Source organism: Bombina bombina, chromosome 2 (genome assembly GCF_027579735.1).
Source record: "Bombina bombina isolate aBomBom1 chromosome 2, aBomBom1.pri, whole genome shotgun sequence".
In the NCBI taxonomy this organism is placed as follows: domain Eukaryota; kingdom Metazoa; phylum Chordata; class Amphibia; order Anura; family Bombinatoridae; genus Bombina; species Bombina bombina.
The window spans coordinates 606,416,855-607,482,069 of NC_069500.1; the positions used below are offsets into that span (position 1 = coordinate 606,416,855).

The window sequence follows — 1,065,215 nt, forward strand, 5'->3', positions numbered from 1 at the left end:
ACACACAGAACTGCCATAGCATAGTGATATTATTCAAGAAAAACCATGTGGTCATCTGGCATAACGTTTCCTGTTGACAGGCCCAGGAAGCTTAAATTACCTAAGTGGAGTAAGCTTGACTCCAAAAAAGAATGAGCTTTTTCAAAGTCCCCAAACCACAGAGAAAATTTGAAATGTTGTAATTTTTATGTCAAGGAAATGGATAAGAAGGAATACAAAGAAGAGGGGCCCACCAAAAAATACAACTAGATGGAACCAAAGCCACCAGGAAGAGTATCCATTTGAACTCAGGAAAACTATATATAGTTTTTAGTAAAGATTCCAGCTTTAATTGTGTATTGTGTCAACTGTATTTTCTATTTTGGATTAAAATGTGATGCAAAACATCTTTTAAAAAAAAAAAAAAAAAAAAAAAAGACTGGAATTTATTAATCTTTTTTAAACAATATAACAAATTAAATCCTCTCACTGAAAGTCAGTTATATATATGAATTTGTAATTTTAGCGACAATATAGCTACAAAATTTTGGATGTAAAAATATGTTCTCCACTTGTAAACATAAAATTACCATGATATTTTATGCAATACCAAACTTCTACACATAATTGATTCAAGCCCATAGACTACTTTATTTTTTCACATAAAATGATTTCATGTTCATTATTGGCATATTAGCTTTAACATATTAGTGAGGAGTAAGAAAAAAGTTGGTATACCCATGTCACCTGAGTGCACAGATACCAAACGTACAGTATATGCTTTCCCAGTCCCATGGGATTGAGACATGCTAAACAGAATTACAACATTCATTGCTTTTCAGTCTGCCGTGTTCCACTTGAAGGTTGGGTTTGTTAAACTGGTTCAACACTTTGCACAAAGAATAAAAAGAAACCAGCAGAATCAATAATTTGATCTTTGAATGGGATATTTCAAGATAGGAGAAACTCCTTGCGGGGTGAAAAAAATTATATTTTATTAAAGTGAGACTATGCTCAAAATGTTGAATATTTTTTACATGAAAAATGTTAAAGGGACATGAAACCCCAATTTTTTCTTTAATTAATTAAGTGTGCAATGTTAAACAACATTCTAATTTACTTCTATTATCTAATTTGTTTAATTCTCTTGATGTTCTTTGCTGAAAAGCATATCTAGATAGGTTCAGTAGCTGCTGATTGGTGCGTGCACATAGATGCCTCGTGTGATTGGCTCACCCATATGCATTGCTATTTCTTCAACAAAGGATATCTAAAAAATAAAACAAATTAGATAATATAAGTAAATTTGAATGTTGTTTAAAATTGTATTCTCTAACTGAATCATGAAAGATTTTTTTGGGGTTTAGTGGCCCTTTAAGAAAAAGCTGTTTAAATTTAAACTGAAAATAATACATCTGTTTCAGTTGAGTACTCCCTACTAATGCTCTTTGACTGATAGGTACTTTATGCTAATGTTCATGTACATTAGTAAGAAGTGAATGACTAATACTGGTATGTAAGTTCAAATTTAAACGGCAACACCATTTATTCTACATTTATTCAGGCCATAAAACACCAACATGGCTATTTCTTGGTAAAGTTTGCCTTTAGGGCTTGATTTATCAAATAAAAAAGGAAATGTATGCTTACCTGATAAATGTATTTCTTTTACGATATGACGAGTCCACGGATTTCATCCTTACTTGTGGGATATCGCCTCCTGGTCAGCAGGAAGTGGCAAAGAGCAGAACTGCATATATAGCCCCTCCCTCCCCCTCAAGTCATTCGACCGAAGTTAGGAAGAGAAAGGAAAGGCCAAGGAGCAGAGGTGACTGAAGTTTAACAAAAATAAAAACCTGTCTTTAGATAATAACAGGGTGGGTCGTGGCCTCGTCATATCGTAAAAGAAATACATTTATCAGGTAAGCATAAATTTCCTTTTCTTTTACAAGATATGACGAGTCCACGGATTTCATCCTTACTTGTGGGATACAATACCAAAGCTATAGGACACGGATGAAAGGGAGGGACAAGACAGGAACCTAAACGGAAGGCACCACTGCTTGAAGAACCTTTCTCCCAAAAACAGCCTCAGAAGAAGCAAACAAATCAAATTTGGAAAATTTGGAAAAAGTATGAAGAGACGACCAAGTTGCAGCCTTGCAAATCTGTTCAACAGAAGCATCATTTTTAAATGCCCATGAGGAAGCCACAGCCCTAGTAGAATGAGCCGTAATTCTTTCAGGAGGCTGCTGTCGAGCAGTCTCATATGCCAAACGGATGATACTCTTCAGCCAAAAAGAGAGGTAGCCGTAGCTTTCTGACCCCTACGTTTCCCAGCAAAAACCACAAACAATGAAGATGTTTGACGAAAATCCTTAGTCGTCTGCAAGTAAAATTTTAAGGCACGAACTACATCCAAGTTTTGTAACAGACTCTCCTTCTTAGAAGAAGGGTTAGGACATAATGAAGGAACAACAATTTCCTGATTAATATTCTTGTTAGAAACAACCTTAGGAAGAAAACCAGGTTTGGTACGTAACACCACCTTATCAGCATGGAAAATAAGATAAGGTGGATCACATTGTAAAGCTGAAAGCTCAGAAACTCTGCGAGTAGAAGAAATAGCGACCAAAAATAAAACTTTCCAAGATAATAACTTAATATCTATGGAATGCATGGGTTCAAACAGAACCCCTTGAAGAACTTTAAGAACTAAATTCAAACTCCAAGGAGGAGCAATTGGTCTAAATACAGGCCTGATTCTAGTCAGAGCCTGACAAAAAGATCATCTGCCAGATGTTTGTGTAGCAAAATGGACAAAGCAGAAATCTCTCCCTTTAAAAAACTTGCTGACAACCCTTTCTCCAATCCTTCTTGGAGAAAAGATAAAATCCTGGGAATCCTAACCCTACTCCATGAGTAGCCCTTGGATTCGCACCAATAAAGATATTGACGCCATATCTTATGGTAAATCTTTCTAGTAACAGGCTTACATGCCTGGATCAAGGTATCAATGACCGAATCAGAGAACCCTCGCTTAGATAAAATCAAGCGTTCAATCTCCAAGCAGTCAGCTGCAGAGAAACTAAATTCGGATGATGGAAGGGTCCCTGAATGAGAAGGACCTGCCTCAATGGAAGCTTCCACAGTGGCAGAGAGGACATGTCCACCAGATCGGAATATCAAGTCCTGCGAGGCCACGCAGGAGCGATGAGAATCACTGAAGCCCTCTCCTGTTTGATCCGAGCAATCACCCGGGGAAGGAGAGCAAACGGAGGAAACACATAAGCTAGGTTGAACATCCAAGGCACTGCCAAGGCATCTATCAGTTCGGCCTGAGGATCCCTGGACCTGGATCCGTACCTTGGAAGCTTGGCATTCTGTCGAGATGCCATCAGATCCAATTCCGGTTTGCCCCACCTGAGAATCAGGGTAGCAAAGACCTCCGGGTGAAGTTTCCATTCCCCCGGATGAAACGTCTGTCTGCTCAAAAAAATCCGCTTCCCTGTTGTCCACTCCTGTGATGTAAATTGCTGACAGATAACAAGAGTGAGCCTCCGCCCACCAAATTATCTTGGATACTTCTGTGATCGCCAAGTAACTCCTTGTTCCTCCCTGATGATTGATGTAAGCCACAGTCCTGATGTTGTCCGACTGAAATCGGATGAATTTGGCCGAGGCCAATAGAGGCCAAGCTTGAAGCGCATTGAATATTGCTCTCAACTCCAGAATATTTATGGGAATTAGAGACTCCGCTCGAGTCCACACTCCCTGAGCCTTCAGGGAATTCCAGACTGCACCCCATCCTAGTAGACTGGCCTCCGTTGTCACTATCACCTATGAAGGTCTGCGGAAGCATGCCCCTTGGGACAGATCATCCGGCGACAACCACCAAAGAAGAGAGTCTCTTGTCTCCTGATCCAGATCTATCTGAGCAGACAAATCTGCATAATCTCCATTCCACTGCCTAAGCATGCTCAGTTGTAGAGGTCTGAGATGAAAACGAGCAAACAGAATGATGTCCATTGCCGCCACCATCAATCCAATTACCTCCATGCACTGAGCCACTGATGGCCGAGGATTGGACTGAAGGGTTCGGCATGTCTCCAGAATCTTTAACATTCTGACTTCCATCAAAAAGATTTTCATGGATACAGAATCTATTAGAGTTCCCAGGAAAGGAACCCTTGTCTGTGGAATTAGTGAACTCTTTTCTAGGTTCACCTTCCACCCATGAGTCCTTAGAAAGGACAGAGCCATGTCGGTATGAGACTTTGTCAGTTGAAAAGAGGACGCCTGGATTAGAATATCGTCTAGATAAGGCGCCACTGCAATGCCCCGCGGTCTGAGAACCGCTAGCAAAGACCCTAGAACTTTCTTGAAGATCCTGGGTGCCGTGGCCAGCCCAAAGGGAAGAGCCACAAACTGAAAATGTTTGTCCAGGAAGGCAAACCTTAGAAACTGGTGATGATCTCTGTGGATAGGAATGTGAAGATATGCATCCTATAAGTCCACGGTAGTCATATATTGACCATCCTGGATCAATGGAAGAATTGTCCGAATCGTTTCCATCTTGAAGGATGGGACTCTGAGAAACTCTTAGACTCTTGAGATCTAAAATGGGTCTGAACGTTCCCTCTTTTTGCGAAGCACGAAAAGATTTGAGTAAAACCTCTGTCCCTGTTCCTGTATTGGAACGGGACAAATTACTCCCATAGTAGAGAGGTCTTTTACACAACGTAAGAACGCCTCTCTTTTTATCTGGTCTACAGACAATCATGAAAGAAGAAACCTTCCCCTTGGAAGGGAATTTTTGAACTCCAGTTGGTACCCCTGGGACATGATTTCTAGTGTCCAGGGATCCTGAACATCTCTTATCCAAGCCTGGACAAAGAGAGAAAGTCTGCCCCCTACTAGATCCGGTCCCGGACCGGGGGCAGTCCCTTCATGCTGTCTTGGGAGCAGCAGCGGGCTTCTTGGGTTGTTTATTTTTGTTCCAAGCCTGATTGGGTCTCCAGACGGGCTTGGACTGTGCGAAGTTCCCTTCCTGTTTAGTGGAAGAAGAACAAGGGACACCCTTGAAATTTCGAAAGGAACGAAAATTACTCTGTCTCCTTTGTTTGGACGTCTTGTCCTGAGGGAGGAGATGACCCTTACCTCCCGTAATGTCAGAGATAATTTCTTTCAATTCAGGCCCAAATAGAGTCTTTCCTTTGAAAGGGATAGCTAATAGCTTAGATTTAGAGGATACATCCGCAGACCAAGATTTAAACCATAAGGCTCTGCATGCTACAATGGCCAAACCTGCATTCTTAGCCGCCAATTTGGCAATCTGAAAGGCGGCGTCTGTAACAAAGGAATTGGCTAGCTTAAGGGCCTTGATTCTATCCAATATTTCCTCCAAAGGAGTCTCAGTCTTAAGAGAGTCTTCTAGGGCATCAAACCAAAAGTCAGCCACAATTGTAACTGGTACAATGCAGGCCGTTGGTTGCAATAGAAACCCTTGATGAACAAACAGCTTCTTTAGAAGACCCTCCAACTTTTTATCCATAGGGTCCTTGAAAGCACAACTGTCCTCAATAGGAATAGTCGTACGCTTAGCTAGAGTAGAAATAGCTCCCTCCACCTTAGGAATTGTTTGCCAAACATCCCTACCGGTGTCAGGTAAAGGATACATTTTCTTAAATATAGGGGAAGGAGAGAACGGTATACCTTTCCCATTCCTTGTTAATAATTTCCAAAATAGTTTTAGGAATCAGAAAAACATCAGCGTAAATAGGGACCTCCAAATATCTGTCCATCTTACACAATTTCTCTGGAGGGACTACAATAGAGTCACAGTCGTCCAGGGTTAACAAAACCTCCCGCAATAACAGGCGAAGGTGTTCAAGCTTAAATCTAAAGGACATCACGTCCGAATCTGTCTTGGGTAATGCGCTACCTGGGTCAGACAGTTCTCCTTCTGACACAACCTCCCTACCCCCCCCCCTTTAGATTCCTGGGAGGGAAGATCGGAGATCGCCATCAAGGAATCAGAAGTCGCATGGACTACCTGGGTCTCTATTCTACTATGTTTACCCTGTAGTACTGGCAACTTAGATAACACCTCTGTAAGGGTTGAGGACATAACTGTAGCCATATCCTGCAGAGTGAATGATGCAGACACCGATGAAGAACATGGAGTCGCCTGTGTGGGCATTATGGGCTGAGACGCTTGGGATTGAGGTTTATACTGAACTTCATCATTCTGAGTACAATCATTATTATTATCAGTTAAGAAAATTTGTTCTTTACACTGTAATGCCCTAGTAATACATGAGGGACAAAGTGTAATGGGGGATTCCACAATGGCATTTAAACACATAAGGCATGCACTGTGCTCATCCATCTTAATAAAGGGAACAACAAGCAAATTTGACTCACTCACAGAATTCGATTGTAAAATAAATATATTAAGTACTGTATCTTTAAGAACTCAATTCACACAGCTATCCGTCTTTTATTTTTCAATTGGAAAAAAACAAAATATGCTGAGCACTGTTTTACAAGGGAGAAGCTCTCTAAGTTCTCTTTCCCTCTTACATTGTTTATTATTCTTTTGGCAATAACCCACACGAATATGGCACAGATTGCTTTAAAAATAAAATGCCTTGTCACCTCGCCGCAGCGGCTCCTACCTGCTCCTGTGACCGGGCCGATAATAAACAAGTGCGCAATCAGGATCAGCAGGCTTAGAGGCCGAAAAGACAAACTGTTATCACAACACTGACTGTGCTATGATCGCGCGCGAGTCCTAAGCTCCGCCCCTCATAGGCGTAATTGCAATACGCTTTACCAACACAAGCAACAATAGACCATTAACCGGAGGCCAGTAAAATACACTCCACCAGTTCCCACAGTCTAAAAGACTACTTGAAGCTGCTCTGTAATAAAATAGTACACTTTGACACCATTTAAAAACAAAAAACTCTTGATTAAAGAATCTAAACTAAACACCTCTCTTTACCTCTTCCTATCACTAACACAGGCAAAGAGAATGACTGGGGGGGATGGGCTATATATGCAGTTCTTCTGTGGAGCTCTTTGCCACTTCCTGCTGACCATGAGGCGATATCCCACAAGGATGAAATCCGTGGACTCGTCATATCTTGTAAAAGAAAGAGAATTCTCCTTGTAATTCTCCTATGTGTTCTCCTCAGCTTCTCCATACGAGAGCTAAGGATAAATTTCTCTAGTTGGATTAGTATCTGCGCCTTATTTATCACTGAAAATAAGCAAATATTCTCCATGTAAGTCATATGTAAACCAATAGAAATATTTATACAGCCCCCCCCAGTAGCTTTGTTAACGCCCTTCTTCAACAAACTGTCATGTAAGAAAATAGATCTATATTTGCATTGCTTTTGAGCTTCAATTTTAGTGCTTCTTTTATATCTTACTTTTATACCCAATAGATATATTTTTTTGTGCTCTGTTATATAATATTTTTGCGCTCTATTATATATTTTGTATCACCCCAATACATATTATTTTTGCATTCCAATTTAAATTATTATTGCGCTCCAATAAACATGATTATTGTGCTTTGTTATATATTATTTTTGCACTTTACAGGAGAACTTTCAGTTCTCTATAGAAGAATATCAATGATAAATTTGTAAATCCACAGAGAGGCAGCACCTTGCAACATAAAAAGTTTGTATGATTAAGGGTCTTGTACCCGAAACGTCACTGTTTTATTCCAGTATGTGGAAATAAAGACTTTTTATGTTGCAAGGTGCTGCCTCTCTGTGGATTTGTGAATATTTAAGGGATTACAGCACCCTTCTTTGGCTTGCACCTGACAGTGGAGCTGAGCTACAAAGTGTTTCAATGATAAATTTGTAACTAGGCTTATTAATGAGGAGAACTATATGAAATACGACTTAAAGGATCTAATTTAACCATTTTTTGGAGCACATGTTCTCCAAGGAAAATGGGAAGATAGTAGGAAAATTTTACAGTCGAACTTTCCCAATTTTAGGTGCATTTTTGAATAATAAATAGGGGCACTATTTCTCATGCGCATTTTTAGGAGAAAATATAGGAGAATAGGAACGATAAATCAAGCCCTTAAAATGAAAGTGAAACTCACAGAAAAAGAAATGAAAATCTAAAGTTTCAGGATCTAATAGTAAAAAAATATTTCCACAATTTGGAGAATAGATAAGGAATTCCAAATTCCAAAGATCACACATGATCTGGTGAATAACTCACACTTATTAATAACTTAACAGTTGAAGGTAAGACAAAATAGTCTGAACTTCCAAGAAATTATCACTGCATCGGTGTCACAGAAAAAAAAAATCCATGTACCTGGAATACTGGAAAATTTACAGAAAAAAAGCATGCAGAGAGAGAGACGACACTCCAGTTTGGCTTCAGAAAGCTTGTTCCCTATATCAACTCCTAATTGAAGTAATTTCTCAGCTGAATAAACAGCTGAATTCTCAAGGACAAACCTAGGGTTTCTGGGCTTGAATGGGACAGTAGTCTCTACTGCAACGGTCTCTTGGGTGTGCAAGTTGGGTTTGTAAAAGTGCTAACTGGACTACATTAAAATGTCTACTATCAAACCCAAGACCACCATACAGCCTTTTCACTGGGAATCTGTATGAGATCCCTAACTACTTGAATGGTCATTGAAATCTTTCTCTATACATAAATACTGCAACCAACCCTCTATGAACTTTTGAAAAAACTGTTTAGCTATTAAAAAGCATAAAGGTGAGACACACTATTACTCTGCTGATTTACCTTAGACAACAATTAAAACCAGAAAAGAAGTCACAGAAATACCATGTGACCTAACCTCTGTCAAAGGAGCTGCTAGAATGATGGTAAAGATCCTTTTTTGCTGTGGACAGCCACAAAATGATAATGACATTTTTTTACTGAAAAGTTGAAGGATATCAACACAAAGGTATGCCTTCTTCAGATCGCACCTAGTTATAAACTGGGGAAGATGCAACTGAGCAATAACCTGAAGTCCAAATAAGGCCTAACTTATAAATAAAACTACTATAAATAATAATTAGCACTCCAGGGTTTTAACAATAACATATTAAGCACTATAGTTTTATTGGTCAGAAACCGGAAGTATAAATAAAGTTGCAGATTTAACAAAAGCTAATTTGCCTGCAATAAACCCAATTTAAGCATACTGAGCAACTAGCTCTTAAACTGAAATAATATACACTAGACAAGCAGCACAAGGCACAATAATGACTGGCCTATAAACTGGCCTTGCAGATTAAAAATAACTTCTGCTCACAGAATATTTAAAAGGAACCATGGAATGTTTGGATAAACTGGAAAAGGGTGAATTTGCTGTAGGTATAGCTACTCAGAGCTCTAACACTAATTCAGTCAAAGGAGGCAAAAAAGCCAGCGCACTCTCTGACCTCCTCCCTGGATCATTGTGGGGCATTTATTTGAGTAGATATGTGATATGTATTATTGGCATCCAGCTATCAGTACACAGATCCCTATACTTTTTAGATAACTTGCGAGAAAACTAAAGGCAAAAGGCTTAGTTTTAAAAATGAGGAGTTGCATACCCCTGTTATTATTAAAGGGACATAAAACAAGTTGGAATAGAGACAAAATATAATATGTACTTTAATTACTTTACCTGCAAATTTATACTGCAGTGCCTCGCCATTAACCCTTTCTATTAAGTTTCCGAATTGTACTTCTCTAACTCCCCCACTCAATTCCTTCTATGGCTGTACAGGGAGTGCAGAATTATTAGGCAAGTTGTATTTTTGAGGATTAATTTTATTATTGAACAACAACCATGTTCTCAATGAACCCAAAAAACTCATTAATATCAAAGCTGAATAGTTTTGGAAGTAGTTTTTAGTTTGTTTTTAGTTATAGCTATTTTAGGGGGATATCTGTGTGTGCAGGTGACTATTACTGTGCATAATTATTAGGCAACTTAACAAAAACCAAATATATACCCATTTCAATTATTTATTTTTACCAGTGAAACCAATATAACATCTCAACATTAACAAATATACATTTCTGACATTCAAAAACAAAACAAAAACAAATCAGTGACCAATATAGCCACCTTTCTTTGCAAGGACACTCAAAAGCCTGCCATCCATGGATTCTGTCAGTGTTTTGATCTGTTCACCATCAACATTGCGTGCAGCAGCAACCACAGCCTCCCAGACACTGTTCAGAGAGGTGTACTGTTTTCCCTCCTTGTAAATCTCACATTTGATGATGGACCACAGGTTCTCAATGGGGTTCAGATCAGGTGAACAAGGAGGCCATGTCATTAGATTTTCTTCTTTTATACCCTTTCTTGCCAGCCACGCTGTGGAGTACTTGGACGCGTGTGATGGAGCATTGTCCTGCATCAAAATCATGTTTTTCTTGAAGGATGCAGACTACTTCCTGTACCACTGCTTGAAGAAGGTGTCTTCCAGAAACTGGCAGTAGGACTGGGAGTTGAGCTTGACTCCATCCTCAACCCGAAAAGGCCCCACAAGCTCATCTTTGATGATACCAGCCCAAACCAGTACTCCACCTCCACCTTGCTGGCGTCTGAGTCGGACTGGAGCTCTCTGCCCTTTACCAATCCAGCCACGGGCCCATCCATCTGGCCCATCAAGACTCACTCTCATTTCATCAGTCCATAAAACCTTAGAAAAATCAGTCTTGAGATATTTCTTGGCCCAGTCTTGACGTTTCAGCTTGTGTGTCTTGTTCAGTGGTGGTCGTCTTTCAGCCTTTCTTACCTTGGCCATGTCTCTGAGTATTGCACACCTTGTGCTTTTGGGCACTCCAGTGATGTTGCAGCTCTGAAATATGGCCAAACTGGTGGCAAGTGGCATCTTGGCAGCTGCACGCTTGACTTTTCTCAGTTCATGGGCAGTTATTTTGCGCCTTGGTTTTTCCACACGCTTCTTGCGACCCTGTTGACTATTTTGAATGAAACGCTTGATTGTTCGATGATCACGCTTCAGAAGCTTTGCAATTTTAAGAGTGCTGCATCCCTCTGCAAGATATCTCACTATTTTTGACTTTTCTGAGCCTGTCAAGTCCTTCTTTTGACCCATTTTGCCAAAGGAAAGGAAGTTGCCTAATAATTATGCACACCTGATATAGGGTGTTGATGTCATTAGACCACACCCCTTCTCATTACAGAGATGCACATCACCTAATATGCTTAATTGGTAGTAGGCTTTCGAGCCTATACAGCTTGGAGTAAGACAACATGCATAAAGAGGATGATGTGGTCAAAATACTCATTTGCCTAATAATTCTGCACTCCCTGTATCTATATCTACCTTTGCTTTTGGTAGAATGCAGAAGTAGACGCTCATCTGCTAGAGCAGTGCTTTCCAAACTGTGTGTCGGGACACACTAGTGTGTCGGCAGCAGTGTGTAGGTGTGTCCCCTGCTTCAGCACAATTTTTTTTAAATTTTATTATAATTTTTTTTGGGGGGGTTTCTGACTTTCCGCCTGCTTGCTACGCATATCACATGGTTGACACGTGATTGATACCTAGGGGGTCACAGATCATCTTATCCTATTGCCGCAGCTCAGTGGGAACTGAAACTATTCCAATTGGTGGCTTTGGAGGCACATTGGCTCCTGACTGCACGTGTAGTCTCCTTAATTAGCTCGTGACTGCACGTGTAGTCAGTGAGTGCGACAGCAGTGTGTTTGCAGCGCGGACAGTAGTCAATCAGACTCACCGAGGGCAGCAGCTTAAACGCTGAGCTGAAGTCAGAAGTCAGTGGGGGTGGGGGGGGGGGGGATTTGCAGCTAGCTCCCAGTAGTGCATTGCTGCTCCTGGTCTTGATATATGGATAGGAAGTGGAAGCTTAAAAATGTTTGATGATGAAATGCGAGTGTCTTTATCTAATATTCCACCAAATATTCAGAAATTGTGTTCATCCCATCAACCTCGTCCTCATACATCCCATTAAAATAATAAGTAGGTATTGGTGTAGTTATTTTTTAATTCTTGCACATACATAATGTTACTTGTAAATAAATTTAGTTATTATATAATTTATGTATGTGTCTGTATCTCTTAAAACAAGTTAGTTTAACCTCCTGTTTGCTAGTACAACTGAATTACTGTGTCACGAAATGATGTAGGGCTAAAAAGTGTGTCACCAACATAAAAAGTTTGGAAAGCTCTGTGCTAGAGCATGCCTAGAAGCAAATAAGCTGCTGTAAAATACAATGCCTGTGTTTCTGTAGATAAACACTGATGGGGGGGGGTAGATCAGACTATTCCAAACAGCATGGCTATGTAACTAATTTTGCTTATATATTTATTTTTAAATTTAAAATACTTGCCAGCAGCTTTTAAATATTTTTTTTATGCAAACTATTTTTACTTAGTTAGCTCTCTAGGATATGCACAGATCTCCACATGTTTTATGGCACTTTAAAGGGACAGTCAACACCCGATATAACAGGATCCCATATTCATATTGTTTATACACAATAGAAGACCCGCCTGCACCGCATCCCTTCTTTATTACCTTTTCACTCGTCCTAGTAATCGTTCACATTATCTGTTATATTCAGCTCAAAATATGGCCACCTAACTCCTCCCCTTCATCCTTCTTCCCCCATCTCTATGCCATTACAGGCACGTTCATGTAAGTATTGATGACGCTCATCATACGTCATTGCACATGAGCATTTGTTGTTAGCAGTCAGATGATAGATGACTTAACAATGAATTTGAACCATAGAAACATAGAAACATAGAATTTGACGGTAGATAAGAACCAAAAAGGCCCATCAAGTCTACCCATATTACATGTTACTTTTTCCTTAGGATAGCCTTATGCATGACCCAGGCATTTTTAAATTCCTTTACAGTCTTTGTGTTTAACACCTCAAATGGAAGTTCATTCCATGAATCCACCACCCTCTTTCTGTAAAAAAATGCTTCCTTAAATTTCTCCTGAATCTGCTACCCTCTAACTTTAGATTGTGACCCCTTGTTTTGGCATTTATTTTTTTGTGAAAAATGCTTTCAGCTTCTATTTTATTAAATCCCTTCATATATTTGAAGGTTTTTATCATGTCACCACTTTCCCTTCTATTCTCTAAACTATACATATTTAGATCATAAGAGTCTTTCTTTGTACGTTTTATATTTTAGACCATGTACCATTTTAGTAGCCCTCCTTTGGACAGCTTCTAGTTTATTTATATCTTTCTGAAGATATGGTCTCCAGAACTGTACACAGTATTCCAGATTTTGTTTAACTAATGATCTGTAAAGTGGCATAAGAACCTTGCTATTTCTGCTACTAAAACCTCTTCCAATGCAACTAAGCATTTGACTGGCCTTGCTGGCTGCACTGCGGCATTGTGTACCAAATTTTAAATCATCTGAAATAATAATTCCCAAATCCCTTTCTTCTTTAATTACAGTCAGTAATGTACCATTGAGACTATAATCGGCCTTTGGGTTTTTGGATCCTATATGTATAATTTTGCTCTTGGTAATATTAAATTTCAGATCCCATTTATTTGACCAGTCCTCTAGTTTATTAATATCAAAGTTCATTTCATCAACTCCTCCTGGAACATCTACCCTGTTACAAATTTTTGTATCATCAGCAAACAAGCAAACCTTCCCCTTAAGCCCACTTCCAATATCACTTATGAACATGTTAAACAGAACAGGCCCAAGAACTGACCCTTGGGGAACATCAATAGTAACTGATGCCTCATTTGAATGTACTCCATTAATTGAAACCCTCTGTCGTCTATCTTTAAGCCAGCATTCTACCCACTTAACAATCTTAGCATCTATTCCAAGGCAATACATTTTGTGAATAAGTTTGTTGTGTGGGACGGTGTCAAATGCTTTGCTAAAGTCTAGATATGCAACATCTGCGGCTCCTCCCTGGTCTATTATTTTAGTTACATGGTCAAAGAAATCAATTAGATTAGTCAGGCATGATCTTCCAGCAGTGAAGCCATGCTATCCTTTGCCTTCTAAGTTGTTTGTCTGAATGAAACATACAAGTCTTTCCTTTAAAAGAGTTTCCATTAATTTCCCTGCAATTGAGGTCAAACTGACTGGCCTATAGTTAGCAGAATCTTCCCTACTACCCTTTTTATGAAGAGGGACTACATTGGCAATTTTTCAGTCTTTTGGAACAACTCCTGTTAGAAGTGACTGATTAAATAAATCAGCTAATGGAGTAGCTATTACGGATCGAAGTTCTCTTGGAACTCTTGGATGAATATTATGTGGACCCACAGACTTATTAACTTTTATTTTTTTGTAAAGCCCTTGAAACCTCTTCCTCTGTAAAAAGAAAAGTACTACCCACATTATTTACAGTAACATCCCTTAATAGCATCTCACTATCTTTACCATCTGCTGTAAAGACTGAACAAAAGTAATAATTTAAACAGTTTACTATTTGTTTATCTTCTTCCACTACTCTATCCTCATTCTTGAGTCTAACTATCCCTGTTAGTTTTTCTCTTTTCACTGATATATCTAAAGAAGGTTTTGTCACCATTTTTTACAGATTGTGCTATTTTCTCTTCTGCATCAGCTTTAGCCTTTCTGATTAACTGCTTTGTCATCTTTTGATGGGTTCTCCATTTTTCTTTAGCCTCTTCTGAGCCAGTGAGTTTGAATTTTTTATAGACTGTCTTTTTTGTCTTAACTGTATGTGCTACTTCTCTTGAAAACCATATTGGGTTTCTTTTTCTTTTACTTTTACAAACAAGCCTAATACAGTGTTTAGTTGCATCTAGAATAGCATTTTTAAAATATTCCCACTGTTCTTGTACTCTTGTAATCATCTGGTATCTGCCCATACCTACCAATAGAATTAAAATAATTATATAGATTTTAACATTGAGAACGGCCGGTGACAATTACCTTGTATTAGCGTAATAAGGTACTGTTACATATTGAATATGGCAGAAACATATTTGCATAATAAAGTTCCGCTTTTTGGTTCCTATGCAATCACGCATGCGCTAAACTCCGTGAACGAATTTGGAATTTATGACCGAGGATTGCATTCTGATTGGCGGATGCTTTCAAATAGAAGCTAGTTACGTAACGGTGGGGGGAGTTAGGCGGCCATATTTCGATCAGATTATTGCATGTATCGTTGATGATTAATAGGAGAAGGAAGTAGGTAAGAAAGAAGGGGTGCGGTGCACGCGGATCTTCGTTTGTGTTTAGAAAATATGGGATACTGTTATGTCAGGTGTTGACTGTCCCTTTAAGGCAATCACCTACCAAACATATCCATTGTGTTGGTGGTAGTGATTCCGAAGACACCTCTATTTCCTTAAGAAAGTACATAACATAAACACACACAATATACAAGAAATAATGGATTACTGTCTTTGAAATAAGGGGTCTCATGCTCAACTAGGAAGCAGGTAACTGCCATAGGAATTACTCTCACCTGCTACTAGATGAGTTTTATTGTGTTCTGGGTTCTATACAGAAATTCTATATAGGCTGATTTGTGGTTCCTGTATTTTTTTATATTATTCTTTTTAACTAGGCTAAGTGAGTTTGAACAGGTGTCAGAGCTCATACATAAATAACCAAAACTTACAAAAATAAATGACAACGTATTTAGCACAAGTGTTTGTTGAATGGTTTATATATCACAAATTATGAGTCTCAGAAACCATAACCATTTGTCTGCAACACCTTGCAGATTAATATGTTGAAGCTAAGTGGTTTAGGAGATTTTTAGTGTTATGTATGGATAGAAAGAAAGATATTCTTAAAGTATCAAACAATGAAATATTACTTTTAACTTGTAATATAAGTGCATTGTTATCACACAATGGTTCTAATATTTTTTAGCTCCACTCGTAATCTAGCCCATAAACTTTAAATTCAAACGTTTCAATTTGCTACTATTAGATTGTTTGACTGATCTCATTGATTATATTATCATGCATACTATCTTACCAGGGAAAGCAGAGTATGGAAAAGAAAATTCATTGAATGCATAATACAACAAGCATCAGATTCTTTCATGTTTGTATTTAATGGGATATATTGGCACTTTATAAGGGATAATATAAATCATGAATCATTTATAATAGATGAAAGGCTAACAAATGTATTTCATTTCGTGGGTAAACATCTTATTTACTATTATTTAAATACTTTACATCCTTGTACATTGTAACTTCTTTGTAATAGATTTCTGTCACTCTCTAATTGGTAGAAGCACAGAAAAAGTCACTGTATTGTTTTAAGATTCAAATACAAAATGGGTACTTCATAAATATTTGTTTGCCATGAGTTCTTTAAGCTTGGGCGTCCATCTTCACCGACCAATGAGATGATGTTATGCTAATACTGCTAACAGAAAGAGCTGCTTCAGGATATCTGTATCCAAATGTCTTCCTGTGGTAATCAAAAAGGAGAATTATTTTATTTTTTACGGCTAAGTCAGAACCATACAAGCATATTAGCATTTCTGTTATGTTAAAAATACCAACATATCTTATACAGCATGAAAGACTTCATGGAACAGTCTTGCTCAGACATTTTATATCATGCAAATAAAAAAGAATTTAAGCATCAATGTAAATAGTATATAAAATTATAAAATATAATATCCATCTGTATTTAACTTATATTTCCTAAGAAAAAAAACAAAATGTATGCTTACTTGATCAATTAATTTCCTTCATGATGGTGAGAGTCAATGACCTATTACTCCTGGGATTTGGCCACTAGGAGGAGGCAAACATTCCACAAGCTTTTAATCCCTCTCATTTCTCTGGTAACCCAGTCTAATGTATAGCTGAGAAAAATAGAGAAGTTAGAAAGGACAAAGCAGGGTAAATGAGGTGCATACTAAAACGGATTCCTATTGGAAAAATATAAAAGAGCAGGTCTCATGGACTCTCACCACCATGAAATAAATTACTTTATCATGTAAGCATACATTTTGTTTTATAAGGTGGTAAAAATACAGGAGCCATTACTACTTGGATCTAATACCCAAGCTGTGGAGTCCACAAGTAAATGGGTGGGCACCTATTTACCAGGCACTAAGACTGTAGGACTTTCTTGTGAAAAACTATCCCAAAAGAAAAGTGAGTAAGCTGTGCAATCTACATAACAGAAGCCTCATTTAAAAAAAAATAAAAAAAATAAAAACTCCAAAGAGGAAATAATTTAGTAGAAAAAAAATTAAAATGCCCTGCTTCCCACAAAGCTGGTTCCATGAGGCAGCAAGATATTCAAAAGGGATCCGTCGCCATGTTGAGAAAACAGGAAAAATATTCCTGTTTGAGTGCTAAGGACTTTCCCACCTGGGTGCTAAGATTTTTTAAGTTTTTTTTTATTTTTTGAACATTGTTTTTTTTCCAGACCCCCAAGACTTACACTGTTGGAAAGGTTAGGCGATTACCTTTCCAATGGTGGATCTTGTAGCTGCTTATATGCCTGAAATACAGGCTTCTAAGCAGCATGCCCCCTGCTCCTATACTTAACATTGTTAAGTATAAATAAAGTTGTGCGGTGACGTCACTGCATTATTGTGCGTGACGTCACCGTGCATAATGTGAAGCCCCGGCGATGCCTGTCTCTATGCAGGCTCTGTGCTCTGCCGTCATTAGCACCAGAGTGGGAAACTCTGTGACAGCTCAGAGCCGTCATTAGCACTCAAAGGCAGCATTGCAGATAGGCATTTTACTATACATCTCAATGGGTGTCAATGCTGTTGATATATTATTATTATTATTATCGGTTATTTGTAGAGCGCCAACAGATTCCGCATATATTCCAAGAAGCACCTCCACCTGCATTGACTATGTAAAGTAAAGGATCCCTTTTACATATATCACTCAACCATGTAAATTTACAACAGACTACAAGAATAACCCCTAATCTGCCATAACCCCATCACTATTAACCCCTAAACCAACATAACCCCGCACCGCTATAACCCCTACACTACTTAACTCCTAAACTGCCACATCCTCCATCGCAATAACCCCTGCTACACTATTAACTCCTAAAATTCAACAACCCCTACACTACTTAAAGGACCAGAAAATACAGTAGATTTGCATAATCAACAAATAATAAAAAGACAAAGCGATAGAACTTAGTCTGAACTTCAAATGAGTAGTATATTTCAAAGTTATGTCTATGTGACAGCCATCAGCCAATCACAAATGCATATACGTAGATTCTGTGAATTCTTTCAGATGCTCAGTAGAAGCTGGTGACTCAAATGTGTAAATATAAAAAGACTGTTCACATTTTGTTATTGGAAGTAAATTGGAAAGTTGTTTAAAATTGTCTGCTCTATCTGAATCATGAAATTTTAGTTTTGACTCTCTTTAACTCCTAAACTGCCACATCCCCCAACGCAAACTACTCCGCTACACTATTAACACCTAAACTGCAATAACCCCTAAACTACTTAACTTGTTGTGTTTCGTATGATGATGAGTCCATAGGAATTCCACAACATGTGGGATTTAAAGGGACAGTTCACCCAAAAAATTTCTCCCCTTTAAATTGTTCCCAATGATTCATTTTACCTGTTGGAGTGTTTTAAATTGTTTACCCCTATTTTGGCATTTGAAATAACTTATTTAGCCTGTGGTATCCCAACCTATACTGAAAGTTTCTATACTGGAGTATATTCTATTGAATAGCCTAAGTAAACACAGCCAGCAGAAGAGATTACACTCTCAGTGGGGGGCATGATAGTGAAGTAATAAAATGATAATTTTCCATTGTTCTCTCTATGTATTGAGCTTTGGTGTTCTAGACAAATATAAGATAATGAAGCAAGTCTGTGTACATAAAAGTGATAACATAATGAGATCTGATATTACCTGAAGCTCAACCCATTGCAATAGGCTGTGGTTTAAAAGCACAAAACTAGCTATTTCATATACACAAATAAACCTAAATATGCAATTTCTCATAAATGTTATACTCTGCAGTAGGTATAACAAGTCATTGAAAATACATTAATAAAAAAACAATTTTACAGTGTACTGTCCCTTTAATACCCAAACTGAGAGTACATGTTAAGGAAAGGGAGGGACAGATTAGGGCAGTTCCTATTTTGCCAGACCCTGTGGTCTGAAGGAATTTCCTGGCAAAAAAAACCTTTTCCAAAAAGCAAAAACATCAAAACAGAAACTCTTTAAAGAATGTGTGCAGAGCAGACATGTTGCAGATTTACAAATCCACGCCAATGGATGCATAATTTATGACAGCCCAGGAAGCAGCAACTGAACTGGAAGAATGAGCTGAGATATGCCTAGGAGGAGACTTCCCTGAAAATCACTTGAATGAACCAACAGTTAGAGCTACCAGTAGCCTTCTTGCCTGTACGGAAACCAGAATAGAGAACAAACAAACTGAACTTTGGAATCCTTAGTAGCTTAAAAGAATATATTTAACGCTCTAGTCTAGAGGATTCAAAGAAGGTATAACAATTTTTATTTAACATTTTCTGCAAAAACAATTTTAGAGAAAAACATACTGGGTAAAAAGATCAGTCTTATTCTTACAAAAACCGAGAAAAAAATATATATCTTTAGAGTGACAGTACCATTGTAAATAGATATAAGGGAAATCATGCCTGGCTTTCTTTGGCTCTAATGTAGTTGTACTATGTTTATTTAAGAAAGAGACCAATGGCACTACTTATAAGTGAGGACAAACGTTCCCATATGTGATTTTTTTACTAGATTAGTCATTATTATTTCTTAGGGGTAGGTGCCTGTACTGATAGACATGGTAGAGTAAATCAGTAAAGAAGTGAAGCATAAAGTACAAATATAGCACTCACAACATTTGGTTTGTATATGATTTATATATAATGCAAGAAAACACACGGAAAAAATAAAACTTAACGTTTAATAAATTATTAAATATTAAGAACAAGGGATATAGAAAAATGCTTAAAAAATACAACTTGATGAACTAAATGCGTAAAAGATTGGACCTAAATAATTAAAGGTGGATTAATACCCACTAGTCTAATGTAGGTCACAATCGGAATAGATATAAGGAATACCGGTGGTAAATGGCCTTTGGGGGTAAGTGTTTAGGTCCTACGGTATGTATAACTGTATATTTAGGATAATACTGATTGTTAGGTGGGCATATACAGAACGGTGTAAATGGTCCACCAAAATCAGGGGAATATTCCTGTTGTACTGTTCATACATACATGTGTGCCATATTAGAATATAGACCCAAAATGGTTAATATACCTTTAATATCTATAGTGTATTTCCAAGATTCAGGAGATAAATTTGTGAGAACCGTAGGTATGTTTCACAGAATGGGAAAAGTATATTTATCAGGGTTTTGTTAGTATCTTGAGATCGCTCAAAAAGGGGGAATTGTACTGGTCAGTACCATCTGTTGGATACCAAAAATAATCATCCCCTAATTGAGGGGGATGTACCTTTGAATACCGTTTGTGTGGTCATTTACTTACACCCATCCGTGAAAGGATTACAGCAATAAAACTCACCAGACATTATATATATTTGTTGATGGAGCAAAGATAATACACGTGCTGCTGTAATCCTTTCACGGATGGATGTAAGTAAATGATAGCTGAGAATTCTCATTTAGAAATGCGCAAGAAGCGTAAGAATTGCACATGCACATTCCATAGCAATTAGTTCAGAGCACGGGAGCGTGCAGGTTCTATTTCACATGGGGCGCATGGTGAGCTAATGATTGGCTAAAACGTATGTCAATCAAAGCTGCCCCTGTGAAAAATTTAGAGAGAGGCTGATTATTACAGTGTACCGTTACTGAAATAAAATCGAAATTACTAAGTGAAAAGATGGGGTTTTTTTTATATAAGCATATCGATGTGCTAGTTAAAGGACCAGTCAACACAGTAGATTTGCATAATCAACAAATGCAAGATAACAAGACAATGCAATAGCACTTACTCTCAACTTCAAATGAGTAGTAGATTTTTTTCTGACAATTTTAAAAGTTATGTCTTTTTCCACTCCCCCTGTACCAAGTGACAGCCATCAGCCAATCACAAATGCATACACATACCATGTGACAGCCATCAGCCAATCACAAATGCATACACACTTATTCTTGCACATGCTCAGTAGGAGCTGATGACTCAAAAAGTTTAAATATAAAAAGACTGTGCACATTTTGTTAATGGAAGTAAATTGGAAAGTTGTTTAAAATGGCATGCTCTATCTGAATAATGAAAGTTTAATTTTGATTGAGTGTCCCTTTAAGGTAAGAGCATCTACAATATGTTTAGCAATAGATACAAATTTACCATCACTTTAAGTATGGTAACCCTTCTGCATACCAGGGAAACTTGTTACACTGTTACAACTTAAAGGGATATTCCAGCCTAAATTGGAAACCACATGGGTGCATTTCGGTATTGAACAGAAGAAATTTTGTAATATACATGCATTAGCAAAAATACTTCTAATAAAAGCTATAACTGTTTCAAAAGTGTATTTAAATATGCACCGTGCACCAGCATTTTAAACACAGCGCTTGCCCAGAGAGTCTAAGGTGCTAGTACCATCTGGTAATGACTCAATTTGTTATTTGCTGACATGATACAAGCCCCACTGATGATCTGAGCAGCTGCATTATTTAAAATATGGGTGCAGTGACGATATATAGCTATGCTTTACATGCACAGACAAATGCTAACACTAGAACAGTCATAGCTTTTACTAGAAGCATTTTTGCCAGTACAAGTATATCGCAAATATGTTTCGATTCAAAGATGTAATAAATCTAGGTGCATTAAAATTTTGTAGGTATAAAAAAGGGTGTGTAGGTCTGGCGCTAGTAAGATCACCTGCAGCTCTCTCCAGAAGGGTGCCTAGTCAACCTTAGAGTATAAATTCAAGATAGGAGTATGGAGTGAGCGCCAAAGGCAGAGGTGGAAGGAACAATTAACTTTAGTGTAAATTTAAAATATTTATATATTTAATACATAATCTATAATAAAATCTGATAAACAATTGGGTAAAACACAGACATTTACAAACATGGATCCATGTGTACAGAAATTTAAAAACAGTGCCAAGAATACAATAATATAGTTAAAAACAATAAAAACACAACATAAGTGGTGTCTGAATGGGTAGTGTCAAATGTGGCGTATCTGATACAAGAAACAGAGTAATGTTACTTAATGGAAAGTTCAAAGGTCAGTGGCCAAATGTGGAACAGTCCAGTGGAAGTGTCCAAAAAAACAACCAAGTGTATAACTTTGAGTCCAAGGTAAAAGAGTGTCCAGAAGGTGCTGTTGAAAAAGTTGTAAAAAATCCTGTTGCGATAAAATCCAAAAATTTGTGACAAAGTGACAAAGTGAAAAATGTGAAAAATATAAAAAAGTGTATATAAAATATGTAAAAGATGAAGCACAAAAACAGTATAGAATTGTAAGATAATTCCAATGTTAAATGGAGTGATGCATCCTTAATGAAGGTAATTAGAAACAAAAAGGCTGAATAAAAATCCCAAAAAATTACAATAAACCTGTGGAAAAAGTAAAAGGCAATGCTAAGAACAATATAAAATACTGGTTTAGAGTATCAGAAAATATCTCACTAGACATAAATATTGTTCTAAAGACCGCTGCTCCATAACCCTGTTACGCCTGCTCTGAGCAGGCGGACATAGATCCCCACATTTCAACCCGATCGAGTACGATTGGGTTGATTGTTACCTCCCTGCTGGCGGCCAATTGGCCGAGAGTCTGCAGGAGGCGGCGCTGGTGCAATGCTGATGTCTGTCAGACCTGATTTGCACTGTCGGATCAAGTCCGACAGACATTTGGTAAATAGGCCTCTAAATGTGTAAACCTACCCTACAATGCTGTCAGCCAATGGGAGGTTATGAACCTTTTTTTTTTTTTTTTGTAAAAGGACATTTGTGCTAAGGAGCCCTAATGGAGACTGAATGTGAGACGTCAGAAAGCTCTTACAGGAGCAGACTGAGCATGTGATTTTTTTTTCTCAGGTAGACTTAAAAAAGACAGTATTTTCTAACAGTGTTTTTATTTACTATAATCTTTTTTTATTATTATTTTAAACTAACACCTGCCCCACCCACCTCCGGAAAAAAACACCTAAAAACAACTAGACCTTACAATACCACCTCACATTTTATTTCTTACTGGCCGGCCCAGTAAGAATTCCAAATCTCCCTGCAAGAGAGCAAAAATACGCCCATAGGAACAGAAGACGTCCCAGAACCGGGAAACTGGGCCGTCCCGAATCAGTCCTAAGGGATCTCTATACAGACCCGAAAACTCGGAGCCGGCTTAAATATTTATAACCCCTGAGGAACCACTAGGTTACCCCATCCGGAGTAGACTTTGCACCACTGGCGATGCAATCACAGTCATATCCAAGACACCTTGGACACTGAACCTTCACTAAATGTCCCATACACAGAGAGTTTAGGACACTCACAGCGGGATACAACTCTGAAAGGCCTTAAGGCTCTAGGGACAATTTCCACTAAGTCCAAAGACTAAGTAACCTATGAGAAAACAGAAAACTTTGCTTAGGAATGCTAGCTGTCACCAGAATTACAAAACGGATGAGAAAACAGGAGCTTTACCTGGGTTCAAGCCCACAACCTCCTGCTTTAGGTGCGGTAGAGCTAACCACTACCCCACATCTCCCTTAGAAACTAGGTAGAGAAGCTAACAAAAGTCTCCAAGATCCTCAGTATCCACTTCGCTGACACCCCTACAGTTCGAGGATTGAAGAAGGAGCATGTATCCTAGCCCCTGGTGGGAGATAGCAGGGGCAACACAGGAAAAGGGGAGACAATCTAATCTGTGAATCTCCCAAAAATATGGGATCAGATGAGATCCCGGAAGTAGAATAACCAAAAGGTTTTAACTACCAGAAAACAGATGATCGCCAACTCCAAGGAAGGGGACAAAAGGCCCATCAACCTCCACCCGAAGAAAGAGAAACCGTCATCATGGAAAAAACGGATTCCAAAAGGAGAACCTGAAAACAGAAGACGAGGGAAATCACGCAGATTGATCCCTAGTAGGATCCGCTCTGGACCCTCGCCCACGAGGAACAGGACAGGGAGGACCAAGTACAATCCCCGGATGCCCAACTCAAAGGCATAACGAGAACCAGCCTGACGTTTGGGAATGAAGGCTTCCTCTACCATGTTTTAGCCCTGCATGGGCAAAGCCTCAAAAAAGATTATGGAACTCGTGGAAGGTTCACTTCACAAAAACTCTTAGCAAAAAGCAAAGAAAATTTGATCTGAAGAGACACCAAGAATAATAAACTCTTCATCCGAGAGAGCAACTCACCACCCAGCCATGTCAGCCGGTTACACCGGCACCATGTGGATGACATAGACCGTAAGGAACAGAAATAGAGCCCTATCAGGACCAGCCTGCTACATAGGGCACTCCAAACTGAACCAGGCCACAGAAAATTCGAGACCCAACGAGGACTCGATAAAAGAATCTAAAGACACAACAGTGTACTAACACCTTAACATGCGACTTCCGCGGAAGTGCCCAAGCGACCACAAAATCGCTAGTATCAAATTCCAGAGAAGAAATATTTCCCAACAGAGAAATCATAACAGACATGAGTTTCTAAAAAAAATAAAAATAAAAAATACATCCTACCGGATCAAATAAAAGAAGGGCAACACCCGCAGGTGAACGCCCAAGAAGAATGGGTACACCAACGGGAGACCCCATTCTTCCAAAGCTCAGAACTGGAATAAGAAACCCAAAAAAGAAAGGAAGCCAGGAGATTAATTTCATCCCCACACGTCTAACCTAGCTTGCCATCTGGAACAAAAGACAGAGGATCCCTTAACCTATTAGTACTGGGATCCTCCAGAACCACCAAAACATGCCATAGCAGAACACAAAGGCTCTCCAGTCTATAACGAAAAGCAAGACTTACCTCCGCCGGGGCAATTGACGACCCCGAGGGTTGGACCTCTGAAGCTTCAGAGGAGACCGCATCCTCCGATGGCTGATCTGACCCAGACGATCCCATGCCTGATAAGCCCCGGTTAGCATAACACGGACAGTATCTCAGCAACACCACCTCTGGAAGATGTAAATGCGCCAGGGCCATAGATATAGCCATGCAGAACCGTGCCGTAACCTCTGGAGGAAACAAGCCGCCTTCCGGAGAAGGGGTAACAGCATTATGGACACCTGCTTGCATAGCGAAAGAAGGTTCTAGGGGACGCGCCGCACGGGATATGTGATCCCCAGGGGTGAATGGCTCGGCGGACTTTAAATTCCCTGTATCGGGAGAAGAGAGCACTCTAGAGCGGCATTCGGAACATAACTGATGGGCATGGATTACCCGGGCCATTTTATACTCTTCACAAGCAGTAGAATCTGAATCAAAGACATCCGTCTCCAAAAAGTCAGAATCCTCCATAACTTGGTATATAGAAATTATGGACAGAAAAATAAAAAATGGCACCTTACACCTCCAATGGCTGGGGCACTCACCACCTCCTGAGACCCAGACAGCTAGCGAAAGAGACTCTTTCTCCGTCGCCATGCGGTCAGGAATACAGAAATGGAGCACAGAAGCATAACCACGCTTTGTCATAAGGTGCACCGTGCAGGCCATAGAAAAGCGAGCTATAGCCTACAAGGACTGCGCAGTCTGACAAGAAAAGGCCGTTATGTTCCGATCTAGCCACAAGCCCAAGTAACACTACACATTAACAGACAGAATCACATAACAAACATGATTAAAGTCCCCCCTGTTCAATAACCCCCCTTAGAAGATAATAATCCTTGGTTCCTTATAAAGATAAAGGAGTCCCACTGAGACCCTGACTTCTTCGGTTACATTACTTTAGTAACATCATCAAAGTAAAATGAAATGATCTTACCGGAATCAACGCCGTGGAACAGGAACATGGCCCTTCAAGTGTGACGGATAGTAGCCTCGCTTCTGACATGGACTTGAGAGAAGAAAGCAGGCAGCAAAACTTGTCAACGCTGATTGCTAAGGAGCTGTTAACATGAGTCAGGATGGTTTTGCAGAAAGACTCTCCCTGCATCTCTGGACTCTAACATGTACATGTACTGTCCAAGGGAGAGGAGTATTGGTAAAGCAAGATCCAGACCTACAAAGCTGCAGACCTCCCCTTTGCACACAGTGGCCAGGCTTCTCTTCCCCATGTAGTTCTCAAGAAGTAGTTTTAGAAGGTTGTGTAACCTACCTTAAATTTTACCATGGGGTTCAGTGGTTTGTATTGCTAATGCCAAATAACAGAACATAGCAATAGTGTAGTCACTGTCATGTTCACCGATACATAACATACAGAAGTGCAAGAAGCCATGCATCTGGCTTGACAAATATTCAGCATAAATGGTGTAAGGGAAGTAGGAGTTGGCATTTTCTGGTGTCCGACTTGGCATACAAGCTGCAGGGCTACAGGCCTCTCACCATCGGTCTGTTGAGGTGAGATATGACATGACATATACCTGGAACCAGTGGGTTCAGATGGACTATGTATCTTGTCTGGGGCTTATAATGGCAGGTACATAAGGGGAAAATATATATTTTCTACCGGGGACTTACTGACCTGTTATTTACCCAACAAAACACCTTCACTTCTATCAAGGTTAAGTACAATGAAGCCCTTTTAAAGCTCTTGAGCCATATATGTTGTGAGCCATATATGCTGTCCTTCTAACAGTACTGGTTGTGTATGTGTCTGTCTTTGTGTATATGTCTTTGTATATGTATGTCTGGGTGTGTATGTCTGTCTTTGCGTATGTCCGTGTGTTTGTGTGTGTGTGTCTGTCTAAGTTTATGTCCGCGTGTGTATGTATCTGTCTGTGTATCTTTGTGTCTTTCTGTGTGTATATCAGTCTTTGTGTATGTCTGTGTCTGTCTGTATATCTGTCTTTGTGTATGCATGTCTTTGTGTGTGTGTGTGTGTGTCTGCTTTTGTGTATATCCGTGTATATGTGTCTTTGTGTCTGTTTGTGTCTGTGTGTGTGTGGCTGTCTGTGTGTGTCTTTGTGTATGTCTGTGTAAGTTTTTTTGTATTTCTTTGTGCATGCTTAAATGAGTGAGTGTAAAAGTCTGTGTAAGATTGTGTAAGTCAAACTTAAAGGGACAATCATGTCCAAAAAAAACTTTTATGATTCAGATAGGGCATGTAATTTTAAACAAATATCCAATTTACTTTTATCACCAATTTTGCTTTGCTCTCTTGGTATTCTTAGTTGAAAGCTAAACCTAGGAGGTTCATATGCTAATTTCTTAGACCTTGAAGGCCGCCTCTAATCTAAATGCATTTTGATAGTTTTTCAACACTAGAGGGCATTAGTTCATGTGTTTCATATAGATAACACTGAGCTCATGCTCGTGAATTTACCATGGAGAAAGCTCTGATTGGCTAAAATGCAAGTCAAAAGAACTGAAATAAGGGGGCAGTCTGCTGAGGCTTAGATACAAAGTAGTTACAGAGGTAAAGCATGTATAATTATAACTGTGTTGATTATGCAAAACTGGGGAATTGGTAATTAAGGGATTATCTATCTTTTAAAACAGCAAAAATTCTGGTGTTGACTGTCCCTTTAAACAGCCTCTGTGTTTCATTTCCCCCTGTTTTTTTCCGATATCATTAAATATAAAATCATCAAATATAAAATTAAAAAGCAACATAGTTGCTGTATCTGGGTCACTGGCTTGTTCTTGCCCCCTAGACCAGTAGTTGCTAACCCCCCTCTGTTTAGATTATTATACCTGTGACATAAAGAGTCTTGTTAGGTTCTTAATGAGAATGCCAACATTATGTCAATAATTCAAAAAGGTGCTACTAGTTGTTACTAGCTATAGTGTTAAACAAATTCAGACTAACAAGAGTAGAGTTCTTACCTATAAATACCATCCGGTTTACTCTCTGATTCTCGTCCCATGCAACGTGAGTTTCCTCAAGGTCATATAATTCATGCACACCTTGCACAATGACTTGGTTGGATTTATCTTTTATAGCCACCAATCCCTGTTTTAGAAAATAAAACAATCTCAACATAAACATTAAGAAGTAGAGGAAAGGCATTACATCAATAAAGCAGATATGAAAAGTGCCTCCCAACCATTCCACTGTCTATGCTCCTTATAAACTTTACTTTCACAGGCTACTAGAAAAAAACAGGCTAGAAATCTGTCTGATCTCTAGTATACCAGAGGGTAGATATAAACACAGAGTGTATATGCAGGCATGGGAGAACTGGCCAATGAGATAAGGTGGCAACTGCACCCCAGGTTGGTGTAGCCTACTTATGTAGAGCCACTTAGAAGGCTGAGCTGGTTTACAAGCTTTGGGGTACAATAATGTAATTGTACCCCAGGTTGAAAGTCCCCAATTGTGTTTGCAGTCAATGTGCCAATGATCTAACAATTCTGCATCACATTAGTGAGCATAGATAGGCAAGGAAGGTGTATTTTCTGCAGTATGCCAAGAGAGAGACCATGAATTGTCTGTTGTGAAGTTTGTGTGTTTATGGAGAGGGCAGAAATTGCCTGTTGTGTAGTAGAAATACACCAGACATTTTTATCTGCAATATGTATGTATTTGTCTATAAGCTATGATAGTTCCTGTTCTGTAATATTATTTTTTATAAACAGAGAAGACAGAAACACCAGGTGCTACTTCCTTAATAAAGGGACACTCAATCAAAATGAAGCTTTCATTATTCAGATAGAGCATGCAATTTTAAACAACTTTCCAATTTACTTCCATTAACAAAATGTGCACAGTCTTTTTATATATTTAAACTTTTTGAGTCACCAGCTCCTACTGAGCATATGCAAGAATAAGTGTGTATGCAATTGTGAATGGCTGATTGCTGTCACATGGTACGTGTATGCATTTGTGATTGGCTGATGGCTGTCACATGATACAGGGGGAGTGGAAATAGACATAACTTTTAAAATTGTCAGAAAAAAAATCTACTACTCATTTGAAGTTCAGACTATTGCATTGTCTTGTTATCTGGCATTTGTTGATTATGCAAATCTACAGTGTTGACTGGTCCTTTAATTTTCCTACTTTTTATCTGGACCATATAGATTTTTAGATGCTGTTTCCATCTAATCATTTATATAGATACTAGAGTAAGAGGGAGATATGAGGATCTTAGTGCAATTAAACATGCCCACTGAAAAACATATATCCACATTCAATGAAGGCCAACAATCTGCAATTATATCAGTATGATTTTTTTTGCGATATGAATGACTATGTTGTATTTATTTAGCAGTGGACTTAAAGAGACATAAAAGTCAGATAGTTTACGTATGTATGCCATATATCAGTAATAAAGCACTAAATTAAAAGTATTTAATGCTATCATTTTGTTGGGAGAATTTGTCAAGCTTTGATTACACAGCAGTGCAAAAACAGGATCCCTGGAAAATTAAACCAATAGCAGATAAAGGGGTGATTCTAATTTAGGAAAACTTATCTACCTACAAAAATACCCACTTTAATGGTGATTTTATGTAGAAAATTATTAGATGTTTTCTCTGCACTCCACTCACCATTCATTTTCATACAACACCATGACAAGTTTATCAAAATGCAAAAAGCTCTAAGCAGCCAAATATATTTTATGAAACAAGTTGAAGACAAAATACCATTGTATATTTATATAATGTTATAGCACATTAATATGTAAAATTATACTCACCTTTAACCTTATAATGTCCATGGGTTCACCACTATTGTTTTTTACATTTTTTTCCCATAGCAGATTCTAAAAAAAAACACACAAAAAAAAAACAGAAAGAAGAATAATTCAAGCGAAAAAAATCAAAATTGTATTTAAATTATAGAAACATGAAAACAAACAGTAATGATTCTTGTATCAATCAGACCCTGTAAATTTTTTAGAGACTTTCCATTTACTTCTATTATTAAGTTTACTTCATTCTCATGCTTCTTTTTTTGTTTTGTTACAAAGCATACCTAGGTAGGGTCAGAAGCAGCAATGCACTACTGAGAGCTAGCTGCTGACTGGTGGATACGCAAATATGTATCTTGTCATTGGCTCACCAGATGCATTCAGCTGGTCCCAGTAGTGCATTGATGCTCTGGGGATTGACTTTAATTATGTGCATCACCCTATTGCAGGGGTTATCCACACTGTTTTATGCCAGCAGCAGAACAATAATAAAATGCTATAACACAATACTATAAAACACTGTCTCTCATCACTTGGTATTTAGAATATTACCAGCTCTCTGAACACCCGTACTTGCATGTGTGTGAGTGCCGGTTTTCACACGCCTGTAAAAGGCGATTCCAGCACTAGACTATCAGCATCAGATTGGTTGCAAGTGCACACCTTACCTGAATGAACAAATTGAGACTTTCTTCTATCACACTTCCAGCAACTTCAAACGTAGCAGTGACAATGCTCTGAAAAAAATAGAGAACCATTGTTTAAAAAGATAGATAATCCCTTTATTACCCATTCCCTAGTTTTGCAGAACCAACACGGTTATATTAATACACTTTTTACCTCTGTGATTACCTTGTATCTAAGCCTCTGCAGACTGCCCCCTTTATTCAGTTCTTTTGACAGACTTGCATTTTAGCCAAATATTGCTGACTCAAATAACTCCACGGGAGTGATGACAATGTTATCTATATGGCAAATGTGAACTAGCACTAACTGAATTTTTTTTTTCAAATTCATTGAGATAAGTTTTTGAAATTAGCATATGAGCCTACCTAGGTTTAGCTTTCAACAAAGAATACCAAAAGAACAAAGCAGATTTGATGATAAAAATAAATTAGAAGTTATTTAAAATTACATGCCCTATTGGAATCATGAAAGTTTAATTTTGTCTTGGGAGTGGGGTGTTAGAAAAAAATGGCACTGAAAAGTGCCTTTACATTGCTATGTGTTCCCATAGACCGCAGTCTAAGGGCTAGATTTATCAAAGGCTAGGCGAACTCTGTATATGCTTCGCCTGTAACTGCACCCCAGCTCGCCTCCGGAGAAGCGCACATGTGAACCTGAATTTATAAAAAAATAGACGTAACTTTGCGCAGGTGAGCTGGGGCATAATAATGCTAAATTTCGCCTGTCGGAAAAAGCATTTACTCCCTATTTATCACAGTACATCCCTATAAATATTTACGCCGCCATGTTTTGATGAGATCGTTTTTTAGGTAACTATTTAGCTTATATTTATATTATATAATGTTTCTGTGCTGTTTTTGCCATATGTTGATAATTTAAGATTGCAAAAATAAATATATCAATATATTGATATATATATATATATATAAAACTGTTGGTACCCATATGCGCCTGTGGAAGCGCTAATTTCTAGCAATAACAGTCTCTTCTTGGCGCTGAGCCTTTGAAAAATGTGTTAAAAGAAGAAAGTACTGCATCACAAGATGTAAAAGCATGTATTATAATGGTGTTCGCCTCAGTCTGTATGCCAAAATATACAACACGCAACTGAAGCCGAAATTTCAGTTCCTTATCGGCGCAAAACAATGATAAATAAGAAACTGGGCGTATTTGTAGCTCGGGCTGTTAAATTATGCCTATTACTAATGTATATTGTTGCACTCGAGAGCGTGCCCGTGCGCCTAGGCGAATGCAAGCGGAGTGCGACAAAGTTTCTTTCAGATTTGCGCAATTATAGGCGCAGAGTGCTTTGATGAATATGACGATCAGTTCGTATGCGCTATTTTGGACGGAATTAAAGGAGAATGGCTTTGATAAATCTACCCCTAAATATATAAGTATATGATTATAAACAAATATATTTATGTGTTAATATGTGTATATATACACATATTAACATTTAAATATATATGTATATATTCATATACATATATATATAAAAATGCTGCCCATCGCTGTGCTACTTACCTCCTTCGCGGCATGAGGTAACGAGGCTCCCAAAGGAGCTTATGGAAGCACACTCTCGTGAGCGCAATGCTTCCTGGCAATCACGTTCGCATTGCTATTAACTTGTAATACCTGCGCACATTATCGTGTGCTGGTATTACAAAGTGGAGCACTAATCTAGCCCTAAATGTTATTGTTTTTGGGGGTTTAGTTTTTGTAGTCTGTTGATTGTTGGGTGATATTGGGGTAAGATCTTGGCAGAATATTAACATATTTTTCATGTGATTTTTATCTCCTATTTCCCATGTAGCCCCATCTACATACTTTATTTGGAGCAGGAAATAATGTCCAATTTTGTAATTTACCTTATAAAATGATTATTAGTAGTAGTATAATTTATTTGTAAAGCTCCGCAAAATTTTGTAATGCTGGGAATTTACACTTCATTCTCCAACCCTCTTTAATCCAATCCCTCACACACACTCATGCAAAGTATTAATTTTCCTGAAAACAATCTTAAATGTATTAGGGCCTGCCCATAGTGCCATCTATACTGCTGTACAATGGCCTGGTACTAAAATTCAAGCCACCTTCAAGGGATATTAAAAACTACAAAATACATTTCATACACCTCCCTCAAATTATGGGTGCCACCATTTTGGTACCTAGGCTATATTGAACGTATATTATAGAGAGTTACTGCACAGTGCACATGTGCAAACACACAGCATAGGAATGCAGCTAAAGGGACATGAAACACTAAATACATTTTATATGCATCGTATTGAGGCTATTCCCCGCCTCCATCTCGTCATAGATGTTGCCATGTTGAAATCTAGCTTTCACATTGTTTCAGCGCTAATTTGTTTGCACATGTGCAATAACTCTCATGTAGTGGAATTTAGGTTCCCACATGGCAGCACCCATAATTAGAGGGAGGTGCACAAAATATATTTAGGGCCATATTACGAGAGGAGCATAAATGTTTGTGGGTGAGTGATATCGAGTTTACGAGTTAGTTTGCATGCAGGTTAAACGGCGCTGGTATTACAAGTTAAAGGTAAACGTGAGCGCTTAAACGCAATTCAAATTTGTCGGGTTAGCGCGTCCTCAAAGCTGTAGTTAACTGTTTTCGCAAAACAAAAAGTGTCACAAAAAACATCAAAAATACATTACAAAGTACAGTTACACTCATAATAACACTATCTTATAAAAAAATATTCCTAAAAAATATTGCATAAAAAAGTTATAAGGGCCCAAAGATATAAGGTCTCAAGTGTTAGGAAAAAAAGAAAATTTATGCTTACCTGATAAATTTATTTCTTCTTAGACACGATGAGTCCACGGATCATCTTCATTACTTATGGGATATTCACTTCCTGGTCAGCAGGGAAGAGGCAAAGAGCACCACAGCAGAGCTGTTAAATAGCTCCTCCCTTCCCTCCCACTCCAGTCATTCGACCGAAGTTAGCAAGAGAAATGAAAAGCCAAGGTGCAGAGGTGACTTAAGTTTACAATAAAAAACATCCTGTCTAAAAATGACAGGGCGGGCCGTGGACTCATCGTGTCTAAGAAGAAATACATTTATCAGGTAAGCATAAATTTTCTTTTCTTCTTAAGGACACGATGAGTCCACGGATCATCTTCATTACTTATGGGATCCAATACCCAAGCTAGAGTACACTGATGATACAGGAGGGACAAGACAGGATACCTAAATGGAAGGCACCACTGCATGAAGAACCTTTCTCCCAAAAGCCGCCTTAGCCGAGGCAAAAGTATCAAATTTGTAAAATTTTGTAAAAGTGTGAAGAGAAGACCAAGTTGCAGCCTTGCACATCTGTTCCACAGAAGCTTTATTTTTGAATGCCCATGAGGAAGCAACAGCCCTAGTGGAATGAGCCGTAATCCTCTCAGGAGGCTGCTGTCCAGCAGTTTCGTAAGCCAAACGTATAATATTCTTCAGCCAAAAAAAAAAAAAAAAACAGCCGTAGCTTTCTGTCCCTTACGTTTGCCTGAAAATACCACAAACATAGAGGAAAACTGGCGAAAGTCTTTAGTCGCCTGTAAATAAAACTTTAAATCACAAACTACATCCAAATTGTGTAAGAGCCTCTCCTTCTTAGAAGAAGGATTAGGACACAAGGAAGGTACAACAATTTCCTGATTAATGTTCCGATCAGAAACAACCTTGGGAAGAAAACCAAATTTCGTAAGTAAGACAACCTTATCCGCATGAAAAATAAGGTAAGGGGGCTCACATTGTAATGCTGAAAGCTCAGACACTCTACGAGCAGAAGAAATTGCTACCAAAAATAAAACCTTCCAAGATAACAACTTGATATCTAAGGAATGCATAGGTTCAAACGGTACCCCTTGAAGAACCTTGAGAACTAAATTAAGACTCCATGGAGGAGTAACTGGTCTAAACACAGACCTATTTCTGGTTAAGGCCTGACAAAAAGACTGAACATCAGGGACATCAGCTAGACGCTTGTGTAACAGGATAGACAATGCTGAAATTTGACCCTTTAAAGAACTTGTAGATAATCCTTTCTCCAATCCTTCCTGGTGAAAAGATAAAATACTAGGAATCCTAACTCTACTCCAGGAGTAGCCCTTGGATTCACACCAATAAAGATATTTACACCAAATCTTGTGATAAATCTTTCTAGTGACAGGCTTACGAGCCTGAATCAAAGTTTCTATGACTGAGTCAGAAAAACCTCGCTTGGCTAGAATCAACCATTCATCTCCAAGCAGTCAGTTTCAGAGAATCTAGATTTGGATGATGGAAGAGTCCCTGAATCAGAAGGTCCTTCCGAAGCGGAAGCCTCCAAGGAGGTAGAGACGACATCTCCACCAGGTCTGCATACCAGATCCTGTGAGGTCAGGCCGGTGCTATGAGAATCACTGAAGCCCTTTCCTGTTTGATCCGGGCAATCACTCACGGAAGGAGAGCAAATGGAGAAAACAGATATGTTAGCTTGAAGGACCAAGGGGCCGCCAGAGCATCTATCAGCTCCACCTGAGGATCTCTTGATCTCGACCCGTACCTGGGAAGTTTGGCATTCTGCCTGGATGCCATGAGAGCCAACTCTAGCTGACCCCATTTGAGGATCAGACTGGAGAACACGTCCGGATGAAGTTCCCACTCCCCGGATGAAAGGTCTGTCTGCTCAGAAAATCCGCCTACCAGTTGTCCACCCATGGGATGTGGATTGCCGACAGACAACAAGAATGGGCCTCCGCCCACTGAATTATTTTGGAAACCTATATCATCGCAAAGGAACTCCTTGTTCCTCCCTGATGATTGATGTAGGCCACTGACGTTATGTTGTCCGCCTGGAACCCGATAAACTGAACCGAAGCTAGCTGAGGCCAGGTCAGGAGAGCATTGTAGATCGCTCTCAGTTCCAGAATGTTTATGGGCAAAAGAGACTCTGTCTGAGACCATATCCCCTGAGCCCTTAGGGAGCCCCAAAATGCTCCCCACCCCTGAAGGCTGGCATCTGTTGTCACAATCTCCCAGTATGGTCTGCGAAAACATGTTCCCTGGGAGAGATGATCTAGAGACAACCACCAAAGAAGAGACTCCCTTGTCTCCTGTGCCAATAGAAGTCGAGGGGACAAGTCCAAATAATCTCCATTCCATTGTTTGAGCATGTCCAACTGCAGAGCTCTGAGATGAAAGCGAGCAAACAGGACGATGTCCATTGCCGCTACCATCAGACCTATTAACTCCATGCACTGGGCCACAGAAGGACGAGGAAAAGATTGCAGAGCTCGACAAGTATCGATAATTTTTAATTTCCTGACTTCTGTCAGAAAAATCTTCATAGACAGAGAGTGTATGATGGTCCCTAGAAAGGTCACTCTTGTATGAGGAACTAAAGAGCTCTTTTCTAGATTCACCTTCCACCCGTGTGACCTTAGGAAAGCCACTACCAGGTCCGAAGGCTCCAAAAAACAGGAAGTCCCGCCCTTCGTGGGCGTGCTGCAAGTCTCTGCTTCCCTCTCAGGGAAAAAACTAAAGTGAAACCACCAGAGCCCTCCATTTTAGAGAAAATAAACTTAGCAACATAACTCTAGTAGTAAGAAGTGAATACAGCGCCAACAAGAGGCCAAGGGATAAATATACTCACAGAGAGATAAAAGAAGATTATTTAATGAACCATGTTAAAAAGCATCAGTAATAAAAGACTATATATAAAAAATGTAAAAAGCACATATAAATAAAATTATGTTTAATTAAGATATTCCTGTATTTGTAATTTTATTTATATGTGCTTTTTACATTTTTTATATATAGTCTTATTACTGATGCTTTTTAACATGGTTCATTAAATAATCTTCTTTTATCTCTCTGTGAGTATATTTATCCCTTGGCCTCTTGTTGGCGCTGTATTCACTTCTTACTACTTGTGCATATTTTTTGGAGGTTGGTTAGGATCTCTGTTTGGATACAGCTTGGGGATTACCTTAGCGCTTGTACACACACCCTTTTTCACTATCAACATAACTCTAGCCCCAGTGCCTGCACCTAATCACTTCCCTTCTGAAAGTCTGAAACTGTCCCCACATAAGTAAGGTTTACCATTAACCCCTTATGTATCGTAGTGCTAATGAAACAAACACCGAGACTCCTTAGATCCCAGAAAAAGGCAGCACTTATCTCAAACACTGCCTGGCTGTAGGGCAGTTCCCAAGCTTGAGAGGTACTCGCCATCACATTGGCCTGAGAGATAAGCAATGCTGAGTCAGTAATAATCTCAGGCTGAAGGATATGGGGCAGCTGAAAATGGGAGGCGCAGTGAGAATTATGTCCCACCAGTTCTCATAGCTCTAAAGCCACCAGAGCTCTACTGTAGAAACTGATATGTACTAGGCTACACCCCAGAACAAAGTAGCACTCTCTGGCACTACTCATAAAACAAAAAACTCTTGATTGAAGAATCTTAACTAACACCTCACTTTACCTGCTTCCTATTACTAACGTAGGCAAAGAGAATGACTGGAGTGGGAAGGGAGGAGCTATTTAACAGCTCTGCTGTGGTGCTTTTTGCCTCTTCCTGCTGACCAGGAAGTGAATATCCCATAAGTAATGAAGATGATCCGTGGACTCATTGTGTCTTTAAGAAGAAAAGGCATGCAGCTTTAACATTGGAATACATACATGTACATGTCTAAAGAAGTATATGTATATATATATATATATATATATATATATATATATGTGTGTGTACATATGTATTTATATGTGTATATATGTATTTACCGATGCATATGCACATATAAACACATAAATACATACATATATAGACATATATATATATATATATATATATATATATATATATATATATATATATATATATATATATATATAAATGCATTGGAGCCCTTTGCAGTCAAGTAGATGAAAAAATATAAAATCATATTTATGCAATATATTTATATTTAATAAAGTGTTATACTGTGTATTTACTGTAACTATTTCACATTCCAATGTTCTGCACATAGCAGAATATGTTCTAAATATTTTAAATAGATATTCCTATATATATCTGTACCTAAATATAATCATATATATATAGAAATAAGTATTTATGAATACATGGAACATATTCTGCTATGTGCAGAACATTTGAATGTGAAATATTCATATTTTCATGTCGGGTTAGCACACATGAGAATATGTGATTGGGTTTGCATGCACCTACTGGTGGTGTTTTTTTTTTTCCATTGACTTCTATGGGGAAATAGGTCATCGCGCGTAATATTGTAAGCTCGGCTTTTTGCACGTGTCGGGTTAGCACAAGAGTAAAAAATGTTTACTTTCAAATCGTAATTCCAGCAGAACCCGGTGGGCACTGGTTTATTTCTAGCGCAATTAGCGCTCTAACAAAAGTGCTAAATAGCGCTACACTCGTAATCTGGCCCTTAGTGTTTAGTGTATGATTAAAGCTAGATTTTAACATGGCAACACAAGTAACTAGAGGGAGGTGGGGAATAATCTCAGTAATATGCTTATAAAATTTATGTAATGTTTAATGTCCCTTTGAAAGTTAAAATACTTGCTTGAAGCAGAATTCCAAACAGAACTGTCTTGACTCTTGCAAGGGTGAGTATGATCAAATAGTGATAGCATTTTGCACAAAAAGGCCCTAGTTAATCAGATAAATAAGAGACAACAATCTAGACAGAAAGATACCTTCCTGTTTCCTTTCTAAAAAGCCAGAAAAGAGGCCATCTAGTGGTCAATTACCAACATATATACCTATTTAAAGGTACACAAACCCCTATTTTTGTCTTACATGATTTAGAAAGAGCAAGCTATTTTGAACAAGTTTCCAATTTACTTCTATTATATAATTTTGCTTCACTCTCTTAACATCCTTTGTTGAAAAGCATATCTAAATAGGCTCAGTAGCTGATTGGGGCTGCACATAGATGCCTCATGTGATTGGCTTACCCATGTGCATTGCTATTTCTTCAACAAAGGATATCTAAATAATGAAACAAATTAGATAATAGAAGTAAATTGGAATGTTGTTTAAAATTGTATTCTCTATCTGAATCATGAAATGTATTTTGCACATAAATAAAGGTAGTTAGTTTTCATGTGTTAACATCTACTTGAAAAACTGCCCAACTTACCTCTTAAGCACCAAGAAAATATAATTATGCTGCAAATGTAAAACTTGTGAAGAGACTAAAATATTGAATAGAATGGTACCTTCATGTATACAATTTATGCAGTGTAAGGTAAAAAAAAGTATTTTTGTATCATATTAAATAGTGTATGTTCTATATTGCTTATTTTATTAGGATATTCTAAGGTAGTTTACAGGTGTATTACACTGCATATTATAATCATGTAATATGTTTTGTATCAGGCAGTGTGTTTTCAAATGAGCAGCCAGTTTTGTTTTGTTTTTATTGCTGGACTGGTTGGCAAATGTTAAAAACTATTAAGGGGATGGTGAATTATACTTATTATATTTATATTATTTAAACCTACATAGCATGTGCATGAAAACCGCTAACTTTTTTATTTTTAACATTCTTACCTAAATTGTCATAAAAATAATTTTTAATGAGAGAGATTTTTTGTTTTTGTTTCCTCCGCCCCGTTTCTCTTCTGTTTCTGTAGTGAAGTGATGTAGACAGTGCGCGCTCCCGACTGGCAATAATACACACATGACACATGGGCTCGTCATCCACTCCAATGCAAACAATGAATCACAAAATTGACTGTTTACTTATAGAGAGGTGAGGCCGAGGTAGGTAGCATTTTGAGAAATATAAAGAGCGCAATTGCCCTGCATAAGCACATATTGTAATGGAAATCTTAATGTTACATAAAAATGATTCATATTTTATAAGAGAACAATTAAAAGTATTAAAGTGCAATTGTTTAATATCTGATTTATTAATGGAGAATTGTACTTTAACACAATATCTAGTATATATATATATATATATATATATATATATATATATATATATATATATATATATATATATATATATATATATATATATATATATATATATATATATATATATGTGTGTGTGTGTGTGTGTGTGTGTGTGTGTTTCTTGCATGATTATAAAATTTTAAATTTTCTCAGTTGAATTGACAGTGAAAGTCCCTGTGGAAGAGAATGTGCATGTGTAATACATGCACACACATGGGGACAGTCTGGCTCAGAGGATTTACAGTTGATCAGAGCGCATGAACAGCCCATGAACTTCTTTTTCTTTGTAAATGGTCTTCAAATGAACAATCCTTTGGCAAGATAAGGTTTGATCTATTCTAAACCTTAAAAAAGCATAGTCCAATCTAACAACACTGAAACTGTGTGCTTCATAAATCTGATTTTAACCATGATTCAGCAATAACATAACATTTGGCATTAGAGGTGTAAAGCTCTTGATGTCTCATGCCAGATACCCTATATTTTAGAATCACTGCATTGTGCAGTATAAAGTTTTGCATACACACAATGCAAACAGACACTCAATAGAGTCACTGAAGAGGGTATAGATAGTTTTCTAAGTATACTTAAAGGGACATGAAACCCAAATTTTTTTCTTTCATGATTTAGAAAGAGCATGCAATTTTAAACAACTTTCTAATTGACTTGTATTATCTAATTTGCTTCATTCTCTTGATATACTTTGCTGAAAAGCATATCTAGATAGGCCCAGTAGCTGTTGATTGGTTGCTGCACATAGATGCCTCGTGTGATTGGCTCACCCATGTGCTTTGCTATTTCTTCAACAAAGAATATCTAAAGAATGAAGCAAATTAGACAATAGAAGTAAATTGGAATGTTGTTTAAAATTGTATTCTCTACCTGAATCATGAAAGAAAATTGTTGGGTTTAGTATCCCTTTAAAGGGATAGAAAAGCCAAAATTAAAACTACTATACTTCCATTAGTAAAAATGCTTCAAGTAAACGCTATTACTGTTTCAGCAACACACACAAATGCTACATGTGACTATAGCATAAGGATTTAAACAACGTGCCTCTCGGATAATTGGCAGTAGTGTGCAATGCATTAATGAAGACTTAATTTGTCTCATACAAGTCACACTCTAAAGGCTGTGACACACTGCAAGCGGAGCGGTGCACAGCGTGTAGATGCAGCTGTGCGCGCTCAGTGTGTCCTGCCTTTTCATCTCTGAGCTCTCTGCTGCATCAGGTCGCGTAGCTGAGCGCTCAGAGATGAAATAATTGAACTTTAGAAGCGACGCGACGCGGTGCAAAGCAGCTGCATCGCCTCGAGCCGCATCGCTTGCAGTGTGTCACAGCCTTAAGAAAGCACAGGGCACTCACAGCATATCTGCATACGCCACTGATAAACAGTCATAACTTTTACTAGAAGCCTTTTTGCTAATAAAAGGATATTGTAAAAAAAATGCTTCTGTTTAAAATTTTAACTCACAGATGCACATTTCAATTTTGACCTTTCTATCCCTTTAAAATATGGCTTTTATATGGTATTCAAATCATGTTGCTGAATTTTAAAAGTGTACTATAAGTTTCTTTAGTGAAATCATCCTCTCTCTTCCTCTAATGTGTAAGTGTGAATTGTTCACAAGGAAGTAAAGCTGTTGGCCTTATTACAACAGATCAGAACTGTTTATTATTTCAGTAGTCCTCACACTGTCTCTCTGTATCCTGCTTAGCTTTGTTAAGCTGCTCTGTGACAAAATATGTGACCTCATTTACACTTCATCTAGCACAATAATATTCTTTAATCTGTTGAAGTGTTAAACTAAATAGTTACATCTACTCATCAATCGATTTAAAAGTGACAACTGGAAGATTGTTCAAACAAACACCTCATAAATTGTGCAGCGATCATTTCCTCAACAGTTGTCACCGTGCACTAGGAAAGGTTCAACACCTTATAGCTGATCCCTGGAATTTATTGTAGTGTTCACTTAAATACAATTATGTGGTCACAAAGTTTGAATGACTGGTCATTTGGATCTTTAAGTGAAGCAATTAAAACTATTATCACTTTTCTAGGATTGTTTAATCGGTCATTGTAAACGGAAATGCAAACGCTAAAATCAGAAGTAAGCAGCATTTACGCATCTTTTAAAAAGTAATTCCTCAGCTATGTATTAAAGGGTCAGTCTCAAATAAAAATGACACGCGAACATTAGTGATGTTTTGAATCTCCCTCTCTCTTATATATAAATATATATAAATATATATATATATATATATATATATATATATATATATATATATATATATATATATATATAAATACATATATAAATACATATATAAATACATATATAAATAACTTGAGAGGTAGCTATTAAACATATTGAATCCAGCCATTAGAATAACAGACAATGGGAAAGTCTGTCTCACTGGAAAGATCTATAAATTCTGACAGAATCAAGTGTATTCATTGTTGGAATAAAGGCACTGTAAAACTTTGCTTTTTCCTTTTAATTAAGAGTCCGGGACTGAATAACATAGAAACATAGATTTTGACAACAGATAAAAAACAAAAGGACAGTCGTGTCTGGCCATATATTTTTCTGAAGTGTAGCATATCCCAGACATTCTTCAATTCCTTTACAGTTTCTGGCCTTACTACCTCTACTGGAAGTCATGAATCAACAATCAATTCAGTTAAGAATAAACCTAATTTTTAATTTCAGACCTGTAAAGACGTGCCCTTGTCCCCCAAAACTGCAGGGTCACCTGTCTCAGTCAGTGAACATTAAAGAGCTGGTAAACACCTTGTAATAACATTTATCCATTGTCTTGCAAAAAGTAACATACTAGATGAGTATGGTAAAAATATTTAATGCATTAACACCTTGTTTGTTGCAAATGTTTTTCAATAGCCAAACTCCATCCACCACTTGCCTTATCTGGAGGACCCAATCAGAACCTCTTAATGGTGTAGATACAGCTAGACACTCTCATTTTGTTTCTTGTATTTTAATATTTACTGAGGCCAAATAGAAACAGATATGTGTGAAGGTTGTGAATCCTGCAGTGTTCATTTCCAGTCGTCATAATCAGAAAACTCTTAGTTTCAGAGTTAAATTACATGAAACATGATAAAATAAATAATTAATTTGTATTGCAAAGTTGTTTTACTGCATATAATCTCAATGTGTTTAATATCCCTTTAATGTTGCAGTATTAACTTTATAAGCATTACAAAAACAGATATTTTCAAAGTTTAAATAGTTCTTCTTGATGTTTTTCCATTAAAACTATGTTAAAATATATTTGTAGATCACTTCTCACCCAAGCAAACACTATCCTAGATATCAACTTTTTAGAACCTACCTCTGAGAATGTGGGAGTATGTGCCTTTCTACAACTCATCAGAGGGGTATAATCCTCAAGATATTTTCACATTTTCTTGATTTTTTTTACTCTAGATCAGGGTCAGCAACCTTGGGCCCCCAGATGTTTTGAAACTACATTTCCCATGATGCTGAGACACTCTTTAGGCTGTCTGAGTATCATGGGAAATGTAGTTCCAAAACATCTGGGGGCCCAATGTTGCTGATTTCTGCTCTAGATGTTCCCTGATATCTATATTGCTTTTTAGTTATGACCTCTAACTTGTAATATTATTAACATATATACATTTGACAAATCAATAAAAACAATAAGATAAAAAACATGCTATAATTTGTCTCCCAAAGCAAACTAAAAGGGTGAAGCTTAAAAATGTCTGGTTAAAAACACTGCCATTTATTAAATAAGAAAACACCCTGCATTGGTAAAAAATCCTAAGAGCAACATACATTTACAAACCATAATGTGTTTGTTTTTAAGAAAACATTCTGAATTTCTCTTTTTCAGACCACACCCTACAAAATGTCCTTATTCTAGACAACACGCTCAAGCTGTCACTCATTTAGAAAACATTTTGCTAGCAATAATAGTTCAAATATAGTTTGATATAGTTCAAATAACTTTATCAAGCTCTGGTTAAGTTGGTAATAATAATTGTTGTGGTTGGATGAGCTTGTAAATATACTGGTCAAGGTGAATGTTCTTTAACTTTCAGGATCTTAACACACCTTTGTAAATAGCCAAAGATCACAGCCGTGTATTTATAAAGCCCTCTTTTCACACACAGTACATAGACATGGTAAGGGTCAGCATTTGAACACAGGAAGCTCATTTGAAAGCTTAATTTATTTAACTGCAACCTCTTTTCTTCTTTTCTTTGACTATCCTTGGAGGACAATTCTAAACTGCAGGATACCCTTAATTCAACAATGATAGATGAGATAATGGTTTCTAGGCACATGAAAAAGTAAAGGTTACTGATCCGTGTAAATGTTCTGCCACTACCACAGATATAGTTTAATGCCTACAAAGTGTTGTTTGCACAGTTTAGCAAACTGAATATAATTTGAGAACAAGGATAGACATATGCACTACCATTGTGCTGGATTTTATATATATGTTTTAAATAATAACCACAAACTCTTCTCAAAAGTAATTAACATAAGATTCCAGAGTCATGTTATACCATTTTTAAACACTGGGGCACTATTTATATTATACAGTGTATTTTATTATTTTCCTTGTTCAATTTTACAGAATTATAATTTTTTTCAGATTTTTTGTTTAACAGTCTGTTTATTTCCACAAAGGAGCTAAATTCATTGTCAAAGTTGTGCTCCTATACCACTTCAGATTAGGATAGAGATGGTGAGCCAATTAGGCAGACATACATGCATATGCTTTAATCACAAGCCTCACTTGGAGTAGAATGGGAGTGTTCAAATAGTACAAAAACATAAATTATGCTTACCTGATCATTTATTTTCTTCTGGTGGAAAGAGTCCACAGCTGCATTCATTACTTTTGGGAATTAAGAACCTGGCCACCAGGAGGAGGAAAAGACAACCCAGCCAAAGGCTTAAATACTCCTCCCACTCCCCTCATCCCCCAGTCATTCTGCCGAGGAACAAGGAACAGTAGAAGAAATATCAGGGTGAAAGGTGCCAGAAGAATATAAGGACGCCCCACATAAAATTACGGGTGGGGAGCTGTGGACTCTTTCTGTCAGAAGAAAAGGAAATTATCAGGTAAGCATATTTTATGTTTTTCTTCTTAAATGGAAAGAGTCCACAGCTGCATTCGTTACTTTTGGCTAAAGAGTTGAGAAATGTACGCAGGTATCTCTTTGCTAGACACTTCCTCTGGCACCCCCTTTAATCTAATGTTGTTCCTCCTACTCCTGTTCTCCAAATCCTCCAGTTTGTCTTGAAAATCCTGCAGAAGTTGCTGTTGTGAGAAGACCACCTGTGAGACCTCATCTACATTTCCACCATTCCACCATTTGGTCCTCTAGTTAGAGTCTAGTATATCTATTCTGTTGCCTAGATCTTTCAGATCTGACTTTATTTCAGATAGACTATTGGTTACTGAGGTATGAATTGAATCTATTTTCTCCCAAAGCTTCTCAGCAATGTCCTTTTTGGAGACCAGAGTCCGTAAGTCAGCTTTTGTTAGTAGAGTGTTGTCCTCTATCATTTGCATAGATTCCTGGTCTGATTCTTCTTCTGTCTCCCCATCTTTGTTGGATTTGCTCGGTTGAGAAGATTTGAAAAAAAGGAAGACATAGTAGACGTTTTTGCTGATTTATCTCCTTTCACTGCCCTTCTAGTGGCCATTTTTTCAGTATGTATGTCTCCACAGCCCCCTTCCTTAGTCTGGAGTGGACCTCGTTTATGGTTTGTTCTTGGTTCAAAGAGTATGTATGTTCTGAAGTCTCTGACTGATATGATGATATGGGTGATATGGGTGGCAGTTTCAAAGTACAACATTGAGCAGCTTTATCTCATTTTAGAGTTGAGATGATTGTTAGGTAGTTAGCTTATATATTGCATCAAGTATCAAGCTAGGCGGCACCCTCATAATCCCTCCTGATGTGCTTACATGTTAATTTCGCTTAATAAGGGCATCTTCAGTACAGTCTCTGGAAAGCAACAGCATGAGATGGGCCACAGTGGAGTTTTGTTGTAGTCCTCTGCAGTGGCTGTTCTTTTCTCAATTTTGCTGCAGACTTCAGGGTCTCTGCAATGTAGCTCAACTGTATGCCCGGAGCCCGGTTATGTAAGATAGGTCCCCTCGTGTGGTCTATCTAGCCCTCAGATACTGCTTAGCTGGGGTAACGTTATTGTGCTGGGTGAGGCCTCTTTAATTGCTTGTGGTAATCTTTGTGCACCTCTATATATGGATGGCTATGGTGCCTGCCATATACTCCCCCAGTCTCCCTTGCTTGTGGCCCAGCTCTATATTTCTATTGAGCTAATGCCCTCCTATCTCCTTTTCAGCTGCGCTATTTCTGCAGTATATGTCCTCTATATTTTTTTTTTTTTTTTTTGCCACCTTGAAAACAAAGGCCCCAGTGAAAAGCGTTCATGGTACTGAAAGTAAGGGAGACCCCAAATGCTGTGGTTTGTGTGCAGCAAGCTAATCATATTTTTAGGGGAGATTGGAGCCTGCCACCAGCTCTGTGCGTGTTTCTGTGTATCTCTCTGCATTCATTACTTTTGGGAAAACAATAACCAAGCTATAGAGGACACTGAATGCCAAGACGGGAGGGTACAATAGGCACCAGGCATGAACCTCTACCCAATAAAAAAAGAGAAAATTTTAAGAGGAAAAGCCCCAGTGACACTGACTCGCAGTTAGTCCAGAAGCCAAACTAGAGACCGCAAATAGACCAGGAGACATTGTTTCCCAACAAATGGTCCCCCACCGCTCATCTCCTCAAATGAAGGAGACACCAGCAGAAACCCCCAAGTGAACAAGGCAAAGGAGAACCAAGGAAACTGAAAGGTCCCCTAATACAAAAAGGAACACCTCCACGAGTGAGCCCAGCTCACAGAGACCCAAAATGGCCCAAACAGGGAAAGGAGGCCACGCCTATACCAAGCGAAACCCGGGATAAGATCGGGCACAGAGACAGAACAGACGTCTCCCCAATATCTTGCAAGCACGGAATGCAACGGAAGAGGCAAAGTCCACCCAGGTGAAAAACCCCGTTTGAGAACACAGAGTCCACAACAGGACGACACAGAGGGTACTTGCGAGGAAGAAGAAGCAGTCAAGCAAGAAACAGACCGCAAAAGCAACGCCCAGGCAACCTAAGTCGCCGGACCTACACACAGGTCCCTGAAAAGGGGAAAACAAAAACCTCAATTGAGGCTCCCGAGAAGGAGAGTATACTCTCAGAACCCGAAGGAAGAGTAAACACTCTTCTATTCAATGGAGCAAATCGAAAGGAAAATCTATATCCTAGCAGACCAAGCTAACAGGATAGACTCAACAAGTTCACACATCCAGTGGAGACTGCGCGAACGCAGTTCCTTAGACCGCTCGCCCATACTGACCTGCAGACCCACACTCAGGTGGACCAACCCAGCCTCCGGGATCCAAGACAGGGAAACAAAAGAATCCCGAAACAGGTACAGGAAGGAGCGGAAGGATAGCACAGCCATCCCCACAGAGCACAAGTACAACTTGACTCTGAAACAGACAACAAGGCCATAGACCTAGGAATCTATCAAAATAAAGGCCCAACCAGTCTGCTTGGAGCCAGCAAGACCCCAGGGGGAACCAATCCCACTTTTCCGCCTCCCATCCAGGAGAAGCCCCAAGCAAGGACGCTATCTCCATAGGGAGGAGAATATCCCCTAAAGAAAAGGGATGATGCCGGAAGGGCAACAACTGTCCTCAAGGCCCGAAGGCACCGGCTAATGGGAAGTGAAATTCCCAACACAGATGTCCTAGAAAATGACCCCCCTACAAGAAGCTTGCCAAGCAGAGGCACAGCCAACCCATTCGCCTGGAACACTGGCAAGCTGACCAGGGGAATGCAACCCTAAAGCGCACCAGCAATTGGACATGCCCAGCAACTGGGTATGAACCAACTACCCTTGAGGCTCAAGCCACACGGCTAACCACCAGATGACATGAGCCACTCTGTGGCAAAGAGTAAAAAATACTCCGAAAACCTGGCCAACCATGACCAGGTGAGGAAGATGGAGCAAGGACATAGCCCAAGTTCCTACTACCGTGGAACACCCAGACCAGCCCTGAGATCCAAGATTCCAAAACCACCCAATACTGGGTCAGGAAAAAGGCAAAGCAGAGCATAAGCAACCGGAAGTCTCAGGGAGAAAAACAGGTCCGGGCACCTAATAGTTCAGCCAAACCTTACCCTAGAACTAAACACCCCAACCGGCCAAAAAGCCAGACACAAGGGTATGGATGCATATCCAGAGAATCTGGATAGGGAGAAGAACTCAAAAGCTCCAACCAAAAGAAGGAACCACCCCTAGCTAAAGTCCAATGCTCCAAGAAGAAAGGCTAGAAGTCATATGAAGATACTTCTCAGAGCCTCAGGACAACCAAGGGATACCTCGAGGTCCCAAAAAATCCTACTAGCAGGACTAGCCTCCCTAACACCTCCGCACAAGCAGAGGACACAAGGAAGAGAAGGCACTAAGCCTACCCAGCTCCGGAAATCCCCAAGCTAAACAAAAGTCCCCACAGGGAACAACCATCACCCAGAAATACAGATCCCTAAAAGGAGATCCACTCCCCCGGGGGCAATGGAAGAAGACCCAAAGGCCTCTTTATAACTCAGTCAAGAGTAAGAGCTGCATATACTAGAAACAGCTATGCGTACACCTGCAAGGTGTCAAGATCTGCAACAGGTTTCAAACTGCAAACCTTCAACATGCTAGACAGCTATCCTGTACAAGCTGTTGGATGAAGCCCAAAAGTGCACATCCAGAGGCCTTAAAAATGAAGGCCAAACCACTCAATAGAGGTAAGGGGCATTAGTCCCTCCCACCCTCCACCACATGGGGGAGGAAACTCTAAGTTCTGATTAAATCAGATGTCAGATAGAGTGACGCACTGGAAAAACTCCCCTGCCCAGTCATCTATGACTGAAGGCTATAAGGACTTAAACAATCCAACCCACCTCACGGACCCACAGGTCCTCTCGAATGCTTAATTGAACATGAAACACAATGATAACTTGAGCACTCGGCACTTCTACCGCACCAGCCGAGCAGAACAGCGCCACGTGTCTGAACAGCCACAAAACTAAACAAACCCGACAGGACCAGCCTGCACCTAGGGTCCAAACCGGCAAGCTGCGTAAATTCTCCATCGTAGGGGAAAAAGAAAACAGACATTTTTAACAGAGGACTAACATGTCCAACAACTTCTGAAGAAGTAATAAAGAGTATCAATCCCAGAAGGTTCCAGAAGGAAACAAAAACAATAAAAGACACCCCATCGGATATAAATAAAATATAAGGCAACCCAGAGGTTAACGCCCAAAAAGTCACAGGCCTACCCGCAGGACCAGCCAAACGGAGCCCTATCACACAAAAATGGGAAAGATCTCTAAAAAATTACAATAAAGAGATTAGTTCATCCCCACATGTCTAATGAGCTGCACCTTTCGAATTATCAGACTGAAAATCCCCGTATCTGGTAACGATAGGGTCATTCAATAACTCAAAAACATGTCTGAGCAACACGAGAAGGCGCGCAATCTGGTAACGGAAGGCACAACACTCAGGCACAGATACCCCCGCGGGGAACTGTAGAGGCCCTCCCCAAGGCAGAAGGCCCTGGACAATAGGACACAAGCACATTCTCAAATAAACGTCTGGACTCTGCAGACGAACAATCGCCAACATTATATGGAAGCAAAAAACATGCTGGAACCACCGGGGAAACACCCTGCATGGAGGAACCATAAACTGGGTTACCCGCATGTGCAGAAGTATGATTTGGTAGGGAACTCGCCTCTCGAAGGACAGGCCCCCTAGAGGCGGATGGCTCAGCAGTCCCTGGATTCCCCTAACCCGAGGAACCAGGCGCTCTAAAATGGCATACGGAACAAAACTGGTTGACAGGCGTCAACGAGGCCACTCCGGATTCATCACCGGACACAGAATCTGAAATCAAAATAGTCTCAGTATCAGAATCCTCTGTAACTGAATCTGAAATTAACACAGTCTCAGCATCAGAATCCTCCATAACTGGATAGAGGGTATTTAAATATGGACTAAAGTAGTGAAACTAAAACGGCACCTGACACCCCCAATGGCTGGGGCACTCACCACCTCCTATGTCCAGACCCCTGCGAACTAGAAAATTTCCTTCGCCAGGCGGTCGGGAATGCAGAAATGGAACAACAGAACGTAGCCACGCCTGAACACAAGGTGAACAGTCCAAACAAGCGCACCCAGTCAAAAAGGCTGCGTCACTTCCAAAGGCCTCAATGTTCCAACCACAAGCACAGTAAAATATTGCACATAAGCAGGTTGAATCACATAACAAACATAATTGTAACCCCCCCCTGTTCAATAACCCCCCTCAGGAGATAATAACCCTCGATTCCAAGATACTAAAAGAGACTCACTGAGACCCTTATGTTTATATAGTTAGATCCGCAAGGTGGTAGCCTCTCTGGAAACATTCACATTACAGTACATTGCGAATAAAGTAAAATAAAATGATCTTACCGGAATCAACGCCGTTGAACAGGAACACGGCCCTTCAAGTGTGACGGATAGTAGCATCGTCTCCACCATGGACTTGAGAGAAGAAAGCAGGCAGCGAAGCAAAGTTCGACAACGCTGATTGCTTGAGGAGCTGTTAATATGGTTCGGGATGGTTTTACAGAAAGAAACTCCCTGCATCTTCGGACTCTAACTTTTATCCAAGCCCTCACTGAGATACTGACAGGACTACTTAAAACTCCTGTCCCATGTCGAAGAGTACTACCCTCCATAAGAGACAAAAACAAAAATTTAAAATTCTGACACTTCTCTGCCATCCTCCTGGGACGAAAGGCAAAGAATGACTGGGGGATGAGGGGAGTGGGGGGAGTATTTAAGCCTTTGGCTGGGTTGTCTTTGCCTCCTCCTAGTGGCCAGGTTCTTAATTCCCAAAAGTAAAGAATGCAGCTGTGGACTCTTTCCATTTAAGAACATTTGTTAAAAAATTAAATATTATAACAAAAAAAAAAAAGAGAATTCTATTTTTAAACTAGAATATCCATTGAGAAATCAAATGCACAAACCCATCAGTCATCATACACTTGTCATAATTTTTCTTTAAAAAACTATCAATTTAAAAAAAGTATAGTTTTACTAAAAAACAGCACAGAAAATAATTGGTTCATTTATCCTTTACACTTAAAGGGACACTATACCCAAACATTTTCTTTCATGATTAAGGTAGAGAATATAATTTTAAACAACATTCCAATTTACTTCTATTACCTAATTTGCTTCATTCTTTAGATATACTTTAATGAAGAAATAGCGATGCACATGGTGAACCAATCAGAGGAGGCATCTATGTGCAGTTACCAATCAGCAGCTACTAAGCATATCTAGATATGCTTTTCAGCAAAGAATATCAAGAGAATGAAGCAAAATAGAGAATAGAAGTAAATTAGAAAGTTGTTTATAATTGTATGCTCTGTCTAAATCATGAAAAAAAAATTGGGTTTCATGTCCCTTTAAGTCTTAGTTCACCCCTTAGTATCATGTAGCTTTCTTTTTAAATAATTTTTTTAAAAAATTGATGCTTACCTGATCATTTTCTTTTCTTCTGTATGGGGAGAGTCCACAGCTGCATTTATTAATTTTGGGAATTCAAAACCTGGCCACCAAGAGGAGGCAAAGACACCCCAGCCAAAGGCTTGAATACCTCCCCCACTTCCCTCATCCCCCAGTCATTCTGCCAAGGGAACAAGGAACAGTAAGGAGAAATATCAAGGTGAAAAAAGGTGCCAGAAGAACGAATAAAAAAGAATGTAAGGCCACCAACAGAAAAAATGTGCGGGGAGCTGTGGACTCTCCCCGTTCAGAAATCTTTTTAATTATCAGATAAGCATAATTTAAGTTTTTCTTCTTAAAACGGGGAGAGTCCACAGCTGCATTCATTACTTTTGGGAAATCAATACACTGAATCCAAACGGGCAAGAATAAAAAAGGCGGCCCATTCTGATGGCACCACAGCCTGACACAACCCGGATTCCCGATAAAAAAAACTACTTCAACAGAAGCAGAAAGAACAAAAATATGGAAAGAGGACAACGTAGCTGCCCAACAATTAGAACCATAAGGATCCCAATTAGAGATCACTCTAAATGCTGGACTTCACTGAGCACAAAAGCCTCTGAGGAGACAAAAGTACCTCTCACTAGAAGCACACACATAAAAACCTCTCCCTGAACAATGGCAAGGGATAACAACAAACAAACCCCCACACCACATTCTCCCTAATTAAAAGAAGGGAAGAATCAGATAAGAAGGTCTGAAAGAACCTCCAGAAACAATCCCTGAAGAGACAAGGACCAAACAGAGAGAGAAGCCTCTAGCAGAGCTCGAAAAAGAGCGGCTTCCAGGCTGCAAGAGGACAAAGTCCCATAGAAAATACTCTACCGATGGAGGAGAGCAAAGAAAAGGAAAAATTAAAGAGCACCTGCTACATGGATCCAAAGGGAACCAATGTAAATCCTTAACCAGAACCGAAGTTCCAGAAGTACAAAAAGACAAAAGGTAGAACAAGACTACCTTACCATAGACAGTGAATTAGCACAGAGAAACTGAACACCCGTAGGTCAGAAAGAAACCCTGGGAGAAGAACAGGAACAGAATAGTAACATCCATTTACACCACAAACGAAAGCCACAGGCTTCCATCACACCCTAGTAACTAGCCAACTGAGTAGCTAGTAAACTTGCACCAGGACATTCCTGGAAAGGAACAAGAGGAAACAACTCAGAAAGCAGGGCAGACCAACTCCTCCTCACTAGAAAATGGGGTAAGGGAAGACAACACCCTGACCAATAAGAAAGAACCAACGACCGGCTAAGGGAAGGTTCCTAAACCAACTGCAAGGCCTCCCAAACTAAGTAAGGATCCTTCAGGAGACAAGATATGCAGTCGATGCCCAAACAGAGCAGTCAGAATTCCTGACCCCTACTCCGATCGAACAGTCCTATCACAGAAGCGACTTTCAATGTCCCACAGGACAAGAGAGATTAAAAATGCCCCTTATTGACAAGGCCCGGAGATCAGATAATGAATCTCCAACCATGAGTTCCAAAGGGAAGAGGCAGGAAGGAGGCACCGACACCCAGAGAAACCAACTCGGGATCCAGGACACCTATCCACATTACCCCTTAGAAACCCGAAGGAAAGGTACACTGCATACAAGAGAAACCCTCAACCCACTCAACTCTTAAAGTCAGATGAGGAAAACTACCTCAGGAGGGGGCCAACTAGATAGGCGCAGTAGACCAGATCCTCCAAAATAGAGGGAATATTAAGAAACCCAGGAATATTCCAGTAAAGAAATTTCCAGGAAAAACTTCCTCCATCTCTCCAGAAGAGAGAAACGAACCGCCCCAGTAGGAACAAGGAGATTTCACCAGGACCGGGAAAACAAACCTACTACTGAATGCCGGACAGATTCAAAACTATTAAAATATGGAAAACAGATCAACCAAAATGCCAAGTCAAAGACAAGGACTAAGTTAAGAAACCGGACCCCCACAACCAGGTGCCGGATCAAGACCAAAAACCTTGCGGAACAACCACAAAGTTACCTGGAATTGAAAAATTTCCATACCCCCAAGGAGTCTTGAACTCTGATCGCTCATGATGTATCCCAGTGGCTGTCGACTCAGCCCCAAAAAGGCATCTAAGAAAACACCCACAAACTCCGAAGACAAAGGAAGGACTAAAAAAAGAGATCAGAACTCCATGATTGAGAGAATATGACAGTCTCTAAAGATCCAGACTGGATCAACCCTCAGAAAACCTCCAGCTCAAGGAATTAATAAATGAACGAGCATCCTAAAAACTCCTATCGGTTGACGGCAAGAGAGACTGCATAACAATCCCCCAGATCCCCAAGTATATAGGATCAAAAGGGGGATACTGCAAGGACACAAAACGGTCCCTAAGAAACGAGTCTCTGCAACCAGTTGACCGAAAGTCCCACCCTAAAAAGCAAGGGGAAGAGAAAAGCATAGCAATCCTCAAAAAAGAGGAATGAAACACTGGCAAAAGAGATCTGGAACTCTGACAATTCAATCCACAAGGAGTACTAATAGGGGGGAATAATCGCCCCCTACACCAGGTACTGAAGATCTCCAAGCAGTCATCTGAACCTCCCCCCTCGGAAGGGAGGACTTTAGCTCCTGTCCAAGACCTCAGGAACTACAAATATAATGCCATAGCAGAATTCGTAATCCCAACAAAGTACGTAAGCTATGCAGGGACAAAAAACACTTAGTATCGAGTACCACAAACATTGGACGCCCCACCAAGACGAAATAAAGTAGGACCAGCCTGATATCTAGGATAGAAGGGCTTCCTATAAAACAAAAAAAACAACCTCTAAACAAGAAGTAAGCCAACTTGGAACCCAAACAGGGCAAGCCTGTTGTCAAGGATACAAAATGTCTGATATAACCTCAAAAGAACAGAGTGAACTAGTACCCAACCAGGACCAGCCTGCTGACCAGAACCAGGACCAGCCTGCTGACCAGGGTACAAACGAACTCTTCAAGGGCTAACTGAAAGTTCTAAACCCTATCAGGGCTAAACAAAAAAAAAAAAACAGACAAATGACAGACAAATAAGCTCTAAATCTTAAACATTGTCTTAAAAAAAAAAAATTGTACTTCCGCCGGAAGTAACATCTATTGCGACCATAAAATCGTTAGCATCAAAAAACAAGAAAAATCCACAACAGCCATGAGCTCCAAAATAAAGAAATAAAACACATCCTAACCAGATCAAAAGAAAATAGGCCGCTCCCGCAGGTGAATGCCAAAGAGGAATTTAAACACTAACAGGACCAGCCTGTCAGATCTCCTAATCCTTAGGAGCTCAGAACAGAGATTAGATACACAAAACACAAGAGACGACCAGGAGTAAGATCTCATCCCTCCATCGTCTAGCGCTGTTCGCCATCTGATTCAGAAGCCTGAGGATCCATTGATGAATCTGAACTGGAATCCTCCAAAGCCACCAACACATGCCTCAGTAGTACACACAGGCGCACCAGTCAATCTAAATGCAAAATCCACCTCTGGCGGGGGAACTGGAGGCCCCAACCCTGAAGGCTGTAACCCTGAAGCCTCAGAGGAAACCGCTTCCCCAGAGGAAAGATCCAATATAATCAAACTCGCACCTGACACCCCCAGGTTAAGGGGACAAGGAAAAACTCTTTGCGTGCAATTAGGAAGATGTAAGTGCGTCACGCCAAAGATATGACCATGCGGAACCATGCAGTAACCTCTGGAGGAAATAAACCTCCTTCCGGAGAAGGGGTAACTTTATTTGGGACAACTGCCTGTGTAGGAAACAAATATTCTAGGGAACTCACCTCATGGGACACGGAATCCTCAGAGGCAGATGGCTCAGTGGTCTCTAGCCTCACCCCAGAGGGAGAAGAGAGCACTCTATTACGGCATACAGAACACAATTGATTGGGCTGGATTACCCTGGCCTCCCCACAATCTACACAAGTAACAGAATCGGAATCAGAGAAATCCTTCTCCGAACAATCAGAATCCTCCATAGCTTGACTTATTAAATTAAGGACAAAAACAACTGGCACCTTACACCCCCAATGGCTGGGGCACTCACCACCTCCAATGATCCAGACAAGTAGAGAAAACAGATCTTCTCCACCAACACTCGTCATGAATACAGAAATGGAGAACGAAAACGTGATCACGCCCGGTCACAAGGTGCGACATGTAAGCCAAAGAAAAGCGCGCCAGTCCACAAGAACTGCGTAGCTCGAAAAAATTGTACGTTCCGTAATAGCCATGAGCCCCAACATTTCTACACATAAGCAGACAGAATCACATAACAAACATGATTAAAGTCCCCCACTGCTCAATAACCTTCCTCAGGAGATATTAAGCCTTAATTCCATAAAGATAAAGGAGTCCCACTGAGACCCTGTCTTCTATCATTCACAAAATGAAAGGAAATGAAAAGATCTTACCGGAATCTATGCTGTGGAACAGTAACACGGTCCTCAAAGTTTGACATGTCATGTTCTGACATGGACTTGAGCGAAGAAAGCAGGCATTGAAACTCGTCAACGATGATCGCTAATGGATCTGTTAATATTAATCAGGATGGTTTCCCAGAAAGACTCTCCCTGCATCTCCGGACTCTAACTGAGAGGCTGACAGGACTACTTAAAACTCCCATCCCATCTTGAAGAGTACTACCCTCCATAAGAGACCACTCCGTAATCTTCCGACACTTCTCTGCCAACCTCCTGTGACGAAAGGCAAAGAATGACTGGGGGATGAGGGAAGTGGATTAGGTATTTAAGCCTTTGCCTGGGGTGTCTTTGCCTCCTCCTGGTGGCTAGGTTCTGCATTCCCAAAAGTAATGAATGCAACTGTGGACTCTCCCCGTTTTTTGAAAATACATTTTTTTTGAGACAGTTAGATAAACAGAAAGTAAAATCACAGTCACAGTTTACATATATCACAGCAACCGATCTATGAAAATTTTAGATATTAAGAAACATATCAATAAAATCTATATAGCTGTATAGATAACTAAAGCTTGGTAACTTTAGCTTGGAGATTTGTTTATGACTATGTTATGAGGCCTCATTTTCTATATAAAATGTATAGGACTCGCAGGTTTTGGGCTACTGATCTGGATAATTATATATACGGTCTATCATAATAAAGGGAAAGTGTAAAATATTAAGAGACCATTGGACCTACAAGTATGTGTAAATTGAATTCATTATGACTTCTAGTTAGGAGAATCAGCGGGCAAGAGCCGCTCTATGGGGGGGGGCGTTAGAGTGTAGTAAGGAATATTAATGTCATTGTGGGTTGGTGGAGGGGTTTAAGAAACATTGGTAAAAGAGAAGCTATCTATATGCAAAACAACTGAGGGATCAGATGGTGGGACAAAATACCTTATCCGAATGGAACTCAGAGATAGTAAAGGGGGACTAGAAGTTTGTGTGATCTTACAGCTATAAAACATCTGCATAATTGCGGATTTCCATAAAGGTAAGCTGGAATATAAATAGGCTCTATCAAGGTATCTTGTATTCACTTGTGTAATAGTGTATGCTAAGTAGTTAACTAGTTATGTGGGCTGGTGGGGGAGAGACAAAATTATGTTTATGACGCTCATGTAGTGTGAAGCCACTAGACACAGATAAGATATCATGAGATCTTGTAGTGCCAAAACACCCTGTCATCCACCTGATTGACTATAATACCCCAAAAATACTTCTAGATGCCCCCTCAGAACAAACTAGATAATCTTGTAGCATAGATATTTCAGCCTAAGAGTATGAATGTTTATGAGTATGTAGCATACTAAAAACCATATTATAGTGGCAATTGTGTACATATTTGTTAGCACAGTATAGGGAGTAATTCTGTCTATGTTGCTTAACTAGGGTTATTAACATTAGGAATACCAATCCTGCTCAGGTATCAATTGGGCATATCTCTGGTATTATCACTGGTATACGATCTAACCTTACAAAAAATATAAACAATGTAAACATTTCTAATCCCGTTAGAGAAGCAAGTTCTGCAATGCTGTATAGGTTACTCAACCAGTCTAAAGCAGTAAGACTCAGGGATGACATAATAAAAGTTTGCGATAATTGTCTATGTCTTAGACCAGCGGTTGCCAATCAGTGGTCCAAGAGAAGATTTTGGTGGGCCTTGACACCATCAAGCAGGAATTAATCTCCTCTGATGGTGCCACAACTCCCTACAGTGCCTGGCTGGACATCAGTGAAAACCCACAGAGGAGGAGTTAAATTACAATCTCCCTGCGCATGTTGCGTAGTACTGCGCAACTTGCGTAGCTAGATTGTATTTTTAACTTCTCTCCCCCGGCACGCTGCTCAGAGGAAGATGCTTCCATTCTAAAGCCAGCAGAGGTTGGTATAGTCTTGGCTTGAAATAGTGGAATTTAAGTATATAAAAAAGAAAATCTTAAAACATTTTTTTTCTCACATTTCATTTATTTTCTTCCCTTTGTAGTAAGTTTCCTAATTCCTTCAAATGGACTTCCATCACTGTCTTCCTCCCCTCCATCTTCTTTTTTTTAATTAAATATTAATTATTTTTAAATCTAATAATTTTCCTGTGCACAAAGCCATTCCACCTGAATTCCAGTAATTGCCATCCAGCATATCCCACCAGTATTATAGTAATTGCCAGTAACATCAGTTGTGGAGAGCTTTCTGATATAAACTTAATTTATGACTCCAATGTCTGTCCATGATCATAAGTAGTTTTGAATAATTACTAACTGGGGAGGTGACTTGGAAGTCTTATGGTCCTTTTAAACATAATTCTTTTTTTCCCACTTTCTGCCTCTCTGTTTCCAGCTCAAAAGTTGGCACTCACCCTTCATCTGTCAATTGGAAGTATTGTCTCAGTTCTGTCATTCAGTTAGATAATTCCAAAAAATAATTCTTAAAAATGTGTAAATATATACACAATGTAAACTTAGCTATGGTTATACTAGTTATGTACAGAATGTGTGTGTGTGTATATATATATATATATATATATATATATATATATACAGTATATATATATATATATATACAGTATATATATATATATATATATATATATATTTATATATATATATATATATATATATATATATATATACACACATTATAGAGGTATGTACCTTTTTTAAAAAAAAATCATGCAAGTGGTCCACGGTATTCAAAATTGTGAGTTTAGTGGTCCTTGAGGTCCGAAAGGTTGGGGGCCCCTGTCTTAGACTACCTAACGATATGCTACATCACTACCAGATACTGGGAATGAGAGTCATAATTGCTCTCGCCAATCAAGCCGATAATAACCCAAACTGTGTAACTGCTCATAACTAAAGGCTATCCTGAAGTAGTGGTGCAGAAGTTAGTAAGAGTATAAATATTTGGTTGGACATTAAACCAGGTAATATAGTCAGAGCTTATTAGACAATTAGATTAACGTCAGGTTAGGTGGGTTCAATGAGTACACATAGAGGATCACCATATAGTGTGGTTAACATTTTTTTTTTTAAATAGTTGAAGAGGGAGATTCATGCATTAGCTAGCTAGAAAAACATTATGTAACTAACATGTTCTACAATCTATAATCGGTCCTGCAGCGTGTGTAAATCACCACCAGTAGGTATGGTTTGTTGTGAATCCATGTTACACAGAGTCCATGGAAATTAGCAGGCATATAAATAATTGTTTGCTCCAGAAATTAGGTTATTCTACTTACGTTTAATAAAAAGGGTTAATAGACTCTCCCCATTTTAAGAAGAAAAGTATACATATTCACATATAACACGTTTTTTTTTAGACCATAATTATTGTACCGAATAAAAAAATTGGTTGAAACAATGTTATTCAGCCACCTGGCTGCAATGCATTACAATGAAATGTGTTGTAGTCCTCTGGCAGCTAAGGGGTTAAAAATATATAAGCACTGACTTTCCTTATACTACTAGCATTCAATACTAACACTGTATTGAGATGTTAAAGATGCACTTTCTAACAATCTATTTCATTTTCTATATTGTTTGTGGTCTTCATTATACCGTGTGCATGTTTAGCTAGGTGACTCGGGGCATTTTCACTGTGAAATAAAAGGGTTCATTACAATGAAAAAAGGCAACTTGTTTTTTTCTCAGCGTGAGTCTGCTTTGTGGTAATTGGATGCTTCAAATTGCACTGCAAACATTTAGCCTTCCAAAATACTCATTTACTAACCAATACTAGTCTTAAAAAAAGAATAGTTAGTACAAGTTGTATTTGCAAGTTAAATCTTGAATGGGTAGAGTTTTATATATATATATATATATATATATATATATATACACATACACACTCAGTATATATATATATATATATATATATATATATATATATATATATATATATATACACATACACACACACAGTATATATATACAGGTAGCCCTCAGTTTACGCCAGGGTTAGGTTCCAGAAGGAATGGTTGTAAATCGAAACCATTGTAAATTGAAACCCAGTTTATAATGTAATTCAATGGGAAGTGAGGGAGATAGGTTCCAGGCCCCTCTCAAAATTGTCATAAGTAACACCTAATAAATTATTTTTAAAGCATTGGAATGAAAACTTTAAATGCTAGACAGCATTATAAACCTAATAAAATAATCACACAACACAGAATATATAATTAAACTAAGTTAAATGAACAAAAACATTTGATAAAAAGCATTATAAACCTAATAAAATAATCACACAACACACACTTCACTTGCATTTTTCTGCAAACCGTTCTTTCTATGCATTCCAATCTGGACTGAGTAATAGACAGAAAGATCTTGTTCCTTTGAATTCTGCTTGATAGCTCAGATCTGGTTAAACTGATTAATTTCAGCTTGCTTGGCTTTGCTGAAACACAAGCGGACAGCTCCACCTACTGGCTATTTTAATAAATGCACTGCTTCTCAATGCTTTTCAATAGCAGTCACATGACTGGGAAAAAAGGTTGTTATTCTGAAACGGTGTAAATTGAACCGTTGTAAAACGAGGGCCACCTATATATATATATATATATATATATATATATATATATATATATATATATATACAGTCTATCTTTGGAAAATAGTTACAGAAAGTGCAGTATGCAGATTACATATTTTAATATATTTTTAAGAGGTTATAGGATTACATGTCATCTTATCTTTACAAGTAAAACCTCATGGCAACTTCAAAACTTTACTCCATATTAAAAACTTACAAATTACTGTACCTAGTACAGCCAGCAGAACACGCTAAGAGGACTGAGTAGCTAAACTGCCCCCTGTAATAAATCAAGCAGGTTCCCCTGTAAGTCATTATTCTATACGGCCTAAATTATACATGAATAAATCTGACTCTACCGATAAAAAAAAAGAAAAAAACTTTATATATTTTTTTTGTATTTAACAGCAATAATTGTACATGAAAAAAAATCAATACACAGAGATGTAACTTAAATGTCATTACAACAATTAGTCCAGCAGCTCTAAAAATGTCATAAATGTCTAAGAAAAAGACAATGCCTCAAATATGGTCATTACCTTATCAAGATGTGGATGAGATGATCCTGTAATAAATTTGCCCTGCAAGCTAAAAAAAAAAAAAAAGGACAAAAAATGGTAAGAGTAGACACACAAATGTAACTTCTAAATTACGTCATGTTTGTAACCAGATACTTTACAAATGTTACTGTAGAAAAAAAGAATGACTGGTTACTGTAAAAGCTTGCTACTGCAGTTCTCAGATGGCACAAATGCATTTATGTAGATCTTAATATTGAGTTTTAGGTCCCTTTAAGCTGGATACTGTAAATTACCAAACTATCGCCTAGATTCCGAGTCTTGCGTTAGCCTTAAAAAGCAGCGTTGAGAGGTCCCAACACTTCTTTTTAACGCCCGCTGGTAATACGAGTCTTGCAGGTACAGGTGTACCGCTCACTTTTTTTCCCGCGACTCGGAATATGATTTGCCTAACGCCGGTATTACGAGTCTTGGAGAAAGTGAGCGGTACAGGCTCTCCTGTCAAGACTGATACCGCATTTAAAAGTCAGTAGTTAAGAGTTTTATGGGCTAACGTCGTAACATAAAACTCTTAACTAAAATGCTAAAAAGTACACTAACACCCATAAACTACCCATTAACCCCTAAACCGAGCCCCCCCCCCCCACATCGCAAACAGTTAACTAAAGTTTTTAACCCCTAATCTGCCGACCGGACATCGCCACCACTTCAAAAAATATATTAACCCCTAATCTGCCGCACTCCCACCTCGCAAACACTAGTTAAATTTTATTAACCCCTAATCTGCCGTCCCTAACATCGCCTAACCCCCCCTAACTTAAATATAATTTAAATAAAACGACATAAAATAACTACAATTAAATAAATTATTGCTATTTAAAACTAAATACTTACCTATAAAATAAACCCTAAGCTAGCTACAATATAACTAATAGTTACATTGTAGCTATCTCAGGGTTTATTTTTATTTTACAGGCATGTTTGTATTTATTTTAACTAGGTACAATAGTTATTAAATAGTTATTAACTATTTAATAACTTCCTAGTTAAAATAAAAACAAATATACCTGTAAAATAAACCCTAACCTAAATTACAATTACACCTAACACTACACTATAATTAAAATAATTTCCTAAATTAACTACAATTAAATTAAATAAACTAAAGTGCGAAAAAAATAAACACTAAATTACAGAAAATATTAAAATAATTACAAGAATCTTAAACTAATTACACCTAATCTAATCCCCCTAATAAAATAAAAAAGCCCCCCAAAAAATAATAAAAATCCCTACCCTATACTAAATTACAAATAGCCCTTAAAAGGGCTTTTTGCGGGGCATTGCCCCAAAGTAATCAGCTCTATTACCTGTAAAAAAAAGTACAATACCCCCCAACATTAAAACCCACCACCCACACACCCAACCCTACTCTAAAACCCACCCAATACCCCCTTAATAAAACCTAACACTACCCCTTGAAGATCACCCTACCTAGAGACGTCTTCACCCAGCCGGGCACAAGTGGTCCTCCAGACGGGCAGAAGTCTTCATCCAGGCGGCATCTTCTATTTTCATCCATCTGGAGCGGAGCAGGTCCATCTTCAAGCCAGCCGACGCGGAGCATCCTCTTCTTCCGACGACTCCCGACGAATGAAGGTTCCTTTAAATTACGTCATCCAAGATGGCGTCCCTTGAATTCCGATTGGCTGATAGGATTCTATCAGCCAATTGGAATTAAGGTAGGAAAAATCCTATTGGCTGATCCAATCAGCCAATAGAATTGAAGTTCAATCCTATTGGCTGTTCCAATCAGCCAATAGAATGCGAGCTCAATTCTATTGGCTGATTGGATCAGCCAATAGGATTTTTCCTACCTTAATTCCGATAATAATAATGATAATGTAGGTGGCTGCAGTGTCCGGAGCGGCAGATTAGGGGTTAATAATAAAATGCAGGTGTCAGCAATGTCGGGTACGGCGGATTAGGGTTTAATAAGTGTAAGATTAGGGGTGTTTAGACTCAGGGTTCATGTTAGGGTGTTAGGTGTAGACATAAAAATTATTTCCCCATAGGAAACAATGGGGTTGCGTTAGGAGCTGAACGCTGCTTTTTTGCAGGTGTTAGGTTTTTTTTCAGCCGAAACTGCCCCATTGATTCCTATGGGGAAATCGTGCACAAGCACATTTAGCCAGTTTACCGCTACCGTAAGCAGCGCTGGTATTGAGGTGAGATGTGGCCCTTCTTAGATTCTTGCACCTGGGCCCTGTGGTTTCTAGTTACGCCTCTGCTTGTACTCCTATTTAGTTAATAATGTTGATGTATATAACCGTTTAATGTTTTTACTCCCACTGTGCTTGAAATGAGAAATAGAATTCACAGATTTGCAGAAAGTTCTTGAATGTATTAAACTAGACTGTGTGAATGGAGGTGATTTGCATGAAGGATTTTGTTGTACCAAACTGTATAAATTGTAAAATAAAGTGTTTTTTTTCAGTAACTACAGTATAATGTGTCAGTTTCCTACATACAATTTGTTGTTTCCTTAATCTCCCTTATTTTCTTTAAAAAGTTGGCAACCCTATACCAAAGGTATGAAAATTTATAGGAAGTCCAGACGAGTAATTGTGGCTAAGAATAAACCTATTGCTTAGATAAAACAAAGGCACCATTAATTGTCTGATTTAAATATATTATTGTGTATACCCAAAGAAGGTATTAGTGGACAATATTGCAGTCCCTCTAAGGCAAATTTCATCAGACCTGTGAGGTCACCTTACAAGAATGAATTGCTGTGTATTAATTCACTATTTGTGTAGTTAACAAATGTCTGTTTTTTACTGCTTAAAGGGACATAATAGTGTGATAATAAAACTGTATAATGAGCAAGAGGCTTTTACTATTGCACCGCGTGTCTGTAACTATGTGTCTAACCCCTGTCAGCTCCAACTTAGCAATATTCTTGGGCTGCTAAACTGGAAACTGGCAGTGAGCCAATCAAGAGCAGCATATTTATGTAGAAGCACATATATTATGTCCCTTTAAGTTACTGACCCAAAGAATAAACCAGCTAAGAAATAAATTAGACATTTTATTACTATAAAAAGATGATAATTTCTAAAGGTGATGCACCAAATGTCTTACATTTACGGTTCATGCTCTGTTATGTGCCTACTCCAACTGAAGTGGTACAATAAATTATAATGTGCTTGTACAGAGAAAACAGATAGACAGACACATAGCCAACAGATGATAATGCCAATACATACAATACAAGTGATAGCTCCACATTAAAGCAGGTTTTAAGTTTCCTTCACATATTGATGTGAATAAAACAAATTCCTAAGCAGACCATCGTAATCCTTTTGCATGGGGATTTTCAACCCAATATTGCCTAACAGATTACGTCCCTGTCAATTGTGTCATACACTCATCTGCAGGGGGTTGCCGTAGACTTCAAAACAGAACATCTGCAAGGTTTTAGGGAGATCAGCGAGGGGTAAATTGGTAACAGTGAGTTTGAAAAAGGGAAGGAAAGTGTGTGTGTAGCCAAGCTGCTGGACTGAATGACTGAATGACTTGCGGCAGGAAGGGTGTCAAGTTTAATCCCTCGCAGCTGGTTAATCTTGAAAGGATTGCTTTAGCTATTTAGTACCTGTACTAAAAGCAAATCCATGCTAAAGAGGGAATCAAAGGGCCTTTATTAAATAGTTCATTAAACAGTGGTAGGACACACACAAGCTTAAATCACCAGCCTTGGATGTGAGCCTTGCTATTTCAGCATACAAACAAACACATATCAGCTGAAGAGCTTGTTTCATTACAGACTCATATGGAAAATTCAAGCTGGTGGTAGTAGGTAACATGTGCACTAAAAATGTTTATTTAATAAGCCTTTGATGTTTGGAAAGCGCTTTACCTAAACTGCAATGTTTTCTTAGTGGTATCCCCTAATACAAACCAATTTACTTCTCCCCAGTATTCCAGGGAGGCCACTTTTATACAATACGATGAAAATAAAACAGATTACACACTGAATAATTTTTTTTTAAATGAAGCATAATGCTGAACTGGACAGCTTTTAAATATTTTAATCTTGACGTGTTAAACTTTACCTTCCTCCAGACATGCTGTCAAAAGCATGCAAATCTAAGATGTCTTTTAGGTCAACCCTATGGAAAAAATACATAAATAACACGTTAAATACAGTCTGTTTACAAAAGCAGTGAAAAGTGGTGTATCCTTTTGGTGTTATGACTTTTATTTGCAAAGCATTACAAGAATATGTGGTTACACTTACATATTGTTATAAAGATAGAAACTGGTATGATTAAGGGCTTGACTCTTGACATATCAAACCACATATTAGATTTAATTCATGAAACAAAAAACAAAACTAAAATCTATATTCACTATTTATTTTGCCTGGTCTAATCAGTGACTGCTTAGATCAGGCCACAATCTTGTGAAACATCTGTCCTTAACTGGCCACAGCAAAGAACACCAGGAATATTAATCGCACCAGGTATTTCAAGACAGTGCTAAATGATTATTTTTTTTTATATTTTGGGTACTGATGTCTTCACTGCATTGCTTCCTTATTGATATATGCCATGTATGTATTCCAATACTTATTTAAGAGATTACAATTTAGAACAATAAATATGTTTGTCTTTACTTTTCCTCCTAAACTATGCAGCTATACAGGTCCCAATGTGCTCAATGGAGTTGCTTTTGTTTGAACACATCTTACATTATATTATTAATGTTACTACTTCAAATTAATAGATGAATATTTAATTATCAACTTTTTTAGTCTCCTACCAGCATGATTCAGCATTGTTTGGCATCAAATTTAACAAAAAAAAGAAGGTACAATGTTATTGATAAAGGCTTATAATGAAGCGGAACAAGTACAATGATTTCAGGTTTAACAAAGCTTCAAAAACCGTTAAATAGGACATGACAGCCGCTATAGTTAAAGATAAAAAACTGAAACCAGCAGGCATTGATTTACCAGCTACAGATAGAAGCAGTCTTTGCACACAAGACTTAACATTCACATAAATCACATCCATGCATATAATATCTGGTAGTATAGCAACATAAAGATGACTTCTTCATAATTCAACAATAGATACAGCTTTTCAGAATGTAGGAGCAACACAAGTGCACTTTGTTAACGTTTGATTTTACATTTCTTGTAGATATTTAGATACAAAGAAAGCCTATATAAAAAATATATATATATATTTTAAATTTGTCAAACATTAGATTCCATTTGAAAATTAGCAATGGATAGTAACAAAAATATTCATATGCCTCAAGGCAGGTTTTTGTAGTTGCTGCCAAGTAAGTTTATAATTGGAATGTGACATACACAAAACTTTGGGCTAGCTTACAAGTGGAGCGCTAAATATTAGCGATCCCCTTTGTAATACCAGCGCACGATAATGTAAGCTGGTATTACAAGTAAATCGCAATGCAAACGCAAGCTCGCGTTCGCATTGCGCTTACAAGAGCGCGCTTCCATAGGCTCCTATTGGAGGCCTTGCTCTGAAGCCGCCTGAACCGCGCGCAGCGATGGGGGGAAAGTAGCACAGTATAGGCAGCATTTTAAATATATATGTATATGAATATATACATATATATTTATGTGTTAATATGTGTATATACACATATTAACACATAAATATATATGTATATAGTCATATACTGTACATATATATTTACATTGCAGTCTATGAGAACACACAGTTTGGCAATTTGTATTGTTCCAGACATTTACTAGATTTGGGAATTAAGGGGGGGGTACCTGAGAAGTCTAAGTACTTAAACTGAATGTTACTTAAGATATATTATAAATACACTATTCCATTACCTTGATTTCTGGGTTTCTAGAATTTTTACAAGTCCATTGACTGACCTGAAACAGAAAGGAAAGAAACACAAATGTCAGTGAAAGGGCTACATATGTGACCCAAGTCATCAAGAAAGCCGTAGTGTATGTGTATCTCTTATACTGGTCCCACAGCAGAACAGTTTAAATTGTGTGTGTGTGTGTTTGAGAGGGGTGAAATTTGCAACTGAGAGTAATATCAGTTGATGTATTGAGTTAAATAGTGAATTTGTGATTTATTTTTGTGGGGAGTGGGGGAGGGCTTCTTTTCTGCTGTAGATGGAAGATGGGGCCACCAGTTGTTTAAAAATTAAATATGTAAAGCACAGCCTGTATTATTATCTGTATTACGTTATGTAATAGGCATTATACAGGTTTAATGTATTTCCACATACTACAATATAACACATATAGTCATTCTTTACTCCAGCAGTAGGTAAATAACTTCAATGGAGATACCTTCTGGTATACGTAAAAAATGATTTATTGTTTATGGTTGTGCGCCACACACAACCTTGCTAGATGGCATTACATGCAGCAACAAGTTTTGATGGTGGCAGGACAAAGAGATTGGGTGCTATTTACTTGACATTGCCAACAACAGGACTACAATGAAAGCCACTAACTCCTTTGTTTTTGGCTTTTTGGACACTTAGCCAACATAGAAATCGTGGTAACCACTTCCTTTTAACAGATTACTCAGATACCAACAAAAAGATAAAGCATATCTTTTAAAATTCATTGTTCTTCCAATAAAATGTATTTCTACTTCTTGCAATATTTTTATTAAACGATTATCTATAGAGAGCAAATCTGTGTATATTACTAATGTAAAATGACCAAAGTATCGGAGTAGGAACAACATTTATAAAATGTATATATTAAAAATAAAAGTCAAGTACTGTGACAAGCTGAGTCAAAATTATATCTTTTAGTGGCTGTCGTGACTCCTGTTTCTACATGGCTAAATAGGATTGTCACCAATCCAGGTTTTTACAGGACATTCCTTGAATCGGGAGGGACATCCTGCAGTGCTAATTACAGAGATCATCACCGGTTCCCCGTAGGCAGCTGCTTACTTGACAACTGAAAACTCAGACCCTGTGGCATTAAATAATGTTATGACCTTGGTAAGATGCACATCCTCTTTCTGCATTTATGACAAAAGTTGCAACATGAAACGTTTGAAAACACCAGTTTATTTAAATATTTAAGATACACATGGACTGGTATTCTGTGTATAATTTATATTTTTTAAAAAAGAGACAAATATTCCAGCAATTATTTTGTCTTTACAGAATGAAAAGCACAAGAGGATTTATGGACATAAACCTGCATCTCAAAGATCTTATAGCTGAGATTTCTCTTTAGACAATTAAGTATGAATGCTCTATAGTTACTACAATGATGCATGAATTAGGATGAGTATGAACCCATGCCCTGACAATGGAATTAATAACTGTAATCACACCACAATGTGAAGAAATTCTTACCTCACAACAGATCTCACAGCATCCAACTCTTCCGCAGATACTAAATCAGTTTTATTGATGATCAGAACATCAGCCAATGCAACCTGCCTAAATGAGTGTGGTATTAATCCGGTGATCTCAATCATCTGCATGCTATTCTTATTAAAAAAAAACATAATACTCAAGGCTGTCCAACTTTTAGGTGTTGTAACCTGAAGATGTATAAACACGCTGAATGGAAATATCAGTTATAAATATATCAAAGTAGCTGTTTCACAATATAGCCCTTGCAGTTTCTGTTAAAGGAATAGTGTACAGTTTAAAAAAATATTTCCAATTTACTTACATTAAGTTGAACTCTTTCTTGGTATAATTTGTTAAAACTGATTTCCTTTCCACACGAGAATACCCAGGTTCAGGGATGTGCACATGTCTTGGGCACTATAGGTATAAATTGTTAGTAAGACTGCTGCCATAAATGTGCTCAAGACATTTGCATGCTAGTGAGTCTACCTCAGTATGCTCTAATGGGGAGGAGCAAAGTTTTAACAGAATACCAAGCGTTAAATTTGGTAGCAGAAATATTGTAAATTGGAAAGGGTTTTAAAACTGTATTTTCTATCTGAACCATGAAAATTAAATTTTTGACTTCCAAGCATTTTTTTTTAGGAATTCAGCACTTCAATTATTTACTAAAAATCTCTGCAACACATACACACACCCATATATAAATATATATACATATATATGTATTTGGTTTGTGGCTTAAAGGACACACAAAAATATTAGAGGGCAACCTACCAACCACCAGTTGGACAGTCTTGGATATATAAATACCTGCATACAGTGACAGGAACATAAAGGTATTACCTTGCTGCTTCATTAATAAGACCCTCTGGTTTTTCTTCTAAGATGTGCTGGGGAAAAAAATCGAATTTTTAGCATGCAAAAAAAAAAAGAAAATACATTTCTCTGCGATAATCTGTTAAAGTGAAAAGTCTGATAAATTATAAAATAATAATAAAGTGGAATGACTACACTGGGTATCGCTTGCTGATTGGGGGCTACATTTTAACACCAATCAGCAAGTGCTACCCAGGTGCTGGACGAAAAATGTGCCGCCTCCTAGGCTTATATTCTTCTTTTTCAAATAAAGATACCAAGAGAACGAATAAAAATTAATGATAGGAGTAAATTAGAAAGTTGCTTAAAATTGCATGCTCTATCTGAATCATGAAAGTTTAATTTTGACTAGACTATTCCTTTGAGTGTAGAAACCATGACAGACAAAATCAACTATTTAAAATGCTTATATAAAGGTTAATGAGTTATTTGTAAACAATGTAATACAGGTAAAATGGATCATTGGTAACAAATTAAAGGGGAGAACATTTTATTGTAAACTGTTCCTTTAATACAGAACAAAAAAATGTCAATCTTGCATGATCTATTTTTGTTTCCAAATATTTCAACCCAAATACAAAACTGAAAATATATTCAGCATTCTCTTTTGTAAAACAATGGGTCATTAGTTGCAATCCAAAAAACAAAAAGTATTATGTATTTTCTAGAACAAGACATTTCAAATTTGTAACCCTACATACAAGTGATACGCTTTGAGTCTTTTCATGTCTTTAACCAGAAATGTACACATTTATTAGATGTTATGAAGCAGTTTTCAAATTGTATGGAACATAGAGCATTTGGAGTATAATGTGTGGTGTTTTTATTAGTGACACAAGAGAACTGACTGTGCAAAACGTATTGTGTTTCAGTTTTTTATAAATTATGTATATGTATTGAGAACACTAACACCCTAAATATTTGTAAATTAGAGCAAAATAGTCAACAGAATACAAGATACAATTCAAATGTTTGTGGTTGCTGTATAGTTTAAAAAGAAGGCTACACATATACATTTTCCAACAACATGGGTGGCTCAGTTCACATAATCAGTGTCAGAATGGTTAACTTGTTGTATAAACAAATACTTTCAAAAGTATCCTTTCACTCCTTGAGTCACAGGGGGTAGGATACAGTGCCACAAAATATGTATGTAATTCCCACACAGCCTCTGCACAAATAATCAGATCAAATGTGCCTGGGAAAGTTACTTTTGCCTGATTTTTATACAACCTTGGTATAAGCTGCTCATTGGGTTTTACTATTTGATACTCTGAATTAGTGTTGTAGAATTTTATAATAAGTTTTATAATAAAGCTCAAAATCATTTCATATGATTTTCCCATGTGTGCCTAAATTAGAGCAGTGCAATGTGGGAAGAAAAACAATCACAAATAAATATTGAGATTTTCATTAAAAACATGTTTTTAAAAAAATGCATTTAAATGGACACTAAAGTCAAAATTAAACTTTCATGATTCAGATAGAACGGCAATTTTAAATAACTTTACAATATACTTCCATTAACAAAATGTGTAAGTCTTTTTATATTTACACTTTTTAAGTCACCAGATTATACTGAGCATGTGCAAGAATTCACAAAATATATGTATATGCATTTGTGATTGGCTGATGGCTGTCACTTGATGCAGTGGGAGTGGAAATAGACATAACTTTAAAATTTGCCAGAAAAAAATATACTGCTCATTTTAAGTTCAGAATTTGTGCTATTGTATTGTCTTGTTATAACACATTTGTTGATTATGCCAATCTACTGTATTTACTGGTCCTTTAACTGTTCAAAACAGCTTCTTGTTCCTTTTGCAGTACTGCAGACTGAATAGGCCAGAGTAAATAGCACCGCAAGTCTGCCCCCTTTGCAGTACTAAAAAAAATAAAGTATAGACCCTACTACATTTAGCATCTTCACAGGTGCAGCTAGCATAGGTATCCAAATACCAGATCTTGCCCTCAGTAAGGAAACCGACTGGGTGCAACTTTGTAGTGATATATCAGCCAAAAAGAAGTGCACTCTCAGGTCTTTCACAACAAACGAGGTTACTTTATTTGTAACGTTTTCGGAGGTCTCGCCTCCTTCATCAGCGAGACCTCCGAAAACGTTACAAATAAAGTAACCTCGTTTGTTGTGAAAGACCTGAGAGTGCACTTCTTTTTGGCTGACATATATATATATATATATATATATATATATATATACATATATATATATATATATATATATATATATATATATATATATATATATATACATACATATATATATATATATATATATATATATATACATACATACACACATACTATCCTTAGTTCTGAGTTTTGATTATTTTTTCACATTCTCCCCTTTGCCTTGAATATGTTGTTTTTATATATACTTATTTTTATATATATATATATATATATATATATATATATATATATATATATATATATATATATATATACTGCGAATTGTGATATTTACTTTGCATTAAAGGGATATGAAACCCACATTTTTTTCTTTTGTGATTCAGATTGTGCATACAGTTTTAAACAACTTTCCAATTTACTTCTTTTAGCTAATTTGCTTTGTTCCCTTGGTATCCTTTGTTGAAAAGTTTACCTAGTTAGGATCAGGAGCTGGAAGCAAGATGCTGATTGGTGGCTGCACATATAATACCTCTTGTGGTTGGCTTACTGATTTGTTCAGTTAGGTCCCAGTAGTGCATTGCTACTCCTTCAAGAAACGATACCAAGAAAATGAAGCTAAATTGAAAATAGAAGTAACTTAGAAAGTTGTTTACAAATGCATGTTCTATCTCAATCATGAAACAAACATTTTAGGTTTCATGTTCTGATCATATTATAAAAAATAAAAAAAAACTGTGTGCAAAATGTTATCCAATTTATTGTAAATGAACTTTCAGTATAAGACAATTTTAGAAGTATATATATATATATATATATATATATATATATATATATATATGAAAATGAAGAAAGAATTGTATGATGGTGTTAAAAGAATAGGAATGGAACTGTCATGTCATTTCCCTGTGATTAAAAAAATGAATATTTCAGACCTGTGGGTGACAGTCCCATTAGAGTGATCGCCCATGATATCAATTACCTCTTCAGTTTCAATTTTATTTGTGGTTGTACGGCCACATCTCTCAGACGAGTCTGTCTTGATTCCAGTCTGTGAAGCGTGACACGCTCTAAATTGCTCCCTATTCTTCTGGTGTCACAGCTTTTATTGCTTTAAATCAAAACCAGCTTCTTGGCTTTTGAGGTCAATGCGCCCAAGCAAAGGCATTGAACAAGCTAAGCCCCTGAACAAACGAAAATGTACTTATCTTTATAATCAGCAAATGTCGGAAAGTTTGTATCATCCTGACACTGACTGTCTGTCAGTTTTCTGACAGGTGGACAGTTTGATATAATACAATTTTACTGGCTAAAACAGAAATTCAGCATTTACTATTAATATATTATCAACCTTCTGTTTCTTTAGGCAATTTATATCAAACAATATACTGAAAAGCTAAAATACACAGCCAATACAGTAAATGTATTGGGTGGTTGTAACAAGGAAAACTTAAAAAGGGGCCGTCTACAATTTAGTAATCTTAACATCTCACTTTAGATTAAGCTGCAAATAGCCTCCTGCACCCTTTCTATATCATGCAGCAGTAACAGTAAAAAAGTTATTTTACAATGGCTATTGTTTATGGTCACTTTGAAATGGCTGCACAGCTCTGCCCACTGATGACATCACGATCTGGGCTGCATTAAAGGCTTCACTAGTTACAAAAGACTCACTAATTGGATTGAACAGACTGTCAATGCTATTCAGCAGAGTGCATAGATGCAGCCCAGATCGTGATGTCATCAGTGGGCAGAGCTTGGCCGCCATTTCAAAGTGACCAGAAACAATAGTCATTTTAAAATAACTTTTTTTACTGTTACTGTTGTATGATACAGAAAGGGTGCAGGAGGATATCTATAGCTTAATCTAAAGTAAGACTTTAAGATGGCCAAGGTGTAGACTGTCCCTTTAAAGGGATATGAAAGCCAACATTTTCTTTTATAATTCAGATAGGGCCTGACGTTTTAAACAACTTTCTGATTCTATTATCAATTTTCCTTCAATCTCTTTGTATCCTTTATTGAACAAGCAGCAACGCACTACCGGGAGCAAGCTGAACACATTGGTTAAGCCTATGACAGTAATCAAACAACTGCAGCCACCAATCAGTAGCTAGCTTGTAGTAGTGCATTTATGTTCCTGAGCCTACCTAGGTATTCTTTTAAACAAAGAACATCAAGATAATGAAGCTAATTAAATAATATAATTACAATGGAAAGTTGTTTAAAATGAAATGCTCTACATTAATCATGATAGTTAATTTTTTACTTTACAGAAAAAAATGCTCATTGTGATGCCAAATAAGTATAATCATTTGTAAAGTTTACTTTACTATGTGATAAATATTGAAGCAGTTTAGTTTACCCTCCTCTGTTTTCAGTCCTCCCTAAGGCCTGATGGTCTAAAACTCTCCGCTCAGCCGAGATTACATAAGAAGTCTTGTCAGTAGGGGAGAGCAAGAAGAACAGACACATATATTACAATATAAAATAAAAAAAAACAAGGTGTCCCTTTCAAATATACCAGACCACAGTATTTCTTTCTGGAACTGAAGACTGGTGCTCCTTTGAAGAACACCATCATAAGCAATGGGTAAGGCTAGAACATAAGGTTTTAGCTTTCCCACGACTAGGGAGTTTCAGATTAACGAACGCAACAAAAGTTGTGTTATTTAACCCCTTATAGCGCAGCAATTTCAAACAGCCGACTTGTGCGTGCGATAAGGAAATTTATGCTTACCTGATAAATTGATTTCTTCTACGATAAGACGAGTCCACGGATTTCATCCTTACTTGTGGGATATTATCCTCCTGCTAACAGGAAGTGGCAAAGAGCACCACAGCAGAGCTGTATATATAGCTCCTCCCTTCCCCTCCACCCCCAGTCATTCGACCGATGGTTTAGAAAGAGAAAGGAAAAGCTAAAAGGTGCAGAGGTGACTGAAGTTGTAAAAATAAAATAAAATATAATCTGTCTTAAAAATGACAGGGAGGGCCGTGGACTCGTCGTATCGTAGAAGAAATCAATTTATCAGGAAAGCATAAATTTCCTTTTCTTCTACAAGATACGACAAGTCCACGGATTTCATCCTTACTTGTGGGATACAATACCAAAGCTACAGGACACGGATGAAAGGGAGGGACAAGACAGAGACCTAAACGGAAGGCACCACTGCTTGAAGAACCTTTCTCCCAAAAACAGCCTCAGAAGAAGCAAAAGTATCAAATTTGGAAAATTTGGAAAAACTATGAAGGGACGACCAAGTCGCAGCCTTACAAATCTGTTCAACAAAAGCATCGTTTTTAAAGGCCCATGTGGAAGCCACAGCCCTAGTAGAATGAGCCGTAATTCTTTCAGGAGGCTGCTGTCCAGCAGTCTCATATGCCAGGCGAATGATACTCCTCAGCCAAAAAGAAAGAGTGGTAGCCGTAGCTTTCTGACCCCTACGCTTTCCAGAATAAACAATGAATAATGAAGATGATTGACGGAAATCCTTAGTTGCCTGCAAGTAAAACTTCAAGGCACGGACCACGTCCAGGTTATGTAACAGATGCTCCTTCTTAGAAGAAGGATTAGGACACAAGGAAGGAACAACAATTTCCTGATTAATGTTCTTATTTGAAACAACCTTAGGAAGAAATCCAGGTTTGGTACGTAAAACCACCTTATCAGAATGAAATATAAGATAAGGCGAATCACATTGTAATGCTGAAAGCTCAGAAACTCTTCGAGCAACTAAAAACAGAACTTTCCAAGATAACAATTTAATATCTATGGAAAGCATGGGTTCAAACGGAACCCCTTGAAGAACTTGAGGCCCGATCCGATAGTAGTAAGCCTTACGCTGTCTATTGGAGCCCCGTAACTCCCTAAACTACCTGCCAAATAAAACCTAACACCTAACGCATGCGCAATGTCTATCTACCGGTCAACCGCGATCCCCCGCCACAATCCCTAATAAAGTATTTAACCCCTAAACCACCGCACACAGACCCCGCCGCCACCTACATTAAATGTCTAACCCCCTAATGTGATCCCCCTACACCGTCGCAAGCTACATTACATACCCCCTAATGTGAGTCCCTTACACCGCCGCCATCTATCTTACCTACCCCCTAAAGTGAGCACCTACCCTGCCGCCATCTACCTTACCTACCCCCTAAACTGAGCACCTACCCCGCCGCCATCTACCTTACCTACCCCCTAAACTGAGCCCCTACCCCGCCGCCATCTACCTTACCTACCCCCTAAACTGAGCCCCTACCCCGCCGCCATCTACCTTACCTACCCCCTAAACTGAGCCCCTACCCCGCCGCCATCTATCTTACTTACCCCCTAAAGTGAGAACCTACCCCGCCGCCAGCTACCTTACCTACCCACTAAAGTGAGCCCCTTACACAGCCACCAGCTACATTAGCTACCCCCTAAAGTGAGCCCCTACTCCGCCGCCATCTACCTTACCTACCCCCTAAAGTGAGCCCCTTACACCGCCGCCATCTATTTTAAAAATATTAACCCCTAATTTAATTCCCCTGCAGAGCCGCCAGCTATATTAACTATATTAACCCTAATTATATTAGGGTTAATATAGTTAATATAGTTATTATATTATATATATATTAACTATATTAATCCTAATTATATTAGGGTTAATATTGTTAATATCGTTATTATAATATATATATATTAAGTATAATAACCCTAACGCTAACACCACTAACTAAATTCTTATTAAAATAGATCTAATTAATATTAATATTATTAATTAAAATATTCCTATTTAAATCTAAATACTTACCTATAAAATAAACCCTAAGATAGCTACAATGTAATTAATAATTACATTGCAGCTATTTTAGGGTTTATATTTATTTTACAGGTAACTTGGTATTTATTTTAACTAGGTACAATAGCTATTAAATAGTTAATAACTATTTAATAGCTACCTAGTTAAAATAATTACCAATTTACCTGTAAAATAAATCCTAACCTAAGTTACAAATACACCTACACTATCAATAAATTAAATAAACTACAAATATCTAAACTAAAATACAATAAAATAATCTAAACTAAATTACAAAAAAAACCAAACACTAAATTACAAAAAATAAAAAAAATATTACAAGATTTTTAAGCTAATTACACCTATTCTAAGCCCCCTAATAAAATAATAAAGCCCCCCAAAATAAAAAAATTTCCCTGCCCTATTCTAAATTAAAAAAGTTCAAAGCTCTTTTACCTTACCAGCCCTTAAAAGGGCCTTTTGCGGGGCATGCCCCAAAGAAAACAGCTCTTTTGCCTGTAAAGAAAAAACACTATACCACCCCCCAACATTACAACCCACCACCCACATACCCCTGATTGGCTGATGGAACCAATCAGCCAATCGGATTGAACTTGAATCTGATTGGCTGATGGATTTTTCTACCTTAATTCCGATTGGCTGATAGAATCCTATCAGCCAATCGGAATTTGATGGACGCCATCTTGGATGACGTCATTTAAAGGTACCTCATTCATCGGGAAGTCGTTGTGCCGGATGGATGCTCCGCGGCGGAGGAGCGAAGAAAGAATATTGAAGATGCCGCTTTGCTTGAAGACATCGCCAGATGGAAGAAGACTTCACTGCCGCTTGATTGAAGACATCGCCGGATGGAAGAAGACTTCACTGCTGCTTGATTGAAGACATCGCCCGGATGGAAGAATACTTCACTGCCGCTTGATTGGACATCGCCCGGATCGGATGAAGAGTTCGGCCCAGCTGGGTGAAGACAAGGTAGGGAGATCTTCTGGGGGGTAGTGTTAGGTTTTTTAAGGGGGGTTTGGGTGGGTTTAGAATAGGGGTATGTGGGTGGTGGGTTGTAATGTTGGGGGGTGGTATTGTGTTTTTCTTTTACAGACAAAAGAGCAGAATTCTTTGGGGCATGCCCCGCAAAAGGCCCTTTTAAGGGCTGGTAAGGTAAAAGAGCTTTGAACTTTTTAAATTTAGAATAGGGTAGGGAAATTTTTTTATTTTGGGGGGCTTTATTATTTTATTAGGGGGCTTAGAATAGGTGTAATTAGCTTAACAATCTTGTAATCTTTTTTTATTTTTTGTAATTTAGTGTGTTTTTTTTGTAATTTAGTTTAGATTATTTTATTGTATTTTAGTTTAGATATTTGTAGTTTATTTAATTTATTGATAGTGTAGGTGTATTTGTAACTTAGGTTAGGATTTATTTTACAGGTAAATTGGTAATTATTTTAACTAGGTAGCTATTAAATAGTTATTAACTATTTAATAGCTATTGTATCTAGTTAAAATAAATACCAAGTTACCTGTAAAATAAATATAAACCCTAAAATAGCTACAATTTAATTATTAATTATATTGTAGCTATCTTAGGGTTTATTTTATAGGTAAGTATTTAGATTTAAATAGGAATATTTTAATTAATAATATTAATTAGATTTATTTTAATAAGAATTTAGTTAGGGATGTTAGAGTTAGATAGGGTTATTATACTTAATATATATATAATATAATAACGATATTAACTATATTAACCCTAATATAATTAGGGTTAATATAGTTAATATATATAATATAATAACTATATTAACTATATTAACCCTAATATAATTAGGGTTAATATAGTTAATATAGCTGGCGGCGGTGTAGGGGGATTAAATTAATGGTTAATATTTTTAAAATAGATGGCGGTGGGGTAGGGGCTCACTTTAGGGGGTAGGTAAGATAGATGGCGGCGGGGTAGGGGCTCACTTTAGGGGGTAGGTAAGATAGATGGCGGCGGGGTAGGGGGCTCACTTTAGGGGGTAGGTAAGATAGATGGCGGCGGGGTAGGGGCTCACATTAGGGGGTTATAGATTTAATATAGCTGGCGGCGGGGTCCGGGAGCGGCGGTTTAGGGGTTAATACATTTTTTATTGTTAGGAAAGTGAGGGGGGATAGCGGATAAAGGGTTAGACGTGTCGGGCTATGTTTGGGAGGCGTGTTAGACAGTACGGGTGATTTTATAACTTTAGTTAGGTTTTGTAGGCGCCGGCAGTTTCTAAAGTGCCGTAAGTCACTGGCGACTCCAGAAATTTGTACTTACGCAGATTTCGGGACATCGCTGGTTTGTGAGACTTACGGCACTTTAGCCTCTGACGGCACCGTATATAGGATAGCTCGAGTTGCGAGCTGAAACTGCGGGCGGCGGGGGTTCCCTCGCTTGCGCCGCAAACTACAATCTATATCGGATCGCGCCCCTGAAGAACTAAATTCAAACTCCAGGGAGGAGTAATTGGTCTAAATACAGGCTTAATTCTAGTTAGAGCCTGACAAAAAGACTGGACATCTGGCACATCTGCCAAACGTTTGTGAAGCAAAATTGACAAAGCAGAAATATGTCTCTTTAAGGAACTTGCTGATAACCCTTTCTCCAATCCTTCTTGGAGAAAAGACAGAATTCTGGGAATCCTAACTTTACTCCATGAGTAACCCTTGGATTCACACCAATAAAGATATTTACGCCATATCTTATGATAGATTTTTCTAGTGACAGGCTTTCGTGCCTGTATCAAAGTATCAATGACCGAATCAGAGAATCCTCACTTAGATAAAATCAAGCGTTCAATCTCCAAGCAGTCAGCTGCAGAGAAGTTAGATTTGAATGTTGGAAAGGACCTTGAATGAGAAGGTCCTGTCTCAAGGGAAGTTTCCACGGTGGTAGAGAAGACATGTCCACTAAATCCGCATACCAAGTCCTGCGTGGCCACGCAGGCGCTATCAGGATTACTGAAGCTCTCTCCTGTTTGATTCGAGCAATCACGAGTGGAAGGAGAGGAAACGGTGGAAACACATAAGGTAGGCTGAACGACCAAGGCTCCGCCAGGGCATCTATCAGTTCGGCCTGGGGATCCCTCGACCTGGATCCGTATCTTGGAGTCTTGGCATTCTGACGAGATGCCATCAGATCCAATTCCGGTCTGACCCATTGGCGAATCAATGAAGCAAACACATCTGGATGGAGTTCCCACTCCCCCGGATGAAAAGTCTGACAACTTAGAAAATCCGCTTCCCAGTTTTCTACTCCCGGGATGTAAATTGCAGACAGATAACAAGAGTGGGCCTCCGCCTATCGGATTATCTTGGATACTTCTATCATCGTTAAGGAACTCCTCGTTCTCCCCTGATGATTGATATATGCCACAGTCGTGATGTTGTCCGACTGGAATCTGATGAATTTTGCCGAAGCCAACTGAGGCCATGCCTGAAGCGCATTAAATATTGCTCTCAGTTCCAGGATATTGATTGGAAGTAGAGACTCCACCTGAGTCCAAACACCCTGAGCCTTCAGGGAATTCCAGACTGCACCCCAGCCCAGAAGACTGGCGTCTGTTCTCACTATCACCCACGAGGGTCTGCGGAAACATGTCCCCTGGGACAGATGATCCAGCGACAACCACCAAAGAAGAGAGTCTCTGGTCTCTTGATCCAGATTTATCTGAGGAGATAAATTTGCATAGTCCCCATTCCACTGTCCGAGCATGCACAGCTGCAGTGGTCTGAGATGAAAGTGGGCAAACGGAATGATGTCCATTGCCGCTACCATTAATCCAATGACCTCCATACACTGAGCCACTGATGGCCGAGGAATGGACTGAAGTGTTCGGCAAGTATTTAGAATCTTTGTTTTTCTGACCTCCGTCAGAAATATTTTCATGTCTACCGAATCTATAAGAGTCCCCAAGTAGGGAACCCTTGTCCGTGGAACTAGTAAACTCTTTTCTATGTTCACTTTCCAACCGTGAGTTCTCAGGAAAGACAATACTATGTCCATGTGAGATTTTGTCAAATGATAAGTTGACGCCTGAATCAGAATATTGTCCAGATAAGGCGCCACTGCTATGCCCTGCGGTCTGAGAACCGCTAGAAGAGAGGTCTTTTACACAATGTAAGAACGCCTCTCTTTTTATCTGGTCTACAGATAATCGTGAAAGGTGAAATCTCCCTCTTGGGAGAAAATCCTTGAATTCCAGTTGATACCCGTGGGTCACGATTTCCAGTGCCCAGGGGTCCTGAACATCTCTTGCCCAAGCCTGAGCAAAGAAAGAAAGTCTGCCCCCTACTAGATTCGGTCCCGGATCGGGGGCCGCCCCTTCATGCTGTCTTTGTAGCAGCAGCGGGCTTCTTGGATTGTTTACCTTTATTCCAAGCCTGGTTGGGTCTCCAGACTGTCTGATTGAGCAAAATTCCCTTCCTGCTTCGTGGAGGAAGAGGAAGCCTTTAAAGTTTCGAAAGGAACGAAAATTATTTTGTTTACCCCTCATCTTAACAGACTTATCCTGAGGTAGGGCATAGCCTTTACCTCCAGTAATGTCAGAAATGATTTCCTTCAAATCAGGCCCGAATAGGATCTTACCTTTAAAAGGAATAGCTAAAAGCTTAGATTTTGATGACACATCAGCAGACAAAGATTTGAGCCATAATGCTCTATGCGCTAGAATGGCAAATCCTGCATTTTTCGCCGCTAATTTAGCAATTTGAAAAGCGGCATCAGTAATAAAAGAATTAGCTAGCTTGAGAGCCTTAATTATATCCAAAATGTCATCTAATGGAGTCTCAACCTTCAGAGACTCTTCTAGAGCATCAAACCAAAAAGCTGCTGCAGTAGTTACTGGAACAATGTATTTTTTTAAAATTAGGAGGGGGAGAGAACGGTATACCTGGTCTATCCCATTCCTTTTTTACAATTTCCGAAATTCTTTTAGGAACCGGAAAAACATCAGTGTAAGTAGGCACCTCTAGATATTTGTCCATTTTACACAATTTCTCTGGTGGTATCACAATAGGGTCACAATCAACCAGAGTCGCTAAAACCTCCCGAAGTAACAGGCGGAGGTGTTCAAGCTTAAATTTAAAGGACATCACGTCTGAGTCTGTCTGAGGTAACACATTTCCTGAGTCTGAAAGTTCTCCCTCAGACAGCAATTCCCTGACCCCCAACTCAGAGCACTGTGAGGGTACATCGAAAATAGCCAATAAAGCATCAGAGCATTCAGTATTCACATTAATACCTGACCTACTGCGTTTACCCTGTAACACTGGTAATTTAGATAATACCTCTGTAAGGGTAGTTGACATAACTGCAGCCATCTCCTGCAGAGTAAAAGAGTTAGACGCACTAGAGGTACTTGATGTCGCTTGTGTGGGCGTTAAAGGTTGTGAAACTTGGGGAGAATTGGATGGCATATCCTGGTTCTCTTCAGATTGAGAATCATCCTTAGGCACACTTTCTTTACCTAAAATATGCTTTTTACAATTTTAGGCCCTTTCAGTACAAGAGGTACACAATGTAAGTTGGGGTTCCACAATGGCTTCTAAACACATAGAACAATGAGATTCCTCAATGTCAGACATGTTGAACAGACTAGTAATAAACACTTTATTTATTGATTTAAAATTTTTTTGAAAAACGTGTACTGCACCTTTAAAGAAGTAAAAAAGCGCACAAATTTTCCAAAACTGCTTCAAAACGTGAATTTACCCTTAAAAAGTAACTACACCTAATCAATGGCTCCAAAAATTATTGCACCCCAAGAGTAAGGGGAGAAATTAACCTTTAAAAGGTATTTATAGTCACAAATATGTTAGATTTGACAAAAATAACCCCTGCACCTCGCCACAGCTCTGCTGTGGCGCCTAACTGCCCCCAGGCTACTGCAAAATGACTCTACAACGATCCGGTTCACAGAACACCAGTCTAGGCTCAACCGGCGCTAATGCCTGCTGCCTTCTCAGCCAGAGTAAAGTGCGCGCCTGAGCGTGCGAAATGAAGCCCCGCCCATCATGTCTGATGATCGAACAGGCCTGAACCACCGCATGGTAAAGCGGTTCAGAGTATAAGCCATGTGGATGTATTAAACCCCTTAAGTACACTCAAAATGTGGCCCAACTGTTTATAAAAAATAAAAACGTTAAGCATATTCTTGCCTCTCCCAGTGTCTCTTTATAATGCGGTTAAGTCCATTATAATGCTTGGTCCAATATGTCATATAAAATAAATTGAGCATAGGTTACTCAGTAATACCCCTTGTTTTACAGGTCTACTGCTTACCCCTTCCCTTGCAGGGAAATAAATGTCAGCCAGTTCTGATATACCAAGTCTCCTCAGAAATAAAGGGCTGCACATACCTCAATGCTGCTTGTAGCATGAAACCGGTCTCCACACTGAAGATGTCTCTTGTATTACCTTCAGAAGTCTTGTGGGAACCAACATGGATCTTAGTTACATCTGCTAAGATCATCAACCTCAGGGCAGAAATCTTCTTCCATATCCCCCTGAGGAAAATAGTACTCACCGGTACCATTTAAAAAGCTTCTTGATTGAAGAAACTAAAACTAACACCTCACTTTACCTCTTCCTATTACTAACACAGGCAAAGAGAATGACTGGGGGTGGAGAGGAAGGGAGGAGCTATATATACAGCTCTGCTGTGGTGCCCTTAGCCACTTCCTGTTAGCAGGAGGATAATATCCCGCAAGTAAGGATGAAATCCGTGGACTCGTCGTATCTTGTAGAAGAAATGGTGTTTTTAAGCTCCATACCACACACAATTCAAGCGCTGTTTTGAAATGCTCGCGCACACTTTCCCCATAGACATCAATGGGGAGAGCGGGTTAAAAAAAAGCCTAACACCTGCGATCGTGGAAAGAAAAGCTCCGTAACGCAGTCCCATTGATGTCTATGGGGAAAAAAAAAATAACGTTTAAATCCAACACCCTAACATAAACCCCAAGTCTAAACACCTCTAATCTGCCGCCCCCAACATCGCCACCATCTACAAAATGTTATTAACCCCTAATCTGTCCCTCCCGATATCGCCGCCACCTACATAATGTTAATTTCCCCTATTCCAAAGCTCTCCGACATCGCCGCCACTAAATAAAGGTATTAACCCCTAAACCTCTGGCCTCCCACATCACTACCACTAAATAAACATATTAACCCCTAAACCACCAGCCCCCACATCGCAACAACCTAAATTAAACTATATTAACCCCTAAAACTAACCCTAACACCCCCTAACTTTAACATAATTAAAATAGAGCTAAACTAAAGTTACAATTATTAACTAAATAATACCTATTTAAAACTAAATACATACTTACCTGTGAAATAAAACCTAAGCTAGCTACAATATAACTAACAGTTATGTTGTAACTAGCTTAGGTTTTAATTTTATTTCACAGGTAAGTTTGTATTTATTTTAACTAGGTAGACTAGTTAGTAAATAGTTATTAACTATTTACTAACTACCTAGTTAAAATAAATACAAACTTACCGGTGAAATAAAAACCTAAGCTGCCTTACACTAAAACCTAACATTACAAAAAATAAAAAACACTAAAATTACAAAAAATAAAAAAAACTACCATTACAAAAAATAACAAACGAAATTATACAAAACAACACAAATTATTCCTATTCTAATACCCCCCCCCAAAAAAAAAAAAAAAAAACTAATCTATAATAAACTACCAAGGGCCCTTAAAAGGGCCTTTTGGGGGCCCTTAAAAGGGCCTTTTGTAGGGCATTGCGGCCATTGCCCTAAAGTTAACAGCTCTTTTGCTACAAAACAAACACCACCTAACAGCATACAACCCCCCACCCCCCAAACCCACAAAATAAAAATAAAGTAAAACCTAATCTACCCATTGCCCTGAAAAGGGCATTTGTATGGGCATTGCCCTTAAAAGGGCGTTTAGCTCTTTTGCTGCCCAAGCCCTAGTATAAAAATAAAAACCCACCGCAAAATGAAAAAAATACATTACACAAAATAACAAATTATCAAAAATAATAAAAATTATTCCTATTCTCATACCCATTTAAAAAAAAAAACACCCCAAAATAAAAAGGGCCTTTTGTAGGGCATTGCCCTAAGATAAACAGCTCTTTTACCTGAAAAAAAATTACAAAGACCCACAAAATAAAATAAACTATCTAAAAAACCTAATCTACCCATTGCAGTCATCATCCAGGCGGCGAGAAGGCTTCATCCAGACGGCCTCTTCTATCTTGATGCCGGCGGCGCAGAGCGGGTCCATCCTGAAGACATTGGGCGCAGAGCATCCTCTTCATACAGTCGCCGCTGTACACTGAATCTTGAATGCAAGAGAGCCATTTCAAAATGGCGTCCCTTGCATTCCTATTGGTTGAAATTTTTGAATAAGCCAATAGGAATTAGAGCTGCTAAAATCCTATTGGCTGTTCAAATCAGCCAATAGGATTTAAGCAGCTCTCATTCTATTGGACCGCCTGGATGAAGACTTCTCACCGCCTGGATAAAGTTCATTCAAGCGGGACTTCAAAAACTGTAAGTGGATCGTCGTGGGTTAGTGTTAGGTTTTTTTAAGGGTTTTTTAGGTGGGTTTTTTTTTTAGATTAGGGTTTGGGCTATGCCTAAACAAGCTAAATGCACTTTTAAGGGTGATGCCCATACAAATGCCCTTTTCAGGGCAATAGGTAGCTTAGGTTTTTGTTAGAGTTAGTTTTTTTTATTCTGGGGGGTTGGTTGGGTGGTGGGTTTTACTGTTGAGGGGGTCTCTGTATTTTTTTTTTTACAGGTAAAAGAGCTGTTTAGCGTAGGGCAATGCCCTACAAAAGGCCCTTTTAAGGGCTATTGGTAGTTTATTGTAGGCTAGGGTTTTTTTTATTTTGGGTGGGATTTTTTATTTTGGTAGGGCTATTAGATTAGGTGTAATTCTTTTTTATTTTGAATAATTCTGTTTGTTATTTTTTGTAATTTAGTCATTTTTATTTTTTGTTATTAGATACTTTGTAATTTTTTTAATGTGTAGTTAGGATTTTTTTAATGTGTAGTTGGTTTAATTTTAGTTTAATAATTATATTAGTTTAATTGTTCGTTTAAACTTAGTTCTTTTTATTTGACAGGTAAGTTTTAATTTAAGATAGGGAAATTGTAATTTTAATATAAAGTTAGGGGGGCGTTAGGTTTAGGGGTTAATAGGTTTATTATAGTGGCGGCGGTGTAGGGCTTAATAACTTTAGTACAGTGGGGGCGATGTGGGCGGATGGCAGATTAGGGGTTAATAATATTTAAATAGTGTTTGCGATGCAGGATGGCGGATGTTTAGGGGTTAATAACTTAAAGGGCCACTGTAAGTAAATATTTTCTATGCCTGTTACTAACTACCCCAAATACGCTTTTTATCAATAGCATTTCATTAACATATCTCTACCGTATATCAGAAATCTTGTCTGCAAATTTAATTGTTTTCCAAACCCACTCCGTGGGTATCCTTTGCTCTGTACCAATCCGTTTACAATACCTAGGTTTCAAAATGGCGCTTTAAACACAATTTCATTGGTTTAAGTATTTTGAACATGCAGTGCTGAAAATAGTGGGCAAGATAACGTGACATCATCGGCGAATAAAAGATATAACTTTTAGAACGTTATGAAACTTCATTTTGGAGAAAATATAGGTCAGTAGGTTTTAATTAATGTTTATTAACTTTAATATGTTAGTTGTTTAGCTTAAAAATTATAACAGAAAGTAATCCTTTAATTATAGTGGTGAGGATGTCGGAAGCAGCAGATTAGGGGTTAATAACTTTAATATAGTGTTTACGATGCAGGGGAGCCTTGATTTAGGGGTTATTAGGTAGTTTATGGGTGTTCAGTGTACTTTGTAGCAGTTTAGTTATGAGTTTTATGTAACAGTTTTGTAGCGTAAAACTCATAACTACTGCTTTTAGATTGAGGAACGGTCTTGTCGGTATAGGCTGCAACTCAAGCTTTTTAGCCTCACCACAAAACTCGTAATGGCAGCGCTATGGAAGTCCCATGAAAAAACGTAATTTTTACGTGTACAGGACTGACGTTGCATTACAGGCTAAAAGACTTGCAGTACAGCTATACTGACAAGACTTGTAATGACTGCGGTGCTGTTTTAACACTGAAATGGACATTTTTTCAGCGTTAAAACACGAACGCACAACTCGTAATCTAGGTGATAGTGATTTAAAACATGCAGCATATACCATTATTTCAGGAACAAACAGGGTTTATAGTCACTGGAACTGAAAGCACCCAACTGTATCTCCTACTCTTATTAATTCAGATTTTTAATCCTGGTCTCTACTCTCTCCCTTCGGGTGTAAGAGATATACATTATTTAATACCCATATGCTTATTGTCAGAAGCTGGCAGGTTACTTGACAGACACCAGATTGAACACCTCAGTGAGGGATTTTATCAGCAATGGTTCCGATATAATCAATTTAGCCACTTCCTATCTACTAATAAACATAACCTCTTAAGACCCAGAACCATTTACTTCTTTTATTTAAAGGGACACTCAAGTCAAAATTAAACTTTATCGATTCAGATAGAGCATGCAATTTTAAACATCTTTCCAATTTACTTCCATTAACCAACGGAGTACAATCTTTTTATAGTTACACTTTTTGATTCTGCAGCTCCTACTGAGCATGTCCAAGAATTCACAGCATATACACTTATGGAATTGTGATTTGCTGATCGCTTTCACATGATACAGGAGGAGTGGAAATAGACATAATTTTGAAATTTGTCTGAAAATGAATTACTCATTTGAAGTTCAGACTTACTGCTAATGCATTGTATTTTTATAATTTATTTGTTGATTATGTAAATCTACTGTATTTACTTTATCTTTTAACCTAAACCCAAGACGTTAAATGAGATACCACAGCAGATGCTTTCAACTAATAGCTAATACCACCTCTGTGGAAAAAGGTAGATGTCTAAATTTTACAGATGTGGATATCACATTTCCAGCAAAACTTAAAGGGACATTAAACACTAAATAAATGCTAGACAGAATGAAGCATTCAAAGAAAAGATTAGTTTGAAAATAACATGAAGATTATTTTTTTAAAGTTGCATTAGCTATTTAAATATTGACAAAGCAAGTGTAAAGTTTTAGTGTCTATGAATGAATGGGATATGCCATGTTGTAACTTAGGTTACCATCTCTGCTGTGCCCAATTAGACACAGTTATAAAATATGTCACTAGAGTGCAGCCAATAGCAGTGTGGAATGTCTGCTCTTCCATTTCGAACAGGAACTGAAAAGCTCATGGAATTACAGGAAAAGGGGACAAAATAAATAATGAAAGTTTTTTTTTTTTAATATATACGATTCATCATTTTATATTGCCATCTCAAAGTGTTTAATGTCCCTTTAAAACTTGAGAGATGCCATTATTTCACTACTGATAGGCTGGGTCTTTATTATGACTTGGTGTTCATATGGCAATCAAGAAACAACCAATAATTATTCTATTGGTAATCTGACCTTATGGCAGTCTTCACCAATGCATACGAGTTAGTTGGCCTTATTTGCATTTAGCTTGTTTCTTTACAAATGGCATATATAATATAACATACCTAATAAAGACCATTGTTTTTCCTGTAACTTTAAGCGGTAGTTATTGTATTTTATACTTAAGGTGTTTTTTGCAATTTTTTTCAGCAAATGTCATCTTTGAGGGTACAAAGCAGCTTTTCTTAGACTAGATTGCTGGATTTATGTTATTCACTTAAGAATCATCTCCTACTCTATATGTAGCTTAGACAAGACATGATGAGGCCAGATTATATGATCCATGTAAAGCAATTTATTGATACTATAGTTGCCTTGTTTCCTCCTTATGTTAAATTCCCTATAATAGGCCAGATTCAGGAGTCAAGCCCTACAAAAAAAGTGTGGGAACTCAACAAGACTTCCACCCGCCTCACAATTAATATTGTTTTATACACACACACACACTTACATACACACACTGTATTAATATGTATATAATCTATATACTTTGGTAATTAAAGCAAATTAAAACCAATGAAGGGTTGAATGGTTGCCTTTAGGCCTGAGACTCCTCCTCTGTCACAGAGTCTCACCCAGTTAAGGTGCAATAGTCCTATTTCTGCTGAGAGAAACTAAATAACCCCAGAGTAAGCCACACAGAAATGTATAGTTTTAGTATATTGTAGGAAGTGTTACTGCCCATTACTAGAGTATCTCACTATCCCTCTAACCATACTGTGCTCCAGCTCCTCCCACCAACAGCAGCAGTGTTTACTGAAGAGTTTCTGTTCTCTTTCCAGGGGGAACTTAGTTCCACCTGCAAAAATAGTGCAGGAACTACGTTCCCATGGGTTCCTGCTGGACTTGACCCCTGGTCAGATTACAAGTGCAGTGCTAAATATCGATTTCATAAACAAGATATTTGCACTCCACTGTGTAATACCAGCGCACGCTAATGTGCGCTGGTATTACAAGTTGTCAGCAATGCACTCACGAAAGTGTGATTCCATAGGCTACAGAAAGTGCATTAGAACCTAAGTGCAGCGAATGGGGAAAGTAGCGCAGCGATGGCAGCAAATTTAAATATAAATGTATATGATTATATACATATATATTTATGGGTTAATGTGTATATACACATATTAACAAATAAATATGTATGTATATAAGCATATACATATATATTTACAGGGCACACACAGTTCCCATATATTGTAATGTAAAGGCACTTTTCAGTGCCGTTTTTTTCTAACACCCCACTCCCACCAAGTTTAGTCCCAAAATACTGCCTAGTGCAGTTATTTTATTAAAAAATAAAGATGCTCTTGGATGTCAATAATCAAGCAAGCTGTTTAGTTGTTTCACTTATCACTTTACTAAATTAACAATTTTTAGTCATTCCTTATAATAATCAGACAGTACGGAATGGAAACCAATATATCTTCAATCAGAAATCAGTCCAGCTAGGATCTGATCTTATTGTTCCCCTTTCATGTACACTGGCACAGACAACAGTGATCGTTCTTAGGTTATATACTACATCATTATTACCCCCTCCATAGTAAAATAATTGTAAACATCTTATTTTTATTCATCAGGAGGGCATACTTTCTTTTTTTTTAACCATTTATTTTGAAATCCGTAATGTAACAAAAATCCTAGCTTGTAGGAGAAAAAAAAGATATACACAGAGTAAAAAGGAAAAAGTTATCTATATCGTAAGTATTTCACAAAAAAATAAGCTGACAGTAGTTTTATATTTTCCGTATTATATTGCTAATATTTTTCTCATATTTATCAATAACATACATAAAACAAATAAATAACAAGACAGAAAAAAAAAACACAAAAACTGTTTCAAACACAAGAGATACCTAATCTCTATTTCACCTTGTTCAATTAACATCATTAAGTGTTCCCTTGGTGTTAAGTCTATGTCACCACTAGGTTAAATATTATATTTACCTCCTAATAGACTTTCACTAGTATAGTCCAACTAATATGTCTAGGTAAAGGCTAGTTCGTGATACCTAATATAGTAGTTGCACAAACAAACCAAAAACCAAAAACAACAACAAAAAACTTCTTGTGTGCCCGCTCGCTGCTTGCCCCACATCTATAGAACAAACTGAAGACAACCTCTTAGAGATAAATGCGTATGCGAGGGGTCTTCCCTCTTACCTAATCTTTGTCTCTCGCCCTTAATTTATTTTGTCATCTGCCCCACCAGGCTGGGAGCTGTCCATCCAAAATTGCTACTTCAAAGAACAGAGATTTCCGTACAGGGTAGATAATCTGTAGTTGTATTGTAGAGGGGAATGATTCTATTAGCCTTAACCATTTTTTTAAAAAAAGCTTTAAATTGTTTCTCCTTATTTGACTCTAGTTGGTATTGCTCTATTATCATTTGTGAAAACATCTTTTGCACAAACTCTGCAACGCCAGGGGGTTTATCTGCCTTCCAGTGCTGCAGAATTAGATTCCTCCCTACCAGTATAGCAGTGTTAATGAAGGTTTGGTCCTTCGTTGTAATCTGGGACAGAAAAATAATCATTATTGGAGATAGTTTTAATTTTTGTTGGGTAAATCTGTTTATCCAGAAATTAACTCTACTCAAAAATCTGTTGATCTTAGGACAAAACCAAAAACAGTGTATATCTGCCTTTGGATACCTGCAGTGGAAACAGCTACCTGAACACTTTTTGTCCCATTTAGCTAAGATCACCAGGGAAATATAGGAAAAATTGAATAATTTACTATAGTATTCTTTCCACAATATTTATCTACTAGCTGGATACTTTTCCTAATATCGATCTCTGCTTCACCGAGGATAGCCTGCCATCTGGACAAAATAGATTCTAAATATCGCTGCCCTTGTTTTAACATAATTACTTTATACCAGCTCGAGATTGAAAAGAATCCATTCCTAAACATACTAATGCCCATTTCCACTGCTCCCACATCCCCATTATTGTTATGTTTTGGGGTAATTTGAGATAGTGTCTAATTTGTAAGTAGGCGTAAAAGTGATGTCTTGGAAGGTCGAATTCTCTTCTAATTTGTTCAAATGTTTTGATAATTCGGGTATCTGGGTCAAGTAATTGATGAGCATATCTGAATCCCTTCCAGAACCATACTTGAAAGATCCCGGAGTTAAGACCAGGTACAAACTCAAAGTTCCCCAAGATGTGGAGGTATTTAGTAAAACTATATTCTATCTCTAGTTCCCCACAGAACCTCTGCCATGCTAGCACCACATTTTGAATGACGCTCAAATTGTGAATAGTTGATAGCAGTTTACTTGCCATGATATGTAAGGCGGCTTTTAAAGTAAATGGTTTAATCATTAAAAGAAGAGGTGGAAGGCTACTGAGCATCAGTAAAACGGTATGTTTATTTCCAATGTTAAAAAATACACATGAAGGTGAACAAAGTCACAAACAAACAGGGAAGGAGACAGCAGTCTAACATGTTTCACGCATACTTGCGCTTAATCATAGATGTTTAATCATTCCCTTCTCTATCTCTAAAAAGGAAAAGTGATTCACCTTGGTTATCCAATCTGCTGCAATCTTAACCATGGTAGCCCAATTAAAATATTGGATAATCAGCAACCCAATTCCTCCAAATTCCATGTCATTGTTCCAAGACATGCCTAGATAGGTGTGCCTTCCTCTTCCCCACAAAAGCATAACTTCTTAAATTTTCTTAAATTTATACTTTTTATAAATATTGGAAGATTTTGCATTAGGTATTACAACCGTGGAAATAAAAAGGATTTCAATAATGCAATTTTTGCTGACAGGGAGACTGGAAGTGGTTTCCATTTCCCTATCATAATTTTGGCTTCACCAAAAAATTTAGTATAGTTTAGTGCATACCAGGAGGCAGGGTTGTTAGACAAGTAAATCCCCAGATATTTAATATGGTCTACTATTTGAAAAGGGAAATGTCTTAGGCTATCTTTCTTTTTGCTGATCCATAGTAATTCAGATTTGTTTTGGTTGATTTTATAGCCAGAAAACGTACTAAATTCATTTATTGTCTCTAGCACACGAGGTATGCTGGACTTTGTTTTGGACAGAAATAGTAAAAGATCATCCGCATACAAGGAAAGAGTAAATTCACTGTCCCCAATAGAGATGCCTTGCAACTCTTGTCTCAGGCGGCAGGCTATTGGTTCTACAGATAGATTAAAAACAAGTGTCGAAAGCGGGCACCCCTGTATTGTACCTCTGGACAGAATTATCTTGGGGGAGAGACCCCCATTAATTGATAGATAAGAACATGGGTTATTATACAATACTTTTACAAAATTCAAAAAGCCACCTGTTAGACCAAACTGCGTTAGAGCCGTAATAAATTATTTCAATTTATAGAGTTTAATGCTTTTTCTGCGTCCAATGTCAATACCGCCATATCTTCCCTAGAGGGCCTCCGATCATCTTTAATTTTATTCCAGAAATAGTCTAAAGTCAATAACACTTTTCAAATATTTTTAGTTACACTTCTACCCATCATGAAACCTGTTTGGTCTGTGTGGATTAGATCATTAATACACCTCTTAAGTCTATCTGTGACTATTGCTGCTAATAATTTATAATCATTGTTCAGAAGTGAGATAGGGCGGTATGAACTGGTCAATTAGTAAAATACAGCAATATTCTCCTTCAGTATTTTGTACAATTCAGCTGGCATTTGATCTGGCCCTAGTACTTTGTTCATTTTGGCCTTCTCTATTGCTGCCACAACTTCTTCTACTGATATTGGTAGGTTTAGGTCTTGAAGCTGGTCTGCAGAGACTTTGGGCATTTTGCTCCAAAAGGATTTTTTTACTGTATCATTAATTTCCTGTCTTGCGTATAGTTCTTGCTAGTACTCATATAATATTTAAAAATGACAATGAAAAACAGTTAGATAAAATTCTGCAACAATGGTTAAAAATTCAAGGGTAGAACCAGAACAACACGTGAATAGCAGTGTGTATAGTGCGTGTAAATGTTACATGTGGTAAAGTCAATAATTCAATAATCCTAGTGAAAAAAACCTAGTGAAAAAATCTCCAAAAAATAACTCCAAAAAATAATTCCAAAAAATGATTCCAGAAATTTGTCCAAAGGTAATGTGATATTGAGTGGTGTCAATCCTGTGAGGTAGTGTAGTGTAAAAAATCCAAAAGTATGACATTCAAGAGTTAATTAAACAAACCAATGTTATTGGATGTGTCCAGTGTTAGTGATAACTGCCCCTAGTGCTATCGATACCAACAGGTACTGGGCCAAGATGGAAAAAGATGTTGTGAGGAAAAAACCTGTGAAAAAAGGAATAGAACAAATGTGTAGAATAATCAAAAATAAATCCTCTAACTGAAATAAGGCTTACCAGTGCAGGTCTACGCGTTTCGGCCCTCTCTAGGCCTTTATCAAGAATGGTTTGGGATGTAAACTGATGGCCTTATATAAGGGTTGGTAACTGACAATCGGAAGTGCCCAGCAATAACCGTTTCCGGTTTGACGTTTATTCTACATAACAAAAATCAAACTCTGTAACTTTCTAAACAAAGTGACTCGTGAGCATATTCAATTTGATAGTGGGAACAAATCTAAAAGCATATGCGGCTAGCATAATTCACTTATACTTGGCCTCCGTATGTCAGTGACGTCATTTCCGGTGGGGAGATTGCGGCAAGAAATTGGGATCGGTACTTTATCCAATCGATCTACAGTATTCAATAATGCTTTGTTGTTCTGTGTTAATTTCATTTAATAAAAGTGATTGGTATTAGATTTAAGATTATGCCGCTTATTAAATTAACGTTGGTGAGCCGTTTTTCAAGAGCCCCTATTGGTTGTGACGTCACGCCTGATTAGATTATTGCTAGGCTGGGCTGGAATATTTGCTTAAAACAGAGGTGTGTTCGTTATATGCTGTCTGATTGGGTATAATGATCATAAAAACACTTATATCGCTATTGACATACAATATTAGTTAACTATAGCGCTTTTGTTACAGGGCTAATGGTATACATTTTGATTCTAGCATACAGATATGTGTCAGTAATAGACATTAAGTTTCCAGAATAGAGTGCCAATAGTACTTGAGGGGAATATGAATTGATATTTGCGAGTTAAGAAAGCTAAGATAGCTATATGATAATATTCAATGATCATAATTATGCATGTGTGGTTACATTCATATTTATGACCATACGAATGTTATATAACAACATATAGCTATACTAGCTTTCTAATCTCTATGCCTCAATAAAAGGACTGACTCTCAGTTATCCATTCATTCATTCTATGTCTCAAGATAGGACTGACTCGCAGTCCATTCCCCTTAACCACACACGCATAATTATGATCATTGAATATTATCATATAGCTATCTTAGCTTTCTTAACTCGCAGTTATCTATTCATATTCCCCTCAAGTACTATTGGCACTCTATTCTGGAAACTTAGGCCTAGATTTAGAGTTTGGCGGTAGCCGTGAAAACCAGCGTTAGAGGCTCCTAACGCTGGTTTTAGGCTACCGCCGGTATTTGGAGTCAGTCAGGAAAGGGTCTAACGCTCACTTTCCAGCCGCGACTTTTCCATACCGCAGATCCCCTTACGTCAATTGCGTATCCTTTCTTTTCAATGGGATCTTTCTAACTCCGGTATTTAGAGTCGTGGCTGAAGTGAGCGTTAGAAATCTAACGACAAAACTCCAGCCGCAGAAAAAAGTCAGTAGTTAAGAGCTTTCTGGGCTAACGCCAGTTTATAAAGCTCTTAACTACTGTGCTCTAAAGTACACTAACACCCATAAACTACCTATGTACCCCTAAACCGAGGTCCCCCCACATCGCCGCCACTCGATTAATTTTTTTTAACCCCTAATCTGCCGACCGCCACCTACGTTATACTTATGTACCCCTAATTTGCTGCCCCTAACACAGCCGACCCCTATATTATATTTATTAACCCCTAATCTGCCCACCTCAACGTCGCCTCCACCTGCCTACACTTATTAACCCCTAATCTGCCGAGCGGACCGCACCGCTACTATAATAAAGTTATTAACCCCTAATCCACCTCACTCCCGCCTCAATAACCCTATAATAAATAGTATTAACCCCTAATCTGCCCTCCCTAACATCGCCGACACCTAACTTCAATTATTAACCCCTAATCTGCCGACCGAATCTCGCTGCTACTGTAATAAATGGATTAACCCCTAAAGCTAAGTCTAACCCTAACACTAACACCCCCTAAGTTAAATATAATTTAAATCTAACGAAATAAATTAACTCTTCTTAAATAAATTATTCCTATTTAAAGCTAAATACTTACCTGTAAAATAAACCCTAATATAGCTACAATATAAATTATAATTATATTATAGCTATTTTAGGATTTATATTTATTTTACAGGTAACTTTGTATTTATTTTAACTAGGTACAATAGCTATTAAATAGTTAATAACTATTTAATAGCTAAAATAGTTAAAATAATTACAAATTTACCTGTAAAATAAATCCTAACCTAAGTTACAATTAAACCTAACACTACACTATCAATAAATTAATTAAATAAAATACCTATAATTATTTACAATTAAACCTAACACTACACTATCAATAAATAAATTAAATACAATTCCTACAAATAAATACAATGAAATAAACTAAAGTACAAAAAATAAAAAAGAACTAAGTTACAAAAAATAAAAGAATATTTACAAACATAAGAAAAATATTACAACAATTTTAAACTAATTACACCTACTCTAAGCCCCCTAATAAAATAACAAAGACCCCCAAAATAAAAAAATGCCCAACCCTATTCTAAATTACTAAAGTTCAAAGCTCTTTTACCTTACCAGCCCTGAACAGGGCTCTTTGCGGGGCATGCCCCAAGAAGTTCAGCTCTTTTGCCTGTAAAAAAACACATACAATACCCCCCCCAACATTACAACCCACCACCCACATACCCCTAATCTAACCCAAACCCCCCTTAAATAAACCTAACACTAAGCCCCTGAAGATCTTCCTACCTTGAGTCGTCTTCACCCAGCCGAGCCAAATTCTTCATCCAAGCGGAGCAAGAAGAGGTCCTCCATCCGGTAGAAGTCTTCATCCAAGCAGGGCAAGAAGAGGTCCTCCATCCGGTAGAAGTCTTCATCCAAGCGGGGCAGAAGAGGTCTTCCATCCGATTGAAGTCTTCATCCAATCGGCATCCATCCGGAGCGGAGCGGCAGCATCCTGAAGACCTCCGACGCGGAACATCCATCCTGGCCGACGACTGAACGACTAATGACGGTTCCTTTAAATGATGTCATCCAAGATGGCGTCCCTCGAATTCCGATTGGCTGATAGAATCCTATCAGCCAATCGGAATTAAGGTAGGAATATTCTGATTGGCTGATGGAATCAGCCAATCAGAATCAAGTTCAATCTGATTGGCTGATCCAATCAGCCAATCAGATTGAGCTCGCATTCTATTGGCTGTTCCGATCAGCCAATAGAATGCGAGCTCAATCTGATTGGCTGATCGGATCAGCCAATCGGATTGAACTTGATTCTGATTGGCTGACTCCATCAGCCAATCAGAATATTCCTACCTTAATTCCGATTGGCTGATAGAATCCTATCAGCCAATCGGAATTCGAGGGACGCCATCTTGGATGACATCATTTAAAGGAACCGTCATTCGTCGTTCAGTCGTCGGCCAGGATGGATGTTCCGCGTCGGAGGTCTTCAGAATGCTGCCGCTCCGCTCTGGATGGATGCCGCTTGGATGAAGACTTCTACCGGATGGAAGACCTCTTCTGCCCCGCTTGGATGAAGACTTCTACCGGATGGAGGACCTCTTCTTGCCCCGCTTGGATGAAGACTTCTACCGGATGGAGGACCTCTTCTTGCTCCACTTGGATGAAGAATTTGGCTCGGCTGGGTGAAGACGACTCAAGGTAGGAAGATCTTCAGGGGCTTAGTGTTAGGTTTATTTAAGGGGGGTTTGGGTTAGATTAGGGGTATGTGGGTGGTGGGTTGTAATGTTGGGGGGGGTATTGTATGTTTTTTTTTACAGGCAAAAGAGCTGAACTTCTTGGGGCATGCCCCGCAAAGGGCCCTGTTCAGGGCTGGTAAGGTAAAAGAGCTTTGAACTTTAGTAATTTAGAATAGGGTAGGGCATTTTTTTATTTTGGGGGTCTTTGTTATTTTATTAGGGGGCTTAGAGTAGGTGTAATTAGTTTAAAATTGTTGTAATATTTTTTTCTAATGTTTGTAAATATTTTTTTATTTTTTTGTAACTTAGTTCTTTTTTATTTTTTGTACTTTAGTTAGTTTATTTCATTGTATTTATTTGTAGGAATTGTATTTAATTTATTTATTGATAGTGTAGTGTTAGGTTTAATTGTAGATAATTATAGGTATTTTATTTAATTAATTTATTGATAGTGTAGTGTTAGGTTTAATTGTAACTTAGGTTAGGATTTATTTTACAGGTAAATTTGTAATTATTTTAACTATTTTAGCTATTAAATAGTTATTAACTATTTAATAGCTATTGTACCCAGTTAAAATAAATACAAAGTTACCTGTAAAATAAATATAAATCCTAAAATAGCTATAATATAATTATAATTTATATTGTAGCTATATTAGGGTTTATTTTACAGGTAAGTATTTAGTTTTAAATAGGAATAATTTATTTAAGAAGAGTTAATTAATTTCGTTAGATTAAAATTATATTTAATTTAGGGGAGTGTTAGGGTTAGACTTAGCTTTAGGGGTTAATACATTTATTAGAATAGCGGTGAGCTCCAGTCGGCAGATTAGGGGTTAATAATTGAAGTTAGGTGTCGGCGATGTTAGGGAGGGCAGATTAGGGGTTAAAACTATTTATTATAGGGTTAGTGAGGCGGATTAGGGGTTAATAACTTTATTATAATAGCGGTGCGGTCCGGTCGGCAGATTAGGGGTTAATAAGTGTAGGCAGGTGGAGGCGACGTTGTGGGGGGCAGATTAGGGGTTAATAAATATAATATAGGGGTCGGCGGTGTTAGGGGCAGCAGATTAGGGGTACATAGGGATAATGTAAGTAGCGGCGGTTTACGGAGCGGCAGATTAGGGGTTAATAATAAAATGCAGGGGTCAGCGATAGCGGGGGCGGCAGAATAGGGGTTAATAAGTGTAAGGTTAGGGGTGTTTAGACTCGGGGTACATGTTAGAGTGTTAGGTGCAGACGTAGGAAGTGTTTCCCCATAGCAAACAATGGGGCTGCGTTAGGAGCTGAACGCGGCTTTTTTGCAGGTGTTAGGTTTTTTTTCAGCTCAAACTACCCCATTGTTTCCTATGGGGGAATCGTGCACGAGCACGTTTTTGAAGCTGGCAGCTTCCGTAAGCAACTCTGGTACCGAGAGTTGCAGTGGCGTTAAATATGCTGTACGCTTTTTTTTTGGAGCCTAACGCAGCCATTCTGTGGACTCTCAATACCAGAGTTATTTTAAAGGTGCGGCCAGAAAAAAGCACGCGTAGCTAACGCACCCCTTTAGCCGCAGAACTCTAAATCTAGCCGTTAATGTCTATTACTGACACATATCTGTATGCTAGAATCAAAATGTATTCCATACACACCATTAGCCCTGTAACAAAAGCGCTATATTTAACTAATATTGTATGTCAATAGCGATATAAGTGTTTTTACGATCAGTATACCCAATCAGACAGCATATAACGAACACACCTCTGTTTTAAGCAAATATTCCAGCCCAGCCTATCAATAATCTAATCAGGCGTGACGTCACGACCAATAGGGACTCTTGAAAAACGGCTCACCAACGTTAATTAAATAAGCGGCATAATCTTAAATCTAATACCAATCACTTTTATTAAATGAAATTAACACAGAACATCAAAGCATTATTGAATACTGTAGATCGATTGGATAAAGTACCGATCCCAATTTCTTGCCGCAATCTCCCCACCGGAAATGACGTCACTGACATACGGAGGCCAAGTATAAGTGAATTATGCTAGCCGCATATGCTTTTAGATTTGTTCCCACTATTAAATTGAATATGCTCACGAGTCACTTTGTTTAGAAAGTTACAGAGTTTGATTTTTGTTATGTAGAATAAACGTCAAACCGGAAACGGTTATTGCTGGGCACTTCCGGTTGTCAGTTACCAACCCCTATAAAAGGCCATCAGTTTACATCCCAAACCAGTCTAGATAGAGAGGGACGAAACGCGTAGACCTGCACTGGTAAGCCTCATTTCAGTTGGAGGATTTATTTTTGATTATTCTATACATTTGTTCTATTTCTTTTTTTCACAAGTTTTTTCCTCACAGCATCTTTTCCATCTTGACCCAGTACCTGTTGGTATCGATAGCACTAGGGGCAGTTATCACTAACACTGGACACATCCAATAACATTGGTTTGTTTAATTAACTCTTGGATTTCATACTTTTGGATTTTTTACACTACACTACCTCACAGGATTGACACCACTCAATATCACATTACCTTTGGACAAATTTTGGAGTCATTTTTTGGAATTATTTTTTGGAGATTTTTTCACTAGGATTATTGAATTATTGACTTTACCACATGTAACATTTGCACGCACTATACACACTGCTATTCATGTGTTGTTCTGGTTCTACCCTTGGATTTTTAACCATTGTTGCAGGATTTTATCTAACTGTTTTTCATTGTCAGTTTTATGTATTTTTATTTTTTTTTATGCGTGGATCCATGCCATTTGTAATTATTGTCTAACTCATATTGCAATTATTGTTTATTAAATTTAAATTTTAATATTTTTTACCTACCTTAGCCTCCGTTTGTCTGGCGCCTGGGCACACTCTTTACTTTTGGCTTATCTGAGGTGATAGCTAGGTATCACCACCCTGGGCATTTAAGGTATAGATGGTGCTGGTGTTTACCTCTGTTTTATTCATATAATATTTCCCTGATATCTTGTGTTGAAGTATATCTCTTACCATTCTTTTGGATACTCACTATGTTGTTTTTCCCCTTCCCTATTGGAGGGCATATTTTCTACTTTAGTTTCCAACCATTATTAACGTCAAGGTGCAGATTTTTGTTTTGTTTGCTTTCATTTTCTGTTTACTGAAACTGTGATACTCCATGGTTAAGATGGGATCCGTGTAATTAATTACTCAATACCTTATGTATAGAATACATTCCCATTCTGTTAATTTGCCAATTTACGGCACTTTGTCAAGCTTATGCTCTTTCTAGTATACATTTATTTTGTATGGATATTTTGTGTTTCTCAATAAAAAGAATATTAAAAAAAAAAAGATGCTGTCTTTATTTTTTAATAAAATAGACAACACTGTATTTTGGAGGCATTTGGGGCACATTTAAAAAATTAACCAAAGATCTGATCTCTGGTTAATTTTATAAGCGCTTTTAAGTATTAGGTCCCTTTAAAGCCTAACACATTTATACTTCCATTGAAAATTTTATTGACAAGTCTTAGGGGTTTTTTTTGGGTTTTTTTTAAACTGCCCTAATAAGACAGTCTAAAAATAATAAATGTAAAGCGTAAACACCTTGTAATAACTTTTTCAGCAGTCTTCCAATGTGTTAACATACTATGTGAGTATGATTTGTAAATGCACCAAAACATTTTTATTTTTCCTACTTCTTGTCTTATTTAAAGGACCCAATCCAGACTTGTTACTTAAAGGGACATTCCGGTCAAAATTGAAATGCACATAGATGAATTACATATTTGAATAGAAACATATTTGCAATACACATGTATTGGCAAAAAAGCTTCTAGTAAAAGTAATCACTGTTTTAGTGTTAACATTTTCTCTGCACGTGCATGTGAAGCATAGCTAGATGTTTTCAGTGCACCAGCATTTTCAATACTGCAGCTGCTCAGAGCACCAGTGGGGCTTGTATCATGTCAGCAATTAACACGTTGAGTCATTACCAGATGGTACAAGCACCTTAGGCTCCTAGAGCAAGTGTTGCGTGTAAAATGCTGGTGCACAGTGCATACTTAAATACACTTTTGAAACAGCTATAGCTTTTATTAGAAGCATTTTTGCTAATTCATGTATATTACAAAAATGCTTCTATTCAAAAACTAAACTGCATCCATGTGGATTTTTAATTTTGGCTGGAATGTCCCTTTAAGCAGTCATTTTGTTAGCAAAACTATCATTGTTTTGTAGTTCCTTATTTTATAATCTGAGTCTAAAAAGAGGCAGATATGTAGCTGTGTTGGGTTTTGTGAAGTCTGCAATGTGCACTTTTCAATTCTTAGAAGCGGAAAACTTCTGACTTTAATTACAGGAAATATGGGCCAGAAAATAATTAAAAAAAAAAAAAAAAGTATAACTCAAAGTGTTTTATGTTCCTTTAAATCAACAATATCCCTATTCATAAAAATTTACTTTCAAAAGTGAATCCTACTGGGGATTATAGGAAACAAATACAAATTGGATTCTGGAAGCTATGAATAATAATGCAGGCCAGCTCATATTAACTACTGACACAAATCCTTGTATCTCTTTCATCTGCAGAAGGACACCTATATGACGGAGCACCTTACCTGCATTGCATACTTTGCATCAACAACTGACACAATACCTGGAAAAAAACAGTGAACACATTACACATAAACAGCTCATGGGAACAGTGTAGAGAAAACAGATTTATACTTATCAATAAATCTTACAATAACAGCAGAACCAAATGAGAAAATATCACCTGAACATTTATGTAAAAAAGGAAGACATTTTACCTCTAAGGGATCGATTTATCAAGCCCTTCGCCTGCCTAAAACTGCAGGTTCTCCCAAGAGAACTCCCTAGACTCTTCTTTACCTTTAAGTTGGAGAATTTTAATGTCCCCGGTCTTTACAGCCAATCACAAGCGAGAAGAGGGCGGGATTGCACGTGAGCGCAAAATAGCGCTTGTGTGCAATCTTAAATTCTAGCAGCAGATTGCTGCCCACCAGAAGCGAGCTGGGGCTCCAGCTTGATAAATCGAGCCCAAAATGTATTCAGCTTACAAGAGTAAGTGCTCTGTTAACATATATCCTTCAGCTACTGTCCAGCTGCAAGTTGATGGGGGGGGGAGACAAAAAAAACAAAAACAATTTTCTCAGCGATTCTGTTTTTAAATTGTCTTTATTTTTGCCTGACATGTTGGAGTTATATCTTTCACTTGGATGTTATATGTTGCACTGAGTAATTACAACTGGATAAACAAAAACTGTCTGTCTTTATTTTAGGCTGCAAAGCAACAAAATGTGATTATTTTAAATTCTCATTACCATAATCAGCCATAAATGTACAAGAACTTAAAGGGACAGTAAAGTCAAAATTAAACATTCATGATTCAGATAAAGCATGCAATTTTAAGCAACTTTCTAATTTACTCTTATTATCAAATTTTCTTCCTTCTCTTTGTATCTTTATTTGAAAAGCAAGAATGTTAAGCTTAAGAGCCGGCCCATTTTTGGTTCAGAACCTGGGTTGCTCTTACTTATTGGGTGGCTAAATGTAGCCACCAATCACGAGCGCTAGCCAGGGTGCTGAACCAAAAATGGGCCGGCTCCTTAGATTACATTCTTACTTTTTCAAATAAACGGCTAGATTACGAGTTTTGCGGTATGAGTGAAAAAGCAGCGTTAAGGCTCTTTTTCACTACCGCTGGTATTACGAGTTTTGCAAGTTTAGCTGCACCGCACACTTTTTTGGCCGTAACACAACGTAACTACCACAGCTTTCAAAAAGTCAATTTTCAATGGGACTTCCATAGCGCCAGTATTACGAGTCTGCCTGGGAGGCCAAAAAGTGAGCGGTACAGCCTATACCATCAAGATCCATACCGTAAATTTAAAGTCAGTAGTTATGGGTTTTACGCTACAAAGCTGTACCATCAAACTCATAACTAAAGTGCTAAAAAGTACACTAACACCCATAAACTACCTATTAACCCCTAAACCAAGGCCCTCCCGCATCGCAAACACTAAAATAAAATTATTAACACCTAATCTGCCGCTCCCGACAACGCTGCCACTAGAATAAACATATTAACCCCTAAACCGCCCCACTCCTGCATTGCAAACAGTAGTTAAATATTATTAACCCCTGATCTGCTGTCCCTAACATCGCCACAACCTACATTACAGTTATTAACCCCTAATCTGCCGCCCCCAACGTCGCTGCCACTATACTAAAGTTATAAACCCCAAAGTCTAACCCTAACACCCACTAACTTTAATATAATTAAAATAAATCTAATTAAAAATTCCTATCATTAACTAAATAATTCCTATTTTAAACTCAATACTTACCTATAAAATAAACCCTAAGCTAGCTACAATATAACTAATAGTTACATTGTATCTATTTAAGGTTTTATTTTTATTTCACAGGCAAGTTTGTATTTATTTTAACTAGATAGATTAGTTAGTAAATAGTTATTAACTATTTAATAACTACCTAGCTAAAATAAATACAAACTTACCTGTAAAATAAAACCTAACCTGTCTTACACTAACACCTAACCTTACACTACAATTAAATAAATTACATTAATTAAATACAATTAACTAAATTACAACAAAAAGAAAACACTAAATTACACAAAATAAATTATCAGATATTTAAACTAATTACACCTAATCTAATAGCCCTATCAAAATAAAAAAGCCCCCCCAAAATAAAAAAAACCCTAGCAAAAACTAAACTACCAATAGCCCTTAAAAGGGCCTTTTGCGGGGCATTGCCCCAAAGAAATCAGCTCTTTTACCTGTAAAAAAATATACAAACAACCCCCCAACAGTAAAACCCACCACCCACACAACCAACCCCCCAAATAAAAACCTAACTAAAAAACATAAGCTTCCTATTGCCCTGAAAAGGGCATTTGTATGGGCATTGCCCTTAAAAGGGCATTTAGCTCTTTTTCCGCCCAAACCCTAATCTAAAAATAAAACCCACCCAATAAACCCTTAAAAAAACCTAACACTAACCCCCGAAGATCCACTTACAGTTTTTGAAGACCCGACATCCATCCTCAACGAACCCAGGAGAAGTCTTCATCCAAGCGACAAGAAGTCCTCAACGAAGCCGGCAAAAGTCTTCATCCAAGCGGCCGAAGTCTTCATCCAGATGGCATCTTCTATCTTCATCCCGGCGCGGAGCAACCACTTCAATCGAATATCCTATTGGCTGATGCAATCCAAATGCCCTTTTCAGGGCAATGGGGAGCTTAGGTTTTTTAGTTAGGATTTTATTTAGGGGGTTGGTTGTGTGGGTGGTCGGTTTTACTGTTGGGGGGTTGTTTGTATTTTTTTTACAGGTAAAAGAGCTGATTTCTTTGGGGCAATGACCCACAAAAGGCCATTTTAAGGGCTATTGGTAGTTTAGTTTAGGCTAGGGTTTTTTTTTTATTTTGCGGGACTTTTTATATTTTGATAGGGCTATTAGATTAGGTGTAATTAGTTTAAATATCTGATAATTTATTTTTTATTTTGTGTAATTTAGTGTTGTTTTTTTGTAATTTAGTCAATTGTATTTATTTTATGTAATTTATTTAATTGTAGTGTAAGGTTAGGTGTTAGTGTAACTTAGGTTAGGTTTTATTTTACAGGTAAATTTGTATTTATTTTAGCTAGGTAGTTAGTAAATAGTTAATAACTATTTAGTAACTATTCTACCTAGTTAAAATAAATACAAACTTGCCTGTGAAATAAAAATAAAACCTAAGATAGCTACAATGTAACTATTAGTTATATTGTAGCTATCTTAGGGTTTATTTTATAGGTAAGTATTTAGTTTTAAATAGGAATTATTTAGTTATTAATAGTAGGTTTTATTTAGATTTATTTTAATTACATTAAAGTTAGGGGGTGTTAGGGTTAGGGGTTAATAACGTTAGTATAGTGGCGGCGACATTGGGAGCGGCAGATTAGGGGTTAATAACTGTAATGTAGGTGGCGGCGATGTCGGGGGCGGCAGATTAGGGGTTAATAAATGTAATGTAGGTGGCGGCCACATTAGGGGCGGCAGCAGGGCCGGATTTACATCTCAGGTGCCTGTAGGCACAAAAACCTGAAGCGCCCCCCCCCCCCTGCCCCCCCCCCCCAAAAAAAAGTGAAAAAACAGAGGAATTATTTTTATGATTATGGATAATAAGTATTTTGTTAGATATGCAAATGTTAGACAAATAGTATACAACACAGTACATTATAGAACAGAGTATGCTGCTTGTTGTATGGGACCCACACAACATGCAGCATAATCTGTTCTATGCACTAATATTTTTTTTTCCTTTTTGCCCCCCACCTCCCCCGATCATTAATTAGGGCACCCCAAACCCCCAAAACCCTTTAATTTTAAATTCACTAAAAAGTATCACCAGTCTGTTTTATTTTGTCCTGTGCATTTACTAAAGCTCATTCTCATATCTTCCTTTTTTTGTGTGAATTAGCTTCATAGAATAACAAAGAGATTAGTGAAATAGGAGGCTGGAGAGACTTCTTAGTTAATTTTGCCCAAAGAGCATGTAAATGTGTGCAGCTTGGCTGTGATTTATACAATTTCCTGCTTCTGCTATTGTATTACACTCATCTAAAATATCTCTCTAGTACCGAACCTACTAGTAATCCCATTACTGATTGACATTTGCCAGATGTCAGTACTATGTGTTTCATTATATTCACCAACCAGTGTAGTATTTATCTTACACATAAGAGTATAATAAAATTATGTGCACTAATATAACTATTATATTTGCAACCAACAAAACTACTGCATTATTATTAAGAGAAGAGGGAGAGAGACAGAGAGGGGAGAGAGAGACAGAGAGGGGAGAGAGAGAGACAGAGAGGGGAGAGAGAGAGAGAGAGAGAGAGAGAGAGAGAGAGAGAGAGAGAGAGAGAGAGAGAGAGAGAGAGAGACAGGTGGGGGGGGGGGAGAGAGACAGGGGGGGGAGAGAGAGAGAGAGAGACAGGGGGGAGAGAGAGAGACAGGGGGGAGAGAGAGAGACAGGGGGGAGGGAGAGAGACACAGAGAAGGGGAGAGAGAAAGGAGGACTTGAGAGAGAGACAGAGGGGGGAGAGATAGACAGAGGGGAGGGAGAGAGACAGAGGGGAGGGAGAGAGACAGAGGGGAGGGAGAGAGACAGAGGGGAGGGAGAGAGAAAGGTGGACTTGAAAGAGAGACAGAGGGGAGAGACAGACAGACAGACAGACAGAGGTAGGAGCAAGAGACAGTTATATTGCTTATAGAATTAAACCTTGGACTGTTGATTTTAAAATACATTCCAGGAATATCATTCAAACAGGGGCTCCAATGCTGCACGCCACCTCCTAAAAGATTGCCACTTCACCTCTTGAGTCCCTCCCTGGCTTTATTTATCATGGGAACTCAGGAGGCAATCCAACTGGCAAATGACATTTAAAATGAAAAAGACATTCCACCCCAATACCCACAGTAGCTGACTTAGAGGAGGAGCATTTAACACTAACTGTGCCCAGCTTACCCTATAGATCTCATACATACCACATATAGACACCCTTATAACATACTGAGACACACTCTAGGTTACCCTATACATCTCATACATACCACATACAGTATATTCACACTCTAGTTTACCATATCCAGTTAAAGCTGTGTCACACTGTGGCACTCTTGTGTACCCTATATATTGTATACATATCACATGTGTGTCCTATATATCTCATACCACATATAGTCACCCCACACATAGCCACACACTCTAGTAGTTTACCATATTCAGTTAAACCTATGTCACCCTGTGGCACTCTAGTATACACTATATTATATATTGTATACATATAACCCTATAATACAATGCAGGCTCTCCAGGGTACCTTAAAAACTCATATACATCACACTATATTAGACCGTCCGTATACCGCACTGTCCGCATACCATCTCACCAGCCTAGGGCTCACTTACCTGACAGCTCATCAGGTTCCAGACCACTGTCAGCGTCAGTCCCGCAGATCAGAAGGTAATGAGCAAGGCGGCATTAGCTGAGCCGGCTGCCGTGCAGCTCACCCCCCTCATCTTGCCTAGCAGAGAATGACCTGAGGAAGCAGATGATGGAGGATACAGGCTGGGGAGAATGCACGAGGGTACAGCAGTAGGCTTAACGCCAGTCTCCCACAAGACACTCCACGGCGACGGCGTGCACTGGGCAGGCGGGCGGCTCTGGCGACAGCAGCAATGAGCACACTCAGCTCACTTCACTTTCCCGCCGCGAGTCTGAGGGCGGCAGCCGGAATCATGTGATGTGGGCGTGACGCCGCCTGCCCTAAACCCGCTCCAAACCTGCAATCTGCAAACCACGGCACTGACTGGAGAGTGAGTGACTGTGACTGGAGTCAGGGTGGGAGGGACGAGACAAGGGAGGGGGCGTAAAAAAAGTTTAAAAGTAAAAAAAAAATATTTTTTATTTTTTTTTAAATACACTGACTTTACAGCCAGTGCCGTGGCGCCCCTCTCTGCAATGCGCCTGTAGGCACATGCCTACTGTGCCTAATGGCAAATCCGGCCCTGGGCGGCAGATTAGGGGTTAATAAGTGTAATGTAGGTGGTGGTGGCACATTAGGGGTTTATAAGTGTAATGTAGGTGGCGGCGATGTCGGGGGCGGCAGCTTAGGGGTTAAATAAGTGTAATGTAGGTGTCGGCGACATTGGGGGCAGCAGATTAGGGGTTAATAAGTATAATGTAGGTGGTGGCGACGACATTGCGGGCGGCAGATTAGGGGTTAATAAGTGTAGTTAGGTGGGGGTGATGTCGGGGGCGGCAGATTAGGGGTTAATAAGTGTACTCTAGGTGTCTGCGATGTCGGGGGCAGCAGATTAGGGGTGTTTAGACTCGGGGTTTATGTTAAGGTGTTAGGTGTAAACATAAATTTAGTTTCCCCATAGGAATCAATGGGGCTGCGTTACGGAGCTTTATGATGCTTTATTGCAGGTGTTAGGCTTTTTTTCAGCCGCTCTCCCCATTGATGTCTATGGGGAAATCGTGCACGAGCACGTAAAACCAGCTAACCTCAGCTCACCACAGCGCTGGTATTGGAGTGCGGTATGGAGCTCAATTTTGCTTTACGCTCACTTATTGCCTGCTAACGCCGGGTTTATAAAAACCTGTAAAACCAGCGCTGTAGGGAGGTGAGCGGTGACAATAACTTGCAAGTTAGCACAGCACCGCTCATAACGCAAAACTCGTAACCTAGCCGAAAGATAGTAAGAAAGACAAAGAAAATTTGATAATAACAGTAAATTAGAAAGTTGCTTAAAGGGTCATGAAACCCAATTTTTTTCTTTCATGATTTAGAAAGAGCATGTAATTTTAAACAACTTTCTAATTCATTTCTATTATCTAATCTGCTTCATTCTCTTTATATCCTAGGCTGAAAAGCATATCTAGATAGGCTCAGTAGCTACTGATTGGTGACTGCACAAAAATGCCTTATGTGATTGGCTCACCCTTGTGCATTGCTATTTCTTCAACAAAGGATATCTAAAGAAGCAAATTAGGTAATAGAAGTAAATGGGAATATTGCTTGAAATTGTATTATCTACCTGAATTATGAAAGAACATTTTTGGGTTTAGTATCCCTTTAAGATTGCATGCTCTATCTGAATCATGAAAGAAAAAAAATGAGGATTATTATCCCTTTAATAACAAAGAGAAAAAAACTGCGGAAGAGAAAAAGCTTGTAAGACAATATCGGCCAGTGAAGTTGTGGAATAAATCATTGTGTACATTAGTAAAATACATAATCTCAGTTAGGATTTTCAAACACAGAACAATATTTGAAAAATTAAAGTATTGATATTTTGAAGTCAGTTAGGTGCCTGTTTTCTGTTCCCAGATGAATATAACATTCAGAAAGAACTCTGATTTCCCCATGTAACTATAATAGATTTTTCTAAAGATAAGACATGATTTACCTCCAGGACCCATTGAGAGAAAGTCGGACCTGAACCTTTTTCCAAAGTCTAGGTATAAACCTTTTAGCACAGCTTATCAGATATATTTTTATGTCACATTTTCTACTGGGCTATGCACCTAGGTTTGTCTGGGGTTAACTGACTGGTTAGCTGGATGTAAACACTGCTGTCTCTGTCTGAGTGCCTAGTGAGCACTCAGAGCTGTAAGTTTTGCCAGAGTTACACTGGTTTTTATGTGTTTACAAAAATGATATATGACTTGTTTGCCTCACACAGCATTTACACGTGTAGCTGTAGGTTAGGGGCCCGGGTAGGATAAGGTCACAAGGCCAAACGCTGTAACCAACTCTTTCTTTTAATCAGCTGTATGCATCTAAGTGAGTGATGGCTATTGTGTGTGTTGTGTGGGGTTTGTGAAAGTATATATCTTCTTACCATCCAGGTATATGTCACTTCCCAGTTCAGCGTCCACCCAAAACATAGAAGCAACCGCACCTGGCAGAAGGAAGACCAAATAGAAAATTTGACAACAGACAAAAGTTGTTCACAGCCTTATTTGTTTAGTAACAAAAAATGTGACAAAATATCAAACCCATTAGTCTCATCTATCCCTTAATTGTCTTAATCAGTCATCAGAACAGTTTCATTCATATGCCAGACTTCCTTGAATTTTTTACTCTATACGTCCCTACAAATTCTGCAGGAAGGTTTTTCTATAAAACCCTTTAGTGCTGTATGTAAACTCCACGAAGCTGAAACTGGAGCACTTCATCCCACCTTTTTCCTTGGCAACTGTGCATCTCTTAAAGGAGAGTTTACTTATATACTTTATATTAAGGAGAGAGACACTTACTTTACAATATAGGGGTCGATTTATCAAAGGCTTTCACCCGCCTTCGAGCCCCTATGACTGCAGGTTCTCACAAGAGAACCTGCAGTTCATATTTATGAAGCAGGGGTCAACAGATCGCTGCTTCCCTAACCTCTTAGGTGGCGAATTTCAATCTCCCCAGTCTCTTCTGACCGGGGAGATTGACAGCACCTGCCCGTGCGAGATTGGCTGTGTGCGGGCAGGCAGCGGCAATGCACAAGAGCGCAAAATTGCGTTCTTGAGCAATGCTGAATTCTGGCAGCTTCATAAATCGACCCCATAGTGCTCAGTGAAATAAGCTGATAGTTTCTCTCGATGCCAGCTTATTTTTGAGAATCAGGCCCACAGTCTATAATATAGTAACTAACATCTTAAATGTTTTGGGGCTAAGACAACTTCATCATAGGATCATTAAAACAGTAGAATTGCATAATCCATATATCCACAGTAATAAGATTTAAAATGATCAGTAAATCTTGTTTTCTAAGAAATTTTAAAGATTGCTTGTATTTCCCTGCCCACTGTATCACGTGACAGCCGTTAGCTAATCACAGACAAATATACGTATACACTGCAAACTCTTGCACATGCTCAGTTGAAGCTGGTGCATCAGAAAGTGTGTATATAAAGTGATGAATGCAAAACAAGCACATTTATTTCTATAAATTCCACAGATAAAATTATTAATTTTAAAAAACATAAATCACATTAAAAAGTATTACAATATTTTAAGGGCAAAGATGTATTTAGTTGTTGTAATTCCCTAGGAAATCTGACCCCTAAACACTTCACCCATAACAATTTTATCTCATATTTGCTTCATATTTCCCACAAGTCGAGGCCAGAAATGCATGGAAGGGTAATACACCCCACTAGACAGTCAGGAATAATTGATTTGTAATAAAATTAATAAATTGATCATTTGGAGAGCATAGGAGTGAGAAGGCATTATATTATAGAATGTCTCCTTAAAATTTGCCCCCAATTCTGCTGCCCTAGGAATAGGCATAGTTGACCTATGCCCAAAAAAGCTGTTATCACAGATTTTATTACTTTCACACTGTTTTAACAGTCTTAGAATTTTATGTATTGGTATTTACTTCATATCCATATTTTCATAGCTGTTTAAATGTATTAATTTAGTTTATCCACTAGGCCATAGCGCTGCGGAACCTGTTGGCGCTCTACAAATACCTGATAATAATAATAATAATAATAGGCCATTACACAATGTACTATTGTCCACTGAGGCAGGCAAGGGATTAAACAGATTTCACTTTACACCTTGCCTCTGAAAGGGACACTCAAATCAAAAATTAAACATTAATGATTCAGATAGAGCAGCAATTTTAAACAACTTTTCTATTTACTTCCATTAACAAAATATGCACAGCCGTTTTAGAATTACACTTTTTGAGTCACCATCTCCTACTGAGCATGTGCAAGAACTCACAGAATATATATGCATTTGTGATTGGCTGATGGCTGTCACATGATACAGGAGGAAATAGACATAACTTTTAAATTTATAGGGGAAAAAATCTACTACTCATTTGAAGTTAAGACTAAGTGCTAATGCATTGTCTTTTTATAATGCATTTGTTGGTTATGCAAATCTACGGTATTTACTGGCCCTTTAAAGGGACAGAAAACAGCTTGAGATTTGTATACAATTTTTATAGCAATTTCTAATTCACTGAACTTGAAATGCACCCTGTTTACATGGCTAACTAGATTGGCTCCTTCAAATAAGGCAAATGGTGGGTTGAATTTGGCTATTGAAAAATGATTGCCGTAATAAGGATGATTTGCTTTTAAGATTTGGCTGACATGTTATTCTATAGCAATACAACAACAATTACTTCAAATTACAAGGTGTTTATTGACCCTTTGAATAATGATAATTAATCTTTGTTTATAGAACAATGTATTTTTAACTTCAACAAAAGAAGTATTAGTTTCAGCACCCACGTCCAACTCTTTATGATGCACGGCAGCTTAGAGGGTGCACTGTACCCCTCATAACATACAAACAACAAATCTGCCAGGGTTTAAGTGCCCAATCAAATGTTAAAAAGCATGGAAATTCAAAACTGAACCAGAGTATTTAATAACATAATACAATATATTATTTTAATTGGGGAATTTCATTTGAGAATTTCCATCTTTTTTAACACTCGATTGGGAAGGTAAAGGGACATTAAACACTTTGAGATGGTAATCTAAAATGATAAATTGTATTTAGAAAAAAACTTTGCAATATACTTTTATTATTTATTTTGTCTCCCTTTCCTGTAACTCCATTCTTAAACTGTGAGTTTTTCAGTTCCTGTTAGAAATGGAAGTGCAGAACACTGTTATATTCTGCACAGCCATTGGCTGCACACTCAGTGACCTATTTATAACTGTCCGTAATTGGCCACAGCAGAGAAGGTAACACCTTAAAGTTACAAAATGGCAGCTCCCATTGTTTTATAAACAGTAAAACTTTACACTTATTTTGTCAATATTTAAACAGCTAATGAAACTTTAAAAAATACATCTACATGTTATTCCTAGACTAATCTTTTCTTTTAATGCATCATTATATCTAGCATGCATTTAGTGTTTAATGTCCCTTTAAAGTCTGATATTAATATAAGCTTTGAATAATACTTTACATCCTTTTCTGTAGGCTCTCAAAAAGCAAGAAATTACAGTTGTCAGATTGTTCAGGGTGATGAAAGCTAAATGGTTACCCTTAAATAAAACTCAATAAACTCTCATCAGCATGAGTGACAGCTGCTTTGTCACAATGTTTGCAAATAATAAAACCTAGCATTTGATTTCAGATGACCCGGGCTCATATATTTGCACTGGAATAACATGACATGAAAGGGAAACACTGACAGCAGATAGAAGTGCAGAACAATCTCTGAAGCATTACTTGCTTGTTCATGACAGGCTTGTCCAGGAGAATGAAGTACGAGAGGCCAAGCAATGATAACAGGGCTGAATGCAATGTCTGCTGCTCTCTGTCTGACAGGCCAGATGTGTTCCTCAGCACATCACTTTATGTCAGTGCTGTTATAGCTGTCAGACTATTGCAATGCCTAACCATGCAAGCTATAAGAATGACCACAAGACATGATGCTTTCCTGATACTTATTGATTTCTTTCCCAAAAAGCTTAATAGTTTTCCAATTTGGCTGAAATGGGCTTTGCAAGTAACAGGGGTTGAATCAATGCCCTCTCTTTTAAAGGAAATTACTTTAGCATGACAATTATGTAGCTTTGAACTGCAGTGTGTCAGGCTGCTTTGCAAGAAATAACTGAAGTGCCAATACGAATTCCCTGCTCCTGACAAGTTGCCTGCAGGCTCTCTAATTGTAAGGACACTATACGCTTGTAGGACAATTAATTCAGGATTGTTAACAGCTACTATATTAATGAATACCCTCAATGCTTAAATGATTTACACAATAATACATTACACTAGAGAACCATATCTTCATGTTCTGTCATATATAACAAAAATGTGTTTCTGTGGCATTTGTAATGCTCGGAATTGGAGCAAGCTTTTTAAATAAAAAGTAAACTACAATTTGCATGTGTAATTACAGAATTCAATGCCCTGTGAGCACCATTTTTGCAATTCAACAGAGCCCCATTCATAGCCTATTGTCTGTAGGAAAAGAGTAGCGTGTTCCCGCATTAACAGTTCCTTGGTGTTCTTTATGGTAAATTGAATGGTAAAGGATAAATAATCAGTATCTTTTTGGCAAACAAGGAAATGAATTACTGTACTGCACAATGAATTATTGTCTTAAGTTAATAGGCTTCACAGTGCACAACACAGGTGCGTTGGAAAATTACAGCGTCATCTCCTAGGTGACATTTTCAGACCTAGTAAAAGTCAAAAACACTTTAGCTTTTATGGTTTTGCAATGTGTTGCTGTTTTCCACAAATAAGCTTCATTGTCTAACAAACTCATGTCACTGGCTGTGTATGATTCATTTTTAGGAAGGTGTCCTAGGTAGGAATAAGTTTTGTTGGGATAAGTTTAGTACATCACAATACCAGATCGAATTATGTGACTTTTGTAAAGTAATAGATGCAATTCTACGTTCCTATAATATAGTTGAAGTCTCACTTAAAAATGAGAACTGCCTAGAGCTTGTCAAACAAAATTTATTAAAAAAAATATGCAATACGTTGCAGCTCGCATTCAAGAGATTAAGGGCTAAATTAGAAGTCTTTAATGGAGATCGCAGAAGTAAAACACGTATCGCTCGCACACTAACCCGACAGGAGTTATTACTATATCACACTCCAAGCTTCTTCACATACAAGAAAATTTATTTTTTATTGTAAATATATATATATATATATATCTGTATATACCTATACCTGTATAACTATTCATATAGATATATAGGTATAGATATATTTTACATTATCACATATATATAGAAATATATAATTAATAATACAATTTTATTTTTTTATGTGAAGAACATAGGAATGTAAAATATGTGCAACACAATTTGTATTTCACACTTTAGGTCTAATGCAGTGTCGGGCTAGAGCAGATGGATAACTGGTAATCTAAAAGCACACTCTTGAAATATTAAATATAAAAAAAATATTATTAAAAATTATTATAGATACTGTTATATATATATATTGATTATATGGATTATTTTGAATATTTTACAGTATTTACAGTATAAATATTAATATTTTTTTAAAACACAATTTAACAATACATACAGCATGATATATGTAAATAATGAAGAAACCTTCTTATTACGGCTTACCTGGGTCTGCGAGCCCTGTAGTCTCCAGAAGGATGTAGTCAAACTTTCCTTTCTTCTGCATTAAATTTTCAATTGCTTTCAAGCCATTGTCCCTAGATTACACATGAAAACATGTACAACAATCTGTTAAAATGTACAGTTGTAGCCATGTATATCACATGCAAATGCCTTGAGCAGAGTGAATACTATTAGTACACATTTATTTAAAAAAATATTTAGGTTTTCAGAAAACAAAAATGGATTACAACTGTAACGAAGGACATAGATTTAAGCTTGATAAAAGACAAATGCAAAGTCTGTACATACATATAAATTCTATTCAGAGAGGCTTACCATCTCTCCTCCATCTCTCATCCGACCCAAACTAATACAAGAACTGCCTGACTCACTGCTGCAACTACAACCAATGTGACAAGCTACCCCAACCTTATGTCTCTGCACCCTAAACCTATAGACTGTGAGCTCTCCAGAGCAGGGCCCTCTTCCTCCTGTACTAGATTTGTTTAGTTTTGTTATGTTTTGTATTTTATCACAAATCTTTGTCATTGTATACCCGTATCATTGTACCCAGCGCTACAGAATTTGCGGCGCTATACAAAAAATGATAATAATAATATACAGAAATCCTGTGAAACAGAGCCTTTAAACATATAGATTAATATTAACCTCCATATAGATAGGTTCTCTCTCACTTGCCCTCCCGCTTTGAAGATCACTTCAATCAAGATTGAACTCTAAAATCTATAAACGCAACCGAGACCCATAAAGTCATTTTTATGATAGATATATTACATTGCAGAAGATTTGACAACTAAATAAATGTTTGTAAATCAAATAGACTTTCTTAGCCAAAGTTGTAGGATTTTACTGTGTCAGAGCAACCCAGGGACAAACTATTTGAAAAGCATCATTGATATGTTTATCTGATTTCCTTTGCTGTAAACAATTAGGACCAGATATAGAGGAGTTCCTGAATTAATCTAAGCAGTCATTGTGTAGCTTGTTACAGGGTCAGATAATGGTATCTTTGTGGTATGCACAGTAGAGTAACGTTTATTAAACATTTTCTGGACGTTGTAACTTTATGCTTAATGCCAATTTAATTAATATTCAAAAAAACAAATTAATTTGGTAACTAAGGAGTTACAGTTAAATGGACAGGTGCAAATGTTAGCACATATATAATCAAGGATAACAAAACCAATCTTACTCAGCATTGCCTGATTTTCTACAGTTAAGAATTTGAGAAAGGGAGGACATAAAGGGCAATTGCAAGGAGAATTCTTAGTTTAAGTCTCCTACAGGTTCTTCTCAGTTCTCCTTTAGAGAAGCGCATCTGTGCGCTCAAATTTATCACAAAGTTTTTTGGGTTTTTTGCACTTCTCCAACGGAGAGCTGAGGAGATGTACAGATAAAATTGTACCTTATTTATCATTGAAAATAAGCAACTATTCTCCATGTAAGTCATATATGAACCCCGCTCCCTGCCCACGCACAGCCAATCCCGCAGGAGCTGCCTAAGAGGTGGAGAACAGGGCAGGGAAGCAGCAGTCTGATGACCGCTGCTTGATAAATCCTGACTGCTGGTTTCCACAAGTGGAGAAAAGGGCTTGATATATTGAGCCCATAGGGGCATTATTTCTCATGCACATTTTTAGGGGCAATTATAGTAGAATAACAATGATAAATCTTTAGAGTGTATATTCCTTACTTGACAGAGCAGCACAGGCAGCCATTTCTTAACTCCAACCACTCCTCGTACAGCTCCCCAGCTTGGCTAATAGATAAAGACTTCTCCACAGCACTCCCTGCCAATGACATAGAACATTGTAATGCATTTGCTCATTTATGACAAGAAGTCCCAATCACATACATTTATCTATCCCGACACAGATAGTCTGAATTATTGTCTAGAAATAACTACATTTAATAGTTTTATGCTTCTTAAATGAGACAACCCAAATGTAATTATCTACAGAAGTTTCCAATATGCTACTATACCAAATGCTTTTTAGCTTTACTAAAGTAAAGGATAGTAGGGTAAAGAGTGGGCCATTCTTAAAATGCCTTCCTGTGAAACAAAACTACCTCTCCTCTTTGGGTTACCCTGGACAACCAGCCAAAAGCTCAATTAACTACAAAATATATTTTACCTGACAAATGGGGAAGACTAGGCAATGAAAATAGCACATCTGTTATTCACGGTTAGATTTCAGAATAAAGGAGGTAAATGTGAGGAATCACTTGTGATAGTTTCCTATACAAGCATACTTTATTATGTATTTACTGATGTTCATGAAAGCACTGTGTACCTACACTGGACCAAATATCCATAAAAAAGGATAAATAGGTGCATTGGATTTGGCAGACTTTTGATAAGGGTTTATGATGCAGTCACAGGTCATCATTTTCTACAACTGTTGCTCATAATATTGGCTACATAAGCAAATTAGTTTTAGTTTCAGCAAATTACAAAAATCTCAAGAATTGTCTGCTTTCCCAGACACACTGCTGCAGCTAAACTGGAGCAGGTAGATCACACAAAGTAAACATTATATATATATATATATATATATATATATATATATATATATATATATATATATATATATATATATATATATACACATACACAGTATATACTGTATATATACAGTATATATATATATATATATATAGATAGATAGATAGATAGATAGATAGATAGATAGATAGATAGATAGATAGATAGATAGATTAATCACCTCAGGTAACTGCAGCATGCAGTTTTATATGTCCCAAACTTTGATTTCAGAAAGATTTTTTATCTTTTTTTTTGTACGTTTAGCACAGCAGCACTGCAAACAATGAGACAACATATGGCTGCAAAATCACAAGTTATTCAGGTTTCACATAGTTTTGCTAATAAAGAAAAGGCATCTATTGCCATCTGCAGGTGATATCTCTTCATTACATCTTCCATAGATAAACATGTAACTGATTGCACTTACTAGCTGTTTAATTTGTTACGTTTGAGCGCTATTTGATGGAATTAGTGAGATAACACAACATAATATAAAGATTCCGCTTTTTAAAATTATTGTAGATGAATATAAAAAGGCCCTTTTTCAATGTACCCTCTCACTTTGTTTTTATTTTTGGAGCATCCGTTTTTTCAACATTTTGGGTGTAAGAATATTTAATAATCTGTGATATATTGCATGGGTTAAAGGGCCATGATACCCACATGTTGAAATACTTGAAAGTGATGCAGCATAGCTGTAAAAAGCTGACTAGAAAATATAATCTGAATATCTCTATGTAATTAACATAAATTATGAGTCAATGACATCATTCCTTACTGTTGGGAAAAACTGAACCTGGCCAAGCATAACCTGGCCTGGGTATGCATAATTTATGTTTTCCTTCTTAAAATAAGGAGAGTCCACAACATCATTCCTTTATGTTGGGAAACTTATAACCAAGCTCTAGAGTACACGGAATGAAAACGGGAGGGACAAAAAGAGAGGTGAACCCTAATCTGAGGGCAACACAGCCTGCAAAATCTTTATTCCGAAGGCTGCTTCAGCTGTCCCGCTGTCTCATCTCCTCAACCAAAAAGATAAGGAAGTCTAAGAGACCTTCTGACCCTTACGCTTCCCAGAATAGGCAACAAACAAGGAAGGAGTTTGTCTAAAATCCTTAGTAGCCTGAAGATAGAACTTCAAAGCGCAAACCACATCCAAATTATGAAGCAAACGTTCCTTCGAAGAAGAAGGATTGGGAAACAAGGAAGGAACCACAATCTCTTGATTGATGTTGCGGTCAGACACGACATTAGGAAGAAAACCTAACTTAGTACATAAGACAGCCTTATCAGAATAGAACACCAGAAAAGGAGGCTCACATTGCAAAGCAGCAATCTCTGAAATATGTTCCCTTCAGGGAACTGGCAGAAAGACCTTTCTCCAGTCCATCCTGAAGAAACGATAGGATTCTGGCAATCTTAACTTTATGCCAGGGTAATCCACACTCTTCACACAAGAATAACATAATTTATGTAAGAACTTACATGATAAATTCATTTTTTTTCATATTGGCAAGAGTCCATGAGCTAGTGACGTATGGGATATACAATCCTACCAGGAGGGGCAAAGTTTCCCAAACCCCAAAATGCCTATAAATACACCCCTCACCACACCCACAATTCAGTTTAATGAATGGCCAAGTAGTGGGGTGATAAAGAAAGGAGTAAAAAGCATCAACAAAGGAATTTGGAAATAATTGTACTTTATACAAAAAAAATCATAACCACCATAAAAAGGGTGGGACTCATGGACTCTTGCCAATATGAAAGAAACAAATTTATCAGGTAAGTTCTTACATAAATTATGTTTTCTTTCATGTAATTGGCAAGAGTCCATGAGCTAGTGACGTATGGGATATCAATACCCAAGATGTGGAACTCCATGCAAGAGTCACTAGAGAGGGAGGGATAAAAATAAACAACAGCCATTTTCCGCTGAAAAAATAATCCACAACCCAAAATATAAGTTATTCTCATAATGAAAAGAAAAACTTAAAACATCAGCAGAAGAATCAAACTGAAACAGCTGCCTGAAGAACTTTTCAAGCAAAAACTGCTTCTGAAGAAGCAAATACATCAAAACGGTAGAATTTAGTAAATGTATGCAAAGAGGACCAAGTTGCCGCTTTGCAAATCTGATCAACTGAAAATTCATTCTATGAAAGCCCACAAAGTGGAGACTGATCTAGTAGAATGAGCTGTAATTCTCTGAGGCGGGGCCTGACCCGACTCCAAATAAGCTTGAAGAATCAAAAGCTTTAACCAAGAAGCCAAGGAAAAAGCAGAGGCATTCTGACCTTTCCTAGGACCAGAAAATATAACAAATAGACTAGAAGTCTTCCTGAAATCTTTAGTAGCTTCAACATAATATTTCAAAGCTCTCGCCACATCCAAAGAATGTAAGGATCTTTACAAAGAATTCTTAGGATTAGGACACAAGGAAGGGACAACAATTTCTCTACTAATGTTGTTAGAATTCACAACCTTAGGTAAAAATTTAAATGAAGTCCGCAAAACCGCCTTATCCTGATGAAAAATCAGAAAAGGAGACTCACAAGAAAGAGCAGATAGATCACAAACTCTTCTAGCAGAAGAGATGGCCAAAAAGAACAACACTTTCCAAGAAAGTAGTTTAATGTCCAAAGAGTGCATAGGCTCAAATGGAGGAGCCTGTAACGCCTTCAAAACCAAATTAAGACTCCAAGGAGGAGAAATTTATTTAATGACAGGCTTAATACGAACTAATGCCTGAACAAAACAGTGAATATCGGGAAGATTAGCAATCTTTCTGTGAAATAAAACAGAAAGAGCAGAGATTTGTCCCTTCAAGGAACTTGCAGACAAACCCCTATCCAAACCATCCTGAAGAAACTGTAAAATTCTAGGAATTCTAAAAGAATTCCAAGAGAATTTATGAGAAAAACACCATGAAATGTAAGCCTTCCAAACTCGATAATAAATCTTTCTAGAAACAGATTTGCAAGCTTGTAACATAGTATTAATCACTGAGTCAGAGAAACATCTATGACTTAGCACTAAGCGTTCAATTTCCATACCTTCAAATTTAATGATTTGAGATCCTGATGGAAAAACGGACCTTGAGACAGTAGATCCGGCCTTAACGGAAGTGGCCAAGGTTGGAACTGGACATCCGAATAAGATCCGCATACCAAAACCTGTGGGGCCATGCTGGAGCCACCAGCAACACAAACGATTGTTCCATGATGATTTTGGAGATCACTCTTGGAAGAAGAATTAGAGGAGGAAAAATGTAAGCAGGATGATAACACCAAGGAAGTGTCAGCGCATCCACTGCTTCCGCCTGAACATCCCTGGACCTGGACAGGTATCTGGGAAGTTTCTTGTTTAGATGAGAGGCCATGAGATCTATCTCTGGAAGACCCCACATCTGAACAATCTGAGAAAACACATCTGGATGGAGAGACCACTCCCCTGGATGTAAAGTTTGACGGCTTAGATAATCCGCCTCCCAATTGTCTACACCTGGGATATGCACCGCAGAGATTATACAGGAGCTGGATTCCGCCCAAGCAAGTATCCGAGATACTTCTTTCATAGCTTGAGGACTGTGAGTCCCACCCTGATGATTGACATATGCCACAGTTGTGTTATTGTCTGTCTGAAAGCAAATGAACGGTTCTCTCTTCAACAGAGGCCAAAACTGAAGAGCTCTGAGAATTGCACGGAGTTCTAAAATATTGATTGGTAATCTCACCTCGTGAGATTTCCAAACCCCTTGTGCTGTCAGAGATCCCCAAACAGCTCCCAAACTGAAAGACTTGCATCTGTAGTGATCACAGTCCAGGTTGGCCGAGCAAAAGAAGTCCCTTGAACTAAACGCTGGTGATTTAACCACCACGTCAGAGAGTGTCGAACATTGGGATTTAAGGATATTAACTGTGATATCTTTGTATAATCCCTGCACCAATGATTCAGCATACAACGCTGGAGAGGTCTCATGTGAAAACGAGCAAAAGGAATCGTGTCCGATGCTGCAGTCATGAGGCCTAAAACTTCCATGCACATTGCCACTGAAGGGAATGACTGAGACTGAAGGTTCCGGCAGGCTGCAACCAATTTCAAATGTCTCTTGTCTGTTAGAGACAGAGTCATGGACACTGAATCTATCTGGAAGCCTAAAAAGGTGACCCTTGTCTGAGGAATCAAGAAACTCTTTGGTAAATTGATCCTCCAACCATGTTTTTGAAGAAACAACACTAGTTGATTTGTGTGATATTCTGCAGAACGTAAAGACTGAGCTAGTACCAAGATATCGTCCAAATAAGGAAACACCGCAATACCCTGCTCTCTGAGTACAGAGAGTAGGGCACCTAGAACCTTAGAAAAGATTCTTGGAGCTGTTGCTAGGCCAAATGGAAGAGCAACAAATTGGTAATGCTTGTCAAGAAAAGAGAATCTCAGGAACTGATAATGTTCTGGATGAATCGGAATATGAAGGTAAGCATCCTGCAAGTCTATTGTAGACATATAATGTCCTTGCTGAACAAAAGGCAGAATAGTCCTTATAGTCACCATCTTGAAAGTTGGCACTCTTACATAACGATTCAAAATTTTCAGATCCAGAACTGGTCTGAATGAATTTTCCTTCTTTGGGACAATGAATAGATTTGAATAAAACCCCAGACCTTGCTCCTGAAAAGGAACCGGCATGATTACCCCTGAAGACTCCAGGTCTGAAACACACATCAGGAAAGCCTGAGCGTTTACTGGATTTGCTGGGATACGTGAGAGAAAAAACTTCTCACAGGAGGTCTTACTCTGAATCCTATTCAATACCCTTGAGAGACAATGCTCTGAATCCATTAATTTTGGACAGAATTTATCCAAATATCCTTGAAAAACCTTAATCTGCCCCCTAACAGCTGAGCTGGAATGAGGGCCGCACCTTCATGCGGATTTAGGGGCTGACTTTGATTTTTTAAAAGGCTTGGATTTATTCCAATTTGAGGAAGGCTTCCAATTGGAAGCAGATTCCTTGGGGGAAGGATTAGATTTTTGTTCCTTATTTTGACGAAAGGAACAAAAACGGTTAGAAGCCTTAGATTTACCCTTAGGTTTTTTTTATCCTGATGCAGAAAAACCCCCTTTCCTCCAGTAACAGTTGAAATAATAGAATCCAACTGAGAATCAAATAAATTATTACCTTGGAAAGAAAGAGATAATAATCTAGACTTAGATGTCATATCAGCATTCCAAGATTTAAGCCATAAAGCTCTTCTAGCTAAAATAGCTAAAGACATGGATCTAACATCAATTTTGATAATATCACAAATGGCATCACAAATAAAATGATTAGCATGTTGCAGTAAGCAAACAATGCTAGATATGTCAGAATCCAATTCTTGTTGCGCTAAAAGGTTGATGCAGCCGCAACATCAGCCAAAGGAATTGCAGGCATTGCAGGCATGAGAAGATGACCTGAATATAAATAGGCTTTCCTTAGATAGGATTCAAGTTTCCTATCTAATGGATCTTTAAAAGAAGTACTATCTTCCATAGGAATAGTGGTACGTTTAGCAAGAGTAGAAATAGCCCCATCAACTTTGGGGATCTTTTATCAAAACTCTATAGAAATTGCTGGTAAAGGATACAATTTTTTAAACCTTGAAGAAGGAATAAAAGGAGTACCTGGCTTATTCCATTCCTTAGAAATCATATCAGAAATAGCATCAGGAATATGAAAAACCTCTGGAGTAACCACAGGAGGTTTAAAAACAGCATTTAAACGTTTACTAGTCTTAATGTCAAGAGGACTAGCTTGCTCAATATCCAAAGTAATTAACACTTCTTTTAACAAAGAACAAACATACTCTATTTTAAACAAATAAGTAGATTTGTCAGTGTCAATATCTGAGGAAGGATCTTCTGAATCAGATAGATCCTCATCAGAGGAGGATAAATCATTATGTTGTCGGTCATTTGAAATTTCATCAACTTTATGAGACGTTTTAAAAGACCTCTTACGTTTATTAGAAGGCGGAAATGCAGACAAAGCCTTCTGAATAGAATCAGTAACAAATTCTTTAAGATGCATAGGTATATCATGTACATTAGAAGTTGAAAGAACTGCAACTGTCAATGCACTATTACTGATGGATACATTCTCTGCATGTAAACGTTTATGATGACAACTATTACAAATGACATTCAGAGATATAATTTCCACAATCTTACAACAAATGCACTTAGCTTTGGTAGAACCGATGTCAAGCAGCAAATTTCCAACAGATACTTCTGAGGCAGGATCAGATTGAGACATCTTGCAAAATGTGAAAGAAAAAACAACATATAAAGCAAAATTATCAATTTCCTTATATGACAGTTTCAGGAATGGTAAAAAATGCAAACAGCATAGCCCTCTTAGCACACTTACTTCACCACCTCCATAGGAGGCAAAGTTTGTAAAACTGAATTGTGGGTGTGGTGAGGGGTGTATTTATAGGCATTTTGAGGTTTGGGAAACTTTGCCCCACCTGGTAGGATTGTATATCCCATACGTCACTAGCTCATGGACTCTTGCCAATTACATGAAAGAAAAATAGGTTCTCCACACCTTATGATAGATGCGACTAGTAACCGGCTTATGAGCTTGAATGATAGTATCAATAACTCTCTCAGAAAAACCTCTCTTGGCTAGTACTAAGCGTTCGATCTCCACGCAGTCAGCCTCAAAGAACCTAGATTTTGATGAATAAAAGGAACTTGTTCCAGCAGATCCCTGCGACAAGGTAACTTCCATGGAGGAGAAGAAGACATCCACAGCAGATCCGCGAACCACGCCTTTTGCGGCCATGATGGAGCAATCAGTATCACTGATGCCTGCTCCTGCTTGATGCGGGCCACTACACGAGGAAGGAGTGGTAACGACGGGAAAAGGTAAATTAGATTGAACCTCCAAGGCACCGCTAATGCATCTATTAGCTCCGCCTGAGAATCCCTGGACCCCGACTCATATCTGGGTAGCTTGGAATTGAGCTGGGATGCCATGAGATCTATCTCTGGCGTCCCCCACCTGTAGCACATCTCCGCAAACACCTTGAGATGGAGAGACCATTCACCCGGATGAAAGGATTGTCTGCTGAGAAAATCTGCTTCCCAGTTGTCCACACCCAGAATGTGGATCACTGACAGTGAACAGCTGTGGTCCTCCGCCCACTCCAGAATCCGAGAAACTTCCCTCATTGCTAGGAAGCTTCTCGTCCCCCCCTGATGGTTGATGTAAGCCACCAAGGTTATATTGTCTGATTGGAATCTGATAAACAGGGACAAACCCAGAAGGGACCAAGCCTTCAGAGCATTGAAGATTGCCCGAAGTTCCATAATGTTGATCGGGAGGGAGCGTTCCTCCTGAGGGAACCTGGCAAAGGGAATGATGTCCATGCTGGACAACATGAGACCAATTACCTCCATACACTGATTCACAGATGGTCTTAAGGAGGTCTGGAGGGCTAGCTTGCAACATCTCTGGTCTATTAGAAATATCCTCATGGATATGGAGTCTCACAGTACCCAGGAATTCTACCCTGGTGCTTGGAATAAGAGAACTCTTTTCAGTTTATCTTCCATCCATGAGATCGAAGAAGAGAGAGAAGAGATACTGAATGGTTCTCCGCCAGACAAAAAGATGGAGCTTGTACCAGAATATCATCCAAGTAGGGAGCTAGCTTGCAACGGCTAGAAGGGCCCCTAGAACTTTTGTGAAAATCCTTGGGACAGTAGCTAGACCAAATAGAAGAGCAATGAACTGGCAAACCTTAGGAACTGGAAGTGATCCTTGTGGATTGGAACGTGAAGGTAAGCATCCTTCAGATCGATAGTGGTTATGAACTGTCCTTCCTGAACTAAGGGAAGGATGGACCTTATTGTCTCCATCTTGAACAAGGGGAAATTTAGAAATTTGTTTAAGCACTTTAGGTCCAGAATCGGGCAGAAAGTTCCCTCCTTCTTTGGGACTACAAACAGGTTTGAATAGTGTTATGGTATAACCCGGGTATCAAGGGTTAATACCAGATGAAAGATGCCCTGAATACGGGATCAGCAACACACAAACACAGTTAATTCCCCCCAAACATGAGACCAAGCTCCATCTTGAGAGTAAAACAGAATGTGTTTTATTGAGGGCTATATGCCCAGTATTTATGCAAGTCTCCCACCTGGTTGACACTCCCTAGGAGACCAGATGGGGGGTTGGCAGAAGATAGTACATTAGATAGAGGGAAGACGCCCTTTTACAGGATACAATAGCATTGCATTACTTAACCAAATAAACAATTAAACCCAAGAAAACAAGGGAGTCCTTCTTGACAAATAGTATCCCAAACCTCTTTCTGCGATAGGAACCGGGACAATGACCCCTAAAGAGGACAGATCCCGCACGCACCCCAGAAAGGCTTCCCTCTTTTTTGGTTTGGAAGACAGGCTTAAGAGGAGAAATCTGCCCTTGGGTGGATGAGATTTGAAACCTATCATGTATCCATGAGCAATGACCTCCAGGACCCATGGATCCTGCACGTCCCTGAACTGAGCGTCTGAAAACAGCGACAGTCTGCCCCCTACACGATCCAGCACCATATCGTGAACCACCCCTTCATGCCGACTTAGTCTCGGCAAGCTTCTTGCTCTGCTTGGATTTATTCCAGGATTGAGCCGGCTTCCAAGTACTCTTGGTTTGCTCAGGCTTATAGGACTGTTGTCGTTGGGATTTCTCAGAACGAAAGGAACAAAAAATAGAGCCTTGTCCCTTTTTATCCTGCGGTAGGAAGGCACCCATGCCCCCTGTAACCATGGAGATAATGGAGTCCAGGACTGGACCAAATAAAATATTTCCCTTAAAAGGAAGGGAAAAAGAGTCTAGACTTAGAAGTCATATTTGCAGACCATGACTTTAGCCAGAGCGCCGACGGGTCTGCACTGAAAAGCCAGAAACCTTAGCATTTAGGCAAATAATCTGCATGTTTGCATTACAGATAACAGAACTAGCAATTCTCAAGGCTTTCATTCTTTCCTGGAAACGTCGAGGGGACCCTCCACCTCGATCAATTCCGCTAAGGAGTCGCACCAGTAGGCCACAGCTCCAGCAACCGAGGCAACAGCCGCTGCCAGGTGAAACAAGTATTCCTTATGTTGAAATATTTTTCTTAGAAAAGTTTCCATCTTCTTAACCATCGGCTCTCTGAACGACGAGCTATCCTCAAACGGGATAGTAGTACGTTTGGCAAGCGTGGAGATAGCGCCATCCACCTTGGGGATGGAACCCCACAACTCCAATTTTTTAAAGGAAGACGAAGGGGAAAAGGAAGATCCAATTCTATCCCACTAGTTTTTAATAATGTTCGCCATTTTTAGGAACAGGAAAAGTTAACAGCATTACCCTGTCCTCGTAAACTCTGTCTAATTTAGGGATCAAAGGTTCATCAGGCAGCTTGGCCTCTGGTACCTCTAATGTAGACAGGACCTCCTTTAGAAGAAAACGTAAGTGTTCAATCTTAAATCTAAAGGCTGGATCCTCCGCAGCAGGAGGCTTAGAGGTAGAAGACTCTGACCCAGAAAGTTCACCCTCTGAAGTCTCAGAGTGCGACTCATCCATAGATAATAAACAGATATATCCAATAAATCACTTGATGACCCCTGGGCAGGAGAGCTATGTCTAACCTTTCGCTTGCGTTTGGCAGGGTGAGGTAAAGCCTCAGACACCGCCGTCTTTAACTGTGCAGTAAAGTCTGATGGTAAAAGGGTTCCTCCAGATGGAGGATCAGGCATACTATGGGAAGCTACATGTGATGAGGGAGATGACTGATCTGTATGCACTTCAAGGGATGGCGAGTCCTCAGAGGTGGACGGCTCAGTGGTACTAAAGGGGTTAACGTTCTTAGACATAATAACTTTGTCAAGGCATGTGGAACATAGTTGAGAGGGCGGGCGTACCAAGGCCTCCTCACAATATAAAAAGGTATTACTATTTTGAATAGAGGGAGTACCCTCCAGAATATCAGAATCCTCCATAGCTTAAGCTAATGACAGTAGGACACAGAATAAAACGATCTTTCTATTACTTTTTATTACTCACAAAAATGGCACCTTAATACTTCCAATGGCTGGGGCACTCACCACCTCCTAGACCCAGGCAATACAGAGAAAAAGCATATTCCAGCCACATAACAAACAGTCTATGAGCCCAATAAAATCTCTCACATAAAGCAGTATAAAATCAAAGCAACACATTTGATTAATCCCCACTGTTCAATAATCCTCCTCAGGAGATATTAATCCATGATTCTATTAAGATAAAAGGAGCCACACTGTGGCCCTGTCTTCTAGCGTTTCCAACATATGTAAAAATTGAAACGATCTTACCAGAATCCATGCTGTGGAACAGAAACACAGCCTCTTAAGTGTGACAGTCTTGTAGCATCGCTCCTGACATAGACTTGAGTGAATAAAACGAGCAGGCAGTGAAACTCGTCGACACTGATTGCTTAAAGTGAAAATTAATCCTAGCGTTTCACAAACACTAGGATTGACTATTGAAACAAATAAAGGGGACTTTCATTCATGAAGTATAAAATACTTCATGTAGAAAGCTCCTTTATTTGTTTTAACCGATCGGCGATTTGAGCTGCTAACAAATGCCACGGCAAAAAAAAAATTCTAAGAGGTGACGTTTTTAGCTGTTAGCCAATAGCAGCGCGGTAAATCCAGCTCCCATGGGCGCCAAGCCGGATTTACCGCACTGCTATTGAGCCGGATTTACCGCACTGCTATTGGCTAAGAGGTGAAAATTGAAACAACAGCAGCAGCACCTTAGGTATGCATCAAAATCCTTTTATTGGTGAGACATCACAAAATACAACAATTTTGAGATGTCTCACCAATAAAAGGATTTTGATGCATACCTAAGGTGCTGCTGCTGTTGTTTGGATTTGCTGGTATTGTCTGGGATCTGTGCAGGATCCTTGCAGCGTGCACCTTGACATTTGACAGTGAGTGCTGGGCTACACTTTATATGTAAGAGGGGAAAATGTCACCTCTTAGCAAAAAAATTTTTTAGCCGTGGGCTTTGTTAGTAGTTTAAATCGCCGATCAGTTTAGACAAATAAAGGAGTATCTTATACTTCATGAATGAAAGTCCCCTTTATTTGTTTCAATAGTCAATCCTAGCGTTTCTGAAAAGCTAGGATTAAGTTTCACTTTAAGGAGCTGTTCGCAAGCAGTCTGGATTGGTTCGCAGAAAGACTTTCCCTGCATCTCCAGACTCTAACTTTCGTCAATGCTCTCACTGAGAGGCTGACAAGACTACTTAAAACTCCAGTCCCATATCGAAGGGCAGATACCCCTCCTAAGGAACTACTCCAAAATCTTCTGCCACTTCTCTGCCATCCTCCTGTGACAAAAGGCAAAGAATGACTGGGGGATGGGGGAAGTGGGAGAGGTATTTAAGCCTTTGGCTGGGGTGTCTTTGCCTCCTCCTGGTGACCAGGTTCAGTATTTCCCAACAGTAAGGAATGATTCCGTGGACTCTCCTTATATTAAGAAGGAAAAGAAAGATATTTTACCTCAAAATGTCCTATTGTAAAGGACTTTAAGCAGCAAATCAGTATCCCGGGACCGGCAAGGGAGTGAGCTTCATGCACACTCATATTTTTTCCCTAATCAGTTTAAGGAAGTTAACTATAAAATCTCATGAGAGTTAAGTGAAATCTCATCAGATCACAATAAAAGAGTTCATGACCTCAGCACTGTTGATGCTGATTGGCTGCAGTTCATTTCTTAATTTTTTTTACCAGCAGCTAAACAGCAGCTGAAGTATAACTATATTATACAGCACTTACTCTGGTGAGCTGAGGAAATTGTGAGGTAAAATATCTTCCTTTTTTACATAGAGATGCTCAGGTGATATTTTCCTGTCAGCTTTTTACAGTTATACTCAGGGCCGCCATCAGGGGGTGACAAGGGTGACTCCTGTCAGGGGCTCAATGGGCCAGGGGGGCCCCATGAGGCAAGAACAACTTATTATATTATATGTATTATTTTTTTTAAATTTGGCAGCCACTAGTGGGAACTACAGCAGAGTGCTAATTGAGCATGGGAATGGGAAATGTTATTACAAAGAGTAAAGTATTAGCATTTGAGAGAATTTCTGAGTGTGCACTAAACTACGATGCACAGTGTGAGACAGACTTGACACTTTGTTTGTACAGTGTTTGCCTGAGTCAGACAGCATTGCAGAGGATGTAGGACTTAGTAAATGTTTTTTATTTCTTTGTGCAATTTTGGATTGTAACTTCAGTGTGGTAGAAGTTGTATGGTGGGGCCAGAGGTCCATAAAAACAAATTTTTTTTAGCAGCAGTGTATTTATGATTATTTGACAATGCTGTAGAAATTCTATATTTAAAGACATGCAGAAATGTTTCCTCCTCAATACACAAATGGTAGGCGCCCTTTTGGCAGATATGCATTTTTTTTATATATATATATATATATATTACATTCTAGTTTACTGCCCCTTTATGCAATGACTTTCCAGATGCAAGGAGGCATTTTATCTAAGATTTTTACATCTGCATAAAATGTTATACTCTCAGACTAAGATTGCTCAGTGTTTGAAATGAGACAGGTTAACTTAAAACTGTTCAGTTTACACTACAGCTGACTTAATTTTGAAATACATACAAACAAGCCTAAATCCTGCATTTAACCAGATCTATCAGCTTATGGTTCCACCAAGACCATATAGAGTATAGCATTTTCAAAATCCATACAGCTGACAGATGGGAACATTTGTACACTATATTTGAAGTGGTGCTCTTGGTTGGGGAAAAAACAAACAAACATATGTCAACTTTTTAAAAGTACTTTTCTTCATCTAGCCATCTACCCAGATCATTAATGTACAATTTTGAATTCACAGAATTATTTTTTTTGCACATTTACAAATATGATTCTTTAAAAAGTGATCTCTTAATTTCTGCATTTTTTTATCATGCATGTCACACACTGTTGATTTAGGGGATGCAATGTGCAGAAATGTTACTTCCTGTGAGTGTTTCTGGGGGTGTCTGTGTTTATGTCTTTGTGCTTTTGCTTGTGTTTCTATGAGTGTGTATTTTTTTTCTGTGGGTCTCTCTGTGAGGGTGGGTGTGTAGGTCTTTGTGCATTTTCTGTGAATGTCTGTGAGGGTGTGTGCATATGTCTTTGTGCTTTTTCTATTGGTGTCTCTTTGAGGGTGTGTGTATGTATGTCTTTGTGTATTTTTTCTGGATGCCTATGTGAGGGTAGGTGTGTATGTCTCTGTGTTTTTTGTGGATGTCTCTGTGAGGGTGGGTGTGTGTATGTATGTTTGTGTTTTCTGTGGATGTCTCTGTGAGGGTGTGTGTGTATATGTATGTTTGTGTTTTCTGTGGATGTCTCTGTGAGGGTGTGTGCGTTCTGTGGGTGTCTCTGTGAGGGTGTGTGTATGTCTTTGTGCATTTTCTGCGGATGTCTCAGTGAGGGTGTGTATGCATCTCTTTCTGTGTTTTATGTGGTTGTCTCTCTGTGTGTGTATGTTTTGTGTGTTTTCTGTGTGTGTGTGTATGTCTTTGTGTGTTTTCTGAGGCCGTCTCTGTTGGTGTTTCCTTGGGTGTATGTGCAAGTTTGTGTTTGAGTTTGTGTGTGTGTGTGTCCATTGTCTGTTCCTTTTTAGGACATTTTGACCTTACTACTGATTATTCACATCTTTCTACATACTTTGAGACTAATGAGACCTTTCTGGAAGTCATTAATCCAACATTTAACATTTAAATTATTGTTTAGGCAGTTCAGGGCCCTTCCTTTCAGCCACTGCATGATGTTGTCATCATTTACTTGGCATCTTCCTTGACAAAAAGATCATCAGAACTCCATATTTTGTTTTGTAAATCTCCTTATTTGACAAAACTGTAGTCTACCTCATTACTTGTCAGGTCAATGTAAGCAAGTGCTGAGTGTCTGTGTCTGAGTGTGTTTGTGTGTTTCTTTGCGTGTCTGCTAGAGTGTCTATATGTGAATCCTTATGTGTGAGTGTGTGTGTTTCAGTGTATGAGTGTGTCTGTGTGTTTTTGTGTTTGTGTGTTACTACCTACTTTACAACATTTCCAAGTTTGACTACACTTAAAGGGACATTGAACCCAAATTTTTTATTTTGTGATTCAGATAGAGCATGAAATTTTAAGCAACTTTGTAATTTACTCCTATTATCAAATGTTCCTTATTCTCTTGTAATCTTTATTTGACATGCAAGAATGTAAGTTTAGATGCCAGTCCATTTTTGGTGAACAACCTAGGTTGTCCTTGCTGATTGGTGGATAAATTCATCCACCAATCAAAAACTGCTGTCCAGAGTACTGAATCAAGAAAAAAGCTTAGATGCCTTCTTTTTTATATAAAGATAGCAAGAGAACGAAGAAACATTGATAAAAGGAGTAAATCAGAAAGTTGCTTAAAATTGCATGCTCTATCTGAATCACAAAAGAAACATTTTGGGTTCAGTGTCCCTTTAAGAATAAAGTGCATATACATTTTAGTCACTTGGTCAAAAATTGCACATGTCAAGGGGGGGGGGGCCTGATCAATGGTTAAGTCAGGGGCCCCAAAAGTTCTAGTGGCGGCCCTGGTTATACTGGATCACTTTCAAGTGATTTAGCATATGAGTATTATGTCCCTTTAAGTAAGTGATTTAACTGGCTTTGTATAATCCTTACACAAACACACCTTCAATATTAAAAATAATGTGAATTTCAAATTTGACCTCTAAAGCACATCCATTACCGTGCATACAAAACCAAATATGATTATTCCTGATTTCTTATTTTAGCAGCAATAGGTTCACTTCACAATAAGAAATAGATCACGGGGGCATGGCTACGCAGTGTCCAATGTAGGTGGCATTTTATGAAGCTCCCTCAGAAGGATCCAAAAAACTCTATTTATTCATTATAAAGATCGACTTCATCCTATAATATTTAACACTATTATAGCAAGGCTGATCCAGCACGATCTACTCATCTCATTTGGACTCTGGGAACTGACTCAGCTTGATACATCCATAGGCGGAGGCCTACACCTGAACCTCTAACACCCCCCCCCCCCCCCGATCAGCCGGGTTAGAACAACGCTAATACTACTGAGGATCTGAGACCACATCGGATACAGACACTACCTAGATCATGGAGGAGGGTTGCCTATCAGCACTACAAACACTGCTCACTAAGCTGGACACGCAGATGCAAAACAAATTCTTTGATCTCAGGTTCACCATTAGAGACTCACTGGGGAAAGGACTTAGTGACATCCTCAAGATGGCGGACAGCAGAGCTCACTCTGTACAGGGCACGGAGCTACACGCAGATACAAAAACCATCTGCCCTAAGGCAGACAATAACCAGCACTGTGCTGCACAGTTTCGTCAGGCAGAATATGAGCAGAACTTCTCCCCACCAAAGAGTAACACTGGTAACTCACACATCAGGACTCATCTTACCCCCGTGGCGCAGAAGGGGAGACCCCAAATAGTACCCCTACTAGATGGAAATCAGGATGGTGCGGCCCGGCCATCCTACAAGCAAAGCCTGGGGTGTTGGGAGTCGGACCCTCACAATGCGAGGAAGACGGGGAGTATCCCGGCATCGCTTAGTCACTTCGGAGAGGCAAGTTACTATTAGATATGAAATGCCCGACAGCCTATACTTACCTCCCTGCAATAACCCTAGACAGTCGCATACACTTACCCGTTGGTGGTTCATATACATTCTGATCCAGTTTCTGTCACATCGCTGCTCTCTACAATTCGTGGATCAGCTTACTGCAATAGGAATTGTCTGAGCGGGCTACTGCTAAGATCACATAAACTAATTGCCCTTTTATTGAACTATAGTTTAATTACCCCTTATACAATGAGAGACTATTTCAACATTAGCTGACTTCAGCTACACAGACTCTCTATTTTTCTCCCTGCATTCTCTGATGTTATATTGAGTTTTGTTCTCACTATTTTGGCATGTTATTTGTGTCCGGATGATTGAATTGTTACATATTATAATTACACTTGTCCCTTACTGTTCCCCTTATGTATCTTGCGGCTGTGCATTTTACTACAATTTCCATGATTTTTAGGGACTAAAACATTTAGCTAGCTACACGCGCCTCTCGGTAGAGTACTGAGCACACAATCACCCCTTGCTATATGTCTGCACTATACTGACATGACCTTTTTTCTTTGTCAAACAACAAGTATACACTAAGATATGCACTAATTCCATAATCATATGACCCATAAGTGGTCAGCTCAGTAGTCACGCCAATGAGCTATGATTATTATAAAATGGAGGATCCAGAAGCTCATGTCACCCACCATTTTAATCACTAACTTCAATATACCTTGTAAAAGCTTTGTTCATATTTCTCTATGACTAAAGTTGTAACATTTATGACTTGACAGTTACCATCTGCTGTATTGATTGAAAATCCTCAATAAAAAAATAAAAAAAAACAGATCACAAAGCATATCCCCTATCTGTTATGTTATTTTAGCTGTGCATAGTTTTACATGTCTCTAAAAAGAATGGATACAAAAGTAATGAAAGATAATTTAAAAAGAAAATGTATAGATCCAGACTTGGGTTTATATGCTGGACTCTGGAAATTAAGTTCAAACATACCAGTAGACTACACAAAATCTTAGTAATCTTTTTAAAGCCTTTTAACATTTTATCCTAATGTCATTTGGTGCATTTTAGAATGAGCTGAAAAGTGTTTATAAACAAGCATTATATATAAATTTTATATCTACACATTTTACCTGTAAATGTTTTTATGCTTAAACTATTTTAAGCAGAATTTATGTGCTAAATACATTTAGAACCCCTTTTTCAAAACAAAGGTTAATCTCTAGTATAAAAAAAGGTTCTCTAAAGGTTTCTAATAACCATAGCAATCTATATTTATAATAATTTGGACAATTATAGTCATGATAATTTGTATATATATATATATATATATATATACATATATATATATATATTTACACTTACCGGCCACTTTATTAGGTACACCTTGCTAGTACCGGGTTGGACCCCCTTTTGCTTCAGAACTGCCTTAATTCTTCATGGCATAGATTCAACAGGGTGTTGGAAACATTCCTCACACATTTTGGTCCATATTGACATGATAGCATCACGCAGTTGCTGCAGATTTGTCAGCTGCACGTCCATGATGCAAATCTCCCACCACATCCCAAAGGTGCTCTATTGGATCTGGTGACTGTGGAGGTCATTGGAGTACAGTGACCTCATTGTTATGTTCAAGAAACCAGTTTGAGATGATTTGAGCTTTGTGACATGGTGCATTATCCTGCTGGAAGAAGCCATCAGAAAATGAGTAAATTGTAGATATAAAGGGATGGACATGGTCCGCAAGGGGCCCAAAGTGTGCCAAGAAAATATCCCCCACACCGTTAGACCACGACCACCAGTCTGAACCGTTGAAACAAGGCAGGATAGATCCATGCGTTCATCCCAAATTCTGACCCTACCATCTGAATGTCGCATCTGAAATCAAAATTTATCAGACCAGGCAACGTTTTTCCAATCTTCTATTGTCCAATTTTGATGAGTCTGTACGAATTGTAGCCTCAGTTTTCTGTTCTTAGCTGACAGGAGTGGCACCTGGTGTGGTCTTCTGCTGCTGTAGCTCATCTGCTTCAAGGTTCGACGTGTTGTGCATTCAGAGATGGTATTCTGCATACCTTGGTTGTACCGAGTCATCTCAAACCAGTTTGCCCATTCTCCTCTGACATCAACAAGGCATTTTCGTCCCCACAACTGCCGCTCACTGGATATTTTCTCTTTTTCAGACCATTTTCTGTAAACCCTAGAGATGGTTGTGCGTGAAAATCCCAGTAGATCAGCAGTTTTTTACATACTCAGACCAGCCCATCTGACACCAACAACCATGCCATGTTCAATGTCACTTAAATCCCTGTTCTTCCCCATTCTGATGCTCGGTTTCAACTTCAGCAAGTCGTCTTCACCATGTCTAGATGCCTAAATGCATTGAGTTGCTGCCATGTGATTGCCTGATTAGCAATTTGTGTTACCAAGCAATTGAACAGGTGTACCTAATAAAGTGGCCGGTGAGTGAGTATATATATATATATACAGGGAGTGCAGAATTATTAGGCAAATGAGTATTTTGACCACATCATAATCTTTATGCATGTTGTCTTACTCCAAGCTGTATAGGCTCGAAAGCCTACTACCAATTAAGCATATTAGGTGATGTGCATCTCTGTAATGAGAAGGGGTGTGGTCTAATGACATCAACACCCTATATCAGGTGTGCATAATTATTAGGCAACTTCCTTTCCTTTGGCAAAATGGGTCAAAAGAAGGACTTGACAGGCTCAGAAAAGTAAAAAATAGTGAGATATCTTGCAGAGGGATGCAGCACTCTTAAAATTGCAAAGCTTCTGAAGCGTGATCATCGAACAATCAAGCGTTTCATTCAAAATAGTCAACAGGGTCGCAAGAAGCGTGTGGAAAAACCAAGGCGCAAAATAACTGCCCATGAACTGAGAAAAGTCAAGCGTGCAGCTGCCAAGATGCCACTTGCCACCAGTTTGGCCATATTTCAGAGCTGCAACATCACTGGAGTGCCCAAAAGCACAAGGTGTGCAATACTCAGAGACATGGCCAAGGTAAGAAAGGCTGAAAGACGACCACCACTGAACAAGACACACAAGCTGAAACGTCAAGACTGGGCCAAGAAATATCTCAAGACTGATTTTTCTAAGGTTTTATGGACTGATGAAATGAGAGTGAGTCTTGATGGGCCAGATGGATGGGCCTGTGGCTGGATTGGTAAAGGGCAGAGAGCTCCAGTCCGACTCAGACGCCAGCAAGGTGGAGGTGGAGTACTGGTTTGGGCTGGTATCATCAAAGATGAGCTTGTGGGGCCTTTTCGGGTTGAGGATGGAGTCAAGCTCAACTCCCAGTCCTACTGCCAGTTTCTGGAAGACACCTTCTTCAAGCAGTGGTACAGGAAGAAGTCTGCATCCTTCAAGAAAAACATGATTTTCATGCAGGACAATGCTCCATCACACGCATCCAAGTACTCCACAGCGTGGCTGGCAAGAAAGGGTATGAAAGAAGAAAATCTAATGACATGGCCTCCTTGTTCACCTGATCTGAACCCCATTGAGAACCTGTGGTCCATCATCAAATGTGAGATTTACAAGGAGGGAAAACAGTACACCTCTCTGAACAGTGTCTGGGAGGCTGTGGTTGCTGCTGCACGCAATGTTGATGGTGAACAGATCAAAACACTGACAGAATCCATGGATGGCAGGCTTTTGAGTGTCCTTGCAAAGAAAGGTGGCTATATTGGTCACTGATTTGTTTTTGTTTTGTTTTTGAATGTCAGAAATGCATATTTGTGAATGTTAAGATATTATATTGGTTTCACTGGTAAAAATAAATAATTGAAATGGGTATATATTTGTTTTTTGTTAAGTTGCCTAATAATTATGCACAGTAATAGTCACCTGCACACACAGATATCCCCCTAAAATAGCTATAACTAAAAACAAACTAGAAACTACTTCCAAAACTATTCAGCTTTGATATTAATGAGTTTTTTGGGTTCATTGAGGACATGGTTGTTGTTCAATAATAAAATTAATCCTCAAAAATACCACTTGCCTAATAATTCTGCACTCCCTGTATATATATATATATATATATATATATATATATATATATATATATATATATATATATATATATATATATATATATATACACATACACACAAACACACACACTATTACTGATTATTTTTTTCTTAACATGCTAACTACTATGTAACAGCAGCATCCAGTGGTTATTTATATATCTTTGTGTACAGCAAGAGAAAAAATCAGATTTTTTTCCCTAGGAAAAATACTCACAAGAAACTTATATTCATGAGTCACATCAATGCCACTTTGCAGCGTTGCTCAGTATTTGACTGTTCTCTTCAAATAGCGATGTACTGTGTTAAGAAAAACTTACATAATGCAGCCAGAGCACAGTGCTATTTGAAGAGAACAGCCTGATGTTGAGCAGCATTGCAAAGCAAAAGTGCTAACAGTTCCTACATGCATCCTGTTCTTCCTGCAGACATGCTGCATTTTCTGGAATGACATCTCAGATCGCAGATCATGTTCTACCTTGAAGGCAAGAAGTAAACAGTGAATTGCATCACAATCCATTGTTTTCATTGGTGTGTATGCTGTTGGATGGACCCGAACACACATGCAGTACAGGTCAGGCAGACAGACTACAGCAACAGCAGGGGTAAACCTTCAGTCACAGCAATTGCATAATCGATAGTTATTTAGGGCCAGATTACGAGTGGAGCGCAAATGTTTGCGGCCGTGAGATAAGGGGTTTATCGCGGGGGGTTGCGCTCATCAGGCTTACCTCTGGTATTACAACTTGAAAGCAAACGTAATTGCTTTAGCGCAATCACGATTTACAATAGAATTACAGTGCTCTGTTTAACTGTTTCGTGAAACATAAAAGTTGCACAAAACACATCAAGAATACATTACAAAGTATAGTTACACTCATAATAAGAGCTAATAAAAAATATAAAAAAAAAATTGCACACAAAAGTTATAAAGCTCAAAGATATGAGGTCTCAGGTGAAAAAAAAGGCAGTTGAAGGGCTTTAACTTTAAGATACATACATATACATGTCTAAATATGTATATATATATATATATATATATATATATATATATATATATATATATATATATGTGTGTGTGTCTGTGTCTATATATGTGTACATATGTATTTATATGTGTATATATATGTACTGACAGACATATATCTATACTATAAATCTCGTTTGTAACACGTTAGTCGCCATCCCCAGTTGCACACGCATCCTCAAAAGGAATGTTGGCTGCGCAAGGCAGCCAAAAGAATCCACCTGGATGCAGAGAAGTTGCATCCAGGTGGATTCCGAAAATGGCAGGGTGGTGAAAGAATCAACCTGGATGCAGCTTAGGCAAACCAGAAGCCTTTAAAAAAAACACGAAACCGCCCCGCACGAAATAACAAAAAAACACGTAACCGCCCGCAAGAAATAACAAAAAAAACTAACCGCCCGCACAAAGTATAACAAAAAAATCTAACCTCCCACACAAAGTATTAACAAACACCTAAACCACAAACCGCCACATCGCTAAATAATAAAGTAATTATCCGTAATACGCAAATAACATAATTAAAATATTAACCCCTAAACCACCAACCCCCCACATAGCAATAAACCTAATTAACCTATTAACCCCTGAACCGTCAAACCGCCACATCGCAAATAACTAATTTAATTACTAAGCCCCCTAATCTAATACCCCCTAAATTAACCCCAATACTAAATTACAATAAAAATATTAAAACCTAACATTAAATTACAAAAGAAATAATCTAAAATTACAAAAGATAATAAACTCTAAAATTACAGAAAAAAATAAACAAATTATCAATAATAAAAAAAATTAAACCTAATCCCTATGAAAATTAGAAAGCTACACTACCAATAGCCCTTAAAAGGGCGTTTTGTAGGGCATTGCCCTAAGTTAAACAGCTCTTTTCCTTTAAAAAATACTAAGTCCCCCCTAACGATAAAAAACCCCACCCACCAAACCCCCCTAAGGGGGCATTTGTATGTGCATTGCCCTTAAAAGCCCATTAAATTCCTAAACTTAAAAAATGAAAATAGAAAATGATGGAGCGCCTGGAAGAAGATCTTCTCCGCCGGACTTCAGAAACGGTGAGTACCTATATGGGGCTTAGTTTTATTTTTTGGGTGCCTTTTTTTTTTAGGTTAGGGTTTTTTGGGCGCCTTTTTTTTTTTTAGGTTAGGGTTTTTTGGGCTGGAAAAGAGCTGATTGTCCTTTTAATGGCAGTAAAAGAGCTGAATGCCCTTTTAAGGGCAATGCCCATACAAATGCTCCTTTAGGGGCAATGGGTAGTTTAGTTGTTTTTTTTAGTTTTAGGTTTTTTTATTTTGGGGGGTTTGGTGTGTGGGGGGTTTTACTGTTAGGGGTAATTGGTATTTTGTTTAGGTAAAAGAGCTGTTTAATTTAGGGCAATGCCTGACAAAAGCCCATTTAAGGGCTATTGGTAGTTAAGTATTAGTTTAAGCGTTGTTTTTATTTGGGGGGGATTTTTTATAGGGGTATTAGTTTAGGTTTACATTTTATATTTTGGATTGCTTTGTTTATTTTTTTCTGTAATTTTACATTTTTTAATTTTGTGTAATTTTAGCTTTGGGGTTTGTAATTGTTTTTGTTTAAATAGACTGCCCTCAGGGCAGGCTTATCGCCTAGTACACATATAAACACATAAATACATATGTACACATATAAACACATAAATACATATGTACACATATAAACACATAAATACATATGTACACATATACAGAAGTGCATTGGAGCCCTTTGCAGTTAAGTAGGTAAAAACATATAAAAGAATATTTATGCAATATTCATTTTTAATAAAGGTTTTAACTATGTATTTACTGTAAATATTTGACATACCAATGTTCTGCACATAGCAGAATATGTTCTTTGTATTTCTAAAAAGATATTCCAATATATAGCATATATAATCATCTATATATAGAGGTATAGATATATATTGTACCCAAAAACAAAACAGATATATTTAGAAATATGTATTTATGAATAAATAAAAATTTTCCGTTATTTGAAGAAAATTGCAATGTGAAATATATTTCCATGCTGGGTTAGCGCAAATGAGAATATGCGATAAGGTTTGCGTGAGATTGGGGTGTTTTTCACACTTTTTTTCTCCATTGACTTTTATAGGGGAATACGTGAATGTGCACGCGATATTCTAACTTAGGCTTTTTGCGCTTGTCAGGTAAGCGCGATAGCAAAAACAGTTTACTTTCAACTCATAAAACGAGCATAACCCGAGAAACTCAAAAACTTTACTTCAAGCGCAATTAACGCTCAAACAGAAGCGTTAATTTGTGCTCCACTTATAATGTGGCCCTTTATTGGCTAAACTATCCACTGATGAGAAAAAAAAAAAAAAAAAAAAAGGTAAAGACCTGGCGACTGCCAGCAAAGGCAACAATAGAGGATATGAATGTACTGTATATATATATATATATATATATATATTTTTATGACTACAGACTATTATATTTGCACAGCATATATCAATTACAGATTACATGTTGTATTTTTTTTATTTATTTTTTTAATTGCTGTGTTTACTGTCCCTTTAATTCTCTGGGGCTGTTATAAAAAGTCAATGTAAACAAATTTTATAGTACAGTGTCCCTTTAAAAATCAACAAGTCTAAGCAAGAAGCTGTTCAGTTACTGTTTTAATTTAAATTCATTGGACTAATTGTGCTTAGAGATTACCTTCACCAAACTCATTGACAATCACTGCAATTCTCTTGTTGTGCTGTTCTGTCAAAATGTAGTTCAATAGTGTTGTCTTTCCAGCACCTACAAATTAAGAGATAGGCGAAAAAAAGAAGTATCTATCAAATCGTCAGCTGAAAAATTATCCTAATTAGAAAAGCATATTGTTAGTGTTTTTCTTCATTGTTAGATAATTTGCTTCATACACATGTACCTTGTACTCTTTAATAACATATTATTGAAGATAAAAAGAAAATAGATATCCCTAAAGACATATTCAGCTGAAATCATCAGGAAAAAAAAGTAACTAGTTCACCTAAAGGGATATAAAACAATGCTTCTTTAGTAAAAACAAATATTGTTAAATCAAAGTAAACATTAAGAAAAACTGATTGTGTAAACAACAGCAAACAACTTTCTTGTTTTCTTGCAATATGAGCACTTAGAGATTCTCAGTGTAGCCAATGCCCTTTAGGGTGATAAGAGAGCTGACATGTTGGCAACTTAGGTTGCATTCTGCCTTTTCTGAGCATGGGCAAATCTGACTCCCCATTTATCTACTCTATTCACATAATAGTAAATCAGCTTATGTTACTCTAGAAGTTTTATGCCATCAAGCTAGAAAAACCTTCCTGTAGAGACCCCATTTTCCGTGTAGGGCTGTGACAGGAAGTAATGGACACTGCACAAGGGTAAAAGCCATATAAATAGATTCATAATACATATTGCAATTATTTTTATTAAGTATACGCCACTGAGTAGTGTTTTTTTTACTACAACAATGAAACAGACTGTTTTAAATCCCTTTAATGATAAAAATATAATAATAAGCCTAATTTCTAACTAGTGGACTACAATTTCTTATTGTTCCAAGTCTATAGGAAATAGCCAACCCTGACAATAAATCTAAAAATGGCAACACAAAAACAGAAAGATATCCCAAATTAAAGGGACAGTCAACACCAGAATTTTTGTTGTTTAAAAAGAAAGATAATCCCTTTATTACCCATTCCCTAGTTTTGCATAACAAACACTGTGATAGAAATACACTTTTTACCTCTGTGATTTCTTTGTATCTAAGCCTCTGTAAACTGTCCCCTTAGTTCAGTTCTTTTGACAGACTTGCATTTTAGCCAATCAGTGCTCACTCCAGGATAACTTCACGTGCATGAGCTCAATGTTATCTATATGAAACACATGAACTAATGCCCTCTAGAGGTCAAAATGCATTCAAATTAGATGCAGTCTTCAAGGTCTAAGAAATTTGCATATTAACCTCCTAGGTTTAGCTTTCAACTAAGAATACCAAGAGAACAAAGGAAAATTGGTGATAAAAGTAAATTAGAAAGTTGCTTAAAATTACATTCCCTATTTAAATCATGAAAGTTTTTTTTTTTACTCGACTGTCCCTTTAAAACGACACTGTACTCAAAAAATGGTCTATTATGAATATAAAAGAATAATAAACGAATTAAAAATTAAAAACTTGAAGTTAGCAGGAACAGGCTAATTTTGAAATGCACTCTGTGAGATAGAAAAAAAGAAAAAACATGAGTACAATTTTCCCTAAGGCAGTATATAAGTATAAGGCAATATAAGGAAGACAAAAACAAATTTTTTCATTGTTTATTATGCAAATTATTATTAAATACATTTAATATAAATTATGCAATTAATGTCTGCATTGTATAGCAGAAAATGATACATTAGAAAATATTACACTGCCCTCACCCAGCTACTTCACTGAACAATATACTTTAGTACATTAGTTTTACTGTATCAATTACACTACATTTCTATACAAAAAGCGAAATGTAAAGATGAACCCCCTGTACTCTTAATGAGCCATTCTGATGAAATAACAAAAAGTTTTAATTAAGACTGAAAGGATGTTTCAAGTGCTACATAACATTCTAAATTGTATCCTTAATATGCCTCTTTTTGTTTGAAGATTTCACACAAAGTTAGTGCTGCTATTAGCCAGCTATCTAATAAAATTATTCTTCTTAGGAAAAAAAAAATACATTTTCAATGCAAAGTAAGTTTAAAAAAACTGCTTGTTTAACATTACATCAGCACCACGTGCACATGCATAGGGAGCAGATTAATATGGACTCTTTGTGGGCAGTGGAATGAGCATATTTAGCAACAACCATTCTGGTAGTGCAGATAGTAACACTACCTGTCTGCACATGGTGCCAAATTCAGCATAAAAGTTAATGCAGACTTTTTTTTTTTTTTAAAGCTACTCAGCTATAGCTATATAAAGCAGCATCACAACTGTTACAATCATAGAAAATAGCATACATTTGCTATATTGCCACTAGATGGCAGTGGTCATTTTTACTCCCATAGCTTTATCAGCATTTAAGGAGCCTTACACTACAGGCATTAAAGTGATTGAAAAGTTTAATGATTTAATACCCTGTATCTAAAAATACTCTTAAAATAGGGGCACTTTAAGTTATTAAACTTTACAATGACGCTTCTTTTTTTAATACTTAATACTTTAAACATACCGCCGATCCTCCGCCCGCATCTCAGACTTATTTTGCATATCGATGACAAATTTGGCTTCCTCCAATCGTTGTGTGCTCCACAAGCTGGACGTCAAAGGGGGCACACAACGATTGGAGGAAGCAGGATCGATCTGCTCAATACAAATGGGTAATAAAAGGATTATCATTTTAAACAATAAAAATTCTGGAGTAGACGGTCCCTTTAAACTGCTGAGTACACCTGCAGTACCATGGTTACAACTCCCCATGCTATTGTTTTTGCTCCTGTACCTGAAGCACTCTTTAAAGCTGTTCTCTTTTTTTAACCCATTATAAAAGTCAGATGGTAAAGCTCTGCATCTTTATACTTAGTGCCCCCATCTTGCTTGCATGTATTGTTGCATTCTATGACAGAAGCAGTGCACAGATCAGTGACATTGCTGTTTTCTGACAGCTGTACCTTGCGCTCTAAACTAGCTCCCACAAAAGAAAGCAAAAGGGTTACATGTTTTTCATTTTTCTATACAGTTTTAAAGTTACATAGCAAATATAAAAAAGCCCACAGGAATAAGATAGATAAATGCAGCCACTGCACTCCCACTCTGTATTGTGCAAGCTAAACTGAAACTGAACCAGCTTGTCAAGAAAACAATGTTGCAGATCTGTGAAAAGGGTACACTTATGTCACAGCGTACAAGAATATTTAAATTCCAAGATGGCTGCTCCAGTATGCAGATACAGAATCTCACTGACTAGTACTTTTGAAAAGTTAAAATAATAGACTGCTTTTTTAATTTCTTTTTTTGAGCCAGCAACATGCCAGTAGGTTTAACTGCTTTTAGGATCCTTGGGATCCTGTATACATCCTTGTAACATGGTAAAGCTATTGTGTTAGCCTAGGGGTTAGATCAATGAATACCCATATCCCATAAAAACTTAACAAAGTAGGACTGGCCCACAAAGTTTGTATTTATAAGTTGCACAATGCAAAGCCCCATAAAAAATAAATACATTAAAAGCAAGTGCTCAAATAATGCAAATGATGGAGGTACTTTAATTAATTACCTAGGTAACCCGTGATGATAGTGACTGGAATCTTTGCGTCTGACTGAACAGTCTGGGGAAGACTCGCTATTGGAACCAGCTCTGGGCAGTCTTCCTCCTCCTCCATGGATGTGACCAAGTCCACTTCAAAAGAAAAACATAATAGCTCAAAATTGCATATTATTCCCCCCTCCATGTTTTCTAGAACTGTCTGTCTGAGATAGTAATCCTACCTCAAGTGTTAAAAAAATAATAATAATAATAAAACCGCAGTATTCTCCCCAGAACCGTTTAAATGGGCACACCACCCCCAAATTTTACTGACCCACTGACTAAAAATGTAGTCAATATTAAGCTAAAATGAGCTAATATTAAAATGTTTCAATGTTTATTGGCACAATTTATCATTAAATAAATCTATGTCAAATTATACAATTAATAAGTGTTTTGGATACACAGTATTATACTGCCTCTACCTGGCTACTTCACAATACCACCCAGCTGGCAACGTTTTCTGTGGAGAGCACTGAACTGTAGGCACGTAAAATCTATGTGCCAATGGAGAACTAACATCTTGTTCAGGTAGGAATGTCTATACAAATGCTCAGTCATATTATAAATTGCAATGAAAAGGACCATTCTGATGCAAATATGACATGATCTAATTTGTTGGAGTTGATCCAGGCAATATATTGATGTAGTTTTATCTACAAAAAAAATGGTCTGTAAATGTATCTCCAGTAAAACTTAAAAACATTTAATACAGCTTGTAGTTGTTGTTTTTTTTATTCAAACAATTTTACCACTTTAAAAAGCATCCATATTAGACACAAAAAATAAACTTGGGCCCCATACTGAAACTTGTTGAATTGGACAGACCATCCCTGTTTGTATGGAAAGTCAGATCAGTTAGTGGTGTATTCTGCCAAACCTGGATATATATTTAAAGGGCCACTAAACCCAAAATCTTTCTTTCATGATTCAGATAGAACATAAAAATTTAAACAACATTACAATTTACTTCTATTATTTATTTTGCTTCATTTTTTAGATATCCTTATTTGAAGAAAAAGCAATGCACATGGGTGAGCCAATCACATGAGGCTTCTATGTGCAGCAACCAATCAGCAGCTACTGAGCATATCTAGATATGCTTTTCAGCAATGCATATCAAGAGAATAAAACAAATTAGATAATAGAAGTAAATTAGAAAGATGTTTAAAAATGCATTCTCTTTCTAAATCATGAAAGAAAAAATGTGGGTATCATGGCCCTTTAAATCCTGAGCAAATTCGTGTAGTTTGAATACTTTAACCACACCTGGATCAAAACAGACGTATAAAAAAAAAAGAAGTAGGCTTGCAACTATTTTACACAGAAAAATATTTTCTTCATGACAACTAGACACTCCCAAGTTTGTGGTCTGGTCAATGTTTTGTCTCTAAGTTAGTTAATGTTTTAACAGAGCAGATGTTTGTTTTCAGAGGTCCCGTCAAACTGCATTAACTCTGCATTTGCAAGCTGGTACATCCTCATACAGTGCCAAAGCCACAGTTATGCCACACACACCCTACACATTTCTAGCCCAAGATAATTATTTATTTATTTTAAATCTCAGCTATGCTAAACTCCAAAATGGAGGATGGCCTTCAACATTACGACCCACGGGCCATATAATTGCTTCTTCTGATGTGAACATATGTGATAGATTATTCTAATGTACCTGCTACAGTTGTACTTCATTATCAGACATAATGGTGTTTTAAACATATTATGCGTGCCATTTTATAAGAAAAGTAACAATACTAAGTGACACAACAAAAGTGTCCAACATACCATAATTAAATAAATCATATTGTTGAGAATTAATACAAAAAAGGGGAATTTATTTGTATTATTCGTTTCCATCTGAGGGCTACATACATAGTCTCCATGTGTACAAAAGCTCTACACTGTACTTCTTACCATTATACTGGACTCAAAAGTCTCTGTAAGTCACATACAGTACCAGAGAAAACAGTTGTCCCATTTTATTTTAGAGTGAGGACACTCCCTGGATGACGTGCTCATCTGAGGACTTTTGGGATCTAGATGAAGCAGTTGTCATGCAGTGCTTTTGTTGTCCTGGATTAAAGTGCATAAAACTGTTTTGACCATAAATAAATATCTTTAGATTTTGAGGTCAACAACTAAATTAAAAATAATTTCTTCTTTGGTATTAAAGAGTTAAACATATTTGTATTCCTCATCATGTTGTGATTTCATTGTAGCTTAGACCAGTGTTCCTCAACCATGATCCTCAAGTAACCCCAAAAGGCAAGGTTTTTATTATAGTTGGACCAGTGTCAGCTGATGGGTGAAAGCAGGTTAGTAGCTATGGTGTTACTGATCAGCTGATTACTTCACCTGTGCTCTAGTTCAGCTATAATGAAAACCAGGCCTGTTGGAGGTACTTGAAGACCGCGGTTGAGAAACACTGGCTTTGAAAGCAAGAAAATCAGTTAAAAAGGACAGTAAAGTATAATTCAAAGGACCATTAAATAAAGTAGAATTGCATAACTAACAAATGCATAGCAAATAGATAATGCAATAGCTCTTGCTCTGACTTTCAAATGAGCAGTCGTTTTTTATTACGTTTAACCCCTTAACGACCGAGGACGTGCAGGGTACGTCCTAAAAAAAAAGGCAGTTAACGCCTGAGGACGTACCCTGCACGTCCTCGGTGTGGAAAGCAGCTGGAAGCGATCCTGCTCGCTTCCAGCTGCTTTCCAGTTATTGCACTGATGCCTCGATATGGAGACATCCTGCAATAACCTTTGGTAGCCATCCGATGCAGAGAGAGCCACTCTGTGGCCCTCTCTGCACCGGAGATCGGTGGCTTTCCTCGTTGGTGGGTGGGAGCAGACTAGGGAGGCGGGTGGCGGCCATCGATGGCCCTGGTCATGTGGAGGGGTCATGGACGGGCATGTCCGGGGACGCGCACGGACGCGCGTACGTGCACGGGAGGGCGGGGGGCGTGCACGGGGAGGGAGGGGGTGGGAACCGCTACACTACAGCAAAATCTGTAATAAAAAATGTTGAAAAAAGTAAGTAAGTAAAGTAGTAAGTAAAAAAAAAAAAAAAGATCAGTAAGGTGGTGGGGGTTTGTCTGTGGGGGGGAAGCTACACTACAGAAAAAAAAAAAAAAGCCCTTTTTTTTGCAAACTGGGTACTGGCAGACAGATGCCAGTACCCAAGATGGCCCCCAATAAGGCAGATGGGGAGGGTTAGAGAGCTGTTTTGGGGGGGGATCAGGGAGGTTGGGGGCTAAGGGGGATGCTACACCACAGTATATGTAAAAATGCTAAAAAAAAAATAATTCAAATTTTAAAAAATTTAACTTTTATTTTAGTACTGGCAGACTTTCTGCCAGTACTTAAGATGGCGGGGACAATTGTGGGGGAGGGAAGGGAGCTGTTTGGGAGGGATCAGGGGGTCTGATGTGTCAGGTGGGAGGTTGATCTCTACACTAAAGCTAAAATTAACCCTGCAAGCTCCCTACAAACTACCTAATTAACCCCTTCACTGCTAACCATAATACACGCGTGATGCGCAGCAGCATTTAGCGGCCTTATAATTACCAGAAAGCAACGCCAAAGTCATATATGTCTGCTATTTCTGAACAAAGGGGATCCCAGAGAAGCATTTACAACCATTTGTGCCATAATTGCACAAGCTGTTTGTAAATGATTTCAGTGAGAAACCTAAAAATTGTGAAAAATTTAACGTTTTTTTTTTTATTTGATCGCATTTGGCGGTGAAATGGTGGCATGAAATATACCAAAATGGGCCTAGATCAATAATTGGGGTTGTCTACTACCCTACACTAAAGCTAAAATTACCCCAAAAAGCTCCCTACATGCTCCCTAATTAACCCCTTCACTGCTGGGCATAATACACGTGTGGTGCACAGTGGCATTTAGCGGCCTTCTAATTACCAAAAAGCAACGCCAAAGCCATATATGTCTGCTATTTCTGAACAAAGGGGATCCCAGAGAAGCATTTACAACAATTTATGCCATAATTGCACAAGCTGTTTGTAAATAATTTCAGTGAGAAACCGAAAGTTTGTGAAAAAGTGAACAATTTTTTGTATTTGATCCCATTTGGCGGTGAAATGGTGGCATGAAATATACCAAAATTGGCCTAGATCAATACTTTGGGATGTCTTCTAAAAAAATATATATACATGTCAATGGATATTCAGGGATTCCTGAAAGATATCAGTGTTCTAATGTAACTAGCGCTAATTTTGAAAAAAAAAGTGGTTTGGAAATAGCAAAGTGCTACTTGTATTTATGGCCCTATAACTTGCAAAAAAAGCATAGAACATGTAAACATTGGGTATTTCTGAACTCAGGACAACATTTAGAAACTATTTAGCATGGGTTTTTTTGGTGGTTGTAGATGTGTAACAGATTTTGGGGGTCAACGTTAAAAAAATTGTGTTTTTTTCCATTTTTTCCTCATATTTTATAAAAAAATTTATAGTAAATTATAAGATATGATGAAAATAATGGTATCTTTAGAAAGTCCATTTAATGGCGAGAAAAACGGTATATAATATGTGTGGGTACAGTAAATTAGTACAAGGACAGTCTACTTGATTTTTTTTTATTGTTTAAAAAGATAGATAACTCCTTTACTATCCATTCCCCAGCTTTGCACAACCAACATTATTATATTAATATACTTTATAAGCTCTAAACCTCTAAATATCTGCCTGTTGCTAAGCCCTGCCGGCTGCCTTTATCTCAGTGCATTTTATTAGCTTTTCACAGCCAGAAAGTGCTAGTTCATGTGTGCCACATAGATAAACATTGCCCTCCCCATTTTGGAGTTATGCAGGAACCATCACTAATTGGCTAAAATGCAAGTTTTTAACAAGCATTGATATAAGGAGGAAGTCTGCAGAGGTTTAGATACAAGGTAATCACAGAGGTAAAAATTATATTACTATAACAGTGTTGGTTGTGCAAAGCTGAGGAAAGGGTAACAAAGGGATTATCTATCTTTTTAAACAATAACATTTTTAGGTAGACTGTCCCTTTAACATTTTTTTTTACATTTGCCAGCCCCCTTTATCATGTGATAGCCATCAGCCAATCACAGACTCATATGAGTATACACTGTGAAGTCTTGCACATACTTAGTATGACCTGGTGCCTCATAAAGTGTGCATTTAAATAGACTGCACAATTTGAAAATAGAAGTAAATTAGAATGTTTTTTTTTTTTTTTTAATTATGATGTCCTCTATCTGAATCACAAAAGAAAAATATTAACCTTACTGTCCCTTTAAACATTCACAATATGGGCAGAGTATGCACTTTTAAACTACATGCCAATTTAATTTATTATATAAATTGCTTTGTTGTCTTGATATCCTTTGTTGAAAAGCATACCTAGGTAGACTCAGGGGCAGCAATGCACTGTTGGAAAACAGCTGCTGATTATCGGCTGCACATTGTCTGTCTTGTCATTAGCTTACCAGTTTCCAGTAGTCCATTGCTGCTACATTAACATAGGATGCCAAGAGAATGAAGCAAAATTGATATTAGAAGTAAATTTGAAAGTTGTTTAAAAGTGTGTGCTCTATCTGAACCATGAGATAACAATGTGGGGTTTCAAATTCCTTTAAGCAGGGGTTTTAGACTGAGAGAGCATGTCAATTACTTCCTTCTGTTTATTTCAGAGGTGATAAAAGGTGTGTCCAATGTATTCAAATAAATTGGGAGCAAGCTTCAGTAATCAGATATATAGCCAGCAACTGTGTATTGCTAATTCAGAAAGGCAGTTGACTAATGCTTGAAATGATAAGTGAGAAGAATGACAAAAAGTAAGAGGCGGCCATTTTAGTTAACATTTAGTCTTGGAAGTCAATTTATCAAGCTCCGTACGGAGCTTAATGTCCTGTGTATGGCTCGCCGGAAACAGAAGTTATGAAGCAGCGGTCTAAAGACTGCCTGCTCTGAGGCGGCGGACAGAAATCAACTCGATCGAATACGATCGGGTTGATTTACACCTAGGGTTGCCACTCGTCCCTTAAAATACAGAACACTTATAAGTTGCTGCAGGGTGTGCAGGGAGGAATATGAATAGTGCTGTCCAGAAACACAATACATGTTCCTCCCTGCACACCCTGCAGCATGTGTAACTCATAAGTGTCCAGGAAAACATGATTGAGGTGGCAACCCTATTTACACCCCCTGCTAGCGGCCAATCTATAACAACAATATAACAAGTAATTTGGAACAAATTAAGGGGAAACAAATTTTAAGGACAGTGTCCCTTTAAAAGAAAACTTAGCTTGTTTTTATTAAAGGTGCATGAATTCTCAGCTTGTTTTTTATTAAAGGTACTCAGACATTTTCTCTGCCCCATCTAAAACACAATGTTTTAAAATGTATTAGAGTGCTGTTATTTAGTATTTTTTTTTTTTTTTAAATATAGATGTTCATGTATTAAATATGCTCTAACACATTACAGCATTTTCTGTATGACCCTTTAACCATTTTAATGCAAAAATATTTTAAAATCATGAATTGCTGCACTTTCTTACATATAATAGAAATTTGAGAATTATGTCCCATTAAAGGGACATGAAACCCAAAAACTTTCTTTCATGATTCAGATAGAGAATACAATTTTAAACAACTAATTTACTTATTTGCTGAAAGGTCTATCTAGGAAAGCTCAGGAGCAGCAAAGCTAGCTGCTGATTGGTGGATGCATATATATATATATATATATATATATATATATATATATATATATATATATATATTGTTTGTAATTGGCTCACCCATTTGTTCAGTTAGAAACCAGTAGTGCATTGCTGCTCCTTCAACAAATTATACTATGAGAATGAAACAAATTAGATAATAGAAGTAAATTAGAAAGTTGTTTTAAAGTGTATCCTCTATCTGAATCATGAAAGAAATGTTTTGGGTTTCATGTCCCTTTAAGTGCTAATGATGTCGTGTAGCACAATACTGTGCAAAGGGAATAACTATGTTATATGTTGTAGGTATTGATTGTTAGGTATTATGATTGTTCTGTTTCTTGAAAAAGTTCAGTAAAAAAAAAACATAATTTATGTAAGAACTTACCTGATAAATTCATTTCTTTCATATTGGCAAGAGTCCATGAGCTAGTGACGTATGGGATATACAATCCTACCAGGAGGGGCAAAGTTTCCCAAACCTCAAAATGCCTATAAATACACCCCTCACCACACCCACAATTCAGTTTAACGAATAGCCAAGCAGTGGGGTGATAAAGAAAGGAGTAAAAAGCATCAACAAAGGAATTTGGAAATAATTGTGCTTTATACAAAAAAATCATAACCACCAAAAAAAGGGTGGGCCTCATAGACTCTTGCCAATATGAAAGAAATTAATTTATCAGGTATGTTCTTACATAAATTATGTTTTCTTTCATGTAATTGGCAAGAGTCCATGAGCTAGTGACGTATGGGATATCAAATACCCAAGATGTGGAACTCCACGCAAGAGTCACTAGAGAGGGAGGGATAAAAAATAAACAACAGCCAAATGCTGATAAAATAATCCACAACCCAAATATAAGTTATTCTCATGAAGAAAAGAAAAAATTAAAACAGCAGCAGAAGAATCAAACCGAAACAGCTGCCTGAAGAACTTTTCTACCAAAGACTGCTTCAGAAGAAGCAAATACATCAAAACGGTAGAATTTAGTAAATATATGCAAAGAGGACCAAGTCGCTGTTTTGCAAATCTGATCAACTAAAGCTTCATTCTTAAATGCCCACGAAGTGGAGACTGATCTAGTAGAATGAGCTGTAATTCTCTGAGGCGGGGCTTGACCCAACTCCAAATAAGCTTGATGAATCAAAAGCTTTAACCAAGAGGCCAAAAAAATAGCAGAGGCCTTCTGACCTTTCCTAGGACCAGAAAATATAACAAATAGACTAGAAGTCTTCCTGAAATCTTTAGTAGCTTCAACATAATATTTCAAAGCTCTTACCACATCTAAAGAATGTAAAGATCTTTCCAAAGGATTCTTAGGATTAGGACACAAGGAAGGGACAACAATTTCTCTACTAATGTTGTTAGAATTCACAACCTAAGGTAAAAATTCAAATCAAGTCTGCAAAACCCGCCTTATCCTGATGAAAAATCAGAAAAGGAGATTCACAAGAAAGAGCAGATAGCTCAGAAACTCTTCTGGCAGAAGAGATAGCCAAAAGGAACAACACTTTCCAAGAAAGAAGTTTAATATCCAAAGAATGCATAGGCTCAAAAGGAGGAGCCTGTAACGCCTTCAAAACCAAATTAAGACTCGAAGGAGGAGAAATTGATTTAATGACGGGCTTAATTTGAACTAAAGCCTGTACAAAACAGTGAATATCAGGAAGTTTAGCAATCTTTCTGTGAAATAAAACAGAAAGAGCAGAGATTTGTCCCTTCAAGGAACTTGCAGACAAACCCCTATCCAAACCATCCTGGAGAAACTATAAAATTCTAGGAATTCTAAAAAGAATGCCAAGAGAATTTATGAGAAGAACACCATGAAATATAAATCTTCCAAACTCGATAATAAATCTTCCTAGAGACAGATTTACGAGCTTGTAACATAGTATTAATTACTGAGTCAGAGAAACCTCTATGACTTAATACTAAGCGTTTAATTTCCATACCTTCAAATTTAATGATTTGAGATCCTGATGGAAAAACGGACCTTGAGACAGTAGGTCCGGCCTTAACGGAAGAGGCCAAGGTTGGCAACTGGACATCCGAACAAGATCCGCATACCAAAACCTGTGTGGCCATGCTGGAGCCACCAGCAACACAAACGATTGTTCCATGATGATCTTGGAGATCACTCTCGGAAGAAGAACTAGAGGCGGGAAGATATAAGCAGGTTGATGACACCAAGGAAGTGTCAGCGCATCCACTGCTTCCGCCTGAGAATCCCTGGACCTGGACAGGTATCTGGGAAGTTTCTTGTTTAGATGAGAAGCCATCAGATCTATTTCTGGAAGACCCCACATCTGAACAATCTGAGAAAAAACATCTGGATGGAGAGACCACTCCCCTGGATGTAAAGTCTGATGGCTGAGATAATCCGCCTCCCAATTGTTTACACCTGGGATATGAACCGCAGAAATTATACAAGAGCTGGATTCCACTGAAACAAGTATCCAAGATACTTATTTTATAGCTAGGGGACTGCGAGTCCCATCCTGATGATTGACATATGCCACAGTTGTGATATTGTCTGTCTGAAAACAAATGAACGGTTCTCTCTTCAACAGAGGCCAAAACTGAAGAGCTCTGAGAATTGCACGGAGTTCTAAAATATTGATTGGTAATCTCGCCTCTTGAGATTTCCAAACTCCTTGTGCTGTCAGAGATCCCCAGACAGCTCCCCAACCTGAAAGACTTGCATCTGTTGTGATCACAGTCCAGGTTGGCCGAACAAAAGAGGCCCCTTGAACTAAACGCTGGTGATTTAACCACCACGTCAGAGAGTGTCGAACATTGGGATTTAAGGATATTAATTGCGATATCTTTGTATAATCCCTGCACCATTGATTCAGCATGCAAAGCTGAAGAGGTCTCATGTGAAAATGGGCAAAAGGAATCGCGTCCGATGCTGCAGTCATGAGTCCTAAAACTTCCATGCACATAGCCACTGAAGGGAATGACTGAGACTGAAGGTGCCGACATGCTGCAACCAATTTCAAACGTCTCTTGTCTGTTAGAGACAGAGTCATGGACACTGAATCTATCTGGAAACCTAAAAAGGTGACCCTTGTCTGAGGAATCAAAAAACTTTTTGGTAAATTGATCCTCCAACCATGTTTTCAAAGAAACAACACAAGTTGATTTGTGTGAGATTCTGCAGAACGTAAAGACTGAGCTAGTACCAAGATATCGTCCAAATAAGGAAACCGCAATACCCCGTTCTCTGATTACAGAGAGTAGGGCACCCAGAACCTTTGTAAAGATTATTGGAGCTGTTGCTAGGCCAAATGGAAGAGCAACAAATTGGTAATGCTTGTCTAGAAAAGAGATACTCAGGAACTGATAATGTTCTGGATGAATTGGAATATGAAGGTAAGCATCCTGCAAGTCTATTGTAGACATATAATGTCCTTGCTGAACAAAAGGCAGAACAGTCCTTATAGTCACCATCTTGAAAGTTGGGACTCTTACATAACGATTCAAAATTTTCAGATCCAGAACTGGTCTGAATGAATTTTCTTTCTTTGGGACAATGAATAGATTTGAATAAAACCCCAGGACTTGTTCCTGAAAGGGAACTGGCATGATAACCCCTGAAACCTCCAGATCTGAAACACACTTCAAGAAAGCCTGAGCTTTTACTGGATTCACTGAGATGCGTGAGAGAAAAAAACTTCTCACAGGAGGTCTTACTCTGAATCCTATTCGGTACCCCTGAGAGACAATGCTCTGAATCCATTGATTTTGGACAGAATTTGCCCAAACATCCTTGAAAAACCTTAATCTGCCCCCCACCAGCTGAACTGGAATGAGGGCCGCACCTTCATGCGGACTTAGGGGCTGACTTTGGTTTCTTAAAAGGCTTGGATTTATTCCAATTTGAGGAAGGCTTCAAATTGGAAACAGATTCCTTGGGGGAAGGATTAGGTTTTTGTTCCTTATTTTGACGAAAGGAACGAAAACGATTAGAAGCCTTAGATTTACCCTTAGGTTTTTTATCCTGAGGCAAAAAAACTCCTTTCCCCCCAGTAACAGTTGAAATAATAGAATCCAACTGAGAACCAAATAAATTATTACCTTAGAAAGAGATAGCAATCTAGACTTAGATGTCATATCAGCATTCCAAGATTTAAGCCACAAAGCTCTTCTAGCTAAAATAGCTAAAGACATGGATCTAACATCAATTTTGATAATATCAAAAATGGCATCACAAATAAAATGATTAGCATGTTGCAGTAAGCGAACAATGCTAGATATGTCAGAATCCAATTCTTGTTGCGCTAAATTCTCCAACCAAAAATTTGAAGCAGCTGCAACATCAGCCAAAGTAATTGCAAGCTTAAGAAGATGACCTGAATATAAATAGGCTTTCTTTAGATAAGATTCAATCTTCCTATCTAAAGGATCTTTAAAGGAAGTACTATCTTCCATAGGAATAGTGGTTCATTTAGCAAGAGTAGAAATAGCCCCATCAACTTTGGGGATCTTTTACCAAAACTCTATTGCAATTGCTGGTAAAGGATACAATTTTTTAAACCTTGCAGAAGGATTAAAAGGAGTACCTGGCTTATTCCATTCCTTAGAAATCATATCAGAAATAGCATCAGGAATAGGAAAAACCTCTGGAGTAACCACAGTAGGTTTAAAAACAGCACTTAAACATTTATTGGTTTTAATATCAAGAGGACTAGCTTCCTTAATATCCAAAGTAATTAACACTTCTTTAACAAAGAACGCATATACTCTATTTTAAATAAATAAGTAGATTTGTCAGTGTCAATGTCTGAGGAAGGATCTTCTGAATCAGATAGATCCTCATCAGAGGTGGATAATTCATTATGCTGTCGGTCATTTGAAATTTCATCAACTTTATGAGAAGTTATTACACTTATTAGCAGGTGGAAATGCAGACAAAGCCTTCTGAATAGAATCAGTAACAAGTTCTTTAAAATTCATAGGTATATCATGTACATTAGAAGTTGAGGGAACTTCAACCGGCAATGTACTATTACAAATGGACACTCTATCTGCATGTAAAAGTTTATCATGACAACTATTACAAATGACATTTGTAGATATAATCTCCACAATTTTGCAACAAATGCACTTAGCTTTGGTAGAACCAATGTCAGGCAGCAAAGTTCCAGCAGATACTTCTGAGGCAGGATCAGATTAAGACATCTTGCAAAATGTAAAAGAAAAAATAACATATAAAGCAAAATTATCAATGTCCTTATATGACAGTTTCAGGAATGGGAAAAAATGCAAATAGCATAGCCCTCTGACATAGCAAAAGGCAAGAGGCAAAAGCAATGGGGCAATAAATAATGAAAAAAGTTTTGGCGCCAAGTATGACGCACAACGTAACTAAAAAAAAATGTTGCCGCCAACCATGTCCGGAAATTACACACTTGCGCCACTAATGACGCAACCCTGTGTTAACCTGTGTGTCAAGTATGACGCCGGAAAAGACGAACTTGCGTCAACGGATGTGCCTTTCGCGCCAAAAAAATTTCACGCCAAGAATGACGCAATAAAGTGTAGCATTTAGCGCACCCACAAGCCTAAGACAGCCCGCAATTTGAACAAGTAGTCAATTGAAAAAAAAGACTAAACCCCAGGTAAGAAAATATTTCTCAAAATTAACTTTCCCAAATATGAAACTGACAATCTGCAAAAGGAAATACATGAACCTGACTCATGGCAAATATAAGTACAATACATATATTTAGAACTTTATATAAATGCATAAAGTGCCAAACCATAGCTGAGGTGTCTAAAGTAATAAAAACATACTTACCAAAAGACACCCATCCACATATAGCAGATAGCCAAACCAGTACTAAAACAGATATTAGTAGAGGTAATGGTATATGAGAGTATACCGTCGATCTGAAAAGGGAGGTAGGAGATGAATCTCTACGACCAATAACAGAGAACCTATAAAAAAGACCCCCGTTAGGAAAATCATTGCATCCAATAGGTGATACTCTCCACGTCCCTCTGACATTCGCTGTACTCTGAGAGGAATCGGGCTTCAAAATGCCTAGAAGCGCATATCAACGTAGAAATCTTAGCACAATCTTACTTCACCATCTCCATAGGAGGCAAAGTTTGTAAAACTGAATTGTGGGTGTGGTGAGGGGTGTATTTATAGGCATTTTGAGGTTTGGGAAACTTTGCCCCTCCTGGTAGGATTGTATATCCCATACGTCACTAGCTCATGGACTCTTGCCAATTACATGAAAGAAAAATAAACACTAAACAAGATAGATAGAAAATTTGATCGAAATCAACAAATGGAACATGGCAATATCTTGAATACAAAGTCGGCTTTTTAGCATGCAAGATCACAAATAATATGTTGGTGCTTTATAAATAATATATACTCATCGTTATCATCAATGTTTTCTACAATAAAATTAAAAGAACATTCTAATGCAAAATGTGCTGGGGGGGTGCGCCATGCATGTGCCTGTCTGTTCAGCATGTTTCAGGAACATCACAAGTGAGTATATCTAAGGATGCTCCAAATAACACTGTGATTGTGTAAACCACACTTATTGTTTCACTTTGCGTTGGAACAGACGACTTGTGTACTATGAGCACAGTTGGACACTGTAGGTGTAGTCATAGGTGTGTGGATACATTTTTGTCATGGGCAAGAATAAATAAATAAAAAGGTCTGAACATAATATTTGTTACATTTAAAACAGGTGAGAGTTGCTTGTTGTGCAGGTAGTAAGCTGCTCATTATTTTAAAAATGCTGATTCATTAGCATCAAATGAGTGACTCAGGTGCGTCGGGTGCTATGTTTAGATATAAGGTGCAACAGATGAGGGGGGTCATTTGCCCTCTATTGTCCCCACTCCAAACACAAAGGAGTGTAGTGCCTGTTTCTTTACAGAGAAATGCAAATGCTAAAACCTTTTTTTTTTCTCCTGTCCCTAATTAATAAATGTTATGGGAGTATACCTCATACACTCAAATGCCAGACTGAGAGTCAGCTACACTATTGCAATTCATGCTTTAAATATGACATCTTTTTTTTTTATTATTCTATGGCTTTAATTAAAGACGTATAAGTAATGTGCTTTTTAACTTCCCCTGCAATCTGCATACAATCAAGATTTATACAAATTATTGCAAATAGGATACAAAGCTAAACTTTCTGCCCTATTCGCCCCTCTCTTTACATACATCACCCAAAGACAACAGCTCCACAGCCCATGTGTATTTCTGCAACACAGCTTCTTCCTGTGTTACACTAATGTACTTCCCCCCGACAACACAGGCTGCTGCCTGCCCTGCACAATTCTACTGATTCTGAACAAAAATCCTTTTGCTGCATGCACAGAGGGTTTATGATTTTTCTATTCAGAAACTAATCCCACATTCACTGAAGGTTGTCTCTTGACAAATTAGAAGAAATTATTTTGGTATAATAATATGGACTTGAAGAGCTAAAATATATAAATAAAAATATTTCAGTAATTTGCATATCTGGTAAAATAAATAAGTGCTGTTGGGTTATGATAGCTATACAAATCATTTACACCCTGGTTTAAATTACAGGAGAGGATCTGGTAGATTATATGTTTCAATAATATTTTTATTATGGGGTACTACTTATTTTTTAAGTAATACAAATTAAATCACACATTTCTTACATGCTAATTAAATACCTTACAACAGAGCATTGTATACTTGTCTATTTATTTGAAGGGACATGAAACCCACATTTTCTATTTCATGATTTAGAAAGAGTATGCTATCTTAATCAACTTTCTAATTTAAAACTATTATCTAATTTGCTTCATTCTCTTGATATCATTTGTTGAAAAGCATATATATATATATAGGCTCAGTAGCTGCTGATTGGTGGCTACACATGATACCTCGTGATTGGCTCATCTATGTGCATTGCTATTTCTTCAACAAATGATATCTAAAGAATGAAGCAAATTAGATAATATAAGTAAATTGGAATGTTGTTTAAAATTGTATTCTCCATCTGAATCATGACATAATTATTTTGGGTTTAGTGTCCTTTTAAATTAGTATCTAACAGAAATTCTGAAAATTGTAGGATTTACAGCTCCTGTTGAAAGGGGAAGTGCAAACTACTAAATTCCATACAGTCATTGATTACACACTCTACTGACTCATTTAACCCCTTAGTGACCAGACCATTTTTAAATTTTCAGGGCTGTTTTTACATTTCTGCTGTGTTTGTGTTTAGCTGTAATTTTCCTCTTACTAATTTACTGTACCCACACATATTATATACCGTTTTTCTCGCCATTAAATGGACTTTCTAAAGATACTATTGTTTTCATCATATCATATAATTTACTATAAAAAAATTTTTAAAATATGATGTAAAATTTGAAAAAAACACACTTTTTCTGTTTGCCCCCAAAATCTGTTACACATCTACAACCACCAAAAAACACTCATGCTAAATTGTTTATAAATTTTGTCCTGAGTTTAGAAATAGCCAATGTTTACATGTTGTTTGCTTTTTTTTTTGCAAGTTATAGGGCAATAAGTACAAGTATAACTTTGCTATTTACAAACCAATAATTTTTTTTTCAAAATTATCGATAGTTACATTGTAACACTGATATCTGTCTGGAATCTCTGAATAACCCTTCACATGTATATATATTTTTTTAGTAGACAAACCAAAGTATTGATCTAGGCCCATTTTGGTATATTTCATGCCACCATTTCATCATCAAATGCGATCAAATAAAAAAAAAAGTTTACTTTTTCACTAACTTTAGGTTTCTCACTGAAATTATTTACAAACAGCTTTTGCAATTGTGGCACACATTTTAGTTTTACTGTAGAGATCAGCCTCCCACCTGACACGTCCCACCCCTGATCCCTCCCTGATCCCTCTCAAACAGCTCTCTTCCCTCCCCCACCTCACAATTTACCGCCATTTTAAGTACTGGCAGAAAGTCTGCTAGTACTAAAATAAAAGGGTTATATATATATATATATATATATATATTATATATATATATTCTGCAGTGTTGGATCCCCCCTTTGCCCCAACCTCCCTGATCCCCCCAAACAACTCTCTAACCCTCCCCCCTCTACCTACTTGCTGCCATCTTGGGTACTGGCAGCTGTCTGCCGGTACCCAGTTTGCTAAAAAAAATTGCTTTTTTATAAAAAAAAACTAAAAAAAAAATAAAATTCTGTAGTTTAGCTTCCCCCCGTTCAGATCCCTTTCTCAATACGTATATACCCCCCTCTCCCTCCTTCCCTTTCACTAAATGTGTACCATAGCGTAGCGGTCCCACCCGCTTCCGCCCCCCCCCACGTGCGCTCCCGGACCCATCAGCCCCGCTAACCAGAAGTCCACCAGCGATAGGCTGCCCACCCGCCTCCCTCCTATCCCTCCCACGCCACCAACGATCGGCACCATCACTGTCCGATGCAGAGAGGGCCACATTTCAAGACATCACTGCAATACCTTGAAAGTGACTGGAAGCAATCACGATCGCTTCCAGCACTTGAAACCGCTGAGGACGTACCAGGCAAGTCCTTGGTCATTAACAACCGGATTTTGTAGGACATGCCTGGCACGTCCTTGGTCGTTAAGGGGTTAAACTGTCCCTAACTCACAGACATCCCAACTCTCCCTGAAGTTCAGGGAGTCTCCCTGATTATAATAGCGGCTCCCTGGTGCCAGCAAATGGAATGCAATCTCCCTGAAACTCCAAGTACCATGATCCAATGTGGCCCAAATCCGGAAAAGTGTTTCTTTAAGGAATGCCTTTAGTTATTGGGACGTTATAGAACATGCATCAGTAACCAAAAAGCCCCCACTGATTTTAATAAAATAAAAACACAAATACTACATTATTTACTGCTCGTAATTAAAGTTTGTATACTAAAATATTTAAAGGGACACTGAACTAAAATTTTTGTTTTCATGATTCAGATGGAGCATGCAATTTTAAACAACTTTCTAAATTACTTCTATTCATTTTTCTTCGTTCTCTTGCTATCTTTATTTGAAAAATAAGGCATCTAAGCTAAGGAGCCAGCAAATGTTTGGTTCAGAACCATGGACAGCATTTGTTTATTGGTGCTGTCCAATCAGCAAGGACAACCCAGGTTGTTCACCAAAAATGGGCCGGCATCTAAACTTAATTGTCCAACACAGTATTCTCTTTAAAAGTATTCTCACGCTCATTCGGTTATAGCCTTGATTTCAGAACTAACAGTGATCCTTTATAAATCCCAAACAAACCAGTCAAGGAAGGTTTGACAAAGATCTTCACATGATCTCTCTAACAAATCGTAAGTTAGCATTAATGGGTTATTTCACACTGGATATTATTTTGTTAGCTCTAGCAGCTGTCCATATTAATGTAACGAGCTTTAGATTCATAACATATTGCAAAATAAGGTTGTTTTAATTGCAAGGATGTATGGATGGTATAACAGATGTACTTTTTTATCTTCAGATGTCAGTAATGGTTCTATGAATTGTTTTTTTTAATCGTTTTATGTTTGACTAATTACTTTCAATTGAGATGGATAAAGTATAAGAGGGTTATTCTTAGTGCATGTATTATGCCATTCTCACTGTTTGTTTGATATATTTTATATTGGAAGGAGGTATGATATGCATAAACACTATCTTACCCACATGTGTTTACAATGGTTACCAAAACAACCACACAAAGGTAATTAGAGACAGGTGCTGTGTGTTAATTGATTATCCAATCACAATAGTTTTCTGTTTTTAGATCTCTGTTAAATAGCAAGTGTATCACAATGTTTGTTATAGCCTGATGAAAAAGCCCTGAGTAGGCTGAGAAACGCGTCGCTGTGTTAATAACGATTTTTTATATTTTTATACACTTGCTACTGTGTGGTTTATCAACTCCTGTGATAATTACTTTACTGTTCCTGGTCCCTGCTGAGGATTGTCTTTGCATTAGTCTACTGGGCGACGATTTGGTTCCAGTTTGCTGAGATTGCACCTACAGGTGCCTACCATCTTGTAAGTGCAAGCATTTAGGTTTATTTTCTCCTCGTGCAGATGATATTGGGCCATGTTGGTTTGCTTTCTCTTACACCCATAGGCACATGAATACTGGATTTTCAGAGGATATCTGACTGTCTCTGCGCCAAGGATACAGTGTGCTGGACCACTGTGAAGTTTCAGCCCGCTCCATTAGCACCAGTTGGGTGGTTTATGTTTGTGAGTATTCGCATTCTCTTGTGCTGCTATTTTTATCTGTATTGGCGATATTAGGCCATGGTGGCGCCTCTGTTTTTTACTCTCTTCTAGATTCCAAACAACAGGATAGCCATCCTTTGACAGAGTGCTGCCTCAACGTCCGGAATTTTTTATCACCCTGGATTTATAGACATTTACATTTTTCTTTTGATTTCATTTTTTTATATATATTTTTTATTATTATTATTGTTATTATTATTGTTGTTATCATTATTGTTTTTATTTTATCTCATTTTATGGTACTTAGGATTTTACTATAGTTTTATATTTGTTGACACTATCATTTGCTATAGTGTATAGCTTATACCATTGCATGATTATTCATTATTGAGATTTCTTAAGTACCTACTTACATCACATACACTTTTGAAACTGAGGAAGCGCCCCCTAAGGGCGTGGTGTGATGTGAGCACACACCACTCTCTCTCTATATACGGCATCTAAACTTACACACTTGCTTTTCAAATAAATATACCAAGAGAATGAAGAAAATTTGATAATAGGAGTAAATTAGAAAGTTGTTTAAAATTGCATGCTCTATCTGAATCACGAAAGAAAAAAATTTGGTTTGTGTCCCTTTAAGCTTCCAACAAGTGTACTAAAATATTTAAAGGGACACTGAACTAAAATTAAACATAAAGTCAAGTGCTTTGAATGTTTGTATGCTTTTTAACTTATATATAAATAAATATTTATAAATAACTATACATGTATTTCTGTTTCACAGCATAATGCGCATACAGTGTTCAATAAACATCGTTCAATAAAACACCCCCATTTGTGATAGAAAAGGCCACGCATGCGCTATACAGTGGTTTCAGAATTTCACAATTGTATAGAGTTTTACCGTTGTGTATGCGCCCAGGAATGTGAAGAATCTGCCACGCATGCGTATTAGGCTCAAACTGAGAGCAACAGCTGATGAAACGTCACAGGAAGTGACATGGTTTGCTGTTTTACAAAATTCGGTCCCTTCACAGAACACCGGCTTCCGGTGTTCTAAAGGAATCCGTCTACTCCGTAGGAATGTGTATACCTCGTCACTTCCGGTGACGTTTGTCAGCTGGTGGAGGTTTGTGGCGCTCACTGCGCCTGCGCTAGAGGCACAAACTCCTTACAAAGCTGATTAGAATACGATCAATTATGTGGCACGCGCACGTTACTAATCATTGAACCAGCTAGGGTAATAGCTGAACATTGAGTAGCTATTCCATGTTTGGTTAAGGGAGTCTGGGTACATTGATGGAGTTATGTGTCTGCCTGTCAGGGGAGTGGATGCAGGATATGATGTTGAGCATAATGACACTACGAGTGTATAGTAAAACAACAGCATTGTAAACTATGCATTTGTATTGTAGACGTTTTAATTTAAGACACCGGACTTCTCCTTCTCCCTAAAGGGCTGGACTCTTAACAGACAGCTGGAAATCGACAAGCGCTGGAAAACATTAATATCACTGATTCGGCCTCTCTCTCACACCCATCCCAATCCATACCCAGGTTCTGTACAGACGCACATTACAGAGATCAAAGCATAAAATAGAGCTCCGGTGTCTTAAATTAAAACGTCTACAATACAAATGCATAGTTTACAATGCTGTTGTTTTACTATACACTCGTAGTGTCATTATGCTCAACATCATATCCTGCATCCACTCCCCTGACAGGCAGACACATAACTCCACCAATGTTCAATGATTAGTAACGTGCGCGTGTCACATAATTGATCGAATTCTCATCAGCTGTTGTAAGGAGTTTGTGCCTCTAGCGCATGTGCAGTGAGCGCTACAAACCTCCACCAGCTGACTATACGTCACCAGAAGTGACGTAGTATACAAATTCCTATGGTAGACATTTTATTTTAAGACACCGGCTTCTGAGAGAGAGGAGCGTGCGGCGATGACATCAGCGCTGCACGCATCCGGACGCCACGCCCTTTAAATTCCCTTTATAAGCCAACACCTATCAATATCCTGTGCTCAGTAATTTGATCTTGTACCTGGTTGTTACTACAGCCGGAGCACAAGCTCTACCTCTCAGCCTGCATTTCATCCTGTCAGCGGTGTCTCGTTACAGGCTGCAAACTCCAAACTCTGGATATTGAAACTGCTCCTTGTGTTATCCTGCTGGACCTCTGCTTATTGCCTCGCAACACTCAAGGATCCTACCTGCAGTTTATCCACTCTATACCGATATCTGTGAGAACCCTCACACGGAACCCAGGAAGGAACCCCGCCTCCTCTCACTCCATCATACTTCCGGTATCGGTAAGACAAGCCGCTTCCCGCCTCAGTATTGACAGAGCTCTCACGGAAAGATCAGTCCGCTATCAGGAACTGAACCTAACTACTTCAGTGCTGCCTGTTATTTACAGAAACTGTTACTTTTGAAGTAGAACTAATTCCTCTGTGTTATCGCCACAGTACTGCGGTCACAGCAAGGCTGCTTTAAGAGAACTGCTGCATATAGTTATCCAAAGCACACTGTTTTGAGGAGTCAGCTGGATTGCATTATATATACCTATTTATACAATGATCGGTTTATTCATTTGACACAGACTGTATTACTGCATAATCCTGCTGTTTGCTACCATACTTAAATAATAATTGCTTTCCCTGTGTGATACCTTTCTGCTTAACCCTACATTGGGCCCTCAGTCTAGGATCAGAACAGGGGTTAATGTAAAATCATCCCCGACATTTTGTGAGACTGTGTGGTTTATTAAATAATTCCTCTAAGTAAAGCACACCATCTCTACATATTCTTACAGGCACAGAGTGACATTAACAATATTAACTTTTCCAAAAAGCGACAGAGGGAGATACTTCCATTTCTTTAAATCTCTCTGAATTTTTACGACTAGATCGTTATAATTAAGATCATACCAATTCTCTGGTAAAACACTAATCTTTAACCCTAAATATTTTATATAATTATTCGCCACCTTGAATAGTAGGTTAGTAGAAGAAAATTTGTTTTTATTAATCCACAGAATTTCAGATTTTTCCTTAATAATCTTGTATCCAGAAAAGGAACTAAACACCCTAATAATGTCAAACAATTTCCCTAAGTTTTCTTTAAGATTGCTAATAAAAACCAGTAAGTCATCTGCATATAGGGCAATTTTAGCTTCATTAGTACCTAGTGGAAATCCACTAATTTTCTCCCTTAAACTGACTGCAAGGGGGTTCTATAATTAAATAAAAAAGTTGAGGCGATATCGGACAGCCCTGTCTTGTCCCCCTAAAAAGGCAAAAGCTATCCAATATTGTCCCATTAATTATAAAGGGAGGAAAATGGTTTATTATATAACAAATTTACATAGGTAATGAAAGAGCCTTCAAAACCGAATTGCTTCAGAGTTCCAAACAAATTATCTCTATCTACTGAATCGAAGGATTTTTCCGCATCCACTGAGATAATAGCTCTATTAATTTCATCCTCTATTATATCTTTAACCCTGTACCAATAATAATCCGTTGTTAATAGTACTTTCCTAATATTAGTGTAAGATGTTCTTCCCTTCATAAAACCTGTTTGGTCTCGATGGATCAGCCCTTCCAAAATTAACTTTAATCTGTTGGCTATAAAACTGGCCATGAACTTATAGTCAGTATTCAGGAGAGATATCGGTTTGTAAGAATCCCTGTTTTTTGGCTCTTTCCCTTTCTTTAAAATTAAGGAAATAAGTGAATTATTGAAATTCTTAGACATACTTATTCCTTGAATATAATAATCATTGAATAACTCCTTCAATGGGTAAGTGATATATTCAGTCAAAAGTGTGTAATATTCTGCAGGTAGACAGTCAGGACCCGCTGCTTTATTAAGAGCTAGCATCTTTATAGCTTGAATAATTTCATTATCTTCGATTGGTCTATTTAAGGAAGAAAGATTTTTCTGGGATACCTGCGGCAGTTTAAAAATTCTAATTTGTTTGTCTATGTTAATCTTTTCATCTCTATATACATTCTTAAAAAAATTAGTAAATTCTGTAGTAATTTCTTGATTTTTAGTTAACCTTTTATCTTTGACTCTCAGAGCTTCTTTAATATTGTCCCTCTGTCTTGTTTGGTTAGTAATGTTAACATTTTGCCAGATTTACCTCCAAACCTGTACATTCGAGCATTTGATCTCAGCATCTCTGCTGCAGATTTTTGCTGAAGGAAGACTGCTCTTTCTTTTTTTACTAGTTTATAATTGTCCCAGTTTTACTTGTCTGGGTCCCTTAAATACCTATTATAAGCATTGATCACCTGGTTCATTCGTTGTGTGTTCCTTTCATTGTTTTTCTTTTTAGCTCTGCACATAAAGGCTTTAATCTCCCTGTCAGGGTGCCAGGAATCAGACTGAGACGAGAAGTGCAAAAATAATCACACCTTTATTAATAGGAAAAAATAATAAAAAGTCCACAAGTCAAATAACAGGCCAGCAGTCAAAACCAGAGCTGGTAGTCAGACGAGCGAGTCAGGAGCCAAAGCGAATAGTGAGACGAGCCGGAATCTGGAACAAGAGTCAGGAACAAGCCAGGGATCAGGAACCAGGAAGGACGTCAGGCAGCCAGGTAATACACAGGAACTCTCACAAACAGGTCTGAGACAACGCAAAGGCAAAGCATACTGAACAGAGGTCCTTTAAATAATAAGTAATGACATCACAATTCTGAGACTGCATCCTGTCTCACACGAATGATGCACACCAGTCTGGCCATAAAAGGAAGTGCAGGAAATGAGCAGCATCCCCCACAATGCACCAAGTCAGCAAGAGAGGTAAGTAAAATGGCTGCCAGCAGCACATGGCAAACAACAGGGAAAAAACCCTGACAGTACCCTCCCCTCAATGACACCTCCCCCACGGGAGGACAAAAGGCTTATTGGGGAAACTGGCATGGAAGGCAGGGAGGAGGGCGGGAGCATGAACATCAGAGGAGGGAACCCTCGAACGCTACTCTGGACTGTAGCCCCTCCAGTGAACCAAATACTGTACACGGCCCCTGGACATACGAGAGTCAATAATGCTGCTGACCTCATACTCCTCATGGTTGTCAACAAAGATAGGATGGGGACGAGGCAACACAGTGGTAAACTGATTACAAACCAATGGTTTCAAGAGGGAGACATGAAAAACATTGGAGATGCGCATAGCAGGAGGAAGGTCAAGAGGCCACAGGATTAACCCGTCAGAGTATTCGAAAAGGACCAACATAACGGGGAGCCAATTTATTGGAAGGCACAAGAAGGTTCAAGTTGCGGGACGACATTCAAACTCTCTCACCAACCTGGTAGGAAGGTGCGGGCAGACGCCTACGATCAGCCTGGAACTTTTGGCGCTGCAGAGAACGATGAAGGCAATCCTGAATCTGCACCCACGTGGAGCGGAGTTGCCGGAGATGCTCCTCCAAAGCCGGAATACCTCAGACATGAATGAATCGGGCAACAAGGATGGTTGAAACTCATAATTCGCCATGAACGGGGATAACTTGGAGGAAGCATTAATAGCACTATTACAAGCAAACTCTGCCCAAGGTAACAGTTCAGACCAATTATTGTGGTGATCTGAGACATAGCAATGGAGGAACTGTTCCAGAGCTTGATTAGACCGTTCCGCAACCCCATTGGATTGAGGGTGTTATGCAGAGGAGAAGGAAAGCTGGATCCCCATTTGAGCACAAAAGGAATGCCAAAATTTGGAGACAAACTGGCTACCCCGGTCCGACACTATCTCTTTGGGTAACCCATGTAAACGGAAGACCTCCCGGGCAAAAATTGAAGCAAGCTCCTGAGCGGTAGACAGCTTCATCAAGGGAATGCAATGTGACATTTTAGAAAAACGGTCAACCACCATAAGGATAACAGTATTGCCATTGGAAACAGGGAGCTCGACAATGAAGTCCATGGAAAAATGTGTCCAAGGACGCTCACCATTAGCAATAGGTTGAAGAAGACCCACAGGAAGACGTTGAGGAGTCTTAGTCTGTGCAAAAATTGAGCAGGTGGCAACATACGCAGCAACATCAGAACGAAGACCTGGCCACCAGAATTGTCGAGTGACAGACCAAATCATTTGGTTCTTGCCTGGGTGACCTGCGGCTTTAGGATAGTGGTAAGTGTGCAAAAGTTTAGTTCGAAGATTCTCAGGAACAAAACACTTACCACTAGGTTTCTCAGGAGGTGTATTGGTTAGTGCAGCCAGGATCTACTCCCCCAAGGGAGAAGTCAAATTAGTACGTATGGTAGCCAAAATATGGTCAGAAGGTATAACAGGAGTAGGTACAGACTCCTCCTTGGACAGAGGCGAAAATTGTCGAGAGAGGGCATCAGCCCTAACATTCTTACTACCAGGAAGGTAGGAAACCACATAATTAAACCGAGACGAAAATAGCGCCCATCTGGCCTGTCGGGGCGACAAACGTTTTGCTTCAGATGGATAAGTTAAATTCTTGTGGTCAGTAAGAATGAGCACTAGCACGCTAGTACCCTCGAGAAGATGCCTCCATTCCTTGAGTGCCAAAATTATGGCCAGTAATTCCCTGTCGCCAATTTCATAATTGCACTCCGCTGGAGACAATTTCTTAGAGAAGAAACCACACGGATGCAAGGAACCGTCAGGCATAGGACGTTGAGACAAGAGGGCACGGATGCAAGGAACCGTCAGGCATAGGACGTTGAGACAAGAGGGCACCTACTCCAGTCTCGGACGCATCAACCTCAAGAAAGAAAGGCAGGACAGGGTTAGGATGAGCCAGAACTGGAGCGGCAGCAAAGGCAGTCTTAAGACTATCAAAGGCCTTAATGGCAGTAGGTAACCAATGGAGTGGATCATTCTCTTTACGGGTCATGTCTGTGATAGGTTTGACCAAGGAAGAAAAGTTTTTAATAAACTTTCTATAGTAATTGGCGAACCCCAAAAAACGTTGAATAGACTGAAGACCAACTGGGCGAGGCCACTGCAGAACTGCAGATAACTTGTCAGGATCCATGGAGAACCCTGCAATGGAGATAACATAACCTAGGAAGGTTACTTGAGTCTGAAGAACCCGTGTAACATCAGAACGATGAGCCTCAAGTGTGGGTGAGTGTATGAGGATGTCGTCTAAGTACACCACAACACACTGTTGCAACATATCTCGTAGGACATCATTAATAAATTCCTGAAAAACAGCAGGAGCATTACATAGGCCAAAGGGCATTACAAGATACTCATAATACCCGCTCCTGGTGTTAAATGCTGTTTTCCATTTGTGGCCCTCCTTAATCCTAACGAAATTGTACGCTCCTCTCAAATCAAGTTTAGTAAAGACCGTAGTTCCCTTGAGGGGGTCAAAGAGTTCCATAATGAGCAGAATAGGGTAAGCATTCTTAATGGTAAGACGATTAAGACCCCTATAATCGATGCATGGTCTTAACTCACCACCCTTTTTCTTCACAAAGAAGAAGCCAGCCCCTGCAGGAGAGTAGAATTTGCAGATGATCCCCCTCGGAAGAGCATCAGCAACATACTCCTCCATAGCACAATTCTCTGCAACAGACAGAGGGTACACCCGGCCCTGAGGAGTAATGGCTCCGGGTTGCAAGTCTATGACACAATCGTAAGACCGGCGAGGAGGCAACGTACCGGCACACACCTTGTCAAAAACGTCTAGGAACTCTCGGTACTCCTCTGGCAATTGAGATACTGAAGAAGTGCACAAGACTTTAACTGGCTTCTGAAGACAAGTGGAAATACATTGCGGGGACCACGACAAAATTTCGGACCTGGGCCAGTCGAGACTGGGATTGTGCTTTGGGAGCCAGGGATAACCCAGAACAACCGGAAAATGTGGAGAGTTTATCACCTGGAACTAGAGGGTTTCAAGATGGAGAGCCCCAACAGCCATGCACAACGAAGCAGTTTCGTGAGTAACGAGTGTGGGCCGGGGCCTGCCATCAATGGCCTCAATAGCAAGCAGAACGGACCGAGGCAAAACAGGAATGGAGTGCTTTGATACAAAAGCACTGTCAATGAAATAGCCCGCAGCACCGGAGTCAACAAGAGCCTGAGTGACTATGAAGGAGTCCACCCAGGAAAGGACAACCGTGACCAAAGGTTTCTCCTTAAGCGGTTCCGGGGACGAGGATAAACCACCCAAGGTCTGCCCCCAACAGGACCTTAGGTGTGAGCGTTTCCCGGCCGTGTAGGACAAGACTTCAAAAGGGTGGCCCTGTAACCCACAATAGAGGCAGAGCCCCTCCCTCTGAGCTCCTCCCTCCTCCTAAAGGCCCTCTCCACCGCGGAGAGACACGTGAATCCCAACTGCATTGGCTCAGCAGTACCTGGTGACTCGGGACCAGGAGGCATGGGAGGAAAGGGAGGCATGGGTGGGAACGAACATATAGGAGACAACGGAACAGGAGGCTTCTGCAAGCGCTCCTTGAAAGAGGGCCTCTCTCTGAGTCTGATGTCAATTAGGATAAAAAAAAAAGACACCAATGCCTCGAGATCCTCTGGTAAATCTCTGGCAGCAACTTCGTCTTTAATCGCATCAGAGAGCCCATGAAAGAAGGCAGCAACAAGGGCTTCATTGTTCCAACCTACCTCTGCAGCAAGCGTACGGAACTCAATAGCATACTGAGCAACAGATCTTGTACCTTGCTGAATGGACATGAGTCGTTTAGCAGCAGAGGAGGAGCGAGCCGGAACATCAAATACCCTTTGAAAGGAGGCCACAAATTCAGGGTAATTTGAAATCACAGGTTTATTAGTCTCCCCACAAGGGATTAGCCCAGGCAAGAGCTGTGTCAGAGAGTAACGAGATGAGAAATCCCACCTTAGCTCTGTCAGAGGGAAACGCCTGAGGTAACATTTCAAAGTAAATGCCCACCTGGTTCAAAAACCCTCTGCACTGAATAGGATCGCCTCCATATCGCTGAGGTAGAGGTGCAGAACCGGACATGCTCCTGGTAGGCATAGGTGCAGCAGCGGAAACAGGAGCAGCCATAACTTGCGGAACACTTTGGTCCAAATGTGCAGTGCGAGTCAGCAGGGTTTGCAGGGCTAGTGCAAATTGATCCAAGCGGTGATCCTGTACATCCATTCTGGAAATGATGGCAGGTAAAGGTGGATTATTGGCACCATCAGGATTCATGGCCTTTGCATAATGTCAGGGTGCCAGGAATCAGACTGAGATGAGAAGTGCAAAAATAATCACACCTTTATTAATAGCAAAAAATAATAAAAAGTCCACAAGTCAAATAACAAAAACCAGAGCTGGTACTCAGACGAGCCGAGTCAGGAGCCAAAGCAAATAGTCAGACGAGCCGGAATCAGGAACAAGGAAAACAGCAGAGTCAGGAACAAGCCAGGGATCAGGAAGGACATCAGGCAGCAGGTAATACACAGGAACTCTCACAAACAGGTCCTTGAGACAACGCAAAGGCAAAGCATACTGAATAGAGGCCCTTTAAATAATAAGTGATGACATCACAATTCTGAGACTGCATCCTGTCTCACACGAATGATGCACCCCAGCACCCCAGTCTGGCCATAAAAGGAAGTGCAGGAAATGAGCAGCATCCCCCACAATGCACCAAGTCAGCAAGAGAGGTAAGTAAAATGGCTGCCAGCAGCACATGCAAACAACAGGGAAAAAAACCCTGGACACTCCCCTCTAAGCATGGCTTTTGAAGCTTCCCAATAGATTTCAACATTCTGTACTCAATTTTTATTCAATAACTAAACTTCTTTACATTTATTCACCAGCCAATTTTTTAATCTAGGCTGAGAATATAGATAATTAGGAAAAAAGAACCTTGTTGTTTTATGAAATGCTTTATTCAAAGGAATACTTAACTTAATTGGTGCATGGTCAGAGATAATAATTGGGTAAATCTCAGTTTTAGGTCCTTGCCCTATAAATCTTTAATTTATCAGGAAGAAATCTATTCTAGAAAAGGAATGGTGTGACTTAGATTGACCATAACAATTTCTCTTCTTGGTGCTGTACCCTGCACATTGCCTGATCTATGCCAATCTCTCGGGAATTGTGATATAAGGTTAAAATCCTCCCCCTATTATTAACTTAGCTTCTGAATAGTCCTAAAAGTTTTCTCTGCATTCTTTCCCAGAATTTTCTATCAAAATTATTAGGTCCATATAAATTACAAAGTATGTATTTTTTGGTCTATTAAATGAAGGTGGATTATTATAAATCTTCCTTCTGGGTCCAATTCTTGTGATAATATTTTATATTTCAAGTTCCTATTCAAAAGGTTAGCAATTGCATTTTTTCCTTTTTAGGCAAGGGAAACCAATCACTTCCCCCACCCAGCCAGTTTTAAGTTTAAGTAATTCTTTGGAGTTTAAGTATGTTTCTTGTATAAAAGCAATGTGTGTTGATAGACTCATTAAATTATTAACTATCATTTTCCTTTTATAGGTGAGGATATACCCCTAATATTCCATGAGATCATATTACATACTGCCAAATCTTAATTATTATATTTTATCTGTATGTCCATAACAAGGAATAGAGAGAGAGAATAATAATCCTAAAAAACAATACAAATCCAAAATAATTAAAATCATAACAATCCACTAATTCCAACCAACATAAATCCTTAGGGTGACAGGCCAACATAAGCACACATACAAATTGAATGAGTCTCATATTCACACCAAACTGCTCCCACATGATAAATTTAGGAGAGACATTTTGGGATTGAGTGTAAACTCTACCATCATATTAAAGATTCCTCAAAAAGTTATTGGCCTCTTCTGCATTATTTAGAACATGCCATTCATTATTAACTTGAATTTGTATTCTTGATGGATATACCATAAATGCATTGAGACCCCTTTTGAATCAAAGTTGTACCAATTGGGGCCATTTCCTTTCTGTGAGTAGAGGTCTCTATAGAGAAATCCTGAAATATCAGAATTATGGGGGGTAGTTATCAAGCCGTCTACTTTTCTGGCTTCGCCGGCCCAATACGTCCGCCTAAGCTCGCCTACCTTCACCGCCGCGGACCTGAAAAAAATACGCCTAAGTTATCAAATAAAGCTGTCAAAAAGCCGCGGGGCGATGAGCAGCGGACTGTGACAGTTATCACTCATCCGATCTCGCTGCTCTTCGGCTGTTTGACAGCTTTCTTGCTAGCCTGTCACTAAGCACTCACACTAAACTACACTGTTCTACCCCCTATACCGGCGCCCCCGGAGCCCCCCCGCAACTAAATAAAGTTACTAACCCCTAAACCGCCGCTCCTAGACCCTGCCGCAACTCTTATAAATGTATTAACCCCTAAACCGCCGCTCCTAGACCCTGCCGCAAGTCTTATAAATGTATTAACCCCTAAACCGCCGCTCCCGGACACCGCTGCCACCTACATTATACCTAGTAACCCCTATCCTGCCCCCCCTATACCGTCGCCCGCTATTATAAAATTATTAACCCCTATCCTGCTGATCCCGCACCTCTCCGCAACTAAATAAATAGTTAACCCCTAAACCGCCGCTCCATGAACCCGCCGCAACCTATATTAAACCTATTAACCCCTATCCTGCCCCCCCTACAACCGTCGCCACCTATAATAAATTTATTAACCCCTAATCTGCCCCCCCCTACACCGTCGCCACCTATAATAAATTTATTAACCCCTATCCTGCCCCCCACTACGCCGCCGCCACTGTAATAAAATGATTAACCCCTAAACCTAAGTCTAACCCTAACCCTAACGCCCCCCTAACTTAAATATTAATTAAATAAATCTAAATAAATTAACTCTTATTAACTAAATGAATCCTATTTAAAACTAAATACTTACCTTTAAAATAAACCCTAATATAGCTACAATATAAATAATAATTATACTCTAGCTATCTTAGGATTTATATTTATTTTACAGGTAACTTTCAATTTATTTTAACCATGTACAATAACTATTAAATAGTTATTAACTATTTAATAGCTTACCTAGCTAAAATAAAGAGAAATGTACCTGTGAAATAAATCCTAACCTAAGTTACAATTACACCTAACACTACACTATACTTTAATAAATTATTCCTATTTAAAAATAAATACTTACCTGTAAAATAAACCCTAAGATAGCTACAATGTAATTAATAATTATATTATAGCTATCTTAGGATTTATATTTATTTTACAGGTAACTTTGTATTTATTTTAGCTAGTTAGAATAGTTATTAAATAGTTATTAACTATTTAATAACTACCTAGCTAAAAGAAATACAAAATTACCTGTAAAATAAATCCTAACCTAAGTTACAATTAAACCTAATACTACACTATCATTAAATTAACTAAATAAACTACCTACAAATAACTACAATTAAATACAATTACATAAACTAACTAAAGTACAAAAAATAAAAAAAGCTAAGTTACAAAAAATAAAAAAGTAAGTTACAAACATGTTAAAAATATTACAACAATTTTAAGCTACTTACACCTAATCTAAGCCCCCTAATAAAATAACAAACCCCCCCAAAATAAAAAAAAATCCCTACCCTATTCTAAATTAAATAAATTTCAAAGCTCTTTTACCTTACCAGCCCTTAAAAGGGCCATTTGTGGGGGCATGCCCCAAAAAGTTCAGCTCTTTTGCCTGTAAAAGAAAAATACAACCCCCCCCCCAACATTAAAACCCACCACCCACATACCCCTAATCTAACCCAAACCCCCCTTACAAAAAACCTAACACTAATCCCCTGAAGATCATCCTACCTTGAGCCGTCTTCACTCAGCCGAGCAGCGATGGAACTGAAGAGGACATCCGGAGCGGAAGAAGGTAATCCTCCAAGCGGCGCTGAAGAAATCTTCCATCCGATGAAGTCATCATCCAGGCGGCGCTGAAGAAGTCTTCGATCCGGCCGATGTCATCTTCAAAGAGGCGCTGAAGAGGTCTTCTATCCGGGCGAAGTCATCTTCCAAGCCGGGTCTTGAATCTTCCTTCCGCCGACGCGGAACCACCTTCTTCACCGACGGACTACGACGAATGACGGCTCCTTTAAGGGACGTCATCCAAGATGGCGTCCCCTCAATTCCGATTGGCTGATAGGATTCTATCAGCCAATCGGAATTAAGGTAGGAAAATCTGATTGGCTGATGGAATCAGCCAATCAGATTCAAGTTCAATCCGATTGGCTGATCCAATCAGCCAATAAGATTGAGCTCGCATTCTATTGGCTGATCGGAACAGCCAATAGAATGCGAGCTCAATCTGATTGGCTGATTCCATCAGCCAATGAGATTTTTCCTACCTTAATTCCGATTGGCTGATAGAATCCTATCAGCCAATCGGAATTGAGGGGACGCCATCTTGGATGACGTCATTAAAGGAGCCGTCATTCGTCGTAGTCCGTCGGTGAAGAAGGTGGTTCCGCGTCGGCGGAAGGAAGATTCAAGACCCGGCTTGGAAGATGACTTCGCCCGGATAGAAGACCTCTTCAGCGCCTCTTTGAAGATGACATCGGCCGGATCGAAGACTTCTTCAGCGCCGCCTGGATGATGACTTCATCGGATGGAAGATTTCTTCAGCGCCGCTTGGAGGATTAACTTCTTCCGCTCCGGATGTCCTCTTCAGTTCCATCGCTGCTCGGCTGAGTGAAGACGGCTCAAGGTAGGATGATCTTCAGGGGATTAGTGTTAGGTTTTTGTAAGGGGGGTTTGGGTTAGATTAGGGGTATGTGGGTGGTGGGTTTAATGTTGGGGGGGTTGTATTTTTCTTTTACAGGCAAAAAGAGCTGAACTTTTTGGGGCATGCCCCCACAAATGGCCCTTTTAAGGGCTGGTAAGGTAAAAGAGCTTTGAAATTTATTTAATTTAGAATAGGGTAGGGATTTTTTTTATTTTGGGGGGGTTGTTATTTTATTAGGGGGCTTAGATTAGGTGTAAGTAGCTTAAAATTGTTGTAATATTTTTAACATGTTTGTAACTTACTTTTTATTTTTTGTAACTTAGCTTTTTCTATTTTTTGTACTTTAGTTAGTTTATGTAATTGTATTTAATTGTAGTTATTTGTAGGTAGTTTATTTAGTTAATTTAATGATAGTGTAGTATTAGGTTTAATTGTAACTTAAGTTAGGATTTATTTTACAGGTAATTTTGTATTTCTTTTAGCTAGGTAGTTATTAAATAGTTAATAACTATTTAATAACTATTCTAACTAGCTAAAATAAATACAAAGTTACCTGTAAAATAAATATAAATCCTAAGATAGCTATAATATAATTATTAATTACATTGTAGCTATCTTAGGGTTTATTTTACAGGTAAGTATTTATTTTTAAATAGGAATAATTTATTAAGTATAGTGTAGTGTTAGGTGTAATTGTAACTTAGGTTAGGATTTATTTCACAGGTACATTTCTCTTTATTTTAGCTAGGTAGCTATTAAATAGTTAATAACTATTTAATAGTTATTGTACATGGTTAAAATAAATTGAAAGTTACCTGTAAAATAAATATAAATCCTAAGATAGCTAGAATATAATTATTATTTATATTGTAGCTATATTAGGGTTTATTTTAAAGGTAAGTATTTAGTTTTAAATAGGATTCATTTAGTTAATAAGAGTTAATTTATTTAGATTTATTTAATTAATATTTAAGTTAGGGGGGCGTTAGGGTTAGGGTTAGACTTAGGTTTAGGGGTTAATAATTTTATTACAGTGGCGGCGGCGTAGTGGGTGGCAGGATAGGGGTTAATAAATTTTATTATAGGTGGCGACGGTGTAGGGGGAGCAGGATAGGGGTTAATACATTTAATATAGGTTGCGGCGGGTTCAGGGAGCGGCGGTTTAGGGGTTAATACATTTATTATAGTTGCGGTGGGCTCCGGAGCGGCGGTTTAGGGGTTAATATGTATAGAGTAGCTTGTGGTGGGCTCCGGGAGCGGCGGTTTAGGGGGTAATAACTTTATTTAGTTGCGGCGGTGTAGGGGGGGTCAGATTAGTGGTGTTTAGACTCGGGGTACATGTTAGGGTGTTAGGTGCAGACAGCTCCCATAGAAATCAATGGGATGTCTGTCAGCAGCGAACTTGTACTTTCGCTATGGTCAGACTCCCATTGATTCCTATGGGATCCGCCGCCTCCAGGGGTGGGCGGATTGAAAACCAGGTACGCTGGGCCGTAAAAGAGCCGAGCGTACCTGCTAGATTTATGATAGCTAGCAAAAGTAGTGAGAATGTGCCGCACTTGTGTGCGGAACATCTGGAGTGACGTAAGAATCGATCTGTGTCGGACTGAGTCCGGCGGATCGATGCTTACGTCACAAAATTCTACTTTTGCCGGTCTCGAGCCTTTGATAACTAAGGCGAATCAGCCTCGCCACAGAATACGCCTGCGGAATTCCAGCGTATTTGAGGTTGACGCCTTGATAACTACCCCCCTATGTCTTCCCACAACTTCCATTTTCTTTCTAAAATGAGCCATAGGGGGGTAGTTATCAAGGCGTCAACCTCAAATACGCTGGAATTCCGCAGCGTATTTGTGGCGAGGCTGATTCGCCTTAGTTATCAAAGGCTCGAGACCGGCAAAAGTAGAATTTTGTGACGTAAGCATCGATCCGCCGGACTCAGTCCGACACAGATCGATTCTTACGTCACTCCAGATGTTCCGCACACAAGTGCGGCACATTCTCACTACTTTTGCTAGCTATCATAAAACTAGCAGGTACGCTCGGCACTTTTACGGCCCAGCGTACCTGGTTTTCAATCCGCCACCCCTGGAGGCGGCGGATCCCATAGGAATCAATGGGAGTCTGGACCATAGCGAAAGTACAAGTTCGCTGCTGACAGACATCCCATTGATTTCTATGGGAGCTGTCTGCACCTAACACCCTAACATGTACCCGAGTCTAAACACCACTAATTCTGACCCCCCCTACACCGCCGCACATAAATAAAGTTATTACCCCCTAAACCGCCCGCTCCGGAGCCCACCGCAAGCTACTCTATACATATTAACCCCTAAACCCGCCGCTCCCGAGGCCCACCGCAACTATAATAAATGCATTAACCCCTAAACCGCCGCTCCCTGAACCCGCCCGCAACCTATATTAAATGTATTAACCCCTATCCTGCCCCCCCTACACCGTCGCCACCTATAATAAATTTATTAACCCCTATCCCTGCCCCCCACTACGCCGCCCCGCCACTGTAATAAAATTATTAACCCCTAAACCTAAGTCTAACCCCTAACCCTAACGCCCCCTAACTTAAATATTAATTAAATAAATCTAAATAAATTAACTCTTATTAACTAAATGAATCCTATTTAAAACTAAATACTTACCTTTGAAATAAACCCTAATATAGCTACAATATAAATAATAATTATATTCTAGCTATCTTAGGATTTATATTTATTTTACAGGTAACTTTCAATTTATTTTAACCATGTACAATAACTATTAAATAGTTATTAACTATTTAATAGCTTACCTAGCTAAAATAAAGAGAAATGTACCTGTGAAATAAATCCTAACCTAAGTTACAATTACACCTAACACTACACTTATACTTTTAATAAATGATTCCTATTTAAAAATAAATACTTACCTGTAAAATAAACCCTAAGATAGCTACAATGTAATTAATAATTATATTATAGCTATCTTAGGATTTATATTTATTTTACAGGTAACTTTGTATTTATTTTAGCTAGTTAGAATAGTTATTAAATAGTTATTAACTATTTAATAACTACCTAGCTAAAAGAAATACAAAATTACCTGTAAAATAAATCCTAACCTAAGTTACAATTAAACCTAATACTACACTATCATATATAAACTAAATAAACTACCTACAAATAACTACAATTAAATACAATTACATAAACTAACTAAAGTACAAAAAATAAAAAAGCTAAGTTACAAAAAATAGAAAAAGTAAGTTACAAACATGTTAAAAATATAACAACAATTTTAAGCTACTTACACCTAATCTAAGCCCCTAATAAAATAACAACCCCCCCCCAAAATAAAAAAAATCCCTACCCTATTCTAATTAAATACATATCAAAACCTCTTTTACCTTACCAGCCCTTAAAAGGGCCATTTGTGGGGGCAATGCCCCAAAAAAGTTCAGCTCTTTGCCTGTAAAAGAAAAATACAAACCCCCCCCCCAACATAAAACCCACCACCCACATACCCCTAATCTAACCCAAACCCCCCTTACAAAAACTAACACTAATCCCCTGAAGATCATCCTACCTTGAGCCGTCTTCACTCAGCCGAGCAGCGATGGAACTGAAGAGGACATCCGGAGGCGGAAGAAGTTAATCCTCCAAGCGGCGCTGAAGAAATCTTCCATCCGATGAAGTCATCATCCAGGCGGCGCTGAAGAAGTCTTCGATCCGGCCGATGTCATCTTCAAAGAGGCGCTGAAGAGGTCTTCTATCCGGGCGAAGTCATCTTCCAAGCCGGGTCTTGAATCTTCCTTCCGCCGACGCGGAACCACCTTCTTCACCGACGGACTACGACGAATGACGGCTCCTTTAAGGGACGTCATCCAAGATGGCGTCCCCTCAATTCCGATTGGCTGATAGGATTCTATCAGCCAATCGGAATTAAGGTAGGAAAAAATCTCATTGGCTGATGGAATCAGCCAATCAGATTGAGCTCGCATTCTATTGGCTGTTCCGATCAGCCAATAGAATGCGAGCTCAATCTGATTGGCTGATTGGATCAGCCATCGATTGAACTTGAATCTGATTGGCTGATTCCATCAGCCAATCAGATTTTCCTACCTTAATTCCGATTGGCTGATAGAATCCTATCAGCCAATCGGAATTGAGGGGACGCCATCTTGGATGACGTCCCTTAAAGGAGCCGTCATTCGTCGTAGTCGTCGGTGGAAGAAGGTGGTTCCGCGTCGTCGAAGGAAGATTCAAGAACCGGCTTGGAAGATGACTTCGCCCGGATAGAAGACCTCTTCAGCGCCTCTTTGAGATGACATCGGCCGGATCGAAGACTTCTTCAGCGCCGCCTGGATGATGACTTCATCGGATGGAAGATTTCTTCAGCGCCGCTTGGAGGATTAACTTCTTCCGCTCCGGATGTCCTCTTCAGTTCCATCGCTGCTCGGCTGAGTGAAGACGGGCTCAAGGTAGGATGATCTTCAGGGGATTAGTGTTAGGTTTTTGTAAGGGGGGGTTTGGGTTAGATTAGGGTATGTGGGGTGGTGGGTTTTAATGTTGGGGGGGGTTGTATTTTTCTTTTACAGGCAAAAGAGCTGAACTTTTTGGGGCATGCCCCCACAAATGGCCCTTTTAAGGGCTGGTAAGGTAAAAGAGCTTTGAAATTTATTTAATTTAGAATAGGGTAGGGATTTTTTTATTTTGGGGGGGTTTGTTATTTTATTAGGGGGCTTAGATTAGGTGTAAGTAGCTTAAAATTGTTGTAATATTTTTAACATGTTTGTAACTTACTTTTTTTTTTTTGTAACTTAGCTTTTTTTATTTTTGTACTTTAGTTAGTTTATGTAATTGTATTTAATTGTAGTTATTTGTAGGTAGTTTATTTAGTTAATTTAATGATAGTGTAGTATTAGGTTTAATTGTAACTTAGGTTAGGATTTATTTTTACAGGTAATTTTGTATTTCTTTTAGCTAGGTAGTTATTAAATAGTTAATAACTATTTAATAACTATTCTAACTAGCTAAAATAAATACAAAGTTACCTGTAAAATAAATATAAATCTAAGATAGCTACAATATAATTAATAATTACATTGTAGCTATCTTAGGATTTATATTTATTTTACAGGTAAGTATTTATTTTTAAATAGGAATATTTATATAAAGTATAGTGTAGTGTTAGGTGTAATTGTTAACTTAGGTTAGGATTTATTTCACAGGTACATTTCTCTTTATTTTAGCTAGGTAAGTTATTAATAGTTAATAACTATTTAATAGTTATTGTACATGGTTTAAATAAATTGAAAGTTACCTGTAAAATAAAATATAAATCCTAAGATAGCTAGAATATAATTATTATTTATATTGTAGCGATATTAGGGTTTATTTTAAAGGTAAGTATTTAGTTTTAAATAGGATTCATTTAGTTAATAAGAGTTAATTTATTTAGATTTATTTAATTAATATTTAAGTTAGGGGGGCGTTAGGGTTAGGGGTAGACTTAGGTTTAGGGGTTAATCATTTTATTACAGTGGCGGCGGCGTAGTGGGGGGCAGGATAGGGGTTAATAAATTTATTATAGGTGGCGACGGTGTAGGGGGGGCAGATTAGGGGTTAATACATTTATTATAGGTGGCGACGGTGTAGGGGGGCAGGATAGGGGTTATAGGTTTAATATAGGTTGCGGCGGGTTCATGGAGCGGCGGTTTAGGGGTTAAACTATTTATTTAGTTGCGGAGAGGTGCGGGATCAGCAGGATAGGGGTTAATAATTTTATAATAGAGGGCGACGGTATAGGGGGGGCAGGATAGGGGTTACTAGGTATAATGTAGGTGGCAGCGGTGTCCGGGAGCGGCGGTTTTAGGGGTTAATACATTTATAAGACTTGCGGCAGGGTCTAGGAGCGGCGGTTTAGGGGTTAATACATTTATAAGAGTTGCGGCAGGGTCTAGGAGCGGCGGTTTAGGGGTTAGTACTTTATTTAGTTGCGGGGGCTCCGGTGGGCGCCGGTATAGGGGGTAGAACAGATGTAGTTTAGTGTGAGTGCTTAGTGACAGGCTAGCAGAGAAAGCTGTCAAACAGCCGAAGAGCAGCGAGATCGGATGAGTGATAACTGTCACAGTCCGCTGCTCATCGCCCCGCGGGCTTTTTGACAGCTTTATTTGATAACTTAGGCGTATTTTTTCAGGTCCGCGGCGGCGAAGGTAGGCGAGCTTAGGCGGACGTATTGGGCCGGCGAAGCCAGAAAAGTAGAAGGCTTGATAACTACCCCCCATAATTTCTACTTTATCCTGAAAATTTAGTAAGTTGGCTATAACTGGCTTTTTACTCCTACTAGTGCCTTGATTAGAGCGATAGGTTCCTACTCCATGAGCCCTTTTCTACCAAGATTTTTGAGGGAGGACACTGCATGCCTAAAACCTCTGGAAGTTTTTCAGATACAAATTTATTCAAATCAGCATATTCAGGTGTCCTCTGATAATCCTATTATCCTTACATTATTTCTTCTAGCTCTATCTTCAGCCTCCTCAATCCTATCCTGCAACTTCTTTATTATACTGAAATGCTGTTAAAGTTATATTTGCAGCTATTGGTCTATCTTTCAGCTTCCGATATCCTGTTTCTGCTTCCTCAATTCTATTTGTAAACTGGCAAACCTCATTTGAAAGATTGGAAAAATCAATATCTTAATTGTTCCAATTGGGGCATCATCATATCTGAAATCCTCTTGACAAGGTCACCCACATCAAGAGGGTTAGAGATACTATTCTCCTCCAGTATACTATCTTGTGTCGTCAAGCTACTTGGTTTATTTTCCCTCTCTTTCCTTTTAGGTGGCATTGTAGGTGAGCCAGTTTTAACCAGATGAGATATATTTTATCCATGAAAGAGAAAGAAAACAAAAAAGTAAAAATACAAATACAGTGCAAAAATCTAGTGCACAAAGAAAAAAAACAACAATCGTACTAGGTGTCTGATATAAATTCAGATTTAGGTGGAAATAATGTGTGCGATATTAGGGACCAAACTGGACCTCCCCACGTTGATCCTGTATCAAGTGAAATATATTGGAGATAATTTCCCTTTTAATATTTTACTTTGTGTGTAAAACTAGAGATCTGTAAAAAGATCTGTATTAATAAACATAAAAAAGGCAGTCCCCGTGAATGCAGCAAACTGAAAAAAGGTTGCAAATTCCCTTTCTGGATAATCTGTAGCAGTTATATAAAGCTCCTTGTATTCTTATCTAAGAGGATCAACATGACACAAAAAAAATCAGTACTTATAATAAGTATAACAATATATCGTATTACAGCATCACTTATTATATTAGGGTAGAATAGATTTTGGCTCTCATTAACTTAAATTTCAATTATCAAATATTTGTAGTGGCAGCAAAGTCATATTCAAGTTCCTTCACATGCTACCAACAAGTATATTTTAGGTATAATAGAGTTCAACTGGGGCTTAGCGTCTGTGCACCCCCAAATATAACCAGTTATATATCTTGCCAGCAAACAGCTTAAAAATGTAATTTCGTGATTCAGATTGAGCATGAAATTTTAAGCAAATTTCGTATTTACTCCTATTATCAAATTTTCTTCATTCTCTTGGTATCTTTGATTGAAATGCAAGAATGTAAGTTTAGATGCCGGCCCATTTTTTGGTGAACAACCTGGGTTATCCTTGCTGATTGGTGGATAAATTCATCCACCAATAAAAAAGTGCTGTCCAGAGTACTGAAACCAAACAAAAGCTTAGATGCCTTCTTTTTCAAATAATGATAGCAAGAGAACAAAGACAAATTGATAATAGGAGTAAATTAGAAAGTTGCTTAAAATTGCATGCTCTTATCTGAATTACAAATGAACAAATTTGGGTTCAGTGTCTGTAAACTATGCCAGACAAGTCTCGCCAGATAGAGCCTCTGTAATAGTCAGGATCTTCCTCCAGTGAATAATTGATGTATGTTATATTAAGCAGTCTGTAAATAGACAGGAAGTGTGTCACCCTTTCAAGCTTCTTCAGACGTGGTTAAATGTAAATTAAGCTTACATCCTCTTCATCATACATGAATATCTCACAGCTAGCATCAGCCTCAATACTTCAGCAATATAATAGTGATCTTCACCCAAATCCTTAGATAAAACCCTAGGGCCTGTACATACGCCTGTACTTGACCTCGCAAGCATGAAGCCGACCAGTAATCCCTAGGCTCCCTCCACCTTGTAAAAGTGAGCACTTTTATATTAACAGGCTCCAGACATATCCGTTCCACAGCATGGTACTTACAGTTCACGGTAGTTCACTACAGGTTGTTATACTCCCGGCTCTGGCTTCAAGGGAGTCTTTATATCAACAAACTGATCCACCCTGTATCAAGGTTCCTTGCTCCAAATCTCAGCAATAAGGACAGAAAGGTGAGACTCTGGGACCCATATGTCCGTGGCAACATAGACCTAATGCCAAGACTTTTCCTCCCGACTTCCAGCTCGAGCAAATTGAACTGCCTGATGCTTCCAAACTACCGCTCTTGGAGGTGCCTTGGTAGCTAGCAAGCTACAATGAGGAAAAAGAAGCGGCTTCTGCAGCGGATGGTCCCCACAACTGCTCCTTAGCGTGATACTGCTCCTACAGTGCTACAGCTCCATTCTGTCGGCCTCACTATGGTTTAGTAGGAACGCGGAACAGAGCACTCCCTGGTGTCCTAACATAGAGGCTGAAGAACCAGAGCTCAGGCGGAACAGGCGCAGTGAAAATCTGGCGACTAGTTTCTGTAGTAAACACGGAGTCCCGACTGCTCCTTCTGCATCCTCTGTGCAGAGACAAGGTGTGCACGCGTCAACATTCGCGTAGAAGCCACGACCGGAGAGTCATCGTCAGAGCTTATATTGGTTGTTTAACTTTAAACTGTGCAAACAATAATTCTGCAAAAAATGTAACACTTACTCTGCTCTCCTATTATGTGAGCTAAACTAAAGGTGAAGATGCCGATGTCAAAAAGCGGAACTTTTATAGTGCATTGCTCCTATCACAGAATGCAACAATATGCGAGCCACAAAATGGTGGTGCCCAGTTTAAAATGCAGAGCTTTACCTGCTGGATTCTGTAATAAGTTAAAATAAGAGAATGTCTTTAAAGGGAGCTGCAGGTTACAGAAGGGAAATCAATAGTATGTGTAATAGTAACCATGCTACTAGTAGTTGTACCCAGCAGTTTCATGTCCGCTTTTAATTCACTAGATCAACAACATCTTCCAAACTCTCTCAAGCCTCTGCTCTCTTCTCCATCTCCTACCTTTTCCTGCCCTGATCAATCTATCTATCACTACAACTCCACTCTTACATCAGTCCATGAACAATTTGGCCCCTCCTACCCTAACTCACAAATCAAGCACTAATCCTCAGCCCTAGCATACGCCTCTTACACGCTAGGCTCCACAGATGTTTCCGCATTAATGAGCGGCATTGGAGAAAATCTCTGGTGTTCAGCTGACTTTCTTCATTACAAGTTCCTCTTGCAATCCTATTAATCTCCCCTCAACCTATCTAAGCAGGATTACTTATCTATCCTTTATCTCTACTTCTTTCTTTGAACCCCAAACATCTGTTCTCCATTTTTAATACTATTTTCCACCACCCCCACTTCCTATTACCATATCTCTCTCAGCTCAAAATGTGCCAGCCACTTCAACAGCAAAATGATTTAATCACAAGCGAAATAACTCTCTATCCCATCAAAGCCACAAATTCAGCTATTTTCCCCCGTTACAGAGGAGAAGGTTTCTGCCCTTGTATTTTCTCTCACCTCACTACCTGTCCCCTTGACCTCATCCCCTCTCTTACTCTTACTCCAATTCTCACACACATATTTTTAATCTCTCCTTAGTACTGGTATATTTCCCTCATCCCTTAAACCATGCACTAGTCACACATATCCTCATAACAACTTTCTTTGATCTAGCTTACCCATCCCAACTACCACCATGTTTCCTAACTCCTCCTTGCCTCTAAACTTTGGAAAGGCTATTTTATACACGTTTATCACACTTCCTCCATTAATTTCCCTCGCTGATCCAGGCCATCGATAGGCCATCTGGCTTCATATGGTAAGGAGAAGTTCAGAGCTCCTTTACCATATGAAGGTAGATGCCTTCTGCCCCAGCTGCAGTCTCCGCTGACTGCAGCATGCACCACAATATTGGACGTAGGTATTGTGTGATGTATTACCTATGTCCAGTGAGCTCAAGGGGTTAAAAGGCCATTATAGTTGAAAAATGACATGTTCTCATTTGTTAGAGCATGTCATTCTACAGCTTGCGACCCTGCATCTCTGTGTTTAACCCCTGCAAATGGGGTTACACACATAGTTAAGGTACTGCTTGTGAAGTGTGAACCGCAGAACACTGCTGATCACGAACAAAAAACTGCTGCTGACCCAATCAGCAGCGCTAGTTGCACAGCTGGATGGTGTTACTAGAGTGCCTGAACAGTATTTTAGCTATGTGTTTAACCTCTTGAGGTTGAACACATAGAGATGCATGGCCACTAGCTGTAACATTACATGTAATAATGAATGAGAGCATGTCATTTTTAATTTATTATGACTCTTCAAGTAACATATTTATAAATAACAGACAATGTTATAAAATTGCACAATATTGTATATACTGTAATTGCTTTTTATCTCATCACTAAGTAAAAACGTGTTTAATGTTATGAACTTCTGCATCCTTTGAAATAGAAAATCAACATAATTGCTGATGATTTTAGCAAATAACTGAGTGATAAGATACAAAAAAAACACACATGATACAGTAGGTCTTTTTGTGTAGAGATAGATAATTTGTCGGCCATTAAAAACTATCCTCACCTACTGTATTTTTTCTTTAAAAAAAAAAAATTACACCAGTACATAGCACTGCTAATCATGTCCACAGGTGTTGCTTTTTATATGGCACATCACCCATATCTCAAACAGCAAAATATCTAACATATTTGCTTTAACACACTTATCAAAGAGAAGGATGACAATTCTACAGTTGCAAACAGTTTGCAAATCCTCTTTTGTATTGCTTTATTATTAATTATTATTATCAGTTATTTGTAGAGATCGCCAACAGATTCCGCGGGGTCGATCCGATAAAAATCGTCACCCGCAAAAGCCGGCGACGCCAATATTTACGCTGGTTTGGTATCACATATACGGCGTAACCTAGAAGTTACCCGTATATTTTGCCGTCGCCCATAGTTTTTTGGGCCATAGGCAGGTATACCAAACCAGCGCAGTTTGGTATCCAATATGCAGCGTAAGGACTTACGTGGCGAAAATGGAGAAATCTTACTCCATTTTCACCTCGCCACAAAAAGCAGCCGTAAGAAGCCTTACGCTGACTATTGGAGCCCCGTAACTCCCTAAACTAACTAGAAAAGAAACCTAACACCTAACGCATGCGCAATGTCTATCTACCTGTCACCCGCGATCTGCTAAATAAAACCTAACACCTAACGCATGCGCAATGTCTATCTACCTGTCACCCGCGATCTGCTAAATAAAACCTAACACCTAACGCATGCACAATGTCTATCTACCTGTCAACCGCGATCCCCCCCCCGAAATCCCTAATAAAGTTATTAACCCCTAAAACCGCGCTCCCCGGCCCGCCATCTCTACATAAACTAACCCCCTACTGTGAGCCCTAAAACCGCCGCCAATCTACCTTCTCTATCACCCTAACTCTGACCCCTTACACCGCCGCCACCTATATAAAAATTATGAACCCTTATCTAATCCCCCACTTACCGCCGCCAAGCTATATTAATATTATTAACCCCTAATGTAAGCCCCTTACACCGCCCGCCCATCTCTATTAAAATGATAAACCCCCTAATTTAATCTACCTACCCCGCCGCCAGCTTAATTATTCTATATTAACCCTAAGTATATTATAGTTAATATAGGTATTACATTATATATATTAACTATATTAACCCTAATTATATTAGGGTTAATATAGTTAATATAATTACTATAGTTAATATAAATACTATAGTAATTATATTAACTATATTAACCTCTATCTAACCCCTAACACCCCTAACTAAATTTATATTAAATTATCTCTAATTCCATATTATAAACTAAAATATTCCTATTTAAATCTAAACTACTTACCTATAAAATAAACCCTAAGATAGCTACAATTTAATTAATAATTACATTGTAGCTATGTTAGGGTTAATATTTATTTTTACAGGTAAATTGTTAATTATTTTACACTAGGTATAATAGTATTAAATAGTTATGAACTATTTAATATCTACCTAGTTAAAATATTACCCAATTACCTGTAAATAAATCCTAACCTAAGTTACAAATACACCTTACACTATCAATAAATTAAATAAACTACAAATATCTATCTAAAAATACAATTAAATAAACTAAACTAAATTACAAAAAAATAAAAAAAGATTACAAGATTTTAAAGCTAATTACACCTATTCTAAGCCCCCTAATAAAATAATAAAGCCCCCAAAATAAAAAAAATTCCCTGCCCTATTCTAAATTAAAAAAAGTTCAAAGCTCTTTACCTTACCCAGGCCTTAAAAGGGCCTTTTGTGGGGGCATGCCCCAAAGAATTCAGCTCTTTTGCATTTAAAAACATATACAATACCCCCCCATTACAACCCACCACCCACATACCCCTATTCTAAACCCACCCAAACCCCCTTAAAAAAGCCTAACACTACCCTCCTGAAGATCTCCCTACCTTGTCTTCACCACACCGGGCCGAACTCCTAATCCGATCCGGGCGATGTCTTGCTCAAGCGGCAAAGAAGAATTCTTCCCGGCGATGTCTTCCTCCAAGCGGCAAAGAAGAATTCTTCTCCCGGCGACGTCTTCCTCCAAGCGGCAGCAAAGTCTTCTTCCTTCCGGCAACATCTTCCATGAAGCGGCATCTTCAATCTTCTTCTTCTTCGCTCCGCCAGCGGAGCATCCATCCCGGCCGACGACTGAACGACGAATGAGGTACCTTTAAATGACGTCATCCAAGATGGCGTCCGCGAATTCCGATTGGCTGATAGGATTCTATCAGCCAATCGGAATTAAGTTAAAAAATCTGATTGGCTGATTGAATCAGCCAATCAGATTCAAGTTCAATCCGATTGGCTGATGGTTCAGCCAATCGGATTGAACTTGAATCTGATTGGCTGATTCAATCAGCCAATCAGATTTTTCTAACTTAATTCCGATTGGCTGATAGAATCCTATCAGCCAATCGGAATTCGGCGGACGCCATCTTGGATGACGTCATTTAAAGGTACCTCATTCGTCGTTCAGTCGTCGGCCGGGATGGATGTCCGCGGTGGCGGAGCGAAGAAAGAAGATTGAAGATGCCGCTTCATGGAAGATGTTGCCGGAAGGAAGAAGACTTTGCTGCCGCTTGGAGGAAGACGTCGCCGGGAGGAAGTTCTTCTTTGCCGCTTGGAGGAAGACATCGCCGGAGGAAGAATTCTTCTTTGCCGCTTGGAGCAAGAGATCGCCCGGATCGGATTAGGAGTTCGGCCCGGTGTGGTGAAGACAAGGTAGGGAGATCTTCAGGGGGGTAGTGTTAGGCTTTTTTAAGGGGGGTTTGGGTGGGTTTAGAATAGGGGTATGTGGGTGGTGGGTTGTAAGGGGGGGGTATTGTATATGTTTTTAAATGCAAAGAGCTGAATTCTTTGGGGCATGCCCCCACAAAAGGCCCTTTTAAGGCTGGTAAGGTAAAGAGCTTTGAACTTTTTTTAATTTAGAATAGGGCAGGGAATTTTTTTTATTTTGGGGGCTTTATTATTTTATTAGGGGGCTTAGAATAGGTGTAATTAGCTTAAAAATCTTGTAATCTTTTTTTTATTTTTTGTAATTTAGTATTTGTTTTTTTTTGTAATTTAGTTTAGTTTATTTAATTGTATTTTTAGATAGATATTTGTAGTTTATTTAATTTATTGATAGTGTAGGTGTATTTGTAACTTTGGTTAGGATTTATTTTTTTTTTTTTATTTTAACAGGTAATTGGGTAATTATTTTAACTAGGTAGATATTAAATAGTAATAACTATTTAATAGCTATTAGACCTAGTTAAAATAATTAACAATTTACCTGTAAAATAAATATAAACCCTAACATAGCTATTAATGTAATTATTAATTATATTGTAGCTATCTTAGGGTTTATTTTATAGGTAAGTATTTAGATTTAAATAGGAATATTTTAATTAATAATATTAATATTAGATTTATTTTAATAAGAGTTTAGTTAGGATGTTAGAGTTAGATAGGGTTATTATACTTAATATATATTTAATTATAATAACGATATTAACTATATGAACCCTAGTATAATTAGGGTTAATATAGTTAATATATATAATATAACTATATTAACCCTAATATAATTAGGGTTAAATAGTTAATATAGCTGGCGGCGGTGTAGGGGGATTAGATTAGGAGTTAATACATTTATTATAGGTGGCCGCGGTGTGGGGGATGTAGATTGTAGGCAAAAGAGCAGTTTACAATGTGACAAAGCCCCGCCAAAAGCCCTTTTAAGGGCTGGCAAAAGAGCTGTTACTTTGGGGCATGGCCCGCAAAAAGCACTTTTAAGGACTGGCAAAAGAGCTGTTACTTTGGGGCAATGCCACGCAAAAAGCCCTTTTCAGGGCTATTTGTAGGGTTAGACTTAGGTTTAGTGGTAGGGATAGTTTAGTATTTTAGGGGTTAAATAATTTAATATAGATGGCGGCGGGGTAGGGGGATTAGATTAGGGGTTAATAATTTTAAAATAGCGGGGGGTAGGGGCTCACTTTAGGGGGTAGGTAAGGTAGATGGCGGCGGTGTTAGGGGCTCACTTTAGGGGGTAGGTAAGGTAGATGGCGGCGGTGTTAGGGGCTCACTTTAGGGGGTAGGTAAGGTAGATGGCGGCGGTGTTAGGGGCTCACTTTAGGGGGTTATAGATTTAATATAGCTGGCGGCGGTTTAGGGGTTAAAAACTTTATTAGGTAGCGGCGGGCTCTGGGAGCGGCGGTTTAGGGGTTAATACATATTTTATTGTTAGGCTAGTGAGGGGGATAGCGGATAGAGGGTTAGACGTGTCGGGCTATGTTAGGGAGGCGTGTTAGACAGTGCGGGTGTTTTAGACTTTAGTCAGGTTTTATAGGCGCCGGCAGTTTCTAACGTGCCGCAAGTCACTGGCGACGCCAGAAATTTGTACTTGCGCAGATTTCTGGACATCGCTGGTTTGTCAGACTTACGGCACGTTAGCATCTGACGGCGACTTATATAGGATAGCTCGAGTTGCGAGCTGAAACTGCGGGCGACGCCGGTTCCCTCGCTTGCGCCGCAAACTACGATCTATATCGGATCGTGCCCCGCAGCGCTAAGCCTTTGTCATTTCTATAGCACCACTACTAATTGAAATCCTGAGTCCTGAATATATTTTGTCTACATGGATCAGTAATTTAGAGTAAAATGTGCTGTAGGAATATCCAGCCTATCCTGGCTTCTAATAAACAGCCAATATTTTTCCAACATGGACAGAATTTTTATAATTCAGGGTAATGTCGACAATATAGAATAAATATAGTACATTTTAAGGTTGTTTACAATTGCATGCTCTATTTGAATCATGAAAGAAAAATGTTGGTTTTCATGTCACTTTAAAGGGACAGTCTACACCAGAATTTTTATTGTCTTAAAAGATAGATAATCCCTTTTTTACCCATTCATCAATTTTGCATAACCAACACAGTTATATTAATATACTTTTTACCTCGGTGATTATCTTGTATAAAAGCATATTCTGACAGCCCCCTGATCACATGACTTTATTTATTGAATTGCATCTTAGTCCATTAATGCTGTGTTGTGCTGACTCTTAAATAACTCCCTGGTTGTGAGCACAATGTTATCTATATGGCCCACATGAACTAGCAGTCTCCTGTAGTGGCTTAGAAACAGGCAGAAATTTAGAGGTTTAAATGCTATAAAGTACACTGCTCAAAAAAATAAAGGGAACACTAAAATAACACATCCTAGATCTGAAGTAATTAAATATTCTAATTAAATACTTTGTTCTTTACATAGCTGAATGTGCTGACAACAAAATCACACAAAAATTAAAAAATGGAAATCAAATTTTTCAACCCATGGAGGTCTGGATTTGGAGTCACACTCAAAATTAAAGTGGAAAAACACACTACAGGCGGATCTAACTTTGATGTAATGTCCTTAAAACAAGTCAAAATGAGGCTCAGTAGTGTGTGTGGCCTCCACGTGCCTGTATGAACTCCCTACAATGCCTGTGCATGCTCCTGATGAGGTGGCGGATGGTCTCCTGAGGGATCTCCTCCCAGACCTGGACTAAAGCATCCACCAACTCCTGGACAGTCTGTGGTGCAACGTGAAGTTGGTGGATGGAGCGAGACATGATGTCCAAGATGTGCTCAATTGGATTCAGGTCTGGGGAACGGGTGGGCCAGTCCATAGCATCAATGCCTTCATCTTGCAGGAACTGCTGACACACTCCAGCCACATGAGGTCTAGCATTGTCTTGCATTAGGAGGAACCCAGGGCCAACCGCACCAGCATATGCTCTCACAAGGGGTCTGAGGATCTCATCTCGATACCTAATGGCAGTCAGGCTACCTCTGGCGAGCACATGGAGGGCTGTTCGGCCCCTCAAAGAAATGCCACCCCACACCATTACTGACCCACTGCCAAACCGGCCATGCTGGAGGATGTTGCAGGCAGCAGAACGTTCTCCACGGCGTCTCCAGACTGTCACGTCTGTCAAATGTGCTGTGTGCATGCTTTCATCTGTGAAGAGCACAGGGCGCCAGTGGCGAATTTGCCAATCTTGGTGTTCTCTGGCAAATGCCAAACGTCCTGCACGGTGTTGGACTGTAAGCACAACCCCCACCTGTTGGCGTTGGGCCCTCATACCACCCTCATGGAGTCTGTTTCTGACCGTTTGAGCAGACACATGCACATTTGTGGCCTGCTGGAGGTCATTTTGCAGGGCTCTGGCAGTGCTCCTCCTGTTCCTCCTTGCACAAAGGCGGAGGTAGCGGTCCTGCTGCTGGGTTGTTGCCCTCCTACGGCCTCCTCCACGTCTCCTTATGTACTGGCCTGTCTCCTGGTAGCGCCTCCATGCTCTGGACACTACACTGACAGACACAGCAAACCTTCTTGCCACAGCTCGCATTGATGTGCCATCCTGGATGAGCAGCACTACCTGAGCCACTTGTGTGGATTGTAGACTCCGTCTCATGCTACCACTAGAGTGAAAGCACAGCCAGCATTCATAAGTGACCAAAACATCAGCCAGAAAGCATAGGAACTAAGAAGTGGCCTGTGGTCACCACCTGAAGAACTACTCCTTTATTGGGGGTGTCTTGCTAATTGCCTATAATTTCCACTGTTGTCTATCCCATTTGCACAACAGCATGTGAAATTGATTGTCACTCAGTGTTGCTTCCTAAGTGGACAGTTTGATTTCACAGAAGTGTGATTGACTTGGAGTTACATTGTGTTGTTTAAGTGTTCCCTTTATTTTTTTGAGCAGTGTATATTAATATAACAATCTTGGTTGTGCAAAGCTGGGGAATGGGTAGTAAAGGCATTATCTATCTTTTAAAACAATAATAATTTTGGTGTAGACTGTCCCTTTAAATGTAATTTGTGCAGTGTCTATTACTTCCTGTAACAACCCTACAAGGAGGCTGGGGCCTCTGTAAGAAAGGATTTATATCTTGATGTTATAACACTTCTAGAATAACATGAGCTGGCTTAGTACTAGATAAACAGGGAGTACGAATTACCCATGCTCAGAACAGGCAGAATTCAACCTAAAGTTGCCAACATGTCTGTTCATGTTGTTTTCTTTTTGCTTTTTGTTTTGTTTTGTTTTTACATTTTAAATTAATTTAAAGGGACAGTCAAGTCCCAAAAAAACTTTCATGATTCAAATAGGGCATGTAATTTTAAACAACTTTCCAATTTACTTTTATCACCAATTTTGCTTTGTTCTCTTGGTATTCTTAGTTGAAAGCTATACCTAGAAGGTTCATATGCTAATTTCCTAGACCTTGAAGGCCACCTTTAATCTATGTGCATTTTGATAGTTTTTCACCACTAGAGGGCATTAGTTCACATGTTTCATATAGATAACATTGAGCTCATGCACGTGAATTTACCATGGAGTCAGCTCTGATTGACTAAAATGCAAGTCTGTCAAAAGAACTGAAATAAGGGGGAAGTCTGAGGAGGTTTAGATACAAGGTAATTACAGAGGTAAAACATGTATAATTATAACTGTGTTGGTTATGCAAAACTGGGGAATTGGTAATTAAGGGATTATCTATCTTTTAAAATAACAAAAATTCTGGGGTTGACTGTTCCTTTAAGAAAAAAATAGGAAATATATTTATTTCATGTAATTGGCAAGAGTCCATGAGTAGTGATATGGGATATACAATCCTACCAGGAGGGGCAAAGTTTCCCAAACCTCAAAATGCCTATAAATACACCTCACCACACTCACAATTCAGTTTTACAAACTTTGCCTCCTATGGAGGTGGTGAAGTAAGTTTGTGCTAAGATTTCTACGTTGATATGCGCTTCTCAGCATTGTTGAAGCCCGATTCCTCTCAGATTACAGCGAATGTCAGAGGGACGTGAAGGGAGTATCACTTATTGAATACGATGATTTCCCTAAGGGGGGTCTATTTCATAGGTTCTCTGTTATCGGTCGTAGGATTCATCTCCTACCTCCCTTTTCAGATCGACGATATACTGTCAATTTACCATTACCTCTACTGATAACTGTTTCAGTAGTGGTTTGGCTATCTACTATATGTGGATGGGTGTCTTTTGGTAAGTATGTTTTTTATTACTTAAGACACCTCAGCTATGGATTGGCACTTTATGCATTTATATAAAGTTCTAAATATATGTATTGTTCTTATATTTGCCATAAGTCAGGTTCATGTATTTCCTTCTGCAGACTGTCAGTTTAATATTTGGGGAAATTAAAAAATTTGTAAGAAATTTTTTTCTTACCTGGGGTTTAGTTTTTTTCAATTGACTACTTTCTTGCAAATTGCGGGTGGTATTAGGCGCGCGAGTGCGCCAAATGCTAGACTTTATTGCATCATTTTGGCGCGAGATTTTTTTGGCGCGAAAAATATGTCTATGATGCAACTTCGTCATTTCCGGTGTCATAGTTGACGCCAAAGCCTTACACACGGTTGTGTCATTAGTGACGCGAGTGTGTAATTTCCGGCCAAACTTTTTTATTATTTTAATACCCCATTGATGTTTGCCTCTTGCCTTTTTCTCTATCAGAGGGCTATGCTATTTGCATTTTTTCCCATTCCTGAAACTGTCATACAAGGAAATTGATAGTTTTGCTTTGTATGTTGTTTTTTCTTTTACATTTTGCAAGATGTCTCAATTTGATCCTGCCTCAGAAGTTTCTGCTGGAACATTGCTGCATGACATCGGTTCTACCAAAGCTAAGTGCATTTGTTGTAAGATTGTGGAAATTATTTCGCTGAATGTCATTTGTAATAGTTGTCATGATAAACTTTTACATGCAGATAGTGTATCCATCAGTAATAGTACATTGCCAGTTGCAGTTCCTTCAACTTCTAATGTACATGATATACCTATGAATTTTAAAGAATTTGTTTCTGACTCTATCCAGAAGGCTTTGTCTGCATTTCCACCTTCTAATAAACGTAAAAGGTCTTTTAAAACTTCTCATTCAGTTGATGAAATTTCAAATGACCAACAACATAATAATTTATCCTCCTCTGATGAGGATCTATCTGATACAGAAGATCCTTCCTCAGACATTGACACTGACAAATCTACTTATTTATTTAAAATAGAGTATATGCGTTCTTTATTAAAAGAATTGTTAATTACTTTGGATATTGAGGTAACCAGTCCTCTTGACGTTAAGTCTAATAAACGTTTAAATGCTGTTATTAAACCTCCTGTGGTTTCTCCAGGGGTTTTTCCTATTCCTGAGGCTATTTCTGATATGATTTCTAAGGAATGGAATAAGCCAGGTACTTCTTTTATTCCTTCTTCAAGGTTTAAAAAATTGTATCCCTTACCAGCAAATTCTATAGAGTTTTGGGAAAAAATCCCCAAAGTTGATGGGGCTTTTTCTACTCTTGCTAAAAGTACCACTATTCCTATGGAAGATAGTACTTCCTTTAAGGATCCTTTAGATAGGAAGCTTGAATGTTATCTAAGGAAAGCCAATAAATATTCAGGTCATCTTCTCAGACCTGCAATTTCTTTGGCTGATGTTGCGGCTGCATCAACTTTCTGGTTGGAGAATTTAGCGCAACAGGAATTGGATTCTGACATATCTTGCATTATTCGCTTACTGCAATATGCTAATCATTTTATTTGTGATGCCATTTTTGATATTATCAAAATTGATATTAGATCCATGTCTTTAGCTATATTAGCTAGATATGGAATGCTGATATGACATCTAAATCTAGATTGCTATCTCTTTCTTTCCAAGGTAATATTTTATTTGGTTCTCAGTTGAATTTTATTATTTCAACTGTTACTGGGGGAAAGGGAGTTTTTCTGCCTCAGGATAAAAAAAACCTAAGGGTAATTCTAAGACTTCTAACTGTTTTCGTTCCTTTCGTCAAAATAAGGAACAAAAACTCAATCCTTCCCCCAAGGAATCTGTTTCCAATTGGAAGCCTTCCTCAAATTGGAATAAATCCAAGCCATTTAAGAAACCAAAGTCAGCCCCTAAGTCCGCATGAAGGTGCGGCCCTCATTCCAGCTCAGCTGGTAGGGGGCAGATTAAGGTTTTTCAAGGATATTTGGATAAATTCTGTCCAAAATCAATGGATTCAGAGCATTGTCTCTCAAGGGTATTGAATAGGATTCAGAGTAAGACCTCCTGTGAGAAGATTTTTTCTCTCATGTATCCCAGCAAATCCAGTAAAAGCTCAGGCTTTCCTGAAGTGTGTTTCAGACCTGGAGTCTTCAGGGATAATCATGCCAGTTCCTTTTCAGGAAGAAGGTTTGGGGTTTTATTCAAATCTATTCATTGTCCCAATGAAGGAAAATTTATTCAGACCAGTTCTGGATCTGAAAATTTTGAATCATGTAAGAGTACCAATTTTCAAGATGGTGACTATTAGGACTATTCTGCCTTTTGTTCAGCGATGACATTATATGTCCACAATAGACTTGCAGGATGCATACCTTCATATTCCGATTCATCCAGAATATTATCAGTTCCTGAGATTCTCTTTCCTAGACAAGCATTACCAATTTGTTGCTCTTCCATTTGGCCTAGCAACAGCTCCAAGAATCTTTTCAAAGGTTCTAGGTGCCCTACTCTCTGTAGAGAACAGGGTATTGTGGTGTTTCCTTATTTGGACGATATCTTGGTACTAGCTCAGTCTTTACGTTCTGCAGAATCTCACACAAATCAACTAGTGTTGTTTCTTCGGAAACATGGTTGGAGGATCAATTTACCAAAATGTTTCTTGATTCCTCAGACAAGGGTCACCTTTTTAGGCTTCCAGATAGATTCAGTGTCCATGACGCTGTCTCTAACAGACAAGAGATGTTTAAAATTGGTTGCAGCCTGCCGGCACCTTCAGTCTCAGTCATTCCCTTCAGTGGCTATGTGCATGAAAGTTTTAGGTCTCATGACTGCAGCATCGGATGCGATCACCTTTGCTCGTTTTCACATGAGACCGCTACATCTTTGTATGCTGAACCAATGGTGCAGGGATTATATAAAGATATCACAGTTAATATCCTTAAATCCCAATGTACGACACTCTCTGACATGGTGGATAGATCACCTTTAGTTCAAGGGGCTTCTTTTGTTCGGCCAACCTGGACTGTGATCATAACAGATGCGAGTCTTTCAGGTTGGGGAGCTGTTTGAGGATCTCTGACAGCACAAGGGGTTTGGAAATCTCAAGAGGCGAGATTACCAATAAATATTTTAGAACTCTGTGCAATTCTCAGAGCTCTTCAGTTTTGGCCTCTGTTAAAGAGAGAACCATTCATTTGTTTTCAGACAGACAATATCACAACAGTGGCATATGTCAATCATCAGGGTGGGACTCACAGTCCCCAAGCTATGAAAGAAGTATCTCGGATACTTGCTTGGGCGGAATCCAGCTCCTGTCTAATCTCTGCGGTGCATATCCCAGGTGTAGACAATTGGGAGGCGGATTATCTCAGCCGTCAGACTTTACATCCAGGGGAGTGGGTTACATCCAGGGGAGTGGTCTCTCCATCCAGATGTGTTTTCTCAGATTGTTCAGATGTGGGGTCTTCCAGAGATAGAACTCATGGCCTCTCATCTAAACAAGAAACTTCCCAGATACCTGTCCAGGTCCAGGGATGTTCAGGCGGAAGCAGTGGATGCGCTGACACTTCCTTGGTGTTATCATCCTGCTTACATTTTCCCGCCTCTAGTTCTTCTTCCAAGAGTGAGCTCCAAAATCATAATGGAACAATTGTTTGTGTTGCTGGTGGCTCCAGCATGGCCACACAGGTTTTGGTATGCGGATCTGGTTCGGATATCCAGTTGCCAGCCTTGGCCACTTCCGTTAAGGCCAGACCTACTGTCTCAAGGTCCGTTTTTCCATCAGGATCTCAAATAATTAAATTTGAAGGTATGGAAAGTGAACGCTTAGTACTAAGTCATAGAGGTTTCTCTGACTCAGTGATTAATACTATGTTACAAGCTCGTAAATCTGTCTCTAGAAAGATTTATTATAGAGTTTGGAAGACTTACATTTCATGGTGTTCTTCTCATAAATTCTCTTGGCATTATTTTAGAATTCCTAGAATTTTACAGTTTATTCAGGATGGTTTGGATAAGGGTTTGTCTGCAAGTTCTTTGAAGGGACAAATCTCTGCTCTTTCTGTTTTATTTCACAGAAAGACTGTCATTAAATCATTTTCTCCTCCTTGGAGTGTTAATTTGGTTTTGAAGGCTTTACAAGCTCCTCCATTTGAGCCATTTTCTTTGGACATTAAACTACTTTCTTGGAAAGTGTTGTTCCTTGTGGCTATCTCTTCTGCTAGAAGAGTTTCTGAGCTATCTCCTCTTTCTTGTGAGTCTCCTTTTCTGATTTTTCATCAGGATAAGGCAGTTTTGCGGACTTCTTTTCAATTTTTACCTAAGGTTGTGAATTCTAACAACATTAGTAGAGAAATTGTTGTCCCTTCCTTGTGTCCTAATCCTAAGAATTCTTTGGAAAGATCTTTACATTCTTTGGATGTAGTAAGAGCTTTGAAATATTATGTTGAAGCTACTAAAGATTTCAGGAAGACTTCTAGTCTATTTGTTATATTTTCGGGTCCTAGGAAAGGTCAGAAGGCTTCTGCTATTTCCTTGGCTTCATGGTAAAGCTTTTGATTCATTCAGCTTATTTGGAGTCGGGTAAGACCCTGCCTCAGAGAATTACGGCTCATTCTACTAGATCAGTCTTCACTTTGTGGGCTTTTAAGAATGAAGCTTCAGTTGATCAGATTTGCAAAGCAGCAACTTGGTCTTTGTGACAGACCCTTCTGTCAGTACTGAAAGAGTTAACTTTGGTCAGCTTTAAGAAGCTATTTTCTAAAGACAGGGTTGCTGGCATCAGCTATTGTGTACTGTAATTAAGTTTAGTGATAAAGATTCACATTGTTTAATCACATCCAGAGAGCAGATACCTAAGTGATAAGAAAGGCTCAAGTGTGTCTTGTGTTTAACTTGTTTATCTGCTTAAGTAATGTAATTCTATTGTATCATGTCAAAGGGCATTTTCCCTCTATCTAATGTACAATATTCTTTCAACCTCCCATCAGGGGTCAGACCTGCATAAATACTGGGCATATAGCCCTCAATAAAAGGCATTCTGTTTTAACCTTCAATGTGGAGCCTGGTCTCATGTTTGAGGGGGGAATTAGCTGGGTTGTGAGTTGCTGACACATTCAGGGCATCTTCCATCTGGTATTAACCCTTGGTATCCTGTTGGTACCGTAACAATTGGTGGCAAGCGACGGGAGGATCCTTATCGCCCAGAAGAGCAACTACACAAGCCAGTAACCTCAGGAAGAGGGGGATTATTACAATACTGACTAAGATGGAAGGAGTACCAGGGACCAAAGGAACCAATGGGCCCAGCATATCAGACAGAACCCCCGAAGAAGCAAGCTTTGATCGGGCGGTTAAAATAAGACTGGCACATTATGGCCCCAACCCATCTGCGGAAATTATCGACCGGGTCATAGCAGCTGTGGAGGCCAACCTACTTCGCCAAAGTGGCGCTGCAGCAGCCCAAGTCACAGCAACCCCAGTGGAAAAGGGAAAAGTAAATTTTGCAGCTTTTAAAAACTTCCTGGAAACAGAAGGAGAGATTGATGGGTACCTTGCGGATTTTGAGAGGCAATGTGCACTACACAAGGTACCCGCAGAGGACTGGGTCACGATATTATCCGGAAAATTATCCAGCCGGGCCAGTGAGGCTTTTCGGGCCATTCCAGATGAGGAAGTCGGGGATTACTGTGAAAGAGGCTCTGCTTTCCAGGTATGCGGTTACACCGGAGGCATACCGGAGGCGGTTCAGAGACACTGTTAAATTAGCTGGTGATTCCTACGTTGAGTGGGCATGTAAGGTGCACCGCACAACAGCTCACTGGATAGCGGGGTGCCAAGCCGTATATGGGGAAGAGGTGCTGCAGCTATTCCTGTTGGAACATTGCTTTGACAAGTTATCAGCAGGAGTTAGAGAGTGGGTTCGGGACCGTAAACCCTCCACCCTGCATGAAGCTGCTCGCTTGGCAGATGAGTATACGGATGCCCACAAACTGGACACTGCTACCACTAAGCCCCCTGCCAGAGGGGAGTACAGACCCCCAGTCACCCCAGCAGCTGCCAGTTACCAACCCCTGGCGCACCGCTATACCACACGGCCTCTGGCCACGAACTACCCTCAGAGAGCCCGGTTCAATTCGCGGGGCTACTCACAACCTATTCGGTGCTTTGGATGTAAGCAACTAGGGCACAAAAGACCAGAGTGTCCCCTAAACGCAGCGAACCAAGCACAGTCCTGGAGAAGACCCGCCAGCGGAATCCCACGTAACCCTCAGCCTGCGGCCCACTACGTAGAGGAGCAAGAATACTGGGGCATCCTACATGAAGCAGACCCCGTGCAAGCTGCCCACCGGAATAACCAGCAACTGGTTAAAGTGAATGGGAAGGAGGTCAGTGGTCTACGGGATACTGGTGCTACCATGACCTTGCTTCAAAAGAACTTGGTGTCTGAGAAACAGCACACTGGAGACACTGTGACTGTGAGGGTAGCAGGGGGCGCTGTGTTCCGCCTACCTGTTGCCCAGGTACATTTGGATTGGGGAGGGGGCGCTAGACCTGTGAATGTGGGGGTCAAGAAGGACTTACCTGCGGATGTTCTCCTTGGAAATAACTTGGCCCCCCTTGTTTCTGCCTATGCTCCCATGGGTCCCACCGATGTTAACCCTGTGACTACCCGTGCCCAGATCCGTGCAGCAGAGATTGACCCACCAGCTGCTAAGCCCCAGGATGCTGAGCTCAGTAAATCTCTATCCGCTATTGATACGTGGAAGTCCCGTTACAATGCGCTGATGAAGGAGAAGAGTCAAGTAGAGGATGAAATGGTCACGATAAACAATCACGTAACAGTGCTAGCGGGAGAGAAGAGGAGCGCAGAGGAAAAAGCACGTTTAGAACGGGAATCTCTGCTAGACAAGCTGCACTGACAGACTGCAGACAACACCAGCTTGAGAGTGGAACATGAAACATTAAAGACGAACTTAGCGACACTGGAGGAGAAGCTGACGCTGGCTCATAGTGAGGTGCAGCAACTCAAGGGCACCCTATGTCAGTATGAAGGGATTGTGGATACCTATAAAGAGCAGGTACAAAAAACTCGTAAAGAAGCTGATGAGATTTTGAAGGACTGTTTAACCCTAGTCTGGGCACTGAAGAAGTTGAACCCTTATTTATACGGGCAGGAATTTTCTCTCATAACGGGAATACAGATGGATTGCCCCGGCAAACTGACATGCCTACCACCTCCTAGTCCGGTCATCCCCAGGTTGACCCGCCAAAGGGTCAAGCCAGGTCTTCCGGAGTGTTCCACAAGGGGGGATCTATGTGACAGACCCTTCTGTCAGTACTGAAAGAGTTAACTTTGTTCAGCTTTAAGAAGCTATTTTCTAAAGACAGGGTTGCTGGCATCAGCTATTGTGTACTGTAATTAAGTTTAGTGATAAACATTCACATTGTTTAATCACATCCAGAGAGCAGACGCCTAAGTGATAAGAAAGGCTCAAGTGTGTCTTGTGTTTAACTTGTTTATCTGCTTAAGTAATGTAATTCTATTGTATCATGTCAAAGGGCGTTTTCCCTCTATCTAATGTACAATATTCTTTCAACCCCCCATCAGGGGTCAGACCTGTATAAATACTGGGCATATAGCTCTCAATAAAAGGCATTCTGTTTTAACCTTCAATGTGGAGCCTGGTCTCATATTTGAGGGGGGAATTAGCTGGGTTGTGAGTTGCTGATCTCACATTCAGGGCATCTTCCATCTGGTATTAACCCTTGGTATCCTGTTGGTACCGTAACAGTCTTCTTTGCATACATTTACTAAATTCTACCGTTTTGATGTATTTGCTTCTTCAGAAGCAGTTTTTGGTAGAAAAGTTCTTCAGGCAGCTGTTTCAGTTTGATTCTTCTGCTTTTGATTTAAGTTTTTTTCTTTCATTTATGAGAATAAACTTATTTTTTTGGGTTGTGGATTAATTTTTTCAGCGGAAAATGGCTGTTTTTATTTTTATCCCTCCCTCTCTAGTGACTCTTGCGTGGAGTTCCACATCTTGGGTATTGCTATCCCATTCGTCACTAGTTCATGGACTCTTGCCAATTACATGAAAGGAAACATAATTTATGTAAGAACTTACCTGATAAATTCATTTCTTTCATATTGGCAAGAGTCCATGAGGCCCACCCTTTTTGTGGTGGTTATGATTTTTTGTATAAAGCACAATTATTTCCAAATTTATTTTGTTGATGCTTTCTACTCCTTTCTTTATTACCCCACTGCTTGGCTATTCGTTAAACTGAATTGTGGGTGTGGTGAGGGGTGTATTTATAGGCATTTTGAGGTTTGGGAAACTTTGCCCCTCCTGGTAGGATTGTATATCCCATATGTCACTAGCTCATGGACTCTTGCTAATATGAAAGAAATGAATTTATCAGGTAAGTTCTTACATAAATTATGTTATTTTAGCTGCCATAGAGAAAATCATATCAGCTGTAAGAGATGATACTTCTTCATATGCACAAAATGGATGAAGATATTTTCAGTATGTCCTTTAAAATATGATATATGCTCTCGGGCATGCTGCACTTTTATAATGATACTGAGCATTTATACACAGTCAGTGAGAACACTGTGCTGTGTAATGATCTTAGTTTATATACTGTACATTATACCCTGATGAGTTCACTGCTCTGTATACATATGTATACTTTGATGAATATGTTGTGCTGTATAAAGATGGAATATCTACAAAGAGGAGGTGATAAAGAAAGAATACTAGGGAAAAGAGAGATTTATTGGATGTTTAAAGGGACAATCTAGTCAAAATTCTTGATTCAGATAGATCATGCAGTTTTAAACAACTTTCAATTTACTTTTAGCATCAAATTTGCTTTGTTCCCTTGGTATTCTGTGTTGAAAGCTAAACCTAGGTAGGCCCATATGCTAGCTTCTAAGCCCTTGAAGGCCACCCCTTATCTCAATGAATTTTACAGTTTTTCACAGCTAGAGAGCATTGGTTCAAGTGTCCCATATAGATAACAATGTGCTCACGCCCATGGAGTTACTTATGAGAAGACACTGGCTAAAATGCAAGTCTGTCAAAAGAACTGAGATAAAGGGGCGGTATGCAGAGGCTTAGATACAGGTAATCACAGAGGTAAAAAGTATATTAATATAACTGTTGGTTATGCAAAACTGGGGAATGAGTAATAATGGGATTATCTATATTTTTAAACAAAAAATCTGGAGAAGACTGTCCCTTTAAATTGAAGACAAGAACACCAAAAGGTCTTAAGACCTATAAGGTTGGTTTGATGTGGTCAGTATATATTTTGACAAGTAAATTATATTTGATCCAAGTTATTATTATCAGGTATTTGTAGAGCACTAACAGGTTCTGCAGCGCTATGAACATAGGTGGTATATAAAAACAACTACAGGGATCAAATGGGTAGAGGGTCCTGCCGAGAGTTGCACTGTTGTAGTCGGCTCTTATGAAGGTGGACTACAAACAGCTGGGCTCATAGGCTTACATGCTATTGGGTTTAAGGGGATAGCAGTGGATATAGGAAAGTTAGTGTAGGTTGTATGCGTCCCTGAATAGTAGAGTCTTCAGGGAGCACTTGAAGCTTTTAAAACTAGGGGAGAGTCTTGTGGAGCGAGGCAGAGAGTTCCATAAGATGGGAGCCAGTCTGGAGAAGAGGTGCCTGCCATTCCTAGCCCCAGCAGTGCTGCTTACTTGACTCAGGTCTCAGGCCCCAGGGCAAGCTTCACCCAGGTAAGGGCTGTGGCTCTTGGGGAAACTGTCCCTCTCTCTCTGCCCCACTTTTCAGACTATCTCCCTATCTTTCCCTACCTCTCTCTCCATCAGGATAGGAACCCATCTGATACTTTATGTTTCTCCATTTTAATAGATCTATAGAACTATTCATAGTTTAAAAAGCTGTAAATGACGTTAAAACTGTTCCCATTTGGTAAGCTTACATGTTGGCCTGCAGCAGGTATAAATTTGCTGTGTTTTGCTGATAATATCATTGTGGGAAAGAGAAAGCTTGGCGAGCACATACCTAATCCATTTGCTGACAGAGTTGGCATGCTCAGTTCTGGTACAGCGGAGCATCGATCAAGTCCGTTGAGGCTATAAACTTTTATTTGTACACGCTGTTTATCTGTGTAGATTTTGGAGCTCACTGAAGGATACACACCTACTTTCATCGAACTGCCGTCTACATTGAACTCAGAAAGATAGTGCCTAGAATGTTATTGTTAAGATTCCTTATATACACTAATAGCGAACACACTGCACTGTATAATGCTGATGAGTATCTACACACAGTTCATGACCACATAGGCACACTTCTATTTATAGGCTGGTTGCTATGCCCCCCAGCACCTGGGCCCAGTGCAATAATGGTAGTTCCACCCCAACTTCCCAAACTTAGGGTCCCTTCCTGGACAGACAATATATTACTTGTGACGTGTGTATGTGTGTATATGTATTTGTCTGTTGTGATTGTATATGTATGTACTTGTAAAGCACGGCTAATCACTCGTAAGGGTCTCAAGGCACAGCTCATTTTATCGACCTCGGAAGGATGAAAGGCTGAGTGGATCTCGCTGGGGATCGATCCTGCAACCCTTGGGTTGCTATAGAGCTCAACCACAGTGCTTTAAGCATACTGAGCTATCTGTCTGGTCTGTGTGATTATATATTTGTGTGTATGTATATGTATGTATGTTTTTGTGTATGTATATGCATGTGTGAATATGTGTGTGTGTTGTGAGCGAGTGTCTATGTATCTATGTGTTTATGTATGAGTGAGTGAATGTATGTGTATGTTTATGTATGTGAATTATTGAGATTTTTTTTCCCCTATTTCGCTTATTGTAAGGTAGGAACATTGCTAATTTTATACCACTTCAAATGTGCACACACATTTTAGTCACATTTCAAAGGCCTTTTTTTTTTTTTTTTGCACACACGGTATATTGCGTGCAGAATACACACAGTGCATGGGCATGGGAGTCTAACTGTTATTTATTAGCAATGGCCACAAAAGTAGAATTAACTTATTTTTGCTAATAATCCCCTCATTTTGTTTGATACATTGATATATATATATTTATATATATATATATATATATATATATATATATATATATATATATATATATATAAAATCATATACCTATCTGTTATTTCTTGACGCTTGTGAAGTCTCACAATAGTACTGAAAAAGTGTAACAGATTAACTTATTTCTTAAAAGCTTAAAGGCTTTCTTAATATTTTGAGGAATTACCAATTGTCTATCCCCTCCACCGTCTGACAAGGGGTTTGTTTTGTACTATATGATTATATTGAGGGATTTACAATAATGTCTCCAATAAAAAAAGTGGTCTCAAGTAAAAAGCTAAAGAAGCTAAGAAATTTCAGAAAGTTTGTTGTGTAAACACTGGGTAAACTGACGTTTAGTAAACTTTAATTTTACAGTGTAGGAAAGCTATACACACAGCCATCTTAAATGCCGTATTAAATCACAGCCATGTTCATCTTACTAGGGCCTGGACTAAGTGATTTGCTGTGAATTGTAACGGAGAAGCCACCACCCTTTTTAAAATATATAGTATAGTGAACAGAGTACCTATGTTTCTGCTATGAAACTTCTAATAATTTTATTTGCTGAAGACTATATAAATATTTACTATGCTTTTTTCATGGAGAAAATATAGGACATGAAAGTCAAAATTAAACTTTCATGGTATAGACAGTGTATGCAATTTTAAAAGATTTTTCAATTTACTTTTAATACTACTAAATTTACTTGCTATCCATTGTTAAAAAGCATACTTAGGTAGACTCAGGAGCAGCAATTTACTGGGAGCTAGTTGGTCATTGGTGGCTACACACATATGCCTTTTGTCATTTGCTCACCAGATGTATTCAGCTAAGCCCGACTAGTGCATTTCTGCTGTTGAGCTAACTTTAACTATATATTTAATCCCTTTACAAGCAATAGTGCAATGATGAAATACTGTAACACATTAGGGCAATTTTTATATTGTTTATATTTTTTAATTTTATGTCCCTTTAAATACATAAAAGGTTTATGTATGTATTAGGAACAATGTAATTATTTATGAACTTTATTTTAAGTTTAAAGGGACAGTCTAGCCCAAAATAAACTTTCATGATTCAGATAAAGAATGTAATTTTAAACAATTTTCCAATTTACTTTTATCACCAATTTTGATTTGTTCTCGTGGTATTCTTAGTTGAAAGTTAAACCTAGGAGGTTCATATGCTAATTTCTAAGTCCTTGAAGGCCGCCTCTTCTCTCAGGGCATTTTGACAGTTTTTTTTACCACTAGAGGGTGTTAGTTCATGTGTGTCATATAGATAACACTGTGCTCACGCACTTGGAGTTAAGGTGAGCCAGTTCTGATTGGCTAAAATGGATGTCTGTCAAAAGAATTGAAATAAGGGGGCAGTTTGCAAAGGGTTAGATACAAGATAATCACAGAGATAAAAAGTGTATTTATATAACTGTGATGCTTATGCAAAACTATGGAATGGGTAATAAAGGGATTATCTATCTTTTTAAACAATAAAAATTCTGGTGTAGACTGTCCCTTTAACTGAACTAACCAATTTATCACATTACTGTTCTGTGAATATTTCTACCTAGAACAGAATGATTAGCCTGGAGGTAGCTAAAAGCCAGGTAAGACACAAAACCAGTTATGTCACACTGAACACCTATCAGAGTTTGCCTCATTTGGAGAAGCTAAGAGCTGCAAAGAAGCTCAGTGAAAAAAATAAAACAGCAAAAGTTTCAAACAGGACTTTATTTATTTTCCTATCAAAGTAGAAAATCCCTGCCATGTGATCAGTATGAAACCTATGACACGTTCTGTACAGTGCCTGCTGCCCTTTAAAAGTTCTTTTCATACTGCCTCATAATGTAAAATGATCAACTTTTATGGTATGGAATGTACCTTAAAGAGACACTGTGTACAGAAAACAATTTTTATATAAATGCAGCATTTAAACATGCAGACATTTTTGCTTGGAAATTATAAAGGAAATGTTTTTTTAAATGTACATTTAAAGGGACACTCCTGTCAAAATTAAACTTTCACGATTCAGATAGAGAATGCAATTTTAAACAACTTTCCAATTTACTATCATTAACAAAATGTGCACAGTCTTTATATTTACACTTTTTGAGTCACCAGCGCCTACTGAGCATGTGCAAGAATTTACAGAATACAGTATATGTATATGCATTTGTGATTGGCTGATGACTGTCACATAATACAATGGGAGTGGAAATAGACGTAACTGAAATTTGTCTGAAAAAAAAAGTACTACTCATTTGAAGTTCAGACTAAGTGCTATTGCATTCTCTTTTTATCATGCATTTGTTGATTATAAAAATCTACTGTATTTTCTGGTCCTTTAACAAATATGCCAATATGAGTTCCTTACTAATGTTAATTGGCTTATAGGTACTTCTTATAATGTGAGCATTAGCAGGAAGTAACTATCAGCCAATGAGTATTATTAGGAAGTGTCTATCAGCCAATGAAGAGTTGGTTGTTCACAACAGCTAAAGCTGTATTGGGTTCAATTTATGTGTAAATAAGGTTTACTTTATACATTTTTTTGTATGAATAAAATGTAGACACTGTTCTTTTATATGAATGAGTTTTTCTTAGTACAATGTCCCTTTTAAAGGGACAGTCTACACCAGAATTTATATTGTTTTAAAAGATAGATAATCCCTTTATTACCCATTCCCCAGTTTTGCATAACCAACACAGTTATAATAATATACTTTTAACCTCTGTGATTATCTTGAATCGAAGCCTCTGTAAACTGCCCCTTTATTTCAGTTCTTTTGACAGACTTGCAGTCTAGCCAATCAGTGCCTGCTCCCAGATAACTTCACATGCACGAGCACAGTGTTATCTATATGAAATATGTGAACTAACACCCTCTAGTGGTGAAAAATTGTTAAAATGCATTCTGAAAAGAGGTGGCCTTCAAGGTCTAAGAAATTAACATATGAACCTCCTAGGTTAAGCTTTCAACTAAGAATACCAAGAGAACAACGCAAAATTGGTGATAAAAGTAATTTGGAAAATTGTTTAAAATTACATGCTCTATCTGAATCATGAAAGTTTTTTTTGGCCTAGACTGTCCCTTTAAATAGACATATATCTGAATGATGGATAGCCCTAAAATAGGTTTGAGATTCAAAAGAAACAGCAAATATGCAAGTGAATATTAGCATTGTTGTAAAGTGCATGTTAGTTTATTTGATGCCAAACCTCTTTGGAATCATATTATTACATTCATTTTATTTTTAATAATATTTATGTTGAATTTTTACACATTGTTTGTCTGCGAACATATTTAACTTGTGTTTATGAAGGGCCAACAGTCGTTCACTGGAAATGCTAAAATTCTGAAGTAAATTGATGATTTAGAGTACCAGAAATACACATGCTAAATGCACAACACAAACCTAAAGATTGTGATACAATGGTTGCAACGTATGGCTGCTATGACAAAATACCACAAAATACCAGTGTAACAGTAATAATGCTTTATTTTAGTGTTGACTGTGCAATATGTAAAAAAAAAAAAAACTATTTTCAAAAAAAGAAAAGAAATATATAATACTAAAGTTCCTTGAATTGACTGAAATAAAGTGTTAACATGCTAATTAAATACAGTAAGAAAACTCTGATCATCTGTATTGATAATATGGTGTCTTTTTTAAGATGTTCTTGATAGACACACAGGGGCACACGCGCACAAACACTAACATGCATGCACATGGGCACACGTACACATAATTAATCATATATTTTATGTGTGCGAACACACACAATAACGTGCCCACAGACACAAGCAGACACAAACACATGTATGCACATACCATGATGTGCACATTCAAACACACATTTAAACTTATGCACACATACACAAATATATATATATATATATATATATTAACAATTAAAAAACATTGAGATTGTAATTTCACAATCAAACATTGAAAGACGTGGAAATTTTAATATAAATTCCTCCATCCCCACATATAATGTTATAGTTTAATATAATAATAATGTAACACTATTCTTTGTTTAGGGGTTACATTTTGTGATTTTGTTTTTTTAAATATCGTAGAACTGAATGATCAGTAAATGCATAATAAAAAGACAATGCAATAAATTCAAATTAGTAGTAGATTTCAAAGTATGCTTTTAAAAAGATTGTGCACATTTTGATAATAGATGTGACTGGGAAAGTTCTTTACAATTGCATGTTATCTGAATCATGAAAATTTTATTTTGATTTTAGTGTTTCTTTAAGTGTGGTTGGCAACACTATACAGAAAAAGCTGCAACAATGCTTAAACTTTTGATTTGTAAGCAAATTTTTGATATAATAACATAAAGATGTAATTAAAGGGACACTGAACCCAAATTTTTTCTTTCATGATTCAGATAGAGCATGCAATTTTAAGCCACTTTCTAATTTATTCCTATTATCAATTTTTCTTCGATCTTTTGCTATCTTTATTTTAAAAAGAAGACATCTAAGCTTTTTTTTTTAATTCAGAACTATGGACAGCACTTTTTTATTGGTGGATGAGTTTATCCACCAATCAGCAAGAACAACCCAGGTTGATCACAAAAAATGGGCCGGCATCTAAACTTACTTTCTTGCATTTCAAATAAAGATACCAAGAGAATGAAGAACATTTGATAATAGGAGTAAATTAGAAGGTTGCTTAAAATGTCATGCTCTATCTGAATCACGAAAGAAAAATTTTGGGTACAGTGTCCCTTTAATATAGTAATACATAATGTTCTTTGGTGGAGAAGTTGAATGTCAAAATTACCATAGTTTGTTTTTAAATTTGAAAGAGTTATACAAGCCATTGCAAGATATTTATAGAGTGTATTATTTTAACCAAAAATTTTATTTGAATAACATCAACTAATATCACTTCACTCCAATATTTGTATGGCCTGTGTAAACTTGTTGCAGCTGAAGCTTGTGAGTAATTTGTACAGTAGCTTTATCATGGCCAGGTTAATAGTTACTGGAACGTTACACTCTGCTGCACAACTAATCTAAAAGAAACACAAATGTAACTTTTAGAACATAGTTACTTATATAATAGTACTGACAGATTATTTGTGATGTAACAGTTAAAAATGAAAGCTGAACATATGATAATATAAATGCTACAGAAAGGAGGACAATAACTAAACATGTGATGGATGTTTAACCACAAAAAAAAGAGGAATTATAACAGATTCTCTGACACCGACAGCCTAACAAAGTACCCACTTATGATCAAATTTATGCTGATCCATAACATAACATAAATTATTTTTTTGGATTGAAAAATAAAGGTCTATTTTTGGAATCAAGTTTGAATTGGAACTGCTTAGTCTCTGTCAGCCTGGGGTTACATTTTCAACAAGATTACACTCAACGAGTGAATTCAAGTTTGAACCAGACAATGAAAATAAAGTTTCGTTTTAATTTCTTCATGACGTTTCAACACAATCGCTCAGAAATAAATATCTGGACAGAATTTTGCAACACAACAAAACTCTGTAAAAAAACAAACAAAACAACAACAACCGTTTTGCATAAAGTTAGCATTCTGCTTCAGGAAACAAATTTCTCTTTATGAGGGCAGCAAGTCAAGCATAATTCAATTTGCTGCCTCCTGACAGTGTGTCCCGCCCACTAAGCACAAGCAGACAGTGTCCCAGAGGGGGAAAATACGGAAGTCTTTACCTTGTACTTTTGTGGCTGCACATTGACAGCGGCGGTGGGCATGAGGTTGTAGTATCCGGGCTGCTGATCCAGGCTTGGTTCATATAACTACTTCAAGTATAGCCATGGCTTCGCTGTCCAGTGCAGAGAGAAGGGCATTTGCTCTAAAGATCAACAGGTGAGAAGTGCACACAAGCAGGGGCAGCATTATAAGTGTCGATAACATTGCAACGTGTTAAGCAGTAATGGCTGTGATATCTAAACGCCATTTATCCAGAAATATGGATCTTGGGCAACTTGTATTCTGTCCTTACTCATCTGCCGAGGAATGGAGAATTGACTTTGACACATGTTACAGTTCCTAAGGTCACCACACTAAAAAAATAACTCATTATGATATTTGTTATCTACCATCTATCCTATCTATCTATCTATCTATCTATCTATCTATCTATCTATCTATCTATCTATCTATCATCTATCTATCTATCTATCTATCTATCTATCTATCTATCTATCTATCATCATTTCACCCAGTACTCTAGCTGCATACACAAAAATTGGTGGCACCGTGGCAGTTATAGAGGACTTAGTTCTGAGGACTACTTTTTAAATGGCATAACATGAAGATATTTCTAAGGCTAAACACTTTTTTGGGTACAATTAGTAAATGTTATAGTGATTGATCTGTTATCATTTATACTGCTTTTGGAGCTGGAAGAGCGAGTCTACAATTGTAATGTTAAAATAAGTGACTGAAAAAAGTTTAGTGACTCAAACTAAACAAGTTGGTATCACTCTTTAACATACAATGCATTTTTAGGTTGCTTTATAGACAGACTACATTATAAAATACTATGGAACTGACACATAAACTCTTTTGTGTACATTTCAACAAACAATTACTGACACATTTACACCTGTATGGATGCCATGAATAGTGAGATTATTCACATAATATTTACATGCAGTATTTCAGTATGTAGAGGGATGTGATGATATATTTTTATTTTAATAAATACTGTGGTGGAGATAATTTGGCAAATTCTTCTGTAGAATATATAGTGTATATATTATTTTTAGGTACATAAATATATATGAAAACTTTTTCAAATGTTTTGTTAAAGAATAGTTGTATTGAATCTTGTGTAATTTTTGTGGCATTTCATCTTCCTCATTTTTTTAATTAAAACATTGAAGAACAATGTCCACAATACAAAGGAAATATGTTATGAAATCTAAGTGTGAGTGTGATTATGTTTGTTAATCTCTACATATGGTACATTTCCAAACTACACTTTCCTTACTTCCTATTACGAAATGCTATTTGCTGTGCATTACAAACAATAGACTGAAGACTTAAAGGGACATAAAACCCAATTTTTCTTTCTTTCATGATTTAGAAATAGCATACAATTATAAACAACTTTCTAATTTTCTTTTATTATCTATTTTGCTTCATTCTCTTGATATTCTTTGCTGAAAAGCATATCTAGATATGCTTAGTAGCTGCTGATTGGTAGCTGCACATAGATGCCTCCTGTGATTGGTTCACTGTGTGCATTGCTATTTCTTCATTAAAGTATATCTAAAGAATAAAACAAATTAAGTAATAGAAGTAAATTGGAATGTTGTTTAAAATTATATTCTCTTGTAAGCCTTATGGGATCAGCCAATACTGGATCTACTGTTTGTTTAGTATCTTTGTTGAATTCTATTGGTTTATACTTGTCCCCTCTCACTCACTCCTGATCTAGAAGGTAAGATATAGATTACTTATACTCATATACTTATACTGGAGGTTTAGAATTAAACATTGTTAATCTCACTGCCCACCCAGTACACTCAGTTAATACTGTTATTCTTGATGTATACCCTTATTTGCTGTTACCGTTGTATATTAGCCCTTCTTGTCCCTGCTTTATCCACACCCCCCTAAGACTATGGGATATATTACTATTATGACTCTTATATTCATTTGTTCAGATCAGGGGACTAGTATACAGTAAATTTACTTTAAGGTCCCTAGGACCTGGTAAGCACTCACATTGGGGATTTCAGCTTTCGGCTGGATTATTGGGCTCCATCTTCTAATGCAAAAGCAGGTTTTCTGAAGCGTTCTCTAGATAGATAGATCCCACTCAATGGGCTTGGCTACATTTACTTATCCATTCCTATCCCCTCGCTCTCCAACCACTACAATCCTAATTTATAAACGTTTTTTGTACTAGATTTCTCGCCGTGCTTGGAAGTGGCACCTTATAGTAATATGGGGCTCCTAACTTTATTGACGCTATTGTATAACTAAGCTACAATGGGACATATCAGACAAGTGGATAACATGGAAATGATGATTTGTCCCACTTTAAATTAAATTATGTTCATATATTTTATACAAAGACATTTAGCTTATAGCTTTATGTCATAAGAATGGGTAAGTTATGGGTTCATCCACAGAACAAGTGTAGCAATTAACCTTGGAAACACTATAGTGTATATCACACAATTCTCCATATATTCAAAACAAGACTCTGTTGTTAGGGGTACCCAGATAGTTTTAGCCTGATGGAGGAAGGGTTTCCTCATGCTCACAATATATACTATAACATTGAGTCTTATTTTAGGTATTCCCTAAGTCAGGGGTGTCCAAACTTTGCTCTCCAGAGGTTTTGGAACTACATTTCCCATGATGCTCAGCTAGATAAAATGCTGGCTGAGCATCATCGGAAATGTAGTTCCAAAACCTCTGGAGAGCAAAGTTTGGACACCCCTGCCCTAAGTGATGCAAAGATATGTATCATATAGTCCACTACTCACCACCTCACACACTGTGTCCAGCCTAACCGACGTCTATAGCCATTCTTAAACCTGTAGCAGTGGGTTAGGCTTAATTTAGCTCAGGGTAAAATTACTTCTATATCTACATCTCAAACCCCCCCCCCCCTCTATTATCACTATCATTATGCTTGGGTTATTTTTGACAGCTCTGTTCTCACCCTCCCCCCCCCCCCCCCCATCTGTCTCCCCCTTTCTAAAAATGAGCGGCTCTTGTCCGCTGCACTCTCTTTCTCCTCTACACTTTGAGGTCCAAAAGTGGCCTGGTCATAAGCTTTCTCCCCACGTAATGTTCTTCTTAGATTACATGGGCAAAATAGTGGCCCCCTTGCATGGTGGGGAGTACTTAGTATTTAGTATGTTATATAATATATTAAGAAAAAAGAAGTCTCATCCTATATAGTCCAGACTGGTTTAACATTAGCCAATTAAACTCTACAGTAATTCTTTCACTTCTTATACCCACCTCATACTGCAGACCTTAAGGATTCTTTCACTGCTCTACGCTAAAGGCAATATAGCCCTACATGATATAGAATCAGCTAAGTCATTTAGATTAATTTTTAGGTATACAGATTATGCATATGTTGGTACTGTTCATGGGATAATGATGTGAATCTTGACTATGTATGGTATTGGTTTATGGACGAACTTTCTTTGTAACATTGTTTTATGACTTCAATAAAAAATGTATTAAAAAAAAAAAAAAAAATTATATTCTCTACCTTAATCATGAAAGAAAATGTTTGGGTATAGTGTCCCTTTAAAAGGACAGTGTACTGTAAAATAGTTTTCTCCTTGATGTGTTTACCTTTATGGAAACCACAATCTAATAAAATAGGAAAACTTGCAGGGAGAGCAGATATAACTGGGAGCATGATTTTTTTCTAATCTTTCTGTTTTACACAGCTTTTCTATAGCTAGTACTTACGTATTAAAATGTTTAGTATAGGCGGGGATGCAACAGGCAAAATCAGCTATTTCAAATGACAAAATGAAGGCAATGTAAAATTATTTCAGACAGATAACTTTTCATTATAAATTAATATTCAAGTAATGATTAAAAAGTTCTCCTATAAATGCATGATAGAACATTTGGTTTGGAGTGTTTCCTCACACTTTTGGTCCTTAAGGGGATACTAAACCCCAATTTTTCCTTTCAGAGAATGCAATTTAAAGCTACTTTCTTATTTTCTCCTATTATCAATTTTATTTGTTCTCTTGGTATATTTATTTGAAAAGCAGGAATGAAAGCGTATCCACTAATCAGCAAGCGCTATCCAGGTTCTGAACCAAAAATGGGGCGGCTCCTAAGCTTTCATTCCTTCTTTCTCAAATAAAGATACCAAGAGAATGAAGAATAATTGATAATAGGAGTAAATTAGAAAGTTGCTTAAAATTGCATGCTCTATCCAAATCATATTTTTTTTTTTTTTAAAAATGGGTTTAGTATCCCTTCAATTAGATCTGTTCCACATCATACAATCTTCTATTCATTAAGATTCTTAAAACCTATTAAGGGGTTGATTCACAGATTTGCAGGGTAACAATAGGATTACATGGAGAATAAAGCCAAAATGAAATTTTAATGATTCAGATAGAACATGCAATTTTAAACAACTTATCAATTTACTTGTCTTGTTAACCTTTGCTGAAAAGCATACTTAGGTATTCTCAGGAGCAGCAGAGCACTACTAGAGCTAGCTGCTGATTGGTGGCTTTGCGGCTGTCTTGTGTCTTGTCATTAGCCCACCCGATGTGTTCAGCTAGCTCCTAGTGCATAGCCGCTCCTTCAACAAAGTATACCAATAGAATAAAGCTAATTTGATAATATAAGTAATTCTGAAAGTTGTTTAAAATTGTCTGCTCTATATGAATCATGAAATAAATATTTGGGGTTTTATGTCCCTTAAAGGTCCATTACTCAACTAGCTATGTTTAATTTTAGAACATTTTTGCTGTGAAGAAGAGGCATGCTATTTCTGCAAACACAAATTACGGTTTTGAGAACTACAAAACCAAGAATATAATGATAATATCTTCTAGATAGGAAAAAAAAGCCCAATATAATCTTAGAGAAACCTCGGGAAAAGTATGACATTGGGAACGGATTAATGGAATTAATCAACCAAAAAAATTAGACATTGCAGTCATGAATATAGAGCCTCATGCTACCTTATAACAAAACTAACCTTTATTTCTGGATAAATAACATTTGTAATATAATGTATCTTAAACAGAAAACTATCTTTGGATAGACTTTTTCCTCAAAAAGCATTTTATTAAAAAAAAAAAAAAAAAAAAAAAAAAATCCTATTTAAAAAAATAAATAAATCTGATTTTAAAAAAATAAGAATTAAATATTTATATATTTTTAAAATAATTTGTATTCCTCCTGGTCTTTATTATGAAGTAGAACATTAATGTCCATGATTAAGGTTGTGTGGACCGAAATGTCGTTTTTAATGTTGGGAATGTAATAAAAGGAAGATTTTTGCAAGACCGGTGCTGCTGGACTTTATTGTTCTCTTTGTGTCGGAGTATTTGCAGTTGCTCTGAATGTGCACCACTAATGACCTGTTTTGTACTGGGATGAAATAGACATTATTAAGAAGTATTTTCCAGTGCTTTCACTGGTCCTGCATTTTACTAAATTGGGTTTGTGATGTTATAGTGAACCATTTGACAGAGATACCGCACTACTTTTACCTTTCACAATACACAGGGTATCCAGTAAGTCTGCTGAATACAATTATGTTACAGGAATGCATAGACAGAGATCGTGCATATGCCTCTAATGACATTCTGGTGCAGTCTCAGTCTATGTTAGGAATGGGGTTTGGATTAGGCCTATAGATTGCAAAGCTGCAGCAATGTGGCTGTAAGTCTGCCATACACCATTATGTTACTGGAATGCATGGAGATCTTGCATATGCCTCTAATGCAGTGGTCGACAAATCTGTTAAAAATTTAGGAGCCAGTAAGAATATTTAGGAGCCAGACAATGGTATTATGATATATGGAGAATAACCCAAAATGTTAGGAACCAGGTGTAAAATTCCAGGAGCCAGTGGCAACTTGGTTTGTCGAGCCCTGCTCTAATGACATTCTGGTGCATTCTCAGGCTATGTTATGGATGGGGTTTGTTCTAGACATAGAGATTGCAAAGCAACTGGCTGGAGCCCTCTCTGATATTCAAAGTGTCATCTGTAGCTTGCCCCCTCACTCATGCAACATTTCTGCAGCCACATTTTGACCAAGTTTTTTAGCCATCGCTAATGTTGGGTAACAAAGCCTGTAGCTAGAGAAGAGATTGGTTCTTTTTTTGAAAACTAACGCTTGTCCTAACTCTGTACATTTTTTTTGCCCTATGTGTAGGGTTGCAGTAATTGTTTGAACACTGCTGATTGACTTTGCCCATTTGGGACTAGCAGTTCTCTGTGGCTCTTGGTCACTGGATTACAAGTGTGGTGCTTTATTTTGTGTTCGGTCTTGCTAAGACTAATGCACAATCTGGTATTAAAAGTGGATGGTTAAAATCAATGCATCTTAGCATGCCCTTTACTTTTAATGGGTAGTTCTCTCATTGCGTTTGTATAACAAGTGGTGAGTTAAAGGGACAGTAAATATCTTGAGATTTGTATATAAAATGTTTAGTTATGTATAATGAAACACCTTTGCAATATACTTTTATTATTTGTTTTCCTCGTTTTCATGTTATTTAGCTCTGTAAATTGAACTATTTCTAACTGCACTCTGCTGACCTCTCAAGGTTAACTCTGTTATATATGTGTCCCTAATTGACTTTATAAGATGATAACTGCTTAACAATGCACTCTATACTATAGCCAGGGTTAGCCTTGTTGTCTGCTGACTAAAGCCCAGATTGGCTCATCCAAATAAGGCAAATGGTGGGTGGAGTTTGGTTATTAAATAATTGCATTAAAAAGGATGTTAATGTGTTTTAAAAACATTATGACTTGGCTAATATGTTATTCTGAAGCAACACAACAGAAGTGTCTTGTAATTACAAGATGTTTACTGTCCCTTTAAGTGCTGTGGTGGAGCACAATTCAAAATATCGCTGAAAAATCCACTGCTTTTTTAGATTTTAAGTAAATTGTTATTATTACATGCTCTACATGCTCTTACATGTCATTATTGCACTTTAATGTCCCTTTAAAGGGATATTAAACCCAAATCTTTTCTTTCATGATTCAGATAGAGCATGCATTTTTAATCAACTTTACAATTTACACCTATTATCAAATTTTCTTCATTCTCTTGGTATCTTTATTTGAAAAGCAGGAATGTAAGCTTAGGAGCCGGTGTTCTGTCGAGAACTCCAAATCCTTGAAAACTCCAATCAGACGTCACTTCAGGTGACTTCTATTTTCACTATCTGTTTTTGCCTGTCTTGGGGGGTGCACTGCCGATCCTCTGGCATACACCCTAAGTAAACCTTGGGGTTCGCTCCCCTTGAACCCCCCCGGGCGGAGGCAATATAGATAGTGAAGATAGGCGATTACAGTGCCCATCTGATTGGCTGTGAATCCTGTCACTCACTGAGACATGGACCAATCAGATGTATGGATCACCGTGACGTCAGATTGAAGTTTTCGATGTATTGGAGTTCTCGATAGAACACCGGCCCATTTTTGGTTCAGAACTTGGGTAGCACTTGCTGATTGGTGGCGAAATGTAGCTCTATCTGAATAGTAAAAGAAAAAATCTGGGTTTCATATGTTGACTAGTGCATTTGGGTCATTTCACTGCAAATGCTGTTTGACTCACTCACTGTGACCAATTGGGATCAGCAGTTCTCTGCATCTCCAAGCAGCAGTGCTTTGATTATGTGTTTAAACCTGTTGCAGGGGTTAAACAAATTGACTTGCAGGGTCAGTAGTGCTAAAATTACATGCTCTACTGAATTAGAGCATTTCATTTTTTGCACTGGAATTCCACTTTTAAAATGTAGTTACCAATGAACATTTGAGTAATAAAATGCTACAATGCACACGCTCCCCTTTAAACACATTTTTCTTGTTTGTAGATTGTTAAACTCATATGTGCAGATTCCCAAATGTTCACTATTTATTACTATTAGTGACTAGTTTTAATTATGTAATTGACAGAACATTAAATACGAATTATAAATATGAATTATGGATGCTTTTTGCAATATCAGTATATTTGGATATGCCAATGATTTAACTAAGACCATCAAAACATGTTTTATCTAACAAATCTCTTATCTTGCCATCATCAAAATTTAAATACACTTTAAATCAGGGCTCGACAAACACAGTAGCCAGTGAGCCACTGGCTCCTCGAATGGTACCCCTGGCTCCTAACTTTTGGGGTTATTTTCCATATATCTATACAGGTACAAATACAAAAATCCGTAATTCAAACGTTTTAATTCATATATATATATTTTTTTTAATGTAAAAAAATACAAATTTTCCCTAGCTGTAAGTCACAATCTTATCTGCCTGTGTTTTTGGTTTGGTTTTTGTGTTCTAAAATGCATTAGTGTATATTTATTTAAAACAACAAAGATTACCTTTCTGATTACAGTAGCGTCTTATATAAACAGAAGTATTACAAATGATATAAAACTACCTTTAGTATAAGCTGTATTATGAAAATATTGCCTAAATGACATAAGATGTTGTTTACACTTGGTTCCATCCCCTTTCCAAACTTTCCCATTTTAATCTCTTCCCATCCGGACTTATTTGTCTACATTGAACAAAGTTTCGATGTAAACAAATAAGTAAACATTGAAATCACGATTGCGTGATTTGCAATGATGGGATTGTGTCGGGGTGCCTATGACACTAGGTACCCCCTCCAACCCGCAATCCCATTCAAAAAGCTCCTATGGCTTTAGTACAGCCAAACGGCTAGGACATCCTAAGGTCACTAAAGCCCAGTGCAGTTAGGACGGTATAGAATGTCCTAAGGGCAGGAAGGGGTTAAAGATGCAAGTAATCCAAAATCCAAAAATGTTTCCATTCCCAAGCAGTTTGGATAAAGGGTTTTCTACCTGTATAGAAATAGGACTGTCTGGCTCCTAAATATTCTTACTGGCTCCTAAATTTTAAACAAATTTGTCGACCCCTGCTTTAAATCAGCGGTGTACAAACGTTTTTTGTTTGGAGGGCTGGTCATTAATAGTGGAATTGGACAAGGGCCACATTAGATAATAATAACTCTTAGGCTAAAGATAACGCCTCAGAATACAATTCAAGTTAAATGTATTTCTTTAAATTGACATGGCTATTTTTATGCAAAATATTTTAATAAAAATAATAATAGTAATAGAAATGAGCAAAAAAATGTGCAAAAAAAAGTTGCTTCATTGTAAAGGTATTTTTATACTAGAGAGAGAGAGAGAGAGAAAGAAAGAAAGAAAACCAAGTCTGCTCTTCCTCCTTACTTAGAATATTTGAATGGGCATGTTCTCGAGCTCAGTGGGTGGTGGTTTAAAACTGTCTATTTCAAATGCAAAAATAAACCTGAAGGAATAGTTTGCAGTACATTACACCTACACCTGTTAAATGTTGAAACTCATTATGGGAAACAGCAGTACAGTGCCCCTTTAATTGTCCTTTCCATTACTGTTTCTCCAACAACAACAAAGGGTTAAAATCAACTATAAATGTATTTGCTTCATTGTGAAAAACTAATTTGAAAGCATATTCCATATTGCTTGTATTTATATAAAGTAATTTTTTTATTTTAAAAAGATAGATAATCCCTTTATTACCCATTCCTCAGTTTTGCATAACCAACACAGTTATATTAATATACATTTTACCTCTGTGATTACCTTGTCTCTAAGCTTCGGCAGACTTCCCCCTTATTTCAGTTCTTTTGACAGACTTGCATTTTAGAAAATCAGTGCTGACTTTAAATAACTCGACAGGAGTGTGCACAATGTTATCTAAATGGCACTCCATAACTAGTGCTGTCTAGCTGTGAAAACTGTCAAAATGTACTGAGATTAGAGGCGGTCTTCAAGGGCTTAGAAATTAGCATATGAGCCTATCTAGGTTTAGTTTTCAACAAAGAATACCAAGAGAACAAAGCTAATTTGATGATATAAGTACATTGGAAAGTTGTTTAAAATTGCATACCCTATCTAAATTTTAACCCTTTGAGTGCTAAGCACTTTCCCAACTGGGTGCTAAGATTGTTTAAGTTTTTTTTATTTTTTTGAGCAAATGTTTTGTAACTTTTTCCCCCCCCAGACCTCCAATACTTACATTGTTGGAAAGGTTAAGCAATTACCTTTCCAATGGTGAGTCTTGGGGGTCTGTAGCTGCTTAGATGCCTGAGATTTAGGCTTCTAAGCAGCATGCCCAGCTACTATACTTAACATTGTTAAGTATAAATAAAGTTGCGCGGTGACGTCATCACGTTATTGTGCGTGACATCACCATGCAAAACGGGAAGCCCCGGCGATGCCGGTCACTCTACAGGCACGATTGCCGGGGTAGGAGCGGGTGGGAGCCCCCAGATCTCCCTCAAGGTGGGAGAGTGCTAGTGACAGCTCTGAGCCGTCATTAGCACCAGAGTGGGAAACTCTGTGACGGCTCAGAGCCGTCATTAGCACTCAAAGGGTTAATTTTGACTAGACTGTCCCTTTAAGTGTAAAAGTTTAATTTCTATAAAGTAAAGTAGGCATTTGGCCCCTTTTTTCCTGCTGGGAAGCACAAATGAGTTATGGGGTAGCAGTAGCTGCTATGCAAATCTGTAGAGTTCAGTCTAAAAATACTTAAAGGGCAATTATAGTGAAAAAAAAAATACATGCTCTAATTCGTTAGAACATTTCATTTTATCAATTTCAACCCTGCTAGTGTTTCACCTCTGAAAAGTAATGTTCTGGAGCTGCAGAGAACTGGTGGTCCAGAACAGAAACTGTAGCTAAGCCAATCAGCAGCACTAGTTGCACAGTTAGCATCAGTTTCTACTCGGTACCAGCAGTTCTCTGCAGCTCCGGGCAGTACGTTAACCGTTTTGCAAATGTTAACACATAGACTTGCAGGATCAAAAGAAATAACAATTAATAGCATGTAAATGTTTTCAGTATAATAGCCCTGTAGTTTCTAAAGTGTGTTACAGTTTTATTCTGAAAGATTTTGACTTTTTTTTTTTTTTAACCCCTTAACGACCGAGGACGTGCAGGGTACGTCCTCAAAAAAAAGGCAGTTAATGCCTGAGGACGTACCCTGCACGTCCTCGGTGTGGAAAGCAGCTGGAAGCGATCCTGCTCGCTTCCAGCTGCTTTCCGGTTATTGCAGTGATGCCTCGATATGGAGGCATCCTGCAATAACCCCCCTTGGCCATCCGATGCAGAGAGAGCCACTCTGTGGCCCTCTCTGCACCGGACATCGGTGGCCGGTATCGTTGGTGGGTGGGAGCAAGTCTGGGAGGCGGGTGGGCGGCCATCGATGTACCCAGTGGAGTGGAGGGGGGCGGGATCGGGGGCGGGAGGGGCGGGAGCGCGCACGGGAGCGCGCGCGTGCACGGGGGGCGGCGGGCGGGCGCGTGCACGGGGCGGGAGCGGGAGGGAACCGCTACACTACAGAAAAATCAAGTTTAAAAAGTACTTGAATTAAAGTGTAAATAACAGCTAATTGATGTGGAAGGGGTGGGGGGTTGATCTTGGGGGGGGGGGGGGAAGCTACACTGCAGAAAAGGGTTTTTATTTTAAAAAAAAGGCACATTATTCACTAAACTGGGTACTGGCAGACAGCTGCCAGTACCCAAGATGGCGCCCATTAAGGCAGAGGGGGAGGGTTAGAGAGCTCTTTGGTGGGGGATCAGTAAGGCTGGGGGCTAAGGGGGGATCCTACACAGCAGCATATGTAAATATGCTAAAAAAAAAAAAAAAAAAAAACCCAAATATAGCTTTTATTTTAGTACTGGCAGAGTTTCTGCCAGTACTTAAGATGGCGGGGACAATTGGGGGGTGGGGGAGGGAAGAGAGCTGTTTGGGAGGGATCAGGGGGTCTCATGTTTCAGGTGGGAGGCTGAGCTCTACACTAAAGCTAAAATTAACCCTGCAAGCTCCCTACAAGCTACATAATTAACCCCTTCACTGCTAGCCATAATACACGTGTGAAATGCAGCGGCATTTGGCGGCCTTCTAATTACCAAAAAGCAACGCCAAAGCCATATATGTCTGCTATTTCTGAACAAAGGGGATCCCAGAGAAGCATTTACAACCATTTGTGCCATAATTGCACAAGCTGTTTGTAAATGATTTCAGTGAGAAACCTAAAATTGTGAAAAATTTAATGTTTTTTTTAATTTGATCGCATTTGGCGGTGAAATGGTGGCATGAAATATACCAAAATGGGCCTAGATCAATACTTGGGGTTGTCTACTACACTACACTAAATCTAAAATTAACCCTAGAAGCTCCCTACATGCTCCATAATTAACCCCTTCACTGCTGGGCATAATATATGTGTAGTGCGCAGTGGCATTTAGCAGCCTTCTAATTACTAAAAAGCAACGCCAAAGCCATATATGTCTGCTATTTCTGAACAAAGGGGATCCCAGAGAAGAATTTACAACCATTTAAGCCATAATTGCACAAGCTGTTTGTAAATAATTTCAGTGAGAAACATAAAGTTTGTGAAAAAATTTGTAAAAAAGTGAACGATTTTTTGTATTTAATCGCATTTGGCGGTGAAATGGTGACATGAAATATACCAAAATGGGCCTAGATCAATACTTTGGGATGTCTACTAAAAAAAATTATATACATGTCAATGGATATTCAGAGATTCCTGAAAGATATTAGTGTTCTAATGTAACTAGCGCTAATTTTGAAAAATAATGGTTTGGAAATAGCAAAGTGCAACTTGTATTTATGGCCCTATAACTTACAAAAAAAGCAAAGAAGATGTAAACATTGGGTATTTCTAAACTCAGGACAAAATTTAGAAACTATTTAGCACGGGTGTTTTTTGGTGGTTGTAGATGTGTAACAGATTTTGGGGGTCAAAGTTAGAAAAAGTGTGTTTTTTTCAATTTTTTCCTCATATTTTATAATTTTTTTTATAGTAAATTATAAAATATGATGAAAATAATGATATCTTTAGAAAGTCCATTTAATGGCGAGAAAAACGGTATATAATATGTGTGGGTACAGTAAATGAGTAAGATGAAAATTACAGCTAAACACAAACACCGCAAAAATGTAAAAATAGCCTTGGTCCCAAACGGACAGAAAATGGAAAAGTGCTGTGGTCATTAAGGGGTTAAATATTAATTTATAAGTAAAAGAGATACATTCAGGTAAGAGAATGCTATGTAAATAGGCTTTGGGAACATCAAGGAATGTGTGCTCAGAAATGTCTGGGTTTTTCTGTTTAGACTTGTGCTGTTTTAAAAGCAGGCTCATTGTCAGGCAGAATGCTGATATCATAGTGTAGAAGCTCTGAGATGAGACTTGTGTCGTTGATTTTGCTTAGTAGATACAAATAGGTTCATTATGGAAAAAAGCTGTGTAGCTCTGTATTTACAGTACACACCTGAAATCAGCCGTGTATTTCCAGTATATACCTAACGTTCAAATGCACAGTCTATGATGATCACTGATATTCAAATAGTTATAACTTTTAAATGGATACACACATGTTGCACTTCAGCTAGGACTCGGTTACAATTTCAGAATTAGAAGAGCTAATTGGAGAACTAAACTTTTTTTTTGTTGCAGCAAGTACACATCTCTTAAAGGGACATGAAACCCACATTTTTTCTTTAATAATTCAGATAGAGAATACAATTTTAAACAACATTCCAATTTTCTTCTATTGTCTAATTTTCTTCTTTCTTTAGGTATCCTTTGTTGAAGAAATAGCTATGCATATGGATGAGCCAATTACACGAGACATCTGTGTGCAGCCACCAATCAGCAGCTGCAGAGCCTGTTTAGATATGCTTTTCAACAAAGGATATCAAGATAATGAAGCAAATTAAATAATATAAGTAAATTGGAAAGGTGTTTTAAATCACATGCTCTTTCTGAATCACGAAAGGAAAATTTTGGGTTTCGTGTTCCTTTAAGATATTTTATCTCATAACAACTATGTCTGTAATAGACCAAGGGGTTGATTTATCAAAGGCTTCACAAGCCTTTCGACCTCATACGACTGCAGGTTCTTACAAGAGAACCTGCACACCATATTTAACAAGCAGCGGTCATCAAACCGCTGCTTTCTTAAAGGGACATGAAACCCACATTTTTTCTTTCATGATTTAGAAAGAGAATGCAATTTTAAACATCTTTCAAATTTACTTCTATTATCTATTTTGTTTTATTCTCTTGATATTCTTTCCTGAAAAGCATATCTAGATATGCTCAGTAGCTGCTGATTGGTTGCTGCACATAGAAGCCTCGTGTGATTGGCTCACCCATGTGCATTGCTTTTTCTACAACTAAGGATATCTAAAAAATGAAGTAAAATAAATAATAGAAGTAAATTGTAATGTTGTTTAAATTTGTATTCTCTATCCGAATCATGAAAGAAAGATTTTGGGTTTAGTGGCCCTTTAACCTTTCGCCACCTCTAAAGTGTCGAATTTCAATCTCCCCGGTATAGTCCGACCGGGGAGATTGACAGCTCCTGCCCGCACATGATTGGGCGTGGGATTGCACGCGAGCGCAAAATAGCGCTCGTGTGCAATGCTGAATTCCGCCAGCATTGGACTTTAAAAATGTCAAAGTGCAGAAAGAATTGCTAGTGCAGGGTATAGAGCCCCTTCTCATTTGTACATGATTTAAAGACAAACAAAAGTATAGCGAAAATGATTAACACAGAGAGTTTAACCTGTGTCTGTATGCTTCTAAAGGACATATTAAAGGTACACTGAACCCAAAATTTTTCTTTTGTGATTCAGATAGAGCATGCAAATTTAAGCAACTTTCTAATTTACTCCTATTATCACTTTTTCTTCGTTCTCTTTCTTTCTTTCTTTGAAAAAGAAGGCATTTAAGCTATTTTTTTTGGTTCAGAACCATGGAAAGCACTTGTTGATTGGTGGGTGAATTTATCCACCAATCAACAAGAACAACACAGTGTGTTCACCAAAAATGGGCCGGCATCTAAACTTACATTCTTGCATTTCAAATAAAGATACCAAGAGAATGAAGAGAATTTGATAATAGGAGTAAATTAGAAACTTGCTTAAAATTGCATGCTTTATCCAAATCACAAAAGAAAAACATTGTGTTCAGTGTCCCTTTAAGCATACAGATATCTTATTCCTATGTTGAAATTCAGTTACAAAACCCATCTAGGAACACAATAGTTATAGCTCAGTCAGTGTAATTGTTAGTGTTCATGACTTATGTTTAGAACATCCTGGATTTAAGAAACTTTAGCTACCTAACTGTGATTACAGACATTTTATGTCTCATATACCTTTTGAAAAAAATGGAAAATGAAATAAAAAACAAAAAACAAAACCTGCTAGAATTCTCACTAAAACTTGAAAATACAAGGAAACTCCTGGTTTAAAGGACCACTCAATGCAGTAGAATTACATAATTAACAAGTACATAATACAAAAGACAAGGCAATAGCACTTACTCTGAATTTCAAATATTTTTTTCTGACATTTATTTTTTTCTCCCATTTTCTGGCCCCTTGTATCATGTGACAGACATCAGCCAATCAGACTAGTATACGTATACCCTGTGAGCTTGTGCACATGCTCAGTGGGACCTTGTTCCCCAGAAAGTGTGAATATAAAAAGACTGTGCAAAATTTGATAATGGAAGTAAATTGGAAAGTGGCTTAAAACTGGGAATTACCCCTGAACGTTACAAGAATTTGCTGTATTCTGTGAATTGCAATGAAGCAGTCAGAATAGTATTGCAGAAAAATGGTACGTTATAGAGCAGCTATTTTATAAGTATTTGAAAACAGATTATTTGGTAAACAATATTCTTTTTTTAATATATTAAAGGGACATAATACTCATATGCTAAATCACTTGAAAGAAGATATTTTACCTCACAATTTCCTCAGGTCAGTAGAGTTAGTTCTGTGTAAAAAGTTATACTCGGTTACTGCCCAGCTGCAGGTAAAAAAAAATAAAAAACGAACAGCAGCCAATCGGCATCAACAGTGCTGAGGTCATGAACTCTTTTACTGTGATCTCATGAGATTTCACTTAACTCTTATGAGATTTCATTGTAAACTTCCTTACACTGAATAGGGAAATAACATGAGTGTGCACGAAAGCTCGCTCCTTCCGCTGTCCCGGGACAGACATACTTATTTGTTGCTTAGAAGTCCTTTACAATGGGATGTGGCTACTGAGAAACTTTTGAGGTAAAATATCTTTCTTTTTTACATAGAGATGTTCAGGCGACACACTGGGCAAACCGCTCCAAAGGAAGTCGGCTCACGGATCAGCTGCTTAGTGTGGCATCAAGACGGTGGGCGTGGTCTTACGCGTTTTGTAGGGTAACTCCCTACTTCGTCAGAGGCTGTCCACCATCTCTATGGGCCGTCTAGAAGAGCTGTCAGTTCATATCACGTGTACTCGGAAATGCCCCTTCCTTAGCCAATAGGGCGCAACCGGCTATCTGACAGCAATATCAAGGAATATATCGGATTATAAAGAGACTAACGTTAACAGTTTGACATTATTGTTCATAAGTCAGCTTGGTACATCTCAATATTATGATCTGTGCACTCTACTTTAGGGGTCAACCGATAGCTCTTAAATTTACCGATATCACCGATATTGGTATGTTATACTCGCCTCCCCTTGTTCCCGCGCGGCTCACACAGTCTTCTCTGCAAATCCTTTTCCTCCAAATGCAATCCAATGAGGAGTCACGCTGCGTCACACGTCACTCCTCCCTGTGAAACCCTGTATGCAGAGCTCGGCAGAAGGGAGTGCAATCTGCAATAAGGTATTTTCTGCAATATACCGTCATTGTTAGCTGGACTGAACAAAGCGTTTGGAAAAGGGTCAGTTTGATAAGAGGCTCTTTTTATAATATTTGATAAATTCGGGTGAATATATATGGGTTTTCGCAGGTAGGCGCTAAAATGTCATACTAATGTTTTTGCTACAGCTGATATGTGTTGGTTTTGTCTGTAGATTTTTTTAAATGCTTGCAGGATACAAACTGCTCTTTCTCAACCAATAGGTTCTTAGCATCCACTGTGCTGCTGAAATATCCACACATTGCCCAGGTCATAGTGTCATGTGACGGCTGTCAGCCAATTAGCGCTCAGAGGATTTTTAGAACCACAGAAACCATGTAAGAGTTAATTATTTTATTAGTCCCATGTTTACAAAGCACAAAAGAGCAACCTTATTATACAATGTATACAGCCAGTATCCGTATCAGATCCAGTGCTATTGGGTATAAACACTTAAATGTACAATTTGGTTACAATGTAAAGAAGGGGAGAGGAAGAGGGTGCCATTAAAAATAAGGGACAGAAGCCAACTCTGAGCATGGTGGCCAGACATGACATAGGTGCATAAAACTTTGGACACACGTTTAATCATTGCTCTAGGCCCTAGGGGACAAAATTAACTTTAAAATAAACGTCAACTCTATAACATGCATCTTTTGGCTAATGTTTTTGAGGGAAATACATTTCCTGCAAACTTGATAGCATCTTATAAACAACATATAACTGATATTTGGGGCACAAAATAAATTAAAACTTTGTAGTCCTGCAGTTGTAATAGGTGTATTTAGCTTTAGCATTACCTGGTTTACTGAACTTATTGCGTCTGATTTCTGTACATCCTGGCAGATGTATTTGTGACACTATCTGTATTTGTGCCACCTGGACAGATATCACCCGGTCAGTATGTGCATCTGGGTAGGTAGACAGGTAATTGACGCAGGGAAATCAATTGATATTAGGTGGTACCCAAGCATTTCTTCCCCCAAAAGTTTGTGTATAATAGGCATCGCAGGCTTAGAATATCGGCACCTGATATCGGCTATCGGCCTGAAAGGCGGCCGATAATCGGTATCAACCCTGAAAAAATGATATCGGTCTATCCCTACTCTACTTATATTGTCATGCCCTAGTTGCAGGGGTCAGCAACCTTCGGCTCCCAGATGTTTTGGAACTACATTTCCCACAATGCTGAGACACTCTTTAGGCTATCTGAGCATCATGGGAAATGTAGTTACAAAACATCTGGGAGCCGAAGGTTGCTGACCCCTGCGTTAGTGTGTACTCTAATATATATATTGGAAAGTAGGTATACTCAATCATTATATCTGGGAACCTTACTAGGCAAGATAAACAAATCACTTTTCTCTTTTATAAATTATTTTTATATGAATTTTTATAAATTAATTTTTATCCTTTTACGCACAATTTATTATTATTATTATTATTATTATAATGTTGAGTATACTTATCAAATGTTTTTATACTTGCAAATTTTAAATGTATTGTATTGGATTATTTGATTTTATGAACTATTCATATTTTGAAATGAACTGTTATATGAGAAAGATTAACAATAACAGGCGAATTGTATAAGTGTTCTCACACTATAATGTCTCGTAAGGTTCCCATATATAATGATTGAGTATACCTACTTTCCAATATATATATATTAGAGTACACACTAGGGCATGACAATATAAGTAGAGTGCACAGATCATAATATTGAGATGTACCTAGCTGAATTATGAACAATAATGTCGTAAATTGTTAACGTAAGTTTTTTTTATAATCCAATATATTCCAGATAGCCGGTTGCGCCCTATTGGCTAGAGAAGTGGCGTCTCCGAGTACACGTGATATGAATTAACACCTCTTATAGATGGCCCATAGAGATAGTGGACAGCCTCTGACAAAATAGGGAGTTACCCTCCGAAACGCATAAGGCCACGCCCACCACCTTGACGCCACACTGAGCAGCTGATCCGTGAGCCGGCTTTCTTTGGAGCGGCTTGCCAAGTGTGTGGCAGTTTGTTTTGAAACTATATACCCGCTGACATAAACACATAGGAGGGTTACCAGTTATCTGTCACTAGCTTACACCGTGGACATTTCGATTAACCGAGAAAAGGTACCGTTTTGGGGTTCTCCGTGTGGACTCTGCTGCGGGACTTCGTTTACTTTTGATGCTTTTACATACCTCATATTCTTGAGGTCGGAAAGTGTGAGTGTGCATCCTTTTGCTGTTTTTAACCACTAAACTTAGAGGAGTCTGTGCCTCTCTATTTGTTTTTCTTTGTATAAGAAACCTGTAAAGGTACCGTAAGAATGATTATGTGAAGTCCTCATACGGTTTATAATCTGCTTTAATAAAAGTTGCATTTGGGAAGTGACTGGTGAAGTGTACAGTGTTGTTTGCTAAATCGTGTGCAGCCTGTAATTTATGAAGACCTATTTGTCTTGTAGCGTGGTTTTTCGTGTCTATAGAGATCACCTTTTAGAAACAGTGGTTTAAAACAGTTTGTATGCATGCAAAGTAAGAGCAGGATACACAGTTTTGTTCTTGTTTTGCTATCACTGCATATTCTTTTTCTTACTCCAATAATATTCCAATCAGTAATGAAAGATGGCCATCTGTAGCTAGAAAACTGCCACGTTTTGATGCACCAAGAGTCAATTGTAAAACAAGACGAGCTGTCTTTTCTTTAATCTTTGACTTTGATATTCAATGTAACTTGTATTTATAGAACTTTATAGTCCTCCTACTCCATATATATCTACATGTAAAATAGCATGAGTCATGGCTTCACAAATGTCTCTTAAACCCAACCGGTGGTGGCTGGGGATAGGATTGACAAGTGTGAGTCCAGACCTTGGAAGGTGCTCCCCTTTTCAATGCCCACTGGCACAGACACATATCTTTTATATCTGGAAGTCTAGGGCATAAAACAGCTCTATTAAGTGTTTAGTTGCCAATTATGCCCCTCACCTTTTAATTTCACAAACACTTCACCCAATTAAGCAGCAACAAGCGGTTAAATCAGTGCTGTCTGTGTTTCAATCACTGTCTTGTATTACTCAGTAGTGATTTTATCCCTTGATTGCCTGTGTGCATTTTTGGCAGCCAGTGTATTCAATCACTGCTCTGTGTATGTTTTAGTCATTCAAAAGGCTTCAACTACTGTTTTAGCACTTGCACCACAAACACTGACAAGCTATGCAACCAGTGTGCATGCGCACAAACACCACAAGCCCAGAGACAGATAAAGACCGGTGAGCACACTCTGGGCTATCCAGCCCTAGCTAAAAGTAGATTATTACAGAAAAGTTTTATCACACTATGAATAAAAATGTTTGAGATCTATAAATATTGTTATATTCTGGTTATGTGCTCGGTGTTGCTATTTGAGGACTATGGATAATTAGTTTATCTTGGATTGTTTCAGCTGTTTAATGTCTCTTTAATTGCTGAGGGTGACATGCACTTCCTGTAAACCACTTCACATCTCATGAAATAATAATTTATTGGGGGCAGGATGTGAGCTCAGGCAGATAGAAATAAGATTGATTTTGATAGCAGATAAGAACCAGAGGAACAATCCTCTCTCGCTCTCGCTCGCTCGCTCTCTCTCTTTCTCTCGCGCTCTCTCTTTCTCTCGCGCTCTCTCTCCAGATATTTCATTTTAAAAGCAGTAAGGAGTGATGCATTAAAGGGACAGTAAAGTCACAATTAAACTTTCATGATTCGGATAGAGCTTTCCAATTTACTTATGTTATCAAATGTGGTTTGTTTTCTTGGTATCTTTTATTGAAGAGTAAAACTAGGTAGGCTTATGAGAGCTCAGGAGTGTGCACGTGTCCTTAGTACTGCCATAGCAGTGTTTTGCAACATTGTGTAATAAAGCTAAAAATAATGTTGCAAAACACTGCTGCCATAGAGTACTAAAGACACGTGCACACCCCTGAGCTCTTATGATCTTACATAGTTTTAGTCTTGAATTAAAGATACCAAGAGAACAAAGCAATTTTGATAACAGAAGTAAATTGGAAAGTTGTTTAAAATGGAATACTCTATCTGAATCATACAAGTTTGTTTGACTTTGCTGTCCCTTTAACTTTAATGTAATAAAGGAAAACTTTCAAAATAAGCCTACTTTGTTCTGGTACAAATTATTTGTAAAATACATAAGCTGCAGACTCACTCGCTGTAAAATACATGAGCTGCTGCACGCTCACTCGCTGTAAAATACATGAGCTGCACACTCACTCGCTGTAAAATACATGAGCTGCAGACTCACTCGCTGTAAAATACATGAGCTGCACACTCACTTGCTGTAAAATACATGAGCTGCTGCACGCTCACTCGCTGTAAAATACATGACCTGCACACTCACTCGCTGTAAAATACATGAGCTGCACACTCACTCGCTGTAAAATACATGAGCTGCACACTCACTTGCTGTAAAATACATGAGCTGCAGACTCACTCGCTGTAAAATACATGAGCTGCTGCACACTCACTTGCTGTAAAATACATGAGCTGCTGCACACTCACTTGCTGTAAAATACATGAGCTGCACACTCACTCGCTGTAAAATACATGAGCTGCACACTCACTCGCTGTAAAATACATGAGCTGCTGCACACTCACTCGCTATAAAATACATGAGCTGCACACTCACTCGCTGTAAAATACATGAGCTGCTGCACACTCACTCGCTGTAAAATACATGAGCTGCGCGCTCACTCGCTGTAAAATACATGAGCTGCACACTCACTCGCTGTAAAATACATGAGCTGCACGCTCACTCGCTGTAAAATACATGAGCTGCACACTCACTCGCTGTAAAATACATGAGCTGCACACTCACTCGCTGTAAAATACATGAGCTGCACACTCACTTGCTGTAAAATACATGAGCTGCAGACTCACTCGCTGTAAAATACATGAGCTGCTGCACACTCACTTGCCGGGACAGACATACTTATTTGTTGCTTAGAAGTCCTTTACAATGGGATGTGGCTACTGAGAAACTTTTGAGGTAAAATATCTTTCTTTTTTACATAGAGATGTTCAGGCGACACACTGGGCAAACCGCTCCAAAGGAAGTCGGCTCACGGATCAGCTGCTTAGTGTGGCATCAAGACGGTGGGCGTGGTCTTACGCGTTTTGTAGGGTAACTCCCTACTTCGTCAGAGGCTGTCCACCATCTCTATGGGCCGTCTAGAAGAGCTGTCAGTTCATATCACGTGTACTCGGAAATGCCCCTTCCTTAGCCAATAGGGCGCAACCGGCTATCTGACAGCAATATCAAGGAATATATCGGATTATAAAGAGACTAACGTTAACAGTTTGACATTATTGTTCATAAGTCAGCTTGGTACATCTCAATATTATGATCTGTGCACTCTACTTTAGGGGTCAACCGATAGCTCTTAAATTTACCGATATCACCGATATTGGTATGTTATACTCGCCTCCCCTTGTTCCCGCGCGGCTCACACAGTCTTCTCTGCAAATCCTTTTCCTCCAAATGCAATCCAATGAGGAGTCACGCTGCGTCACACGTCACTCCTCCCTGTGAAACCCTGTATGCAGAGCTCGGCAGAAGGGAGTGCAATCTGCAATAAGGTATTTTCTGCAATATACCGTCATTGTTAGCTGGACTGAACAAAGCGTTTGGAAAAGGGTCAGTTTGATAAGAGGCTCTTTTTATAATATTTGATAAATTCGGGTGAATATATATGGGTTTTCGCAGGTAGGCGCTAAAATGTCATACTAATGTTTTTGCTACAGCTGATATGTGTTGGTTTTGTCTGTAGATTTTTTTAAATGCTTGCAGGATACAAACTGCTCTTTCTCAACCAATAGGTTCTTAGCATCCACTGTGCTGCTGAAATATCCACACATTGCCCAGGTCATAGTGTCATGTGACGGATATTTCATTTTAAAAGCAGTAAGGAGTGATGCATTAAAGGGACAGTAAAGTCACAATTAAACTTTCATGATTCGGATAGAGCTTTCCAATTTACTTATGTTATCAAATGTGGTTTGTTTTCTTGGTATCTTTTATTGAAGAGTAAAACTAGGTAGGCTTATGAGAGCTCAGGAGTGTGCACGTGTCCTTAGTACTGCCATAGCAGTGTTTTGCAACATTGTGTAATAAAGCTAAAAATAATGTTGCAAAACACTGCTGCCATAGAGTACTAAAGACACGTGCACACCCCTGAGCTCTTATGATCTTACATAGTTTTAGTCTTGAATTAAAGATACCAAGAGAACAAAGCAATTTTGATAACAGAAGTAAATTGGAAAGTTGTTTAAAATGGAATACTCTATCTGAATCATACAAGTTTGTTTGACTTTGCTGTCCCTTTAACTTTAATGTAATAAAGGAAAACTTTCAAAATAAGCCTACTTTGTTCTGGTACAAATTATTTGTAAAATACATAAGCTGCAGACTCACTCGCTGTAAAATACATGAGCTGCTGCACGCTCACTCGCTGTAAAATACATGAGCTGCACACTCACTCGCTGTAAAATACATGAGCTGCAGACTCACTCGCTGTAAAATACATGAGCTGCACACTCACTTGCTGTAAAATACATGAGCTGCTGCACGCTCACTCGCTGTAAAATACATGACCTGCACACTCACTCGCTGTAAAATACATGAGCTGCACACTCACTCGCTGTAAAATACATGAGCTGCACACTCACTTGCTGTAAAATACATGAGCTGCAGACTCACTCGCTGTAAAATACATGAGCTGCTGCACACTCACTTGCTGTAAAATACATGAGCTGCTGCACACTCACTTGCTGTAAAATACATGAGCTGCACACTCACTCGCTGTAAAATACATGAGCTGCACACTTACTCGCTGTAAAATACATGAGCTGCTGCACACTCACTCGCTATAAAATACATGAGCTGCACACTCACTCGCTGTAAAATACATGAGCTGCTGCACACTCACTCGCTGTAAAATACATGAGCTGCGCGCTCACTCGCTGTAAAATACATGAGCTGCACACTCACTCGCTGTAAAATACATGAGCTGCACGCTCACTCGCTGTAAAATACATGAGCTGCACACTCACTCGCTGTAAAATACATGAGCTGCACACTCACTCGCTGTAAAATACATGAGCTGCACACTCACTTGCTGTAAAATACATGAGCTGCAGACTCACTCGCTGTAAAATACATGAGCTGCTGCACACTCACTTGCTGTAAAATACATGAGCTGCACACTCACTTGCTGTAAAATACATGAGCTGCACACTCACTTGCTGTAAAATACATGAGCTGCAGACTCACTCGCTGTAAAATACATGAGCTGCACACTCACTTGCTGTAAAATACATGAGCTGCTGCACGCTCACTCGCTGTAAAATACATGAGCTGCACACTCACTCGCTGTAAAATACATGAGCTGCACACTCACTTGCTGTAAAATACATGAGCTGCACACTCACTTGCTGTAAAATACATGAGCTGCTGCACACTCACTCGCTGTAAAATACATGAGCTGCACACTCACTCGCTGTAAAATACATGAGCTGCACACTCACTTGCTGTAAAATACATGAGCTGCACGCTCACTCGCTGTAAAATACATGAGCTGCACACTCACTCGCTGTAAAATACATGAGCTGCACACTCACTCGCTGTAAAATACATGAGCTGCACACTCACTCGCTGTAAAATACATGAGCTGCACACTCACTCGCTGTAAAATACATGAGCTGCTGCACACTCACTCGCTGTAAAATACATGAGCTGCTGCACACTCACTCGCTGTAAAATACATGAGCTGCACACTCACTCGCTGTAAAATACATGAGCTGCTCACTCACTCGCTGTAAAATACATGAGCTGCACACTCACTCGCTGTAAAATACATGAGCTGCAGACTCACTCACTGTAAAATACATGAGCTGCACACTCACTTGCTGTAAAATACATGAGCTGCTGCACGCTCACTCGCTGTAAAATACATGAGCTGCTGCACACTCACTCGCTGTAAAATACATGAGCTGCACACTCACTTGCTGTAAAATACATGAGCTGCTGCACACTCACTCGCTGTAAAATACATGAGCTGCACGCTCACTCGCTGTAAAATACATGAGCTGCACACTCACTCGCTGTAAAATACATGAGCTGCATGCTCACTCGCTGTAAAATACATGAGCTGCACACTCACTTGCTGTAAAATACATGAGCTGCTGCACGCTCACTCGCTGTAAAATACATGAGCTGCTGCACACTCACTCGCTGTAAAATACATGAGCTGCTGCACGCTCACTCGCTGTAAAATACATGAGCTGCTGCACACTCACTCGCTGTAAAATACATGAGCTGCACACTCACTTGCTGTAAAATACATGAGCTGCACACTCACTTGCTGTAAAATACATGAGCTGCACGCTCACTCGCTGTAAAATACATGAGCTGCTGCACACTCACTCGCTGTAAAATACATGAGCTGCACACTCACTCGCTGTAAAATACATGAGCTGCACACTCGCTGTAAAATACATGAGCTGCACACTCACTCGCTGTAAAATACATGAGCTGCACACTCACTCGCTGTAAAATACATGAGCTGCACATTCACTTGCTGTAAAATACATGAGCTGCACACTCACTCGCTGTAAAATACATGAGCTGCTGCACACTCACTCGCTGTAAAATACATGAGCTGCAGACTCACTTGCTGTAAAATACATGAGCTGCAGACTCACTCACTGTAAAATACATGAGCTGCAGACTCACTCGCTGTAAAATACATGAGCAGCACGCTCACTCGCTGTAAAATACATGAGCTGCACATTCACTTGCTGTAAAATACATGAGCTGCTGCTCACTCACTCGCTGTAAAATACATGAGCTGCAGACTCACTTGCTGTAAAATACATGAGCTGCAGACTCACTCGCTGTAAAATACATGAGCTGCAGACTCACTCGCTGTAAAATACATGAGCAGCACGCTCACTCGCTGTAAAATACATGAGCTGCACACTCACTCGCTGTAAAATACATGAGCTGCACACTCACTTGCTGTAAAATACATGAGCTGCACGCTCACTCGCTGTAAAATACATGAGCTGCACACTCACTCGCTGTAAAATACATGAGCTGCACACTCACTCGCTGTAAAATACATGAGCTGCACACTCACTCGCTGTAAAATACATGAGCTGCACACTCCCTCGCTGTAAAATACATGAGCTGCTGCACACTCACTCGCTGTAAAATACATGAGCTGCTGCACACTCACTCGCTGTAAAATACATGAGCTGCACACTCACTCGCTGTAAAATACATGAGCTGCACACTCACTTGCTGTAAAATACATGAGCTGCACACTCACTCGCTGTAAAATACATGAGCTGCACACTCACTACAAGCGCAAATATTCTTTAGGTTTTCTCGCATTCACTGCATAATTATGATCAGTCCACATAATACTCATATGCTAAATCACTTGAAACTGATGCAGTATAACTGTAAAAAGCTGACAGGAAAATATCACCTGAGCATCTCTATGTAAAAATGGAAGATCTTTTACCAACTGCCTAAGCTCAGCAGAGTAAGTTCTGTGTAAAAAGTTATACTCGGCTGCAGCCCAGCTGCAGGTAAAAAAAAAATAAAAAATGAAGAAATGGACAGCAGCCAATCAGCATCAGCAGTGCTGAGGTCATGAACTCTTTTACTGTGATCTCATGAGATTTGACTTAACTCTCATGCGATTTTATTGTAAACCTCCTTACACTGAATAGGGAAATAACATGAGAGTGCACGAGGCTCAACCCTTCAAGTGTCCCGGGACAGACATACTGAAATGCTGCTTAGAATTCCTTTACAATGGGATGTGGCTACTGAGAAACTTTTGAGGTAAAATGTCTTTCTTTTTTACATAGAGATGTTCTGGTGATATTTTCTAGTCAGCTTTTTACAGCTATACCGCATCACTTTCAAGTTTTTAAACATTTGGGTATTATGGCCCTTTGATTAATAATCAAGTTTGGTGACTTTGTATACTTAAAGAGACAGAAACACTTTTTATAAGACATTTCTGTTGTCTTGCTATAGAAAAGCATATCAGCCAAGTCTACACTTTTTACAAAAACAAATTAACATAACTGCTGCTGTTGTTTATTTCAATAGCCAAACTCCACCCACCCCTTGCCGCATTTGGAGGAGCCAATCCAAGCTTGAGTCTGCAGATGACAATGTTAATCATGGTCATTAGGCTAGTATAAATGGCAGTGATTTGCAGCTGTTATCAGATAAATTCAATTAGGGGAAGATATATGTATTAGCCTAAAGAAGCCTGCAGTATGCATTTTTAGCACTGAGAATTAGAATATCCACAATTTGAAGTGTCATTAAAGGGACACTCAACACCAAAATTGTTATTGTTTAAAAAGTTAGACAACACCTTTATTACCCATTCCCCAGCTTTGCACAACCAACATTGTTATATAAATATACTTTATAATATTTTAACCTCTACATTTCTGCCTGTTTCTAAGCCACTACAGACAACCTCTTATCACATGCTTTGTTATTTTCTTTTCACAACAGGAGACTGCTAGTTCACGTGAGCCATATAGATAACATTGTGCTCATTCCCGTTGCGTTATTTAAGAGTCAGAACACAGCACTAATTGGCTATAATGCAAGTCAATAGATAATAAATAAAAAGTCATGTGATCAGGGGGCTGTCAGAAGATGCTTAGATACAAGGTAATCAGAAAGGTAAAATGTGTATTATTATAACTGTGTTGGTTATGCAAAACTGGGTAATGGATAATAAAGGGATTATCTATCCTTAAAAACAATAAAAATTATGGCGTAGACTGTCCCTTTAAGGAGGCTCTTCCTTACCTAAGAAAAGGTTGAGAAGAATTACTATTAGGGATGTGCATTCAGAAGTTTTGTTAGCTGCTGAATAAGGAAATAGATGGCAGCTCGCGGCATTGGACTCGTTGAGAGCCGGATTTCTTCTTGTGAAAGTGCAACACAATAAGATCGGTGCAAATCCAGGTCTTGGTGTGTTGCACTTTCACAATAAGAAATCTGGTTCAGAAAAGAGCCGAATGTCTCAAGCTACCATCTACTTCCTCATTCAGCAGATAATGAAGCTGCCAAATGAATGCACATCCTTAATTACTATTCATGCATAGAATATCTCATGTCATCATAGCAGTTCTGACTCTCTGTTTGGAAATAGGAGCAGACATCCTTTCTGGCTACGACAGTCTCGTCTGCTGAAGTTGCAATAAGATAATCTACTTAAAGGACCAACCATTGAACACAGTAGAATTGCGTAATCAACAAATGCATAATAAAAAGACAATGCAGAAGCACTTAGGGTCTGATGATATATACCTCTCTACTCAGATGAGAGAATATAAAAGGATACAGATATTCTCTAGTTTGAGAGAACTTATAATCTTCACAAGGCTGAACTCACTGAATTCCATTAGGAAAAGAGCAGAACCTGGAAATTTCAGAGATGAGAGATGCCTTCCATAGAAATTAATGAGGCTCTCTGAGATACAGAATTTCACAGGGGAGAGAGAAGTTAACTGGAGAACACAATGGGGCTGATATAAATTCTGTTTGCAGCAAATACAAATGAAACTGAAATGTTTTCACTACAATTTAACTTGGTTTTGCCACTAGGTTATATTAATGTTCTGTCAGTTAAATAAGTGTATTTTGAATTTCAGCAAACTTCACCTGCATAAAGCTGGCGAGAGAATTCAGTGAGACCAGCATGTGTAAAATGCTTACAGCATTTCACAAGAATTGTGAGAAAGCTTAAGATATACCCTCAGCCAAGGAATGTCCCCTGTCCCTCCCAATTTCTGAAGTTGTATTTTATTTTACTATAGAGAAAAGTGCAATGTGATTTGTAAAGGATACACAGAAACATACAAAGTGTGATCCTAATTTGTTAAAGTAACACGGGAAATTTCAAAACATAATTAGAATTTGTAAAATCACTGCTGCATCTAACACTAAATCTAAGTATTTTAAAATATAAAATAGAAAGTGCAAAGCTTAAATATAATAATATTAAAAGAACACAATCTAAAATGTAAAGTAATATAAAATACAAAGTAGAAAGTGTAAGTGTAGCAAAACTGTCATGTCATGCAGTGCTTGTCTCTCCTTCACATACATAAATGCAGAGAACACTTCTTTGACAAGTATAGCAAAATTTGCCTGTCTAAAATCTTGAGAGATCTCACAGTACTGGAGGATCATTTTATATAATCTCATCTGAGCGGAGAGATTTATGGGAGGTATCTCTCAGCACTATGGAGCTTTCAGATTTTGCCCTTTTTCTTTTAGCATTCAGTGAGTTCAGCCCCAGTGAAGTCTGCACTATAACTTCTCTCCAAGCTGGAGAACCTTTTATCGTCAGGTCCTTAGTTTTAATTTCAAATGAGTAATGATTTATTATTTTTTTTCCTGGTCAAATGTCAAAGTTAGTTACATTTTCACAGCCATCAGCCCATCACAAAATGCATATATGTATATACTGTGAATTCTTGCACATGCTCAGTAGGATCTGGTGCCTCAGAAAGTGTGAATATAAAAAGATTGTGCACATTTTGACAATGGAAGTGAAGTGGAAAGCTGTTAACAATTTTGTGCTTTATCTGAATGGTGAACGTTCTATGAGTTGCTGAGTAAATCTGCATTTTAACAATGCAAAACAAAAAATTCAGTTGAAGCAATGCATTTAATCAAAAGGGATGCAAATGTTTTTCGTTAACCTTTAATGCATGACTTCCAGTCTCTGTAAATGAACATACAATTGTATATACAATTACAAATCTAAATAAAATGTATACTGCAATAAGTAAGCAGGATTTTGAGTGCCTAGGGCAGCACAACACCTAAATACGCCACTGCATAAAGCACATATACTTGTGCAGTGCTAGAAGCCACTACTGATGTGTGTAATTATCTCCATATTGGCTAATTTTTGGTGACTGAAAAGCACATAACTTAGTTTTTATTATTTAGCCAGAATAATTTCTAATACAGTGCTTACAATATTTTTTTTAAATATTGGATACTATGTAGAATAAAAAATATTGTTAATTGTAACCAGGTAGTAGTGTGTTCCTGCCAATAATGTAAAATGCAATTACTTAAAGGATCCGCAAATTATATGATGTGTTTTGGCTTAGTTTCCTTTTCTCTTGTTAAGTGTGTTCAGTCCACGGGTCATCCATTACTTATGGGATATATTCTCCTTCCCAACAGGAAGTTGCAAGAGGATCACCCAAGCAGAGCTGCTATATAGCTCCACCCCTCACATGTCATACCCAGTCATTCTCTTGCAAGTCTCAACAAAGGAGGTTGTGAGAGGAGACAGGAGTAACATTCTTCAATCAAAAGTTTATTATTTTAAAATAGCACCGGAGTGTGCTGTTTGTTCTCTCAGGCAGTATTTAGAAGAAGAATCTGCCTGCGTTTTTTCTATGATCTTAGCAGACGTAACTAAGATCCACTGGCTGAGGAGTGGGGTGTCTTCGGAGAAGGGAATAGCATGCGGGGTCCCCCGCAAATGAGGTATGTGCAGTAAAATATTTTCTAGGAATGGAATTGACTATGAAAACACTGCCGTTACCCATATGACGTAAGTACAGCCTTTAATGCAGTAGTAGCGACTGGTATCAGGCTGATAAATGTATGCGCAGTTGAGTTATTTTCTAGGGACTAGAATTTAACTTTAAATACTGTTAGTACTGAAATAAATGTATGAGCCTTAACTGCAGTAGAAGCGACTGGTAGCAGGCTTAGTGATAACTGCATAACACTGGAAAGTGTTTTTTTAAAACGTTTACTGGCATGTTATTCGTTTTGTGAGGTACTTTGGTGATAAATCTTTTTGGGCATGATTTTTTTCTACATGGCTAACGAATTGCATAGACACCGTTATATCAGGTCTCCCACTGTTGTGATATGAGTGGGAGGGACCTTTTTTTAGCGCCTTGTTGCGCAGTTAAAATTCTAGCACAGTCTTCCTGCTTCTTCCTCTTTGATCCAAGACGTCTCCAGAGAGCTCAGGGGTCTTCAAAATTCATTTTTGAGGGAGGTAATCAGTCACAGCAGACCTGTGACAGTGTGTTTGACTGTGAGAAAAGCGTTAAATCTTAAATTGATTATCCGTTTTGGGTATTGAGGGGTTAATCATCCTTTTGCTAATGGGTGCAATCCTCTGCTAATTTCATTCATTTACTGTTTAAAATTGGTTGCTATAACCGTATTAGTTCGTTGTTATTTCAACTGTGACAGTTTTTTTGTGTTTTTAAAAGCGCTGCAGCGTTTTTTATATTGCTTGTAAACTTATTGAAAGATATTTCCAAGCTTGATAGCTTCATTGCTAGTCTGTTTAAACATGTCTGACACAGATGAATCTGCTTGCTCATTATGTTTAAAGGCCAATGTGGAGCCCAATAGAAATATGTATACCAATTGTATTGATATTACTTTAAATAAAAGTCTGTCTTTACCGGTAGAGAAATTATCACCAGACAACGAGGGGGAAGTTATGCCGCCTAACTATCCTCACGTGTCAGTACCTTTGCCTCCCGCTCAGGAGGTGCGTGAGATTGTGGCGTCAAGCACATCAAGGCACTTACAAATCACTTTACAAGATATGGCCAATGTTATGAAAGAAGTATTATCTAATTTGCCTGAGTTTAGAGGCAAGCGCGATAGCTCTGGGTTAAGGACAGAGCGCGCTGATGATTTGAGGGCCATGTCTGACACTGCGTCACAATTTGCAGAACATGAGGACGGAGAGCTTCATTCTGTGGGTGACGGATCTGATCCAGGGAGACCGGATTCAGACATTTCAAATTTTAAATTTTAGCTTGAGAACCTCCGGGTATTACTAGGGGAGGTATTAGCGGCTCTGAATGATTGCGACACGGTTGCAATCCCAGAGAAATTATGTAGGCTGGATAAATACTATGCGGTACCGGTGTGTACTGACGATTTTCCTATACCTAAAAGGCTTACAGAGATTATTACCAAGGAGTGGGATAAACCCGGTGTGCCTTTTTCCCCTCCTCCGATATTTAGAAAAATGTTCCCAATAGACGCCACCACACGAGACTTATGGCAGACGGTCCCTAAGGTGGAGGGAGCAGTTTCTACTTTAGCCAAGCGTATCACTATTCCGGTGGAGGATAGTTGTGCTTTCTCAGATCCAATGGATAAAAAATTAGGTTACCTTAAGAAAATGTTTGTTCAACAAGGTTTTATATTACAGCCCCTTACATGCATTGCGCCCGTCACTGCTGCAGCGGCTTTCTGGTTTGAGTCTCTGGAAGAGGCTATTCGCACAGCACCATTGGATGAGACTTTGAACAAGCTTAAAGCCCTTAAGCTAGCTAATGCGTTTGTTTCGGATGCCGTTGTGCATTTAACCAAACTAACGGCTAAGAACTCCGGATTCGCCATTCAGGCGCGCAGAGCGCTATGGCTTAAATCCTGGTCAGCAGATGTAACCTCTAAATCTAAATTGCTTAATATTCCTTTCAAAGGGCAAACCTTATTCGGGCCCGGCTTGAAGGAGATTATTGCTGAAATTACTGGGGGTAAGGGTCACACCCTTCCTCAGGACAGGGCCAAATCAAAGGCCAAGCAGTCTAGTTTTCGTGCCTTTCGTAATTTCAAGGCAGGAGCAGCATCCACTTCCTCCGCTCCAAAACAGGAAGGAACTGCTGCTCGTTACAGACAAGGTTGGAAAAGCAACCAGTCCTGGAACAAGGGCAAGCAGGCCAGAAAGCCTGCTTCTGCCCCTAAGACAGCATGAAGAGAGGGCCCCCTATCCGGAAACGGATCTAGTGGGGAGCAGACTTTCTCTCTTCGCCCAGGCTTGGGCAAGAGATGTCCAGGATCCCTGGGCGTTGGAGATTATATCTCAGGGATACCTTCTGGACTTCAAAGCTTCTCCTCCACAAGGGAGATTTCATCTTTCAAGGTTATCAGCAAACCAAATAAAGAAAGAGGCTTTTCTTCACTGTGTACAAGACCTCCTAGTAATGGGGGTGATCCACCCAGTTCCGCGGACGGAACAAGGGCAAGGATTTTACTCAAATCTGTTTGTGGTTCCCAAGAAAGAGGGAACCTTCAGACCAATCTTGGACCTAAAGATCTTAAACAAATTCCTAAGAGTTCCATCATTCAAGATGGAGACTATTCGAACCATCCTACCCATGATCCAAGAGGGTCAGTATATGACCACAGTGGACTTAAAGGATGCCTACCTTCACATACCGATTCACAAAGATCATTATCAGTACCTAAGGTTTGCCTTTCTAGACAGGCATTACCAGTTTGTAGCTCTTCCCTTCGGGTTAGCTACGGCCCCGAGAATTTTTACAAAGGTTCTGGGCTCGCTTCTGGCGGTACTAAGACCGCAAGGCATAGCGGTGGCTCCGTACTTAGACGACATTCTGATACAAGCGTCAAGTTTTCTAAATGCAAAGTCTCATACAGAGATAGTTCTAGCATTTCTGAGTTCGCATGGGTGGAAAGTGAACATGGAAAAGAGTTCTCTGTTACCACTCACAAGGGTTCCCTTTCTAGGGACTTTTATAGATTCTGCAGAGATGAAGATTTACCTGACGGAGTCCAGGTTATCAAAAATCCTAAATGCTTGCCGTGCCCTTCATTCCATTCCAAGCCCATCAGTAGCTCAGTGCATGGAAGTAATCGGCTTAATGGTCACGGCAATGGACATAGTGCCATTTGCGCGCCTGTATCTCAGACCGCTGCAATTATGCATGCTGAGTCAGTGGAATGGGGATTACTCAGATCTGTCCCCTTTACTAAATCTGGACCAGGAGACCAGAGATTCTCTTCTCTGGTGGTTGTCTCGGATTCATCTGTCCAAGGGAATGACTTTTCACAGACCAGATTGGACGATTGTAACAACAGATGCCAGCCTTCTAGGCTGGGGCGCAGTCTGGAATTCCCTGAAGGCTCAGGGATCATGGACTCAGGAGGAGACACTCCTTCCAATAAACATTCTGGAATTAAGAGCGATATTCAATGCTCTTCTAGCTTGGCCTCAGTTAGCAACACTGAGGTTCATCAGATTTCAGTCGGACAACATCACGACTGTGGCTTACATCAATCATCAAGGGGGAACCAGGAGTTCCCTAGCGATGTTAGAAGTCTCAAAGATAATTCGCTGGGCAGAGTCTCACTCTTGTCATCTGTCAGCGATCTACATCCCAGGCGTGGAGAACTGGGAGGCGGACTTTCTAAGCCGCCAGACCTTTCACCCGGGGGAGTGGGAACTTCACCCGGAGGTATTTGCTCAACTGATTCTTCGTTGGGGCGAACCGGAACTGGATCTCATGGCTTCTCGCCAGAACGCCAAGCTTCCTTGTTACGGATCCAGGTCCAGGGACCCGGGAGCGGTGCTGGTAGATGCACTAGCAGCCCCTTGGATTTTCAACATGGCTTATGTGTTCCCACCGTTTCCGTTGCTACCTCGTCTGATTGCCAGGATCAAACAGGAGAGAGCATCGGTGATTCTGATAGTGCCTGCGTGGCCACGCAGGACCTGGTATGCAGACCTAGTGGACATGTCGTCCTGTCCACAATGGTCTCTGCCTCTGAGGCAGGACCTTCTACTTCAGGGTCCTTTCAGCCATCCAAGCCTAATTTCTCTGAGGCTGACTGCATGGAGATTGAACGCTTGATTCTCTCAAAGCATGGTTTCTCTGAGTCGGTTATTGATACATTGATACAGGCTCGGAAACCGGTTACCAGAAAAATTTACCATAAGATATGGCGTAAATATTTACATTGGTGTGAATCCAAGAGTTACTCATGGAGTAAGGTTAGGATTCCTAGGATATTGTCTTTTCTACAAGAGGGTTTAGAAAAGGGTTTATCCGCTAGTTCGTTTAAAGGGACAGATTTCTGCTCTGTCTATTCTTTTACACAAACGTTTGGCAGAGAATCCAGACGTTCAGGCTTTTTGTCAGGCTTTGGCCAGGATTAAGCCTGTGTTTAAAACTGTTGCTCCTCCGTGGAGCTTAAACTTGGTTCTTAAAGTTCTTCAGGGTGTTCCGTTTGAACCCCTTCATTCCATTGATATTAAGCTTTTATCTTGGAAAGTTCTGTTTTTGATGGCTATTTCCTTGGCTCGAAGAGTCTCTGAGTTATCTGCCTTACATTGCGATTCTCCTTATCTGATTTTTCATTCAGACAAGGTAGTTTTGCGTACTAAACCTGGATTTTTACCTAAGGTTGTTTCTAATAGGAATATCAATCAGGAGATTGTTGTTCCATCATTATGTCCTAACCCTTCTTCAAAGAAGGAACGTCTTTTGCATAATCTGGACGTAGTCCGTGCCCTGAAGTTCTACTTACAGGCAACTAAGGATTTTCGGCAAACTTCTTCTCTGTTTGTCGTTTATTCTGGACAGAGGAGAGGTCAAAAGGCTTCGGCCACCTCTCTCTCTTTTTGGCTTCGTAGCATAATACGTTTAGCCTATGAGACTGCTGGACAGCAGCCCCCTGAAAGAATTACAGCTCATTCCACTAGAGCTGTGGCTTCCACCTGGGCCTTTAAGAATGAGGCCTCTGTTGAACAGATTTGCAAGGCTGCAACTTGGTCTTCACTTCATACCTTTTCAAAATTTTACAAATTTGACACTTTTGCTTCTTCGGAGGCTGTTTTTGGGAGAAAGGTTCTACAGGCAGTGGTTCCTTCTGTTTAATGTTCCTGCCTTGTCCCTCCCATCATCTGTGTACTTTAGCTTTGGTATTGGTATCCCATAAGTAATGGATGACCCGTGGACTGAACACACTTAACAAGAGAAAACATAATTTATGCTTACCTGATAAATTTATTTCTCTTGTAGTGTGTTCAGTCCACGGCCCGCCCTGTCTTTTTTTTTTTTTTTGAGGCAGTTCTAAGTTTTAATTAAAACTCCAGTCACCACTGCACCCTATAGTTTCGCCTTTCTCGTCTTGTTTCGGTCGAATGACTGGATATGACATGTGAGGGGTGGAGCTATATAGCAGCTCTGCTTGGGTGATCCTCTTGCAACTTCCTGTTGGGAAGGAGAATATATCCCATAAGTAATGGATGACCCGTGGACTGAACACACTACAAGAGAAATAAATTTATCAGGTAAGCATAAATTATGTTTTTATTACCTTCTTTGACAGTGCATGCACCGACTTGACTTGAATCATTTTAGTGTGGTTTGTTGAAGTAATATTGACATATTTCACATTAGGAAAACATGATATCCTTAACGAGTAGTATAACATGCTTTATATAGGCACTGGCCTGGATTTATTAAAGCTTGCTGAAACCTGAAATTGCAACTCTGAGATAAGTGAGGTCTCCAAGGTCCATTATAGTAAGAAATAATCATTTTGCCAATTTACTAACATATTGGGTTGCAGATATATATTTTAAACGCCCTGAGGGACACATACAAATTTCTAACTATTAAAATCACAAATAATAATATGTTAACTAATAATGTCCAGTGGTGCAGGTCCAAATCTAGGTTACAGGGTACCCTACAGATACTCGTCTCCCCTCCAGAGGGCTCTTTTAAGTTAGGGCCATTTGGCAGAAGTCCACAAAGTACACAGTTTATTTCTACCTTTTCTCTAAGGCCCCAAAATCTAGTGCTGAGGGCTCATGGGCCGTCAGTGTCCCCTACTGTACAGGAAATCAGTGAGAAGTAGGGGGAATATTTGCAAATGTATTTACTTTTACTTTACTTTGCACTTTGTGTATGGCAGTGTTTTTTATGACTCTAAAATCAACCTAGAATTCTAATAGATCTTTTTAAATGTAACAATTCATTTCTAATGGATATGTAAAAAATTACCTTTCTTTAATAGTGTCCATATAATCTTTAAAATGCAATTTCAGGTTTCAGCAAGCTTTACTAAATCCAGTCCAGTGCCTATATAAAGCATGTTATACTACTCTTTAAGGCTATCATGTTTTCCTAATATTGTTTAATGTGTATAAGATTGTAATGTAAAATATTTTCATTGTCTCCATAGTTAAACATATAAATCCATGTATCTCTATGTATGTGTATGTATGTCAATGTAAAATTCTGCTTTTTTTTTCCTAACGCCTGAGATCTCATATCTTTTAGCCCTTATAACTTTTGTGTGCAATATTTTATTTAAAATTAATTTTTAATAGACAGTGAAAAGTGTAACTGTACTTTGTAATATATTTTTGAAGTGTTTTGTGAAACTTCTTTGCTGCAGAAAACTTAACTACAGCTCTTCGAGCGCCGAAAAGATTGTTGCGTAAAAGGCGATTGTGCGCTCGCAATCCTGATTTTTCAAGGCTTGTAATATCAGGGCAATGAAAATTGCTTGCAAAAAGACCATATTGCTCGGGAAACACATTCTGCACGACTTGTGATCGTGCCCTATATGTATATGTATGTATCTCTATGTTAAAGCCCTTTGCCTGCCTTTTTATTTCTGACACTTGAGATCTCATATCTTTGAGCCCTTATAACTTTTTTATACAATATTTTCTGTAATAATGTTTATTAGATGGTGTTATTATGAGTGTAAGTATACTTTTCTTCTTAAAAGGAAGAGTCCACAGCTGCATTCATTACTTTTGGGAATTCAGAACCTGGCCACCAAAGACACCCCAGCCAAAGGCTCAAACACCTCCCCCACTTCCCTCATCCCCCAGTCATTCTTTGCCTTTCGTCACAGGAGGTTGGCAGAGAAGTGTCAGAAGTTCTTGATAGTCTCTCATGGAGGGTAGTACTCTTTGTAATCGGACTGGAGATTTAAGTAATTCTGTCAGCCTCTCAGTGAGAGCATGGATGAAAGTCCGGAGATGCAGGGGGAGTTCTTCTGCGAAACTATCCCGACTCATATTAACAGCTCCTTGGTAATCAGCGTTGACGAGTTTTGCTGCCTACCTTTCTTCACACAAGTCCATGTCAGAAGCGAGGCTACTATCTGTCACACTTGAAGGGCCATGTTTCTGTTCCACGGCGTAGATTCCGGTAAGATTGTTTCATTTTATTTCAATATGAGATGTATTGTTAAAGAAACAAGGTAGAGTCCCAGTGGGACTCCTTTTATCTTAAATAAGGAATCATGGGTTAATATCTCCTGAGGGGGGTTATTGAACAGGGGGGACTTTAATCTTGTTTGTAATTTGGTTCTATCTGCAATGTGTAGCTATACTTAGGCTCTCGGCCTTTACAGAACATAACAGCCTTCTTTTAGGACGCAATCTCTTAAGATTGCGCGCCCTTTTTGTGACTGTCACGGTGCACCTCGTGACGAGTGCGGTTACGTTGTTTTTTTTCCCACTTCTGTATACTGACTGTGTGCCACCGAGAGAGTCTTGCTCGTGGGTTGTCTGGTTCACAGGAGGTGGTGAGTGCCCCAGCCATTGGGGCGTCAAAGTGTGCCAGTTAGTTTTGTCTTTTTGTAATCCTAAGATTATGGAGGATTCTGATATGCGCGACAAGGATGCCTCTGATACGGAGGATGTGTCTTGTGATGAATATGAAATGGCCCGGGTGATTAATGCCCATCAGTTATGTTCCGGGTGCAGTTCTAGAGTACTCTCTTCTCCTGAGTCTGGGAGCTTAGAGTGCGTTGAGCCATCTGCCTCCGAGGTTTCCATGACCCATGAGGCGTGTACCCAAGAGACTTTCCCGGCTACGCAGGCAGACGAGTGACTTGTTTCCGCCGGAGGTTACGGCACGGTTCCGCATGGCCATTTATATGGCGCTGTCTCATTTATATCTCCCAAGTGAAGTTTTTCTCCGATACTGTTCGTGCTCTGTTAACCTAGGTCCATCGAGCGTGGGATCGCCCGATTGAGTTCGGCTTTCCGGGGAAACGTTGGCCCCTGAGGCTTCAGGGGCCTCAATCTCGGAGCCGAGGTCTCCAGCAAATTCGGTGAGGGATGATTTTGCCTTCCGTTATAGGCTGGCTCGCCCTGGCTCGCCTTAGGGTTCTTATAAGACATGTTTTAGCAATGTTAGAGGATCCCAGTCTTAGAAGGCAGAGGGATCCGAGGCCTTAGAAGTTGGATGGCAAAATGGATATGACGTTAGGGGATGAAGCCAATTTCCTTATCGTCTTCATTTTATTTTTTATGTGTTTCAGGTCCATTTCTCAGCTTGGGTGAATGGGGCCTCTACTCTGCTGGTCCTGTTGTCGTTCTCATGCACCTTGGGCATTCACCCGATGGGTGCTGCCTTTTATTTTATTTTTGATCTGGATGGCTGTGTTTAATTTGTTTTTCCTTGAACTCAGGTCTATTAGATTTTGTTTTTATGATTGTTCTTCTCTGGAACCAATACGTGCGACTCGTGGTCGTGTGGGCACTCCCTCGGGAGTTGCGCACTTTTTGAACATTAGAATTTTCGTTTCTAGTTCATTTATTGATCCTCCGGGACAAATTTTCTTGGACCTGGAACAGTTCCAGAGTGCTCTTATACCAGGCTGTTACTAGGGTTCATGTCACCTTTGTGGTGCAGAGGATGCTTCTAGGCCTATTATATGGACTCCAGGCTTGGATCCTATAATGAGTCCTGTGGTTTATATGCAATTTCTCCGTACGGAGGGTTGTGCGTACCACTCTAAGGGTGGTCGGTTCGGGCTACTTGCCTAGACTATGATTATGCTTTCTGCAGACGACTCTAGGTTCTTCAGGTCCCCGAGACATAGAACCGTTATTTCCATTAAATGGAAGTTGGGAGATGTGTGTGACCTGTTTGGTCTGATATTCCAGGAGATTAACGTTGGGTTTTCACTCAAGGTTCTTCCGGACGCTGACTCGTTAGCCTAGTGCGCTCTTTTTTGCGATGGCGGAGCTTCATCCTTCCCCACTTTTGGGGGGGGGGATCGTCTGGTCGGGTGTGCGGGCATGTTTTTCTCTGTCACAAGTCATGTTACTCTGGGAGGTGGTGTGCAGGGGTTCCCTACCTTCTGTTGGAGTTGCAACTCCAACGTTTGCCTGGTCAAAGTAGTTTCCTTGAATAATAGCTTTTTCAAGCTCTCTGACTGTCGTCTTTTCCAGCTAATACCCTCGGTCAGACTAAGGTCTTTGCCAATTGGGTGTTTTGCATCCTTGATGTTACGCTAGCCTTGGGGTGTGTCCGTAGCGGCGTCGAGGTTGGGTACGGCGGGCCACCCTTGAAGGGTCAGGCAGCTGTCCTTTTTTCCTCAATACTCTGTTTGGAGTTTCATGGGCGGTGCCTTGCGTTACTTATCTGAGATGGCGAGCAGGGCCTTGGGTTATCATTTTCCTTTGGGGATTGATGTTACCCTACCCGTGTGTGTATCACATGTTGCCACTTGCCTACGAGTTTTCTTGTGATCCATTGCACTGGATGCTGATTCTCATACTGTTCAGGAGTCCTTCGTGACTCTTGAGTTTAAGGCTATCTAAATCGCCAAGTCTACGGACTTTAGAGGTGCGCTCCTCCTTGGTGGAGGCAGTTTAGGGTTCTCTCGGAGATTGGATCTTTTCATCGTCCATTGTCGAGAACCCTGGCCTTGGTCCACGTCTCTCTATGGATGGTTCGGTTCACACTTGAAGTTTTGGTCCCATGAGCCCCCTTTGTAGGTGCTGGGGCTCTGTGAGAGATGCCTTTGTGACTGTGGCTCAGGCTTCAGGCCTTTCTGACGGGCTTGTACCTGTCTTCTGGTGCATTTACGATGTTCCTGTAGACTCCAGGTGCTTTTCAACTGGTTGGCGATGTGGCCAAGGGGTCTCGCCTCTATGGTAGTTTTTTTTTCTTCCCATTGTTCATTCCCTTCTCTTCCAGAGTAAGGTTTGGGTTCTCCGGTATCGTGGAGTCCTGGGGTTCCTTGGTCCTGCCTTGCAGGAGTTTTTTTCCCTTCCTGTGTTTTTCAGGTTCCTGGGAGGGGAGCTGTGATGTAGTGTCTGGTTCCTCCATTCCTGCAGCAGGAGCCTGAGGGTTTTGCTCCCGTGGGGGCTTCTACTACGTGTATCTAATATATGGATGCCAAGGTTTTTGGGGGACTTCTTCCCTTGGGAAGTGTGCCTTTTCTTTTTTCCCACGACTGCGTGTAGGGGGGTCTCGTACCCGAGCACAATGTTTCTCCTGACTCACGGTAGCATGCCATTTGTAGCAGTGGTCTAACAGGGGATTTTGTTCCTCGTTGATCCTCTTTCTTTCCTGTAGTCTAGGACTCTTGCCTTCGGTCTTTTGACTAGCCTTTGGGCTGGTACTTTTATCCCGAAGGAAGGTTAGGGATCGGTTACTCTATGCAATTTTGACCATTTCTGCTGTTGGTCCTTCCTTGAGGGAGGACTTTGGATGTCCTCCTTTCTACCGGTGTCTGGTGCCGGAAGGGGGCGATTCTTAGAGCCGCTATTCGGTAGGCTGTATGCCTTTGGTGGTTTACAGTTGGAACCATCCACAGCGATTTGCTTAGTGATGGTATATCCAGTTACAGCTACTTGCTTTTGTCTCAGTGCTAACTAGCTTGACGCGCCTTTAGGAGGCTTGAGTTAGCGATAGGGTCAACCTTCCTTTTGGAGGCTGGTCTTTGAGAGTTCCTGTTCAAACGGTTTGAGTTTCTTTGGGAGAGCTCTGTTTTAGCTGCTGGGATATTTATCCTGTTCCTCCTGTCTCCGCCTATCTAGCCTCCAGATCTAGATATGTTATGGAGCATCGGAGGACTCCTGAATTTCCTGGAGTACCTTTAGGGTATGGTATGGGATTGGGGGACATGAGGGGTCCCTCGAGTCCTTTTGAGGACATGTTCCCTGTGTATGGATCCTTCTTTTGGGTCCTTGTGTTCTAGGGAGTTTGTCTCCCTAGGTTTTGTCAATCATGGGTTGCTTTCTAGGTGTTGAGTGGGAAAAGTTTCCTTTGGAATTTCCAGGTCTCGGGTTCCCATTTTGGTGGGCAGATGCGGTTCTCATCTTTAGCCGGGTACCTTCTTGGGTGTCGTGTCCCGTGGGGCAGACACTTCGGAGGTTGTTTGGACCTGATGGTCTCTAGTTCGGCTTTGCCGATGGTGTAACTGATGTGCAGTTACCTGGGCTTTGGTTTTTCTCTGCGTCATTTGTACTTAAATTTTTTTGGGTGTTGAGTAATTCAGGCTGTGGTGTCTTTTGAAGGGGCCGCCTTTTGTACCCACCCGTTATTTGCATTCAGTGTCCTCTAGTTTAGGTACTGTTTTCCCAAAAGTAATGAATGCAGTTGTGGACTCTTCCCTTTTAATAAGAAAAACATAAATTATGCTTACCTGATAATTTCATTTTCTTCTGAAGGGAAGAGTCCACAGCTCCCGCCCGTGTTTTTATCTCTATGAGGCGGCTGTCATTTTTTGTTCTTCTGACACCTTTTTTCACCCTTATATTTCTCCTACTGTTCCTTGTTCCCTTGGCAGAATGACTGGGGGATGAGGGAAGTGGGGGAGGTGTTTGAGCCTTTGGCTGGGGTGTCTTTGCCTCCTCCTGGTGGCCAAGTTCTGAATTCCCAAAAGTAATGAATGCAGCTGTGGACTCTTCCCTTTAGAAGAAAATAAAATTATCAGGTAAGCATAATTTATGTTTTTGATGTATTTTGTGACACTTTTTTTTGTTTTGCGAAACCGTTAACCAGAGCTCTGAGGAAGCGCTAACCTAACGAGCGTTAACTTGAATTGCGCTCAATCGATCGCGTTTTCTTTCAACTTGTAATACGAGTGAAAAACATGATATGCGTAAACACCCCGCGATAAACCCCTTTTCACTCGCGCGTAACTGTTAGCGATCCACTTGTAATCTGGTCCTTTATGTTTTATTTGAATATTAGAAGTTGTTGTTCTTGGTAAATAAACACAATGCCATTTTTCATTGGCCTTTATATTTTAACCAGATCTTTCTGTTACTAGACGGCTTACTCTATCATTTTCTGTACTGTCCTTCGTTAAGATTGAAATTACAATGAGCAAATAAAATGTATATATAAATAGCAAGAATGACTGATTTCAGTAGGGCAACTTGCATACAATTATACCTCTGTTTAAATATTATTATTTGAATGCTATGCTGAAATGAATTTATAAACCTACAACATAAGAATAGGTTGCTGTTTCCTTTGTGGGTTTTCCCATCTGCCTGTAATATACAATTACAAGTTTTTTTTAGTATGCTTCAATCTAAAATTATGTGTAGGGATAAAAAATACACTCTTTATATAGTGCAGAGTTTTGTAGGTATTTTTTTATAGCATGATGCCTTATGATAACAGACTTTCCACAAATTGTTATATATTGTGTAATTGTATATTGCCTGTGGATTCCCCTACTGACTGAGTTCAGGTGTTCCAGCCACACCCATTGCTAACAGGTGCATAAAATCCAGCACATGGCAATAAAACCTCAATAAACAAATAGTTACAGTACAATGGGTTATACTGAAGAGATTGGTATCTTTAAACATGGCATTGTCATAAGACACCTTTGTCACAAGTCAGTTTGTGAAATTTCTTCACTACTAGATCTGCCCCAGTCAAATACACTTACGTCAATTGCGTATCCTATATTTTCAATGGGACTTGCATAGCGCCGGTATTACGAGTCTGACCAAAAGTGAGCGGTAAACCCTCTCCTGTCAAGCCGGGTATCGCATTTTAAAGTCAGTAGTTAAGAGTTTTACACTACAACGCCGTAGCATAAAACTCATTGCTAAAGTGCTAAAAAGTACACTAAACACCCATAAACTACCTATTAACCCCTAAACCGAGGCCCCCCCACATCGCAAACACTAAAATAAATATTTTAACCCCTAATCTGCTGAACCGAACATCGCCGCCACTATAATAAATATATTAACCCCTAAACCGCCGCACTCCCGCATGGCAAACACTAGTTAAATATTATTAACCCCTAATCTGCTGTCCCTAACATCGCCGCCACCTACCTACATTTATTAACCCCTAATCTGTCGCCCCCAACGCCACCGTCGCCGCCACTATATTAAATGTATAAACCCCTAACCACCCCAACTTAAATGTAATTACAATAAATCTAAATAAAATTACTACAATTAACTAAATAATTCCTATTTAAAACTAAATTCTTACCTATAAAATAAACTCTAAGCTAGCTACAATATAACTAATAGTTACATTGTAGCTAGCTTAGGGTTTATTTTTATTTTACAGGCAACTTTGTATTTATTTTAACTAGGTACAATAGTTATTAAATAGTTATTAACTATTTAATAAACTACCTAGCTAAAATAAATACAAAAGTACCTGTAAAATAAAACCTAACCTAAGTTACACCTAACACTACATTATAATTAAATAAATTAACTAAATTAAATTCAATTAATTCCAATTAAACCAAATTTTCTAAAGTATGGAAAAAAACAAACACTAAATTACAGAAAATAATAAAGAAATTACAAGATTTTTAAACTAATTACACCTACTCTAATCCCCCTAACAAAATAAAAAAGCCCCCCAAAATAAAAAAAAGCCCTACCCTACACTAAATTACAAATAGCCCTTAAGAGGGCCTTTTGCGTGGCATTGCCCCAAAGTAATCAGCTCTTTTACCTGTAAAAAAAAAAGTACAAATACCCCCCCAACATTAAAACCCACCACCCACACAACCAACCCTTCTCTAAAACCCACCCAATCCCCCCTTAAAAAAAACTAACACTAAACCCCTGAAGATCACCCTACCGTGAGATGTCTTCACCCAACCGGCCCAAAGTCCTCAACGAAGCCAGGAGAAGTCTTCATCCAACCGGGCAGAAGTGGTCCTCCAGACGGGCAGAAGTCAATAGGATTGAGCTGGCATTCTATTGGCTGTTCCAATTTTTTCAACCTTAATTCCGATTAGCTGATAGAATTCTATCAGCCAATCGGAATTGAAGGGACGCCATCTTGGATGACGTCATTTAAAGGAACCTTCATTCAGTAGTCGGCCGTCGGATGAAGAGGATGCTCCGCTTCGGATTTCTTGAAGATGGATCCGCGCCGGATGGATGAAGATAGAAGATGCCGTCTGGATGAAGACTTCTGCCCGTCTGGAGGACCACTTCTGCCCGGTTGGATGAAGACTTCTCCCGGCTTCGTTGAGGAATTCGGCCCGGTTGGGTGAAGACGTCTCACGGTAGGGTGATCTTCAGGGGGTTAGTGTTAGTTTTTTTTAAGAAGATATTGGGTGGGTTTTAGAGTAGGGTTGGCTGTGTGGGTGGTGGGTTTTAATGTTGGGGGGGGGGTATTTGTACTTTTTTTACAGGTAAAAGAGCTGATTACTTTGGGGCAATGCCCCGCAAAAGGCCCTTTTAAGGGCTATTTGTAATTTAGTGTAGGGTAGGGCTTTTTTTATTTTGGGGGGGGCTTTTTTTATTTTGTTAGGGGGATTAGATTAGTTGTAATTAGTTTAAAAATCTTGTAATTTGTTTATTATTTTCTGTAATTTAGTGTTTTTTTTTGTAATTTAGATAATTTTATTTAATTGTAATTAATTGTATTTAATTTAGGTAATTAATTTAATTATAGTGTAGTGTTAGGTGTAATTGTAACTTAGGTTAGGTTTTATTTTACAGGTAAATTTGTCTTTATTTTAACTAGGTAGTTATTAAATAGTTAATAACTATTTAATAACTATTGTACCTAGTTAAAATAAATACAAAGTTGCCTGTAAAATAAAAATAAACCCTAAGCTAGCTACAAGGTAACTATTAGTTATATTGTAGCTATATTAGGCTTTATTTTACAGGTAAGTATTTCGTTTTAAATAGGAATAATTTAGTTAATTGTAGTAATTTTATTTAGATTTATTTAAATTATATTTAAGTTAGGGGGTGTTAGGGTTAGGGTTAGACTTAGGTTTAGGGGTTAATAACTTTATTATAGTGGCGGCGACGTTGGAAGCAGCAGATTGGGGGTTAATAAATGTAGGTAGGTTGTGGCGACATTGGGGCGGCAGATTAGGGGTTAATAAATAAAATGTAGGTGTCAGCGATGTTGGGGGCGGCAGATTAAGGGTTCATAAGTATAATGTAGGTGGCGGCGATGTCCGAAGCGGCAGATTAGGGGTTAATAAGTGTAAGATTAGGGGTGTTTAGACTCGGGGTTCATGTTAGGGTGTTAGGTGTAGACATAAATGTATTTTCCCCATAGGAATCAATGGGGCTGCGTTAGGAGCTTTACGCTGCTTTTTTGCAGGTGTTAGGTTTTTTTTCAGCCGACTCTCCCCCATTGATTCCTATGGGGAAATTGTGCACGAGCACGTTTTACCAGCTCACCGTTAACGTAAGCAGCGCTGGTATTGAGGTGAGATGTGGAGCTAAATTTTGCTCTTCGCTCACTTTTTTGCGGCTAACGCCGGGTTTGGAAAATCCTGTAATACCAGCGCTGTCTGTAAGTGAGCGGTGAGCATAACCTGCTCGTTAGCACCGCACAGCCTCTAACACAAAACTCGTAATCTAGGTGATTGTTAATAAAAAAAACGCCTTTCCCATTTTTCCAATATTGGGGAAAAAAGAACCTGAAAGATTGTAATTGAACCCTTTGTGTTTAACCTCTGCAGTGGGGATAAACACAAAGTTAGCATCAGAGCACCGCTAAGCTAAATGGGCAGATGATCCAATCACAAGTGGCATATGTATGTAGCGGCCAATAACAGATAGTGCTTAGATGCAATGAGGAAGTACTTGAATGGGGAAAACTTTCCTTATCACACCTCATGCAGCACAGATCTGGCAGAGCCCACATTACAGTCCTTCCACCACATACAAAAACATGCAACCCCTTGTTACTAGAAATATGCTGAGGTTCTGTATGTTACATCTGTAAGCTTGTAGTTTAAAGGGACATAAAAGTACAAAATAAAATGCTCAAATGTGTTAAGATCATTTTGTTATTGCTCAATTGCTTGCATATACCTTTGTGTTTAACCAGTGCAATGTAGTTAGGGCCTGATGATGAAAAACTCACATAGAGATAAATCAAGAAAAACTATTTTTTTAGGGGGGATTGAGCATTATATTACAATGTATTTGTCTTTACTTCACATCCGGACCCCACATAGCTAGATAAACAGCTCAAGTACTGACAAGACTTCTTAGATCATCTTCTTAAACACATAGTTAAAGTCATCTCCAGAGAAGCAACGCACTACTGGAATCTCAACAGATATTGTTAGCCAATAAGAAAAAGAACATATTTGCATTGCCACCAATCAGCAGCAAGCCCTCAGTAGTGCATTACTGCTCAGCAGCCTATCTAGGTATGTTTTTCAACAAATGATACATAGAGTTCAAAGTAAATATGGCAATAGAACTAAAATGAAAAGTCTCTTAAAATCACATGCTCTGTCTGAACCATGAAAGGTTAATAATCATGACATGTGTACCTGTGTCGTCTACAAATCAGTTCACATATCTTTGTTTTTTTCTGCTTAGCTTGTTATTGCATTTCATAACTAAACTGTTTTCAGCAACAATAAAAAACAAATTTATTGGCACCATTTACACTTTGTTTTCTTATAGTACCATTAAATTTTACACTGTTATAATAATATAAATAATAATTACGTCCATGAGCTTATATTTTTATAGTACTGTGATTTTATAGATTAAAAAAATATACTGGTCTTTCAAAAGGGAAGGGATTTTAAAACCAGCTATGTAAATATGCCAGGGATAAAATCTGTGAGCTATGTCACCACAGAGGTTTGAATCACTAAAGAAAAAAATTGGGTTTAGTGTCCCTTTAAGTAAGTGCCTCATATCGTACATACTGTATATACAAAACCTCATATACAGACCGATTAATTATCCAGATGAAAGAGTGTAGATGAGTGTAGTGTATAAAAGGGATGGGGAAGGTCACATAAAAAGTGCTGGAGGGACAAATTGTGGCCCCACACCCATAGGATGGATAGCTCTGTTCTGTTGTGCTGCATAAATGTTGCAGTGTATTTTTAAGATCCTTTTTTAAATGAATTCCATTTTGAGCTTACAAAGCGATATGAATTAACAGTTTTTGACAGGAAGTGAAATATTAGTCATTTGAATACTCTCAGGAAATGAGGCAATGTGCGTAATGTGTGTAATTAATTGAGACAGGAAACCATATACTTATTTACTGACCAAGGAACAGGTGACAATTTGTTTATTTAATTTCTATGACAGTTTTCAAAACACTGAAAACTGACTGACTGATAAAATCCGGTATTATAGTCAACTATTTTTATCATTATACAGTTGGCAAATTAGTATGCAAAAATGTATTAGAAAAGCACCGTATTTTAATAAAAAAATAGAAACAGATTATGATGGTAGATATAAATAAATAGGCTAACCTACGGCTAGATTTAGAGTTGGGCGGTAGCCGTGAAAACCAGCGTTAGAGGGTCCTAACGCTGGTTTTTACCGCCCTCTGGTATTTGGAGTCAGTCAGGAAAGGGTCTAACGCTCACTTTGCAGCCGCGACTTTTCCATACCGCAGATCCCCCTACGCCATTTGCGTATCCTATCTTTTCAATGGGATCTTTCTAACGCCGGTATTTAGAGTCTTGGCTGAAGTGAGCGTTAGAAATCCAACGACAAAACTCCAGCCGCAGAAAAAAGTCAGTAGTTAAGAGCTTTCTGGGCTAACGCCATTTTATAAAGCTCTTAACTACTGTGCTCTAAAGTACACTAACACCCATAAACTACCTATGTACCCCTAAACCGAGGTCCCCCCACATCGCCGCCACTCTATTAAAATTTTTTAACCCCTAATCTGCCGACCGCACGCCGCTGTCACCTACGTTATCCCTATGAACCCCTAATCTGCTGCCCCTAACACCACCGACCCCTATATTATATTTATTAACCCCTAATCTGCCCCCCTCAACGTCGCCTCAACCTGCCTACACTTATTAACCCCTAATCTGCCGACCGCACGCCGCTGCCACCTACGTTATCCCTATGAACCCCTAATCTGCTGCCCCTAACACCGCCGACCCCTATATTATATTTATTAACCCCTAATCTGCCCCCTCAACGTCGCCTCCACCTGCCTACACTTATTAACCCCTAATCTGCCGACCGGACCGCGCCGCTATTATAATAAAGTTATTAACCCCTAATCCGCCTCACTCCCGCCTCAATAACCCTATAATAAATAGTATTAACCCCTAATCTGCCCTCCCTAACATCACCGACACCTAACTTCAAGCATTAACCCCTAATCTGCCGACTGGAGCTCACCGCTACTATAATAAATGTTTTAACCCCTAAAGCTAATTCTAACCCTAACCCTAACACCCCCCTAACTTAAATATAATTTAAATCTAACGAAATAAATTAACTATTATTAAATAAATTATTCCTATTTAAAGCTAAATACTTACCTGTAAAACAAACCCTAATATAGCTACAATATAAATTATAATTATATTGTAGCTATTTTAGGATTTATATTTATTTTACAGGTAACTTTGTAATTATTTTAATCAGGTACAATAGCTATTAAATAGTTAATAACTATTTAATAGTTACCTAGTTAAAATAATTACAAAATTACCTGTAAAATAAATCCTAACCTAAGTTACAATTAAACCTAACACTACACTATCAATAAATAAATTAAATAAAATACCTACAATTATCTCCAATTAAACCTAACACTACACTAGCAATAAATTAATTAAATAAAATACCTACAATTACCCACAATTAAACCTAACACTACACTATCAATAAATTAATTAAATACAATACCTACAAATAAATACAATGAAATAAACTAACTAAAGTACAAAAAATAAAAAAGAACTAAGTTACAAAAAATAAAAAAATATTTACAAACATTAGAAAAATATTACAACAATTTTAAACTAATTACACCTACTCTAAGCCCCCTAATAAAATAACAAAGCCCCCCAAAATAAAAAAATGCCCTACCCTATTCTAAATTAAAAAAGTTCAAAGCTCTTTTACCTTACCAGCCCTTAAAAGGGCCCTTTGTGGGGCATGCCCCAAAGAATTCAGCTCTTTTGCCTGGAAAAGAAAAAAACAACCCCCCCCAACATTAAAACCCACCACCCACATACCCCTAATCTAACTCAAACCCCCCTTAAATAAACCTAACACTACCCCCCTGAAGATCATCCTACCTTGTCTTCACCACACCGGGTATCACACCGATCCGTCCTGGCTCCGAAGTCTTCATCCAAGCCCAAGCAGGGGCTGGCGATCCATAATCCGGCTGAAGTCTTCTATCAAGCGTCGGCTGAAGAGGTCCAGAAGAGGCTCCATCCTGAAGACCTCCAGCGCGGATCTATCCTCTTTTTCCGACGTCCAACTGAAGAATGACGGTTCCTTTAAGGGACGTCATCCAAGATGGCGTCCCTCGAATTCCGATTGGCTGATAGGATTCTATCAGCCAATCGGAATTAAGGTAGGAAAATTCTGATTGGCTGATGGAATCAGATTCAAGTTCAATCCGATTGGCTGATTGGATCAGCCAATCAGATTGAGCTTGCATTCTATTGGGTGATCGGAACAGCCAATAGAATGCGAGCTCAATCTGATTGGCTGATCCAATCAGCCAATCGGATTGAACTTGAATCTGATTCAATCAGCCAATCGGATTGAACTTGAATCTGATTGGCTGATTCCATCAGCCAATCAGAATTTTCCTACCTTAATTCCAATTGGCTGATAGAATCCTATCAGCCAATCGGAATTCGAGGGACGCCATCTTGGATGACGTCCCTTAAAGGAACTTTCATTCTTCAGTTGGATGTCGGAAGAAGAGGATAGATCCGCGCTGGAGGTCTTTAGGATGGAGCCGTTCATCGGATGAAGATAGAAGATGCCGCTTGGATCAAGATGGTTGCCGGTCCGGATCTCCTCTTCTTCCCGGATAGGATGAAGACTTTGGAGCCTCTTCTGGACCTCTTCATCCGACGCTTGATAGAAGACTTCAGCCGGATTATGGATCGCAAGCCCCTGCTTGGGCTTGGATGAAGACTTCGGAGCCAGGACGGACCGGTGTGATACCCGGTGTGGTGAAGACAAGGTAGGATGATCTTCAGGGGGGTAGTGTTAGGTTTATTTAAGGGGGGTTTGGGTTAGATTAGGGGTATGTGGGTGGTGGGTTTTAATGTTGGGGGGGGTTGTATTTTTCTTTTCCAGGCAAAAGAGCTGAATTCTTTGGGGCATGCCCCACAAAGGGCCCTTTTAAGGGCTGGTAAGGTAAAAGAGCTTTGAACTTTTTTAATTTAGAATAGGGTAGGGCATTTTTTTATTTTGGGGGGCTTTGTTATTTTATTAGGGGGCTTAGAGTAGGTGTAATTAGTTTAAAATTGTTGTAATATTTTTCTAATGTTTGTAAATATTTTTTTATTTTTTGTAACTTAGTTCTTTTTTATTTCTTGTACTTTAGTTAGTTTATTTCATTGTATTTATTTGTAGGTATTGTATTTAATTAATTTATTGATAGTGTAGTGTTAGGTTTAATTGTAGGTAATTGTAGGCATTTTATTTAATTTATTTATTGATAGTGTAGTGTTAGGTTTAATTGTAACTTAGGTTAGGATTTATTTTACAGGTAATTTTGTAATTATTTTAACTAGGTAACTATTAAATAGTTATTAACTATTTAATAGCTATTGTACCTGGTTAAAATAAATACAAAATACCTGTAAAATAAATATTAATCCTAAAATAGCTACAATATAATTATAATTTATATTGTAGCTATATTAGGGTTTATTTTACAGGTAAGTATTTAGCTTTAAATAGGATTAATTTATTTAATAAGAAATAATTTATTTCGTTAGATTTAAATTATATTTAAGTTAGGGGGGTGTTAGTGTTAGGGTTAGAATTAGATTTAGGGGTTAATCCATTTATTAGAGTAGCGGCGAGATCAGGTCGGCAGATTAGGGGTTAATAATTGCAGTTAGGTGTCGGCGATGTTAGGGAGGGCAGATTAGGGGTTAATACTATTTATTATAGGGTTTTTGAGGCGGTAGTGAGGCGGATTAGGGGTTAATACATTTATTATAGTAGTGGTGCAATGCGGTCGGCAGATTAGGGGTTAATAAGTTTAGGTAGGTGGCGGTGACGTTGGGGGCGGCAGATTAGGGGTTAATAAATATAATATAGGGGTCGGCGGTGTTAGGGGCAGCAGATTAGGGGTACATAGCTATAATGTAGCTTGCGGTGGTGTACGGAGCAGCAGATTAGGGGTTAATAATAAAATGCAGGGGTCAGCGATAGTGGGGGCGGCAGATTAGGGGTTAATAATTGTAAGGTTAGGGGTGTTTAGACTCGGGGTACATGTTAGAGTGTTAGGTGCAGACTTAGGAAGTGTTTCCGCATAGGAAACAATGGGGCTGCGTTAGGAGCTGAACGCTGCTTTTTTGCAGGTGTTAGTTTTTTTTCAGCTCAAACGGCCCCATTGTTTTCTATGGGGGAATCGTGTACGAGCACGTTTTTTAAGCTGGCCGCGTCCGTAAGCAACGCTGGTATCTAGAGTTGCAGTGGCGGTAAATATGCTATACGCTCCCTTTTTGGAGCCTAACGCAGTCCTTCTGTGAACTCTAAATACCAGCGGTATTTAAAAGGTGCGGGGGAAAAAAAGCACGCGTAGCTAACGCACCCCTTTGGCCGCAGAACTCTAAATCTAGCCGCTAGTTTGCCTTTTATTGGTGCTTGTTTACCTCCTTTAGAGAATTAAACACAGGGACAAAGTTGCAAAACTGGAACTCCCCTTTTCTGGTCTAGATGATGAGATGGCCAGTGATTGGAGAATACACATGTATACTGTATACGATGTGCTGATTGGCTCACTAGCAGTATCCTCATCTAAACTGGCACTGGAGCACATGTTTTACTATATATATCCCTTTATAAGGGTCAAACACATAGTACAAGAAAATATTTTGTTTAATAATAAAATGTCATGACAAAATACATAATTTTATTATGGATCCCGAATTTTTACTTCTCTGATGCTACATTATGCTAAATAGTGATTTATTAGATCAGTGCAGGAAATTTGTTGCCTCTTTCCCTAATTTACCACAGCAAAGGAGATAGGATAAATATATTTAACAGGTATTTTAGGGGTATGTTCATAGCCTGCAGAACAAAGGAAAGTTTGCTAACAATATTCAATTTTAAAATTGAAATGTTTGTCATTTTTTTTTAAATGTTCATCTTTATGCAGGTCATTTGTAATCCAGTGTTTATTAATGATATATAATGTAGATGTTTAAATAAGTTAATTTAATATCCCTTTAATTAACCCTTGGGATAAAGCAGGGATAGGCACAGACAAAGGCTGTGGCAGACATTTTCCAAAGTACATCTTAGTGAAGGACACCAAGGTACATTTGAAATTAAAAACATTATTTTATAGTGCTTGATGTTATTATACTGATGCAGATACCACTGATCCTATAACCAGCCCTCCTCTGGCTATACCCATGTGCCAGTGTTACTACTGTGTCTTTGTATAGAGCTGGGTGTCATTATACAGATGCAGATACACATCCAGTATTTCACTCAGGGTTTAATTATTCCATAACTTATCACCCAATATCGCTAGCAGTTATTTAATCAGAAAGAAAAGATATACTAAGGTTTGTGGCGGACACTGCAAGGGCTAGTCACGGACACCAGTGTCCGTGTACGGACACCTTGCCTATCCCTGGATAAAGTAAGCTGCACCTCTGTTAGATAATTCGCTTGACAAAAACAAACACCAGCCCTCCTATAAGGCCTGTTCTGTGGAGAAAAGCTTTATTTATTTAATTTGTGGGAATGATGGAGTAAAAATTTCCATTCCCTAAGAATAATTGGAGAAGTGGTGTGAGACTTTTTAATCCTTTCATAATCACTGTATATCAATAAAAATTTTTATTAATAATATTAAAAAATAATAATAAATATATTAACCCCTTACCCCAAGGCAGAACATCCTCTGATCTGAGATGTCATCGCAAAAAATGCAGCATGTCTGCAGAAAGAACAAGACATATACTGTGCTGCTTCACATGAGGCTATTCAAACAGTATTGTGCTCTGGCTGCACTATGTAAGTGTTAACACACTGCGTTTATTGGTGACTGGATCTCAGGAATTTTTTTAAACCCCGCCCCCTAGTTGTGAGCAAAGATGCCCTTTTTGTTACTACGTTTTTTACCTTGTAATTATGTGATGTTACACCAAGAGCAAAGGAAACAAATTTATTCAATAGTCATTTTAAAAATAAAAACAAAATTAATTTTTTCTCTGCAGCAAATTTGCAATGCAATTTTCATTTGCTACAATATATTATACCATTTAAAAAAGTGTCTTTATTCTCTAGTTAATGAACAGATTGCAATTGAGCTTTTGCTTTAGTTTAAAATTTTATTTTATTTCAAAATGACCTGCAGAAAAATTTTCACAAAAAATAAAATCTCATTGCATGAAATGAGGGGACATATGGATTGTAAATATGTACATAATGATCTATGCATGACGTGACTGGTATACTGTGAGCTTGTTTTCAGGGATTTGATGTCGCCTCTATGGGTCATACCTGGTTGTACCCTTGATCTAGAATCTAAGATATGTATATAATAGGCACTTGGCACCTGGTCATTTAATAGAGCAGATTTAATCTTATAGGATCCTTTTATTGGACACCCCAATGTACAGTCAGTGACCATATGCCTTACAGCTGAGCCCAAATAGTGAGTTGCTCTGTTTGTTATATGTTTATGTACTTATGATTTTTGGTGCTTAATTGGTTAAACGAGTACTATCTACTATATATATTTTTTTGCTTATTAACCACCAACTTTTATATAGACTCCCCACAAGCCCATTTTACTTTTGTGACACACCCATATGGATTTAGCCTAGTATGCCGGTCTATTCAATGTTTAATTATGCATCGTGCAAGTGCGCTCGAATGGCTTTGCTGACTAATTTGTATTGCTATATAGTGACCCGCTCTAGATTGTGCTGTGATACACTAGAATAAGCAGATAATGCAAATACAAAGCCACACGCACCACATAGCTATTCACTTACGTCAGCGAGTTATGCTAATTAGCCATGTGGACAGGCTTGAGGCCACGCAGATGTCGGACCTGTTACATCCGCGCCTGTTTCAACGAGTGCACAGGGGGTTGCCTAGCTACCTACGGGTACATCGAACACCAGTGTGATGTTTTACAGGTACGGATTAGTATTGATAACTATACACATGATGAGTTTATATGCGGGTGTTTAAGTTTATCCCCAATAGTGCCACACTGATATAGTAGCTTATGGATGCATATACCTACAACCTGATTGACGTACCTGTAATTGAGTATGACTGCCACATAACCCGGATACCGGTAATACCATACCGTGTTAAATGTATAGCTTTTACTCTGAAGGAGCCTTTTCTAACTACACTTATTGCTATTTGGGTACTAACACTGATCAGTAACTATTGTGATGATTATAGGCTTGTTTGTAAAAACACATTTGGGTGATTTTGTATACACTTTTAGGTTTGATACACTGTTCCTTTTTGTCTTTTTTACCATGGATTTCACTTGTATCATGTATGTTATTTGTATAAATTGGAGATTAGGATACACTTTATGGATATGTTTTTTAAATGTTTTTTAAAATGTTTCACTATTTTTTTATATAAGTGTGTATAAGATTGGTTACCTTGCAACCATGATTTTCTGTAATTGTTTGATTGTTTGATGGGTGGGGCTTAGCACATTTAAATTGCACCTTGTTCACTTGCACAATTGTCTGGTCTGAGGAAGGAACCCCAAAATGTTACCACAATACATTATTAATTTTGTATCTAAATCCAGCGAGTGCAGTCCTTGATTGAAGTAGACTATATATATATATATATATATATATATATATATATATATATATATATAAATTCAAAGAGGTACCGGACAAATGGTTGATATATATATATATATATATATATATATATATATATATATATATATATATATATATATATACATACACTCACACACCACGCGGTACTTTGCCTATCATACAGTGTGACGTATATATATACCTTGGAGCTGCAGGAAAGTTCTTAAACTCCAGGCATCTCTCTGCATGTGGTACCGGAGCACGATCGGTGCTCCCCTTCCATATGAAGGCAGATGTCAGATCAGGAGGTGTGGGAGGGAAACCGGGATTCGGGTCAACAGTCCAGCAGTGGAGGGAGTGGGATGGCCCTACACTGCAGAAAGTAAAATGAAGAGAGAGGGATGGGGAGCTACACAACAGGAAAAAGGGGGGGTCCCTAACGAACGATCACATGAGGAGGGAGATGGAGGGACCACTACACTTTTTTAAATAAAAAAACAAACAAAAAAAAGTGTATATATAGGTACAGGCAGACGGCTACCAGTACTAAAGATGGCCACAATTAGTGGGAGGGTTAGAGAGCTTTTTGGGGGGATAAGGAAGTTGAAAGGTTTGAGGATGATTACTACACTGCAGAAAAAACAAAACAAATATATATTGAAAAAAAAAATATCCTTAAACTGCATACTGGCAGACTGTTCACCTATGATTACTCTTTAATAAAGGGCACCAAGAGAGCTAAGCAAAATTGATAACAGATGTAAATTGGAAAGTTGTTAAATCACATGCTCTATGTAGTCCATTTAAGTTTCACTTTTACTTTATTGTCCCTTTAAATCTAAACTATCCTACATTTTACAGTTGTGCTTCTCAAGAGAAAGGAGCAGAAAGAAAAAAAACAACAACACATCTATGTTTTAGCAATTGCTTCCACGAAATATGCACCTTCTATCTACCAATGATAGAAAGATGAATCAAAGAATATATTTTTGCACCGGTATCTCACACTAGCCAGGGTTTTTTAAGCTGTGTAATATTCAGTAATGTTTTTGATCAAATTATTTATTTATTATATACTGATAATCACCTATTGGTTACTTGTAGCATGTGAGGTAGTGCTAATTAGACGTGGCAGGAAGTCTTTCAGCAGATGCTCCTTCAATAGGAGGAAACATCTGTAGTAACTCAGTGAGTCACTCACAAACTTAAGTTGAGCGTGTGACTACAGATATCTTGGGACATCGATAACAGTCTTATAACTTATATCATATAGATATAGGGTTTTGTTTTCCTATTTTATGTTTTTGTTTTTGCCACTTTATTTGTAAGCATTATATTATAGTATAGGGCTATTCAGTTTTTTATATATTAAACCAGTAAATTAAAGGGCTACTGGGTTATTCTTCCATAAATAGTTGTAAATATAATATATATATATATATATATATATATATATATATATATATATATATATATATATATATATATATATTTAAAATAATGTAAAATTAAAAGGTTGCTCCTAAATAAACCTCACCTTATCTGCCCACTTACCTATTGCTGCATGTAGAGGCCTAATGTGGGCCATGTTAAAGGTTAAAGCAAAATTCACTAACTGTATAAAGGTCACAGGAGTGAAATGGCTGTAAATATGTGGTAATGGCCTTGAACATGCCACCAAAAAATAAGCTTGGTATGCTTTAAATCGGACATCCTCAAACTTGGCATTCCAGAGGTTTTGGAACTACATTTCCCATGATGCTCAGGCAGCTGGTTATGGGCTTGATTACAAGTAGAGCTCTAATTTAATGTGCGCCTGCAAATGTGAAAATTCACCCGTTTACGGGCCCACGTTAAATAACCAGCCATTACAAGTGGCAGATTAATGCTACCGCAAGCTCGCGGTAGCAATTAGCGCTCCTAAAATTAACCAGAGCTCAGACCTCTGGTTAATTTTTAAAAATGTCCCCCAATTGCCCCCAAAATAAAGTGTAGTGATAATAAAATATATCATAATTTTTGTTTAATACAACTGCACAAAGCAGTTTTAAGGGCTTAAAGGTTGCTTTAAGGGCTTAAAGTTTGCGGATGAAAAAAACTGCACTGAAAAGTGCCTTTACATTGTGGTTTATTGGGACTGTGTTATTCATATAAATATATATGTATATACTTAACTCCTTAAGGACCGGGCATTTCAGACTAAAACTTCCCCAAAACACCAGAGCATTTTTATCATTTTTGCCATCACTACAACAGAAATAGAGCCTTTTTTTCTTATATTTAGCTATCAAAACTATATATATATTTTTTTGTAGACAACCCAAAGTATTGATCAAGGACAATTTTGGTATTTTTCATGCCATTATTTCATTGACAAATGCGATCAAATAAAAAAATCGTTAACTTTTTCACAAACTTTAGGTTTCTCACTGAAATTTTTTACAAACAGCTTGTGCAATCATGGCACACATGGTTGTAAAAGCTTCTTTTGGATCCCCTTTGTTCAGAAATAGCAAACATATATGGCTTTGCTATTGCTTTTTTGTAATTAGAACGACGCCAATTGCAGCTGCGCACCATGATTTTATTATTCCCAGCAGTGAAGGGTTTAATTAGATAGCTTGTAAGGTTAATTTTAGCTTTAATGTGGAGAACAGCCTCCTACCTGACACTTCCCACCCTCTGATCCCTCCTTAACAGCTCTCTTCCCTCCCCCAACCCCAAAGGTCACCACATCTTAAGTATTGGCAGACAGTCTGCCAGTATGCAGTTTTACACCTTTTTTTTTTTTTTAACATTTTTAAAATTATTATTATTGTTCTTAGTGTAGGATTACCCCCTTATGTTCCCACCTCCCTGATTCCTCCCAAAAGCTCTCTAACCCTCCCCCTCTAACTAATTACCACCATCTTAGGTACTGGCAGCTGTCCAAAATTTGACAACTTTATTTAATAGCAAAAAACAAAATACATTTTTTTTCTGTAGTGTAGCTGCCCCCACCTCATTTACCTCCCCCAGATCGATTTCCCGTCCCCCTCCAGGAAAGGGCCGCTCACCCACTTCCCTCCTTACCCTCCCACGCCACCAACGATCGGCACCAATGCTGCCTGATGCAGAGAGGGCCACAGAGTGGCCCTCTCTGCATCTGTACCTCTGCTTGTCTATTTCTGCATTGCCCCACTTGTGGGGCATGCAGAAATAGCACGATCTTGCTACTTTTAGCGAGATTGTGGCAGAGAGAGGCCCAGGACAGCAGCGTTGTACAGGGTACGACGCTGGTCCTTGAGGGGTTAAATACATATATATTTATGTGTTAATATGTGTATATACACATATAAACACATAACTATATATATATATTCATATACTGTACATATATATATATATATATATATATATGTATATATTTAAATGATCTGTCAGAATGGGTAGATGAAGAAAAGTACTTCTGAAAGATTGACATATGTTTGGGGGCTTTCCCCAACCAAGAGCACCATTTCAAATCTGGTGCACATATGTTCCCATCTGTCAGCTTTACTTATGGATTTTGAAAATGCTTTAGTCTATATGGTCTTGGTGGAACAATAAACTGTGGTACTCAGTCTCATACCAGATAGATCTGGTCAAATGCAGGATTTAGGCTTGTTTGTATGTATTTCAAAATTAAGCTGTAATTGAAATGAGACAGGTTAACTTAACACTGTTTTGTTTACAACACAGAGCAATTTTAGCCTGAGAGTATAACATTTTATGCAGATGTAAAAATCTTAGATGAAATGCCTGGCATCTGTAAAGTCCTTCCATAAAGGGGCAGTAAACTGGAATGTAATAATATATATATATATATATATATATATATATATATATATATATATATATATATATATATATATATAAATCATATCTGCCAAAAGGGCACCTACCATTTGTGTTTAGAGGAGGAAACATTTCTGCATGGTTTTAAATATAGAATTTCTATAGCATTGTCAAATAATCATAAATACACTGCTGCATATTGCTAAAAAGTGTTTTTTTGGACCCCTGGCCCCACTATACAACACTGAAGTTACAATCCGAAATTGCACAAAGAAATAAAAAACATTTACTAAGTAAGTCCTACCTCCTCTGCAAATGATAGTGATCTGCCGTCTGACTCAGGCACACACTGTACAAACTGTACAGTCTGTCTCACACTGTGCATAGTGGTTTAGTACACACTCAGAAATCCTCTCAAATGCTAATGCTTTACGCCATGTAATGACATTTCCCACGCTCAATAGCACTCTGCTATAACGCTCTCTGTTGGCTGCCAAAATGTAATTTTTTTAAAATATTTTTAAAATAATAGTTGTGCTTGCCTCATTGGGCCCCCTGGCCCAGTGGAGCCCTGACAGGAGTCACCCCTTTCACCCCCTGATGGTGGCCCTGTGTATGACAGCAACAGTACGAGGCCCCATTGGAACCTATGGAAGCGACTCACTTCTAATACCTCACGAAAGTGCAATTTTGCCTCCACTTCTAATCTGGCCCTATATGATTATTATTAGCAAGGTGCTAAGAACTATATTAAAATTCTAACAGCAGTGTTTATCCACAAAATGTTGATTGCATATACTGTTAGTCTGTGAGAGTTTTGTAATTGTTTGACTACAGTACCATATATAATTCATTTTAGTTATTTGGTATTAGGTAACACTTTTTTTTTAGAAATGGGACATTTGTCTTTAGTACTCTGTTCCTTTAAATATTCCCTGTTATTTGTTAATTCTGAACCTAGTTCCCTCTCCAGCTACAGGTGAAAGATCGCAGGAGGCCTTGGCGAAAAGCATCCTGAAGCTTGTATAATATAGAGGTAGCAGGTTTAGGGGAGGTTAGCATTAAAAGAGTGGAGGATATCTTGCTTGGATTTATTTATTGTAAGGCATATAGAAAAGAACAATAAAGTAAAAATTAAGATTTTGTTATTCAGATAGAGCATTTTAAACAACTTCTCAGTTTACTTCTGTTATCAAATGTGCTTCATCCTCTTTTTGTATCATTGGTTTAAGAGCATATGTAGGTATGCTTAGGAGCAGCAAAGCACTGATGGGAGCTAGCTGGTAATTGGTGGTTGCACCTATATGCCTCGTATAGTTAGCTTACCGGATTTTCAAGAATTTCCCAGTAGTGCACTGCTGCTCCACAGCTTACACTTCAACAAAGGATACCAAGAGAATTAATCAACTTTGATAGTACAGTATACGTAAATTTGTTTAAAATTGCAGCGTCTATTTGAAGCATGAAAGTTTGGTTTTGACTTTACTATGCCTTTAACCCTTTTAACTGAGAGTAGGTAAACCAGGGGAAAAAAAACGAAATCTTGTTCCTGAAGAACATGTTGAGAAAGTAGTTTACCTTGAGGGAAGCAGAGGTAAGGCTGTGTTGAAGCTGATATAATAGGCAAACCAGGATCACATAGCTATGGGTTAGTGGTGAGAATTTTGAAGAGATGTGTGTAATTATAGCTATCCACATATATATATATATATATATATATATATATATATATATATATATATATATATATATATATATATATATATATATATATATATATATATATATATACATATACACAGGTGGCCCTCGGTTTACAACGGTTCAATTTGCACCGTTTCAGAATAACAACCTTTTTTTCTGCTATTGAAAAGCAGTGCATTGATTAAAAAAGCCAGTAGGTGGAGCTGTCCGCTTTTGTTGCAGCAAAGATATGCAAGCCAAGCAAGCTGAAATTAATCAGTTTAACCAGACCTGAGCTATCGAGCAGATTTCAAAGGAACAAGATCTTCCTGTCTATAAATAAGTCCAGATTGAAATGCATAGAAAGAACTGTTAGCAGAAAAATGCAAGTAAAGTCTGTGTGTTGTGATTATTTTATTAAGTTTATAATGCTGTTTAGCAAATGTTTTTGTTCATTTAACAGTTTAATTATATATTGTGTTGTGTGATTATTTTATTAGGTTTATAATGCTGTTTAGCATGTAAAGTCTTCATTTCAAAGCTTTAAAAATAACGTATTAGGTGTTACTTATGACAATTTTGAGAGGGGCCTGGAACCTAACTCCCTCACTTCCCATTGACTTGCATTATAAACTGGGTTTCAATTTACAACGGTTTCGATTTACAACCATTCCTTCTGGAACCTAACCCCGGCATAAATTGAAGGCTACCTGTGTGTGTGTATATATATATTTATTTATTTATTTATTTTATTTATTTATTTATTTATTTATTTATAAAATATTTTACCAGGAAGGATACATTGAGATTTATCTCGTTTTCAAGTATGTCCTGGGATCACAAAACATTGCATTGATACAATAGGGTACAATAAAATACAAAAACAATAATAAAAAAACACATTATATGCAAACATTTAACATAGAGCAGGTATGAAATATTTAATCAACCATGACAGGCACATTCTGTTTTGAGATATGTATAGAGGGATCTCTTAAAGGATTTTAGGCTTGGGGAAGTTTTTAAAGTGTGAGGGAGGTCATTCCATAACTGTGGCGCTCTGTAGGAAAAGGAGGATCAAGCTGCTTTCTTTTTGTATTGAGGCAAGCTAAATAATGTGCTGTTATTGGATCAGAGGTTATAGGAGGTGGGAATAGCTGGGGAGAGCATTCTGCTCAGGTAGGGTGGGAGCTTCCCAGAAAGGCTCTTAAAGACAAGGCAGGAAAGATGGAGGGTGCGTCTGGATTCCAGCGACAGCCAGTTTAGTTCTTTTAGCATGTCACAATGGTGGGTCCTGTAGTTACATTGTAGCACAAAGCGGCAGAACGAGTTATACAATGTATTAAGTTTATTAAGGTAAGTTTGCGGAGCAGGTGCATATACTATGTACCCATAATCCAAGATAGGCATCAGCATTTGCTGTACAATATTTTCCTTTACTGTAGGGCTGAGGCAAGATTTGTTTCTGTACAGGGCACCTAGTTTTGGATAAAGTTTAGAGGCAATTTTTTCTATGTGGAGTCCAAAAGATAGATTGGGGTCTAACAACATACCTAAGTATTTAAAACAGTGGACTGCGGTCAGCGTGCAATTGGATTTTGTTTTGATGCGAAGATGGGAATTTTGTAATTTATGTATTTTAGGTCCCGTTCCAAAGATCATTGTGACCGTTTTGTCAGTGTTTAGGAAGAGTTTGTTTTTCGAGATCCACTTTTCTACCTCTGTGAACTGGTCTTGGAGCACTGTTTCAAGCTGCAGCAGATCAGATTTGTTTGCATAGATTACCGTGTCGTCTGCGTACATGTGTACAGTTGAGGATTTGCAGACATTAGGCAAATCATTTATAAATAATGTGAATAGTAGGGGGCCGAGAATGGAACCTTGGGGAACACCACATGTGACTGGGAGAGGGAGGGAGTCACTGTTAGAGACAGAGACATATTGTGATCGATCCGATACATATGATTTAAACCAGGTTAACGGGTGATCAGCAATACCAGAGTTTTTTAGTTTGAGAAGTAGTAGGTCATGGTCCACTGTGTCAAAAGCCTTTGCAAAATCAAGGAAAATAGCTCCAGTTAGGTCTCCTTGTTCCATGGCAGTTTGGATGTCGTTGCAAACTTTTAGGAGGGCAGTTGTAGTGGAGTGATTTGGTCTGAAACCTGATTGATCAGGGGTCAGATAGTTAGAAAGTTGGTAATACTCGCATAATTGCATATGGACGCATTTTTCTAGGATTTTTGACAATACAGGGAGCAGTGATATAGGACGATAGTTAGAAACCAAGGTTAACTCCCCACTTTTATGAATAGGCACTGCTCTTGCAGTTTTCCAGAGTTTGGGTATGTATCCAGACACCAAGGATTCGTTAATTAGGGTTGCAACAGGCTTAGCAATTGCCGGCGCACTGAGCTTCAACAGCATTGCTGGGATTTGATCAGGTCCTGACTGGTTTTTCATTTTTAGATTATCGAGGTGTTTCTTAATGACATTGAAGGGTACAGGTCTAAAATTGAACTTTTCTATATTGGGTCTTTGCTGTTTTAGTGGGGCCTGATCCACATTTGTAGCTTCAGGATGCGTGCCATTTATTAGTTTGTCAATCAGGGTGGTGGAGCATCCTACAAAATAATTGTTAAAGGCATTTGCTACTTCTAAGGGGAGTTGCAGGTTTTGGTTATCCACATTGACAGTGGAGGGTTGGGAGTGGATTGGTGGATTTTGTAAGTTATTTATGAGTTTCCAAAACTTTCTAGGGTTACATATATTATTGTTCAGATTTTCACAGAAATATTGCGCCTTAGCCAATTTTGTTTGTTTAGTACATATATTTCGCCATTTTCTATATACACAGTGATCATTCATAGAGCCAGATCAACTGGCTCTATGAATATATATGTGTGTATGTTTGGTCTGTAGGAAATGCAGGATGTGTAGGTAGGATATGCAACTTTGTGCTGACGTTAGAAGCCGCATCTGTATACATGGCGAGTTTTTATTAAAGGGACATAATACCCAATTATTAAATTAAATCGCTTGAATGTTATAACTGTAAAACGCTGACAAGAAAATATTACCTGAACATCTCTTTGTAAAAAAGGAAGATATTTTGCCTCACTTTGCTCTCCAGAGTAAGTAATCTGTGAACAGTTATCATTCAGCTACTGTCAGCTGCATAAGGAAAAATTAAAACATGCAATCAGCTTCATCAGTGCTGATGTCAAACTTTGCTTTACTGAGATCTCATGAGATTTCCCCAAAAGCTCATGAGTTTTTATAGTATACTTACTTAAACTGAGGAGGAAAATAACATGACTGTGCCTGCACATGCCAGATGCACACTCCATTGCAAGTCCCGGCACTAACATCCTTGTGGGCTGCTTAAAGTCCCTTTGCAATGGAGTGTGGCTACTGAGGAAAGTTTGAGGTTAACGATCTTCCTTTTTTATATAGAGATGTTCTGGTGCTATTTTTAGTCAGTGTTTTACAGCTATGCAGCATCACTATCAAGTGCTTCAACATTTGGGTACCATGTCCCTTTAAATGGCTCAATAGAAATTATTTTTATAATTGTGTTATTTCATATATTTTGTTATAGCATTTCCATGGAGAAAGCAAACTGGGGAAAAAGGTCAGCCTTGTCTTGTCTCATTTGATATAGTAAAAGGTCCGGATAATATACCAGTTTTTACTGTAGCTGTTGGGTTTGCATACAATGACAAAATAGAAGAGGTACATTTTTGGGCAAAAGTTTATTCAAAAATATCTTTCAATAATTAGATTTTTATAATTCTTAATCAATAATTAAACAGTATTTAAAATGACATTAAACCCCCAAAAAATTATTTTGTGATTTAAAAAGAGCATGCAATTTTAAACAACATTCCAGTTTACTTCTATTATCTAGTTTGCATCATTCTTTAGGTATCCTTTGTTGAAGAAATAACAATGCACATGGGTGAGCCAATAACACGAGGCATCTATTTGCAGCCACCAAAGAGCAGCTATAATAAAAAGAGAGAAGCACTCAGCCTGGGAACGAACAATAGCATAATAGCTTGTTCTATGGCTAGTTACCATAACATATCAGTCTGATCCTGACTTCACAGAGAAGAACTTTCCTGAAGCATAGCAGTCTGATCCTGAGCAAAAAGAAGCTGCTTCTAGGGTGGTAACTAGCCATAGAACAAGCTATTATGCTATTGTTCGTTCCCAGGTTGAGCGATTCTCTCTTTTTATTTATGCAAATTATGACACTTGGGGAAGTCTCCCTAAGTGTGATGCGGGAATCCAGACGTGGACCCGTTGCTCAGTGTGCCTAGCGGGATATGGCTGCACCTCACTGACGAGGCCCACAATAGGCCGAAACGTAAGTCTGGGGTTTTGCTGTTTCTCTCGTTCAGAGAGGGATTGCCTGGTATTTCGGGGCTGGACTGCACTGTTAAGTCAGGATCAGACTGATATGCTACAGGAAAGTACTTCTCTATGAAAGGCACATATTGAGCAAAAAGAGGCTGCTTCTAGGGTGGTAACTAGCCATAGAACAAGCTATTATGCTATTGTTCATTCCCAGGTTGAGCGATTCTCTCTTTTTATTTATGCAAATTATGACACTTGGGGAAGTCTCCCTAAGTGTGACGCGGGAATCCAGACGTGGACCCGTTGCTCAGTGTGCCTAGAGGGATATGGCTGCACCTCACTGACGAGGCCCACAATAGGCCGAAACGTACGTCTGGGGTTTTGCTGTTTCTCTCGTTCAGAGAGGGATTGCCTAGTATTTCGGGGCTGGACTGCACTGTTAAGTCAGGATCAGACTGATATGCCACAGGAAATTTCTTCCCTGTGAAAGGCACATATTGAGCAAAAAGAGGCTGCTTCTAGGGTGGTAACTAGCCATAGAACAAGCTATTATGCTATTGTTCCTTCCCAGGTGGAGCGCTTCTCTCTTTTTATTTATACCAATGAGCAGCTACTGCGTCTATTTAGGTATGCTTTTCAACAAAGGATACCAAGAGAATGAAGCAAATTAGATAATAGAAGTAAATTGGAAAATTGTTTAAAATTGCATACTATTTCTGAATCATGAAAGAAAAAATTTGGGTTTCATGTCACTTTAAATATCTGCATTCTATTTATTTTCTGTAAAGTCAAGAGTTCACAATATGCCCTTAAACAGTTGCCTGCATTGCCTAATCGGGAATCAGGCCCACATGGAGTAGAGATGAAAGTTTTCAAGATCTTTAAAAATAAATAATTATGTTTACACACACACACACATATACACACACACATACACACACACAAACATACATACATATACACACACACATACATACACACATACACACACACTCATTCACACATATACACACACATACACACACACACACACACACATACCTACACACACACACACACATATACACAAACACATACACACACATACATACACACACATATATATATATGTATATATATATATATATATATATATATATATATTGCAGACAGCGTGCACTCCAGAATTTCAATACAAGGGTCTCAGGTGCAGCAAAAAAAGGTAGATATAAAGCAAAAGGAAGCGCACTCCAGAGGTTTTGAAACAGCGTAGTTCACTTTAATTGTGAACGTTTTCGAGTCTATCAGACTCGTCCTCAGACAAACAGTGTACAGTTGCACTTACCACCACCCGAATATAACAGTGAAAGAAACAGAATGTCACGTTCTCCTTAGTAGACACGCCCCCACATTGGGGTCATCACCAAAAGCAGCGTGCGTCTGCCCAAGCATAATCTACAAAGTGAAAAACAAATAAAAACATTGAACATCATATCAAAAGAACATAGTAGCAGCATGAGCACGGTAAGACAGCACAATTATGTAGAAATCTTAACTTAACAATGTCCCAACGTCAGATCGCACTGTCCATTTCCGGACTACAGGTGGTTACCATAGTAACAAACATCAACAGAACCACGAAACATACTGAGAGGGTGGAACGAGTGTAATCGTACAATGTGACATTGCAGTCAGATACATAGAATTGACAGAGATTAGCTGACAGAAGCAGACATACTAGTGGTGGATATCATGTAATAATCCCAATAACGGCAAGTAGTCATTATAACCAGCTTAGTGGGAATTGAGCTATGAATTAGGCTAACTATCAAAGAGACACCATCCTTTCAATAGGGGCATAAAAAAGGATACAATAACTACTGGACTCAGTAGGGGGATAGTAGTATATCATAATTGGCAATTTATTAAAATTGATAAGTGACAAAATAAAAGTGCAACTGTACACTGTTTGTCTGAGGACGAGTTTGATAAACTCGAAAACGTTCACAATTAAAGTGACCTGCGTTGTTTCAAGACCTCTGGAGTGCGCTTCTTTTTGCTATATATATATATATATATTGTGACCTGGGATCTTGGAAACACACAGTCCTCAAAGCTGGAAACACCACACAAGGTTGTAGCTTTATAAAATACAGTCTGTTTATTATCAGGTCTGGCAAAAACAGGCAAAATAAACATAAACAAAACAAAAGAGGCTTGCTCCACTGAGCACTTACTAACAAGTACAACTGTCTGCACTAAGTAGCTTTTCACAAAAGTAATATTGCACAGACCTTTCAAACTTTGTCCTTTAGATATAATTCCTCTCAGTCTCTCAGGAGAGTGTTTGCAGTTTCCCTTTACTGCTGGAAAATCTACCTCTCAAACCCTGACTGGGGATTTTATTAGCACCTGCTGTCAATTACCATATGCAGGTGAGTAGCTAGCTGAGTCAGGCAGAATTCCTGGACTGGACTTTTTGACATAATGTGCTACCTGCAAACTGCAGGGTGGAGCACTGGCCCACCCTACTCTCCAGATACTCCACCCCAGGGACCCAGAAATAAATCACATATTTTCTCTATGTGGCAAACAAACATAACAATTCTCCCTGGGGTTGTCAGACCATACCCCGCACTGCAGCACTTTTGAGGGAATATAGACACCTTCCATTACTATGCCTTGGGTTCTGTCACACATCCTCCCCGCCAGCTCAGACCTAGTGGGGTGAGCGACCATGGCCAAAAGCGTATGCATACGTGAAAGGCCATCAGCATTACCCTGTTTACTTCCTGCCCTGTGTTCTACTGAGAAGAGATAGGGTTGCAAACGAAGGAACCAGTGTGTAACTCTACTAGTATTATCCTTATTTTGACTCATCCATTTGAGAGGTGCATGATCAGTAACTAGTCTAAATTTTCTGCCCAACAAATAATATTTGAGAGTTTCAACAGCCCATTTAATTGCTAGACACTCCTTTTCAACAACCGAATAGTTATTTTCTCTAGGTTGAAGTTTACGGCTCAGGTATAGTATTGGGTGCTCTTCACTTTGACTTTCCTGGGAAAGCACTGCTCCAAGCCCTACATCAGAGGCATCCGTCTGTAAAACAAACTCCTTTGAAAAATCAGGGGTGACTAAGACTGGTTGTCTACAGATGGCTTCCTTAAGATTTTGAAATGCCTGTTCAGCTTCAGAGGACCATTTCACTATTACTGGAGCTTTTGCTTTAGTGAGGTCAGTTAAAGGACCTGCTATAGTAGCAAAGTTGGAGATAAACCTTCTGTAGTAGCCAACAAGCCCAAGAAATGTTCTGACCTGTTTCTTCGTCATAGGTCGTGGCCAATTCCTTATGGCTTCAACTTTAGCAAGTTGTGGCTTTACTATTCCTCTTCCAATGGAATAGCCAAGATACTTGGCCTCCTCCAAGCCAATGGTACATTTACTCGGATTTGCTGTCAGACCGGCATTTCTTATGGAATTAAGGACAGCTTGCACTTTTGGCAAGTGAGACTCCCAATCTTCACTATGTATGACCACGTCATCTAAGTAAGCTGCAGCATAATGAGCATGTGGCCTTAAGATCCGGTCCATCATTCTTTGAAATGTTGCTGGAGCACCATGTAGGCCAAAAGGTAACACCTTGTATTGGAAGAGCCCATCTGGAGTAGAGAAGGCAGTCTTTTCCTTTGCCCGTCCTGTAAGCGGCACTTGCCAATAACCCTTGGTCAAATCCAATGTGGTAAGGTACCTGGCTCTCCCGAGTCTCTCCACAAGTTCATCAACCCTTGGCATGGGGTATGCATCAAACTTGGATATTGCATTCAGCTTCCGGTAATCATTACAAAACCTGATTGTGCCATCAGGCTTTGGTACAAGCACAATTGGGCTACTCCAGTCACTTTGGGATTCTTCAATTACCCCAAGGTCCAGCATTTTCTTTACTTCCAATTTGATTGCTTCCCTCCGGGCTTCAGGTATTCTATATGGCTTTAGATTTATCCTTTTTCCCGGTTCAGTGACAATGTCATGCTCTATTATCGTAGTTCTTCCTGGGACTGAGGAGAAAACATCTTTATTTAATCTGATGAAGTCTGTTACCTCCCTCTTCTGGTGGATAGTCAGGGTTTCTGATATATTGACTACGGGTTCATGCTCCTCCATTGTAGGGAGGTCTGCTGTTTTTATAGCCACAAGTGTTTCTCTTTCTTTCCACGGTTTAAGTAAATTCACATGGTAAATCTGTACCTCCTTTCGCCTCCCAGGCTGTCTTACTTTGTAATTTACTTCCCCCACTCTGTCAATGACTTCATATGGCCCATGCCATGTTGCCAAAAATTTGTTCTCTACAGTGGGAACCAGGACTAGTACTCTGTCTCCTGGATTAAACACACAAACCCTGGCATTTCTATTATAGCTCTTCTGCTGGTGCTGTTGGGCATTTTCCATGTGTTCTCTAACTATGGGCATAATGGCTGTCATCCGATCCTGCATCTGAGTTATATGTTCAATCACACTTCTGTGAAGGGTTGACTCCTGTTCCCAAGTCTCCTTAGCTATGTCTAGCAACCCTCTGGGGTGTCTTCCATACAAAAGTTCAAAGGGCGAAAACCCAGTAGAAGCTTGAGGGACCTCTCGGATGGAAAACATTAAATAAGGCAAAAGGAAATCCCAGTTTTTTTTCATCTTTATCAATTACTTTTTTGAGCATAGCCTTTAGTGTTTTATTAAATCGCTCTACCAGACCATCAGTTTGTGGGTGATATACGGATGTTTTCAGATGCTTTATATGAAGAAGATTACACAACTCCTTTGTAATTCTCGACATAAATGGAGTGCCTTGGTCTGTTAATATTTCTTTTGGAATCCCAACACGGCTGAACATTAACATTAACTCCTTAGCAATTGCTTTTGCTGAAGTAGTACGCATGGGTATTGCCTCAGGGTAACGTGTAGCATAGTCTACTATTACCAATATATACTGGTGCCCCCTTGCAGACTTTACAAGAGGACCCACAAAATCCATACCAATGCGTTCAAATGGGACCTCAATTATGGGTAAGGGCACCAAGGGGCTACGGTATGCTGTAAGAGGGGCAGTTAATTGGCATTCAGGACAAGAAGAACAATAATTTGTGATAGATGCCATTACACCTGGCCAATTAAACCTCCTAAGAATTCTCTCTCTGGTTTTTTCAATCCCCAAGTGCCCCCCAAGTATGTGGCTATGTGCCAGATTTAATACAGTGTGTCGATATGCCTGGGGTACTAACAGCTGTTTGACAGACTCCTTTTTCCCAACTCTGTACAATAAATCATTTTCCACTTCAAAGTATGGATAGGTAAGTGCTTTATCAGTATTAATGGGGGTGCCATTTCTTACGGAAATATAGTTTCTAGCCGCAGCTAAAGTTGGATCCTCCCATTGTGCAGCCCTAAAGTTACTTGGGCTAACCTCTAGGTCAGTTATTTCTACATCAGGTTCAGATATATTAGATTGACCTGTATTATTCTGTTCAGTATTACCTCCAACTAGGGTTTCCATAGGGGTTGAGTGTTTCCCTCTAGAAGGAGTTATTTTGTCTAAGTCATCCCCCAATAAATCAGAAAAGGGAAAGTCACAAACAGCGCCCTCTACTTAATCCGGTGAATTTTCCTCAGCAGCATCCCATAGATTCAAAAAATGGGGAAAATCTCTGCCAATTATAATTTCATGGACTAATTTATCCACTAAACCAACTCTATGATTTATAGGGCCATTTTGAGTTTCAATAAGTACTTTAGCAGTTGGATACTTGTGTATGTCCCCATGGACACAAGCAATATCTAGGTTCTGGTAATTATCAATAGGAGTATTTTTCAACAGACCCCTGTCTATGAGCGTAACCATGCTACCAGAGTCCAGCAAAGCTTTAATTTCATTTCCCTCCACCCTTACAGTGCACCAAGGGTGGCCATTTAAACAATCATTTTTGGTAATTACATATACTGAGCGAGAGTACAATGAATAATTGTCTCTCATATTGCCAACATTACATTCCATAGCAGCATCATTCTAAGGGCAGTCCTTTGCAAAATGTCCATACTCTTTACATTGAAAACATTTAATATTAGCATTAGACAACATCTTTGAGGCTATTGTGGACCCTTCCTGCCTCACAAAACTCTTGTCCCTTGCTGTAATGTCTCTCGGGTTGTAAAAACCCATCTGCTCCTCCCGATACCCCCTTTTCCCCGGAACAGTCTTACCCAATTTACTGGGACTCTGGATCTTCGGGGTTCTAGGTCTTTCCTGGTTGGGGATTTGTAGAAACTCTCCGGCAGTCAAATAGCGTTCCACCAGGGCAACTAGACCGTCAGCAGTTTTAGGTTCACTCTGGCTGACCCACCGCCGCAGGGAAACAGGCAATCCTTGCATCCAGCTCGAATCCATCACGAGCTGTTCCACAATGTGACTAGCTAAATTGACCTCTGGCTGTAGCCATTTCCTGGCAAGATGTATCAAGTCAAACATCTGTGACCGCACGGCTTTATCTTGACTGTAAGTCCAGGAGTGAAATCGCTGGGCCCTTACTGCTGTCATTACTCCCAGGCGGGCCAAGATTTCTGTTTTTAGCTTTTTATAGTCACTGGCCTGCTTAGGCTCCAAATCATAATATGCCTTCTGAGGTTCTCCACTCAGAAATGGCGCAAGGAGACTTGCCCATTCAGACGCAGGCCACCCTTCTCTTTCGGCTGTCCTTTCAAAAGCCATCAGGTAAGCCTCCACATCATCTGTAGCCACCATCTTTTGCAAATAGTTACTCTCAGAGTCTTAGAACTGTGTGGAATTTCTGCAGCACACCTGCCCAGTCTTTCAGATAGGCCTCGAATCTCCTGCTGCATGGTACGTGTGATATTCTGCTGTTCCTCTCTTTGTGTTAATACCAGTTTTTGTAGCACTGCAATATTTTCTTGCTGGCTGGCAGTAGCTTGCTGCTGTGTGGCAGTGGCCTGTTGCTGTGAGGCCGTAGCCTGTAGTAAAGCCTTTACAACTTCCTCCATTTTAAGTGTGGTATTGTTTCCTTAACAGACTATCAGTGTGTTGCCCGTATTCTCCACCATATGTGGCCTAGGATCTTGGAAACACACAGTCCTCAAAGCTGGAAACACCACACAAGGTTGTAGCTTTATAAAATACAGTCTGTTTATTATCAGGTCTGGCAAAAACAGGCAAAATAAACATAAACAAAACAAAAGAGGCTTGCTCCACTGAGCACTTACTAACAAGTACAACTGTCTGCACTAAGTAGCTTTTCACAAAAGTAATATTGCACAGACCTTTCAAACTTTGTCCTTTAGATATAATTCCTCTCAGTCTCTCAGGAGAGTGTTTGCAGTTTCCCTTTACTGCTGGAAAATCTACCTCTCAAACCCTGACTGGGGATTTTATTAGCACCTGCTGTCAATTACCATATGCAGGTGAGTAGCTAGCTGAGTCAGACAGAATTCCTGGACTGGACTTTTTGACATAATGTGCTACCTGCAAACTGCGGGGTGGAGCACTGGCCCACCCTACTCTCCAAATACTCCACCCCAGGGACCCAGAAATAAATCACATATTTTCTCTATGTGGCAAACAAACATAACAATTCTCCCTGGGGTTGTCAGACCATACCCCGCACTGCAGCACTTTTGAGGGAATATAGACACCTTCCATTACTATGCCTTGGGTTCTGTCACAATATATATATATATATATATATATATATATATATATATATATATATATATATATATATATATATATGTATATATATATATTCTTTATTGGTAAAGGAAAAGGTTTTAATCATTGGTTTTGTATTCTGTCCAAATACTTTACAACTACTTGAAAACTTGGGGTATACTAAAATTTAAATTCTGCCTTTTAAATTTAAAATATCTTCTAAGTAAAAAATGCAATTGCTGTATATAATCTGGGCACTAACTTGCTAGTTTTCTTTGGTTAATTGTAGATAATTACAAGCAATTACATACAAAGACGATATTGTCACTGTGGTATGACTATCACTCGGTTCATTAGAAAGTAAAAAGTTAAAACTAAAGATTAAATTATTTATTTATTTTAAATATTTTTATTGAAAGATTATATATAAAGATACAGAGATCAATGCATAAGAAAACATAACATTTTGTAAGTTAAAGTTCAATGCAATGTTGGGGCTTGTCTGCGCCTTCGGGCTGTTTGCAATAGATTATGATATGTCCAGAAAAAAAACATTTCTGCCCGGTGTCTTTATCAGTCTGTTGTATAGTCCTGCCGACTCTGGAGGGGTGACGGCCTTTTGTAATGTATCCGAAGAAAGGAAGAAAACAAAAAGGAAACAACAAATACAAAACTTTAGGCTTAAATGTCATGAAATGCAAGCTTATTTTTCAGTGCTTTGTGGAATGACAGTTAAGCATATGTTCAACCTCTCAACCTGTTTAATAGTTCCTATTCAAATAGGCTTTATTAGTCTGTATTATTAACCTGTATTTAACTCTGGGCGCTAATTGCTCGCTCGCGGTCCACCTCTCCATCATAAGCTCATGTATGTCAACTGTTCCCTGTTGAACATGGTGATATCTTTCTAAATTAAGAAGTGTGTCTACTTGCCCCTCCACTCCGCAACAGTATGGTCTACTCTAGATTTCCAATATTTTGGTATCAATAGCTTGGCGCTATTTAGCATGATCAGCAGTAAGGCTTTGCTTGCTTTACATTCTAGCTTAGGTAATGTTAAGTACAGCAATGTTGTCAAGCTGTTTTGCAATGGTTTTCCTATGGTGCGTTCTATGTGGCTAAGTGTTCCCACCCAATAGTTGTCTAGTTTGTTGCAGTCCCACCATATGTGTGTTGGCGATCCCTCACCCCCACAATCTCTCCAGCATTTTTCCGAGTCATGCTTGTATGTACGCTGCAGTCTGCTCGGTGTCAAATACCACCGTGCCAGAAATTTTTAGCTCGATTCCTGCACTTTCAGTGAAATTGAGGTTGTTTTGTTATTTGAAAGGCTAGTTGCCATTGTTTGAGGGAGATATCGGTGTGTAGTTCTTTTTCCCATTGTTTTGTATAAGTAGGGAGTGTCTGAGGGTCTCCTTCGAGTAGGAGTATATATTAGGTAGACTGCATGTGCTGTAGGTGAGTTCCGTGTGCACATCTTTTCAAATGTTGTGAGTTGTCTCATTATGCTAACCTTGTGTTTGTGTCGCCAGGTAGTGGCTTAATTGGGTATAAGTAAACCAATTCATGCTTATATCAGGTAACTCTTCCATGATGTCAGAATGTGTTTTGAGTTTGCCGTCTGAGGTCAATGCCGCTAGGGTGAATTCTACAAAGGGTGTATTGTACTCTGTCTCTCTTTCCAAGCCGTTCCGCGGTATTGCAGCATTTTGGTATATTAGTTTCAATGGGGTGTATCTCGAGGACACGTTCGTAGAGGTGTTGATTATTTTGTCCCATTGTGTGTAAAAATCTATTAGCAAAGGGTATGTTGTTGTCGCTACTGATCTATCTTTCTCATGTATCCAAGCCCCCAGACCTGCATTTTTAGTGTTCATAGCATCACAGTCCAGTTGCACCCATGTTAGGATCCCTGAGGCACCAGTCAAGGAGTCTGTGTAATGTGATCGCTTGTTTGTATATTTGGATATTTGGTACCCCGAGGCCTCTTCTATTCCTGGGCCAGTTTTTCTGGCTACTCTGGGTCTGACTCCTCCCCATATGTACTGTTCTATTAGATTTTGTATCTTGTGTATATAGTTGCTAGGGAGTGGAATTGGTGTGGTTTGAAGTAGATACAGCAACCTGGGGAGCACGTTCATTTTAACTACATTAATTCTCCCCACCCATGAGATTGACTTATTTTTCCATCTGGACAGATCAGCAATTAGTGTGTTTTCTAGGACTTTGTAATTTTCTCAGAATAGGACTTGGTGGTCTGGGGAGAGAATTATCCCTAAGTATTTCATCTTTTCCTTTTGGTGTCTAAGTGTACAACCCTGCAGTGTCTCTTCTAGTTCCTGTGGATTATATGTAATGTTCAGTAGCTCTGATTTAGCAATATTGAGGTGGAAATTGGAGAAATATCCGTATTCCCCAAAGGTGGTCAGTGCTTTGTCAAGTGATTTGTCTGCTTTGGTCAATGTTAGGAGTACGTAGTCCGCATATAGTGCCAATTTGTGTTCGCATGTTTTAGTGGGTATCCCTGTGATATGCCTATCCTCGCGAATCCTCTGCGCCAAGACTTCAATCTTCATAGCAAAGAGGAGTAGCGACAAAGGGCATCCTTGTCTAGTGCCGTTTCTTATTGTGAATCTATTGGACAACAGGCCATTTACTTTTACTCTGGCTGTGGGTTTTCTGTATAATGTAAAAATTCATTCTATAAAGGTATTGCTAAATTTCATTTTGGTCAGGACCACTTTTAGAAATGGCCAATGTACCCGATCAAAAGCTTTTTCAGCATCCGTCGAGACGAACACTGAGGGGGTGTGTTGATGTTGGGCATGTGCCATCAGCTGCAGCACCTTCAATGTATTGTCTCGCGCCTCCCTTCCCCGCACAAACCCCACCTGATCTGGATGTATTAATTTGGGTAAATATCTGTTGATTCTATTGGCCAAAATTTTGGCGTATATTTTGATGTCTGAATTTAAAAGTGAGATGGGGCGGAAATTTTTTGGCCTGTCTGGGTTTTCTCCTGGCTTGGTAAGTACTGTAATGTTTGCCTCTAGCATTTGGTCGGTAAACCCACCCTCCTTCAGCAGCGAGTTATAAAGGGATGTCAAGGGTGCTAACAGCCGATGGACATAAGTTTTGTAATATTTTATTCCTAAACCATCTGGGCCAGGGCTTTTGCCGTTTGGCATGCTTTTTATGGCTGTTTTTATTTCCTTGCTCGTGATTGGCCCATCTAGGGATTCAGTTTCCTCTGCCGTGAGTGTGTGCAGTCTGATTTCCTCTAAGTATTTGTCCAAGTCTGTCTGTGAACTGTCATTTCTAATGTTGTAGAGTTTTTCATAATATAGTCTGAACGTCTCTGCTATTTTCTTACTGTCGTTCTGCTTATCACCCGCTGCATCTGTTAGTGTATATATGTGAGTGTTCAGTTGTTTCTGTTTCAGTGCTTTAGCTAGCGAGGGCCCTATCTTGTCATTCATATCAAAGTACTTTTCTCTTGTAAGGTGTATCCAGTCCACGGATCATCCATTACTTGTGGGATATTCTCCTTCCCAACAGGAAGTTGGAAGAGGATCACCCACAGCAGAGCTGCTACATAGCTCCTCCCCTAACTGCCATATCCAGTCATTCTCTTGCAACTCTCGGCAAGCATGGAAGTAGTAAGAGAGAAGTGGTGAAACGTAGTTGTTTTCTCCAACATTGGTGTGTCCGGTCCACGGCGTCATCCTTACTTGTGGGATATTCTCTTCCCCAACAGGAAATGGCAAAGAGTCCCAGCAAAGCTGGCCATATAGTCCCTCCTAGGCTCCGCCCACCCCAGTCATTCTCTTTGCCGTTGCACAGGCAACATCTCCACGGAGATGGTTAAGAGTTTTTTGGTGTTTTAATGTAGTTTTTATTCTTCTATCAAGTGTTTGTTATTTTAAAATAGTGCTGGTATGTACTATTTACTCTGAAACAGAAAAGGATGAAGATTTCTGTTTGTAAGAGGAAGATGATTTTAGCAGACAGTAACTAAAATCGATTGCTGTTTCCACATAGGACTGTTGAGATGAAGTAACTTCAGTTGGGGGAAACAGTTAGCAGACTTTTCTGCTTAAGGTATGACTAGCCATATTTCTAACAAGACTGTGTAATGCTGGAAGGCTGTCATTTCCCCTCATGGGGACCGGTAAGCCATTTTCTTAGTCAAACATACAGAATAAAGGGCTTAATAAGGGCTAAAAAACTGGTAGACATTTTTATGGGCTAAATCGATTGCTTTATTTGGGCATATTATTCAGATTTAGGCTAACAATTGGCATTTATAATCTTGGGGAACGTTTATAAAACGGCAGGCACTGTGTTGGACACCTTTTTCAGTCAGGGGGCCTTTCTAGTTATAGACTGAGCCTCATTTTCGCGCCATTATTGCGCAGTTGTTTTTGGAGAGCAGGGCATGCAGATGCATGTGTGAGGATCTAAGAATCACTAAAAAAGCTTCTAGAAGGCGTCATTTGGTATCGTATTCCCCTCTGGGCTTGGTTGGGTCTCAGCAAAGACTATAGCTGGGACTGTATAGGGGTTAAATTTTAAAACGGCTCCGGTTCCGTTAATTTAAGGGTTAAAGCTCTGAAATTTGGTGTGCAATACTTTTAATGCTTTAAGACACTGTGGTGAAATTTGGTAATTCTTGAACAATTCCTTCATACTTTTTCACATATTCAGTAATAAAGTGTTTTCTGTTTGAAATTTAAAGAGACAGTAACAGTTTTATTTTAAAACGTTTTTTGTGCTTTGTTGACAAGTTTAAGCCTGTTTAACATGTCTGTACCTTCAGATAAGCTATGTTCTATATGTATGAAAGCCAATGTGTCTCCCCATTTAAATTTATGTGATAATTGTGCCATAGCGTCCAAACAAAGTAAGGACGGTACTGCCACAGATAATGATATTGCCCAAGATGATTCCTCAGATGAGGGGAGTAAACATAATACTACATCATCTCCTACTGTGTCTACACCAGTTTTGCCCACGCAGGAGGCCCCTAGTACATCTAGTGCGCCAATACTTATTACCATGCAACAATTAACGGCTGTAATGGATAACTTATCAGAGAAAGCGTGATTGCTCTGTTTTAAACACTGAAGAGCAAGAGGGCGCTGATGATAATTGTTCTGTCATACCCTCACACCAATCTGAAGGGGCCATGAGGGAGGTTTTGTCTGATGGAGAAATCTCAGATTCAGGAAAAATTTCTCATCAAGCTGAACCTGATGTCGTGACATTTAAATTTAAATTAGAACATCTCCACGCACTGCTTAAGGAGGTGTTATCTACTCTGGATGATTGTGACAACTTGGTCATTCCAGAGAAATTATGCAAGATGTTCCTAGAGGTTCCGGTGCCCCCCAACGCTTTTTCTATACCCAAGCGGGTGGCGGACATAGTAAATAAGGAGTGGGAAAAGCCCGGCATACCTTTTGTTCCCCCCCCCTATATTTAAGAAATTATTTCCTATGGTCGACCCCAGAAAGGACTTATGGCAGACAGTCCCCAAGATCGAGGGGGCAGTTTCTACTCTAAACAAACGCACTACTATTCCTATCGAAGATAGTTGGGCTTTCAAAGATCCTATGGATAAAAAATTAGAAGGTTTGCTTAAAAAGATTTTTGTACAGCAAGGCTACCTTCTACAACCAATTTCATGCATTGTTCCTGTCACTACGGCAGCGTGGTTCTGGTTCGAGGAACTAGAAAAGTCGCTCAGTAGAGAAACTCCATATGAGGAGGTTATGGACAGAGTTAACGCACTTAAATTGGATAACTCTTTTATTTTAGATGCCGCTTTGCAATTAGCTAGACTAGCGGCGAAAAATTCAGGGTTTGCTATCGTGGCGCGCAGAGCGCTTTGGCTAAAGTCTTGGTCAGCGGATGTGTCATCCAAGACAAAATTGCTTAACATCCCTTTCAAGGGTAAAACTTTATTTGGACCAGAATTGAAAGAGATTATTTCAGACATCACTGGGGGAAAGGGCCACGCCCTTCCACAGGATAGGTCTTTTAAGGCTAAAAATAAGCCTAATTTGCGTCCTTTTCGCAGAAACGGACCAGCCTCTAATTCTGTATCCTCTAAGCAAGAGGGTAATACCTCACAACCCAAACCAGCCTGGAAACCAATGCAAGGCTGGAACAAGGGTAAGCAGGCCAAGAAGCCTGCCACTGCTAACAAAACAGCATGAAGGAGTAGCCCCCGATCCGGGACCGGATCTAGTGGGGGGCAGACTCTCTCTCTTTGCTCAGGCTTGGGCAAGAGATGTTCAGGATCCTTGGGCGCTAGAAATAGTTTCTCAAGGTTATCTCCTGGAATTCAAGGAACTACCCCCAAGGGGAAGGTTCCACAGGTCTCACTTATCCTCAAACCAAATAAAGAGACAGGCATTCTTACATTGTGTAGAAGACCTGTTAAAAATGGGAGTGATACACCCAGTTCCAATAAAGGAACAAGGAATGGGATTTTATTCCAATCTGTTCGTAGTTCCCAAAAAGGAGGGAACGTTCAGACCAATTTTGGATTTGAAGATCCTAAACAAATTTCTCAGGGTACCATCGTTCAAAATGGAAACTATTCGAACGATTCTACCCACCATCCAGGAAAGTCAATTTATGACTACCGTGGATCTAAAGGATGCGTACCTACATATTCCTATCCACAAGGAACATCATCAGTTCCTAAGGTTCGCTTTTCTGGACAAGCATTACCAGTTTGTGGCCCTCCCATTTGGGTTGGCCACTGCTCCAAGGATTTTCACAAAGGTGCTAGGGTCCCTTCTAGCGGTTCTAAGACCAAGGGGCATTGCAGTAGTACCTTACTTGGACGACATTCTAATACAAGCGTCGTCTATGTCAAAAGCAAAGGCTCATACGGAGATCGTTCTAGCCTTTCTCAGATCTCACGGATGGAAGGTGAACAAAGAAAAAAGTTCTCTGTCCCCGTCAACAAGAGTTCCCTTCTTGGGAACAATAATAGATTCCTTAGAAATGAGGATTTTTCTGACAGAGGTCAGAAAATCAAAACTTCTAAGCTCTTGTCAAGTGCTTCATTCTGTTCCTCGTCCTTCCATAGCGCAGTGCATGGAAGTAGTAGGATTGATGGTTGCAACAATGGACATAGTTCCTTTTGCAAGAATTCATCTAAGACCATTACAACTGTGCATGCTCAAACAGTGGAATGGGGATTATACAGACTTGTCTCCAATGATTCAAGTAGATCAAAAGACCAGAGATTCACTCCGTTGGTGGCTGACCCTGGACCATCTATCCCAGGGAATGAGCTTCCGCAGACCAGAGTGGGTCATTGTCATGACCGACGCCAGTCTGGTGGGCTGGGGCGCGGTCTGGGAATCCCTGAAAGCTCAGGGACTATGGTCTCGGGAAGAGTCTCTTCTCCCGATAAACATTCTGGAACTGAGAGCGATATTCAATGCTCTCAGAGCTTGGCCTCAACTAGCAAAGGCCAAATTCATAAGGTTTCAATCAGACAACATGACGACCGTTGCATATATCAGTCATCAGGGGGGAACAAAGAGTTCCCTGGCGATGAAAGAAGTGACCAAAATAATTCAATGGGCGGAGGATCACTCCTGCCACTTGTCTGCGATCCACATCCCAGGAGTGGAAAATTGGGAAGCGGATTTTCTGAGTCGTCAGACATTCCATCCGGGGGAGTGGGAACTCCATCCGGAAATCTTTGCCCAAATAACTCAATTATGGGGCATTCCAGACATGGATCTGATGGCGTCTCGTCAGAACTTCAAGGTCCCTTGCTACGGGTCCAGATCCAGGGATCCCAAGGCGACTCTAGTAGATGCACTAGTAGCACCTTGGACCTTCAACCTAGCTTATGTATTCCCACCGTTTCCTCTCATTCCCAGGCTAGTAGCCAGGATCAATCAGGAGAGGGCCTCGGTGATCTTGATAGCTCCTGCGTGGCCACGCAGGACTTGGTATGCAGACCTGGTGAATATGTCATCGGCTCCACCATGGAAGCTACCTTTGAGACAGGACCTTCTTGTTCAGGGTCCATTCGAACACCCAAATCTGGTCTCCCTCCAACTGACGGCTTGGAGATTGAACGCTTGATTTTATCAAAGCGTGGGTTTTCAGATTCTGTTATAGATACTCTGGTTCAGGCCAGAAAACCTGTAACTAGAAAAATTTACCATAAGATATGGAAAAAATATATCTGTTGGTGTGAATCCAAAGGATTTCCATGGAATAAGATAAAAATTCCTAAGATTCTCTCCTTTCTACAAGAAGGTTTGGAGAAAGGATTATCTGCAAGTTCTCTAAAGGGACAGATCTCTGCTTTATCTGTCTTACTACACAAAAGACTGGCAGCTGTGCCAGATGTTCAAGCATTTGTTCAGGCTTTGGTTCGGATTAAGCCTGTTTACAGACCTTTGACTCCTCCCTGGAGTCTAAATCTAGTTCTTTCAGTTCTTCAAGCGGTTCCGTTTGAACCTTTACATTCCATAGATATTAAGTTACTATCTTGGAAAGTTTTGTTTTTGGTTGCAATTTCTTCTGCTAGAAGAGTTTCAGAGTTATCTGCTCTGCAGTGTTCTCCGCCCTATCTGGTGTTCCATGCAGATAAGGTGGTTTTACGTACTAAGCCTTGTTTTCTTCCTAAAGTTGTTTCTAACAAAAATATTAACCAGGAGATAGTTGTACCTTCTTTGTGTCCGAATCCAGTTTCAAAGAAGGAACGTTTGTTACACAATTTGGACGTTGTCCGTGCTCTAAAGTTCTATTTAGAGGCTACTAAAGATTTCAGACAAAAATCTTCCTTGTTCGTCGTTTATTCTGGTAAAAGGAGAGGTCAAAAAGCGACTTCTACCTCTCTTTCCTTTTGGCTTAAAAGCATTATCCGATTGGCTTACGAGACTGCCGGACGGCAGCCTCCTGAAAGAATCACAGCTCACTCCACTAGAGCTGTGGCTTCCACATGGGCCTTCAAGAACGAGGCTTCTGTTGACCAGATATGTAAGGCAGCGACTTGGTCTTCACTGCACACTTTACAAATTTTACAAATTTTACAAATTTGATACTTTTGCTTCTTCGGAGGCTATTTTTGGGAGAAAGGTTTTACAAGCTGTGGTGCCTTCCGTTTAGGTAACCTGATTTGCTCCCTCCCTTCATCCGTGTCCTAAAGCTTTGGTATTGGTTCCCACAAGTAAGGATGACGCCGTGGACCGGACACACCAATGTTGGAGAAAACAGAATTTATGCTTACCTGATAAATTACTTTCTCCAACGGTGTGTCCGGTCCACGGCCCGCCCTGGTTTTTTTAATCAGGTCTGATGAATTATTTTCTCTAACTACAGTCACCACGGTACCATATGGTTTCTCCTATATATATTTCCTCCTGTCCGTCGGTCGAATGACTGGGGTGGGCGGAGCCTAGGAGGGACTATATGGCCAGCTTTGCTGGGACTCTTTGCCATTTCCTGTTGGGGAAGAGAATATCCCACAAGTAAGGATGACGCCGTGGACCGGACACACCGTTGGAGAAAGTAATTTATCAGGTAAGCATAAATTCTGTTTTTTTCTTCAATCAAAAGTTTGTTATTTTTAAATGGTACCAGAGTTGTACTATTTTTGTCCCAGGCAGAAAATAGAAGAAGAATCTGCCTGTGATCTCTATGATCTTAGCAGGTTATAACTAAGATCCATTGCTGTTCTCACACATAACTGAAGAGAGAGGTAACTTCAGCTGGGGAATGGCGTGCAGGTTATCCTGCTATGAGGTATGTGCAGTTAAAAAATTTTCTAGAGATGTAAATGCTAGAAAATGCTGCTGATACCAGATTTATGTAAGGTAAGCCTGAATACAGTGATTTAATAGCGACTGGTATCATGCTTACTTTCAGAGGTAATACTCTTATAGATTTTCAATATAAAACGTTTGCTGGAAATGTTTAAACGTTTTTATGTATGCTTTGGTGATAAAACTTTATTGGGGCCTAGTTTTTTTCCACATGGCTGGCTTAAATTTGCCTAGAAACAGTTTCCTGAGGCTTTCCACTTTTTTAACATGAGTGGGAGGGGCCTAATTTAGCGCTTTATTGCGCAGTAACTTTTACAGACTTAGACATCCAGCTTCCCTCCAGGAGTCCCCTGCAGCTTCCCTCCAGGAGTCCCCTGAATGCTATAGGACCTCTCTAAAGGGCTCTTAGGCTTTCCAAAGTCGTTTGTTTGGGAAGGTAGGGCCACAGCAGAGCTGTGGCAGTTTGTTGTGACTGTTAAAAAACGTCTACATCGTTTTTTTGATTCGTTTTTTTAACTAAGAGTTTAATCATCCATTTGCAAGTGGGTGCAATGCTCTGTTAGCTTATTATACACACTGTAAAAATTTCGTTTGATTTACTGCTTTTTTTCACTGTTTTTCAAATTCTGACAAAATTTGTTTCTCTTAAAGGCACAGTACTGTTTTTATTTTTTGCTTGTTAACTTGATTTAAAGTGTTTTCCAAGCTTGCTGGTCTCATTGCTAGTCTGTTTAAACATGTCTGACATAGAGGAAACTCCTTGTTCATTATGTTTAGAAGCCATGCTGGAACCCCCTCTTAGAATGTGTACCAAATGTACTGATTTCACTTTAAGTAATAAAGATCATATTCTGTCTTTAAAAAATTTATCACCAGAGGAATCTGACGAGGGGGAAGTTATGCCCACTATTTCGCCCCACGTGTCAGAGCCTTTGACTCCCGCTCAAGGGACTCACGCTCAAATGGCGCCAAGTACATCTAGTGCGCCCATAGCGTTTACTTTACAAGACATGGCGGCGGTCATGGATAATACACTGTCAGCGGTATTATCCAGACTACCTGGGTTTAGAGGAAAGCGAGACAGCTCTGGAGTTAGAAGAAATACAGAGCATACTGACTCTTTAAGAGCTATGTCTGATACTCCCTCACAATATGCAGAAGCTGAGGAAGGAGAGCTTCTTTCTGTGTGTGATATTTCTGACTCAGGGAAGAGGATTCAACCTGATTCTGATATGTCAACATTTAAATTTAAGCTTGAACACCTCCGCGTATTGCTCAGGGAGGTTTTAGCTGCTCTGAATAACTGTGATACAATTGCAGTGCCAGAGACATTGTGTAGATTGGATAAATACTATGCAGTGCCGGTGTGCACTGATGTTTTTCCAATACCTAAAAGGTTTACAGAAATTATTACTAAGGAATGGGATAGACCAGGTGTGCCGTTCTCTCCCCCTCCTATTTTTAAGAAAATGTTTCCAATAAATGCCACCACACGGGACTTATGGCAGACAGTCCCTAAGGTGGAGGGAGCAGTTTCTACCCTAGCTAAGCGTACTACTATCCCTGTCGAGGACAGTTGTGCTTTCTCAGATCCAATGGATAAAAAGTTAGAGGGTTACCTTAAGAAAATGTTTATTCAACAAGGTTTTATTCTACAGCCCCTTGCATGCATTGCCCCAGTCACTGCTGCTGCGGCTTTCTGGTTTGAGTCTCTGGAAGAGGCTTTACAGGTAGAGACCCCATTGGATGACATACTTGACAAGCTTAGAGCACTTAAGATAGCCAATTCTTTTGTTTCTTATGCCATTGTTCATTTGACTAAACTAACGGCTAAGAATTCTGGTTTTGCTATTCAGGCGCGCAGGGCGCTATGGCTTAAATCATGGTCAGCTGACGTTACTTCAAAGTCTAAGCTGCTTAACATTCCCTTCAAGGGGCAAGCCCTATTCGGGCCTGGTTTGAAGGAGATCATTTCTGATATCACTGGAGGAAAAGGTCATGCCCTTCCTCAGGATAGGTCCAAATCAAGGGCCAAACAGTCTAATTTTCGTGCCTTTCGAAACTTCAAGGCAAGTGCGGCATCAACTTCCTCTAATGCAAAACAAGAGGGAACTGTTGCCCAGTCCAAGTCAGTCTGGAGACCTAACCACACCTGGAACAAAGGTAAGCAGGCCAAAAAGCCTGCTGCTGCCTCTAAGACAGCATGAAGGATCGGCCCCCTATCCGGTAACGGATCTAGTGGGGGGCAGACTTTCGGTCTTTGCCCAGGCTTGGGCAAGAGATGTCCAGGATCCCTGGGCGTTGGAAATTGTATCCCAGGGATATCTTCTGGACTTCAAAGCTTCTCCTCCAAAAGGGAGATTTCACCTTTCACAATTATCTGCAAACCAGATAAAGAGAGAGGCATTCTTACACTGTGTTCAAGACCTCCTAGTTATGGGAGTGATCCATCCAGTTCCAAAGGAGGAACAGGGACAGGGATTTTACTCAAATCTGTTTGTGGTTCCCAAAAAAGAGGGAACCTTCAGACCAATTTTAGATCTCAAGATCTTAAACAAATTCCTCAGAGTTCCATCATTGAAGATGGAGACTATTCGTACCATCCTACCTATGATCCAGGAGTGTCAATACATGACTACAGTGGATTTAAAGGATGCTTATCTTCACATTCCGATACACAAAGATCATCATCGGTTTCTCAGGTTTGCCTTCCTAGACAGGCATTACCAGTTTGTAGCTCTTCCCTTTGGATTAGCTACAGCCCCAAGAATCTTTACGAAGGTTCTGGGGTCACTTCTGGCGGTCCTAAGACCGCGGGGCATAGCAGTGGCCCCTTATTTAGATGACATCCTGATACAGGCGTCAAATTTCCAAATTGCCAAGTCTCATACGGACATAGTTCTGGCATTTCTGAGGTCGCATGGGTGGAAGGTGAACGAAGTAAAGAGTTCTCTATCCCCTCTCATAAGAGTCTCCTTTCTGGGAACTCTAATAGATTCTGTAGAAATGAGGATTTACCTGACAGAGTCCAGGTTATCAAAACTTCTAAATTCCTGCCGTGTTCTTCCACTTCTCGCCCTTCGGTGGCTCAGTGTATGGAAGTAATCGGCTTAATGGTAGCGGCAATGGACATAGTGACGTTTGCAATCCTACATCTCAGACCGCTGCAACTCTGCATGCTCAGTCAGTGGAATGGGGATTACACAGATTTGTCCCCTCTACTAAATCTGGATCAAGAGACCAGGGATTCCCTTCTCTGGTGGCTATCTCGGGTCCATCTGTCCAAAGGTATGACCTTTCGCAGGCCAGATTGGACAATTCTAACGACAGATGCCAGCCTTCTAGGCTGGGGGGCAGTCTGGAACTCCCTGAAGGCTCAGGGATCGTGGACTCAGGAGGAGACACTCCTTCCAATAAATATTCTAGAACTGAGAGCGATATTCAGTGCTCTTCAGGCTTGGCCTCAGCTAGCGACAATGAGGTTCATCAGATTTCAGTCGGACAACATCACGACTGTGGCTTACATCAACCATCAAGGGGGAACAAGGAGTTCCCTAGCGATGTTAGAAGTCTTAAAGATAATTCGCTGGGCAGAGATTCACTCTTGCCACCTATCAGCTATCCATATCCCAGGTGTAGAGAACTGGGAGGCGGATTTTCTAAGTCGTCAGACTTTTCATCCGGGGGAGTGGGAACTCCATCCGGAGGTGTTTGCACAATTGATTCATCGTTGGGGCAAACCAGAACTGGATCTCATGGCATCTCGCCAGAACGCCAAACTCTCTTGTTACGGATCCAGGTCCAGGGATCCCAAGGCGACGCTGATAGATGCTCTAGCAGCACCTTGGTCTTTCAACCTGGCTTATGTGTTTCGACCGTTTCCTCTGCTCCCTCGTCTGATTGCCAAAATCAAGCAGGAGAGAGCATCGGTGATCTTGATAGCGCCTGCGTGGCCACGAAGGACTTGGTATGCAGATCTGGTGGACATGTCATCCTTTCCACCATGGACTCTGCCACTGAGACAGGACCTTCTACTTCAAGGTCCTTTCAACCATCCAAATCTAATTTCTCTGAGACTGACTGCCTGGAGATTGAACGCTTGATTTTATCAAAGCGTGGCTTCTCCGAGTCAGTCACTTAATTCAGGCACGAAAGCCTGTCACCAGGAAAATCTATCATAAGATATGGCGTAAATATCTTTATTGGTGTGAATCCAAGGGTTACTCATGGAGTAAGGTCAGGATTCCCAAGATATTATCTTTTCTCCAAGAAGGATTGGAAAAAGGATTGTCAGCTAGTTCCTTAAAGGGACAGATTTCTGCTCTGTCTATTCTTTTGCACAAGCGTCTGGCGGATGTTCCAGACGTCCAGGCATTTTGTCAGGCTTTAGTTAGAATCAAGCCTGTGTTTAAACCTGTTGCTCCGCCATGGAGTTTAAATTTGGTTCTTAAAGTTCTTCAAGGGGTTCCGTTTGAACCTCTTCATTCCATAGATATCAAACTTTTATCTTGGAAAGTTCTATTTTTGGTAGCTATTTCCTCGGCTCGTAGAGTTTACGAGTTATCTGCCTTACAATGTGATTCCCCTTATCTGATCTTCCATGCAGATAAGGTAGTTTTGCGTACCAAACCTGGGTTTTTACCTAAGGTGGTATCTAATAAGAATATCAATCAGGAGATTGTTATTCCGTCATTGTGTCCTAATCCTTCTTCAAAGAAGGAACGCCTATTACACAATCTTGACGTGGTTCGTGCTTTAAAGTATTATTTACAAGCTACTAAAGATTTTCGTCAAACATCTGCTTTGTTTGTTGTCTACTCTGGACAGAGGAAAGGTCAAAAGGCTTCGGCAACTTCTCTTTCGCTTTGGCTAAGAAGTATAATACGCTTAGCTTATGAGACTGCTGGCCAGCAGCCTCCTGAAAGGATTACAGCTCATTCTACTAGAGCTGTGGCTTCCACATGGACCTTTAAAAATGAGGCTTCTGTTGAACAGATTTGCAAGGCAGCGACTTGGTCTTCGCTTCATACTTTTTCAAAATTCTATAAATTTGATACTTTTGCTTCTTCGGAGGCTATTTTTGGGAGAAAGGTTTTACAGGCAGTGGTACCTTCCGTTTAAGTACCTGCCTTGTCCCTCCCTTCATCCGTGTACTTTAGCTTTGGTATTGGTATCCCACAAGTAATGGATGATCCGTGGACTGGATACACCTTACAAGAGAAAACATAATTTATGCTTACCTGATAAATTTATTTCTCTTGTGGTGTATCCAGTCCACGGCCCGCCCTGTCATTTTAAGGCAGGTGTTTTTTAACTGTAAACTAGTCACCACTGCACCCTATGGTTTCTTCTTTCTCTTGCTTGTCTTCGGTCGAATGACTGGATATTGCAGTTAGGGGAGGAGCTATGTAGCAGCTCTGCTGTGGGTGATCCTCTTGCAACTTCCTGTTGGGAAGGAGAATATCCCACAAGTAATGGATGATCCGTGGACTGGATACACCACAAGAGAAATACATTTATCAGGTAAGCATAAATTATGTTTTGCTGCAATATTGATGCCTTTCGTTGGTATTCTTTAATGAGGTGTTTATTTAGGTCAGTCTTGATCTTAGTGCTTGCAGTGTGGTTTTTTTTTTTCAACTCTGTTTCCCAGTATCTAATTTGAGATAACGAGGAGTTTATAAACTGGCGGTGCTCCTTAACCTCTCTTGCCTTATGTTTGATGAATTCTCCTCGAACCACGCACTTGTGGGCCTCCCAAATTGTGGTGTTGGGCATGTTATCTGAAATGTTTTCCTCAAAATAGTGTCCCAGTGCCGAGTCTACTGCTAGCTTAGCTATGGGGTATTCTAGGGTATGTTCATCCAGTCTCCATATAAAGGGGCGTGTGGGTATGTCGGGCCATGCTATTGTGCATTGTACTGGTGCATGATCAGACCATGTGATGGGAAGTATGTTAGAGCTTTCTATCAATGATAGCCCTATCTGGTCTGCTATCAGGTAATCTATCCTGGTGTATAACTGGTGCGGCTGGGGATAGAAGGTATAATCCTGTATTACAGGGTTCAATGTCCTCCAGATGTTGTGTAATTTAAGAGAGTGAAGTTGTGTGTTTATGGTTTTTATAACCTTTTGTGGTGTACTTGTTTTGCCCGTGGAGGTGTCTCGTGCGGGGTCTAACAGCAAGTTAAAGTCCCCTGCTAGATATAGTATGCCAATTGTGTGCTCCAACAATAATTGTGTTATTTGTTTGAATTTTATTTGTTGCCCCTGATTGGGTAGGTAAATGTTAGCTAGCGTTATTTGCGAGTTGTACAAAGTACCCCTGATCAATATGTAAGAGTCGTCAGGGTCTCTCAGCATGAAGGTTGGATTAAAAGGGATCGAGTTCTTGACAAAGATGCCTACCCCTCCTTTCTTAGTGTTTCCAGACGCTAAATAGAAAGTTCTATATCTATGGTTTATAAATCTAGGTTCCCTGCCTTTCTTGAAGTTTGTTTCTTGTATGCATAGAATGTCACCTCCTTCTTTATATAATTGAGTAAATGCCATTGATCTCTTTTCCGGGCTGTTAAGGCCCTTTGCATTGATAGAGATCAGCTTAAGGGTGTTGTGGCATCTTGTCTATTGGTGATCAGCCTTAATGATGATGTTATGATTCACTCGTTTTTGTGTGGTTTGGTTATATAGGGGTACTCACTGTTATCTCGTATGCTAGATGTTTGTTGCCCTCTTTGCGTTGGTTTGTGGGTGATCTATGTGCTTGTCAAGCTTAGCTAATCAGGTCAGAGGTACGATCTGCAAATAGTAATTCAAAATACAATAGGCACGGTCTAAGAGCCGTGTGGTGTGTATAAACAGTGTGAACAATAATAATACAATATTAACAATATTACAGAAAAATTAAACGAATAGTGTGCAGGGTAATATCCCCGCTACCTAATCGAACATTTGAAATATCAATATTTTAGTTATTTATACGACCTGTTATACCAGTTCATGTGTTAGAGTCCCTTTGCTCCTGTGCCTGTGGGCCGCCAAGTGCCTGAGGTGAGTTCTCCTGTTCGGCAGAGGTGCTTGTTGTATTGGATTGTGTTGCTGGTTCTCGTCTGGCATTCTTCCCCGGTGTGGGTCGAATCCTGTCTTTGGTCATTTGCTGTGCAGGATTGCCATCTTTCAGCTGCTCCCGTGACTTTGTGCTGATCTGCAGTTTTTTGCAGAAATGTGGGAGGTCATCCTTTTTTTTATAAATTGCAGTGGTGTCTCCCTTGGTCGCAATGATGCTAACCGGAAAGCCCCACCTGTAGGGTATGTTGTTTTCTCTTAGGGCGGTAGCGATGTGGCTTTGTTCCCTTCGGCTTCTGAAGTGTTGCGGGGCTAAGATCTGCAAAAATCTGTATGCGGTTCCCTGCATGGGTTAAATCTTGTTTTTGCCTTGAATGTTTTAGGATTTCTTCCTTATCTTTAAAATGGAGTAACTTTAATATAATTCCTCAATTTTTCTTGTTTATTATTCTTTTAGTCCCTTTCTGTTGTGTGTTTTATTTTATTTTAAAATGCTGTCTGCTGTATGTTGAAGCAGTGGAGCTGTTATGTTGCCTCTAGGGGGTTAATATTGCAGAAACTGTTTATTATGGATTCACTGCTTTCTAACTGTACGGATCTAAGCACTGTGTGCTTCTATCAGAGTCAGGGCGTGTGGGCCATGTTGCGGTTAGGCCTTTATTTTCTTATGTGGCCTGTATCATCCGTCTTGGCTGCGTATACCTTAGCCACAGTGTGGGTCCGGATGGTTGTTTGTGTGTTTTAAGGTAGTGCCCTGTGGCTTGGATGTGCTGCTTATTGCTCCGTCTGCCTTGTCCCCCTGAGCCGTTTGTTTGTAGGCCCTGCGCATGGTTTGCGTGCAGTGTGAGGCGCCCGTTATTGCAGCAGAACTGCTTACCCTTAAGTTAGTCTGTCGATGTGTTGACCAGCATGCGTGTGAGTCCCAGCTCTTTTACGTTTGTCCTCTTTCAACTCCGGACTGCAAGTGCTTAGGCCTTCCTTTAAGATCCGTCTTACTCTGAGTCTGATGCGCGTTGCGCTTGCAGAGATTCCGGCTATCAGTTTTGGTGCTCAGGCGTTTAAGTGACGTTCTGCTGGGTTTTAGTGTGGTTTTTGGAACCCAGGTCTTTGATGGCTGCTGGTATTAGGTAGCGTGGGTCTAGGAGCTGTTTCTCTACACGGCCATGTTCCTGAACGGCCAGGCTCCGCCCCCAAGATTACATTTAAAAAAAAAATAAAGACATACAAAACCCAGCATTTAAATCATTAAAGGTATCCACCATAGTTGGTTACAGTCTGTTTCCCAAGCTAATTGTCATGGTCATAGAATACTTCTAGGGCTTCAAAACTTAGGAAATAACCTCAAGGTGTCACACAGCAATCAAGGAATATAATGCCAAAAATAAAAGAGAATAAAATACCAAAATGTAGTTTGTAATTTCTTTCCAGAAACACTCACATTCCTTGTGCAGGATGCTAAAGTAACGCGTTTCTGTTAGCCTACAGCTGCTCATTTCCGAAGTTTTGCAAAGCATATCCCACAGGGAAACATTTTGTGATAATTGTCTGAAATTAATTTTATTTAATGAATTAGCTTGTGGAACCATAAAAGGAACATGAAATTCAAAATTAAACTTTTATGATTCAGATGGAGCATGTAACTTTAAAGGGACAGTGTGCCCTACATTTTTCTCCCCTGTAATTTGTTTTCAATGATCCATTTTACCTGCTTGAGTATATTAAATTGTTTACAAATAACCCATTTACCTTTATTTCCACATTTTAAATAGACAATTTTGCCCATGCTTTCCCCACATAAACTCAAAATGTCCATACTTAAGTATTGGCTGTAGAAAAGCTGTGTAAACATCAACATCATCAGAAGAAATTACACTCTGTGTGGGTTGGGATAGATATGAATGAGTTAGAATTAGGATAGATGAAATGAGATAATGAAATGTTATCTCTATGTATTGGGCTCAGTTATACAGACAGATATAAGAAAAGGAAGCATGTGTGGGTATAGCAGGAGCGAAACTACAGGGGGTGCAGAGGTCGCAATTTTTTTTACAATAAAAAACGTTGACCTGCCACTGCCTGCACTGATATCATATGAGTGTGACATGATGCTTTGCTAGTGTCTTTGACTACAGGGGTTAGTGTTTCTGTTTTACCCATTGGTGTTTATGTGTGTGTATGTATGTGACTGTGTGTGTATTTATGCATGTGTGTGTGTATGTTTGTGGAACCAGCAAATTACAGACCTTGTTACTACAGCAAGATTCTTGCGCCTGGGCCCTGTGGTTTCTAGTTACGCCTCTGGGGTATAAAAAATAAATAAATAAGGAGACCTGATTTTACTTGCAAGCTCAACCAATTTTAATAGGGTATGGTTTCAAAGAATAAAACCAGCTATTTTTTTATTTTTTTTATTTATATATATTTAAACTTAAAGGAGTAATTTCTTATCCATGTTATACTCTTCTGCTGCTGGTATAACAAATAATTGGAAACACATTAAGGGAAACATTTTTTTTTTTAATGAAAAAACTTTTTTTTAATTTATTTTGATGTTTCACATTACAATTTTAATACATTCAATAATATGTCTTTTTTAACAATATTAGTAACGTCCAACTGTACATTTGTATGTTCCTGTTAGACAGTAACAAAAAATAAAAGTCTTAAAAGCTATAAAGCTAATGTCTCTGTATCCTTATTGTTCCAGTATAAAATACTTCTATATTCTTGTGATGATTTGAATTTAACTACTCTTTCGAGAGGAAGTTATTTATTCAATATCCATCATTTTCATTTAGAGACATTTGATGAGAAACAATTACACATTATGTATATAGTCTCTCTGTAGAGACTCTTAAGGGAAACATTTTTACAGTACTTCTGTTGTTAAATTTACATAATTCTCTTGGTATCCTTTATTGAAAAGCATATATTGGTTGGTTGAGGATCAGCAGTGCAATACTAGGAGCTAACTGGTGACTGCACACATGCGCTTGCTAGAGGCAATTGATAAATTGCCAACCAACATTTTTACTTCTTTGTGAGGGTTCCAAGACTTTTTTTGAATGAAACATTTATGTTGCACATGTGAAAGTCCCAGTAGTGCATCACTACGCTGGAGCTTATTTTAACTATGTGCTTAACTCCTTTGCATGGGTTAAGCTAATAGTTATATGTAAGCAATAACAACAACTTAGAGTATTTTCATGTCGCACTGTTATGTCTCTTTAATCTCACAATAAGCAACATTGTGATTCCATATTACATGGTTTGAGAAACACTGGCTGAAATATAGGAAAGGTTGTAAAGTGAATGTTTTGGTATAGAAACCTATCACTGTTCAGGTAAAAATATCAGCAGTGCTGTGGCCAAGCCATATAAAAAGAAAAGTAGAGCTGAATCATTTTTTGTTTTCTTTTTAAGGTATTCGTCTGCAGAAATACGCAAACATGTCTCTGTTCCACAAAATGCTGGATTTTTTCACCAACGCAGCCTGAGCACGCCCATTTCATCTGCCCTCCAGCTAGTAAGTTACATTATTTAAATAGTCTCTAATTAAGCCTGTTATATTAAGGTTTTTCTGCAGTGGATTGTTTGAAATGCATAGTACTATTTGCTCACAGTCTAGAGAGCCAAATCATTATTTGTGAAACAGTAAAGGCCTGCACACCTGCTTTATATTCGTTCTGCTATACAGACAAGAACCAACATGAACTCTCTTCAACTGAGGACTTCCAAATTTCCTACTTTAATCTATCCAAGCCAACTTTGATAGTGGTTCTGCATTTCCATCATGGGTATTTGTCTTGGTTCATTATGTCTTTCATTACAGGATAAGGGTAGAGTCATGCAGAGCCAGTGGTACAAGTAAGGCAAACCAGGCAGTTGTCTAAGGGTGCAGCAATGGGGCATATTCACTTACAGTTCTACAGCCTCTGCAAGATCTCCAGCCTCTCCAGTTTCTCTCTCTTACCATGTCACAAAGCTCAAATCATCTCAAACTGGTTTCTTGAACATGACAATGAGTTCATTGTACTTCAATGGCCTCCACAGTCACCAGATCTCAATCCAATAGAGCACCTTTGGGATGTAGTGGAACGGGAGATTTCCTTCATAGATGCGCAGCTGATAAATCTGCAGCAACTGCGTGATGCATTAATCTCCGAGGAATGTTTCCAATACCTTGTTGAATCTATGCCACAAAGAATTAAGGCAGTTCTGAAGGCAAAAGGGGGGTCTAACCCGGTACTAGCAAGCTGTGTGTGTGTATATATATATATATATATATATATATATATATATATATATATATATATAGGTGGTCCTTAATTCAGTGTATTTATTAGTGTAACACACTAACCTTCCTCCCCGAAACGTTACACTAATAAATACACTGGATTAAAAGGACCAGCGAATGCCGCATTTTTTACTTGTATTATATAGCCTGTTGGCACCCTGGCAACTACAGGTCTTCCTGGGTGTAAAATGAGAAATCCGGCTCCCTCCAATCACGGCGTTGAATCAGACACTGATTCCCCCGGGGGGGGGAAGCCGTGATTGGAGAATGACCGATCCATCATTTCTGACGTCTGAAATGGCTTGCGACGGCCGGGGGAAGCTGGGGCGGCTGTCAAGTTTAAAAGGTAAGTATTTTTTCACGAGTGAAATGTAAATTTTGATGAATTAAAGTGCCCCTGTTTTTAATCGAATTTCTAAAAACCGGGCACTTTAGCATCAAAATTTACATTCACTTTAAAGAGAGCATTAGAAATACTTTTACCAATATACAGATTTGAATTTTCGATTAGAATATTGCATAATTCAAATTGAATTATTAGAAAAATTCAAATCGGATATTACATTTAAAGAGAGCATTAGAAATACTATTACATAACACAAATGTTAGAATGTTGTGCAAATATTTGAAATTTGAAACGAACGAATGTGTTAAAATTTGTTTAAAGGGTTAGAAAATTATGCAAAATTTAACCTAATTAAAACACATTATAACAACTATAATATATTCTATCAAATAAAACTGTTTGTGGTGAAAAACGAAGCTTCTACATACTATTATTTGAAAGTTGTTATGAAAAGAGGGATAATGATAACCCACAAAAGGAGGTGTAGTTCATGTTAATCCTGCTACCGCCCCCCCCCCCATCCAATGGCAAAGTGTTCCTTTGATTTTAATATTAATTTCAGCCCACAGCGCATGCACACTTGTTTAATAAGGAATTCGCATGCGCACTACAGCGGCCATGTTTGTAGTTTGTAAGTAATTTGTAGTACTCCATATAACATGCTTGTTAGTCTAGGGGTACTTTGTGTACTTACCTCAAACCGACACTGCTAAATCTGCTTCCCCTCCTTCCTCTTCAATGTCCATGCACCCTAGAACTTCAGTGCTCTGGTGCGCCATTCACGATCCACATGTCCACCCAGCATCTGGCGCTTGGATTGTGACGCGCTGCTAGAGAAAGTAGAGGAGGGATGATTCTGCGCAATCGTGGGAAAAAGAATAATAGTTTTAATGTGCATGCGGGCCGCCATGATATCTTCCTAGGTAGAACATCATAATAGGGCTCATATAACGATCAACAAATGGGTTTGGCACAGTAGTCATTTTATAAATAAAATAACAAGAAAATTAAAGAAAACTTTAAATAGGTACCAATTAGAAATATGTTTATTTTTTTACAGAAGTTTTGAACAAGTTAAAGAAGTTTTTGGGGTTTACTATCCCTTTAATTTTTTGAATGTTGCAAAACATTCACCCATCCCTATGCAGAAGGAAGGAGCAATTTATAAAACTGGGTAATATCACAGCAGATAGATCCACTCCAACAGCATTTTACTGATGAAAAACCCAATTTGTTTTTCTTTCATGATTTATAAAGAACATGCAATTTTAAATAACTTTGCAGTTTACTTATATGATCTAATTTGTTTTGTTTTCTTGTATGCTTTGTTGAAAAGCATATCTAGATAGACTCAGGAGCTGCTGATTGGTGACTGCACATGTATGCCTCATTTTATTGGCTCACCCATGTGCATTGCTGTTTCTTCAATAAACAATGTCAAGAGAATAAAGCAAATTAGATAATAGAAGTAAATAGGCACTTTTTTTTACTGTTCTCTTTCTGAATCACTAAAGAAACATTTTGGGTTTCTTGTCCCTTTAACAGAGGATTCAAAGAACCACCATAGCAAATCCTTCATTTGATTATGTTCCTGGGGGTGGTGCAGATTGTGGTATTAAAGGGACAGTCTACACCAGAATTTTTATTGTTTTAAAAGATAGATAATCCCTTTATTACCCATTCCCCAATTTTGCATAACCAACACAGTTATAATAATATACTTTTAACCTCTGTGATTATCTTGTATCTAAGCCTCTGCAAACTGCCCTTTCTCTTGTTAAGTGTGTTCAGTCCACGGGTCATCCATTACTTATGGGATATATTCTCCTTCCCAACAGGAAGTTGCAAGAGGATCACCCAAGCAGAGCTGCTATATAGCTCCTCCCCTCACATGTCATATCCAGTCATTCTCTTGCAACCCTCAACAAAGAAGGAGGTCGCGAGAGGAGTTGGAGTTTTTACTTAATTATTCTTCAATCAAAAGTTTGTTATTTTAAATGGCACCGGAGTGTGCTGTTTTTTCTATCTCAGGCAGTATTTGGAAGAGAAACTGCCTGTGTTTTCTATGATCTTAGCAGGCGTAACTAAGATCCACTGGCTGTTCTCGACATTCTGAGGAGTGGGGTAACTTCAGAAAATGGGAATAGCATGCGGGGTCTCCCGCAAATGAGGTATGTGCAGTACAATATTTTCTGGGAATGGAATTGACTAAGAAAACACTACTGTTACCCGTATGATGTAAGTACAGCCTTAAATGCAGTAGTAGTGACTGGTATCAGGCTGATAAATGTATGCACAGTAGAGTTATTTTCTAGGGACTAGAATTTGACTGAAAAAATACTGTTAATACTGATATAATGTGTGAGCCTTAACTGCAGTAGAAGCGACTGGTAGCAGGCTTAGTAATAACTTTACACAGCATCTGAAATGTTGTTTTTTAAAACGTTTACTGGCATGTTAATCGTTTTGTGAGGTACTTTGGTGATAAATCTTTTTGGGCATGATTTTTTTCCACATGGCTAACGTATATTTCTGCATAGAAACCGTTATATCAGGTCTCCCACTGTTGTAATAGGAGTGGGAGGGACCTTTTTTTTAGCGCCTTGTTGCGCAGTTAAAATTCTAGCACAGTCTTCCTGCTTCTTCCTCTTTGATCCAGGACGTCTCCAGAGAGCTCAGGGATCTTCAAAATTCGTTTTTGAGGGAGGTAATCAGTCACAGCAGACCTGTGACAGTGTGTTTGACTGTGATAAAAGCGTTAAATCTTAATTTGATATCCGTTTTTGGGTACTGAGGGGTTAATCATCCTTTTGCTAATGGGTGCAATCCTCTGCTAATTAATACATTTAAAGAATTGTTGACTATAACTGAATTAGTTCTTTGTTATTCAACTGTGTTTTTTAAAAAAGCGCTGCAGCGTTTTGTATATTGCTTGTAAACTTATTGAAAGTAATTTGCAAGCTTGCTAGCTTCATTGCTAGTCTGTTTAAACATGTCTGATACAGAGGAATCTGCTTGTTCATTATGTTTAAAAGCCGATGTGGAGCCCAATAGAAATATGTGTACCAATTGTATTGATATTACTTTGAATAAAAGTCAATCTGTACCGATAAAGAAATTATCACCAGACAACGAGGGGGAAGTTATGCCGTCTAACTCTCCTCACGTGTCAGTACCTTCGTCTCCCGCTCGGGAGGTGCGTAAGATTGAGGCGCCAAGTACATCAAGGCCCTTACAAATCACTTTACATGATATGGCTAATGTTATGAAAGAAGTATTATACAATATGCCCGAGTTAAGAGGCAAGCGCGACAGCTCTGGGTTAAGGACAGAGCGCGCCAATGACACGAGAGCCATGTCTGATACTGCGTCACAATTTGCAGAACATGAGGACGGAGATCTTCATTCTGTGGGTGACGGTTCTGATTCGGGGAGACCGGATTCAGAAATTTCTAATTTTAAATTTAAGCTTGAGAACCTCCGCGTGTTGCTAGGGGAGGTGTTAGCGGCTCTGAATGATTGTGACACGGTGGCAATCCCAGAGAAATTATGTAGGCTGGATAAATACTATGCGGTACCGGTGTGTACTGACGTTTTTCCTATACCAAAGAGGCTTACAGAGATTATTAGCAAGGAGTGGGATAGACCCGGTGTGCCTTTTTCCCCTCCTCCGATATTTAGAAAAATGTTCCCTATAGACGCCACCACACGAGACTTATGGCAGATGGTCCCTAAGGTGGAGGGAGCAGTTTCTACTTTAGCCAAGCGTACCACTATCCCGGTGGAGGATAGCTGTGCTTTCTCAGATCCAATGGATAAAAAATTAGAGGGTTACCTTAAGAAAATGTTTGTTCAACAAGGTTTTATATTACAGCCTCTTGCATGCATTGCGCCTGTCACTGCTGCAGCGGCATTCTGGTTTGAGTCTCTGGAAGAGGCGATTCGCACAGCACCATTGGATGAATCTTTGAGCAAGATTAGAACCCTTAAGCTGGCTGATGCGTTTGTTTCGGATGCCGTAGTGCATTTAACCAAACTTACGGCTAAGAATTCCGGATTCGCCATACAGGCGCGCAGAGCGCTATGGCTTAAATCCTGGTCAGCAGATGTAACTTCTAAGTCTAAGCTACTAAACATTCCTTTCAAAGGGCAGACCTTATTCGGGCCCGGCTTGAAGGAAATTATTGCTGACATTACTGGAGGTAAGGGCCACACCCTTCCTCAGGACAGGGCCAAATCAAAGGCCAAACAGTCTAATTTTCGTGCCTTTCGTAATTTCAAGGCAGGAGCAGCATCAACTTCCTCCGCTCCAAAACAGGAAGGAACTACTGCTCGTTACAGACAGGGTTGGAAAGGCAACCAGTCATGGAACAAGGGCAAGCAGGCCAGAAAGCCTACTTCCGCCCCTAAGACAGCATGAAGACAGGGCCCCCTTTCCGGAGACGGATCTAGTGGGGGGCAGACTTTCTCTCTTCGCCCAGGCTTGGGCAAGAGATGTACAGGATCCCTGGACGTTGGAGATTATATCTCAGGGATACCTTTTGGATTTCAAAACTTCTCCTCCACAAGGGAGGTTTCATCTGTCAAGGTTATCAACAAACCTAGTAAAGAAAGAGGCATTTCTACAATGTGTATAAGACCTCTTAGTGATGGGAGTGATCCACCCAGTTCCGCGAACGGAACAGGGGCAAGGGTTTTATTCAAATCTGTTTGTGGTTCCCAAGAAAGAGGGAACCTTCAGACCAATCTTAGACTTAAAAATCTTAAACAAATTCCTAAGGATTCCATCGTTCAAGATGGAAACCATTCGGACCATCCTACCCATGATCCAAGAGGGTCAATATATGACCACAGTGGACTTAAAGGATGCCTACCTTCACATACCGATTCACAAAGATCATTATCGGTACCTAAGGTTTGCCTTTCTAGACAGGCATTACCAGTTTGTAGCTCTTCCCTTCGGGTTAGCTACGGCCCCGAGAATTTTTACAAAGGTTCTGGGCTCACTTCTGGCGGTACTAAGACCGCGAGGCATAGCGGTGGCTCCGTACCTAGACGACATTCTGATACAAGCGTCAAGTTTTCAAAATGCAAAATCTCATACAGAGATAGTTCTAGCATTTCTGAGGTCGCATGGGTGGAAAGTAAACGTGGAAAAGAGTTCTCTGTTACCACTCACAAGAGTCCCTTTTCTAGGGACTCTTATAGATTCTGTAGAGATGAAGATTTACCTGACGGAGTCCAGGTTATCAAAGATTCTCAATGCTTGCCGTGTCCTTCACTCCATTCCAAGCCCATCAGTAGCTCAGTGCATGGAAGTAATCGGCTTAATGGTCGCGGCAATGGACATAGTGCCATTTGCGTGCCTACATCTCAGACTGCTGCAACTATGCATGCTAAGTCAATGGAACGGGGATTACTCAGATCTGTCCCCTTTGCTAAATCTGGACCAGGAGACCAGAGATTCTCTTCTCTGGTGGTTGTCACAGGTTCATCTGTCCAAAGGAATGACTTTTCGCAGACCAGATTGGACGATTGTAACAACAGATGCCAGCCTACTAGGCTGGGGAGCAGTCTGGAACTCCCTGAAGGCTCAGGGATTGTGGACTCAGGAGGAGAGACTCCTCCCGATAAACATTCTAGAATTAAGAGCAATATTCAATGCTCTTCTAGCTTGGCCTCAGTTAGCAACACTGAGGTTGATCAGATTTCAGTCGGACAACATCACGACTGTGGCTTACATCAATCATCAAGGGGGGAACCAGGAGTTCCCTAGCGATGTTGGAAGTCTCGAAGATAATTCGCTGGGCAGAGTCTCACTCTTGCCACCTGTCAGCGATCTACATCCCAGGCGTGGAGAACTGGGAGGCGGATTTTCTAAGTCGCCAGACCTTTCATCCGGGGGAGTGGGAACTCCACCCGGAGGTATTTGCTCAACTGATTCGTCGTTGGGGCAAACCGGATCTGGATCTCATGGCATCTCGCCAGAACGCCAAGCTTCCTTGTTACGGATCCAGGTCCAGGGACCCGGGTGCGGTGCTGGTAGATGCACTAGCAGCCCCTTGGGTTTTCAACATAGCTTATGTGTTTCCACCTGTTCCATTGCTACCTCGACTGATTGCCAGGATCAAACAGGAGAGAGCATCGGTGATTCTGATAGCGCCTGCGTGGCCACGCAGGACCTGGTATGCAGACCTAGTGGACATGTCGTCCTGTCCACCATGGTCTCTACCCCTGAGGCAGGACCTTCTAATTCAGGGTCCTTTCAACCATCCAAACCTAATTTCTCTGAGGCTGACTGCCTGGAAATTGAACGCTTGATTCTATCAAAGCGTGGGTTTTCGGATTCGGTTATTGATACATTAATACAGGCTCGGAAACCTGTTACCAGAAAAATTTACCACAAGATATAGCGTAAATATTTATATTGGTGTGAATCCAAGAGTTACTCATGGAGTAAGGTTAGGATTCCTAGGATATTGTCTTTTCTACAAGAGGGTTTAGAAAAGGGCTTATCCGCTAGTTCACTAAAGGGACAGATTTCTGCTCTGTCTATTCTTTTACACAAGCGTCTGGCAGAGAATCCAGACATCCAGGCTTTTTGTCAGGCTTTGGCTAGGATTAAGCCTGTGTTTAAAACTGTTGCTCCTCCGTGGAGCTTAAACTTGGTTCTTAAAGTTCTTCAGGGTGTTCCGTTTGAACCCCTTCATTCCATTGATATTAAGCTTTTATCTTGGAAAGTTCTGTTTTTGATGGCTATTTCCTCGGCTCGAAGAGTCTCTGAGTTATCTGCCTTACATTGTGATTCTCCTTATCTGATCTTTCATTCAGACAAGGTAGTCCTGCGTACTAAACCTGGGTTTTTACCTAAGGTTGTTTCTAACAGGAATATCAATCAAGAGATTGTTGTTCCATCGTTATGTCCTAACTAAAGATTTTCGACAAACTTCTTCTCTGTTTGTCGTTTACTCTGGACAGAGGAGAGGTCAAAAGGCTTCGGCTACCTCTCTCTCTTTATGGCTTTGTAGCATAATTCGCTTAGCCTATGAGACTGCTGGACAGCAGCCTCCTGAAAAAATTACAGCTCATTCCACTAGAGCTGTGGCTTCCACCTGGGCCTTTAAGAATGAGGCCTCTGTTGAACAGATTTGCAAGGCTGCAACTTGGTCTTCACTTCATACTTTTTCCAAATTTTCCAAATTTGACACTTTTGCTTCTTCGGAGGCTGTTTTTGGGAGAAAGGTTCTACAGGCAGTGGTTCCTTCTGTTTAATGTTCCTGCCTTGTCCCTCCCATCATCCGTGTACTTTAGCTTTGGTATTGGTATCCCATAAGTAATGGATGACCCGTGGACTGAACACACTTAACAAGAGAAAACATAATTTATGCTTACCTGATAAATTTATTTCTCTTGTAGTGTGTTCAGTCCACGGCCCGCCCTGTCTTTTTGAGGCAGGTTCTAAATTTTAAATTATAACTCCAGTCACCACTGCACCCTATAGTTTCTCCTTTCCCGTCTTGTTTCGGTCGAATGACTGGATATGACATGTGAGGGGAGGAGCTATATAGCAGCTCTGCTTGGGTGATCCTCTTGCAACTTCCTGTTGGGAAGGAGAATATATCCCATAAGTAATGGATGACCCGTGGACTGAACACACTACAAGAGAAATAAATTTATCAGGTAAGCATAAATTATGTTTTTTTTTCAGTTCTTTTGACAGACTTGCAGTCTAGCGAATCAGTGCCTGCTCCCAGATAACTTCCGTGCACGAGCACAGTGTTCTCTATATGAAATACGTGAACTAACACCCTCTAGTGGTGAACAACTGTTAAATGCATTCTGAAAAGAGGTGGACTTCAAGGTCTAAGAAATTAGCATATGAACCTCCTAGGTTAAGCTTTCAACTAAGAATACCAAGAGAACAAAGCAAAATTAGTGATAAAAGTAAATTGGAAAATTGTTTAAAATTACATGCTTTATCTGAATCATGAAAGTTTATTTTGGCCTAGACTGTCCCTTTAATTGCTATATACTGAATGCAAAGCACTACAGACTCACAGCTACCTTGGAATGTTCTCACCAGAAGTTCCAAAAGATAAATATTTCTTAAAGTAAATGTAAATTTTGATGATAAAGTGACGTTTTTTTTAAAATTTGATTAAAAACAGGGGCACTTTAGTTCACTCATGTTGTGAAAATACTTACCTTTTAATCTTGACAGCCGCTCCAGCTTCCCCCGGTCGTCGCAAGCCTCTGCCTACATCAGAAATTACGGATCGGTCATCCTCCAATCATGGCTTCCCCCCCAGGGGAATCAGTGTCTGATTTAACGCCGTGATTGGAGGAAGCCGGATTCCTCATTTTAGACCCAGGAAGAGGCTTTGCGACGGGCGGAGGAAACGATGCAGCTGCTGTCAAGATTAAAAGGTAAGTATTTTCACAACACAAGTGAAATGTAAATTTTGATGAATTAAAGTGCCCCTGTTTTTAATGGAATTTTTAAAAAAACAGGCACTTTATCATCAAAATTTACTTTCACTTTACGTGTGTATCTTTGAACCCACGGAGCGGTTTCTTTGGGGTTGACAGGGGAGTACATATGCGCCCCTGTCCGCTGCAGCTTGCATCTAGCGGAATTAATCATTGCACAAGAATTTTGCGCTCTTGTGCAACACCGCCCCCTGCCCATGCACAGCCAATCACGTGCGGGCAGGAGCTGTCAATCTCCCCGGTCAGATGAGACCGGGGAGATTGAGATTCGCCACCTAAGAGGTGGAGAAGAGTTAGGGAAGCACCGGTCTGATGACTGCTGCTTCATAAATACGGACTGCAGGTTCTCTTGTTTGACAACATAAGAGGACAGAAGCGCCACATGGCCCAATATTGTATGATAAGATATGTAAAATAATGGCAGTGTAAAAACACACTCGCATTTGGTGAGACACCCCTAGTGGTGTAGAAGATGCAGCCTGGGATCAATACAGTCACCCAGCAGACTAATCTCCAATGACTGGTCAGAAATCTGTAGGTGGTAAAACAGATACAGCGCCAATATGGCCGAGTATTGTCGGAACAATGTTGCAGTATATGGTGGTAAATATACTCACATTTAGTGAAGCACCTCCCTTGGTGCACTAGAGGCAAGCTGGGATCAAACAGTCACCCAGTAGACTGATACCCAGTGAGGCAGGAACTCCCAGCAATCCAAAAATAGTTCAGTGGCTAATAAAGAGGTCTGGCAGCAAGTGGTAAGTATAACAACTTACTTTATTAAGATATAAAATGCTAGCAACGCGTTTCTCATCCAACCAGTGGATGTTTCATCAGGCTTAAAACAATAAATAAAATAACACTTGCTTTTATAGCCAAACCAATTATACTAACAATGTGTAACACCTGAGATGGGTGTTGTCTAATCAAACCTGTCAGGTGACCAAAACATGTGCTGAATGGGTCTGTTATTTACAAACTGACAACATCAATTTAGCAACAATGATAATACAGTGTATAACAAATAATCACATTATATAAAAATAAAAAATAATGAAAATATAAATAGTGAACATTACATATAGAACATGCATGATCAAACACAGTGATAGATACATGTAGTTAAGGAAGAGTAGTTTTATTCAAACCTACTTAGTGTATATTGTTATAATGCTATTTCTAAATTAGATAGTGCACATCAAGTCAAAGTACCCCCTATTATGAGCACTTATATAGATAAAGCTTGTTAGCTCTCATCATAATAAAATGGAGTGAAAAAGTATGCTATTTATATCACAAGTGAATACCTATAGACATCATCTATTTGATCTTTAAACATATCGAGACTACACACTTCTGCACACTTTTTATTTTTTATTTAGTCAGTACTTTTAGTCAGTACTTCATAGCGCCAATTACCACAAAGATGTAAACTTGCCAATAAATTAGGCGTTATAGTCGACTTTGCACTATTATATATATTTTTTCACCTTTTTACTAAGAATTAAGTCTAGTAATATAATATCTTTTGATATTTACTTTGCCCCCACTCCTTACATTCCCTGCAGTCACACAAATATGTTATTAGAATATCTTATTAGATCACTTACATAATTTATATATTTGTGCGTGGTATATGAGCTGCGCTCAGATTAGTATATCTGGTCTGAAAGGGTTTTATAGTGAGACATAAGATAATAGCTTCAGACTATAGTGTATGTCCTTTATTCTCATAGATGCAAATACATTTTTCATCCCTTTATTGCTTTGCATCTTGTGAGACGCACACATTTAGGTTGATGTCAGAGTTCCTGTCTGTTGACAGGTGAAATAACGTAACTAAACACACATCCAGTGTTTACATAAAACCTTCCTCTTAGTCTGTGTCCCGCCCACATATCACGTCATTGTTTAGATTGCCATCTACCAATGGACTGATCAGCTTAGTAGGTTTGTACAAGTCACATTGTCCTATCACAGCCTATTATGCAGACATACCACATCGGCTTCCCTTGTACTATTGTCCATACATCAGTAAGTAATAATTAAACACGCATGCATTTGCAATGCATGCAAGGGTTTTACAACGTAGGAATCTTTTTACATATACAAACAAGGAATGGCTACACCGATACACAAAACATTTAAAACAATACATAAATAAGATATGAGAAATGTAATGTACTAATCCCTATGTCTATAGGTATTCACTTGTGATATAAATAGCATACTTTTTCACTCTCATTTTACTATGATGAGAGCTAACAAGCTTTATCTATATTAGTGCTCATAATAGGGGGTACTTTGACTTGATGTGCACCAACTAATTTAGAAATAGCATTATAACAATATATACTAAGTAGGTTTGAAAAAAACTACTCTTCCTTAACTACATGTATCTATCACTGTGTTTGATCATGCATGTTCTATATGTAATGTTCACTATTTATATTTTCATTATTTTTTTATTTTTATATAATGTGATTATTTGTTATACACTGTATTATCATTGTTGCTAAATTGATGTTGTCAGTTTGTATATAACAGACCCATTCAGCACATGTTTTGGTCACCTGACAGGTTTGATTAGACAACCCCCATCTCAGGTGTTACACATTGTTAGTATAATTGGTTTGGCTATAAAAGCAAGTGTTATTTTACTTATTGTTTTAAGCCTGATGAAACATCCACTGGTTGGATGAGAAACGCGTTGCTAGCATTTTATATCTTAATAAAGTAAGTTGTTATACTTACCACTTGCTGCCAGACCTCTTTATTAGCCACTGAACTATTTTTGGATTGCTGGGAGTTCCTGCCTCACCGGGTATCAGTCTACTGGGTGACTGTTTGATCCCAGCTTGCCTCTACTGCACCAAGGGAGGTCCTTCTCTAAATGTGAGTATATTTACCACCATATACTGCAACATTGTTCCGACAATATTAGGCCATATTGTTGCTGTATCTGTTTTACCACCTACAGATTGCTGACCAGTCATTGGAGATTAGTCTGCTGGGTGACTGTATTGATCCCAGGCCACATCTTCTACACCACTAGGGGTGTCTCACCAAATGTGAGTGTGTTTTTACACTGCCATTATTTTACACACGTTATCATACAATATTGGGCCATATGTCACTTCTGTCCTCTTATGTTGTCTACAGATTTATGATCCAGGATCTGGACGTTGATCCTTTTACAGACAGCTGCCTTGACCCTCATTAGTATCCGTACCTGTTTGACATCATCGTGTCTGGTTACTTGTGACCTTACACTTTTTTATAAAGTTACCGTTGTAGTACTCTGTTTATCATATGTTTTTGTATTATTTGTGTTTATATATGTTCTGATTTGATCTGTTCACATCTACCATATTTTCTTTCTCAGTGTTAACATTTTCTAGTTTGCGCCCCCTATATATTTCTTTCTTCTCTTGTTAGAACCTGCAGTCGTAGGGGCGCGAAAGCAGACAAAGCATTTGATAAATTGACCCCATGTGTATTCTGTTTTTAATTGTGCACATGATTTAGGTAAACGTGACACAGTTTACCAAAATGCACTCACAATTTAACTAATCGTACATACAATGAAATTGTGTGCAAGTATTTCTAATTTGGGTTGCATGAATTTGCTATTTCACATGCATGTTTTATTTAATCATGCACACAATATGTAAAATCATGAGCACATATCATTATTTCCTGAGTACACATATACATATGTCAGCTACCTAAATATGTTTGTTTTTTATGATCATTATGGAGACAGATATATTGACAACCCTTTGCTAGCTTGGCATTATTGTTACTTGCAATACGTGTGCACATTGTAGTACTTCTCATGTTCAATTAGTGATAGTATGCACACACTTTATTTACTCATGAGCACGTTTTAATTAACGCATTAAAAAATGTAGACACAATTTAGTAGCACATGCGCATGATTAAAGAAATTGTGTGCACGATTAATAAATAACAAAAAAGGGGCATGTTTCGCTAAATTTGTGTGCACAATTATAAAAAAAAAAACTAAAAACTTAGCATGACCACTTCAGAGCTCTGTATGTATTTTACAAGTGTCTAGATGTATTCCTGGTAAAAAAGTCTTAGGGATAGATTTACCATAGGTCGAGCGGACATGATTCAATGTAGCAAATTATGTCCGCTCGACCGTGCTAACTGCTGACAGCATACGCTGTCTGCATTTAACATTGCACAAGCATTTCTAGTACCGTTACCGCTTCTTCCTTGAATAGTGGCCTGCATCAAGATGGAGCGGGTATCAGTAATCCTGATTGCTCCATCGTGGCCGTGAAGGATGTGGTTCACGGATCTAGTGGGGATGTCCTCATCTCCTTCGTGGAAGTTACCTTGTCGCAGAGACCTGCTGATACAAGGTCCATTTGCTCATCAAAATCTAGATTATCTGAGGCTGACTGCGTGGAGATTGAACGCTTAGTCTTAGCCAAGAGAGGTTTCTCTGAGAGTGTCATTGATACTCTTATTCAAGTTTGTAAACCAGTTACACTGTGTATCTACCACAAGGTGTGGAGGACCTACTATTCTGGTGTGAAGAGCGTGGTTTTTCCTGGCACAGAGTTAAGGTTGCCAGGATCTTATGTTTTCTCCAGGATTGACTGGAGAAGGGCCTTTCTGCTTGTTCCCTGAGGGGACAGATTTCGGCCCTGTCGGTTTTATTGCACAAGAGACTGGCTGATCTTCCAGACGTGCAGTCCTTTGTTAAGGCTCTGATTAGGATCAGACCTGTGTTTGTTCTTCGGGTTTTGCAACAAGTTCCCTTTGAGCCTCTGCATTCTATTGACATTAAATTGTAATCTTGGAAGATTCTCGTTTTATTGGCTATTGCCTCTGCGCGCAGAGTTTCTGAAATCTTTGCTTTGCAATGTGAGCCCCCTTATCTGATTTTTCATGCAGATAAGGCAGTTTTACGTACTAAATTAGGTTTTCTTCCTAAGGTTGTGTCAGATCGCAACATCAATCAGGAGATTGTGGTTCCTTCCTTGTGTCCTAATCCTTCTTCATCGAAGGAACGCTTACTTCACAATTTGGATTTGGTTCGCGCCTTGAAGCTCTATCTTCAGGCTACTAAGAAGTTTAGACAATCTTCCTCTTTGTTTGTTGTCTATTCTGGGAAGCGTAAGGGGCAGAAGGTTACTTCCACTTCCCTATCTTTTTGGTTAGGGAGTGTCATCTGCTTAGCTTACGAGACAGCGGGACATTGTCCTTCTGAGAGGATGATGGCTCATTCCACTAGAGCAGTGGCTTCCTCTTGGGCCTTTAAGAACGAGGCCTCTATGGATCAGATTTGTAAGGCTGTTACCTGGTCCTCCTTACATACTTTTTCAAAATTTTACAATTTAATTTAAGTTTGATTTTTTTTTGCTTCAGCTGAAGCAGCTTTCGGGAGTAAAGTTTTTCAGGCTGTGGTGCCCTCAGAATAGGGTTCGCCTCTTTTTTTGTTTTTTTTGTTCCCTTCCGTTATTCATTCAGTGTCCCCTGGAGCTTGAGTATAGTTTTCCCAACAGTAAGGAAAGAAGTTGTGGACTCTCCCTATCTTAGGAAGGAAAACATAATTTAGACTTAACAGATAAATTCCTTTCCTTCTGAAAAGGAAGAGTCCACGGCCCCCGCACGTTTTTTCTTGTCTATGGGCGGTCCCCTATTATTTATTTTATTCTTCTGGCACCATTTATACCCTAATGTTTCTCCTACTTTCCTTGTTCCCTCTGTGGAATGACTGAGGTAATGAGAAAGTGGGAGGGATATTTAATCATTTGGCTGGGGTGTCTTTGCCTCCTCTTGGTGGCCAGGTGTTGTATTTCCCAACAGTAAGGAATGAAGCTGTGGACTCTCCCTATCCGGAAGGAAAGGAATTTATCTGGTAAGCATAAATTATGTTTTTACATTGGACATGCTACACATTGTATTGTATTTCATATTAAACTGTACGTTTTATATAGCACTTATTTAGAACAGAACAATTACACCTTTTTGTTTCCATGTTTTTTCAAAACTTGCTAGGTATTGCAAATGAGGATAATAATGGCTGCTTTCTATTTCTGTGTCCAAACTGTGATATTTTTCACCTTCTAAATATATGTTTCATATGAAAAAATAGGAAGTTGATTTATTTCTCTTGCATCAGTCTAACATAAAAAAAAAAGAATTGTAGAATCCACATGTTCTGTAAATTTGCATCGATGCAGTATGTTGTATGGCTTTTAATTTGTTTTCTTATACACTTAAACCAGCATTTAACTCCAGAATGCAAGAAAAAAATAGGTTTTAGGTTTTCAGTGACTTCCTTTTTTGTCAAAATTGCCATTATTTTATTCACTTCCGTATACAGAGACTGTGGTGAGGTATTGTTTCGTTAATCTGTTCTGTTTTAGTCTGTGGGCTTTTTTTCCCCTTACAAAGTATAGCTGCTTTTGCAAGATCCTCCAGCGTAATATTCAAATGTGTTTCCTGTTATAGCCATTTTGAACACTGCCTGGTGCCTTAACAAAGTGCATCTTTTAACGGTAAGGTCCGATAACGCGACGTTGCAGTTGATTTTAGTGGTTGTTTTGCAATAATGCAGTGATAGCATAAACTTGGCAAAGTTTGTTTTTAACCAAGAGACCATACATATGCAGATATAAAGAACTGTGTATTATCTTGTAGTTAACTGTAATTAGAAGTACCACTTATCTCAAAAGGGTATAAGAAAAAATGGAAATTAAATTGTGTATATATTTAATATAATTGTTTCTCCTGCAGAAACTGTCAGTTGTAATTAAATACAACTTTTTCTGTAATTAAATACAACTTTTTAAAGTGAATGTTAATTTGAGTGAATACCTATTACTGCATTGTTACTAAGCTCTTCTTTTGAATGTCTGGGTTCCTGTATCTAGTTGCTTTCTGTGACATAGTACTCCTAATTATTATATGCTTCTCTTAAAATGTGTTTTTTTTTACTTAAAGGGACAGTCTACACCAGAATTTTTATTGTTTTAAAAGATAGATAATCCCTTTATTACCCATATCCCAGTTTTGCATAACTAACACAGTTATAATAATATACTTTTAACCTCTGTGATTATCTTGTATCTAAGCCTCTGCAAACTGCCCCTTTTTCCAGTTCTTTTGACAGACTTGCAGTCTAGCCAATCAGTACCTGCTCCCAGATAGCTTCTCGTGCATGAGCACAGTGTTATCTATATGAAATACGTGAACTAACACCCTCTAGTGGTGAAAAACTGTTAAAATGCAATCTGAAAGATGTGGGCTTCAAGGTCTAAGAAATTAGCATATGAACCTCCTAGGTTAAGCTTTCAACTAAGAATACCAAGAGAACAAAGCAAAATTGGTGATAAAAGTAAATTGGAAAATTGTTTAAAATTACATGCTCTATCTGAATCATGAAAGTTTATTTTGGCCTAGACTGTTCCTTTAATCATATTCTTATATATTTGATGTTTTCTATGATATAACCTTTCTGTTCTTTAATTTATACACACCTATTTCTATGCCCCTTTAGTCTCCTCATATCTACCCATATATCTCTAATTTCTTCACACTTTTTCTATGACTCCAGTTGTTAAATATCTTCTATCTTGCTACCCTCATAGTGGCCCGGATTAAGACTGTGAGTTGCAGCTGCAGGATATTTTAGCTCTGCAAGGCCACTGACTCGATTCAAGAAAGGGAAATTTCACATTAAAAGTCAATTTATAAGCATTATGTACACAATAGAAAGGGCATAACACTGTAGTGCAATATACTGTGTAATTAAATGTGAATTATTTGATTTAACTGTAGAATTCACATTATTATTATTATCATTTATTTTTATAGAGCCACAAAATTCCATAGCGCTGGGTTTGTGTATAGCAGTTCATTTTGCAATGTAATTTCCAAAATTCAGTGTCAGTAGGTTGGCTTTTAAAGGGGTAAATAGACCTCATAGACATTTTAAATAGATATTTTATAAAACTGGTAGCCTGAACATAAAAAAAAAGTTAGCGACTGAATATAACTAATATTGATAAATGCTTTGGTGTATTCACAACCGCTTAACCTTACCTTCACTTTAAATCTAATATCAGCCGCTTCTAGTGCTTAGATACTTTGTTTGACACTTGAATAAGGTTAATATAAATGAATAAAATACAATGTTGCTAATAGGCAGAGTGGTGGACAAACGCTTTATACAATGTATATAATTCCTTTTGGACATTCAGAAAGCCTTCTCTGCTGAATCGCAGTATATGTAATAATACTCCAAGTGGTTAAAGAGTCTGGGTGGATAAGTAGCTGAAAGTCAGTAATTCAATGCTAATTTCACAACTTGCTAGCCTTACCGGACCTCCGTAGTGGTATGTGGTGTAGTCCCAAATTGTAGTCACACTTAGTCAGACTTGCCTGCTGTGGATCTCCTTGCTGTGGGTTTTCAGCCTTTTCCAAGCTTCTTCACTGACTGTGCTGCAGGGGGTCACATGACCTGTAGCCAATCGGTTGGTCATAACAGGATTTAGCTCCAAATTTGAAAAAACGGGTGTGATAGTATCACTGTGTATTCCTAGTTCCTATAGTGAGCTGCCTATTTATGGAACGGTAATATAGAATTACTAAAATAGAATATACCGACCTTAACTCTTCTTAATTTTAACGGTTTTGAGTCACAGAGTTATGATATAATTTCACTTATTAATCGTGTTGGATTACATTTTAAACTGCAGCTCGTTTTTAGTGTATACTGTGTATGTATTTTTTTATAGTTGTGGCCACAACATTTTTGACGCATATTCTGACAATTATTTTATTTGTCATATACACTTTTTTGGTTTTACGTATTTCATAAGAATTAAATATTATTTTCTATACATCTGATTTTTTTATTATCTGATTATTGCCAATATACATCCTCTAGCTCCCACCAGAGCGCCACGCAACACAACCCCCTTTCTTTTGCTTCTGTATTCAAACGTGTGAGTTTAATTGACAAGCACCGGAAGAAGTAAGTGAGCTTGGGGAGTTGCATCATTTTGACTTCTGAGATTCTGCCAAACCAAGAGATTTTGTCATATCTTTTAGAGCTGAGGTCTCGTTGGAATTGGGTTAGTAGTTGGTTGAAATTTCTGTTAATCATCTCTTTAGGGTCATAGGATAGGAATGCTCCCAAGTGTTGTAGTCCATTGAGGGACCACTTAAAGCTATGTTTTCCTAAGGGCTAATATAGTTTTTTGACGTATGTGTATGGGGAAGGCTTCCGTTTTACCTATGTTGAGTTTATAAAAGGATATCATCCCGAAAAAATCTAGGAGGTCAAATAAGACTGGGAGAGACTTTCTTGTCCATGGTGTGTACATTTTTTAAGTGTTGAAATAAATGTTTCTTTTTTACACTATTGTGCTGCTGGATCCCATTTTTTCCTGATCGCTACTGAGCAGTTTGTTCACTTCTCCCCAGCTGCCATCATGCCGAACTTGTGGATCTTTAAGGTTCTGCAGTTAGACTGAGGGTTATAGTAAATATCTTGGTGATGCAGTAATGATGCAGCGTTCACTAGGCTTTGAGTTTAGGTGTTATGTAAGTTCACCCTGCTAATCTATGGTAGTGATGTCCTTATTTAGGTCTGTGTGAGAGTGAGGACCAGGTGTAAGCGGGAACTATGGAGAGCAACTAAGATTTAACTCACCCTTTTAATATTGTGTCTGGGGTGGTGATGGCTGTCTGGTTGGGATTGTTTCAGCACTATGCCTGGAGGTTGCACTGTATGGTGCTGACAGGTGCGCGCCAAGTGTTGAGATTTTTAAGGCTTTATCAGTAAGGAAGGTTTCATGATACTGAGTTGTGTTAGGATTGTGAGGGGGCAGCAGTAGCTCTTTGAAATGTCTTAAGACCAACCCTTAAACAAGGAATCCGGTGGGGACTCATGACGTACATGGGTAGGGTGTCAGGTAGGGTGTCAGATAGGGAGTCACACAAGTGAGGTGGTCCCTTGGGTGGGAAGATGACATCTTTATTGTCCATTATTCTAACTTTCTTTTATCTTTGAAACAATACTTTAACTGATAGTTATTGAATAAATATAATCATGTATCCCTTTCCCTTATATACATCTCCTACATCTACAAACTATTGAAAATGAGGATCTGATGTATGTTTGTAGAAGTGATTCTCAAAAAATATACCCCGCTCTTATTCATGCATGTATGCTTTATAAATAACTTAAAATATAAATACAGAAAATCTAATTTATATTCCTTGTCTATCTTATGCACTGTAGAATTTGTGCTCTGTCTGCAATAAGCTCACTTCTTTCCACAACTTTTTCACTTCCCTCTCTCTACCTCCTGGCTCTGTCCCTTAGACACTGTCTTCCTACTAAACTATAATTAGGAGCCCTCAATCCACATGCTTCTGATTTGTTTATTCTCTCACCTAGCTATGTCTATAGCTCTTCTATATAACCCACCAGGTCACCAAATCAATTTCTTGAACACTTCACTGCCTGGCTATCCATCTTCCTCTCCTCTGAAACCCTTGTCCTTATTCTTGGCGATTTCAGTTTCCCCATTCCTGAAGTGTCAGTGCTTCTCCAGTACCTCCTCCTATGGCCTATCACAATAGACTGTCTCTCCTGCTCATGAATATGGACACTTCCTTAATCTTTACCCACCAATATTCTATTTCGCACTCAAATAATTCACGTTTCCTCTTTTTGACTAATAATCTCCTTCTGATGCATTACTACACCAACTGCTTTCCGAATAACTAGTCACCTTACTAAATTCTACAGAAACATAAGATCAGTAGACTCAAAATCTTTTAAAATTTGCTGCCCTGAGCAGTCCATTTTCAAATAAACCTGGCATACCCAGCTAACTCGCCACTGGAGGAAATCTTGCACCCCGGTTGACCCTACTCTCAACCTCTGTAAGCAAGAATTTTGAACCCTTTTTTCCCACTATTTTGTTCATAAGATGGTGAGAGTCCATGAGCCATCACATGTGGGATTAAAGTCCAGCCCTACAGGAGGGGGCAAAACCCTACACATTAGATCTTTAATCCTTCCCACTTTCCCAGGATTCCTTTGTCAATTGTTGGCCTCCAGCAAGTAGTGATGGTGAAACTTGAAGTGCTAACCTACATGTTGATTGAAAGGGGTTCTGAAACCAATATGAGACCCATTATCGCCCTCAGAGCTGGGAAAAGCACAAAGGGGTTTGCAGGTGTACAGCTGGCAGTGAGAATTATTCTCCTTCTGGGAGTTTGTCACTAGCCTTTCTTCAGGAGATCTTTTTCAGCTGGCAGGCTATATGTTTAATCAAGTTGTTAGTGTAGCCTGCCTATCTGCAGCTACTGCAATATGGTGTGACAACATCTCTGTTAGGACAGGAGTCTTTTCTGAGGTTTCAGTCAGACAATCACCTAGGTGGTACTAGAAGTGCCTTAGCAATGAAAAAGGTAGCCCGCATTCTGATTTGGGCAGAAACAATCATTAAATGATTTGTTCAATTCACATTCAGGGTGTGGATAATTGGAACGCGGACTTCCTTAGTCGTCAGTGACTGATCCTTGAATAAGGAGTTATTTGACCAGATTGTGAATTGTTGGGGAATGCCAGACATAGATCTCATGGCCTTTTGCTAGAATTACAAGGTACCCCAGTATTTTGCAAGATCTTGAGATCCACAAGTACTAGATGCACTAGTGGTTCCCTGGTCATTCAATCTGATTTACATCTTTCCTCCATTTGTTTTACTATCCAAGATAATAGCTGGGATAAAATAGGAAAGGGACTCAATGATTCTAATTGCTCTGGCATGGCCTTGCAGGACTTGGAACCTATGCATGGACTGGGCATTCAAATGTTGTCTTGAAAGATTCTCTTTCTCTTGACTATTTCCTCAGCTAGAAGAGTATCTGAGCTTTCTATTACCACCTCTACCTTAGAAAGCAAACCATTTATATCTCTCACAAATGATCACAAACTATCAATACCTACCTGAATAAAGACTCGGCTCCTTTGCATTATTTAAAGAGGATAAGGTATCTGACCACTTATCACCCTCCCATGTTTGTACCTGTCCTCTTGATTCTATTCTTTCACACCTCCTGACTGCCTGACGAGAGCCATATCTACCCCTCAGCACCAGACATAAACTCCTCCTTGCTCACTTGTGGTATCATCTGTCTAGCAAGTATCTAAACCTAAACCTCTCCATAACTGAGCTATTCTTTATTACATTTAAAGTCTCAATAACTATTGCCAATATTGTAAGTACACCAGCTCCTCATACCAACTTCTTTGGGTGAGATTTGACTCAGACCTTTTATAAGCTCCCCACTTTAAGTTCCTGCAGCATCCACTTTATAAAAAGAGCTCTAAAATTTGGCGCTTGACACAGGACAAGCTACCCTCTGTCCACTGTCTAGTTTGCCAACCTTCCTCATACTTCTCATTAACTGCATCTTTCTACCCACCCTTCTACAGGATTTCATTAACCTTAAGAATAAAATTAAAAACCATACTGTAACTAACAAGGCCTTCAACAACACTGCACCCTCCTACATCTCTGACTTTGACTACTACTTTTCTCCTACCTGCTTCCTTTAATTTATTTCTTCTTAAAGATACAATGAGTCCATGGATCATCTTCATTACTTATGGGATATTCACTTCCTGGTCAGCAGGAGTAGGCAAAGAACACCACAGCAGAGCTGTTAAATAGATCATCCCTTCCCTCCCACCCCAGTCATTCTCTTTGCCTACGTGAGTGATAGGAGCAGGTAAAGTGAGGTGTTAGTTTAGATTCTTCAATCAAGAGTTTATTATTTTTAAAGTAGTGCCAGAGAGTGCTACTTTGTTCTGGGGTGTAGCTGTAGTCCATATCAGTCTCTACAGTAGAGCTTTTGGTAGCTTTAAAGCAATGGGAACTTGTGGGACATAATTCTCACTGCATCTCCCATACATTTATGCTGCCCTGACTAAGAAAACCTGAAGCATTTTACTCAGGACTTTCGTTTTCTTTCCAGGTCCATGGGAGGGAGAGGACCTCTTAAACCTGGAACTGCCTTACTGCCTGGCAGAACATGAGGTAAGTGCTAATCTTTGTTCTGGGGGCAAAGATCTCAGAGAAGGTTTGGACACTTTATTAAATTTCCATTTGATAACCTCAATTAGATTGACTTTAGACTCCCCTTGATTTAGCAGGGGATATTTAGGCAGTTAAGATACAGGAAATGACTTGTCTTTCTTCCCCCTAGCTAATAAGCTGCCTGGGTGAAAGAGACAGCATTTCTGTTTGCATTGCGTTTTTACTCAAACCATAATACACTGTTGGGCACAGTTATAATAATCCGGACACTAAGGACTGAGCAACTTAATCACATGTTGCTAGTCAGTCTGTTTGTTTGATCCCGGGGGTGTAAATGGCAGGACCGGGAGATACTTGTTTGCCTTTATTCTTATGGGCTACCAGTGTAGGTACGGTGTGTGCGGTGTCACCGCAATAAGCAGCGGTGTCGTATCCTTTAACTTAGCTCTGCAGTTTTTAGCATTTTACTCCCGGCGCCTTTACTCAAGAAACAATGGTGACCGGGAGGTAAACTGGATGACGCCCACGAGGGGCGGAGTTGTAAAACGGCGCCAAGGCTTCTCTCCTCCCTCCTGTCAGTGGGATTTGTGCTAGGACTGGAGGATGGCGCCGTGTAGAGAGACCCTTTCTTCTGGCCACTTCCGGTTATCGGAAGATGTGGGGAAAATTTTTGTCTAAATAATTGCTCTCTGGTTAGCGCTACAATGAGGCAGTTTTTATGTAGGCAGGTTGTCTACCACTTCAGCTGGGTCAAACTGAGGGTATAGATGAAAAGTTCATAATACATCTACAATGTTTGACATAATTATAATAATAAAGATGTGTTTTCCTTTTAACATTTAAAGGGACAGTACCACTTGCCATATGTTGATTTTATTTACAGTTGGTGAAGTTCTTTTTATTTCATTTTCCTGCTATATGTTAGGCAGGGTGATTAAACATTTATTTCTTTATCTCACATTCAGTGCCCTGCGGTTCCTTGCTATTTACAATCTGTAATCGGCACAAGACATAGTTTCCTTAATGTCACGATGATGTCTATGGACAGCATTATTGACAGAAATAATTTAAAGAGACAGGAACATTTTTTATCTGTTAATTTTATTTAAGATATTTCAACTGTTCTTACACTGTGTAGGAGACCTCTCAGACCTGGGAGTGATTGTTCCAGTCCAAAGGTGTGTGGTTACCAAATTGAGAGGGAACCTTCAGCCCACTTTTTTAGATCCTCAGGGAGTCTAAACAAATTTATTAGGGTACCGTCCTTCTAGATGGAAACTATTCGTTCCATTCTTCCCTTGATCCGAGAGGGTCAATTTATGACAACAGTAGTTTTAAAGGACGCGTACCTGCATATTCCCATTCACAGGGATCATCACAAGTTCTAAAGGTTTACCTTTCTAGACAAACATTTTCAGTTTGTGGCTCTTCCTTTCGGTCTTGCCACGGCTCCCAGAATCTTCACAAGAGGCATTGTGGTGGCATTGTATCTGGATGACATTCTAGTTTAGACGCCGTCCTTTCAGCTAGCAAATTCTCACACAAAATTGGTAGTGACTTTCCTTAGGTCACACGGGTGGAAGGTGAATCTAGAAAAGAGCTCTTTAGTTCCTTATACAAAAGTGACCTTTCTAGGGACCATCATAGACTCTCTGTCTATGAAGATTTTTTTTGACAGAAGTCAGGTAATTAAAGATTATCGTTACTTGCCTAGCTCTGCAATCTTCTTCTTGACTTTCAGTGGCTCAGTGCTTGGAGTTAATAGGTCTGATAGTAGCTGCGATGGAGATCGTCCCATTTGCTCGCTTTCATCTCAGAGCTCTGCAGTTGGACATGCTCAAACAAGAGAAACGGAAATTATTTGGACTTGTCCCCTCGATTTCTATTGGCACAGGAGACAAGGGAGTCTCTTCTTGGTGGTTGTCTCTAGATCTTCTTTCCCAGGGAACGTGTTTTTCACAGACCTTCCTGGGAGATTGTGACAACAGATGCCAGCCTTCTGTGTGGGAAGCAGTTTGGGGCTCCCTGAGGGCTCAGGGGATATGGTCTCGGACAGAGTCTTTGTTACCCATAAACATTCTGGAACTAAGAGCGATCTACAATGCTCTTCTGGCCTGGCCTCAGCTGGCTTCGGTTCAGTTTATCAGGTTCCAGTCGGACAACATAACGTCAATTGCCTACATCAAGCTTCAAGGAGGAACAAGAAGTTCTTTGGCACTGGCAGAGGTCTCCAAAATAGTTTGGTGGGCAGAGACCCATTCTTGTTGGGAGGAGTGGACAATTGGGAGGCGGATTTTCTGAGCAGACAGACCTTTCATCCGGGGGAGTGGGAACTTCATCCGGATGTGTTCTCCAGTCTGATCCTCAAATGGGGTCAGCCGGAGTTGGATCTCATGGCATTCAGGCAGAATGCCAAACTTCTGGGGTACAGGTCGAGATCCAGAGATTCTCAGGTGGCTCTGATAGATGCTCTGGTGGTCCCTTTCAATCTAGCATATCTGTTTCCTCCATTTGCCCGGATCAAACAGGAAAGGGCTTCAGTGGTTCTCATAGATCCAGCCTGGCCTCGCGGGTTCTGGTATGCAGACCTGGTAGAGATGTGGACTCTACCTCCTTGGAGGCTTCTGTTCCGAAAGGACCTTCTGCTTCAGGGACCCTTCCATCATCCAAATCTAGATTCTCTCAAGCTGACTGGTTGGAGATTGAACGACTGATTCTAGCCAACCAAGGTTTTTCTGACTCAGTCGTAGACACTTTGATTCAGGCTCGTGAGCCTGTCACTAGAAAGATTTATCTTAGGATGTGGCGTAAATTCCTTTTTCGGTGCGAATCCAAGAGCTACTCCTGGAGTAGAGTTAGGATTCCTAGAATATCTGATTCTCCAGGAAGGATTGGAGAAAGGCTTATCAACAAGTTCCTTAAAGGGTCAAATTTCAGCATTGTCTATCCTGTTTCAAAAGTGGCTAGCTGATGTCCCTGATGTTCAGTCTTTTTGTCTGGCCTAAAGCAGAATTAGGCCTGTGTTTAGACCAGTTACTCCTCCATGGAGTATTAATTTAGTTCTCAAGGTTCTTCAAGGGGTTCCGTTTGAACTTATGTATTCCTTAGATATCAAGTTGTTATCTTGGAAGGTTTTATTTTTGGTAGTGATTTACTTCTGCTCGCAGAGTGAGCTTTCAGCGTTACAATGTGAGCCCCCTTACCTTATTTTATGAGGATAAGGTTGTCTTACGAACGAAATTTGGATTTCTCCCCAAGGTTGTTTCTGTTTGAAACTTTAATCAGGAGATTGTTGTACCTTCCTTGTGTCCTAATCCTTCTTCTAAGAAGGAGAGGCTCTTACGCAATTTGGACTTTTTGCCAGTCTTCCTTTTTCCTTGTGGGATTTTCAGGCAAACATAGGGGGCAGAAAGCTACGGCTGTTTTTCTTTCTTTTTGGCTGAAGAGTATTATACGCTTGACATACGAGTCTGCTAGACAGCAGCCTTCTGTAAGGATTGCGGCTCATTCCACTAGGGCTGTTGCTTCCTCATGGGCATTCAAAAATGAAGCTTCTGTGGACCAGATTTGCAAAGACTGCAACTTGGTCTTGTCTTCACACTTCTACAGGGTTTTACAAATTTGATACCTTTGCCTCGGCTGGGGCTGTTTTTGGGAGAAAGGTTCTTCATGCAGTGGTGCCTTCCGTTTAGGTATCCTATCTTGTCCCTTCCGTATCATCCTTGTACTCTAGCTTCGGTATTGGATCCCATAAGTAATGAAGATGATCCGTGGACTCATAGTGTCTTTAAGCAGAAAAGAAAATTTATGTTTACCTGATAAATTTCTTTCTTCTTAGACACGATGAGTCCACGGCCCACCCTGCCCTTTTAAGACAGGATGTTATTTATTGTAAACTTCAGTCACTTCTGCACCTTGGCTTTTCCTTTCTCTTCCTAACTTCGGTCGAATGACTGGAGTGGGAGGGAAGGGAGGAGCTATTTAACAGCTCTGCTGTGGCACTCTTTGCCTCCTCCTGCTGACCAGGAAGTGAATATCCCATAAGTAATGAAGATGATCCATGGACTCATCGTGTCTAAGAAGAAATACATTTATCAGGTAAGCATAAATTTTCTTTTACGTTTTGTTATTTTAAAAAGCGTGAGGCTCGCAGGGACTTTTCCTTCTTTGGCAATAAAGCTGTAGAAGTTGCCCATATTGGCAAGTCAGCATTATTATATTAGTTTTAATTTAGACAAGATTTTTCAGGAAATGTTATAGAAAATGTACAGTACAGGGTCCCTTTTAAGTTTCAAAGCTTGATTAAGAAAGTACTGGGACTGAGAATCTCCATTCTTTTTGTGTTTCCATACATTTTTTTACCTCACTTTCCTTTTGGACATTTATGCTTAAGCTGACAAAAAGTATAATATGAGCCTAGAAACGTCAACATAAAAAATCCCTGGTGCTGAGAATTCTGGCCTGGCATTGCTCTTCCTTTCCATACAATGTCAAGCACTTTTGATTCTTGATATTTTTATTTGCCCATTTAATTATGCATGCCATTCTGGGAATTATAGTTTTCATGCTCCTTTGAAAACTACCAAACCCAGAATGACATGTGACTATTTAGAACTACCCTAAGCAAGATTGATCGTACATCTCTGGGGGTGCACAAAACATGGCTAAAATCACAGAGCTATCAAGAGCGTGCAAGTCTGCACGGAACATAATTCCTTTCTCTCACCCCCTCAAATGCTCTCAATCAACCACAACCCACATAATCTTAAACTTAGCTCATTCTCCCCTGTCACTGAGGAAGAAGTTTCGGCACTTATACTGCGCTCTCACCTCACTACCTGTCCCCTTGACCCTATCCCCTCACAGCTACTCACCTCCCTCTCTGCTACCCTCACCCCTATACTCACACACACTTTCAACCTCTCCCTCAGCACCGGTATATTTCCCTCATCGCTGATACATGCACTGGCCACACCTATCCTCAAAAATCCTTCCCTTGATCCTACCTCCCCATCCAACTACCGCCCTATTTTCCTCCTCCCTCTTGCATCAAAGCTTCTTGAAAACTAGTTTATGTACGCCAATCAAATTTCCTTACAATAAACTCCCTCCTTGACCCACTGCAATCTGGATTTCGTCCCCATCACTCCACAGAGACAGCAATTGTTAAGGTTACCAACGACCTACTTACAGCAAAATCAAAAGGCCACTTCTCTCTGCTTATTCTCCTTGATCTGTCCGCAGCCTTTGACACTGTTGAACACCCTCTTTTGCTCCAAACCCTCCAATCCTTCGGCATCTGTGACACAGCCCTCTCGTGGCTCTCTTGCTACCTGTCAAACCGTACCTTTAGTGTAGCCTTCTCTGGGACCTCCTCTGCCCCTTCACCACTTTCTGTCGGAGTACCGCAAGGCTCTGTCCTCAGTCCCCTTCTCTTCTCAATCAACACGTCATCACTAGGTTCCCTAATAAAGTCCCACTGTTTACAATATCATCTGTATGCCGACGACACCCAAATCTACTTCTCTGCACCAGACCTATCTCCTTCCTTGCTAACCCGTGTCACTAACTGTCTCTCTCTCACATCTCTAACTGGATGTCCTCTCACTACCTCAAGCGAAATCTCTCCAAAACTGAGCTCCTTATTTTCCCCCCTTCCTCAAAACTCTCCACCCCCAATCTCTCTATAGCTGTCGACAACTCCATCATTACCTTTACCCCGCACGCCCGATGTCTCAGGGTCACATTTGACTCAGATCTTTCTTTCACTCCTCACATTCAGTCCTTGGCTAAAGCCTGCCGCTTCCACCTTAAAAACATCTTTAAAGTTAGACACTTCCTTAATCCACTCTCTCATTCTTTCCCGCCTTGATTACTGCAACTCTGTCCTCTCTGGTCTCCCCACCTGCCGCCTAGCTCCTTTACAATCCATAATGAATGCCTCTGCCAGACTCATCTTCCTTACACGTCGCTCTTCATCTGCTGCACCTCTCTGCCAATCCCTTCACTGGCTTCCTCTTGCCTCTAGGATCAAACACAAAATTCTCATTCTGACATACAAAGCCCTCAACTGCACTGCTCCCCCCCTATATCTCAGACCTTGTCTCCAGTTACTCTCCCTCCCGTCCCCTTCGCTCTGCTCATGACCTCCTACTCTCCTCCTGTCTTGTCACCTCATCATACTCCCATTTACAGGACTTCTCCAGACTGGCTCCCATCTTGTGGAACTCTCTGCCTCGCTCCACAAGACTCTCTTCTAGTTTTAAAAGCTTCAAGTGCTCCCTAAAGACTCTACTGTTCAGGGATGCAAACAACCTACACTAGCCTTTCTTTATACCAGTTCCATTGCTATCCCCTGAGCCCCCTTAGCATGTAAGCCTAAGAGTCCAGCTGTTTGTAGATCACCTTCTTAAGAGCTGACTACAACAGTGCAACTCTTGGCAGGGCCCTCTACCCATTTGATCCCTATAATTGTTTTGTTGTACTCCCCCTTTGTTTATAGCGCTGCGGAATCTGTTGGCGCTCTACAAATAATCGATAATAATAATAATAACGGAAGTGAAATTACCTCAGACTGCCTACCTACTGCCTGCAGTAGCACTTCACACACTTCACTTTTAGTTAGAAGCAGCCTACACACAGTGTATCTATTGCCAGGGAAACTTATATATTTATTTTATGTGGGATTTCCATTTACCAAAAACAGAAGAGTGAGGCCAAAGCGCCTACCTAGTGGAGGCTGGGTATAACTTGGATAAATTGGTTGGTCTTTTTCAATCTTGATGTTTTTTCAATAAGTTATGCGTTAACAGAACTTGATACAATCGACAGAACTTTGTACAATGCAACAACGTTTATACATACATTAACATAAAAACATGGATCCATGTACTAGATACAATATTCTAAATGCTCAATATAATATAATATACAGTATGTTATATATTATATTTAAATGCTTAAAGGGACACTGAACCCACATTTTCTTCTGTTAAGTGTGATCAGTCCACGGGTCATCATTACTTCTGGGATATTACTCCTCCCCAACAGGAAGTGCAAGAGGATTCACCCAGCAGAGCTGCATATAGCTCCTCCCCTCTACGTCACTCCCAGTCATTCTCTTGCACCCAACGACTAGATAGGATGTGTGAGAGGACTATGGTGATTATACTTAGTTTTATATCTTCAATCAAAAGTTTGTTATTTTAAAATAGCACCGGAGTGTGTTATTTACCTCTCTGGCAGAGTTTGAAGAAGAATCTACCAGAGTTTTGCTATGATTTTTAGCTGGAGTAGTTAAGATCATATTGCTGTTCTTGGCCATCTGAGGAGTGAGGTAAACTTCAGATCAGGGGACAGCGGCAGATGAATCTGCATAGAGGTATGTAGCAGTTTTTATTTTCTGACAATGGAATTGATGAGAAAATCCTGCCATACCGATATAATGTCATGTATGTATACTTTACACTTCAGTATTCTGGGGAATGGTACTTCACTAGAATTACACTGTAAGAAATACATAAAGCTGTTTAATAACTAGAGATTATGTTTAAACGTTTTTGCTGGAATGTAAAATCGTTTTCATTTGCTGAGGTACTGTGTGAATAAATGTTTTGGGCACTATTTTTCCACTTGGCAGTTGCTTAATTCTGTTTTTCTGACAGTTTCTGTTCTCCCTCACTGCTGTGTGTGAGGGGAGGGGCCGTTTTTTGGCGCTTTTACTATGCATCAAATATTTCAGTCAGCAACTCATTGTATTCCCTGCATGATCCGGTTCATCTCTACAGAGCTCAGGGGTCTTCAAAACTTATTTTGAGGGAGGTAATTTCTCTCAGCAGAGCTGTGAGATTATAGTTTGACTGAGATAAAAAACGTTTATTCTGTAATTTGTTTCCTGCTTTCAGAATTTGTTATCTTTGCTAATGGGATTAAACCTTTGCTAAAGTTGTGTTGTTTACAAGGATTGAGGCTATAACTGTTTCAATTTATTAATTTTCAACTGTCATAGATCTTCTGTGCTTCTTAAAGGCACAGTACGTTTTAATATTATTCTAATTGAATTGTATTTCCAAGTTGCAAGTTTATTTGCTAGTGTGTTAAACATGTCTGATTCAGAGGATGATACCTGTGTCATTTGTTGCAATGCCAAAGTGGAGCCCAATAGAAATTTATGTACTAACTGTATTGATGCTACTTTAAATAAAAGTCAATCTGTACAAATTGAACAAATTTCACCAAACAACGAGGGGAGAGTTATGCCGACTAACTCGCCTCACGTGTCAGTACCTACATCTCCCGCTCAGAGGGAGGTGCGTGATATTGTAGCGCCGAGTACATCTGGGCGGCCATTACAAATCACATTACAGGATATGGCTACTGTTATGACTGAGGTTTTGGCTAAATTACCAGAACTAAGAGGTAAGCGTGATCACTCTGGGGTGAGAACAGAGTGCGCTGATAATATTAGGGCCATGTCAGACACTGCGTCACAGGTGGCAGAACATGAGGACGGAGAACTTCATTCTGTTGGTGACGGTTCTGATCCAAACAGACTGGATTCAGATATTACAAATTTTAAATTTAAACTGGAAAACCTCCGTGTATTACTAGGGGAGGTGTTAGCGGCTCTGAATGATTGTTAACACAGTTGCAATACCAGAGAAAATGTGTAGGTTGGATAAATATTTTGCGGTACCCGACGAGTACTGAGGTTTTTCCTATACCTAAGAGACTTACTGAAATTGTTACTAAGGAGTGGGATAGACCCGGTGTGCCGTTCTCAACCCCCTCCGATATTTAGAAAAATGTTTCCAATAGACGCCACCACAAGGGACTTATGGCAAATGGTCCCTAAGGTGGAGGGAGCAGTTTCTACCTTAGCTAAGCGTACCACTATCCCGGTGGAGGATAGCTGTGCTTTTTTCAGATCCAATGGATAAAAAGTTAGAGGGTTACCTTAAGAAAATGTTTGTTCAACAAGGTTTTATATTGCAAACCCCTTGCATGCATTGCGCCGATCACGGCTGCAGCGGCATTCTGATTGAGTCTCTGGAAGAGAACATTGGTTCAGCTACTCTGGACGACATTTACGGGACAGGCTTAGAGTCCTTAAACTATCTAATTCATTCATTTCGGAGGCCGTAGTACATCTTACTAAACTTACGGCGAAGAATTCAGGATTCGCCATTCAGGCACGCAGGGCGCTGTGGCTAAAATCCTGGTCAGCTGATGTTACTTCTAAGTCCTAAAATTGCTTAATATACCTTTCAAAGGGCAGACCTTATTCGGGCCCGGGTTGAAAGAGATTATCGCTGACATTACAGGAGGTAAAGGCCATGCCCTGCCTCAGGACAAAGCCAAAGCCAAGACTAGACAGTCTAATTTTCGTTCCTTTCGTAATTTCAAAGCAGGAGCAAGCATCAACTTCCTCTGCAACCAAAACAGGAAGGAGCTGTTGCTCGCTACAGGACAAGGCTGGAAACCTAACCAGTCCTGGAACAAGGGCAAGCAGACTAGGAAACCTGCTGCTGCCCCTAATAACAGCATGAATTGAGGGCCCCCGATCCGGGATCGGATCTAGTGGGGGGCAGACTTTCTCTCTTCGCCCAGGCTTGGGCAAGAGATGTTCAGGATCCCTGGGCGCTAGAGATAATATCTCAGGGATACCTTCTGGACTTCAAATACTCTCCTCCAAGAGAGAGATTCATCTGTCAAGATTGTCAACAATCCAGACAAAGAAAGAGGCGTTTCTACGCTGCGTACAAGAGCTCTTGTTAATGGGAGTAATCCATCCAGTTCCACGATCGGAACAGGGACAGGGGTTTTACTCAAATCTGTTTGTGGTTCCCAAAAAAGATGGGAACTTTCAGACCAATCCTGGACTTAAAGATCCTAAACAAATTCCTAAGAGTTCCATCGTTCAAGATGGAGACTATTCGGACAATTTTACCTATGATCCAAGAGGGTCAATACATGACCACTGTAGATTTTAAAAGATGCTTACCTTCACATACCGATTCACAAAGATCATTATCGGTACCTAAGGTTTGCCTTCCTAGACAGGCATTACCAGTTTGTGGCTCTTCCATTCGGATTGCTACAGCTCCAAGAATCTTCACAAAGGTTCTGGGTGCTCTTCTGGCGGTACTAAGACCGCGGGGAAATCTCGGTAGCTCCATACCTAGACGACATTCTGATACAAGCTTCAAGCTTTCAAACTGCCAAGTCTCATACAGAGTTAGTGCTGGCATTTTCTAAGGTCACATGGATGGAAGGTGAACGAAAAGAAAAGTTCACTCGTTCCACTCACAAGAGTTCCCTTCCTGGGGACTCTTATAGATTCTGTAGAAATGAAGATTTACCTGACAGAGGACAGACTAACAAGACTTCAAAGTGGCTTGCCGCACCCTTCATTCCATTCAACACCCCGTCAGTTGCTCAATGCATGGAGGTAATCGGCTTAATGGTAGCGGCAATGGACATAGTACCCTTTGCACGCTTACACACTCAGACCACTGCAACTGTGCATGCTAAGTCAGTGGAATGGGGATTACTCCAGACTTATCCCTTCTCTGAATCTGGATCAAGAGACCAGAAATTCTCTTCTATGGTGGCTTTCTCGGCCACATCTGTCCAGGGGGATGCCATTCAGCAGACCAGACTGGACAATTGTAACAACAGACGCCAGCCTTCTAGGTTGGGGTGCCGTCTGGAATTCTCTGAAGGCTCAGGGACAATGGAGTCAGGGAGAGAGTCTCCTGCCAATAAACATTCTGGAATTGAGAGCAGTTCTCAATGCCCTCCTGGCTTGGCCCCAGTTGACAACTCGGGGGTTCATCAGGTTTCAGTCGGACAACATCACGACTGTAGCTTACATCAACCATCAGGGAGGGACAAGAAGCTCCCAAGCTATGATGGAAGTATCAAAGATAATTTGCTGGGCAGAGTCTCACTCTTGCCACCTGTCAGCAATCCACATCCCGGGAGTGGAGAACTGGGAGGCGGATTTCTTAAGTCGTCAGACTTTTCATCCCGGGGAGTGGGAACTTCATCCGGAGGTCCTTTGCCCAAATACTTCGACGTTGGGGCAAACAGAGATAGATCTCATGCGTCCTCGACAGAACGCCAAGCTTCCTCGTTACGGGTCCAGATCCAGGGATCCAGGAGCAGGTCCTGATAGATGCTCTGACAGCACCTTGGGACTTCAGGATGGCTTACGTGAATCCACCCTTCCCGTTGCTTCCTTCGATTGATTGCCAGAATCAAACAAGAGAGAGCATCTCAGTGATTCTAATAGCAACCTGCGTGGCCACGCAGGACTTGGTATGCAGACCTGGTGGACATGTCATCCTGTCCACCATGGTCTCTACCTCTGAAACAGGACCTTCTGATACAGGGACCCTACAAACATCAAAATCTAACTTCTCTGAAGCTGACTGCTTGAAATTGAACGGCTTGATTTATCAAGACGTGGATTATTTCTGAGTCAGTTATTGATACCTTAATACAGGCTAGGAAACCTGTTACCCAGAAAGATTTACCATAAGATATGGCGTAAATACCTATATTGGTGTGAATCCAAAGGTTATTCTTGGAGTAAGTTAGGATTCCTAGGATATTGTCTTTTCTACAAGAAGGTTTAGAAAAGGGTTTAATCTGCTAGTTCATTAAAGGGACAGATCTCAGCTCTGTCCATTCTGTTACACAAAACGTCTGTCAGAAGTTCCTGACGTCCAGGCTTTTTGTCAGGCTTTGGCCAGAATTAAGCCTGTGTTTAAAACTGTTGCTCCACCATGGAGTTTAAACCTTGTTTCTTAATGTTTTACAGGGCGTTCCGTTTGAACCCCTTCATTCCATTGATATAAAGTTGTTATCTTGGAAAGTTCTATTTTTAAATGGCTATTTCCTAGGCTCGAAGAGTCACTGAATTATCAGCCCTTACATTGGTGATTCTCCTTATTTGATTTTTCATTTGGATAAGGTAGTCCTGCGTACTAAACTGGGTTCTTACTTAAGGTAGTTACTAACAGGAATATCAATCAAGAGATTGTTGTTCCTTCTTTATCCCAAATCCTTCTTCAAAGAAGGAAACGTCTACTGCACAACCTGGATGTAGTCCGTGCTCTAAAATTTTACTTACAGGCAACTAAGGAATTTCCGACAACGTCTTCTCTGTTTGTCATTTACTCTGGGCAGAGGGAGGAGGTCAAAAAGCTTCCGCTACCTCTATTTCTTTTGGCTTCGTAGCATAATTCGTTTAGCTTATGAGACTGCTGGACAGCAGCCTCCTGAAAGAATTACAGCTCATTCTTACTAGAGCTGTGGCTTCCACTTGTGGCCTTCAAGAATGAGGCCCTGTTGAACAGATTTGCAAGGCAGGCAACTTGGTCTTCGCTTCATACTTTTTTCCATAATTTTACAATTTGACACTTTTGCTTCATCGAGATATTTTTGGGAGAAAGGTTCTTCAGGCAGTGGTTTCCTTCTGTATAAAGAGCCTGCCTATCCCTCCCGTCATCCGTGTACTTTTGCTTTGGTATTGTATCCCAGAAGTAATGATGACCCGTGGAATGATCACACTTAACAGAAGAAAACATAATTTATGCTTACCTGATAAATTCCTTTCTTCTGTAGTGTGATCAGTTCACGCCCGCCCTGGTTTTTAAGGCAGGTAAATATTTTTAATTTATACTCCAGTCACCTCTTCCACCCTTGGCTTTTCCTTTCTCGTTGGTCCTTGGTCGAATGACTGGGAGTGACGTAGAGGGGAGGAGCTATATGCAGGCTCTGCTGGGGTGAATCCTCTTGCACTTCCTGTTGGGGAGGAGTAATATCCCAGAAGTAATGATGACCCGTGGACTGATCACACTACAGAAGAAAGGAATTTATCAGGTAAGCATAAATTATGTTTTTTTCTTTTGTAATTCAGAAAGAGCATGCAATTTTAAGCAACTTTCTAATTTGCTCCTATTATCAATTTTTCTTCATTCTCTTGCTATCTTTATCTGAAAAAGAAGGCATCTAAGTTTTTTTTTGGGTTTTCAGTACTCTGGACAGCACTTTTTATTGGTGGATGAATTTAACCACCAGTCAGCAAGGACAACCCAGGTTGTTCACCATAAATGGGCCGTCATCTAAACTTACATTTGTACATTTCAAATAAAGATACCAAGAGAATGAAGAAAATTTGATAATAGAGTAAATTAGAAAGTTGCTTAAAATGTCATCTCTATCTGAATCATGAAAGAAAAAATTTGGGTACAGTGTCCCTTTAAAACACTCATATATAAAATATAATGTTCAATACAATTTAAAACAATATAGATACAATTAATACAGTTGGAACAATACTGGTAGTGAGATGGTTTAAAACACTGGATACAATTTACAATAGGTTTTGATACATAGCTAATATATGGTATGTACTATTGGTATTATATACTCTTGATAAGATAACATCTTTAATACTTTGAATCCAAACATATGTGTACTAAATCTGTCTGATGTTTGTCTGTTTGTTGAAAAATAGTAGAGATGCGTGAAAGAGTATTACGGTGGTGTTGAAAATGATTTGGATCAAATTATATATATTTTATATCCTTTAGCTTATTCTATGTTCCGCACCTAGGTGTGCTCGGTGTTAACCCTAGTATACACCTTAGTTTATGGTTATATCACCCTAGTATTGATTTGGGTAAAAACACACAAATCCTGATATAATAGAAAGTAACCTCAAAAGTGCTGATGCAGTGAAAAAATATAATCCAGTGAGAAAAATAATGAAAAAGTTGATAAAAGCTTAAACAATATATTTAAAAATGAAACAATTTTGGTGCAGTGAAAAATAAGCTTGTAGTGAGTAATATATAAAAAAGTGTTAAAAAATGTGTGTAAAAATCACTCCGAGATATGTGAACAGTGTCAATGGACGCCTTCGTCTGAGCAAAGTCTCTAAGGCAGCGTTATACCGCTGAGTGCTTTATAAGGCTTATTATACAGGACACTTGAAACAGCATTTTTGATAAAGGCCTTTGAAGGGCCGAAACGCGTCTACACTGGTAAGCTATATTTCATTGTTTCATTTTTGTGTTTTTACCCAAATCAATACTAGGGTTGTATAACCATAACTAAGGTGTATACTAGGGTTAACACCGAGCACACCTAGGTCGGAACATAGAATAAGCTAAAGGATATAAAAGATATAAAATTTGATCCAAAATCATTTTCATAACACCACCGTAATACTCTTCTATTTTTCTACAAACGGGACAAACATCAGACAGATTTAGTACACATTTGATTGGATTCACAGTATTAAAGAAGTTATCTTATCAAGGGTTATATGATACCAATAGTACGTACCATATATTAGCTATGTATCAAACATATTGTAAATTGTATCCAGTGTTTTAAACCCTCTCACTACCAGGTATCGTTCCTACTGTAGTATTAATTGTATCTATATTGTTTTAAATTGTATTGAACATTATATTTTATATATGAGATTGTTCTAAGCATTTAAATATAATATATAACATACTGTATATTATATTATATTGAGCATTTAGAATATTGTATCTAGTACATGGATCTATGTTTTTATGTTAATGTATGTATAAACTTTGTTGCATTGTACGAAGTTCTGTCGATTGTATCAAGTTCTGTTAATGCATAAATTATTAAAAAAACATCAAGATTGAAAAAGACGAACCAATTTATCCAAGTTAGACCCAGCCTCCACTAGGTAGGCACTTTGGCCTCTCTCCTCTCTTTTTGATTTACCATTTTGGCAGCTAGGTGCCATTAATTCAAAGCGAAAGGGTCTACAAGTAGGCGCTAGCTATTCACCACTGGATTTCCATTTACCACATGGTACTCTTTTTTGTTAGATTAAATAAATATTTGGTAGTGTTTACTCTACTACATCATATTGTTTTCTTTTGTGTAGAACATATAAAGGTTATTTTATAAAGGATATTTTATGTTTTGATTGTTTAGAACAGAGAACCAAAGTAAACAGAAACGTAACAGGATACCCACTGATGTCATATTTGTATTTTTCTGTGACTTTTAGCGCTGTGTAGTACAAGGCCGGAAAAACAGAGCTAGAGCTCAGGAGAATCATGGATAAAACTATTTCTAAAAACTGCATACAAATAGAGGGGTATGAAACATCAAGAGAAATAAAATGTGACAGAATGTGAAGGGGGAGTAATTAAAAAAAAATACACATTAAAAAGTGGGGTTCATTAAGTTCCTTTATGGGCATAATAGTCAAAAAATTACATGATCTAATCGACCCTGCACTTCTGTGTGTTTAACCCTCACAAAGGGGTTAAACACACAGTAGAAGTACCACTCGGATCTGCAAAGCACTGCTGGTCCAAGCCACAACTGCCAACTGATCTGAGCAGTGCGACTAATGCTGCTGATTGGATCCAGACTTGAGCAGACAGCGCTCTGTGTAATTAACCTCTTTGCACGGGTTAAACGTGCAGTAGTGCATAGTCGATAGTCTTAGAATTACATGCTCTAACAAATTAGTGCATGTTTCGACTATTATGGCCCTTCCAATACCTTGTGAAAAAAATAATGTGTTCCAGTATGTGTATAGAAATATGTTTATAATTTTAAAAATGTTTTACCCTTGGTTTTCGCCTATTTGCTCTGCAGCCTCACATTTGTTATGACGTGGTTGACCCTTTGGATTTTGAAAACTTCCTAATACACACACCAGTAGCCTGGATAATGAGCTTCTGCAAGAGTTTGGTGATTTTCCTGAAGATGATTTGGAACTTATTTATAAGGCCAAGCGAATGTAGGACTGTGCAGCCGTTTTTACCGGGAAGATAGGGGTAAAGAAAAAACAAAAAACTTTTTTTGGCTGTAATAAAAATGATTGTCTGCTACTTTTAAAATATAAGAAATATAAAAAAAATAAAGAGACAGTAAACGCAAAATTAAATGTTTATGATTCTGATAGAGCATTGCAATTTTAAGCAACTTTCTATTTACTCCTATATCAATTTTTTCTGGTATCTTTATTTGAATGTAAATTTACAAGCCTGCCCATTTTTGGTTCAGCACCTGGGTAGCACTTGCTGATTGGTGGCTACATTTAGACACCAATCAGGAAAGCGATACCCAGGTTCTGAACCAAAAATGGGCCGGCTCTATGCTTACATTCTTGCTTTTCAAATAGAGAGAACAAAGAAAATTGATAATAGACTTAAATTAGAAAGTTGCTTTTAAATTGCCTGCTCACTCTGAATCATGAAAATGTAATTTTGACTAGACTATTCCTTTAAATGGATTGGGTAGAGCATGATGTTTTAAAGACAACTTCCCACTTAACTTGTATTATCAATTTGCTTAGTTCTCCTGGTATCCTTTGTTACCCTTAATGACGGAGGCAATTGTCCAAGTTCTGAACGTAAACAAAGCCTAGAATTTTGAGCTGTATGTTGCTTCTATAAAGGTAAGACGAGTCCACGGATTCATCCTTTACTTGTGGGATATTATCCTCCGCTAACAGGAGAGTGGCAAAGAGCACCACAGCAGAGCTGTCTATATAGCTCCTCCCTTAGCTCCACCCCCCAGTCATTCTCTTTGCCTACTCTAAGTAATAGGAAGGGTAGTAAAGTGAAAGAGGTGATAAAAATATTAGTTTTTTTAATTTCTTCAATCAAGAGTTTGTTATTTTAAATGGGTACCAGGTGTGTACTATTTACTCTCAGACAGCAGATGGATGAAGACTGTTGCCTGGAGGTGATGATGATCTTAGGCATTTGTAACTAAGGTCCATTACTGTTCCCACAGAGGCTGAGGGGGTACAGGAAACTTCAGTGTGAGGAACGTTTTCTATGCTATGCAGCAGTGAGGTATGTTCAGTCATATTTTTCTGGAGAGACTGTGTATTTCAGAAAGGCTGACATTATACCCAGGAGGGTAAGGGTAAGCAGTAATCCTAGAGCTAAAAGAAGGGCATTACTTAGCTTGCATATGGGGCCAATTACAAATATGGTTGACACTGAGTTGTAAATGTTTGTGGGCAACTTTATTGAGGGCACACATGGCTTAACTTTTGGGTCTCAGAACCCTCATGGCTAGTTATAACTGCTCTGGTGCGGTTCTTTGAGGCTGGAGACATCGAGTGAGATGGGCAGGGCCTATTTTCGCGCCTCAGATGCGCAGTTAGTTTTATCAGCAAGCAGCAAGCTCTAACTCCTAAGGGCCCTGGTGTATGTTTTAGGCCAAATCGAAGCTTTTGCCCCACATTTACTATCCCTGAGGGTAGGTAGGGCCACAGCAGGGCTGTGGCAAGGTGCTGGGGGTGTTTTTTTCCGGATCTGGGCCTATTTTCAATCCGGTTTGCAAATTAAGGGGTTAAATGTTAAAATTCCTTGTGGGTCAATCTTAACTACTTATATGGTGTTTGCATACAAAATTTTGAAAAATTTGGTGCATGTTTAGGCTGTTTTGCAGAACGTGTATGCTTTTTTTCTCTTAAAGGCGCAGTACCGTTTTTTAAAATAGTTTTTTTTCACTAAATAAAGTGTTTTCATGCTTGTTTGTAGTCATTACTAGCCTGTTCAACATGTCTGACATTGAGGAAAATCAATGTTCAATATGTTTAGAAGCCATTGTGGAACCTCCACTTAGAATGTGTCCCTCATGCACTGAAAGGTCAAAAATTGCAAAGAACATATTTTAGCTACTAAAAGTATGTCACAGGATGATTCTCAGTCAGAAGGGAATCAGGTGATGCCATATATTTCTCCCCAAGTGTCACAACCGTTAACGCCCGCACAAGCGACGCCAAGTACTTCTAGTGCGTCTAATTCTTTCACCCTGCAAGATATGGCCGCAGTTATGAATACTACCCTCACAGAGGTTTTATCTAAGCTGCCTGGGTTGCAATGGAAGCGCAGTAGGTCTGGTGTGAGAACAAACGCTGAGCCCTCTTGATGCTTTATTGGCCATATCCGATGCACCCTCACAATGTTCTGAAGTGAGGGATTTGCTGGCTGAAGGAGAGATTTCTTATTCAGGAAATATGTTCCCTCAGACAGATTCAGATATGACGGCTTTTAAATTTAAACTAGAACACCTCCGCTTATTGCTCAGGGAGGTTTTAGCGACTCTGGATGATTGTGACCCTATTGTAGTTCCAGAGAAATTGTGTAAAATGGACAGATTCCTAGAGGTTCCTGCCTACACTGATGTTTTTCCGGTGCCTAAGAGGATTTCGGAAATTGTTACTAAGGTGTGGGATAGACCAGGTATTCCGTTCGCTCCCCCTCCTACTTTTAAGAAAATGTTTCCCATATCAGACGCCGTGAGGTACTCGTCGCAGACGGTCCCTAAGGTGGAGGGAGCTATTTCTACCCTAGCTAAGCGTACAACTATACCTATTGAGGACAGTTGTGCTTTCAAAGATCCTATGGATAAAAAATTATAGGGTCTTCTGAAGAAAATATTTGTTCATCAAGGTTTTCTTCTCCAACCTATAGCGTGCATTGTTCCTGTAACTACTGCAGCGTCCTTTTGGTTCGAGGCTCTGGAAGAGGCTCTTCAGGTTGAGACCCCATTAGATGATATTCTGGATAGAATTAGGGCTCTCAAGCTAGCAAATTCTTTCATTACAGATGCCGCTTTTCAATTGGCTAAATTAGTGGCGAAAAATTCAGGTTTTGCCATTTTAGCGTGTAGAGCGTTATGGCTCAAGTCCTGGTCTGCTGACGTGTCATCAAAAGCTAAGCTTTTGGCCATCCCTTTCAAGGGTAAGACCCTATTCGGGCCTGAACTGAAAGAGATCATTTCAGACATCACTGGAGGGAAAGGCCATGCCCTTCCTCAGGATAAGACGAATAAAATGAGGACCAAACAAAAGAATTTTCATTCCTTTTGAAACTTCAAAGGTGGTCCCTCTACCTCTTCCCCTGCCTCAAAGCAAGAGGGGAATTTTGCTCAATCCAAGTCAGTCTGGAGACCTAATCAGACTTGGAACAAGGGTAAACAGGCCAAGAAGCCCGCTGCTACTACCAAGACAGCATGAAGGGGTAGCCCCCGATCCGGGACCGGATCTAGTAGGGGGCAGACTTTTCTCTTTGCTCAGGCTTGGGCAAGAGACGTTCAGGACTCCTGGGCTTTAGAAATAGTAACCCAGGGATATCTTCTAGATTTCAAAGATTCTCCCCCAAGGGGGAGATTCCATCTTTCTCAATTGTCTGTAAACCAGACAAAAAGAGAGGCGTTCTTACGCTGTGTAGAAGACCTATATACCATGGGAGTGATCTGCCCAGTTCCGGAATCAGAACAGGGGCAAGGGTTCTACTCCAATCTGTTTGTGGTTCCCAAAAAAGAGGGAACCTTCAGACCAATTTTGGATCTCAAGATCCTAACCAAATCCTTCAAGATGGAGACCATTCGGACTATTTTGCCGATGATCCAGGAGGGTCAATATATGACCACCGTGGACTTAAAGGATGCGTATCTACATATTCCTATCCACAAAGATCATCACCAGTTCCTCAGGTTCGCCTTTCTGGACAAGCATTTCCAGTTTGTGGCTCTTCCCTTCGGGTTGGCCACGGCTCCCAGAATTTTCACAAAGGTGCTAGGGTCCCTTCTGGTGGTTTTAAGGCCGCGGGGCATAGTGGTGGGGCCTTATCTGGACGATATCTTAATCCAGACGTCAACTTACCAACTAGCCAAGTCTCACACGGACATTGTGTTGGCTTTTCTAAGATCTCACGGGTGGAAGGTGAACATAAAAAAGAGTTCACTTCTGCCTCTCACAAGAGTTCCATTCTTGGGAACTCTGATAGATACGGTGGACATGAAAATTTTTCTGACGGAGGTCAGGAAATCAAAAATTGTATCCATATGCTGGGCTCTTCATTCCATTCCTCGGCTGTCAGTGGCTCAGTGTATGGAGGTAATCGGCTTAATGGTAGTGGCAATGGACATAGTTCCGTTTGCTCGCTTGCATCTCAGACCACTGCAACTTTGCATGCTCAAACAGTGGAATGGGGATTATGCAGATTTATCTCCTCAGATAAATCTGGACCAAGAGACCAGAGACTCTCTTCTTTGGTGGTTGTCACAGGATCATCTGTCCAAGGGAACGTGTTTCCGCAGGCCAGCGTGGGTCATAGTGACGACGGACGCCAGCCTATTGGGCTGGGGTGCAGTCTGGAATTCCCTGAAAGCACAGGGTTTGTGGACTCAGGAGGAGGCTCTCCTCCCAATAAATATTCTAGAACTGAGAGCGATATTCAATGCGCTTCAGGCGTGGCCTCAGCTGGCGTTGGCCAGATTCATAAGATTCCAGTTGGACAATATCACGACTGTAGCATATATCAATCATCAGGGGGGAACAAAGAGTTCTCGAGCGATGATAGAGGTTACCAAAATAATTCAATGGGCAGAGACTCACTCTTGCCATCTATCAGCAATCTATATCTCAGGAGTGAAGAACTGGGAAGCGTCAGACTTTTCATCCGGGGAGTGGGAACTCCATCCGGAAGTGTTTGCACATTTTTTTCAGCAATGGGGCACACCAGAATTGGATCTGATGGCGTCTCGTCAGAATGCCAAACTTCCTCGTTACGGGTCCAGGTCAAGGGATCCTCAGGCAGTACTGATAGATGCTCTAGCAGTATCCTGGTCGTTCAACCTGGCTTATGTGTTTCCACCATTTCCTCTCCTTCCTCGTTTGATTGCCAGAATCAAACAGGAGAGAGCTTCGGTGATTTTGATAGCACCTGCGTGGCAACGCAGTACTTGGTATGCAGACCTGGTGGACATGTCATCTCTTCCACCATGGACTCTGCCACTGAGACAGGACCTTCTGATTCAAGGTCCGTTCCAGCATCCAAATCTAGTTTCTCTGCGACTGACTGCTTGGATATTGAACACTTGATCTTATCCAAGCGGGGGTTCTCTGAGTCGGTCATAGATACCTTGATTCAGGCTCGTAAGCCTGTCACCAGGAAAATTTATCATATGGCGTAAATATCTTTATTGATGCAAATCCAAAGGCTACTCATGGAGTAAGATCAGGATTCCTAGGATTTTGTCCTTTCTCCAAGAAGGATTGGAGAAGGGGCTATCAGCTAGTTCCTTAAAGGGACAGATATCTGCTTTATCAATTCTACGGCACAAACGTCTGGCAGATGTTCCAGACGTTCAGTCGTTCTGTCAGGCTTTAGTTAGAATCAAGCCTGTGTTTAACCCTGTTGCTCCGCCATGGAGTTTGAATTTAGTTCTTAAAGTTCTTCAAGGGGTTCCGTTTGAACATATGCATTCCATCGTTATTAAGCTTCTATCGTGGAAAGTTCTGTTTTTAGTTGCTATCTCTTCAGCTCGAAGAGTTTCTGAACTATCTGCATTGCAATGTGACTCGCCTTATCTTGTTTTCCATGCTGATAAGGTGGTTTTGCATACCAAACCTGGATTCCTTCCTAAGGTTGTTACTAATAAGAATATTAATCAGGAAATTGTTGTTCCTTCTCTGTGTCCTAATCCTTCCTCTAAGAAGGAGCGTCTATTGCACAACTTGGATGTGGTTCGTGCTTTAAAGTTTTACTTGCAAGCGACCAAGGATTTCTGTCAAACATCTTCTTTGTTTGTTGTCTATTCTGGAAAACGTAGAGGTCAAAAAGCTTCGGCTACCTCTCTTGCCTTTTGGCTGAAAAGCATAATCCGTTTGGCATACGAGACTGCTGATAAGAAAAAAAAAGGAATGGTTTGTTGCAACAGAACAAAATAACTGCTATATAGTAATGTCCGTACAAGCTTTGAGCTATAGTTCCTTTTTATTTTCTGTTTCTAAATAGTGACAGTAATAATAAGCAAAGTATGCTGTGCTCCCCTCTCTCTATGGACAATAAACAGTGGGTTATCAAGCCCCTTCGTTATTCTTTTGACCTTTTATGTATATATATTTTGTGCTATTCAGATAACCCTTATGTGACTTGTTCCCGAGTATCAATGTGTGGCTAGTAATCCTTGAAGCAATAATGTAAGGGATTTTGAAGGATTTTAAGCGGATATGGAAAAGTCCCAATCAATAAACCAGTGTCTCTGTTCATGCAGACACATATATATATGAATACATATACCTCCGCTCCCTTCTGTGCCCCGGTACCTCTGACCTGGATCGTCCTAGGTCTTGCTGGTTTGCTATGCGCTGTTCCGGACCCCCGTCCGTCCACACCATGCGGATTCAGCGTCTTCCGTATCGCCACACGTGGGGCGTGACGTCACTTCCTGGATTCCGTCTGTTGATGGTACACCCTGGGCAACTGGGCTTGGAGTTTGCTGGAACTTCAATCAATCCACGGGCTGTTTCAAGCCTCTCTGCCGCAAAAACCTCTGTTGTTAAATCGCACCAAAATAGGTACTTCCACAATTTTTTTATCCTGATGCCGTATGTATCCTCGGGAACCAAAGTTGAAAGGATATCATCCAGAGAGAGGGTTATTAGCAAGTCCGGACTGCAGTGCAGCTAGTGGAAAAGCAGCAACTGACTTGGGCAAAAAATTGAAGCTCAAAAAATACAAGATGTCAGTTGCTGCAATTAAAAAAAAAAGTCTCTTTATTTAGAAATATTTAAAATACAGAGGGAACATACCCTATTTGAAAAGAACAGACTAACATGTTTCGGCTTGCGCCGTACTCATAGTCCTAAAACAACATACAGACACTCCTGCTTAAGAACCCTATAATAGGGTTTGATTGGTAGAAATCTCAATTATCAATTAGGGTTTTTAAAGGTGCAGTACATAGTACTCTTTTTTAGCAATGGGATAGAATGTATACACACATCAATTCATGCAATTTAGAGTATATAATTATACAGTGCCCTAAATTCACACATGTCTAACATTTACTTTATGCCTCAATCTCATATTTCTTTTGTTAAAGATGGATTGAACTAAAAAATGTAAAATTCACATCATAGATTTCAAAATTTAAACTATACATTTTGAATACGAGACTGCTGGACAGCATCCTCCTGAAAGAATTACAGCTCACTCTACTAGAGCGGTGGCTTCCACATGGGCTTTTAAAAATGATGCTTCTGTTGAACAGATTTGTAAGGCTGCAACTTGGTCTTCGCTTCATACCTTCAAGCAGTGGTGCCTTCTGTTTAACCATCTGTCTTGTCCCTCCCGTTCATCCGTGTCCTGTAGCTTTGGTATTGTATCCCACAAGTAAAGGATGAATCCGTGGACTCGTCTTACCATTATAGAAGAAAAGTAAATTTATTCTTACCTGATAAATTGATTTCTTCTATGGTAAGACAAGTCCACGGCCCGCCCTGTCATTTTAAGACAGCTTATAATTTTTTGATTTAAACTTCAGTCACCTCTGCACCTTGTAGTTTCTCCTTTTTCTTCCTGTACCTTCGGTCGAATGACTGGGGGGTGGAGCTAAGGGAGGAGCTATATAGACAGCTCTGCTGTGGTGCTCTATGCCACTTCCTGTTAGCAGGAGGATAATATCCCACAAGTAAAGGATGAATCCGTGGACTCGTCTTACCATAGAAGAAATCAATTTATCAGGTAAGCATAAATTTACTTTTTTCACATTAAATGCACCCACACTTATTATATATTGTTTTTTAGAGGACAAATAGGGCTTTTGACATCAAATATTTATTTATGGACTTACTTATATTTTATTCATATTAAATTTAAGTGTGAGAAATTAAGAAATTGTATTTTTTTCTACGCACACACATTTTCTTTCTTAAGGTGGTGAGAGTCCATGATTCCTAACTGTTCTGAATTCATCACCTGGCCACCAGGAGGAGGCAAAGACACTTTACAGCAGTACTTTAAATGGACAGTAAAGTCAAAATTAAACTTTCATGATTCAGATAGAGCATGCAATTTTAAACGAATTTCTAATTTACTTCTGTTATCAAATTTGCTTTGTTCTTTTTATATCTTTTATTGAAGACTAAAACTAGGTAGTCTTTAGTACTCTATGGCAGCAGTGTTATTCAACATTATTTGTAACTTTGTTATACAATGTTGCAAAACACTGCTGCCATAAGGTACTAAAGACACGTGCACACTCTTGAGCTCTTATGAGCCTACTTAGTTTTACTCTTTAATAAAAGATACCAAGAGAAGAAAGCAAATTTAATAACAGAAGTAAATTGCAAAGTTGTTTAAAATAGCATGCTCTATCTGAATCATGAAAGTTTAATTTTGACTTTACTGTCCCTTTAATATCCCTCCCACTTCCCTGTACCTCCCAGTCTTTTTTTACATCTATCAGGTGCAGGTGAAGAGTGAGGTGCCCTGGATTTTTAGTTAAGAAGTGAGGGGATTTTTCATCTTGTGTCCCCTCATAAGGTAAAGCCTTGAAGAGAGGGGCAAAGGGAGTACTGGCTTTGCAGTGTAATTCTCTTAGGTGAATCATGGTCACAAGCCTTCCACAGGCGTCACTGGGACCGGTCCTTCAGCCTCCTGCTGCCAGGCCATGTACTCTCTCAGTATATCCTCTACTGTCTAGTACAGCACTGGATGGGCTCTCTACTGCAGTGTTTTTCAACCAGTGTGCCGTGGCACACTAGTGTGCCGTGAGAGATCCTCAGGTGTGCCAAGGCAGACTGACAACAGTGTGACATATTTTTTAAACTTTGCTTGTTTTTTACTCCCAGTACAGGGGTATTTTGTAGGAGGCATGGCATAACAGCACAATACATACAGTATGTATGTGTTTGTGTGTATGTGTATATATATATGCTGTATTAGGCTACAATGTGTGATTTATCCAACATTGGTGTGTCCGGTCCACGGCGTCATCCATTACTTGTGGGATATTCTCCTCCCCTACAGGGAATGGCAAGGAGAGCACACAGCAAGAGCTGTCCATATAGCCCCCCCTCTGGCTCCGCCCCCCAGTCATTCTCCTTGCCGCTCTGAACAAGTAGCATCTCCACGGGGATGGTGAGGAGTTTGTGGTGTTAGTTGTAGTTTTTTATTTCTTCTATCAAGAGTTTGTTATTTTAAAATAGTGCCGGTTTGTACTATTTACTCTACAACAGAAAATGAAGAAGATTTCTGTTAAAAGAGGAGTATGATTTTAGCAGCAGTAACTAAAATCAATTGCTGTTCCCACGCAGGACTGTTGAGCCCAGAGAACTTCAGTTGGGGGGAACAGTTTGCAGACTTATCTGCTTCAGGTACGATTAGTCATATTTCTAACAAGACATGTTAATGCTAGAAGACTGTCAGTTTTTCTCTTAGGGGATCGGTAAGCCATTTTCTTAGATTCATAACAGATTAAGGCTTATAAATGGGCTCTATACTGGTTGACACTATTGTGGGTTAAATCGATTGGTTTATATCAGATTTATTGGACATTTAGAGTGTTTTTTTGTGTTATAAAAGCACTTTTGGGAACGTTTTTCTCCAAAATTGGTGTGTCCGGTCCACGGCGTCATCCTTACTTGTGGGAATATCTCTTCCCCAACAGGAAATGGCAAAGAGTCCCAGCAAAGCTGGCCATATAGTCCCTCCTAGGCTCCGCCCACCCCAGTCATTCTCTTTGCCGTTGCACAGGCAACATCTCCACAGAGATGGTTAAGAGTATGTGGTGTTTAGTTGTAGTTTTTTATTCTACTATCAAGAGTTTGTTATTTTAAAATAGTGCTGGTATGTACTATTTACTCTGAAACAGAAAAAGATGAAGAATTCTGTTTGTGAGAGGAAGATGATTTTAGCAGACAGTAACTAAAATCCTTTGCTGTTTCCACATAGGACTGTTGAGATGAAGTAACTTCAGTTGGGGGAAACAGTTAGCAGACTTTTCTGCTTAAGGTATGACTAGCCATATTTCTAACAAGACTGTGTAATGCTGGAAGGCTGTCATTTCCCCTCATGGGGACCGGTAAGCCATTTTCTTAGTCTCAAGCAGAATAAAGGGCTTAATATGGACTATAAAACTGGTAGACACTTTTATGGGCAAAATCGATTGCTTTATTTGGGCATTTTATACATGTTTATGCTGGTTTTTCACATTTATAAACTTGGGGAACGTTTTTTAACGTCAGGCACTATGTTAGACAACTTTTCCAGTCAGGAAGAGCCTTCCCAGTTGTAGGCTGAGCCTCATTTTCGCGCCATTACTGCGCAGTTGTTTTTGAGAGCAAGACATGCAGATGCATGTGTGAGGACCTGAAAATAGTTGGAAAAGTTCCTAGAAGGCGTCATTTGGTATCGTATTCCCCTCTGGGCTTGGTAGAGTCGCAGCAAAGGCTGTAGCTGGGACTGTAGAGGGGTTAAAACTGTAACCGGCTCCGGTTACGTTATTTTAAGGGTTAAAGCTCTGAAAATTGGTGTGCAATACTTTTAATGCTTTAAGACACTGTGGTGACATTTTGGTAAATTTTGAACAATTCCTTCATATTTTTTCACATATTCAGTAATAAAGTGTGCTCTGTTTAAAATTTAAAGAGACAGTAACGGTTTTGTTTTAAAACGGTTTTTGTGTTTTACTGACAAGTTTAAGCCTGTTTAACATGTCTGTGCCTTCAGATAAGCTATGTTCTATATGTATGAAAGTCAATGTGTCTCCCCCTTCTAAATTATGTGATAATTGTGCCAAAGCGTCCAAACAAAGTAAGGACAGTACTGTCACAGATAATGAAGTTGCCCAAGATGATTCTTCAGATGAAGGGAGTAGACATGGTTCTACATCATCTCCTTCTGTGTCTACACCAGTTTTGCCCACACAGGAGGCCCCTAGTACTTCTAGCGCGCCAATGCTTATTACCATGCAACAATTGACGGCTGTAATGGATAACTCCATAGCAAATATTTATCCAAAATGCCTGCATATCAGAGAAAGCGCGGATTGCTCTATTTTAAACACTGAAGAGCAGGAGGGCGCTGATGATAATTGTTCTGATCATACCCTCACACCAATGCTGAAGGGGCCATGGAGGGAGGTTTGGTCAGATGGTGAAATTTCAGATTCAGGAAAAATTTTCCCAGACAGGCTGAAACCTGATGTTGTGACATTAAATTTAAAGTTTAAATTAGAACATCTCCGCGCACTGCTTAAGGAGTGTTATCTACTCTGGATGATTGTGACAACCGTGTCATTCCAGAAAAATTATGCAAGATGGACAAGTTTCCTAGAGGTTCCGGTGCACCCCGACGCTTTTCCTATACCCAAGCGGGTGGCGGACATAGTAATATAAGGAATTGGGAGAAGCCCGGCATAGCCTTTTTGTTCCCCCTCCTATATTTAAGAAATTATTTCCTATGGTCGACCCCAGAAAGGACTTATGGCAGACAGTCCCTAAGGTCGAGGGGGCATGTTCTACTCTAAACAAGCGCACTACTAGTCCTATCGAGGATAATTGTGCTTTCAAAGATCCTATGATAAAAAATTGGAGGGTTTGCTTAAAAAGATTTTAAACAGCTAGAGTTACCTTCTTCAACCCATTTCGTGCATTGGTTCCTGTCACTACAGCCAGGCGTGTTCTGGTTCGAGGAACTGAGAAAAGTCGCTCAATAGAGAGACTCCATATGAGGAGGTTATGGACAGAGTTCATGCACTTAAGTTGGCTAACTCCTTTAGTTTAGATGCCGCTTTGCAAATAGCTAGATTAGGCGGCGAAAAATTCAGGGTTTGCAATTGTGGCGCGCGAGAGCGCTTTGGCTAAAGTCTTGGTCAGCGGATGTATCATCCAAGACAAAAATGCTTAATATCCCCTTCAAGGGTAAAACTCCTCTTTGGGGCCAGAGATGTGAAAGAGATTATCTCAGACATCACTGGGGAAAGGGCCACACCCTCCCACAAGATAGGCCTTTCTAGGCCAAGAATAAGTCTAATTTTCGTTCCGGACCGGGCTCTAATTCTGCATCCTCTAAGCCAAGAGGGTAATACCTCACAGACCAAACCAGCCTGGAAACCGATGCAAGGCTGGAACAAGGGTAAGCAGTCAAGAAGCCTGCCGCTGCTTAACAAAACAGCAGTGAAGGAGGTAGCCCCCGAGTCCCGGGACCGAGGATCAGTGGGGGGCAGACTCTCTCTCTTTGCTCAGGCTTGGGCAAGAGATGTTCAGGATCCCTGGACGCTAGAAATAGTTTCTCAGGTTATCTTCTGGAATTCAAGGAACTACCCCCAAGGGAAAGGTTCCACATGTCTCACTTATCCCTCAAACCAAATAAAGAGACAGGCATTCTTACATTGTGTAGAAGACCTTTAAAGATGGGGGTGATACACCCAGTTTCCAACGGCGGAACAAGGAATGGGATTTTAGCTCAAATCTGTTTTGTGTTTCCCTAAAAAGAGGGAACTTTCAGACCAATCCTGGATTTAAAGATCCTACAACAAATTTCTCAGAGTACCATCGGTCAAGATGAAGACCATTCGAACGATTCTACCCACAAGTTCAGGAAGGTCAATTTATTACTACCGTGTATCTAAAGGATGCTTATCTACATATCCCTATCCACAAAGAACATCATCAGGTTCCTAGGTTCGCCTATCTGGACAAACATTACCATTTGTGGGCACTCCCATTCGGGTTAGCCACTGTTCCAAGGATTTTCACAAAGGGACTCGGATCCCTTCTAAGCGGTTCTAAGACCAAGGGGCATTGCAGTTAGTTACCGTACTTGGACGACATTCTAGTGACAAGCGTCGTCTCTTTCAAAGGCAAAGGCTCACTCAGACATGGTTTCTGGCCTTTCTCGAGATCTCACGGATGTGAAGGTGAACATAGAAAAAAGTTCCCGTGTCTCCGTCGACAAGAGTTCCCCTTCTTGGAACAATAATAGATTCCTTAGAAATGAGGATTATCTTGACAGGAAGGTCAGAAAGTCAAAACTTCTAAACGCTTGTCGAAGTTCTTCATTCTATTCTCGTCCTTCCGTAGCTCAGTGCATGGAAGTAGTAGGTTGATGGTTTCAGCAATGGACATAGTTCCTTTTGCGCGAATTCATCTAAGACCATTACAACTGTGCATGCTGAAACAGTGGAATGGGGACTATACAGACTTGTCTCCAGTTGATTCAAGTAGATCAGAAGACCAGAGACTCACTCCGTTGGTGGCTAACCCAGGATCACCTTCCCAGGGAATGAGCTTCCGCAGTCCAAGGTGGGTCTATCGTCACGACCGACGCCAGCCTAGTGGGCTGGGGCGCGGTCTGGGAATCCCTGAAGAGCTCAGGGACTGTGGTCTCGGAAGAGTCTCTCTCCCGATGAAACATTCTGGAACTAAGAGCGATATTCAAATTAACTCAGGGCTTTGGCCTCAGCTAGCAAAGACAGATTCATAAGATTCCAGTCAGACAACATGACGACTGTTGCGTATCTCATCATCAGGGGGGGAACAAGGAGTTCCCTGGCGATGAAAGAAGTGGACCAAAATAATACGAATGGGCGGAGAATCACTCCTGCCACCTATCTGCGATCCACATTCCAGGTGTGGAAAACTGGGAAGCGGATTATTTGAGTCGTCAGACATTCCATCCGGGGGAGGTGGGAACTCCACCCGGAGATCTTTGCCCAGTTGACGAAACTATGGGGCATTCCAATATGGATCTGATGGCGTCTCGTCAGAACTTCAAGGTTCCTTGCTACGGGTCCAGATCCAGAGATCCCAAGGCGACTCTAGTGATGCACTAGTAGCGCCTTGGGAACCTTCAACCTAGCTTAGTTGTTTCCAACCGTTTCCTCTCATTCCCAGGCTGGTAGCCAGGATCAAACAGGAGAGGGCCTCAGTGATCTTGATAGCTCCTTGCGTGCCACGCAGGGACTTGGTATGCAGACCTGGTGAATATGGTCATCAGGTTCCACATGGAAGCTACCTTTGAGACAGGACCTTCTTGTTCAGGGTCCATTCGAACATCCAAATCTGGTCTCCCCCAGCTGACGGCTTGGAGATTGAACGCTTGATTCTATCAAAGCGTGGGTTTTCAGATTCCGTGATAGATACTCTGGTTCAAGCCAGAAAACCGGTAACTAGAAAGATTTACCATAAAATATGGAAAAGATATATCTGCTGGGTGTAATTCCAAGGATTCCCATGGGAATAAGATAAAGATTCCTAGGATTCTTTCCTTTCTCTACAAGAAGGTTTGGATAAAGGATTATCTGCGAGTTCTCTAAGAGGGACAGATTTCTGCTTTATCTGTCCTACTACACAAACGACTGGCATTGTGCCAGATGTTCAAGCATTTGTTCAGGCTTTTGGTTAGGATCAAGCCTGTTTGACGAGACCTTTGACTCATCCCTGGAGTTTAAATCTAGTTATTTCATTTCTTCAAGGGGTTCCGTTTGAACCTTTACTATTCCATAGATATTAAGTTGTTATCGTTGGGAAAGTTTTTGTTTTTGGTTGCTATTTCTTCCTGCTAGAGAGAGTTTTCTGAGTTATCTGCTCTACAGTGTACTCCTACCCTATCTGGTGTTCCTTCAGATACGTTGTTCTGCGTACTAAGCCTGGTTTTCTACCAAAGGTTGTTTCCAACAAAAATAATAATCAGGATGATAGTTGTACCTTCTTTGTGTCCCGAATCCAGTTTTCAAAGAAGGAAGCGTTTGCTACACAATTTAGATGTAGTCCGGCTCTAAAGTCTACTTAGAAGCTACAAAAAGAGTTCAGTACAAACTTCTTCTCTGTTTGTCGTCTATTCTGGTAAAATAAGAAGGTCAAAAAGCAACTTCTACCTCTCTTTCCTTTTGGCTTAAAAGCATCATCCGATTGGCTTATGAGACTGTCGCCGGACGGCAGCCTCCTGCAAAGAATCACAGCTCACTCCACTAGGCTGTATCTTCCACATGGGCCTTCAAGAACATGGCTTCTGTTGATCAGATATGTAAGGCAGCGACTTGGTCTCACTGCACACTTTTGCCAAATTTTTACAAATTTGATACTTTTGCTTCTTCGGAGGCTAGTTTTGGGAGAAAGGTTTGCAAAGCCGTGGTGCCTTCCGTTTAGGTGACCTGATTTGCTCCCTCCCTTCATCCGTGTCCTAAAAGCTTTGGTATTGGTTCCACAAGTAAGGATGACGCCGTGGACCGGACACACCAATGTTGGAGAAAACAGAATTTATGCTTACCTGATAAATTACTTTTCTCCAACGGTGTGTCCCGGTCCTACGGCCCCCCTGTTTTTTAATCAGGTCCGATTAATTATTTTCTTTATACTAGCAGTCACCACGACACCCTATGGGTTCTCCTATTTTTTCCTCCCTGTCCGTCGGTCGAATGACTGGGGTGGGCGGAGCCTAGGAGGGACTATATGGCCAGCTTGGCTGGACTCTTGTCCATTTCCTGTTGGGGAGAGAGATATTCCCACAAGTAAGGATGGCGCCGTGACCGGACACACCGGTTGGAGAAAGTAATTTATCAGGTAAGCATTAAAGTTCTGTTTTTTTTTCGCCTGGCATCTAGTTAGACTACTACTTCAGACAGAAGAGGGCCCCCTTCACTCTGGTAATGGCAGATGAAGGAGGGCCCTGTTTTCGGCGCCTCAATTGCGCAGTTTTATTTACTTGGCAGTGCATTCAGCTTCATTTGAGGGTCCTGTGGGTAAAGAAAACGACTCAGGAAGGTTTATTTCAGTGCTGGATCACTTTAAGGGAAGGATAAAAAGCCGCAGCGAAGGCTGTGGCAGTGATTGTTGTGTTTAAAATTGTTTATTTGAACAAATAGCTCCGTTTTGCTCATTTGAAGGGTTAAAGTCTTGAAACTTGGTGTGCAATACTTTCAAAGGCACTAAGACTCTGGGGTGCAAATTTTGTAAAAATCGACATTGCCTTCATAGTTTTTCAACGTTCAGAAATAAAGTGTGCTTGTTTATTATTTAAGAGAGACAGTAACGCTTTCTTTAAAAGACGTTTTTATTGCATTATTAGCCTGCCATATTCTTTCTAACATGTCTGTAACCTTCAGATAGCTTATGCTCTGGTATGAATGGAAGCCAAGGTGGTTCCCTCTATTAATGTTTTGGGTGCAAATTGTGTCATAGCGTCCAAACAAAGTAAGGACAGTACTGTCACATTAATAAGATTGCCCAGATGAATCTTCATGTGATGGTAGTGGGGATAGTTTATCATCCTCTCCTTCTGTGCAATACCAGTTTTGCCCGCGCAAGGCGATACCTATAGTCATCTAGCGCGCCAATGCTGGTTACTATGCATGCAATTAACTGCAGTGATGGATAATTCTTTAGCAAATCTATAATCCAAACTGCCATCCGATTCAGAAAGCGTGATTGCTCAGTTTTTAAATACAGAAGATGAGCAGTTACGCTGAGGACAATTTATCATGTATTCCCCTCACATCAATCTGAGTATAGCAGTGAGGGAGGGGCCTGTCTGAAGGGGTAGTTTCTGATTCAGGAAAAGTTTCTCAGCAGGCAACACTAATTTAGTGATTTTTAAATTAAGTTAGAACAGCCTCCGCGCCCTGCTTAAGGAGGTCCTAACTACTCTAGATGATTGTGGATTCTCTGGTAATGCCAGAGAAATTGTGCAAATGGACAAATTCTTAGAGTGTTCCAGTGCACGCTGATGCCTTTCCGATACCCAAGCGGGTGGCGGACATAGTGACTAAGGGAGTGGGAAAAGCCAGGTATTACCTTTTGTTCCACCTCCTATATTCAAGAAAATGTTCCCATTGTCGACCCCCAGAAAGGACACATGGCATACGGTTCCTAGTTAGGGGAGGCGTTTCAATGTTAGCTAAGCGCACAACTATTCTATTGAGGACAGTTGCACTTTCAAAGATCCTATGGATAAAAGATTAGAAGGACTGTTAAGAGAATAGAATTTATTCAGCAGGTCTTCCTTCTTCAACCAATCTTGTGCATTATTCCTGTCACTACGCAGCGTATTTGGGTTAGGAGGGAACTGGAAAATTCGCTTCAAAGGGAGACCCATATGATGAAGTCATTGGACAGAATTCACTCACTTAAGTTGGCTAATGTCATATATTTTGGGATGCCGCTTTTCAATTGCTAAGTTAGCGCAAAAAGGCAGGGTTTGCTATAGTAGGCGCGCAGAGCGTTTTGGGCAAAAATTCCTGGTCGCGAATGTGTCGTCCAAGAATAAATTGCTTAATATTCCTTTCAGGGTAAGACCCTAGTTCGGCGCCGGAATCGAAAGAGATTATTTCAGACATTACTGGTGGAAAGGGAACATGCCCTTCCACAAGATAGGCCTTTTAAAGGCTAAGAACAAATCTAATTTTCTTTCCTTTCGCAATTTCAGGAACGGGACCAATTCCTAACTCTGCGCCTCCAGACAAGAAGGCAACACTTCCCAACCTAAACCAGGCATGGAAAAATTGCAAGGTTAGAACTAGGGTAAACAGGCCAAAAAGGCCCTGCTGCTGGCTACCTAAGACAGCATGAAGGGGTGAGGCCCCGATCCGGACCGGATCTAGTAGGGGGCAGACTCTCTCTTTTTGCTCAGGCTGGGCAAGAGATGTTCCGGAGTACCCTAGACACTAGAAGAAGTTCTCTCTGGGATATCTTCGAGAAAGGAACTTCCTCCAAAGGGAAGGTTCCACATGTCTCGCTTATCTTCAGACCAGATGAAGAGACAGGCATTCTTACACTGCGTAGGAGCCATAGTAAGTGGGAGTGATACACTCAGTTCCAACTGTGGAACAAGGTCAGGGTTTTAACTCAAACCTGTTTTGTAGTTCCCAAAAAGAGGGAACTTTCAGACCAATTCTGGATTTAAAGATTCTAAAACAAATTTCTCAGAGTTCCATTGTTCAAGATGGAAACCATTACAATCCAGGAGGGTCAATATATGACTACCGTGGATTAAAGGATGCGTACCTACATATTCCTATCCACAAAGATCATCATCAGTTCCTAAGATTCGCCTTTCTGGACAAACATTATCAGTTTGTGGCTCTTCCATTCGGGTTAGCCACTGCCTCCCAGAATTTTAACAAAGGTGCTAGGGTCCCTTCTGGCGGTTCTAAGACCAAGGGGCATTGCAGTGGCACCTTATATAGACGACATTCTAGATTCAAGCGTTGTCTCTTTCCAAGGCATACAGACATTGTTCTAGCCTTTCTCAGATCTCACGGGTGGAAGGTGAACGTAGAAGAAGAGTTCCCTGTCTCCGTCAACAAGAGTTACCTTTTTGGGAAACAATAATAGATTCTTTAGAAATTTAAGATCTTCCTGACAGAAGTCAGAAAGTCAAAGCTTCTAAACGCTTGTCAAGTTCTTCACTCTACTTCTGCAGCCTTCCATAGCTCAGTGCATGGGAAGTAGTAGGATTTGATGGTTGCAAGCAAGTGACATAGTTCCTTTTGCTCAAATTCATCTAAGACCATTACAACTGTGCATGCTCAATCAGTGGAATGGGGACTATGCAGACTTGTCTCCACGATTCAAATAGACCAGATGACCAGAGACATCACACTCCGTTGGTGGTTGACCCAGGATCACCTGTCTCAGGGAAATGAGTTTTTCCACAGACCAGAGTGGGTCATTGTCACGGACCCTACGCCAGTCTATTAGGCTGGGGGTGCGGTCTGGGAGTTCCCTGAAAGCTCAGGGTCTATGGTCTCGGGAAGAGTCTCTTCTCCCGATAAACATCCTGGAACTGAGAGGCGATATTCAATGCTCTCCGGGCTTGGCCTCAACTAGCGAAGGCCGGATTCATAAGATTCCAGTCAGACAACATGACGACTGTAGCTTACATCAACCATCAGGGAGGAACAAAGAGTTCCTTGGCGATGAGAGAGGTATCCAAGATCATCAAGATGGGCGGAGGATCACATCCTGCCATCTATCTGCAATTCACATCCCAGGAGTAGACAACTGGAGGGGCGGATTATCTGAGTCGTCAGACTTTCCATCCGGGGGAGTGGGAACTCCATCCGGAGGTTTTTGCCCAGTTGACTCAATTATGGGGCATGCCAGACATGAATCTGATGGCGTCTCGTCAGAACTTCAAGGTTCCTTGCTACGGGTCCAGATCCAGGGATCCCAAGGCGACTCTAGTGGATGCATTTAGTGCGCCTTGGTCGTTCAACCTAGCTTATGCGTTTCCACCGTTCCCTCTCCTTCCCAGGCTCGTAGCCAGGACAAACAGGAGAAGGCCTCGGTAATTCTGATAGCTCCTGCGTGGCCGCTCAGGACTTGGTATGCAGACCTGTGAATATGTCATCGGCTCCACCATGGAAGCTACCTTTGAGACAGGATCTTCTAGTACAAGGTCCATTTCGAACATCCAAATCTAGTCTCTCTGCAGCTGACTGCTTGGAAATTGAACGCTTGATTTTATCCAAGCGTGGGTTTTCAAATTCAGTGATAGATACTCTGGTTCAAGCCAGAAAACCTGTGACTAGAAAGATTTACCATAAAATATGGAAAAAATATATCTGTTGGTGTGAATCCAAGGGATTCTCCTGGAGTAAAATTAAAATTCCTAAGATTCTCTCCTTTCTCCAAGAAGGTTTGGATAAAGGGTTGTCAGTGAGTTCTCTAAAAGGACAGATTTCTCCTTATCCGTTTTGTTACACAAACGACTTGGCAGCTGTGCCAGAGGTACAAGCTTTTGTACAGGCTTTGGTCAGAATCAAGCCTGTTTACAGACCCATGACTCCTCCTTGGAGTCTAAATTTAGTTCTTTCAGTTCTTCAAGGGGTTCCGTTTGAACCTTTACATTCCATAGATATCAAATTACTAGTCTTGGAAAGTTCTGTTTTTGGTTGCTATTTCTTCTGCTAGAAGAGTTTCTGAATTATCTGCTTTGCAGTGTGATCCACCCTATCTGGTGTTCCATTCAGATAAGGTTGTTTTGCGTACTAAGCCTGGTTTTCTTCTGAAAGTTGTTTCCAACAAGAATATTAACCAGGAAATAGTTTGTTCCTTCTCTGTGTCCGAATTAAAAAAAAAAAAAAAAAAAGGATTTTAGACAAACCTCATCTTTGTTTGTCGTTTACTCTGGTAAGAGGAGAGGACAAAAAGCTACTGCTAACCTCTCTTTCTTTCTGGCATTATCCGATTGCTTATGAGACTGCCGACGGCAGCCTCCTGAACGAATCTACAGCTCATTCTACTAGGGCTGTGGCTTCCACATGAGCCTTCAAGAACGAGGCTTCTGTTGATCAGATATGTAAGGCAGCGACTTGTCTTCTCTGCACACTTTTGCCAAATTCTACAAATTTGATACTTATGCTTCTTCGGAGGCTATTTTTGGAGAAAGGTTTTGCAAGACGTGGTGCCTTCTGTTAGGTAACCTGATTTGCTCCCTCCCTTCATCCGTGTCCTAAAACTTTGGTATTGGTTCCCACAAGTAATGGATGACGCCGTGGACCCGGACACACCAATGTTGGAGAAAACAGAATTTATGCTTACCTGATAAATTACTTCTCCAACGGCCTGCCCTGGTTTTTTTAATCAGGTTTTAAATCAGGTTTGAAAAATTTCTTTCTCTATACACTACAGTCACCACGGCACCCTATAGTTTCTCCTTTTCTCCTAACCGTCGGTCGAAATGAGCTGGGGGGGGTGCGGAGCCAGAGGGGGGGCTATATGGGACAGCTCTTGCTGTGTGCTCTCCTTGCCATTCCCTGTAGGGGAGGAGAATATCCCACAAGTAATGGATGACGCCGTGGGACCGACACAACCGTTGGAGAAAGTAATTGATCAGGTAAGCATAAATTCTGTTTTTTTTTAATTTTGGGATGGTGGTGTGCCACGGGATTTTTTTTAATGTAATACAGTGTGCCACGGCAAAAAAAAGGTTAAAAATCACTGCTCTACTGTATCCTCAGGTCGTCCTCAGGGTAAGCAACAGTGGGAGTGGGTGTCAGCGGGTAAGTACGTCTTACACTCCATACAGCCCACAGGCTAACAGTTGGTACAGTGGTAATTGTACATCAGAGCCAGAGGACAGCGTGTAGTAACAGGGTAACTCTATGGCAGCATTATACCTGAGCCTTGTAGCTGCATCATGCTTAGGGCTGAATGCAATGGTGCTTTATTATGGCATTGTTTGGAGTACTAAATATATGTCCTTGTGGTTTTTACTTTTAGTAACAGCTGTCTGTACTGCCCTGCTCCCTGTTCTTAGTGAGGTGAGCCATTGGGAGCACTTTAGAGTGCCAGGGGGAGTATATGTAGCACAGCATGGGGCCTGTCATTCCCATAGCACAGTCTTCTTTGCTTGCTGGGTGTAGAGATGGTTAACTCGTTTCCCATTAGCGGCTATCACTGTTACAATCACATTACAGTGCGCCCTGCAAGTTATCTCTATCGGAGGGGGAAATAAGTTTTTAGGTGCACCATCTCTATCTACATTGTTATATATATTTTGTATTGCAAGTTTTGGGACATTTAGTAGGCTGTCACTGCCTATATATATATTTTATTTTGAGTGGTGTCAATGCTATTTACTCTTTAGTCTTGGACTGTAGGGCTACCTAGCATACTATATAGTATACAGCTGTCAGTTGTACTTTATTTTACTCTTGTGTGGTGTCCTGTTTTATCTGTGCTATATCTCTTGTGTTTTCTGTCTGCTCTCCAGCTCTACTTTGCAGTAAATTCAGTATTGCATTCTCCAGTGCCTACTTCTCCTGCCACAAAACAGAGATTTATTTTGCTAGATGAGATTTACCTCATGTATCTGCTTCTACCCAGGTATTTCACAATTCAAATCAGGAACCTGAAGAGGCAACATTTATCTTTTTTAGGTTTAACACTTGTGTTCCTTGTATTCAAAAGCTAGAAAATGGGGGTGGTGGGGGGGTGGGGGGGGGCTGGGTGATTGTTTCTGTATCTCTTCAGATCAGGGGAAAAGCTTTTATTCCAACCTCTTATTTTTTTGTTCCTAAGAAGAAAGGAACATTCAGACCCATTTTGGATCTGAAAACCTTAAAATAAATAATAATAAAATGAAATTCTTGAGGGTCCCTTCCTTGAGGCTGGAAACTATAAGATTCGGATAGAATTGATGGCACCACTCGTAATTATTATGTCGGGTCTTTTAACCGTTCTGTAATAAGGTCAATGGCCCTAATATTCTGCAGTTATGTGTGGTTAGGTGCTATGTATCAACAAAGTTACATTACAGGTTGGTTAGCTAGAGAAACTAACCGCAAAAAAGATACTTTATAAGCACTCAAAAGACCCCAAATTGTATGGAGTTGGAAAAAGAATCACAACAAATTAAAACATAAATCTTTATTAGAAATATTAAAATCTGGGTTGATTAAAACTAAAATGGCCGGTCTGGAATTCCCAGTATAGAGACTGGATATTATACACTGAAACCTCTTATTTAGAAGTTATTTAATGGCAGATTAGGAAGCCACTGGCTTGTATTGCTTATCACTAGATAATGTAAAATAGGGTCAAGAGAATATAGTGTGTGGAGTTATATAATCTCTGTAAGAGCAGCTATCACTCACTCCTTATGCACCATGATTGATATAATTCATCATAGGGGAAATTCTTGACAATACTATCGTTTGTTAAACACATGGGTAAAATGGTGCAATGGAGCAGCAGTGTTATATATAAAAATTATAACACCTGATTAACTACATATGATGTATAGATCATTATAGAGTTGACACCATCATGGTTGTAAAGCACACTTAGACCTATATTAATAGTGGGAAAGGAACCCCTCTGATGGGTAGATAAAATAATGAATTTTAACCATTCACAATGATAAAGTTCTTGGTTGTGTGATTAATATCAAATGTCCGTATATAGGGAGTTGAGTATTGAAATAACCAACAACTATAGGTGAACTCATAAATTAACTAACTATACTTGGAAAAAGTGATTGATACTAAATAATGACAGTTATACTGCCTGTATCAAAACTGTTACGGTAATTATACTGCAATACGTAATTTGAGTAAGATGATGTATTAGACCATACATGTCATACTTGTATGTTAATTTGTGTTACATAGGGTTATTGTTGGTATAATCACCTTGATTAGTTAATAATAGTACGTTAGTTATAATGGTGTTACTGCGATTGAGCTACCCACTAAATCAATTGTAACTGGTAGGTATCCTTAATTGAAGAATACATATAGGCGAAAAAAGAGTTTAAAGTGCTTGGTGTTTTTACTTATACAGGCTTTATACTGCCTAACTGTACCCACTTGTGGACCCTAATTTTATATTAAGTAAAACACAACAGGTATAACAGATATATTATATTGACCTTAGAGGGCTAATATTCATCATTCATATCAAGGCACCTGGAGTGCTAATAGAACAAATTGCGCAGCCAGTGGCTAATTGAAATTAAACATTACATATGCATCCTTGCAGCGTTTATGTAATTGAACCACTGCCAATTCTAAAGCTCATTTATATTTAGTATCAGAACCAGAAGACACCTAATGCTATACTAGCTGCTTATTTGCAGCCTTAAAATACTTAGTGAAAAAGACTCAATGAGCAGAGAGCTCCTTGATGTTTGAATTCCCTGCAAGTCTATTCAGCGTCTCTATGGTGTGATACACTGCCAGTTTAAATACTCATTGACATAAGGTGTCAAATAACGGAAGATACATAATCCTTTACTCTGCCACAATGCAGCCTCTATTCAATTGATAAATGTTTAATTTGACTATATTAGCAAAGAACTTATTGTATATAGGTTTACCATGAGTACTGGCAATTATGTAGCGTTAATGTAATGCGGACCACTGCCATTAGTGACACGCTGCACTATAAAGTATGAATGCCTCGAGATATCAACTGCTATATTAATTGCTTTATTGCAGTCTCGAGTAAAATGTATATCATTATAGTATTCGTATCACCAGTTAATTTCTAAAGAGTTCAAGTTAAGAAAATATTGCCAGCAAGTTGAACTTTAAAAACTACAATGAGCTCCCATAAGCTCCCCCTTCCTCTCTTGACATGTCTTTATCAAAAGGCTGGAAACTATAAGGTCTGTTTTTCAGTTCCAAAATGTACAATTATGACCACTGTAGATTTAAAGGATGTATACCTTTATATTCCTATTCACAAGGATTAATCAGTTCCTTTGTTTTGCATTTCTGGACAGACATTTCCCGTTTGTAGCTCTTGCTTTTGGACTACCTACAGCCCCCAGAGTTTTACCAAGGTTCTGGGGGCTCTTCTGTCTGTTGTCAGAGCGCAGTGTATAGCTGTATCTCTATACTTGAACAATATTTGGTTCAGGTGCCATCTTTACCTTTACCGAAAATCTACTATGGTTTCTATGCAGTCATACCTTGAGGATAAATGTTCCCAAGTGTTCTTTAATTCCTCACACAAGAGTGTCTTTCTTGAGGTTTATTATAGATTCTCAAACTCCAAGCTGCTTATTGCTTATCTTCAGTCTGTTCCTCTGGCTTCGGTGCCCAGTGTATGGAGGTAGTGGGGTCCGATGGTTGCAACATCAGATGCCTACCCCTTTGCGGAGGTTTCAACTTTGCCCTCTTCCGCTATGCATGCTGAAGCAGTGGAATGGGGATTACACCAATTTTTCACAGCAGATTTGATTGGATTCTTTGGTGAGAAAGTCCCGTCCTAGTGGATGTCTCCAATCGGGTTTCTTTGTAATGTCTTTTCTTCGTCTGTCCTGGGAAATAATTCCACAGACTAGAGTCTCTCAGGTTGGGGGGCGGTCTGGGGTCCTCAGGGATCTTATTGAGTGTGGTCTCCTCAAGAGGTGAGGTTACAAATCAATATCTTAGAACTTTGTGCAATCTTCAGGGCTCTACAGGCTTGGCCCCTTCTCAGGTCAGTTCAATTTACTCTGTTTTAATACATCAACATCACTGCAGTAGCGTATGTCAGTCGCTAAGATGGTAATTGCAGTGCTCTAGCTATAAATGAGGTAGCTCACATTCTAGCTTGGACGGTAAATCATCAGTGTACCATTTCTGTTAACTAAAGGTCTTTTTTTAAATCAAAATCTTCAATCTCTCAACTTGACTGTTTAGAGGTTGAACAGGTAATTCTTCTTCAAAAAGGGGTTCTCTAACTCAGTAGTAGCAACCCTGATTCAGGTTTGTAAACCTTTTTGCGAGGAAAATTTATCATAAGATCTCTTAGGTTTATTTTTAAATTTTTGCAAGATGGCTTAGATAAGGGTCTGTTGGCCAGTACATTTAAGGGTCACATTTCTGGGCTTTATGTTCTATTTCACTAAAAGCTTGCTAGACTTCCAGATATTCAAGCCTTTGTTCTAGCTGGTTCAGATCAAATCGGTTATAAGGCTGATTTCTCCTACATGGAACCTCAAGTTAGTGTTGAAAGTTCTACAATTTCTCCGGTTTAACCTATGGAAGGTTTTGTTTTTATTAGCTATTTCTTCTTTTAAGAGAGTATCTGAATTTTCCGTTATTTCCTGTGATGTTTCATATCTAATGTTTCATCTGGACAAAGCTGTTTTGTGTATTTGTTCTGTTTTCAGGCAAACGCAACTGTCCGTAGGCAATCTCTGTTTCCTAAGCTTCCTGGTTGAAAGGGTTTACTTGGAGGCTGGTCAGTCACCTCTTTTACGTATTATGGCCCATTGAACCTGTTTAGTGTCTACTTTTTAGGTTTTTAAAAATAAGGCTTCAGTAACTTCGATTTGCAAGGCAGCATTTTGGTCCTCTCTGCATACTTTCTTTAAATTTGATCAATTTCATGTGTTTGCCTCAGCTGAAGCAGCTTTAGCAGAAAAGTTCTCCAGGCTGTCTTTTCAGGTAACTAGGTGACTGCCTTTTTTGTTTGTCCCAGCCATCCTTCTTGGATTCCACAGCTTGGGCATTGGTTCCCAACAGTTATTAGGAATCGTTAACTCTCATCACCTTAAAGAGACAGTAAAGTCAAAATTAAACTTTCATGATTCGGATAGAGCATTTAATTTTAACAAACAACTTTCCAATTTCCTTCTGTTATCAAATTTGCTTCATTCTTTTTGTATCTTTTATTGAAGAGTAAAACTAGGCAGGCTCATAAGAGCTCAGGAGTGTGCACATGTCTTTAGTACTCTATGGCAGCAGTGTTTTGCAACATTGTATAAAAAAGCTACAAATAAAGTTCCAAAACACTGCTGTCATAGAGTACTAAAGACACATGCACACTCCTGAGCTCTTATGAGCCTACATAGTTTTACTCTTCAATAAAATAAACCAAAAGAACTAAGCAAATTTGATAACAGAAAATAAATTTAAAAGTTGTTTAAAATTGCATGCTCTATCCAAATCATAAAAGTTTAGTTTTAACTTTACTGCCCCTTTAAGAAAGAAAACATAATTTATTCTTACCTGATAAATTAATTTCTTTCTTGGTGGTGAGAGTCCACGAACCCACCCATTTTCAGTTATTTTGTTTGACTTCAGTTCTGGTTTGCACCTCTTTACCCTGCATTTTTTATACTTTCTATTTATCCTGTTTTCGGGGCTATTTGATAGACTGGGAGGTACGAGGAAGTGGAAAGATGTTAAAGTTCTGGTGAAGGGTGTTTTTGCCTGCTCCTGGTTGCCAGGTGATAAATTCAAAACATGAATCGTAGACTCTAACAATCTAGAAAGAAATTAATTTATCAGTACGAATAAATTATGTTTTTTTTATGAATATCATAAACACCCATATTTGTATTCTGCAATGTCCCAAGGGTACACAAATGCCCCCCCATTTTCTTGGATTTCGGGTTCTTACAGGCACAAATATGGGTCCTGCCTATTTACATGGAAATCTGACAAATTTATTTTTTTGGGCCTGGCATTTCCCATTTCCTATTAGGCATCTAGGGATAGCAAACCTTGACGCAGCTATGATTCTAGCAGCATATCTGTTTGCAAGGTGAGACAGTGAGACTGAGGTCCAAAGTTAAGACTGTCCTACAAATTGATGAACAGTTGTAACATATACAAAATTGTCATTTAAACCTTTGCTACATTTCAGTATTCAGTACTATCAAGAGCAAATATTACGTTTTCTTCCAAGGTAAACATTATTCTTATTTTTTTTCCTTAGTGTGCAGGTGTCATTTATTTGTGTGTAACCTCTAAGTATAAACAAAAATTATGTGTGAAATGTTCTAATTTTCAGATTAGCCTAATATTAGGTAATACTGATGTAAATATTTGTGGCTTTATTTTTATTTATTTATTTTTAATATTTACAGACAATTATAATTTTTTCTCTTGAGAGACTTAAATATTGATCAACGTCTTTTTCATATTTTTTTTCCCAGGGTCGAATTGGATCTACACATGAAAGATTGTATGCAGACATATTTACCGTGACTGGCTGATTGTCTACAGAAAGTTGAGTAAGATGAGATTAAACCTAAAATTGAGGAGTACTACGTATAAAGAGGAAAGTATTGGTGAAAACACAGATTATTAGTTAAGTGTTTCTGTAAGGATATAAAATGTTTATTATATTGGTCAAAATATAGATTAATAGTTATGTGTTCAAAACATATTAAATCAATTTACATTTTATGATCTGTTTGTGAGAAATGAAAACTTCAGTTTTTCAATTTTTTTTATTATATGGCGCTATACGAAAACTTTATTCACACCTACAGGCCTGGCTAATGGATTTACTAAAAGTTTTCCAATGAGATAATTGCCAGTGGTTTCATGTACATTATAAAAAAGTAAATAAATTAATTGTGTAGTTAAAGGGACATAATAACCCATTAGAGATGTGCAGGCTAAAATATTTGTTTTAGATGAAATTTTTATTTTGGATATTTGAGGAAATACTCTTCTTGACAGAGCCTCGGCCTCGCTAACCACCTGCCTAACGCTCTCGGTTCCCAGGACCTGCACTAACTTTAAACTGCCTAGAAAATATCACCTAAACATCTTATCTAAAAAAAGGAAGTAAATAGTAAGTGCTCTGGGAATAGCTTGCCTTCAGCTACTGTCAGCATGTTGACAAAATAAAAATCAACAACAATAGCCAATCAGCTTCATCATCACTCCTTTACTATGATCTCATGAGATTCCACTGAAATCTCATTGGATTTCATAGTAAACTTCTTTAACTGCATAGGGAAATAACATGACTGTGTCTGTGCATGTCAGAAGCATTTTCCCTAGCAAGTCCTGGTCTAGCATTCTGATTAGCTGCTTAAAGGGACAGAAACCCCAATGTTTTTTCTTTCTTGATACAAATAGAATGATTTTAAACAACTTTACAATTTACTTCTATTATTAAATTTTCTTTGTTTTCTTTGTACACTTTGTTGAAAAGCAGGAAGTCAAGTTCAGTAGCGAGCACTTCTCTGCAGCACTATATGGCAGCAGTTTTGCAACAGTATTATACATTAGCAAGAGCACTAGATGGCAGCAAGATTTCCTGGACATGCAGTGCCCCAGACATGTAATAAGAAAAAGGACGATTCACTCTTCAAAGATAAAAACATCCATTTATTATACAAAAATGTAGGCGCAGCACTGGCGGCTTATGTGTTTCGGCTGACAAGCCGTAATCATAGCCAGACATGTGCACTAACTATCTAGATATCTCTTCAACAATGAATAACATGAGAACAGAGCAAATTTGATAATAGATGTAAATTAGGGAGAAGAATTAAAATTGTATTCTCCATCTGAATCATGAAAGAAACATTTGGGTTCATATCCCTTTAAAATCCCTTTACAATAAATTGTGGTTACTGATGAAATGTTTAGGTAAAATATCTTCCTTTCTCTTGTTAAAGTGTGTTCAGTCCACGGGTCATCCATTACTTATGGGATATATTCTCCTTCCCAACAGGAAGTTGCAAGAGGATCACCCAAGCAGAGCTGCTATATAGCTCCTCCCCTCACATGTCGTATCCAGTCATTCTCTTGCAACCCTCAACAAAGAAGGAGGTCGCGAGAGGAGCTGGAGTTTTTACTTAACTATTTTTCAATCAAAAGTTTGTTATTTTAAATGGCACCGGAGTGTGCTGTTTTTCTATCTCAGGCAGTATTTGGAAGAAGAAACTGCCTGCTTTTGTTTTCTATGATCTTAGCAGCGTAACTAAGATCCACTGGCTGTTCTCGACATTCTGAGGAGTGGGGTAACTTCAGAAACTGGGAATAGCATGCGGGGTCCTCCGCAAATGAGGTATGTGCAGTACTTTATTTTCTAGGAATGGAATTGACTAAGAAAATACTGCTGTTGCCGTATGATGTAAGTACAGCCTTAAATGCAGTAGTGGTAACTGGTATCAGGCTGATAAATGTATGCGCAGTCGAGTTATTTTCTAGGGACTAGAATTTGACTGAGAAAATACTGTTAACACTGAAATAATACTTAAGCCTTATCTGCAGTGGTAGCGACTGGTAGCAGGCTTAGTGATAGCTTTGCATGACATTGAAAAATTTTGTTTTTTAATAAAACGTTTACTGGCATGTTATTCGTTTTTGTGAGGTACTTTGGTGATAAAATCGCTTTGGGCATGATTTTTTTCCACATGGCTAACATATTTTTCTGCATGAAAACTGTTATATCAGAGCTCCCACTGTTGTGATTGGAGTGGGAGGGCCCTTGTTTTAGCGCCTTGTTGCGCAGTTAAAATTCTTGCACAGTCTTCCTGCTTCTTCCTCCTTGATCCAGGACGTCTCTAGAGAGCTCAGGGGTCTGCAAAATTCATTTGTGAGGGAGGTAATCAGTCACAGCAGATCTGTGACAGTGTGCTGACTGTGATTAAAAGCGTTAAATCTTAATTGATATCTGTTTTATCCGTTTTTGGGTATTGAGGGGTTAATCATCCTTTTTGCTAATGGGTGCAATCCTATGCTAATAATACACTTCTTGTTAAGAATTGTTTAATTATATCTGTATTTTTGAAGAGCTGCAGCGTTTTTTATATTGCTTGTAAACTTATTGAAAGTGATTTCCAAGCTTGTTAGTTTTCATTGCTAAGTCTGTTTAAACATGTCTGATTCAGAGGAAACTGTTTGTTCATCATGTTTCAAAAGCCAATGTGGAGCCCAATAGAACGATGTGTACCAATTGTATTGATATTGCTTTGAATAAAAGTCAATCTGTACCGATAAAAAAACCATCACCAGACAACGAGGGGGAAGTTATGCCGCCTAACTCTCCTCACGTGTCAGTACCTGCGTCTCCCGCTCGGGAGATGCATAGGATTGAGACGCCAAGTACATCTAGGCCCTTACAAATCACTTTACATGATATGGCTAATGTTATGAAAGAAGTATTATATAATATGCCCGAATTGAGGGGCAAGCGCGATAGCTCTGGGTTAAGGACAGAGCGCGCTGATGACACGAGAGCCATGTCTGATACTGCGTCACAATTTGCAGAACATGAGGACGGTGAGCTTCATTCTGTCGGTGACGGTTCTGATCCGGGGAGTACCGGATTCAGACATTTCAAATTTTAAATTTAAGCTTGAGAACCTCCGTGTGTTACTAGGGGAGGTATTAGCGGCTCTGAATGATTGCGAGCACGGTGGCAATTCCAGAGAAATTGTGTAGGTTGGATAGATACTATGCGGTACCGGTGTGTACTGACGTTTTTCCTATACCAAAAAGACTTACAGAAATTATAAGTAAGGAGTGGGATAGACCCGGTGTGCCTTTTTCCCCTCCCCCGATATTTAGAAAAATGTTCCCTATAGACGCCACCACACGAGACTTATGGCAGACGGTCCCTAAGGTGGAGGGAGCAGTTTCTACGTTAGCCAAGCGTACCACTATCCCGGTGGAGGATAGCTGTGCTTTCTCAGATCCAATGGATAAAAAATTAGAGGGTTATCTTAAGAAAATGTTTGTTCAACAGGGTTTTTATATTGCAGCCTCTTGCATGCATTGCGCCTGTCACGGCTGCAGCGGCATTCTGGTTTGAGTCTCTGGAAGAGGCGATTCGCACAGAGCCGTTCGATGAGGCTTTGAGCAAAGTTAGAACCCTTAAGCAAGCTAATGCGTTTGTTTCAGATGCCGTAGTACATCTAACCAAACTTACGGCTAAAAATTCCGGATTCGCCATACAGGCGCGCAGAGCGCTCTGGCTTAAATCCTGGTCAGCGGATGTAACTTCCAAGTCTAAGCTACTTAACATTCCTTTCAAAGGGCAGACCTTATTTGGGCCCCTGTTTGAAGGAAATTATTGCTGACATTACGGGAGGTAAGGGCCACGCCCTTCCTCAGGACAGGGCCAAACCAAAGGCCAAACAGTCTAATTTTCGTGCCTTTCGTAACTTCAAGGCAGGAGCAGGCATCGACTTCCTCCGCTCCAAAACAGGAAGGAACTACTGCTCGTTACAGACAGGGTAGGAAAGGGCAACCAGTCATGGAACAAGGGCAAGCCTGGCCAGAAAGCCTACTCCCGCCCCTAAGACAGCATGAAGACAGGGCCCCCTATCCGGAGACGGATTTAGTGGGGGGGCAGACTTTCTTCTCTTTGCCCAGGCTTGGGCAAGAGATGTGCAGGATCCCTGGACGTTAAAGATTATATCTCAGGGATACCTTCTGGATTTCAAAACCTCTCCTCCACAGGGAGGTTCCATCTTTTCGAGGTTATCGACAAACCTAGTAAAGAGAGAGGCATTTCTACAATGTGTACAAGACCTCTTAATCATGGGAGTGATCCACTCAGTTCCGCGATCGGAACAGGGACAAGGATTTTACTCAAATCTATTGTGGTTCCCAAGAAAGAGGGAACCTTCAGACCAATCTTGGACTTAAAGATCTTAAACAAATTCCTAAGGGTGCCATCGTTCAAGATGGAAACCATTCGAACCATCCTACCCCATGATCCAAGAGGGTCAATATATGACCACGGTGACTTAAAGGATGCTTACCTTCATATACCGATTCACAAAGATCATTATCGGTACCTGAGGTTTGCCTTTCTAGACAGGCATTACCAGTTTGTGGCTCTTCCCTTCGGGTTAGCCACGGGCCCGAGAATTTTTACGAAGGTTCTGGGCTCACTTCTGGCGGTACTAAGACCACGAGGCATAGCGGTGGCTCCGTACCTAGATGACATTCTGATACAAGCGTCAAGTTTTCAGAATGCAAAATCTCATACAGAGATAGTTCTAGCATTTCTGAGGTCGCATGGGTGGAAAGTGAACGTGGAAAAAGAGTTCTCTGTTACCACTCACAAGGGTTCCTTTTCTAGGGACTCTTATAGATTCTGTAGAGATGAAGATTTACCTGACGGAGTCCAGGTTATCAAAGATTCTCAATGCTTGCCGTGTCCTTCATTCCGTCCAAGCCCATCAGTAGCTCAGTGCATGGAGATAATCGGCTTAATGGTTGCGGCAATGGACATAGTGCATATTTGCGCGCCTGCATCTCAGACCGCTGCAACTATGCATGCTCAGTCAATGGAACGGGGATTATTCAGATCTGTCCCCTTTGCTAAATCTGGACCAGGAGACCAGAGATTCGCTTCTCTGGTGGTTGTCACCGGTTCATCTGTCCAAAGGAATGACCTTTCGCAGGCCAGATTGGACGATTGTAACAACGGATGCCAGCCTTCTAGGCTGGGGAGCAGTCTGGAATTCCCTGAAGGGCTCAGGGATCGTGGACTCAGGAGGAGAAACTCCTCCCAATAAACATTCTAGAATTAAGAGCAATATTCAATGCTCTTCTAGCTTGGCCTCAGTTTAGCAAAGCTGAGGTTCATCAGATTTCAGTCGGACAATATCACGACTGTGGCTTACATCAATCATCAAGGGGGAACCAGGAGTTCCCTAGCGATGTTGGAAGTCTCGAAGATAATTCGCTGGGCAGAGTCTCACTCTTGCCGCCTGTCAGCGATTCACATCCTAGGCGTAGAGAACTGGGAGGCGGATTTCCTAAGTCGCCAGACTTTTCATCCGGGAGAGTGGGAACTTCACCCGGAGGTATTTGCTCAACTGATTTGTCGTTGGGGCGAACCGGATCTGGATCTCATGGCATCTCACCAGAACGCGAAGCTTCCTTGTTACGGATCCAGGTCCAGGGTCCAGGGACCCGGGAGCGGTGCTGGTAGATGCATTAGCAGCCCCTTGGGTTTTCAACATAGCTTATGTGTTTCCACCATTTCCATTTCCATTGCTACCTCGGCTGATTGCCAGGATCAAACAGGAGAGGGCATCGGTAATTCTGATAGCGCCTGCGTGGCCACGCAGGACCTGGTATACAGACCTAGTGGACATGTCGTCCTGTCCACCATGGTCTCTTCCTCTGAGGCAGGACCTTCTAATTCAGGGTCCTTTCAACCATCCAAACCTAATTTCTCTGAGGCTGACTGCCTGGAAATTGAACGCTTGATTCTATCAAAGCGTGGGTTTTCGGATTCGGTTATTGATACGTTAATACAGGCTCGGAAACCTGTGACAAGAAAAATTTACCATAAGATATGACGTAAATATTTATTTTGGTGCGAATCCAAAACTTACTCATGGAGTAAGGTTAGGATTCCTAGGATATTAGCTTTTCTACAAGAGGGTTTAGAAAAGGGTTTATCCGCTAGTTCGCTAAAGGGACAGATTTCAGCTCTGTCTATTCTTTTACACAAACGTCTGGCAGAGAATCCAGACGTCCAGGCCTTTTGTCAGGCTTTGGCTAGCCTGTGTTTAAAGCTGTTGCTCCTCCGTGGAGCTTAAACTTGGTTCTTAAAGTTCTTCAGGGTGTTCCGTTTGAACCCCTTCATTCCATTGATATTAAGCTTTTATCTTGGAAAGTTTTGTTTTTGATGGCTATTTCCTCGGCTCGAAGAGTCTCTGAGTTATCTGCCTTACATTGTGATTCTCCTTATCTGATCTTTCATTCAGACAATGTAGTTCTGCGTACTAAACCTGGGTTTTTACCTAAGGTTGTTTCTAACAGGAATATCAATCAAGAGATTGTTGTTCCATCATTATGTCCTAATCCTTCTTCAAAGAAGGAACGTATTTTGCATAATCTAGACGTGGGTCCGTGCTCTGAAGTTCTACTTACAGGCAACTAAAGATTTAGACAAACTTCTTCTCTGTTTGTCGTTTACTCTGGACAGAGGAGAGGTCAAAAGGCTTCGGCTACCTCTCTCTCTTTTTTGCTTCGTAGCATAATACGTTTAGCCTATGAGGACTGCTGGACAGCAGCCTCCTGAAAGAATTACAGCTCATTCCACCAGAGCTGTGGCTTCCACCTGGGCCTTTAAGAATGAGGCCTCTGTTGAACAGATTTGCAAGGCTGCAACTTGGTCCTTCACTTCATACTTTTTCCAAATTTACAAATTTGACACTTTCGCTTCTTCGGAGGCTGGGTTTGGGAGAAAGGTTCTACAGGCAGTGGTTCCTTCTGTTTAATGTTCCTGCCTTGTCCCTCCCATCATCCGTGTACTTAGCTTTGGTATTGGTATCCCATAAGTAATGGATGACCCGTGGACTGAACACACTTAACAAGAGAAAACATAATTATGCTTACCTGATAAATTTATTTCTCTTGTAGTGTGTTCAGTCCACGGCCCGCCCTGTCTTTTTAAGGCAGGTTCTAAATTTTAAAATTATAACTCCAGTCACCACTGCATGTGAGGGGAGGAGCTATATAGCAGCTCTGCTTGGGTGATCCTCTTGCAACTTCCTGTTGGGAAGGAGAATATATCCCATAAGTAATGGATGACCCGTGGACTGAACACACTACAAGAGAAATAAATTTATCAGGTAAGCATAAATTATGTTTTTTTACATAGAGAAGTTCAGGTGATATTTTCTAGTCTGCTTTTTAGAGCTATGCTGCTGCACTTTTTATTGCATCAACATTTGGGTATCCCTTTAAGGACATATGTAACTATCTTTCCTCTAAGAAGCGCTAGAATGCTCGAAGATTGCAAGGAGTTTAGTCCCAACTGGAGGCAAGGTTACCAATCAACATTCTGGAACTCTTCATTCCTGGCTCCTCTTAAAAGTGGAAATGTTTATTAATTTCCATCGGACAATATCATCACAACGGTGGCCTACATAAATCATCAATGGGGTACCCGCAGTCCACTGGCTATACGGGAAGTATCCAAAATTCTGTCTTGGGCACAGAATCAATGTTCCCTGTCAGCAGTTCACATTCCAGGAGTGAGCAGTTGGGAAGTGGATTATCTCACCCGTCAGTCGGCCCACCCAGGAGAGTGGTCTCTCCATCAGGGAATCTTTGATCAATTAGTAATCAAATGGGGTCTACCAGACATAAATCTGATGGCCTCTCATTTAGTTCACAAATCTTTCAATGCATTGTGCAAAATCAAGAGATCCAAAGGGTCAAAGGCTTCAAATGATAGATGCCTTGGTGTGTCGCTTTTCAGGATTTCAAATCTCTAAGTTTAACGGCGTGAAGGTTAAACGCCTAGTTTTAAAACATAGAGGATTCTCTGATTCAGTTATTAACACTCTAATTCAAGCCAGAAAACCTGTTACCCCCAAAAAAAAATGTATCACACAATTTGGAGGGCATATTTTGAATGGTGCTCTTCCATAGGTTTTTCTTGGTATTTTTATAGGATTCTTAGAATTCTCCAGTTTACAAGATGACAATGACAAGGGTTTGTCTGTTAGCTTCCTAAAGGTAAAATTTCTGCTTCATTTGTTCTCTTTCTTAGAAAGTTAGCTAAACTTTTGTCCAGGCGCTAGTAAGAAATAGGCCAGTTATGAGACCTTTTTCTTCGCTGTGCAATTTGAGTTTAGTTCTTTCTGTTCTGCAAGATGCTCCCTTTGAACCAATACATTACATTGATATCAAACTCTTATCCTGGAAAAGTTTTTCTTGTTAACAATTTCCTCAGCTAGCAGAGTTTCTTAATTATCCAGATTCTTCTAATTCTAAAGAACAACTTTTACATAATCTTGAAGTAGTGAGAGCATTGAAATTCTGTCTTCAAGCTACTAAATAATTCAGACAATCTTCCAGTGTGTTTGTTCATTACTCTGGGTCTTTAAGGGGCAGAAAGCTACTACTGCAGTGTTGGCCTCTTGGCTCAAACTGGTAATTCATAAGGCTTACTTGGAAGCAAGAAATTCTGCTCCTAAATGTATCACAACTCATTCTACAAGATCAGTGGCGACTTCCTGGGTTTTTCGAAGATGATGTAGATTTGCAAGACTGCAACAATGGTCTTCTCTGCATACCTTTACAAAATGTTACCACTTTTATGTTTTTTGCTTCTTCGTAAGCAGTTTTGGCAGGAAAGGTCTTCAGGACGGAGTGTCTGATAAATAGGAACTGCCTGAAAATTGTCCCATCCTTTCCGTAACATGGGACTATCTTCTTGGGTATTAATCCAATGCTGTTATGGAGCCCTATAGACTATCATCATTATACATAATTATGCTTACCTGATAAATTATTTTCTTTCGAATGATGGTAGTTTATAGACCCCGTCCGTTTTAATTTTTTGGGCAACAGTTCTAATTTGCACACCGCTATAGACTCTGCTTTGTCTTTTTCCTACCTATCTGTTTCCTATTCTTTGCTCAGCTATACGTTGAACTGAAGAGAGATTTGAGGGAATTTAAGCTCTTTTGTAGGTTTTTGGCCTGCTCCTAGTGGGCAGGAATAATATGATATGGAGCCTTATGGACTATCATCATTCCGAAAGAAAATAATTTATCAATTAAACGTTTTTATAGAATTTTAAACAACTTTCTGTTCTAGAGTTGATAGAAATCACTGTTTTCAACCTACACTGATATTGTAGACCAGGGGTGCCCACACTTTTTGTGTTGGGATCTACTTTTCAAATTAAAAATGGGCCAGCACCTAAGCTTATATTCCTGCTTTTTTCAAATAAAGATACCAAGAGAATAAATAAAAATGGATAATAGGAGTAAATTAGAAAGTTGTTTAAAATTGCATGTGCTATATCTGAATAATGAAAAAAAATAAAATGTTTGTTTTCATATCCCTTTAAGGTTGCATGATTTAGCAACACATGGATGTGCAAAAGGATAAAGATATAACAGATTAATCCTGACGACAAAAGTAGCACTGACTTTAAAGGGACAGCCAACACCAGAATTGTTGTTGTTTTAAAAGATAGATAATCCCTTAATTACCAATTCCCCAGTTTTACATAACCAACATAGTTATAATTATACACATTTTACCTCTGTGATTACCTTGTATCTAAGCCTAAGCAGACTGCCCCCTTATTTCAGTTCTTTTGACAGACTTGCATTTTAGCCAATCAGAGCTATCTTCATGGTAAATTCACATGCATGAGCTCAATGTTATCTATATGAAACACGTGAACTAATGCCCTCTAGTGGTGAAAAACTATCAAAATGCATTTAGATTAGAGGCGGCCTTCAAGGTCTAAGAAATTAGCATATGAACCTCCTAGGTTTAGCTTTCAACTAAGAATACCAAGAGAACAAAGCAAAATTGGTGATAAAAGTAAATTGGAAAGTTGTTTAAAATTACAAGCCCTATTTGAAACATGAAAGTTTTTTTTGGACTTGACTATCCCTTTAATTCGGGTTTTCAGGGGCAACCCCTTGGGCTATGTTACAAAACACTACATTCAAATTACTGCCCCCCCCCAGCCCCCCTTATACTTTGTGCTGCAGACTTGGCCTGATATGAACCAGTGAGGTATACACAAATTTCAATAGAGTGCCATGAAGACCATTTCTTACCGGGTCAACACGTTCATTTGCCAGACGTCAATCAGACTTGTTCCTTTAGCATAGCGCAGCAGCCGCCGCATTTACTTTTTCTATCTATTGACGCTTACCCTCCTAACTATACTATACCGCCATATCTATTGGGGGAGTGCTCACTCAACCATGCTTTTGATAGGCCAATTGTGTTTTCTTTCAAAAATCATCTACATTGATTGGTTGAAATCGATGTCCCTCAAGATCCAATCCTGTAACACTTTTCATGTCCGACCATCAGACTTTTTAATGACCTGCCCCTTCACTCACTGCGGTAGATAAAGCAGTACCCCTAGCAACCATACTTTACTCATGCCCCAGTGTTGAGATTGCGTAACTTGACTACATCATCTTGATCACATCGCCCGAGATCTACCAGTAGCGCCTTCGGGATCTACTGGTACTCTACACCAAAGAAATAAAGGCAGGGGAAGTGAGCACTCCACCTTTATCAGAACCTGCACAAGCAGGGAAGGTCACAACAGTGCATCCTCATAGGATGGATTGCTAATTACTTTTCTCTTTTTCTTGGAGATCCATTTAAAGTGATATAAAGCTCAAAATTGAATGTCCCCATAAACATTTAGCTAAGGGAATAAAATAACATTGCAGTATACATTTATTGGCCTAGATTCACAGACAGTAATAACAAAAAGAGCAATCTCCCATGCAATAATCCACTGCATGGGAGATTGTCAATCTGCATATAAAATAGTAGAATCTTTATCTTTTTTTGTTTCTTTAACCCTTTTTTTAAGCAAAGTAAAACAGCAACTTAGATTCCACCAGAACTTCCAAGACATGTACCCTTGTTTACTCTTAAAGGGACAGTCTACTTGAAAATGGTTATTGTTTAAAAAGATAGGTAATCCCTTTATTACCCATTCCCCAGTTTTGCATAACCAACACTGTTATATTAATACACTTTTTTTTTTACCTCTGATTACCTGCATCTAAGCCCCTGCAGAATGCCCCTTATCTCAATGTTTTTTACTATCTTGCATTTTCATCAGTGCTTGTTCTTGTATAACCATTATCATTCTCTACGGGAGTGAGCACATTGGTATCTATATGGCACACATGAACTAGCACCACCTGGCTGATGTGCAAGATTTAAAAAGCTAATAATAAGCACTGAGATAAAAGGTGGCCTGCTGGAGCTTGGAAACAGGCAATCATACAGGTTATAAAGTATGTTAATATAACAATGTTGGTTATGCAAAGCTGGAGAATGAGTAGTAAAGGCTTTATCTATCTTTTTAAACAATAAATAAAATCGAGTAAACCATCCATTTAAATTCAAAAACCTTGTAAACTGTACTTAAAATGACAGTGTTAAATCATTTTAAAACATATTTTGCAATGTTAATTGATGATGTACGCTGTGAGTTTATTGTTTTTAATTTATTTTAATGTATTTAATTTCCATATTGCATGTAATCTATCCTGAGGGGCCTAATGACTCTTACAGTAATTTCTACCTGTGCTGCAAGTATCATGAATATTACAATTTATTAAACAAGAGATTTAGTTGACTTTGTCATGAATATCCTTTAGAAATACTGCATATATAAACATTTTTCTTTTTTTTCTTTTAGAAACCAAGAAAACTCAGGGACCAGCAACTTTAGTAGAAGCGGATCTAGGAAAAACTTCCAAAAAACCCTACAAAAGCAGACGTTTGAGTCTGATGAAGCTGAAAATGGTACACATGACCAGGTATTGATATAGTTCCAAGGTGTGTTGTATGGATTGTGCAGAATTTGTCTAAGTTGGTAGACGTATCATGTATGGTATTTTCACTAGTATACACAATTTTTTCCCCATCCCTTTGATCCTTTCTTTCCGCTTCACTATCAGTCTTTACAAGGAGGAAGTATGATAAGGTCTCAGTAAATTATACTATTTGCATTGAAAGTTTTAAAAAATTGGATATTGTTTAATGGCATGAATTATTTTTGCTATAGTTGTCAGAAAATCTATTTATTAAAGACATTTTATAAAAATTGCCTAAACTAAATTGCCTAAACTGGAGTAAAATAAATAGTAAAGCAAGCATTTGTAAGATAATTATACTGCAAAGTTATCAAAATCATAAAGCCATGTAAATTCACCTACTTAGTTCACAAAAAGTTTAAACTGGCTCCTATGTTATCTCTAGAACTATTTATTGTACCAAGTTTATTTAATTTACAACATATTTAAGATTTAATCTGACGTCATGTTATGAAGATATTTTGCAGCTTGTTTTTTAATTAAAAAACGTCAAAATAGTTTAATTTCCTCTTAATTTAGTTTTTTTTTTTATTGTGTAGAAAAGTAGTTTAAGGCAAACATTCTATCTGTAATTCAGTATTGGCTGGATTTGTCATACTCTGTAGTAATTGTAATTGACTTTTACCAAAATCTAAATATATTAATGGAAAGGAGCTTTCCATAAATAAACACCCACATTCACACGCGCACACACACATATATATATATTTATATATATATATATGGTATATATATATATATATATATATATATATATATATATATATATATATATATATATATGTGTGTGTGTGTGTGTGCAGTGTATGTATATATACACAGACACACACACACACACACACATATATATATATATATATATATATATATATATATATATATATATAGTCCACGGATCATCTTAATTACTAATGGGATATTCACCTCCTGGTCAGCAGGAGGCGGCAAAGAGCACCACAGCAAAGCTGTCAAATAGCTCCTCCCTTCCCTCCCACTCCAGTCATTCGACCAAAGTTAAGGATAGAAAGGAAAAACCAAGGTGCAGAGGTGTCTGAAGCTTATAATAACCAACAACCTGTCTTACAAGAACAGGGCGGGCCGTGGACTCATCGTGTAAAAAAATAAATAAATTTATCAGGTAAGCATAAATTTATTTCTCTTGTGGTGTATCCAGTCCACGGATCATCCATTACTTGTGGGATATTCTCCTTCCCAACAGGAAGTTGCAAGAGGACACCCACAGCAGAGCTGCTATATAGCTCCTCCCCTAACTGCCATATCCAGTCATTCTCTTGTAACTCTCAACAAAGATTGAGGTAGTAAGAGGAGAGTGGTAAAATATAGTTAGTTTTTTCTTCAATCAAAAGTTTGTTATTTTCAAATAGTACCGGAGTTGTACTATTTTATCTCAGGCAGTATTTAGAAGAAAAATCTGCCTGCGTTTTCTATGATCTTAGCAGCTTGTAACTAAGATCCACTGCTGTTCTCACATATGTCTGAGGAGTGAGGTAACTTCAGAGGGAGAATGGCGTGCAGGTTATCCTGCTATTGAGGTATGTGCAGTTTTAAGTTTTTCTAGGGACTAGAAAATGCTGCTGGTACCTGATTAATGTAAGTTAAGCCTAAAAACAGTGATTTAATAGCGACTTGTATCAGGCTTACTACCAGAGATATATACTCTGATAATATGGCAATATAAAACGTTTGCTGGCATGTTTAATCGTTTTTATATATGCTTTGGTGATAAAACTTATTGGGGCCTAGTTTTTTTCCACATGGCTGGCTTGATTTTGGCCTAGAAACAGTTTCCTGAGGCTTTCCACTGTTGTAGTATGAGTGGGAGGGGCCTATTTTAGCGCTTTTTTGCGCAGTTAAAATTACATTCAGCTTCCCTCAGCAGTCCCCTGCATGCTATAGGACATCTCTGAAGGGCTCTAAAGGCTTCAAAAGTCGTTTATTGAGGAAGGTAGGGCCACAGCTGAGCAGTTGTTATGACTGTTTAAAAAACGTTTATTTCGTTTTTTTGATCCGTTTTTTGCATTAAGGGGTTAATCATCCATTTGCAAGTGGGTGCAATGCTCTGCTAACCTATTACATACACTGTAAAAATTTTGTTTGATTTACTGCCTTTGTTCACTTTTTCAAAATTTGTTTCTCTTAAAGGCACAATACCGTTTTTTATATTTGCTTGTTAACTTGATGTAAAGTATTTTCCAAGCTTACTAGTCTCATTGCTAGTCTTTACAAACATGTCTGACATAGAGGAAACTCCTTGTTCATTATGTTTAAAAGCCATGGTGGAACCCCATATGAGAATGTGTACTAAATGTATTGATTTCACTTTAAACAATAAAGATCAGCTTTTTGTCTTTAAAAAATTTATCACCAGAGGATTCTGACGAGGGGGAAGTTATGCCGACTAACTCTCCCCACGTGTCAGACCCTTTGACTCCCGCTCAAGGGACTCCCGCTCAAATGGCGCCAAGTACATCAAGGACGCCCATAGCGATTACTTTACAAGACATGGCGGCAGTCATGGATAATACACTGTCAGCAGTACTAGCCAGACTACCTGAATTTAGAGGAAAGCGTGATAGCTCTGGTGTTAGGCGTAATACAAAGCATACAGACGCTTTAAGAGCCATGTCTGATACTGCCTCACAATATGCAGAAGCTGAGGAGGGAGAGCTTCAGTCTGTGGGTGATATCTCTGACTCAGGGAAACCTGATTCTGATATTTCTACTTTTAAATTTAAGCTTGAGAACCTCCGTGTTTTGCTTAGGGAGGTATTAGCTGCTCTGAATGACTGTGACACAATTGCAGTGCCAGAGAAATTGTGTAGACTGGATAAATACTTTGCAGTGCCGGTGTGTACTAAGGTTTTTCCAATACCTAAAAGGTTTACAGAAATTATTAATAAAGAGTTGGATAGACCCGGTGTGCCGTTTTCCCCCCTCCTATTTTTAGAAAAATGTTTCCCATAGACGCCACCACACGGGACTTATGGCAAACGGTCCCTAAGGTGGAGGGAGCAGTTTCTACTTTAGCAAAGCATACTACTATCCCTGTCGAGGACAGTTGTGCTTTTTCAGATCCTATGGATAAAAAATTAGAGGGTTACCTTAAGAAAATGTTTATTCAACAAGGTTTTATCCTGCAGCCCCTTGCATGCATTGCTCCTGTCACTGCTGCTGCAGCTTTCTGGTTTGAGTCTCTGGAAGAGGCTTTACAGACAACGACTCCATTGGAGGACATACTTAACAAGCTTAGAGCACTTAAGCTAGCCAATTCTTTTGTTTCTGATGCCATTGTTCATTTGACTAAACTAACGGCTAAGAATTCTGGATTGGCCATCCAGGCGCGTAGGGCGCTATGGCTCAAATCTTGGTCAGCTGACGTGACTTCAAAGTCTAAACTACTTAACATTCCCTTCAAGGGGCAGACCCTATTCGGGCCTGGTTTGAAGGAAATTATTGCTGACATTACTGGAGGTAAAGGTCATGCCCTTCCTCAGGACAGGTCCAAATCAAGGGCCAGACAGTCTAATTTTCGTGCCTTTCAAAACTTCAAGGCAAGTGCAGCATCAACTTCCTCTGCTACAAAACAAGAGGGAACTTTTGCTCAGTCCAAGGCGGCCTGGAAACCTAACCAGTCCTGGAACAAAGGCAAGCAGGCCAAAAAGCCTACTGCTGCCTCTAAGACAGCATGAAGGAATGACCCCCTATCCGGTAACGGATCTAGTAGGGGGCAGACTTTCTCTCTTCGCCCAGGCGTGGGCAAGAGATGTTCAGGATCCCTGGGCGTTGGAGATTATATCTCAGGGGTATCTTCTGGACTTCAAGGCTTCTCCTCCACAAGGGAGATTTCGCCTTTCACAATTATCTGTCAACCAGATAAAGAAAGAGGCATTCTTACTCTGTGTGCAAGACCTCCTAGTTATGGGAGTGATCCATCCAGTTCCAAAGGAGGAACAGGGACAGGGATTTTACTCAAATCTATTTGTGGTTCCCAAAAAAGAGGGAACCTTCAGACCAATCTTGGATCTAAAGATCTTAAACAAATTCCTCAGAGTTCCATCATTCAAAATGGAAACTATTCGGACCATCCTACCTATGATCCAGGAGGGTCAATATATGACTACGGTGGATCTAAACGATGCTTACCTTCACAAAGATCATCATCGGTTCCTAAGGTTTGCCTTTCTGGACAGGCATTACCAGTTTGTGGCTCTTCCCTTTGCGTTAGCTACAGCCCCAAGACTTTTTACAAAGGTTCTGGGGTCTCTTCTGGCGGTCCTAAGGCCGCGGGGCATAGCAGTGGCCCCTTATCTAGACGACATCCTGATACAGGCGTCAAATTTCCAAATTGACAAGTCCCATACGGACATAGTTCTGGCATTTCTGAGGTCGCACGGGTGGAAAGTGAACGAGGAGAAGAGTTCTCTGTCCCCACTCACAAGAGTCTCCTTCCTAGGGACTCTGATAGATTCTGTAGAAATGAAAATTTACCTGACGGAGTCCAGGTTATCAAAACGTCTAAATTCTTGCAGTGTTCTCCATTCTATTCCGCGCCCTTCGGTGGCTCAGTGCATGGAGGTAATCGGCTTAATGGTAGCGGCAATGGACATAGTTCCGTTTGCGCGCCTACATCTCAGACCGCTGCAACTATGCATGCTCAGTCAGTGGAATGGGGATTAAACAGATTTGTCCCCTCTACTAAATCTGGATCAAGAGACCAGAGATTCTCTTCTCTGGTGGCTATCTCGGGTCCATCTGTCCAAAGGTATGATCTTTGGCAGGCCAGATTGGACAATTGTAACGACAGATGCCAGCCTTCTAGGCTGGGGTGCAGTCTGGAACTCCCTGAAGGCTCAGGGATCGTGGACTCAGGAGGAGAAACTCCTCCCAGTAAATATTCTGGAATTGAGGGCAATATTCAATGCTCTTCAGGCTTGGCCTCAGTTAACAACCCTGAGGTTCATCAGATTTCAGTCGGACAACATCACGACTGTGGCTTACATCAACCATCAAGGGGGAACAAGGAGTTCCTTAGCGATGTTAGAAGTCTCCAAAATAATTCGCTGGGCAGAGAAACACCCTTGCTACCTATCAGCAATCCATATCCCAGGTGTAGAGAATTTCTAAGTTGTCAGACTTTTCATCCGGGGGAGTGGGAGCTCCATCCGGAGGTGTTTGCTCAATTGATTCATCGTTGGGGCAAACCAGAACTGGATCTCATGGCGTCTCGCCAGAACGCCAAGCTTCCACCGTTTCCTCTGCTCCCTCGACTGATTGCCAAAATCAAGCAGGAGAGAGCATCTGTGATTTTGATAGCGCCTGCGTGGCCACGCAGGACCTGGTATGCAGACCTAGTGGACATGTCATCCTTTCCACCTTAGACTCTGCGTTTGAGACGAGACCTTCTACTTCAAGGTCTTTTCAATCATCCAAATCTAATTTCTCTGAGACTGACTGCATGGAGATTGAACGCTTGATTTTATCAAAGCGTGGCTTCTCCGAGTCTGTCATTGATACCTTAATACAGGCACGAAAGCCTGTTACCAGGAAAATCTGCCATAAGATATGGCGTAAATATCTTTATTGGTGTGAATCCAAGAGTTACTCATGGAGTAAGATTAGGATTCCCAGGATATTATCTTTTCTCCAAGAGGGTTTGGAGAAAGGATTATCATCTAGTTCTTTGAAGGGACAGATCTCTGTCTATTCTTTTGCACAACGTCTGGCGGATGTTCCAGACGTTCATGCGTTTTGTCAGGCGTTGGTTAGAATCAAGCCTGTGTTTAAACCTGTTGCTCCCCCATGGATCTTAAATTTGGTTCTTAAAGTTCTTCAAGGGGTTCCGTTTGAATCTCTTCATTCCAAGGATATCAAGCTTTTATCTTGGAAAGTTCTTTTCTTGATGGCTATTTCCTCGGCTCGTAGAGTCTCCGAGTTATCTGCTTTACAATGTGATTCTCCTTATCTGATCTTCCATGCAGATAAGGTAGTTCTGCGTACAAAACCTGGGTTTTTGCCTAAGGTGGTATCTATTAAGAATATCAATCAAGAGATTGTTGTTCCTTCATTGTGTCCTAATCCTTCTTCAAAGAAGGAACTTCTTTTACATAATCTGGACGTGGTTCGTGCTTTAAAGTTTTACTTACAAGCTACTAAAGATTTTCGTCAAACATCTGCTTCGTTTGTTGTTTACTATGGACAGAGAAGAGGTCAAAAGGCTTCGGCAACCTCTCTTTCTTTTTGGCTAAGAAGCATAATCCGCTTAGCCTATGAGACTGCTGGACAGCAGCCTCCTGAAAGGATTACAGCTCATTCTACTAGAGCTGTGGCTTCCACTTGGGCCTTTAAAAATGTGGCTTCTGTTGAACAGATTTGCAAGGCGGCGACTTGGTCTTCGCTTCATACTTTTCCCAAATTCTACAAATTTGATACTTTTGCTTCTTCGGAGGCTATTTTTGGGAGAAAGGTTTTACAGGCAGTGGTACCTTCCGTTTAAGTACCTGCCTTGTCCCTCCCTTCATCTGTGTACTTTAGCTTTGGTATTAGTATCCCACAAGTAATGGATGATCCGTGGACTGGATACACCTTACAAGAGAAAACACAATTTACGCTTACCTGATAAATTTATTTCTCTTGTGGTGTATCCAGTCCACGGCCCACCCGGTCATTTTAAGGCAGGTCAATATTTTAGATTAAACTACAGTCACCACTGCACCCTATGGTTTCTCCTTTCTCAGCTTGTTTCGTTCGAATGACTGGATATGGCAGTTAGGGGAGGAGCTATTTAACAGCTCTGCTGTGGGTGTCCTCTTGCAACTTCCTGTTGGGAAGGAAAATATCCCACAAGTAATGGATGATCCGTGGACTGGATACACCACAAGAGAAATAAATTTATCAGGTAAGCATAAATTGTGTTTTTCTTTTTTATGACACGATGAGTCCACGGATCATCTTAATTACTAATGGGATTCAATACCCAAGCTAGAGTACACAGATGATACAGGAGGGACAAGACAGGGAACCTAAACGGAAGGCACCACTGCTTGAAAAACCTTTCTCCCAAAATTGGCCTCAGCCGTGGCAAAAGTGTCAAATTTATAGAACTTTGAAAAAGTGTGAAGAGAGGACCAAGTTGCAGCCATGCAAATCTGTTCCACAGAAACTTCATTTTTGAATGCCCATGAGGAAGCAACAGCCTTTGTGGAATGAGCCGTAACTCTCTCAGGAGGCTGCTGTCCAGCAGTCTCATATGCAAAACGTATGATACTCTTCAGCCAAGAAGAAAGAGAAGTAGCCGTAGCTTTCTGTCCCTTACGTTTTCCTGAGAAAAGTACAAACAAAGAAGAAGACTGACGAAAGTCCTTAGTCGCCTGCAGGTAAAACTTTAAAGCACGGATCATGTCCAAATTGTGCAGAAGATGTTCTTTCTGAGAAGAAGGATTAGGACACAAAGGAGGAACAACAATCTCCTGATTAATGTTCCGATCAGAAACAACCTTAGGAAGAAATCCTAATTTAGTACGAAAAACTACCTTATCTGAATTGAAAATAAGGTAAGGAGACTCATACTGCAATGCCGAGAGCTCTGACACTCTACGAGCAGAAGAAATAGCAACAAGAAATAAAACTTTCCAAGATAACATCTTAATATCTAAGTAATGCATATGCTCAAACAGAGCCCCTTGAAAAACTCTGAGAACTAAATTCAGACTCCATGGAGGAGTAACTGGTGTGAACACAGGCCTGATCCTGACCAAGGCCTGACAAATGATTGTACATCTGGGACATCTGCCAGACGTTTGTGTAACAAAATAGATAAGGTAGAGATTTGACCCTTTCGGGAACTTGTCGATAAACCCTTTCTCCAAACCCTCTTGGAGAAAGGACAAAATTCTAGGAATCCTAACTCTACTCCATGAGTAGCCCTTGGATTCGCACCAATAGAGATATTTACGCCCAATCTTATGGTAAATTCTTCTAGTTACAGACTTACGAGCCTGAATCATGGTCTCTCTGACCAAATCAGAAAACCTCTCTTGGATAAAATTAAGCGTACAATCTCCAAGCAGTCAGCTTCAGAGAAACTAGATTTGGTTGAAGAAAAGGGCACCTGAATCAGAAGTCTCCAAGGTGGCAGAGATGCCATCTCTACCAGATCTGCATACCAAATCCTGCGAGGCCAGGCCGGTGCTATGAGGATCACCGAAGCCCTCTCCTGTTTGATTTGACCAATTACCCGAGGAAGAATAGCAAACGGAGGAAATAGGTATGCTAGACTGAAGGTCCAAGGGACCGCCAGAGTATCTATCAGTTCGCCCTGGGGGTCCCTGGACCTCGACCTGTATCTCGGTAGCTTGGCATTCTTTTGGGATGCCATGAGATCCAATTCCGGCTGACCCCACTTGAGAATCAGGTTGGAAAACACTTCCGGATGGAGTTCCCACTCCCCCAGGTGAAAGGTCTGCCTGCTCAAGAAATCCGCCTCCCAGTTGTCCACCCCTGGGATGAGGATTGCCGACAGACAGCAAGAGTGAGCTTCCGCCCACTGGATTATTTTGGTTACCTCGGTCATCGCTAAGGAACTCCTCGTTCCTCCCTGATGATTGATGTAAGCCACAGAAGTTATGTTGTCCGACTGGAACCGGATAAACCGGACCGCAGCTAACTGGGGCCAGGCCAGAAAAGCATTTAGATCGCTCTCCGCTCCAGAATGTTTATAGGAAGAACAGGCTCTGGCTGAGTCCAAACCCCCTGAGCCCTTAGAGAGCCCCAGACTGCTCCCCACACTATGTCTGCCGTCTGTTGTTACAATCACCAAGATGGTCTGCGAAAGCAGGTTCCCTGGGAGAGATGATCCAGAGAAAACCACCATTGAAGAGAATCCCTTGTCTCCTGCTCAAGTAGTAATTGAGGAGACAAATCCGTATAATCTCCGTTCCATTGCCTGAGCATGCTTAACTGCAGAGGTCTGACCATCAGCCCGATTACCTCCATGCACTGAGCCCCTGATGGCCGAGGAGTGGACTGAAGGACTAGGCAAGTATTGATAATCTTTGATTTCCTGACTTCTGTCAGAAAAGTCTTCATTGATATGGAATCTATTATGGTTCCCAAGAAAGTTACCCTTGTGCTTGGGACTAAGGAACTCTTTTCCAAATTTACCTTCCACCTGTGAGATCGCAGGAAGGATAACACCATGTCCATGTAAAATCTTGCTTGCTGTAAGGATGACGCCTGGACTAGGATGTTGTCCAGATAGGGTGCCACTGCAATGCCCCGTAACCGAAGCACCGCCAACAGCGATCCCAGAACCTTTGTGAAAACTCTGGGAGCTGTAGCAAGACCGAAAGGAAGAGCCACGAACTGGAAGTGTTTGTCCAGCAAGGCAAACCTTAGGAACTTGAGATGAATCTTGTGAATGGGCACATGAAGGTACGCGTCCTTTAAATCTGTTGTCATAAATTGACCGTCTTGGATCAAGGGAAGAATGGAACGAAAAGTTTCCATCTTGAAGGACGGTACGCTGAGAAATTTGTTTAGACTCTTAAAATCTAAAATTGGTCTGAAGGTTCCCTCTTTTTTGGGAACCACAAACAGATTGGGATAAAAAACCCAGACCCTGTTCCTGTATTGGAACTGGAACAAACACTCCCAGATCTGAGAGGTCTCCTACGCAGTGTAAGAACGCCTCTCTTTTTGCAGATAATCTTGAAAGCAGAAACCTGCCTCTGGGAGGAAAACTTTTGAACTCTAATTTGTATCCCTGGGACACTATTTCTATTGCCCAAGGATCCTGAACATCTCAAACCCAAGCCTGAGTGAAGAAGGAAAGTCTGCCCCCTACAAGATCCGGTCCTGGATCGGGGGCATGCCCTTCATGCTGTTTTTGATTCAACAGCAGGCCTTTTGGATTGTTTTTTTTTTTTTACTAAAGAGATTATTTCCGTAAAGCCAGGTCCCAACAAGGTCTTCCCCTTGTAAGGAATCGCTAAAAGCTTGGACTTAGAGCATACATCCATAGAACAAGGCTCTAACCATAAGGCTCTGTGAGCTGGAACAGAGAAACCTGAAATCTATGCTCCCAGTTTGATGACTTGAAGGGAAGAATTCAAAATAAAGGAATTAGCCAATTTGAAAGCTTTTATCCTATCCAGGATTTCATCCAGGGGAGTTTCTGACCTAGTCGCATCAGACAACGCATCAAACCAATATGCTGTTGCACTAGTGACAGTAGCAAAGTACACAGCTGGTTGCCATTGTAAGCCCTTGTGTACATCCCTTCTCTAATTTTTGTCCATAGGACCTTTGAAAACACAACTATACTCTAAGGGTATAGTAGTTCTCTTAGCTAAGCTGGAAACTACTTCCACCCTAGGGAATGTTTGCCCTGCCTCCTTAGCTGAGTCGGCTATGGGAAACATCTTTTTAAATATAGGGGATGAGGTCTCTCCCATTCCTTATAACTTACTGGACGCACTAGAATAGACTACGCCGGTAGTGACGGAGTCGCCCAGGGTAGCTAAAACCTCCTAAAGTAACAAATGGAGGTGTTCAAGCTAAAAAACTGAAAGAAAACAACCTCAGGATCAGATAAAGATATTACTCCATCTGAGTCTGAGAATTCACTCTCAGATACTCCCGAAGTATCTTCCTCTTTCAGGTAATATGGAAGAAACATTCGGAATAGCAACTACTGAATCTACTGAATCAAATTGGCGCCACCCTTAGCTCCACCCATCGTAGGCGTTACAACATTAAGCTCCCAGTCGCCATTATCCTTGTTTCAACAATTACACCACCGGGAGCTAACTGAAACATAAACATATCTGGCGGCAAATTTGGCTACCACATTGTATATTGCAGCTTAGCCAAAATATATGTGACCAAAGAGTCTTCTCCCTCACCTAGTCCTGTGGAAAAGAATAAAGTCATCTTACTTAGGCTGTTAGGATTCGGGCAGCATCAAAGTATGGGAGGCGCAGTGAGATTTATGTCCCACAAGTTCCCATTGCTCTAAAGCCACCACTGCTCTGCTGAAGAGACTGATATGGACTACGGCTACACCCTAGGACAAAGCAGCACAATCTTGTACTACTTAAAAAATAATAAACTCTTGATTGAAGAATTTATACTAACACCTCACTTTACCACTTCTTATCACTAACGTAGGCAAAGAGAATGACTGGAGTGGAAGGGAAGGGAGGAGCTATTTACCAGCTTTGCTGTGGTGCTCTTTGCCGCCTCCTGCTGACCAGAAGGTGAATATCCCATGAGTTGTTAAGATGATCCGTGGACTCATCGTGTCATAAAAAAGAAATAAGCTTTCCCTTGCAATAGATAAGAGAAGGAATGGGATTGTTTATTCACATTTGTATTTACTTGAATGTACTCAATTTAAAAAAAAGTAAATACTTATTATAATTATTATGATGATAATTATTATTATTATAACACATAACAAAGCAATGTTTATATTGCTTCTTTTTCTACATTTGTGAAAAATGTGGCATCCCTGGTCTATACTGTTCCATAAAGCTACAGAACTGAATATGATTTTATATTCTGGGCACACAATACAGAGTATTTTGTTTAAAGGAACATTATAGTGCAAAAGTTCCATGTTTTTTTAAGAGTGTCATTTTAGCACTAGTGAAGCGGCACACCTATGTGTTTAACCCTGCAAGGGGTTAAAGGGACACTGAACCCAAATTTTTTTCTATCGTGATTCAGATAGAGCATGCAATTTTAAGCAACTTTCTAATTTACTCCTATTATCGAATTCTTTTAATTTTCCTGGTATCTTTATTTGAAATGCAAGAATGTAAGTTTAGATGCCGGCCCATTTTTGGTGAACACACTGTGTTGTTCTTGCTGATTGGTGGGTAAATTCACCTACCAATAAACAAGTGCGTTCCATGGTTCTGAACCAAAAAATAGCTTATGTGCCTTCTTTTTCAAATAATGAAAGCAAGAGAATGAAGAAAAATTGATATTAGGAGTAAATTACAAACTTGTTTAAAATTGCATGCTCTATCTGAATCACAAAAGAAATAATTTGGGTTCAGTGTCCGTTTAAAGTACCTGTCAGAAGCCACAGACAGAGCACTACTGGTCCTGAGTGGATACAACCAGTGGGCTATCAGCAGTGGCAATTGTCCCAGCTGTATGATGGTGTCTGCTGATTGACTCAGTGGCTGTAGGGAGCACTCAGGAGCAGCAGTTCTCTGTGGTTCCTGAGGGGGTTATACATATAGTATTGCAAGGTTGTTAAAATTATGCGCTAACAAATTACAGCATGTAATTTTTGCACTATAATGTCCCTTTAACCTCACATTTTCAATGTTCTAATTACTATTTAGTATATTTTTTAGGGTCTTTCTTGCTTTAAAGAGACATAAAAATCAAAATTATTCTTTCATGATTTAGAGCATACATTTTTAAACAACTATCCAGTTTACTTATATTATTAAATGTGCTTCATTCTCTTGCTATCCTTTGTTGAAGGAGCAGTAATGCATTACTGGGGGCTTACTGAACACATCAGTAAACTGATGACAAGATTTGTGCAGTTACCAATCAGCAGCTAGCTCCCAGCACCTAAGTATACTTAGCTATGCATTTCAACAAAGGATACTAAAAGAACCAAGCAAATTTGATAATAGAAGTTAAAGGGAAAGCTGTTTATAATTGTATGCTCTATTTGAATCACGAAGGAGAAATTTTGGGTTTCATATCCCTTTAAGGTTAATTTCTACCTCCTTTCCTCTACCTCTGTCTCATATGATAAAACTCTAGAGGTGGAATCTTATGTTAAGACACTTACTGTCACATAATGTTCATTGTTTATTAAAGTATTTTTCTGCCTTTTATGTAAACTGTAGCAGGGTGTGTTTCCTAATCATTTCGGGATCCATATTTGATCTAGGCTTCCAGAAATTTGATGACAGCATTGTGTGATGAATCTGGAAAAACTACACTTACGTCCTGTGACTTTGACTTGCGTGGTTTACAGCCTGAGACTCGCCTAAAGAATTTGCTTCAGATTAATAATGTGGAGGACCTTGAGAGACAAAATGAAGAGTCTCGAAAAGCCAGCAGACAGGCAGAACTTTTTGCCCTCAGTCCACCAATGGATGAGGTACAATTGTAATTGATAATTTACAGTTTAAATGAGTATTCTAATTAAAATTTTAGTCATTTGTAAAATTATTATTTTTCTATGATTATTGTTATTATTAATGCAATATATCAGGATGTGCTATAGTAAAATATGTGTGTTTTGAGAGAAGCACCACAACCTTGAGAAGTTGAGATATAGGGAGTTTGCTGACAAGATATTTAATTAGTATTGCTCTGGTGAAAGATTAATATACTAGGGGATACTTTTTAATGAGCTCACATTATTCAAGTCAAAATAAAATTGTATGATTCAGATAGATCATGCAGTTTTAAGACTCTTTCCAATTTACTTCCATTATCAAATAATTTATATTCACAGGGTATACATTTACTAGTATGTGATTGGCTGATGTCTGTCACATGATACAGGGGGCTGGAAAATGGAAGAAAAAATTAATTTGTCAGAGTGACCTAAATATGAAATAAGCTACATCCATGTATGGCTTTTAACACCCTCACAGCAATCATGTGCAACCTAGGTTATAGCAGCCACTGCAATAATAGTTACCTGCAGCCCATTGAGATCATAGACCTATATTATAAGTTTAATGTGAATATACAGTATTTATCTAATCCATGTATAACAGTGGTCTCAAATGTTATTGGATGTTTCTTTTTAATCAAAAAAGCATGGTCCTTTTGAACAATAGATGTTAAGACTATACATTTTTACTAATTCAGTGAAAATATTGACAAGGATACCACTTAAAGCGCTGCTGTATGTGATATCTTAGAAAAGAATATTGTTAATAAAGTTTAACTTTAAAATGGGTTAACTGATTATGATTTTAATTTTGTACTTATTTTCTAAAGTTTATTAGCAATAAAGATGATTGCTTTAAAGGTGCATGTTCCATTAATATATATAGTTGTGGGGCCACAAGTTTTCATCAATTATTGTATTAAGAATGTACAGTATGTCTTTAGCTATTATAAATTGAATAAATGACCAGTGGTTAGTTAGACATAATAAATAGAGCTGTCATGCTATACCTTTTTTTCTTTCAGGATTCAGATATAACATATTTATTTATATTTACTTATGCTTTGTAGCACTTTTTCAACACAACTAATTAGTGCATTGGACAAATAAAGAAGTCTCTGTGTTTCAGCATGTAGTTTCTGCCTGCAATTCCCTAAAAAATTGTTACAAGCCTTTTGAAACCGTTTGCTGAAACAACAAATTTAATGAATGAGTAAAACCCCTGTTGAATACATAAAGCATTTATCAGTACATACACATAAATGTCAATAATTCATTAAGTTTATGATGGGCAGAAGAAGGATAAGTGTCTCTTTATAAAGCAGATTGTGTTTGTACTATAAGCAAGTTTTCTGACCTGTTTGTGACATGGGTATGGGCATATGAGCGTATAATTTAATTGGCATTAAAATAAACTTAATGAATTCTTGGCAAGTAGTCTCCATATTTAGTGCTTGAACAAACAGACATCACTATAGCTATGAGTTCCTGGAGGATGAAAAAGTACTCTTGTTTGACTCATGGGTTATGTGCTATGGTTAAAGATTGGTATAGCAGAGGTTAAGTATTATAATCTAAACAATGTAAAAATGGTCAAGATTTAAAATAAATAAATAAAATAATCAATGTGAAAATGGACTCACATATGCAGGACTTCCTAGGATGAGCAATGGATGGTGCTGTCATGTAAATGTGTATATTTGTTTAATTCATTTACAGAAGTAAAAATGTGCAAGCATAGAATTGTATACTCAGGTGAGAAAAAGGATAAAAGACTGAGCACTAGATTACAAGTGAGGCGTAATCGACTTTGCGCTAGCGTAATCATGTTTCTGTGAGCCATTTTCATTGTGCTGATATTACAAGTGGAGAAAAATTGCGATTGCATTAGCGCAATCGCCATTTACACTTCAATCCTTACCGCAATCTTAGAGCTGTGGTTAACTGTTGTCCGAAACAAAACACTTTAAAAATACATTACTAAGTACAATTACATTCAAGAAAAGTTCAGGAATAAACTCAAGCCCGTTCAGCTTATCAATAATGGCCCCAGTGAATAAATTACAAATAGCAGAAGGACAGTCCTAAACAAATACCTCCAGTGAGGCGCCTAAAACAAGCAAACATACAGTTGCGGGATATCCCCTTATCCGTAGACTCTTGTCTCTAAGTCTGGTCATAAGGTGGTCCTTGTGTAAAACATCCAGTCCCCAATTCCAAAGGCCCAAATGGTGTGAGATGTACCTTGGGCTCAGGGCCTATTCTCCGGTTTCATCAGGGCTGGCTGCTTCCGTAAACTACAGACTCTCGGCTGGAGCGTCCCACGAGCTGACACACCCTATTTCGGGCCTCCACTGCTGTTGCTTGATTGGCGGTGTGCTTGTCCTTCCCACAGGCTGGCCAATTACAGGTGGCGAGAGGAGAGCACCCCATGGTGATGCCTTAACAGCCGCGCTCACTGTATGAGTGTCCAGATAAGTACAAATAAAAAACAGCAAGGAACTGTGATGACAGAAGAAGCGTTTTGGCCCATAGCCATAGTCAACATTGACTACGACTACGGCTGAAACGCGGCAGCTGTCTTTCGTCGTCTAGGAAGTTTGGTGAGCTGTCAGCTGTGCGTCCGTACTCTAGACGGCCCTTGTAACTGAATTGTGTTTCAATTTTATTGTGGCATTCAATAAATGCTTCTTCTGTCATCACGGACCGGTGCTCCTGACTGTTTTTTGTTTGTAAGTACACTTACACTCATATTAACACTGTCTAATAAAAATTATTTAAAAACAATATTGCACAAAAAAGTTATACGGGTTCAAAGATATGATATATGTTAGAAAACCCCCCCGCAGGCAAATGGCTTTAACATTTAGTCCCATACATATACATTGCTAAAGATGTATTTGTATGTGTTTGTGTGTGTGTGTGTGTATATATATATATATATATATATATATATATACACAGTTGTGCTCATAAGTTTACATACCCTGGCAGAATTTATGATTTCTTGGCCATTTTTCAGAGAATATGAATGAAACTTTTCTTTCACTCATGGTTAGTGTTTGGCTGAAGCCATTTATTATCAATCAACTGTGTCTACTCTTTTTAAATCATAATGACAACAGAAACTACCCAAATGACCCTGATCAAAAGTTTACATACCCTGGTGATTGTGGCCTGATAACATGCACACAAGTTTGACACAAAGAGGTTTGAATGGCTATTAAAGGTAACCATCCTCACCTGTGGTTTGTTTGCTTGTAATTTAGTGTGTGTGTATAAAAGGTCAATGAGACTCCTGACAGACCCTTGCATTGAGTCATGGGGAAAGAAAAAGAATTGTCTATCTCGTCAGCAGCCGACTGGACTATGGTAACGCACTCTACGCCGGCACCACCATCAAGCTCCAAAAGAGACTACAGCGCATCCAGAACTCCTCGGCCAGACTAATCCTTGACATCCCTTGTCAATGCCACATCACCAAACACCTGCGGGACCTGCACTGGCTCCCCATCAACAAAAGAATAACCTTCAAGCTTCTCACCCACGCATTCAAGGCCCTCCACAACATCGGTCCCGAACGTGAACCACCGCGCTACCTTCTACACCCCTACCAGACAACTTTGATCGGCCGACCAAGCCCTCGCTGTCATCCCCCGCATCAGGAAAACCACAGCGGGAGGCAGATCCTTCTCTTACCTGGCAGCCAAGACTTAGAACACCCTCCCGCTGCACCTCAGACAAGCTACCACCCTAACTAAGTTCAGAAAGGACCTCAAGACCTGGCTTTTCGAATGAACTGCAACCCTCAGCGCCTTGAGACCCTTACGGGTGAATAGCCGCGCTTTATAAGAACCCAATAGATAGATAGAATGAGTTTCTGGACTCCTGACAGACCCTTGCATCTTTTATCCAGTGCTGCACTGACGTTTCTGGATTCTGAGTCATGGGGAAAGAAAAATAATTGTCAAAGGATCTGTGGGAAAAAGGTACTTTAACTGTATAAAACAGGAAAGGGATATAAAAAGATATCCAAGGAATTGAGAATGCAATTCAACAGTGTTCAAACTCTAATCAAGTGGAAAATGAGGTGTTCTGTTTGATAACATACTGCATTCATCTTGCCATCAATTCTGACCAAATTTACTTTGCCTTTGTAGCTCACACATCCCCAAAACATCAGCGATCCACCTCCGTGTTTCACAGTAGGAATAGTGTACCTTTCATGATAGGCCTTGTTGTCTCCTTTCCAAATGTAGCGTTTATGGTTGTGGCCAAAAAGCTCAATTTTGGTCCTATCACTCCAAATGACTTTGTGCCAGAAGGTTTGAGGCTTGTCTCTGTGCTGTTTGGCGTATTGTAAGCGGGATACTTTGTGGCATTTGCGTAGTAATGGCTTTCTTCTGTTGACGCGACCATGCAGCCCATCTTTCTTCAAGTGCCTCCTTATTGTGCATCTTGTAACAGCCACACCACATGTCCTGTATTTAACCTGAAGTTATTTGTGGGTTTGTCTTTGCATCCCAAAAATTTTCCTGGCAGTTGTGGCTTAAATTTTAGTTGGTCTACCTGACCGTGGTTTGGTTTCAACAGAACCCCTCATTTTCCACTTCTTTATTAGAGTTTGAACACTGCTGATTTGCATTCTCAATTCCTTGGATATCTTTTTTTTTCCTGTTTTATACAGTTGAACTACCTTTTCCCGCAGATCCTTTGATAATTCTTTTGCTTTCCCCATGACTCAGAATCCAGAATCGTCAGTGCAGCACTGGATGAAAGATGCAAGGGTCTGTCAGGAGTCCAGAAACTTATTGACCTTTTATACACACTCACTAATTACAAGAAAACAGATCACGGGTGAGGATGGTTACCTTTAATAGCCATTTAAACCCCTTTGTGTCAACTTGTGTGCATGTTATCAGGCCAAAATCACCAGGGTATGTAAACTTTTGATCAGGGTAATTTGGGTAGTTTCTGTTACCATTGTGATTTAAAAAGAGTAAACACGGTTGATTGATAATAAATGGCTTCAGCCAAACACTAACCATGAGTTATCATGTTATCATTCATATTCTCTGAAAAATGGCCAAGAAATCATAAATTCTGCCAGGGTATGTAAACTTATGAGCACAACTGTATATATATTATATATATGTGTGCGTGTTTATATATGTGTACATATGTATTAATGTATTTATATATATATATATATATATATATATATATTTATTTATATTGACAGTCATATATACACATATATAAACATTAATATATATATGTACACACACATATATATATATATATATATATATATATATGTGCATTTTAGCCCTTTTCCATTAAGCAGATATAAACATGATAAAACATTTTTATGCAATATTCATACTTAATAAATATTTTATCTATGTATTTACGGTAAAATGCGAACATGCTATGTTGTTTGCGGGATGGGTGTTTTTTTTCAATTATTTTTTTCACTCCATCGACTTCTATGAGGAATGCAAAAATGCAATGGAGTTTGCGCGATCTTGAGTGTTAGTCCCCCCCCCCCCTCTTTTTTTTCTCCATTGATTTCTATAGGGGAATACATGCACGTGGAAAATTAAGGTTAGGTTTTTTGCGCTGTTCGGGTTAACGCTAGCGCAATGTTTTTTAAACTTAAATACGTAATACGAATTCAACCCGACTAGCACAAAAAGCTTAAAGGGACATTATACACTAGATTTTTCTTTGCATAAATGTTTTGTAGATGATCCATGTATATAGCCTATACAGCTTTTTTTAATTTTTAAAAAAAAGTTATGGTTTTGCTTATTTTTAAATAACATTGCACTGATTTTCAGACTCCTAACGAAGCCCCAAAGTTTTAGGAGAATACTGATGTATACCTACTCTAGCTTACTCCTGTTTGTGTAAAGAGTCTTTTCATATGCAGAGGAAGGGGGAGGGGGAGTGTCTGTTTTTTTGCTATAGAACCACTTGCAGTGGGTGTTCCAGCTGACCTTTTTAACAGTGCTAAACTGGGAGCTTCTAAGTTAGTTTTAAAACGGTTTTATACTGGAATTTTAGATCAGTATCTGTGCATATTATTCTTGATAGTAGTGTCTATTACATGCAGTTAAATGAAAATTGGTGTATACTGTCCCTTTAACTCTAGCGCCACTTGTAATCTAGTCCTAACAAGGTAGATGGAATGATCTTAGAATAACAATTAATTTCAGAAAACAACATAAAGTGTCTCAGCGTCATTTTTGGTCACTCTAGCACCTGCCCTTTTTAGGAATGTTATGAATTTAGGGAATGGGTAAAATTACACTCCTAACAAATTGAGTTAAGAGAACAAAAAGCAGATGCATTATGGGAATAGGAGCAGATAAAGCTAGGAGAAGGTTGTTAAAGTGTGTGGGTCAAGAGTAGATAAACAGGCTGTTTAGGTGAATGCTTTGTGATTTAAGATATAGAACACTGTGTTGTTATCAAACACTTTACAATTACAAGACGTGTGTGGTACTGCAATAAATTTACATACTTGGAAAATGTCCTTAATACATTAACACTTTGTGTGCTTAAATTCTCAATGTCCAAACTCCCTCACTTGCCTTATAAGAGCCAAATTGGACTTGGTACTGAAGTTGACAAAGCTTGTCATTTGTTATTTAAATTTGCATTGTTTTGCAGTATCTTATCAAATCCCCTTTGCTGAGATGAGTTTATTTTGCAGTAACAAAGTGTTTCCTGACCCTTTAAGACGATTTTAATTGTGCGTTGTATATAACAATAATTACATTTGCTTTGAGGAAAAATCTTAAATCAAATTAAAATTTCACTGAGTCTGTCACTTGGTGAAATTTGTGCAGCTTTTAAATCCTCTTAAATGTAGGATGCTACCTTTTGAAGTATGTTTACTTGTTCTGCTTTGCTGTGAAAATTCAGAGGCAACCAACCTAACAACCACTGTTTAGCATGTTGGGAAATCAGATAAACTACAGCATATTTAATATTTACATTGCATTTTATTTGTATTTATTTTTCACTATGCTCAGTTAAGTTTTATATTGGGGATTTCATTTTGGGTTTAATGTCCTTTGATATACTGTATATTATTCACAAGACTATCATAAAATGAGTGTCACTTTTGTTTTTAGGAGGATACTGTGGAAATCCGTCCTTTGCCTGAATGCCCAAAAGAACACTTGGGATACAGACTGATGATCAAGCTGAATACTCTGAAGTAGATATTAACCTATTTATGTCCTTCAATATTAAAAATTATAACCATGTATTCTACAATGAATGGTCCAATATATCATATTGTGTAAAAAGAGGCTAAATGTGGTGCGGAAAAGGTATCTGTGGAATTTGGAGAAAGCAAATGTTAAAATAATATATTTAGGCCCATTTAAGTTTATCAATGCATTTTTTAGGGGGTTAACTTTTGAGGGGTTTCAATAGGGGAGATTTAGAATTGAGACAAAATAAAAAAGCACCTTGTGAAATTTCTGAGAGCTGAGAGGCCTCAAATGCAGCCCTTATATTGATAGTTGTTGCCTATTGCTGAGATGGCATCATGGTAGTCTATTTCCGTTTGGTTTTTAATCTTTTTATGTAAGACCTTGCAAGCCTTTCTCTGCGGGTTTGAGTTAGGAATTCATTTTATGACATAATGCTCACTAAATTACTTCACATATTTCTGAGCAGTAAATCATTTTGCAATATGGAGAAAATCTTTTACTGTTAATGATTTCATTTTTGTTTTTATAATTTTACAAGTTAGTTGATAAAATACACTTGCTGAAGAGGTCTTTGGGATTTTTGAAATCTCAGCACTTTTTATTTGGAGAGTTTCTTGCTGGCCCAGTAAGAATATGTTTTTTGCTTGTGGCACCATGCTAGCAAACATTCGTCTAGATTACGAGTTTTGCGTTAGGCTTAAAGAGCAGCGTTAAGAGGTCCTAACGCTGCTTTTTAACGCCCGCTGGTATTACGAGTCTTGCAGGTACAGGTGTACCGCTCACTTTTTTGGCCAGACTTGGAAATACCACATATCCACTTACGTAAATTGCGTATCCTCTTTTTTTCAATGGGACTTGCATAGTGCCGGTATTACGAGTCTGCCAAAAAGTGAGCGGTACACCCTCTCCTGTCAAGACTGGTACTGCATTTTAAAGTCAGTAGTTAAGAGTTTTACACTACAAAGCCGTAGCATAAAACTCTTAACTAAAGTGCTCAAAAGTACACTAACACCCATAAACTACCTATTAACTCCTAAACCGAGGCCCTCCCGCATCGCAAACACTAAAATACATTTTTTAACCCCTAATCTGCCGAACCGGACAGCGCCGCCACTATAATAAATATATTAACCCCTAAACCACCGAACTCCCGCCTCACAAACATTAGTTAAATATTATTAACCCCTAATCTGCCGTCCCTAACATCACCGACACCTACCTACATTTATTAATCCCTAATCTGCCACCCTCAACGTCACAGCCACTATACTAAAGTTATTAACCCCTAAATCTAAGTCTAACCCTAACCCTAACACCCCCTAACTTAAATATAATTAAAAGAAATCTAAATAAAAATTATTATCATTAACTAAATTATTCCTATTTAAAAAGAAATACTTACCTGTAAAATAAACCCTAAGCTAGCTACAATATAACTAATAGTTACATTGTAGCTAGCTTAGGGTTTATTTTTATTTTACAGGCAAGTTTGTATTTATTTTAACTAGGTAGAATAGTTATTAAATAGTTTATTAACTATTTAATAACTACCTAGCTAAAATAAAGACAAATTGACCGGTAAAATAAAACCTAACCTAAGTTACACTAACACCTAACACTACACTATAATGAAATTATTTCCCTAAATTAAATACAATTAAATACAATTAAATTAAATTATCTAAAGTACAAAAAAACAAACAAACACTAAATTATAGAAAATAACAAATTACAAGATTTTTAAACTAATTACACCTAATCTAATCCCCCTAACAAAATAAAAAAGCCCCCCAAAATAAAAAAAAAGACCTACCCTACACTAAATTACAAATAGCCCTTGAAAGGGCCTTTTGTGATGCATTGCCCCAAAGTAATCAGGTCTTTTAACTGTAAAAAAATTACAAATCCCCCCCAATATTAAAACCCACCACCCACACAACCAACCCTACTCTAAAACCCACCCAATACCCCCTTAGAAAAACCTAACACTAACCCCTTGAAGATCATCTTACTGGGAGAAGTCTTCATCCAACCGGACCGATGTCCTCAACGAAGCTGGGAGAAGTGGTCCTCCAGACAGGCAGAAGTCTTCATCCAGACGGCATCTTCTATCTTCATCCATCCGGCACGGAGCGGGTCCATCTTCAAGACATCCGACGCAGAGCATCCTCTTCATCCAACAGCTAACACTGAATGAAGGCTCCTTTAAATGACGTCATCCAAGATGGCGTCCCTTCAATTCCGATTGGCTGATAGAATTCTATCAGCCAGTCGGAATTAAGGTAGAAAAAATCCTATTGGCTGATGCAATCAGCCAATAGGATTGAAGTACTTTAGATAATTTAATTTAATTGTATTTAATTGTATTTAATTTAGGGAAATAATTTAATTATAGTGTAGTGTTAGGTGTTAGTGTAACTTAGGTTAGGTTTTATTTTACAGGTCAATTTGTCTTTATTTTAGCTAGGTAGTTATTAAATAGTTAATAACTATTTAATAACTATTGTATCTAGTTAAAATAAATACAAACTTGCCTGTAAAATAAAAATAAACCCTAAGCTAGATGCAATGTAACTATTAGTTATATTGTAGCTAGCTTAGGGTTTATTTTATAGGTTAGTATTTAGTTTTAAATAGGAATTATTTAGTTAATGATAGTAATTTTATTTAAATTTATTTAAATTATATTTAAGTTAGGGGGTTTAGGGTTATACTTAGGTTTAGGGGTTAATACATTTAGAACAGTGGCGGCGACGTTGGGGGCGGCAGATTAGGGGTTAATAAATATAATGTAGGTGTCGGTGATGTTGGGGGCAGCAGATTAGGGGTTAATAGTTATAATGTCGGTGTCGGCTATGTCGGGGGCGGCAGATTAGGGGTTAATAAGTGTAAGATTAGGGGTGTTTAGACTTGGGGTTCATGTTAGGGTGCTAGGTGTAGACATAAATTTTATTTACCCATAGGAATCAATGGGGCTGCGTTAGGAGCTAAACGCTGCTTTTTTGCAGGTGTTAGACTTTTTTTTCAGACGGCTCTCCCCGTTGATTCCTATGGGGAAATCGTGCATGAGCACGCACAACCAGCTCACCGCTAACGTAAGCAGCGCTGATATTGGAGTGAGATGTGGAGCAAAATTTTGCTCAACGCTCACTTTTTGTCTGTTAACGCCGGGTTTGTAAAAACCCGTAATACCAGCGCTGTCTGTAAGTGAGCGGTGAGCATAAACTGCTCGTTAGCACCGCATAGCCTCTAACGCAAAACTCGTAATCTAGGTGATTGATTGTCATGGACAAAATACTACCTATAGTGTTTGTGTCATTAACATGTTAATCTGAACCATAGTAACCATGTTTTTTGTTGTTGTTGCTTTTTTAAACAGATTTGACATTGAAATTGAGCCACTCTTTGCAAGTATAGCAGTATATGACTTGAAAGAAAGAAAAAAGGTAATATAATATAATATTGTAACTAGTAGTAGTTGAACATTGTTTTACAATACCTAAGATATTACTGCCACTTCTACATACTTTATGAGGCCCCTATTATTGGTGTTGGGGGTGGACGTTTATATCCTCATATCTAAACAAGCGCTCACCTCATTCACTCTTGATGCCAGTGAGTCACCAAGTGATGTATAGCTCATCTGTATGACAAGCAACTCCCTCCTGTTTATCGTGTTCATGGCATTGTGTCCCCCACGGAAAACTCCTTCAGGCACTCGTAGCCCCTATACAATACAATACATTTGTGTTTTTTATTATTATTTGCATCATCATAAACATCAGTTATTGTTAAAGCACTGGATTTGTAATTGTTAAATTGAGAAATATAGGCTCAAATTAGTAATTGATTGCAGAATTCATAAGACATAGTAAAAAGACAAATAATTATCACAAATCAGTGCTCATTCCTCATTCCTCATTCCTCAATGTTATTGAGTGATTACTTTGCAGCCATGAAGCTAACGGTATATTGTAGGCTCCCTGGAGATTTTTTTCCCATTTACTTTTACAGGTATGAAATTTAGCTCTTTCTCTTGGTATTTTTTGCGTGGAAACTTAGCTCTTTTCTACGACAGCATAGCTATATGCCCTCAGGAGAGTTCATGTGTCTTGAGCACTATATTGCAGCAATGTTTTCAACAATGTTTGTTACAGTGTTATGCATATAGTTCTTTACGGGACATAAAAGTGCAAACAAAAACAACTGTGATATAATAGAGTATTTTATTATTTCACTGTTTCTTGCAGTAACTGTGTGTTTAGCCTTCAAACACACAGTTAGCACCATCAATCCACTACTGGGAGCTAGCTGACCAAATCTGGTGAGCCAATGACAATTGACATACTCATGCATACACACACATATAAGGGCTGTTTAGTTGTCCGGGAATAATGATGTGATGTCAGAATGTTTATAGGGATATTATCTAATAATGTAATGGAATTTGACTCATGCAGTAGAAAACCTATAGAACGCTTGGACATTCTCCCAGTTGTAATGAAGGATTTGCGTATCTCATGCTCCTGGTTTTTGTCAAGCAGAGAAATATTGTTGTTGTTTTTTTCTTTCTAGATCTCTGAAACTTTTCATTGTGATTTGAATTCTGAAACGTTCAAGTCTTACCTGCGGAATCACACACCCAATGTAGAGCCATCGAGCCAAGCAAAATCTGCAATACTCTCTATTACCTATCCCTCATCAGATATCTTCTTGGTCGTTAAGGTAATAATTCTGTGTTAACCGTATAGATACTGCACTGATGATGATGAAAATATGTATCTGTTGATATTTTTTAACCCTTTGATGGCGTTAAACAAATTGAAATCCTGCGATCGTGCACGCAATCGCGAGATTTCAATGATGGGATCGGGTCAGGGGGCGTCCCTGTGATGCTAGGCACGCCCTCCAGACCGCGATCACATCATGGAAGCTCCTTTGGTTTTAGGAGAGCCAACGGTTATGACGTTCTATTTCGTCCTAACGGCACTAAAGCCCAGTGTAATTGTGACGGAATAGAACGGCATAACAGCGTTAAAAGGTTAAATAACAAGTAAGGATTTTTTTATTTTTATAGAATTTAATGATTATTTGTACTTAGATGTGCGCAATTCAAGTCCATAACAGGCATAAAATATCTTGTATTTGGTTGTTTACTTAAAGGGACAGTAAACCTTGTAATCACAAGACATTTCTGTTGTGCTGCTGTACAATAACATATCAGACAAGTCTGAATGTTTTTAAAACACATTAACATCCTTTTTACTGCAATTATTTTTCAAAAACCAAACTCCACCCACCATTTGCCTTATTTGGAGGAGCCAATCTAAGCTTTAGACATCAGACAACAAGGCTAACCCTGGTTATAGTATAGAGTGCACTGTTTAGCAGTTGGTATGAGTTAAAGCCAGTTAGGCACAGATATATAACAGCGTTAACACTGAGAAGTCAGCAGGTGCTTTTCTTGTTCTGAGAGTTAGAAGTTGCTCAATTTTCAGAACTCAACTACTTGAAAAGGGGGCAAAATAAATAATGAAAGTATATTGTAAAGTTGTTTCATTATGTATAACTAAACATTTTATATGAAAGTATCAAGGTCTGTACTGTCCATTTAAATTATTTAGCCAAGAAAATACATTTTTAAATCATGGTTCGCTTATACTCATTGAAGTCTTTCGTATATTGTTAATGATTTTAAAAACGTGAAAGTTGTAAGCATGGAATTATACATAACCATTGCAACATGCTTCATTCTGATGCAAACATTTTTCTATTTTCATCTTGTACAAATATTTCCTGTTGATTTATTATTCTTTCATATGTAATCTGAGTTATCATTATTTAAGGAACTGAGATAATATCAACACTGTCAGTTTTTGATATAGAAAGGAGATGTGAATTACAGTGCACATATTGCATGAGCTGTATAAATAGCTAACCATAGGTGAACATACTGTTCCATTTAAAAACCTCAAAGCTTTACCAATGAGTTTTAATAAAAAATCTTATTTCAAGGGGCGTAGAAGTGATGTAGTAAACTTAATCAAACCTCTAATCATTGTAGTGAATTACAGTAATGTAAATATTTTTGTGCATATTTACATTTTAGGGATAGTCTAGTCAAAATTTAACTTTCATAATTCAGATAGAGCATGCAATTTTAATCAACTTTCTAATTTACTCCTATTTTAATGTTTTCCTTATTCTCTTGGTATCTTTATTTGAAAAAGCAAGAGTGTAAGCTTAGGAGCCGGCCCATTTTTGGTTCAGCACCTGGTAGCGATTGCTGATTGGTTTCTAAATGTAGCTGCTAATCAGCAAGTGCTACCCAGGTGCTGAACCAAAGATAGGCTGGGTCATAAGCTTACATTCCTGCTTTTTCAAATAAAGATACCAAGAGAAACGAAGAAAAATTATAATAGGAGTAAATTAGAAAGTTACTTAAAATTGCATGCTCTATCTGAACCATGAAAGTTTATTTTTGACTAGACTATTCCTTTAAGTCAGATCTCTAAAATGTAAATATGCACAAAAATATTTACATTTGGGTTCAGTATCCCTTTAAATTCTTTTTACAGTGAGGTGTAAATACTTAGGGAATTTTGAGGTTACATAGAGATGTTCAGGTGATATTTTCTAGTCAGCTTTTTACAGCTATGCTGCTGCACTTTCAAGTGTTTAAACATTTGGGTGTTATGTCCCAAAAATTCCATTACTTGAGCAGAATTTTTGTGCTCTATAGGCTTTGTGCTCATCTGTTACCCAACATGAATTTTTATTGCAGGCTCTCTTAAAAATCTATTATGTGAGGGAAAAATTACTCACCTGCATATCCAACATAAATAGGGTAGCGTGCACTATACTAATGCACATATGATAAATACTAAACAGGGACTTGAAATACCAGCACAGAGATCAAGTGGTATGGATTGGGCTTCAGAGATGTTAATAATTCAAACTGCTTGCATTTTGCACTCAATTTAAACGTAATCTGGCCCTTAGTGTTTTATTATATATTTTCTTTGAAACTCCCATAATGTTACAAAATGTTTTTTTCCAGGTAGAAAAAGTTCTACAACAAGGAGAGATTGGGGAATGTGCCGAACCATATATGGTTCTGAAGGAGAGTGATGGAGGAAAGGTATGATAAACACGGAAATTCAACTAAAGCTAACCAAATTAGGACATTAATAAACAGTGCCCTCCATTAATATTGGCACCCCTGGTAAATATGAGCAAAGAAGGCTGTGAAAAATTGTCTTTATTGTTTAACCTTTTGCTCTTTTGTTAAACAAATACACAAAAATTGTGTAGAATTCATAAGAGAAAAATATATTTTAAGTATATTCCCATTAATATTTTCCATTTGTTAGTACACCTGTGTGACTAGGAACAGGAAACTGTTCAACCAAGACCTCCTGTTTCACAGGGGTATACATATAAGGTAACACACAGGCCAATTTCCCTTAGTTATTCATCACAATGGGTGAGACCAAGGAATATAGCTGTGATGTGCAGCAAAAGGTTGTTGAGCTTCACAAAATTGGAAGTGGCTATAAGAAAATAGCAAAAGCATTGAAAATGCCCAATTCCACCATCAGAGCAATAATAAGGAAGTTCCAGTCAACTGAAAATGTTATGAATCAACCTGGAAGAGGACTTGTGTCAATATTGTCTCAACAAACTGTAAAGAGGGTGGTTCGAGTGGCTAAAATATCTCCAAGGATCACAGCTGGAGAATTGCAGGTTAGTTGCCTCTTGGGGTCAGAAAGTCTTCTACATCACCACTAATTGTTTGGAAGGGTTTAAAAAAAAAAAAAGCCTCTACTCTCATCCAAAAACAAACTCAAGCATCTTCAGTTTGCCAGACACTACTGGAACTTCAAATGGGATTGGGTTCTATGGTCACATGAAACCAAAATAGAGCTTTTTGGCAATAAACACCAGAGGTGGGTTTGGCGCACACAGAGAGGTAGCAACATGGAAAAGTACCTCATGCCCACAGTTAAATATGGTGGTGGCGCTTAAATGTTTTTCTGCCAGAGGACCTGGATATTTTGTTAAGATACATGGCATCATGGACTCTATCAAATATCAACAGATATTAAATGAACACCTGGCTGCCTCTGCCAAAAAGTTTAAAATGGCCCATGGTTGGATCTTCCAGCAGGACAATGATCCAAAACATACATCAAAATCAACACAAAAATGGTTTACTGACCACAAAATCAAGGTCCTGCCATGGCCATCCCAGTCCCCTAACTTGAACCCTATAGAAAATCTATGGGGTGAACTGAAGAGGAGTCATCAAAATTTGAAGGATCTGGAGAGATTCTGTATGGAGGAATGGTCACAGATACCTTGCCATGTATTCTCTAACCTCATCAGGCTTTATAGGAGAAGACTCAGAGCTGTTATCTTGGCAAATGGAGGTAGCACAAAGTATTGACTAAAAGGGTGGCAATAATTGTGCCACACATATATTTAACACAAAAATTTTTTTTGTATAAACCTGTGATGTGTTTGCAATTGTTTAATATCCATGAGAGCAGAGTATTTATTTGTATTTTTTTAACAAAAGGTTAAACTATAAAGACAACTTTTCACAATCTTCTTTACCAAGGGTGCCAATATTAATGGAGGGCACTGTATTGTTATCATTCTAACACAACAAAAACTGTCTTCTTTTTTAATTGTCTGTCTAGCCTCAGAAGCTTTTATAGATTTTAAAGGGACATGAAACCCATTTTTTTCTTTTATAAATCAGAGAGAGCATGCAATTTTAAACACTTTTCTAATTTACTTCTATTATTTAATTTGTTCTGTTCTCTTAGTATCCTTTGTAGAAAAGCATACCTAAGTAGGCTTAGGAGCTGCTGATTGGTGGCTGCACATATATGTCTCATGTCATGTGCATTGCTGTTTCTTCAACAAATGATACCAAGAGAATTATGGAAATCAGATGATAGAGGTAAATTGGAAAGTTGTTTAACCCCTTCACTACCGGGACTTCCAGACAAAAACTTGCCCAAAATACCAGAGTATGTTTAGCATTTTTGCTATCACTCCATTTAAACAGAAATAGAGCCTTGTTTTTTTTTTTTATTCAAACAATCTTATATTTTTATATCAAAACTATATATATATTTTAAGTAGACAACCCAAGGTATTGATCTAGGCCCATTTTGGTATATTTCATGCCACCATTTCATTGCCAAATGTGATCAAATAAAAAAAAGGTTCTTTTTTCGCAAACTTTGGGTTTCTCACAGAAATTATTTACATACTGCTTGTGCAATCGTAGCACAAATGTTTGTAAAAGTTTCTCTGGGTTCAGAAATAGCAGAGATATATGAATTTCCCATTGCTTTTTGGTAATTAGAAGGCCGCTAATTGCAGCTTCTATTATTTCCGGCAGTGAATGGGTTAATTAGGTAGTTTAAAAGGTTAATTTTAGCTTTAGTGTATAGATTAGCCTCCCACCTGACATTCCCCACCCCCTGATCCCTGCCAAACAGCTCTCTTCCCTCCCCCACTCCCCATTGGTAAACCCCATCTTAGGTACTGGCAGACATTCAGTCTGCCAGTATGAAAAAATAAGGCTCTTTTTAAAACTTTTTATATTTTTTGCAGTGTAGGATACTCTCTTATCCCCTAACCTCCCTGACCCCCCCCCCCCCCAAACAGCTCTCTAAACCTCCCCCCCATCTATCATCCGCCATCTTAGGTACTGGCAGCTGCCTGCCAGTACCTAAAAACTGCATTTAGCGTAATGTACCCCCACCCGCAATCTTTTTCTTAGGGGACCCCCACACCCCAGATCCCCTTTTCTGTAGTATAGCTGCCCCATCCCACCCTTTCCCTTTATTTATTTTTTATTTCCGTAGGTATGGTCCTCCCACTCCCTCCCGCCTCCCCTGCTGGACCGCCCACCCGCCTCCCACCTTCACCTCCCACCGGCACCAGTAACGTTCGTTACAGACGGTGACACACATAGTTTGACCGTCTGTAACGATCAGGCAACTGCCCTCATATGAAGCCGGAGCACTGATCGCGCTCTGGCTCCATATTAGATGCCTGAAGCTTCAGGAGCTCCAGATCTTGGCTGTAACTTAACAGCCGAGAGTGCTGGAGCTTTCTGAAGCAACAATGTATATATACGTTGTGCGGTACAAAAGCCAAAGTACCGCACTATGTATATATATGTCGTATTGGGTGAAGGGGTTAAAATAGTTTTCTTTATCTGAACCGTGAGAGAAAAATGTTGGGCTTCATATGCCTTAAATAATATGATAGACATTAACACACATGTAAAAGTAACAGTATTTAGTTTCAAACTGAAAAATGAATGCATTGGACAGGGGGGCCATTATAACTTAATACTTTTGTCATTAATAGTTAATCATTGCATATTTTTCTGCATTTTATTTCAGACTAAGGAAAAAGTTGAAAAGCTAAAAGCGCAAGCAGAAAACTTTTGTCAGCGTTTGGGAAAGTACCGTATGCCGTTTGCCTGGGCACCTATAAGTCTTGTTAGCTGCCTTAGTGTTGTAAATCTGGATAAAGAGACACAAGATAATGAAAATGGTATTTTTAAGCCAGATTGATTGATTGATTTATTGACTGATTGTTATATGTATTGCAATGTAAGCAGTGGTGTACCTTTTAATCAGCCCCTACCCCAGAAAGATGTACAGTATATCTCTCTAAAATATTCTTATCCTCCATAAAAAAACATATAACTGTAAAGATAAACTATAACATAAGTCCTCCTTTAGAATACAACCAATTTCCACATTCTCTCAAAGTGTTTACAGTACTCAAAAACAAAGATGTCTTATATTATATTATATTACATTGTGTTATATTTTATCATGAGATTATATTATCATATGGAATTACACTATTTTATATTATTTTAACTCAAGTGTTGCTTCAAACATCTGAATATCATTAATGTGTTTCCAATGACTTGTTATAAAAGCAGCAGAGTATAAAATGGATGGAATTTGTTTAATTTAGGTTTATTTTTGTATTGGAAATACTTGGGTTTTGTCCATTAAAGTCATCACCTATTGTTCTCAAGAACATGCCCATTTAAATTAACTGAGCCAGCATTAAGAGCTGATCCCCTTCTCTTATCTCTCTGTATACACAAAGGCCAATAATGAGGTACTGACATTTGCATTATGGTTGGCATTTTCAATGAGTTAAACCAGCTATTTCAATGCAAGAATAAACCTAAATGAGCAATTTCAGTAATTTAGTAGCTTACTACAGGGTATATTGGCTTTCTTTTTTACTGTAAAGGGTGAAATAGCGTGGCTTCTGCCGTCAGCAACAAGATATCACTATTGCCAAATACGAGAGGCATGTAATAATAGGGCATCTTGTTGCTTTTGAAGAGACCCAATCCATTACAGGGCTAAAACCCCCTTAAAGACATGCAATGTACATAATATATTTGTGTCTATCAAGTGACAAATTCTTTGTTGTGTGTTAAAGTATAAAAAGTTTTAGACACCACAAAGTTTTGTATAAAACTTGAATTATAATTGCTTGTTGCCTCACAAACTAGTATATATACAGTATACAACTATACAGTATACAACAGAAGTGAGTACACCCCTGTGCAATATTACTAGGGACAGTCTAGTCAAAATTAAAATTTCATGATTCAGATAAGGCATGTAATTTTAAACAACTTTCCAATTTACTTTTATTATCAAATTTGCTTTGTTCTCTTAGAATTCTTAGTTGAAAGCTAAACCTAGGGAGGCTTATATGCTAATTGCTAAGCCCTTGAAGGCCTCCTGTTCTCTGAATGCATTTGACAGTTTTTCACAGCTAGAGGGCATGTCTGCATCATGGTTCACTTCTGTTGTATACTGTATATACAGTGTGTGAGTGTGTGCTTATATTTATATATATATATATATATATATATATATATATATATATATATATATATATATATATATATATATGCCAAATGCTTTCCTCATGAACTTCAATTTCTTACTCATCTGGGACTAGTGGCATTTTCCAGATAGATAGATTAGATTTATATTACTAGAATTCAGAATTACTAGAATTCAGATATACATATAATCTATTAATATAATCATATATAATCAAAAGTAGGTATAAGCCAGGATTTTTCATCAAATCATTTATAAATTGACTTCTTGATTTGATGAAAAATCCTTGCTTATACCTACCTTTGTTTGGATGCGTATATTTTTAAGTTAAACAGCTAGATTGTTGACTTCAGGAGGGCAGATCCAAAGTTGGACTTTGTATGTATGTATGTGTGCATGTGTGTGTGTGTGTATGTATATATATGTATATATATATATATATATATATATATATAGTATATATCCTATATTATAAAAGGCCAAGTGTTTGTCTGAAGCCGTCATGCGCAGTAGAGACAAACACTTGGCCTTCCTGCACGCGCACCTCCGCAGTGTAAGCAGCGCACAGCTGAGAGATTTCGCACGCGCACCCACCCGACCTCGCGCCCACCTCCGCATTGTAAGCAGCGCACAGCTGAGAGACCTTCACACGCGCACCCACCCAACCTCGCGCGCACCTCCACAGTGTAAGCAGCGCACAGCTGAGAGACCTTCGCACGCGCACCCACCCGACCTCGCACCTCCGCAGTTTAAACAGCAGCGCGGGAATGAGAGAGAGAAGAGAGAGAGAAGAGAGAGAACGAACGAACGAACCGCGGTACATAATAAATTGGCCCGTGTACACAGGCTTTAGGACTAGTGTATATATATGAATAATGTAAGGAAGATAAAGAAGAAATAAAACCAAGAAATCACAGTATGCCCTATGCCAGCACAATCTATAACTAATCAAATAAGAATACCCTTCCCATAAATAACCAGATGTCTCTCAATTTATGTACAAAAATATAATATATTTATTCAACAATAAATCCAATATAATGAATGTAATATAAAAGGTTAGTGAGTATACTAAATTGCTAATATATGATGCCTATCTACCAATGGCCATTGGGATGATGTACTAGTCCCATTGTAGTATAAGAGCTCTTATGGATCCTTATGATGGGGTTATGCATATATCACTGTTCTTATGGCCTATGATGGCCTAGAAAGCAAAAAGAAAATCCATTTCTATGATAATACTGTTCCCCATTAGACTTTGTTATTTGTAATCCAAGGGTACCAAAAGTATGCCAAATACAGGTGGTTGGAGAGCGGGCATAAGCAGATAAGAGTCCACCAATATAGCGCTGTATTGGTAAAAAGCAACAATGTTAGTTGACAGCAGCAATGTTAGTTAGCAATAGCAGTGGCGCTAAAGCAGCCAAAATTTCCCAGCAGTTCTAGCAATTAAAGTCTAATAAATGCAATAAATCATCAAGCAAGCAGATAATTAATATACCAACGATAGTTTGACACAGATCAGTATTGTGCTGTTATGATACGCCATAAAGAAGCCGCATACAACTTGCCCTGCGGCGAAACACGTGTAGCGTTTTTGTGCTTTAAGACCTTGGCTAGGCCAGCCGAAGGAACCTTATCCCATGGTGCCGTTGAGGTTATATCGGATGTACAAAGAGAGCGAGGAAAAGCGAAGCTAACAGCTATTGGAGTAACATACAGCGGTAAGAGGCGCAGATGAATGGATTTGCAAGCCAAACAGCATGACTTATCTTCAAGTGATTGGATTTGACACAGTGGAGGCTCCAACAAGAAGACTGGTGAAATCTATCCATTTTGCACTATAATAATAGGGTCCCTTGTGTGAGGAATATACCTCAGTAGGTTGTACCCTGCAAAGTTGATAATACATACATACTTTTAGTGCATGATTTGGGATTCTCACGGAAACATAAGAGCCCAATACTGATCTGTGTCAAACTATCGTTGGCATGTTAATTATCTACTTGCTTGTTGATTTATTGCATTTATTAGACTTTAATTGCTAGAACTGCTGGGAAATTTTGGCTGCTTTACCGCTACCGCTATTGCTAACTAACATTGCTGCTGTCAACTAACATTGCTGTTGTTTACCAATACAGCACTATATTGGTGGACTCTTATCTGCTTATGCCCGCTCTCCAACCACCTGTATTTAGCATACTTTTGGTACCCTTTGGATTACAAATAACGAAGTCTAATGGGGAACAGTATTATCATAGAAATGGACTTTCTTTTTGCTTTCTAGGCCATCATAGGCCATAAGAACAGTGATATATCCATAACCCCATCATAAGGATCCATAAGAACTCTTATACTAGAATGGGACTAGTACATCATCCCAATGGCCATTGGTAGATAGGCATCATATATTAGCAATTTAGTATCCTCACTAACCTTTTTATATTGCATTCATTACATTGGATTTATTGTTGAATAAATCCTATACTATAAAAGGCCAAGTGTGTTTGTCCGAAGCTGTCATGCGCAGTAGAGACAGCACGAGGACAAACACACCTGGCCTTACAGTCCCTAAGTCTCTGCAGTGCGACTCAAGCAGAAGTGGGCATGGCCTAGTGTGGGAGGCGTGGCCGTGCGTGAAGGGGGCGGGACCGAGCGTGAAGGGCCTGAAGGGGGCGGGTCGAGCATGAAGGGGGCGGGGCCAGGCGGGCCATGAAAGGCCGTGCAGACTGAGACCCTGAGAGCTCAAAACAGCTCAAAAGAGGTGAGAGAGGGGGTAGGGAAAAGATAAGAAAGGTGAGAGAGAGATCAAGAGGGGAGATAAAGAGATCATAAGAGAGGGAGCAAAAGAGAGGGAGAGAGACAGCAAAAGAGAGGGGAGGGAGAACAAAAGAAAGGGGAGAGAGAGATCAAAAGAGAGGGGGGGAGAGAGAGAGGGGGGAGGGGGGGGGAGAGAGAGAGGGGAGAGAAAGGGGGGGAGGGAGAGAAAGGGGGGAGGGAGAGAAAGAGGTGGGGAGAGAGGGAGGGGTGAGAGGGAGGGGAGAGAGAGAGAGAGGGGAGGGAGGGAGAGGGGGAGGGAGGGAAGGAGAGGAGAGAGGAGGGGGAGAGAGAGGGGGAGAGAGAGAGGGGAGAGGGGGGGAAAGTGAGAGAGGGGAGAGGGGGGGAAAGAGAGAGGGGAGAGAGAGAGATAGAGGGGAGAGAGAGAGATAGAGGGGAGAGAGAGAAGGGAGAGAGAGGGGAGAGAGAGCGCAAAAGAGAGGGGTGAGAGAGCGCAAAAGAGAGGGGTGAGAGAGAGCGTTAAAGAGAGGGGTGAGAGAGAGCGTAAAAGAGAGGGGTGAGAGAGTGCAAAAGAGAGGGGGAGAGAGAGCGCAAAAGAGAGGGGGAGAGAGCGCGCAAAAGAGAGGGGAGAGAGAGAGCGCAAAAGAGGGGGGAGAGAGCGCAAAAGAGTGGGGGAGAGAGCGCAAAAGAGTGGGGGAGAGAGCGCAAAAGAGTGGGGGAGAGAGCGCAAAAGAGGGGGGGAGAGAGCGCAAAAGAGGGGGGGAGAGAGAGTGCGCAAAAGAGGGGGGAGAGAGAGCTCAAAAGAGAGGGGGAGAGAGAGAACTCAAAAGAGAGGTGGAGAGAGAGAGCTCAAAAGAGAGGGGGAAAGAAAGCGCAAAAGAGAGGGGGAGAGAGAGAGCGCAAAAGAGGGGGGGAGAGAGAGCCCAAAAGGGGGGGAGAGAGAGTGCAAAAGAGAGGGGGGAGAGAGAGAGCTCAAAAGAGAGGGGGGAGAGAGAGAGCTCAAAAGAGAGGGGAGAGAAAGCGCAAAAGAGAGGGGGGAGAGAGAGAGTGCAAAAGAGAGGGGGAGGGAGAGAGCACAAGGGGTGGGACCGCTGTACCCTGCAAAAAATGGCCCGTGTGAACGGGCTTTAGGACTAGTATATTATATTTTTGTAAGTAAATTTAAAGGCATCTGGTTATTTATGGGAAAGAGACATGGACCTCTACACCCAGTGCTTAATAGCTTTATCTTCTTATTTGATTATTTATAGATTGTGCTGGCATAGGACATACTGTGATTTCTTGGTTTTCTATCTTCTTTATCTTCCTTACATTATTCATTTTTATATTTATGCCCCCTTGTACCCCTAGATATATGACTACAAAGATATCTAGGGTTATCTAAAAATCTGACAACATATAAATTGGATTGAGCTGGCACTTCGAACCATTTATATATATATGTGTGTGTATATACAAACCATGACTCTTCATTTTGATTGCGACATTCTATCAGTAGTCTATTGTGAGGAAACAGGATTTATATTTTAATTTCTCAGTTGTCTATTACAGTGCTTAGAGTATATAATGTGGTATGTTTTTTCTTCCTGTAAAGTGGAGTCTGCAAAGAACTTCCTTATTTAACGTTTAGAGCCAGATTACGAGTGGAGCCCTAACAGTTATGCGCAAGCAAGAAGGGGTATATCGCTGTTTGTGTGCGTCAGATTTTTCGCTCATATTACAAGTTGAAAGTAAACACATTCACTTGAGAACAATTGAAGTTAAAAGGACATAAAACAAGTTGGGATAGAGACAAAATAATATAATATGTACTTTAATTACTTTACCTGCAAATTTATATTGTAGTGCCTCACCATTAACCCTTTCTTTTTAGTTTCTGAATTGTAAAGCTCTAACTCCCCCCACACAATTCCTTTTATGGCTGTATCTATATCTATTGTTGTTTGGTAAAATACACAAATGCATCGGGATTATCTGCTGGAGCATGCCTAGAAGCTGTGAACTCAGTTGAAATACAATGCCTGTGTCTAAACACTGATAAGAGGGGTGGAGTTAGCTGCTCCAGGCAGTTTAGCTATGTAATTAATTTTGCTTATTTTAAAAAATTATTTTAAAATACTTGCCAGCAATTTTTAAACAATTTTTTATGCAAACTATTTTAAATTAATTAGCCCTTTTAGGATATGCACAGATCTCAACCTGTTTTATGGCACTTTAATGCTCATCAGGATAGCGTGTCCTCAGATCTCTGGTTAAAGTGATTGTAAACTTGAATGAATTAAAGCACAGTATCAAAAAATAATCGTAAAAACAGGAGCACTTTAATTCATTAAAGTTTACAAAGACGCTTATTTTTTAAAATACTTACCATTGCTTTATGGTAAAGATAACGCCGATCCTCCGCCCGCATCTCCTGCTTCTTTTAGCATATGGATGACGAATCCGGCTTCCTCCAATCATTGCGTGCCCCATGAGCTGGACGCCAAAGGGGGTACGCAATTATTGGGGGAAGCCGAATTCATTATCGATCTGCTAATGAAAGCAGGAGATCAGCGTAAAAAAATCTACTTCTAGCGTAGTCAGTGCTAGAATGGGAGCATTAAAAACTGTTCCACTTGTAATCTGACCCTTAATGTTTTACCTGTTGTGTTTATTTACAGTCAGCATTTAGCTGTTGAGTTATATCAAACAATGTTATTTTTAAGAGGATTTCTCTCAATAATTAGGTAAACCCTCAGCAGGTGACCGCAGATCCTTATCAGCCCAAACAAGAAGATTTTCAGATAGGGGCAACTCCATGGAAGAGAGCAGCTCCCCATCAACCTCTAAAACAACCACAATTACAGTCAACACTTTCTTTAAACAGGTCTGTTTATAACATACTTATGTACAGATTATATCAAATAATGCACTTCTACTTGTTCTATTTGCTTCTATAGTATTGTGTGCATGCAGTAATATTGCTGCTGTTATTAAAGAGGTACATTACATGCATATTAAATGATAATTACCAGGATGTATCAATTTATAGTTAAAATGTGACATTGAATTATAGGTTGTTGGTTTTATCTGTGCTTAAAGGAACAGTATACACCCATTTTCATATAACTGCATGTAATAGACACTACTAGAAAGAATAAGATGCACAGATACTGATATAAAAATCCAGTATAAAACTGTTTAAAAACTTACTTAGAAGCTCTCATTTTAGCTCTGTTGAAAAGGTAGGTGGAAAGCCCACTGCAAGTGGGAAATAAGACACTCCCCCCTCCCGCTTCTTTTGCATATGAAAAGACCCTTTACACAAACAGAAGCAAGCTGGAGGAGGTATACCTCAGTATTTTCCTAAAACTTTGGGGCTTGGTTACGAGTCTGAAAATCAGAGCAATGTTATTTAAAAATAAGCAAACTATACATTTAAAAAAAAAGCTGTATGGGCTATATAAATAGATCATCCACAAAACATTTATGCAAAGAAAAAATGAGTATAATGTCCCTTTTAAAGAGAGAATGTCATTAGTTTATTATATTCAAAAGAAGCTGCAGGAACACCCTTATTATAGTCTGGTCTCTCTTTCTCCCACTCCCGCTGGGAGGTTGTTTTTTTATGCTGACTCTAGTTTATATAGCTTTTGTGTAGTCAATACTGCAGGACTGACCAAAAACGGCTATTTCAAATGACCAATTAAAGGTAAATGAGATATTTGTAAATAACATATTGCACCCTGCAGGCAAAATTAATTACTGGAAACACGTTAAAGGGGATAAAATAATTGATAATAAATGTTTCTGTTATATGTAAAACTATGTTTTCTTTCATGCCTGCGGGTTAAAGGGACGTTAAACAGTAAATAAATTCAAGACATAATGATGTATTCAAATTAAATATTAGCCTTAAAATAGTATGTAGATGTATTTTTTATTATTGTATTGTTTAAACATTGAAAATATAAGTGTAAAGGTTTCTATAAAGTACTTTTGTTTATATAAAGTAATGTGTGCCGCCATGTTTGGACTAGTTTTCTATTTATCTCTGTGTAAACAAAGCTGCGTGGGAACCTTTTAGGTAATGCTATATTCCACACAACACAGCTCTTTAATGCCTTTTTTTAATCTGTCCCTAATTGTCATAAGCAGAAAAGATAGATAACGGCAAAACTTAAAAGTTCGAACATTGTTTCGCCCATTACTTTATAGAGTCTCAGTGGAATTTAGAAAACCAACAATTTTCAGAGTTAAATTATAGGAAAGAGGGGCAAAATAAATAATGAATGTATATTACAAAGTTTTTTAACTACACATAATTAAACATTTTTTTTATTCTAATCTAGTACTGTTTAATATCCCTGTTCCTAATATGAAGCAGAGCCTCTGGAGATAAATTGTGCTCTGTTGCTGCTTACTATAATATTCTTATTTAAAGTCTCACATGCGTAATTACATTTTATTTCAGGAAGGAGACAGACTAAGTGATGAAGACTTGTTCAAACAATTAGCTGATTTTAGGAGATCTTCTTTGCAAAGGAGAATTAAAACAATATCAGGTGAGGGCACCAAACCTGTGCGGATGTTTTACTTAGTTGTACATTTAGACCTGTTTGTCCAGTTTCATTGAATGTATAATAAGCCCAGAGGTCTAAAAATGGCTTACTGTAAATGTTTCTATATATTGCTTTGTGATTAGATATATAAAACATATGATTATCAAGGTACACATATATGTGATGTGTGTTTTGCAACATGATACTATTGGTGCAATATGTTAATTTTAAGGATTCTTTTCTTGTCATTGAACATTAAGGGCCACTGTAAGTAAATATTTTCTATGCCTGTTACTAACTAACTACCCCAAATACGCTTTTTATCAATAGCATTTCATTAACATATCTCTACCGTATATCAGAAATCTTGTCTGCAAATTTAATTGTTTTCCAAACCCACTCCGTGGGTATCCTTTGCTCTGTACCAATCCGTTTACAATACCTAGGTTTCAAAATGGCGCTTTAAACACAAAGTTATTGGTTTAAGCATTTTGAACATGCAGTGCTGAAAATAGTGGGCAGGATAACGTGACATCATCGGCGAATAAAAGATATAACTTTTAGAACGTTATGAAACTTCGTTTTGGAGAAAATATAGGTCAGTAGGTTTTAATTCATGTTTATTAACTTTAATATGTTAGTTGCTTAGCTTAAAAATTATAACAGAAAGTAATCCTTTAACACAAGGAGCTAAACTATGGATCAACATGGAAACATGAAAACTTAGTCCAGAGTATAGTAAGTTTATATGAAATTAGAGCTGGCAGCATTGGGATATTTCCATAAAGTCAGTGCAGACAGGAATAGGGAGAGTACATGTTACCCCTGATTGGGTAGGCATGAAAGAAAAAGACACAGACATAGTTGCATAAATATAATTAAACATAGCAACATGACACTCCCTTAGAGGGGAAATTGTGTTTTTCTTATTTATTTATTTGTTTATAGACCAGAAACAACAAGAGCATGACATATATAATTTTGCATTACAATTCATATGGCTAGATTACAAGTGGAGTGTTACATTTCTTCTATAAGGTACGAGTCCACGGATACATCCTTTACTTGTGGGATATTATCCTCCTGCTAACAGGAAGTGGCAAAGAGCACCACAGCAGAGCTGTCTATATAGCTCCTCCCTTAGCTCCACCCTCCAGTCATTCTCTTTGCCTACTCTAAGTACTAGGAAGGGTAAAGTGAAAGAGGTGATAAAATATTAGTTTTTTATTTCTTCAAGCAAGAGTTTGTTGTTTTAAATGGTACCGGTGTGTACTATATACTCTCAGGCAGCAGATTGATGAAGACTTCTGCCTGGAGGATGATGATCTTAGCATTTGTAACTAAGATCCAGTGCTGTTCTCACAGAGGCTGAGGAGTACAGGAAACTTCAGTGTGAGGAACGTTTTCATGCTATACAGCAGTGAGGTATGTTCAGTCATTTTTTCTGGAGAGACTGTGTATTTCAGAAAGGCTGACAGTATCCCCATGAGGGTAAGGGTAAGCAGTAATACTAAGAGCTAAATAAGAAGGGCATTACTAAGCTTGCATATGGGGCTAATTACAAAAATGGTTGACACTGAGTTGTAAATGTTTGTGGGCAAACGTTTTATGAACTGGGAGTGCTTTAACGTTTTGTGGGCAATAACGTTTTGGGCAACTTTATTGAGGGTACACTTGGCTTTTTTTTGGGTCTCAGAACCCACATGGCTAGTTTAAAACCGCTCTGGTGCGGTTCTTTGAGGCTGTAGAGACATCGAGTGAGATGGGTGGGGCCTATTTTCGCGCCTCAGATATACGCAGTTATTTTCACTCAACAAGCAGCAAGCTCTAACTCCTGAGGGCCCTGGTGGATGTTTTGGGGCAAATCGAAGCTTTAACCCCATATTTACTATCCCTGAGGGCAGGTAGGGCCACAGCAGGGCTGTGGCAAGGTGTTGAGGGTGTTTTTTTCTGTATTTAGGCCTAATTTCAATCCGGTTTGCACATTAAAGGGTTAAATGTTAAATTTCCTTGTGGGGTAATCTTAACTACATATATTGTGTCTGCTTGCAAAATTTTGAAAAATTTGGTGCATTTTAAAGCTGTTTTGCAGAACATGTATGCTTTTTTTCTCGTAAAGGCTCAGTACCGTTTTTTAAGATTGTTATTTTTTTCAACATGTCTGACATTGAGGAAAGTCAATGTTCAATATGTTTAGAAGCCATTGTGGAACCTCCACTTAGAATGTGTCCCTCATGCACTGAAAGGTCAATAAATTGCAAAGAACATATTTTAGCTACTAAAAGTATGTCGCAAGATGATTCTCAGTCATAAGGGAATCAGGTTATGTCATCTAATTCTCCCCAAGTGTCACAACCATTAACACCCACACAAGCGACGCCAAGTACTTCTAGTGCGTCTAATTCTTTCACCCTACAAGATATGGCCGCAGTTATGAATACTACCCTCACAGAGGTTTTATCCAAGTTGCCTGGGTTGCAGGGGAAGCGCAGTAGGTCTGGTGTGAGAACAAACGCTGAGCCCTCTGATGCTTTATTTGCCATATCCGATGTACCCTCACAATGTTCTGAGTTGGGAGTGAGGGATTTGCTGGCTGAGGGAGAGATTTCTGATTCAGGAAATATGTTCCTTCAGACAGACTCAGATATGACGGCTTTTAAATTTAAACTAGAACACCTCCGCTTATTGCTCAGGGAGATTGTGACCCTATTGTAGTTCCAGAGAAATTGTGTAAAATGGACAGATTTCTAGAGTTGCCTACACTGATGTTTTTCCGGTCCCTAAGAGGATTTCGGACATTGTTACTAAGGAGTGGGATAGACCAGGTATTCCGTTCGCTCCCCCTCCTACTTTTAAGATGTTTCCCATATCAGACACCATGCGGGACTCGTGGCAGACGGTCCCTAAGGTGGAGGGAGCTATTTCTACCCTGGCTAAGCGTACAACTATACTTATTGAGGACAGTTGTGCTTTTAAAGATCCTATGGATAAAAAATTAGAGGGTCTCCTGAAGAAAATATTTGTTCATCAAGGTTTTCTTCTCCAACCTATAGCGTGCATTGTTCCTGTAACTACTGCAGTATCCTTTTGGTCTCTGGAGGAGGCTCTTCAGGTTGAGACCCCATTAGTTGATATTCTGGATAGAATTAGGGCTCTCAAGCTAGCTAATTCTTTCATTACAGATGCCGCTTTTCAACTGGCTGAATTAGCGGCGAAGAATTCAGGTTTTGCCATTTTAGCGCGTAGAGCGTTATGGCTTAAGTCCTGGTCTGCTGATGTGTCATCAAAAGCTAAGCTTTTGGCCATCCCTTTCAAGGGTAAGACCCTATTCGGGCCTGAACTGAAAGAGATCATTTCAGACATCACTGGAGGGGAAGGCCATGCCCTTCCTCAGGATAAGACAAATAAGATGAGGACCAAACAAAATAATTTTCGTTCCTTTCGAAACTTCAAAGGTTGTCCCTCTACCTCTTCCCCTGCCGCAAAGCAAGAGGGGAATTTTGCTCAATCCAAGTCAGTCTGGAGACCTAGCCAGACTTGGAACAAGGGTAAACAGGCCAAGAAGCCTGCTGCTGCCACCAAGACAGCATGAACGGGTAGCCCCCAATCCGGGACTGGATCTAGGGGCCCACTTTCTCTCTTCGCTCAGGCTTGGGCAAGAGACGTTCTGGACTCTTGGGCTTTAGAAATCGTAACCCAGGGGTATCTTCTAGATTTCAAAGATTCTCCCCCAAGGGGGAAAATCCATCTTTCTCAATTGTCTGTAAACCAGACAAAAAGAGAGGCGTTCTTACGTTGTGTAGAAGACCTATATACCATGGGAGTGATCTGCCCAGTTCCGAAAACAGAACAGGGACAGGCATTCTACTCCAATCTGTTTGTGGTTCCCAAAAAAGAGGGAACCTTCAGACCAATTTTGGATCTCAAGATCCTAAATTCCTCAGATTCCCATCCTTCAAGATGGAGGCCATTCGGACTATTTTGCCGATGGTCAATTTATGACCACCGTGGACTTAAAAAATGCGTATCTACACATCCCTATCCACAAAGATCATCACCAGTTCCTCAGGTTCGCCTTTCTGGACAAGCATTACCAGTTTGTGGCTTTTCCCTTTGGGTTGGCCACAGCTCCCAGAATTTTCACAAAGGTGCTAGGGTCCCTTCTGGCGGTACTAAGGCCACGGGACATAGCTGTGGCGCCTTATTTGGATGATACCTTAATCCAGGCGTCGACTTACCAACTAGCCAAGTCTCACACGGACATCGTGTTGGCTTTTCTAAGATCTCACGGGTGGAAGGTGAACGTAAAAAAGAGTTCACTTATCCCTCTCACAAGAGTTTCATTCCTGGGAACACTGATAGATTCGGTGGACATGAAAATTTTTCTGACGGAGGTCAGGAAATCAAAATTTTTATCCATCTGCCGAGCTCTTCATTCCATTCCTCGGCCGTCAGTGGCTCAGTACATGGAGGTAATCGGCTTAATAGTAGCGGCAATGGACATAGTTCCGTTTGCCTCAGCTGGCGTCGGCCAGATTCATAAGATTCCCGTCGGACAATATCACGACTGTTGCATATATCAATCATCAGGGGGGAACAAAGAGTTCTCTAGCAATGATAGAGGTTACCAAAATAATTCGATGGGCAGACACTCACTCTTGCCATCTATCAGCAATCTATATCCCAGGAGTGGAGAACTGGGAAGCGGATTTTCTAAGTCGTCAGACTTTCCATCCGGGGGAGTGGGAACTCCATCCGGAGGTGTTTGCACAATTGATTCAGCAATGGGGCACACCATAATTGGATCTGATGGCGTCTTGTCAGAACGCCAAACTTCCTCGTTACGGGTCCAGGTCAAGGGATCCTCAGGAAGTACTAATAGATGCTCTAGCAGTACCCTGGTCGTTCAATCTGGCTTATGTGTTTCCACAATTTCCTCTCCTTCCTCGTTTGATTGCCAGAATCAAACAGGAGAGAGCTTCAGTGATTTTGATAGCACCTGCGTGGCCACACAGGACTTGGTATGCAGACCTGGTGGACATGTCATCTCTTCCACCATGGACTCTGCCACTGAGACAGGACCTTCTGATTCAAGGTCCGTTCCAGCATCCAAATCTAGTTTCTCTGTGGATGACTGCTTGGAGATTGAATGCTTGATCTTATCCAAGCGGGGTTTCTCTGAGTCGGTCATAGATACCTTGATTCAGGCTCGAAAGCCTGTCACCAGGAAAATTTATCATAAGATATGGCGTAAATATCTTTATTGGTGCGAATCCAAAGGCTACTCATGGAGTAAGATCAGGATTCCTAGGATTTTATCCTTTCTCCAAGAAGGATTGGATAAGGGGCTATCAGCTAGTTCCTTAAAGGGACAGATATCTGCTTTATCAATTCTACTGCACAAGCGTCTGGCAGATGTTCCAGACGTTCAGTCGTTCTGTCAGGCTTTAGTTAGAATCAAGCCTGTGTTTAAACCTGTTGCTTCGCCATGGAGTTTGAATTTAGTTCTTAAAGTTCTTCAAGGGGTTCCGTTTGAACCTATGCATTCCATAGATATTAAGCTTCTATCTTGGAAAGTTCTGTTTTTAGTTGCTATCTCTTCGACTCGAAGAGTTTCTGAACTATCTGCATTGCAATGCGACTCGCCTTATCTTGTTTTCCATGCTGATAAGGTGGTTTTGCGTACCAAACCTGGATTCCTTCCTAAGGTTGTTACTAATAGGAATATCAATCAGGAAATTGTTGTTCCTTCTCTGTGTCCTAATCCTTCCTTTAAGAAGGAGCGTCTGTTGCACAACTTGGACGTGGTTCGTGCTTTGAAGTTTTACTTATAAGCGACCAAAGATTTCCGTCAAACATCTTCTTTGTTTGTTGTCTATTCTGGAAAACGTAGAGGTCAAAAAGCTACGACTTCCTCTCTTTCTTTTTGGCTGAAAAGCATCATCCGTTTGGTTGAAAGGATTACAGCTCACTCTACTAGAGCGGTGGCTTCCACATGGGCTTTTAAAAATGATGCTTCTGTTGAACAGATTTGTAAGGCTGCGACTTGGTCTTCGCTTCATACCTTTTACAAATTTTACAAATTTGATACTTTTGCTTCTTCGGAGGCTATTTTTGGGAGAAAAGTTCTTCAAGCAGTGGTGCCTTCTTTTTAACCATCTGTCTTGTCCCTCCCGTTCATCCGTGTCCTGTAGCTTTGGTAATGTATCCCACAAGTAAAGGATGAATCCGTGGACTCGTCGTACCTTATAGAAGAAAAGTAAATTTATGTTTACCTGATAAATTAATTTCTTCTATGGTACGACGAATCCACGGCCCGTCCTGTCATTTTAAGACAGATCATATTTTTTTATTTTAAACTTCAGTCACCTCTGCACCTTGTAGTTTCTCCTTTTTCTTCCTGTATCTTCGGTCGAATGACTGGGGGGTGGAGCTAAGGGAGGAGCTATATAGACAGCTCTGCTGTGGTGCTCTATGCCACTTCCTGTTAGCAGGAGGATAATATCCCACAAGTAAAGGATGAATCCGTGGACTCGTCTTACCATAGAAGAAATTAATTTATCAGGTAAGCATAAATTTACTTTTTTATAGCTCAAGATAAAGTGTTAGCGCTCCCAGGTTAGCGTTGGTATTAAAAGTTGACCGATGTTTCCCACAGTCAATATCCATTTAAAGTAATGAGTGCGCCAGAGCAATGTCAGCCGCTCTAAACCTTCTCTGGTAAACCTGATTTACCATGGACTTGTAATATAATGTTGCACGCTGTCTGGATATGATAGCAATATTGCTGGACCTTACTAAAAGTGTAAACATATTTACGATAATATTGTATTGCTTTGGAACTCATATATTCGGTCTAGGTTTTCTAATTTTGAGACTCGTCAATCATAATGTATTCATGAAAGTTTAATATAGTTCTTCTGCTGGTTACTATTATACTTTTATCCTCTCATTTGTATTTTCACCATTAGTGTCTGTGATGTACAAACTGAACCTTTGTTACACGGTCATTTGCATTATTATTACCACCAGCCTTTTTATGATTTATTATATTGTCTGAGTGAAATTTTGTTGTTTTGAGTTACATATCCTGACCAGTCCTTTCTATGTTTATGGGTTCCATTTATCAAGCAAAAGCAGCTTCAAAGCCCCAGCATTTGAGAAACGCTAGTTAAATAGCAGCAGTCTTGAGACTTGCTACTTAACCTCTTCTCTACCTAAAGTGTGGTGCATTTTAATCATCCCGATCAGATCAGATGGAGATGATTGACAGCCCCCACTCGTGCTGCCCACTTGCCGCGAGGCTGAGCAGACAAAAAAAAAAAACATAACTGCCCACCACTTGATAAATGGAGCCCGATCACTCAAGCAGTAAAAAAAAAAAGCTTTGGATTTGTAATTTGAGAGCAAAAACATAAGTGCTATTGATAGAGCTCAAGCAACGTTAACTGACAATAGCGCTTTTTTTTTGTGTGCTCCATTTGTAATGTAGCCCTTTATACATTGTGGCAAACACTGCTACCATAGTGTACTAAAGACACAGGTTTGCCTCTTAGCCTCCCTAGTTTAATTCTTTGAAAAATTATACCAAGAGGGAAGCAAATTTGATAACAGAAGTCAATTGGAAAGTTTATTTTTTCTTCATTTACCTGTTCTATCTTACTCATGAAAAGTTTAATTTAGACTTTACTGTCCCTTTAAAGGCCTGGATTAAGAATAGAAACAGCGCCTTACTACTTGTACATATCACCAGAGGAATTTGTATTTTGTTTTGTTTGTTTAAGTACACCAAGGAAGAGATAAGGATTCATGTTTACCCAGAATCAAGGTTAAGAAGAAAAAAAATAACAATCTTTCTCCTTTCTTTTTGCACGGGGGTACGTCCAATTAGCTTAATTAGATTAAACATAGAATTAGTTGCTTTAATATAGGCTCAAACTGCTGTGGTTTGTCTGCCGTGCATGTACTAAATCTGAGCTCCCTATGGTTTTATATTATCTAGAGCAGAGATGGCCAACTGGCAGCCCTTCTGCACTAATCTTTGCAGAAAAAAGCAGAGCTAAGAATATTTATCATAGTTTCTGTGTCCCTAGGAAAAAGCAAACCTAAAAATACAAGGATTTGGGACTTCTGGTGAATTGCCAAACTAGGTGGCCACAACTCAAAAGAAGGGGAGAACAGCAGTTAGAGGGTACCGTACCTAAATCTGGCCCTGTGCCATTGGACATTTTAGGAAAATATATTATTACTTGTTTGCCATAAATGTATATGCAGCCCTTAAGGGTTCTTAGATATTGATCTGCACCTCCAATATGTTGGAAAGTTGGCCATTACTGATCAAGAACAAAGAATAAGAGGGTGCTCCAGATGCCAACTTTAGGCAACGTAAAGCTTAATTTAAAAAAAATAAAATAAAATTGTGTTTTCTATAACACTATATAAACTGTGGGTTAATGCTATGGAAAAAATAATGTTTATCTTAAAGGCAAAATACACATTGAAGTATTTTTCCATAAAGGTTGTATACCACCAAATAGGCAAAAAAAGATAGTGGCATGCCAAAATTCCCCTGCAAAATACATTTTCATTACTGTTTTCACATTCAATTCAATTACCCATGTAATAAGAGTTAGAAGTCTGTAACTGGTTAACATGATGCCAAATTTTTAGCTATCAAAGGGGTAAACACCATGTAACCCTTACTTTTCTGGCTGATAACCAGTCACATTGGCATCAGGTGTGGAAGTCAAAAAATGACAGAAGAACTTAATTATGTATATATTAATCACAGACGGCCAAGAAAGTGTCATCAGAGGAACAGTAAGTCCCTTATCTTCTGATGAAGACAAGAATGACTAAAATTGGATCTCAAGTCTTCAAACTGATTGACTATTGTGTGTGCCATATTGAATGTTTTTAATGGCACTTGGAGACCAGCACTGAGAGCTGACATGGCATTGAATGTATGTTTTTTTTTTTTCCTTTTTATTTTTTTTAGAGTATAGGTATACATGTGTTATCTTGTAGTTCTAATTGTCAAAAAAATAAATAAAAAATATTGTCGTATCTGCAGTTGGTTGTAATTGTAATACAGTGACCATGATTTTACCATGTTTTCACTTTGCTTCATATTTAAGGTATTCTTAAACTAGAAGTGTCCTCAGTTTGTGAAGGACTCAGCTGCTGTCTTACTCCTGAGCTGTTACCAGTGAAACCCTTTCCTGAAAGTCGGGCTCGTCCTATTAAGGAAGTACTTGAATTTCCCATACGTGAAGTTTATGTTCCCCATACTACCTACAGGTACGTGCCACTATCCATTACCCTTTGCGTATGGCTGTAACAACACTATTTAAGTGCTTTGCATCTGCTTGCTAATCCTATTCTCCATGATTGCTATTTTTTATTTTGTAATAAATACATATAATTGCAATAATGTAAAAGTAATGATATATGTTGTCAACCGGCTAGGACATTTTCTGTTCATTTTTCTTTGGTAAAGTAAACTAGTGCACTAGTGGTAGACAGACTTGTAAGCATCAACCTTCTGATCCGTGTCATTTCTATAAAAAAAAAAAGGGAAGAGATAAAATAAACTGCTGTTTATTTCCCAGAATAATGCATCCAAATCACTTCCTGTGATAGATGTAGCACAAATCTCTTTCCTTCCACAGCTGAATTTTCACAAGTTGTTAATGTTAAATTTCATTTTATGCATTATAGCTAGCAACTATTTTTACACTTTAATGTGTTTTTGATTAAAGGGAAATATTTTCTCTGTACCATCTAAAATAAATAGGTATTACAGTGCTGTTTGTTTTGAAAATTGGGTGCTCTTGTGCTTAATAAAGCAAACTTTTTATGTAGGAAGTGTCCCTTTAGGACAATAAGCAGTAGAGTACACAATCATACACTTTGCTTCGATTTAAAGGGACAGTCTACACCAGAATTTGTAATTGTTTAAAAAGATAGATAATTCCTTTTATTACCCATTCCCCAGTTTTGCATAAACAACTCTGTTATATTAATACTTTTTACCTCTGTGATTACCTTGTATCTAAGCCTCTGCAGACTGCTTCCTTATCTCAGGTCTTGTATTTTAGCCAATCAGTGCTGACTCGTAAATAACTACACAGGAATGAGTCCAATGTCATCTGTTTGGCACTTATGAATTAGCGCTGGCTAGCTTTGAAAACTGTCAAAATGCACTGAAATAAGAGGTGGCCTTCAAGGGCTTAAAAATTAACATATGCGCCTACCTAGGTTAAGCTTTCAAGAAAGAATACCAATAGAACAAATTAAATTGGATGATAAAACTAAATTGGAAAGTTTTTTGAAATTGCATGCTCTATCTGAATTATGAAAGTTTAATTTTGACTCGACTGCAGAGCTTTCCAAACTTTTCATGTTGGTGACGCACTTTTTAGACCTACATTATTTTGTGACACAGTAATTCAGTTGTACTAGCAAACAGGAGGTTAAACTAACTTTTTGTAAGAGATACGGACACACATAAATGATATAAATACAAGTAACAGTAAGTATGTTCAAGAATTATTTTTTTTTAATAACACCAATAACTACGTACCATTTTGGTGGGATGTATGAGGTTCATGAGATGAACACAGTTTTTGAATATTTAGTGGAATATTAGATAAAGACACTCACATTTCATCATCAAGCATTTTTAAGCTTCCACTTCCTATCCATGTATCAGGAGCCGCAATGCACTACTGGGAGCTAGCTGCTGACTGGTAGCTACACATATATGCCTTTTGTCATTGGCTCACCCAGTATGTTCAGCTAGCTCCCAGTATAATTAAGCAAAATTAATAACAGAAGTAAATTGGAAAGTTGCTTTAAAGTTATATATTCTATCTAAATAATGAAAGAGAAATATTGGGGTTAATGTCCCTTTTAAAATGGAACACAGCTTTAAATAAACCATCATCTTCAAATAAGCTTGCACTGCCTTAAACTGTTAAATTTGCCATTCCCTGTTAGATACAAGCTGTGTTTCTATTGCTATTGGCAGTGTGTATGAAATTTAAGTATTATGTCTTAGCAGCTGTTCTTGTGATTTATAGACATCATCTTCCTATTTATGTCAGTTGTATGTTTTAAAGAAGAAGCAATGGCCTCTATTTATGAAAGGTCTTGCGGACCTGATCCGACAGTGCGGATCAGGTCTGCAAGCCCTCGCTGAATGCGGAGAGCAATACGCTCTCCATATTCAGCATTGCACCAGCAGCTCACAAGAGCTGCTGGTGCAACGCCGCCCCCTGCTGACTCGCGGCCAAATGGCCGCCAGCAGGGAGGCGTCAATCGTACTTTAGACCGCTGCTTCATAACTGCTGTTTCTGGCGAGTCTGAAGACTCGCCAGAAATACGGGCCCACAAGCTCCATTCAGAGCTTGATAGATAGGCCCCAATGTCTCCTTCCACTCCAGTCAGTGCCAGATCAGGATAAATGCATCACATTATTCAAAGGGACAATTAAACCAATTTTTCTTATGTTCTGTCCTGTGGCTGCCCATAATTCCCTCTCCCCAAGGGGTGCAAGCAAACAAATCACCCCCAAAACTCCAAAAGCCAGAAGAGCAATTGAATGAATCCCTTCACTAAATTACAAAGAATTTGTGATAGGAAGAACATTGAAGGGCAACAGTTACTTAATAAAGTCTATATATGATTATCCAATAATACAATACCAATAGATTTAAACATTGTGTACTGTTCTCTAACGTAAAGGATAATCATAAGATAAAGGAATGGAAATTGTATTGACAACAGAATTCTTTATGATTGTTCTGTCGGACTCTGAGAAGCTTTCTTAGGCCTAGATTTGGAGTTTGGCGGTAGCCGTCAAAACCAGCGTTAGAGGCTCCTAACGCTGGTTTTGGCCGCCCGCTGGTATTTGGAGTCAGTCAGGAAAGGGTCTAACGCTCACTTTTCAGCCGCGACTTTTCCATACCGCAGATCCCCCTACGCCATTTGCGTATCCTATCTTTTCAATGGTATCTTTCTAACGCCGGTATTTAGAGTCGTTTCTGAAGTGAGCGTTAGAGCTCTAACGACAAAATTCCAGCCGCCTGAAAATAGCAGGAGTTAAGAGCTTTCTGGCTAACGCCGGTTCATAAAGCTCTTAACTACTGTACCCTAAAGTACACTAACACCCATAAACTACCTATGTACCCCTAAACCGAGCTCCCCCCACATCGCCGCCACTCGATTAAAATTTTTAACCCCTAATCTGCCGACCGCCACCTACGTTATACTTATGTACCCCTAATCTGCTGCCCCTAACCCCGCCGACCCCTGTATTACATTTATTAACCCCTAACCTGCCCCCCACAACGTCGCCGCCAGCTACTTAAAATAATTAACCCCTAATCTTCCGACCGCAAAGCGCCGCCACCTACGTTATCCCTATGTACCCCTAATCTGCTACCCCTAACACCGCCGACCCCATTATTATATTTATTAACCCCTAATCTGCCCCCCTCAACGTCGCCGACACCTGCCTACACTTATTAACCCCTAATCTGCCGAGCGGACCTGAGCGCTACTATAATAAAGTTATTAACCCCTAACCCGCCTCACTAACCCTATAATAAATAGTATTAACCCCTAATCTGCCCTCCCTAACATCGCCGACACCTAACTTCAATTATTAACCCCTAATCTGACGACCGGAGCTCACCGCTATTCTAATAAATGGATTAACCCCTAAAGCTAAGTCTAACCCTAACACTAACACCCCCATAACTTAAATATAATTTACATCTAACGAAATAAATTAACTCTTATTAAATAACTTATTCCTATTTAAAGCTAAATACTTACCTGTAAAATAAATCCTAATATAGCTACAATATAAATTATAATTATATTATAGCTATTTTAGGATTAATATTTATTTTACAGGCAACTTTGTAATTATTTTTACCAGGTACAATAGCTATTAAATAGTTAAGAACTATTTAATAGTTACCTAGTTAAAATAATAACAAATTTACCTGTAAAATAAATCCTAACCTAAGATATAATTAAACCTAACACTACCCTATCAATAAAATAATTAAATAAACTACCTACAATTACCTACAATTAACCTAACACTACACTATCAATAAATTAATTAAACACAATTGCTACAAATAAATACAATTAAATAAACTAGCTAAAGTACAAAAAATAAAAAAGAACTAAGTTACAAAAAATAAAAAAATATTTACAAACATAAGAAAAATATTACAACAATTTTAAACTAATTACACCTACTCTAAGCCCCCTAATAAAATAACAAAGCCCCCCAAAATAAAAAATTCCCTACCCTATTCTAAATTAAAAAAGTTACAAGCTCTTTTACCTTACCAGCCCTGAACAGGGCCCTTTGCGGGGCATGCCCCAAGAATTTCAGCTCTTTTGCCTGTAAAAGAATAAATACAATACCCCCCCCAACATTACAACCCACCACCCACATACCCCTAATCTAACCCAAACCCCCCTTAAATAAACCTAACACTAAGCCCCTGAAGATCTTCCTACCTTGTCTTCACCATACCAGGTTCACCGATCCGTCCTGGCTCCAACATCTTCATCCAACCCAAGCGGGGGTTGGCGATCCATCATCCGGTGCTGAAGAGGTCCAGAAGAGGCTCCAAAGTCTTCCTCCTATCCGGCAAGAAGAGGACATCCGGACCGGCAAACATCTTCTCCAAGCGGCATCTTCGATCTTCTTCCATCCGGTGCGGAGCGGGTCCATCTTGAAGCAGGCGACGCGGATCCATCCTCTTCTTCCGTTGTCTCCCGACTAATGACGGTTCCTTTAAGGGACGTCATCCAAGATGGCGTCCCTCGAATTCCGATTGGCTGATAGGATTCTATCAGCCAATCGGAATTAAGGTAGGAATTTTCTGATTGGCTGATGGAATCAGCCAATCAGAATCAAGTTCAATCCGATTGGCTGATCCAATCAGCCAATAAGATTGAGCTCGCATTCTATTGGCTGTTCCGATCAGCCAATAGAATGCGAGCTCAATCTGATTGGCTGATTGGATCGGCCAATCGGATTGAACTAGATTCTGATTGGCTGATTCCATCAGCCAATCAGAAAATTCCTACCTTAATTCCGATTGGCTGATAGAATCCTATCAGCCAATCGGAATTCGAGGGACGCCATCTTGGATGACGTCCCTTAAAGGAACAGTCATTCGTCGTTCAGTCGTCGGTCCGGATGGATGTTCCGCGCTGGAGGTCTTCAGGATCCTGCCGCTTCGCTCCGGATGGAAGACCATAGAAGATGCCGCCTGGATGATGACTTCAATCGGATGGAAGATCCTCTTCTGCCCCGCTTGGATGAAGACTTTGACCGGATCATGGACCTCTTCAGCCCCCGCTTGGGCTTGGATCAGGACATCGGAGGAGCTCTTCAGGACGGATCGGTGAACCTGGATGGTGAAGACAAGGTAGGAAGATCTTCAGGGGCTTAGTGTTAGGTTTATTTAAGGGGGGTTTGGGTTAGATTAGGGGTATGTGGGTGGTGGGTTGTAATGTTGGGGGGGGGTATTGTATTTATTCTTTTACAGGCAAAAGAGCTGAAATTCTTGGGGGCATGCCCCGCAAAGGGCCCTGTTCAGGGCTGGTAAGGTAAAAGAGCTTGTAACTTTTTTAATTTAGAATAGGGTAGGGAATTTTTTATTTTGGGGGGCTTTGTTATTTTATTAGGGGGCTTAGAGTAGGTGTAATTAGTTTAAAATTGTTGTAATATTTTTCTTATGTTTGTAAATATTTTTTTATTTTTTGTAACTTAGTTCTTTTTTATTTTTTTTACTTTAGCTAGTTTATTTAATTGTATTTATTTGTAGGAATTGTGTTTAATTAATTTATTGATAGTGTAGTGTTAGGTTAATTGTAGGTAATTGTAGGTAGTTTATTTAATTATTTTATTGATAGGGTAGTGTTAGGTTTAATTATATCTTAGGTTAGGATTTATTTTACAGGTAAATTTGTTATTATTTTAACTAGGTAACTATTAAATAGTTCTTAACTATTTAATAGCTATTGTACCTGGTTAAAATAATTACAAAGTTGCCTGTAAAATAAATATTAATCCTAAAATAGCTACAATGTAATTATAATTTATATTGTAGCTATATTAGGATTTATTTTACAGGTAAGTATTTAGCTTTAAATAGGAATCATTTATTTAATAAGAGTTAGTTAATTTAGTTAGATGTAAATTATATTTAAGTTATGGGGGTGTTAGGGTTAGGGTTAGACTTAGCGTTAGGGGTTAATACATTTATTAGAATAGCGGTGAGCTCCGCTCGGAAGATTAGGGGTTAATAATTGAAGGTAGGTGTCGGCGATGTTAGGGAGGGCAGATTAGGGGTTTAATACTATTTATGATAGGGTTAGTGAGGCGGATTAGGGGTTAATACATTTATTATAGTAGCGCTCAGGTCCGCTCGGCAGATTAGGGGTTAATAAGTGTAGGCAGGTGTCGGCGACGTTGTGGGGGGCAGATTAGGGGTTAATAAATATAATATAGGGGTCGGCGATGTTAGGGCAGCAGATTAGGGGTACATAGGGATAACGTAGGTTGCGGCGGTTTACGGAGCGGCAGATTAGGGGTTAAAAAAAATATGCAGGGGTCAGCGATAGCGGGGGCGGCAGAATAGGGGTTAATAAGTGTAAGGTTAGGGGTGTTTAGACTCGGGGTACATGTTAGAGTGTTAGGTGCAGACGTAGGAAGTGTTTCCCCATAGGAAACAATGGGGCTGCGTTAGGAGCTGAACGCTGCTTTTTTGCAGGTGTTAGGTTTTTTTTCAGCTCAAACAGTCCCATTGTTTCCTATGGGAGAATCGTGCACGAGCACGTTTTTGAGGCTGGCCGCGTCCGTAAGCAACTCTGGTATCGAGAGTTGCATTTGCGGTAAAAATGCTCTACGCTCCTTTTTTGGAGCCTAACGCAGCATTTGTTTGAACTCTCGATACCAGAGTTAATTTTATGGTGCGGCCAGAAAAAAGCCTGCGGAGCGTTAACAGCCCTTTTACCGCCAAACTCCAAATCTAGGCCTGTGAATTTTAAATTCAATTTCAAGCCTTTTTATGAATTAAATAGCTCCCAGTGCTCCCACATAATTATTAACATACATAGGGGCCGATTTATGTAGCTGCTCTTTAACTCGTCCACCACCTCTGAGGTGGCTGACAGCAATCATCCTGATCGGATACGATCGGGATGATTGACACCCCCTGCTAGCGGCCATCTGCAGGGGGGGCAGCATTGCACCAGCATTTCACACTAAATGCTTGTGCAATGATAAATGCAGACAGCGGATCATGTTTCCCCCGTATCTTCATAAATCTGCCCCATAGAATAAAAATGCCACTCACAATCTTAGACCTGCTACGTTTAAACCTTGGAAAAGTGGACCGCTGGGGAGTCTGCAAAAAACAAACAAACACTTTTTAAGTGCATTTAAGCTGCTGCCCTCAGAGATCTGCGAGTCCAATGGACTACTGCCCGTGCTGCAAACACACTGCTGTCCCACTCACTGACTACACATGCAGTCACGAAATGATTGAGGAGACTACATGAGCAGTCAGGAGCCAATATGCCGCCAAAGCCGCCAATGGGAATAGTTTCAGTTCCCGCTGAGCTGCGCCAATAGGTTAAGATGATCTGTGACCCACTAGGTATCAATCACGTGTCAACACTGTGATATGCGTAGCAGGCAGGGGGAAAGTCAGAAACCAAAATAAAATTTAAAAAAAATAATACTTTGTTCTGAATTTGGGACACACCTACACACTGCCGCCAACACACTAATGTGTCACGGCACACAATTTGGACAACACTGAGATAGAGCATTTACTTCTATTATCAAATTTGCTTCATTCTCTTTGTATCCTTTTTTGAAGTTGCAGGAATTTGCACCACTGGGAGCTAGCTGATTCAGTGGGTGAATCAATGACAAGAGGCATTGCTGCTTCTGAGCCTACCTAAGTATGCTTTTCAACCACGCATACAGAGAAAATGTAAAAAAAAAAGTAAATTAGAAGTAAAGTGGAAAGTTGTTAAAACCTGCATGCTCTATTTTAATTATGAAATTTAAATATTCACTTTACTGTCCCTTTAACCTTTTATCATGCAAAATTGTTTTACCATATTTTACTGCTGCTCTTTCATATACATATAATATTCATACCGTGTTCCTTTAAATTGCTGCCATGTGCAGTTCACAAGAACTGCTTGTGCAATGATAAATGCTGATAGCGTATGCTGTCGGCATTCATCGATGTCTGTCGGACATGATCCGCTGAGCTGATCATGTCGGACAGACGATTATAAATCGGCCCTTTATTTGTTGAATATTTGTATTGAGGGGTCTGCACCAACAATAATTTAGAAAACCATTCTTGATATAATAAAAAATGTACAGGTGGCCTTTGGTTTACGCCGGTTCAATTTGCGCAGTTTAAGAATAACAACCTTTTTTTCAGTCATGTGACTGCTATTGAAAAGCAGTGCACTAATTAAAATAGCCAGTAGGTGGAACTGTCTGTGTTGCAGCAAAGTTATGCAACTTAGCAGACTGAAATGAATCTATGTACACAGAACAGACCTTAGCTATCGAGCAGCTTTCAAGCAACAAGATATAGCAGCCACTTCCCTATTATCTTCCTGTCCAGCCGCTTGAGGTGAGGGTGCCTAACTGCCTATTAATCACTCCAGATTGAAATGCATAGAATAAGTGCAGACCCAATATTATCTAAATGCTAACAATGCAGAGAACTGATTGCAGAAAAATGTAAGTAAAAAAACGTTTTTGTTCATTAAACTTAGTTTGATGATACAGTCTGTTGTGTGATTATTTAATTAGGTTTATAATGCTGTTTAGCATTTAAAGTCTTCATTTCAAAGCTTTAAAAATAATGTATTAGGTGTTACTTATGACAATTTTGAGAGGGGCCTGGAATCTAACTCCCTCACTTCCCATTGACTTACATTATAAACTGGGTTTCAATTTACAACGGTTTCGATTTACAACCATTCCTTCTGGAACCTAACCCTGGCGTAAACTGAGGGCTACCTGTATTTACCTGAAGTATGCTAGTCTGATCTCTTTACCTACTCGTACTCCCCCTAGGGAGATTTCTGTGGCCCCCCATCTGCGTAACACTTGAAAAGTCCCTTCATATGGCTACAGATCTGTACAAATATTGTGCTTTCATTTCTGTATTAAACCCTGCTTGTTTTATACTGTAGTGAATATGATTGTGTATAACAGTAACAGCTACAAGTAAGCTATAAATGTATTCCTATTATTTATATGCTGTCTACTAAATAAAATGAATCTGCTGTATATGAGGCAGTAAAGTTCATACATTAAAGTGGAGATGATGATGGAATTTGCTGCTGTGACAGAGATTAAAATAAATATTTCCTAACAAAAGAACAATTAATCTATGTAGGCCAAAGGTCTCTGCTCAGTGTTATTGTTTTTTGTTAATTTTGTATTTTGCTTTGACTAGATGAAAGTGACTAGATGAATGGGAACTTGATGTATTGAAAATAAGATAACATGACTATGCTATCCCCCTGTGCAGCTCACTTGTACACTTTACCCCAGTTGGCAAAGAATGTACTTTCATCTATTTAAACATATTCTTTTGTCTGTAAAGAATGTAGACATTAGTCTATTATATTATTACATTTGAATGAGTTTTCCTTTGCTTAATAAGCCCAGTTTTTAATGAGGGAGTTGTCCCTATTAGCCATTGAGGAGTAGAGTTCCAGGAGCCAGTTATACACAATCATCCATTTTCTGTTAGATTCACTTTAATTTAAACAGCTTTTACTTATAACAGTTTACATACACAAACTATTTTGACATGTTTAATTGCTACACTTGCTTGGCACGTGGTAGAAGTACCATGTCTCTTTTAAAAATTATTTTCACTCATTTATAAAATAGGTCTTGAAGAAAACAACATTTTGGCCTAGTTTACGAGTGGAGCCAAAATTGCGCTTTCGCGAGCGCGATGTTTGCGCTCCACTGAATAATACCAGTGCACACACAAATGTGTGTTGGTATTACAAGTTAAAGGGACAGTAAAGTCAAAATTAAACTTTCATGATTCAGATAGGGCATGCAATTTTAAACAACTTTTCAATTTACTTTTATCATCAAATTTGCTTTGTTCCCTTGGTGGTATTTTTGAAAAGCTAAACCTAGCTAGGCTCAAACTGATTTCTAAACCGTTGAAAACCGCCTCTTAGGTCAGAGCATTTTGAAAGTTTTTCACAGTTAGACAGTGTTAGTTCATGTGTGTCATATAGATAACATTGTGCTCACTCCCGTGAAGTTATTTAGGAATCTTCACTGATTGACTACACTGCATGTCTGTCAAAAGCACTTAGATAAGGAGGCTGTCTGCAGAGGCTTAGATACAAGGTAATCGCAGAGGTAAAAAGTATATTAATATAACTGTGTTGGTTATGCAAAAACTGGGAATGGGTAATAAAGGTATTATCTATCTTTTTAAATAAGAACATTTTTGGTGTAGACTGTCCCTTTAAGTGCAATTGTTTGCATTGCCTGAAAGAAGCTAGCGCAGGGGGTTAGTCGGCCAGCAAATTTAAAAATATATATGTATATACTGTATACACATAGTAACACATAAATATTATATATATATATATATATATATATATATATATATATATATATATATATATATAAAAGTATAAAAGTATATTTATATATATTAACGGTATCCATAGACCGAAATGTAAAGGCACTTTTCCCCTCTCTTTAACCCCTTATAACTGCAAAGTGCAGTTTATTTTAAAAATATATAAAGATGTTTATATTTTTATTACAGGAAAGGAGCTGTCCACTTTATTTGGGGGGCAATTGGGGCATATTTTATTAATTAACCAGAGGTCTTTTGCACTACCAAGGGTAAGGAGAGATGGAAATTGATGGAAAAGGGGGGTTAAATTAAGAAAAAACAATGTAAAAGTTATTATCTTCTAGATATAACAAAGAAAAGGGTTGACTTCAATGTTGCTTCAGCTATTGATAGTGACAGGGCTGTTGCTGTACTGCAGCTTTGTTGTTATCAGTGGTGACTTGCATATAACCTAGCCCTGTGTTTGCACAAGAATTCAAAGCATTGGATCTGACTTTAACTATGTGTTTTATTCCTGCAAGGGTTAACTCCTTCGCTACTTTGAATTTCAGATAAAAACTTGCCCAAAGTACCTGAGAATAGCATTTTTGCTATCACTCCTTTTACAAAGAAATAGAGCCTTTGTTTTTTTCATTCTTTCATTTAGCTATGAAAACTATATTTTCTTGCTAAGATAGGGAGAGTCCACTGCTTCATTCCTTACTGTTGGGAAATACAACACATGGCCACCAGGAGGAGGCAAAGACACTCCAGCCAAAGGCTTAAATATGCCTCCCACTAGTCATTACCCTAGTCATTCTTTGCCGTTCGTCAGGTTAGGAGGTGGCAGAGAAATGTCAGAAGATTCGAAGAGTACTGAAAAAGGGTATCTGCCCTTCGAGATAGGACTGGAGTTTTAAGTAGTCATGTCAACCTCTCAGTGAGAGTATTGATGAAAGTTAGAGTCTGGAGATGCAGGGAAAGTTTTTCTGCGAAACCATCCAGACTACTGCTAACAGCTCCTATGCAATCAGTGTTGACGAGTTTCAAGTCCATGTCAGGAGCACTGCTATAAGACTGTCACACTTAAGAGGCTGTGTTCTGTTCCACAGCATGTATTCTGGAGGTAAGATCACTTCAATTTTTACACATAAGAGGCTATAACAGGGTCACAGTGTGGATCCTTTATACCTTGATAGGATCCAGGGTTAATATCCTCTGAAGGGCATTTATTCAACAGTTGGGGTTAATTAATCAGTGTATTAATTATTTACATGCTGCTTTGTGTGATTTTTTCCTGGGTTGATAGACTGTGTGTTTTTGGCTGGAACAAACAGGTTTCACTTTTAAGTTTCACTTTCGTTTCTTCCATTCCGGCTGAGACTTGAAACTGAGGAGAGCATTTCCTCTGTTGACTTTCAGGGTCTAGGAGGTGGTGAGTGCCCCAGCCATGGGGAGTATAAAGGTGCAGTTTTCTATAATAAAAAATGTTTTTATTTGTGTCCTTCTGTGGGTATGACCTGAGCTATAGAGGACTCTCTCTTCTGTACTAAATCATGCCTGTTTATATTGTGAGGAGGGCGTGGTTTTCCCGCCCACTCAATTATGTTCCACATCCCTTAACATCGTTATAAAGTCTAAGAAGGGAGACAAGCCTGCTAAGGCCCTTAGTCCCTCTGAGTTGTCTACCTCTCATTATCCACTCCACATGCAGTTCCCCGTAGCACATCTAATCTGGAGGGGGCCTTCTTCCTGCTGACTTTGCCACGCAATTTCAAACAACAGTATCTGCGGCCCTCAGTGTATTACCTCGCTCTAACAAATTTAAGAGAAAGTTTAAACATAGCTTTCCTGACCCGGAATCATCTAAATATTTATCTGATTTAGCTATTATGTCCCAGTTGTCCGATGATAAGTTAACCTCTGTAGTTTCAGAGGGTGAACTTTCTGGGTCGGAGTCCTTAGCTTCTAAGCCTCCTGCTGTGGAGTGTTTTTTATTAAAGGAGGTTCTGTCTACGTTAGAGGTTCCAGAGGCCACGCTGCCTGAAGAAAGTATGATACCTAAGTTAGACACAGTTTACAAAGACAGGAAAGTTCCTTTGACTTTTCCTGTGCTGGTTAAGATGGCGAACATTATTGGGAATGAATGGGAAAGAATTGGTTCTTCCTTTTCCCCCTTGTCTACTTTCAACTCGATTTGTGGGGCTCCATTCCAAAGGTGGATGGTGTTATCTCTACACTTTCTAAACGTACTACTATACCTCTTGAGGATAGTTCTTCGTTCAGAGAGTTGATGGATACGAAAATGAAAACCTTTCTGAGAAAGATGTTTCAACATACAGGATTTTTGTTTCAACCAACGGCTGCATTTGCCGTGGTTACCGGAGCTACTCTTTGTTGGAACTCATTGAGGTGGAGTCTCCACTCGAGGATATTCAAGACAGAATTAAAGCTCTCAGAATTGCTAATTATTTTATCTGTAATGCGATCATGCAAATTATTCCCCTAAATGCAAAGTCCTCTTGCTTTGCGATCCTAGCCCGCCAGGCGCTCTAGTTGAAGTCTTGGTCTGCGGATATGAATTCTAAGTCCAGACTCCTTTCTCTTCCCTTCAAGGGATAGATTTTATTTGATCCAGGCCTGGACTCCATTATTTCTACGGTTACCTGAGGCAAGGGTGCCTTGCTACCGCAAGATAAGAAGAACAAGTCTAAGGGACGACAATCTTCTAATTTTCGTTCCTTTCGTTCTGACAAATCCCAATGACAACAATCCTCCTCCAAGCCCAAGCAACCCAAGAGTGTACTTGGAAGCCGGCTCAGTCCTGGAATAAATCCAAGAAAAATAAGAAGCCCACCGAAAATAAATCAGCATAAAGGGGCGGCCCCCAATCCGGGATCGGATCGTGTGGGGGCAGACTGTCTCTTTTTTTTCAGATGCCTGGTTCAAGCACGTACAGGATCCATGGGTCCTGGAGGTGGTATCTCAGGGATACAAGATAAGCTTCAAATCTCATCTGCCAAGGGGCAGATTCCTTCTCTCGAATATGTCTACCAGACCAGATAAGAGGGATGCCTTTCTAGGGTACGTTTGTACCAGGGTGGAATTCCTGGGTACTATAATAGACTCCATATCCATGAGGATATTTCTAACAGACCAGAGACATTGCAAGCTAACTTCGGCATGTCTTGCCCTCTGGACTGCCTTGAATCCCTCTGTGGCTCAGTGTATGGAGGTGATTGGTCTCATGGTGTCCTGCATGGACATCATTCATTTTGCCATGTTCCGTCTCAGACCTTTACAACTGTGCATGCTGAGGCAGTGGAATGGCGATCATTCAGATCTGTCTCAACATATTGTATTAGACAGCCGGTCAAGAGAATTGCTCTCTTGGTGGCTCTGCCCAGATCATCTGTCCCGAGGGACATACTTCTTAAGAACATCCTTGGAGATTGTGACTACAGACACAAGTCGATCCATATGGGGAGCTGTTTGGGGTGCCAGGAAGGCACAGGGGTTGTGGATTTAGGAGGAGTCCTCCCTCCCGATCAATATTTTGGAACTACGGGCAATCTTCAAGGCCTTGAAGGCTTGGCCACTTCTGGGTTCATCCCAGTTTATCAGGTTTCTATCAGACAATATAACCTCGGTGGCTTACATCAACCATCAGGGGGGAACGAGAAGTTCCTTGGCGATCCACATTCCGGGTGTGGACAACTAGGAGGCGGATTTTCTCAGCAGGCAATCCTTCCATCCAGGGGAATGGTCTCTCCATCCTGAGGTGTTCACAGAGATATGCAGCAAGTGGGGGATGCCGGAGATAGATCTCATGGCGTCCCGTCTCAATACAAAGCTACCCAGGTACGGGTCGAGGGATCTAATCGATGCATTAGCAGTGCCCTGGAGGTTCAAACTCATATATTTTTCCTCAATTGCTGCTTCTTCCACGAGTGGTGGCCTGCATCAAGCTGGAGCGGGTATCAGTAATCCTGATTGCATCATCGTGGCTGCGAAGGACGTTGTTCGCGGATCTAGTGGGGATGTCCTAATCTCCTCCGTGGCAGTTACCTTGTCGCAGAGACCTGCTGATACAAGGTCCATTTGTTCATCAAAATCTGGATTTCTTCCTAAGGTTTTGTCGGATCGCAACATCAATCAGGAGATTGTGGTTCTTTCCTTGTGCCCTAACTTATTACTTTACAATTTGGATGTGGTTCGCGCCTTGAAGTTCTATCTTCAGGCTACTAAGGAGTTTAGACAATCTTCCTCTTTGTTTGTTGTCTATTCGGGGAAGCGTAAGAGGCAGAAGGCTACTTCGGATTCCCTATCTTTTTGGTTAAGGAGTGTCATTCGCTTAGCTTATGAGACAGCGGGACAACGTCCTCCTGAGAGGATAGCGACTCATTCTACTAGAGCAGTGGCTTCCTCTTGGGCCTTTAACAACGAGGCCTCTGGATTAGATTTGCAAGGCAGCTACCTGGTCCTCGTTACATACTTTTTCAAAATTTTACAAGTTTGATGTTTTTGCTTTGGCTGAAGCAGCTTTCGGGAGAAAAGTTTTGCAGGCTGTGGTGCCCTCAGAATAGGGTCCGTCTCTTCCTTTTTGTTCCCTCCCGTTATTCATTCAGTGTCCTCTGGAGCTTGGGTATATTTTTCCCAACAGTAAGGAATGAAGCCGTGGACTCTCCCTATCTTACCAGATACATTTCTTTCCTTCCGGATAGGGAGAGTCCATGGCCCCCGCACGTTTTTTTCTTGTCTATGGGTGGTCCCCTATTATTTATTTTATTCTTCTGGTACCATTTATACCCTAATGTTTCTCCTACTTTTCCTTGTTCCCTCCATAGAATGACTGGGGTAATAAGGAAGTGGGAGGGATATTTAAGCCTTTGGCTGGGGTGTGTTTGCCTCCTCCTGGTGGCCAGGTGTTGTATTTCCCAACAGTAAGGAATGAAGCTGTGGACTCTCCCTATCCAGAAGGAAAGGAATTTATCTGGTAAGCATACATTATGTTTTTTGAGGGCATAAAAAGAACTTTCAGTGGAAGACCGTTTCAACTAGCTATTTATTCTCAGAGTTAAGACATTTTCGTAAAATTATAAAAAAAATAATAATAAAAAAAGAAATGATGATCACATTCTACAAAAACCTGTAGTTTTCAAACTGTAAAAAAATAATCTCAAAATGTATTCATTGGCATCCTCTGATTCAGCTAAGACGTATATATATATTTTATTGTTTTTGATAATTTTAAGGTCTTTATCTGCAGCTATGGGGCCGATAATGATACGCTACAGCATATCATGTCCGCCAGGCATTGATAAATTGGCCCCTATAACTGAAATTATACAATGGGGTAACTCTGCTTTGGTATAGCAGAACTGCCCAAATTCTCAAAATTGATCCCCAAAACTATATATTTTCAACGCTCACAACCCAAAGTATTGATGTAGGCTCATTTTGATGTATGTAATGGCACCATTTAACTGCCAATTGCCATCATATAAAAAACAGTTGAGCTTTAGATGTAGGGGTCGATTTATGAAGCAGCGGATGCTGCTTCCGACCCACTCTGCTCTAGGTCCACCTAAAGCGGAATTTAAGAAGCAGCAGTCGTAAGACCGCTGCTCCTTAACTCGTCCGCCCCCTCTGAAGTGGAGGACAGCAATCAGCCAAATCGGATATGATTGGGTTGATTCACAGGGGGCAGCATTGCACAAGCATTTCACTAGAAATGCTTGTGCAATGATAAATGCGGGCAGCGTATGCTGTCGGCCTTTATCGATGTCCATCTGCACATTAGTAAATCGGCCCGTAATGTTTTGTCTAAGGGATCTGATTTATTTGGTCTCCTGAGCTCAGCACCACTATTATATATTCGTCATTTTTGTGGTATATAAAATATTAATTAAATATCCATTAAAGGGACAGTCTACAATAGAATTTTTATTGTTTTAAATATAGATAATCCCTTTATTACCCATTCCCCAGTTTTGCATAACCAACACGGTTATATTAATATACTTTTTACCTCTGTGATTACCTTGTATCTAAGCCTCTTCTGACAGCCACCTGATCATATGGCTTTTTATTTATTATCTATCGACTTGCATTTAGTACTGTGTTGTGCTAAATCTTAAATAACTTCTTGGGCGTGAACACATTGTTATCGATATGGCCCATATGAACTAGCAGTCTCCTGTTGTGAAAAGCAAATACAAAAGCATGTGATTAAGAGGCTGTCTATAGATCCTTTGAAACAGGCAGGCTTTCTCCATAGACATCAATGGGGAGAGTGGGTTAGGTTTTTTTCTAACACCTGTGATCACGGAATGAAAAGCTCTGTAACGCAGCCCCATTGATGTCTATGGGGAAAGAAAGTAACGTTTAAACACCCTAACATAAACCCCACGTCTAAACACCCCTAATCTGCTGCCTCTGACATCGCCGACACCTACATAATGTTATTAACCCCTAATCTGACGCTCCCGATATCGCCGGCACCTAAATAAATCTATTAACCCCTAATCTGACGCTCCCGATATCGCCGCCACTATACTAAATTTATTAACCCCTATTCACTTGCAAACATCACCCACACTATAATAAATCTATTAACTCCTATTCCGACGCTCCCCGACATCACGGCCACTAAATAAAGCTATTAACCCCTAAACCTTTGGCCTCCCACATCACTACCATTAAATAAACCTATTAACCCCTAAACCCCCAGCCCCCCACATCCCAACAATCGAAAATAAAATATTAACCCCTAAACCCCCAGCCCCCCACATCCCAACAATCGAAAATAAAATATTAACCCCTAAACCTAACCATAAACCTAACTGTAACCCTAAACCTAACCGTAACCCTAGACCTAACACCCCCTAACTTTAACATAATTAAAATAGAGCTAAATTAAAGTTACAATTATTAACTAAATAATACCTATTTAAAACTAAATACTTACTTGTAAAATAAAAACTAAGCTAGCTACAATATAAATAATAGTTATATTGTAGCTAGCTTAGGTTTTATTTTTATTTCACAGGTAAGTTTGTATTTATTTTAACTAGGTAGACTAGCTAGTAAATAGTTATTAACTATTTACTAACTAGCTAGTTAAAATAAATACAAACTTACCTGTGAAATAAAACCTAAGCTGCCTTACACTAAATTACAAAAAATAAAAAACCTACCATTACAACAAATAAAAAACACTAAAATTACAAAAAATAAAAAAACCTACTATTGCAAAAAAAATAACAAACAAAATCATCCAAAATAATAAAAATGATTTCTATTCTAATACCCTTTAAAAAAAAAAAAAAACACCCCAAAATAAAAAACAATATAACTTGGTAGTTAATATAATTAACTACCAAGGGCCCTAAAAAGGACCTTTTGTGGGCCCTTAAAAGGACCTTTTGTAGGGCATTGCCCTAATGATAACATCTCTTTTCCTACAAAAGGAAAACAAACACCCCCTAACAGTATACAAACCCCCACCCCCCAAACACACAAAATAAAGTAAAACCTAATCTACCCATTGCCCTGAAAAGGGCATTTGTATGGGCATTCAGCTCTTTTTCCTGCCCTTAAAAAGGCATTTTGTTCTTTTATGAAATGCCCAACCCCTAATCTAAAAATAAAAAACCCACCCAAAACGGAAAAAAAAAACATTACACAAAATAAACTAATTATCCAAAATAATAAAACTTATTCCTATTCTAATACCCATTTAAAAAAATAAATAAAAGAAACCTAATCTAAAATAAACTACCAATAGCCCTTAAAAGTCTTTAAAGATATCAGCTCTTTTTCTGAAAAAAAATAAAAAAATACAAAGACCCACTAACATTACAAACCCCCACCCCCGCAAACCCACAAAATAAAAAAAAACTATCTAAAAAACCTAATCTTCCCATTGCCCTGAAAAGGGCATTTAGCTCTTTTAAGAGTGCCCACCCTAATCTAAAAAAAAAAACCCACCCCAAAAAACCTTAAAAAAACCTAACACTAACCCCTCTTTAGGTACTTACAGTCGTTGAAGTCCTGCTTGAACGATCTTCATCCCGGCGGCTCCATCTTCATCCATTGCGGGACTGGCATCTTCTTCATCCCTGTGGAGGCGAAGCGGCTATGCGCGGATGCGAAGGTCCAATGCGGAGGTTCATCGATCCGACGTGGAGGTCCTCTTCATGCGATCGTCCGCCGCACACTGAGGATTGAAATGCAAGGTACACCTTTTATACTGGGGGTACCATTGCATTCCTATTGTCTGAAAATTTTGAATCAGCCAATAGGAATTAGGGTTGCTAAAATCCTATTGGCTGATTTGAACAGCCAATAGGATTTAAGCAGCTCTCATTCTATTGGCTGATTCGAATCCGCCTTGGACCTCCGCCTCCGCACATCGACTGGTCCACCTGCAGAGATGAAGAAGATGCCTGTCCCACGATAGATGAAGATGGAGCCGCCTGGATGAAGACCTCTCGACGCCTGGATGTCCGGACTTCAGGAACTGTAAGTGGATCTTCAGGGGTTAGTGTTAGGATTTTTTAAACTTTTTTGATTGTTTTTTTTTTTTTGTTAGTTTAGAGTTTGGTCTTTTCTTAAAAGAGCTAAATGCCCTTTTCAGGGCAATGCAAAAGAGCTAAATGCCCTTTTAAGGGCAATGCCCATACAAATGCCATTTTCAGGGCAATGGGTAGCTTAGGTTTTTGTTAGAGTTAGTTTTTTTTTTATTTTGGGGGGTTTGTTGGGTGGTGAGGTTTACTGTTTGGGGGTCTTTGTGGTTTTTTTACAGGTAAAAGAGCTGTTTAAAGGGACATAATACTCATATGCTAAATTAAAAAATGAAGAAATGAACAGCAGCCAATCAGCATCAGCAGTGCTGAGGTCATGAACTCTTTTACTGTGATCTCATGAGATTTCACTTAACTCACATGAGACTTCATAGTAATCTTCCTTAAACTTAATAGGGAAATAAAATGAGTGTGCACGAAGCTCAATCCTTCGGCTGTCCCGGGACAGACATACTGATTTGCTGCTTAAAGTCCTTTGCAATGGGGTTTGAATACTTAGGACATTTTGAGGTAAAATATCTTTCTTTTTTACATAGAGATTGTCAGGGTGCCAGGAATCAGACTGAGGCGAGAAGTGCAAAAATAATCACACCTTTATTAATAACAAAAAATAATAAAAAGTCCACAAGTCAAACAACAAGCCAGGAGTCAAAGCCAGAGCTGGTAGTCAGACGAGCCGAGTCAGGAGCCAAAACGAGCAGTCAGACGAGCCGGAATCAGGAACAAGGAGAACAGCAGAGTCGGGAACAAGCCAGGGATCAGGAACCAGGAGGGACGTCAGACAGCCAGATAATACACAGGAACTGGAACTCCTGCTTGAACGATCTTCATCCCGGCGGCTCCATCTTCATCCATTGCGGGACTGGCATCTTCTTCATCCCTGTGGAGGCGAAGCGGCTATGCGTGGATGCGGAGGTCCAATGCGGAGGTTCATCGTCCGCCGCACACTGAGGATTGAAATGCAAGGTACACCTTTTATACTGGGGGTACCATTGCATTCCTATTGTCTAAAAAATTTGAATCAGCCAATAGGAATTAGGGTTGCTAAAATCCTATTGGCTGTTCAAATCAGCCAATAGGATTTAAGCAGCTCTCATTCTATTGGCTGATTCGAATCCGCCTTGGACCTCCGCCTCCGCACATCGACTGGTCCACCTGCAGAGATGAAGAAGATGCCTGTCCCACGATAGATGAAGATGGAGCCGCCTGGATGAAGACCTCTCGACGCCTGGATGTCCGGACTTCTGGAACTGTAAGTGGATCTTCAGGGGTTAGTGTTAGGATTTTTTAAACTTTTTTGATTGTTTTTTTTTTTTGTTAGTTTAGAGTTTGGTCTTTTCTTAAAAGAGCTAAATGCCCTTTTCAGGGCAATGCAAAAGAACTAAATGCCCTTTTAAGGGCAATGCCCATACAAATGCCATTTTCAGGGCAATGGGTAGCTTAGGTTTTTGTTAGAGTTAGTTTTTTTTATTTTGGGGGGTTTGTTGGGTGGTGAGTTTTACTGTTTGGGGGTCTTTGTGGTTTTTTTACAGGTAAAAGAGCTGTTTAAAGGGACATAATACTCATATGCTAAATCACTTTAAACGGATGCAGTATAACTGTAAAAACTGACAGGAAAATATCACCTGAGCATCTCTATGTAAAAATGGAAGATATTTTACCTCACAACTTCCTCAGCTCAGCAGAGTAAGTTCTGTGTAAAAAGTTATACTTCAGCTGCTGCTTAGCTGCAGGTAAAAAAAAATGAAAAAATGAAAACATGAACAGCAGCCAATCAGCATCAGCAGTGCTGAGGTCATGAACTCTTTTACTGTGATCTCATGAGATTTCACTTAACTCACATGAGGTTTCATAGTAATCTTCCTTAAACTTAATAGGGAAATAAAATATAAGCTCAATCCTTCGGCTGTCCCGGGACAGACATACTGATTTGCTGCTTAAAGTCCTTTGCAATGGGGTTTGAATACTTAGGACATTTTGAGGTAAAATATCTTTCTTTTTTACATAGAGATTGTCAGGGTGCCAGGAATCAGACTGAGGCGAGAAGTGCAAAAATAATCACACCTTTATTAATAACAAAAAATAATAAAAAGTCCACAAGTCAAACAACAAGCCAGGAGTCAAAGCCAGAGCTGGTAGTCAGAGGAGCTGAGTCAGGAGCCAAAACGAGCAGTCAGACGAGCCGGAATCAGGAACAAGGAGAACAGCAGAGTCGGGAACAAGCCAGGGATCAGGAACCAGGAGGGACGTCAGACAGCCAGATAATACACAGGAACTGGAACTCACAAACAGGTCTGAGACAACGCAAGGGCAAAGCATACTGAACAGAGGCCCTTTAAATAATAAGTGATGACATCACAATTCTGAGACTGCAACCTGTCTCACATGGATGATGTACACCAGTCTGGCCATAAGAGGATGTGCAGGAAATGAGCAGCATCACACACTCTGCACCAGACTCAGCAAAAGAGGTGAGTAAAATGGCTCCCAGCAGCACATGGCAAACAAAGCAGGGAAAAAACTCTGACAGTACCCTCCCCTCAACGACCCCTCCCCCGCAGGAGAGGACAAAAGGCTTATTGGGGAAACGGGCATGGAAGGCACGGAGGAGGGCAGGTGCATGAACATCAGAGGAGGGAACCCATGAACACTCCTCCGGACCGTAGCCCCTCCAGTGAACCAAATACTGTACGCGGCCCCTGGACATACGAGAGTATGCTGACCTCATATTCTTCACAAGGCAAAACAGTGGTAAACTGATTACAAACCAATGGTTTCAAGAGGGAGACATGAAAAACATTGGAGATGCGCATTGAAGGAGGAAGGTCAAGAGCGTAGGCCCCAGGATTGACCCGTCGGAGTATTCGAAAAGGACCAACATAACGGGGAGCCAGTTTATTGAAAGGCACACAAAGGTTCAAGTTGCGGGAGGACAGCCAAACTCTCTCACCAACCTGGTAGGAAGTTTCGGGCAGACGCCTACGATCAGCCTGGAACTTTTGGCGCTGCATAGAACGATGAAGGCAATCCTGAATCTGCACCCACATGGAACGGAGTTGCCGGAGATGCTCCTCCAAAGCCGGAATACCTTTAGACATGAATTAATCGGGCAACAAGGATGGTGTAAACCCATAATTCGCCATGAACGTGGATAACTTGGAGGAAGCATTAATAGCACTATTATGAGCAAACAGTTCAGACCAATTATTGTGGTGATCTGAGACATAGCACACAAGGAACTGTTACAGAGCTTGATTAGACCGTTCTGCAGCCCCATTGGATTGAGGGTGATATGCAGAGGAGAAGGAAAGCTGGATCCCCATTTGAGCACAAAAGGAACGCCAAAATCTGGAGACAAACTGGCTACCCTGGTCCGACACTATATCCTTGGGTAACCCATGTAAACGGAAGACCTCCCGGGCAATAATTGAAGCAAGCTCCTGAGCGGTAGGCAGCTTCTTCAAGGGAATTCAATGTGACATTTTAGAAAAACGGTCAACCACCATAAGGATAACAGTATTGCCACTGGAAACAGGGAGCTCGACAATGAAGTCCATGGAAAGATGTGTCCAAAGGCGCTCACCATTAGCAATAGGTTGAAGAAGACCCACAGGAAGACGTCAAGGAGTCTTATTCTGTGCACAAACTGAGCAGGAGGCAACATACGCAGCAACATCAGAATGAAGACCTGGCCACCAGAATTGTCGAGTGACAGACCAAATCATTTGATTCTTGCATGGGTGACCTGCGGTTTTAGGATAGTGGTAAGTGTACAAAAGTTTAGTTTGAAGATTCTCAGGAGCAAAGCACCTACCACTAGGTTTCTCTGGAGGTGCATTGCTTTGTGCAGCCAGGATCTCCTCCCCCAAGGGAAAAGTCAAATTAGTACGTATGGTAGCCAAAATATGGTTAGGAGGCATAACTGTAGTAGGTACAGATTCCTCCTTGGACAGAGGCGAAAATTGTCGAGAGAGGGCATCAGCCTTAACATTATTACTACCAGGCAGGTAGGAGACCACATAATTAAACCAAGACAAAAATAGCACCCATCTGGCCTGTCGGGGCGACAAACATTTTGCTTCAGATAGATAAGTTAAATTCTTGTGGTCAGTAAGAATGAGCACTGGTACGCTAGTGCCCTCGAGAAGATGCCTCCATTCCTTGAGTGCCAAAATTATGGCCAGTAAATCCTTGTCCCCAATTTCATAATTGCACTCTGCTGGAGACAATTTCTTAGAGAAGAAACTGCACGGATGCAAGGAACCGTCAGGCGTAGGACATTGAGACAAGAGGGCACTTACTCCATTCTCAGACGCATCGACCTCAAGAACGAAAGACAGGACATGGTTAGGTTAGCCAGAACTGGAGCCGCAGCAAAGGCAGTCTTAAGACTATCAAAGGCCTTAATGGCAGTAGGTGACCAATAGAGTGGATCATTCTCTTTACGGGTCATGTCTGTGATAGGTTTGACCAAGGAAGAAAAGTTTTTAATAAACTTTCTATAGTAATTGGCGAAGCCCAAAAAACATTGAATACACCGAAGACCAACTGGGCGAGGCCACTGCAGAAATGCAGACAAATTGTCAGGATCCATGGAGAACCCTGCAACGGAGATAACATAAGGTTACTTGAGTCTGATGGAATTCACATTTCTCGAGTTTACAAAACAGGCCATTCTCACGTAGTCTCTGAAGAACCTGTGTAACATCAGAACAATGAGCCTCAAGTGTGGGTGAGTGTATGAGGATGTCGTCTAAGTACACCACAACACACTGTTGCAGCATAACTCGTAGGACATCATTAATAAATTCCTGGAAAACAGCAGGACCATTACATAGGCCAAAGGGCATTACAAGATGTTCATAATGCCCACTCCTGGTGTTAATTGCTGTTTTCCATTCGTGGCCCTCCTTGATCCTAACGAGATTGTACGCTCCTCTCAAATCAAGTTTAGCAAAGACCGTAGCTCCCTTGAAGCGGTCAAAGAGTTCCGTAATGAGAGGAATAGGGTAAGCATTCTTAATGGTAAGACGATTAAGACCCCTATAATTGATGCATGGTCTTAACTCGTCACCCTTTTTCTTTGCAAAGAAGAAGCCAGCCCCTGCAGGAGAGCAGGATTTGCGGATGATCCCCCGCGACAGAACATCAGCAACATACTCCTCCATAGCACAATTCTCCGCAACAGACAGAGGGTACACTCGGCCCCGAGGAGGAATGGCTCCGGGTTGCAGGTCTATGTCACAATCGTAAGACCGGTGAGGAGGCAACGTACCGGCACACACCTTTTTAAAAACGTCTATGAACTCTCTTTACTCCTCTGGCAATTGAGATACCGAAGAAGTGCACAAGACTTTAACTGGTTTCCGAAGACAAGTGGAAATACATTGCGGAGACCATGACAAAATTTTGGACCTTCGCCTGTCGAGACTGGGATTGTGCTTTTGGAACCAGGGATAACCCAGAACAACCGGAAAATGCGGAGAGTTTATCACCTGGAACTGGAGGGTTTCAATATCGAGAGCCTCAACAGCCATGGATAACGGAGTGGTTTCATGAGTAACGAGTGCGGGCTGAAGGGGCCTGCCATCAATGGCCTCAATAGCAAGCGGAACGGACCAAGGCAAAACAGGAATGGAGTGCTTTGATACAAAAGCACTGTCAATTAAATAGCCCGCTGCACCGGAGTCAGCAAGAGCCTGGAAGACTGTGGAGGAGTCCACCCAGGAAAGGACAACGTGACCAAAGGTTTCTCCTTTAGCGTTTCTGGGGACGAGGATAAACCACCCAAGGTCTGCCCCCGACAGGACCTTAGGTGCGAGTGTTTCCTGGCCGTGTAGGACAAGACTTTAAAAGGTGGCCTTGTAACCCACAATAGAGGCAGAGCCCCTCCCTCCTCCTAAAGGCCCTCTCCGCCGCGGAGAGATGCATGAATCCCAACTGCATTGGCTCAGCAGTACCTGGTGACTCGGGACCAGGAGGCATGGGAGGAGAGGGAGGCATGGGTGGGAACGAACACATAAGAGACAATGGAACAGGAGGCTTCCGCAAGTGCTCCTTGAAAGAGGGCCTCTCTCTGAGTCTGATGTCAATTAGGATAAAAAAAGACACAAATGCCTCGAGATCCTCTGGTAAATCTCTGGCAGCATCTTTGTCTTTAATCGCATCAGAGAGCCCATGAAAGAAGGTGGAAACAAGGGCTTCATTGTTCCAACCTACCTCTGCGGCAAGCGTACGGAACTCAATGGCATACTGAGCAACAGATCTTGTACCTTGCTGAATGGACATGAGTCGTTTAGCAGTAGAGGAGGAGCGAGCTGGAACATCAAATACCCTTCAAAAGGAGGCCACAAATTCAGGGTAATTTGAAATCACAGGTTTATTAGTCTCCCACACGGGATTAGCCCAGACAAGAGCTGTGTCAGAGAGTAACGAGATGAGAAATCCCACCTTAGCTCTGTCAGAGGGAAACGCCTGAGGTAACATCTCAAAGTAAATGCCCACCTGGTTCAAAAACCTTCTGCACTGAATAGGATTGCCTCCATATCGCTGAGGTAGAGGTGCAGAACCGGACATGCTCCTGGTAGGACTAGGTGCAGCAGCGGAAACAGGAGAAGCCATAACTTGCGGAACACTTTGGTCCAAATGTGCAGTGTGAGTCAGCAGGGTTTGCAGGGCTAGTGCAAATGGATCCAAGCGGTGATCCTGTTCATCCATCCTGGAAATGATGGTAGTTAAAGGTGGATTATTAGCACCATCAGGATTTATGGCCCTTGACTAATGTCAGGTTGCCAGGAATCAGACTGAGACGAGAAGTGCAAAAATAATCACACCTTTATTAATAACAAAAAATAATAAAACGTCCACAAGTCAAACAACAAGCCAGGAGTCAAAGCCAGAGCTGGTAGTCAGACGAGATGAGTTAGGAGCCAAAGAGAATAGTCAGACAAGCCGAGTCAGGAGCCAAATCGAGTAGTCAGACGAGCTGGAATCAGGAACAAGCAGAACAGCAGAGTCAGGAACAAGCCAGGGTTCAGGAACCAGGAGGGACGTCAGACAGCCAGATAATACACAGGAACTGGAACTCACAAACAGGTCTGAGACAACGCAAGGGCAAAGCATACTGAACAGAGGCCCTTTAAATAATAAGCAATAACATCACAATTCTGAGACTGCAACCTGTCTCATACGGATGATGTACACCAGTCTGGCCATAAGAGGGCGTGCAGGAAATGAGCAGCATCACACACTCTGCACCTGACTCAGCAAAAGAGGTGAGTAAAATGGCTGCCAGCAGCACATGGCAAACAAAGCAGGGAAAAAACCCTGACAGAGATGTTCAGGTGATATTTTCTAGTCGGCTTTTTACAGCTATGCTGCATCACTTTCAAGTGTTTCAACATTTGGGTATCATGCCCTACAAAAGACCCTTTTAAGGGCTATTGGTAGTTTATTGTAGGCTAGTGTTTTTTTTCTGGGTAATGCCCTACAAAAGACCCTTTTAAGGGCTATTGGTAGTTTATTGTAGGCTAGTGGTTTTTTTTTGGGGTGGGCTTTTTTTGGGTGGGCTTTTTTTTTTTTAATAGGACTATTAGATTAGGTGTAATTCTTTTTTATTTTTGATAATTTCGTGTTTTATTTTTTGTAATTTAGTATTTTTTGTAATTAGATATTTTGTACATTTTATAGTAGTTTTAGGATTTTTTTATGTGTATTTTAGTTTTCTTTAATTGGTAGTTAGTTAATTTTAGTTTAATAGTTATATTAGTTTAATTGTTTAAACTTAGTTTTTTTAAATTTGACAGGTAAGATTTAATTTAAGATAGGGAAATTGTAATTTTAATATAAAGTTGGGGGCGTTTGGTTTAGGGGTTACTAGTTTAAATTAGTTTATTGCGATGTGGGGGGCTTTTAGTTTAGGGGTTAATAGTTTAATTTAGTATATTTTGTTGTGGGGGGCTTCCGATTTAGGGGTTAATAGTTTAATTTGGTATATTTCGTTGGGGGGGGGCTTGTGATTTAGGGGTTAATAGGTTTATTATAGTGGCAGCAGTGTTGGGGAGCGGTGGATTAGGGGTTAATATCTGTATTATAGTGTGGGTGATGTTGGGGTGCGGGTGAATAGGGGTTAATAACTTTAGTATAGTGGTGGCGATGTCGGGGTGTGGCGGAATAAGGGTTAATAACCCTAAAAGATACACTAATCCCAGTTCCTAATCCCCAAGGCAGAACACTCTGCGATCTGCGTTCTTATCGCAGAAACTGAAGGGTCTCTGCAGAAAGAACAGCAGTGGCAGTTAAAAAAAAATTGGGGGGGGGGAACTTGCGGGTAGCGGCCATGTTTGGTCGCATTGTTCCATACTGCTCCAGCATCTCAACTACTTTTCAATGATAACATATATCAAGCGACCGATCTATGTGCTATACAAGCAGATCTGAAACCCACTAAAGAACCTCTACTAGATGGGCCGAATATCCTCGAGATAGCTGTAACCATGAGCGCCCGGAGCCGTCTCTGAAGTTGAGGCCTTCATTAGACCCCCCGGTGAGACACTCTTGGGCCTTGTCGTTAAGCAGCATTCAGTGCTGAATACACCTACCCTCTATGAGAAACACAACAATTATGGCACACCTACTGGAGCACATCAGAGTTCTACTTGAGAGCTACCGGTCCCGTTTCGTAAAAACTTTGCGAATTGCATCGAACACATCTAGTCCTGACGATTCAAAAATAGCCCAAGACAAAACAGCTCAGGACATTCAAGGCGACCTAGTTCCGTTTGGATTGGTGCATAGCGATAACTTGCTGAGGATCAAAACTTTGCCATCTGCAACGCAGATGATTACACGGCTCAGGATTGCAGGCAAACAGCTAGTGATCATAAGCGCTATAAGATGATTCCCACACAACGGTTCGCTAAGGGTATGACAAATATTCCCGTTGTGGTAAACTTAACTACATATTCAAGTTGCCAGGCTGCTGGAGTATCGCTCGGACAATCATATGCCATATGCCACCCTCTGAGTCGGCACAATCTATGGAGCACTATGGCATGGACTTTCACAGAGTCACAGATGCCCTTGTTGGAGGTGTACCTCAGATACAGCGCTGGCAATCTCACTGGTGTTGGCTGAAGCCAGCATAAAGAACTTTACACCTGGCCTCCTGAACTTTTCAAATATACTGGTTAAGCAAGAAGCGTTATCTTTGTTATATTCTACTGTTAATTATTGTTGACCCTACCTTTTCTTAAAATCTATAAGAAAGCCCTATTGGATCAATGTTTATGGTTAAGGATACTTTCCTGCACAGTTATATTTTCAGTTATTTTCAGTTATTCTAATGGTGAGGGCCTGACCGTATCGATATATCTCACTATTAATAGGCGGAAAAGGGAATATAGCTAGTCCACTTATTATCTTATTATTGTCTGTGGTGCCTCAACAGCATGTTGCGTGGGCAGGGCTGGCTTCGCAGTCTGCGGCCGAGACGGTGGAGTTGGCTGCTCTTGCTTTATCATAGTCTACCACAGAATACAGCACAACGTATGGTTGACTTGCTAAACTACCGACTAACGATATAAGAATTTGTGGTTTACAGCTGGTCAGGATCCTCACAGGGGGATACAGGGGATAGAGGTTACATAGCATTTTTATGCACTGTTAAGTTTATAACTTTTTTTTTTTTTTTACTAGGCGCTCACATCTGTTAATTTGCACCACAAATCAAGTGCCATAAAATATACTAGCATGTCATTAGCTGGCTTTAGCTCATCTAAGAAACAATATTAAAATGCTCTAATTTATGCGCTTTGCTACCTCTGCATAACTCCCTCCAAGCACGCTAGTACTGCAGGTTAATTTCCTGTCTGCCATAGATACACCCCCTATTCATCCTCTCTTAATTCCACTACCACTAGCATTGTCCGTATACTTAATTCTATATCTTGTATGCAGCCATTGCCCGGGAGGTGTTCAAGCCTTATTAACCCGTTTTTTGGTCATCACATCCTTTAAAGTTAGGGTACCCTACAAGGTTTGTGCACTTATTACTCTATTTGTTCACTTTCAATACCCTGTCTAATGATCAGTATACTGATGTGCCCAGTGGATATGTGCAGCCTTAGCTTTATTAAAAGTGGAGGTGAATGTTTATACTTTAAAAGATTACTTAAGCATGTTTTATAGCTCCTAATATAAATATAAAAAGAGGTTTGTCATTAAGATCCAAAAGTGATCTTCTTAGTTGGTAATCCTTTGAACTTTCATAGACGAGGTCCAAAAGTGACCTCTTGTATCATTTTTGAGGTATATTAAACATTAGGCAACTAATTTATATATGCTCTTTGTTTAGATCTTTATTTCAGGACTGTATAATGTTCACTTAACATTTTGTTTCACAACTGTCTTTCAATGTTACTATGTTGTTACCTTAAGATCTATGTATGTATGCCTTGCCACAAAAAAAAATAAAAAAAATTGCCTGCAGGTGTCACTGTTCCATTCTATCTCAATGTAAATATTTGCTACCTTCCTCTCTTTTCAATTTTTTTCCACTTCCTGAACTCCAGTGCATACAGGGTAACACCACACTGCAGGTAAGGTAGGTCAGGGCTTAACAAATGTATTCTAGGAGTGTAGGAGCCAACCAAAATACTTAGACAGATTTTTTTTGTTTGTTCTTTAACAAGTGTGTGTGTTTATGTTGTGTGTGTCTTTATGTTGTGTGTATGTTGTGTGTGTATATGTTGCGTGTGTGTGTGTATGTTGTGTGTGTCTTTATGTTGTGTGTGTGTGTATATATGTTTGTGTGTGTATATGTTGTGTGTGTGTATATATATATATATATGTTGTGTCTGTGTGTTTGTGTATATATATATATATATATATATATATGTTGTGTGTGTATACATATATGGTGTGTGTATATGTTATGTGTGTATATATGGTGAGTGTGTGTATATGGTGTGTATATGTTGTGTGTGTGTATATGTTGTGTGTATAAGGTGTGTGTGTATATGTTGTGTGTGTGTGTGTGTGTATATGGTGTATGTGTATATATGGTGTGTGTGTTTATATATATGGTGTGTGTGTGTATATGGTGTGTGTATATATGTTGTGTGTATATGGTGTGTGTGTGTATATGGTGTGTGTGTGCGTGTGTATATGTTGTGTGTGTGTGTATATATATGTATGTATATATGTGTGTATGTGTATATGGTATGTGTGTGTGTGTGTGTTTATAATGTGTGTGTAGAGATCACAGAAGCTGAAACTTTACCAAATAAGCTAATTAGATATGCACAGTATTGGAATAATGGGGTTGTGGACCCTTACCAAGCCTTTTTCAGAATACTGTGAATATCCCTTTAACTCATTTGGGAAAAGCTTTAGCCTTTGTCATGTATAATAGAATTTTTTTTTTTTAAATGGCTGTGTATTATATTATTTGTTCTTCCAGTGTTTTTTTGTTGTTGTTTTTTTTAAGATCTCTTTATTGGAATCAACTCTAAGGTTGTAATAAATAAATAATATACAGTGTGTGTATGTATGTATGTATGTATGTATGTATGTGTGTGTGTGTATATGTATATATATATATATATATATATATATATATATATACACACATACACACACTAATTTCTAAGTGCCATCCTTTAGGAAGCATATATTATACATCAGCAGCATAAGCAGTATAAGCATGGAGCAACAGCCCCTCCAAAATAAGCATATAGACCCCAGCAATACAGTAGAGAAGGTTCCCAGGCAGACTGACACTGTGGGAACTACAGCAGACATCAGCAAGGCTGTACATGAACCTGTCCTCATGCACACCAAGTAAGGGCATAAAACACAGCAACACCGAGAGACACTGCAGAAAATTTTTCACTAAAACAATTCTCATAGCAGAAAATGAAAAAAAAGTTCTGCCTCTGGGTTCCTAATGTTAATCCAGTTTCTAACTTAACCATACTGAATTCCTAAACCCTAACCTCAACCCATAACCTCAACACAAACCCTAAACTCAACCTATAACCTCAACACAAACCCTAACCTCAACCTATAACCTCAACACAAACCCTAAACTCAACCTATAACCTCAACACAAACCCTAACCTCAACCTATAACCTCAACACAAACCCTAACCTCAACCCATAACCTCAACACAAACCCTAACCTCCAACCTATAACCTCAACACAAACCCTAACCTTATCCCATAACCTCAACACAAACCCTAACCTTAACCCATAACCTCAACACAAACCCTAACCCCAACCCATAATCTCAACACAAATCCTAACCTCAATCCATAACCTTAACCCTAACCTCAACCTATAACCTCAACACAAACCCTAACCTCAACCCATAGGGCCTATTTATCAAGCTCCGTTTGGAGCTTGATGTCCAGTGTTTCTGGAAGACCGCTGCTCCATAACCTGTCCGCCTGCTCTGAGGTGGTGGACAGACATTGCTGAAAATCAACCCGATCGGGTTGATTGACACCCACTGCTAGCGGCCGCGAATCTGCAGGGAGCGGTATTGCACCAGCAGTTCACCAGAACTGCTGGTGCATTGATAAATGCCGAGAGCGTATGCTGTCGGCATTCATCGATGTGCAGCGAACATAATCCGCAATATCAGATCATATCCGCTCGCACTTTCTTAAATAGGCTCCATAACCTCAACACAAACTCTAACCTCAACACATACCCTAACCTAAACCTATAACCTCAACACAAACCCTAACCTCAATCCTAACCTCAACAGAAACCCTAACCTCAAGCCGTACTCTTAACCCACTCCCTAAACCAAAGTTCTATCCCCAATCCATAACCTTTACCCAGTCCTTAACTTTAAGTCAATTCCTAACCAAGGCCCTATCCCTTACCTACATCCTGTGTACTAGCTTGGGGTTGTCAATTTTGTGACCAGAATAACGTGGAAGGATACTTTAAAAAAACAAGAACAAAAAAACCCTCTAAATGTAATCACAATAACCACATATATAAACTTAATAATATTATTTATTTTAAAATAACACACAGAGAAAGATTAAGATTTTATTTTTGCAGCATACAACAGTTGATGAAGTATGTTTTTAAAGTGGCAAAATCTTTCCATGTTATTCTACATAGTTAATTCAATAAAGTACGAGGTTGCTCTAAAAATGTAAGTGAATTATCTCCATATGATATTGTAGGAATTGGGTCATTTGTTTCACTAGAGTTTTTGGAATTCTTTGTGAATATAGGGGAATGTTTCTCATTTAAATATTTGAGAAATAATAGTGACAGTAATAATAAAGATAAAAAAAATATAAAAAAAATATTTGCACATCCTCCGTAGCTGGCAGTGAAATCTGGTCAGTACAGGAAACCAAATAAATAGTACAAAAAAAAATTGAAGTCATTTCATAAACTCAAGCAGGTATGGAAATTCTTTAAACCCAATTATTGTTGTAGCTTATCTTGTTGTCTTGGCTATAAAACAAAACCAAATTGTGGTGTGATTAGTTTTCATGCATACAGGGAATTTGTGCTTATACATACTCACACATCCGAAACCCAGCCTCTATATTTGAGCTTCCCAAATCCTTTCCTGACTGGCTGCAAGTAGGCAATGATTTAAAGTGATATTAAACACTCCACTTTATCAAAACAGATCTGGAATCTTAGTGATATATTAGATGGAGTTTAATTAATCAGTTGTAATGCACTATAACTTACTTTTTAATATAGATATAAAATTCAAATTACCAAAATGCAATGCCAAAATGTCTGCTATTTCTGAACAAATGGGATCCCGCAGAAGCATTTACAACCATTTGTACCATAATTGCACAAGCTGTTTGTAAATAATTTTAGTGAGAAATTTGATAGCATTTGGCAGTGAAATGGTGGCTTGGAATATACCAAAATGGGCCTAGATCAATACTTTGGTTTGTCTACTAAAAAAAATATATTGTTTTGATAAGTAAATATAAAAAAGGCTCTATTTCTGTTTAAATGTAGCGATGGCAAAAATGCTCTGGTCTTTTGGGGAATTTTTTGTCTGAAATGCCCGGTCCTTAAGGGGTTTAACTTTTAATGTTGCAAAATGCAAATCTAAGACTGATGATACAACAGCTACAAAATATAGTCTGTAGACTGAAGATTTAAAATCTCTATACAATGTTATGCATTGTATTAATTGTGTACTTACAGTATATAGTGCTCTATTTGAATTAGTATGATAATGTTTGTGAGAGTTATAGGTTAGGAGGGTTCCAATTTGTTTGTTGCCAAAAAGCTTTCCTATGAATTTCTAACCACCTGTATTAGTGTGTCAAATTATCAGCAAAAATGCTCATAGTGAAATGCACCTGACATAGCATGCAAGCAAGTTAAAAAGTAAAATAATATGCCATGTGTAGTGTGCGCTCTACTGTGAGCATTTTGCTGATAAGTTGATGCAAAAAAGAAAATTTATGCTTACCTGATAAATGTATTTTTCTCTTGTAAGGTGTATCCAGTCCACAAATTCATCCTTTACTTGTGGGATATTCTCCTTCCCTACAGGAAGTGGAAAAGAGAGCACACAGCAGAGCTATCCATATAGCTCCCCCTCTAGCTCCATCCCCCAGTCATTCTCTTTGCCAGCTCTAAGCACTAGGGTCTCTCTCGGGAGGGTAAAGTGAATGTGGTGTTAGCTAATTCTTTTATCACTGACGCCGCTTTCCAAATAGCTAAGTTAGCGGCAAAAAATTCAGGTTTCGCCATTTTGGCACGCAGGGCGCTATGGCTAAAGTCCTGGTCGGCCGATGTGTCGTCTAAATCCAAGCTTTTGAACATCCCTTTCAAAGGAAAGACCCTCTTTCGGGCCTGAATTGAAAGAGATTATTTCAGAAATCACTGGGGGAAAAGGCCATGCTCTCCCTCGGGACAAGCCCTTTAAGACAAAGAACAAAGCTAATTTTCGTTCCTTTCGTAATTTCAGGAACGGCCCCGCTTCATCCTCTCCGGCTGCAAAGCAAGAGGGTAACGCTTCACAGCCCAAGGCAACCTGGAAACCTTACCAGGGCTGGAATAAGGGTAAACAGGCCAAAAAGCCTGCAGCTGCCACCAAGACAGCATAAAGGGGTAGCCCCCGATCCGGGACCGGATCTAGTAGGGGGCAGACTCTCTCTCTTCGCTCAGGCCTGGGCAAGAGATGTACACGATCCTTGGGCATTAGAGATTGTATCCCAGGGATATCTTCTAGAATTCAAGGACTCTCCTCCAAGGGGAAGGTTCCACATTTCTCGTCTGTCTACAGATCAGACAAAGAAAGAGGCGTTTTTACGCTGTGTAGAAGATCTACATACCATGGGAGTGATCCACCCAGTTCCAATTGCGGAACAAGGGTTGGGTTTTTACTCAAACCTGTTTGTGGTTCCCAAAAAAGAGGGTACTTTCAGACCCATTCTGGATCTAAAAATTCTAAACAGATTCCTCAGAGTCCCATCATTCAAAATGGAGACCATTCGGACAATCTTACCAATGATCCAGGAAGGTCAATATATGACTACCGTGGATCTAAAGGATGCATACCTACACATTCCTATCCACAAAGATCATCACCACTTTCTCAGGTTCGCTTTTCTGGACAAGCATTACCAGTTTGTGGCTCTTCCCTTTGGCTTAGCCACTGCTCCCAGAATTTTCACAAAGGTGCTAGGGTCCCTCCTGGCGGTCCTAAGACCGCGGGGCATAGCAGTGGCGCCTTACCTAGACGACATCTTAATTCAGGCGCCGTCTTTCCAAAGAGCCAAGTCTCACACAGAGATTGTATTGGCCTTTCTGAGGTCTCATGGGTGGAAGGTGAACATCAAAAAGAGTTCTCTTTCCCCTCTCACAAGGGTTCCCTTCCTAGGGACTCTAATAGACTTGGTAGAAATGAAAATATTTCTGACGGAGGTCAGAAAATTAAAACTCTTAACTACTTGCCGAGCTCTTCATTCCATTCCCCGGCCATCTGTAGCTCAGTGCATGGAGACAATCGGATTAATGGTAGCAACAATGGACATAGTCCCTTTTGCTTGGATACACCTCAGACCACTGCAACTATGCATGCTCAAACAGTGGAATGGGGATTATGCAGATTTGTCTCCTCAAATTCAGTTGGACCAGGAGACCAGAGATTCTCTTCTCTGGTGGTTGTCTCAGGATCACCTGTCTCAGGGAATATATTTCCACAGGCCAGAGTGGATCATTGTAACGACCGACGCCAGTCTGTTAGGCTGGGGTGCAGTCTGGGACTCCCTGAAAGCTCAGGGCTTATCTTCTTGGGAAGAAACTCTTCTCCTGATAAACATTCTGGAACTGAGAGCGATATTCAAAGCTCTTCAGGCATGGCCTCAACTAGCTGCGGCCAAATTCATCAGATTTCAGTCGGACAACATCACGACTGTAGCTTACGTCAATCATCAGGGGGGGAACAAAGAGTTCCCTAGCGATGACGGAAGTAACCAAAATAATCAGGTGGGCGGAGGATCACTCCTGCCATCTCTCAGCAATTCACATCCCAGGAGTAGACAACTGGGAGGCGGATTTTCTAAGTCGTCAGACTTTTCACCCGGGGGAGTGGGAACTCCACCCGGAGGTATTTGCCCAGCTGACTCAGCTATGGGGCACTCCAGAGTTGGATCTGATGGCGTCCCATCAGAACACCAAACTTCCTCTCTACGGGTCCAGGTCCCAGGATCCCAAGGCGGTATTGATAAATGCTCTAGCAGCGCCTTGGTCCTTCAATCTGGCTTATGCTTTTCCACTGTTTCCTCTTCTCCCTCGTCTGGTCGCCAGAATCAAGCAGGAGAAGGCTTCGGTGTTTCTGATAGCGCCTGCGTGGCCACGCAGGACTTGGTATGCAGACCTAGTGGACATGTCATCTGTCCCACCATGGACATTGCCAATGAGGCAGGATCTTCTAATACAGGGTCCGTTCAAGCATCCAAATCTAATTTCTCTGCGTCTGACTGCTTGAAGATTGAACGCTTAATTCTATCAAAGCGTGGTTTCTCTGAGTCAGTTATAGATACTCTGATTCAGGCTAGAAAGCCTGTCACCAGGAAAATCTACCATAAGATATGGCGGAAATATCTTTGTTGGTGTGAATCCAAGGATTACTCATGGAGTAAGATTAGGATTCCCAGGATATTGTCTTTCCTCCAAGAAGGATTGGAAAAAGGATTGTCAGCTAGTTCCTTAAAAGGACAGATATCTGCTCTGTCTATCCTTTTACACAAGCGTCTGGCAGAGGTACCAGACATTAAAGTCTTTACTCAGGCTTTAGTCAGAATCAAGCCTGTTTATAAACCCGTGGCTCCGCCATGGAGTCTAAATCTAGTTCTTTCAGTTCTTCAAGGGGTTCGTTTGAACCTTTACATTCCATAGATATTAAGTTGTTATCTTGGAAAGTTTTGTTTTTGGTAGCTATCTCTTCTGCTCGAAGAGTCTCAGAATTATCTACTTTGCAGTGTGATTCACCTTACCTGGTGTTCCACGCAGATAAGGTAGTTTTGCGTACCAAACCTGGTTTTCTTCCTAAAGTTGTTTCTAACAAGAATATTAACCAGGAAATAGTTGTTCCTTCTCTGTGTCCTAATCCTTCTTCGAAGAAGGAACGTCTGTTACACAATCTTGATGTAGTTCGTGCTTTAAAGTTCTATTTACAAGCAACTAAGGATTTCAGACAAACATCTTCCTTGTTTGTTATCTATTCTGGTAAGAGGAGAGGTCAGAAAGCGACTGCTACCTCTTTCCTTTTGGCTGAAAAGCACCATCTGTTTGGCCTATGAGACTGCTGGCCAGCAGCCTCCTGAAACTGTTACTGCTCATTCTACCAGAGCAGTGACTTCCACATGGGCTTTTAAAAATGAGGCTTCTGTTGAACAGATTTGTAAGGCAGCGACTTGGTCTTCACTGCATACTTTTTCCAAATTTTACAAATTCGATACTTTTGCTTCTTCGGAGGCTATTTTTGGGAGAAAGGTTTTACAAGCAGTGGTGCCTTCCGTTTAAGGTACCTGTCTTGTTCCCTCCCTTCATCCGTGTCCTAAAGCTTTGGTATTGGTATCCCACAAGTAAAGGATGAATCCGTGGACTGGATACACCTTACAAGAGAAAACAGAATTTATGCTTACCTGATAAATTACTTTCTCTTGTGGTGTATCCAGTCCACGGCCCACCCTGGCAATTGAGTCAGGTAAAAAATGTTTGTTTAAACTACAGTCACCACTGCACCCTATGGTTTCTCCTTTTTCTTCCTAACCTTTGGTCGAATGACTGGGGGTGGAGCTAGAGGGGGAGCTATATGGACAGCTCTGCTATGTGCTCTCTTTGCCACTTCCTGTAGGGAAGGAGAATATCCCACAAGTAAAGGATGAATCCGTGGACTGGATACACCACAAGAGAAAGTAATTTATCAGGTAAGCATAAATTCTCTTATTTTTTGACACGATGAGTCCACGGATCATCTTAATTACTAATGGGATATTCACCTCCTGGTCAGCAGGAGGAGGCAAAGAGCACCACAGCAGAGCTGTTAAATAGCTCCTCCCTTCCCTCCCACTCCAGTCATTCGACCGAAGTTAAGGAAAGAAAGGAAAAGCAAGGTGCAGAGGTGTCTGAAGTTTACATAACCCACAACCTGTCTTACAAGATTAGGGCGGGCCGTGGACTCATTGTGTAAAAAAAAGAAATAAATTTATCAGGTAAGCATACATTTTCTTTTCTTTTTTAAGACACGATGAGTCCACGGATCATCTTAATTACTAATGGGATTCAATACCCAAGCTAGAGTTTTCAGATGATACGGGAGGGATAAGACAGGGAACCTAAATGGAAGGCACCACTGCTTGAAGAACCTTTCTCCCAAAAGCGGCCTCAGCCGAGGCAAAAGTGTCAAATTTGTAAAACTTTGAAAAAGTGTGAAGAGAGGACCAAGTTGCAGCCTTGCAAATCTGTTCCACAGAAGCTTCATTTTTGAATGCCCATGAGGAAGCAACAGCCCTCATGGAATAAGCCATAACTCTCTCAGGAGGCTCCTGTCTAGCAATCTCATATGCAAAACGTATGATACTCTTCAGCCAAAAAGAAAGAGAAGTAGCCATAGCTTTCTGTCCATTACGTTTTCATGAGAAAATCACAAACAAAGAAAAAGACTGACGAAAGTCCTTAGTCGCCTGAAGGTAAAACTTTAAAGCACGGACCACGTCCAAATTGTGCAGAAGACGTTCTTTCTGAGAAGGATTAGGACACAAAGGAGGAACAACAATCTCCTGATTAATGTTCCGATCAGAAACAACCTTAGGAAGAAATCCTAATTTAGTACGTAAAACTATCTTATCTGAATGGAAAATAAGGTAAGGAGATTCGTACTGCAATTCCGAGAGCTTTGACACTCTACAAGCCGAAGAAATAGCAACAAGAAATAAAACTTTCCAAGATAACAACTTAGGGCACGATCCGATATAGATCGCAGTTTGCGGCGCAAGCAAGGGAACCGGCGTCGCCCGCAGTTTCAGCTCGCAACTCGAGCTATCCCATATAAGTCGCCGTCAGATGCTAACGTGCCGTAAGTCTCACAAACCAGCGATGTCCAGAAATCTGCGCAAGTACAAATTTCTGGCGTCGCCAGTGACTTGCGCCATGTTAGAAACTGCCGGCGCCTATAAAACCTGACTAAAGTCTAAAACACCCGCACTGTCTAACACGCCTCCCTAACATAGCCCGCACTGTCTAACACGCCTCCCTAACATAGCCCGACACGTCTAACCCTCTATCCGCTATCCCCCCTCACTAGCCTAACATTAAAAAAGCTATTAACCCCTAAACCGCCGCTCCCGTACCCCGCCGCCAGCTATATTATATCTATAACCCCCTAAAGTGAGCCCCTAACACCGCCGCCATCTATATTAAAATTATTAACCCCTAATGTAAGCCCCTTACACCGCCGCCATCTCTATTAAAATGATTAACCCCTAATTTAATCTACCTACCCCGCCGCCAGCTATATTATCTATATTAACCCTAAGTATATTATAGTTAATATAGGTATTACATTATATATATTAACTATATTAACCCTAATTATATTAGGGTTAATATAGTTAATATAGTTACTATAGTATTTAGATTAACTATATTAACTCTATCTAACCCTAACACCCCTAACTAAATTTATATTAAATTAATCTAATTAATTTATAAACTAAAATATTCCTATTTAAATCTAAATACTTACCTATAAAATAAACCCTAAGATAGCTACAATATAATTAATAATTACATTGTAGCTATGTTAGGGTTAATATTTATTTTACAGGTAAATTGTTAATTATTTTAACTAGGTATAATAGATATTAAATAGTTATTAACTATTTAATATCTACCTAGTTAAAATAATTACCCAATTACCTGTAAAATAAATCCTAACCTAAGTTACAAATACACCTACACTATCAATAAATTTAATAAACTACAAACATCTATCTAAAAATACAATTAAATTAACTAAACTAAATTACAAAAAAAAACAAACACTAAATTACAAAAAATAAAAAAAAAGATTACAAGATTTTTAAGCTAATTACACCTATTCTAAGCCCCCTAATAAAATAATAAACCCCCAAAATAAAAAAAATTCCCTGCCCTATTCTAAATTAAACAAATTTCAAAGCTCTTTACCTTACCAGCCCTTAAAAGGACCTTTTGTGGGGCATGCCCCAAAGAATTCAGCTCTTTTGCATACAACAAATACAATCCCCCCCCCCCATTACAACCCACCACCCACATACCCCTATTCTAAAACCACCCAAACCCCCCTTAAAAAAGCCTAACACTACCCCCCTGAAGATCTCCCTACCTTGTCTTCACCACACCGGGCCGAACTCCTGATCCGATCCGGGCGATGTCTTCCTCCAAGCGGCAAAGAAGAATTCTTCCTCCGGCGATGTCTTCCTCCAAGCGGCAAAGAAGAATTCTTCCTCCGGCGACGTCTTCCTCCAAGCGGCAGCAAAGTCTTCATTCTTCCGGCGGCATCTTCAATCTTCTTTCTTCGCTCCGCCGCCGCGGAGCATCCATCCAGGCCGACGACTGAACGACGAATGAGGTACCTTTAAATGACGTCATCCAAGATGGCGTCCGCCGAATTCAGATTGGCTGATAGGATTCTATCAGCCAATCGGAATTAAGTTAAAAAAATCTGATTGGCTGATTGAATCAGCCAATCAGATTCAAGTTCAATCCGATTGGCTGATCCAATCAGATTGAGCTCGCATTCTATTGGCTGTTCCGATCAGCCAATAGAATGCGAGCTCAATCTGATTGGCTGATTGGATCAGCCAATCGGATTGAACTTGAATCTGATTGGCTGATTCAATCAGCCAATCAGATTTTTTTAACTTAATTCCGATTGGCTGATAGAATCCTATCAGCCAATCGGAATTCGGCGGACGCCATCTTGGATGACGTCATTTAAAGGTACCTCATTCGTCGTTCAGTCGTCGGCCTGGATGGATGCTCCGCGGCGGCGGAGCGAAGAAAGAAGATTGAAGATGCCGCCGGAAGAATGAAGACTTTGCTGCCGCTTGGAGGAAGACGTCGCCGGAGGAAGAATTCTTCTTTGCCGCTTGGAGGAAGACATCGCCGGAGGAAGAATTCTTCTTTGCCGCTTGGAGGAAGACATCGCCCGGATCGGATCAGGAGTTCGGCCCGGTGTGGTGAAGACAAGGTAGGGAGATCTTCAGGGGGGTAGTGTTAGGCTTTTTTAAGGGGGGTTTGGGTGGTTTTAGAATAGGGGTATGTGGGTGGTGGGTTGTAATGGGGGGGGGATTGTATTTGTTGTATGCAAAAGAGCTGAATTCTTTGGGGCATGCCCCACAAAAGGCCCTTTTAAGGGCTGGTAAGGTAAAGAGCTTTGAAATTTGTTTAATTTAGAATAGGGCAGGGAATTTTTTTTATTTTGGGGGTTTATTATTTTATTAGGGGGCTTAGAATAGGTGTAATTAGCTTAAAAATCTTGTAATCTTTTTTTTATTTTTTGTAATTTAGTTTAGTTAATTTAATTGTATTTTTAGATAGATGTTTGTAGTTTATTAAATTTATTGATAGTGTAGGTGTATTTGTAACTTAGGTTAGGATTTATTTTACAGGTAATTGGGTAATTATTTTAACTAGGTAGATATTAAATAGTTAATAACTATTTAATATCTATTATACCTAGTTAAAATAATTAACAATTTACCTGTAAAATAAATATTAACCCTAACATAGCTACAATGTAATTATTAATTATATTGTAGCTATCTTAGGGTTTATTTTATAGGTAAGTATTTAGATTTAAATAGGAATATTTTAGTTTATAAATGAATTAGATTAATTTAATATAAATTTAGTTAGGGGTGTTAGGGTTAGATAGAGTTAATATAGTTAATATAAATACTATAGTAACTATATTAACTATATTAACCCTAATATAATTAGGGTTAATATAGTTAATATATATAATGTAATAACTATATTAACTATAATATACTTAGGGTTAATATAGATAACATAGCTGGCGGCGGGGTAGGTAGATTAAATTAGGGGTTAATAATTTTTATATAGGAGGCGGCGGTGTAAGGGGTCAGATTAGGGGATAGATAAGGTAGATGACAGCGGTGTAAGGGGTTCTAATTAGGGGATAGATAAGGTAGATGGCGGCGGTTTTAGGGGCTCACAGTAGGGGGTTAGTTTATGTAGATGGCGGCGGGGTCCGGGAGCGGCGGTTTAGGGGTTAATAACTTTATTAGGGATTTCGGGGGGGGGGGGGGATCGCGGTTGACAGGTAGATAGACATTGCGCATGCGTTAGGTGTTAGGTTTATTTTAGAAGATCGCGGTTGACAGGGAGATAGACATTGCGCATGCGTTAGGTGTTAGGTTTATTTTAGCAGCCAGTTTAGGGAGTTACGGGGCTCCAATAGTCAGCGTAAGGCTTCTTACGGCTGCTTTTTGTGGCGAGGTGAAAATGGAGTAAGTTTTCTCCATTTTCGCCACGTAAGTCCTTACGCTGCATATTGGATACCAAACTGCGCTGGTTTGGTATACCTGCCTATGGCCCAAAAAACTACGGGCGATGGCAGAAATATACGCGCGTAACTTCTAGGTTACGCCGTATATGTGATACCAAATCAGCGTAAATATTGGCGTCGCCGGCTTTTGCGGGCGACGCTTTATATCGGATCGACCCCTTAATATCTAAGGAATGCATAGGCTCAAAAGGAGCCTCTTGAAGAACTTTGAAAACTAAATTAAGACTCCATGGGGGAGTAACTGGTTTGAACACAGGCCTGATCCTGACCAAGGCCTGACAAAAAGACTGTACATCTGGGACATCCCAGATAAGACCAAGATTCGACCCTTTAGGGAACTCGTCGATAAACCTTTCTCCAAACCCTCTTGGAGAAAAGACAAAATTCTAGGAATCCTAACTCTACTCCATGAGTATCCCTTGGATTCACACCAATAGAGATATGTACGCCAAATTTTATGGTAAATCCTTCTAGTTACAGTCTTACGAGCCTGAATTATGGTTTCTATGACCGAGTCAGAAAACCCCTGCTTGGATAAAATTAAGCGTTCAATCTCCAAGCAGTCAGCTTCAGAGAAACTAGATTTGGGTGCAGGAAGGGCCCCTGAATCAGAAGGTCCTTCCTCAACGGGAGTCTCCAAGTTGGCAGAGATGCCATCTCCTCCAGATCTGCATACCAAATCCTGCGAGGCCAGGCCGGTGCTATGATGAACGAAGCCCTCTCCTGTTTGATTTGAGCAATTACCCGAGGAAGAAGAGCAAACGGAGGAAATAGGTATGCTAGACTGAAGGTCTAAGGGACCGCCAGAGCATCTATCAGTTCCGCCTGGGGGTCCCTGGACCTCGACCCGTATCTCGGGAGCTTGGCATTCTGTCAGGATGCCATGAGATCCAATTACGGCTGACTCCACTTGGGAATCAGGTTGGAGAACACTTCCGGATGGAGTTCCCACTCCCCCGGATGAAAGGTCTGCCTGCTCAGGAAATCCGCCTCCCATTTGTCCACCCCTGAGATGTGGATCACCGATAGGCAACAAGAGTGGGCTTCTGCCCACTGGATTATTTTGGTTACCACTGTCATCGCTAAGGAACTCCTCGTTCCTCCCTGATGATTGATGTAAGCCACTGAAGTTATGTTGTCCGACTGGAACCTGATAAACTGGAGTGAGGCTAACTGGGGCCAGGCCAGAAGGGCATTGAAGATTGCTCTCAGTTTTAGAATGTTTATAGGAAGAACAGACTCTGACTGAGTCCAAACACACTGAGCCTTTAGGGAGCCCCAGATTGCTCCCCACCCTAGAAGGCTGGCGTCTGTTGTCACAATCACCCAAGATGGTCTGCGAAAGCAAGTTCCCTGGGAGAGATGATCCAGAGACAACCACCATTGAAGAGAGTCCCTTGTCTCCTGCTCCAGAGTTATTCGAGAAGACAAGTCTGCATAATCTCCGTTCCATTGCCTGAGCATGCTTAACTGCAGAGGTCTGAGATGGAAGCGAGCAAACGGGATGATGTCCACTGCAGCCACCATCAGCCCGATTAACTCCATAGACTGAGCCACTGACGGCTGAGGAGTGGACTGAAGGACTAGACAAGTATCGATAATCTTTGATTTCCTGACTTCTGTCAGAAAAATCCTCATAGACAGAGAGTCTATTATGGTCCCTAAGAAAGTCACTCTTGTACTTGGGACTAAGGAACTATTTTCCAAATTTACCTTCCACTCGTGAGATCGTAGGAAGGACAACACCAAGTCCGTGTGGGATCTTGCTAGTTGAAAGGATGGCGCCTGGACTAGGATGTCATCCAGATAGGGCGCCACTGCAATGCTACGCGACCGAAGCACCACCAACAGTGACCCTAAAACCTTTGTGAAAATTCTGGAGGCAGTGGCAAGACCGAAAGGAAGAGCCAAGAACTGGAAGGCAAACCTTAGTAACTTGTGTTGTCATAAATTGACCCTCCTGGATCAAGGGAAGAATGGAACGAATAGTTTCCATCTTGAAGGACGGTACCCTGAGAAATTTGTTTAGACTCTGAAGGTCTAAAATTGGTCTGAAGGTTCCCTCCTTCTTGGGAACCATGAAAAGATTGGAATAAAACCCCTGACACTGTTCCAATACTGGAACGGGAACAATGACTTCCAGGGCAGAGAGATCTCCTACGCAGTGTAAGAACGCCTCTCTCTTTGTCTGGTTTGCAGATAATCTTGAAAGCAGAAACCGGCCTCTGGGAGGAAAACTCTTGAACTCTATTTTGTATCCCTGGGACACAATCTCTATTGCCCAGGGATCCTGAACATCCCGAACCCAAACCTGAGTGACGAAGGAAAGCCTGCCCCCTACTAGATCCGTTCCTGGATCGGGGGCATTCCCTTCATGCTATCTTGGATTCAATAGCAGGCTTTTTGGATTGCTTTCCCTTAGTCCAAGACTGATTAGGCCTCCATGCCGGCTTGGATTGTTTCTGCTTAGAGGAGGAATAGGAAGAATTTCCTTTGAGATTTTGAAAGGAACGAAAATTAGTCTGACGTTCTTTCTGTTTCTTGAGGGAGAATATGACCCTTACCTCCCGTGATATCCGAAATAATTTCCTTTAGGCCAGGTCCAAACAAGGTCTTCCCCATGTAAGGGAGAGCTAGAAGCTTAGACATAGAGGAAACATCCGCCGACCAAGGCTTTAACCATAAGGCTCTGCGGGCTAGAATAGAGAAACCCGAAATCTTAGCTCCCAGTTTAATAATTTGAAGGGAAGAATCCGTAATATAAGCATTAGCTAGCTTCAGAGCCTTTATCCTGTCTTGGATCTCCTCCAAGGAATTCTCAGTCCTGAGAAACTCAGACAGTGCATCAAATCAATATGCCACCGCACTAGTGACGGTAGCAATGCACGCAGCTGGCTGCCATTGCAGACCCTGGTGAACATAAATCTTCTTAAGTAGACCCTCTAACTTCTTGTCCATAGGATCTTTGAAAGCACAACTATCCTCTATGGGAATAGTAGTTCTCTTGGCTAAGGTGGAAACGGCCCCTTCCACCTTAGGAACTGTTTGCCAAGCCTCCTTGAAAGAGTCAGCTATGGGAAACATCTTCTTAAAAATAGTAGAGGGAGAAAAGGGTATGCCTGGTATCTCCTTCTCCTTATTAATCATCTCTGAAGCTCGCTTTGGGACTGGAAATACGTCTGAGTAAGAAGGAACCTCAAAATATCTGTCCACTAGACTTCACAGGGACAACCACTACCGTGGAGTCACAGTCGTCCAAAGTAACAGGCGGAGGTGTTCTAGTTTAAACCTAAAAGTTACAACCTCCGAGTCTGTCAGAGGCAATAAACTTTCTGAATCTGAGATTTCACCCTCAGATGCTACAGCAGTACCCTCGTCTTCGTGTCCTTGGGAGGGTACCTCCGAAATTGCAACAATTGCATCAGAACTTACTGAATGTCTGGCTTTCCTCTTACGTTTACCCTGCAACAGTGGAAAAGCAGAGAATGCATCAGAAATTGTAGAAGACATGAGAGAAGCTATGTCTTGTAAAGAAACCCCAGAAGGAACTATTGCTGAAGCGCAGGGCACTGCTTGGGGGGGTGGTAAAATTTGGGACACTTGGGGAGAAAGCTGCGGCATATATTGACCCTCATCATTAGACTCTTGGACAACATCCGCCTTAGAGTAGACTGGCTCTGAAAAAATCTTTTCCCTATAATTCAAAGTCCTTTTAATACATGAGGGACAGAAAGGGATTGGTGGTTACACATTGGAGTCAAAACATAAGGAGCAAGTGACATCTTGCAAGTCCCCTTGGTCCATGCTTGTTGGCCAAATAGTAAATACATTTTTTTAAATGTATTTTCCAATATTAATTAGAAAAAAAATGTTACTGTCTCTTTAAATTCAAAATGGTTTATTTTTTACTGCAAACCGTTCAGCTTAGCAAACAACAATTAATAAAAAATTACCCCTCTGCACCTCAGCACTCTTCTGAAGTGCTCCTACTTGACTCAAGATCAGCCAATTTTCCCCTTTTTTCAGCTCCAGACAATCCGTTTTAGTAGCAAACAACGATTCGCTGCTGAAAAAGGAAATACCGTCTCTGTACTAGCAACGCATGATTTCTTTCACCATGCGACTCTAGAACAGACCGGACAAATCCTTCCTGATGTCTCTCTATTCCCTCAGCCTCTCAGAACTGAAGCGCAACTAAAGTGGCGTGCAAACAGGAAGGACCGTCCATCGTGGGCGTTAACCTATGCCAAACTCGCCCTAGATAGAGAATAGTGAAACCACCAGAGCCATAACATACTAATAACGCATGTTTGCTTTCCAGCTTTACTCCAGCCCCAGTGCCTGCCAAGTAACGCTGCCCAAATACTTTCCCTTCAGGAAAGATTGTAATGTCCCAACATAAAGAGCCACCTTCCCTTCCCTTCAGAGCCCCTTATATTCAGTGTGTGCTTACTGTTATTCTGAGTCTCCTTTTGCCCCAGAAATTTAAAGTAGCACCTACCTTAGCTTCTGCCTGGCAGCAAGGCAGCTGTCAGGCTTGAAAGGTCCTCTCCCTAACATCGGCCTGAGGAGAATAAAATGCTGAGTAAATGTTTACCTCGGACTGAAGGATATAGGGCAGCAAGAAAACATAAGAGGCGCAGTGAAAATGATGTCCCACAATTTCCCATTGCTCTAAAGCCACCATTGCTCTACTGACGAGACTGATTTGGACTATGGCTACACCCTAGAACAAAGCAGCAAAATCTTGCACTACTTTAAAAATAATAAACTCTTGATTGAAGAATCTATATTAACACCTCACTTTACCTCTTCCTATCACTAACATAGGCAAAGAGAATGACTGGAGTGGGAGGGAAGGGAGGAGCAATTTAACAGCTCTGCTGTGGTGCTCTTTGCCTCCTCCTGCTGACCAGGAGGTGAATATCCCATTAGTAATTAAGATGATCCGTGGACTCATTGTGTCTTAAAAAAGAAATACAATTTGTTTTTACATTTTCACTCTGCAGACTAAAGACTTTTTAGTTGCAGTAACATCAGTTTTATATTTGTATATCACAACATTAAAAGTTAAGTCTTAAATGATATGAAAAATCTTCTCTATTAAAGTGCTGGTTACATTTCTTTCCTTGTACTCAGTCTATAAATAATAACTCAGCAGGTCGCCTTGTCTTGAAGAGTTTCAGACATAGCGCTATTACACTATGCATCTGACTTCTTATGCTGTCCCTAAATATATAAAGAATGTTGTGTTTCTAGATCAGACTCCTTTTAGTTAAAATGCTTCTAATAAAAGTACATGATGCTTTTAATCTAGACGTGCCACAATACAAACTGCACAAGTACCTCTGTGCACTTACGGTTTGCCTCTTGCTCCAATAATAAAAATCTAAGCACTGCACATCAGGCACAAACATATAACATTGTGAAACAATTCTGTAGTATGTCAAGGTCATAATGTCAGAACTCAAAAGTCAAAATCTGTTTGCAAAGATTAACTGTTAATGGTCCATGCAATTTAAGATCTCATTATTACCAACATAAATGTATCATTTTGCATCCCAATTACAGATTAACTGTTAGGGTAATTTTATAAAACACAAATGTTTTATTAATATTTTATGTCATAGTCATATTGCAAAATCTGTAATCAAGTTATCATACTTGCTTGGTGTAATGTGCACAGTACAGCTCACTGTAAGCCATTACTAGCTCTAGATTTCTTTACAGTAGCACCATCATTATTCTTCTTGGTATTTTTAATTTTTCTTGATCCCACCTGCATCAAAGGATAGAAATGCATTACCCAGGCACGTTATTATATGCCGTGTCTACTAGAGGAGTATGTAGCAGGTATACTTTTTATAAAATTAATATTACATTAAAGTGTTAACATATTTTTTAGTATGTGCACATTTTCCTACATTTATTTCTGCAAAAACCAGATACTACAGAACTTCTCATGGTAGACACTACATAAGGACATGTATAATGTTAGAATCATGCATTGTATAGGGGCATTTATTTCAAACACACATTTGCACATCTCTTAAAGGGACAGTATACACCAATTTTCATATAACTGTACATAAAAGACACTACTATAAAGAATAATCTGCAAAAAATCCAGTATAAAAACGTTTACAATTTAGCTCTGTTGAAAAGGTAGCTGGAAAGCCCACTGCAAGTGGGAAATATCAGACACTCCCCCCTCCCCCTTCTTTTGCATATGAACAGACCCTTTACACAAACAGGAGCAAGCTGGAGAAGGTAGCTGACGATATTCTCCTAAAACTTTGGGGCTTGGTTAGGAGTCTGAAAATCTGAGCAATGTTAGTTAAAAATAAGCAAAACTATAAATTTAAAAATAAATAAATCAAAACTGTATGGGCTATATAAATGGATCATCTACAAAATATTTATGCACAGAAAAATCTAGTGAATAATGTCCCTTTAATATCAAGTCACATTATCCCATGTATTATGTGATCTGCCAATCAGCACTTAAAGGGCCAATATACACTCATTTTTTCTTTGCATAAATGTTTTGTAGATGATCTATTTATATAGCCCATAAAGTTTTTTTTTTTTTAAATTTATAATTTTGCTTAACATTGCACTGATTTTCAGACTCCTAACCAAGCCCCAAAGTTTTATTTGAATACCGTCAGCTACCTTGTCCTGCTTGCTCCTGTTTGTGTAAAGGGTCTTTTCATATGCAAAAGAAGGGGGAGGGGGTGGGGGGAAGTGTCTTATTTGCCACTTGCAGTGGGCTTTCCAACTGCCTTTTCAACAGAGCTAAACTGAAAGCTTCTAAGTACATTTTTAAACCATTTTATACTGAATTTTTATATCAGTATCTGTGCATCTTATTCTTTATAGTAGTGTCTATTACATGCAGTTATATGAAAATGAAAGTATACTGTCCCTTTAAAGACGTAGCAGTAGATCCCTTTTTAACATTAGTGCAAACCTGTTATAATAGGGGTATGTAATGTACTTACCTTCCTCATTAGTCTTTTAATCATGACTTCTTGAGAATTGATCTGGTCTTGATGGAGATCTACCACTTCCATAAGGGCATCTATGCGCATGTTTTGGCTTTCGATTAAAGACTAAAATAAGAATAAAGAAAATAAAATGTGCCTATTATTTTCACTTATTTCACTACAGTGTTCTAATCTGTAAATATTAAAATGCGTTATGCACATAATTATATGATTAAAATAATCCTTAGGGATGTTTTTTTTATATTCAGATTAATCTGGTGGTTTCTCCCAGCCTTATTTTCAGACTGCCTCAGCTTCAGATACTTGTTGTTTTGTTATTTCTTAATACAAAATCTGAGTTTTCTATGTTAGTTTTTCCTTCTTTTTTTTCTGCATTATAAAAGGCTGAGTGAAAGCTGTTTAAAATGAAGCCAGCAGGACCTACCTATTTATTGTTCAGCTGTGAATAGGGATAACTTCCACAACTATATTGATTGAAAACAACAAACTAGCCAAAGATTTGGCAATACAAAGCAAATATTATCTCATATGTTTTGGTATACTCTGTTTTAAAGGGGGGGAAATACACTGACCCTTTAAGATGTTTATATGACCTTAGCACCCCTTTAAATGACTTTTGTAAAACAATCATAGCATTATTATTATTATGTATTTATTTGAATTGTGGTACATTTAATGTAGCAGGGGGAAAATGTAAAATGTTACCATGGAGATTAAATCTATTACATAACAAAAAGAAAACTTATTACCAGACTATTAGTTGTATTTAAGGATGAATTAATTTCCATTCTTTCATCCTCAAGCTTCTGCATCATTTCCTCCAAAGACGTTATCTTGCTGCCCAGCAATGCTCCGTGTATATGAATCCTAGCCAGTTCTTCATAAAGTTCAGTAACAACATGATACATCTCATCATTTTCTAGGAACTGTCTTGCTTTTCTGTCAAGGTCTTCTCCAAGTGTAGCCGTCTGCATTACCTGTGCAAATAGTTTAGTCACAGACACATTGAATGTGTCTAACTGCTGAAAAATACTGTTGATAGCCTCTTTGGTATTATTTGCCTCTCTCTTTAATCCCCATCCAAATTGAAGAAGAGTTTGGGAGAGTAAGTTCACCTCAGTAGGGTTAATCAACAGGTGGGAATGTTGTGATATCTGAGCTCCATGTGAAGGCATCTCCAGAAAACACGAGCACAGTAGGAGAAATGCACAGCTACCTCTCATAGTGATTTGTATTACAAGAGGAAGGTGTGGAATTGGACCAGACCTCTACAGAAGGCTTACTATAAAAATCGCAGACAGGAAGAGAGGAATAAATAGTTTCCCCTAGATCCCACAAGTTAACTCTTTATTTGCTTGAGAACTTTTACATTTTTAAGCATATGCAGTTTTTATATGCATTTAGTTAGAAAATCTCCTTATTTATTATATCATGCAATTTAGATGACATCTCACTTTTTCAAATTCATTTTAGGTTCATGTTTCACCTTTAAGGGGACATTTAAGCCTTTTTATTTAATATATGTGTATAAATTATAAAATAAATAAAATTTAGTTGCCGATAATTGAGTTGTAAAATGTAAAGCTTTACAAAATTTCTCATTGACATATTTTAATGCACAGTTTACATAATTCAGCATTATGTTTTACTAACGTGTAAAACTCCTGGTAGTTAGCAAACGTAATCCATTGTATTTTACATGTAACACTAAATAACTTTGTAGTTTTTAAGGGAAAAAGACCACTTTTGTTAACCTCAACACAAAAACCATATAAACAACATTTGTGCGTGCTGCCTTCATACCTCCCAACATTTCAAAATTCAAAAGAGGGACAGTCCCCCCCTCGGCAAAAAAATTGAAATGTGGTGGGCGGGGCTTAAAAAATTCATAAGACCGAAGTAATATAAATAAAATTCTAAATAAAGTAATATATTTTAATACACTTAGGCAGCAAATCAAACACAAGCTCAAACCACTGGTATGGCTATGTGAGCTCTGTATTTAATAAGCCTTTGCAAAGACATTGCTAAATATTTTTATCTTAATTGGACATTTAATAATAAATTCTTTAAAACTGCTCTCTGCATTCCCCATTAATATTCTAGATTCTGGCCTTTAAAGTCAGCAAAAATGCACAGTAGCACACTACATAGCATACACTTACACATGCAGATACACACACACTACATAGCATACACTTACACATGCAGATACACACACACTACATAGAATTCACTTATACATGCAGATACACACACACTACATAGCATACACTTATACATGCAGATACACACACACTACATAGCATACACTTATACAGGCAGATACACACACACTACATAGCATACACTTATACATGCAGATACACACACACTACATAGCATACACTTATACATGCAGATACACACACACTACATAGCATACACTTATACAGGCAGATACACACACACTACATAGCATACACTTATACATGCAGATACACACACACTACATAGCATACACTTATACATGCAGATACACACACACTACATAGCATACACTTATACATGCAGATACACACACACTACATAGCATACACTTATACAGGCAGATACACACACACTACATAGCATACACTTACACATGCAGATACACACACACTACATAGCATACACTTATACAGGCAGATACACACACACTACATAGTATACACTTATACAGGCAGATACACAGACACTACATAGTATACACTTATACATGCAGATACACACACACACACATTACATAGCATACACTTATACATGCAGCATACATTTATACATGCAGATACACAGACACTACATAGTATACACTTATACATGCAGACACACACACACTACATAGCATACACTTATACATGCAGATACACATACACACACTACATAGCTTACATTTATACATGCAGACACACACACACTACATAGCATAAACTTATACATACAGATACACACACACACAGTTATGGATACAGATAGACACACACACTACATCATATATGGGTATCTGTAATTCATTGTATGGGGTCCTGGGGTTGGCAAGCACATTAGCTGGCAGTCTGCGGCTGCCACTGTTCGTTACCCTGGTATTAGCACTTCTCATTGTATAAAACTGAAGGCATGCTAGTATTATTATCACCAGGGGTTAGACATCATCACTACCAGAGGTAGGTTAGAGAGGTCACCATTACCCGTGGTCAGAGTGTATACAGCCTTCTTACTCCTGCTTAACCCACACACCATTCCTTTTCCACAGGAAATCTAACAGGTATCTAACCCTGTAAGAGCAAAGCCAGTATGGGCCCAATAGAATTTAAAAATTTTTTTTTTTTTTTTTTAATGCATGGGGCAAATCGGGACAGATTGCTAGCAAGCCGGGACAGGGGGACAGACCCCTAAAATCGGGACTGTCCCGCGAAAATCGGGACAGTTGGGGGGGTATGTAACTGTGATTAACTCTTTCTTTCATGTAATTAACAAGAGTCCATGAGCTAGTGACGTATGGGATATACATTCCTACCAGGAGGGGCAAAGTTTCCCAAACCTTAAAATGCCTATAAATACACCCCTCACCACACCCACAAATCAGTTTTACAAACTTTGCCTCCAAGGGAGGTGGTGAAGTAAGTTTGTGCTAGATTCTACGTTGATATGCGCTCCGCAGCAAGTTGGAGCCCGGTTTTCCTCTCAGCGTGCAGTGAATGTCAGAGGGATGTGAAGAGAGTATTGCCTATTGAATGCAGTGATCTCCTTCTACGGGGTCTATTTCATAAGGTTCTCTGTTATCGGTCGTAGAGATTCATCTCTTACCTCCCTTTTCAGATCGACGATATACTCTTATATTTACCATTTCCTCTACTGATTCTCGTTTCAGTACTGGTTTGGCTTTCTACAAACATGTAGATGAGTGTCCTGGGGTAAGTAAGTCTTATTTTCTGTGACACTCTAAGCTATGGTTGGGCACTTTATTTATAAAGTTCTAAATATATGTTTTCAAACATTTATTTGCCTTGACTCAGAATGTTCAACTTTCCTTATTTCCAGACAGTCAGTTTCATATTTGGGATTATGCATTGAATTATCATATTTTTTCTTACCTCAAAAATTTGACTTTTTTCCCTGTGGGCTGTTAGGCTCGCGGGGGCTGAAAATGCTTCATTTTATTGCGTCATTCTTGGCGCGGACTTTTTTGGCGCAAAAATTCTTTTCCGTTTCCGGCGTCATACGTGTCGCCGGAAGTTGCGTCATTTTTTGACGTTATTTTGCGTCAAAGATGTCAGCGTTCCGGATGTGGCGTCATTTTTGGCGCCAAAAACATTTTAGGCGCCAAATAATGTGGGCGTCTTTTTTGGCGCTAAAAAATATGGGCGTCATTTTTGTCTCCACATTATTTAAGTCTCTTTATTTATTGCTTCTGGTTGCTAGAAGCTTGTTCACTGGCATTTTTTTCCCATTCCTGAAACTGTCATTTAAGGAATTTGATCAATTTTGCTTTATATGTTGTTTTTTTCTTTTACATATTGCAAGATGTTCCACGTTGCAACTGAGTCAGAAGATACTACAGGAAAATCACTGCACAGTGCTGGAGCTACCAAGCTAAGTCTGCTATAAACTTTTGGTATCTGTTTCTCCAGCTGTTATTTGTATTGCATGTCATGTCAAACTTATTAATGCAGATAAAATTTCCTTTAGTACTATTACATTACCTGTTGCTGTCCGTCAACATCTAATTTTCAGAGTGTTCCTGATAACATAAGAGATTTTATTTTTTAAATCCATTAAGAAGGCTATGTCTGTTATTTCTCCTTCTAGTATACATAAAAGTCTTTTAAAACTTCTCTTTTTTTCAGATGAATTTTTAAATGAACATCATCATTCTGATACTGATAATGGTTCCTCTGGTTCAGAGGTTTTCTGTCTCAGAGGTTGATGCTGATAAATCTTTGTATTTGTTCAAGATGGAATTTATTCGTTCTTTACTTAAAGAAGTGTTATTTGCATTAGAAATAGAGGATTCTGGTCCTCTTGATACTAAATGTAAACGTTTAAATAAAGTTTTTAAATCTCCTGTAGTTATTCCAGAAGTGTTTTATCTCCCTGATGCTATTTCTGAAGTAATTTCCAGGGAATGGAATAATTTGGGTAATTTATTTACTCCTTCTAGACGTTTAAGCAAATTATATCCTGTGCCATCTGACAGATTAGAGTTTTTTTGGGACAAAAATCCCTAAGGTTATGGGGCTGTCTCTACTCCTGCTAATGTACTACTATTCCTATGGCAGATAGTACTTCATTTAAGGATCCTTTAGATAGGAAAATTGAATCTTTTCTAAGAAAAGCTTACTTATGTTCAGGTAATCTTCTTAGACCTGCTATATTTTTAGCGGATGTTGCTGCAGCTTCAACTTTTTGGTTAGAAGCTTTAGCGCAACAGGTAACAGATCATAATTTTATAGCATTATTATTATTCTATAACATGCTAATTATTTTATTGGTGATACCATCTTTTGATATCATTAGAGTTGATGTCAGGTATATGTCTCTAGCTATTTTAGCTAGAAAAGCTTTATGGATTAAACTTGGAATGCTGACATGTCTTCTAAGTCAACTTTGCTTTCCCTTTCTTTCCAGGGTAAATAATCATTTCGTTCCTTTCCTCACAACAAGGAACAAAAGCCTGATCCTTCATCCTCAGGAGCGGTATCAGTTTGGAAACTATTTCCAGTTTGGAATATATCCAAGCCTTATAGAAACCTATAGTCAGCTCCTAAGTACCTATGAAGGTGCGGCCCTTATTCCAGCTCAGCTGGTATGGGGCAGATTACGTTTTCTTCAAAGAAATTTGGATCAATTCCGTTCTTAATCTCTGGTTTCAGAAACATTGTTTCAGAAAGGTACAGAATTGGCTTCAAGTTAAAGCCTCCTGCTAAGAGATTCTTTTCTTTCCCGTGTCCCAGTTGACACAGCAAGGCTCAGCATTTCTGAAATGTGTTTCAGATCTAGAGTTGGCTGGAGTATTTATGCCAGTTCCAGTTCTGGAACAGGGGCTGGGGTTTTATTTTATCTCTTCATTGTACCAAAGAAGGTCAATTCCTTCAGACCAGTTCTGGATCTATCATTATTGAATCGTTATGTTAGGATACCAACATTCAAGATGGTTACTGTAGGACTATCCTGCCTTTTGTTTAGCAAGGGCATTATATGTCTACAATAGATTTACAGGATGTGTATCTGCATATTCCGATTCATCCAGATCACTTTTAGTGTCTGAGATTCTCTTTTTAGACAAGCATTACCAGTTTTGTGGCTCTACTGTTTGGTCTAGCCTCAGTTCCAAGAATTTTTTTCAAAGGTTCTCGGTGCCCTTCTTCTGTAATCAGAGAATAGGGTTTTGGTATTTCCTTATTTGGACGATATCTTGGTACTTGCTCAGTCTTCTCATTTTCGAAGAATCTCATACGAATCGACTTGTGTTGTTTCTTCAAGTTCATGGTTGAAGGATCAATTTACCATTCAGTTCATTGATTCCTCAGACAAGGGTAACCTTTTTAGGTTTCTAGATAAATTCAGTGTCTATGACTCTGTCCTTGTCAGACAAGAGAAGTTTAACATTGATATCAGCTTGTCAAAACCTTCAGTCACAATCATTCCCTTTGGTAGCCTTATGCATGGAAATGTTGGGTCTTAGGACTGCCGCATCAGATGCGATCTCCTTTGCTCGTTTTCACATGCGACCTCTTCAGCTCTGTATGCTGAACCAATGGTGCAGGGATTACTCAAAGATATCTCAATTAATATCTTTAAACCGATTTTACGACACTCTCTGACATGGTGGACAGATCACCATCGTTTAGTTCAGGGGGCTTCTTTGTTCTTCCGACCTGGACTATGTATTGCATGTCATGTCAAACTTATTAATGCAGATAAAATTTCCTTTAGTACTATTACATTACCTGTTGCTGTCCGTCAACATCTAATTTTCAGAGTGTTCCTGATAACATAAGAGATTTTATTTTTTAAATCCATTAAGAAGGCTATGTCTGTTATTTCTCCTTCTAGTATACATAAAAGTCTTTTAAAACTTCTCTTTTTTTCAGATGAATTTTTAAATGAACATCATCATTCTGATACTGATAATGGTTCCTCTGGTTCAGAGGTTTTCTGTCTCAGAGGTTGATGCTGATAAATCTTTGTATTTGTTCAAGATGGAATTTATTCGTTCTTTACTTAAAGAAGTGTTATTTGCATTAGAAATAGAGGATTCTGGTCCTCTTGATACTAAATGTAAACGTTTAAATAAAGTTTTTAAATCTCCTGTAGTTATTCCAGAAGTGTTTTATCTCCCTGATGCTATTTCTGAAGTAATTTCCAGGGAATGGAATAATTTGGGTAATTTATTTACTCCTTCTAGACGTTTAAGCAAATTATATCCTGTGCCATCTGACAGATTAGAGTTTTTTTGGGACAAAAATCCCTAAGGTTATGGGGCTGTCTCTACTCCTGCTAATGTACTACTATTCCTATGGCAGATAGTACTTCATTTAAGGATCCTTTAGATAGGAAAATTGAATCTTTTCTAAGAAAAGCTTACTTATGTTCAGGTAATCTTCTTAGACCTGCTATATTTTTAGCGGATGTTGCTGCAGCTTCAACTTTTTGGTTAGAAGCTTTAGCGCAACAGGTAACAGATCATAATTTTATAGCATTATTATTATTCTATAACATGCTAATTATTTTATTGGTGATACCATCTTTTGATATCATTAGAGTTGATGTCAGGTATATGTCTCTAGCTATTTTAGCTAGAAAAGCTTTATGGATTAAACTTGGAATGCTGACATGTCTTCTAAGTCAACTTTGCTTTCCCTTTCTTTCCAGGGTAAATAATCATTTCGTTCCTTTCCTCACAACAAGGAACAAAAGCCTGATCCTTCATCCTCAGGAGCGGTATCAGTTTGGAAACTATTTCCAGTTTGGAATATATCCAAGCCTTATAGAAACCTATAGTCAGCTCCTAAGTACCTATGAAGGTGCGGCCCTTATTCCAGCTCAGCTGGTATGGGGCAGATTACGTTTTCTTCAAAGAAATTTGGATCAATTCCGTTCTTAATCTCTGGTTTCAGAAACATTGTTTCAGAAAGGTACAGAATTGGCTTCAAGTTAAAGCCTCCTGCTAAGAGATTCTTTTCTTTCCCGTGTCCCAGTTGACACAGCAAGGCTCAGCATTTCTGAAATGTGTTTCAGATCTAGAGTTGGCTGGAGTATTTATGCCAGTTCCAGTTCTGGAACAGGGGCTGGGGTTTTATTTTATCTCTTCATTGTACCAAAGAAGGTCAATTCCTTCAGACCAGTTCTGGATCTATCATTATTGAATCGTTATGTTAGGATACCAACATTCAAGATGGTTACTGTAGGACTATCCTGCCTTTTGTTTAGCAAGGGCATTATATGTCTACAATAGATTTACAGGATGTGTATCTGCATATTCCGATTCATCCAGATCACTTTTAGTGTCTGAGATTCTCTTTTTAGACAAGCATTACCAGTTTTGTGGCTCTACTGTTTGGTCTAGCCTCAGTTCCAAGAATTTTTTTCAAAGGTTCTCGGTGCCCTTCTTCTGTAATCAGAGAATAGGGTTTTGGTATTTCCTTATTTGGACGATATCTTGGTACTTGCTCAGTCTTCTCATTTTCGAAGAATCTCATACGAATCGACTTGTGTTGTTTCTTCAAGTTCATGGTTGAAGGATCAATTTACCATTCAGTTCATTGATTCCTCAGACAAGGGTAACCTTTTTAGGTTTCTAGATAAATTCAGTGTCTATGACTCTGTCCTTGTCAGACAAGAGAAGTTTAACATTGATATCAGCTTGTCAAAACCTTCAGTCACAATCATTCCCTTTGGTAGCCTTATGCATGGAAATGTTGGGTCTTAGGACTGCCGCATCAGATGCGATCTCCTTTGCTCGTTTTCACATGCGACCTCTTCAGCTCTGTATGCTGAACCAATGGTGCAGGGATTACTCAAAGATATCTCAATTAATATCTTTAAACCGATTTTACGACACTCTCTGACATGGTGGACAGATCACCATCGTTTAGTTCAGGGGGCTTCTTTGTTCTTCCGACCTGGACTATAATCTCAACAGATTCAAGTCTTACAGGTTGGGGAGCTGTGTGGGGGTCTCTGACGGCACAAGGGGTTTGGGAATCTCAGGAGGTGAGATTTCCGATCAATATTTGGGAACTCCGTGCAATTTTCAGAGCTCTTCAGTCTTGGCCTCTTCTGAAGAGAGAGTTGTTCATTGTTTTCAGATAAGACAATGTCACAACTGTGGCATACATCAATCATCAAGGAGGGACTCACAGTCCTCTGGCTATGAAAGAAGTATCTCGAATTTTGGTTTGGGCGGAATCCAGCTCCTGTCTAATCTCTGCGGTTTATATCCCAGGTATGGACAATTGGAAAGCGGATTATCTCAGTCGCCAAACGTTGCATCCGGGCGAATGGTCTCTTCACCCAGAGGTATTTCTTCAGATTGTTCAAATGTGGGAACTTCCAGAAATAGATCTGATGGCTTCTCATCTAAACAAGAAACTTCCCAGGTATCTGTCTAGATCCCGGGATCTTCAGGCGGAGGCAGTGGATGCATTTTCACTTCCTTGGAAGTATCATCCTGCCTATATCTTTCCGCCTCTAGTTCTTCTTCCAAGAGTAATCTCCAAGATTCTGAAGGAATGCTCGTTTGTTCTGCTGGTAGCTCCGGCATGGCCTCACAGGTTTTGGTATGCGGATCTTGTCCGGATGGCCTCTTGCCAACCGTGGACTCTTCCGTTAAGACCAGACCTTTTGTCTCAAGGTCCTTTTTTCCATCAGGATCTGAAATCCTTAAATTTAAAGGTATGGAGATTGAACGCTTGATTCTTGGTCAAAGAGGTTTCTCTGACTCTGTGATTAATACTATGTTACAGGCTCGTAAATTTGTATCCAGAGAGATATATTATAGAGTCTGGAAGACTTATATTTCTTGGTGTCTTTCTCATCATTTTTCTTGGCATTCTTTTAGAATACCGAGAATATTACAATTTCTTCAGGATGGTTTAGATAAGGGTTTGTCCGCAAGTTCCTTGAAAGGTCAAATCTCTGCTCTTTCTGTTCTTTTTCACAGAAAGATTGCTATTCTTCCTGATATTCATTGTTTTGTACAAGCTTTGGTTCGTATAAAGCCTGTCATTAAGTCAATTTCTCCTCCTGGAGTTTGAATTTGGTTCTGGGGGCTCTTCAAGCTCCTCCATTTGAACCTATGCATTCATTGGATATTAAATTACTTTCTTGGAAAGTTTTGTTCCTTTTGGCCATCTCTTCTACCAGAAGAGTTTCTGAATTATCTGCTCTTTCTTGTGAGTCTCCTTTTCTGATTCTTCATCAGGATAAGGCGGTGTTGCGAACTTCTTTTGAATTTTACCTAAAGTTGTGAATTCCAACAACATTAGTAGAGAAATTGTGGTTCCTTCATTATGTCCTAATCCTAAGAATTCTAAGGAGAAATCGTTGCATTCTTTGGATATTGTTAGAGCTTTGAAATATTATGTTGAAGCTACGAAATCTTTCTGTAAGACTTCTAGTCTATTTGTTATCTTTTCCGGTTCTAGGAAAGGCCAGAAAGCTTCTGCCATTTCTTTGGCATCTTGGTTGAAATCTTTAATTCGTCTTGCCTATGTTGAGTCGGGTAAAATTCCGCCTCAGAGAATTACAGCTCATTCTACTAGGTCAGTATCTACTTCCTGGGCGTTTAGGAATGAAGCTTCGGTTGACCAGATCTGCAAAGCAGCAACTTGGTCCTCTTTGCATACTTTTACTAAATTCTACCATTTTGATGTATTTTCTTCTTCTGAAGCAGTTTTTGGTAGAAAAGTTCTTCAGGCAGCGGTTTCAGTTTGAATCTTCTGCTTATGTTTTTTGTTAAACTTTATTTTGGGTGTGGATTATTTTCAGCAGGAATTGGCTGTCTTTATTTTATCCCTCCCTCTCTAGTGACTCTTGTGTGGAAAGATCCACATCTTGGGTAGTCATTATCCCATACGTCACTAGCTCATGGACTCTTGTTAATTACATGAAAGAAAACATAATTTATGTAAGAACTTACCTGATAAATTCATTTCTTTCATATTAACAAGAGTCCATGAGGCCCACCCTTTTTTGTGGTGGTTATGATTTTTTTGTATAAAGCACAATTATTCCAATTCCTTATTTTATATGCTTCGCACTTTTTTTCTTATCACCCCACTTCTTGGCTATTCGTTAAACTGATTTGTGGGTGTGGTGAGGGGTGTATTTATAGGCATTTTAAGGTTTGGGAAACTTTGCCCCTCCTGGTAGGAATGTATATCCCATACGTCACTAGCTCATGGACTCTTGTTAATATGAAAGAAATGAATTTATCAGGTAAGTTCTTACATAAATTATGTTTTTTGTGATAGACCCAGGGTAGGAGAATGGGATTGAGAGCTTTGCTAGTAGTAGTTGTTTAATAGAAGACTTCATATGTATGCATGTTTATTTGATAGCCTTGTAAATGCATTACTAATAAACACTATTTTTGAAATACAAAGAAAGAAAAATACTGTTTACTTTCATCTTTGTTGTCCATTGTTTTCTGTTCTACTTTAGTGTAAAAAAGTGTACATTAATGCGTAAAACGTCAGAGATTTAATATCTCTTTTTATTTTGCAATTATATACATATATGTATGTCTTTTGTTCTGTTAACATTTTTGCTCACAGTCGTGCCCAATCTTTGTGCCTGGCGGTCTACTTGTGTTGTAATTTTGGCCAAAGTTAATTTGTGCAAATTATCATTTATCAGTTCCCACTGATGTCATTTGGAGCAGATAATATTAAACCCTGAGTATAGTTAGCAAATGCTAAGTGAAAAATATTTGTACTATGTACTAAGCTGCCATTTAACGTTAGCCCTTAAAACAGCACATTTGATGACTAATAGCTACAACAAATTAATTATCGGCAACGATATAAACACGCCTTGTGTAAGTAAATTGTGCACGGAATTTACTACATCAGAGTAATCAGGGCCTTATGTAAATACATTACTGTATAGCTTGTTGAAACATTAGGTAAACTACAGCAGAAAATGTAGAGAAAATGTTTACGTGTGTGTATATATATATATATATATCAACTTCATATATGATAGCGATCACTGGACTTGGGACAGGGTACAAGTCACTTTTGGAACAGGGTACAAGAATACTTAAATTCCAAGATGGCGGCTCCCAGTATGCAGAAACAGAACATCACTAACCAGCACTTTTGATGGGTTAAAATAAGGGAATAGTTTTAAAGAGAGCTACAGGCATAGGAGAAACAACAATAGCAAGTAGTAACCATGTGGCTGTACTTGTACCCTCAGTTTAATGTCCCTTTAAATGTTTTGTATAAAACTATAGTTCATGGATTCACTACATGCAAGTTTTTTTTTATAATAGAATAGTCTTATGTTGGTTCTTTATTTCATTTCCTTTGTTGCCTATATATAAATTAAATGATCAATGGTTCATATTTTCTACAAAATTAATTTTGCTAATTGTTCATTGTTGCTTTCAGAAAAACAAATGGCAAATGTGAACCTATGCATTTTGCACTCAATAGTTTCAAAAGTGTTAGAAACGTGAGAGTTAAAAACAAAAGGACAATATTGTTCTCCTTCTTGTATTGAAGATAGAACAGTAATGCTTGTATACAAATGAGTGTGTTACAGAGGATTACCATAACTCTAACAAGCCATGAACTTTCCCTTGCTTGGCACCAATATAAAGCTTCATGCCAGGACAAAGAATTACATCCAGCAATATCCTTCGTTCTCAGATGTATGAAAACAAAATAAATAGTTCTTAGTGATATCTGCTGATACGTTCCAGAACATTTGATTTTTATTTTTAGATTTAGATGCTGTAAAAATATCTCATAGAATTGTTGGAAATGGGGGTATAAAATGTACCTAATAGTTAACAATAGTTTATTCAAAATAGTACCGGTATTTTTTTATGCATTTTTACATGGTCTTAAAGTAAATGTCAATTTTACAACATCTGAAGCCTCCTAATACTTGGTTTACCCATCTGTATTCAAACTGCTACCTTTTTTTTGGAAAAATATAAACCATTTATTATATATTTTAAATACTAGCTTAGGTCCGATTTCGATCTAACTCCTCACATCCGGCACTTCCGTGTTATTCACATGGTGACGTATAGAGCTATAGGTTTTGCTGCTGTTTTATATTTTTATAGAAAACATATACGTTATAAACTTGAATTTATTGTCTCAAATATTGTATTACAGAAATGACAGTCCAATCGAAATAAGTAAATGCATTTTTTATATATTGCTTTATCCTAAAGGCCTAGGCTTGCACGGAGCCTTGTTGTAAATGCAAGATAATGTATCAAATTTATTGATCATCTCTTTAAATATATCTTCCCCTGTCCATGCTAATCCTGCAGCATTTTCTTTATTCTGTGCTGGGGGCTGTTCAGCTCATTAAGTTCCAGAATGGATGTGGAGCGCAAAATACTGCTTTCACTAATACCAGAGCAGCACACGCAAATGTGCATTGGTATTACAAGCTAGGTGCAATGCAAACACGAGACAAGAGCGTGTTTCCATAGGCTGCAATGGCAGCCTGGTTCTCATGCCGACATCAGAACTAGCGCAGCGAAGGGGTAAGTCACGCAGCGATGGGAAGCAATATTATATTAAATATATATGTATGTGCTTATATACATATATATTTATGTGTTAGTGTGTATATACAATAAAGATCATGAAGGAACCAGTCCCATAGATATGAAGACCAGAAAACTGTTACCGCATCAAGTTAACGCTGCAAAAGCCACATAAACTTATCAAAACTCCCATATAGCCTTAATCATTGCAATGTACGGTCCCTGGAACTTAAACATATCCGTGCAGGAAAGTAACACACCACCTTACCTGGGAGCAGGGACTCACTTCCAACGATCAGAGCGATCCAAAAACCGAACTTGTCGGCATCCCTCACCCTCTCTCAGCAAAGGTATTCTGCGTGTGTCGGCGTCTATGAGGTCACAGATCCGGGACTCTCAATGAAGACAACTGAACACGGCTATGGGAGCTGGTACAGACTCGCAGCGGTCAGGGTGCCATGAGCAATCCAGCAGGTAATAGAAACCCAGGAACAAAAGGAGGGAATGCTCAATACAAGTTCAAAATGTATTTGCAATCCAAGAAGGTAAAAATACACACATAGAGGAACACATTGTGCAGTAGAGCGTAGCAGCACTGGCTTACACGTTTCGGCTTACGCCGTAATTATAGCCTAAGGTACTAGGTCTAGCTCACAACTTAAAACAGGTATAGAAAAATCCTATTGGTTAAAACAAAATATGCCCTAAATGCACGGGCCAACTAACAGCACGAATGAATACAAGATGTAACATACATGTATATGTTTAAGCAACTAATGTTACAATTAAACTATATATATATATATATATATATACTAAACAAGTACAATGTTTCATACATATATTATGACTCAGAAAGTATCAATCAGTTAGATCGTATATACAAATAACGTACTAGTACATGAATACTTAGAGAAAAGCAGAAAGGATAACGAACATATAATACATATTATATAATACAGTACATGCATAGCAGGATACACAAAAGGACTTATATAATAATCCATGAATGAAGTCAAACTGGTCATACTTACGCGCAGTAAAGTAAGGTAAAGTTTATTAAATTTGAATATATCAATTCATTCTTTCATCATAGAATAAGCTAATCGCTAACTTTATTTTATATATAAAAAAACTATTTCTCTTGTATTTATATCTATATATTTCTCTACCGTTTTGATGATAACTCCTCCTAACCTCTATTTCCTAATACAGGTATACCCCGCTCATACAGTGGGTTAGGGACCGGAGCCCCGCTGTAAAGTGAAAACCGCCTTAAAGTGAAACAATGCAGTTTTAGCTTTCTTTTCTCTTTCCAGTGTGTTTAAAAACTTAAAAACATGTTTAAACTAACATATATTAGAGGTGCAATATTGCTATGTTTAGTTTAACACTAGCTCAGCACAGTATTCAATAAATATTGTACCTGTAAAATAGTGACAATTACTGTAGTAAAATTTGCCAGACTATAACACTGTGACACAGATTGCACTGTAATGCTGTAAACAAAGTGAACTGCACATAACAAAATGGTGTCAGTCACTTTTCTCGCAATCTCATGAAGATTACAGCACTGTTTCAAATATTTGGAGGTTGAACTTCAGCTCCACAAAGCGCTGTATAAGCGAAGCGCTGTAAAGTGAGGTATACATGTAATAGGTGCGGTGACGTATAGAGCGGTCCCACCCGCTGTATACGTAATCTCAGAAGCGCGTTCACAATGAACATTCTAAATACGCATGCGCGAATCTGACATTTCAATCACAAATGCGCATGTGATAGTCGGCGAAACCAGAGCACACAAAGAAACAAGAGCAAAGATCTGCTAGCCTCAAAATACAGAGACCATAAAATAAAAATACGTCTAACTAAATACGTTTTGTCAAAAATACATTACAGTCAGTATTTAGTATCTATATTTATTTTTTGCATTATTGCTTTAGGAGTTATACTAGGCTTTGCCAAATTGAAGTTATGTTGGCAGCGAATCAGATCTAGAAAGCAGCCAAGCAAATCTAAAACCAGGGCTTTGATTCAATTATTGAAATTTAAACAGCATTACATATACTTTATCTTCTTGACCTGATGGTGACTTCAAATGCTTTTAAATATTGGGAAAGGTGCATTGTTATTGGATTATTATGTAGCATGCTGCCAAAGTACAACCTCTGGCCATTATCTTACTTGGCTCTGAGTTTACGTGTTATGACTTTCTATAGTTCTACACCATTAGAGTAAAGTGATGTGCTTCTCCGTATTCGATGCGGCCGTAAATAAAACTAGTACGCATGCGCGAAACGGGAACGCACGTGTATTCAGAGATGAAGACTGTAAAGCATGCGCATATCATCAAGTAGGCGGATGACGTGGGGTCACGGCTGCCTAACGGACAGATTTTCAACTGGCTGATCTAAAAACGTGACCAGGACATTAAAAAAAAAAAGGGTTGATTTTGCGGAGCGGAAAAAGGGAATTAAAACCAAGATTACTGGATTTAAAATAAATATTTAAAAAAAATCATGAATGAAACTCCTATTGATTTCTTAACAAAGATTTGGATTGTGGATCAGCGTCAAGGTAACTTTACCTTCACTTTAAGATGGGGGTGACAATGGTGGGGTGGGGGATGGAAGAGAGCTGTTTGAGAGGGGTCAGGGAGGGATCAGTTGGTGGGATAGGTCAGGTGGGAGGCTGATCTCTACACTAAAGCTAATATTAACCCTACAAGCTACCTAATTAACCCCTTCACTGCTGGGCATAATACAAGTGTGGTGTGCAGCGGCATTTAGCGGCCTTCTAATTACCAAAAAGCAATGCCAAAGCCATATATAACAATTTGTGCCATGATTGCACAAGCTATTTGTAAATAATTTCAGTGAGAAATCTAAAATTGTGAAAAAGTGAACGATTTTTTTTATTTGACCGCATTTGGCGGTGAAATGGTGGCATGAAATATACCAAAATGGGCCTAGATCAATACTTTGGGTTGTCTACTAAAAAAATATATGGTTTTGATAGGTAAATAAAAAAAAGGGCTATATTTCTGTTTAAATGTAGTGAGGGGCACAAATGCTAAAAATGCTCTGGTCTTTTGAGGTAGTTTTGGTCTGAAATGCCCGGTCCTTAAGGGGTTAACACATAAATATATATGTATATCAGCATGTAAAAGAAAAAGGTACACCATCTGCACACACATATTATTATAAGCCAAAGTGCCAGTCCAGCATCAAATAAATGAGTTTAAACTCATGTATATGTAATGGCAAACTTAGCTGGTAATATTCATACACCACGCTTGTGAGCATATAATGCATTCAATGGATCTATTTCAAAACCGGAGGGATGGACCATCAACAGCCCAAACTGCACAGCTAAAGTGCTGTATCCACTCACCGCACCCAGAGAATCCGTGATGTTCACAGCGTCCAACACCTTGGGAAGATGCCTGCTCACTCGGTGCCCTACACTGCGGGACGGAACGTTGCCAAACACGTGACCCTATTGCTCCAATCGAATAGCTGCAATCTCGGCTAGATTATGAGTTTTGCGTTATGAGGGGTGCAGTACTAGCTTGCACGTTATTGTTACCGCTCACTTACCTACAGCGCTGGTATTACAGGTTTTCCTAAACCCGGCGTTATTAGGCAAGAAGTGAGCGTAGAGCAAAATTGAGCTCCATACTGCACTCCAATACCAGCGCTGCTTAAGTCAATGGTGAGCTAGTTGCACGTGCTCATGCATGATTTCCCCATAGACAATCAATGGGGAGAGCCGGCTAAAAAAAAGTCTAACACCTGCAATAAAGCAGCGTAAAGCTCCGTAACGCAGCCCCATTGATGGGGAAACTAAATTTATGTTTACACCTAACACCATAACATGAACACCGAGTCTAAACACCCCTAATCTACCTGCATTATATTTATTAACCCCTAATCTGCTGCCCCCAACATCGCCGACACCTACATAATGTTATTAACCCCTAATCTTCCGCCCCCAACGTCGCCGCCATTATAATAAACAAATTAACCCCTAAACCGCCATACTCCCGCATTGCAAACATTAGTTAAATATTATTAACCCCTAATCTGCCACCCCTAACATCGCCGCCACCTACCTACATTTATTAACCCCTAATCTGCCGCCCCCAACGTCGCCGCCACTATACTAAATTTATTAACCCCTAAACCTAAGTCTAACCCTAACACCCCCTAACTTAAATATAATTAAAATAAATATAAATAAAAATTGCTATCATTATCTAAATAATTCCTATTTAAAACTACATACTTACCTATAAAATAAACCCTAAGCTAGCTACAATATAACTAATAGTTACTTTGTATCTAGCTTAGGTTTTATTTTTATTTTACAGGCAAGTTTGTATTTATTTTAACTAGGTAGAATAGTTAGTAAATAGTTATTAACTATTTACTAGCTACCTAGCTAAAATAAATACAAATTTACCTGTAAAATAAAACCTAACCTGAGTTACACTAACAACTAACATTACACTACAATTAAAGGGACACTGTACCCAAAATATTTATTTCGCGATTCAGATTGAGCATGAAATTTTAAGCAACTTTCTAATTTACTCCTATTATCAATTTTTCTTCGTTCTCTTGCTATCATTATTTGAAAAAGAAGGCATCTAAGCTTTTTTTTTGTTTCAGTACTCTGGACAGCCCTTTTTTATGATTACTGAATTAGTTACACAAAGAGCTTTAATCATGATTATAAATAATAGATTTTGTGTAAAGTTCAAAACAATAGAATAGAAAAAATCCTGTTTACTGTCCCTTTAACAGTTGTATTAAATGTGCAATACATGAAATCTCTCACATTTAAATGTGAACCTGTTGCTAAAAGGTTAAAAACGATAACAACCACAAGAACTTCGGATTCAACATTCAGTGACAGTATCCAGCCATATGTGAACAGCAACAACGGTTGTGCTGGGGGCTGGGGTACTACTGCCTGTTTATCATAATAATAATAAGTCCTAAACAGAGGCATTACTCAGACAGTCTGGGTAAGGCCTCTATTTTGGACTTATTTAATTATTATTATGACAAATGGGTAGTCCCCCAATCCCCAGCACAACCATTAGGGAACATTACAATGCACAAACAGACTGTAAGAGTCAGTGAGTACTTTGTAGGATGGATCACAACTGCAGATGAAGGAAAGGAAATGTTGTATCACCAAGGCTGAAGGGCTATTTTATAAGCATAGACCAGGTAGCCTTTAGTGAAAATAATAAGTTTAGTTAGGATGCTGCTAGAGAAAAAAACAGCAAAATTTCCCTCTTAACACTGAACTCCCAAAACGGTTTATGTGGCACAGTATGGGGTTAACAGTGTTATTTAGTATAAGAGAATTGGTTCTCCCTATACCTTACGAAACAGTATGCAGGTATAATCAGTAAGGGCTTATTAATCTTCTTGTCAGTAGCTGCAAGCTCTCCCAGCTGGCTAGATCTACTACGCGACTTAGTTGTTGTAGGAGTGTTTGTTTTCTACTAAGTAGCTTGTCTAGTATGTACAGTGACTTCTCCTCTAGCAACACATATTACTTGTATCTCAACCGCAGTGTGGAGTAGGGTAAGCGTATGCGGTTTAGGCTTGATGTCAGCTGGAGGCGCGGGGAGGAGCCTGTTAGACGCTCTCGTTAGTAATCGGCTTAGATCCGGAGCCTTTAGAGAAAGTCACTAATGTGCAAGTCCCCCTTAGTAATCCACTTCAACACACAGGTACCTGGTAAGAGCGGATTACAAAGACCGCAATTAACGTTGTTTGAAGGTTGTGCAAAGGTAGTGAACAGCGTGCTCTTAGCGGTGACGTATGCAGGGAGCTCACAGCATTCTTATGATGCAGCAGCTTGTCAGTTCAGTCCGATGAATAAGAAAAAAACAATTGCGTGTCCAGAAAGGCAAATAATGTAGCTTCAGCTGTGAATAACAGGGACAGCTAGTGTTGATAAATTTCCTGTATGTCAGGATGCAGGAAAAGATTATTTATAATCCAATAGGCTTAAGAATTCCAAGTAGCAGGAGAAAACACACCAGCAAGGTACAGCTACTAGGTGCAATAACTAAGCACCTGTTTGTTGTCAGGTGTTCACTTAAGTACAGGTAAGGTAGGGAAACCATGTGATGAGGAGAGAGAAAGGTAAAACATGGAGTGGAATCCTTACACAGACTCAGAGAGGCAGAGAACCAGACCGCTACTAGACTAGACAAGTAGTCCCCCAGTCCTCTGCACAACCGTTAGGGAACATTACAGAATACAGACTCAGAGAGGCAGAGAACTAGACCACTACTGTAGCAGTCTGGTTCTCTGCCTCTCTGAGTCTGTATTCTGTAATGTTCCCTAATGGTTGTGCTGGGGACTGGGGGACTACCTGTCTAGTATAGAGCGACAGCATGATGAACACGCCACAGTGAGAGCACTATCTATCACGGACCATCCGACCTCGTCCTCCATACATGCAAGGGCGGTGCCAGGCAACAGTCTGCTATTTATTTTAAGTAAATTTGTGCAGTGCCAGTGACCCACCTGAGCTCTCAAAGTATCTCCAGCAGAGTCCAGTCCGCTTTAGCGCCACTGCCAGTCTGCCACTAGTGAAGGCTTCGCCTCTTCATCCAAACCCGGTTGCCGCCTGGGAGATCACATGCGCACATGTGTGACAAACTCGAGCAGACCGCAGGAAAGCAGCTATTGAGGGTAAATGTCACGTGACCTTGGCAGTGGTGGAAAACATCACGTGACATTGACGGTATACCGGACAAAGTCAATTTAGGTTTTTTAAATTCCACACAGTGCAGAGGCCAGGGGCAATGGACCAAGTGCTGCCCCCCAAAATTTGTCGCCTAGGCAAGGGCCTTGTTGGCCTAGGCCTTAATACGCCCCTGGGCCTCATGCAATACTGTTGTAATAATTTTGTATTGTCAGCCATGAAATGTTATTTGTTAGGATTATACTAAGGGGTTAGGATTGAGGTTAGAGTCACAGCTATACAATTAAAGAGACAGTATACACCAATTTTCATATAACTGCATGTAATAGACACTTATATAAAGAATAATATGCATAGATTCTCATATAAAAATTCAGTTTAAAACTGTTTGAAGGTCCCAGTTTAGCTCTGTTGAAAAGATTAGGTGGAACACCCACTGAAATTGGCTGCATAGGAAAAATAGCAGACACTCCCCCCTGCCCCTTCCTCTGCATATAAAAAGATGCTTTACACAAACAGGAGCAAGCTGGAGTAGGTATACATCAGTATACTTCTAAAACTTTGGGGCTTAGTTAAGAGTCTAAAAATCAGAGCACTGTTATTTAAAAATAAGCAAAACTATACACTTTTTTTTCAAGAAAAGAAAACCTGTATAGGCTGTATTAGGCTGTATGAATAGATCATCTACAAAACATTTATGCAAAGAAAATCTAGTGTATAATGTCCCTTTAACCCCTTGGATGGCAGAAAGTCTTCAAGCTGTCAGTTGTAAAAACTTCAGTCTCTTGTATTGCTGTTAATATATATTTGGTTTATATATTTGGTTTAAAGGGACATGAAACCCAAAATTTTTCTTTTATGATTTAGATAGAGAATACAATTTTAAACAACATTCCAATTTACTTCTATTATCTCTTTTGCTTCATTCTTTAGATATTATTTGTTGAAGAAATAGCAATGCACATAGGTGAGCCAATCACACAATGCATTGTTGTGCAGCTACCAGTCAGCAGCTATGGAGCCTATTTAAATATGCTTTTCAACCAAGGATATCAAGAGAATGAATCAAATGAGATATTAGAAGTAAAGTGGGCAGTTGTTTAAAAATGAATGCTCTTTCTAAATCATGAAAGAAAACTTTTGGGTTTCGTGTCACTTTAAAGAACACATGATTAAAGACATCTATACTAAAATCAGTTTTTTACCTGATATTTCATTACACAAATGCTATTTAACTTTCTTTTTTTTTTGTAGCATTGTGTGCTAATTCATGTACTGCGTTGGTTAAACTGATCTACCGATTTTTTTTCCAGGAATCTTCTATATGTCTACCCACAGAGACTGAATTTTGCAAACCGTCTTTCCACAGGAAGAAATATTACAATCAAAATCCAATATATGTGCTCTGAAGATCCTAAGTGTGCTATGCCGGTAATAAATTCAGTCGTTCAACATACAGTATATTATTTCTAATCTTTATGTTTTGCAAAATAAATATTGACATTGACAGATGACATCTCAAACTTTGCTCAAAAGTATAGTTTGCTAAATATTGTATTTTGTAATTAAGTCGTTATCTGTTACCTTAGTATAAGATATTGCTGTAAAAGGGATAAGATCAGTGTGAAAGGTTAAGTAAGTATTGTAACACCAGTTATGCAACCTTTTTAATTTTTGGATTAGTTTAGTTACACCATAATCAATTTGTTTGTATGTGTTAGCCCATATGTATATCTCTTCACCAAAACTACTAGTGTTTTCCACTGCAGCAGAGGAGCAGTTTATAAACAAATGAGATAAATAATGGCTCACCTTTTTTACTTCAAGTATCTTAATATTTGTATAAAAAGAAGAGATGTTTACCTTATTGCATATCCCTACCCAGACTTCTCTGCTCCAGTAGAGAAAAATAGTTCAGGTTGTCTGTAAAAATATATTAAAGGGACACTCAATCAAAATTAACTTTCATTATTCAGATAGAGCATGCTATTTTAAACAACTTTCCAAATTACTTCCATTAACTAAATGTGCACAGTCTTTTTATATTTAAACTTGTTGATTAACCAGCTCATACTGAGCATGTGCAAGAATAAGTGTGTATGCATTTGTGAATGGCTGATGGCTGTCATATGGTACTGTATGCATTTGTGATTGGCTGATGGCTGTCACATGGTACAGGGGGAGTGGAAAAAGACATAACTTTTAAAGTTGTCAGAAAAAAAATCTACTACTCATTTGAAGTTCAGACTAAGTGCTATTGCATTGTCTTGTTATCTTGCATTTGTTGATTATGCAAATCTACTGTGTTGTCTGGTCCTTTAAGGTGGTCTGTACAATGATCCTGGATAGATAGATAAATAGATAGATAGATAGATAGATAGATAGACAGATAGATGTGTGTACATAAGTCTATGTATGTTTTTCATTACTTACTTTTGTATAGATGAGGTGTTGTAAAGCTTTTAATAATTTACACTTATTACCACATATTGTTCTACAACAAAGAATTAACCATTGAAGAGTAACTAGTTGACTACAATGCATAACAGTTTGTACGTTTCAAGACCCTGTGCAAATTCATATATGAAAATCACACCTAGTGCCAACAATAATCTGCCTCTGTGTACAAGGTAATAGATTAGTAGTACATCTGGTCGCACCAAGTCATTCTTGAATGACATCGATATTGATGTTTGTGTTATTAAAGTTATAAAACATTTTGACTGTGTTTCATAGTTTTGTTTTTGTTTGTTTTTTTAACTTAGGTCATCTTTGGAAAGTCTAATGGGCCAGAGTTTGTAGAAGTGGTGTATACAGCTGTCACGTATCATAACAAGTAGGTTTACATGGTAAATTGTTTAGACAGTGTCTCTGGTCTTCTACATGAAATAGAAGATGTATAGTTTTTAAGATGCCTGGATAGTTAAAATAATAGAATTGAATATGATTTCTTATTTGATCATTCATTCCTCTATATTCACCAATATTGAAGTGGTTTCTCCAGACTCTCAGGTTCAGTTATATTCTAGGCAGTATGTGAAGCTAAATCATGACTCCTTTTTGGTGAAATAGCTATAGTGCAGCATAGGAATTGGAGAGACTGACAAAGCTCTTCAAGTTTAGAGAAACCTAGCAGATAATTTCTTGCATTCCCACTAGTCGAAAATCTCCAGTAATTCAAAACAGTGTCCTAATCCCTCAACTACACACAATTCAATGATGCTGCTAGTGGTCTTGGTAGATATCACTAAGTATCACATCATCTGGATTTCTTCCTACTTCCAGCAGGTTTACATTTTTTATGTCTTTTTGATAAAGAGCATGGAAGCAGTTTTCAATAAATCAATAGTAAATTAACCCTTAATTCGAAATTGACACAATGGCCCTATACAACACCTATTTTGCAGCAAAATTTGTCAGTGTGGTTTTTAACAGATATATGACGTTACAACATGTGCATAAACTGGGATTTTCAACCTGTTCATGATTAAAATGGTCATTAAGCACATTAAAAACACTTATACACAAGACTACATTTCTGGTGATGATGTTTTTAGAACATTTTTAAAAATTGTTTGTTGAAATGTATACTAAGTAGGCTTAAAAATGTTATTTGGATGCCTGGTATGTGACTAGACCCTAGTGCCTTCTTTTATCAAGCTGTAGACATTTGTGCAAACCAGGGAAAGTAAAATTATCCCAGAACAAGCCCTGTTCGCTCACGACTGGTTGCCCAAGAGTAGGGACTGGGCTGTGCAAGTATTTGCATGTGCAAAGTTGAATGTGGACAGGTGATGCTGCTTGCTTTCACCAAAGCTATTGGACAGTTTCCCTAGCTGGGAGCTTTGTTTGCCAGCAGCTTGCTAAATGGAGCCCTCTAAATAATGCATGGAAACCATCCAACTCAATGTGACTTATAAACTACTGTGCATTACATGTTCACGGGCAAAGCTTTTAGAATCTCATCTGATCTGTTTCAGAGCAATAGAAATATCACCTCCAGTTTGTAATATGGTGATGCAAGTTTGAAAGAATGTTCTTTTTTTAATATTTTTTTTTAGAGCTCCAGATTTCTATGAAGAAGTGAAAATTAAACTACCAGCTAAAGTAACAAATAAGCACCACCTTCTGTTCACCTTTTACCATATCAGCTGTCAACCAAAACAAGGAGCCTCTGTGGAGACTCTTCTAGGATATTCAGTAAGTGACGTATTTGGCTTAACATGCTCTCACCAAAGATATCACTCTTCATGATGGTTTAAAGGGACATAACCATAACTCAAATTCAAATCACAATAAATTGCCTTTAGAACATTAATTTTGTATGCAGATATTTTGATAATACAAGGCTGTTATGTACTATGCATATATGCAACAATTTTTTTATGGCCGTTAACAAAATCCTTTTTAAAGGGATATAAAACCCAAAATTAGTTTTCTGTGATTCAGACAGATTATCCAATTTTAAAAATGTTTCCAATTTTACTTCTATTATCAAATTTGCTTTGTTCCCATGGTATTCTTTGTTGAAGACATACTTAGGTAGGTGTCTGGAGCACTTTATGGCAGGAAATAGTGCTCTAGCTAATGGATAACATTCTTGCAAAACTGCTGCCATATAGTGCTTGAGAAGGCTCCGGAACTCACATCCCTGCTTTACAAAGAGAACAAAGGAAATTTGATAATAGAATTAAATTAGAAAGTTGTTTAAAATTGCATGCTCTGTCTGAATCATGAAAGAAAAAAAATGTGTTTCATATCCCTTTAAGTACCCTTCTCTTTTTTAAAGGTTGCATTAAGGTGGGGTGATTTTAATATTAGCTTTTATATTGGCCAGCATTTGACCTTATAAGTATGTCTTTTAATTTCTTATAGATGTGGAAAAAAAAATCACATTATCATATTAGCTTATTTTTCCTTACATCCTCAGCCAGGGAAAAGGACGAATATATAAAAAATAGTATTATTATTGTTTTTTTTTATTTCACATAAATGGACACCACAAGCAGTGGCTAACTATAATTTACTGCTAAAATACAAATTTGGCATGCAAAATGATTTACTACACCAACCCAATACAGGTGTTCTCCTGATTACAGTGCGATTGTGTGCAGCATAGGCCTTGTGCATGTTTTAGTTACTGCAAAGCTATATATAAAAGCTTCATATTGTGCTAATAGTAGATAGTGTAACAGTTTGAATGCACTCCTTTTTCTGTCCAATCCTGTATAGCAGTGAAGTCTGCTATTTGGCTGCTATTCTATTATATTATTATTATCATTTATTTGTATAGCGCCGCCATATTCCGTAGCGCTGGGTACAATGATAGGGGTATACAATGACAAAGATTTGTGATAAAATACAAAAACATAACAAAACTAAACAAATCTAGTACAGGAGGAAGAGGGCCCTGCTCCGGAGAGCTCACAGTCTATAGGTTTAGGGTGCAGAGACATAAGGTTGGGGTAGCTTGTTATATTGGTTGTATTTGCAGCAGTGAGTCAGGCAGATCATGTACATGTATTAGTTTGGTTCGGATGAGAAATGAAGGAGAGATGGTAAGCCTCTCTGAATAGGTGAGTTTTCAAGGAGCGTCTGAAGCTATACAAGGTTGGAGACAGTCTAATGGAGCGGGGTAGAGAGTTCCAGAGGACAGGAGCAGCACGTGCGAAGTCTTGGAGGCGGGAGTGGGATGTAGATATAACAGGAGTGTAGAGACGTAGGTCAGAGGTTGATCGAAGAGGACGGGATGGGGAATATTTCACGATGAGAGGAAATATAGTTGGGAGTTAGACTGTTGAGTGCTTTGTAGGTTAGGGCTAATACTTTAAATTGTATTCTGGAGTGTATGGGGAGCTTAATGAGGCGGTAGTGGTCTTGAGTACTTTAGTAAGATAGATTTCATCCTTTCATGTTCGAACAGATTCTGGAATGTAGGAGATACTGTGTAAATGATTTTGCAAATCCGACAGTTTTAGAAGGGACCTCTGACATATATCGCTATTTTTATGCCGGAGATGTAAGCCTCACCAGTGGGAACACTTTATATTTCACTTGCCATTAGAGTCTCTCAGAGGAGGATTTCATTTATGTAGCCCTTTATGTCACTAATTGTCTGATACCATGAAAATGAATCCTAATATATCAGTTTATACTTGTAAACCATAGAGTTACTGCATTGTAGTCTACAAATACAAAATAGATTTATGTGATAGTGCTGTGCTGATGAATTCACCTGCTAGTTGTTTCTTTTATTTTTAGTGGCTACCGGTATTGTTGAATGATCGTCTTCAGACTGGACATTATTGTCTTCCTGTGGCAATGGACAAACTTCCTGTAAACTATTCCATGCATTCTCCAGAGGTAAAGACATCCGCTCAGCACACAACACACAATAAATCTGCACTGATTTACCATTAACACATGTGTGCTTTCTTCTAGAGCTAATAGGCTAATAGGAAATGTTAGCGCACAGTGAGAATTAGCAGGAGTAAGCTATCAACCAATGAGCATTAGCAGGAGTAAGCTATCAACCAATGAGCATTAGCAGGAGTAAGCTATCAACCAATAAGCATTAGCAGGATAAAGCTATCAATCAATGAGCATTAGAAGGAGTAAGCTATCAACCAATGAGCATTAGCAGGAGTAAGCTATCAACCAATAAGCATTAGCAGGATAAAGCTATCAATCAATGAGCATTAGAAGGAGTAAGCTATCAACCAATGAGCATTAGCAGGAGTAAGCTATCAACCAATAAGCATTAGTAGGATGTACACAGCAGTTACAAATGCATTGGTTTCACTATACATTTAAAAATTATTTATTCCACTTTTTTTTTCATGCAAAAGAAAAACAAAAAATCATCCTGTTTATATGTGGCATTTTCATATGGATAATATATTTTTTTAATGAGTGCCCCTTTTACTGGGAAGGTTAGTTTTGCTGTATCTGCTCTGGCATTTCATTTTATAAACTGCTAGTTATAGTACAGACATTATGCCATAATGTGTATTTTGGTACGAATATTACATTCAACTTGTATTGTTATGTGAACTGCTTAACTCATTTTTATATTTCATATTCTGTACAGAAAGTGCCACCTCAATCCCCACCTATCAAATGGGTTGAAGGTCACAAAGGGGTGTTTAACTTGGAAGTGCAAGCTGTTTCTTCCGTGCACACACAGGTAATCTATCAATGCTGGATTTGTCATTAGCTGTTGTGCCTTAGTGTACCTTAATTAGAGGGCAAGTCTCTTGATGAAATAAGAGCTCAGATACTTTATACTTCTCTTAAAAGTGAGTTTTCAGAGGGCATTCTTGTCTTGGAGATCATATGGATGTAGCCAGAAAGGAAATTACATTAAACAAATGCAGTGCAGAAAAACAAAAGGGAAGCTACACTTAGGGCAAGATTTATCAAAGTGAGAATAAGAAAATTCTCACATTTGTCATGAAAAAAACACTCACAAATGATATCACCATATTTATGAAAGGTTATGCGCCAATAAATTCGCAACTTTTCATATGTGCGAACAAATTGACTCATGACCATTCGCAAATCTTAAATATATGCGAATAAGTTGTCTGGAAATTCCTAATTCTTGTATTAATCTCTATAGGCATTTTAAAATGCCCGTATATATTTGCAGTTCTCATATATTTATGAAAAGTGGTGCATGCAATATTCACTGCTTTTAATCTCGCCAATTTGTAGGTTGCGAGGAGTGAAAAATAAAGAGCGATATTGTTGTTTGTCTGGAGGGAAAATGGAAATATGTCTTTTATTTGCTGTATCTATGGTTAGAAATTGCCCACAACAAGGCGCAGAACCTGAATAATATTAATAATTAAATAACAAAAAGGTATACACATATTTATAAAAAAAGTAAAATAATTTAAGTGCAATTGAAATAAGTGGATTAAAAAAAACGAAGATAAGCTCCAAAAAACGGGCAACCTTCCTCAATGAAAAAGAGCCAAAGAAGGGGCAAAATAAAAATAACTTTAATATATAAGAAATAACATTCTTACAAACAATCACTTGATTAAAACAATAAACCATTTACCGTTGTCTAAAATTAAGATTGATAAATAAAGTGAAAATGACATTTTCTCAAGAAAACTAGGATCAGTCATTCGCTTGACATCGCAAAAAAGTTTTGCCCCAAAAATATCTCTAGAATTTTGATAAATACTGGCGACATTTTTGACTTCACACATTGCGAACTATTGCGGAAATAATCGCGACTTTTTAGGTGCATTTTTTCGGGGCTTGATAAATTTTGCCCTTAGGGCTAGATTACTAGAGGTGCACTCGCGCTTCGGCAAAATTGCAACTTTACGTGGTCACCCGTAATTTTATTCATATGACAAGTTGTGAGTTAATGTGATTGTGCCGTTATTGTTATATGCACTTTGGTTAACATGGCTGCTGAAAAGCTGGTGTTAACCAAAGCACAAACCTAAAAAATTGCACATCAAAAAATACATTGGACAGTACAGTGACACTCATATTAACACTGTTTGATAAATATTATAAATACATTTTATTGCATTAAAAAGTTATAAGAGGTCAAAGTTACAACATGTCAAGTGTTAGAAAAAAATGTCCTGAAAGTGCTTTTACATAGGAATCTATTGGCATTTATTAATATTTCTATCTCTGAAAATATATATGTATACATATATATTTATGTATTTATATGTGTATATATGACACACAGTGTCACCGACTGTAGCGATCAAGCATCTGTCCCCGTATGGAACCGGAGCGCCGATCGCTCTCCAGTTACATATGCGGCAGATGCCTGGAACTTCAGCTCTCGGCTGTAACTTAACAGCCAAGACTGCTGGAGCTTCATGAAGCTAAGACGTATATATACGTCTTGCGGTACGATAGCCAAAATACAGCAAGATGTATATATACGTCTTATTGGGTGATGGGGTTAAAAAACACATTTAAAACTACAATTTTGATAACTAAAATGTGTTTTGCAGCCCAGGCAAATACCCCTGGAAAAGTCCCTTGAGTATATTTATCTTATCTTTTCTTTCACGCGACCAGATGTAAATGAGCTCCTCCTGATCTTAGCAACCACTGTGTAGCATGTAGAAGAGTTAGACAAACTGCACCACACAGTATGGCATACAGCAGAAAAGGCACCATTTTCAAAATTAAATTACATCAAGAGTGGGGAAAATAAATAATGAATAATAATAAATAGAAAACTGTATCTTCTTATTATTAGAAAATAGTCTGAAATTGTTGTTAAAATCTTGTGGTTGCTTTTTAAGTGATCACATGACGGGTTTTGGGGGGACATCTTACATCCAATCTTAGAAAAAAACCAGAAGGCAACATAATTTGTTCTTTTTCAGGTTTGTCTAGGAAATTCAACTGTGTTGGCTTTGTGTTTTTAGGATAACCACCTGGAGAAGTTCCTCACTCTCTCTCATGCTCTCGAAGGTCCTGTAACCTTTCCAATCAGAGTAATGGACCAGAAGATCACAGAATCTTCTCTAGAACATGAGCTGAAGCTCAGCATTGTGTGCTTGAGTTCATCCAGACTTGAGCCATTAGTTTTATTTCTTCACCTAGTGTTGGATAAACTTTTCTTGCTTACTGTGCAGCCCATGGTTATTGGAAATCAAACAGGTACAGCCTTGACATCAACATCATAAAACCTTTAACTGCGGCAAAAAATAATTGTATTTTTATATAACACCATCATTTCATTTTAATATTTATAGAGATAATTTTACCTAAGCAACAGATGCTAAAGAACTTGCCATCTATTATTTTGTCATATTAAATTGTGCTGTAGAGAATAAATGGAAATTTACTTTTGTTACAGCCAACTTTTCTCAGTATGCCTTTGAATCAGTGTCGTCCATCGTGAACAGTCTCCACAATAGTAAAGATCTGAGCAAAGATCAGCATGGAAGAAACTGCTTATTGGCATCCTATGTGTATTATGTGTTCCGTCTTCCTGAGATTAGCAGGGATACATTCTTAGCAGGTAGTATTCTCTCCTCATTCTCTTCAGTCTCTAAAGCCAGACAGTGTGCTAGATTCATAGACGCTTGTGAGGTTGTTGAGGGCCCTCGTGATAAAGACGATATCATGAGCCACATTCATTGAGCTTCTGTTCACCTATCTTTTTTAGCGTCTTGGTAGTGGGTGTTCCTTCTATTGACATCTGTAGCTGTCTGAGGTGCACAATACACAATATCTCACACATCAAACCAGAAGAAAAACAATAATTAAAAGCACAAAACTAGTAACCAGTGGCGACTCTAGGAACAAAATATAGGGGGGGCACATAGATATAACAGTCAAAACTGGGGGGGCACTAATAATTAGGTGGCTGCCTCGTGTAGGGTTACCACCTTTTCTTCAAGCCAAACCCGAACATTAGCGCCACGCTGCAATTTTTGGTATATGTGTGTATGTCAGTGTGTGTGTGTGTGTGTGTGTGTGTGTATAAGTCAGTGTATGTATGTCTGTCAGTGTTTATGTGTGTGTATATATGTCAGTCTTTATGTTTTGTGTGTGTATATATGTCAGTATTTGTGTGTGTATATATATATGTCAGTGTTTATGTATATGTGTGTGTATATAAATGTCAGTGTTTATGTGTATATATGTCAGTGTTTATGTGGTGTGTGTGTATATATGTCAGTGTTTATGTGTATGTGTATATATATGTCAGTGTGTGTGTGTGTGTGTATGTGTATATATATGTCAGTGTGTGTGTGTATGTGTATATATATGTCAGTGTGTGTGTGTATATGTCAGTGTTTATGTGTGTGTGTGTGTGTGTGTGTATATGTCAGTCTTTATGTTTTGTGTGTGTGTATGTGTATATATATGTCAGTGTTATGTGTGTGTAAATATGTCAGTGTTTATGTGTGTGTGTATATATGTCAGTCTTTATGTGTCTGTGTATATGTCAGTCTTTATGTGTGTATATATAAGAGTTGCCACCTGTCCAGGATTGACCCGGACAGTTTGGGTTTTGAATTATGTGCCCAGGTTTATGATGAAGTTGTGATCCAGATTTAGCCATTTTATTCAGTTTTTTTTGATGATTGCCCTTTAGTGTTCTGGTTGGGCTTGAAGAAAAGGTGTCAATTCTAGTGTATATGCCAGTGTTTATGTGTGTGTATAAGACAGTTGGGTAATGCTGAGGACTGGAAGAAAAATTGCTCACATTTAGTGGAGCCCTTTAAACCACAGGCTACTGCCAGTAGTGCATTGATATTCCTGAGCCTACCTAGGTATGACTTTCAACAAAGGATACAAAGAAAATTAGATAACAGAAGTTAGAAAGTTGTTTAAAATCACATCCCATGCTCTGAATTATGAAAGAAAATGTTGGGGTTTCCTGTCCCTTTAATTAGTAGTCAGTGTAAAAAAATATATTCTCTACTGTAGGTGTAATGTAGGATATTTTTGTTAAATGTGAATGTATGTACTAGAAAATAAATAAATACACACACACATTCACACAGCATACACATATATACATACACTACACAGCATACACACACACATTCACACACACTACACAGCATACACATATACACACACACATTCACACACACACTACACAGCATACACATAGTCACACACACTACACAGCATACACATTCACACACTACACAGCATACACATATACACACACACACATTCACACACTACATAGCATACACACACACATTCACACACTACATAGCATACACACACACACATTCACACACTACACAGCATACACATATACACACACATTCACACACTACATAGCATACACACACACTACACAGCATACCCATATACACACACACACATTCACACACTACACAATGTGTGTGTGTGTATATGTGTATGCTGTGTAGTGTGTGAATGTGTATGCTGTGTAGTGTGTGTGAATATGTGTATACTGTGTAGTGTGTGTGAATATGTGTGTGCATATGTGTATGCTGTGTAGTGTGTGTGTGAATATGTGTGTATATATGTGTAGTGTGTGTATGTATATATGTGTATGCTGTGTGAATGTGTGTGTGTGTGTGTATTTATTTTCTAGTACATACATTCACATTTAACAAAAATATCCTAAATTACACAAATTCCATATACACACACATATACACACATTCACACACTACATAGCATACACACACATATACACACATTCACACACTACACAGCACTCACATATTCACACACACTATATAGCATACACACGCACACAATCACACTGCACAGCATACACATTCACACACTACAGAGCATACACATATACACACAGACACTACATCGCATACACATACACACGTTCACACACTACACAGCATACACATTCACACACTACACAGCATTCCACACACACTACATATACACACACAGCATACACATATACATGTACACACACACTACACAACATACACATAGATAAACACAGATAAGCACACACTAATACATAAACACAGATGTGCAGAAGCACACAGACACACAAACAGAGGTGCACACACATATACAGACAGTCAGACACACACATATAGACACACAGACACTGACTGTTTACAAATAAAAACATGGAAAACAATAAAAACTTTATGAAAAGCTTGAGTGAGAAACAATATGAGGAATAAATCAAGCAGTACAGTCACCTAATCCAATTTAGTGACCCCAGGAGCATCACTACTTACATATACATTAGCAACCCACTGAACTGCATGTAATGAGATTGCAGTTTTATGGCTGCTGGACCCACCATAAGGGTGTTAATGTAGGTCACTGCCCTTATAGCACTGCATAACATACAGGTTTTCCATTCCTAACAATGTGCTGCACTGTCTTGAAGAGCTCCCAGTCTCACTCATTGTGAACTAGTTGTGCTCTGCCTTCTTTGTATAACAATTAATGAGTGCTGGCATATGTACCTTTAAACGATCTTTGTGTGGGAGACTTGAGCTGTATCCCCTTACAGGACCCTGCACGTACCGCTCTTGACACTCAGGCTGTTTGTTTTGATGTACATTTTTTATCTATGGTGCCGGCTCAGACATGCGCCCCCACAGCCTGCAAAACAATTCCTGACTTCTCCCCTTACAGGACCCTGCTGCCTGCACGTAAAGCTCTTGACACTCAGGCCGTTTGTTTTGATGTACATTTTTTATCTATGGTGCCGGCTCAGACATGCGCCCCCACAGCCTACAAAACAATTCCAGACTTCTCTTAGTTACTGAGCTGTTCATTTTTGTTCTTGAACTTTGCAAAGAAATTTAGACAGTTGATCCAAATAGAACACATTTTATAGCTAAATAAAAAAAAAGTTTGCATATATATTACAGGACAAAATGTATGTAAATTGACACTGTCACTGTGTATCACCCAATGTCAGCACTGCGATATTTTAAAATATTGTTATAAACACACTTTATTATAAAATGCTGGTGAAATTATACAAATATGTCACAAATTAAAATAAACGCACACATGTAAACTTCAATGAAGGGAGGGGGCAGCAGGACAATTACCATGATTATCAGTGAGTCAGTGACAAATTCAATCTACATAGAAAGAGTTATTATTAAATCCGGTATTAGCAGTGTGATTGTAATACAATCACATTGCTAACACCGGATTTAATAATATTAAATGTACCTCAAATGTTATGCATTTTTTTTTAAAACTATTTACATAATGTTATGGTGCTCACTGCTTCGTAAATACACACTCACACAGTCACTCTATGTCAGATACCCACCTCCTGGACTAGAGACCTAGATCACTGGCGTCATGAAAGCGTCCTCAGAGACACTTTGCCACAGCTGTTCCCCAGCCGCATGCCTCGCTGTCCGCACTGAGAGAGTCAGGCCAGTTTACACAGCACATGTAGTCACATGCGCCAATAACTGCACTGACTGACTGTGCCGGTATTGGGTGAAATTGTGGTCACATGATGACCATTTGGTGGAGGGCACAATAGGAATTGTTACAAACTGCTATTTGTGACTGGCCCTTTAAATGGAAGGTTGCCCTGCTTCCCTGGATTTTGGAGAAGCCTATTTGCCAGCCTCCTTCCTCATGACTATGGCCCCTGGAAGATTGTGCCCCTGAGAGTATATTGACTTTTGTTGGGTGTGTGTGGCCCTTTGGGAACCGTCTGGGGACATATTGTGACTTTGGTGAACAATGCCCCCTTTAAGACTATGTCCCCAGACCTGTGAAATGACTTGTCCCTGGCTTTCTCCCACTTGGTTCAGTTTCATTGTGTGCCATTAAGAGTTAAATTTTGTTCAGCTTCAAGAAACCTATTCTAAATACAAGTCTGCTGGGATTAGCTCTAATTAGGTTTAGTGATCAACTTTCCCATTGTCTAATCAGACTAGTATTGATAAGGTGGACTGCATTGTTTTATTGTGTGTAAAATGTTATCTGCTGAAGTAAATGTTGTGGCCTGTCAAAGGGAGTGTCTCTCTATCTAATATCAAATGTGTGATGGGGGATTTTATGCCTCCCCCTGAGAGTGTCCTGTTTGCATGTAACCTCAATAAAAAGGAGGCTGTGTGCTCCAGCACATCAGACCTATGTTGACCCTCTAACTTGAAGCTTTGACTCATGTTTGTAGGATACAGCTTATAATCACTACAGGGATTGCTATGCTCTTCATACTGCCTTAGCTACAGGGATTGCTGACTATGGTGCTGATGATTCTTTGGTGAGCGCTAGGAGCATCCTTTTCTACGGTCCAACTTCCAGCCAGCCTGGAGGCAACCGTAACATTTGGCGGCAGCGGTGGGATTGGCGTCCTAGCGCAAGGAGCAGCACCACAACAGCACTGGTATCGTAGGAGAGTAATTGAGGGCAACGCTAGCCACTGCGCAGCGTCCCTACCTACAGCAGCATGGAGCTGACAAGATACTGGTCAGAACCATGTGAAGAGCACCTCAACCAGATCCGTCGCTATGAGGGCGCGGATTTCGTTCCAGAGGTAAAGAGGCGGCTAGTCCGATATGGTCCAGACCCTGCGCAGGAGGTAGTCAGTCGCATCATCCGGGAATTGGATACGGAGAACAAAGCGGCACGAGCCTTTGAGCGCCAACTGTGGAGTTTGAGGGTATGGACACCTGGTCTCTCTCCCCAGCCGCAGCATGTTCCACAGGGAGAGGAGAGCAGCGACCTCCCTCCCCAGCGGCAGTATACTGTGCAGAGGGAAGAGACAACCAGTCTCCTTCCCCAACCCCAACCAGAGATACCAGAGGCAGCAGGCCTCATAGACTGGTCCTGGGAGGACCCCCAGCAGGCAGGTGGAGATGGGACCGCAGTCTCTCTACCGGCCCTACAGGGATGCTGGGCAGGCGGCCCAGATCCCCAGCGACAGACCCAGCTACAGGGAGGGGAGAGCATCGACCTCCCTCCCCAGCCGGAGTGTGCCTTCCAGGGAGAGGAGACAACCGGTCTCTCTCCCCAGCCGCAGCATGTTCCACAGGAAGAGGAGAGCATCGACCTCCCTTCCCAATGGCCGCCGGAGTATCAGGAGGAGGAGGTAAGCCAATCTCCCCCTCCCCAGCTAACTCCTAACTTGGGCCCAGGGTTAACAGTGGAGATGTTAACCCCCACTGACCCCCACGTTCCCTTTGCCACCGGGCAGGACTATGCCCCAATTCCCCCAGCAGAAGAGCTGGCATCAGGACAGAGCGCTGCTGGCCTCTGCCCTACAGACCCCCTTGTTACAGGACTGGCCTGCAAACCCCTCACCCCAGCAGAAGCGCTGGCACCAGGGCAGAGTGCCGCTGGCCTCTGCCCCCCAAGTACCATCAGCTATTTGCCCAGCTGCGCCAGGAAGGCAGAGGATGCTACACTTTCATCCTATAACCTGGAACCTACAGGCCAGTGCTACTTGTTGTGGGGGGGCTGCTTTGCTGCTAGTGTTTATTTGTGGGTGGGTTGCGAGACTAACTTAGGCACTGACCGACAGAAGGTCAGGTGCCTTGTTAGTCTCCCTCCAAAAGGGGAGATATGTTACAAACTGCTATTTGTGACTGGCCCTTTAAATGGAAGGTTGCCCTGCTTCCCTGGATTTTGGAGAAGCCTATTTGCCAGCCTCCTTCCTCATGACTATGGCCCCTGGAAGATTGTGCCCCTGAGAGTATATTGACTTTTGTTGGGTGTGTGTGGCCCTTTGGGAACCGTCTGGGGACATATTGTGACTTTGGTGAACAATGCCCCCTTTAAGACTATGTCCCCAGACCTGTGAAATGACTTGTCCCTGGCTTTCTCCCACTTGGTTCAGTTTCATTGTGTGCCATTAAGAGTTAAATTTTGTTCAGCTTCAAGAAACCTATTCTAAATACAAGTCTGCTGGGATTAGCTCTAATTAGGTTTAGTGATCAACTTTCCCATTGTCTAATCAGACTAGTATTGATAAGGTGGACTGCATTGTTTTATTGTGTGTAAAATGTTATCTGCTGAAGTAAATGTTGTGGCCTGTCAAAGGGAGTGTCTCTCTATCTAATATCAAATGTGTGATGGGGGATTTTATGCCTCCCCCTGAGAGTGTCCTGTTTGCATGTAACCTCAATAAAAAGGAGGCTGTGTGCTCCAGCACATCAGACCTATGTTGACCCTCTAACTTGAAGCTTTGACTCATGTTTGTAGGATACAGCTTATAATCACTACAGGGATTGCTATGCTCTTCATACTGCCTTAGCTACAGGGATTGCTGACTATGGTGCTGATGATTCTTTGGTGAGCGCTAGGAGCATCCTTTTCTACGGTCCAACTTCCAGCCAGCCTGGAGGCAACCGTAACAGGAATTAAAACACTTTTTTTTAAAATCAACAATACTGCAGCCTGGGGCTGGCGGGGGGGCAAATGGTGGGGCAAGCCATTTTCTAGGGGGGGCAAATGCCCCCCCCTTGCCCCCCTGTAGCGACGCCACTGCTAGTAACTGTAGAATATTCCCATCTGTTTTGTTATGGTAAAGTAGTCTTGCTGGATAGAACAAAATGTGTCTCCAGGAGCTGGCAGTGGGTGTTTTGAGGTATTGTAGAGACATAGTCAGGATTTTTCACCTAAACAGTGGATCTCATTCATTGTGTGAGAAATGAAATAGAGCTGAACTCACAACTTACAAATGTGATGAGGGATAGTAACACTTCTGTATGAATTTTGCTATTTTTCATGTTTTCTTTTTGTTAGTTAAATATCAGTTTCACAATATGGCTGATCAAACAGATTTATGGGTAATTATTATGCTTAGCAAAACCTTCAAGTATAATCATATTTTATTTACTAGTTTATTTTTTGAATGGAGCCTTTTTTTTTTTGGTGCAAAAAAAAAACCAACGTAAAACAAAATGTTCACACCAATTAATTTAAATTAATTTGTGTTGATGTGTAATGTGTTTTAGGTCTTTCTAAGAATTAGCAGGTGATCAAACATAGCAAAAATGTTATAAATATTATTCAGTGGTTAAGAGCCTTCTCATAATTTTTCATGTCTTTCAAGGACTATTAAATAGATTACAACTGCATTAATTAACAAATGCTTAATAAAAAACACTTAGGGCTCAAAGTTCAAAAGAATGTCAGATCTGCGAGAAATACTCATTTGAGTATCGCCAGTCTCATAATTTGTCTGCCAGGTGAAACGTTGTACAGACGAGTGATGTACCTTCCATAGAAATGGCTCTGTGTTCAACAGTCCTCCCAGATCACCAGTGAATGCAGATCTCAGCAAGGGCCATGTTAATGTGCACTCTATGTAAAATGTGTTTTTAGAAATGAACGGCTTTTTTAATTTTGTTTTTATACTTACTACAAGTTTTCACTGTACTATACGTCTAATATTGCGACCGCACTATACTAAGTGTTATATATTAATAACGTTACAGTGCAGCCACAATATTACTAAATTCGTTCAATGTTGTGTATACTTGCTTTTATATATTTCTAATATTGTAATTGCACTGTACCAAATGTGTTATTAAAATAGAAATAGCAATAGAAATGTATCAAAGTAAGTTTACACAGTACTGAACAAGTTTACTTCTATTATTGCGGCAGCACAGTTAGTGTTATTAAAATATAACTTTTGGTACAGTTCAGTCAAGATATTAGAACTAAACACGTACAGTACAGTGAAAACTTAGAGTTGAGGTTTAAAAAATACAATATTATAAAAGGTGTCAATATCTAAAGACACATTTTACATTTTTACAGTACAAAGTTGCTTACAACATTGGGCCCGAGCAGTTAATGATGCCATCCAGTCACAGACTCATATACATTTATGAGCTTTATTCTTTGCTTTTCAACAAAGTTTGTAAAGAGCATGAAGTAAATTTAATAATGAAGTAAAGTGAAAAGATTTATACAATCGTATGCTCTGTCTAACGAAATAAACGTTTCATTTCGACTTTCATGTCCCTTTCAGGGAATCTAACAGAACCTCGCTATTTCACTGTTGGTCGTTCTGCTGCTGCTGCCGTTGGTTCTAAACTAATAAAGTCACGTGCACTGAGCTCTAGCAATCCAGATATCGCTGGGATGACCAGTGCTGCAGACGAGGAGGTCAAAAACATAATGTCCTCTAAGGTAAGTAAACAGAATAGGATCTTTTGTCATGAGACTTTAATAAACAATTAGATTTCTTTTAAATATCCAAAGTGATTTTTTCCTCCTAAAATATTGAAATTTAAAGAGACAATACATTCAAAAAATATACATTGGCGTATTTGACCCTAGAATGTGTATGCACTATATATTTGTGTTAATAAATACCTTGCCCCATAGGATGTCCAAGAGGCTGGCACAAATATATAATTTTACAAAATATTATGCTAGGTCCAAATGCATATACTCGCGCACACACACAAACACTCACAGCGGTATGAATAGCTTCAATGACGTGTGTCACTCCTGAATAAGAGAAAGAGACCTAAAAATGATCCACCTGTATAATAGGCTCAGAACCACAGCAACACTAAAGTTCCTAAAGATTCCCACTACCTGCCACCCAATGGAGACGTAAGCACATCCTGGTTTCCAAAATGAATGCTGTCCCTAATCTGTTGTTGTTTCTTTGAAGACTCTGTAACTATCTTCTTTTTTGTAGCTTCTGTTACTTATTACCTGCAGCTTTATTTTTCTTATTATGCTAAAATGGCTGCCGTATCTCCAGAATTAAGTTCTTATTCATCATTGCAAGTTCATATTGGCAGCACTTCATGCAAAGTTATGCAACAGCACTAAAATGTAACTTAAATACTCAATTTTTCTTCTGTACTTGACACTTTTGTTCCATTGTTGCTGTGTTAGTGCTCACCCACACATCCTATGCTGGAAAGTAGAGCTCAGTCGTGATATATCCCTCTAATTTAAATAACTATAGATTTAAAAGTATGTATCTCCAGCAAAATGTATTCTTTTATCAAAATCAGTATATTACAAAACTATATTGGTGAACTCACCCAGCCATCTTTTGGGAACATTTATCAAGCTGCATTAGCAGTGCAGGTGTAAATGAGTGAGCCTACAAACACAAATTCACAAAGCAGTTCCTGCTTCTTATCCTCTCTGCCATCTCAGATGGTAGAGATAAATTACCCCATACTTGTACATTCTGAGTGATTGACAGGCTCTTCTCTCACAGGATTGCACAAGAGAGTTAATGTGCAGTAATAAAGGGACAGTCTACTTGAAAATGTATTGTTTAAAAAGATAGATAATCCCTTTATTATCCATTCCCCTGTTTTGCATAACCAACACTGTTATATTAATATACTTTTTACCTCTGTGATTACCTATAAGCCTCTGCAGACTGCCTCCTTATCTCTTTTGACAGACTTGCAGTTTAGCTAATCAGTGCTGACTCATAAATAACTCCACGAAAGTGAGCACAAACGTATCTATATGGCACACTTGAACTAGCACTGTCTGTGAAAAACTGTCAAAAGCAGTGAGATAAAAGGCGGCCTTCAACAGTTTAGAAATCAGTTTGAACTTACCTATGTTTAGCTTTCAAAAAAGAATACCAAGGGAACAAAGCAAATTTGATTATAAAAGTAAATTGGAAAGTTGTTTAAAGGAACATTAAATACCTCAAGATTTTAATATAAATTGTTTCATTACATATAGTAAAATAATTTTGCAATATACTTTCATTATTTATTTTTTTCACCTTTCCTGTAATTTAATTCTGAATATTATGTTTTTTTTCAATTCATGTTAAACATGGAAGTGCAGACACAACTATATTCCTCGCAGTCATTGGTTCCACACTCTAGTAAGCCATTTATAACCATTCCTAATTGGCCTTAGCAGAAAAGGTAACTTAGGTTACAATATGGCGGAGCCCACTGCTTTATGGACATTAACTTTACCCTTATTTTATTTCTATAGTTAAACAACTAATTTAATTATTAAAAATAGGTGTAAAAATTATTCTCAGGCTAATCTTTGCTCTGAATACATAATTTAAGCAATGATTTATTTAGTGTTTAACCCCTTGACCCAATGTGACCTATATATATGGTAGAAAGCTCATCGTACCACATAAAGTATATATATATGTCGCAGCTGCAGGAAACTCAAGCAGTCTCAGCTGTAAAGTTATAGCCATGAGCTGGTCTTCCTGAGCTGCAGGCAACTGTCTGCATATGGAACCTGAGCCTGATTGGTGCTCCGGCTCCATATGAAGGCAGATACCAGATTGTTACAGAGTGTCTCCGTCTGTAATAATCAACTGCTGGTGCCAGCGGGATGTGTGAGAAGGAAAGCGGGAGGCGGTTGGGTGGTCCAGCGGTGGAGGGGGACGGATAGACAGAGGGGGAGGGAGTGGCATGGGCACTACACTTCAGAAAAAAATTAAAGGAGAGGGAGATATGGGGAGCTATACTACCGAAAAAAGGTGGAATGGGTGGTGAGGTGGAATGGGTGGTGAGGGGCCCTTACTAACAATTGCCGGAGGTCTTGTTAAAAGGACAATAAAGTCAAAATTAAACTTTCATGACTCAGAATGTGCAATTTTATACTTTTCCAATGTATTTCTGTTATCAAATTTGCTTGGTATCCTTTATTGAACAGTAAACTAGGTAGGCATATAGGGCCTCAGGAGTGTGCACAAGTCTTTGGGACTCTATGGCAGCAGTGTTTGCAACTATGTATAACATTGCTGCAAACATTATTGCAAACACAGTTGCCGTAGTGTGGCTTTACTGTTCCTTTAACGCCCGTTTTTTGTGTCCATCAGTTACTGGAAACTGACAATGCTTTTGCATTGCATTTCAAGTACTGATGTCATAATGTCTTATAAATTATATAAAAGGAAAAAAATATTAATATCTTTTTATTTATTTGTTAATATGGCCCCTTAATATGGCCCTTAATTTTCTGTAGAATTGTACATATCAATATGCAATAACAATAGTCTGTGTCCTTTAAATTAAGTTTTACATTCAATGCAAAATTAACCCATTTATTCAAAACCATCATACAAACTAGAGAATGTGGTATTGCTGTTTAGTGGCATTATGGTCATTTGCTGCAGGTTACCAATCGCAACTGCAATCGTATGTCCTATATTATGGACCCCAGCAATGACATGCAGGCTTCCTGTGCCAGCACAAGATCTTCTAGTAAAAAGGTATTTTGCACACTTCATCCAGGTATTGCCTCAAGGTATAACACAGTGCAGTATTTGCTGCATGATAATACTCAATAACCAATCCAATCATATGGCATTTCTAACTAATGTTTTATATAGCTACAGTTACTCCTATTAACGCTCTTAATGTATTGCTTGGCTAATAATCTACAGAATGGCTGCATTATACCTGCATTTTCTTTTATATTCCACTATTTGTTTTTTATATTTGCCTATTGGTTTATATTAGGGGAAGTTAATTAACAGATATTTTAAGGATGACAAGAAATAATTTAGAACTTAAACCTTAAAAAAAAAAAAAAAACTGCCATGTTTTTTCAGTAGTGAGACCATTACCAGATTTTATCCTACATTCAAAACCTACCTGTCACTTTACTAGACATATTATGTTGGTCTTTTTCATGTTCTGAGACATTAACCCCTTAATGACCACAATGTACCCTGTATGTCACTGGTCGTTAAGGGTTTTTTCAGGACATAATAGCACAAGTCTAGCAAAAATACGCTATTAATGCCCTCCCTCCAGCAGGCTTTGTGGAATAGAGCAGTCTCAACGCTGGTGGCAAGACCGCGCTATAAAACAATCAAGTCCCAAAAAAAGGCCAGTGACATACAGGGTACGTCGCTGGTCCTTAAGGGGTTAAAGGCAGACAACTGAGTTCCCCTTTCAGCACTTAAAGGGACATAATACTCATATGCTAAATCACTTGAAACTGATGCAGTATAACTGTAAAAAGCTGACAGGAAAATATCACCTGAACATCTCTATGTAAAAAAGGAAGATATTTTACCTCACAATCTCCTCAGCTCAGCAGACTCTTTTACTGTGATCTCATGAGATTTCACTTAACTCTCATGAGATTTCATAGTAAACTTCCTTAAACTGAATAGGGAAATAACATGAGTGTGCATGAGGCTCACTCCCTTGCCTGTCCCGGGACAGACATACTGATTTGCTGCTTAAAGTCATTTACAATGGGATGTGAATACTTATGACATTTTAAGGTAAAATATCTTTCTTTTTTACATAGAGATGTTCTGGTGATATTTTCTAGTCAGCTTTTTACAGCTATGCTGCATCACTTTCAAGTGTTTCAACATTTGGGTATCGTAGCCCTTTAAAGGACATTTTGGCTAGAAAATATCACATGAGTATATCCATTTAAAAAGATATACGGCCTCAGTAGCCACATCCAATTGTAGATTAACTTTAAAACATTCAATTTGTGTTCTTGTCCTGGGCTTACAAGAGTTGCATTTGTCATGAACAGGCTCAGGAACTATCTATTTCTCCTCAGTACAAGGAAGTTCACTATGAAATCTTGCAGGTTCATGGTGATATCTTACAAGATCATGTTAAAATCCCATAATATCATCAGTTACACGTGATATGATCTTAGTTTTAAATAAAGAAAAACTCTTTCTTTCTCACAGATGCATCAAGGATCAATGAGTATTTATGTTGAGTAACATTTCTATTTAAAAGATGACTTTGAAGACCAATAAAATGCCATATATTTAACAATATGACTCCATTTCTAGTCTTCTGGAAAAATAAGGTTCTCAGAGGAATTTAAAGGCCAAATTTAATCAACACATCAAACCTGAAAACAGCTTTTCTCAGACAATTATTTACAAGCATTAAATTGTACAACTAGTAATGTTAACTTCACCTCTGCTCCTAACTATTTGTCTTTATATATATTTATATATATATATATATATATATATATACACACACCAAGCATTTTCAGTATAGGTGGCGGTTGCAACAGGTAAAATATGCTATTTCATTTTAATAGGTTCCAGCAAGTAAAATAGATCTTTATAATGACCTTCTCAGGTGCACTGCAGATTTACATATGGCACTAGCCAGATACTGTAGCCAGCTAACTTACAAAAACTCCCACCCCTTGACAATTCTGAATGTAGCCACGGAGGTATTGTTTTTTCTCCCTAATACACAGGAGCTAGAAACACAGATACACTTGCAAGAGTAATAAATATATTTTGTAACAATAGTCTAACTAAATATGTTGCTTGAAGTAAGCCTAAAAGGACATGAAACAACATTTTTTACATGATTCAGAATGTCTAATTTTTTTTCCAGTTTTGCTTCTATTGTCAAATGTACTTTGTTCTGTTTGTGTCCTTAGTTAAAGAGCATAGCTAGGTAGACTCTGGAGTGTGCACTTATCTGGAACACTATATGGCAGCAGTTGGAGAGCGCTGGCAATTTTTGGCCCGGGGGGGGGGGGGGGAGTGCAACCCAGGGGGTCAGGTATAGCAATCCACCTCTTTTAAAAAATTTATATTCTATGAAAGTTCTATGAAGTGGAAAACATAAATCATAAAGTAAGGCGGTTTACTTTTATGCAATTCCAGATTACTTACTACTGCTCTGCATTGGTAGCAATAGCACATTGTTCCTTCTGCAGCATTCATGCTGGGCAGCCTACAGCTATAATAACCCAGGATATAGGCGCCAAACCACTGCTGAGGTTCACAGTAAATAGGACATTGGGCTGACGAGGCACAGAGCTGTCAGTGGGTGGGCAGTGAAGGTGTAAATATATAACTACACTCAAATTGTACACACACACACATATAAATATATATTTATATATATATATGTGTGTATGTGGATATATATATATATATGTGTGTATGTGTGTGTTTATATATGCATGCTATATATAGATGCCTTAAAATGTTTACTTTCATAATATAACATTTAAACTGCATCACTGTGTGCACTTGTAAAAGATAATGTAAATCTGATTGGGTTGTGCACATTGCAGATGTGATATAATGCCCCTGTATGGTGATTTACTGTTCACACCACGCACATACCATGGGCACACCTATGAAAACTGACAGACACTTGCCCTGATTTCACTACCAAAGGCATCCCAGGATGCAATTGCCTCCCTGCCCACACCCCAGCCTACCCCAGGGTAGCAGTTTTGCAACAGTCCTTTTGACAATATTATACCTTATACAAACAAGGTTCTGAGCCTACCTAGGTATGCTCTTCAAGAAAGGATTCCAAGGGAACAAAGTACATTTAATAATAGAACTAAATTGGTAAGTTTTTAAAAAAAAATTGTATGCTCTATCAGAATCCTAAAGAATTGGCTTGTGTCCCTTATAAATATGAATCTGTTGCACGTTACCTGAGACTGCAGTATAGAATACAAACAATTTACAGCTAACTGTAAGTTTTCACTGATAAAACTAAAATGAACCTCCATGGATCGTTCACTTCTCTGTGTTGGTACTAATGCTTCCTCTGCTTTATGCGCTATAGTCTTGCTCTTGCACCTGTGTACTTTAGTTTGCCCTTGTACCACAAAAAATAAAGACAAAATGGAAACTTGTATGTTATTTGCACTTATTTCTATGCCACTTTAATACATGATAATTCCCAATATTTTTATCAGCCTACTGAGCTTAAAAATATTTTATATAATTCACTTTTTTAGTGTTATTCATAATAGTATTTCATGCGTATGGACAGATTGTTATATCAAACACTAAAATACTGTTTAAAAAATATATTTTTTATTGTAAAATATAGTCAAATATATGTTTCTTATTATGGGGACTTTGCTCCTCCATTTCTATCTATTTATATTGTGGTACGTATACATTTGCCGTTTAGCTCTGCTTTAAAACAAATTGTGTGTGTATGTGGTGCAATATATTGTATTCTATGTTGTACTGAGAATACGATGATAAACACTCCATTTTCTTTTAGCTCTTCCACGAAGAATTGGCGCTTCAGATGGTGGTTAGCGCTGGCATGGTTAGAGAAAGCGTATTCAAGTATGCGTGGTTCTTCTTTGAACTGCTGGTAAGATCTGCTATACTATTGTCAATAGTAATATTTTTGGCATCTAGAGTGGTATACTAAGATTCTCAACTGCATCCCAACAACAACTGTAGCTGACTATAATGACATCATTATCTACAATTCTTTCTATAGTTTTTATTCAGGTGAAGGGTCATTGTAATACAAAAAGTAAATGCTATAATTCATTAGTGAATGTGATATTTGCACTATTGACACTCTTCAGATAATCCATCACCGGCAAAACAAATATAGTACCCGGAGCCTAAGGCATCTCTGTTAACAAGAGCAGACCTTTTGTCCCTGCCCACAAAAGCTGACATTTAAACGCTGTTAGAAGAAATCAGCCAAGTTAAACAATGTATTTAAAACAAATTTCTCCAACATAGGTGTGTCCGGTCCACGGCGTCATCCTTACTTGTGGGATATTCTCCTCCCCAACAGGAAATGGCAAAGAGCCCAGCAAAGCTGGTCACATGATCCCTCCTAGGCTCCGCCTACCCCAGTCATTCTCTTTGCCGTTGTACAGGCAACATCTCCACGGAGATGGCTTAGAGTTTTTTAGTGTTTAACTGTAGTTTTTATTATTCAATCAAGAGTTTGTTATTTTAAAATAGTGCTGGTATGTACTATTTACTCAGAAACAGAAAAGAGATGAAGATTTCTGTTTGTATGAGGAAAATGATTTTAGCACCGTAACTAAAATCCATGGCTGTTCCACACAGGACTGTTGAGAGCAATTAACTTCAGTTGGGGGAACAGTGTGCAGTCTCTTACTGCTTGAGGTATGACACATTCTAACAAGACGATGTAATGCTGGAAGCTGTCATTTTCCCTATGGGATCCGGTAAGCCATGTTTATTAAGATAGTAAATAAGGGCTTCACAAGGGCTTATTAAGACTGTAGACTTTTTCTGGGCTAAATCGATTCATTATTAACACATATTTAGCTTTGAGGAATCATTTATTCTGGGTATTTTGATATGATTATATCGGCAGGCACTGTTTTTGACACCTTATTCTTTAGGGGCTTTCCCTAATCATAGTCAGAGCCTCATTTTCGCGCCGGTATGGCGCACTTGTTTTTGAGGACAGCATGGCATGCAGCTGCATGTGTGTGGAGCTCTGATACATAGAAAAGTCTTTCTGAAGGCATCATTTGGTATCGTATTCCCCTTTGGGCTTGGTTGGGTCTCAGCAAAGCAGATTCCCGGGACTGTAAAGGGGTTAAATATAAAAACGGCTCCGGTTCCGTTATTTTAAGGGTTAAAGCTTCCAAATTTGGTGTGCAATACTTTTAAGGCTTTAAGACACTGTGGTGAAATTTTGGTGAATTTTGAACAATTCCTTCATACTTTTTCGCAATTGCAGTAATAAAGTGTGTTTAGTTTAAAATTTAAAGTGACAGTAACGGTTTTATTTTAAAACGTTTTTTGTGCTTTGTTATCAAGTTTATGCCTGTTTAACATGTCTGAACTACCAGATAGATTGTGTTCTGACTGTGGGGAAACCAAGGTTCCTTCTCATTTAACTATATGTATTTTATGTCATAAAAAAAATTTAGTAAAAATGATGCCCAAGATGATTCCTCAAGTGAGGGGAGTAAGCATGGTACTGCATCATCCCCTCCTTCGTCTACACCAGTCTTGCCCATACAGGAGGCCCCTAGTACATCTAGTGCGCCAATACTCCTTACTATGCAACATTTAAAGGCTGTAATGGATAATTCTATCAAAAACATTTTAGCCAATATGCCCGCTTATCAGCGAAAGCGCGACTGCTCTGTTTTAGAAAATTCTGTAGAGCATGAGAACGCTGATGATATGGTTTCTGAAGGGCCCCTACACCAGTCTGAGGGGGCCAGGGAGGTTTTGTCTGAGGGAGAAATTTCAGATTCAGGAAACATTTCTCAACAAGCTGAACCTGATGTGATTACTTTTAAATTTAAGTTGGAACATCTCCGCGCTCTGCTTAAGGAGGTGTTATCCAATTTGGATGATTGTGATTATCTGGTCATTCCAGAACCACTATGTAAAATGGAAAAGTTCTTAGAGGCCCCGGGGCCCCCCGAAGCTTTTCCTATATCCAAGCGGGTGGCGTACATTGTTAGTAAAGAATGGGACAGGCCCGGTATACCTTTAGTACCTCCCCCCATATTTATAAAATTGTTTTCCTATAGTCGACCCCAGAAAGGACTGATGGCAGACAGTCCCCAAGGTCGAGGGGGCGGTTTCTACTCTACACAAGCGCGCCACTATACCCATAGAAGATAGTTGTGCTTTCCAAGATCCTATGGATAAAAAAATAGAAGGTCTGCTAAAGATGTTTGTTCAGCAAGGTTCCCTTCTACAACCAATTGCATGCATTGTCCCTGTCACTGCAGCCGCGTGTTTCTAGTTTGATGAGCTAGGAAAGGCGATTATTAGTAATTCTTCTTCTTATGAAGAGATTATGGACAGAATTCGTGCTCTTAATTGGCTAATTCTTTCACCCTAGACGCCACCTTGCAATTGGCTAGGTTAGCGGCGAAAAAATTCTGGGTTTGCTATTGTGGCGCAGAGCGCTTTGGTTAAAATCTTGGGCAGCGGATGCGTCTTCCAAGAACAAATTGCTTGACATTCCTTTCAAGGGGAAAACACTCTTTGGCCCTGACTTGAAAGAGATTATCTCTGATATCACTGGGGGCAAGGGCCACGCCCTTCCTCAGGATAGGTCTTTTCAAGACCAAAAATAAACCTAAGTTTCGTCCCTTTCGCAGAAACGGATCAGCCCCAAGGGCTACGTCCTCTAAGCAGGAAGGTAATACTTCTCAAGCCAATCCAGCCTGGAGACCTATGCAAGGCTGGAACAAAGGAAAGCAGGCCAGGAAACCTGCCACTGCTACCAAGACAGCATGAAATGCGGGCCCCCGATCCGGGACCGGATCTGGTGGGGGGCAGACTCTCTCTCTTCGCTCAGGCTGGGGCAAGAGATGTTCTGGATCCTTGGGCGCTAGAAATAGTCTCCCAAGGTTATTCTCTGGAGTTCAAGGGGCTTCCTCCAAGGGGGAGGTTCCACAAGTCTCAGTTGTCTTCAGACCACATAAGAAGACAGGCATTCTTACATTGGGTAGAAGACCTGCTAAAAATGGGAGTGATTCATCCTGTTCCATTAGGAGAACAAGGGATGGGGTTCTACTCCAATCTGTTCATAGTTCCCAAAAAAGAGGGAACGTTCAGACCAATCTTAGATCTCAAGATCTTGAACAAGTTTCTCAAGGTTCCATCGTTCAAGATGGAAACCATTCGAACACTTCTTCCTTCCATCCAGGAAGGTCAATTCATGACCAAGGTGGATTTCAAGGATGCGTATCTACATATTCCTATCCACAAGGAACATCATCGGTTCCTAAGGTTTGCATTCCTGGACAAGCATTTCCAGTTCGTGGCGTTTTCTTTCGGATTAGCCACTGCTCCTAGGATTTTCTCATAGGTACTAGGGTCCCTTCTGGCGGTGCTAAGACCAAGGGGCATTGCTGTAGTACCTTACTTGGACGACATTCTGATTCGAGCGTCGTCCCTTCCTCAAGTAAAGGCTCACACGGACATTGTCCTGGCCTTTCTCAGATCTCACGGATGGAAAGTGAACGTGGAAAAGAGTTCTCTATCTCCGTCAACGAGGGTTCCCTTCTTGGGAACTATAATAGACTCCTTAGAAATGAGGATTTTTCTGACAGAAGCCAGAAAAACAAAACTTCTAGACTCTTGTCGGATACTTCATTCCGTTCCTCTTCCTTCCATAGCGCAGTGCATGGAAGTGATAGGTTTGATGGTAGCGGCAATGGACATAGTTCCTTTTGTGCGCATTCATCTAAGACCATTACAACTGTTCATGCTCAGTCAGTGGAATGGGGACTATTCAGACTTGTCTCCGAAGATACAAGTAAATCAGAGGACCAGAGACTCTTTCCGTTGGTGGCTGTCCCTGGACAACCTGTCACAAGGGATGACCTTCCGCAGACCAGAGTGGGTCATTGTCACGACCGACGCCAGTCTGATGGGCTGGGGCGCGGTCTGGGGATCCCTGAAAGCTCAGGGTCTTTGGTCTCGGGTAGAATCTCTTCTACCGATAAATATTCTGGAACTGAGAGCGATATTCAATGCTCTCAAAGCTTGGCCTCAGTTAGCGAGGGCCAAGTTCATACATCAACCATCAGGGGGGAACAAGGAGTTCCCTAGCGATGGAAGAAGTGACCAAAATCATTCTATGGTCGGAGTCTCACTCCTGCCACCTGTCTGCTATCCACATCCCAGGAGTGGAAAATTGGGAAGCGGATTTTCTGAGTCGTCAGACATTGCATCCGGGGGAGTGGGAACTCCATCCGGAAATCTTTGCCCAAGTCACTCAACCGTGGGGCATTCCAGACATGGATCTGATGGCCTCTCGTCAGAACTTCAGAGTTCCTTACTACGGGTACAGATCCAGGGATCCCAAGGCGGCTCTAGTGGATGCACTAGTAGCACCTTGGACCTTCAAACTAGCTTATGTGTTCCCGCCGTTTCCTCTCATCCCCAGGCTGGTAGCCAGGATCAATCAGGAGAGGGCGTCGGTGATTTTGATAGCTCCTGCGTGGCCACGCAGGACTTGGTATGCAGATCTGGTGAATATGTCATCGGCTCCACCATGGAAGCTACCTTTGAGACGAGACCTTCTTGTTCTAGGTCCGTTCGACCCACTCCAGCTGACTGCTTGGAGATTTAACGCTTGATCTTATCAAAGCGAGGGTTCTCAGATTCTGTTATTAATACTCTTGTTCAGGCCTGAAAGCCTGTAACCAGAAAAATTACCACATTATTTGGTATATCTGTTGGTGTGAATCTGCAGGATTCCCTTGGGACAAGGTTAAGATTCCTAAGAGTCTATCCTTCCTTCGAGAAGGATTGGAAAAAGGATTATCTGCAAGTTCCTTGATGGGACAGATTTCTGCCTTGTCTGTGTTACTTCACAAAAAGCTGGCAGCTGTGCCAGATGTTCTAGCCTTTGTTCAGGCTCTGGTTAGAATCAAGCCTGTTTACAAAATTTTGACTCCTCCTTGGAGTCTCAACCTAGTTCTTTCAGTTCTTCAGGGGGTTCCGTTTGAACCCTTACATTCCGTTGATATTAAGTTATTATCTTGGAAAGTTTTGTTTTTGGTTGCAATTTCTTCTGCTAGAAGAGTTTCAGAATTATCTGCTCTGCAGTGTTCTTCTCCTTATCTGGTGTTCCATGCAGATAAGGTGGTTTTGCGTACTAAACCTGGTTTTCTTCCAAAAGTTGTTTCTAACAAAAACATTAACCAGGAGATAGTTGTGCCTTCTTTGTGTCCTAATCCAGTTTCAAAGAAGGAACGTTTGTTGCACAACTTGGATGTAGTTCGTGCTCTCAAATTTTACTTAGCAGCTACTAAGGATTTCAGACAAACTTTGTCTTTGTTTGTTGTTTATTCTGGTAAACGGAGAGGTCAAAAAGCAACTTCTACCTCTCTCTCCTTCTGGATTAAAAGCATTATCCGATTGGCTTATGAGACTGCCGGACGGCAGTCTCCTGAAAGAATCACAGCTCACTCCACTAGGGCTGTGGCTTCCACATGGGCCTTCAAGAACGAGGCTTCTGTTGATCAGATATGTAAGGCAGCGACTTGGTCTTCACTGCACACTTTTTCTAAATTTTACAAATTTGATACTTTTGCTTCTTCTGAGGCTATTTTTGGGAGAAAGGTTTTGCAAGCCGTGGTGCCTTCCATTTAGGTGACCTGATTTGCTCCCTCCCTTCATCCGTGTCCTAAAGCTTTGGTATTGGTTCCCACAAGTAAGGATGACGCCGTGGACCGGACACACCTATGTTGGAGAAAACAGAATTTATGTTTACCTGATAAATTACTTTCTCCAACGGTGTGTCCGGTCCACGGCCCGCCCTGGTTTTTTTAATCAGGTCTGATAATTTATTTTCTTTAACTACAGTCACCACGGTAACATATGGTTTCTCCTATGCAAATATTCCTCCTTAACGTCGGTCGAATGACTGGGGTAGGCGGAGCCTAGGAGGGATCATGTGACCAGCTTTGCTGGGCTCTTTGCCATTTCCTGTTGGGGAGGAGAATATCCCACAAGTAAGGATGACGCCGTGGACCGGACACACCGTTGGAGAAAGTAATTTATCAGGTAAACATAAATTCTGTTTTTCTATAATAAAAAAGGAAATGACGGATATTGGCAGTAGGGTGGCACAACTAGAAGAGGTAAATTAATCTTTTACTAGTTCGGCTGAATCTATGGCACAACAACTATTCCAGCAAAAGGAGGCAATAGCAACTTTACAAAATCAGGCGAAAGATATCGAGAACAGTCAGAGGAGGCTCAATTTAAGGATCAGAGGGATCCCAGAGACTATGAGGCCTATTTATCAAGCCGTCAACCGCAAATACGCTGGAATTCCGCAGCGTAATTGTGGCAAGCCTGATTCGCCTTATTTATCAAAGCCTACAGACCGGCAAAAGTTGAAATCTGTGACGTAACATACGATCCACCGGTCGTAATCCGACACAGATTGATGCTTACATCATTACAGATGTTCCGAATAAAAATTCGGCACTATCTGACTACTTTTGCAAGTTATCAAACTGCTAATCAGCCAATAGGATTGAGCTTTCATGCTATTGGCTATTCCATATCAGCCAATAGAATGTAAGCTCAAACCTATTGACTGATTGGATCAGCCAATAGGATGAAAGCTTAATCCTATTGGCTGATTGCAACAGCCAATAGGATTCTTTCAACCTTAATTCCGATTGACTGATAGAATTCTTGGATGACGTCAATTAAAGGGAAACTTCATTGTTCAGAAGACGTCGTCAGAAGAGGATGCTCCGCGCCGGATGTCTTGAAGATGGAGCCGCTCCGCACCGGATGGATGAAGATAGAAGATGCCGTCTGGATGAAGACTTCTGCCCGGTTGGATGAAGACTTCGGCCCGCTTGGATGAAGACTTCTGCCGGCTTTGCCGAGGACTTCTGCCGCTTCATTGAGGATGGATGTCGGGTCTTCAAAAACTGTAAGTGGATCTTCGGGGTTAATGTTAGGTTTTTTTATGGGTTTATTGGGTGGGTTTTAATTTTATATTAGGAGTTTGGGCTGAAAAAGAGCTAAATGCCCTTTTAAGGGCAATGCCCATACAAATGCCCTTTTCAGGATTTCATCTTTACTTGTGGGATATTCACCCCCTGGTCAGCAGGAGGAGGCAAAGAGCACCACAACAGAGCTGTTAAATAGCTCCTCCCTTCCCTCCCACTCCAGTCATTTTCTTTGCCTACGTTAGTGATAGGAAGAGGTAAAGTGAGGTGCTAGATTAGATTCTTCAATCAAGAGTTTATTAATTTTAAAGTAGTGCCAGAGTGTGCTGCTTTGTTGTAGGGTGTAGCCGTAGTCCATATCAGTCTCTACAGTAGAGCTTTTGGTGGCTTTAAAGCAATGGGAACTTGTTGGACATAATTCTCACTGCGCCTCCCATATAATTGTTTGCTGCCCTTACCAAGAAAATCTGAGGGATATTTGCTCAGGACTTTCTTTCTAAATGAAAGGTCCATGTGAGGGAGAGGACCTCGCAAACCTGGGAACTGCCTTACTGTCCGGCAGGAAACTATGAGGTAAGTGCTAACTTTATTCTGGGGGTGAAGGAGACTCAGAAGCAAGTTGGGCACGTCATTATTATTATTCCTCATTGGATTTAGCCTTATTATCAGAGGCTTACAGGTAGATTCCCTCAGAGTTTTAGGGAACACTTGGGGACAGTTAAACGCAGGCACTGGGGCTGTATGGGACATAGGCTTTCAGTGTGACAAGTATTGTTCATAACGGAGCCATCACTGAACTGCTTAAATTCTAATTTGTTTATTCGCTAGAGCAAATTAGCTGAGAGGGCTAAAGTCTCTTTGTTGGTCAATTTTATTAACTGTTTGGAGCAAGTTTTTATTCCCAGCGGCTTACTATTATATTATTAGATGACCGGGAGTATTTTTTGGCCTCTTTATATTACTTTGCACTGTTTGGGGCAGGTTCTTACTCCCAGGATTTTATTTTTGCGAATAAGGCCGATCGGGAGATGTGTTTGTTCATATCGCCTTGAAGGCTGACATACACTGTGTCGGAGGATATGTTATTAACAGGATAGCCGCCTGTGAACGATACGCCCACGATGGGCGGAGCTATGCTACGCGATTTGTGTGCCTTTTTACATAGCCTGAATTCCGTTGAATCGTAATCTTCTTTGCTGTTGTGTTTCACGCAGCAGAGATACTGCTCGTTTTGTGTTTTCAGTTTGTGATGCCTTCGATCATGTTAGGCTCTCAATCCGGGGGCAAGTCACCTCAGCAAGACTTAGCTGAGGTCTGGTGATCGTTTTCAATTTTCACATTAAGTCTTGTAAAAACAAAGCAACAAAGTTTTATTCTAAGACTCAGTAACACCAAAATGTTTAGAAATGGTGCATTCAGTTGGTATAAGAACCTCCTAGGAATGTTAATTACCATATCTTTTTAATATTTAAAAGATATTCTATTTAAATGGGTACCTCAGCAAAATATCTGATGTGTAAGTAGGTACTACAATCTTTGCTTGCTAATCATTACAGCACACAAAAAGAAAAAGTTAGTTTAAAATTTAAAGAGACAGTAACGTTTTTTATTTGTTAATTTTTAGTAAGACTTTTTAATTTAATCTAGGGTTTTTACTGTTTAGGAGTCTATTGACTACGGTCAATCTATGCAATTTCTCCTATAATGTCCCACAAAATGTTATGGTCCACATGCAGTGCCCTGCGCTTCCTTTCATACTCCTCTCAGAGTTTTCTCTGCATTTCATGCATGATTCGTTCTTCCCACGTGGTAGAAATCATTTCTAGAGGTTTCCGAATGGTTCTTCCCAGTTACCTGAAAGAGGAAGATATTTCGGGATTATCTTGAGAGAGAATTTTCAGACTCAGATGAATAATAGTTTATTCTGAGGTTGGTTTTCTTCAGTTTTCTAGCTTGAACATCTCCATTAGCTACTTTGGGAGGTTTTAGCTACTCAGGGAGACTCCGACGCTAGTGGTGTTGGTGCGTCCAGTAAGTTATAAGGAATGAAAGAGACCGCATTTCCTATATTTGAAAAGATGTTTCCCCTGAGCCGACTCAGCTATACCCCTAGAGGATAATTAGGGGTTTTTTTTTCACGGGTTCTATGGCCAAGGATTAGAGAAGGGAAGGTACACCAGGGTTTACAATGACAACCAGCTGTGTACTTGGTTACCGTCACTATTGTGACATCATATTGGTTTGATGGGTTGTCTGATGCTACTAAGCCAGAAACTCCCATGGATAAAATCCAGGACAATAAGAGCTACTTCCTTTATTTCAAATTATTCCCTTCAAGTTATCAGGGAGCATAGGTTTCTCTGTTCCAGCTCACAGAGCCTTATGGTTAGAGCCTTGTTCTATGGATGTATGCTCTAAGTCTAAGTTTTTAGCGATTCCTTACAAGGGGAGGACCTTGTTGGGACCTGGCTTGACGGAAATAATATCTTTTGAAATTTAAAGAATTTCAACAAAAAATAAATAAATAAAATAAATCCAAATAGCCTGCTGTTGAATCAAACACAGCATGAAGGTCATGCCCCCGATCTGGAACCGGATCTTGTAGGGGACAGACTTTCTGTCTTCACTCAGGCTTGGGTTCGAGAGATCCCTGGGCAATAGAAATAGTGTCCCAGGGATACAAATTAGAGTTCAAAAGTTTTTCTCCCAGAGGCGGGTTTCTGCTTTCAAGATTATTTGCAGATCAGACAAAGAGAGAGGCGTTTTTACATTATGTAGGAGACCTCTCAGCCCTGGGAGTGATTGTTCCCGTTCCAGTACAGGAACAGGGGCAGGGTTTTTATTCAAATCTGTTCATAGTTCCCAAAAAGGAGGGAACCTTCAGACCAATTTTAGACCTCAGGAGTCTAAACAAATTCTCAGGGTTCCGTCTTGCAAGATGTAAACCATTCGTTCCATTCTTTCATTGATCCCGGTGGGTCAATTTATGACAACAGTGGATTTAAAGGACGCATAGCTACATTTTCCTATCCACAGGGATCTTCACAAGTTCCTAAGGTTTGCCTTTCTAGACTTCCAGTTCGTGGTTCTTCCTTTCGGTCTTGCCACGGATCCCAGAATCTTCACAAGGGTTCTGGGGTCTCTACTGGTGGCTCTAAGGCCACGGGGCTTTAAGGTGGCGCCTTATCTGGACGATATTCTAGTCCAGGTGCCATCTTTTCAGCAAGCAAGATCCCATACTGACATGGTGTTATCTTTCCTTAGAACTCACGGGTGGAAGGTAATTTCGGAATAGAGTTTCTTAGTCCCAAATTCAAGGGTGACTTTCTTGGGAACCATAATAGATTCCATATCTATGAAGATTTTTCTGACAGAAGTCAGGAAATCAAAGATTATCGATTCTTGTCTAGTCCTTCAGTCCACTCCTCGGCCGTCAGTGGCCCAGTGCATGGAGGTAATCGGGCTGATGCTGGCGGATATGTACATCATCCCTTTTGTTCGGTTCCACCTCAGACCTCTGCAGTTAAGCATGATCAGGCAATGGAACGGAGACTATGCAGACTTGTCTCCTCAAATAACTCTGGATCAGGAGACAAGGGACTCTTTTCTTTGGTGGTTGTCTCTGGATCACCTATCCCAGGGAACATGCTTTCGCAGACCATCCTGGGTGATCGTGACAACAGATGCCAGCCTTCTAAGGTGGGGAGCTGTCTGTCGTTCCCTAAGGGCTCAGGGAGTGTGGACTCAGGCGGAGTCTGTTCTTCCTATACACATCCTGGAACTGAGAGCAATCTTCAATGCTCTTCTGGTCTGGCCTCAGTTGGCTTCGGCCCAGTTCATAAGATTTCAGACGGACAACATAACAACAGTGGCTTACATCAATCATCAAGGAGGAACGAGGAGTTCCTTAGCGATGAACAATTTAGCCAAGATAATCCAGTGGGCGGAGGCCCATTCTTGCCATCTGTCAGCGATCCATATCCCAGGGGTGGACAGTTGGGAGGCGGATTTTCTGAGCAGACAGACTTTTTATCCGGGAGAGTGGGAACTCCATCCGGAAGTATTCTCCAACCTGATTATCAAATGGGGTCAGCCGGAGTTAGATCTCATGGCATCTCGCCAGAATGCCAAGCTTCCGAGATATGGGTCGAGGTCCAGGGATCCCCAGGCAGAACTGATAGATGCTCTGACGGTTCCTTGGTCCTTCAATTTTGCATACCTTTTTCCTCCGTTTGCGCTTCTTCCTCAAGTCATTGCTCGAATAAAACAGGAGAGGGCATAGGTGATCCTCATTGCTCCTGTGTGGCCTTGCAGGATTTGGTATGCAGACCTGGTGGAAATGTCATCACTGCCACCTTGGAAACTTCCGTTGAGGAAAGATCTTCTCATTCAAGGGCCCTTCCTTCACCCACATCTAGTTTCTCTGTAGCTGACTGCTGGGAGATTGAAGCTTAATCCTATCCAAGCGGGGGTTTTCAGATTCGGTCATAGAGACCATGATCCAGGCTTGTAAGCCTGTGACTAGAAAGATTTACCATAAGATATGGCGTAGATATCTTTTTTGGTGTGAATCCAAGGGCTACTCATGGAGTAGAGTTAGAATTCCTAGAATTTTGTCTTTTCTCCAAGAAGGATTGGAGAAGGGTTTTTCAGCAAGTTCCCTAAGGGGTCGGAACTCTGCCTTGTCTATTTTGTTACATAAACGTCTGGTGGATGTCCCAGATCTTCAATCCTTTTGTCAGGCTTTGCTTAGAATTAGGCCTGTGTTTAAACCAATTACTCCTCCATGGAGTCTGAATTTAGTTCTCAAAGTTCTTCTAGGGGTTCCGTTTGAGCCTATGCATTCCTTAGATATTAAGTTGTTATCTTGGGAAGTTATTTCTTGTTGCCATTTCTTCAGCTCGAAGAGTGTCTGAACTTTCGGCATTACAATACAATTCTCCTTACCTTATTTTTAATTCGGATAAGGTAGTTTTACGTACTAACCTAGGGTTCCTTCCTAAGGTTGTTTCAAACAGGAACATTAATCAGGAAATTGTGGTTCCTTTCTTGTGTCCTAATCCTTCTTCTCCAAAGGAACGTCTTTTGCACTATTTGGACGTGGTCTGTGCTTTAAAATTTTATTTACAAGCGACTAAGGACTTTCGTCAGTCGTCTTCTTTATTTGTCGTTTTCTCTGGGAAACGTAAGGGTCAGAAAGCTACAGCTACCTCTCTTTCTTTTGGCTGAAGAGTATCATCCGTTTTTTCTTATGAGACTGCTGGACAGCCTCCTGAAAGAGTTACGGCTCATTCCACTAGGGCTGTTGCTTCCTCATGGGTATTCAAAAATGAAGTTTCTGTAGAACAGATTTGCAAGGCTGCAACTTGGTCCTCTCTTCACACTTTTTCAAAATTTCGCAAATTTGATACTTTTGCCTCAGCCGAGGCTGTTTTAGGGAGAAAGGTTCTTCAAGCAGTGGTGCCTTCCGTTTAAAGGGACAGTCTACACCAGAATTGTTATTGTTTTAAAAGATAGATAATCCATTTTTTACCCATTCCCTAGTTTTGCATAACCAACACAGTTATATTTATATATTTTTTACCTCTGTGATTATCTTGTATCTAAGCCTCTGCAGACTGCCCCTTTATTTCAGTTCTTTTGACAGACTTGCAGTTTAGCCAATCAGTGATGGCTCCCAGGTAACTTCACGTGCACGAGCACAGTGTTATCTATATGAAAAACATGAACTAACACCCTCTAGTGGTGAAAAACCTGTTAAAATGCATTCTTAAGAGGCGGCCTTCAAGGTCTAAGAAATTAGCATATGAACCTCCTAGGTTAAGCTTTCAACTAAGAATACCAAGAGAATAAAGAAAAATTGTTGATAAAAGTAAATTGGAAAATTGTTTAAAATTACATGCCCTATCTGAATCATGAACGGTTTTTTTTGGACTAGACTGTCCCTTTAAGTTCCCTGTCTTGTCCCTCCCTTATCATCCGTGTACTTTAGCTTTGGTATTGTATCCCACAAGTAAGGATGAAATCCGTGGACTCATCGTATCTTTAAAAAGAAAAGAAAATTTATGCTTACCTGATAAATTTATTTATTTTTAGACACGATGAGTCCACGGCCCGCCCTGTTCTCTGAGACAGGTTATTAATTTTTTGTAAACTTCAGACACCTCTGCACCTTGGCTTTTCCTTTCTCTTCCTAACTTCGGTCGAATGACTGGAGTTGGATGGAAGGGAGGAGCTATTTAACAGCTCTGTTGTGGTGCTCTTTGCCTCCTCCTGCTGACCAGGAGGTGAATATCCCACAAGTAAGGATGAAATCCGTGGACTCATCGTGTCTTTAAAAAGAAAAGAAAATGTATGCTTACCTGATAAATTTATTTCTTTTTAGACACGATGAGTCCACGGCCCGCCCTGTTCTCTGAGACAGGTTATTAATTTAATTTTTTGTAAACTTCAGACACCTCTGCACCTTGGCTTTTCCTTTCTCTTCCTAACTTCGGTCGAATGACTGGAGTTGGATGGAAGGGAGGAGCTATTTAACAGCTCTGCTGTGGTGCTCTTTGCCTCCTCCTGCTGGAGGTGAATATCCCAAGAGTAAGGATGAAATCCGTGGACTCATCGTGTCTAAAAAGAAATACATTTATCAGGTAAGCATACATTTTCTTTTTTATTTACAGGTAAAAGAGCTGATTTCTTTGGGGCAATGCCCCGCAAAAGGACCATTGGTAGTTTATTGTAGACTAGGGTTTTTTTATTTTGGGGGGCTTTTTTATTTTGATAGGGCTATTAGATTAGGTGTAATTAGTTTAAATATTTGATCATTTCTTTTTTATTTTGTGTAACTTAGTGTTTTTTATTTTGTGTAACTTAGTTGTTATTTTTTTGTAACTTAGTAATTTTTTATTGTAGATTTAAATAACTTGAGTAGGGTTAGGTTTTTAGAATTGTAATATAGTTAATTTAATTGGTAGTTTATTGTATTTTTAGTATAATAGTTAGGGTAGGTTAATGAATAGTTTAATATAGTTTAATGTAATTTTAGTAGTTAGGGTAGATTAAATATTAGTTTAATATAGTTTAATGTAATTTTAGTATAATAGTTAGGGTAGGTTAATTAGTAGTTTAATATAGTTTAATTTAATTCTACAGGTATTTTAAATTTATTATAAGATAGAGATGAGTTAATATTTAATGTAAAGTTAGCGGGTTGTTAGGTTTAGGAGTTAATAGGGTAATTTAGTTTATGGCAATGTGGGGGGCTGGCGGTTTAGGGGTTAATAGGTTTAGTAAGTGGTAGTGATGTGGGAGGCCAGGGGTTCATGGGTAATACATTTATTTTGTTGCGGAGGGCTCTGAGAGCGGCGGTTTAGGGGTTAATATATTTATTTAGTTGCAGTGGGCTCTGGGAGCAGCGGGATAGGGGTTAATATATTTATTTAGTTGCGGCGGGGTCCGGGAACGCTGGGATAGGGGTTAAACATTTTAGTATAGTGGCGGTGTTTAGTGACAGGGTATAAATAAAGTTGGGAAAAAGCTGAAAAGCAGCAAGATCGATGACTGATAGTTAACAACAGTTCGCCCCGTACTTGGTGCGTGGCTTTTTGACAGCTTTTTTGATGAATAAGGAGAGCGTATTCAGGTCCGCGGCCGCGATGTTAGGCAAGTGTATTGGTGCCGGCGAATGCAGCATAGTTGACGGCTTGATAAGTAGGCCTCTATATCACCAATAAATCTTGAACAATATCTTCTCCAATTTTTTGACTTCTTAACTAATAACGAAACATAAACAGCAAGGACTCTGGAGCGATGCAATAGGGCAATAAGAACTAGGTATAAAAATGGTGAACCCCTAGAGATGTCATTATCAAATTTTCTCATTTTAAAGATAAAGAGGATATAATTCAAGCAGCAAGAAAACAACAAAATATTCTATTTGAAGGTCAACCCATACAGATTTTTTCAGATCTCTGTCCAAGGACCTTACAAAGAAGAAAAGACCTTAGGTTTCTTATTCTGCATCTTCCCCAACTGAATATCCCTTACAAGTGGGGTTTCCCTTTTGATTTAAAAGCCACAACAAATGGAAAAACTGCCAACTTGTGCACCATAGAGGATCTTGAAATGTTTTGTTCCACTTTGGAGATTGATCCCCCTGAGCGCCCTTTACCAAACAACCAAGATCTGGGGAGGACAATTTCCCCACAAAATGCAGCAGCTCTACAAGGGTCAACAATGGGTTAAAAATCTTTTTAGTAGAAAACAGCATGTTAAAGCTATTGTTCATAAAGAACCAGTGCCCATTGCCAATATATGACCAGCCCCTTGCTATAACTATGTATGAAATGTTACTTGCTAAATGACTGCATATCTTTTTGTTATAAGATAGGAGCATGTTTTAGTATTTTTATCACATGGGATATAATTTATATGATTCACTGGTCAATTAGCTATTACTGATAGTCCTATATGTAGTTTGTTACACCACCCCCTTTTTTTTTTTCACGGGATGGTAGAAGCCCAATTATTATTGATGATACATGATTCACTAGTCATTAGTTAACACGGTCCCTTTTATACGACAAGTAACACACTGGGTTTATCGATTTATTTATTTTTTAAAAAAATTTTCACGGGATAGTAGAATCCCAATCATTGATGACACACGATTCACTAGTCATTAGTTAATACGGTCACCTTTATACAACAAGTAACACACTGGGTTTATCCATTAATTAATTAATTTATTTTTTTATATATAGAGTAAGATATATTAAGGTATAGGTTAATAAGGTAGGAACATATTTTAGTACTTTCTATTACATGGGATACAATGTATATGATTCACTGAGCAGTTTGTAATTTATTTAATTAGGTATATATGAATTTGTTTTAGGGCACTAAAATATTTGTGAATGTAGGTCCCCAAGGGGGCCCACTAGAAGACACTGATTTTATCAAATTTTTTTTCTCTCCTTTTATTAGCTGCATATGTAGAAGGCTATATATAAAATTACTGTATGTATTATTCTAACTATGCTCGCGCATGGAATGTTAGCTTGCATAGCGCTCTTAATTCAAGTATGGTATGTTTCATGTTATATTAAATGCAGGAATTTGTTCCACTAGTACGTTCATATGGGTAATTATAAATATTATTATATTATTATATATTATTATATATAATATTATTATTATTATTATTTTTATATTTTGTTTTCTTCTTCCATCTCTCCTCCTCTTACCTGAAATAGTTAGACTTAGGGAATGAGAAACAAAGCTAAAAAAAAGGGAGAGGAGAGGAAAAGAGGGAGGAAGAAGGAAAGGGAAAAAAGAGGAAAAATAACAGAAGGCTGAAAGACTATAGGTTGATGGTCATAAGAATTAGAATAAGTAAGGAATGTTAAGGGATTGGAAGGTCATTTAACGTTAAAAAAAATAGAAAGGAAAAAAAGGGATTAAAAGAAAACAGGAAAGTAGGGTGAAGTGAATTTATCCGGAGAAAGGGGGGTAGGAAGAAAGGGTCAAATATATATGGTATCCATAAGTAATCTTAGGCTGTATTAGGCATTATGAAACAGAGAAGTAGACATGTACCTAAAGTTATAGTAGTGCTATAACTAAGTTCAGTTAAAGGGATACTAACCCCACATTTATTTCTTTCGTGATTCAGATAGAGCATGCAATTTTAAGCAACTTTCTAATTTACTCCTATTATCAATTTTTCTTTGTTCTCATGTTACCTTGATTTGAAAAAGCAGTAATAAAAGGTTAGGAGCCAGCCCATTTTTAGTTCAGCACCTTGGTAGAGCTTGCTGATTGGTTTGCTACATTTAGCCACAAATCAGCAAGTGCTACCCAGGTGCTGAACAAAAAATGGTCCGGCTCTAAAGCTTACAGTACTGCTTTTTCAAATCAAGATAGCATGAGAAAAAAGAAAAATTGATAATAGGTGTAAATTAGAAAGGTGCTTAAAATCTCATGCTCTATCTGAATCATGAAAGAAACAAATTGGGTTTAGTATCCCTTTAATAATTTATATATGTTAAGCCTATTACACACTAATTGATAATTTAGGGACATTGATTGCTTATTTTTCTTAAACTGTTTTTTTCTTTCTTTTATATATATATATAGAGTTGCCTTAGGGGGATTGAGTTTTTTTAGGGTAATTTTCCCTATTGTAGGTCAGTTTGGGGTTTTCGTGGGATGTTGTGTGTGTGTTTTTTTCTTCTCTTCTCCCCTTCGGTCTGTTTCTTCCCCTTTCTCTTCAACTTCGTCCTCCTATACCTTGAGATATTATGTATGGAATACAGTTAGCCGGCCTTAGATGGAGATAAGAAAGATACATGTATTATCACAAAATGCAAAGGGACTTAATATCCCACAGAAACGTAATATAGCATTACATAGTTTCTTTAAAGAGAAAGGAGATATATTTGTCCAAGAATCACATTTTGCTAGTAATAAAGAACTAAAATTCACAAATAATCACTACCCAACTATATATCAAAGTACCAACATATCAAAAATAAATGGGGTGTGCATATTGTTTCACAGAGAAATTCCTTTTCAACCTTTTATCCATATGGAAAAAGATGATGAGGGAAGATTTATTTGCCTTGTAGGGTTGCTTTATAATAGACCAGTCACATTGGTAAACATATACACACCTAATAGAGGACAGAAGTTATTCTTTAAGAAATATATTAACCAAATATTAGATGTTTATAAAGGTACTTTAATCATAGGTGGAGATTTTAATCTTCCCTTAGAACCTTTATTGGACTGTTCTAAATCCAAAAGCAACATCTCTAGACACATAATTAAATCAGTTAAAACTAATCTTATATCACTGTCTCTAATAGTTGCTTGAAGGTCTCTCCATCCATCAGAAAGGGATTTTACTTATTATTCAGCCCCCCAAAATTCATATTCACACATTGATTACTTTTGGGTAGATCAAAATAGTTACACTCTAGTGAAGGAGGACAAAATCCATAATATCTCATGGTCAGATCATTCTCTGATATCTTTATGTTTGAATTGGCCGGATAGACCAATGATACCTTATCAATGGCGGTTAGATGATAATCTTTTAAATGACTTACAAATTAAACAATCCATAGCCAATTCTTTGGAATCATATTTTAGTATTAATCATAGTAAAGACACATATCCAAGTATATGGCGGGAGGCCCATAAACAGGTAAAAAGAGGAGAATTTATTAAATATAAATCAAGAATTAATAAAATAACGAGAGAAACTTATGAAGAGCTTGCAAGATCTCTTCTAAAGGAAAAACACGAACATAAAAAAGACCCTTACAATAAACAAACTATGCACTCCCTTAAGGAAGCGTGAGATAAGCTTAACTCTTTCTTAAATAACGGTGCTCAACGAAGAGCTTTACTTCTTAATAAAGTATTCTTTAATGGGGGCAATAAATCAGGCAATTTATTTGCAAGAGCGTTAAAGAAAAAAACACTACAAACTTATATCTGAAAAATAACAGATGGTCAAGGTAAACAAGTAGTAGGGAGTCCGGACATCGCTAATGTATTTAAAAAATATTATCAAAAGCAATACAATCTTAATTTACAAAATAACTCTCAAGCTTACCTAAAGGAAAAAAATGCCTATATTAATGACACAAAGGTATCCACCATCTCTGAAACTCAAAAAAATAAGTTAGATGAGCCCTTTTCCCAACAAGAGATTATACAGGTTATCAAGACATTTGCCACTGGTAAAAGCCCAGGTCCTGACGGATTTAGTATAAGTTATTACAAGATCTTTTCAGATATCTTAGCCCCTAAACTTACGTTTCTTTTTAACTCTCTGGGTAATGATTCTCCTTTCTTAAAAGAAATGTTAGAAGCCAGGATAATAGTGTTATCTAAACCAGGTAAAGATCCTAATGCTCCAGCTCATTTTAGACCTATCTCGCTTTTGAATAACAATATTAAAATATATGCTAAACTAATATCTAATAGAATAAATAAAATATTATACATTGATCAAGTAGGATTTGTACCAAGAAGAGAAGCAAGAGAGAACACTATTAAAGTTCTACACATAATAAAATATGTCAAATCACATGGGATCCCTTTAGTAACACTCTCATTAGACGCCAAAAAGGCGTTTGACCGGCTTGACTGGTCCTTTTTGCAATTGACACTTAAAAAATTTGGTTTTGGGGAAAAAACTATCCAACGGATTTTTCATCTTTATACATCACCTTCGGCCAAAGTGAAAGTTAATGGAGTAATTTCAGACCTGTTTAATATATCAAACGGCATGAGGCAGGGATGCCCCCTGTCTCCTCTGTTATTCATTTTGTCCATGGAGATTCTAGCAGCGAAAATACGCTCCAATACAAACATTAAAGGGTTAAAAATAGGGGAACAAGAGTATAAAATTTCATTATAAGCCGATGATGTGCTACTTACGATAATGGACCCAGTCAGATCTATTCAAAACCTAGAACCTCTTTTTCAAGATTTTGGGAGATAATCAAAAGTCCATATTAGTAAGAATAAATCGGAAGCTATTAAAGGGCCAGTAAACCTAAAAAATAATGTTATATAATTCTGCACATAGTGCAGAATTATATAACATTATATTAGCAGCAGCTTTATAAAACCTAATATTCCTTGTGAATTTTTATAAAAAAATACTGTTTTCCAGACCCACTCTCTGTGCTCTTCTGAGCGGGTCTGTTTTTATCACAGAGCACATCTGGCCAGCTGTCTAGTCACAGCCCAGCCCGACCACGCCATTACTCTCAGTGCAGCTCGTTCTTGCTCTGTCTGACAGCAGGAGTGAGCTGCACTGAGTGTAATGGCGCGGTCGGGCCGGGCTGTGACTAGACAGCTGGCCAGATGCGCTCTGTGATAAAAACAGACCCGCACAGAGAGCACTGGTCTGTAAAACAGTATTTTTTAATAAAAATTCACAGGCAATATTAGGTTTTACAGGGAGTGCAGAATTATTAGGCAAATGAGTATTTTGACCACATCATCCTCTTTATGCATGTTGTCTTACTCCAAGCTGTATAGGCTCGAAAGCCTACTACCAATTAAGCATATTAGGTGATGTGCATCTCTGTAATGAGAAGGGGTGTGGTCTAATGACATCAACACCCTATATCAGGTGTGCATAATTATTAGGCAACTTCCTTTCCTTTGGCAAAATGGGTCAAAAGAAGGACTTGACAGGCTCAGAAAAGTCAAAAATAGTGAGATAATGAGGGAGGCAGCACTCTTAAAATTGCAAAGCTTCTGAAGCGTGATCATCGAACAATCAAGCGTTTCATTCAAAATAGTCAACAGGGTCGCAAGAAGCGTGTGGAAAAACCAAGGCGCAAAATAACTGCCCATGAACTGAGAAAAGTCAAGCGTGCAGCTGCCAAGATGCCACTTGCCACCAGTTTGGCCATATTTCAGAGCTGCAACATCACTGTAGTGCCCAAAAGCACAAGGTGTGCAATACTCAGAGACATGGCCAAGGTAAGAAAGGCTGAAAGACGACCACCACTGAACAAGACACACAAGCTGAAACGTCAAGACTGGGCCAAGAAATATCTCAAGACTGATTTTTCTAAGGTTTTATGGACTGATGAAATGAGAGTGAGTCTTGATGGGCCAGATGGATGGGCCCGTGGCTGGATTGGTAAAGGGCAGAGAGCTCCAGTCCGACTCAGACGCCAGCAAGGTGGAGGTGGAGTACTGGTTTGGGCTGGTATCATCAAAGATGAGCTTGTGGGGCCTTTTCGGGTTGAGGATGGAGTCAAGCTCAACTCCCAGTCCTACTGCCAGTTTCTGGAAGACACCTTCTTCAAGCAGTGGTACAGGAAGAAGTCTGCATCCTTCAAGAAAAACATGATTTTCATGCAGGACAATGCTCCATCACACGCGTCCAAGTACTCCACAGCGTGGCTGGCAAGAAAGGGTATAAAAGAAGAAAATCTAATGACATGGCCTCCTTGTTCACCTGATCTGAACCCCATTGAGAACCTGTGGTCCATCATCAAATGTGAGATTTACAAGGAGGGAAAACAGTACACCTCTCTGAACAGTGTCTGGGAGGCTGTGGTTGCTGCTGCACGCAATGTTGATGGTGAACAGATCAAAACACTGACAGAATCCATGGATGGCAGGCTTTTGAGTGTCCTTGCAAAGAAAGGTGGCTATATTGGTCACTGATTTGTTTTTGTTTTGTTTTTGAATGTCAGAAATGTATATTTGTGAATGTTGAGATGTTATATTGGTTTCACTGGTAAAAATAAATAATTGAAATGGGTATATATTTGTTTTTTGTTAAGTTGCCTAATAATTATGCACAGTAATAGTCACCTGCACACACAGATATCCCCCTAAAATAGCTAAAACTAAAAACAAACTAAAAACTACTTCCAAAAATATTCAGCTTTGATATTAATGAGTTTTTTGGGTTCATTGAGAACATGGTTGTTGTTCAATAATAAAATTAATCCTCAAAAATACAACTTGCCTAATAATTCTGCACTCCCTGTATAAAGCTGCTGCTAATATAATGTTATATAATTCTACACTATGTGCAGAATTATATAACATTATTTTTTAGGTTTACTGGCCCTTTAAGATCTCGTTGTCACCTAGGGAAGACCAGAAATGCAAATTATATAGCTCTTATACTTGGAAAGAGACTTCTTTAAAATTTCTGGGGGTACATTTGTCATCAGATGGTAAACAACTCTTTACGGACAACTATCTTAAATTATTTAATGATCTTCAAAGAGATCTTAAAGCCTGGCAATCAAAATCCTTATCATGGCTAGGCCGAATACTTACGCAAATCTTATATATATTTCATACAGTACCCATTAGACTTCCTTGTACTTAATGTGTCAATCTTCAATTATGATTCATTCTTTTATCTGGAACCAAATAAAACCCAGAATTAAAGCTTCTATCTTATATATGTCAAGGAGAAAAGGTGATCTGGGGGTCCCGGATATTAGGAATTATTATGGAGCTATAACACTCCAAAGAATAAAAGACTGGAACACTAATTATAAGAATAAAGCTTGGATATCTTTAGAAACTAATTTAGTGGCGCAGCAATCATTAAATAAATTAACTTGGACACCAGCAGAAGGGAGACCCTTAAGTTAAAAAAAAATTCATGATGATTAATCATACTTTTAAACAGTGGGACACAATTATATCAGAGCACCCTAATATTTCAACTATCCCTTCTCCATTACTGCCGATTATTACTAATGCTAAGTTTCAAGGGGGCCTCATTCCTAATCGTCTTAGTCAACAAAAATTATATCAAACAAAACCACTGAATAATTTTATAGGAAATGGAAGACTTAAGCCACAACAGGAGTTATTGAGTCTTGCGGAGGGGACGTATTCGAAATGGCTGAAGTACTTCCAATTGCATGACTTTCTGGAAATTCACCCAGATAAGGTAAATTTAACAAGACAATTAACCACCTTAGAAAAAGCATGCCAGGCTGAATCTCCTATGAAAGGTACTATATCATTCAGTTATAAACTTCTAACTATATCGGAGGACATTAAAAATCATGTATATATAGAAAAATGGGAAAAGGAGACGGGGGAGCAATTAGAAGTTAGATTGGCTACATATATTTTCTAGGACAGCCAGTTCATCATCCTCTTCTAATATTCAAAAGTTAAAGTGCATGTAAAGTGAAGACTATCTCCCTTCGTCATATTATGCATCTCTTAAAATAAATAGGACTTTAATTCATGATTTTTTTTTATATCGCATCCTAATTCACAAAATCAATCTATTTACCAAATATTATAAGCCGTGATTCCTCCGCCCGCCATTTTATCCCTCAATTCACAAGTGATTGACATTTCAGTCTTCTAATCCGCAGTTGCACCCCGTGGCGTTCAGCCCCTTTACTGTAACGTCACGCGATGCCTCTGCGCATGCTTTTTTGACTCCCAGCGGACCGCTCTATACGTCATAGTATCCGAAACCAGGAAATGGTGAATGGGAGGAGAATCGGAAGGGAACCGTAAGAAAAATATAGATATAAAATTACATAAATGAATAATTTTATTTAGAAAAAAAAGCTAGCGACTTGATTTAAGTTAGTGAAAGAATTATAAATACGATTGATGGCTGCAAAAACTTTACCTTCACTTTAAATAAGCCTATTAATGGTATATGTAAATTCAGAGCCAAACTTATAATGTATGTATTAAATGGTATGAAATCCATGTTAGTTAGGAACTGGAAGAAAATGTGCGTCCCTGACAAAGAAATAATATTCTCAAGAATTAATGAGCTTTTAACACTTGAGGAATACTCTTACTTAAAATCTAAAAGAGAACACGTTTTTCAATCAATACGTTTCTACTAGGATGAATTTCTACATAAAAAGTAATTAAATTTGGTAAGGTGTGGGCCAGCTGGAGTATAGGTGTGGGTTGACGGAGAGAGAGAGAGGGGGAGGACATTTTTTTTGTTTTTTGTTGTTGTTTTTTTTGTCCTATCCGAGTTTGTCTTATTTAGGTTCACTAGATTAAAGGTCTTTATAGAGAATGTCATAACATCTTTATATTAGAACATGTAATCTTTTGTAAGCCTTTGATGTGTAAAAAAAAATGTATGTATGTATATTTATTGTTTTAATAATAAAAACTTTTAAAAAAATTAAAAAATCTATGGGTTAAATTGAACCACCCAAATAATTTCACAAACTCTGTGCCTAAGCAACTTGCTGGTACTATATTGAACACTCAGTTTGCTTATGGAGATGCCGTTTAAAAAAAACAATGGTAGAACTTAAAGGAACATGGAATTTAATAATAAATATTCCTTATTCAGTCTGAGCATACAATTAAAAAGAAAAAAATCCAATCTACTTTTGTTATCAAACGTATCTCTTTTCTTGCTATACAGTGTTAAACCTTAGATCTTTTCCATGAGAGCATACTGAGGTGGACTCAGGAGTGTGCACATATGGCAGCTGTGGTGCAACAATATCTGTAACAGCATTATACATAGAATGCTCAAGACACACACTTCTGAGCCTATCTAGATATGCTCTACAGAATTGCCAGAACAATTTTGTCTAATAGATATGGTCACAACCATAAATAACTAACAACTATTGGAGTAACCATTAGAAATGTGAAAACCTATAACCAAAGCTCCAGAAAAGATCTAACCTTTATTTAGTTAAGTCGTTTGTGAACCTTCTCCTGAACAGCTGAGCACAGCATTCATTTTGACCTAATAAATATTTGCCCTATAAAGTAATAAAATTGGGTTTACTTTCTCGTTCCTGACACAGGTAAAAAGTATGACCCAGCACATCCATAATGTAGATAACCCAGATGTGCCAAGGAGAAATCGCTTCTCAAACCGCTTTAAAGATGACATAAATACCATTGTGAATGTTGTAACTTCTGAGATTGGAACACTATTAAATAAACAACAAAAGGTAAGTGGACAAAGGAATTGATAAAAAAAATAGAAATAGTAGTGATCATATGAGCTTTTATAATATTGTTACAGGAATATCTGAGACTGCTGTAATGGTAAAGAAAAACTATCTATATTAAAGGGACATTACACACTTTGGGATTGTTATGTATAGCTATATATATATATATATATATATATATATATATATATATATATATATATATATATATATATATATATATATATATTTGTACTATATTTTTATTATCTATTTGTCCCCTTTTTCAGTAATTTGCATTGTGGGCCCTTTTTCTATAATTTAAGGGACATTACATTGAAAATGTAATCCCCCTTATAGGGCGCAGTCTTGAAAATTTGTCACAATTTTCCACAACATAAAAGTTTCACGAAACATTTTAAAAATACAATACAAAGTTACACTCATATTAACACTGTCTAATAAAAATTATTTTATAAAAATATTGCACACAAAAGTTATAAGGGCTTAAAGATCTCGGGTGTTAGAAAAAAAAAATATTTTAGTTAGTTACTTTGCGATGTGGGGGGTGGTGGAAAAGTGAAGAACAGTCTCCACTAGGTTGGCAGCAAACTGTGATCTGTTTTATTAGGTAGGTGCCAAAAGTGCATAACTTTGCTTTGATTAAACAAGTGCCTATAAAATAATTGTAAAACATATTAGCATCTTATTGTTACCCATGTGGATACATCTAACATGTCTCCAGTGTCCCAGTAAGATACCTAGAATCTTTTTGGCTCACCCACTGTCCCCAGCTCTCTGGTTGCGCTCCCGAAAAGGAGGGTCAAGGCATCCACCTAGCCATCCACCAGACATCTGTGTTGAGGAATCTCCAGGTGTTGGAATAGATATGAGAGAGTATCTGGTGATGTCATTGAGGGTGAAGGGGGGGATATGTTCAGTCGTTAGAGTTTTCCTCGGGCCATCGACCTTTGAGTTGCTCATTCATAAAGTATGTACTCTTCATGAATGGGGACAATATCTGTGACCTTTTAGTGGGGGATAGATATAACAGGTATGGTTCTTACTTTGTTATAAAGGATTTAATTCTACATTCCAAGTCCCCTTTAACATCTGCCTGCTTTATAAAAAGTTGGGTGTGTAACAATCATGTGAATTGTTGCAGATGTGGTGGCTTGTGAGATGTCCACTTCCTAAGGATTTGTTTCCCGGCTAGTAGTATACAGGTGTTAAGAAATTTGTTGTATGGTGATTTGTGTGTGTGGCCCTTTAGAATGAAGGTGGCGGATAGCAATCATCCCGATCAGATACGATCGTTATGATGTGACACCCCCTGCTAGCGGCTGATTGGCCGCAAATGTGCATGGGGCAGTATTGCACAAACATTTTACACTAAATGCTTGTGCAATGGTAAATGCCGACAGCACATTATCAATGTCGGGCAGACATGATCTGCTACAGTTGATCATGTCCGCCGGAACATGATAAATCGGCCCCATGGTGTTTACATCTTGATGCTCTAGTCACACGTAGCATATGCTTGTATGCCACCTAAACAGTAATACATTTTAGATTTTTAGATCTATATTGGCTTTTTAAAATGTATCACCAATATGTAAAAGGGACAGTAAAGTCAAAATTAAACTTTCATGATTTAAAGAGAGCATGCCATATTAAACAACTTTCTAATTTAATTCTGTTATCAAATTTGTTCCATTGTCTTGGTATCTTTTATTGAAGAGTAAAACTAGGTAGGCTCATAAGTGCTCAGGAGTGTGCATGTGCCTTTAGTACTCTATGGCAGCAGTGTTTTGCAACATTATTTGTAGCTTTGTTATATAATGTTGCAAAACACTGCTGCCATAGAGTACTAAAGACATGTACACACTCCTGAGCTCTTGTGAATGTACATAGTTTTACTCTTCAATAAAAGATACCAAGACAATGAAGCAAATTTGATAACAGAAATAAATTGGAAAGTTGTTTAAAATTGTATGCTCTAGGCTTCATACAAGAAACCCATTTAAATCTTGAGGAATCTCTTAAATTAAAAGCGCAATGGGTTAGAGAGGTTTTTGTAGCACCAAGTATCAGGAAATAAAGAGGCGTAGCTATACTGATAGGGGAAAAGTCCCAAGTAGAAATATTACAATCTGAGGTTGACTTGGAGGGGAGGTATGTCCTAGTGAAACTTAGAGCTGCCCAGAAGATATACACACTATGTAATATATATGGACCAAATATATCTGATCCAGGGTTTTGGGACCATATTCAATCTAAGCTTCTATTATTGTCTGAAGGACATCTGATTCTAGGGGGAGATTTTAATATGGCACCTCAATCTCCCCTAGATAGGCTTAGAAGGGACTCCATGCAATTGAAACAGAAAAAGGACAGTATAGATACTAAGATTTTTAATAAAATCAAGCAAAATTTGGCACTCCGTGATATTTGGAGAATCCAAAATCCTGACACTCAGGATTTTACCTGTCTCTCCAAAGCCCACAAAACACTTTCTAGGATCGACCTATTTCTTACAGATGAGCGTTTACCTATTACAAAAGTAAAAGCAGGAATAATGCCGGTTCTTCTTTCTGACCACGGGCCTATCTTTTTAGACTTACATCTTGGTCATTCAAAGCCCAAAATATCACGTTTTTTTTTCCCTTATCATTTAACAACAGACCTAAAATTTAAAGAATGGATTAGAAATAAGTTCAATGATTATCTCAACCTTAACACTGATTATATTGGGCGTCCAGATATTTTCTGGGAGACTGCTAAAGCAGTGTTAAGAGGGGAAATCATAGCCTATGTTGCCTTCTTAACTAAAAAGTTGAAGTCAAGGGAAAAAGAGATTAATAGTCATTTAATTAATTCATATAACCATTTCCTACTTGAGAAAAATCCCTTAAACTGGGCGAAATATATTCGGGCTAAAAGTGCTAGAGACACTTTCATAATGACCCAGGAAACACACAGGGAACTTAGATTTCAAGCTAAATTATACAGATTTGGCAATAAGTCGGGAAAAATGTTAGCTAAACTAGTTAAAACCGAAGGAAAGAAACAAACTATTGAAAAACTTCACAATAATGGGAAGCAAATATCAAAGCCTGAGGAAATCTCTGATTTATTTTCAGAATATTTTCAGGATTTATATACCTGCAAGGGATACGATGTCTCGAGAGCTGCTGAGTTTTGGAATAAAATTACTCATCCAACAGTCTCAGAGGAAGACAATATTAGTCTTAACTCTCCTATTACAAAGGAAGAGATAGAGAAAACAATCTCTAAGCTTTCCTCAAATAAAGCCCCAGGCCCAGATGGGCTACCAAATGAATTTTATAAAATTTTATCAGCCGAAATAGGGCCTTTTCTAGGCAATCTTTATAATGAGATCTATGTTAATGGTAAATCAGTTTCACCTTCCTTCTGCTCCTCATTTACAACTCTGATCTTAAAGGGAGGGAAAGATCCTATGCAAAAAGAATCATACAGACCAATTGCTCTGCTTAACTCTGATTTCAAAATTATGTCTTCTATTATTGCATCTAGACTTCAGCCCATCTTAGCAAAAATAATTCATACGGATCAAGCCGGTTTCTTGAATAGACGTAACTCTGCGGCAAAAATCAGAGAGCTTCTTATTGTAATGGATCATTTTCAGAACCTTCCCTCTGAGGGGGGGGGGGGAGGGCCTCCCTGACCTAGCCATCTTGTCAATTGACGCAGAAAAGGCGTTTGACTCTGTAATTTTCAACCATTTAAAAACCTCTCTAACAAAATTTGGGATCCTGGGCAACTTCCCTAAATTTGTGGAAAATTTGCATAATCATTCCCAAACGAGATTAATAATAAATTATATTATCTCATCTCCAATCACAATGGATAGGGGTACGCGTCAGGGGTGCCCTCTCTCCCCTCTCCTTTTCGACATCGCTATCGAACCCCTAGCAATTATGATAAGAAAACATTTAGAAGGCATAAAGATACAAAACTATGAGATAAAAATAGGTTTATATGCTGATGACTTATTAATCTATCTGTCCAATTCAAAAATAAATATACCAAAACTCCTTCAAATAACTGATCATTTTGGCTCCTTTTCGGGATATAAAGTGAATAAATCAAAATCTGAAATACTCTGGCTTAGAAGAAATAGTAGCTCTATCTTAGTTACTCCATTTAAAGTGGTTACAGACTCTTTTAAGTATCTAGGGATTCACATACCGATTAGTGTTAAAGGGACACTGTAGTCAGAAAAAAATGTATCATAGACTAATAATAAGTACTGAAATAAATACATTTATAATGCCCTTCATGTTTTAAATACTTATCGTTTATCAGATATTTGTCCACAAATATTTTATTCTTTCCAAACCCACTCCGTTACTAGCTGTTATCATTTTCCAATCCGTGCTGAGAACCCAGGTTACAAAATGGCGAGCGTTAACAGATATGCGCATGCGCAATATACTGCAACGTCATTGAATACATCACTCTCTCCAGATCGGTTTTTTGAAGCAGTAGACCCGCTCTATCGATCTCGTAGTGGGAGATTTGGATGCGCTGTTCTGGGACATAGTTAAAAGTTTATTAGTATAAATAAATATTATTTCTATATATTATTTTAATATCATGATATTATTTATGTGCAATGATATTAAAATCTATTCTTTTTGTGTATAGTTATAAATATATGTTATATGAATGCCTGGATAACCGATCAGATGGATTGAGATGAAAAATGCGCAGCCGTGAATATTAGTCAGTTTAGATTTAGAAGGTTCAGTCACGCATGCGCTACTGAAAGAATCAAATTGCGCATACGCAATAGACATATAATTATATGCGAAAAGTAAACGTCTGATTGGTTGATGTTTTGGGATATGTACTGCCCATATTGGAGGGCGGGATAGAGTGACGTCATAAAGGAATAATAAAAATCGATTATATGGCGTTATGCAGCTTCGTTTTTGAATTACAGTAGGTCAATTTAATTTTATATATGTATATATTTCTAAATGTGGGTTTAGTTTGGGGATAAAAAATGAAAATTTAGTTATCCTTTAAAGATTTATACAAATTCAATATATCCCCTATTCTTTCTACTATCAGGGAGAAACTTAAAACTTGGCAGAATCTGCCTTTATCAGTTTCTGGTCGCTCAGAACTGTTCAAAATGGTTCTCCTTCCCAAGCTTTTGTATATTCTCCAGAACCTACCTCTAATCTTATTGGAAAAAGATGTTCGCTTCTTTAACACCGCAATCAGACAATTTTTATGGCAAGGGAAAAGGTCCAAGATATCTCTCATTAAACTTTCTGTGTCAAGGGAATATGGAGGCTTGGCACTGCCAAATATCAGAGCATATAACTATAGCTTCTTAGCACGCATAGTTGCCGACTGGATCCATACTAAAAATTACATTATAAATAATGAATTAGAAATAAACGTCTGTGCGCCATATCTCCCTATGGCTTTGATTCACTCTTTACCAAAGGAACTGCCAGCAAATATTAAGAGACTCAAAACTATATCTAACCCCATTAAGGCATGGTGGAAGTTAACCGGATCTCTCTCAGTGTCTAGTAGTGCCTCGAGACATCTTCCCTTGAGAGGGAACCCACGATTCAAGCAGGTTTAAAATCAGAAGTTTTTGATAGATGGCATAATAATGGCCTGGATAAATTAATTTACATTATAGACAAAGATAGGAATTGTATCAAAACTTTTGAAGAATTAAAAACTGAATTTAATCTACCCAATAAAGACTTCTTCGCCTATCTGCAAATAAGGCACCTCGCTATCGAAATAATTAGAGAACAAGGCTACGGCTGGACATTAGGCAAGCTGGAAAGCTGGCTCGCCTTAGTAAAAACTGGCCTTATGTCTATTTCCCCATGCTATCAAACACTTATTAATGAGAAAGGAGTCCTATTATTAGATAATTTGGCCTTAATATGGAGCTCATTGATACCTCAGAGCAATATTGAACCGAAAAATTTACAATTATCAATTAATAAAGTTGCTTCTTCTACATTATCGGCCACATGGCGAGAGTCCCACCTTAGGCTCCTTCACAGGACATACTTCACCCCCGAGAAAGGACATAGAATTCATAATCAGCAATTTAACAAATGCCCCAAATGTTCCTACCCAGCGGCCGACTTGATTCACATGTTCTGGTCTTGCCCAAAAATAAGAAATCTCTGGAACAGACTAGAGTTCTGGCTCAAAACTACAATAAAAACTAAGTCACTTTCCTTGTCATTATACCAAATTATATTGTGCCTGAAGCCGGAAGGTAGTTATCAGGATAATGATAAACTAGTAACTCTTTCTATATTAGCTACCAGATACCTGATTTGTAAGAAATGGAAATTGAGAGCTCTTCCTACAATCCCTGAAGTCAAGAACTATTTAAAAAAGCAATGTGTACTAGAACAGAAGGACACAAATATCAATAAAGAATCAGATATAAGGAATTTCTTTAACAAATGGGCAGCTTTTATAAAAACATTTCATGAAAGTGAAATTAACTATTTGATCTTCCCATATAAAAACTCAGAGATAGTTCTTCTCGGTATTTGGTAAATGGGGAGAGGGGAGGAGATGTTATGGTTTTTTTTTTTTTTTTTTTGTTTTTTTTATGTTTTAGTTTTAGTTTTTGTTTTTGATTTTATATCAGATTGATTCGTTTTCATGGTGGCTGAGAAAATTGAAGGAAAAAACCCAGCAGTGAATATAATTAACCTCTGTCTTCTGTATTTTTTCGGTATGTTATACTGATAATGTATATTGCTACAAATTTTGCATAATATCAAGAGCATTGACAATAACTGCCTTTTTGGCTCATATTTGTTTTGTAAAATGACTTGCCCTGCGTGGCATAAGATATGTTCTTGTTTTCTTTTTTCATATTGAACTGTATATAATGCTGGTTGTAAATAAAGACTTTAAAAATAAAAAAAAAATTGTATGCTCTATCCGAATCTGGAAAGTGTAATTTTGACTTTACTGTCCCTTTAAGGTTAAATTATATTTTATATGCTAAAGTGTATAAAGAAAATGTGTTGTAGCAATTGATCCCTTTTGGTAGACCAAAACACTTACTAAAATATAAACACACCAGTAAGAATAGGAATATAGGCACAATTTTTTCCATGTTCTATATTTAAAAGATATTCCAGTTATGCTCTATTAACTTATATCGAAAATGTGTGTGTGTGGGGGGAGGGGATTGCACTTTGCTACTATAAAAATGTCATAACAACACCATAAATGTAATTTCTACCATTTCTGTATATTATATATATAACTTTTACAATATTATGTTCTTATGCATGTTTTTTTCCCTTTAGGAAACAGAACAAGCAGAGAAAATCAATATAAGTCTGGCTTTTTTCTTATATGATTTAATTTCGCTGATGGACAGAGGCTTTGTTTTTAATCTCATCAAGCTGTACTGCAATCAGGTAACGAAAGCTTCAGCACTTAGTGCTCTGAGTGAGCATATGGAATGTCATAGTGGCACAATATCTTTTGCATTTTAGTTATAAAACTTATTTACTTCATTCTTTTGGTATCCTTTGCTGTAAAGACATTAAAACTGTGTAGGAGTGTGCATGTGCCTGGAGCAAAATATGGCAGCAGTTATGTAGCTTTGTTATTCATGTGCAAAAACAGTAGGGGGCGGGCGTGTCTCTGGGCAGCACCTTGAATGGTAGCAATATTGGTTGCTCTGCGTAGATCACGGATAATCTGCCTATTATCGGTGTACTAGAAGATCATCTCATCAATAACTTTGGATACTCTAACTCTACTAATCAAGCTGAATCTAAAGATATATTATTATTGAGATCTCTACCTCAGCTAGCCGATCCGGAGCGTTGAGGCCTAAGGCAAACTCTGCAGTGAGTAGTACTCAACACCCCCCTTGTACCTTGTAGGCCGGGTATACAGTGCATTGACACTGACTTTTCCTATTGCACATCATACACTTAATAAGGACCCAGTATGGCAATAAACTTCCAAACGTTTGAAGAATCTCTATACATCATACTAGAAGATCACTTTGCAGACCTTCACCGGCTTATTGAAAACTGTTTTCGCCTTGATCCAGACTGTGCGACAGGAGTGAACCATGGCACTGTCCCTATCCCACAGCAAAGCACAGGGTAAACAGCAAACATTCCAAGTACCTCCATGGAACAAATAGAACAAGACGGCTACAAACCTACCTCTGCCCCTAACATGAAGCTGCAATAAGGTGGCGTTCGAGTCGCAGCTGAAGGTCCTGCTATGCACTTGATGATGTGACTTTGCTGTTGCGATCCCTGCAGAAGCAGGTCCCTGATGCTAAAAGCCCTACTAGGCACCGCAGAGAACCGGCCAGCTGGTCCCAGTTAATTGAGCAGGGACTCAATGAAGAGGATATGCTGAGCATGCTTGTGGGGAGCCACTATAGAAATATATCGAGCCCGGAAACTAATGGAGCACATACACTGCTGAAGGCCTACCTGATAGTGCAAGCGCTAAGGTATGGCGCAGTTACAAGCATTTGCAAGCTCTATCGTATATCGCTAGGCTGGGCAAATATGAGTATGACTCTAGCAGGGTATGAGGAGTCCATGGAGGTGAGAGTGATGCACCAAGCTATTGATCTCCTGCACTTTGCCCCCTGTGATTTTCGATCTGGTGTCGGATAGTGAGGTGACAGCTTTTATGAATATACCGGGAGGTATAAAGGTGTTTATGGTGACTCTCACTGTTTGGACAATTTCAAGATGTATTTTGTTACTTTCCCAATGTTATCTGCTACCGAGGTGTCCTGTAATCCGCCTAACGCGGCACCAATGTTTAAAGACTTCTTCTGGTGACTTGTTCAATAGGGTAACCAGTGTTATGTAGCTGATATAGCTTAAAAGGAATTTCTATTGTGTCTATTAAACCCATCAGCTCCGCTAAAACTAATAAACATACCCTACCCCAAATCTCTGCTCTACAACTTAAATGGTTTCCTGCATGGTGGTTCTTAGTTACCTAGAGATATATATATATATAGTATAGGCCAAATTGTTAGTCAGTTACAGCATTCATAAATACAGAGCTTTCAAAGTGTCCACACTTTTTCTCTTATTGCCACTTAGCAATACCGCTAATGATAATAAGGTGCTTACTTTTTTGGATAATATGGAAGTATTGTTAATACAATGTTTTTTTTCTTCACTCAGGATTGCAAATTGGTCTAGATGTACTGTTCAAACCCTGCACTATTAATACTTCTAGCTAGCTACATTCCCATGTTAGTTCTAGGCTAGGGCTCATGTAAAGAGAAGCTCCTACTATGTCCTTATGATTGATATAAGGGTCATGTATTGTCCTACCTGTTCCCTACATTGCCATATTGATGCTGTTTATAGTCAGCAGCTAACTTGATTCCTATTGCAATGAAGCCCTATGCTCACCTTAGTCTCAGACATTGCTGTTCACCTCCCCACAGCTTTAATAGTATAAGTAGATCAAATTCTGAGCCGCCATCTTAAAAAATTCCAGGTTATTTAGAGGTATTGGGATAATATATACATGTAATTACACCAGTACACCTGCCTATGTACATACGCCTCTAAGTCGTTTTGGCTTTGAAGTATGCTATTTTAGCAATCACAGGAATAATTCCAACACAGTATAGAGGTTATAACATGACAATTTTTTTAGGTCCTTCTCCATTAGCAAGTTTTGTATTGTAGTCTCTGGTGGGTATATAGTTATCATAAGAACAAGAAGCTAGATATTTCATTCACTTTTTAAATGTCCTATACTGGTTACAGATTGAGCTTGGGGGGCTCCTATTTCATTACCTGTTGTTAATTAACTTTATAGATTTCCATTATGACCTTGTTGTTCTATTTTATGTTATTGGCTTTATATGTTCACATTCAAGTGTATTTCTGTGCTAAGGACTACCCCTAGTAATCAAGTCAGTAATCAATTCTTCTTTGTTCATATAAGAAATTACACTTCGCCCATATTTATTCAAGACAGCCTCTATGACACAACTCTCTGCAATGTGTAGAAGGGTCATTACATTTACACCTTATGCTATGAGCAAAGTTATCTCAGTTGCGTAGTGTTCTGTGACCCAGTGTATTATGATCCCCTTTAACTCGCTATGTGACACAGTCTGTCATTTTTGTATACGTTTTTGGAGTTTATCTTAATATTATATGTCTATTTATACCTAAAGGCTCATAACATCCCATGATTGCCTATTCCCATAGATGCTAAAATATACAAATATGTATTTTCATACCATTACATATACGCAAGCTTCTATACTAATATCACTGGGAGCCTTACTGTTGAATGTCATAGGATATTTTCCTTTAGAGTAAGTACTTCCATATCTATATTATAAAATAAAAAATACAAGGTTCACACTTGGGACCCAAGAGTGGTCTCCTATTGTCTTTGGTAGCATTATAAATTTATAGTACTGCAAGGTCCAAAAGTGGCCTCATATATCATTAAGTAGGCATATAGGCTGTCTGGCAAACATAATGTTTACTATTATTCCTAAATAATGTCATATAAACATGCTATGTCTATCTTGTTTAGTTTATATTGGTGATATCTATGGAAACATATTCTTTGTACAGCCTTTAATGTCATGTATTGATTGCCTTTATTTGAACCTCAATAAAAATATTTAAAACAAAAACAGTAGGGGGCAGCAATGTTTCCTAAGTAAATTTGATCATAAAAGTCAATTGAAAACTTTTTAAAACTGTATGCTTTGTCTGAATCACAAATTAAATACTGTGGGGGGGGGGGGGGCGGAGCTAGCCAAGGAAGGGACCGGTCTCATCTCAGTGAAGCTCCAGGAAAAGCCCTGTAGTTTATACTCAAAAGTACCTTTTAACCCATCTATTTCTCCCTAATTTCCCCTTAGCTCCTACTTGTCAGGGTGCCAGGAATCAGACTGAGACGAGAAGTGCAAAAATAATCACACCTTTATTAATAGCAAAAAATAATAAAAAGTCCACAAGTCAAATAACAAGCCAGGATTCAAAACCAGAGCTGGTAGTCAGACGATCAGGAACCAGGAAGGACGTCAGGCAGCAAGGTAATACACAGGAACTCTCACAAACAGGTCTGAGACAACGCAAAGGCAAAGCATACTGAACAGAGGCCCTTTAAATAATAAGTGATGACATCACAATTCTGAGACTGCATCCTGTCTCACACGGATGATGCACACCAGTCTGGCCATAAAAGGAAGTGCAGGAAATGAGCAGCATCCCCCACAATGCACCATAGTCAGGAAGAGAGGTGAGTAAAATGGCTGCCAGCAGCACATGGCAAACAAACAGGGAAAAAAACCCTGACACTACTTACCACCCTGTCCCACTCTAGCCAACGACTCCGGAGTATAACTCTCACCCGCCACAGCATATCTGGCCTACGCCACCGGAGCGGTTGACCTGTGACCGCGTCCGGATTGAAGCAACACCCAGCCTGCTTGTTTGTAGTGTGCTTGTGGACCCGCACCGGAAGAATTGTTTTACAGCTGGAACTTATAGCGTGGACTTCGCTACAGCCAGAACATCAAGATATCTCTGGATAGTGAGTAACACTAATCACGCTTACCCCTGCCTCACTGGAGCCGTTCTGGCTGTGACAGCGTCTGCCATAAAAGGACATTTTTCTCTAGACGCGGCTGCTCCTCTTGATAACCCCTTATTTGGAGCCTTAATTCCGCCATCCTACGAATCCGCTTAGCAGCAGGGCAGGCTCAGTCCTTACCAGGGGCACTTGGAGGCTGTTGTGAGGCCTTTACACCATACGCGCACTTTGCCATTGCCACGTGGAGCTGCGTGTCTATATACAGGCACTCACTTGCCCGGAGGTAAGGGTTTATATAATAGGCATTAAGCCCACTGAATAAAAGGTTGTCCAACAAAAGGATTGGGTAATGCTCTAAAATGAACATTTATATTATAATTGGGCCTGGTGCATTGCCCATCTGGGGTAATTGAGCAAATAATATATCCCCACGCAACAAGCAACCCACACTAGTCCACACAGAACGTCTTATTTTCTCCTTTTCCTCTTTCTCCTTCCCACAAGGGGCTACTTACATATTTCTTCCCCATTCATCTGGAGAAACCCCAAGTACCACACTCTGACCTGAGCAGATTGTTTTTTTTAAAAAAAAAAAAAAAGAAGAAGAAGAAAGAGAGAAAAAGAGGAAAAAAGGAGGAAAAAAAAGAGAAAAAGAAAAGGAGAAAAAAAAAGAAACCCATGGTTCTTGCCTTCCTCCATACTTAGACAAGCCCTAACCCCTGCACCATGGAGTAAGCTTCTTCTCTAGGCCGCAAGAGCCCACCCTACACACAGTGTTCTACCTTCTGCCCTATAGTAAACCAGGGTTACAATAATGGACTGACATATATCTGAGGTACACCCTTTTCTGTCTGCTGAAGACTGGTGTTTAATTAACTATCCATTTCGCCTTTGGATCCACTTGGTCCTTTGAATAAGGCGAACCCAGTTTAAATAAGTCTCAATCACAGAGGAGAAAGAATAAACCGCAGTTTCTACCTAAGAAGACAGTTATGGACCACTTTGGTCCTCCTGCCTCTGACCCTCATGATCCATCTGAACCCCCTGACTCCCCTGAGTCGGAGTCAGCTGAGTTTGCTCTGTCCGCTATGAAAGCTATACAACATAGCTCCCCAGAGGCAGTAATCCCCACCTTGATACTTGACTCCCTGAAATCTTTGCTGGATGATCACCACTCATCGTTTGCCACAAAACTCTCTGCATCCACAGCTGAATTAAATAGAGAGATATCTTCCACTAACAAACGCATAGACACACTTGAGAGAAGGGTTGAGGACCTAGCCACGGAACAATCTAATTGCCTAAAATATACTCAACACCTTTCAGAGTATTTAGATTCCGTCGAAGACAAGATTGCAGACATGGAGGACAGATCCAGGAGCAATAACCTTAGGATCCGAGGTGTGCCTGAGACTGTCTCCTCATCAGATCTTCAGCCTTTTCTCAAGGAGCTTTTCCAACAGCTGGCCCCTTTCACATCAGAGTCAGAGAATTTACTAGACCAAGCTCACAGGTCGCTTAGACCTAAGGGTCTCTCAGAAGACCAGCCTCGTGATGTTCTAGTCCGCCTTCATTCTTTCACTTATAAGGAGAGGATACAGAGAGCACATTTCCAAAAACCCCCGCAGCCTGAAAAATTCCAAAACCTCCAGATATTTCCAGATCTCTCCACACGGACACTCCAGCAGAGAAGAACCTTTTCTGATGTTACTATTGCTCTGAGGAAAGGAACATCAGGTACCGGTTGGGTTACCAGATAAAGCTTTTGATCTTCAAAGACAAACAAACATTCACAATTCAGAATGTTAACCAAGGACTTGCTTTACTTAAATCCTGGAACTTGGCCAATCATCAAACTGATGAAGCACAAAGATCACCACAGCAACCCAGACAACTCAATGCCAAAGCTTCTGAATGGGCAACCCCTCTTCAAAGGAGATCTAACCCCTCGAACACTTGAAGTCCACCATACCAGAAATTTTCCCCGGAAACCTTTTGGAGGCCCACACAATCTTCAGTGATTTAATCCAGGGAGTTTGACTTCTTCAAGATATGTCTTTCAGTAAGCTTTTGCTTCCTCTAGGACTGAGGACACCCATAGCTTGTCTCACCTGAAGTTTTCCCCTCTAACTCTTTGGACATTCCTGGAACCCTTAGAACATTAGCCCGGGGAACATAGTTTCTCAAAGTGACTGATTCCTAAAAGAATTTTCTTCCCCTCGAGCTGACGCACGGAGCAAGGCTGATAAGTACATATTAACTATTGTAATGTTATTTGCATGATATGCCTTGATTTGTGTATAATTCCTGTTTTGTATATTTGCTTTATGCCTTATTTATTGTTCTAAACCACTCTGGCCTACGAACTAGTTAACCTTTATCTTCACAGCAAAATTGTCTACAGACCCTTATGTAGCAGCTTGGTATTATAGCCTCCCTAGCTTTTATCTGAATGGGTAATTTTTGCCCCTTATACTTACAGAAGAAATCAAGCTAAGTCCCTTACTAGAAGCCCGTCTTTGCACACCTAGGATGGGACTACTGTTGAACTGTGACTTCCTAACTTACTACTCATTACCATAGACGTTGGGACCCTTATTACTCCTTCATTCGCTCTTGCACTTATATATTTATATTGATTAATTATGGGCCTCTCTCGTGCTTCTACTTATATAGTTCCCCTTTTTCATAGCCCTATTATAGTTAAACTTCACCTATAACTTTTATCTCGGTTTTGCTTTTGGCAGGAGGTGGCCCTCCACTGTCACAGGTTTGGATGATAATAAGGCTTCTAGTTATCACTCCACGAGTAGCGACAGATCTGTATACAAACTCTGGTTAAGCAAGGACCTCATTTTTTATTTAGTCTCCCAATCTTAGATAACTGTGCTCCAATGGTTAAAACTCAGTTTCACTATGTGCTGAAGCTTTTAAGGGCAACATTAACCTTCTTAGTTGGTAGGGGCTCTAGAGTTGTGTTTATTCAATCATATACTGTTTTTTTTGCCTAATATGCTTTCCTACACTTATATCCATTACTTGTCCTTGCCCTTTGGCTAAATGTTCTCTAGATATTCGTTCTGACTTGACGGATAATTTCATTACCCTACTCAAATATGATGGTTAATTTTGAATGTTAATATTGATGTTAGAATTGTTTAAGTTTAAACCTATAGCTTCATAATGTGGCATATTTATCAGGGGGGCATATCCTTGCAATATTTCACAATTTGTTCATATCACACCTAATGAGTTTAGGGGCCCACATCCCTGAAATATACTATGATCACTATCCACTTTCGGTTTGCTAAAGCTTGCCCCCCTTACCGTTCCCTCCATTTGGGTTCTAGAGCAATACCCGCGAAACCCTTAATCCGATACCCTAATATCCTGGAAATAACTCCTCATATCCCCCTTTAGAGAACACTGAACAATACCTCCATTATGGCATCTGGCCACACTACAAACTACTTTGGGTGGGCGACTCGTTGCGGCTGCCTGCTTTCATCCTTTTTCTTCACATCAGTCCCCTAACTCCTTTCCTTACCCCACTTGTTTGCGACTGGTAGTATTTACATTTGGCACTTGGTGCCTATACCTTGAGTTCCCTTCGTCTTCCCCCCCCATACAACGTGCCTCTCTTTACGAGAGGACTACCAAAGCGGTTTGTCTTGTCAATACCGCAACCTTATTGCTCTACAAATTAAATACTGGCATGTACTATATAATGTTCTGCATCACTAGAGGTTACAGAATGAAGCATGTGACTATATACACATATAAGCTACACCTCTTCAGACTACAGCTGGCTTTAAGGGATAGTAAGGTGAAGATTAAACTTTTATAGTTGAGATAGAGCATGCAATTCTTTTTTACTGCTATTATCAAATTTTGCTTTGTTTTCTTGCTATCCTTTGTTGAAGAGTAACCCTGGTAGCAGGAGCATTTACGTGTCTTTAGCGCTCTATAGCATTAGTGTTTGCTACAATATTTGCAGAAATACTGCAGTGTTTCAAACATAGCTGCCATAGAGTGCTAAACAAATGTACACGCCCCCGAGCTTCCACATTTTAATTCTTTCACAAATGCACTTTGCAATCTACTAGATTGCCTCACATACTTTCCCTGGTAATTTTATCATGTATTACTTACTCTTCTTTCAGTTCAATTTCCAGAAATCATTATGATCCGCTCAGGTTAAAGGGACAGTCAAGTCCAAAAAAAACTTTCATTTTTCAAATAGGGCATGTAATTTTAAACAACTTTCCAATTTACTTTTATCAACAATTTTGCTTTGTTCTCTTGGTATTCTAGTTGAAAGCAAACCTAGGAAGGTGCATATGATAATTTCTAAGCCCTTGAAGGCCGCCTCTATTTTATTTACTTTTCACAGCAGGGGAGAGCAAGCTCATGTAGGCCATATAGATAGCATTGTGATCACGCCCGTGGCTAGTGGCAGACACTGCAGTAATTGGCTAAAATGCAAGTCAATAGATAATAACTAAAAGTCATGTGATTAGGGGCAGTCAGAAGATGCTTAGATACAATTTAGTCACAGAAGTAAAAAGTGTATTAATATAACAGTGTTGGTTTTGCAAAACTGGGGAATGGGTAATAAAGGGATTATCTGCCTATAATTATTTATATGGTCTTTTTTGACCATTTCTGTTAATCATCTTCTCAGGGGTCCTCAATATAAATCCTTAATCTTTATGCTATTCAATCCCATAGGTGATGTACTTCATGCAGATTCAAATAACAGACTTTTTAGACGTCACTGTTGATATGATGCATATTGCTCTTGCACACAATTAAAAGGTTAGCCACTGATTACATATGTTTTACACTTTAACACATGCCTATAGATTTCTATGTGCTCTTCTATGACTGTCTCTATTAAGTATTATATTAGAGACCTAGAAAAAATGTTTAATTTTTATTCCACCCAATGCACTTTTTGGAGACCCAAGTGACAGATTGCTCAGATATCATAGTTGGTATGCTACATATTGATTTTGTCCATCTCTAAAAGGCTAGCTTCTGATTGCATAAGTCTCATACTCTGATACATGTTTACAAATATTCGGTGGTTTGTTATGACTGTATTTGCTAAGCATATAGTTAGGAGCACTCAATATAAATTCTTAATCTTTATCTTATGTAACCTCTTATGCAATGTACCCTTTGTGGATCCAAACGACAGTCTTATTAGGCATCACCCCTGATGTACAGAATACTGTTTTTGTTTTGCTCACAACCAAACTATAACCTTGTTGTTTTGTATTAATTTTGAAACCTCAATAAAAACATAAAGTTAAAAAAAATAAAAAAAATAAAGGGATTATCTATCTTTTTAAACAACAAAAATTCTGACGTTGACCGTCCCTTTAACTTTGTAACTGCTGCCACTTCTGCTTTTAAACTGGTCTGCTATTAAACCTTTAAATTGTTCCATTAAACCCTTGTCTGTTAACTCCAGCTCTTCACAAGCTGTAAGGGACATGGCCATTGTGTATTAGTTCATGGATCATTGATATTGCTGATGCTGAAAATAGACATCAATCTTTATTTAGGGTTTGTCTAGTCACCTTTTCAGGTATGGCGAGGAGGATTCAGCTGAATACAGTAATGGAAAAGATGCATTTGTGTTAGGGCAACACTTCTGTATTCCTTTAATTTTCACATTTAAATACAATTTCCTGTCTGTGACTAAAGTTTCAAACGACTCTATCCTTATTTTTGCACATCTGTGACTGCAGCTATCACATAGTGTTTCCTTCCAGACTTAAAAGATTAAAGGAGTTTCTACTCAAAGAAAGAAGCCCAAATCAACATTAATGATTATGATTTAATTATCGTATTTCCGCTTTGTTTATGTCCCACTGTAATAACCAATAATCCATTGTGCTCATGGGTCATTAATCATATCAACCACTAAACACAAATCACACATCCAGTGAGGGGGACAATTACAATCTATAGGCTGGCGTGTTTTTTGCTGTTTTTTAGGCCGAAAACGCCAATTTTTGTTTTGATGCAATCACAATAGTGCATTTTTGGCTATTTGCCACAGCCTCAAAAGCTTTTTCGAATTCTTTACAGTCACACTCCTTTTTTAAGATTCTTTTCAACAGCTTTTTAAAACCATTTTAGCCTTTTCTATGTAATTCCTAACACCTAAATGCACTTGGTAAAGCCCAGTAATGCAAGTGTTCCAAGACTGTTAAGAATTATTCTATTATGTTGCACAAGACTCTCTGAAATGGCCACAGTAGACACATTAGACTGGTTTAGTTTCATACGTGGTATCAATTCATTAAAGCTCTATTCATTTTGCATAGTCTGTCTGTAGTGGGCAGGACACACATTTACATATGTATACATTTATTTACAGTTGTATTGTGTATGTGATATTCTGTACATCCAAGGGGATCTCCAGGAAAGTGAGATCAGTACTCCTAACAGCTAGAAATTGAGGGTAGCAATCTCTGTCTGTTGATGTTATTTGTAATGGCTCAATATTCAAATTATGTCATTGTTTTATATATATATATATATATATATATATATATATAAATCAATGTAAATATTTGCATAGGAGATTAGCACATCTAGGCAAGAATCCCCGCTTCCTTTTCCCCCAGAAATAACTCATATACAATGTTACCAATGCACAAGAGAATTCTGGGTAAGCTATGCAAATTAGATATGCAAATTCTCAGTTTTTTGCTTCAAAAATACTGTTTTAAGACAGCTATCCTTTTAACAGGATTATAGCAGCAAATCAGAAATCACTCCTAGACAGCCTGTTTCGTTCTATTTGGAACTCATCAGTAGGAGATAGATTTCTGGTTGTTGCATTGATAATTCTGGGTAATTTGCATATCTAATTTGCATAGCTTACCCAGAATTCTCTTGTGCATTGGTAACATTGTATATGAGTTATTTCTGGGGAAAAAGCAAGCGGGGATTCTTTCCTAGATGTGCTAATTTCCTATGCAAATATTTACATTGATTTAATTTTAAGACATGGAGGATTTTAATTTCAGTTTTTTGGTTTAACCTTGAAAATAGCTTTATCAATGCAGCAACCAGAAATCTATCTCCTACTGATGAGTTCCAAATAGAACGAAACAGGCTGTCTAGGAGTGATTTCTGATTTGCTGCTATAATCCTGTTAAAAGGATAGCTGTGTTAAAACAGTATTTTTGAAGCAAAAAAAATGAGAATTTGCATAGCTTACTCAGAATTCTCTTGTGCATTGGTAACATTGTATATGAGTTATTTCTGGGGAAAAAGCAAGCGGGGATTATATTGTCACAATGGCACCTGGCAAGGGGTGGAATATATTAGGCAGCAAGTAAACAGTCAGTTCTTGAATTTCTTTTGTTGGAAGCAGGAAAAATGGGTAAGAGAAAAGATCTGAGTGACTTTGACAAAGGCCAGATAGTGATGGCTATATGACTGTGTCAGAGCATCTCCAAAACAGTAAGTCTTGTGGGGTATTCCCAGTATGCAGTGTATAGTACTTTCCAAAAGTGGTGCAAGGAAGGACAACTGGTGAACCGGCGTCATGGTCATGGGCTCTCAAATCTCATTAATGCACGTGGAGAGCAAAGGCTAGCCCGCCAGGTACGATCGCATAGAAGAGCTACTGTAGCTCAAACTGCTGAAAAAAATAATGCTGGCTATAATAGATAGGTGTCAGAAAACACAGTGCATTGCAGTTTGCTGTGTATGGGGCTGCATAGCCACAGATTGGTCAGAGTGCATATGATGACCCATGTCCACTGCCGAAGGCACCCTCAATGGGGACGTGAGCATCAGAACTGGACCATGGAGCAATGGAAGAAAGTTGCCTGGTCTGATGAATCATACTTTCTTTTATATCAGGTGGATGGCCAGGTGCGTGTATGTCATTTACCTGGGGAAGAGATGGCAGCAGCATGCACTATGGGAAGAAGGCACGCCGACGGAGGCAGTGTTATGCTCTGGGCAGTGTTCTGCTGGGAACCTTGGGTCCTGGTATTCATTTGGATGTTACTTTGACACGTACCACTTACCTAGAGATTGTTGGAGACCACGTACACCCCTTCATGGCAATGGTGTTCCCTGATGGTAGTTGCCTCTCTCAGCATGAAAATACACCCTGCCAAACTGCAACATTTGTTTAGGAATGGTTTGAGGAACTTAACAAAGAGTTTAAGGTGTTGCTTTGGCCTCCAAATTCCCCAGATCTCAATCCGATTGAGCACCTGTGGGATGTGCTGGAACAGCAAATCTGATCCATGGAGGCCCGCCTCACAACTTGCAAGACTTAAAGGATCTGCAGCTAATGTCTTGGTGCCAGATACCACAGGACAAATTCAGAGGTCTTGTGGAGTCCATGCCTCAATGCGTCAGAGCTGTTTTGGCAGCACAAGGGGGTCCTACACTATAGTAGGCAGGTAGTTTTAATGTTGTGGCTTATCAGTGAATGAGTATGTATGTGTATATATATATATATATATATATTTTTTTTTTTTTTTTTTTTTTTATTTTTTTTTAATAATCTTTTATTGAGAATTTTGGTACATAGATATCATTGAGGAAATATAACAAGCAATATACATGAACAATAAAGGTTGTCTCTTTACAGTAGTTACAAAAGTGACAGTAGGTTCCATACATCGACAGAAGATAGTTGTACACTACATTGTTATCAATACTTTGAGAGTCTCGTTTTAAAATATATAGCATTTGGTAGGGGTTAATTCAATGGTTACTTATGAACCAATTGATATAGGAAACGTTATTACACTAAAGATGATAACTACAGAAATTATACATCCGTAATGAGATAGAAAAAGTTCAGAATGACCCATAGTTGGGCATACAAAGTGCCTTTAATACAGATGTAGGGGGGGTGGGGGCGAGCTATCTACCATGACCTTTGTGTTATCAAAAACAATTCTGAGGGTGTTCTAGAATTGCATGAGATATATAGCCGGACAGGACGCAGCTTACATATCGCAGGTTTGATAAAGAGTTACTTGGATGTGCAATAGACTGAGTGAAATACTAAGTTGTGGAGGTGCACCATTCCATAATTCAGAAAATATAACTATATTAATTATATGGAATATCAGGAGTCTTTTAAGTGTCCGTGATCACTATTATTATTATTATCGGTTATTTGTAGAGCGCCAACAGATTCCGCAGCGCTATTAACACAACACTAACACAATAGATTCCCAACTGCCTGAAGAATATAAAAACTGGGCTATATATAGGAAGACATTGCCGTACCTAGAAGACTAGAGTATATAGACATATATAGATGTACATATATATAAATAGTAACTACTATAAAACATTATGAGTTCTACTATGAAGAAGATGCCTGTCCACCCTAGTATTCGTGTCTGTATAATCATGTGATGGGTCTGGGTAGGCCCCATCGATATAGCTAGCAACATCTCTAAAATAAAGTCAGCATCTATAAGAGCAGGTCTATCCCATATGACATGACGAGCAAAGTAATTGGAGTAAATATATTGTAAAGTAGGAACATATATACTTGCATATCAAACATGAGTATTAACTCTGGAGGCTTAACAAGTGATAACAGTATGAAACTAACTTTTTGCTTGCATTTTAGTGCTAGCCTGTATTCCGCTTAAAGCTACAATATGAACAAGAAAGAAAAACCTGCTGATGGTTTAGCATAAGTTAAGAGCCTATCTAACATTATTATAAATAGGCTTAATTACATCACGTATTGTTAATTTACTTCTTGCTTAGGTTGGAATACAGGATCACGATCTTAATTAAACTTGTGCACTTCCATGACATGAAGCTGCTTATAGACTAAAGCGATTCTAGGGCAAAACAAATATGAATATGTATAGGCTGAATAGAACGACATAGTATTAGTTAACTTCAACATTGAAAACACATAAACAATCTTATGAAAACTAAGGTTAGAAGTATTTAGTATAGTGGAGGAGCAACAGAGGCATGTATGACTGTAAAGTGGCCGTGATGGAATAACGGTATGATATGAAGAAGCACACCTGAGCAGACTACATTAGTATGTGACTGTATACTATTGGAGGCATACACAGTGTCCCTATAAGGGCAGGGAATCATTAAACAGACTCACTGTCTAGCGTAAAAGATCAAGTTTTTAGCAGAGTCAACTGGGATCGATTCCCATTCACAGGGAGCAAATAAAAAATTAGGGATTCATGCTCTAAAGTAATATAGGTACCATATGAAATTATTTCTACCCTGCAATTATTTTTTGTGCACGATATATGCTCCCTCACCTCGGCCGCTGGCAACAGAGCACCCTTACAAAGATCGATCCCAGAATTATAGCTATTAAGTTAGGTAAGATGACTCTACTCAGTTAAGTGGCTAAATATACAGGAGAGATGGAGAGGTTATATAAAAAAAGAGACAGAGATAGACATTAATAGCACACATGCTACTATCTGGTATAACTAGGCTGAAATCTCATAGCAATCAGAAGGTTGAATGTCAGGGTTAAGGTTAGACTGTGAGGCTACAATGAACCACTTATATTTATTTATTTTTAAACTATAAAATAGTAAGTTATTTATTTAAAGTAAGATACATTTTTTTTTACTTTTGGTGTCTTCTTTTCTTTTTAGAAACAAGATTTAGTGTATGGGATGTTAATATCTCATAGAAGACAGTTGTACGTTTTTTGCATTTACATTGTGCTATGTAAAATGTGTTTTTATAAATAGATCACTTTTTAACATTGTATTTTTATAGCCACTAAACTTTTGAAGTGTACTGAATGTGTTTAGTTCTAATATTGCAATTGCGCTGTACCAAACGTTTTATATTAATAACGCATTTGTTACAGTACAGCTGCAATATTAGAAGTAAAAATACTATTCAAATTACAAAAAAAAAATTATTTTCAAAAGGTAAATTTGATATACAAATGTGTCTATTTCATATATACACAGACTGATCTGTTCATTTTATTTTAGTTGTCAACCAAACTGAATTCCTTACCAACACTGATATCTATGAGACTGGAATTCCTGCGGATTCTTTGTAGCCATGAACATTATCTTAATCTAAACCTGTTCTTTGTGACATCATCATCTACACCTGCATCTCCGAGCCCTTCAATCTCTTCTGAGGTACGTCACTAATTACTAAATTCTCAAGAGTTGTCAGAATTGCTTATTAAAGAAAGCCTTTAAAAATGACACAGAAGTCCATATTTTTGATGATGCAAAGCAAGTAATCATATACAAGATGTAAGATGTGACACTTTTACACTTTTTTGTGTGTAATAAAATGAATGTCTTTATTCAGACTTCTAACTTATGAATAAAAATAGGAGCGTATAGTTTTATTTATTATTTATTGCTTTGTTTATTTAATCTGTTGCATTACACATTGATAAAGAAGAATAAAATAAGTTAACCTATATATTGCCCTTTATCGTGTCCTATCACTGCTACTTTGTGTTTTAATAAGTTAACCATGTTCATATAAACCTAAAACTGCTAACAGTACATTATCTAAAATAATCATATACAAGATGCAACACAAGTAGCCATATACAAGATGTAACGCAAGTAACCATATACAAAATGTAACACAAGTAACCATATACATGATGTAACGCAAGTAACCATATACAAAATGTAACACAAGTAACCATATACAAAATGTAACACAAGTAACCATATAGAAAATGTAACACAAGTAACCATATACAAAATGTAACATAAGTAACCATATACAAGATGTAACGCAAGTAACCATATACAAAATGTAACACAAGTAACCATATACAAGATGTAACGCAAGTAACCATATACAAAATACAACACAAGTAACCATATACAAAATGCAATACAAGTAACCATATACAAATGCAACACAAGTAACCGTATACAAGAGGCAAAGCAAGTAACCATATACAAGATGCAAAGCAAGTAACCATATACAAGAGGCAAAGCAAGTAACCATATACAAGATGCAAAGCAAGTAACCATATACAAGATGCAACACAAGTAACCATATACAAGATGCAAAGCAAGTAACCATATACAAGATGCAACACAAGTAACCATATACAAGATGCAAAGCAAGTAACCATATACAAGATGCAACACAAGTAACCATATACAACATGCAAAGCAGGTAACCATATACAAGATGCAACACAAGTAACCATATACAAGAGGCAAAGCAAGTAATCATATACAAGATGCAAAGCAAGTAACCATATACAAGATGCAACACAAGTAACCATATACAAGATGCAACACAAGTAACCATATACAAGATGCAACACAAGTAACCATATACAAGATGCAACACAAGTAACCATATACAAGATGCAACACAAGTAACCATATACAAGATGCAACACAAGTAACCATATACAAGATGCAACACAAGTAACCATATACAAGATGCAAAGCAAGTAACCATATACAAGATGCAACACAAGTAACCATATACAAGATGCAACACAAGTAACCATATACAAGATGCAAAGCAAGTAACCATATACAAATGCAACACAAGTAACCATATACAAGAGGCAAAGCAAGTAATCATATACAAATGCAACACAAGTAACCATATACAAGTGCAACACAAGTAACCATATACAACATGCAAAGCAGGTAACCATATACAAGATGCAACACAAGTAACCATATACAAGATGCAAAGCAAGTAACCATATACAAGATGCAAAGCAAGTAACCATATACAAATGCAACACAAGTAACCATATACAAATGCAACACAAGTAACCATATACAAGATGCAAAGCAGGTAACCATATACAAGATGCAAAGCAAGTAACCATATACAAATGCAACACAAGTAACCATATACAAGAGGCAAAGCAAGTAATCATATACAAATGCAACACAAGTAACCATATACAAATGCAACACAAGTAACCATATACAAGTGTAACACAAGTAACCATATACAAGATGCAAAGCAGGTAACCATATACAAGATGCAAAGCAGGTAACCATATACAAGATGCAACACAAGTAACCATATACAAGAGGCAAAGCAAGTAACCATATACAAGATGCAAAGCAAGTAACCATATACAAATGCAACACAAGTAACCATATACAAATGCAACACAAGTAACCATATACAAATGCAACACAAGTAACCATATACAAATGCAACACAAGTAACCATATACAAATGCAACACAAGTAACCATATACAACATGCAAAGCAGGTAACCATATACAAGATGCAACACAAGTAACCATATACAAGATGCAAAGCAAGTAACCATATACAAGATGCAACACAAGTAACCATATACAACATGCAAAGCAGGTAACCATATACAAGATGCAACACAAGTAACCATATACAAGATGCAAAGCAAGTAACCATATACAAGAGGCAAAGCAAGTAACCATATACAAATGCAACACAAGTAACCATATACAACATGCAAAGCAGGTAACCATATACAACATGCAAAGCAGGTAACCATATACAACATGCAAAGCAGGTAACCATATACAAGATGCAACACAAGTAACCATATACAAGATGCAACACAAGTAACCATATACAAATGCAACACAAGTAACCATATACAAGATGCAACACAAGTAACCATATACAAATGCAACACAAGTAACCATATACAAATGCAACACAAGTAACCATATACAAATGCAACACAAGTAACCATATACAAGATGCAAAGAAAGTAACCATATACAAGAGGCAAAGCAAGTAACCATATACAAATGCAACACAAGTAACCATATACAAAATGTAACACAAGTAACCATATACAAATGCAACACAAGTAACCATATACAAAATGCAAAGTAAGTATCAATATACAGTAATGTTGTTTGAAAAAAAGGTTCAGTGAAAAAAGCTTGAACTTATATTGATACTAACAGAAAATACATGCTTGTATGCAACTCATTCTGCTGTGTTAATTCTTTTTGGCTTATTAGGAACATCCTTAACAGCTGTATTGGTGATAAAGGACAAGCCTCCACAAAAAAATAAATAAAAGTGTTTAATCAACACAGCAAAATCCAGGTTTTAAAACATTATATATATATACTAGTACTAAAGCCCGTGTACACGGGCCATTTTTTGCAGTACAGCGTTGTAAGTTTATGGCTAAATTGTAGAACAAACTTATAGTTCACCTTACGTTTAAGCACATTTTCCTAGATATTATACAATGTTTCTGCATGACAATTAGAATAAAATAAAAATACAGATTGCTAAAAATCAAGCAATTGCATATTGAAATGAAAAGAACTTGTAGGTGCAAATTTTCCTAACAGCACTTGCAAGTGCTTGCTCCTTTTTTCTAATTTCACTTCTCTTTTTGTTTAAAGCTTGTTCATATCAATTTACTGATAAGGAATAAATAATGTATATTTTCTTGGTTTTCTATATTTGTTGTTTTATTTTATGTTAGTGCATTCTTCATTATCTAATGATAATAAAATAACATGAATACAATGTAGACAAGCCCTCTAGTGGAATTCAGCTAACATTACATACTGGTGATATCATTTTTTTAAATTTAACAAGCCAGGACCATGGCATCCGCAGAAATGTTTCGGGGGGGGGGGGGGGTTCAATAAAGTGGAATATGCCCACTCAATAAATACACACATATATATATATATATAAAGAACAGTTATATAAGACAGCCAGCACTTACTTCGTTTAAAAGGTCCAAAATGTATTCAACAAAAGATAAAAGGAAATGCTGCAACACGCAGCTGGTTACAAACAGCAAAAAGCAATTGTCTTAGTCTGACATGTTTTGGCGAGTAGCCTTAATCATAGACTTAGTTAAAGGGACAGTCTAGTATAAATTAAACTTTCATTATTCAGATAGGACTTTTCATTTTAATCAACTTTCCAATTTACTTTTATCATCAAATTTGCTTTTTTCTCTTGGTATTCTTAGTTTAAACTAAACCTAGGTAGGCTCATATGCTAATTTCTAAGCCTTTGAGGGCTGCCTCTTATCACATGCTTTTTAAATCTCTTTTCAACACAAAGAGACAGAAAGTACACGTGGGCCATATAGATAACACTGTGTTCAGGCACAGAGGGTTATTTAAGATTTAGCACAAAACAATGCTAAATGCAAGACAATAGATAATAAACAGTCACAGTCATGTGATCAGGGGGCTGGTAGAAGGTTCCTAGATACAAGGTAATGACAGAGGTAAAAAGTGTATTAATATAACTGTGTTGGTTATGCAAAACTGGGGAATGGGTAATAAAGGGATTATCTATCTTTTAAAACAATAACAATTCTATGGTAGACTGTCCCTTTAAAACAATGTGTGCTAGTTAAAATAAATACCTGGTGCTGTGTTCTCATTGGTTAACCACTGATTGCATGATAGAAACCTGAATAAACTTGGTCTATTGCATTCACACAAGCTCACCTTTACATATGAGTAAATAATAAACTAAATCAAAGACATATTCAAACAGGAAAAAGAAGAAGAAACTGTTACCAATGCAGTGACTAAATAAATAAACAAACAAACAAAACGGACGTTTGCTAAATCTTGTCTAGATATTTATATTATACATTTATATTATACACAATTTGTGAAAAACCTTTGATACTTTATCTAGCTAAATTTTGGTAGGCCTTTAATATATATATAAATCCTTTTATAATCATCTAATACGGCAATATTTCCACATGACCAGTTGTGAACTACAGATCACTTTATTGGTATAAGGGAAAGCCTATCTTGTATAGTTATATATAAATATATATAAAGGACTTACTCTGACTTTAACTTGTTATCTGTATTATACTTGAACATCTGTGTATAAGTGCAATTGGATATCATAGCATTCCTATATATCTATGTTTAGAACTACATTTGATTTTAATTGATTTAAATTGGTTTAGATATTAAGTACTCAGAACTATTCTCACTGAATCTTTTATGAAGTATAAATAAACCCTAATAGTGTGACAATTTGAGTGTCAAAAGTGAGTGGAGGGGCGGGACTGGTTTCAAATGTCCATTGTTATACTGGATTAATGTTACTTGGGGACTGCTATAAATTTGTATTTTAAGCTCTTCCGAATTGGGCTAATATTTATTTTTGTTATTATTGAAAATCCATATCTTATATTACAGTCATTTTTATTCCCAAAAATGAATGATGTCATAAATGGAATTATACCCATTAGGGATCCTGGTGGCCAAGGAATTAATCCAAAAAGCCTCCTGTTTTAACAATAACTTGTACAAGTCTCCTCCTCTTTTGGGTTTCTAAATTCTTACGATTACCATCCATTTAAAGGTCAAATTAGAACTATTATGATTTTAAATAAAGTGTTTTGCTAATCTGATCTGGCATCAGATCTCTTAATGTCTGATAAATGCTGTTGTATCCTCTCTCTAGCCTCGCTAGAGGTACAACCAATGTATTGTTTTTTTGTGCATGTGCACCAGGCCATATAGATGACGAATTTTGACCTGCAATTGACACAACTGTCGATTTGATACTCTTTGTCGTTCACAGCTGACCTGCATTTTTCTCCTTTTTGTTTAAAGCTACAGGGAATGCACGGGCCATACCCACATCTAAACATTCCTTTAGATGTAAGTCAAGCACTTGTTGCCATATTCTGTTGTAAATCACTTGGTGACAAAATGTTTCCCAGTGTCACCCTTTTTCTATATGAAAACCTGCAACCATTTTTGCGTATATCTATCAAACCCTCATTAATCCTCTGCAGGTCTGTAGCAGTCTGTAGTTTTTCTATTTCCTCTCTTACCCCTAGGAGTTGAGTGTCCTTATATTCAATAATCAAATGCAAAAGTTTAAATGAACAATTGGACAAATTATCATTCCAATTTTCTATAAATGTTTTGTCGTCTATTGCAAATGTAGGACATTTTCTGATCCTCAGACCTCTCGGAACCATATATATATATCAGGATTGACAGTGATTCCAAAATGCTACACTATAAAATGTCTTTATTCAGACTCCTAACTTAAGAATAAACATAGAAGGAGCGTATAGTTTTATTTATTATTTATTGCTTTGTTTATTTAATCTGTTGCATTACACATTGATAAAGAAGAACATATGTTAACCTATATATTGCTCTTTATCGTGTGCTATTGCTGCTACTTTGTGTTTTAATAAGTTAACCTATTCATATAAAACCTAAAACTGCTAACATTACGTTATCTAAAATATGAAAAATAAACATTCCTCTATTCGTGCTATTGGCAAAACTTTTAACAAGCTATGCCAGTATGTGAGTAGCAGAACACAGGAAGTATTAACTCAGAGGATATTGCTATTAATGAACTAATGAGATACATTATTCTTTGCTGCTGTTAAAAAGGTGGTAGGAGTGGACATTTTTAAAATGTTTTAAAGGGGTATGGTATATGACAAGGTGTTGGATGGGGAATGGCTCAAAGGTGTATATATATATATGGTTGTGTGTGTGTATATATGTGTATTTATGTATGTATATATGTGTATGTGCATAAATATGCATATGTATCTGTATGTATGTATGCATGCCCATACATATGCACACACACATACAGGACCTGAGTTTTATGGTGCGTCCGATAGAAATCCGTTACTAATATGTTAGCACGTCTGAGGCTTTTGCTTGAGATCTACCATTTTACTCGTATACTTGTAATATGAGTGCAAGAGTAAGAGCACTATTGATTTAACTTGAGCTTTGCTAGCATTCAGTAGCACTAATCATTTTACACTCCACTTGTAATCTAGGCCAGACTGTTCGATTTTGTTTTTTTGGAAAAAATACATACTTAATTCAAAGCCATTTTAGAAACATGGACAATTGAGATCTTTCAGCATTTTGTCTTTTGTTAAGAATAATAATGAATATTTAATTAAATAACATTTTTGTTAACTTCCTGTGATATCTTGTAATGACTTCCTGGGCAAGACTTATCTCTTTCTTTTTTAGATTTGACTTCATATTCCTAGATAACATAGATCCACACATTGATCTAACAGAATGATATGCTTCTGTAATAAGGGCCTCAGTATACTCAAGTGCCAATCATTTTTTTAAATTCAGCCAGTTGCCCATTAAAAATCATGAGAAATTCTTCCCTCTGGATTCCAAGGGATTCCAAGACGGCCACCACAGTATTGTCCAGAAAAAACGGCCACCATATTCGTATAGAATGGTTGCGCATATATTTTCTTTTTTTCTTCTATATTTATAATCCAACAGTGCAGATAGCAAACAGAAATAACATTCTACTTTTTCAGCTCACTACACAGGGTGTCTTGGAAGACATGAAAATAGCAATAACTGAAGAGAAAATCATAACGTACAAAAATTATGAAAATCAGACAATACCATATTTGGGTAAAAAAAAAAAACTAATACAATGTACATCAGAAAGGGCCCTTATTGGGCATCCTCCTAAGAATAAGAAAAATGAAAGAATATTTTAAAAAAATAGAACAGCAATACATTGAGTGAGAATACACTGTTGGGGTGAGAGTAAAAAATACAAAGGAATAATCCCCTCCCGTCTCTCCACTTCTAATCCGTATCAAATCATCATTACATTATTGTTATTATCTCCACCTCTCATATCTACTTAAAGGGACATAAAACCCACATTTTTTCTATCATGGTATAGAAAGAACAAAACATTTTAAACAACTTTCTAATTTACTTATATTACCAAATAATCTTCATTTTTTGTTATCCTTTGTTGAAAAGCAGAAATGTAAGCTCAAGAGTGTGCACATGTCTGCAGCACTATATAGCAGCAGTTTTGCAACAATGTTATATATTAGCAGGACCACTAGATGGCACTATTTCCTGTCATGTAGTGCTTCAGGCATGTGCACGCTACCTACCTAGGCATCTCTTCAACAAAGAATAACATGAATGAAATAAATTTTATAATAGAAGTGAATTGGAAACTTTTTAAAAATTGTATTCTCTATCTGAATCATGAAAGAAAATGTTTTGGGTTTAATTCCACTTTAATGACAAAAAAAAAAAAAAAAGATTCCTTCTAATATTTTGAATCCGCTTCCTAATCCCTTCCAATTTCTATTATAGGGTTATCTCACATTAGTGATCCATTGATGTGGGAACCAGTTCCATAAAAGTATCTGTACTTAAGAAAGTTGCGCATAGTGTCTGGTGTAGACGAACTAAGGGCGAAGGATGACTCAGACTAACAGAGAAGCAGCTCCTCAATTTAATATGTTGCTGCAAGCCCTGCTTCTGTTGACTGCAAACAGCCAGAAAGTGTGTTATTGTAATAGGCGCCTCTTCACAGCCGTTCTGGGGCCTAGTGAGGTCTAGGTACAGCCCTGGCTCTACGTATTGTGTTTCCTGCAGTACATCTACAGATTCATCCCCAGTGAAAACTAGTTTGCCTATCAAATCCTTGCTTACTTAGTTTATTACATATATCCAACCATATTCATTCTTATTTTAGATGTTTAGAATTCTACAAATGCAGGTGTTTGCTTTTGATCACCGTGATTATCAAACCCTCAGCAAATTGCTTAAAAACATATGTCTGAATTGGTTACCATAGCCTAAGATTTGAGAGTTCTCTTACCCACCTGTAAGTAAGCTGGTGTAGTACAAGGCAAACTTACTTCCCTAGTATATCTACATCTTTGAATGCAGGAAACTCAATCATGCATAAACAAACTACAAGTAATGATAAAAACTCTCACAAATAAAATGTAAGCTCAGAAGAATAATTACTTTGTTCTTGGCCTTGAACTTTTCTACAAATAGTTTATTTTCTTATTGTATCTTTGCAACTCCCTTTAGAACTCTAGCTCCTGCTCCAGTTTCCAGGATCAACGAAGTGCCAGTATGTTTGAACTTTCAACAGATTTTCGCCAGAAGCACTTTCTGATTGGACTCCTTTTTACAGAACTGAATGCTGCGCTAGATACCGAGGCGGAAGGGTATGTGTGAGAAAGAACCATAGCCTGCAATATGTGTTGTGTCAATATCTGTAAAGACGCAACACATAACTTCAGGAAATAGAACTATATATCTTATGGGAAGTTTAAGAAACCAGAGAAAATATTGTTACATATTTTTTTCACTAAAAAAAGATCATTGTTTATTTGCTGTTCACAGTGGAAAATTTGAGTAATGCTGGTAAACCATTTGTTTAGCTTTCCAGATGAAATTGTAGAAATTCATACAGTAGTGGAATACTATTAGCAACACAAATAGCTGTACCAATGATGAATTAAAGGGACATTATTCAATCCAAATAATAAAGAACAGATAAGTGGAGCTGTAAATAGTATCTATTGTGTTAATAAACACTGTTTATTATTTAAATATAGAATATTATAAAAACAAATAGTGTAGATACAATTGTGTAGGTATTCCGATATGCTCAGTTTGACAATAACTTTTGAGAGTAAACAATAAGTAGGTATACTTCTAAGATAGTGTAAAGCTGTGTTTAGTTGTTGAGTTGTAGGTTGATGTATCTAATCAATAAAAAAGTCAGTTATGGACTTAACTAGAACTGATAGAGAAATAATATTGAATATACATAAATAAGTAAATGGTGTGTCTTACTGAAAATATTTTTATAATTAATCCTAAAATAAGATACAATATATATGTATAAACATGTTTAATACAATATTATAAGTTAAAATACATTTTAGCGATAACGTTGCCTAATGACATAAAAAGATAAAAATGAGAGCTCAAAGAGAATGTGTTTTAAAAGTTCCTTGTTTTAAAAGGTTCCTTTTTTTAAAAAAAGTTCCTTTAAAGGTTTCTTAAGAAAAAAATGGCTTATCTCACTGCAGTGGATATAATATTTTTGCCTGTAATGGCGTGGTAAGTCGTCGGTTTTTATTTAATTAAAATTCAGAATCTGAACCTGGATAATATTCTTGATGTGAAGATTTCAAAGCTGATGGCCAACAAGAGCAGTAGGTATTTTTCGTATTTTTGTTTATTGTTGAAACATATATAATTAGGAACGGTGTAAAAGCCAGAACGGAACGGAACAGGCTTTTTATGTTGGAAATTGATTTAAAATATAATGGGATGTGTTAGAGACTCTTGAGAACAATTTTAGGAACAAGAATATTTGTGATATAATAATTAATTAACCCTTTAACTACCAAAATAGTGTCCGGAACCAAACATAACAGCCCGGAACAGCACCTTCCCAGAAAACCAGATACACCAAATTCACAAGTCACATGTGACTAAATGTAATATGTGTAATCAGCCACAAACCATCCACAGAAACCTCATTATATTATCTGTTCCGGCCTTTAATACACTTTTTATAAAAAGTGACGGAACGGCACCTTCCCAGCAAAATATACAGACCAAATTCACTAGCCACACATAACTAGGTGTGATAAGTGTAATCAACCACAAACCATCCACAGAAACCACGTTCCAATACCCATTCCGGCCTGTAAAATGCTTTTTCATGAAAAGTGACGGAACGGCACCTTACCAGCAAACAAGATACACCAAATTCACCAGTCACACATGACTAAATGTTATAAGTGTAATCAGCCACAAACCATCCACAGAAACCACATTAAGATATCTGTTCGGGCCTTTAATACACTTTTTTTTATAAAAAGTGACGGAACGGCACCTTCCCAGCAAAATATACAGACCAAATTCACCAGCCACACATAACTAGATGTGATAAGTGTAATCAACCACAAACCATCCACAGAAACCACGTTCCAATACCCGTTCCGGCCTGTAAAATGCTTTTTCATGAAAAGTGACGGAACGGCACCTTTCCAGCAAACCAGATACACCAAATTCACCAGTCACACATGACTAAATGTTATAAGTGTAATCACAGCCACAAACTATCCACAGAAACCACATTATGATATCTGTTCCGGCCTTTAATACACTTTTTTTTATAAAAAGTGACGGAATGGCACCTTCCCAGCAAAATATACAGAACAAATTCACCAGCCACACATAACTAGATGTGATAAGTGTAATCAACCACAAACCATCCACGGAAACCACGTTCCAATACCCGTTCTGGCCTGTAAAACGCTTTTTCATGAAAAGTGACAGAACAGCACTTTACCAGCAAACCAGATACACCAAATTCACCAGTCACACATAACTAAATGTTATAAGTGTAATCAGCCACAAACCATCTACAGAAACCACAACATTATGATATCTGTTCCGGCCTTTAATACACTTTTGATAGAAAAGTGACGGAACGGCACCTTCCCAGAAAAATATACAGACCAAATTCACCAGCCACACATAACTAGATGTGATAAGTGTAATCAACCACAAACCATCCACAGAAACCACGTTCCAATACCCGTTCCGGCCTGTAAAATGCTTTTTCATGAAAAGTGAAGAAACAGCACCTTACCAGCAAACCAGATACACCAAATTCACCAGTCACACATGACTAAATGTTATAAGTGTAATCAGCTACAAACCATCCACAGAAACCACATTATGATATCAGTTCCGGCCTTTAATACACTTTTTTTTTTATAAAAAGTGACTGAACGGCACCTTCCCAGCAAAATATACAGACCAAATTCACCAGTCGCACATAACTAGATGTGATAAGTGTAATCAACCACAAACCATCCACAGAAACCACGTTCCAATACCCGTTCAGGCCTGAAAAACGCTTTTTCATGAAAAGTGACGGAACAGCACTTTACCAGCAAACCAGATACACCAAATTCACCAGTCACACATAAGTAAATGTTATAAGTGTAATCAGCCACAAACCGTCCACAGAAACCACATTATGATATCTGTTCCGTCCTTTAATACACTTTTTTTTATAAAAAGTGAAGGAACGGCACCTTCCCAGCAAAATATACAGACCAAATTCACCAGCCACACATAACTAGATGTGATAAGTGTAATCAACCACAAACCATCCACAGAAACCACGTTCCAATACCCGTTCCGGCCTGTAAAACGCTTTTTCATGAAAAGTGATGGAACGGCACTTTACCAGCAAACCAGATACACCAAATTCACCAGTCACACATAACTAAATGTTATAAGTGTAATCAGCCACAAACCATCCACAGAAACCACATTATGATATCTGTTCCGGCCTTTAATACACTTTTTTTATAAAAAGTGATGGAACGGCACCTTCCCAGCAAAATATACCGACCAAATTCACCAGCCACACATAACTAGATGTGATAAGTGTAATCAACCACAAACCATCAACAGAAACCACGTTCCAATAGCCGTTCCGGCCTGTAAAATGCTTTATCATGAAAAGTGAAGGAACGGCACTTTACCAGCAAACCAGATACACCAAATTCACCAGTCACACATAATTAAATGTTATAAGTGTTATCAGCCACAAACCATCCACAGAAACCACATTATGATCTCTGTTCCGGCCTTTAATACACTTTTTTATAAAAAGTGATGGAACGGCACCTTCCCAGCAAAATATACAGACCAAATTCACCAGCCACACATAACTAGATGTGATAGGTGTAATCAACCACAAACCATCCACAGAAACCACGTTCCAACATCTAGTTATTTGTGGCTGGTGAATTTGGTCTGTATATGTTGCTAGGAAGGTGCCGTTCCATCACTTTTTATAAAAAAAGTGTATTAAAGGCCGGAACAGATATCATAATGTTGTTTTTGTGGATGGTTTGTGACTGATTACACTTATAACATTTAGTTATGTATAACTGGTGAATTTGGTGTATCTGGTTTGCTGGTAAGGTGCCGTTCCGTCACTTTTCATGAAAAAGCGTTTTACAGGCCGGAACAGGTATTGGAACGTGGTTTCTGTGGATGGTTTGTGGTTGATTACACTTACCACATCTAGTTATGTGTGGCTGGTAAATTTGGTCTGTAAATTTAGCTGGGTAGGTGCCGTTCCGTCACTTTTTATAATGAAGTGTATTAAAGGCCGGAACAGATATCATAATGTGGTTTCTGTGGATGGTTTGTGACTGATTACACTTATAACATTTAGTCATGTGTGACTGATGAATTTGGTGTATCTGGTTTGCTGGTGAGGTGCTGTTCCATCACTTTTCATGAAAAAGCATTTTACAGGCCGGAACGAACGGCTATTGGAACGTGGTTTCTGTGGATGGTTTGTGATTGATTACACTTATCACATCTAGTTATGTGTGGCTAGTGAATTTGGTCTGTATATTTTGCTGGGAAGGTGCCGTTCTGTCACTTTTTATAAAAAAAAGTGTATTAAAGGCCGGAACAGATATTATAATGTGGTTTCTGTGGATGGTTTGTGGCTGATTACACTGATCACATCTAGTTAAGTGTGGCTGGTGAATTTGGTCTGTATATTTTGCTGGAAAGATGCCGTTCCGTCACTTTTTATAAGAAAAAGTGTATTAAAGGCTGGAACAGAGATCATAATGTGGTTTCTGTGGATGGTTTGTGGCTGATTACACTTATAACATTTAGTCATGTGTGACTGGTGAATTTGGTGTATCTGGTTTGCTGTTGAGTTGCTGTTCCGTCACTTTTCATGAAAAAGCATTTTACAGGCCGGAACGGATATTGGAACGTGGTTTCTGTGGATGGTTTGTAGTTGATTACACTTATCACATCTAGTTATTTGTGGCTGGTGAATTTGGTCTGTATATTTTGCTGGGTAGTTATGTGTAACTGGTGAATTTGGTGTATCTGGTTTGCTGGTAAGGTGCCGTTTTTTCATGATAAAGCATTTTACAAGCCGGAACGGGTATTGGAACGTGATTTCTGTGAATGGTTTGTGATTGATTACACTTACCACATCTAGTTATTTGTGGCTGGTGAATTTGGTCTGTATATTTTGCTGGGTAGGTGCCGTTCCGTCACTTTTTATAAAAAAAAGTGTATTAAAGGACGGAACAGATATCATAATGTGGTTTCTGTGGATGGTTTGTGGCTGATTACACTTATAACATTTAGTCATGTGTGACTGGTGAATTTGGTGTATCTGGTTTGCTGTTGAGTTGCTGTTCCGTCACTTTTCATGAAAAAGCATTTTACAGGCCGGAACGGATATTGGAACGTGGTTTCTGTGGATGGTTTGTAGTTGATTACACTTATCATATCTAGTTATCTGTAGCTGGTGAATTTGGTCTGTATACGTTGCTATGAAGGTGCCGTTCCGTCAATTTTTATAAAAAAAGTGTATTAAAGGCCGGAACAGATATCATAATGTGGTTTCTGTGGATGGTTTGTGGCTGATTACACTTATAACATTTAGTCATGTTTGACTGATGAATTTGGTGTATCTGGTTTGCTGGTGAGGTGCTGTTCCGTCACTTTTCATGAAAAAGCATTTTACAGGCCGGAACGGATATTGGAGCGTGGTTTCTGTGGATGGTTTGTGTTTGATTACACTTATCACATCTAGTTATGTGTAGCCGCTGAATTTGGTCTGTATATGTTGCTAGGAAGGTGCCGTTCCGTCACTTTTTGTAAAAAAAGTGTATTAAGGCCGGAACAGATATCATAATATGGTTTCTGTGGATGGTTTGTGGCTGATTACACTTATAACATTTAGTTATGTGTGACTGGTGAATTTGGTGTATCTGGTTTGCTGGTAAGGTGCCGTTCCGTCACTTCTCATGAAAAAGCGTTTTAAGGGCCGGAACGGGTATTGGAACGTGGTTTCTGTGGATTGTTTGTGGTTGATTACACTTACCACATGTAGTTATGTGTGGCTGGTGAATTTGGTCTGTATATTTTGCTGGGTAGGTGCCGTTCCTTCACTTTTTATAATAAAGTGTATTAAAGGACGGAACAGATATCATAATGTGGTTTCTGTGGATGGTTTGTGCCTGATTACACTTATAACATTTACTCATGTGTGATTGGTGAATTTGGTGTATCTGGTTTGCTGGTAAGGTGCTGTTCCGTCACTTTTCATGAAAAAGTGTTTTACAGGCCGGAACGGCTATTGAAACGTGGTTTCTGTGGATGGTTTGTGGTTGATTACACTTATCACATCTAGTTATGTGTAGCTGGTGAATTTGGTCTGTATATGTTGCTAGGAAGGTGCCGTTCCGTCACTTTTTATAAGAAAAAGTGTGTTAAAGGCTGGAACAGATATCATAATGTGGTTTCTGTGGATGGTTTGTGGCTGATTACACTTATAACATTTAGTTATGTGTGACTGGTGAATTTGGTGTATCTAGTTTGCTGGTAAGGCGCTGTTCCATCATTTTTCATGAAAAAGTGTTTTACAGGCCGGAACGGATATTGGAACGTGGTTTCTGTGGATGGTTTGTAGTTGATTACACTTATCACATCTAGTTATTTGTGGCTGGTGAATTTGGTCTGTATATTTTGCTGGGTAGTTATGTGTAACTGGTGAATTTGGTGTATCTGGTTTGCTGGTAAGGTGCCTTTTTTTCATGATAAAGCATTTTACAAGCCGGAACGGGTATTGGAACGTGGTTTCTGTGAATGGTTTGTGATTGATTACACTTACCACATCTAGTTATTTGTGGCTGGTGAATTTGGTCTGTATATTTTGCTGGGTAGGTGCCGTTCCGTCACTTTTTATAAAAAAAAGTGTATTAAAGGACGGAACAGATATCATAATGTGGTTTCTGTGGATGGTTTGTGGCTGATTACACTTATAACATTTAGTCATGTGTGACTGGTGAATTTGGTGTATCTGGTTTGCTGTTGAGTTGCTGTTCCGTCACTTTTCATGAAAAAGCATTTTACAGGCCGGAACGGATATTGGAACGTGGTTTCTGTGGATGGTTTGTAGTTGATTACACTTATCACATCTAGTTATCTGTAGCTGGTGAATTTGGTCTGTATACGTTGCTATGAAGGTGCCGTTCCGTCAATTTTTATAAAAAAAAGTGTATTAAAGGCCGGAACAGATATCATAATGTGGTTTCTGTGGATGGTTTGTGGCTGATTACACTTATAACATTTAGTCATGTTTGACTGATGAATTTGGTGTATCTGGTTTGCTGGTGAGGTGCTGTTCCGTCACTTTTCATGAAAAAGCATTTTACAGGCCGGAACGGATATTGGAGCGTGGTTTCTGTGGATGGTTTGTGTTTGATTACACTTATCACATCTAGTTATGTGTAGCTGCTGAATTTGGTCTGTATATGTTGCTAGGAAGGTGCCGTTCCGTCACTTTTTGTAAAAAAAGTGTATTAAGGCCGGAACAGATATCATAATATGGTTTCTGTGGATGGTTTGTGGCTGATTACACTTATAACATTTAGTTATGTGTGACTGGTGAATTTGGTGTATCTGGTTTGCTGGTAAGGTGCCGTTCCGTCACTTCTCATGAAAAAGCGTTTTAAGGGCCGGAACGGGTATTGGAACGTGGTTTCTGTGGATTGTTTGTGGTTGATTACACTTACCACATGTAGTTATGTGTGGCTGGTGAATTTCGTCTGTATATTTTGCTGGGTAGGTGCCGTTCCTTCACTTTTTATAATAAAGTGTATTAAAGGACGGAACAGATATCATAATGTGGTTTCTGTGGATGGTTTGTGCCTGATTACACTTATAACATTTACTCATGTGTGATTGGTGAATTTGGTGTATCTGGTTTGCTGGTAAGGTGCTGTTCCGTCACTTTTCATGAAAAAGTGTTTTACAGGCCGGAACGGCTATTGAAACGTGGTTTCTGTGGATGGTTTGTGGTTGATTACACTTATCACATCTAGTTATGTGTAGCTGGTGAATTTGGTCTGTATATGTTGCTAGGAAGGTGCCGTTCCGTCACTTTTTATAAGAAAAAGTGTGTTAAAGGCTGGAACAGATATCATAATGTGGTTTCTGTGGATGGTTTGTGGCTGATTACACTTATAACATTTAGTTATGTGTGACTGGTGAATTTGGTGTATCTAGTTTGCTGGTAAGGCGCTGTTCCATCATTTTTCATGAAAAAGTGTTTTACAGGCTGGAACGGGTATTGAAACGTGGTTTCTGTGGATGGTTTGTGGTTGATTACACTTATCACATCTAGTTATGTGTGGCTGGTGAATTTGGTTTGTATATTTTGCTGGGAAGGTGCCGTTCCGTCACTTTTTATAAAAAAAAGTGTATTAAAGGCCGGAACAGATATTATAATGTGGTTTCTGTGGATGGTTTGTGGCTGATTACACTTATAACATTTAGTCATGTGTGACCGATGAATTTGGTGTATCTGGTTTGCTGGTGAGGTGCTGTTCCGTCACTTTTCATGAAAAGCATTTTACAGGCCGGAACGGATATTGGAACGTGGTTTCTGTGGATGGTTTGTGGTTGATTACACTTATCACATCTAGTTATGTGTAGCTGGTGAATTTGGTCTGTATATGTTGCTAGGAAGGGGCCGTTCCGTCACTTTTTATAAAAAAAGTGTATTAAAGGTCGGAACAGATATCATAATGTGGTTTCTGTGGATGGTTTGTGGCTCATTACACTTATAACATTTAGTCATGTGTGACTGGTGAATTTGGTGTATCTGGTTTGCTGTTGAGTTGCTGTTCCGTCACTTTTCATGAAAAGCATTTTACAGGCCGGAACGGATATTGGAACGTGATTTCTGTGGATGGTTTGTGATTGATTACACTTACCACATCTAGTTATTTGTGGCTGGTGAATTTGGTCTGTATATTTTGCTGGGTAGGTGCCGTTCCGTCACTTTTTATAAAAAAAAGTGTATTAAAGGACGGAACAGATATCATAATGTGGTTTCTGTGGATGGTTTGTGGATGATTACACTTATAACATTTAGTCATGTGTGACTGGGGAATTTGGTGTATCTGGTTTGCTGTTGAGTTGCTGTTCCGTCACTTTTCATGAAAAAGCATTTTACAGGCCGGAACGGATATTGGAACGTGGTTTCTGTGGATGGTTTGTAGTTGATTACACTTATCACATCTAGTTATCTGTAGCTGGTGAATTTGGTCTGTATACGTTGCTATGAAGGTGCCGTTACGTCAATTTTTATAAAAAAAGTGTATTAAAGGCCGGAACAGATATCATAATGTGGTTTCTGTGGATGGTTTGTGGCTGATTACACTTATAACATTTAGTCATGTTTGACTGATGAATTTGGTGTATCTGGTTTGCTGGTGAGGTGCTGTTCCGTCACTTTTCATGAAAAAGCATTTTACAGGCCGGAACGGATATTGGAGCGTGGTTTCTGTGGATGGTTTGTGTTTGATTACACTTATCACATCTAGTTATGTGTAGCTGCTGAATTTGGTCTGTATATGTTGCTAGGAAGGTGCCGTTCCGTCACTTTTTGTAAAAAAAAGTGTATTAAGGCCGGAACAGATATCATAATATGGTTTCTGTGGATGGTTTGTGGCTGATTACACTTATAACATTTAGTTATGTGTGACTGGTGAATTTGGTGTATCTGGTTTGCTGGTAAGGTGCCGTTCCGTCACTTCTCATGAAAAAGCGTTTTAAGGGCCGGAACGGGTATTGGAACGTGGTTTCTGTGGATTGTTTGTGGTTGATTACACTTACCACATGTAGTTATGTGTGGCTGGTGAATTTCGTCTGTATATTTTGCTGGGTAGGTGCCGTTCCTTCACTTTTTATAATAAAGTGTATTAAAGGACGGAACAGATATCATAATGTGGTTTCTGTGGATGGTTTGTGCCTGATTACACTTATAACATTTACTCATGTGTGATTGGTGAATTTGGTGTATCTGGTTTGCTGGTAAGGTGCTGTTCCGTCACTTTTCATGAAAAAGTGTTTTACAGGCCGGAACGGCTATTGAAACGTGGTTTCTGTGGATGGTTTGTGGTTGATTACACTTATCACATCTAGTTATGTGTAGCTGGTGAATTTGGTCTGTATATGTTGCTAGGAAGGTGCCGTTCCGTCACTTTTTATAAGAAAAAGTGTGTTAAAGGCTGGAACAGATATCATAATGTGGTTTCTGTGGATGGTTTGTGGCTGATTACACTTATAACATTTAGTTATGTGTGACTGGTGAATTTGGTGTATCTAGTTTGCTGGTAAGGCGCTGTTCCATCATTTTTCATGAAAAAGTGTTTTACAGGCTGGAACGGGTATTGAAACGTGGTTTCTGTGGATGGTTTGTGGTTGATTACACTTATCACATCTAGTTATGTGTGGCTGGTGAATTTGGTTTGTATATTTTGCTGGGAAGGTGCCGTTCCGTCACTTTTTATAAAAAAAAGTGTATTAAAGGCCGGAACAGATATTATAATGTGGTTTCTGTGGATGGTTTGTGGCTGATTACACTTATAACATTTAGTCATGTGTGACCGATGAATTTGGTGTATCTGGTTTGCTGGTGAGGTGCTGTTCCGTCACTTTTCATGAAAAGCATTTTACAGGCCGGAACGGATATTGGAACGTGGTTTCTGTGGATGGTTTGTGGTTGATTACACTTATCACATCTAGTTATGTGTAGCTGGTGAATTTGGTCTGTATATGTTGCTAGGAAGGGGCCGTTCCGTCACTTTTTATAAAAAAAGTGTATTAAAGGTCGGAACAGATATCATAATGTGGTTTCTGTGGATGGTTTGTGGCTCATTACACTTATAACATTTAGTTATGTGTAACTGGTGAATTTGGTGTATCTGGTTTGCTGGTAAGGTGCCGTTCCGTCACTTCTCATGAAAAAGCATTTTACAGGCCGGAACGGGTATTGGAACGTGATTTCTGTGGATGGTTTGTGGTTGATTACACTTACGCCATCTAATTATGTGTGGCTGGTGAATTTGGTCTGTATATTTTGCTGGGTAGGTGCCGTTCCATCACTTTTTATAATAAAGTGTATTAAAGGCCGGAACAGATATCATAATGTGGTTTCTGTGGATGGTTTGTGGCTGATTACACTTATAACATTTACTCATGTGTGACTGGTGAATTTGGTGTATCTGGTTTGCTGGTAAGGTGCTGTTCCGTCACTTTTCATGAAAAAGTGTTTTACAGGCTGGAACGGGTATTGGAACGTGGTTTCTGTGGATGGTTTGTGGTTGATTACACTTATCACATCTAGTTATGTGTGGCTTGTGAATTTGGTCTGTATATTTTACTGGAAAGGTGCCGTTCCGTCACTTTTTATAAAAAAATGTATTATAGGACGGAACAGATATCATAATGTGGTTTCTGTGGGTGGTTTGTGGCTGATTACACTTATAACATTTAGTTATGTGTAATTGGTGAATTTGGTGTATCTGGTTTGCTGGTAAGGTGCCGTTCCGTCACTTTTCATGAAAAAGCGTTTTACAGGCCGGAACGGGTATTGGAACGTGGTTTCTGTGGATGGTTTGTGGTTGATTACACTTACCACATCTACTTATTTGTGGCTGGTGAATTTGGTCTGTATATTTTGCTGAGTAGGTGCCGTTCCGTCACTTTTTATAAAAAAGTGTATTAAAGGCCGGAACAGATATCATAATGTGGTTTCTGTGGATGGTTTGTGGCTGATTACACTTATAACATTTAGTTATGTGTAATTGGTGAATTTGGTGTATCTGGTTTGCTGGTAAGGTGCCGTTCCGTCACTTTTCATGAAAAAGTGTTTTACAGGCCGGAAAGGGTATTGGAACGTGGTTTCTGTGGATGGTTTGTGATTGATTACACTTATCACATCTAGTTATGTGTGGCTGGTGAATTTGGTCTGTATTTTTTGCTGGAAAGGTGCAGTTCCGTCACTTTTTATAAAAAAAAGTGTATTATAGGCCGGAACAGATATCATAATGTGGTTTCTGTGGGTGGTTTGTGGCTGATTACACTTATAACATTTAGTTATGTGTAATTGGTGAATTTGGTGTATCTGGTTTGCTGGTAAGGTGCAGTTCCGTCACTTTTCACGAAAAAGCGTTTTACAGGCCGGAACGGGTATTGGAACGTGGTTTCTGTGGATGGTTTGTGGTTGATTACACTTACCACATCTAGTTATTTGTGGCTGGTGAATTTGGTCTGTATATTTTGCTGGGTAGGTGCCGTTCCGTCACTTTTTAAAAAAAAGTGTATTAAAGGCCGGAACAGATATCATAATGTGGTTTCTGTGAATGGTTTGTGGCGGATTACACTTTTAACATTTAGTCACGTGTGACTGGTGAATTTGGTGTATCTGGTTTGCTGGTAAGGTGCTGTTCCGTCACTTTTCATGAAAAAGCGTTTTACAGGCCGGAACGGGTATTGGAACGTGGTTTCTGTGGATGGTTTGTGGCTGATTACACTTATAACATTTAGTCATGTGTGACTGGTGAATTTGGTGTATCTGGTTTGCTGTTGAGTTGCTGTTCCGTCACTTTTCATGAAAAAGCATTTTACAGGCCGGAACGGATATTGGAACGTGGTTTCTGTGGATGGTTTGTAGTTGATTACACTTATCATATCTAGTTATCTGTAGCTGGTGAATTTGGTCTGTATACGTTGCCATGAAGGTGCCGTTCCGTCAATTTTTATAAAAAAAGTGTATTAAAGGCCGGAACAGATATCATAATGTGGTTTCTGTGGATGGTTTGTGGCTGATTACACTTATAACATTTAGTCATGTTTGACTGATGAATTTGGTGTATCTGGTTTGCTGGTGAGGTGCTGTTCCGTCACTTTTCATGAAAAAGCATTTTACAGGCCGGAACGGATATTGGAGCGTGGTTTCTGTGGATGGTTTGTGTTTGATTACACTTATCACATCTAGTTATGTGTAGCTGCTGAATTTGGTCTGTATATGTTGCTAGGAAGGTGCCGTTCCGTCACTTTTTGTAAAAAAAGTGTATTAAGGCCGGAACAGATATCATAATATGGTTTCTGTGGATGGTTTGTGGCTGATTACACTTATAACATTTAGTTATGTGTGACTGGTGAATTTGGTGTATCTGGTTTGCTGGTAAGGTGCCGTTCCGTCACTTCTCATGAAAAAGCGTTTTAAGGGCCGGAACGGGTATTGGAACGTGGTTTCTGTGGATTGTTTGTGGTTGATTACACTTACCACATGTAGTTATGTGTGGCTGGTGAATTTGGTCTGTATATTTTGCTGGGTAGGTGCCGTTCCTTCACTTTTTATAATAAAGTGTATTAAAGGACGGAACAGATATCATAATGTGGTTTCTGTGGATGGTTTGTGCCTGATTACACTTATAACATTTACTCATGTGTGATTGGTGAATTTGGTGTATCTGGTTTGCTGGTAAGGTGCTGTTCCGTCACTTTTCATGAAAAAGTGTTTTACAGGCCGGAACGGCTATTGAAACGTGGTTTCTGTGGATGGTTTGTGGTTGATTACACTTATCACATCTAGTTATGTGTAGCTGGTGAATTTGGTCTGTATATGTTGCTAGGAAGGTGCCGTTCCGTCACTTTTTATAAGAAAAAGTGTGTTAAAGGCTGGAACAGATATCATAATGTGGTTTCTGTGGATGGTTTGTGGCTGATTACACTTATAACATTTAGTTATGTGTGACTGGTGAATTTGGTGTATCTAGTTTGCTGGTAAGGCGCTGTTCCATCATTTTTCATGAAAAAGTGTTTTACAGGCCGGAACGGATATTGGAACGTGGTTTCTGTGGATGGTTTGTAGTTGATTACACTTATCACATCTAGTTATTTGTGGCTGGTGAATTTGGTCTGTATATTTTGCTGGGTAGTTATGTGTAACTGGTGAATTTGGTGTATCTGGTTTGCTGGTAAGGTGCCTTTTTTTCATGATAAAGCATTTTACAAGCCGGAACGGGTATTGGAACGTGGTTTCTGTGAATGGTTTGTGATTGATTACACTTACCACATCTAGTTATTTGTGGCTGGTGAATTTGGTCTGTATATTTTGCTGGGTAGGTGCCGTTCCGTCACTTTTTATAAAAAAAAGTGTATTAAAGGACGGAACAGATATCATAATGTGGTTTCTGTGGATGGTTTGTGGCTGATTACACTTATAACATTTAGTCATGTGTGACTGGTGAATTTGGTGTATCTGGTTTGCTGTTGAGTTGCTGTTCCGTCACTTTTCATGAAAAAGCATTTTACAGGCCGGAACGGATATTGGAACGTGGTTTCTGTGGATGGTTTGTAGTTGATTACACTTATCACATCTAGTTATCTGTAGCTGGTGAATTTGGTCTGTATACGTTGCTATGAAGGTGCCGTTCCGTCAATTTTTATAAAAAAAAGTGTATTAAAGGCCGGAACAGATATCATAATGTGGTTTCTGTGGATGGTTTGTGGCTGATTACACTTATAACATTTAGTCATGTTTGACTGATGAATTTGGTGTATCTGGTTTGCTGGTGAGGTGCTGTTCCGTCACTTTTCATGAAAAAGCATTTTACAGGCCGGAACGGATATTGGAGCGTGGTTTCTGTGGATGGTTTGTGTTTGATTACACTTATCACATCTAGTTATGTGTAGCTGCTGAATTTGGTCTGTATATGTTGCTAGGAAGGTGCCGTTCCGTCACTTTTTGTAAAAAAAGTGTATTAAGGCCGGAACAGATATCATAATATGGTTTCTGTGGATGGTTTGTGGCTGATTACACTTATAACATTTAGTTATGTGTGACTGGTGAATTTGGTGTATCTGGTTTGCTGGTAAGGTGCCGTTCCGTCACTTCTCATGAAAAAGCGTTTTAAGGGCCGGAACGGGTATTGGAACGTGGTTTCTGTGGATTGTTTGTGGTTGATTACACTTACCACATGTAGTTATGTGTGGCTGGTGAATTTCGTCTGTATATTTTGCTGGGTAGGTGCCGTTCCTTCACTTTTTATAATAAAGTGTATTAAAGGACGGAACAGATATCATAATGTGGTTTCTGTGGATGGTTTGTGCCTGATTACACTTATAACATTTACTCATGTGTGATTGGTGAATTTGGTGTATCTGGTTTGCTGGTAAGGTGCTGTTCCGTCACTTTTCATGAAAAAGTGTTTTACAGGCCGGAACGGCTATTGAAACGTGGTTTCTGTGGATGGTTTGTGGTTGATTACACTTATCACATCTAGTTATGTGTAGCTGGTGAATTTGGTCTGTATATGTTGCTAGGAAGGTGCCGTTCCGTCACTTTTTATAAGAAAAAGTGTGTTAAAGGCTGGAACAGATATCATAATGTGGTTTCTGTGGATGGTTTGTGGCTGATTACACTTATAACATTTAGTTATGTGTGACTGGTGAATTTGGTGTATCTAGTTTGCTGGTAAGGCGCTGTTCCATCATTTTTCATGAAAAAGTGTTTTACAGGCTGGAACGGGTATTGAAACGTGGTTTCTGTGGATGGTTTGTGGTTGATTACACTTATCACATCTAGTTATGTGTGGCTGGTGAATTTGGTTTGTATATTTTGCTGGGAAGGTGCCGTTCCGTCACTTTTTATAAAAAAAAGTGTATTAAAGGCCGGAACAGATATTATAATGTGGTTTCTGTGGATGGTTTGTGGCTGATTACACTTATAACATTTAGTCATGTGTGACCGATGAATTTGGTGTATCTGGTTTGCTGGTGAGGTGCTGTTCCGTCACTTTTCATGAAAAGCATTTTACAGGCCGGAACGGATATTGGAACGTGGTTTCTGTGGATGGTTTGTGGTTGATTACACTTATCACATCTAGTTATGTGTAGCTGGTGAATTTGGTCTGTATATGTTGCTAGGAAGGGGCCGTTCCGTCACTTTTTATAAAAAAAGTGTATTAAAGGTCGGAACAGATATCATAATGTGGTTTCTGTGGATGGTTTGTGGCTCATTACACTTATAACATTTAGTCATGTGTGACTGGTGAATTTGGTGTATCTGGTTTGCTGTTGAGTTGCTGTTCCGTCACTTTTCATGAAATGCATTTTACAGGCCGGAACGGATATTGGAACGTGATTTCTGTGGATGGTTTGTGATTGATTACACTTACCACATCTAGTTATTTGTGGCTGGTGAATTTGGTCTGTATATTTTGCTGGGTAGGTGCCGTTCCGTCACTTTTTATAAAAAAAAGTGTATTAAAGGACGGAACAGATATCATAATGTGGTTTCTGTGGATGGTTTGTGGCTGATTACACTTATAACATTTAGTCATGTGTGACTGGGGAATTTGGTGTATCTGGTTTGCTGTTGAGTTGCTGTTCCGTCACTTTTCATGAAAAAGCATTTTACAGGCCGGAACGGATATTGGAACGTGGTTTCTGTGGATGGTTTGTAGTTGATTACACTTATCACATCTAGTTATCTGTAGCTGGTGAATTTGGTCTGTATACGTTGCTATGAAGGTGCCGTTACGTCAATTTTTATAAAAAAAGTGTATTAAAGGCCGGAACAGATATCATAATGTGGTTTCTGTGGATGGTTTGTGGCTGATTACACTTATAACATTTAGTCATGTTTGACTGATGAATTTGGTGTATCTGGTTTGCTGGTGAGGTGCTGTTCCGTCACTTTTCATGAAAAAGCATTTTACAGGCCGGAACGGATATTGGAGCGTGGTTTCTGTGGATGGTTTGTGTTTGATTACACTTATCACATCTAGTTATGTGTAGCTGCTGAATTTGGTCTGTATATGTTGCTAGGAAGGTGCCGTTCCGTCACTTTTTGTAAAAAAAAGTGTATTAAGGCCGGAACAGATATCATAATATGGTTTCTGTGGATGGTTTGTGGCTGATTACACTTATAACATTTAGTTATGTGTGACTGGTGAATTTGGTGTATCTGGTTTGCTGGTAAGGTGCCGTTCCGTCACTTCTCATGAAAAAGCGTTTTAAGGGCCGGAACGGGTATTGGAACGTGGTTTCTGTGGATTGTTTGTGGTTGATTACACTTACCACATGTAGTTATGTGTGGCTGGTGAATTTCGTCTGTATATTTTGCTGGGTAGGTGCCGTTCCTTCACTTTTTATAATAAAGTGTATTAAAGGACGGAACAGATATCATAATGTGGTTTCTGTGGATGGTTTGTGCCTGATTACACTTATAACATTTACTCATGTGTGATTGGTGAATTTGGTGTATCTGGTTTGCTGGTAAGGTGCTGTTCCGTCACTTTTCATGAAAAAGTGTTTTACAGGCCGGAACGGCTATTGAAACGTGGTTTCTGTGGATGGTTTGTGGTTGATTACACTTATCACATCTAGTTATGTGTAGCTGGTGAATTTGGTCTGTATATGTTGCTAGGAAGGTGCCGTTCCGTCACTTTTTATAAGAAAAAGTGTGTTAAAGGCTGGAACAGATATCATAATGTGGTTTCTGTGGATGGTTTGTGGCTGATTACACTTATAACATTTAGTTATGTGTGACTGGTGAATTTGGTGTATCTAGTTTGCTGGTAAGGCGCTGTTCCATCATTTTTCATGAAAAAGTGTTTTACAGGCTGGAACGGGTATTGAAACGTGGTTTCTGTGGATGGTTTGTGGTTGATTACACTTATCACATCTAGTTATGTGTGGCTGGTGAATTTGGTTTGTATATTTTGCTGGGAAGGTGCCGTTCCGTCACTTTTTATAAAAAAAAGTGTATTAAAGGCCGGAACAGATATTATAATGTGGTTTCTGTGGATGGTTTGTGGCTGATTACACTTATAACATTTAGTCATGTGTGACCGATGAATTTGGTGTATCTGGTTTGCTGGTGAGGTGCTGTTCCGTCACTTTTCATGAAAAGCATTTTACAGGCCGGAACGGATATTGGAACGTGGTTTCTGTGGATGGTTTGTGGTTGATTACACTTATCACATCTAGTTATGTGTAGCTGGTGAATTTGGTCTGTATATGTTGCTAGGAAGGGGCCGTTCCGTCACTTTTTATAAAAAAAGTGTATTAAAGGTCGGAACAGATATCATAATGTGGTTTCTGTGGATGGTTTGTGGCTCATTACACTTATAACATTTAGTTATGTGTAACTGGTGAATTTGGTGTATCTGGTTTGCTGGTAAGGTGCCGTTCCGTCACTTCTCATGAAAAAGCATTTTACAGGCCGGAACGGGTATTGGAACGTGATTTCTGTGGATGGTTTGTGGTTGATTACACTTACGCCATCTAATTATGTGTGGCTGGTGAATTTGGTCTGTATATTTTGCTGGGTAGGTGCCGTTCCATCACTTTTTATAATAAAGTGTATTAAAGGCCGGAACAGATATCATAATGTGGTTTCTGTGGATGGTTTGTGGCTGATTACACTTATAACATTTACTCATGTGTGACTGGTGAATTTGGTGTATCTGGTTTGCTGGTAAGGTGCTGTTCCGTCACTTTTCATGAAAAAGTGTTTTACAGGCTGGAACGGGTATTGGAACGTGGTTTCTGTGGATGGTTTGTGGTTGATTACACTTATCACATCTAGTTATGTGTGGCTTGTGAATTTGGTCTGTATATTTTACTGGAAAGGTGCCGTTCCGTCACTTTTTATAAAAAAATGTATTATAGGACGGAACAGATATCATAATGTGGTTTCTGTGGGTGGTTTGTGGCTGATTACACTTATAACATTTAGTTATGTGTAATTGGTGAATTTGGTGTATCTGGTTTGCTGGTAAGGTGCCGTTCCGTCACTTTTCATGAAAAAGCGTTTTACAGGCCGGAACGGGTATTGGAACGTGGTTTCTGTGGATGGTTTGTGGTTGATTACACTTACCACATCTACTTATTTGTGGCTGGTGAATTTGGTCTGTATATTTTGCTGAGTAGGTGCCGTTCCGTCACTTTTTATAAAAAAGTGTATTAAAGGCCGGAACAGATATCATAATGTGGTTTCTGTGGATGGTTTGTGGCTGATTACACTTATAACATTTAGTTATGTGTAATTGGTGAATTTGGTGTATCTGGTTTGCTGGTAAGGTGCAGTTCCGTCACTTTTCATGAAAAAGTGTTTTACAGGCCGGAAAGGGTATTGGAACGTGGTTTCTGTGGATGGTTTGTGATTGATTACACTTATCACATCTAGTTATGTGTGGCTGGTGAATTTGGTCTGTATTTTTTGCTGGAAAGGTGCAGTTCCGTCACTTTTTATAAAAAAAAGTGTATTATAGGCCGGAACAGATATCATAATGTGGTTTCTGTGGGTGGTTTGTGGCTGATTACACTTATAACATTTAGTTATGTGTAATTGGTGAATTTGGTGTATCTGGTTTGCTGGTAAGGTGCAGTTCCGTCACTTTTCACGAAAAAGCGTTTTACAGGCCGGAACGGGTATTGGAACGTGGTTTCTGTGGATGGTTTGTGGTTGATTACACTTACCACATCTAGTTATTTGTGGCTGGTGAATTTGGTCTGTATATTTTGCTGGGTAGGTGCCGTTCCGTCACTTTTTTAAAAAAAGTGTATTAAAGGCCGGAACAGATATCATAATGTGGTTTCTGTGAATGGTTTGTGGCGGATTACACTTTTAACATTTAGTCACGTGTGACTGGTGAATTTGGTGTATCTGGTTTGCTGGTAAGGTGCTGTTCCGTCACTTTTCATGAAAAAGCGTTTTACAGGCCGGAACGGGTATTGGAACGTGGTTTCTGTGGATGGTTTGTGGCTGATTACACTTATTACATTTAGTCAAATGTGACTTGTGAATTTGGTGTATCTGGTTTTCTGGGAAGGTGCTGTTCCGGGCTGTTATGTTTGGTTCCGGACACTATTCTGGTAGTTAAAGGGTTAATTAATTATTATATCACAAATATTCTTGTTCCTAAAATTGTTCTCAAGAGTCTCTAATACATCCCATTATATTTTAAATCAATTTCCTTCATAAAAGGCCTGTTCCGGCCTGTTCCGTTCCGTTCCGGCTTTTACACCGTTCCATATAATTATATAAAAGTACCTTTGTTTGGTGTGTCTCACACTTCTGCTTCTAGCGAATTGCAAACCACAATGGGAGCGGACTGGATCTGTTGTTGCCTTCCTAGTCACGCGTGACGTGACTCGCTGATGTTAAAGCTGTATAGCAAGTTTGGAGATTGGAACAGCTGAGCCTCTCTGTTTTTTGTTGAATAGTTTTCTTGGAGGCTTTGGAGTAGAAGATAGGTCCAAAGGGGTATCTACGATACCAGTGACGTGTTGAGTGCTATTAGTAATAGCTAAGGACCAGATGAATAGTGTTGTCCGTTCACACCTTCGTAAGGTAACGGAATCCCGGTAATTCGGATCGATACAGATGTAATTGATAAGAGTTAATATTTCACACATTCACAAAGAAAAAATCCCAAGCGGGTTAAGTTTGTGAAAGCTGGTAAGTTCACAGACACAGTTTTGCATGTGTCGGAGAGTCGTTACTGTATCATTTAGGAGAACTCCAAATAGAGTAATGATACGAGCGCTATACAAATGGATCAAATGAGGCTTTCAGAGGTTCAAAGAGTTAGAGTTGTGTAATTCAAACACAGTATATTGTGGTAGTGTTGGGCAGATCTACGCTTTTCAGCCGTAGCCATTATCAAGATCGTTTTACTCTCAAAAGTTATTGTCAAACTGAGCATATCTGAATACCTACACAATTGTATATACAATATTTGTTTTTATAATATTCTATATTTAAATAATAAACATTGTTTATTAACACAATAGATACTATTTACAGCTCCCCTTATCAGTTCTTTATTATTTCTTTACTGACAATTGTTTGGAGGAACAATTGTCTCACTTAGGGTCTGAGCACTTTCCTCATTTATATCAGTTTTTAACTCTAGGTGCACTCACTCTACCCTGTTTTTATAATATTATTCAATCCAAAGAAATGGAATCCAGCCTAATTTAGAAAAGTAGAAATCCTTTATGAATCTTATAAGGACATTTACCATTAAATAATTATTAGGTACAATGATTTATTTATTTTAGTTGAATAAAGTGTTACGTTTCAGTCTTTGTAATGTAGGCTTCTAATCTGTTCTGCTGAGGTCAATTATTGGCAGATATAAAATAGTCACTTAAGTGTGCAAACACTGGCAATGTTTAATATAGCGTTTTAAAGGGACTGTATAAATCCTGTGAGATAGTTACTTTATCAGCGCTTTTATAAATGTTACTATCTTCAGTAGGGGATATGAGTTATGAAGAACCCATAGCTTTAAAGTAGCTAATGGGAATGGAAACGCACACACTTTTCAAAGTTAAATTAAAGAAAAGGGGGGCAAAATAAATAATGAAAGTATATTAGAAAGTTGTTTTTTACTACACTTAAACTTGTTATATTACAATCTTAATGTGTTTAATGTCCCTTTATGTCTAGGGTTTTTAGTTAAATGTGAGAATGAACAGCCTATGTGGGCTGACCGGTACTAATCAGTTGCAAGCTGTATTTTATGTATGTACAGTATACAACTTCATGCAAGTAAAATATTTGTATCTAATTATTTATGTGCAACACCAGCTGTGTCCAGAAATGCACACGCAGATAGTTTATCCTTTTGCTGCACAAATATGTTTATACGCCTTCAATTCCAGGATTAGCAAGGTGCAGAGGAAAGCCATCAATGCAATACACAGCCTGCTGAGTTCACATGACCTGGACCCACGCTGTCAGAGAATTGAGATTAAGAACAAAATAACTGCACTTTACTTGCCATTGGTCAGTACTATTTTGGACTCGGTGAATCAGTTACATGATTTTACAGGTAAATATTCTGCCTGTCAGATGTTTTAAGATTGTATATTCATTTTAACATATTAGCAAAAGCATACTAGGTAGCTATACTTATTTATCAATGAATTAATTATCCCCCAAATGAAAATCATATTACATAACAAGCAGTAACGTGCAAGTATTTCTGAAGGAAAGAAAAGAACCATCTGTGTTAGTATATTAACTCCTTCACTACCGGGACTTTCAGAGAAAAACTTGCCCAAAATACCAGAGAATAAACAGAAATACAGCCTTGGGTTTTTTTTATTTACCAGTCAAAACTATATATATTTTTTTAGAAGACAACCCAAGGTATCTAGGCCCATTTTGGTATATTACATGCCACCATTTTACCGCCATAAAAAAAACATACATTTTTTCACAAACTTTGGGTTTCTCACTGAAATTATTTACATACTGCTTGTGCAATCATGCCAAAAATGGTTGTAAAAACTTCTCTGGGATCCCCTTTGTTCAGAAATAGCAGACATATATGTATTTGCCATTGCTTTTTGGTAAATAGGCCACTAATTGCAGCTGCGCACCACACTTCTATTCTTCCCAGCAGTGAAGGCGTTAATTAGGTATCTTGTAAGGTTCATGTTAGCTTTAGTGTAGAGATTACCCTCCCACCTGACACTTCCCACCCCCGATCCCTACCTGATCCCACTCAAACAGCTCTCTTCCCTCCCTCACCTGTCACCCCTATCTTAAGTACTGGCAGAAAGTCTGCCAATATGAAAATGTAAGTCTTTTTTAATTTTTTTTATTTATTTATTTTAATTTTAAAATTGTCTGCAATGTAGGATCCCCCCTTTACCCCCCAACCTCCCTGATCCCCCAAACAGCTCTCTAACCCTCCCCCCCACTAACTAGTACCCGCCGTCTTAGGTAATGGCAGGTGTCTGCCAGTATCTATAAAACAAACTTTTTTTTGGTCATTTTTAATTTTTATTTTCTATTTTCTGTAGTGTAGTGGTTGCCCCACCTCCCCCAATCTTTAGTTAGGGACCCCCCACCCCACCTTTTTGTAGAGTCCCCATCCTTTCCTCTCCATTATTATTATTATTATATTTTTTTCTCCAAATCACTTCCACCGCATGCCGCTGCACCGCCCACCAGCCTCCCAAATCCCCCCCCCGCACCTCCCGCCAGCACCAGCAGATGGTTACACACAGTGACACTGGTTTGGAGGTTATGGAATTCTCTATAATTTGGGACTGGTTTACACACATATATAAATTGATTCAAATTTCTTATTTCCTTTATAAGTGCACATTATCAACTTTCTTCTACAAGATATGACGAGTCCAGAGCTGTATATATAGCTCCTCCCTCCTCTCCACCCCCAGTCATTCTCTTTGCTTATGTTAGTAATAGGAAGAGGTAAAGTGAGGTGTTAGTTTTAGATTCTTCAATCAAGAAGGTTTTTATTTTAAAATGGTACCGGTGAGTACTATTTTCCTCAAGGAGAAATGGATTTAGGAATGAAGATTTTTCTACCCTGAGGTTAATGATCTTAGCAGACGTTACTAAGATCCTTTCTGGTTCCCACAGAACTTCTGAAGGTAGTGCAAGAGAAATCTTCAGTGTGGAGAACGGTGTCATGCTTTAAGCAGCATTGAGGTATGTCCAGTCTTTTATTTCTGAGGAGACTTGTTATATCAGAACTGGCTGACATTTTTTCCCTGCAAGGGAAGGTGTAAGCAGTAGACCTATATGAAACTGAGGGTGTTACTGAAAGGCCTATTTTTTTCTATACATATTGATATTAACGGTTTGCATATCTATATTGGAGCTTGACACTGGGAGAGGCAGCTTGACTTGTGTATCTTTATTATTTAAGGTCAATAGGGCTACAGTTTTATGTTATGAGATTGTATTACAGGGGACCACATGGCTTTATTCAAACCGCTTCCCATGCGGTTAGGCAGTTTGTTGATGCAACGTCCATGATGGGCGGGGCCTATTTAGCAAGCTCAGACGCGCAGTTTTCTCTCACTAGGAAGCCAGCAGGCATCAGCTCCGGTGGGGCCTAAAGTTATTTTCCAGTCACTGGATCATTGTCTAGTCAAATTTTAGTACCCTGAGGGCAGGTAGGCTCCACAGCAGAGCTGTGGCGAGGTGCCGGGACTGTTTTCATTGTTTAAGTATATTTTTTGATATTAAAATGTCTCCTTAAAGGGTGATTTCACTTTTGCTTATAGGATGCAATAATTTTTGGAAGAATTGAACTGTTATATAAAATCGTTTAGTGATAAAAACTTTTTTAGGGCAGTTTAGAAAAATTGTTGTGCTTTTTATTTTTAAAGGCTCAGTACGTTTTTTTGGAAAAAGTTTTTTTGAATCAAATAAGGTGATTTTCGACTATTGTGGCTATTGCTAGTCTGTTTAACATGTCTGAACTTGAGGAAACTCCTTGTTCTATGTGTTTAGAAGCCATTGTGGAACCCCCTCTTACTTTGTGTACCTCTTGTACTGAAAGGGCCTTACAATGTAAAAAGCATATTTTATGTAAAGAAAGTGTGCCTAAGGATGATTCTCAGTCTGAAGAGAATCAGGATATGCCATCTAATTCTCCCCAAGTGTCACAACCATTAACGCCCACGCAAGCGACGCCGAGTTCCTCAAATGCGTCTAATTCTTCTACTCTGCAGGATATGGCTGCAGTTATGTCAACTACCCTTACAGAGGTATTATCTAAGTTACCAGGGTTACAGGGTAAACGCAGGAGGTCAGGAATTAATGTGAATACTGAGTCCTCTGATGCTTTGTTGGCTATTTCCGATGTGCCCTCACAGAGATCTGAGTAGGGGGTCAGGCAAATTTTTTCTGAGGGAGTACTTTCGGACCCAGGAAGTATGTTACCTCAGACAGATTCGGACGTTATGTCCTTTAAATTTAAGCTAGAACACCTCTGCCTGTTACTTCGGGAGGTTTTAGCGACTCTGGATGACTGTGGCCCTATTATGGTACCACCAGAGAAATTGTGTAAAATGGACAAATATCTAGAAGTACCCACTTACACTGATGTTTTTCCGGTTCCTAAGAGAATTTCGGACATTATTAAGAAGGAGTGGACAGACCGGGTATACTGTTTTCTCCCCCTCCTAATTTTAAGAAAATGTATCTCATTTCAGACACCGTTCGGGACTCTTGGCAGACTGTCCCTAAGGTGGAGGGAGCTATATCTACCCTGGCTAAACGTACAACTATTCCTATTGAGGACAGTTGTGCTTTCAAAGACCCTATGGATAAAAAATTAGAGGGTCTTCTAAAGAAGTTATTTATTCATCAGGGTTTCCTTTTACAACCAACAGCCTGCATTGTTCCAGTGACTACTGCAGCGGCTTTTTGGTTTGATACCTTGGAAGAGTCTCTTAAAATTGAGACCTTCTTAGAGGATATTTTAGATAGAATTAAGGCTCTCAAGCTAGCTAATTCTTTTATCACAGATGCCGCCTTTCAAATTGCTAAATTGGCGGATAAAAATGCAGGATTTGCCATTTTAGTGCGAAGAGCGTTATGGTTAAAATCGTGGTCTGCTGATGTGTCATCTAAATCAAAGCTCTTGGCTATTCCTTTCAAGGGTAAGACCCTATTCGGGCCTGAGTTGAAGGAAATCATTTCTGACATTACTGGAGGTAAAGGTTATGCTCTACCTCAGGATAAGTCTGTTAAGAATAGGGGTAAACAAAATAATTTTCGTTCCTTTCGGAACTTTAAAGGAGTACCCTCTTCTTCCTCTTCCTCCACAAAGCAGGAAGGGAATTTTGCTCAGGCCAAGTGCGTCTGGAGACCCAACCAGGCTTGGAACAAGGGTAAACAACCCAAAAAGCCTGCTGCCGCTACCAAGACAGCATGAAGGGGCGGCCCTCTAGTAGGGGGCAGACTGTCTCTCTTTGCCCAGGCTTGGGCAAGAGATGTTCAGGACCCCTGGACACTGGAAATTGTGACCCACGGGTATCAACTGGAATTCAAGGGATTTCTCCCAAGGGGGAGATTTCTTCTTTCAAGATTGTCTGTAGACCAGATAAAAAGAAAGGCGTTCTTAAAAGAACTTAAAATCAATGTACCCCCTGGAGATTTATGTAAAATATTTAAAAGAACAATGAAAGCTTCTACATCAGCCAAGATTTTAGAAATTAATTTCAAGATTCTACATCGCTGGTATTATACCCCTGCACGTTTAAAGACCTTATATCCGCAAAGATCTGACCTATGCTGGCGCTGCAAAAAAGAGGTAGGGAACATGGGACATATTTGGTGGAGTTGCAGGAAAATCACCCTCTTCTGGGAAGATGTAGTAACCCAAACAGAGAAGATATTGGGAACAAACATTCCATTGGACCCTTTATTGTGGCTCTTAAATAAACCTCCCAAAAAATTACCTGCAGCATACCTAGCCTTATTCCAAATCATATCCAACAGTGCTAAAATATTAATTGCACAACATTGGAAGCAAGACCAAATCCCCTCTATAGCTTTATGGGTAGACACTATACATAAGACCTTGCAATTGGAAGAATACCATTATATGAAAATAATGAAACAAGATTTTTTTCATGAGATGTTTTTTATTTGGGAAGAGTACATACATAGCAAGTAAACTATATGGTGTATAACATAGGATACAAATCTTGGATGAAAATGTGCACAAGCTATTTCATACAGGTTCCGCGCTTTGTCGAATAGTCATCAACCTTTTCTATCTCTACTTCTTTTCTTCTTTCTCTATTTAATAAAAAAAAAAAAAAAGGGGAGGTTTAAGTAATCATTTATGGTCATGTCAACATTAATTGTTATAATACGTAATACTGCCTATATGTATGATGTGATGTAACATGTCCATACACTGTAAATGTACCAATGTTATGTGTTACCTCAATAAAAAATTTTATAAAAAAAAAAAGAAAGGCGTTCTTACATTGTGTAAAAGACCTCTCTACTATGGGAGTAATTTGTCTCGTTCCAATACTGGAATAGGGGCAGGGGTTTTACTCAAATCTCTTTGTGGTTCCCAAAAAAGAGGGAACTTTCAGACCCATTTTAGATCTCAAGAGTCTAAACAAGTTTCTCAGAGTCCCATCGTTCAAGATGGAAACTATCCGAACAATTTTACCAATGATCCAGGAGGGTCAATATATGACTACTGTGGACTTGAAGGACTCATACCTTCTTATTCCTATTCACAAGGATCATCATCAATACCTAAGGTTTGCCTTCCTGGACAAACATTTTCAGTTCGTGGCTCTTCCCTTCGGGTTGGCCACAGCACCCAGGATCTTCACAAAGCTTCTAGGGTCCCATCTGGTGGTTCTCAGGCTGCGGGGCATAGCAGTGGCGCCTTATCTGGACGATATCTTGATTCAGGCGTCGACTTATCATCTAACAAAGTCTCACACAGACACAGTGTTATCCTTTCTGAGAACTCACGGTTGGAAAGTGAATCTAGAAAAGAGTTCACTAATCCCTCAGACAAGGGTTCCCTTCCTGGGAACTCTGATAGATTCTGTAGCAATAAAGATTTTTCTGACGGAGGTCAGAAAGTAAAAAATTCTAAATACTTGTCGAGCTCTTCAATCCAATCCTCGGCCATCAGTGGCCCAGTGTATGGAGGTAATTGGATTGATGGTGGCAGCAATGGACATCATTCCATTTGCTCGGTTTCATCTTAGACCACTGCAACTGTGCATGCTCGGACAGTGGAATGGGGACTATACAAATTTGTCTCCTTTGATAAATCTGGATCAAGAGACCAGAAACTCTCTTCTTTGGTGGTTGTTACCGGATCATCTGTCCCAGGGGACGTGTTTCCGCAGACCCTCATGGGTGATAGTGACAACGGACGCCAGTCTACTAGGCTGGGGTGCAGTCTGGAATTCCCTGAAAGCTCAGGGTGTACGGACTAAGTTGGACGCTCTACTTCCAATCAATATTCTGGAATTGAGAGCAATATTCAATGCGCTTCAGGCGTGGCCTCAGTTTGCTTCGACCAAATTCATCAGGTTCCAGTCGGACAACATCACGACTGTGGCTTACATCAATCATCAGGGAGAAACGAGGAGTTCCTTAGCGATGTTAGAAGTATCCAAGATAATTCAATGGGCGGAGACCCACTCTTGTTATCTGTCAGCAATTTATATCCCAGGAGTGGACAACTAGGAAGCGTATTATTTAAGCTGACAGGCTTTTCATCCGGGGGAGTGGGAACTCCACCCGGAGGTATTTGCCTCCCTGATTCTTCAATGGGGCAAACCGGAGTTGGATCTGATGGCGTCTCGACAGAATGCCAAGCTCCCAAGATACGGCTCCAGGTCGAGAGATCCTCAGGCCGAACTAATAGATGCCTTGGCAGTGCCTTGGTCGTTCAACCTGGCTTATGTGTTTCCACCGTTTCCTCTCCTTCCCTGGGTGATTACTTGGATCAAACAGGAGAGAGCTTCAGTAATTCTAATCGCGCCTGTGTGGCCACGCAGGACTTGGTATGCAGATCTAGTGGACATGTCCTCTCTGCCTCCATGGAATTTCCCAGTGAGACAGGACCTTCTCATTCAAGGTCCTTTCCAACATCCAAATCTAATTTCTCTGCAGCTGACTGCTTGGAGATTGAACGCTTGATTTTATCTAAGCGAGGATTCTCTGATGCGGTCATTGATACGTAGATTCAGGCACGTAAGCCTGTCACTAGAAAGATCTATCATAAGATATGGCGTAAATATCTATCTTTTTTGGTGTGAATCCAAAGGTTACTCATGGAGTAAGGTTAGGATTCCTAGGATTTTGTCTTTTCTCCAAAAAGGATTGGAGAAAGGGTTATCAGCAAGTTCCTTAAAGGGACAAATTTCTGCTTTGTCAATTTTGCTTCACAAACGTTTGGCTGATGTTCCAGTCGTTCAGTCTTTTTGTGAGGCTCTAACCAGAATTAAACTTGTGTTAGACCAATTGCTCCACCTTGGAGTTTGAATTTAGTTCTTAGTGTTCTTCAACGGGTTCCGTTTGAACCCATGCATTCCATAGATATTAAGTTATTATCTTGGAAAGTTTTGTTTTTAGTTGCTATTTCTTCTGCTTGTAGAGTTTCTGAGCTTTCAGCACTCCAATGTGACTCGCCTTATCTTCCATTCTGATAAGGTGGTTTTACGTACCAAACCTGGTTTCCTTCCTAGGGTTGTTGCTAATAAGAATATTAATCAGGAAATTGTTGTTCCTTCATTATGTCCTAACCCTTCTTCTCAGAAGCAGCGTATGTTGCATAACTTGGATGTGGTCCGTGCCCTGAAGTTTTACTTGCAGGCGACTAAGAATTTCCGTCAATCATCTTCATTATTCATTGTCTTTTCTGAAAAGCGTAGGGGTCAGAAAGCTACGGCTACCTCTCTTTCTTTTTGGCTGAAGAGTATCATCCGCCTGGCATATGAGACTTCTGGACAGCAGCCTCCTGAAAGAATTACGGCTCATTCTACTAGGGCTGTGGCTTCCTCATGGGCATTTAAAAACAATGCTTCTGTTGAACAGATTTGCAAGGCTGCGACTTGGTCGTCTCTTCACACTTTTTCCAAATTTTACAAATTTGATACTTTTGCTTCTTCTGAGGCTGGTTTTGGGAGAAAGGTTCTTCAAGCAGTGGTGCCTTCCGTTTAGGTTCCTGTCTTGTTCCCTCCCTTTCATCCGTGTCCTGTAGCTTTGGTATTGTATCGCACAAGTAAGGATGAAATCCGTGGTCTCGTCATATCTTGTAGAAGAAAAGTAAATTTATGCTTACCTGATAAATTAATTTCTTCTACGATATGACGAGTCCACGGCCCACCCTGTTATTTTAAGACAGATTTAGGTTATATATATTTTTTGTAAACTTCAGTCACCTCTGCACCTTTAGCTTTTCCTTTCTCTTCCTAACTTTGGTCGAATGACTGGGGGTGGAGAGGAGGGAGGAGCTATATATACAGCTCTGCTGTGGTGCTCTTTGCCACTTGCTGTTAGCAGGAGGATAAATCACACAAGTAAGGATGAAATCCGTGGACTCGTCATATCGTAGAAGAAATTAATTTATCAGGTAAACATAAATTTACTTTTTTATATTTCTTTTTTATTTTTATTTGTGCTTGACAAGTTTATAAATATTTGTTATAAATGTAGATGGTGCTTTTATCCCTGAATGTGCAGACATTTGGGGAATTAACTAATTCTCCAGACATTCGGCTAGATTACGAGTTTTGCGTTATGAGTGAAAAAGCAGCGTTATGGGTTATAATGAGTCTTGTCAAAAAAGCTGTACCACACACTTTTTTGGAAGGAACGTAAATTAACTTACGCAATTTGCGTAAAGTCTTTTTTCAATGGAACTTCCATAGCGCCGATATTACAAGCTTTTTCTGGGAGGCCAAAAAGTGAGCGGTACAGCCTATCCCGCAAAATTCGTAACACAATCTAAAGTCAGTAGTTATGAGTTTTACGCTACAAAGCTGTAGCATAAAACTCATAACTAAAGTGCTAAAAAGTACACTAACACCTATAAACTATCTAATAACCCCTAAACCGAGGCCCTCCCGCATCGCTAACACTAAAATAAAATTATTAACCCCTAATCTGCCACTCCGGACATTGCCGCCACTATAATAAACATATTAACCCCTAAACCGCCGCACTCCCGCATTGCAAACACTAGTTAAATATTATTAACCCTTAATCTGCTGTCCCTAACATCGCCCGCCACCTACCTACATTTATTAACCCCTAATCTGCCGCCCCAATGTCGCCGCCACTATACTAAATTTATTAACCCTAACCCTAACACCCCCTAACTTAAATATAATGCAAATAAATCTAAATAAAACCTACTATCATTACCTAAATAATTCCTATTTAAAACTAAATACTTACCTGTAAAATAAACCCTAAGCTAGCTACAATATAACTAATAGTTACATTGTAGCTAGCTTAGGGTTTATTTTTATTATACAGGCAAGTTTGTATTTATTTTAACTAGGTAGAATAGTTACTAAATAGTTATTAACTATTTACTAACTACCTAGCTAAAATAAATACAAATTTACCTGTAAAATAAAACCTAACCTGTCTTACACTAACACCTAACCTTACACTACAATTAAATAAATTACATAAATTAAATACAATTACCTAAAATAAAAAAAAGCCCCCCCAAAATAAAAAAAAACCCTAGCCTAAACTAAACTACCAATAGCCCTTAAAAGGGCCTTTTGCGGGGCATTGCCCCAAAGAAATCAGCTCTTTTACCTGTAAAAAAAATACAAACAACCCACCACCCACACAACCAACCCCCCAAATTAAAACCTAACTAAAAAAACCTAAGCTCCCCATTGCCCTGAAAATGGCATTTGGATGGGCAACGCCCTTAAAAGGGCATTTAGCTCTTTTTCAACTGCCCAAACCCCTAATCTAAAAATAAAACCCACCCAATAAACCCTTAAAAAAGCCTAACATTAACCCCCGAAGATCCACTTACAGTTTTGAAGACCAGACATCCATCCTCAACAAAGCCAGGAGAAGTCTTCATCCAAGCGGCAAGAAGTCCTCAATGAAGCAGGGAGAAGTCTTCATCCAAGCCAGCAGAAGTGGTCCTCCAGACGGCATCTTCTATCTTCATCTATCTGGCACGGAGCGGCTCCATCTTCAATACATCCGGCGCCGAGCATCCTCTTCAATCGAAGTCTTCTTCCCGAATGAAGGTTCCTTTAAATGACGTCATCCAAGATGGCGTCCCTTGAATTCCGATTGGCTGATAGAATTCTATCTGCCAATCAGAATTAAAGGTGAAAAAATCCTATTGGCTGATCCAATCAGCGTCCCTTGAATTCCAATCGGAATTAAAGGTGAAAAAATCCTATTGGCTGATGCAATCAGCCAATAGGATTGAGCTTCAATCCTACTGGCTGATCCAATCAGCCAATAGGATTGAGCTTGCATTCTATTGGCTGATTGGAACAGCCAAATAGAATGCAAGCTCCATCCTATTGGCTGATTGGATCAGCCAGTAGGATTGAAGCTCAATCCTATTGGCTGATTGCATCAGCCAATAGGATTTTTTCACCTTTAATTCCGATTGGAATTCAAGGGACGCCATCTTGGATGATGTCATTTAAAGGAACCTTCATTCGAGAAGAAGTCTTCGATTGAATAGGATGCTCCGCGCCGAATGTCTTGAAGATGGAGCCGCTCCGTGCTGGATGGATGAAGATAGAAGATGCCGTCTGGATGAAGACTTCTGCCCGTCAGGAGGACCACTTCTGCCGGCTTGGATGTCCGTTCTTCAAAACTGTAAGTGGATCTTCGAGGGGTTAGTGTTAGGCTTTTTTAAGGGTTTATTGGCTGGGTTTTATTTTTAGATTAGGGGTTTGGGCAGTTGAAAAAGAGCTAAATGCCCTTTTAAGGGCAATGTCCATCTAAATGCCCTTTTCAGGGCAACGGGGAGCTTAGTTTTTTTTAGTTAGGTTTTTATTTGGGGGGTTGGTTGTGTGGGTGGTGGGTTTTACTGTTGGGGGGTTGTTTGTATTTTTTTTTTTTACCGGTAAAAGAGCTGATTTCTTTGGGGCAATGGCCCGCAAAAGGCCCTTTTAAGGGCTATTGGTAGTTTAGTTTAGGCTAGGTTTTTTTTTATTTTGAGGGGGCTTTTTTTATTTCGATAGGACTATTAGATTAGGTGTAATTAGTTTAAATATCTTCTTATAATTTATTTTTTTATTTTGTGTAATTTAGTGTTTGTGTTTTTTTTGTAATTTAGGTAATTGTATTTAATTTATGTAATTTATTTAATTGTAGTGTAAGGTTAGGTGTTAGTGTAAGACAGGTTATGTTTTATTTTACAGGTAAATTTGTATTTATTTTAGCTAGGTAGTTAGTAAATAGTTAATAACTTTACTAACTATTCTACCTAGTTAAAATAAATACAAACTTAGCTGTGAAATAAAAATAAACCCTAAGATAGCTACAATGTAACTATTAGTTATATTGTAGCTAGCTTAGGGTTTATTTTACAGGTAAGTATTTAGTTTTAAAAAGGAATTATTTAGGTAATGATAGTAGGTTTTATTTAGATTTATTTGAATTATATTTAAGTTAGGGGGTGTTAGGGTTAGACTTAGGTTTAGAGGTTAATAAATTTAGTATAGTGGCGGCAACGTTGGGGGCAGCAGATTAGGAGTTAATAAATGTAGGTAGGTGGCGGCGATGTTAGGGGCGGCAGATTAGGGGTTAATAATATTTAACTTGTGTTTGCTATGCGGGAGTACGGCGGTTTAGGGGTTAATATGTTTATTATAGTGGTGGCGACTTTGGGGGTGGCAGATTAGGGGTTAATAAGTATAATGTAGGTGTTGTCGATGTCGGGGGCGGCAGATTAGGGGTTAATAATTGTAAGATTAGGGGTGTTTAGACTTGGGGTTTATGTAAGGTGTAAACTTAAATTTTGTTTCCCCATAGGAATCAATGGGGTTGCGTTACGGAGCTTTACGCTGCTTTATTTTTCAGCCGGCTCTCCCCATTGATGTCTATGGGGAAATCGTGCATGGTCACGTAAAACCAGCTCACCGCAGCTTTCAGCAGCGCTGGTATTGGAGTGCGGTATGAAGCACAATTTTGCTCTACGCTCACTTCTTGCCTGATAACGCCAGGTTTATGAAAACCTGTAATACCAGTGCTGTAGGGAAGTGAGCGGTGACAATAACGTACAAGTTAGCACCGCACCCCTCATAACGCAAAACTCATAATCTAGCCGATAGTTTGTTAAAAAGATCAATAAGGTTATTCAAAGTCATTATATCCTCCAATGAGTCCAGTTTCTGTTCAATACAACAGCTTGATTATCCCAAAGTTTCCTAAGGACCAATTTGCATGCAAAAAGAATCTTAACAAAAGTTGGCTTATCCAAACCTACTGTAGGAAAAAATGACAAACCCTTTTTCAAGAGTTCACTGTGTGCGAGTTTCAGGGGGAAAGAGGACAGATATCATAATTTCATCATCCGGCTGCTTACAGGGATAGGCAGAGACAAAGGCTGTGGCGGACATTTTCCAAAGTACAGACCTTAGTGAAGGACACAAAGGTACATTTGAAATTATAAACATTATTTATAGTGCTTGGTGTTAATATACTGATGCAGATACCACTGACCCTATAACCAGCCCTCGTCTGGCTATACCCATGTGCCAGTGTCACTACTGTGTCATTATATAGTACTGGGTGTTATTATACAGATGCAGATACCACTGAACCTATAACCAGCCCTCCTCTGGCTATACCCATGTGCCAGTGTCACTACTGTATCATTATATAGTGCTGGGTGTTATTATACTGATGCAGATACCACTGATCCTATAACCAGCCCTCCTATGGCTATACCCATGTGCCAGTGTCACTACTGTGTCATTATATAGCGCTGGGTGTTATTATACTGATGTAGATACCACTGACCCTATAACCAGCCCTCCTCTGGCTACACCCATGTGCCAGCGTCACTACTGTGTCATTATATAGCGCTGGGTGTTATTATACTGATGCAGATACCACTGATCCTATAACCAGCCCTCCTATGGCTATACCCATGAGCCAGTGTCACTACTGTGTCATTATATAGTGCTGGGTGTTATTATACTGATGCAGATACCACTGACCCTATAACCAACCCTCATCTGGCTATACCCATGAGCCAGTGTCACTACTGTGTCATTATATAGTGCTGGGTGTTATTATACTGATGTAGATACCACTGACCCTATAACCAGCCCTCCTCTGGCTATACCCATGTGCCAGTGTCACTACTGTATCATTATATAGTGCTGGGTGTTATTATACTGATGCAGATACCACTGACCCTATAACCAGCCCTTGCCTGACTATAAGCATGTGCCAGTGTCACTTCTGTGTCTTTGTATAGAGCTGGGTGTTATTATACTGATGCAGATACCACTGACCCTATAACCAGCCCTTGCCTGACTATAAGCATGTGCCAGTGTCACTTCTGTGTCTTTGTATAGCGCTGGGTGTTATTATACTGATGCAGATAGCACTGACCCTATAACCAGCCCTCCTCTGGCTATACCCATGAGCCAGTGTCACTTCTGTGTCTTTGTATAGAGCTGGGTGTTATTATACTGATGCAGATACCACTGACCCTATAACCAGCCCTTGCCTGACTATAAGCATGTGCCAGTGTCACTTCTGTGTCTTTGTATAGAGCTGGGTGTTATTATACTGATGCAGATACCACTGACCCTATAACCAGCCCTTGCCTGGCTATAAGCATGTGCCAGTGTCACTTCTGTGTCTTTGTATAGAGCTGGGTGTTATTATACTGATGCAGATACCACTGACCCTATAACCAGCCCTTGCCTGACTATAAGCATGTGCCAGTGTCACTTCTGTGTCTTTGTATAGAGCTGGGTGTTATTATACTGATGCAGATACCACTGACCCTATAACCAGCCCTTGCCTGGCTATAAGCATGTGCCAGTGTCACTTCTGTGTCAGTATATAGAGCTGGGTGTTATTGTGCAGATGCAGATACCACTGACCCCATAACCAGCCCTTCTCTGGCTATATGCATGTGCCAGTGTCACTAATGTGTCATTATATAGAGCTGGGTGTTATTATACAGATGCAGATACACATCCAGTATTTCACTCAGGCTTTATTTATTCCATAACTTATCACCCAATATCGCTAGCAGTCTCTTGACAAGCCACTAACTTTATTCACACTACATAATTTATTTTATTCCTATTATTTAATCAGAAAGAAAAGATTTAGTAAGGTTGTGGCGGACACTGCAAGGGCTAGTCATGGACACCAGTGTCCATGTATGGACACCTTGCCTATCCCTGGCTGCTTAATGCAACCGTCTAGGGGTAACTCTAACAGGGTGGTCTCCTCTCTCTGATTGTTTGGACGGGGCGATTCCTCATGGGATACCTTTTTGCCCACCCTCTTGGCCACTCCCTCCTCCTCCTCCCACCTCTTCTTGTCTTTTTAACGCACCTTTGGCTTTAACACACTTGGCTTTTGGCTTAACGCACTTAGTATTAGCACTCATGCGAAAGCCAGAACAGGGCTTTGAAGTGTCCCTATAGAAGTCTATGTGGAGAGGGAGTTAGCGTGGCTGTGCTATCCGACCTCCAGGATGTTAGCGTGCCTGAGGCTTTCACTCAAGTGAAAACTTTTCATATGAGCACAAGTATAGGAGTGCTATTTATTTAACTTGAGCGGTGTTAGCACTTATATTTTTGTGCTCCACTTGTAACCTAACCTACTATATACATCAGATTAAATGGAATTCATAGATTGTAATTTCAGAATTTTGTGAAGCATCAAAGTGTGAGGAGTAGTTGGACGGCATTTCCATGTGTATTAAATTGTTTTAGCAGTATGCCAGTGCTCATGTTTTTCTTTATTGGCATGCTGCTGCACCATGTCTGTTACTGTGACCTCCCCTACTCCTCCACAAGATGAGGTCTTATTAATGATGAACTCTTTCATGCCAATCATATAGAGGTTAATAATTAATTGTTAATCAGTGCCATCTCTCTGACAAGTAGTAAGGGGGTCAATCAGTCTTTTATATATATCTGGCATGAAGGATGAATCACTGTTCTATATGTGAATGAGTAATAGGTGCTCTATGTGTGGCTGTCAGAAAAGTTATTAACTGCTCTAAATGTATATGGAATTAAGGGGTAATTATTGTTCTGTGTATATGACATAAGGGAATAGTTTTTACTCTGTATGCAACTGAAATGGTTAACTTTACTGTCCTTTATGTGTGAAACTTCATTGATAAAATTATCAGTTTTAGATGCTCGAAATGGAAAATCTCGAAGTTCAGATGATGAAGTTGAGTCACCAAGCACAATTAACCCAAGTATCGCAATGGCTGTAGCAGGGAATCAGTTCAACATGAAAACGTCTACAGTTACATATTCTTCTGTGGTATGTTCAGAATGTTCAGATCATAGATGTTTGTATGTTTGCATTTAAGCATTTTTCCTCCTGTCACATTTAACGGAATGACCCATGCATTCCTCCATCAGCTAAATAATGTGTTAAACTACCCCGGTTAGAAACAAACAGTATAGTACAAGAATTATGCACAGTGAGGTGCCTCTATATTGTGACCCCAAGTGGTAAATTAAATCCATCTGGAACAATTTGTGCTGTAAAGTATGCGCTTGTAAACAAAAAACAAAAATCTCCCATAAATTTGTTATTTTTAATACATCGTTTTTTTTTTTGCTTGTTTATTTATTTAAAATCAGACGTCATCATCTTTCACATAACCTATCTCGTAGCATCTGGAGCATCCAATTGGTGCTTATGGTTTGTGTACATGCTTGATTGACAGGCAAGTAAGTGCTCAGTGTGTGTGCACCAATCAACACTCTGCTTAGGGTCTAAGACCTGCGCTGGGTGTGTGTAAGGCTCCAGATTTGTAGTTAAAGCAATGCTAAACAGTAAAAACATGCTAGACATAGTGATGTATTCAAAGCAAAGCTTAGCCTTAGAATAATATGTAGATGTATTTTTTTACAATTATATTAGTTGGTTAAAGATTGAAAATATAAGTGTAAAGGTTTAGTTTCTATAAAGTACTTTTGTTTATATAAAGTAAAGGGCACCTCCATGTTTTCTATTTATCTCTGTTTCTGCAAACAATGCCACGTGGAAACCTTTTAGATAATCCTATGTTCCACACAGCCTTGTTTGGACAGACTCTTATTTCTAAAAGCAAAACAAAAAACACCTCAGTGATAATTATATGTAGGGGCACCACACTAGACCCAAAATGGGTATATATTTCATTATCACTATGACTTTTAAAGATACATATTAGCAAAACATGGTAATAGAATTTCATATCAACAGTCCTTGAGATGATGACAAAAAAAACATCAGACTCATAAATGTTCAAAATAACGCTACATAGGCTGCTCTTGTGTGGGATTGTATGGTAGTCCCTTATTGCATGTTTTTTATCTGTTTTAATTTTCATCAGCTAGGAAAGTAGATAAGGGGAAAACTTAAGTTTGAGCATGGCGGCACCCATTACTTTATAGAGACTGTCTAGCCAACATTAAGCACGAGGAAGCAAAAAGAGAAATCATTTTCCATATTTAAATTTTCCATAAATATATAAAAAGAAGAATAAAGCTATAAGACTTGTGTTATGTATTTTTAGAAGAAATTATTATAAACTGCAGTATTTTACCATGTTTAGTTATATATTTGTAGGAATCAACCGCTAGTTTTAGTATCCTATTCATTCAAAAATGGTTCAGTATTTAACATTATTTCAACCATATGTATATTTAAGGGTTTCTATCATTTTGTCCTTCTACTCAGACATATACGGCTTTACTAGTGGATCCCAATCAATAGTGCAGGGTGCATTATGCTGCTCTCCGTAACAATCTAAGAATAATGCACTATTTGTTGTTATAAGTGAATGGCTAAAGAGTTTAACCAGAGCATCTTAATGCTGACGAAACTTTTTTAGCGCACCATATAACATTAATCGATAGTGCAGGGAGCTCTATTAGTGGTGAGTTAAGCGCTCAAGCACAATCCAAAATACCGCTGTAAAATGTAGTGTTTTTTAAGACTTGATGTAAACCATTAATATTAATGGTATAGCACAGAACTACATGAAGAATTCCACTACTTGTGCACCAGTGGCTTAGCGCACCATTGACTTAAGCTCATTCAATATCAGACATTCATTTCACTGTACACCCCCATGTCCTTGACTATTGCTTGAGCGATATTAGTACACAGTAGCTGTAATATTTTTGCACTCCACTTGTAAACTAAGCCATAATGCATCAGTGGGCTATATTGTGTGACTACTAATGATAAGTAATATCATTGTTTTTGACTCTGCAGCCCCTTAAAATGTACACCACTCTGAGTGCTGATTGCACACGAAACCTACTAACCTGCTTCCTGTGGATCATGAAGAATGCAGATCAGAGTGTAATCCATAAGTGGTTTGCATACATGTCCACCCTGCAGCTGAACAAGGTCCTGGACCTGCTGTTCATATGTGTCTCCTGCTTCGAATACAAAGTAAGTAATCCATTTTATACCAGTTTACCTGTCAGTTTCCTGTCAAAAGCCAACAAAGTGATTGAAAGTGGTTTATTGAACAGAGGTTGACATATTAAAAGTAATTCCTGAGGCTTTAGGCTTGAATTTACATAGATATTTATCCAGTCTGTTCCACTGATAACATGGAGATAACTTATTGATGCTGTCGTTGCGATTCATTTCATGTTGGATTTTTGCACAATTTTTACACACATTAAACTCGTTAAGTGTACGTGACAGGTTGGCTTCAGAAAGAAATACGTTTGTTGTAAGGTGTCAGCTCTCCTTTCAGTTTAATAAAATATCAATTATATAGAATATAAACAATAAATGTATGGTTTCCAGTCTGTTAGACTTTGTCATGCTAAAACATCCTGTTGGACTTATTTATTTTTTTCAAGTTAGTGAGTCGTCTGAATTGCTAATATATATGTGTATTAGCAATGTGTTTGCTGGCTATTGGAAGACCTTATTGGAAGAATGTTCTACTCAGCCTACAAGAGAGGCTGTCTATTACTGACAGGACAAAGTGTATTCTTATTTATTTATTAATAAATTAACATATATTTTGGAATATATATATATATATACAAGTGAATATAAAAAGTCTACACACCCCTGTTAAAATGTCAGGTTTCTGTGATGTAAAAAAATGAGACAAAGATAAATCATTTCAGAACTTTTTCCACCTTTAATGTGACCTATAAACTGTACAACTCAATTGAAAAACAAACTGAAATCTTTTAGGTAAAGGGAAATAAAAAAAATAAAATAAAATAATATGGTTGCATAAGTGTGAACACCCAAAAACTAATACTTTATTGAAGCACCTTTTGATTTTATTACATCACTCAGTCTTTTTGGGTATGAGTCTATCAGCATGGCACATTTTGACTTGGCAAGATTTGCCCACTCTTCTTTGCAAAAACACTCGAAATCTGTCAGATTGCGAGGGCATCTCCTGTGCACAGCCCTCTTCAGATCACTCCACAGATTTTCAATCGGATTCAGGTCTGGGCTCTGGCTGGGCCATTCCAAAACTTTAATCTTCTTCTGGTGAAGCCATTCCTTTGTTGATTTGGATCTATGCTTTGGGTCGTTGTCATGCTGAAAGATGAAGTTCCTCTTCATGTTCAGCTTTCTAGCAGAAGCCTGAAGGTTTTGTGCCAATATTGTCTGGTATTTGGAACTGTTCATTATTCCCTCTACCTTGACTAAGGCCCCAGTTCCAGCTGAAGAAAAACAGACCCAAAGCATGATGCTGACACCACCATGCTTCACTGTGGGTATGGTGTTCTTTTGGTGATATGCAGTGTTGTTTTTGCGCCAAACATATCTTTTGGAATTATGGCCAAAAAGTTCAACTTTGGTTTCATCAGACCATAACACCTTTTGCGACATGCTTTTGGGAGACTTCAGATGTGTTTTTGCAAAATTTAGCTGGGCTTGGATGTTTTTTTTCGTAAGCAAAGGCTTCCGTCTTGCCACTCTACCCCATAGCCCAGACATATGAAGAATACGGGTGATTGTTGTCACATGCACCACACAGCCAGTACTTGCCAGATATTCCTGCAGCTCCTTTAATGCTGCTGTAGGCCTCTTGGCAGCCTCCCAGGCCAGTTTTCCTCTCGTATTTTCATCAATTTTGGAGGGACATCCAGTTCTTGGTTATGTCACTGTTGCACCATATTTTCTTCACTTGATGATGACTGTCTTCACTGTGTTCCATGGTATATCTAATGCCTTGGAAATTCTTTTGTTCCCTTCTCCTGAATGATACCTTTTAACAATGAGATCCCTCTGATGCTTTAGAAGCTCTCTGCGGACCATGGCTTTTGCTGTAGGATGCGACTAACAAAATGTCAGGAAAGACCTACTAGAACTGCTGAACTTTATTTGGGGTTAATCAGAGGCACTTTAAATGATGACAGGTGTGTACTGACTCCTATTTAACATGATTTTGAATGTGATTGCTTAATTCTGAACACAGCTACATCCCCAGTAATAAAAGGGTGTTCACACTTATGCAACCATATTATTTTATTTTTTTATTTTTATTTCCCTTTGCCTAAAAGATTTCAGTTTGTTTTCCAATTGAATTGTACAGTTTATAGGTCACATTAGAGGTGGAAAAAGTTCTGAAATGATTTATCTTGGTCTCATTTTTTTACATCACAGAAACCTGACATTTTAACAGGGGTGTGTAGACTTTATATAATGTGTGTATGTATGTATGTGTATGTATATATATACAGTGGCGTAGCGTGGGGGGGCCACAGGGGCGGTTGCCCCGTGCGCAAAATTATGGGGGGCGCAAAAGCCTCCACCAGACAGTAGACTGTTGTGACAGTCCCAGACTCCAGCGGCGATTTTAGCAACCTTGCTGTTCTGTCTTGAGTCACTCTCAGTCTCAATCAATGCAAGTGTGAACTTCCATTGTTTGTCACTTTGTCCGTGTAATCTGAGTCGTCACGGTCTGTGAGTCTCAGTCTGTGCCGCCGGCGCCTCCTGTAAGTGTGTGTAAATGTAATCTACTGTTTATCCGACTCTACAGTTTACACCACTAGCACGGCGCAGGCGGGTCCTAACTCCTCCCACTCCCAGCGCGCAGGTCAGGAGGGACTGAGGGAGCAATAAGTGGGGGAAGAGCCTGAGCCTGAGGACTGTCTCTAGCGCGTCGTGCCTGGTGCCTGCCCTGCCCGTGACTGTATATTGAAGCCTGGACCGGTAAGTAATTTGGGGAGGAGAGGAAAGGGATGTCGGTTGTGGCAGCGGCTTAGCCTTAGTGGCTATATATTTCTTGACTACAAATTGTCAGGACTCAGAGGACTGAGAGGAATGTTAACTGTTGGGAGGCTGGGGTGTAAAGGTGAGCTCAATGTTCTCTTGGGCCTGGGTAGGAATAATCTGTCTGTAATCCTGTGCTGCTGAGCTCTGCTCCTGCTCCTCTCATCAGTCTGGATGCAGTTTGGCTGCAGTTACGTCTCAGGCTGGCCGCTGTGAGTTTCCATAAAAGTCTTGCTCTCAGGTCATCTACCGCATGCTACCCCCCTGCATGAGAAACCACTTCATTCCTGGGCTCTAGATTGTGTGTGAGAAGGGGGTGGTACACTTGTGCATTTGCATTAGAGAGGAAATACAGATACATGGCTTATAGCAATGTCTATCTGCAGCAATATATCAATAAGTTAGAAATACTCAGCAGTGAAAGATAAAGGAGCCAATGACTTAACAAAAGGTAACATTTTCTGAACTTTTGGGATTTTTTCAAAACAGACAGCATCTTGCTTCAAATAGGATGTACATAATGCCAGCAAAGTTAGTTGTACATCATCAAATGTCATTTACAACTGTAGCAATAAAAGGGGTATGGAACCATTAATGTTTTTTGCATATAAAATATTTTTACAAATAATTGCAGTTTAAAAAAAAAAAAAAAGTTAGCTTAAAGGGACATAACAGTGCTATATCATTTCATTACACTATTTCATGTTTCTGTGTTTAAGCCCTACAAAGGGGTTAAACACATGGTTAACTATGAGCTCAACCCCTGTATGAACAATAATAGTTATATGGAATGTGCACAAAAAATATCCTTTACCATCTATAAAGTTTTACTTTTGTATGAAAAATCTTAGCACTGTATCTTTACTACTCTTCTTTGATATTGACCTTTAAATTTCCTGCAGATCAGTTGGAACCCTCAGGAAAAAAAAAAAAGTTTAATGAATATTGGAAATTGTAACAAGTTTAATTTGTTTTATATGTAATTAAAACAAAAACCTGTCTCCTAAGTTGTTGAGCTGGCTCCTAGATTCAAAGCAAATTTGCCAATCCCTACTGTACTGGTGCTAATGGGTTAGGGGGGCGCAATTCTTACCTTGCCCTGGGCGCTGACAACCCACGCTACGCCACTGTATATATATATATATATATATATATATATATATATATATTCACTGTGTATGTATGTATATGTATGTGTATGTATATATATATATATATATATATATATATATATATATTTAAAAAGGAGGAGAGAGGAAAATTTAGAGAGGGGGAGTTATATGCAAAGTGAGAGAGGAAGTGAGGAAGTTAAAGAGGAAGGTGGAGAGATGCATGTGAGTAGTATGACATTAAAAATATAAAATAATACAAAAATAAACGTTCCTGTTCTGAAAAAGTAATATTTATAAAACTTTCAGTAATTAATTTATGCATAGCTATGTTAACTATCTAGAACAGGTTGTGTATATTACAGCGTGGATAAAGAAAATTATATTTTTATTTAAAGGGACATTCAAATCAAAATTAAACTTTCATGATTCAGATAGAGCAGGCAATTTTAAACAACATTCAAATTTACTTCCTTTAACCAAATGTGCACAGTCATTTTATATTTACAATTTATGAGTCACCAGCTCCTACTGAGCATGTGCAAGAATTCACAGACTATACGTATATGCATTTGTGATTGGCTGATGTCTGTCACATTATACAATAGGAGTGGGAAAAGACAAAAAATCTACTACTTATTTGAAGATCAGACTAAGTGCTATTGCATTGTCTTTTTATCATGCATTTGTTGATTATGCAAATCTACTGTACACAAACTGTAGCCCGAATTGTTTGCAATGAGGATTTAGGGGTCAACATATTTAGAGCGGTAGTTCTATTTTCTAGTCTAATGCAATCCAAAATGTTTTTATTCATGATAGTACAAATCAATGACCCCTTGTTATCTAGTGGGGGTGCTTGATCCCCCTTGTTCCTCTAGTTGTGAGAAATATATACCATGTATATATAAAAATGACTTGAAATGCTATTGTTCCAACTTGCTGGTTATTAAATGACTCACAATTCTATTCCTGATGTTTTTCTCTTTTTTTCTTCAAGGGAAAGCTGTCAACAGACAAAGTAAGCACTCTGGTACTTCAGAAGTCAAAAGATGTGAAAGCCCGTTTGGAGGAAGCTTTGCTAAAGGGTGACAGTGCCAGGGGAGAGATGATGAAACGCTGGAAAACTGGTAAATTCTATAGATACCGAACAGTCTCTTGCATGCTGTATCTATAGATACTGAACAGTCTCTTGCATGCTGTATCTATAGATACTGAACAGTCTCTTGCATGCTGTATCTATAGATACTGAACAGTCTCTTGCATGCTGTATCTATAGATACTGAACAGTCTCTTGCATGCTGTATCTATAGATACTGAACAGTCTCTTGCATGCTGTATCTATAGATACTGAACAGTCTCTTGCATGCTGTATCTATAGATACTGAACAGTCTCTTGCATGCTGTATCTATAGATACCGAACAGTCTCTTGCATGCTGTATCTATAGATACTGAACAGTCTCTTGCATGCTGTATCTATAGATACCGAACAGTCTCTTGCATGCTGTATCTATAGATACTGAACAGTCTCTTGCAAGCTGTATCTATAGATTCTGAACAGTCTCTTGCAAGCTGTATCTATAGATACTGAACAGTCTCTTGCATGCTGTATCTATAGATACCGAACAGTCTCTTGCAAGCTGTATCTATAGATACTGAACAGTCTCTTGCATGCTGTATCTATAGATACTGAACAGTCTCTTGCATGCTGTATCTATAGATACTGAACAGTCTCTTGCATGCTGTATCTATAGATACTGAACAGTCTCTTGCATGCTGTATCTATAGATACCGAACAGTCTCTTGCATGCTGTATCTATAGATACCGAACAGTCTCTTGCATGCTGTATCTATAGATACCGAACAGTCTCTTGCATGCTGTATCTATAGATACTGAACAGTCTCTTGCATGCTGTATCTATAGATACCGAACAGTCTCTTGCATGCTGTATCTATAGATACTGAATAGTCTCTTGCATGCTGTATCTATAGATACTGAACAGTCTCTTGCATGCTGTATCTATAGATACTGAACAGTCTCTTGCATGCTGTATCTATAGATACCGAACAGTCTCTTGCATGCTGTATCTAGAGATACTGAACAGTCTCTTGCATGCTGTATCTATAGATACTGAACAGTCTCTTGCATGCTGTATCTATAGATACTGAACAGTCTCTTGCAAGCTGTATCTATAGATACTGAACAGTCTCTTGCATGCTGTATCTATAGATACCGAACAGTCTCTTGCATGCTGTATCTATAGATACTGAACAGTCTCTTGCATGCTGTATCTATAGATACTGAACAGTCTCTTGCATGCTGTATCTATAGATACTGAACAGTCTCTTGCATGCTGTATCTATAGATACTGAACAGTCTCTTGCAAGCTATATCTATAGATACTGAACAGTCTCTTGCATGCTGTATCTATAGATACCGAACAGTCTCTTGCAAGCTGTATCTATAGATACTGAACAGTCTCTTGCAAGCTGTATCTATAGATACTGAACAGTCTCTTGCATGCTGTATCTATAGATACTGAACAGTCTCTTGCATGCTGTATCTATAGATACTGAACAGTCTCTTGCATGCTGTATCTATAGATACTGAACAGTCTCTTGCATGCTGTATCTATAGATACTGAACAGTCTCTTGCATGCTGTATCTATAGATACTGAACAGTCTCTTCCATGCTGTATCTATAGATACCGAACAGTCTCTTGCATGCTGTATCTATAGATACCAAACAGTCTCTTGCATGCTGTATCTATAGATACCAAACAGTCTCTTGCATGCTGTATCTATAGATACTGAACAGTCTCTTGCATGCTGTATCTATAGATACTGAACAGTCTCTTGCATGCTGTATCTATAGATACCGAACAGTCTCTTGCATGCTGTATCTATAGATACCAAACAGTCTCTTGCATGCTGTATCTATAGATACTGAACAGTCTCTTGCATGCTGTATCTATAGATACTGAACAGTCTCTTGCATGCTGTATCTATAGATACCGAACAGTCTCTTGCATGCTGTATCTATAGATACCAAACAGTCTCTTGCTGTATCTAAATCATGAACAATTATTTTTGTCTTTCATGTCTTTAATTTTGTTGTTAAAATGACTCTTATTTTAGCATGTCTTCTAGAGTACTTTCCCATTTGTGTGTATAACTATTTAGTGTAAACAAGATAAAATACAGGGAAAGAGATATAAAAATAATCATATTTTATAGCTTCCATGTTCCAAAAACTTCATATCTATAAAGTACCTAAGTGTAGCCTTCATAATCTTTTTTGTAACTGAATCACTAAAAGTATTATGGGCTATATTACGAGTGGATCGCAAACGTTTGTGCCCCAGTGATAAGGGGTATATCGTAAAGGTTTGCTCTCATCGGGCTTACTACTCATATCACGAGTTGAAAGTAAACGTAACTGCAACTTCAGAGCTCTGGTAAACTGTTTTGTGAAACATAAAAGTTGCACAAAACACGTCAAAAGTACATAACAAAGTATAGTTACACTTAAAATAACACTGTCTAATAAAAATATTTTTTTTAAAATATGCACACAAAAGTTATAAAGGCTCAAAGATATGATATCTCAGGTGTTAGAAAAAAAAAAGGCAGGCAAAAGGATTTAACTTTGAGATACATACTTATATATGTCTGTATATGTGTTTTTACAGACATATATACATATATAAACACATACATATGTATACATATATATAAGTGCATTGGAACCCTTTGCCGTTAAAGGGAAATTAAACGCAAAATTCTTCTTTCAGAATTTAGATAGAGCATGTATTTTTAAACAACTTTCCAGTTTTCTTCTTTTATCTAATTTGCTGCATTCTCTTGGTATCCTTTGTTGAAAAGCATATCTAGATTCGGCTCAGGAGCTGGGAGCTAGCTGCCGATTGGGGTCAGCACATATAGGCCTCTTGTGATTGGATTACCGATGTGATCAGCTAGTACCCAGTAGTGCATTGATGCTCATTCAAGAAATGATACCAAGAGAATAAAGCAAAATTAATAATAGAAGTAAATTGAAAAAATGTTTACAATTGTATGCTATATCTAAATAATGAAAGAAAAATTGTGGGTTTCCTGTCCCTTTAAGTAGATGAAAACATGGAAAAGCATATTTATGCAATATTCATTTTAAAAGTGTTTAACTGTTTATTTACTGTAAATATTTCATATTACAATGTTCTGCACATAGCATCATATGTTCTACGTATTTATAAATAAATATTCCTATATATATCTGTATATATCTATACCGTACTATATATAATCATCTTTATATAGGTATAGTTATATATTGTACAAAAACATCAGATATATGTACAAATATATATATATTTTTTAAATAAATAGAACATAAACTGCTAGGTAAAGAATATTGGAATGTGAAATATTCATAAATATTTATGACAGTTTAGCACAAATGAGAATATACGATCGTGTTTGCACGAGAGTAGGGCGTTTTTCCACTTTTTTTCTCCATTGACTACTATGGGGGAATACGTGAACACGCACGCGATATTCTAACTTCAGATTTTTCCTCTTGGGTTGCCGCAAAAACAGATTAGTTTAAACTCGTAATACAAGCGCAACACGAGAAGCTAAAAAATCTTTCTTCTAGCACAATTAACACTCGAGCGGGAGCATTAATTTGTGCCCCACTCGTAAACCAGGCCCAATATGTTTTAATATATTATTGATTTCCAAATATAGCTTGCTGTACCATGGTGTGCACGTTATACAACACATAGTTATAGCTTGCTGTACCATGGTGTGCGGGTTATACAACACATAGTTATAGCTTGCTGTACCATAGTGTGCAGGTTATACAACACATAGTTATAGCTTGCTGTACCGGGGTGTGCAGGTTATACAACACATTGTTATAGCTTGCTGTACTGTTGTTTGCAGTTTATACAACACATTGTTATAGCTAGCTGTACTGTGGTGTGCAGGTTATACAACACATTGTTATAGCTAGTTGTACTGTGGTGTGCAGGTTATACAACACATTGTTATAGCTTGCTGTACTGTGGTGTGCGGGTTATACAACACATTGTTATAGCTAGCTGTACCGGGGTGTGCGGGTTATACAACATATTGTTATAGCTTGCTGTACCGGGGTGTGCAGGTTATACAACACATTGTTATAGCTTGCTGTACCGTGGTGTGCGGGTTATACAACACATTGTTATAGCTTGCTGTACCATGGTGTGCAGGTTATACAACACATTGTTATAGCTTGCTGTACCGGGGTGTGCAGGTTATACAACACATTGTTATAGCTTGCTGTACTGTGGTGTGCGGGTTATACAACACATTGTTATAGCTTGCTGTACCGGGATGTGCAGGTTATACAACACATTGTTATAGCTTGTTGTACCGGGGCGTGCGTTTTATACAACACATTGTTATAGCTTGCTGTACCAGGGTGTGCAGGTTGTACAACACATTGTTATAGCTTGCTGTACCGGGGTGTGCAGGTTATATAACACATTGTTATAGCTTGCTGTTTTGTGTTGTGTAGGTTATACAACACATTGTTATGGCTTGCTGTTTTGTGGTGTGCGGGTTATACAACACATTGTTATAGCTAGCTGTACTGAGGTGTGCGGGTTATACAGCACATTTTTATAGCTTGCTGTACCGGGGTGTGCAGGTTATACAACACATTGTTATAGCTTGCTGCACTGTGGTGTGCAGGTTATACAACACATTGTTATAGCTAGCTGTACTGAGGTGTGCGGGTTATACAACACATTGTTATAGCTTGCTGCACTGTGGTGTGCAGGTTATACAACACATTGTTATAGCTAGCTGTACTGTGGTGTGCGGGTTATACAACACATTGTTATAGCTTGTTGTACTGTGGTGTGCGGGTTATACAACACATTGTTATAGCTTGCTGTACTGTGGTGTGCGGGTTATACAACACATTGTTATAGCTTGCTGTACTGGGGTGTGCGGGTTATACAACACATTGTTATAGCTAGCTGTACTGGGGTGTGCGGGTTATACAACACATTGTTATAGCTAGATGTACCGGGGTGTGCAGGTTATACAACACATTGTTATAGCTTGCTGTACCGTGGTGTGCGGGTTATAAAACACATTGTTATAGCTAGATGTACTGTGGTGTGCGGGTTATAAAACACATTGTTATAGCTAGCTGTACCGTGGTGTGCAGGTTATACAACACATTGTTATAGCTTGCTGTACCGTTGTTTGCAGGTTATTCAACACATTGTTATAGCTAGCTGTACTGTGGTGTGCAGGTTATACAACACATTGTTATAGCTAGTTGTACTGTGGTGTGCGGGTTATACAACACATTGTTATAGCTAGCTGTACTGTGGTGTGCAGGTTATACAACACATTGTTATAGCTAGTTGTACTGTGGTGTGCAGGTTATACAACACATTGTTATAGCTTGCTGTACTGTGGTGTGCGGATTATACAACACATTGTTATAGCTAGCTGTACCGGGGTGTGCGGGTTATACAACACATTGTTATTGCTAGCTGTTCCGGGGTGTGCAGGTTATATAACACATTGTTATAGCTTGCTGTACCGTGGTGTGCAGGTTATACAACACATTGTTATAGCTTGCTGTACCGTGGTGTGGGTTATACAACACATTGTTATAGCTTGCTGTACCGTGGTGTGCAGGTTATACAACACATTGTTATAGCTTGCTGTACCGTGGTGTGCAGGTTATACAACACATTGTTATAGCTTGCTGTACCGTGGTGTGCAGGTTATACAACACATTGTTATAGATTGCTGTACTGTGGTGTGCAGGTTATACAACACATTGTTATAGCTTGTTGTACTGTTGTTTGCAGTTTATACAACACATTGTTATAGCTAGCTGTACTGTGGTGTGCAGGTTATACAACACATTGTTATAGCTAGTTGTACTGTGGTGTGCGGGTTATAGAACTCATTGTTATAGCTAGCTGTACCGGGGTGTGCGGGTTATACAACACATTGTTATAGCTTGCTGTACCGTTGTTTGCAGGTTATACAACACATTGTTATAGTTGACTGTACTGTGGTGTGCGGGTTATACAACACATTGTTATAGCTAGCTGTACTGTGTTGTGCGGGTTATACAACACATTGTTATAGCTAGCTGTACCGGGCTGTGCAGGTTATACAACACATTGTTATAGCTTGTTGTACTGTTGTTTGCAGTTTATACAACACATTGTTATAGCTAGCTGTTCTGTGGTGTGCAGGTTATACAACACATTGTTATAGCTAGCTGTACTGTGGTGTGCGGGTTATATAACACATTGTTATAGCTAGCTGTACCGGGGTGTGCGGGTTATACAACACATTGTTATAGCTAGCTGTACCGAGGTGTGCGGGTTATACAACACATTGTTATAGCTTGCTGTACCGGGGTGTGCGGGTTATACAACACATTGTTATAGCTAGCTGTACTGTGTTGTGCGGGTTATACAACACATTGTTATAGCTTGCTGTACTGTGGTGTGCGGGTTATACAACACATTGTTATAGCTAGCTGTACCTGGGTGTGCGGGTTATACAACACATTGTTATAGCTAGCTGTACTGTGTTGTGCGGGTTATACAACACATTGTTATAGCTAGCTGTACCGGGGTCTGCAGGTTATACAACACATTGTTATAGCTTGTTGTACTGTTGTTTGCAGTTTATACAACACATTGTTATAGCTAGCTGTTCTGTGGTGTGCAGGTTATACAACACATTGTTATAGCTAGCTGTACTGTGGTGTGCGGGTTATACAACACATTGTTATAGCTAGCTGTACCGGGGTGTGCGGGTTATACAACACATTGTTATAGCTAGCTGTACCGGGGTGTGCGGGTTATACAACACATTGTTATAGCTAGCTGTACTGTGGTGTGCAAGTTATACAACACATTGTTATAGCTAGCTGTACTGTGTTGTGCGGGTTATACAACACATTGTTATAGCTAGCTGTACCGGGGTGTGCAGGTTATACAACACATTGTTATAGCTTGTTGTAATGTTGTTTGCAGTTTATACAACACATTGTTATAGCTAGCTGTTCTGTGGTGTGCAGGTTATACAACACATTGTTATAGCTAGCTGAACTGTGGTGTGCGGGTTATACAACACATTGTTATAGCTAGCTGTACCGGGGTGTGCGGGTTATACAACACATTGTTATAGCTAGCTGTACCGGTGTGTGCGGGTTATACAACACATTGTTATAGCTAGCTGTACTGTGGTGTGCGGGTTATACAACACATTGTTATAGCTAGCTGTACCGGGGTGTGCGGGTTATACAACACATTGTTATAGCTTGCTGTACTGTGGTGTGCAGGTTATACAACACATTGTTATAGCTTGCTGTACTGTGGTGTGCCGGTTATACAACACATTGTTATAGCTAGCTGTACTGAGGTGTGCGGGTTATACAACACATTGTTATAACTTTTACCGTTGTATGTGGGTTATACAACACATTGTTATAGCTTGTTGTACTGTGGTGTGCGGGTTATACAACACATTGTTATAGCTTGCTGTACTGTGGTGTGCGGGTTATACAACACATTGTTATAGCTTGCTGTACTGGGGTGTGCGGGTTATACAACACATTGTTATAGCTAGCTGTACTGGGGTGTGCGGGTTATACAACACATTGTTATAGCTAGCTGTACCGGGGTGTGCAGGTTATACAACACATTGTTATAGCTTGCTGTACCGTGGTGTGCGGGTTATAAAACACATTGTTATAGCTAGATGTACTGTGGTGTGCGGGTTATACAACACATTGTTATAGCTAGCTGTACCGTGGTGTGCAGGTTATACAACACATTGTTATAGCTTGCTGTACCGTTGTTTGCAGGTTATTCAACACATTGTTATAGCTAGCTGTACTGTTGTGTGCAGGTTATACAACACATTGTTATAGCTAGTTGTACTGTGGTGTGCGGGTTATACAACACATTGTTATAGCTAGCTGTACTGTGGTGTGCAGGTTATACAACACATTGTTATAGCTAGTTGTACTGTGGTGTGCAGGTTATACAACACATTGTTATAGCTTGCTGTACTGTGGTGTGCGGATTATACAACACATTGTTATAGCTAGCTGTACCGGTTTGTGCGGGTTATACAACACATTGTTATTGCTAGCTGTTCCGGGGTGTGCAGGTTATATAACACATTGTTATAGCTTGCTGTACCGTGGTGTGCAGGTTATACAACACATTGTTATAGCTTGCTGTACCGTGGTGTGCAGGTTATACAACACATTGTTATAGCTTGCTGTACCGTGGTGTGGGTTATACAACACATTGTTATAGCTTGCTGTACCGTGGTGTGCAGGTTATACAACACATTGTTATAGCTTGCTGTACCGTGGTGTGCAGGTTATACAACACATTGTTATAGATTGCTGTACTGTGGTGTGCAGGTTATACAACACATTGTTATAGCTTGTTGTACTGTTGTTTGCAGTTTATACAACACATTGTTATAGCTAGCTGTACTGTGGTGTGCAGGTTATACAACACATTGTTATAGCTAGTTGTACTGTGGTGTGCGGGTTATAGAACTCATTGTTATAGCTAGCTGTACCGGGGTGTGCGGGTTATACAACACATTGTTATAGCTTGCTGTACCGTTGTTTGCAGGTTATACAACACATTGTTATAGTTGGCTGTACTGTGGTGTGCGGGTTATACAACACATTGTTATAGCTAGCTGTACTGTGTTGTGCGGGTTATACAACACATTGTTATAGCTAGCTGTACCGGGCTGTGCAGGTTATACAACACATTGTTATAGCTTGTTGTACTGTTGTTTGCAGTTTATACAACACATTGTTATAGCTAGCTGTTCTGTGGTGTGCAGGTTATACAACACATTGTTATAGCTAGCTGTACTGTGGTGTGCGGGTTATATAACACATTGTTATAGCTAGCTGTACCGGGGTGTGCGGGTTATACAACACATTGTTATAGCTAGCTGTACCGAGGTGTGCGGGTTATACAGCACATTGTTATAGCTTGCTGTACCGGGGTGTGCGGGTTATACAACACATTGTTATAGCTAGCTGTACTGTGTTGTGCGGGTTATACAACACATTGTTATAGCTTGCTGTACTGTGGTGTGCGGGTTATACAACACATTGTTATAGCTAGCTGTACCTGGGTGTGCGGGTTATACAACACATTGTTATAGCTAGCTGTACTGTGTTGTGCGGGTTATACAACACATTGTTATAGCTAGCTGTACCGGGGTCTGCAGGTTATACAACACATTGTTATAGCTTGTTGTACTGTTGTTTGCAGTTTATACAACACATTGTTATAGCTAGCTGTTCTGTGGTGTGCAGGTTATACAACACATTGTTATAGCTAGCTGTACTGTGGTGTGCGGGTTATACAACACATTGTTATAGCTAGCTGTACCGGGGTGTGCGGGTTATACAACACATTGTTATAGCTAGCTGTGCTTGTGTTCTGTGATAAAGGCAATATAAAAAAACAATTCAGGTGCAATTAATGTTTTGCTGTTGTTAATACCTATACTGCTATTAAGACCCTACATACAACCAACACTTTGTTAATCAATATGCTGTTTCTGGCTCATTTGTAAAGAAAAAAAACAACACATTGTTATAGCTAGCTGTACTGTGGTGTGCGGGTTATACAACACATTGTTATAGATAGCTGTACCGGGGTGTGCGGGTTATACAACACATTGTTATAGCTAGCTGTACCGGGGTGTGCGGGTTATACAACACATTGTTATAGCTAGCTGTACTGTGGTGTGCAAGTTATACAACACATTGTTATAGCTAGCTGTACTGTGTTGTGCGGGTTATACAACACATTGTTATAGCTAGCTGTACCGGGGTGTGCAGGTTATACAACACATTGTTATAGCTTGTTGTACTGTTGTTTGCAGTTTATGCAACACATTGTTATAGCTAGCTGTTCTGTGGTGTGCAGGTTATACAACACATTGTTATAGCTAGCTGTACTGTGGTGTGCGGGTTATACAACACATTGTTATAGCTAGCTGTTCTGTGGTGTGCAGGTTATACAACACATTGTTATAGCTAGCTGTACTGTGGTGTGCGGGTTATACAACACATTGTTATAGCTAGCTGTACCGGGGTGTGCGGGTTATACAACACATTGTTATAGCTAGCTGTACCGGTGTGTGCGGGTTATACAACACATTGTTATAGCTAGCTGTACTGTGGTGTGCCGGTTATACAACACATTGTTATAGCTAGCTGTACCGGGGTGTGCGGGTTATACAACACATTGTTATAGCTTGCTGTACTGTGGTGTGCAGGTTATACAACACATTGTTATAGCTTGCTGTACTGTGGTGTGCCGGCTATACAACACATTGTTATAGCTAGCTGTACCGGGGTGTGCCGGTTATACAACACATAGTTATAGCTAGCTGTACCGGGGTGTGCGGGTTATACAACACATTGTTATAGCTAGCTGTACCGGGGTGTGCGGGTTATACAACACATTATTATAGCTAGCTGTACCGGGGTGTGCGGGTTATACAACACATTATTATAGCTAGCTGTACCGGGGTGTGCGGGTTATACAACACATTGTTATAGCTAGTTGTACCGGGGTGTGCGGGTTATACAACACATTGTTATAGCTAGCTGTACCGGGGTGTGCGGGTTATACAACACATTGTTATAGCTTGCTGTATGTAGTACTATGGTGTGCAGGTTATAGAACTCAGCTTGAACGTGACTGTAGTGATTTGATCCTTCTTCAATTGCAGGGAATGACAGGTTTTCTGGCCTTAATGAAAACCTAAGGTGGAGAAAAGAGCAGACGCAGTGGCGCCAAGCTAATGAACAATTAAACATGTGAGTACATGTAATATTTTTTTAGGATGCCTATACACAGTTGTTCTGAAACCTTTTGTGCTTGTGTTCTGTGATAAAGGCAATATAAAAAAACAATTCAGGTGCAATTAATGTTTTGCTGTTGTTAATACCTATACTGCTATTAAGACCCTACATACAACCAACACTTTGTTAATCAATATGCTGTTTCTGGCTCATTTGTAAAGAAAAAAAACAACTCTTCATTGTTATGCATTTGAAAAGGCAGCATTTAAAACCTGATATGTTTTCCCTTAAAATGTTTAACTAAAGACATTGTGTGCTTCCTGCTGATAAAGACAGCTCCTACAGAGCTATAGTTGTAGAGGGAGAAGACTCTTCAAGCCTGACAAGTATATTTGTTTCTTCTGTTATGTGTGATCAGTCCACGGGTCATCATTACTTCTGGGATATTATCTGCTCCCCTACAGGAAGTGCAAGAGGATTCACCCAGCAGAGTTGCTATATAGCTCCTCCCCTCTACGTCACCTCCAGTCATTCTCTTGCACCCAAAGACTAGATAGGAGGTGTGAGAGGACTATGGTGATTATACTTAGTTTTTAGAACTTCAATCAAAAGTTTGTTATTTTACAATAGCACCGGAGCGTGTTATTACCCCTCTGGCAGAGTTTGAAGAAGAATCTACCAGAGTTTTTTCTTATGATTTTAACCGGAGTAGTTAAGATCATATTGCTGTTTCTCGGCCATCTGAGGGAGGTAAAAACTTCAGATCAGGGGACAGCGGGCAGTTGAATCTGCATTGAGGTATGTAGCAGTTTTTATTTTCTGAATGGAATTGATGAAAAAATCCTGCCATACCGTTATAATGAACATGTATGTATACTCTACACTTTAGTATTCTGGGGATGGTATTTCACCGGAATTACTCTGTAAAAGTACATTAAACCTTTTATTAGGTATTTTTCATGTTAAACGTTTTTGCTGGAATGTAGAATCGTTTGCATTAATGAGGTACTGAGTGAATAAGTATTTGGGCATTATTTTCCACTTGGCAGTTTGCTTGTGTTATTTATGACAGTTTCGTTTCTCTCTCACTGCTGTGTGTGAGAGGGAGGGGCCGTTTTTGGCGCTCTTTGCTACGCATCAAAAATTTCCAGTCAGTTTTTCTGCATGATCCGGTTCATCTCTAACAGAACTCAGGGGTCTTCAAACTTCTTTGAAGGGAAGTAGATTCTCTCAGCAGAGCTGTGAGACTTATATAGTGACTGTGATTTAAAACGTTGCTCTGTAATTTTTATATTTAAAATTTAATTAGTGTTATTTTACTAATGGGAACAAACCTTTGCTAAAAGTTGTGTTGTTTGTTAAGAGTGATGCCATAACTGTTTTTCAGTTCATTATTCAACTGTCATTTAATCGTTTAGTGCTTCTTGAGGCACAGTACGTTTTTATTAAATAAAATTGTAACCGAGTTGCATGTTTATTGCCAGTGTGTTAAACATGTCTGATTCAGAGGAAGATACCTGTGTCATTTGTTCCAATGCCAAGGTGGAGCCCAATAGAAATTTATGTACTAACTGTATTGATGCTACCTTAAATAAAAGCCAATCTGTACAAATTGAACAAATTTCACCAAATAGCGAGGGGAGAGTTATGCCGGCTAACTCGCCTCACGTGTCAGTACCTGCATCTCCCGCCCGGGAGGTGCGTGATATTATGGCGCCTAGTACATCTGGGCAGCCATTACAGATAACATTACAAGATATGGCTACTGTTATGACCGAAGTTTTGGCTAAATTACCAGAACTAAGAGGCAAGCGTGATCACTCTGGGGTGAGGACAGAGTGCGCTGATAATTCTAGGGCCATGTCTGATACTGCGTCACAGCTTGCAGAGCATGAGGACGGAGAGCTTCATTCTGTGGGTGACGGTTCTGATCCAAACAGATTGGATTCAGATATTTCAAATTTTAAATTTAAATTGGAAAACCTCCGTGTATTACTAGGGGAGGTCTTAGCAGCTCTCAACGATTGTAACGCTGTTGCAATACCAGAGAAAATGTGTAGGTTGGATAAATACTTTGCGGTACCGGCGAGTACTGACGTTTTTCCTATACCTAAGAGATTAACTGAAATTGTTACTAAGGAGTGGGATAGACCCGGTGTGCCGTTCTCACTGTTTCCAATAGACGCCACCACACGGGACTTATGGCAGACGGTCCCTAAGGTGGAGGGAGCAGTTTCTACTTTAGCTAAGCGTACCACTATCCCGGTGGAGGATAGCTGTGCCTTTTCAGATCCTATGGATAAAAAATTAGAGGGTTACCTTAAGAAAATGTTTGTTCAACAAGGTTTTATATTACAACCCCTTGCATGCATCGCGCCGATCACGGCTGCGGCAGCATTTTGGATTGAGTCTCTGGAAGAGAACCTTAGTTCAGCTACGCTGGACGACATTACGGACAGGCTTAGAGTCCTTAAACTAGCTAATTCATTCATTTCGGAGGCCGTAGTACATTTAACCAAACTTACGGCTAAGAATTCAGGATTCGCCATTCAGGCACGCAGGGCGCTGTGGCTAAAATCCTGGTCGGCTGATGTAACTTCTAAGTCCAAATTACTTAATATACCTTTCAAGGGGCAAACTTTATTTGGGCCCGGTTTGAAAGAAATTATTGCTGACATTACAGGAGGTAAGGGCCACGCTCTACCTCAAGACAAAGACAAAGCTAAGGCTAGACAGTCTAATTTTCGTCCCTTTCGGAATTTCAAAGCAGGAGCAGCGCCAACTTCCACTGCACCAAAACAGGGAGGAGCTGTTGCTCGTTACAGACAAGGCTGGAAGCCTAACCAGTTCTGGAACAAGGGCAAGCAGACCAGTAAACCTGCTGCTGCCCCAAAGACAGCATGAACCGAGGGCCCCCGATCCGGGACCGGATCTAGTGGGGGGCAGACTCTCTCTCTTCGCCCAGGCTTGGGCAAGAGATGTCCAGGATCCCTGGGCGCTAGAGATCATATCTCAGGGATACCTTCTAGACTTCAAATTCTCTCCCCCAAGAGGGAGATTTCATCTGTCAAGGTTGTCAACAAACCAAATAAAGAAGGACGCGTTTCTACGCTGTGTACAAGATCTATTATTAATGGGAGTGATCCATCCGGTTCCGCGGTCGGAACAAGGACAAGGGTTTTACTCAAACCTGTTTGTGGTTCCCAAAAAAGAGGGAACTTTCAGGCCAATCTTGGATTTAAAGATCCTAAACAAATTCCTAAGAGTTCCATCGTTCAAAATGGAAACTATTCGGACAATCTTACCCATGATCCAAGAGGGTCAGTACATGACCACAGTGGATTTAAAGGATGCTTACCTTCACATACCGATTCACAAGGATCATTACCGGTATCTAAGGTTTGCCTTCTTAAACAGGCATTACCAGTTTGTAGCCCTTCCATTCGGATTGGCTACGGCTCCAAGAATCTTTACAAAGGTTCTGGGTGCCCTTCTGGCGGTACTAAGACCGCGAGGAATTTCGGTAGCTCCGTACCTAGACGACATTCTGATACAAGCTTCAAGCTTTCAAACTGCCAAGTCTCATACAGAGTTAGTTCTGGCATTTCTAAGGTCGCATGGATGGAAAGTGAACGAAAAGAAGAGTTCTCTCTTTCCTCTCACAAGAGTTCCATTCTTGGGGACTCTTATAGATTCTGTAGAAATGAAGATTTATCTGACAGAGGACAGATTAACAAAGCTTCTAAATGCATGCCGTGTCCTTCATTCCATTCAACTCCCGTCAGTAGCTCAATGCATGGAGGTGATCGGCTTAATGGTAGCAGCAATGGACATAGTTCCCTTTGCACGCCTACATCTCAGACCGCTGCAATTGTGCATGCTGAGTCAGTGGAATGGGGATTACTCAGATTTGTCCCCCACTCTGAATCTGGATCAAGAGACCAGAAACTCTCTTCTATGGTGGCTTTCTCGGCCACATCTGTCCAGGGGGATGCCGTTCAGCAGGCCGGACTGGACAATTGTAACAACAGACGCCAGCCTTCTAGGTTGGGGCGCTGTCTGGAATTCTCTGAAGGCTCAGGGACAATGGAGTCGGGAGGAAAGTCTCCTGCCAATAAACATTCTGGAATTGAGAGCAGTTCTCAATGCCCTTCTAGCTTGGCCCCAGTTAAAGACTCGGGGGTTCATCAGGTTTCAGTCGGACAACATCACGACTGTAGCTTACATCAACCATCAAGGAGGGACAAGAAGCTCCCTAGCAATGATAGAAGTATCAAAGATAATTCGCTGGGCAGAGTCTCACTCTTGCCACCTGTCAGCAATCCACATCCCGGGTGTGGAGAACTGGGAGGCGGATTTCTTGAGTCGCCAGACTCTTCATCCGGGGGAGTGGGAACTTCATCCGGAGGTCTTTGCCCAAATACTTCGACGTTGGGGCAAACCAGAGATAGATCTCATGGCGTCTCGCCAGAACGCCAAACTTCCTCGCTACGGATCCAGATCCAGGGATCCGGGAGCGGTTCTGATAGATGCTTTGACAGCACCTTGGAATTTCAGGATGGCTTATGTGTTTCCACCCTTCCCACTGCTTCCTCGATTGATTGCCAAAATCAAACAGGAGAGAGCATCAGTGATTCTAATAGCGCCTGCATGGCCGCGCAGGACTTGGTATGCAGATCTAGTGGACATGTCATCCTGTCCGCCTTGGTCTCTACCTCTAAGACAGGACCTTCTGATTCAGGGTCCATTCAAACATCAAAGTCTAACTTCTCTGAAGCTGACTGCTTGGAAATTGAACGCTTGATTTTATCAAAACGTGGTTTTTCTGAGTCGGTTATTGATACCCTGATACAGGCTAGGAAGCCTGTTACCAGAAAGATTTACCATAAAATATGGCGTAAATACCTATACTGGTGTGAATCCAAAGATTACTCCTGGAGTAAGGTTAGGATTCCTAGGATATTGTCTTTTCTACAAGAAGGTTTAGAAAAGGGTTTATCGGCTAGCTCATTAAAGGGACAGATCTCAGCTCTGTCCATCTTGTTACACAGGCGTCTGTCAGAAAATTCAGACATCCAGGCCTTTTGTCAGGCTTTAGCTAGGATCAAGCCTGTGTTTAAAACTGTTGCTCCGCCATGGAGTTTAAACTTAGTTCTTAACGTTTTACAGGGTGTTCCGTTTGAACCCCTTCATTCCATTGATATAAAATTGTTATCTTGGAAAGTTCTATTTTTAATGGCTATTTCCTCGGCTCGAAGAGTCTCTGAGTTATCAGCCCTACATTGTGATTCTCCTTATCTGATCTTTCACTCAGACAAGGTAGTTCTGCGTACTAAACCTGGGTTCTTACCTAAGGTTGTCTCTAACAGGAATATCAATCAAGAGATTGTTGTTCCATCCCTGTGTCCAAATCCTTCTTCAAAGAAGGAACGTCTTCTACACAATCTGGATGTAGTTCGTGCCCTCAAGTTCTACTTGCAGGCAACTAAAGATTTTCGCCAAACTTCTTCCCTGTTTGTCGTTTATTCTGGACAGAGGAGAGGTCAAAAAGCTTCTGCTACCTCTCTCTCCTTTTGGCTTCGTAGCATAATACGTTTAGCCTATGAGACTGCTGGACAGCAGCCTCCTGAAAGAATTACAGCTCATTCCACTAGAGCTGTGGCTTCCACTTGGGCCTTTAAGAATGAGGCCTCTGTTGAACAGATTTGCAAGGCTGCAACTTGGTCTTCGCTTCATACTTTTTCCAAATTTTACAAATTTGACACTTTTGCTTCTTCGGAGGCTATTTTTGGGAGAAAGGTTCTTCAGGCAGTGGTTCCTTCTGTATAATGAGCCTGCCTATCCCTCCCGTCATCCGTGTACTTTTGCTTTGGTATTGGTATCCCAGAAGTAATGATGACCCGTGGACTGATCACACATAACAGAAGAAAACATAATTTATGCTTACCTGATAAATTCCTTTCTTCTGTTGTGTGATCAGTCCACGGCCCGCCCTGTTTTTTAAGGCAGGTACATATTTTTTAAAATTATAATTCAGTCACCACTACACCCTTGGTTTCTCCTTTCTCGTTGGTCTTTGGTCGAATGACTGGAGGTGACGTAGAGGGGAGGAGCTATATAGCAACTCTGCTGGGTGAATCCTCTTGCACTTCCTGTAGGGGAGCAGATAATATCCCAGAAGTAATGATGACCCGTGGACTGATCACACAACAGAAGAAAGGAATTTATCAGGTAAGCATAAATTATGTTTTTTTTAAGTTAATTTGCCACAGTATCCCTTTTAATATGTTAAAGGGAGATTGAAGGGAAAATGAAACATAATTTAGATAGATAAAGCATTTCTTTATTTATTTAATTTAATTATATTGTAAAGTTGAACACTATATGGTAGCAGTTTTTGCAACAATGTTTCTAACAATGTTATACATTTAGTGCATGCTGACCACATGAACCCATCTATATCAATGTCCTCTAAGGTTGCCACCTCGGTCATGTTTTCCTGGATATTTATGAGTTACACATACTGCAGGGAGGAACATTATTAGTGCTGTCCAGCAGGGCCGTTTCTAGGCAATTTGGCACCCAGGGCAAAATACTAAAATGTGCCCCCCCCCTAACAAATTCTAAATTCTATAATCTGATATATACAAACTAAACAAAAATGCACAAAAAACAAATATCAATAGTTTAATTTTCAGACTCTATTAAGCACACCAACATCCTCCTCATTCAGCCTAGGACAGGTGCAACAATATTCAGAGCTCTAGGAAAAGATGTTGTACTGAATGGCATGTCTTTTTGGTAGGAGTAACCAATGACAGCCATTTTTGCTCACCATAAAGAAGGGACTCGAGAGTTTTATATACTATTGAAAGCAGAGGGTACCATAAAGAAAATCATATATACATACCTATTGTGAATGTGTGTGTGTGTGTATATATATTTATATATATATATATATATATATATATATATATACACTGTATAGTGTGTGTGTGTATATATATATATATATATATATATATATATATATATATATATGTGTGTGTGTTATTTTTAATTATTATTTTTTTACACATCTTAGTTTATTTCATCTGTTATTTTTAAACTTGATGAGGAAACAACCTTTAATGGTTAAGAATGTGAAAATACTGCAGACATCATTGCTAAGGGCTGTAAATCAATAATACCAGCCCATCCACATAACCTCCTCACCTCTACAGAGTTCTTAGGACAGCATAACTTTTGGAGCACAATTTAACCACATGGCTGCCAAAAGGGCTACAGACAGTGCTTTGGAATACATTGCAGCCCTCTATTGCAGCCAAGGGGTTAAACTGTTCTCTGGGTGTTATAGCTCTCTGCAATTGCAGTGTTTTCCCCCCTCAAATGAATGACAAAGCTGCAGCCAATAAGTAAGTAGCCTGCAAATTGTGTGCTGTTGTCTGTAAAACAAACCAGCAGCATCAAAGTTAAAGGGACAGTATACACTCATTTTCATATAACTGCATGTAATAGACACTACTATAAAGAATACGATGCCCAGATACTGATATAAAAATCCAGTATAAAACTGTTTAAAAACTTACTTAGAAGCTCTCAGTTTAGCTCTGTTGAAAAGGCAGTTGGAAAGCCCACTGCAAGTGGGAAATAAGACACTCCCCTCCCTCCCCCTTCTTTTGCATATGAAAAGACCCTTTACACAAACAGGAGCAAGCTGGAGTAGGTAGCTGACGGTATTCTCATAAAACTTTGGGGCTTGGTTAGGAGTCTGAAAATCAGAGCAATGTTATTTAAAAATAAGCAAAACTATACTTTTTTTTTTTTTAAACTTTATGGGCTATATAAATAGATCATCTACAAAACATTTATGCAAAGAAAAAATGAGTGTATAATGTCCCTTTAATGTGATCGCAAATCACAAACAACCCACACATATATATATATAACGGCAGCTCGCTCTCACACTGTTGACTTCTTGTCAGATGTGTGAGTTATAGATTTGTGAGCACTTTAACTTTTATTTTGCGCTTTCTCCTTATCTGCCTGTTGCACTAGTTGGGCTGCTAAACTTGAAATGACAATCAGTACACGCTCCTAAACATGGAACTAATTAAAAAAAAAATCTGCTGCCCTCCTCCTATCTTTATACAGTATCAGGCTCTCAGACCTCTATTAGGTATTACACAAATATCATGCTCCAAAAGAAAAGCAGTATAAGAGCGCATGGCTGTAAAAGAGATTAACCCAGTTAATGAGCACATTTGCTACTAATGTGTATATAGATGGTAAGATAGGAGCGCCAAAAGAGGCAAGGCCAAAGGTTTAGTGAAAATATGTGGTATAACGTAATTAGTAAAGTTAGAGTCTGAATAAGTTCCCTGAAATAGTGGACCACAGTGATTGTGTCCGTCCTTCCTATAATATTATTGAATTCGTTTAAAAACGTGGACTCGGAGCGACTAGCGCTTTGGATTGGGGGGTGGATGTTAATATGTACTATGAAGGCATATATAGGTGCAGGATAATTAGAAATCGAAAAAATTGGCTATATATAGTTATATTAGATGACACAGAGCATACGTCTTCCAAATAGAATATCACAGTTTTAATACAGTTATGTGCAATTTAGTACATCATATCCGGTTAAAAACAAGTTACATGCAAAAATATGGATCCATAAAACTATAAAATAATTCGATATATTTAAAAATATTAAATGTTAAAAATATGTATTAAGAACAATAATGCGGTGAAAGTTCTGTATGCTAAAGATAGTCGAGGTCTCTCTGACAAAGTCCCTACGTCTGTCGCGGGGAGGGCAAGCTAAGGTACAGCTGTACAGCAAATATGCTAATAGGATAGATTTGCTAGTAAGGTGGCTGTATGAACATAGCAGTTTAAAGAGTAGTGGATAATAATGCAATATGATAATGATACACAAATGTACAAATGAAAATAATACACAAATGTACAAATGAAAAACCACAATTGTGTACAAGAGTAAATAATGATCAAATAATGATCCAAAAAACAAATAATGATCAAATAATAGTCCAAAAAACAATCCAAAAAATGTGTTCTTTAAATTAAGGTGTGGACAGTCCAAATAAATGTGAAGTGATTCAATCCGTGAAAAAACACAAAAAATGCAATGTGGTAAAGTCCATAAAGATGTTCAAAAAGTTGTAATCCTTATTGTGATGTCTCAAAAATAATAAGAATATCCAAAATGTAAAAATATAAAGATATCAAAATATAAAAAATATATAATATATATATATATATATAAGAATGTCCAATATAAAATCTCCAAAATGTCCAATATAAGTGACTAGTGTGTACACAAAATTATAAACGTGATCACTGAGAAAACAAAAATCTGTGGTTCTTATTGTAGTGCACAATGGTATCAAAAAATTAGAAAATGCACAAAATAGAATAAAAATAGAAAAATATGAAAGAAAAAAAGGGGAAGAACTTGGGGATTCCTCAAAACCTTTGAACAAAAAATAACAACATAGTGTGATATTGTTATAAATAGGCAATAATGAAAAGGAGTAATGCTCACCATATACTTGTCAACGCGTTTCGGCCTGCAATTGAGGCCTTTCTCAAGACTAACATATGGTGTGGGTGAGCACCAGCCTTTATACCTTCTTTCTATCCAATCATAATTTTTTGCAAATTGCGCCAAAATTTTTGCGCCAAAATTTGGCGCCAAAAACCTTGTTCTTCCGGGATTTTGACCCAGTAGTGTTACCCCTGAAGTGTTTTACAAATTTCTTTGTTTTAATTTGCCCAATTTTTGGGTAATGTAGCTGTAGGTGCTTATTTTGTGCTCCTAAAATTGTTAAATGTGGCTATTACCTATATTATAGCGCAATTTTGTTTCCTAACGAATTTTCCTGTACCAGATCTGGTGTGACACAGCACCGGAAGTGAGATAGTTGTGCACTTCCGGTTCGGCCGCTCACCGGAAGTCAGGTTATTGCTTACTTCCGGTTTAGTCGCTCCACCGGAAGTCGGGAAATTGCGCACTTCCGGTTCGGTCGTGAGACCTTTTTTTGGTTTTTAGATCTTGGTCATCTTCTTTAAAAGCGGAAGTTGGGTTGCATATTCCCATTTTGGTTATTGTACCTTTACTAATAAATTCTCCTGGGTAACATTAGGTTTGATATTTCGTTTTAAGACTTTGATTGGTTAGAAAGTCAAATAGAGGTTATATTGTCATTGTATGACAAAATCTAACCTTAGTTCTATAGTTGAAGAAGATAATTATTGGGAGATGTTCTGTGTTTCTATGGTGCATATAATTCTTATAGACTTATAGGATTTCTGCCTGCACCTATATGTCTAAAAGTCACATAGTTAGAATGCCACGTTATTACGAACCAAAAAATAAAAATAGATAAAAAATAGATAAAAAATAGATAAAAAATATAAAATAAATAAAAAAAATTTCTATCATATCAGATCACATATTAGAGTAACATATTAATGCCTTAAAATGATATAATATAATATGTTGTATCTTACAAAATGGTTTAAGCTTGAGCCCACCCTATATAATATAAAGTGGAGCTGGACGTCACTGGGTCATTATAGTGTTGATTGAGGATTGGAAGATTGGGTTGTGTATTATTAAACATCTGGTCAGGTGTCTAATTCAAGTATGTGGATTGAGGTTCTGTGAGTAGAGATCTACCATACTATTCCTGTATGAGTTTTTCCAATATTACCGGAATTGTGCAGTAAAGATTGTGGTTCTATATGTGGAGAACTATCATACTGTTACTGTATGGAGCTTACTGATATTATTGGAGCTCTGCAGTCAGTGTGGGTGTGTCGAGTTGTATACTAATGTGGCCTATTTTACTTTGTGCTAAACAGCATGGTATCACATAGTCTGTCTGTGATGATTTAGTTAAATGGGGATTTTCATTGGGGGGCTCTCTATTTCTTACTGTTTTAGGCTTAATAGATGGCATAGGTCTTCTTTATTGTTCAGACCCTTTGGGTGGAGACAATCTAAGTCAAATATCCATCTTGATTCGGCAATCAGAAGTTTTCTTTCATAGTTTCCTCCCCTCCAATTGGGTTTTATTAATTGTATTCCGTAGTATTTTAGATCTTTGATGTTCCCTCTGTGGTGGGTGAAAAAGTGGTTGTATAGGATAGTGTCGGTGTTTCCATGTTCGATCTATAATAAATGCTCTCTTATCCTATCTTTCAGGCATCTCGTGGTCTGCCCGACATATTGTAGGCCACAGCTACATTGTATTATGTAAATCACACCTTTAGTGCTGCATCTTATCAAATTTTTGATCTCATATTTATTGTTAGAATTATGAGAGAGGAAGTTCTTGGTCTTCAATCCCCTTTTACAAGTTAAAAACTTACTTAGAAGCTCTCAGTTTAGCTCTGTTGAAAAGGCAGTTGGAAAGCCCACTGCAAGTGGGAAATAAGACACTCCCCTCCCTCCCCCTTCTTTTGCATATGAAAAGACCCTTTACACAAACAGGAGCAAGCTGGAGTAGGTAGCTGACGGTATTCTCATAAAACTTTGGGGCTTGGTTAGGAGTCTGAAAATCAGAGCAATGTTATTTAAAAATAAGCAAAACTATACTTTTTTTTTTTTTTAAACTTTATGGGCTATATAAATAGATCATCTACAAAACATTTATGCAAAGAAAAAATGAGTGTATAATGTCCCTTTAATGTGATCGCAAATCACAAACAACCCACACATATATATATATAACGGCAGCTCGCTCTCACACTGTTGACTTCTTGTCAGATGTGTGAGTTATAGATTTGTGAGCACTTTAACTTTTATTTTGCGCTTTCTCCTTATCTGCCTGTTGCACTAGTTGGGCTGCTAAACTTGAAATGACAATCAGTGCACGCTCCTAAACATGGAACTAATTAAAAAAAAAATCTGCTGCCCTCCTCCTATCTTTATACAGTATCAGGCTCTCAGACCTCTATTAGGTATTACACAAATATCATGCTCCAAAAGAAAAGCAGTATAAGAGCGCATGGCTGTAAAAGAGATTAACCCAGTTAATGAGCACATTTGCTACTAATGTGTATATAGATGGTAAGATAGGAGCGCCAAAAGAGGCAAGGCCAAAGGTTTAGTGAAAATATGTGGTATAACGTAATTAGTAAAGTTAGAGTCTGAATAAGTTCCCTGAAATAGTGGACCACAGTGATTGTGTCCGTCCTTCCTATAATATTATTGAATTCGTTTAAAAACGTGGACTCGGAGCGACTAGCGCTTTGGATTGGGGGGTGGATGTTAATATGTACTATGAAGGCATATATAGGTGCAGGATAATTAGAAATCGAAAAAATTGGCTATATATAGTTATATTAGATGACACAGAGCATACGTCTTCCAAATAGAATATCACAGTTTTAATACAGTTATGTGCAATTTAGTACATCATATCCGGTTAAAAACAAGTTACATGCAAAAATATGGATCCATAAAACTATAAAATAATTCGATATATTTAAAAATATTAAATGTTAAAAATATGTATTAAGAACAATAATGCGGTGAAAGTTCTGTATGCTAAAGATAGTCGAGGTCTCTCTGACAAAGTCCCTACGTCTGTCGCGGGGAGGGCAAGCTAAGGTACAGCTGTACAGCAAATATGCTAATAGGATAGATTTGCTAGTAAGGTGGCTGTATGAACATAGCAGTTTAAAGAGTAGTGGATAATAATGCAATATGATAATGATACACAAATGTACAAAAGAAAATAATACACAAATGTACAAATGAAAAACCACAATTGTGTACAAGAGTAAATAATGATCAAATAATGATCCAAAAAACAAATAATGATCAAATAATAGTCCAAAAAACAATCCAAAAAATGTGTTCTTTAAATTAAGGTGTGGACAGTCCAAATAAATGTGAAGTGATTCAATCCGTGAAAAAACACAAAAAATGCAATGTGGTAAAGTCCATAAAGATGTTCAAAATGTTGTAATCCTTATTGTGATGTCTCAAAAATAATAAGAATATCCAAAATGTAAAAATATAAAGATATCAAAATATAAAAAATATATAATATATATATATATAAGAATGTCCAATATAAAATCTCCAAAATGTCCAATATAAGTGACTAGTGTGTACACAAAATTATAAACGTGATCACTGAGAAAACAAAAATCTGTGGTTCTTATTGTAGTGCACAATGGTATCAAAAAATTAGAAAATGCACAAAATAGAATAAAAATAGAAAAATATGAAAGAAAAAAAGGGGAAGAACTTGGGGATTCCTCAAAACCTGTGAACAAAAAATAACAACATAGTGTGATATTGTTATAAATAGGCAATAATGAAAAGGAGTAATGCTCACCATATACTTGTCAACGCGTTTCGGCCTGCAATTGAGGCCTTTCTCAAGACTAACATATGGTGTGGGTGAGCACCAGCCTTTATACCTTCTTTCTATCCAATCATAATTTTTTGCAAATTGCGCCAAAATTTTTGCGCCAAAATTTGGCGCCAAAAACCTTGTTCTTCCGGGATTTTGACCTGGTAGTGTTACCCCTGAAGTGTTTTACAAATTTCTTTGTTTTAATTTGCCCAATTTTTGGGTAATGTAGCTGTAGGTGCTTATTTTGTGCTCCTAAAATTGTTAAATGTGGCTATTACCTATATTATAGCGCAATTTTGTTTCCTAACGAATTTTCCTGTACCAGATCTGGTGTGACACAGCACCGGAAGTGAGATAGTTGTGCACTTCCGGTTCGGCCGCTCACCGGAAGTCAGGTTATTGCTTACTTCCGGTTTAGTCGCTCCACCGGAAGTCGGGAAATTGCGCACTTCCGGTTCGGTCGTGAGACCTTTTTTTGGTTTTTAGATCTTGGTCATCTTCTTTAAAAGCGGAAGTTGGGTTGCATATTCCCATTTTGGTTATTGTACCTTTACTAATAAATTCTCCTGGGTAACATTAGGTTTGATATTTCGTTTTAAGACTTTGATTGGTTAGAAAGTCAAATAGAGGTTATATTGTCATTGTATGACAAAATCTAACCTTAGTTCTATAGTTGAAGAAGATAATTATTGGGAGATGTTCTGTGTTTCTATGGTGCATATAATTCTTATAGACTTATAGGATTTCTGCCTGCACCTATATGTCTAAAAGTCACATAGTTAGAATGCCACGTTATTACGAACCAAAAAATAAAAATATATAAAAAATATATAAAAAATATATAAAAAAAATATAAAATAAATAAAAAATTCTTCTATCATATCAGATCACATATTAGAGTAACATATTAACGCCTTAAAATGATATAATGTTGTATCTTACAAAATGGTTTAAGCTTGAGCCCACCCTATATAATATAAAGTGGAGCTGGACGTCACTGGGTCATTATAGTGTTGATTGAGGATTGGAAGATTGGGTTGTGTATTATTAAACATCTGGTCAGGTGTCTAATTCAAGTATGTGGATTGAGGTTCTGTGAGTAGAGATCTACCATACTATTCCTGTATGAGTTTTTCCAATATTACCGGAATTGTGCAGTAAAGATTGTGGTTCTATATGTGGAGAACTATCATACTGTTACTGTATGGAGCTTACTGATATTATTGGAGCTCTGCAGTCAGTGTGGGTGTGTCGAGTTGTATACTAATGTGGCCTATTTTACTTTGTGCTAAACAGCATGGTATCACATAGTCTGTCTGTGATGATTTAGTTAAAGGGGGATTTTCATTGGGGGGCTCTCTATTTCTTACTGTTTTAGGCTTAATAGATGGCATAGGTCTTCTTTATTGTTCAGACCCTTTGGGTGGAGACAATCTAAGTCAAATATCCATCTTGATTCGGCAATCAGAAGTTTTCTTTCATAGTTTCCTCCCCTCCAATTGGGTTTTATTAATTGTATTCCGTAGTATTTTAGATCTTTGATGTTCCCTCTGTGGTGGGTGAAAAAGTGGTTGTATAGGATAGTGTCGGTGTTTCCATGTTCGATCTGTAATAAATGCTCTCTTATCCTATCTTTCAGGCATCTCAAGGTCTGCCCGACATATTGTAGGCCACAGCTACATTGTATTATGTAAATCACACCTTTAGTGCTGCATCTTATCAAATTTTTGATCTCATATTTATTGTTAGAATTATGAGAGAGGAAGTTCTTGGTCTTCAATCCCCTTTTACATGCCTTACAGCTGGGGCAAGGGAAAAAACCTTTAATGTTTCTCCCTAGAACATCCTTTGTTTGGGCTGTTTGTTGACGGGGAATGCTGGGAGATATTATGTTCTTAAGGTTGTCTGATTTCCTGTATATAAATCTGGGTCTGCTGGATAGTGTTTCTCCTATGATATCGTCGTTTTTCAATAGGTGCCAGTGTTTCTCCAGTATTCTTTCTATAGTTCGCCTGTTTTCACTGTACTGGGTGATGAAAGCGACATCTATGGAGTTAGTGTTGATATTCGTTCCCTTCCTCTTATCTCTGTATCTAAGGAGCTCCTTGCGGTCTCTGTTTCTCACTTCTTCGATATCCTTATTAAGTTTCTCTTCGTCATATCCTCTATCCATGAAACGTGTTTTCAGTTCTTCTGCCTGGCTTTCCCAGAGGTTGTGATCTGAGCAGTTTTTCTTAAGTCGTAGTAGCTGCCCCTTGGGAATATTTTCCTTCCATCTAGCATGGTGACAACTTGCATTGTGGATGTAGTTGTTACAATCTACTGGTTTGAAATATGTTGAGGTCTTAAGTTCCCCCTTCTCGACTGTTATTTTGAGGTCTAGGAAGGTGATTTCAGTGTCACTAATCTCATATGTGAATTTCAGGTTTTTTATATTTTGATTCATGACATTTAGGGTGTGTTCCAGATCTTCTCTGATTCATGATATTATGTCTTAATATTCAGCTTAACATCTCAATTATCTTCCAATGGATACTTTTTTTTTTTTTTTTTTTTTTCCCCTTCTTAAATAGACTAAACACACCAGAATCAAAAAACAAAAAACCAAACAAATCAAACCTAAACAACAACAAGGGAAAAAGAAAAAAAAAAAAAAAAAAAAAAGAAAGAAAAAGAAAAAAAAAAAAAAAGAAAAGAAAAGAGATTTCCCGTCTCCTTCTCCCAGTCCGCACCCCCCCCCCCTTACCAAATGCCTAATAGAACCATTTCTGAAGGGGAATATCAGATTTTTTATTTCTGTCTCTGAGTGACTTTTAATGAATGTTGACCAATTCTTAAAGAAGATTTTTATATCTTGTTCACTGTTTAAATCTGTGTCTCTTTGCTCCAACATGCATTGTTTTTTGAGACAGTTTTTTATTTCTATGATCGTGGGAGCCTTATATTTTTTCCATCCCTTAAAGACAAGATATCTGGCTGCTAATATAGATAAGATTAATAATTTCTCGTGAGGGAATTGTTCTTTACTTTGTTTTATACAGAATACTATTTGTGTTAATGTGAATTCCACCGGGGAGATTCCTATTGAGTTATTAAGCCAGTTTTCTACCTTATGCCAAAATTGTCTGATTTTAGGGCAATTCCATATCATGTGTTTTAAATCTGCAGCAGGAAAAGAACATTTTGGACGTTTGTTGAAATTTGAATTATGTATTTTATGCCCCTTTTCTGGGGTAAAGTATGCTTTGTGCAATAACTTGACGTGTGCCTCCCTCCAAGTAGCGGAGAGCGTAGCACATGCCACTTTATTGATTGATTTTTCAATAAATTTTGAGTCTATGCTATTGGTAGCTATTTCCTTGTTCCAGTCAGATGCTAGTTGTGTTAAGATAATGCTTCCCTTACTATTATTTAATAAAATATGACAGGGGGTTATAGACATAAGTCCATTTTTAATTAATGTGAGCCAATTTTCTATTTTTCCTAGTGTCCAGCACCATCCTGTATCTCTGACTAATTCTGAGATGTAATGTCTTATTTGTAAGTACGCGAAGAAATCGTTATTTGGTAGCTTATGTTCACTTCTGAGTTCTTCAAATGTTTTTACACATTTTAATTCTTTATTAATACACTGATGAAGTTTATCCAGTCCTAACATAGACCATTTGTTGAAAGTCACTGAGTTTAGGCCAGGCTGGAAGCAAGGGTTCCCCGTTATTGATAAGAATTGTGAAGTTTTGCAGTTAATTTTTAACAGGGTTCCTATTTTCCACCATGCCTTGACCGGGTTTAAAATTGATTTTAGCGTCTTAATCGCACTGGGTAAAGCTTTTGGAGCACAATGTACTAGAGCTACTGGGAGATATGGATGGCATATGTTTTCATCTAACATTATGTTAGTCACATAATTTTTCGAAAGAAGCCAGTCCGCCGCTGTTCTTGCTAGGAAGACTAGATTGTATATTCTAATATCAGGTAACGCTAAACCTCCGAATCCTTTCCCTGCTGATAATTTAGATAGGGATATCTTAGGTCTGTTCCCTTGCCAGATAAAGTTTCTAACTGCTGTATTGTGAAAACGAATGTCTTTCTCAAAAATAAAGATTGGAATATTTTGTAATATGTATAATAACTTCGGGAGAAGAACCATTTTATACAGTGCTATTCTGCCAGATAGTGAAATTGGTAGGTTTTGCCAATTTCTCATTTTTTCCCGAATATTTACCAATATTGGTGTGATATTAAATTTATATAAATCTGACTGCTCAACTGGAACAGAGATTCCTATATATGTAAATGAATCAGTGACTTCTTTAAATACACAATTCTTGATTGACTCTGAATTCTTTCTGAGCCAATAAATCTCAGATTTGGATTTATTTATTTTATAGCCGGAGAAAGAGCCAAATTGTTCTATTATGTGGATGAGTTTGGGTATATTTCTTTTAGTATTTGCAATATAGAGAAGTACATCATCCGCATATAGTGCGATTTTCATTTCATGATTGTTTATCTTGACTCCCTCGAGATCTTTTCTTATCCTGAGTGCCAGGGATTCAATCGCTATATTGAAGAGAAGGGGGGACAAGGGACAGCCCTGACGTGTACCCCTCTTTATTTCAATTTCTGAGGATAGGAGATTATTAATTATCAGTTTCGTGGACGGTTGCTTATATAAATTTTGTATGAAATTAGGAAATTTATCTTTAAACCCAAACTTGTCTAAAGAGGTGAATATGTGACTAGAAAAGACGGAGTCAAAGGCCTTTTCGGCGTCAATTGTTACAATTGCAAGGTCAGGGCTGTCCCCTGCACCCCCCCCCCCCCCGCTCCTAGAGAAATACTCTGTTATCGTCAAAACTTCCCGTATCTTGGCTGCAGAGTTTCGCGATTTGAGAAAACCTGCTTGATCCGTGTGAATAATCTGATTAAGAATTCCTTGAAGTCTCTGGGCTAAAATCGAGGTCATAATCTTATATTCCGAGTTTAAGAGGGCTATAGGCCGATAGGACTCCCTGAGGGAGGAATCTTTCCCTCCCTTGAGAAGTAATGTTGTGTGAGACGCGGAGAAGCTAGGTGGTACTGTTTTGTTATTTATATAGAACTCATTATAGAGGTTACATAGCAATGGGGTTATTTCTGAGGTTAAAATCTTAAAAACCTCATTAGGTATCCCGTCTGGGCCGGGTGCTTTATGTAGTGGCATTTGAGATATCATCTCACTGACTTCTTTTTCAGTAATTGGGTTGTTCAAGTTTTTTAGTAATTCTTCTGGGACTATAGGATAATGTAATTTACCCCAGTATTCCTTGGCCTGCTCTTCGTCTGTGGTTTTCATTGAGTAAAGATCTCTGTAGTATTTTTGAAAAGCCTCTAAGATATCTTCTGATTTTGTTAGAATCTTACCTTCCTGCTGGATTTTATCAATAAAATTGGCTTTCTTTTCTCCCTTGACTAATTTAGCTAATAATCTTCCTGACTTATTGCCAAATCGGTACATCTTGGCTTGGAATCTGAGGTCATTTTGAGTTTCCAAAAGCAGTGTTAGCACATCTCTTTCATTTTTGGCTTTGATATATCTGGCCCAATTGAAGCTTGATTTTTGCAAGATATATCGATTGTATGAATTTACAACAAACCTAGTGGCTTCTATCTCTCTTTTCTTTAGTTTTTTTGAGATCATGGCAGCATATGCTGTAATTTCACCTCTAATGACCGCTTTTGCGGCTCCCCAGAAAATGTCTGGTCTATTGATATATTCAGAGTTAAACTCTACGTATTCTTTGAGTTTGTCTTTCAAATGATTCTTAAATTTTAAATCATTTGCCAAGTAATGGGGAAAAATAAATCTTATCGGTGCATTCGTTATTTGGTATGACTGTATCTCCAAAAAAATTGGGGAATGATCGGATAAGGTTATTGGTGTAATCCCTGAATTGATAGTTTTTGTGCGTAGTCGTTCATCTATTAAGAATAGATCTATTCTCGACAGCGTCTTGTGTGCTTTGGATAGGCATGTATAATCCCGCACATCGGGATTCTGCATCCGCCAAATATCTTTTACTGCTAAGTTTTGAGTAATTTTTTAAAATATATTTGTTTCTAGGTTATCTTTTTTGTGTTTTGTTCGTCTACTGTCATATCTCAGTCTATCCAACGGGGAACAAGGGGTCATGTTGAAGTCGCCTCCTATTATCAGAAGACCCTGTGAATATGACAGTATATTGGATTGTATTGAGTTCAAAAAATCATAGTCTAATTCGTTTGGTGCATAGATGTTACATAATGTATATGTTTGTTTGGCAATTTTAAGTTTCAACATAAGGAATCTCCCCTGTGGGTCACTCTTAGAGTGTATTAATTCGGGTTCTACTCTTTTTCCTATCAGGATGGCCACTCCTCTCTTCCTCTTTATACTAGGTGCGGCGAATACGTGTTTAATCCATGAGCCCTTCAATTTCATCATCTCTTCCATGCTTAAGTGTGTTTCTTGCAGGAACATTATATCTGCATGCATCTTTCGCATGTGAGAGATGATGGCTTTCCTCTTTATGGGAGTTGAAATACCCCCCACATTCCAGGAGATGACTTTAAATTTGTCAGTCAGCTTTGTCATTAAGTCTCAAGGACAGAAGAGTGAGGGGGACGAGGGGGGCGAGAGAGGAAAAAAGGAACGGGAAGAAAAAAAAAAAAAAAAAAAAGAGGGAAGGGAGGGGGGAATTGACTCATAACACTCAATCTAGTGAAAAGGGGGGAAAAATATCCCCTCTTTTTTTCCCCAGCTCTGGGGTATTTATTTACCAAGGTTTTTGTAACTTTCTTACAGTTCATAGTAGACTCTTGCAGGATTTACACAGTGAATATTTACTTTCATAGCTTCTCTTATCTTATTGGCCTCGCCTAGAGAGGTTATCCTATAGAATCTATCTCAGACATAAACTTTTCGGCCTCTTGTATGTCTTCAAAGAAATACGTTTCATTTTTAATGACTATTTTAAGTTTGGCTGGGTAGATTAGAGTTGCTCGGATCCCTTTCTGTATTAATTTTGTGCAAAGTGGTGCGAGTTCTCGCCTTTTTAAGGAGGTTTCGGCCGAAAAATCCTGGAATAATAGGATATTGGCTCCATCTATATTAATGGGTTGTTTTTTCCTGTATTGTTGGAGAATACTAACTTTGTCTAGGAAATTTAGAAAGCGCACTATTACTGGCCTGGGTTTATTGTTAGGTTTATTATCATGTGGGGGTGGGCCTATCCTGTGTGCTCTTTCCACTATTAATTGCGTGGTGGGTAACTCAAGTAGTTGAGCTAACTTTTCTGTTATGAAAAGTGTCAAATTTTCATATTTCTTCCCCTCAGGAATGCCAATAATTCTAACATTGTTCCTACGGGATCGATTCTCTAAATCTTCCAGTCTGATTTGCAACTTTTGAATCTTTGTTTCTGTGTCTTCTAATTTGGAGGTCTGTGTATTAGTAAGGTCTTCAAGGTCTGAAACCCTTTGTTCCACCTCCTGAAGCCTATTGGAAAATTGTCTAACTTCTGAGGTTAACAAAGTAATTTCCTGTTTTATTTCTGTTTTCAAGGAGTCAAATTTTGGGGTTAAAGCTTCAGAGATTTTTGCAACTAGATTTTCCATGTTAATTGCCTCATTTGCTGAGGTTGTCTTAGGGGTTAAGAGATGTATATCTGTTGTTGTGTCTAGAGTTCCTTTGGATTTCTTATCCTTATGTCTACTCGCCATGTTTGGGGAAGGAGTTTTGTTAAGATATTTGTCCATGTACTAGGTGCGTGACTAGGGGAACTTCACTCTAGTTAAGAGTGGTCCCATAAAAAAGAGTGAGTGTGAAAAATAATTAGTGCCTATTTGTGCTTTAAGAATCTGCTAATTGTGAAAATTTAAAGTGATTAAAGGGGCAGCCCCACAATTGGGGGAAAGGGAAAAGGAAAAAGGTGAAAAATTGTGCTTGGGTGTGTCCTGTGAGGGGGAAAAAAAAAAAAAAAAAGAAAAAAAAAGGGGTGAGTGAGATTTTATTTAAGATTATAGCTCAAACAATGGCGGTAGTTAACCTCGTTCTTGTACTAAAGGAAAATGAAGAGGGCAGCCAGGTTATTAAGTTATAAAGAGATATCTATTCCTGAATTCTCTGTGTCCTCTATTAAAAATTCTTTCAACTTGTGTTAGTTTTTCTAATCTGTCTGTTATTTGGTGACTTGGAACTATTTTTCAGCAAGTTAGGTGCTAGCTTAGGTTGAAAGGGGGCGTCCTATTATGGGATGTGTCAAATGTCCTGTGGGGGAAATGCTAGTTAACCAATTGCTATAATTATGCGAGTCTCAGAAGAGAAAAATAATGTAACTATACTAGTCTAAAACTATATAGTTTATATATTAGCAAAAAATGTGTGTATCCCCTAAGAAAAAAAACATGGTATAATAATATACAGTACAATAGTGATAAATAATACGCTGCCTTTGTGTCTCTTGAAAAATAAAAAAAAAATAAAAAAAAATAATTGACAGTAGGCAATCAAATTACAATTATAGTCAGGTAGCTCAATCTCTAAAAAGCTAGATTTCTAATGGTGTATAAGTTGTTAGATCTGATACTCTGTGTAAGAAACTTATAGAAAAAGACAGGTATATATTCTGTTTCTGGTGATATTGAAATCAAACAACAGTTTGTAAGTGCCGTTCTATTAACAAGTGAAAATAATCAGTCCAGTGCTTTATGATATGTTTGTCAACAGAGAGATAGAAGGTCTTGCTGTTTGTTATGGAAAGACAGGGAAATGAGGGATAATCCTTTTGGGGATTTCCCCTCATTTGTTTTGTAATGCTGTTCTCTTTGTAATTGTTCTATATTATGTGTTATTTCTTAACTTAGAGTTATTTTTCAGCAAGTTAGATACTGACTTAAATTGAGAAAAGGCGTCCTGTCATAACGTGTAAATGACCAGTCACTAAGATTATACAGGCCTCTAAAAAAATATATAACTGCATTAATCTAAGACTATATAGCCTATATGTTAGCCAAAAAGAACAAAACAAATAAAAAACCATATGTACACCTCCTAGAAGAAAGACAAGGTGAAATAATATATTATACAATGATGGTAAATAACACACTGCCTATATGTCTCCTGATAAAAGGAAAAGTAATTGGGAATAAACAATCAAAATACAATAATATGTATATACAGTAGTTCAATCTCTGAAAGGCTGGATTCCTAGTAATATGTAGATTGTTGGATCCAGTAGCCTATGTAGGAAACTTGAAGAAAAAAAAAAAAAAAGGGCTAGTATATGCCCTGCATCAGGTTATATTGAGATTAGACAGCAAATTGTAAGTGCAGTTCTATAAACACACAAAAAAAACAAAAAAAAATAAAAAATAAGTCCAGTATCTTATAATGTGTTTTGTAGGCAGTAAAACAAAAGATCCTGCTGTTTGTTGCGGGGAAACAGAGAAATGAGAGGTATTCCTTATAGGTATATCTCCGGATTTACTTTGTGGTACAGTTCTTTTTAATCAAGCTCGTAGTGTGTTGTGGGTTCATCATCCATGTGTAAGCTTGTCATAGATTTATGGCTAAGTAGCAATTCCATTTGTTTAGCTTTGTAGTCTTATTTTTTGCTTTTTAGTTCCTCCTATGCTAAGGTGTATCAAGGCATGCAACTTTGTATTTCCTTTATAATATGAGCTATGCCTCTTGTTGTATCTATTTTAATGATCTTATGAGAGAACTGAGGAAATAATTAAACAGTTATATGTTCTCAAGCAGAAAGATTGTAAGTTCAAATGGTTTTATTTGTACTCACCTGCCTCACCCGTGGTGCCTTACAAGAATGCGGTCTTGCTGGTTGTTAAATGATGCAGGGCCCTTCAGGTATAGGAGGATAGAAGGGTTGACTTTTTCTTACTTTGCCTCCTCCCGCATAGCTCCCGCGGGATAGGAGGAAATCAGCCAACCGGTTCTGTATTGGGATCACGGTCGGGCTTAATGATATACAGTAGTTGGCTTATTGAGCTTTGTAGGTTCTAGTGACAGCGTGTGGCTCCAGTCACTCCCGGCACGGCGAAATCTTCTGTCCTCCTCCTCCCGCGCAGCGTCGGTGGGGGAGGGGGGATCTAGTGATCGCTTTGGTGCTGGTTTTCTCGTCCCGTTCGGGACTTTCAGAATTGCCGTGGCTGATCCCTCCTACAATCTCCCGGTTCCTGGTGTGGGAGTCTTAGCGCTTTGGGCACTCGTTACCAGATCAGCCCTGGTCCACCTCCTCCCGCGCAGCACCGGTGGGGGAGGAGGGAGTGCTCTCACGTCTGGATCAATCTCAGGCGGGCCGTGGATGGTTCCCTGACAGTTTCGATAGGAAGATCAGCTGTTCACACCAGGTGGGGAGGCAGGATAAGTCGAACTGGGCGTCTAAGGTGTGTATGTTGGTGAGCTGAAAATATAGGACCACAGCTCGGTTTGAGTAGCTATTTCTTCTTGCACAGATCAAATCCCCGTTGGGAAGATAATTCGGTAAAAAAATGGGTTAATAGTCAGTTTTCATCTGTTTCTTATTGTTATTAAGTTTGAGTCTGATTCTTGAGTATTTCAAGCTTTCCGAGCTGGGGAGTAAGGAACAGTGGTATGTAGTTCCACTGTATGTTCCGGTGGCGTGTGTGCCTTGCCGTCCAGGTAGCTACCCCAGGTATCAGGGGTTGGCGCGTGGAAGCTCCGCCAGGTGCTCTTAGGACTGGAGGACACCTCTCAGCAACCTGTGCTAAGCTCCTCCTCCGGAACTGACTCTCCAGATAATCTAGACCATGCAATTTTAAGCAACTTTCTAATTTACTCCTATTATCAAATTTTATTCATTCTCTTTGTATCTTTATTTGAAATGCAAGAATGTAAGTTTAGATGCCAGCCCATTTTTGGTGAACAACCGGGGTTGTTCTTGCTGATTGGTGGATAAATTCATCCACCAATAAAAAAGTGCTATCCAAAGTTCTGAACCACAAAAAAAGCTTAGATGCCTTCTTTTTCAAATAAAGATAGCAAGAGAACAAAGAAAAATTGATAATAGGAGTAAATTAGAAAGTTGCTTAAAATTGCATGCTCTATCTGAATCAGAAAAGAAAAAAATTTGGGTTCAGTGTCCCTTTTAGCTCATATCTGTTAGATTCTGTTTTTGAGAACGTTCTTTTCTGGAACCGATACTTGCGATGTTGTGGTCGCGTGGGCACTTCCACGAAAGTTGCGCACTTTTGAATAACAGAATTATGTATTCTAGTTCCAGGGCATATGAATAGACCGGTCCGGTCGCCAATGGCGACCTAAATTTCTTGCGGGCAAGTAAAATTTTTAAGTTACCAGCCCGAGCGGCGATCTGACATTTTAAGTGGGATATAAGAAGCAATAATAAAAAAATTCAAATTGCCTTTTACATATGCGCACACACGGGAAAGGAGCGTAGAGGGGGAGTTTCTTTCTGTTAAATGCATTTAAAGACCTCCCCTTATCTCCATGGCTCTTGGTCTCTTCCTTGTCAGTTGCCGCTTCTTACCCCTAAGGTTGTCTGCGCGGGAAGACATCCTGCTAAAGGGGTGAGTGTTTCTTCTCTGTGTGTGTATGAATGAAGTATGACTTAAAGTGACTATATAGTTATGGTAGGCAGCTTGCTCACGTACATTATGCTGAAGTACTCCAGGGTCCTCTGCAGTACTTCAGCACAATGAACACGAGCAAGCTGCCTACCATAACGATATAGAGTACTGCACAATTTTTATGGACGCTATTGGTGCTCCAAAAACTGACTTTACCAATTCATAGAGAACACACCATCTCCATGCACCCAGTCAAATCTGCTAGCGCGGCACTGACAGTCGTGCTAGTAGTTGAAAGGCAGCCGGGCAGAAAGGGGGGAAAAAATTGTTTTTAACATGCTTGTTATGTCGAGCACTATAGGTTGAAGGGTGGCAGCATTAAATATACTTAGTTAATCATAACCCCACATATGCTGAAGTAAAAAAAAAAAAAAAAGGCTCAATTATCTCTTTTTTTTTCCCTTAGGGGAAAATAAGTCAAGACGGTACATACAGTATTACAAAGATGGTATCCCTGTTTTTTTTCTACCTGGTGATAGAAAAATATTTTCTAAAGTTAAAGCCTTTTAATATTTGCTCAAGTCCCAAGTAGTAAGCAGCTTGCAAAGCATTCAAATTGGGACCTCTGTCTGCAATGCTTTGTGAGATTACAATAACACTATTTATATTGCCTTTTTAAATAAGATATATACACACTACATGCAGATATGCACGGACGACTAAAGTTTCTTGCGGACTGGTAAGTTTTGTGATTTACTCGCCCTCTGGGCGAGGGAAGTTTTTGGGTATTCATAGGCCCTGTAGTTCATTTATCGAACCTTCGGTCGAATTTTCTTCGACCTTGGACAGTTCTGGAGTGTCCTTATACACAATGAGAAAAACATTGTACAATATATTAGTACAATAGTAATATACATTGCACATAGTTCAGATCAAGTACTCAAAACTCTATAAACAGATTCATTACTAGTAAGCAACCCTCATTTTCTGCCTCCTAGGGTACTATGAGGTCACTCTTGGACCTCTCAAAAAAACAAAACATAAAAGCCACTGGAGGAAATTAAGGTTATCACGATCTCTCACAAGCCTCAAGGAAAGAAAAAAATAAAATATCACACTAAAATAACTGGGAGGCCTGTGGGGTACTCTTAACTGGTTATGTACTTTAGGGATGAAACAAAGATATAACTACAGTTACCTATGTTGATGGACATAGCTGGTGAAGAATAAATAGGCTCAGAGTTAGGGTATATTATAATTTCAACATTATGGTACAACATTATGCTATAACTATATACTTGACTCTTTAGTGGTCAGAAGGGCTATGAAACCAGAAGGGGAGTGTAATAAATAAATAATACAATAGCTAGTAATACTATTGGGGGCTTCAACACTCTGTCAGAGCTAGGTTTTCCTGTTTCCCCACAAAACAGGATATTAGGTCAGTAGATGTCCTAGAGATTTTCTTAAGGCTTATCTCTCCTTGAGATTTAACTTTCAATAGTATGTATAACCAGTGGGGTATGGTAGAAATATTACTAGGTAGTATGGGAGTTATATATGAGTTACCAAATTGTATGCTTCCAAGTTGTCACAATAATTTACCTCAAGGTTGATAATTCAACATTGGGGTCAGAAACAGAACGTCCTGCTGCCTCGGCCGCAGACAACAGAACATATTAAACATGTACACATGCAGGTCCTTAAAAGGAGCTCTAGAAAAAATATGACCTTATTAGAGTACTGCTGTGTACTCTAATAATATATATAGCTCACAGAGATTATCCCACACCTATTTTTTTGCGGAGTCCGGTCAATTAGTAAAGGTTGAGTATCAAACAGTGGTACACAAGGTGTCAAAAAGGAACATATGTAGGGTAAGGGTCCGTGATCAACAGACTGCTCACCACCATTTACTATGCGATATGTGGCATGACTATCGAGTCCCATCTCCCACACTGCAGCAACGGATCCTTCAGTAACTCCTAAGGATTTGAGATATATTTCCTCAAACTGCAAGCTTTCCGGCAGGAGCTGTGTCAGTTGAAGTAATTTGATCAGAGCGTTTTTTGAATTAGCCTCCCTCACGCTGTGGAAACTGTTTATCTACCCTCTGCAAGACTATCAGCAGTACTGGCACAGCAGGAAACAGGGTTGTTCTATGTTGGTTGAGCCGTGTGGAATGATCCTTTGGATTCTTCTGGGACTCTGTTCTCCCTCTCGGGGGCAGGTAGAGGTCCTTGTCTTTTGGCCGGGAGCTCTTCATGGGAGTCGAGAACCGCGGCGCTGACTCCTTGGAGGCTGTTTGTGCTCAACAGACTCTGGGGCTGAGTGGTCTCTAGCTTGGCTTTGCTGGTTGTGTAACTGATGAGCATTTACCTGGGCTTTGGGTTTTACCTGTGTCGTTTAATATATATATATATATATATATAGGGTGTCGGGTAATTTCAGGCTGCGATGCCTTTCGAAGGGGCTGCATTTTTTTTCCCACCCTTTGTTTGCATTCAGTGTCCTCTAGCTTGGGTATTATTTTCCCAAAAGTAATGAATGCAACTATGGACTCTTCCCGTTTAAGAAGAAAAACATAAATTATGCTTACCTCCTCATTTTCTTTTCTTCTGACGGGAAGAGTCCACAGCTCCCGCCCGCGTTTTGTCTATGTGGCAGCAGTAGTTTTTGGTTCTTCTGGCACCTTTTTCCACCCTGATATTTCTCCTACTGTTCCTTGTTCCCATGGCAGATTGACTGGGGGATGAGGGAAGTGCGGGAGGTATTTAAGCCTTTGGCTGGGGTGTCTTTGCCTCCTCCTGGTGGCCAGATTCTGTATTTCCTAAAAGTAATGAATGCAGCTGTGGACTCTTCCCGTCAGAAGAAAAGAAAATTATCAGGTAAGCATAATTTATGTTTTTTAGTTGCCGAACTAAATCAATTTAAACATGGAATATCATGGACTTTTAGATAAAATAATCCTGCTACTATTTTAATAATTGTCATATAGAAATGGACAGATGAGTGCCTGTGACTCATGGTCCCAGCATGCCTTGTTTTAATTGCACCTACTTTATATTTATTTCATATTCATGTTCCTAGGGACATTAAAATAAAGGAACCTAAAAGTGCAAAATAACTTTTATCTAATGTGTCTTGGAAACTAAGCTCCAAAGCAGCAATGCACTACTGGGAACTAGCTGAACACATCTGGTGAGCCAATGACAACAGACACATGTGTGTAGCCACCAATCGCCAGCTAACTCCCAGAAGTGCTTTACTGCTCCTGAGCCTACCTTTGTCTACTTTTCAACAAAGGATAGCAAGTGAACACAGTAAATTTGATATTAGAAATACATGGAAAAGTTTATTAAAGGGACAGTAAAATCAAAATGAAACTTAAATGGATTGGACAGATCATGACATTTTAATCAACTTTCCAATTTACTCAGGTTTGCTTAGTTCTCTTATTATCCATTGTTAAAGAGTAATCCTAGGTGAGCTCAAGAGCGTGCATATGTCTTTAGCCATCTCGCAGCAGTGCTTGTAACTATGTTTATAGCAATGTTATACAGTTACAAACACTGCTGCCATAGACCGCTAAAGACACATGCACGCTCCTAACATCCTATCAGCCTACCTTTGGTTTATAGCAATGTTATACATAGATACAGACACTGCTGCCATAGACTGCTAAATAAACAGGCACACTCCTAAGCTGCTTGGTTTATTGTTCAACAAAGGATGCCAAGAGAACAAAGCAAACTTAATAATAGAAGTCAATTGAAAAGTTGTTCAAAACTGTGTGGTGTGGTCTGAATCATAAAAGTTACATTTTTACTTTATGGTCTCTTTAAAATTGCAAAAATGAAAAAAAGGAACTTTTAATTTTGACTTGTATGTCCCTTTAAATGCAAACTAGCCAATGCAGCCAGACTAGCGCAAGATACACTACTCCTGAAAAGGTCAAAGGGAATAATATGGCCCAAGTTAGAAGCGAACATAGGGGGTTGGGAAGAAGCAGACTCAATTGTTTGGGACCCAGAGAGGGCTCAGAAAGACAGAAAGACATCTACACCCTACACCACAAACCTCACTGTAAAGATCTGGAAAACAGCGAAAACGAAATATAAACTACTACAGCAACATTCTATATCAATACCACTTAGATATCTAATATCAGAAGACCTTTGGACCCAAATCAAAAAATGGGAAAACAAAGGTTTATACAGAGTGGCGGACTACTTAACAGGACATAACATACTGACGTTTAACCAACTACAGACAAAGATTGACCCTCTGAAGCTACACTGGTACTTATACCTACAGATACACTCCGCTCTACAATCATATTTAAAACACCCTAGAGAACAGACCTCCACACCTATCGAAACCTTCTGTAAATCAGAAGAACGCAACAAACATACCATATCTCTACTATATGTATCTATGCAGACCACCCACAACACCACCAAGACCACGACTATGCTGGCCTGGGAACAGGAACTACTTATCTGCAAAGACAAAAAGACATGGGAATCACTGTTTCAAAACGCAGAAAGAGGGTTGATAAGTGTAGACCTTAAAGAAAATATCACCAAAACAATTCACAGATGGTACTTAACTCCTACACGAACGGCTCATATGCACCCCCAAGGCAGCAGATTATGTTACAGAGGCTGTGGAGACATAGGGACATACAGACACATGTGGTGGGACTGCAAAGATGTTAGGAGTATATGGAGCAGACTATCCGCATTTCTCAGTCAGATGCTAGAAGAAAATATTAGTCTAACGATCCAACAAGCTTTATTACATGAACATCTCAGTAAATTCCACAAACATATCAATACATTTATTAAGATCTTATGCACAATCACGAGGATATGCATAGCTAAATATTGGAAATCTGGAACTCCAACCTGGACTGAGATATATAATAGAATCCAACACACATACACCATGTACGAGACAGCCTCATATACATTAGATAACAGGGAAACCTTCCAAGCAGTGTGGTACTATTGGATAAGCAAAGGGTCCATAACCTCACAAGATAACCGGAGATCAGGGATCTAAAGGACCATCAAACTATAGTCGTGTCAAACACTTTGACGCACACATACTATGATCTGTGACATAAGATGACATCACCCATCCCTATCCCCCCCCCCCTTATAACCCCCTTTCTTTTTTTTTCTTTTATAGTTTCCCCTTTCTTCCTTATTTATTTCTTTTTTTGTTCTTGATCTATCTGTTCTCAGTTGTTATACCGTAAGGTTTCAAATTCATATACATGATTACTCTAAGATAATAATGATTCAGCCAAAAACATCCAGTTAGTGAAATACAGAGTTGAGAAACAATCTGTACCAAAGATTAGAATGTCATAACACAAGGAAGAAATGCTAGATAGAATATATACTCTAATAACCTATTGTTAAATGGCTGATAATGCTTGATGAATCAAAGACAGTTCTAAGATAGAATCAATTTGCAGTGAATAATGATGTAGGGATGAGATAATTGTGTAACTATGTAACAATGCGGTTTGGCTAGGATTTTTCACTCTTATATCATTGAATACTTGTAATGCAATATCCCCCAAAATCAATAGACAACGGAAGAATAGATATTGTATGTTATGTTAATTCATTTTATGCATTCTTGTTCTCTGAAAAATATAAAACAATAAAAAACTATTTAAACATAAATGCAAACTAGCCAGAACATGTAATATTTTTATGTTTTTGGCAGGACAAAAGCTGAGTTGGATCAGGAAGCAATCATGTGTGGAAACCTGGCTACTGAATCCAATTTGATCATTTTGGATGTATTGGAAATTATCATACAGGTAATATAGAACGAATGGTGTTAGCTGCTGATCAAGACAATTGTAATACAAAGCAAATACACAAGGGCATACAATTGTTAACCCCCTTAATTAGAAAGAAAAGTGCTGTGAGGAGGGAGGGGGGGTAAATGCTTTTACAACTATGGAACAAAATGCACAGCTTTTTTTGTATGAGACATTTTGCACTTAAATAATTTACGGCTAGATTACGAGTTTTGCGTTATGAGGAGTGCGGTGCTAACTTGCAAGTTATTGTCACCGCTCACTTCCCTACAGCGCTGGTATTACAGGTTTATAAAAACCCGGCGTTATCAGGCAAAAAGTGAGCGTAGAGCAAAATTGAGCTCCATACCGCAATCCAATACCAGCGCTGCTGAAAGCTGCGGTGAGCTGCTTTGACGGGCTCATGCACGATTTCCCCATAGACATCAATGGGGAGAGCCGGTTGAAAAAAAGTCTAACACCTGCAAAAAAGCAGCGTAAAGCTCAGTAACGCAGCCCCATTGATTCCTATGGGGAAACAAAATTTATGTTTACACCTAACACCCTAACATAAACCCGAGTCTAAACATCCCTAATCCTACACTTATTAACCCCTAATCTGCCACTCCCGACATCGCAGACACATACATTATACTTATTAACCCCTAATATGCCGCTCTGGACATCGCCACCACTGTAATAAACATATTAACCCCTAAACCGCCGCACTCCCGCATCACAAACACTAGTTAAATATTATAAACCCCTAATCTGCCACCCCTAACATCGCCGCCACCTACCTACATTTATTAACACCTAATCTGCCGCCACTATACAAAATTTATTAACCCCTTAACCTAAGTCTAACCCTAACACCCCCTAACTTAAATATAATTAAAATAAATCTAAATAAAACCTACTATCATTACCTAAATAATTCCTATTTAAAACTAAATACTTACCTATAAAATAAACCCTAAGCTAGCTACAATATAACTAATAGTTACATTGTAGCTAGCTTAGGGTTTATTTTTATTTTACAGGCAAGTTTGTATTTATTTTAACTAGGTAGATTAGTTAGTAAATAGTTATTAAATATTTACTAACTACCTAGCTAAAATAAATACAAATTTACCTGTAAAATAAAACCTAATCTGAGTTATACTAACATCTAACCTTACACTACAATTAAATAAATTACATTTATTAAATAAAATTACCTAAATTACAAAAAAAACAAACACTAAATTACACAAAATAAAAAAAGAAATTATCAGATATTTAAACTAATTACACCTAATCTAATAGCCCTATCAAAATAAAAAAGCCCCCCCAAAATAAAAAAAACCCTAGCCTAAACTAAACTACCAATAGCTCTTAAAAGGGCCTTTTGCAGGGCATTGCCCCAAAGAAATCAGCTCTTTTACCTGTAAAAAAAAAATACAAACAACCCCCCAACATAACCTGTCTTACACTAACACCTAACCTTACACTACAATTAAATAAATTACCTAAATTAAATACAATTACCTAAATTACAAAAAACCCCACTAAATTACACAAAATAAAAAAAAAAATTATCAGATATTTAAACTAATTACACCTAATCTAATAGCCCTATCAAAATAAAAAATCCCCCCAAAATAAAAAAACCCTAGCCTAAACTAAACTGCCAATAGCCCTTAAAAGGGCCTTTGCGGGGTCTTACCCCAAAGAAATCAGCTCTTTTACCTGTAAAAAAAAATACAAACAACCCCCCATTAGTAAAACCCACCACCCACACAACCAACGCCCCAAATAAAATCCTAACTAAAAAAACCTAAGCTCCCCATTGCCCTGAAAAGGGCATTTGGATGGGCATTGCCCTTAATAGGGCATTTAGCTCTTTTTCAAGTGCCCAAACCCTAATCTAAAAATAAAACCCACCCAATAAACGCTTAAAAAAACCTAACACTAACCCCCAAAGATCCACTTACAGTTTTGAAGACCGGACATCCATCCTCAACGAAGCCGGGAGAAGTCTTCATCCAAGCCGGCAGAAGTGGTCCTCCAGACGGGCAGAAGTCTTCATCCAGACGGCATCTTCTATCTTCATCCATCCGGCGCGGAGCGGGTCCATCTTCAAGACATCCGGCGCGGAGCATCCTCTTCAATCGAAGTCTTCTTCCAGAATGAAGATTCCTTTAAGTGATGTCATCCAAGATGGCGTCCCTTGAATTCCGATTGGCTGATAGAATTCTATCAGACAATTGGAATTAACGGTGAAAAAATCCTATTGGCTGATGCAATCAATAGTATTTTTTCACCTTTAATTCCGATTGGCTGATAGAATTCTATCAGCCAATCGGAATTCAAGGGACGCCATCTTGGATGACGTCACTTAAAGGAACCTTCATTCTGGAAGAAGACTTTGACTGAAGAGGATGCTCCGCGCCGAATGTCTTGAAGATGGTCCCGCTCCATGCCGTCTGGATGAAGGCTTCTGCCTGTCTAGAGGACCACTTCTGCCGGCATGGATGAAAACTTCTCCCGGCTTCGTTGAGGACTTCTTGCCGCTTGGATGAAGACTTCTCCCGGCTTTGTTGAGGATGGATGTCCGGTCTTCAAAACTGTAAGTGGATCTTCAGGGGGTTAGTGTTAGTTTTTTTTTTTAAGGGTTTATTGGGTGAGTTTTATTTTTAGATTAGAGTTTGGGGTTGTTTGTATTTTTTTTACAGGTAAAAGAGCTGATTTCTTTGGGGTAATACCCCGCAAAAGGCCCTTTTAAGGACTATTGGTAGTTTAGTTTAGGCTAGGGTTTTTTTTTTTTATTTTGGGGGGCTTTTTTATTTTGATAGGGCTATTAGATTAGGTGTAATTATTTTAAATATCTGATAATTTCTTTTTTTATTTTGTGTAATTTAGTGTTAGTTTTTTTTGTAATTTAGGTAATTGTATTTAATTTAGGTAATTGTATTTGATTTAGGTATTTTATTTAACTAGTCTACCTAGTTAAAACAAACTTACCTGTGAAATAAAAATAAACCCTAAGCTAGATACAATGTAACTATTAATTATATTGTAGCTAGCTTAGGGTTTATTTTACAGGTATTTAGGTTTAAATAGGAATTATTTATTTATTAATAGTAGGTTTTATTTATATTTATTTTAATTATATTAAAGTTAGAGGGTGTTAGGGTTAGATTTAGGGTTAGGTTTGGGGGTTAATATGTTTATTATAGTGGCGGCGATGTCGGGATCGGCAGATTAGGGATTAATAATTTTATTTTAGTGTTTGTGATGCTGGAGGGCCTCGGTTTAGGGGTTAATAGGTAGTTTATGGGTGTTAGTGTACTTTTTAACACTTTAGTTATGAGTTTTATGCTACAGCTTTGTAACGTAAAACTCATAACTACTGACTTTAGATTGCGTTACGAATCTTGAGGGATAGGCTGTACCGCTCACTTTTTGACCTCCCAGAAAAAGCTTGTAATATCAGCGCTATGGAAGTCCCATTGAAAAAAGACTTTACGCAAATTGCGTAAGTTAATTTGCGTTACGGCCAAAAAAGTGTGCGGTACAGCTTTTTTGACAAGACTCGTAATAGCAGCGGTAGTGAAAAAGCAGCATTATAACCCATAACGCTGCTTTTTCACTCATAACGCAAAACTCATAATCTAGCCGTTATTTAGCTTGGTGTTACTATACATATAAGCACAGCTTTATACAAATATCTGTAGAATTAAGCACAATTACTTCTGAACAATACATAATTTACCTTCAGTTTAACTCATCTTTTAGCTATATATACTTTACTATGTCATTTAGATGTAGGCTATATGACAATTCCATAGATATGATTGTTCATGTCTTCCTTCTGTAGGCGACCCTGACAGTGGACTGCAAGGACAACCTTCTGGGTGGAGTCCTGAAAGTACTTGTTCACTCCTTAAGTACCAATCAGAGCAGTACATACTTTTCTCATTGCTTTGCCACCATCCGGGCGCTCGTTGTCAAGGTAAATGAATATGATTCAGAACTATACTACAGTGCTGTTTATACTGTGACCCTGTGCAGAGCACATAATCTCCCCTCACTGCTGCTCATACTGTGACCTTGTGCAGATCAGATAATCTCCCCTCACTGCTGCTCATACTGTGACCCTGTGCAGAGCACATAATCTCCCCTCACTGCTGCTCATACTGTGACCTTGTGCAGATCAGATAATCTCCCCTCACTGCTGCTCATACTGTGACCCTGTGCAGAGCAGATAATCTCCCCTCACTGCTGCTCATACTGTGACCCTGTGCAGAGCACATAATCTCCCCTCACTGCTGATCATACTGTGACCTTGTGCAGAGCAGATAATCTCCCCTCACTGCTGCTCATACTGTGACCCTGTGCAGAGCAGATAATCTCCCCTCACTGCTGCTCATACTGTGACCCTGTGCAGATCAGATAATCTCCCCTCACTGCTGCTCATACTGTTACCCCGTGCAGAGCAGATAATCTCCCCTCACTGCTGCTCATACTGTGACCCTGTGCAGAGCAGATAATCTCCCCTCACTGCTGCTCATACTGTGACCCTGTACAGAGCAGATAATCTCCCCTCACTGCTGCTCATACTGTGACCTTGTGCAGGGCAGATAATCTCCCCTCACTGCTGCTCATACTGTGACCCTGTGCAGAGCAGATAATCTCCCCTCACTGCTGCTCATATTGTGACCCTGTGCAGAGCAGATAATCTCGCCTCACTGCTGCTCATACTGTGACCCTGTGCAGAGCAGATAATCTCCCCTCACTGCTGCTCATACTGTGACCCTGTGTAGAGCAGATAATCTCCCCTCACTGCTGCTCATACTGTGACCTTGTGCAGGGCAGATAATCTCCCCTCACTGCTGCTCATACTGTGACCCTGTGCAGAGCAGATAATCTCCCCTCACTGCTGCTCATACTGTGACCCTGTGCAGAGCAGATAATCTCCCCTCACTGCTGCTCATACTATGATCTTGTGCAGGGCAGATAATCTCCCCTCACTGCTGCTCATACTGTGACCCTGTGCAGAGCAGATAATCTCCCCTCACTGCTGCTCATACTGTGACCCTGTGCAGAGCAGATAATCTCCCCTCACTGCTGCTCATACTGTGACCCTGTGCAGAGCAGATAATCTCCCCTCACTGCAGCTCATACTGTGACCTTGTGCAGAGCAGATAATCTCCCCTCACTGCTGCTCATACTGTGACCTTGTGCAGGGCAGATAATCTCCCCTCACTGCTGCTCATACTGTGACCCTGTACAGAGCAGATAATCTCCCCTCACTGCTGCTCATACTGTGACCCTGTGCAGAGCAGATAATCTCCCCTCACTGCTGCTCTTACTGTGACCCTGTGCAGAGCAGATAATCTCCCCTCACTGCTGCTCATACTGTGACCCTGTACAGAGCAGATAATCTCCCCTCACTGCTGCTCATACTGTGACCTTGTGCAGGGCAGATAATCTCCCCTCACTGCTGCTCATACTGTGACCCTGTGCAGAGCAGATAATCTCCCCTCACTGCTGCTCATATTGTGACCCTGTGCAGAGCAGATAATCTCGCCTCACTGCTGCTCATACTGTGACCCTGTGCAGAGCAGATAATCTCCAATCACTGCAGCTCATACTGTGACCCTGTGTAGAGCAGATAATCTCCCCTCACTGCTGCTCATACTGTGACCTTGTGCAGGGCAGATAATCTCCCCTCACTGCTGCTCATACTGTGACCCTGTGCAGAGCAGATAATCTCCCCTCACTGCTGCTCATACTGTGACCCTGTGCAGAGCAGATAATCTCCCCTCACTGCTGCTCATACTGTGACCTTGTGCAGGGCAGATAATCTCCCCTCACTGCTGCTCATACTGTGACCTTGTGCAGAGCAGATAATCTCCCCTCACTGCTGCTCATACTGTGACCCTGTGCAGAGCAGATAATCTCCCCTCACTGCTGCTCATACTGTGACCCTGTATAGAGCAGATAATCTCCCCTCACTGCTGCTCATACTGTTACCTTGTGCAGAGCAGATAATCTCCCCTCACTGCAGCTCATACTGTGACAGAATCATCTGAGGCTGCCTAAATCCACAGAAGAACTGTGGTTAGTTCCCCAAGATGTTTGGAACAACGTACCTGCTGAGTTCCTTAAACTGTTTGCAAGTTTACCTAGAAGAAGTGATGCTGTTTTGAAGGCAAATGGTGGTTTGATTTAAAATGTTCTTCTGTTTACTCACTTTTTAAATAGATAAATATAAGCTATTAATATTCCTATTTTTAAAATAATTTCTACTATACAGCTTTTTTTTACATCTGCCTAAAACTTTTGCAGAGGATATCTATATCTATATACTGTATATCCATAGCAATCTAAGTTTGAATACTCTGAATGAATGCATATTATCAAGGAAAAGGGCGTTCCTTGTGTTATTTCACGCGTGTGGTCCTGTATATATAACACTTGTCTCTCTACCCTAGTTTGGAGAGTTGCTATTTGAAGAAGAAGTGGAGCAGTGCTCTGATCTGTGCCAAAAGGTCTTGCATCACTGCAGCAGTACCATGGCAAGTACCAGGAGCCAGGCCTGTGCCACCTTGTACCTGATCATGAGATACAGTTTCAGCAGCACTAGTGTAAGATGACATTTGAACTATACTTTAATACAAACCATTCTAGTGAATTCATTGTTTTGTTTCTTTATTATCTCAGACTTTACTTGCCTGGGGCTTGAAAATTAAGTTTTATTGATGGCAAAAAAACTGTTACTTATGAATTTTGAGTTGTTTATAATTCTGTAAAGAAAATTGAAGAAATGTCCATAAATAAGGAAGCTTGCTCACCAATTTCCCTTTACATCAGTAAAGCTTTTTTTTAGACCCCTGAGTGCCTACAATATTGATTGTTTGCTATCAAATGCCTCTCTATATAGGGTAGGGGAAAACATAAAAAATATTATTTACATGGTTTGCATCAATGTAAAGAAAGGGGATTATCTTTTTTTTTTTATTAATAAAAAATGATGGGCAACTTTGTGTTTGATGTGTTTTTTAGAACTTTGCTAGGGTGAAAATGCAGGTAACTATGTCACTAGCATCGCTGGTTGGTAAATCTCAGGACTTTAATGAAGAATATTTGCGAAGGTCGTTACGGACTATTCTGGCGTATGCAGAGGAAGATGATGATATGCAACAAACATTTCTACCTGCACAGGTAACATCATACCAGTTATTAAATACCTTGCAAATAGAAACTAAATATTAGTTGTTAACCATACATATTACATTTGTAGCTTGTGCATATAGTTTGACAGATCTTTAAAAAACATATTAACTTGTCATATGTTATTTTACACCTGTTTTATTTGAGTGATTTGCTAAGAAACCTCTGTTTGCTTCACATTTCTCTGTTTTGAACACAGATTACCCTTAATACTGTATGTAATTTATTTTTTGCAAAGAAATCTACAATTTAAAATTGTAGCAAGAATGCTAAGCAATTATGCATGTGTTAGTGAAAGTACGGGAAAAGTGGGCAAAATAAACAATGAAAATATATTGCTAAGTTGTTTTATTATGCCTGATTAGGCATTTTATATTAGTCTCAACGTGTTTATTCTCCCTTTAGAGTTGAGTAGAAGCAACATTAAAGTATTTTTTTCTTGTTTTTGTCAAAACTGTGTTGTTTTAAAATGTGTGTTTATTCTTGTGGGCCATTTTGCTGCTCACAATTAAAGCTGTGGTTGTTTGTCCTTACCAGCTAGTTAACAGTCTCTTCCTACAAATAACTTGGGCACAAACATTCACTTCCTGATGCTGGGTGATAAACTTAGATGCTAACTGATAGCTAGAACAGAGATAGAAAATGGCGCCTCCTAGTGCAGAAAAACCAAGGTAATGTAACCCCGGACAATATGGAGCCCACCGATGTCCAGGTTACTCACATGTGGTAAAGCACTTATCAAGTTCCCAACAGACAGACTGGACTATTAGTAGTGGCCCAGCTCACTATATAAAACTGTAGAGAAGATGTGTGCTCGCAAAAAACTAACAAGAACTCCAAAGAAGACTCCAGAAAAAAGCTGCTTAATATGTATTAAAATATAATGAACAATAAAAAATACTAAAACAAGCATCAAAACTGCAACGTGTTTCTCAGCGACCTCTGCGCCGTTTCTTTGGGCATATGATGCTCAAACAGCCTCCGGAGTCTTATTTAAATGTATGATCACCAATCAGATACAAATGTGTCCAGCAAACACAGGTGTACAATTAAGACCTCAATCAGTTTAGTACATATTGACATCTGAAGCCAAACAATGTTACAATGGCAAACATATTGATATATACATACAAATTAACAATACAGCAGAAAACAGTTACATTTGCAATCTACTTCAATATCATAAAGTATGTGCAGTTCCCCAGAAAATTGTGAAAATAGCCAACTCATAGGTACATGTACCTCATCAGTACGTATTTAACACTACCATTTCCGGTGCACTTTGGTATAATACAGCGGAGGCTCCTCCATTTGAGCACACTCGCACGTGCCCCCCCCCCAGCAGCCCAGAAGAAAGAAAAAAAAACAGAAGAAAAAAATATAATTTTTCCAATAGCCCCCTACTGTAAAGATTATATTTTTTTTTTGTCCCCCAAAAAATCCAAACAGTTTTTTTTTTTTAATAATTTATACACTAACCGCACGTGCGGTAGCTAGAGATATGGCAGTGTGCTATGCGCATCCTAAATTTGCAGCCTGCGCAGCTCCCAGCCTCCCCATCCCCATACTTTGTGTATCGCACACTTCAGCCTGTGCGAGCTGTGGGAGGTGTTATTTACAGAGAAAGGCAGCAGCCAGTGACAAAGTAGAGCGTCATCACTCACAGTCACATGATGACGCTTGACAAGCTCCTCCCAGCTCAACGGCGCAAAATCTCATTGCGGAGATAGTCGTTGAGCTGAGAGGAGCTCAGTGAGAGGCATTTGTCCAGCCCGGCCCGGGGAGAGAACAGTCAGTGAGGGGGGCAGCAGCAGCACAGGAAGGGTAAGTGCTAGCAAGGCTCAGATTTCAGGGAAAAACTAGTGCTACCGTACAGTACAGCATGCTGCTTACTTTTCATCTGTCCTGAATACTTTCTCTCTCCCCTTGTCCTAGAAACACAGATCTGGAATTAAAGGTAAAGAAAAAAAAAGAAACTGCTTGTTGAACTGATTACAGTGCTCCAGCCCTCATGATATTGCCGCAGTAAACAGTTCAACAAGCAGTTTCTTTTTTTTTTACCTTTAATTGCAGATCTGTGTTTCTATGGCAAGGGGAGAGAGAAAGTATTCATAACAGACAGATGGAAAGTAAGCAGCATGCTGTTGTTTAATACACACACTGTCTGACACTAAAGTAGCCAGCCATAGCAAGCCACTATCCTGACACCCAGAGACAAACAGAATACATTTTTTAATGTTGTTTAATACATATACTGTCTGCTTGTCTCTGGGTGTCAGGATAGTGGCTTGCTATGATGGCTGGCTACTTTAGTGTCAGACAGTGTGTGTATTAAACATTATTAAAAAGTGTATTCTGCTTGTCTCTGGGTGTATATATATATATATATATATATATATATATATATATATATATACTGGGTACAAGAGTCCTGTCACTGGGGCAGTATAAGGACTTTATAAATATATATAAATATATATATATATATATATGTCCTTATACTGCCCCAGTAACAGGACTCTTGTACCCAGTATATATATATATATATATATATATATATATATATATATATATAGTAACTGCAGGGTGTATGTGGTGCTCTTGTCTTTCAGGTTAGTTATGTACATACAACACACAGTAATACACATAACACACTGCCCTCACCTTGTACAAGAATGTGTTAAGGTAACTGGCATAGTGTGTGTGTGTATGTATGTATGTGTGTGTGTATATATATATATATATATATATATATATATATATATATACACAAAAAAAAGAGAAAGAAATTCCAGTCTCAAATCTAACTGTCCGTTTATGCAATTCACAATAATAATCTTATTATGTTGACCCCTAGTAGCGATCGCCCATAGCACTTCCTTAACAACAAACAGGAGAATAACAGTCCCAAATCAGGTGTACCAGGTGTAAACAAGATGCCTCCTATTAACTTATATGTAGCAGGTATGGGTCTTATTGAACTTCCATAGCCATTATGCAAAGTATACCGCTATGCGGTTATGCCCACTTACCGCTAATACAAAGGAGGTACTCTGGTCGTCCTGAATCCGTCCAGCACTCAAAAGCTGAAGGACCGCTCTCAGTCCACTCTCAGCCCGGCAGTCTCGCCTCTGTGATCTCCGGTGTGAAGTACGCTGAAATTGCGTCTGTGCGTGTGTGGCGTACCACGTGTCAATGGCCGTCCAATGAGATGGATTGGATTCCTCAAATGGGATGTAGATATCCTACGATCCTCCAATCGGAAGTCTTGCTGTCCACGCTGACTAGGGGTATCGTGTGGAGCAACAAACCACTGAGCACCACTGCTAATCCTGATATAAATGTTAAAATGTCAAAAAAAAACCGAAGTTGAAGGAAATGGTGCCAATTGCGGTTTAAAAAGAGATTTTATTTGTGCGGTCACACAATTAAAACATAGGGCTATTGTGCAAAAATAGAACAAAATATAGCAACATATTTAAGCATGAGAAAAGGTTGCTGACATGTTTCGGCACACAGCCGTAATCATAGCTAAAGAGTACACCTGTTCACAACTTTATGTACCCTACCTCTAATTCTTATTGGTTAAAAACAAACATGCTCAAATTAACTCTTTGGTGTACCATATTAGTGAATCCAATCTTGGGTCTAAGGGAATATCCTTAGATTTAAAGTTGCTATTATTCAAACAGGATCTAATATAACACTCTGCCAATTACCTATATTACATTTTTATAACCAGTGGATAGAAAACTGTAGTTTACTGATTAATTTTTTAGATACCAATCTTGGAAATATTAAAATATATTTATAGCAAAATACATATATATTTATTTATAAATCAATAAAGAGTGGAGTATAGGGAGATAGAGAGACTTAAGTATTATAATGGTGATATTAAAAATAGAAAAAGTGACATTTTTCACTAGGGAATAGTTGAAACCTTAGATTAACTCCTTTTAAAATATCATTTTTAATTTACATAATACTTAATATATTTATGATGGTAGTTTAACGATGTCTAACATTTATAGATTATAACAGATTGTAGACTAGAATTTAAACTTAAGAAGGTATGTCTTACCCAAATAAATGCTCTATTCGATGAAGGGAAATAATTATCACTTCCAATAGTTTATTAAATCATATTCAGAGTTCATACCTTGGGGAACCCTTGTCCCAAGTTTAAAAATCCAGAACATCTCCCTCTTGCCCAGCAGTTTGTCCCTATCGCCTACCCTTGGAGGTGTAATCACCTTTTCTATGGCTTGCCAGCGAAAGGTTGATAGGGATTTATTATGCTTTTTAGCAAAATGCTGGACAAGAGGGGTTGTAGCTGTGCCTGAACTAATGGTAGATAGGTGATTTCTCATCCTTGTATTTACATCATTTGAGGTGAGTCCTACATACTGGATGGAACATTCTATACATGTGATTACATAAATGACATAGGGTGTAGTGCAGTTAAGGCAATAATCTATCTGGAATTTCTCACCTGTGCTCATGGACTGAAAACTATCAGTAAAAAGAGCATATTCGCAGGGTCTGCATGATCTCTTACCACACCTAAACATTCCCTTATGTTGTAACCATGTACTCTTAGATTTATTCTTAGAAATACACGAAGGAGACAAAATATTCCCCAATGTCCTGCACTTTCTATAAGAGCATTTTAGGCCTATGTCTACACTTTCTGTTAGACTATCATCAGCGGCCAGTAATTTAAAGTGTTTCTTTACAATTCTGCATATATCTCCATATTGGGCACTGTATTCCGTGACAAAATATGACCCTTTTGCCCTAGATGTTTCAGCACTATCTTGTTGCATTTTATTGCTCAATAGTTTTTTCCTGTCTAGTCTGGCTACTTGTTGCTCTGCTTTATCAAGGACTTTATCAGTATATCCTCTTTCTTTCAATCGCTTTCTTAGTTCCATACTTTGCCTGATAAAAGCTGCCTCCTCTGTACAGTTCCTCTTAAGTCTTACAAACTGTCCCTTTGCTACCGAAAAAGGAACATGGGGGGGTGGCATCTTTTAGCATGCAGCAGTGTGTTACGCGTGATCGGTTTACGATATGTATCACATATTATAGAACCATCATTTTTGCCTTTTAGATTAAGATCCAAAAAGGAAATATTGTCAGTGTGGTGTTCAAAGGTGAATTTTAAACCCAAATCGTTGTCATTAATCTTAGTGACAAAATTCTCAAGTTCTTCTTCTGTACCTTGCCATATTAGAAGAAGGTCATCTATGTTTGTCATCTATTTTTGCACAATATTAATTGTGTGACCGCACAAATAAAATCTCTTTTTAAACCGCAATTGGCACCATTTGCTTCAACTTCGTTTTTATATATATATATATACATACACACACAATAAAATGGGTGGGGCCATCTGAGGGGCGGGGCTAGTGCTCCCCCATCTTCAAAAGTCACCAGCCGCCACTGGTATAATATCTGTTGGACGTTAGACTACCCATCCCTAACAGTTTGTGGTAGGAGATAATGGTGTTCCATTGTACTAAACGCCTGTCTATACAATCAGTATATATAACATAAAACATAAATTGTGTGAATAAAGATATATGTTTACTAACTCGTCCATTGATATGACCAAGTGAATATAGTTAAAGGGACAGTTTACTCAAAAAATGTATCCCCTTTAATTTGTTCCTAATGATCCACTTTACCTGCTGGAGTGTATTAAATTGTTTACAAGTATTTCCATTACCCTTATATTGGCATTTGAAATAGTTTATTTAGCCTGTGGTATCCCCACCCACCCTGAAAGTTTTTGGCCTCAAGGCCAAGCTGTGTTAATACAGCCAGCAGAAGAAATAACACTCCCACTGGGTTATAGAAGAGATAAGGTAATACATTTTTTATTTTCCATTGTTCTCTCCAAGTATTGGTGTTTTTTTATTGACAGATAGGGACAAAGAAGCAGGTATATTTACACAATGTGATAAAGTAATGAGATCTGATTATATCTACAAGCTCAACCCATTTTATTAGGTTGTGGTTTCAAAACACAAAATCAGCTAATTCATATACACAAATAAGCCTTAAAAAGCAAATTCATACATTTTATACTCTGCAGCTGGTAAAAAAAGTAATTGGAAACACATTAAGGGAAAAACAATTTTATAGTATACTGTCCCTTTAAGGTTTCGTGTCTAAGAATCTGTTAATGTCATGGAACTATTGTGAGGCAATTCTATTTTTACACAATAAATGGGAAGTAAACAAAACTTAGCAATAGACTGATAACACGCCTTCCTCTATGACGTGCTTGAGTTAAAACGCCCACTGAGATGACGTGTACGGGCATAAGAAACCCCTATCTGAAGTGATCTAAAATGAATCTGTCTTATAATTAAACCCACCCTTCTACGTACAAGGGTGGAGATAAACAAAACCTCCTAAAAAGCATGAATGGGCTATATTGACAAATCTATTAAAGGATCAGTCAACACATTGGATTTGCATAATCAACAAATGCAAGATAACAAGACAATGCAATAGCACTTAGTCTGAACTTCAAATGAGTAGTAGATTTTTTTTCTGACAATTTTAAAAGTTATGTCTTTTTCCACTCCCCCCGTACCATGTGACAGCCATCAGCCAATCACAAATGCATACACATACCATGTGACAGCCATCAGCCATTCACAAATGCATACACACTTATTCTTGCACATGCTCAGTAGGAGCTGGTGACTCAAAAAGTTTAAATATAAAAAGACTGTGCACATTTTGTTAATAGAAGTAAATTGGAAAGTTGTTTAAAATAGCATGCTCTGTCTAAATAATGAAAGTTTAATTTTGATTGAGTGTCCCTTTAACACTACCGTTTATAATATGGTTAGCAACTACAATTATTATCTGGCTTGTGCTGAAACATGCCCTCTTTCATAATGGGCTAACAATAAACCCAACCTCCTAGGTAACGTTAGTGCGCTATATTAACAAATATAAATATAATAGCACTATTATTTGACCCTTGAAATTCTGCGAATACGGATATATATCTCTCCAACTGCAGTATCTATATAATCTAATAAAAATGAATCATAAAAACTAAAAAGTGACCCAATTCATTTTATATAGAGGCTTGCCAATAGCAGCCAATGAGAACACATTGGTATATCAATGTGTAAATTTGTAATTTATACTTATGTGGAATAATATTTTACAAACTGATAGGCTCCACTACCCTGTAATCATTTTAGCCCTGAAGAGTCTGTTGTTGCTTTACAAGTCATATTTAAAAGTAATAATGCCAAATATTATAATTTGTTTAAAGGGACAGTCAAGTCCAAAAAAACTTTCATGTTTCAAATAGGGTATGTAATTTTAAACAACTTTCCAATTTACTTTTATCACCAATTTTGCTTTGTTCTCTTGGTATTCTTAGTTGAAAGCTAAACCTAGAGGGTTCATATGCTAATTTCTTAGACCTTGAAGGCCGCCTCTAATCTAAATGCATTTTGATAGTTTTTCACCACTAGAGGGCATTAGTTCACGTGTTTCATATAGATAACATTGAGCTCATGCACGTGAATTTACCATGGAGACAGCTCTGATTGGCTAAAATGCAAGTCTGTCAAAAGAACTGAAATAAGGGGGCAGTCTGCTGAGGTTTAGATACAAGGTAATTACAGAGGTAAAACATGTATAATTATAACTGTGTTGGTTATGCAAAACTGGGGAATTGGTAATTAAGGGATTATCTATCTGGTGTTGACTGTCCCTTTAAATCACTCTATTTCAGACTGGAGTGGAGCACTATTTAATGCTCTTACTTGTGCGCTAACTGCAATCGACTTCAACTTTTTGCTTGCATCGGATACCATGCATATTACAAGTTGAAAGTGAAAAGTTTTCGCTCACTTGCTAACCCGATGCGCACAAAAAGATGAAGTTACAATATCGCGACTGCATTAACATACTTTTCCATAGACTTCAATGGAGCGAAAAAAAGTGGGGGGAAAAACACTATTTGCACGCATAGCCGATCACATTTTCACAAGTGTGCTAACCCGACATGAAATATTAATATTTCACATTCCAATGTTCTTCACATAGAAGAATATGTTCTATTTATTCATAAATACATAGTTCTAGATATATACATATATATATACAGATACGGTATATAGAGGAATATCTATTTATAAATACTTAGAACATTTTCCCTTTTTTGAAGAACATTGGAATGTGAAACATTTACAGTACATACACATTTAAACACTTTGAGCCAGCTCTAATTAACACTCCCTCTCGAGTGTTAACTGCGCTAGAAGTAAGCTTTTTGCACGTGTTTGGTTGCGCTTATATTACCAACCAGCACAAAAAGCCGAACTTAGAATACCCCGCTCCCCATAATCTATTACCTATAGAAGTCATTGGAGAGAAAAAAAAGTGGAAAAAACACCCTACTCGCGCACAAACCCGATGCATATTCTCATGTGTGCTAACCCAACATGAAAATATGAATATTTCACATTCCAATGTTCTTCACATAGAAGAATATGTTCTGTTTATTCATAAATTAATATTTCTACATATATCTGATTGTATTTTGGTACAATATTTATCTATAATCACATGTGAAATATTTACAGTAAGTACACAGTATAATACTTTATTAAAAAAGAATATTGCAGAAATATGGTTTTACATGTTTTCATCTACTTAAAGGGACATGAAACCCAAATTTTTTCTTTTATGATTTAGAAAGAGCGTGCAATTTTAAACAACTTTCTAATTTACTTCTATTATCTAATTTGCTTTATTCTCTTGATATACTGTGCAGAAAAGCATATCTAGATATGCTCAGTAGCTGCTGATTGGTTGCTGTAAATAGATGCTTTGTATGATTGGTTCACCCATGTGCATTGCTATTTCTTCAACAAAGGATAGCTAAATAATGAAGCAAACTAGATAATAGAAGTAAATTTGAATGTTGTTTAAAATTGTATTGTCCACTTGAATCATGAAAGAAAATATTTGGGTTTAGTGTCCCTTTAACTGCAAAGTGCTCCAATGCACTTAAATATATGTCTATATATGTATACTTATGTATTTATGTGTATATATATCTGTAAATACATATATCTGCATATAAATACATAAATAAATATGTACACATATAAACACATAAATACATTTGTACACATATAAACACATAAATACATATGTACACATATAAAGACATAAATAAATATGTACACATATAAACACATAAATAAATATGTATACATATAAACACATAAATACATATGTACACATATAAACACATAAATACATATGTACACATATAAACACATACATGCATATACATATTTAGACATGTAAATGTATGTATCTCTATTGCAATTTAAAAAAAAAAAATTATGAGTGTAACTACTTTTAAATGTATTTTTTATTTTTTTTGTGACACTTTTTATTTGAGCGTAAGTCACGCTAACCCGATGTGTGTTAAATTGCTCGTGAGCAAACATATTTACTTTCAACTTGTAATATGTGCGCTACTTCTGACGCTAGCAAACACCCACGATAAACCACTAATCGCTCATGCGTAACTGTAGCGCGTCACTCGTAATCTGGCTTTTCATTTCTATTATATAAGTTTAATTCCTATTCATATTCCTTTTTTTTTTTTTTTTTTTATTAATTATCTATTTTACATGTAGGTGGATGAGCTTTTAAGTAACCTCAACAGTATACTGTCAGATACGGTAAAAATGAAAGCCTTCCAGGAGGACCCAGAAATGCTGATGGACTTGATGTACAGGTAAATATCTGGCTAACACTATTAAAAAAAAATATGAAGCATATTTTATCATACATTGTAGAAGAAAACATTTAAAGGGATAGAAAGGTCAAAATTGAACTGTGCATGGGAGGATTTCAGTTTGAAGTAGAAGTATTTTTGTTATATACGTTCATTAGCAAAAATGCTTCTAGTAAAAGTTATTACTGTTTGTGAGCATCATATGCGCATATCTTGTGAGGGGCCATGCACCAGTAATCAATCACCATACTTGCTCAGAAAGCTGGCGGCAGTGTGTATTGCTTTTGTGTGACTCTGCTGATTCTCTGAGATGATTCTCTGAGAAGGTGTGATGTTTTAATGCTGGTGCATGGGCCCTCGCAGCATATGTGTGTGTGCTGTAGAACAAAGTCATAACTTTTACTATAAACATTTTTGCTAATTGAAGAACATTGCAAAAAAATGCTTCTATTTCAAATTGAATTGCACCCATGCACATTTCAGATTTGACCACTCTATCCCTTTAAACATTAAAGTTGTTGTTTTATTTCCAATGGCATGGAGAGCCCACAAATCCATTCTAATTACTATTGGGAATTCAACTCCTGGCCACCAGGAGGAGGCAAAGAACACACCAGCAGAGCTGTTAAGTATCACTCCTACTTCCCATAAGCCCCAGTCATTATTTGCCTTATACATCTGGAGGATGTGCGAAGATGGTGTCTGAAGAAAATCAAATATTTAAATTCTTTAATGGGTACTTTTCCCTGCAAGCAAGGATTGGGGCAATGCTGTGTCCATGTAATCCTCTTTAGTAAGAGTAATGGTGGCTTTTAGCTGTTGGAGGTCGTGAGTTAGTCCTTACTTTACTACAACAATGTATGCTAACCCTTATATAGAATACCAGGGTTGGTTACTCTGCTTTTCTTGTATCTTCAGGTCCCTGTCAGCATATATATATCTGATATTCTAAGATATATTGCGGCTGAGCAGTTATATTATCAGGGATTTGCCGCTTCCATGACCGGGCATTCCTATAAGAACCCAGGTTTTATGGTATGTGAGGACCGGCTCTTATAATGAGGATATGAGGAGTAATGAGTTTCCCACTTTATTTCCCTGCACGGTCTGTTTACTACAACTATGGGATTATATATTTGTAAGGGCACAGTATGTGTTTGTGTCTTTTTAACCTCACCTCGTTTTTGCTCACTGCTGAGGGACCGGACCGTTGATGGCGCAGTTAGAGCCTGCATAACTTAGAGGTATTCTCCCGCACCTTGCTTATTTCACAGGTTATGCCATAGGCTTTTATTATCTTAGGCTGTTTTGCCTCTAATGGTCTCCTCCCCCTGCTGTTTGCGATCGCGGCAATGAGGCCGTTTCGCATACTAGGGTATACCTAGTCGGACTTGCCTTTTTGCCACACCATGTGGTTTTTATACTGACTACTTGCTGGGGTACGCAGTATGTTACACCATTGTGGGCAGATACATTAGCGGCGCTGTGCTAGTTTGGGGGTGATGCGCTTGGTATCTGTTAGCACTTTTCAGGAGGAATCTCTAACATAGAAATCATAGGTTTTCGGAGCGTTAGTATTGCGCTCTATTTTGCCTTATTAGGTTTATTAATGTATACACGGCACCTCTTTTTCTTCCTTAGCAGGTGAAGGAGGATCTGCAGGCTGCAGATATTTATAGATACCCTTTTATTTATTTATTTCTTTTATGTACACACAGAGTAATGAGTTTGATAATCTTTGTTGAGGGTATTTTTTGTTTTATTACTAAAATCCAATATGTCTGCACTTTTATTTTTCAAAAGTGTTTTCTCTGGATATTAGTGCATTTCCCTAGTATTTGCTGCCTTCTGGTGGCAGTTCTTTTAAAATGCCTCTATATATTGTCATATAAAGATGAAATTTTTTCTCTCATACTGAGGAGACTATAGAGCTTAATGTGTTTTTGGTGTCAAATATTTTTGGTATCATGTACTATATATATTTGCATATTTACGTTTCCTATTTTCATACAGGAAACTATGTATATTATCTCTCTAATTCTGAGGTTATAATGCCTGCAACATGTATGTTGGCTGATTTTATTTATAGGGGCTTATGTTAATCTCGCCCATATTGAGGTGATTTTACCAATGCCTGCGACATATATATTGCCCTATTTTATTTATAGGGACTTCTATTATTCCCTCTCTTATGGAGGTGGTTTTTCCTTCTGTCTGTGACAGGTCTGTTGTCCTATTTTATAAATAGGGGCTTATATTAATCTTTTTCTTATGAGGTAATTCTTTACTTCTGCCCGCAACATGTATGTAGTCTTATTTTATAAATAGGGGATTATATTAATCTCTCTCTGATGGATCTGATTTTTTTCTACAGTCTGCGACATGTCTGTTGTCCTATTTTATTTATAGGGCTTTATGTTAAAGGGTCACTGAACCCAAATTTTTTCTTTCGTGGCTCAGATAGAGCATAACATTTTAAGCAACTTTTTAATTTACTCCTATTATCAAATTTTCTTCATTCTCTTGGTAACTTTATTTGAAATGCAAGAATGTAAGTTTAGATGCCGGCCCATTTTTGGTGAATAACCTGGGTTGTTCTTGCTGATTGGTGGATAAATTCATCCACCAATAAAAAAGTGCTGTCCAGAGTCTGAACTAATAAAAAAGCTTAGATGCCTTCTTTTTCAAATAAAGATAGCAAGAGAACGAATACAAATTGCTTATAGTAGTAAATTAGAAAGTTGCTTAAAATTGCATGCTTTATCTGAATCGCGAAATAATTTTTTTTAGTTCAGTGTCCCTTTAACTTCTCTCTTATGGAGGTGAATTTTTATTTTGTCTGTGACATGTATATTGTCCTATTTTAATAGGGGCTTATTTTTATCACCCTCTTCTTGAGGTGATTTTTACTAATGCCTGTGACAGTATGTTGTCCTATTTTTTGTATAGGAACTTATATTTATCTCTCTCTTTTATTGAGGGGATTTTTTTCCTTATGTCCGTGACAGGCATGGTTGTATTTAGCATATTTCTTTTCTTAGTGTTTTCGGACACTTACAGTGGATATAAAAAGTCTACACACCCCTGTTAAAATGTCAGGTTTCTGTGATGTAAAAAAATGAGACAAAGATACATTATTTCAGAACTTTTTCCACCTTTAATGTGACCTATAAACTGTACAACTCAATTGAAAAACAAACTGAAATATTTTAGGTGGAGGGAAGAAAACAAAAAAAAACTAAAATAATGTGGTTGCATAACTGGGGATGTAGCTGTGTTCAGAATTAAGCAATCACATTCAAAATCATGTTAAATAGGAGTCAGCATACACCTGCCATCATTTAAAGTGCCTCTGATTAACCCCAAATAAAGTTCAGCTGCTCTAGTTGGTCTTTCCTGAAATTTTCTTAGTCGCATTCCACAGCAAAAGCCATGGTCCACAGAGAGCTTCCTAAGCATCAGAGGGATCTCATTGTTAAAAAGTATCAGTCAGGAGAAGGGTACAAAAGGATTTCCAAGGCGTTAGATATACCATGGAACTCAGTGAAGACAGTCATCATCAAGTGGAGAAAATATGGCACAACAGTGATATTACCAAGAACTGGATGTCCCTCCAAAATTGATGAAAAGACGAGAAGAAAACTGGTCTGGGAGGCTACCAAAAGGCCTACAGCAACCTTAAAGGAGCTGCAGGAATATCTGGCAAGTACTGGCTGTGTGGTACATGTGACAACAATCTCCCGTATTCTTCATATGTCTGGGCTGTGGGGTAGAGTGGCAAGACAAAAGCCTTTTCTTTCGTTGAAAAACATCCAAGCCAGGTTACATTTTGCAAAAAAACATCTGAAGTCTCCCAAAAGCATGTGGGAAAAGGTGTTATGGTCTGATGAAACCAAGGTTGAACTTTTTGGCCATAATTCCTAAAGATATGTTTGGCGCAAAAACAACACTGCACATCACCAAAAGAACACCATACCCACAGTGAAGCATGGTGGTGCATCATGCTTTGGGGCTGTTATTCTTCAGCTGGAAATGGGGCTTTAGTTAAGCTAGAGGGAATTATGAACAGTTCCAAATACCAGACAATATTGGCACAAAACCTTCAGGCTTCTGCTAGAAAGCTGAACATTAAGAGGAACTTCATCTTTCAGCATGACAACGACCTAAAGCATACATCCAAATCAACAAAGGAATGGCTTCACCAGAAGAAGATTACAATTTTGGAATGGCCCAGCCAGAGCCCAGACCTGAATCCGATTGAAAATCTGTGGGGGTGATCTGAAGAGGGCTTTGCACAAGAGATGCCCTCACAATCTGACAGATTTGGAGTGTTTTTGCAAAGAAGAGTGGGCAAATCTTGCCAAGTCAAAATGTGCCATGCTGATAGACTCATACCCAAAAAGACTGAGTGCTGTAATAAAATCAAAAGTTGCTTCAACAAAGTATTAGTTTAAGGGTGTGCACACTTATGCAACCATATTATTTTATTTTTATATTTTTTCTTACCTCTACCTAAAAGATTTCAGTTTGTTTTTCATTTGAGTTGTACAGTTTATAGGTCACATTAAAGGTGGAAAAAGTTCTGAAATGATTTATCGTTGTCTCATTTTTTTACATCACAGAAACCTGAGATTTTAACAGGGGTGTGTAGACTTTTTATATCCACTGTATATATTTATTTCTATAGAAATACTTTGGTATAATCCCTCTCATTTAGAGGGGATAATTTCTAATGTATGTGACATTCTGTGTCCCTTTAATGTCTTGACATCATAATTGTCTGATGTTATATATTTAAATATTAATTGATATTATTATAAGCATTGTTTGCTTATTGTATCCCTTTCTTCTGGGCATATAAATTTGGTGTTTTTAGGGATTTTACCTCTATCCCTAACTCTTATAGTAGAAGCTTACTTTTCCCTCTCCTACTGTAAATATTCCAATCTTTTTCCCTCTTTGTCTTCAGTAGAGGTATATTTGTTATATTGTTTTAAGCACTATTCCTGATTCTTTTATTCTTTTTCTGTACATATTAATGTGTACCTTTTGGGTCTGTTAACATTGATAGTAGGCGGTTGTAGCTTCTCTGGCCCACCTAGCATGTTTCATTCCTATCAGTAGAAATGTATTCTGGATATTGTTATCATATGTTTTTTCTACTATTAATGCTAAATGTAGAGGGATTTAAGCATTTCATGTTTTATCCCTTTCTTTCTATGTATAGAATATGTACAGGGAGTGCAGAATTATTAGGCAAATTAGTATTTTGACCACATGCATATTGTCTTACTCCAAGCTGTATAGGCTCGAAAGCCTACTACCAATTAAGCATATTAGGTGATGTGCATCTCTGTAATGAGAAGGGGTGTGGTCTAATGACATCAACACCCTATATCAGGTGTGCATAATTATTAGGCAACTTCCTTTCCTTTGGCAAAATGGGTCAAAAGAAGGACTTGACAGGCTCAGAAAAGTCAAAAATAGTGAGATATCTTGCAGAGGGATGCAGCACTCTTAAAATTGCAAAGCTTCTGAAGCGTGATCATCGAACAATCAAGCGTTTCATTCAAAATAGTCAACAGGGTCACAAGAAGCGTGTGGAAAAACCAAGGCGCAAAATAACCATGAACTGAGAAAAGTCAAGCGTGCAGCTGCCAAGATGCCACTTGCCACCAGTTTGGCCATATTTCAGAGCTGCAACATCACTGGAGTGCCCAAAAGCACAAGGTGTGCAATACTCAGAGACATGGCCAAGGTAAGAAAGGCTGAAAGACGACCACCACTGAACAAGACACACAAGCTGAAACGTCAAGACTGGGCCAAGAAATATCTCAAGACTGATTTTTCTAAGGTTTTATGGACTGATGAAATGAGAGTGAGTCTTGATGGGCCAGATGGATGGGCCCGTGGCTGGATTGGTAAAGGGCAGAGAGCTCCAGTCCGACTCAGACGCCAGCAAGGTGGAGGTGGAGTACTGGTTTGGGCTGGTATCATCAAAGAAGAGCTTGTGGGGCCTTTTCGGGTTGAGGATGGAGTCAAGCTCAACTCCCAGTCCTACTGCCAGTTTCTGGAAGACACCTTCTTCAAGCAATGGTACAGGAAGAAGTCTGCATCCTTCAAGAAAAACATGATTTTCATGCAGGACAATGCTCCATCACACGCGTCCAAGTACTCCACAGCGTGGCTGGCAAGAAAGGGTATAAAAGAAGAAAATCTAATGACATGGCCTCCTTGTTCACCTGATCTGAACCCCATTGAGAACCTGTGGTCCATCATCAAATGTGAGATTTACAAGGAGGGAAAACAGTACACCTCTCTGAACAGTGTCTGGGAGGCTGTGGTTGCTGCTGCACGCAATGTTGATGGTGAACAGATCAAAACACTGACAGAATCCATGGATGGCAGGCTTTTGAGTGTCCTTGCAAAGAAAGGTGGCTATATTGGTCACTGGTTTGTTTTTGTTTTGTTTTTGAATGTCAGAAATGTATATTTGTGAATGTTGAGATGTTATATTGGTTTCACTGGTAAAAATAAATAATTGAAATGGGTATATATTTGTTTTTTGTTAAGTTGCCTAATAATTATGCACAGTAATAGTCACCTGCACACACAGATATCCCCCTAAAATTGCTATAACTAAAAACAAACTAAAAACTACTTCCAAAACTATTCAGCTTTGATATTAATGAGTTTTTTGGGTTCATTGAGAACATGGTTGTTGTTCAATAATAAAATTAATCCTCAAAAATACAACTTGCCTAATAATTCTGCACTCCCTGTATATCTGATACGTTCCTGTTGTATTTTCTGGTTCTCTTCTGATCTTATAAATCTCTCGACTTTTTCTTGAGATTTCTGTGGAGAGGAACAATCATGAGTTTTCATGAATTTTTGAGACTCTGCTACTTGCAGAGCTAAAGAGAAATGTTTACATATTTTTCCCCTATGGGGATAATTTATCTTTAATCAGTAGTTTTCCACTCTCTACTGATCTCTTTGCTGATAGTGTGGGGTCATGGGTATGACACCAGCAGCATGGCCGAGCGGCCTAAGTTGTTGGATTAGGTTCTAGTCTTTTTGGCAGCAACCTTAATTTTTCATTCTAGTTGCTAAGATTTTTGCTTTCATACAGTGACTGTGTATGGAAGTAATTGGTCTAATGGTGGTTTCCATGGATATTTACTTCTTTTGCTCGTATTCCATCTGAGACTTCTACAGTCATGCATACTCAGACGATGGCATGTAGACCTCTCGGACCTCTCTCAGAGGATAGTATTGACATCCGGTCAATAGATTCACTGTCCTGGTGGATCTCTCAGGACCGTCTGGCCCTGGGTACGTGTTTCCTGAGACCATCCTGGGTGATTGTGACCACAGATGCCAGCCTGTCGGGCTGGGGAGCAGTTTGTGGTTCTTTAAATGCTCAGGGTCTTTGGACTCGGGAGGAGTCTTCTTCCCCAATAAATATCCTAGAGTTGAGAGCAATCTTTAATGCTCTAACAGCCTGGCCTCAATGGAGTTTGGGCCGGTTTATCTGATTCCAGTCGGACATCATCACCTCAGTGGCGTATATCAACCACCAGGGAGAAAGTCAGAGTTCCTTAGCCATAAAGGAGGTGACTCGCATACTCCAGTGGGTGGAGTCTCATGATTTTTACCTCTCTGCCAGTCACATACCAGGGGTGGACAACTGAGAAGCGGATTATCTGAGCAGGCAGACTTTTCATCCAGGGGAGTGGGCCCTTCATCCGGAAGTATTCTCAATGATAACCCTCAGATGGGAGGTTCCGGAGTTAGGTCTGATGGCGTCTCATCTAAACACCAAACTTCCAAAATACGGATCAAGATAAAGAGATCCGCTTTGATCGACGCTCTGGCGGTTCCTTGGGACGTCGGTCTTGTGTACCTATTTCCTCCATTTGCCCTCTTCCTCGAGTAATAGCTTGTATCGAACAGGAAAAGGCTTTGGTGATCCTAATCACACCCGCCTGGCCTCACAGGATCTGATTCGCTGATCTTGGAGGTTGCCTTTGAGGAAGGACTTTCTACTTCAGGGTCCCTGCTGACTGCTTGGAGATTGAACGCCTAGTGTTGTCTAGACACGTTTTTTCTAAGTTCATTGCTACTTCAAGCTTGTAAGCCGGTAACTCATAAGAGTTACCATAAGTTATGGCGTAAATAACTTTATTGGTGCAAATCATGGGATTTCTCTTGGAGTCTGGTGAGGGTTCCCCCATTTTGTCCTTTCTTCAGGATGGCCTGGAGAAATGTTTGTCAGTCAGTACTCTCAAGGGTCAGATCTCTGCACTGTCTGTTCTTTTGCATAAATTTCTGGCAGACCTGCCAGATGTTCAATCTTTTGTTTAGCCCTTGGTCAGAATCAGGCCTGTTTTAAACCTGTTGCTCCTCCTTGAAGCCTTAATCTTGTTCTTAAAGTTCTGCAACAGGCTCCATTTGAGCCTATGCACTCTGTTGATATTAAGTTGTTATCTTGGAAAGTTGTGTTTTTCCTCGCTATTTTCTTTGCTCACAGAGTTTCCGAGCTTTCGGCTCTGCAATGTAATTCCCCTTATTTTTCATGCGGATAAGGCGCTCCTTCGTAAGTTGGGATATCTTCCCAAGGTAGTGTCGGATCGCAACATCAGTCAGGAAATTGTTAATTCATTTTGTCCTAATCCTTCTCAGAAGGAACGACTGTTGCATAACCTGGATGTAGTGTGTGCTCTACAATTTTATCTACAGGCAACTAAAGATTTTCGACAATCTCCTGCCCTGTTCGTTGTTTTCTCTGGTAAATGTAAGGGTCAGAAGGCCACTTCTACTCTTTCTCTCTGGTTGAGAGGTGTTATCTGGTTGGCTTTTGAGACAGCTGGACAACAGCCTCCTGAGAGAATTACTGCTCATTCCACTAGGGCTGTCTCTTCTTCCTGGGCCTTCAAAAATGAAACTTCTGTGAAACAAATCTACAAGCCGGCCACTTGGTCCTCGTTGCATACTTTTTCAAAATTCTACAAATTTTATACTTTTGCCTCGGCTGAGGCTTCTTTTGGGAGAAAAGTTCTTCAATCGGTGGTGCCCTCTGTTTAGGTTCGCCTGTCTTGTTCTCCTGCCCTTCCATTCTGTGTCCTCTAGCTTGGATATTGGTTCCCACTAGTAATTAGAATGGATTTGTGGACTCTACATGCCATTAGAAAGAAAACAAAACTTATGCTTACCTGATAAATTCTTTTCTTTCCTGGCATGGAGAGTCTACGACCCGCCCTTAATTCAATTTAAGACCGCAGTTTTTTTTATGTAAACCTCAGCTCTATACCCTTGTGTCATCTTCTCTTTCCATATTCCTTCGGCTGAATTACTGGGGGCTTATGGAAAGTAGGAGTGATACTTAACAGCTCTGCTGAGGTGTTCTTTTTTCCTCCTTGTGGCCAGGAGTTGAATTCCCACTAGTATTAGAATGGATTTGTGGACTCTCCATGCCAGGAAAGAAAATAATTTATAAAGTAAGTATACATTTTGTTGTTTTTTCAATATTCAAAACAAGTTTTTTGAATTTTTTATACCATACATATGACAAAATTACAATTAGCGCGCTATTTAGCATTTTTGCTTGCGCAAACATCGATAGAAGTAAACTTTTAACATCCACCGATTAGTTGAAAGTAAAATTGTTTGTGCGCAGGTGAAAACTGACATGCGCTTACTTTAGGACTTAGGATATCGTGATCTTACTAACTTCTCCCCATAGACTTCAATGGAGACCGCAAACTGGAAAAAACGAACACTTGACAGGAGTTAAACCTCCAATGCTAACTGGAATGTAGTTATGCATATTTTACATTCCAATGCTCTTCACATAGAAGAAAATGTTATATTTATTTTAAAATATATATTTCTATATATGTCTAAAGTAAAATATTATTATTATTATCGGTTATTTGTAGAGCGCCAACAGATTCCACAGCGCTATAAACAAAGTGGAGTACAACAAAACAATTATAGGGATCAAATGGGTAGAGGGCCCTGCCAAGAGTGGCACTGTTGTAGTCAGCTCTTAAGAAGGTGATCTACAAACAGCTGGACTCTTAGGCTTACATTCTAAGGGGGTTCAGGGGATAGCAATGGAGGAGAGGAACTAGTATAAAGCAAGGTTAGAGTAGGTTAAGGGAAGAGAAGTAGTGTTGCTTATGGAGATTAAGGGCAGAATTAGTAGGAGTTCAAGTTGAATTTGTAATGAAGAAAATCAGCTGAATTCCGAGATTTTCTCCAGTGCCGCTCTGCGTAGGTACGGTGTCAGAGGAGTATGCCAGGGCTGAGGATGAGTGTGTGATTTCCGAGCTATGGTAAGAGGGGCCAGATTGTCAAGCACGGATGTAAGGGTGGAATTATAGTGGCATATAGATTGGTCAGGGCAGGAAAAGGAGGAGAAGGATGAGAGGAGAGGTTCAAGGGAATTAGCAAACTGTTGCTGATCTAATGACATAATGCTTCTGTGAAGTTTGGTGTGAGGAGTAGAAGGAGGGAGAGTTGTAGGGAGGGATGATATGTTGCAAGTAAGGAGATGGTGGTCAGAAAGCGGAAAGGGGGAGTTTGTGAAGTTTGAGAGAGTGCATCGATAGCTAAAGATCAGGTCAAGGGAGTTCCTGTCTGTATGAGTGGGAGAATCAGTCCATTGTAACAGACCGAAAGAGGAAGTGAGTTGCAGAAGTTGTTTTGCAGATGAGGCAGTGGGATTGTCAAGAGGGATGTTGAAGTCGCCAAGAATGAGGGCAGGGGTGTCTGAGGAAAGGAAATAAGGTAGCCAGGCAGCCAAGTGATCTAAAAATTGAGTTGAGGAGCCAGGGGGTCAGTATATGACTGCAACACGTATAGAGAGAGGAGAGAATAAGTGAATCATGTGGGTTTCGATTGTGGAAAATGTGAGGGAAGAGATGGGTTGTATTTGTTGAAAGGTGTAACGAGAGGAAAGTAAAATACCAACAGCACCTCCTTGTCTATTACCAGACCTAGGAGTGTGGCTTAAGTGTAGACCCCCATGTGACAGAGCAGCAGTGGATGCTGTGTCTAGGGGAGAGAGACAGGTTTCTGTTAGGGCCAAAAGGGAGTGAGAGATAAAGAGGTCATGTATAGAAGTGAGCTTGCTGCAAACAGAGCGAGAGTTCCAGAGTGCACAAGTGAAAGGGGTAGTGGCTTTTGATGCAAGAGGAATGTGAGTAAGGTTGGCTGAGTTTTGTTTTCTGAGTCTATGGGACGGTACACTAGGATGTGCACGGCTAGGCAGTTGTTGGGGACCAGGATTAGGGGAGATGTCACCAGCAGTAAATAAAAGCAAGAGGGAGAGTGACATGAGATGAGATGAGATACAGATTTGCAGTAATGAGACTGCTTTTGAGACGAGGTGCAGGGGGAGAGAGAGTGTTTAAGAATAGGTAAAGTTTATGAGTACAAAAGTTAGGTGAGTTTAAGAGAGATGGGCTAATGAACAGTGCAGGTGGAGAGGGAGAAGGAGTAATTGAATAAAGTAGTTTGTTATAGAGACAAGAGGCAGCAAAAAGGAATGTGAATATATTGAGCATTTTTACAAAAGTAGGAACCAATTAAACACATAAGACACAGTATTACAATAGCAATTGCATAAGGAAACAGTGAGATACATAGAACATAATATTACAGAAGTACTTGCCTTGTGTCTTGTCCCTTGCCCAATCCTTGTTGAATTATTGTATAATTCTATTGTTAATGCCTCACTTATAAAATGTTCACTTCAAAACATATACAATGCACAGCCCAGAGCAATGCACATCCCAAGCTGATATTAAAATATATATATTCAGGGAAGTCAGCTGTGTCCACTAAATTTCTTGATTGATAAATCAGAGACAAACGAAGGGCCAATTTGAAAGTTAGATTGTGGCCTGGTCAGGGTGAGTTAAAGGGACAGTCAACACCAGAATTTTTGTTGTTTTAAAAGATAGATAATCCCTTAATTACCAATTCCCTAATTTTGCATAACCAACACAGTTATAATTATACGCGTTTTACCTCTGTAATTACCTTGTATCTAAGCCTCAGCAGACTGCTCCCTTATTTCAGTTCTTTTGACAGACTTGCATTTTAGCCAATCAGAGCAGTCTCCATTGTAAATTCACGTGCATGAGCTCAATGTTATCTATATGAAACACAAACTAATGCCCTCTAGTGGTGAAAAATGATCAAAATGCCTTTAGATTAGAGGCGGCCTTCAAGGTCTAAGAAATTAGCATATGAACCTCCTAGGTTTAGCTTTCAACTAAGAATACCAACAGATCAAAGCAAAATTGGTGATAAACATAAATTGGAAAGTTGTTTAAAATTACATGCCTTATTTGAAACATGAAAGTTTTTTTTGGACTTGACTGTCCCTTTAAGTAAACAGACAATAACATTTGGAGGAGGTTAAAACTATGGCATAAGACAGCTATAAATTGGAGAATAATAGCAAGTATTGAACATCACATGGCAATTAACAAACCATTTGTTAAGAGTACAACAAATGTAGGACTAAATTAACGACCTAAAATCATTTGCTCTATGTAAATATACACATACCAAGAGAGAGTTACAGGAGAGAAAAAACACCTGAGTGCAGTGAATACGTTGCAGATTGACAGGGAATATATTCACATACCAAAAGAGAGTTACAGGAGAGGAAAAACACCAGAGTTCAGTGAATACTTTGCAGATTGACAGGGAATATATTCGCATACCAAAAGAGAGTTACAGGAGAGGAAAAACACCAGAGTGCAGTGAATACTTTGCAGATTGACAGGGAATATATTCACATACCAGAAGAGTTACAGGAGAGGAAAAACACCAGAGTGCAGTGTATGTATGTATGTATGTAAATACAGATATAAATAGGAATATCTATTTAAAAATACATAGAACATTTTCCCCATGTAAAGATCTTTGGAATGTAAAATATTTACAGTATATACACAATAAAACATATTATATATATATATATATATATATATATACACACAGAAACACATAAAAACACATGTATACACATATATACAAATGTGTATGCATACATACACATATTTAGACATGTATATGTATGTATATATACATTATAGCCCTTTCCATTCAAATATTTTAATGTATGCATTGTGTTTAATTTAACTTTTTTTAGACCTAACCCTTTACGCAAGTTCTTCTGTTTAGTTTGCACTCGCGTGGCTGCTTTTACTTTAAATTTGTTAAACGCCCGCAAGTTAACACGGGCAGGATATTTTACAATTGTGTGTGTGTGCTAATGTTGCCACTTGTATCTAGACAATAGTGTCCTGAAGCACAGATATTTGCACGGAAAGGCATTAGCACAGGCCACTGCTTAAATGAGATTCTGCCAGATCAGAAATTCACCCTTTAGTAACACAAGAATGCCACTTAACAAGAACTGGATAATATTACATACATTCACAAGTTATCTCAAATACAAATGTGTGTGTACACACACACACATATACATATATATATATATATATATATATATATATATATATATATATATATATATATATATATATATATATATATATATATATATCCTTCTTTAGACATGCCTGTCCTTTTTTTTTTTACACCTGAGACCTCATATCTTTGAGCCTTTATACCTTTTGTGTGCAATATTTTTTTTAAATAATTTTTATTAAAGGGACACTGAACCCACATTTTTTCTATTGTGATTCATATAGAGTATGACATTTTAAGCAACTTTATAATTCACTCCTATTATCAAATTTTCTTCATTCTCTTGGTATCTTTATTTGAAATGCAAGAATGTTAGTTTAGATGCCGGCCCATTTTTGGTGAACAACCTGGGTTGTTCTTGCTGATTGGTGGATAAATTCATCCACCAATAAAAAAAAGTGCTGTCCAGAGTTCTGGATTAAAAAAAAAAATCCTTAATGTCTTTTTCAAATAAAGATAGCAAAAGAACAAAGAAAAATTGATAATAGGTGTAAATTAGAAAGTTGCTTAAAATTGCATGCTCTATCTAAATCACAAAAGAAAAGATTTGGGTTCAGTGTCCCTTAAAGTAGTGTTATTATTAGTGTAAGTGTACTTTGTAATGTATTTTGTTCACCGTTTTAGTTTTGCAAAACAGTTAACCACAGCTCTGAAGTCGCGGGTAATGATTAGCGTAGATCGAGATTGTGTTTACGCAATCGTGTTTACTTTCAACTGGTAATACGAACAGTAAGGCCAACAAGCTCAAACACCCATGATATACCCCTTATCGCTCGAGCGTGAGCGTTTGTGCTCCACTCGTAATCTAACCCTTAATGTATAGCTTAGTGTACTTTGTCAATATTATCAAAAAAGAAAACATTGCAATAATGTCTACAAAGTATTGTTGTATGGTGATTTAAAGAGAGATGAAACCGAGTTTTTTTTTCTTTCATGAGTCAGATGGAACATGCAATTTTAAGCAACTTTCTAATTCACTACTATTATCATTTTTTCTTATTTCTCTTGGTATCTTTATTTGAAAAAGCAGGAATGTAAGCTTAAGAGCCGGCCCATTTTTGGTTTAGCACCCTGGGTAGCCCTTGCTGATTGGTGTTCTGAATCATGAAAGAAAAAATGTGGGTTTCATATGCCTTTAACGTATATGAGCACTTCATTAAGATATTGAGAAAAATATAATATGAAATTTGGGGATGGTAAGTGAAAATTATTTTTCTGTCTGCATTAGGATTGCTAAAGGCTATCAAACATCCCCAGACCTGAGGCTGACTTGGCTACAGAATATGGCAGAGAAACATGCAAAGAGAAAATATTATACTGAGGCTGCTATGTGTTTAGTGCACGCGGCTGCTCTGGTGGCAGAGTACCTGAGTATGCTAGAGGATTACAGCTACCTCCCAGTTGGTAGTGTCAGCTTTCAGGTATGCCAGTCCACAAGAAAACACATTTTTTTTAATGGTTTCTAATAAATTGTATTGCTCACCGTTTCATATACTTTGTATTGACAGTGCTAAGTAATAGTATTCCAATTCATTAACAACAACAAAAAAACTTTTCACCCTACATTTTGCATAGGTTCGACTTTTTGTAATTCAGAAGATTTAATTTCTTGAACACCCATTATGGTTTCACACCGCATAACTTGGCTTTTCACACTGTGCATGCTCTGTTCACATTTTATCAATCACAATTGTTTAGTAAAAATGTAAACATATTGTATTGACTAACTCATAGTTTCAAACACTAAAACATCTTAAGGAATCAAAATCATCTAATGTCTGATTGTTCATTCAACATTAAAGGGCCACTAAACCCAAAATCTTTCTTTCATGATTCAGATAGAGAATAGAAATTTAAACAACATTACAATTTACTTCTATTATTTATTTTGTTTCATTTTTTAGATATCCTTAGTTGAAGAAAAAGCAATGCACATGGTGAGCCAATCACACGAGGCTTCTATGTGCAGCAACCAATCAGCAGCTAGTGAGCATATCTAGATATGCTTTTCATCAAAGAATATTAAGAGAATAAAACAAATTAGATAATATAAGTAAATTAGAAAGATGTTTAAAATTGCATTCTCTTTCTAAATCATTAAAGAAAAAATGTGGGTGGCATGTCCCTTTAAGGACTTTTTTTTTTTTTCTTTAAACCCTCCCGATAATAATTTTTTCTTTTCATCCAATATGGTCAGCGTTTTTTTTGGTTTGTTTTTTATGTTACTCACAATCCAAAATTAATTTGGCTGCTACTTGTATTTAACAGAAAAGTCCCGAAAGAGTGTTTTCTGTTATTAAAGGGACAGTCTACTCCAGAATCGTAATTGTTTGAAAATATAGATAATCCCTTTATTACCTATTCCCCAGTTTTGTATAACCAACACGGTTATATTAATACACTTTTTACCTCTGTGATTACCTTGTATTTAGGGCTCTGCAGCCTGCCTTCTTATTTCAGTTCATTTGACAGACATGCATTTTAGCCTTTCAATGCATGAGCACAATGTTATCTATATGGCGCAACTGAACTAACGCCCTGTAGCTGTGAAAAACTATGAAATGCATTCAGATGTCTGGAGTCCCAGGATAGCTCAGGGGACATGGTCCCGAGAAGAATCTTCTCTTCCGATCAATATTCTAAAGCTCCAGGCACTTCTCAATGCTCTAAGGGCATGGCTCCAGCTCAGTTCTGCCCGGTATATCAGATTTCAATCGGACAATATAACTTTGGTCGCTTACGTCAACCATCAGGGAGGAACGAGACGTTCCTTAGCAATGAGCGAAATGTCCTAAATCCTTCAATGGGCGGAAGTCCACGACTGCTGTCTCTCATCGATCCACATTCTGGGGGTGGAGAACTGGGAAGCGGACTTCCTCAGCAGAAAATCCTTTCACCTGGGAGAATGGTCTCTCCACCCGAGGGGATTTGAGAAATAACCCTCAGATGGGGGCTTCTGGAAATAGATCTCATGGCCTCTCGTCTCAATACCAAGCTACCCAGGTACGGGTCGAGATCGAGGGATCCTCCGGCAGAGTTAGTAGACCCGTTAGCAGTTCCTTGTAGGTTCAGACTATCTTACCAGATAAATTCCTTTCCTGGCAGGGAGAGTCCACGACTTCATTCCTTACTGTTGGGGAATACAACACCTGGCCACCAGGAGGAGGAAAAGACACCCCAACCAAAGGCTTAAATATCCCTCCCACTTCCCCCATCCCCCCAGTCATTCTTTGCCTTTCATCACTAAAGGGATCGATCTCATGGTCTCTCATCTCAATGCTAAACTACCCAGATACGTGTTGAGATCCAGGGATCCTCAAGCAGAATTAGTAGACGCTCTAGCAGTCCCATGGAGGTTCAGACTCATATATCTCTTTCCTCCATTGCCTCTTCTCCCTTGTGTAGTGACCAGCATCAAGCAGGAGCAGGCCTCAGTGATTTAATTGCTCCATCCTGGCCTCAAAGGACCTGGTTCACAGATCTGATGATAATGTCCTCATCTCTTTCATGGAGGTTACCTTATCGGAAGGACCTTCTAATACAGGGTCCTTTCCTACATCAAAATCTAGATTTCTCTGAGGCTGACTTTGTGGAGATTAAACAGCTAGGCCGCGATCCGATATACGGCGCAGGTTTCGGCGCAAGCATGGAAACCTGCGCCGCCCGAAGTTTCAGCTCGCAATCTCATATACGGCGCCGCAATATGCTAAAGTGCCGTAAGTCTAACAAACCAGCGATGTCCAGAAATCTGCGTAAGTACAAATTTCTGGAGTCGCCAGTGACTTACGGTACTTTAGAAACTGCCCCCGCCTAAAAAACCTGACTAAGTAATTAAATCACCCGTACTGTCTAACACGCCTCCCAAACATAGCCCGACACGTATACCCCTCTATCAATCCCCCCTCTCACTCCTAACAATAAATATATTAACCCCTAAACCGCCGCTCCCGGACCCCGCCACCAGCTACATTATCTATATTACCCCCTCATCTGAGCCCCCTACACCGCCGCTAGCTACATTAAATGTTTTACCCCCTAATGTGAGCCCCCTACCCCGCCGCCACCTACATTAACTATATTACCCCCTAATCTAAGCCCCCTACACCGCCGCTAGCTACATTAAATGTTTTACCCCCTAATGTGAGCCCCCTACCCCGACACCACCTACATTAACTATGTTACCCCCTAATATGATCCCCCTACCCCGCCGCCACCTATTTAAACTATATTACCCCCTAATATGATCCCCCTACACCCCCGCAACCTATTTAAACTATATTAACCCGTAATATGATCCCCCTACACCGCCGCCACCTATTTAAACTATATTACCCCCTAATATGATCCCCCTACACCGCCGCCACCTATTTAAACTATATTACCCCCTAAAATGATCCCCCTACACCGCCGCCACCTATTTAAACTATATTAACCCCTTATATGATCCCCCTACACCGCCGCCACCTATATTAAATATATTAACCCCTAATCTAATCCCCCTATACCGCCGCCACCTATATTAAATTAATTAACCCCTAATCAAATCCCCCTATACTGCCGCCACCTATATTAAATTATTTAACCACTAAAATACTAAAATTTCCCTACCACTAAACCTAAGTCTAACCCTACAAATAGCCCTGAAAAGGGCTTTTTGTGTGGCATTGCCTCAAAGTAACCAGCTCTATTGCCAGCCTTTTTGCGGGGCATTGCCCCAAAGTAACCAGCTCTTTTACCAGCCCTTAAAAGGGCTTTTTGCGGGGCATTGTCACAAAGTAATCAGCTCTTTTGCCTGTAATCTAAATCCCCCTACACCACCGCCACCTATAATAAATGTATTACCCCCTAATCTAATCCCCCTACACCGCCGCCACCTATATTAACCCTAATTATATTAGGGTTAATATAGTTAATAAAGTTATTATATTATATATATTAACTATATTAACCCTATCTAACTCTAACACCCCTAACTTAATTCTTATTAAAATAAATCTAAATAATATTAACTAAATTATTCCTATTTAAAACTAAATACTTACCTATAAAATAAACCCTAAGATAGCTACAATATAATTAATAATTACATTGTAGCTATTTTAGGGTTTATATTTATTTTACAGGTAACTTGGTATTTATTTTAACAAGGTACAATAGCTATTAAATAGTTAATAACTATTTAATAGCTACCTAGTTAAAATAATTACCAACTTACCTGTAAAATAACCTACACTATCAATAAATTAAATAAACTACAAATATCTAAACTAAAATACAATTAAATTCACTAAACTAAATTACAAAAAAAAACAAACACTAAATTACAAAAAATAAAAAAAGATTACAAGATTTTTAAGCTAATTACACCTATTCTAAGCCCCCTTATAAAATTACAAAGCCCCCCAAAATAAAAAAAATTCCCTACCCTAATCTAAATTACAAAAGTAAACAGCTCTATTACCAGCCCTTAAAATGGCCTTTTGTGGGGCAATGCCCCAAAGTAAGCAGCTCTTTTGCCTTTAAAAAAAAAAACAACAACTCCCCCATTACAACCCACCACACACATACCCCTACTCTAACCCACCCAATCCCCCCTTAAAAAACCTAAGTCTAACCCCCAAGTGCTCCTTACCTGTCCTGAAGACCGGCGGAGAAGGTCCTGTTCCAGGCGGAGAAGTCTTCTTCCAGGCGGCGACCTCTTCTTCTTCCAGGATCCAGCGGGCGCGGAGCGGAGGAGTTGAAGACCGATGACCGCGGAGCTGAAGACCGTCCATCTGGAACTGAAGATCGGCGACGTTGGAACTGAAGACCTCTGGAACTGAAGACCGGAGCCGGAGCGTGGAGGATCCTCTTCATACGATCGCCGCCGTACACTGAATAGGAATTCAAGGTACGCGATTAAAAATGGCGTCCCTTGAATTCCTATTGGCTGATTTGAGCCTTCAAATTCAAATCAGCCAATCGGATGCAAGCTACTTTAATTCTATTGGCTGATTTGAATAGCCAATAGAATAAGAGCTACTGTAATTCTATTGGCTACTCTAATCAGCCAATAGAATTACAGTAGCTCTCATTCTATTGGCTATTCAAATCAGCCAATAGAATTAAAGTAGCTCTCATCCGATTGGCTGATTTGAATTTGAAGGCTCAAATCAGCCAATAGGAATTCAAGGGACGCCATTTTTAATTGCGTACCTTGAATTCCTATTCAGTGTACGGTGGCGATCTTATGAAGAGTATCCTCCACGCTCCGGCTCCGGTCTTCAGTTCCAGAGGTCTTCAGTTCCAGCGTCGCCGATCTTCAGTTCCAGCATCGCCGGTCTTCAGTTCCAGATGGACGGTCTTCAGCTCCGCGGTCATCGGTCTTCAACTCCTCCGCTCCGCACCGGCTGGATCCTGGAAGAAGAAGAGTTCGCCGCCTGTAAGAAGACTTCTCCGCCTGGAACAGGACCTTCTCTGCGGGTCTTCAGGACAGATAAGGAGCACTTGGGGGTTAGACTTAGGTTTTTTAAGGGGGATTGGGTGGGTTAGAGTAGGGGTATGTGTGTGGTGGGTTGTAATGGGGGGGTTGTTGTTTTTTTTTTACAGGCAAAAGAGCCGATTACTTTGGGGCATTGCCCCACAAAAGGCCCTTTTAAGGGCTGGTAATAGAGCTGTTTACTTTTGTAATTTAGATTAGGGTAGGGAATTTTTTTTATTTTGGGTGGCTTTGTTATTTTATTAGGGGGCTTAGAATAGGTGTAATTAGCTTAAAAATCTTGTAATCTTTTTTTATTTTTTGTAATATAGTGTTTGTTTTTTGTAATTTAGTTTAATGTATTTAATTGTATTTTAGTTTAGATATTTGTAGTTTATTTAATTTATTGATAGTGTAGGTGTATTTGTAATTTAGGTTAGGATTTATTTAACAGGTAAATTTGTAATTATTTTAACTAGGTAGCTATTAAATAGTTATTAACTATTTAATTGGTATTGTACCTAGTTAAAATAAATACCAAGTTACCTGTAAAATAAATATAAACCCTAAAATAGCTACAATGTAATTATTAATTATATTGTAGCTATTTTAGGCCTAGATTTGGAGTTTGGCGGTAGCCGTGAAAACCAGCGTTAGAGGCTCCTAACGCTGGTTTTAGGCTACCTCCGGTATTTGGAGTCACTCAAAATAGGGTCTAACGCTCACTTTTCAGTCGCGACTTTTCCATACCGCAGATCCCCTTACGTCAATTGCGTATCCTATCTTTTCAATGGGATTTTTCTAACTCCGGTATTTAGAGTCGTGTCTGAAGTGAGCGTTAGAAATCTAACGACAAAACTCCAGCCGCAGAAAAAAGTCAGTAGTTAAGAGCTTTCTGGGCTAACGCCGGTTCATAAAGCTCTTAACTACTGTACTCTAAAGTACACTAACACCCATAAACTACCTATGTACCCCTAAACCGAGGTCCCCCCACATCGCCGCAACTCGATTAATTTTTTTAACCCCTAATCTGCCGACCGCCACCTACGTTATCCTTATGTACCCCTAATCTGCTGCCCCTAACACCGCCGACCCCTATATTATATTTATTAACCCCTAATCTGCCCCCCACAACGTCGCCGCCAGCTACCTACACTTATTAACCCCTAATCTGCCGTCCGCACGCCGCCGCCAGCTACATTATCCCTATGTACCCCTAATCTGCTGCCCTAACATCGCCGACCCCTATATTATATTTATTAACCCCTAACCTGCCCCCCACAACGTCGCCGCCACCTACCTACAATAATTAACCCCTAATCTGCCGACCGCAAAGAGCCGCCAGCTACATTATAGCTATGTACCCCTAATCTGCTGCCCCTAACACCGCCGACCCCTATATTATATTTATTAACCCCTAATCTGCCCTCCCTAACATCGCCGACACCTAACTTCAATTATTAACCCCTAATCTGCCGACCGAATCTCCCCGCTATTCTAATAAATGTATTAACCCCTAAAGCTAAGTCTAACCCTAACACTAACACCCCCCCTAAGTTAAATATAATTTACATCTAACGAAATTAATTAACTCTTATTAAATAAATTATTCCTATTTAAAGCTAAATACTTGCCTGTAAAATAAATCCTAATATAGCTACAACATAAATTATAATTATATTATAGCTATTTTAGGATTAATATTTATTTTACAGGTAACTTTGTATTTATTTTAACCAGGTACAATAGCTATTAAATAGTTAAGAACTATTTAATAGCTAAAATAGTTAAAATAATTACAAATTTACCTGTAAAATAAATCCTAACCTAAGTTACAATTTAATTAATTTATTGATAGTGTAGTGTTAGGTTTAATTGTAACTTAGGTTAGGATTTATTTTACAGGTAAATTTGTAATTATTTTAGCTATTTTAGCTATTAAATAGTTCTTAACTATTTAATAGCTATTGTACCTGGTTAAAATAAATACAAAGTTACCTGTAAAATAAATATTAATCCTAAAATAGCTATAATATAATTATAATTTATATTGTAGCTATATTAGGATTTATTTTACAGGTAAGTATTTAGCTTTAAATAGGAATAATTTATTTAATAAGTGTTAATTAATTTCGTTAGATGTAAATTATATTTAACTTAGGGGGTGTTAGTGTTAGGGTTAGACTTAGCTTTAGGGGTTAATACATTTATTAGAATAGCGGTGAGCTCAAGTCGGCAGATTAGGGGTTAATAATTTAAGTTAGGTGTCGGCGATGTTAGGGAGGGCAGATTAGGGGTTAATACTATTTATTATAGGGTTAGTGAGGCGGATTAGGGGTTAATAACTTTATAATAATAGCGGTGCGGTCCGCTCGGCAGATTAGGGGTTAATAAGTGTAGGCAGGTGGAGGCGACGTTGTGGGGGGCAGATTAGGGGTTAATAAATATAATATAGGGGTCGGCGATGTTAGGACAGCAGATTAGGGGTACATAGGGATAATGTAAGTAGCGGCGGTTTACGGAGCGGCAGATTAGGGGTTAATAATAATATGCAGGGGTCAGCGATAGCGGGGGCGGCAGATTAGGGGTTAATAAGTGTAAGGTTAGGGGTGTTTAGACTCGGGGTACATGTTAGAGTGTTAGGTGCAGACGTAGGAAGTGTTTCCCCATAGCAAACAATGGGGCTGCCTTAGGAGCTGAACGCGGCTTTTTTGCAGGTGTTAGGGTTTTTTTCAGCTCAAACAGCCCCATTGTTTCCTATGGGGGAATCGTGCACAAGCACGTTTTTGAGGCTGGCCGCTTGCGTAAGCAACTCTGGTATCGAGAGTTGAAGTTGCGTTAAATATGCTCTACGCTCCTTTTTTGGAGCCTAACGCAGCCTTTATGTGGACTCTCAATACCAGAGTTATTTTTATGGTGCGGCCAGAAAAAAGCCGGCGTTAGCTTTTCGGGTCGTTACCGTCAAAACTCTAAATCTAGCCGTTAGGGTTTATTTTATAGGTAAGTATTTAGTTTTAAATAGGAATAATTTAGTTAATATTATTAATATTATTTAGATTTATTTTAATAATAATTAAGTTAGGGGTGTTAGCGTTAGATAGGGTTAATATAGTTAATATATATAATATAATAACTATATTAACTATATTAACCCTAATATAATTAGGGTTAATGTAGTTAATATAGGTGGCGGCGGTGTAGGGGGGTCAGATTAGGGGTTAATATATTTAATATAGGTGGCGGCGGTGTAGGGGGATTAGATTAGGGGGTAATACATTTATTATAGGTGGCGGCGGTATAGGGGGATTTAGATTACAGGCAAAAGAGCTGATTACTTTGTGACAATGCCCCGCAAAAAGCCCTTTTAAGGGCTGGTAAAAGAGCCGATTACTTTGGGGCAATGCCCCGCAAAAAGCCCTTTTAAGGGCTGGCAATAGAGCTGGTTACTTTGGGGCAATGCCACGCAAAAAGCCCTTTTCAGGGCTATTTGTAGGGTTAGACTTAGGTTTAGTGGTAGGAAAATTTTTGTATTTTAGGGGTTAATTAATTTAATATAGGTGGCGGCGGTATAGGGGGATTAGATTAGGGGTTAATTAATTTAATATAGGTGGCGGCAGTATAGGGGGATTAGATTAGGGGTTAATTAATTTAATATAGGTGGCGGCGGTATAGGGGGATTAGATTAGGGGTTAATTAATTTAATATAGGTGGCGGCGGTATAGGGGGATTAGATTAGGGGTTAATAATTTTAATATAGGTGGCGGCGGTGTAGGGGGCTCACATTAGGGGTGAATATAGTTTAAATAGGTGGCGGTGGTGTAGAGGGCTCACATTAGGGGTTATTAATTTTAATATAGATGGCGGCGGTGTAGGGGGCTCACATTAGGGGGTTAGACATTTAATGTAGGTGGCGGCGGGGTCCGGGAGCGGCGGTTTAGGGGTTGAACACTTTATTAGGGATTGCGGCGGGGGATCGCGGTTGACAGGTAGATAGACATTGCGCATGCGTTAGGTGTTAGGTTTTATTTTGCAGCTAGTTTAGGGAGTTACGAGGCTCCAATACACAGCGTAAGGCTTACTACGCCTGCAATTTGTGGCAAGGTGAAAATGGAGTAAGATTTCTCCATTTTCGCCACGTAAGTCCTTACGCTGTATATTGGATAGCAAACTGCGCTGGTTTGGTATACCTGTCTATGGGCCAAATAACTACGGCCGAAGGCAGAAATATACGAGCGTAACTTCTAGGTTACGCCGTATATGTGATACCAAACCAGCGCAAAATTTGGCGTTGCCGGCTTTTGCGGGCGACGCTGCATATCGGATCGGGGCCCTGGTCTTAGCCTAGAGGGGATTCTCTGATAGTGTCATAGACACTTTGATTCATGCTTGAAAGCCGCTTACTCAGCCCATCTACCATAAGGTGTGGCAGACTTACCTGCACTGGTGTGAGGAATGTGTTTTTTCTTGGCACAAGATAAAGGTTGCCAGAATTTTATCTTTTCTCCAAAATGAGTTGGAGAAGGGTTTATCTGAAGAGACAGATATCGGCCCTATCGGTTTTACTATACAAGAGATTAGCTGTTAAGGCTCTGACTAGAAATCAGAGCTGTGCTCAGACATTTAATAGCTAAAATAGTTAAAATAATTACAAATTTACCTGTAAAATAAATCCTAACCTAAGTTACAATTTAATTAATTTATTGATAGTGTAGTGTTAGGTTTAATTGTAACTTAGGTTAGGATTTATTTTACAGGTAAATTTGTAATTATTTTAACTATTTTAGCTATTAAATAGTTCTTAACTATTTAATAGCTATTGTACCTGGTTAAAATAAATACAAAGTTACCTGTAAAATAAATATTAATCCTAAAATAGCTATAATATAATTATAATTTATATTGTAGCTATATTAGGATTTATTTTACAGGTAAGTATTTAGCTTTAAATAGGAATAATTTATTTAATAAGTGTTAATTAATTTCGTTAGATGTAAATTATATTTAACTTAGGGGGTGTTAGTGTTAGGGTTAGACTTAGCTTTAGGGGTTAATACATTTATTAGAATAGCGGTGAGCTCAAGTCGGCAGATTAGGGGTTAATAATTTAAGTTAGGTGTCGGCGATGTTAGGGAGGGCAGATTAGGGGTTAATACTATTTATTATAGGGTTAGTGAGGCGGATTAGGGGTTAATAACTTTATAATAATAGCGGTGCGGTCCGCTCGGCAGATTAGGGGTTAATAAGTGTAGGCAGGTGGAGGCGACGTTGTGGGGGGCAGATTAGGGGTTAATAAATATAATATAGGGGTCGGCGATGTTAGGACAGCAGATTAGGGGTACATAGGGATAATGTAAGTAGCGGCGGTTTACGGAGCGGCAGATTAGGGGTTAATAATAATATGCAGGGGTCAGCGATAGCGGGGGCGGCAGATTAGGGGTTAATAAGTGTAAGGTTAGGGGTGTTTAGACTCGGGGTACATGTTAGAGTGTTAGGTGCAGACGTAGGAAGTGTTTCCCCATAGCAAACAATGGGGCTGCCTTAGGAGCTGAACGCGGCTTTTTTGCAGGTGTTAGGTTTTTTTCAGCTCAAACAGCCCCATTGTTTCCTATGGGGGAATCGTGCACAAGCACGTTTTTGAGGCTGGCCGCTTGCGTAAGCAACTCTGGTATCGAGAGTTGAAGTTGCGTTAAATATGCTCTACGCTCCTTTTTTGGAGCCTAACGCAGCCTTTATGTGGACTCTCAATACCAGAGTTATTTTTATGGTGCGGCCAGAAAAAAGCCGGCGTTAGCTTTTCGGGTCGTTACCGTCAAAACTCTAAATCTAGCCGTTAGGGTTTATTTTATAGGTAAGTATTTAGTTTTAAATAGGAATAATTTAGTTAATATTATTAATATTATTTAGATTTATTTTAATAATAATTAAGTTAGGGGTGTTAGCGTTAGATAGGGTTAATATAGTTAATATATATAATATAATAACTATATTAACTATATTAACCCTAATATAATTAGGGTTAATGTAGTTAATATAGGTGGCGGCGGTGTAGGGGGGTCAGATTAGGGGTTAATATATTTAATATAGGTGGCGGCGGTGTAGGGGGATTAGATTAGGGGGTAATACATTTATTATAGGTGGCGGCGGTATAGGGGGATTTAGATTACAGGCAAAAGAGCTGATTACTTTGTGACAATGCCCCGCAAAAAGCCCTTTTAAGGGCTGGTAAAAGAGCCGATTACTTTGGGGCAATGCCCCGCAAAAAGCCCTTTTAAGGACTGGCAATAGAGCTGGTTACTTTGGGGCAATGCCACGCAAAAAGCCCTTTTCAGTGCTATTTGTAGGGTTAGACTTAGGTTTAGTGGTAGGAAAATTTTTGTATTTTAGGGGTTAATTAATTTAATATAGGTGGCGGCGGTATAGGGGGATTAGATTAGGGGTTAATTAATTTAATATAGGTGGCGGCAGTATAGGGGGATTAGATTAGGGGTTAATTAATTTAATATAGGTGGCGGCGGTATAGGGGGATTAGATTAGGGGTTAATTAATTTAATATAGGTGGCGGCGGTATAGGGGGATTAGATTAGGGGTTAATAATTTTAATATAGGTGGCGGCGGTGTAGGGGGCTCACATTAGGGGTGAATATAGTTTAAATAGGTGGCGGTGGTGTAGAGGGCTCACATTAGGGGTTATTAATTTTAATATAGATGGCGGCGGTGTAGGGGGCTCACATTAGGGGGTTAGACATTTAATGTAGGTGGCGGCGGGGTCCGGGAGCGGCGGTTTAGGGGTTGAACACTTTATTAGGGATTGCGGCGGGGGATCGCGGTTGACAGGTAGATAGACATTGCGCATGCGTTAGGTGTTAGGTTTTATTTTGCAGCTAGTTTAGGGAGTTACGAGGCTCCAATACACAGCGTAAGGCTTACTACGCCTGCAATTTGTGGCAAGGTGAAAATGGAGTAAGATTTCTCCATTTTCGCCACGTAAGTCCTTACGCTGTATATTGGATAGCAAACTGCGCTGGTTTGGTATACCTGTCTATGGGCCAAATAACTACGGCCGAAGGCAGAAATATACGAGCGTAACTTCTAGGTTACGCCGTATATGTGATACCAAACCAGCGCAAAATTTGGCGTTGCCGGCTTTTGCGGGCGACGCTGCATATCGGATCGGGGCCCTGGTCTTAGCCTAGAGGGGATTCTCTGATAGTGTCATAGACACTTTGATTCATGCTTGAAAGCCGCTTACTCAGCCCATCTACCATAAGGTGTGGCAGACTTACCTGCACTGGTGTGAGGAATGTGTTTTTTCTTGGCACAAGATAAAGGTTGCCAGAATTTTATCTTTTCTCCAAAATGAGTTGGAGAAGGGTTTATCTGAAGAGACAGATATCGGCCCTATCGGTTTTACTATACAAGAGATTAGCTGTTAAGGCTCTGACTAGAAATCAGAGCTGTGCTCAGACCTTTTGCTCCGCCTTGGAACCTCAATCTTGTTCTTCATATTTTTCAGCAGGCTCCATTCAAGCCCATGCATGTTGTAGACATTAAACTATTATCTTGGAAGGTTGTTTTTTTTTTAGCCATTGCCTCTGCTCGCAGAGTCTCTGAGATTTCAGCTTTACAGTGTGCCCCCCCTTACCTTGTTTTCCATGCCTATAAGGTGGTTTTACATACTAGGTTAGGTTTCCTTCCTAAGGTGGTGTCAGATCGTAACATTAATCAAGAGATTGTTGTTCCTTCCTTTTGTCCCCACCCTTCCGCAAAGGAACGTTTACTTCACAATCTTGCTGTGGTTCGTGCCTTGAAGTTTTACCTTCAGGCTACTAAGGAATTCAGACAATCTTTGTCTTTGTTTGTTATTTAGGCCACTGCGACTTCCTTGTCTTTTTGGTTGAGGAGTATCATCCACTTAGCTTATGAGAAAGCGGGTCAGCAGCCTCTTGAGAGGATAACGGCTCATTCCACTAGGGCAGTTGCTTCTTCATGGGCTTTTAAGAACGAAGCCTCTATGGATCAGATTTGTAAGGCGGCTACCTGGTCCCCCTTACATACATTTTGTAAATTCTACAGATTTACAAATTTGATGTGTTTGCTTTAGCTGAATCAGCTTTTGGGAGAAAGGTATTGCAGGCTGTGGTGCCCTCAGATAAGGGTTTTCTTTAGTTTCCCTCCCGTTAATTCATTCAGTGTCCTCTGGAGCATGGGTATTGTTTCCCAACAGTAAGGAATGATTTTGTGGACTCTCCCTGCCTTTGGAAAGAAAACAACATTAATGCTTACCAGATAAATTCCTTTCTTTACTGTCAGGGAGAGTCCACGACCCCGCCCGTTAGAATTTTTTGGGCGGCTTCCTTTTTATTTTTTTCTGGCATCTTTATATCCTGATGTTTCTCCTACTTTTCCCCATTCCCTCGGCCGAATGACTGGGGGGATGGGGGAAGTGGGAGCTATATTTAAGCCTTTGGCTGGGGTGTCTTTGCCTCCTCCTGGTGGCCATGTGTTGTATTCCCCAACAGTAAGGAATGAAGTTGTGGACTCTACCTGCCAGGAAAGAAAGGAATTTATCTGGTAAGCATACATTTTGTTTTTTCCTGCTCTTCTTCCTTGAGTAGTGGCTTGCATCAAACAGGAACGGGCCAGAGTGATTCTAATAGCTCCTTCATGGTCTCAAAGGACCTGGTTTGCAGATCTAGTAAGGATGTCCTCCTCCCCTCCCTGGAGGTTACCTTATCGGAAGGACCTTCTAATGCAGGGCCCGTTCCTACATCAGAATCTAGATTCTCTACGTTTGACTGCGTGGAACTTGAACGCTTAGTCCTAGCCAAGAGAGGCTTCTCTGATAAAGTCATAGATACTTTAATCCAGGCTCGGAAGCCAGTTACTAGGTTGTGACGAACCAAGGTTATCCAACCCTGCGCCAGTCACTTATTTGGCACAGAAAGGGTTATCAGACCCCTTCTACTCTCACTGATAGGTCACAATCTGGCCACACCAGGCCGGCTTGTGTTTTAGTTCAGTGGGTGCAAGGGTTAACAACACTCTCCAGTCTGTACTAGCCGTGAAAGAAATGCCCCAAAACTCATTTATTGCCACCCACACTACCTAACTACAATATCTCAGCTGCCACCACTTAAAATGTATTAAATGGAAAATCCTAAGGAAAAACCCAGACTTAGACATTAACTCTCTGAGTACAATTTAGCAGAAAAATAACCTAAATTATACAATTCTAATATTCCAGTCTCTTTCAGTAACGTGGTTCAATTATTAGACAAAGGCCAAACTTAATAAAATAATTATTTATTATGCCAAAAATATTATGCACAATGCATTATTAATACAAGTTGGTACAAATAAAATGACACATTAGCAAACAGTGTTTTAAAATAAAAAAGGAGAAAAATAACAGACCTAATACTTCACTAGCTTATGAGTCTGCCCCCAGGGACATGGGCAAGAAGAAAATTGTCACTCACACTGTAGCAAGCAGCCTCCCATGTAGAATGAACCCTTTCAGTGTTAACACACAAGACCCTTATACCTTTCTTCCATAGATCAGGTTGCCTGACCACACCCTCCTGGGCGGGCTAAGAAAACCCCCTGTCTTTAAACACATATAGGCATTAGACCAATGTCCTTTTACTGACCTTATCAGTTTCTGTGACTGAGGCCCTGTTTTGCATCATGTATTCTACTTACAGTCTAAGTCATAGAACTCTGTCATGTGTATCTCTGGAACTAAAAGCTTTGAGTGGCTTTATGACTCAATGTATACACAATAACATCTGGAGGAGTGAGCCTTAGAAACTTTTTATGAGGCTCCTGGCACTTCAAAGAAACACAAACAAAGGACACAATTCTTCTTGAAAAGCAGATAACTGTTTTTAGCTCACAAGCTGAAACAGAATTGACCCTTTCTTAGCTGAATCCTGAGGTATTCGTGACATAGGTGCATTTACTATAAGGTTTCTGTTCTTTTTTCCTTTCTCCAAGACAGGGCTTATCCGCCAGTTCTCTGAAGGGTCAAATATCTGCCCTATCGGTCTTGCTACAGAGGAGATTAGCAGATATCCCAGTTAGAATCAGACCAGTGTTCAGACCTGTTGCCCCTCCTTGGAGCCTCAACCTTGTTCTTTGTGTTTTGCAACAATCTCCGTTTGAGCCCATGCATACTGTTGATGTCAAACTTTTGTTCTGGAAGGTTCTGTTTTTGTTGGCTATTGCTTCAGCTTGCAGAGTCTCTGAGATTTCAGCGTTACAATGTGATCCCCCTTATCTTGTGTCCCATGCTTATAAGGCTGTTTTACGTACTAGGTTAGGTTTTCTACCCAAGGTGGTCTCAGATCGCAACATCAATCAAGAGATTGTGGTTCCTTTCTTTCTCCAACATTGGTGTATCCGGTCCACGGCGTCATCCTTACTTGTGGGAATATTCTCTTCCCCAACAGGAAATGGCAAAGAGCACAGCAAAAGCTGCCCATATAGCCCCTTCTCATGCTCCGCCCCCCAGTCATTCTCTTTGCCGCTCTGAACAAGTAGCATCTCCTCGGAGATGGTGAAGAGTATGTGGTGTTTAGTTGTAGTTTTTTATTCTTCTATCAAGAGTTTGTTATTTTAAAATAGTGCCGGTTTGTACTATTTACTCTAAAACAGAAAAGGATGAAGAGTTCTGTTTAAAAGAGGAGTATGATTTTAGCAGCAGTAACTAAAATCAATTGCTGTTCCCACAGAGGACTGTTGAGCCCAGAGAACTTCAGTTGGGGGGAACAGTTTGCAGACTTTTCTGCTCAAGGTATGACTAGTCCATTTTCTAACAAGACTGTGTAATGCTAGAAGACTGTCATTTTCCCTCTATGGGATCGGTAAGCCAAATTATTAGACTCATAACAGAATGAAGGCTTATTAATGGGCTATATACTGGTTGACACTCTTGTGGGCTAAATCGATTGCTTTATTCAATATTTATATGAGGTTTGAAGTGTTTTTCAAAACCTTAGAATTGGGGAACGTTTTTAGGCGCCAGGCAGTCGTTTAGACACCTTCCCAGTCAGGAAGGGCCTTTCACTCTAGTAGGCAGAGCCTCATTTTCGCGCCATAATTGCGCAGTTTCTTTTGGATGCAGTGCATGCAGCTTCATGTGAGAGGGTCTGGAGGCCATTAAAAACGTTCCTGGAAGGCTTATTTTGGTGTCGTATAACCCCCAAGGACAGGTGAAGCCGCAGCAAACGCTGTGGCTGGGACTGTAGTGGGTTTAAAGTTGCTAATTGATAAAACAGCTCCGGTTTCATTTAAGGGGTTACAATCTTGAAAATTGGGGTGCAATACTTTTAAGGCATTAAGACACTAGGGTGCAAATTTGGTAAAGATCGGACATTTCCTTCATAGTTTTTCACATATCCAGAAATAAAGTGTGCTCTGTTTAACATTTAAAGAGACAGTAACGGTTTTGTTTAAAAACGGTTTTATTGCATTAATAGCCTGTTTAAGCCTGTCTAACATGTCTGTACCTTCACATAGATCATGTTCTGTATGTATGGAGGCCAAGGTGGTCCCCCCTTCAAATGTATGTGATAATTGTGCCATGGCGTCCAGACAAAGTAAGGACAGTACTGTCACATTTAATAAGGTTGCCCAAGATGATTCCTCAAATGAAGGTAGTGGGGATAGTTCTTCATCCTCTCCTTCTGTGTCAATACCAGTTATGCCCGCGCAGGCGATTCCTAGTACATCTAGCGCGCCAATGCTTGTTACTATGCAACAATTAACGTCAGTAATGGATAATTCTATAGCTAATATTTTATCCAAAATGCCAGCATTTCAAAGAAAGCGTGATTGCTCAGTTTTAAATACAGTAGAGCAAGAGTGCGCTGACGATAATTTATCTGTCATACCCTCACACCAGTCAGAATTGGCAGTGAGGGAGGGTTTGTCGGAGGGAGAACTTTCTGATTCAGGAAGAATTTCTCAACAGGCAGAACCTGATGTTGTGACGTTTAAATTTAAGTTAGAGTATCTCCGCGCCTTACTTAAGGAGGTACTAACTACGCTGGATGATTGTGACTCTTTGGTCATTCCAGAAAAATTGTGCAAAATGGACAAATTCCTAGAGGTCCCGGTGCACCCTGATGCCTTTCCGATACCTAAAAGGGTGGCGGACATAGTGACTAAGGAGTGGGAGAAACCAGGCATACCTTTTGTCCCACCTCCTATATTTAAGAAAATGTTCCCCATGGTCGACCCAAGGAAGGACACATGGCAAACAGTCCCTAAGGTTGAGGGGGCAGTTTCTACGCTAGCCAAACGCACGACTATTCCCATTGAGGACAATTGTGCTTTCAAAGATCCTATGGATAAAAAATTGGAGGGTTTGCTTAAAAAGATTTTTGTTCAGCAAGGTTTCCTCCTCCAACCAATTTCGTGCATTATTCCTGTCACTACGGCGGCGTGTTTTTGGTTCGATGAACTAGAAAAATCGCTCAATAAGGAGACTCCATATGAGGAAGTCATGGACAGAATTCACGCACTTAAGTTAGCTAATTCCTTTATTTTAGATGCCGCTTTGCAATTGGCGAGATTAGCGGCGAAAAATTCAGGGTTTGCAATTGTGGCTCGCAGAGCGCTCTGGCTAAAGTCTTGGTCGGCGGATGTATCTTCCAAGACAAAATTGCTTAATATCCATTTCAAAGGTAAGACCCTTTTTGGGCCAGAATTGAAAGAGATTATTTCAGACATCACTGGGGGGAAGGGCCATGCCCTCCCACAGGATAGGCCTTTTAAGGCTAAGAATAAGTCCAATTTTCGTTCCCTTCGTAACTTCAGGAACGGACCGTCTCCTAACTCTGCAGCCTCTAGACAAGAGGGTAACGCTTCCCAGGCTAAGCCAGCTTGGAAACCAATGCAAGGCTGGAACAAGGGTAAACAGGCCAAGAAGCCTGCTGCTGCTACCAAGACAGCATGAAGGGGTAGCCCCCGATCCGGGACCGGATCTAGTAGGGGGCAGACTCTCTCTCTTTGCTCAGGCTTGGGCAAGAGATGTTCCGGATCCCTGGGCACTAGAAATAGTCTCTCAGGGTTATCTTCTAGAATTCAAGGAACTTCCTCCAAGGGGAAGGTTCCACATGTCTCGCTTATCTTCAGACCAGATAAAGAGACAGGCATTCTTACATTGTGTAGGAGACCTGTTAAGATGGGAGTGATACACCCAGTTCCAACAGTGGAACGAGGTCAGGGGTTTTACTCAAACCTGTTTGTAGTTCCCAAAAAAGAGGGAACTTTCAGACCAATTCTGGATTTAAAATTTCTAAACAAATTTCTCAGAGTTCCATCGTTCAAAATGGAAACCATTCGAACAATTTTACCTACAATCCAGGAGGGTCAATATATGACTACCGTGGATTTAAAGGATGCGTATCTACATATTCCTATCCACAAAGATCATCATCAGTTCCTAAGGTTCGCCTTTCTGGACAAACATTACCAGTTCGTGGCTCTTCCGTTCGGTTTAGCCACTGCTCCCAGAATTTTCACAAAGGTGCTAGGGTCCCTTCTAGCGGTTCTAAGACCGAGGGGCATTGCAGTGGCACCTTATCTAGACGACATTCTAATTCAAGCGTCGTCTCTTTCCAAGGCAAAGGCTCATACAGACATTGTTCTAGCCTTTCTCAGATCTCACGGGTGGAAGGTGAACGTAGAAAAGAGTTCCCTGTCTCCGTCAACAAGAGTCCCCTTTTTGGGAACAATAATAGATTCTTTAGAAATGAAGATCTTCCTGACAGAGGTCAGAAAGTCAAAGCTTCTAAACGCTTGTCAAGTTCTTCACTCTATTCTGCAGCCTTCCATAGCTCAGTGCATGGAAGTAGTAGGGTTGATGGTTGCAGCAATGGACATAGTTCCTTTTGCTCGAATTCATCTAAGACCATTACAACTGTGCATGCTCAATCAGTGGAATGGGGACTATGCAGACTTGTCTCCCCAGATTCAAGTAGATAAGGTAACCAGAGACTCACTCCATTGGTGGTTGACTGTCCCAGGGAATGAGTTTCCGCAGACCAGAGTGGATTGTCACGACCGACGCCAGTCTATTAGGCTGGGGCGCGGTCTGGGACTCCCTGAAAGCTCAGGGTCTATGGTCTCGGGAGGAGTCCCTTCTTCCGATAAACATCCTGGAACTGAGAGCGATATTCAATGCGCTCCAGGCTTGGCCTCAACTAGCGAAGGCCGGATTCATAAGATTCCAGTCGGACAACATGACGACTGTAGCTTACATCAACCATCAGGGAGGAACAAAGAGTTCCTTGGCGATGAGAGAGGTATCCAAGATCATCAAATGGGCGGAGGATCACTCCTGCCACCTATCTGCAATTCACATCCCAGGAGTAGACAACTGGGAGGCGGATTATTTGAGTCGTCAGACTTTCCATCCGGGGGAGTGGGAACTCCACCCGGAGGTCTTTGCCCAGTTAACTCAATTATGGGGCATTCCAGACATGGATCTGATGGCGTCTCGTCAGAACTTCAAGGTTCCTTGCTACGGGTCCAGATCCAGGGATCCCAAGGCGACTCTAGTGGATGCATTAGTGGCGCCTTGGTCGTTCAACCTAGCTTATGTGTTTCCACCGTTTCCTCTCCTTCCCAGGCTCGTAGCCAGGATCAAACAGGAGAAGGCCTCGGTGATTCTGATAGCTCCTGCGTGGCCACGCAGGACTTGGTATGCAGACCTGGTGAATATGTCATCGGCTCCACCATGGAAGCTACCTTTGAGACAGGATCTTCTAGTACAAGGTCCATTCGAACATCCAAATCTAGTTTCTCTGCAGCTGACTGCTTGGAAATTGAACGCTTGATTTTATCCAAGAGTGGGTTTTCAAATTCAGTGATAGATACTCTGGTCCAAGCCAGAAAACCTGTGTCTAGAAAGATTTACCATAAAATATGGAAAAAATATATCTGTTGGTGTGAATCCAAGGGATTCTCCTGGAGTAAGATTAAAATTCCTAAGATTCTTTCCTTTCTCCAAGAGGGTTTGGATAAAGGGTTGTGAGCGAGTTCTCTAAAAGGACAGATTTCTGCTTTATCTGTTTTGTTACACAAACGCCTGGCAGCTGTGCCAGATGTACAAGCTTTTGTACAGGCTTTGGTCAGAATCAAGCCTGTTTACAGACCCATGACTCCTCCTTGGAGTCTAAATTTAGTTCTTTCAGTTCTTCAAGGGGTTCCTTTTGAACCTTTACATTCTATAGATATCAAGTTACTATCTTGGAAAGTTCTGTTTTTGGTTGCTATTTCTTCTGCTAGAAGAGTTTCTGAATTATCTGCTTTGCAGTGTGATCCACCCTATCTGGTGTTTCATTCAGATAAAGTCGTTTTGCGTACCAAGCCTGGTTTTCTTCCAAAAGTTGTTTCCAACAAGAATATTAACCAGGAAATAGTTGTTCCTTCTCTGTGCCCGAAACCAGTTTCAAAGAAGGAACGTTTGTTACACAATTTAGATGTAGTCCGTGCTTTAAAGTTCTATTTAGAAGCAACAAAGGATTTTAGACAATCCTCATCTTTGTTTGTCGTTTACTCTGGTAAGAGGAGAGGACAAAAAGCTACTGCTACCTCTCTTTCTTTCTGGCTGAAAAGCATTATCCGATTGGCTTATGAGACTGCCGGACGGCAGCCTCCTGAACGAATCACAGCTCACTCCACTAGGGCTGTGGCTTCCACATGGGCCTTCAAGAACGAGGCTTCTGTTGATCAGATATGTAAGGCAGCGACTTGGTCTTCTCTGCACACTTTTGCCAAATTTTACAAATTTGATACTTATGCTTCTTCGGAGGCTATTTTTGGGAGAAAGGTTTTGCAAGCTGTGGTGCCTTCTGGTTAGGTAACCTGATTTGCTCCCTCCCTTCATCCGTGTCCTAAAGCTTTGGTATTGGTTCCCACAAGTAAGGTTGACGCCGTGGACCGGACACACCAATGTTGGAGAAAACAGAATTTATGCTTACCTGATAAATTTCTTTCTCCAACGGTGTGTCCGGTCCACGGCCCGCCCTGGTTTTTTTAATCAGGTTTGACAAATTTCTTTCTCTATACACTAACAGTCACCACGGCACCCTATAGTTTCTCCTTTTTTTCTCCTAACCGTCGGTCGAATGACTGGGGGGTGGAGCCTGAGGAGGGGCTATATGGGCAGCTTTTGCTGTGCTCTTTGCCATTTCCTGTTGGGGAAGAGAATATTCCCACAAGTAAGGATGACGCCGTGGACCGGACACACCGTTGGAGAAAGAAATTTATCAGGTAAGCATTAATTCTGTTTTTGTCCTAAACCTTTTTCATCTAAGAAACGTTTACTCCACAAATTGGATGTGGTTCGTGCCTTAAAATTCCACATTCAAGCTACTAAGGATTTCAGACAATCCTCTTACTTATTGGTTTTCTATGCTGGCAAGCGCAAGTATCAGAAGGCCGCCGTGATTTCTTTGTGGTTGAGGAGTATTATCTGCTTAGCCTATCAGACGGGGTGGCAGCAGCCTCCTGAGAGAATTACGGCTTATTCCACTAGAACCTCCTGGGCTTTTATAAATGAAGCCTCTATGGATCAGATTTGTAAGGCGGCAACCTGGTCCTCCTTGCATACTTTTTCTAAATTCTATAAATTTTATGTTTTTTTGCTTATGCTGAAGCAGCTTTTGGGAGACAAGCTGTGGAGCCCTCAGTTTAGGGTGTGCCTTTTTTCTTTTGTCTCTCCCATTTATTCATCAGTGTCCTCTGGAGCTTGGGTATTGGTTCCCACCAGTTATGAATGAAGATGTGGACTCTCCCTGCCTTGGGAAGGAAAACAAAATTTATGCTTACCAGATATATTCCTTTCCTTCCTGGCAGGAAGAGTCCATGACCCGCCGGTATTATTTTTAGGCGGCTTCCCTGTTATTTTTTCTTCTGGCACCTCTGTACCCTAATGTTTCTCCTTCTTTTTCTCGTTCCCTCGGCCAAATGACTGGGGATGTGGGAAGGATATTTATAGCCTTTGGCTGGGGTGTGTTTGCCTCCTCCTGGTGGCCAGATGTTGATATTCCCACCAGTTATAAATTAAGTCGTGGATTCTCCCTGCCAGGAAGGAAAGGAATTTATCTGGTAAGCATAAATGTTGTTTTTGAATTAACTCTTTTGTACAGTGTGTGAGAGAAATACTCTTTTAGATAAATTACATTAACCTTTTATAATCCGAATCCATCCTGATCACTGCTAAACAAAATTAATGTAATTTGTAAATAGGCATGTTGGGCTAATGGGCATGTTTGCTCAATGATTATATTGAAAACTTGTTTTTTTAATAATATCAATTTTTTATTTTAAAAGAACTGTTTTCCATTTTGCGAGATATACATATAAAATCAAGAAGAACACTACAGGTTTCTATAACAAGGAATTTATCTAATCTTCTAAAATAGGATTTTAACTAATCTCACACTGTAAACCGTGGAACCACTCCATTGCAACAATGTAGCTGCAAAAAGGTTGTGCAAATGGGATTGTGCCTTCATGACTGGACTTTCAAAAGGAAATGCACCTTTGTGACTGAGATTTCAAATATGATTGTGCCTTTGTGACCTGGAGTTCAATAATATAGCAGCAAGAGCTGAAAAATACATTCATGATTCAGATAGAATCTTTAACAACTTTCCAGTTTACTTCTATTATCAAATTTTCTTCATTTTCTTGGTATTCTTTGTTGAAGAGTAGGTTTAAGAGCAGCAATGCACTGCTGGGAGTTAGTTGAACACACCTGGTGAGCCAATGGCCAGCGACATTTATGTGCAGCCACATCTACGGCTAGATTTAGAGTTCTGCGGCCAAAGGGGTGCGTTAGCTACGCGTGCTTTTTTTCTCCCGCACCTTTTAAATACCGCTGGTATTTAGAGTTCACAGAAGGACTGCGTTAGGCTCCAAAAAGGAAGCGTAGAGCATATTTACCGCCACTGCAACTCTAAATACCAGCGTTGCTTATGGACGCGGACAGCTTCAAAAACGTGCTCGTGCACGATTCCCCCATAGGAAACAATGGGGCTGTTTGAGCTGAAAAAAAACCTAACACCTGCAAAAAAGCAGCGTTCAGCTCCTAACGCAGCTACATTGTTTCCTATGGGGAAACACTTCCTAAGTCTGCACCTAACACTCTAACATGTACCCCAAGTCTAAACACCCCTAACCTTATACTTATTAACCCCTAATCTGCCGCCCCCGCTATCGCTGACCCCTGCATATTATTATTAACCCCTAATCTGCCGCTCCGTACACCGCCGCCAGCTACGTTATCCCTATGTACCCCTAATCTGCTGCCCCTAACATCGCCGACCCCTATATTATATTTATTAACCCCTAATCTGCCGCCCCCAACGTCGCCTCCACCTACCTACAATTATTAACCCCTAATCTGCCGACCGGATCTCACCGCTACTATAATAAATGTATTAACCCCTAAAGCTAAGTCTAACCCTAACCCTAACACCCCCCTAAGTTAAATATAATTTAAATCTAACGAAATAAATTAACTATTATTAAATAAATTATTCCTATTTAAAGCTAAATACTTACCTGTAAAATAAACCCTAATATAGCTACAATATAAATTATAATTATATTGTAGCTATTTTAGGATTAATATTTATTTTACAGGCAACTTTGTAATTATATTAACCAGGTACAATAGCTATTAAATAGTTATTAACTATTTAATTGTTACCTAGTTAAAATAATTACAAAATTACCTGTAAAATAAATCCTAACCTAAGTTACAATTAAACCTAACACTACACTATCAATAAATTAATTAAATACAATACCTACAATTATCTATAATTAAACCTAACACTACACTATCAATAAATTAATTAAATACAATATCTACAAATAAATACAATGAAATAAACTAACTAAAGTACAAAAAATAAAATAAAAGAGATGTGAGAGAACTTCAGAACCCCCCTTTCCAGCTTATGAAATTCCTCTGTTCAACCCACTCTCTAAAACTGTGCGGTTCATACAATCAGATTTTGTACAAATCACAATCATAAATACATTGTTACATACAAAGCCTAAATGCATTAAAATATGAAATAGAAAGTCCAAAGTTTAAATGCAGAAAATGCTTCTCTCCTTTACATACAGAAATGCAGGAAACACCCATTAGCTATATCAGATCTTGTCTTTGACATCATAGTACTGATGGACCTTTTACTGTAAGATAATCTGGTCTGATCAGAGAGTTTTAGAGACTCAGGCCTTAGAGATGAAGATGGTTATTGTCATATTTTATCAATTTATTCAGTGTTTCTGGTGATGTCATAGGACAATGCTTAAAAAAATAATAGCGCAAAGAAAGGAATGCTCATATGTTATTATAAATAGCATATTGAATCACACAATTTTAAATGGCTGACATAATGCACCAAATACTTGTGCAGAAGAAATTTATAGGTTAACTTCCATCAACTGCCCCTTTCAAGGTCATTATATTAAAATACGAGTGAATCTCTAAGACAGTTTGAACTTTTGACAATGTATCAAAGTTATTTGGAGCTTGGCAATCAATAATTAAATTCAATGTCAGCTCAATGAATATACTGATTATATTATCTTTATGCTTTGGTTTATTTTAGAATATTTCCTCTAATGTGATTGAGGAATCTGCTGTTTCTGATGACATCCTGACTCCAGATGAAGATGGAATGTGCTCAGGAAGGTATTTCTCAGAGAATGGATTGGTCGGTCTGTTAGAGCAGTCTGCGGAACTTTTCAGCACAGTAAGTGTGTTTTTTAATGCTTATTTATTATTAATAGTCGGTTATATGATACAAATGCTGGCCCATAGATAATCCTAACCATGCAAAAACAGATGTTATTAGCACGACTCTGTATCTCCATAAAAATGTTACCCAATCTAATCAATAGTCATTTGAAGTTATCATGAGTTAGTGAATGAGTCAGCACCGATGGAAGTATTGCTTTCAACATGTATTGATTATATAATATGCTTCAGTGTGTTACAATTTTTGTATATACAGATAGTGATGATACTGCCTTTACAAAGTAAACTGGTCAGAAATGTGAAACAAGGTTATTAGTGTTGGATGGATGTGATAGGAAGTGAATACATTGCTTTAAAGTGATATATATATATATATATATATATATATATATATATATATATATATATATATATATATATATATATATATATATATATATATATATAGACATTTGTAAGTACTTATAACTTGTAAACATTTTTATTGCTCAGTTGTTAAAGGGACAGTATACACATTTAGATTCTAATATAAAATGCTTCATTATCCATAGTAAAACTACTTTTCAGTATAGTTTCATTATTTATTTTACCCCTTTTCCTGTAATTTAAAGGGACAGTCTACCTTAGAACTGTTATTGTATTAAAAGATAGATAATCCCTTTATTACCCATTCCCCAGTTTTGCAAAACCAACACAGTTATATTAATATACTTTTTACCTCTGTGATTACCTTTTATCTAGGAACCTTCTTCCAGCCCCCTGATCACATGACTGTGACTTGTTATTTTCTATTGTCTTGCATTTAGCATTGTTTTGTGCTATATCTTAAATAACCCTCTGTGCCTGAACACAGTGTTATCTATATGGCCCACGTGTACTTTCTGTCTGTTTGTGTTGAAAAGAGAATTAAAAAGCATGTGATAAGAGGCAGCCCTCAAAGGCTTAGAAATTAGCATATGAGCCTACCTATGTTTAGTTTAAACTAAGAATACCAAGAGAGAAAAGCCAATTTGATGATAAAAGTAAATTGGAAAGTTGATTAAAATTAAAAGTCCTATCTGAATAATGAAAGTTTAATTTATACTAGACTGTCCCTTTAAGTATGAAAGTACTGGATTTCCCAGTCCTGAAAACTGAAAGTGCATTGCATGCTTCACAAGTCTAACCCCGCCACGTATATCTCCCTGATTTGCTCTTTGTTATCTTATCTTTTTGCTTAAAACAAACCATGTAGATTATGTTGACACAATCCCACTGGCAAGCACTGTCTTCTGCAGACTCAATCACAGATTAGATCCTCTAAATAAGGAAAGTGGTGGCTGGAGTTTGACTATTGAAAAACAATCAAAACAAAGAATTGCCAAGATTACCAGTGGTGCAATAAGCGTGGGCGGAAAGCTGAAAGTAAAAAGTTAGCATGAGAGCAAAAGACTTAGGCGCGCTAACTTTAGGACTTTAGTTATCACTCATGCACTAACCCGAAACTGTGCTAGATCAACTGCGCTAACGCTGTAGGTGCGTTAAAAATACTTTTCATTTACTTATTCATTTAGAGGAAAAATTTATTTTTATTTTTAAATATTTATTTCTAGATATATCTGAATATTTTTTTGTAAAATATAAATCTATACCTATATATATATATATATATATATATATATATATATATATATATATATATATATATATATATATATATATATATATATATATATATAAGTGAACTATCATTAACGTGCTATTATTAATCTGCTCCAATATAACGCAGATTCTGCCTCTATGTTAATATATTGGAATACTGCAGAAAAATGTGTTTACTGTCTCTTAAAGCCTTAAACTTGAATTCTAAAAGTTTCACCAACCTCTTGTCAATGGCATGTATCCAATGGTAAGCATGGGAGCCAATCATGTTCTCTTACAGTGAGAGTGCATTTTTTTTATTGTCCCTCTATCTACAGCCTTTTGTACCCAATATTTCCTCTTTGTTTCTAGGCAGGATTGTACGAAACTGTAAATGAAGTATACAAAATTGTTATCCCAGTACTTGAAGCACATCGAGACTTTCGTAAACTCACATCAACACATGAGAAACTGCAAAAGGCTTTTGACAGCATAATATCCAAGGTAACTAATGCAAGTTCGGCATTGTGACAAAATGGTGGTCCTTAGGAGATTTGGCCAAGAAGATCACTCGGTTGGAGAAAGAACAGAGAATGTTGGCTATTTGCTTTAATAGTTTTAGAGGTCATAGAACAACGGTCCTTTAAGGAATATTGTATTGTTGTCAGGTTCTAAAATAACACAGAATAACATGTTTGTTTTCACATATTAGGGACAAAAACGAATGTTCGGCACATATTTTCGTGTTGGATTTTATGGATCGAAGTTTGGAGATCTCGATGAGCAAGAGTATATTTATAAGGAACCTGCAATCACCAAGCTTCCAGAAATTGCCCATAGATTAGAGGTAAATAATGTGATTGATTGAAAAAACTTTTTTTTGATGAGTGTTCTAGAATTATAACGGGCTGGGCAGTAAGCACTTTGGACTGGATGCTATTGAAGCCAGTTACTTTACCAGGTCTATGTCTGTTTGAACTGAGAAGAGCAAATCTATTTGCAAAGAAGTATCCAGACCTGATTACTGAAATCACCCCACATTTGTGGGAGTTTATACTTTTCTTTTGGGTTTTTGTTCATTTTCCTTCAAGGGACAACACATTGAGTGCTCTTAATAAGTCCAATGTAACTCCTATCAAACAACTACTTTTTGGTGTTGTAAACTAAAGGGATTTGTGATAGGACTACTGCCTGCCACACACATTAGCAAAAGTCATAGGATAATCTTATAATATTGCATTTGACATAGTAGGCAATAGCTGTTGCAGTTACATAGGAACTGCCATAGTGAATTAGCAGCTGATTTCTTCTAAAGATGTGGTGAGTCCACGGGTTCATATTAATTACTGTTGGGAATACTACTCCTCGCCAGCAGGAGGAGACAAAGAGCACCACAGTAAAAATGGTTAAGTATCACTTCCCTACCCATAAACCCCAGTCATTCTTTTTGCCTTTATGTGCATGGAGGAGGTGAAGTTTAGTGTGTAATTAAATAGAGTTTTTTGTGAAGATTGAGACTTCAATCAAGCTACAGGATATAGCCTTAATCCACGTCAGTCTTTGTGGTCGAGCTGTGGTAGCTTTAAAGCGGTGGGGAACTTACAAAGCGGTACTTGCTTCGTTTTCTCTACCTATGCTGCCCTGACCTCAGATACCTAAGTTAGTTACTTGGCTATCTATGTTATCCTAGTCTCTGTGAGGAAGGAGGTATCCTCTCATACTGAGGAGCTGTCGTCATGTCGGACAGCGATGCAGGTAAGTCCGGGTCTTCCTGCTGGGAGAGGGGCACTTAAAATTCCCTACTAATATAAATGAATAGGACGGTATAGCTCACCCATGGGATGGGGTCCGCTCGACATGTTGCAGACACACTGTTAGTGAGAGACCGTGTGAGACACTAGGTGTCTTTATTTAGAACTTTTACTTGTATGCTTGGGTGCTGCACTTTTTTCTATCGGTTTGCCTTAGTTACGGTTAGTACTCAGAAGTGGGCATTTGTTTTTTTTTGACCACTCCTACCTACTTCCAATACCCGTGGAAGTTTTCGCGCCTAGCTGACGTCTTTTACGTCATCGGGCCTGCCTTTTCAACTCTGTTCATGGCAGAGGCTGTTTCATATCCGCAGAAGAGGGAAATGCTTTAGGAGCGCAAAGAAATATCACTGCAGAGTAGAGCTGATTCCGTGGTGGTAAAGGCACCTCAGTACATTGAGATGCGGAGGGTGTTTTATTTCTGAGGTGTAATAGAATCTTAGCACTTTAATATCTGTGGAAACGATAACCGCTTGCGGTTATTTAGTGGTAAACTACCAGTTATGTCTGACATGGATCAGGAATCCACTCAGTTCAATCCGTGTTTGCTGTGTTTAGAGGCGCAAATTGCAGCACCCATGCAGTTCTGCTCTTCCTGTGTTAAACAAGCTTTGCAGGGTAAAGAATTTGTTTTTAATGTTGAGCCTAATGTCTCTCAGGAGGATGCAGTTCAGGTGATACCAGAGCCTTCCCCTATTTTGTCCCAAGCCTCTATGGCATCTGACACTGTGTCCTGCAGTTCCTCTCTAACTCCAAGTGGAGCATTTTTAAAGGCAGAGATTGCTGCACAGGTATTCTCAGCAGTATCTGCAGCTTTGGCCGAGTTTCCCAGATTTTCAGGGAAGCGCAAGAGGAAGTCGTAAGAATTCAGAAAGTAGGGTATCTGTTCCTATTGCTGACCCTCAGGTTCCTTTAAGATCAGAGGATGAGGGGGAATGTCACTCGAAGGGTGACATTTCAGATTCAGACAGTGTAATGCATTCTCTGATGGTGAAGGTTCTTCCTTCAGATTTAAGCTTGAACACCTTTGTTTACTATTAAAGGAGGTTTTAGCTACCTTGGATGACTTGGAGACTCAGGCAGTAGTAACGCCTAAGAATTTAAGTAAGCTTAATAGTTTTTTGATGTTCCTTCCTCTTCGGAAGTTTTTCCGGTACCAGATAACGTGCCATATCTACCTTGGCCAAGAGAACTACTATCCCTATTGTGGATAGTTGCTCCTTCAAAGATCCAATGGATAAGAAGATGGAGGCCTATTTAAAAAAAGATTCATGTACATCTTGGTCTCCAATGGCAACCGGTGGTATGTATTGCCACAGTGACTAGTGCAGCCTATTATTGGTTTGACGCATTGACGGAATCTCTTCAGGAGGAGACGCCTCTTGATGATATCCAAGATAGGATCAGAGCTCTCAAGTTCGCCAATTCCTATATTGCTGACGCAGTCCTTCAAGTTTTGCTGTTTTGGCCAGAAGGGCTTTATGGTTAAAGCCTTGGTCAACGGATGTTTCATCTAAGGTGAAACTGATGGCCCTTCCTAAAAAGGGGAAGCCCTCATTTGGACAGGGTTTGGCGGAAATCGTTTCTGATATTACAAGCGGAAAAGGTTCTTTTCTGCCCCAGGATAAGAGGAGCAAACTAAAGGGACGTCAGAGTAATTTTCGTTCCTTTCGTAGCTTTAGAGGAAAGTCATCTTTGTCCTCGTCCAAACAGGATAACAACAAGGGATCCTGGAAGCCAAACCAGTCTTGGGGTAAGGGAAAGCAGGCCAAGAAGCCTGCGGCCGACTCTTAAGTCTGCATGAAGGGGCTGCCCCCGATCCAGGCTTGGATCAAGTATTGGGCAGACTTTCTCAGTTCGCTCAAGTCTGGCTAAGAGATGTTCCAGATCCATGGGCGGTGGACATTGTCTAGCAGGGCTACAAGTTCGAATTCAAGGGTTGTCCTCCCAAGGGCAGGTTTCACCTTTCCAGATTATCTGTAAACCAGATAAAGAGAGAGGCGTTCTTAAAGTGTATCAAAGATCTTTCGGCATTGGGAGTGATTGTACCAGTTCCAAGGTCGGAACAGGGTCTGGGATTTTACTCGAACCTTTTTGTGGTCCCCAAAAAAGAGGAGACTTTCCGCCCAATTCTAGATTTAAAATGTCTCAACAAGTTCCTCAAGGTTCCGTCCTTCAAGATGGAAACCATTCGGACGATTCTGCCTTTGATCCAAGAGGGTCAGTATATGACGACCATTGATCTAAAGGATGCATACTTACATGATTCCATTCACAGGGACCATTACAAGTTCCTGAGGTTTGCATTTCTAGATTGCCAATTTCAGTTTGTGGCTTTACCGTTCGGCCTTGCCACGGCTTCCAGGATATTCTCAAAAGTTCTAGGAGCTATCCTAGCGGTGGTGAGATCCAAGGGGATAGCAGTGGCTCCTTACTTAGACTATATTCTGATTCAGGCTCCTTCCTTGCCTCAGGCAGCATATCACACAGAGACATTACTATCCTTCCTCCGGTCTTACGGGTGGAAGGTGAATCTGGTAAAGAGTTTTCTGGTTCCAGCGACAAAAGTAGTGTTTCTGGGGACAATCATAGATTCTGTCCTGATGAAGATCTTCCTGACGGAGACCAGAACAGACAAGCTCCTATCGTCTTGTCTATCTCTCCTGAGGACGCCTCGTCCTTCAGTGGCCTAATGTATGGAGGTAATTGGTCTAATGGTGGCAGCCATGGACATAGTTCCATTTGCTCGATTTCATCTGAGAGCTCTGCAGTTGTGCATGCTCAGCCAGTGGAAAGGAGATTATGTGGATCTGTTCCTAAAGCTAACTCTAGATCAGAAGACAAGGGATTCTCTTCGGTGGTGGTTATCTCTGGATCACCTGACCCAGGGCACCTTCTTTCAGAGAACTTCTTGGGTGATAGTAACTATGGACACCAGTCTAGTGGGCTGGGGTGCAGTCTGGAATTCTCTCAAGGCTCAGGGTCTTTGGACTCGAGAAGAGTCAGAACTTCCGATCAACATCTTTGAATTTAGAGCAATTTACAATGTGCTGTTGGCTTGGCCTCAGTTGGCTTTAAGCCAGTTCATCAGATTCCAATCGAACAACATAACTTCAGTGGCATACATCAACCACCAAGGGGGAACTTGGAGTTCTCTAGCTATGAGGGAGGTATCTCGGATCATCCAGTGGGCAGAGGACCACTGTTGCTGTCTGTCAGCCATCCATATCCTGGGAGTGGACAACTTGAAGTAGATTTCCTAAGCAGACATACCTTCCATCCAGGGGAATGGGTACTTCATCCGGAGGTGTTCTCCAGGTTGGTGTCCAGATGGGGGATTCCGGAGTTGGATCTTAAGGCATCTCGTCAGAATGCCAAGCTTCCAAGGTACAGGTCCAGGTCAAGGGACCCTCAAGCCTGTCTGATAGATGCATTGGTGGCTCCTTGGAACTTCAGTATGACCTATCCGTTTCCCCCATTTGCTCTTCTGCCTTGAGTGATTGCTTCAGTTATTCTAATTGCCCCGGCTTGGCCTGAAAGGATCTGGTATGCGGATCTAGTGGAGATGTCATCTCTACCTCTGTGGAGGCTGCCTTCTTCAGGGACTTTTTAGTCATCCAAATCTCGTTTCTCTGAAACTGACTGCTTGGCGATTGAACGTTTGATTTTATCTAAGCGTGGGTTTTTAGAGTCAGTAATTAGGACTATGATCCAGGCTCGTAAGCCTGTTACCAGAAAGATTTACCGTAAGATATGGAGAAAATATCTTTTTTGGTGTGAAGCTGAGGGATATTTTTGGTGAAAGGTTAGACTTCCCAGAATTTTGTCTTTTCTCCAGGAGGGTTTGGGTGTCTGTCAGCAAACTGAAGGGTCAAATTTCAGCCTTACCAGTACTCTTACACAAGCGTTTGGCGGATGTGCCAGACGTTCAATCCTTTTGTCAGGCCTTGGTCAAAATTAGGCCTGTATTTAAAGCGATTGCTCCTCCTTGGAGCATTAAACTTGTTCTTAAGGTTTTGCAGCAGCGTCCGTTTGAGCCGATGCATTCTCTTGATATTAAGCTTTTATCTTGGAAGGTTTTGTTTCTATTTGCTATTTCTTCTTCTCGGAGGGTTTCTGAACTTTCCGCTTTGCAGTTTGAGTCTCCTTATTTTATTTTTCATGCAGATAAGGATGTTCTTCGCACTAAGTTGGGGTTCCTTCCCAAAGTTGTGTCTACTAAGAATATTAATCATGAAATTGATGTTCCTTCTCTGTGTCTGAAGCCTTCTTCGGATAAGGAACGGTTGTTACATAATTTGGACGTAGTCCGTGCTCTTAAGTTTTATTTGGAGGCGACTAAGGACTTTCGTAAGTCTTCTGCTCTTTTTAGTCATTTTTTTCAGGAAAGAATAGAGGTCAGAAGGCTTCTGCCTCTACTCTGGCTTTTTGGTTGCGAAGTGTGATTCGTTTGGCATATGAGTCTTCTGGGAAACATCCTCCAGAGAGAATTAGGGCCCATTCCACCAGAGTATAGCCTCTTCTTGGGCTTTTAAAAATTAAGCTTCTATGGAACAGATTTCCAAGGCTGCAACTTGGTCCTCTTTACATACCTTTTCTAAATTTTACAGATTTTATACTTTTGCCTCGACTGAGGCAGCTTTTGGGAGAAAGGTTCTTCAAGCAGTGGTGCCTTCCGTTTAGACATACTATTTTTGTATCCCTCCCTATTCATCTGTGTCCTCTAGCTTGGGTATTGGTTCCCAACAGTAATTAAGACAAACACGTGGACTCACCACATCTTTAGAAGAAAACAAAATTTATGCTTACCTGATAAATTTATTTCTCCAACATAGGTGTGTCCGGTCCACGGCGTCATCCTTACTTGTGGGATATTCTCTTCCCCAACAGGAAATGGCAAAGAGCCCAGCAAAGCTGGTCATATGATCCCTCCTAGGCTCCGCCTACCCCAGTCATTCTCTTTGCCGTTGCACAGGCAACATCTCCACGGAGATGGCTAAGAGTTTTTTGGTGTTTAAATGTAGTTTTTATTCTTCAATCAAGTGTTTGTTATTTTAAAATAGTGCTGGTATGTACTATTTACTCTGAAACAGAAAAGAGAAGAAGATTTCTGTTTGTAAGAGGAAGATGATTTTAGCAAACGTTACTAAAATCGATTGCTGTTTCCACACAGGACTGTTGAGATGAAGTAACTTCAGTTGGGGGAAGCAGTTGGCAGACTTTTCTGCCTGAGGTATGACTGGCCACATTTCTAACAAGACTTTGTAATGCTGGAAGGCTGTCATTTTCCCTATGGGGACCGGTAAGCCATTTTCTTAGATTAAGTAAAAGAATAAAGGCTTTATAAGGGCTTAAAAAACTGGTAGACATTTTTCTGGGCTAAAACGATTACTTTGCTAAGCATATTTGACAGATTATAGCTCTTTCTAGTTATTATAATCTTGGGGATTGTTGTTAAAAAATGGCAGGCACTGTATGGACACCTTTTTCAGATGGGGGCCTTCTCTAGTCATAGGCAGAGCCTCATTTTCGCGCCACTAATGCGCAGTTGTTTTTGGAAGGCAAGGCATGCAGATGCATGTGTGAGGAGCTAAGAACCACTGAAAAAGCTTATAGAAGGCGTCATTTGGTATCGTATTCCCCTCTGGGCTTGGTTGGGTCTCAGCAAAGCAGATTCCTGGGATTGTATAGGGGTTAAATGTAAAAACGGCTCCGGTTCCGTTATTTTAAGGGTTAAAGCTTTCAAATTTGGTGTGCAATACTTTTAAGGCTTTAAGACACTGTGGTGAAATTTTGGTGAACTTTGAACAATTGCTTCATGCTTTTTCGCATATTCAGTAATAAAGTGTGTTCTGTTTAAAATTTAAAGTGACAGTAACGGTTTTATTTTAAAACGTTTTTTGTGCTTTGTTGACAAGTTTAAGCCTGTTTAACATGTCTGAACCATCAGATAAACGATGTTCTATATGTATGAAAGCCAATGTGTCTCCCCATTTAAATATATGTGATAATTGTGACATAGTGTCCAAACAAAGTAGGGACAATGATGCCACAGATAATAATAGTGCCCAAGATGATTCTTCAGATGAGGGGAGTAAGCATGGTACTGCATCACCCCCTTCTGTGTCTACACCAGTTTTGCCCACACAAGAGGCCCCTAGTACATCTAGTGCGCCAATACTTATTACTATGCAACAATTAACGGCTGTTATGGATAATTCTATTGCAAATATTTTATCTAAAATGCCTACTTATCAAAGAAAGCGTGATTGCTCTGTTTTAAACACTGAAGAGCAAGAGGACGCTGATGATAACGTTTCTGACATACCCTCACACCAATCTGAAGGGGCCAGGAGGGAGGTTTTGTCTGAGGGAGAAATTTCAGATTCAGGAAAAATTTCTCAACAAGCTGAACCTGATGTTGTAACATTTAAATTTAAATTAGAACATCTCCGCGCACTGCTTAAGGAGGTATTATCTACTCTGGATGATTGTGACAATTTGGTCATTCCAGAGAAATTATGTAAGATGGACAAGTTCCTAGAGGTTCCGGTGCCCCCCGATGTTTTTCCTATACCCAAGCGGGTGGCGGACATAGTAAACAAGGAATGGGAAAGGCCCGGCATACCTTTTGTTCCTCCCCCTATATTTAAGAAATTATTTCCTATAGTCGACCCCAGAAAGGACTTATGGCAGACAGTCCCTAAGGTCGAGGGGGCGGTCTCTACTCTAAACAAACGCACTACTATTCCCATAGAAGATAGTTGTGCTTTCAAAGATCCTATGGATAAAAAATTAGAGGATTTGCTTAAAAAGATGTTTGTTCAGCAAGGTTACCTTCTACAACCAATTTCATGCATTGTTCCTGTCACTACGGCAGCGTGTTTCTGGTTCGAAGAACTAGAAAAGTCGCTCAATAAAGAATCTTCGTATGAGGAGGTTATGGACAGAGTTCATGCACTTAAATTGGCTAACTCTTTTATTCTAGATGCCGCTTTGCAATTAGCGAGATTAGCGGCGAAAAATTCAGGGTTTGCTATCGTGGCGCGCAGAGCGCTCTGGCTAAAGTCTTGGTCAGCGGATGTGTCTTCCAAGACAAAATTGCTTAACATCCCTTTCAAGGGCAAAACACTGTTTGGTCCTGATTTGAAAGAGATTATTTCAGACATCACCGGAGGAAAGGGCCACGCCCTTCCTCAGGATAGGTCTTTTAAGGCTAGAAATAAGCCTAATTTTCGTCCCTTTCGCAGAAACGGACCAGCCTCTACTTCTACATCCTCTAAGCAAGAGGGTAATACTTCTCAACCCAAACCAGCCTGGAGACCGATGCAAGGCTGGAACAAGGGTAAGCAGGCCAAGAAGCCTGCCACTGCTACCAAAACAGCATGAAGGGATGGCCCCCGATCCGGGACCGGATCTGGTGGGGGGCAGACTTTCTCTCTTTGCTCAGGCCTGGGCAAGGGATGTTCAGGATCCTTGGGCACTAGAAATAGTTTCTCAAGGTTATCTCCTGGAATTCAAGGAACTACCCCCAAGGGGAAGGTTCCACAGGTCTCAATTATCTTCAAACCAAATAAAAAGACAGGCATTCTTACATTGTGTAGAAGACCTGTTAAAGATGGGAGTAATTCATCCAGTTCCAATAAGAGAACAAGGGATGGGGTTTTACTCCAACCTGTTCATAGTTCCCAAAAAAGAGGGAACATTCAGACCAATTTTAGATCTCAAGATCCTAAACAAATTTCTCAGGGTTCCATCGTTCAAAATGGAAACCATTCGAACGATCCTTCCTACCATCCAGGAAGGTCAATTTATGACCACGGTGGATTTAAAGGATGCGTACCTACATATTCCTATCCACAAAGAACATCATCAGTTCCTAAGGTTCGCTTTTCTGGACAAGCATTACCAGTTTGTGGCACTTCCATTCTGCTCCGAGAATTTTCACAAAGGTACTAGGGTCCCTTCTAGCGGTTCTAAGACCAAGGGGCATTGCAGTAGTACCGTACTTGGACGACATCCTGATTCAAGCGTCGTCTCTGTCAAAAGCAAAGGCTCATACGGACATCGTCCTCGCCTTTCTCAGATCTCATGGATGGAAAGTGAACATAGAAAAAAGTTCTCTTTCCCCGTCAACAAGAGTTCCCTTCTTGGGAACAATAATAGACTCCTTAGAAATGAGGATTTTTCTGAAAATCAAAACTTCTAAGCTCTTGTCAAGTTCTTCATTCTGTTCTTCGTCCTTCCATAGCGCAGTGCATGGAAGTAATAGGATTGATGGTTGCAGCAATGGACATAGTTCCTTTTGCACGAATTCATCTAAGACCATTACAACTGTGCATGCTCAGACAGTGGAATGGGGATTATACAGACTTGTCTCCGACGATTCAAGTAGATCAAAGGACCAGAGATTCACTCCATTGGTGGCTGATCCTGGACAACCTGTCACAGGGAATGAGCTTCCGCAGACCAGAGTGGGTCATTGTCACGACCGACGCCAGTCTGGTGGGCTGGGGCGCGGTCTGGGAACCCCTGAAAGCTCAGGGTCTATGGTCTCGGGAAGAATCTCTTCTCCCGATAAACATTCTGGAACTGAGAGCGATATTCAATGCTCTCAAAGCTTGGCCTCATCTAGCAAAGGCCAAATTCATAAGGTTTCAATCAGACAACATGACGACAGTTGCATATATCAACCATCAGGGGGGAACAAGGAGTTCCCTGGCGATGGAGGAAGTGACCAAGATTATTCAATGGGCGGAGGATCACTCCTGCCACTTGTCTGCAATCCACATCCCAGGAGTGGAAAATTGGGAAGCGGATTTTCTGAGTCGTCAGACATTCCATCCGGGGGAGTGGGAACTCCACCCGGAAATCTTTGCCCAAATAATTCAATTATGGGGCATTCCAGACATGGATCTGATGGCCTCTCGTCAGAACTTCAAGGTTCCTTGTTACGGGTCCAGATCCAGGGATCCCAAGGCGACTCTAGTAGATGCACTAGTAGCACCTTGGACCTTCAACCTAGCTTATGTATTCCCACCGTTTCCTCTCATTCCCAGGCTGGTAGCCAGGATCAACCAGGAGAGGGCTTCGGTGATCTTGATAGCTCCTGCATGGCCACGCAGGACTTGGTATGCAGACCTGGTGAATATGTCATCGACTCCACCATGGAAGCTACCTTTGAGACAGGACCTTCTTGTTCAAGGTCCATTCGAACATCCGAATCTGGTTTCCCTCCAACTGACTGCTTGGAGATTGAACGCTTGATTTTATCAAAGCGTGGGTTTTCAGATTCTGTAATAGATACTCTGATTCAGGCTAGAAAGCCTGTAACTAGAAAAATTTACCATAAGATATGGAAAAAATATATCTGTTGGTGTGAATCTAAAGGATTCCCATGGAACAAGATAAAAATTCCTAAGATTCTATCCTTTCTACAAGAAGGTTTGGAGAAAGGATTATCTGCAAGTTCTCTGAAGGGACAGATCTCTGCGTTATCTGTTTTACTTCACAAAAGGCTGGCAGCTGTGCCAGACGTTCAAGCGTTTGTTCAGGCTCTGGTTAGAATCAAGCCTGTTTACAGACCTTTGACTCCTCCCTGGAGTCTTAATCTAGTTCTTTCAGTTCTTCAAGGGGTTCCGTTTGAACCCTTACATTCCGTAGATATTAAGTTATTATCTTGGAAAGTTTTGTTTTTGGTTGCAATTTCTTCTGCTAGAAGAGTTTCTGAGTTATCTGCTCTGCAGTGTTCTCCGCCCTATCTGGTGTTCCATGCAGATAAGGTGGTTTTGCGTACTAAACCTGGTTTTCTTCCGAAAGTTGTTTCCAACAAGAATATTAACCAGGAGATAGTTGTACCTTCTTTGTGTCCGAATCCAGTTTCAAAGAAGGAACGGTTGTTACACAATTTGGACGTAGTCCGTGCTCTAAAATTCTATTTAGAGGCCACTAAAGATTTCAGACAAACATCTTCTTTGTTTGTTATTTATTCTGGTAAAAGGAGAGGTCAAAAAGCAACTTCTACCTCTCTTTCTTTTTGGCTTAAAAGCATTATCCGATTGGCTTATGAGACTGCCGGACGGCAGCCTCCTGAAAGAATCACAGCTCATTCCACTAGGGCTGTGGCTTCCACATGGGCCTTCAAGAACGAGGCTTCTGTTGACCAGATATGTAAGGCAGCGACTTGGTCTTCACTGCACACTTTTGCCAAATTTTACAAATTTGATACTTTTGCTTCTTCAGAGGCTATTTTTGGGAGAAAGGTTTTGCAAGCCGTGGTGCCTTCCATTTAGGTGACCTGATTTGCTCCCTCCCTTCATCCGTGTCCTAAAGCTTTGGTATTGGTTCCCACAAGTAAGGATGACGCCGTGGACCGGACACACCTATGTTGGAGAAAACAGAATTTATGCTTACCTGATAAATTACTTTCTCCAACGGTGTGTCCGGTCCACGGCCCGCCCTGGTTTTTTTTTTAATCAGGTCTGATGAATTATTTTCTCTAACTACAGTCACCACGGTATCATATGGTTTCTCCTATGCATATTTCCTCCTGTACGTCGGTCGAATGACTGGGGTAGGCGGAGCCTAGGAGGGATCATATGACCAGCTTTGCTGGGCTCTTTGCCATTTCCTGTTGGGGAAGAGAATATCCCACAAGTAAGGATGACGCCGTGGACCGGACACACCGTTGGAGAAAGTAATTTATCAGGTAAGCATAAATTCTGTTTTCTTCAAAATGTGGTGAGTCCACGGACCCACCCTTTTTGTATTTTTTATGGGGTTTTGACTAAACCTCAGACACCTCCGCACCTTGTGTTGCTTTCCTTTCTCCATTTACTTTCGGTCGAATGACTAGGGTTTATGGGTAGGGAAGTGATACTTAACAGTTTTTACTGTGGTGCTCTTTGCCTCCTCCTGCTGGTGAGGAGTGGTATTCCCAACAGTAATTAAGATGAAACTGTGGACTCACCACATCTTGAAGAAATAAATTTATCAGGTAAGCATAAATTTAGTTTTTTGTGGCACTCTGTGCTTAAGGTTGACCCACAGCTATTAATACTAACAGGACTGCTGAGGCCTAGGATCTAGATATAGATTTTATAATTCTGGATAACATGAATACACACTATTTCTCTTGTAAGATGTATCGAGTCCACGGATTCATTCTCCTTCCTAACAGGAAGTGGCAAATAGAGCACCCACAGCAGAGCTGTCTATATAGCTCCTCCCTTAGCTCCACCCCCCAGTCATTCTCTTTGCCTGCTTAACTCCTAGGAAGGGTAAAGTGAGTGTGGTGCCAAAAATGTTAGTTTTTATTTTCTCAAGCAAAAGTTTGTTATTTTAAATGGTACCGGTGTGTACTATTCACTCTCTGGCAGAAACGGGATGAAGATTTCTGCAAGGAGGATGATGATCTTAGCACTTTGTAACTAAGATCCACTGCTGTTCCCACAGAGGCAAAGGAGTACAGGAAAACTTCCGTTGGGGGAATGGTTTGCATGCTAAGCTGCATTGAGGTATGTTCATCAATTTTTTTTCTAGACAGACTGTGATAATTCTAGAAAAGGCTGACAATATCCCCATGAGGGAAGGGTAAGCTGTATTCAGACACTTAATAGAGAATCCCAGCTTGCATAAAGGGCTCATTTGTTACTGGTGGCACTTATGTGAAAAAACGTTTTTTTATTGAAGACTTAACGTTTTTTGAGGGACTTTAAGGGGTCATTGTGGCTGATCTAAGGGTTATTAACCCACATGGCTAGTTTAGAAACACTTTGGTGTGTTTCTTTTAGGCCCCACTAACATCGAGTGAGGTGGGAGGGGCCTATTTTCGCGCCTCAGTTGCGCAGTTTCCTTTACTATGAAGACATCCAGCTGCTTCTCCAGAGGGTCCTGCTGTGTTTGAGGGCCTAAAAGAAGGTTTTTCCCCACAAATCTATCCTAAAGGGCAGGTAGCTGTGGCAAGCTGCTGAACGTTTTTATACCGGTTTTAGACGTTTTGTCAATCCGGTTTTTACATTAAGGGGTTAATCGTTTATTTGGCTGGCTGTGCAAACTTACTAAGGCTTTATGATTCTACTGTAAACATTTCGTAAAGTTTACTGCTTTTTTACACTGTTTTGCAGAGTTTGTGCATTTTTTTTTCTCTTAAAGGCACAGTATCGTTTTTTTCTAAGTATTTTTTACTTTGAATAAAGTGTTTTCCAAGCTTGCTTGTTTCATTACTAGCCTGTTTAACATGTCTAACACCAAGGAAAATCCTTGTTCAATGTGTTTAGAAGCCATTGTGGAACCCCCTCTTAGAATGTGTCCCACTTGCACTGATATGTCTATAAATTATAACGAGCGTATTATAGCACTTAAAAATATAGCAATAGATGATTCTCAGAAAGAAGGAATTGAGGGTTTGCCATCTAGCTCTCCCCTAGTGTCACAACCAGTAACGCCCGCACAAGTGACGCCAAGTACCTCTAGTGCGTCGACTTCATTTACTTTACAAGACATGGCCACAGTTATGAATACAACCCTCACAGCGGTTTTATCTAAACTGCCTGTTTTACAAGGAAAGCGTGACAGCTCTGGGTTAAGAACAAATGCTGAGCCTTCTGACGCTTTAGTAGCCGTATCCGATATAACCTCACAATGTTCTGAAGTAGGGGTAAGGGATTTGCTATCTGAGGGAGAGATTTCTGATTCAGGAAAGACCCTCCCTCAGACAGATTCTTATACGACGGCCTTTAAATTTAAGCTTGAACACCTCTGCTTGTTACTCAGGGAGGTGTTAGCGACTCTGGATGATTGTGACCCTATAGTGGTCCCAGAGAAATTGTGTAAAATGGACAAATACTTAGAGGTTCCTGTTTATGTTTTTCCAGTCCCTAAGAGGATTGTGAATATTGTTACTTAGGAGTGGGATAGGTATACCGTTCGCTCCCCCTCCTGTTTTTAAGAAAATGTTTCCCATATCTGACACCATGCAGGACTCGTGGCAGACGGTTCCTAAGGTGGAGGGAGCTGTTTCTACTCTCGCTAAGCGTACAATTATACCTATTGAAGACAGTTGTGCTTTCAAAGATCCTATGGATAAAAAATTAGAGGGTCTCCTGAAGAAAATTTTTGTTCATCAAGGTTTTCTTCTCCAACCTATTGCGTGCATTGTTCCTGTAACTACTGCGGCTGCTTTCTGGTTCGAGGCTTTAGAAGAGGCTCTTCAGATGGAGACTCCATTAGAGGATGTTATGGATAGAATTAAGGCCCTTAAGTTGGCTAATTCTTTCATTACAGATGCCGCTTTCCAACTGGCTAAATTAGCGGCAAAGAATTCAGGTTTTGCCATTGTAGCACGCAGGGCGTTATGGCTTATTTCCTGGTCTGCTGATGTGTCATCAAAACTGTCATCTGAACTGAAAGAGATTATTTCAGACATCACTGGAGGGAAAGGCCACACCCTCCCTCAGGATAAAACAAATAAAATGAGGACCAAACAAAATAATTTTCGGAACTTAAAGGGTGGTCCCACTTCAGCTTCCCCTGCTGCAAAGCAAGAGGGGAATTTTGCCCAATCCAAGTCAGTCTGGAGACCTAACCAGGCTTGGAACAAAGGTAAACAGGCCAAGAAGCCTGTTGCTGCCTCCAAGACAGCATGAAGGGGTAGCCCCCGATCTGGGACCGGATCTAGTAGGGGGCAGACTCTCTCTCTTCGCTCAGGCTTGGGCAAGAGATGTTCACGATTCCTGGGCATTAGAAATTGTGTCCCAGGGATATCTTCTGGACTTCAAAGACTTCCCCCAAAGGGGGAGATTTCACGTTTCTCAATTGTCTGCAAACCAGACAAAGAGAGAGGCGCTCTTACGCTGTGTAGAAGACCTACATACCATGGGAGTAGGTCTTACAAGCAGCCAAAGATTTCCGTCAAACATCTTTGTTGTTTGTTGTTTATTCTGGTAAGCGGAGAGGCAAAAAGCTACGACTACCTCTCTTTCTTTTTGGCTGAAAATCATCATCCGTTTGGCTTATGAGACTGCTGGTCAGCAGCCTCCTGAAAGGGTTACTGCTCATTCTACTAGAGCAGTGGATTCCACATGGGCTTTTAAAAATGAGGCTTCTGTTGAACTGATTTGTAAGGCTGCGACTTGGTCTTCGCTTCATACTTTTTCCAAATTTTCCAAATTCGATACTTCTGCTTCTTCAGAGGCTATTTTTGGGAGTCAGTCACCTCTGCACCCTATAGTTTCTCCTTTTTCTTCCTAGCCTTCGGTCGAATGTATGGCTGAATCCGTTGACTCGATACATCACAAGAGAAAGAAATTTATCAGGTAAGCATAAATTCTGTTTTTTTTTTATGTACGTAGGATTATATATATATTGCATATATTAGAGGGAGTGTAGGGCAAAGGTACAAAATGCAGAAATTACAGATACATTTTTTTTAACTTAAATTGTGGTTTAAATGCAGAGAGCACAACCATGTATACAATAACTGTAGCATTGTAGTGAGAGAAGTTATTTTTTACACCCCTTCCTATAGTAGAAAATAACCATCTCAATGGATGAAAAGGACAAGTTTGAAACCCAGATTAATTTATTTAATAGATGCATGTTGGTTACTGTATCTAATGTACTATTCTTGTGTTCATATTGCAGGGATTTTATGGCCAGTGTTTTGGAGAAGATGCTGTAGAAGTGATTAAGGACTCAACTCCTGTAGACAAAACAAAGCTGAATCCTGCCAAGGTACATTCTAGCTCATACATATTTGTAGGGTTGCCAGCTGCCCTCCACAAAAATACTGGACAATCTGTCGGAAAATGGGCACAATGATAGGTGAGGTCACACAAGGGCCCCCTAAAAGCTCTACCTTAGCCTCCACTCTTGGTCCCACAATGTATATTTTTCATAACTGAGAAGTAATTTTACCCCTTGGCTGCCAGTAACATACAAATCAGTCATTTTACATCTTTGGCTGCCAGTAACATACGTAAATAGAAGTAATTGGGCTTTGCATCACTTTTTTCGGATGCATATTTCTAATGCATTTAGGCATAGGAGGCCTTTTATATTCAGCTAACACTCAAGGACTTTACATTTCAGTGTACAGTAGTTTGTGAAGATTGTACTGGACAGCTTGCTTAAAGGGACAGAAAACTCAGATTTTTTTATTTCATGATTTTGGGTGCAGGAGCTGAGCCTACCTAGCTATGATACCGAAATAATGAAGCAAATTAGATAATAGAAGTAAATTGGAAAGTTTAAAATATTATGGTCTATTTGAATCATGAAATAAAAAATTTGGGATTTCCTGTCCCTTTAAATACTGGACTGCCCGATTGAGTACTGGATACCTGGCAACCTTACTTTTTCTATTTCTTAGTTTATCAGCATGTAGTAAATATAACACTGGGGCTATTTGGTCAAAAGTAGTGTGTACACCAGGACTTTCTTTCTATGTTTTTTAAAGTGTTAGCCCTGTTGTAGATTTAAAAACAAATAATAATAATCAGATAAAGTGTATAACTGTAATAACAAATATGCCACTGTAAAAGATGACATATAAAGTATCATAGCCACATTTCTTTCATGTAATTAGCAAGAGTCCATGAGCTAGTGACGTATGGGATATACATTCTTACCAGGAGGGGCAGAGTTTCCCAAACCTTAAAATGCCTACAAATACACCCCTCACCACACCCACAATTCAGTTTTACAAACTTTGCCTCCCGTGGAGGTGGTGAAGTAAGTTTGTGCTAGATTCTACGTTGATATGCGCTTCGCAGCAGGCTGGAGCCCGGTTTTCCTTTCAGAGTGCAGTGAATGTCAGAGAGATGTGAAGAGAGTATTGCCTATTTGAATTCAATGGTCATTTTTTCTTACCTTAAAAATTGTTTCAATTGACTTTTTTCCCTGTGGGCCGTTAGGCTCGCGGGGGCTGAAAATGCTTCAATTTATTGCGTCATTTTTGGCGCACACTTTTTTGGTGCAAAAATTTTTGTCATTTCCGGCGCCATAATTGACGCCGGAAGTTGTTCGTGATTGCGTCATTTTTTTGACGTTTTTGCGCCAAAAATTTCGGCGTCACCGGATGTGGCGTCATTCTTAGCACCAAAAATTTTTTAGGCGTTATACTTAGCGCCAAAAATGTGGGCGTCATTCTTGTCTCCACCTTTTTTTCACATTATTTCAGTCTCATTTTTCATTGCTTCTGGTTGCTAGAGGCTTGTTCATTGGCATTTTTTCCCATTCCTGAAACTGTCATTTAAGGAATTTGATAAATTTTTGCTTTATATGTTGTTTTTTCTTTTACATATTGCAAGATGTCTCAAATTGACCCTGGATCAGAATCTACTTCTGGAAAGACGCTGCCTGATGCTGGTTCTACCAAAGTTAAGTGCATTTGTTGTAAACTTGTGGTAACTGTTCCTCCGGCTGTAGTTTGTGATGAATGTCATGATTAACTTGCTAATGCAGATAGTATTTCCATTAGTAATATTCCATTACCTGTTGTTGTTCTCTCAACATCTAATGCTCAGGATGTTCCTGTTAATATAAAAGAATTTGTTTCTAAATCTATTAGGAAGGCTCTGTCTGTTATTCCTCCTTCCAGTAAACGTAAAAGGTCTTTTAAAACTTCTCATATTTCAGATGAATTTTTAAATGACCGTCATCATTCTGACTTGTCTGTTTCTGATGAGGATTTAACAGGTTCAGAAGATTCTGTCTCAGATATTAACACTGATAAATCTTCATATTTATTTAAAATGGAATATATTCGTTCTTTACTTAAAGAAGTTTTAATCGCATTAGATATGGAGGAGTCTAGTCTAAGCATTTAAATTCGTTTTTTAAACCTCCTATAGTTATTCCAGAAGTTTTTCCAGTCCCTGATGCTATTTCTGAAGTAATTTCTAGGGAATGGAATGATCTGGGTACTTCATTTACTCCTTCTCAAAGGTTTAAGAAATTGTATCCTGTGCCATCTGACAGATTAGAGTTTTGGGACAAAATCCCTAAAATTGATGGGGCTATCTCTACTCTTGCTAAACGTACTACTGTTCCTACGGCGGATAGTACTTCCTTTAAGGATCCTTTAGATTGGAAGATTGAATCCTTTCCAAGGAAAGCTTATTTATGTTCAGGTAATCTTCTTAGACCTGCTATTTCTTTGGCTGATGTTGCTGCCGCTTCCACTTTCTGGTTGGAGGCTTTAGCGCAACAAGTGTCAGACCATAATACTCATAGCATTGTTAAACTTCTTCAACATGCTAATAACTTTATTTGTGATGCCATCTTTGATATCATTAGAATTGATGTCAGGTATATGTCTTTAGCTATTTTAGCCAAAAGAGCTTTATGGCTTAAAACTTGGAATGCAGATATGTCTTCTAAGTCAACTTTGCTTTCTCTTTCTTTCCAAGGTAATAAATTATTTGGTTCTCAGTTGGATTCTTTTATTTCAACTGTTACTGGGGGGAAAGGAACTTTTTTGCCTCAGGACAAAAAATCTAAAGGTAAATACAGGGCTGCTAATCGTTTTCGTTCCTTTCGTCAGAATAAGGAACAGAAGCCTGACCCTTCCCCTAAAGGAACGGTTTCTGTGTGGAAACCTTCTCCAATCTGGAATAAATCCAAGCCCTTTAGAAAGTCAAAACCAGCTCCCAAGTCCACATGAAGGTGCGGCCCTCATTCCAGCACAGCTGGTAGGGAGCAGGTTACGATTTTTCAAAGACATTTGGATCAATTCGATTCACAGTCTTTGGATTCAGAACATTGTTTCACCAGGGTACAGAATAGGTTTCAAGGTAAGGCCGCCTGCGAGAAGATTTTTTCTCTCTTGCATTCCAATAAACCCAGTGAAGGCTCAGGCATTTCTGAAATGTGTTTCAGATCTAGAGTTGGCTGGAGTAATTATGCCAGTTCCAGTTGTAGAACAGGGTCTGGGGTTTTACTCAAATCTATTCATTGTACCAAAGAAGGAGAATTCCTTCAGACCAGTTCTGGATCTAAAGATATTGAATCGTTATGTAAGGATACCAACATTCAAAATGGTAACTATAAGGACTATTCTGCCTTTTGTTCAGCAATGGCATTATATGTCCACAATAGATTTACAGGATGCATATCTTCATATTCCGATTCATCCAGATCACTTTCAGTTTCTGAGATTCTCTTTTCTAGACAAGCATTACCAGTTTGTGGCCCTTCCGTTTGGCCTAGCAACAGCTCCAAGGATCTTTTCAAAGGTTCTTGGTGCCCTTCTATCTGTAATCAAAGAACAGGGTATTGCAGTATTTCCTTATTTGGACGATATCTTGGTACTTGCTCAGTCTTCACATTCTGCAGAATCTCATACGACTCGACTTGTGTCGTTTCTTCAAAGACATGGTTGGAGGATCAATTTACCAAAGAGTTCCTTGATTCCTCAGACAAGAGTAACCTTTTTAGGTTTCCAAATAAATTCAGTGTCCATGACCTTGTCTCTAACAGAAAAGAGACGTCTGAAATTGGTTTCAGCTTGTCGAAACCTTCAGTCTCAATCATTCCCTTCGTTAGCTTTGTGCATGGAAATTCTAGGTCTCATGACTGCTGCATCGAACGCGATCCCCTTTGCTCGTTTTCACATGCGACCTCTTCAGCTTTGTATGCTGAACCAGTGTTGCAGGGATTATACAAAGATATCGCAATTAATATCCTTAAATCCAAATGTTCGACACTCTCTGACGTGGTGGATAGATCACCATCGTTTAGTCCAAGGGGCTTCTTTTGTTCGTCCAACCTGGACTGTGATCTCAACAGATGCAAGTCTGACAGGTTGGGGAGCTGTATGGGGATCTCTGACAGAGCAGGGGGTCTGGGAATCTCAGGAGGCGAGATTACCAATCAACATTTTGGCTTCTCATCTAAACAAGAAACTTCCCAGGTATCTGTCCAGATCCAGGGATCCTCAGGCGGAGGCAGTGGACGCGTTGTCGCTTCCCTGGAATTATCATCCTGCTTATATCTTTCCGCCTCTAGTTCTTCTTCCAAAAGTGATTTCCAAAATTCTAATGGAACGTTCATTTGTACTGCTGGTGGCTCCAGCATGGCCTCACAGGTTTTGGTATGCGGATCTCATTCGGATGGCCACTTGCCAACCTTGGACTCTTCCGTTAAGACCAGACATTCTATCTCAAGGCCCTTTTTTCCATCAGGATCTCAAATCATTAAATTTGAAGGTATGGAGATTGAACGCTTGATTCTTAGTCATAGAGGTTTCTCTGACTCAGTAATTAATACTATGTTACAGGCTCGTAAATCTGTGTCTAGGAAGATTTATTATCAAGTCTGGAAGACTTACATTTCTTGGTGTTCTTCTCATAAATTCTCCTGACATTCTTTTAGAATTCCTAGAATTTTACAGTTTCTTCAGGATGGTTTGGATAAAGGTTTGTCTGCAAGTTCCTTAAAAGGACAAATTTCTGCTCTTTCTGTTCTTTTTCACAGAAAGATTGCTAATCTTCCTGATATTCATTGTTTTGTACAGGCTTTGGTTCGTATTAAGCCTGTCATTAAGTCAATTTCTCCTCCTTGGAGTCTTAATTTGGTTCTGAGGGCTTTACAAGCTCTTCCGTTTGAACCTATGCATTCTCTGGATATTAAATTACTTTCTTGGAAAGTTCTGTTCCTTTTGGCCATCTCTTCTGCTAGAAGAGTTTCTGAGTTATCTGCTCTTTCTTGTGAATCTCCTTTTCTGATTTTTCATCAGGATAAGGCGGTGTTGCGGACTTCATTTAAATGTTTACCTAAGGTTGTGAACTCTAACAACATTAGTAGAGAAATTGTTGTTCCTGCATTATGTCCTAATCCTAAGAATTCTCTGGAGAGATCTTTATATTCTTTGGATGTAGTAAGAGCTTTAAAATATTATGTTGAAGCTACTAAAGATTTTAGAAAGACTTCTAGTCTATTTGTTTTCTTTTCTGGTTCCAGGAAAGGTCAGAAGGCCTCCGCCATTTCTTTGGCGTCTTGGTTAAAGTCTTTGATTCATCATGCTTATGTCGAGTCGGGTAAAACTCCGTCTCAAAGGATTACAGCTCATTCTACTAGGTCAGTTTCTACTTCCTGGGCGTTTAGGAATGAAGCTTCTGTTGATCAGATTTGCAAAGCAGCAACTTGGTCTTCTTTGCATACTTTTACTAAATTCTACCATTTTGATGTTTTCTCTTCTTCTGAAGCAGTTTTTGGAAGAAAAGTACTTCAGGCAGCTGTTTCAGTTTGATTCTTCTGCTTATAATTTCATTTTTTTTTTCATTATTAAGATTAAAACTTTTGTTTTGGGTTGTGGATTATTTTTCAGCGGAATTGGCTGTCTTTATTTTATCCCTCCCTCTCTAGTGACTCTTGCGTGGAAGTTCCACATCTTGGGTATTTATTATCCCATACGTCACTAGCTCATGGACTCTTGCTAATTACATGAAAGAAAACATAATTTATGTAAGAACTTACCTGATAAATTCATTTCTTTCATATTAGCAAGAGTCCATGAGGCCCACCCTTTTTGTGGTGGTTATGATTTTTTGTATAAAGCACAATTATTCCAATTCCTTATTTTTTGATGCTTTCGCTCCTTTCTTATCACCCCACTTCTTGGCTATTCGTTAAACTGAATTGTGGGTGTGGTGAGGGGTGTATTTGTAGGCATTTTAAGGTTTGGGAAACTTTGCCCCTCCTGGTAGGAATGTATATCCCATACGTCACTAGCTCATGGACTCTTGCTAATATGAAAGAAATGAATTTATCAGGTAAGTTCTTACATAAATTATGTTTTTTCTTCTTAAATGGGAAGAGTCAACAACTGCATTCATTACTTATGGGAATTCAAAACCTGACCACCAGAATTAGGCAAAGACACCCCCGCCAAAGGCTTAAATACCTCCCCCACTTCCCTCATCCCCCAGTCATTCTTTGTCTTTCGTCACAGGAGGTTGGCAGAGAAGTGTCAGAAGTTGAAGATAGTCTCTTATGGAGGGTAGTACTCTTCGGAATGGGACTGGAGTTTTAAGTAATCCTGTCAGCCTCTCAGTGAGAGCATGGATGAAAGTTAGAGTCCGGAGATGCAGGGAATGTCGTCTCTGCGAAACCATCCCTATTCATGTTAACAGCTTTTTGGCAATCAGCGTTGAAGAGTTTTGCTGCCTGCCTCTATTCTCTCAAGTCCATGTCAGAAGCGATGCTGCTATCTGTCACACTTGAAAGGCCGTGTTCCTGTTTCACGGCGTAGATTCCGGTAAGATCATTTTATTTTATTTCAATATGGGAATGTAATGTTAACGAAAGAAGTCAGGATCCCAGTGGGACTCCTTTTATCTTATGGAATCAAGGGTTAATATCTCCTGCGGGGGGTTCTAGAACAGGGGGGACTTTATTCATGTTTGTTATGTGATTCTGTCTGCTAAATGTGTAGTGATACTTGGGCTCAGAGCTATTCGGAACATAACAGCCTATCATGAGATTGCGCAGTCCTTTTGGACCGGCGCTTTTTTTTTGTTGCTAAGCTTACCGGGTGTGGTCACGTTGTATTTCCATTTCCGTACTTTGACCTAGTGACGACCGAGCGAGTTTGTTCATTGGTAGTCTGGTTCACAGGAGGTGGTGAGTGCCCCAGCCATTGGGGGTGTAAGGTGCCGTTTAGCTTTTGTCCATATTTACAATCTCCAAATTTATATTTGCAATCTCCAAGTTATGGATTATGATTTTTTTAGAGACGGACATCTCCGATTCGGAGTATACGTCTTGTGAGGAGTATGAAAAGGTCCGGGTTATCCATGCCCATCAGTTCCGATTGCCGTACTAGAGTACTCTCTTTCCCTGGTTCAGGGAGCGTAGAGAGCATTGAGCCATCTGCCCCTGAGGATTCAATGTCCAGTGAGGCGCGTGCCCCAGAACATTCTTTTGCTATGCAAGCAGGTGTCCTTATGGCCGTTACTCCGTCTCCGGAAGGTGGCCTGTTTTCTCCAGAGGTTACAGCACGGTTCCGCATGGCCAAATCTATGGCGCTGGCGCATTTATATCTCCCAAGAGAAGTTTTTCTAAGATACTGTCCGTGTTCTGTTAACCAGAACAGTCAGTTCGCCTTAGTCAGTTTGACCTTCTGGGGAAGCGATGGCCTCTGAGGCTTCAGTGGTCCCTCCTTCGGGGCCGGGGTCGTCCATCGATCAGGCGGGGGGAATGTTTTGCCTTAATTTATAGACTGGCACGACTTTGTGTACTACTAAGGCATGTTTTGGCGGTGCTGGAGGATTCCAGTCCTACTGGATCGAGGGATCCTTATTCTTCTGTGCCGGAGTGCAAACTAGGTTAGACGTTTGGGGATGAAACCAATCTCCTTCACATTGCCGTCTTTCTTTTTATTATATCTGTTCCAGTTCTGTGCTTAGGAGATTGGGGCCTCTAATCGGCTGGTTCCGTTGGAGTGCCCATTCTCCTTGGGCGGGTGCTGCCTTCATTTTATTTGATCCGGTTAGGATGTGTTTAATTTGTTTTATGAAGCTCATGTTTGTTATAGTTTCCTGATACTTGTGATTTTGTGGTCACGTGGGCACTTCCTCGTAAGTTGTGCAGTACTATATAATGCATAGTTATGTTTATAGTTTATGTTATCGATCCCTTCGGGAGGTTTTCCTTGGACCAGGGACAGTTTCAGAGGTCTTCTGCCAGGCGGGTCCTGGTCGGGCACTGGATGCTGTTCCTTACGGTTCATGTCACCCAGGTGGTGCCAGTGTACTAGTTACCCTGTCGGGTGCTGAGTTGTTCACTTGGATAAGTGTTCGTGTTTTCTTGTTGCCTCCATGTTAGAAGATGGAGGGCTACTTAGCAGGACTAAGTGGCCTAAGGGATAACTACCCTGCCTAGTAAGGGCCCACTTCCCATTTTCTACTTTTGTGTGGGCTTTTTCTGTGGTAGCATGTCTGTTTACTAAACTCAAGATAGGAGTTGGAATCCTATTCCATGTGCTACTCTTTAGGGGTTCCAGGATGGGTCTACTAAGGCTCATTGTGAGAGGCCTTTGGCCTGGGACCTGAGGTTTTCTCCATTCCCTGGGGTTTGGAGGTTTGAATGACCTCTAGGCGTCGGGGGTACCAGTTGGATAGCGATTTTAGTTTTTTCCCTTGGTATCTTCAGAATGTCTACATTTTGTGGCTACTGCCAGACACCTCTTGTAGGTTACTTGAAACTACTACCGGGCTTCACACTAATCCAGAACAAGAAAAAGGGAAATATGAAAATATGCAGCCGGGGTCACGTAAATGAATAAAACCAAAATTTATTGGAGACACTTAAAAACATAGTGAGCCGTAGCTCAATGCTGGCATTCCGGGGTCAGAGAACGGCAACTGCAGACATGTTTTGTGTGGCTCCACCACAGTTGACCAGCAGTGATCAAGTGTGGTGGAGCCACACGAAAAATGTCTGCAGTTGCCGTTCTGTGACCCCAGAATGCCAGCATTGAGCTACAGCTCACTTTGTTTTTAAGTGTCTCCAATAAATTTTGTTTTTTTTCATTTACGTGACCCCGGCTACATATTTTCATATTTCCCTTTTTCTTTTTCTGGATTGGTGTGAAGCCCGGAAGTAGCTGCAAGTTCCCTGGATTGTTTTGCACCCTGGACGGAGGTGCTCTTGCTGGGCTCCCTTCCCGGAAGAATCGAACAGCTGATTGTGCCAACACTGAAGACACAGTGCTCGATAGACACGGACCCCCAGGATTGGTAAGCACCACTGTTTCATTGTATCTACCTCTTGTAGGTTGCTGGGACTTCTAACCCCCTTCTTGGGTGGTTGGGTCATCAGTGTTTGGAGGTTCGGATTTGCTCCTTTTTCTTCCTCCTTTACTATGTTGCGCTCTTCTATAGGAAAGCAGGGGTTGGGATTCTTCCCCTTTGTTTTTCCCCAGCATTCTCCTTGGTCGACTTGTCTGCCAGTAGTTGTGAGGCTCCCACCGTTTTTTTCCTGTGAAGTACAGGATTTCCAGGAGGCTGACCCTGTAAGACATTAGCGTCTTCTCATCCTTTGGACTGGTTCGGAGCCTGTCCCTTGTACCCGTTGTTTAGAGGAGAGTGTTCCCTTTTGACTCTGGATTTGCAGCAGAGGGTCCTGGAGCCCTTTGCACCTCAGGGTGCTGGTTGCCCTCTTTTTAAACCTGTTAAGAGGTCTTCTTGGCCTCTTGGTCTGAATATTTTTGATAGTCCAATGTCCAGGGACATTAGGATGTGGTATGCACTGCCCAGGGTGCTCTCCTCTGTATGAGGTCACTTGATGGTTCTTCAGGGGTTAGAAAATAGACCGGTCTCGGGTTCTGAGGTCTGGCTTATGGCCTTGTATCTTGTTTGAGATTTCGGAGTCCGGATCTGGCTCGGTCCTAGGCGGTTCAGTTCAAACTTTTTGGTTCTGCAACTTCCGCTTGTCCCTTCAGGAACGATTTGGCATCTAGTTTTTAGGGCTAGTTTTTTCTGTCTCTCAGGCGAGACCTTACGGCTGTTGTCAGGGGCAGCTTTTGCGCCTTGATGTGGGCTCGTGGTTGTTGTTTTCACCTGAGCTGTCGGTACTTTTCAGTGGTTTTTATCATTTCTCTCTCTTCGCCAGGCCTCTGGCTGGGGAAGCGGTTTCTTTACGTTTACCTTCCTTTGGGGAGGTCCTTGCAGAGTTACAGTTTCCATGATGCCTCATAGCTCTTCTCGTCTGCGTGCATGAGTTCTTGGGGCTGGATTCTGGTTCTGGGATTCTGTTGTTCAGTGTCCTATCTCCCTTGTTGGGAGTGGTTCCTTATTTGGAATGGAGCTGTGTAGGGGTCCTGGATCCCGAGCATGCAGTTTTTCTGTTCTGACAAGCTAATTTAAGTGTTGGTCAGAGTTGTTCTCCCATGGGTTTGTTCCTTTCAGGCCCTCCCTTTTTCTTCTGAGGTGCGGTTCGGAGACTTTTGTATTCTTTGTATCCGGACGTTGCCAATTTGTTGTACTGGGTCCGTTTTCTCAGAGGGGGGGTTGGGGAGCTGGCTGCTCTGTTGTGCCATGTGTGCTTCCGGGTGCTACTGGTCTGAGTGGCCTAAGAGTCATCTCTCTGCCTAGTAGCGGTTTGATTTGTGCTGTGGCAGATTTCTAACTCTGGTCATCCCTCCACTGGTTGCTTATGTTGCTGGTGTTGGATTTTCGTCTTAGGACTTGGCTCCTAGTAGGTAAATGTTGTCGATATTTTTCAGCAGTCTCTGGGGATAGTCCCGTGTCGGGTTATGGTCAGCTTTGCTGTCTTGAGGCTGGAGTTCAGCGAATTCTTGTTCAGAGGTGGCTATGTGAGATAGCACCTTTCTCTGATAGGATAACCGTCCTTGTCTGCGAGTTCTGAATTTTCTATCTCTGATTAACTAGTTTAGCTTTTGTGTTTGTTAGACTAGGGTACATTGGGGAGCTTGTGGCTTCCTTGTGGCGCCATACTTCGTATGGTGTTGAGTCAGAGATCTGAGGATAGTCCTTGGGTTTTTCTCGTGATCACGCTTTCTAGGTGTAATATTGATCCCTGGCTTATGTCCTCCTAGGGAGTTTTTCCCTGGGCGGTTGTCTTTAGCCAACTTGGGTTTGCTTAGTCGTTTTGAGGTTTCTTTCTTTACTTGGTGGTCCTTTGTCATCTTCTAGGTCCTCCATTTTCCCCCTCGGGGGATGGTGAAGGTTCTTCCTTCAGGTCGGGGGTTAATTCTGTGGGATCAGAAGGCCCGCAGGTCTTGGATCCTTGGGGGCTTTTTCTGCTTAATGGTTCTAGGGACCTGAGTGGTCTCTAGTTCTGCCTTGTAGGTTATTTAACTTATGGGCAGTTACTGGGCCCTTTCAATTTTTTTTGTAGGGTGTTGGGTGATTCCAGGCTGTGGTGCCCTTCGAAGGGGCCGCCTTCTGTACCCGCCCTTTTTGTTTGGATTCAGTGTCCACTATAGCTTGGGTATTGTTTTCCCAAAAGTAATGAATGCAGCTGTGAACCAGTGTATAAAAAAGTGCAGAGAGGTAGTATCATGATTTATATGTCCATTGTTGCAAGTTGATATTTATTTTTCTTTCATACAGGTGGTAAGAGTCCACAATCCATTACTCCTGAGAATTACTCTTCCCTACACTAGGAGATGGGAAAGATTCCCAAACCCCATGAACTCTATAAAACCCCTCCCACTTCACTGGTAACCAAGTCTTGTCTTTGCCTCTGCTGGAGGAAATTGAAGAATGAAGATGTGCATTTGATTCTTCAGTGAGAGGGGTTCTGAGACTCTGTTGAGTCCCATTTCCCCTCAGAGTACAGTGATTGTTGGAGTATTGGCAGTGGCATGTATTTCACCTATTGTGATTTAGTCACAAGCCTTTACAAGGATGTCGCAGGGAATTGTCATTTGCCTCTTTCTGTTGTTTTGTGGATATACTCCTATTCCAGATCTTCTACTGTTGTGTTTTAGCACTGGTTTTGGCTTCCTTCTGCTTCCAGTAACAGAGTGCCAATTGGTAAGTACTTTTTTTTTTAATGTTATATTTGGCACTCTGTAAGTCTGTTAGGTTATTGTTTTATATATATATATATATATATATATATATATATATATATATATATATATATATATATATATATATATATATATATATATATAACCTTGGGACAGTTATATATTTTGTAGGTAATTCCCCTTTATTATTAAGTATTTATAATTCATATTTTTGGCCACATAGATTTTTGTACACTTTTCATGCGTATTTATTTTAAACACACACTAGTTTTTTTCACGTGTACGTTTTCTGACCTGTGCGTGTCAGAGTTATAGTGTACGTTTTGGCGTACTTTTTTACTTTATATGACACATCTTGTTTCTTATGTACGCTATTTAGATAACAGGTAAACTGTGTACTACTGCATCTCTGCTTTTATCATTTTTGAATTTATAAAATTAAATCCTTTCAGAAAGGGTGATTGTTTCCCTTTCTTTAAAGCTTTTTTGTAATGAGGATATTACCATTTAGCTGTGTGCTTGTTTTTTTCTGCACTTAACATCTGTATAAGTTACTTGCAGTTATGGAGCTTTCTGACTCTGTCCCTAAATCTGCCTTTGAACCTGGGTCATTTGAACACATTTTTTTAGTGTTGTGTTTATATTATTTAAAAGCTGAGGTTTTAATCTCAAGATAAACAACCTTTGATCAATCCCAAATTATACTGCTGATTCAATATTCTCCTTGTATTAACACAGTACTGTGTCGGAGGAAGCAGTCTCCCACCTCACCCTGTCTGTTCAGCAATATAGCTATATCACAAACGTCATAAGACCTTCATTAATGTGCAGTACCGGTCCTTGGGGAAACCTCGTTGACCACTAGATGCATACATATAATGCTCCGGTAGATATGGTTAATTACTTTCAAGTATCTTCGGGCCGTCGCGGGTCCCCTCTTCGGTCTGTTCAAAGTCGGTGGGTGACGTCATCATCCTGTGGCAAGTGAGGGTGGGAGTGGTTCAAGCTTGGGGAATCCTCTATGACGTGCTTCACTTGAACTTCCAAACACGGCAATCCAATATCCCAAAGAGGAGCACTCTCAGACGAGGGTTAAAAAAATTATTTATTGAAGCAATCTTAAAATATTTACATGCTGTATGGTATACAGAGCGGCAGTAGCTATTCGAGGAGTGAGCTCCTCTCTCCACCCACACTGGCACTCTGTATACCATACAGCATGTGGATGTTTTAAGATTGCTTCAATAAAGAATTGTTTTTAACCTTCGTCTGAGAGTGCTCCTCTTTGGGATATTTAATCTCAAGATACTTTATGCAATAAATATATTAATATTCTAATGCATTCTGACCTATTGAATGTTCCTCTTGCTTCTAAGGGTGTTACTGCTCCTTCTGTTTTATAGAGGAATCCTACTGAATCCTGGGATCAAGGATTTTATACAGTGTTCAGTGTCTGAAGGGTTAGTGACCATGCCTCCTTCATGCAAACGTAAAAGGTCTGGTAATAATTTACCTTCTAGTAGCTCTAAGCCTGTAATGTCCCTTTAAGACATTCCACTTCCACCTTTTCACCTGCCTATAAAACCTCACTTCCTGAGATCTACTTTGCTTGATTATTTTGTTTGTTCTGATTGGAATACTTCACATAAATCAAGTCACTCCTGCTATCATCTCAAACTGAGTGATATTGAACTTTTGCTTATTTGAATTTAACCCTCAAAAAGGAACTTTCTAACTAACTGCTGTGGTAGCATGTCTGTTTACTAAACTCAAGATAGGAGTTGGAATCCTATTCCATGTGCTACTCTTTAGGGGTTCCAGGATGGGTCTACTAAGGCTCATTGTGAGAGGCCTTTGGCCTGGGACCTGAGGTTTTCTCCATTCCCTGGGGTTTGGAGGTTTGAATGACCTCTAGGCGTCGGGGGTACCAGTTGGATAGCGATTTTAGTTTTTTCCCTTGGTATCTTCAGAATGTCTACATTTTGTGGCTACTGCCAGACACCTCTTGTAGGTTACTTGAAACTACTACCGGGCTTCACACTAATCCAGAACAAGAAAAAGGGAAATATGAAAATATGCAGCCGGGGTCACGTAAATGAATAAAACCAAAATTTATTGGAGACACTTAAAAACATAGTGAGCCGTAGCTCAATGCTGGCATTCCGGGGTCAGAGAACGGCAACTGCAGACATGTTTTGTGTGGCTCCACCACAGTTGACCAGCAGTGATCAAGTGTGGTGGAGCCACACGAAAAATGTCTGCAGTTGCCGTTCTGTGACCCCAGAATGCCAGCATTGAGCTACAGCTCACTTTGTTTTTAAGTGTCTCCAATAAATTTTGTTTTTTTTCATTTACGTGACCCCGGCTACATATTTTCATATTTCCCTTTTTCTTTTTCTGGATTGGTGTGAAGCCCGGAAGTAGCTGCAAGTTCCCTGGATTGTTTTGCACCCTGGACGGAGGTGCTCTTGCTGGGCTCCCTTCCCGGAAGAATCGAACAGCTGATTGTGCCAACACTGAAGACACAGTGCTCGATAGACACGGACCCCCAGGATTGGTAAGCACCACTGTTTCATTGTATCTACCTCTTGTAGGTTGCTGGGACTTCTAACCCCCTTCTTGGGTGGTCGGGTCATCAGTGTTTGGAGGTTCGGATTTGCTCCTTTTTCTTCCTCCTTTACTATGTTGCGCTCTTCTATAGGAAAGCAGGGGTTGGGATTCTTCCCCTTTGTTTTTCCCCAGCATTCTCCTTGGTCGACTTGTCTGCCAGTAGTTGTGAGGCTCCCACCGTTTTTTTCCTGTGAAGTACAGGATTTCCAGGAGGCTGACCCTGTAAGACATTAGCGTCTTCTCATCCTTTGGACTGGTTCGGAGCCTGTCCCTTGTACCCGTTGTTTAGAGGAGAGTGTTCCCTTTTGACTCTGGATTTGCAGCAGAGGGTCCTGGAGCCCTTTGCACCTCAGGGTGCTGGTTGCCCTCTTTTTAAACCTGTTAAGAGGTCTTCTTGGCCTCTTGGTCTGAATATTTTTGATAGTCCAATGTCCAGGGACATTAGGATGTGGTATGCACTGCCCAGGGTGCTCTCCTCTGTATGAGGTCACTTGATGGTTCTTCAGGGGTTAGAAAATAGACCGGTCTCGGGTTCTGAGGTCTGGCTTATGGCCTTGTATCTTGTTTGAGATTTCGGAGTCCGGATCTTGCTCGGTCCTAGGCGGTTCAGTTCAAACTTTTTGGTTCTGCAACTTCCGCTTGTCCCTTCAGGAACGATTTGGCATCTAGTTTTTAGGGCTAGTTTTTTCTGTCTCTCAGGCGAGACCTTACGGCTGTTGTCAGGGGCAGCTTTTGCGCCTTGATGTGGGCTCGTGGTTATTGTTTTCACCTGAGCTGTCGGTACTTTTCAGTGGTTTTTATCATTTCTCTCTCTTCGCCAGGCCTCTGGCTGGGGAAGCGGTTTCTTTACGTTTACCTTCCTTTGGGGAGGTCCTTGCAGAGTTACAGTTTCCATGATGCCTCATAGCTCTTCTCGTCTGCGTGCATGAGTTCTTGGGGCTGGATTCTGGTTCTGGGATTCTGTTGTTCAGTGTCCTATCTCCCTTGTTGGGAGTGGTTCCTTATTTGGAATGGAGCTGTGTAGGGGTCCTGGATCCCGAGCATGCAGTTTTTCTGTTCTGACAAGCTAATTTAAGTGTTGGTCAGAGTTGTTCTCCCATGGGTTTGTTCCTTTCAGGCCCTCCCTTTTTCTTCTGAGGTGCGGTTCGGAGACTTTTGTATTCTTTGTATCCGGACGTTGCCAATTTGTTGTACTGGGTCCGTTTTCTCAGAGGGGGGGTTGGGGAGCTGGCTGCTCTGTTGTGCCATGTGTGCTTCCGGGTGCTACTGGTCTGAGTGGCCTAAGAGTCATCTCTCTGCCTAGTAGCGGAAGGTTGCAGTTTGATTTGTGCTGTGGCAGATTTCTAACTCTGGTCATCCCTCCACTGGTTGCTTATGCTGCTGGTGTTGGATTTTCGTCTTAGGACTTGGCTCCTAGTAGGTAAATGTTGTCGATATTTTTCAGCAGTCTCTGGGGATAGTCCCGTGTCGGGTTATGGTCAGCTTTGCTGTCTTGAGGCTGGAGTTCAGCGAATTCTTGTTCAGAGGTGGCTATGTGAGATAGCACCTTTCTCTGATAGGATAACCGTCCTTGTCTGCGAGTTCTGAATTTTCTATCTCTGATTAACTAGTTTAGCTTTTGTGTTTGTTAGACTAGGGTACATTGGGGAGCTTGTGGCTTCCTTGTGGCGCCATACTTCGTATGGTGTTGAGTCAGAGATCTGAGGATAGTCCTTGGGTTTTTCTCGTGATCACGCTTTCTAGGTGTAATATTGATCCCTGGCTTATGTCCTCCTAGGGAGTTTTTCCCTGGGCGGTTGTCTTTAGCCAACTTGGGTTTGCTTAGTCGTTTTGAGGTTTCTTTCTTTACTTGGTGGTCCTTTGTCATCTTCTAGGTCCTCCATTTTCCCCCTCGGGGGATGGTGAAGGTTCTTCCTTCAGGTCGGGGGTTAATTCTGTGGGATCAGAAGGCCCGCAGGTCTTGGATCCTTGGGGGCTTTTTCTGCTTAATGGTTCTAGGGACCTGAGTGGTCTCTAGTTCTGCCTTGTAGGTTATTTAACTTATGGGCAGTTACTGGGCCCTTTCAATTTTTTTTGTAGGGTGTTGGGTGATTCCAGGCTGTGGTGCCCTTCGAAGGGGCCGCCTTCTGTACCCGCCCTTTTTGTTTGGATTCAGTGTCCTCTATAGCTTGGGTATTGTTTTCCCAAAAGTAATGAATGCAGCTGTGAACCAGTGTATAAAAAAGTGCAGAGAGGTAGTATCATGATTTATATGTCCATTGTTGCAAGTTGATATTTATTTTTCTTTCATACAGGTGGTAAGAGTCCACAATCCATTACTCCTGAGAATTACTCTTCCCTACACTAGGAGATGGGAAAGATTCCCAAACCCCATGAACTCTATAAAACCCCTCCCACTTCACTGGTAACCAAGTCTTGTCTTTGCCTCTGCTGGAGGAAATTGAAGAATGAAGATGTGCATTTGATTCTTCAGTGAGAGGGGTTCTGAGACTCTGTTGAGTCCCATTTCCCCTCAGAGTACAGTGATTGTTGGAGTATTGGCAGTGGCATGTATTTCACCTATTGTGATTTAGTCACAAGCCTTTACAAGGATGTCGCAGGAACTTGTCATTTGCCTCTTTCTGTTGTTTTGTGGATATACTCCTATTCCAGATCTTCTACTGTTGTGTTTTAGCACTGGTTTTGGCTTCCTTCTGCTTCCAGTAACAGAGTGCCAATTGGTAAGTACTTTTTTTTTTAATGTTATATTTGGCACTCTGTAAGTCTGTTAGGTTATTGTTTTTTTTTATATATATATATATATATATATATATATATATATATATATATATATATATATATATATATATATATATATATATATATATATATATATATATATATATATATATAAAACCTTGGGACAGTTATATATTTTGTAGGTAATTCCCCTTTATTATTAAGTATTTATAATTCATATTTTTGGCCACATAGATTTTTGTACACTTTTCATGCGTATTTATTTTAAACACACACTAGTTTTTTTCACGTGTACGTTTTCTGACCTGTGCGTGTCAGAGTTATAGTGTACGTTTTGGCGTACTTTTTTACTTTATATTACACATCTTGTTTCTTATGTACGCTATTTAGATAACAGGTAAACTGTGTACTACTGCATCTCTGCTTTTATCATTTTTGAATTTATAAAATTAAATCCTTTCAGAAAGGGTGATTGTTTCCCTTTCTTTAAAGCTTTTTTGTAATGAGGATATTACCATTTAGCTGTGTGCTTGTTTTTTTCTGCACTTAACATCTGTATAAGTTACTTGCAGTTATGGAGCTTTCTGACTCTGTCCCTAAATCTGCCTTTGAACCTGGGTCATTTGAACACATTTTTTTAGTGTTGTGTTTATATTATTTAAAAGCTGAGGTTTTAATCTCAAGATAAACAACCTTTGATCAATCCCAAATTATACTGCTGATTCAATATTCTCCTTGTATTAACACAGTACTGTGTCGGAGGAAGCAGTCTCCCACCTCACCCTGTCTGTTCAGCAATATAGCTATATCACAAACGTCATAAGACCTTCATTAATGTGCAGTACCGGTCCTTGGGGAAACCTCGTTGACCACTAGATGCATACATATAATGCTCCGGTAGATATGGTTAATTACTTTCAAGTATCTTCGGGCCGTCGCGGGTCCCCTCTTCGGTCTGTTCAAAGTCGGTGGGTGACGTCATCATCCTGTGGCAAGTGAGGGTGGGAGTGGTTCAAGCTTGGGGAATCCTCTATGACGTGCTTCACTTGAACTTCCAAACACGGCAATCCAATATCCCAAAGAGGAGCACTCTCAGACGAGGGTTAAAAAAATTATTTATTGAAGCAATCTTAAAATATCCACATGCTGTATGGTATACAGAGCGGCAGTAGCTATTCGAGGAGTGAGCTCCTCTCTCCACCCACACTGGCACTCTGTATACCATACAGCATGTGGATGTTTTAAGATTGCTTCAATAAAGAATTGTTTTTAACCTTCGTCTGAGAGTGCTCCTCTTTGGGATATTTAATCTCAAGATACTTTATGCAATAAATATATTAATATTCTAATGCATTCTGACCTATTGAATGTTCCTCTTGCTTCTAAGGGTGTTACTGCTCCTTCTGTTTTATAGAGGAATCCTACTGAATCCTGGGATCAAGGATTTTATACAGTGTTCAGTGTCTGAAGGGTTAGTGACCATGCCTCCTTCATGCAAACGTAAAAGGTCTGGTAATAATTTACCTTCTAGTAGCTCTAAGCCTGTAATGTCCCTTTAAGACATTCCACTTCCACCTTTTCACCTGCCTATAAAACCTCACTTCCTGAGATCTACTTTGCTTGATTATTTTGTTTGTTCTGATTGGAATACTTCACAGAAATCAAGTCACTCCTGCTATCATCTCAAACTGAGTGATATTGAACTTTTGCTTATTTGAATTTAACCCTCAAAAAGGAACTTTCTAACTAATTGCTGCTTTCTACTAAAGACACTTAATCTGCACAGCCATCTGAATCCATTTCATAGATTGCCTGTCAGTCTCTCTCCTAAAGTGCAGCTCCACCACAGTATTACAGAGAATTTTCTCACAGCTGCAGCTGATTCATTCACCTGCTTCGCTAGGACTTCAACTCACCTTCCTTCCGGAAGCTACAGAACAATCTCTCAGCCTGACCAGTACTGCAACTAGCCACTCAGCTCTCAGGAAGAACTCCAGTCTCACTCCGCCATTACAGCGTTCCATGCTGCAAGGGAAAGCCAAGCACAGGCTACCGCAAGTATAACTCTGCTAATCAGATTCTCTCAAGTTGTTTCTAGTTCATATTATCAACCGTACTTACTCAGTCTTTATATTAACAATTAATCTTATGCTAAAGAACTCTATTTTTGATCTAGCTATCCATATTTGCCTCTGTGAATTTATCAGACTTGCACACTTGTTTGTCTGAATAGAATCATATTTGTCTAGCAGCATTTCCTGTGAGTTCACTCTTAGCAAAACGCTTGAAGCATATTGCCAGGTTATAATTTGTATCTCTTGGCGTTTGCAACTAGCAACACACTACAATTCTAAAAGATACAATTTATCTTACATAATAATCAAGCCTTAAATATAAATATGGACTCCCAAGCCATAAAAACAGAGTTTGAAACCTTAAACCAAAAAGTTGATTATTTGGCAAGAGCGCTCACAGACTTACAAACTGAGAACACTGCTTTAAAAAATGTTTATAAGGAAATAATAACTCCTAGAAATCTAGACCCTCCTGAACCACATATTAACCCTCCTGCAGTCTTTTCAGGAAAGAGGTCAGATTTCAGAGACTTCAAAAATTCTTGTTTGTTGCTTTTTTCTATGAAACCCGCACCTATCATACAGAAAAAATAAAGGACCTGGGCTAACCGTTTTTTTGAATCCAGTGATGAGATTTTGAATTCACTTGATGCATTTTTTTCCTTAATGGCATCACTTTATGAAGATGCCAACACACAAATAAATGCAGAGACCAAACTTAGATCTCTGAGACAGGGAAAACGTCCTGTTGAGGATTATGTCACAGAATACCAGATGTGGGCCACAGATACATTGTGGAACGACATCACATTAAGAAATCAATTAAGGCTTGGGCTTAATGACATCTTAAAAGATGAAATCTCCAGAGTAGAGATGCCTGAGACCCTAACAGGACTTATTAAGCTGGCAATCACCTTAGACCGCAGGTTAAGGGAACGCCGCACTGAGAGACTGACTTCTGACTTCTGACTCCTTATTTAAAAGACCAACTGCTACCTATATCGACAGAAACACACCAGTAAGTGTCCCCATGGAGATTGGCATTATCAAGGCTCCCCTCACACCAGAGGAAAAAGCAAGGAGACGCACCTCTAACCTATGTCTTTATTGCGATAGTAAAGATCATACAGTGGGTACTTGTCCCATTCTACAACGTACTAAGAAGGGTAAGCCATCCCATATCTATACTGTATCCCTGCAGAAACAGACTCATGCACTTACCGTTTTTCTATCTTTGCAGTGGGATCAACATCAGTTCAAGACTGAAGCTGTTATTGACTCTGGCGCATATGGTTGTTTTATGGATGCTTCCTTTGTCAGAAAAAATAAAATACCTATAATTTCAAAGCAAAACCCTCTTTTCATTAAGGTAATAGATGGATCTTTAATCCAGAAAGGACCGGTAACACACCACACCATCCCACTATTGTTACAGACAGAAGAGGGTCATGTTGAATTTCAAAGCTTTGACATCATACCCACAGCCATTCACACAGTCATCTTAGGTTTACCCTGGTTGGTAAAACACAATCCTAGTATCAACTGGGAAAAATGTAACATACATTTCACTTCTGAGTTCTGTAAAAACACATGCTTCCCACAACAAACTATAGCTACACTACAGACTACCATACCTCCTGAGTACCAGGACTTATCTGATGTGTTCAATATCAAAGAGGCTGAGACCTTACCACCCCATAGGACTTTCGACTGTCCGATTGATTTAGTTCCAGGTTCAGCTGCCCCCTTTGGTAAAATATACCCACTATCACAACAAGAGCTACAATATCTCAGAGACTACCTAGATGAAAACCTTAGAAAAGGCTTTATAGTACCTTCTGTATCTCCCGCAGCAGCGGGTATATTTTTTGTAAAGAACAAAGATCAAACATTAAGGCCAATTATAGATTATAGAGCTCTGAATGCAGTAACCATTAAAAACCGGTATCCACTTCCACTCATCCCTGAACTCCTTGAGCGCCTTAACGGTGCGTATATATTTACTAAATTAGACCTCAAGGGGGCGTATAATTTGATCAGGATTAAAGATGGGGATGAGTGGAAGACTGCGTTCAGAACCCGCTACGGGCTATTTGAATACAGAGTCATGCCCTTTGGCCTGTGCAATGCCCCAGGTACTTTCCAATATTTCATAAATGAAATATTTAAAGATCTCATTGATATCTGCGTAATAATATACTTAGACGATATACTGATTTACTCCAGAACAACATCTGAACACATAAAACATGTTAGGTGGGTGTTGACACGTTTATGCGAACATAGATTGTTCGCTAAATTAGAGAAGTGTTTATTCCACGTGCATGAGATAAAGTTTCTTGGGTATATCATCACACCAGATAGGATTCAAATGGATCCAGAAAAATTATCTGCAATAAAAGATTGGCCACAACCTAAAACAGTGAGAGCTGTGCAACGCTTTTTGGGTTTTTGCCAACTTTTATCGCAAATTTATATTCAACTTCTCAGCTATTGTGAAACCTCTGACCAATCTAACAAAAACTAATACAAAGTTCTTTTGGTCAACAGAAGCCGATGCATCTTTTAAACTCTTGAAAGAGAAATTTTCATCAGCAACCATCTTGTCAATCCCTGATCATACTTGTGAATTTATAGTAGAAACAGATGTATCAGACATTGGCATAGGAGCAATCCTTTCCCAAAGAACTAGTACAGATACTACGCTTCATCCAATTGCCTACTATTCAAGAGTTTTGCAACCTGCAGAACTAAATTATACGATTGGCGACAAGGAACTGTTGGCCATTAAGACTGCTTTAGAAGTCTGGAGACATATCTTAGAAGGTACTAACAGACCATTCACAATATACACTGATCATAAAAATCTTCAATATTTACGTCAGAGTAGAACCCTCTCGTCACAACAGGTCCGTTGGGCATTATTCCTTGACAGGTTTAACTTTGTAATAACATACAGACCAGGACCTTTAAATTCTGATGCTCTTTCACGTGTATATGAACAAAATCAAAAGACAGAACATAACATGTGTCTCATACCTCCAGACAAAATTATAGGTAACCTCACACCATTTGAAAACGATATCCTCAAAGCTCTTCAAACTGATGACATACCAGACATCCCACAACTACAAAAAGACAAAACAGGACTTTATACTTACCATGACAAGATCTATATACCTACACTACTTAGGACTTATATCTTGCAACAATTCCATGATAACCCCCTTTCTGGACACCAAGGTATATATAAGACTAAGGAAGCAATTCAGAGATATTTTTGGTGGCCTAAGATGGCAGATGCCATTCAACAGTACATAGTATAATGTACAGTCTGTGCTAGAAATAAAACTCAGAAACTAAAGCCCATTGGACTACTCACACCTTTACCAATTCCGGATATTCCTTGGACAATAATTTCAATGGATTTTATAGTGGAATTGCCAGTATCTCAAAACCATAACACCATTATGGTGGTGGTCGACCATCTCACGAAATTAGCACATTTTGTTCCCCTACCGTCTTTGCCATCTGCAACTGACACCGCAGACGCATTCATAAAACATATAGTACGTCTCCATGGAATCCCTCAATCCATCATAACAGACGAGGGACTCAGTTCACTTCACATTTTTGGAAAGCTTTATGTTCAGTTCTACGTATACGACCTAGATTAACAACTTCTTACCATCCTCAGGCTAATGGTTTAACCGAACGAATTAACGGGATTTTAGAACAGTATCTTCGTTGCTATATAACACATTTGCAAGACAATTGGTACTCTCTTCTCCCTCTAGCTGAATATTCATACAACAACTCAATATCAGCCTTGACTAAAGTCAGTCCATTCTATGCTACCTATGGTTACCACCCACAAAGCATTCCACTTTCGCGTATAGGTTCTACTTCACCAGCAGCCACTTCATATCTCATCAATCTCCAGGACTCTCTTATCTTACTAAAGGAACATCTACAGGTTGCCAAAGCCTCGCAGAAACATTACTACGATTTAAGACACAGAGATATTCCGAATTACAAATTAGGTGATTTGGTATGGCTTTCCACGAAATATCTGAAATTATCTGTTCCGTCAAGGAAGTTGGCTAACCAATACATTGGCCCCTTTCCTATAAAGAAAATACTCAATCCAACCTCTGTGACCCTACAACTGCCACCTAGATACAAGGTGCATCCCACGTTTCATGTGTCTTTGCTGAAACCATATACATCCAGCACCTTTAGGGGCAGGCCGAAAGAACCACCTCCGCCCATTCACTTGGATGACCATGACGAATTTGAGTTGGATTCTATACTCGACTCCCGTATGTACCGTGGTCATTTGGAGTACCTCATCCGTTGGAAGGGCTACGGTCCTGAGGAGGATTCCTGGGTACCCAGGTCTCATGTTCATGCTACCCATCTCTTGGATGCTTTCCATAGGCGTTATCCTGCTAAGCCTGCATCCTCGGAGCGGATGCTTTGAGGGGGGGATCTGTAATGTCCCTTTAAGACATTCCACTTCCACCTTTTCACCTGCCTATAAAACCTCACTTCCTGAGATCTACTTTGCTTGATTATTTTGTTTGTTCTGATTGGAATACTTCACAGAAATCAAGTCACTCCTGCTATCATCTCAAACTGAGTGATATTGAACTTTTGCTTATTTGAATTTAACCCTCAAAAAGGAACTTTCTAACTAATTGCTGCTTTCTACTAAAGACACTTAATCTGCACAGCCATCTGAATCCATTTCATAGATTGCCTGTCAGTCTCTCTCCTAAAGTGCAGCTCCACCACAGTATTACAGAGGATTTTCTCACAGCTGCAGCTGATTCATTCACCTGCTTCGCTAGGACTTCAACTCACCTTCCTTCCGGAAGCTACAGAACAATCTCTCAGCCTGACCAGTACTGCAACTAGCCACTCAGCTCTCAGGAAGAACTCCAGTCTCACTCCATTACAGCGTTCCATGCTGCAAGGGAAAGCCAAGCACAGGCTACCGCAAGTATAACTCTGCTAATCAGATTCTCTCAAGTTGTTTCTAGTTCATATTATCAACCGTACTTACTCAGTCTTTATATTAACAATTAATCTTATGCTAAAGAACTCTATTTTTGATCTAGCTATCCATATTTGCCTCTGTGAATTTATCAGACTTGCACACTTGTTTGTCTGAATAGAATCATATTTGTCTAGCAGCATTTCCTGTGAGTTCACTCTTAGCAAAACGCTTGAAGCATATTGCCAGGTTATAATTTGTATCTCTTGGCGTTTGCAACTAGCAACACACTGCAATTCTAAAAGATACAATTTATCTTACAAAGCCTGCTGGGGTTAATGTTTCTAGTCATGAAGCTGCTATGTCCTCAGAGGAGGAGGTTTGGTTCTGTTAATCAGAGGTCTACCTCTGATCATGAATCTGATATATATATATATATATATATATATATATATATATATATATATATATATATATATATATATATATATATATATATATAGCAAGCAAGCAAGAGACATCACTCTCTGGTCTTAATAGGAGAAAACAAAGAAGTTTTAATTAGTGACGTTTCGGGGATTGCTCCCCTTCATCAGACCAGTGTTTCGGGGAACACTGGTCTGATGAAGGGGAGCATTCCCCGAAACGTCACTAATTAAAACTTCTTTGTTTTCTCCTATCAAGACCAAAGAGTGCTGTCTCTTGCTTGCTGTATTGTATCCCTATTCAAGCACCCTGGCATATGATGGACTGTTTGTGAGAGTGCACCTTACTCACTTTGTGTGTGTGTGTGTGTGTGTGTATATATATATATATATATATATATATATATATATATACACACATACACACAAATAAGTGAAGGCCCACACTCGCGTTTTGAAACCAGCCACCCAGGGTGCTTCCAAGAAAATAAGTAATAGTAATTCATCAAAGGATGCACTCGCCAGGGTTTGCAAATAAGTCACCTTTATTCCATGTGACGTTTCGGGGTTTCACCCCCTTCCTCAAACAGAGACAATTTTGACAGGACAAAATTGTCTCTATCTGATAAAGGGGGTGAAACCCCGAAACGTCACAAAGAATAAAGGTGACTTAATTGCAAACCCTGGCAAGTGCATCCTTTGATGAATTACTATTAATTTTATATATATATATATATACTACAGGAAAGTTCTTTTCTGTGAAAAGCATTACTGGGCTACAAGAAGCTGCACCCAGGTGGTAAATCGCCATAGAACAGGCTAACAATAGTATTGAGCCAGTTGTTCGTTCCTGTGAGTGTGCTTCTCTCTGTGTGTATTTAGTCTCCCTATGAGAAAAAGGGGAAACCATACATGGACTCCTTGCTCAGTGTGCTTAGAGGAATATGGCTACACCTCACTGATGAGGCCCAATGAAGGCCAAAATGATCGTCTGGGGTTGCTGTGTTCCTTGTTCAGATAGGAATTGCCTGGTATTTCGGTGCTGGACTGACCGTAATAGGCGGGATCAGACTGATATACTACAGGAAAGTTCTTCTCTGTGAAAAGCATTACTTGGCTAAAAGAAGCTGCACCCAGGTGGTAAATCGCCATAGAAAAGGCTAACAATAGTATTGAGCCAGTTGTTCGTTCCTGTGAGTGTGCTTCTCTCTGTGTGTATTTAGTCTCCCTATGGGAAAAAGGGTAAACCAGACGTGGACTCCTTGCTCAGTGTACTTAGAGGAATATGGCTACACCTCACTGATGAGGCCCAATGAAGGCCGAAACGATTGTCTGGGGTTGCTGTGTTCCTTGTTCAGAGAGGAATTGCCTGGTATTTTGGTGCTGGACTGACCGTAATAGGCGAGATCAGACTGATATACTACAGGAAAGTTCTTCTCTGGGAAAAGCATTACTGGGCTAAAAGAAGCTGCACCCAGGTGGTAAATCGCCATAGAACATGCTAACAATAGTATTGAGCCAGTTGTTCGTTCCTGTGAGTGTGCTTCTCTGTGTGTGTGTGTGTGTATATATATATATATATATATACTTATTTGGTTCAATTGAGCATATTTGTTCTCTTTGTAAAGAAACTTTATTTACTTTATAGGTTAATGTCCTAAAGTAGATGGGGATAAGCCAGTTTACTGTTTAAATCCTGTTTTTATTTCTATGGTTAAATGCCTTGGTATATTCCTTATATTCCTGATGTGGTATCTGACATTATTCCAGAGATTGGGTTTAGCCAAGTATTTATTTTTAATCCTTTTGCAAGATTTAAGAAAATGTATCTTTTTTCAGCTTCCAATGTTTATTTTTGGGAATCCATTCCCAAAGTGGATGGGTTTATTTTTACTCTGACTTTTACATATCGCTATTTCTTTTGGGAGTTAGAATCCTTCCAAATGAATTTTTTTAAGCAGGTTATCATTTTAGATCAGTAGTATCTATTAATGATAAAGTTGCATCTTTCTTTTGGTTTATCAATCTTTTTGGGCAGTTTTCTGACAATTCTACTAGTAAAGATTAATCTTTTTTGACAAATGTCTTTGTCGATACTTGCTAGGGCTTTTTTGGTTAAAGGATTACTTTCTGTTATAATTTTTAAGCTAAACAACTAACATATTAAAGTTAATAAACATTAATTAAAACCTACTGACCTATATTTTCTCCAAAACGAAGTTTCATAACGTTCTAAAAGTTATATATTTTATTCACCGATGATGTCACGTTATCCTGCCCACTATTTTCAGCACTGCATGTTCAAAATACTTAAACCAATAACTTTGTGTTTAAAGCGCCATTTTGAAACCTAGGTATTGTAAACGGATTGGTACAGAGCAAAGGATACCCACGGAGTGGGTTTGGAAAACAATTAAATTTGCAGACAAAATTTCTGATAGACGGTAAAGATATGTTAATGAAATGTTATTGATAAAAAACGTATTTGGGGTAGTTAGTTAGTAACAGGCATAGAAAATATTTACTTACAGTGGCCCTTTAAGTCTGCTGATATGGTTTCTAAATCCAGAATGTGATGGAAACACAGAGAGGTGCAACAGATACAGAGCGACAGGAAATGTGGATTAGCCTGGCAGAGGCATTTAGGATGGATTGAAGGAGGGAGAGGCAGGAAAGAGGAAGGCCAGTAAGTAGGATATTGCAGTAGTCAAGTCGGGAAATAACAAGGGAGTGGATTATTTGCTTTGTGTTGTTAGTGCTCGGAAAAGGGTGAATCTTGGAAATATTGCGTAGGTGGTTGCGGCAGGAAGAAGAAAGAGATTGGATTTGGGGGACGAAGGATAGATTTGAGTCAAGTGTAAGTCCAAGGCAGCAGACTTGGGGAGATGGTGATGCCGTCGACAGGGATAGAAAAGTCAGAAGTCGGCGTAGAGCTTGAGGGGGGGATTAGAAGGAGCTCAGTCTTGGACATGTTAATCTTTAGGTGGTGAGAGGCCATCCAGGAAGAAATACCAGATAAGCAGTCAATGACATGAGAAAAGACAGAGGGAGAGAGGTGGAGAGGTAGATCTGGGTGTCATCAGTATAGAGGTGATATTTGAAGCCATAACTGTTGAAAAGTTTACCCAGTGAAGAAGTATAAATGGAGTAGAAGACCCAGAACAGATTCCTGAGGTACTCCAACAGACAGAGGCATTGGAGAGGAGGGGTCGCAAGCAAATGACACAGAAAAAGACCTGTGAGAAAGATAATAGTGACTCCAAGAAAGACCAGTGTCACAGAGACCAAAACAGCTAAGAATATGTAGAAGGAGGGGGTGGTCAACTGTGTCGAAGGCAGCTGAGAGGTCAAGTAAGATAAGTATGGAGTAGTGGCCATTACTTTTAGCAGAAAGAAGATCGAATGAATAGTCCTCTAGCATAGGGGGTTCTCTGATTCTGTTATTGAGTCTCTGATACAGGTTTGTAAGCCTGCATTCAGGAAGTTTTATTATAAGGTTTAGACCTTTATTTATTTATATAAGGATCATGTTTTTTTCCTGGCATTTTTTTAAGAATTCCTAGGATTTTTTGCATTTTGTTGGATGGTTTGAATAAGGGTTTATCTGCCAGTTCTTTTTGAAGGGTTAGATTTCAGTTCTTTCCCTTTGAAAGATTGCTAATCTTTCAGACAGCTTTGTTCTAGCTTTGGCTAGAGTTAAGTTTATTGTTAAACCAAATTTCTCCTTCTTGGTGTCATATTTTGGCTTTGAGGGTTTTTGCAGGCTTCCTTTTTTTTTGAGCCTATGCATTAGGTTTTCTAATGGCTAGATTACGAGTTTTGCGTTATGAGTAAAAAAGCAGCGTTAAGGCTCATAACACTGCTTTTTTACAACGCTGCTATTACAAGTCTTGTAGGTACAGCTGTCCTGCACACTTTTTTTGGCCGTACCGCAAATTAACTTACGCAATTTTCGTAAAAAATTCCATTGCGCCGGTATTACAAGCTTTTTTTTTAGGCCAAAAAGTTAGCGGTACACCCTATCCCGCAAGATTCCTAGCACATTCTAAAGTCAGTAGTTATGAGTTTTATGCTACAAAGCTGTAGCATAAAACTCATAACTAAAGTGTTAAAAAGTACACTAACACCCATAAACTACCTATTAACCCCTAAACCAAGGCCCTCCCGCATCGGAAACCCTAAAATAAAAATATTAACCCCTAATCTGCCGCTCCGGGCATCACTGCCACTATAATAAACATATTAACCCCTAAACCGCTGCACTCCCGCATCACAAACATTTGTTAAATATTATTAACCCCTAATCTGCCGCCCCTAACATCGCCACCACCTATCTACATTTATTAACCCCTAATCTGCCGCCCTCAACGTTGCCGCCACTATACTAAAGTTATTAACCCCCAAACCTAAGTCTAACCCTCTAACTTAAATATAATTAAAATAAATCTAAATAAAACTTACTATTAATAACTAAATAATTCCTATTTAAAACTAAACACTTATCTGTAAAATAAACCCTAAGCTAGCTACAATATAACTAATAGTTACATTGTAGCTAGCTTAGGGTTTATTTTTATTTTATAGGCAAGTTTGTATTTATTTTAACTAGGTAGAATAGTTACTAAATAGTTATTAACTATTTAATAACTACCTAGCTAAAATAAATACAAATTTACCTGTAAAATAAAACCTAACCTTTTCTTACACTAACACCTAACCTTACACTACAATTAAATAAATTACATAAATTAAATACAATTACCTAAATTACAAACAAAAAACCCCACTAAATTACACAAAATAAAAAACAAATGACAAGATATTTAAACTAATTACACCTAATCTAATAGCCCTATCAAAATAAAAAAGCCCCCCAAAATTAAAAAAACCCTAACCTAAACTAAACAACCAATAACCCTTAAAAGGGCCTTTTTTGCGGGGCATTGCCCCAAAGAAATCAGCTATTTTACCTGTAAAAAAATAAAAACACCCCCCCAACAGTAAAACCCACCACCCACACAACCAACCTCAAATAAAATCCTAACTAAAAAAACCTAAGCTCCCCATTGCCATCAAAAGGGCATTTGTATGGGCATTGCCCTTAAAAGGGCATTTAGCTCTATTGCAGCCCAAAGCCATAACCTAAAAATAAAACCCACCCAATAAACCCTTAAAAAAACCTAACACTAACCCCTGAAGATCCACTTACAGTTTTGAAGAGCCGACATCCATCCTCAACGAAGCCAGGAGAAGTCCTCAGCGAAGGGGCAAGAAGTCCTCAACGAAGCCGGGAGAAGTCTTCATTCAAGCCGGGAGAAGTGGTCCTCCAGACGGGCATAAGTCTTCATCCAGATGATCTTCTATCTTCATCCGGAGCGGAGCGGATCCATCTTCAAGACATCCGACGCGGAGCATCCTCTTCTTCCGACGACTACCCGACGAATGAAGGTTCCTTTAAGTGACGTCATCCAAGATGGCGTCCCTTAGATTCCGATTGGCTGATAGAATTCTATCAGCCAATCGGAATTAAGGTTGAAAAAATCCTATTGGCTGATGCAATCAGCCAATAGGATTGAACTTCAATCCTATTGGCTGATCCAATCAGCCAATAGGCTTGAGCTTGCATTCTATTGGCTGATTGGAACAGTCAATAGAATGTGAGCTCAATAACGTGCAAGTTAGCACCGCACCCCTCTTACCGCAGAACTCGTAATCTAGCCGTAAGTCTTTTATGTGATTTTCCTTATCTTATTTTTGTAGGAAAAGGCCATTTCTTAGGACTAGATTTGTTTTCTTTCCTAGTGTTGTATCTTCTGTCTGTATCAGACAGGAATTTGTTGTTAAGGCATCAAAAGTATTATACTGACGCTACTATAGTTTTCAGACAAACTTCTAGTTTGTTTGTGTTCTTTTCTGGTTACAGAACAGGACAGAGTAGCTTATGCCATTTCTTTGTTTTCTTGCTTGAAACTTCTGTTTCATAAGGCTTTTTTTGGAGGCAGGTTAGCCTGCACCTTAACGGATTACTGTGCATTCTCTTGGATCTATTGCCATTAATTGGCCTTTTAGGAATGAGGCTTCAGTTGTCCAACTTTGCAAGGCAGCTATTTTTTCTTAAATTCTACCATTTTGGTGTTTTTGCTTTTTCTGAGATGGCCTTTGGTAGGAAAGTCCTTCAGGTAGTTGTTGCAGGGTAATTATTTGCCTGTTGGTTCATTTTTTCATTGCATGGTTTTGCCCTTTTTGGGGTTTTATTGGGGCTGTGGATTTAGTTTTTCAGTGAAAAAGATATTTCTTAAATCCCACCCTTTGGGGCCGATTTATTTAATGTCAGACGGACATGATCTGTTGTAGCAGGTCATGTCCGCCCCATATCGCTAAATGCGCTATCGACATTTAAAATTGGACAAAGCATTTCTAGTGAAATGCTTGTGCAATGCAGGGGGTGTCAGTCATCCCGATTGTATCTGATCTGGATGATTGCTGTCCGCCACCTCAGAGATCTTACGACCAATGCTTCTTAACTTCTGTTTCCGGGGTGCCGGAAACTACGGGGGTTGATTGCAGCATCCGCTGCTTAATAAATCTACCCCTACATGTTTCGTTACTCGTTGACTCCACTGCTTGGGTATTAGTTCCCAGGAGTAATGAATCGTGGACTCTCACCACCTGTATGAAAGAAAACATCATTTATGCTTAACTTATAAATTAATTTCTTTCATGGTGGCAAGAGTCCACAAGACCCCACCCTGTGTTTTTCTGGTGTTGTTTATTCCTTACGCACATTGTTTTTTCCATGCTCCTATTTTTTGCTCTTGATTATTTTCTTACCTCTTTGAATTGGCTATATCTATATGTCAGACTGAGTTGCCAGTGAGGTGGGAGGAGTTTTATAGAGTTCCTGGACTTTGGGAATCTTTGCCTCCTTCTTGTGGTAGGGAAGAGTAATTCCCTGAGTCGTGAACTCTCACTACCTTGAAAGAAATTAATTTATCAGATAAATAGAATAGGGGTTTGTATAACGATTGGTTGTAACTTTTCTGGTGTTTTGCTATATGTGCAAATAGGAATAGTAAATGTTAAAATAAATCATTGAATTTAGAAAATATATCTTGATGCCAAATGTTTTCCCTGGTTTACAGAATCAAATAAATGTCTGTATTCCACTTATGGTCTATAGGGAAAAATAAAATACGCAGAAACTGTCATTTCTCAGAAACAAGAATAAGCTTTATTGTGGCTTCCATCTACAGTTAATTTCCACAACTGTAGAATGTTTCATGTCATCCATATTATTGTTTAGGTAACAGTGACAAATGACTTAATCTAAGAGTGAAAAAACATAATCTTATTACAATAAAATTAATCATTGTGGGCCAGACATTTACTCTGTATGTTTCTTTTCCTTTGCTAGGCTTACGTACAGATCACATTTGTGGAGCCATACTTTGATGAGTATGAAATGAAGGACCGGATAACACCCTTTGAGAAAAAGTACAATCTACGTCGCTTTATGTACACCACCCCTTTCACTCTAGATGGGAGACCGAGAGGAGAGCTTAGTGAGCAATACAAGAGGAAAACCATTCTAACTACCATGCATGCATTTCCTTATATCAAGACTCGAATCATTGTCATCCAGAAAGAAGAGGTATGATTGGTGTGAAATGCTTGTTCATTATCTCTTACTGGAGACTACTTACCACAACATTAATTCTGTTATCTATTCCTCTCTTATGATCAAACATAGGTATTCCACATAGTTGGAGTAAATAAATCATTCCTGGAGGCTAAGAAATCATCACATATCCACATGGGCAGTTCTATGTCTTACATTTTGGGTGGGATACAAAGGCATGTACACTCACTCACAAGTACACACACGTCCAAGAATGGAAATTCCCACTAATAATGTGCTAGTTAAATAAAATGCATACTGACTAGTGCATTTTTCTCCTAATAGTAACTTTGACTGTTTAATTTTAGTGACATTTTTTAATTGATGTATGTGTCAGTTTGTGTTTATCTTTTTATATTAGAAGAGCATTGATTGTTTATCCCTGCGCACTCCACGCATTCATTGCTGCTAGTTTGCAAGACTCTCACTCTGGGTGTTAGAGTATAAACTCTCTACAACATGCTAACTGTTCCTTTAAATAACACCGCTGTGTAGCGATTAGCACTCACAGTTCGTAGTGATGTCGGTGCTTGGTCCTGGGGGAGTACCTTCCGTGATATGTTGGGAATTTCATTTGTTTCTTTTCCCCTATTCAAGTCACCTGGCGTCCTTGAGCTCAGCGTGAGTGCGTGTCGGTTGCATATGCAAATACACCTCCTTTCTCATTGGTTGAGTGAACAGGCAGCCTCCGTATACGTCATTCCGGGTCTCTCATTAATGCTGGCTTCATATGGATACAGTGGTAGTAGAAAGAGAGAATCCATGGGCCTTTCGTTCGGTAAAAAATATATTCTTTATTGCAGTATATTTTAAAAGCAACAATGGCAGTTCATCAAAGATACATTACAGCTTCATCCCCGGAGCTTGGCTGTCACGATGGCCGACGCGTTTCGGCTTTACAAACCGTAATAATAGCTTAATTGTTGACAGACAAGCTGGGTGTTTTAAAATGTGAAAACACCACATGATTGGGTAAAACAAATTGACAGTGCTCTACATCCTTGTATGACATATATTTAAGGGGCCAGTATTGAAACCACTGAAACGTGCCAATATTCTCTGTGCTTAGAAGTGTAAACTCATAGGTAATGCAGGGACATTTTATGTTTTAAGTCCATATATTATAAGTGTTATAACCCGGTGCACACATAATTCATTTTGGGCATTATCATTTATACACTTCCAAGTTAACATGCTAATCAGTATGTCCTAGTTGGTTATTTGATCCTCCAGCCAAATGATTTAATTTAACTTAGGTTGTAATAAAGCAACTCTTATGAGATATCTGTGACTGATGGAATTATAACAATCCTTATAACTGATTTCCCTCATGTTATATTAATTATTTGGTTTGTTGTATATATTGCCATTAGCGATTGTTGCTCTGGTGGGCTATACCTAGCATGTAAGTAGCTACTCTATTGCTATCATATGTACACTTACTGATTGTATATTTTGTGACACAATTACTTATAGCCCTCAAATAGAATCACATACTGATCAGTCTCACAGGTCTGTGTACACTGATGATACAAAAATATATCACTTATATATATTTTTTTGAGATATGGGATATAAGAACAGTGGGGGTAAAGGAAAAGAGAGAGTAGGGGAAATGTCCAAAGATATAAAACTTTTGGACCATGAAGGAGACTTCAGAATGTTCAGTTCCAGTAATTTATCAGGTCATACTCTATTTAATCCCTGTGGTTTTTCGTGTTTTGAGTGTAAGAATCCAGTAGATCTTTTGTCTGGCTAGTAATTGATCTCTATTCCCCCTTCGTTGTGGAGGTGGTATGTGGTCAACAATACTCCATCTTAGACTGTCTGGGTTTTTGTTGTGAAAAATGTTAAAATACATGATTAGAGGTGTGGTAAGTGTGCCCGTTTTGATATTGCAGACATGCTCGCAAATGCGAGATCTAATCTCCCTTTGAAGTCATCCCTACATATTGTAGGTCACACTGGGAACAGGTTAGTAAGTATATTACATACGTAGCTCTGCAATTATAGCATTTTTTATGCTGAAAGGTTTCTTTCTTGACCATACTTGTGAAACCATTGCCCAATTGGGCATATTCACAGGCTTTGCAATTGATGTTGTGACATTTGTATACCCCTTTAACTGCTAACCAAGAACTCTGGTTATTACTTTGTTTATTTTTTAAGCAAGTAGGGGCCACCCTATTCCCTATAGTTACACCTCTTTCGTAGGCGAACCTGCACCCTCTTCTAACTGTATCAGCTAATTCATCATTGGCTGTGAGTAGGGAAAAGTGTTTCGAAATTATCTCACAAATTTTCCCAAATTGTTCACTATATGTAGTTATAAAGGTCATTTTCTCACTCCCTATCTGTGGGGGCTTCTTCTCACTCAACAATAGTTCATCTTTCTCTCGGGTCTCCGCTGTTTCTCTAATGCCCCTAACCATCTTTTTAGGATAGTTTCTCGACACCAACCTCTTTGTCAACTCATCTGCTTGTCTTGTAAAAACTGATTTGTCAGAACAGTTTCTCAATGTCCTAACAAATTGCCCTTTCGTTATAGCCTTAAAGACTCTGTTTGGATTACTTCTTTTTGCATGTAGTATAGTGTTTTTTGCTGTGGGTTTTTTCGATAGATTTGAGTATCTATATGGCCTCCCTCCCTACTGGGCACTCCAGTCGGTGTTACATCCAAATAGTTTATCTGATTCTTTCCCAGTTCATGGGTAAAAGAGAGACCTATTTTGTTAGTGTTTAAGGCCTTCGTGAATTCTTCCATCATACCCTCATCTGCATGCCAAATTAGTATGAAATCATCAATAAACCTTTTGTAAAAGGTAATATTGGTCCTGAATGTGATACCATCTCCATAGATGTGGGACTGCTCCCATCACCCCATAAAGAGGTTGGCGTACAAAGGGGAAAATTTCGCCCCCATAGCAGTCCCACATCTCTGGAGATAGAACTCACCCTCAAAGCTAAAATAATTATGGGTAATCTTGTTACCCTTAATATAAATTCACAATGGCTCTCATCAAACTGACCCGATCTGGTTAAAGGGACAGTCTAGTCCAAAACAAACTTTCATTATTCAGATAGGGCATGTAATTTTAAACAATTTTCCAATTTACTTCTATCACCAATTTTGCTTTGTTCTCTTGGTATTCTTAGTTGAAAGCTAAATCTAGGAGGTTCATGTGCTAATTTCTAAGCCCTTGAAGGCCGCCTCTTAGCTCAGGGCACTTTGACAGTTTTTCACCACTAGAGGGTGTTAGTTCATGTTTTTCATATAGATAACACTGTGCGCACGCACGTGGAGTTCCTAGGGGCCCGCATTGATTGGCTAAAATGCAAGTCTGTCAAAAGAACTGAAATAAGGGGGCAGTTTGCAGAGGCTTAGATACAAGATAATCACAGAGGTAAAAAGTGTATTAATATAACTGTGTTGATTATGCAAAACTAGGGTGTCTGTTAGATGGCTGGATAACCCTTCCACAAATAGTTGGAGGATTGAATCCAGCCACTGAGAGAGACGCTCTGTTAGTGATCCTTTGCCACTTATTATGGGGCGGCCTTGTATTGTGGAGCCAGGTTTATGTATCTTGGGGAGATGGTTGAAGACTGGTATGATTGGGTTCTTTACTTTGACGAGAGCTATGGTGAATTTATATAAAGGGTAACAAGATTCTTACTTACCCACAATTATGTAAGCTTTAAGAGTGAGTTCTATCTCCAGAGATGTGGGACTGCTATGGGGGCGAAATTTGCCCCCTCGTATGCCAACCTCTTTATGGGGTGGTAGGAGCAGTTCAACATCTATGGAGATGGTAACACATTCAGGACCAATATTACCTTTTACAAAAGGTTCATTGATGATTTGATACTGATTTGGCATGGAGATGAGGGTATGGTGGAAGGGCTTGAACACTAACAAAATAGGTCTCTCTTTTACCCATGAACTGGGAAAGAATCAGATAAACTATTTGAATGTAGCACTGACTGGAGTGCCAGTAGAAAGGAAGGCCATATAGATACCCAAATCTATCGAAAACCTAACAGCAAAAAACACTATACTACATGCAAAAAGCAGCCTTTCAAACAGAGTCTTTAAGGCTATCATGAAAAAGGGCAATTTGTTAGGACATTGGGAAACTGTTCTGACAAATCAGTTTTTACAAGACAAGCTGATGAGTAAACAGAGAGGTTGGTGTCGAGAAACTATCCTAAAAAGATGGCATTAGAGAAACAGTGAAGACCAGAGAGAGAGAGGAACTTTTGTTGAGTAAGAAGAAGCCCCCATAGATAGGGAGTAAAATCTGTGAGAAAATGACCTTTCTAACTACATATAGTGAACAATTTGGGAAAATTTGCGAAATAATTTCGAAAGACTTTTCCCTTCTCACAACTGATAATGAACTAGCTGATACAGTTAGAAGAGGGTGCAGGTTCGCCTGCAAAAGACGTGTCACTATAGGGAATAGGGTGGTCCCTACTGGCTTAAAAAATAATAACCAGAGTTCTTGGTTAGCAATTAAAGGGGTATACAAAAGTCACAACATCAATTGCAAAGCCTGTGAATATGTCCAATTGGGCAATGGTTTCTCAAGTGTGATCTTAAACCTTTCAGCATAAATAAAGCTATAATTGCAGAGCTACGTAGGTAATATACTTACTGACCTGTTCCCAGTGTGACCTACAATATGTAGGGATGACTTCTAGGGAGATTAGATCTCGCATTCGCAAGCATGTCTGCAATATCAAAACGGCACACTTACCACACCTCTAATCATGCATTTTAAAAAATTTCACAACAAAAACCCAGACAGTCTAAGGTGGGCTATTGTTGACCACATACCACCTCCACAACAAGGGGGGAATAGAGATCAATTACTAGCCATACAAGAGATCTACTGAATTCTTACACAATTCAAACACGAAAACCACAGGGATTAAATAGTGAGTATGGCCTGATAAATTACTGGAACTGAACATTCTGATGTCTCCTTCATGGTCCAAAATTAAAGTTTTATGTCTTTGGACATTGCCCCTACGCTCTCCTTTCCTTTACCCCCACTGTTCTTATATCACATATATCAAAAAAAATATATATAAGTGATATATTTTTGTATCATCAGTGTACACAGACCTGTGATCAGTATTTGATTTTATTTGAGGGCTATAAGTAATTGTGTCACAAAATATACAATCAGTAAGTGTACATATGATAGCAATAGAGTAGCTACTTACATGCTAGGTATAGCCCACCTGAGCAACAATCGCTTATGGCAATATATACAACAAACTAAATAATATAACATGAGGGAAATCAGCTATAAGGATTGTTATAATTCCATCAGTCACAGATATCTCATAAGAGTTGCTTTATTGCAACCTAAGTTAAATTAAATCATTTGGCTGGAGGATCAAAAAAATCATCTAGGATATACTGGTTAGCATGTTAAATTGGAAGTGTATAAATGATAATGCCCAAAATGAATTGTGTGCACCGGGTTTTAACACTTATAATATATGGATTTAAAACATAAAATGTCCCTGCATTATTCATGAGTTTACACTTCTAAGCGTAAAGAATATTGGCACTTTTCATTGGTTTTAATACTGGCCCCTTAAATATATGTCATACAAGGATGTAGAGCATTGTCAATTTGTTTTAACCAATCATGCAGTGTTTTCACACCCAGCTTGTCTGTCAACAATTAAAGTGAGGGTAAACTCCTCTGTTGGTAAATGACAGATTTCAATTATTTAATACAATATCTATTAAACCGCATTAAAAATTTTAACCTTTTATATGCACTTTTATTATAATTTACACATATTTAGAAACTGTTGTAGCGCCACATCGCTCCACCCCTTATATTTCCTTCTCTGAATACACTAGACGCTTATCTTGTTTTCACCCTCTCTGCACGTCATAGAATTTGCACGCTCCCTATCCTGGTATTTTCAACACATGCGCATTGTTGAAAATGATGTATACCAAGTAAATATTGAGTCACGAGATTCAATGTTTACTTGGTTACTTCTGAATGTAAATATTGGTGTGATCAAGTAAGTGAGAGATCAGTCCCTTAGAAAACAAGAAAAAAAAAGTGACTCATAACGCATGCGTTCTCAAAAACATGCACGTGCAAATTTGTCACAGATTTTGAATGCTCCTGATTAGATGCGCGTCTTGGAAGTAAAATGGGATATTGCACATGCGCATAGCGGGTTGCATAGGAGTAAGCCTGTCTGGCGACAGGCTTGCTGATTGGTACCAACAAATAAACATTGAAAATTACGTCACAGGGGGCTGGAGATGGAACTATAAGACGGACCAAGAAATAAAAGTTTTCTAAGTTTTTTTCATATATTTGATTAGATGAAATTTTGTGTGTGTAATTAATGTAATCAAACAGGATTATTAATATAATCGATTCATATGGAGTTTACCATCACTTTAAGCTATGATTACGGCTTGTACATCCGAAACGCGTCAGCCATTGTGAAAGCCAAGCTCTGGGGATGAAGCTGTGATGTATCTTTGATGAACTGCCATCGTTGTTTTTAAAATATACTGCAATAAAGGATATATTTTTTACCGAAGCAAAGGCCCATGGATTCTCTCTTTCTACTTCCACTGTATGTATCTTTTTATGTTACCAATTTTTTTTATAAAGGGAATTATTGGCAATATTGTTTTCAGAATTAAATTATTAGTTTGTAATAAAAAATGTAAACTTGTTGTTATACAGTCACCCTACAACCTGATTTCATCCATCCCTCACGGTATGAAAATGGTTACCCATAGTGTTGCCTGGAGAAAAACAGTGTGTCACCTTTGAGGTAGGGGCGTGGTCATACCCGTATACCTTCTCAGGGGTTAACTAAAACTGGGGCCACTATTGTTTACGAGCAGGGACTGCTCTAGCCGGAACAGTGAAGAGCCTATCGTCTGGTGGAAGTCATGGATAACTCTGCTCTTATGCTCAAAGAATCTAGCAGTGATATTTTGGGTGTGTTATATACTCATTACAGCAAAATGTAATTATTGCTTATGAACTGTATAGCAGGTTGCTTTATACACTAAACTATGGAATTTGAGCTCATTGATACTAGGACTTTGTGCTTTGAATGTGTCACTCTGTCTCACAGTGTGGCTTGACTAGACATTAGAAACCAAAGGATAGCTGCTAAAATAGTACCTGGTCTATTAAGTAAAACTTACAAGGAAATACTATGTAACTTTAATACATATAGCTCAGAGGAGAAAAGAGAGGTGATATAGCTGCATCACCAGACCAGCAGCACCACCCACTTAATTGTAGCTGACCAGCTCCAGCTGCTACAGCCCACCAGGAAATCTCCTGGTTTCCTGGTAGGCCAATTCAAACATGGGCACTGTTGGTGCAGCAGTGCACACTGCAGTCAGGATACTTCCATGAGATCCCTAATCACAACTAAAACAGATGGAGCAACTTTAAAACTCCTATACGGGGCTAGATTACGAGTAGCGAGATAACTGTTGCGTGCAAACGATAAGGGGTTTATCGCGTCTTTTTGTCAGAAGTAGCCTGCATATTACAAGTTGAAAGTAAACTCTTTACTTGAGCACAATTGAATTTAATATGCGTCGGGAAAGCATGAATTCCGAGCTTTGGTTAACTGTTTTGCGAGTCAAAAAAGTTGCACTAAACACATAAAAAATACATTTAACAGTACAGTGACACTCATAAAAAACACTGTCTAATCAAAATGTTAAATAAATATTGCATAAAAAAGTTATATGGGCTCAACGATATAAAAAAGGCATGCAAGAGTGGTTTCAAGAACTGGATTCTTGAGGTGACAGGGAGATCTCGCTCCTAATACCAGAGGATATCTATGTAGGAGGTCTGGAGGAGCATTAGAGGACTAGGCCTATTTAGTTCACACAATTCTTCCAAACACGGTTCCTGGAGATTTTGCTGGATATACAGGGCGCAACTTGGAGTTTCTTTCTTCTCCTTCATTGCCCTGGACCTCTGGTGGAGTTGCTCAGTGTGGACTTCCCACAGAGTAAAGAAGAGGGCTAATTCTTTTTGTATGAAGGTCTGATATGGTGTAATAATAAAAAAGCACCAGTATCCTCTCACTTCCTCTCTGCAGGTCATAACATAAGTCAGCTTAGATTCTTAGTCATAGACCAGGTGATGAAACCAAGGAGGGGGGCGATAGAGAGCATCTCCTAAAAGTTAGGGAGATGTTCTGGATTCACAAACTGGATTGCCTTATCCCCAAGGGCCTTAATAAAGACTTTGATTGGAGTCTATTTTACTAAAGAAAATCACACAGGTATAAGGTTAGGATTGCTTGTATATTTTCTGGTTGATCATGGGCGCATAAAAATGGCTTGTGAATAACAGGGTGTTATAATGGTAAAATAAAGGATAAATGAATCAATTAAAGTGAAATAAATTTTCTCAATAAAAATACACTCTGCTAAGGAATAAATCTTGATTGATGTAAATATACTCTGTAGACTGTGCAGACATTGTGGATGTTTGGATGTTATGCTCCTCTTTTAATATTGTATATAGGTTTTATGTTTATATTTTAAATGATATGTACACTGTTCACTCATTCTATTGAAAAACAGAGACATCAAAAGTAAAAAAGAGTGTACTATATTTTACAACCAACAGGTATCACTATTGCATGTTGCAATACATGTTTTTCCACACAATGGGTTAATGAACAGTTGATGAATAATTAACAGGTGAGGGTATAAAAAGCATGAACCTGTATAATTAAGATGTACATGACTAAGAGCCACATTGGCTTGAAATGTTGTATGTTTGGACCCAGGATAAGAAAATAAAGGTCTTTTAAATTGATATGGTGGCTGGAGTTTTTTGAAGTTTGTGATTGTGCTGTGGACCTGGCAAGTCTGCTGCTCCGTGCCCCATAAGAGAAAGATTCAGGTGTGCTGTTTTCCACTTATTGGATTTTGTTGTAATCCAGATACTCAGAACACTGAAGTTCTATATATAACCTACCTCTTAACACCTATGCAATGAGCTATGCTTCTAGCTTGTTTTAGTGACAATATAGGAAAAATCTTTATCCTGTTGGAGATTGATCTCTACCCTGAGTATAGTCTATAAAATATACAATCTATAGTAATTATCAGCTTAAAACCGTCAGAGCTGTAACTCCATCTCAGTTGTAAGATTTGTAGTATATTTGATCATCTTATTTTTTTTTTTAATAGCCTTTTTTTGTTTTTAATTTGTATGTGGTAACTTAAAGGGATAGGAAAGTCAAAATTAAACTTGCATGATACAGTTAGAGAATGTAATTTAAAGATACTTTTAAATTAACTTCTATTTTCAAATGTGCTTTGTTCTTTTGGTATCCCTTGTTGAAAAAGAATTTACACATATCCTACACTAGTGTGAGCTAGCTTCCGATTGTTGACTGCACACTTTCGTCTCTTGTGATTGGCTAACTAGATGTGTTCAGCTAGCTGCCAGTAGTACAATGCTGTTCTTTTAGCAAAGGTTAACAAGTTAATGAAGCAAATTTGATAATGGAAGTAAATCTGAAAGTTTTTTAAAATTGTATTTTCTATCCAAATCATAAAAGAACATTTTGGGTTTTTGTGTTTAGTTTGGACCCCAAATTTTTAAATTTCTGTTATAATATGTTGATTTGTATGGAGACACTTGTGTTCTTATTGCACTGTGATGTATAACTCACAATGTGCAAACCAAGGGCGAGATTACATATACGGCGTCACTCGCAAAAGCCGACATCGCCTATTTTTAGAAGGATGTAGCGATCACATATACGACGACGCATACAAATGCGGCACATATATTTTACTAGTCAGCCGCTGTTTTTACTCCCATAAACGAACATAGAACCAGTGTCGCAAATCGGTGTAACATTCAGCACAAGGACCTACGCAGCAAAAATTGAGAAAGTTTACTCCATTGTCACTTCACCACACATAGGCAGGCTCAGCAAGTCTTGTGCTGAGTATATGAGCACCATAAATCCATGTAAGTTTTAACAAACGCCTAACGCATTCGCAATATCTACCTGTCAACCGCCATTGCCCCACTGCAATAACTAAATAAAATGTGTTAACCCCTTATTCACCAACCCCCACATTGCAAAGTACCTAATAAAGTTATTAACCCCTAATCTGCCACCCACCCAAAACGCAAAGTATTTAACTACACTATTAACCCCTAAACCGCCATCCCACCACAACGCAAACTATTAATCTAATCACTAAGTCACCTAACACCCCCTAAATTAAACCCAATCACATAAATAAAAAAAGACTATCTTCTTAAAAAATAAATAAAAAATTACCAAAATAAAAAAATAACTTACAATTAAAATAAAAATCCAAACATTACTTTTAAAAAAAAAAAATTAGATTAAATTAAAATACAAAATCTCATATTACAAAAAATAAAAAAAAATCTAAAATTACAGAAAAAACACAATTTATGCTTACCTGATAAATTTATTTCTCTTGTGGTGTATCCAGTCCATGGATCATCCATTACTTGTGGGATATTCTCATTCCCAACAGGAAGTTGCAAGAGGACACCGACAGCAGAGCTGTTATATAGCTCCTCCCCTAACTGCCATATCCAGTCATTCGACCGAAAACACACAGAGAAAGGAGAAACCATAGGGTGCAGTGGTGACTGTAGTTTAAATGAAAAAATTACCTGCCTTAAAATGACAGGGCGGGCCGTGGACTGGATACACCACAAGAGAAATAAATTTATCAGGTAAGCATAAATTGTGTTTTCTCTTGTAAGGTGTATCCAGTCCACGGATCATCCATTACTTGTGGGATACCAATACCAAAGCTAAAGTACACGGATGAAGGGAGGGACAAGGCAGGTACTTAAACGGAAGGTGCCACTGCCTGTAAAACCTTTCTCCCAAAATTAGCCTCCGAAGAAGCAAAAGTATCAAATTTGTAGAATTTTGAAAAAGTATGAAGCGAAGACCAAGTCGCCGCCTTGCAAATCTGTTCAACAGAAGCCTCATTTTTAAAGGCCCATGTGGAAGCCACAGCTCTAGTAGAATGAGCTGTAATCCTTTCTGGAGGCTGCTGGCCAGCAGTCTCATAGGCTAAGCGGATTATGCTTCTAGGCCAAAAAGAAAGAGAGGTTGCCGAAGCCTTTTGACCTCTACTCTGTCCAGAGTAGACAACAAACAAAGCAGATGTTTGACGAAAATCTTTAGTAGCTTGTAAGTAAAACTTTAAAGCACCAACCACGTCAAGATTGTGTAATAGACGTTCCTTCTTTGAAGAAGGATTAGGACACAAGGATGGAACAACAATCTCTTGATTGATATTCTTGTTAGATACCACCTTAGGTAAAAACCCAGGACTACCTTATCCGTATGGAAGATCAGATAAGGAGAATCACATTGTAAAGCAGATAACTCGGAGACTCTACGAGCCGAGGAAATAGCTACCAAAAAAAAACTTTCCAAGATAAAAGTTTGGAATGAAGAGGTTCAAACGGAACTCCTTGAAGAACCTTAAGAACCAAATTTAAGCTCCATGGAGGAGCAACAGGTTTAAACACAGGCTTGATTCTAACCAAAGCCTGCCAAAATGCCTCAACGTCTGGAACATCTGCCAGACGCTTGTGCAAAAGAATAGACAGAGCAGAAATCTGTCCCTTTAAGGAACTAGCTGACAATCCTTTTTCCAAACCATCTTGGAGAAAAGATAATATCCTGGGAATCCTGACCTTACTCCATGAGTAACCCTTGGATTCACACCAATAAAGATATGTACGCCATATTTTATGGTAAATTTTCCTGGTGACAGGCTTTCGTGCCTGTATTAAGGTATCAATGACTGACTCGGAGAAGCCACGCTTTGATCAAATCAAGCGTTCAATCTCCAGGCAGTCAGTCTCAGAGAAATTAGATTTGGATGATTGAAAGGACCCTGAAGTAGAAGGTCCTGTCTCAGAGGCAGAGTCCATGGTGGAAAGGATGACATGTCCACCAGATCTGCATACCAGGTCCTGCGTGGCCACACAGGCGCTATCAAAATCACTGATGCTCTCTCCTGCTTGACCTTGGCAATCAGTCGAGGGAGCAGAGGAAACGGTGGAAACACATAAGCCAGGTTGAAAGACCAGGGCGCTGCTAGAGCATCTATTAGCGTTGCCTTTAGATCCCTGGACCTGGATCCGTAACAAGGAAGCTTGGCGTTCTGGCGAGACGCCATGAGATCCAGTTCTGGTTTGCCCCAAGGATGAATCAGTTGTGCAAACACCTCCGGATGGAGTTCCCACTCTCCCGGATGAAAAGTCTGACGACTTAGAAAATCCGCCTCCCAGTTCTCTACACCTGGGATATGGATAGCTGATAGGTGGCAAGAGTGAGTCTCTGCCCAGCGAATTATCTTTGAGACTTCTAACATTGCTAGGGAACTTCTTGTTCCCCCTTGATGGTTGATGTAAGCCACAGTCGTGATGTTGTCCGACTGAAATCTGATGTACCTCAGAGTTGCTAACTGAGGCCAAGCCTGAAGAGCATTGAATATCGCTCTCAGTTCCAAAATATTTATTGGAAGGAGTGTCTCCTCCTGAGTCCACGATCCCTGAGCCTTCAGGGAGTTCCAGACTGCACCCCAACCTAGAAGGCTGGCATCTGTTGTTACAATTGTCCAATCTGGCCTGCGAAAGGTCATACCTTTGGACAGATGGACCCGAGATAGCCACCAGAGAAGAGAATCCCTGGTCTCTTGATCCAGATTTAGTAGAGGGGACAAATCTGTGTAATCCCCGTTCCACTGACTGAGCATGCATAGTTGCAGCGGTCTGAGATGTAGGCGTGCAAACGGCACTATGTCCATTGCCGCTACCATTAAGCCGATTACTTCCATGCACTGAGCCACCGAAGGGCGCGGAATGGAATGAAGAACACAGCAGGAATTTAGAAGCTTTGATAACCTGGACTCCGTCAGGTAAATTTTCATTTCTACAGAATCTATCAGAGTCCCTAGGAAGGAAACTCTTGTGAGTGGGGATAGAGAACTCTTTTCCTCGTTCACTTTCCACCCATGCGATCTCAGAAATGCCAGTACTACGTCCGTATGAGACTTGGCAATTTGGAAGTTTGACGCCTGTATCAGGATGTCGTCTAAATAAGGGCCACTGCTATGCCCCGCGGCCTTAGGACCGCCAGAAGCGACCCCAGAACCTTCGTAAAGATTCTTGGGGCTGTAGCTAATCCAAAGGGAAGAGCTACAAACTGGTAATGCCTGTCTAGAAAGGCAAACCTGAGAAACCGATGATGATCTTTGTGTATCGGAATGTGAAGATAAGCATCCTTTAAATCCACTGTAGTCATATATGGACCCTCCTGGATCATAGGTAGGATGGTACAAATAGTTTCGATCTTGAATGATGGAACTCTGAGGAATTTGTTTAAGATCTTTAGATCCAAATTGGTCTGAATGTTCCCTCTTTTTTGGGAACCACAAACAGATTTGAGTAAAAACCCTGTCCCTGTTCCTCCTTTGGAACTGGATGGATCACTCCCATAACTAGGAGGTCTCGTAAACAGTGTAAGAATGCCTCTCTCTTTATCTGGTTTGCAGATAATTGTGAAAGGTGAAATCTCCCTTTTGGGGGGGAAGCTTTGAAGTTCAGAAGATATCCCTGGGATATAATTTCCAACGCCCAGGGATCCTGGACATCTCTTGCCCACGCCTGGGCGAAGAGTGAAAGTCTGCCCCCTACTAGATCCGTTACAGGATAGGGGGCCATTCCTTCATGCTGTCTTAGAGGCAGCAGCAGGCTTTTTGGCCTGCTTACCTTTGTTCCAGGTCTGGTTTGGTCTCCAGACCGTCTTGGACTGAGCAAAAGTTCCCTCTTGTTTTGCATTAGAGGAAGTTGATGCCGCACCTGCCTTGAAGTTTCGAAAGGCACGAAAATTAGACTGTTTGGCCCTTGATTTGGACCTGTCCTGAGGAAGGGCATGACCTTTTCCTCCAGTGATATCAGCAATAATCTCCTTCAAACCAGGCCCGAATAGGGTCTGCCCCTTGAAGGGAATGTTAAGCAGCTTAGATTTTGAAGTCACGTCAGCTGATCATGATTTAAGCCATAGCGCCCTGCGCGCCTGTATAGCAAAACCAGAATTCTTAGCCGTCAAATGAACAATGGCATCAGAAACAAAAGAATTGGCTAGCTTAAGTGCTCTAAGCTTGCCAAGTATGTCATCCAATGGAGTCGCTACCTGTAAAGCCTCTTCCAGAGACTCAAACCAGAACTCCGCAGCAGCAGTGACAGGAGCAATGCATGCAAGGGGCTGTAGGATAAAACCATGTTGAACAAACATTTTCTTAAGGTAGCCTTCTAATTATCCATTGGATCTAAAAAAAGCACAACTGTCCTCGACAGGGATAGTAGTACGCTTTGCTAGAGTAGAAACTGCTCCCTCCACCTTAGGAACTGTCTGCCATAAGTAACGTGTGGTGGCGTCTATTGGAAACATTTTTCTAAAAATAGGAGGGGGAGAGAACGGCACACCTGGTCTATCCCATTCCTTATTAATAATTTCTGTAAACCTTTTAGGTATTGGGAAAACATCAGTACACACCGGCACTGCATAGTATTTATCCAGTCTACACTATTTCTTTGGCACTGCAATTGTATCACAGTCATTCAGAGCAGCTAAAACCTCCCTGAGCAACACGCGGAGGTGTTCAAGCTTAAATTTAAATGTAGAAATATCAGAATCAGGTATCTTTCCTGAGTCAGAAACATCACCCACAGACTGAAGCTCTCCTTCCTCAGCTTCTGCATATTGTGAGGCAGTATCAGACATGGTTCTTAAAGCGTCAGTATGCTCTGCATTTCGTCTAACTCCAGAGCTATCTCGCTTACCTCTAAATTCAGGTAGTCTGGCTAATACCGCTGACAGTGTATTATCCATGACTGCCGCCATGTCTTGTAAAGTAATCGCTATGGGCGCCCTAGATGTACTTGGCGCCATTTGAGCGTGAGTCCCTTGAGCGGGAGTCAAAGGATCTGACACGTGGGGAGAGTTAGTCGGCATAACTTCCCCCTCGTTAGATTCCTCTGGTGATAAATTTTTTAAAGACAAAATATGATCTTTATTGCTTAAAGTGAAATCAGTACATTTGGTACACATTCTAAGAGGGGGTTCCACCATGGCTTTTAAACATAATGAACAAGGAGTTTCCTCTATGTCAGACATGTTTGTACAGACTAGCAATGAGACTAGCAAGCTTGGAAAACACTTTAAATCAAGTTAACAAGCAAATATAAAAAACGGTACTGTGCCTTTAAGAGAAACAAATTTTGTAAAAATTTGAAAAAAAGTGAAAAAAGGCAGTAAATCAAACGAAATTTTTACAGTGTATGTAATAAGCTAACAGAGCATTGCACCCACTTGCAAATGGATGATTAACCCCTTAGTTCAAAAAACGGATAAAAAAAACGATATAGACGTTTTTTAACAGTCACAACAAACTGCCACAGCTCTGCTGTGGCCCTACCTTCCCCAATAAACTACTTTGGAAAGCCTTTGAGCCCTTTAGAGATGTCCTATAGCATTCAGGGGACTTCTGAGGGAAGCTGGATGTCTCAGTCTGTAATTTTAACTGCGCAAAAAAGCGCTAAAATAGGCCCCTCCCACTCATACTACAACAGTGGAAAGCCTCAGGAAACTGTTTCTAGGCAAAATTTAAGCCAGCCATGTGGAAAAAACTAGGCCCCAATAAAGTTTTATCACCAAAGCATATATAAAAACGATTAAACATGCCAGCAAACGTTTTATATTGCAATTTTATAAGGGTATTACCCCTGAGAGTAAGCTTGATACCAGTCGCTATTAAATCACTGTATTCAGGCTTGACTTACATTAATCCGGTATCAGCAGCATTTTCTAGCATTTTCCATTTCTAGAAAAAATTGTAACTGCACATACCTCATAGCAGAGTAACCTGCACTCCATTCTCCCGCTGAAGTTACCTCTCTCCTCAGACAAATGTGAGAACAGCATTGGATCTTAGTTACAACCTGCTAAGATCATAGAAAACTCAGGCAGATTCTTCTTCTATTTACTGCCTGGGATAAAATAGTACAACTCCGGTACCATTTAAAATAACAAACTTTTGATTGAAGATAAAAAACTAACTATATTTCACCACTCTCTCTTAATACCTCCATGTGTGTTGAGAGTTGCAAGAGAATGACTGGATATGGCAGTTAGGGGAGGAGCTATATAACAGCTCTGCTGTGGGTGTCCTCTTGCAACTTCCTGTTGGGAATGAGAATATCCCACAAGTAATGGATGATCCGTGGACTGGATACACCTTACAAGAGAAAAATAAACTAAATTATCAAAAATAAAAAAAATTAAACCTAATCTAATACCTCTATAAAAACAAAAAAGCCACCCCAAAATAAAAACACCCCCTAGTCTAAGAATAAATTTAAAAGGGCCTTTTGTAGGGCATTGCCCTGAAGAAACCAGCTCTTTAAAGGGACAGTACACTGTAAAATTGTTTTTCAATAAATGTATTTTAAATGACTTGTTATACCAACTGCAGGGTATAAAATATTTGAGAAATTGCATTTTTATGTTTATTTGTGTATATGAAGTAGCTGGTTTTGTGCTTTGAAACCACAGCCTATTACAATGGGTTGAGCTTCAGGTAATATCAGATCTCATTATGTTATCACTTTCATGTACACAGTGTTGCTTCCTTATCTTATATATGTCTGGAACACCAAAGCTCAATACATAGAGAGAACAATGGAAAATTATCATTGTATTACTTAACTATCATGCCCCCACTGAGGGTGTAATCTCTTCTGCTGGCTGTGTTTACTTAGGCTTGTCAATAGCATATACGCCAGTATCAAAACTTTCAGTATAGGTTGGGAAACCACAAGCTAAATCAGCTATTTCAAATGCTGAAATATGAGTAAAGGAGCTACTTGCAACCAATGTAATACACTCTAGCAGGTAAAAAGGATCATTGGGAATAATTTAAAGGGGAAAGAGTTTTTGGGTGAACTGTCCCTTTAACATAAAAAAACTACAAATTAACCCCTAACAGTAAAACCCGACAATCCACCCACCCCACTTCCCTAAAATAAAAAAGACCTAACTCTAAAAAAATCTAATCTACGACGTGGAGGTCCTCTTCATGCGATTGTCTGCCGCACACTGAAGATTGAATGCAAGGTACCCCTTTTATATTGGGGTGCCTTGCATTCCTATTGGCTCAAATTTTCAAATCAGCCAATAGGATGAAAGCTACTGAAATCCTATTGGCTGATGGATGAAGTCTCTGCCACACCTGGAAGATGATGAATGTCCGGACTTTAGGAATGGTTAGTACATTTTTTGGGGTTAGTGTTAGGTTTTTGTTTTTTTGGGGTGTTTTTTTTTTTTAGATTAGGGCTTATATTATTTTTTAATGGGCAGCAAAAGAGCTGATTGCCCTTTTAAGGGCAAGGCCCATACAAATGCCCCTTTAGGGGCAATGGGTAGATAAGAGTTTTTTAGAGTTAATTTTTTTTTTATTATTTTGGGGTTTTGGGTGGGTGGGGGGTTTTACTGTTTGGGGTTAATTTGTAGTTTTTTATGTAAAAGGGCTGTTAAACTTTGGGCAATGCCCTACAAAAGGCCCTTTTAAGGGCTTTTGGTAGTTTAGTGTTAGATTATGGGGTGTTTTATTTTGTTTGTTTTTTATTTTTTGTAATATTAGATTTTTTATTTCAATTTAATCTTAGGTTGTTGTTTTGTATGTAATTTTAGGAAAATTATTTTAATGTTAAGTTAGGATTTTTTTATTTTGGTGATTTTGAATTAATTTTTTAGGGAGATAGTCTTTTTTATTTTATGTAATTGGGGATTAATTTAGGGGGTGTTAGGTTTGGAGCTTAGTGTTGGCAGATTAGGGGTTAAAAGGGTAATTAGGTACTTTGCATTGTGAAGGGATGGCGGTTTAGGGGTTATTGCTTTGTGAGGGGATGGTGGTTTAGGGGTTAATACATTTATTAGCTAGTTTGCGATGTGGGGGTTGGCGAATTAGGAGTTATTATTTTAATCGGTAGTTTGCGTTGTGGGTGGTTGGCGTTTTAGAGGTTAATACATTTTATTATTAGTTGCGATGTGGGGGAATGGCGGATTAGGGGTTAATACATTTTATTATTAGTTGCAATATGGGGGGTGGAGGATTAAGGGTTTTGACGTGTCGGGTTAATTTTTTGGGAGACGGGTTAGAAGTTTACGGGCGATTAAACTTTTTTTTGTTTTTTTCCTTTGGCGCCGGCAGATCATATACTGCCGTAAGTCACCAACGACTCTAGAAAATGTCTATTTCTGCACATTTCTGTACCTTGCTGGCACCGTATATGTGATTCACGCAATGTGCAAGGTGAATTTATGGGCGGCATGGGTTATATAATCTCGCCCCAAATGTCAGTTGTATTTTGTAACTTTAAAACCTCAATAAAAAATGCAGGCAAAGGGCTTCAACATAGAGATACATACATATGATATGATCCAATCAGCCAATCAGATTGAACTTGAACTTAAATCTGATTGGCTGATTCCATCAGCCAATCAGAATTTTCCTACCTTAATTCCGATTGGCTGATAGAATCTTATCAGCCAATCGGAATTCGAGGGACGCCATCTTGGATGACGTCCCTTAAAGGAGCCTTCATTCGTCGGTAGTCCGTCGGGGAAGAAGGATGTTCCGTGTCGGCGGAATGAAGATGGATCCTGAAGAAGAAGATTGAAGACCTCGCTTGGAAGATCACATCACCCGGATGGAAGACATCTTCAGCGCCGCTTGGAAGATGACATCGCCCGGATGGAAGACTTCTTCAGTGCCGCCTGGAGGATCACTTCATCGGATGGAAGACTTCTTCAGCGCCCCTTGGAGGATCACTTCTGCCGTTCCGGATCTCCTCTTCGGTTCCATCGGTGGGTCGGCTGGCTGAAGACAACTCAAGGTAGGATGATCTTCAAGGGGGTAGTGTTAGGTTTATTTAAGGGGGGTTTGGGTTAGATTAGGGGTATGTGGGTGGTGGGTTTTAATGTTGGGGGGTTGTATTTTTCTTTTACAGGCAAAAGAGCAGTTTTCTTTGGGGCATGCCCCACAAAAGGCCCTTTTAAGGGCTGGTAAGGTAAAAGAGCTTTGAACTTTTTTAATTTAGAATAGAGTAGGGCATTTTTTTATTTTGGGGGGCCACTTATTTTTTTAATTATTATTTATATTGTAGCTATCTTAGGGTTTATTTTACAGTTAAGTATTTAGTTTTAAATAGGAATAATTTATTAAAGTATAGTGTAGTGTTAGGTGTAATTGTAACTTGGGTTAGTTTTTATTTTACAGGTAAATTTCTTTTTATTTTAGCTAGGTAGCTATTAAATAGTTAATAACTATTTAATAGCTATTGTACCTAGTTAAAATAAATTGAAAGTTGCCTATAAAATAAAAATAAATCCTAAAATAGCTACAATATAATTATAATTTATATTGTAGCTATATTAGGGTTTATTTTACAGGTAAGTATTTAGCTTTAAATAGGAATAATTTATTTAATAAGAGTTAATTTATTTCGTTAGATTTAAATTATATTTAACTTAGGGGGGTGTTAGTGTTAGGGTTAGACTTAGCTTTAGGGGTTAATAAATTTATTAGAGTAGCGGTGAGGTCCAGTCGGCAGATTAGGGGTTAATACTTGAAGTTAGGTGTCGGCGATGTTAGGGAGGGCAGATTAGGGGTTAATACTATTTATTATAGGGTAATTGAGGCGGGAGTGAGGCGGATTAGGGGTTAATAACTTTATTATAGTAGCGGTGAGGTCCGGTCGGCAGATTACGGGTTAATAAGTGTAGGTAGGTGGAGGCGACGTTGGGGGCGGAAGATTAGGGGTTAATAAATATAATATAGGGGTCGGCGGTTTTAGGGGCAGCAGATTAGGGGTTCATAGGGATAACGTAGGTTGCGGCGGTGTACGGAGCGGCAGATTAGGGGTTAAAAAAAATATGCAGGGGTCAGCGATAGTGGGGCGGCAGATTAGGGGTTAATAAGTGTAAGGTTAGGGGTGTTTAGACTCAGGGTACATGTTAGGGTGTTAGGTGCAGACTTAGGAAGTGTTTCCCCATAGGAAACAATGGGGCTGCGTTAGGAGCTGAACGCTGCTTTTTTGCAGGTGTTAGGTTTTTTTTTCAGCTCAAAATGCCCCATTGTTTCCTATGGGGGAATCGTGCACGAGCACGTTTTTTAAGCTGGTCGCGTCCGTAAGCACCGCTGGTATTGAGAGTTGCAGTGGTGGTAAATTATGCTCTACGCTCCCTTTTTGGAGCCTAACGCAGCCCTTCTGTGAACGCTAAATACCAGCGGTATTTAAAAGGAGCGGGGGGGAAAAAGCCAGCGTTAGATACGCGGGTCGTTACCGACAAAACTCTAAATCTAGCCAAAAGTGATTTTACATTGTATCTCTATTATGCATTTATTAGTCATGCTATTCTACTGTGTTTAGTGGCCAAAGTGAGTTTGAGCCAGAAAATTCAACTTTGCTTTACTAATCAAGTTCTGGCTTTTTTTTATCATTTCAGGGAACTGGTCAAACACAGACAGACTTATTAACTGTGCAATATTAATAAAATAGTCTAATTGGTGTATATGACTCTTAAAAGCCTTGGGTACTTTTTTATTGCTAATAGAAATCTTTGATTTTAAAATAAGCTAATTAGAAGACATAAATGGTGGATTACATATTCTCTGTGCTTGGTTTAAACACAATCAATACAATCATTTGTTTGTGCACATATTTACCATGTGTCTAACAATGACCAAGTGTCTATTTGTCTGATGTCAATATGACATAAAAACCTGTTACAAAAATTGTTTATCATTAGGATAATTTAGTAGAAACATTGGATGACTCTTGTGTTTAGGGTCACAGGCTCAAATCCTTCAAAAGACTGTTAAGATTTTTATAATAGTTAGTAGATACAGCATCTGACTCTTGTGTTGTGGGTCACTGTTTCTAATCCTACGGCAGAATGTTCATATTTAAATAAAATGACTGTATCAGAGCTTATACTTGGCCTAATATTTACTTTTGTGTCTGCACTTATTTTATATTAGAAGTGATCTGCTTTAATAACAATACATTCATTTTATCTCTTTAACTTAATATTTTTTTTTTATTTAATATATTCTCAAAATGGACAAAGCCATGTTTTGTTTAGTTTTTTTAATTTTCTTTTTATTAGGGTAAAAAGAGAAACAGATTATAGAACGTATATTATAGATGCAGGTATACATTACATACATTACTAAATGTATTTAATAAATGTCAATCACAAGACAAAATATTGTATTAAAAAAACTTAAATACATCTGTACTGTAGTAATATCAGATAAAACATTAAATTATTGCCTAGATCAGTATTTCTCAACTGTGGTCCTCAAGTACCCCCAACAGGCCAGGTTTTCATTATAGCTGAACCAGTGCACAGGTGAAGTAATCAGCTGATCAGTAACAATAGTTACTAACCTGCTCTCACCCATCAGCATTGGTTCAGCTATAATGAAAATAGTTTAGAAAATGAAAAGGGCGCTTTACAGCTGACAAATCAGATGAATCTTACAATAATCTCAAATCAATCCCAAATCATTTTTAAATTGATCTCAAATTGATCTGTATCAACAGCAATATGTTAGCAACAATGCAATAGTAACAATGTGACTATATCAGTTTTCATCAATGTGTTTAAATGCTGAAACAATTGTATATTCAGAAAAAATGCAATATATTAAAATCAGGGACGTCTCCCTTTAAATTTGCTAGCAACACTTTTAAAATAACCACCTTATTTAGGAAGTTCAACGTGTACCACCTTATTTAAAAAAAGGGCTTTTTAGACAATACGATGTAAATTCACCTTAATAGTATACAGCCTCTCACAGTGCTTCCACTCCCCAACTCACAGCGTTTTCACTTCTGACTCAAGATCTTGATAAAGCCCCATAAACGTGCGAAACGCGACAAATTGCTGTGGGGTGCCACTTATGACAATACCGAAGTCATTTTTTCAGCTTTGAGACATACGTTACTAAAGAAAAGCCTTAAACTAAAAGACCGTTCTTGGACCAATCAGAGGACAGCAAAAGGTCAGCTGACTGACTGCATCATCAATCACACATGCAGGTGAATTTGAACCGAACAGCGTGGAAGCACTGTGAGAGGCGGCATACTCCTTTTCCTTCTAAGGAGGGACTGTGATCCTGCTGCTGGTGAGGAAACTCTAAACCGGTCTGTATATCCCAGCTACTAGCCAAGATGCTCTGTTTTTACATTTAGCAAAGCTGTTTTGAGAAGGTATTGGGACAGTCACATAGTGACAATTTGGGACTAAGCATCTAGGTTTTTGGCAAAGATTATCGTATTGTCTAAAAAAAGACCTATAAAGGTGAATTTACATCGTATTGTCTAAAAAGACTTATAAATGATTTTAATATATTGCATTTTTTTCTGAATATACAATTTTTTCAGCATTTGAACACATTGATGAAAACTGATATAGTCACATTGTTACTATTGCATTGTGTTGATAGTAGTGTTGATACAGTGCTGATGTTTTTAAAAAAAATATATTTGACTTTTATAAAGATGTATAAAACCATTTTCACCTCTAGAGATTTATTTGGGATCTATTTGAGATCAATTTAAAAATTATTTGGGATTGATTTGAGATTATTGTAAGATTCATCTGATTTGTCAGCTGTAAAGCGCCCTTTTCATTTTCTAAACTTTTGTAATTTTGTACTTTAAGCCTGTGGGGAGCTTATTAGGAAATATATTATATAATATTAATATATAATGAATGCCTCTGCCAGGCTCGTCTTCCTTACTCGTCGCTCTTCATCTGCTGCACCTCTCTGCCAATCCCTTCACTGGCTTCCTCTTGCCTCTAGGATTAAACATAAAATCCTCACCCTGACATATAAAGCTCTCAACTGCACTGCTGCCCCCTACATCTCAGAACTTGTCTCTCTAGATACTCTCCCTCCCGTCCCCTTCGATCAGCTCAGGATCTCCTCCTCTCCTCCTCTCTTGTTACTTCCTCACAGGACTTCTCCAGACTGGCCCCCATCTTGTGGAATTCCCTGCCTCGCTCCATAAGACTCTCCCCTAGTTTTAACAGCTTCAAGCACTCCCTAAAAACTTTACTATTCAGGGATGCATACAACCAACACTAACCTTTCCTAACGCCATTGCTTTCCCCTTGAACCCCTTAGATTGTAAGCCTATGGGCCCAGCTGTTTACAGATCGCTTCATAAGAGCCGACTACAACAGTGAAACTCTCGGCAGGGCCCTCTACCCACTTGACCCCTACAAAAGCTATCCTGTACACCGACTATGTTTACAGCGCTGCAGAATCTGTTGGCGCTCTACAAATACCTGATAATAATAAAGTGGCTAAGACACCCTCTGCTCCTTCCCTACCCTCTTGAATATTCAGCTATAATGAAAACCTGGTCTGTTGGGGGTTCTTGAGGAGCACGGTTTAGAAACATTGGCCTAGAGCCATTGTTTTATTATAAGAAATAAAAATAAGAATTAAAAAATCATGAACATACAATTTTTCCAAACAATGTTGATGCTTTTACAGCAGATTTCTTTAAATCACACATCTGTTTGTATTTGTGTACAGCAGTTTTTATGATCTATGCTGAAGTTTTTATTTTTTTTATTTATTTTAGTTCATACTGTCTCCCATCGAAGTTGCAATTGAAGACTTGCAGAAACAAACTATGGAATTAGCAGTAGCGACCAACCAGGAGCCACCTGATGTGAAAATGCTTCAGATGGTGCTTCAGGGTTCTGTGGGAGCAACAGTGAATCAGGTATTTCATAAACACAATAGAGCAAGTGTCTTTCCCTATAGATATAGATACTGTTTATATATGTGTGTATATATGTGTGTATGTGTATATATATATATATATATATATATACAGTGTATATATATAAATAATATATATATACACAACATTTTAAATTAAGCTTATAAGCTGTGTGAACAGCGATGCTTTGGCGTAAAGGGAATCTGCTGAAAAGCAGACTTGAAGTAAAAAGGTGTGTCGTGAACCTAATTTGCATATCTTAACCAAAATCCTTTGCTGCATTGGAAACAATGTAATTCCGAGGTTTTCTGTGGGAAAAACAAGCCTTCTGGCCTGTCTAGATTTGTTAATGAACTACACAATGAGTTATTTTCTCTATATTTTGTACGTAGTGGAGGATATTAAAATCACCTTTTACCTCCCCCTAATTTAAAAAGTTGTTGTATTTTGCCCCCAAATCAACTTCACCCAGCAGTGATTCAAACCTTCTCCCAGCTGAGTGGCAAAATCCACAAAACAGTCTGTCCTGGGATGGTTATGAATCACTGCACTAACCCTAGCTAAGCTTATAAGCTGTGTGAACAGCAATGCTTTGGCGAAAAGGTAATCTGCTGAAACGCAGTCTTGAAGTAAAAAGGTGTGTCATTGTGAACCTAATTTGCATATATTACCCATAATCCTTTGCTGCTTAGGAAACAATTTAATTCATATGTTTTCTGTGGGAAAACAAGCCTTCTGGCCTGTCTAGATTTGTTAATGAACTACACAATGAGTTATTTTCTCTATATTTTATTTATATATATATATATATATATATATATATATATATATATATATATACAACCAAAGAAGAATTGTGCAGACAACGGTCAATGTTGATAAAACTTCATCTTTATTGTTGAAAACATAAAAGCACTCCAGGGGTCAACACAAGTACACAACACGAGTGTCCGCTAACATGTTTCGGCCCTCAGGCCGTAATCATAGCTAAAGGACTGTGCACCTGTGTTTCTTAAAAAGCAACAGGATCTCTTTGATTGGTTAAAAATAAAAAACGTGTTGTGTAAAGGTTAACCCTATGGGAACCAAACTTTAATTTACATACATATATATATGTGCATATATTGCCCATCTTAGAAATTAGTTAGATTAGTACTTAATAACTGACGTTATTACATGAATTTACTTTACTATTTGCGCTTATACAAAATGGAGATTCATTGTGAACTTAATAAACAATATTAAACATTAAATGTAACAATGCATTAAAGTTCATTATAAAATTCATAATTCTATAATACCATACGATATTTATCGACAAGGTAATCTCACTTGTATACAATTTAAGCAATGCAAAAAGTATGTTTCTTAAACGTCAAATGTTATAAGCCTAGAATATTAGGAAAGTGAACTAAACTAAACTAAAATAAAACTATACTAAACTAACATCATATACGGTACCTACATGGTGTAACATAGAAATGTAAGAAAGAGTTTATTTTCTAAATCATACTATGTGAAATCTAAATTGCTGAAAACTTAAATTGTCAGCTAAAAAAGGGGGGGGGAGGGAAGGAACATTAGAAAAAATATATATTGAAATATTAGACCATCATTAGAGACAAACCCTTCAGAGTGCACTCTACATAGTGCAATGCAGGGAACCAGGGGCGCCTAGAGAATATATATATAGTATTGTAGTTAAACTGAAACATGGACACTTTGTAATGTTGCATAGTTATAGCAATAGACTATGTGTGCCTAGAGACTATACCAAATAACAAAAGTGTTATTTTGGCAAGAATAGAACAGACCACTGCACAAGAGGGAAGGGACATTACTCCCAAAAATTGATCAGGTCATATTCCGAATTTAAACCGTTGGGTACACGTGTTTGCAATTTAAAAATCCAGAACATTTCCCTCTTCTGCAGTAGCCTGTCTCTGTTGCCCCCTCTAGGTGGACAGAACACTCTCTCAATAGCCTGCCACCTAAGTGTTTCCACACTTTTCTGGTGAAATTTCGCAAAATGTTGCACCAAAGGAGTGGATGCAACACCTGCTTGGATTGTGGACAAGTGATTTCGAATACGTACTTTCACCTCAGTGGTCGTGAGCCCAACGTATTGTAGATGGCACGTAGTGCAACTTAAAACATAAACTACATACGTGGAGGTGCACTTAAGGCAGGACTGTATGGAGTAAACCTCTCCAGTAACTTCTGATCTGAAACTATCAGATTGTAGTACATATTCACACACCCTACATTTATTCAGGCACTTAAAGATGCCTTTATGGGTCAGCCAGGAGCTCTGTCCCTGGTCAGTCTTGGGTAAAACAGAGGGAGACAATAGATTACCAAGAGTAGTTGTCTTCCTATAAGAGCAACGCAAACCTTGAGCAATGCAGTGCTCCAGTTTGTCATCAGCCGCCAAAAATGAAAAATGTTTCTTGATAATTTTACATATATCTGTATATTCCTGACTGTATTCAGTAACAAAAGTCACTCCCTTATGCTCTACTTTGGACCTATTATTAATGCCATCCTTGTTTAGAACCGCAGACCTTTCTAAAGGATCCACTTGGCTCCTGGCCTTCCTAATCACTTTGGTATTGTATCCTCTGTTTTTTAACCTTTTGGTCAAATCGTCACACTGCTCAGTGCACTTTTTAGGCAAAGAGCAGTTGCGTTTGACCCGAATAAACTGGCCTTTAGCCACAGCAAACGGTACGTGCCTAGGGTGACAGCTTCGTGCGTGCAAAAGGGTATTCCCTGCTATGGGCTTCCTATAGATTTCTGTCTCTACCTTTCCATCCCTTGTACCTATAATAGTAATGTCCAAAAAGTTTATCTCATTTTCCTGGAGATCACACGTAAACTTAATTCCAATATTATTGGAATTCAAGTATGTGATAAAGGACATAAATTGTGACTCACTTCCACTCCACACGAGGAGTAGGTCATCTATATAGCGGCCATAAAAGTAAATATGCTCTCTGAAGGGGTTTCCATCCCCATAGACGTGGGACAGCTCCCACCAACCCATAAACAGGTTGGCGTAAGAAGGGGCAAACTTTGCCCCCATCGCTGTCCCACGTCTCTGTAGATAGAAACCACCCTCGAAAGAAAAATAATTATGCGTGAGTAAAAACTTAAGAACTCTAAGAATAAATTGTCTGAATTCAAAAGAAAAATCTGAAAAATACTCCAAAAAGAAATTGACCGCTATTAGACCCTCCTCGTGTGGAATGGAGGAATATAATGCCACTACATCAATAGTGGCCCACTTATAGCTAGGTTGCCAACTAAGTTGCTCCACTGTACATATGATGTCTTTAGTGTCTCGGATGTAGCTATGCATCCCTTGCACCAAAGGCTGCAGCAGACTATCCACCCATTGCGAGACATGTTCCATTAGTGACCCTATTCCACTAACAATAGGACGCCCCCAAACTTCCTCGAGGGATTTATGGACCTTTGGCAGATGGTGGAAGATGGGCACTACCGGGTGATCTACCACCAGATACTCAAATGTTTTACGGTCATAGTGCCCACCCTCCAATCCATCATCCAATATATCCAGAAGTTCCCTTTTAAATCCAACTGTGGGGTCCCTGGGAAGCGGAATATAGTCTTCAATATTGTTCAACTGGCGTAGGGCTTCATTTACATAGTCCAATCTGTCCAGAACAACGACAGAGCCACCCTTATCAGCTGAACGTATGACTATGTCATGATTTTCTTGTAACTCTTTAAGGGCGGCCCTCTCCTGACTGGACAGATTGGGAGCTTGATACTTAGTACTATTTTTAAGCCTAACTAGGTCACGCTCCACACGTTTGAAAAAGGTTTCCAGGGTGTTGCCTCTTGACTGAATGGGGTAAAACAAAGATTTATTTTGAAAACTACCAGATGCATTTGTACTCTCTTTATTAGTGTCAGTCAAAGCCTCCCTAGACAAATTTTCCATATTAATTACATCACAAGTTTCATTAAATGTCAGTTTGCTAGTATACTGACCTTGAGTGGGTACATTCAAATCAGAATCCACTCTATTACCTACAAGTTCATGTGTTTCAGTAAAAAAATGTTTCTGTTATGTCATATTGCGTATTAGTTTATTTACATCGAGGATAGTGTTAAAGATATTAAAGTGATTTGTAGGTGCAAAGTTAAGACCTCGGCTCAGAAGGGAAATTTGAGAATCTGTTAATGTAAATTTAGACAGATTTATAACATTGTTTATTTGTACTTCTGCTTTCCTCTCCGACCTCTCAACTGATAATGCCCCTGGTTCACTTGTCCTATCCCGGTGCGTTGGGGAGGAAGAGAAAAAACCTGTTCAATTTTCCTCTGATCATCTACCGATGCATGTGCCTGAGTTGCCACCATACTACTATTCTCTTCAGCATAATTAGAGGCAGAGTTATTAGACTCAGCATAGTGTATTCCATTAGTGGCCACCTGCAAATGGTGATGTTCTGAGGAGATCGGAACATTAGTATTATGTGTCACAGTTGACTGGCCCTTTTTGAGAATGCTTCTAGGAAGCTCATCTCCACTAGATGCACCAGTTTCTTCCCCTGATTCAAAATCAGTGTCAGAATAAGTAACCCTCTTAGTCTCTAAATTATGTGTGGGTGTCTGTCCTTTACCTTTGTTGTTACTGTTGTTCCGTCTATTTCTAGACCTTCCCCTACCCTGTCTTTTGAATGTAGCCTTATCTGAACGTTTCCAAATATATACTAAATTATTGTTGTAATCATTCTGGTCCCTTACAAATTTTGTGTGTTTAATCTCAAGGACCGAATCTTTTACTTTGGCTACCACAGTTTTAAGAATAGTGTCAAATTTGGCGAAACTAGCTTCTAACTGACGTAAATTCATCTCAGCTTGTAACTCTCCTATCTCCTCTCTGATATTTTTGAGGAGATTTGATTTATATGATATCATTAAACGTATTGAACAGTCAGATAGAATGTCGTTCCAGGCATTAATAAATACAATATCAGTTACATCAAAGGTGGGGAATTTACTCAGTCTCAACCCACGTGGAATAATTTTTAACTTAAGGTAGGTCTCAAGTGTCCATATGTCCCATTGGAGCTTATGCTCTCTTATCAAAAGCTTCTCCAATTCCTCAAATAAGGCTGATAGAGAATAATTGGATTTGTCAGTTGAAAAAATTCTTTCAATTTCATTAGAGGTACAGTCTCTTTCAGAAGTGGGCAATAAAGAGTAAAAATGTGTGACCTCCATGGAGAAAAAAGGACTGCTCAGATTAGTGGATGAAAGCAGTAAAGTGCAACTGGGTAAAACACTTGAAAATAGAAACAGTAAAGTAAAATAACTGCAACATCCAAAGAATGTTCAAAGTAGAATATTTAAGCCTTTAAATATTGAAACAAAGTTCTGACTCCGGAGGATACAACGTTCATAAACCAATAGGTAGCAAAAGTAATGATCCAGTAGAAATTCCCCCTTTACACGCTCTGCACATTAGTAATAGACAGCAAACGACAGCAAGTAATTCACAGCTCTAGTGAACAGCAGATTTATATGTATCAAGCCACACACAGGTATCAGGTAAAAAATCAGGGGGAAACCGTGTTCCCAGGAGGCACTACCGCCTCAACTCACCACCACACGGGTGCACCGATTAACCTCTCGTCTGGTGTGTATGTTCAGCGTCCCTTAGACATTAGAGCTGACTTATCCAGAGGCTGTAGCGTCTTCGGCAGAGCGTCCCACTAAGCGGGAGGGGGTGTGTTCCGATCCTCTGGCATCATGTGATTTCCGTAAGCCAATTGGAGAAACGATCTGTAATGCTTGGAAATGCCTCCGTGAACCTTGGAGCTTAAAGTCCTTTGACCGCTGCTGCAACCCAGTTAAAAGTGCACAACCAAAGAAGAATTGTGCAGACAACGGTCAATGTTGATAAAACTTCATCTTTATTGTTGAAAACATAAAAGCACTCCAGGGGTCAACACAAGTACACAACACGAGTGTCCGCTAACATGTTTCGGCCCTCAGGCCGTAATCATAGCTAAAGGACTGTGCACCTGTGCTGAGTCTAATAACTCTGCCTCTAATTATGCTGAAGAGAATAGTAGTATGGTGGCAACTCAGGCACATGCATCGGTAGATGATCAGAGGAAAATTGAACAGGTTTTTTCTCTTCCTCCCCAACGCACCGGGATAGGACAGGTGAACCAGGGGCATTATCAGTTGAGAGGTCGGAGAGGAAAGCAGAAGTACAAATAAACAATGTTATAAATCTGTCTAAATTTACATTAACAGATTCTCAAATTTCCCTTCTGAGCCGAGGTCTTAACTTTGCACCTACAAATCACTTTAATATCTTTAACACTATCCTCGATGTAAATAAACTAATACGCAATATGACATTACAGAAACATTTTTTTACTGAAACACATGAACTTGTAGGTAATAGAGTGGATTCTGATTTGAATGTACCCACTCAAGGTCAGTATACTAGCAAACTGACATTTAATGAAACTTGTGATGTAATTAATATGGAAAATTTGTCTAGGGAGGCTTTGACTGACACTAATAAAGAGAGTACAAATGCATCTGGTAGTTTTCAAAATAAATCTTTGTTTTACCCCATTCAGTCAAGAGGCAACACCCTGGAAACCTTTTTCAAACGTGTGGAGCGTGACCTAGTTAGGCTTAAAAATAGTAGTAAGTATCAAGCTCCCAATCTGCCCAGTCAGGAGAGGGCCGCCCTTAAAGAGCTACAAGAAAATCATGACATAGTCATACGTTCAGCTGATAAGGGTGGCTCTGTCGTTGTTCTGGACAGATTGGACTATGTAAATGAAGCCCTACGCCAGTTGAACAATATTGAAGACTATATTCCGCTTCCCAGGGACCCCACAGTTGGATTTAAAAGGGAACTTCTGGATATATTGGATGATGGATTGGAGGGTGGGCACTATGACCGTAAAACATTTGAGTATCTGGTGGTAGATCACCCGGTAGTGCCCATCTTCCACCATCTGCCAAAGGTCCATAAATCCCTCGAGGAAGTTCGGGGGCGTCCTATTGTTAGTGGAATAGGGTCACTAATGGAACATGTCTCGCAATGGGTGGATAGTCTGCTGCAGCCTTTGGTGCAAGGGCTGCATAGCTACATCCGAGACACTAAAGACATCATATGTACAGTGGAGCAACTTAGTTGGCAACCTAGCTATAAGTGGGCCACTATTGATGTAGTGGCATTATATTCCTCCATTCCACACGAGGAGGGTCTAATAGCGGTCAATTTCTTTTTGGAGTATTTTTCAGATTTTTCTTTTGAATTCAGACAATTTATTCTTAGAGTTCTTAAGTTTTTACTCACGCATAATTATTTTTCTTTCGAGGGTGGTTTCTATCTACAGAGACGTGGGACAGCGATGGGGGCAAAGTTTGCCCCTTCTTACGCCAACCTGTTTATGGGTTGGTGGGAGCTGTCCCACGTCTATGGGGATGGAAACCCCTTCAGAGAGCATATTTACTTTTATGGCCGCTATATAGATGACCTACTCCTCGTGTGGAGTGGAAGTGAGTCACAATTTATGTCCTTTATCACATACTTGAATTCCAATAATATTGGAATTAAGTTTACGTGTGATCTCCAGGATAATGAGATAAACTTTTTGGACATTACTATTATAGGTACAAGGGATGGAAAGGTAGAGACAGAAATCTATAGGAAGCCCATAGCAGGGAATACCCTTTTGCACGCACGAAGCTGTCACCCTAGGCACGTACCGTTTGCTGTGGCTAAAGGCCAGTTTATTCGGGTCAAACGCAACTGCTCTTTGCCTAAAAAGTGCACTGAGCAGTGTGACGATTTGACCAAAAGGTTAAAAAACAGAGGATACAATACCAAAGTGATTAGGAAGGCCAGGAGCCAAGTGGATCCTTTAGAAAGGTCTGCGGTTCTAAACAAGGATGGCATTAATAATAGGTCCAAAGTAGAGCATAAGGGAGTGACTTTTGTTACTGAATACAGTCAGGAATATACAGATATATGTAAAATTATCAAGAAACATTTTTCATTTTTGGCGGCTGATGACAAACTGGAGCACTGCATTGCTCAAGGTTTGCGTTGCTCTTATAGGAAGACAACTACTCTTGGTAATCTATTGTCTCCCTCTGTTTTACCCAAGACTGACCAGGGACAGAGCTCCTGGCTGACCCATAAAGGCATCTTTAAGTGCCTGAATAAATGTAGGGTGTGTGAATATGTACTACAATCTGATAGTTTCAGATCAGAAGTTACTGGAGAGGTTTACTCCATACAGTCCTGCCTTAAGTGCACCTCCACGTATGTAGTTTATGTTTTAAGTTGCACTACGTGCCATCTACAATACGTTGGGCTCACGACCACTGAGGTGAAAGTACGTATTCGAAATCACTTGTCCACAATCCAAGCAGGTGTTGCATCCACTCCTTTGGTGCAACATTTTGCGAAATTTCACCAGAAAAGTGTGGAAACACTTAGGTGGCAGGCTATTGAGAGAGTGTTCTGTCCACCTAGAGGGGGTAACAGAGACAGGCTACTGCAGAAGAGGGAAATGTTCTGGATTTTTAAATTGCAAACACGTGTACCCAAGGGTTTAAATTCGGAATATGACCTGATCAATTTTTGGGAGTAATGTCCCTTCCCTCTTGTGCAGTGGTCTGTTCTATTCTTGCCAAAATAACACTTTTGTTATTTGGTATAGTCTCTAGGCACACATAGTCTATTGCTATAACTATGCAACATTACAAAGTGTCCATGCTTCAGTTTAACTACAGTACTATATATATATTCTCTAGGCGCCCCTGGTTCCCTGCATTGCACTATGTAGAGTACACTTTAAAGGGTTTATCTCTAATGATGGTCTAATATTTCAATATATATTTTTTCTAATGTTCCTTCCCTCCCCCCCCTTTTTTAGCTGACAATTTAAGTTTTCAGCAATTTAGATTTCACATAGTATGCTTTAGAGAATAAACTCTTTCTTACATTTCTATGTTACATCACGTAGGTACCGTATATGATGTTAGTTTAGTATAGTTTAGTTTAGTTCACTTTCCTAATATTCTAGGCTTATAACATTTGACGTTTAAGAAACATACTTTTTGCATTGCTTAAATTGTATACTAGCGAGATTACCCTGTCGATAAATATCGTATGGTATTATAGAATTATGAATTTTATAATGAACTTTAATGCATTGTTACATTTAATGTTTAATATTGTTTATTAAGTTCACAATGAATCTCCATTTTGTATAAGCGCAAATAGTAAAGTAAATTCATGTAATAACGTCAGTTATTAAGTACTAATCTAACTAAGTTCTAAGATGGGCAATATATGCACATATATATATGTATGTAAATTAAAGTTTGGTTCCCATAGGGTTAACCTTTACACAACACGTTCTTTATTTTTAACCAATCAAAGAGATCCTGTTGCTTTTTAAGAAACACAGGTGCACAGTCCTTTAGCTATGATTACGGCCTGAGGGCCGAAACATGTTAGCGGACACTCGTGTTGTGTACTTGTGTTGACCCCTGGAGTGCTTTTATGTTTTCAACAATAAAGATGAAGTTTTATCAACATTGACCGTTGTCTGCACAATTCTTCTTTGGTTGTGCACTTTTAACTGGGTTGCAGCAGCGGTCAAAGGACTTTAAGCTCCAAGGTTCACGGAGGCATTTCCAAGCATTACAGATCGTTTCTCCAATTGGCTTACGGAAATCACATGATGCCAGAGGATCGGAACACACCCCCTCCCGCTTAGTGGGACGCTCTGCCGAAGACGCTACAGCCTCTGGATAAGTCAGCTCTAATGTCTAAGGGACGCTGAACATACACACCAGACAAGAGGTTAATCGGTGCACCCGTGTGGTGGTGAGTTGAGGCGGTAGTGCCTCCTGGGAACACGGTTTCCCCCTGATTTTTTACCTGATACCTGTGTGTGGCTTGATACATATAAATCTGCTGTTCACTAGAGCTGTGAATTACTTGCTGTCGTTTGCTGTCTATTACTAATGTGCAGAGCGTGTAAAGGGGGAATTTCTACTGGATCATTACTTTTGCTACCTATTGCTTTATGAACGTTGTATCCTCCGGAGTCAGAACTTTGTTTCAATATTTAAAGGCTTAAATATTCTACTTTGAACATTCTTTGGATGTTGCAGTTATTTTACATTACTGTTTCTATATATATATATGTATAAATATATATATATGTATAAATATATATATATAAATATATATATGTGTATATGTATATATATATATATATGTATAAATATATATATGTGTATATACAATATATATATGTGTGTGTGTGTATTATATATATATATATATATATATATATATATATATGTATATATACCTGTATATATATATATGTGTGTGTATATATATATATATATATGTATAATATATATATATATATATATATATATATATATATATATATATATATATATATATATATATATATATATAATATATATATATATATATATATATATATATATATATATATAAGGGAGGGGGTAAATGTTCCCTAAAGATCCACTTATCTCAATATTTGCAAAGTATAAAATTATTTTAATAAATATTTTGGCACAAGTTTAGCCACTACATAATTGTTCTTCATATGTTCATAGCATTAACCTAAAGGGACAATAAAGTAAAAATTTGACTGTATAGACTTAAAGGGACAGTCTACACTAAAAATGTTATTGTTTAAAAATATAGATAATGCCTTTACTGCTCTTTCCCCAGCTTTACACAACAAAATTGTTATATTAATATACTTTATAACATTTAAACCTCTACATTTCTGCCTGTTTCTAAGCCACTACAGACAGCCTCTTATCACATGCTTTTGTATTTGCTTTTCACAACAGGAGACTGCTAGTTCATATGGGCCGATGAGTTATTTAAGAGTTAGCACAACACAGTACTAAATGCAAGTCAATAGATAATAAATAAAGTCATGTGTTCAGGGGGCTGTCAGAAGATGCTTAGATACAAAGTAATTACAAAGGTAAAAAGTACATTAATATAACTGTGTTGGTTGTGCAAAACTGGGGAATGGGTAATAAAAGGATTATCTATCTTTTTAAACAATAACATTTTTATTGTAGACAGTCCCTTTTAACAATTTTCCAATTTACTTCTATTATCATTTTTGCTTAGTTTTTTTGGTATCCTTTGTCAAAGAGTAATCCTAGATGAGCTCAGGAATGTGCCCTTTGGCAGCAGTGTTTGCAACAATGCTTATAGCAATGTTATAGATAGTTGCAAACTTTGCTGCTATATAGTGTCCATAGCAATTGATAAATGAAAGCCCGTTTTTTAAAATACTATTAAAAACAGGGGCACTTTCATCCATCAAAGTTTACAAAGCATCCGTTTTGATTAAAAACTTACCTCTCTTCTTTTCTTTTTGCCAAATTTTACAAATTCGATACTTTTGCTTCTTCGGAGGCTATTTTTGGGAGAAAGGTTTTGCAAGCAGTGGTGCCTTCCGTTTAGGTTACCTGTCTTGTTCCCTCCCTTCATCCGTGTCCTAAAGCTTTGTTATTGGTATCCCACAAGTAAGGATGAATCCGTGGACTGGATACACCTTGTAAGAGAAAACAGAATTTATGCTTACCTGATAAATTACTTTCTCTTACGGTGTATCCAGTCCACGGCCCGCCCTGGTAATTAAGCCAGGTTAAAAATAATTGTTTAAACTACAGTCACCACTGCACCCTATGGTTTCTCCTTTTTCTCCTAACCGTCGGTCAAATGACTGGGGGGGCGGAGCCTGAGGGGGAGCTATATGGACAGCTTTGCTGTGTGCTCTCTTTGCCACTTCCTGTAGGGAATGAGAATATCCCACAAGTAAGGATGAATCCGTGGACTGGATACACCGTAAGAGAAAGTAATTTATCAGGTAAGCATAAATTCTGTTTTTTAAAAAAACGGGCTTTCATTCATCAAAGTTTACCTTCACTTTAACCTTTAATATAAATTCATGACTAGTTCAATAAATAATTGTATATACTTTTTAACAATTTTATAACACATATAAACATGAAATAATTGCAATAATAACTGAACATTTAGATGATCACATTTAATCTACAAGTTTGAGTATACATTTCATACTTTAAAAGTGCAATTTTAGATATATTTTTCAACACATGTTAAAAAAAGAAAAACAAAAAATAAATTATATACATATATGATAGAACCCAAAGCAATAAAGATACCCTTGGATTATATAGGCAAAATATAATTAATGCTCACATCTATTACCAGTATCCTATTTTCTACTTGACTGGCTCCCCTCTGACTTTGATTTCCCCATGTTATTTATATTTCTTTTATATTTTTAATGATGATGATGATTAGTTTACAATTATATTGCAATTATAAATGTACCAAATATCTGAACATTTTTCTTTGTATTTTTTCTTGTGCATTCATAACAACTTTTTATTGAGCTTCATTCTGTGGGGGGGGGTTTGGGGCTAAGTAATTATACTGATAATGTGTAATGTACACATCTCTTATTGAGCATTTTATGCTTTATTGCATGTTATCTTTCAAGTGGGAGTATTTAGCTAACCCTTTAAGCAAGGGCTCCGGAACTTCCATATCAGAGTTCTGTAAACAGCAACAAGTATTTCACCATTCTCATCCTGTAATTTGATGCCCTCATCATGATAATCAATCAATACTTCAAACAGTATTTTAATATCAGCCACAATTAAAGTTGTTAGAAACACATATGGCTTTGATTGTGCCATAAGCTGTTAAACACCTCTGAGAAATATTGGATCTAGAACTCTGTGGAACTTTGTGTCTTACTATGAGTTATTTATATAAGTGGTTATGGTGGGGTACTGCATGCAATTTTAAACATTTTGCTTTCTTTTTCTAGGGGCCACTAGAGGTAGCTCAAGTATTTCTGGCTGAAATTCCAGCTGATCCAAAACTCTATAGGCATCACAATAAGCTGAGATTGTGTTTTAAAGAGTTTATCCTGCGGTAAGTGAAGCAAAGATATATATTCATAGCCTGTGCATGTGAGAAAAATATTTTTTCTGCTAAATGATATACTTAACCTTCTATTTGTTTTACCGATAGTTTTACATTTATTTGAAGGGACACAATACTGTTGATACGTCTCCTGTAATGTTGGTGTATTTATCAGCAGCAGTTGCCACCAACGTGTTACGTATTGTAATTATGAATAATTCTGATCAGTTAATCTTTATATACACATTGATTATATTTATGTAGTAGCTGAATATCACATATGACCAGTTATATCTATAAATTTATCAATACAATATTAAAATATAAAGCAGGCTATATAGATATTTAGATTAATTACTATTCAGTAGATATTGTCTATTATCCCATGTGTGGACACAATATTTCTATAAATTAACCTTAACTCAAAATGAATCACTTAACAAATATCCCACATGAACTTTACAAGAACAATTTGTATTTAACCAGCAACACTTAGTCCAAAGCCAAAATATGGACTACTAACTTAACAATGCTTAGTTAACAATATAACCAGATATTTCAAAACAAATCTTACCAAATCTCAATAAATCTAATAGAACTTCCAGAAAAATATAATTAAACTTTTTGGCCCAAATAGTCTTAAAATACTTCAAATAATCAACCAGAGATTTAACCACAATAATAAATGCAAGTTTTGTTTTAATATATCACAGTAACTCATTTGAATTTATAATTTATATTGACTTAGCGCTAGTATATTTAATATATGAAATACACTGGTCTAGTCAATACTAGCGTTGCAAATATAAAGTACCTCTTTAAATACTAGCTTCAATTAAACTACAGCAATAAAGAATATTTTAGCTTCAAAACATTAAAAAATATAACAGCATCAAACCGCTTAATACATTACCAGCTCCATTGAGAGTTAACTATCCCAGATATTTCTATTGTTATATGTGTGGATATATTGCACAAATTTTGGGAGAGAATTAAGCCCAATAATCTCTTATCCAGAAAGAGGGTCCCAACAGAATTTGTTTTACAGATGACTGTGTACCCACACTCTCGTCACTCTGTAAAAATGGCAGCTATTGCAGGATTGCAACAATATAAACAGGCAAGGCTCAGTCAGTAAGTCACCAAAAAGAGGCAGCAAGGGCCCTTCTCTCCTTGTGCAAGGAGTTTTCGTCCAAGGCCAAACTCCTCCCCATTTCTTAATCACCCAATAGAATCTGTGTGCGCCCTTAACTCTCATTGGCTATTGGGAATGCCACTTTGTAATCCAATTTCCTTAATTGGATACCTGTGTCTGCAATTCTCGCACTAAACACTGGGGGAACAATAGGCAACGGAATGTAGTTTCATTAGTAAATAGTACAGAAAAATTATATAATGTCATATCTAGTACATCTCCAATGCTGAGTGTATAAAAGCATATTATATAATTCACAGCACAAATTACATAGACATTTATATACCAGTATATACCAGTCATATTTGGAACCTCATATGTATATTAGATGTCTGAAAAACAAAGAAGATGTTATTTATTTTAAATATACGGCTATATATTCATTTCACTTCATATTTAATACAGTATCTTGGGCATCAGACACATCGTAGATATATATAACATGACCCATATATATATTTATCAGTAATTATATTAACTCGTATAAAAACTATATAGACAATTGGTTTAACTTTAAATCTTCAAACTCTTGTGCTTTCAAATTACACAGGTTAAGATATTTCTTCCTTAGATACCTTTAAAGGGACAGTTTACTCAAAAAACTTCTCCCCTTTAATTTGTTCCCAATGATCCACTTTACCTGCTGGAGTGTATTAAATTGTTTACAAGTAGCTCCTTTACCCTTATATTGGCATTTGAAATTGTTGATTTAGCATGTGGTATCCCCACCTATTCTGAAAGTTTGTGGCCGCAGGTCCCAGCTATAGATAAGCTTTGTAAACACAGCCAGCAGAAGAAACTACACTCCAAGTGGGATATAGCAGAGATAAGGTAATACAATGTTGATTTTCCATTGTTCTCTCCAAGTACTGGTAATTGATTTATGGAAAGATACAAGATAAAGAAGCAGGTATATGTATACAGTGTGATACAGTAATGAGATCTGATTATAACTACAAGCTCAACCCATTTTATTAGGCTGTGGCTTCAAAACACAAAATCAGAGCTTTAATATACACAAAAAAACATAAAAAGCTATTTTTCATACATTTTTTCTCTGCAGTTGGTAAAAAAAGCAATTGTAAACATTAAGCGAAAAACCATTTTTCAGTATACTGTCCCTTTAACTCAGACGAGGATTCTAGGGTTTTGTATATTTAACTCCATATGGAATAATTAACACTTAGATGATAGATATTTAAATTTGCTGTCCATCCTGAGATCTCTCCCACACTGCAGACATCTAGGCTCCGGTCCACAGGGGCATCTTGAATTAGGTAAGTATCAGGGCAATTGTTTTAATTGAGTTATTTAGATATACATCAAAGTGCAATCTGCATAGTAAGTGGGGACATTTGTCTGCTTTGAACTCTGAAGTGTAATCAGCAAGGGTGTGGTGTCACCCAATTTCTGACATCAGACTTGCAATACAAATTAATGTATCTAGCAATGGTCAGAACATGTCCAAGTTTAATATTTAATATATAAATTCTTTAATCTTATCATATATAGGTACATGTGTATATACATATATTATCTAATGTCACTCAGCAATACCGTGACAATACCCATATGTAAAATCACTTGAAAGTGATGCAGCATAACTGTAACAAATATCACATGAACATCTGTAGGTAAAAAGAAAGATATTTTACCGCAAAATGTCTTCAGCTCACTATAGTAAGTACTCTGTAAACTTCAGCTACTGTCAGCTTCATCAGTCCTGATGTCACACTTGGTTTTACTGTGATTTAATGAGATTTCACTGAACTGTTGCAAGATTTCATAGTAAACGTCCTTAAACTGAGGGGAGACATTTCATAATTGTGTCTGTACTTGCCAGATGCACGCTCCCTTGCAGGTCATGGGACTAGAATCCTGATTGGCTGCTTAAAGTCCCTTTTATTTTATTTTTATTATTATCATTTATTTGTAGAGCGCTAACAGGTTCTGCAGCGCTATGAACATAGGTGGTATATAAAAACAATTACAGGGATCAAATGGGTAGAGTGTCCTGCCGAGAGTTGCACTGTTGTAGTTGGCTCTTATGGAGGTGGACTGGCAGAGAGGTGCGGCAGATGAAGAGCAATGTGTAAGGAAGATGAGCCTTGCAGAGGCAATCATTATGGATTGTAAAGGAGCTAGGCGGCAGCTAGGGAGACCAGAGAAGATGGAGTTGCAGTAGTCGAGGCGGGAAAGGATGAGAGAGTGGATTAAAATCTTAGTTGTGTCTTGTGTAAGGAAATGTCTGATTTTAGTGATGTTTTTAAGGTGGAAGCGGCAGGCTTTAGCCAAGGACTGAATGTGAGGAGTGAAAGTAAGATCTGAGTCAAGTGTGACCCCAAGACATCGGGCATGTGAGGTTGGGGTATTGATGGAGTTATCAGCAGTTATAGACACATGGGGGGGTGTAGATTTTGGTAGAAGGGTGGAAAATAAGGAGCTCAGTTTTGGAGAGATTTAGCTTGAGGTAGTGAGAGGACATCCAAGATAAGATATGAGAGAGACAGTTAGTGACACGGGTTAGCAAGGAAGGAGATAGTTCTGGTGCAGAGAGGTAGATTTGGGTATCGTCGGCATACAGATGATAGTGAAACCCATGGGACTTTATTAAGGAACCTAATGAGGACGTGTAGGTTGAGAAGAGAAGGGTACAGAGGACAGAGCCTTGCGGTTCCCCAACAGAAAGAGGTAATGGGGCAGAGGATGCTCCAGTGAAGGCTACACTAAAGGTACGGTTAGACAGATAGAAAGAGAATCAAGAGAGAGCTGTGTTGCAGATTCCGAAGGATTGGAGGGTATGGAGCAAAAGAGGGTGGTCGACAGTGTCAAAGGCTACAGACAGATCAAGGAGGATAAGTAGAGAGAAGTGGCCTTTGAATTTTTCTGTAAGTAGGTTGTGGTATCCTTAACAATTGCTGGCTCTGTTGAGTGAAGGGGGCAAAATCCAGATTGCAGTGGATCAAGGAGGGAGTTTAATGTAAGGAAATGGGATAGACGCGCATATACTAGCTTTTCAAGAAGCTTTGAGGCAAGAGGGAGTAGGGGAAAAGGGCAGTAATTGGATGGGGAGGTTGGATCGAGAGAAGGTTTTTTGAAGATAGGTTTGACTAATGCATGTTTAAGAGATGTGGGAACGATACCAGTGCTGAGGGAGAGGTTGAAGATGTGTGTGAGTATAGGGGTAAGGGTAGAAGAGAGGGAGGGGAGTAGTTGTGAGGGGATGGGGTCGAGGGGACAGGTAGTGAGGTGAGAGGATAGTAAAAGGGCAGAAACTTCTTCCTCTGTAACAGGGGCAAAAGAGCTTAATTTATGGCTATGTGGGTTATTGGATGATTGTGAGCTTTTGAGGGGGTGGGAGACCGGTAGTATGTGAGAGCTGATTTCATTTCTGATGGAGTCGATTTTGTTGTTGAAGTAGCTAGCAAAATCTTGAGCTGAGAGAAAAGTTGTGGTGGGATGTGCTGGGGTGGGCGGAGAAGAGTATTGAATGTGGAGAACAAACGTTTTGAGTTTGAAGAAAGAGTAAAGATAAGAGTAGAGAAGTAATGTTGCTTATATAGATTAAGGGCAGAATAGTAAGAGTTCAAGATGAACTTATAGTGAAGAAAGTCAGCAGAACTCCCAGATTTCCTCCATTGTCGCTCAGCAGTACGGGAACATCTAAGTAGGTACCGTGTCAGAGGAGTATGCCAGGGCTGAGGATGAGTGTATGTTTCTCCAACATAGGTGTGTCCGGTCCACGGCGTCATCCTTACTTGTGGGATATTCTCTTCCCCAACAGGAAATGGCAAAGAGCCCAGCAAAGCTGGTCACATGATCCCTCCTAGGCTCCGCCTACCCCAGTCATTCTCTTTGCCGTTGTACAGGCAACATCTCCACGGAGATGGCTTAGAGTTTTTTAGTGTTTAACTGTAGTTTTTTATTATTCAATCAAGAGTTTGTTATTTTGAAATAGTGCTGGTATGTACTATTTACTCAGAAACAGAAAAGAGATGAAGATTTCTGTTTGTATGAGGAAAATGATTTTAGCAACCGTAACTAAAATCCATGGCTGTTCCACACAGGACTGTTGAGAGCAATTAACTTCAGTTGGGGAACAGTGTGCAGTCTCTTGCTGCTTGAGGTATGACACATTCTAACAAGACGATGTAATGCTGGAAGCTGTCATTTTCCCTATGGGATCCGGTAAGCCATATTTATTACGATCGTAAATAAGGGCTTTACAAGGGCTTATTTAGACTGTAGACTTTTCTGGGCTAAATCGATTCATTATTAGCACATATTTAGCCTTGAGGAATCATTTTATCTGGGTATTTGATATAATAATATCGGCAGGCACTGTATTAGACACCTTATTTCTTAGGGGCTTTCCCAAAGCATAAGCAGAGTCTCATTTTCGCGCCGGTGTGGCGCACTTGTTTTTGAGAGGCATGGCATGCAGTCGCATGTGAGAGGAGCTCTGATACTTAGAAAAGACTTTCTGAAGGCGTCATTTGGTATCGTATTCCCCTTTGGGCTTGGTTGGGTCTCAGCAAAGCAGATACCAGGGACTGTAAAGGGGTTAAAGCTTATAACGGCTCCGGTTCCGTTATTTTAAGGGTTAAAGCTTCCAAATTTGGTGTGCAATATTTTTAAGGCTTTAAGACACTGTGGTGAAAATTTGGTGATTTTTGAACAATTCCTTCATGTTTTTTTCGCAATTGCAGTAACAAAGTGTGTTCAGTTTAAAATTTAAAGTGACAGTAACGGTTTTATTTTAAAACGTTTTTTGTACTTTCTTATCAAGTTTATGCCTGTTTAACATGTCTGAACTACCAGATAGACTGTGTTCTGAATGTGGGGAAGCCAGAATTCCTATTCATTTAAATAAATGTGATTTATGTGATAATGACAATGATGCCCAAGATGATTCCTCAAGTGAGGGGAGTAAGCATGGTACTGCATCATTCCCTCCTTCGTCTACACGAGTCTTGCCCACTCAGGAGGCCCCTAGTACATCTAGCGCGCCAATACTCCTTACTATGCAACAATTAACGGCTGTAATGGATAATTCTGTCAAAAACATTTTAGCCAAAATGAACCCTTGTCAGCGTAAGCGTGGCTGCTCTGTTTTAGTTACTGAAGAGCATGACGACGCTGATATTAATATCTCTGAAGGGCCCCTAATCCAATTTGAGGGGGCCAGGGAGGTTTTATCTGAGGGAGAAATTACTGATTCAGGGAACATTTCTCATCAGGCTGAATCTGATGTGATTACATTTAAATTTAAGTTGGAACATCTCCGCATTTTGCTTAAGGAGGTATTATCCACTCTGGATGATTGTGAAAAGTTGGTCATTCCAGAGAAACTATGTAAAATGGACAAGTTCCCTAGAGGTGCCGGGGCTCCCAGAAGCTTTTCCTATACCCAAGCGGGTGGCGGACATTGTTAATAAAGAATGGGAAAGGCCCGGTATTCCTTTCGTCCCTCCCCCCATATTTAAAAAATTGTTTCCTATGGTCGACCCCAGAAAGGACTTATGGCAGTCAGTCCCCAAGGTCGAGGGAGCGGTTTCTACTTTAAACAAACGCACCACTATACCCATAGAGGATAGTTGTGCTTTCAAAGATCCTATGGATAAAAAATTAGAAGGTTTGCTTAAAAAGATGTTTGTTCAGCAGGGTTACCTTCTACAACCCATTTCATGCATTGTCCCTGTCACTACAGCTGCATATTTCTGGTTTGATGAACTGATTAAGGTGCTCGATAGTGATTCTCCTCCTTATGAGGAGATTATGGACAGAATCAATGCTCTCAAATTGGCTAATTCTTTCACTCTAGACGCCACTTTGCAAGTGGCTAGGTTAGCGGGCCAAGAATTCTGGGTTTGCTATTGTGGCGCGCAGAGCGCTTTGGTTGAAATCTTGGTCGGCTGATGCGTCTTCCAAGAACAAGTTACTAAACATTCCTTTCAAGGGGAAAACGCTGTTTGGCCCTGACTTGAATGAGATTATCTCTGATATCACTGGGGGTAAGGGCCACGCCCTTCCTCAGGATAGGCCTTTCAAGGCAAAAAATAGACCTAATTTTCGTCCCTTTCGTAAAAACGGACCAGCCCAAAGTGCTAACGTCCTCTAAGCAAGAGGGTAATACTTCTCAAGCCAAGCCAGCTTGGAGACCAATGCAAGGCTGGAACAAGGGAAAGCAGGCCCAAGAAACCTGTCACTGCTACCAAGACAGCATGAAATATTGGCCCCCGATCCGGGACCCGGATCTGGTGGGGGGCAGACTCTCTCTCTTCGCTCAGGCTTGGGCAAGAGATGTTCTGGATCCTTGGGCGCTAGAAATAGTCTCCCAGGGTTATCTTCTGGAATTCAAGGGACTTCCCCCAAGGGGGAGGTTCCACAGGTCTCAGTTGTCTTCAGACCACATAAAAAGACAGGCGTTCTTACATTGTGTAGAAGACCTGTTAAAAATGGGAGTGATTCATCCTGTTCCATTAAGAGAACAAGGGATGGGGTTCTACTCCAATCTGTTCATAGTTCCCAAAAAAGAGGGAACGTTCAGACCAATCTTAGATCTCAAGATCTTAAACAAATTTCTCAAGGTCCCATCGTTCAAGATGGAAACCATTCGAACTATCCTTCCTTCCATCCAGGAAGGTCAATTCATGACCACGGTGGATTTAAAGGATGCGTATCTACATATTCCTATCCACAAGGAACATCATCGGTTCCTAAAGGTTTGCATTCCTGGACAAACATTACCAGTTTGTGGCGCTTCCTTTCGGATTAGCCACTGCTCCAAGGATTTTCACAAAGGTACTAGGGTCCCTTCTAGCGGTACTAAGACCAAGGGGCATTGCAGTAGTACCTTACCTGGACGACATTCTGATTCAAGCGTCGTCCCTCCCTCGAGCAAAGGCTCACACGGACATCGTCCTGGCCTTTCTCAGATCTCACGGCTGGAAAGTGAACGTGGAAAAGAGTTCTCTATCCCCGTCAACAAGGGTTCCCTTCTTGGGAACAATTATAGACTCCTCAGAAATGAGGATTTTTCTAACAGAGGCCAGAAAGACAAAACTTCTGGACTCTTGTCGGATACTTCATTCCGTTCCTCTTCCTTCCGTAGCTCAGTGCATGGAAGTGATCGGGTTGATGGTAGCGGCAATGGACATAGTTCCTTTTGCGCGCATTCATCTAAGACCATTACAACTGTGCATGCTCAGTCAGTGGAATGGGGACTATACAGACTTGTCTCCAAAGATACAAGTAAATCAGAGGACCAGAGACTCACTCCGTTGGTGGCTGTCCCTGGACAACCTGTCACGAGGGATGACATTCCGCAGACCAGAGTGGGTCATTGTCACGACCGACGCCAGTCTGATGGGCTGGGGCGCGGTCTGGGGATCCCTGAAAGCTCAGGGTCTTTGGTCTCGGGAAGAATCTCTTCTACCGATAAATATTCTGGAACTGAGAGCGATATTCAATGCTCTCAAGGCTTGGCCTCAGCTAGCGAGGACCAAGTTCATACGGTTTCAATCAGACAACATGACGACTGTTGCGTACATCAACCATCAGGGGGGAACAAGGAGTTCCCTAGCGATGGAAGAAGTGACCAAGATTATTCTATGGGCGGAGTCTCACTCCTGCCACCTGTCTGCTATCCACATCCCGGGAGTGGAAAATTGGGAAGCGGATTTTCTGAGTCGTCAGACATTGCATCCGGGGGAGTGGGAACTCCATCCGGAAATCTTTGCCCAAGTCACTCAACTATGGGGCATTCCAGACATGGATCTGATGGCCTCTCGTCAGAACTTCAAAGTTCCTTGCTACGGGTCCAGATCCAGGGATCCCAAGGCGGCTCTAGTGGATGCACTAGTAGCACCTTGGACCTTCAAACTAGCTTATGTGTTCCCGCCATTTCCTCTCATCCCCAGGCTGGTAGCCAGGATCAATCAGGAGAGGGCGTCGGTGATCTTGATAGCTCCTGCGTGGCCACGCAGGACTTGGTATGCAGATCTGGTGAATTATGTCATCGGCTCCACCTTGGAAGCTACCTTTGAGACGAGACCTTCTTGTTCAGGGTCCGTTCGAACATCCGAATCTGGTTTCACTCCAGCTGACTGCTTGGAGATTGAACGCTTGATTTTATCGAAGCGAGGTTTCTCAGATTCTGTTATCGATACTCTTGTTCAGGCCAGAAAGCCTGTAACTAGAAAGATTTACCACAAAATTTGGAAAAAATATATCTGTTGGTGTGAATCTAAAGGATTCCCTTGGGACAAGGTTAAGATTCCTAGGATTCTATCCTTCCTTCAAGAAGGATTGGAAAAAGGATTATCGGCAAGTTCCCTGAAGGGACAGATTTCTGCCTTGTCGGTGTTACTTCACAAAAAACTGGCAGCTGTGCCAGATGTTCAAGCCTTTGTTCAGGCTCTGGTTAGAATCAAGCCTGTTTACAAACCTTTGACTCCTCCTTGGAGTCTCAATTTAGTTCTTTCAGTTCTTCAGGGGGTTCCGTTTGAACCCTTACATTCCGTTGATATTAAGTTATTATCTTGGAAAGTTTTGTTTTTAGTTGCAATTTCTTCTGCTAGAAGAGTTTCAGAATTATCTGCTCTGCAGTGTTCTCCTCCTTATCTGGTGTTCCATGCAGATAAGGTGGTTTTACGTACTAAACCTGGTTTTCTTCCAAAAGTTGTTTCTAACAAAAACATTAACCAGGAGATTATCGTACCTTCTCTGTGTCCGAAACCAGTTTCAAAGAAGGAACGCTTGTTGCACAATTTGGATGTTGTTCGCGCTCTAAAATTCTATTTAGATGCTACAAAGGATTTTAGACAAACATCTTCCTTGTTTGTTGTTTATTCGGGTAAAAGGAGAGGTCAAAAAGCAACTTCTACCTCTCTCTCTTTTTGGATTAAAAGCATCATCAGATTGGCTTACGAGACTGCCGGACGGCAGCCTCCCGAAAGAATCACAGCTCATTCCACTAGGGCTGTGGCTTCCACATGGGCCTTCAAGAACGAGGCTTCTGTTGATCAGATATGTAGGGCAGCGACTTGGTCTTCACTGCACACTTTTACCAAATTTTACAAGTTTGATACTTTTGCTTCTTCTGAGGCTATTTTTGGGAGAAAGGTTTTGCAAGCCGTGGTGCCTTCCATTTAGGTGACCTGATTTGCTCCCTCCCTTCATCCGTGTCCTAAAGCTTTGGTATTGGTTCCCACAAGTAAGGATGACGCCGTGGACCGGACACACCTATGTTGGAGAAAACAGAATTTATATTTACCTGATAAATTTCTTTCTCCAACGGTGTGTCCGGTCCACGGCCCGCCCTGGTTTTTTAATCAGGTCTGATAATTTATTTTCTTTAACTACAGTCACCACGGTACCATATGGTTTCTCCTATGCTATTATTCCTCCTTAACGTCGGTCGAATGACTGGGGTAGGCGGAGCCTAGGAGGGATCATGTGACCAGCTTTGCTGAGCTCTTTGCCATTTCCTGTTGGGGAAGAGAATATCCCACAAGTAAGGATGACGCCGTGGACCGGACACACCGTTGGAGAAAGAAATTTATCAGGTAAACATAAATTCTGTTTTTCCGAGCTATGGTAAGTGGGGCCGGATTATCAAGGACCAATGTAAGGGTGGAGTTATAGTGGCAGATAAATTCATCAGGACAGGAAAAAGAGGGGATGAAAGAGAGAAGAGGTTCAAGAGAGCTAGCGAGCTGTTGCTGATCTAGTGACTTGATACTTCTGTGAAGTTTAGTCTGAGGGGTAGAAGGAGGGAAGTTTGAGATAGTGCATCGATAGCTGAAAATCAGATCAAAGGAGTTACCATCTTTGTGAGTGGGAGAGTCAGTCTATTGTGACAGACCGAAAGAGGAAGTGAGTTGCAGAAGTTGTTTTGCAGAGGAGGCAGTGAGATTATCAACAGGGAGGTTGAAGTCACTGAGAATGAGGGCAGGGATATCTGAGGAAAGGAAGTAAGGTAGCCAGGTGGCAAAGTGTACTAGAAATAGAGTTGAGGAGCCAGGGGGCGGTATATGACTGCAACACGTAAAGAGAGGGGAGAAAATAAGCGACTCATGTGGGTTTCGAATGAAGAAAATGTGAGGGAAGAGAAGGTCTGTATTTGTTGAAAGGTGCAACGAGAGGAAAGTAAAATACCAACACCACCTCCTTATCTATTGTCAGACCTAGGAGTGTGACTGAAGTGGAGACCCCCATGTGACAGTGCAGCAGAGGAAGCAGTGTCTGAAGAGAGAGACAGGTTTCTGTGAGAGCCAGAAGATTGAGAGAGTGGGAGATAAAGAGGTCATGGATAGAAGTGAGCTTGTTGCAAACAGAGCAAGAGTTCCAAAGTGCACAAGTGAAGGGGGTGGTGACTTTAGATGCAAGAGGAATGAGATTAAGGTTACTAGAGTTTTGTTTTTGAAGTCTATTAAAGGGTACACATGGGTGTGCAGGGCAAGGAAGTTGTGGGGAACCAGGATTAGGGGAGATCTCGCCAGCAGCTAGTATGAGCAAGAGGGAGAGTGACATGAGATGAGATGCGGATTTGCAGTAGTGAGACTGTTTTTTGTGATGAGTTGCAAGGGGGAGAGAGAGTCTTTAGGAATGTGTGGAGTTCATGAATGCAAAAGTAAGGTGAGGTTGAGATAGATGGGCTAATGAGCAGTGCAGGTGGTGAGGGGTAAGGAGTAATTAAGTAAAGTAGTTTGTTAAACAGACAACAGGTGGTAAAAAGGAATATGAAGATATTTAGCATTTTTACAAAATAGTCAAACAGTGTATAAAACTTAGTATTAAAACAGAACTTGTCTTATCCCTTGTCCAATCCTTGTTCAATTCTTGTATAATTTGTTGTGCCTCTCTTATAAATGTTCACTTAAGTTAAGAGATGTGAACAGATGATCTTACAATCTTGCTACCTAAGCCTGTATTGCTACCCCTGCATTGCTTACCCCATAGCAGTGTTTAAATTTATAGGTCAGAGCATTCAGCTGAATGCAATAAATTAGGTTTAAATTAAACAATTAAATACAGTCAAAGGCCAATTGGGAAAATTCGATTCAGGGTGAGATAGGTTAAAATTTGGGGGAAGCTGGGGTTATACTATTAGTGAAATTATAAATTTAGGAATCATAACACATATTTGCAAGGTTTGAACATCACATAGATGAAGACTAGATATCAGCAGAGTAAATACATAAATTATTACACAGACTACAGGCAAATGCAAAAAAGAGAGACTTGCAATACAAATGACACAAAAAACAGGGAAATTGGCAGGATTTGAATGCAGGGACCCAATTCACATACCATAGAGAGACTTGCAATACAAATGACACAAAAAACAGGGAAATTGGCAGGATTTGAATGCAGGGACCCAATTCACAATGGGAAGTGGCTACTGAGGACATTTTTAAGTAATATATACATAGAGATCTATATATACATAGAGATGTTCAGGTGATATTTTCTAGTCAGCATTTTACAACTATACTGCATCACTTTCAACTGCTTCCACATTTGGGTATCATGTCCTTTTAAGCATGACTACCCATTAGGCAAATTGTACTTAAGGATATTCCCAGCATCACTAGTTTCTTAATCTATGCAGCTGATTCACTTAATAATGCAAAGAATAACTAGTGACCCTAGAGAATCTGGTGAGACCTTTGTAGGCTTAGTGAATTTAGCAGAATGTAATGAGCATTCGCCAGAAAATCTCACCAGACAGGACATGAAAAAAAAATTATGGGCTGCCTCCAGGCCAGGGATTCCACCCCACCTAAAAAAAAGTATGTACCTGCAAATGGTGATCTGTCTCCCATAGAAAATAATGAAGTTCATTGGAAAGGAAAACTTTGCCTTTAAAAAATAGTTAACAGGGAGCTGGGGGCACATATTACAATTTAAATCACGCAGGCAGTACAAATCAGATTACCCTATTATAAGTGTACAGTATCTGCATTTGTTTTTCTATCAGAGTAATGGGTCTTTTGTGTATTTCTTTCGTAAAATGATGATGGTCTATAGTCGTCCATAACATTTGGTATATATTTCCCACCACTAGGAGGATGTCAATAACCCATACAAGAGTTTAAAATCCCTCCCACTTCCCATCTCTATTCAGTTCTGTTCTTGGCCTCTCAGGAGATGGTTGAGAATAGAGGTGTTAAAGCTACTTGCTTATGGATTTATATTTGGAAGCTCAGACCAATGTGAGACCCTTAATCCCTGGGAGTTATTATTCACAAAGAAGATAGAAGAGAGAATTCACAGCAGCTGAATTATACAGGGACATAGGAATACCCTGTTATGTGCGCAGTATTTCCTTATGGGGTTTTAGCCATAACTACCCTCAGGCATTGCAGGGACATAGCCCACAGCCTCCTCCTGAGGGATACAGGTATTTCCTACAGATATCCTCTGCGTTACACATACCAGCACTGGATGGGCTCTCTACTGGACACTGAATAGGGTATGATTAGGAGCGCACTGAAGAAAGGCTAGGGCAGAAAATATGAGTGTGATGTGTGTTCGGTATTCTATGTTTTATATAAGAACCCTGACATATGTATTTTTCATATGTGTCCCTTTTTAAAGCTGCAATATGGTCACCCTAACTATATTACTCTAGAGGATGCTGTAGGATTACTAGCAGCGCTCCTTTTGGACCATTTGGTAGCTCTGGTACACCCTTTTCACCAACTTTGTAAAAAAAATTAAAATGGGTGTATGGTCCATTAAGAAAACTGCTGATTGCTCTACGCAATCAGCGGTTCCCTCAGAAACAATCCAGTTAGCTCTGGGGGGGGGGGGGGGATTTTTTAATGTTTGTGGGGCATGTTTTATACTGTTTATTTGTAAACTTTATTTCAGTACAAAGTTTTTCACTTTAAAAGCCTCCTTGAGGCACTGACACCAGGTGCCAGGTGGTAGCCCCGGCCCCTCATCTTCACAGTCTTTTCCTCCTCACTCAGGAGCTATAGTTAGGTTGGAAAAGGCCTTAGCAGCTTCAGTTCAGTATTCTGCAAAATAATCCTGCTCTTAAGGGTGATCCTGTTGCTGGAGGGGGTAAGTACCCATGCAGGAGCTGTCAGGGGTTCACTTAGGGGCACTTTCTGAGGGAAGTTAGTAAAGGGTCCTCTACCATTTAATGTGCTCACTGTCTAACCAATTTTTTCATGTTCTGTTAGTGTCAGCTTTTTTTTTTTTGCACATTATGGAATCCAGTGAATCTATGTCTAACACTATGAGTCAGAAGGGTTATTGGGCTTAGTGTAGAGGGCTCTACCATTTTTCTTTTTTAAGTGTATGTCTACTGTATGGAACAAATTGAATCTGTCCCCACTGATATCAGTGTCAACATTTTAGAGGACTCATTTACTTGTTTATTTGGCAAATCTGTTCCAGTGTACTAGGTTAACCAACTCTGTGGCAGTTGTGTACCTTAATTTTACATACAAATCAATTACAACCTTCTGCTTCCTCAAGGGATTATATGAGTTTAAAAATAGCTTGCAGGGGGGGCGGAGTCAACCGCTGAGCTGATCAGAAGCACTCTATCAGAGCTCCAGGCTTTTGATAGCTGAACACCTTAATAAAACTGCTATTTAGTCGCCTAAACTCTAATTTAGGGGTGACATATTGCCTGCTAACAATTCAGAAGAGAAGTTTGGGTGACATCGGGTGGGAGGCTCTCGGCCAGACTCCAACCGGCTGCTTGTATTGAAGAGCTACATCTCATCAGGCTCCGGAGGGTCGGGGATCCGCTCCAGAACTGAAGAACTGAGTCACAGGCGTAGCCTGGCTGCAGTGACACGACCCGCAGCTGACACTACATCTAAGGTGATCGCGGGACCCCCTACCCCATCTAAACGCCCTAGCTGCAACCTGACACGACCCAAAGCTCCAGCCACCAAGCCTCGGTAGGCTAAATCTTTGGGGATTGAGAAGGAGTGAGGGGACAGTCAGAGGACCCTGCGGAGGAAAAAGGGGGCATTCGGAGGTCCAGACACTCACCTTGGGCCCTTTTTGGTGCGAACCGCGGCCATCTTGCCCGCGGATATGGAAGAAGCCGTCACTGGAGGGGCTAGAAAACTGAGCAAGCAAGATCCCGTATTCACCCCACTGGAAATAGACTGTGAGTGGCCCCTGTGTTAGCTGAAAGGCTGCCTGTGAAGTATTGTGCATTCCTGGGAGGTTCCGGTGCGAGGCCTGTCTCCCTAGAGATACAGTCGAGGCCTGCTTGGGCCTACATACGATATGAGGACAGATCTAAGGTCATCAACATCAGTGAGGACACGGGTGAGAACAAAGCTTTACATTACCTTAAGTGTACCTCATGTTGACACTTCAGAATTGGTTGCAGGGGCCTTACTAAAGTATATAATTATTTTGGCTGTTACAGTACAACAGTACAGCTTGCCATAAACCTACCCTAACCCGGGCCTAACTTCCCAGAGACCATCAGCCTTACCTTAGTCCCTTTGAGACGAAGATCAGGGAAATCAACCATACCTAGTTAAAACTACAGTTATGATAGCCCTTGTCAGCAAACATCACATTGGAAAAGCTGAGATAATGTCCTAATCCACACTCATGTAAGTGTTCACCCTTGTTCCTAATCAAAGGTTTTCTTCACATCTAAGGCTCCTTGTTTGGGTTCCCTAAAAATAGGGAGAGCTCCTATCTCCCACTATAAACTTTAACTAGAATACTCTGCTATTCACCTGAGCCCTATTTCTCTAATGCCTTAGGACTAACCTCTATTCTGGACGTTGGTGAAATAAATGTTTAATGTATTTTGGCTGCTGCGCCAGCTTATGTATCTCTGCAGCCCAGGCTCAGAGTGGAGTGTCTCATTAATATACTGATTGTCTTCTGCACTAAACTAGCTAGGCCCATATTCTCTTCCACATTATGCCCTTTATATACTTTTTGATCCACATCCCTAGGTAACTACACGCTTAATTCCTAAACCTTAGGTCATACCCTATCCCTACCCCTCACTCATCGTAATTAGGGAAAACTTCTTTTTTTTTGGCGTACCACTACCTAACTATACTCTTTGCCTGACCTTCTGTGAATTGTATTGCTTTATTGTACATTTTAATAACAGGGTGTGTTATTAGCACAGACTTGGTGTCTCGCAGACCTAGACTGATTGCTGAGGGCCCCCCTGTGCCTCCTCATTTCCGGTCCAGCTTGTATGGACTGGTCACTTCCCCTATCCTTTTTCCCTTCTATATAGTTGTATCCCCTATATACCTGAGGTGCATGGGGGTCGGATATCTGGGGCTGCCTCTTGTCTATGAGACATAAAAATTCTTGTATCTAAATGATGACTCAACAAAAATGCTTTAGGCCCTGAAGAGAGGTCACCAACCCTGCTCCGCAGTAAAATATATGTAATTGGGGTCAGTAAACCCTGCCTTAAAGTGCCTTATACTCTTAGGTTAATTCTGTGCTCTCTATCCATAACTAACTTTTTGATTTACAGCTTAACCTCAAAGTATTGTTAACATGCCTCACACATCCAGGAGACAAGGGAAGACCCCTACTATTACTAAAAAGACTGTATATGACCATTTTACTCAATCCGGAAAAGAGCCTAACATAGTCCCCAATGAGGAGTTACGTGATCCTTAATCATTCGATGCAGAATCCCAATCGAGTATGCGCTCAGAGACACATCGTCACATCATTACATTACGAAGTCCACTTTACAAAAGATGCTGGCCAATCAGACACGCTCTATTACTCAGGAAATTCAGCGCTCTTCTGCAGAACTGAAAAAGGATATTTCTGAGATTGGGGACAGAGTTGAAGCGCTCGAGCGGAAGCAAGATGACCTGGCGGTAAATAGGACGAACTTACTAGCCTATTCTGAAAACCTGGCGGACCAGCTGACCCAGCTTGAATTCAAAATGGCTGATATCGAAGATAGATCCTGTAGAAATAACATACGGTTCAGAGGTATTCCAGAGAGAGTCGAGACCTCCAATCTGCAGTCTTTTCTAAGAGAGCTATTTATAGAGCTAGTGGGATCCCCGGAAGGCCTAACAGATACAATGGAAAGAGCTCATAGAGCTTTAAGGTCTAGATCTGTTCCCATAGAAAAACCACGGGATGTAATTGTCTGCTTTCACAGCTATGTTTATAAAGTAATGCAAGCCGCTTTTAAGAGACCGCCCCTATCAGAGAAATTCAAGGACATACAACTCTTGCCTGACTTATCGGGGCACACTCTACAATACCGTAAAACTTACCAACCGATCACTTTAGCCCTCAGAAAATCTAATATCAAGTATCGATGGGGACACCCCCACGAATCTGGTGGTTACAAGAGATAACCAAAGTCATGTAATATCTACTCTTCCTCAAGGCTTGGCTCTTCTCACCTCTTGGGGTCTCCACTCGGGTCTATCTTCAGCACCACAGCCTCTGTTCAGACAGTCTCAGATCTTTGGTCTACTTCTCCAACCCAACGCTTCCTAACACTAACAGAATTACAGACCTAATCTGTACCTCCCCAACACATGATATATGAATATACTAGGTTAAGGAGCTTCCTGCTCAGCTGGGGCTTTAAGCCTGAATTATGTCGCCCCCGCACATTATGGGAAATAACTTGGCAACAAGGCAATAGATTACATAGACCTCTTTCAATACATTACTCCTTAATAGGAAGCACAGATGCTGAGAATAAGCTTCCTCACCTACTCAAATGGGAATCGTATCTAAACATGACCATATCCCCACAGACGTGGCAACATGTAATCTCCCTTACCAAGAAGGCCTTACATTGCGTCACCCTATTTGAAACGTACTATAAACTCTTAACACACTGGTACCTCATCCCCACTAGGCTTAATAAAATGTATGAATCTACTTCACCCCTATGTTGGCATAACTGCGGGAAAAGAGGGGACACTCTACACATATGGTGGGACTGTCCTACTCTAACACCCTTATGGAATACCTGCTTCCGGACTTTGGCTGGCTTGATTATAGCACTCCCCAAAAAACCCTCAAACGCTCTCCTTCACATTGGTACTCGTGCTTTACCCAAGCATCAGGCATATCTATGTATTTATCTACTAACGGCTACCAAAGCAGCAATAGCCAAATCCTGGAAAAGTATGACTCCCCCAAATTGGCCCTCTATCTTAAACTCAATGGCATACATTCATAATATGGAGAAAAGTGTATTCTATACCTTAAACAATTCAGATTTATTCGAACTTATATGGGCAGACTGGAATACGCGCTACAACACCACCTGGTCTCCTAATGTCACGACAGATACATGATATGCAACCTTGGACAGACTACCTTTATTGTGAGGTTCCCTTCCAGCTCCCTACACCCCATCCCACCCCTTCTTCTTTCCTCCCTCCCTCCTGTACCTACTTTAAAAAGTCTTACACTGGTATTATTTTGTATAACATGCACAAATATTAATTCCATGTGTTTGACTTTGTTGGATTCTTTATGTACCTGTAAAGTAGGAGCCTGCGCACTCCACACATGGCGTTTATTTTTTACTTTTGTACCCGATTGTAATTTATATCAATAAAAAATGTAAGACTTAAAAAAAAAAATTAACAAAAAATAGCTTGCAAAAGGCTATGGCAGAATATTTAGTAGCTATTATTGAGTTTCATACTTTTGTTAAACTCTCTGCTGAAAAGGTTGAATATACTGAATGTGTCATAGTTACTGGAGCAGTAATCACTTATTCCTAAATGTTTATCATTTATAACGTCATATATGCAGTTTTTTTCCAAAGACCTTTAGGCAGATGTAAACCTCAGGCATATACTTATGTAGTCTACAGTGTACACAACTTACTATAATATGTACAAATACTGTATATATTGTACTGAACATAATGACATGTGCGATTGTCATATATTTATAACTATTAATTAATACCTATATATAGGTCCATGAAGTATTTACTCCCTTCTTTTCAAGTGGACTGTAAACTGATAGTTTGTTTTCTGTCAGTCTGCACTCTCTATACTGTTTTACATTTTATGCTCTTTGGAATGTTATTTGCAGTAATGTGTTTCATATACTTTTATGTACACTATTATTATATGCAAATCTACATAAACTGTTATGTTTATTGCATGTGCAGCTGCACACATAATGCTTTTACATATGCAGAACTTTGTCTATGTAGAGCTGTAGACATTATTGGCCAGATCATGAGTGGAGCTCAAACGTTTGCGTGCAAGTGATAAGGGGTTTAACGTGGGTGTTTGCACTCTTTCGGGTTTACCGCTAGTATTACAAGTTGAAAGTAAACGCAATTGCTAGTGATTTACACTAGAATGATTACCGCAACTTCAGAGCTCTGGTTAAGTGCTTTGCAAAACAAAAAAGTTGCACAATAACACATCAAAAATACAAAGTATATTTAAACTCATAATAACACTATCTAATAAAAAATATTTAAAATAAATATTGCACACAAAAGTTAAAAGGGCTTAAAGATAGGAGGTCTCAGGTGTTAGGAAAAAAAGGCAGGCAAACATAGACATACATACATGTATAACTATGTATATGTGTTAGTATATACAGTGCTCAGCATACAGATTTGTCAGAAAACCTTTACTTACCTTTCAGAAACAACATATTCTATGGGACACTATACTACAAAATACTCCCATAAATGCGGGCCATTGATCGCAACCAAGGTTTGTTCATTTGCACCCACAGCAAAGGATTTTTCCTAACAAATTCATTCAAGACCATGTTGCAAAAATGAATACACCCCAATGAAAGTCATGGGAGCAAAGCTAAATGCCTGACAACAAATAATTTCTTTTTTTGTACGGGTGGTTGAAGAATTTGCCAGTTGTCAAACCATTACAGGTAACACACCCCAAGCATCTATGACAGCCTCAGGCTTGTTGGAGCCATGATTTTGGAGAATAGCAGTCTCTAGGGTCGGATTGTATAAGATGGTTTCTCAAGGATTTACCCCTGCGGTACCCTATCTGGGTGGTTTCACATCTTTAAAGGGTAACCTTGTAGCCGATTCCACTATAGACCAGTATTTGTTGACAACCGACGGTATACTCTCATCTCTCTGTGTGTAAGTTAATACCATTGTAGGGGTGTCACCCTCCTCTTTGTCAGTCGTTGACTGTAGAAGGGAGTTTTGGGTATCATCTTTGATTTTTTCTTTACATTCCTGAAGTGCTCTTATCTTATAACCCCTCTTTTGAAATTGTATGGTAAGGTCGTGTAGTTGGTGCTCCATATTCTCTTTTTCGGAATTATTCTTTATCACCCTCTTCATCTGTGAAATAGGTAATGCCCTTATAAGGGCTGCTGGGTGGCTGCTTTTAGCATGGAAAATAGAATTTGTATCCGTCTTCTTCCTATATAGAGTAGTCATTAATCTACCTTCTTTTTTATAGATCTGTAGATCAAGGAACTCGAATGTCTCTTTGCTATAGGCAATCTTGAATTTTACTGTTGGATGTACAGTACCTGGTTAATGTCCACAAACCAGTCTGTTAGTTCTGTCTCAGCTCCTTGCCATAGGATGAAGAGGTCATCTATGTACCTTCTGTGGAATATTATTCTCTCATCCTTGAATGCGTCCGTACCCACAGTTTCAAATTCTGCCATGAAAAGATTGGCGTCTGTGGGGGCCACATTCGACCCCATGGCCGTACCAGAGACCTACAGGTAATAGTCCCTCTCAAACCTGAAATAGTTGTTTTCCAGGCATAGGCGTAACCCTTCCATGAGAAAGTCTTCTGGTGGTCCTACATACGGGTAACGTCTGAGTTGTTGTGTTACTGCCCGAATGCCCTCCCCATGTGAGGTCACTGTATACAAGCTGTTGATGTCCGTGGTGACCAGAATAGTGTTTTCTTGGACCTGAATGTCCTTCAATATTTTAATCATGGTTGAAGAGTTAAATAAAAAAAGAAACCATATTCCTCACCATGGGTTGTAGGATCTTATCAAGGTATGTTGCATAGGCTGCATAATAGATCCTATTGCAGACACAATGGCCTCTAGTTATCAAAGTCTGGCGGACCTGATCCGACAGTGCGGATCAGGTCCGCCAGACTTCGCTGAATACGGCGAGCAATACGCTCGCCGTATTCAGCATTGCACCAGCAGCTCACAAGAGCTGCTGGTGCAACGCGGCCCTTGCTGACTCGCGGCCAATCGACCGCCAGCAGGGGGGTGTCAATCAACCCGATCATACTAGATCGGGTTGATTTGCGGCGATGTCTGTCCGCCTGCTCAGAGCAGGCGGTCAGGTTATGGAGCAGCGGTCTTTGTGACCGCTGCTTCATAACTGCTGTTTCTGGCGAGCCTGCAGGCTCGCCAGAAACATAGGGCATCAAGCTCCATACGGGGCTTGATACATATGCCCCAATGGGTCAACCTGGTGGAGATTCTTGTGGATTTTAGGTACCGTATATAGTACCGGAATTCTTGGATGGTTAACTGTTAGGTACTTTCTTTCTTGTTCCGTGATCCAATTATTTTTCATTGCTACCTCAGTCAGCTCATCTACTTGTTTTTTTAACGTCATAGTGGGGTTAGCCCTCATCTTACGGTATGTGTTGACATCGCTGAGTTGGCCCAGTATTTCCTGTTTATAATCCTTGTAATTAAGGATCACCAGAGCACCCCCTTTGTCGGCTTCACACAAGATAAGTATCTGGTCCACTTTTAATTCCTTAAGCGCTGTCCATTCTTCCTTGTTAAGATTCCGTCTCCTGTCACTTTTCATGGAGTGGGGATTTAAAAGTTATTTGGACACCAGCTGTGAGGCGGCGTCAGGTAACCATGGCAACAGGCAATCTCTGTGAGTCATCAGAGAAACAGGAGACAGATAATGACGTCACTAGTATCCAGAACGCCGCCAGCAGCAGGGTGATTGTCAGTACACGGTGGAGGGTATAAAGTAAGGTAATCTAGCACTGTATTATGTAAGTTTTTGTGGTCTGAAGACGGGAGTGACCCCGAAACGTTACATACACCGACAGGACTGCACCCAGGGCATTGGAGCTCTTTGCAGTTAAGTAGATGAAAACATGATGAAGCATATTTATGCAATATTCATTTTTTGATAAAGGTTTTAACTATATATTTACTGTAAATATTTGTCATTCCAATGTTCTGCACATTGCAGAAATATGTTCTTTGTATTTATAAATAGATATTCCTATATTTATCTGTATATATATATATATATATATATATATACCTATATATCATTATATATTATATATTGTATTAAAAAAAATCAGATATATGTAGAAATATTTATTTATGAATAATTAGAACATATTATGTTATGTGAAGAACATTTGAATGTAAAATATTCATATTTTCATGTCCAGTTAGCGCAAATGAAAATATGCGATTGGGTTTACACGAGAGTGAGGTGTTTTTTTCCCACTTTCTTTACTCCATTGACTTCTAAGGGGAAAACGTAAACGCACACGCATTATTCTAACTTCGGCTTTTTGCGCTCATCGGCTTAGCTTGCGAGTGAAACATTTTACTTTCAACTCAATAATACGAGCACAACCCAACGCACGCAAAAAGCTTTCTTCTAGTGCAGTTATAGCGGGAGCGTTAATTAGTGATACAATTGTATTTTAGATATGTTCTGTACTATTTCTTAGTGTACGAAATGTTATAATATTTGCTTATGTATGTATATAACTTTCATACATAGTACTCTGCTTGATTAATTCCAAATGCAGTTGTGAAGTACTTCTCCATTTCTTAATACAACCGTGGAGATCCTTAAGAGAAAATATATATTGGTATTGGGAAGGACTTTTAGGTCATCTTAGACTTGAAAACACTAAACAAAATCCTATGGGTACCTAACCTCAAGATGGAAACAATTAGCACACTTTTACCCTTAATCAAACAGGGTCAATGTATACCTATTATAGACCTTAAGGATGCATACCTGCAAAACTCTATCACTTGTTGTCTTTCCATTAGGTCTGAATACGTACATCCTTTTAATGTTGCTAGGAGCATTGTTGGCGATGCTCAAGAGTTCAGGGGATCTAAATTGTCTCTTATCTGGAAATTATCTTAGTGCAATGGATATTATCTCTTTCAATGCCTCTAGCTATTTCTCATAGCAAAAGGTTCTATCTACCTCCAAGGCTACAGTTGGAGAATCAGTGTTCCAAAGAACTTTTTATCTCCAGCTATAAGGGTGCTCTTTCAAGGAGTCATCATAGATTCTGTCCTAATATGTCTATTCCTGACAGAGTCTTGCAGAATAAAACTTCAGAAGGCAGGTCTTTCCCTCCAATGTGCTTTATTTCTATCAGTAGCTCTATGCATGTAGGTAGTGGGTTTTATAGTTGCGGTTTCAGGCGCTGTTACCTTTACCCACTTGCGACCCCTTCAACTATCCAAGCTCAATCAGTGGTCAAAGAATTATCTGAAATTGGAACAGCAGATTGCTCTATCTTCCTTGGTGGATACAAGGTCCTTTTTTGACCCTTGGGATGTCCTTTCTTCACCTATTTTGGTCTATTGTAACTAAAGATGACAGTCTTCTAGGCTGTGGGGCATTCTGGAATCTCGATGAACACAAGGAGTCTAGTCTCCTCTAGAGGGGAGTTTACCAATCATCATTCTGTAACTCTGAGCGATTCTTTGGGCTCTTCAGTACTGGCCCCTCTTGAGCAGAGAGGATTCAGTACTCCCTATCAGCAGTTCACATTCAACAGGTGTGAACAACTGGGAAGTGGATCCTCATCTATCAATTAGTCCAACCAGGAGAGTGGTCTCTCCATAAGGACATTTTTGATTGCTAAGTGATCATGTGAGGATCTAACGGTCATAGATCTGATGGCCTCTCACTTAAATCACAAGCTTCCAAGGTATTATACAAGATCAAGAGATACAAAGGCTCACATGATAGATGCCTTGGTATGTCAATGGGAATTTCATCTAGCATACCTGTTTCCTCTGTTTATTCTGCTTCGGATCAAAGAGGAGTCAGCTTCAGTAAAATTGATTGCTCCAGCCTGGCCTCACAGAACATGGAATGCGGATGCAGTGCAGATGTCCTCATCTCCTCAATGGCTTCTTCCTCTGAGACAAGAACTGTTGCCTCTTTTCCATCAGGATCTCTATCTTTAATGGTGTGGAGGTTAAACACCTAGTTTTGAGACATTGCGGTTTCTTAGATTTTATCACATTATTTGTAAGACATATTTTGAGTGGTGCTCTACCAGAGGGTTTTCTTGGTATTTATTTAGGATTCCTAGAGTTCTTGACAGGTTTGCTGGTTACTCCCTAAAAGGTCAAATTTCTGTTTTATCTGTTGTTTTCATACGAAGTTAGCTAAATTTCCTGTTGTTTAGACTTCTGTCCAGGCGTTAGTTAGATTTAGGCCAGTTGTAAGACCTATTTCTCCGACTTGGAATTTTAATCTAGTTTTTCCGTATTACAAGTTCCACCTTTTGATCTGATGCATTGGTATCGAGCTTTTTTCTTGGAAAATACTTTTCTTGTTAGCAATCTTCTCAGCTAGGAAAGTTTCTGAATTGTCAGCCTTGTCTTGTGATTCTCAATTTTTTAATTATTCTCAAGGATAAGACTGTACTTCATACTTATATAATATGATTTTTTTCCTAAGGTAGTAGTTTCGGGGAATATCAATCAGTAGATTGTTGTTCCTTCTTTGTGTCCAGATCCTACTAACTCTAAGCAGCGGCTCTTACAGCCGGACAGATAGCTGAGCATGCTAAGGCACTGTGGCTGAACTCTGTAGCAACCCAAGGGTTGCAGGTTCGATCTCCGGCGAGGTCCACTCAGCCTTTCATCCTTCCGAGGTCGATAAAATGAGCAGTGCCTTGAGACCCTTACGGGTGATTAGCCGCGTATTACAAGTACCCAATACATACATACATTACAAAATTTTATGTAGTCAGAGCTTTGACGTTCTATCTTCAAGCTACTAAAGAATTCAAACAATTTTCTAGTTTGTTCATTACTCTGGGACTCATGAGGGGCAGAAGGCTGCTAAGGGATTTTAAGTTCTTGTATGTGTTCTTGATCTCCTGCTAGTGACGGGAAATATATCCCATATGTTATGGAGGACTATGGACTATTATCATTCCAAAAGAAAATAATTTATCAGGGGAGCACAAATTTTGTTTTGACACAATATTGCAAACTGAGTGGTGGTGAGATTGTGTAAAAATATGCAAAACTTTTATAAAACAGCAAAATCTTCACCCCTGAACACCACCGTTTGGCCCATTAGTAGAGACGAAACTCATTTTACAATAAGAAAAACAGTACTTCGCATTTTGTATTATATGCACAAATTTCACAGAATTATTTGAACATGCGGTGTAGTTTTATTACAATTTCTACTGAGTGCATTAAATCACTACGAATTAAATTTTTTCCATAAAATATGATTTTCTTTTAAACCCTTAATAACTTGGACATACCCTGTACATTGCATATCCTTAAAGGGACATTAAGCCAATTTTTTTCTTTCATAATTCAGGTAGAGCATGTGATTTTAACAACTTTCCAATTCATTTCTTTTATGTAATTTGTTGTCTTGATATCTGTAGAGCTGTTTACACTACTCATGATTCTCTGTGGGTGGGTGTGAATAGTTCTTCAAGCGCTTGATGTTTTCACAGTGCCTTGTCAGAGTCCAGCAGGAGAGAGAGAGAGAGAGAGAGAAAGAGAGAGAGAATCTTGTTGCTACAGTTTTAAAGGGCCCCTGGTCCTAGAAAAAATCCTTATCACTATCTTTTGTTGGAAAGGATACCTAGGAAGACTCAGAAGCTGCTGTTTGGTTGCTGCACGTAAATGCTATGTTAATGGCTCACCCAATGCATTAACTAGGAGAATGAAGTAAATACGATGTTAGAAGTAAATTGGAAAGTTGTTTAAAGGGACATGAAACCCACATTTTTTCTTTCATGATTTAGAAAGAAAATGCAATTGTAAACAACTTTCTAATTTACTTCTATTATCCAATTTGTTTTATTCTCTTGATATTCTTTGCTGAAAAGCATATCTAGATAGGCTCAGTAGCTGCTGATTGGTTTCTGCACTTAGAAGCCTTGTGTGATTGGCTCACCCATGTGCATTGCTTTTTCTTCAACTAAGGATATCTAAAAAATGAAGCAAAATAAATAATAGAAGTAAATTGTAACGTTGTTTTCATTTGTATTCTCTATCTGAATCATGAAAGAAAATTTTTGGGTTTAGTGTCCCTTTAAATTATATTTTTATCTGAATCATGAAATTAAAAATGTGGCTTTCATGTCCCTTTTAAGGGTTTTGAGCCCAAAAATAGTGTGTTTCTTGATGACCATCAGACGTGGTATTGCCACATTCCTCACTCCCTGTGCATTTGGAAATATTTAACCCATTATCCTGAGTAAAAATGACAGCTGACATACAGGGTACGTAATTTGTCATTAAGGGGTTAAATTACCTTTTTTGTGAACCCTATTGTAATGTATGCATCTCCTTCACATACTTAAATGCAATAACCTATTTGCGAGACACACTGTTCTGAAGGTAAAAACTGCCTTTAGAGAATTCCACCAGGGGCTTCTTAGTACTAGATAGATTTCTTACAGAATGTTGTAAGCCCACAGACCTTTAGCTTATCAGGCCCTATTTGAGAACTCCTATAAAAAAAAAATAGCAATTAAATCTTTATAGACCGTAAGCATGGTGCATTTCATTTTCATGATATATGAAGTAAAAAGCAATAAACCAACAACGTCATCAATTACTTTACTTTAACAGGTGCGGTGAGGCAGTAGAGAAAAACAAGAGGTTAATCAGTTCTGACCAGAGAGAATATCAGCGAGAACTAAAGAAGAATTATAACAAACTGAAGGAGAACCTTCGGCCCATGATCGAACGTAAAATCCCTGAGCTGTACAAGACTGTGGTAAAGACCCCCAGTGATATAAGGTAACTGATTTAAAAGACCAGAAAAAAACTACCATTTCTATCATACATATGAAAGAGCACTATTTAATGTTAAAATATTTTTTTGATGATAAAAAAAGTTCAAGGGACAATAAACACTAAATAAATTCAAGATGGAACAATGTATTCAAAGCAAAGATCTGCCTGATTATAATATGTAGATGTATTTTTATTAAAGTTAAAGCATTTCATTCAACAATATGCAACAACAGGGACTGAGTACATTACAATAACAGACACATAAGATTTATATAAGAATATAAATATCATACAGTTGATAAAGTTACAAAAATAAATAGTTTGAGAGTAATTTGAAGATATGATAGTTATATAGTATGAATACTAAATAGCAAACCTTCTTAAGTGCACAGGAGGCCATTCTGGGACCTCTAATACTTAAAGAATAAAAATAATAACAGAAGGTTACCACTCATGTGACTCATGAAAAAAAAACCTCATTGCCAAAGCAAACTCTTATCAATTGTTAAAAAATAAAGAGATATAAATACAGTAATAAGTCTGAAAACCCATGGTTAAACCAATACCTCTCATTTTCAAATATAATTGCTTCATTTCTCAAAAATCTAACTGGACCTGTAAAAAGTAAGATCATTTTTCACCCACTCTAGCAGCTAGTGAACACAGAATATAATACAAACATGGCCCCTATTGAACCTTTAATAAATGGTAATGAAGATAACATCACTTTGCAGCAGGCTGACAGTAAAATTTATGTTTGTCTTAAACTGGACTGTATCACAGATATAAAATGCATGGTATCAGAAAGAAATTGGTATATGAATCTTGGGACTTAGCTGTTACCTCAGAACAGAAAGAACCAGTAATAGTGGAACCAAACTAGCAAATATAAATAACAAAAATTGTCTGAACATAAACGCCAAGGTTTAGAGTTCTGCTGCTTTTGGCCGCCCGCTGGTATTTAGAGTCAGACAGGAAAGGGTCTAACGCTCACTTTCAAGCCGCGACTTTTCCATACCGCAGATCCCCTTATGCCAATTGCGTATCCTATCTTTTCAATGGGATCTTCCTAACGCCGGTATTTAGAGTCTTGGCTGAAGTGAGCGGTAGAGCCTCTACCGACAAGACTCCTACCGCCCATGGAAAGGCTGTAGTTAAGAGCTTTATGGGCTAACGCCGGTTTATAAAGCTCTTAACTACAGTGCTCTAAAGTACACTAACACCCATAAACTACCTATGTACCCCTAAACCGAGGTCCCCCCACATCGCCGCCACTATAATAAATATTTGTAACCCCTAATCTGCCGACCGCACACCGCCACCACCTACATTATCCCTATGAACCCCTAATCTGCTGCCCCTAACATCGCCGACACCTACATAATATTTATTAACCCCTAATCTTCCCCCCCAACGTCGCCGCTACCTAACTACACTTATTAACCCCTAATCTGCTGACCGGACCTCGCCGCCACTATAATAAATGTATTAACCTCTAAACCGCCACACTCCCGGCTCGCAAACACTAGAATAAATAGTATTAACCCATAATCTGCCCTCCCTAACATCGCTGCCACCTAACTTCAAGTATTAACCCCTAATCTGCCGCCCGGACCTCGCCGCTACTATAATAAATGTATTAACCCCTAAAGCTAAGTCTAACCCTAACACCCCCCTAAATTAAATATAATTTTAATCTAACGAAATAAATTAAATCTTATTAACTAAAGTATTCCTATTTAAAACTAAATACTTACCTGTAAAATAAACCCTAATATAGCTACAATATAACTAATTATTATATTGTAGATATTTTAGGATTTATATTTATTTTACAGGCAACTTTATTTTACAGGCTCCTTATATTTATTTAATTGTATGTAATTGTAGGTAATTTATGTAATTAATTTATTGATAGTGTAGTGTTAGGTTTAATTGTAACTTAGGTTAGGATTTATTTTACATGTCATTTTGTACTTATTTTAACTAGGTAGCTATTAAATAGTAAATAACTATTTAATAGCTATTGTACCTAGTTAAAATAAATACAAAGTTGCCTGTAAAATAAATATAAATCCTAAAATAGCTACAATATAATTATTCGTTATATTGTAGCTATATTAGGGTTTATTTTACAGGTAAGTATTTAGTTTTAAATAAGAATACTTTAGTTAATAAGATTTAATTTGTTAGATTAAAATTATATTTAATTTAGGGGGGTGTTAGGGTTAGGGTTAGACTTAGCTTTAGGGGTTAATACATTTATTATAGTAGCGGCGAGGTCCGTTCGGCAGATTTGGGGTTAATACTTGAAGTTAGGTGGCGGCGATGTTAGGGAGGGCAGATTAGGGGTTAATACTATTTATTCTAGTGTTTGTGAGGCGGGAGTGCAGTGGTTTAGGGGTTAATACATTTATTATAGTAGCGGCAAGGTCCGTTCGGCAGATTTGGGGTTAATACTTGAAGTTAGGTGGCGGCGATGTTAGGGAGGGCAGATTAGGGGTTAATACTATTTATTCTAGTGTTTGTGAGGCGGGAGTGCAGTGGTTTAGGGGTTAATACATTTATTATAGTAGCGGCAAGGTCCGTTCGGCAGATTTGAGGTTAATACTTGAAGTTAGGTGGCAGCGATGTTAGGGAGGGCAGATTAGGGGTTAATACTATTCTAGTGTTTGTGAGGCGGGAGTGCGGTGGTTTAGGGGTTAATACATTTATTATAGTGGCGGCGAGGTCCGGTCGGCAGATTAAGGGTTAATAAGTGTAGGTAAGGTAGCAGCGACTTTGGGGGGGGGCAGATTAGGGGTTAATAAATTTAATATAGGGGTCGGCGGTGTTAGGGGCAGCAGATTAGGGGTTCATAGGGATAATGTAGGTTGCGGCGGTGTACGGAGCGGCAGATTAGGGGTTAATTATATAATGCAGGTGTCAGCGATAGCGGGGGCGGCAGATTAGGGGTTAATAAGTGTAAGGTTAGGGGTGTTTAGACTCGGGGTTCATGTTAGGGTGTTAGGTGCAGACTTAGAAAGTGTTTCCCCATAGGAAACAATGGGGCTGCGTTGGGAGCTTAACGCTGCTTTTTTGCAGGTGTTAGGTTTTTTTTTCATCCCAAACTGCCCCATTGTTTCCTATGGGGGAATCGTGCATGAGCACGTTTTTCCAGCTTATCGCTGGTATTGAGGGTTGAAGTGGCGGTAAATTCGGCTCAACGCACCCTTTTTGGACTCTAAATTCCAGCGTTGTCTTAAGGGTGCGTTGGGAAAAAAAGCTGCGTTAGCTACGCGGGTCTTTACCGACAAAACTCTAAATCTAGCCAAAAGTTAGTGACATTGTATAGTATACATAAAATCTATTAGTATATTAAACAGTTTACTATATATAGTATGAAGAGGAATTATCAGCATGAGCTAGCATTATTATACCAAACACATTAGAGAACATAAATGCCTGAGACGTCTAACTAATGAACTCAATATACTCAAGGATCTGTCACTATTAATAGAAGTATAAAACGTATACACAGAATTACTGATTGTGTAAACTGATATCTGCTAGTTAGCTAGAAAGAGGGTCACACAATAATGGGTTGACAAAAAAAAAGATGATGATATTGTACCCCACTCACCATCCATTACAACATAGTCTCAGGGAGTCCATAATTGGATGATGGTACTCAATAAGCATTGCAAGGGGGAAGCTCAAACCCTAACAAAAGGACTCAGAGGTCTAGATCAGGGTCCCGTAATCATGAATATATCAATCTTGGTATCAATCTGCTCTGTATTCCATGGAATAACTATATTTATCAAATATATTCCAGGATGACATAGAAATGTAGCTATAATCAGCAGATTAGATTTGTTGTTTTATGAACTCCTGATGTGGCATCCTATTTCTATCTAAAGGGGAGGAGAGTCCACTGCTTCATTCATCACTTGTGGCAAATAAGAACCTGGCCACCAGGAGGAGGCAAAGACACCCCAGCCAAAGGCTTAAATACTTCCCTCATTCCCCAGTCATTCTTTGCCTTTCATCAAAGGAGGTTGGCAGAAAAGTGTCAGAAGATTCGGAGTAGTCTCTTATGGAGGGTAGTACTCTTCGCCATGGGACTGAAGTTTTAAGTAGTCCTGTCAGCCTCACAGTGAGAGCATGGGTTAAAGTTAGAGTCCGGAGATGCAGGGGGAGATCTGCAAAACCATCCCAACTCTTATTAACAGCTCCTTAAGCAATCAGCGTTGACAAGTTTTGCCTACTTTTATTCTCTCAAGTCCATGTCAGGAGGGCCGTGTTCTTGTTCCACGGCGTTGATTCTGGCAAGATCTTTCATTATGTATATATATGTGATAACGCAAGAAGCCAGGGTCACAGTAGTGTGACTCTTTATCTGTATAGAATCTAGGATAATACCCTCGGAAGGGGGCTATGGAACAGGGGGGATTTTAATATACATAATAATTTTATTGTGTTTTTTTCTGCACTTGTGTGAGATGCGGCTCTGTCAGTGTGGAACAGTTAGAGAGAGATTGAGGCGGACTTTTTTGGCGCGTCTCTCTCTCAGTGCAGGGGCGGTCCTGCGTGGCACTCCATGTGACTGGGTGTGGCCTCAGTAACTTCCTTTTTCTCTACCCGTGTTCGGAGGAGACGAAAGCTATTTCTTGTAGTCCGGGTCATAGGAGGTGGTGAGTGCCCCGGCCATTGGGATATATAAAGGTGCCATTTAATCAATAAACAAGTCCGTAATAAAGGTGCAAGCTATGGAGGACTCTGATATGTTGGAGGATACTGTTTCTTTATCTAAACCTACTAACTGTGTATACTGTGAGGAGGTTCCGGTGGAACCGCCGTTACACCTCTGTTCCACATGTTATGACAATATTACTACTTCAAAAAAGAATAAAGTATTTAGTACAACTGAGCCTTCCACCTCTGAGGGCTCTCCATCCCGCAAGGTGCGTTCCCTACAAGCATCTCTGATTACACAAGCAGTTCCCTAGGGCACTACTAATCCTCCCGCAGGAGGGGCCCTTTGGCCTGCAGACTTCGCTGATCAGTTGCAGACAGCGGTTTCTGCTGCCATAAATGTGATGCCTCGTCCTTGTAAGCACAAGCGGAAGATACGGCACAGCTATCCGTCTCAGGGGTCTTCGACTCCACTGGATATCTCGGACAGATTATACGCTGAGGAGGACAACTCCGACTTATCGGAGGATGTCACTTCTGGGTTGGAATCGGCTACTTCTAGGTCTCCGTATGCAGAGGAACCAGATTTCAAATTTAAGATGGAGCATTTACATTTCCTGCTGAAGGAAGTGCTTGCTACGCTGGAGGTTCCGGAACCGAAACTCCCGGAGGAACCTTCTATCCCTAAACTGGATAGGGTTTACGAGGACAGGGTAGTGCCCCAGTCCTTCCTGGTTCCTTTCAAAATGGCGAACATTATTAAGAATTAATGGGAGAAACTGGGTTTGCCCTTTTCTCCCTCATCCTATTTTAATAAGCTTTTCCCCGTTCCGGATGCGCAGCTTGAACTGTGGGGAACCGTCCCTAAGGTGGATGGTGCTATCTCCACACTCGCTAAGAGAACGACCATTCCGCTTGAAGATAGCTCCTCTTTTAGGGAACCCATGTATAAAAAGATGGAGTCCATGTAGTGGAAGTTGTTCCAACTGACGGGGTTCATTTTCCAACCGGCGGTGGCAGTCGCTGCGGTGGCTGGTGCAGCTACCTATTGGATAGGATAGGGTAGTGCATTCGTTCATTTGTGATGCTAACATGCAGATTATTCGCCTGAATGCTAAGACGTCTGGGTTTTCTGTTTTAGCTTGCAGGGCTCTGGCTAAAATCGTAGTCTGCTGACATCTAAGTCTTGCTTGCTTTCCCTACCATTCAAAGTGAAGGTTTTTTTTTGCCCGGGCCTGGATTCTATCATATCTACAGTCACGGGTGGCAAGGGTGCCTTCTTACCTCAGGATAAGAAAGCCAAACCTAAGGGATCTATTTTTCATCCCTATCGTGCAGACAAGTCTCAGCGCCAGCAGCCTTCCACGAAATCTGAGCAATCCAAGGGATCTTGGAAGCCAGCAAACTCTTGGAACAAGTCCAAGCAAACAAGAAGCCCGCCTAGTCAAAGTCGGCATGAAGGGGCGGCCCCTGACCCGTCCTTGGACCAGGTAGGGGCAGACTATCTCTTTTTGCCGGGGCCTGGAAGGGAGACGTTACAGACCCTTGGGTCCTGGAGGTCGTCGTCCAGGGGTACAAGATAGGTTTCAAATTGTATCCGCCTAGAGGCAGGTTCCCCCTGTCAATCATCTCTTCGAGACCAGAAAAGAGAGACGCCTTCCTGGGGTGTATGAGGGATCTCTCATCTCTCAGGGTAATCTTCCCACTTACTCCGGCAGAAAAATGTCTGGGTTATTATTCAAACCTTTTCATGGTCCCAAAGAAGGAGGGCACGTTTCGTTCAATTCTGGACCTACAGGCCTTAAACAAGTTTTTGTCAGTCCCATCGTTCAAGATGGAGACAATCAGGACAATTTTGCCCCTTGTTCAAGAGGGGCAATTCATGACGACTATAGACCTGAAGGACGCTTACCTTCACATTCCAATCCACAAGGATCACTTAAAATTTCTAAGGTTCGCCTTTCTGCACCAGCACTTCCAGTTTGTGGCCCTTCCGTTTGGTCTGGTGACGGCTCCAAGAGTCTTTACAAAGGTTCTGGGAGCTCTTCTCGCAGTAGCGAGAGCCAGAGGGATTGCAGTGGCTCCGTATCTGGACGATATCCTGGTCCAGGCTCCATCCTACAGTCTGGCGGAGGATCATTCGAGAGCTCTCCTCCTTCTACTTCGGTCCCACGGGTGGAATATAAAGGAAAGAGTTCATTGGTCCCCAGCAACAGGGTGGAGTTCCTGGGTACGATACTAGATTCTTCTGCAATGAAGATATTTCTGACAGACCAGAGACGTTGCAAGCTTGCGTCCAACTGTCTAGCCCTGCAGACATCCTCCAGGGCATCTGTGGCCAAGTGTATGGAGGTAATCGGGATCATGGTATCCAGCATAGATGTCATCCCCTTCGCCAGGTTCCATCTCAGACCTCTTCAGCTGTGTAAGTTGAAACAATGGAACGGTGATCATTCAGATTTGTCCCAACAGATATCTCTGGTGGACCCTACCGTGCCAGTTGTCTCAGGGGACTTCCTTCCTGAGATCATCCTGGGAGATTGTAACCACGGATGTGAGTCTATCAAGATGGGGAGCCTTTGGGGTACCAGAAACGCACAAGGCAGATGAACTCAAGAGCAATCGAGTCTACCTATAAATATTCTGGAACTTCGAGTGATATACAACGCTCTGAAGGCTTCGCCCCCTCTGGGGTCATCCCAATTCATCAGATTCCAATCAGACATCACCTCGGTGGCTTACATAAACCACCAGGGGGGACGAGAAGCTCCCTAGCAAAGAGGGAAGTATCTCAGATTCAGGAATGGGCAGAGACTCGCAATTGTTCGCTCTCAGCGATCCACGTTTCGGGTGTGGACAACTGGGAAGCGGATTTTCTGAGCAGACAGACATTTCATCCAAGGGAATGGTCTCTCCGCCCGAGATGTTTGCGGAGATCTGCAGCAGATGGGGGATGCCAGAAATAGATCTCATGGTGTCCAGACTCAATTGCAAGCTACCCAGATACGGGCCGCCATCCAGGGATCCCCATGCGGAACTGATAGACGCCTATAGACTTCAACCTAGAATAGGTTGAAGTCTATAACCCTGGGACTTCAACCTATTCTACATATTTCCACCGTTGCCTCTTCTACCTCGAGTAGTGGCCCGCATCAAGCAGGAGCAAGCTTCGGCTATTCTGATTGGTCCGTCATGGCCGCAGAGGATGTGGTCTAGTGGTGATGTTGTCATATCCGCTGTGGAAGTTACCTTGTCGCAGGGCTAACTGTGTGGAGATTGAAGCCGTGTCTTAGCCAAAAGAGGTTTTTTGGAGAGAGTGATCAACACTCTCATCCATGCTAGGAAGCAGGTCACTAGGCACATCTACCACAAGGTGTGGAGGACCTACTTGTCCTGGTGTGAGGAACGAGGATACCCATGGCACAATATCAAGGTATCCAGGATTTTGGCCTTTTTCCAGGATGGTCTGGATAAGGGTCTTGCCGCCAGTTCCCTAAGTGGACAGATTTCAGCTTTATCAGTAATGTTGCATAAGAAGCTTGCAGAGCTTCCTGACATTCAGTCCTTTGTTCAGGCTCTGGTTAGGAATCCGGCTCGTCCCTGGAGCTTAAACTTGGTGCTTAAGGTTTTGCAGAGGTCTCCGTTTGAGCCTATGCATGCCCTGGGCTTTGAGATTCTCTCGTGGAATTCCCTGTTGTTATTGGCTATTGCATCGGCATGCATGTTCCGATCAGCCAATAGAATGCGAGCTCAATCTGATTGGCTGATTGTATCAGCCAATCGGATTGAACTTGAATCTGATTGGCTGATTCCATCAGCCAATGAGAATTTTCCTACTTTAATTCCGATTGGCTGATAGAATCCTATCAGCCAATCGGAATTCGAGGGACGCCATCTTGGATGACGTCCCTTAAAGGAACCTTCATTCGTCGTCTAGTCGTCGGAAGAAGAGGATGGATCCGCGCCGGAGGTCTTGAAGATGGAGCCGCTCGTCATCGGATGGAAGAACATAGAAGATGCTGCTTGGATGAAGATGTTTGCCGGTCCGGATCTCCTCTTCTGCCCGGATAGGATGAAGACTTCTGCCCGAAGATGGACTTCTTCAGCCGCCGCTTGGATCAAGACTTCAGACGGAGGATGGACATCTTCAGCCCCCCGCTTGGGCTTGGATCAAGACATCAGAGCCTGGAGCGATCGGTGATACCCGGTGTGGTGAAGATAAGGTAGGAAGATCTTCAGGGGCTTAGTGTTAGGTTTATTTAAGGGGGGTTTGGGTTAGATTAGGGGTATGTGGGTGGTGGGTTGTAATGTTGGGGGGGTATTGTATGGTTTTTTTTCCAGGCAAAAGAGCTGAATTCTTTGGGGCATGCCCCGCAAAAGGCCCTTTTAAGGGCTGGTAAGGTAAAAGAGCTTTTCTGTTTTAATTTTAGAATAGGGTAGGGCATTTTTTTATTTTGGGGGGCTTTGTTATTTTATTAGGGGGCTTAGAGTAGGTGTAATTAGTTTAAAATTGTTGTAATATTTTTCTAATGTTTGTAAATATTTTTTTATTTTTTTGTAACTTAGTTCTTTTTTATTTTTTGTACTTTAGTTAATTTTTTTAATTGTATTTATTTGTAGGTATTGTATTTAATTAATTTATTGATAGTGTAGTGTTAGGTTTAATTGTAACTTAGGTTAGGATTTATTTTACAGGTAATTTTGTAATTATTTTAACTAGGTAGCTATTAAATAGTTATTAACTATTTAATAGCTATTGTACCTGGTTAAAATAAATACAAAGTTGCCTGTAAAATAAATATTAATCCTAAAATAGCTACAATATAATTATAATTTATATTGTAGCTATATTAGGATTTATTTTACAGGTAAGTATTTAGCTTTAAATAGGAATAATTTATTTAATAAGAGTTAATTTATTTCGTTAGAATAAAATTAGATTTAATTTAGGGGGGTTTAGGGTTAGACTTAGCTTTAGGGGTTAATATATTTATTATAGTAGCGGTGAGGTCCGGTCGGCAGATTAGGGGTTAATACTTGAAGTTAGGTGTCGGTGATGTTAGGGAGGGCAGATTAGGGGTTAATACTATTTATTATAGGGTTATTGAGGCGGGAGTGAGGCGGATTAGGGGTTAATACATTTATTAGAGTATCGGTGAGGTCCGGTCTGCAGATTAGGGGTTAATAATTGTAGGTAGGTGGAGGCGACGTTGGGGGCGGCAGATTAGGGGTTAATAAATATAATATAGGGGTCGGCGGTGTTAGGGGCAGCAGATTAGGGGTACATAGGGATAATGTAGGTTGCGGCGGTGTGCGGTCGGCAGATTAGGGGTTAAAAAAATTTAATAGAGTGGTGGCGATGTGGGGGGGCCTCGGTTTAGGGGTGTATAGGTAGTTTATGGGTGTTAGTGTACTTTAGAGCACAGTAGTTAAGAGCTTTATGAACCGGCGTTAGCCCAAAAAGCTCTTAACTCCTGGCTTTTTGCTGCGGCTGGAGTCTTGTCGTTAGATTTCTAACGCTCACTTCAGCCACGACTCTAAATACCAGCGTTAGAAAGATCCCATTGAAAAGATAGGATACGCAAATGACGTAGGGGAATCTGCGGTATGGAAAAGTCGCGGCTGCAAAGTGAGCGTTAGACCCTTTCCTGACTGACTCTAAATACCAGCGGGCGGTAAAATCCAGCGTTAGGAGCCCCTAACGCTGGTTTTGACGGCTAACGCCAAACTCTAAATCTAGGCGTTAGTTTTTCATACTGACAAAGCTGTTCTGTGAACCGGTTTGGGATTTCTTCCCAAGGTAGTGTTGAGTCGTAACATTAACCAGAAAATAGTGGTTCCTTCCTTGTGTCCTAACCCTTCCTCTTCGAATGAGAGGTTACTTCATAATCTGGATGTGGTTCTGGCCTTGAAGTTTTATCTTCAAAACACGAAGGAGTTCAAACAGACGTCGTCTTTATTCGTTGTTTACTCTGGAAGGCGCAGGGGGCAGAGTGCCTCTGCAACTTCTCTATCTTTTTGGTTGAGGAGTATGATCCGTTTGGCTTATGAGACAGCGGGACACAAGCCTCCTCAGAGGATTACGGCTCATTTGACTAGAGCTGTGACCTCTTCTTGGGCAGATTTGAGGCTTCTATGGAGCAGATTTGTAAGGCGGCCACCATCCTTACATACTTTTGCAAAATTTTACAAATTTGACGTTTTTGCTTTGGCGGAAGCAGCTTTTGGGAGAAAGGTTCTGCAGGCTGAGGTGCCCTCAGTATAGGGTCCGCCTCCTTTACCCTCCCGTTTTCTTCATTCAGTGTCCTTTAGAGCTTGGGTATTTGTTCCCACAAGTGATGAATGAAGCAGTGGACTCTCCTCCCCTTTAGAGGGAGAGTCCACTGCACCCGCCCATTCTCCGGTGGGCGGACCTACATTTATTTTTGTTCTTCTGGCACCATTTATACTCTAATATTTCTCCTACTGTTCCTTGTTCACATTGGCAGAATGACTGGGGGATGAGGGGAGTGGTGGAGGTATTTAAGCCTTTGGCTGGGGTGTCTTTGCCTCCTCTTGGTGGCCAGGTTCTTATTTCCCACAAGTGATGAATGAAGCAATGAACTCTCCTCCCCACGATGGAAATGAAATTATCAGGTAAGCATAATTTATGTTTCTGGTCGCTGCCCAGACACGCCCCCATGTAGATGTATTTTATATCCGTTTTTTTAATATTACAAAAAATAAGTGTAAAGTTGTAGGAATCCATTTATCATTAGACAAGAGGAGAATGTCCCCTGCTAGGGAACCTGTCCACTGGTGTGGGTAGCTGATGCCGTTCATCCGCTGCCCACATTTAATATTGCACAAGGATGTTCTTGTGCAGCGCCACCCCCTTGTCAGAAACAATTGGTTGCAGCTATATAGGAAACTTTATTTAAACTTCTCTGTTGAGGACAATTAGGCGCAGCTATAAATGAGTGAAGTAGAAAACTGTGTGTGCAACCAATTACTGTTTGGAACATATTAGTTTGGAGTGTGAACCTCCACTTGTAACTGAAAAGCCCATAATTTCAGAATTCATACAAGGAAAGTGTACAAATATAATATATATAAATAATAAAAGTATATTGCAACGTTTGTTTTTCTACACATAATTGAACATTTGTTATAATAAGTATGTAATGTCCCTTTAAATAAAAGCTGCTTATTTGATTTTATGGCTAATAGAAAATACAGGTGGACCTGTGCTCACTGGTGGATGGACAATTCTCCTATTGTTTTATTGGTGGACAGTGACAAGCCTCACGTGTATAAATAAAATATTTCTCAGTTCACCAAGATCTGTTTTACAAAAACAATAAAATAAAATGCTGTACCCCTTATTAATTATTTGGTTGGTCCCTTGTAAATTATTCTGTTAATAGACCTTGTTATGCATTATTGGACATTCGTGGCTAGATGTTTGTGTGCTCATTTGTAATTATTGCAGGATTATTAATTCAGTGGAACATAGCTATAATAAAGGATTAGTTGCATTTCCCATGATCCTTGTGGGTAAGCCTAGCATTACAGAAGCATTCCACAGCTAAACCAGTTAATTAACCAAAGTGTGTTACAGTACGTTTCAGAAAGTTATTAGTAATATCTGTTTATAATGGGAAATTTAAACCCCCTGGCTTCCAGAGATGACTTGCCCTAATTTTGCTTTGCCAAAACATCCCGGCACTCCAGTAGTAAAAGTAGAAATCCTTTATTTGAAAAAAAGTTTAAAAACACATAAGGCAAAAACAGAAGCCCAATAAAAATAAAGGGACAAGAGGGGAAACCAAGGCCCCCTCATACATCAGACGCGTTTCATGCCACTAGGGCACTTGTTCACAAATAGATTGTACAATTTAAAGAGAAAAAAATCCAATACAGTTTTTTTATTATCAAATGTATTTAATTCTCTTGGTATCCATTGTTAATAAGCAGGTAGGTACAGTAGGTAGGAGCTTCCATGTGTCTGGAGCTCTATACGGCAGCAGTTTTTGCAAGAAGGCTTTAATGCTTTAAAGGGACATTAAACACTTTGATATGGTAACATAAAATGATAAATTGCATATAATTAAAAAAGTCTGCAATATACTTTCATTATTTATTTTGTCCTCTTTGCCTGTAATTCCATTCTGAAATTGTGAGCTTTTCAGTTCCTGTTAGAAATGGAAGTACAGAACACTGTTAAATCCAGCACAACCATTGGCTACACACTCTATTGACTTATTTATAACTGACCCTAATTGGCCACAGCAGAGAAGGTAACACAAGTTACAATATGGCAGCTCCCAGTGTTTTATAGACACTAAAACTTTACACTTATTTTGTCACTTTTTAAACAACTAATGAAACTTTAAAAAATACATCTACATGTTAGTCATGGACTAATCTTTTCTTTGAATGCATCATTCTATCTAGCATGTATTTAGTGTTTAATGTCCCTTTAACAATGTTACACATTGTTAAAACACCACGGTCATCAAGTGTTCAAAAGTGTTTAACATTATTAAAATCCATATAGTGCTACAGACATTACATGCATGTTACCTACATAGGGGTGCTTTTCAACAAAGAATACCATAAGAACGAAATAAATGTGATAATAGAAGTAAATTGTAAACTTTTTTTAAGCTATCTCAATTAATAAAGAAAAAATGTTCTGTTTTGTGTACTAAATGTAGGCTTAAATGTCCCTAGGAGTGACTGATTGGTAAATATCAGAGATGCATTTACTAATAGGACCCATAGATAACAACAACCATACCATTCTGTAGGGAACTTGGTGACTCATTAGGGAATGGCTGTTAGTTTATGATTATATTTATGGTTGGTGAAACAGCAAGAGAAGCCTTCTAGTGCACAACGTAGAGCAAGCTTTCCCGAGAGAGGTCAAAAGACAACCAAACGAATCCCACGGCTTCAGAGAGAGGTCAAAACCAAGCTCCCCCCCCCCCCCCCAATTGAAATACACACAATATTAACATTGTGGGACACAGATAAGTGTTTCTCAGAAACAAAACACAAGAGCACTAAGTGATTATATTTACAGCCCACAAAAACAATACTGTACTGGAACCATTGTATTAGATTTAGATTTTGCTCCTGGCACTTGGCACCGTCAGGGATAATGCTGTCATAGGTGAGATTCTGCAGTGTACACTTTCATTAGTCAGAAACAGAGAACAACATCATTTAAGTCAGCTGCCTACCTATGTAATGCTGCCAAAATAAGATAAGGCTGCGAGAACGAAGAAACATTGATAATAGGAGTAAATTAGAAAGTTGCTTAAAATTGCCTGCTCTGTCTGAATCATTAAAGAATACATTTGGATTTCATATCCCTTTAACATCCCATTTACTATTTACAAAAAGACTTAAGAATTATTATTTTATTTTAAAACACAACATGGCATTACCCCATTTATAAAGAAAGCCCATAAGATTGTTGTATGCAGAACGTTTATTAAACAATCATCTCTTTTATATAAACAGTATAGGCAGAAGTGCACAGGTACTATGAATAGGCTTCTTAAAATAGAACACAATAATAAAGCACAAACCTCTTCACAAGATGCTAGCACCTACCTCCAACACTGTGATTTTCTTGAACAAGACACTAAAATTATTATTTTTATGGGGGTAACAAAGGAAGGGCACTTGGCTAAAAATCCTTGCACAATCACTTCCTAAAAGTGAAAGCTTCACTGAACACGTTTTATTATATAGCCAATGCATTTCAGAGACATTTAGAGCTTACTATTATGCTCTTTATAATCTTCACCTTACACAGTAGAGCGCCAGGACTATGGACCACTATATCACTAAAGCTCAACTATAAACTCTACTCTGACAAAGCTAAAGATGTAATAGATACCATTAGATCATTGCCTGCTGGCAAAACCACAGGCCCTGATTGGTTTTGGAATAAATGCTATGCTGCTTCCCCACCCTGTTGGCACATTAGTATCCTCTCTTACTCACTTCATCAGCTAGAGTGTACTGTACTCTAAAAATATTAAACCGGAATTGTAGCCATTTCCATGCTAAAAACTGTGAAAAGCGCTACTAGTGAGTATAGTGTAATCCCTTTACAAAAGAATGTAAACATTTTACTTTTTTCTGATAGTAGTGAGGACCTTTGGTGGTAAGTCTGTAACAATTACATAGCTTTTATATTCCTAAAATGAGTAACAAGGAAGATGTCTGTGCTATGCATAGCAAGTGTGATGTATCCAACCCCAAGGTCATCAGATCTTGAAGGAACCTACTGATCCCAAGTTCTGCCACACAATGAACAGGTCAAGTTTTAATTATTGCTTAATATTTTTCATGATAAATGTGTGAGTAATATCTAGATTTGTTTTGCTGCACGGATCATAAACAACTCAAAGGAACAATAAAATCAAAATTAAACTTAAATTGGTTGAATAGAGTAAGACATTTAAATGACTTTCCAATGTATTTCTATTATCAATTTTGCTAAGTTCTTTTGTATCTTTTGATAAAGAATAATCCTAGGTAAGCTCAGGGGTGTGCTTGTCTCGTTAGCCATCTGGCAGCAATGTTTGTGGCACTGTTATACAGGGTTGTAAACATGGCTGCCATAGACTGCTAAAGACGTGCACACTTCTGAGCTTCTTGCAGCTTACGTAGTTTTATTCTTCAATAAAGAATACCAAGAAAACAGAGCAAATGTGCAAATAAAATTAAATTGAAAAGTAGTTTACATACTTTTATGTAGGTAGGCTCAGGAGCAGCAATACATTACTGGGAGCTAGCTGATGATTGGTGGCTGCACACAAATGCCTATTTTCATTGGTGAAACCAAATGTGTTAAGCTAGCTCCCAGTAGTGCATAACTGTTCCTTTTAAAAAAAGGATACTAAGAGAATGAAGCAAATGTAAAGAAAAAAATGGGATTCATGTCCCTTTAATTGAAACGTAAGTTTAAATTCCTCTGAATTCTGAAAATTGCTTTATATTTTAACTGCATTAGTTTATCTTCATAATCTTTATCTAAATGATTACTAGATTTTTAATGCAACCCCTCGCCCATCACAGCATAGTATTTACCTGTAATAAGGCCACTAAATAGTTTGTTTTCCATACTCTCAGTAAAATGGTGAGACTAACAACCAGCATTTGGAATCATTTCCACAGTGCAATTTCTTCTGAAAAAAATGCAATTTGCAAATACTGTAAAATAAATGCTTTTTCAAATGCTACCAGGATGACAAACCCCCTCCTTGCATGCCAGAGGTGTCCTAAAGTACTGCATGATACTTTAACTATAGTATTAGAATGGCTCAAATAAACAAATTGGGGACTGAAACCTCATGAAAACTGCGACAAAGACCCTAGTTGGGTCAGATAGATATGCTCCATTGGCAGCAGTGATCAATGTGATATGCTTAGGGGTCGATTTATCAAGCTGCAGCGGACAGGGGCACACACACGTGTCCCTGTCCGCCGCAGATCACCTCTGGCAGACTGAATTCCGCTGCCGGAATTCAGCATTGCACACGAGCGCTGTCAATCTCCTCGGTCAGACGAGACGGGGGAGATTGAAATTCACCACCTAAGAGGTGGCAAAAGGTGAGGGAAGCAGCGGTCTAATGACCGCTGCTTGTTAAATACAGACTGCAGGTTCTCTTGTGAGAACAAGCAGTTGGAGGGGGGCGAAGCCTGCCGAAGGCTTTAATAAATCGACCCCATAGTGTCTGACTTAAAACAAATGATGATTTTTAGAGCTGTGGGGCTTCAAGCATTAGTCATTTCACACATGGCTGGAGCTAGGTGAAAATATCCAAGGCATGCAGGCAACTGCAAACAAGCAAGTCTTGTGTCTTGTTTATACCATGGAGAATGGCATTTAATTAATGGGAATGCAATTGCAGAGCTCCAAATTGTAATTCAAATCAACATATCCCGCTTACTTATCTATCTTTCTAACATCCATCAATGCGCCTTTTACATTCCAATTGTTCAGATGACTTCAAATGCTGTTATTTTACATAAGGGTTTGGTAAAACACTGCTAGATAATATATATATATTAAAGGTATTTCTCCAACATAGGTGTGTCCGGTCCACGGCGTCATCCTTACTTGTGGGATATTCTCTTCCCCAACAGGAAATGGCAAAGAGCCCAGCAAAGCTGGTCACATGATCCCTCCTAGGCTCCGCCTACCCCAGTCATTCTCTTTGCCGTTGTACAGGCAACATCTCCACGGAGATGGCTTAGAGTTTTTTAGTGTTTAACTGTAGTTTTTATTATTCAATCAAGAGTTTGTTATTTTAAAATAGTGCTGGTATGTACTATTTACTCAGAAACAGAAAAGAGATGAAGATTTCTGTTTGTATGAGGAAAATGATTTTAGCACCGTAACTAAAATCCATGGCTGTTCCACACAGGACTGTTGAGAGCAATTAACTTCAGTTGGGGGAACAGTGTGCAGTCTCTTACTGCTTGAGGTATGACACATTCTAACAAGACGATGTAATGCTGGAAGCTGTCATTTTCCCTATGGGATCCGGTAAGCCATGTTTATTAAGATAGTAAATAAGGGCTTCACAAGGGCTTATTAAGACTGTAGACTTTTTCTGGGCTAAATCGATTCATTATTAACACATATTTAGCCTTGAGGAATCATTTATTCTGGGTATTTTGATATGATTATATCGGCAGGCACTGTTTTTGACACCTTATTCTTTAGGGGCTTTCCCTAATCATAGTCAGAGCCTCATTTTCGCGCCGGTATGGCGCACTTGTTTTTGAGGACAGCATGGCATGCAGCTGCATGTGTGTGGAGCTCTGATACATAGAAAAGTCTTTCTGAAGGCATCATTTGGTATCGTATTCCCCTTTGGGCTTGGTTGGGTCTCAGCAAAGCAGATTCCAGGGACTGTAAAGGGGTTAAATATAAAAACGGCTCCGGTTCCGTTATTTTAAGGGTTAAAGCTTCCAAATTTGGTGTGCAATACTTTTAAGGCTTTAAGACACTGTGGTGAAATTTTGGTGAATTTTGAACAATTCCTTCATACTTTTTCGCAATTGCAGTAATAAAGTGTGTTTAGTTTAAAATTTAAAGTGACAGTAACGGTTTTATTTTAAAACGTTTTTTGTGCTTTGTTATCAAGTTTATGCCTGTTTAACATGTCTGAACTACCAGATAGATTGTGTTCTGACTGTGGGGAAACCAAGGTTCCTTCTCATTTAACTATATGTATTTTATGTCATAAAAAAATTTAGTAAAAATGATGCCCAAGATGATTCCTCAAGTGAGGGGAGTAAGCATGGTACTGCATCATCCCCTCCTTCGTCTACACCAGTCTTGCCCATACAGGAGGCCCCTAGTACATCTAGTGCGCCAATACTCCTTACTATGCAACATTTAACGGCTGTAATGGATAATTCTATCAAAAACATTTTAGCCAATATGCCCACTTATCAGCGAAAGCGCGACTGCTCTGTTTTAGAAAATTCTGTAGAGCATGAGAACGCTGATGATATGGTTTCTGAAGGGCCCCTACACCAGTCTGAGGGGGCCAGGGAGGTTTTGTCTGAGGGAGAAATTTCAGATTCAGGAAACATTTCTCAACAAGCTGAACCTGATGTGATTACTTTTAAATTTAAGTTGGAACATCTCCGCGCTCTGCTTAGGAGGTGTTATCCAATTTGGATGATTGTGTTTATCTGGTCATTCCAGAACCACTATGTAAAATGGAAAAGTTCTTAGAGGCCCCGGGGCCCCCCGAAGCTTTTCCTATATCCAAGCGGGTGGCGTACATTGTTAGTAAAGAATGGGACAGGCCCGGTATACCTTTAGTACCTCCCCCCATATTTATAAAATTGTTTTCCTATAGTCGACCCCAGAAAGGACTGATGGCAGACAGTCCCCAAGGTCGAGGGGGCGGTTTCTACTCTACACAAGCGCGCCACTATACCCATAGAAGATAGTTGTGCTTTCCAAGATCCTATGGATAAAAAATTAGAAGGTCTGCTAAAGATGTTTGTTCAGCAAGGTTCCCTTCTACAACCAATTGCATGCATTGTCCCTGTCACTGCAGCCGCGTGTTTCTAGTTTGATGAGCTAGGAAAGGCGATTATTAGTAATTCTTCTTCTTATGAGGAGATTATGGACAGAATTCGTGCTCTTAAATTGGCTAATTCTTTCACCCTAGACGCCACCTTGCAATTGGCTAGGTTAGCGGCGAAAAAATTCTGGGTTTGCTATTGTGGCGCAGAGCGCTTTGGTTAAAATCTTGGGCAGCGGATGCGTCTTCCAAGAACAAATTGCTTGACATTCCTTTCAAGGGGAAAACACTCTTTGGCCCTGACTTGAAAGAGATTATCTCTGATATCACTGGGGGCAAGGGCCACGCCCTTCCTCAGGATAGGTCTTTTCAAGACCAAAAATAAACCTAAGTTTCGTCCCTTTCGCAGAAACGGATCAGCCCCAAGGGCTACGTCCTCTAAGCAGGAAGGTAATACTTCTCAAGCCAATCCAGCCTGGAGACCTATGCAAGGCTGGAACAAAGGAAAGCAGGCCAGGAAACCTGCCACTGCTACCAAGACAGCATGAAATGCGGGCCCCCGATCCGGGACCGGATCTGGTGGGGGGCAGACTCTCTCTCTTCGCTCAGGCTGGGGCAAGAGATGTTCTGGATCCTTGGGCGCTAGAAATAGTCTCCCAAGGTTATTCTCTGGAGTTCAAGGGGCTTCCTCCAAGGGGGAGGTTCCACAGGTCTCAGTTGTCTTCAGACTCCAATCTGTTCATAGTTCCCAAAAAAGAGGGAACGTTCAGACCAATCTTAGATCTCCAGATCTTGAACAAGTTTCTCAAGGTTCCATCGTTCAAGATGGAAACCATTCGAACACTTCTTCCTTCCATCCAGGAAGGTCAATTCATGACCAAGGTGGATTTCAAGGATGCGTATCTACATATGCCTATCCACAAGGAACATCATCGGTTCCTAAGGTTTGCATTCCTGGACAAGCATTTCCAGTTCGTGGCGTTTTCTTTCGGATTAGCCACTGCTCCTAGGATTTTCTCATAGGTACTAGGGTCCCTTCTGGCGGTGCTAAGACCAAGGGGCATTGCTGTAGTACCTTACTTGGACGACATTCTGATTCGAGCGTCGTCCCTTCCTCAAGTAAAGGCTCACACGGACATTGTCCTGGCCTTTCTCAGATCTCACGGATGGAAAGTGAACGTGGAAAAGAGTTCTCTATCTCCGTCACCGAGGGTTCCCTTCTTGGGAACTATAATAGACTCCTTAGAAATGAGGATTTTTCTGACAGAAGCCAGAAAAACAAAACTTCTAGACTCTTGTCGGATACTTCATTCCGTTCCTCTTCCTTCCATAGCGCAGTGCATGGAAGTGATAGGTTTGATGGTAGCGGCAATGGACATAGTTCCTTTTGTGCGCATTCATCTAAGACCATTACAACTGTTCGTGCTCAGTCAGTGGAATGGGGACTATTCAGACTTGTCTCCGAAGATACAAGTAAATCAGAGGACCAGAGACTCATTCCGTTGGTGGCTGTCCCTGGACAACCTGTCACAAGGGATGACCTTCCGCAGACCAGAGTGGGTCATTGTCACGACCGACGCCAGTCTGATGGGCTGGGGCGCGGTCTGGGGATCCCTGAAAGCTCAGGGTCTTTGGTCTCGGGTAGAATCTCTTCTACCGATAAATATTCTGGAACTGAGAGCGATATTCAATGCTCTCAAAGCTTGGCCTCAGCTAGCGAGGGCCAAGTTCATACATCAACCATCAGGGGGGAACAAGGAGTTCCCTAGCGATGGAAGAAGTGACCAAAATCATTCTATGGGCGGAGTCTCACTCCTGCCACCTGTCTGCTATCCACATCCCAGGAGTGGAAAATTGGGAAGCGGATTTTCTGAGTCGTCAGACATTGCATCCGGGGGAGTGGGAACTCCATCCGGAAATCTTTGCCCAAGTCACTCAACCGTGGGGCATTCCAGACATGGATCTGATGGCCTCTCGTCAGAACTTTAGAGTTCCTTACTACGGGTACAGATCCAGGGATCCCAAGGCGGCTCTAGTGGATGCACTAGTAGCACCTTGGACCTTCAAACTAGCTTATGTGTTCCCGCCGTTTCCTCTCATCCCCAGGCTGGTAGCCAGGATCAATCAGGAGAGGGCGTCGGTGATTTTGATAGCTCCTGCGTGGCCACGCAGGACTTGGTATGCAGATCTGGTGAATATGTCATCGGCTCCACCATGGAAGCTACCTTTGAGACGAGACCTTCTTGTTCTAGGTCCGTTCGACCCACTCCAGCGGACTGCTTGGAGATTGAACGCTTGATCTTATCAAAGCGAGGGTTCTCAGATTCTGTTCTTAATACTCTTGTTCAGGCCTGAAAGCCTGTAACCAGAAAAATTACCACATAATTTGGTATATCTGTTGGTGTGAATCTGCAGGATTCCCTTGGGACAAGGTTAAGATTCCTAAGAGTCTATCCTTCCTTCGAGAAGGATTGGAAAAAGGATTATCTGCAAGTTCCTTGATGGGACAGATTTCTGCCTTGTCTGTGTTACTTCACAAAAAGCTGGCAGCTGTGCCAGATGTTCTAGCCTTTGTTCAGGCTCTGGTTAGAATCAAGCCTGTTTACAAAATTTTGACTCCTCCTTGGAGTCTCAACCTAGTTCTTTCAGTTCTTCAGGGGGTTCCGTTTGAACCCTTACATTCCGTTGATATTAAGTTATTATCTTGGAAAGTTTTGTTTTTGGTTGCAATTTCTTCTGCTAGAAGAGTTTCAGAATTATCTGCTCTGCAGTGTTCTTCTCCTTATCTGGTGTTCCATGCAGATAAGGTGGTTTTGCGTACTAAACCTGGTTTTCTTCCAAAAGTTGTTTCTAACAAAAACATTAACCAGGAGATAGTTGTGCCTTCTTTGTGTCCTAATCCAGTTTCAAAGAAGGAACGTTTGTTGCACAACTTGGATGTAGTTCGTGCTCTCAAATTTTACTTAGCAGCTACTAAGGATTTCAGACAAACTTTGTCTTTGTTTGTTGTTTATTCTGGTAAACGGAGAGGTCAAAAAGCAACTTCTACCTCTCTCTCCTTCTGGATTAAAAGCATTATCCGATTGGCTTATGAGACTGCCGGACGGCAGCCTCCTGAAAGAATCACAGCTCACTCCACTAGGGCTGTGGCTTCCACATGGGCCTTCAAGAACGAGGCTTCTGTTGATCAGATATGTAAGGCAGCGACTTGGTCTTCACTGCACACTTTTTCTAAATTTTACAAATTTGATACTTTTGCTTCTTCTGAGGCTATTTTTGGGAGAAAGGTTTTGCAAGCCGTGGTGCCTTCCATTTAGGTGACCTGATTTGCTCCCTCCCTTCATCCGTGTCCTAAAGCTTTGGTATTGGTTCCCACAAGTAAGGATGACGCCGTGGACCGGACACACCTATGTTGGAGAAAACAGAATTTATGTTTACCTGATAAATTACTTTCTCCAACGGTGTGTCCGGTCCACGGCCCGCCCTGGTTTTTTTAATCAGGTCTGATAATTTATTTTCTTTAACTACAGTCACCACGGTAACATATGGTTTCTCCTATGCAAATATTCCTCCTTAACGTCGGTCGAATGACTGGGGTAGGCGGAGCCTAGGAGGGATCATGTGACCAGCTTTGCTGGGCTCTTTGCCATTTCCTGTTGGGGAAGAGAATATCCCACAAGTAAGGATGACGCCGTGGACCGGACACACCGTTGGAGAAAGTAATTTATCAGGTAAACATAAATTCTGTTTTTAAAGGATTATATCAAAGTAAAACATTTAATAAAATAACCTTTGAATATTTATTTTCATTAAGTAATAGGTGGTTCTTATGTTACATCATACCACAGTAGCAGAATGTCTGCTTTTCAGCAGTTATGCTGAGCGAATATTTAGAAAACAAATCCTACACTATTCCTCTAAACTTATAAATGTACTACTTATAAATGTGTAATGAATGATTGGTGAATGATAAGAAGTATTTGATATTTCAAGGGAAGCAAATTAACTGCGGTTTAAGAAACTATTTTCAGATTTCTTGATATCTCGTTTCCAGTAGCAATCATTTTGTTAAATATCCAGATTTTTTTTTGGCTATGTAAGCATCCTGGTCCTAATCTGCCATTAAAATCAATATATGTGTCTTCAAGAATAATGTGTCTCTTCCTTTTTTAGTATAATACAAATTGCGTAACAAACATTCTTTTTTTTTTTTCAGAGGCCTATTGCACAGAAACAGCTTCAGAAAATATGATTCTTAATATTCTCCGAACAGCTGATGAGTTTCTGAAACAGTGCTCAGCAAGTGACTGAATACGCTGTATAGATCACCAGAGATGCTCTTTAGCATTTCCAATGCCTTATAAAAAACAAAAATAAAACAAAGCAGAAGGTTGTTGGATAATACTTTATTCCTTCAAAGCAACGCAACATTGCAGGTTTGTTCAGGTCCCTCACCAGATCTACTCACCTCCAATGGTCATAATTATGTGGGAAATTCACCCACTTGTGCCCAGGTTTTGTTTTCTGGTAAGAATACAGGCCCTCTTTTGAGTAGCCTGGGGTAAATAAACAAAAACCTCACCATGCAAAATCATTAGGGGCTTTTTTGGGCATTATATTGCAATGTATGTGTATCTCCTTCACATCCAGAGTTCTGTTAACTAGATAAAGATCTATCATCAAATGAAGCAAAAAACACATTTGGCAGAAGATTACAGGGCCTACAATTAAGATCTTGGATCTCGTGACAAAGTATTGTCCCAGATCAATATGCCTTGGGAAGACCCAAGCATAGCTCTAAGTACTAGTCACGTTTTCACTGTGTTGGTGTAAATAAAACAAATGGCACATTATTCAACAAATACATATGAAAGATGTATTTTGATAATAGGTGAAGTTTGAAAGCCATATGAAAACATACTTTTGATGGGCATTTCAAGTAATAAAAGCTCTCTCATATTCAAATGTTATTTAAATGCATCAAACCTAAAATGTGTTCTACATGTTACATGGTGACTTTCTTACAGTTTAAAAAGCTAGCATTTTTTAGCTTGTGAAAGGTACAGAGTTGACAATAGGTCAATAGATATTTGCAATGTCACATAACAACTGTAAAGTTGTTTAAGCAATCAATGGCAGACCATTTGTATTTAGTAAATGTTTTGTCGGTCGGAAAATTATCCAGAGACAATGAGTTTGGCCATTTGCAACTATCTGCAAACGCTTAATTTTAAACCTGAATTTCTATGTACAGTATTTGGATAAATAAACTTAAAGAAAAACATTTGCAAATGGGTTACATGTTTTATGTCTGCAAGGTAGACTATAGAGATGTATATATGACTGTGTAAATCTTTTTGCCTTCAAAAATTGCATTTTGCTTAAAAAATTTAGCATTTTTTAATATATTTTTTCATTATAAACTACAAGCATATATGTAAAGATTCATTTTTATAAACGCTTTATTTCATATTGCAGTATTCTTTGTTATAGACCTTTTTTATTACTTTCTAACCATCATAGTTGCTAGAATAATTTTTATGTAACATTTCAATTATGTTTAATTTAAATTAACATGGTACTGAAAATAAACAACTTATGACTGTCAAATTATTCATGTTTTATTTTTCAGATACATTTATATATTTGTGATTAATCAGGGAGTTTTCTAGTAAAAATATTTTTTTACCTCATTTGCAGCAAGATTACAAGTCGCGAGTTATGATTTGTATGGTCTTTTCGCAATCAATTTCCATTGTGCAGGTATTACAAGTCTTTAAAAATCGCGATTGCCTTTTACGCAACATTCCTTTCTGCACTCGAAGAGCTATAGTTAATGCTTTTCCGCAAAACAAAAGTTTCACGAAACACTTAAAAAATACATTACAAAAAGTAAGGTTAAACTTACATTAACACTGTCTAATAAAAATTATTAAAAACAAATATTGCGCACAAAAGTTATAAGGACTTAAAGATACGAGATCTCGAGGGTTAGGGAAAAAAAGCAGACGCAGGAATTTTACATTGACATTCATACACATACATAGAGAAACATTGATTTATATGCATAGAGATATGTCTAACTATAGAGATAATGAAAATATTTTACATTACAATCTTATGCTCATTAAACAATATCTCAGATGTATTTTCAATTTGATATTCGCATATAGATCTCGAGATATCTAGACATATATATATTCATATACATATCTTGCAGTAAATAGATATATCAGTCCAAATATCATCAAATATATAGATAAATATTTATTTAGAAATAAATAGAAGATATTCCGTTGTGAAAACAATTTCGCAATTTGAAATATTTGCATTTTCATGGGCTATGCCCAACATATTATATATATATATATTTTCTATTTGTCTTCTCCATTTACTTCTATGGGGAATACGTGAATGCGCACACGATTTCACGGTTTGCATTGCACAGCTTAACGTAAGTGCAAAATAAGTTATTTTGCAACTTGTAATACCTGCGCAACCCCAAATGCGACAAAGCCATAACGCACGCGGCTTGTAATCTTGCCCTTAGAAATTTATTATCACAAATAATATTAATATTATAACAACGCACTTTTCTTCTGTGTACACTGGATATTGTTTACAATTGCTACAATTGTAGTTAGATTTCTTCTCTATGCTTCAAATTGAACTTCCATTGAAAGTGATGTTTTCTTTATTTCACTGTAATGTGCCAATGATTATGTACAGACACAATCATTTTTTTCCTCATTGTGTTTATTCGTTAGTTGTTTGATCCATTTTATTGAAATGTTGTAAAGTTAATAACAAATAAAAGCTTTTATGGAATAACATTAGTTCCTTTCTAATGTCTACATTTGTGAATATTAGTTTTATTTAAAGGGATAGATATGCAGCCCTAAAATTCTTATAAAGGTCCCACAGCAACAGTGTTTAAATCCCTCGAGTGTCTGTGAAGGTACATGTGTTCTGTGGTTTTAAAGAGAGAGAAAGGGGAGCAGACGTGCTATGAACTAGGTTGCAGTTTGCCGCTCTGAGCATGGGCAGAACCTGACTTCTGTTTCTCTAGCTTTTATTGATTAGGAAACCAATACATTTTACTGTAGAAGATTTACAACATCAAGCTAGATATGCCTTCCTATAGAGACCCCATCTCCCTTGTAGAGTTATAACATGAAGTAATGGACACTGCACAAATTAAGTTAAAAAAAGAAAAAAAGAAAAGGTAAATTCCTTTTAAAATGATGAATAATGCCTTTTACGTATAACCCACTGCTTAGTGTTTGTTTGTATTACAACAATGACTGTTTTATATCCCTTTAAGACCCACAGCAGCTTGCAGAGTTCTGTCTTTTTCATTGGTTATAGGTGGCTGAGAGCTTGGTTCTAGCAGTGCTCACTGACTTTAAATATTAATTTCAAATGTGAGCTGGTGCAACGCCGCCCCCTGCAGATTTGCGGCCAATCGGCTGCCAGTAGGGGGGGTGTCAATCAACCCGATCGTACTCGATCGGGTTGAATTGTGGCAATCTCTGTCCGCCTGCTCAGAGCAGGCAGACCGGTTATGGAGCTACTTCATAACTGTTGTTTCTGGCAAGCCTGCAGGCTCGCCAGAAACACGGGCCCTCATGCTCCATTCGGAGCTTGATAGATAGACCCCAATGAATGCCTTGTTAAACCCACATACAAACTCTGTATTTATTTTACCTAGCAAACAAACAAAACAAAATTACACTGTAAACTTCCTATAAATCCACTGATATATACAACATACAAATGAAATTGTCTAAAGTTAAATAAAACTCACATTTCATAGTGTACTGCTAAATTGTACTATGTTTGTTTGCATTTAAATTGCAGAGAATACCCCTTATCACAGTACAGGGATTTCTATGTCTGCTAAATGGCAAAAACACGCACTGCCCTGAATTTCTGTGTTATTTTAACCTCCAAAGAGAAGTCACCCTGTAAGAAAGATGTGACATTTTGTTAAAGGTCACAAATATTTAGTAAACCTGTGAACATTTTACTCTTTGGTCTTATGAGGACTTCCTTTCTAGTGTTCTATTCATCTCTGTGATTTTTTAGTCTTAACCCAAATGCCACACAATGTAAACAAGCACAGTGTACACAGTCCTTCAGCATGGTGACCTCTGTCCATGCTAAACAAAGACAAATTGTTGTTCATCCTCCCCCATCAGTGTTCATTTTGCGCTGAATAGGAATACACCCACATAATGTTACACTATTTTAATCCAGCCCTATACTTAGTAAAGGTCAACATTACATCTGAATCTATAAATTGTTCATTGTTGATTTAGTTATACAAAAAAAAAGACCTGCTGTGTCTTTTAGATCAGTAAAAAACATTTTCTTTTGGTTTATTAAGAGAGGTCAAAGAAGCTGTACTGTGAGAATACATTTTATATTTTTAATATCAATATGTGAATAAGAAGAAATGGTGACAAAGCAAATAAAGTAAGGCAGTGAACAGCGTATGCTGTTGGCATTTATCGATACGCTACATCATATGATGTCCGCTCGCACTATGATAAATCTACCCCTTAGTCTGATACTTGTGGCAAATTGACAAAGCTGGCATTCTGTATACAGTATCATATATTTACTGTCAACAATCAAGTGTTTTGAAAATTATTTTCATGTTTACAGTGCAAATGACCATGGCAGTTTATCAGATTGTGTTTTGAGGGGGTTTTTTACATAATAATTTCATAAAATGGGTCAAGGACAGACACTGAGTAAAGTACAAATACACTCTGACACACTTTGTGGTCTAAATCAAAAACTGAGTTTTCACATTCTATAGTCAAGGATTTCTAGTATATTCTAGCAAACCTCAATTGACCATGACACTTGAACTTCCAAGCAAGGTGTAACAGAAAAATCTGAACATGGCAAAGTGGTGAGACGGACATGTAAAAATGCTCCTTTGGTTTAAGATCAAACAAAAGAAGTGAAAATGAGCTATAGATATTAAATATTTAGGAGTGGAAATTGTTTTGTGGAGCCAAAATCTCAGTGTGCCATTTAAAGGTCTGCAGCTCACTTATGGGATTTCACTGCTTTTAAAAGGACATGGAAGTCAAATTAAAGGGAAAAGAAACTCAAAATTTTCTTTCATGATTCATATAGAGCAGGGGTTTTCAAAGCCTTAGGTAGGTCAGAAATAGACAAGACAGCCCCCCCCCCATAATAAATGTTGCTTTATTATATTTTTTTCTTGATAAAAATTTTAATTTTTATTTCCATCTTAATATGGGAAGAGTCCACAGCTGCATTCCTTACTTGTGGGAAATACTGAACCTGGCCACCAGGAGGAGGCAAAGACACCCCAGCCAAAGGCTTAAATACCTCCCCTACTTCCTCCTAACCCCAGTCATTCTTTGCCTTTCGTCACAGGAGGTTGGCAGAGAAGTGTTAGAAGATTTTGGAGTAGTCTCTTATGGAGGGTAGTACTCTTTGAGATGGGACTGGAGTTTTAAGTAGTCCTGTCAGCCTCTCAGTGAGAGCATGGAGGAATGTTAGAGTCCGGAGATGCAGGGAGAGTCTTTCTGCAAAACCATCTTGACTCATATTAACAGCTTCATAGGCAATCAGCGTTCACAAGTTTCGCTGCCTGCTTTCTTCAATCAAGTCCATGTTAGAAGCAATGCTACTATCTGTCACACTTGAAAGGCCGTTTTCCTGTTCCACGGCGTAGATTCTGGTAAGATCGTTTCATATTTTATACATGTATGGTAATGCAAGAAGACAGGGCCACAGTGTGACTCCTTTTATCTGTATAGAATCAAGGTTTAATATCTCCTTACGGTAATTATTAAACAGGGGGGAATAATCTTATATGTTTATTTGATTTTATGCTGCTTTTATGTGTGAGATGTTATGGGCTTATAGGCTGTTATGGAATATACAGGTTTCACTTTCACTTTGAGAGTCATGCAGCCTACAAGCTTGGAGCGCTTTCTCATAGCAGGGACGGTCCTGCATTGTGCACCATGTGATTCATTCCCTTTTTCCTGTCCGGGTGTCTATCAGAGAGGAGTTATAGATCTCTGTACTGTCTGGGTCATAGGAGGTGGTGAGTGCCCCAGCCATTGGGGTATAAGGGTGCCGGGTTTTTTTTATAAAATAAGATGTTTTATTTCTCTAGTTCTCCGGTTATTGCACTAGTGATGGAGGATTCTGTTACTTTAGAGGGCACTCCCTCTATTCCTAATGAGTAATTCCTGTTTATATGGAGATGAGGCCTCTTAATTATGCTCCATATGCCTTGATAATGTGATAATATCAGACATGTTTGATACCACAGAGCCGTCCACCTCTGAGGAGTTGTCGTCCAGTGAGGTGCGTACCCTACATTCTTATATCTCTACACATGCAGTTTCCCCGTAGCATTGTTGATCCTCCATCTGGAGGGGGCCTTTTTTTCACGAGACGTTACTGCGCAGTTCAGACAGCGGTATCTGCGGCCTTTAATGCTTTACCTCGCCCTGTTAATCGCAAGCGAAAGGTTACATATTGCACTATTTCCCAGAGTACATCAGATAATTTATTGGATTTAACTGAGGGTTATCCGAGGATGAAGTTCTTTCTGAGACTTCAGAGTAAGAACATTCTGGGTTGGAGTCTGCTGCCTCTAAACCTCCGGCTGCGTAGGAACCAGACTTTAGTTTCTTCTAAAGGAAGTTTTTGGTGCATTCAGTGGTTCCAGAGGCCAAATTGCCTGATGAACCTTTAATTCCTAAATTGGATAGGGTTTTAGGACAGGGTGGTACCTTATCCTTCCCTGCTTATGTTAGATGGCAAACATTATTAAGAATGAATGGGACAGGATTGGATTCCTTTTCCCCCTCTTCTCCCTTTAACAAATTGTCCACGGTCCTGGACTCTCAAAGGAGTTGTGAGGTTCAGTCCCTAAATGGGATGGCGTTATCTTCACCCTTGCTAAATGTACTACTATCCCGCTTTAGGATAGTTCTTTGTTTGAAGTGCCCATGGATAAAAGATGGAAACTCTGTTAAGAAGGATGTTTCAACATAAGGGGTATTTGTTTCAACCGGTGGAGGCTGTTGCCGCGGTTACTGGAGAAACTACCTTCTGGTGTGATGCCTTATAGGATTTGATCAGGGTGGAGGATCCCCTCGACGTTACTCAGAAAAGATTTACGGCCTTGAGGGTTGTTAATTCTTTTATCTGTGCTGCTATTAGGCAGTTTATTTGCTTGAATGCTATAGCTTAAGCTTTTTCTGTTCAGGCCCGTCGGGCTCTGGCAGAAGTCATGGTCTGCGAATATGACTTCTAAGTCTAGACTTCTTCCTTCCCTTTAAGGGAATGATTTTGTCTGGTCCAGGCCTGGTCTCAATTATCTCCACGGTCACAGGGGGCAAGGGTGCCCTCCTACCACAAGAGTATATGAACTAATCTAAGGGACGATTTTCGTTCTTTTTGTTCTGATAAAGCCCATGTCCAGAGCAAACCAAGAGCTCTTGGAAGCCGGCTCAGTCGTGGAATAAATCCAAGCAGAGCAGGAAGCCTGCCGAGTCTACGTCGGCATGAATGGGCGGTCCCCGGTCCTCTTCTGGATCATGTAGGGGGCAGTATGTGGCTCTTTTCAGTCGTTTGGTTCAGGGACGTGCAGGATCCATGGGTCCTGGAGGTCATAGCTCAGGTTTACAAGATAGGTTTCAAGTCTCAGCCACCCAAGGGCAGATTCCTCCTGTCTTCCTGACCAGAAAGGAGGAAAGCCTTTCTGGGGTGTGTACGGGATCTGTCCTCTAAGAGTTACTGTCCCGGTGACTATCTCAGTGAGAGGTTTGGGATACCATTCAAACCTTTTTGTGGTCACTAAGAAGGAGGGTACTTTCCATCCGATTCTGGACCTAAAGTGCTTAAGCAGGTATTTACATTTCTCCTGGTTTAAGATCGTTTGAGAGGGGAAGGTCATGACCACGATAGATCTGAAGGATGCTCCCTTGTCGTACCAATCCTCAAGGACCACTTCCAGTTCCTAAGGTTTGCATTCCTGGACCAGCACTTCCAGTTTCTTACCCTTCTGTTTGGTCTAGCTAAAGACATTTTTCGAAGAGTGGACCATTCTGAATATCTCCTCTGTTTTCTTCGATCCCATGAATGGCAGATAATCTAGAGACAGACCAAAGATGTTGCAAGCTAGCTTCAACATGTCTTGCCTTCCAGATCTCCTTAAAGCCACCTGTGGTTCGGTGTATGGAGGTGCTTGGTCTCATGGTGTCCAGCTTGGACATCTTTACCTTTGCAGGTTTCACCTCAGACTGTTGCAACTGTGCATGCTGAACTAGTGGAACGGCGATCATTCGGATCTGTCTCAACAGATTTCTCTGGACAACCAACTGGGAGAATCGCTCTCTTGGTGGTTTTGTCCGAGATCACTTGTCCTGAGGGACGTCCTTCTCAAGACCATCCTGGGTGATTGTGACTACGGTTGTGAGTCTGTCAGGATGGGGAGCTGTTTGGGGTGCCAGGAAGGCACAGGGCACCTGGTCTCAGGAGGTAAAGCTCCTGATCTCATTTTGAATCTTCGGGCATTATACAATGCTCTGAAGGCTTGGCCTCTGCTGGGTTTGTTTCAGTTAATCAGATTCCAATCAAACAATCTATCCTTGGTGGCTTGCATCAACCATCAGGGGGGACGAGATATTAAGATGGAAAACATAAATTATGTTTACCTGATAATTTAATTTCCATCTGTACGGGAAGAGTCCACAGCTCCCGCCCGTGTTCTCCGATGGGCGGCCCTAAATTTGAATTTTTTTCTTCTGCCACATTTTTCACTATATTTCTCCTACTGTTCCTTGTTCCCTCAGCAGAATGACTGGTTCCAAAAAAGGAGGGAACTTTTCGGCCAATTTTGGACTTAAAGTGCCTAAACAAGAGTATTCCCTCTTTCAAGATGGAGACAATACGGTCAATCCTTCCTCTGGTTCCGGAAGGACAGTTTTTGACCACCATAGACCTGAAGGATGCATACCTTCACGTTTCGATACACAGGAAGCATTTTCTGTTCCTGAGGTTTGCCTTTCTGGACCAGCACTTCCAGTTCATAGCTCTTCCCTTTGGCCTAGCTACTGCTCCAAGGTTATTTACGAAGGTTCTGGGGGCTCTTCTAGCTGTTGCCAGAGCACAAGATATTGCAGTAGCGCCTTACCTGGACGATATCTTGGTACAGGCACCATCTTTTTGTCTATCGGAAGAACACTCGGAGTCCCTTCTCAGTCTTCTTCGATCACATGGATGGAAGATAATCTTAGAAAATAGTTCTCTTACTCCAAGTACCAGGGTGAATTTCCTGGGGACAATAATAGACTCCATATCCATGAGAATATTTCACACAGATCAGAGACGTTGCAAGCTAACTACTGCATGTCTTGCCCTCAAGGCCTCCTTGAGACCCTCAGTGGCCCAGTGTATGTAGGTAATTGGACTCATGGTGTCCTTTATGAAAATCATTCCCTTTGCCAGATTCCATCTCAGACCCTTACAACTATGCATGCTGAGACATTGGAGCAGCGACCATTCAGATCTGCCTCAACAGATTGTGCTGAACAACCTGTCGAGAAACTCGATCTCTTGGTGGCTCTGTCCAGATCATCTGTCCCAAGGCACGTGCTTCTTGAGACCATCCTGGGAGATTGTGACTACAGATGCAAGCCTTTCCAGCTGGGGAGCTGTTTGGGGTTCCAACAAGGAACAAGGGCTGTGGACTCAGGAGGAGTCCTCCCTTCCGATCAATATATTGGAACTCCGGGCAAGCTTCAATGCCTTGAAGGCTTGGCCCCTTCTGGGTTCATCCCAGTTTATCAGATTCCAATAAGACAATATAAGCTTGGTTGCCTACATCAATCATCAGGGGGGAACGAGAAGTCCCTTGGCGATGAGAGAAGTTTCTCAGATACTAGAGTGGGCAGAGACTCACATATGTACACTGTCAACGATCCACATTCCGGGTGTGGAGAACTGGGAAGCAGAATTTTCCAGCAGGCAATCCTTTCACCCAGAGGAATGGTCTCTACACCCGAGGTGTTTGCAGAGATATGCAGCGAGTGGGGGTAGCCAGAGATAGATCTCATGGCATCCCGCCTCAATACCAAGCTACCCAGGTACAGGTCGAGGTTGAGGGATCCTCAGCTGGAACTGATAGATGCCCTATCAGTACCATGGAGGTTCAGACTCATATATCTTTTTCCTCCATTACCGCTTCTCTCTCATGTGGTGGCTCGCATCAAACAGGAGCGAGCATCAGTGATTCTGATTGCTCCATCATGGCCAGGAAGGACGTGGTTTGAGGATCTGGTGGGGATGTCCTCATCTCCTCAGTGGAGGTTACCTTGTCGCAGACATCTGCTGATACAGGGTCCTTTCGTACATCAAAATCTAGATTCTCTGAGGCTGACTGTGTGGAGATTGAACGCATAGTCTTAGCCAAGAGAGGGCTTTCTGAGAGTGTTATCGACACTCTGATTCAAGCTCCTAAGCCAGTTATTCATTGTATCTACCATAAAGTGTGGAGGACTTACTTGTACTGGTGTGAAGAGCGTTGCTTTTCCTGGCATAAGGTTAAGGTTGCCAGAATTTTATTTTTTCTCCAGAATGGACTGGAGAAGGGTCTATCTGCTAGTTCCCTGAAGGGACAGATATCGACCCTGTCGGTGTTACTGCGCAAGAGATTGGCTGATCTTCCAGATGTGCAGTCCTTTGTTAAGGCTCTGACTAGGATACGACCTGTGTTTAGAAATAGGGCTCCGTCTTGGAGCCTCAATCTTGTTCTTCGTGTTTTGCAGCAGGCTCCGTTTGAGCCTATGCATACTATTGACATTAAATTGTTATCTTGGAAGGTTCTTTTTTTGTTGGCTATTGCCTCTGCGTGCAGAGTTTCTGAAAATCCTGCTTTGCACTGTAACCCCCCTTATCTTGTTTTCCATGCTGATAAGGCAGTTTTACGTACTAAATTAGGGTTCCTCCCTAAGGTGGTATCAGATCGTAACATTAATCAAGAAATTGTTGTTCGCTCTTTGTTTCCTTCTTCAGCGAAGGAACGCTTGCTTCACAATCTAGATGTGGTTCGTGCCTTGAAATTCTATCTTCAGGCTACTAAGGAATTCAGCCAATCTTCCTGCTTGTCATCTTTCTGGTTGAGGAGTGTCATCAGTTTAGCTTATGAGACAGCGGGACAACAGCCTTTTGAGAGGATAATGGCTCATTCCACTAGAGCAGTGGCTTCCTCCTGGGCTTTTAAGAACGAAGCCTCTATGGATCAGATTAGTAAGGTGGCTACCTGGTCCTCCTTACACACTTTTTCAAAATTTTACAAGTTTGATGTATTTGCTTTGGCTGAAGCAGCTTTCGGGAGAAAAGTTTTGCAGGCTGTGGTGCCCTCAGAATAGGGTCCGCCTCTTTTTTGTTCCCTCACATTATTCCTTCAGGGTCCTCTGGAGCTTGGGTATAGTTTTGCCAACAGTAAGGAATGAAGTTTTGGACTTTTCCTTCCTGGCAGGGAGAGTCCACGACCCCGCACGTAATTTATTTTTGTTGGGCGGCTCCCTTTTTATATTATTTCTTCTGGCACCTTTATACCCTGATGTTTCTCCTACTTTTCCTTGTTCCCTCGGCAGAATGGCTGGGGATAGGGGAAGTCGGAGGTATATTTAAGCCTTTGGCTGAGGTGTCTTTGCCTCCTCCTGGTGGACAACACATATTTCCCAACAGTAAGGAATGAAGTCATGGGGGGTAGTTATCAAGCCGTCAACCTCAAATACGCTGGAATTCCGCAGCGTATTTGTGGCGAGGCTGATTCGCCTTAGTTATCAAAGGCTAGAGACCGGCAAAAGTAGAATTTTGTGACGTAAACTTCGATCCGCCGGACTCAGTCCGACACAGATCGATTCTTACGTCACTCCAGATTTTCCGCACACAAGTGCGGCACAATCTGACTACTTTTGCTAGTTATCAAAAAACTAGCAGGTACGCTCGGCACTTTTACGGCCCAGCGTACCTGGTTTTCAAACCGCCACCCTGGAGGCGGCGGATCCCATAGGAATCAATGGGAGTCTGACCATAGCGAAAGTACAAGTTCGCTGCTGCCAGACATCCCATTCATTCCTATGGGAGCTGTCTACACCTAACACCCTAACATGTACCCCGAGTCTAAACACCTCTAATCTGTCCCCCCTACACCGCCGCAACTAAATAAAGTTATTAACCCCTAAACCGCTGCTCCCGGAGCCCACCGCCACCTACATTATACCTAGTAACCCCTTATCCCGCCCCCCCTATACTGCCGCCCTCTATAATAAAGTTATTAACCCCTATCCTGCCGATCCCGCACCTCGCCGCAAATAAATAGTTTAACCCCTAAACCGCCGCTCCCTGAACCTGCCGCAACCTACATTAAATTTATTAACCCCTAATCTGCCCCCCCTACACCGTCGCCACCTATAATACATTTATTAACCCCTATCCTGCCCCCCACTACACCGCCGCCGCCACTGTAATAAAATTATTAACCCCTAAACCTAAGTCTAACACTAACCCTAACATCCCTCTAACTTAAATATTAATTAAATAAATCTAAATCATATTTCTATTATGAACTAAATTAATCCTATTTAAAACTAAATACTTACCTATAAAATAAACCCTAATATAGCTACAATATAAAAATTAAAATTGTTGTAATATTTTTTTTAAATGTTTGTAACTTATTTTTTTTATTTTTTGTAACTTAGCTTTTTTTATTTTTTGTACTTTAGTTAGTTTATGTAATTGTATTTAATTGTAGTTATTTGTAGTTAATTTATTTAATTAATGTAATGATAGTGTAGTGTTAGGTTTAATTGTAACTTAGGTTAGGATTTATTTTACAGGTAATTTTGTATTTCTTTTAGCTAGGTAGTTATTAAATAGTTAATAACTATTTAATAACTATTCTAACTAGCTAAAATAAATACAAAGTTACCTGTAAAATAAATATAAATCCTAAGATAGCTACAATGTAGTTATTAATTATATTGTAGCTATCTTAGGGTTTATTTTACAGGTAAGTATTTAGTTTTAAATAGGAATAATTTATTAAAGTATAGTGTAGTGTTAGGTGTAATTGTAACTTAGGTTAGTTTTTAGTTTACAGGTACATTTCTCTTTATTTTAGCTAGGTAAGCTATTAAATAGTTAATAACTATTTAATAGCTATTGTACCTAGTTAAAATAAATTGAAAGGTACCTGTAAAATAAAAATAAATCCTAAGATAGCTACAATATAATTATTATTTATATTGTAGCTATATTAGGGTTTATTTTATAGGTAAGTATTTAGTTTTAAATAGGATTAATTTAGTTCATAATAGAAATATTATTTAGATTTATTTAATTAATATTTAAGTTAGAGGGGTGTTAGGGTTAGTGTTAGACTTAGGTTTAGGGGTTAATAATTTTATTACAGTGGCGGCGGTGTAGTGGGGGGCAGGATAGGGGTTAATAAATGTATTATAGGTGGCAACGGTGTAGGGGGGGCAGGATAGGGGTTAATAAATTTAATATAGGTTGCGGCGGGTTCAGGGAGCGACGGTTTAGGGGTTAAACTATTTATTTGCGGCGAGGTGCGGGATCAGCAGGATAGGGGTTAATAACTTTATTATAGAGGGCAGCGGTATAGGGGGGGCAGGATAGGGGTTACTAGGTATAATGTAGGTGGCAGCAGTGTCCGGGAGCGGCGGTTTAGGGGTTAATACATTTATAAGACTTGCGTTGGGGTTTAGGAGCGGCGGTTTAGGGGTTAGTAACTTTATTTAGTTGGGGGGGCTCGGGGGCGCCGGTATAGGGGGTAGAACAGTGTAGTTTAGTGTGAGTGCTTAGTGACAGGCTAGCAAGAAAGCTGTCAAACAGCCGAAGAGCAGCGAGATCGGATGAGTGATAACTCTCACAGTCCGCTGCTCATCGCCCCGTGACTTTTTGACAGCTTTACTTGATAACTTAGGCGAATTTTTTCAGGTCCGCGGCGGCGATGTGAGGCGAGCTTAGCTTAGCGAAGGCAGGAAAGTTGACACGTTGATAACTACCCCCCATGGACTCTCCCTGCCAGGAAGGAAAGGATAGTACAATGTGTCATTGCTCCCGCACCTCCCCTTATATGCTCTAGTGCCCGCCTCACACTTTGAAAACCACTTAGATAGAGCATACAATTTTAAATAATTGTAATCTTGCCTGTACGGAAAACAGAAATTAACTTTATTTGGAATCCTTAGTAGCTTAAAGAAATAGATTTAACGCTCTAGAGGATTCAAAGAAGGTATAACAATTTTTTGTTTGAAACTTTCTGCAGAAACAATTTTAGAGAAAATCATACTGGGTAAGAAGAACAGTGTTATCCTCATGAAAACCCAGAAAAAAAGGGAGATTCACAAGAGAGCAGAGAATTCGTAAGATTTTTCTGGCTTAGTTTAAAATAATAGAAACAACCTCCAGGACAAAATATTAAAAACTATACTGAACATAGGTTCAAGGGAGGTCCTTGGAGAACAAAAGAACTAAGGGCTAGAATATGAGTGGCACGCTAACAGTTGCACGTGTGCGAAAAGGAGTTTATTACGGCTGTTTGCATGCGTTGGATTTTTTGCTCATAGTTGACAGTAAACGTGATCACTTGAGCGCAATTGAAACTAACGTGCATCTGGTTCGTGCGACCTTAGAGCTTTGGTTAACTGTTTCGTGAAACAAAAAAGTCTCACAAAACACATCAAAAATACATTACAAAGTACGTTTACACTCATAACACCATCTAATAAAAAATATTCAAAAAAATATTGCACATAAAAGTTATAAGGACTCAAAGATATGAGGTGTTAACATGGAGATACATACATATAGATATACATGTCTATATATATATAGTCATATGAAAAAGGTTTAGGCACCCCTGACAATTTCTATGATTTTCATGTATAAATAATTGGGTGTTTGGATCAGCAATTTCATTTTGATCTATGAAATACCTGAAAATGTGCAATATGCATCAAAACTAAATTAGACAGGTGCATAAATTTGGGCACCCCAACAGAAATATCGCAATATTATTTAGTAGAGCCTCCTTTAGCAGAAATAACAACCTCTAGACGCTTCCTATAGCCTGTAATGAGTGTCTGGATTCTGGATGAAGGTATTTTGGACCATTCCTCCTTGCAAAACATCTCCAGTTCAGTTAGGTTTGATGGTTGTCAAATATGGACAGCCCGCTTCAAATCACCCCACAGATTTTCAATGATATTTAGATCTGGGGACTGGGATGGCCATTCCAGAACATTGGGTCGTAACTTCAACTTTGTGACTGATTCCTCAACATTATTCTCAAGTATCTGCTGATATTGAGTGGAATCCATGCGACCCTCAACTTTAACAAGATTCCCAATACTGGCACTGGCCACACAGCCCCACAGCATGATGGAACATCCACCAGATTTTACTGTGGCTAGCAAGTGTTTGTCTTGGAACGCTGTGTTGTTTTGCCACCATGCATAACGCCCCTTGTTATGACCAAATAACTCAATCTTTGTTTCATCACTCCACAGAACCTTCTTCTAAAATAACGCTGGCTTATCCAAATGTGCGTTTGCATACCTCAAGCGACTCTGTTTGTGGCGTGTGTGCAGAAAAGGCTTCTTCCGTATGACTCTCCCATACACTGAATTGTTAAACGATGCACAGTAACACCATCTGCAGCAAGATGATGTTGTAGGTCTTTGGAGGTGGTATGTGGGCTGTTTTTGACCGTTCTCACCATCCTTTGCCTTTGCCTCTCCGATATTTTACTTCTGGCCTTAACAAGAACTATGCCTGTGGTCTTCCATTTCTTCACTATGTTCCTCACAGTGGACACTGAAGGCTTACATCTCTGCCATAGCTTTTTGTAGCCTTCCCCTAAACCATAATGTTGAACAAGCTTTGTTTTCAGGTAATTTAAGAGTTGTTTTGAGGCCCCAATATTGCCACTCTTCAGAGGAGAGTCAAAGAGAACAACAACTTGCAATTGGACACCTTAAATAACTTTTCTCATGATTGGATGCACCTGTCTTTGAAGTTCAAAGCTTAATGGTCTCACCAAACCAATTGTGTGTTCCAATTAATCAGTGCTAGGTAGTTACAGTTATTCAAATCAACAAAATGACAAGGGTGCCCAAATTTATGCACCTGTTTAATTTTGTTTTGATGCATATTGCACATTTTCTGTTAATCCAATAAACCTAATTTCACTACTGAAATATTACTGTGTCCTTCAGTTATTTGATAGATCAAAATGAAATTGCTGATCTAAACCTCCAATTATTTATAAATGAAAATCATGGAAATTGTCAGAGGTGCCTAAACTTTTGCATACAACTGTATGTATGTATGTGTATATATATATATATATATATATATATATATATATATATATATATATATATATATATATATATATATATATATATAACATGGAAGGGAACTGCACTCCAAGACCGGACCAGGTACACATCCTGTGACTCAGCAACATCCAGCCCTGGGTGCTAAATAGCACTCCAAAAAAGCTGTGATATCACCAGAGCCACAGGCAGTTAACCCCAGTCCGGAATGGGTGCAAGAAACAAGGGGGATTACAAACAAAAAGTAATACAACACATAGAAACACCCAGCACTCACCAGCTAGTTCACAGCTAAGATAAAATCACAACTGGAAAGGTTAGTTACCGCATCTGGCCAAATGGGAAAGCTCAGGCACCACGTCAAGGTCCTTTCCATTGCCTGAGTCCCTAACACAGCCACACCATCATGTGAGCTCACAAAGCCAAACAGACTGAGAACAAAGAAGGGGTGCACAGGTGGATGTAATCACCCAGAGAAAATACAAAACATGGAAGGGAACTGCACTCCAAGACCGGACCAGGTACACATCCTGTGACTCAGCAACATCCAGCCCTGCTGTGATGTCACCAGAGCCACAGGCAGTTAACCCCAGTCCGGAATGGGTGCAAGAAACAAGGGGGATGTTTGTATTTTCTCTGGGTGATTACATCCACCTGTGCACCCCTTCTTTGTTCTCAGTCTGTTTGGCTTTGTGAGCTCGCATGATGGTGTGGCTGTGTTAGGGACTCAGGCAATGGAAAGGACCTTGACGTGGTGCCTGAGCTTTCCCATTTGGCCAGATGCGGTAACTAACCTTTCCAGTTGTGATTATATCTTAGCTGTGAACTAGCTGGTGAGTGCTGGGTGTTTCTATGTGTTATATATATATATATATATATATATATATATATATATATATATATATATATATATATATATATATATATATATATATATATATATATATATATAAAAATATATACATACATACATTTATAGGTGTGTACCAGTGTTCCCTCTAAGGGCAGTTTTGTGAGTGGCCCAGTGGTGAAACAGTCAATTAGAGCAATCAGCAAACACTATACAATGCAGACTGCAAGGTGTGCTTCCCTTATTAACTGTTTTACTGCTGGGCAGCTCACAAACTGGCCTTAGATGGAACACTGGTGTGTACATATGTAAATATAGTTATAAATATATAGTTTTACAAAAAAAACATCAGATATATATATAAATAATTATTTATGAGTAAATAGAACATATTGGAATGTTAAATGTTCAGATTTTCATGTCGGGTTAACGGACTTGAGAATATGGGTTCGGGTTTGCGCACGAGTAGGGTGTTGTTTTTTTTTTGCTCCATTAACTTCTATGGGGGAAAAGATTAGCACACACGTGATATCCTAAGTTCGTCTTTTTAGGCGCGTCGGGTTAGCACCCAAGTGAAAACAGTTTACTTATAACTCATAATACAAGGTCAAACCAACACATGCAAAAAACAAACTTCTAGCGCAGTTAATGCTCGGACAGGAGCGTTAAATAGCGCTCCATTTGTAATCTGGTCCTAAATAAATTAAATTCCATGGAAGAGGAATAGGTCTAACAACCAGAGAGACTGGCTAAATTCTTATGGAACAGAACTGAAAAAGCTCTTCAAGAAAATAACTGACAACCTCCACGCCGATAAGATTAAAGATTTGATATAAAAAAAGTTTCACAGCCTAATCGGGTATAAAACCCATAACTGCTGTCTTGATTTCAGTGTTTCACCCCTGAGACCCAAGTTACACTTAAAGAAATTAAGGCAGCAACTGGTCATGTGAACCAGGTCAGTATACCAGTTCCTATTCAGGTCCAAGCTGGGGTTATCAGGATTACTGACACAGACTCCTGAATCGAGCAATAATTCTTGGAATTAAACCAAATGGAAAAAAAAAAAGTTAGACAAGAAGTTCCATTGGCTTTCTATGGCATCTATCAATTGTGCCTTAGGTCCCTGGATCTGGCACAGTACCTGGAAAGTCACAGTTCAAGTGGAAAAATATCAGAATATATCAGGCAGATCCCTGAGAGACTACTCCCCTGGGAGAATATAAGACTGCTGATGAATGCACTTCCCAGTTCTACACTTCTGGAAAGAAAAAAGCTGAAAGAGAACATTTAATCTACCCAAAACAGATTTAAAATACCTCTTGCATAGCCAGGTGAATGCAAGTCTGTCCATCATGATAATTTCTTTCTTTACGAGGAGCCATTACTTAAGACTCAGAGCTCCAAGAAGATAATCTGAAACCTCGCCTCCAGAAGAGTCCTGACTAGCGCTCCTTGCGACTCCCAAACAGTACTCTAATGCAGAAAACTGACAGCTGTATTGAGCTTACCTTAGGTGATTGACAAGTAGGTTTAAAGGGCAAGTCAACCCCAAAAATGTTCTAACTTAATTATATAATGTGTGCATTGATTATTACTGCAAACTGTATCCCAATTTAGATTGATAAATACTGTGGAAGTAAAAGTACTTACTAGTTCCCCCTCGGCCATTTAGAAATGGCCGCCTGAGCCATCCTACCCCTGACATCATACTGAACTTTCTCTCATCGTCCACTAAATCAAACAAGTCAATCCGGCGCGTCTGTGATTTACGCATGCTCAATGCGCTGTTTATGCTGAAGGGAGCTTTTTCAGTTAGGAACCAAAAACAACCACTCAGTATCATAGCAGTTCTTGTATGCGGCATACCAGTGTGTGCAATCTCTTAATTGCTCCGACCGCTGCATACAAGAACCGATGTTGTTCATTCCTGGTAGGGCGATTCTCTTTCTGTATGCATCTTATAGAATTTTGCCAGACTAGAGAGCTTAAGAGAATTGAGTCTTTGGCACTATCTTAGCTTCATAATCTCAATCAGTTTCTTAGAATTATTTTTATTTTTTAATCTGTCAACTATCTGAGGAAAGAGAAGGCATAAATTATGTATACGCAGTAAATAGATTGGGGTAGTGAATTTATTTTGCGATTGTTACCATAAATTTAAAATCCCACCCAGATAGTAACTCATACCAACTTATGTATAAATGCATGCATGTTTCAGTATATAAGAGCAGGGTTGTTACATATAATTATAAAATAAACATAAAATGGTAAAACCATTATAAGCACAGTAAAAAAATTAAAGAGACAGTCAAGTCCAAAAAAAACTTTCATGATTTAAATAGCGCATGTAATTTTAAACAACTTTCTAATTTACTTTCATCACCAATTTTGCTTTGTTCTCTTGGTATTCTTAATTGAAAGCTAAACCTAGGAGGTTCATATGCTAATTTCTTAGACCTTGAAGACTTTAATCTGAATGCATTTTGACCACTAGAGGGCATTAGTTCATGTGTTTCATATAAATAACATTGAGCTCATGCACGTGAAGTTACCTAGAAGTCAGCACTGATTGGCTAAAATGCAAGTCTGTCAAAAGAACTGAAATAAGGGGGAAGTCTACAGAGGCTTAGATACAAGGTAATTACAGAGGTAAAAAGTGTATTTCTATAACAGTGTTGGTTATGCAAAGCTGGGGAATGGGTAATAAAGGGATTATCTTTCTTTTTAAACAACAACAATTCTGGTGTTGACTGTCCCTTTAAATGTATGTTCTGGGTCAGACTAGATTAGTGGTGCTACTAGCCCCCCTAACATGACTGTGCCCCTCAGCCTTTATTGTCGCCCATTTTCCCACCTCACTCTGCCCAGGCTCCCCCAGCTCTCTGTGTTGGCCCTGCCCTCACCTCACCCATGAAGCACCCACCCTCCACCTGCAGAACTCCTAGCCCCACCAATTGATAGCCCTGCTCACCTACTCCCTTCATGACCCCACCACAACAAAGGAGGGCCTCTAGGAGGTGCCACCATTATATATTTTCTTCTTAAACCGGGAGATTCCACAACTGCATTCATTACTTTAGGGAAATACAGAACCTGGCCACCAGGATGAGCAAAGACACCCCAGCCAAAGGCTTAAATACCTCCCCCACTTCCTTCTTCCCCCAGTCATTCTTTGCCTTTCGTCACAGGAGGTTGGCATAGAAGTGTCAGAAGTTTACTGAGTAGTCTCTTATGGAGGGTAGTACACTTCAAAATGGGACTGGAGTTTTAAGTAGTCCTGTCAGCCTCTCAGTGAGAGCATGGATGAAAGTTAGAGTCCAGAGATGTAGGGAGAGTCTTTCTGTGAAACCATCCCGACTCATATTAACAGCTCCATAAGTAATCTGGGTTGATGAGTTTCACTGCCTGCTTTCTTCACTCAAGTCCATGTCAGAAGCGACGCTACTATCTGTCAAACTTGAAGGACCGTGTTACTGTTCCACGGCATAGATTCCGGTAAGATCGTTTCATTTTACTTTCATTGTGTATGTAATGTAAATGATAGAAGACAGGTTCTCAGTGGAACTCCTTTATCTTTATGGGATCAAGGGTTAATATCTCCTGAGGGGGGTTATTGAGCAGTGGGGGGCTTTGATCATGTTTGTTATGTGATTCTGTCTGCTTATGTGTAGAAATGTTGGGGCTCATGGCTATTACGGAACGTATAATTTTTTAGAGCTACGCAGTTCTTGTGGACTGGTGCACTTTTCTTTGGCCTACATGTCGCACCTCGTGACCGGGCTTGGTAACGTTTTCATTCTCCATTTCTGTATCGTGACCGAGTTGCTTGTCTGGGTCATAGGAGGTGGTGAGTGCCCCAGCCATTAGGGGGGTGAGGTGCCAGTTATTTTTGTCCAAATTTGTCTGGTCAAGTTATGGAGAATTCAAATTTTTCAGAGGAGGATTTTTCTGACTCAGATTCTGTCTCCTGCTTAGATTGTATGGATGCCCGGGTAATCCAGCCCAATCATTTATGTTCCGTATGCCGTAATAGAGTGCTCTTTTCTCCCTCTGGGGAGAGATTGGAGACCTGTCCGCCTCTGAGAATTCTGTGTCCCGTGAGGTGCGTTCCCTGGAATTTTCTGTTCCTACGCAAGCAGTTGTCCCAAATTTCATTACCCCTTCTCCAGGAAGGAGGTTTCTTTCCACCAGAGGTTGCTACTCGGTTGGCGCGTTTACAGCTTCTTGAGGGCCACCAGTCGAGAGCTTATCCGTGTCCTCTTTTTCTGACGGGTCCTTCCTCTGGGGAAGCGGTTCCCTCTGAGGCTTCAGGGGGACAGTCGGCAGGATCGGGGCCTTCAGATGCCCCGCCAGAGATGAGTTTTGCCTTTCAAGTCAGTCTGACGCGCCTGCATGTATTGCTGCGGCAGGTACTGGAGGCTTGGGAGGATTTTAGTCTTCATTTGCCTCCGAATCCTCAGTTTTCTGATTCTGATGGCGAACAGCACTAGACGAGGGGAGGGATGTGAATCCTACTCCTGATTGTCTTTTGTTTTTGTATCTAATCCCAGTTCTGAGCTCTTGATGAATCAAGTCTCTGACAGGCTGGCCCTGTTAGTGTTTCTATTCCTTTTGGCGTTTCACCTGCAGGTGCTGCCTATCCGGTTAGGATATGTTTCTTTTATTTCCGGAGCTCGAGACTGTTATAATCTTCCTTTTGGAAATTCTTTTATTCTCTGGGATTTGGATACTAGCGATTTTATAGTCGCGATGGTTGTTGCTTCCGGCGGAAGTCACAAAAAAAAGTTAAGACAATTTTAAAGCCTCAGAGCTTATTTGTCGTTTGTCTGTTTGTTTAGTCTAGCCCTGCTAGTTGTTGTAACTTTTAGTTAAACTCTTGAACAGTTCATTGTACCCTGGTCTGCAGGCTGGTCCTTGTTGGGTACTAGTTCTCTCTGTTCTTTTGAGGTTTATATCAGACATGTTGTCAACAGGCTGGTCCTGTTTGGGTACTAAGTTTACTTACTTCTTGTTAAGAGGTTATTTTCTTGTATTTACAAGTTACAGGAAGTCCTTCTTTCCTAGATTTCAGGCTGGTCCAAGTTTGTTTCATCTTGATGGGCCATCCGACATTGGTTCGTACTCTATCCTAAGTGTTTTGTCCCTGCATGGCTAGCTGGGTTTTCAAAATTTTCTGTGGCAGTGTATTGTAGTTCCTGAGGTCTTTTGGACAGGAGCTGGAGTCCTCTCTTCTGAGGGGGATCAGATGACTGCTTGGAGATCTTCAGTACCTGGTGAAGGGATGATTGTTCCCCTCTATTGGTACTCCTTTGTGGATCAAATTATCCTATTGTACGATCTCCTTCGCCAGTGTTTTTCTCCTCTTTTTAAAGTTTGCTGCCCCTTTTCGCTTCCCCTTGTCTTTTGGGGTAGGACTTTCGGGCCTCTGATTGAGGAGACCCGGATTTTCGGGACCGTTTTTTCCTTGCAGTATCTTTCTATTGATCCTTGTACTTGGGGATCTGGGGGATTGTTATGTAGTCTCTCTTGCCGTCGCCTACTAGGAGTTTCTTGGGATGATTGTTCATTCGTTAATTCCTTGTGCTATAGTTTTTCCGGGGATGATCCAGTTTGGATCTTTAGAGACTGTCATATTTCTCAATCAGGGATTAATTTCCAAGGTTGAAGTTCTGTTCTCTTTTGGCTCCTTCTTTTGTCTTTGGACTTTGTAGGTACTATCCTAGAAGCCCATTGGGGCTGAGTGACCAGTCACTGGGATATATCTTGAAAGATCAGAGTTCAAGACCCCATGGGGGTTTGGCAGTGATTGCATCGATTCTGGTGCAATTTTCATTCCAGAAGGAGTATCTTGTGGTTGTCCTGCAAGGTTTTGGCCTTTTAATCCGGCTCCTGGTTTTGGCTGTCAGGATTTTTAACCTAGCCCTTGTCTTTGACTTCTTTGACTTGGCATTTGGTTGTTCTGTTTCCAGATTTTAATAGTCTTGGATATGTCCGGCATCCGGTAGCAGGTTTGGTTTCACAGGCCTGGGGAACTCTCCTTATTCCTACTGGGGCTGTTCCATTCTCTCTTCTGGAGAGATAAAAGTTTTTCCTGGAAATTTCTTTAATAGAATATTCCTGGATTTCTTAGTTTTCCTTCTATTTTGAAGGATCCGGTCTACTGCGCCTGCCCAGTTGGCTTCTCATGAGGTAGTTTTTCCTTCCTCTGTCTCTAGGCGTCATCAAACCTTGCCTATATTTAGCATTCACATAAAAACTTCCCAAAAGACAAAACACTAAGTCCCTATCTACTTCTAGGATTAAGGAATAAATACAAAAAACCAGCACCTATAGAATTAGAATAAACCTATCTTGTTGAGTTTTTAATATACTCACAGATATCGGCAAATACGTTAAGTAAATATATATATTTAAATAGCGCAGACATCTTTTTCAGCAAACAAAAATAATCTGGGTTATTTGCAGAATTTTTTAATTTTTTTCGCTTTTTTCATTTTTTCCGTTTTTTTCACTTTCGATTAAGACAGAAAGAAAAAAACCCACTCAAAAATCGAGTAACCTGTTTTTATATTATGAGAAAATACATATATATTTTTGGACATAAACTTATTTAAACAATTTTAATATGTTTTTAACAATATTTCCTATTTGATATTTTATATAGACATATGTTTTTATCTAATCAGTTAGTTATTGTTGTTACATTTTTTAGAAATTATTCCATTCAGCCACTTAGAAGAATGTCTAACAAAATCGTCTCTTTGCAACAATGTTGCCAATATGCTTATTGGTTCTGCTCTATCCAATCAGGTGATATGTACACCTTTTTAAATGTACTTGTTAACAATGTATGTAATTGATCTGATGAAACGGCCAGGAGCTAACGGCCGAGAAACGCGTTATCAGCTCCAAAAATAAAACCCCCTTTTTTCCAGTTACTCAGCCTGGATTGAGTTTTGTTTTCTTGTGCAAAGTGACGCATATTTCAGCCCTATAACAGTTCACACTGTTTACTGCTTAAGAGGTTCCGATTCCAACTGGAATAAACAAACAAACACCTACCAAGTACGGCATCCAACAAAGGAGAGTTTGGGAATTTTGTCCTTGGATCGTGAGACACTGAGAGACCAGCACCTTATCGCTTTGGTCAGCGTGCTGACTGCTGAGAATGTCAGCCTGCTCGTATGCACTTTTTTAACGAAAAGTGCCACTCCACTTGTGAGTACCTGTCTTTTGGTTTATACTAAATCTTTCCACCTGTCTAGAGATATCTGCACTATGAGGCGCTCTCTTTTTCTCTTCACCACTAAGTTACAATTAAACCTAACACTACACTATCAATAAATTATTAAATAAACTACCTACAATTATCTACAATTAAATCAACTAAACTAAATTACAAAAAAAACACTAAATTACAAAAAAAACAAACACTAAATTACAAAAAATAAAAAAGATTACAAGAATTTTAAACTAATTACACCTACTGTTCCGATCAGCCAACAGAATGCGAGCTCAGTCTGATTGGCTGATTGGATCAGCCAATCGGATTGAACTTGCAACTTGCATCTGATTGGCTGATTCAATCAGCCAATCAGATTTTTCCTACCTTAATTCCGATAGGATGAAGACTTCGGAGCCTCTTCTGGACCTCTTCTTGCCAGATAGGATGAAGACTTCGGACCCTCTTCTGGACGGATACCCGGCGTGGTGAAGATAAGATAGGAAGATCTTCAGGGGCTTAGTGTTAGGTTTTTTAAGGGGGGTTTGGGTTAGATTAGGGGTATGTGGGTGGTGGGTTGTAATGTGGGGGGGATATTGTATGTTTTTTTACAGGCAAAAGAGCTGTTTTCTTTGGGGCATTCCCCGCAAAAGGCCCTTTTAAGGGCTGGTAAGGTAAAAGAGCTGTTTAATTTTTATTTTAGAATAGGGTAGGGCATTTTTTTATTTTGTGGGGCTTTGTTATTTTTTTAGGGGGCTTAGAGTAGGTGTAATTAGTTTAAAATTCTTGTAATCTTTTTTTATTTTTGTAATTTAGTGTTTGTTTTTTTTGGAATTTAGTGTTGTTGTTTTCTTTGTAATTTAGTTTAGTTGATTTAATTGTAGATAATTGTAGGTAGTTTATTTAATTAATTTATTGATAGTGTAGTGTTAGGTTTAATTGTAACTTACTTAATTGTAACTTAGGTTAGGATTTATTTTACAGGTAATTTTGTAATTATTTTAACTAGGTAGCTATTAAATAGTTATTAACTATTTAATCGCTATTGAACCTAGTTAAAATAAATACAAAGCTGCCTGTAAAATAAATATAAATCCTAAAATAGCTACAATATAATTATTATTTATATTGTAGCTATATTAGGGTTTATTTTACAGGTAAGTATTTAGCTTTAAATAGGATTAATTTATTTAATAAGATTTATTTTATTTCGTTAGATTTAAATTATATTTAACTTAGGGGGGTGTTAGGGTTAGACTTAGCTTTAGGGGTTAATACATTTATTATAGTAGCGGTGAGGTCCGGTCGGCAGATTAGGGGTTAATAAGTGTAAGTAGGTAGCGGCGACGATGGGGGGGCAGATTAGGGGGTAATAAATATAATATAGGGGTCGGCGATGTTAGGGACAGCAGATTAGGGGTACATAGGGATAATGTAGGTGGCGGCGGTGTGCGGTCGGCAGATTAGGGGTTAAAAAAATTATTAGAGTGGCGGCAATGTGGGGGGACCTCGGTTTAGGGGTACATAGGTATTTTATGGGTGCTAGTGTACTTTAGAGCACAGTAGTTAGGAGCTTTATGAACCGGCGTTAGCCCATAAAGCTCTTAACTCCTGACTTTTTCTGCGGCTGGAGTCTTGTCGTTAGAGTTCTAACGCTCACTTCAGCCAAGACTCTAAATACCGGCGTTAGAAAGATACCATTGAAAATATAGGATACGCAATTGACGTAAGGGGATCTGCGGTATGGAAAAGTCGCGGCTGGAAAGTGAGCGTTAGACCCTTACCTACAAGACTCTAAATACCAGCGGTAGGCCAAAACCAGCGTTAGGACCCCCTAACGCTGGTTTTGACGGCTAACGCAGAACTCTAAATCTAGGCGATAGTTACTCTATGAGAAAATTTGGGAGTGCTAGACACAATTCTTGTATATCAAGCCGGCACACCACTATAAAGCTGATGATTTAATTTTATCCACATGGTCCTATTTTGGGTAGTAAGTAAATCTTAAGCGATAAGGACCAAGTGACCAGAAACTCCCCAAAGTTCCATTATAAAAGGATAGCTATACCATCACATTAACATTACGTGCCTGTTTCCTTGGCATTAAATATGTGAACTTTTAAAAATGCTAAAGGCTCTCCATTTTGCTATGAGAGTATTATTATCAGTACACTTGCAACTCTGCATTCCTCAAGAAATTAAATTTAATTATAACGCTTTCTGTGTATATATTTTGTTATAAGTAATACCTGACAGTGTGGATAAAGACTTTCTTCCCAGACTACGGCATCGGCCGCATGCCGCAGAGCATGGGTTCAACTAGTATAAAAGCATGTGAGGTATCAGTCAAAACAATATTAATTAAAAACTGTTGTCTTTCAAAAGAAAGTTATATGACACATTGCTAACACTCAAGCATAAATTGTACAAGGGCTTCTAAATATGTTATCAAGGCTGAAAAAATATGTAAAAAATACAAATAAACTTAACTAAATATAGAACCAAACAACAGGCTGCATGTCCAATGTTCAACTTGAGGTCCTAGTGGACCATATATATTAAAGGAGAACCATCAGGTAATTTCCAACACCTAGGATTAGTATTTAGAAAGCGCAATGTCCCCACATCCAGATTCAAACTAGTGTGGTTATTATGAAACCATGTGGTCGATATTGGGGCCTTCACATTGCCATCTGTTAGGAACATATTTGCAGTAATCTTTTCAGCAGAGTCTGATGTGTTAATTAGCTTCTCAGAAAAGTCCAAATAGGAACTATTTGATTTGATGGGAGCAGGTGATGTACAATCTATCTTGGGGAACCAAACCCGGACTCCCGCTGCGGCACGGAACCCAGCAATTTCCCATCAAAAATTATTTTCTCACCAGCTTTGCTGACTGGTGTCTTCAGCTCTGCTGCAGTTGTATGCGGATCCGTTATAGCGTCGGGGAGATTTCTGGCAATTAAATCGATATAGTTAGTGTAATGCCCCCTCTCAGAAGACGCCTTACGGTATGACTGCTTGTTAGGTGGTGGTTGCCCCTGCAGGTTAAAAGGCTTCATTGGGACATATCTGATTTTAACATCATCCTGCAGGGGTGCAGCTTCCATGGTACTGATAAAGGTATTACGCTCACTATGTTTGTCGTAAATTTCTTTCAGACGGTCCCAGGGAGCTCTATCAATCAAGCTCTGAAAAATGCCTTTGAGTCTTGCCATGCAGTAGTCTAAGCTATTCAGAAGGCCGGCTTCTCTGTCGGCGGCCATCTTAGTAGGTTTGTGGCGTTCCCTGTCGGTTAGATTTTCTTTTGTTTGAGTAGCAGTTCCCTGCTGTTCCAACCAGAGAAGTATTGCAGGGATTATGTTTGAATTTTTAATATCCAAATTAGGACGGGGAACCTCGGCTCACCGAGGGGGATAGCGCTGCCTGGTGTGAGCCGCCGCTCCAGGCCTCAATCGCCCGATCTTGTACTCCTGCGTCAAAAGCACAGCTGGTAATCTGATATATAATGCGCCTATAAACAGCACATAGATATATATTGTTGCAGTGGTATATTTGCTGTAATATTGTTCCGTTGTCGGCGGTTTTTCAGAACTTCGGCTGGAGTGTTAAGAAAATGCGACCATTCCTGATCGCTGCACGGAACACTCACGCCCGCCCCCCCCCCCGATGCTGGGATTTTTTAATCTCTCTGGTCCTTAGGACATTGACAGTCGCTTCGGTGTTAGGACTGTTAGATCGGAGTAGGGGTCAGGTATTCTGACTGCTCTGTTTGGGCAACGACCATGTATCTTGTCTCCCTCAGGACCCTTACTTAGGTTGGGAGGCCTTGTGGTTGGTTCTTCCTTATTGGTCAGGGGTTGTCCTTCCTTGCCCCATCTTCTAGTAGGGGAGGAGTTGGTCCGCCCTGCTTTCTGAGTTTTTTCTCTTGTCCTTTCCAGGGATGTCCTGGTGCATGTTTGCTAGCTATTCAGTTAGCTAATTACCATGTTTTGACGTTTAGTTGGACTGACTACCGATGGAACCCTGCGGATTGTTTGTGGCATAAACGGATGTTACTATTCTGTTTCTGTTCTGCTCCTGAGGGTTTTATGACCTATGGGTGTTTAGTTTCTCTGTGCTATTTAGCTGTCTTTGGTAAGGTAGTTTTGTTCTACCTTTTGTGCCTTCTGGGACTTTGGTTCAGGTTAAGGCTTTCCTTTGGTTCCTTTTGAATCCATGTAGGAGGTGATATGGAATTTTTCCTTTCTTTTGCTCTCCTCCGTCGGTAGAGTATTTTATACGGGACCTTTTCCTCATGCAGTCTGGTAGCCGCTTTTTTTTGAGTTATGCTAGGGGCTTCACTCTCTGTTTTGTCCTCAAATCTTTGTGGGATTGTTTTCTGGAGGTTCTTTCGGGCCTTCTTATCTGATTCTTCCCTTCTTTCAGTTAGGGTGAAGGTGGTGTGGGAGTCTGTTTGTTGTTTCCCTTGCCATTGTTCATTGAGAGATTTTTTGTTTTGTGTGCTTCTAGTGAGCAGGATTTTGAGTCTGGGTTGTGTCAGGCTGTGGTGCCATCAGAATGGGCCGCCTTTTTTTCCCCCGCCCGTTTGCATTCAGTGTCCTCTCTAAGCTTGGGTATTGATTTCCCAAAAATAATGAATGCAGCTGTGGACTCTCCCCATTTAAGAAGAAAAACTTAAATTATGCTTACCAGATAATTTTCTTTTCTTCTGACGGGGAGAGTCCACAGCTCCCCGTCCGTGTTTTTTTTTTTATGGGACGGCCTTAATTTTTTGTTCTGGCACATTTTTTCACCCTGATATTTATCCTACTGTTCCTTGTTCCCTTAGCAGAATGACTGGGGGATGAGGGAAGTGGGGAAGGTATTTAAGCTTTTGGCTGGGGTGTCTTTGCCTCCTCCTGGTGGCCAGGTTCTGTATTTCCCAAAAGTAATGAATACAGCTGTGGACTCTCCCTGTCAGAAGAAAAGAAAATTATCTGGTAAACATAGTTTAAGTTTATTTCTGGAGACACCACTGGACTAGATCAGGGCCTAATACAAACCATACACTAGCTGGGAAACATTGTAATACTGTAATATGTTTTAATTCTCTAGGCATTCTGACAGAAACTATAAAGTAATTTCCTAACCAGAATTAATTGCTGGCTTTACTGGCCATAGGGATTTTACATCAGAATTGGACTTTTTTTAGCATATAATAAAATGCATGAATTATAGTTAAAACAATATATTGTAAGAAGCACATATAGAAAATGTTAACAAAGCAGCTTTGAACATGAAGCCAAAATTATTATAATGGGAAAATGACAATTTGTAATATGCAACTTTAATACTAGAGGCACTGCTATGGCAAGTACTGCTCGAGAGCCATACTACTGCTCATAATTGGGGGACTTATACAGTATTAGAGCATGTCGTTTTTCCACTATAGTCTCCCTTTAAGTGTTAATTCTGTCCATCGAGTAAGCATATTTTGCTTTAGTAGAGATGATTCCTGTATATATAGCTAGAGCTCATAGCAGACGATCCAAAACATGTAGTTACTATATTAAGAGATGCAACTCTAAAACGGTGACATGAGACTAATTAGAAGACTAATGCTTTGAGGGATGACTTTTTTTTAACAGATCACAGCAATGTAGCTTCTCTGCTAGACCCAAAACCCCAACCCAGAATCAGGTTGTCTACGAATGATTTAGCACCAGGTGCAGTGCTTTGTGGGAGAGAGGCGGACTAATGGTAGTAGATATTTAAAGGGACATAAAAACCTATTTTTCATGGTTCAGACAGAGCGTACAATTTTAACCCCTTAGTGAAAAGAGCACTTTTCCATTTGTTGACCGTCTGGGACCAAGGCTATTTTTACATTTCTGCAGTGTTTGTGTTTAGCTGTAATTTTCCTCTTACTCATTTACTGTACACACACATATTATATACCGTTTTTCTCGCCATTAAATTGACTTTTAAAAGATATCATTATTTTCATCATATCTTATAATTTACTATAAACAAATTATAAAATATGAGGAAAAAATGGAAAAAAACACACTATTTCTAACTTTGACCTCCAAAATCTGTTACACATCTACAACCACCAAAAAACACCCATGCTAAATAGTTTCTAAATTTTGTCCAGAGTTTATAAATACCCAATGTTTACATGTTCTTTGCTTTTTTTGCAAGTTATAGGGCCATAAATATAAGTAGCTCTTTGCTATTTCCAAACCACTTTTTTTTTTTCAAAATTAGCGCTAGTTACATTGGGACAAATCTTTCAGGAATCCCTGAATATCCCTTGACATGTATATATTTTTTTTAGAAGACATCCCAAAGTATTGATCTAGGCCCATTTTGGTATATTTCATGTCACCATTTCACTGCCAAATGCTATCAAATTTAAAAAAATGTTCACTTTTTCACAGATTTTTTCACAAACTTTAGGTTTCTCACTGAAATTATTTACAAACAACTTGTGCAATTATGGCATAAATGGTTGTAAATGCTTCTCTGGGATCCCCTTTGTTCAGAAATAGCAGACATATATGGCTTTGGCGTTGCTTTTTGGTAATTAGAAGGCCGCTAAATGCCACTGCGCACCACACGTGTATTATGCCCAGCAGTGAATGGGTTAATTAGGGAGCATGTAGGGAGATTCTAGGGTTAATTTTAGCTTTAGTGTAGTAAACAACCCCAAGTATTGATCTAGGCCCATCTTGGTATATTTCATGCCACCATTTCACCGCCAAATGCGATCAAATTAAGAAAAACGTTACATTTTTCACAATTTTAGGTTTCATGCCACCATTTCACCTCCAAATGCGATCAAATTTAAAAAAAAAAAAACGTTTTCACAAACTTTTTCACAAACTTTATGTTTCTCACTGAAATTATTTACAAACGGCTTGTGTCATTATGGCACAAATGGTTGTAGATGCTTCTCTGGGATCCCCTTTGTTCAGACAAAGCAGACATATATGGATTTGGCGTTGCATTTTGGTAATTAGAAGGCCGCTAAATGCCGCTGCGCATCACACGTGTATTATGGCTATTGGCTAGCAGTGAAGGGGTTAATTAGGTAGCTTGTAGGGAGCTTGCAGGGTTAATTTTAGCTTTAGTGCAGAGATCAGCCTCCCACCTGACACATCAGACCCCCTGATCCCTCCCAAACAGCCATCAGACCCCCTGATCCCTCCCAAACAGCTCTCTTCCCTCCCCCACCCCACAATTGTTCCCGCCATCTTAAGTACTGGCAGAAAGTCTGCCAGTACTAAAATAAAAGGTATATTTTTTTTATTTTTATTTTAAAGCACATTTACATATGCTGCTGTGTAGAATCCCTCCTTAGCCCCCAACCTCCCTGATGCCCCACCAAACAGCTCTCTTACCCTACCCCTCTAAATTTTCGGGAGCCATCTTGGGTACTGGCAGCTGTCTGCCAGTAACCAGTTTACCAAAAAATAGATTTATTTTTTATTTTTATTAGCTTTTTCCGTAGTGTAGCTTCCCCCCCCCACAGACCAACCCCCTCCCAGATCACTTTGATGACATATGTATGCATTCCCTCCAACCTCTCTCCCACTTATTGCAATTCAAATTTTCCGTAGTGTAGCGGTTCCCACCCGCTCCCTCCCTGTGCACGCGCACGCCCGCCGCCCCCAGCGGTGGCCGCCCACCTCCCACACCATCTCCCACCCACCAACGATACCGGCCATCGATGTCCGGTGCAGAGAGGGCCACAGATTGGCTCTCTCTGCATCGGAGGGGTAAGAAATGTTATTGCAGGGTGCCTCGATGTTGAGGTATCACTGCAATAACCGGAAAGCAGCTGGAAGCGATCAGGATCACTTCCACTGCTTTCCAAGACTGACGCCGTACGTCCTCGGTCGTTAGCTGTATTTTTATGAGGACGTACGTCATACATCGTCGGTCATTAAGGGGTTAAACAACTTTACAATTTACTATTATCTAATTTGCTCCATTGGCTTTATATCTTTGCTAAAAAGCACTGGAATGAACATAAGAAGATGGAGCGACGTCGGGATGAAGATGGAGCACCCACCGCCCAGATTCATCTTGGTAAGTACCATCTTCTGGGTTTAGTGTAAGTTGTTTTTTGGGGAGGTTGTTTTTTTTAAGATTATGGTTTTTATTTTATTGAGGATGGATGTCCGGTCTTCAAAACTGTAAGTGGATCTTCGGGGGTTAGTGTTAGTTTTTTTTTTTTAAGGGTTTATTGGGTGGGTTTTAGTTTTAGATTAGGGTTTGGGCACTTGAAAAAGAGCTAAATGCCCTTTTAAGGGCAATGACCATCCAAATGCCCTTTTCAGGGCAATGGGGAGCTTAGGTTTTTTTAATTACGTTTTTATTTGGGGGGTTGGTTGTGTGGGTGATGGGTTTTACTGTTGGGGGGTTGTTTGTATTTTTTTTTACAGGTAAAAGAGCTGATTTCTTTGGGGCAATGCCCAGCAAAAGGCCCTTTTAAGGGCTATTGGTAGTTTAGTTTAGGCTAGGGTTTTTTTTATTTTGGGGGGGCTTTTTTATTTTGATAGGGCTATTAGATTAGGTGTAATTAGTTTAAATATCTGATAATTTGTTTTTTATTTTGTGTAATTTAGTGTTTTGTTTTTTTTTTTTGTTATTTAGGTAATTGTATTTAATTAATTTAATTGTAGTGTAATGTTAGGTGTTAGTGTAAGACAGGTTAGGTTTTATTTTACAGGTAAATTTGTATTTATTTTAACTAGGTTGTTAATAGTTAATAACTATTTAGTAACTATTCTACCTAGTTAAAATAAATACAAATGTGCCTGTAAAATAAAAATAAACCCTAGGCTAGCTATTAGTTAGATTGTAGCTATCTTAGGTTTTATTTTACAGGTAAGTATTTAGTTTTAAATAGAAACTATTTAGTTAATGATAGTAAGTTTTATTTAGATTTATTTTAATTATATTTAAGTTAGGGGGTGTTAGGGTTAGACTTAGGTTTAGGGGTTAATAAATGTAGTATAGTGGCGTCGACGTTGTTAGCGGCAGATTAGGGGTTAATAAATATAGGTAGGTGGCGGTGATGTTAGGGGCGGCAGATTAGGGGTTAATAATATTTAACTAGTGTTTGCGATGCGGGAGTGCGGCGGTTTAGGGGTTAATATGTTTATTATAGTGGCGGCGATGTCCGGAGCGGCAGATTAGGGGTTAATAAGTGTAGGTAGGTTGCAGCGATATTGGGGATGGGAGATTAGGGGTTAATAAATTTAATGTAGTTGTCGGCGACGTTGGGGGCAGCAGATTAGGGGTTAATAAGAATAATGTAGGTGGCGGCGATGTTGGGGGCAGCAGATTAGGGGTTAATAAGTATAATGTAGGTGTCGGCGATGTCAGGGTGGCAGATTTGGGGTTAATAAGTGTAAGATTAGGGGTGTTTAGACTCGGGGTTCATGTTAGGGTGTTAGGTGTAAACATAAATTTTGTTTCCCCATAGGAGTCAATGGGGCTGCATTACGGAGCTTTACGCTGCTTTATTGCAGGTGTTAGGCTTTTTTTCAGCCGGCTCTCCCCATTGATGTCTATGGGGAAATCGTGCACAAGCACGTAAATCCAGCTCACCGCTGACTTAAGCAGCGCTGCTATTGGAGTGCGGTATGGAGCACAGTTTTGCTCTACGCTCACTTCTTGCCTGATAAAGCCGGGTTTATGAAAACCTGTAATACTAGCGCTGTAGGTAAGTGAGTGGTGACAATAACGTGCAAGCTAGTACCGCACCACTCATAACGCAAAACTCGTAATCTAGCCGATAGTAAATTATTTGAATATATATGTACTGTTCAATATACTTTTTGTTTCATATTTGTTAACGGGTCATATAGTGCAGAATTATGTAACATTATCTTAGCGACAGCTTTCAAAATAAAAAGATTTGATAGATTTTAGCCCTCAAAGTTGCACTTAACTGGCTCTTCTGATCAAATCTTTTAAAAAAGCGGTTTGTCTAATCACAGCGTGCCTTATCACGCTATTGAACTAAATGTAACTCGTTCCTGCAACCAGACCAAAGTGGGAGCATGCTACATTCAGTTCAATAGCACGATTGGGCGCACAACATGACATGATCAAAAGAGTCTGGTGCGGAGACCAGGTAAGTGCAACTTTGCGGGCAAAAATCTATCAAATCTTTTGCTTTTTAAAGCTATCGCTAAGATAATGTTACATAATTCTGAACTATGTGTAGAATTATGTAACATCATTTTTTACATTTACTATTCCTATTGCACAAAATGATTCTGTGCTGAGAGCTTCAGCTCGTCTAGCTATATATTATATAATAAAGCAATATTACAATCTGAAGGTTTGGTAATTTTATGCTATTATATACAGGTAGAAACAATATTTTGTACTTTTAATTTTTAACACAGGCGCTATATTAAAAAAGATAGTTACAATGTACTTATTGTAACTGACGCTACTTTACTATATCCTATATTATAAAAGACAAGAGTTTGTCTGAAGCCGTCATGCGCAGTTCAGACAAACTCTTGCAGCTGATCGCACGCGCACCCACCCGACAGCAGCCCGAGGACCCGGCAGCACAGCTGATCGCAAAAACAAAGCAGCGCGAGGACCGGCATGTGGAGGCGCACAGAGGAGAGAGAGAGAGATAGAGATAGAGATAGAGAGAGAGAGAGAGAGAGAGAGAGAGAGAGAGAGAGAGAGTGTGTGTGTGTGTGTGTGTGTGAGTGGGCGTGTGTGAGTGGGCTTTAGGACTAGTATATATATAAAATCCAGGGGGGTAATTGCCCCCTCTTGCCCCCCGTGTACACCCATGCATATAAACAAAATCATCATCGTTAAATTCTCTAAAACTTACACTAGACACCAATCTCTTGTCGGCTTTATCTCAGGAAGGCACAGCAGATAAATATTGTGATAAATAAATATTGAGAGAGAGAGAGAATTAAATATAACACAACACGGCCCGTGTGAACGGGCTTTAGGACTAGTATATATATAATCCAGGGGGGTAATTGCCCCCTCTTGCCCCCCGTGTACACCCATGCATATAAACAAAATCATCATCGTTAAATTCTCTAAAACTTACACTAGACACCAATCTCTTGTCGGCTTTATCTCAGGAAGGCACAGCAGATAAATATTGTGAAAAATAAATAAATATTGAGAGAGAGAGAGAGAGAGAGAGAGAGAGAGAGAGAGAGAGAGAGAGAGAAATAAATACAACACAACACGGCCCGTGTGAACAGGCTTTAGGACTAGTATATATATAATCCAGGGGGGTAATTGCCCCCTCTTGCCCCCCGTGTACACCCATGCATATAAACAAAATCATCATCGTTAAATTCTCTAAAACTTACACTAGACACCAATCTCTTGTCGGCTTTATCTCAGGAAGGCACAGCAGATAAATATTGTGAGTTTAGTGTCACTTTAAAAAAAATACCATAAAGTAAAAGGCATTTTTTTCCAACTCTGCAACTGCACCTTAGCAAACTGCTTTTCTAGCAGATCAGGGGGAAACGTTAATGACCAAATGACCTGGTTAATTATTAATAAGTGCTAAAATTGCAAACAGTGCTGCACAAAATGAATAATACAGTGCCACCTCTCTCACAGTATCAATTTCTTGCTGAATTAGAAGTGATGTGCTCGGTAGACCTCACAATGCTTGCTTATTGGTGAGGTTTTATAGTTTATTTATGATGTGTATTTTCTGGCATTTTAATTGGTTTCATAATGCAACTTAATACATTATTCCTAGAGTATGTTAGACAAGCATCTGATAAGAAGCCAAATACACATATGAAAAATAATGATCTCTGTTACCTACATCATCTCTGCAACCATGGCCTCTAGTTATCAACGTGTCTACTTTCCTGCCTTCGCCAGCCCAATACGCCCGCCTAAGCTCGCCTACCATCGCCGCCGCGGATCTGAATACGCTCGCCAAAGTTATCAAAAAAGCTGTCAAACAGCCGCTCACCAAGTACGGGGCGATGAGCAGCGGACTGTGAATGTTATCACTCATCCGATCTCGCTGCTCTTCGGCTTTTTCCCAGCTTTATTGATACCCCTGTCACTAAGCACTCACACTAAACTATACTGTTCTACCCCCTATACCGGCGCCCCCGGAGCCCCCCGCAACTAAATAAAGTTATTAACCCCTAAACCGCTACTCCTAGACCCCGCCGCAACTATAATAAATGTATTAACCCCTAATCCGCCGCTCCCGGACCCCGCCGCCACCTACATAATACCTATTAACCCATATCCTGCCCCCCCACACCGTCGCCACCTATAATAAATTTATTAACCCCTATCCTGCCCCCCCATACCGCCGCAACCTATAATAAAATTATTAACCCCTAAACCTAAGTCTAACCCTAACCCTAACACAGCCCTAACTTAAATATTAATTAAATAAATCTAAATAAATATCACTCTTATTAAATTAGTTATTCCTATTTAAAACTAAATACTTACCTATAAATCAAACCCTAAGATAGCTACAATGTAATTAATAATTACATTGTAGCTATTTTAGGATTTATATTTATTTTACAGGTAACTTTGTATTTATTTTAACTAGGTAGAATAGTTATTAAATAGTTATTAAAGTGAAGGTAAAGTTTCATCTATTATATTGTTTCCCCTAAAAGTACTTTATTTAAAATTTAATGGGACTTTAATTCATGATTTTTTTCAAATTGCTATATTTATTTTGTTTTTAACGTTTATTAATCCTTTTCTGAACACTGTTAAAACAACCCGTTTTTTAGGGTTTTTTCTCAGCCCGGTCACGTTTTTTTCTAACCCAATTGAAACACTGGCCGTTAGGCGGCCGTCATATTACGTCACCGCATTGTTGGACTCTTTGCGCAGGCGTTGCCTTCACTTACTCTATGTTAAAAGCAAAGCGCGTTCCAGTATATCGCATGCGCAATACGGATTCCCCTTAAAACATTAGCTACGTCGTATTTAGTTACCACCTTGCAACAGTATCTTGGGCTGCAAATCGAATGGATGATGCAGTGTGCGCATGCGCAAATTGTCGAGAACGCGCTTTTGAACTACGTGTAGAGCGGGTCGGAAAACGGAAAACTTTACCTTCACTTTAACTATTTAATAACTACCTAGCTAAAAGAACTACAAAATTACCTGTAAAATAAATCCTAACCTAAGTTACAATTAAACCTAACACTACACTATCATTAAATAAATAAAATTAATTAACTACAAATACCTACAATTAAATAAACTAACTAAAGTACAAAAAAAACTAAGTTACAAAAAATAAAAAATATTACAAGATTTTTAAGCTAATTACACCTAATCTAAGCCAAAAAGATCAATTTTAGGAGTCACTCCTATATATACAAAAAAGTCTTGTCCGTAGAGTATATTTATATTTATATAATTTTCACCAATATGGTATAGTTATCTTCGTGGTGCATAGGGACGGATATGTGCAGGTGAGTGGCTATATTTGGAGCGCAGAAATGTATACGAAAACACTTGTGTCAAACTAAAACGCTATGTGACTCACCACTCCGAGGACTATGGTTTCGTCAGGTTTATCGGAGGACTTGCCTTGATAGAGCTTCCGTAGCCCCTTCGATCCTCTCTACCGACTCACAAGTTGCCGGGCCCACTCCAGGAGCCTCCTCTGCCCCCGCTACACACGCAGCTCGTGTGCCCGGCTCCTCTGGGTGACGTCACTCTCCGGCGTGCTTCAATCTCTTTTGTGCTACGTATCTCTGCGCACAGCTCCGTAGCCACTCACCACACTCGCCTCTCAGCTGCCAACCACTACTCGATCTCCCACGCCTTGGCCAACTCTCCGGCTCAAGGATCCGCCTGCTGAACCAAGGTAGGGTCTGTATGATAGGAACAAAGGAGCTTCCCACTCCTCTAAATCATGTAGAAAAAAGGTTTCCAAGGATGCAACGACCCTCAATGTGATAAGAATAAAAAATCCAATTTATTATGTACACATAGTACAGATGGTTAAAAACAAGCAGAGCAGCATCAAAAATGTACAAAGTAGTAGGTAAGATCACAGTCTTACGCGTTTCAGCATAGATTTGCCGTAATCATAGACTCATTGTGAAGTTAATTGCTACATACATTTAAAGAACCAACTCTCACCTGATTGGTGCTCTAAAAACATACAACTACTACTTTAATTAGAGTATAACACTAGGTCCTAAAGACCTCCCTCTCTCTCTCTCTCTCTCTCTCTTGTCATGTGTGACATTATTTGTATTCTCACTTGTTGTTATTATTTCCTATTTCAAGAGCCAAACTTCCATAGCATTAATCCTACATAAGCTCTAACCCAGTTATCTAATTCTATCTTAATAGCTATACCAAATATATAGAAAAGATATCCTTAAAGATACTTATTATTCTACTGTGTAACATTAGGTGAGCTATTAAAGGGAAGCTATGAGTAAGCTATTAAAGGGAAACTATACTAAGGAATTATCTAAAATATCAAAAACAGAGATCATCAGGACACCTGTTTAAGTAATTCATTACCCTTATTATTAAACACTCAGTAAATCAGTAATCTAAGCCCCCTAATAAATTAACAAAGCCCCCCAAAATAAAAAAAATGCCAATCAGATTTTTCCTACCTTAATTCCGATTGGCTGATAGAATCCTATCAACCAATCGGAATTCGAGGGACGCCATCTTGGATGACGTCACTTAAAGGAATATTCATTCGGCGAGTAGGCGTCGGTGGATGAAGATGGCTCTGCGTTGGCTGTTTTGAAGATGGCTCTGCTCCAGATAGATGAAGATTGAAGACGCCGCCTGGATGAAGGCTTCTATCGGATGGAAGACCTCTTCAGCGCCCCTTGGATGAAGACTTCTATCGGATGGAAGACCTCTTCAGCGCCCCTTGGATGATGACTTTGGCCGCTGCGGATGTCCTCTTCTGTTCCATCGGTGGTCGGCTGGCTGAAGACGGCTAAAGGTAGGATGATCTTCAGGGGGGTAGTGTTAGGTTTATTTAAGGGGGTTTGGGTTAGAGTAGGGGTATGTAGGTGGTGGGTTTTAATGTTGGGGGGGTTTGTATTTTTTTTAACATGCAAAAGAGCTGAATACTTTGGGGCATGCCCCGCAAAAGGCCCTTTTAAGGGCTGGTAAGGTAATAGAGCTGTTAACTTTCGTAATTTAGAATAGGGTAGGGCATTTTTTTTTATTTTGGGGGGCTTTGTTATTTTATTAGGGGGCTTAGATTAGGTGTAATTAGCTTAAAAATCTTGTAATTTTTTTTATTTTTTGTAACTTGGTTTTTTTTATTTTTTGTACTTTAGTTAGTTTATTTAATTGTAGGTATTTGTAGTTAATTAATTTAATTTATTTAATGATAGTGTAGTGTTAGGTTTAATTGTAACTTAGGTTAGTATTTATTTTACAGGTAATTTTGTATTTCTTTTAGCTAGGTAGTTATTAAATAGTTAATAACTATTTAATAACTATTCTACCTAGTTAAAATAAATACAAAGTTACCTGTAAAATAAATATAAATCCTAAGATAGCTACAATGTAATTATTAATTACATTGTAGCTATCTTAGGGTTTATTTTACAGGTAAGTATTTAGTTTTAAATAAAAATAATTTATTTAATGATAGTGTAGTGTTAGGTGGTTAGTTTTTATTTTACAGGTAAATTTGTCTTTATTTTAACTAGGTAGCTATTAAATAGTTAATAACTATTTAATAGCTAGTGTGCCTAGTTAAAATAAATTGAAATTTCCCTGTAAAATAAAAATAAATCCTAAAATAGCTACAATATAATTATTAGTTATATTGTAGCTATATTAGGGTTTATTTTATAGGTAAGTATTTAATTTTAAATAGGATTAATTTAGTTTAAGGGACAGTCTAGGCCAAAATAAACTTTCATGATTCAGATAGCGCATGTAATTTTAAACAATTTTCCAATTTACTTTTATCACTAATTTTGCTTTGTTCTCTTGGTATACTTAGTTGAAAGCTTAACCTAGGAGGTTCATATGCTAATTTCTTAGACCTTGAAGCACACCTCTTTCAGATTTTCACCACTAGAGGGTGTTAGTTCACATATTTCATATAGATAACACTGTGCTTGTGCACGTGAAGTTATCTGGGAGCAAGCACTGATTGGCTAGACTGCAAGTCTGTAAAAAGAACTGAAAAAAGGGGCAGTTTGCAGAGGCTTAGATACAAGATAATCACAGAGGTTAAAAGTATATTATTATAACTGTGTTGGTTATGCAAAACTGGGAAATGGGTAATAAAGGGATTTTCTATCTTTTAAAACAATAAAAATTCTGGTGTAGACTGTCCCTTCAATAAGAGTAATTTTATTTAGATTTATTAAAATAATATTTAAGTTAGGGGGTGTTAGGGTTAGTTTTAGACTTAGGTTTAGGGGTTAATTAGTTTAATATAGATGGCGGCGGTATAGGGGGGCAGGATAGGGGTTAATAAATTTATTATAGGTGGCAACGGTGTAGAGGGGGCAGATTAGGGGTTAATAAGTTTAATATAGGTGGCGGCGGGGTCCGGGAGCGGCGGTTTAGGGGTTAAACAATTTATTTAGTTGCGGCGGGGTCCGGGATCCGCAGGATAGGGGTTACTAAATTTATTATAGGTGGCAGCGGTATAGGGGGGCAGGATAGGGGTTAATAGGTATTATGTAGGTGGCGGCGGGGTCCGGGAGCAGCGGTTTAGGGGTTAATAAGTTTATTAGAGTGGCGGTGGGCTCCGGGAGCGGCGGTTTAGGGGGTAATACATTTATTTAGTTGCGGCGGTTTAGGGGGGGGGCAGATTAGGGGTGTTTAGACTCGGGGTACATGTTAGGGTGTTAGGTGTAGACAGCTCCCATAGGAATCAATGGGATGTCGGGCAGCAGCAAACATGAACTTTCGCTATGGTCAGACTCCCATTGATTCCTGTGGGAGCCTCTAGGGAGGCGGATTGAAAACCAGGTACGCTGGGCCGGAAAAGTGCAGAGCGTAACTGGTAGTCATTTGATAACTAGCAAAAGTAGTCAGATTGTGCCGAACTTGCGTTCGGAACATCTGGAGTGACGTAAGAATCGATCTGTGTCGGACTGAGTCCGGCGGATCGAAACTTACGTCACTATATTCTACTTTTGCCGGGCAGCAGGGCTTGATAACTTAGGCGAATCAGCCTCGCCACAAATACGCTGTGGAATTCCAGCGTATTTGAGGTTGACGGCTTGATAACTAGAGGCCCATATGTGTAAAAAGATCTGTCAAAGGCTATAATTCACAGTCGTCTAGATTACGAGTTTTGCGCTAAACAGGGTGCGAAACTAACGGCAAAAAAGTTGCATTATTTCACTCTCCATAGCACTGCCATTACAAGTTACTGAAAATCCTCCTTGTGCTGTGCGTTAAGCTCCATACCGCACAAAATGCAAGGGCTGCTTTGACATGCTCGTGCACGCTTTACCCCATAAACATCAATTGGGAGAGAGTGTTAGAAAAAAAAATAACACCTGAAGTGCGGAATGAAAAATCTCTGTAACGCAACCCCATTGATGTCTATGGGGGAAAAAACGTTACATTTAAACCTAACACCCTAACATAAACCTCTAGTCTAAACACCCCTAATCTTCCGCCCCGACATCACCGACACTAATAAAAGCTATTAACCCCTAATCCACCGCTTCCGACATCACCGACACTAATAAAAGCTATTAACCCCTAATCCGCCGCTCCCTGACATCGCCGCCACTAAACAAAATGATTAACCCCTAAACCGCCGTCCCCGACTCTAAATAAAAATGATTAACCCCTAAACCTCCGGCCACCCATATCGCCGCTACTAAGTAAACCTATTAACCCCTTAACCTCCAGCCCTCCACAACGCTGCCACTAAATAAACCTATTAACCCTTAAACCTCCGGCCCTCCACATCGCCGCTACTAAATAAACCTATTAACCCTTAAACCGCCAGCCCCCCACATTGCAAAATGCTAAACTAAACTATTAACCCCTAAACCTAACCCACCCCCTAACTTTAAATTAAAATTACAATATAACTATCTTAAAATAAATAAAAACTTACCTGTGAAATAAAAAAAAATCCTAAATTTAAACTATAAATTAACCTTATATAAAAATTCTAATAAAATTAAAAAATACTACAAATTAATAACCTAAATTACAAATTTAAAAAACCTAACACTATGAAATTTTTTTAAAAAAATCTTAAATTACAAACAATAATAAACACTAAATTACGAAAAATAAAAAACACTAAGCTTACAAAAAATAATAAACGAAATGATCAAAAATAAAAACAATTACACCTAATAGCCCTATGATAATAAATAAGCCCACCCAAGGGCCCTTTGTAGGGGTTAATAGGTTTAGTTTAGTAGTTACGATGTTGGGGGCTGGAGGTTTAGGGGTTAATACTTTATTATAGTGTTGGCGATGTGGTGGGGTGGTGGTTTAGGGGTTAATAGGTTTATTTAGGTGTCAGCGATGTCGGGGAGCGGCGGATTAGTGGCTAATATATTTAAATAGTGTTGATTATGTGGGTGGGCGGCAGATTAGGGGTTAATAACTTTATTTAATAGTCGCGATGTGGGTGGGCGGCAGTTTAGGGGTTAATAGGTTTAATAAAGTGTTTGCGATGCAGGAGGGTGGCGGTTTAGGGGTTAATAGGTAGTTTATGGGTGTTAGTGTACTTTGTAACAGTTTAGTTATGAGTTTTGTGAAACATCTGCTCTCAGATGGCGGTATGGATAGTGTTCGTATAGGCTGTAACGCAAGCTTTTTAGCCCGACCGCACAACCTGTAATACCGGCGCTATCAAAATCCCACACAAAAACGTCATTTTTTGAGTGCGGAAAGGACGTTGCGTTACAGGCTAAAATGCTTGCGGTATAGCTATACTGCCACGATTCGTAATATGCGTTCCTGGCCATTCCAGCGTAATGGACAATTTTTCAGCATTAAAAGCCGTACTGCACCGTAACGCAAAACTCGTAATCTAACCGAGTGTGTCATATTTATAAAACATTTCCCATATAATAAATTATTTATAATTGAAGAAAATATGTCAGAAGGAAAATATTTCTGTTACATCATAAACATAATTCCTATTTTATAAATAAAAAAATATTATAATAATAACAAATATAACAGAGAGATATGTGATAGTTATTGTTTTTCACTGTTATGGCTTCTGTTGATGACTGACAAGGAAGCCAGAAATGAGCAAACATATTTGTGATACATTTCTTGTATACACATATACTTCTGTAATGCACAGCAATGATAAGTTTAGGAGTCAGAGAACAAATAGGACTTAGACTGGATGAAGCTAAAGACAAAACAGAGGTAGTGGCAAGAAGTGTTTGAGGTCTTTGGTGACTAGATGAGATGTATATCAAGGTGGGAACTAAAGACTAAAAAGCCTGATGATATCAGTCTGGCTGAGGGTATGGCTGACAGGAATTATAAAGATATACAAGAAAGTGAAGCGTTCGACCAGGAACTGGCAGGTCACCATCTGGGAAGAGCCTCTTTTAGCCTAATTGTGCTTTTCACAGAGAACAGGCAGGTACACCTGACAGGTAACATATGCAGATATACAACAAATACAAAAGGCAGGCAAGTATGATCAACAGGGACTACAGGCAGGTTGGTATGGCTGAAAGGAACTGATAACTTGAATGTTCAAGCAGGTACTGATAGCAGAAAAGGCCAGACAGGTATTAGATAACGGAACGGAACAGTTCGATGGGTTCTTATTAACAGTGCAGATATAATAGACAGGTATGCGCCAGAAGGCACCCACATATTGTACACATGCCTGGCTATAGTACCTGTTTGGTCATTGTATCATGTTTGTGTTCATTTTTGGATGCATTTATAGGTTCTTTGTTTACATTTTCACCTTATTGCTTCTGTTGCATATTTTTTTGAAGCTTTTCTTGTGGCAGTTTTGGTGCCAATATGTTATCTATTTATAAAGCGGTTTCCTCCTCCTCATTGCCTATTTATTGATAGTTTCTGTTGGATTTACTGAAACTGGTTCTTTTTCCTTGTTTCACTTGACTACACTTTCTGGATCATGATTCTGTTGGACCGATAGCTGTGCTAATGACCTTTGGCTTTATTGACCCTGCTAAACTATCACACATTTTTTGCATTACACAATATTTCCCCTCACCTATTACACACACTATCTGGATCACACAATAATTGTTTTGTGTTAATTTTTCTCCTCACCACATATCACATATTGTAGTGTTTGTAATTCCAGGTGATTTAGAAATATATCTGACACAGAGTCCATTTATACAGCAACTAACTCTACACACTATCGGCTAGATTACGAGTTTTGCGTTAAGGTAAAAAAGCAGCATTAACAGGTCCTAACGCTGCTTTTTTACGCCCGGTGCTATTATGAGTCTTGCAGGCACAGGTGTACCGCACACTTGTTTGGCCTTACCGCAAACCGACTTACGTAAAGTTCGTAAACCCTTTTTTCTATGGGACTTCCATAGCGCCGGTATTACAAGTCTGTCCTGGGAGGCCAAAAAGTGAGCGGTACACCCTATACTGACAAGATCCGTAACGCATTCTAAAGTCAGTAGTTATGAGTTTTACACTACAACGCTGTAGCATAAAACTCATAACTAAAGTGCTATAAAGTACACTAAACACCCATAAACTACCTATTAACCCCTAAACCGAGGCCCTCCCGTATCGCAAACACTATAATACATTTTTTAACCCCTAATCTGCCGCTCTGGACTTCGCCGCCACTATAATAAACATATTAACCCCTAAACCGCTGCACTCCCACCTCGCAAACACTAGTTAAATATTATTAACCCCTAATCTGCTGCCCCCAACATCGCTGCCACCTACCTACATTTATTAACCCCTAATCTGCTGTCCCCAACGTCGCCACGACTATTCTAAATTTATTAACCCTTTAAACTTAAGTCTAACCCTAACACCCCCTAACTTAAATATAATTTAAATAAATCTAAATAAATATTACTATCATTAACTAAATTATTCCTATTTAAAACTAAATACAATAGTTACATTGTATCTAGCTTAGGGTTTATTTTTATTTTACAGGCAAGTTTGTATTTATTTTAGTTAGGTAGAATAGTTATTAAATAGTTATTAACTATTTAATAACTACCTAGCTAAAAGAAATACAAATTTACCTGTAAAATAAAACCTAACATAAGTTACAATAACACCTAACACTACCCTACAATTAAATAAATTACCTACGTTAAATACAATTAAATAAATTAAATTAAATTAGCTAAATCACATAAAAACCCACTAAATTACAGAAAATAAAAAACAAAGTACAGATCTTTAAGCTAATTACACCTAATCTAAGAGCCGTATCAAAATAAAAAAGCCCCCCAAAATAAAAAAAACCTTAGCCTAAACTAAACTACCAATAGCCCTTAAAAGAGCCTTTTGCTGGGCATTGTCCCAAAGAAATCAGGTCTTTTACCTGTAAAAAAAAATACAAACAACCCCCAACAGTAAAACCCACCACCCACACAACCAACCCCCCAAATAAAAGCCTAACTAAAAAAAACTAAGCTCCTTATTGCCCTGAAAAGGGCATTTGGATGGGCATCGCCCTTAAAAGGGCATTTAGCTCTATTGCTGCTGGTTCATATTAGGGTGTTAGGTGTAAACATAACTTTAGTTTCCCCATAGGAATAAATGGGGCTGCATTACTGAGTTTTACGCTGCTTTTTGGCAGGTGTTAGACTTTTTCTCAGCCGGCTCTCCCCATTGATGTCTATGGGAAAATCGTTCATGAGCACGTACGACCAGCTCACCACTGACTTAAGCAGCGCTGATATTGGAGTACGGTATGGAGCACAATTTTGCTCTACGCTCACTTCTTGCCTTTTAACGCCGGGTTTGTAAAAACCTGTAATACCAGCGCTGTAGGTAAGTGAGCGGTGAAAAAAAACTGCACGATAGCACTGCACAGCTCATAACGAAAAACTCGTAATCTGGCCGTCTATTTCCTGGTTCCTCACTCTAGCAACACTGTCCCCGCCCCTGCTTCTTTGCAACAATTATATACATTTACAAGTCAGAGCACAAACTAGGAAGAAAGCATTATATATTATAATATCACAACAGACACCATGGCCCCTGTTTATCAAGCCGTCAACCGCAAATACGCTGGAATTCCGCAGCGTAATTGTGGAGAGCTTGATTCGCCTCATTTATCAAACCCTACAGACCGGCAAAAGTAGAAATCTGTGACGTAACATACGATCCACCGGTCTCAGTCCGACACAGATCGATGCTTACGTCACTACAGATGTTCCGAATGCAAATTCGGCACTATCTGACTACTTTTGCTAGTTAACAAATACCTACCAGGTACGCTCGCCACTATTCCGGCCCAGCGTACCAGCTTTTCAATCTGCCGCCCTGGAGGTTATGTTTACACCTAACACCCTAACATAACCCCCGAGTCTAAACACCCCTAATCTGCCGCCCCCTACACCGCCGCCACCTACATTATACTTATTAACCCCTAATCTGCCACCCCCTATACCGCCGCCACCTACATAAAGTCATTAACCCCTAACCTGCCGCTCCCGGAGCCCACCGCAACTAAATAAATGTATTAACCCCTAAACCCCTGGCCTCCCACATCACTAGCACTTACTAAACCTATTATCCCCTAAACCGCCAGCCCCCTACATCGCCATAAACTAAATTAAACTATTAACCCCTAAACCTAACAACCCGCTAACTTTATATTAAATATTAACTCATCCCTATCTTATAATAAATTTAAACTTACCTTTAGATTTAAATTAAACTATATTAAACTATTAATTAATCTACCCTATTATAATAAAATTACATTAAACTATATTAAATTAATAATTAACCTACCCTAACTATTATAATAAAATTACATTAAACTATATTAAAATAAATATTAATCTAACCTAACTTTTATACTAAAATTACATTAAACTACAAATTAAATTAACTATATTATATATTTAAACACCTAACCCTACTCAAATAATTTAAATCGACACTAAAAAATTACTAAGTTACCAAAAACTAACAACTAAGTTACAAAAAATAACAAACACTAAGTTACACAAAAAAATAAACACTAAGTTACAAAAAAGAAATTATCAAAGATTTAAACTAATTACCTAACCTACCATAAACTACAAATAGCCCTTAAAACTAATTACACCTAATCTAAGGGCCCTATGAAAATAAAAAGCCCCCCCAAAATAAAAAAACCCTAGCCTACAATAAACTACAAATAGCCCTTAAAAGGGCCTTTTGCAGTGGATTGTCCCAAAGAAATCAGCTCTTTTACCTGTTAAAAAAAATATAAATACCCCCCCAACATTAAAACCCCCCACCAACACAACCAAACCCCAAATAAAAAGCTAACTAAAAAAACCTAAGCTCCCCATTGCCCTGAAAAGGGCATTTGGATGGGCATTGCCCTTAAAAGGGCATTTAGCTCTATTGCAGCCCAAGTCCTAATCTAAAACTAAAACCCACCCAATAAACCCTTAAAAAATCCTAACACTAATCCCCGAAGATTTACTTACAGTTTTGAAGATCCGACATCCCTCCTTCAAGAAGCCGAGAGAAGTCCTCAACGAAGCGGCCGAAGTCTTCATCCAAGCCCAGCAGAAGTCTTCATCCAGACAGCATCTTCTATCTTCATCCATCCGGCGCGGAGCGGCTCTATCTTCAAGACATCCGACGCGGAGCATCCTCTTCTTTCTGACGACTTCCAACGAATGAAGGTTCCTTTAAATGACGTCATCCAAGTTGGCGTCCCTTAGATTCCGATTGGCTGATAGAATTCTATCAGCCAATCGGAATTAAGGTTGAAAAAATCCTATTGGCTGTTGCAATCAGCCAATAGGATTGAGCTTTCATCCTATTGGCTGACCCAATCAGCCAATAGGCTTGAGCTCGCATTCTATTGGCTGATTTTTTCAACCTTAATTCCAATTGGCTTATAGAATTCTATCAGTCAATCGGAATCTAAAGGACGCCATCTTGGATGACATCATTTAAAGGAACCTTCATTCGTCGGTAGTTGTTGGAAAGAAGAGGATGCTCTGCGTCGGATATCTTGAAGATGGAGCCGCTCCGCGCCGGATGGATGAAGATAGAAGATGCCGTCTGGATGAAGACTTCTGCAGGCTTGGATGAAGACTTCAGCCGCTTTGTTGAGGACTTCTCCCTTCTTGGAGGATGGATGTCGGATCTTCAAAACTGTAAGTAAATCTTTGGGGGTTAGTGTTAGGATTTTTTAAGGGTTTATTGGGTGGGTTTTATTTTTAGATTAGGGGCTGCAATAGAGCTAAATGCCCTTTTAAGGGCAATGCCCATCCAAATGCCCTTTTCAGGGCAATGGGGAGCTTAGTTTTTTTTAGATATGTTTTTATTTGGGGGGCTTGGTTGTGTGGGTGGTGGGTTTTACTGTTGGGGGGGTTGTTTGTATTTTTTATTTACAGGTAAAAGAGCTGATTTCTTTGGGGCAATGCCCCGCAAAAGGCCCTTTTAAGGGCTATTTGTAGTTTATTGTAGGCTAGGGGTTTTTTATTTTGGGGGGGCTTTTTATTTTCATAGGGCCCTTAGATTAGGTGTAATTAGTTTAAATCTTTGATAATTTCCTTTTTATTTTTTGTAACTTAGTGTTTATTTTTTTGTGTAACTTAGTTTTTGTTATTTTTTGTAACTTAGTTGTTAGTTTTTGGTAACTTAATAATTTTTTAGTGTAGATTTAAATTATTTGAGTACGGTTAGGTGTTTAAATATATAATATAGTTAATTTAATTTGTAGTTTAATGTAATTTTAGTATAAAAGTTAGGTTAGATTCATTTTTATTTTAATATAGTTTAATGTAGTTTTAGTATAAAAGTTAGGTTAGATTCATTTTTATTTTAATATCGTTTAATGTAATTTTAGTTTAAAAGTTAGATTAATTATTAATTTAATATAGTTTTATGTAATTTTATTATAATAGTTAGGGTAGGTTAATTAATAGTTTAATATAGTTTAATTTAAATCTAAAGGTAAGTTTAAATGTATTATAAGATAGGGATGAGTTAATATTTAATATAAAGTTAGCGGGTTGTTAGGTTTAGGGGTTAATAGTTTAATTTAGTTTATGGCGATGTAGGGGGCTGGCGGTTTAGGGGATAATAGGTTTAGTAAGTGCTAGTGATGTGGGAGGCCAGGGGTTTAGGGGTTAATACATTTATTTAGTTGCGGTGGGCTCTGGGAGCGGCAGGATAGGGGTTAATGACTTTATGTAGGTGGCAGTGGGCTCCGGGAGCAGAGGTATTGGGGTTAATAACTTTATTTAGTTGCGGCGGGGTCCGGGAGCGGTGGTATAGAGGTTAAACAGTTTAGTATAGTGGCGGTGCTTAGTGACAGGGTACAAATAAAGCTGTGAAAAAGCCGAAGAGCAGCGAGATCGATGACTGTTAGTTAACAACAGTCCGCTGCTCATCACCCCGTACTTGGTGCGCAGCTTTTTGACAGCTTTTTTGGTAACTATGGAGAGCGTATTCAGGTCCGCGGCAGCGATGTTAGGCGATGTCAGGCGAGTGTATTGGTGCCGTTGAATGCAAGTATGTTGACGACTTGATAAATAGGCCCCCATATCTCTCCCTTACTTTAGATTAGAAACATAACAATTAAACTAAACATAAATATAACTATATCTATACTATGCTTAATATTTTGAAATAAACTGTATTTCACATAAAAGAGTTGCATGATGACATTACAATACATTATATGAAAACACATATTATTTTTCATAGTCTTTACGTTATTCAGGAGGTCTTCTGTTTTCTCTGAGAGGGTATTTTCGATTAGTATCTAAGGACTGATCATGTGCTGTGTTTTCATCCCCCTCACTGCTCTCTGTGTTATCCATATTATCATCATGTTCTTGAAATAATTTGGGTATATCAGAATCATCATCTTCTGCATCAGATAATTCAGTGTCCTGTTCTTTGTGTAGTTTCTTGAAGAAAGAAGATGGGATGACATCATATAAAGGGGACTATTTATCAAGCCGTCAACTATGCTGCATTCGCCGGCACCAATACGCTCGCCTAACATTGCTGCCGCTGACCTGAATACATTCTTCAAAGCTGTCAAAAAGCTGTCAAAAAGCTGTCAAAAAGCCACACACCAAGTATGGGGCGATGAGCAGCGGACTGTTGTTAACTAACAGTCATTGATCTTGCTGCTATTCAGCTTTTTCCCAGCTTTATTTGTATACTGTCACTAAACACTGCCACTATACTAAACTGTTTTCCTCTATACCGCCGCTCCCGGACCCCGCTGCAACTAAATAAACTTATTAACCCCTAAACCGCCGCTCCCGGAGCCCACCGCCACTCTAATAAACTTATTAACCCCTATTCCTCTGCTCCCGGAGGTCACTGCCACCTACATTATACTTATTAACCCCTAATCTGCCGCCCCCTACACCGCCACCACCTACATAAAGTTATGGACCCCTAATCTGGCGCTCCCGGAGCCCACCGCAACTAACTAAATGTATTAACCCCTAAACCGCCAGCCCTCCACATTGCCATAAACTAAATTAACCTATTCACCCCTAAACCTAACAACCCGCTAACTTTATATTAAATATTAACTCATTCCTATCTTATAATAAATTTAAACTTACCTTTAAAATTAAATTAAACTATATTAAACTATTAATTAATCTACCCTAAATATTATAATAAAATTACATTAAACTATATTAAATTAATAATTAACCTACCCTAACTATTATAATAAAATTACATTAAACTATATTAAATTAATAATTAATCTAACCTAACTTTTATACTAAAATTACATAAAATTACAAATTAAAATAACTATATTATATATTTAAACACCTAACCCTACTCAAATAATTTAATTCTACACTAAAAAATTACAAAGTTACAAAAAACTAACTAAGTTACAAAAAATAACAAACACTAAGTTACACAACAAAAATAAACACATACGCCTAGATTTAGAGTTCTGCGGTAGCTGTCAAAAGCAGCGTTAAGGGGTCCTAACGCTGCTTTTGGCCGCCCGCTGGTATTTAGAGTCATGTAGGTAAGGGTCTAACGCTCACTTTCAAGCCGCGACTTTTCCATACCGCAGATCCCCTTACCCCAATTGCGTATCCTATCTTTTCAATGGGATCTTCCTAAGATGCTAAAAAACATTTTAAAACGTACCATGATTACCTAGTGTACGAAGGGACCCCAAAACTATAATACTTTGAAATATATTAGAGAGAGAAAGCAGAGGGGAGAAATGGGTGCAGAAATCTCGTAAAAATGAGGGGGGGAAAAGGAAGAGAGAGAGAAAAAAAAAAAAAAAGGGGGCCCCAAGGATAATAAAAATACATCTTTACACAAATAATCTTGGAAAGACCTTCTTTTCAATAGTAATTTCTCAGTAAAAAAACACTCACAGGCCCATTTATCAAGCTCCGTACGGAGCTTGAAGGGCCGTGTTTCTGGCGAGTCTTCAGACTCGCCAGAAACACAAGTTATGAAGCAGCGGTCTAAAGACCGCTGCTCCATAACCCTGTCCGCCTGCTCTGAGCAGGCGGACAGGAATCACCGGAAATCAACCCGATCGAATACGATCGGGTTGATTGACAGCTCCCTGCTGGCGGCCGATTGGCCGCGAGTCAGCAGGGGGCGGCGTTGCACCAGCAGCTCTTGTGAGCTGCTGGTGCAATGTTAAATGTGGAGAGCGTATTGCTCTCCGCATTTAGCGAGGTCTTGCGGACCTGATCCGCAGTGTCGGATCAGGTCCGCAAGCCCTTTGATAAATGGGCCCCTCATAGTCAAAGCAGAAAATAACTTCAAACAATCAAGCCATTCCCTGACATTTAAGAGATATCATTATCTAAACAAAACTTCTGGGCCTCTGCAATATTGTTTAATGTACTTGTTTGGCCCTCTATAATCATGATTAATCTTGCAGGATAGACAAGCCTAACATTGTAATTTGCTTTCATAAGTCGAGAGCAGAAGGGAGACATTTCTTTCCTCCTATTCGTAGTCTCGGAGGAAAAATCTTGGAAGATTAATACCTTTTGTTGGTCTATTATTAATGGGTTAGCTTTCCTGTAGTATTTAAGAATATTAATCTTGTCCTGGAAGTTTAGCAATTTAATCAGTATGGGTCTAGGTCTACTAAGACCCTCAGAATTTTGCCGTATTGGACCCACTCTGTGGGCTCTTTCGATGATCATAGGCATCGGGGAGGCAGGCATTTTTAATAATTGGGGGAGTTTAATTGAAGCAAAAGCAACTAAATCTTGGTACTCTATAGATTCGGGGAGACCAATAATTCTTAAATAATTACGGAGCGAGCGATCTTCTAGATCTTCTAATTTAGCTTGTAGCAGAGCTATTTGAGACCCGGACTCTTTGTTAGACTGCTCACATTTATGTAATCTATCTTCAGAGTCCGAGATTCGGGTCTCGATTTCCTCCAATCTGGCTGTAAATTGCCGCACTTCCAGGACAATGTTATTTATATCTTAATTTCTTGTTTAACAACATCCAATTGCGGGGAAATCATCTTGGAAATCTGCTCAACTAGCTCAGAAAAATCAAAATTTGGGCCAATACCATTGTACTGTTCTTGCGCAGCTATTAGGGAGCTCTCAGATAACTTAGCAGATTTCTTATCTTTCTGTTTAGGGGGCATGGCTGGTGATGTTTGTTTGTGTTGTGTGATAAATCTATCCATGTATATTGGATTTATTGTTCAAGCTAAGCAGGGCAGAGAAATAATAATAATAAAAAAAAATGAATTATACTACGATAGAAAAGTGAAATTGTGAAAATATCTCCGACTGTCACTTATTCTTCCCTAAGCGTGACAGATTACAGTGCCGTAAATAAGGACTTGTGCTGAAGTGCAACAGCTAAGGTGAGAGTGTGGTGGGTGGAAGAGAAAGAAAAGAAGAGAAAAAAACAAAAAACACAAGCCAAAACCTCAGTGCAGTCTAATAGACCTGGCGGGGCCACGAAAAAGTGAATAAAGAGAAAAAAAAACAAAAAGTGCTAATTCTCAGTGAATGTGTTAAAGAGGAAAAAAAAAAAAAAAAGGGGGGGGGGAATCTTTCTTACAGAATCGCCTCCTTAGTCTCTAACCCAGAATTATACTATTTGAGTAGCCTTATATTTATAATGCCAACAACGAGGTTGTCAGAGCTTACTACTACTAATCAGATAGCCTGAACCCAATTTATCTCAGAATTGGATATCTTAACACGAATTACTATAAACAGAAAAAAGACTATATGAAATGGATTTGAGGACTCTCTTAAATATCAAATAATCTTTCTCGCCCTGTTTCCAGAGCACTCTTATAGTCTCTTAGAGACAGACCATTTCATCCAGGAAATCTAAGTAGTGCAGACTTTTTTTTGAGAACTACAGGACACATTATTCAATATTCATATAAATATATATATTGCCCTAAGTAGCTGGAAAGTCAGTTTCAGTTATAATCCAATTGATGGCCAGACACGGGATCATACAAGGGTAGGTAGTTCTGTTGGCACCCAGCCTTCCCGTAATATACTTCCTTTACTTCACTTTGTCCCTGTTAGGGCTAATGCAGTACTTTATGACAGTGTATATGCCAGTAACATGGGGCAATACTGGTATCAATGTTATAATCCTAGTCTGTATCAGTGTCCTGGAGACTCGTGCTAGACTTTTCCTCTTTAGGTTCTATTTTAAAGTGGAGTTTAGACTGGAAAGTACCGTCAGAGATTAGTGTGGGGCTTGGGCCAAAGTGTGAAGAGATAACCATCCAGTAAAAAAACGGTGTCAGAGTTATGTTCCTACCCTGTGCCAGGGTCCTGGGAACTACTGCTAGGCTCGCAGGTTATCGGATCTTTTTCCCTTAGAGTATTTTGATTAGGGACGTATATTCGTTGTCAAGAGCAACCAATCTTGTTACATAGCCTCCAGCCCCAGTGTAAGAGCAGGCCCCTCTGGAGGTGGAAGAGACAAGGCCTTTGTTCCTACCCTGTATCAGGGTCCTGGGAACTGCTGTTCAATTTCTAGCACCGCTTTTCTTCACCAAATTTAATGTGAAATAAAGTCTTTAGAAAGTAGCACTACTGCCTGTCTGCTACTGACTTATTATACAATTTGAGTAATGGGCGGTATTTTGGGGATGGCTAGTGAGAGCACTTCTCCCAAATTTAAGTCTCTCTGTTGCAGGCCACTACCCACACCACACTGTCACAGCTTTATAAGATATGTATCCACCGCTATTCTTTTTTGCAATGTTAGGTAATAGTCTTAGTAGGATATAGCGAGAAGAAATATCACTTAAGTGATGAGCATAGAAAACAAGAATGTCCACACATTGTGTAACTTTAGTACTCACGACCAGTCTTCACACACGGGGATCCCAGCGCGGTATTCCTTTAGGTCATCTTGATAAGTGCCTGCTTCTAGATAACAGCCCTGCAAGTAATGTACACAGTTCTCTGACGCATGTCCTGGCAGAGCTCCAGGAAAAATTGCGTATCCTATCTTTTCAATGGGATCTTCCTAACGCCGGTATTTAGAGTCTTGGCTGAAGTGAGCAGTAGACCCTCTACTGACAAGACTCCAGCTGCAGAAAAAAGTCAGTAGTTAAGAGCTTTCTGGGCTAACGCCGTTTTTTAAAGCTCTTAACTACTGTGCTCTAAAGTACACTAACACCCATAAACTACCTATGTACCCCTAAACCGAGGTCCCCCCACATCGCCGCCACTATAATAAATATTTTTAACCCCTAATCTGCCGACCGCACACCGCCGCCACCTACATTATCCCTATGAACCCCTAATCTGCTGCCCCTAACATCGCTGACACCTACATAATATTTATTAACCCCTAATCTGCCCCCCCCAACGTCACCGCTACCTACACTTATTAACCCCTAAGCTGCTGACCGGACCTCGCCGCTACTATAATAAATGTATTAACCCCTAAACCGCCGCACTCCCACCTCGCAAACCCTATAATAAATAGTATTAACCCTTAATCTGCCCTCATTAACATCGCCGCCACCTAACTTCAAGTATTAACCCCTAATCTGCCGACCGGACCTCGCCGCTACTATAATAAATGTATTAACCCCTAAAGCTAAGTCTAACCCTAACCCTAACACCCCCTAAATTAAATATAATTTTAATCTAACAAAATAAATTAAATATTATTAACTAAAGTATTCCTATTTAAAGCTAAATACTTACCTGTAAAATAAACCCTAATATAGCTACAATATAACGAATAATTATTTTGTAGCTATTTTAGGGTTTATTTTTTTTTTACAGGCAACTTTGTATTTATTTTAACTAGGTACAATAGCTATTAAATAGTTATTAACTATTTAATAGCTACCTAGTTAAAATAATTACCAAATTACCTGTAAAATAAATCCTAACCTAAGTTACAATTAAACCTAACACTACACTATCAATAAATAAATTAAATAAATTAACTACAAGTACCTACAATTAAATACAATTAAATAAACTAAACTAAATTACAAAAAATAAAAAAAGATTACAAGAATATTAGGCTAATTACACCTACTCTAAGCCCCCTAATAAAATAAAAAAGCCCCCCAAAATAATAAAGGTCCCTACCCTATTCTAAATTAAAAAGTAACCAGCTCTTTTACCAGCCCTTAAAAGGGCTTTTTGCGGGGCATGCCCCAAAGTAATCAGCTCTTTTTCCTGTAAAAAACCCCCACAATACCACCCCCCAACATTACAACCCAACTCCCACATACCCCTACTCTAACCCAAACCCCCCTTAAATAAACCTAACACTACCCCCCTGAAGATCTCCCTACCTTGAGTCGTGTTCACCCAGCCGGGCACCGATGGACCAAAAGAGGACATCCGGAGCGGCAGAAGTCTTCATCCTATCCGGGCAGAAGAGGACATCCGGACCGGCAGACATCTTCATCCAAGCGGCATCTTCTATCTTCATCCATCCGGAGCGGAGCCATCTTCTTCCAGCCGACGCGGATCCATCCTTCTTCACCGACGCCTACTCGCTGAATGAAGGTTCCTTTAAATGACATCATCCAAGATGGCGTCCCTCGAATTCCGATTAGCTGATAGGATTCTATCAGCGAATCGGAATTAAGGTAGGAAAAATCTGATTGGCTGATTGAATCAGCCAATCAGATTCAAGTTCAATCGGATTGGCTGATCCAATCAGCCAATCAGATTTATCTCGCATTCTATTGGCTGATCGGAACAGCCAATAGAATGCAAGCTCAATCTGATTGGCTGATTGGATCAGCCAATCCGATTGAACTTGAATCTGATTGGCTGATTCAATCAGCCAATCAGATTTTTCCTACCTTAATTCCGATTCGCTGATAGAATCCTATCAGCCAATCGGAATTCGAGGGGCGCCATCTTGGATGACGTCACTTAAAGGAACCTTCATTCGTCTGGTAGTCGTCGGGGAGGGAGGATGTTCCGCGCCGGAGGTCTTGAAGATGGAGCCATTCCTCGTCGGATGGATGAATATAGAAGATGCCGCTTGGATGAAGATGTCTGCCGGTCCGGATGTCCTCTTCTGCCCAGATAGGATGAAGACTTCTGCCGGTCTGGATGTCCTCTTCTGCCCCATCGGATGAAGACTTCGGCCCGGTTGGGTGAAGACGACTCAAGGTAGGGAGATCTTCAGGGGGGTAGTGTTAGGTTTATTTAAGGGGGGTTTGGGTTAGAGTAGGGGTATGTGGGTGGTGGGTTTTAATGTTGGGGGTGGTATTGTGTTTTTTTTTTAAAGGCAAAAGAGCTGATTACTTTGGGGCATGCCCCGCAAAAAGCCCTTTTAAGGGCTGGTAATAGAGCTGTTAACTTTTTTAATTTAGATTAGGGTAGGGAATTTTTTTTATTTTGGGGGGCTTTGTTATTTTATTAGGGGGCTTAGAGTAGGTGTAATTAGCTTAAAATTCTTGTAATGTTTTTTTAATTTTTGTAATTTAGTGTTTGTTTTTTGTAATTTAGTTTAGTTTATTTAATTGTATGTAATTGTAGGTAATTTATTTAATTAATTTATTGCTAGTGTAGTGTTAGGTTTAATTTTAACTTAGGTTAGGATTTATTTTACAGGTAATTTTGTAATTATTTTAACTAGGTAACTATTAAATAGTTATTAACTATTTAATAGCTATTGTACCTGGTTAAAATAAATACAAAGTTGCCTGTAAAATAAATATAAATCCTAAAATAGCTACAATATAATTATTTGTTATATTGTAGCTATATTAGGGTTTATTTTACAGGTATTTAGTTTTAAATAGGAATACTTTAGTTAATAATATTTAATTTATTTCATTAGATTAAAATTATATAACTATATATAACTTAGGGGGGGTGTTAGGGTTAGACTAGCTTTAGGGGTTACTACATTTATTAGAGTAGCGGCGAGGTCCGGTCGGCAGATTAGAGGTTAATAAGTGTAGGTAAGGTAGCGGCGATGTTGGGGGGGGGCAGATTAGGGGTTAATAAATATAATATAGGTGTCGGCGATGTTAGAGGCAGCAGATTAGGGGTTCATAGGGATAATGTAGTTTGTGGCGGTGTCCGGAGATTAGGGGTTAATTGTGTAATGCAGGTATCATTGATAGTGGGGGTGGCAGATTAGGGGTTAATAAGTGTAAGGTTTAGGGGTGTTTAGACTTGGGGTACATGTTAGGGTGTTAGGTGCAGACTTAGAGAGTGTTTCCCCATAGGAAACAATGGGGCTGCGTTAGGAATTGAACGCTGCTTTTTTGCAGGTGTTAGGTTTTTTTTCAGCCCAAACTGCCCCATTGTTTCCTATGGGGGAATCGTGCACGAGCACGTTTTTCCAGCTAGCCGCTACCGTAAGCAACGCTGGTATTGAGAGTTGAAGTGGCGGAAAATATTCCTTTACGCTCCCTTTTTGAAGCCTAACGCAGCCCTTCAGAGAACTTTAAATACCAGCGTTGTTTAGAAGCAGAGCTAGAAAAAAAAGACGCGTAGCTAATGCACCCCTTTAGCCACAAAACTCTAAATCTAGGCGTAAGTTACAAAAAATAAAAAAGAAATTATCAAAGCTTTAAACTAATTACACCTAATAAGGGCCCTATGAAAATAAAAAAAGCTCCCCCAAAAGGGACTTTTGCGGGGCATTGCCCCAAAGTAATCAGCTCTTTTACCTGTAAAAAAATACAAACAACCCACCACCCACACAACCAACCCCCCAAATAAAAAGCTAACTAAAAAAACCTAAGCTCCCCATTGCCCTGAAAAGGGCATTTGGATGGGCATTGCCCTTAAAAGGGCATTTAGCTCTTTTGCAGGCCCAAGTGCTAATCTAGAACTAAAACCCACCCAATAAACCCTTATAAAAATCCTAACACTAAGCCCAAAAGATTTACTTACAGTTTTGAAGATCCGACATCCATCCTCCAAGAAGCCGGGAGAAGTCCTCAATGAAGCGGCCGAAGTCTTCATCCAAGCCCACAGAAGTCTTCATCAAGACGGCATCTTCTATCTTCATCCATCCGGCGTGGAGCGGCTCCATCTTCAAGACATCTGACGCGGAGCATCCTCTTCCTTCCGACGACTACCGACGAATGAAGGTTCCTTTAAATGACGTCATCCAAGATGGCATCCCTTAGATTCTGATTGGCTGATAGAATTCATCCAATCCAATCAGCCAATAGGATTGAGCTCACATTCTATTGGCTATTTTAATCAGCCAATAGAATGTGAGCTCAATCCTATTGGCTGATTGCAACAGCCAATAGGATTTTTTCAACTTTAATTCCGATTGGCTGATAGAATTCTATTAGCTAATCAGAATCTAAGGGACGCCATCTTGGATGACGTCATTTAAAGGAACAGTAATTTATCATCTCTAGGAAACTTCTGACTTCACTGGAGTCTATAGGAGGATTTGAATTCTGAATTGCTTCCACTTTCTTTGGGTCTGCTGATATGCCTTCAGCTGAAAAGATAAATCCATAACATTTTAGTTTAATTTTGTTAAATTCACACTTACTAAAATTTAAGGTAAGTCCTTTCTCATGAAGTTGCTCAAAAACTGCAGTAAGAATTTTATCATGGTCCTCTTGAGTAGCTCCAAACACAATAATATCATCACTGAAGTTTTTAACTCCTGGAATTCCAGATAATGTTTGCTGTATTGCATTTTTAAATACTTCAGCAGCAGAAGAAACACCAAAACTTAGGCGCTTGTATCTCCACAATCCTGTGTGTGTTGAGAATGTAGTTATATATCTTTGGATCCAATTCCAGTTGATGATAGCCTGATTTTAAATCAAGTTTGGAGAAAACTTTTGCCTGGTTGAGATCATGAATTATATCATCTAATGTTGGAGTAATATGGCGCTCCCTGATAATGGCAGTGTTGACTTGCCTCATGTCTTTGCAAATTCTTACACTATTTGGGTCTTTGGGTTTTGGCATTGATACTATTGGGGAGACCCATGGAGTTGGCCCCTGCACTCTTTTGATGATTCCTTGTGTTTCAAGATTCTTGAGTTCAGCATCAACCTTGTGCCTTAGATTAAATGGAATTCTTCTATGTGGTTGTATTACAGGTTTTATATGTGGATTAATATGCAGCTGTACTTGAAAATCTTTCAATTTACCAATGCCATTAAACAAATGAGAATACTGCTGTACTAACCGATCTGCTACAGATCCTGTGTCCTTTCTAGGTGAAATTGCATTCATAAGCTGTATAAGTCCCAGACTGGATGGGTTTTCAAAACTCATAAGAGAAGAATTTTGACCCTTTACAACATAAAACATAGTTGCTGTTTTGTTGTGTTTAAATGCACATGTGGCTGTAAATTTACCAATTACATTAAGGGGTTTAGTTGATCCATATGCATATATATTTATTTTACTCTGTAATAGCTGTGGTTGTGGTTTTAACATGTGAAATGTTTGTTCACCCACTAAATTAACAGTAGATCCTGAATCAATCAATGCAGTGATTTTAGTGTCATTAACCCCTTAATGACCGCAGCACTTTTCCATTTTCTGTCCGTTTGGGACCAAGGCTATTTTTACATTTTTGCGGTGTTTGTGTTTAGCTGTAATTTTCCTCTTACTCATTTACTGTACCCACACATATTATATACCGTTTTTCTCACCATTAAATGGACTTTCAAAAGATACCATTATTTTCATCATATCTTATAATTTACTATAAAAACATTATAAAATATGAAGACAAAATGGAAAAAAACACACTTTTTCTAACTTTGACCCCCAAAATCTGTTACACATCTACAACCACCAAAAAACACCCATGCTAAATAGTTTCTAAATTTTGTCCTGAGTTTAGAAATACCCAATGTTTACATCTTCTTTGCTTTTTTTGCAAGTTATAGGGCCATAAATACAAGTAGCACTTTGCTATTTCCAAACCACTTTTTTTCAAAATTAGCGCTAGTTACATTGGGACACTAATATCTTTCCGGAATCCCTGAATATCCATTGACATGTATATATTTTTTTTTTCAAAGACATCCCAAAGTATTGATCTAGGCCCATTTTGGTATATTTCATGCCACTATTTCACCGCCAAATGCGATCAAATAAAAAAAATTGTTCACTTTTTCACAAACTTTAGGTTTCTCACTGAAATTATTTACAAACAACTTATGCAATTATAGAATAAATGGTTGTAAATGCTTCTCTGGGATCCCCTTTCTTCAGAAATAGCAGACATATATGGCTTTGGCTTTGCTTTTTGGTAATTAGAAGGCTGCTAAATGCCACTGCGCACAATACGTGTATTATGCCCAGCATTGAAGGGGTTAATTAGGGAGCATGTAGGGAGCTTCTAGGGTTAATTTTAGCTTTAGTGTAGTGTAGTAGACAACCCCAAGTATTGATCTAGGCCCATTTTGGTATATTTCATGCCCCCATTTCACCGCCAAATGCGATCAAAGTAAAAAAAACGTTAATTTTTTCACAATTTTAGGTTTCTCACTGAAATTATTTACAAACAGCTTGTGCAATTATGGCACAAATGGTTGTAAATGCTTCTCTGGGATGCCCTTTGTTCAGAAATAGCAGACATATATGACTTTGGCGTTGCTTTATGGTAATAAGAAAGTCGCTAAATGCTGCTGCGCATCACACGTGTATTATGGCTAGCAGTGAAGGGGTTAATTAGGTAGTTTGTAGGGAGCTTGCAGGGTTAATTTTAGCTTTAGTGTAGAGATCAGCCTCCCACCTGACACATCCCACCCCTGATCCCTCCCAAACAGCTCCCTTCTCTCCCCCACCCCACAATTGTCACCGCCATCTTAAGTACTGGCAGAAAGTCTGCCAGTACTAAAATAAAAGTTTTTTTTGTTTGTTTTTTTTAAGAAAAAAAAAAAAAAGCATATTTACATATGCTGTGTTTAGGATCCCCCCTTAACCCCCAACCTACCTGATCCCCCCCAAAACAGCTCTCTAAGCCTCCCTCTCAGCCTTATTGGGGGCCATCTTGGGTACTGGTAGTGTAGCTCAATCCCCCAACCCCCCCCCCCCCCACGGACCAACCCCCACCACCTAAATGACACCTAAGGTTTTTTTTTATATATTTAAATTTTGTCCCACTTTTATTTTGGGACACATTTTTTCCGTAGTGTAGCGGTTCCCACCCGCTCCCTCCTCGTGCACGCGCCCGCCCCCGCCCCCCCGCGCGCGGCCCCACGGACTTACCCCGCCACGATCCCGCCCCTCCCTCCACATGACCAGGGCCCATCGATGGCCGCCACCCACCTCCCACACCGGCTCCCCACCCACCAACGATACCGGCCATCGATGTCCGGTGCAGAGAGGGCCCACAGAGTGGCTCTCTCTGCATCGGATGGCTGTAAAAGGTTATTGCAGGATGCCTCCATATCGAGGCATCACTGCAATAACCGGAAAGCAGCTGGAAGCGAGCAGGATCGCTTCCAGCTGCTTTCCACACCGAGGACGTGCAGGGTACGTCCTCAGGCGTTAACTGCCTTTTTTCTGAGGACGTACCCTGCACGTCCTCGGTCGTTAAGGGGTTAATGAGTACATCAACTTGTGGCTGAGTTAGGTTACACATGTTGTTTACTACAAATACATATTTGTCATCATTGTTTGAATATTGTCCTTTTTGATCAGGATATCTGACTAGATTTACTTTCCACTGCTCTGATGTAAGTGGCTCAATATGTGATTGAGGTATTTGATACAATTTTGTTCTACATTGCTTTGCAAAGTGATTACATTTTCCACATGCCCTGCATTGCTTATTCCTTGCTGGACAAGTCCCATTATGTGGATAGAAACCCCCACAGTTCCTGCATAACACAAATGAGGTCTGGTTCTTTCTTGTGGGCTGTACCGATGAACTGTCTTTTTGAACTCTATTTGTAATAAACTGATCTCCAGTAGATCTATTTTCTATGCTTGCAGCTTGCCTGTCAGCAATTTCTAATGTTCTGCCAGAATCAAGCAAATCTTTTAAAGATAATTCAGATTGTCTCAGTGCATATTTCCTAAGTTTTGAAGAGGTGCAGCTTTGTATTATCTGTACTTTAATCTCATTTTCAACATTAGAAAACTCACAATTCTTTGCTAGTAAACGTAACCTGGTTTGAAATGCATCTAAAGTTTCATCACCCTGTTGTGTTGCCTGTCTGAATATGTATATTTCATACTGAGAGGGATATTTATCAAGCCGTTAACCGCAAATACGCCGGAATTCCACGGCGTAATTGTGGCGAGCCTGATTCGACCCATTTATCAAAGCCTACAGACCAGCAAAAGTTGAAATTTGTGACGTAACATACGATCCGCCGGTCTCAATCCAACACCGATCGATGCTTACGTCATTACAGATGTTCCTAATACAAATTCGGCACTATCTGACAATTTTTGCAAGTTATCAAACTTCTAACAGGTACTCGCCTGTGTACCTGGTTTTCAATCCGCAACCTTGGAGGCCGCAGATGCCATAGGAATCAATGGGAGTCTGAAAGCAGCAAAAGCTTATGTTCGATGCTGCCCGATATCTCATTGATTTCTATGGTAGAAAACAAGTTACGTTTACACCTAACACCCTAACATAAGCCCCGAGTCTAAACACCCCTAATCTGCCGCCCCGACATCGCTGCCACTTAAATAATGTTATTAACCCCTATCCCGCCACTCCCCGACACCGCCGCAACTTAATAAATGTATTAACCCCTATCCCGCCGCTCCCGGATCCCACCGCAACTAAATAAATTTATTAACCCCTATCCCTCCGCTCCCAGAGCCCACCGCAACTCTAATAAAGTTATTAGCCCCTATCCCGCTGCTCCCGGAGCCCTCCGCAAATAAATAAATGTATTAACCCCTAAACCCCTAGCCTCCCACATCACTACTACTAACAAAACCTATTAACCCCTAAACCGCCAGCCCCCCACATCGCCATAAACTAAATTAAGCTATTAACCCCTAAACCTAACAACCCGCTAACTTTACATTAAATATTAACTCATTCCTATCTTATAATAAATTTAAACTTTTCCAATCAGCCAATAGAATGCAAGCTCAATCCTAATGGCTGATTGGATCAGCCAATAGAATGAAAGCTCAATCCTATTGGCTGATTGCAACAGCCAATTAGTTTTTTTCCACCTTAATTCCTATTGGCTGATAGAATTCTATCAGCCAATCGGAATGTAAGGGACGCCATCTTGGATGATGTCATTTAAAGGTAAACTTCATTCTGCAACAGACGTCGGAAGAAGAGGATGCTCCGCGCCGGATGTCTTGAAGATGGAGCCGCTCCGCACCGGATGGATGAAGATAGAAGATGCCGTCTGGATGAAGACTTCTGCGGGCTTCGCTGAGGACTTTTGCCACTTGGATGAGGATGGATGTCCGGTCTTCGAAAACTGTAAGTGGATCTTCGGGGGTTAGTGTTAGGTTTTTTTAAGGGTTTATTGGGTGGGTTTTAATTTTAGGTTATGGACTTTGGGCTGAAAAAGAGCTAAATGCCCTTTTAAGGGCAATGCCCATACAAATGCCCTTTTCAGGGCAATGGGGAGCTTAGGTTTTTTAGATACTGTAGGTTTTTATTTGGGGGGTTTGGTTGTGTGGGTGGTGGGTTTTACTGTTGGGGGGGTGTTTGTATTTTATTTTACAGATAAAAGAGCTGATTTCTTTTGGGGCAATGCCTCACAAAAGGCCCTTTTAAGGGGCATTGCTAGTTTATTGTAGGCTAGGTTTTGTTTTGTTTTTCGGTGGGGCTTTTTTATTTTGATAGGGCTATTAGATTAGGTGTAATTAGTTTAAATATTTGATAATTAATTTTTTATTTTGTGTAACTTAGTGTTTTTTATTTTGTGTAACTTAGTGTTTTTTGTGTGTAACTTAGTTGTTATTTTTTTGTAACTTAGTAATTCTTTATAGTAGATTTAAATAAATTGAGTAGGGTTAGGTTTTTAAATATGTAATATAGTTAATTTAATTGTTAGTTTAATGTAATTGTAGGATAATAGTTAGGGTAGGTTAATTAGTAATTTAATATAGTTTATTTATTTTTTTGTATTTATTAATTTTTATTATTATTATTTCTCTTGTAAGGTGTATCCAGTCCACGGATTCATCCATTACTTGTGGGATATTCTCCTTCCCAACAGGAAGCTGCAAGAGGATCACCCACAGCAGAGCTGTCTATATAGCTCCTCCCCTAACTGCCACCTCCAGTCATTCTCTTGCAGCTCTCGACAAGGGAAGTAGCTAGAGAGATGTGGTGAATTAGTGTAGTTTATCTTCAATCAAAAGTTTGTTATTTTTAAACGGTGCCGGCGTTGTACTGTTTTTTTTACCTCAGACAGAAATTAGAAGAAGAATTTGCCTGAGGTTTTTGATGATCTTAGCAGGTTGTAACTAAGGTCCACTGCTGTTCTCACACATAACTGAAGAATATGGGGAAACTTCAGCTGGGAGAACGGCCTGCAGAATTAACTGCCCTGAGGTATGTTCAGTATATTATTTTCTAGAGGATGATAAGAACTAGAAAATGCTGACAGTGCCTGATATAGTTAAGGTAAGCCTGATTGCAGTGATTTAATAACGACTGGCATCATGCTTGCAGTAAAGGGTAATTTTCATATTACTTTCTATTATGGCTTAGTATGTAAAACATTTGCATATATATAAAGAACGTTTTTTTACTGAGGTGATAAATCTTTATTTGGGGCCTAGTTTTCCACATGGCTGTTATTTTACTCCTAGGAATAGTTTTTTAAGGCCCTCTGACTTTGAGTGCATGGTGGAAGGGGCCTATTTTCGCGCTCTAATTGTGCAGTTGTTTTTACATTCTGAGACATCCAGCTTCCCTGAAGGAGTCCCCTGACATATTGGATCTCTGTAAAGGGTTTTTGTGCCTACAAAAGTCATTTTATGGGAAGGTAGAGTAGAGCTGTGGCAGTTTGCTTGTGACTGTTATAACGGTTTTTACCGTTTTTTTGCTTCGTTTTTTAAACTGGGGGGTTAATCATCCATTTGCAAGTGGGTGCAATGCTATTTTAGTCTATTATATACACTGTAAAAATTTCATAGAGTTAACTGCTTTTTTCACTGTTTTGCAGTTTTTGTGTTTGTTTGTTTTTTCCCTTAAAGGCACTGTACCGTTTTTTATATTCTGCTTTTTCACATTAATTAAAGTGTTTTCAAAGCTTGCTGGTCTCATTACTAGTCTGTTAAACATGTCTGACATAGAGGAAACTCCTTGTTCATTATGTTTAGAAGCCATTGTGTAACCCCCTCTTAGAATGTGTACCAAATGCACTGATCTTACTATAAGTTATAAAGATCATATTCTGGCTTTAAAAGATTATCACCAGAGGAAATTGACAAGGGGAAGTTATGCCGACTAACTCTCCCACGTGTCAGAGCCTTTAACTCTCGCTCAAGGGGCGCCAAGTACATCTAGCGCGCCCATTGCGTATACTTTACAAGACATGGCGGCAGGTTATTGAATCATACTCTTACAGAAGTATTGTCCAAAACTGCCAGGGTTACAAGGAAAGCGAGACAGCTCTGGGGCTAGAACAAATACAGAGCTCTCTGACGCTTTAGTAGCTATGTCTGACATACCCTCACAATGTGCCAGAAGCCGAGGAAGGAGAGCTTCTATCTGTGGGTGATTTTTCTGGACTCAGGGAAAACACTTCAACCTGATTCGGATATGTCTACATTTAAATTTAAGCTTGAACACCCTCCGCATGTTGCTCAGGGAGGTTTTAGCAACTCTGGATGACTGTGACGCCATTGTAAGTCCAGAGAAATTGTGTAAATTGGATAAATACTACGCCAGTGCTGTTTACACTGTATGTTTTTCCAATACCTAAGAGGTTTTCAGAAATTATTACTAAGGAATGGAATAGACCAGGTGTACGTTCTCTCTCCCCCTCCTGTTTTTAAAAAGATGTTTCCCATAGATGCCGCTACACGGGACTTGTGGCAAACGATCCCTAAGGTAGAGGGAGCAGTCTCTACTCTAGCGAAGCGTACAACTATCCCTGTCCGAGGACAGTTGTGCTTTTCTAGATCCAATGGACAAAAAATTAGAGGGTTACCTTAAGAAAATTTTATTCAACAAGGTTTTATTCTCCAGCCCCTTGCATGCATTGCCCCCTGTCACTGCTGCTGCGGCCTTCTGGTTTGAGTCTCTAGAAGAGGCTCTACAGGTAGAAACCCCATTGGATGATATCCTTGACAAGCTTAAAGCTCTTAAGCTAGCCAATTCATTTGTTTCTGACGCCGTTGTTCATTTAACCAAACTAACGGCTAAGAACTCAGGTTTGCTATTCAGGCCGCGTAGGGCGCTACTGGCTTAAATCCTGGTCAGCTGACGTTACTTCAAAGTCTAAGCTTCTCAACATTCCCTTCAAGGGGCAGACCCTATTCGGGCCTGGACTGAAGGAGATCATTTCTGATATTACTGGAGGAAAAGGTCACGCCCTTCCTCAGGATAGGTCCAACAAATTAAGGACCAAACAGTCTAATTTTCGTGCCCTTTCGAAACTTCAGAGTTAGCGCAGCTTCAACTTCCTCTAATACAAACAAGAGGGAAATTTTGCCCAGTCCCAAGCCGGTCTGGGGACCTAACCAGGCTTGGAACAAAGGAAAGCAGGCCAAAAAAACCTGCTGCTGCCTCTAAGACAGCATGAAAGATCAGCCCCCGAGCGGTAACGGATCTAGTAGGGGGCAGGCTTTCTCTCTTCGCCCAGGCCTTGGGCAAGAGATGTCCAGGATCCCTGGGCATTGGAAATCGTTTCCCAGGGAGATCTTCTGGACTTCAAAGCTTCTTCCCCAAAAGGAAGATTTCATCTCTCACAATTATCTGCAAACCAGATAAAGAGAGAGGCATTCTTACATTGTGTTCAAGACCTCCTAGTTATGGGAGTGATCCACCCAGTTCCAAAGGAGGAAAAGGGGCAAGACTTCTATTCAAATCTGTTTGTGGTTTTCAAGAAAGAGGGAACCTTCAGACCAATCTTAGATCTCAAGATCCTAAACAAATTCCTCAGGGTCCCATCCTTCAAGATGGAGACTATTCGAACCATCCTACCTATGATCCAGGAGGGTCAATATATGACTACCGTGGACTTAAAGGATGCTTATCTGCACATTCCGATACACAGAGATCATCATCGGTTTCTCAGGTTCGCCTTCCTAGACAGGCATTACCAGTTTGTGGCTCTTCCCTTTGGGTTAGCTATGGCACCAAGAATCTTTACGAAGGTTCTGGGGTCACTCCTAGCGGTCCTAAGGCCGTGGGGTATAGCAGTAGCCCCTTACCTAGACGACATTCTAATACAAGAATCGAATTTTCAAATCGCCAGGTCCCATACAGACATTGTTCTGGCATTCCTGAGGTTGCATGGGTGGAAAGTGAATGAAGAAAAGAGTTCTCTATTCCCTCTCACAAGAATTTCCTTCCTAGGAACTCTGATAGATTCTGTAGAAATGAAGATTTACCTGACAGAGGCCAGGTTGTCAAAACTTCTAAATTCCTGCCATGTTCTTTATTCTACTTCTCGCCCTTCAGTGGCTCAGTGTATGGAAGTTATCCGCTTAATGGTAGCGGCAATGGACATAGTGCCGTTTGCCCGCCTACATCTCAGACCGCTGCAACTCTGCATGCTCAGTCAGTGGAATGGGGATTACACAGATTTGTCCCCTCTACTAAATCTGGATCAAGAGACCAGGGATTCTCTTCTCTGGTGGCTATCTCGGGTCCATCTGTCCAAGGGTATGACCTTCCGCAGGCCAGATTGGACAATAGTAACGACAGATGCCAGCCTTCTGGGCTGGGGTGCAGTCTGGAACTCCCTGAAAGCTCAGGGCTTGTGGACTCAGGAGGAGACACTCCTTCCGATAAACATTCTGGAACTAAGAGCGATATTCAATGCTCTTCAGGCTTGACCTCAGCTAGCTGCAGTCAGGTTCATCAGATTTCAGTCTGACAATATCACGACTGTAGCCTACATCAACCATCAAGGGGGAACAAGGAGTTCCCTAGCAATGTTGGAGGTTTCAAAAATAATTCTATGGGCAGAGGTTCACTCTTGCCATCTATCAGCTATAAATATCCCAGGAGTAGAGAACTGAGAGGCGGATTTTCTAAGTCGACAGACTTTTCATCTGGGGGAGTGGGAACTCCATCCGGAGGTGTTTGCACAGTTGATTCAACTCTGGGGCGAACCAGAACTGGATCTCATGGCGTCTCGTCAGATCCAGGTCCAGGGATCCCAAGGCAGCGCTGATAGATGCTCTAGCAGCGAGTTGGTCTTTCAACCTGGCTTATGTGTTTCCACCATTTCCTCTGCTCCCTCGTCTGATTGCCAAGATCAAGCAGGAGAGAGCTTCGGTGATTTTGATAGCACCTGCGTGGCCACGCAGGACTTGGTATGCAGATCTGGTGGACATGTCATCCCTTCCACCATGGACTCTACCGCTGAGGCAGGACCTTCTACTTCAGGGTCCTTTCAACCATCCAAATCTAATTTCTCTGCGTCTGACTGCTTGGAGATTGAACGCTTGATTTTATCAAAACGTGGTTTCTCCGAGTCGGTCATTGATACCTTAATTCAGGCTCGAAAGCCTGTCACCAGGAAAATCTATCATAAGATATGGTGTAAATATCTTCATTGGTGTGAATCCAAGGGTTACTCATGGAGTAAAGTCAGGATTCCCAGGATATTATCTTTTCTCCAAGAAGGATTGGAGAAGGGATTGTCAGCTAGTTCCTTAAAGGGACAGATTTCTGCTCTGTCTATTCTTTTGCACAATCGTCTGGCGGATGTTCCAGACGTTCAGGCATTTTGTCAGGCTTTAGTTAGAATCAAGCCTGTGTTTAAACCTGTTGCTCCGCCTTGGAGTTTAAATTTAGTTCTTAAAGTTCTTCAAGGGGTTCCGTTTGAACCTTCATTCCATAGATATCAAGCTTTTATCTTGGAAAGTTCTGTTTCTGGTAGCTATCTCTTCGGCTCGAAGAGTTTCAGAGTTATCTGCCTTGCAGTGTGATTCCCCTTATCTAATCTTCCATGCAGATAAGGTAGTTTTGCGTACCAAACCTGGGTTTCTTCCTAAGGTGGTATCTAATAAAAATATCAATCAGGAGATTGTTGTTCCGTCACTGTGTCCTAATCCTTCTTCAAAGAAAGAACGTCTTTTACACAATCTTGACGTGGTTCGTGCTTTAAAGCTTTATTTACAAGCTACTAAAGATTTTCGTCAAACATCTGCATTATTTGTTGTCTACTCTGGACAGAGGAAAGGCCAAAAGGCTTCAGCAACTTCTCTTTCTTTTTGGTTAAGAAGTATAATCTGCTTAGCTTATGAGACTGCTGGCCAGCAGCCTCCTGAAAGAATTACAGCTCATTCCACTAGAGTGGTGGCTTCCACATGGGCTTTTAAAAATGAGGCTTCTGTTGAACAGATTTGTAAGGCGGCGACTTGGTCTTCGCTTCATACTTTTTCTAAATTCTACAAATTTGATACTTTTGCTTCTTCGGAGGCTATTTTTGGGGAGAAAGGTCTTACAGGCAGTGGTGCCTTCCGTTTAAGCGCCTGCCTTGTCCCTCCCTTCATCCGTGTCCTATAGCTTTGGTATTGGTATCCCACAAGTAATGGATGAATCAGTGGACTGGATACACCTTACAAAAGAAAACAAAATTTATGCTTACCTGATAAATTTATTTCTCTTGTGGTGTATCCAGTCCACGGCCCGCCCTGTCATTTTAAGGCAGGTGTTTTTTATTTTTAAACTACAGTCACCACTGCACCCTATAGTTTCTCCTTTCTCTTGCTTGTCTTCGGTCGAATGACTGGAGGTGGCAGTTAGGGGAGGAGCTATATAGACAGCTCTGCTGTGGGTGATCCTCTTGCAGCTTCCTGTTGGGAAGGAGAATATCCCACAAGTAATGGATGAATCTGTGGACTGGATACACCACAAGAGAAATAAATTTATCAGGTAAGCATACATTTTGTTTTAACAGCATATTACAATAGGATGTCATTACTGTTACAAAAATGTAAACAAAGGAAAGAGGGAGAAACCATTAATCTCCAAAAGAAAGGAAAATGCAATCCCACATAATGGAATGTGATAATTCTTGACAAAATAAAACTAGACTGTTCGTGATAAGTCCATTTGAAGACAATGGCTCCACTCCATGTAAGAACAAATTCAAGTGCATGGTGACTAACAATATCACCAAGATACAAAACATCATAACTCAAACAACAACAAAACTTTGCCAAAAATTCTTAATTTAAAAGCACATTATATACCTTTCTTCACATCTAATTATATCCCTCGTCTTTATATTTTTTTTTTGCAATATCATTTTTATTCAATAGGACAAAATGCACACATACAACAATCAAAAGAACATGAATCTGATACATTACAGCAGAGAGTGATTATACAGTACAAAGATCTCAGTTAGGGTAACAGTTTCAAGTATAGCATGTTATCTACTGAAGGGAAATAACAGTTGAAAACTGAGTCTCAGTTTATATCAGGTAGGGATCAGAGCAGTGTTGCATCAGTCCTAATCCAAACTCCACTTATTTTTTCCTTTTTCTGCATAACAAACAAAACCATAAACCTAACTAAACAATATATTACTATCTAACAAATACAAAAAGTACAACCTCTATTAGAGGTGGTCGTCACGAACCTTGTGGAACAAGGCCGTTGGGGTACTGAGGCCTGGCTGGAGAAAAAAAAAAAAAAGGGGGGGGAGGTTGAAGGAGGGGGGGGGGGTGTTGTAGTGGTGATGGTAGAGGAGGAGGAGAAGGGCGGAAGCATAGGTAAGGTATGGAGATTGGTCCAGGATCTCTTAAAGGTTTTTAGTTAAGTAGGTGGTCCCAGTCTCCTCTAAGTGTGTCTTCCAGGAAGGCAACCGAGTCCTTAAAAGCTCTAAGGATAAGCCTCTGGACCTCTAGTTCAAAAGTGAGTATAAGTCTGCGCCATTTACGTAGGAAATGGCCCAGTCTATTCTGAACGTCAAATCTCACGTCCATCTGTTCTATGAAAATTTGTGATTTTAGCAGATTTTTGAAACCCCTGAAGGAAGGCCCTCTGTCTGCTATCCAATGTTGTAGTATGTGTTTCCTGGCCACTAAGATAATTAGGCTCAACACTGAATTTTGTTGTCGTAGCCTCTCGTCCCACAACAGGAATATTATAGTTTCAGGGAGTAAGTCAATCTGTATCTGCAGCTGCCTTCGTAGCCAGAATTGTATCTTTCCCCAATATTGCCTGATTGGGGGGCATTCCCATATGCAATGGAGGAGCCCGGGGTTAGCTAAAGTGCATTTAGTACACGTGTTGGGGGAGGATGGGGCCCATTTTGCCAGAGTCCTTGGGGTGAGGTAGGCCCTGTGGAGAAAACGTATTTGGGATTCTCTGTATGAAGCTGACAGAGTAGCTTTCCTGGTCTTGTCCAGGCTGTTCCTTACCTCCTCCCAGGAGACCTCTCTCAAACCCTCTCTAACCCAGCCCAACTGTATCGAGGATTGGTGAGAAGTGAAAAGATGTTGTAGGAGTGTCTGGTATATTTCCGAAAGCGAGAACCTACCCATGGTGTATAATGTCTGAGTAAGGCGGAAGGGAGAGCCTTCCCAAAAGTCTGTATCGTCTCTGATCAGTGTCCCCATATAGTGTCGAACCTGTAAGTAGGCATAGAAATGAGTCCTAGGTATAAGATAATCTCTCTGCAAGGTGCCGAAAGTTTTAATTGTTTTTGATAAAGGGTCCAACAGGTGTTTAAGGGAAGATAGCCCCCGCGTCTCCCAAATACGAAAAGGCAGGGTCTCAGAGCCTGCAGAGAAATCAGGGTTTCTTCTAATTGGCAAGTAGGGAGAGGCATGGCAGGTTTTACCCAGGTATTTGTGAGACAATAACCAGGCTTTTAAGGGGTCTTTGTATAGCATGTTGAGACCCAGGAGTCTTAGGGATCTAGTGTCCGAGATATGTGGGAGATAAGCTATAGAGACATCACCCAACACCGCCTGTTCTAAGTTTGTACGGCAAAAATGACCCGAACCAACCTGCCAATCTATTACCAACCTGATCAGTGCGGCCCAGTTGTATAGCCGGAAATCTGGAAGCGCCAGACCTCCATGGCAAAAGGGGAGGCTAAGCTTATCTCTTGAGATCCTTGACTTTTTCCCCTGCCAGATAAAGGCTCTCGCTGCTGAGTTTAAGAGTTTAATATCAGATTTGCTCACAAGTAAGGGGAGCATGAGCAAAGGGTAAAGTAATCTAGGGAGTACCACCATCTTAAGTAGGGCCACCCTTCCCGACAACGAAAGTGGGAGAGATCTCCAACTGTTCATCTGAGCCCTGAGTTTCGCGCAGACAGGAGTCAGATTATTAACATATAATTTATTGGGGTTGGCCGAAATCCTAATGCCCAGATATGTGATATCTTGTGCGGCTACCGAGAAGGGGTATTGCATATTTGAGCCCTTAGTGCGGTTCAACCAGAGGATCTCCGATTTCTGCACGTTGACTTTATAGCCGGAGAAGAGGCCGAATTCGGAGAGGGCTTGCAGAATGTTAGGTAGGTGTATTTGGGGGTCCTGCACAAATAAGAGCATGTCATCTGCATATAGAGCCAGGTGCTGTGGGGCACCCGCGACATCAATACCCGGAAAGGTTTGACGGAGTTTGATGGCCAACGGCTCCAGGGCCATGTTGAAAAGGAGGGGCGAGAGAGGGCACCCCTGTCTAGTACCCCTATGTAGAAGAAGGCTGGGAGAGAATATATTATTCACTAGTACGTTTGCCATTGGTGACTGGTAGAGATTTTTGACAAGGGTAATGAAGGGACCAGTGAAGTTGGCATGAGCCATGTTGTGGAATAGGTGGTCCCATTCCACACGGTCAAAGGCCTTTTCCGCGTCAAGGGACAGCAGAAAGGCCTCCGGTCTGTCTTCCTTATGAGCGCGGTTACCCGTCCAGAAGTGTTGAACAATCTGCAGAACTCTTCGCACATTAACCGTCGATGAGCGTGCGTACATGAAGCCCGTCTGGTCTTCATGAATGATATTGGGCAGAATGAACTTCAGCCTCTCCGCGAACAACTTGGTGAGAATCTTGTAGTCCGAGTTCAATAAAGAAATCGGCCTATACGACTCAGGAAGCAGAGAGTCTTTTCCTGCTTTATGGATTAACGTGATAGAGGCCGATAGGAATTCCGGGGAGGGGGCTTTCTCCCCTTCAGAATAGGCTGTGAACAAGTCCGCGAGAGTGGGGGCCACTTGTGGTTTGAGTAGGCGATAGAGTTCAATCGGCAGGCCATCAGGGCCAGGTGCCTTACCCAGTGACATGCTCATAATAGTTTTTTCTACTTCCTCTTTCGTTATGGGAGCATTCAGTGTATCTGTTTGTTCCTCCGAGAGTCGTCTTTATATTTATCTATTAACATTTGAGGCAATTACCAGTCTGAGGGGTCGTTATTAGTATATCAGGCAGAGGTGAGACTGTATCGTCCAAACCACTTTAAGGTTTTACTAAACTTGTTATTTCTCCTAGGTCACTCCTGCAACTTGTGTAAGGCTCCCCCCTTCTATCTTTAGATAATTTTGAATTTCATCCCAGATGAATTTTAAATCATGGAAGAATCCTAACCTATTCGTTTTAAATAAACCATATTCCTCCAGTCTTAAGGTGTCCGTCATGTGAGTGTGCCAGTCTCTCAAGGTCAGGCAAATCGGTGACTTCCAGAGCCTAGTGACTAAGGATCTAGCAGAGTTCAACGCCGACTGGATTAGTCGTAATCTTAATTTACACTTACATTTAGATAACAGGTTTAGTAAGGCCGTTGTCAGGTCTAATTGATATGTGTTCCCCCGCCCCATCATAACTTGTATGATGTTCTGAATGCCTTCCCAAAAAGATGACAATTTAGGACAAGCCCACCAGATGTGTGTCATCGTCCCCCCCTCCCCACAACCCCTCCAACAAAGGTCAGATGAGGCAGGAAAGATGCATTTAAGTCTGGTAGGTGTCAGGTACCACCTAGTCAAGAGTTTGTAATTTGTCTCTAAGAATCTAGATGAAGAGGAAGATTTCCTTGTGTTATTAAAAATACTTTCCCACTCTGCCTCTGTGAGAGTCCTATTCAATTCCCCATGCCAAAGTTCTGTGTAGTCAGGGAGTTTTGAGTTTTGTGTATTGACTAGGAGTCTCCTAGCCCACGATAAGGTGTGATGTGCTGGGGTTTTCATTGCGCATGTTTGTTCAAAGGGTGTTAAATTTCTTGTGAATGACTGTTTAAGTGGGTGGGTGTGGAGAAAGTGGTGAACCTGGTTATATTTTAGCCACTTAACAAAAACTCCACCTAGGATGTCTGTAAGATCTGTTCTGTTTTTGAGTTTACCGTCACTGATCAAATTGAATAGGGGGACCGTATAATCCATCTCCCAATTATTCAAGTTATTCCTGTCAAACGTCACCCCTCCTAGTAGCTCAGCATTTGGGGGAAATGGGGGACATGGGTGATCTAAGTGTCGATATTCCTGGGGACCCCTTTATCAAAAGATCCCATAATTCAAACACATGGTGTAGAAGCGGATATGCTTTCAACCATGGAGGCCGATTCTGCCCTGCAATCCAACACAAAGCTCCCGGAGAGGGGGAATGGAGTATATGAGAATCTATTGGAATCCAAGCCTTAGAATCTCCATTTCTGTGCCATTCTATAATTTTCTGCAAGCACATAGCCTGGTAATATGTTTCTATCTTAGGCAGTCCCAAACATCCCTCTCAGGCTCACCTGTACATAGTTGACTTCTTAACTCTAGGTTTTATGTTACCCCAAATGAAGGAATCTAGAGCTTGTTGTATCTGAGTAAGAAGGCTCTGCGGTAGGGTGATAATTGGGACAGCTTGTATCGCATATAGCAGTCTAGGGAGTACATTCATTTTCAAAATTTGGAGTCTACCCCACCATGAGAAAGGACGGTCCTTCCATGTCTTTAAATCTGTCGATATTGTGGTAAGTAAACAATTAAAATTAAGATCTAGGAGGGATTTCGTGTTTGGAGTGAGATACAGCCCCAAGTATTTAATCGCTTTTGGCTGGTGTTTGAGAGTGCAGGACTGTAAAGGGGTCTGAAATTCTTGAGATGGGAGGGAGATATTTAAAATTTCTGATTTCTGTTCATTAATCCTGAAGTTAGAAAAGTTGCCAAATTGTTTAAGTACTTTCAGGACTTCTGGGACAGACGTCTGGGGTGATGATAGAGTGAAAAAGACATCATCCGCATATAACGAGAGTTTACAATCTAAAGGGCCTATTTTAATGCCGGAAACCAGCAGATTCTTATTTTCTGCTCCAAAACTTCCATGTTGATTATGAATAATATGGGGGAAAGCGGGCAACCCTGCCTTGTGCCGTTATGTATAATGAAGGGATCGGACATCATATTATTCACTCTAACCTTTACTGATGGTGCGTGGCATACCCTCTCCCAAACCCACCTCCCTAAGTGTGGCAAATAAAAAGTCCCAATTTAGGAGATCAAACGCTTTCTCAGCGCCAGTGGAAATAACCACCATGTCTGTGTTTGTATGTTTAGCGTGATCTATTAATTGGAGTGACCTGACGGTGTTGTCCCTGGCCTCTCGGTCAGGCACAAAGCCTGCCTGATCAGAGTGAATGATTTGGGGGAGTATTCTGTTCAACCCATTAGCCAATATTTTAGTAAAGATTTTTAAATCAGTGTTCAGTAAGGAAATGGGCCTGTAATTACTGGGGTGCTTAGGGGATTTACCTGGTTTGGGGATGACTGAAATTTGAGCCTCTAAGTATTCCGGGGGGAGGTGACCTACCTTATCTATATACTTATATAGCTCTAAAAGATGAGGCGCCAAAATATCCTTGTATGTTTTATAATATTTGTTTGAAAACCCATTTGGTCCAGGACTTTTATGTGATGGGAGGTCATTAATAACTTTTAATATTTCATGAAGTTTGATCGGCTCGTCTAGACTTTCTTTGTCCTCTCTTTGAATTTTATTCAAATCTGCACTTTTAATATAAGTTTCTAATAGTTCTGTTTGATTTATATGCTCACTACAGGGGAGATTATAAAGATTCCCATAATAGTTCTTAAACGAATTAGCTATCAAATTTGAGTCCAATATTTCCTTACCATTTTCTTCTGTTATATTAAGAATATAGTTATGTAATGTTTTACGTTTTAAGGCCCTAGCGAGCAGGGTTCCAGACTTGTTACCCCCATGGAAGTATATCTTTCTAAGATATAAAGCTTTTACACATGCCTCTTTATGTAAGTAGTTTTGTAGCTGGGTTTGTGACATGGATAGCGCCTGTAGAAGGTCCTGTCTCTGGGGATTGCATTTATGCGCATTTTCGTCAGTTTGTAATTTCTGTATTAATGTTTTGTATTGTGCTAACGAAGTACGTTTTATGATAGCTTTCTGTTTCAACAATGAGCCCCTGAGAACAGCCTTATGGGCGAACCAAGTCATTGGAGTATAAATCATGTTATAATTTAGCTGAAAGTACTCTGTCAAGGCTTCCTGAGTTTGTTTTACTACAATGGGGTCGTGTAGCATAGCCTCATCCAGTCTCCAGTGGAACGCGTGTATAGGTAACGAAGGCCAGGTCAGTGTAATCGATATCGAGAAATGGTCAGACCACATTATTGGTGATATGTCAACATCTGATACTAGTGGCATATTACTGTGGTTAATAAACCAGTAATCTATGCGTGAGTATGACTTGGCTGGATTAGAATAAAATGAGTAGTTATGTGCGGTGGGGTGGAGTGTGCTCCAAGTGTCCAAAAGGGTGAGGCCTCTTAGTGTGTTAATAATTAGGTTCTTAGTTTTAGGCATAGTGATGCTGCGGCCTTGTGAACAGTCTAAAGTCGGGAACAATGCTACAATTAGGTCTCCCCCAGCAGGAGTGTGCCTTTTTGGATCTCTAGAAGTTTATTACTGACTAATGTCAAAAAGTGAGCTTGACCTGTGTTGGGTGCGTATATATTGGCCAGAGTGATTGGTCTATTAAACAACATTCCCACTAGTATTATATAGCGACCTTCCCTATCCACCAGCTTCTCCAACAGTTGGAAGTGTGTATTTCTATGAAATAATATTCCCACCCCATTCTTTTTCTCTGTGTTAGAATGAAGGTATGATGTGGGGAATTCCCTAGATCTAAATGCAGGTTCCTTGTTGATGAAAAAATGGGTTTCCTGGACAAAAATAATGTTGGCTTTTTCTTTCCTCCCCCAATTGAGTGCTATAGATCTTTCTTTCATGTAATTAGCAAGAGTCCATGAGCTAGTGACGTATGGGATATACATTCCTACCAGGAGGGGCAAAGTTTCCCAAACTTTAAAATGCCTATAAATATACCCCTCACCACACCCACAATTCAGTTTTACAAACTTTGCCTCCGATGGAGGTGGTGAAGTAAGTTTGTGCTAGATTCTACGTTGATATGCGCTCCGCAGCAAGTTGGAGCCCGGTTTTCCTCTCAGCGTGCAGTGAATGTCAGAGGGATGTGAGGAGAGTATTGCCTATTTGAATGCAGTGATCTCCTTCTACGGGGTCTATTTCATAGGTTCTCTGTTATCGGTCGTAGAGATTCATCTCTTACCTCCCTTTTCAGATCGACGATATACTCTTATATATACCATTACCTCTGCTGATTCTCGTTTCAGTACTGGTTTGGCTTTCTACAAACATGTAGATGAGTGTCCTGGGGTAAGTAAATCTTATTTTCTGTGACACTCTAAGCTATGGTTGGGCACTTTATTTATAAAGTTCTAAATATATGTATTCAAACATTTATTTGCCTTGACTCAGAATGTTCAACATTCCTTATTTTTCAGACAGTCAGTTTCATATTTGGGATAAATGCATTTGTTTCAATCATTTTTTCTTACCTTAAAAAATTTGACTTTTTCCCTGTGGGCTGTTAGGCTCGCGGGGGCAGAAAATGCTTCATTTTATTGCGTCATTCTTGGCGCGGACTTTTTTGGCGCAAAATTTTTTTTCTGTTTCCGGCGTCATACGTGTCGCCGGAAGTTGCGTCATTTTTTGACGTTTTTTTTGCGTCAAAAATGTCGGCGTTCCGGATGTGGCGTCATTTTTGGCGCCAAAAGCATTTAGGCGCCAAATAATGTGGGCGTCTTTTTGGCGCTAAAAAATATGGGCGTCATTTTTGTCTCCACATTATTTAAGTCTCATTATTTATTGCTTCTGGTTGCTAGAAGCTTGTTCACTGGCATTTTTTTCCCATTCCTGAAACTGTCATTTAAGGAATTTGATCAATTTTGCTTTATATGTTGTTTTTTTCTTTTACATATTGCAAGATGTTCCACGTTGCAACTGAGTCAGAAGATACTTCAGGAAAATCACTGCACAGTGCTGGAGCTACCAAGCTAAGTGTATCTGCTATAAACTTTTGGTATCTGTTTCTCCAGCTGTTATTTGTATTGCATGTCATGTCAAACTTATTAATGCAGATAAAATTTCCTTTAGTACTGTTACATTACCTGTTGCTGTTCCGTCAACATCTAATTTTCAGTGTGTTCCTGATAACATAAGAGATTTTATTTTTTAAATCCATTAAGAAGGCTATGTCTGTTATTTCTCCTTCTAGTATACATAAAAGTCTTTTAAAACTTCTCTTTTTTCAGATGAATTTTTAAATGAACATCATCATTCTGATACTGATAATGGTTCTTCTGGTTCAGAGGTTTCTGTCTCAGAGGTTGATGCTGATAAATCTTTGTATTTGTTCAAGATGGAATTTATTCGTTCTTTACTTAAAGAAGTGTTATTTGCATTAGAAATAGAGGATTCTGGTCCTCTTGATACTAAATGTAAACGTTTAAATAAGGTTTTTAAATCTTCTGTAGTTATTCCAGAAGTGTTTTATCTCCCTGATGCTATTTCTGAAGTAATTTCCAGGGAATGGAATAATTTGGGTAATTTATTTACTCCTTCTAGACGTTTAAGCAAATTATATCCCGTGCCATCTGACAGATTAGAGTTTTTTTGGGACAAAAATCCCTAAGGTTATGGGGCTGTCTCTACTCCTGCTAATGTACTACTATTCCTATGGCAGATAGTACTTCATTTAAGGATCCTTTAGATAGGAAAATTGAATCCTTTCTAAGAAAAGTTTACTTATGTTCAGGTAATCTTCTTAGACCTGCTATATTTTTAGCGGATGTTGCTGCAGCTTCAACTTTTTGGTTAGAAGCTTTAGCGCAACAAGTAACAGATCATAATTTTTATAGCATTATTATTATTCTATAACATGCTAATAATTTTATTGGTGATACCATCTTTTTGATATCATTAGAGTTGATGTCAGGTATATGTCTCTAGCTATTTTAGCTAGAAAAGCTTTATGGATTAACTTGGAATGCTGACATGTCTTCTAAGTCAACTTTGCTTTCCCTTTTTTTCCAGGGTAAATAATCATTTTCGTTCCTTTCCTCACAACAAGGAACAAAAGCCTGATCCTTCATCCTCAGGAGCGGTATCAGTTTGGAAACTATTTCCAGTTTGGAATATATCCAAGCCTTATAGAAACCTATAGCCAGCTCCTAAGTACCTATGAAGGTGCGGCCCTTATTCCAGCTCAGCTGGTATGGGGCAGATTACGTTTTCTTCAAAGAAATTTGGATCAATTCCGTTCTTAATCTCTGGTTTCAGAAACATTGTTTCAGAAAGGTACAGAATTGGCTTCAAGTTAAGGCCTCCTGCTAAGAGATTCTTTTCTTTCCCGTGTCCCAGTTAACACAGCAAAGGCTCAGCATTTCTGAAATGTGTTTCAGATCTAGAGTTGGCTGGAGTATTTATGCCAGTTCCAGTTCTGGAACAGGGGCTGGGGTTTTATTTTATCTCTTCATTGTACCAAAGAAGGTCAATTCCTTCAGACCAGTTCCGGATCTATCATTATTGAATCGTTATGTTAGGATACCAACATTCAAGATGGTTACTGTAGGACTATCCTGCCTTTTGTTTAGCAAGGGCATTATATGTCTACAATAGATTTACAGGATGTGTATCTGCATATTCCGATTCATCCAGATCACTTTTAGTGTCTGAGATTCTCTTTTTAGACAAGCATTACCAGTTTTGTGGCTCTAGCCTCAGTTCCAAGAATTTTTTTCAAAGGTTCTCGGTGCCCTTCTTTCTGTAATCAGAGAATAGGGTTTTGGTATTTCCTTATTTGGACGATATCTTGGTACTTGCTCAGTCTTCTCATTTTCGAAGAATCTCATACGAATCGACTTGTGTTGTTTCTTCAAGTTCATGGTTGGAGGATCAATTTACCAATCAGTTCATTGATTCCTCAGACAAGGGTAACCTTTTTTAGGTTTCTAGATAAATTCAGTGTCTATGACTCTGTCCTTGTCAGACAAGAGAAGTTTAACATTGATATCAGCTTGTCAAAACCTTCAGTCACAATCATTCCCTTTGGTAGCCTTATGCATGGAAATGTTGGGTCTTAGGACTGCCGCATCAGATGCGATCTCCTTTGCTCGTTTTCACATGCGACCTCTTCAGCTCTGTATGCTGAACCAATGGTGCAGGGATTACTTAAAGATATCTCAATTAATGTCTTTAAACCGATTTTACGACACTCTCTGACATGGTGGACAGATCACCATCGTTTAGTTCAGGGGGCTTCTTTGTTCTTCCGACCTGGACTATAATCTCAACAGATGCAAGTCTTACAGGTTGGGGAGCTGTGTGGGGGTATCTGACGGCACAAGGGGTTTGGGAATCTAAGGAGGTGAGATTTCCGATCAATATTTTGGAACTCCGTGCAATTTTCAGAGCTCTTCAGTCTTGGCCTCTTCTGAAGAGAGAGTTGTTCATTTGTTTTCAGATAGACAATGTCACAACTGTGGCATACATCAATCATCAAGGAGGGACTCACAGTCCTCTGGCTATGAAAGAAGTATCTCGAATTTTGGTTTGGGCGGAATCCAGCTCCTGTCTAATCTCTGCGGTTCATATCCCAGGTATGGACAATTGGAAAGCGGATTATCTCAGTCGCCAAACGTTGCATCCGGGCGAATGGTCTCTTCACCCAGAGGTATTTCTTCAGATTGTTCAAATGTGGGAACTTCCAGAAATAGATCTGATGGCTTCTCATCTAAACAAGAAACTTCCCAGGTATCTGTCCAGATCCCGGGATCCTCAGGCGGAGGCAGTGGATGCATTATCACTTCCTTGGAAGTATCATCCTGCCTATATCTTTCCGCCTCTAGTTCTTCTTCCAAGAGTAATCTCCAAGATTCTGAAGGAATGCTCGTTTGTTCTGCTGGTAGCTCTGGCATGGCCTCACAGGTTTTGGTATGTGGATCTTGTCCGGATGGCCTCTTGCCAACCGTGGACTCTTCCGTTAAGACCAGACCTTTTGTCTCAAGGTCCTTTTTTCCATCAGGATCTGAAATCCTTAAATTTAAAGGTATGGAGATTGAGCGCTTGATTCTTGGTCAAAGAGGTTTCTCTGACTCTGTGATTAATACTATGTTACAGGCTCGTAAATCTGTATCCAGAGAGATATATTATAGAGTCTGGAAGACTTATATTTCTTGGTGTCTTTCTCATCATTTTTCTTGGCATTCTTTTAGAATACCGAGAATATTACAGTTTCTTCAGGATGGTTTAGATAAGGGTTTGTCCGCAAGTTCCTTGAAAGGTCAAATCTCTGCTCTTTCTGTTCTTTTTCACAGAAAGATTGCTATTCTTCCTGATATTCATTGTTTTGTACAAGCTTTGGTTCGTATAAAGCCTGTCATTAAGTCAATTTCTCCTCCTTGGAGTTTGAATTTGGTTCTGGGGGCTCTTCAAGCTCCTCCATTTGAACCTATGCATTCATTGGATATTAAATTACTTTCTTGGAAAGTTTTGTTCCTTTTGGCCATCTCTTCTGCCAGAAGAGTTTCTGAATTATCTGCTCTTTCTTGTGAGTCTCCTTTTCTGATTTTTCATCAGGATAAGGCGGTGTTGCGAACTTCTTTTGAATTTTTACCTAAGTTGTGAATTCCAACAACATTAGTAGAGACATTGTGGTTCCTTCATTATGTCCTAATCCTAAGAATTCTAAGGAGAAATCGTTGCATTCTTTGGATGTTATTAGAGCTTTGAAATATTATGTTGAAGCTACTAAGTCTTTCCGAAAGACTTCTAGTTTATTTTTTATCTTTTCCGGTTTTAGAAAGGCCAGAAAACTTCTGCCATTTCTTTGGCATCTTGGTTGAAATCTTTAATTCATCTTGCCTATGTTGAGTCGGGTAAGACTCCGCCTCATAGGATTACAGCTCATTCTACTAGGTCAGTTTCTACTTCCTGGGCGTTTAGGAATGAAGCTTCGGTTGATCAGATTTGCAAAGCGGCAACTTGGTCCTCTTTGCATACTTTTACCAAATTCTACCATTTTGTTGTATTTTCTTCTTCTGAAGCAGTTTTTTGGTAGAAAAGTACTTCAGGCAGCGGTTTCAGTTTGAATCTTCTGCTTATGTTTTTCATTAAACTTTATTTTGGGTGTGGATTATTTTCAGCAGGAATTGGCTGTCTTTATTTTATCCCTCCCTCTCTAGTGACTCTTGTGTGGAAAGATCCACATCTTGGGTAGTCATTATCCCATACGTCACTAGCTCATGGACTCTTGCTAATTACATGAAAGAAAACATAATTTATGTAAGAACTTACCTGATAAATTCATTTCTTTCATATTAGCAAGAGTCCATGAGGCCCGCCCTTTTTTGTGGTGGTTATGATTTTTTTGTATAAAGCACAATTATTCCAATTCCTTATTTTATATGCTTTCGCACTTTTTTCTTATCACCCCACTTCTTGGCTATTCGTTAAACTGAATTGTGGGTGTGGTGAGGGGTGTATTTATAGGCATTTTAAGGTTTGGGAAACTTTGCCCCTCCTGGTAGGAATGTATATCCCATACGTCACTAGCTCATGGACTCTTGCTAATATGAAAGAAATGAATTTATCAGGTAAGTTCTTACATAAATTATGTTTTTAGTTGGGGAGTTTAGGCCCTTACAGTTTTGAGAGATTAGTTTAATTTCTTTAGGGAGTGTACCTGTATCTGTGTTGTGGAGTATAGCTCATTACCTTACATCGGTGGAAGTGCTTAGTCATGTAGTGTCTATAATCAACAGTCACGATTCCAGAGAAAAAGGCACTGAAGTGCTGATTAGTCTCACCTCTACCTGTGGTATAATAGTGGATGGAAGTAACACTCCTACGTGGGTAAACAAAGACCACTCTCAGTCCTAGATCAAAAGTAAGGAATACAAAAGTATCATTATTTCGGCATAAACAACAAAACCATATAGTAAACCATAAAACAAAAAACAATTTACAACTAAAATTCCCTGTAAAACATTCCCAAATAATGTTGGGGTTCATAGGGGAATTAATTCAACCTTACGAGGTTGAAAGGCACCCATCTGTAAGTTAAACCATGATCTCTCAGATGAAGCGTGAGGAATCTCGCTTCTTTGCGGTTTTGCAAAGTGATAGGCCTGAGGTCTGTGAAAAATTGAAGTTTGTCCCAATCCAATGTGAATGATTGCTGTTTTCTTGTAGCATTCATTATTGTTTCTTTATCAGTGTATCTGTGAAATCTCAGAATTATATCCCTTGGGGGCTCACCACCCCGCGGCATCGGTCTTAAAGCTCTGTGCGCCCTATATACCGCCACATCTGGTAGCTGCTGGTTATTCAATGGTTGTTTGAAAATGTTTTGTAGATGTGAGGGGAGATTGTCGTTCGTAATTTTTTCAGAGACGCCCCGAATACGTAGATTTTGTCTCCTACCCATGTTGTCGAGGTCTTCAAGTTTGGAGTGTAGATATTCAATTTGTGATTCTTGGGTTTCTATTTTCCTGTTGAGTAAGTCCATGTTAGATGTAGTCTCTTCTTCTAATTCTTCCAAATAGGCCACTCTACTTCCCAGATCAGCAACATCTTTCTTTATTTCTGTTATGCCCTCTTTCAACATTTTACTGACTTTTTGAAAAAATGAAGAGAGGTCTGCTTTAGTCGGAAGGTCCTTAAGGTCAGCTTTAGTTATAGGTGTTTCCCTATCAGGAGGTGTTGGATCTTGTTGCTCTTCTTGGGACAGTTGTGAAGTGTCATCCTCCTCCACAGATGGTGATTGTATGGCTTTGAAAAAGGTATTCATTTTTGAAGCAAATATCTGTAGGAGCAGAAAAAAGAGAGGCGCCTTATGGGACAGTATCGTTTACACAACTATCGGGGAACAGGAGATAACACACAAACCCAAGAGCGGGGTACTCACAAGGAATGCGGCATAAACGTATGCCTTACTGCGCAGGACGGGACCTTAGTCGCCCGACAGACAGACCAGTAGGAGAGAGTGTCCGGAACTCCAGGATCCAATCAGCAGCTGCTGGTAGTAGGAGTGTCAGGAGATAGCCGTCCGTGGTGCATCCAATCACCGATGACTCTATTGGAGAGACAAGCAAGCGGACCAACCAGAACACAACAGTCGAAAGAGCGGGGGTATCGAAGAAGGCAGTTTTATTTAAAACCAGTATAAAAACATATGCTTGATATGCAATAAAAACAGCAACGCGTTTCTCGACCTTCCGGTCGTTTCATCAGGCTCAAGCCTGATGAAACATCATGGTATGTGTCAGTGGTTGCAGACAAGGTATCATAAATGTCATACACTTTTTCTCCAGCTAAATGAAGCAGTAAAGCCTTTTTTCTGTTTGCATCAGGAACATCCAAAGCAATAAGATAATTTTCAAATCTCTGAATCCATTTTAGCCATCTTGGGCCTACTGAGTTAAGTTCTGCATCAGAGTCAAACACAGGGAAGTTGTATTCATTACATGCAGCCATTATTGTGGATATTGCAGCACTCACTGTTTGCTGAGACAAAGCAATATGGTTCAAACATAATCCTCTTCGCCAAAATGTAGGGTTTGTAAATCCAGGTGATTTATAAATATATCTGACACAGAGTCCATTTCTACAGCAACTAACTCTACACATTTTATTTCCTGGTTCCTCACTCTGACAACACTGTCCCCGCCCCTGCTTCTTTGCAACAATTATATACATTTACAAGTCAGAGCAAAAACTAGGAAGAAAGCATTATATATTATAATATCACAACAGACACCATACATATCACTTTAAATCATAACACTTCTTTTTTGAGATTATATTTCTTCATTCACTACATATAAAAATATTTAGTTTAGTTTTCCGTTATGATTGCTAGAGGAAAATGATTTTGTAACATCGTTGTGTGCGCCCTTGGGCATATCTCTATTTTACTTTATTTGTCAATGTATATAGTGAGGCCTACTTATCAAACCGTCAACTTACTTGCATTCAACAGCACCAATACGCTCACCTGACATCGCCTAACATCGCGGCCGTGGACCTGAATATGCTCTACATATTTAACAAAAAAGCTGTCAAAAAGCCGCACGAAAAGTACGGGGCAATGAGCAGCGGACTGTAGTTAACTAACAGTCATCGATCTCGCTGCTATTCGGCTTTTTCACAGCTTTATTTATACCCTGTCACTAAACACCGCCAGTATACTAAAATGCTTAACCCCTATCCCGCTGCTCCCGGACCCCGCCGCAACTAAATAAAGTTATTAACCCCTATCCCGCCGCTCCCGGAGCCCACCGCAACTCTAATAAAGTTATTAACCCCTATCCTGCTTCTCCTCGACACCGCCGCAACTAACTAAATGTATTAACCCTTATCCCTCTGCTCCCGGAGCCCAGCGCAACTAAATAAATGTATTAACCCCTATCCCGCTGCTCCCCGACACAATTCTTATAAACTTATTAACCCCTATTCCGCTGCTCCCGAACCCCGCCGCAACTAACTAAATGTATTAACCCCTAAACCTCTGGCCTCCCACATCACTAGCACTTACTAAACCTATTAACCCCTAAACTGCCAGCCCCCTCATCGCCATAAACTAAATTAACCTATTAACCCCTAAACCTAACAACCCGCTAACTTTATATTAAATATTAACTCATCCCTATCTTATAATAAATTAAAACTTACGTTTAGATTTAAATTAAACTATATTAAACTAATAATTAACCTACCCTATTATACTAAAATTACATTAAACTATATTAAACTAATAATTAATCTACCCTAACTGTTATACTAAAATTGCAATAATCTACAAATTAAATTAGCTATATTACATATTTAAACACCTAACCCTACTCAAATAATTTAAATCTACAATTAAAAAGTACAAAAAACTAACAACTAAGTTACGAAAAATAACAAACACTAAGTTACAAAAAATAACAAACACTAAGTTACAAAAAAAATAAACACTGTTACACAAAATAAAAAATAAATTATCAAATATTTAAACTAATTACACCTAATCTAAGAGCCCTATGAAAATAAAAAAGCCCCCCCCCCCCATAAAAAAACCCTAGCCTACAATAAACTACCAATGGCCCTTAAAAGGGCCTTTTGCGGGGCATTGCCCCAAAGAAATCAGCTCTTTTACCTGTAAATAAAAAATACAAATACCCCCCCCCAACAGTAAAACCCACCACCCACACAAACAAACCCCCCAAATAAAAACCTAACTAAAAAAACCTAAGCTCCCCATTGCCCTGAAAAGGGCATTGCCCTTTAATGGGCATTTAGCTCTTTTTCAAAAACCCAAACCTTAATCTAAAATTAAAACCCACCCAATAAACCCTTAAAAAAGCCTAACACTAACCCCTGAAGATCCACTTACAGTTTCTGAAGAGCCGACATCCATCCTCAACGAAGCGGCAGAAGTCCTCATCGAAGCCGGCAGAAGTCTTTACCCAAGCGGCTGAAGTCATCATCCAAGCGGTCGAAGTCTTCATCCAAGCCCGCAGAATTCGTAAGAAGAGGATGCTCCGCGCCGGGTGTCATGAAGATGGACCCGCTCCGCACCGGATGGATGAAGATAGAAGATGCCGTCTGGATGAAGACTTCTGCCCGGTTGGATGAAGACGTCGGCCCGCTTGGATGAAGACTTCTGCCGGCTTCGATGAGGTTTTTTAAGGGTTTATTGGGTGGGTTTTAATTTTAGATTAGGGTTTGGGCTTTTGAAAAATAGCTAAATGCCCTTTTAAGGGCAATGCCCATCCAATTGCCCTTTTCAGGGCAATGGGGAGCTTAGGTTTTTTTAGATTAGGTTTTTATTTGGGGGGGTTGGTTGTGTGGGTGGTGGGTTTTACTGTTGGGGGGGTATTTGTATTTTTTTTTACAGGTAAAAGAGCTGATTTCTTTGGGGCAATGCCCCGCAAAAGGCCCTTTTAAGGACCATTGGTAGTTTATTGTAGGCTAGGGTTTTTTTTATTTTGGGGGGGCTTTTTTATTTTCATAGGGCTCTTAGATTAGGTGTAATTAGTTTAAATATTTGATCATTTATTTTTTATTTTGTGTAATTTAGTGTTTATTTTTTTTTGTAACAGTGTTTGTTATTTTTTGTAACATAGTTGTTAGTTTTTTGCAACTTTGTAATTTTTAATTGTAGATTTATATTATTTGAGTAGGGTTAGCTGTTTAAATATGTAATATAGTTAATTTAATTTGTAGTTTATTGTAATTTTAGTATACCAGTTAGGGTAGATTAATTATTAATTTAATATAGTTTAATGTAATTTTAGTATAACAGTTAGGGTAGGTTAATTATTAGTTTAATATAGTTTAATGTAATTTTAGTATAATAGTTAGGGTAGGTTAATTATTTGTTTAATAAAGTTTAATTTAAATCTAAAGGTAAGTTTTAATTTATTATAAGATAGGGATAAGTTAATATTTAATATAAAGTTAGCGGGTTGTTAGGTTTAGGGTTTAATAGGTTCATTTAGTTTATGGCGATGTGGGGGGCTGGCGGTTTAGGGGTTAATAGGTTTAGTAAGTGCTAGTGATGTGGGAGGCCAGGGGTTTAGGGGTTAATACATTTATTTAGTTTCGGTGGGCTCCGGGAGCAGCGGGATAGGGGTTAATAACATTATGTAGGTGGGGGCGGGGTCCGGGAGCAGCGGAATAGAGGTTAATAACTTTATTTAGGTGTCAGCGGTGTCGGGCAGTAGATTAGGGGTTAATAAGTATAATGTAGGTAGCGGTGGTGTTGGGGCAGCAGATTAGGGTTAATAAGTATAATGTTGGTGGTGGCGATGTCGGATGGCAGATTAGGGGTTAATAAGTATAATGTAGGTGGGGGTGGTGTAGGGGGCGGCAGATTAGGGGTTAATAAGTATAATATGTAGGTAGCGGCGGTGTCGGGGCGGCAGATTAGGGGTGTTTAGACTCGGTGTACATGTTAGGGTGTTAGGTGTAAACGTTACTTTTATTCTTCCATAGGAATCAATAGGAAATCGGGCAGCAGCGAACATGAGTTTTCCCTGCTTTCAGACTCCCATTGATTCCTATGGCATCTGCCGCCTCCAGGGCAGCGGATTGAAAAGCAGGTACGCTGGGCCGGAATAGTGGCGAGCGCACCTGTTAGATATTTGTTAACTAGCAAAAGTAGTCAGATAGTGCCGAATTTGCATTTGGAACATCTGTAATTACGTAAGCATCGATCTGTGTCGGACTGAGACTGGCAGATTGTATGTTACGTCACAAATTTCAACTTTTGCCGGTCTGTATGCTTTGATAAATAAGGGGAATCAGGCTCTCCACAATTACGCTGCGAAATTCCAGCGTATTTGCAGTTGACAGCTTGATAAATAGGCCTCTATAGGGTTTTTTTTTGTGGTCCCCCCATCCTCTCCAGGCCTCTATGTGTTTTATAAGATGTATAATAGCACTTTTAGGTTTTATAAGTGTCACAGTTCAGTGTACCTTTCACAATGTAAGTCTGAAACTTAGGTTTCAAGTGGATCTCAGCTACAGACTGGAATTTATTCTGTGTCTTAAAAACAGAATTTATGCTTACCTGATAAATTTCTTTCTCTTGTGATGTATCGAGTCCACGGATTCATCCATACTTATGGGATATTCTCCTTCCCAACAGGAAGTGGCAGAGAGAGCACCCACAGCAGCTGTCCATATAGCTCCTCCCTTAGCTCCACCCCCCAGTCATTCGACCGAAGGCTAGGAAGAAAAAGGAGAAACTATAGGGTGCAGTGGTGACTGAAGTTTTTTAAATAAAAATATACTACCTGTCTTAAATAGAAAGGGCGTGCGGTGGACTCGATACATCACAAGAGAAAGAAATTTATCAGGTAAGCATAAATTCTGTTTTCTCTTGTAAGATGTATCGAGTCCACAGATTCATCCATACTTATGGGATACCAATACCAAAGCTTTAGGCCACGGATGAAGGGAGGGACAAGACAGGTACCTTAAACGGAAGGCACCACTGCTTGTAGAACCTTTCTCCCAAAAATAGCCTCCGAAGAAGCAAAAGTATCAAATTTGGAAAATTTGGAAAAAGTATGAAGCGAAGACCAAGTCGCCGCCTTACATTTTTAAAAGCCCATGTGGAAGCCACTGCTCTAGTAGAATGAGCAGTAATTATTTCAGGAGGCTGCTGGCCAGCAGTCTCATAAGCCAAACGGATGAAACTTTTCAGTCAAAAGGAAAGAGAGGTAGCCGTAGCCTTTTGACCTCTCCGTTTACCAGAATAAACAACAAAGAATGAAGATGTTTGACGGAAATCTTTAGTTGCTTGTAAGTAGAACTTTAAAGCACGAACCACATCAAGATTGTGCAACAGACGTTCCTTCTTTGATGAAGGATTAGGATACAGAGAAGGAACAACAATCTCCTGATTGATATTCCTATTAGAAACAACCTTAGGAAGAAACCCAGGTTTGGTACGCAAAACCACCTTTTCTGCATGGAAAACTAGGTAAGGTGAGTCACACTATAAAGCAGATGACTCAGAAACTCTTCGAGCCGAAGAGATAGCTACTAAAAACAAAACTTTCCAAGATAGATTTAAGTTCAAACGGAACCCCTTGAAGAACATTAAGAACCAAATTTAGGCTCCATGGTGGAGCAACAGGTTTAAATACAGGCTTGATCCTGACCAAGGCCTGACTAAACGCTTGAACGTCTGGGACATCTGCCAGACGTTTGTGTAAAAGAATAGACAAAGCAGATATTTGTCCTTTAAAGGAACTAACTGATAATCCCTTCTCCAATCCTTCTTGGAGAAAGGACCACCAGGTCTGCATACCAAGTCCTGCGTGGCCACGCAGGCGCTATCAGAATCACTGAAGCTCTCTCCTGCTTGATTCTGGCAACCAGACGTGGGAGGAGAGGAAACGGTGGAAATACATAAGCCAGATTGAAGGACCAGGGCACTGCTAGAGCATCTATCAGTACCGCCTGGGGATCCCAGGACCTGGGCCCATAACAAGGAAGTTTGGCGTTCTGTCGGGATGCCATCAGATCCAAATCTGGTGTGCCCCATAGCTGAGTCAGCTGGGCAAATACCTACGGATGGAGCTCCCACTCCCCCGGATGAAAAGTCTGACGACTTAGGAAATCCGCCTCCCAGCTCTCTACCCCTGGGATATGGATTGCTGAGAGATGGCAAGAGTGATCCTCCGCCCATCGGATTATTTTGGTTACCTCCATCATCGCTAGAGAGCTCCGTGTTCCTCCTTGATGATTGATATAGGCTACAGTCGTGATGTTGTCCGACTGAAATCTGATGAATTTGGCTGCAGCTAGCTGAGGCCATGCCTGAAGCACATTGAATATCGCTCTCAGTTCTAGAATGTTTATTGGGAGGAGAGATTCCTCCCAAGACCATAAGCCCTGTGCTTTCAGGGATTTCCAGACTGCACCCCAGCCTAGCAGGCTGGCATCTGTTGTTACTATGAGCCACTCTGTCCTGCGGAAACACATTCCCTGAGACAGGTGGTCCTGAGACAACCACCAGAGAAGAGAATCTCTGGTCTCTTGGTCCAGATGCAGTTGAGGAGATAAATCTGCATAATCCCCATTCCGCTGTTTGAGCATGCATAGTTGCAGTGGTCTGAGGTGTAGGCGGGCATAAGGAACTATGTCCATTGCCGCTACCATGAGTACGATTACCTCCATACACTGAGCCACTGATGGCCGAGGAATGGAATGAAGAGCTCGGCAAGTGATTAAAAGTTTTGATTTTCTGACCTCCGTCAGAAATATTTTCATTTCTACCGAGTCTATCAGAGTCCCTAGGAAGGAAACTCTTGTGAGAGGGATGAGAGAACTCATTTTTATGTTCACCTTCCATCCGTGAGATCTCAGAAAAGCCAACACGATGTCCGTGTTAGACTTGGCTAGCTGGAAAGTCGACGCCTGAATTAAGATGTCGTCTAGATAAGGCGCCACTGCTATACCCCGCGGTCTTAGAACCGCCAAAAGGGACCCTAGCACCTTCGTGAAAATTCTGGGAGCCGTGGCCAACCCGAAGGGAAGGGCCACAAACTGGTAATGCCTGTCCAGAAAGGCGAATCTGAGGAATTGATGATGATCTCTGTGAATAGGTATGTGTAGATACGCATCCTTTAAATCCATGGTAGTCATATATTGACCCTCCTGGATCAGAGGAAGAATAGTCCGAATAGTCTCCATCTTGAAAGATGGTACTTTGATGAATTTGTTTAGAATTTTGAGATCCAAGATCGGTCTGAAAGTTCCCTCTTTTTTGGGAACCACAAACAGGTTGGAGTAAAAACCTAGCCCTTGTTCCGCTCTTGGAACTGGGTGGATCACTCCCATGGTATGTAGGTCTTCTACACAGCGTAAGAACACCTCTCTCTTTGTCTGGTTTGCAGACAATTGAGAAATGTGAAATCTCCCCCTTGGGGGGGAGTCTTTGAAGTCCAGAAGATATCCTTGGGACACAATTTCTAAAGCCCAGGAATCGTGAATATCTCTTGCCCAAGCCTGAGTGAAGAGAGAGAGTCTGCCCCCTACTAGATACGGTCCCGGATCGGGGGCTACCCCTTCATGCTGTCTTAGAGGCAGCAGCAGGCTTCTTGGCCTGTTTACCTTTGTTCCAAGCCTGGTTAGGTCTCCAGACTGACTTGGATTGGACAGAATTCCCCTCTTGCTTTGCTGCAGGGGAAGCTGAAGCGGGACCTTTGAAGTTCCGAAAGGAACCAAAAATTATTTTCTTTGGTCCTCATCTTATTTGTTTTATCCTGAGGGAGGGCATGGCCTTTCCCTCCAGTGATGTCTGAAATAATTTCTTTCAATGTAGGCCCGAATAGGGTCTTTCCTTTGAAAGGGATGTTCAACAACTTAGATTTTGATGACACATCAGCAGACCAGGACTTAAGCCATAACGCCCTGCGTGCTAAAATGGCAAAACCTGAATTCTTTGCCTCTAATTTTGTCATTTGGAAAGTGGCATCTATAATGAAAGAATTAGCCAACTTAAAGGGACAGTCAAGTATAAATTAAACTTTCATTATTCAGATAGGACTTTTAATTTTAATTGACTTTCCAATTTATTTTTATCATCAAATTAGCTTTTTTTCTCTTGGTATTCTTAGTTTAAACTAAACATAGGTAGGCTCATATGCTAATTTTTAAGCCTTTGAGGGCTGCCTCTTATCACATGCTTTTGAAATCTGTTTTCAACACAAAGAGACAGAAAGTACACGTAGGCCATATAGATAACACTGTGTTCAGTCACATGGGGGTTATTTAAGATCTAACACAAAGCAATGCTAAATTTAAGACAATAGATAATAAACAGTCACAGTCATGTGATTAGGGGGCTGGAAGAAGGTTCCTAGATACAAGGTAATCACAAAGGCAAAAAGTACATTAATATAACTCTGTTGGTTATGCAAAACTGGGGAATGAGTAATAAAGGGATTATCTATCTTTTAAAACAATAACAATTCTATGGTTGACTGTCCCTTTAAGGGCCTTAATTCTATCCATAATATCCTCTAATGGAGTCTCCACCTGGAGAGCCTCAAACCAGAAAGCAGCTGCAGTAGTTACAGGAACAATGCATGCAATAGGTTGGAGAAGAAAACCTTGATGAAATTTTCTTTAGGAGACCCTCTAATTTTTTATCCATAGGATCTTTGAAAGCACAACTGTCTTTGATAGGTATAGTTGTACGCATAGCAAGAGTAGAAATAGCTCCCTCCACCTTAGGAGCAGTCTGCCACGAGTCCTGTATGGTGTCAGATATGGGAAATATTTTCTTAAAAACAGGAGGGGGAGCGAACGGAATACCTGGTCTATCCCACTCCTTAGTAACAATAGTCACAATCCTCTTAGGGACTGGAAAAACATCAGTGTAAACAGGAACCTCTAAGTATCTTGTCAATTTTACACATTTTCTCTGGGACCACTATAGGGTCACAAACGTCTAGAGTAGCTAATACCTCCTTGAGCAATAAGCGGAGGTGTTCAAGCTTAAATTTAAAGCCCGTCATATCAGAATCTGTCTGAGGGAGCGTCTTTCCTAAATCAGAAATCTCTCCCTCAGATAACAAATCCCTTACCCCTACTTCAGAACATTGTGAGGGTATATCGGATACGGCTACTAAAGCGTCAGACGGCTCAGCATTTGTTCTTAACCCAGAGCTGTCACGCTTTCCTTGTAAACCAGGCAGTTTAGAGAAAACCTCTGTGAGGGTTTTATTCATAACTATGGCCATGTCTTGTAAAGTAAATGAATTTGACGCATTAGAGGTGCTTGGCGTCACTTGTACAGGTGTTACTGGTTGTGACACTTGGGGAGAGCTAGATGCTAAACCCTCATTTCCTTCTAACTGAGAATCATCTATTGCAATATTTTTAAGGCTTCTAAACACATAGAACAAGGATTTTCCTTGGTGTCAGACATGTTAAACAGGCTAGTAATGAAACAAACAAGCTTGGAAAACACTTTAATCAAAGAAAATAACACTTTAAACAAAAACGGTACTGTGCCTTTAAGAGAAAAAAAGCTGCACAAACTCTGCAAAACAGTGTAAAAAAGCAGTAAACAGAACAATTTTTTTTCAGTAGCATCATAAAGCCTTAGTAACTTTGCACCACTATGCAAATAAACAATTAACCCCTTAATGTAAAAACCGGATTGAAAAAACTTCAAAACCGGTAAAATAATGTTCAGCACCTTGCCACAGCTCTGCTGTGGCGCCTACCTGCCCTTTAGGAATGATTTGTGGGGAAAAAAACCCTCTTTACAGCCCTCAAATACAGCAGGAATCTCTGGAGAAGTAGCTGGATGCTTCTGAGGTAAATAAACTGTGCAACTGAAAATAGGCCCCTCCCACCTCACTCAATGTTATGGGGCCTAAAAAACACCACAGAGTGTTTCTTAAACTAGCCATGTGGGTTAATAACCCTTAAACAAGCCACAAAACCCCCTTAAAGTCCCTAAAAAAAAATGTTTTATTTGTAATTAAACCAAAACGTTTTTTCCTATTAGTGTCACCAGTAACTATGAGCCCTTCATGCAAGCTTGGATTCCTCTTTTACTGAATACAGCTTACCTTTCCCTCATGGGGATATTGCCAGCCTTTTCTAGAAATAACACAGTCTGTCTAGAAAAAAATAGACTGAACATACCTTAATGCAGTTTAGCCTGCAAACTGTTCCGCCAACTGAAGTTTTCCTGAACTCTTCAGCCCTTGTGAGAACAGCAGTGGATCTTAGTTACAAAATGCTAAGATCATCATCATCCTCCTTGCAGAAATCTTCATCCCTTTTCTGCCAGAGAGTAAATAGTACACACCGGTACCATTTAAAATAACAAACTTTTGCTTGAGAAAATAAAAACTAACATTTTTGTCACCACACTCCCTTTGCCCTTCCTAGCAGTTAAGCAAGCAGAGAGAATCACTGGGGGGTGGAGTTAAGGGAGGAGCTATATGGACAGCTCTGCTGTGGGTGCTCTCTCTGCCACTTCCTGTTGGGAAGGAGAATATCCCATAAGTATGGATGAATCCATGGACTCGATACATCTTACAAGAGAAATAATGGTTTGTAACACAGTCTGTCTTACTAACTCCTATGGAAGTTTTAGAAGTAGTGGATTGAGACTGTGTGAATTACTTATGGCATATAGGTTGCAAACGTATTGCTAATGAGTAAGCAGCTGCAGATAGCTTTACACTGTTGTGCTAGTTGTGGGGCACAAACATGAACAGCAGAATGTTAGCTTGAAACAGACTGTTACTAACTGGAGCGGATCAATTATTCAGCAATGCAGTGAAGTTGGATCACACAGAATGAATGAGAAGGTAAGAATAAATGTAACCGTTAATGTAGCAAGGCATACGGCAACAGAGTAGCCCGTGTTAGAGATGATTGCCGGGAGAGGCTCTGATGATTGACTGATGATGTCACACGGGGGGGTGTTCCGTTTACGGTCCTCCGTATACAGTCCGTTGAATAGGAATGACAAGGGGAGTTGAAGTTAAGTGGGAATCCTCTGAGCCTTAGAGTGGTAAGAGAGTTGGAGAGGGTAGTTTAGTTGAATTAACTCTGGTAAGTCCGAGACCGAAAGTAGGTGCCTGTCACTTTTGCAAGCTGAGATCTTACTGTGAAAACAGCCGGTTTGCTGTGAAGTTCGTTGAGGCTTGAGGCTGCTGAATATTCCCTGTTAAGGGAAGCACTTTAGACCTTCGAGTTGTTTGAGGATACTTGTGATAGATAGTGAGAAGTCACTTATTCAGAGAGGTGATATGCTGTAGGAAGCTTAGGATCTAGCAGCTGTGATTCTCCTAGACGAAAATACTAAGCACCAAGCAAGAGGTGCACAGGTGTTATAAAGGGAAGTTGGGAGGAGTTAGTGATGCAAGAGCAGGGATTCCTGACAATAAGACATACTGTATTAAGATTGGCTGTTATATAGTGGCACTTTGATGACACACACACCACATATGGATGATTGCACACAGGTGTGCAGTGTCTTACACTGGTTATTTAAAGATCGCAAACTGTTGTTTTTTATGCCTGATGAAACAGTCAGCAGACTGAGAAACGTGTTGTAAATAAATATTCTTTTACAGTGTTGATAGCTTCAGTATTTATTTGTGCAGTGGTCTAATATGCATTTTGTATGCATGGTTTGCGTATATCTCTTGTAGAACCCCCTGCTTTATTACTAGCTGGACATTTGCCGAAGGGAACAGCATAAAGAAAACAGCCTGTTACAGTACACTTTATACAGGGAGCAGTTCACCAGAGTGACAGTCAGCTGGAGACAAAGTATCGGCCTGCGCTTATTGCACCATGGTTTTTGGTGCCATCATGAAGTGTGAGTCCTTTTCTTCTCTGAATTTCACATATTTGAACTTTACAAGATTACACTATGTTGTTCTCCTTTTTTCCTTGTTTCTTCCTGAATTTGACCTCGGACTGTTCCTAGCGTCAAATCTGAATTCTGATTTTGTACCTTGAATCTGGCTCTGCTTTGACCTAGTACTGCCTCTATCATCTAGATCTTTAATTTGTCAAGTCATGGGTTTTATCCAGGGAGTTGTGTTAGTGTCAATACGGCCACTACTCAATCAGTGGGCCTCTTACTGGACTGACATTTACTTCTTCTTCTGACACAATGTCAGTTTTCAGTAACTGATTTTAATTTCCTGTTATCAGTCCCTGTTGGCATATGAGTCTGCCTATAGTATATATACCTGCAAGTGCCAATGAGTCAGTGGTAGATACCAGTGAGTAGCAGGAAAGAAAATATTCAAGGAGACACCTGCTTTCCCTTAGAGAGCATAAGAAGTGTTCTAGTGATCGTTCACTAGGTGAATGATTCTTTAGTTCATGGTTTAGATGTCACCAACTCAACCACTTTATTAGCTTAAGAAAGAACAGGTCTTGTAATTTTAGGCCACTGATGCCCTTTGAACCATTTTCCTTGACTACCCCTCTATTCAAATGTACACTCTTGCACCAGCAGTGGGCACTTTCCTGTCATATACAAAATTGTGGAATAAGGAACTCTTAGCACACTGTCTGTAATGTGTAAGAACACTTCAAATACGACCCCCTGCCCACTGAAAGTGCCGACAAGTGGCAAAGTCAGCGGACTTTTGCAGAAGCTGGGATCCCTATTATTTCTTATGGGAGACACATCGCTACTTGTCAGCACTTTGTGGGTCTGCCCCCTTTTTTTTTTTCAATATATCGACAGACTGACAGATTGTGAGAACTAGGAGGCTAGAAAGGCAGTTGAATATCGGGGGCAAAGGATGGCAACTCGTATTCTGCAAAACAGATAAGTCTTCAGTGTCTGCAGGCATACTCAAAACTAACTTTAGAATACTTTGCCAATAACATTTCACACCACAACATCTTAAACACATATTCCCAGGGGCACTAATCTCTGTTGGAAAGGATGTAAAGAGGTATGCACAATTACCCACAAATGGTAGACATGCCCAAGCTTACAGCCTTTCTGGACAAAAATCATACAATAAATCAATACCTTGTTACACACAGACATTACTCCTGACCCCAATTGATTTCTGTTTAATAGTTAAGTTAAACGTTAAGGTGGAGCTCACAAATTAAACGCTTTAGCATGATGGCTTATAGTGCCAAACAGTTGATATCTCGACTCTGGAAGTAGATACTAAGTCCTTGAATTCAGCATTGGGGCCACAAGTCTCACAAAATCTATTACTAAAACAATATTGTTTTCTTTGTTCGGGTTATCTAGATGCATATAAGTTAGGGCATTATGGACACCACCTGACCCTATTCAGAACACGTGAGACCTAGCCTAAGCCTAGCTATTACACACTATAGTAATCAGCCCTGTCCTTTACCTGTATTAAACCTGCATTATAGTTACATGTCAATAATTTAACAGCTGAGGAATCACATAAGGGGAGCACTAAACCTATGGGGTGCTGATAAACAGGTGAATAGGTTATAGAGATATAGATATTATTAAATATATGGAATTGAATATAATAAGTATACTCTTCGTATTGTATTAGTTATTATTTTTATTATTCATCTTACAGCTTCTTGCTGTGGGTTTTTTAAAATTGAAATATGTTTGTTCATATGCAAGACTGTCCTACTCAGAGATATTAACACATTGTGGATTGTTTCCCTTTGAAGACGGTATGGTTATCAATACAAAGGTCTTAACTCCCTGTTGACTATTTACTTGTAGGATGTTTTGTTACTTTATGTACGTCCATAATGGTTATAGATATTATTTTTATCCCCACTGAAAAAGGAATAATGTTTAAAAAAAGTTTTTTGAAACAAAAAAATGAAGTGTTCCAATGAAACATCATGCTGCTGGGCAATGTGCCAAGCAGAGTATTATCTGAAGCTATAAAGAGGCAGGAGCTTGAACCTATTCCACCAACTAGGCATTTATGTGTGAAAAGCAGACTGTAATGCTCGTGAGATATTTCTCTATCAGACCAAACTTGGCCAGTAGTCTTCTTATCCCGGCATCAAGTGGAAGGATAGAAAATATCCCAGAACAGAGTGAGTTTATGAAATGAGGTAAGCAGTACTCACGGCAGACAGGACAGTCCTTCACGGCAATAAGATGAAAGCAGAGAATGGTCAAGACAGGCAGGGTCTGGCAACAGGAAGACAATCCAGCAGTATAGCAGTTCAGGGGTGAATCAATAGAATGGTCAGACAGGCAGAGTTCAGCAATGATATGGCAATTGCAGTATAACAGTTCAGGGGTAAACCAAATAGAATGGTCAGACAGGCAGAGTTCAGTAACGGTATGGCAATCCAGCAGTACAAGGGTTAAGCAAGCAGAGTGGTCAGACAGGCAGAGTTCAGCAACGGTATGGCAATCCAGCAGTACAAGGGTTAAGCAAGCAGAGTGGTCAGACAGGCAGAGTTCAGCAACGGTATAGCAATCCAGCAGTACAAGGGTTAAGCAAGTAGAGTGGTCAGACAGGCAGAGTTCAGTAACGATATATCAAACCAACAATACCAGTGATACAGCCCCCAGGAGCACACACAGTAACACCTATACTTGGGCACAGGTGAGAGTGACTGAGGCACTTACACAGGGTAGGATTCATGCCACAGGAGGGATCCGGATCAGCATCAGAAGATAGGGTGGCGGTGATGACATCATCACCGTGCTGTAGTTACACAGCCGCATCCCTAGCAACAGGAGGACCGCCTGCGTCCATGGCAACAGCCACAGCAGAGCGGAGGAGCGACGTGACAGAGCCCTACCTCCGGGACCCTACATAGGCTTGGTGGGATGTGCAGCATGAAACCTGGAGATCAGAGAAGGAGCATGTACATGACGGGCAGGAACAAGGGAACTATCTGCCACAGAGTAACCCTTCCAGTGCACGAGGTATTGAAGTTCCTGCATCTGTACCTGGAGTCAAGGATCCTGGCAATCTCATACTCCGGCTCACCATGTACCAAGAGTGGCGGAGGAGGAGGTCTGAGTCGGGTAAAGCCGTTCGTGATGTAGAGCTTGAGCAGAGAGATGTGGAAGACTGGATGAATGTGTAGGGCTCTGGGTAAAGCCACTTTGTAGGCAACAGGAGATAATGTTTTGAGGACCTTGTAAGGACTGATGTAGCGAGGACCCGATTTGTGGCAAAGATGACGTAAGCGAACATGTCGAGTAGAGACCCAGACTCGCTCGCCAACAGCAAAAGCACGAATAGTAGCTTGATGATGGTCGGCATGCTTCTTGTATCTTTAAACAGCTGAATGTAACTGAGTGCGTATATGCTGCCAATGGGTAGCAAGGTCAGTGAAACGATGGTCAGCAGCAGGAACTCCTGTAGACTGAGCCGAAAGAGGGAAAAGACGGGGTTCATACCCTGCTGCGGCTTGAAATGGAGAGCATCGTAGAGATGAGTGCCAATGAGTGCCAATGAGTGTTCCTTGCCAGTTCAGCTAGGGGCAAAAGTCCTGACCAGTTGGTATGCTGAGAATTGACATAGGCTCTGAGATAGGCTTTGAGATCTTGATTCATCCTCTCCGTCAGACCACTGGTCTGAGGATGATGGCCAGAAGATAAGGATACAGTGGTCCCAATCAGTTTGCAAAAAGCTCTCCACAAAGTGGAAACGAATTGAGGTCCTCTGTCAGAGACAATATTTACAGGTATACCATGAAGGCTTACCACATGAAGAAGAAATAGATGTGATAACTCTTGGGCAGTAGGTAGCTTGACCAAGGGCACAAAATGAGCAAACCTGAAAAATCGATTTACCACAACCCAGATAACCATATGATGGTCAGAAGGAGGGAGGTCAACAACAAAATCCATTGTTATGTGTGTCAATGGTTGTTTGGGAATGGACAATGGCTGGAGTAAGCCATGAGGCAAGGATCGGGGAGTCTTATTGGCAGAACAAGTCATGCAGGCTTTAACATAATCCTGAGTGTCAGACTTCATGGTAGGCCACCATACATGTTGGGAAAGGAGTTTAAAGGTTCTTGTCAAACCAATATGTCCTGATAGTTTGCTGTCATGAGCCCAGGATAGCACAGGCGTGCGTAGGTTCTGACGTACAAAGAAGATATCAGGAGCCACAGGGGCTTCAGGAGGCTTTCTAGACTGGGCACGTTGCAGTCTTTGAAGTAGAGAGGTGTTAAGTTGAGCAACTACACAGGAGGGAGGTTCAATAGGAGCTTCAGAAGAGTCATTAGACTGAGGAAACTGACGCAAAGGGCATCAGCCTTTTTATTCTTGGTCCCAGGAAGATAAGAGACTACAAAGTTAAAACGGGAAAAGAACAGGGCCAACGTGGCCTGTCGAGGATTGAGTCAATGAGCAGTCTCTAGGTACGTCAGATTCTTGTGGTCAGTGAGTATCTGAATGGGATTGGCGGTACCCTCTAGCCAATGACGCCATTCAGTCAGGGCCATCTTAATGGCTAAGAGGTCACGATTACCCACATCGTAATTCCTCTCTGCAGGAGTAAAGCATTTGGAGAAAAAGGCTACAGGGTGCAACTTGGAGAGTAAAGGATCCCTTTAGGTTAGGACTGCTCCAGCTCCAATCTCGGAGGCGTCAACCTCTAAAGTGAACTGCAGGTCAGGATAAGGATGGCGGAGCACAGAAGCAGAACAAATGGTCTTTTTCAGATGAGAGAAGGCATCCACGGCTTCATGAGGCCAATTTTTGCAGTCTCTGTTCCGTTTAGTTAACTCAGTGAGTGGAGCAACTATTTGGGAAAAGTTTTTTATAAACTTGCGGAAATAATTGGAGAACCCCAAAAATCTCTCTAGTTCCTTTAATGAGGTGGGTTGAGGCCATTCCAGAACTGTGGTGAGCTTAGAAGGATCCATGGCAAAGCCCTCCTTCAAGATGACATAACCAAGGAACTGGATCTGAACTTGATCGAACTCACATTTCTCCAGTTTGGCTACCAGAGAATTGTCTCTGAGGCAGAGAAGTACCTGTATCACGTGTTCATGATGCTCCTCAAGGGTGGAGGAAAAAATAAGGATGTCATCCAGATAGACGATGACAGTGCAATTGAGGAGGTCACGGAAGACATCATTGACAAATGCTTGGAAGACTGCAGGGGCATTACACAGCCCAAAAGGCATCTTCCATTCATGCCCTGGGAAGATACAAATAAGATTGTACGCCCCACATAGATCCAACTTAGTGAAGTAGCGAGCATTCTGGAGCGAATCATAAAGTTCAGTGATTAAAGAAATAGGATAGTGATTCTTGATAGTGATGTTGTTTAGGGCTCTGTAGTCGATACAGGGTCTGAGCCCACCATCCTTCTTACTGACGAAAAAAAAGCCAGCCCCGGCAGGAGGAAGGGCGAATAAAACCTTTAGCTAGGTTCTCTTGAATATAATCCTCCATGGCCTTGGTTTCAGCTTTGGAGAGTGGATAAGTCCTCCCTTTAGGAAGTGGGGCTCCAGAAAAGAGGTCAATTTTGCAGACATAAGGACAGTGGGGTGGCAGCACATCAGCTGCTTTCTTCTCAAACACATCTGTAAAATCTGCGTATACTGAGGGAAGTCTTGAAGGGGTCTGTAGACTGGCTATGGGGATGTGGTACAGAGGCGTAACCTTAGCCAGGCAGGAGTGGAAGCAGGATGTACCCCAGGAGGCCAACTGTCCCTCAGTCCAGTCGAATTGCGGGTTGTGTATACGAAGCCAAGGAAGACCAAGGATGACAGGCTGTGCTGGGGAATGAATGACATCAAACTGCAACTGTTCGGTATGAAGGACTCCCAGAGTCAGGGTTAGGGGTGCTGATTCGAAATGGATTAACCCTGATCCAAGGGGAGTGCCATTCAGAGTAGTTATTTTGAGACATTGTTTTTTTTCTCCAGAAGAGGCAACCCTGCCTGAATCATAAAACGGTGATCAAGATAATTTCCAGCTCCCCCTGAATCAATAAAGGCTTGAGCGTGGACAGAATTCTGAAGGAAGGTAAGGGTAACAGGTACCAGGATCCGAGAGGAGTAGAGACCACGCTTAGAGGTACCCCAGTTTTATCCTCTAAGCATTGGCATTTCCCGGCAGAATATCACAGTTCTTTAGTTGGTGTGAGTTAGAACCACAGTAGAAACACAGTCTCAATCTCCTTCTTCTCTGTCTTTCAGATTATGTGGGCTTGAGGGAGGAGAGATCCATGAGTTCCTCTACAGAAGTAATTGGAGGTGCTGAAGGGGTAGAGGATAGTCTAGAGACCGGACGAGTAGGAGGACGAGAGGGAGGGCGTCTACGAGTTCTGTCTTTTCCAGCTTGTCTCTCCTGAAAGCGAGAATCTAGACTGATACAAAGTGTTTTGAATTAATCCAGGGAAAAAGGAATGTTGTGATAAGTAAGCTCATTCTTGATGCGCTCATGCAAGCCTCTCCTAAAGGCCGCCTTGAGGGCACTGCTGTCCCAACTGGTCTCAAGTGCCAAGATGCGAAACTCAATGGCGTATTGTGCCACAGTTCTATTGGTGATCCAAGAGAGAGTACTCTGCTTCAGAAGCGCGTCCAGGAGTCCCAAATACAGAGGATAATGCAGAAATTAAGGCATCAGCATCATTTAGGAGTTGAGCGTCCTGTTCCAAAAGGGGAGAGACCCAGGCTAGGGCCTTATCTTTCAATAAAGAAATGATAAAAGTGGCCTTTGACTGATGAGACTGGAAGGTGTGAGGATCATTGTGAAAGTGCAGCCTGCACTGGTTGAGAAAACCCCTACAGTCTGTAGTACCATCATACTTGTCAGCCATTGGTATCCGGGGTATACTTCTAGGAGCAGGGGAGGGAGGTGTAGCAATAGCAGCAGGAACCGGCTGTGTAACTACAGGAGTAGCATTCTTCTCTGCAACCAGTGAGTAAAGCATAGTGGTTATAGCCTCTAGTTTAGAATACAAATTCTGCAAGTGCATGGTATGGGTTCCCAGCATCTGTCCCTGAAGAGAGATTGCTCTTGCTACCTCATTTGGGTCCAAGGCCCAAGTATAATTTAATGCTTGTGGGATATTTCTCTATCAGACCAAACTTGGCCAGTAGTCTTCTTATCCCGGAACAGAGTGAGTTTATGAATTGAGGTAAGCAGTACTCACGGCAGACAGGACAGTCCTTCACAGCAATAAGATGAAAGGAGAGAATGGTCAAGACAGGCAGGGTCCAGCAACAGGGAGACAATCCAGCAGCATAGCAGTTTAGGGGTGAACCAATAGAATGGTCAGACAAGCAGAGTTCAGTAATGGTATGGCAATCCAGCAGAACAAGGGTTAAGCAAGCACTGTGGTCAGACAGGCAGAGTTCAGCAACGGTATGGCAATCCAGCAGTACAAGGGTTAAGCAAGCAGAGTGGTCAGACAGGCAGAGTTCAGTAACGATATAGCAATCTAACAATACCAGTAATACAGTACCCAGGAGCACACACAGTAACACCTATACTTGGGCAAAGGTGAGAGTGACTGAGGCACTTACATAGGATAGGATTCGCGCCACAGGAGGGATCCGATTCGGCATCAGAAGACAGGGTGGGCCATGATGACGTCATCACTGTGCTGTAGTTACACCGCCGCATTCCTAGCAACAAGAGGACCGTCTGCGTCCGTGGCAATGGCCACAGCAGAGGAGCGCGTGACACAGACACTACTAAGTATGGTGTTTCTCGTGGGTCTTCATGATACAACCCTACTATAGACTCAACATTTTAATCTGTCTAGTTGTATTGGGAAGAGCCCAAGGAAAAGCCAGATGCACATACACATAAGAAGCTTGCTCCCATGTCCTTGCTCCTAATTGTCATATCATTTTCAGTTACTAAAATATACAAGCATACTGGACAATGAATGTCCATACATGGCATGTACAGTAGAAGAAGAAGAATGCCCAAGGCACATATAGTTTAAGCAAAGGAAACTTGATCAAGATAGCTGTAGTTTGAATGCATCATGCTTAATTTTAGAGATGAACTTATTTGTCATATTCTTTGTGTACATGTTCTCCAATCATATAAATGGGAGAAGGATCATTATATTTCTTGTATCTAGTCCAAGCAAAGTCGAGAGACTAAAATGCAAGATCAGACATATTGGGCAAAATCTTTGACACAGCAAAAAGAATGACAGTCATGGCTGCAAATAATCAGAGGTAAAGATTCCTCTCCCATAACATAATTGATGTTATAGACTCCTCTTGTCACATATTTATTAGATACTAACCTACACCACAAGGACCTTAATGTAACCCTATAATCAGAAGCATAGCAGGTAATGAGGCACCCAGGGGCAAGTCTTTTATCTGTGCCCCCCAACCATAGTTTCATAACCCAGTCCAAGTGCAGGTCCCTTGACTAGGAAATTGTTTTTAATAATAACAAATAATAGAGGTATGACATAAAATAATATATAAAGTATTTTCCAAATATGCTTTGTTTTTAAAAAAATATATATGTTTGAAAGAGGAAAAATATGAAGAGACAGAGTGGGGGTGAGAGGGAGATACAGTGAGGAGGAAGAGGAGGGAAAAAAAGAGATGAAGAGTTAGAGAGGGGGGAGAAAGGCTTTTCTGTTTTGTTCACTGGAAAACAAGATCTTTTGCATGGGTTTTTACAAAAATAGAAGTCCTAAAATTGTGTTTTGAAAAATCCTGATTTACAGTATCTAGCAACTAGTGTCACCATTATCTTACAGTAATAGACATTTGGCAAAGACAAACATCTCTCAAGCTTGACTCAATAAGATTGTGATTGTCTTGATAGAAAAAAAAGGTAAATCCCCTTTTTCCAGTATGGTACCAGAATTTTGGAAAAGTTGGAATTAACCCCAATACTTTACATGTTTCAAATGATGAAGACAATCAACTATTTAAAATAAACGGAACAAAACTATAAAACTTGTAGTAATAATAGTAGCCTGTTAATAAGTTTCCTTTAAAATAAAGAATAATGAGGGGGGGGGGGATACAATTCTAAATTCATCATAATTACATAAAAGTTTTGTAGTATATTCTCAAAATCAAGAATCACAACTTATGTTAAAAAAATAATTTGGTAAAGTTTACTACAATAGAAACATTAGTTCTAAATGGTCTGTGAATGTAAAGACTGTGGGCCAGATTACAAGTGGAACGCTAAATATTAGTGCTCCACTGAGTATTACCAGCGCATGCTAATGTTAGCTGGTATTATAAGTTAAGCGCAATGCAAAGGTGAGCACGCATTTACATTGCTAGGAAGCATTGTGCTCACGAGAGCGAGCTTCCATAGGCTCCAATGGGAGCCTCGTTCTGATGCCGTCAGACATGGTACAGAACCTAGTGCAGCAAAGGGGGTATGTCGCACAGCGATGGCAGAAAATATAATTCTATATGTATATGATTATATAAATATATATTTACGTGTTAATATATGTATATACACATATTCACACATAAATATATATGTATATACACATATTCACACATAAATATATATGTATATACACATATTCACACATAAATATATATGTATATACACATATTCACACATAAATATATATGTATATACACATATTAACACATAAATATATATGTATATACACATATTAACACATAAATATATATGTATATACACATATTAACACATAAATATATATGTATATACACATATTAACACATAAATATATATGTATATACACATATTCACACATAAATATATATGTATATACACATATTAACACATAAATATATATGTATATACACATATTCACACATAAATATATATGTATATACACATATTCACACATAAATATATATGTATATACACATATTAACACATAAATATATATGTATATACACATATTAACACATAAATATATATGTATATACACATATTAACACATAAATATATATGTATATACACATATTAACACATAAATATATATGTATATACACATATTCACACATAAATATATATGTATATACACATATTAACACATAAATATATATGTATATAAGCATATACCTGTACATATATATTTACTGGGAACACACAGTTCCCATAGACCGCAATGTAAAGGCACTTTAAGGGGTAGATTTATTAATGTGCAGACATCGATAAATGCAGACAGCATACGCTGTTGGCATTTATCATTGCAGAAGCATTTCTAGTGAAATGCTTGTGCAATGCCGCCCCCTGCACATTCGCGGCCAATCGGGGGTGTCAATCAACCCGATCTTATTTGATTGTATCCAATCAGGCTGGTTGGTGGCGAACGAGTTAAGGAGTAGCAGTCTTATGACCTCTGCTTCTTAACTTACATTTCCGGTGAGCCGGAAAGTACGGGGGTAGATAGCAAGATCCACTGCTTGGTAAATCTACCCCTAAGTGACGTTTTTTTTCTAACACCCCACTCCCGCAAACTTTACCCCCAAAAACTGCCTAGTGCAGTTATTTTATTAAAAATAAAAATGGTACAATTTTTATTGTTTAATAAAATACACTACACTGTATTTTGGGGGCATTTGGGGCATATTTATAAAATTAACCAGAGATCTAATCTCTGGTTAATTTTATAAGCGCTAATTTGTAATGGCTGATAATTTAGCGAGCGTCCGCAAACTGGCAAATTTCCACTTGTAATCTAGCCCTGTATCTGCTAACCACTTCAAAGAATACAAGAAAGGAAAGCAAAGATTTCAGTAAAACAAAAACTATTTACTGTCACATGGGTTGGAATGAAGTTTTTAGAATTTGTTGGGGGAAAAAAGCCCATTCTTCTGGAAAAAACAAACAAACAAAAAAAATTAACAGACATCATAGATGCTATGCACAATGCTTTTATTCTTGGTGACAGTGAGTGTCATGTTATCATGTATTTTTGCTGAAGTACACAGAAGCTAGCAGGTACAAAAGCCCTGGAATATTGTTTTGCAACAAGTCTCCTACTACAACTATTGTAACTATTTTAGTGCCTATTCGGTAAGGGTGTTAGTTTTTTTCCACTTTTCACACAGTCTATTGAAGTATATGGGGGAATACGTTAATGTAGTTGCGATATTGTAACTTGTTAGCCTCTGTTAGCTAAACATGCAAAACATTCTCCTGTCTGCCTTTACCTTCTCCTTAAAGTCACATCTCTTCCTTTCACAAACAGCACTCAGACTATACATATCTCTCCTTCTGTTCTACCGTCCCCCCTCTACAACACACATGCACTCTATCCCTATCTCACATCACTCAGCCAAACATGCTCCACTAATACTAAGATGAGACACTCACATAAGACACACTCTCATTTTCTTTCTCTTACCATCTTTCTTCTCTTTGCAGCTAGGGATGTATCGCCCAACCCAGGTCCACCCTCTGGGGCATATGTATCAAGCTCCGAATGGAGCTTGATGCCCCGTGTTTATGCCGAGCCTGCAGGCTCGCCAGAAACAGCAGTTATGAAGCAGCGGTCACAAAGACCGTGCTCCATAACCTGTCCGCCTGCTCTGAGCAGGTGGACAGACATCGCCAGAAATCAACTTGATCGAGTACGATCGGGTTGATTGACACCCCCCTGCTGGCGGCCTATTGGCCGTGAGTCTGCAGGGGGCAGCGTTGCACCAGCAGCTCTTGTGAGCTGCTGGTGCAATGCCGAATACGGCGAGCATATTGCTCGCCGTATTCAGCGAGGTCTGTCGGACCTGATCTGCACTGTTGGATCAGGTCTGACAGACCTTGATAAATAGAGGCCACTGCCTCTCTCTGCTCACTACCCAGACTGAGACCTCTAATCTTGCCCACGTAACTCTCTCAACCTCATTTACTGCACTTCTGTAAATATCCCACAATTCTCTTGTGCCATTTGGAATGCACGCTCTTTATGCAACAAACTCACATCTATTCACAAGCTATTCATTTCACAACCACTTAACCTATTAGCCCTCACATAAACTTTGCTCTCCTCCCCTTACACAATTGCTGTAGACTCTCTGTTCTATGGTGGCCTGCACTTCAGTCACAATCCCAGGCCAGGAGACAGACAAAGAGGAGGGAGAAGCCATTCTTCTGTTTCCATACTGTACTTTCCCATGCATTCCTTCAGCCCCCTCCTTTTCTTTCTCATCTTTTGAGGTTCATGCTACCTGCCCCTTCTCCCCTGTAGCTCTCTGTGTTGCTGTAATCTATTGGCCTCCTGGCCCAGCATCACAATTTCTAGACCACTTTGAATCCTGGCTCCCACACTTCCATTCTTGTAACGCCCCTTCCCTCATGTTAGGGGACTTTAACATACCCATTGATAATCTAACATGCCTGCTGCCTCTAAACTTCTATCTCTTCCACCTATTTTGACCTGTCCCAGTGGACAACATCTTTAACCCACTGTGAAGGCAACTCAATTGACCTGGTCTTCACCAATCTCTGTGCCGTTTCCAACTAATTTCCCCTTTCCTCTCTCTGACCACCATCTACTAACTCTCTCTCTTACTATACCTGCAGCATCCTCAAAAGCCCCCCTAAAAACTGCTACCTTACTTGAATTTAAATTACTTGAATCAACACTAAAATCAACACTTGACAAAGCTGCACCCTCTACTTTTTGCCTCTCATCATGCACTTGATGACAGCCATGGAACACCAAACAGACCCGCTATCTGCCGCGATGTTCACAGACTGCTGAATGTCTGTGGAGGTAATCACGCATACAACTCTGCCATCAGCCTGGCCAAACAAGTCTATTTTTTCTCCCTTGTGTAATCTCACACATCCCATCCCAGAAGGCAATCCTCAACCTTTAACTCCCTTCTATGTCCGCCTGCACCTCCGCCCACTAGCAAATTCAATGCTCAGATTATTGCTGATCACTTCAAAAATAAAATTGACACAATAAGTAGACATATCTCCTTCACACCCCTCAAACCAAGCCCTCCTACCCACCCTTTCTACTAACAAAACTCTCTACTACTTTCCCTCATACTCCTATCTTCTGTTTATCTCACAACCTGCCCACTTGACCCTATTCCTTCACAACTTCTTCCCTCTCTCTCTGCTTCTCTAACCCCTGATCTAACTCATCTATTTAACCAGTCTCTTATCACTGGCACATTTCCTGATACATTCAACTATTCATCAATCATATTAATCCTAAAAAAGCCTTCACATGAGCCTTCCACCCCTACTAACTATCGACTGTTCTCCTTACTTCCCTTTGCCTCAAAATTATTGGAACGACTAGTCTATAATTGCCTTACTCAATTTCTCTCAACTAACTCCTTAATTGACCCACTACAATCTGGTTTCCACCCTAAACACGCAACAGAAACCGCTCTTACTAAGTAACAAATGAAATGCTATCAGCTAAAGCAAAGCAAAACTATTCCTTACTAATTCTTTTGGATCACAGTTGACCATCCTTTCCTCTTACAAATCCTACATTCATTTGGCATCTGAAACACAGCCCTCCCCTGGTTTGCTTCCTATCTCTCAAATAGCTTGATTACAGTTTCCTTGAACCACATATCTTCTGATCATTTACTTGTCTCAATTGGAGCAAGGCTCTGTCTTGGGTCCCTTGCTTTTTTCTCTAAATACATCCACCCTTGGAAAACATATCCTCCTTTGGCTTCCAGTACTACTAATATGCAGATGATACCCAAATCTACCTTTCCACTGATATCTCTCCCTCTTTACTCAACCAGATTAACAACTGTCTCTCTGCAATTTCCTCTTGGATGCCCTCACGCTATCTCAAGTCAATCTGTGTAATGCTGGTGGGATATTCCACTAACAGACCGAACTCGGCCAATAGTCTTGTTATCCCGGCGCCGAGCAGGAATGATAGGGAATATCCCAGAGCAGAGAAAGTTTGCAAGATGAGGTAAGCGGCACTCACCACAGGCAGGATAGTACTCGGCGGTAAAAGGCAGGAAATCAAGGATAGACCACCAGAAAGGTTAGGCAGGCAGGGTTCGGCAACAGCAAGGCAGTTCAGAGGTAAACCACTAGGATGGTCAGGCAGACAGGGTTTGTTAACATTAAGGCAGTCCAGAGGTAAACCACTAGGGTGGTCAGGCAGGCAGGGTTTGGCAACAGCAAGGCAGTCCAAAGGTAAACCACTAGGATGGTCAGGCAAGCAGGGTTTGGTAACAGTAAGGCAGTCCAGAGGTAAACCACCAGGATGGTCAGGCAGGCAGGGTTTGGCAACAGCAAGGCAGTCCAGAGCAATAGGGGTTAAACAAGCAGAGTAGTCAGACAGGCAGAGTTCAGCAGCAGTAAATCAATCCAGCAGTTAAGGGGTAAACAGGCAGAGTGATCAGACAAGCAAAATTCAGCAGCAGTATATCAATCCAGCAGTTAAGGGGTAAACAGGCAGAGTGGTCAAACAAGCAGAGTTCAGCAACGATATAACAGTCAGCATATAGCAACAATAACACCTAGGAGAACAGAAAGTAACACCTATACTTGGGCACAGGTGAATGTAAGTGAAGTACTTACATAGCTGCAGGGTTCGCGCCACAGGAGGAATCCAGAAGGGAGGGAGCGTGTGGCGATGACGTCACCGCCACACGCAGAAAGGAGCTGACTCCCCATTAGGCAACGAGCAGCAAGCGCTGCGTCCCTAGAAACAGCTAGGCCTAGATTTGGAGTTCGGCGGTAAAAGGGCTGTTAACGCTCCGCGGGCTTTTTTCTGGCCGCACCATAAAATTAACTCTGGTATCGAGAGTTCAAACAAATGCTGCGTTAGGCTCCAAAAAAGGAGCGTAGAGCATTTTTACCGCAAATGCAACTCTCGATACCAGAGTTGCTTACGGACGCGGCCGGCCTCAAAAACGTGCTCGTGCACGATTCTCCCATAGGAAACAATGGGGCTGTTTGAGCTGAAAAAAAACCTAACACCTGCAAAAAAGCAGCGTTCAGCTCCTAACGCAGCCCCATTGTTTCCTATGGGGAAACACTTCCTACGTCTGCACCTAACACTCTAACATGAACCCCGAGTCTAAACACCCCTAACCTTACACTTATTAACCCCTAATCTGCCGCCCCGTAAACCGCCGCAACCTACGTTCTCCCTATGTACCCCTAATCTGCTGCCCTAACATCGCTGACCCCTGCATATTTTTTTTAACCCCTAATCTGCCGCTCCGTAAACCGCCGCAACCTACGTTCTCCCTATGTACCCCTAATCTGCTGCCCTAACATCGCCGACCCCTATATTATATTTATTAACCCCTAATCTGCCCCCCTCAACGTCGTCGACACCTGCCTACACTTATTAACCCCTAATCTGCCGAGCGGACCTGAGCGCTACTATAATAAAGTTATTAACCCCTAATCCGCCTCACTAACCCTATCATAAATAGTATTAACCCCTAATCTGCCCTCCCTAACATCGCCGACAGCTACCTTCAATTATTAACCCCTAATCTGCCGAGCGGACCTCACCGCTATTCTAATAAATGTATTAACCCCTAAAGCTAAGTCTAACCCTAACACTAACACCCCCCTAAGTTAAATATAATTTACATCTAACGAAATAAATTAACTCTTATTAAAGAAATTATTCCTATTTAAAGCTAAATACTTACCTGTAAAATAAACCCTAATATAGCTACAATATAAATTATAATTATATTATAGCTATTTTAGGATTAATATTTATTTTACAGGCAACTTTGTAATTATTTTAACCAGGTACAATAGCTATTTAATAGTTACCTAGTTAAAATAATAACAAATTTACCTGTAAAATAAATCCTAACCTAAGATATAATTAAACCTAACACTACCCTATCAATAAAATAATTAAATAAACTACCTACAATTACCTACAATTAACCTAACACTACACTATCAATAAATAAATTAAACACAATTGCTACAAATAAATACAATTAAATAAACTATCTAAAGTACAAAAAATAAAAAAGAACTAAGTTACAAAAAATAAAAAAATATTTACAAACATAAGAAAAATATTACAACAATTTTAAACTAATTACACCTACTCTAAGCCCCCTAATAAAATAACAAAGCCCCCCAAAATAAAAAATTCCCTACCCTATTCTAAATTAAAAAAGTTACAAGCTCTTTTACCTTACCAGCCCTGAACAGGGCCTTTTGCGGGGCATGCCCCAAGAATTTCAGCTCTTTTGCCTGTAAAAAAAAACATACAATACCCCCCCCCCCAACATTACAACCCACCACCCACATACCCCTAATCTAACCCAAACCCCCCTTAAATAAACCTAACACTAAGCCCCTGAAGATCTTCCTACCTTGTCTTCACCATCCAGGTATCACCGATCCGTCCTGGCTCCAACATCTTCATCCAACCCAAGCGGGGGTTGGCGATCCATAATCCGGTGCTCCAAAGTCTTCCTCCTATCCGGCAAGAAGAGGACATCCGGACCGGCAAACATCTTCTCCAAGCGGCATCTTCGATCTTCTTCCATCCGGAGCGAAGCGGCAGGATCCTGAAGACCTCCAGCGCGGAACATCCATCCGGACCGACGACTGAACGACGAATGACTGTTCCTTTAAGGGACGTCATCCAAGATGGCGTCCCTCGAATTCCGATTGGCTGATAGGATTCTATCAGCCAATCGGAATTAAGGTAGGAATTTTCTGATTGGCTGATGGAATCAGCCAATCAGAATCAAGTTCAATCCGATTGGCTGATCCAATCAGCCAATCAGATTGAGCTCGCATTCTATTGGCTGATCGGAACAGCCAATAGAATGCGAGCTCAATCTGATTGGCTGATTGGATCAGCCAATCGGATTGAACTTGATTCTGATTGGCTGATTCCATCAGCCAATCAGAAAATTCCTACCTTAATTCCGATTGGCTGATAGAATCCTATCAGCCAATCGGAATTCGAGGGACGCCATCTTGGATGACGTCCCTTAAAGGAACCGTCATTCGTCGGGAGACAATGGAAGAAGAGGATGGATCCGCGTCGCCTGCTTCAAGATGGACCCGCTCCGCACCGGATGGAAGAAGATTGAAGATGCCGCTTGGAGAAGATGTTTGCCGGTCCGGATGTCCTCTTCTTGCCGGATAGGAGGAAGACTTTGGAGCCTCTTCTGGACCTCTTCAGCACCGGATGATGGATCGCCAACCCCCGCTTGGGTTGGATGAAGATGTTGGAGCCAGGACGGATCGGTGAACCTGGTATGGTGAAGACAAGGTAGGAAGATCTTCAGGGGCTTAGTGTTAGGTTTATTTAAGGGGGGTTTGGGTTAGATTAGGGGTATGTGGGTGGTGGGTTGTAATGTTGGGGGGGGGGGTATTGTATGTTTTTTTTTACAGGCAAAAGAGCTGAACTTCTTGGGGCATGCCCCGCAAAGGGCCCTGTTCAGGGCTGGTAAGGTAAAAGAGCTTGTAACTTTTTTAATTTAGAATAGGGTAGGGAATTTTTTATTTTGGGGGGCTTTGTTATTTTATTAGGGGGCTTAGAGTAGGTGTAATTAGTTTAAAATTGTTGTAATATTTTTCTTATGTTTGTAAATATTTTTTTATTTTCTGTAACTTAGTTCTTTTTTATTTTTTGTACTTTAGCTAGTTTATTTAATTGTATTTATTTGTAGGAATTGTGTTTAATTAATTTATTGATAGTGTAGTGTTAGGTTAATTGTAGGTAATTGTAGGTAGTTTATTTAATTATTTTATTGATAGGGTAGTGTTAGGTTTAATTATAACTTAGGTTAGGATTTATTTTACAGGTAAATTTGTTATTATTTTAACTAGGTAACTATTAAATAGTTCTTAACTATTTAATAGCTATTTTACCTGGTTAAAATAATAACAAAGTTGCCTGTAAAATAAATATTAATCCTAAAATAGCTATAATATAATTATCATTTATATTGTAGCTATATTAGGATTTATTTTACAGGTAAGTATTTAGCTTTAAATAGGAATAATTTATTTAATAAGAGTTAATTTATTTCGTTAGATAAAAATTATATTTAACTTAGGGGGGTGTTAGTGTTAGGGTTAGACTTAGCTTTAGGGGTTAATACATTTATTAGAATAGCGGTGAGCTCCGGTCGGCAGATTAGGGGTTAATAATTGAAGTTAGGTGTCGGCGATGTTAGGGAGGGCAGATTAGGGGTTAATACTATTTATGATAGGGTTAGTGAGGCGGATTAGGGGTTAATACATTTATTATAGTAGCGCTCAGGTCCGCTCTGCAGATTAGGGGTTAATAAGTGTAGGCAGGTGTCGGCGACGTTGAGGGGGGCAGATTAGGGGTTAATAAATATAATATAGGGGTCGGCGATGTTAGGGCAACAGATTAGGGGTACATAGGGATAACGTAGGTGGCGGCGATTTGCGGTCGGAAGATTAGGGGTTAATTATTTTAAGTAGCTGGAGGCGACGTTGTGGGGGGCAAGTTAGGGGTTAATAAATGTAATACAGGGGTCGGCGGGGTTAGGGGCAGCAGATTAGGGGTACATAAGTATAACGTAGGTGGCGGTCGGCAGATTAGGGGTTAAAAATTTTAATCGAGTGGCGGCGATGTGGGGGGAGCTCGGTTTAGGGGTACATAGGTAGTTTATGGGTGTTAGTGTACTTTAGGGTACAGTAGTTAAGAGCTTTATGAACCGGCGTTAGCCAGAAAGCTCTTAACTCCTGCTATTTTCAGGCGGCTGGAATTTTGTCGTTAGATGTCTAACGCTCACTTCAGAAACGACTCTAAATACCAGCGTTAGAAAGATCCCATTGAAAATATAGGCTACGCAAATGGCGTATGGGGATCTGCGGTATGGAAAAGTCGCGGCTGAAAAGTGAGCGTTAGACCCTTTAATCACTGACTCCAAATACCAGCGGGCGGCCAAAACCAGCGTTAGGAGCCTCTAACGCTGGTTTTGACGGCTACCGCCGAACTCCAAATCTAGGCCCTAGAGTGGTGCGGCGCGACAATCTGTCTAAAAATGAGCTGCTTCTCATTCCCCCCTCTTCAAGACATCCGACACCTGACATTTCTCTGACAGTTGGAGATTCTAATCTCAACACCTCACCCTAGGTCTTGGGGTCACACTTGACTGTGTACTAACATTCACTCCACATATTCAAGCTATCGCCAAATCCTACATCTTCGCAACATCTCAGGAAGTTGATCCTTTTTTACTCAAGAAACCACAAAAATAATAATGAATTCCCTCATTTTGTCATGCAATGTCTACTGCAGTCTACTTCTAAATGGCCTTCCCAAACACTGCCTCTCCCCCTCCAATCTATTATGAATACTTCAGCTATACTCATCCACCTAAGTTGCCGATCTACATAAGCTGCTCCGCTATGCCAGCCTCTACACTGGCTACCCATACTCTTTAGAATACAATTCAAAGTATTAACCCTAACCTATAAAGCACTCAACAACCTCACTCCCTACCTCTCTGCACTCCTATTATCTTTAAATCCCTCTCTCGCCTCCAAGACTTCTTACATGCTGCTCATGTCCTCTGGAAGGGGCCCTACACACAGAAAATGTTTTGAAGGGAGAGGGACGAATGGGATCTAGCTACACTATGGAAAAGGGGAATTGGAAGTTGGGGGAGCACCCTCCCTAATGATCGTAGGGAGGGAGAGGGCACCACTACACAAAAACATATAAATTAATAAATAAATAAAATAAATAGTACAAATAGTAGCACTTTGCTATTTCCAAACCATTTTTTTTTTTCAAACTTAGCAATAGATACATTGTAACACTCATATCTTTCAGGAATCCCTGAATAACCCTTCACATGTATATATTTTTTAAATGAAGACAACCTAAGGTATTAAACTTGGGGTATTTTGACTCTTTTCGTGTAACCATTTTACCACCAATCTATGCCAAAGTTTGAAAAAAAAGTGGTGAGTTTTTGACAAAATAGCATTTTAAGAATACATGTATTGAGAACGTTAAGGGTTACTGCCAAATAATACCCCAATATGTGTTCAGCAACATCTCCTGAGTACAGTGATACCACCCATGTATAGGATGTGTCGGGTTCTCTGAGGGCTAAAATGCCTTATTTTTAGGGGGCGCATTCCAGTTTTCCAACTTGGAATTTTCATATTTGTCATCATGCACCCATGTCCTATTTGGCACATTTCTGAAGCCAAACAATGTAATTTATCCCCATCAAACCATATATTTTTGAAAAGTAGACACCCTAGGGCAGTGCTTTCCAAACTGTGTGTCGGGACACACTAGTGTGTCGGCAGCAGTGTGTAGGTGTGTCCCTGCTTCAGCACAAATTTTTTGAAATTTAATTTTTATCAAATTTTTTTTTGGGTTTCTGACTTTCTGCCTGTCTGCTACGCATATCACATGGTTGACACGTGATTGATACCTAGGGGGTCACAGATCATCTTAATCTATTGGCGCAGCTCAGTGGGAACTGAAACTATTCCATTTGGCGGCACATTGGCTCCTGACTGCACGTGTAGTCTCCTTAATTGGCTTGTGACTGCATGTGTAGTCAGTGAGTGGGACAGCAGTGTGTTTGCAGCGCGGGCAGTAGTCAATCGGACTCAACGAGCTCTGTGGGCAGCAGCTTAAACGCTGAGCTGAAGTCAGAAGTCAGTGGTGGGTTTTTGCAGCTAACTCCCAATAGTGCATTGCTGCTCCTGCTCTTGATATATGGATAGGAAGTGGAAGCTTAAAAATGCTTGATGATGAAATGTCTCTTTATCTAATATTCCACCAAATATTCAGAAATTGTGTTCATCCCATCAACCTCATACATCCCATTAAAATAGTAAGTAGTTATTGGTGTAGTTATTATAAACTTTTTTTAATTCTTGCACATACATACTGTTACTTGTAAATACATTTAGTTATTATATAATTTATGTATGTGTCCGTATCTCTTAAAACAAGTTAGTTTAACCTCCTTTTTGCTAGTACAACTGATTTACTGTGTCACGAAATTATGTAGGTCTAAAAAGTGTGTCACCAAGATGAAAAGTTTGGAAAGCTCTGCCCTAGGGTATTTGAAATGCTGGTATTTTAACACTTTCCATGCACTAATTCAACCACTAGTCTTTGTCAAACTTTTGGGTAGTCATTATTTGTATTATTTTTCACACACATTGTATTTTAGGCATGGATTCTCAGTTCCTGTTATGTGTTACTGACAAAAAACACCTCAATATGTGTTAAACAACATCTCCTGAGTACAGTGATACTACCCATGAATAGGTTTGTTGGGTTCTCAGGGGCCTAAAAGGCCTTATTTTTAGGGGGCGCATTCCAGTTTTCCAACTTGGAATTTTCACATCTGTCATTATGCACCCATGTCCTATTTGGAACATTTCTGAAGCTAACCAATGTAATTTACCCCCATCAAACCATATATTTTTGAAAAGTAGACACCCTAGGGTATTTCAAATGCTGTTATTTTAACACTTTCCATGCACTAATTCAACCACTAGTCTTTGTCAAACATTTGGTTAGTCATTTTTTGTGTTATTTTTCACACACGTTTTCTGCAATACCTTTTGAGTACATCTATTCTCCCCATGCATAGGTTTGCCAGGTTTTTGGGAAGGTACTGTTACAATTTTCTGACTTGTAATTTTAGCTAAAAGTGAGAGTATTTCTTCTGATACTGATAAGCCTATCTTTAGTTTGGGGCCTATCGCAAACCCCAGTTTTATTTATTGTCATGAAAGTTTAATATATTTGAAATGTTGACACCCCAAGATATTGTATATGGAGTGCTTTGATGCCTTTGATAAAACCATTTTAGCCAAAAAAATTGGAGAAAGTGTATGGTGGTAATTTTTCAATTTTCATTTTTACACACATATTGCTTTTTGACTATGATTTAGGAGAGCCTGTTGTAAGTTATTGCAAAAAAACACTCTAGGTTGTTTTCTGCAAGACCTTCTGAGTACACCTATGCCCCCCATGCATAGGTTTGCCAGGATTTTGGGAAGGTTCTGACAGAGGTTTTGGTAAAATACTGGGGTTTTCCGAAAACCCGCCCAGGGCCGTTAAATGGAAAAACCTGTTTTTTTGGTCTTCATTCTTGGACCAAATAACAGCCCAGGGCTATAATACGGTAGTCACTTATACCAGTCTGTAGGATGCTGATAGCCCCTCCAAATGATTTTAAAGTGCTAGGCCATAACAAATAAAAAGAGGATGCTTTATTTTCTAGTAGTAAGTACATTTATTACTTCATGTACATTTAAAAAAAAGCATGTTTAATCAAACTGGCATTTCAAATTTTTAAATATAACCAGATAGATACATACAACATCTGGTAAAATGTCATGTAACTCTCAAATAGGAACTTTTTTCTTTTTGCCGCCCTACTGACATGGAAGTAAGCTCCGTAATGTATTTGAGTCTCTGGATAAGTCTCGGGTAGGAGCTGTGCAATGTGCACACGCTATTATTATTCCTAGTATTCCTCTTACTGTCAACTATACGTTAGGAGTCCGATTAGATTTGTTTTAGGATTAATTATGTTAAACTTTTTTTGCGATATTCAGCCCTAAACAGCATATAACATAATCTCCAAAAGATATAACCAGAGATGAGCTCAGATAATGTTTAACCCCATATAACCACCCACCTAAAATAAGCGCCCATGGGCGGCTTATCGGGTGGGCGGGTTTCCGGAAAACCCTGGTACAGCACCAATTTTAGAACTTATACAAAATAAAGTAGTGAAATGCTACTGGCACAGTAAAAGTAAAAAAAAAAAAAACAACAACAAAAAAAATCTAACAGTGAACATAACCAAAAAAAACAACTGAACAGCAAATTTAAAAAAAAAAAAAAAAAAAAATTGGACCATTGCATGATACCGTTTGAAGCAGTCCCCAAAGCAGAGTCCAGACTGTCCAGGGCAATCAGGACAGTAATATATGGTGTCCTTTGTCTGCCCCCTCTTGGTACAGACTGCATTTTTTTTTAGGTTTCTGCTTTGTCGCAGTAGGGAGGATATTAAAAATAAAATGGGTAGCCCCAACTCTGCTCTCTCCCATCACCGCCCGGGAGCAGGTGCATCTTAGTACAAAATCCCCAAAATTATCTGGAGCTGAAACTGTAAAAAAGTCAGTTTCATTCCTGGGTTTGCTTTTTTGAACAACAAAAAAGCGTTGTGGGTTGCAATCTGCATTAAGTAAATTGCAACCTTTTTGTACCAGGCCCTTGTCTTCTGCATAATTAGGTAGGGCTGCAGCAGCTGATCTGCCAGATCAACCGCACCCATATGCCGGTTATAAGCCTTGATGCACGTACAGAGACATCCACAGTCCTCTCTGTGTGGATGGTGGTAAGAAGGTATTCATCCTTCTTGTCTATTGGCTCAAAGCTGAGGTCTCCCCCCTTTGTAGCCGGGTGCATGCAAGTTGTCCTGGAAAACCTGCGCGGTTCTTTCTAATTGTACTGCAAGCTACTGTATCAAAGCAATACAGTAGCTTGAACAAAAGGACACTTGTATAGAAATTATCTAAATACAAGTGGTACCCTTTATTCATTAGGGGTAATATCAGGTCCCAGACAATCTTGCCACTGGTTCCCATATGTTCTGGGCAACCTGGAGGGTCAAGGTGGATATTCTTTCCCTCGTACAACCGGAAGGCCTGAGTATACCCAGTCTCGCTCTCACAGAGCTTATATACCTTTACCCCATACCTGGAGCGCTTGGAAGGAATATACTGCTTGAATCCCATCATGGATTCATCCACGCATATATTCCTTCCAGGTGTATAAGCCTCTGCAAACCTGGCAGCAAAGTGGGTAATCAGGGGCGGATTTTATGCAGCCTGTCAAATTGAGGATGCTCCCTAGGGGGGCCAGGCTGTTGTCGCTGAAGTGCATGAAATGTAGAATAATTTCATACCTCGTCCTCGACAAACACTTGGAGAAAATGGGGGTAGAGCAGATGGGGCTACTGCTCCAGTAGGAGCGAAAGGAGGGTTTCTTTATGATGCCCATCACCAGCATAGTTAGTGCCAAGAATTTTTTTAATTCTGGCACATCGATGGGGGCCCATTGCTGCTTTGCCTAATATGAGTCAGGCTTTGCAGCACGGAATTGATGGGCATATAAATTAGTTTGGGCGACAATGTTCCCCAATTCATCATCACCCAGAAACACCTCCATAAACTGTTGGGGGCTAAATCCTGCGACATCTATATTGATGTCAGGATTTGCAGTGAAGGGTGGGATTTCTGGCCTCTGGTGATGAGGCACTACCCACTCCTCTGCAGCAATGCCAGGTGGAGAAGCACGTCTCCTTCTGGCAGGGGGGCTAGCAGCCACAGATACATCACTATCAGTTGAGACTGTATCTAATGATGTATCTGAGCATATGGCAGGGTCAAAATTGGGGTCCAAGTCAGACATAGAGGCATCTGACTCTGACGCAAGGATGGCATGCGCCTCCTCAGCACTATATATTCTCTGTGACGATACTTATTATCTGTCACAGAAAACAAAATTACTAAAAAAAAAAATCAACACAAAATTTAAATTACCTAATTGGCTCTGAAAAGAGCCTTTGGGTCACACAAAAAAAATTACTAAAAAAAATTAACCCCTAAAAAAAATGCAGACAGCAAAAAAGTGCAGCTGTGCTACTGCCAGTTATTTATAGTGATCACTGGCAAGCTAGGGTTAATGGCTCTGAAAAAAACCTTTGGGTCTCACAATTTTTACCAAAATTAATTAAAAGTAGCTAAATGGCTCTGAAAAGAGCCTTTGGGTCTCACAAAAAAATAATAAAAAAAATGAACCCCTAAAAAATGCACAGATTACCTGATCAAATACAGGGTATGTCCTTGGTCCTTAAAGGGACATTATACACTCATTTGTTTCTTTGCATAAATGTTTTGTAGATGATCTATTTATATAGCCCATAAAGTTTTTTTTAAAAATAAATGTATAGTTTTGCTTATTTTTAAATAACATTGCTCTGATTTTCAGACTCCTAACCAAGCCCCAAAGTTTTATGTGAATACTGTCAGCTACCTTCTCCAGCTTGCTCCTGTTTGTATAAAGGGTCTTTTCATATGCAAAAGAAGGGGGAGGGGGGAGTGTCTTATTTCCCACTTGCAGTGGGCTTTCCAGCTACCTTTTCAACAGAGCCAAACTGACATCTTCTAAGTAAGTTTTTAAACAGTTTTATACTGGATTTTTATATCAGTATCTGTGCATCTTATTCTTTATAGTACTGTCTATTACATGCAGTTATATGAAAATGAGTGTATACTGTCCCTTTAACGAACGTTTTTTGTAGGACGTAGCTTATATGTCCTCGGTCATTAAGGGGTTAAAGATAGTTTTCTTCAAATCCAAGATTTTAAAAAAACAATAATAAATAATATACTTGTTATTCTTAAGCCATTACAGTTAGAAGGACACTAAACACCTTGAGATTGTGATGTATAATATATATATATATATATAGTTATGTGCAATGAAATAACTGCATTATATTTTTACTATCTATTCTATTTTGTCCCATTTTCATGTAATTTAGCAAGTTCTAATTCTCAGGACTAAGGCTAACTCTTTAGCATAGCTGTCCTTAATCTGCTTTATCTTATTTATTTTTTAGATATCTTTTTATTTTGAATTTCCATTGTGTACAGAAACTGACGAAAAAAAAGAGATAAGTCAACATTCAGAGATTAACCTTTGCGTGAGATAATACATTAAAATCGGAACAGTATTGTCATTAATATTTCATGTCTTCATGTCTCAGTCCGTACAGACGAAGAAAGAAAACAACAATTGTTGTTAGCATATAAATATCTTATTTAACATAAATATCTATAATTGTTACATGTTATATATATATATATATATATATATATCCTCCAAAAAGAGATAAGCACAGTCTTACATTACCACAACTGCCAGGGTGCACTTCACATAAAATGTATAAGATCCTCGTTTGCAAGAAGGCACTCACTGGTCTTTAATGAAAAAACAACTTTTAATTCATCTTAAAAAGCAAGTACATCCATAACGTTTCGATGTCGTTATGACATCTTTGTCAAATGTTCTGCCAATATTAAAAATGTAGGACAATCATGTTCCCAAAGTAGAAAATCGCTAGCATTATACTACTATTACCAACCTTATATACAAACTAATCCTTAATTTCCCGCTCCGCAACTCCTCAATCTCTCCTCTGACGTCATCTCGCTCAGCCAAGGGCGTGAGCGTGAAGCGCCATTCGGTTCCGATTGGCTGTGAGTATCCATGGCAACCGTGTGTACACAAACTACGGTGTATCACTCTTATCCGCCCCTACTGATATCATCACGTAACAGCGTGATTTCCACCTCTCCGTATGAGCTGGTCAGCAGGCGGTTGTCAAGGAAACCCACAACAGAAATAAATAAATAAATAAACCCCAACCTGTTATATTAGTCCTAGTATAGGGCGTATGTGTTAAAATAGGAATCGATCAGTATAACAGCTTTAAGGGTAATAGCATAATCCATATGAGCACAACAGTGCTCTTCAAAAGAAAATCCATCTAGTGGTTTTATTATGATCGATACTATCTCCACACATCACAGCCCAAAAATAAGAGGACAATATTTAAAGTGAGAAATAAAAACAATATAATTGTTTAGCAAATCTATCCTATGCTAACAATTTGCAATACCTACCTGACATTATTAACACTTCATTTCTCTATTTTGTAATCCCTAGTATATACACTTGACTCTGTTGCTATATACACTTGTTATACATAAATTACCGCTTCCTTCATGCCTATTTGGAATAGATAGAAACCAGCGTGTACCCACTAGAATGAAGATTCATGTAGGATCCTGGAATATATTCTCGCATATTGGAGCGGTAAATTGGAGTTTATGTCCATGGGCAGTCTATGGGTTATTTAATGTAGAATGGTCCGAAGTCCAGATTGGTATTCAATCCCTTTGGTATAACCGTGTCCAGCATATGAATCCATTTTGTCTCCCTCTGGAGCAATCGATTTGCTCTGTTGCCACCCCTGGGTAATGGTGGAATGTGATCAATAACCATTGTTTTCATGCTCGAAACACTATGTCTGTGTTGAGCAAAATGGCGTGCTACAGGCTGATCTGAATCACCTGATTTTAACGCTTCACGGATGGCACACCGATGGTTTGCCATCCTCTCCCTGAAGCTTGTGACGGTTTTCCCAATATATACCAGGGAACATGGGCAAATCATCATGTAGATGACATGCGTACTGGTGCAGGTCAGTCGATGACGAATAGTGTAACGTTTGTTTGTGTGTGGATGTTGAAAGGTTTTCCCTCTTATCATGCCATTGCATGTCGTACATCCACCACAGGTAAAACAGCCTTTACTTGAGGGCTGCCTTCAACCATGTTTCTTTCTGGTAACAGCTGACTGGATCAGTCTTCACTAACAGATCACGTAAGTTATCAGCCCGCCTATGCACCATACGTGGTGGCCTAGTACCATAGAAAGGGAGCGTCATATCAGTTTCCAGGATAGACCAGTGTTGACGTACAGATCTGGCTAATTTCATACTCATGGGAGTATAGGTACTGATAAAGTTCTGCTGAGTTGTGGTAATGTTTTTTGGTTTATTCGCATGTGTGGCCGTGCCATCCAATAACTCCACTCTTATATCATGGACCATTCTACTATCGTAACCCCTCTTTATCTGCTTTGCTTCCATCTCATCCAGTTGTCTTAGCATGGTGGGTACATCTCTGTTATTGCGGATGACCCTAGTGAGTTGTGATTTTATTAGCCCTGTTTTTTGGTGTCTTGGGTGGAAGCTATTTGCTTCCAACAGAGAATTACGGTCAGTTTCCTTGGTATACAGTGATGTACCAAAGACACACTGTTCATCATCCTGTACCTTAATAATATTAAGGTCCAAAAAATGCACCTCAGTATCACTATACTCAAGTTTAAATCTGATGGGACAGTCCATGGAGTTCAAACATGACACCCATTGCTCCAATTCAATCGCATTACCTCTCCACACCAGGAACACGTCATCAATGTAACGTACGTAGTACCTGATGTGGGGATGGGCATGGGGTTTCATGGCTTGCTGTTCATACCATGCCATGTACAAATTAGCATGGTGACTGACAATCCTCTATATGAAGGGCCACCTGTGGAGTTTTTGTGTGAACTGGTCATGTTATGTTTAGACAAGAATTATTTCAGATTTGAACGTGACTACTATTTACAAATCTCTGGGACAGCCATGGGTTCAAACATGGCACCCTCATATGCTAATTTGTACATGGCATGGTATGAACAGCAAGCCATGAAACCCCATGCCCATCCCCACATCAGGTACTATGTACGTTACATTGATGACGTGTTCCTGGTGTGGAGAGGTAATGCGATTGAATTGGAGCAATGGGTGTCATGTTTGAACTCCATGGACTGTCCCATCAGATTTAAACTCGAGTATAGTGATTCTGAGGTGCATTTTTTGGACCTTAATATTATTAAGGTACAGGATGATGAACAGTGTGTCTTTGGTACATCACTGTATACCAAGGAAACTGACCGTAATTCTCTGTTGGAAGCAAATAGCTTCCACCCAAGACACCAAAAAACAGGGCTAATAAAATCACAACTCACTAGGGTCATCCATAATAACAGCGATGTACCCACCATGCTAAGACAACTGGATGAGATGGAAGCAAAGCTGATAAAGAGGGGTTACGATAGTAGAATGGTCCATGATATAAGAGTGGAGTTATTGGATGGCACGGCCACACTTGCGAATAAACCAAAAAACATTACCACAACTCAGCAGAACTTTATCAGTACCTATACTCCCATGAGTATGAAATTAGCCAGATCTGTACGTCAACACTGGTCTATCCTGGAAACTGATATGACGCTACCTTTCTATGGTACTAGGCCACCACGTATGGTGCATAGGCGGGCTGATAACTTACGTAATCTATTAGTGAAGACTGATCCAGTCAGCTGTTACCAGAAAGATACATGGTTGAAGCCCTCAAGTAAAGGCTGTTTTACCTGTGGTGGATGTACGACATGCAATGGCATGATAAGAGGGAAAACCTTTCAACATCCACACACAAACAAACGTTACACTATTCGTCATCGACTGACCTGCACCAGTACGCATGTCATCTACATGTTGATTTGCCCATGTTCCCTGGTATATATTGGGAAAACTGTCACGAGCTTCAGGGATAGGATGGCAAACCATCGGTGTGCCATCCGTGAAGCCTTAAAATCGGGTGATTCAGATCAGCCTGTAGCACGCCATTTTGCTCAACACATAGTGTTTCGAGCATGAAAACAATGGTTATTGATCACATTCCACCATTACCCAGGGGTGGCAACAGAGCAAATCGATTGCTCCAGAGTGAGACAAAATGGATTCATATGCTGGACACGGTTATACCAAAGGGATTGAATACCAATCTGGACTTTGGACCATTCTACATTAAATAACCCATAGACTGACCATGGACATACACTCCAATTTACCACTCCAATATGCGAGAATATATTCCAGGATCCTACATGAATCTTCATTCTAGTGGGTACACGCTGGTTTCTATCTATTCCAAATAGGCATGAAGGAAGCGGTAATTTATGTATAACAAGTGTATATAGCAACAGAGTCAAGTGTATATACTAGGGATTACAAAATAGAGAAATAAAGTGTTAATAATGTCAGGTAGGGATTGCAAATTGTTAGCATAGGATAGATTTGCTAAACAATTATATTGTTTTTATTTCTCACTTTAAATATTGTCCTCTTATTTTTGGGCTGTGATGTGTGGAGATAGTATCGATCATAATAAAACCACTAGATGGATTTTCTTTTGAAGAGCACTGTTGTGCCTCATATGGATTATGCTATTACCCTTAAAGCTGTTATACTGATCGATTCCTATTTTAACACATACGCCCTATACTAGGACTAATATAACAGGTTGGGGTTTATTTATTTATTTCTGTTGTGGGTTTCCTTGACAACCGCCTGCTGACCAGCTCATACGGAGAGGTGGAAATCACGCTGTTACGTGATGATATCAGTAGGGGCGGATAAGAGTGATACACCATAGTTTGTGTACACACGGTTGCCATGGATACACACAGCCAATCGGAACCGAATGACGCTTCACGCTCACGCCCTTGGCTGAGCGAGATAACGTCAGAGGAGAGATTGAGGAGTTGCGGAGCAGGAAATTAAGGATTAGTTTGTATATAAGGTTGGTAATAGTAGTATAATGCTAGCGATTTTCTACTTTGGGAACATGATTGTCCTACATTGTTAATATTGGCAGAACATTTGACAAAGATGTCATAACGACATTGAAACGTTATGGATGTACTGGCTTTTTAAGATGAATTAAAAGTTGTTTTTTCATTAAAGACCAGTGAGTGCCTTCTTGAAAACGAGGTTCTTTATATATATATATATATATATATATATATATATATATACACACATATATATATATATCATATACAGAAATTAGTGAGAGGTTTTATCCTAAATCATCTCATCGACTTCCTGGGAGAAAAAAAATTAGGAAACCTTTCTTCTCCTCCACCTCCTCTCCCCAATTCCTCTCCATCTCCATGAACCTTATAATACTGTCCCAGACAGTTCTCCAAGATTGATAAAATTCAATACAGCTTCAGATATATATTTAATGTTTCATATTGTTCAATATTAGCCTATGTCAGTATCAGTTTTAAACAAGTTTTATCTATGTTGTCCCATTTTCATGTGATATAGCTCAGCAAATTGAGAAATTTCAAATTCTCAGGACTGAAATGCACCCAACTAACGTTTCAAGGCTAACTCTGCAACATAGCTGTCACTAATCAGCTTTATCTGATAACAACTGCAAAATACTGCTCTCAATACTAACATTATAGCCTTGACTAGCCTTGCTGTCTGCAGACCAAAGCCTAGATTGGTTCTTCAAATAAGGCACATGGTGGGTGGAGTTAGGCTACTGAAAAATAATTTCAGTAAAAATTGTTAATTTAAAAAAAAAAAAAATATATATATATATATATATATATATATATATATATATATCTTGTCTGATATTCTATAGGGAAACAACATAAATGCCTTATAATGACAAGTTGTTTACTGTCCCTTTAAAGTATTGAAGATTATAAATATGAATGTACATTAATTTTTTTGTTAACCTATACAGCTCAGACAAGCAAAATATTACCTCAAAGTTATAAAAAGAATATAACTATTTAGATTGAAGATATAAAACTGTATATACGTTATTAACTTCATAACCTTGTTTTTTTTCTTCGCATTTACGAGCAGAAAACAAGATCAGCCTATACTAGTGTTTCCTTTGTGTTACTAGTCAACACACCCGGGCAACCCGGGCACTGTCCCTGCTGATCCTCCCCTCGTATCCCCCCACACAGTCTCAGAAACTCAGGCAGCAGGAGGGGAGGCTCGTTGATCCTGGACCGCGCATGTGCAAACTTCATCCAGTTACAAAGACAGATAGCAGGGTGAGAAGTGCACGTTGTACTGCTAGGAGGATGCTGTACTTTCTTATGGAGCGTAAATGACTTTTCCCTTCACTGCACCTCTACTGACATAGATTCTGTATCGGTGCACATGATAAACTACACACAGTGCAGGCACCTGTGAGAGATTATTGTGGGGTATTTGTCTATCTGAGGAATGTTGGAGGTGGGAGTTAAAAATCAACGAGGTGAGTTAATTCCTGTGACCACCGTTAATGTTTTGCTACTAATACGACGCTATTTTCTTCCAAAACTTTGTGTCAGGGTGAAATATGGTAAATGCCTCTCGCAAGTTAAGAGGTCACGCTTTACAACCCGTTGAATTAATCTTTTTGTTGTTGCTCGGTGATGGAAATTCATTAGATTTGCACGTTTGTTTTATTGCCTTTTGATAATCATGGAATCATCTCCAGGTTGTAACCGCAGATTCAGTTCTTCCCCGGAATACACCTCATGTAATTGCATTTGTGGTCTGTGGATCTTGCAGCCACCTGGTTGAGTGCATCTCTAGCAGGTGACACAGACATAGCAAGAGGTGGGGGAGGTGACACTAATACTGATAGTTTGCTGTTGTGCCTAGTTTGTTTAAACAACTGGAGTCAACTTTTAAGACACCAAAAGGAGGAATGTTATACAAGATGGGCTAGTTGTGGGGGAAACATACATTTTTCTTTTTGTACTCTTTTTTTAAATTTTTTTTTTTTTTTTAAAAATAAATAAATAAAATAAAAATAATATATACTGTTTACATCAGTCCTAATCTTTTGAAAATTGATGGCAGTGAAATCCCAAAATGTTCCTGTACATTTATTATTATTTATTTGTATAGCGCCGCCAAATTCCGTAGCGCTGGGTACAATGATAGGGGAGCTCACAGTCACTTGTATAAACCACTGAACACGAGAACATTTTATTGATGGTTTTTGCACTTTTCATGCACAGGGGAACTACAGGTACTACTTGGATCACACAAATGTTTTATTATATTAGTCTGAGAGATGTGATGTGTGGCTGTTAATTGCACAATTCAATAATGTGGTAAGTAGCTGTTTTATGGGGATTGATCTGCTTAGTAAACCAGCTTTGATTTGGTTTCTCCTTTTTAATGAGAAAATAAGCAAATTATAATATTTTTCCATGTTGTGTAAATGCTGAAGGGCAACTAATGAAAAAGGCTTAAAATTACACATTCACTATTGTATAATGATTAGGCCATAAGTTGTACATAAAGTAAACTTTGTGCTAATGTACTTAAAATTGATGCATTTGAATAGGATTTACATGAAGTGTGATTAGAATTTGCACGACATTATTAGGATTTTACCATTTCTAATTAATAAATGAGTTGGGTCATTGTTTTCATTTAGTGAGTTTTATTTTTAGAAAAATGTTTAATTGATTTAAAAAAGTTTTTTAGGTTAACATCAACTTGGTATTTTCGTTAGTGACTTAATAGCATTCAATTATTTATTAGTGTTAAAATTATTTTAATTAGCTTAAGACCTGTACACCATGTACTAGCATTTACTCATACTAGAGAGAGTTTCCATTTTTAAATGCGTTCCAGACGTACTCGGTTTGCTGATATTTTACAGCTCTTTTCTAAATCGATGCATTATGATTTGACTAATATTGACTCAACTGCTGGTATAAAGCTGACCTCTAATTTCCAGAAATCTACTTGTTTGCTGCAACTTTTTATATTGTTACGTAAGACAATAGTTGTAGATGTTTTCTAAAGCTAAGAAAATGTTTTTAAACTTGAATTCTAATTGCATGATTATCTATCTCTAGTGTGTGTTGCTCTCTATAATCTCTACACACACACACACAATTTTTGTTAAAATACTTTGATAAAAGGATTCTTATAGCACTTGTATTGTAAATTCTCATAGGCAAGGTACTTTTTTTTTTTTTTTTCCCCCCAACTTATTTGAATTAATTAAAGTATCCTTTTAATAACTATTTATATATTTTTCATAAATGTATCACCAAGTCATTGTGTTTTGTATGTAAAGCAATAAATACATACAATGCAATACAAAATCTATTCCGCCATCTTTTGCTAGTGGGTATGAGTATTTTCTCAGCATATTATGGGATATGTGATGCCTGCCAAGGGCAATTAGATGCTTTGTATGTGTCTGCTGCCAAGACCCCTTCATTCTTCCATAAAATACATTTAGCCTGAATCAATTTAAAATCTAATTTTTATATAGTGAAATATTAAAAAATCATTTGCACGTATCTTTAAACATATTCAATACAGCGTTTAAGATATCTGAAAATTGTTTTTGACTTAGTATTTTATGGGTTTTTTTTATATTGCATTTAAATAAAATATTATACCTACCAAATATAGAGTTGTGTTTATACTGCATTTTCCCCATTTGTACAGATTATAATATGCTGACTAGAACTATATATGACCACAGGCACAAACAAAGTTTGTAAATAAAATAGTTACCAGGTTCCCAATGTAGGGGAGAATTCAATGCTGAAATCTACAATTGTTTTAAGAGGTGTGTGTGTAAAAATGACTCTGTTGCATTTATTTCCTTTTATTAACCCTTTGGCTACCAACAAGACTGTTTGGTTAATAACCCTTCGTTGACAATGGGTTAAAATAACTTTTTTTGGTATGAATAATAATATAAATCAATTAATTAGTTGATTTTGTATTTTTTTTTCTTTTTTCTCCTTTAATGAAAGGCAACCTGTATGATCTGTTAAGTATCCACTGAAGCTCTGTGTTTGTTGTGTATTATTTTTTTTTTTGGTCAAGCATGAGCTGCATAACGCAAGTTGACAGCTCCTAACCAGTCTATTGATAACCTGATCAAATAAGCTTTCCTGCCTCCAGGGAAAGAGTTCTTCACCTCTTTATGTTCTTTTGCTTCACTGTTATTTCCGCAGTAATTTAAAGCAATACATCTTTTTAGTGATTAGTCTCACACTGCTATGTGCTTTTTTTTTTTCATTGCATTATTTAGTACATTGTGCTTGCCTGATACAAATGATCTGTTCCATTTGATTTAAAAGTTAGCAAAGTTCACAAAAACCTGAATATTGTATTTTGAAATCGCCTGAAGGTATAGAGCATGAACAAGAATTTCTGATTATATACTGTAGCTTACCAAGTTTTTAGTCTTTCTGAAGGTTTCTATACCATCATTGGTGCACACGTGGTTTGTATTTTTTCTTCTTCTTCTGAATATGAAGGATATTCTGACAGTTTCATCTCTCCAGACAATGAAGTCCTGTTGTGTTTGGTCCTTTTTGCCTAAAAGTGGAAGCTTCACTTCTCGTTTTATAAATGGAGTTCAGTGGATAATGACTTCTAACAAGATGGTGATTACACAGTGACAGCTGTTTGCACAACAAAGGTTTCTAGGAAGAGCTAATTCTTGCATAGTCTCCATTAATAAAAAGTGGATGTGTCACAAATAGCAAATGTGTGCTGTAACTAGATACAATGTGTGAGTGTCATTATTATTATCGGTTATTTGTAGAGCGCCAACAGATTCTGCAGCGCTAATTCAATGTAGTACTCTGTGATTATAAACTTTAAATACTGGCAAATTACAAAATATGAAAACAATAAATTGACTGGCTTCAGGACTGGACTGGGACCAAAAATAGGCCCAAGCATTTAAAGGCGGAGCATCCCATATCAGTTAGACCTCTGTCAGCTCGGTAGCCATAATACACCAGATCTCTCGTACTGCAGCTCCTCTGCTTAAAGGGACAGTGTACACCAGAATTTTATTCTTTTAAAAGATAGATAATCCCTTTATTACCTATTCCCTAGTTTTGCATAACCAACACCGTTATATTAATATACTTTTTACCTCTGTGATTACCTTGTATCTAAGCCGCTTCTGACAGCCACCTGATCACATGACTTTTTATTTATCTATTGAAGTGCATTTTAGCCAATTAGTGCAGTGTTGTGCTGTCTCTTAAATAACTCCACGGGTCGTCATACAGTGTATTTGAGTTAGTGAATGACCAGTGTCTGTCACGTGATACACAGAGGGCGACATTCAATTTGTCAGAAAAACTCTACTGCTCAGAGTAAGTGCTATTGCATTGCCTTATTTTTGTGCCTTTGATAATTATGCAATTCTACTGTATTTAATGGTCCTTTTAAAAGGAACAGTAGACACCTTGTAATTACAAGACATTTATGTTGTGCCGCTACAAAACAACATATCAGCCAGGTCTTAACCTTATTAAAACAAATTAACTTCCTTTTATTGCAATTATTTATCAATAGCCAAACTTCCCCCACAATTTTGCTTATTTTCAGGAGTCAATCTGGGCTTTAGTCCACAGATAGCAAGGCTAGCCACTGTCACAAAGTTAGTATAAAGTGAATTGTTTTGCACTTGTTATTGGATAAAGTCAGTTAGGGACAGATATGTAGTAGAGTTTAGCTTGAGAATTCAGTAGGATACATTTCAAGTTATGAGAATTATAAATTGCTAAATTACATGAAAAGGGGCAAAGTAAATAAAGTATATTGCAAAGTTGTTTCATTGTGCATAACTAAACATTTTGGGCCAGATTATGAGAGAAAATGTTCATGCACAAGCGATAAGGGGTTTATCGTGGGTGTTTGCGTTCTTTGGGCTTACCACTGGTATTAAGAGGTGAAAGTAAATGCAATCTCTTGAGTGCAGTCGGGATTTACACCAGAATGATTACCGCGACTTCAGAGCTCTGGTTAACTGTTTTGCGAAACTAAAAAGTTGCACAAAAAACCATCAAAAATACATTCCAAAGTATAGTTACACTCATAATAACACTATCTAATAAAACTTATTTAAAAAAAATATTGTACACAAGTTATAAGGGCTCAAAGATATGAGGTGTTAGAAATAAAAAGGCAGGCAAAGGGCTTTAACATCAAGCTACATGCATGCCCATGTTTAAATGTGTGTGTGTATATATGTATGTATTTACTGTAAATATTTGACATTCCAATGTTCTGCACATAAGTGTATGTGTGTGTGTATATGTGTGTGTGTGTATATATATATATATATATATATATATATATATATATATATATATATATATATATATATATATATATATATATATATATATATATATATAATCTATATCCACTCAAACAAATGCTAAAGACCTGAGAGTGCATTTGTTTCAGTGGCTATTTCCTGATATCTTTGCACCCAGGCAGTTGACACCGGTGGGCTGAACTGTTAAAAGGAATATATATATATATACACAGGGAGTGCAGAATTATTAGGCAAGTTGTATTTTTGAGGATTAATTTTATTATTGAACAACAACCATGTTCTCAATGAACCCAAAAAACTCATTAATATCAAAGCTGAATATTTTTGGAAGTAGTTTTTAGTTTGTTTTTAGTTATAGCTATTTTAGGGGGATATCTGTGTGTGCAGGTGACTATTACTGTGCATAATTATTAGGCAACTTAACAAAAAACAAATATATACCCATTGCAATTATTTATTTTTACCAGTGAAACCAATATAATATCTCAACATTCACAAATATACATTTCTGACATTCAAAACAAAAACAAATCAGTGACCAATATAGCCACCTTTCTTTGCAAGGACACTCAAAAGCCTGCCATCCATGGATTCTGTCAGTGTTTTGATCTGTTCACCATCAACATTGCGTGCAGCAGCAACCACAGCCTCCCAGACACTGTTCAGAGAGGTGTACTGTTTTCCCTCCTTGTAAATCTCACATTTGATGATGGACCACAGGTTCTCAATGGGGTTCAGATCAGGTGAACAAGGAGGCCATGTCATTAGATTCTTCTTTTATACCCTTTCTTGCCAGCCACGCTGTGGAGTACTTGGACGCGTGTGATGGAGCATTGTCCTGCATGAAAATCATGTTTTTCTTGAAGGATGCAGACTTCTTCCTGTACCACTGCTTGAAGAAGGTGTCTTCCAGAAACTGGCAGTAGGACTGGGAGTTGAGCTTGACTCCATCCTCAACCCGAAAAGGCCCCACAAGCTCATCTTTGATGATACCAGCCCAAACCAGTACTCCACCTCCACCTTGCTGGCGTCTGAGTCGGACTGGAGCTCTCTGCCCTTTACCAATCCAGCCACGGGCCCATCCATCTGGCCCATCAAGACTCACTCTCATTTCATCAGTCCATAAAACCTTAGAATAATCAGTCTTGAGATATTTCTTGGCCCAGTCTTGACATTTCAGCTTGTGTGTCTTGTTCAGTGGTGGTCGTCTTTCAGCCTTTCTTACCTTGGCCATGTCTCTGAGTATTGCACACCTTGTGCCTTTGGGCACTCTAGTGATGTTGCAGCTCTGAAATATGGCCAAACTGGTGGCAAGTGGCATCTTGGCAGCTGCACGCTTGACTTTTCTCAGTTCATGGGCAGTTATTTTGCGCCTTGGTTTTTCCACACGCTTCTTGCGACCCTGTTGACTATTTTGAATGAAACGCTTGATTGTTCGATGATCATGCTTCAGAAGCTTTGCAATTTTAAGAGTGCTGCATCCCTCTGCAAGATATCTCCCTATTTTTGACTTTTCTGAGCCTGTCAAGTCCTTCTTTTGACCCATTTTGCCAAAGGAAAGGAAGTTGCCTAATAATTATGCACACCTGATATAGGGTGTCGATGTCATTAGACCACACCCCTTCTCATTACAGAGATGCACATCACCTAATATGCTTAATTGGTAGTAGGCTTTCGAGCCTATACAGCTTGGAGTAAGACAACATGCATAAAGAGGATGATGTGGTCAAAATACTCATTTGCCTAATAATTCTGCACACAGTGTATATATATCCAATAGATATATATATATCCAATAGATATATATATATCTCCAATAGATATATGTGTAAATATTTATTTATGAATAAATAGAACATATTCTTCTATGTGAAGAACATTGGAATGTAAAATATTCATATTTTCATGTCGGATTAGTGCACACAAGAGTATGCTATCTGGTTTGCGCGCAAGGGTGGGTTTTTCCTACTTCCCCCCCCCCCCAACACTTGCTTGTTCACAGTGTTTGGCACCACCAATAGTGCAAGAGTAGAGAGTGGCATTGCACAATAATGCTCTTGTTCAATTTTAAACTTTGCCCTTAATGCCGAATCCTGAGTGGTGATTGCAGGCAGACGTGTTCTCTACTTGAGAACTTGTCCGCCAGCAGTCTTGATCAATATTCCTCTAAATATAATTGGTTTGTAAAGAATCCTTTTTTTTCTTTTTCTTTTATAATGGAGATGCTGCTTCTGAGATTTGAGTTATTTTTATATAACCTTTTTACAAAAAAAATGGCCCATGAGTAAAACAATTCCTATCAGGCTGGGTATAATTTTGCCTTGTAATAAGTAGAAGATTAATTAGACCTGTTGGTAGCAATTGTCTGGTTCCTTTGTGTTAGGGTGTCTGTGGATGGGGGTGGACCTCCTGGAGTTGGACCAATTCCAGACTAAAAGTACATCTTGTTTTGCAGTGGCTGTCCCAGAAACTAGGAGGTTTTGGATGGCTGGCCCAAGAGTGAATGTGGGCAGGCAAATTATGGTAAGGTTGAATGTGGAAGTGGATTTATGGTGTTCCATCTGCAAAAGCATTGGTTGGGGATGGGGTAGTATTAGCATCCTTGGCAGGTTTTATGTTGATGGAGGTTGCTTTATGAACATTTTGTTGCCTCTTTTTGACTTCTGTATTTTTATCTCTTCACCTGTATTTGAAGAAAAAGAAATGTACCCATTCATATAACGTTTTTTTCCCTTCTTGACAAGTAATATAGGGCAGTTTAGATCCTCAGAGACCACAGTACCATCTGAAGACGTGGATGGATGGACCGGTCAGCAACTGAGCGGCTTTAGGATGGTCTGAAAAGTGTTAATAAGTAGGAGGTGTGGGTTTACAAACCTTTGGGTACCTATTTTGAAAAGGACTCTGCAATAAGCTGTGTTTGTATTAAATTTACAGGGACATGAAACCCAAATGTTTTTTATTTCATGATTTAGAATGACCATGCAATTTTAAACAACTTTCTTATTTAATTCTATTTATTTTGCTTCATTCTCTTTATATCCTTTGCTGAAAAGCATTTCTAGATAGGCTTAGAAATTGCTGATTGGTCGCTGCAAATAGAAGCCTTGTGTGATTGGCTCACCCATGTGCATTGCTATTTCTTCAGCAAAGGATATCTAAAGAATGAAGTAAATTAGATAAAATAAGTAATTTGGAATGTTGTTTAAAATTGTATTCTCTACCTGAATCATGAAAGAAAAAGTTTGGGTTCAGTGTCCCTTTTTATATGCTACCTTTTTAGGCACAGGAGCAGCCAAGCAGTGCTGGGAGCAAGCTGCTGATTGGTGCTTCATATATATCTCTTGTCATTGGCTGACCTGGTGTGTTCAGCTAGCTTCCAGTAGTGCATTGACAATCCTTTAACAAAGGATACCAAAAGAATGAAGCAAATTCGCTAATAGAAGTAAATTGGAATATTGTTTAAATTGGTATGCTATATCTAAATCAGAAAAGGAAAAAAATAGGGTTTTCATGTCCCTTTTATTGATAGCAGTTGTGCCCTTCCAAAATGTCAGCAACCTTTTAAAAAGAGGCTCAGGTTCCTGTTTTTGTTTGTTGTTTAGCTTTTTGGCATATAATGCATATAGTACCGTACAATCTCTGATTGGGATATGAGGGTGGTCAAACTGCTTCAATAGATGAGAAAAGATTACAAATGTTGGGATTAAAGTGTCAGATGCCTGTGACGGTATAAAAGGATGGATGGAAAGGCATAGAATATTTTGAAAGAGGCAGGAGTGTTGTGTCAGCTGTCAGGTGATTGTCATGATAGGTTCCTTACAGCACTGGTACTTTTTGCTATTCTAAAACTCTGAAAGTTCTACATTAAAATAAAGTGTTTGTCTTTCTGTCATTTATCATAGCAGTAATGATCACCTGGAAGCAACCACTGCCCTTTTTTGTTGTTGTTCATGACTGAGCTCATAGAACCTTGTTTCTTTGAGCACATATAATTTGCCACTATCCAAATAAGTGGGCATACTAGGTAATTTGTAGTATGTTATATGTGAACTGTAGGTAGTTTTAAAAGTTAATTATTCATACGCATTTTCTGCTAACATTTACTGTAAAAGTCTGGTTTTAAATACAAATTATTGGTGTTTTTAAGAAGTTGGACGGATGCTAAATTTGGAACTATCTACAAAATTTGCCACTTCCACACACAAGACACAACTAAGATTTTAACCCACTCTCATCATTCCCTATCTTGACTATTGAAGTGATTGCACTATTTGCTTAATTATAATTCCCATGCTGCTGTCTAACACCTAAACCAGGGCCTAACAGAACCAGGAATTAGGGCACAGACAATGCCTTAAAAATTGGGCCTGGTGCTTTTTGTTTTGTGTGCCCTTTAAGCTACTTCATACTGCCAACCACACATTTTATGCACCAACACAGCCCAGTTAGAATAAAAATGAGCTTTTCTTCCAAAGATATGGTGAGTCCACAGGTTTATCTTAATTACTGTTGGGAATATCACTCCTCGCCAGCAGGAGAAGGCAAAGAGCACCACAGTAAAACTGTTAAGTATCACTTCCCTACCCATAAACCCCAGTCATTCTCTTTGCCTTTTGTGCATGGAGGAGGTAAAGTTTAGTATGTTGTTAAAATAAGTGTCCTCTCATACCTAGGGACTGTCTTCATGCCGGACAGCTGAGCAGGTAAGTGCTGGTCTTCCAGGAGGGAGATAGGGGCACTTAAGTTTTTTTTTTTATTGTTTTTTTTACCTGCTAGTGTACGGGGACAATTTTAGTTCACCTTGGTGTAAGGGCTACGCTAAGGCATGACTGCAGGCACAGTGTTTTGAGAGAATTGGGTTTAAATTAACCTAAACAGAGGGCTTGTTTTTGGGGCTGTTTATTATGTGGGCGCTGTGTATTGGAACCTTTTGGTGTTTCAACTTAAGAAAATACATGTTTTCCTTATTAACGCCATAGCGATGTGTGTATCATTTTGGCCACGCCCCCTCTTTCTCCGTAGATCTGCGGGAGGTTTTCGCACCTCTTACGTTTGATCACGTGATCGACCCTTCCTCTCTGCTCCGTTCTCTATGGAGGTTTTGTTCACATCAGCTTCAGCAGTTAACTTTGAGGAAGCCCTAGAAGGAGAGGTTGGAGGAGCAATCCTGTTACGCGTTGGTGATAAGGAGGCGCCTCAGTATACTGAGGTGTGGAGGGAGGTTTAGTCGGAGTGACAACGCTCATCTTTTGGCATAATCGGTTTTATTATTATCCAATAGCGTTTATATTTTACACTCTGTTAAACAGACATTACAACACAAGATTTATAGTATATCTCTGTCAAACAGTAACGGCCTGTGGGGATCAGGCATGTCTGACATGGATCAGGAGTCTGTTCAATTCAACCCATGTTTATTGTGTTTAGATGCACAAATTGCAGCCCCCATGCACTTATGTTCCTCCTGTGTTAAACAGACATTACAAGGTAAGGATTTTTTTTTTAATGTGGAGCCTAATGTCTCTCAGGTGGATGCTGTCCAGGTATTACCAGGGCCATCTCCTATTTCGTCCCAAGCGTCTGACATCTAACACTGTGTCCTGTGGTTCCACCCTAACTCCCAGTGGAATGTTTTTAAAGGCAGAGATTGCTGCACAGGTATCCTCGGCAGCAAGAGGAAAACTAAGAATTCAGATAATAAGTTATCTGTTCCTGGCGCTAAGTCTCAAGCTCCTCATAGATCTGAGGATGAGGAAAACTCTCATTCTCAGGGTGAAATCTTAGATTGGGACAGTAATAATGCCTTCTTCTGATGGTGAAGGAGTTTCCTTCATATTCAAGCTTGAACACCTTAGTTGCTCCTTCAAAGATCCCATGGATAAAAAGATTTATGTAGATCTAGGTCTCCAATGGCAGCCAGTAGTATGTATTGCCACGGTGACTAGTGCAGCTTCCTATTGGTTTAATGCCTTGTCAGATTCTCTTCAGGAAGAGACGCCTTTAGACGAGATTCAGGATAGGATAAGGGCTCTTAAGTTAGGCAATTCCTATATTGCAGATGCTGTCCTTCAGCTTCTAGCTTTGCAGTTTTAGCCAGAAGAGCTTTATGGTTAAAGTCTTGGTCAGCCGATGTTTCGTCTAAAGTCAAGCTGATGGCACTTCCTTACAAGGGAAAGACCTTTATTTGGACCGGATTTGGCACAAATTATTTCCGACATTACAGGCGGGAAGGGTTCCTTTCTGCCTCAGGATAAGAAGAACAGACCAAAGGGACGTCAGAGTAATTTTCATACCTCGGAATTTTAGAGGAAAGCCTTCCTCATCTTCGTCCAAACAGGACAGTAGCATGCCCTCCTGGAAACCAAATCAGTCTTGGAGCAAGGGGAAGCAATCTAAAAAGCCTGCGACCGACTCTAAGTCAGCATGAAGGGATTGCCCCCGATCCAGGCTTGGATCAGGTAGGGGGCAGACTGTCTCAGGTCTAGATAAGACGTTCCAGACTCTTGGGCTGTGGAAATTGTTTCTCAGGGCTACAGGTTGGAGTTCAAAAATTGTTCTCCCAGGGGCAGTTTTCACCTTTCCAGATTATCTGAAGGCCGGATAAAAAGAGAGGCGTTCTTGAAATGCGTTCAAGATCTCTTGTCTCTGGGAGTGATTGTCCCTGTTCCAAAGCAGGAACAGGGTCTGGGGTTTTACTGAAACCTGTTTGTGGTTCCCAAAAAAGAGGGGACCTTCCAGCCCATTCTAGACATGAAATGTCTAAACAATTTCCTCAGGGTTCCATCCTTCAAGATGGAAACCATTCGTATGATTCTTCCATTAATTCAAGAAGGTCAGTTCATGACGACCATAGATCTAAAAGATGCATACTTGCATGTTCCCATTCACAGGGATCATCACAAATTCCTGAGGTTTGCTTTTCTCGACCAACATTTTGTGGCCGTACCTTTTGGCCTTACCACAGCTCACAGGATATTTTCAAAGGTTCTTGGAGCTCTCTTGGCGGTGGTTCGGTCCAGGGGGATTGCAGTGGCCCCCTACCTGGATGACATTCTGGTCCAGGCGCCATCTTTTCCTCAAGCAGCATCTCACACAGAGATGTTACTGTCCTTTCTCCGATCTCACGGGTGGAAAGTAAATTTGGAAAAGTGCTCCCTTGTTCCGGCGACAAGGGTAGTTTTCCTAGGGACTGCCATAGAATGTTCTGATGAAGATATTTCTGACAGAGGTCAGAATAGCAAAGATTCTATTCTTTTGCCGATCTCTGCAGGCGACAGTACGTCCTTCAGTCACACAATGTATGGAAATAATTGGTCTGATGGTGGCTTTCATGGACATCTTCCCATTTGCTCGATTTAATCTGAGAGATCTGCAGTTCTGCATGCTCACTCAATGGAATGGGGATTATGTGGATCTATTCCCAAAGATAGTTCTAGATCAGAAGATTTGAGATTCCCTTCTGTGGTGGCTCTCTCAGGAGCATCTGTCTCAGGGCACTTGCTTTCAGAGACCTTCATGGGTGATCGTGACCAGGGATGCCAGCCTGTTGGGCTGGGGAGCAGTCTGGAACTCTTTAAAGGCACAGGGTCTATGGTCTCCGAAGGAGTCCAAACTGTCAATCAACATCCTGGAATTGAGGGCAATTTACAACATGCTGGTGGCTTGGCCTCAATTGGCTATGGCCCAGTCCAATCAGACAACATACCCTCAGTGGCTTACATCAACCACCAGGGGGGAACTCAGAGCTCTCTAGCCATGAAGGAGGTAACCCGGATCATTCAGTGGGCAGAAGATCACTGTTGTTGCCTTTCTGCCATTCACATCCCAGGAGTGGACAATTGGGAAGCGGATTTCCTAAGCAGACAGACATTCCATCCCAGGGAGTGGGAACTTCATCCGGAGGTGTTCTCCAGGTTGACCTCCAAATGGGGGATACCCGGAGATGGATCTGATGGTGTCTCTACAAAATGCCAAGCTTCTGAAGTACGGTTCCAGGTCGAAGAATCCTCAGGCCTTCCTAATAGATGCGTTGGCAGTCCCTTGGAACTTCAGAATGGCCTACCTGTTTCCACCGTTTGCTCTACTTCCACGGGAAACAGGAAAGGGCATCAGTGATCCTAGTTCCCCCGGCTTGGCCTCGAAGGATCTGGTATGCGAACCTAGTGGAGATGTCGTCTCTACCTCCGTAGAGGTTACCCTTGAGAAAGGACCTTCTACTTCAGGGGCCCTTCCTTCATCCAAATCTCGTTTATCTGAAGCTGACTGCTTGGAGATTGAGCGATTGATGCTGTCTAAGCGCAGGTTCTATGGGTCACTCATTGAGACCATGATTCAGACCCATAAGCCTGTTACTTGGAAGATTTACCATAAGATATGGTGGAAATATCTTTATTGTTCTGAATCCAAGGCCTACTCTTGGAGTAGGATTAGGATTCCAAGAATTTTGTCTTTTTCTCCAGGAGGGTCTGGAGAAAGGGTTATCTGTTAGCACTTTAAAGACCTTATCTGTTTTGTTACATAAACGTTTGCAGATGTACCAGACGTTCAATCCTTTTGTCAGGCCTTGGTCAAAATCAGGCCTGTGTTTAAGTCTGTTACTCCACCTTGGAGTCTTAATCTTGTTCTTAAAGTTTTGCAGCGGACTCCGTTTGAGCCAATGCATTCTATAGACATTAAATTGTTGTCCTGGAAAGTTTTATTTCTTTTGGCTATTTCTTCTGCGTGGAGGGTTTCTGAGCTTTCCGCCTTGCAGTTTGATTCCCTTTATCTTATTTTTCATGCGGATAAGGCGGTTCTTCGCACTAAGTTGGGGTTCCTTCCCAAAGTTGCTTCTACTAAGAATATTAATCAGGAGATTGTAGCTTCATCGCTGTGTCCGAAGCCTTCTTCAGATAAAGAACGTCTGTTGCACAATTTGGATGTGGTTCGTGCTCTTAAGTTCTATTTGGAGGCAACTAAGGACTTTTGCATATCTTCTGCTCTCTTTGTTTTGTTTTTTTCTGGGAAGCGTAGAGGTCAGAAAGCTACTGCTTCTGCTCTTGCTTTTTGGTTGCGAAGTGTGATTCGATTGGTGTATGAGTCTGCTGGGACGCAACCTCCAGAGAGAATTACGGCTCATGCTGTAGATTCTTCTTGGGCTTTCAAAAATGAAGCTTCTATGGAGCAAATTTGCAAGGCTGCAACTTGGTCTTCTTTACATACTTTTTTCAAATTTTACAGATTTGATACTTTTGCCTCGGCTGAGGCGGCTTTTGGGAGAAAGGTTCTTCAAGCGGTGGTGCCTTCCGTTTTTAGTCATGCTTGTTCTTATCCCGCCCTATTTATCTGTGTCCTCCTAGCTTGGGTTTTGGTTCCCAACAGTAATTTAAGATGAACCCGTGGACTCACCATATAAAAAAAACAACAAAGATTTTGTGTAACCCCTGCAAATCACATGTCAAATTACTAAAGAGGGAGAGTAGTGGATAAAATAGCGTATTGTCCGTGGGATGAATTACAACACCATGCCATGTAAATGATCTGCATAGAAGTTAGTGAGCTTATATTAAATGGGATATTCATCTAATTTTTATATATTCATAATATACCAGCAATTCAAGAAAGCAGTGCAAGAAATCTGCATGCAACATAAATGTTTTATAGGCATTTAAAACTTTTTTTTTGTTCGCATTTCATTTGCATTGTTTTGCAGTAAATTGACATACTCCTTGAAAAGCCTATTGTGTATATTTATCTTCTGCTATGGCTAGCTGGGGAGAAAGAAGTGAATTCCTACACTGATTGCTTTTTATGATTGTTGTGTGTTCAGCATGTTGGCCTGCCTCTTTTTAGGGGCAGAAAACATTTTTTGGATTTAAATTAAAGGGAAAATCATTAAAGTTCAGATGCCTAACCCTATAACATGTCTCTTATTGGCTTCAGCAGAGCAGAGCTTTGACCACTAGAACACTATTCAGAATTATTTTTAACTTCCCTTATTTGGAGGAGCCTATCTGTTGTTGCTTGATAAGGCTTGCCACTGTTATTTTGTTAGTAAACCTTGTATTATTTTGTGTTTTGTCAAGTTTTGCAAATATACGGTTACGTTCCTTAATTTTTTTTTAACTACAATTCTGATTATCTAACTTTATGTTTTTAGGCATTTTCTTTACTATAAGTTAAAAGGGGAATGAAATTTAAGTTTTTCTCAACAAATTGTCATGTCCATTGCTCTACAGCGCTAGATAAAAAAATGTTTAAGTACGAAACTAAGGAACAAGTTATGAACTTTATTCAATATCTACCCTGCTCGTACTTGGTTTTGCAATATAAATATGAAGTGTATTGTGTAATGCGGTAGCTAAATTTATATTTTAACATTTATTTAAAAGTAGCATTTCTTTGAGAGTGTGTGTGTGTGTGTGTGTGTATGTATATATATATATTTCATATTCTAAAATTAAGATTTCTAATAATTTTGAACTTTTTGTCTTTTTATGTTTCAGCCCTAAGTGAATTTAGATCCCTTATCTTCTACTAATATTGAATTACGTTTTTTTCCTCTGTCATCTTTGAAAAAAGAAGAGCATTGTTACATATCCGGAGGGGGCACCATTGATTTTTTTTTTTCTTTTAATGGGCCCATTCTGAGATTATTTTTTTTTTGTTACTCGATTAACATGGTGATAGTGGAGGAGACTTAGAACATGAAGCTCAGACAATAGAATCACTATCTGAGCTTGAATTGATTTGTCAGCTATGTTCAAATGTTATTGCCAGTATAAATTATGCCACTGCAGGGTGTAATGAATTCATGAGAGCTGAATGAGTGCAAGTGTTTAATCTTCCTGAGGCCAGTTTTTTTTGTATGTTGCACCAGTCCTGTTAATGGCTTTTCTTATGTAAGAGTCAGATAAACCATTGATGAACTCATTGTGCACATGAACATACAGAAAGTGTATAGGAAATGAGGAACAATATTATATAATCTGGGGAAGACTTTCAGTCCTGGGGCTAAGTTGTTTTTATATGATGATGTTAGACCAGCAGAGGAGACAGACCCTCATTCAGTGGCAGCTCTTTCTGAAGGAACAAAAGTAAATACTTTTTGAAAACAAAGGGAAAGATTTCAAGGAATGGTTCTTTTACTTTCGTTTTTTTTTTCCAGCCAAATCTTTTACCCTTTTAAGCTAGCAAAATACCTAATGTATCATAATAGGCTTTTTTTTAAGGAAGAATATTCTTCTTCTAAACACTGTGGCTGCAGAGCATAACATTGCTAACAGTAAATGCACATGCACAAAAGAAAGCATGTACACAATCTCTATTCCCATATCTGAAGTCTGACTTGCATAGTTCACAGGAAATGTGAAAGGTTACATCATTCAAACATATTTAGACTAAAAAAACTGAAAGCACTATATGGGAGTGTGTGTAAAACTTTGTGTAATTATAAAAATGTAAAATTGTAAAAATGCAGATGTAAATCCTCTTATACAGCACCAAGAGTCACCAAGGTGTTCATCTTTATTTTTAATTGTGAATGATACTATTATTTGCATTGTTAAAATAACTTCTTATATTCTTGGTTCATTTTTTTTTTTTTTTAAACCATGGAAGAAATTTAAAACAAAGTATTATAATAAAATACATGTTTCTAGTTTGTACTTCTTTAAACACACGTACACATAAAAAAAAATATATTTATTTAATTGAAGCCTGCTATATATTTTTGGAGAGCTAGAAAATATTTTAAGGGCATAGGAAAGATTATTTTTAATTTATTACTAAATAATTAATAATTAATTATTACTAAATAATTTTAATTATTTATTACTAAAAACAAAAGTAAACATTTTAGGGGTCCTGACTCCCTGATTTCAATGATTTTTTTACCTTTTGTATTAAAGTTTTTTTTTTGTTTGTTTCAATTTCTATCAGGAAGTTTAAAAATATCCAACATAGCTATTCATTTCTCAGATTTTTTTTTTGTACTGAGTTTTTGACGATGATGCTCTTCCCATTAAAACAATGGCATTGAAGGGGTCGTCAACATTTTCATTTGCAGGCAGCTACCCTTGATTTCAATGGATAATTGTTTATTTGACCTTGAGCTATTAGTCTTTTAACCTATTAAAGACTTGTTAAGGTGGAACATTTTATTTTCTGTATTAGGAGACTCATACCACTATTCAACCTTAAAGAATTTGGTGGCACCTTACAAATGAAAAACAAAAATGATAACCAACCCACCATAAGCCTAAAGATTAAATGTTAGTAACATTAATCATCTGCTATTTTCCTCTAGGGTTTCAGTACGAAACAGTTGTGTATGGTTAGGCTTGCTGGTTCAGCTATCCACTTGTTATGATGATTAATAAAAAAATGTTGCACAGCAGGAGCTGCATGTTCCTGGCTTATATATCACCATACTGCTTTTTTAGATCTGGTATCGGATAAGGTTGTTGCCCTATGCTGCCCTTTTCATAGGATTTACAACCTTATAACAGCCCTATATTGTCTCATACACATGATGACTTTATAGTCTAATTTTACCTTATGAGACATTATATGGTATCATAATTCTCAGGACATATACTAGTTTGGTTATTGTTGTTCCTTTTTTTAACAGTTGTTAGGTTACTAATTGCATGTGTGTGCAGATTGCAGCCCTTATGGAGAGAGGCTTTAGACCTATACACTTGATTTTTTTCACGTCTAAAAACCATTTCTTAAAGCTAGGATCTACTCTCTCCCTAATAAGGGGGACAATCCATTTATAAACCTGCTATATGTGGCTAGACAAATATATACAAACAAATGGTGCTCTACTGCCTTACAAAAATTTAAACAAGCACAATATTCATAGGCTTCTTAATGCAAGAGAAAATCACCTCCGTTTAAATCATTACGATACCTATGTTAGTTGAAATACCTGTGAGTACTAGGTCCTATATTCTATTATTATGAGTCAGTTACTTGGTTTAAAAGAGGGAGTTCATATAATCCCGTAAATCCAGCGTGTTCTCAATGCAGCTCTTCAGTAGCAAAGTCCCATCACAGACTCATCTGATCGTCACTACAAGAAAAAGGAGTAGAAAAGCGCAACACGCATCTAAGTGTAGATGATTAAAACAACTTTATTGATAGCCCCTTCCCAGAGTGCTACTCACAGAATAAACGTTAGAAAAGTGCATATCGGTTGTATACAACCATGAAGCTTGCTTTGGCGTCTGACGTATCCACCTCTTTCTGGGTTGTCTGTAAAAATTGATCCAATCGTTCATGTGCTTCACACACAATTTGTGCGGGAGTCCACAGTTGATTGTATGAGAAAGAGGGATACAATACCACACGCTATGTATATAGCAAGTATAGAATACAAATTTTAACAATAACGGCTAAGATCTCTCAGCTCACCAGTACGATCACTATAATGCGAACCTGGTAGCCTCTGAGACCTTTAAAAATCATCTCTCGACGTACGTTTCGTTTCTATACTAGAAACTTTTTCAAGAGTGATATGCCTAATGGGAAATACTCCTTAAATAGGCTATTACATCAACAGGTGTTCAATTAACCCCTTCTTCAAAGCAATACATAGTAAATGTAAGAAATCTTTTATATTACAAGTTGGAGTGAGAAGAAACTTACTCCCAAAAAAGAACACACATTTAAGCACTCTAGGTTTATATTATAATCACTGATTCATAGTATGATTGATGCTTAGTACAGCAGATAAATTAGACTTGTGGACCAAAATTAAGACTATAACTTAACTTTTAATAGCTAATACATAAAATAGGATTATAATTAAAAACACACTTAAGCTTCCTCTGGTAGTGGGGTTATTTGTCATACGTATGTGTATTGTGCTCTATTCATGCTATTCAAAATCTGATAGTTTACAAATTGCACTTAATCATACCTCTATAATATGATTCAACTGGTAATATAGAGGATTAATAGAGATTAGTGTTCTAAAGTTTAAAGCCGTACTATATAGTTGGATTAAATGTTATCTGGCCAGTAGATATATAACTCTTGGTCATTGGTTAATATACCTCATAGATGTAAAGTTAGCAACTAGTTTATATAATATAGAAGAACTCGTATCACAGATTAATGTTTGTACTATATTGTTTATAAGAGGTATACCGCAGCGTATCGTGTATATTACTGGAATTAAGGCTGAAGGAGTATATTGTTTATAACTTTCTTACAGTAACTACATTGAGCTGTAAGATTCTATACTATTCAAATAATAGTTGTAAATCCCCCTGAGCTGTAAATAGCTGGCTTGATATCTTTAACTTGGGGAAGCATGTATTGCTTTCATTTTCCTGTTCATCAAAACGGCAGATATTACTGTGTAAATGTCGTCTAGATCGTTACTATATTATACATGCCTTAAATATCCCGGTTTTAGTTTAGTAATTGCGTACTTTACAAATGCTTTGTTGTAACTTCTTATATTCAGTTTATAGCTATATTGGTATCCCTAATAAATCAAAAAAGTGTATACTGCTATAGTGTGGCTAAACGTCCAAGAGAAGCAAGTGTATTGATTGGAATACAATCAAAATAGTTGTTGTATTGCGACTATGCTTGTTTATATTGTTCACAGGCATATGCTGCATTGTTATCGGGGATATTCATGTAATCTAATCTGTAATATCTCTATTAAATGTATATAGTTTTTCTTAGAGCTGCTCTAATTACTATCTCAATGATAAGTATATAGACTACAAGTACTATTGCATTGAAAAGAATGTGGTTAGTACCACTCTATATATCTGTATTCTTCTAGTTCAATACAAAGTGAGGTATGCACTTAAAACCATTGTAAAACCAATGTATTTCTTGCTAGTCCTATATATAAATCTCTATGGTATATGGTAAATGATATATTATACGGCTATATGCATAAAGAAAACTATTAGGAATGGCAGTTTGTCGCTGACTTAATGATTGTCACGGTACTGATAAGGTTTCTATAATCACTGTCAGCAACACAAGAAAGACCACAGTAAACTAATGGTTGGTGAATCGACTACAGTAAATTGAGAAAAAGCTTAAGGCTTAACTAAAACACAGGAGCTCCTAGGACTCCTCACCATTTCCCTAAATTTCCTGACATGTTTCGCCGTGAACCAGCTTTTTCAAAGGACAGTCGCCGCCGGGTGGTCGGCTTTTTATAGCGTGTCAGTTCACGCCCACAAGTGATGTCTCACAAATGGTGATTAATGATTGGGTTGCATGTTGCCACACGCCCCTGAGTGTAATACCTTACGTCAGCAGGATACTCATTGGCTGATATCTGACATTTCTTGGTAAAATAATAACAATGCTACTTTGTAAGCAAGCTCGTGTATTTGAAACATTTCTTAATTATTCTTCTTCACTTTTCTGTGCGATCTCTGGTTAAACGGTCTTTGATGTCTTGGCAGATAGTAAACTTTGTTCTCCCCTTATGTAAATATTTGATCAGCATCCAAGAGTTAGTTGGTTATACTTATAACTAAGGTTGAGCAGTCTTAGATGTCTTAGCAAATAGTTAACTTTGATCTCCCCTTACGTATATATTTGATCAGTAACTAAAAGTTGATTGGTTTCATTGATAACCTGAAAAGTGATCACAAAGAGAGATTTTTTTTATGCTAAGTATCGTCAACAAAAAAATGTTTAAAATGTTTATTAGCGATTCTCATAGTGTATATAATACACTCACATTTTCTATCATTTTTTTATATCATTTTTTGTTGAGTAATTACTTAAACTGTATCTATTAAGCCAACAAGCTTATATTCCTCTAAGCAATGCTAACCGCTCTCGTTTTATGTTGAATGGCTCTGTAATAAAGCAAACAATAGTGGTTTAAAAATTTCTGATTTCTGCTTTATATCTACCTAAATGGAGCTCTATGGGTTCAATCGATTGGTTATCCCATTAGTTACCAAAGTCAACATCATTCTCGATTATTTCTTTAATTTTTAACTTATCATTAACAGATGATATAATTTTGTGAGTGAAGAACAAAGTGATTTAAGAAAAAAGTGTATATATTCACTATGTGGAAAGTATTATACTTCTATTATATAATAAATAATTAGAAATTATTGTGACTGAGGTGGTGTTAGTGTAAATCTAATCCGTGGCACTGTATTTGCCAGTAATGTGGAAGAAAGTAAATTAATAGTGAACTTAGTAAAGGAAAGTTGTGCTATTGCGAAAATTATGAGTGTTTTATGTTTAAGTGAAGTATCACAAAATATTTAACCTTGATCTGGATACCAAAAAGTACATTAACTTGGTAGTTTCATAGCCTTAATTTCCATTGGTGTCAATTGCTCAACTCTTGTCTATGGTTTTAGTAAAATTCCACACTGATTAATATCTCTATATGCTGATTTTCTGGAGCAGATGTTGTCAATATAGTTCATGTTAGACTGTAAGCTATATTGATACAGTTCTTGTTAGTTTGATCTTACAATAATTCTGATTCTATCAATTTTTAAGCAGATATTTAATCTAGTCTCTAAAGTTTCATACAGTTGTATTGTTGGTACAGTTAACTATAATAGTTTTTTTCTCTTGTAAGGTGTATCCAGTCCACGGATCATCCATTACTTGTGGGATATTCTCATTCCCAACAGGAAGTTGCAAGAGGACACCCACAGCAGAGCTGTTATATAGCTCCTCCCCTAACTGCCATATCCAGTCATTCTCTTGCAACTCTCGACAAGCATGGAGGTAGTAAGAGAGAGTGGTGAAATATAGTTAGTTTTTTATCTTCAATCAAAAGTTTGTTATTTTAAATGGTACCGGAGTTGTACTATTTTATCTCAGGCAGTAAATAGAAGAAGAATCTGCCTGAGTTTTCTATGATCTTAGCAGGTTGTAACTAAGATCCATTGCTGTTCTCACATATGTCTGAGGAGAGAGGTAACTTCAGCGGGAGAATGGCGTGCAGGTTACTCTGCTATGAGGTATGTGCAGTTACAATTTTTTCTAGAAATGGAAAATGCTAGAAAATGCTGCTGATACCGGATTAATGTAAGTTAAGCCTGAATACAGTGATTTAATAGCGACTGGTATCATGCTTAATCTCAGGGGTAATACCCTTATAAAATTGCAATATAAAACGTTTGCTGGCATGTTTAATCGTTTTTATATATGCTTTGGTGATAAAACTTTATTGGGGCCTAGTTTTTTCCACATGGCTAGCTTAAATTTTGCCTAGAAACAGTTTCCTGAGGCTTTCCACTGTTGTAGTATAAAAGTTAGTTGTTGAAGTTAAAATTACAAACTGTGACATCCAGCTTCCCTCAGGAGTCCCCTGTATGCTATAGGACATCTCTAAAGGGCTCAAAGACTTTCCAAAGTCGTTTATTGGGGAAGGTAGGGCCACAGCAGGCTGTGGCAGTTTGTTGTATCTGTTAAAAAACGTCTAGTGTTTTTGATCCGTTTTTTGAATTAAGGGGTTAATCATCCATTTGCAAGTGGGTGCAATGCTCTGTTAACTTATTACATACACTGTAAAAATTTCGTTTGATTTACTGCCTTTTTTCACTGTTTTTCAAATTTTGACAAAATTTGTTTCTCTTAAAGGCACAGTACCGTTTTTTATATTTGCTTGTTAACTTGATTTAAAGTGTTTTCCAAGCTTGCTAGTCTCATTGCTAGTCTGTATAAACATGTCTGACATAGAAGTAACTCCTTGTTCATTATGTTTAAAAGCCATGGTGGAACCCCCTCTTTGAATGTGTACCAAATGTACTGATTTCACTTTAAGCAATAAAGTTCATATTCTGTTTTTTAAAAAATTTATCACCAGAGGAATCCGACGAGGGGGAAGTTATGCCGACTAACTCTCCCCACGTGTCAGATCCTTTGACTCCCGCTCAAGGGACTCCCGCTCAAATGGCGCCAAGTACATCTAGGGCGCCCATAGCGATTACTTTACAAGACATGGCGGCAGTCATGGATAATACACTGTCAGCGGTATTAGCCAGACTACCTGAATTTAGAGGTAAGCGAGATAGCTCTGGGGTTAGACGAAATGCAGAAGCATACTGACGCTTTAAGAACCATGTCTGATACTGCCTCACAATATGCAGAAGCTGAGGAAGGAGAGCTTCAGTCTGTGGGTGATGTTTCTGACTCAGGAAAGATGATGCAACCTGATTCTGATATTTCTACATTTAAATTTAAGCTTGAACACCTTCGCGTGTTGCTCAGGGAGGTTTTAGCTGCTCTGAATGGCTGTGATACAATTGCAGTGCCAGAGAAATTGTGTAGACTGGATAAATACTATGCAGTGCTGTTGTGTACTGATGTTTTTCCAATACCTAAAAGGTTTACAGAAATTATTAATAAGGAATGGGATAGACCAGGTGTGACGTTCTCTTCCCCTCCTATTTTTAGAAAAATGTTTCCAATAGACGCCACCACACGGGACTTATGACAGACAGTTCCTAAGGTGGAGGGAGCAGTTTCTACTTTAGCAAAGCGTACTACTATCCCTGTCGAGGACAGTTATGCTTTTTTAGATCCAATGGATAAAAAATTAGGTTACCTTAAGAAAATGTTTATTCAATAAGGTTTTATCCTACAGCCCCTTGCATGCATTGTTCCTGTCACTGCTGCTGCTGCGTTCTGGTTTGAGTCTCTGGAAGAGGCTTTACAGGTAGAGACTCCATTGGATGACATACTTGGCAAGCTTAGAGCACTTAAGCTAGCCAATTCTTTTGTTTCTGATGCCATTGTTCATTTGACTAAACTAACGGCTAAGAATTCTGGTTTTGCTATACAGGCGCGCAGGGCACTATGGCTTAAATCATGGTCAGCTGACGTGACTTCAAAGTCTAAGCTGCTTAACATTCCCTTCAAGGGGTAGACCCTATTCGGCCTGGTTTGAAGGAGATTATTGCTGATATCACTGGAGGAAAAGGTCATGCCCTTCCTCAGGACAGGTCCAAATCAAGGGCCAAATAGTCTAATTTTCATGCCTTTCGAGACTTCAAGGCAAGTGCGGCATCAACTTCCTCTAATGCAAACAAGAGGGAACTTTTGCTCAGTCCAAGACTGTCTGGAGTCCAAACCAGACCTGGGACAAAGGTAAGCAGGCCAAAAAGCCTGCTGCTGCCTCTAAGACAGCATGAAGGAACGGCCCCCTATCCGGTAACGGATCTAGTAGGGGGCAGACTTTTGCTCTTCGCCCAGGCGTGGGCAAGAGATGTCCAGGATCCCTGGGCGTTGGAAATTATATCCCAGGGATATCTTCTGGACTTCAAAGCTTCCCCCCCAAAAGGGAGATTTCACCTTTCACAATTATCTGCAAACCAGATAAAGAGAGAGACATTCTTACACTGTGTACGAGACCTCCTAGTTATGGGAGTGATCCATCCAGTTCCAAAGGAGGAACAGGGACAGGGTTTTTACTCAAATCTGTTTGTGGTTCCCAAAAAAGAGGGAACCTTCAGACCAATTTTGGATCTAAAGATCTTAAACAAATTCCTCAAAGTTCCGTCGTTCAAGATGGAAACTATTCGTACCATCCTACCTATGATCCAGGAGGGTCAATATATGACTACAGTGGATTTAAAGGATGCTTATCTTCACATTCCGATACACAAAGATCATCATCGGTTTCTCAGGTTTGCCTTCCTAGACAGGCATTACCCGTTTGTAGCTCTTCCCTTTGGATTAGCTACAGCCACAAGAATCTTTACGAAGGTTCATGGGTCGCTTCTGGTGGTCCTAAGGCCGCAGGGCATAGCAGTGGCCCCTTATTTAGAAGACATCCTGATACAGGCGTCAAACTTCCAAATTGCCAAGTCTCATACGGACGTAGTACTGGCATTTCTGAGATCGCATGGGTGGAAAGTGAACGAGGAAAAGAGTTCTCTGTCCCCACTCACAAGAGTTTCCTTCCTAGGGACTTGACGGAGTCCAGGTTATCAAAGCTTCTAAATTCCTGCCGTGTTCTTCATTCCATTCTGCACCCTTCGGTGGCTCAGTGCATGGAAGAAATCGGCTTAATGGTAGCGGCAATGGAAATAGTGCCGTTTGCACGCCTACATCTCAGACCGCTGCGAGGCCAGATTGGACAATTTTAACAACAGATGCCAGCCTTCTAGGTTGGGGTGTAGTCTGGAACTCCCTGAAGGCTTAGGGATTGTGGACTCAGGAGGAGACACTCCTTCCAATAAATATTCTGGAACTGAGAGCGATATTCAATGCTCTTCAGGCTTGGCCTCAGTTGGGGCAAACCAGAACTGGATCTCATGGCGTCTCGCCAGAACGCCAAGCTTCCTTGTTACGGATCCAGGTCCAGGGATCCCAAGGCGACGCTAATAGATGCTCTAGCAGCGCCCTGGTCTTTCAACCTGGCTTATGTGTTTCCACCGTTTCCTCTGCTCCCTCGACTGATTGCCAAGGTCAAGCAGGAGAGAGCATCAGTGATTTTGATAGCGCCTGCGTGGCCACGCAGGACCTGGAATGCAGATCTGGTGGACATGTCATCCTTTCCACCATGGACTCTGCCTCTGAGACAGGACCTTCTACTTTAGGGTCTTTTCAACCATCCAAATCTAATTTCTCTGAGACTGACTGCCTAGAGATTGCACGCTTGATTTTATCAAAGCGCGGCTTCTCTGAGTCAGTCATTGATACCTTAATACAGGCACGAAAGCCTTTCACCAGGAAAATTTACCATAAAATATGGCGTACATATCTTTATTGGTGTGAATCCAAGGGTTACTCATGGAGTAAGGTCAGGATTCCCAAGATATTATCTTTTCTCCAAGATGATTTGGAAAAAGGATTGTCAGCTAGTTCCTTTTAAAAGGACAGATTTCTGCTCTGTCTATTCTTTTGCACAAGCGTCTGGCAGATGTTCCAGACGTTCAGGCATTTTGTCAGGCTTTGGTTAGAATCAAGCCTGTGTTTAAACCTGTTGCTCCCCCATGGAGCTTAAATTTGGTTCTTTAGGTTCTTCAAGGAGTTCCGTTTGATCCTCTTCATTTCATAGATATCAAACTTTTATCTTGGAAAGTTCTGTTTTTGGTAGCTATTTCCTCGGCTCGTAGAGTCTCCGAGTTATCTGTTTTACAATGTGATTCTCCTTATCTGATCTTCCATACGGATAAGGTAGTCCTGCGTACCAAACCTGGGTTTTTACCTAAGGTGGTTTCTATCAAGAATATCAATCAAGAGATTGTTGTTCCATCCTTGTGTCCTAATCCTTCTTCAAAGAAGGAACGTCTATTACACAATCTGGACGTGGTTCGTGCTTTAAAGTTTTACTTACAAGCTACTAAAGATTTTCGTCAAACATCTGCTTTGTTTGTTGTCTACTCTGGACAGAGAAGAGATCAAAAGGCTTCGGCAACCTCTCTTTCTTTTTGGCTAAGAAGCATAATCCGCTTAGCCTATGAGACTGCTGGCCAGCAGCCTCCTGAAAGGATTACAGCTCATTCTACTAGAGCTGTGGCTTCCACTTGGGCCTTTAAAAATGAGGAGCGACTTGGTCTTCGCTTCATACTTTTTCAAAATTCTACAAATTTGATACTTTTGCTTCTTCGGAGGCTATTTTTGGGAGACAGGTTTTACAGGCAGTGGTACCTTCCGTTTAAGTACCTGCCTTGTCCCTCCCTTCTTCCGTGTACTTTAGCTTTGGTATTGGTATCCCACAAGTAATGGATGATCCGTGGACTGGATACACCTTACAAGAGAAAACACAATTTATGCTTACCTGATAAATTTATTTCTCTTGTGGTGTATCCAGTCCACGGCCCGCCCTGTCATTTTAAGGCAGGTAATTTTTTCATTTAAACTACAGTCACCACTGCACCCTATGGTTTCTCCTTTCTCTGCGTGTTTTTGGTCGAATGACTGGATATGGCAGTTAGGGGAGGAGCTATATAATAGCTCTGCTGTGGGTGTCCTCTTGCAACTTCCTGTTGGGAATGAGAATATCCCACAAGTAATGGATGATCCGTGGACTGGATACACCACAAGAGAAATAAATTTATCAGGTAAGCATAAATTGTGTTTCTTTTGAAAGTGTTAATAAAATACAACATATAGTAAAGTTATAGAGCAGAATCTTGTTTTAACCTATCAATGCTCCTGTGTAGCATAGCATAAATACTGAATATATACCCCTTAAAGGAAAGGGGAAAAGTTGTTTTGTTCATTGAGACCAAAAGGTTGAACTGTATTTAACAAAAAAAAATCCATTTGCTTTCAGCTTGTTGGTGTCGTTTTTCAATGCCTCCTCCTCTAATTCCCATTATTATCTTTTGAATACCATAACATTTTAATTCAGATTGTTTGGATTTGTGTTTGGTATGGGAATGACGAGCTACTGATGTAAGTTGTTTCCCTGCAGTAAGATCTTTTGAGGCATTTTTAATGTTCCTTAGATGTTCTTGAAGTCTGGTTCGGATTTTTCTAGTCGTCATACCCCCGTATGTTTTTTCACATTTACAGGTTAGTGCATAAATGACACCTTCTGTATGGCAGTTTATATATTCATTAATTTTGTGTATTTTGTTAAAGCGGTCATGGATATCCTGTTTTTTTCACCATAAAGCTGCAGGTACTGCATGTCCCACATTTGTGTGACCCTTTAGATACTGCTCCAACAGTTTTTTGACCTACAAAATGACTGGGACTTAGCAGATCTTTGAGATTTCGTGTTCTCCTATAACCCGTTTGAACTTTATCACCTAAAATGTGTGATAAAACTGGATCTGATTTTAGAATGTACCAGTTATTCTGGAGTATCTTCAATATTTGTGTACTCTTTGGGTTGTAGGTGGAAATAAATCTTACTACGTCTTGTTGTGGTTTATCTTTTTTTTTCGGAGCAGTTCTTTTCTGATGGTAAATCTGGCATGATGTTCTGCCTTTTTTATGGATCGTTTGCTATAGCCTCTTGCTACTAATCTTGTCGACAATTCCTTCGCTCTTACTTTGTAGTCAGAATCTAATGAGCAATTGCGTCTCATACGGAGAAATTCTCCTGTAGGAAGTGTCTTTACTGTATTCGTTGCATGTGCCCTTGAGCTATGAAGGAGGCCGTTAGTTGCTGTTTTTTTTTCCGATAAACATCCATAGTCAGACTGCCTGATGGTGTTTTCATGATTTGTAGATCTAGAAAGTGTATTACATTTAAACTTGCCTCATATGTCAATTTTATATTGAGTTTATTGGAATTTATTATTATTAAGAACTCATCCAATTCTGACTTTGTGCCTTCCCATAGGAAGAGCACATCGTCGATGTAGCGAATCCAAAGTGGGACTTTATTCAGGTATTTTGTGTTGGTAATTGAGAATACAACCAAGTGCTCCCACCATCCCAAAAATAAATTTGCATAGGTGGGAGCACAGGCTGTGCGCATTGCTGTACCCCTCTTTTGGAGGTAGAAGCCATTGTTAAAAGTAAAGAAATTGTGATTTAGAACAAATCGAAGTAATTCAATCACAAAGTCGTCATGCAGAGGCTCTTCTTCTGAACCCGTTTTTAGAAACCATTTGACAGCTTTAATTCCTAAATTGTGGTCTATACAGGTGTACAATGACTCTGCTGTTACCAACCGCGTATCCATAGATAGATGTATATTTTCCAATTGGAGTAGCACATTGGTTGTGTCTTGAACATACAATGCAATTTGTGACAAATAGCCTCTTAGCCTGAAATCCACATATTTACTCGCCTTCTCAGTCAGGCTATTCATGCCTTAAACGATCAGGCGTCCTGGGGGGTGTCTTTTGTCTTTATGAATTTTTGGTATTAAGTAAAATGTGGCTATCGTAGGATTTGTGACTTTTAAGAATTGAAATTCTTTCGTTGTTATTATGTTGTCATATCTGGCCTTATCAATCAACATTATATATTGTCTCAAAAATTCATTAGATGGATTGTACTCCAATTTCTGGTAACATTTGGTATCATTAAGTTGTTTGTCTGTTTCTTTTTTATACATGTTTAGTGGCCATATGATGATATTTCCACCTTTTATCCGCATTTCTTATTATTACATCCTTCCAGGATTTAAAATCTTTAAGTGCCAGATGTTCTTGTTTGCTTAAATTGTGATGTGGATTCTGGACTGGTAATTGTAAAATTTGTTCGCACACAATTTCATTGAATACCTGTAGTTGAGGATGCTGGTTTAGTTTAGGCATAAAGTTGGATTTATTTACAATTTTGTTTCTCCAACTTGTCTTATTACAAGTTTCCTCTAGTTGTTTATTAGGATGTTCATTTTCTTGTAGTAGGTTCTCCAAAGTTTCCAAAGTGTTTAATTCTTCATCTGTCCAATCTGAGTTAGAAGATATAAGTGTAGTTCCATGATGTTTGTGATTGTAGAATCTACGTAAAGCAATTTTTCTGATAAATAGATTTATATCTTTAATAATCTCAAATTTATCTAGATTCGGTGTTGGACAGAAAACATCCGTTTCTCCAACATTGGTGTGTCCGGTCCACGGCGTCATCCTTACTTGTGGGATATTCTCTTCCCCAACAGGAAATGGCAAAGAGTCCCAGCAAAGCTGGTCACATGATCCCTCCTAGGCTCCGCCCACCCCAGTCATTCTCTTTGCCGTTGCACAGGCAACATCTCCACGGAGATGGTTAAGAGTTTTTTTGGTGTTTAAATGTAGTTTTTATTCTTCTATCAAGTGTTTGTTATTTTAAAATAGTGCTGGTATGTACTATTTACTCTGAAACAGAAAAAGGATGAAGATTTCTGTTTGTAAGAGGAAGATGATTTTAGCAGACAGTTACTAAAATCGATTGCTGTTTCCACACAGGACTGTTGAGATGAAGTAACTTCAGTTGGGGGAAACAGTTAGCAGACCTTTCTGCTCAAGGTATGACTAGCCATATTTCTAACAAGACCATGTAATGCTGGAAGGCTGTCATTTCCCCTCATGGGGACCGGTAAACCATTTTCTTAGTTTAACATAAAAGAATAAAGGGCTTCAAAAAGGGCTTCAAAAACTGGTAGACATTTTTCTGGGCTAAAACGATTGCTTTACTAGGCATATTATGCAGATTCTAACTAATAATGGTTATTATAATCTTGGGGATTGTTTAGAAAAACGGCAGGCACTGTGTTGGACACCTTTTTCAGATGGGGGCCTTTTCTAGTTATAGACAGAGCCTCATTTTCGCGCCACTAATGCGCAGTTGTTTTTGGAGAGCAAGGCATGCAGATGCATGTGTGAGGAGCTAAGAATCACTGAAAAAGCTTATAGAAGGCATCATTTGGTATCGTATTCCCCTCTGGGCTTGGTTGGGTCTCAGCAAAGCATATAGCTGGGACTGTATAGGGGTTAAATGTAAAAACGGCTACGGTTCCGTTATTTTAAGGGCTAAAGCTCTGAAATTTGGTGTGCAATACTTTTAATGCTTTAAGACACTGTGGTGAAATTTTGGTGAAACTTTGAACAATTCCTTCATACTTTTTCACATATTCCGTTTTGAAAGTACACTTTTTTTATGTTCTTCAGATAGTAATTTTTGAGATAAATTAATTACTCTCATTGATTCAGTTTTATCTGTGAGAAAGGGCATGGGGCTCTGGGGGCTCTTTGGTATGGTTTCCAGCTTTTTTTGTTGTTGTTGGATTTGTTTTGCGATTGACTTTTGTTGTGCCGCTTTGGTTTTCCCCCTGCCTCTTCTGGTGTGTCTCCTACTGAAGAGGCACTTGCCCCTAAAAAAATCTTTTCTTTCCGTATATTGTGAGAAATCTTTTACCTGCAGGCTAATATACATGATTCATCATGAATTTATGATAATATACAATTTACAATGTGTCATACATGATTATAGCCGATAAAATGAATATTAAAACTTATAAGCATAAAATTCATTGTCAGCCGTATTTAGTCAGTTCAGGATTTAACCCAACTGTTAGCGTGGATATTAAAACACACGCTAGCACACTGAGAAATATCCAGGACGTGACCCACTCAGGAAACAAAATAAGCAGGGTATCAGAACTTCCCAAAAGAATAGTAATTCAAAATATCTTCTTGAGGATAGAATTGATTTACAGGAGATAGTGTTCCTTTCTCAGGAAAATAGAAACAAACAAAGCTTATGTCCCTTTAAGCAGGTTGATAGTGGATAAATGAATATGCTTCTTTCTTGCAGGTTTGCAACAAACTAAGAATGTCCCTTTAAGCAGGTTGTTAGCAAACAAAATAATAATGTCCTTTTAGCAGAAATAAAGCAAACAAAAATAAAGTCCCTTTAAGCAGGTGTCCGCAAACAAATGTAAATGTCCTTTTAAGCAGGATTGTCAGCAAAGAAATGATAATGTCCTTATTAGCAGGATTAAAGTAAACAAAGATAAAGTCCCTTTAAGCAAGTGTCCGCAAACAAATGATAATGTCCTTTTAAGCAAGATTGTAAGCAAACAAATGATAATGTCCTTTTAAGCAAGATTGTAAGCAAACAAATGATAATGTCCTTATTAGCAGGATTAAAGCAAACAAAGATAATGTCCCTTTAAGCAGGTGTCCGCAAACAAATGATAATGTCCTTTAGGCAGGTTAGCAGGCAAACAAGATTTGGAAGCAAGAGGCATTGGCAAAACAATGTCAAGGAGGATAGGGTCAGATTTCATAAGATTGTACTCACTCAGACAGGGACCGGCAGAAGAGAGAACAAACGGGCACCGAGTAAATCTCCCGCCGAGATTTAAAGGCAGAGAGAGGCCGCCACGTCATAGGGGTTGTCAGAGAATGCGTCACGTTGCCTAGCAACGTGACGTAGGAACCCAGAAGAGATCCGGGAGCCGCGGCGACACGGCGATGAACGGTGAATTCATGACATCACCCCCCCCTCAAGGACCCCTCCGGGGGACAGGACTAGGCCTAGTAGGGTGGAACTTGTGAAAGGCCTTAATTAAGGCAGGGGCACGCACCTGCCGGGCAGGTTCCCAGGATCGTTCTGTAACAGGATAACCTTTCCAATGAATGAGATAATACAGTTTCTTACCACGAAGTTTGGAATCCAGGATGTGACTGACCTCAAATTCAGGTTGGCCATGAATCAAAAGAGGTGGAGGTTTGAGCAGAGGTTTAGAATACCTATTAGATAATACAGGTTTCAAAAGAGATACGTGAAATACCGGATGGGCTTTGAGGGTCTTGGGCAGAGCAATTCGGTAAGCAGTAGGACATACTTGACCCAGTATTCGGAAAGGACCCACATATCGTGGTCCCAATTTGGTGGAAGGCTGTTTGAGGCGAAGATGACGTGAAGAAACCCAAACCTTATCGCCAGGCCGATAATTGGGAGCCCTCCGTCGCCGAAGATCAGAATAGAACTTATAACGTTCAGAAGCCTTGGAAAGAAGAAGGCGTATCTTCTTCCAATGACGAGTTAACCTCCTGGCGGATAGATCAGAAGCAGGATATTCAGTGGAAGAGGTGTGTAGAGGAAACGTTCTGGGTTGAAATCCATAGGCTGCATGAAAAGGAGAGGTCCGAAGAGAGGAGTTGTAACGTGTGTTATGAGCCAATTCTGCTAGTGGAAGGTAACCAGTCCAATTAGAATGATGATGATCCACATAATGCCTCAAATAAGTTTCAAGGCACTGGTTAACCCTTTCGGTTTGGCCATTAGACTCCGGATGATGTGAAGTAGATAAAGAGATAGTTGTTCCAAAGTGTTTGCAGAGTGATCTCCAAAACCGAGAAACAAATTGTACTCCTCTATCCGAAACAATGTTCAGAGGGAAGCCATGTAATCTCACAATGTGTAAGAGAAAAAGTTCGGAAAGTCTTTTGGCAGATGGTAAACCAGGTAAAGGAATGAAGTGAGCTGTCTTAGTGAACCTGTCAACAACCACCCAGATAGTGTTGTTTCCAGCTGAAAGAGGAAGATCGGTAATAAAATCCATGGATAAATGGGTCCAAGGCTGATGAGGAATGGATAACGGTTGAAGCAAACCGGAGGGAAGTTGACGAGGAGTCTTATTGCTGGCACACTGTGTACATACTGAGACATAATCTGTAACATCTTGAGACAGAGTAGGCCACCAGACATGTTGCTTGAGCCTTCGAGCGGTGTTACTGATGCCAGGATGTCCAGAGAGAGGACTGTCGTGAGCCCAATATAGAATCTTGGAACGAAGACGTTTAGGAACAAAGAGTAGGCCATCAGGAGGTTTGCAAGACAAAGGAAGATCCTTTTGAGCAGATTGTAAGTCATGTAACCACGAGGTTAATAACTGGGCTAAGACTTTATGAGGTTGAAGTATGGTACCAGATTCAGGAGTTGAAGTATCTTGAAATTGTCTGGAAAGGGCGTCAGCCTTGATGTTCTTAGAACCGGGAATATAAGACAGATTGTAATGAAAACGTGAGAAGAACAAAGACCAACGTGCTTGTCTGGAGTTCAGTCGTTTGGCCGTTTGAAGATAGAGAAGGTTTTTATGATCTGTGAGTATAGTAAACGGCAAAGAAGTGCCTTCCAACCAATGCCTCCATTCATCCAGTGCCATTTTAATAGCAAGTAACTCCTTATTACCTACATCATAATTTAATTCAGAAGGAGAAAATTTCTTGGAGAAGAATCCCACAGGGTGGATCTTTCCTGTGTCAGGTATACGTTGGGAAAGAACAGCCCCAGCAGCAACTGAAGAAGCATCCACTTCAAGAATAAATTGAAAATCCGGATTTGGGTGACGCAGGATAGGTGCAGAAGAGAAAGCTTTTTTGAGAGAATCAAAAGCTTCAACAGCTTCAGGAGGCCAATCTTTACAGTTTTGTCCTTTCCTGGTGAGAGACGAAAGAGGTGACGTTATAGTAGCAAAACCTTTGATGAATTTCCTGTAATAACTGGCAAATCCCAGGAAACGTTGCAGAGCTTTAAGAGAATCAGGTTTAGGCCACTCCAAAATGGCAGAGAGTTTAGTTGGATCCATTTCAAATCCTGATTCAGAGATTACATATCCCAAAAAGGGAATGGACCTTTGATGAAAAGAACATTTCTCCAGTTTGGCAAATAGATGGTTATCTCTTAAACGTTGAAGTACTTTCCTGACGTGATGTATATGATCTTGGTAGTTTTGAGAAAAAATTAATATATCGTCAAGGTAAATGATAACAAAAATATTCAAGAAATCCCGAAAAATCTCATTCACGAAGTGTTGAAAAACAGCAGGGGCATTACACAGCCCAAACGGCATGACAAGATACTCATAATGCCCAAATCGAGTGTTAAAGGCTGTCTTCCACTCATCACCCTTGCGCATACGGATAAGATTGTATGCTCCACGGAGATCGAGCTTGGTAAAAATGGTGGAACCTTGAAGATATGTGAATAATTCAGGTATTAGGGGTAAAGGATAACTGTTCTTGATGGTAATTTGATTTAACCCTCTGTAATCGATACAAGGTCGCAGTCCGCCATCCTTCTTTCCCACAAAGAAGAACCCAGCCCCTACAGGAGAAGAGGAGGGTCGAATGAATCCTCTGGCCAAATTATCTTTGATATATTCTTCCAAGGCTACATTTTCAGGCCTAGAAAGTGGGTAAGTTTTGCCTCGAGGATAAGGAGCTCCAGGGAGAAGATCAATAGGGCAATCAAATGAACGATGAGGAGGAAGACGTTCTGCTTCTTTTTTAGAAAAGACATCGACAAAATCTTGATACTGCGTAGGTAGAGGACCAGAAGTGTCGGTAGTAAGAGCAATAGTGAGTGGTATTTTAGTAAGTGGTTGAAGACAGTTAGTATGGCAAGATAATCCCCAGGAGGTGAGTTCACCATGGGTCCAAGAAAAGGTAGGATTATGTAACTGAAGCCAAGGAAGACCCAGGATTATGGGAAATTGAGGAGTAGTAATCACATCAAAACATATCCTCTCACAATGAAGTACTCCGACAGAAAAAAGTATGGGTATAGTAGTAAACTGGATGAGTCCGGAACCCAAAGGATCTCCACTAACAGTAGAGACGGAAACTGAAAACTTCTTTCTTAGTAAGGGAATAGTGTGAGTAGACACAAAAGTGGAGTCAATGAACACTCCTCCAGCACCAGAATCAATAAGAGCTTGGGTATGAATCTTGTTATCACCCAATTGAAGGGTTACAGGAACAAAGAGTTTATTATAGAGGGAATGAACTTGTTTTTGGCTTAACTTAGTTCCCTGGACAGAAGTTAAGCCCTGGCTTTTACTGGCCTGGTAGGACAATCCCTTAATAAATGCCCTTTAAGGCCACAGTATAGACACAGGCCAAGAGAACGTCTTCTCAAACGCTCAGTTTCGGTTAATTTTATGGTTCCTACTTCCATAGGTTCAGCTTGATCAGGAGAAGGAGAGGCAGTTGTTACCGGGTTAGAAAAACGAGGAGCCAGACGAAAAGGAGTTCGAGTTGAGGACCTCTGATTTCTTTCTCTTTCTTGTTGGCGTTCACGATATCTAGAATCAAGACTGATGCAAAGATTTATTAAGGCTTCTAGGGAGTCTGGAAGTTCCCGATACACCAATTCATCTTTGAGACGTTCTGAAAGTCCTTTGCGAAAAGCTGCTCTAAGAGCTCCCTGATTCCAATTAGTTTCAGATGCAAGAGTGCGGAACTCAATGGCATATTGAGACACTGATTGACCACCCTGACGTAGGTCTAATAGAGAAGCTTCAGCAGCGGAAGTCCTTCCAGGTTTGTCAAACACATTAGAAAAAACAGAAAGAAAAGCATCCACATCCTGAAGTATAAGATCATCTTTTTCTAACAGAGGTGATACCCAGGCCAAAGCTCTTCCTTTCATTAAGGAAATAAGGAATGTAATCCGAGATGAGGGAGTAGCAAAAAGGGTAGGACTGTTACGAAAGTGAAGTCGACATTGATTCAAAAAACCCCTACAATCTTCAGGATTCCCATCATATTTATCTGGAAGAGGAATCCTAGGACTCAAATGTCCTTGTGATTGGTTGTTGGGAATAGGAGGAGGAGATGCCTCAATGTTAGGATTGGGAGGGATAGGAGCAACCAAGCTCTGTAATAATGTAGTGATTTGATCCAGCTTAGTATCCAAGGATTGCAAGTGGGTAGCATGAGATCCCAGTAACTGTCCCTGGTGAGTCACGGCCATGGATAATTCAGTGGGGTCCATTTATGGCCCGTTTGTAATGTCAGCCGTATTTAGTCAGTTCAGGATTTAACCCAACTGTTAGCGTGGATATTAAAACACACGCTAGCACACTGAGAAATATCCAGGACGTGACCCACTCAGGAAACAAAATAAGCAGGGTATCAGAACTTCCCAAAAGAATAGTAATTCAAAATATCTTCTTGAGGATAGAATTGATTTACAGGAGATAGTGTTCCTTTCTCAGGAAAATAGAAACAAACAAAGCTTATGTCCCTTTAAGCAGGTTGATAGTGGATAAATGAATATGCTTCTTTCTTGCAGGTTTGCAACAAACTAAGAATGTCCCTTTAAGCAGGTTGTTAGCAAACAAAATAATAATGTCCTTTTAGCAGAAATAAAGCAAACAAAAATAAAGTCCCTTTAAGCAGGTGTCCGCAAACAAATGTAAATGTCCTTTTAAGCAGGATTGTCAGCAAAGAAATGATAATGTCCTTATTAGCAGGATTAAAGCAAACAAAGATAAAGTCCCTTTAAGCAAGTGTCCGCAAACAAATGATAATGTCCTTTTAAGCAAGATTGTAAGCAAACAAATGATAATGTCCTTTCAAGCAAGATTGTAAGCAAGCAAATGATAATGTCCTTATTAGCAGGATTAAAGCAAACAAAGATAATGTCCCTTTAAGCAGGTGTCAGCAAACAAATGATAATGTCCTTTTAAGCAAGATTGTAAGCAAACAAATGATAATGTCCTTTTAAGCAAGATTGTAAGCAAACAAATGATAATGTCCTTATTAGCAGGATTAAAGCAAACAAAGATAATGTCCCTTTAAGCAGGTGTCCGCAAACAAATGATAATGTCCTTTAGGCAGGTTAGCAGGCAAACAAGATTTGGAAGCAAGAGGCATTGGCAAAACAATGTCAAGGAGGATAGGGTCAGATTTCATAAGATTGTACTCACTCAGACAGGGACCGGCAGAAGAGAGAACAAACGGGCACCGAGTAAATCTCCCGCCGAGATTTAAAGGCAGAGAGAGGCCGCCACGTCATAGGCCTCTCTCAAGAAGATAAACAAAGATAAAGTCCCTTTAAGCAAGTGTCCGCAAACAAATGATAATGTCCTTTTAAGCAAGATTGTAAGCAAACAAATGATAATGTCCTTTCAAGCAAGATTGTAAGCAAGCAAATGATAATGTCCTTATTAGCAGGATTAAAGCAAACAAAGATAATGTCCCTTTAAGCAGGTGTCAGCAAACAAATGATAATGTCCTTTTAAGCAAGATTGTAAGCAAACAAATGATAATGTCCTTTTAAGCAAGATTGTAAGCAAACAAATGATAATGTCCTTATTAGCAGGATTAAAGCAAACAAAGATAATGTCCCTTTAAGCAGGTGTCCGCAAACAAATGATAATGTCCTTTAGGCAGGTTAGCAGGCAAACAAGATTTGGAAGCAAGAGGCATTGGCAAAACAATGTCAAGGAGGATAGGGTCAGATTTCATAAGATTGTACTCACTCAGACAGGGACCGGCAGAAGAGAGAACAAACGGGCACCGAGTAAATCTCCCGCCGAGATTTAAAGGCAGAGAGAGGCCGCCACGTCATAGGGGTTGTCAGAGAATGCGTCACGTTGCCTAGCAACGTGACGTAGGAACCCAGAAGAGATCCGGGAGCCGCGGCGACACGGCGATGAACGGTGAATTCATGACATTCATATAATAAGTATTACCAATCTAAATAATAAAATTGATCTTCCGACGGGGGGTGGAGCCAGCTCTGATACTGAATGGTCGCATGTTATGGGAGCTCCGACTATATTCTATAATTTAAAACCATATTTGACCATTCAGCTTAACTTAATTTGGGCAGTTACCATGTCTAATGATTCATAGATCTGGAATATGTAACCCAGAGTCTGAAAGACATTAGCAAGCAAAGGCAAACTACATGGTTTTACTGATTTCTGCACTTGGACTGTCGAGAAGAGGCCATTTTACAGCCTGCATGGCGACATGGAGAACCTACTAAGTTATGAACGCATAATACTAGATCTGCTAAATAACAAGCTTTTGGAGTTGGAGCATGCAGTGATCGTAGCCCTTAATGCGAGCGCTGATAGCCTGGTGTTGGCAACTTTGAGAACTGGGACACAGAGGCAAGCACTAACTCAAGATTTGCCCGGGAAGCCTGCGGAGGCTGTGACTAATGGACTCCCAGCCACCCTGATAGTTGCGGTCACAAATAATGGGTCTACCGAATCCCTAGAGAATATCCGGTTTCTGGATGATCCAGGTACATTACATGATTGCGGAGTGGAAATGTCAAGTAGAAGGCATCAACGTGATAGCCAGCTACCAAAAGTACCTACCTGGTGCAAGCTGCCTCCTCTGCCAAATATGATTTTGAAGCTTTGCGGTGCCCTGATCCTGGGAGAGACAAGTCCCGCTGGAACGACTATAGACAGAACAAGGAGAGGGAATTCTGCTGTTGAGCCTAGCCTGATCGCACAAGAAATATCTGCCACACTCTGGTCTTCTGAAGCGGCTACAGAGTCAAACTTGATGTTCTGCTTAGATACAGGGCTTCACTCACATTACATCGCAAGCTTCTCCTTTACCTACCTACATGGGCGAACATGGCTGACTCTTAGGTTCAGGACTAGCCGATTTCCACTCAGGAAAACTTTGCAGGTGGAGTGGTCCCCTCTGCACGATTTAACTGCCTGTAAGACATTCTGAGTCGGGTAATACATAGCTGGCGATGTGTGGCACTGGGCAGCCTGCAATTGAGACTCACATCCCGGACTAGATTGAACTTTTGATAGCCCTGTGCAGTCTATCCTTAATTCTGTGTTATGTGTAACGCCAGTACACTTTTCTCCTGCTATCATATAATGTTATAGTATAGCTCTATAACGCTATAAGTATCCATACACTTAAAAAAAAAAAACAACAGAACTATTTAGGTTTTACAGTTTGCCTCAATTTTCTTTGTAGATTACAGTCTGGTGAAGATTAAGATTTATGCATTTCCTTTTGACTGCTGACAGATTGATAGTCTTACAATAACTTGCAGGATTCTCGATTAGCAATGGAAAGTTCTTTCCCATTTATATGTTATTTATATTACTGCTATATAATTTATTTTACTCTTTCTGTTTAACCATGCGCTGTAAGCCAGAACTGGGTATGTATATGTATGGGATGTGGTCTTCGGCTGTACAATGTTCTGTGTGCCATGATAATAGTTGGAAGTTTTAATTACTTCAAAGTTGGATAGGGATATAGTACAATTATATGAGACTATATATTACAAATGTTTAATTATACAGGTTTTACAGTCTATCTCCATATTAGATATTTCTTATCTGAGGTGGACATTAGACTGCTATTTTATTAGGGTGAATCTTGGTCATGCTCCTGCTATACTATTTTACTTCTTCCCTTGTACCTACTCGACTCCCTCACTAGCAATGTCGGTCTTATTTCTTAGCCAATATCCCACATATAGTTAGGTAATAGCTTATAGTTTACTCTGCATGTTATGTATATATGTTCGTGGGGCTAAAGCCATCTAATTACTGTCATTGCTTTGTTATTCACTCAGATGACCTTGACAGTGATATCCTTATACCCTACATAGAGAGCACTGAAAATATTGTGACACTACCTAACCCATAGGTTATAACTTGTTCCCTAAAATATAGTCTAGAGCTATTTAAAGATGGGTTCTTTTTAACCTACTTGAAGTATTATAAAGGATGGTATAACTCTTGCTGAAGTTGTCGCTTGGATGTTGGCGGCCGGGACATCCGAGTGTACAACTTTAACTATGGTCCCAATTTTATACCACCTCACACAGATTTGTGATTATTATATAGCTTAACTTATTGTATTTAATGAGGGTGCCATCTGTCTCATATATGACCAGTTTCTTACCCTTCCATAATTCTTACTGTTGACATTTTATTGGCATTCAGCCACTGTTTGTGCCTCTAGTCTGTATTGCACACCAATAGCATACATGCTGCAGTTAGACCTAAAATTCTGGCTTGCTAGGTGCCCATATGTCTTACACTATCTAAGAAATTATGCTAGTTTCTGCAAATATTATAGTACTATTTCAGTCCTTCTAGCCTCAAGGGTATCCCCTCTCTATTCAGCCAAGATAATGTTTTAGTCCTTTATGTCTCTTCTCTGGTGAATAAAAGAAAAATAAGGTATCTCCCCTCATCCTTTCCCACTCTGTGATAGAGTGGGTCATATCCAATTTCCCTTTCCCGTCTCTGTCCAGTGGTGGCAACTACCCCTGAGGGGAGATACAATTTGTATACAACTCATATCCCTTTATCATATTAGTTGACTGTTAAAATGATCCCGGATGGGTACTACAGCCCAGTGAATATCTCATATGGTCAAATATTGATGCGGATATCCTGTATCTTCTCGCAATGAGGTATATACTCTTTCCCACCAAATCCTATCTTTATTTTTGCTTCCAGCCTTACATTTTCGAATTTATAAGGCCCCCCTCCCCTTCCCCTGCTATTCCCCTATTACCCCATTACCCTGTTGTCCCCCCCTTTCCTGACACCATTGTGCTTATCTCATGAGCTAAGGAAAATAAATCCTACAGTAACATTTATTTTCTTGTCACATGACAACCACCTAATTCATCCATCAACAATACTTCAAACATTTATCACAGCAACTCCAAGTATAGATAGATTTGAAAGTGTAAATAATTCACTATCTGTATCGGAGGAGGTATATACTTTCTCCCAGGGAAACATTTCTTTATTTTAGCTTACAGCTTTATATCCTTGAATTTATGGTGGCTTCCCCCTCCCAACTCCCCCATTTACCTCTTTTCCCATCCCTCCGTCGTCGTCCCCCTGACACCATTGAGCTTATTTCTTAAGCAAAGGAAAATGAATCCAGTAGAACAATGTATTTTCTTTTTACATGTCAACCATATAATTTATTTATCAAAAATCCTTAATTTCAATGACCACGTCAAATCCTAGTTATAGATAAACCTTGAAGTGTAGATAACACACTATCTGTATTGAAGTGAAGCGGGTGGATCTACAAAAGATCTTCTATATTAGGTGTACACATGGGTTTATTCGCTTATTTTTCTTTAGATGATGATAGTTTATTGATTATTATAACTTACATGTTCACAGACTTATAAAATGCTGCTCATGATGGTGGAAACTTGTTTTACAATTTGTTTTTGTCATATATAGTTAATGTTCTATATCTTACCAAGCCCAAAAGTGGCTAAAGTTTTTATTCAAATTTCACGTGACATATTTACAGTTCTCTGTTAAAAAATGAAAAACTGAGATTCATCAGTTGAGGTCCAAGAGTGGCCTCCGTTTGTTCATGAATATCCTCTATATACTAAAATCATTGGATATCTAGATCCACATTCAGCCCTTTTGGTTGAAGGCAATCTAGTTCTTTTATCCAATAGGTCTCCCTTTGTCTGAGTTTAAGAAGTCTATTTGTGTCCCAGATATTGGGTGGTACCCACTCTATTACTTTGACTTCTAGGTCCTTAATATCATTATTATGAGCAATTTTGAAATGTACAGGTACACTATGAGTATCCAGACCCTTTTCTATATTAGTCAAATGTTCTTTGAATCTATACTTGACCTTTCTTTTAGTTCGCCCTACATAGATAAGGTTACATTTACATTTTAACTGTTACACTACATAGGTACTCATGCACGTGCATCTGCTTTTAACTTTAAATTCCTACTGGCTCCCCCCCCCATTGTACTAAATTTGTACTTATTTCTTTATTTCCCCTCAATTTAGTAGGTGCAAGCATGCTTTTAAGGTCCCTGTTTTTACTGAAGAGAACCTCTGGTTTTTCACCTATACATTGTTTTAATACGGGCTCTAATCTTAAAACTTGCCAATGTTTTATCATGATATTTTTAATTTTGTGTTTTTTTTTTTTTATTGCTACCCTTTTATATTCCCTATCGTTAAATAGTGTAAGGTCCAAAAACTCAATTTTGTCCTGCGAAAATAGATGCATAAACCTAAGATTATAGACGTTATTGTTCATGTGTTCCATAAATTTGTGAATATCATTAGATGTATAGAAACGAAATGTACGTCGAGTGAGATGATTTTTAAAGGTCTCAGGGAGGCTACAAGGTTCGCATTATAGTGATCGTACTGGTGAGCTGAGAGTTCTTAGCTGTTATTGTTAAAATTTGTATTCTATACTTGCTATATACATATCGTGTGGTATTGTATCCCTCTTTGTCATATAATCAACTGTGGATTCCCGCATGAATTGTGTGGAAGCACACGAACGATTGGATCAATTTTTACAGACAACCCAGAAAGAGGTGGATACGTCAGACGCTGAAGCAAGCTTCATGGTTGTATACAACCGATATGCACTTTTTTAATGTTTATTCTGTGAGTAGCACTCTGGGAAGGGGCTATCAATAAAGTTGTTTTCTTCTGTTAAGTGTGATCAGTCCACGGGTCATCATTACTTCTGGGATATTACTCCTCCCCAATAGGAAGTGCAAGAGGATTCACCCAGCAGAGCTGCATATAGCTCCTCCCCTCTACGTCACTCCCAGTCATTCTCTTGCACCCAACGACTAGATAGGATGTGTGAGAGGACTATGGTGATTATACTTAGTTTCTTCTGTTATGTGTGATCAGTCCACGGGTCATCATTACTTCTGGGATATAACTCCTCCCCAACAGGAAATGCAAGAGGATTCACCCAGCAGAGCTGCATATAGCTCCTCCCCTCTACGTCACTCCCAGTCATTCTCTTGCACCCAACGACTAGATAGGATGTGTAAGAGGACTATGGTGATTATTCTTAGTTTTTATGACTTCAATCAAAAGTTTGTTATTTTACAATGACACCGGAGTGTGTTATTGCCTCTCTGGCAGAGTTTGAAGAAGAATCTACCAGAGTTTTACTATGATTTTAGCCGGAGTAGTTAAGATCATATTGCTGTTCTCGGCCATCTGAGGAGAGGTAAAAACTTCAGATCAGGGGACAGCGGGCAGATGAATCTGCATAGAGGTATGTAGCAGTTTTTATTTTCTGACAATGGAATTGATGAGAAAATCCTGCCATACCGATATAATGTCATGTATGTATACTTTGCACTTCAGTATTCTGGGAATGGTACTTCACTGGAATTACTCTGTAAAAAGTACATAAGAATTTTTTTTTTTATATGTATTGATTATGTTAAACGTTTTTGCTGGAATGTAGAATCGTTTACATTTAGTGAGGTACTGAGTGAATAAATGTTTGGGCTATTTTTCCACTTGGCAGTTGCTTATTCTAATTATGACAGTTTCGTTTCTCCCTCACTGCTGTGTGTGAGGGGGAGGGGCCGTTTTTTGGCGCTTTTACTATGCACAAGCTTCAAGCTTTCAAACTGCCAAGTCTCATACAGAGTTAGTGCTGGCATTTCTAAGGTCACATGGATGGAAGGTGAACGAAAAGAAAAGTTCACTCGTTCCACTCACAAGAGTTCCCTTCCTGGGGACTCTTATAGATTCTGTAGAAATGAAGATTTACCTGACAGAGGACAGGCTAACAAGACTTCAAAGTGCTTGCCGCACCCTTCATTCCATTCAACACCCGTCAGTGGCTCAATGCATGGAGGTAATCGGCTTAATGGTAGCGGCAATGGACATAGTACCCTTTGCACGCTTACACCTCAGACCACTGCAACTGTGCATGCTAAGTCAGTGGAATGGGGATTACTCAGACTTATCCCCTTCTCTGAATCTGGATCAAGAGACCAGAAATTCTCTTCTATGGTGGCTTTCTCGGCCACCTCTGTCCAGGGGGATGCCATTCAGCAGACCAGACTGGACAATTGTAACAACAGACGCCAGCCTTCTAGGTTGGGGTGCCGTCTGGAATTCTCTGAAGGCTCAGGGACAATGGAGTCAGGAGGAGAGTCTCCTGCCAATAAACATTCTGGAATTGAGAGCAGTTCTCAATGCCCTCCTGGCTTGGCCCCAGTTGACAACTCGGGGGTTCATCAGGTTTCAGTCGGACAACATCACGACTGTAGCTTACATCAACCATCAGGGAGGGACAAGAAGATCCCTAGCTATGATGGAAGTATCAAAGATAATTCGCTGGGCAGAGTCTCACTCTTGCCACCTGTCAGCAATCCACATCCCGGGAGTGGAGAACTGGGAGGCGGATTTCTTAAGTCGTCAGACTTTTCATCCGGGGGAGTGGGAACTTCATCCGGAGGTCTTTGCCCAAATACTTCGACGTTGGGGCAAACCAGAGATAGATCTCATGGCGTCTCGACAGAACGCCAAGCTTCCTCGTTACGGGTCCAGATCCAGGGATCCAGGAGCAGTCCTGATAGATGCTCTGACAGCACCTTGGGACTTCAGGATGGCTTACGTGTTTCCACCCTTCCCGTTGCTTCCTCGATTGATTGCCAGAATCAAACAAGAGAGAGCATCAGTGATTCTAATAGCACCTGCGTGGCCACGCAGGACTTGGTATGCAGACCTGGTGGACATGTCATCCTGTCCACCTTGGTCTCTACCTCTGAAACAGGACCTTCTGATACAGGTGTTACAGAAGCATTAGTTATTTTGTTGTGAAGAGCTTATTTCCCAGCAGCAATGCCTGAACCAGCAAGCCAGCGCCTAAGAAGGGCTCCAAGAAAACCGTAACAAGTTTCATTTCATAAAGAGTTAACTCTTTTTTTTCAGCTTTTAGAAACTATTGTCTAATCACCTCTGGAGCCAGACTGCTAATTGATAAGATGAACTTGTAAACTTGTTATCTTAAGTACTGTAATCCTATTGTGGCCTGTCAAAGGACAGTGCTCTCTATCTAAATGTGTGATGGGGGATTTTGTGCTTCCCCCCCTCTCCCCCTGGGAGTGCCCTGTGTGCATGTAACCTTAATAAAAAGCAGGCTGGGCATCCCAGTCCTGAGTTCTTGTTTTGACCCTCAATCGCAGCGTTGACTCGTTTTTGTGGGCAGAAGGGTATCCTAGCTGTACTGCAGCTAAGGGAGATTATTCTATATTTGCGAGACTCATATAGAATACTATGGAAAGCAGCTTCTCCCCTCTTTAGCAATAGGGATCCAGGCTACTAAGCGGTCCATCTCTCAGCGAGACTAAGGGTAACCGTAACATTTGGCGGCAGCGGTGGGATCTTTCCTGGATTTCCTAGGAGAGGTACAGAACGGATGGAGAGCGCTTACGAAAAATTGAAGCGTACAACCCTAAAGTATTTACTTGAAAGCAGAGGGGGGTACGCCAGCAACCGCCGAGGAGAGAGCTGATCGCAGAATTGACCGAACTGGATCAGAGCTTCACAATGGCGGAAACACCGACCACGATTAGTGACGAAAAAACCAGGATTGTTCGGGAGAGGCTCTCACTGTACGGGCCGAACCCCTCCATGGAATTGGTACAGCAGTTGATGGCGGAAGCGGACAAGGATATACGAGAGACTCGAGCCCACGAACTCAACCTAGCGAATGCACACCGCAATGCTGAAGCCCCGCAGGTAATCATCCCTGTCGAAAATGCTGGGAGGCCCAAGATACCCTATGCGGCATTTCGACCCTTCCTAGAGAGCGAGACAGGGATTGATGAATATTTGGCGGACTTCGAAAGGCAATGTGCCCTGCACCAGATTCCCAACAGGGAGTGGCCCACGATATTGTCTGGGAAACTATCCGGGCGAGCCCTGGAAGCCTTTCGTACTCTGGGTGCTGAGGAAGTGACACAGTATGAGCTAGTTAAGGAGACACTGTTGCGACGGTACGCAGTAACTCCGGACGCGTATCGCCGACAGTTTCGGGGCACGAAAAAGAAGCCTAACGATACCCATATGGAATGGGCGCACCGAATGCGGAGAGCGGCAAATCACTGGATGAGCGGAAGTAAAGCGGTGACTGGTGAGGAAATTTTACAATTGTTTCTCTTAGAACATTTTTATAATGGCATGGAACAGCAAGGGAAGGAATGGCTGCGAGACAGGCGACCTTCTACCTTAGAAGAAGCAGCCAAATTGGCCGATGAACATTATGACTCCCGTCTTCACGAACCCAGAGAGGTTTACCGTGCACCCCCTCGTGCTGAATTCCGAGCCCCGGTGCCCGCAGGGCCCGCCCGACACTCAGGACCACCCAATAACAGCTCTGAGCGTCCCGACCGACTTGCCACCGATGCAAGCAACCAGGGCATTTCATGGCTAGCTGCCCCCTTAATACGCACCAGACACCCAGGAATTACAATTACCCCTCTGGGGCATATCGTCCGGCCCGGACCCTCTGTGTTAACCAAGAGGCCCCTATGGAGGAATATTTGGGGCCGCTTCACGAGGCGGACCCTGTATATGCTGCCTCAGATAACCGCCAGCACCATCGGCAGAAGGTATGGCTCGAGGGGCGATCTACCGAGGGATTGAGAGACACAGGGGCTACTATCACGCTGGTACAGAGTCATTTGGTGCCGGAGCACAAGCGATCTGGACAGACTGTGGCCGTTAGAGTGGGGGGGGGATGTGTACGAAATTCCAACAGCTAAAGTGCATCTTGATTGGGGAGCGGGAAAGGGGGCTGTGAACGTGGGCCTAATGGATAATTTACCTGCCGAAGTACTACTGGGCAACGATTTGGGCCCCATGACTTCTGCCTATGCTCCAGTATGCAACAATGAGGCGGACCCAGTGACTACACGGGCCCAAGCCCGGATGGAGCGAGAGCTTTCACCAGTGCGGGAGACACAGGTAAGACCTACCCCGACCTTGCCTGACAGGTTAGGCCCCATACCCTGGGACACTCCAGATGCTTTCGAGGCAGAGTCTAAGACTGACCCGACCTTACAAAAGTACCGGGAACGAGCAGAGACCGGAGGGGGGGGCAGATAACGAAACATTCTTATGGGAAAAAGGGAAACTATACCGCTGGACAGAGAAAAGGGGACAGCGTAGGCGACAGCTGGTAGTGCCCCACAAATACCATCAAGAAATCCTCAAAATAGGCCACGACATCCCCTTAGCAGGCCACCTAGCCGTTACCCGTACCCTACACCGCATTACTCACACGTTCTTTTGGCCAGGGGTGCACGATGACGTTAGAACTTACTGTAACACCTGCGATGTGTGTCAACGAGTAGGAAGGCGAGGCGATCACCCTAAAGCCCAGCTAGTAAATATGCCCATTGTAGAGGAACCCTTCAGCCGGGTTGCTATTGACCTAGTGGGACCACTGGCTACCCCTAGTCCCTCCGGTAAGCGATACATTCTTACCGTAGTGGACTACGCTACCAGGTACCCAGAGGCTGTCGCCCTATCCAACATACAAGCGGATACGGTAGCGAATGCACTAGTACAGGTGTTCTCCCGGGTAGGATTTCCAAAAGAAATCCTATCCGACCGAGGCACCCAATTTACGGCTGAATTGACTCAACAACTCTGGCAGGTTTGCAAAATTAAGTCCCTCCTAAGCTCCCCATACCACCCCCAGACGAACGGGCTGTGTGAGAGGTTCAATGGGACCCTCAAGCAAATGCTCAAGACGTTCACTCAGGAATACCGAGACTGGGAACGCTTCCTGCCGCACCTCCTATTTGCTTATCGGGAGGTGCCCCAGGAAACTACAGGGTTCTCTCCCTTCGAGTTGCTCTACGGAAGAAAGGTACGGGGACCCCTAAACCTGATCCGGGAGCACTGGGAGGGAGAGATGGAGGCTGACGGTGTCCCAATTGTGCCATACGTGCTGGAACTCAGGGACCGAATGGAGCAATTAGCCAAATCCGTGCGGGCTAATCTCCAGTTGGCCCAGAGAAGACAGAAAGTATGGTACGATCGGGGGCCCGAAAGAGAATCTTCACCATAGGACAAAAGGTGTTAGTACTTAAGCCGGTGAAGACAGACAAATTGCAGGCGTCCTGGCAGGGTCCCTACCAGATCGTAGAGAAAAGGGGAGACACCACTTATGTGATAGCTAGCTGCCACGACAACAATCTTAGAAAGACATTCCATGTAAACATGCTCAAGGAATATTTTGAGCGACCAGAGAACGTGACGGCCATATGTTGTTCCCCTCAGGAAGACCCCGACAGTTTACCCATTCCAGACCTATTAGAAAAGAGCCTCCCCACAGGTATAGTGGCGCAGGTTCAGATAGGGGACCGACTTAGCCCCACTGAAAGGGAGCAGCTCAACCAACTCCTCCAGTCCAAACACCTCACCTTCTCCCCGAAGCCAGGGTACACTACTTTAACCACCCACCAGGTAGATACTCCGGGACAAGCTCCCTTGCGCCAGGCTCCGTACCGAATCCCCGAAGCAGTTAGGACAGGAATGAAGAAGGAGATCGATGAGATGCTCCAGCTCAGGGTAATTGAGCCCTCCGATAGTCCCTGGGCCTCCCCAGTTGTCTTGGTGCCCAAGAAAGATGGGACCACCCGGTTCTGCGTAGACTATCGGAGGCTCAATGAAAATACCGTGACGGACGCTTACCCTATGCCCAGGGTAGACGAGCTACTCGATCGTATAGCCAGGGGAAATTACCTGACCACTATTGACCTCTGCAAAGGTTACTGGCAGATTCCCCTGGCCCCGGAGGCTATCCCCAAGTCGGCATTCGTCACCCCATTCGGCTTATATCAGTTTAGGGTAATGCCGTTTGGGATGAAGAATGCCCCAGCTACATTCCAGCGCTTGGTGGATAGGCTCCTGAATGGCTTCCAGAGTTTTGCTTGCGCCTACCTGGACGACATAGCGATCCACAGTGAGTCCTGGGAGGACCACTTAGCTCATGTGGGAATGGTTCTGGATCAGATCCGGGCTGCTGGCCTGACTCTGAAGCCAGAAAAATGCCACTTTGGGATGGCCGAGGTACAGTACCTGGGTCACCGGGTGGGGTGTGGAAAGCAGCGACCAGAGCCGGCCAAAATAGAAGCTGTCGCCAATTGGCCCACCCCCATCACTAAGACTCAGGTCCTAGCCTTCCTGGGCACGGCAGGGTACTATAGACGGTTCGTACCAGACTACAGCACACTTGCCAAACCCCTGACTGACTTGACCAAGAAGAACTTACCTCGACAGGTCCTGTGGTCTCCCCACTGTGAAACGGCTTTCCAGGCTCTCAAAAATGCTCTAATTAACGCTCCTGTCTTGGCGGCCCCAGCCCTTAACAAACGTTTTATCGTCCATACAGATGCTTCCATGTTCGGGCTGGGAGCCGTCCTCAGCCAAGTAGGCGAAGATGGAGGGGAGCATCCAGTTGCCTACATCAGCGGAAGCTCCTGCCCCGCGAAGTCAGCTATGCAGCGGTCGAAAAGGAGTGTTTGGCTTTGGTGTGGGCATTAAAGAAATTGACTCCCTATTTATATGGTCAGGAGTTCACTCTGGTCACCGACCATAACCCGTTGGTGTGGCTGAACCGGGTCTCTGGAGATAACGGCAGGCTATTACGTTGGAGCTTATCGTTGCAAACCTTCAATTTCACCATTACTTACAGACCTGGGAAACAGAATGGCAACGCCGACGGGTTGTCCAGACAAACCGACCTCAGCCCCGCATAACCAGCGGTCTGGACAGCCTTAGTCTGCCCCGAAAAGGGGTCAGACCGTGTCTGCCAGAGTGTTCCACAGAAAGGGAGCAATGTTACAGAAGCATTAGTTATTTTGTTGTGAAGAGCTTATTTCCCAGCAGCAATGCCTGAACCAGCAAGCCAGCGCCTAAGAAGGGCTCCAAGAAAACCGTAACAAGTTTCATTTCATAAAGAGTTAACTCTTTTTTTTCAGCTTTTAGAAACTATTGTCTAATCACCTCTGGAGCCAGACTGCTAATTGATAAGATGAACTTGTAAACTTGTTATCTTAAGTACTGTAATCCTATTGTGGCCTGTCAAAGGACAGTGCTCTCTATCTAAATGTGTGATGGGGGATTTTGTGCTTCCCCCCCTCTCCCCCTGGGAGTGCCCTGTGTGCATGTAACCTTAATAAAAAGCAGGCTGGGCATCCCAGTCCTGAGTTCTTGTTTTGACCCTCAATCGCAGCGTTGACTCGTTTTTGTGGGCAGAAGGGTATCCTAGCTGTACTGCAGCTAAGGGAGATTATTCTATATTTGCGAGACTCATATAGAATACTATGGAAAGCAGCTTCTCCCCTCTTTAGCAATAGGGATCCAGGCTACTAAGCGGTCCATCTCTCAGCGAGACTAAGGGTAACCGTAACAACAGGGTCCCTTCAAACATCAAAATCTAACTTCTCTGAAGCTGACTGCTTGGAAATTGAACGCTTGATTTTATCAAGACGTGGGTTTTCTGAGTCAGTTATTGATACCTTAATACAGGCTAGGAAACCTGTTACCAGAAAGATTTACCATAAGATATGGCGTAAATACCTATATTGGTGTGAATCCAAAGGTTACTCTTGGAGTAAGGTTAGGATTCCTAGGATATTGTCTTTTCTACAAGAAGGTTTAGAAAAGGGTTTATCTGCTAGTTCTTTAAAGGGACAGATCTCAGCTCTGTCCATTCTGTTACACAAACGTCTGTCAGAAGTTCCTGACGTCCAGGCTTTTTGTCAGGCTTTGGCCAGGATTAAGCCTGTGTTTAAAACTGTTGCTCCACCATGGAGTTTAAACCTTGTTCTTAATGTTTTACAGGGCGTTCCGTTTGAACCCCTTCATTCCATTGATATAAAGTTGTTATCTTGGAAAGTTCTATTTTTAATGGCTATTTCCTCGGCTCGAAGAGTCTCTGAATTATCAGCCTTACATTGTGATTCTCCTTATTTGATTTTTCATTCGGATAAGGTAGTCCTGCGTACTAAACCTGGGTTCTTACCTAAGGTAGTTACTAACAGGAATATCAATCAAGAGATTGTTGTTCCTTCTTTATGCCCAAATCCTTCTTCAAAGAAGGAACGTCTACTGCACAACCTGGATGTAGTCCGTGCTCTAAAATTTTACTTACAGGCAACTAAGGAATTTCGACAAACGTCTTCTCTGTTTGTCATTTACTCTGGGCAGAGGAGAGGTCAAAAAGCTTCCGCTACCTCTCTTTCTTTTTGGCTTCGTAGCATAATTCGTTTAGCTTATGAGACTGCTGGACAGCAGCCTCCTGAAAGAATTACAGCTCATTCTACTAGAGCTGTGGCTTCCACTTGGGCCTTCAAGAATGAGGCTTCTGTTGAACAGATTTGCAAGGCTGCAACTTGGTCTTCGCTTCATACTTTTTCCAAATTTTACAAATTTGACACTTTTGCTTCATCGGAGGCTATTTTTGGGAGAAAGGTTCTTCAGGCAGTGGTTCCTTCTGTATAAAGAGCCTGCCTATCCCTCCCATCATCCGTGTACTTTTGCTTTGGTATTGGTATCCCAGAAGTAATGATGACCCGTGGACTGATCACACTTAACAGAAGAAAACATAATTTATGCTTACCTGATAAATTCCTTTCTTCTGTAGTGTGATCAGTCCACGGCCCGCCCTGTTTTTAAGGCAGGTAAATATTTTTTAATTTATACTCCAGTCACCACTTCACCCTTGGCTTTTCCTTTCTCGTTGGTCCTTGGTCGAATGACTGGGAGTGACGTAGAGGGGAGGAGCTATATGCAGCTCTGCTGGGTGAATCCTCTTGCACTTCCTGTTGGGGAGGAGTAATATCCCAGAAGTAATGATGACCCGTGGACTGATCACACTACAGAAGAAAGGAATTTATCAGGTAAGCATAAATTATGTTTTAATCATCTACACTTAGATGCGTGTTGCACTTTTCTACTCCTTTTTCTTGTATATGTGGCTAGGAATATCTATTAACTTGCTTGACTTATAATACATTACTAGATTTTTCTGCATATCCTATTAGTGTTTTTCAACCAGTGTGCCGTGGCACACTATTGTGCCGTGAGAGATCCTCAGGTGTGCCACGGCAGACTGACAACAGTGAGGGGGTGTTCCTCTTTCAAATTTTGAAATATTGGGAGGTATGTGACAGGCTCATCAGGCATCATTTACAACCATAACATTGACATTCATTCACAGACAATCATTATGATTGTGAATGAATGTCAATATGTCATGTATAGTTTGTAGGAGACATGACATAACATATATATATATATATATATATATATATATATATATATATATATATATTGGCTATTTCGTTTTTCGTTTTTTTTAGCCTGTTATTTTCGGTAAAATTATTGTGTAGCATGTTTCAAATTTGATGCTAGCCTAGAGCTGCTGTTTAAGTTTATTACTTGACTTACTGTTCTGCATATAATGAGTTTTCTAGGACTATACTTTATTTGGATAATTAGTAAAAAAAAAAAACCTTTTAAATATGTTTCTGTTACATAGAACTAAATGAAGAATAATACAGTATATTGATATTCATAATTGTTTTAAGTAGGGATGCACCAAAATTTTGGTTGCAGAAACATTTTAGCCGAAAATGGCATTATTGTTTGCCTGTTTTTTTTTTTCTTGGTAAAATTATTGTGTAGCATATTATTGTTTTAAGATATTTTTTGTCCAATTTTAGTGTGTTACTTTCAATAAAAGTGTGGGATTTTTTATTGGCTCTAATTATGCAAAAAAAAACTAAAACAATATAATTTGAAAAAAATACATTTTCGGTATCAGTTTCGGTTTTCGGCCAAGTGCATCCCGGATTTTCGGATTCGGTTTCGGTCCAGAATTTCCATTTCGGTGCATCACATATATATATATATATATATATATATATATATATATATATATATATATATATCAAAAAAGGATATTGCAGACAGCGGTGGTAGAAGTTAAAACACAATCTTTATTGAACAAGTTTTAAAACACTCCAGAGGTCAGCACAGGTACATCACAACGAATAGTCCGCTAACATGTTTCGGCCTCAGGCCATAATCATAGCTAAAGGACAATGCACCTGAGCCACTTAAAAAGGCACCAGGATCACCCTGATTGGGTAAAATCAAAGTACACGTTGTGTGAAGAATTAACCCTATGGGAACTTATATTAATTTACATATGTATATATACAGCCTATTATTAATTCTGAACAGATAAGTACTTGCATTGGGTGGCGGAGCTAACATGTAACTAAATAATTAATGGATTCAATGTTTGAATATAATAGAGGTGATATTTTCTATATCAAACACACAAATAAATAAACATCAATATTATTGCAGTGATAACAGTTAACCTATATCCCAACAGCTCATAGCTAGCATGTTGATGTTACTAACATAAATTTTGTTACATTAAAGGACATGAGATATAAAGCTCAAACGCCTGCTTTTGTTAAACTCAACATCAACCATAAAAATCAGCATGAAAAGTACTTAAACATTATTTTAAACATTATAAAAAAGCTTCAAAAATGAAGTGTGGAGAAAGGAGTCTATACTGTGCAATGTATAAATGTAAAACATATTGCATAGAATAAACATGATGGCTTAAGCACTTAAAAGTGGGACATGATATTTAATTGGAAAATTGAACATATTATAGTTAAAAACATTGAAAGCATAAAAATATATATACTCGCAACATTCACAACATATAACACTTTCAATATTAACTAGGAACAGATAATGTGCAGGTCAAGCACAAAAATAGAACAGAGAAAAGAAACAATTAGCAAAGCAAAAGAGGACAAAGTTAGGACAGGCTACTGCATAAGAGGGAAAAGTACATGGCCCAAAACAGTAGAATAAAATAAACTACTCCCAATAGTTTATTAGGTCATATTCTGAATTTAGACCTGTAGGTACACGCGTTTGCAATATATGTGGCTAGGAATATCTATTAACTTGCTTGACTTATAATACATTACTAGATTTTTCTGCATATCCTATTACAGTGTTTTTCAACCAGTGTGCCGTGGCACGCTATTGTGCCGTGAGAGATCCTCAGGTGTGCCACGGCAGACTGACAACAGTGAGGGGGTGTCCCTCTTTCAAATTTTTAAATATTGGGAGGTATGTGACAGGCTCATCAGGCATCATTTGCAACCATAACATTGACATATATATATATATATATATATATATATATATATATATATATATATATATATATATCCTGTATTAGGCTATAATGTGTGATTTTGTAAAATTTTGGGATGGTGGTGTGCCGCAGGATTTTTTAATGTAAAAAAGTGTGCCACGGCAAAAAAAAGGTTGCAAATCACTGTCCTATTATACTCCTGGGCTACCAACTAGCTAATACAGGCTATTACTGTTTGAGTCCTACCTGTACTAATAACAAAATAACCTATATATCACTGCATCGAACTTCCTAGTATGCTCTCTCCTAACGTTTGCCTGAAGACTATGGGGCGATTTACCAATGTCTGGTGGACTTGATACGCTGTAGCGTATCATGTCCGCCGGACATCGCTGAATGCCGTCAGCATACGCTGTCGGCATTTAACATTACACAAGCAGTTCTTGTGAACCCCCATGCAATGGTCCGCTAACAGGGGTGTCAATCAACCCAATCGTATAGGATCGGGTGGATTGATGTCTGCAGCCTCAGAGGCAGCGGACCAGTTAAGGAGTAGCGGTCTTAAGACCGCTGCTTCACAACTGGTGTCTCCAGTGAGCCCAAAGGTTTGCGCAGAAGCAGGGGCATCAGGGGCCATTCGGCCCTTGATAAATCGGCACCTAAATCTTAAATACAGATGTTTTAACAACACATCGCTTAAGTCTTAAGTTCCTATAAGTACCTCCATTATGCAGGTGCACTCTTACATGATGCGTAGGTATCTTTTCCTGGGGATCATGAGACATGCTTAATGTTTAATATGAGCAGACTATTTGTTTGCTTCTACCAGTATTCATATATTAGATGATATAGCTGCACAGGTTGTTCTAATGGTCTGGTAAATTTTAAGTTCCTCTCCTCGCGTCCCATGGGTAATTTTCATAGTCTTTAGACTTATAATTTACATTTAAAAGGCTATCCTCTTAGATTGTGTTTTACCTTTATAATATTTTGGACTGTTTAAATGTGTTGTTGACTCAGCAGAAGTTTATCCCTACCTACTCAACAGTTATGTACCTCAGTTACTAGTGCCCCCCCCCCCCCTTAGATTCATAAGCTTGGGTAGGGCCAAATGTGACCACCTATTACAACAGTCAGTTTATGAATTTCCACTATACTACACCACTTCAAGCGGTGCTTACCCGCTGACTGATTATATTATATCATATACACGTTTATATCTTATTTTCATTCTCACTAGTATACCTTATTAGATTTATTTCCGTATTGACTAAGTGCCATTAGACCCAAAAGATAAGACTATCTGTTTCAACTATATCAAAGGGCCCATACGTGGCCAGCAAATTAGTCATTTTTGAGAGTTTAAAAATGTAAAATAGAGGTTTCAAAAGTCCATATTTTGTCAACCATCGTTCTTTTTATCTATATCTTTGTATTGTGTTCAATTGAAACTTTGTCATTTATGTTGCAGGACATTCACTGTATGTTTTTTCTCTTTTATAAAACCTCAATAAAAGATTATTAAAACAAACAAAAAAAAATGTTGCATTTTATTTCCTCCTCTGTGCAGCTCCAACTTATGACTCCTCAAGGCTAATGAATTAAATTATCCAAAGGCTACACTAATTTGTGTTATGCTACCAATTAACAGTTTGCAACAAGTTTTAGCACTAAATGAAATTAATTGTAATTTCTCCTGTTAAGTGTGATCAGTCCACGGGTCATCATTACTTCTGGGATATTACTCCTCCCCAACAGGAAGTGCAAGAGGATTCACCCAGCAGAGCTGCCATATAGCTCCTCCCCTCTACGTCACTCCCAGTCATTCTCTTGCACCCAACGACTAGATAGGATGTGTGAGAGGACTATGGTGATTATTCTTAGTTTTATACCTTCAATCAAAAGTTTGTTATTTTATAATAGCACCGGAGTGTGTTATTCCTTCTCTGGTAGAATTTGAAGAAGAATCTACCTGAGTTTTTACTATGATTTTAGCCGGAGTAGTTAAGAGCATATTGCTGTTTCTCGGCCATCTGAGGAGAGGTAAACTTCAGATCAGGGGACAGCGGGCAGATTAATCTGCAAAGAGGTATGTAGCAGCTTTTATTTTCTGACAATGGAATTGATGAGAAAATCCTGCCATACCGATATAATGTCATGTATGTATATTTTACACTTCAGTATTCTGGGGAATGGTACTTCACTGGAATTGCACTGTGTACATAAGACTTTAGCCTATTTTGCAGGGACTAGCAACAGGCTTTTTAATAACTCTTAATTTATGTTAAACGTTTTTTGCTGGAATGTAAAATCGTTTGCATTTTCTGAGGTACTGGGTGAATAAAATGTTTGGGCACTATTTTTCCACTTGGCAGTTGCTTGATCTAATTTCTGACAGTTTACTGATCTCTCTCACTGTTGTGTGTGAGGGGGAGGGGCCTTTTTTGGCGCTTTTGCTACGCATCAAAAAATTCAGTCAGAAGCTCATTGTATTTCCTGCGTGATCCGGTTCATCTCTACAGAACTCCGGGGTCTTCAAAACTTGTTTTGAGGGAGGTAATCACTCACAGCAGAGCTGTGAGATTGTAGTTGACTGTGATAAAAAGCGTTTATTCTGTAACTTTTTTTCTGCTATCAGGGTTAGTTATCCTTTGCTGATGGGAACAAACCTTTGCTAAAATTGTGTTTTTTACAAAGATTGATGCTATAACCTTTTCAGTTTATTAATTTTCAACTGTCATAAATCTTTCTGTGCTTTTTATAGGCACAGTACGTTTTCATATCATAGTATTTTACTTGAATAGTATTTCCAAGTTGCAAGTTTATTTGCTAGTGTGTTAAACATGTCTGATTCAGAGGAAGATATCTGTGCTATATGTGCTAATGCCAAAGTGGAGCCCAATAGAAATTTATGTACTAACTGTATTGATGCTACTTTAAATAAAAGTCAATCTGTACAAATTGAACACATTTCACCAAACAGCGAGGGGAGAGTTATGCCGACTAACTCGCCTCACGTGTCAGTACCTGCATCTCCCGCTCGGGAGGTGCGTGATATTGTGGCGCCCAGTACATCTGGGCGGCCATTACAAATAACATTACAGGATATGGCTACTGTTATGACTGAAGTTTTGGCTAAATTACCAGAACTAAGAGGCAAGCGTGATCACTCTGGGGTGAGAACAGAGTGCGCTGATAATGCTAGGGCCATGTCAGATACTGCGTCACAACTTGCAGAACATGAGGACGGAGAGCTTCTTTCTGCGGCTGACGGTTCTGATCCAAACAGATTGGATTCAGATATTTCAAATTTTAAATTTAAGCTGGAAAACCTCCGTGTATTACTAGGGGAGGTGTTAGCGGCTCTGAATGATTGTAACACAGTTGCAATACCAGAGAAAATGTGTAGGTTGGATAAATATTTTGCGGTACCATCGAGTACTGACGCTTTTCCTATACCTAAGAGACTAACTGAAATTATTACTAAGGAGTGGGATAGACCCGGTGGGCCGTTCTCACCTCCTCCGATATTTAGAAAGATGTTTCCAATAGACACCACCACACGGGACTTATGGCAAACGGTCCCTAAGGTGGAGGGAGCAGTTTCTACTTTAGCTAAGCGTACCACTATCCCGGTGGAGGATAGCTGTGCCTTTTCAGATCCAATGGATAAAAAGTTAGAGGGTTACCTTAAGAAAATGTTTATTCAACAAGGTTTTATATTGCAACCCCTTGCATGCATTGCGCCGGTCACGGCTGCGGCGGCATTCTGGTTTGAGTCTCTGGAAGAGACCATTAGTTCAGCTACTCTGGATGAGATTACGGACAAGCTTAGAGTCCTTAAGCTAGCTAATTCTTTCATTTCGGAGGCCGTAGTACATTTAACTAAACTTACGGCTAAGAATTCCGGATTCGCCATTCAGGCGCGCAGAGCACTGTGGCTAAAATCCTGGTCAGCTGATGTTACTTCTAAGTCTAAATTACTTAATATACCTTTCAAAGGGCAGACCTTATTTGGGCCCGGTTTGAAAGAAATTATCGCTGACATTACAGGAGGTAAAGGCCACGCCCTGCCTCAAGACAGAGCCAAACCTAAGGCTAGACAGTCTAATTTTCGTTCCTTTCGGAATTTCAAAGCAGGAGCAGCATCAACTTCCTCTGCTCCAAAACAGGAAGGATCTGTTGCTCGCTACAGACAAGGCTGGAGACCTAACCAGTCCTGGAACAAGGGCAAGCAGGCCAGGAAACCTGCTGCTGCCCCTAAAACAGCATGAATTGAGGGCCCCCGATCCGGGATCGGATCTAGTGGGGGGCAGACTTTCTCTCTTCGCCCAGGCTTGGGCAAGAGATGTCCAGGATCCCTGGGCGCTAGAGATAATATCTCAGGGATACCTTCTGGACTTCAAATACTCTCCTCCAAGAGAGAGATTTCATCTGTCAAGGTTGTCAACAAACCAAACAAAGAAAAAGGCGTTTCTACGCTGCGTACAAGAGCTTTTGTTAATGGGAGTAATCCATCCAGTTCCACGGTCGGAACAGGGACAAGGGTTTTACTCAAATCTGTTTGTGGTTCCCAAAAAAGAGGGAACTTTCAGACCAATCCTGGATTTAAAAATCCTAAACAAATTCCTAAGAGTTCCATCGTTCAAAATGGAGACTATTCGGACAATTTTACCCATGATCCAAAAGGGTCAGTATATGACCACAGTGGATTTAAAGGATGCTTACCTTCACATACCGATTCACAAAGATCATTACCGGTATCTAAGGTTTGCCTTCCTAGACAGGCATTACCAGTTTGTAGCTCTTCCATTCGGATTGGCTACAGCTCCAAGAATCTTCACAAAGGTTCTGGGTGCTCTTCTGGCAGTACTAAGACCGCGAGGAATTTCGGTAGCTCCGTACCTAGACGACATTCTGATACAAGCTTCAAGCTTTCAAACTGCCAAGTCTCATACAGAGTTAGTACTGGCATTTCTAAGGTCGCATGGATGGAAGGTGAACGAAAAGAAAAGTTCTCTCTTTCCACTCACAAGAGTTCCCTTCCTGGGGACTCTTATAGATTCTGTAGAAATGAAGATTTACCTGACAGAAGACAGGTTAACAAGACTTCAAAGTGCATGCCGCGCCCTTCATTCCATTCAACACCCGTCAGTGGCTCAATGCATGGAGGTAATCGGCTTAATGGTAGCGGCAATGGACATAGTACCCTTTGCACGCCTACACCTCAGACCACTGCAATTGTGCATGCTAAGTCAGTGGAATGGGGATTACTCAGACTTGTCCCCTTCTCTGAATCTGGATCAAGAGACCAGAAATTCTCTTCTATGGTGGCTTTCTCGGCCACATCTGTCCAGGGGGATGCCATTCAGCAGGCCAGACTGGACAATTGTAACAACAGACGCCAGCCTTCTAGGTTGGGGTGCCGTCTGGAATTCTCTGAAGGCTCAGGGACAATGGAGTCAGGAGGAGAGTCTCCTACCAATAAACATTCTGGAATTGAGAGCAGTTCTCAATGCCCTCCTGGCTTGGCCCCAGTTGACAACTCGGGGGTTCATCAGGTTTCAGTCGGACAACATCACGACTGTAGCTTACATCAACCATCAGGGAGGGACAAGAAGCTCCCTAGCAATGATGGAAGTATCAAAGATAATTCGCTGGGCAGAGTCTCACTCTTGCCACTTGTCAGCAATCCACATCCCGGGAGTGGAGAACTGGGAGGCGGATTTTTTAAGTCGTCAGACTTTTCATCCGGGGGAGTGGGAACTTCATCCGGAGGTCTTTGCCCAAATACTTCGTCATTGGGGCAAACCAGAGATAGATCTCATGGCGTCTCGACAGAACGCCAAGCTTCCTCGTTACGGGTCCAGGAGCAGTCCTGATAGATGCCTTGACAGCACCTTGGACCTTCAGGATAGCTTATGTGTTTCCACCCTTCCCGATGCTTCCTCGATTGATTGCCAGAATCAAGCAGGAGAGAGCATCAGTTATTCTAATAGCACCTGCATGGCCACGCAGGACTTGGTATGCAGACCTGGTGGACATGTCATCCTGTCCACCTTGGTCTCTACCTCTGAAACAGGACCTTCTGATTCAGGGTCCTTTCAAACATCAAAATCTAATTTCTCTGAAGCTGACTGCTTGGAAATTGAACGCTTGATTTTATCAAAACGTGGTTTTTCTGAGTCAGTTATTGATACCTTAATACAGGCTAGGAAGCCTGTTACCAGAAAGATTTACCATAAGATATGGCGTAAATACCTATATTGGTGCGAATCCAGAGGTTACTCTTGGAGTAAGGTTAGGATTCCTAGGATATTGTCTTTTCTACAAGAAGGTTTAGAAAAGGGCTTATCTGCTAGTTCCTTAAAGGGACAGATCTCAGCTCTGTCCATTCTGTTGCACAAACGTCTGTCAGAAGTTCCAGACGTTCAGGCTTTTTGTCAGGCTTTGGCCAGGATTAAGCCTGTGTTTAAAACTGTTGCTCCGCCATGGAGTTTAAACCTTGTTCTTAACGTTTTACAGGGCGTTCCGTTTGAACCCCTTCATTCCATTGATATAAAGTTGTTATCTTGGAAAGTTCTATTTTTAATGGCTATTTCCTCGGCTCGAAGAGTCTCTGAGTTATCAGCCTTACATTGTGATTCTCCTTATTTGATTTTTCATTCGGATAAGGTAGTTCTGCGTACTAAACCTGGGTTCTTACCTAAGGTAGTCACTAACAGGAATATCAATCAAGAGATTGTTGTTCCTTCCTTGTGTCCAAATCCTTCTTCGAAGAAGGAACGTCTTCTGCACAATCTGGATGTAGTTCGTGCCCTAAAATTTTACTTACAGGCGACTAAAGAATTTCGACAAACGTCTTCCCTGTTTGTCGTTTACTCTGGTCAGAGGAGAGGTCAAAAGGCTTCTGCTACCTCTCTTTCTTTTTGGCTTCGTAGCATAATTCGTTTAGCTTATGAGACTGCTGGACAGCAGCCTCCTGAAAGAATTACAGCTCATTCCACTAGAGCTGTGGCTTCCACTTGGGCCTTTAAGAATGAGGCCTCTGTTGAACAGATTTGCAAGGCTGCAACTTGGTCTTCGCTTCATACTTTTTCCAAATTTTACACATTTGACACTTTTGCTTCCTCGGAGGCTATTTTTGGGAGAAAGGTCCTTCAGGCAGTGGTTCCTTCTGTATAAAGAGCCTGCCTATCCCTCCCGTCATCCGTGTACTTTTGCTTTGGTATTGGTATCCCAGAAGTAATGATGACCCGTGGACTGATCACACTTAACAGGAGAAAACATAATTTATGCTTACCTGATAAATTCCTTTATCCTGTAGTGTGATCAGTCCACGGCCCGCCCTGTTTTTTAAGGCAGGTAAATATTTTTTAAATTATACTCCAGTCACCACTACACCCTTTGGCTTCTCCTTTCTCGTTGGTCCTTGGTCGAATGACTGGGAGTGACGTAGAGGGGAGGAGCTATATGGCAGCTCTGCTGGGTGAATCCTCTTGCACTTCCTGTTGGGGAGGAGTAATATCCCAGAAGTAATGATGACCCGTGGACTGATCACACTACAGGAGAAAGGAATTTATCAGGTAAGCATAAATTATGTTTTGTATAGCTCTACAGACTGAAGATCGAAATAAGGCCAATAAATCACATGACTTCAATCAGTTAAAGTAAAGGTCAATTTTCATGTGAAAGTGCCCGGTTTTTAAAGAAAACTATTAAAAACAAGGGCACTTTAATTCATGAAAATTGACATTTCAGCCGTTTTTTTTAAAATATACTTACCTTTTCTTCTTGAAGCCACTCCAGTGCTTCACCAGCCTGTCGCAAGCCTCTTCATACGTCCGCAATGATGATTCCGGCATCCTCCAATCACAGCTTCCCCCCCGGGGTAATCATTGCCTGAGGCAATGCAGCGATTGGAGGAAGCCTGTTTCGTCACTGCTGGGTAAGTAAACCAGGAAGAAGCAGACAGGGCATCGTTTCAGAACGGCGATCCAGCGTTTCAGAAGAACAAGGTATTTTTAAAATACGGTGCTATGTCAATTTTCATGAATGAAAGTGCCCCTGTTTTTAATAGTTTTTTTAAAAAACCGGGCACTTTCACATGAAAATTGACCTTTACTTTAAACACTAGCTTTGAACAAGTTCTTTGTGATCCATGCAAGTGCCCTAGACCTGGATAAAAGTCCAGGCTGGTTTTCTGTGAAGATGCAATTGTTAAAAAGATAATATTTAGAAAATGAGCCATAATTCTTCACATTTCCTAAATATATTCTTTGTAAATTGAGGTTTAACATTTTTAAAATAACCTTTCTGACACTCCAGTAAATGTTAAATGTGATAGATATTTATATGAGCACTATATAAACTCCCTTTTAGGGTTTTGTCTAAAGTCTTCCTGTTTTATATAAAAACAAATTCCACTGTCATACCAGTATTCAATTTCTGCTGTCTTTGTTTTATACATGAAAGATCCATCTCCTCAAATGAACAGTGTCCTGTTTTTTTGTGTTTGTTTTTTGCTCTCCTTTAAAGGGACAGTGTTTTATATAACTGCATGTAATAGACTACTACTATAAAGAAGAATATGCACAGATAATTTCTCTTTCATCAAGATAAACTCATGCACCCTTTTTAACCATCTGAATCTTGGAGTTTACCATTCACTGTCTATCTGTTTCTGCACAAACATTGCAGGACTTCACAGGCAGACGGAAGGGGATCAAGTGAAACATACCGGCTATTGTAAATATTCTTTTATCATTTTATTTTTTGTAAGTGTGTTTTTATATGCGCTTTTATTTTCTTTCATTAAAACTGCACTTAGAGTCTCTGCGCTGCAGTGTTTTTTGTTTGTTTTGTGTAAATATTAAAATATAAACTAATTTGGTATGCTCTCCCTGCAAGCTCAGCCCATTTCATTAGGTTGTGGTTTCAATTAACAGAAACAGAATTTCATTTATATGAAAATATATCTAAAGGAACAATCCCCCATACATGTTGTTATACTCTGCAGTTGTGTAACAAGTGATTGTTAGACTGGTTAACATCCCTTTAATGTATTGTTTCATTCTTGTAATAAAAAAGCACTAAGCATATACTTACAGTGAAAGTAAATTTTTCACCTCTTCCACATATCTATCTAATATTTATCACTAATATTACCGTTTTGCTATTTTTTTTTTATTTCATTAATAATAGGGTTTATATTTTTATCTTTTATTTCCCTACCGTTATCTCTGTCGCTCCTCCCACCCTCCTCTTCCTGGATTTTCTATACATTACGCATAGAGCGGTCACACCCGCTCTATACGTATTGTTAATGCGCGTTCACGATTAAATCTATGATTGCGCATGCGCGAATCGCCGATCCAGAGCAAAATGCTCATGCGATGTTTATCAGGCAGCATTCTGAAATGCGGACTACCTTGGCAGCAATAGACTGTTAACTGTGCGCATGCGCGAATTGTGAACGCGCGGCGAAGAAAATCCAGTGTAGATTAGACTCGGCGCATGCGCAATAGGTTACAGCCCTGCATGACGTAGCTCAACGGCCGCCGATCGGCCAGAAAGTCAATTGGAGGGTGAGGAAAATGTGACCAGGAAGTTAATTGCGGTATGAACAACGGCTTGAATTTGAACTAAAAAAAAAAAAAGACTAGATGCGGCGATTAAGGTATTTAATGATTGTTAAAAGAAAAACGATGAATGAAAGTCCCATTGTTTTTCGATTCATTGTGTAAATGTGCATAGCATAACCACTAAGTTTACTTTCACTTTAATAAAAATAATTGCAATATTTATTATTCCTCTATTTAAATGGATTTAACTTTTTTTTTTTTTTTTTTTTTTTTTTTAACACTACATTTGTGCTTCCTGTCACAGCCCTACAAGGAGGAGGAGGCCTTTGCAGGGAGGTTTTTCTTAGCCTTATGTCATAAAACTTCTAGCCAATAGACTAAGAGGTCGATTTATCAAGATTCGCCAGCCTTCTCTTTCCTTCGACTACAGAGAACCTGTAGTACGTATTTATGAAGCAGCGGTCATCAGACTGCTGCTTCCCTAACTCTTCTCCACCTCTTAGGTGGAGAATTTCAATCTCCCCGGTCTCATCTGACTAGGGAGATTGATAACTCCTGCCCGTGCGTGATTGGCTGTGTGCGGGCAGGGGGCAGCAGTGCAAAATAGTTATTTTGTAATGATGAATTCTGTCAACGGTAAGCTGTGGCGGACAGGGGCACATATGTACACCCCTGGCCGACGTAGCTTGATAAATCGAACCCTATATAACTCAGATTTGCTCATGCTCAGAACTGGCAGGAGAAAACTTTAGGTTTTGATAATTCTCTTATCACACTGGGGGCAGGGCTACACTGAGAATTTCTAAGTGCTAATTTTGTGAGAAAACAAGTGAATTATTTGCTGTTAATAATCTGTTTCTTTTTATATTCTCTTTGATTTAACATATTTGTTTTTACCAAAGGAGCCTGGTTTAATATCCCTCTTTAAGGGGAATCCAACTGTTCAGTACTCTTTTAATCTTTTCATTCACTTATGTTTTATTGTAAAATTTCATAAGTTCTGATTCACTTAAATATTTTTTGACTATTGAAATAACTGGCCCTATTATCATACCTGACTATCTCTTCTAAAATCCATGGAAATACATTTGCAGGACTTATTACTCCTTATCTGCAGCATTATTTGTGTCTGATTCCTCCATAACTTTTATATTCAGTTCTTTTACCCATTGCCTAAATGCACACTGCACAGCTGTTTTCTAATGTGCTCCATTGTCTCAGCTTCTCCCACTCATGCCTAAAAGGAATTTACTAGTGCTGAATGTGTTTCTAGGACTATCCATACTTTGACCTATCAACCTTTTAACAGGTTAAAGTATTTTAGAAGCATTCTCAATTTGGCTCTAACAGTTCAGTTGAGAGCTAAAAATTTGACTTTTGTTATCTTCAAACATTCCAAATCCACACACACCACACACAGTTTAAAAAAAAAACACACAAAAAAAACTAGTTCTGAAGAGCAGTGTATTTTGTGTATTAATTGTAGTAACCATATTGACCCTGCTGCAATGAGTGCAAGAGTGCCTAATGTCTATCAAAAAAAGAAAAAAGATTCAGTTCTAAACCTTAATTATTTAGCTGCAATGCATGCAGAGTTAGACAGTCAACACCAAAATTGTTATTGTTTAAAAAGATAGATAACGCCTTTACTACCACATTCCCCAGGTTTGCACAATGTTATATTAATATACTTTATACCTCTAAATTTCTGCTTGTTTCTAAGCCACTACAGACAGCCTCTTGCCACATGCTTTTTATTTGCTTTTCACAAGAGACTACTGGTTTATGTGGGCCATATAGATAACATTGTTCTAACACCCGTGAAGTTGTGCACAACACAGCACTAATTGGCTAAAATACAAGTCAATAGATAATAAATAAATAAATAGCCATGTGATCAGGGGGCTGTCAGAAGAGGCTTAGATACAAGGTAATCACAGAGTAGTAAAAAGTATATAAATGTAACCAGTAGCAGTTGCAAAACTGGGGAATGGGAAATAAATGGTGTTTGCTATCCTTTTTTAAACAATACAAATTTTGGAGTTGACTGTGCCTTTAATGTTTTTAGATGAGCAGGATAACCTTAACAATCAATATTTGTTTGTTGTATGTGTGCCTCATAGAACAGTTTAAAAAGAGAATACAGCATTTTTAGATTTCTTTAATGTTTAGATTTCTTTCTTTCTGACTAAAAATAATAATTAAAGGGACAGCCTAATGCAAGAATGGATGCTGTGCTCTAACATGTTAGAGAGTGTAATTTACTTCTTCTTCTTAAATGTATATCTTTTTTAAGACACGATAAGTCCACGGATCATCTTTATTACTAATGGGATATTCACTTCCTGGTCAGCAGGAGGAGGCAAAGAGCACCACAGCAGAGCTGTTAAATAGCTCCTCCCTTCCCTCCCACTCCAGTCAAAAGCACATAACATGTAAACATTGGGTATTTCTAAACTCAGGACAAAATGTAGAAACTATTTAGCATGTTTGTTTTTTGGTGGTTGTAGATGTGTAACAGATTTTGGGGGTCAAAGTTAGAAAAAGTGGTTGTTTCTTTCATGTAATTAGCAAGAGTCCATGAGCTAGTGACGTATGGGATATACATTCCTACCAGGAGGGGCAAAGTTTCCCAAACCTCAAAATGCCTATAAATACACCCCTCACCACACCCACAAATCAGTTTTACAAACTTTGCCTCCTATGGAGGTGGTGAAGTAAGTTTGTGCTAGATTCTACGTTGATATGCGCTCCGCAGCAGGTTGGAGCCCGGTTTTCCTCTCGGCGTGCAGTGAATGTCAGAGGGATGTGAGGAGAGTATTGCCTATTTGAATTCAATGATCTCCTTCTACGGGGTCTATTTCATAGGTTCTCTGTTATCGGTCGTAGAGATTCATCTCTTACCTCCCTTTTCAGATCGACGATATACTCTTATATATATATATATACCATTACCTCTGCTGATTTTCGTTTCAGTACTGGTTTGGCTTTCTACAAACATGTAGATGAGTGTCCTGGGGTAAGTAAGTCTTATTTTCTGTGACACTCTAAGCTATGGTTGGGCACTTTTTTATAAAGTTCTAAATATATGTATTCAAACATTTATTTGCCTTGACTCAGAATGTTCAACATTCCTTTTTTTCAGACAGTCAGTTTCATATTTGGGATAATGCATTTGAATCAATCATTTTTTCTTACCTTAAAAAATTTGACTTTTTCCCTGTGGGCTGTTAGGCTCGCGGGGGCTGAAAATGCTTCATTTCTCCAACATAGGTGTGTCCGGTCCACGGCGTCATCCTTACTTGTGGGATATTCTCTTCCCCAACAGGAAATGGCAAAGAGCCCAGCAAAGCTGGTCACATGATCCCTCCTAGGCTCCGCCTACCCCAGTCATTCTCTTTGCCGTTGTACAGGCAACATCTCCACGGGATGGCTTAGAGTTTTTTAGTGTTTAACTGTAGTTTTTCATTATTCATCAAGAGTTTGTTATTTTCAAATAGTGCTGGTACGTACTATTTACTCAGAAACAGAAAAGAGATGAAGAATTCTGTTTGTATGAGGAAAATGATTTTAGCAACCGTAACTAAAATCCATGGCTGTTCCACACAGGACTGTTGAGAGCAATTAACTTCAGTTGGGGGAACAGTGTGCAGTCTCTTGCTGCTTGAGGTATGACACATTCTAACAAGACGATGTAATGCTGGAAGCTGTCATTTTCCCTATGGATCCGGTAAGCCATTTTTATTAAGATAGTAAATAAGGGCTTCACAAGGGCTTATTAAGACTGTAGACTTTTTCTGGGCTAAATCGATTCATTATTAACACATATTTAGCCTTGAGGAATCATTTATTCTGGGTATTTTGATATGATTATATCGGCAGGCACTTTTTTGACACCTTATTCTTTAGGGGCTTTCCCTAATCATAGTCAGAGCCTCATTTTCGCGCCGGTAATGGCGCACTTGTTTTTGAGGACAGCATGGCATGCAGCTGCATGTGTGTGGAGCTCTGATACATAGAAAAAGTCTTTCTGAAGGCATCATTTGGTATCGTATTCCCCTTTGGGCTTGGTTGGGTCTCAGCAAAGCAGATTCCAGGGACTGTAAAGGGGTTAAATATAAAAACGGCTCCGGTTCCGTTATTTTAGGGTTAAAGCTTCCAAATTTGGTGTGCAATATTTTAAGGCTTTAAGACACTGTGGTGAAATTTTGGTGAATTTTGAACAATTCCTTATACTTTTTCGCAATTGCAGTAATAAAGTGTGTTTAGTTTAAAATTTAAAGTGACAGTAACGGTTTTATTTTAAAACGTTTTTTGTGCTTTGTTAACAAGTTTATGCCTGTTTAACATGTCTGAACTACCAGATAGATTGTGTTCTGAATGTGGGGAAATCAAGGTTCCTTCTCATTTAACTATATGTATTTTATGTCATAAAAAATTTAGTAAAAATGATGCCCAAGATGATTCCTCAAGTGAGGGGAGTAAGCATGGTACTGCATCATCCCCTACTTCGTCTACACCAGTCTTGCCCATACAGGAGGCCCCTAGTACATCTAGTGCGCCAATACTCCTTACTATGCAACATTTAACGGCTGTAATGGATAATTCTATCAAAAACATTTTAGCCAATATGCCCACTTATCAGCGAAAGCGCGACTGCTCTGTTTTAGAAAATTCTGTAGAGCATGAGAACGCTGATGATATGGTTTCTGAAGGGCCCCTACACCAGTCTGAGGGGGCCAGGGAGGTTTTGTCTGAGGGAGAAAATTTCAGATTCAGGAAACATTTCTCAACAAGCTGAACCTGATGTGATTAATTTAAATTTAAGTTGGAACATCTCCGCGCTCTGCTTAAGGAGGTGTTATCCAATTTGGATGATTGTGATTATCTGGTCATTCCAGAACCACTATGTAAAATAGAAAAGTTCTTAGAGGCCCCGGGCCCCCCGAAGCTTTTCCTATATCCAAGCGGGTGGCGTACATTGTTAGTAAAGAATGGGACAGGCCCGGTATACCTTTAGTACCTTCCCCCATATTTATAAAATTGTTTTCCTATAGTCGACCCCAGAAAGGACTGATGGCAGACAGTCCCCAAGGTCGAGGGGCGGTTTCTACTCTACACAAGCGCGCCACTATACCCATAGAAGATAGTTGTGCTTTCCAAGATCCTATGGATAAAAAATTAGAAGGTCTGCTAAAGATGTTTGTTCAGCAAGGTTCCCTTCTACATCCAATTGCATGCATTGTCCCTGTCACTGCAGCCGCGTGTTTCTAGTTTGATGAGCTAGGAAAGGCGATTATTAGTAATTCTTCTTCTTATGAGGAGATTATGGACAGAATTCGTGCTCTTAAATTGGCTAATTCTTTCACCCCTAGACGCCACCTTGCAATTGGCTAGGTTAGCGGCGAAAAAATTCTGGGTTTTGCTATTGTGGCGCAGAGCGCTTCGGTTAAAATCTTGGACAGCGGATGCGTCTTCCAAGAACAAATTGCTTGACATTCCTTTCAAGGGGAAAACACTCTTTGGCCCTGACTTGAAAGAGATTATCTCTGATATCACTGGGGGCAAGGGCCACGCCCTTCCTCGGGATAGGTCTTTTCATGACCAAAAATAAACCTAAGTTTAAGCAGGAAGGTAATACTTCTCAAGCCAATCCAGCCTGGAGACCTATGCAAGGCTGGAACATAGGAAAGCAGGCCAGGAAACCTGCCACTGCTACCAAGACAGCATGAAATGCGGGCCCCCGATCCGGACCGGATCTGGTGGGGGCAGACTCTCTCTCTTCGCTCAGGCTGGGGCAAGAATGTTCTGGATCCTTGGGCGTTAGAAAATAGTCTCCCAAGGTTATTCTCTGGAGTTCAAGGGGCTTCCTCCTAGGGGGAGGTTCCACAGGTCTCAGTTGTCTTCAGAACCACATAAGAAGACAGGCATTCTTACATTGGGTAAAAGACCTGCTAAAAATGGGAGTGATTCATCCTGTTCCATTAGGAGAACAAGGGATGGGGTTCTACTCCAATCTGTTCATAGTTCCCAAAAAAGAGGGAACGTTCAGACCAATCTTCGATCTCAAGATCTTGAACAAGTTTCTCAAGGTTCCATCGTTCAAGATGGAAACCATTCGAACACTTCTTCCTTCCATCCAGGAAGGTCAATTCATGACCAAGGTGGATTTCAAGGATGCGTATCTACATATTCCTCCACAAGAACATTATCGGTTCCTAAGGTTTGCATTCCTGGACAAGCATTTCCAGTTCGTGGCGTTTTCTTTCGGATTAGCCACTGCTCCTAGGTTTTTTCTCATAGGTACTAGGGTCCCTTCTGGCGGTGCTAAGACCAAGGGCATTGCTGTAGTACCTTACTTGGAACGACATTCTGATTCGAGCGTCGTCCCTTCCTCAAGTATAGGCTCACACGGACATTGTCCTGGCCTTTCTCAGATCTCACGGATGGAAAGTGAACGTGGAAAAGAGTTCTCTATCTCCGTCAACGAGGGTTCCCTTCTTGGGAACTATAATAGACTCTTAAATGAGGATTTTTCTGACAGAAGCCAGAAAAACAAAACTTCTAGACTCTTGTCGGATACTTCATTCCGTCCTTTCCTTCCATAGCGCAGGCATGGAAGTGATAGGTTTGATGGTAGCGGCACTGGACATAGTTCCTTTTGTGCGCATTCATCTAAGACCATTACAACTGTTCATGCTCAGTCAGTGGAATGGGGACTATTCAGACTTGTCTCCGAAGATACAAGTAAATCAGAGGACCAGAGACTCATTCCGTTGGTGGCTGTCCCTGGACAACCTGTCACAAGGGATGACCTTCTGCAGACCAGAGTGGGTCATTGTCACGACCGACGCCAGTCTGATGGGCTGGGGCGCGGTTCTGGGGATCCCTGAAAGCTCAGGGTCTTTGGTCTCGGTGACTCTCTTCTACCGATAAATATTCTGGAACTGAGAGCGATATTCAATGCTCTCAAAGCTTGGCCTCAGCTAGCGAGGGCCAAGTTCATACATCAACCATCAGGGGGGAACAAGGAGTTCCCTAGCGATGAAGAAGTGACCAAAATCATTCTATGGGCGGAGTCTCACTCCTGCCACCTGTCTGCTATCCACATCCCAGGAGTGGAAAATTGGGAAGCGGATTTTCTGAGTCGTCAGACATTGCATCCGGGGGAGTGGGAACTCCATCCGGAAATCTTGCCCAAGTCACTCAACCGTGGGGCATTCCAGACATGGATCTGTTGGCCTCTCGTCAGAACTTTAGAGTTCCTTACTACGGGTACAGATCCAGGGATCCCAAGGCGGCTCTAGTGGATGCACTAGTAGCACCTTGGACCTTCAAACTAGCTTATGTGTTCCGCCGTTTCCTCTCATCCCCAGGCTGGTAGCCAGGTTCAATCAGGAGAGGGCGTCGGTGATTTTGATAGCTCCTGCGTGGCCACGCAGGACTTGGTATGCAGATCTGGTGAATATGTCATCGGCTCCACCATGGAAGCTACCTTTGAGACGAGACCTTCTTGTTCTAGGTCCGTTCGAACCCACTCCAGCTGACTGCTTGGAGATTGAACGCTTGATCTTATCAAAGCGAGGGTTCTCAGATTCTGTTATTAATACTCTTGTTCAGGCCTGAAAGCCTGTAACCAGAAAAATTACCACATAATTTGGTATATCTGTTGGTGTGAATCTGCAGGATTCCCTTGGGAAGGTTAAGATTCCTAAGAGTCTATCCTTCCTTCGAGAAGATTGGAAAAAGGATTATCTGCAAGTTCCTTGATGGGACGATTTCTGCCTTGTCCGTGTTACTTCACAAAAAGCTGCAGCTGTGCCAGATGTTCTAGCCTTTGTTCAGGCTCTGGTTAGAATCAAGCCTGTTTACAAAATTTTTGACTCCTACTTGGAGTCTCAACCTAGTTCTTTCAGTTCTTCAGGGGGTTCCGTTTGAACCCTTACATTCCGTTGATATTAAGTTATTATCTGGGAAAGTTTGTTTTTGTTGCAATTTCTTCTGCTAGAAGAGTTTCAGAATTATCTGCTCTGCAGTGTTCTTCTCCTTATCTGGAGTTCCATGCAGATAAGGTGGTTTTGCGTACTAAACCTGGTTTTCTTCCAAAAGTTGTTTCTAACAAAGACATTAACCAGGAGATAGTTGTACCTTTCTTTGTGTCCTAATCCAGTTTCAAAGAAGGAACGTTTGTTGCACAACTTGAATGTAGTTCGTGCTCTCAAATTTTACTTAGCAGCTACTAAGGATTTCAGACAAACTTGTCTTTGTTTGTTGTTTATTCTGGTAAACGGAGAGGTCAAAAAGCAACTTCTACCTCTTCCTTTCTGGATTAAAAGCATTATCCGATTGGCTTATGAGACTGCCGGACGGCAGCCTCCTGAAAGAATCACAGCTCACTCCACTAGGGCTGTGGCTTCCACATGGGCCTTCAAGAACGAGGCTTCTGTTGATCAGATATGTAGGGCAGCGACTTGGTCTTCACTGCACACTTTTACCAAATTTTACAAGTTTGATACTTTTGCTTCTTCTGAGGATATTTTTGGGAGAAGGGTTTTGCAAGCCGTGGTGCCTTCCATTTAGGTGACCTGATTTGCTCCCTCCCTTCATCCGTGTCCTAAAGCTTTGGTATTGGTTCCCACAAGTAAGGATGACGCCGTGGACCGGACACACCTATGTTGGAGAAAACAGAATTTATGTTTACCTGATAAATTTCTTCTCAACGGTGTGTGTCCGGTCCACGGCCGCCCCTGGTTTTTTTAATCAGGTCTGATAATTATTTTCTTTAACTACAGTCACCACGGTACCATATGGTTTCTCCTATGCAAATATTCCCTCCTTAACGTCGCGTCGAATGACTGGGGTAGGCGGAGCCTAGGAGGGATCATGTGACCAGCTTTGCTGGCCTTTGCCTTTCCTGTTGGGGAAGAGAATATCCCACAAGTAAGGATGACGCGTGGACCGGACACACCGTTGGAGAAAGAAATTTATCAGGTAAACATAAATTTGTTTTTATTGCGTCATTCTTGGCGCGGACTTTTTTGGCGCAAAAAATCTTTCTGTTTCCGGCGTCATACGTGTCGCCGGAAGTTGCGTCATTTTTTGTCGTTCTTTTGCGCCAAAAAATGTCGGCGTTCCGGATGTGGCATCATTTTTGGCGCCAAAAGCATTTAGGCGCCAAATAATGTGGGCGTCTTATTTGGCGCTAAAAAAAATATGGGCGTCGCTTTTGTCTCCACATATTTTAGTCTCATTTTTCATTGCTTCTGGTTGCTAGAGCTTGTTCTTTGGCATTTTTTTCCCATTCCTGAAACTGTCATTTAAGGAATTTGATAAATTTTGCTTTATATGTTGTTTTTTCTCTTACATATTGCAAGATGTTCACGTTGCATCTGAGTCAGAAGATACTTCAGGAAAATCGCTGCCTGGTGCTGGAACTACCAAAGCTAAGTGTATCTGCTGTAAAACTTTTGGTAGCTATTCCTCCAGCTGTTGTTTGTATTAAATGTCATGACAAACTTGTTAATGCAGAAAATATTTCCTTTAGTAAAGTACCATTACCTGTTGCAGTTCCATCAACATCTATGTTCCTGATAACATAAGAGATTTTGTTTCTGAATCCATTAAGAGGCTATGTCTGTTATTCCTCATTC

General features: G+C 39.5%; 2 protein-coding genes and 1 non-coding gene across 3 annotated transcripts; 2 read left to right on the top strand and 1 right to left on the bottom strand.

The window, feature by feature from the left end:
• Positions 1-16,046: 16,046 nt before the first annotated feature.
• Positions 16,047-157,747, bottom strand: LOC128649325 (zinc-regulated GTPase metalloprotein activator 1). The gene is made up of 16 exons (XM_053702534.1): positions 157,690-157,747; positions 143,741-143,863; positions 140,175-140,261; positions 115,808-115,904; positions 114,097-114,188; positions 108,861-108,920; positions 101,030-101,067; positions 68,901-68,947; positions 68,052-68,138; positions 66,541-66,585; positions 64,775-64,831; positions 60,681-60,729; positions 30,429-30,497; positions 29,767-29,832; positions 27,950-28,076; positions 16,047-16,430 (listed from the first exon to the last, which is right to left on the bottom strand). The coding sequence occupies exons 2-16, from the start codon at positions 143,844-143,846 to the stop codon at positions 16,372-16,374; spliced, it is 1,086 nt and encodes a 361-aa protein (XP_053558509.1). The 5' UTR covers positions 143,847-143,863; positions 157,690-157,747; the 3' UTR covers positions 16,047-16,371.
• A 191,990-nt stretch (positions 157,748-349,737) lies between these two features.
• On the top strand, positions 349,738-865,480 carry DOCK8 (dedicator of cytokinesis 8). Its single transcript, XM_053699981.1, has 49 exons — positions 349,738-349,809; positions 365,065-365,177; positions 368,956-369,026; positions 369,189-369,232; positions 370,755-370,801; positions 382,722-382,842; positions 395,843-396,055; positions 403,225-403,310; positions 406,691-406,757; positions 407,887-408,036; positions 410,372-410,452; positions 413,745-413,898; positions 420,740-420,879; positions 422,467-422,557; positions 431,692-431,854; positions 502,747-502,864; positions 504,199-504,269; positions 505,495-505,633; positions 507,695-507,796; positions 508,524-508,619; positions 510,856-511,090; positions 511,290-511,454; positions 519,882-520,042; positions 522,996-523,091; positions 526,873-526,968; positions 551,377-551,526; positions 558,876-558,989; positions 574,149-574,304; positions 583,017-583,156; positions 604,560-604,729; positions 619,559-619,698; positions 621,649-621,831; positions 626,749-626,878; positions 637,577-637,664; positions 668,390-668,486; positions 672,331-672,465; positions 674,951-675,103; positions 675,522-675,680; positions 685,391-685,491; positions 700,238-700,430; positions 725,113-725,256; positions 727,254-727,385; positions 727,594-727,728; positions 743,336-743,425; positions 775,458-775,694; positions 799,526-799,669; positions 812,629-812,735; positions 839,746-839,916; positions 862,861-865,480. The coding sequence occupies exons 1-49, from the start codon at positions 349,738-349,740 to the stop codon at positions 862,901-862,903; spliced, it is 6,204 nt and encodes a 2,067-aa protein (XP_053555956.1). The 3' UTR covers positions 862,904-865,480.
• Positions 692,297-692,409, top strand: LOC128650629 (U5 spliceosomal RNA). The gene has a single exon (XR_008400905.1). It is a non-coding gene; the product is annotated as a U5 spliceosomal RNA (small nuclear RNA).
• Positions 865,481-1,065,215: the final 199,735 nt, after the last annotated feature.

What these genes read in the sequence shown, in the direction of transcription:
- LOC128649325 (XM_053702534.1), bottom strand. Translation starts at nt 143,846, where the DNA reads ATGGAGGAGGAGGAAGACTGCCCAGAGCTGGTTCCAATAGCGAGTCTT. An exon ending in TGCCTGTGCTGCTCTGTCAA is followed by an intron (nt 114,189 to 115,807) that starts GTAAGGAATATA and finishes TGTGTAATCTAG; the next exon opens with GGACAATGGCTTGAAAGCAA. An exon ending in CTAGAAACCCAGAAATCAAG is followed by an intron (nt 64,832 to 66,540) that starts GTAATGGAATAG and finishes TTTTTTCCATAG; the next exon opens with GGTTGACCTAAAAGACATCT.
- DOCK8 (XM_053699981.1), top strand. Translation starts at nt 349,738, where the DNA reads ATGCGGATTCAGCGTCTTCCGTATCGCCACACGTGGGGCGTGACGTCA. An exon ending in ACAGTTTCAGCAGCACTAGT is followed by an intron (nt 675,104 to 675,521) that starts GTAAGATGACAT and finishes TGTGTTTTTTAG; the next exon opens with AACTTTGCTAGGGTGAAAAT. An exon ending in TGGGAGCAACAGTGAATCAG is followed by an intron (nt 799,670 to 812,628) that starts GTATTTCATAAA and finishes TTCTTTTTCTAG; the next exon opens with GGGCCACTAGAGGTAGCTCA.